At 41.6% G+C, this 1,111,128-nt stretch overlaps 5 protein-coding genes and 2 pseudogenes across 11 annotated transcripts; 4 read left to right on the forward strand and 3 right to left on the reverse strand.

Annotated features, from left to right (window-relative positions):
• Positions 1-99,611: 99,611 nt before the first annotated feature.
• Positions 99,612-292,097, reverse strand: Srbd1 (S1 RNA binding domain 1). Of its 2 annotated transcripts, none has more exons than XM_070025511.1 (21): positions 291,986-292,097; positions 286,194-286,273; positions 284,479-284,656; positions 283,328-283,696; positions 275,591-275,757; positions 272,066-272,183; positions 270,613-270,751; positions 266,072-266,168; positions 264,526-264,661; positions 257,243-257,346; positions 247,634-247,741; positions 243,213-243,370; positions 238,199-238,289; positions 237,483-237,590; positions 192,306-192,397; positions 175,739-175,821; positions 121,879-121,985; positions 120,753-120,929; positions 119,554-119,733; positions 103,633-103,817; positions 99,612-100,399 (listed from the first exon to the last, which is right to left on the reverse strand). In XM_070025511.1, exons 2-21 carry the CDS (start codon positions 286,271-286,273, stop codon positions 100,110-100,112), a joined length of 2,967 nt encoding a protein of 988 aa, XP_069881612.1. In that variant the 5' UTR covers positions 291,986-292,097; the 3' UTR covers positions 99,612-100,109. The 2 variants fall into 2 exon arrangements, with proteins under 2 accessions (XP_069881612.1, XP_069881613.1); XM_070025512.1 differs by lacking the exon at positions 291,986-292,097 and adding an exon at positions 291,514-291,524.
• LOC138829318 (cytochrome c, somatic pseudogene) lies at positions 139,027-142,503 on the reverse strand (annotated as a pseudogene).
• LOC138829358 (U6atac minor spliceosomal RNA) lies at positions 178,187-178,259 on the forward strand (annotated as a pseudogene).
• Positions 292,098-321,815: 29,718 nt separating the features above from the next.
• Positions 321,816-844,373, forward strand: Prkce (protein kinase C epsilon). Of its 2 annotated transcripts, none has more exons than XM_070025515.1 (15): positions 321,816-322,993; positions 509,577-509,640; positions 639,159-639,318; positions 642,363-642,397; positions 643,620-643,705; positions 647,223-647,352; positions 660,923-661,065; positions 662,067-662,163; positions 665,655-665,854; positions 670,137-670,310; positions 751,580-751,734; positions 805,712-805,850; positions 809,646-809,834; positions 814,677-814,823; positions 819,664-819,716. In XM_070025515.1, exons 1-15 carry the CDS (start codon positions 322,646-322,648, stop codon positions 819,676-819,678), a joined length of 2,082 nt encoding a protein of 693 aa, XP_069881616.1. In that variant the 5' UTR covers positions 321,816-322,645; the 3' UTR covers positions 819,679-819,716. The 2 variants fall into 2 exon arrangements, with proteins under 2 accessions (XP_069881616.1, XP_069881614.1); XM_070025513.1 differs by lacking the exon at positions 819,664-819,716 and adding an exon at positions 840,881-844,373 and having other exon boundaries at positions 321,817-322,993.
• An 81,372-nt stretch (positions 844,374-925,745) lies between these two features.
• On the forward strand, positions 925,746-1,016,042 carry Epas1 (endothelial PAS domain protein 1). Of its 3 annotated transcripts, none has more exons than XM_070025517.1 (17): positions 925,746-926,304; positions 973,462-973,565; positions 975,518-975,708; positions 983,885-984,036; positions 984,700-984,784; positions 988,785-988,903; positions 989,023-989,228; positions 999,367-999,473; positions 1,004,628-1,004,775; positions 1,005,380-1,005,594; positions 1,006,596-1,006,789; positions 1,007,283-1,007,393; positions 1,008,860-1,009,365; positions 1,010,129-1,010,255; positions 1,010,473-1,010,590; positions 1,010,813-1,010,989; positions 1,013,720-1,016,042. In XM_070025517.1, exons 2-17 carry the CDS (start codon positions 973,519-973,521, stop codon positions 1,013,869-1,013,871), a joined length of 2,655 nt encoding a protein of 884 aa, XP_069881618.1. In that variant the 5' UTR covers positions 925,746-926,304; positions 973,462-973,518; the 3' UTR covers positions 1,013,872-1,016,042. The 3 variants fall into 3 exon arrangements, with proteins under 3 accessions (XP_069881618.1, XP_069881619.1, XP_069881617.1); XM_070025516.1 differs by lacking the exon at positions 925,746-926,304 and adding an exon at positions 937,154-937,258; XM_070025518.1 differs by lacking the exon at positions 973,462-973,565 and having other exon boundaries at positions 925,747-926,304.
• Positions 1,016,043-1,061,588: 45,546 nt separating this feature from the next.
• On the forward strand, positions 1,061,589-1,066,751 carry Tmem247 (transmembrane protein 247). Its single transcript, XM_070024979.1, has 3 exons — positions 1,061,589-1,061,806; positions 1,062,448-1,062,774; positions 1,066,539-1,066,751. The coding sequence occupies exons 1-3, from the start codon at positions 1,061,690-1,061,692 to the stop codon at positions 1,066,749-1,066,751; spliced, it is 657 nt and encodes a 218-aa protein (XP_069881080.1). The 5' UTR covers positions 1,061,589-1,061,689.
• A 24,778-nt stretch (positions 1,066,752-1,091,529) lies between these two features.
• On the reverse strand, positions 1,091,530-1,093,213 carry Atp6v1e2 (ATPase H+ transporting V1 subunit E2). 3 transcript variants are annotated; one of them, XM_070025009.1, is made up of 2 exons: positions 1,093,163-1,093,213; positions 1,091,530-1,092,470 (listed from the first exon to the last, which is right to left on the reverse strand). In XM_070025009.1, exon 2 carries the CDS (start codon positions 1,092,373-1,092,375, stop codon positions 1,091,695-1,091,697), a length of 681 nt encoding a protein of 226 aa, XP_069881110.1. In that variant the 5' UTR covers positions 1,092,376-1,092,470; positions 1,093,163-1,093,213; the 3' UTR covers positions 1,091,530-1,091,694. The 3 variants fall into 3 exon arrangements, with proteins under 3 accessions (XP_069881110.1, XP_069881111.1, XP_069881112.1); XM_070025010.1 differs by lacking the exon at positions 1,093,163-1,093,213 and adding an exon at positions 1,093,052-1,093,156; XM_070025011.1 differs by lacking the exon at positions 1,093,163-1,093,213 and adding an exon at positions 1,093,042-1,093,156.
• Between the last annotated feature and the right edge of the window lie 17,915 nt (positions 1,093,214-1,111,128).

Here is a 1,111,128-nt window from a genome sequence, read left to right on the forward strand (position 1 = left end):
TCTGGATTTATGTTCCTCTTCTCCCACTATGAGGGAGTACTTTGGTGAAAGTTTAAGAACAACTTTACTAACAAGACAAGTTGCAAGATAGTTTCCAAGATGGTTTACAGAATAGTTCTATGTCTAGAGCTCTTCATTTATAGTCATAATTAAAATGGCACTTACATGCCCAGCTCCATTCTAAGCACTGTTTATGGATTTTGTTCTTTCAATATGGCTACCACCCAATGAAATAAGGACTATTATTGTAGTGACAGTTTAAGTGATGTGCTGATGGTCATGGCTCTCCAAAGTGGTGGCACCAAGCCTTAAACACTGTAACTATGACACTAGATCCTGCTTTCCTAGCTATTCGTCTCTCATGACTAAAATAAAAGGTCCTAATCAAGTGATTTCAAAGGTCTCTTCAGCTATGTGCTCTCTGAGCTAAAGCACAAGGAATATGGCCAAATAAAGAGAAATCTTTTCTTATGATGATAAATCAGAGCTAGGTCATCCTTAGTTTATTCAATTCCAGTGTTTGGCATTTGGAAATTTTGGTCTGGGCTTCTTAGTAGAGTCAACTCAGTCAACGTGGAATCTGAAAGTTTCCTGGAGAAAGTCCTTGGTGTGGGCTTAGAGGACAAGGATCAGTAAGCGTTTCAAAGATTGCCTAATACAATGACAGGACCAATGTCTGTAGAATGGACATGTTTTCTCAGTAGACATTCTACCTAGGAAGTGAGTGGAGGAAATGGCAATCAAGTTCAGAAAGAATGTTTGAAATGAGGCAGAATGGACACCCAAGAGGACACCCAGGGGAATACCTGTCTTCCTGAAGGCTCCCGAGGGACCCTGGGGAAAGTGATTGAGAAAGACAAGGGAATTTGGTACAAAAATCTCACCCTCTTTTCCTTTCCCAAAGCTACTTCTTAGTGCAGGATGCTGGCCTCAAGACACTACCTTCTGCTTGTCCTTACACAAAGCCCAATAAAGGCAAGTGTGGTCCACAGAATCATGGGAGGAAGCAAACATCCATGCAAGAGGTTCAAAGGGAGACAAGAGAGGAAACAGGGGATAGCATAAAACCACAGAGCCTGGGTGAGAAAATGTGGACAGGGGAGGGATGATTCCCTCTTCCCCATGGTCTCCAGACAGCTGTGGGTGACAGCAGGAAGGGGTGGGGCCACCAGCTGAATATTTGAGAACACAGAGCGTTAAGCAGTGTTGGTTGCCTTCAACCTGCTACTGCATGCCCACCACCCCTGCCAGCAGTCACTGAGTCCAGCTGCCTCTTTCCTGAAGCCACCCAGGATTCCTTTCAGTGTATAGCTCGTGTTAATGCTCCAGAGGCTATGTGACCACTTAGCTCAGGCTGCAAGGCAGGGAAGATCTTCAAAATATGTAACTATTGCTATGACCTGAGTACCAATGGGTACTCACTAAGAACACCTTCATACCAAGCCCCTTTCTGCTATGCAATTTTAATCTTCAACAACATCCTTCTAGGTGGGAAGTCACCCTTCAACTTATCTGCTGAGAGTCTCTCCCCACAGCATCCCCAGTGCCTCTGCCCTAAATCCCTCCTCACAGCTCATATGCTTCCTCTGACCCCTAGACTCTCCCCAGCACAGTCACCAAACACAGAGATGTCTCTCATTCCAGCCTTCAAAGTGTTAAGTCAAGCTTTCTCCTTTGCAATATTCCCCTTCTTTTCCCCTTTACTGGCCAGTAGTGGTGCTGACCTCTACTCCATCCACGTTGGTACTCTGTGGGGGCAGGGAGTGGTTCTATCAATTCCCAGGGTAGGAATGAGCACTCTGAGGTGGGGTCCACCACGTTAACATGTCCTTGGATACAGGTCCCAGCCTGACATTGACAGTTACTTCCATCTTCAGCCTTCAGTTTCCTCATGTATGAAGTAGGAGGCTAGACTATGTTTTTCAATCCTGGTACTACATTTGAACCATCAGGGAACTTATAAAACATCTCAGGGGCAAGGGTTTTCCCAGGGATTCTGCTTGAATAGTTCATTTTAGATAAGACCCAATATTAGTGTCTGACCTTTGCAAGCATTTCTGCTGACTCCAACTAAAGATCATCAAAACAGTCCCATACAGCTCTGTGGATTCTGCTAACAGATCTGAGTTGGACAATATGCCAAGTGAGGTCATCTGTGAGAGGAGGTAGAGCTCAAAGCTCTCAATGCACAGACAGGAGAGGGATAGAGGGTGGGGGTGGTAGCAAATGCCACTGCCAGAGCCCAGCCCTCCCCTGAACCAAGCTGTTCCTCCTCCTCCTCCTCCTCCTCCTCCTCCTCCTCCTCCTCCTCTTCCTCCCCCCTCCTCCTCTTCCTCCTCCTCCCCCCTCCTCCTCCTCCCCCCTCCTCCTCCTCCTCCTCCTCCTCCTCCCTCCTCCTCCTCCTCCTCCTCCTCCTCCTCCTCCCCCTCCTCCTCCTCCTCCTCCTCCTCCTCCTCCTCTCCTCCTCCTCCTCCTCCTCCTCCTCCTCCTCCTCCTCCTCCTCCTCCTCCTCCTCCTCCTCCTCCTCCTCCTCCTCCTCCTCGGTCTCAAAGTCAGGGTTTGGGTACTGTTCCTGAGCTTTTGCTCAAGGATAATTCTTTAGCACTTGAGCCACAACTCTACTTCCAGCTTTATGCTGGTTAATTGGAGATAAGAATCTCAGAGACCTTGATGCCTGGATTGGCTTTCAACTGCAATCCTCAGATCTCAGCCTCTCTGAGTAGTTAGGATTACAGGCATGAGCCACCAGCACAAGGATCCCCTGGGCCATGTATATCTCCAAAGGACTCTTAGACTTAAATGAAAGGGTTAAAACCTTCCCCAAATCAGCACCGCCCCCCATGTTATGCTTTCCTTGAAGTGTCAAGAAAAGTTCAGAATGGCTGTTGGCAAGTTGCACCAAAATTCTTGCCTGAACATATTGGATTATAAAATATGTGGCTATGACAAGCATATCTGACAGATCGAATGCCTCATACTAAGATGATGCTTAAAAGAAAGACATGTTTTTTCACTGTTGTGGTTTAAGTTTTGGAGTTGTTTGGTGTATTTCCTGAGTGTTTTCATTCTTTTCTCCTTCTTACAGTATGGTCCTGACTTTGAGTTGTGGCATCAATTAAAAACTAAGCTAATAAAAAAAAAATAATAAGCCCACAGCAGCACATTAAAGGCTACTTAGGAAAGTTGGTTCCGGCTTCTTTTCAAAGCTAGATTTCAGACACCAAACCATGTTGAATTACAGACCTTCATTATTGCTGGGGTCTCAAGTTTTTTTTGGGGGGGGGGTTGCACCCTCCTTCATTGTGGGTTCATAAATGGGACAAATTCAAATTCTCTCTTTTTCCTCTTCTAGCCCCTTCCCAACTTGTTGAAACAAGCACAGTAATTGCATTACCAGATTTCCAGGATTAACTTTTGGTTCAAGGAAAAGAGCTCAGTTTGAGTGTGATTCTATAATTAGAGGTGGTAGGTAATTAGCTGCACATAGCCAGCCCCTGTCTACAAGGGCTGAGAAGACAAGTCTATTTGTTCTGTTTCATCAAACAATCTAATCAAACAGTGAGTGCCTTGCTCACAGATCTCACAAAACAAATATTTGCTGATTGATTGATTCAACCAGCTCTTTGCCATTCAGTAAGCCAAGGAAAGAAAAATAATTGACCTAAGTCTTTCACTTTTCAGATGGCTGCTTTGTGCCTGACACCAAGAACTGTAGGAGAGCTCCAAAGAAAGGTGCTGAAATCTCTTCCTTTCTTTCCTCTTAATGCCATTCCAAAATAAATAGCATTAAAAAAAACCTAACAGACACAAAATGAAGAGGAAAATCCACAAGAGACAGTCATCACTTGTCTAGGTGAGAACTCACTTCAGAATAGCCCATGCCCTATGGGATCAAGGAACTGCCATCCTGGGGAGGTGTTAGTCCTAACTCTCCTGAAGGGCCAAGCAGCCCTGACTCCTGATACATGGGCCAGGTGTAGTCCATTCCCAAAGGTGACTCCAACCACCAATGTCTAGATGTGAAGGAACAGATGGGACCCTGGTGCCCTGGTGTCCTGCCTGCTTCCCAGAGAAACCTGGGCTCTCTTTATCACTTGTTAGCAGGCTGTCAGTGACCTTGACTGGCTAGAGGTCACTGCCCTTTCCTAGACATTCCTGTGTGCGTGTGTGCGTGTGTGTGCGTGTGTGTGTGTGTGTGTGTGTGTGTGTGTGTGTGTGTGTGTGTGTGAAGCATTTCCACATTCTTTATTTTCCCTTCCAGAGCCACTGGATCTTTGTCTGCTAGGCCCAAGGTAGGAGTGGTGGAGAAGTTTAACCCATAGCAAAGCAGGACTCCAGCTGTGGACAGAATCTGCCTAGAGGCTCTGTCCAGGCTGAGGAATAGCAGGGCAGCAGCTGTCCATGAAAAGCAATTTCAATAGACAGGATGCTAAGAGTCAAGAGTTTAAAAGAAAAAAAAAAAAGGCAAACAGCCATCATTTGTGAGTGATCCTCTGAGCCCGGGCATATTGTTTTAGAACGCCATGTCACAAATGGCCCTGTGTTTAACTTGAAGTACATTTGTTAATTTGGTAAACATGGACACAATATTGACAATCGCCCCCTAATCCAAGCAGGAAGGAAGTATCCGGTGTCAGATAACTTCAGGCCCTCTCAGTCCCCCTCACCTGAAGGGCTGGGGTACACCTGGGGGGTGGCCAGGAAGAGAATGACAGCTCAGAAGAGCAATGTGGTCAGAGCCCCTTAACCCCCTGTATGCCAAGACACTCCTATTGGGGTTTGGGGTGGGAGCAATCAGTAGGGCTCTCCACAGCCCTTAGCGGTTGGCATACCGCAGTTTGTCATTTACTAAGCCTTTCTCATAACTTTCCATAACTAATAAAATATTCAAGCCTATCCATGAGACCAGCTATGATGATTAAATTTGTATGCCATCTTAGCTGGGTAAGAATGCCTCCATACTTGGTCAAACATTATTCTGGATGTTTCTGTGAAGGTGTTTCTGGGACGAGACTAGCATTTCTATCAGTGGGCTGAGTAAAGCAGACTGCCCTCTGTGGCTCAAGTGAGCTCATCCAATGAGTTGAAGGTCTTAGAACAAACACTGAACTTTCCTCGAGCAAGAAGGAATTCTGAAGGTAGACTGCCACAATTTTCCAGGAGTCTTCCACCTGCAGGCTTACCTTGTAGATGTTAAACTGGGACCTCCATAGTTGTGTGAGTGTTTGGGTTTTGATTGGTTGTTTTTTTTTGGTATTCCCAGGGTTGAACTCAGGGCTTACCACTTGCTAGGCTGGCACTCTACCACTTGTGCCTTACCTCCAGCCCTGTTTGTTCGCTGGCTTATTTGAGATGAGGTCTAGCTTCACACCCTATGTGTACCTGAGCCACAATCTTCCTCTTTAGGCTCCTCATCACGGCTAGGATTACAGATATATCTTGGTCCATCTTCCCTCTGTGAAAATAAAGCCCCAGCAGATTTTTTCCCCCCTCAGGATGGCTTGGAACCTAAATTATTCCAATTTCAGCTTCCCATGTGGTTTGGAATGACAGGCACACACCACGATAACCAGCTATGGTCTGGGAAGGGATTTTGAGAAATTTTCTGACTGAGCTGGCCTCCAATAATGATCCTATATGGCTAGGATCACAGGTGTGCATCACTAACACCCAGCTTCACGAGCCAAGTCTTTACATTTTTCTTTCTCTTCTCTTATATATGAAACATGTATATGTACAGACACAATATCCACAACTATTGTGGGAAGGCAAGGAAGGGATCTTCATTGCCACCCATTATCCCATTCCATTTTCACAAAGTCCCCACAGGGTGCATGATTTTCACACTCTATGACAAAGGAGAAGAATGATGCCCAATATCACTTACTTAATAAGTGCCAGATCAGTGACTCACGTGTCTGCTCCTTCATGTCACAGACCAGAGGTAGCTGCATTCACTCATCACAGTGTCCTCAGCACTGAGCACAATGCTTAACATTGAGCAGTGGCTCAGCTGTGTTTGTGGGGTCATGTCAATAGATGAATGGCAGCCTGATGGTCTCTAGGCTAAGCTATTCCATATCTGCTAACCACAGTTTTCTAACCAGCCAGCCCTAGGCACATTTGCAGTCCCTGATGGGTTCCAGCCAGACTGATCTATATAACTTGTCTGTTGCTGAGGCCTACAGTGTCCTTGGATAACTAGCCTTCTCCAACTGTAGGCAGATTTGTCTCCTAGGATCTCTAGGATGTCAAATGACTATTACTTACATGAGTTTTGATTCAACAAAGTACAAAATGCATAATACAGCCTCATTTGTAGAGCAAAGATTTGTCTTACTAATAAAAAGTTTGAAAAGTAGACCAGACCTAAATCTTAGTCCTTGTGTATTATTCAAACTCAGTTCTATGATAGTCAGAAAAGCATTCTCTAGTTTCTGTCTTAGGTGAATAACTGGATCACAGTCCTTATGAGTGAGTGGCCTTCTCCCTTCCAGCTAAGCATCACAACGATTCCTTCCCTTTTGTCCAGATTTAAGCAGACCTTCCTCCAATGTAGAGCTGAGTGAGGTGAAGGCCACGGCCAACAGCATCTGGCATTCCTCACGTGAAACCCAGAGGCTCTAAGCCTGATGCCAGGATTCTGAAACGCCTTTCCTGCCAGGGGATTATGTTCATTTGCACAGGATCTGAGAGAGAAATTCCAAAGAGATGATACTGGAAACCGAAGGCCTATATCATATTAATAATACAGACAGGAAGACTCCCTCGGCAGCTGGTAGCAAACATATATTCAATAAAGAAAGGGACCTGGCCCTAGCCCAAGCCCTAGCAATCCAGCCAAGTCATTTCAGATTACAAATAGAAACAATTAAACCTTATTAGGTTTATTATAGACTTTGTCTCTGGTTAGCTATTAGGTTTCTGCACTTACATGCTAATTTCTGAGTCAAGGAATCAGAGATCTCCCCAGATTAGGCATCTACTATGCAGGCTGCAAAAATCAAGCTGTATTTACACTTTCTCAAATCCTACTGCCTATGTTGAGTGCAATAATAAGTCATCTACATAGTAAGTCAGTAGTAAGTCAGCCAAAGTCAGCTGAGGGCTGGCTTTCCTACCAGGCACAGCGGAAAATGTTCCATGCAACTCACGCAGCTTGGTTCAGTCACTCACCAACTGAGCAGCCATGTGAGAGACCAAACCCACATTTGGTGACTTCTTTTTTTTTTAATTTACTTTTATTTTGTTGTAAAGGCGATGTACAGAGGGTAAGTAAGGTAATGAGGACATTTCTTGTCAAACATTGTTACCTACTTTCCCTCTCCCCAACTCTCCCCTACCACCAACTTATAGAGTCCATTTCCAACCTAGTATTTTGTGGGTATCACTGTTGCATTGGTTCACCCTTTGTCCTTTCTTTCTCCATTTTGTTATTCCCCTTCCCTTACCCAAACGAAGTGTATGTATATACAAGACATAGGGGACACAGGGGACAAACCAAATGGAAAAAAGAAAAAGAAAGAAAGAATTTCATATAGCACATTAAAAACAACAACATCAACAACAGAAATCTTCTTGTTTCATATCTTGGAGTTCATTTTGATTAGCATCATTTTATATAGTCATATGAAGGTTATCTATTGAGCTATTTTGGTCTTCTGCTAGGGCTGTCCTAGACATATATTACTTGTTACAAATAAGGGAAACCATGCAGCCTATGTTTCTTTGGGTCTGGCTTACTTCACCTAATATGATTTTTTTTCCAAGTCTTTCCATTTCCTTACAAATGGGGCAATGTCATTCTTTCTGATAGCAGCATAAAATTCCATTATACCACATTTTCTTGATCAATTTATCTACTGAGGGGCATCTGGGTTGGTTCCATATCTTAGCTATGGTGAATAATGCTGCAATGAACATAGTTGTGTTGATAGCTTTCTTGTGGCCTTCTTGGTGGTCATTAGAGTAAATGCCCAGGAGTGTGATTGCTGGGCCACAGGTTTAGTCTTTTGAGGAAACTCTACACTGCTTTCCAGAGTGGTTGAACCAGCTTATATTCCCAGCAACAGTGTAGTAGCATTTCCTTTTGGCCACACCCCCTCCAGCATCTACAATTGTTTGTTTTTTTGTGACAATTGCCTTCTCACTGTGGTGAGGTGGAATCTTAATGTGCTTTTGATCTGCATTTCTTTTACGTTGGTCACTTGTAACTTCCAGGCCTCACCTTCCTCAAGTCCAACTCCAGTTTCCAACATCTCTCCCATTCCTCATCTTTAGAATAAGAACAATAATGACCTGCCTAGATCCTGGACCCGTGTAGATTCACACTCTTGCTCACATCACTGGTTGTGTCTTTGGTTACTCAACTTCTCATTGTTTCAGTTTCCTCATCCATCAGCCGGGGATTGGCTTTGGAGAGAAGTCATGAGATGGGTATTATTTCTTCTTTTCCAACAGATAACTCTTGTCCTCTGTCCGTTTTTCTTTGAGATAGCTGTGTTTTTTAAGTTGTTTTTTAGAGGTATTTATCTGTTATAAACTCTAACCCTCATAAATGCCTTCGCTTTTCTAAATTTGTCATTTATACATTGTTATTTATAAAGCACTTAGAACAGTGACTAACCCATTGGCAGTTACTTTGTTATTGAGAAACAGTTTCTAAGTGGGAAAGTTCTGTGTAAAAGACAAGCTGCTGTTATTTTGTTAGTACCAACAAGGACAAGGCTGAACCCAAAGAGAGGGGGCGAGCCTGCCTTCCTGGGGAACTGGAACCGCCCAGAGCTGGCTGGAAGCAGAGCACGATACAGACAAGACTGGCTGGAGCTCAAAGTAGATACTAGGAGTAAGTAACATGAATGCTGAGAGGAACTAAGACCTCCAAATAAGCTGCTCTCCAGCTCTTTCTCCCTCCTTCTCTCCCTCCTTTCCTCTCTTTCTCTTCCCTCCCCTCCTCCTCCTGTTCCTCTTCCTCCTTCTCTTCTCTTCTCTTCTCTTCTCTCCCCTCCCCTTCCTCCTCCCCTCCCCTCCCTCCTCCCCTCCCCTCCCCTCCCCTCCCCTCCCCTCCCCTCTCTTCTCTTCTCTTCTCTTCTCTTCTCTTCTCTTCTCTTCTCTTCTCTTCTCTTCTCTTCTCTTCTTTCTCTTCTTTCTCTTCTCTTCTTCCTTCTTCTTCCTCCTCCTCTCCTTGTTCTTACTTCCTTATCCTTCCTCTCCTCCCTTCCTCCCATCCTCCTTCCCTCCCTCCTTTCTTCCTTCCCTCCCTGTCTCTCCCCTTCTCTCCACCAGAGTCAGAGTCAGCATTGATCAAGATAGAAACAGGTCTGAGAAGGGCTGGGTACATTTATGCAGAGGAGGAGCATGGCTGGTACTGGGGGCGGGGTGGGGAGCACCAAGATGGAAGGAACATGGTGCCTGCTGGAAGATCTCCCCGAGGAAAACATGCTGAAAGTCCTCTCACTTACTTGATTCTCAGAGCAGCCCTCAGAGGTTGTCTAGGATGGGCATCTCTATGCCATCCAGAGGAGAAACAGAGCTTTAGAAACTCTGTTTTCTTTTAAAACACCAGAGATAGCCAAGCCACTGACCTGGGTTTCTTTTGTCCTGTCAAAGTTACACCTTCACCAAGTATGTACTGAGCTCCTGCCTTGTTCCAGGCTGTTGTGATTTGTTCTCCTCTGCTTCTAGAGCTCTGAGGGTTCAATCCTTCCTAGGTTGGCCCAAAGCACCCCAGGATTCCTGGAATCAGAGTCTCAGGCTTAAAGGCCCCTGGCCAGGGTGGCACGTTTCTGGGTTTTGCAAATGTCCCTATATCATATGCCTAAGAAAATAGAACACTGTACTGAGGGCAAGTCTGCCAAACAGCTGGCTATGGGAGCTCTCATCCAGGCCCAGCTTGTGAGCCAAGCAGAATCTTCCAGTTTATTTGATAGCTTAAGAGTTTTCTGAGTCTACAAAATACCTTTGGTTTCACTGTCTTCAACGGCAATCCTTTTTAAGTTTTAGTTCCTGCTAACTCAGCAAGATAAACACAGTTTGGGTTTAGGGCTGGCAGGGAGGGATACCTCTGGTCCCTCATCCCAGCTCATGGGCAGCCAAAGCATGCCCACAGTGGCTCCATCCATCTAACTTCATCTTCCAAGGAGCTCCCTCCAAACCCCTGCCACACACTGCTAGAGGAACCAAGCAGGGACTCACACAGCAGCAAGGCCCCAGAGGCCCAAAGCATGTCCAGGACTGGCTGCCTCATGGAGCTCTGGCTCTCCCCCTTCCTTCTGCTCACAGTCTTTCCCTCAGGAGCAGCTCCTCTCTCAGGAGAGTCTACTCACAGCCACCAGAGCTGCAGGAACTGAGCTCAGACACCGGATCAGATGTCTGGAGGCCCCCACTGTAAACTGTAGGTCACATAATTCAACTTGATCCCTCACTCTATCCTACACTTTATGTGCTTTGGGGGACACAGAGCTGATGGTGAGAGAGATAAGCCCCTGCCATGGGGCTGTGAGATGAATAAAGAATTTCTCTAAAATGGAAAAGTTATTCAGGTCCAAAGACAATCAACTGGCTTATGACCTCAGGAAAGAGACAGAGGTATGCACCCCAGGGAGACCCCTACCTTGAATCTCCATATATTTCCCTTTCTGAACCTAAGGAGGAAGGTGTGGCCTTTCTCTTTGGCTTGATCCAAACAAGCTCCTCAGAACTGTGTCTTGAGGTCCTGACTCTCATCTGTTATGGAGGAGCCATTTTCTGCTGAGGAAGGAGGCAAAGTACCAGTATGCGATGGTCCTGGGGAAGAACCACCCTTGAAATGAATGAGGTTCTTTTCCAGCCAATCTGTGCAGACTCATACTTCATTTTATCCCTGGCAGTGACACTGTGGCACGGGAGAAGATGGTACAGGAACATTTTTCACCAAAGCTATGTATGGTGATCATCTAAGAAGACAAAACCCATGGAGCTTTCCATTCCTGTTTTCACAGAGAAGAATGCAGGTGACCTTCCTACCCTGACTCAGGGGCCCAGGAATAAGAAGGCTCTTAAACCTTTCCCCACCTGCTCAACCTTCAGAGCTGGGACTCAGCCAGAAGCCCGACCTCCTAATAGAGCCTCCACACCCCGAGGCATCATTTGCAGTCACCCAGTTTGCTCTTCATTTGTGCAGAGCAAACTAGGTTTAACCACAGGGCAGGCCCAATGGTGGGGCCACTGCTCAGTGACATCTAGACACGTGGCTAAATATTTCCAGCTGCCTGGAGGGCCCCAGTGCTATATGAGGCGAGACCCTGCCAGGTTTCACCACAGAGGCAAGGACAGCCAAAGGGCATTCCCTAAGCCTTTTTCTATTGTCCCCCATTTGATGAAAGACTTGTGGTTAAACCTTTATCTTCCATAAACATTGAAAATGTGGTTACCTTGATTTCCATGTCTCATTTTTTCTTTATTAAAAAAGGGGGGGTCCTTTGCCATAAAACATCTGATACTCTGGGTGTTCTGTAGAAAACAGATGTTTCTCTATGTAATAGATGTCAGCAGGCCTCTGTGAAGCCACCAGGCGTCATACTCACATTCAAACACAGGTACACACACATGTGTCTTATGAAGGGCCAGGGCAGGACTGGCCAGACCAGGGACACTAAGTCTAATCACTAAGCCACAGGGTAAGGGTTCCTATAGTCAAGAGACTTTTGAACCAAGAGGCCAGAGGAATTGCAAAAGCACCAGAGGCAGGTAGGAGGTCTGGAACTAGGATTGAGACTGTGATTGAGGGGGGTGGGGATGGGGAGGGGGTGTCCTGGCTTCAGAATTCCTCTTCTGAACACAGCCTCACAGTTCAGTGGAGTTGGGGTGCATCTCAATGCTCCTCTCTCTCTGACTCAGTGGAGGGCAGGCAGGTCAGATCCCAGCAACCAGGATCTTCCTCAGGTATATCCAGAAACACCTCAAAGTCTCTGCAATAGGTTTGGGGCTTTCGTTCATTCATTTGTTTCTTGGCCTTGGGACACTGATCCTTAGCTTTCTCGCCCAAGGCAGGTGCTTTACTGCTTAAGCCACAGCTCCACTTTCAGCTTTTTAGCAGTTAATTGCAGAAGAGTCTCATGGACTTTACTGCCTGAGCTGACTTCTCATTGCACTCCTCAGATCTGAGATTACTGAGTAGTGAAGATGATAGGTATGAGCCACCAGCACCTGGCTTTTGGAACAGGTTTTGGTCAAGTAGTATGTAAACCTGGTTTTTTTTTCATCATTCTATTCTTCTTGTCACATCATCATCCTAGGCTGAAAGGAGGCCCACACCATGCCCAGGACCTCCAGGAAAGCCACTTTGGAGTTTTTTCCCTCCCAAGTACATCGATACTCTCGCCAGCTTTATGCCTCTGGTATTAGGACAGCCTATCTCATTCATTACTCACTCATTTCCCTGTCTTTTCTGAAAGTTCTTCTGTAACTAGCTAAGACATCCGAGACTTTTCCCAGGGCATGTGTCCTTTGATGGAGATCCTAAAAAATGAAGTTATCAAGGCCCAAAGGAATTGTTCCTAGCCTTGGGTGCTAGGGAAGCTAGACCTGAAGGGAGGGGAGGTGAAGAGCTTCTGTCTGTCTGCTGGGGTGGCCTCCTTCATTCACACTGTGCAGCCTAGCACGGGTGCGTCAGGATACCTGCCCCCCTCAGTTCCCAGGCCCATCACTTTTGCTCCCTGCATGTTGTTGCATGTGAACTACTGGGTTCCTACTAACACAAACTATGCACCAATGATTCTACTGATACCATCTTGGGGTATCAGCTGCTCATGAAAGAAATAATCCATATAAACCATTACCAAAGTTTCTGCCATATACAAAAAGGTCAAAGAAATCCTAATCATTTGCCTCTTCTTCCATTCTGGGTCTGACCAGTTTTCCAAGAAGCAGTTGCCTATTTCCTAGCCTGTAATTTCGTTTTCCTTCTCAGCGCCAGGTTTTGGTAGCATCTCATTTCCTAAAGTCCACTACATATCATGAGCCATGTATCAGCAGTTGTATGAATTTTGGAACACTCTGAGGGCCTAGCTCAAGTGGTAGTGCATTCGCCTAGTAAACACAAAGCCCTGAGTTCAAAAACCAGTATTGCCAATAAATAGATACAAATAAGAACTCTGCATGTTACAAGAGGAAGAGACTGAGGGTGAATTATCATCTTGTATGGAAGAATCATGCATTCTGGTTAAAGAGTGTGCATTCTAGAGATCAGTAATACCATCTTTGGTGAATTCAGCTGATTCAGAATCAAGGTACAGAAGAGGCTACCAAACCCAGAAGAAAGAGGAACTGGGAAAGAAATGGTGATCCTGGGTTCTAAATTCCCACTGTCCGCATGTGTAAAATGGGCTCCATGTTCCCATCAAACTCACTAAAGGACTCTGACAAGAGCAGGACCCTGTTCTTCCATGATATGTCATAAAACCCAGTACAGTATTCTCTGAGAAGTGCCAGATCGTTTGGTATTTGTCTCTGGGAAAGCTTACCATCAGAGTCTTTCAAAGATCTCAGATGCTTCTCTCTGTATCTCAAAGTCTGATTCTTTTCTTTTTATACTTTCATACTGTGAATATTTCTTTTTTTATTATTATTGTGAAAAGACCGTACAGAGAGGTTTCAATTACATGAGCAAAGTAACGAGTGCATTTCTTATCAAGCATTGTTGCTTCCTCCTTTGTTTCCCCTTCCCATCTCTTCCCATCCTCCCCCTACCCCTCCCCAACCCCCCCATCCCTCCGCGCCAAAGTTGTAAAGTTCATTTTCGACATAACATCTTGTACATCTCATTGGTGCAATGGGTCCACCTGTATCCCTATTTAAACAATTTCTTTTTTCCCTTCCCCTCCACAAATTATACCAACATCAAATACAGTGAAAACAGGGGTTATACCATGGGGGAGGGACATACAAAGCAACAAAGAAATATCTTATAGCTCTGTACTATCAGTAAAATTGTTTCCATGAGGGTATAAATGGACAGTTCTGGAACCACTATGTATTATACTAAAATTTTAAAAACTAAGGAACTGATAGTGGTTAGTGAGAACCAGGTTTGTTATTATTGGAGTGTGAGGTCACAAAAACAAAGGGTGGTAGCTGAAATGACTAGTAAGCTAATAGATTAGAATCTAAGACATTAACATGAACTTATAGTTAGCTTTAAATAGGTACAAAAGTTTACATATAGAACTATTCACAGTATGTGAACCCCAAGTTAAGGACTCAAATGTTTTTTTCTTTCTTGCTATTGTGTCAAAGTCTGATTCTTATTCCCTTGACAATTGACTTGCCATCAGGCTGTACAATCTAATATCCTCCTTTTTCCAGCTCAGTGATTGTATTTGGGGGTGTGCATGGCTTCTCAGGGTTTTCCAGTGGAGCCTTGAGCTCTGGGGAACAGCTCACTGCTTTGCTAATCGGAACAAGGCTCTCTACACCATTACCCTATTTTAATGCCAGCTTTTATGCAGGCATCTGGGGATGTGTGTGCTTATGAGCAATTTGTAATGAAAAAAAAAATATCACCATGGGCTAGGAGGAGAAAGGCCAGAACACCAGGAAAGACAGGCCTCTTTTGCAAGGGCTGCTCCAGGCTCAGGGGACAGGGCTGTTGCCCTGGGATGTTTAAGTCACTATTTGATCTCTTGTTCAGTCCCACATGGCTTCAATTTCCAACTGCTCTGAAAGAGAATGGAATTAGAGTCAACAGATCCATTTGTGTCTTTTATAAAGGCGTGTTCTTAATCAAAAGGGAAGGAGGAGAAAAGGCAAATCCCATTCACGGAGAGTCTGCTATGCACTGGGGCAGTGCCAAGAGCTTTATTATCTTAGATGAGCCTCACACTGACCCATGGAGGTAGGTTTATGCTATTATCTGTTGTGGTAAATTGCAAAAAATAAAAATAGCTATAATATTCTTGTACCTCATCGCATCAAGAAATAGACCCCATTTCTCCTTCCTTTGGATTAGGTTTTTGACCATCTTCCTGCTTTGGCCAATGTACCATTGGCCAATACAGTTTGATAGGAAATTGGAAAGTGGTTTCAGTAGTTTGAAAACAAACCTGCAAGTGCATCAGGGAAACTCTTTATTCACCAGCTATCCTTAAGGGATATGGTGGATATCTTAATTTGTTCTCCTGAGGAAACTACTTCCTGTCCTGATATCATGTTCCAAAGAGGGGCTACAAGGCTCTTGTATGTATAGACATACAAGGACTCCGGTGATACATCTACTGTTCATGAGCACAGATCTTCCCAGAAAGTCCTGATACATTAGTTGATGATGTCTCAGGCTAACCTATGTGTGTCATCACATGATAGCACAGTCATGACACAGTAGCATAGGAGTCTATAGGTCCTCAGTAGACTGCTGTCTGGATTCAAGGTTGATTGTAAGGGAAATTTGGAAATAATCCTATTACATGCCAGCAACTTCTGGGGCTTCTTTTCAAGCCTCTGCTTTCCCACTTTGGAATAAGCCTTCACCCTTCTCCTCTAACTCTCCTACCACCAAAGGTCCCCATGCTCTGGAATTCCTTCTCTTCATCCCAGCCCCCTATCTTGTCTGCTTTCCTCAACTAGATGGGTTAAATCTCCTTTGGGGAAAGGGCTTCCTTCATCTGTCACATTTCATTTTTTTGCGAGGGGGAGGGTCTGGTCGTGGGGCCTGAGCTCTGGGCCTAGGCAGTGTCCCTCAGCTCTTCAGCTCAAGGCTAGTGCTCTACCACTTGAGCCACCTTTCCAGCCCTTAATTTCATTTTAACTGCTGATTGCTCACCCTCCACTTAGAATCCCATGGATTATTTAGAAGGACCAGATATTTCTCCCTTGTTTCTCCTCTATAAATGAGAATGGTTGTCATATCAGTGAATCTACCATCAATATTAAATCAAATCCTAATCACATCTGGAATTTCCGATATTAACCCTCATATACAGTTAGGAAAGATATTGTACTTTGGTACAATCACTACTAAGTCTAAACTCATAAAAATAAAACATATAGAAGAAAGAGATCTTTCCATATGATTTATGGGATACTATATGTATATGACCTAGAATTTGTTCTTAAGCAATTGTGTACAAAAAAAGTAGCAGATATTAATTGCTTTCAGGATATAATTGCATCTCACTAAAAACTGGACTCACCAGCAGTGAGACTGTCCGATTCTCAGAGGCCACAGCTATACCAAAGCCTCATGCCCAGCCCAAGATGAAGACAGATTTGCAGACTGCTCATGAGTTTTGTGTGTGAAAGGCTGCAGGATGAGAAATTGTCTAATGTCAATGTCACCTATTTTTTAGCTAGTCTTGATAACTTCGCTCCTGCTGGCCTTAAGCTCATAATCTTCCTACTTCTACATCCCTGGTGGCCAGATTTCAGACATGTACCATGCCCAGGTTCCAGGGTTGCTTTCTGCAACACAAAGTGACTCCATGCAGGGAAGACTAGTAGAGTACACTCTTCCAGGCCTCTCTCTTTTGCTCATGGGGTGGAGAGAGAGAGCAGGCCTGGTGTCTACACTGGCCTTTAGAGCTCTGCTCAACAACATATGCCTCATCTGAAGAATGGTCACTTGGGTCCTTCCAAGTGCTCATCACCAGCCCAAGGGAACTGAGGTCCTGGATAACCTGAGTCAAATTCTCTCTTGTGACCTGGTCACATCCTTTCCCCTAGGAAGCCCAAATTTCCAGGCCCATCCTGGACACCAGCTCCAAGCCTTTCCAGAGTTTTTCCCCACCATAGAGGAGAAGGGCTAGAACCTTCACAGCAGGACTCAGGGCTCAGCCAGCTTACTAAGGCAGATCAGATTCCAGCACCATCAATCCAGACACATAGAACTAAGGTTAACACCTTTCCAGCCCTCTCTCCCCACTAAGTAAGAAAAATGAGTTTCCCTAAAGAACCTGGGCCTTTAGATCACTGCAGGAAGCAGTGAGTGTAACTGGTAGCCCTGCATGTATATTGTCTACAGAATTTAGCTCAAGAGCCTCCAGCCCTGACCCTGACTTCCAGCCAACACTTCCAAATGACTAACCACCAACACTCCATAGTGGGCTGGCTTTCCAAGCTCCTTTATCTGCCCTCAAATCTGGGACCCTTCAGCATTTTGATCCATCACCTAATGTCTCCATGAAGCAGCATGCAGTCAAGACTCTGGCAGGATTCAGGCTCCCTTAGACCAGCACAGACAAACCTTCATGGACATCAAGAAGTCTTCAGGGTCCTGAAACTAAAATCCTTTACAGGGAAGTTAAAGGAGGGTGTCTCTGTCTCAAAACAATGAGCTGAGATCCCCATATGAGAGAGAAAGCTGTTTGGTTTGGCCAAAGTCAAGTCTACTAGAGAACATGTGTGATAAGCATCTCCAGGCCCAGTGAGGGATAGAGTGGAAGGAGGAAAGAGGAGCCTGGCTGGGGACCTATGGAGTCAGGATACAGCAGGCAAGGGGAAATACAGTCTGAAAGGCAGGAATGTTCTCCATCCCTGGTTCACTGAACATGCTGAAGCAAGCATGCAGATGAAAAGATAAAGATGCTGACACTCATGCCAGAGTCTTCTTCCAACTCATCTTTCTCTCAAACCTAAAGACAAGAGACAAGAAACACAAGTAATCTGCTTCCCTCCCTTAAAGAAAAGAAATAGGAGTAATACTGCCCCCTTCACTCTGCTTTTTTTTTTTTTTTTGTAGTGGTACTAGGGATTGAACCCAGGGCTTCCGCTCATCTGTTCTACCACTTGAGCCAAGGCCTCAGTTCTTTCTTTTTTTGTTGTTATATCGTTTTTGAGGTAGGTTCCCACTAACTTGGCCCAGGCTAGTCTCACACTCATGATTCTCTTCCTCCTGGGTAGCTGAGATTACAGGTATGCATAATCACATCCATTTCTGTCACCTCTTCGGATAGAGAAGGGTAATGTCTTATTAATGCCACATCCAGACAGATAGCATCTACTCAGATTAACTAATGTGAAAATTGCCAAGTAAATGGACAAATGTATAAAGGTAACTTTTCTACTAGAGCCTTCTGTATTTGGGACCAGATTATCTGGGTTCAATCTCACCTCTGTTCCTACTTATGCTATGGTTTTGAGCATAAAGCCCACTCTCTCTATGTATTAAACGAGGCTCATAGCAGTGACCCTTACCAGACATCAGTAAGTACAGATGACATAACAGCAGAAAGAGCTTGTAACTTCTAAAACTATTGCCAAATATTGAATGCCACAAAAAATCCCCTTCAAATGATTAAGTTACTACCTAGAACTGTACCGCCTATCACATTAGCCACTTGCTACTGAACACCTAGAATAGGGCTGATTTTGAGTGACTCCTTCTTTAAGTATAAAATACATACAATGAGTGTGTGTCTTTGTTGTTGTTGTTGGTCGTGGGGCCTGAACTCTAGGCCTGGGTGCTATCCCTCAGCCCACCAGCTCAAGGCTAGTGTTCTACCACTTGAGCCACAGCACCACTTCTGGCTTTTTCTGTTTATGTGGTACTGAGGAATGAACCCAGGGCCTCATGCATGCAAGGCAAGCACTTTACCACTGAGCTACCTTCCCAGCCCTTTTTATATAAAATATGTTGTTAATGTGTTTTTCACATTGAACATATGTTAAATGATAGTATTTTGATGAGTTAAGTTGAATAAAATACATGATTAAATTTCCTCTTATTTCTTATAGCTCGTATCATTTTTCACTGGATGGACAGCACTAGTCCCCATAGCTCACAAGGAAGTCAATGGCAATACAAGAACTCAACAGTACCATGTTAAGAAGCATGAGATCAGGAACAGTTTCCCCCCTTTTTCAATACTCATTGGCTGACAATGGTAGTACCTTATCTAATGTACCTTGAAGGGCAAAGTATATTATGTGTGATTCTTTGAGCCTCTTCTGATCAGAAGAACAAACATTTAGAGCCCCAAGCACTTTCAGGATCATCCAATCCAACATTTCAGTTTTTTTTCAAATAAAGAAACTAAGGTCTAGAGAGAGCTGGGACTTAAGGACTTCACCAAAACAACACAGCTCATGAATTACCCAGTGCATTTTTTTTGGTAAAAGTACAGTAGTATGATTTCTAGAGCTTGTCAAAAGTTTTTTTCCTGTTTAAATGAAGGTTGAGTCTCACAATAATACTGGGACGTAACAGTCAGACCCACATTTAAAAGATGAGCAAACTGAGTTGTGAATGAATCATACAAGAGTTACGTCTCTGGGGCAGCCAGGACTGTGACCTTTTTCCCCCAGGGCTTCTTCCCAGCACAAACTTCCTCTCCAGCTCAGGAGGATGGTACCAGAACATGGACACCCCTCCTCATGCCCCACCTCTTGCTCAGGAAGAATGCCCGTGAGCATTCTTCTGCCTAATTAAATCATGGAACCACACTGATCTTTTCTTCCAAGGTCTGAGGGCACTGTTTCCTCTCCACCCCAGTTCTGCTTGGGAATGTTGATTTTGGAAAACGGCACCAAAAACACTCTGACTGCAATTTCCAAATAAGAAACAGCCTCCAAGTCCTTATTCAGCAAAGAGCAAAAGGCCTTCAAAAGGCCATGAGAGCCTAGAACCTCTTCTCCCTTCTGAGATTCAGAGACACAAACAATCATCAGGCAGCTAATCCACAAATGGGTGGTAGCTGGGGTGATTCAGAAATGAACTCCTTGTCGTTCCTGGTCCAAGAGAGCAGTGTGACACTGAGGTTAGCTGGGTTGTGAGACAGAAGGACATAGGCAGCTCACTAATGTTAGATTCTTCCAGAAAACCACACCGACATCCAGGCACAAAGAACAAAGAAAAGATGTATTGCCAGCAAAAGGTCAGGCAAGACCCCTTTTTACAAGAGAGAAGAAGAGGTGCTGGCTATTGTCTGAGGTGACCTAAATAACCTACAAGGCTAGGAAGTGTTGGGAGTGGGACCTAAGTGTGGACATGTGAGCCAGGGACTTCATCATGGTGAGCAAGGATTTATGGCTGCCACCCAAGTGGCAGATGAGGTCTGCAGTTGCCCAGACTTGAAGGTCACTTTAAGGGGATCTTGTTGCCCCCAAAGGAGTGCCATCTCAAAGTGAAGGGGGTAGAGGCTGATTATTTACTGCCTTTACCAAATGGGCCAAGTGTTGCCTAGGAAAAGAGTATGCTAAGATATGGGAGAAGAGGCTATTGGACTAACAACTAGAGAGACTCAAACTAAGGAGCTTAGAGAATTCTGAGGTCTCAGAGGATGACACTGACATCATGGGCAGAGAAAGGAGGGAAAGAGCTTCTAGACAGAGGAGACAGACATCCAAGGAAGGGGCAGTCTTTGACAAGGACACAAGACCTGAGCTGGCTGCTCTTTTCTGGCTGCCTCTCTTCAGGATTTCCATGAGCCCAGTGTCTCATAACATCAGCAGTGACTCCTTAGTGCTCTGCCCTCTTGTGCCTGATCTCACAGATCCTCACAACACACACCCCGGGAGACAGCAGGACAAAATGCCATCATATCCATGCACCACTAACACTAGCCAGCAGTATCAAGAGGCAGAGAGCCCAGGCACATGGAGGGGCTCTGTGTTCTCCACCTCTGTTCTGCCCTTCCACACAGTCCAACATTTGAGACTACCATGCTCTGCAGTATTCTGTCCCCACCCCCCCCCAGTTCCCTTTATCAGTACAGAAACACAGATACTGCCAAATGTCACTGGATGCTGTGTGTATGGCCTTCCCCTGAAGCTCATTCCTTGGGATCGAAATCTTACGTCCAATATTTTTGTCTTCTCAAGAAGAATGAGTGGTGCTAGTCACACAGCAGGTACTCAGTGGCTTTGTGGATCCAATGATTGCAGAGGTAGCATCACAAAGGGAAGGATGTACTGGAAAAGGATTTTACACTTTATCTGGAGGTCTTGCCCCAATCACTGTCTCCTAGCTTCACTGCTCTCACCGCCTTGTCTTCCTATTTGTCTCTACATACCTCTTTAATTCGCTTGCCCCCCTTCAGGCTGCACAAATACCAATGCAGTTTGCATCCATATTGTGGGCAGTTAGGTAGAAAAGGAATGAAGATGGGGTTACAAAGGAGATACCTAGATCTGCACTGTCCATTGTACCACAAGCGTCTCTGTAGAATGTGGCTATCAAAATTGACTTAAATGCACACACCTCAAGCACCTAATTTCATGATGGGCAGGACCACTTCAGTAGCAGGCGTGTGTGCGGGGCACACTCCTACCTCAACCATTTCAAGGGTGTGTTTGTGTTCTCCACTCTCCTCTTACAGGTATTTCTACTGAAGTCACATTTCTCTAAAATGTGATTGCAGGTTAGAAAAATGCAAAAACGTTCAGTGTGGAATTCCTGACACAGTCAGGATATATGGGGGACATGAAGGTATGATTAGGATTTGATGACAGCTGCCAAGAATCTTTCCAATAATCATAAATGAGATAAGCACAAAGCAATGAAGACAATATCAAAAACCTGGTACAGGCCAGAGCCAGGTGCTTCTCTGGCTCAGTTAATGACCTGGGGGTGTCTGCTGCTGGCTGGAGACATAGGCAGGTGCCCCGATCTGAAGAGCTCAGGGGGCTGGGAGCCATGGGTGGCTCTATCATTCTTTTTTTTTTTTTTTTTTTTTGTCGGTCGTGGGGCTTGAACTCTGGGCCTGGGCGCTGTCCCTCAGCTCTTCAGCTCAAGGCAAGCGCTCTACCACTTGAGCTACAGCGCCACTTCCGGTTTTCTGGTGGTTTGTTGGAGATAGGAGTCTCATGGTCTTTCTTGCCCGGGCTGGCTTTGAACCGCGATCCTCAGATCTCAGCCTCCTCAGTAGCTAGGATTACAGGCGTGAGCCACCAGCGCCCGGCTTCTATCATTCTTTATATTTGTTCTATCTACACACATTTTCAGGCTCATATCCTGGCCTGGGAGGCCTTTTCACCAATGTTTGCAACTGTGGAAACTCTGCTCACCTTCCCGGGCGCAGCTGGCGCTCCTTCCTCTCTGGAGACTGCCTTCCCTCTCCCCTCCATGCCCATACTCTGTTTGGCCCATCCAGCCTCCTGCTGGGTGAACTGTTCCAGTCCCAGAGTCTTCCCTCATCCACATCAGGGAAATAGCTTATTGGGCTCTTACCAGCTACACACTGGAGATAACTCAGTGCTGCGGTTTGAGTCTTCACCAAGCCTCCTATTAAAACTTAATCCTTATTGTGGGATATTACAAGGTGGGACTGAGTGGTACTTCAAGAGTTACGCCATCAAGCAAGGTGCTGGTAGTGTATACCTATAATCCTAGCTACACAGAAGTCTGAGATCTGAGGATCACAGTTCAAAGCCAGCCCAGTCAGAGAAGTCTCTGAAAAATCTTATCTCTAATAAACCACCCAAAGCCAGAAGTAGAGATGTAGCCCAAGTGGTAGGGTGCTAGTTTGAGGGGAAAAGCTAAGGGACAGTACCCAGGTTCTGAGTTCAAGCTCCACTACTGGCAGGAAAACAAGAAAGAAAGGAAAGAGAGACAGAGAGAAAGGCAGAGAGAGAGAGAGAGACAGGGAGACAGAGAGAGAGAGAGAGAGAGAGAGAGAGAGAGAGAGAGAGAGAGAGAGAGAGAGAGAGAAGCCCGGTGCTGGTAGCTCATGCCTGTAATCCTAGATACTCAGGAGGCTGAGATCTGAGGATCATGGTTCAAAGCCAACCTGGGCAGGAAAGTCCATGAGACTCTTATCTCCAATTAACCAACAGAAAACTGTAAGTGGCGCTGTGGCTCAAGTGTAGAGCACTTGCCTTGAGCTGAAGAGCTCAGGGAGAGTGCCCAGGCCCAGAGTTCAAGCTCCACCACAGACCAAAAAAAAAAGGAAGGAAGGAAGGAAGGAAGGAAGGAAGGAAGGAAGGAAGGAAGGAAGAAAGAAAGAAAGGAAAGAAAGAAAGGAAAGAAAGAAAGAAAGAAAAAAGAAAGAAAGAAAGAAAGAGGGAGAGAAGAAGGAAGAGAGAGAATCAAATCTTTAAGTCCTCAGGCCTCCACCCTCCTTGAATGATTGTTCCATTCATGGATGAATGGATATCTTGAGTGTGGGTGTGTGAAAAGCAGTTTTAGCATGGTTTCTTGGACATACCGGTATTGCTTTGCTTGGCCCTGTGTTGTCTTGGGAGCTAGCAGAGTCTTCACCAGCAAGAAGCCTTTCATCAGATACAGACCCTCAACCCCAGACCTCTCACTCAGTCTTCTGAACTGTGAGCTGAATAAGACTTCATTCTCTATAAATTATTCAGCCTGGGGCATTCAGTTATAGCAACAGAAAAATGGATGAACAAGACACTCACTGGGCAAGACAGGCCTGGCCTTGTGGAGCCGCGCTATTTCCAGCTTAGCTTTTCTTTCTTCACAAAGTACTCTATTCTGAAATTTAAAAGTAATTCTTACTAATGGAGACATCCAATGGGGCAGTCATTTACAGAAAAGCTATAATTTCCACAGAGCTTAACTTACCAATCCATGTCCTATTTCTTCTCCTGCTTGTTCTGTGACATGTCCAGCGCCTACTCGCATCGCCTCATTGTCACATACTTGGGGACATGCTCAGGGGCTTGGAGAACCAAGGGGAGAAGGCTGGTTTCAGTATTTGTCCCAAAGCAGGAGTGCGTAGGACAGAACTTGACCATTCCAGAACATCCTAGAGGCAGGCCTGATCAGGCCTGATCCAGAGCTGATCAGATAAGGAACAGCTGAGGGTGCTCAGGGAATCTAGCTCACTTTCCCAGCCCTAGCAGCAGAAGCTGACCAAGCAGAGTGAGACAAGACTGCTCAGCTTGCCCTCCTCCCCAACTTAAAAGGTTTGGAGCTTGGGGAAGGGATGTGATAGGGGAGAACAACAAGGGAGGGGGGAACAATGTTGGGCACGAAATGTGCTCATTGCCTTACTCATGTGCCTGTAACCTCTCTGTACAGCATCTTTACAATAAAATAAAATAAAAAAAAAAGGTTTGGGGCTTTCCTAGCTATATTTTTTTATCTACATATCCAGAGAGGCCCCAACCCTTTTAACTTTGCAACTTGTCTGATACCAAGTATCTGAGAGATTTTCTACACCAATAGTTTTCCAGGTCTCTGCGAGCACCAATGGATGCCCTCCAATTCAATTCAGCTCTACATTGCCTAACAAGTTTGAGATTCTATAAATGAAGGGCTCAGTTGGGCCGGACTGCTTCCACTTCAAATGCCAGCCACAAGTCCCATTGTCATTCATGTTTCTGAGCAACTGGCTAAAACTTGGGATTCTCATAATCCCTCCTCAAGTTCAACAATTTGCTAGAACAGCTCACAGAACTCAGGAACACATGCTCTATTGACTTGTTTATTATACCATAAAGAGTACCGATGAATAGCCAGAGGAAGAGGTCCAAAGGGTGAGGTTTGGAAAGGTCCCAAGCACAAGAGTTGCGTCTCCTGTGAAACTAGGGTACACCCCCCTCGTGTTCGCCAACCTGAAAACTCTCCAAACCACATATTCCACAGACTTTCGTGGAGGTCTCCTCACACCTCCATGGTTGATGATTAACTCATGCCCCAATTCATGCTCCCAGGAGATGGGAGAAATGGGATGGAAAGTTCTGATCCAAGTTTTGTCTTTCTGATGACTGACTACTAGCCAGAAGCCCACTTATCACCCAGGAAATGTCCAGGAATTTAGGACCTCCTTGTCAGGATCCAAGGTCAAGGACAAAATGCCAGAACAAAAGATGCTCCAAGCTCAGCTATCACGAAGGAACTCACAAAAGTTTCAGACTAGTTGGTAGTTTAAAGTGGGTCCAAATCTAGCAAATCTACCATAAAGGGTTGTGAAGAGTCAGTTAGATAGTATGTGTGAAGAATTAGAACAATGACTGGCCCATGTGCAATGGCGTGACAGCTGCCTATCACTCTCAGGAAGATGAGAAAAAGTCAAGATCTGGGGGGATGGAGGGGTTGGGGTGGGGGGGAGTGAGGGTGGGGGGGGGATGGTGGTGAGCAGTCACTCAAGGCCCTGACGGCCCACAGCAAGATGAAGACACTTCCCTTTTTCATCCTCTTGGAGGTGTGATACTGGATAGAGATTGAGTTAAGGAAGTCTTTGGATGGAGTGATTGAGTACATTGTGATACCTTCACATAATGGAATGCAATGTGGTCATGAAAAATAATGAATAGAAGGAAAGGCATGCTCATGCGCTGCAGGAAATGAGCAGGCCACCGAACAGGTTGTCCGGTTTTGGTTGGAAGTATGTATCTATGACACACAGAAATTGTATTTCCTATGCTCTGATATGATAGACGTACCACCAGTCCTTCTCCTCTTTAAACCACCTCAAGGCAGACTTCAACTTTCACCCTGCTGAGCCTGTAGGAAATTACTCCCAGGCATCTCTGGAGCTTCTTCCTTTACTCAGGGTCATTGGAGAACCCTGCATGCTGCTGTGGAGCCCAGGAAACGGAGGCTGGCCTCCAGCTCCCAACATTCCTGAATATACTGACATGCTTACAGTTGCACATGGAGGCCTCTGTGGGTACCAGATTGTTCCTGAGCAGGGAGTGCAGGGTCCACAGCCATTCCCTAATGGAACTCATTCCCTATTCCCCTCAAGGGTCCTATTTGTCCTTCAGGAGCTGCCACAATAGCTTTGGCTCCCTGAAACTTGGAAGATTATGGAGAGAGGGAAGGAAGGGGGGGGGAAAGAGAGAGAAAAAAAGAAGAAAGAGCATTCCTTTTCCTTCTTCTGCCAAATCATCTCAGGATAGGAATTCATGGCTTGGAAAGAGGAAATACAAGGCCAAGAGAAGCCACTCCGTGAGCTGCACTGAAAAGACAGCTGTTGACTGCACGTGGGTGCATGTGCACGGGGCAAATCTGGCCGTGTGGTCCCCTCACCCCCCGTGTGGTCATCTCTGATGGGCTGAGAGGAGAGTCAAATGATGGGTGCTTATATTTTTTTCCTCATAATGACTGTGTATTTTGCATAACATATGAATCAGTGGCTTCAAAAATGCAAACAAGTTTAAAGGAAGTGTAATGAACCTAGAATTCCTTCTGCAGGGTGGGTGATGAGCATTTCCAGAACTGGAGGAAGCTCAAAGCAGAGACCATGAAATCTGCTCTGTGGTTTCAACTCTCAGGCATGCTCTGAAGATTTAACTCTTCTAACTACAAGGGGACGAAGCCTGACAGAGCTTTGTGGGGAGAAGTCAAGGGCCAGGTGAGCTGCTCCTGCCCTGCGGTATCCTCTACCAGAAACCAGCTTCCAACAGCCCTGGCCTATAACCACTAAGTGCCCTGCGGTATGTCTGGGGTTGGGTACTGTAGTTTTCCAACTTTCCTCCTTTTCTGTTGGTCATGGGGCTTGAACTCAGGACCTGGGCACTGTCCCTGAGTGCTTTGGCTCAAGGCTTGTGCTCTACCACTTTGAGCCACAGCACCACTTGTGGTTTTCTGGTGGTTAATTGGAAGATAAGGGTCTTACAGGCTTTCCTGCCCAGGCTGATCCTCAGATCTCAGCCTCCTAAGTAGCTAGGATTACAGGTGCAGGAGTGAGCCACCAGCTAAAGTTCTGTGAAGGCTTTTTGTTTTTCTGGTCCTAGGACTTGAACCCAGGGCCTGGGTGCTATCCCTGAGCACTTTTGCTCAAGGCTAGCATTGTACCCCTTTAAACCACAGCTCCACTTCCTCCTCCTTCTTGAAACAATTTCCTCAATTCATTCTGCCAGGGCGGCAGCAGCACCCTAGGGATGTGGTTCTACTTGTCACCACCTCCCATCCCCCATATCTTCACTGATTCAGTCTGCTCTGCTATTAGCAGAAGGCCTGGTTTATTTGTTTTGGTGAGCTGGACAGCTGTGAGCTGTTTGGTTTAGGGCTGTGGGATTAGGCCTATTTTTCTTTCTGCCTTTGGTGGAGTCTGAGGAGAGGAAGGCTTCCAGGTTGAGGATGTACAGGGCCTAGATTCCACTCCCATCACTCACCGCTGCTGCTTGCAATTCTAGTCCCCCCTCTCCCCAGTTCCACCTTTTAGAAGACAGTCCTCAGGTACACGCAGTCAAATGTCCCTTCTGCCTAAGGGTGACGACACTCTTAGCCCTCAGGCCTCTCCTAGGAGTAGAAGCCTGCTTTAGACACAGGGGAACCAAACAGAACAGCTCCTTTCTTGGCCTTTGAGTTGCCTCTTCAGGCTGCTGAAATCCCAGGGCTTTTAAAAGAATTTCCCTACGCCTGCCAGCAGAGTCTCAGCATCCCTAGGACGTGAGCTCAAACCCTCTCCAGTACCAGCCTTATCACCAGCAAAAACATCTATGTTTTCATTTCTAATTTAGATGAACAATAGTTAAGTTCTGTTTAATGACTGCTCTAGGCTATTTCCCTTAACTTAGGAGAAAAGTGAGCAGTGTCGCCAGAACAATGTCCTGGAACCAGTGAGAAGGTGCAGAGTGCAGGTGGAGACGACAGCTCATGGCAAGGAAACAGGACGTGAAGGCAGATGCCGGGGGGCCAGAGGTTTGTCCATGAGGAAGGAAGCCAGGAATGATGTGGGAGGAAGATGTTAAGGGTCTAAAGAGAGAAGTGAGCGAGAAACAGTGATACAGGAGTGTAGGGGGGTGAATTGGCTCAGGATTCCGTGTGATAACCTAGCAGCCACGAAACGCCTCCTTGAAAACTGTGGGTGTGAACTGAAAATGAGATCAGTCAGCATGGCTATATTTGTCGACTCAAACAAGCGTGGAGTAAAAGGAGGGCCAGATTTAACGATGGCTGTGATTCTGCCAAGACAGTACAATGAAAGGAGAGGGGCCAATGGCGTCGGGGGACACGCGAGGGAGTGATTATGATTGACTACGAAACTGAAGTCGCATCTAGAAAGAAGGGTTCCCCTTCAAGTAAGTGAGAACATGTGAGGTCCTTTTACTTTGCCAAGAGTGAGCTGTGGACGGAAAAAGTCTGAGCCTTGCTGCCTGGAGCCATCATTAACTCAGTGGCTCCTGAATGACTTCCATGGAGGTGACAGCGTCCTGAACTTGGCCTCGTCGCCAGCTTGTCAAGAGAAAGGATGGAGCACTGGAGCTGTGTATGGCCTAGACATGAGCGGCTGCCATTGGGCCGGCATGAAGCACCCAATTCTCCCAACAGATAAGGCCTTCTGGCTTCATCACCAAGCCAGGCCTCTCAACACATCTATGTTGGACTAAAGGAACAGTGTGCTGCTGCTGTCCTTCTGACTTCCTTTTTCTTCTTTGGGCAGTCCTGGGGCTTGAACTTAGGACCTGGGTGCTGTCCCTGAGCCTCTTTGGGCTTAAGGCTAGCACTCTACCATTTGAGCCACAGCACTACTTCCAGTTTTCTGGGTAGTTTATTGGAGATAAGAGTCTCATAGCCAGCCCAGGCTGGCTTCAAACTCGGATCCTCAGATCAAAGCCTCCTAAGTAGCTAGGATTTTAGGTGTGAGCCACCAACACCTGACTCTGCCTTCCTTCTCCTGGTTGATCTTTCTGTTCATATCTTCTGATTTTCCAAAGATATCAGAATCTCTGCCGCTGGCTTATAGGCCTAAGTTTCTCCTCGGCCAGCTTCCTACTTACCCCTCTCTACTCAACCAGCCCCCATCAAACATCAAGTCTGGACCTCACCAGCCAGCCTCATTCCTACACATGCAGCCCTGGGACTTGTTGGCTCAGCCTCACTTAGCCACATCAGTCAATTCTAGGCCTGTTTCCAGAATTATAATGATAAAAATAGTGGTGGGAATTACATAGTATAATCACTGTGAGAAGACGAGAACTTGATCTACTTATCTCATTGTTACATTCCTATTGCTAGAATCCGGCACAGAGACTTATGCACACCTACTAGGTACGCAGTAAATATCTGAGGAATAGAGCAATAAGTGAGTAGCATCTATCAAAGACTTATTCCATCCCAGGAAGGTCTTTTTTTCCCTACCCCATATCGAATTTAATCCTCCCAACAATCGTGTGTAAGAGATGATGTTGTCCTAACTTTACAGATGAGAAAACTGAGCCATTAATCACATAAGTTAACAAATGGCACAAACAGACTTAGAATCCAGTCTGTCTGTGATTTAGACCCACTGTTCTAAATGGAAAGATCTAGTACAGAGCTCCCAAGGTCACCCTGGAAACTGAGGACAGACCTTGGTTACAGATAGGGCTTCTCACCTGTCACGCTACCCATGATGTTTTATAACATAGAAATGGCAGGCCTCTGCCTCCCAGAAGTGCCTTTGGTTCCCCCAGCTCTGGGGGCCGGATTCCTGAGACCGCTCTGCCCAGAGGATGCCAGACTCCTGCATGAGCACTCTCAAAAGGATTCCTCCTGGTAGCCACCGTCTGCCCTTCCTCCCACAGCCAGCCCCATTGTGTGTTTCAGGCAATGTCTCAGACATGACCTGGGCTTCAGTCAGCAATGACAAATTCTTTTTTTTAATATATATTTTTATTATAAAGATATTATACAGAGGGGTAATGAGTCCTGTGTTTTTCCCATACAATCCCTTCCCCTGCCCCCAACTCCCTCCCCCCCCACCCCGCCACAAAGTTATAAAGTTCATTTTTAACATAGTGTCTTGTACATCTTGTTGTTACAATGGGTCATCTTGTATCCTTATTTCAGCATTTTGTTATTTCCCTTCCCCTCCCCAAATTAGAAATATATATATATATCATATATATATATATCATATATATATATATATATATATATATATATATATGATGCAGGACGTTGAAATCAAATATAGTGATAACAGGGGTTGTGCCATGGGGGAAGAACATACAAAGAAAAAAATCACGTAGTACATTAACAAGAACAGCAAGAAAATAAAATCTCTTGTGTCCCTATCTTAGGGTTCATTTTGCTTAGCATCAGCTTATATGGTTATATGTACATAGCTTTTGACCTCTTCTGCTTGTCCTAGATATATACTAGTTAGCAATGACAAATTCTTAGAGCTGTCAATTGTGCTCTCTCTCTCTCTCTCTCTCTCTCTCTCTCTCTCTCTCTCTCTCTCTCTCTCTCTCTCTCTCTCTCTCTCTCTCTCTCTCTCTGTCGGTCATGGGGGCTGAACTCCGGCCTGGATGCTGTCCCTCAGCTCTTTAGCTCAAGGTAGCATCCTACCACTTGAGCCAGAGCACCACTTCCAGCATTTTTTGCTTATGTAGTGCTGAGGAATCGAACCCAGGGCCTCATGTATGCGAGGCAAGCACTCCACTACTGAACCAATTTCCCATCCCCTCTTTTACTCTTTTAAAACAAAACATAACTGATGCAACTGATTTTAAGAGAATGGCAACCTGAACCCCTGAAATGCCTTCAAGAATCACCAAGTATAGTTCTTGCCCTTTGGCTCACCCTCTCAGGCCACCATCTGGTGCTAGTCTGAGATGATCACTTATCACTTATCCTAAGTCAACAGGACTTCCTTCCCTTTCTTTTCTTTCTTTCCTTCCTTCCTTCCTTCCTTCCTTTCTTTCTTCCTTCCTTCGTTACTTCTCTCCTTCCTTCCTTCCCTCCTTCCTTCCTTTGTTCCTTCCTTCCTTCCTTCCTTCCTTTGTTCCTTCCCTCCTTCCTTCCTTCCTTTGTTCCTTCCTTCCCTCCTTCCTTCCTTCCTTTGTTCCTTCCTTCCTTCCCTCCTTTCTTCCTTCCTTTGTTCCTTCCTTCCTTCCCTCCTTCCTTCCTTCCCACCTTCCCTCCCTCCTTCCTTCCTTCCTTCCTTCTTTCCTTCATTTTTGTCAGTTATGGAGTTTGAGCTCTGGGCCTGGGCACTGTCCCTGAGCTTTTGTGCTCAAGGCTAGCGCTCTACCACTTTAAACCACAGTACCACTTCCAGTTTTCTGGTGGTTAATTGGAGCTAAGAGTCTCATAGACTTTCATGCCCTGGCTGGCTTTGAACCATGATCCTTAGATCTCAGCCTTCTGAGTAGCTAGGATTACAGGCATGAGTCACTGGCCCATGGCTGCCATCTTTTTATCACATCCAATGGTGAACAGATTAATGTTCCCCTGCCATCAAGACATTACATCCTAATCTCAAAAACTTGTGAATGTTATGTGATACAGCAAGGGGGAAATAGTGTTACAGATGAAATTTGAGTTGCTAAACAGCTCATAAGCTGAAGCGGTTCTATAGCATCTGAGTATGCTCCATATCATCACCTAAGGGTTTGCAAGCAAAATTGAGAAGCAGAAGAGGCAGCTAAAGCAATGCACTATGAGAAAGACTGGACTGACCATTAGACCTGTAGGATAAGATCTTTGTCTTAGAGCCAAGTGTGTGGTAACTTGTACTTGTTACATCAATGATAAAAAGAATATTCATCTCTGCTTTCTTCTTCTTCCTATTTTTTCTACCCCTTCTTTTAATTTAGTTTCTGAGAGTAGACTATGAATGTCTGAGCCAGTATGGAGGGGACCTGGGGGCATAGCTCTCCTATGTTTTGGGACTCCTCAAAAGCTCTCATAACAAAGCTTGGTGCTAGTGGCTCATGCCTACTCAGGAGGATGGGATCTGAGGATCATGAGTAGAAGCCTGGGGACAGAAAAGTCTGAGAGACTTTTATCTCCAATTAATCACCAAAAGAGCTGGAAGTAGAGTTGTGGTTCATGTTGTAGCCTTGAGCAAAAAATAATTCAGGGACAGTGCCAGGTCCTGAGTTCAAGCCTCAGGACCTGCACCAAAATGGGGGTGGAAAGAAAGAAGGAAGGAAGGAAGGAAAGAAGGAAGGAGGGAGGGAGGGAGGGAGAGTGAGAGGGAGGGAGAGAGAGAGAAAGAAGGAAAGAAAGAAAGAAAGAAAGAAAGAAAGAAAGAAAGAAAGAAAGAAAGAAAGAAAGAAAGGAAGGAAGGAAGGAAGGAAGGAAGGAAGGAAAGAAAGAAAGAAAGAAAGAAAGAAAGAAAGAAAGAAAGAAAGAAAGAAAGAAAAGAAAAGAAAAGAAAAGAAAAGAAAAGAAAGAAAAAAAGGAAAGGAAAAAGCCCCATAAAATTCCCATCAGCAGGACAGAATGAATATCTGAGAGAAGAAATTGTGATTTGGTTAGCTCAGAGCAGGGCTAGGTCCAGGGGTTCATAGATTTCAGGACCAATTCCACTCAGAAACACATTTCATTATATCCAGAGTTCTGCAGCCACTCAGTCTGCTCTGTATGAAATCCAAGTCATGGCTAAGATAGTCTACTTTTCCAAGGGTGCTCTGTCCATCGCTAAAGGGACCAGTAGGCAACTGCCATACAAATGGTGGCGGAATTAGCCAACCCTCTAATTCCAAAGTGTTTAGCTTTGGAGCACAAAAAGTTAAACACCTTCTTGCAACACATTGTAAACATGTCAGTGTGTTTAACATGTTAACTGTGCTCTGTTCTCCTGCCCATGTGTTTAGAAAAGAAACAGGTTATGATGTTTAACTAGTAAATGGATGTATGTGCTCATAGCAGCTAACACTTTTTAAACACTTGTGGATGCTTAAAATTATGATGTGTTTAAGATTTGAACACGTTTGCTTTTCTTCACTCTTAATCCAATGAACGTTGGCTGTACTTATTTTTTAATCACAGGGTTTGTCCACCTTGCAAAAGCCAATCTGCAATGGCCAGTTCCGGGAGGTGCCAGTTGTGTGTCTTTTTTCTTTCTTCTTCTTAGCAGTTTCTTTCCCATGTGGGCCCCCTTATAGGGGAAAACACTAATTAGAAGAGTATAAATAATAGTCATTCTTTGGAGGATGTCTAGAGTTCTGTTCCAATGGGTTTTGCTGGCATGCATTGGACACTTGACCAATTCTACCATATGGTTCAGGAAATAAAAACCAAAGAGGCTCCATGTCCTACATGGGCCACACAGAAGTTGTGAAGGAATTGGGGGGGGCAGTGCACACTATCTAGGACTTAGCCTACTTGTCCTCTCTACTTAGTCTTTCCAAACCATTGGAAAAGGCCCTGACTCCTTGCCTCCCTCTCCAGTGAGGGCTCAGAGTATGGAATCATGGAGAGGGTACTTAGAGGTAGACATCACCTGTTTTCTTCTGGCCCTCTGTGTCCCCTCAACCAGGGTCTCCATCCTCCAGATGACACCCAGGTGTCTCTCTTCTCCTCTCCCTCATCCTCTCTGACCACAGGCCTTCCTGTAAGAACCCTGTAAGTGACCTATAAGTCTCTGCCCTCAGACATCTGCCTCAGCCATCATTATTCTTGCCACTGTCTCCTTTAGTCTCTGTACTCCAGCCACCACAAGCTTCTTCTAATCCCAATACTTCCTACTTTGGGGCATTTAAAAATGCTGTCTCCCCCGCCCATGCCCCTCACCCCTCCACGCCTGAAAGCCATTTCTTTCTTGGTTCTCTTTACCTGGCTGTTTTAAACAGCAGAGCCTCAGGAAAAACGTTTTCCATGCTATCCTAACGTTCTTGGCTTCTCCCCTTGTAGCACCTAATTACCATTTATTTTGGTTTGCTTTCCACCACCGGACTGAACTTCCAATGAGAGCAGGTCTAAGCCCTGTCTTGTTCGCCATTGTATCCAGTACCCAATGCCTGACACATAGTTAGCACCTAATGAATGTTGGTTGAGTAGCCAATGGGACTTCCGGCTATCCAGTTAATCTTGAAGGAATGGAAAGAAAGGTCGCATTATGAGTTGGGGGCTGTGAGCATAGTCTCCCACCTGGTGGGAGCTGTTTAATTTCTCTGACTCTCAGCCTGGCTGCGTGCCAGGTGGGAACCAGCTCAATTCAGCAAATGTTTATTGAGCCGACATAGTGTATAAGGGCTCTGCTAGGTATTCTTGGTTCTTAGCAGAAATAAAAAAAAAAACACAGTCCTTACCCTCAAGGGGCTTGTAGTTTAGTGGGCAAGATAAGATTTCAGCATACATAGCCATAATACAAGGCAAACTTGATAACGCTCCAAGATAATTTCATAGAACTAGAATATTTGTAGAAGAGCATATGGAAGAGGGACATCTGGGCAGGATGTCAAGAGGCTAAAAGATGAGAGGAATGAGAAGGAGTCCTTTCTCTTCTGCAGTGGTATCTCTTTAATGCAGAGATGGAGAAACCTGGGGCATGCTTTAGAGGTATCCAGAAGCCATCTAAGCTGCTACTAGGTTACAGAGGAGGCACTAACGTTGGAAAGATAGGTTGATTCCAGACTCTAGATGCAGAGCCTGATGAGGGCTACACATAGGGCAGTCAGTCTAGATTCCGGAGAAGGGAAGGGTGATTGGCTGGGAGATGCTGCAGTTAATCAGGAAGGAAGATGTCAATGAGAAAGCAAGTAAGAAGAGGAGGAGGCCGAGGTCTGGGAGTTACAGAAGGCAGAAGCAGCTTAGGTCAAGGAAAAGAGTGGAGTTCACAAGGATATCAAGGTCACAAGCCAGGACCATCAAGGAGCATGATGTGTACTGAAAGAAAAAAAGAAAACAAGAAGGAGGAGGGGCCAGGTAGCCTGTTCAGTCATGTTCACTATAGGGCTAAGCCACATGGAAAATATTTGCTGGAAATGCATGTCACAAAAGTAACATGCGGATTAACACCTCCTCACCTGGGAAAATCAAAGGAGACCAAAGCAGCAGGCTCTCTGGGACATATAAGTAATTGTGCAGGTAAAACATAATCCATATTTTTATTACAATAACACAATGTATTTGCAAATGTCTCCTCAGTAAAGTACATCTAGTCTCTGTTCCTCTCCTTAGAGAATAGAAACCTTAAATCCAGAGGCTCCCCACTTTGCTGAGTGTGGAAACCAGCCCATAAAGCAGCAGAGTGGAGTCTCTGTCAGGCTAGCAGATAATGGCAAACAAGCTGAATGATCTACAGCAGGACCAGCCCCATCCACCAAGCTCTGTGTAGGGTTGCACACAAAGCAGCATTCCCATGTTGTTGGTGATGATCCCTGTCATCACACAAGCTGTCTCTCTCTGTCTCTCTCTGTCTCTCTCTGTCTCTCTCTCTCTCTCTCTCTCTCTCTCTCTCTCTCTCTCTCTCTCTCTCTCTCTCTCTCTCTCTCTCACACACACACACACACACACACACACACAAAATGACTGGATTCTCCTCCTGAGCTTCAGGCTGCCCTAGTTTTACAGCAGCCTGTGCATTTGGTTCATGTGAGTTTGTGAGTCTTGCCTATGGAGTGTCTGCTCACAGCAATCAAGGCTGAGCACCAGGCAGACCACTAATGCATTCTCCAAGTCAATGGGCCCGGATTCATGACCTGGGTCAAAGAGAAATAAACGGTTCCTGAATGGACTCTTGGAGGCATAAACCATGCCAGGCTTTCAAAAGCAATCCTGAAAAATATGTAAAATTTCCTTCGAGAAATTAAGAAGATGTTTATTTTCCAATAATCAACAGTCCACTTATTTTCCTTACTAAAACCTACTCTAATTAAAATAGTTTCAGACACTCAGGGCGCCATTCCCACTTGTGGGCATTGGAGCAGGCTCGCATTTTCCACTTTCCTTGCCCCTCCTAAGTGGACAGCATTAGTTTCTTATATGCACCAAAATCTGAGTCACCCCATGGATAGAGTTACAAAGTCCTATTCAGATTATGATTTACATGCCTTTCATCTGGAATTCCTTCAGCATCAGGTAGCTGGAAGGTTGCTAGTGTTCTGCAAAACAACCTGATTCCTCTGCAGTTTTCCGAACCCATTTCCTAAGAACAGTATTACTCCATGATGAGTCAGTTTCAGAATTTCAGCCAACCATGCCTGCCAGCCTTGGACAATTGTCAGCCGGCTAGTCTCAGGCCTGGTGGAGACACACCCACGGTTCACAACATGCAATTTGTAATGTGTCATACATAGCACAGCACTTGGTGGACAAAGGACCAGTACAGGAGAGACCCTTTTCTTCTCCTCTTGTGTGTCTGGGGGACACCACAGACTTCCCAACCATTCACTAACCACAATCGTCAGCCCTTTCCTGACACAGGAAGTCTTTACTTCTCTAGCCCCTCACAGCCCGACAGAGCCATGTGCTGGCTGAGGTCTGGCCACAGGATGAGAGCGGAAGTGATTCCTAGACTGAGGCGATACAAGCCTGTGCAGGATTTTCCCTTCTTCCCTCAGCCTTGCTGATGAAGGAAGCCATATGTTTCAGAAATATAGCTCTCATGGGATCCTGAGACGTTATATGGAAGACATTTGCCTTGCAGTCTCAGGACCAGTGTGAGTGAAAAGAAAACCTTGTGACTTAAAACGCGGATATTTGAAGATTGGGTAAGGAAATGTGACCCCTATCAGGGTTTTCTGTATTTTTGGTGACATTTGAGCTCCTATATTAGATTAGTGACTGTATTCATTTCCTGTTGCTCCTGAAACAAATTACTATGAATTCAGTGGTTTCAAACAACACAAATGTATTAATTTGTAGTTATGGAACTCAGAGTCTAAAGTCAGTTTCCCTGAGCTAAAGAAAGGTGTTGGCAGGGATAGTCCTTAAGGAGGCCCTAGGAAGAATCTATTTCTTTACCTTTTTCACCCTTTTGGAGGCTGCCCACAGCCCTTGGTTTGTGATCCCTTCCTCCATCTTCAAAACCCACAGTGCAGCATCTTCAAATCTCTTGCTGCTTTTGCTTGGTCATATCACTTGTTATCACTTTGACCTTGCCTCCCCCATGAGGACTTTTGTGATTATTTTAGGCTCAGTTGGATAACACACAGAACAACATCTCAGCTTGAAATCACTATATGAAGCATATTTTTAAGATCCCTTTCATCACATAAGAAATCATATTCACAGGTTCAGAGAATGAGGCCAGAGATATCTTTAGGGGCCATTATTTAGCTTTCCAAGTGACCTTCCATTTGCTTATCCAACTGCTCACATGGGACTTTGCCAACAGTCCAATCGCCTTTCCCAAGAACACCCTCCCTATTACCTACAACCATGTATATTTCATTATGAATCGCACACAGCGCCATGTGAGTATTGGTTACAGTAAACAATCCAAAGATTCCAAGGAAAAGCTTTATGCACAAAGATGTATGTGAAGGATTACAGCTTTTGTTCTAAGAAAAATTGGAAACACATAAAATGTGAAGAGGGAATATATTTTAAAAAAACTCTAGGCTACTCCTTGTTTGAATATTATACAACTGTTATGAATGTTTATAACCAAATTTATGAGAAATTTTATATGGCCTCATCTCTGAGAAGAATATATGTACAGTGGAAAACCAAAGTGCTAGTGGTATGGCTCAAGTGATAGAACACCAGCAGAGCAAGCAAGCTGACCAAGAGTACAAAGCTGAGTTCAAGCCCTAGTATTAACACAATGACAGAGAGAAAAGAGAAACAGAGAGAAGATATTAATAGTGTACTCCTAGGTTTAAAAAGGCAGTTATAAAATTGTAAGTAGAGTATAGTTCAGTTTCATAGCAAATATATATGTATGTAAATATATAAGTATGCTTATACTAAAAGTGTATTATTTTGCCACTAAAAATGTGGTAAAAAAAATAACAGGTTATTTGCAGGATTAGAATGAAGTTGATATGAAGAGGTCTTCAATTCAGTTTTCCAAGTGTATGCATGATGTGTAATGTTTTTAAGTAGTTGTACAAAGGAGTTGCCATTTAACTAAGCTATTGTGAATGCAATATATCTTGATCAGTCATTATTTTCATGTATGTATAATTTTTTAAGCAGAAGATTTTGCTTCCAAAAATCAGGTACTCTGATTCTGTTCCTTGGCAGGAACTCCTCTGTCCTTGTCCACTGTCCTCCCTGGCCACATGTGCATGCTCCTTTGGGAGCATGGTCTTCGAGAGGACCACACTGCTTTTGCAGGTCCCTTTCTGCAGAGACAAGGCTGGGTATCCAAGAAGGTATTTAAAGATTGAATGGGATTTTTTTTTTCCACGTCAGAACTATAGTTCTTTTGGTCAAATACTTTCTTTAAATCCCTTTACCATATGTTTATTTCTGGTCAGTCTATATATAAAAGAATTAGCATTGACGTTCTTGTGTATTTCTAATTTTATGTTGTTCTTTCATGCACTGACTATTGGACTTGGCATGCACTCCCAGATTAGCAACAACTGTCTTGAGGGTATCTGACTCACAAGTGTTAAGATGGTAGCCCTCCTAAGCCTACCTAGACCAGCAGGCTCACCGCCCCCACCCCCACTGTCAGAACTCAAACCTTAGCTTCTCAAATAGAGCTACTCAAATAGCATTTACTCTCTGCAGCAATTTCAGGTGCAGTTGGCTTTTTAAGTCAGCAAGCTCCAAATGATTGAACACTCTAAGCTTTGAGACCATAGGCAGAAGAGCAAGGCAAAGCCATACTCCTTCCTTCTCTCAAAGAGCAGCCTGACTTCACCTCTTTCTTAAAAGAGTTAGTAAATGCAACAAGACTCAACTTGGCATACACTGACCATATGAATCTTTCCCACAAGTTATCTAATTGCCCAACCTTACATAGTCTCAGATCAACCTTTGATCAGGTGCTTTGCCATATATAGCAAAGCAAAGATTAGATGCAGGAATGTGTGTGTGTGTGTGTGTGTGTGTGTGTGTGTGTGTGTGTGTATGTGTGTGTGGTCCTACTGGGATTTGAACTCAGGGTCCAGTTATTGTCCCTTAGCTTTTTCATTCAGTGGTAGCTGGTGCTCTACCATTTGAGCCATAGTTCACTTTCAGCTTTTTGCTGGTTAATTGGAAATAAGTCTGACAGACTTTCCTGTTCCAACTGGCTTCAAACCTCAGATCTCAGGCTCCTGAGTAATCAGGATTACAGGCAAAAGGCACCAGTGCTGAGTCAAGAACAGAGTCTTTACTGACTGGCCCATGCGATTGTTTTTAGAACAAGATGAATGCCTCATGTGGTGACTGCTTTGAAACGGATAAACCTCATATGGATGGGTACATTTTATAAACTCAGCTTTTAAAATGTCACTCTCATTATCAAATTAGTCGATGTAAGAGTTTCTTGCTCTGTATTCTCCTAGGGAGACATTTAATTGCCTTTTAAGAATTGGCAAAAAGTGGACATAGGCTTAGCTTGACTGATTATACTATGAATTAAAGTTTCTGCACATGGCAGGTAGGCCCATTAGTTGCTCCCTAGACTCAATGAGATGTTTCAGGCTGATGTGATAATGGGTATGGGAGCACCACACTCAGGACTAAGCAGAATAATGTCCTTACTCTCTCATCAGAGTGTGAGGAGTTAGGCCTAGTGACCCCAGTGGGGAAGGTACCAGTGGTGTTGGGTATCTGACCTGGTTCATTGGCTTCTTCACTCTACCTTCTTCTCGTTGTCACAGCTGTAGGGAAGGATCTGCTTTCTCCAGAACAAATGATGACAGCAGTGTCTACAGCTTCACAGAATCCTCAGGAGCACTATGAGATCCCTGGCCAGCACAAGCCTTCATAAAAGACCAAGGGCAGCCTGGCGGTGGTGGCTCATGCCTATAATCTTAGTTACTCAGGAGGCTGATATCTGAAGGTTGAAGTTCAAAGCCAGTCCTGGGAGCAAGGTCCATGAGCCTCTTATCTCCAATTAATCACCAAAAAGCCAGAAGTAGAACTGTGGCTCAAGAGCACCAGCCTTGAGCGGGGGGGGGGGGGGGGGGGGGAGTGAAACAAATACATGAGTTCAAACCCCATTACTGGCACAAAACAAAATAAAAAATACAAAGGCAAATGAGCCAGTTGCTTGTGCAGTGTGACTTGAAGGTGAGGACAGCAAGAGACTCCGTGTCCTGAAGCTTCTTATGGCTCTCAGGAAGCCTATTCCTTAAACAGAAACACTATGCAGTTTCTTTCTTGAGGTGCTTCTATGTAAGTGGCACAACTGTGGGTGTTCTAGGGGGTACACACAGTGAAGACCCCAGCCACATTCCAATCCCAGCCCCTCCTCCTTCCTCTGCAGCCTCCTTCTCTCTTCATTCTTTGGCCCAGTCCACTGCATGTGGCTTTCCATTTCAACTCCTTTTCTCTGCTGCACCTTCGAGATCATGGCTGTCCCTACTCAGCCTGGCCCAGGGGCCCCTCCCGCTTGTCATCTTTGTGAGGAGTGAACGTGCTCATCATCAAGCACCTTCAAACATCTGGATCAATCGCTGCTTCTCCAGAGGAAGCCCGAGGAAGCCTCTGGACAGGGGCAGAAAGGACCCCAAAGCTCTGTTCTTCTCTGTTCCGTGCTGGCGTATGGCTACCAGGGCTGGTTTCCTTGTCAAGGATCTTCAAGGCTTAATCTACAAAGTCCAATTGCAAGGTGGCTGTCTGTCCTCACACCACAAGCTCCTTAGGAGAAATGGGGCCACCTCCTTCGAAGTCCTCATACTCTGAGTGTGAGGAAAGGTGAGAAAGAACTAGTAAAGAGAAGAGGGGAGAAGGGGAAGAGTGCCCATGACCACAGCCTCCGTGCCTTTGCCCAGGTGAATCCTAGCGGCGGCTACACATGAACTTCTCCCTGGCCTGCTCCGCCCTCGCTGCTGACCCCTCCTCTAGCCTCATTATTGCTTGCACTGTGGCTGTTTGCAGCATGTGCGTACATCTGAAGTCCACAGCTCAACCAAGAGCTGTTCCTCTCACCTCCCTGTGGTGACTAATGGATGCTGGCTGCAGCTTTGATTGATTGGGTGACAGAGTAGCCAGGGTCTGAGGCACCCTAGTGGCTCTTTAGAGGAAAGGGGAGTCCAGGGCACATTCCAAGCCCTGTCAGCGCTGGCTTAGCCCCTTGTGGTGTAAAATCTCACGCCTGGAGCCCTGCACGCTCCTGGTGCCAGCTGCAATTTTATTGGTGGTCTGTGACTTCAAAGGCCTCCCCTTCTGCATGGCTGGGCCAGGAAGGCTGCAGAGCAGAAGCCTGTGCCCAGGGCACTGGGGAATCAATTCCCCCATCACCCAGACCTTCAGCCTGCCCTGCCTCCTTCTTTCAGTTCACTGTATCATAGCACTCAGAGAGGAGCAGCCTGCTCGATGACTGCTTTCATGGATGGGTATGTCTCAGGTTCTTAGAAAAGATGTCTGCTACCTATCTCAATTAGGTTATATAGGGGTTTTGTTTGTTTGCTTGTCCTGCTTGTTTGCTATAGAAACCCCTTTAGTGGCAAGACAGAGGCTTAGGTATGATCTGGATTATTCCTGGGTACTCACCCAGGAATATCACCAAGGCCTGGCCACAGCCTCCCAGATCTTTGGAGATTAGAAGAGGTCAAGTGTCAAGTATAAGATAACAGGCCCCAGAATTCTTGGCAGAAGGTACTACTCAGTTCACGTGGTTAGTGTCTCTCGTTAGCAGTCCCCAAACTCGATGATGCGTTCAGGACACACCTGGTATCTAGACCACAACTCTGACCATGTCAGCTGTGTTCCTTCAGGAGAGCAATCCAACTCTTATGCCCTGCTTGGTTTCCTCATGGGGCTTGGTTAATATCGAGGAAGCACTTGGTCCCTGGCACCTGGCAGGTGTTACAGAAGTGTAGGCCACACTCAAGCCCCATCTTGCTTATTTATTCTGCATGGGAATGTACTATCTGTGACCAAGTGAGATGAAAAGCTTCTGATGTCCATTCTTTCTTTCTCTCTGCAACATAAACAGGCAACAAGTGCACCCAGCCAAGCCTGGCATGAGGCCCAGGGTAGCATAGGTTCTGTTTGTAGCAGCTCACTTGTTAACTGAGCTTGGGAGACTCAGGAAGCCTCTGCAACCAAGTTTAGCAACGGGAGCTAAACATAACCAGCCTCATCAAGCAGTGTGCAATGTGAAGTGCAAGTAAAGAAGAGCAAAACAGTGCCTGGACTAAAGTAGGCATCTAGTGAATGACTATTCTCCCAAAAGGCCTATGCACCATAGTTCGATAAACAGTGGTAAGATGAGACCCTTTCTAATGAGTATGACTTAGTGGTCCCTGGCTCCACCCCTCACAATCACCACACCCACAGTGACCACACCCTCCACAGTGGCCACACTTTGATGGGCAGAAGGTCATAAACCCCTCGAGAACAGGGGCTGCATCTCCTACCTCACACTTGCTGGCAGCTGGTACAGCTTTCTGCAAGCCCCACAGAAATGACCCCAGCAGAAATGGCCCTAGCCTTCTAGGGGAAAAGTGAAAGAGGCAGAGAAAAGAAAACTGCTCTCCACCTACCCCAGAATCTTGCAGGAGATGGAAACCAACATGGATGGAAACATGACAGCAGAAAAATATACACCGTTTTGAAGTCTGCCCACCTGGGAGTCAAGCCACATTGAAAATCAATAAGGCATCAAGGCCAGGAGCCCGGACTGGATACCTGCTTGAGCCTCTTTTAAAGTAGGGAAACCTTTGAAGTTGCAGATGACCAATAAAAATACAGCTGGCATTTACAGCTTCAACCACTCTTGCTGTTGCCTTTCTCTCCATTGCTAAGGCTTCAGACAAAGTTGTCCCAGGCAGGAAACTTGGCCCAGGACCACAGGTCCTGTACCCATTCTGTAGACACGGATAGTGGCTCCTGAGGCCCACTAGCCATGGTCCACCAATTGAACTAGGCACCTTCCCATGAAAGGCTTGGCTTAGGTTCTGGCCATAAGAAGCAGAGGGCCCCAGACATGTGAGATAAACTCAGTTAAAAGCAGTCTAATGTTAGGCACTGGTGGCTCACACTTATAATCCTAGCCATTCAGAAGACAGAGATTTGAGGCTCAATGTTTGAAGCCAGTCTGGGCACATATGAAAAGATTCCTGTCTCCAATTAACCAGCAAAAAGCTGGAAGTGGAGGTGTGACTCAAGTGATAAAGTACCAGCCTTGAGAAAAAAAAAAAAGCTAAGCAAGAGTGTAAGGCCTAAATTTCAACTCCAGTCCTCCCACCCCCACCACCACCCCGCACACAGAGAGTAGTCTCAGTTGGGACTAAGATGAGCTCCAGGGAAACTCTTGCCTTTATGTAAGATCCACTGCCTTTTCTGTATCTACTTTCTAATGCCTGTAACACAGGAGAATGAAAAGCCTGCTATATGACTTCCAACCTCAAAGTATGGAGCAGCTAGGCACCAGTGACTCATCCCTGTAATCTTAGCAGCTCAGAAGGCTGAAATTGGAGGATCATGGTTCAAAGTTAGCCTGGACAGAAAAGTCTGTAAGCCTCCTATCTCCAATTAACCATCAAAAAGACAGAAGTGGAGCTTCTGTCCGTCTTAAGCAAACAAGCTAAAGGACAGTGCCAAGGCCCTGAGTTCAAGCCTAAGTACTGGAACACACAAACACAGTGAGTGGGGGGGGAGGGGAAAGCAATGAGAACACAAAGAGGGAAAGGGACCTAAAATGTCAGCTAAGATCACAGTGCCTAGGGTGAAGGGCTCTTCCCACTGGAAGTTCTGTGACCTTTTCATTCAGTAAGCACATCACAGGTTCATGAACCAGGGCCTCAAAATTCAGTTATGGAGACAAGACTGCGAGACATAAAACATCCAGGCAGAAGTTCTGAAGCAGCCTCAGAATGAAGGGAGGATGTTATGCCATACAATATAGGCAATGTCAGGCCTAATGACCAAGCTGAGCTAATGTCAATAAACAGAGAACTATTAGGAAATTCATTAATCAGGGTGCTGTTTATACTCCTATTTGTCAACCCAATTATTTGTTTGACTTGTGGCCTCCTTGGTTTATTATGGTCACTTCTGTCATCAACAGAGCGGGGCTGCCGGAATTTCACACATAGGTAAGGCCCTTGTACATGGCTTAGCTGCACTGTCTTGGACCAGCTTCTCCCAGAATCAGAGTTCTCAGCAGGCCTCAGGCCTGCTTTCAGTGAACAGCCACTCTTCATAATTCAGTGGTTCCTAAAGATTTCACTGACATGTTAATTACTGTTTTATCCTTTCCAGAAATCAACCAGGAAAGCAGGCATTTGAAGCACCCTGCTGTTCTCTAGGGAATGTGATCTGGAAGCAGCAGCAGGACTAACATGGAGAGCAGCAGCTTTCTAAGAAGGCACCGGGTTCTCTCCCACCCGGTTTCGGTCTCTGCAAAGACTACTCAGTCCTCTATTCCCCACCCATCTGTGCATTGCCATGGTCTCTGCTGGTTTCACACATGCCCCTCCCCATTCGAAAAGGCAGCTTCCTCCAGAAAGCCTCTTCCTGTTCAGAGGAGCTAGAAATCTACCCTCCTTAGTTCATAATCCCAATGATTCTCTGTCCATAGGTTCCTTTCACTTCACAGTTCCTGATCCTACACCTACACCTACACACACACACACACACACACACACACACACACACACACACACACACACACACACACACACACACAATATGTGTACATGGGATGTTGGAATTAAAAAGAACATGCTATTTAATGCAAAGGAGACAAGGAGATTGTGTCATTGAGGATTTTCTTTCCTTCCTCCAGACCCTAAAAAAAAAGTCCCAGTTTAGAACCCTGTCCATAAAAGCCAGGAGGGAATTATTAATGTGGTAGGTACACCCGTAATCCCAGCACTCAGGAGGCTAAGGCAGGAAGATCTTGACTTCCAGGCCAGCTTGGGATACATAGCAGCAAACCTTGGTCCCAAAACAAAAACAGAGAACTATAATCACCATAGGAAGAAGCGGGAACCCTCTCCATTGTCATCTCCCATGTTGCAGTAAGTGCTGGGGTTTCCCCCTTCTCTGAGCCAATGCTTCCTATTTGGGAGGGAAATGTGAAATGATTTCTCCATTCCAAGTGACATATTACACTAGGTTTCTGAGTATCAGTCGGGAAACCCAGCTCATAAAAACTAGACATCTTTTATTAAATTTGGTGAGGGGAATGAGACCAAGGATCAGATTTCTCTGCCATCCCTCGGAGTAATATCTATCCTCGGCAGCTATCCTATGGGTTCTGACACATCTCCCCAAAGTAGGAGTCTGGAAAAAGCAGTCAGAACCTTTTACCGTCTGTGAAAAGCTACTGTGCAGTCTGTTCCTTTGTAGTTGGAGCTTTTTAGAAAGTCAAGCCATCTTGGAAAAATCAGAAAGCAGATGCACCCATAATTGAACTTGGCAAGGGCAATAGAAACCTCGTTATGGGTGTTACTCACTCGCACCTCAATTAACCTGAGGGCGGAGGGGCTGTGGGTTCCTCCGCACAGATGTCTGGGTTAGGAAGAGACTCCTAGGCAAGAGATTAGGTGCCCTGAGACCCTCCAGAAGCTGGGTGCCCAGGACCTCCACCCAGCCTGGGTCAGGAATCCCCATCAAGGCTTCTGAGACTCATAACCAAGGAAAGTGCTAGAAATGAGGTCCATCCCCAGTGGATCCACACTTCTTGGGCCACCAGGCCCACCCCGGAATGGATGGAGCTCAGTCTGAGGCCAACTCTGCTCTGAGAACCATGAGTTGGTGCTGAATTTTACTATCTGCCATTTACCATTCTGAAGGGGAAAATAAATTTAAAACACCTGGAAATTTATGTCTCTGATGGGTCGAGTTGCACTGTTCCATTTTATTAAATAATCCAGGCTGTGTGCTTCAAAGACTGCAGGCCTCCAGGAGGCCACCAGGGCACAGGACTTTAGTTAGCAGCATGAGTGTGGACTGCCCGGCATCACCTGCGCCTGCCCAGAGCACTCCAGCCGCCAGGGAACTCAGGCTCCCTGAACCCAAGACTCCCAATGTTGTGCCTACACCCCTGGCAGCCCAACCCTGGGCCAGGAGGCCGAAGTTCAGGGAGATGGAGACTCTTAAAACTGACTCATTTAGTGCTTTTAACTCTTCCTGGCGCCTCTCTTTACACACCAGGGATTTGGGCATACAGAACTATCCCCATTTGTATGGCCTTGATTCCAGAGGTTAAGATTTCGTTTCTCTCTGTGCCACTCACTGGCACTGTGACTTGGAGCCACGGTTTCCTCATTTACTGTGGGATGTTATGGTGAGGAACTCATGGTCTGGCCTACTACCCTCCCAGCCACACACTGTGCTCCATGTACCCTCCTCCCCCACATTCATCCACACGCCAGACCTGGAAAGTCAAGAAGAGCGTCTGTACATTTCCTTTCCTTTCCTGGAATTACAAAAATTAATTAAGTAAAAGTTCCAAAGCTCTAGAGATCATTCCGCTCTTCAAATTATGGCACTAAAGCTGGGCCACTATCGGGTATCTAAAGATTAGGAGTACGTTAATCCTGGCTTGGTTGTTTTGTGTTGTTCACTGGTCATAGAAATCCTCAATAGATCTGTTCTCTGGGGAATCTCCTCGGCAGAAGGAATCAGCAGGCAGCCAGGCAGCATCCTGATAGGTGATGTCCACGCTTTGTGTAGTCTACCTGCTCTCTAAGCCTAGGGGCACTTAAGAGCTCTGAGATGGGTTACTCTTCTCACAGAAATGTAAGGGAATGCCACCCAAAAGCCACTCTAGGAACCACAGCTGGAGGGACCATAAGGAATAGCAAGAAATTTTCCATCAGAGCGTTTAGAAGGGTATCAGATGGCACATGTTAAAGCCAGAAGAAGTTTCCAAGGAGCCCTCCCTGCAGGTAGGAAAGGTGCTCATCATTATCATCATGTTACCTCTGCAGTCAAAACCCAGAGGAAGGGCTGAACAGAAATAGCTCACCTGGTCTGCTCTCATGACCTTATTTCTAATGTCAGACTCTCTGCAAATGCATACCACTGACAGTTTTCTGTTCTTAAGAAATTAATTTTATTTCCCCTTCATTACATGCTCTGTCCACATGCTTGCCCAGTACAGCTCTGTATAACCTTTTGGGAGGCAGGTGTTAATGTCCCTGCTTTGCAGCTTAGGCTAGCCTAAGGTTAAGCCAGGCTGAGGTTATTCTACACAGCCAGGTCTCCTCCTCACCCCGGATGCTCTCAAGCCATTTTACTTATACCAGTTGCAATCAAATGTATGCCATTTGCTTACTTAGCAACTTTAATTTTTTTTTTAATTTTTTAGGTCTGAGACCGGGACTCGAACTCCATACCTGATGCTTTTGCTCATTGGCTAGGATTCTACAAATCGAACCACACCTCCAACCCCAGCAACTTTATTTTTAATTAAAGGTAAATGTATCCCAAATTATGATGATTAAAAAAAACATGATGCAAGACTATATCTAAAATAGGCTCCTAACTTTGAAAAAATGTATATCACACTCACCTAGACTGAAATGATAAAAATAATGCATACAGATATGAATCCTGGTCATCCACAGATGGTGAGGGAGTTGACTTGCAATGTCCTCTATTTGCCTTTCTCTGAATTTTAAGACCTTTAAAAGGTGAGCCAGGTATGGGTGTTTCATGCCTGTAATCCTAGCTATGCAGGAGGCTGAGATTTGAGAATCAAGATTTGAAGCCACCTAAGCAGAAAAATTTGTAGATTCCTATCCTAATTAACTACCAACTGAAAGTAAAGCTGTGGCTCAAGTGGTGTAGAGCACTGGCCTTGACTGAAAAAGCTAAGGGACAGGCCCTGAATTCAAGCCCCAGTACTAACACACACACACACACACACACACACACACACACACACACTGCATGCATCACTTCTGAATTTTAAAATAAGGTATATTTTATATTGAGTTTTGATCTGGCAAACTGTTCAATTGTAAGCTTCACACAGCTCCATCTGCATCATTGTGTGTTTCAAAATGGCACCAATCCAGTTGGGAATGGCAATTACCAAAGGAGAGCTTGTCGTTTAACACCCCAAGCAAAGCCCCCAAATGAATGGCTGTTAGCCATCACAATAGCTGATTTCTCAGGGATCACTCCAATTAGGATCTTCTCTGTGGCTTATAGCACCAGCCTTCCAACTTCAGACAGGGAGCATCTGCAGCACAGCTGGAGCAGCTGGGTTGGAAAATCAATCACTGCCCAACAACTGTGCAACTGATGGTCCATCAATCAGAAACATAAGGCATTTGCTCCATTTATACAACACATATAGTTACTTGCAAATCTGCAAATGCCATAAGCAGCCTGAGCACCTCCAGCCTGGGAGAAATGGCAGCACCGGTCATTTTTGCCTGTAAAGAGCCACAGACTGGCACCCATCACGGAGCACACCCACTGTGAGAGCCTGGGCAGAGCGCTGGCCCTGCCCCCACCCGGCCTCAAGGCCACTGCCATCCATAGGGACCCATTCTTCTTGACACTCACACTCATGGCTGGCTGTGAGATTTTTTTTTATTGGTCCCAGTAACTGTCATGCTATAACTCTGTGAGCAGCCATTAGTGCTTGGAGAATTTTCTTTTGCCTTTCTAAAATGGTCAGTCGGCCTGCCTGCTTTCTTTCTTTGTTCCTTCCTTCCTCCATCTCTTTCTGCTAAAATTAAAACAGGAGGGAAAAAAGATTCTTTTTCCAGATCAGATTTGGTCAGACAAACGTTCAAAGGCCCTCAGTAAACAAGACTCTGAATAAGTATATGAATAAAATATGTCATGTCCAAGTCTGTCCTCTTGGAGAAATGCCATGGTCACTTCTGTTGTTTCTCAGAAGTCCTGGTTCTAACTGGTGTTGTCCTCTTACCAGCCTGGGGAAAAGGCGGACAGTCATTGGGCTCTGGTCACACATGGTGCAAAGATTGTCCAGCCAATATCCTTGATGGGAGTGATGAATATTGTATATTTCTTTGTGATTGTTTGATTAGATTCTGAAAATCCTGTGATGTAAGCATCATCATCACCAAAAAAGATGAGGAAACCAACTAAGGGAAAAGAATAGCTAGTATGTTGTCTATCAGTGATGTGCTTGCCACTTTTTAAGCATGAAATTATTTATTCGTTAGGACAATGCTGAAAAACATGAATATATATCCTTAGAACTATTTTTATTGTCATTATAAAGGTGACATACAAGGGTTATAGTTACATGATCCAGGTAAACAGTACACTTCTTTTTAGACAATGTCATCCCTTCCCTCACTCTCTTCCAGTTTTTCCCTCCTGTCCCCACCCACACGTTGTATAGTTCATTTTCAGCATAGTATCTAGTGAGGACCATTTGTTCACCCTTTGTCCCTCCATTTCTCTGACATTAGAACTATTTTACATGTACTGAAATACGGCTTAAAAAGGAAAAGATCAGAGAGTTGGTAAGACAGATCAAGGTCATGGTAAGCTGGGATTTAAGCCTGGGACATTTGATTGCAAAGTCTCATAACTTTCCACATATAGTTACTGGTTTTAATTGACATTTAATAACCATGCATATTGGAGGGGGGTGCAGTGTAACATTTCCATATAGGTACACTGTTCAAATTACAGTTCTGTGAGTCAAAATATGATAGAGCATAGTTGTTAAAGTCAAGTAAGATTTTTCTGGCTGTTGGATGATGTGGAGCTCAGGATCTCTTGTCTGGAGCTGGGAGCTGGACTAGGAGTGCATGGGATAGCCTCATGTGACTTCCAAACTCACTCCTGGGCAATAGTTCCCCATGACCCACAGCTCAGCTCCTGTGCTGGAATTCAGGGCTTAAAATACAATGCCAAGGGCAGGGCATATGTGGCTCATGCCTATAACCCTAGCTGTTCATGAGGCTGAGATCTGAGGATTCTGGTTCGAAGCCAGCACACGTAGACAAATACATATAACATTCTTATCTCTAATTAACCAGTCAAACAGCCAGAAGTGGAAGTGTGGCTCAAGAATGTCAACGTTAAGCAAAACAAGCTAAGGGAGAATGTGATTCCCTGAGTTCAAGCTCCAGTACTGGTGAGCTCATGCACACAACCACATATGCATTCAGGCACACACACACACACACACACACACACACACACACACACACACACACACACACACACACACACACACACACACACACACACACACACACACACACACACACACACACACACACACACACACACACACACAAATATGGTGCCAAGCTATTTCTCCTCAGTCTGGAATTGCAGGTTGTTTCCTCCTGGGGAGTTACTTCTTAGAACTCTGGGACTGCCCACACACATACACACACACTGGTATCTCAGAAGAAAGGCTGAGCTACCGCTGTCTGTGCATGGCTTTAGTAGCCTTTCCCTCCGTGAGTAAGGAGTGCAATCCCTCTGAGGGTTGGGAGGGCAGAGGGAGTAGGCCTCATTTTTGTACTAAGGAACGAAACAGTGGTATTACAGTATCATCAGAAAACTCAAAGCAGCAGAAGTAGACTGCCAAACCACATCATGCCTGGGGGTGAGCTGTGAATTGATGGGGCGAGCCATGCACAGGAAGCCTGGCCGAGTTAATAGTGTTCAGAAATAATCATCGTAGGGAGCAGTTACTGAGCATTTACATGTGCCAGGTAGAAGAGTGACTGAACGTTTCCACGTGGTCCCAAGGGAAGACCAAAGGGAAGAAGCTAAAGGGAGACAGACTACAGGTTGTTAAGGGGAAACAGCACTTCTTACGCAGAAGTGTATAAGACTGTGTCAGTGGGTGGTAGGTCTCTTTTCACTGTGTTCTTTCACAGGGTGTTCAATCCCTTGCTATGATGTCACAGACAGAATCATAGGTCAGAGGAGTAGAAGGCAAATTGAAGACCCTTAGTGTCAGTTTCAACAACAAAGCTGCTATGCTTCTGCTTCTGTATTTTAGACACCTGCCTCTTCCCTTCCATCTTTCAAACCAAGTACTTGATATTTTCCTGAAATCTTTAGCCAATACCATGTTCCATAGCTCCTGGAGGGGCAGGAACATGAGGACTTCTCTTCCCTAAGATTAAAGACTGTGCCCCAGAACTTTCCACCAACATAATGCTACTAGTTCATACTTGGGGGCCTTTCTGTACTCTAAAACGTAGAAATATTAGATAACATAGAAAATGAGAGTGATGGAAAGAAAGTTCCAACAGCTCAAAACTAGAGAAACACCTTGGAGTAAGTGAACCAAGTAGACAAGTCAGCCAATAGTCAGAAGCTTTGCTCTTGCAGAAGAGCACAGAGGCAAAACACTGGATTCAGACCCATGACCTAAGATCATGAGTTAGCTTAGGGCCTCTTTGTCCATGAAATGAAGTGGGAGACAGCTATGACAGCTGCTGTCAGTTCTGGTTTACCTGTGAACACAGGGGAGCCTGTGTCATCTTGAAGGTAGAAACTAGGCCCAACTCCCATTGGCATAGCATGGGAGAACAAATCAGAAACACCAAGGACCCAGGACTCCTGTTAAACTGCTAGAGTGTGTCAGGGGTCAGGGTAGGGGATGTGGAGGAGAGATGGGGTGGGAAGATGAAGGCAGGGAAAGACAGAGAGAGAGAGAGTCACGAGAGAAAAGCTCCATTCAAAATAAACTTGCAACCCGCCTGAAAATCAATTAAGAAATAGAATTTGATTAGTGCTGGTGGCTCATGCTTGTAATCCTAGCTACTCAGGAGGCTGAGATCTGAGGATCATGGGTAGAAGCTAGCTTGGGCAGGAAAGTCTGTGAGATTCTTATGTCCAATTAAACACCAAAAAGAAAAAAGAAATATAGGCCAAAGTGGAGCTGTGGCTCAAGTGGTAGGTGCTAGCCCTGAGCACAAAAGGTTAGTGAGGGCATCCCCCCCATGAATTCAAGCCCCAAGATTGGCACAAACACACGAAAAGAAATGGAAATGGGAATTATTCCAATTTCATTATGGAGAATGAATTCAAATAACAGAGAAATCTGAAAGCAAATTCAAAATAAGAAAAGAAATAAAAGAAGTAAAGAACCCACATCCACAAATCAGCCAACGACAAATGCTGGAGGGGATGTGGAGAACGAGGAACGCTATTACACTGCTGGTGGGAATGTACACTCATACAACCACTTTGGAAAGCAGTCTGGAGGGTCCTTAGAAAGCTAAAGATTGACCTCCCTTATGACCCAGTCATACCACTTCTAGGCATCTACCCTGAACAACAGGAACCAATATACAAGGACACGTGCACCTCCATGTTTATTGCAGCACTGTTCGCAATAGCTAGGATATGGAAACAACCTAGATGCCCTACCACAGATGAATGGATCCAAAAATTGTGGTACCTATACACAATGGAATATTATGCAGCCATTAGAAATGACAAAATAATGGCATTTGCAGGGAAATGGATGGAGCTAGAAGGAATCATGTTGAGCGAGGTAAGCCAAGAACGAAGAGACAAACAGTACATGGTCTCCCTGATAAGTGGATGATAAATCCAAAATGTTAGGTGATATGACAAAACTAACAGGACTTAAGAAACAAAGAACTCCCACTCATCTGGTCGAACCACTACTAAATATCCCCATGCTGCTGATCACATATATGGTATATAACATATGAGCACCGTTATATATTACAGACTGTGATAGACAATTTGCTCCAGGAAAGTTAGAATGAACTTGTGACTTTAAATGAGCATCATTATTCCACAATACTGTGAATTTCCGGAAATTATGTAATCACTTAATCACAATCAAAAAAAAAAAAAAAAAAGAACCTTGGGGAAGGGAGGGAGGGAGGGGATGATAGGGGGAAAACAATGGAGGGGGTAACAATGTTCAAGAGGAAGTGTACTCATTACCTCACTCATGTAACTGTAACCCTCTGTATAGTATCTTTACAATAAAAAAATTAAAAAAAAAAAAGAAATGTACTCTTTACCTGACTTATGTAACTATAACTCCTCCATACATCACCTTTATAATAACAATAAAAATAATTTTTAAATAGTGAAAAAAAAAGAAGTAAAGAAAAAACATTTATATTTTAAACATTATGTAACAGGAGCTGGGCACTGATGCCCCATGCCTATAATCTTAGCTACATACTGCATTCTGAGGATCTCAATTTGAAGCCAGTGCAGGCAGACAAATCCACAAGACTCATCTCCAGTTAACCAGGAAAAAACCCAGAAGTGGAGGTGTAGCTCAAGTGGTAGAGCGCCAGCTGTGAGTGAGAATGTGAGGTCCTGAGTTGAAGCCCTAATACAAACACACAAAAAAATTATGTAGCAGGAAATAAACTAGGAAAAGAAGTATATAAAAATAAGAAAACCAAAACACCTTGCGGAAATGTAGTTACTGAAATAAATCTAGTAGATATATTTTTTTGGGGGTCTGGTTGTGGGGCCTGAACTCTGGGCCTGGGCGCTCAAGGCTAGCGCTCTACCACTTGAGTCACAGCGCCACTTCCGGCTTTTTCTTTTTGCTTATGTGGTGCTGAGGAATTGAACCCAAGGCCTCATGCATGCAAGGCAAGTGCTCTACCACTGAGCCACCTTCCCAGCCCCTAGATATAATAAATTTGACAGGAGATATACTTAAAGAAAAAAATGACCAATTAGAAGACAGTATCAAGGTATTTCCTCATAATGTAGCATATAGAAATAAAAAACAAATTGTATGTGTCATTCAAAATCTACAGTATAAGTTGAGAGTTGCAAATATGTATTTAATAGAAACCTTATGTTGAAAGAAGGAAGGAAGAGAAGGAGAAAGGAGAGAAGAAGGAAGGGTGGGAAGGAGGAAGGGAAGAAGGGAAAGGAGAGAGAGAGGAAAGAAGGTAAAAATGAAAGAGGCAAGGAAGGAAGGAAGGAAGGAAGGAAGGAAGGAAGGAAGGAAGGAAGGAAGGAAGGGAAGGAATAATAGAGAAGAAACATCCAAGGAGATAGTGCTAGGAATTTTACAGAATTGAAGAGCTGCATCTCATTAAATCGAAAGTAGTCTCCGAGTCTCACTGACCCTCTGTGCTCAAGATTAGATTAAGCACCTTGATGCATCTCAGGAACAGGGGTCATATAGGAAAAGAGGAAGATCATTAAAAAAAATCCATCAGAACTCAGGCAAAGAATATTCAGGCAAGGAAGCAGAAATTATTTCATTTGTTTCTAGAACAAAAGGAGCAAGATTAGTCCCAATACCAGGAAGGATCAGAGTCAGGGAGCTGCTGCCAACAGCCTGGGCATTGGGGGTAGAAGTGGGGATCAGGCCTGGTACCCAAGAAAGTGTCCACATCTGGAAGCCCCGAGGCTGCCACATCTCTCTGGCCCTGCCTTCACACCTCAATCCCACAAACTCTCCAAGCCCTGGTAGATTTTTCTGGCATTTGCAGCACTGAAATATATTCTGATTTCCAGAGAACTAAGTCTCCTAGAAGGCATCAGATTCTTTTCCTTACTATTGCCAGTTGATGCTTTTCTTTATAACTTTCAGACTTTCCCACAGTTTGTCATGCTGGGAAAAAAATTGGGGAAAGGGGCCTTTCTCGTATTTAAGATCGGGAGAACAAACTCCTGTTGGAAAAAATGAAATCTCCAACCTGAGCACCAAGCATGAGTCAAACTTTCCACAGATCTCTCTACTTGCAACTTGAGAAGCAAAATTAAGTTGTAATAGTCCAGCAAATAGCTAGTGCCATTCAGAATTCTGCTCCTGGCTCCCTGGCTGAATCACCAACCAATGCAGAGGCAAATTTAATTACCTGTCAGGAACTAAATAAAAGGTTTGCTTCATCTAATACTCCCAGTGCACGGGACAGCTATGAAAACAAGTCTGACGCTCCATCGATTTGCTGTTTACAGAGACCCAAAGAGGCACTGAGACCCACAAATGGGCTACTTGAAGCTTTGAGAAGTTTACATATTCTTTAATACATCTGCCAACAACTGTTCCCTCTTCCTGAGTTACACAAACAGCCACTGCCTATTCCCAAGAGGTCTCAAGTCTATTCCTTAAAAAATATCCCACACTCTTTTTCAGATGTCAACAATGGCTGGTGAGCCCAGTTCACTAGGTCACACACAGAATGTTCGGATCTCAGAGTCCTGTTTGCTATTCATCAAGATCCCTAGACAGCCATGATCACCAGCAGCACCAGATAATAGCAAGTCAAAGTAGAAAGAATATCTTGGCACTAAGAAATATTGGCAAACAAGGCAAAGGTAGTTGGCATCTAAACCTCAGTTTCCCCAACCTAGGGAAACTTGTGCTGCCCACTCAGAGGGTATTAAGTGAGCCGGAGTGTGATAATCAGTATGAAAGAGCTGGGTCACATCAATTAGTGCTCATCATTATTATTATTAGATGAGGTTTGGTTTTGTTTTGGGCTAGTACCGGAGTTTTAGGTCGAGACTTCATGCTTCCTCAGCTGGCGCTCTAACACTCTGACTATGCCACTAGCTCATCCTTTTGCTAGCTATTTTGAAAGTAGAATCTCAAGGTCATGTCTACCCAGACTGGCCTTCAACCTCTATCCTCTGGATCTCAACCCTCTGAGTAGCTAGGATGATAGGCATGAGCCACTGGTACGAAGCTAAGGGGGATGTTCTTATTGCTGCTGATTAATACCAATAATGTTGAATCATAACCTGCATTTATCTCTGTCGTAAGTTTGAAATAGTAGCTGAAAATAGCACACTAAGAACAGAAGAAAGGGACAGGGCTGGGATATGGGGTGAACCCTGAGGTGCCCTGGGCAGGAGGCTGCTGGCTAGCAGCAGAGGCCTTACTAAGCCTGGCCATCCGGGCCTCCTTCAAGACTTTAAGTGAGAGGGTTCACAGATAAGTTTCAGAGTATTTATGTTAACTTCAGGAGACTCTGACAAAGGCTACAAAAGTAGCAACTGGTTGAGACTGAGGAAGAGAAATTTACTTTTAAAAAATCCTTTCCTGCCCAATGCCGGTGCTCATACTTATAATTCTAGCTACTCAGGAGGCTGAGATCTGAGGATCACTGTTCAAAGCCAGCCCAGGCAAAAAAGTCCATGAGACTCTTATCGCCAATTCAGAAAACTGGAAGTGATTCTGTGGCTCAAGTGGTAGAGCACTCGCCTGGAGCTGAAGAGCTCAGGGACAGTGCCCAGGCTCAGAGTTCAAGCCCCATGACCAGCAACAACAAAAGTTTCCTCCTCAAGGCCTAAAGTCAGCCATATTGTTTTTCATAGCTAGGGGTGTGTTGCTGTTATCACCTGGGCGCATCAATTAACTTCGCTGGGTTGCACTTTCCTTCCTTATAAAATAGATTAGGAAACAGCAACTCATTCTGTACACACCACCACCCCCCCCCCCCCCCCGCCATGCTGATCCTGAGCCCTATCTCTGAGCTGCACTTTCCTTCCTTATAAAATAGAATAGGAAACAGTAAATCATTCTGTACCCCTCTTCCTCCCACCCACCCCAACCTCCACCTGTCCCTGCCCCCCACCGCCACCCCCCGGGTCCTGAGCCCTGTCTCTGAGCTTTTGTGCACAAGGTACTGCAGTACCACTAGAACCACAGTTCTACTTCGGACTTTTTATGATTAATTAGAGATAAGAGTCTAACAGACTTTTCTGCCTGGGCTGGCTTTGAACTACAACTCCTCAGATCTCAGCCTCCTGAGTAGCTAGTATTACAGGCGTGAGCCACCACCCACCCCCTGTTAGCAAGTCAGTTTTTTTTAAGTGAGTCACATGAAGAACTCATACTGAATTACAGTTCCTGCCACTTTTCACCTAGGAGCCAGGAGACTCAGTGAATGAGGGGCTCCCTGTCCTCCCTCCATGTTTATGAAGAATATTATAGAAAGCTCATCCTGGGCCACCCAGGCACAACCTCCTTAACGCTGGTTCCTTGGGCCAAATAGGCAACTTGTTATCTTAAAGACCTCAGGCTTTCAGCATGAAATCTTCTGCATGTCTATGATGCGTATTGAAGCAGGGTCTCCTCTTCTTCCCTGAACTCATGCACTGACAGGCACTGTGACCACCCAGGGGGCCTCCCAAGATCTCTCTCCATGTCCTCTACTAGACAGGCTACGTGTGCATGACACAGTCCGGCTGGGACTGCCGTCAGTGACAGTCCTCTTTGTCATTCAAGGGGTCTCAAGGGGCTCTCCCGACATCCTCATTTCCCTGTCTTTCACAGATCAGCTTCAAGCACACCTCCTTGGCCACCAAAGAACTATCTTCGTCCACATTCTCGATTTTCATCTGACCAAGTGTTGGAGGCCCAGGTGACCCAGCACAGCTAGAACAAATGGCAGCATTAGGGTGTTCTGCCTGCTTTTTCCAAGAGCGGAGTAAGGAAGATCCTCCCTGTGCATCTTTAAGAAGCAGATGAAAAAGGAGCTAGAACATTTGAAATCATCCTCCTTGCTGTTTTATGCCTAAGCAGTGCTAATAAAAATCTCTATCCCACGTGGCAGCCCCACTGCTCATCAACTATTAGCTGCCCTCAGGCTGCACCAGTCTGTTTATATTATAAATAAAGCTGAAATATGCAGCTTGCTCAGCACGGGCTCCTTGGGGATCAGAAGGAGAGGATCCAGCTCCCTGCCTGCTGCCCATGTTTAGGGGAGGGCTGGCCCAACAGAGCTCTTGCCTGAAGCCAGCTTCTTTGGACGTTAACAAACCACTACAAGGACCTGCAATCCGTCCCTGGAATCCTGGTTTAATTATTTAGGAGGAAGAGTGTTCTGGCTCCCCCCAAGCTCTGCAGGTCCCCCAGAGCCCACGGAATCATTGTTCAATGCTTATTACCGCCGCGGGCCCCCGAGGCACGGTGTTGCAGAGACCTCATTTCAATATTTACCACTTAGATCACTTAAGGGCTGTCAGCTTTAATAACATTTTATCAATTGGATACTTATATTATTCACGGCTTCATAAAAATAACAAGACCTGCCTTGGCATTTCAATCATACCCAGGCTAATTTTGGTGACTGCTCAGGGATTTCATTTTTTATTAACACTTAGATCTGCTGTGACTGCTGCTCTTGTCGGGTACAGTGTGTGAAGGCTGCAGAGCTCTCCTCAGTGAGCTGCGGTCAATTGTGTGGCTTGGTCTTAGCGGGCCCCGGGGCTCAGGGTTCTAGTGCTGGGGAAATCCCTCCTCCAGTCCTTGACAACCTGGCCCAAGCCTCTTAGCTGCCACTTTACCCTGTCCTCCAGCTGCAGTCTCAAGGTCACTTCCTGCATGAAACCCTCCTTGCTCTCCAAGAGTCTGAGACATGCTGGGCATTCTCAGTGGTCCCTGGCTCTTCTGGTCACTCACTTAGTAGGTCTCCAGGTTCTTTTGTGCTTAGAGTTTTGGCCTTTTGTCACCAGAGTTTTGGCCCTTCTTGAAGCCACCATCCTCTCTCTCTCTCTCTCTCGCCACTCCTCAGGACAATGGTACCTGCCATCTGACTTCTGTACCTCGCTCTCTGAGAAAAAGGCTGGCAACCTTTTTCCTGCCTCAGAAGTATTCACTGTTACCAGTAACTGAAGGCCACTGCTCTGACCTTGAGCATCTAGGTCACAGACCCTTCAGAGTAAACTGCTTCCTGCAATGGTTGCCATATCTATCACCAACTCCCCTCTGCATTGGACCTGGGCCTCCCTAGGCTCTGCTGCCTCTTCATGGGACTCCCTTCCTCTCACACTATACAGAAAAAAGTCATTGCAGCCGTATGCTGAAGGCTCACGCTATAATCCTTGCTTTTCAGGAGGCTGAGATCTGAGGATTTCGTTTTGAAGCCAGCTTAGGCAGGCAACGGTGAGACTTTAAAAAAAAAAAAAAAACTCCAGTAAACCAGTAAAAAGCCAGAAGTAGAAATATGGCTCAAGGGGTAGAATACCAGCTTCGTGCCCAAAAAGCCAAGAGATAGTGCCCAGGCCCTGAGTTCAAACCCTAGTCTGCTCCACCCTCTTCCCCCATATACACACACAAAGAAAGAAAACAAAGAAAGAATGAGAAAGAGGGAAAAAAGGAAGGAATGAAGAAGGAAGAAAGAGAAGGAAAGAATATAGAGAAAGAAAGAAAGAAAGAAAGAAAGAAAGAAAGAAAGAAAGAAAGAAAGAAAGAAAGAAAGAAAGAAAGAAAAGAAAAAGTGAGCTCATTTCTTCCAAAGCTCATAACTGCTCCAAGAAAGGACTGTCACATCTGCATGCCCTTCAGGGCAGCCAGTGCTTCTGGGAGAAGGTGCTGGCTTCTATGGTCATACCAACAGGAAGGTGAGAGCCTCCCAGAGTCCTCTGGGGAGGGGCTAGGGCTGCCCATATTCTATTTGGATAGAATCAGTAGCACTGATTTGTCAGTGAATTTGTCTGGTGCTCAAAGCTTCTATGTATATTACAGAGATGTTAAGTGCTTCACAGGCCTGTAGGCTGCAAGGTTTCCACTCTTCTAGGGCCCTGCATGTATGTGCCTTGGGTTGGGGGCAGAAGGACAGCGTGGCATAAAACCTATCCCTCTCACACCCAGGTGGCCTGGGTTCTGTCCTCTGTAATGTTCCAAATTGCAGGAGAAATTGCCCTGACGGAACCTCTTGCCAACAGACAGTGTCTTTTGTTACAGATGGAGGTGTTGATCCTTGTCTAATCAACAGCTTAATTAAGTCTGCTGAGATGAAAGAGTCGTTTTGACTTTGGGAGTTAATATTTATAGACAACTCTCTCCCCAGATCCTGTACTGGAGGTGTTAACAACTTGAGGGCTAAATCAAATAAAAATTATAAAACTCATTTCTTCACTCTACAAAAATCACTGGCAAACTCGGGCAGAACTCTCCTGACCCGTGAGCTATCCTAGAAAGCAGTTTCATTCACACTCCAAGACCCACACAGCTTTGGCTGGCAGTAGGCATTTGGGAAGCATTTGAAATTTCCTTTTCCTCTTTCCTTTTCCTTCCCCTTCCTCCTCTTCCTTCCCTTTTCCTTCCTCTTGTCTTTCTCTTTGTTTTTGTGCTAAAACTGGGGCTTGAACTCAGAGCCTCAGAAATGACCTTGTTGCATATTTTTGTATCATACCAAATCATTTTTTCTTAAGATCACTGATGCTTTCAAGTGAAGCCCAAGTTCTGAAGTAATATCCTCCCAAACAGCTGTCTAGCCTCTGCCTGAAGCCCTGCAGTGACTTTGACACACATTATTAGTGTAGCCTTCCAAGTCTTCAGAAGTATCTGATTCCTAAAAACTGTTCCCTTAGATAAAGTCAATGTGACCTCCTGTGACTTCTGTCCATCAGCCTCATTCCATCTCTTAGGGCTGTTCAGAAACAGTTACGCTCATTCTTATACACTGGGGCTCTTTAGTGTTTTAAACTTTCTATTGAATCTCCAGCACCCATTCACTCAATGAATCTTATTATTCTCTTATGACACTAACTTGTATAAACTAACCTAGGCATTTATTTTTCCTTTCTTCATGTCTTACAACTTTTTTTTTTTTTTGAGATAGGTGTAGCACACTCATTTTATGTCAGCCTTCTGAGTGCTGGGATTATGGGTGTGAGTCATCATGCCTGGATCAACTTAACATTTTTACAAAAGGCAAATTCATATTCTGCATTTTTTTGCATTACTTTGGATGTGCTTTCCACATATTAGCATCACAGAGGAAAAATCTAATAAAGGAATGGCTTTATCTCTATCTCTTCCCAATCTATCCATCCCTTTGCATGATCATGGGTAGATGAGAACAGGATAGGATTTGGAACTAGATGTATCTGCTGTGGTATAGTTGCTTCTTAGAGGAGGTCAGTACAACAGTGAAATGTAATATCTAATGGGCACAGAAACAAACAGTAGGAATAAATCCAACAATTAGGGTCTCACAGACAGTATTATGATTTAGATCTGAGATGTCTCCCATGCTCCAAATCTCATGTGTTCACATCTTGGTCCCCAATGTAGTAGTGTTCAGAGGTGGGGCTGTTGGGAAGTGATTGAAGCATAGGGCTCTGATCTTATGAATAAATTAATCTACTGATGGCTTAATTATATGATGGATACTTTACTGATAGGTTAATAGCTATTGGGTGGTGAAGACTTTAATGGTTGGAGAAAGGGTCTTTGTCTTAAGAAAGTGATACTCACGGAAGCCATTGTTAACACTAGCCTAGGCACAGAGAATTGAGCCCCAGGACTGTATCTGGGTGAGAGTCTTAGTCTTGGCCAAGTTGCATGCCAGCTCTAACCAGTGGGTAGAGTTCTGGGGCTGGACTTCTGATTTCTTTGCCCACTCTGCATATTCTCCATTCAATGTTGATTTTCGTCTCCCCTTTCTCATACTTCCCATCCCAACATCGGGAATAGAAGGCACTTTTCACTATTTTCAGCTGCTTTATACCTGGCCTGTTCTTAATAATGCAGCTGAATGGATGCCTCAATTCTTCATTCATTTAGATCCTAGATTCTAAGATAAGATGCTAAGACTATTTCCAGAAAGAACCACTCTAGGCATAAAAGGGGAAAGTAGAGTTCTGAGTGTTGAGTATTTCTAAATTAGCCACAAAGAACTGCGGCCAGAATCAGAATGGAAAGAGCATCATATGGGACTTGAAACTGTTGAGTCCTAAGGTTGGGCCAGAGCAGCCTTGATCCCTCCTGCTAAATCACAGGACTTCAGATCAGATTGCAACATAGCTAAGTTTGAAGGGAATATGGGAAGAGACACTGCCAAGACAGAAGACCAGGTGGGATTCAGCTGCAATCTCCAGGCTCTGGCCATTTGCAACCTCTCTGGATTGTGCTGGCCCTTGGCTTTCCTTAGGTTAGGTGGTAAAGTGATACAATCAGGAAACATTCTGCAGAAGCAATTTTTACAGTGAATGAAAGGAGATTTCCATCTGTCTCAGGTCCCCTAAACCCAACCAAAGCCAGAGGTGAGGGAGAGGAGAAAAGGAGATGACAGGAGAATAGAGATAGTTAAGAGAGATTGACTTCTATAATAAGTAACTGCAAAATATGTGAAATTGCTTTGTGCATATTTAAAAGTCTTATATCACTCACTACTTGGAAAGCTATAGTACATGTAAAACCTGTAATAGAAACGAGCCTGGTTTTCTGAGTGATTCTATTGTAAAAACGTTGAATAATTCTTCCTCTTCCTCCTTCTTTTTTGGTGCAGGGCCTCAAACACTCACTTGACTTTTTTGCTCAAGGCTGGCACTCTACCAATTGAGTCACACCTCTACTTAAAGTCTCATGGACTTTTCTGCCTGGGCGGATTTGAACTGTAATCTTCAGGTCTCAGCCTCCTGAGTAACTAGGATTACAAGTGTGAGCTACCAGCACTTGGCTTAACCTGCCCAGCACTGTCAGAGAAGAGCACCAGGATAGACTACTTCAAGGAGAAGAGCACAGTGTCTAGAGATGTTTGCAGCCTGTTCAGACATTTGAGTAGGATTTTATGCAAATCTAATCAGGTTCAAATCAAATCACAATTATTTAACCCATTATCTTTGGTCTAGAATAATGTCAGGCATATTATCCTTACCAGCCCCTCATCCTGTCAAGAAGAGGAAAAAATAAGAATGTTTACTTTCATTATTATGCATTCTGTTACAAACCCCACTGTCACTAGGTACATACAGCACCTTTAACAAGAGAAACTAATTGCAAGCCACTTTCAATATCTCTTGTTTTTTAATTTAATGCCCTCCGAGAGATATAATTGGGCTGGAGGGAAGAATTTTCACTGAAGTCATGAATTTGCTATATAAATACAAACAAGAAAGAAAGCTAATACAGTAAGGGAATATGGGATTAATTTTGAAATTGTCTGATTAGTGGATTGCTGCCCATCAATAATTGCCTTATATTTTCCCAAGGCCCTCGCTTTATTGGAGTTTGGCACCACATCTGCCCACAGTCTGTCAATCAGACCGTGCAGCTGGGAGGGTCTGGAGACACCACAATTGGAAGCCTGCTGGGGCGGCTTGTTAGACAAAGCAATATATCCCAGACGTGAAAACATTCCCATCTCAACTCAGCTGCTAATGTCTTTACACTCAATCCTTCTGTGCTAGAGCTGAACTTCCATGGGACGAGGCCTGATTTTTTAAAAAGCAAAGGAAAAAGTCACCATGGCCTGTTCACATGTATTTTACAGACCTGGGCTGTGCTGGAGTATGAGGTCAGAAACACCTTTCTCCTCACAGTGGCCAAGTCTTTTCCATAATGATGTTAAGATGAGCTTAGCAACAGCTGGAATTTCTAACGTAACATCAGCGTCATGAGGGATGCCTTAACACACTTCATACATTTAAAAAATTAAGAAAGATGATCAGGAAACTTATGAGGGAGTGTGCAGATGGTGGGCTTCTAACTCAATTAATGTTTAAAATCTGAAATGTTCTTTAGTGTTGAGACTATTGGATGCCTCTTGTCTCTAGGCATGATGCTCCAGTCCTGAAAGACTGCTGATCACAGAATGGACAGAAGGGCCTCCTTGACTGAACTCACCATAAACATCTCTTCAAAACATGCAAATATGCGCACACATGCGCATGTGAGTGTGCACACACACAATTGCAGCCTAGTTAATGATATGTTTATGCCATGTTCATTTCCAGAAATATTTATGTTTCTCTATCTTGCCAGCAATCAGTCAAAATATACAAAAATGGATTTGCATGTAAAGATTGACTCATTTGGAAGACAAAATATAACAGGACAAACATGGCTCAGAGTATGCTCTTCTTTTGTTTTGTTTTCTTTTCATCTACTATTTGCCTTTCCTGTTTGGCAAAGTAAGCATTTGTTTTCAACAGAGGTTTTGTTCTTGTGAGGTAGAAAATACAATGACCAAGGTAAGGTCCCAGCAGCCCGGAAGAATGGACTTGTTAGATACCCAAAGGCCATCTCCTTTCCAAGATCAGGGGTAGTGTAAGTGCTATTTTCCTTCCTACTCATGGATATCTGTGTTTGCCCTTCTGCAGTAGCAGCAGCCAACAGCACAGGCACAGAGGCCTAAAGCACAGAGGTAGAGGAGAGCCAGGCCTGATGACAGCAATGCCAGGTTCTGGACTCAGACAGCCTCATGGCCACATTGAGTACAGAAACCTCAGACCTCCTTCCCTTCCCTCCGTTTTCCATTTGGGTCTCAGCTTTGGAGTTTACTCTACTACCCTCATTATGTGTCTCCTATCCTGAGTAACGAACAAGAACAAGGTTTTAGTGCTTGGACTTCCAACTGGTGCTGCAGTGCCCCGGGCATACTCTGCTGTGCCTTGCCAATTAGCAGGCCAGGACCAGTCTGAAAATATGTCTGTTTGGTGGGAATGCAAATATTTATGTCATAGAAATGTCAAACTCCAGAGCAAGGAAGTAGGCAGAAACACATTTTAAGCGCTCGTCTAGGGCACGCAGTCAGAGGAAGGAGGGATTTTGTCATTGCTTTCACTAGCAAGCTTTTTAATGACTTCACAATCATGATGTCAAGGCAGCTGTGTTGGCTGTTTGCTCTCTTAGGTGTTGCAAGGAGCCACCAGGTTAGGCCACTAATTTATAGTGAGAACTCCTTGCTCCTTCACAAGCAAAAGTCAAGTCTTGCAGGGTTGGAAGAGCGCCTTACAGAGGGAGGATGATCGGTCCTGCTGGTCCTGCCTGCCTGCCCGCCCGCTGGTTCTAGCCCTTGAAGAGTCCTGAAACTCCTAAGAGTTCTGAACCATTACTGCTTTTGCCCTGCCTTCTATTTCTTGCACAGCCAAGAATGGACTGAACCCTTAGACATGATCTCAGCCAAGGGCCAGAGACATTGGCTGGAAGCTTAATCTACAACAAGTGAGGTTCCAGGCATTGGTAGAAGGCCACAGAAAAAGACCAGGACGTTTGTTGAGGTCTGGTATCGTCCACATTACAAGATAGGGCACCTTGGGAAAGACCCTAAAAGGTGTGGAGGCAGCAGGGGACACACACGTAAACAGGAGCATGCTTGTACTTGAGCTCACTCAAGTCACAGCACTCATGCAGTACAGAAACTCTAGGTCTATTTTCATAGGTAAACTTCACGCTGGGAAGGAGGAGCTGCAATCAGCACTGCATGACAGGAAGGCTGAGGCATTCTGAAACACCTTGGATCTCTATTCCCCTAAGACCCATCACACCAAAGTCCCCTTCTCCAGCTGTAGTCTGAAGAGGATTGCATGAGTCCACTTACATTACAAACACGTGTCCTGGCTTGTTGTAAAACAAATGCTCTCACCCTTGATTCCCTATGATTCTCACACCAAGATGGGAGTGTGGGGAGGGAGGAGAGAACATTCTAATGCAAAGCTACTCCTTAACATTGAGGCTAAAACCTCACTAGATGTGACTGATGATGTGATAAGAGGGGGGTGCGTACCATACAGAATGCAAAACAGGAATTCCGAGGTAACGGATGGCATGTATAGAACTGGGTAACTGATTGCATATTGGGAGCATTTGCTCAAGTGGAACAGAACACTCTCTAGCATAAAAGGAGAGTAGAATTTGGCAGGGCTCACTGTAAGCCCATGAAGAGGTATGAGTAGAGAGCATTCCTGAAAAAGATCCTAACTTAATCAATCACCTGAAGCAAGAGGCAAAAGCTGCCTTTAGAAATAGATCAAAAGGGATGTATTGGCTCAGGCATGCACACACTGCATCAATCTCTGGCTCAACAGTGCGAGACTCCAGTATCATCTCACAAGTGTGCCCACAAGCAGCCTGGTTTTATTTGCAAATGCCCAAGAACGGGCTGAAACATAATCCCAGGTGAGGCCAGTAAGAGCAGGAGCCATGTGGAATAGGAGGCAGGACCAAATGGAAATTCCCTCCAACTTATTTTCATACTGATTCTATTCAGTGGACTATATACTAAATCCACCTCACATTGACAACTCAGTGAAGCCCCACTTACGAGATGGAAAAGGGCTTGAGACAAAATTTTTTAAAAAGGCTGCAGCTGGCTCATGCCAACAACAGAAGACCTCTCTCTCCAATCACTGAAGCCTTTCCTGTTTTCAAGCTCATTATTCAGGGATCTAGGTCCAGCCTCAGCTTACACCTCACATTTAAGCAACTGTATCAATAGCTCTATATTACATGGGAGGAATTATCAGCTATCTTGCCTGTTGTCTATCTTACTTTCTCACTTTACTATATATATATATATATATATATATATATATACACATATATATATACATACATACATATATATATATATATATATATACATATATGTTTCTATGTACTGTATCTTGAAAATACTTCCATATTAACTCGGGAAGCTCTAAGGCAACAACAGTGTTTTAAATTAGCTTTCCTCCTATACTTTCAAAATGATATTAGTAGTGTACATCCTTGGGGGGAATTGAGAAAACATCCATTCAAATAACTCTGTTTTCTGGGGTTCAGACAAGAATCATGTACCACAGTGGAATAATTACTAGTACTTGACATTCCATCATACCTAAATAGCAGAGTTGTGCTTGAGTCTGTTTTTTATTCTCCTCCCTTCCCTTTGTCTCCAGGAGTCAACTTATCTATCTGTAAATGATGAAGACATCTTCATGTTCAAGCTTTAGATCCACACTGGCACCAGGATTTCTGAGATCCTAGACCAAGTGTTTAAACAGTCATATATTTTTGTAAAATTTGGAACTGTTAGATACCAAACCTACAGTTCAATATCTAGTTAGTTAAGACTATGTTCCATTTCAACTATCCTCTGACTCACTCCTCTCCTGTTAGATGGTCTTCAAGTGATTGAGAGTATTTCTAGGATCTGGCTAAAAGAAAATTGAGTTGGGGCATACATTTAGTTTGGGTTTGGTGAGAGATGCTTCATAATTATTTCTATGTAAAGCTACGTTATTGCTTACTATTCTAAGCTCTTTAAAATAAAAATTTATAATTTTCTGTATTTGTGTTAGATACAATCTACTATTTAAAAACTTTAAGTTATATATCTATTTACTTCTCTAAATCTATCCATTTCTTGTCCCTCATTTACTTTTTATGCTATTACTTTTTGGTGCATCAATATAGTTTCTATTTTATATAACAGGGTCAATAGTTTTGTAAAAACAAAATACATTATATTTTCCCTTCAAATACTTATTCCCAACAGAAAAGTAGGAACATTATATGTTCATTAAAAACACAAGTACAGGAATGTTCATAGCAGAATTCTTCACAGCAGCCTCTTACTACAACTGATCTAAATGCCATCAATAGTAGAGTAGATGTGATACACTCATATAATTGCATATTCTACATAATCATGAATGGACTATTATTACATGCAATAGCCTGAATGATTCTCAAAGATATAATATTGAGTAAAAGAAATAAGTATATCACAGTATATAAATCTTATTGTATAACACACAAAAACTACTATGTTCAACTAAAGTCAGTAGAGTGGGTATTTTGGGGGAAGTTTCATGTATAAGGAGGCTGGAGGGAAGGTTCTGAGTGTTAGTACTATTCTGTTTCTTGACCTTGTTCTTTTTTATAGAAGTATAGTCATATGTTTATATGTGAATTTAATAGAATATTTACTTACAATCTGTATTTTGCTGTTTTATTTCCATAAAAATTTAAAACATTATTATGACTATTTATATCTGTTATTAGATTATATCTTTTAATATTCCAGCTTTTAAAAGATTTGTTGTACCTAGAGCATTCATGTATATTCCCATTCTACACCTTTCTTTATTTTATTCTACTCTCATGTCTTGGTTCGTAATATTTGCATTCTCTCCTGACCTCAGTCCACATTTATACTAGTTTATTTCAGCAGTTAAATAGATGCAGTGATTACCACCAGGTTATTTTTCTGTAGTTTTTCTCTTAAGTAATTAAAATGCATATTGTACCCATCTAAAAGTTCAATGAAATAATGAAAAAATACTGTCTTCTATGTTCTTGCATATTTGAACGTTTGTGTCATAGTATAGTATCATGATATTAGTTTAACTTGGTATAAAATTCTTGAATCATACTTTTTCAAGAAAGTATACTCTGTTGTCTTTTAGTCACTTTAGTACATAATATTACATAACAAATTTTGTTTGCCTGCATTTTCAAAGAACTTTCTGTAGGTGAGCAATTTACAAGGATACAACTGTAAGCTGACCATGTAATTCATTATTTCCTAGCCATGGCATTTCATTTTATTTTAGGCAGATTTTCCTCAATTCTCTCTTTAAACATTTCTTCTGCTTATTATTGCCTTCTTTGCGGATCCTATATTGAATTCCTTAGTTTCTCTTTCATAACTATCATTTCCCTTCTAAACTTTTCTACTCATCCATTTGCATTTGCTTAATTTTGTTATGTTTTCTATATTTCTCTAGTCTACATTACTAGTTAAGTGAGATTTTGTACATCTGGGGTAAAGATTTTTTAAGGGATATGCAAGCATTAGGTAGTTTTAAGGGAAATCAATTTCCATATTCTCAACTTCCATATATATTTTTTCCAAAAACTGATGTGTCAGAAATACACAAGGCTGAGATATTTTGGGCCCCCCCCATTTTTGTTTTCAGTTACTCTATTGGTGAGGCCCCCTTTTGCAAAAGCAGCATCAGCTCAAGGCAGAACTCATGTCTTTCTTTTTGTCATACACATTCATGTTAGGATTAGGTTTCCTTAGCAGTAGCCAATGTGTTTGGTCCTTCCCTAGGAAGCAAAGTCCTCACTGGGTGAGGCCCTTACTTCATCCACTGACTAGAATGGCATCTGGAATCACCAGCTGTGCATTTGCCTATCCCATGGCCTCCATGTCACCACTTGCCTGCATCTTCTCTGTTCTCACATGGCACAATGTACCATGGAGGATAACATCACTCCCCCATTAAAGAACCTGGTATCATGTTGAGCCAGGTCCATCAGCCCCTGTATATACTGTATATACTGTCTACAGTCCTGTTTAGGGCTGATAAACATGCTCCCTCTACCGCTGACGGTCCACTGAGAAGAAAGTGGAGGCAAAGAAAGAACAACCTGAGGAGTCTGATGATGTCATGGTCATTTTATGAAAATCAAAACTCTTTTGTAATATATTTGATAAAAAGTTTAATTTTGAAGAAGAAAGATTGAACTAAGCCATTAGAAACAGAATTTTGCCTGCGTTCACATGTTCTGACTTCAACGTAGACTGGAAAGTAATAAAGATGACAAATTTTGTCTACTATTCTCACCTATTCTAATTCATAACTACTGTCAAAGAATACATTGTCCCTAAGGGAGATTCTTGTGTGAGCATGCTGGGGATAACTTATGACAGGATTTACCTTATCTAGAAAGTCATTAATCTAAGAATTTGAGTGCTAAAATGATAAATCAACCTACCACAAGACTGTGAATTTGTACTAATCGTACTGATGGAGGCTGCAGGATCTTCTCACTCACCCATGTCCTGGTGCTTTGCAGGTGCTTATCAGTATGGTTTGGAGGAAGAGGAAATTAATATCCATACTGATTTCTGATGAGCATGGAAGAGTAGTGTTACATTTGGAGATAGAAAACATACTTAGAGTTTTGGCTACATTGGGGTTTGAACTTAGGGCCTCACATTTGCTAAGAAGGCACTATACTTCTTAAGCCATGCTCTCTCTAGTCCTTAAGTTAAGAGATTTATATTTTCTTGAACATTTATTTAAACTAGAAGGAGAAACCCTTTGATTTTGTTTGAATGTGCGTGCTGTACTGGGGCTTAACTTAAGGATTGGGTGCCGTCCCTTAGCCTTTTTGCTCCAGGCTGGTTCTCTACCACTTGAACTATAGTTCCATTTCAGATTTTTTTTCTTTTTCTTTTTTGTTGTGGTTAACTGGAGAAAAGCATCTTGTAGGGTTTCTTGCCAAGGCTGGCTTCAAATTAAAATCTTCTGATCTCAGCCTCCTGATTAACTAGGATTACAGGCATGACCTACCAGCACCTGGGTTATTTTTATTTACTTTTGTCAAAGATTATGGGCAGATGTTTCCTCATTGCTACTAGTAAATGACATGCTGTTCAATTATTCCTTTCACCATGTAATTATTACATTTATTATTAGGTTTTTGTCCCAATGTGGAATATTCTAGATTCCACTGGAAATAATATATGCATAGTAACAATTATTAATGACGTTTTCCTAAGTTCTTCCTTTATTGATGGGACAACGATTCCCGTTAGCCATTATTTTCCACATAGCAGCTTAAATTGCATTCTGAAAAGTACAATATGTAGTTCTGTCAGGTGTAGGATAAAATGTTCCCAAAACATATACTAGAACATGATCCCCTAAACTTTATATAACCAATTTTACTTAACTAAGGATAATCCTTCTATTTCACTGATTGATGCGTTTTTCTAATAATATCAACACAAAATTATAAACATGCTCCTTTTCAACCATCAAGTGAATTAGTAACTTATCCTTATCTTTGACAAGTATCAAACTGTCCACCTGTCATGCCTTTTAGAGACAATTTCAAGATGTCCAGAAAACTAAAACTCAGCAGAATTATACTTTGTGCAGAACAAATATATAATTTATGCTGTTCTTTGGAAAAAATCCTTAAAAGCAAGGTGCCAATGGCTCATGCCTAAGTAGCTAATTCTAGCAACTCAGGAGGCTGAGATCTGAGGACTGCAGTTTGAAGCCAGCCTGGATAGGAGTAAGACTCTTGTCATCAATTAATTACAGAAAAAGCTGGAAGTAGTGCTGTCAAGTAGTAGAGTGCTAGCCTTAAGCAACAGGAGCTCATGGTCAGCACCCAGAGTTCAAGCCCCAGGATCAGCAAAACACAAACAGAGCTGGCCCTGGTAGCTCACACCTGTAATCCTAGCTACTCAGGAGGGTGAGATCTGAGGATAACAGTTCAAAGACATCCCAGACAGGAAAGTCCTTGAGATTCTTATCTCCAATAAACTACCAGAAAACTGGAAGTGGCACTGTGGCTCAAGTGGTAGATCACTAGTATTGAACTAAAGAGCTGAGGGACAGCACCCAGGCCTAGAGTTCAAGCCCCACAATTGACAAAAACAAACAAACAAACAAACAAAAAGTTAAGCTGTAGATACAAATTCTCTTTCAACATGTCAAAAATAATTAACAGTAATTTGATAGGTCTTGAAAATAATTTGGGGGCATAATTCCCAGAAACATAGAAAGTGAATGGCTCTCAAGACTGAGAAGAAAAATCTTTGGCAAATTGTATGAGTTCTAATTCTTGGTTCTAACAAAATTGAGGGAGGACGTAATCAAGTTATCAGCCATAAATTAAAAATATTTTTGATGACTACTATTTGATTTTGACATATAACGTGAAAGGATTTGGGGGTCTTTAGTGACAAAAAAATCCTGTCATCTTTATTTACCTCTGAAAAGCACATCTGATCTCTTATATCTATAAAAATTAAGAAGAGGAAGTGGATGGACACTACATTTATTTCGTTCTGAAAATACCTACAAGTATGCAATCTAGTAAATGTTTACTTCTTAAATGTAATCATTTACCAAATTTTGTGAGTTATTTAGCTTAATTGTGTAAATACTGTAACTCAATCTGAAGGAAAAATGAGTATGTAGGAGACATGGATTTTAGGAAATTACAAATAGTTAAATTTATATATGAATTTATATATGAAATTTGTTAGAGAAATAGGGGTAACATATGCTAAATATAAATATATTGTATAGGTAAGGATGAAATTATGTAGAAGTGGAAAGGAAATAGTTCAAGGAAAATAGAAATTATATAAGCATACTTGTCTACTAAAAAAACTAATTTGCTTATTTTCCATATGAAAGCACTGTGATATTCAGATCTCAATGGCTAAGTTAAAAGTTAAGCAAACAAGTCCAGCATAGTGGCTCATGCCTATAATCCCCAAAACTTCAGAGGTGGGGATTGGGAGGACCGCCATTCAAGGCCAGTCCAGGCAAGAAGTTAGGGAGAATCCATTTCAGCCAATAGCTGGGTGTGGTACTGCATGCCTGCCATCTTTGCTACATAAAAAAACTAATTAGGAGGATTTGGATCCAGGCACAAATTGGAGACACATCCTTAAAATAACTAAAAGTAAACAGGGCTGGGAAATGGTTTAAGTAGTAGAACATTTGCCTAGCAAGACTCTGAATGCAAACCCTACTACTAAGAAAAAAAGAATTATGCCAACAAGTTTAATATATCTCTTGGGTTGTACTTCGTTGATCCCTTATCTAAACTTAAAGTGATAGAAAAAAATGTTAATAATTCAGACAAAACTTGTGTTAGATGACTGTTAGCCATTTTGTTAGCAATAGGAAAAAAAGGTTTAAAAAAAAAGGAAAGGAAAAAACAGAAGTGTTCTCCCAGCACTAAAAAATTCATCCATTCAACAAAGAAGGCACATATGCCATTGGCAGCTGATGAATGAATAAGGTTGCTTCATGTCACCATTGTTTTTCTTTCATCTTATTAATGGAGGAAAGGTTATCAGTCAACAGCCACGTGGGAACTCCACTTGGCCAGAAACTGCCAGACGTTTCCCAGCCGCACACACTCTAGACTCTCATGTGTGATTCCCTGTTTTAGATCATTACTGTTTATTTCTCAGAATTTGCTCTCGGGAACCTTCTGTCATCAGTCTATGCATTCTCTTTAGGTCCTAGACTTCAGTTGAGTTTAACTCAGGGAAACGTGCTTGCTATGCTGTTATGAGATCTGCAGGGAATTCTCTCTGCTGTTTTCTGAGTGTCCTTTGCTCAAGCTTCATCACTTTTGGGTTTTTATTTACTTTTGTTTCTTGATACAAGTTTGAACTCAAGGCCCTGAGCTTCTCGGCAGATGGTCTGTTACTAAGCCATACCTCTGGTCTTTTGTGGGCACTGGCTATTGTTAGGTCTGCCCTGGAAAAGCGGGGCTTCCTCCATGCCAGTCTGCATGTAGATTTCCCCCTCCCCCTTCCTTTTCCATGCAGGATCCCACGTCCTCCCCCAGAAGTCCCCACAAAGCACCTGTCTTACACCTGGGGGTAGTTACCTCCCCCTGCTCCGAGGTCACATCCTGATCTGACCCAGTCATGCCCCCGGACCCGGGGAGTTTCTCAGACTCGGAGGCCACGTCCGAATGAATCCGCGGGGGCCACACCTTCTCCCGGCCGTCCCCCTACATTAACCCCAGTTCTACCCTTTTCTGTGTGCACCTTCGACTGCGTGTAGGCCATTAGTTCGGATAATAAGCCCTTTTCTGCCTGGATCATGTGGTAGTTCCTTTGGGCAAAACCTTAGTTATTTATTTGGGCTTATCCTGGGGCTTGAACTCAGGGCCTGGGTACTGTCCCTGAGTTTTTTTTTTTTTTTTTTTTTGCTGAAGAATAGTATACTACCACTTGAGCCACAGCCCCTCTTCTGGCATCTTGGTGGTTTGTTGGAGATAAAGTCTCTTGGACGTTCCTGCCCAGTCTGGCTTCTCAGCATCCTTAGCTCTCAGCCTCCTGAGTAGGTGGGATTTTTCATAGGCCTGTGTCTGGACCACAGCCTTCTAGGCTTCGTACACATCACCATGCCCACTTAGGTATGGAGGTGGTCTCATCGGCTTTCCTATCTTGGCAGGCTTCAAACAATCTCTGTTCTCAGTTCCTATGTAGCTAGGATTGCAAGTATGAGCCACTGGTACCAGCTGGTTTTTGTTCTTATGCAGTCTGAACAGTATCTGCCTTCGAATTGCAGTACATTGAAAATAAGTACTAATGTATTACAGTTTAAATGCTCATATTACTACTTGTTTTCTATTTGTCCTATCCTATGCCCCCCCCACTTTTGTTTCCTGTATTTTATAAGACACCAATCAAATAGAATGCATTGTTGCATTTATCTCTTGATTAGTCAATTATACATTATTCTACTACTCTTTTCACGATTATCCTAGAAATTAGAACATATACCCTGATTTGCTAGAACCTGACATAAATTTTTACCAATGTCAGGACTATAAATATAAATACTTTAGTAGACACTCCCCATCTTTTGTGCTATGGTGAACTATTTCTACATATTATAAACACTTCAGGATAATACTGTGCTTTTTTACTAGACTTTTCATTATGTTCATTATATTATATATACTAGTTATATTCAATATTCACTATATTTTGTCCACATATTTTTCTGACTTTTCATAATATTGGCTTCAAAAAATTAGTTGAGGAATGCTATTCTTTTTGATGTTCTATAAGTCTGCAGGATTAGAACATTTCAGTGTTTGGTTAAATTCCCTAGGGAACATAGTTTTGTTTTTGTATTTTGTATGAAGGATTTTTGTTGTTGTTTTGTCAGTGCCCAGGTTGAACTCAGGGCATTATGCTTACTTAGGTTGCTTGCTGGGCTGGTACTCTACCACTTGAGCCATGCTTCCAACCCAGCCTTTTGCTGATTAGTTGGAGATATAATCTCATGGACTTAATGCCTGGGCTGGCTTTAAACTGTGAAACTCTGGATCTCAGCCTTCTGAGGAGGCTTTAATAGCATAGCACAACTCAAGTTATCCATTTCTTCTATAGTTAAGTGTGATAGTTTTAAAAATATTTTAATTATGAGTTGGGCACTGGTGACGATAATCCTATAATTCTAGCTACTTAAGAGGTTGAGATCTGAGATCCACAGTTTGAAGCCAGCCCAGGCAGAAAAGCCTGTGAGACTCTAATCTTAAATAAATGAAAAAAAAGTTGGAGGTGGAGCTGTGGCTCAAGTGGTTGAGCGAAAAACCTCAGGAACAGAGCTCAGGCCTAAGATTCAGCCCCAGATCAGAATACACACACACACACACACACACACACACACACACACACTCCTTTAAATATGAATAAACTGTGTATTTATGCTATGTCTAATTCCTGATCATAGAGAATTGTGGTCTTTTGTTTTTCCCTGATCAGTTTGGGTACAGTTTTGGTTTCACTGATCTGTTGCTTATTTGTCTTCTATTTCATTGACTTTTGTTCTTATGAATTACTTTTCTTCTTTTGCTTACTTTGGTTTCATTTGCTGTTCTTCTTATTATTTAAGGTGAGAGCTAAGTTCACTGGGAAAGTTTGAGGGCAAGACTCCAAGACTCTATGAACTTTTCCCTTCAGTAAATCTGCTGCCCCTAAGTAGCTCAGATACAAGAATCAAAGAAACAAAACAAAGGAACAGCATGAAACTTGGGACTCTACCTGAATCTTCCAGTAGTCTCTTGATGCTAGGAATTAGTGATCATCTACAATGATCCACATGTCTAGTTAAGAACTTGGAAGAGGAACACCAAAGGTGTATGGGAAATAGACTAGCTAGCATATCAAAACACTGAAGCCCAGCTTGCAATGACCTCCTTATAGACCAGAGTAAAGAGATCCATCCCTACTCCAAACTCCCTGCCAAACAGCAGATGTTCTCTAGAAAAAGCTAGCCTTAGTAAGAGTCTCTGAGTATATGTACACTTTTCATATATAGTGTCTATCATTCAATCAAGAAATTGCAAGGCTTTGAAAGTGGTCAATTCCATGGTCCAGTTGCACAACAGGAAGTCTGCCTTCTAGAAGAAAGTAGATTTTGTCAAAATGTATTCTGGCAAAGGAATTGCCTATTTTAATGTTATGGTAAATATTTCTACTACATATATTGTAAATAATGAGCATAATGGAGGTGAAAAAGAAAAGTAACAAAAGTTTGAGATGTGGAAGACTATATATAAAATGCAGATAACTGCGAGGGTCATAATTCTAGATACACAGAGGCTCAGATGTAAGGACTAGAGTTGCAAGTCTGTCTGGACAGATAAGCTCTTGAGACTCCATTTCCAATTAACCCAAAGAATGCTAGACTAGAGGTATTGCTGAGTGTAGTGAATCAGCCTAGTGAATATGATGCCCTGAGTGCCAAGCCCCAGTATACCAAACCCCAAAATAACAAGAAATCCTCTGCAGGAATTCAGTAAACACCTAGGCCCTGAACCTTAATATTTATAAATAAAAGCTGCCAAGTGCAGTTAAAATTATATCAGAGAGAGCAAGACTGCCAAGAGATGAGGCCAGTGGCTGAAGATCTCAAGCAGCCAATGGAAGTTTTTCAAGTTAGTGATTTACCCCCAAAAGCAAAAGCAATAGTTTCTTGTTTGAAAACCGATGAGATTTATACCTAACTATAAAATTCTCTATGATTCCCTTTTGAAACCACATAGACAGACATTCTTGCAAAGAAAAATCTTGAACAAGCAGGGAAACTTATCAAGAGATAAGTTTACAATTCTTGTAAATTAATTTTTTTGTGAAATCTGAATTTATATTCACCATGCCCTACACATGTACATGCATGCACACACATGCACACATACACGCACACACACACACATCCTGTGAGTCAGGATGACCTCTGATTGAGGTTATTCAAAGCCTCTGATACCTGTGTCACACTTTCTTCAAGAAAAAGTTCTTCAAAGCCCTTGTATACAAATACCTGAAAAAGAATCATGAATAGTTTCACAACCTGTGAATATATTTTAAAAATACCAAGTCATGCACTTTATATGATGTGTGAATTACATATATGAGTTACAGACTGTATGCACTGTACATTAGCCACTGAGTTATATGTATTAATATTTAAATAAAGCTTTTTCAAAAACTAAAAAAGAACCAGGAAACTAACGTCACTACATGTAGAAATGCAAGAGAGTGAACAAAAACAACTCCAGCATATGTCAGAACGAAACTGTTGGAATAGTTGAAAACTGTGAATAAATAGCTTCATATAGCTTCAAAACACTGAGTGAAGAGTGGGTCAAGAATATAAAGCAAAATAAGAAGGCTGAAGAAGTGACAACTTTGTAACAAAGTTGTATAAAAGACCAAACTGAATAGTGAGACCCAAGAAGGTATGGATTAGAGATGTGATAATGTCACAGAACTAGAAATCACAGAAAGAACACAGGTTGTGTTAAAAAAAAAAAAAAGCTGAAGAAATGGAGTCATTAAAAAAAACCTGAGCAAAATAAAAGAAAGAAAAGTTTGTAAAGAATTAAAGCAAAAAAGTCATGTAGGAGACAGATAAATGTAAAGGTTCAATTAAGTATTTTTTTGGAAAGTAACAGAATCAAGCATACAAAAAAAAAGTTTAAGTCTAGAAAAATCTTCTGAAAAACAAGACTTGACTCTATAAATTTATACAGCACATCATCATCCAGGAAGAACAAGCAAAGATTAATCAGCACTAGAACATACTCTAACAAAGTTACTGGACTTCAAAGATATCATTCAGACAGAAAATCAAATTGCCTTAGGGAGAGAGGCAAGAAATCAGGTTGCCTTTCAACTTTGCTAAAGCAACATTCAACATTGGAGAAATTCACTGCCTTCAAAAAAAAATTAGGAAAACTATGACTAAAGACTTGTATTTCCAGCCAAAGGATAGCTCAAGCATAGCATAAAGGCAACATACAGATTATTTCAAACATACAGATATTCAGAGAGCACAGTTCCCAGGGGTTTCCTCCCCCCTCCCCCAACCCCGACCTTGGAAAAACTACTAAAAGAGAGCTCTTTCCACTGAAAGACAAATGGAACATAAAAGTAATTAAGTGTTCAACTTAATAAGTTAGAAAAAAGAACTATACAATAATCTTAGGAACTGAAGATGGGTCATATTCCTGAAGATAAAAACAACAACAAAATAACTTGAAAAGTGAACTTCAGGACATATGAGCAACTCCTAGAAATGTTCTTAAGGAAAGGTAGCTTAGCTATTAGATTACTTAAACTAATTAAGCAATATCAATAAAAACAGAAGATATCTAAAATGTAAAAGATGAACATGGAGAAAAAGCATTAATTCTGAGAAAAATTAACTTGTAAGAAAATACATTTCCTAGGTTTATGAAACAGCTGCCTTTTAGCATCTGAAAGGGATCGGTTCCAGGCTCTTGTGTGTACCAACATTTTTTGTATGTGCAAGTTCCTTACATAAAATGGTAGAGTTTTCATTTGCATATAACCTACGTACATCTTTCTATATAATTCACATCATCTCAGAATTACTTAATATAATTAATTATGATAACATAAATGCTATTATCAACAGCTTCAATTCTGTATTAATTAGAAATAAAGATACCAAAGATGGACATATTTAGCATGGATGAAGCCTTTTCATTTATTTTTTGTCAGTTGTGGGTAGGGCTTGAACTCAGGGACTGGGTGCTGTTCCTGAGCTCTTTTTGCTCAAGGATAGTGCTCTACCACTGTGAGAGACTGCACCACTTCTGGTTTTCTGATAGTAATTGGAGATAAGAGTCTTATAGACTTTCCTACTTGGGCTGGCTTTGAACCATGATCCTCAGATCTCAGCCTCCTGAGTAGTTAGGATTACAGTTGTGAGCCATGGAGTGCCCAGCTTGGATGAAGCTTTTTTAAACATTTTGGATTAGTAGTTGGTTGAATTCCCAAATGCAAAACCAGAGATACAGAGGGCTGACTATATGTTATAGATAATTAACTAGGGAAATACAAATGATCAAAACTGACCCCAGAAAAGGAATAATACACCCAGGTCATTTTTTAAAATTCTAGCAAGTATTTAAGAAACATGTAATAGTAATATTATTGAAATCATTCTAGAAAATAGAAAGGAAAGCACCCAAAATCTTACTAACACTATAAACATTCAATTCCTAAAAACAGTAAATAAAATATTACCCAGGAGACTCTAAATAGCATATAATTCAAATATATATATCACAATCAAGTGAAACTCATACCAAGAATGTAAAGATGGCTAAACATTATATCTATTATAATAATGTAATTTGAGCATAAATTGAAGAAATATTGTGTGAACATTTGTAGTTGCTGAAAATGCATCTGAGAAGTTAACATCCTCTTTGAATTAAAAAATCTATCAATAAAATATGAAAGATAAGCAACTTCTGTATGAAAAATATGCATTTCTCATTTCAAAGGCCTGAAACTATGCAAATATTGAACTTCACTAAAACCACATATACAATAATGATGTACATTGTTACCATGATTATTTGTTTATTTAACAGTGGCCAATGTAATTAGAAAACAAAGAAAAATATGTAATATCAGAGGAGAAAAGGAGTATCTGAGGAAGGATGAGCAAATGTATATTAGGTAAAATGTATATTAGGTAAAAGATGAACTATATAACTTGAGGGTAGGAATGGAAGGGGGAGAATGGGGGAGAATGAAGGAAGGGATGATATTGACCAAGAAATATTGTATTCAAAAACTCACTTATAGAATTATAATCCCTCTGTACAAGCGCTTAATAACAACAACAATAATAAAAAAGAAATCTTTGCAGATGAGATACTATGCCAAGAACTTTAGGAAAATTAACACAAAAAGTTCCTATTACCAAGTGTAAGATAATTTAGTAAGATGATTGAGAACAAAATTGAGACAGAAAAATCAGTATTCCATATAAATGATATACTTCTATATAAACAATAGTATACAAAACATAAGAGGAGAAAATGTCCATTTTTAGTAATAAATTTGATAGAATTCTTAGGAACCAATCTAAGGAAGAACATTGTGAATATTAAAAAAACATGGAAACATTACTGAAAGCCAATGATAAAGACTTAATAGTGATGTTATCATATTCTTAGATAAGGAGATGCTGGTAATATGATAGCAATCTTCTCTAAATGTCTACAGCCATGCCAGGTACTGGTGACTCATGCCTATAGACTACTCAGCCAAGGCAGAAAAGTTTGAGAAACATTATCTAGAAAATTTCCAGGAAAATACCAGACTGGTCATGTGGCTCAAGTAATAATGTTCCTGCCTACTAAGCATGAGGCCATGAGATCAAACTTCAGAACTGAAAAACAGAATGTTCACCGCATTTTCTTTAATTATTTAAATATTGATACCATTACTGTAAAATAAATATGTGTGAGGTTTACCTGCTGATGAAGATTGTAAAGATGTATTGATAAATAGTATAAGAGGGCAAAACGTGGAAAATATGAAGTTAAATTCTTTCACTCTTTACACAATAATAAACTCTAGTTAAAAAAAAAAAAAACTTAAATGAAAAACTTAAGTCTAAGCTGGGCCGGTGGTTCACACCTGTAATCCTAGCTACTCGGGAGACTGAGTTCTGAGGATCGAGGTTCAAAGCCAGCCGGGGCAGGAAACACCTGTGAGATTCTTATCTCCAATAACCACCAGAAAACCGGAAGTGGAGCTGTAGTTCAAGTGGGAGAGCTCAAACTTGAGCTGAAGAGCTGAGAGACAGCGCTCAAGCCCAGAGTTCAAGCCCCACAACTGACAAAAACAACAACAACAAAAACAACTTAAGTCAGGTAATGCTGACTTATGCCTGTAATACTAGCTACTTGGGAAGCTGAGACTGAAAAGCTGATTCAAGGTCAACTTCAGCAGAAAAGCTCATGAGCTTCTTTCTCATAGCTAGGCATGGTGGCCTACATATGCCTACAATCCTGGCGACATCAAAGGAGAATGGATTTGCTGGAGGTTCCAGGCCAGACTAGGTGGAAAAGTCAGCGAGGCCATGTCAACAGAAGATGTGAGTGTTGTGGCACCTCTCTGTCATCACAGCTACTATAAGCCTAAAATAAGTGAACTGCTGTCCAGGAGCATGTGCAGGCAGGAAATGAGACTCTGTCTCAGAAATAACTAACATATATATGTTTTTCCTGTAATATAACTAAAATTCAGTGTTATTGAAATGGAACTTAAAATAGAGTAGCTGGTAAGAATTCTACTTTAAATCATAGACTTTAAATCTTAGACTTTAAGTACCTTTAAGTATAAACATATATTTGGTATAATTTATTGATGATTGTCAAGTTGCTCCAAAAGGGTTCTTCTACATTTTTCTAGTTCCCCTTCACTCAGTACATTACCTGAAATATCTCAATTACACCCCAGTATATTAAACATATTATAAAATTTACACCCCAGTACATTAAACATATTAGCAGACTTTATAAAAATTTTGGTTCATGGGAAAAAATTATGCTTTAAATTTCTAAGTATTACTTTTGTTTCTTTTATCTGACCTACAGTGGTCACTTAAAAAAATATTCTTTTAGGCAAAACATGGAAGGGTGACAGTGAACAAGATGTATTGTACTCATGTACTGATAACATGAAACTGGAACCTTGTTACACAACTACATAAAGATAACAAATAAAAGGTTTTCTTTTTGTACAAATAATTTGTGTTCAATTACTTTTCTCATTCAAACATACCAAATACATTTACTTTAGTTTTGTTTTCTGTGATACTGGGGTTTGAACTCAGGGCCTCAAGCTAGTCAGGCATGCTTTCTACCACTTGAGCTACACCCTTAGCCCCAAATGTTTTGTAATTGGTCTCTAATAACGAATATGCAAATGACTAATAGGTATTATGAAACTATTTTCTGCCTGCTCTTATTTAGGAAGACTTGTTTTGGTTTAGAATAAATGAATTTCTGTTGCAAGGGTTTGAACTCAGGACCTTATATTTTCTTGGCTGGAATCCTACCTGAGTCACAACTTCAGTCTGGCAATTTGCTAGTTATTTTGGAGATGTAGTCAGAGGACTTTCTGACAAGGCTGGCTTCAAACAATGATCCTTTGGATCTTGGCTACTGAAGAAAGTAGGATTGCAAGTGTGAGCCACAGGCACATACCTTGAAACTTTTCTGAGTAAATTTTTCAGAGATTTGTGTTCACTTCAACAGGTACCAAGGAACATGGTCATTCCAAGTAGTATTCTTGGCTAAGGATTTGGGTATCACTGTGGTAATGAAATCAGGAATGCAAAACAATATTTTTATTATACTTTTCAATTTGTATTTGTAAATATTTGTACTTATTATTTTTGTTGTTCTTTAGTAGTATAAAGGGGCTGCAGTTCCACAAGTGAGATTTTAAATAAAATTCTTCTTGGTTAGTGTTACCTTTTCTTTCACTCTCCACTATTTCCTCCCTTCTGTTCCTACCCTGTTACTGTAAGGTCCATTCCTGGACAGCGAACAGACCTCGCCCAGTACCTGCGTTACCTAGGCAACTGGGACACCTGGAAGAGGTCACATCCGCATCCGCTGAGGTCACATCTTAACCTGATGTGGCCACACCTTTCTCCCACCTGATCCCACTTCCCTTTACCTGGACACACCCTTCCCCACCCCCTACCCTATATAAGGCCTAAACCGGGGCCAGACCTTCCTTTTCTTTTGCCAGCCGCGTGGAGTGCCAACCTTGCCTGGTCCCAGCAGGTCTACTGAATAAACCTACCCCTTACCTGAATACCATGTGCGTGGTGCAGTTCTTACTCTGCTACCTCTTTTTAAAAACCTAACAGTTACATGTTTAATTTTTTACACAATGTACGTCGAATATTTGAATATAGTGACATTTGTTCACTCTCCTTTCCTGTCCCCTCACTTTGAACACCCCTCAAAACATGTAATTTTCATTTAGTTATTGGATTTTTAAACTTTCAAATTTGGTTGTGCACTTTTGCTCTCCTGGATTACTTTTATCAGAATTCTGCAAGTGAATGTCAATCACAACTGTTTTAATCAGGCCTTGGTTACCTCTTCATAGTACTGAACAATCACGGAACACTACAATCCCAAGGTTATCCCTACATTTAGGAAAGAATGTTCTTTGGCCTTTGATTTTGTTTGAACTATATATAGTTGCAGGTCTAATCCAGACCTTACAAAAAATTTTTTTTTCCAGAGAAGTGCATTAACAAAAACTTTTTGGAAAGGATGTCAGCCATAAATTGAATCTGCCAGATACATCTGAAACAGTCCAACATACATTCTGAGGACATAAATTGATTTGTTATCTAAAAGGTCATCTGTCCTGGGAAAGGGAAGAATTTTTAATTCTCCTCCTTGGTTTGTAACCTCATCCTTAACAGCTGAAAAGACAGGCATGGAGAAAAATTCCAACCTCCCCTTCCCCTTCATATAGAACTGCTTGGCAATTTGCTTTTATCATGTCCTGGGACAGGCTTTTTTTTGATGGGCATTTTGTTCTCTCACAAGATTCATAATGGGAAAATTTCTCCCAAGTCCCTCAATTTATGACCAGGGATGGCACCATCTTGGATCCATCCTGGGACTGACCTTAATTCATCAAAAGTCCTGAAGAGTATGGCTACCCACATCTGACTAAGTCATATCATCTACTCAGACTTTCAAGATCCAGAAGTAAAAAACAAACAGCAATACAGCCCAAACTGAGCCATATCTAGGTTCCCATAAACTTATAACCTGATTGTGGAAAATAACATACTTACCTGAATTCTATCTTAATTTACCTACCTGTTTTATATATTCCATACCACCTCCAGTTCAGTTACATATCTGCAAGTGTTCTTAAATATCACTTATAAATTAAATAACCCTCCTTTCTTCCACCAAAATGCCAGTGGATCCTCTTTGCTTAGAAAGTATCATACAAAGGGCTACAAATTATAGATAAAAGGTTGTTACAACAAATTCTACACATATGCCTGCTTCAATTTGACATGTCTATGTGTGTTCAATGCATCTTGATCAGTGTCATCCTTCCATCTTTCTTCCCCATCTCATCTAGCCCATCCCCATCATCTCTTCAATTGCCCAGTTTCATTTTCATGTTCATACTTTGAGTATTATGACTGTATTCAACCACCATTGCTCTTTCCATCCTCTCCCCTACAAGTCACCCTCCTTCAGTCAAGACTTATTTCAGTTTCCTGGAATTCATTTTGTTAAGCTTTCTGATGTTTAAAGGGGTTGTGCCATGGAGTCCTACCTTGCATATACCATACTTTACTTTGTTTATATGCACACAGTATTCTATGTGTGTTCATACATTTATATTTTAGATATAGCTTCCACATATAAAACATACATCCTCTTCACTCAGCATAATTCATAGCAGGTCCATCAACTATGGCATTATTCTTCCATGAATAAAATTCCAGTGTGTATATTGGTAAGTAATGGGTTGTACAGCATCTGTGTTGTTTCCATAACTTGGTTATTGTGAAGAGCGCTTCAATGAACAGGAGTGTGCAACTGCATTTATTATATCTTCTCTACAGCCTTTTAAATAAATGCCCAAGGGTGGTATAACTGGATCATAGGGATTATTGTGGTTGTACTCATTGACATTCCCACCAACAGTGCATCAGAGTTCCTTTTTCCATCAGCATTTGTTGTCCTAATCAGAAACTTCCTTCTTAAAATTGGCATTGCTGTGTCACAAAGGTTCTTTTTTCCCCCCAAGTGGTGCAGTGCTTTTTTTTTTATTGTGAAAATACTGTACAGAGGGGTTACAATTTCATGAACAAGGTAATGAGTACATTTCTTAGCAAGCATTGTTGCCTCCTCCTATGTTTTCCCTTCTCATTCCTTCCCATCTTCCCCTGCCCCCCCGCCAAAGTTGTAAAGTTTGTTTTTTGACATAGCGATTGGTACATCTCATTGTTGCAATGGTTCCACCTGTATCCCTAGTTAAACGATTTGTTTTTTCCCTTCCCATCCACAAAGCATGCCAACATCAAATACAGTGAAAACAGGAGTTATATCGTGGGGGAGGGACATACAAAGCAACAAAGAAATCATCTTATAAATGTGTTAGAAAAAATAGCAAGAAAGAAAAGACATTTGTGTCCTTATCTTGGGGTTCATTTCCCTAACATCAACTTATCTGACCTTTTCTGCTTGACTCAGACATATACTAGTTATTGCAAATAAGGGAAACCATGGGACCTATGTTTCTTTGGACCTGGCTTACTTCACTTAATATAATTTTTTCCAAGTCTTTCCATTTCCTAACAAATGGGGCAATGTCATGCTTTCTGGTGGAGGCATAGAATTCCATTGTGTATATATACCACATTTTCTTGATCCATTCATCTACTGAGGGGCATCTGGGTTGGTTCCGTATCTTAGCTATGGTAAATAATGCTGCAATAAACATAGTTGTGCTGGTAGCGTTAGTATGGTCTTGTTTGGGATCATTTGGGTAAATGTTCAAAAGTGGGATTGCTGGGTCATAGGGGAGCTCTATGTGGAGTCTTTTAAGGAACCTCCATACTACTTTCCAAAGTGGTTGAACAAGTTTACACTTGCAGTAAGGTTCCCATCACAAAGGTTATTGGTTGCATTTCCATTTAATTGGATTCTAGGAACTTTTGGATTTGCCCTCATCTTTTTGATCATTCATTCATCATTCAGAAATGTGTTGTTCAGTCTCCAAGAGTTTGAATATTTTCTGGGGTTTCTTTTGCTGATGATCTCTAATTTTACTGTTATAAGATATAGAGGTTGATTTTGATCTTCTTATATTTGCTGCAATGCTTTATATCCTGGAATATGACCTATTTTGGAGAATATTGCATAGCTGCTGAAAAAAATGTGTACTATGATGCTGCCAGATGAACTATACTGTATATGTGTTAAGCTCAATTAGTCTATGGTGCTGTGTAAATCTGAGTGGTTTTGGATTTTTTTAATTTAATTTAATTTTATTTGTGAACATACTGTACAGAGGAGTTACAATTACATGGGCAGGATAATGCGTACATTTCTTACCAAGCATTGTGGTTTTGGATTTTTGTTGTTTTCCTAAATAACCTGTTTCTTGATGATTGTGGGTTACTGAAGTCCCCAACCATCTTAAGAGTTGGAAGTATATATATGTTTTAGTCTAGTATTGTTTAAAAAGTGCCCTGACATTTCATGCACAGATGTTAAGAATGGTTATGTCTTCCTGATGGAGAGTGTCCTTAATCATGTGACATTCTTTAACTCTTCTGACAAATTTTTATTTGAATCTACCTTGTATAAAAGAGTATAAATAAATAAATAAACATTCCTGTCTGCTGTTGAGGTCCAGTGCTTGGAAGACTTCTAACTTTTTACCATAAGTTAATGTTTGTTATAGTCAGATTAAACTTGTTAAACCTGTTACCATTCTATGTCTTCTGACTAAAGAACTGAGTCCACTAATACTGATTGCTAACACTGAAAGGTATTTAGAAGTTCCTGCCATTTTCTTTCAAATTTTGATTTTATTACTTTCTATTACCCTGCGTGTTTATCTATTAACCTAGAAGGACATGCTGCTTCCACTTTTTTTTTTTAAACTGGGGAAGAGTATTCTATATTGGCAGTTAACTTTCAGTGTCTGAAATATACCATTCCAAACTGTTCTTGCTCTTGAGGTTCTTTGAAGAAACCTGCACTTATGATAGGTTTTCCTTTATAAATGAATTGAACTTTCTTAAACCTATTTAGTATTCTATCCTTGTTTTCTGCACTACTATTTTAACTATAGTATGGGGTGAAGTTCTTCTGTGGTCTATTGGGTGCTCTTGAAGAGCTTCCTATATTTGAATGGGGCTCCCTTTTTCAAGATTTGGGGAAATTTTATGCTGTTAATTTGCTGAATATATTTTCTAAGCCTTTAGCTGTATTTTCTTTGCCTCATCAGTACCTGTTAGTTGTAGGTTTAGCCTTTAATAGACTGGACGTTTTTGTAATAATCGCACATATTCTGCTAGGGAGGCTTTTCACTTTGTTTTCTATCTTTAGGATTTTCATTTGATTTTTCAGTATTTTTTGTTGTTGTTGTTGGGCTTGAACTCTGGGCCTGGGCGCTGTCCCTCAGCTCTTCAGCTTACGGCTAGCACTCTACCACATGAGCCATAGAGCCATTCCCAGTTTCCTGGTGGTTTATTAGAGTCTCACACTTTTCTGCCAGGGCTGGCTTTGAACTGCAATCCTCAGATCTCTGCCTCCTGAGTAGTTAGGATTTTAGGCGTAAGTCACCGGTGCCCAGCTAATTTTTCAGTATTTTGTATCTCTTTATTGAAACCCTTTTGTGTGTGTGTGTGTGTGTGTGTGTGTGTTATTGAAACCCTTTTGTGTGTGTGTGTGTGTGTGTGTGTGTGTGTGTGTGTGTGTGTGTGTCCTACATTGAGTCCTTTACTTCTTAAAAAATCTTTTATTTAGCTGTCTTTTCACCTAGCTCATATAGCTATTTATTTCTATTTACTTGGAATTTATTCAGCTTTTTATCTAAGTTCTTATTGATTTTCTTTATTCCCTTGATCTTTTTGTGTTCATGTAGTTGTTTGCAGATGCTCTCTTTCATTTCGCTGAACACTCATCAACATTTCTTTGAGCTCAACATGGGATTTCTTTTCTTTTTTTTTTTTTTTTATCATTTTCTTATGTAGTTGTTGATATCTAGATATGTTCTATTTTTTTGTTTTCTCATATTTCTTGTATTTCTATGTTGGGTTTTACCCATTTGAAGACTTTGTGACTGGGCTTTTAGTTGTCTGAAGCCTTTTCTATATTTTCACTGGACTAGGTGTTAGCTAGGTTGGTGAGCCATTATTCATACTCACGTGGAAGTACATCTTAACTGTAATAATTTGTTCAATTCAAAACCCAAGAAAATAGTTACATACAGTGATATACTACTGGTAGCTTTATCTACGTAAACAGTCACTTCTATCTGTACTAGAGATAAGGGGAATGAGATAGAAGGAATGTGCCTAATATTCTCAGTATAGATATACAGTTCACTTGGGAAGAGGAGTGATGTCAAGAGTTACAAATAAGAAAAGAGTAATAGGATAAAGAAAGGAGAAATGAGGTAGGTTACTAGTGAAGGATGGGAGAAAAGAAAAAAATCAAGCAAGTAAACAACAAAATAAAACAAATACCCCCCATTTTCCCTAACAGTCCTTGATGTGAAAAAGAATATTTTCAGCTAGGCTTTATCATCAAATGGATTCACCCTGCCAGTCTTACATTCTATTCTGAGATCTGGTTTGAATGGGTGTAGCTTGTCTAAGAGGAGACAGCACTTTGCTTTGGTCTGGATGTGTTTTGGGTCCAGTAGTGTTTCAGGATAAATTTCAGTGAAGTCTTTAATGCTATTGAGGGGAAGAGTAACTGCCCCTGTTGTTTTGTTTCCAAAACCCACTGAATTAGCTACCATCTCTCAGGAATTTCTGTGTGTCACTCTCACCTTCCATTGAAATTCTCTTCTGATAACCCCAACTTAGACTTAGACTGGGCAAGTTTCCCTGTTATGAGAAAGAGATGGACAGGATTGGAAGAGCTTGCATTTGCCTGCTCCTATGGGAACACAAGCATTCTCCCTGCTGCTCTATGTATCTCTCCCCTACCACAAGTTAGGTGGTAGCAGCTTAACAGTTTGCATCTGGTGGAGCCACTGTTGCTTGTTCTTCCATTTGTGTTGACTGAATCATGAGGTAAGAACTGCTGTGTGACAATTTGCCATTTTAAGCAGGGACAAAGGGCACACCTAGAGGTCTGTGCTACATTTTCTCCAAGTTGGATCTGCAGTTTTCTATATGGTTGAGGTGTTCTGTTAAGGTTAGGGTATGTGGGTCATGCTAGGAGAAAAAAATGAGAAAAAGAAAAAAAGCATCTAGTACTTTTGTCTAGCTGTTGTGGCTGTGCAGGCTCCTGCTTCAGAGTACATTTATTTCCCAACAAGGCTGTTTGAAGATTTTTTGTTGTTGTTTTTTCCTGATTCTGGTGTTGGAACTCTGAGCCTGGGCACTGCCTCTCAGCTACTGTGCTCAAAGCTAGCACTCTAACACTTGAGCCACAGTACCACTTCTGGCTTTTTGTGGTTAACTGGACATAAGAGTCTCATTAAATTTTCTGCCCCAGCTGGCTTTGAACTGCGATCCTTGGATGCCAGTCTCCTAAGTAGCTAGGATTACAGGCATGAGCCACTGGTACCCTATTTGAAGTTTATTGTTGTTGTTTTTCTTCTATTAGAAGTTTAAGATTTGATCATTTCAATTTTAACTAGTCTGACTATCTATACTTTGTCTGGTGTCCTCTTTAAGCTGAGAGTTCTCTACCTAAACTGTACTTCCTGCTGGTCCATAGAGACACTGCTTAGCTTTCTTTTATTTTTTGGGTCTGGTTGTGGGGCCTGAACTCTGGGCCTGGGCACTGTCCCTCAGCTCTTCAGCTCAAGGCTAGTGCTCTACCACTTGAGCCACAGCACCACTTCTGGCTTTTTTCTTATGTGGTGCTAAGGAATCGAACCCACGGCCTCAGGCATGCAAGGCAAGCGCTCTACCACTGAGCCAACTTCCCAGCCCCTGCTTAGCTTTCTTAATGGACATAAAATTATATAGAATAAAACAACCATGTATTATATGCGTTTGAAACATAAAATGATGTTATAGTATATGATACAGCATAATAACCTAACAATACAAAAAGAGGAGAGCAAAGTTTTATAGGAGTAATGTTTTTATATATCAATGGACATTAAGTTGGTATACATCTGAAGTAGGTTCTGTTAAATATAAACCTGAAGTAGGTCTTATTTATGCAGTATGTTAATATATGTCAAATATGGAGAAACAGTGAAGATATCAAAACAGAGATCACAAGTAAGGACAACTACAAAGCAATGTATGTTATAAATACAGATGCAAAATCCTCAAGAAAATACTAGCACACCATATACAGGTATATATAATGTAAGTTTTCTAGGTATGCTTTAATTAAATATCCAAACTAGGTAGCTTAAATAATAAGAACAAATTGCTTCACAGTTCTGGAGGATAAAAATCTGAGATGAGTAAGAGAGTCGCTCTACTATATTCTGATTCCTTGGATTGTTAGCCTAACATGAATCTTTACACAATATTGGAGTATAAGCACCTTAATCTAGCATAACCTCACTTTACCTAACTGTTATCTTCAATGACTGTACTTGCAGATGAAGTCACATCTTGATGAGTGGGAATTAAGACTTTAACATATGAAAAATTTAAGGATAATATTCAACCCATAACCGATATTCTGACTAAATGGAATAAAGATTGGTTTACAATTGAATGTTAATGTAACACATTGTATTAATGGAATAGAGAATGAAACACTTGTCATCTTAACAGATGCAAAAAGTAATTGGCCAAGTTGGCCTTGATGATAAAATACTAAAACAACAACAACAAAAAACACAAAAAAACCATCAAGAGGAAACTTATATCTGACAAAAGTCACACACACACAACTACAACCTCCAATAAAGTCAATGATGAAAATGGAATGCTTTCCCATCAATATGAGGAATAAGACAAGAAGGACTACTCTTACCATTTCTGTTCAATACCACACTAAAGGGTCTAGTGAGAGCATAGGCAAAGATAAAACAAAATGAACAGAATCATTTGGGAAAGAAGTATAACTATTTTCTTTCACAGAAAACATAATCTTAAGAAATCCATTGAAAACTGACAGTTAATAAATTACTTCAGAAAGGCCTCTATGTTACAAAATCAATACTAAAATTTCAACCATATTTTTATACACTTGAGTCAATATATAAGGAAACCCCACTTATAACAGCATCAAAAAATTAAAATACTGAGAGATAAATGCAGAAAAAGTACAACACCTGTACTCTTCAAACAATAAAACTGATGAAACATTTTACATTGAAGAACATGTAAATATATGGAAAGACATCTCATGGTAATAAATTTGAACCTTTAATATTGATAATATGGCAATATTCCCCCAATTGATTTGTATTTCCAACACAATCTCTATTCATAAAAATCTCAAGAGATTTCTTCTCAGGATTTGATCAGCATATCCTCAAATCCAAAACAAAACACATGGATTCAAAACAGCTGAAACAATTTTGAGAATAGTGAATGAAGTTAGAGGACTCATATTTCCCAATTTAAAATTTTACTATAAAGCTATAGTATTTGTGTAAAGATAGACATATACATCAATGGATAAGAATACATCAACGGAAAGTTGATTACTGATAATATGGTGAGATAATTAAATATGGAGGGAATTGTCTTTTCAACAAATAGTACTGGGATAACTGAACAACTAGATCTTGGCATTCAAAATAACCAACTAGACCTCTACATATGACCACGTGAGATGATGCTAAGCAAAATGAACTTTACAATTTTGACACGGGGTGGGGGGAGGGAGGAGATGGGAAGGGATGGGAAGGGGAAACAAAGGAGGAGGCAACAATGCTTGATAAGAAATGCACTCAATACCTTGCCCATGTAAGTGTAACCTCTCTACGGTATTTTCACAATAAAAAAAAAGAAAAAAAGAAATGTACGCATTACCATACTTATGAAACTGCAACCCCGTGTACATCACCTTGACGATAAAAAAATAAATAAAAAACTTAAAAAAGGATCAAAGACTTGAAAGTCTGAACTAAAATGATTAAACTTTTTTTTTTAAGTCAGAGTCTTACTATAAAGTCCTGGCAAGCCTCAAACTCACTCTTTTAGCCCAGGCTAGTCTTGGACCCAGATCCTCCTCTTTAGAAGATCTTGTCTCTCTCTTTAATACTGGGATTACAGATGTATGTCACCATACTCCACTTAAAATTATTAAACTTTTAAAATCATTATGACCTTGGATTAGGTAATATTTTGCTAAAATGACACTAAAAGCTCGAGTAACAAAAGTGATGAGTATCACAAGACAAAAATTGTTTTAAAGGACACAATCAAGAAAGTGAAAAGAAAACCCACAGAATTAAGTTTTAAAAAATCATGTCTGATGTGAAACTTCCGTCTTGAATATACAAAGAATTCCTGGAATGTAGAGAAGTAACCTAATGAAAAGTATTTAGAGTGTGAATAGACATTTCTTTAAAGCAGTTACACAAATGATCAATAAGCACTTAAAAAGATGTTCAATAATATTATCCACAAGGAAAATTCAAGTTAACATCACAATGAGAAACCACTTCATACTCAAAAGGATTGTTAAAATAAAAAATACAGATATTAAATATTGATGAAGTAGAAAAATTATAACCCTTATATGTGGCTGGTAAAAGCATATGGTACAACTTGGGAGAACAATTTGGCAGTTTCTCAGAAACGATTAAGCCAAGTTCCCATAAATTCTACTCCTAGGTACATACCCAAATAAAATGAAAATATACCTATACAAAAACTTACACATGAATGCTCATGAAAGAATAATTCATAATGCCAATAGGTTGTAGGAACAATACAATGTCCACCAACTAGTGGTGAACAGGAAATGTTGTCTTCCCATACAGAATATTATTCTATTCAACAATAAAAATAAATGATACATATTATAGCATAGTTTAACCTTGAAAGCATGTCAAATGAAAGAAACCAGTCATAAATGATCAGTATTATGTTTCCATTTATATGAAATGCCCAGAATAGGCAAATCCAAAGAGGCAGAAAACAGTTAAGTGATTGCCTAGAGCTAGGTTGATGGTGGGCATTGTGGAGCCACTGCTAATGGGTATAGGCTTTCTAGCTGGGTGACAAAAATGCTCTAAAATTTATTGTGGTAATGGTTGTAGAACTATATACTAATGCCCTTAAAATGGATAAATGGAATGATATATGAATTATATCTCAATAAAACTGCTACCAAAAGAGAGCAAGGTGAAGTTTCTGGTGGTGAAACTTCTGATTGCAGACTGTTTTCTTTGGTCCTGGCCCTACTTACTGGGGCCAGGAGACTGCAGTAATGAAGAGTTGGCCAAAGCCAAGACTCTCCTTTGCTCTGTGCTGTGCCTTGAGCAATTTATTTTTAAACAACTTTTTGTCAAATTGGACATACACAGTCTAGTATTGCATATCCTCTCCTAGTGTTTTTGATGTTTTTATCTTGAGGATGGAGTGGGACATGGCGAGTATGTTTTTCTCTTTGAAAGATGGGGTAGGTTAAGGGCCATTTGTCAGCTTTAGTTTTCTTGGCCCCTGACTCACATCCATTTTCAGCTCTAGCAGCTTCCAGTATCAATTACACAGAAGCCAAACTCTCCATGAGCCAAAGCCATCTCCCCACTGCTCTGAATTTCTAATTTTCTTTCTTTAATGGATGTGCAGCCAGTGCTCAGTGTTCTTGGAAGGCTGAGTGAGGGTCGTGATCCAGGGGACCTTGTAAACTGAAGAAACAGGGAGGTTTTTTTGGGGGGGGGGCTACTCGAGTTATCCAATGCTGCTGCAAATTGTAATGTTGAGGATGAGCAGATTCGAAGGCTGTGTGCCTAGGGGCTGGTTGGACAGGTCAGGTTACAGTTAGAGGCCACAAGAACAAAATGGAACAAGGCATGAATAGGTAGGTGGGGGACAGCTTAATTTAGATAGGCTAAGTGGATTTGTAGATCAATTCCAGATGCTATACTGATTCTGTTTATGGAGCATCCAGTTTTATTTGACCTCACTTGCATCACCCCCAGTTCCATCTTCAAAAGCAGAGGAGGTTACTATGGCAGTCAGGCTGATGGCTATCTTAACTTTGGCTGAATGTGGAGAGTAGGGAGTAAGGACCAGACTTCAGCATGGCCTCCATCATATGGCCTCCATCATATCTGCTGAAATAGGATCCAAGGTAGCACAAGGATTTAACCCAACTAGATTTGCTTCCATAGCAGTGGTCCAATATGCCAAGAAATAAAACCTGAAAGTATAAGGGAATCAGTGCCTGGTTAGGTGAACATTGACTAGTGAGAAATAGGATACTGGAAGAGCAAAATGATACCTTCTATTTCTTAGCTTCCTTCCAAATTCCACTGTTCTGAGCTTCCATCATCCTAAAATGCTTCTTCCAAGACAAGCTAGAGGCTAGAAAACTAGCAAGGTTTTCCTACAAAGCTGTAACCAGGTGAAGTTGATAGCATATATGCTTCTCTCTCTTTTATTTTTTTAAACATGGTTCTCAAACTCACTTCCTTTCTCAGATTTGAACTCTCAATAAAGCATGAACATAAGTTTTATTCATATTCTGTTTTCTAGGGCAAGTAGGCTAAGACAAAGACCAATGCAAACATCATATCTGGAAGAACCAAAGTAAAAGTCGGCAGGGGAAGATATTAATTAGGTGCTGTTTACATATATACAAAAGTCTATATACAGAAAGTAAATTTAGATGGTATTAATTTTTAATCAGGAAAAAGACATTAGAGTTATGGTAAAATGGCCAAGAGTAACTTTGGATAGATCCTACTATAAGTGAAGTTGACAGCTTACCTAAGTAGGAACTCTGCTGTCTTGGGTTTTAAACTACCATACTACCCCACACTTGACTAACTTGGTGTTTTAACTTTTAGCTCTATGGAATCTCTTGAATCCTCTAAAGCAAAGACCTGAGCAGCCTTTATGTTTGACTTTCATGGGCACACCTTCTCCTTCACTGCCAACAGAATTAAAGAAGGGAAGCATATGGGTAATGTCAAATGACCAAAAGAGCAATCATGGAGCCTGGAGAAAGACAGCCCAGGACAAGCTCCCTAGGAGACAAGGGGGAGATTTCCCTAATTATTGTGGGTCTGGCTAGAAGGGGATAGACAGTTTTGACAGAAGTGAAGTTTTCAGTAGCAGGCTTTAAGTCATCAGTTACTTGATCGCTTTTGCAAAATACTGTAATAAATCTGCACTTATATTTGGCCTACTTGCTTGGATAAAACAGGATTCTCAAAATCTGGTCTGTCACAATACAGGACTATTACATCCTTCCCTCTCCAATCTCTCCTTTCACCACCGTATCTTTGACAATAGATTTTTCTGCTAGGATTGGTTTCACATCATTTCAGTTCTGTTAGATGGACTACACTATGGAGAAAAGCTCTGGCACCAGGGCTTCTCTGTTGTATTTAGATTAATAATTATTTCCTTTTTTAAGTTTGATAATTTTTCCTTTTATCTGGGAGATGGAAATTTACAGTATTTATTTAGATTCCTGGTATGAGGTAAGAAAACAGCAAATCTCTAAAAATGGCTTCAAGTTTATTTCTAATCAGGTAATTTTTACAGCTGCAGGGACCAGAGTTTGTTAATCCCACTCTAAATAAGAAATCCAGTCTGTGCATAATCAGTTTTGCTGCACTTGAGTGAGAAGAAATCTCATCCTTTTTCCTGGGGCACAGACTGCCTTGGCAATAAGCCCAGTCACTCAGGAGTTCTCCATGACCTGTCATTTAAGTTCAACTCGTAATTATGACTGACTTTAGGCAGAAGGCCAAAATGAAAAGATTGACCAAACATATTTTTGGTTTCTCCATCCTGTCCCTTCTTGCCATTTCCAATTTTAACTCGTGCTAACTCTGAGGTCAGGGTTAGAAATATAGAAATCCCTACATGAGCACTCTATTAATCTAAAGCTAAACTTTCCAAAGAGTCTGTGGCTTCCATTGAGATGTGATGCCACCATATTCTGAAGAAGACAGTAACCATGATATTGAACTTAAAATATCCTTGGCTGAAGCTTAAATTCCAGCTCCTTTCTAAGAAGAATACTCCAAAGATGCTTTATTCATCTTTCACCACAGCACCTGGCACATGGTCTCATAATAGATGTCCAGGAAATGCTTTCTGAGTGGAAATTTTAGGTTGATAGTTTTATGCTTTCTATTTTTTCTTTACATTCCAAAATCATGGCTAGTATATCACTTCTGAAAGCCCTTGCATGTTTGGTTGTAATTTAAAAAAATCTATATAAGTCTGAAATTTATTTTATGGTACAATAGCAATATAACTTGTCTCAATCTGAAATGCCACTTTTTAAAAACATATATTGAATTAACATTGATTGTTATTAATTCTATCCATTCTTCTTTTTATCTCGTTCTTGTGCTAGTATTACACTGCTTAAATAATCATGGCCTCAGAGCCTTCTTTAATGTTTGATAGGACCATTTTTTTCTCTCACTTCCCAACTAAATTGTATTAATTCCATCCCACCCTGTAGAGAGCTGCGAGAGGCCGCACCTGGAAGATGGTGCCGGCTTCCGCCCTCCGCCTTCCCGATGGCGAGTGCTCTCGTGGTAAACAACTCCTGATATGGCTAAGGCAAAGAATCTGGCTTGCTTCCGCGCACCTGAACCTATTGGTGGTTCCCACGTGGCGTATCAGGGTTGGCTACCCAGCGGGTACTTAAGGCTGTGGGGAATTCTCCCCGGGGTTGGGGTCACAAGATTATAAAAAAAGGTCCTGAATAAACGGCAGAGAGAAGAGTCCGAGGTGTCGCGTCTCCTTGCTGGTCGAGGCGGTAGCGACACCACCCCAATACTCTTCCAAACAAATCTAAGCAAACAAAAGCAAAGCTAACCAGAATTTAGGCAAATCTGTGTGTACATGTGCATATTTGTAAAATTTACTATTGATTGATATACATTTTTGAAGCAATGGTCATTCTTTAATGCTATGGCTTTCCATTCAGGAACATGGAATACATTAATGTATTCTGCTCTTACTTTATAGTTTTATACTTTGGTTGTGATTTACACTGCTTGTTAATTTTTGTATATTTTGTGGTATACTAAACAGTAATCTTTATTCTATCATGTTAACCAACTTGTTTTAAAAGTTGTTTTTTGAGTAAACAACTTAGCATCGACTCTACTGTTTGAACCACACTTCTAGCCCTTTTTGCTTCACTTTTCAGGTAGGGTCTCAAGTTTTTGTTCAGAGTCAGCCCCAAACATGATTCCACCTCAGCTCCTTGTGAAGCTGGGATTACATATCTGACTCAATCAGCATACCTGGTTTGTTTGTTGTGACTGGGATCTCATTAACTTTTTTTCAGGATTGGCTCAAACTATGGTCTTCTCAATCACTGCCTCTATATTCAACCACTTCACTGAATTCTTAATAGATGTTCACTCAAATGTATTTGTCCAATCAATCAATTCCATCTATTCCATGAGTGTCATTTTCTACAGATAGAGGATACAGTAAGGAACCACACAGATGTATACTTGGGGATGTATTTTGCTATAAACTCTCTCTTTGCCCTCTTCTTAAATAAATGAGGACTTTTATTTTTGTCAAATAACATGAAGGAGGCAGTTCAGGGCTATTTTAGTTACTCCACAAGACAAGATGAATCCAGGATCTTCTTGTCTTTCTGTCCAGCAGTCCCTACTGCATACTTGTCATTGACCTTCAGCACACCCAGCATTCTTTGTGCATTCTAAAAAGGAAAGGGGATAGGGGCAAAGAACACACAACAGCTGAGCCTTATTTCCCCACCCATTCTGATTATTCTACAGCCTCACTCCACACATTTTACCTACACTCAATTGGCCAAAACTACCACATGGCCACACTCGTCTCTATTGCTCCCTTTGAATCAGCATTCTCTTAGTCAGGAAGAAGGGGAAAAATAAATTCCTACCCTTATGGAAAGACTCAAAGAATTCATAGCTGAGTGTTGTGGATTGCCAAGGACTCATCTTTGGACCTTTTTCCTACTTTATCCCCACTAATTCCACTAGTGATTTCATTCAATCTCATGTCTATAACTAGTTATATCTCAGCAATGACCAAGTTTTCATCTCTAGTGCATTTCTCTCTCTGGATCTCAAGACTAAAAATAACTAACTGCCTAACCTGGCATTTCCATTTGGATGCCATCTCAAATTTCACCTGTCCAAAATAAACTCACCAAAACTGTTCCCCAACACATAGCTTTTCCTTATGAGTAGATTCTGGTTTGCTTAGGTCAAAATCCTTGAGCCTTCCAAGATTCCTATTTCATATCTTACTTCATGAACACCTGCTTGGCTCTACCTCACCTTCCAACTCTACCCAGAATCCTGCTACTTCACATCATTTCTACCACTAATATTTTGATCCAAGGCACCGTATTTTATACTTGCATTATTGCAACAGTGCCTTAAAGACATTCTACACATAACCTTTCTGAGTTCTCACTTCTTGACCTCTTCCATAATAATTTTATTCTCATGCCCCAATTCTGCTACTCTTGACATCATTCTCAAGATGTTGTTACCCCCAAAATGCAATCTCTCTGGAGTTTCATGTTCATTGACAAGTGGAATGTTGAATATTTCCTGGATGTTACTCTATTTCTTTTCTTTTTCATGTTAATTCTCACTCTTTATTTTTCTTCCTAATCCTCCAATTTCTGCTCCAGCTGCTATGTTTAGTCTCATACGACAACTCTTCATAGTCAATGGGAAAATAAAACGAGAGGAAACCCAGACATCTTCCACAAACTCCCACATTTACTACCAATTCTATGCCAATGTTCTCAATCTTTTCTCTTATTAATATGGATGAACTCTGTGTTCCTGTCTTAAACCAATTCCATGTGTACTAGATCCCATTTAATGTCATCCAGTCAAGGATGACAGCCTAGTAATACTCTTCCTGTCTGCTACACCAAATTTCCATCTCACTGGATTGTTTCCATTTGTATACATTGCTTCTTTTGTTTTTAAAAATATAAAAACTCTCTCTTGACTCTCATTTCCGCTTTTGGTTATTATGACATTTTTCTTCTTCCTTTGCAGCCAAACTCCTTGAAATAATTGTTTATATTCACTGTCTCGGAGAACTCCTACTTGCTCTTAATCCCACTGCAATAGGGTTTGCTCTCATCATTTTCTGGAAACAACTCTTCCTAATGTCAACAAACCATTTGTCCTGTTAACTTCTGGTCACTCTTCATATCTCAGTCAAGCCTCAATAAACTGTTTTCTTATTTCTATCAATTCATGTTATATTCTGTTACTATTACATCACTTACGATGGTTGGAGTTGTGCATTTTTATGTGATTCTTTGGTTAATGGTTATTTTTTTTCCCTCAGTATGATCACAATTGCATTGTCAGTGTCTAGCATGATTAGTTCACAAGAGAATACCAATAAATGTTAGGAGAATAAACCTTTTTAAAAATTCATCATCCCAAACTTAAATTTGGGAATACAGAAGCAAAGATAGCATGTCAGAACCATATTATGGGTTATTGGTAAGACAAAGGATTGGTAGTACAGCATATTGACTAATAGTAGAGCATCTGCATTAAGAAGTTTCAATGACAGATTACATTGGCCTCCTCTTCTCCCAGCTTAGAACTTATACAACCTCCACCATGTTCAGGATGGATAGGACACTGTATAACCTAGTACAATGAAGTCATCCCCGTATCCACAAAAGCTTAGCTGCTGAGTGAACAGAATGGCTTTACACTGTTGACTGCTTGATTCCTGTATCTGAAGTACCCATGGGGAAGAGTTCCTTCCTGAAAGCATCTGTTTGAAATTACATCCCACTGGAACAAGCATATCACTCAATACTGACCTGTAAATTATGAACACAAAGAATCCTGGGAAGAGTGAGTAGAACTATCAACTTATAAAGTTCTAATATTACATTTCTTTACCAATTGAAGACAAGAAACAGAAAAAACTTTCACTTCAGGAATAAAAGTACTTTAAAAAATCTTTAAAAAAGATTATGTACACTATCTGGAAGACTAAACATTTTAAAAATGACAAACCATCAGGAAGAAATACACAATGATATTCACTACTTCCCACATGATCACTGCTAGGTGATGATATGATCCAAAATAAAGCTAGCAGAGGATAAAAAGAAGCATTAAAAAAGCCTGCTGAGACATACTTTTTGGTGGTATTTACTAGAACTGTCTTAGACAATAAATTGAACTGGTCATACTTTAGTAACTATACTCCACATATTACACGTGCAGATAACATCATTAGACAAACTAACAATAGTAGCAGTTGTCAGAATAGATCAGTGGTCAGAATACACAAGATATCAGTACTGCAATGACTGTTTGATAACATTCTGCTCTTGATGATAACACTTATCATCTCCACTGAACAAAACAGAGAGAGTCATTCTATCTACTGTTTTTTCATGCCCCTTCTTGTCTGACCTATCATCAATCTATAGGAAGGCTATTTTTATTCCTACTTGAAGTTTAATCCTAATAGTCAAAAAGAGTAAACTCTTCTATGATAAGCTAAGTCAAATAACATCATTCTTCTAATGTCCATAGGATCCTCTTCTCCCCCAAAGACACCACACAAACTATATCTTAGTCAAGGTTAACCTCTAGATCATTCACTGTATCAACAAAGCAAGAATAAATCTCTAGCCATAAAGCTTTATTGCAGGGGTCAATATAAGCATATTATTCTGAGAAATGCTTGAGGCAATTCACTTGATGGCCACAAATACTTCAGAATCTATTTTACTGGTATAATTTTTTGGTTTGCTTACCAAGGGAAAAAAATCAAGTTTATAGTAAATTGTGAATCATATTCAAAAGACATAATTTTTTTTTTAAAAAAAACCTATTAAACAGAAGGATTAGATACTTCCAGAAGGATTCCACACTTCCTACTGTATCAACAAACATTGTACAATTCAAATCAAAAAGACAATCCATACAAGTTCACCAAGGCAGATGTGGACAAGTGGATGTAAAACAACCTGTTATAAAAAATGCAATCAAAGATGAATTACAAAAAAGTAAAAAATAAAACTGCTCAGAAAAGCCTTACTATATAATGAAGGTATCTATGAGTTTGTTTGCTTAAGGGGACACTAAGACATACAACTGGTGTTTGGCTTTCAGTGGGATACTCAGAGTACCCGAATAAGGTCCAGAGTAATTCTAGATCGAGGAATGTCAATGTTAAGTACCTGGACTTCCACTCTTTCTCCAGGGCCCAGTCCAAGGCTCCTTCTCTTCTTTGTTTTAGAAAGTTTGGCTTCTGTTACATTTCTTATGGGAATAAGACCTGACTTCCCCACTCCTATATCCACAAAAATCCCAAACAGAGTTGCATTCTCAACTTTGCCTGTAAGAATTGTCCCAACCTGAAGATCTTCCAGGCACATTATGCTTCTCTTGAAATCAGGCTTGTTGAAATCTATGAAGAAAGAGGAAAAAAGTCTAGTTAACTAATAAGGCAATGTATTTAAGAGGATTGGCATTCATTGTACATTGATTCCAGAACAGCATTAAGCCTTGGGGGGGGGGGGGGAGATAAATAAACAAAGCTGAAGATATAGCCTGTTTTCAGTGAAAACATATCATAGAAGAAACAGTGTTCACACAAAAGGGCAAGTCAAGAAAATTTTCTTAACATAAGAACACTAGCACTACCTATGAGGACCAAGAACACACAATGTGTGTTATTTTCCTCTTCGTGAGAGATGATGAGTACATTATCTTTAGTCCATGAATAAATGGCAATCACAAACACTCAGAAAGTAAGACTGGGAGAAAGATACTACAAGTTTTTTGGAGCTTAGGTTCTTAAAACTGTTCAAAGAAGGGAGAAAATACATTAACTTTTGGTTAAATGTAGAAGAATTTCAAATGTTTTCTCTCCTCATTTCTCACAAGCCTGGAAGTCAGGAATCAATCCCTCCCATCTCAAATATATTTTTTCAATCAAATTTTATGGATTCTTGACTATGGTTCAGAAACCCAGATTAGCTAGAATCTAGCTTTCTATTTTTCAGTTTGCCTCATCAAACATTTATTAACTCCTACTATTATTACCTTCTGGCCAAGCATTTTGTTTAATGCTGCTTATAGAAAGACAAAGACAGATCTCTGCTCTCAAGTTCCTTACAGGCCTCTTTCCTGGCTCATCCCAGTGTACATTTCTCTGTTCACAAACACTGTCCCCTAGAAGGTGGGCATAAAGCATCCCAAGGAATCATTATGGCTCTACTAAAACAAAACAATGACAAGTGTTTTATGAAGGAGACAGTGAGAACTAACAGTTTAAGTGGGGCTTGTAAATTATCTGTGGTCTCCATTTATCCATGCTCTTCTTACACCCCTTTCCTGGGATTACTGAATGTTGACTTTAATAACAAAGAACACGTTCTATGCTTGGATCTCCTCTTACTAAGGCCTCATTTTCTCTCCACCAGTCCATTTCCTTTTCCTCCACAGCTGTTGGCTTTATCCTGATTACTTGTTAGAGCTATCCTTTACATTTGTATTAACAACTGGTCACCTCTTTCTTCCCCTTGCCCAGTCCAACCATTCTAAAACCAGGATCTTACAAAAATTAAGTTTGTTCCTGTAAACTCAAACCAACCCTTTTTAAAATCCTAAATCTCATTTTCTTAATAAAAAAGAACATGCTAAAATTGGAACTGATCTCCATAGAATTCCACCTGACGTTAAAGTAGGAAATTCAAAGAGAAAAAAAAAAAAAACAAACAACCTGCTGTAATGTAATATCACATTGAGCAAGCGATGTGCCAATTCAAAATGAAACTAAGTCACTGATCAAGGCCAGGGGTAGGATGGCCTCTGAGGTCCTATAAGGCATTGTTTTTAATGCTTGGAAACTCTTTTCTTCCCCCCCCCCCCGCCTTTTTTTTTCATAAGTCCAGCTGCTGCGCATTTCCCCAGGGGTTGCTATCAGCTGCTTGGTTTAATTCTGCATGGAAAATCAGAGTCAGAAACTACTTAACATGTTCCTAAAGACAGTGTAGGCCACTGAGAAATTAGAAAATCCTCCATGTACCATGCAAATGTTTAACACTTTGAGAGCCAAATCTGTATGTATTCAGTCCTCTATCACCAGCCTGCTACTGATGAATCCAACAACAGAAATGAACTTGTAACCAAAGCATTAAGGAAAATGGAATTATGTCAATGAGAAAACTGAAGACAGAATGACTATGGGAAAAGGATGAAGCATTAAGGAAATGTTTTTGCAAAAATGAAGAAAAGAGACATACATAACTATTGTAATGGAAACACCCCAAATTTGCCTTCCCCTTTGGGAATCAATGCACTTAGTAGTAAAATGACCTTTTCCAGTATTTTGAAAATTATGACTTATTCTAGGATAAAGGTCAGTTCCAAAGTATGCTTAAAGTCTGTCACACTAAGAAACACTTTAATAACTGGAAAGCTGAGTCCAGAGCTCAGGCCCACCTGTCTCTGCAAAATGAAGAGGTAAGGGCCCCTTCTTAGCTTGGTTAGTTTGTAGATCATATGATCAGAGTATTTATCTTTGCTATAAATTTACAATGTCACTGTGATTATCAATCAATCAACAGCATAATAGAAAAACAAAGATGGAAAATAAAATCCAATGAGTATACCTATATTTGTCACTCTAGTGCAGGGACATATTTACATTACCCAATTCACACCCAATTTGAGATCCACCTCTCTACTTAGCATTCCTACTTGATCTGTCCATGAATTTATACAAAACGAACTTGGCTTTCAAATGGAGATGGATTTGTTTGCTGAAACAACCATTTGTGTAAAGGATTACCGTAGAGGTTGCTACATCCATATTTTTAGCATGAATCTTACTGGGTGTTTGGTTTTCTCTTAACTTTTTTTTTTTTATTTATAAGCTAGACAAGAATTGATGGAATAGTACAAAAGTGTGAGTATGTTTTATGATTCTCTTAAACTTTTTCAGGAAGCACATTTCCACCACCTCAATATAGTCTAACTCCAAAATGAAAAGTCAAGCCCTATTTATAGTATTATCAAAACTGGTCATGACATTCAAGTGTGCAGATTCATTTAAATTTCAGTGGTTCTTATTCAAACATCCTTAGGAAGTAGGCCATTTGATACCTTAATTCTTTTTCACCAGGTCATTGCTCTCAACAACTATGGATATTATACTTCCCTTACCCTCTACCTGTGCTGAAAGTTGAGAGCACTTTTCATTAGAGGAAAAATCAACACAGAGATATAATCTTATTTGTTGAATGTAGTCATTCACACAGAATCCATAACTTGTAAGGCTGTAATTTAGGAAGAAGATTCACTTTCTAGCTGTGGCTAGGATGCTTTAGCTTAGGCTTCTAGCTCCTCTGACACTGAAAGAGCCTACAGTAGAATGATGAAAAGTCTATTCCTTCATACATACAGCAGTATACATGATGCATTTAGCCCAATGTAGGGAAAACAAACAGTGTACAAAGAGTCTGGAGACTCCGTCTCCAAAGACAAACTATATTGGCCTTGAGGGATAGTTACTAATTTCAATTTTTTCCATATACAGAATAAGTAGTTTTGCTTATGGCATAAAATTGTTAGGAGGATCAAGGGTGATGCTATGGACTACACAAATGCTAGTGCTGTAATTCAAATTCAACTTACCTGTTCGAAAGTCAAAGCTTTCAGGCTGGCTGAGACCATCCATGATGACCTGTAAGGTTTGTGCTGATGTTTGCAATCGTTCTGCAGTCTTCTCTATTCCTTCCTTTTCAAGGGATGAATTAATTTTTTGCTTCATTTCAGGTTTTCCTATCTCATATAGTGTCCCTCCGATGAATGATAAAAATCTTTAGTGGAAAGAAAAGCCCAACATTTATCAGTAACATCTTTTCCAATTTCCTTACATGGGTCATCCTAAACTGTTTGTCTCAGATTTATGCATCTTCATCATCAGTCTTTACTGTGGATATCTTACATGTCTCATGCTATAAGAAATAATCTATCTTGGGGATATTTTTATAGGAATATTTTACAGTATAATGACCATTATACTTTAGTATTTTTATATACACAGGTTATCTATATTCAACTCATGTTTCCTAAAGTTTCAATTAGGAAAGCATCTGCATTTAAGTTACCTAACAGACAAACAATTTATTGATGAACTCAAAATCCAAGGAAGTATGCATCAAGATTCACAGCTTTTGACAAATGACTCTATTCACAAGTCATATTACTGCTTTTTACTTCTGTGTATCTGTGACAGCAGTGTTCTTGTCAATATACTATCAGTCTAATGACTCTTAAATTCCACCATGTCTCACATATTCTTACATATTAAGAACAAACTATTAAAAAAAGTGAGGGTGTAGCTCAATGGCAGAGTACTACTTACACTTGTGAAACCCTGGTTCAATCAAGATTGAAACAAATACACAAATACAATGAAAACAAAGGGGATATGTAAAAGAAAAATGAATTTCCCTCTAAAATGAAGACTTTGATGATATTAAGATAAATATTACCTTTATAAGTCACAAAGCTGTAATATTTGCAAAATAAGATTAGCTGCCTTTTAAGATTTATTTTTGTGGTGTTGACTACTTTCTCTGCTAGCACAGATGCCTTTCTACTACTGACCTTTGGCATTCAGGAAAAAAAAAAAAGGACCCACAACAAGTAAAGGATTACAATACATTTTTCTTCAATTTTAAGTGGATACTGGGCTGTAGCTTCCTTTCTTGACATACCTTGGCTGAGTATTTTTCTACATCACTAAGCTCAATTTCCTATGATTAATGGCACTTTAAAAATGTCAACACAGTAATCAGAAAGATAGTGATACTAATGCCTTCAAATCCCTTCCTCTGAGGATGTCTCTGAATATAAGAAGGAAAAAGGGAAGCTGCTGAAGGGTTGTCTATAATAAGAATTGGGAGATATCCCACTTGGCAGGTTGCTGCACCATCACAAAAAGACTCTTATGATTACAAGTCTAGTTTTGTTCAACCAGAAAAATTCTCTTTGGTAATACTCCAATACCAATAATCTTGGATCTACTGGAGAAACATTTCCCATCTTTTATTTAACTAGGGTGCTTCTTTGGGTCCTAGTGTGCGACCTTCTATATTTCTTTTTCTTTTTTTCAGAGGGGGGGAGAGTTGATCATGGAGCTTGAATTTAGGGCATAAACACTGTCCCTGAGCTCTTTTGCTCAAGGCTAGCACTCTACCACTTTGAGTCGCAGCATCACTTCTGGTTCTCTGGTGGTTAATTGGAGGTAAGAGTCTCAGATCCCTGTCCGATCTGGTTTTGCACTGGGATCCTCAGATCTCAGCCTCCAGAGTAACCTTCTACATTTCTATTACCATATTTTTGTTTTTTAAAAAGAGGACAGATTCTTATATATCTAACTAAATAGCTTGAGAATCTATTTTGGTTAATAATCTAAAAAACTTAAAGCAAGAAGTGATGCTTAATTATTCTTGAGAATGAACTTCCAGGGAGACATACCCCCAAGTAAAGTCTGTGTCCACAGCTTCCTCAGTACTCCAAGAGGCAGCTTGTATATGTAGTGCTGACTGATGGGCAGCAGTACACAGGTTTCTGGTGACAGGGTCTAGCAGCTGGCCTTCTGATTGACAGGCCAGATGACACATGACAACCTCTGCCTGCAGCCAACTTCCTTACACAACTTTCTAAATAATTCATGCCCTGCTGAGCAAGCTTCCCGGATATTCACTGTCTTAGCTTTACTGGCCTACAATTAGCTACTTGAACATCTTTCAAATCCTCAAGATTCTGGCTCACACCCATTTGTTAAAAATGCCTGAAAGTGTGTTCATGGGCTGTGAATCTATAATAGCATCTTACAATTAGTAAAGGTAATTAATGGCAGAAACTTCCCAAAGCACTGCACAATTCTTGGCCTTGGGAATACAAGTACTTAGCCAAGGGAAGGAGGTGTGTGGCGAGGGGGCGGGGGGAAGAGTAGGTGGGGGCAGGAGGAGGGGAAAGAGAGAGACTAAAGTAATTTCCATATAAAGAATTCTGCTTATAGTGATTGCAAATGTTAAGAGGAAAATTGGTCTGCTTAACCTATTTGGTATATCATTTTCATTCATTTACTTTCTCTCTCTCTCTCTCTCTGACACACACACACACACACACACACACACACACACACACACACGTCTAAGCGCACTAGCAACTGAAATCAATAAAAAAAAAAACCCACAAAACACCAAGTTTGCTCCTAGCTAATGCTACCTATTGATCAACTCTATTTTTAAAAGTTAAGTGCTTTTTCATTTTGAAAACTTTCTTAAAGTTAACAAGGTCACAGAAAAAGAATAGCAAGCAAAATGGAGAGGGACTATAAAAGGAACTGAGAATGGCTTTGTAACTGACCTCCCCCACTAGATTTCAAATACACTCAACTGCATAGAACATGAAGCAGTGATTTATTTTCACAGGCAGCTCAACAGGTTCCTTAAGCATTAAAAAATATTCCACCTATTTTAAGTTTTTATGTTAGCATTAAGAAGTAATACTTAATATAAAGTACTTCCTAGTTCAAAAGTACCAAATAAAAATATACTTTAAGCAGCCTAGAACACAGAAAGTAAGTAAATCTGTACTGATATTTTCATTCAGTCATGATAATAACCCTAAAATAATCCATGTTGTCATCTGCAGGTATGACACCATACAGGGCAGGAAAACTGAAGTTCAAGCAGGTTGCATAACTTGCCCAAAGTCATATGATGATTCCCACTTACTGCAGTTTCATGTCTTACCCAAAGGAACTGCCACTGAATATAAGAATTCATGTGCTTTAATTGGTTAAGAGAGAAGACACAATAATTTTAGTAATATTTTTCTAATACAATTTGAAGGCAGATTATTTTTAAACCCTTAGACAGTTAACACTGAATAAAGCCCAGAGTACTATACATCAGCTTTTATTTATTTATTTAGTTGTTGTTGTTGTTGTTGGTGGTGGTGGTAGTGGGGCCTGAACTCTGGGCCTGGGCACTGTCCCTCAGCTCTTCAGCTCAAGGCTAGCACTCTACCACTTGAGCCACAGCACCACTTCTGGCTTTTTCTGTTTATGTGGTGCTGAGGTATTAAACCTACCGCCTCGTGCATGCAAGGCAAGCACTCTACTACTGAGCCACCTTCCCAGACCCTATACATCAGCTTTTAAATGGACAATTCTTTCTAAAGTCATTCAGTTATTAAAGTCATAGTCTCATTTTCTCTGGAAGGCTTGTTCCGTTAGCTGAGGTCTGCTGGTGAAGCTGCTGTTTTTATTTAATATGTAATTTCATCCATCTTACTTAAAGTAAGAAAGTAGCATAAATGCAACAAATAAGCACATCATGTTCTTTTAGCACACATCTGCACAAAGTTAAATACAGACCTTTCAGGAGAGATAATGCTTCTTTTTTCAAACAGGAAGCTATATAATCTATGACTGCTGATATTTTCAACATAAACTTGGTACAAATGTAAGAATAAGAAGAATAAGAAAAATCTTCGTACATTTTTTTATCCCAAAAGAAAAAGAAATGCTCTACATTCATAAGACTTCAGACATAGCCACTCAGCTTCATGTAATCATTTCCAGCATGGAGATTTAGGAGTTGAGGGTTTGCTTCATTACATTAAAGCAACATGATACCCCGCAGTGCACGGAAGAGCCATGGTGATGCAACACACTTTAAAAACAACTTAATATTAGCATGTGCTTTGTGGGCAAAACATATGATTTATAACTCTACCAAGACCCATGCTATAAGGACAAAGTACTATTAGTTACCTACCTCCTTTCCACACTTTCTAGACTTTCAGGCTTGCTTCTTTTTGTCCATTAATTAAATCCAGTTTTTAAGCAATTTCATTAATAAGTAAAAAATTAAATGCAAGCACGTAATCATTTTGAAAATGAAAGGAAAAGACAGGGCACATGATAGCATGACAAGGGGAGATGTAATGATTTTAAAAGGAGAGTCTATACTATATCACTGGTCTTTTAACCTGTGATTAAGGAGTAAGTGGTAGGGCACTAATGTTACTCTAAAAGTGAAAAGTGTTACTCTAATAAAAAAGCTATTCCATATATTTTCAAGTATATTGTTCCTAACATGAAAGATTGAATACGATTTAATGTAAAGTAGAAGCGCCCACTGCTCCTTTGTTAGCATTCACAAGGAGCTGGAGGTACACAGGTGAGTGTATGCAGTATGGATTCAGTGTGACTTACAGGACGAGCACAAGCTTTACCTTATCTGCTGCTGCAGTGGTCAAATGAAAATGTCACTTTAATCATCATTGATGATTCTTTTTAAATTCCTTTCTAATCTAGTCAAATCAAGACACTGAACTGGGCTATAATCTTTAAAAATTTGTGCCGCTGCAACTCATAGTAATTGCTAATTCAAGCAGAGTGCATTTATAGAGAGGCTCATAGATGCTAGTGGAGAGCTAGTGAAATAATATCTACATTTTTCCCTAGCTTTTTAAACATCTACAGAAACTTAAGAGCAAATAACACTTGGTAAGAATGTAGAACTACCATATTACACAAACATTGAAAATGTAACTCTTTCAAGGATTGGGAACAGGCTTGTTATGAAGGTGTTCACAGACCCTAACCTGAAAGTAGTTTTCAACAGGATGGAATAGGGAGACTTTGTAATGTCATTGCTTTGTACCATTTTAAATTCTGTGGAACTTACTAAATGTCCACTTCTACCTTGAGACAATTACACATGCTCAAAAATTGAATACTGCACTGCATTAACTGCACGAAGGAGAACCTATCTTTAGAAAGCTGTTCTATTCAAAACTTTATATTCTTTAGCAATTTAGTACAGGGAATTAACTTTGTTTTAAAAGGGGGCCAATGAAATGTCCTTATAAAGAAAAGTCTTCAAATTTAAGAGTTATGTTGATTTTCCTTTTAGAAATAATAGTTGAAGACAATGCTTAAATAGTTAGACCAAATCACTAAGATAAGTGAAATAATAACCAATGTCATAGAAACAGGGAAAAGTGCACCAGAGTATATGTTTAAAAACAACCAGGCTCACTGGAAGGGTGATGAAACTGGGTTATACTGTGGTACGTTGCTAAAATCAAAGCTCTTTAAACAAATGTTATGAAAAGCTGAAGCCAATTAAAAATAATTTAGAAAAGCATACTTAACTTTATTCAATTAATATTTATTTCCTATGGAAGGGGACTCTACCAAAGGTGACCCCAGAGCTTTTGCCTTGAATGAGCTTACAGTCTAATTTTAAGTATTGAGAAAGTAACTGGAATCAAACTCTCCATTTTTTGAATCTGTTCTTTTAGAGGCAAGATTTTATAGTTAGATAAACAGATAGCACTCAATAAAGATCATCTCATTTAATTCTCTGAAAATTTTATTGTGGGTGTAGATTTTCAGAGAAAAGAATTAAAGCTCAGAGAGACTAATTGGCCAGCCCAGGATCACACAGCTGACCACAAAGTTGTAGCTAAGGTAAAAGTTACAATACATCATCTTCATTTGCACTTCTCCCCATTTACTTTTGGGTATTTTTCAATGCAGACAGAAGATTTAGATTTCAGATAAAATTTGGCACCCAGGACCACAGCCTGGGAACAATTTATTATTATTTTTTTAAACCAAATTTGAAAGAAAAAAAAACTTTGGTTCTTTTTGAGTTACTAAATAAGAGTCAGACAAAATTAAGTTAGTGGTTTCAAAGGCTGCAGATTGTATATAGTTCAAAAACTCTGTGTTTAGAATTAATATAATTTAATTTACTGCCTGTAAAGCCATAATGTGGATTTGAAAAAGGGCAAATAAAACAGTAGTATTCAAAGACACACACACATACATAGACACATACACACAGAGAAGCTAGTGATAGGAAGGCTGATATTAAACAGCTCTAGCATGACTAGGGAGCACGCTTGTACATTAGAGGTAAAGGGCCTTCTTTTGGAAACCACCATTTTTATCATGAATGTCAACCTGTCAAGAAATTCTCCTTTCAAGAAAACATGAACATAAACTAAGTGTGGTGGGTCAAGTCTGTGTTTCTAGCAACATGGAACACAGAGATCAGAGGTGATGGTTTGAGGACAACTTGGACAGAAAAAAGTTCCTGAGATACCATCTCAATCAAGATACCCAATGACTAGATGTGGTTGTGTGTACCTGTCATTCCAGTGACACTGGGAAGTGCAAATAGGAGGGTCACAGTCCAGGCCAGCCATGGTATAAGGCAAGACCTGTCTTGAAAATAATCAAGGCAAAAAGGGGGCTGGTAGAATGACTCAAATAGAAGAGAACCTGCCTACAAAGCATGAAGCCCTGAGTTCAACCCAAGTACTACCAAAATGTATTGACATGAAAAATGCTTAATATTTGCTATGTATGTCTGACAAGTCCCTTGCTGTCATCTGACCAGGTAGAGGTAGTATTATTCTGTTTAAAGAGTGAGCAAGTGAGGTCAAAGTCACTTGATTCTGGTGACACAGAATCAGAAGACAGTCTGAGATTAAAATCCATAGCTAGCTTGGGGACAGGAAGGGAGAAAGAGATAATGGAAAACTAAATCAATACTGTACTGTGGGTCAGGCTCCAGACTGAGTGGTCTAAACTTGAAGAACAGAAAGGAGAAGGGTAAATACTCTGGCAACAAAAGAGACTGAAACAAACACAAGTTTTTGGCTGGCTGTCAACTCCCTCTTCTCTTCCACTGGGCTCTAACAGGTTGCTCCAGATACACAGGCTGAAAGTCACCATTTCTTCCAATCTTAAGAATCCATATCAGCATAAACTAGTAGTATTAAAATGCCCCAAATTACATCCAGATCACATAGCAAACAGCATTTTTTTTTCTATTGAGGACTGTCTGCTGCAACTTTCCCATTTTTCTTTTGTGGATCAGTTTGACAACTCCTTCTCATCCACAAGAAAAATCTAAGCAACTGCTCTGTCCTTGGGGGCTAAGTATTTTACATATATTAACTCATACAATCCTCATTTCACAGACAGAAAGTTCAGAGAGGCCAAATAACATTCCCAGGTCAAGTACTGCAGGATTTGAACTCAGGCAGTCTGACACTGCACTGACTCCAGGCTGAGCCAGGGGACAATTATGTGGAATCTCAAGTCCTTGAATTTCCTAGAGTCCTCGGAGTTTAATGGAAAATTTTTCTGTGAGCTGTTCGTTAGAACAGTGTGTAAGATATCCAAAATGACAATCAATTCCTAAGAAGGCAAAAGCCCGATAGCAGGTGGATTCTCTTTCCTCATTTTTTTTCTTTTGGTGAGGGTACTTTTGAAAATATGATGAATGTTACTTTCTGGGACACACAGTAAGACGTTTGGGCTTTAAGTATTAATATACCTCTCTTTTATGATATGTTGTCTCTTTTTTGAAAAGGTAATCTAATATCATCTATTCATAGCTCAACAAGGTGTTACTGTAGGATAACTGATACATACCCTGAGTCAGTTGATTGTCAAATATCTGCCTAAATACCATCAAACTGGTGAGCAAGTCCAGAAAAATATGAGTCTTTCAAATAATCTCTTAGGGTTGTTTACCTAATTGTTATTTTATAGCATTTGCAGTAGAATTTCTTTTCAGCAACTTACCTAAGAAAGGTTTGGCCATGGCTGGAGTTAGTGGCAATGCTTGTGTAGGACAAAGTTGTGGTGAACTTTAGATATGGGAGGTATGCTTGACATAATAATGCAAAGGACTCATCCCTCAGATAAATTACAAATGATAAGCCTGAATGTAAGCATTGAAGCTGTGAGTGCTATCCTCCTACTGCTGCTGTTTAACTCCCTGGAGAGCAAGTTAGAGTTGGAGAGATGGTTATACAATCTGTGAAGGCAATTCAGAAAGAGCTCCAGGAGGCTGGATTCTTGAACAGGAAGTAGAAAGAGACAGAGACAGGAATAGGCTCTCCCACAAAGGCCATTTGTTACTATTTGGCTTGAGTTAAGGCAAGATCTCCACCTCTGCCTCACCCAATCCTAACTCATTTTAGCCAAAGAGCAACAATTAAAATCCATATTTTGTTTGGGTTATTACTACTTTTGGTCTTAAAAACACGACATGAATTACAGTATATTAAGTATAACCATCATTTGGTTTTCTTACAGAAGTTTCTCCCCTTCCTTAGGCAAGATTTTGCCAAGTTTATGTGATTATTCCTGTCTTGGCTTGAATTTAAAATTTATAGCTGTCTATTCTCTTTAAATATACTTTTCAGCATTGATTATAAGAGTTAGAAATAGTCCTATCATCAACACGGGAAATACCATAGTCCTAACATTCCAGTAAAGTACTGATATAAATCATTCCTTGATATACATTTACCTAGTCTGCTGCAAGGGCCCTGCATACTATAGCCCAGGTTATACAACCACTTCTGGAAACTAGTCTTTCAAAATTTTTCCCTACTAGCCAAAATGGGAAGAACAAATACCAGCTAATGCTTTGTCAACCTAAGTGCTGAGTGACAGTCTTGACATTAAATTTCCTGGCATTTTTCAAGTTAAACCAAGAGCATAACAACTTTCAAGCTTAACTATCTGGAGTGAATCAAATTCTTAATGCAGTAGATTCTTTGGCAGAGTGCCAGTTCTTACTGTGACACATACAAATCAGCATAATCTGTGGCACAGAGCATTGCCTCCTGGCACCTTCCTTACTCAAGAGAAAGGTGAAATCTGATCCATGCATTGGCTCTCTGGATCAACCAAAATGGCAAGACAAGAAGAGAGAAGGTAATAGGAGGTGGGGAATTGTAACTCTACATAGGCTGTTTCTGAACCTAACTCTCTTCATAATTTAGCAACTATTTCATAGTATTAAGCATAATTGAATTAGACAATATGGACATATTGAGATACTTTTTGATATAATAATAATAATAAAAAAATAAAACAGGAAGAATTTTGTTTCCTGTGAACTCTTCAAGAGCCTGGGCACTAAACATGATACTCTGTGAAGACAAGTATGTATATAGAAATCTAAAGGTCCTGAAAGGCCCCCAGATCCACAAGGGATTCTGAAAGAAGTATTGATTCAACATGTGCAAATGTACAAGGCACTGCCAGGAAAGGAAGATCTAGATGATCTATCAACAATTTTGCTTATACAACTGCATTGAAGTAAACATTTCACTTTGTCCTATTAAGCTTTCACCTTCTGAGGAGTCCCATTTCCTTACTATTCTTCTATGTAAACATCTTTCATCTCTATTTCTGTCATTTATTCTTTCAATTATTATTGCATCGGTCTCTGTTAAATGCCACAGATCTAACAGTAAACCAGATTTGCATGTTCCCTACATCACTGAAGCTTACTTTCTAATTATAAACTAATCTAAATTGCCACTAGCTTAGCAAATCTTGAACCAAAGTTTTCAGACAGATTATTTATTTTACAGAGATTAAGACAATTGGTGAGACTCAGATTTACTTTAACTATGGTATTTTAATGTGTCATATTTTTTGACTATCCAAGTCTGTTATGAACAAGTAGGATAAAAGGCATACTGAGGGTCATATCAAAATTTGCCAGAGGTCATCAGACTAAAATAGGTACTGAGGAAGTAGAGAGGGGAGAGAAAAGGGGGAAGAGGAAGGGGTAAGAAAAAGAAGAGGGGTGAACATGGTTACATTATATGTATACATACATTATATGTATGTATAAAAATATCATGGCATCTGCACTAAACATGTACTGACTTTTTCTTGTCTTCATTCCCTAAACAATAGTGTAACAACTAATTTATTAGATAGCATAAGTACTGAGTTAAAGTATGGGGGAGGTATCCAATTGATTCCTATAAAGGACATAAGCACATATTTTGGTATTCACAGAAGGATCAGAAATAAATCTTCTACAATATCTAAATGACCACAGTAAAATAAATAAATAAATAAATAAAATAAAAGTTGACTTTTTTTTGGTCTGTCGTGGGGCCTGGGCACTGTCCTTCAGCAATTCAGCTTAAGGTTAGCGCTCTATCACTTGAGCCACAGCGCCACTTTCAGCTTCTTCTGCTTATGTGGTGCTGAGGAATCGAACCCAGGGCCTCATGCATGCAAGGCAAGCACTCTACCACTGAGCCACCTTCCTAGCACCCAAAAGTTGACTTTTTAAATCACTAAATGACTCAGGCTAAAAAAAAACCATGACCTTGATTTCCCAAAATATAAATATGCAAGTATCATAAATGCATAAGCAAAAAGACATATTTCATATTTTTCTATGTATGATGTAATAACATTAAAGCCATTTACTTTTCTATTACATTGCTGATAAAACAAAAAATACAATTTATTACTACAGAAATTATTACAGAACTGAAGTCAAACTAACAATGACCCAATCATACCCTCTTCCTTGGGAAGACACTTAGGTGAACTATATGGGAATATGAATTAACTGTGCGAAGTAATACACAGACTAAATGACTATTATAGTCATCATAAGAATGGCTATCATAGCTCCAAATTAGATAATAAGAATGGCAAGCTTAATTGAGTAAATTACCAACTTTATCTCCAGATTTTAAAGTACAGGAGCTAAATTGTATACAAAAGAATTTTTTCTGCAGTATCTACAAGTGCCTGTTTCTGAGAGATACAGATGTTTCCAAAGGAAGCATAGAGAGAACTCAAATAACCAGTAAAGCATTAAACTACATGTGAAAAGTGGTCCATATGAAAACTGGCAGAAAACTCCTATCTAACAGAAAAAAATCAAAGCTGTCCAATCTTAAATAACAGCTGATGACATTATACATGAGTAAATTATTTGGCGATGTGTGAGAAGAATCACAAAAGCCTTCAAACTTTTGACAGAACAATACTACTTCTAGGAACCTAAAATAAGGAATTACTACTAAGAGCAATTATTATAAATTATAGCTCAAAATCAAGATGAAATATTATCTAGCCTTTAAGAAGCTTGTATCAGGGCTGGGAAGGTGGCTCAGTGGTAGAGTGTTTGCCTAGTACTCACGAGTCTCTGGGTTTGATTCCTCAGTACCACATAAGCAGAAAAAAGCCAGAAGTGGCGCTGTGGCTCAAGTGGTAGGGCGCTAGCCTTGAGCTGAAGAGCTGAGGGACAGCGCCCAGGCCCAAAGTTCAGCCCCCCACAATCAATAACAACAACAACAAAAGTTTATATCAGTTAGTTGTATATGGAAATTTCACTTTAGTAAGTCTTATATCATCTAGCTTTTTAGTAAAAGGGATATGCAGAAACAAATCAACTTGTGTTTAAAATAGAAAAAAATGTATATCATAATATTTATATACACTTATAGAAACAAACAAAAATGTAAAGTAAGATACTATGCTAGTTATAGTTCCCAAGGAGATGTTGGAATTACTATAAGAAGTCTATAGATGTATATGCATACTTGCATCTTCCCAAACAACTCTCAAAATACAATTCCTATAACACCATAAACATTTTTTATATTAAAAATATAAAATCAGGGCTAGGAAGGTGGCTCAGTGGTACAGTGCTTGCCTTGCATGCATGAGACCCTCGGTTCAATTCCTCAGCTCCACATAACAGAAAAAGCCAAAAGTGGTGCTGGGGCTCAAGTTATAGAGTGCTAGCCTTGAGGTGAAGAGCTAAGGGACAGTGCCAAAGCCCAGAGTTCAGGCCTCACAACTGGCAAAAATAAATAAACAAATAAATGAATATAAATAAATAAAATCATGTCCTAAGGTTCAGAACAAAAGAGGAATGCTTTCTCTCAACACTAACATTCAACATTATACTGAAGGTTATGGCTATTACAAGAAAAAAAATTAAAAGCATGAAAGTTTAGATGGAAGTATTTAATATTTTCATTAACCAATGCTATTGAAGTAAGTTATATAAGAAAACTCAAGTTAATAAGTGAATTTATCAAGTCTTCAGGAAAGTTATTATGAAAAAAACAATTGTATTTTTACATATTATAATCAAGTAGCCACAAAGTTAAATTTCGTTTACAGTAGTGTTTAAAAACACAATATATTTAGTAAACTGCATGTAAGATCCATACTCTAAAAACTAAAAGTATGGAGCCTGGCACTGGTGGTTCATGCCTCTAATCTTAGCTACTCAGGAGGCTGAGATCTAAGGATCATGGTTCAAAGCCAGCCCAGGCAGGAAAGTCAGTGAAACTCTTATCTCCAATAAACCACCAGAAAATGGAAAGTGGCACTGTGGCTCAAATGGTAGAGTGCTCATCTTGAGCTGAAGAGCTGAGGGACAGTGCTGAGCCCCAGAGTTCAAGCCCCATGACTGACAAAAAAAAAAAAGCCAAAAAACTAAAAGTACATTGCTTAAAAAAAAAAAGAAAGAAGACCTAAAAGTAAATGAAGGACACACAGAATGAGTTCATTGGTCAAAAGACTCAAATATATTAACTTTTCTTTTCCTTTCCTTTTTGCTTCCTTTTCCCTACCTCTTTACCCCTCTTTTTTTGTACAGGTACTAGGACTTGAACTCAGGGCCTGGATGCTGTCCTTCAGAATTTCACTCAAGGCAGGCAAGGCTCCAACTCTGTGTTTTTGGTGGTTAACTCTTATCTTTGAGACTCTTATCTCAAGATAAGAGTCAAAGACTTTCCCCGCTCTGAAATGTGATCTTCAGATCTCAGCCTCCAGAGTAGCTAGGATTACAGGTATGAGCCATGGGCATTAGGCCCCACCAGACTTGTTAAAAAATAGAAGTGGATAAAGTGATTTCTAACATATATAGGAAAAGCAAATCATCTAGAATTCGTAAAGAATATTTTAAGAACAAAATTAGAGAACTTACACTATCCAACTTCAAAATTCAGTATCTGCAATAATCAACGGGGTGTGGTATTGACATAAGAATAGACAAATAGATCAAAGAGGACTTAAACTGAAACACCAGTACTGTCAGACAAGACAATGGTGTTAAATAATTGAATGTTCATAATAGAGCAAGAAAATAAACCTTGACCCCTCTACTTCAAAATGTACACAAAAAGAAATTTAGATATAATACAGACCTAAATGTTCAGGTTAAAATACCAAGTTTTTAGACAAAAAAAATCAAAGAATATGTTATCACTTGAGTTGGGCAGTATCTTAGCACACAGAACGCAATCAATTAATCTGAATAAAAATATCAAAAATTTAAAATGCTACATATAAAAAATACCAATAAAAATAAACTAGAAGAAAATAGCTGTAAAAACATATACATGCCAAAGGACTTCTACATTTATACAGGATGTGTGTGTGTATGTGTGTGTGTGTGTGTGTGTGTGTGTGTGTGTGTGTGTGTGTGTGTCTGTGCGTGTGTGTGTGTGTGTGTGTGTGTGTGTGTGTGTGTGTGTGTATGTGTATGTGTGTGTGTATGTATTCTCTTCAGTCCTAGAGCTTGAACTCTAGGCCTTGGTGCTGTCCTTGAGCCACAGTGCCACTGCTGGCTATTTCTGTGATTAATTGGAGATAAAAGCTACATGGACTTTCCTTCCCCAGCTGGCCTTGAATCATGATCTTTAGTTCTCAGCCTTCTGTGTAGTTAGCATTACAGGCATGAGCCACCAGTGCTCAGCTAGAATATATATATTTTTAAAACTCCCACAGCTCACAGTTCATTAGTAAAAAGGCAAATGAATCAGTTAGAAAATGGCCAAATAATATGAACATATGTTACAGAAAAGAAGACATACAAATGCTAAATACATTTGAGAAAGCACTTAAGGTCATTAGGGAAATACAAATGAAAAATTCAGATATTACTACACAAACACTAGAATAGCTAAAACAAAAACTGAGCAAAATAGGGGCAGCACCCAGGCTGAATTAAGCTCCAGAACCAGCACACATATGTGCAAGCACCAGCATATGTGTGCACAAGTACACATACACACACATAAACACACACAGAAGAATCAACCAATTGTTTGCATGCTGAAGAATTTAACAGTGTATTAATATATGCAATTTTCCTGAAATGCATCCAAAATCTAAAATAATTTGGTTATATAATAAGTCACTGGTTTTGAATTAATTGAAAATTTTAAAGCTGATTAAATGTGCTATTGAAAAGTTGGTGTCTTTTTTCTTTTTGCCAGTACCAGAGTTTAAAACTCAGAATCTTGCTTGCTGGGCTTACTTAATTGACTGGCCCTCTAGCGCTTGAGCCATGTCTGTAGCCAACTTTTTGCTGGTTATTTTGGTGATGGAGCCTCACAAACTTTTCTGCCCAAGTTGATTTCAAATCCCTCTCATCCAAATCTTAGTCTTGTGAGTAGATAGAAATATGGTATGAAACACTGGCACTCAGTTAAAAAGTTGGTTCCTTCAGGTAAATTGAAAGGATGGGTAAGGTTAGGGATGAAAGGAAGAATAACAAAAGGGGTGACAATGATCAAGATGCATGTTAAACTGACATATTAAACTGAAACTCCTTTTTATAACTACTTAAGAACTTTAAAAAGTTGGTGGATGTGGTAGCTAACATCTGTAATACCAGGTCCTCAGGAAGTAGGGGTCAGGAGGATTGCCACTCAAAGCCTGTCTAGCATTAAGTTAGTGAGACCCATCTCCACAAACAAACTAGGCACAGTGATTCATACTTGTGGTCCAGTATAGGAAGTATAGGTAGGAAGACCATTGTCCAAAGCTCCCCAGGGCAAAATTTCCAGTCTAAAGTTGAAAATAATTTAATGTGAAAGGACTGAAGATGTGCCTCAGGAGGTAGAATATCTGCCTATGAAGATTGAGGCTCTGAGTTCAAACCCTAGCACTTCCCCCACCCCCAAAAAAAGTGCCAAAACATTAGTTTCTCTCTTTTTTTTTGGGGGGGGGGTCCAGTCGTGGGGACTGAACTCTGGGCCTGGGCGCTGTCCCTCAGCTCTTCAATAGCGCTCTACCACTTAAGCCACAGCGCCACTTCCGGCTTTTTTCTTTTTGCTTATGTGGTGCTAAGGAATTGAACCAGGGCTTCATGCATGCAAGGCAAGTGCTCTACCACTGAGACACCTTCTCAGCCCACTAGTGTCTCTTTTTAATGCTTAAAACTTCCCTTGTACTGAAAAATCTCCCCATATTTTTCTGTGTTAACATGTACTCACTAAAGCACATTATTTCTCCTATCCTGTAAAAAGCCATCAGGGTAATGCTTCTTAGGAAATCTGAGTTGGCTGTTTATACTTTCAAAAGGGCTTTATCTTTTGAAAAGGAGAAGTTTATGCCAGGTGCTAGTCAATTGTGTCTTGTTAATTTCCAAAACAAACAGAGCAGAGTGCCATGCAATTTCCATTACACACACTTCACCATTAGAGGCAGGGTTTATTAGCTTGACACGGCTCCAGGAATAATGGTTTCATTCCTCACTGAAATAAAATAATGTGCCACATAACTCAGCAATGCGGAACTTCTAAAAAATGTTGTCATGTTAAACATGGTCATATTTTTCAGTTCCCATTATGCCAAAACAAGGCCATTTGCTGCAGAGAACTCACTCTGGGCATGGAGAATTCTCCCAGGGGCCTCAGGCTTACCTCATTGCTATGTCATATGATTCTGGGTGAATACAAGTCTGGTCCAGAGGATTTGGCTTCAGTACAACATCCACTGTCGTTTTGCTCCTCTTCTTTCCCTGCTTCTCACCTGTGACCTCAACACCTGCTGAAGATGTCACAGCAGCTCTGTGACTTTGGCCTGAAGATACAGTTTGCTGACTAGTGCAGTCATTTAAAACCAGGATCAAACAAATTTTTAAAAGGAGGAAGTTGAACAGAAAAGAAAAGAGACATTAGTTAAAGACATGCTTATTTCTTGGCAATACAAATTATACATAAACAGTGACTATTGCTTCATAGAAACTACCACTTATTTGCTTAAACCATGCTTAATAGGGCTTTCTGTTACTTAAAGATAAAAGCATTCTTAACAGACTCAGGCTGTATAATTGACATTCTAGGAGAAAAACAGAAAAACAGAGGGAAGTAAAATAGTAATAAAATGATGATGATTTCTGTGAGTGGAGGAAAAATGCAAGTTCTCAAAAGAAAGTACTGAGTACCGAACAGGATGTATTTTAGGGAAAGGCTCAATTGATATATCAAGGGACACCAGAATATGCATCAATATTTTCTTTTTAAGAGAGTAAAATAAAGCAGATTACTTTTAAAAAGAACCCAAATTAGAGCTGGGCACCAGTGGCTCATGCCTGTAAACTTAGCAACTCAGGAGGCTGAGTTCTAAGGATCAAGATTCAAAGTCCGTGAGATTCTTATTTCAAATGAACCAGAAAACCAGAAGTGATGCTGTGGCTCAAATTGGTAGTGAGCTAGCCTTGAACAAAATAGCTCAGGGACAGCTCCCAGGCTCTGAGTTCAAGCCCCACGACTAACTAGCATCAGATTTCTTTTGGTAAACATCATGTGTCAGAATTTAGATAGAACAATGTCTCAAAGGTAGTGAGAGAAAATGGCTTCAAATCTAGAATCATACGCCAAGCAAAGTTAGAATTCAAATAGAAGGTAAAATTAAAATCATTTCTAGACATGTAAGAACTTCATCTGAACTCCCTTTCAAGAAATTATTTCTTAAACTAAACTCCAGAAAAACCAATGGATTCAAGGAAAATAATAATATGGACTATAAAAAGTAGTATCTAAAATTTATGCAGTCAGTGGCTGGGTGACAATGATGAGAGAAGGTCAATACCATCAGAATTATACACTTTTATATTCACCTGCAAAATGTCTGAATATAATCCTGATTGATCCTGATGAAGCCGGCACACTGTTGGAAGGATTTGGGACCCAGTCCTTTTACTTTCTTCAGTTGTTCGCGGTTGATGAAGGGCCCATTTTTCTCTCGCCATTCAATAATATTTTTGGCTCTGTTGGCATTGAGCCCTGCAATATGCCTAAAAATTAAATGAGCAAACAATATGAGTAAAGTGAGAAAAAGATCTCATCTAAAAAGACAATGAGCCAAAACATCTGAATCATAAAATCAATTGCAATTACATGTTGTCATGTATCTAAATTAAGTTAATCCAAAACAGAGTTAAATCAAAAGGACAAAGAAGAAAGGGTGACAGAATGCAACGTGGTGATAAACTAGTTGCTATAAAAAATGTCAGCAAGAAAATACATAGTATTTCTACTCTATTCACATTCCCTATATTTATGTACACTTCAGTTTAGCTTACAAAGACTTAGCAGCAGACACTAGATATTATAATAGCTACATTTGGGTTGTATCACCATTCATGTTTGTTTGTTTGTTTGTGTGTTTGCCTACCACGTCTCAGCTATAGAAAGAGTTAACCTATTAAAAAGGTACTTTGCCATGAAAAGTTGAATATATTGTTAGATAGTTACGATGATATTAATAAAAAGATTATGAGTTCAAGGAGTCTTTTACCTTATTATGGAATTTCAGATATGGAATTATGAAATGGCTGTAGCTATGGTAGAAAAGTAATACCTTATTTAAAATATGGCATTTTTTACTGTTTCTGTTTCAGTTAAAAAGTTCTAGCTCATGTATGCAAGAGACTGTATTACTGAAAAAAATCTATTCTCTCTTTTCCATGTTAACCTTATTTAAATTCTATTAGTGACACTAATGCACTCAATGGTTTCCATATGGACTTCACTTTAGATTTGCAATATTAAAAATGATAATGTGAATTGTTACAATTCTTTCCTTAAATGATGTCTTCCTCTCTGACTGATAATCTAAAGTGATGTACAAATCCATAGATTTTCTACACTTGACAAACACACATGCCCTTGTTCTGGTGAAGTCTGGGACTGAGAGACAGTTAAACTCAAGATTCTATGATCTGCAGCCACAGACTTTCTCACCTTAACAAAACTTCAGAACAGATGTTAATGTCTACTCCCACAAAGCTCACACATTCTTCTACCACACTGTCCAGTGTTGCCTTGAGTAAAGTCTGGGATACATCATGCTGAAAAGACAAAGGCCAAGTATCAATCAGTAGTGACACAGTTCTGGGACTACTTGATAATTCTGTCCATACTTACTTTACTGGTAGTTGGCTAACACACACTATGGTAAATTTCTTCATTCCTCTTAAACACATTGCTAGCAGATGTAATTGAGCTGAACTTAAGGAACCTGTGTTTTCTTACATGTAAGCTACTCATATACATGACTTGAGCCTAAAAATTAGTATTTTTCCCTGATGTGAAATTCTGCCTAGAGAAGTACTTCTCAAATTTTATTTAGCTTGCATCAAAATCACCAGTAGGCACTGTTAAAATGTGGGTTAATCGGCACCACACCCACATTTTTGCTTCATTAGATCTTGGATGGGGCCTGAAAAATTGCATTTTAACAAGTTCCCCAAGTATACTGTAGCTGCTTTTCCTTAATTTTTTTAAACTAATAGAAATTTTATTGTTATTGTAAGGTGATGTACAGAGGGGTTACAATTACGCAAGTCAGGGAATGAGCACTTTTCTTTTGAACAGTGTCACCCCTTCCCTCACTTTCTCCCTGTTTTCCCACCTGATCCTCCCCCATCATTTTCAACATAGTGTCTAGTGAGTATCACTACTACATTTGTGCATCATTTGTCCCACCATTTCTGTGTTTTTCCCTTATACTCCCCCAAACAGATAAACTTACATGCAAGACAAACAGTACTGAAAACAAAACCAGCAACAAAGGAGAAAAACAAACAAACAAAAACAAAAAGCAAAAAATTTTCTTTCCATTCTTGGATGAATGGATCAAGAAAATGTGGTATATACACAATGGAATTCTATGCTTCCTTCAGAAAGAATGATATTGTACCATTTGTAAGGAAATGGAAAAGATTATATTAAGCAAAGTAAGCCAGATCCAAAGAAACATAGGTTGCATGCTTTCCTTCATTGGTTGTAACTAGAATGTGCATACAAATTTATGAGTAAACACAATGGATGGTAAAAAAAAATACACTTGGGACATGATGAATTATACAGGACATTCACACAGTTAGACCAAAGGATGATATTAATAGGAGAGGATCACAAAGGCTCAATAGTTATGTGCCTATGATCATATAAAATGGTATTTTTCTAAATTAACTACAAGAAATGGAAAGAAGAGTTTTTTCTTTGTGGGGTACTGGGAGTTAAACGTAAGGGCTTGGTCACGATAGGCAGATATTCTACCACTTAAGTCATACCCTTAGTTCTTTTGTTTGTATTATGTTTTAGAAATACTTTGAGGTCATTTGCTAAGAATACTTTAAACTCAGGAACTATAGGCCTTTTCCTCCTGAGTAGCTGGGATTATAGGCATGTACCACCATGCCCAGTTTCTAGTTTCCTTAGTTGTTCACAGGAAAACATTAAATTATAATAAGCGACAGAGCAATAAACATTTGGCAAATTGTACATTAAATAAAACTATCATATTTCATCAAATAGTAACCAGTAATGCTTATATGAATCATTGTTATTTGATATATCATTAAGAAGGAAATTACTACTCAATGCTTTCTATTGCTTAGCATTTTACCAGTTTTTAAAAAAAATACTAGAAGAGATCTTTTAAACTTATTTGGAATTTTTAAAAAAAATCATATAATAACCTAAACTAGTTAGGATATTCCTAAAATGTCTTCATATTTAGAGTTTCATTCTTCTGAATCACTCTTATACTCATAGTCAGACATAAGATTTCTGGGCAGTACTGCCTTTTATGCTTCCAAGCTCCTTGATTATATAGTATTTCTTTTCAGAGCCATAGTCTTTTGTCTCTGTGAATTTTTTTCTTTATTTTTCTTCTTCTTCTTTTTTTAATTGTGAAAATACCATACAGAGGGGCTACAATTACATGGGCAAGATAATGAGTACATTTCTTATCAATCATTGTTGCCTCCTCCTTTGTTTCCCCTTCTCATCACCCCCTCCCCCCCTCCCCACCCCGCCACCCTCCGACCCCGGGCCAAAGTTGTAAAGTTTGTTATTCGACATAATGATTTGTACATCTCATTGTTGCAATGGGTCCACCTGTATCCCTATTTAAACTATTTGCTTTTTCCGTTCCCCTCCACAAATTATATCAACATCAAATACAGTGAAAGCAGGTATTATACTGTGTGGGAGGGACATACAAAGCAACATAGAAATCATCTTATAAATATGTTAGAAACAATTGCATGAAAGAAAAAAAACATTTGAATACTTATCTTGGTGTTTATTTCACCTAACATCAACTTATCTGACCTTTTCTGCTTGTCTCAGACATATATATTAGTTATTGCAAACAAGGGAAACCATGGGACCTATGTTTCTTTGGGCCTGGCTTACTTCACTTAATATTTTTTCCAAGTCTTTCCATTTCCTAACAAATGGGGCAATGTCATTCTTTCTGATGGAGGGATAGAATTCCATTGTGTATATATACCACATTTTCTTGATCCATTCATCTACTGATGTCTCTGTGATTTTTACGTCAAGCTTTAATCATCCTTTCAAACTTTGATAAAAATAGCTCATTCTTAATCTTAACAGAGACTTTGAACCAGTTTCTTCTTTTTTTCCTTTTTTATTATTATTACATTTTTTATTGTGAAAATACCGTATAGGGGAGTTACAATTATATTAAGCATTGTTACCTCCTCCTTTGTTTCCCCTTACCATCCCTGCCCTCCCATCCCCCTCCACCTGCCAAAGTTGTAAAGTTCATTTTTTTTTGTAAAGTTCGTTTTTTGACATAGCATCCTGTACATCCCATTGTTGTAATGGGTACACCTGTATCTCTATTTAAACAATTTGTTTTTTCCCTTCCCCTCCCCAAATTATATCAACATCAAATACAGTGAAAACAGGGGTTATACCGTGGGGGAGGAACATAAATCGTTCATTGTTTAATGATTTGTTAACTGGATCAGTAAAGATTCTGAGGTTCAATCATGTCTCTAGGATTAACACTCAGATTCATACAGAAATTATAGCACGACTGAGCACAGGACCAACTGTAGGACACAATTAACTGCATGGTCATTTTCAGAAATGTTGAAGTTGAGAAAATGTGAATCTTATAATTGGTGGAAATATTTGGAAATAATATTAGTTAGCTTACTGAAGCCAGGTATCTACAATGAATGTTTGATACTACCCTAATTTTAAAAATAATGACCCTCTAGTGTGTTCTCAGTTAATAAAATAGGTCAGCATACTTGTCCAAATGTCTCCAGGAAACAAGAAATATAAGAGCGTAGTCTTCAAATATTATAATTACAGTATTATCACTTAATAACAGGAAGTTTTGTTCTGAAAACAGAGTGCAGGAGTTTCTGTATTTCAGTCACAACTTTAAGTCTAAGACCTCACTAAGGATCTGTCTCCCCGTCCTCTTTCTCCTCCTCCTTTTTTTTTTTGTCAGTCATGGGGCATGAACTCTGGGTCTAGGCGCTGTCCCTCAGCTCTTCAGCTCAAGGCTAGTGCTCTACCACTTGAGCCACAGTGCCACTTCTGGCTTTTTCTACTTATGTGGTGCTAAGGAATGGAACTCAGGGCCTCATGCATGCAAGGCAAGCACTCTACCACTGAGCCACCTTCCCAGTGCTGTTTCTTTAAAGCCGTGGTTCTGTGTTTTTCTTTGTCTAAGTAGATGAGAAGTAGAAAAATTAAAAGTCTTCAAAAATGATAGGTTAATAATATAAAGAGAGGTTAATAATATAAAGAGAGGTATGATAGCTGAGGGAAAAGACAAAACTGTACGCAAAATGGAACAGGAAGAGCAAGAGTTGGAAGCCATTGGAATAAGGGGAAACATCTCCATATAATTTAAAGTATACCAGATGGGTAGGATAGCAAATGAGAGAAAGCTATATTCCCTGCTGGAGACAGTCTTGGTTCCCCTTCCTATGTCTAGTCTCCTGTCTTTCCATTTTTCAAACACAAGCCTGACTGGGTTTTATACATTGACTCCATTTCTGTAAGGCCATATGCTTTGGAGAAGCTGGCCCCACCAAAGCAGCTATTTACTGGGTCACACCACTGGTTTTCAACCAGGATTAGACCGATCCATGGGCCATAAACTTAATTTAATGACTTACCTAAAGGATTTTTTAAAAAATCAAAAACTAGAGCAGAAATTGTAGAGCAATGTAGGATGAACAGAATAATAAATAGAGCTCATTAGTATTATCATGCAAAAGAAAGAAAATATCAACTGGCCAGAAGTAGGTATCTGGTTCAAGGATATCTCATTTGATCTTCTGCTACATTATAGCCAATTTGATCACTGGTTGATAGAGAAGTTAAAAGAACTTCAGGGAACTGTGAGGCAAAGTAAAGAGAAATCTATTACCCATTGACAAAGTACTGATGCTTCTAAACAAGTTTAGTTACAAACATGTATTGTTCTGAAAGAGTATTTCTTAACATATTATTTTTCAATTTTTTTTATCAAAGTATAATATTTTGTAGTTACTACAAATTCCCCTTAAAAAGAATCATTTTTAGCTGGCAGTGGTGGCTCCCGCCTGTAATCCTAGCTACTCAGGAGGCTGAAATCTGAAGATCCAGGTTCAAAGCCAGCCCAGGCAGGAAAGTCTATGAGACTCTTATCTCCAATAAACCACTCAGAAAACTAGAAGTTGCACTGTGGCTCAAGAGGTAGAGCGCTTGCCTTGGCTGAAAAGCTGAGGGACCCCGCCCAGGCCCAGAGTTCAAGCCCCACAACCACAAAAGAAAAAGGGCTTGGAATGTGGCTTAGTGGTAGACTGCTTGCCTAGCATGCAGGAAGCCCTGGGTTCGATTCCTCAGAAAAAGCTGGAAGTGGTGCTGTGCTCAAGTGGTAGAGCACTAGCCTTGAGCAAAAAAGAAGTTCAGGACAGTGCCTAGGGCCTGAGTTCAAGCCCCAGGACTAGTTAAAAAAAACAAAAAGAATCATTTTATACTTAAAGGAATAATGAAGTAAAAACTACAGGGGCAGATATAACTACCAGACTGAGAGTGGGAAATAGCAACCAAGTTTACAGAAAATATTGATTCCCATTAGTAATCATTACTTGAATTAAGCCATTTTAAGTAGGAAATAGTAAATCTAAAACAACCTTAAAATAAATTTGATTTTAAAATAAAGATTTGTAATTGTAGAATTTAATAAATATGATAGACAGTGGTCCAACTATTTCACCAAAATACCTTACATAAAAAAGGTTCGAGATAACATATTGAATTAAAACTTAATTGATCTAGCAGGTTCTTATGTTAAGAAATTTCTGTAAGGGGAAACAAAGGAGGAGGCTACAGTGCTTGATAAGAAATGTACTCATTATCTTGCCCATGTAATTGTAACCCCTGTGTACAGTATTTTTACAATAAAAAATAAAAATTAAAATAAAATTAAAAAGAAAAAGAAATTTCTGTAAGTGCTGCTGTCAACTAAAGCTATGCATTTCACTGACATTCTTTCCAGCTTTGTGTTTAGGAAGGAATTAAAAAGTGGCTATGATTTTCTTCAAGGTAAAAATTTTATGTACTTGGGGAAGGAATACTGAAAGATGTTCCATATTCTATTCATAATAATGTCTTTGGCGTTAGTAACAAACTATATGTACCAGACACAGTGCTAGCTGTGCTTGGTTATGGAAGTACAGGAAAGATCATATACATTCATGTCTTCAAGAAGCTCTGCTCACATGTGCTGAAAGCTAGCTGAGATGTGACACGTTACCCCACTGACAGTCACTGGAATAAGAAGTGAGAGGCCCTTACAACTGACTATGCTAATAATCCCCAAGGACTTAATGCCAGGAAAACTGGGCTATTCTGTCTTTAAATAGAAGTTACCCAACACTGAATTTTTGGGCAAGTTGTTTGGATTGTATAAACAGACTCAAATTCAAGGATTTGCTTTTTGGGACATTACATTTTTATATAAACTTTATGAGATTTTATAAAAAGGAATATAAGTGATGACTTATGCTAGTCAGCTTTTTTTGAGGCCAAAATCCATATTTTTATTATTACTTTACCACAAACTTCTGAAGAACTGCTCATCAAACTACTCTGTTTTATTTTGTCCTAAAGCACTAAAATTATCTCTTCTTCCAGATGCAACACTGTGGACTACAACTTTCACAGCAACAAAATTTCACTTGATATATTCCACATTAAGCTTCAAGTTTACTCTCCATTTTTTCTATCACTTGTTATTTCTGTCTTGTCCTGTCTCTTACTACCACCAGAATACAAAACATAGCAGGATAGTAAAGATGTGAAAAAGCTTTACAAGGAAAAGTCTACCTAATTTTAAATAAAGCAAGTTTATTTCCTCACCTCACAATTAGTTCTTGTTGACTGGCAAGTGCCAATTTGAAAGAATCATCCAGAAGAATACATGAGTGACCCAAAAAGATAGACCTGATAGAAGAATGGGAAACATCTGAGAAAACAGAATGTGCATAAGAGCTGTTCCTTCTCAAATTCTTCAAATCCAGTACTCAAGAGGCAAGGAGAGTGTTCAGCACTATAGAAATATTTTAACCATTTGAAACATAATCTAGCTCCACTGATCATAGATAATTACATGCAATAGGACAATTTTTTTATAAAAGATCTGAAGCATGTAGAAATATAACAAAGAAATCCCTCCCTGTATAATGTAAGGTAACAAAAAACAACAAAGCCTTCTTAATATCACATTCTTTAGAAAACATAAACACACTAGTAGAACCATTTTATTTTTCACATGAATAAACTGTGTAAGTAACAATTTGTACTTATGTGGCTCTGGGATTGAGATGGCAAAGGTCATTCATTTTTGAACACTAGTGGGTTTTTCCTAGATCCTAGACTGAAGTATGGCCTGGAAAACATAAAAACACAAAACAATCCCCCCTCCCTAAAAAACCTCCCCCCAAACCCATAGAGGCTCTGTTGCAATTATTCCTCTTCTGATAAAGCATATAGGAGGTCCTGGGACTTGAACTCAAGGCCTGCATACTGTCCCTGAGCATCTTTTGCTCAAGGATAGCACTGTACCACTTGAGCCATTGCACCACTTCCAGCTTTTTCTGTGTATGTGGTACTGAGAAATCAAACCCAGGGTTTCATGCATGCTAGGCAAGCATTCTATGACTAAGACACATTCCTAGACCCCCCCCCCAAAAACTTCTCAATTGATAACTCAGCATTAAAAAAACCAATTTGCATGAACTTAAAACTTTTTTGTAATGTGAGTATAAAGCTATTATTTAAGCTAACTAGAAAGAAAGATAGATGGGACATTGATTATCTTGTATGTTTTGCAAAAGATTAGTCAACTAATTCTTTTTTTTTTTTTTTTTTTTTTTTTTGGGTCCAGTCATGGGGCCTGAACTCTGGGCCTGGGTGCTGTCCCTCAGCTCTTAAGCTCAAGGCTAGTGCTCTACCACTTGAGCCACAGCGCCACCTCCGGCTTTTTTTCTTTTTGCTTATGTGGTGCTGAGGAATCCAACCCAGGGCCTCAGGCATGCAAGACAAGTGCTCTACCACTGAGCCATCTTCCCAGCCCCTAGTCAACTAATTCTTAAAACCTAACCATCCAGCATTAGGTTACTCCTAAGACATGGACCTTTTAAGGTATCACATTAGAATCCACAAATGTTCACAACACTCTGGATGGACAAAACTCAAATGCTCACAGGGCATGGTGTACCCTCTGGAATTTCCATTCAGCTCACAAATCTCCAGCAGCTTTTCTGTGCTTGTCCTTGTTGAGCCTTGGCCTAGATATATACACCTTAATATATTGCAATTAATTTTAGATATTAGACCACAGGTAATGCAGGACTATAATCCCAGAAAGAGAAATGACAAAGGATAAACTATACAACTGTCTTAGACTGCAGTCTGAGAAATTTCTATACTGTAAAGCAGAGCATGACAGTCTTATTTGGTTGTGGAAGCATAAACTAGAGGTCAGGATTTTGGACCCAACTGGAATTTTCAGAACACATTAGAGAGAACAGAGCTCTGTATTTAATAAAGATGCACATATGCCCAGAACACTGGAACCAAACTCTACAAGGCTAGAGAAAACACAGCTGTCTGAAATTCATAGCGTATACAGAAACCCCCAAGACTGCACAGAGCTTGGAGATGTAAGATGTTTTACCAGTCAAAAAACAAACAAACAAACAAAACAAAACAAACCTCCCCCCACACACAAAAAAAACAGTATCTGGGGTTTTACCTTGAAAACTCTAGAAACTTTGTTGATGCCACAGAAAGGATAGAATGTGCTCTACTAGTCCTACGGTATAAGTGCCATCCTACATTCCCACTAACAAAAATTTTTTTTCCACTAACAAATTTTGAAAGCAGTACTTGCTAAGTTCATAGGTAAATACTTGAAACATTTAAGGAAAAAATTATAGCAATTTTCTATAACTCCTTCTGAAAGAGAGAAGCAGAAGAAATACTAACTCAATTTATAAATTTACATTTACCCTCCTGTAAAGAAAACTGCAAGCCATTATCTCTTGTAAGCTGATGCAAAGTCAAAAACATACTGGTAAATTAAGTCTAACAATATACAAAAATTATATGACATGACCAACTGTGATTTATCATGTGTATGCAAGTTTGGTCTGACATTCAAAAATCAATCAATAAAATTTCATAATATCCATAGTCTAAATAAAGTCATATTATCCTTTCAATACACATAGAGAAACAAAACAGATAAATGATAAACCTATTCATGACAAAACCGACAATCTAGAATAGAATAGCCCCCCAAAACCCAAAACAAAACCTTTAGATAAAACCATTTTTAATGGTAAGAAAGTAGTAAAAGACTTCTTACTAAGATCAGGAACAAAACAAGGATGTCACTTCTTTTTCAACACCATACTGAAAGACATAGCTGATATAATAAGACAAGAAAATATGATAAAAGATATACTGACTGAGAAGGAAGAAATGGTTATTTTCCAGTGACATAATTATTTGTTTGTTTTTTTTTAACCATTTTAATACATGTGCAATGGTATCTCATTAATGTTTTATTTTGAAATTCCCTAATAACATATTGTGAAATATTTTTTATATTTATGAAAGGATCAACAAAAAAATTTTAGCACTGGATGTAGAATATATGGTAAATTTACAGAAGTCAATCACTTTCCTATATGTATGACATCTGAAATTAAAATTTTATTATAACAAAAAGCATACCATAAAGAAATTAAGTATAAATCTAAATCTAAATATGTATGATATGTATAACTGTATAAATAACTATAAAACTGGTGAAGTGAATCAAAGAATTACAGTGGAGATCTATGTTCATGGAGAGAACAATTTAATACTATCAATATGTTAGTTCTTCTTATCTCAATGTATAGAGTCAAAACAATCTAGTCAAAATCATATCATGTTATTTCAGAGATATCAAAGTGACTCTAAAATTTATACAGATGGAATGGCCAACCAAATATTGAAGGGTTCTTCACTATCAAGGTGAGAGGACTAATATATGATTTTAAGACAAACTATAAAGCTGCAGTTGTCGAGACAGTGTGATACAAGTGAAAAAGAAAAAAAAGAAAAAAAAAGATCAATACATCAATGGAATAACAGAACAGAAAGTCCAGAACTAGACCCTGAAAAAACACCTCAATGAAGATAAATAGTTGGTAATTGAACATATAAAAGATGGTTCACAATATGTTATTAGGGAAATCCAAATAAAACATTAATGAGATACCACTGCACACCTATTAAAAGTTAAAAAAAAAACCCAAACAGTAGTTGTGCACATTTGTACTAACCCAAATGACCTGTGGCTTATGTACATACAAAAAGTCTCACAGTTGAACTGTAACTTTCAAAACGTAGAAACAATGCAGATGCTCTTCAGTAGACAATAAATGAATGAATAAACTCTGGTTTCATTCATCCAGGCAATGAACTTCTAACCAGAAACAAAAAAACAATGAGCTGCCCAGGGTGGTGGCTTACATTTATAATCCTAGCTACTTGGGAGGCTGATATAGGGGGAACAGTTTAAGGCCATCCAGGAGGTAGATTGGGAGACAGGGCAGGGCAGGGCAGTGTATGTGGGGGGGGGGGAGCGGGGGGAAGGGGCATAGTTTGCTACACTCAATCTCAACAGAAAAAGCTCTGTGTGTGTGTGTGTGTGTGTGCGCGCGCGCGCGGGAGCGCACGTGTGTGTGTGGGGGGGCATAGTTTGCAAGACTCAATCTCTGTATGACATAGTGCATTTCTGCCATTCCAGTTACAGTGGGAAGTATAATGAGAAGACTGACCCTGACACCAAACAAGACCCTCTACAAAATTAGTTAAAAAAAAAAAAAAAAAAAAAAAGCGTGCTGGAAGAGCACCTGCCTAGCAGCAAATACAAGGCCCTGAGTTCAAACCCCAGTATTGCCAAAGAGCTACCAAACTATAAACTGAACCTACAGTGCTTATTATTAGGTAAAAGAAGATAGTCTGAAAGGCTACACACTGTATGACTCAAACTCTATAATAATGGACAGATGTCAGTACACATTTATCCAAACCTACACAAAACATCAAAAGTGAACCCTATTTTAAACTATGGATTTTGGTGAACATGATGTGTTAGTATAGGTTAATATGACTGTAATAACTATTGTACTCTGCAGGTTGGATGTTGACTGTATGTGAGGCTAAACCTAAGTGAAGGTAAAGTAAATCAGAGCTATCTTAAAGTATATCAGAGCTCACCCATCTTATCTGATGGTAAATTACATAATTGTCAGAGTAAAATTCAAAAAGAGATAACAAAATTTACATTCTTAACATACAGTACAGCAATGGGGGCTGAAAAATCAGTCATTCAATAGAAAGCAACCTGGGATGGGCCAGATGTTGGAAGCAGTATACAAGAACTTTAAATAACAAAAGACCAATGGAAACGAAATGAGTAATTGAAAACTGAAAAACAGTATATGAAAAGGGAAAAAAATAATGGATTAAATTAATTAATAGACTGAAGCAGAGAAAAACAAATTAGTAAGCATGAAAGAGAGATGAACAGAAATTGTCCTAATTTGAAGATCAGGATAAAGAAGGGAGGGCAGGGAAGCCCAATGATGTATAAATATGTGTAATGGAAATCCTGAGGAAAACTGAACAGACAAATCCTTGAAGAACCAACAACAAAAACTTCCCAAATTCTTTTGAAAAACATTTAACAAAAGTAAAGAAACCAGAAAACAAAAGCCAAAAAACACATGGAGGAGCAACAATACCAGGAAGCAAGTCTTATGGGAAAAAAAAAGCAAGGCTCAGAGACAATGATGTGACATCTTTAAAGTACTATATTTATGACCTCCCCTTCGAACACATACCCTTCCAACTTCAAATTCCATGCCTTTCAAAAATAAAGGGAAAATAAAAGGATTTTTATATAAATGAAACATTGTCATCAGACCCGTACTCTTAAAAAATGTTAAAGACAATTTTAAACTTAGGAATAACTGACAACAGATGGAAAATACCTTGCAAAATGTGACTGTGTATATATTATAATTTTAATTAAATATATAAACATTTGAAGCAAAAATTATAGTATTTGGGGATATGCATGAAAATCCACAAAGAATAGTGGTGAGGTGGCATAATACTAGCCATGCAGACTGTGAAAAGAGAAGAATACAAAAAATAACTTCTAGAGCCGGGCACTGGTGGCTCACGCCTGTAATCCTAGCTACTCAGGAGGCTTAGATCTGAGGATCGCAGTTCAAAGCCAGCCCGGGCAGGAGAGACCGTGAGACTCCTATCTCCAATAAACCACCAGAAAACCGGAAGTGGCGCTGTGGCTCAAAAGTAGTAGAGCGCTCGCCTTGAGCTGAAGAGCTGAGGGACAGCGCCCAGGCCTAGAGTTCAAGCCCCATGACTAACCAAAAAAAAAAAAAAAAAAAAAAAAAAAACCTCCTAGAATACCACTAAGAAAAAAATAAAGTGGTACAGCTGAAATTTAATGATATTAAAATAAAAAACCTAAAAGTTATTTGATTCTTCTAACCAAAGTAAGTCAGAAAATGAAGAGTAGAATACCAAGTTACATGAAATAACTAGCTTCCAATAGAATACAGATATTACATCAGTCATACAAACATTTACATTTAGTGAATTAAGTGCTCCAGTTAAGACATTAACTATCACTTAAAATCTTTGCGTTTTTTTAGTAAGATTACACATACCTAAAATTAACTGTAAACAAAGCCCTATATTTCTAAATTGTTAGCTCAATCAGTTTAGAAGGGAACACAGAAGTCTTTAACACACACACTCATACTCTCCGTCTCTCTGTCTGTCTCTGTCTCTCTCGCGTGCTCTCTCTCTCTCTCTCTCTCTCTCTCTCTCTCTCTCTCTCTCTCACACACACACACACACACACACACACACACACCACTGCAGTAGAGCAGGTGGCTGGTATATAAAATGAAAACCATTTCTGGATTTTGTGTATGAGAGCAGGTGATGGAATATGAAGTAAAGAATATTTCTGGGTATTATACACTGGAATCTGATAGTAGATGCTCTTCTTAGATGTCTCATCTGATTCTTTTCTATATACTTACACATACAGAATTATATACTTTCTATAATTTTCAAAGCCATAGTCACTCTCAGCACAACTTCAGAAGACCATGTGAGAAATCAGTTAAGAAGATGCCACAAACTTGCAAATCCACTGTTTGCTTGGTCTCATTCCTAATTTCCAGCAGTTCCCATGGTGCTTAACTTCTTAGGTCCCATGGTTTCCCTTATTTGCAATAACTAGTATATGTCTGAGTCAAGCAGAAAAGGGCAGATAAGTTGATGTTAGGGAAATGAACCCTAAGATATGTATTCAAATGCTTTTTTTTCTTTCAAATCATTGTTTCTAACACATTTATAAGATTATTTCTTTGTTGCTTTGTATGTCCCTCCCCCATGGTATAACCCCTGCTTTCACTGTATTTGAGGTTGGTATAATTTGTGGAGGGGAAGGAAAAAAATAGTTTAAATAGGGATACAGGTGGACCCATTGCAACAATGAGATGTATAAGTCGTTACAACTGGTGGGGGGGGGGGAGGATTGGATGGGGAGGCGAGGTGGGGGGGGACAATGGGAAGGGATAAGAAGGGGAAACAAAGGAGGAGGCTACAATGCTTGATAAGAAATGTACTCATTATCTTGCCCATGTAATTGTAACCCCTCTGTACAGTATTTTCACAATAAAAATAAATAAATAAAATCCTAAAATAAAAATTTTAATTACAATGTATAACTTCTTTATAAATCATGACAATAAATGAGTCTTCATGTATGACCCTAATAGTCTACATCTAAATTTCAATCCAGCTTTCATTCTGTCTTCGAGCAGGTGCTCTTATGTCCCCTAGTGGATACAGGTTGATATGGTGGAGGAAAGACGGGCAATACTAGTTAAGTAATGGTCCATAAATCCTAAATGTCTGCTTTGCATACAGACTTTTCCAAACCAAAACAGTATACTATCTACTTTACCATAAATGAGAAAATATTAAACACAACTAAACTGGACCACACCTATCTGCCCCATGTGTGGTCACCCAGCGTAAACATAATCCTTGGTTCATGACACAGGCATGAAGAAATGCACACCCAAGAGCAACAAATTATGGACCTGACATAATACAAAGGAGTCTACATTTCTATTAAAAATTTTTATTTTTACAGATTTATGGCCATGTCATAAAACTAGACTTCAGAAAAAAATTAGGTACCAAGATTTAGCAACAACAGTGTGTTACCTACTAATAAACTAAAACAGTGTGTACAAACTGTAGTCTGAAATTATGAGTGGGTGGGGACAAGAAAATATCCTCCTCATATGCAGACATGTTGACAGCCCAGTGTGTAAACTTTGTTTAAACAACAAGAAGTGGAGATAAAAGGTGATATTAACACAAAGCTGAAGAAAATCCTAAACTGTAGAAATAAGATTCCTTAATAATATTTCTTTTTTAAAATTTTATTGTTAAGATATTATACAGAGGGGTTACAGTTACATGAGTACGGGCGATGAGTACATTACTTGTCGATCATTGTTACCCCTTCCCTTTCTCCCTTGTTGTTATCCTACTGTTCCTCCCCCACTTCTTATCCCCCCCCATCCCCAAAGTTACAAAGTTCGTTTGTAACATACTGTCCTCTGTGTATCCTTGTTGCAATGGGTCACCCTGTGTTCTTGTTTCAGTGTTTTGTTAGATTCCTTTATATTATTTCTAGTAGTGAGTTCTAGGAATACAATTTATTCTCCCGGAACACACACGCATGCACACACGCACACATACATATGTATGTGGCCAGATGGGCAGCTGGGTAAGAATTACCCCCCCCACACACCCAGTTAATTATTACTAAAGACAGCTCATTTTTCCCCATTAGACAAGAGGCTGACAATGCCATCACCGGATCAATATGTTTCCACAGTAATAGTATTAATATGGAAAGGCAAGGTTCCCTTTATTTATATGTCCCCTTCCTCCATATGGACATGACAACAGAGCACCCAGGTACTCTAGACTTCTGCGGTCATCCATTCTTAGCTTTCTGCACTGGCAGAAATGAAGTTTGGGCTCTTTAACTGCCCCAACCCCAAATACCTCTCCTCATTTTCTGCTTTTTCATGAATGTATCTATCATCTGTTGCATGTTCACATATATAAGTAAACAAATGCTTGGTAGTACTATCATTTCACTTTTTCTGAATACTGGGTTATTTGTGGATTTGTGTGCTTTCTAGGTATATAGGTTATTGTTTGTATTTCCACTTTCTAACAACGTTCTTCTTTTTTATTTTTGTTTTTGTCAGTCATGGGGCTTGAACTCTGGGCCCAGGCGCTATCCCTGAGCTCTTCAGCTCAAGACTAGCACTCTACCATGTGAGCCACAGTGCCACTTCTGGTTTTCTGAATGGTTTATTGGAAATAAGAGTCTCACAGTCTTTCCTGCCCAGGCTGGCTTTGAACCAGAATCCTCAGATCTCAAACTCCTGAGTAGCTAGGATTACAGAAGTGAGCCACCAGCGCTTGACCAACATTTTTCTTAATGAATGGTAGGTACTGGATAAACTTGAAGAAGGAAGAAACAGACAAATTTCTAGTGGGTGAGCCTTAGATTCTTTCGGCTAAAGCTGGGGATTTAGTTTAAGAAAGAATTGTCCTAAAATAAAAGAACATTGGCAATATGGAACTTATATAGGAAATTATAGGAAACCTTTTTAGCCATCATAATCAACAGCAAATTCATAAGAAGAAATTTTTAAGTAAAATCTAAGATGTTCTAATGTAATACACAAAGGCTGATCATGGCCACAGGCCTTCCCATTCCAAGCTGAAAATCCTCATGCAAATGGTTTCTAGGTAGGATTCTAGTTCAAGAAAAAGTTTGTTAACTCACATCTTACCTCTAATAATGGGTGATGCTTTTAATTGGAAACAGAGTCTTAACTCCCATTTCTTGCATGGGGCAGGAAATATTTTTCCTCTCCCATTTCTTCCCACTTTAACTAAGTTACAGTAAAATAAATCCTTGACAAAATTTTCATCTTGTGAGACCCTTCTTTTTATCAGACATCCTGAAATTCTCTTCTGACGGGATCTCAAGAACCTGTGATTCTGCATGGAAACTGGAGAGCTGAAGAACCTCTCCCTTATCCATCCTCTGTAACAGAAATTGTCAAACTTGAGTTACAAGTTACATCTCACAATCCAGTTACTCTCCAACTTTCGTGGAAATATATTAAACATTTCACCTCATGCATCCGATATGTTATACCCAGAAGAATATATGAATTGCCAGCTCTACACCCCAAACTAAGCTTCCTCTTCACTTCAACAGAACAACGTGGTAATTGCAGAAACCATGAAGTTCAAAAGATTCACTACTTGCCTAACTTTAAAGCTAACTTGATGTCTTCTGATCCTGATAATTTTCTGGTTCTGATGGTGGCAATCTGTCAATCAAGGGCCAATGGTCCACTCTCAGCAAGAAGCAGCTATGAAAGGTGGACTATCGACCTTTTACACCTTTTTTAAGATTAAAAGGGACCCAGTCATTTAGGGGGAAATGCAGGAGGAAAAAATACATGAAGGGACAGGGAAGGAAATATTTTTTTCAACAAGTATCAACAAGGCCAGACTCAGAAGTTAAAACTAGGAAATGAACTGAAAAAGTAGATAAGCTCCCCTCAGACCATATCTCCTTCTTTTTTCATGTAATATTTATCTTTAATTACCTTAAGTCTTATAATTTATAAATTATCCCTTCTATTTTAAACCTTTTCTCTAAAAAGTTGGCAAAAAAGCACCACTATCAAACACACAGTAGTCCCACAATTTTGTTTCTAAATAGCTGCATAAAGAAAATCCTGAATTATAACTTAATCTGTCTTAGCAAAGAATTCAAAAATAAAGCCAGTATTGTATCTATCACAGTCACTTTTAAAAGCATCTGAACTTACAGAACTATAAAATGTGCAAGTGTTAAATATTCTTTATTTGACATTTATACATAAGCCACACTAAAATGCCTTTCAATAAGTAAAAGGCAGATTTCAGAGACAGGGACGTCTAATTAAATTGGCATAGTCAAGACCAAAAATAGAGACATTGCTTCCTCATCTTCAGCCACTGACTTTAACTGGTGAATTTTGCTTGATTCTGAGACAGTGAAGGGATTTCCCCAGTATTTAAAAATGTTCTCTGAATATAAAGCCAATCTTTAACAGATTTGGAGATAGAATTATTCCCTATCTTGTTGAAAACTGAATATTAGTAACTCCAATCATATGACTAAAAGTGGAAAAATCAGAGTATTTTTTAAAGATCATATTCACCTAACCACAAGCCAGTTTTACTTAAACCAGGACCATCTAAAAATATTGTGCCAGCCATTCATGATCTGAAATCTGATATTAGAGATCAATTGAATTATAGTGTACATTAAAAAGCCATGAGACATTTGTTTTGCAATAAATAAATAAGGCAGTAGCTATTACTCATTTGTGGCTTTTTTTGAGATAAGCTATCAAATCTGCCCTTTCTCCCTTCTTCTTAATGCCAGCGAAGATCATTTTTGTTCCAGGGATGTACTTTTTGGGATTCTCCAAATACTCCATCAGTGTATTCTCTCCCCAGGTGATGCCTTTGTTCTTGCTGGCATCTGTGTAAGTGAATCCAGCTGCTTGACCTGTCTTCCGACCAAACAGACTATGAAGATTAGGCCCAGTCTTGTGCTTGCCTCCCTTTTCAACAGTGTGGCACTAGGCATACTTCTGAACAAAACTCTTCTTGCCTTTCTCAACATCACCAATTTTAAATTCGCTCTTTCATCCCTATCACAACAAGAAGCCCGTATCTCCTTTTAAATGCTCAGTTATGTGATTAGGAGGCACAGTAGGAGCTAATTTTATTTTTAATGGTTAAAACCTGGGAACTCTTTGTAAAGGGGTGAAAACAGAAACAAATGAAAGGACATAAGTAGCAAAGAATTTTAAAGGTCATCTTACCTACCTCAAATCATTGTCTAAAGATTATGAGTTGCTAGACTGGATTACTTTACATTTTAGTGCAGCTCAGAAAGTATAAAAGCTACAGATAAGAACCATCATTTTGAATCTTTAACAACCATTTCCTTCATGGGTTACAGAAATGTTTCTCTCACAGTTTCTGTTTCCTTCTCTTTAACCCTATTACACTAAAATAAATCCTTGCTAAAACTTAAAAAAAGAAAAAGAAACATTTAGGTTCTTTTTTCTGGGAACTCAGAAAAAGTAAGCTTCTTTTATTTTAAACTCAGCTAAAGTTAAGCTTGGTGAAACTCATGCATAGGGTACTTTTATCATTATCTCATAATGGACTATCTCTTAATGGACATAATTAAAACATATGCACCATTATCAGAAAGGACAAATAGCAACCTCAAAACGGGTACAAACTCTAAGGCACAACTAATAGATTTAAGGAAAAAATATTTTTGGTATGAAAATACTACTTTTAGGTATAAACTTTTAAAGCTCAATATAACATTGTGACTTGTTTTTTTTAAATATCTCTATAAGTCATGACAAGATTAGGCATGGACAAGGGTTAGGTTGTACAGTTGAAGAAATGAAGACTGGAATTTAGAAGGTGGATACAGATGTTACTAATTCCTACTTACCGAAGAAAGAATCCTGGGGCATAGAACTAAATATTGTTCTTAAAGATTAGCTACCCAAACAAGATCAAGAGTCATTTTATTAAGTCTTCAAATTATCATTGGGAATATTCTATGAGCAGAATTCTCAGTTTAGAACTGAGAGTTTGTTTTGGATAAGTTTTTTAATTAATTAAGAACTAATTTCCATCTTAATGTGCAAGACTTTTTCTGACATTGAGAAACAAATGAAAAGGTATCTTCTTTATGTTACCATATAGTCGCCATATAGTAAACATTCTAGCTAACCTCTTTCCTTTTTCTTGAAACTCTACTGTCTTTTGGTTCAGAAAAGTACGTTTGTCATAAAAATCTGCTGCTCTGAATGAAAAATTTTGGAGGCTTAGTCCTTCATTCCAATAGGAAGAAGTGGTAAACTTCATTCTCTGAGTCACAGTGAGGGCTGGAAATGTAACAGCAAAGAGGTAGTAGATAGCTTATTCCAGATCCTAAATTCAATCTCCAGCAAGGCAAAAAAGAAAAAAGCATAGTGAATTGAGTTAGTACTAAGGAAAGTGACACTTTGTCATTAATTCCTGTGACTGCCAGACCCTAAGGTGACCCTTGTGATACCCACTGCTGTGTAACTCCCTTACCTTGACTGTAAAGCCTGTGACTGGCTTCTAAGCAGAATGTGGCAAAGGTAATCGGATGTTATTCCTATGATTAGGTCACATAACAGGGAAATGGTGAGTCTCCTAATGTCTTGATGAAGTAAGCAGTTGTGCCGAGAAGGCCCAGGTGGCAAGGAGCTGTGGGTGGCCTTGAGGAGGACCTGAGTGTGGTCTCAGGTTTTTAATTAAAAGTACTTTTTAATGAGGTTTGTATAGCTTTACTGAATGGGTGGGTCGTGATCTCATTAATAGATGTGGGGAAAAAAGACAAAGTGATTAGTGGCTTTAGTTTAAATTTGTGGGAGATTTTGTGGAGGTAAGTTAGGAATGCTTTTGTAAACATGTGAAATCTGCAGTCTTTTATTTTTATTTATTTATTTATTTTTGGGTCCGGTTGTGGGGTCTGAACTCTGAGCCTGGGCGCTGTCCCTCAGCTCTTCAGCTCAAAGCTAGCGCTTTACCACTTGAGCCACAGAGCCACTTCCGGCTTTTTTTCTTTTTGCTTATGTGGTGCTGGGGAATCGAACCCAGGGCCTCATGCCTGCAAGGCAAGCGCTCTACCACTGAGCCACCTTCCCAGCCCTGCAAAGTCTTTTAGACCTCTGAATTGTAAGGTCCCGTTAGCAGTTAAATGTATAGAGTTTGAGGTTAAGGGGACATTTCTTCAGCAAAACATTCAAAGGATGAATATCTAACATAATATGTAACACAATAACATTAAACCACGAATGGAGGCATCATGGTATAGAAGGTTGAGAATTCAGAAACATTGGGGTAGAGGTGGAACTGTGCATCCTGTAAGCACAAAAGTGAAACTTTTCTGCAGTTGCTATTTATAAGCAGTAAAGAGTGTTACCTCCAGAATCCTTTCTATATACATCCAATAACTTTTATTGGGTAAGGTTCTTAATCTTTTATCATAGGTACTCATAAGTAACTGTGACAGGGCTGAATTTTCAGGTTAGCATCCTTCATCCTCAGTTGTTTCCATGAAGGGGCAAAATGCAAAGTGTTATAGGAATCTACACTAAACTATCAAAGTTCTTCAAATTCCCTATACAAGAAGATTCATTTTATAGTAATAATGACAAATATTTGTAATGCTTGCTAGGAGTAATCTGAATCACACAATGCTGATCTAATTCATTCTCACAACTCTGTGTGCTTGAACTGTTAATTACCTTTTACAGAGGAGGAAAACTGAAGTACAGATGGGTGGAATAAACAGAGCACAGAGCTAGGATGTAGCTGAACACAAAGAGCTCTATCTCTTAAGCCACATGTGACTGGTGTGTGTGTGTGTGTTTGTCTCTGTGTGTGTGTGTGTGCGTGCGCACTCATGCATGTGTGAGTGTGTGTGACCCAGTCTCAAACTTGGAATCTTCCTACCTCAGCCTCAGCCTCCCAAGTACTGGAATTATAGGTATTCACCAATTTGCCCAGCTTTTTTTCTTTTTTGGTATTAGGGTTTGAACTCAGCAGGTGATCTACACTTGGGACATGTTTAGCCCCATCTTCAATACTTTTTGCTTTGGTTATTTTTGAGACAGGGTCTTGCTTTTTAGGCCAGCCTCAACTGTATTTCTCCTATTTATGTTTTCTGTGATGACTGGGATGCCAAGCACAAACCTCCATGCCAAGCTATTGGCCAAGATGGGTCTCCAAACTTTTTAACTGGGCTGATCTCACATGGTTATCCTTCAGATCTTGGGCTCCTGAGTAGTTAGGATTACAGAACTGAGGCATAGAGCCTGGCTATACCCACACTTTGAAACACAATGCCCGTCGGTTTCAGCTCTCTTATTTGGGTTGCAAAAAAAAAAAGTCTATAGACTTTACCTATTTTATTTTTCAAGGGAAAGGTTGTAATAATCATGCACACACTTTTTGTTTGTAAAGTATTTTCTACTCATTTACAGTATATTTACCATGACTAAAAATGTTCTGTGAAAACAGATACATTTTTAAAATTCTGTATCATGTTCTTATTACAAATGTTATGCAAGTGGTAACTGTACAATCACAGGGGGAAAAGTAAGTGATTTCTAACACAACTACATGGCAACTTGCTTTGACAGGGCACTAGTCTTTTCTATTATAAAACTATAATTTACTTTCTCCCATTCCCTTTCCCTCTAATTTTTTCATCCTTCTGTCACTAAGAAGGGTCAACTGTATCATTTCATTTGACACACTGAAAATAATTATGATTTGCCACCTAACCAACTCAGTTATGAATGACAGATGTACTGTTTTTTTAAAGGAAACTTGACTGCTTTGGAACATTTCCAATACTGGTTGGTGCTTTCACAGTGCACAGTTAAGATGTGAGCAGGCATACATGAGAGTTAGAAGAAAAGGAATAAAAATGTCTTTTCAACTGGTATTCTTTTTTGTTTTTGTCTTCTGGTAACTGCATTTGTTCTGAGGAGACTGCCGTCCGATTTTTTTTTTTTAACAAATGCATTAAAAAAAAAAAAAAAAAGCAAGTACCAGGAAATGGGTACTTGCAAAGGGGGCAAAGGTGGAGGGGATGCAAGGACAGAGAGATAGAATGAAGGGGTAAGGGAGGAGGATGGAGGCAGAAATTCATTGTATATACCACAAAATTGGGAAATATAAGGGATAGGTCAAAGAGTAGTGAAAATGTTTAAGATGTGACACAGATCAAGATGCACTACACAAAAACTACTTGGTTAAATTCCAAAAGAATTCAACACATAACAAAATTAAGGTTGGAGAGGTGTGGGTGAGAAAGTTAAAAGGGGTAACACTGATCAAGATGCACTGTATTCATAAACTGCTTTGGTGAATGGCAAATCCTTTGCATACTACTTAAAAATAATAAAAGTATTTTTAAAAATTTTAAAGTTGAAAAAAGATAAATAGCAAAGTCCTTATGATTACCACCTTTATTCATTGCAAAGAGCCCAAAGAGTGCTGCAGAGAGTGTTTAAGGGTCTTTTAAAATAGCAAAGTTAAGGGCTAGAAATCATAGAATTTAATTCACAGATGAGGAAATCTAAGCACAAAAACGCAGGATATCAAGAATAAGGTGTTTTATATATGATTGTACCTTTTACCACAAATCTGAAAAATATAAGTTTCCTAAATTTGGTTTTTCTAGTCAAAGTTCAAATAATAACAAAAATTTGCTAGATAAAAATCTAGCAAACACTTAAGGTCCAAAAAAAGGGCAAGCTGAAAATTAACTATTCGCCAAAAAACAGCATGGTGAAGTAAAGTGGTTCCCAAATGCAACTTGATAACAAAGTTTTCAGTGATCAGTAGCAATATGTAAAGAAAAGAACGATGTGATAAGTTTTTCAACAAAATAATTTTCTTCTTTTTTTTTTTTAATAATTTTCTTCTTTAAATAACTGTCATTTACTGTATAATTACCATCATGGAGGCTTACTACAAAGTTTAAAAAATTATATTAATAATCCAGGAAATCAAAAGAAACTGCTGGTACAGTAGAAATAAAACATACATGTTAGAAGAATATTGTACTAAGCTGAATTCACCCTGTAATCCTAGGTAATCAGTAGACTGAGATCTGGAGAAATAAGCTTCAAAACTAGCCTGGTAAAAACTTCATAAGACTATCTAAACCAATAAAAAAGCTGGGCATGGGAAGTCCACACCTATCATTCCAGTAAAAAGGAACTATCAATACTACGACCAGTCCAGGCTGGCTCAAGCAAAAAGTGAGACCTAACTTGAAAAATAATAAAAGCAAAAACAAACTGGAGCTATGGCAGAAGCACTAGAGTTCAAAGTCCAGTACCATAAAAACAATTATTCTAAAGATAGGCACTGGTATTTCGTGCCTGTAATTCTATATACATGCCTGTAATTCTGTAATTCTAGAATTATGGGTTAAGATTTGAGGATTGTGTAGATAAAAAAGAAAGTTGGGGTGATAGGTTCATAGATAGCTTTTTTTCTTTTTTTGGAGGTGGGGGTGGGGGGGTCTGGTCGTGGGCCTGAACTCTGGGCCTAGGTGCTGTCCTTCAGCTCTTCAGCTCAAGGCTAGAACTACCACTTGAGCCATAGTGCCACTTCGGGCATTTTTTTTTCCTGCTTATGTGGTGCTAAAGAATCAAACCCAGGGCCCCATGCATGCAAGGCAAGCGCTCTACCACTGAGCCACCTTCCCAGCCCTCATAGATAGCTTTCTTAGTGCTACATTCTACAGTATACAAGTCTATACAAGGAAAGATGAGTACAGTGGAAATGTGAATCCAATAGCCAGACTGCAAAGCCCTGGCTCTATTTTATTATATTTTATTTTATTTCATCGGCGGGAGGGGGGAATTTTATTTTCCTTACAGTCCTGTGGATTGAATTCAGGGTCTTATGCTTGTTAGGCAAGAGCTCTCTACCACAGAAACCCTCTTACCAGGCTATATTAATAAAAATGATGGTAATAACAATTATGGAGCAGGCAAAAAATACTGCCTTAGTATCATTAGCTGTAGAATGGAAAGAGCATCTCATGCTATCTGTTAAGTACTGTTTCTTCTTCTTCTTCATCATCATCATCCACTACTACTATAACTATGACTACTACTGATTAGAACATTACTTCATTGTAATGGCTCAATTTGAGAACCCTACCTTTGTATATAATAGTATTTTGTGTACTATGAAATTTCCATTGTAAAAATCACTTTGTTTGCTATATTATTATGCTATCACTGCCAGGTAATTTTGGTAAATACATGATAAGTTTGTTAATATATATGATGTGGAAACCTGGATGTGGAAAATCCCATATCACCCAGCTATTTTTGCTTTATTATTTTTAGATGAAGTATTGCTTTCTCCTGGCTGACCTTGGACCCCCATCTCCACCTCCACAGTGGATGGACTTAAAGGTGTGCACCATGGTACACTGCTTGTTGGTATATTTTGTTTTGTTTTTTAATAAAACTAACAAATGCTGAGCAAATAACTGGGAGAAAAAAATGTTCTTCAATGGCTCACAGATTTTTTAAACGTTCTGATTTTAGTTAATACTTCTTTTAATTAAAGAAGTAAAAACCAGTATACCAGTGGCTCAGGCCTGTAATCTTAGCTACTCAGGAAGCTGAGATCTAAGGATTGTGGTTCAAAACCAGCTTTGGCAGGTAAGTCCATAAGATTCTTATCTCTAAGTGGCGCAACGGCTCAAGTGGTAGAGGGCTAACACTGAGCAAAAAGAAGCTCAGGGATAGTGCCCAGGCCCTGGGTTCAAGCCCAGGACTGGCACACACGTACATTCACACATGTGCACGCACACATGCGCGTACACACACACACACACACACACACACACACACACACACACACAAATACAACACATACATACTTGCTGGCATTACAGTCAGGATAGTTTCAGCTGTTTTTTTCTTAATTTCTTCTGGATGAACTTTTTAGTTCCCCAAATATTAACATTCTTCAGCAAAAAATCAAAAGCAACTCATGGTGTTCATGAGACAAGGAAAGCCCCAGCCCTGTGGTTCCTCAGTATTTTTCAAAAAAGCAATCTCTGGCATGCAAATAAATCCAGAAGTCAATAAGTATGATGTAAAAATTCTCAAAACTATCGCCAGAGGATAAACACAAGAGACAAGACAAGTCATCTTTTTGGTTTTCAGGCATTCAAGAGGGACAGTTGTCTTTCAGACAGTCAGAAAGGACTTGGAAAAAACATTTGTTGGAATAAATGGAATGTGTCTTGGCCTCTGTGGTCAAAATTTCTGGGACTCAGCTGAAACAAGATTCTGGCTTAAGACTTATATGGTTTTCATCACTCCATAAACATTAACATTATTGATGTAGATCTGTCACTTGAAATATTCTACCCATATCCTCTACTGCAAGGAATTTACTTTTACCCATTCATCTCTAGTGACAAATTTGTGGCACTTACAAATTTAAAAGGCTGTCAAAATCTAATAATGAAATCTTGGGAGGAGTCATGTGGGGCACAGATCAGAAAGAACTAAAATTAATTTCAGAGGATTTACTGCATAGGTTAGGGGTCACAATCAGGCAAGTTTGTCTCTACTGTGTAAAACCTACAGAAGCAATATCTTCCCAGAAGTACAGAAAAAAATAAAGAAGGAATTATTGTCCGTCAAGTCATGAACAAAAGTCAGAAACACATGAAATAAACCAGTGCAAAGACAGCATAGAATACCACATGTTGTCAATGATTTAAACCATACCCAGGTGATACCCATTTTAATTATGGCTATTAGTTAACTAAGAGTCAGAGACACTACTGAGATAACTCAACCATGAAATGTCTCCATCTCAACAGGGATTGAATTGAAAGGTATGAGTTCTATACCTTTCCCCCAGTAAAGTGAAAGAAAAATGGAAGGAGGATTTAAAAAGTTTTCCCTGACCAATACCCGCTACTGGAGAATTTCAATGGCTCAGAACAGAGGTTTGTATTTGGGATTAAGTTCTTGAAGAAGAAGAATGAGGAGGAAGTTGCAGGCTGGTATGTTCATGAATGGTTGTGGGGGAGCTCCTAATGATACTCTGAAATGCTCTGTATTAATTTAATTGGGAATGGATAATAAGTTGTTGAGAAGCAAAACCAAGAAACAATACTAAAATTCATGATTCATATTAATGTTGCAATTTTGTTCAAGGCAGCAGTCCCCTCTAACTACAGTTTTACTTTCCATTGCTTCAGTTAATGGGGTTAATTATAGTCAAAGCTTTGAAATGGGAAATTTCAGAAATAAAAATATTATTAAGTTTTTAACTGTACATCTTTCTAGTACTATAATAGGACTTCACAGTCTCACCAAGTTCCTCCAAGGACATGAATCATCCCTTTGTGTGTGTACAATATAGATTAGATAGAGAGAGCTATATCTATAACTATAGCTATAGATATATATAGAGAGATATAAAGCTAAGTCCTGCTTAGTCACTTAGTATCTGTCAGTTACCAGATCAACTTTCCTACTATCATGGTACTTATGTTTAATGATGGCAAGAGTAGCAATGCTGGTAATCTCATTATGCCAAGAGAAGTTGTGAAGTGTTTCTGTTAGATGTAAAGGTGAAAGTACAATAGAATAATTTTCAAAGAGAGGGAAAAACCACTTTCATGTAATTTTAAAGTGTATTATTGAAACTATTATAACTACTATTTCATTACTAGGTATTGTTGCTAATATTTCACTGTGCCTAATTTATAAATTAAACTTTATCAGCCTGGCACCAGCAGCTCACACTTGTAATCTTAGCTACTCAGGAGGCTGAGATACAAGGATCCTGTTTCAAAGCCAGCCTGGAGAAGAAAAACCCATGAGATTCTATCTCCAAAATAACCAGCAATAAGGTAGGCTGGAAGCATGGTTCAAATGGCAGAAAAGTCAGCCAAGCAAATAAGTCAAGTAAGCATGAAGCCCTAAGTTCAAACCCCATTATCATAAAAAAAATTAAACTTCATTATAAACAAGTACAGTATAGGAAAAATTAGAGAATCGGTGGGATACATTTTCAACCAACTTCAATCCTGAACATGACTATACGAATAAAATACTGTGTCTTTGGGCTGAATTGTAGTTCAAAAGGGCCAGGTTCCATCTCTAGTACCAAAAGAGAAAAGCAAAACAAAAACCCTTTATGTCTTATAGCAACAGTCTCAGAGGGCACACTGTGGATCACTAGCTTACATGTTTGTGTATGTGCCATTTAAGAGAAAAGCATCAGTGATAAACCAGCTTCTGTGAAACAAACTAGATAGCCTTCCTGAGTCAGTTATTATTACAACAAAACTTCAGGTGTGTGAACTGATGATGGGACGAATCTGTGCTTTGAAATCTAAAGCAATTATCTGTCCTAGCTCTGTCTTAAGATAGTTGAAAGCAATTACCACATATTTAGTGAACTGACCTCATGTAACATAAGGTCTTGAATTTTCACATTTCCCAACACACTGCAGGGACCACAAAAGAAACACAATAAGTCATATTGTGGGTTCATATATATAATCATGATATACATGATATACATCTCATGAAAGTATACTTTAATTATAGAAATCAAGTCTAAGAACAGTGAGGCATGTGAAAAATTAAAACCCATTACCACTAAATGTTATAATTATTACTTTTAAGTATTGCACTTAAGTATAAGAGAAATGGGAGTCATTCCAAAGATGTAAAACTGGTGCAATACACACAAGTAAATTAATGTAATTCAGCACATCAGCTGTGTTGTAAATTGAGAAATCAGAGAAGCCACATTTTGAAAGATCGAATCTTGCATTCTTTATTAAAAGGCTGGCAACTGCATGGTGGATTCCTGTTTCAAAGACCAGCAACCAGCAAATACACTTAACACTGTTAGGAAACTGTACTGTGAAGGCCAGAAAGGAAAGAAAGGACTAACACGATAGCAACAAACCAATTCAGCTCCAATGGAGAGCTGAACTGGGATGCTATGTTGAATGGAAAACAGTCAGGAGACCAGAGACAGGACACAAACACAGAGACATGTGGCATGGTGTAATGGCACCTGAGCTGGTCTAGGACTAAATGGGGTTAGGTCAGGAGGCAGGGTCACAGGAAACTCTTAGTCCCAGGCAATGAACTGACAGGTTTAATAACGGATCAGCCAAGTGCCCACCCCTGCCTCCAGGGATTCAGGCACACCCATCATCTGAGAGGTGGGGGCTTCAACTTCTCCCACCATCAAGAAAAGATGCCAGATCCTACCCTACCATCTGCCCTGCGGCCAAGATGGCACCGACCAGACCCTATCTCCCTAATTCAATAGGAGTAAGGACAAGAACACATAATCATCTCAATAGATGCAGAAAAAAGCATTTGACAAGCTTCAACACTCCTTTATGATAAAAAGCTCTGGAGAAATTAGGAATCCATGGAACATTCCTCAATATGATAAAAGCTGCATATGACAAACCTACAGCTAGCATTATACTTAATGGTGAAAAGTTAAAAACATTTCCTTCTAAAATCAGGAATAAGACAAAGATCTCCACTCTCTACACTCCTCTTCATTATAGTATTAGAATTCCTAGTCCGAGCAATAAGGCAAGAGACAAACAAATGGGATCCAAATAGCTAAAGAAGAAGTAAAACGCTCCCTCTTTGCAGATTTCATGATCCTGTATTTAAAGAATCTCATAGACTTTTCTCCCAAGTTACTTGAGCTGATCCAAAACTTTGACAAAGTAGCAGGGTATAAAACTAACCCATAAAAATCAGTAGCTTTTTCTGTATATCAACAATGAGAAGAGTAACAGTGAAATCAAAAAAGCAATTCCTGAAGCCTAAAACAAACAAGAAATAGGAATTAACTTAACCAAAGAGATGAAGACCTCTATGATGAAAATTTTTTAAACCTGAAAAAGGAAATTGAAGCAGGTTTAAAGAAGTGAAAAACCTCCCATGCTCTTGGATTAGGAGTATTAACATCATGAAAATGGCAATACTGCCCAAAGCTACCTACAAAGTCAATGTAATACCCATCAATATCCCAATAACATTCTTTAATGAAACAGAAGAAGCAATCCAAAAATTCATATGTAATAATAGAAGACCACAAATAGCAAAAACAATTCTTGGCAGGAAAAACAGTGCTGAAGGAATATCAATATCAAACTGTAAGCTCTATTATAAAGCCATAGTTATAAAAACAGCTTGGTACTGGCACATGAACAGGCCTTAGGACCAATGGAATAGAATTGAAGACCCAGAAATTATCCTGCAGACCTATAGCCACTTAATCTTTGATAATAGAACCAAAATGATCAGATGGAAGAAAGACAGCCTCTTCAACAAATGGTGCTGGCAGAATTAGCTATACACGTGCAGAAAACTGAAGTTAGATCCTTAAATATAACCCTGCACCAGAATCAACTCCAAATGGATCAAAGACCTCAAGGTAAGAGCAGATATTACAAGAAGGGATAGGTAATAAACTAGGGCTCCTTGGCACAGACCAAAACTTTCTAAATAACGATCCAGAAACACAGCAAATCAAAGAAAGGTTAGATAAACGGCATTGCATTAAACTGCAGGGCTTCTGCATGGCAAAGGACACAGCTAGCAAGATAAATAGAAAGCCCACAGATTGGGAGAAGGTCTTCACTAGCTATACAACAGCCAAGGGCCTCATATCAAAATATACCTAGAGCTCAAAAACTTAAACCCCCCAATAACAAGTCCTCAAAGAAACAACCTCCCCACCAATAAATGGGTTAAGGAATTAAAAAGAGACTTCTCTGGAGAGGAAATAAGAGTAGGCAATAGACATATGAAGAAATGTTCAACATCTCTGACCATAAAACAAACGCAAATCAAACTACATTGAGATTCCACCTCACCCCAGTTGGAATGGCCATTATCAAGAAAACAATTAATAACAGATGCTGGCAGGGATGTGTCCAAAAGGGAACAGTACTACACTGTTTCTGGGAATGTAAACTGGTTTAACCACTCTGGAAAGCTGTAAGGAGGTTTCTCAACAGACTAAACATAGAATTCCCCTATGATCCAGCAAACCATCTCCTGGGCATTCATCCATAAGATCACAAGCAAGGCCACACTAAAGCTACCAGCACAACTATGTTCATTGCATTGTTACTTGCCATAGTTAAGATATGGAATCAACCCAGATGCCCCTTAGTAGATGAGTAGATCTATGGATATACTCTACAATGGAATTCTATGCTTCTATCAGAAAGAATGACATTGCCCCATTCATAAGGAAATGGAAAGACTTGGAACAAATCATATTAGGTGAAGTAAGCCAGACCCAGAGAAACATAGGCTCCATGGTTTCCCTCATTTGTAATAATTAGTATATAACTAGGATAGTCCTATCAGAAGATCACAATAGCTCAATATCTATGTACATATGGCCATATAAAATTATGTTAATCAAAATGACCTCCAAGATATGGAAACAAGAGGTTTTAAAAAAATATAGTGTGACGTTATTTCTTTTTTCTTTCATTTTTTCCCCCTTTGGTTTATCCCTTGTCACAGCATTTGACTGTGTCTTGTATATATGTTTATCTGACTTGAGGAAAGTAAGACGAATAACAAAATTGGGAGTCAAAGGCAAAGGGAGTTAAAGAGAAACATAGGCTCCATGGTTTCCCTCATTTGTAATAATTAGTATATATCTAGGATAGTCCTATCAGAAGATCACAATAGCTCAATATCTATGTACATATGGCCATATAAAATTATGCTAATCAAAATGACCTCCAAGATATGGAAACAAGAGGCAAGAGTTTTAAAAAAATATATCGTGTGACGTTATTTCTTTTTTCTTTCATTTTTTCCCCCTTTGGCTTATCCCTTGTCACGGCATTTGACTGTGCCTTGTATATATGTTTATTTGACTTGAGGAAGGTAAGAGGAATAACAAAATTGGGAGTCAAAGACAAAGGGTGAATCAATGCAACAGTGATACTCACAAGATGGTTGGAAATGTACTTTACAATTGGGTGGGGGTGGAGGGGTAGGGAAAGTAGGAGAAAGCAAGGGTGGAAGTAAGAATGCTACACAAGAAATACACTCATTACCTTACTCATATAACTAACTGCAACCGTTCTGTACATCATCTTTAAAATAAAATAAAATAATATATATAAATATATATATATGTATACATATACATATATACATATACATATACATATATATATATATATATATATATATATATATATATATATATACATACTTTTAAAAGATACTGAATTCCAAGTTCCTTCAGGGCATGGACCAAGTACTTTGTGATTCTCATAGTTTATTGCACCTTATTCCTGAAGTTGTTTCTATTATATGTTGAACAAATGCATAATATTAAACTAAAAGGAAGTGATTATGATAATACTTTATGTACATATTTGAAAATGGAACAGTAAAGCTTGTTGAGATTGGTTTGGAGGATGCAGAAGAGTGATGGAGGAATGAGTCTGATCAAGGTCCACTGCATGCATGGGAAGGGGAAACAAAGAGGAGGCAACAATGCTTGATAAGAAATGTACTCATGGGCTGGGAAGGTGGCTCAGTGGTAGAGCACTTGCCTTGCATGCCTGAGGCCCTGGGTTCGATTCCTCAGCACCACATAAGCAAAAAGAAAAAAAAGCCGGAAGTGGCACTGTGGCTCAAGTGGTAGAGCACTAGCATTGAGCTGAAGAGCTGAGGGACAGCGCCAAGGCCCAGAGTTCAGGCCCCACCACCAGAAACCCCCCCCCCCAAAAAAAGAAATGTACTCGTTATCTTGCCCATGTAATTGTAACTCCTCTGTACGGTATTCTCACAATAAAAAATAAAAAAAAACTGTCATAGACTATCATATTTTCCAAGAGAGGGAACAAAGGAATGACTATACATGTCAATTAAGGCAATTACAGAACAGAAAGATGTTGGGATGAATATCCATCAAGTTAGTTTTAGAACACATAAGAAGCATCAAGAGTTTTGGAAACAGGAAAAAAAAAGGCAAAAGTGCCCTATCTTGGCTGAGTAGCACTATTAAATTCAGATGCAGGGTTCTATTTAGTTTGGACAGGTCCCAGCCACAGAACAAAGTCAGTCTGTCTTAGTACCATAACTGAATTCTACAAGTTAACAGCTTTTCATGAAAAGCTGCCATTTCAAAATGTCAATCAAATCTGAGCATAAGTGGGAACTCCTGCAGAAATAACCAGCTGCAGGTTTGAAAAACATTTTTCACCGAAAGTGGAAACACAAAAGATGTTTGAACGGGATCTCTTTTCATTCCTGTAACAGTAGACGGCCATTTTCACAACATCAAGGACAGAAAACAGAGGACAAAATTGCAAATAATGTCTTGAAAGGGTTATTTGCAGGGGTGATGACTGATTCAAGTTACAAATGACAGAATTATTGGCAAATGGATACTCATTAATATGAGATTGTTTGTTTCTCATTAAGTGATCACAGCCTCAACTCTGTTTTAAATAGCACTTGAATGATTATGCCATACAGAATAAAATGTAGTCTCAAGTTTTGACATTTATTTTCAACGTGTTTAAGAAATTGACAAAGGTGTCCCTTGACCTTGTGGGGGGAAAAAAACCTACTAATTATGGCTCATGAACACATAGAAAAGAAACATTATTCCACTTTTAGAACACTAAAGACAATGAAAATACTATGCATCAATAAGGTCCCTATATTCAAAGAAAGAGTCCCTTGTGATTACATAATACAATAAGCCTAACTGATAATAGTATTAAATATAATGTACTATGAGAGCTTTTGTGGAAAAGAGATAGGATTCAATCAGGAAGATTCACTATATATCAGAACATAAGACTGAGAGATCTATCAACCATGCTGTATCTTCAGAGGCACACCATAGCAAAAACTTAATTACAAAATAATTTCCAGGGATGAGGAAGATAGTTCACCAATAGACAGGTTGCTTGATAGCTCAATGCCCCTGGTTTGATCCCCAGCATACACATATATACATGAACAAAAGAAAGTAATTTTTAAATAAGTAGTACAGCACAAATATCCTTCAAACATTTTCTTTTTACACCACATTTCAAAAAAAATCTTTTTAATTTGATAGCAGCCATTTGTGGAATAAGTTCATAAATGATGACGTTCTCTCAACACCAATACAATAGTCATTACTGCAGCAGAGATGACATCAATGTTAATTTTCTTTTATGGAAACAAAAGGCAGTGTGCATACTGTGCCCATACTATTGGATTCTATTAGAATTTGTGGGGCTCCTGCATTTATTTAGAATACTTTGAGACCTATTTGAGCTTTGTTCATATATTTACTATGCCCTTATATTGGTGCACTTAAATATGAAAATAAAAAGAAAACTAATTGCACCCCCAAATAAATGCTATAAACTGTTGAAATCAAAAGTTACTTTCACATGTTACGACATAATCAGAGATATTTAAATTTGTCTTATGATTTTTTTCTTTGAAAAAGTTCAATTTCTCTTTTATAGAAATTTGGACTGTCTATTTTTCTATGCCATGCTCAGTTTGAGGCATGCTCTTACTAGGGAAGCACTCGACCCCAAGAGTAATATCTTAGCCTTTTTTGCTTTCATGATGGTTTTTTCTTTTGGGGGGGGGGTGGTCCAGTCGTGGGGCCTGAACTCTGAGCCTGAGCGCTGTCCCTCAGCTCTTCAGCTCAAGGCTAGCGCTCTACCACTTGAGCCACAGCGCCACTTCCGGCTTTTTTCTTTTTGCTTATGTAGTGCTGAGGAATCAAACCCAGGGCCTCATGCATGCAAGTCAAGCACTCTACCACTGAGCCAACTTCCCAGCCCCTTTCATGATGTTTTGAATATGATTTTGCTTCTTTTATTAAACTGGCCCAGACTGTGATCCTTCTATTTATACTTCCCACATAGCTGAGATGAGGATGTGTCTCTGTGCCAGCTTTTTATTGGTAGAGATGGGGTTTTGTGACATTTTTGCCTGTGCTGGCCTCAAACAATGATCCTCTACAATTTAGCCTCCTCAGTAGCTACTATTACAGGTATGAACCACTGTGCCTGGTTTTGGATTGTCTTTTTTTTTTGGCCTAAAATATTTGCCACATCAACTTCAATTACCGATTTATGTATCTTAGTAGATATACTCTCGTTAACATACTTATGTCTTGTCCAAATAGTAATTTTTATGTTTATTATCTTGGGGTTGTCTCTCAGCTTATAACCAAAAACAAGAACCTAGGCATTTAATAATATTTCAATATAATATTAAATTAGATATAATACATTTTGATAATTTTCCTTAATCCTTACCAAAGAGTTATAACTCATGTTTTGCTATCTGCCAATCACACTCCCCATTATAATAAAGAAAATCACTTGTCACACTAACTTGAACAAATAAATTTGGCTTTCACAGACGTGTTCTAAATATGGGAAAATGAAATCGTTGCATAATGGTGTCCTTTGCATTAGCCTAAGAACTTCTCAGTTGGTACTACAGCATTCACAGATCTTCCTATGAGAATATCCAATTTTTAGTTCTAAGTGCTTCTAATTCTTGGGTCCAAATAGTTGTATGAGGTTGTATGAGCTTGTTAAAAACCAGTTGTGGTAGTGGCCATGAATTGGTTACTAGTTGTTACCCAAAGGTATCAGTCACTTTTATTGGGAATATTACAAATGCAAATGGTTAATGTAGCATAAACTATATACTAAGTTTTTAGTGAGAATGTCTAAAGCTATCATACGAGGCATTCATCTGCATTCCTATTTATGGGAATAAAATATGTGGACATTTGAAGTCCACAATATGTATACTGTGTTTGTAATAACTGCAGACTTTACAAGCACATTATTCTTTCCATTAGGATTAAAACCTCACCGAATAGCAATTTGTGAAAGAATTCTAGCAGGGCCCGGAGCCCAGAACTCTGACCTCTGATGAGATGCTTGGCAGCAACAAACTCTAGGTCTAGGCAAAACATCTGGTTTGAGTTAGACTTCCTGAAAAAAAAAAAAAGCCCCTGTACTGGGGGAAATGGTATTCACTCAGCTTTGTATATATACTTTGACTGACTTTAACACTGCTACAAGAGAAAAAAAATTTTAAGAGAAAAAGAGAAAAAGAAAAAATTTCACTAAAATGCTTGTCAATCAGACAGACTTCTTGGTGGCCCTGCCAGTGTTAAGCATTCCTATTATAAAGAACTGTGAATTTCTTTCTATATTTTCAGATTATTTGCCCATGTGTAACATAGAGCCTACAGTAACATTAAAATGAGTTCAAGTTTGTTACTAACAAGTATAGTATGTAGTACCTTCAGTCATTCTAGGGAAGGAATCACAGAATGAAGTAAATTTCATTCTGTTTACGTGTATGAAAGGAAAAAGACAAAATTATAACATGGAGATTTCCATAAATTTGACAAATACTAAAACTCAAAACAATTACTTTCTATCCAGTGTTCCTTTCTATAAAAAATAACAAACTTAAATGTTGTAGTGAAAATGTTGGGAAAAGGTTGTTTTTGTTTTTAATCTTCATTGATAAAATCTTAATTCAAAAATTATTCCTCATATATATATTAAAGAAAAATGGCCTGTATTACCATGCAAATATAAAATAGTTGAGAGACAGAATATTATTTAAAGGTTCCACTAATTTTCATTTGTTGATAACTACTGTGACATTCCATCCATTGCAATGGACATAAATGCCTAATTCATTTAAAACCCATCAAAGAGAGGTTATTATTCTATTATTTTATATAAATCCACAGTCTTTTGAAGCAAAGTTCTTAAACATCAGTCAGAACATGGCTCAAACCATGACAATGTTTTAAAAAGAAAGGGCAGTATCTAGGTGAGCTGGTTTGTGTAGCTGAAGCAGGATATTCCATACAGTTGCTCCCTACCTTCCTGTGATCTGATTTGAGCTTTGGGTAAAAGCCAAAGTGTAACCCAATTAATCCCATTGTTAGTATGTATGATCTAGGTCAGACAGGATAATGATTGGGAGTATGATTCACTTTAAAGGACCTAGGAGAGTTTTGTCAATCTCAGGTGGTAGCAAATTGTCATTTTACTTTTCTATATATCACCTTAATTTAATTATTACCTTTGTGAGTAGAAGTGCAAATGTGTTTAAATTTAGTCTTTTGACAGAACAGTGTGGAACAGAATGCAAATTAATAATTGTACATTCTTTAGGTATAAATGCACTTTTCTCCTCGGAAGCAATGCAAAGGACCTCTTAATAGTAACGTGTTACAAAACACCAATATCATTCTCTAACAGGTATCAGCAAATCCCACTTTACCATACTTTAGGGAGCAATTCAGGAATGATTATAATTACCTGAACACTGCTTGCAGGTTAAAAATAAGGTCTTATTGACCAAACTCAAGCCAGATTCTGCATGAAGTTTCCTCAGCGCTCTACACACACACACACACACACACACACACACACACACACACACACACACACACACACACACACACACACACACACACACACACACACACACACACACACACACACACACACACACACACACACACACACACACACACTCACACGTAAACAGCATGGTTAGTTTTTAACACAGGTTACAACTATTACACACATACACACACACACACAGTTGTAAACAGCATGGTTAGTTTTTAACACAGGTTACAACTATTACTGTAGAAAGTTATAAAATCAGAACCAATTAAACATCTTTTAATAAAAAGCATTTATATGTCTACCAAGAAGTCTTTGTTTTTTTGCTATTCTCATCCAAATCAATTGGGAAGTAAAAAGTAAAAAATAACTTTGCTTCTCCAAATTTTGTTGTTTGAATCTATAATTTTTATGTATTTTCACATGAAGTTTCTATTTTTAAGCTTTGGGTAAATATTGTGTAGCTCAAATTTAGTACCCCATATTTCCACACCCCTGTGATACAGCCTCTTTATATTCATAAGCTCATTATAAAATTAATGTTTTTCTAAAAGATATTAATTTTAATATAAAATGAAAATGAATAAAGGAGAATATGAACTTATTAAATTTAATTGTGAAAGTAAATGTACACTAATATTAGGCAACATTTGCTTTACTACTTCAAAATAAGGATAAAGTAAACCTGTTCAGTTTACTTCAGGAAGAAGTCAGATACACTTCATAAACCATGTAAAAATGCACACTTAATTATCTACATTCATGCACAATCATACTCTACATACATAATGGAGATTTGGTGATAAAAGTTTTTTGAGTAACTACTGTCTTTGATGCTTATATGTTATTTTTTGAAAGACTGTTTTCCCCTAAACCATGTAATAATCTGTACTTGAGTTGGAACACAAACAAATGCAAAGGACCTGGCACATGTAGATTTTTCATTTCGTTTTATGGGGACAAAGAAGAAAGCCATTATCCTGATTCTGAAGGCCTGACAGGGAAACTGAATCACAGGAAAGGAGATACCTCTTTATGACAGAAGTAAACATTTTCTTTCTGACACAGCTGTGGAAGGTACATGGTGAACCAGTGAGCACAGATCAAAAAGGCAGAGAGTAACAACAAATAGAAACAAATAACAGTGCTGATTTGTATTCTAGTGGTACTTTTATACTGGAATTAAACAGCTAATTTGGAATTTTCTTTCCAAAGGCATAAAGAGCACGTTGCTGCTAACCTCATGCATTTGGGAAAGCTATGGCCACAAAGGCACATTTATAAAATAAGCCCCCCACTTGGTAGAACTGTAACACTGCCACCGTCACTAGAGTTTCACCTTAGTGACTTAAATAAATATAAACAAAGTAATAAACACTATATGTTTTATAGAATTCTATGAACGAGGAAAAAAACCCACCTTACTAAATAACCTCCTGGCAAATGTAAAAGAAAAGCTAAATTTGGATTGCTCATATTTTCTGAGTTCCCAGAATATAAGCAGTAGTGTGGAGGGGGCACCAAATTCATTTAACTGAAAGACTTTTGCTTATTTTATTTTCTACACTGGTCTTTCTGGAAAGCAAGAGGAAAAAAGTATTAAACAAGAAAAATAAAAAGAGATAGAAAAAGGCTATCGACGTTATAAAAACTATTCAGGTATTTAAAAGATACATTCTGTATTTTGTTTTGTCAGATGACCTGATGAAAATCTTTCTGCTCACTGAAGTTGGAGATTGAAAAAGAAGTTCTGTATGAATCAGACCAAATGATCTGACCCAGGTGGTCAAAGGGTCCAACAAGTAAGTTACCTGCTTTGCTTTCCCACCAGCTAGGTGATAGTTAAGATTCTCCATGCTACTGATGTCAAGGAAAATCTTTATTCAGAACTGAAAGATGGAGTATATTGATGTCTTCTGTCATATGAACAACTTTTTCAAAACTAGATTGTTTCAGACTTGTTAATATACTAATGGAGATTTTGTAAAGTTTGAATATAATTTTCAAGTCATCACCTGGATGACATAAAAAACAACAACACTTATTTTAAATAAGCCTAAATTATATACAGTTGAGTAAATTTTAATTTGTTTTTATTTAAGGTCTTCTAAAGTTGAGGCCAACATGTTGAAGAAAAATATTAAACTATCTATAACCCTGTGTCAACATATGATGCTACTGGGAATGGTAAGTGAATTAATTTTCCAAGGAAAATTAATTACTTATGACTTACAGTTGTAAAAGCAAACAACGTAACTCTGGATTAGGGCACATTTAATTTCTGTTTGTAGTAGCGATTAAATTAATTTCATATAATTCATGGTATGTAATGGAAAGCAGAACAAAAATGAAATTCTAGACAATGACTGACAGGAAAAGGTATAGACTTATGAAGCTGGTCCAAAAATAAAGGTCACGGACATTAATCACTGGATAATAAACCAGTATTTCTAATGGTTATATAATAATGAATTTTAGCATAGTGTTTGAGAAAGTGTTACCAAGTTAAAAATGTCTGACAGAAAAACAAAATAGAAAACTGTAATGATATCCTGTAAGTCTCCAATATTCCCTTCTTCCTCCCAAAAAGGACATTAGAGTCAGAGTTGGCACACTTTTTTATTTATAACTGATTAATTTTGGGTCAACTAAAATTAAATGTATCATTAAGAGATTTGGGGATGAAGTTCTTAAACTGTAACTAAATTTTCTTCTCGTAATACCAAAATAGTAAAGTTCTTTTAAATGGATCATATGTAATTCATTTGACTGAATTATGTACCTGAGCACTACACTAAGACAATAGATCCCTAAGAATATGCACAGCTGCTCACATGAAAATACTCAACTTTGTACTCCATCACTTCTTACCTGCTATAACTAAGCCAGATATAATCATAATCATTTTCTTTTAGATTCTGACCTCACAGTATAGTATTTTAAGACAAAGAAATTTTTCCCTGATATTAACTGTAATTAAATAGTTTAAAGTAGCAATAAAAATGCCATGCTTATAGCATTTAACACATACATTCACACACACAGACTATGTCATAGTCCAGTGATAACCCCTACACAGTAACTTTCACTAGGGACCTGGTGAAATCACTGATGGCTTAATTTCTGTGAATAGCTGGGATTATTTAGCTAGAAGAGAGAAAGAATTTTGACAAATACTTTTAAGGTAAAATAAAATACTCTATGACTTGTGCTTTTAGAAAACGGTAGGTATAAACTTCACATGAAAGATACAGTACAAACAATAAAAATAATGAAAATAAAAATTACATACAATTTCTTCTCTTCAATAATTATTTTTACAAATTTTAAAACATTCCTCTTCCTAGTTATATCTTCTATTTCAAAAAGACTATTCAGGGGCTGGAAAGGTGGCTCAGTGGTAGAGTCCTTGCCTTGCACGCATGAGGCCATGGGTTCGATTCCTCAGCACCACATAAGCAGAAAAAGCCAGAAGTGACACTGTGGCTCAAGTGGTAGAACGTTGGCCTTGAGCTGAAGAGCTGAGGGACAGTGCCCAGGCCCAGAGTTCAGACCCCACAACCAAAGAAAAAAAAAACTATTCACAGATTGCGTGCGCACGGATACACACACACACACACACACACACACACACACACACACACACACACACACACACACACACACACACACACTTACAAGGAGAAAAATTGTTATGTAATGACTTTGATATAAAAGGGAAAAAAGTACTTAAAGTATTTTAAATTCCATTGTAATTTTAAATATATCAAACCAAGGATAAAGTGTGATGTTACACGGGAGCAATAAAATAAATATCTCTAGAGCTTCATGGTATGGTAGTTTGAAGGGGACTTTTTCAGATGCGACTCTGTGCTGTGAAAATATTGAGAGAAACTTTTCTGTTCCAAGAAGCTGTGACTTAACCATGATTCGAAAATGTTCTGGTTTTATTCTGAAGAGTAAAACTAAATGGAGCAATAGAAACCTCACCTTTCTGGCTTGTTTCCTAAAACAGAGTTCTCCTTATTTCCAAAGGGCCTCACTCAGCACAGTCCAGACTGAAAAGGGGTCTCTTTATAAAATGGCCTAGATAAGTCTTTTTAGAGTAGGAGGCACATCCAGCTTTTTCAGCGGGTAAAGCTGAAACATCACCTAGGACTCTCAGAGAACTTCAGCTTAACTTTATTTATTTCCTTTCGTTTCTTGGCTTCACCATCAGAAGAGTGTTTTAGGGAAAAAGAGCAGGCAAGCAAGTCCTTCTGGTTCAGAATAAAACCTCTGCTATGCACCGAAGTGCAGACTAACTATATCCATGAAAACATAATTCTTTTCAGATTGGCAGTAAGTTGACAAGATGGTAAGGGTTCCTCCTTAGAAAACATACAACACACTCATCATTCCCTGCAATTTGAAATGAATTTCAGAAGTTTCTTCAGGCATCTTTTTCTAATTACAATCCACATTCACGTTTCAGTAGAATGACTACAGGGGAATCACTAATTTTTTATCTAAACTATGACGTTTGGCAAACGTTATGTAACCAACTATAAATCTACAAGCCTTAGATACTAAAAAGCTGGTAATTACATGATGAGAAACAGCTTGATTATGGAAAGGAAAAACAGGCTGTCAACAAACAAACAGCTGTTTTTTATTGTCAACTCATAACTAGATCGTGCTTCCTAGCAAACTAAGGAGTTTGTTTCTGTTGTTGCTGTTGTATTTGTTTTTAACTATTCTACTCTTCCGCTCCCACCTCCAAAATACTGACTCAATTTAAACATTGGATGTGAACCACAACAGAAGAATCAGATACACAAGGATAACAAGTAAAGCACTATTGACTTACGCAAAATTCTGTAGTTAATAACTAACAGAAGTTTAAAATGTACTCTCCAATTCAACTTCAAATGCCGATCTTTCCCTGTGCAACACATTTTGTCATTACTATTTATAAGAGGCAGTTCAGGCAATGGGCCTCTACTTCCTCATTCCTGTATTATGACCACAGCTAGGCTGCCACTCTGATCCTTTGTTCTGGAAACTTTCCACACAGCTACATCTGTCCTCCTCCCGGATAGCAGAAGGGAGGGAACAAACATGTTTCTAAAACTTGCCTGTGTGAATGGAATGCCCTTGAAATTAAATGATTATGTGAATACTTGATAAGCTCAGCATAGGAATAAGTAATTGGAATAAGAAGAAGCCTACCATCAGATGTTTAAAAACCACTAATATAAACGCAATTTATTTGATGATCCCATCACTGGAAATAAAATTACTTTCACATCTGTAACTTCAGGCATTTTCATAATTACTTTTCTTTCCCCTTTTAACATTACTCCATATGTATCCTTGTTTCCCAAAAAGGCAGAAAGAAGTAAAATTATGTAACCAAGATGACATTTAAACTGTAACTAAAGCAAAGGCTCTCATTGATATGAGGCTCTGTGTTCTCTTCATTGAACCACCATAGAAGTGAGGGCAGTGTCAGTGAGTGTTTATACAATATAAGTTTGAGCCAGACTGTCTCAAACGCTCTCAACATTTTGGCTAAACACAACTTTGAATTATAACTACTGAACTACAAGGATGGGCATGGATTAATGACTATGGTTTTGTGTCCCAAGTAAAACAACTATCCAAGAATTTTATTCTAGAACCCAAATATTCTTTTTCATAATTAATGATAAACACAACATTTCTTCACATAAAAGATGAGAAACCTACTCAACGACAAGATGTATTTTATTTTAAACCACACCTTCACCACCTAATAGACAGGGCTGGCAGCTTGTATTCTGCCATCACAAAGGTCTGTGCACAAAAGTCTGTGCACAGTTAATGCTCACTTTTGTAGCAAGTCCATATTTTGTATTTTGAAAAACCTGAGAAGGTGCTTTAATTTGTCAACACATATCTGAGAAGGTTTCCAACCATAATTGAGAGCTGGATCACTTTTTTAAAAGCCTGGTTGTATTTCAACCATAGGAAGAGGGCCTTTGCTTGGCAGGACTAGGGAACAATGTTTTCTTCCAAAAGCAGCGTACGGGCAGTGGGAAGAGAGAAGAGCAAAGGGGCAAAGCATACAAAGCAGGACAAAAGGCAGGGAATGGAAGGCATAGTGGAACTATCCTTTTCCAGTATCTAAGTTTTAAATATAGCTGTTAATGTTCTACTGTGCTTTGTGGTAGGTCTTTAGAAGAAAGAGTAATAGACTCTTAAAAATAAAATTCCAATGATACTTTAAAAGTCTCAATCTTTTAAAAAGTAGCAAAAATGTTAGGGACTTAAATCCACATTTACCAAATTCAATGCCAGTTTACATAATGTCAAACATAGCATCTCCTGCAATGTCTCCAACATAGTTTTATTCTATTAGCAAGGAGCTTGAGAGGCCCACAAAAAAATCACTAATATAGCCTATAATCAGTTTCTTTTAAGATTAAATTTTTCCACCACAGTCAGAAAGAAATGACCATTACTAATCACCATGGTAGAAGCAGTCTCCCAGAATATCTGGACAACTGTCACAAGGGCTTCCAGGTCATCAATACTGAGTAATGAATTTATCGGAATGAATTAATCAAGTGCTGGTGCTCCTTGCCATGTGCCCTTTTTGCAGAAACTACAGACCTAGACTGTCTTCCTTAATACACTCTTTAAATTCCACAAATGATGTTTCTCCTGCTCTAACTCTCCTGGGAAACATATGACAAATGACATCATTTTTAGTGTAAATGTAGTGAGCCACCCCAAAGAAATCAAGATAAACTATAAAACAGATAGTTATACTTGCTTTCATAGAGACTCACAATGTTCCAGTTACAATGCCTTAATTAATTCTTGCCAATTAAATTCCTGCCTGATTTTGAAGTATTTCTATCTCTAAATAGTTAATACTGGACACATTTGGAAAATGAAAAGTTCTTTTAAAAATAATGCTGGGGGGCTGGGAAGGTGGCTCAGTGGTAGAGTTCTTGCCTTGCATGCATGAGGCCCTGGGTTCGATTCCTCAGCACCACATAAGCAGAAAAAGTTGGAAGTGGCACTCTGGCTTAAGTGGTAGAGCACTCATCTTGAGCTGAAGAGCTCAGGGACAGCTCCCAGGCCCAGAGTTCAAGCCCCAAGGCTGACAAAAAATAAATAAATAAAAATAAAAATGATGCTGGGAAGGTGAACTATTTTCACTCTCCTCCTGGGCAGGTATAAATTGCCAGATGATGCTGGATGTGGCTCAGATCCCCAAAAAACAAACAAAAAAAAAACCCCAATCTTTTCTTGGTCATCAATAGCTGTTTATGAGTATACAACAAGTGCTTTATATACAGTGCAAACTTGTGAAGATGCTTGAGCCCTCTTTTGACATCCCTGTATAATACATGTACCTGTGGGTGGTTATGTATGTTCTGCTCCTCCCACCCCCACCCTAACTGCCAAACAAATATTGGTCAGAGACTTACAAGAGACTTTCTTTTCCACTATGGTATCTGTATATAAATACAGAGTACAAAAGGGAAGCCCAACAGGTGCTTCTCTGATCTGCCTCTACACAGTTATCCTCATCCACTAAGGGCTAAAATACCTTTTTCCCTCTTGTGGAGTCCTGTGAAGTAAGAACAGGGGCTAGAAACTTTACAGCTGTTTCTTACCTTTCTAATAGCCCATCATATGAATTCTCAGTCCCTCTCTCTCCTTAGCTTCTTGGCAAGGACTATTTAGATCATTCATATTCAGTAAATGCCCACATAAAATGAAGAAAAAAACTACAAGTTGAAAATTGGACAAAAACACTACAGAAGAAAGGAAAAGGTGGAGGGATAAATCAAATATAATAACATATGTATTCATGAAAATGCTAAAATTAAACCCACCAAAATATTAAAAGGGAAAATGGTTAAAATGAATGCTAGAGATACAGTGAATTTTTTTCAAAGCACATTATTTGAATGTCATAAAGAGGCTCCACAATGAAGCTGTTTGTACAATTAATTAATTCTAACTGATTTTTTCTTTTAATTACAGAAAAAAAGGAACAATTTTGTAGATAAACTTCATGCTCTAGTGTTGAAATTTAGGGTCTACAAATCAAAAAGCAGTCTTGTCTACAGAGCTAGGCTTTTCCATTGCTCTCTGAGTGAATCACGCTGCGGTTAGTTGAAAGTGCTGTTCACATAATAAATTAACCACCTCATTTCCTTCACCACCAAAATATACGTGGCACCCCCATACAGATTTGTTTTAATAAAAGTAATAAAGCAAGTCCAGGGGTTATGGCTGTTATGACATAATCACACCTCTGAGATTTAAAAACACTCACTTGCACATCATACCTCAAAAAGTCTTTACAAGCCCCCCTCCAACAAAACCTAGCTGGACTCATACCTTCTGGCCCCATTTACTCCAAGTAAATGAAAGAAGCCATAAGCATGTTAGGAGAAAATTCTCCCTCCCAATTATGCACATGAAAAGAGCATACACCTTTTAGTTATACTGAACAATAAACAGCTTGGGTATCTGACCTGATTTGGATTATTGAAGAAAATAACATGACTGGAATTAACAATGCCCAAAGAAATCAGCCTATGGCCTAGTCTCACCCCAAAAAAAAGATATTTTCTGAGCTTAACTATACAAAATGACAAGCAGCACATGTATTTTTTTTGATGGACTGAGAAACAATCCTCATTCTATACAAATCCTTTGTAATGATATGTAATTAATGAGAATAATGAGTGAAAGGGAGAGAGAAAACTTGTAAACTTTAATTACTTCAGTCCTTTTTCAATAGATATCCTTCCTCACCTTCCTCAGCCATTCTCACATCAACCAAATGGCTGTTTTAATGCCTTCTGCTTCCTAAATTCTCAAAACTGTTCAGGGCAGGTGCTTCTATACAGAACTCCCACAGAAAGATCTGAGACAAAAGGGAACAGAAAGGAGATAGGGTATGTAAGACGGCTCTTGTTAACTCATTACAAAAAGAACTCAAATCCACTGCTTACTTTTCAACTTCTGATTTTAACTAAAATTCCTTACACAAAGAAAAAAAAGTGTTCTAAGGAATCACAGAAAAGGCATCTTATGCAATCAGATCATTGAATTCAATGATGATTTAATAAAAACAACAATGGCCTTTCTTAAGGGTCAGTTAGTAAAGAGCTGTGTCACCTTCATATACTAAACTAAACACTACTTATTCTGGTCTCTATCTCTACATTGAGACAAATCACATTTTGAGTATACAATAAAGCTTTTACAAGACTAGCCACATATGATAAACTAAATCCAAGGGCTTGAAATCCCTATTTAGAAAAAACTCTTTGGCACAGAATTAGAGATTGGATCAGTGTTCCAGATTAGAGAATGGAGAAGTGAGATAAAATATGTGCAGGTAACTGAGCTCTTGATATTAAGGCTCTAAGAAAAGCATATGACAAATATACCTAACTAAAACAAAAAGAACTACTTATGAAGTAATTTCACTATTAACTTTAAACATACAGTTCAATGAACTGAACAGCAGTATTCTGTGTGAAGGAGAAAATATGTTTAAAATCATGCATACATGTGCACGCACACACACACCTCAATCTATGGTAGTCAATATTCTAATGGAAAATGATTCAGATTGCAGGGGTAGACCATGGTTCCTGTCCAGGCAAAGAACAGAATATTCTAACCTTAAACATCATAAAGGCCTTACAAGCTAAAGATCAAAGTGTTAGACTGGAAAAAAGAAAAAAAACAGGAAGATTTTCAAGATGTTTTCCTGAAAAGAGTTTCCTTTAAAATAAAAAATAATAGTAACAGTTTGGATATGCCTAACAAAAATTTTTAGCATAAGGCTACAAAAATTTATGTTGTGTTCATAACATAAAACTATAATAAATTATCAACTATATCATTCATCCATTTATTCATTAAATGCTTACTGAGTGTCTACTATTATCCACTATGTTCCTACATATAGATACAGATGTAAAAATGCCTTGCCTTCTTATAAGGTTTTACATTGAATGAGATGAGTCAGCAACCAAATAAAATCATATGCCTACAGATAAAACACTAATTTCTCTCTGTGAGCTAGATGGAAAATGGCAGGATTCCCATATCAATATAAAAAATAAAAACTAAAAGATAACGGACAAAGAGGTCAAAGATAACGGACAATGTGGTCAGACACTTTGTACTCATATACTGTTTTGTAGAATGGGAACTTCTTTGTACAACTACTTAAAGACAATAAAAAATTAAAAATTAAAAAAAAAGATAAGGGACAAATGTTCCTATCTTCCTACACTTCCCAGCCATAACCTATAATAGTTTCTTTTATCATTTTTATTGCAAAAAGAAAATAACTATTTTTCCTGACTTTACATAAAGTCTATTTCACACATACATACACATATATGGAAGATATTAAAATGAACTGAAAGCCAAGTTCCTGAGTTAAAGCACCTTTACCATTTGACCCAATTATCCTATGCTATTTGAAAAATTATGAAATATTTAATCAATGGTTATTGAGTATAATATAGTAAGTGAGACATCCTGTACCCATCAACCAGATTCAGAAATAAAAGATTTTATATATAATTGAAACTCTTAGTAATACTTCTCCCAGATCTCATTCTTCTTTTTTCATTCTATGGTCCATTCAACGTTAACTACCACCTAAGTTACTATGTTTAAGTTTATATTCTTAATGTATGTCCCTAAATAATAAGGATTATTTTACATTTTTAATTTAGACTTTTCTCTGTATTCACTTAACAATGACAGATAACTCAGAAACAAGAATGTCTGAAAAAATTTGGACAAACAATATGGAACAGATGAGGAAACTTACCTTTCATAGTCTTAACCTAAAATTATATGCAATAATCACTACTTTAACTATAAAAGTACTTAATAATAATAAGGTAATGTCACCACTGGAGAGTGTTTTATTGTGTGTTTGTTTGGGGGCTTATTGCTAGCACACATCAATCTCACACACAAAGATACAGGGGGCCTATGAAGCTACTCCATAGTGCTTCTAAAGCTGATTTTGTTTTGACCAAGAATTGATGCCACAGGTAGGGCATTGAAATAAAATGAAAACTCTTATCTTTGAGGTACAACCATAAAATTTCAGCTGGAAAGATGATTACCCATTTACAGTGACTCCTCATTATCCTCAATAATGAGGAATAAAGATGGCCTGGATAGAGTCCATTATGGGTTCCAAAAACTTATTTTGGACAACCATTTTGTTGTTTGATATTGTCAAATGATCTAACAGAGAGGCACAAGAGGAAGAAAGAGGGCTGTTTGGAGGTTTTCTTACTTGACTTCATGTACTTATTACCAAATGGAAGTGTTAATGAGCCTAAAAGTACAAGAACACAGTCCAAAGAAGAAATAAATCGCAAGTAAATCCGACTTATTTAAACTTTAACTCAGGGTATGGCAAGGCCAAGCTAAACCACCATTCCCCATGTCCCATAGAAATCAACACAGCCAAGCCTGCATCATCCTGCCTCCCCCGGGAGTGTTTTCTTGGGAGTAACACCAAGCCACTTTCCAGCAAAGTCTTCAGGGGTCAGTTAGGGATATGTTGTCATTCGACCACACTGGCTGCCTCTCTCCAGAAATAATGACAGGCATATGTTTTTAAAATCGGCTCTCCTGATTGTCTAAGACATGGACTAGCGTGCTGTCTTTAGCATTTTAGCTGTTTCAAACCAAAACTATTTTAGTTTCTATTGAAATAACATTATGATGTCTATTATTTCATTTAACTATTTAACATTCTTTCTTTAAACAACTTTCATTTTTTTTCAATCAGCAATGTTTGTCCAGCTACTCATATTTTAAATTAGAATGAATGTAAGTACTAAGTTTATGCCAAAACACCGGGAGGTCTCAACTAAAAAGAAAGTCCATCCATTATGATTACACTGGAAACCATTGTATCAATGCTGAAATCAATAGGCCCATTGATATATCAATGGCATGTATTTTACAACAAACTCCTCCTCATATATATTCATTACAGAAAGTTTGAAAAACAAAGTGAAAAAGAAAATAAAAAACCCCTTCAGCACAACAACCAAGGATCTAGATATCATTCACTTGCCAGACGGTTTTTTTCAGATAGTTATTTCTTCAATGTAAAAACAAATCTTTTTTTTTTTTTTTTTTTTTTTTTGTCGGTCGTGGGGCTTGAACTCTGGGCTTGGGCGCTGTGCCTCAGCTCTTCAGCTCAAGGCGAGCACTCTACCACTTGAGCTACAGCGCCACTTCCGGTTTTCTGGTGGTTTATTGGAGATAAGAGTCTCACGGTCTCTCTTACCCGGGCTGGCTTTGAACCACGATCCTCAGATCTCAGCCTCCTGAGTAGCTAGGATTACAGGCGTGAGCCACCAGCGCCCGGCTAAAACAAATCTATTTTTAAAACACATTTTTTCTTTTTTTAAGTAAAAAAATTTTTACTTGATATTAGGTGGTTACATAAATTTCACGTATTTCACAGTATTGTGGAATAGTGATACTTAGTTAAAGTCACAAACACATTTTAACCTTCATAAGGCAAATTGTCATTATCATGATCTATAAAGTTTGTGAATTCTATGAGCTTTGACAATATAATTATTTCTTCCACATCAGGTGATATTTACGTTTCTTTCCTTTTGCTTAATGTAAGCTGTTCCTTCTTTCCCTCTCATTCCTACCTTCCCATCACTGTCTTTAGACACATATTATTTTATTTTGTATTATGTTATTAAAGCCATTTGGAAAGTCTGAATGTTTCCTTCCTTTCTTTTCTTTCTTTTCTTTTCTCTCCCTTCCTTTCACCTCCTCTCCTCTTCCCTTCCTTTCTTTTTTCCTTCCCTACCTGAAATGGAGTCTTACTATGTACCCAGGCTAGACTTGAACTCTTGATCCTACTGACCCAGCCCCGTCAGCAGTTAAGAGTCTAGGCACACATCACTATACCTGCTCAAAAACCTGAATTTCAATGGTTACATATCTCAACTGATAGATGTACCATAATTCTTAAGACTTTTCCTGTTGTAATGACTTCTTGTATTTTGGTATTTGTGCATATTACAAATTTGGATATAAATCTTGCCAGTTCTTATTAATGCCATAATGCTTACTAAAGGGAGAACTTCCAGGTAATAGGGATTTTTAAAAAAAATTTAATTGTTATTATAAAGGTGAATGAAAGGAAAAAGTAACCCAAACACAAAGTAACCCAAAAGACCACACGGACAAAGTAATGTAGAGGAAAAGATTTATTGCCAGAGCAGCTGACAAGGCCAAGTTCTCACCAGGGAAGGGAGAAAAGGATGCTATTCTGCTCCTTGGAGGACCCTTTTATATAGTTGGGGGCTGGAGATGTTTTACCTGAGGCTGGAGGCAGGAGGTACCTCACCTGCCCCACAAGCACTGCCATCAAGGGCGGGGCTTAGGCCAGCAAATGGGCATTTGTTGACTTACAGTGATTATTATTATTATTATTATTATTATTATTATTGTCGGTCATGGGGCCTGAACTCTGGGCCTAGGTGCTGTCCCTCAGCAATTCAGCTCAAGTCTAGCCCTCTACCAGTAGACCCACAGTGCCACTTCTGGCCTTTTCTGCTTATGTAGTACTGAGGAATCGAACCCAGGGCCTCATGCATGCAAGGCAAACACTCTTACCACTGAGCCACCTTCCCAGCCTGTGATAGTAAATTTTTAAAAAGTGTTCTTTGACAAGTATTGACTATTTCCTAGAAATATCAATTTACACTTCTACCATTGGTATATTTTTGCTTTACTGTGTCCTTCTCACTTGTACAATTTCTATTTTATTATAACTTTACTCATTTGTTATTTCGTGTGTGTGTGTGTGTGTGTGTGTGTGTGTGTGTGTGTGTGTGTGTGTGTGTGTGTGTGTGTGTGTGTGTGTGTGTGTGTGTGTGTGTGTGTGTGTGTGTGTGTGTGTGTGTGTGTGTGTGTGTGTGTGTGTGTGTGTGTGTGTGTGTGTGTGTGTGTGTGTGTGTGTGTGTACACCCAGGGCCTCAAGCTTGCTAAGCAGGCATTCTACAACTTAAGCCACTCTATCAGCCCTTTCTTTGCACTTGTTATTTTCAGTTTTCAGGACAGTGTCTCAATTTATGCCAAGGCCATATAGGACTTCTGTGCTCTTATGCTTCCTTTTGTCTTAAGGATGATAGGCACATGCCCCTGAGCCCTCTGTAGAATGGAATGACAGGCACACACTCAGCCATTGGTTGATATGGAGCCTCACAAACTTTTATGTCCAGGTTGGCTTCCAGCTGCAACTCCCCCAACTCCTATCCTTTGAGCCAAGAATCTCCTAATCTCTGCCTCCAAAGTAGCTAAGATTACAAGCTTACACCACTGTGCTTGAATTTCTTTACATATTTTATGTAATGTCTCATACAAATTAACATGGAAATGTGTATAAATCAGTAAGAATTATAAAATGTTAATAGTAAGATATGTTATTATCATAATATATAAAATTGTGGCAAATAATCACCCTAGTTAATCATTTGTGAGTAGTATGTTTCAAGCTGTAGCTTCACCAGGTTCTTTCTTTGTGGCCATGATTCCTAATGCTCGATATCCTTCAGGAATTCCCAAAATTTCTACCCGCTGATGGGACCGTTTCTTATGTTCTCAGTAAACACTAACTTATTCAAATAAGCACATGATTATATAAACAGAGATATTCCCATATACCTTTCCTGTTGTTTCACAAAATTTAGAGTTCTAGCAAACTCCAAATTGACTGGAATACATTGACAAGTACATTGGCAGTGGTGGAACTATAGTTAAAATCATATAATGATGTATATCATCTTTACAATAACAATTTTTAAAAAGCATATGATGGTTTCAACCTACCACCTCAATCACTTTCTCAATTTCATGATTTGCTAAAAAGGGTGTACTCCAATTTAATATGGCTATTTTTCTTTAGTCTCAAACTTGTAGATCCAACTATTTAACACTGTTTCTTGGATTTCTTATGGTCTTCTCAAACTAGCATGCTCAAAATTCTACAAAATTTGCTCTGCTTAAGCATCAAACACATACCAGAACTCTTGGAGAAAATTCTTTCTCTCTCACTTACCAGCAAGTACTTGCTACAAAACACTCTTTTCCATCTTTACCTCTTAACAAAGCTTAACAATGTCCTAAATTAGGCTTATTGTTTTTTTTTTCTTCTGTACCTCTAATTCATTCTCCTTAGTGTGGCCAGAGTAAATATTTAAATACACAAATCATTCCAATGCTTACAATTCTTTTCCCTCCTGCTGGAAGAAGTTCCACATGCTTTGACATTAACCATTATGTCTGAATTGAAACTGAAGGCTCTATCTCTACTATTTACTTAGACCTCTTGTGATGCCAATGGCTTGCTTATTAGACTGCCTGGGTTCTATAAAGTTGAAGTCATTCATTATTCTACCACCTTAAACCAATAATCATAATTCCTCTTCCTCATGATAACTGCCTAGATCACAAAGTTGTGATAGATAATAGGCATTTCTTCTATGTGTAGCTAACTAACTATTGGTAACTAAAACGTTTAAGTCTAGTTAAATATCGTATGATAGGAATTTCATCTTTGTGACAAAAGAACTTAAAGGAATAAAGATTTATTTTAACTTATTATTTTCAAGGTTTAAGTCCATCATAATGGGGTAGCATGGTAGGATATAGCACAGTATGGTGGCCAGAAGGCCAAAAGAAGTATGCCTATGCTAGCTAGTTTCCTCCTCCTTTCTTTTATTCCCTACCGGGCTCTAGCCCATGAGATAGTGTGACCCACATTCAGGGTGACTCTTCCTCATTTAGTTAATTCTCTCTGGAAATGTCTTCAAAGACATTAGTATGGCATAAAAATAGGCCATACTAATCTCCTAGGTCTCTCAATCCAATATGGACAACTCAAGATTAACCATCACAGATCTGAATGCCAGGCCATCTTGCTATAAAATGATGACACTTTAGTCAAATGTCAGTGTATGACCCATTAATCCCAACCCTTCCACAATGGGATATGGGGTAAAAATCCTATACTCTACATCAATAGCTTTTTCTTCTGTCAAATTAAGAGACAGGACTGTATGAGTACTAAGATCTTCCATTTCTAATAACCACTGATTGCATTGAGAGTAAGTAGACCCTTGGTATACATGGTTCCAAAGAGAATGCTGTTAAGGAAAAACTGTCATAAAAATTACTGTTGTACACATTAATCCAGCTCATCAAAAACCAGATCTTATTTCATTCCCTATCTTGAATACTGTGGATGTTTCATTCATGTTTTACATAACGCCACCCAACTTACATGAAAGACATGCTTTCAACAAATTTAAATTTGTTTCCTGCACTTAAATTATGCATATTATCTACCTTTTTTGGTGTGGAAGGATTATTATGCCATTTACCTTGCTTTGGGGGAGGTGTATTTTTACAAATGAAGGGAAAAGAAGCACAAAGTTTTAAACAACTAATGATAGCATTGACTAAGAGATTCTCCCAAATAACTGAGCGGCCTAATGTGCATATAATTATTGTTAAAATCACTCTTGGTCAACTACATGTCATAAATCCCCAAATAAAGTAAGCTTACTGTACCTATCACTCAAATCTCATAAAAATTACAGAAGGTAATCTTTTATTTCAGATTTTGGAAAGATTTTCTTTTCTTTTCTTTTTTTGAGTCAAGGTCTATGTTTCCTAGGTTGATCTCTTAATTCATGAGCACAAAAGATCCTACTACCTGAGTCTCTCAAGTAGTTGGGGTTTAGGGGTGCGTGTCCCATGCCATGCTTAAGAAGAACTTTCACCAAAGACAAAAACAATTTGACCCAAAGCTTCTGTACACAATTATGCTTTGTATACCATTCTTCTTGCACTACTGGTTGACTCTGCCAAGATTTACCACTGCTCTTAATTGTTCAATGAACACATTTAAACTCAAGAATTGAAAATATAGTAACAACACAAACAATTCTATCAGTTCCTCCTAGTCCTCTTATTACTACTATACAACAATAGCAATGTAAAGCTTTTAGGCTTTACATTGTTTCAAAAACTAATTATAATAATCAAATAGAAATGGAAAATGGGTATGGGAATGTCATACATGCTTGTAATCCTAGCTACTCAAGAGGTAAAAACAGGAGGGGATCATAGTCTAAGGCTTGTCTCATGCAAATGCATGAGACCCATGTGAAAAGTAAAGCAAAAGGGCAGGGTAAAGGTTCAACTGGTAGAGCACTCCTCTAGTAAGGTTAAGGTGTTGTGTTCAAGCCCTAGTACTGCCAGAAAAAAAAGAAAAGGAAAAAAAGGCAGGAAAGGCAGAAGGAAGGGGAAGGAAGTAGAAGTGGAAGGGGAAAGGGAAAGAGAAAGGGAAGGGAAAAGGGAAAAGGAAGGGGAAAGGGAAAGGAAGGGGGAAGGGGAAAGGGAAAAGGAAAGAGAATGGGATGGAAAAGGAAATGGAAAAGGAAATGGAAAATGGAGGAAAAGGTGCATACATTTTCCTAAGATCACACTAGTTCATAATGGTTTATACAACCCCAACCACATGTTCCACACTTTCTGTTTTAAAAATACTGTTAACAGGATGAGCTTTCCAAATTAAGTTACTAGTTTCACTTAATATTTTAGTAGTAGTTAAATCTTACTTTAGTAAATTGTCTTAAAGCCCTTATTAACACAAGAAAGAAAAAAGATTTTTTTCCCCTGTATGACAACTTAAAATTCTTACCTACCTTTCCACAAACTGTTTAACTTTTGAAAATGGAAATAAACTCCACTAACACCTAATTACTATCTTGGGTTTAACCACACTCCTTGTATTGATGGATTTCATAAATTAAATGATCTACATTGCTTTACCTGATACATTCCAACTCCAATGTGCTTCGGCTCAATTTTCACTAGCTCAGCTAATGGATCTTGTACACGCCTTGCTATGGAAACTGAAAAAACAGAATCAGAAAACAAGTATGACTTAATGTGAAAAGCAGTACTCAGATAATTACGTAGGTTAGTACCTCATAATATAAGCACTTAATACCGTTTCTCCCCAAGTCTCCTTCCAAAGATGAACAATTTAATTAAATTTCAGTTCTCTCTCTTTTTCCATGTAAAAATAAATGAAAACTTTCAGGATTAATTATGGCATCAGAATTCTAAAACATTCTTGAGACACTTAGATGGAAAAGATTACAGATTTGGAAAAATAAATAAAACACAAAATTATCTACTTATTCTTTAAATAAAGGATAATAAGACACTTTATACTTTAAAAAAGCAAGCAGGTATTTGCTTTACTTTTAAATAATCCCACATTGTTATAAATATAACATACTGATTTATATGTCAAATATGCTTATTAGAACTAGATTCTGATAATAAGGAATAGACGTTGGAGTCATGTCTTAATGTAATCAGAGACTGTGTCTGTTGGCTGGTTAAAACACTGCATGGTTTGAACATGATTACAAAGGCTCATTGAGACATACTCCAGAGCCCCAACTCTGTGCCTCTTAACACATGTAGTTCTAATCACATCTTTTTCTTGATCATCACAATCCATGTTCAAGAAACTTGAGGCCAGGCACAGTGGTAGACACCTGTGTTCCCAGTTACATGAAAGGTATAAGTAGGAGAATCAGAGTCCTAACCTAGCCCTGACTGGAAATAAGAGATCCTATCTAAAAAAATAATTAAAAGGACCTGAGTTCAAATCTTAGTACTATCACAAAAACAACAGCAGCAACAACTAAAGAAAGGGCTAGAGAAATGGTTCAAGTGGTAGAATGCCTGCTTAGTAAGCAGAAGACAGAATATTCATAGGGGTGACATTGATAAAGACACATTGTTCATAAACTACTTTGTTAAATGGTTAACTCCTTTGTACAACTAAAGTGATAATTAAAAAAAAATACATGACCCAGAGAGGGAGGGAGGGAGAAAGGGAGAAGGAAAGAAAAGGAGAAAAACAAAAAAACTTGGTTATCATTTTTATTAGATTTTATCAAATATTAATAAAATTCTACATCTACCTTAGTTTATAAAATAGATTTAGCTAGAAAAAAAGGTATTTAGCTAGAAAAAAAGTTGTAATTACTATAGATACTTCTAAAGGAACCCATCACTAGACACCCCTCCCAATAACATAGTTAGTAAGTTACATATAAACATAACATAGTTACATATAAACAGCTTCCATTTTCTTTCCTTTTCTTTCTTTTTTCTTTTTTCTTTTTTTTTGTTAGTTATGGGGCTTGAACTCAGGGTCTAGGTACTGTCCCTGAACCTCTCTGTGCTCAAGGCTAGTGTTCTACCATTTGAACCACAGCACATTTCCAGTTTTTTGAGTGGCTAATGGGGATAAGAATCTCATGGGGACTTTTCTGCCCAGGTTAGCTTAGAATCACCCTCCTCAGACTTTAGCCTCCTCAGTATAGCTAGGATTACAGGCATTAGCCATCAGTGCCTGGCTAACAGCTTCCATTTTCTAAACACATGAAAGCTCATCAGTATCGTATATACCCATAAGTTGAATGGAATGTGAATTCATCAAGTGAAAACATTAAGGTTATCAAAGAAGATCCCATGTTGGGTTTAATATGAAACTATTTGAGGTCTTGCAATAGAAGCAATCTCTCACAAGTAATTATCAGACTCTCCAGTCACTGATTTCTACTACCCTCCCATCACAGATAAGATCTACTGTGAACAATGAGTTTACTGCATGGTCATTCAAGTCTTTTTTAATACATCTTTTATTATTTCTGGGGGAGGGGGAGGGTCCGGTCATGGGGCCTGAACTCTGGGCCTGGGTGCTGTCCCTCAGCTCTTCAACTCAAGACTAGTGCTCTATCACTTGAGCCACATCACCACTTCCGGCTTTTTTCTTTTTGCTTATGTGGTGCTGAGGAATCGAACCCAGGTCCTCAGGCATGCAAGGCAAGCACTCTACCACTGAGCACCTTCCCAGCCCCTACATCTTTTATTATTATATCTAATATCTAGTGGCAAGGGCAGCTTGCAAAGCAGGATTAGAAAACAATAGTTCGTGTCATACAATGTGGTTATTTCTGTCTCAAAGAAGAGAGGATTCCAAGGCCTTCAGATATATCTTATTAAAAATTATATTTTTCTCTAATACTTTCAACTAACATGAAAATGCAGGGCAGATAAAGTTGTGCTTTAATTTCTCTGAAGCAAGTATCATTTATTTATCTTAGTGTTCATAATACAGTAAGAATATTCATATATATGTATTATTTATTAGAAGTAAACCCCACAATAATGAAAATTAGAAATAAGGCTAGAGGCCCTTGGGCCTGACAACATGCACACGGTTAAGGCATTGCCTCCCACTTCGTGGCAACTAACCATCGTTTTTAGATGCTGTAGGGGATGTGGACAGAAGGGAACCTTACTGCATTGTTGGTAGTAATGTAAACTTGTTCAGCCTCTTTGGAAAGCAGTATGGAGGTCCCTCAAAAGACTCCACATAGAGCTCCCCTATGACCGAGCAATCCCACTTTTGGGCATTTACCCACATGATCGCAAACAAGACCATACTAAAGCTACCAGCACAACTATGTTTACTGCAGCATTATTTATTATAGTTAAGATATGGAACCAACCCAGATGCCCCTCAGTAGATGAATGGATCAAGAAAATGTGGTATATACACACAATGGAATTCTATGCCTCCATCAGAAAGAATGACATTGCCCCATTTGTTAGGAAATAGAAAGACTTGGAAAAAATTATATTAAGTAAGCCAGGCCCAAAGAAACATAGGTCCCATAGGTCCCAAAGAAACATAGGTATATGTCTGAGACAAGTAGCAATGGTCAGATCCCCAAGATAAGGATTCAAATGTTTTTTCTTTCTTGCGATTGTTTCTAACATATTTATAAGATGATTGCTTTGTTGCTTTGTATGTCCCTCCCCCACGGTATAATACCTGCTTTCACTGTATTTGATGTTGGTATAATTTGTGGAGGGGAAGGGCAAAAACAAATCGTTTAAATAGGGATACAGGTGGACCCATTGCAACAATGAGACATACAAGTTGTTATGTCAAAAAACGAACTTTACAACTTTGGCTGGTGGGGGGGGGTGGCGCGGGATGGGAAGGAGAAACAAAGGAGGAGGCAACAACGCTTGATAAGAAATGTACTCATTGCCTTGCCCATGTAATTGTAATCCCTCTGTACTGTATTTTCACAATAAAAAATTTAAAAAATATATAATAAAATAAAGCCGGGCGCTGGTGGCTCACGCCTGTAATCCTAGCTACTCAGGAGGCTGAGATCTGAGGATCGCGGTTCAAAGCCAGCCCGGGCAGGAAAGACCGTGAGACTCCTATCTCCAATAAACCACCAGAAAACCGGAAGTGGCGCTGTAGCTCAAGTGGTAGAGCGCTCGCCTTGAGCTGAAGAGCTGAGGGACAGCGCCCAGGCCCAGAGTTCAAGCCCCACAACCGACAAAAAAAAAAAAAATAATAATAATAATAAAATAAAAGTAGGTTGATAGGAGGAGGAAGAGGAGGAGGAGGAGGAGGAGGAGGAGGAGGAGGAGGAGGAGGAGAAAAAATTAGGTACATCCCAACATTTAATGTACAGGAAGACAGTATTAGAAACTCAAAGAAAGGATACCAACAATGGGTAAATTGTCAAATCTAACCCACTGGAAAGTCCACATTATGAGAACAGAAATAACAGCAAGTGCTGAGAGTAGTTGTATACTTTGTACATGTGGGTAGAATCTCATATTTCATCATTCTAAAATATACAAAAGAGTTTCACGATTTTCTATCTCATTCGCTTCTATTGTTATATGTTCTTTCTATTCTATTGTTATTAAATGCAACAGAAAAATGGAATGAAACTATAATTTCTAGATGACATGCTAATTTTACAAGTCCAAATAGTCTTTGGATTAGTGTCTCTAAGAAACAACCTTGACAAAGATCCTAAGTTTCTACAGCTGGTATTTCCTTTCAGAGGCTACTTACTCTTAGGTATAAAAATGTAACCACAGAACAGAGAGTAGGGGCAAAAAGATGAACACAGCTTAAAATATCATTTAAAAGTCATATGCCCCAACTCTGGAGAGGAGACACAGCCAATTTCCTGATGGCAGGACCTCCAAGAAAGCCTTATTTAGGACACAGTATCAACACAGAGCTCTAGGATGAAAATAATTAGGCTAGCAATGGATTCTTGAAAGAAAGAGACCAAAAGGCAAAGAGTTTATTGTATGGCTGACCAAGACAATTAAGAGACAATAGGAGTAGAGCCCCCAATGAGTCAAAGAAGAAAAGTAGAAATAGTGAAAGCAACAAAGAACAAATGAATGATAAAGAGACAGTAATAATAGAAGCTGAAACAATTTCTGGCAAATGTTATCATTACCACATGCCTTCAAAATCTTATTCCTCAGTATACAGTCAAGAAAAATGGAAACACATGTTCACATAAAATCTTGTACATCAATGTTCATAGCAGTATTATTCATAAAAGTAATAAAAAATTTCCAACTATCCATCAACCGATAAATGGATAAACAAAATGTGGTATACCCATAAAATAGAGTATTTACTGGCAATAAAAAGGAATGAAGTGCTGACACATGCTCTAGTGGGATGGACCTGGGAAACATGGAATTTGGTGAAAGAAGTTAGTGACAGAAGGCCACATACTGTATGATTACACTCTGTATGATTACACTGATATAAAATGTTCAACAGGTAAACTCATATAGGAAGAGGACAGTGTTTGCCAGGAACGATACTGTTGGATGTGGAAAGGAGTGGAAGTGTTTGCTAGTGGGTAAGGGGTTTCTTTTGAATGTAACGAAGATGTTTTAAAACTGTATTGCAATGCTAGTTGTATGACTACACCAAAAAAAAAGAGGAAGACTGCACATTTCTAGGAAGTGAATTTTATGCTATGCAAATTATCTATCAGTGGAATTTATTACACATTTTTAATGCAGTATATCCAAATACCATTTTGCCAAATACCATTTTGTCCATGTTTGATATCAGTACTTTCTTGTATGCTGCTATTGTTTACACTGTTCAGGAAATTCTAGACAATGTACTTTGCCAAAGAGATATAAAAAATGACCTGAAAATATTATTATAGTTGTTGTTGTTGTTGTTTGTAGAAGATGATTGTCTACCTAGAAAACTCAAGCAGTAAGCCAATTAAAAAAATACCAGATGGCCAGTTTCAAGATACAGACAAAATTTGATGCAAAAACGAATAAAATAGTGTTGGAGAATGTAATAAATAGGAAAATGCTGGTGAAATTGTATATGTGCATTTATTCATAAAATGAATAAATTCTGGACATCATGTAAAGCATGATGAAATTAAAGTTTAAAAAGAAAACATTGGGGGAGGGGTGAAGTATGGGGAGATGGGAAGGGGAAACAAAGGAGGAGGCAACAATGCTTGATAAGAAATGCACTCATTACCTTGCCCATGTAACTGTAACTCCTCTGTATGGTATTTTCACAATTAAAAAAAAAAATCATATAAGAGAACCCACTGACTAAATGCTTAATGGAGTGGAAAAGTAGGTATGTATATAATCATGACTAAATTATATAAAGTGTACTTTACTGGGATAAAAGAATAGATTTAGCAGAATCTTATTCTACAACTTACAGAGTTTACAAACAGCTTACAAAGATTTAAAGCGAGTTCTATTACAAGGTACAGAAACAGAGTCATGCATTGCAGGAGACAAGACAGAAATACACTTGGGATTTTTATATCTAATAAATGACAATTTGGTAAGTAGTAATATAAGCTGAAGTGTAAAGGGAGATAGTGAAGGAGAGAAGGAGGAGAGAAGTCCAAATTTAGTGAAAATATCACCCTAAAAGGTAAGTGACTATACCTTCCCCATATGGTTAACTAAGTTGCACAGTGTACAACTTCCATGCCCATATGTAGTATCTTTGAAGGTAACATTAGCTCTCCTTCATTATTAGTCTTAACATCCAAAGGATTAAAAGGTTCCTAGGGGTTTTGAACTTTCAACTCTGAGATATCTAGAATTCTAGTTTCTACAGAAAATCCAGTCACCACCTAAAAGACTCTAGTAAATAGTTCTCTTCAAAATTTGTATTATTGGGCCGGCTGGCACACACCTATAATCCTACCTACTTGGGAGGCAGAGACCAGGAGGACTTTGGGCAAAGAAGTTAGTGATTCCCTTCTCAAAATATCATTGGGCCTGAAGGTGAGTGCTTGAGTCCAAGCCACACAGGAGGCATACGTAGGATGATGGCAGTCTAGGTTAGACCAGGCAAAAAGAAAAGTCTTACTGAAAAAAGTGAGTAGTGGTGGGTTCAAGTGGTAGAGAACTTATTTAGCTCCACCAAAAATCATTATATTGTCTGACAATAAAAAATGGATAAAGTCCAATATTCATCACTAGTCTTTCCCTTGTAATCAGAAAGAAACAGAAAAAAATAAGTTAACTTCCCCATGTTGCCTTTTTCTGCCAGCAACTCCAAATTACAGCTGTTTCACTATAAAGCATACTGAAAGTAAATATTTTCATGGTCCTGTAATTAATAACTACATTTGTGAACAGGAAGCTGACAAATACATAAATAATTTCATCATAAAACTACCCTATATCTTGATTGTGTACAAATGATAGATGCTATCCAACTAGTGTAAATTTTTGAAAATTCAAATAATGTTCCTAAAAGGGGATGAATTTCATTTTTTGTGCATATATTTCTAGGCCAGGAGTGGTTATGTACACCTGGATTCCCAGCTTTGGGAGGCCGAGGCAGGACAACTACAAGTTCAAAAACAATCTGGGATATGTAGGAAACAGTCTCTAAAAAAATAAAATAAAATGCACATATAGATGAATTAAGTATTTTTTATTTCTCTGAGAGTATTAAACTCTGTTATTATTCTTATCTTCAACATTTCTGTTTTCTTGAAATAACTTTTTTCCTCCAGTGTATCTTGACATCGATTTTCAGTAATAGAAGTTTTTCTTACATGTTAGGTGACCCTAAGATATAAGCCAGGGGCAGAGAACTAAAGGGCTGATTATAAGTGCTTTGCTCAAATGTATGGCTTTTCAACTGTGGACTTTACTATAGGGTAGTTGGCTACTCTTTGTAGGAACTCTGCTCCTAGTTTCATTAGTCTCAAAACTACTAATTTCCATGCAATGCTTGTTCCTCTCTGAAATCTCCACACCAGCGATGTGAATGCTTCTAATTTTCTGCTTTGTAGTAGGCATCCCCACTCTCATCTGGAAGCTGTGTCCACCTTTATAGAGATCTTTATTTAACCTACATCAGAGAAAAAACCTCTAGCTTCTACAAAGTAGAAAAATAGAAATTACTTAACTGGAAGAGGAGGTCCCAGTGTTATCTTAGGGGAGTGAGATTCACAAGATAGCCAACTAGCCACTGTAAAGTATAGACAAGTTGTGGCTCCTAGTATACTCATAATTTTCTGCCACCACCGCCTTTACCAACCTCTAAAACATTTTCATCACACCCAAAGAAAACCCTGAACGCAAAAGCAGTCACTTACCATTCAAATCTCTCCCTAGACCCTGATAGCCGTAATCTATTTCTACAGATGGACCAAGTCTACTCATTTAAGGTAAACGTGATCACATAATATCTTTTGTAAATGCCTTTTTCCAGTTGGTTTAATGGATTTAAGGCTCATTCATGTTATAACATGTGTCAGTATACATCAATCTTTTTTTTAATGATTGAATAACATTCTACCATATAGATATAACACTTTTTTGTTTACTTCTTTTGATAGATCTGAGTAGTTAACTAGCTTCTGGCTATTATAATAGTACTGCCACGAGCATCTGTATGAAAGCATTTGTTTGAGCTTCTCTTTGCAGTGCTTTGGTATATGAAGGGCAGGAATTAGCTCTCCACAATGTACATCCAAAGGCATTTTTGAACCATTTTCTGGTTCAGTAGGTACTCCATAATCTGTTAGCCAGCTGTTTTCTTTCTTTTTTTTTTTTATTGTGAAAATACTGTACAGAGGGGTTACAATTACATGGGCAAGATAGTGAGTACATTTCTTATCAAGCATTGCAGCCTCCTCCTTTGTTTACCCTTCCCATCCCTTCCCAGCCTCCACCTGCCCCCCCACCCAACCCTCCCCCCCGACACCAAAGTTGTAAAGTTCTTTTTTGACATGACAACTTATACTTCTCATTGTTGCAATGGGTCCACCTGTATCCTTATTTAAATGACTTGTTTTTCCCCTTCCTCTGCATAAATTGTACTGACATCAAATACAGTGAAAGCAGGAGTTATACTGTGGGGGAGGGACATACAAAGCAACAAAGAAATAATCTTATAAATGGGTTAGAAACAAGTGCATGAATGAAAAAAAACATTTAAATACATATCTTAGGGTTCATTTTCCTAACATCACCTTATCTGACCTTTTCTGCTTGACTAATACATATACTAGATATTGCAAATAAGGGAAACCATGGGACCTATGTTTCTTTGGGCTTGGCTTACTTCACTTAATATAATTTTTTCCAAGTCTTTCCATTTCCTAACAAATGGAGCAATGTCATTCTTTCTGATGGAGGCACAGAATTCCATTGTGTATATATACCACACTTTCTTGATCCATTCATCTACTGAGGGGCATCTGGGTTGGTTCCATATCTTAGCTATGGTAAAAAATGCTGCAATAAACATAGTTGTGCTGGTAGCTTTAGTGTGGTCTTGTTTGAAAACATTTGGGAAAATGCCCAAAAGTGGGATTGCTGGGTCATAGGGGAGCTCTATGTGGAGTCTTTTGAGGAACCTCCATACTACTTTCCAAAGTGGTTGAACAAGTTTACACTCCCACCAACAATGCAGTAAGGTTGCCTTCTGTCCACATCCCCTCCAGCATCTGTTGTTATTAGAGTTCTTGATTTTTGCCATTCTAACTGGGGTGAGGTGGTATCTCAGTTGTTTTGATTTGCATTTCTTTTATTAGCCAGCTGTTTTCTACAGTGCTCTTAGAATTCAACTTTCAGAAGTTGGCTAGGTCCTTCATTACTCATCTATCTGGCTTCCCATTTCAAAACTTTTTGCTGCTCCTTCTATCTCTACTCTCATTCTTTCTGTCCTCCTGGGTTTATCCCTTTATTGTATCATGATTCTGTCATCTTATGAGGATTTCAGAATTTAAAATAAGCAATAAAATCATATTCAATCTCCCATTTTAAATATTTAACAACTTATTATCATCTATCTACTAACCTGCTAGTTCAATTTAAATGTCTCTTATGTACAATGTATTTATTGTGGGAGACAACTTCTGTTGTTAATAAATTGAAAAACTTGCCTTCGGGATAAAGTCATAGAAAGGTTTAATACCAGCATGAATGTTCAGATTGTTATATTCAGTCTCAGTGAACATAGGGAGGATTTCTATTAGTCTACTTTATATCTCCATAACAAATACTGACACTGAATAATACATTTTTTAAAAAGAGGTTTATTGAACTCACAATTTTAGAGGTGCAAAGTCCAAAATATAGTGGTCTCATCTATTTGCCTCTGGTGAAGGCTCTCTTGCCTGGGTCACAACAAAAAAGGATAAAGGAAAGGGAACCAGCCACATGAAAAAACAGGTAAAACATATGGGGTGGCCTCACTTTATAAAAACCCACTCTTATGAGGACTAACTCACTCTAAAAAACTAGCACTAATTTCTTCAGAGTGGTGTTCTTATGATCTAATTACATGACTAGGCCCTAGTTCTGAAAGTTTCCATTTCTTCTCTATTTCTATCACTTTGCCTATTTCTGTCACTAGAAAATAGAATGATTCTAGTCAAAAGCAGGACTTGAAAGAAATGGTTCCTAAGAACCAAGAGTAGAAGATTCTAAGCTTCTGAATATTTGCCTTCAGAACTAGACTGAAAGCTCAAAGTATCTAAGTAAATTTGTTAATTTTACTATTATTTGTTATCATGCATCAATGACACTAGGGGATTCACTACGGTAATTCTATAGATATGTACAGTGTACTTTGAACAAGTTCACACATTGATATGGATTAAACATCATCACTGCTACACAGAGGCAAGCTGATACACAGAAGAATAACATATTGTGATAAATCACAAATACAGAACATAGCTAGCTACACTTTGAGATTCGGTAATTAGAGACCTATAGCAGTTCCTGGTTTCTTGTCTTCTGTTTTCACAGGGATGATATTGGTATGATGTAATCTAATTTCATCTATAATACCTTGACAGCTTTGTACTACATTGGCCAGTGGTTAGAAAGAAACAACTGTCTCTTTAGCTGAGAAATGAGGAATCATTGCCTCCTAGAAAACATGGAACAAATTCTTTTTCCAACACTCAGTTGGAAGATACACTTTTAATGCCAACTTGGGGTTTTATTTTTATTTTATTTCTTATAAAGAAAAGCTAGGCCTGGCCTGGGGGAATAACTCAAATGGTAAAAACACTTGCTTAGCAAGTTTGAAGCCTAGAGTTCCATCCCCAACATGACCAGAGAAAAAGAAAGAAAGAAAAAAAAGAAACAGAGAAAGACAACAAAAAAGAAGGGAAGGATTGTATTATGGAATTAGATATGAAAATAGTCTACACAATACAAGACATGAAGCCTTATCTTTAAGCCTTAGTTTCCTATCTGTAAAGTGGGAAAAAGGATAATGACCCACACAGCAATTGTGAGGATGAAATAAAATAATCTTAGTAATATATTTCTCACAATATTTCACTGATATTAAGTGCTTAAGAAAGATTAGAATTAACACCTTTCCCTCTGCTCTACTCTACCTACTGTTATTATTAATATTGTTGTGAGTTATAAGGCAACCACCAAAAGAGCTCATGGAAGGAGGCAGACACCAAGGTAAGCTGTATGTCAAGGGAAGATTTTTAGAAGAAGCAACAATTCTGCACTTGGGATTAGAGTTTGAGAAGAAATATAGACAGGGGATAATGTCATAGAAGAAACTAAAGGAAAACTAGGTCTTTGACTATTCTTTTAAAAATAGGTCTTAGCCCGCGATAATGACAATTTGCATCATGAAGGTTAGAATGTTTTTGTAACCTTAACTAAGTATCACTATGTCACAATACAGTGAAATTTGTGAAATTTATATAATCACTTAATCAATAAAAATTATTTTTTAAAATAGGTCTTAGCTTTTAGAATTCACTGTAAAATTCTTTTTTCTTTCTTTTTTTCTTTTTTTTTTTTTTGTTGGTTGTGGAGCTTGAACTCTGGGCCTGAGTGCTGTCTCTCAGCAATTCAGTTCAAGGCTAGCACTCTACCACTTGAGCTACAGCACCACTTCTAGTTTTCTGGTGGTGAGCTACATTGCCACTTCTAGTTTTCTGGTGGTTTATTGGAGATAAGAGTTTCACGGACTTTCCTGCCCGGGCTGGCTTTGAACCACAATCCTCAGATCTCAGCCTCCTGAGTAGCTAGGATTATAGGCGTGAGCCACCAGTACCCGACCACTGTAAAATTCTTTTAAAAATATATGACCAGGTATAGATTGCAAGAACAACCAATGAAACCTGAAGAGAATATTCAAGAGGAAAAAAAATTAACATCTATTCCTAACAAATGATCCAAATATTTCCCTATTAGATAGAAAAATGTTCTGACTAGATTAGTACTAATTGCTTCTATAGATGTGTCAAAGTATTTTAATTTCTCCAAATACAGGATTCTAACTATTCTATACCAAAGAAATCAATCAAAGCAAGTAAACACAACCAAAATAAAAGCAATATACTATTAAATGTCAATCTAAATCAGTAAGCCAAGAGAGATGGGTCATTCAACTATTCATCAGTAAACTAGAAGCCTGTGTAGATTCATGCATTAGACTAGCATTTTTTTATACGTATGTTCTAGTCTTGAACGTTTGATGTTCTAGTCTTGAATGTTCTAGTCTGTGAACTTTTGCGTTCAAGGATGAAACTCTTTTACTTGATCAACTTCTGGTTTTTTGCTGGTTGGAGATAAGAGTCTAATGGAGATAAAGAGTCTTGCCCAGGCTGGCTTTGAACTTCAGTCCTCAGATCCCAGCCTCCTGGGTGGCTAATATTATGGATATGAGACACCAAGTGTGCCTGGTGTGCTACCATTTCTTTATGCTACTTACTCCCACCAAGTTATATATAGTAAGCTGGGTGCTGGGGACTCACGCCTGTAATCCTAGCTACTCAGGAGGCTGAGATCTCAGAATCATGGATCAAAACAGGCCAGGCAGAAGAGTTTGTGTGACTCTATTATTTCCAATAAACTACTTAGAAAAGGCCAGAGTGGCACCGTAGTTCAAGTGGTAGAGTGCTAGCCTTGAGCACAAAGTGGCTTAGGGACAGCACTCAGGCCCTGAGTTCAAGCCCCAGGCCAAAAAAAAAAAAAAATAGAATAATTAATGTTTTATAATAATAATTAAAAGTAAAGTGTTCTGCCGGGCGCTGGTGGCTCACGCCTGTAATCCTAGCTACTCAGGAGGCTGAGATCTGAGGATCGCGGTTCAAAGCCAGCCCGGGCAGGAGAGACTGTGAGACTCCTATCTCCAATAAACCACCAGAAAACCGGAAGTGGCGCTGTAGCTCAAGTGGTAGAGCGCTCGCCTTGAGCTGAAGAGCTGAGGGACAGTGCCCAGGCCCAGAGTTCAAGCCCCACGACCGACCAAAAAAAAAAAAAAAAAAAAAAAAAAAAAAGTAAAGTGTTCTATTATTTCTATTGATGGATTCTGGATTTAATTAAGTGATTACATAGATTTCACAAATTTCACAGTATTGTGAGATAGTCATACTTAGTTAAAGTCACAAACACATTCTAACCTTCATGGGGCAAATTGTCTTTATCATGGTCTGTAAAGTTTATGAATTCTATGAGCTTTGACAATACAGTTATTTCTTCCACTTCGGGTGGTATGTACATTTCTTTCCTTTTGCTTACTGTCAGCTATTCCCTCTTCCCTGCTCATTCCCTCTCTCCAATCGCTGCCATTGAGTTGCTAATGAAGTTGCCAGTGAAGCTGATGGGTCCCGCTGTTGTATGTTTTCCCATTTCCCTGTTTCTGTGTCCTCTTCCTAGTTTCCCTATGTACACATACATACCATATATGTGGTCAGCAGCATGGGGTCATTTAGTAATAATACGGCCAGATGAGTGGGGGTTCTTTGTTTCACGAGTCTTGTTTACTTTGTCTACTTATTACACTTTGGATTTAACATCTACTTATCAGGATGGCAACTCCTGCCTTCTTGCTGGGAACATGTGCATGGTAGATCTTTCTCCATTCCTTCACTCAGATTTTGTTTTTATGTTTGGTTGTGAGGTGGGTCTCTTGAAGGCAACAGATGGTTGGGTCTAGTTTTCTAATACAATCTTCAGTTCTTTTTCCTTTGATTGGTGAATTGAGCTTGAAATATTTATGGTTATTATAGAGACATGTGTTGTGTTTCCTGTGAATTTCCTGCTTTCCTAAGTTTTTCTTCTTTCCTTTCCTCCTGTGCTTACTAAGTTGGACTTCTAGTGATATCTGTCTGATGTAGATCCCTGATCTTGATTGCTTTCTTCAAGTTGTATTCCCCCTCTTAATATACTTTGTAGTGTTGGCTTATTGTTTATGAATTCATTTAGTTTTTCCTTATTAAAAAATTTAGTTTCTCCATCAAATGTGAATGCTAGCTTTGCTGGGTGTATCAGTCTGGGCTGGTAGTTATTGGTTCTCAGGGCTTGGATCGTACTTTCCCAGGCTTTCCTTGCATTCAGTGTCTGTGTGGAGATATCTGTAGTGATTCTGATTTTTTCCAGTTATAGTATTGCTCCTTCTGTTTTTGCTGCATGTAAGATTGTTTATTATTCAGATCTATCATTTTTACTATAATATGCCTAGAAGTGTTTTTCCTGTGATCCTGTTTGTTAGGTGTTCTATATGCTTCTGTTATGTAGGTAAGATGTTCTCTTTTAAGATGGGGGAAATTTTCACTGATAATCTTACTGAATAGGTGTTACATTCCCTTGCTTTGATATTCCTCACCTTCATCCACTCCAATTATGTGAAGGTTAAATTTCTTGGCATTATCTGCTTGTTCTTGGATTTCCCTTAGGCATAATTTAAGTGATTTTTCCCTATCTGTGACTTTTTTTTGCAGTTGCTGCATTTTGTCTTCCATATCTGATATTCTAATTTCCATTTTGTTCACTGTTAACTATGGCTTCCATTGTGGTTTGCATGGAGGAAATTGAGACGTCTATGGCTTCTATGTTGGTTCTCAGAGTATTAATCTCATCTCTTAGCAAGGTGTATACTGCATCTATTTTTGCATGAAGCTCACTCTTGGCCCTGTGTTGGCTGAGAGTCTGTACCTGGTCTCAGTTCTGCTGGGGGAGAGGCCGACCTCCAGCTGCTAATTTGACCCATGTAGGACTCTCAGCTGTCTGCTGGAGATAGCAGGCAATTCCCGCTTTTAGCCAAAGACTACACAGACTAGACTACTCATGCTTCCTCCTACAGGTGTTCTTGGCAAGATTGTGTGTGCTGGGTGTATTCTCCCAGTTGCTGGAGTTCGCTATGAGTTCCTGACTATAATCAGGTGATGGCTGCCGGAGCTGTCCAATCCCCAGCCTGGGATATACAAGTCAGAATCTGGTGGGATTTGGGCTTCTAGTTCTCATGCCCTGGATACAGATCTTTTGCCCACACAGGCACATTCCCAGGGGGTGTGGTTCCCTGCACTCCCCCACCCCCCACCCCCCCCCACCCCATGCTGAGGTGAGTGCTCAGCTTCTGACTTCACTCAGGATGGGTAGGTTGTGCAGCCCAGGCACCCGATCCCCAGGCCTGGCCCTGGCTCCCTGTCCACTACCGAGGGCAAGTCAGTTGGACTTGTGCTGCTTGGTATCCTGCCCAGAGTATGCAGTCTGGGGTATGCAGTTTGGATTTCTTCTGCTGCTGGCTGCTGTGACCCACAGGCGCTGTTCCTGGCTTAGGTGTTTAAGCTCATTCCCAGGGGCGATCCTGATCAAGCCTGATGGACTGGATGTGCTCCACGGGCTGATGGGGTGCTTGTACGGTTCCCAGTGTTAGTGGGACCTGTAGTCAAGGTGTTGGGGGGGGTCCGGATCAAACGCTGGGGTGTTACTGCCTGCACTAGTCTCCCTTGGGGAGGCTGTCCCCTGCGGGGTACTCACCCTGGAACTAGTTGGGAACTCTACAGCGGTGCTGCGGCAGATTGCTATTTCTGTGCAATGCAGGTCACTGGTTGCCACTGTGCTCTGAGTTCGGTTGAGATGCTGTGGGCTGGGCTAGGTGGTGGTGGTGGTGGTGGTAGCTCTTGGTCTGTGGTTTCTCCCATCTCTGCCTCTGCTGATGCTGTCCGGGTGCACCCCTGCTAGTTTTTGGGCTGGCTGCCAGCCAAGGGGTGGAGTCTTCATGCAGGTTCTGAGCTCCAAGGTTTCTGTCTCAGTTTTCACTCTCCAGGTCAGCACTGGCACCTTGGAGTCTTCTGCACTGGAGTTCTGTGGACAAACCCCTGTAGATCTGGGCTTCCCCCTCAGCCATGAGGCCAAATGGTTTGGCAGGATGGGGCAATATCGCTATGGTGAGTGGTGGGTGAAGGGCCTTTGCGCAGGTTCTGAGCTCCGAAGTTTCTGTTTGCAATCAGTGGGTCCCACACCAGCACCTTGGGCATCTTCTGAGCTGGCATTCTACAGACAACCCTCTGTGACTCTGGAGTCTCCAGCAATGCCAGGCCAGGCCGGGCTGGCCACGGTTTGGCGCATTGCTGCACAGCCAGCAAGGGTTGGGGGAAGGGCCTTTGCACTTGTCTTTCCTTTCTTCCTTCCTTCCTTCCTTCCTTTCTTTCCTTCTTCCTTCCTTCCTTCCTTCCTTTCTTTCTTTCTTTCTTTCTTTCTTTCTTTCTTTCTTTCTTCTTTCTTTCTTTCTTTCTTTCTTTCTTTCTTTCTTTCTTTCTTTCTTTCTCTCACCTGTTTTTCTCCAGGTGTTTGGCTTTTTGCTATTGTCAGTCTCTTGAGGAAATTGAGCATTGGAACTCGAACTTTCTATTTGGTTGGAGAGAGCTGTGGTGTTTCCCTACTGTCCCATCTCCATCTCCCCCCCCCCATAATCTCTGGATTTAATTTTATGAAAAATATTTTGGATTAATTTTTCAGTTTCTATATATTTGTAGTATTCTATAAAAACAAGATAGTATTCCTCATAATTTCAGTTATTAGTCCATCAACCACTTTCTTTCTGCTATGCTAATTCTTACGCATGTAGTATATCTTTTTAAGTTTCTTGGATATTTAAAATATACTTAGCCTATCACATGGGCAAATCCAAAATAACTTGTGTTTGTGACAGTCCATGGTTTCTTACCTGCACTTCTCAGGTTAGGATCCAGCCCTGGCATCTCTTTGTTAGCTTCAGGGCTGACACTGTAGATAGAGGATCCTGCTTCACTGACAATACTAAGAAGAAAGAAAGGGAGAACATTATTTGCCAAACCGTCCACCTGGTCAAAACTAAATGAAACTAAGTTTTATGAAGAAAACAGAATGCCATGGTCAACTTTTTTTGTCACACCTCAGTGATACCTTATAGTATCTACTCCTCCATCCATGTAGTGATTAAGCAATGTTTGCTTTTTTCCCACACAAGAAACACATAGGCTTAGATCCATGATGAATGTATCTTACTATTTCCTCTGCCATACGTAACTAGAGACAGTTTATAGATGAACACAGTGGATGTTCTCTTCTGATGCCAACTTCAAAACTTATTAGAGTATATGTCGTTTCCCTTGTGCTTCAAATCTATTATAGGGTGACATTTATGATTCACATCTGAATTAATCATCACTCTAAAGCACACATATTCTAAAGCACCTCATCTGTGTACATACGTAGGCATAGGACCACATACAAAAGAAACACTGTCAAAAACACTGATATTGTTGTTGCCAATTACAAGTAACAATCAAAAGTGAAAAAAGACAACATAGGAAAGAAAGGTCTGGAATTATCCTTTTTCAAAACTTGAAGCTTTCCATTTCATCATTTGTTTAATAATCAATGCACCATACAAATCATTCTCTTCCATTCTTCTCTGGCCCAAATACTTCACAAACCATAATGGGAACACTTACAGCTGACATTTTATATGATGGCTGACATTTATATGGTTCATCTAACACTTTGCTTGTTTTTACTTTTATTGTAAAGGTAATGCACATAGGGGTTACAATTCCATAAATTAGGAAATGACTATAATTCTTGTAGAACATTGTTACCTCTTCTCTTTCCTTATCTCCCACTTTCCCTCTCACCTCTGACTCTCCCTCCTCCCCCAAGTTGCAAAGTTCATTGCCCACATAGTATCTTGCGTGTGTCACTGTTGCATTAGTTCACTCTTTGTCCTTTGTCTCACCATTTTTGTGATTCCCCTTCAATTATAACATAAAATACAAAGAAACATCACCTGCTAAGCAATACACAAGATGTACCTCTCTATGAAACAACCATCTCTGTGACAAGGTTCAAAAGCAGAAACTTGTTAGTATTCAATTTTTTTATTATTTATTTATTTTTTTTGTCGGTCATGGGGCTTGACTCTGGGCGTGGGCATTGTCCCTGCACTCTTCAACTCAAGGCAAGCACTCTACTGCTTGAGCCACAGTGCTACTTCTGGATTTCTAGTGGTTTATTGGTAAAAGTCTAGTGGTTTATTGATTTAGTGGTAAGAGTCTCAAGGACTTTCCAGCCCAGGCTGGCTTTGAGCCATGATCCTCAGATCTCAGCCTCCTGAGTAGCTAGGATTACAGGCCTGAGCCACCAGCACCCAGCTTAGTGTTCAATTTTTAACCTACTATTAACCACTTCATTTACCTGCTCCAATTATATCAGACAATACTTCTTAACACGTGACCCACTGTAACAATTGAAGACTGATTAAAAAATGTGCAAAAGTTGGCTTGCTATTCATCTTCAGAAAACTCTTGATTTAACTGTAAGCCATGAGGACTTGAGGAAAGTATCCTAGAAGCCACGAAGATTTATCTTTTTTGTATCAATATTACTATCCTAAACAGGAAAAATGAAGACTGCACTCAAAAAGCACAGCTGGTCACTTATTTCTCATCAACACCATAGCCCAGATAGAGAAAGAAATAAATGAATGCAAATTTTATGCAAAGCATAAAATCAATGACTTTATAGAATCCATCTCATTTAATGAATTCAGTCCTACTTTATAAACAAGAAGCTCTAGGTTATACAGCCAGTAAACAAATGAGTTGGAATGGACACTAACTGCTTTGAAACTCAAGTTTAAGCTCTTAACAAGGAAAACCAACTTAACTTCAAAATACTTCCATTTTTCATCAAAATGAGACTCATTTTTTTGTGTCAAGCAACAAATGCAAAATCTTCTCGAAGGAATACCTTCTCTAATAACCCATCTGTAAGAACATATACTTCTCTTCTACTGTCTTCACCTTGACTCAAAAATAAAGTAGGGTTCATGCTTGTCTTCTACATAATGATCAAAGTGAAAACCTAACATTAAATAAAGTTAGAAGTGAAGAAAATGTATGACATACTAATAAGATGCTACAACTAGCAAACTAGAAGTGATTATTCAGTTCCAGCATAGCACCTCCCTAATCTGCAGCCCTTAGGGAGAAGCAGATTTAATGAAAATACAAATAAAATGTTTACAGTTGCATGTTTTCTGCTCTAGGATTACTGAAAGGTATCCATGATCCCTTCAAAGTTATGAAACACTACCATAAGATAAGAATAATCAGTTACCACCTATGGAAAATTCCAATTCAAACATAATCTAAATGAGGTCTTTTGGGGAGGGAAGAGTACCCACAAAGTACAGGCTACAATTATTAAAAGGAAAGAAAGAATTTTTGGAGTCTCAAATCTTACCACAAATTTATTTTCTATTAATTCTAGAAACCTATGAAGTCACAATTATTTAAGGAAAGGGATATTTAAATAACAAAATAAAATTCTAATTAACTATGGCCTTTCACAGTTGGTACCTGAGAATCTGCTGGGTGATTCACTCTCTTAGAGGTTATAATTCTCAATTGGCTGAGGGAAATTACTGCAAAGAAAAACACTCAGATAATAAATATTCCTGCAAATGCCATACTGCCACTTGTTTTAAACAGGATACAAAACAGATGTGACACATTGCACCCATAGATTTTAGATTAACATTAATATTAAGTCAATACAAAATGTAATAAATTTCATGTTTTCATTATTGAATAGTATGGGTTCAATAAACAATTAAGTACTAACTAAGCACAGATTAAGAAGTTTAATTCATCTAAATGAACAGAAAAAAATCTCAACACTGATTATTCAATACAACACATATAAGAAGTATATGTGGCAAGAATGAAAAAAAGCAAATTAAACAGAGAGTGGTAATAAATTTTTTTTCCACCAGAAGCCTGCCCCCTTCTTTCCTTTTCATTCCTATTTAGAGGATAGACTATCATCAAAAAGCATGCAAGATTTATAAGGCACTTTCTATTGCAAAATTTCCTAGTAAAATATTGGGAAATCATCTCAATTATCTCTAATATATTTAGGAAAGCAAAAATGAACTTCATACAAAGTTCCTATATCTTATGATTTAATATTATATTTCAAAAGAAACTTTTTCTCCAGTATAGGTAAGATAGGCTCAAAAGTCTTAGTAATTTGATTATTTTATATAGTAGGCCATAAAATGGACAAGATTAAGGCAAAATATGTGTTAACTCAGGATATTTTAAATGACAAAGTTCTAACTGAACTACCATTTCAAGATTAATTATTAAAGCACGCTGAAGTCCTTCAAATTGTCAGTGTAGGCAAACACTTAGATACATATGGTACCTTAAGCTTCAAATACATTTAGTATATTTTTACAGGCTAATGCTGAAGCTACACTTTACCATATCTATGCCAATATGCTAGTTTTCCAGAACATTAACAATTTTAAAATAATTTATCTAAGTAACCATCATTTTAAGGTATTTTGGGATCTATTTTAACAAAACAAATCAGAACTTCAGAACTTAAAACTCAAGTGAAACACCAACAAAATAAAATTCACTAAAATATTTTATTTCTCATAACGATTTAATCAAATGTTTACATTTTGTTATTTGAAGTTAAATTTAATATTACTCATGTAAGCTGAACATTAGTCAATATAATTTATTCTATATTTTACACATATGTATTTAAATTATAGAAATTTTATCTCCACAATTCATATCATGAATTATGAGTCTAAATTTTTGATGGAAGATTTAAAAACACAGGATCTATTTTTCATTCTTCAAAAAAGCATACTAGAGACTAGGTACAGCAGCTCATGCCTAAAACCCTAACTGAGGTGGCTTATAATGATCAAAATTTTAGGTCAGCCTGGGTAAAAAAGTTCACAAGAGGGGCTGGGTAGTGGTGCTTGCCTCGCATGAATGAAGCCCTGGGTTCGATTCCTCAGTACCACTTATATAGAAAAAGCTGGAAGTGGTAGAGTGCTAGCCTAACCTTGAGCAAAACAAGCTCAGGGACAGTGCCCAAGCCCTGAGTTCAAGCCCCAGGACTAGCAAAAAAGAAAAAAGAAAAGAAAATTTCACAAGACTCCATTTCCATGGAACAAAATCTGGTATACCCACTTATGGCAGCAAGCTGAAAATAGGAGGACATGCTCTAGTCATGGGTCTAGGCAAACAGTAAAGACCTTATCTCAAAATAACTGGGGGGAGGGGGGGGAAAGGGGTGGTGGTGGTGGTGGTGTGACTCAACAGCAGATCATCAGCCTAGGAAGTGTGAGTCCCTGAGTTCAATACTACCAGCATCAAAAAAACCCAAAAACACTATAATTCCTCAAGCTCTATCACTATATACTACCTTCCAATCCTTCCTTTTTTCTTTTGACCAAAAAACGTTCAGTAAACAGATATTATGCAAACATCTGACTCATTTACCAAAGGTTTTTTTTTATTAGCACACATTAGCTACACAGGGAAATTTCCTCGTGACATTTCATTGCATGTATGTAATATATTCTAATTAATCCCTCCCCACCATTCTGCCAATCCTTCATTTCACCAAAGTTTTAAAAACAACTTATCTGAAACTGTTTTTTTTTCAACTCTTTTAGATTAAATAAGTTCGTTAGTCTCCAAAAGCCACTAGTCATAATCAACAAATATTTTAATTCTTTGCTCTGCATGTGAGATGATCTATTCTGAAGCATGAAAGGATAGTTGTTTGTATTTTAGGAATAAGAGACAAAGACAAACCTAAATAAGTAAGAAGTGGTTCCAGAATTTAATACTTTAAAGGACACAGGTTACTTAAAAGAAAAAAATCAAGCCAGGTTAAATTCCTTTATTTCATGAGGCTCATCATTTCAGAGAGCCTCAAATGAGCAATATCAAGATGAGGAAATGATAGAGAAAGGACTCTGATCAAGATGCACTGTACAAATAAACAGATATGTTAAATTCAAACCCCTTTGCCCAATTATTTAAAAATAATAATAAAAGAAAGAAAAACCAGTTTTTAAAAAAAAAAAAATAGCAACCCACACCAATAATCCTAGCACTTAGCAGGCTAAGGCAAGAGGGGTTATAAGTTTGAGGCTAGCCTGGGCCACATAGCAAGACTCTGACTCAAAAACAAAAACAAAAAACCCTAATGTCATCTGCTAATAAAGAGAATATAGTTTAAAAAAATCAAATATTGCTAAAGATGTTTAATTACAAAACTTTCAGATAATCTGAAAATTAGTATGAAGACAAAAACTGTATGTTCTTTCTGAAACAGCTATTTTGTTTATAAGAAATTATGTAAAAGAAATGTTAAAATATAAAGAATTAAATAGTATTATTCATCATAACACAACGACCAAAAATCTGAGAATCTTTAAAATGTCTATCATTTGCAGAGTTCATTAGGTGAACAACTATGTTATCAGGTAAAACTTACCTTAAAATGTTCTGATTTATGTAAGATATTAGTTGTTAAATGAAAATGCTGTTATGAAACTACTTCAGTTCCACTTTGATAACCTTAACATACATACACACAAAAAAGAAAAACCTAGTTTGTACAATATGCTATTGATAGAACTTAACATGAATAATTCTTTCAATGGTCCTTTAACTACTTTCAAACTTATTTTCCTTAAGAGCCATATGAAATTTATTTGTAATAATAAGTTTAACATTTAAGAACAATTATTAAACCTGTAATCAAGACAATGGCCAATATTTTTAAATTGTCACCAATTTTCCTTTTAAAGTTATTAAAGATATTTTAAACTTGTATCTCAGTAAATGTATAATTTGTTAGTAATAACTTCTGAACATGGCCTCTTGATCTTAAACATGATACTTTAGGATATTATTAATAAAACATGAAAGATAGTTAAGCAGAAAATTGAAGAGTAAGTTTGCAATTTTTATACTCCAGCCAAATGAGAAGAAAATACATGATGAAAAATTTTACAAGAAAGTACAGATCACATATCCTAAGTTTTATTTAGTCCTTGGCCTCCTGAATCAGTATCAATTTATCATTCATAATCACAATCAGCTCATTGTCCACAATACAAAGCATATGAGGCAATACAGGAGAACCAGGAAATAAGTGGGTGTGAAGAAAAGACCAAGTACAAAATACAGCAGAGCAGAAAAAGACATCCCCCCCAAAAAAATACTGCCTCAGTAGTTCCATAACACAAATGATTTATTTTTAGATATGTAACTCTAGCACCATCTGGTGGAAGACTAGTTACAAGCTATTCTTCAAGTACTAGTTGAAAGTCGGCTGTATTTCAAAACAGGTTTAGCATTCCGCAAAGAGAAGAGCATTAGCAATGGTAGAGCTATCACACAGATGATCCAACTAAGCTTGGAATAACTGGAAAAAGTCTACCAAGAGAAGACAGACATAGTGGCTGCCTGTGGAGAAAACTTAGCTATAACATCATTACAAACATTCTAGGCTCACTACTAACACCATGCCAAAAAACCCCAAAAAACTCAAGAGGGCAGAAAATTCTGAAGGTTAAGGCCGTTCTAATTTTATAATTAAAATGTTCTTTTTAACAATACTTTGAAAGGCAATGACCTAAATATAAAAGTCAACCTACTTGCCACCCAATACACCCAAAAGTATGATTCTCTACAGTTAGCTTCCAAACTCCTAATATTTTATGCAGTTTGTATTTGCTCACATAATAAAAGATTACCTTACATGTTTACTCTTACTAAATTTTAGAGATATTAATATACAGCTGCATAGAAAATTGGAAATTAAGTTTTCTTTCAAAGGGAAAATCTGTTTCATTTTTCTAATCCTCTGTCCTGTTTTTTTTAATCACTGTTTAGTTTAAATGCATCTATGTAAGTTTAATCACTAATAAGCATGAAGAATTTAGATTGCTGTGGCATAGATTTTTTTTTTTAGTATGAAATTTAACTGTGAAGACCTCTACTCCTTCATTATCTACCCAGTTAAAAGAAATCAGATGGGTGGGGGGTGGGATGGGAAGGAGAAACAAAGGAGGAGGCAACAATGCTTGATAAGAAATGTAATCATTACCTTGCCCATGTAATTGTAACCCCTCTGTACGGTATTTTCACAATACAAAAAAAAAAAAAGGAAAGAAATAAGATGGACCAAGTGAGAAGATATAACACTCAAATATTTTGCTAGTAAGGATTCAATAATATAATACTGAATATTAAAACCTAGACAAGAATAGCAATAGCAAGAAAATGCCAAACAATCTGAGGACAAGCAAAGGGTATAAGGCATGAAAAGTAAAATAATAATGAAAAAGAGACAGAAGCAGAGATGTAGTTTACCAGCAAAAACAACTCAGTTCTTTTCACTTACAACCAAATAAAATTTGGATAGAACAATGACTTTTGCTACAATCTCTATTTCTCTTCTAAATAGTACTATATATAAAAATAGTACCACTACAACCTCAATTCCAGTAATGAATGAGATATAGTTATCAATTTACATGCCCTCCTGGTACCCTACTCCTCCCTTTTTCTCCTTTCTTACATTTGCTTTGTTCCTCCCAATGAAAGGAACTCATGCTTCATCAGGAATCACTGCCTCCATAGTCAAGGGAAAACCTGGATACAAAATTCAGCATCCAGTTGGATCTCTAGGCCCTATACAGATCACCCTCTACCTTTATAATTTCTTTGGGCTACCAAGCTAATGCAGAAAAGAATCTTGAATGCATAAGCTATGTATTAAGACTGCTATTATAGATCAATCCCTTCTCTAATTGTGGTTTTAACAGTACACTAGGCAGAGGGAGAGAAAGAGCTGGCTGCTCTTCTTTATCTATAGTAAAATCCTTTTTGGGGGGTGGGGATTACTGCACAGTTCTGGCTCTGCTATATTTCACTGTAAATATTTAGGAGAAATAATACCTATCAAGGACCTACTGTTGTTATAGCAAATAAACCTGTTTATGCTATGTTCGTTTGTTCACTACCAGCAGGCCCAAAGAACACAGAAATTTACTAACATATGTGGTATACAAACGTCACAATCACAAAGCTTTTTAGGGGGAACATATCAAGAACATGAAAGTCCCGTTTATTTTTACTCCCACTACTCTCTAATTTCATTTAACTCTACTAGAAAATTCCTTAATTCAAACCTTTCCTGCAGTTATAGGACAGGGTGATTGAATGTACATAAACTATACCAAAACTCCCTTTTTCCCTGGGATTCTACAGTTGAAATTTCCAAACTTGAGCTGGCATCAGAATCATCAGGAAAACTTGCTGAAACAAATTACCCTCAGTTTCTGCCTTACTGAAGCTGAGAATGTGCATTATTAACAAGTCCACTGGCAATGCTAACACTACGTGATTTGTAATGATTTTCTCCCAATTTTTTGTCTATATTTGTACTCTCTTAACTGTTTAAGACATAAAAGGTTTTTTTAGAATAAATTCCAGACTACACTTTGAGAGATACCATTCTAAATCTTCAAACAACCAAAAGAAATGCTAAGACTTGAAAACTGTGAGAGCTTAGTGGTTTTCCAGTTATACTAGCTACTCATATGCCGTTTGTATGTATTACTCAAAGCATGTGCTGTTTTGCTCTACTAATGCCTAGCATAACTACCATTCTAAACATAACATATTTAGAAAGAAAAGACAATGTAACTTAAAGTGATTTTAATATATTATGGAATAAATAATGCAGCTTCAGGTAGGCCCAAGCCATCAACTGGAAACAATTCATGGAACACTGGCACTAAAATCATGGACTTCTGAGCCAATCAGTGATCAGTCCCATCGCATGGGAACAAAGATAAACAATACATCAGAATAACAATTACAAATGACATTATGTGAAAGATATTTGATTTAACTTAGTATTTTTGCCTAATTTTAATTAGTCAACCTTGGGGCTTTTGAAAATAATTCACAAACCAATATAACCTTTTCTTGGTTGAAAATCTATTTTATCTTAAATTTTAAAAAGCCAGAAATGGTTGCTACAGCTTACAAATCTTTTAAGTGTATAAAACATGTTTCAAGAACTCTATCTTTAATGTCAATGGAAGCCTTAGTATGGTACTTTATTTTTAAAGTGAAACTCAAAATAATCTATGTTTTCCTTGATGATTATCATGCCCTAAATGGAAAATCCTAGTTTGAAGACATATGAATGCTGTAATTATTGCCTCAGTCACATATTTTGTGATTTTATGGAAACTGTTAAAATAGGAAGATTCAGTTCAGTGGTAGAGTACTTGTTTGGCTCTAGGTTCTATACCCAGCACTGCAAGAAAACAAAAATGAAAACTAACAGTTTAAATGTTCAACAAGAAACCTTCCTTTTATAATCGTATAATCGAAATAGACCCAGAACACTAAGTAAGCATCTTCCGTTACTGAAAAACAAAATCATCAGCTAACACTAACATACTAGCTAACATACTTTTTTTTTTTGTGTGGTCCGGTTGTGGGGCCTGAACTCTGGGCCTGGGCACTGTCCCTCAGCTCTTTAGCTCAAGGCTAGCGCTCTACCACTTGAGCCACAGCACCACTTCCGGCTTTTTTTTCTTTTTGCTTATGTGGTGCTGAGGAATCGAACCCAGGGCCTCAAGCATGCAAGGCAAGCGCTCTACCACTGAGCCACCTTTCCAGCCCCTAGCTAACATACTTTTAAACCTCACTTTATAACTGAGTTCAATTCCCTTCCTCAATCGGTTAAATACCAGTTACTAGGAAAAAACAATATTACTAAGTTAACATTTCTTCCCTTTATCAACCAAGTCTCTGGTCTTAAGAGATGGCTCAAGGTGGAAAAAGGAAGGAGTAGCCAGGTGCTAGTGGCTCACACCTGTAATCCTAGTTACTTAGAAGGCTGAGACTTAGAGAATCAAGGTTCAAAGCTAGACCATGAAAAAAAAATCCAAGAGATTCCATTTCCATTTAACCAGCAAAAACCCTGGATTAGAAGTAAGGTACAAGTAATATAGCACCAGTCTCTAGCAGGAGCTACAGACCTTGAATTCAAGTCCCACAACTGGGAGGAAGAGAAAGGCACTCCAAATAGATCTTACTCCATAGATAATACTCTTGAGATTTAAGGTTTTATAGTCATCAGTGTATGCACCTATAAAGAAATATGATCAAAACCTGCAGTTTGCCAGTGAAGATTTCAAAATAAAAATGAGGAAGAATGAGACCTCCCCAATGTCACCAGTTACCTAATAAAGTCCAGAAAATAATCACTTAAATCTTTGATTATAGCAAATCAGTACTATCCCAAAGAGGAACAAATAAGAATAATAATATATAAATACATTCAGATCTTCTACACAAAGTCTATGTAGACTCTCAAAAATATCTGGGCTGTACCACAGCAATTCATCCATCCATGAACAAATGCCCTTAGCCTACTCCTGAGACAGGGAAGAATGATCAGTTATATCTGTCTTCATCTTGTCTGAAAATCTTGACATTTTTCAGCAAGTAAAGGTTCCAAATGGCAGGTGTCAGAATGTCTTAGACTCACACATGGTGCTAGAAGGCAGAAAAAGCAGCAGCAGCATGTGTTCATGTCAGAGCCACACAGAAGCTGCCTAGAGAGTACATTCTGAAAAGAGCAAATCTCAGACTCAGTTAAATCAGTCCAATGGCAGATGCTACTATCAGAATAAGGCTGTGGTGCCATGGGTTGACTGCCCAGAGAAACATTCAACTTGAGATGCTCACAAAAAGAGACAATGGCTCAGCACAATGGCACCTGTCCGTATTCTAACTGTGTGACACTTTGATCAAACTAGTACCTTCCACGCATTGTGTCAGTTTTATTCTCTGTACAAAAATGTTAATGGCCAACTTGAACAAGTTATCCAGAAACCTGTCTTATATTGGAAAATCCTTGAATATCACAAACAATAATAATGTTTGAAGGATACTCAAAGCCAGAGATGTGAGACTCATGAAAATAAGTTATTTGTTCAGGGAGAGATATTCACTATGAACCCATCTGATCAAATATATCAGAAACTAAACATCTGGGTGTCACACCTGTAATTTAATATGTATAAGGCTAAGACCTAGAGGATGGCAGGTTGAAGCCAGCCTAGGCAGAAAATTCTGCTAGACTTAAATTAACTAGCAAAATACCCAACTGAAGGTATGATTCAAGTAGTAGAGCACCTCCATGAACTCGTAAGCTGAGTAAGAGCATGAGACTCAGAGTTAAGCCCTTTGCTAATAGCAAAGATGAGACAAAAAGAAGAGGAAAGCATAAGGAAGAGATGGAAAAAACAGGGAGAGGAGGGGAGGGGAGAAAAAATTTCAAATCTACCTTCTTCCAATATTTCACAGGACAAAGCACAACCAAAAACAAGAATTACACTTCAAATCAATTTACTAATGTTTTAACATAAACAAATGTCAATGTGAGAGCCCTTGGAAGCATCTAGACTATAAACCCCATCTTCAACTTCTCTCAAAAAGAAGTCATTTATTTTTTCCTCTACACGTTGACCTCCCTTCACTGAGCTTTATTTGTCATACATTTGTACCTCTTTTCACTCTAAAACAACATAATTTGAATTATCTTTTCTTGCCTTATTAAACCACCTGGCAAACACTATTCTTCAACACTGTGCAAACTAGGGATGATCGTATATGGTTTTAATTCAGTCTTTTGAGGTTTAGGCAAGACAACTGAAAACTCAAGACCAGCTTGGTCTACTAGTGAGACTCTGCCTCTAAAACAAACAAACAAACAGACTGAGAATACTCATACATACATACCCAAGAGTCTGAAAATCAAATCAAATTAAATATTAAAAAATACAATTCCCCATACTGATTTAGCTTCTTATTCACCATTGTTTCCAAGTTGTCATTTGTAAAACAAGCTATTTTGATATGATTTCCATTTTGATATGCTTTCCTTTTTCTGTACATTTGCTTGACTTGACTCCAGCTCCCCAGAATCACTTGTTTTTGTTTTAGACATTAGAATACAGGAATTTTTTTCATTGACATAGATAAAAACCAGTTTGTATTCATGTTTAGAACAAACAATGTTTAGTGCTCTGTCATAAAACAGAAATCATGAAATGGACAGCTTTGACCCTGGAATCCTATTTTTACCTACTTCAATTGAAGTAAAAGCAGTTCTAGTACAAGCTGGCATAAAGTATTTCATAATCTCCATTGTCCATGTAGCTACAGGAACCATCATCAGTTTCTACTCCATGAAAAGCAAGCAAACAAGGGCACTTAAATGTTACTAGGCTACTGGTACTTATTATAATCTCCTTAATTAACCCAAAACACAACAAATTATGCTTATTAAAAACACCGACATTCTCTGAAACATTAAAGTAAAGCCATTAGTCAATTCTCCCTTCAAGCTATCAAAATCCACTATCTTCTTTAATATTCTTGACAATTCTAAAACTTAGTTGTTGGGCCTAATTTTTAACAAATATATTTTACCTCAATAATTTTCAATGCAAAGGTAAAATAAGTGGCAGAAAAAAAAAAACAGCCTAAAACCAACAAATGAATAAACATAACATTTCTATCTCATCTTACATCCTCCTATTCCTTAAGAGTTCTCTGCTCCAAATTCTTAGAACTGGGCCAATAGATACTTACAAAACTTTACCATCATAATATACTAGAGAAATTTAAGAGATTGTTCAGATATGAAATAATTCTACAATTTAAAATAAATATTATTCAAAATTAAATCTACACAAACACAAATTAGAAGAAAGCTACAGCTGTGTTCTTGAAATTCTCAAAAGAGGAAAAGAAAAGCTATAGCTGTGACTTAACACACTTAACACCATGTGTAAAGAAAATCTGCAATATAATCTGATCCTGAAGAATTTAAACTACAGACTTCCTGAATCCCTGTGCGGAAAAGCACCTCCAATAGTAACCATGCACAATGGACTAAAAGAACTTTTAAGCTTATTTTATTTTCTCTAAATTTTATTTTAGTACTAAGTTTCAAATAACTTGACGGTGTCCTAGAAAAATATATGCTTTATATCAAAGAACTCCAATAAATTTATCCTATTAATTTCAAGTTTTCGAACTCAAATTTAGAAGAGCTGCAATTATAAGTAACATTATAATCTCTAAATTAATATTAATGCAGCATATCTTAAAGTTATAGTCCAACGTCATTTTCATTGAAAATTTAAAAAATAAGAAAGATATTACAACACAAATTCAAAAGTGCATGATATGATACATTAACTGTGATCTTTTTTATGCTTTGGATTTTTTATTTAGAGAAAAACTGAATAAAATTCTTCTTGTTTAGAAACAATTTTAACCAATGGATTACTAAATACAATAAATAACCTTGTTAAGAATAAATACAAGAAGTCATGAATCTTCATAAAATGTTATTTATAGCCATAGGCTATAAGATGCTAACATGTTTTCTATACTTAAGAAAAGAAAGGGTAACAGATAAATAAGTGTGTGTGTGTGTGTGTGTGTGAGTGAGAGAGAGAGAGAGAGAGAGAGAGAGAGAGAGAGAGAGAGAGAGAGAGAGAGAGAGAGAGAGGGTGAACGGAGGGAGAAAGAGATGGAGGAAGAAAGGGAGGGAGAAAAAGAGCATGCATTAGCACACACATGTACATAACTGACAAATCAATTTTTATTACAATATGTAAGATACAAACGAATACTGGCTTGTGAAGAAGTGATAGAATATAACTAAATCAACACTAAACACTAGTTCAAATTCCCTACTTACCCAAATCTTAGGGGGATATACTAATAGTAAAACCAATGTGTTGTTCTTATCTAGAATAAATCACTATCATCAAGAGCAAATTTAAGAGCATGATTTCTAACCTCATCTACTGGATAAGAAGTCAAGTTTGAAATATTAAAAACATATACACACAAAGGAAAAATTAAAGTGCCTACCTTTTCTGAATCTATTTTTCAGTCTTAGAACCCAGACTTCTGTTAGTATTTTTCAGGTATCTATTTCATTTCCAATTTTACAATTTAGTCTCTCCAATACTTGGAGAAGTACAGATTTCTAAGACAATTTTTTTCAGAAATAAATTAGCATTCATGCTTGTATTTATATAAATATACTTTATATTTGCTACAATCTTTGACTTTGTTTTTTGAAAAAGTTTTTCATTATACAGAGATTCACAACAGCACAAAAAAAAACGTAATCTGTTTCTTCTTCTACAAATTTTACATGTGTGTGGAGATTTTGAAAGCAACACTTCTTAGAAACATGAATTAAGGCAGTTTAAGGATAGACACCATCTGTCTAGCATAAGTGAGGTCTTGGGTTCAATCTCCAGCACCTCAAAAAGGAAAGAGAAAAAAAAAGATGTACACTATAACACAATTAAGAAAAAGAGGACATAAGATATACACATTTTATATCTACATTTATTGTACTTCTAGAAATTTTCATCACAAAGATTAAAATTTACTGCTATATCCCTCAGACCCTAACATCTACAGGAATAAAGTCTTTAAACTATATATGCTTTTAGGTGAAGCTCCTATAAAAAAAATACCTGCCAAATGGCTTGAACTCTCAGAAGGATCACAGGGTTTATAAAGTGCTGCCAACTTTCAAAGGCATTCTGTGCACTGAGGATGTGATCATAGCAAGAGAAGACTCCACTTCAGGCACATGTCTAAGTCGTTTCCCTGAATTGTTTCTTGTCAAATTAAAATGTCAAAAATTATTCTATCAAATGCTGTCCCTAAGGAATCTATCTCAATACAAAAGGCAGCTACCAATTAGCAAAGTCGGGCTTTTTAAGGGGAGTGGGGTGTTCTTTTTCTATTCATATGTGAAATTAGCCGGGTTTAGAAAGAAAAGTTTCATCTCAGCAGTTAGTTTAAGTGCTACTGATAGCTATAATCACATGCAGGCTGCAATTCCTTTTGAAAGGCTTTTCAAATGAACAAATACAAAGAAAAAAGAAAAATACAAGTGTTTTCATAGTGAATGACTGCCTAGGATTACAGAATTATCAAAAGCCAAGGTTAGAGATCCAGATATCCATGAGTATTGTGAGCTAACAAACAGAAGTCAAATGAAATTCTTGCTCATTCTTGTGACAAGGTCAGTGCACCCATCCTGTAGCACAATAACCAATTGAATTTCAGATTGGAGAGGGTGCTCCAAGAAAATGAAATGTAACACAAATCATTTAATGTTGCTCAACTGCTTTGGATGAGCAAATAAATGGCTCTAAGAACAATACTTCCTGTCCACTTTATTGTTTTCCAAAGCTGTGTATCACATAGAAACTGCTTGGTAGTTCATTTGTTAGTCATCTATGTGTACAAATTTAATATATATTCTTTGACCATTACAGTACATCTTTTCCACTTATAAGTCCAGATGAATTCTTAAATTTACTTATAATTTACTTAGAGAAGTAACAAAGAATTGTGACTATCCATGAACTTCATTCCAAAAGTTCTAAAACCTGATTTCAAAAGATAAAAATATTAAGCAACAGGACAAATAAAAGCTCACAGAATAAGACAGTAGATGAGGTGTGTACAGGAGAGGTGTAAGCATATGATTAGAAAAAAGTCATTTTATAAACTATGGCTACTAGAGTAATCAAAAGGTTCCATTTTAACTGGTAAAAGGAATAATGTGAATAAAAAATTCAAGGGTATATATTCTCATGTATATATTCCTTCTGCACTTTTCATAAAAAGCCTCTTCAACTTGAATTATCAAACACTTCTTAGTGTTGATGCTTTTTAAAGTCTCTTTCCAGGTACTAAGTTTCCTGGCTTCATGGCTCAGGTGATGACAAACGGGTCATTTCCTATTCAATTCTCTTACCTCATCATCCACAAGACTGCTAGAATCCAGTTATATAAAGAATTATATTCAACAGCCACCTTCAATTACAAATGTTTGACATGATCACAGCCCTCCAATGCTAATCTCCTTTCAAGTTGAAATACTCACACAAGGGCTCTTTGAGACACACAGCATGGCTATTTTCTTTGCTTCACCTTATCCTCCAAAGAGGCTGAAATACATTGCCATATCCATCTCTTATGAAAAGTAGCATGTAGACCCACAAGCTTTTGTTAAGACCTGAGTCTCTACAAAGGGATTTTCATGGCTAAGACTCTGTTTTCCTAAGTGTTTCTAAGTCTGAAGGCTAGTTTTTTTTTAAAAAGACAATTTTCATGTTATTGACTCATTTCTCCAAGTTTTTCATGTATAAACCATACTTTTTAGTTTACATATATTCATGACCTGAATATATTTAATTTCAGAGTTCTACTATTAACCACAATTCTAGAGTTAAAAACTTGTAGTACTTCAGGCTGAATAGCCATCATTTACCCAATTAAAAGAAAATCTGAGTCTAGAAAGGAAAATCCTAAATATATTCTATTTATCTGGTAAAGAAAGACATAAATTTCAAAGAATAACAGTTCTTTGGCACACCAATTTCAGGGCCCAAATCAGATTCTTTACTATTACTGTGTGATACCCAACTGAGCCTATGAACACAAAGATGATGATTATGTGGGTGGATTTTGGAAAATCTACTTTTAAACTGAATTTTCTGAAGTTAAATTTCATTTTAAATGGAACATAGAATTCACTAAAGGGACTACAAAGCAAAACTTTTACAGTGCAAAGAAATGGTACAGTGTAAATGGTACAGCCTTCATTTATGAGCTTTAAACTTCTGATTATGTGTTTGGAATTTACATAAATGAGTAATACCTTTCTTTATACCTTTATCATACCTATGCTAATCACAGAAACATGAGCCACCATGCTCAGTTAGAGGAAACAAAGGTCTGCCCTTAATATAAACCTAGCTTAGTTAAGGGACACAAACCTCATGCTGAGAAGGACCAAGCAAACATAAAATCAACACTTACAAATTACTCTTGTAGCAAATCAGTGTCCTCAGCTAACAGGAAACACAACTGGAAAGTTAGAAGTCAAGTTCTCTTCAAACACTTTCATTTCTGGCCATGCTTTATTATTCTGTAATATTCATCCTATGGCAGTAGCAAAATCGTATCTACAGGACAGCATTCGGGTAACCGTGGAGAGATCTTCCCTTTTCTCCTCCACATTCATCAATGTTTAGAGATGTGTTTGCCCAAAGACAATCCTATCAGTGATCTTTTTCTTACCATCTACTAAGATTGAAGGCTCAAAGTTGAGGATGATGAGAACATATGACAAGTAGTCTTGTTATGTGACAGATAGATTGCTCTTCCAAAGAGCCACTGCTCCAAAATGTTCCCACTAAAAACCTGATCAGTTAACAAATAATTAGTTTCAACTTAGCACTGAGACAAATTAGGCTCATGCTGAATGCTGAAAAGATAAAGATGACAATTTCAAAAGAGATGCTGTGTTCAGCTTACTGAAGAAACTATTTGAAAGAATTGAAGAGCCCATAAAGGACAAATTCTGCAAAGCTTGATTATTGAGTCCCAAGTCTCTGTTAGATCTGAAGGTAGCCTGACTCTTACTCCAGCTCAGAAGTTCCTTTATTCTTCCTTTCCTCCTCTCCCCTTACTTTCTTTTGTCTTCCTTTCCCTCTTGCTTTCTTTTTCTCCCTCCTCCCATTTTTTTTTTGGTGGGGGTCAGTGCCCTAAAAAAAAAAAAAGGCAAAATTAGCCAGGTGCCGGTGGCTCACACCAATAATTCTAGCTACTAAGGAGGCTGAGATCTGAGGACTGAGGTTTGAAGCCAGCCTGAGCAGGAAATTCTGAGACTCTTATCTCCAATTAACCACCAGAAAACTGGAAGTGGCATTGTGACTCAAATGGTAGAACACTTGCCTTGAGCTGAAGAACTGAGGGACAGAGCCCAGGCCCAGCCCCACGACCAACAACAACAACAACAAAAAAGGCAAAATTAAGTGTTATGACAATTTTATGGTTTCAAGTCCATCTTTCTGGTATCAATGACCCATATTTGAACAATAGACAGGTAAAAAGGCAACAGAGGATACTAGAAGTAGCACAAGATATAAGATCAGATAACTGTACTTAAGTCTCTTTGGCACTAATTCTTTAATCCATGTAAGTTTTCAGTTCAGTCTTCCGTTCCCTATTTATAAAATGGGAAAAGCATAAGGGGAGAATGAAAAGTTAATGAGACTAGGAATAAACATACTCAATAAGCAGCAACAAGTCCATCAGATACTAAAATAAAGTCTGAATTAAAGGATTTACTGAGATCAACCTTTATTCACACCTCTAAGTACATCATTATAAACAGAACATAAATTTCTGTCTGTATTTAAATGTAAAGTTTCTGAGTTTTCACTATAGTAACTTTTACTACAAAGAAGTAAACTAAATGTTCATTGGACGTAATAGTGCTATAATCCTAGAACCAGAAAAGCTGAAACAAAAGAATCAGGAGGTGAAACCATCTTAAAAACAAATGAACGGAAGGAAGGGAGGGAGAGAGGAAAAGAAAGAAGGAGGGTGAAGGGATTCCTATAACTTAATTCCTCATAAATTCCCTGTTTATAAAATTCATTCCATAAAGTGGTAGTTTAATGATAAAGAAAAGAAACAAGAATAATATATTTTGGTAAAGCAGTATGGAATGTCAGCAGTTCTAAATAATCCAAGTACAATTTCACAAATAACTGGAAAAGAATCTCAGCAAAAAACAAATCTGAAAAATAAATATTTATCTGACAACTCATCTATTAACAATATGGAAAACAATATTATTTTACTCATAAATTTTATCTACTAACATGAAAACACATTATTCAGAAAGACATTCCAACATAAATAACTTTCATGCTAAAATTAGGCAGAAATTTTTCTTACATGCCTACATACATAATCCATGCTAGAATGAAAACAAACACATGCCACACTTCTAGACCATTCTCAGCAAAAATGAAGTAAAACAGGAGAAAGTGAAACTGTCTGAGAACTTCTGGCTCCATCATTATAGAAATAAGTAAATTATCTGAGTCAGGGTTTCTAGAGGAATTATCTATTTTCATCACTATGTCTCTGAAATACTTTTCAAAGCATTCGAATTCTCACTTAAACTAATTTAAAAATTATTAACTTCCTTACACCTCACAAAGTTTTATGGCAATAACAATTTCCAAAGTATTTTCAATCAAAAATTCAAAGTCTGTCTTAGATTATAAATAGCCATGATTATATTCTCTATCATGTATCTTTATTCAATTCTTTAGTCATGGATGTCATGCTTTAATTTAAAATTTTTCCATTTTATAAGAAAACATACCACAAAGCAATGTGACAGTGATACATAACAGAGACAAATCTAGAATCTTGTCCCCTAGTGCAATAATGATCATTACTGCTGGATTGTGGAATACAGAACCCTTTCTCCAATGCTCTGTAGATTATCTAACATTGTTTATAATGCTTGAAGGAGCATTTTTTTCTCAAAAGCATTTAATAACATTCATAATTTGCCAGTATGTATCATGACACATTAATTTTAAATACTAAGTACTTTGACCATATATATTAAGCTATATTTCCCAATGTTTTACCATACTTCTCCTATATTTTAAGTGGTTGGCTCTATTTTGACATTTTCCATTATATTTATGATCTCTATTTCTACTTTTGTGAATAGCATACTAGTTTTTAATGTTTAATTTCCAGTAGGACTCAATTTTTCTATTAACAAGGATTTTTGTTCAAATATGTTGTGATAATTAGCAAGCCAAAACAATAAGTACTTCACAATAAGGCAACCAAAGCTGGAAAAGGTGCTTTATCCTCAGAAAGATGAAAGCTATTTCAGAGCAAAACGGCTGCTATAACAAGCTCTGAGCGAGGCTACAGCTATTTAGCTGTAGAGTATTAACCTGCCAGAAATTTCCTACTGACTTGAACTCAAAGTTAACTTCCATTTAACTCTTGCAATACAACTCACTTTTTCTGAAACAAAATAACTTCCTTAGTTTATACATTTTTATTCTTATTCTTCCTTAGTTTATATATTTTAAAGTATATATGAAAGTAATAATCTATGATAAAAATTTTCTCAAAAACTCTACTTAATGAGAAAATATGACAATTTAGTAAGCAAAAATATCCTTATATGTAATATCATTAAAGATATATAAAATGGTATATCTTAAAACTGGTATTATCTTAAACTAATTAAAATACACTAATATACTTAGCCTCCATTAAAATTCTATTAGTATAATTATCATTATTCTTCTAAATGAGAAACTAAAAAGCTAGGTAATTTTATGCCCAAGAGCATAAAACTAGCAAAATATCAAAGTTGACCTGGAATTCACAAATCTAGCTCTGCAAAGAATCTACTGAATATTAAAGTAATTATCCAATACCATCACTTCACAATTTACTCGAACATTGCTGTATGCAATGATTTTGAGAAAAATGAAAGGCAGTAATAGATCTAGATGATAGCACTTGTCAATCTAGTTGTTGGCTGAGAGTAGTAAGAGGGAAAGAACAGAGAGACAGGCAGGGGTTCAAAGCCTCATGTCATGCCTCTCATTTCCTTAATCCATCTCATTGGGAAACCAGAGCTAAAGATAAGTAGGTAGTAATCTTCCACTTTACATTTTTGCATGCTCAGGGGCTTTCTTAAAAATCAACCAAAAAACAGCTTCTTTATGTTTTAGGCAGACTACAAAGGAAAAGTTTGGGAAGGAACAGATCATAGAAAATGACCTGAGTTTTTCCTGTATGTAAAGGATACAGCTATATTCTTTAAATACAAATCTCTAGCTTGACTTACTTTGCTTACAATTATAAATGCACAAAATTTGCCAATTTCTAAAATGTATACTTTTTAGTTTGTTGGGCAAAAAGAACGTATTAAAATCGCATTTTGAGAAGTAGCAGATTTAAGATTTCTCTCTTATGCCATTCTTAGGATTAGCTCTTAAAAATGAATCAAGTTTGTCCAGGTGCTGACGGCTCATGCCTGTAATCCTACCTATTCGGGAGGCGGAGATCTGTGGGTCATAGGTCAAAGCCAGCCTGGGCAGGAAAGTGTGTGAGACACTTACCTCCACTTAACTACCAAAAAGCCAGAGTGAAGCTGTAGCTAAAGTGGTAGAACACTAGCCTTGAGCAAAAAAGTTCAGGGACAGTGCATAGGCCCTGAGGTCAAGACCCAGAAATGGCACAAATAAATAAGTAATACTGACCTCACAGAAATAAAAATGCTTCTAAAGAAATAATATGGAATAAATTAAACGACTTAGGTAAAATGGAAAATTCCCTGAAAAGGCAGGAGTGAGTAAAAACAAAACAATCTGGGACTGAGCATGTAGTTTGGGGTAGAATGCTCACATGGCAGGGACAAGACCCTGAATATAATCCCCAGCAATATAAAAGGAACATTCTGAATATAACAACAACAAATAAAGATACTGAATTCATAATTTTAAGAAATACCCAAAAAGAAAAGTATGTCTTCACTTCTGAATTCTACTAAACACAAAAATTCAACTGGGCAGGGCTGGGAAGGTGGCTCAGTGGTAGAGTGCTTGCCTTGCATGCCTGAGGCCCTGGGTTCCATTCCTCAGCACCACATAAGCAAAAAGAAAAAAAAAGCCGGAAGTGGCGCTGTGGCTCAAGTGGTAGAGCGCTAGCCTTGAGCTGAAGAGCTGAGGAACAGTGCCCAGGCCCAGAGTTCAGGCCCCAAGACTGCACCAAAAAAAAAAAAAAAAAAAAAAAAAAAATCAACTGGACATAGTGGTATATACCTAAGAGCCTCAGGTACACAAGAGGCTGAGGCAGGAAAATTACTTGAGCTTCGGAGTTTGAAGCCAGCCTGGGCAACCAGCAAAACTCCAGCTATTAAAAAAAAATTTTTTTTTTCACAAATTGTTCTGAAAAGTAGGAGTGATACATTTCCCAAGTCATTCCATAAAGCCAATATCATCCTGATACCAAAATCAGATACAAACCTTGTAAGAAAGCTATAAACCAATAGCTTTTCTGAGGATGAATATAAAAACTGTCAACAAAATATTTACAAACCAAATCTAGTAATATATAAAAAGAACTACAAGCTATAATGAAGTGGGATTCATCCAAGAATGCAAGGGTGGTTAAATAATTGATAACCACTTCACATGTTACATATATACAAAGAATAAACAAAACTCACATAATCATGTTAACACACACAGAAAAAAAATTAACAAAAGCCAACATTTTCTCATGACAAAAATTTATATTACAAATTATATATATTATATGTATTATATATAAATACATATTATATTATATATAATTATATATAGATAACTAGAATCAGAAAGGAACTTCCTAATCTAATAAAAAAGACATGTAGGAAAACCCAATAGCTATCATCATAGGGAAAGACTGGATTCATTTTTCCCAAGATAGGAACAAGACAAGGACGTCTAGTCATGTCATTTCTACTCTACACTGTACTAGAGATTTAGATGTGGCAATTATGAAAACAAAATAAATATTTAGGAATAACTTAAAAGAATTTTTAAACTCTAAAGACAAAACATTATTCAAAAATTAAAGAGGATCTAAACAAATGGAAAGGCATCACATGCCCATGGACTGGAAAACATTGTTAAAATGTGGCTGTAATCCCTCAAATGACCTACCAATGCAATATGCAACAGAATACCAGTTACTTTCTTACAAACTGATTCTAAACTTCATTAAGGAATTGGAGGAGACCCTGACTATACAAAACTAAGAAGGAAAGAAAAGTCAAAGATTCATATGTCTTAGTTTTAAATTTGAATCCAGATCCATGGCAATCAATATAGTGTGGTATTGGTACTAAGATAGACTTACATACCAATGGAGCAGCAGTGAGTATCCACATATAAACTCACATAGCTAAAATTAACTGACTTTGCCAAGGTGCTAACTAAAATCATCTAATGGGGAAAAATAGTCTTCAACAACTGCTGGTGTGACAACTGAGTAGCCACATACAATAGAATGAAGTTGGTCCTTACTAAAAAATTTAACTCAAAACCAGTCAAAGAGCTGAATGTAAGAATGAAAACTATAAAGCTTTTAAAAGAAAATATAGCACTATTAAACCATGACCTTGGATTTGGCAAAGGATTCTTTTATATGTCACCATAAACCATCATATAAAATAATAAGGGAATTTATTAACAGTGCTCTAGAGAATGACAATCTGTGGAGGGGAAGGTGAGAGATGTGAAGGGATAGATGGGACTTTCAGATGAACTGGTGTATGTCTTAAGCTGAGTGTAGGACACTTGTTTCTATGACATTTTTAATGTACTTAAATGTACAACTAATGGATGGTCTTAATCTAGAAAGTATACTAGTCTTCCTGTATCTTCCATAGCCCTTAGAGAAATACCTTCATACTTTCCACATACACTATACAGAGGGAGGAAGCAAATTTTTTGTTTTTGTTTTTGTTTTTGTTTTTTGGGGGGGGGTCCGGTAGTGGGGCCTGAACTCTGGGCCTGGGCACTGTCCCTCAGCTCTTCAGCTCAAGGCCAGCACTCTACCACTTGAGCCACAGCGCCACTTCTGGCTTTTTTCTTTTTGTTTATGTGGTGCTGAGGAATCGAACCCAGGGCCTCATGCATGCAAGGCAAGCACTCTACCACTGAGCCACCTTCCCAGCCCGAGGAAACAATTTTTAAATGGTTCAAATTTCAGAGTGACAACTTGGACAAAGTAAGGGAATAAAGTACTAGATCTACTCTTTATATATGATTTTTTTAAGTAAGAGTTACACAGATAGGACTGTATAAAGAAAGCTATTAAGTGTCTTAGCCAAAATAGAAAGCTTTAGAGGAATACAAAGTTTGATAAATTCCAACCTGAAACACCTAAGAGAATTTTATAGACCATGGAATCTGAGACAGGCTCTCAAGGATGATGTAAAACTTTGAAGGCAGAGGATAAAAAAAGGTATTCCAAGGAAATAAAACAGTAGCAGCAATACTAATTACTAGAATAACATTTAGTAGCTATAATAAAAAATAATAGCAATTAACATTTCTTGATTCAACATAAAGCTACTCTAACTATTCATAATGTCATACCTAATTTGTTATTCAAAAAATTCTACAATTCTTGTGTGTGTGTGTGTGTTTGTGTGCATGTGCAAGCGTGTGCACGCGTGCCAACGCGCACACACGCGCGTATGAGCGTACATTCACCTGATCTTAGGGCTTGAAACCAGGGACTCGGTGCTGTCCCTGTGCTTTTGTGCTAAAGACTAGCACTCTATCACTTGAGCCACAGCCCTACTTCCAGCTTTTTAATGATTAATTTAAGATAGAGTCTCATATATGTTCCTGCCCAGGACAGCTTTGAACTCTGATCCTCATATCTCAGCCCCCTGTAAAATTACTGGTGTGAGCCACTGGTGCCCAGCACAGTACTCTATTATCATCCCTTCTTTGGAGATGCAGCAACTCAGAGAGGTGAGGTAAATTAAGTATAGTTGCTGTGGTAGTCAAGGATATAGATATAATTTAAACCTAGCTCCACAGCCTGAGCGCCTAACTACAAAAGAGATAGGAAATACTCTGAACATGCTCAAAGAATGAATTTTCCAGATCATATGGCATAGAGGAATTACTAGAATCTAAGATCATTGGTATAAGAGGAAGGGCATTTAAATGGAAGACACTGCCTTAAAGAACCAAATTTAGTTGTATCAAGAACAGATAAGAAGAGGATTTAGAAGAAGCTACTGTAAAAATAAAGCATTAAAATAATTATTTTAGTTTGTATTTAATAAACTGTAGAATGTAAATGGAACTGTGCTAATTTCTACAATGGATAAAGAAGTGGACCATTGATACTATTTTTTAATTGCATGGGTTCTTAATAAATGGTACCAAAGACACAACACAAAGAACTAAGAAGAAAGATGCTTGATGAATGCCATGTCATTAATTGAGAAGAGAATATCAAGATTGTACTAGGAAAGTATACTGAGGTTAGCTCACGAAAGTCTTCACATCTTAAAGAAAGAAAATTGACCAATAGAAAACATTGAGAAAGAGAAGAGCCATTCCAGAGATAGACTCAACAGGGCTTAATGGCAGTTCGAATAAGTTGTAGCAGAATACAAAAAAAATCAACCATTGTAAATTTTATGCCCAAGGGAATTGTTAGCCCATCAGCACAGAGGATTGCAAAAGACCTAAAAACACATGAAAAGCAAAAAGTCTGGGCCCGAAGCAAGGAGTTAAATTTAGATATGGGACATCAGAAGGATACCCAAAGCATGCAAGACCGTTAACTGAATTCCGGTTCTCTAAAGAAAACTTAAAACTAAGATGAATCCCTACACACAGATGAAGAGATCCCCAAAAAGGACATTTATAGAAAAGACAAAAGGATAAGGAAAATGTTTGGCACATTGCTTAAGTTTAAGAATACGTAAGAAAGATGCTTAAAAAGAATTCTTAGCAAAAGGAGAAATCTGACTATGAAAAGGGGTGGGAGACACATCATAATTCAAATGTAGGGAATACAGAAGAGTTACAGTTTAGAAGAGGTTGCTGAATTGAACATGAAGCTACCACTAGATGTAGTTTTATGAACCTATGACTCCAGAGTCTAACACTGGTTGAGAACTCAATAAAGATTTGCAGAATAAATGAGTAAATGAATTTTATTCAAAGAAGAAAATTATCTAATACAATCACGTTATTTGAGAATATATTAGTGAAGATAGTAACTGTGATACTACAGTAAGCTCTCAGGCTTTTAGCTGTGCAGGGAGTTAAAATAAAATATTTCACTTTTATGTAATGAGAAGAAAAAAAAAAAGGATGTTGTGCATACTCTAGATTTTGGAGACAAACTTTTCCCCAAGATATTAAATTCAAGAAGACAGATACATTTTATATTTTTCCACTAAGCACAAACCTGTCAATTCACAGTAAGGAAAGGTAGTCAAAAGAAAGGAGAAAAAAGGCCAAAAATAATTAAAGATAAGTATAAACAAATTGTATGTGAAAGATCTGCACCATTTCAAAAGCCTAGTGTGTACCTGAGGTACTTGCAGGTCTGCTCTCTTTTTCTTCCTCTGTATCACCCTGCCAAAATCTTTGAGGGGAAAAAAATGTAAACTCCAAATCTTAAGCATGAGCAGGGATCCCTAAAATCTGCCCATTGAGAATCAGAAGAATGTCCCGAAGGGCTTGAGGTAGTATACCTCCAAAAAGAAGAGATAAAGAAAATAGATTTTAATTCAAAATAAGCCAAGGACATTGAGTACTAGAAATGTGAGCCTAGAAATGGTACACATCCTTAAAGAACGTCTTATTACAGAAGGTATTACAGAGACATCTTGGCATTTCTATCTCACAAAGTTCTAGTGATACCAACATGTGAGTTCTGAATCACAGTCCAAATACACTGCAAAAAACAACTTGAAACAGAAAGCAAAAAATGATGACAGTAAGAACAGCAGAATGGTTTTAAACAATGGAGCTATCAACCTGACATGTTTGAGGAGAATGACCTTTCAAACTTCTTATAGTCCTTTGTATCCTTAGATTCATATAAATCACTATGTTGGAAGGAAAAATGAAACATCATAAAGAATAGTAAGGTCTTACATTCAGGTCTTTGATCAGTTTTGAGTGGATCAAGAAAATGTAGTATATATACACAATGGAATTTTACTCATCCATTAGAAAGAATGATAATGCATCATCTGGAAAAAAAAAGGACCTGAAAAATAATTCTGTTAAGTGATATATAAACAAATTCGACAAAAGTTACATGTTTTCTTTCATAGGTGAAAGCTAGATTTAGTCTATAAATATAAAAGTAAATACGTTGGGTGGTATGTAAAAACATACAATACAAACGTATTAACTGAAATATGATAGATTCAGGGGAGAACACAGTATTAATTCCTTAGCAAGGCTAAATCAATGGTCAACAAAATAAACACCCAAAAACTTGAAAGTACTTGAAAGGGGTGAGGTTAAGGGTGGGTGGGCTAATAAAGAAAAGAAGGTAGGGGAGAATCCAACCAATAATTTCAATGTATATCCTACAAAATTAAGAAAAGTGAGGAAAGGGATGAGTTAGGAGGGATGGCTGGAGAGGGGTAACATTGATCAAGATGCATTGTATTCATAACTGCTTTGTTGAATGGCAACTCCTCTGTACACTAAAGATAATAAAATTTTTTTAAATAGTGAGAATTTGGAGTAAACAAGGTAAGTAAATAGCATTAGTCAAAAATATACCCATCAGGGGCTGGGAAGGTGTCTCAGTGGTAGAGTGCTTGCTTTGCATGCATGAGGCCCTGGGTTCGATTGCTCAGCACCACAAAAGCAGAAAAAGCCTGAAGTGGGGCTGAAGCTCAAGTGGTAGAGTGCTAGCCTTCAGCTGAAGAGCTGAGGGACAGAACCCAGGCCTAGAGTTCAGGCCCCACGACTGACAAAAAAAAATCATATATATATATATATATATATATATATATATATATATATATATATATGATATATAGATCTAGATATATATCCATCAATTGCTAAGCTGATGACTTGTTTGCAAGTTCAAGTTGCTTATCACCAAATAATTGATAAATATCACTTAATGTTCCTCAGTTATAACCCTTACCCTTATTAATCAAGTTTTAGATTAACTTGCAATTAGTATGTTTGAATTATAACATATACAATACTAGGGATGGGCTAATAAGTATGCCTAAACTACCAAAAATATACAAACTACCAGGATCTTAAAAAAAAAAAATTAGTGAGCTAAAACTTGAGATTCCCAAAAAACTCCACAAAACACTCTACCTCAGGAAAGTTTAAATAAAAATAAATAAATAAGAGCTTAATGACTTTCTTAGTAGTGCTGAGCTTCATGTTTCCCAATTCTCCATGACCATGATAGGTCATAGGAAATTATTAAAGGCATATAGCCTAAATGTAAAAGAAAATTCTGTTAACTGAAAAGCATGCAAGGGTTCAAGGGCAATGTGGCAGGAACAGGAAAGTATACATCTTCTTCAAACTTTATATATATTACCGATTCCTCAATATCCATCTCTCTAAATTCGGAGGTCACTCTTTTAAATGCAAGAAGTGATCCATACATGGTACATGGCAATGGCAGCAAGAATTTCTATACTGCCTTTATCAGCAAATGAGAAAAATGTACTCCTCCACTTGCCTTCCTTAATTATAGATTCAAATATCAAATGAGTTGCAGATACTGCTCACTTCTCACACATATTATGATAAAGCCCAAAAAGAGATCTTTGCTGTTTTTCCTATTTTGACAGTTACATGTGTCCCAAATACTCTGCCTTCTTGGGAAAGGAAAGGGTCCTATTTAGTACCTATTTAGTGTCATTGATTTCTTATATTTTAAAGGTGCAAATATCTAATCCAACAAATTTCCAGGGCTAGGTCTGGGGTGAAATTTATTTTTATACCATATAGAAAAAAATGTTAAGCAAACAAAATTACAGAATATTTTTTAAATCTACAAATATTAAAGTATTTTATTATATACATATTAACAAATAGTATTAACAAGTATTTACTATAATAGATTGGGGGGGTTAATTTTGTGAAAATACTGTACAGAGGGGTATAATAGATTTTAAAGAATCTCTATAAATCACCAATATGTTAAACAAAATATAAATGTGAAGATAAATTTCAATATCTAAAATATCCTATAATTGCTACTGTTCAGATTAAGGAAGTTCTATGATAAAGATGACCAAAAAAAGACACAAACCCGGTAAGACTCTAAAAAGCAATAGGCTTTTAAGTTTTCTTTTTTAAGAAGAAACAACTAATGGTTGTGAAACAAAAAAATCAGTTATAAGAATTCTCCAGGGACTGGGAAGGTGGCTCAGTGGTAGAGTGCTTGCCTTGCCTGCATAAGGCCCTGGGTTTGATTCCTCACCACCCCATAAGCAGAAAAGGCCAGAAGTGGTGTTGTGGCTCAAGTGGTAGAGCGCTAGCCTTGAGCTGAAGAGCTGAGGGACAACGCCCAGGCCCAGGGTTCAGGCCCCACAACCAGAAAAAAAAAAAAAAAGAATTCTCTAATATACTTAGCCCAGAACAGAAACAACAGCCTCTAAAAGATGTGTTTATGGGAAGATAAATATGCAAAACACATATGGCAAACCTTCTCTAGGTCCTAGATCCTTTGTTCTTTCTTCAGACTCAGTTTCCCACTTTAATATGTTTAACAGATTTTTCTCATCTGGCTCAAAAAAGAATAAACAGGCTATGAAGTTAAACTGGTTAAACCATCTCTGAAAAACATACTGATAATGCCTTTTATTCTGTCTTTCAAAGAGTTGAGGATTTCTTTAGACACTCTTTTCAATCTTCTGATAGGCAAGGTAAATGCCTACTCCTATCAATCATAAGTACTGTGTGAGCCTAGATTCTCTGATCCACAGAAAAACAGGAAAAAACAGGTTGGGAGAAGCAAAGTTGAAAAAAAAAAAGTATATCCCAAACCTCTCATTTACCTTTTCTTGCTAACTATTGCCACCCCACTACTGCCATCGCCATCGCCACCACATCTACCCCATCCCCCCAAAAAACTTGAAACAACTGCTTTAAATTTCTTTTAGTGCAGCAAGCAATAGCTTGTAAAGGGATGTAAACCAGCTGAAACATTTGACAGACAGTGTTAAATACCAGAGAATTCCTATCAACCATTTTACTTTAAAAGGTGCTTTGATGTTGGCTATCTTTCATGTACCTCTTTCATGCCACATTAATAAAGAAAACGGAGCCGAAGTAAATCAAGACCCAAGGTCACGTCTAGAATTACAGCACTGTAGGTACCTGATGAAATACGGATTAATGCTGCATGAGTAGTGAATAAATAAAAAGCACCTCAACCCACCAATCAGGCAAGCTTCTCAAGTGCTTCTGAACTTTATTCTGCAACTAGACCTAAGACATCTTTAATCCTCCATGCCTCTGAAACCTCATTATCATAATGTGAACCTAAATGTTAAGGTTCCTTTCAAAATGCAAGTGCTATGAAGCGGAAAAGTAATAGGAATTAAGCTGGGTGTAACCTTAGACATGTACGGATGTGGGGAACTTGAAAGTGGTATTTCAATAAGTTAGGAGAGCATAATACAAAGATTTAACCACATAAAATACACTGGAATCAAAAGCCCACCCCCACCAGGCCAAGAAACACAAATAAGATAGATTCAAGAACCACTTTCAATTTCTACTCTGAACCTCCAAGATCTATATAATCAAATGAAAAGGATCTCAGCAAATGAATCAGCAATTCTGAATTCTAATACAAACTGAAATGAGTTCTCATGATGTGACACAACCCAAACAGTAGTACTAAGAAAAAGATCTAAGTGTTCCTCAGTCAGTTAAATGCTTCTTTTTTAAAAGTACTGGCCAAGGTGATAGAGATAGCAAGCTCTTCAATACCATAAAAAGAAGAAAATGTGAATAGAATAGATGTAAGACTAATAATGTCAAAGTAAAAATGGTTTTAACCATTGACAAAAAAATGTGAACCCTTACATATTTAATTTTTTCTAGAAATTATGATCAAACAGAGAACTAAAAGAATTTAATACTAAGACATTTGTCTTATATACACTACATGTCTGTATTCAAAATGATACTGAATTAAGCTTAAATACAAATTATACTAAACATTATTCACAGAGGTAGTTACTAAAAGTACCCAAAGATTGGTTCAACAAGCTTATAATGTAGCTTATAACTTTACAAGCTTATAATTTATTTAGCTTTACAACTTTATAAACAGTAATGGAAACACCTATATATAATTGTATCACCTATCTATTTACAATATTAGTCTTAAAAACCTAATCTTTTCTACTCAACTGATTCCTCTATGACTGAAAGTACTGTTTATCTGATGTATTTATTTGAAGAAATAACAAAACCATAGGGATATGAGATTAGTGAACTCTCTGATATTTTAATCTGATTTTGAAAGTAGAGATGGTTTAAAATTATACACTCCCAAAACAGATTAGAAAGAAAAAAAGGAAAAATCATTGCTCAAATTGTTTCTCCACTGTTCACTGTTTCTTCCATTCCTGAAGTCATGAAAACATATAAAATCTCAAAGTTCACCAATTTTTACATTAATGTTGAACATATTGTTATTTAATTTATATTTTAGATTATGTTATAGCAAATGCACTTGTCTAAACAGAACATCTGTTCTGGTTATACCACACTGTATCTTTGGCAAGAACTTACAATAAAACAAAAACAATGGAATCCTATATTGGAACTGGCAACAAAAGCAGATTTGTATCCAAAAATGACATGAAATGACCATCACTGGGCTGTAGGCCAGCTCTAATCTAAGTCAATAAACAAAAATCTGCAAGGCCTATAGTTAAGAGTAGGCTGGGATAACTTTTACAGAAATCTAAATTAGATGTAGGGACACCAAAACACATGGGTTATAAAACTAGTAAAACACATTTTAATCAAAAGCTGTCAAACTAAATTCAAACTAAACAGTATTCTAAACCACACACACACACACACACACACACACACACACACACACACACACACACACACACACACACACACACACACACACACACACACACACACTCCAATTATTTGTTCCTTATGCCTTCTTTCCCTCCATACTTCACTGCAAAGTCTATTTTACCCTGAATTTTTAAAAATTCTGGTCTTTCAACAAAATAAGCATAAATTTATTTTTTAATTTACTTAATATCACAAATATCCCAGTCTTATTATCACAGACTAGAGAGAAAAACATCAAAATGTGGTAAAAAAAAAAAAAATCAGTCACTTAAACTTTCTCAAGTAATTACTATTAGAAGTGAAGGAGCTGGAGGTTCAAGTGGTAGAGCACCAGCCAAGCAAGCAAGCCAAGTATAAGGCTGTGAGTCCAAACCTAGGAAGGAAGGAAGGAAGGAAGGAAGGAAGGAAGGAAGGAAGGAAGGAAGGAAGGAAGGAAGGAAGGAAGGAAGAAGGGAGGGAGGGAGTACCATAAAGCCTTAAATTATCACTGCAAATAATAATCACTTTAATATCTAGAAAACAATCTAGGCTGTCCCAAGTTCTAAGACTAATACTCGTCAGGTATGGTGTTACACACCTTTTAATCCTAGCACTCAAAAAGATGAAGCAGGAAGATTGTAATTGAGTCCAGCCTGAGTTACACAGCCAAGTCTCATTCTCAAAAAAGAAAGATGGGAAGGGAGAGGGAATTCATGGTTTCATCATGACTAAAATAGCTCTTAATATAAGAGCAAATGGAAAACATTACACTTATGAGAAATAACTACAACTTTTCCTCGGTGTAAAACAATATTAACTTCATAACATTATGGGACTTACTTAACTAGACTTACTTAAGTTATGTCACTGAGCCTTACTGATTTGTTGGAAAGCAGATTTCTTTAAAGCAAAAGAAAAGGGTCTAGGTGGTTCAGGGCAGGGGAGACGTGTTGCAAGCTATTCTGACAGACTCATCCAAGGTCAGAATTCAAATAAGACTTAGAACTATCATCCCATCAAAAGCCAGGCATTGTCGGTTTCCCCCTATAATCCTAGCTACTTAGGAGACTAAGATTGGGAGGACAGTGGTTCAAGGCCAGCTCAGGCAGAAAAATTACCCTTTCTCAATGGAAAACTAGACAAGATGACACAAACCTATTTTTCTAGCTATGAACCCTAACATAGATGGTACATGGCATATGCCTGGGTAATAGGCAAGACTTTACTTCCAAAATAACCAGCAAAAAAAAAAAAAAAAAACAGAGCTAGAAGTCTAGCTCACAAGATGACCTACCTAGCAAGTAGAAGTTCTTGAAATGCCATCAAAATCTCTCTCTATGTATATATACATACTTATATCCTATAGTATCACAGAAGTCATACATCCAAATTAAAGTTCACATGCAAACTTTTCAGATATTGCTTCTAATAAATCTCAATGTGCACAAGCTCAAAATTGATCCTGAAGACCTTGTAGATCACTTAACACTAGAGGCCTGGAGGCTTGGTGCAAGTATAGCCAGAAAGTGCAGGGCAAAAACCCCAATACCATGCATATACCTAAAATATTTCTATAATATGGTGGTTTAAAGCTAGCCCAGTAAGGAAAGTCCAATAGATTCTTATCTCCAGTTAACCAGGAGGAAGGAAAGGAAGGAGAGGGATCAAGGAAGAGATGGAGGAAGAGAAACAAGTAGGAAGGGGAGCTATAGATCAAATGGTAAAGCACAGCCTTAAGCAAAAGAGCTGCTGGGCACCATTAACCCTACAGTAATCCTGTAATCCTAGCTACTCAGGAAGGTGAGATTTGAGCATTCAGTGACAAGCCAGTTGTGGTGGCTCACTCCTGTAATCCTAGCTACTCAGGAGGCTGAGATCTGAGGGTCAAGGTTCAAAGCCAGCTTGGGCAGGAAAGTCTGTGAGACTCTTATCTCCAATAAAACCACTCAGAAAACCGAAGTGGTGCTGTGGCTCAAGTGGTAGAGCACTAGCCTCAAGCTGAAGAGCTGAGGGACAGAGCCCAGGCCCTGAGTTCAAGCTCCACGACCGATAAAAAAAAAAAAGAAAGAAAGAAAGAAAGAAAGAAAGAAAGAGAGAGAGAAAGAAAGAGAGAAAGCTCAGGAACAATGCCCAGGCCCTGAGTTCAAGCCCTGTGACTAGTACAAAAACAAACAACAACAAAAGCCTATGTTGAAGGTGAATCTGGTCAAAATACTTCATATGCACGTGAGAAAATGAACAATGAAGCTTGTTGAGATCAACTGGGGACTGAGAAAAGGAAGATGAGGGAAGAGTAATGAAACTGCATTGCATGTATATAGACATGTCAAAATGACATCCCCTTGATGCTAATTAAAAAAATGTAGAAGAAAATGAAACAAGACCAACATGTTTTATTTATAAGAAACAAGGTTGAGTATAAACTAACCTTTCATATAATCTTGCCTACTCAAGATCACTCAATAGTCACTTGTAAAGCCTATTTTATTTCCCAGGTGGAACATTAAAGTATCACTTGTTTATCTCCAAGCTTCTACAATTACTTAGTAACTATCAAAACCAATAGGAAAATTTTATTTATAAATCCACCCCAAATTTCAGAAAATGTTTCACCTAGGCTAGGAGAGGAAAAACAGAAGCTCTCTTGATATCATCTCATTTTAATTATATTCCAAATTTCTTTTATTGATACTTATTCTATCTTTTCAGTCCTAAAATCATTCTATCTCACAAACTAAAAGAGTGAATAAGCAACTCCATTTTCTCTTAGTATCTGATTAAGACTTGTAAGTTATGTACAAACCACAGAATCACTTATCACTCTTTCCTCTAAGATAATGATTAAAGGGCTTTTAGATGATACTAATAGTTAATACTTCAGAGAGTAAAGCAATAGATCTGGACCTAAAACTTTAGGCTTTCAGTACTGCTTATAATAGGCTAATAGCTTCCCTCTTACATACTTAGTTCCTTACACTGTTTTTCAATCTCCAGTACATCCCTGTAAAATCTAAACTTGGCAGGAAGTCTATAGTCAGAATATACAAATCGCTTTACTTTTAATTTCCAGAAATTTTTTTCCAGAAAAATTATATTAAGTGAAGTAAGCCAGGCCCAAAGAAACATAGGTCCCATGGTTTCCCTTATTTGCAATAACCAGTGTATGTCTGAGACCAGCAGAAAAGGTCAGATAAGTTGATGTTAGGGAAATGAACCCCAAGATAAGTATTCAAAATTTTTTTTTCTTTCATGCAATTGTTTCTAACGTATTTACAAGATGATTTCTTTGTTGCTTTGTATGTCCCTCCCCCATGGTATAACCCGTTTTCACTGCATTTGATGTTGGTATAATTTGTGGAGGGGAAGGGAAAAAACAAATCGTTTAAATAGGGATACAGGTTGGACCCATTGCAACAATGAGATGTACAAGTCATTACGTCGAAAAACGAACTTTACAACTTTGGTGCCTGGGGGGTGGGGGGGGAGAGGAAGGATGGGGTAGGGGGCGTGGGATGGGAAGGGATGGGAAGGAGAAACAAAGGAAGAGGCAACAATGCTTGATGAGAAATGTACTCATTATCTTGCCCATGTAATTGTAACCCCTCAGTATGGTATTTTTTTTTTTTTTTTTTTGCCGGTCATGGGGCCTGAACTCTGGGTCTGGGCGCTGTCTCTCAGCTCTTCAGCTCAAGGCTAGCGCTCTACCACTGGAGCCACAGCACCACTTCTGGCTTTTTCTGTTTATGTGGTGCTGAGGAATCGAACCCAGGGCCTCATGCTTGCAAGGCATGCACTCTACCGCTCAGCTACCTTCCCAGCCCTCAGTATGGTATTTTCACAATACAAAAATAAAAATAAAAAATAAAATTTTAAGCTCAAAAGAAATTTTTTTCCAGGTGGCAAAGCTAGGAAAGTGCTCCATTCAGAACATGATTGAAAATTTGCATATTAAATAAAATGATTAAATATACATGAGTGAAATCAGATACTCAATCCAGGAGACATCAATTACTAAAGAAAAATGATTATATAAGAAAAATAGTTCCAAACTTAGTGGAAAATAAATTTCATAATCTCCTATTAAAAAATGAATGTCTTTTTTTTTTTTGGGGGGGGGGTCCAGTCATGGTGCCTGAACTCTGGGCCTGGGCGCTGTCCCTCAGCTCTTCAGCTCAAGGCTAGCGAGCGCTCTACCACTTGAGCCACAGCGCCATTTCCGTCTTTTTTTCTTTTTGCTAATGCGGTGCTGAGGAATCAAACCAAGCGCTCTACCACTGAGCCACCTTCCCAGCCCCTAAAAAATGAACGTCTTAGTAGAATGTTCAAGTAATTTTCATATACTTGAATAGATGCAAGATTTGTTCTATAAAATCAGCTAAACCCGTTTGGTTTTCTACTATAATTATTTTACCACCTCTTTCCATAAATTTGTTAGTAAGATTGTATCTTGGAAGTTACCTGCTAGCCCTTTTCCCTTACAATAAAATTATAATAAAACTTTAACATGTTAATAATCAAAAGATTTCCAAAGATTTCTTTGACATGAATAATCATAACTGTGAGAATATTAGTCATTCAACTTTTTCAGAAAATATGGAAAGGACTGTAGTTCATGATTTTGATGTTAGATGTCCAATTCACATAGCTCAATGTGTTCTATACACTACTGCCCTATTTCCTTTCTTTAAGGGCAGTTATAGCAAGGCACCAGTGACTCACATCTAATCCTAGTAACTCAGAGAGAGATCTGAGGCTTGTGGTACCAAGCCAAACTGGGCAGGAAAGTCCCTAAGACTCTTATCCACCAAAAAGCCAGAAGTAGAACTGTGGCTCAAGTGGCAGAGCACTAACCTTGATTTAAAAAAACAAAAACAAAAACAAAACTCAGGACAGTGAGTGAGTGACTGGGCCCTGAATTCAAGCACTGGGACCAATGCATATACATACACTCAATACATATACACATAGTATTTACAATTTTATAATACAGTGTGATTTATATTTCTAAGAGGCTTCCACCTTCTCATTAGAAACTGTATAGTGTGTGTGTGTGTGTGTGTGTGTGTGTGTGTGTGTGTGTGTGTGTGTGTGTGTGTGTGTGTGTGTGTGTGTGTGTGTGTGTGCGCATGCGCACATACACACGTACACATACTGGTACTAGAACTTGAACTGAGGGCCTAGGCACTGTCCCGTAGTTTTTTCAGCTCAAGGCTGGTACTCCTCCACTTAAGCCACAGCTCCACTTCTAGCTTTCTGGTGGTTTACTAGAGAGAAGAGTCTCATAGACTTTCTTGCCCAGGCTGTCTTCAAACTATCACTCTCAGATTTCAGCCTCCTGAGTAGCGAGGATTACAGGTAAGCCATCTATAATTGTGGTTCATTGTTGAGCTGCATATATGTATTTTTTACTAGGCTGTGATGTAAGGTTTGTTTGTCTTAGCTGAGGATGATAAGAAGAGTTTGAGGAACATTGCTGCATGAAATTAAGTAACCTTTTAACCTTTGGAAAGTAAGTCTCTGAAGAGAGTCAGCCTCCTGAGTAGCTTGGATTATAGGTATGAACCAGCAATGCCATGCAGAGATCCATATTTTTTATGTAGCAGGCTACTATATAAGATATATTCTATTTTCTGTCCAACATGTTTTAAAATGCTGGTTGAGAGGCACTTAACTGATTACATCTTTTGTCAGAGTTGCAATCTACAATCAGGCCCTAATGGCTCACATCTGGAATCCTAGCTACTCAGGAGGCTGAGAGGTCTGAGAATTGTGGTTCAAATGCAGCCAGGACAGGAAAGTTCATGAGACTCTTATCTCTAATTAACTACCAGAAAACTGGAAGTAGAGCTGTGGCTCAAAGTGGTAGAGCACTAGCCATGAGTAAAAAGCTCAGCAACAGAGCCCAGAACCTGAGTCAAAGCCCACAACTGGTCCTCTCAAAAAAAGAAGGGGGTGGGGAGTCTAGAAAGCTCATATGACATGATAAAATGAGGATGAGGAGACATAAGCCTGTACAAATGAGTAAAGAAAGAAAGCCAGCACTTTACTTCAGTTTGGATAGCTTTCCTAAAATAGATATATATAACACACAATTTTTTGTAATCAAAAGATAGGATTTGTTCCCTGAATCTATCTAAAATGCACACTACTGTCAATAATTCACAGACTATACAAATATGCACATCTATTTCTTTGACCACTTTCTCCACTGCAACAAAAACTTTTAGATGGCAGATACTTGGTTCACAAGGTTCATTCCGAGAGCACAAGATTGTGCCTGCCACACTGTTGGTTAGGTGCTAATTGATATTTTGCTACCTGTATTAAAGCACATGTAATGGAGTGTTTCTGTTTGGAGAAGAGCCTAGACAAAAGGTAAGAGAATATTATCTATCTTCATCCTATAAAATGTTGGTAGTGTTTGGGAGATGTGACAGGAGGGAGTTAAAAAGCTAAGAAAATGACTTTAGAAAGAGGATGATTCGGTGTGATGATGCTTCTGCTATACCAACAGTTCTTAGGGAAGGGTATCCCATTCATATCAGAGAGGTTTCACTGGCACCACTACATGAGTTTCAACTATGTTTCCCAAGTAGGGAGAGGAAAAATATTCCTTAAAGAAATGGGCAAAAAAACCTAGGAATCAACTTAACCAAAGAAGTGAGGGACCTCTACAATGAAAACTTCAAAAATCTGAAAAAAGCAAGCAGACCTTAGAAAGTGGAAAAACCTTCCATGTTCCTGGACTGAGAGGATTAACATCGTGAAAATGGCAATATTGCCAAAGACTATATATTCAATGTAATACCCATCAATATCCAAACTTCTTTCTTCAATGAAATAGAAGAAGCAACCCAAAAATTCATATTGAACAACAAAAGATCCTGAATAGCAAAAGCAATCCTTAGCAGGAAGAACAATCCTGGAGGAATTTCGATACCAAACCTCAAACTCTATTACAAAGCCATAGTACTCAAAACAGCTTGGTACTGGCACAAGAACAGACCTGAGGACCAAAGGAATAGATTCAAAGGCTCAGAAATGAACCTGCAGACCTACGGCCACCTAATCTTTAACAAAGGAACCAAAAATATAGGATGGAAGAAAGACAGCCTCTGTCTTTCTGCTGGCAGAACTGGCTAAACACGTGTAGAAAACTAAAGTTAGATCCCTATGTATCATCCTGTACCAGAATCAACTCCAAATGGATCAAAGCCCTCCAGGTAAAAGCAGATACCTTGAAAATACTACAAGAAGAAATAGGAAAAACACTAGGGATCCTTGGCACAGGTCAAAACTTTCTTAATAAAGATCCAGAAACACTACAAACCAAAGAAAGACTGGATAAATGGGATTGAATTAAACTGCAGAGCTTCTGCATGGCATGGCAAAGGATGTAACTCGCAAAATATATGGAAACCCACAGACTGGGAAAAGAGCTTCACCACCCATACAACAGACAAGGAGCTCCTATCTAAAATATACCAAGAGCTCAAGAAACTAAATTCCACCAAAACAACCTCTGAAAGAAACAACCACCCCATTAGAAAGTGGGCTAATGACCTTGAGACCTCTCTAAAGAAGAAATATAAATGGCCAAGAGACACATGAAGAATTGCTCAACTGGCTATAAAAAAAATACAAATCAAAACAACATTGAGATTCTACCTTACACTAGTGAGAATGGCCATAACCAAGAAATCTAACAGATGCTGGCAGGGGAACACTACTACACTGTTGGTAGGAGTGCAAACTTGTTCAACAACTCTAGAACGCAGTGTGGAGGTTCCTCAAAAAATTACACATAGAGCTCCCCTATGGCCCAACATCCCATTTCTGGGAATCTCCCAAATTTCCACAAACAAGGCACACTAAAGCCACCAGTATGACGATATTCATTGCAGCAATATTTACCATAGCCAAGATATGGAACCAACCCATATGCCCCTTGGGAGATAAATGGATCAAGAAAATGTGGTATATATATATAAAAAACAGAATTCTATGATTCCATCAGAGGGAATAACATTGTTCCATTCATAAGGAAATGGAAAGACTTGGAAAAAAATTATATTAAGTGAAGTAAGCCAGACCAAAGAAAAGCAGGTTGCATGATCTCTCTCATTTGTAAGAACTAGAATATGTAGAAGACACTCTTAACAGGGGATCTCAAGAATCCAAGAGCTTAGTGCAAAGGACTATATATAATAAAGCATATTAACATGATGCCAACTTATGGAAACAAGAAGTTCTCATTAGACCCTGTATATAATTCATTCTTTTCTATTTTTTGTCTTTGTTTCTCTGAGCTTTTTGTACCTTGTGTTTTGCATAATAGACAATGCAATATGTGAAAGGGAAAGGGAATCACAGAAATAGCAGAACAGATGAACCACAGCAACACTGATATTTACTTGACACTGTGGAATATGAATATTACAATTTGGTGGGGGAGAGGGAAGGGTAAGTGGAGGATAAAGAGGGATGGGGTAATGATGATTAAAAGTAAGTTTTTAAAATTTTAAAAATCCTTTCATTCAAGAGGCTTTTGTAGCAGAGTAAAGACCAGGTCTGGAGAAGGAAAGCCACAACTAGACTGCCTGAAAGGGCTTTTGCTGTCACAGCTTCTGAACATAGGGAATATAACACAAACAAAAAATTCTTTATAAAAAGCATGATGACTCACACTTGTAATCCTAGCTTTTTGAGAGGCAGCAATCGGGAGAACTGTGACTGGAGATCAACTGGGCAAAAACTTGGCATGACCCCATCACAATCAATAGCTGGGAGCAATGCCACACTCTGTGAGAAGTATAAGTAGGAAGTTTGTGGTCCAAGCTTCCATGCCAAAAGTGCATCAGCCTAACAAGTGCAAGGCCCTGAGTTCAATCCCCAAGACCACCAAAAAAGAAAGGAAGAAAGCAAAGGAAGGAAGGAAGGAAGGAAGGAAGGAAGGAAGGAAGGAAGGAAGGAAGGAAGGAAGGAAGGAAGGAAGGAAGGAAGGAAGGAAGGAAGGAAGGAAGGAAGGAAAATTCCATGAAAGATCAGCAATTGCCTTTGAACTCTAAGGGGTCCTATCCCAAGTATAACTGTTCAAATTTCCTAAAAGTATACATCTTTTCTTGGTTTACCTCAACTCCCAGGTCTGAACTTAAAGGGATCAGAAAATTTAGCTACTGGGTTAGGGAGCAGGGGAGTGGAAGGAAAGGGAGAACAAGAACAAATAGGGAAAGAGATGAAACTAATCGTTACATGAGCAAGCTTCCAAAAGTGGAGCAGTTTCCCAGAGTCACACAACCCACATATAGTAAGTTTGGAACCCTGATTATTATGCCAGAGAAAATATTGCAGCTGTTCAGAGACTGTTCTTATGACTAAGAGGCTGAAAAAGGTCTGAACCCTGTCTGTTATTCAGTCACAGATGAATGTGAGTTTATTCAAACAGACGTTTAATAAGGAATTGGAGTAATTTTTTTTTTTTTTTTGGTTGGTAGTGGAGCCTGAACTCTGGGCCTGGGCTCTGTCCCTCAGCTCTTCAACTCAGTACTAGTGCCCTACCACTTGAGCCACAGTGCCACGGCTAGCTTTTTCTGCTTATGTGGTACTGAGGAATTGAACCCAGGGCCTCATGCATACAAGCACTCTACCACAAAGCCACCTTCCCAGCCCCTAAATTTTTTTTAAAGTTCACTAGAATCCTAGGAGGCTGAGATTGGTAGGATCACGATGCTAGAATACAGGTAGAAAAGCTCATGAGATCTTTGTCATCTCATAGTTGTAAACAACAGTGTGTCTATCATCTCAAGCATGTAGTTTCAGGCTGGAAGATAGAATGAAATAAAAGTTATATCATATACACATTTCATTTAAACAAGCATAACCTTGAGAAAACAGGGAAAAAAGTAATTCTTAAAAGTGTAAACTAAAATGACTTAAAAATCATTATCTTGTGCTGGGAAGGTCACTCAGTGGTAGAGTGCTTGCCTTGCATGCATGAGGCCCTGGGTTCGATTCCTCAGCACATGAGCAGAAAAAGCCGCAAGTGGCGCTGTGGCTCAAGTAGAGCGTTAGCCTTGAGCTGAAGAGCTGAGGGACAGCACTCAGGCCCAGAGTTCAGGCCCCAAGACTGGGGAAAAAATAAATAAATAAATAATCATCATCTTCAAGTCTCAAATAATGCCTTTTAAAAGCTCTGTGAATGTAGAATACCTTGTACCTGCTTTACAGTAGTGTCTGTGTTTTTACAAAGCTGTTTTTAATGCTGCTACTTGTGAATGTTCTTTCCCGATGACTAAGAGGATAATTTAAGAAAAAAAAAAGTGGTACCCAGGTACCATGACAGTGAAAAAAAAAAATCATGTTCAAATTTTCAAAACACTGACTTTTACCTTTGTTGTCTGAAAAACCTGAATTTTAAATTCAAAGAAAATTTTAAATAGAAAAACAAGTACTGACCTATGTTTCCCAAATATGACAGATTATCTAACCTGGGTTAATCTATGACTTTGGAACTAAAAATTCTAACTGTAATAAAGCTTCTTAACAGCATGAGTTTTCAACAGAGAAATACTGAAAAAAATGAGGTATGTATGGAAATCCTTATTTCTGATCATGTCAGCTGAGGACATGTGCCAAATGGAATCAATTTCATTTTCTAGTTTCATGGCTTTACAAAGCTTCATGGAACCCAGTGAACAGAAGACCAACTCCAGTGTCCACCTGAGATAGATGTTATCGAGAGATTCTTCCAGTCATCCTTAAACATAACAAGATGAAATACCAAAGGGTTATCACCTTGGTATAAGAGCAAAATAGAAATAAACTCACTATATCCAACCACTAGGAGAGCACAATGAAAATGGATCATCTCAAACTGTGTCTCAGGCTTATGTGGGCAGAATCACTGATGAGCATATGGAAACACAAGCCATCTCTCTAGTTTGCAGTCTAAATTCACACTACACAGGTGGTCACCAAAAAAAAAAAAAAAACTCAAGCCGAGAATTCAAGTGATCCAAACTGGTAGCATCTGCAGGAGCCTACAAGAAGCATATGCAAATCCTCTTTGAAGCAACTCACAATCATTTCATTCCAAGCCTCAATGAATTCCCACCAAAAAAAAAACTCACAAAAATCAAGAGTTTATTAAAAAAAAAACTGAATAGAAAAAGTAACAAAGCACCAAAAAGCAGAACAAGCAGTTGCAACAGAGAACAGAAACTGACTTACAAGGATTCTAGATCCTTATACATTATACAATTCTCACATAGATTATACAATTCAAGGCTGTATATGGGCAAAGAAATAAGACAGGCTTAAAAATATATTCAGAACAATTAAAACCTGTAAGAATAACCCAGTAATTTGAGAAAACTAGAACATCTAGAGATGCAAACTAAATGAAATTTAAAATTATGAATAGGTATCAGTTCTCTAAAAATTAAATGATAGATTTAAATGAAAGAATTGGAATGATAAATTTTCAAGAATAGAAAGACACTTGCACATCCAGGTTCACTGGATATTCACAATAGCCAAGTAAAGGAAACAGTCCAGATGCCCTACAATAGTTGAGTGAATCCAAAATGTGGTACCTACACACAACAGAATTTTACACAGCCATTACAAAGGATAATATTATGTCATTTGAAGGGAAATAGATGGACCTACAACAAATCATGTTAAATAAGCCAAACTCAGAAAGACAAACAGTGCATGATTTTTCTCATATGTGAAAGCAAGACCTAAAATACACTGGCACATAATAAATTGTACAGGACTCTAGTCATTCACACACAGTGAGACCAAAGGAGGATAGTCTTAGGAGAGGATCACAAAAGCTCAATACCTATGTGTCTCTTATCATATGAAATAATATTTATCAAAATGAACTCCAGGATATGGAAACAAGAAACTTTTGATTTGTTGTTTTTGTTTTCTTTTCTTTTTATCTTGTTTGTTCGTTTATCTGTCTTTAGGAGGGTAAAGGGGGACACAGAAATGGAGGGACGAAGAGTGAACTAATGCAGCAGTGGTACTCACTAGACACTATGTTGAAAATTGACTATACAATTTGTGGGTAGGGATGAGAGGGAAAAATCTGGGAGACAGAGAGGGAAGGGGTGACATTGTCTAAAAACAAATCTACCTGGGCATCAGTGTAACCGTAACTACTCAGGAGGCTGAGATCTGAGGATCACGGTTCAAAGCCAGTCCAGGCAGGAAAGTCCCTGAGACTCTTATCTCCAATTAACCACCAGAAAACCAGAAGTGGAGCTGTGGCTCAAGTGGTAGAGTACTAGCCTTGAGCTGAAGAGTTCAGGGACAGTGTCCAGGCTTAGAGTTCAAGCCCTATGAACAAAAAAAAAAAAAAAGTCTGTTCTCTACCTGACTTATGTAACTGTTACCCCTCTGTACATCACCTTTATAATAACAATTTTTTTATTTTTTTAATTTTATTGTCAAGGTGATGTACAGAGGGGTTGCAGTTATATAAGTAAGGTAGTGAGTACATTTCTTATCGAACTTGTTACCCCCTCCCTCATTTTTCTCCCACTTTCCCTTCCTCCCAGCCCCCCCCAACCCCCACAGTTGTGTAGACAATGTCCAATATATTGTCTTTTAAGTATCACGGTTGCATTGGTTCCCCCTTTATCCTTTATCTCACTATTTTGTTTTTCCTCTTCTCTTCCCTAGTTCAGATAAATGTGTATATAATACCCAGGGTACCAAAATCAAATAAGTCCTGTAATTCTTGTCAGGATACTATTCATCGACTGACTATCCTTGTTATTAGATTTCTCACTAAGCAGCAGGACCCTCTCTCCTAAAACTAAATCCTTTAGGACTTACTTGTGCTCTGTAGGTAGGAACATATCGAAGTGAAGTTCAAAAGAAAAGGAGAAAAACAGTGGTGAATGAAAGTAGAATATTACTTATCCAAAGGCAGGCATGGGAAACTAGGAATGCTAATCCATAGCCATTCCCAGGTTATCTGTACATCTGTATGAAATGAGAATTTATAACCAGGAAACAAATAAGAATGAAACATAAAAAATATTTTATACCTAGTAATACTTATTTTGGCTTCTAATTCTTAAAGGCAATGACGCATAGGCTTGAAACTTGGGGAGAAGGTTATCTAGTCTATGGCTGCTAGACTAGTATACCATCCTACTTATTCATTAATAGTTAACTAGAGGCATTTACCAAATACATTCTAGAAAATCCCATGCAACTGACTGGTTTCTGCACCAAAGTCCTGGTCTCCTAGCTCCTGAAAAATTCTGATGATTAACAAAGGATGATGTGGAAAACATCTGTCTTAAAAAGGATAAGGGAGAATTTATCACAAAAGGAACTTTAAAAGCTTCTATGCCTCTCCAAGAAAACAAACATTTCTACCATCCTTACCAGTAAACAACATCCAGTGGTGCAAAGTAATTTTTCATTATCAAGTCAGCAAAGTAAGCTTCAGTTTCCCGGCAGGCAGTTCCGTTTCCAATCACCACAGTGCTGCAGCTTCAAGGGAGAAAGAGAATGAGAAACTGGATGAGTTCAAGGTATACTCTGAACTCAACCAGAGAAAATGTGCAGAATGTACAAACACTATCTAATACCATGCTTACTCTCTCATACAGTCAAGCAACCTCTCCAACAATGGAGAATAAAAGACACTGTCTTGCATATAGAGGCAATGGAGAGAGAAATGCTCTATGGTCATATAATCTAAACAACAATCAGGTAGCTTTCTTCTTATCTACAAGGGACCAAAATAAAAGTAAGTACACTAAGAAATACTCTAATTCCTAATAAGGACACTAGGATTGATTCATATTAATACCTTGTTAATTTCTGAAAGAAGAGAAGTAGGGAGAGCAAACAGAAGAACTAAAGCCTAATCTGCCCACATTACTACCTCTATTTGTGAAGGGGTTCAAGGAAGGGAGCAGCATTTCTCCAGTCTCATTAGGTAGAGTTCTCTGGCAAATTGCCCAGCATTGATTTACATGGCCCCTTCTCTCTGATGAAGGCACTTCCCTTAATCCCTCCCTTCAAATTAGGGGCTCCAAATGTATCTCTCAATGGATGAGCCACTTAAGTACTCAAAAGATTACTTATTTCCATACTTGAAATTCAGCAACAGTCTCTTTATTTTCTCTGCTTCTCGGAAGCCTTGTCCACAATGCAAGTAAACTATATCAGTATGAAGTATCTGACCTTAAAAAAAAAGAAAGCAACAAAAGAAAGAGGAAAAATTAAGCTATTTTGTAAGAAATTACAAAATATAACTTATTAATGTTTGAGTAAGCCATCTACAAAAGAAAAGGGGACCTGCATGTCATTATTTGGTATTACAGGGGATTAAATTCAGTGCTTTGTACTTGCTGAACAGGTATCTACCACTTGAACCACTCCATCAGTCTTTTTTGTGTTGGTTATTTTTAAGATAGAATCTGACTTCATGCTCAGGTAGGCTTAGACTGTAACCTTCCCATTTGTCTTTCCCTTTGTCACTGTGATGAAACCTGTGTGTCACTGTACCTAGCCACTGTGCTTCCTGTAAAGCTTGGAATGACAAGCAATCATCATGTGCCTAGCCATTGGTTTAGATGAAGTCTCATGCAATTTTATGTTCAGGCTGACCTCAAATTTCAACCTCCTATCTTTGTCTCCCAAGTAGCCGAATTACAGGTTTAAGTCACTTTGCCCATTAGCATTTGCCTGTCTTTTAACATGCAGTCTGAATCATCCATATGCCCTGTATCAGAGTCTCTCTAAGGATTCTGAATAGTACTATTTTTTTTATAAATTATTACTAAGTAGTTGTATAAAGAGGTTACACTTCCATAAGTCAGGTTATGAGTACAGTGCTTCTTGGCCAATGTCACCCTTTCCTTTGATCTTCCCCGGTTTTCCCCTCCTGTCCTCACCCTCAAGTTATGTAGTTAATGTTTTCTATATAATGTACATAAACTATAATGACTACATTTGCTCACCCTTCCTCCCTCCATTCCTGTGTTCCCCAATACTGCTATTTTCAAAGTACAAGAATTTGTTCCCTAAGTAAAACACCCATTAACTGGATAATATGCCATCATACTTAAAAGAGAAATGGTTGTTGATAATACCCAATGTTAACACTAGTAAAAGCTAACATTTACTATTAAGTAAATAGATCACTATAGATCAGATACTATTCTGATATTTTCTTCGTTTCAGTTGAAAATACATAAATTTATTTACCTTATATAATTCTTCAAACTGCATATTTAACAACTATGAGCTTTTCTGTATTGCATTATATAGAAAACATTTAAATAATAAATAATATTTAAATTAAAATAATTAATATAACTTTGAGGGTAACAATTTAATGAATAAAAAAAGATGAGCTAGCCAGGAGCCAGTGGCTCACATCTATAGTCCTAATTACTCAGGAGGCTAAGATCTTATGATCATGGTTCAAAGCCAGCCCAGGCAGGAAAAAATCTGTGAGATGCTTATCTCCAATTAGCCACCAGAAAACCAGAAGTAGTGGCTCCACTGGTAGAGCACTAGCTTTGAGCTGAAGAGCTGAGGGACAGCACCAAGGCCCAGAGTTCAATCCCCAAAGAATCAAATAATCTCAAAGAAAGCAGAAGGTAAGAAATGATAAAGCTAAAACCAGAAATTAATGAAATAGAAAACACACAACAGAGAAGATCAATAAAATTTAAAGTAAAAAAATTACTTAAACATTTACTTTTAATAGTAATCATCATGAAAAAGACTAAAACACATTAAAAAATTGTATTAGAAATGAAAAGAGAATATATAACTAGAGATAGACAAATTAAAAAGAATCAAAAGCGGGGCATGGGTGGCTCACATGTGAAAGCCTAGCTATTCAGGAGGCTAAAATCTGAGGACCATGGTTCGAAGCCAGCCCAGGCAGAGTTCCTGTGAGACTCCTATCTCCAGTTAACCAGTCAAAAACCAGAAGTAGAGCTGTGGCTCAGGAACAGGACCCAGGCCCTAAGTTCAAGTCCCACAACAGAGAGAAAAAGAAAATGAATCAGAAAAACACACATGATAGGATATGCCAGTAATCCCTAACACTAGGAAGGCTGTGGAAGATCACAAGTTTGAGGCCAGTATGCTACATAGCAAGACAAACAGAGACTATTATAATTACATACTAATTTGATTAAATGATAAAATGAATATTTCCTAGAAAAATCTTATGAACAAAAAGAGGATATGTATTCTTTTAAATTTTTCAAAAATTATCCTACAGGCAATACAACATTATATTGTCTATCAATATACCCAGAAGAATGTATCTGACAAAGTATAACTTAACATTTAAAAATAACATATTATATATATGTATATATAATATATATAATTCATCACAGTAAGATAGTAAATGACATCTCAGTGGGTGCAGGAGAAAGCAACAGAGAAGCAAAATTCCAGAAGGTATAATTGTTTTTATGATTTTTTTTTCATTTAACAATTTTGGAGAAAAGGAGAAATAAAAGTTCTAGAGATAGACAGATACAAAGTTACAAAGCTTAACCCAGTCTTTCTTCCTAACACTTCAGAAAAACTAATTTGATATAAAACTAAGCAAAAGAAAATGTGACAGTGGTTCTGAGGTTTGCACTCAGTTCTTTGCCCTTACTAGGCAAGTGTTCCACAGTGTGAGCCCTACTTTCAACCATTTTTGATCTGCTACTTTTTTTTTTTTTTTTTTGGTCAGTCATGGGGATTGAACTCTGGACCTGGGTGCTGTCCATCAGCTCTTCAGCTCAAGGTGAGCGCTCTACCACTTGAGCCACAGCATCACTTTCGGTTTTCTGGTGGTTTATTGGAGATAAGGGTCTCACAGACTTTCCTGGCCGGGCTGGTTTTGAACTGCCATCCTCAGATCTCAGCCTCCTATGACCCAGAAATCCCACTTTGGGGCATTTACCCAAATGATCCCAAACAAGACCATACTAAAGCTACCAGCACAACTATGTTTGTTGCAGCATTATTTACTATAGCTAAGATATGGAACCAACCCAGATGCCCCTCAGTATATGAATGGATCAAGAAAATGTGGTATATATACACAATGGAATTCTATGCCTCCGTCAGAAAGAATGACATTGCCCCATTTGTTTGGAAATGGAAAGACTTGGAAAAAATTATTTTAAGTGAAGTAAGCCAGGCCCAAAGAAACATAGGTCCCATAGTTTCCCTTACTTGCAATAACTAGTATATCTCTGGGACAAGTAGTAAAGGTCAAAAGATCTCATGGAAACACAAATACACACTTAACGTCATAAAAAATTTCAGAAAATTACGAAGGAAAAAAACCGTAGCAGCCATAGGAGAAAAGAACAACACAGATAGGCTGGGAATGTGGCTTAGTGGGAGAGTGCTTGCCTAGCATTCATAAAGCCCTGGGCTCAATTCCTCAGTACCACATAATCAGAAAAGGCTGGAAGTCTCAAGTGGTAGAGTACTAGCCTTGAGCAAAAGAAGCTCAGGGACAGTGCCTAGGCCCTGAGTTCAAGCCCCAGGATTGGCCGGACACACACACACACACACACACACACACACACACACACACACACACACACACACACACACACACACACACACACACACACACACACACACACACACACACACACACACACACACACACACACACACACACACACACACACACACACACACCTTCCTAATAAAAACAAGACTTAGCTAATGTCTCAACAAAATGCACACACACACACACACACACACACACACACACACACACACCCCTTCCTAATAAAAACAAGACTTAGCTAATGTTTCAACAAAATGCACACACACACACACACACACACCCCTTCCTAATAAAAACAAGACTTAGCTAATGTCTCAACAAAATGCACACACACACACACACACACACACACACACACCCCTTCCTAATAAAAACAAGACTTAGTTAATGTCTCAACAAAATGCAATAGAAAAAGATAAAAAATAAGTAAAAATGGTATGGTATCTTTAAGTAATTACCATTTAACCAATGTATAGCCAGCAAAAAATATTCTTCAGCCTAGACACCAGTGGCTCATGGCTATAATCCTAGCTACTGGAGAAGCTGAGATCTGAGGATCATGGTTCAAAACCAGCCAGGGCAGTAAACTCTGTGAGACTTTTATCTCCAATAAATTATTCTCACAAAAAAAGGCAAGAAGTTAAGCTGTGGCTCAAGTGGTATAGCACTACTAGCCTTGAGCTAAAGAAGCTTGAACAGTGCCCAGGCTACAAGTTCAAGCCCTGGAACCAGCAACCAAAAAAAATTTCAAAATGAGGATAAAGGATTTTTCAGGCAAACTAAAACTAAGACAATTTTTCATTATAAAGCCCACATTATTGTTGCTGTTTTTGTTCTTTTTGTCTTGTTTGTTCATCTGTCTCTGGGAGTGTAAGGGGAAGCACAGAAATTGAGGGACAAAGGGTAAACAAATGCAGCAGTGGTACTCACTAGACACTATATTGAAAATGAACTATACATCTTGTAGATGGGGATGGGAGGGGAAAACTGGGAACAAACAAGGGAAAGGGTGACATTGTCTAAAAAGAAATGTACTACCTGACTTATGTAACTGTAACCCCTCTGGTATATCATCTTTATAATAACAAAATCTTTTTTTTTAACCAACATTAAAAGTTAATCATTTTTTAGGCAAAAAGAAAATATCCTCAAATGGGAACACAGAAATATGGAAACGGAATATGAAGGATACAGAAAATACATAAGAAAAAATACCAACTGGAAAAATCAATGAAGTATCTTTAGTATTTCAAGTACATACTTAAAATATAGTGTTTATGATGCATCATTATAAGTATATTACAATAAACTGAAGTTGACAGAGGATAAAGTTCAAATGTGAGCATAGCTATTTCTCAGTATCTTCAATGTAACATGGGAAAGTGATAAACTATAGTTGTATACTTAGTTTTTATCACAAATAAGAGAAATATGAATTTAATTATCTGATTATCATATCCCTGTGAGAAATCCTCATGAAATCTATAAAGCAAACTTATGACGAACCAAACAACTGTTATATATTAAAAAAAAAAAAAACTAAAAGGACAACTTACTAGTAGGAGAAATTATGGCTATTTTGCAGCCATGCTTATAACCGGGATCTACTCCCATCAAGGTGCGCCCTGGGACGGGACTTGTTAAAAGGAGCTGACGCAGGTTCCGTCCAAACATCATTACTGACTCCTTCTCTGCATCTGATGTCAGTTTGGCCCTTTAAAAAAAGAACAAAAGAAGAGAAGAGCAAAATAAATAAATAAATAAAATAGTACTTAGCTATTCATCCATCCAAATTTTCTTTCGAGAAAAGGAATAGAATGTTTTTGTATGTTATTTCTGACAGAAGCATTTAGATAACAAAATAACTTATGTCAGGAGAGCTATAACTAACATATAAAAACTGAGTCTACTTTTTCGCTTATCATAGTAATATGTAATGTCACAAACAATTCTGAAGCAAACTGTCTTTCTTCTCTATCTGCTATTTTACATAAGTCATATATGTTAAATGTCTCGACCTGATAAAGCACACCACACTCTGAAAGGGAAAAATACTTTATTGCTGCCTCCATCAGAACAGAGAGCAGCAGCTGCCTTTAAGGTAGGGAAGGGTGCATATATATATATATATATATATATATATATATATATATATATATATATACACACACAGAGAGTCTGCAAGAAGGGAGACTGAATTGTGAATGGGAAGCAGAGTTAATGTTAATGGCCAAGTGGCCAGGCCAGGGCAACCCTGAGACACAGACAGCAAGGTAGAATGTCACTGGAATGTCAGCCCTCACAGAATGACTTCACCTCAGCTAACAGTATATATATATATATATATATATATATATATATATATATAGAGAGAGAGAGAGAGAGAGAGAGAGAGAGAGAGAGAGAGAGAGAGAGAGACTGTGTATAAAGTGTCTAGTAGAATGTCAAATTAAGGTTTATAATTGATTAAAATACAAACACTACATTAGAATAACTTATTGATGTATAAATAGTCTCCTCTAATACTTAGTTTATACCTTCATCTATAAATATCTCATTATCTTTGCTATATTCCATTCTCTACATCTACCCACTTGTCACTCTCAGTTACAATGACTATACCACACAGTAATAGCCAGTCCAGAACCATGACTCAAGTATATAACTTCCAGTGTTATCCAGAGACCTTGTAAAAAGTGCACTTTTAAGATTTTTGAGGAAGTGGCGCTGTGGCTCAAGCGGTAGAGCGTTCGCCTTGAGCTGAAGAGCTGAGGGACAGCACCCAGGCCCAGAGTTCAAGCCCCACAACCAACACAAAAAAAAAAAAAGATTTTTGAGGAGGGCCTAAGAATGTGGCTTAGTGATAAGAGTGCTTGCCTAGCATGCATGAGGCCCTGGGTTTGATTCCTTAGTACTACATGAACAAAAAATAAGTAAAATTAAAAAAAAAAAGATTCTGAAGATAAAAAATTGTGTCCAGGGCTGGGAAAGTGGCTCAGTGGTAGAGCGCTTGCCTTGCATGCATGAGGCCCTGGGTTCGATTCCTCAGCACCACATAAGCAAAAAGAAAAAAGCCAGAAGTGGCACTGTGGCTCAAGTGGTAGAGCGCTAGCCTTGAGCTGAAGAGCTGAGGGACAGCTCCCAGGCCCAGAGTTCAGGCCCCACAATCGGACACCCCCCCAAAAAAAAACTGTGTCCATTCATCTACTGAGGAGCATCTAGGTTGATTCCATATCTTAACTATGGTAAATAATGCTGCAATAAACATAGTTGTGCTGGTAGCTTTAGTATGGTCTTGTTTGTGATCATTCAGGTAAATGCCCAAAAGTGGGATTGCTGGGTCATAGGGGAGCTCTATGTGGAGTCTTTTGAGGAACCTCCATACTACTTTCCAAAGTGGTTGAACAAGTTTACATTTCCACCAACAATGCAGTAGGGTTCCCTTCTGGCCACATCCCCTCCAGCATCTGTTGTTATTAGAGTTCGTGATTATAGCCATTCTAACTGGGATGAAGTGGAATCTCAATTTTGTTTTGATTTGCATTTCTTTTATGGTTAGAGAGGTTGAGCATTTCTTCATGTGTCCATTGGCCATTCTTATTTCCTCTTCAGAGAAATTTCTCTTTAAGTCTTTGGTCCACTTATTTATCGGGCAGTTGTTTCTTTGAGGATTTGTTGTTTGTTTTTGAGTTCCAAGTATATTTTAGATATGAGACCTTGTCCGTTGTATGGCTAGTGAAGATCTTCTCCCAATCCATGGGGTTTCTATTGATCTTGCTAGCTATGTCCTTGGCATGCAGAAGCGCTGCAGTTTCATCAAGAAAATGTGGTATATATACACAATGGTATTCTATGCCTCCATCAGAAAGAATGACATCTCCCCATTTGTTAGGAAATGGAAAGACTTGGAAAAAATTATATTAAGTGAAGTAAGCCAGGCCCAAAGAAACATAGGTCCCATGGTTTCCCTTATTTGCAATAACAAGTATATGTCTGGGACAAGCAGAAAAGGTCAGATAAGATGATGTTAAGCAAAATGAATCCCAAGATAGGGACACAAGTGGTTTTTAATTCTTTGCTATTGTTTCTAATATACTTATAAGGTACCATGTGATTTTTTTGTTGCTTTGTTTGTCCCTCCCCCATGGTATAACCCCTGTTTTCACTGTATTTGATGTTGGTATAATTTGGGGATGAGAAGGGAAAAAACAAATTGTTTAAATAGGGATACAGATTGACCCACTGCAACAATGAGATGTACAAGACGCTATGTCAAAAAACAAACTTTACAATTTAGGCTGGGGGAGGGTGGGGGGTATATCTGAGGAGGTGGGAGGGAAGGGATGATAGGGGAAAACAGAAGAGGAGGCAATAATGCTGGATAAGAAATGTACTCATTACCTTGCTCCTGTAACCCCTCTGTACAGTATTTCACAATAAAAAACTTAATTAAAAAAATTGTGTCCACTATGGGCTTAAAAGTATGGTGAAAGTTTTATTCTATTCATCTACTTTATAGAAGCTCTCAAAATACTACCTCCTAAAATTCGTAAGAACTTATAAAAAGTATATTGTCTTTTAGAACAGTTGTTTTTTTTTAATGTATGCCATTGGCCACAAGAAAACTGAGACTGCATAACCAATTCAAATGTTTTATATCAATATTTAGACAAAATTTGAACCTATATTAAGATGGACACAGCTATTATTTGCTTCTCCTGCTTTCTTGGTGATAACAGAGTTTGAACTCATAGCCTTATGGTTTTTCAACCACAACCACACAGTTCTTATTTGGGGAAGGAGAATGATGAAGCCTCATAGGGGTATCTCACCCCAAAAAAATGAAACAAGAAACTGAATGTCACTGATGAGCAAATTTGATAATGGAGATTTTTTTCACAGTACCTGCTCATTCCCTGCTCAGAACAACTCTGAACTCAAAAGCTAAGTCTAGCCACAAGGAAACAAACATTCCATTCTTCTAAAAATCCTAGTGAGGATAATAAGACAGATAGAACTCCACAGTCCCAGAAAGCCATTGCTAAAAAAAAAATGGGGGGGGGGGGGCAGGTGCTAGTGGCTCATGCCTATAATCCTAGATCTGAGGATCATGGTTCAAAGACAGCCTGGGCAGGAAAGTCTGTAAGATTCTTATCTCCAATTAACCAACAGAAAACCGGAAATGGCACTGTGGCACAAGTGCTATAATGCTCACCTTGAGCTGACGAACTCAGGGATAGCACCCAGGCCCAGAATTCAAGCCCCATGACCAACCAAAAAAAAAAAAAAAAATGGTGAGAATGAGATCTGTAACACACAGAAAAGACTCTATGAAGGTTTATCTAGTTTCTAAAAGTAACTACCTATAAAGCAAAAAGAAAGTTGAGAAAGATTTTGTCATTTTAAATTTCTTTCGTTTCTATCTTTTCCCCTGAAAAGAATTCTGGCCCCTCATCTCTTGCAGTTTTTCATTTTTATTACTATTAGATAATTTTCCATCTAAACAATTTCCATGTGGAGATAAAAACAAATATACTAGCTTTCTCTATTCAAAGTAATAAATTCCTCATGTTCTCTACTGATTTCTTTATGGTCTCTTTGGCTCTTTTATCTCAGGGGGGAAGATGAGTCCAAGCAACTTCTCCATTAACTTCCCAGTTTTGTTTCTTCTGAATCAAATCTCTAATCAATAAACCACTTGTTTGGCTTAGTCATCAAATGGAAAAACTAGTACTGAAGAACTGGAAAGGGCATACATTAAAGGATCAAAATTTGAAAAGCATGTTGCAATTAAGAAAAATGTCTTAAGGATTTATATACAAATATGTAGTGAGAGATTGAAAGCATGGCTTAAATTTAAGCCTTTGATTTTGCCCGAGCTCTTCACCTGAGTTAGTCAATCAACAAATATTTACTACATGCTTTAATGGGACTAGTACAATACATATAATAATAAACAGTACATAAAGATGCATACCTGAACTCTCTACAGAGAAGAGGATAAATAAGGCGTTTGAAGGAATCATCCAATGAATTGTGCAAGATCTTCATTAACTCTGGTCTTGCAAAGCCACGTGGTCTCCACCTGTGAAGAAGAAAAACCCACACAAAACTGATGTGACAATAATGAGACCATGAAAGGGCACCTGGAAGAAGGGGGGTGGGTGGTGTCGAATGGGGAAGGTAAAAAGCCTTTACTGAAGCCAAAGTAACATAATCTGAAGGAAAAGCTGTGAGGTCTGGAAGTTGTTAACGTAACATCTGGAGTTTTTATTTTTAAAAACCTGCTAATTATGGTCCAACATAAAACTTAAGGAGAAAAATTTTGTCTTCTGGGAAGAGTCTCCAAAGCATTTTGGGGAAGGACCAAAATCTTAAGATATAAGAAAGTCACCAAAAGTTATTACAGCACTGTTGTGGACCTTTGGGAGATAATTAGGCTTAGATAAGGTCTTGGCTGGAGAGCTTTCTCTGTCTATCCCCTATGTGATGACACAGAAATGTGACCTACAAGCCAGAAGTCTTCCCCAGAAAGTGAAGGCATTAGCTCCTTGACTTTGGATTCCCCCACCCCTACAATTGTGAAACAATAAATTTCTGTTGCATTAGCCATACAGTGTATGGACAATTTTGTTGTAGTGCCCAACCCAAGCTTTAACAAGTATTATATATTTCTCTTCATTTCTTTATCTCTTTCTGAGAATCAAAGGAGACTTAGCAAAGAAATTGTTTTAACCTTCCCTCTGGGAAGTTCCCCACACACTTGGTAGCTTTCACTTGAATTTAATACAACATAAGCTTTATTTTTTAATATCTCAACCTTTAAAAATGCCAACCTTTTTTAAAAAGAGTTCTCCTTCCAAATCTTTAATAATCCAAAGATTGAAACAGTTCATTTAAAATGAAGCCAACAAATGAGGCAACCACCCCAAAAATCATCTGCAACAGACTCTATTTTTTAAAAATCTAAATGAATTAAAAGAATTTGAAGAAGACATTAAAATTAGGAAGTGAAAAGACTATTTGTGTTTCTGAATTGGCAGAATTAATACTGTGAAAAGGGCAATACTGCCCAAAGCAATCTGCAAATTTAATACAATGCCCATCAAAATCCCAATATCATTCGTCAATGAGATAGAGAAACCAACCCAAAAATTCATATGGAACCACAATAGGCTTCAAATCACAAAAGCAAACCTGGGCAGAAAAAACAGTGCTGGAGTTATCAAAATTCCAAACTTTAAACTCTACTACAGAGCTAGTAATGAAAACAGCTTGGTACTGAACAAAAACAGGCCCAAGGACCAATGTAACAGAATACAAGACCAGAAATAAACTCAAAGACCTACAGCCATCTAATATTTATCTTGATAAGGGAGTCAAAAATATATGATGGAAAAAAGACAGCCACTTCAAAAAATGGTGTTGGAAAAACTGAATATCCACGGGCAGAAAATTGAAACTGGATTCCTACCTGTCACACTGTACTAACATCAATTCAAAGATCTCAATGTAAGACCTGAAACCATGAAACTACTACAAAAAAAAGTGGAGGAAACATTAGGACTTTGGGGCACAGACAGGAACTTTCAAGTGAAGTCCCAGGAGCTCAGCATATCAAAAAAAGAATTGATTAATCTGATTGCATCAAAAATAAGTTTTTGCACAGGAAAGGACAGCGTTTTAATATGCTAAAAAGAGACCCTCCATAATAGGAGAACTTTGCCAGGTATAAATCAGCCAATTGCCATTACAAAGAACTTAGAAACTAAACCCTCAAAGAATTAACAACCGAAGACAACCCAATTAATAAATGGGCAAACAAGGTAAATAGAGACTTCTCAGAAGAAGATTTAAAAATGGTCAATAGACACATGAAGAAATGTTCAACATCTCTGGAATAGACTAATCATGAAATGCAAACTTGTTCAATTACTGTGGAAAGCAGTATGGAGGTCCCTCAAAAACCTAAACATATAACTACCTTATGACCCAGCAATACCACTCGAGCATTTATCCAAAAGATTATACTAGAATATAGTAAAGCTACCTGCACTGCCATGTTCATTTCAGCACTATTCACCATAGCCTAGATGCCCCTCCGTAGAGGAATGAAATCAAGAGAATGTGGTATATATAATACTCAATGGAATTTTACTCATCTATTAGGAAGAATTATTTCATTTACAAAGAAATGGCTGGGCCTGGGGCTGGGAAGGTGGCTCAGTGGTAAAGCACTTGCCTTGCATGCATGAGGCCCTGGGTTCGATTCCTCAGCACCACATAAACAAAAAGAAAAAAGCCAGAAGTGGCACTGTGGCTCAAGCGGTAGAGAGCTAGCCTTGAGCTGAAGAGCTGAGGGACAGCTCCCAGAGTTCAGGCCCCACGACCGGAGCCCCCCCCCCCAAAAAAAAGAAGAAATGGCTGGGCCTGGAATAAGTCATGTTAGGTGAAGTCAGGCTCAGATACAAGAGGGATGAATGTTTTCTCTCATATGTGGAAGCTAGAACTAATCTATAATGTACAAGTAAACCCTTCAGGTTGTATTCAAATATACAGAAATGTATAAACAAAAATACGTTACTATCAGGGGAGAATTCAAATGCTGCAATTTCTTAGAAAGGATAACTCACAGTCCAACAAAATTTTTACCAGGAAACTGGTACTCAAAAGGAAAGAGAGACAAATGAATGAAGAGATGAAAGGGAGAAAAATATAGGCATCCTCCCCCACGGTATAACCCCTGTTTTCACTGTATTTGATGTTGGTATAATTTGTGGAGGGGAAGGGAAAAAACAAATTGTTTAAATAGGGATGCAGATGGACCCATTGCAACAATGAGATGTACAAGATGTTATATCGAAAAACAAACATTACAACTTTGGCGTGGGGGGGGGGGGGGGGAGAGGCAGAGGGGAACAGTGCTTGGTAAGAAATGCACTCATTACCTTGCCCATGTAATTGTAACCCCTCTGTACAGTATTTTCACAATAAAAAAAGAAAAATACAGTCATAAAATTCAATACATATCCTACAAGATTAAGAAAATTGAAGGGCAGAGTAAGGTTGGAAGGAATGAAGAAGAATGATGAAAGGAGTGACACTGATAAAGATGCACTGTATTAATAAAATAATTTGCTGAATGGTAACACCTTTGTATAACTACTTAAGAGATTTTTATCTAATTGAGCTTTATCTTTACAGAAATTATATTAGCTCAAATAATGAAAAAATAGTGCTTAGAGACAGAAAGACTCTCAAGAAAGAAAATTTCAATGTATCCATCTGAGAAACCAACCATGGTTCCTCCATTGCTTGCAGGCCAAACAACAGAACTCATTATTACCTACCCATATCTTCTTGAAGGCCCATATTTGTCTTCTTCAGACCTCAAGATTCTGCCTGGGATTTGCAATGATCTGTAACACAGTGCTGAGGGCCTATTTTAAGCTTAAGGATGCCTAAGTTGAACTCAATTCAGTTGGCTTTTAGACTACTGGACTAGGTCCTGAAAGGTAATGGCTATATCTGTTTCCTACATTATAGACACTTCTTTCACTCCTTATACAACAATCTCTGCCACCTCACTGGCTCCCTAAAATCTACTTAGTGTGTCTAAGGGACCCAAAATAGTATAATGGACCAAACCTTAGTACTTTTTTTCTTTTGCCAGTCGTGGGGCTTGAACCCTGGGCCTGAGTGCTATCCTTAAGCTTTTATACTCAAGGCTAGTACTCTACCACTTGAGCCACAGCTCCACTTCTAGCTTTTTTTGGTGTTTAACTGAAGATAAGAGTCTCACAGGCTTTCCTACTCAAGCTGGCTTCAAACTGCAATCTTTAGATCTCAAGTTTCCTGAATAACTAGGATAACAGGCATGAGTCAGCAGTGTCCAGATTTATTACTTATTTTAACTTTAAACTTAAATACAATTGGTTTGCCTTATAGGCTATAACCTCAAAATTTCATTCTAATTCAATAGCTAAATATTTTTAAATAAAATAAATGAAAGACCTTACTTTAACCAATACCAGAGTACAAAAGTCATGCTGTATAAGAGGTGTGTAATAAGATACAGAATTAAGACAGAAATCACAACCCAGAAACCTACAAGGGCTAAGACAGTACCATAAACAACTGAAAAGACCTACTCCTTAAACTGTATGTTTTGATAGAAACATGTTTTGCTGACCCATTATGTAAAGAAAACTTCTCAGCAAGGCACAGAGCCTCTAATCCCAGCTAGTTGGAAGATTGTAGGAGGATAATGGTTTCTGGACAGCCTGAGTGAAAAGATCATGAAACCTTACCATCACTGACAAAGCTGGCATGGCGGCATATACCTGTCATCCCAGCTACAGTGGGAAGCATAAAACAAGATAGTGGTCCAGGAGTGCCCAAGCAGAAAGTAAGACCCATCTGAAAACTAACCAGAGCAAAAGGACTGAGGATATAGCTCAAGTGGTAGAACACCTACCTGATAAGTGCAAAGTCCTGTAATCCTATTATTCAGGAGGTTGAGATGTGAGGATCATGGTTTGAGCCAGCCTGGGCAGGAAAGTCTGTGAGACTCTTATTTCCAATAAACTACTCAGAAGAAAAAACAGAAGTGGTGCTGTGGCTCAAGTGGGAGACTAATAGCCTTGAGTACAATGAGCCTAGACCCTGAGTTCAAGCCCCAGGCCTGCCAAAAAAAAGCACTTTACTCATTTCTTTGAGATAGAAGCTACTTCCATTTGGCTTTCGTTTTTCCACATTTATACATGAAAAGCAGCAGCACAAACTTAGAGGACAGAAATGTATTAGTCAAGTCAAAAACACAAAAATCTGCAAGCTCAAAGAGACATTCTGGTCACTATAGAGTCTAAGTCAGGAATGGGAACTGCTGAGATCATTGTTTCACATATGTTTATGTTTAAAGAGCAAATGCAGAAATGTGGATTATTGAGATCCTCATAAACATAACTATTACAACATCTGACAAGCTTAGAAATCTTCAAATTTATCCTCTTGAGCTAGTAGCACACAATTCCAAATGATTCAGTTTTTGGATTTGGACCTGGATATTATTTTTAAATACTATTAGTATTAAGTTTCTCTTTTTCTAATTAACCCAGACAATAACAAGATTTCTATTTAACCTCATTCTTTGCACTCATTATATTTTATGTAATTATAGTATGATGACAAATAGTACCATAATCTACCTTGTTGTTTAAGCCTACAAATGTCAGGCTTCACTTTGCCTCTCCCTAAGCAATCCACTGGCATTTATTTATTTATATACCTCATCCTATCTCTGTAGATTCAACCTCCAAATGTTGTTTCTAGCCTCCACACCTATGCTTGGTTCTTTCAAATAATGTCTATACTACTGGCAAAGGGATCATCTTAAAATGTAATCTGATCTTGACATTCTTGTGTTTAAAAGTTTTATCAGCTTCCCACTACCCTTAAGATAAAAAGCAGAATCCTTACCTACAAGGAATAGCAGGATCTAGCCTGTGCTGACGTGTCAACCCTCACTTCTTGTTGCTTCTCCCTTTCCTTCTATCTGTGACTTAAATGCATGTTGGACTGAATACATTAGAGTTCTTGGCCACAAACCCATACAGGTATGCTGTACTTCCTCTTTGTAATGTCTGCATATGCCTAACCATTTCTTTGTCTAAGCCTTACTAAACTACACAGTATCCAAAGACAGTGTACTTGTCAGTTTACAGGTAGGTTTCCAACATCTAACACACAACCTGAATGGATGAGTATGTAGGGGAAAGGACAGTGTAAGAGGAGTGATAGTATTTTAAAAAAGAAAAGACTTGGCTGGATGCCAATAGCTTAAGCCTATAATCCTAGCTACTCAAGGGGCTAAGATTTGAAGTTCTGAAGATGGAGGTTCCAAGCCAGCTCAGCCAGGAAAGTCTGTGAAACTCTTATCTACAGTTAATTAAAAAGCCAGAAATAAAGCCTAGGCTCAAGTGGTAGAGAGCGACCCTTGAGCAAAAGAGCCCAGTGACAGAGAGCTCAGGCCCTGAGTTCAAGAAAAATAACAAGATTCACTGAGTAGGCAAAGCATTTTTAGACATTCATATGTGTTCTTTTTTTAAAAGGGGTAAAAAAAAAAGTCCTTGAGAAAATCCTTAGTTTCCAGAGAAATATTTTAGCTGTTAGAATTATATATATGAAGAAAATTTCCAAATCTGATTTAAAAAAATTATATTATTTCCTAGTTATATAACATTTTATATTGTAAGTTAAATAATCATATTGGGTTATTCAACTGGAGGAGAACCAAATAAAATACAGAAAAGAAAAGGAAAAACAATTAAATCACTGTAAGGAAACCATTCTATTATTTTCTTAGGTTAAAAGTATAACTAATACTCACATATTGAGGACTAACTATGACACTAAGAATTATAAAAAAAATAAGCTCTTCCCAGTTTATTCTTTTCTAAAAGTTTGGCAGCTTCCAAAAACAACATCATTTTACATCTTTATATCAGCCTTCTTTTGGGGGCGGGGGGACAGTCCTAGGGTTTGAACTCAGGGCCTGGACTCTGTTCCTTAGCTTCTGTGTGCTCAAGGCTAGCGCTCTACCTCTTGAGCCACAGCAACACTTCCGGCTTTTTCTGTTTTTGTGGTACTGAAGAATCAAACCCAGGGCTTCATGCATGCCTGGCAAGCACTCTACCACTAAGCCACATTCCCAGCCCCTGCATCAGCTTTCTCATTGAGCATATGTTGGTTATAAAATCTATCCCAATAAAACAGATTGCTGTGAAGATCAAATGCATTTAGAAAAATTACAATTAAAAATTAAAGTGTTATAGATATGTATAATACTTTGCTTTTTTCAAAAAGTTCTCTTAACAAATGAAAAGGTTAATTAAAAAATTCAGTTTAAGTTTTTCATTGAAATACCCAAAAGGTTTAATGTTTATTTTAATCACCTTTAATGTAATTTATCTTCAATAAGCCACAAAATTTGTTCAGAGATTTATATTTTCTTACAAGTTTTTGGTTCAATCATTCTAATAAGCATTTATAAGATAAGCTACATATAAATGATTTTTTCCTTAAATTTTTTTCTCAAGAAAAATATGGTCTTTAAAAAAGATTTAAATTATACAAAAAGGAACAGTCAGGCATGCCTTAATAATGAGGATAAGTTCTGAGGAATTTATTGGTGTTTTTGTCATTGGGCAAGCATCATAGAGTTTACATACAGGTGCTCATGGAAACCAACTTCATATAACCTATTATTCCCAGACTAGAAAGATATTAACCATTCTACTACATGAATACTGTAGGCAACTGTTACAAAATAGAAAGTCTAAAAAGAGAGGTATAAAAGATTTTTTTTAAAAACCCACAGTAGACCTCTATAAGGCACCACATTGTAAGTTGCAGATGGTAAGTGATTGTAGGTCCAGGAGGAAGGAGTAAATACAAAATCCTAGAGCAGTTCTGCACACCACTGTTGACTTCATAAATGCTGCACACTTAGTCTACACTAAATTCATTCACATTTTTTTCTTTCTTCAATAATAAATTAACCTTAGGTAACTATAACTATTTTACTTTATAAACATTTCATTTTTAAAAAATGTTTGAAACTTAGCTAAAAGAATATTTTCTATGTAAGTATTTTCTATTTAATTTTTTTACACTTTTCAAAATTTTTGTTAAAAACTAAGACACAGGGATGGGAAGGTGGCTCAGTGGTAGAGTGTTTGCCTTGCATGCATGAGGCCCTGGGTTCTATCCCTCAGCACCACATAAGCAGAAAAAGCCAGGAAGTGATGCTATGGCTCAAGTGGTAAAGTGCTAGCCTTGAGCTAAAGAGCCGAGGGACAGTGCCCAGACCCAGAGTTCAGGCCCCACAACCAAAAAAAAAAAAAACAAAAAACAAAGACACAACACACGCATGTTAACCTAAGCCTATACAGGATTGGCATCTTCAAAAATACAATTTTCCACCAGGCACAGTGGCTCATGCCTGTAATCCTAGCTACTCAGCAGATTGAGATCTGAGGACTGCAGTTCAAAGCCAGCCCAAGCTTTGGAAAAGTACATGAGACTCTCATCTCCAATTAATCACAGAAAAAGCCAGGAGTAGTGCTATCACTCAAATGGTAGAGTGCTAGCCTTGAGCAAAAGGAGCTTAGGGACAGGATCCAAGCCCAGAGTTCAAAGCACAGGACTGGTAAAAAACAAAACAAAAAAACCCACAATTTTCCACGTCATCTTGTCCCACAGGACCAGTTTCACATGAAGCTGTCACTCTTAGGATAAAGAATCATTCTTCTGAAATCCCTCCTGAAGGACCTGCACCTAAAGATCTTACAGAGTGTCACTCTCTTCAGAAATCAGTTCTAGGAAGTTTGTGATTTATTTTTTATTTTTATCACAGATAGGTTTGGAGACAGGTAATGCATGAATGCTCCCCAGATTTTGAAAACTCATGTTTTCAAACTTTTTTTTTTTTTCTGTCAGTCATGGGGCCTGAACTCTGGGCCTGGGTGCTGTCCCTCAGCTCTTCAGCTCAAAACTAGCACTGTATCACTTAAGCCACAGCACCACTTCCAGCTTTTTCTGCTTATGTGGTGCTGAGGAATCCAACCCAGGGCCTCATGCATGCAAGGCAAGCACTCTACCACTGAGCCACCATTCAAACTTTTTAAGAAGCCTGTTGAGGTCTTCAAAAGATTCTATAAAACCCTTTGCTGTGAATTTGCTTTATGGTCATTTTTTTTTTCTCCTATAGTTTCTGTTTCTCTTTTAGCCATGTGCTCACTAGGCAATCAGAATATCTCACCCCATATTGATCTTATGGGCAACTACCAGGAAGAATCATTATTAATAACTTCTCAGGTCCCCTTTCACATAGTTCCTATTTAAAGATAGACAACATATAAATTTAGCTTTTAAAAATGCAAAAAGGAACTGGACACTGGTGGCTCACACTTGTAATGCTAGCTATTAAGGAGACTGAAATCTGAGGATCACAGGTGGAAGCCATGAAAATCCATGAAACTCTTATCTCCAATTAACCATCAGAAAACTGGAAGTGGAGTTACAGCTCAAAGTAGTAGAGTGCTAGCCTTGAGCAGAAAATCTCAGGGACAGTGCTTAGGCCCTGGGTTTAAAAAAAAATACATCAGTAACAGAGACATGAGTATGGTACTTTAGAAATTCTGTAAGCCAGGCACCGGTGGCTCACGCCTGTAATCCTAGCTACTCAGGAGGCTGAGATCCGAGGATCACAGTTCAAAGCCAGCCTGAGCAGGAAAGTCTGTGAGACTCGTATCTCCAATTAACCACCAGAAAACTGGAAGTGGCGCTGTGGCTCAAGTGGTGGAGCACCAGCCTTGAGCTGAAGAGCTCAGGGACAGCGCCCAAGCCCTGAGTTCAAGACCCATCACACACATACACACACACACACACACACACACACACACACACACACACACACACACACACACACACACACACACACACACACACACACACACACACACACACACACACACACACACACACACACACACACACAAAGTTCTGTAGACACCTACATACAGACCTGTTTTGGATGCACCACCTACAAAATTCATTCTTTACTCCATCAGGAATATTGACCTTGACCATCAGTATCTTCAAATTCTCTCCACGATTAATTGCCAAAATCTAGGCAAGAACACAATTAGCAAAGACTGAAAATTCAGAAAATATATCAAGAGAAAATTTAGCCAGTCAACATTTATGAAACAAATTATGTGCTTCCCTAGAGTTTCATCCATGTTTTTAATTCACCAAAAGATGTATTCAAAAATAATAATTTGGAGCCGGGCGCTGGTGGCTCACGCCTATAATCCTAGCTACTCAGGAGGCTGAGATCTGAGGATCTCAGTTCAAAGCCAGCCCGGGCAGGAGAGACTGTGAGACTCCTATCTCCAATAAACCACCAGAAAACCGGAAGTGGTGCTGTAGCTCAAGTGGTAGAGCACTCGCCTTGAGCTGAAGAGCTGAGGGACAGCACCCAGGCCCAGAGTTCAAGCCCCACGACCCACCAAAATAATAATAATAATAATAATTTGGCCAGGAGCCAGTGACTCAGATCTGTAATCCTAGCAACTTAGGAGGCTGAGATCTGAGGATAGCGATTCAAAGCCAGCCCAAGCAGGAAAGTCCATGAGACTCTTACCTTCGATTAATCACAGAAAAAGCCAGAAGTGGCATGTGGTCAAGTGGTAGAGTGAAAGCTTTGAGCAAAAGGAGCTCAGGGGGCTGGGAATGTGACTTAGTGGTATGGTAGAGTGGTTGCCTAATATGCATGAAGCCCTGGATTTGATTCTTTAGTACCACATAAACAGAAAAAGCCGTAAGTGGCATGGTGGCTCAAGTGGTAGAGCCCTAACCTTGATCATAGAGAGGCTCAAAGACAGAGCCCAGACCCCGAGTTCAAGCCCCAGGACTGGCAAATGATAATAATAATAATAATAATAATAATAATAATAATAATAATTTGTTTATACATATTTCCGAGTAACCTATCTTCCTCATAAAGAAAACTACAGTGTCTTTTAAAAATAAAACACATAGCCGGGTGCCAGTGGCCCACACCTGAAATACTAGCTACTCAGGAGGCTGAGATCTGAGTATCTCGGTTCAAAGCCAACCCAGGCAAGATAGTACATGAGACTCTTTTTTTTTTTTTTTTTTTTGTTGATCATGGGGCTTGAACTCTGGACCTGGGCACTGTCCCTCAGCTCTTCAGCTCAAGGCGAGCGGTCTACCACTTGAGCTACAGCGCCACTTCCGGTTTTCTAGTGGTTTATTGGAGATAGGAGTCTCACGGTCTTTCCTGCCCGGGCTGGCTTTGAACCGCGATTCTCAGATCTCAGCCTCCTGAGTAGCTAGGATTACAGGCGTGAGCCACCGGCGCCCGGAGTCCATGAGACCCTTATCTCCAATAAACCACCAGAAAACTAGAAGTGCCACTATGGCTCAAGTGGTAGAACACTAGCCTCGAGCTGAAAAGCTCAGGGACAGCACCGAGGCCCAGAGTTCAGGCCCCACAATCGACAAAAATAAAAATAAAAATAAAACACGTGAAGTTAATCAGTAACATTAACAAGAAAATATTTTGGTAATCTAAAATCTTATTTTTAGATTTTACTAATTGAACATTTTTGATCATCTAGAATTAGAATATACTTTGTAATAATTATAAAAATATAATTTGTACTAAGATAAATATAAACATGCAAAATCCAAAAAGTAACCTTTTTGTAACTTCTAATTATTACTACATACTGAGTAAGACCTAGAAGAAAACTTTCCTGTAAGGTACAAGTGATTCATGCCTGTAACCCTAGCTACACAGAGAGGCTAACCCTGGAAGATCCAGTTTGAAGAAACCAGCCTAAGTAGAATATTTCTTGTATCTACCTTCAAAATAACCATCAAAAAAGCAGGACTGAAGGCATGGCTCAAGTAATTGAGTGTCACCCTGAGCAAGCAAGACCATTTAAGTCCCAGTACACTACAGTGACTACAGTGGTGGCGGGGGGAAAGAAAATGTTCAGATGCTTCCATTAATGAAGTCTACCATTTAGAGAACAATTAAAAATGCAAGAGAAGGAAAAAAAGCTCCCAACTTTAGATGAGGTCTATATTATTACCTTGATACAAAATAAGAAACAAGGCTTCCCAACTAAACTACAGGCCAATATATCTTATGAATATTAGCCGTAATCCTAGCTACTCAGGAGTAGTCATCTTAAGATCTGAGGAAAGCCAGGCAATGATGGCTCACTCCTGTAATTCTAGCTACTCCGGAGGCTGAAATCTGAGGATCATGGTTCAAAGCCAAACCAGGCAGAAAAGTCCATGACACTCTTATCTCCAATAAACCACCAGAAAACTGGAAGTGGCACTGTGGCTCATTTGGTAGAGTGCTAGCCTTGAGCTGAAGAGCTCAGGGACAGTGTCCAGGCCCAGAGTTCAAACCTCACAACCGACAAAAAAAGATCTGAGGATCACTTAGCAAACAAAATCCAGAAGCATATAAAAAAGATTTTTACACCAGGATAAAGTAGAACTTCCTCTAAGAATATCCAACTTGTTTAATATCCAAAATCAATTATTGTAATGTATCAATTAAATCAATTAAATGACTGAAAGACAAGAATCACCTGACTATCTCAGATTCAGAAATAATATTTGAGAAAATCCAGCAACTCTTCATGATACACTCAATATGAGAAACAATAGAGTTTGGGGTAGAAATTGGCATTTAAAGTACTTGAGTAGTTGGATAAAGCAAAATTACTGTAGGTGGCAGCAGTGAGCAAAAAATATGTAGTATATAAAGTCACAGGAAATGCGACATCAGTGAGAGGCAACAAAAAAGTACAGGAATGAAAGCTCTTAGGGAACAATGTGAAGGCCAACTTACAAATCCATGTGGCAGAAAAGCCCTCACTAAGGATCGATCTGGAGACAAAGAAAACAAGATGCTAACAGAAAAATGAATTTAGTAGTCAAGTATAACAGCTAGCCTCACAATACACAGAGAGGTTCCAAGCATGTTGTTCCTTTACCAGTGGACTTACATCATTTTCACTCATTTCTATATTGTGAGGTATTATATGCTAAGGTATTTTAAATGGGAGGCTGAAAAGTAAGAGTTCAGAGCTGGAGACATGAAGCCTCTGCACAGTATGGGCTGGGAAGCTATCCTTTTGACCGAGTACACTGTCCTTCCGGACTACAAAATAACCTGTAAAGTTGTTAAAACACAGGACTGTTTTTGTAAAACTGATACTTCCATAATATCTGTCTGTTTTCTCAGGCCTGAGTACTGTCATAGCCACAGGCTCTGTCAATCATCAATGTAAATTCAATCATAGAATGCATCATGTTCTAAACACACGATTCAAAAGCTGAGACCAACACAATATTTTCAAGGAGAGATTACAAAGGCTGCTTTTAACAGAATATATTTACAGGTTTTCCAAAGTTGTAACAAAAATTAGTGGTTTTTAACTATCAAATAAAAAGCAAGTTTAGCATAACTACAATGGCTCTGTCTATCTGTATGTCTGACCAGTACTGGGAATCAAAACTCAGGAGCATGCTAGTGCTATCTACTCCAGTTACTAGTACTACTAAAATTATTTAACATTATATTTCAACTGTAGACTGAAACTAGATAAGCAAATTTCACTATCCTAGAAACACTGAGAGCATGTATTACATTTGAAAAATACAGCTTTACACTATATTTATAGTAGTAAAACATTTCAAATCTTCAAAGGGCAAGGACCATGTCACCTCTACAATTGGGTAAGATCCAATGAATAGGAAGTATTCAAGAAAAGTTAAAGACTCATATGTTATGTTACAACACAAATGCAAGAAGTACTCATATGTCTTTTTTTTGTAATGATGGGAGTTAAACATTACAATACAGGTAGAAACAAAGCATTCTAACATTTTCTATCAGCCTTTCTTTTCAGTGGTGGAATGCAGGCAGGGAGGAAAATAAATATTCAATGATTTATTGAGGACTTCTAGAATTGGAAAAACATTGGCAATCTTCTGATTGCAAATCTCCCCCTTTGCTCCCAGAAGAACTAGAAAACTGATACAACAAATAAATAAAGCAACAGAGGACATCTTTAGCATTTCTAAGAGACATGGAATTACTGACATCAAATTTCTCAAAAATAATATATAAATTTCTAGAGACTGGTTGAGCAACAATATAAATATATTTAAAAAATCACTGAAGTATATGTTTAAAGTGGTTAAGATGGTACATTTTGTTAGGCATGTTTTTTTTTTTTTTAAGGAGAAATTAAGTCTTCCCGTATAAACAAAAATTACAGGAGTTTGTCATCATTATACAAATATGAAATAGCACAGAGAGTAGAATGAAAAGACATAAAACTACAGCTCAAAATCATATTAAAAAATGTAATACTGGGCTGGGAAGGTGGCTCAGTGGTAAAGTGCTTGCCTTGCATGCATGAGGCTCTGGGTTCAATTCCTCAGCACCACATAAGCAGAAAAAGCCAGAAGTGGTGCTATGGCTCAAGTGGTAGTAGAGGGCTAGCCTTGAGCTGAAGAGCTGAGGGACAGCGCCCAGGCCCAGAGTTCAGACCCCAGGACCAGCAAAAAAAAAAAAAAAGAAGGATTATGTGCCAAAAACTAAGATACCTCAGGTATTATATTGCCAGCACTGCTGAAAAAAAATTTAAAGGAGGGCTGGGAATGTGGCTTAGTGGTAGAGTGTTTGCCTAGCATGCATGAATCCTCAGTACCAAATACACAGAAAAAACCAGAAGTGGTGCTATGGCACAAGTGTTAGAGTGATAGCTTTGAGCAAAAGAATTGCAGAAATGGCGCCCAGGCACTGAGTTCAAATTGCAGAACCAGCAAAAAAAAAATAAAAATTAAAAATAAAGAAATCTTTATCATCTTTACTTCTCCCTATTCTATACTAAAATAAAGTAATAAGAGTCTTACGCTACACTAAAATAAATCCTTGCTAAAATTCATATTTGAAAATATACACATTCATTGGGGCTGGGAAGGTGGCTCAGTGGTAGAGCGCTTGCCTTGCATGCATGAGACCCTGGGTTCGATTCCTCAGCACCACATAAGCAAAAAGAAAAAAGCCAGAAGTGGTGCTGTGGCTCAAGTGTTAGTGCTAGCCTTGAGCTGAAGAGCTGAGGGACAGCGCCCAGGCCCAGAGTTCAGGCCCCACGACCGGGCCCCAAAAAATATATATATATACACATTCACCCAGGCACTGGTAGTTCACCCCTATAACACTTAGCTACCCAGGAAGCTGAGCTCTGAGGATTTCAGTTCCAAGCAAGCCCTGAACAGAAAATCTTTGAAACTTTTTTTTTCATTTTTTCATGTTTTTTTTGTTTAATGTGAAAATACCATACAGAGGGGTTGCAATTACATGAGCAAGGTAATGAGTACATTTCTTATCAAGCATTGTTGCCTCCTCCTTTGTTTCCCCTTACCATCCCTTCCTATCTCCCCCTCCTACCTCCCCCACCCCCCATCACGCCAAAGTTTGTTTTTTACATAATGTTTTGTACATCTCATTGTTGCAATGGGTCCACCTGTTTTCCTATTTAAACAATTTGTTTTTTCCCTTCCCCTCCCAAAATTTACCAACATCAAATACAGTGAAAACAGGGGTTATACCGTAGGGGAGGAACATACAAAGCAACAAAAAATCATCTTATAAATATGTTAGAAACAATCGCAAGAAAGAAAAAACATTTGAAAAAAAAAAAAGAAAAAACATTTGAGTCCTTATCTTGAGGTTCCTTTCACCTAACATCAACTTATCTGACCATTTCTGCTTGTCTCAGACATAAACAACTGCCCAATAAATAAGTGGGTTAAAGACTTACAGAGAAACTTATCTGAAGAGGAAATAAGAATGGCCAATAGACAATGCTCAACCTCCCTAGCCATAAAAGAAGTGCAAATCAAAACAATACTGAAATACCACCTCACCCCAGTTAGAATGGCTATAATCAAGAACTCTAATAACAACAGTTGCTAGAGGGGATGTGGCCAGAAGGGAACCCTACTGCATTGTTGGTGGAAGTGTAAACTTGTTCAACCACTTTGGAAAATAGTATGGAGGTTCCTCAAAAGACTCCACATAGAGCTCCCCTATGACCCAGCAATCCCACTTTGGGCATTTACCTGAATGATCACAAACAAGACCATACTAAAGCTACCAGCACAACTATGTTTATTGCAGCATTATTTACCATAGCTAAGATATGGAACCAACCCAGATGCCCCTCAGTAGATGAATGGATCAAGAAAATGTGGTATATATACACAATGGAATTCTATGCTCCATCAGAAAGAATGACATTTCCCCATTTGTTAGGAAATGGAAAGACTTGGAAAAAATTACATTAAGTGAAGTAAGCCAGGTCCAAAGAAACAGGTCCCATGGTTTCCCTTATTTTCAATAACTAGTATTTGTCTTTGAAATATGTCTTATCTCCAATTAGCTATCATAAGTAGGAAGTGGAGCAGTAGCTCAAGTAATAGAACATTAGCCTTGAGCAAAGAAAGCTCTGGGTCCTTATTTAAGCATTTTGTTATATCACTTCCCCTCCCCAAATTATAAAAATGTATATACAAGATGCAGGACACTGGAATCAGTGAAAACAGGGGTTATACCATGGGGTAAGAACATACAAAAGACACAAAAGAATCACATAGTGCATTATAAGTACATTAAAAACAATAGCAAGAAAGAACAAACCACTTGTGTCCCTATCTTGGGGTTCATTTCGCTTAACACAGGTTGACCCATTGTAACAATGAGATGTACAAGATACTATGTTGAAAATAAACTTTACAATTTCGGGTGCATAAGGGGGCGGGGGAGGAGGGGGGATGGGGTGGTGCGGGTTAGGGGGTTGGAGAGGGAAGGGATGGTAGGGGAAAAACAAAGAAGGTGGTAACAATGCTCAATAGGAAATGTACTCATTACCCTACTCATGTAACTGCAACCTCTCTGTACAGTATTTTTACAATAAAAAATACATATGGGAAAAAAAAAGATCTGGGACAAGCTGAGGCCCTGACTTCAAGTCCCAAAACCAGCAAAAAAAAAAAAAAAAAAAAAAAATTAATGGCCCTTATTAACTTTCTTAGGTCTCCAGTTCCATGCTAATATTAAAAAGGTTTCATATGAAATATATGTAGATATAAAATTCTTCAAAATCTAATACAGTAGCAAGCCAGTCCAAAATATTGTCATTATTACTACTGTTCACATGTATAAGGGGTTCCTTTATTTACCTGATGGTGGTGGATGTTCCTTATGTTACATGAAAAGTTCTGGTAGAGTAAAAACTTGTCAATATCTTTCTCGTTTACTTTTTTTGAGGACACTTTTGCCAAAGATGACTGGATACAAATACATCTATTTTGGCATCTGCCAAGAGAACAACAAAAATTTAAACTAGTATCAAATGACACTTCTGTAAAGGATACTCAAATATAAAAATGATGTTATGAATCTGTCAAAAGGATTCTGCTTATCATGCTAACATACCAAACCAAATGCCTAAATAAGTTCAGATACCATTTATAATTATCAAGTAGACCAAAACTATCTATAAGAATCTGTCCAATAAGTCATCCGTCTTTACTGAGTAAAGCAGTCACAGTCAATTAAAAGCAAAAAAAGAAAAAGAACACAAAGATGTACCAGGACAGTTTCCAAAAATGATTTATAAAACTAAAGAAATTTCAGCAACATATTCATGAAAATATATTTTTCATTTTAAGGAATTCTACTTCAATTCACTATTAGGGTCACTGTGAATCTAGAAAAGTTCTCTACCTTGTATTAACAAAAACTGACAAGCAATAGTAGTCAAGTGGCTGGCTTATCAGCTTTCCTCTACCTATAGTAATCCAGCTAGAAAAAGGGGCTAAGAGCAGGGATATAGGGCACAAGGAAACTGATACAAAATAATCTTCTGCTATGTAGCAAAAACAAACTAAATAAAGCATCAGAATATTTATAAAAATAGGGTTTTGGAGTCTTTCTTTAATGGCACAAAATCCATGAGCTCACTTGGGCTTATGGATGTCATGAAGTTGAACTGTGAAGCCATAGAAAGCTGCTTTCCCCCCATGGCTAATTTTCATCCTGAGGTCAACACTTTTATCCATACTTGACATCATGCACTGCAAGTCATCACAAAAATTAAGTAACAACGCCAGGCGCCGGTGGCTCACGCCTGTAATCCTAGCTACTCAGGAGACTGAGATCTGAGGATCAGGGTTCAAAGCCAGCCCAGGCAGTTAAGTCTGTGACATTCTTATCTCCAATAAACCACCAGAAAACTAGAAGTGGAGCTGTGGCTCAAGTGGTAGAGCGCTCGCCTTGAGCTGAAGGACAGTGTCCAGGCCTAGAGTTCAAGCCCCATGACCAACCAAAAAAAAAAAAAAAGTAACATAAAATTAAGTACATATAGTTAGCCTGTTTAAAAAGTAATGTCACCCACTCAAAATGAACACGATTCTCTCTCTTCTACATGCTGTGCAATGTGGTAGTTTTTAAACTGTGATCTGTCAGAGCCCTCCACTGAAAAGCCTCAGTATGAGAATGAGTAGGCAGAATTCCAGGCTCCCTGCCCAGAACTCAATTAAAATAAACTTTTCATTTATCTGTTTTATATATTAGGGTTCTGTTGCTTGAACAAAGAGTTCTGCTGCTGAAAAAAAAAAAAACTCTGAAAACAAAGTTTTTTAATAAACACTGGTGTTACCACTACTCACATGACCCTGAATAGCTTGAGTACAAAGCAAAAAGCTCCATAGAAGATTAACTCACAATTTCCGAATGAAGTCAAGTGTGTCTTTGTCTTTAGCAATCATATCTGCTAAAATATGCTGCACTCCTGTTTCTACATCCTGGAGTGCAGAGAGCCCTTTAGAGAAAGGATAAGAAGAACAAAAACAAAAAGTGTTAAGATTAGGCTTAAAATCTATAATTAAAATCACATTAAATTAAGTTTCAGCTAAAAAAATTAACAAGCTTAAGACAAAAAGTTATCATGGCAGTAACTAGCTTTGATAGGCAATAATTAAAACTCTGCTAGAACTCCAGAGAAGCGTTTTGTAAAGCACAGTCTGAGGAACAAACATAAGGTTGCTACATTCTCAGTTTCTGGGATTGTGATTGTCCTGTTTTATAGAACATAAAAGATGATTCTGACACTGCCAAGGAGATATCTTGAGCTACCTCTAGAGCAGTGGTTCTCAGTGGGAGGTAAAAATTAGTAATCTGGGAAGCTTTTAGTATAGCTACAAAAAGAGGTATTTTAACAAAGCTCCTTCCACAATCACAGGAAATGGATCTTTTTTTTTCTTTTTCTTTTTCTTTTTTTTTTTTTTGCTTAATACAGTCAAGGATAAATATAGTTCCAAAGATTACTATTTCAGTGAAATCAGAAAATCATATGCTTTGTTTCATAATAAAATCTTTCCAGCTACAGAATCTCTAAACCTCCACAGAAATTATGGAGAAACATTTATGGCTGCAACAAGAATTGACAAGCCAAAACTTCTTTTCACTTTGTCACTGAGGCAACTTCTTACAGACAACAGAATAAACAGCTTTGTCTCCAAGAGTACAATACAGGGATCTCCTGGTACCCTGCCCATCTGTAGCACAGTAGAGCTGTTTTAGTTTTGTGCCAATACTGAGGCTTGAACTCTGGGCCTCTTGTTCGAAACTAGCATTCTACCACTTGAGCCACAGCTCCAGGTTTTTGCTGGTTAACTGGAGATAAGAGTCTCATTGATTTGTCTACCCAGGTTGGCTTTGAACCACAACCCTCAGATCTCAGCCTCTTGAGGTATTATAGCTCTTTGATTCATACCAAACTCTTAAATTCTTGGTCCATGGCAAGCAAGCAGTGTGTTCCACTAGGGAGGCGGGGAATGAAATATCTGATTTCTTAAATACTTCTTTCACAAATGATGCATTTACATAGTATACATAAGGCCCAATGTTCAATCTGACAGGGAGTGGGAAAAAGGGATAGAGGAGTGGGGAAAGGAGAGAGATAGGAGAGAAGGGAAGAGGGGAAAAGAAAAGAGAGGGAGAGAGAGATGAAGAGAGAAGGAGAGAGATGGACACTGAGTAAGACTCACAGAATTGATAGCGATCACGTATGCGTGTGGCACAAAGACCAAGCTGGAAATACATTCCAAACTAAAAACAGTACCTAGTTTCTTTACAATTAGTTACACTTCTACATTTGTAATCAGCATAAAAGAAAGACTGAACAAAACAAAGTCCAAGTCCTGGTACATCTGCAAGTACCAGTCAGGTGTGAAACTTGACTATCCATATGATCAGAAGAACCACTTTCTGTCATCCATCATCATGTATCCCAGGAGCATCAGCACATACAAAAATCAAAAGCAGAATGCTTATCAAAAACCTACCCAGCAGGAACTCAATCTGTGTGAGAACCAAGGAGACCTTTAACAGAGGAAATAGGGAGCAAAAGGAAAAGAAATCAGCCATAGGGAGAAACCTCAAGCTCTAATCCTCAATTCTAATGAAACCCATCATGATGGGCAGATGCTTCCCACCATGGTTAACCTTAAGGACTGGCTATTCCACCTCAACTACTAGTAAGATATTAAATGTTACAACTATTTGAAAATCTAACTATAAACAAAGATTAAAGATTAAGCAAATCTGAATTTTAATCATTACAACCCATTTCTAAATCGAAATAATGTTATTTTGTCTTTTCATCATTGTCTTTCCCAAACATAAAATGTATATCAAATATTCATTATTTTACAGATACATATACTCAATTTTTAATCACAAATTTATACTTGCTGGATTATTTAAAGTAAAAAAGTGCTACATTATATTATGATTCTCTACAGGTAAATACACAGTATAAATTTTGTTATCATATACTGCCCCCTACTGACTTTTATGTCTCCCAGCCAGAAGAATCAACAGAGACCCCCAAGGAAACTACAATTGGGATGGAGAATAGACAGGTCAAAGTTGCAACAAATGTGCAGTTGGTTAGGCTGAATAAATCTCAAGATCTAAAGTTCAGTGGGAAAAGTTTAGTCCATAATACTGTATTGTATACTGGAAATCAGCTAAGAGGAAATACACCTTCATAGGTGTTCTTCCCACAAACTTTAAAAAAAAAGTGAGATAATGATTATTATGTGTACAACTGTTTGACTATAATCCCAACACTTAGATGAGGAAAACAGAAAGTTTACAAGTTCAAAGCCAGACTGATTATGTATGAGATACTTCAAAGTAAAAATAAAGGGCTGGGAAGGTGGCTCAGTGGTAGAGTGCTTGCCTTGCATACATGAGGCCCTGGGTTCAATTCCTCAGCACCACATAAACAGAAAAAGCCGGAAGTGATGCTGTGACTCAGCACTAACCTTGAGCTGAAGAGCTAAGGGACAGCACCCAGGCCCAGAATTCTGGCCCCATGACTGACAGAAAAAAAAAAAAAAAAGTAAAAATAAAATAAGAGAAGCAGGACTCAAGTGTGGCTCAAGTAGTAGAGTACCTTCCTAGAAAGCACATACTCTGAATTCAAACCCCAGTACTGACCCCCCAAAAAAAGTTTTTTAATTCATTTCAGAAATAAAATAATAGCTTTAAAAATACATGAGAATCTTTTTAACTATGCAATATGAAGGATTTTTTTAAATAAATTAATAAAACTAAGACCTAAACTGGGTACCAATGGCTCATGTGTATACTCCTAGCTACTCAGGAGGCTAAGATTTGAGGATCTTCATTTGAAGCTAGCCCAGGCAGGAAAGTCCCTGGGAAATGCTTATCTCTAATTAACCACTTAAAAACCAGAAGAGGTACTGTGGCTTAAAGTTACCACTTTGCTCAAGAGCACTAGACTTGAGCAAAAAGAACTCTGGGACAGTGCCCAGGCCCTGAGTTCAAGCCCCAAAACTGACAAAAAAAAAAAAAACAACTAAGACCTTCCATTTGCCAAAAGATGCCATAAAGTTATAAACTAAGAGAAAAAACTTGCAACACACATTAACAAAACGTATCTTTAAAATAATTACAATTAATAAGAAAAATAATGGGCAAGAATAATGGGCAAGCAACCAAAACAGGAACTTTATCAAGAAGAAAGATGAATGAATGGCTAACCAACAGTCTGTCAAAATCTGCTTGATTGCCGGGAGCCAGTAGCTCATGCCTGAAATCATAGCTACTCAGGAGGATCAAGGTTCAAAGCCAGCCTGGGCAGAAAAGTCTCTATGAGGCTGGGATTTGAGGATCAAAGTTTGAAGCCAGCCCAGGCAGAAAAGTTCCTGTGAGACTCTTATCTCCAATTAACCACTCAAAAAAACTGAAGTGGAGCTGTGGCTCAAAGTAGTAAGAGTGCCAGACTTGAACAAAAGAGCCCTGAGTTCAGCTGGGCGCCACTGGCTCATGCCTGTAATCCTAGCTGCTCAGGAGGCTGAGATCTGAGGATTGAGGTTCAAAGCTAGCCCGGGCAGGAAACTCCGTGAGACTCTTATCTCCAATACACCACCAGAAAACCGGACGTGGTGCTGTGGCTCAAGCTGTAGAACACTTGCCTTGAGCTGAAGAACACAGGGACAGTGCCCAGGCCCGGAGTTCAAGCCCCACGACCGACAACAACAACAACAAAAAAAAAGCTGCTTGATGTTTATTACAATTGTTTATTCTACTAAGCCATTTCTCTAGCCTGTTGTTTTTTTTTCCCCACTGTTTTTAGGATACATTTTTATTTCCCACCTGGGCAGATTCCTGGACTGCAATCTACCCTTAAGGCTCTTCATAACTTCTAGGATAATAGACAAGAGCCATCACATCTAACTTCCTTCTACAGAGATGGAATCTCATTGCTCTCAGACTTTTCTGCCTCAGCTGGCAGTCCTACAGTCCTACTCTCAGCTTCCCACAAAGCTTGAGATTATATGATCCATATACAACACTGCCACCCAGTTATGGGTTGAGAAGGGGGTCTTGTCAACTCTTCTGCCTTGGCTGGCCCTGAACTTCAATTTTTCTGATCTCAGTTTCCCACGTAGTTAGATTATACTATCTGACAAAGCATCACCATTACCCAACTGCAATGGTTGATTCTTTTAGCTGCTTTACATTCTTATACATCCAACATTCTTTTGCATATTACTTACAAGACCATTTTTTAGTGTAAGTTTTTTAATTATAAGAAAGGCAAAAAGGAAGGAAGGAAGAAATAGAGGGGACAAGGGAGTGAAGAAAAACAGAAAAATAAAAGAGAGAAAGAGGGAGGAAAAAAGTTGGTTGGGGGGGTACAGGCTGATGTTTTTAAGTAAAGCTTCTACCTTTAACACCAGGCCTGATATAAGACAGCAGATTGAGCCCCGCTGGATTCTGGAGTAGGGTCAAGGCTGCTCCTTCTAATCCCAATTGCTTTGCTCTTTGGGCTTTGGTGCCTTTGCTTCCAGTTTTATATGGAGCAGACTAGGGAGGAAAAAAGGCAGATATTGAACAATAGGGTTCAGTTTTAAAAGCTAAAAAATTAAAAGCTAAAAACTATGATGTAAGATTAGAGAACATGCTGCGAATGCTAATAATGTCCTCTTCTCAGCTTTGTCTTCTTTGGAGGCAAATTCTTGATTAACTAGTTAAGTATCTATAAGAGGTAAATGTATGCCTTTCTGATGCGTTAAGTTTTTTTTTTACATTCTTAGTTATTTGTTTAGCTTCCCTTATCTTAAAATTCTTTGTGTGGACTACAAGCCTCTCTCAACTCAAGCCAGCTCTTCTAAATGTTGCCTTGTATTCATACAACTATTTCTTAGGCCACATGCTCTCCTGAACCCACCACTATCTGACTTCTCTTCCCACACACCCTGCTGTGAGAAATATCACATAGATCCCTGACAATTCCCTAATTACAAAATACAGTTTTTCAATTCTTATCTTGTACTGATAATTACCTCCTTCTGAAACCCTTTCCCTACAGTTCTACCTACCATCACCTCTGGATTCTCCTTATACTTCTTCAATTTTCCTATCTCTTAGGTTTCCCCTTGCTCATTCATACCTCAAAAGTTGATGTGTCCCAATAGTTGACTCTGACCTGCTCACTCAACACACTCTGCTTCAGAGAATAATTCCATCATCACAGTTTCCAATACAATCCCCCACAGTATTCATGGGGGACTGGTTTCAGGAAAACCTTACCAAAATCTGAGGATGCTCAAGAATCTTACATAAAATGGCATAATATTTTCATATAATCTGCGCTTCATCCTGTATACTTTAAATCATCCCTAGATTACATATAACTCATAAAACAATCTAAACACCTAAGATTATATAAACAGTTGTTATTGTTTAGGGAATGATAACAAAATTCTATATGGTCAATAAAGACAATTTTTTTCAAATATTTTCAACTCATGCTTGGTTGAACACATGGATGTGGAACCCACAAAACTAACTAGAGGATAAATTACCTACTAGCTGAAGATACTAAGATCTTCAGCGTGAAGACAGGCTATGTCTCCAATTCAGCTCCCACCCTAAGCTTCAAATTTGTACAATCTACTCTCCTTCCCATTTGACTACAAATTCCTTGAGGAGAAGGACTACATATTATCTATATTTATAACATAAAAAAGAAAGCAACTGATATTTATAGAACCAAAGAAAAGTATCTTTATGAATTAAATAATGGGAGCTAATGACCTCTGCTTTTTATACATAGGTCTTTTTTAGTTATAAAAAGACCCAAGCCATACCATTAAGAAATTTTTTAAAGTTCCTTACCACATGCTCTAGCTCTTCAAAAGTTTTACAGTTCAGCAAGGCTTTTAACAAGCACTCAGACATCTTCCCCTCCTTCTTGATTTTCTGGATTGTACTATAAGCCTTCTTGGCTACAGCCCTGAAAATTAAAAATGTTTATAAGGTATACCAAACCTATACACCAAATGTTCTCAGGCAAAAAGAAACAGGCTCCATTGGGGGTAAAGGGGTTAACTAACAGGAGGAGATTGGGATAACAAGGAAAGTGAATAAGAGAGAGCTAAGACCGAAACAGACTGTATATATGAGTAGTGTATAATTAATGTATGCTAATTTAAAAAGCTCTTTTTGAATCTATCTTACATTCATATAAAAGTTACAGATAAAAAAGAAACCTTTTAATCTGGGTCTTGACAATAACATCACCCTCATGTAAATAATCTAAAAAAAAAAATCACAACATACCCATAAATACCAGATAATTAATACTGATATCCTACTACTACCACAGACCTGAGTCTGACTGTGTTAGTCATGTCCTTTGTAGTAAATTCACTTGGAAATCTTAAGTTTCATGTAGCTTCCATGTATCTATTCTTTTTTAAGATGAAACAGTATTTCAGGCTTCTCTTGATTTGTAAAACCTTGAGTTTTGAATGCTATAGGTCAGTTATTTTGTAAAATGTCGACAGTTTGGATTCCTCTGATATTTCGTTACAATTAAATTGATGTGGTACTCCTTTGAAGACATATATGATCTTATTAAGTAGCTGATGATTTTTATTTGTCTCATTACTAATTAGCCAATCATTTGTCTAAAGTGGCATCTGTGGGTTTCTACACATTTGTAATTAATATTGTGTAGGAAGCTACTTTGAGACCATTTAATTATCACATTACTCATTAAGCTTTCTATTTATTCACTGATTTATTTAGCACTATAGACTCATGGCTTATAATGACTATAATCACCTATTTAGACTCAGATTGTCCTAATGTGGCCAGCTATTGTATCCTTCTGAAAGGTCCTCTTTGAACTTTGGGCACTTCCTTATTCTCTATCACAGGACATTCCCGGTTCAACTTTCACTTTCCCTGTCCCAGCCCTGAAATCAGAGAACCTGCACTTAGAAAGCAAGTTATAGGTACTAGGCTCACTGCTATAGTACTATCACTGCTTAGCACAGATACACTTAGAATCCATGGTTGGTTTCTAAATACCATTCTCCACTAAAAGGAATCAGCACTGCATGTAGAAAACCTGCCTTCAGGAGTAAGCACAGGGATTAACATACAAGTAGGAACTAAGGCAGACACATTAGTTTTCCAAATTTACAATAGTTCTTCCCTGAAAGTGTACAAATCCTATTGTTATACATAATGCATCTCAATCCATTCCATTTCTGTTCCTAATAGTGGTACTGGCAAATTGATAGACAAAAGTTAGAGATAATAATGTGAATTATTAAAAATAATAGAAAAGAAAATCATATAAAAAAACTAAAGGCACAAGATTTTCAATTAAAGAAAAGAAAATGCAAACTTTATACTGAAACTCATATATCTTTTATAGTCCTGGTACCATGAAACTGTTTTTGAGGTCTAAAAATCACTATAGTTATTCTGACAAAAGGCCAATGTCCAGTTGGTCTACATATAAAAAAGATGAGTGACAACTTTAAAGCAATTGTGGAGAAAAAAAATCTCTTTTTTTCTATTTTAGTGCTAGCACTAGAGTTGAACTCACTGACACCCTACCACTTGAGCCATACATTCCCAGTTCCAGTTTTTTGCTGGTTAACAGGAGATAAGAGTCTCATAGATTCTTCTGCCATGGCTGGTTTCAAACCTAAATTCTCAGATCTTAGCCTTCTGAATAGCTAGGATTAAAGGCATGAGTCATAAGCTTCTGGCTCTAATTGATTTTCTAATAGCAGCCCATACTAAGAGATATATTTTCTGGCTGGTACTACTGGCTCATGCCTGGAATCCTTGCTACTCAGGAGGCTGAGATCTGAGGATACTGGTTAAAAGCCAGCCCAGCAGGAAAGTCCATGAGACTCATATCTCCAATCAATCACAACAAAGCTGGGAGTGGAGCTGTGGCTCAAGTAATAGAGCATCAGCTTTGAGCAAAAAAAGCTAAGGGACAGTACTCCCAGTACTGGTTTGAAAACAGATAGATAGATAGATAGATAGATAGATACATACATACATACATACATACATACATACATACATGGAATATAAATATAATTGAAACAATGTTGCATTAAGTAACATTTACCTTTACCATATGAAGTACACTCTTTTTTTTATTTTATTTTATTTTTTTTTTTGGGTCCGGTCATGGGGCCTGAACTCTGGGCCTGGGCCTGGCCGCTGTCCCTCAGCTCTTCAGCTCAAGGCTAGCGCTCTACCACTTGAGCCACAGCGCCACTTCCGGCTTTTTTCTTTTTGCTTATGTGGTGCTGAGGAATCGAACCCAGGGCCTTGAGCATGCAAGGCAAGCGCTCTACCACTGAGCCCTCTCTTTTTTTTATTTTTGCATGAATAAGGACCACTATTTGAATAAACCTTCTGAATAATATGGTTCTGTTTCATGGTCTTCAAAAGCATATTGTTTCCTTCCTTCTGGGCGGTACTAAGGTTGTGAACTCAGGGTCTTATACATGCTAAGGAGGCATTGTACTGCTTGAGCCCAGTCTGCTAGTTCCTTTGTGCATTTCAAGACAGGGTTTCAATTTTATGACTGGGCCAATCTGGATTATAATCTTATTTGTGCTCCCTTTTGTCACTGGGATAACAGATACACACCATTGGTCCCAATCACTATACTTCCCCCATAGCTTAGAACAAGTGTACTCTGTCATTGACTGAGATGGAGTCTTAAGAACCTTTACCCCAGGCTAGCCTCAAACCACAATCCCTTGATCTTTGCTTCCCATGTAGCCAGAATTACAGTCTTGAGTAAATGCATCAAACCTGAACACATATATCTGAGTTAATATAGTATTTCTAGAAGCATATTCTTTAGTGTACTTTCCATAATATAACCACATAGAACTTAAATTTCACTGAGTAAATTATCATTACCCTTTTAAAAATTCAAAAAAGCAATATATTTCCTAACAAACTCTTTGAAAATATTCTCCAGCTGATAAAGAAGAACATCATTAGCTTAGACTAAAATATATTTAGTTGAAGGCTTAGACTAAAACAACTTCCTGAGTTCCCTAACAGTCCTAGCATTGCCATTATGCTCAATCACTCTTATGAGAGAAGGTAACATTCACACTGAGGAACACACATTCACTACAAACCATGTTTCTGTTGATACACACCTAACTTATGTATATACACACTAATAGAGTGTCTCCATGCACCCTTTATTAAGTAAAATAGATCCGAATTTCCTAATAATTCAGGGAAACAAAATACTGGAGCTGTCAAAACTAAAGTTGTCCATTTCTCCCGTAATTCTCCTCACTAGCCCATATGGCTTCTGTCTCATGAATTAGCCTCATTCCTTCCCAAGTTTCTTACCGTAGCTCCTCTAGTGTTTGTTGAACTTCTCGCAAGGAATCAGCATCAAGGTTATTAATGAGCTCTTTCCGGTAGCGTATAATAAAGGGAAGTGTATTATCATCATTAAGGAGACGAATGATGTTGGCACAAACCCAGAATTCAATATTAGTTCTTTCAGATAAAACCTGCAAATTAAAGTTATATAGTAATTTACAATAAAAAAAAATCAAGCATCTATGTTATTATGTATAGTTTCAAATACAGTCTTTTTTTAGGGAGGGTGTCACCAGGATGCCTATACTGGCTTCAAACTTATGATCCTCTACCTATATTCCCAAGCACTGCGATTACAGACATAAACTACCATAACTCAATCTCAAATATAGAATTAAACACTGTTCAACTACTCAGAAACCACTTAGTGTGGCTTTAGATAGATAGATAGATAGATAGATAGATAGATAGATAGATAGATAGATAGATAGATAGATAGATTACACACATGTACTATCAATCATATTGGCAAAAGTTATCCTACTGATTCAATAAAATCCAGTCCAAAATCTGTAATGCTTAATAAATGTACTCTTTAATAATACAATGGTATTCTCTTCATATCTCACAGAGACAACAAAAATCAAGGAGTTGGTAACTCACTGTGTCATCATGAATACAAGAAAAAGGTAAAGATTGGTAAAGGTGAAAGATATAACCTCTGGAGGAAGGGCATCTTGGCAAAATCTATAAAAAATTATAACACTTGGACTCTTTGACCCAGCAGTTCTAGTCCTGAAAAATTCATCCTGATATTCCCAGGATTCATCCTGATCTTTTCTTTCCTTTTTTCATAGCACTATTAGGGTTTTTCTAGGCAGACACTTACTACTTAAACCATACCTCTAGCTACTCTATTTCTTAATTTGTTTTTCAGAAAGGTTCTCATGCTAACTTTTCCAGGCTTGTCTCAAATCACATTTCAATCTGCTTGTCTCTTAATCCCAGAGTAGCTGGATTTACAGGGCATATCACCACATTCAGTGTAAATGAATTATGGCTTTTTTTCCCCCTAGTGCCAGTCCTGGGACTTGAACTCACTAGCCTGGGTACTGTCCCTAAATTTTGTTGCTGAAAGCTAGCACTCTAGAGCCAAAGCTCCACTTTAGACCTTGTAGTTGTTAATTGGAGATAAGGGTGTTACAGACTTCCTGCCTGAGCTGGCTTCAAATCCCACATCTCAGAACTCATCCCCAGAGTAGCTAGGATTACTGGTGTGAACCACCCATGCCCAATAATGATGATATTTTTTTAAAGAACTATTTTAGTATACTAAAAATTACTATCTACATTTACATTAATAAACTAGTTAAATAAATTATGATATGCACATATAGAAGAACATCATTCAATTTTTTTTTTTCTGTACTAGGATTTAAACTCAGGTCTTCAAGCTTGTTTGGCTGATACTCTACCACTGGAGCCACACATCCAGCCCTGTCTTTTCTGGTTATTTTGGAGATATGTCTATCAGAGTGTCTGCTGGGTTAGCTTTGAACCACAATCCTCCATACCTTTGCGTCCTGAATAACTAGGATTACAGGTATGAGCCACCAGTGTCCAGATCCATGCATCCATTTAAGAATATAAAGCAGCTCTACATGAACTGACATGGAATGATTCACAAGGAGGAGGAGCACAGCTTGCAACCAGGAAAGATAACTGATTAACTGAGGATTAGGAGAGGATCTGTCTGTATTTTTCTTTAATTTTCTAGCATGCATTTATACTTGTCAAAATAAATATTATTTAAAGAAATAAACATTATTTAAGTCTTAGCAAACTGTGCATAGCAGGAAAAAATATAGTAAAGTCAGCCTAGAGAAGAAAATGAATATAATGCAATTGCAATAACTATCATAAAAATCTAGCAACTTTTTCAAAGTAAAAAACAAAGGAGTGAGCTCTATTGTTTCAACCTTGATGCCCAAGAGTTGCCAAAATTTGAAGAAAAAAGAAATCTAGAGGAAAATTATTAAAGAAGTATAATCAGCTCATTAACACAATCCAGATATAGAGTACACTGAATTCCAAAATTTCAAAATGAAATAAATTGCTGATTACAGAAACAGTACAAGATGCCATTCTGTGGGGATCTTACATCTGGAAGCTCTCAAAACATGAGGATCCTGCCAATTGCCAGAACATGGATGGGTCTAGAGAGCATTATGTTAAGTGAAGTTAAGTCACTTACAGAAAAAAAAGAAAAAGAGGGCTGGGAAGGTGGCTCAGTGGTAGAGTGCTTGCCTTGCATGCCTGAGGCCCTGGGTTCGATTCCTCAACACCACATAAGAAAAAAGAAAACCCATGGTTTCCCTTATTTGCAATATCTAGTATAGGTATGAGTCAAGCGGAAAAGGTCAGATAATGTGATGTTAGGAAAATGAACCCTTAAATATGTATTTTAATGTTTTCGTTTCTTTCATGCATGTGTTTCTAACGCATTTATAAGATTATTTCTTTGTTGCTTTGTATGTCCCTCCCCCACAGTGTAACCCCCGCTTTCACTATATTTGATGTCAGTATAACATGTGGAGGAGATGGGGACAAACAAGTCGTTTAAGGATTCAGGTGGACCTGTTGCAACAATGAGAAGTACAAAATGTCATGTCAAAACCAGCTTTACAATGTCGGTGTGGGGGGGGAGGGGGGTATAATTGGGTGGGGGGAGGGGGGTAAAATTGGGTGGGGGGAGGGGGGAGGCGGGGAAGGGAAGTGAAGGGTAAACAAAGGAGGAGGCTGCAATGCTTGGTAAGAAATGTATGCATTATCCTGCCCATGTAATTGTAGCCCCTCTGTACAGTATGTTCTCAAATAAAATACAATTAAAAAAAAAAAAAGCCGGAAGTGGTGCTTTGGCTCAAGTGGTAGAGAGCTAGCCCTGAGCTGAAGAGCTGAGGGACAGCGCCCAGACCCAGAGTTCAGGCCCAACGACCGGACCCCCCCCCCAAAAAAAAAGAAAAAAGAAAACAAAAAACATTACATGAAGCAGGGTGCCCATGGCTCACTCAGGAGGCTGAGATCTGAAGATCATGGTTCAAAGCCAGCCTGGACCTGGAAAGTCCATGAGACTCTCCTCTCCAGTAAATTACTCAGACAAAGCTGGATATGGTGCTGTGGGTCAAGTGGTAGCCTTAAGCTAAAGTGCTAGCCTTAAGATAAAAGAAGCTCAGTGACAGCGCCCATGCCTAGGACTACCAAAAAAAAGAAAGAAGAAAAATCATTACATGGTTTCACCTGCACATGGAATCTTTGAGAAAATGGTAATAGAATAAAATGGTGGTTAAAAGGAATAAGGAAAAGAAAATGAGAGATGTAGATCAAACAATTCAAAGTAGCAGATAAGAAGATATGGCATATATGACATGTGACATGTGTGCCATATATGTTATATGGCATGTGTAACATGGTGCCATGCATGACATGTGACATGCCACATGCAACAGGTGTGACATATGCCCTATGTGTGATGTGTATGACATATGTGACATGATGTGGCATCTATGACGTGTAGCAAGTAAGAGACATGTGTAAAATATGATGTGTGGCATGTGTGACATACGTGACGTGTGATGTGTGCAGCTTGTGTAACATCTGACATGTATGTCACATATGACAAATGACATGTGACATGTATGGTATGTGTGGCACGTGTGGCCTCTATGGCATGTGACTGTGTGGCATAGATGACGTGTGTAACATGTATGCCATGTGTGGCACAGATGACAAAATGTGAAATGTAGGACATGTGACATGCATGATCCTTTGGCATGCATGACATGTATGTTGTATGTAGTGTGTATGATATGCGTATCACATGTGACCTGTAATGTGTAGAATTGTGATATGTGACATGTGACCTGTATGTTGTGTGGCATGTGTGGCATGTGTGATATTCGTATGGCATATGTGACACATATGGTGTGTGAAACATGCATAGCATGTGATGTGTATGTGGCATGTGGCATGTGGCGTGTATGACCTTCCATGTGTGACATGTGCTACATATAAGACATGCATGACATATGACCTGCGTCACATGTGATATGTTGCATGTATAACATGTGTGCCCTGTGTGGCATATTGACACAAATGGCATGTATGGAATGTGGCATGTGTGGAAGTTGTATGAGATGGCATGTGTGATATGTGCTACACAAAATGTGACATGCATGACACAAGTGACTTGTGGTGCATGGTATGTTTGACATATGTGGCCATGTGTGGTGTGCAACATATATGACACGTGTAGCATTGTGGTTTGCATGTGGTATGCATGACATGTGACACATGACTGTGTGATATGCATGGCACTGTATGGTGTATGTGACATACATGGCATACATGACACTCATGTGGCATGTGCAACAAGTATGGCATGTGACATGTGCCATATGTGGTATACTGGTGCATGTGGCATTCATGACAAGAGTGAATATGATGTGAATGGTATGTATGACATGTGGTGTGCATGGCATGACATGTGCAGAGCATGTGGCAGGTATGCCATGTGTGATATATGGCATGTGTACCATGTGATATGTATGACATGTGATGTGTATGTCATACATTACATATGACATGTGTTGCATATGACATGTGTGATGTGACATATTTTTATTTTTATTTTATTTTATTTTTGATCACTGTATTATATTCATGTTGTAAATATCCCAATGAAATCCTTTTGTACAATTCCTCTATGCTAATACTATTTTTCAAAGGAAAACAGGGGGGAAAAAAACCAACCATGTTTTAGATCTCCAAGTACTTAGGGATTGTCTGCTTCACTTTCTATAATTAATATCTAGTTTTATTCTACTGTTATGAGAGCATATTTGATTTTACTTACTTTTTTTAATTTGTTAAAATGTGATTTCTAGTGCAGAAATGATCTACAGTAATGGTTCCACTGAGCTTGACAATGATTTGTGTTCTGCTATTGTTTTATAAAATACTCTGCAATGTAAGTGCTCTTCAATCTAAATATGCCTTTTTTTACCTATTTTCTACCTGCTGACTCTTTCGATTACTAACTGGGATATTGAAATTTCTAGGTATTATAAAGAATCTATTTCTTTCTGTAGTTCTGTAATTTTTTTCTCACTCATTTGGTAATTTACTGGGCACTTGTGAATTAAAGCCTTTTACATCTTCTTGCATACATATGTGTACATAATTTTATGTGTACATAATTATATGTGTACATAATTATGAAATGTACATAATTATGAAATGTCTTTTTAATTCGTGATTATTTTCCTTGCTCTGAAGTCTGATTTGCTTGAAATTAATAAAGGCTCTTCAGCTCTGTTCTAGTAAACAAAAAAAAAAAAAGATATATACAATGACAAAATTATGGTGTTTTAGGGAATTTTTGTTAGATAAGCAGATTCTGGCTACTTGTTACAAAAAAGTAACTGTGAATTGATAGACATGTGTATCTGATTTGCTATAGCAACCAATTTACTAGCTATATGTATTATGTAAGCTTCAACCATTATACAATAAAACTTAGAAAAAGCAATAAATTTTATGAGTACTATTATTATTCTCATGTAGAGACAAAATTACGTCCTAAATAAATTAAACTGCCCCAGTCCCACAAGCCATATAAATTCTTCAAAAATTTAATCTCTACACAGAGTAAGATGGTTTTTCAAGCAAAAATACTCTTTTGAGCACTACTGCAGAGAACACACTGTGTCTTTATACTGCCCTCTAGCTGTCAAAACTTACTCAGAAAAACTGTTTCCAAAGCATCCCAAGATTGAATTCCCTTCTCCCAGAAGATAAAGAATACATGTGGGCATTAGCAAACTATCTTTTTCATCATCCATACATCATCTTAAAAGAACATCAAAATTCAATGACACTGAATGGAATTAGGAGGATTTTCTATTCACTCCCAAATAAGCCATTAGGCATCTTCCTTCTTAAAAACTATTGATTCCACCTGTCCTCTCTACCTACCTGTTTATATCACCTATCTTATTATACAAAGTATTGTTTCCTCAACAATTGAAAAAGGAAAACCTAAGAATATATATGCAGTTAGAAATCAGAAGTATAATTATATAACCAACTTACAAGTCAAGAAACAAGAGTCCCCCTTCAAATCCTTTTCCAATTCTCTTTTTCCTTTCTTACAACCACTCTTCTGAGGCTTAAAACTCGATTGAGTATTGTCCCTCAGATTTTTTTTTAAGGCTAGTGCTCTATCACTAAGTCACAGGCCCCTTCTGGTGTTTTTGAGTAGTTTAATAAAGATAAGAGTTTCACAGACTTTCCTGCCCCAGCTTCCTGAGTAGTTAGGATTACAGGCATGAGGCACTAGTGCCTGCACTTTTCTGATTTCTAACTAAGTACATTAGGAACAAGGGGAAACTGAGGGGGGGGGAGGGAGAAGGGAGGAAAAGCAAGCCAGCCTTCAAGGTAAACTTGGTGTAGGTGGTCTATGACTCATACTTTGAAAACTCTGCCTATCCATCTAAATGAATAAAGAAAAAGAAGACATAGAAAGAAGCTTAATTATACTGTTTCTTCAAGGTACTGGAGTATTTAGTTGAGGAAGGAAAATGAGAGAAAAGTTGTGAAGCACCATTCCATTCCTTAGTAGGCTGGAGAGAGAAAAATATGTATGATTAAAAATGATTGGCGACATTCTGTTAGTAGGTAATAGTAACAGCAGCATAGATAAAGAAATTCCTACTGGACACTGGTGGCTCACATCTGTAATCCTAACTATTTGGGAGGATGAGATTGAGAGGATCACAGTTCCAGGCCAGTCTGGACACATACATGAGACCCCAGGCCTAGTGGCATACACCAGTTGCATGGGTAGCTAAAATTGGGAGGATCATGGTTCCAGGGCAGCCTAGAAAAAAGTCCACAGAACTCCATCTCAATAACAACAACAAAAGCTTGGCATGGTAGTGTGCACCTATCCTCCTTCGGTATCCAGTAGCCTAAAATGAAAAAAGGCAACCCAGACAGTACCAAATTGGGTAGTACTAAGATCCAGCAGAATCCCTGGGCTGCAATACAGTAATGCACAGAAAAAAAAAAAAGAATGTACATCAACATCCCCCTAAAACAAACAATAGCAAATAAGGTCACTCCTTCAATCTGAAATAGTTCCAGAATGTGCTGGAACAGACAAAGGGTTAAAAACACTGCTCATGAATCACTCTTCTGCCTCCTCTACTATCCCTAAACCTATCTGGGAAAAATAAACCTGGGAGCAATCTTAGTTTCCCCTGTAGAGATATAATTCTGGCACTGCAGTTTGGAATTCTTACAGAATTTTCCTATAAGAAAAATTGCTAGATCTCATTCATAGCATATTATAGTATGCTAAGTATGTTTATAAACATAAACAGCAATGACCCAATTATCTGTGCTGCTTTTATGGGAAATACAGTTCAAGCTCTGAACAAAAGTTTAACAATCAACCTTTAAGGGCCCATCTGTTGGCGGAATCTGTGTTCATAGTGTACATGCTCTGATGCAATACTACAAAGACCCTTCTTCACAGCTCTTAGCCACAGAACTGATGATGATAAGCCATAATACAAATCAGTAAGCCTGATGCCTGAACTCACTGGCAAAATGAAAGAGCTTTCCCTTAGAGAACACAACTCTTACATTAGTCAAAAAGGTATCAAAGCAACTAACATGTCAGAAAATGACTGAACATACCTGTACTATGTCCCAGTTCATTTCCATCTCTTCTTTAATATTGTTGGCACTAGATGGAAACTTGACAGGCTGCCCCTGGGGGCATGCTTCAGTCTTCATTCTCTTTAAAGGGGACTGACCAAATGTGAAATCATCGTCTTCTTCCTTCTTACATGCCCCTTCCTGCATGGTACTTGTTGATGGCATTTCTATATTGCTACACCCACCCTCTAAGGTGCTGGTTTGGGCAGTTTCTCCATCAACTTTCAGTCTTTTGGTGCTTGGGGCTGAAATTTTTCCCTTTGTCTTCGCTGTTTTCCGAGTCTGTGCAGTATCCAACTTAGTTTTTTTCTCTTTCAAATCAACATCAGCAATAGCCACAGAGCCATTCTATCAGACCATAAAGAGAACACATGAGAATTAGAAGAACTAATTGCCCTGAAATATTCATAAAATATTCATAGCCTGTTGTGAGAGAGTCTGAGCTGCACTTGTTCAACCACAGTGCCAAGTTTATTAAACTCAGAAAAACTTATCTTATTCTAGTCTTATATGCTCAGCAAGCAAATTTCTAATCAATCAACTCCCGACTTAGTGTAAATTCCAAGCTGAAAATATGTTGGTTACACAAAGCTCAAGTCCTTATAACTATTTCAATATTATTAAGCCAGCACACTGGTTGTATTCATCACTCTTATGAGCATGTTAATGCAAAAATATCCTTCAGCGATATATTGGTTTTTTAAATGCTGACTTAGAAACCCAGTTCCATCACTAAACTGTGAACCATGAGCAAGTCATTTAATATCTCTTGCCTCTGCTTTCTTATCTATAAAATCAGGATAACTGCACATTCCTCAATGGTTGCTGCAAAGTTTAAACAAGAGCATGGTGAAATGTGGAGCATATTGCCTGGTGTTTAGTAAGCATACTACCACTGGTATTCCTAAGCAACCTGCTAGAAGAGCAAAAAGGAGATGGAGAAACATGATGGATTTAATAGTACTATTGAGACCCTTCACCAGGATACCACTACCCCACAGGTTTTGTCACTTCCATGCTTTGTTCTACTCTACATAATGCGAAAGTAATAAGAGGAAAAGACTTCCACCTACCACCTCCATGCAGCCGCTGCCCCTCCCCCTTCCCCCACATTTTGACACAGCACCTACCAGCTCCTCCTTAACAGCCACACCTTCTGAGCCATCACTCAATTGTAGGGTGTTCTTCTTCACCCGAGGTGCCCTCTTTGGTTTGGACTGCTTAGAAACAGTCTGCTTGCGGCTTCTTGGAACCTTCTTTTGGGGCTCCCAGGCACTATCATCCTTGTCATCCTCAGAGGCAGATGATCTAGGAATAAGTTGACAGAAGAATTTCCAGGAAAAATAAATGAAATAAAATATCCAAGAGAAAAAAAAAGAAGATACATGCTTCTTGGAATAATGATAAAGTCAGAGGTGTTTAGTATGGAATGGAATGTTATGAGCACAGAACGTTATTGGAAACAATTAAACAATAGTTGACTGGAGACCAATAACCTCCTTCCACCATACACTGCAAATTATAGGTCTCTCCATTTTCTTCTCACTTGACAAACAAATACAACGTACATACCACTTTATAACAGAAGAGGTCATTTATTACCTTAAGTACCCTACCAGTCAATGTAGACTTTTCCATTTTAACTTAAACACTTAAGTAATTTCCAATGTGCTGATCAAATTCATACAAATTTTATTAGATTATTTGATTCAATGAAAGGCGTAGTAAACAGCCCTACAAACATCCCAAATTAAGCAGAAAGTCATTTCTAGATCCTTCTGACTGTTACACTACTCTTTTTTCACAGAATGGATTTGTGCCCTTATTAGACTGGATCAGGTTCAGTTACTGTACTTTTCTAACAACTAAAACTCAAACTCACATCAAGAGCAGAGAAAAATCATCCATACTAAAGTCTGTTGAAAGAACATGGTCCTCCTGCCCACTCAGTAATTCTATTTTTACCTAATGTAAGAAGACAGTACTGGGAAGAATAACAGCTTCCCTCACTGAGACTACAGAATGTAAATGTCTGCGTTTTTTTTTTTTGCTTGGAGGCAAAAATCTTATTACATAACTTCTTAGCTAAATTGTGCGCCAGGAAAGTGTAATTATGACAAGCTAAACCACTGATATCCTGTAAGTGAGTTTTCTTCACAAGTGGATACTAATACAAACACCAGCAAAATCATGAGAACACAAGAACTGTTGATTCCAAAGGAAACGGAATGAGAAAACCAAGGAATTAGAAAACCCAGGTTCCTTTCTACTGCCCATTTAGCAGGATGACATCTTTCCATTACCTCCAAGCAAGAGTGCTGATAAACACAATTTAACGTTAAGTGCCATAGAAAGTGTTTTTCATTATTATGAAGAAAACACAACCAATAGAATCATATTGTTACATGAAACAGTTCTGAGCAGCTAGTCATTCTTCATCAGGCGAGCCCTGGGCCACATCTGGCTTACACCTCTCAGAGCATATCCTAAAGCCTTTTAGAAATTCCACTCTCCTGGTTTTCCTCCTATGTTCTTAAAGTTTCTCCTTAGTTCTTGTGACTCCCTTCTCTTTTTCCCCAACTTTTAAATGGTAGAATGTTACATAGTATATTTATGTTATACATTCTATATATATTGTATATTTAGTTAGTTACTTTCTCTTTCCTTAACCATGTTAGACAAAGCCTGGAACACAGAATGAATTCAATCAACATTTATTGTACGAATGAATGAAAAAAATACAAATTTCTTCCACCCAAATGACTTAAGTTTGTAAGTGACAGAATGCTCTTAAAACATTCATTCATTCTCCACCACCACCACCATATTAAACCAATATGCTTACAAATCAGAGATGTAAGAAAAATCATCTTTGGATACTGAAGTCTGGACTTGTGCTTTTGCTCTTCTTGGCAATGATGACATCTGAAAGAAATGGAATAGGAAGTCAGTGTGACTTGAATAGTCTAGTCACTTCATTTGGCTATAAAATGATGTGGCATTCAAAAACTTGCCAATTGTTCCATAGCTACAAATTGCTGCCATGAAAGGGAGAAAAAAAAAGAGTGGCTTATTTAAAAGTCCAAACTCTAAACTCCCCTGCTCTGTAACTGCTGAGTACAAGAACAGCTAAACCAGGCATAGTGGTACATGCTTCTAATATCACTACTAAGGCTGAGATAGAAGAATCATGAGTTCAAGGCCAACCAGACCTACATACTGAAACCTCTTTCAAAAAAAAAAAAAATCAACATTTTCACATGCCGTATGAACTTGAACCATATGTTCAAAAATAAAAATTCCTATGGGTAACAATTCTTAGTTTCTTAGAATTATATACTATCAATTAGCAAAGTGCAAAGTACTTATTAACTATATCTCAAAGACAAAAAAACTTCTAACTTTTCACAACATATAATAAAGTCATTTCTACATAGTTAGCAGTAAAATATGACACTAATTACTGGGTACCAGTGGTTTACAGCTACAATCCCAGCTACTCAGGAGACTGAGACCTAAAGGATAACAGTTCAAAGCCAGATAAGAGAGATGAGTCTTCAAGACTCCATCTTAAATTAACCAGCCCCCTCCCCCCCAAAAAAAATCTAGAGGCATAGCTCAAGTAGTAGAATGCTAGCTGAGTAAGAAAAACAAACAATAACGTAAGGACTAAGGTCAATATCTGGTACTCAAAAAAAAAAAAAAAAAAAGAGCAATCACCAATTACAAGAAGTAAACAGATTTACTTGAACTGGTAAGGCTTATTATCTCAAGAATGTGTGTCAGACCATAAAAATTCCCTTACATGATGACATGCTTGAAACCCTTTAGACAAGTTCCCAAACCAGTCATACATTAAGCATAAAGTCTCTGGTTCTACCATCTACTTAGAAGGGGAAGTAATACCTTGAAGAACTATTAAAAAGGTTGTCACAAACTTGAACATGTTTTCCAAGTAGCTACAGCTCAACTCAGTCTTTAAGTACAAAACCACAAGGCAGAGCTGTGCTAGAAGGACTAGATGAACTAAAGGACAACAGTATCCAGGAAGAAGACAGGAAAACCTTTCACATTTTCTGCACTCTCTTGTATAGGTTTTTATGGCCATGTAGGTCATCCTTCCTCAAGTAAGTAGTTCTAGGTATTAATCCCATGATTTCTGTGTTTTGTGTATTTTACTATAACAGAAACATGGTAAAACAGAGGATGTTCATGTTTGGTAGGCAATTCAAACCGTCAGGATTATTCTGAAAATGTTTTGACCCTGATTGTATTCCTCTGAAGGAAAACAAGTATTTAATTTCCACTTGCAGATCATGAATAAAAATGTTTCCCACAGGGGCTGGGAAGGTGGCTCAGTGGTAGAGCGCTTGACTTGCATGCCTGAGGCCCTGGGTTCAATTCCTCAGCACCACATAAGCAAAAAGAAAAAAGCCGGAAATGGTGCTGTGGCTCAAGTGGTAGAGCGCTAGCCTTGAGCTGAAGAGCTGAGGGACAGCGCCCAGGCCCAGAGTTCAGGCCCCATGACCGGACCCAAAAAAAAAGTTTCCCACAATAACAAATAATTTTAAACTAAAGCAAAAACAAAAACAAATCAAAGTACTACAAATAAACAAAGATTATAATCTTGATTAGGATGAGGGAATATATTCTCCTAGGCATTAGCTCAAAATTCCAAAGCCATACCAAGCACCAGTGATTCATGTCTATAATCCTAGCTACTCAAGTAGCTAAGATCTAAGGATCATAGTTCCAAGCCAGCCCAAGCAGAAAAGACCTTGAGACTCCTATCTCTAATTCACCGAGTGCGAGTCATGAGCAGAAAAAAAACAAGAGCACAAAGTCCTAAATTCAAGCCCAGTATTGGGGTATGAACGCACACACACTCACACAAAATCCAACGCTAAAAAGACTGACAGATATTAAAATTAAAATCCTAAGCAGGCAGTGGCAGTATTGGAGAACCAAACCAATTCACCAAAAACCCACAAAAGCAGTTATATATATTTTGGGGATCAAAGATAAGGGGCTGGTGCTAAATATAAGCTATCCAACATAAAGGAAGAGTTCTTGGAATCCTACCTTACATAATATTAGGTACCTCCTGTAGGAGGGAAAAAGTCTGAAAGTTTATTCTCCAGAGAAAGTTAAAATAGAGCCAACAGACTACATGAAGACTACATATAACTACATTATTCAACTACATATGTACAACTACATCAGAGTACATATATGTGCACACATGGGAACAATACAGACAATGCTAGGCATAGAGCACCCAATTTTATACTTCCACTAAAATCTCAAACCACCACTAGTAGGATTCTTATCTTACATGAAAAAGAAAGACTTCAAAAGGTGCTAAGCTCCTGTCAAACACCTTATAACCATTCCCAACACCTGAAGATACCATGTACAGTCTATCTCCCTTCTTCAGTTTCACTTTCTACAATTTTGGTTACCCTCAGACAATGGTGATGCAGGAAAAAAAAAGATGGGAAGGAAGAATCTTCAAGAAAACCATAGGCCAATTTTTTTTTGGGGGGAGGGGGTTGGTCATGGGGTTTGAACTCTGGGCCTGAGCACTGTCCCTCAGCTCTTCAGCTCAAGGCTAGCACTCTACCACTTGAGCTACAGCGCCACTTCTGGTTTTCTGATGGTTTATTGGAAATAAGAGTTTCACCGACTTTCCTGTCTGGGCTGGCTTTGAACCGTGATCCTCAGATCTCAGCCTCCTGAGTAGCTAGGATTACAGGCGTGAGCCACTGGCGGCTGGCTCAAGCCTACTTTTAAGAGCATACATAGAAGCTAGAAGTTATTTATGAAAAATTATCTGTGCCAGGTATTCTCACACTCCTCCCATGTGTTACTTTATGTCATAAAGCTTGTTAGACTAAAATCTTGCCCATTCCATGTTCTAAATAGCCATGTGTCCCTTAACAGGGATACATTCTAAGTCTGCCATTGAGAAGACACCATAGTGTACTTATACAAACCAAGAAAGCTACATGAAAAAATTGATACAATTTATGGACCCTATTTACCTATCATTATGCTTCTCAGCATCCAACATCACAGCACGAGTATGCCTATGTGTTCTATTTACTAACAATTCTAACTCTCTCCATCCCAACCTTTCACATAAGATTCAGATCTAATAAACTGCCTGCCTCTGAAATTATTTAGATGGCTCATGGTTACCTAAAATTTAATTTAACCATCCACAATGCAACTCCTTCAATAACTAGTTTTTGTCCTAGAGCCCATTACTACACCATTTTTCCCCCACATCAATAAATGGCACCTTTTACTAAGCCACTCTGAAAAATTTAAACAACTTCAGAGATATAATTGATGTAATACACTTCATGTCTAAAGTGTTCAATATGATCAGTTTTGACATGATGTATATACATTACTACAAGATGACATAACCATCATCCTCTAAAGTTCCATTTTCTAAACCAGAACATTACAAATCTTTTTTTGCTTCGTTTTCATCTCCCATATCTAGTCTATTACTAAGTCACAAAAATTCTTCTTCTAAAATATAATAAATCATTTTGATCACCAATGGGTCCTCATCCGAGTCTGTTTTCTGTTGCCTTAACGGATATCAAATTGGATAATTTACGAAGAAAGAAATTTTCACAATTCTGCAGGCTGGCAAGTATGCCTTCTTGCTGAGTTAGCTCATGGCAAAAGGCTACAGAGAGCTTTCCAGCTCAGGTTTTGCTTCTTCTAATATCATGGGGTCATGCCTCAGGACTTCATGCAACCTTAATTGCTTCCCAAAGGTCCTACTTCCAAATACAACACATAAATAAATTTGGAGATGAAGTTACCAACACAAAAACTTTTGGAGGACATATTTCAAACAGTAGCAATCTGCATCTCTCATCTAGAATATTATAATATCTTTTGCCTGCCCTCTCTGCTTCCAGTCTTGCCTCTACACTTCATTCTCCACATAGTAACCTAAGAGATAATTTAGAAAATTATTTTAAAAACATTCAGTGACCTTCCATTTTCTCTTCTTAAGAATAAAACCATAGATCTCTGCAGGAATGACCACTCCTTCCTTTTCTTTTCTAATCACTTTTATTCCTTGCTGTAGCTCCTCAGCTCCTGTGACACTCTTTCAGTCTCAGTAACAAGCATGATTCTTTCCCACCTCAGGTACACTCTAACTGAAAGCACTCTCCTCTTAATTGAATGTCTGGCTACATCTCATACCTTAAATCTCAACATAGACCTAAAATGGGTATCTATACTTTAAAAAGGGGCCTATCTTTGTTCCTTCATAAAATTTGTGCAACATATTTTAGATTATACCTTTGTTTTATGTCAGAATCTCCTCCATGCAGTAAACACTATAAAGAAACATTTGCCTTAGTATCCCAGAGCCTAACCTTTAATGGCTGCTCGTTTAAGAATTTATAAAATAAACATAACATATACAAGCACAGTCTTTATAGGGGAATATACATTTATTTTCCATCACTGTTAGGCAATCACATATATAACATTCACTAATTTCTTGAAAAGGTGGTGGCACATAAGAAGATTCTTAATCTTTAGTGATCTAATAATTCCTTCTTCCAAGCTATCTTTCCCCCCGCCCCTCCCCTCCCGGTCCTGGGGCTTGAACTCTGGGCTTCTGCGCAGTCCCTGAGCTTTTTTGCTCAAAGCGAGTGCTCTACCACTAGAGCCACAGCGCCACTTCCGGCTTTTTTAAGTAGTTAAGAGTCTCACGGAGTTTCCTGCCCGGACTGGCTTCGAACTGCGGTCCTGATCTCAGCCCCCTGAGGAGCTGGATTACAGAAGTGAGCCACCGGCGCCCGGCTTTCCAAGCTATCTTATCTGTGGGCACATGAACATATCCTAAATTAGTAACTTAAACAGAGCTGTGATGTTACTGAGGGAAGAGGCACTACAAACTGAGGAAAGTGAAAATCGGTTAGAACCTACACAAAAATAAAAATAGCAGGAAAGCACGGAAAGTTCAAGAATGGCAGAAAGGAACAACTTCTCAAAAGCAGTGCTTCAAACGTCAGCACAGATCCCCCAAGTTATCTACACAGAAGAGCTGGAAAAAGTCTTGGAGACGGGGCAGCCTTTGCTGCATGGTTTTTATAAATCAAGACTCGGTGGAGCTGGCTTACACAAAGGCAAAGGCAGCAGGCAAAGGGCTAGAACGGAGCCCCCGACACCAGGACTAGCGCTGTCCCACCCCACACAGCCAGTAACCGCGTGCTGCTGCGTGAACAGCTGGAGGAAGGCGGCCAGAGCTGCTACTCATTCTCCGGCGCAAGGCCTCCGCGATGCCCAGCACGCTCGGGACGCACGACATGAAGGTTCTGTCGGGCACAAGAACATTCAAGGCTCGCCCGGCTTCCCCGAGCCAGCCCCGGCGGGAGCGGCGGCCTCGGCGGCGAACGCCCCGGCGGGACGCGCAGCCACGAGGGTCTTCCGGGCACACACCGCTGATGGCCATCAAACGTCTCGCTGTTAAACACTGTTTGCTCTCAAATACGAGCTCTGAACTCGTTTTTTAATGGCCCCAAAAGTACCGGCGCCCGGACAAGGCTTCAACCGAGCCCTCCAAAGAGCAGCTCCGTCCGACTCACAGCTCACCTTCCCGCCCAGCTGGTCGTGAGAGCCGAGTCTTGTATTGCCACATCTTCCGGTTCCCGCCGGAAGTTTTTCAAACACAGGAAGTCCCGCCTTACTTCTCTCAGACCCGGATAGCAACAGGCCAGCCGGGGGGCGGCACATAATGGGGGACAGGGCGGGGTCAAATAGGATGGAGGCGGGGGCAGAGGGAGGAGGCGGGGGTTGAGCGAAGGAGGGACCAGAGTGAAAGGTGGGGAGGAGGGCGAACGTGGAGTGAATCAGAGCTGGGAGGTGGGGCCAGCGTGGATAGGCGGAGCCAGCGTGGATAGGCGGAACCAGCGTGAATAGGCGGAGCCAGCGTGGATAGGCGGAGCCAGCGTGCATGGGCGGGCCAGCGTGCATGGGCGGGCCAGCGTGTATGGGCGGGGCCAGCGTGCATGGGCGGGGCCAGCGTGCATGGGCGGGGCCGGCGTGCATGGGCGGGGCCGGCGTGCATGGGCGGGTCCCGCGTGCATGGGCGGGGCCGGCGTGCATGGGCGGGGCCCGCGTGGAGAGTCTCCCCTCTTTGCTGTCCCCCTCCTCCTGCCGTTCCCCCACCACCTCTACCTCCCCCCGCACCACATCCACACACGCCGTGAGTGACCCCCACCCCGGGACCAGTGGATGAACTCAGCTCCAGCCCAGGAGCTCTTCCTAGGATCCCGCCGGTGGTGGAAGCGGAGGCGTGACTGATGCAGACATACTCTTAGTTCTTGCTCTTGACACGCTTTTAAACTCTTTATCTATCCTATTTTAACTTCCTCCGAGTAATGGTCTTTCTCATTGCATTTTCCATTTGAAGAGTTCAGCTCTTATCGTTAGCCTCCGGCGGGGGCAGATGTGCTTAGCGTACTTCAAAGTTTTCTAAACCCTGCAATGCCGTTTTTGCGGCAGGCTACTGAAAATATCCAAGTTCTGCCGTCTCTGACGACCCTAAGGCCTTAAGGGAAAGCTTTCGCCGTGCAGTCTTCGCCGTGCTGGTCTCAGTCTCGGTCTGGACTGCCAGGTACACTGCCACGTAGCTAGCTGGGTTGGAAAGCTCTCAGGAACTTCCTGGTAGACCTATCCAAATTGCTGTGTGTCCGGTACCTGTTTGCACTGCCTCCTCTGTCTAACCCTTTACCTGTTAAGATACCTGGCACATTAGGGATCCTCATCAAGTCTCTTTACTTAAATTCAGTGCAAGCCTGGTCACTTGTTCTTCTAGGTCAAGAACAGAAAAACCTAGTCCTATTTCATTTTCAGACTCTTGGAAAGTGCTATGATTAAACTAGCAACCTGGTATCCAATGAAACTAAATTGTAAAGTTAGGAAAAACGAGGCTGTTGTTAGTCTAGAATTTAGCAGACCCAAAACACCATGGGTTTGTTTTAGAAGATTCTCAAGAGCAGTTTTCCACTGCTAAAGACTCATCTCCAGAGCCCAGCAAGGTATTGAAACAAACTGTGAGCAGACCTTCTGAACCCCCTAAACTGAACACATAGTTTACTGAATAGTTTTTGTAATGGGAACAATAGCAGGACTGTTTTTAAGCTTGGTAAGTCTAGTTTTCTATATCTAAAATCATTGGCTACCAAAGATCAGTTTCTGAGATTAAGGGTTTGTTTATGTTTTGATTTGATTTTTTTCCTGCTTAATTTCCAATCGTACATCACCTTTTCTGAGTAGTTTTTGAAAGTCTGGAACTGTCTGCTACAACTAGTCTGTTCTACATAAAATTAATAGTCCTGAAGGAAATCTGGAGAATATATTATAGTTCAGTATTATGAAAAGAGAAACCAGCTGATAAAAGTGAACAATTATTTACTATTACCTCCTTTGGATGTCATATTGTTGCAGACAGGTTTAAGGTAGGTAATAGAGAGGGTCAAGGTGAATCAATACTCTTTTAAGGCTCTTGGCATAATTCATGCACTGGAGGAATTTAGGAGCAAGACTGGAAACTAAAAACAGCCACAAAGATCCAAGCAAGACTGTCTAGATTGAAAGGCTACATTTATCAGGTGGTAGCCCACTAGAGAATGAAGAGAATAAGAACGGAACAGCTGTTGGATCTTGACCAGCCCTCTGTCTTTAACCTTCCTCTTAGGAAAGAGAAAAAACTATTCAGCTAAAGTTAAAAACCTGGTATGACATCTGGAAAATATAAAACCTATTATAGAATCCTCTAAAACTAAAACACATATGCAATGCCCTACTCCAAAGGCAAGTAAGATTGTCCAGAGAATTTTTCTTGGAATTTTTCAAGAGAACCACTCCCACTACAACCTGCTGAGGAAAATTTGTAATCATTAGAGTATAAACCAGGCCCCACCACTAAAATTGCTTTTTTTGTCTCGGACCTTGCCCAAGCTATTGTTTACTTTTGGATCCCAAATGCTGAATTCCAAGAACTTAATGGGTTTAGACTCACAGCCTAAAATAATTTGGACACTTATCTGAGACTATGTAATAAAGTTTGGGAATAACTAAAACATATTTTGGATTACTTACAGCTTGTTTATTTTGAAATTCTAAAACACATCTCTTCCTATGATGCTTATAGGTACTTTGTCATTTGTATGTTAGTATCTGTTTTCTAATCCTTTCTCCATGAATCAGTCTCTGTCAGGAGAATATATAATAATAATAATAGCAATAACTTACCTTTATTGATTGCCTACCAATTGCCAAACAGTAAGTTACTACATTTGCATATATTTTGGTATTTAATACACATTTCAGAAAAATGAAATTTTGTTATTATCTTTATATAAATGAGAAAAGCAAAGCATAGAAAAGTTAAAATATATCCGAGGTCAATCATTAAACTGCAAATCACTGATTCAGACCCATTATTGTACCTTATTCAAAAGCCTTTAAAGACATCCCTGAAACATCAGCTTGAAGAAAGATCTTGTCTGTTCCAACTATGTTGCTCTCTGCATTAGTTTGAATCTTTGAGATGCTCAGAACTGCTCAGACTTATTAAAAAAAAACACTAAATGAAGTACTAGCTAATCATTTGAAACATAACAAGAACAAGTTTACTACTGGCTTCAAACTAATTAAAATTCCATGAGAGTATTTTTTTATATAGATGTAACTGTTTCACAAATAAAACAGTAAGATACTTGGATCTAGAAACTAAGCCTAGATCATTTTTTTAGCCTCACTGCCCCAATTTTCACCTGTGCCCAAACAAACCTAATAATGCTTGATGAATGATAAGCACTTAATTAACAAAATGATAGAGTAACTCTTATACCTAAGAATGTGCCTGGGATAAGAAAATCCTTCTTCATACTAGAAAAAGTCATCTAATGTTCCTGCCATACAAAAGGCAGGTTGCTATTTTTAAAACCAACTGTTCTCTTGAAAATTCAAACATTTTATTCCTTAGAGTCATTTTACTTAGCACCCTGGTTAATTTTAGGTGTCAATTTGACTAAATTAAGAGATACTCAGATAGCTGGGAAGATGTTATTCCTGGGTATGACTGTAATAGTGTTTTGAGAAAAGGCTGACATTTTAATTTAGTGGGCTAAGTAAGGAAGATCCTCACACGTTGTAGATGGGTACCATCTACTTGATTAGGATCTGAATAGAAAAAAATAGATGAAGAAAAGGCAGATTCTCTTCTGGAGCAGGGATATCCCTTTTCTTCTGCCCTTAGAAAGAACTCTTAAGTTCTCTGGCTTTTGGACTCTAGGACTTTTACTACTAATAGTCCACCAGCTCTCAGGTCTTGGGCCGTAAAATAAGTTACAGCATCACTTTCTAATGCCTTTGAATCTTGACTAAGATATGCTCCCAGCTTCCCTGGTTCCCCAACTTTTCAGAAGGTATATTGTGAGACTTGATATACTTAGCCTACTCTATTAAAGAGCCAATTCTCCTAATAAATCCATCTATATTGGTTTTGTTTCTCTGTAGAGCCCTGACAAATATAATTAGCAATTGTGGAAGTGTTTCAGATTGGAGAAACACAAATTAAAACTGAACCTAAGTTCGTGCATATATCTCATGCCTAGTTTCTTCCCCTACTTCCAGAAGCTCTTTTCCTAAAAAATAAAACTCGATGCCCCTCAGTAGATGAATGGATCAAGAAAATGTGGTATATATACACAATGGAATTCTATGCCTCCGTCAGAAAGAATGACATTGTCCCATTTGTTAAGAAATGGAAAGACTTGGAAAAAATTACATTAAGTGAAGTAAGCCAGGCCCAAAGAAACATAGATCCCATGGTTTCCCTTATTTGCAATAACTAGCATATGTCTGAGTCAAGCAGAAAAGGGCAGATAAGTTGATGTTAGGGAAATGAACCCTAAGATATGTATTCAAATTTTTTTCTTTCATGGGATTGTTTCTAACATATTTATAAGATTATTTCTTTGTTGCTTGGTATTTCCCTCCCCTACGGTATAACCCCTGCTTTCATTGTATTTGATGTTGGTATAATTTGTGGAGGAGAAGGGAAAAAACAAATCATTTAAATAGGGATACAGGTGGACCCATTGCAACAATGAGACGTACAAGTGGTTATGTCAAAACAAACTTTACAACTTTGGTGGGGGGGGGGAGGAGGGTTGGGTGGGGGGGCGGGGAGAGGATAGGATGGGAAGGGGAAACAAAGGAGGAGGCTGCAATGCTTGATAAGAAGTGTTCTCATTATCTTGCCCATGTAATTGTAACCCCTCTGTACAGTATTTTCACGATTAAAAAAAAAAGAGAGAGAGAAAACTCATTGATTCCAATGAGCTGTTCTGAATAATTCAGCTAGTGATTTAGATATATCCTACAAAATCTAAAATCAGGAAACAAAGGACTACCTCTGTTTCCCAAAAGAGAAAGTTCTTATTAAGTGTAATGGACTATAATGGACTAACCTGGCACATAGAACTTACAAATGTGACCTGCCCTTGTTACATATGTGTGTGTTACATATATTTGTGTGTGTGTGTGTGTGTGTGTGTGTGTGTGTGTGTGTGTGTGTGTGTGTGTCTGTCTGTCTGTCTGTTGATACTGGAGGCCTGAACTCAGGGCCCTGACACTGTCTCAGCTTTTTCACTCAAGGCTGGCGCTCTACCACTTGAGCCACATCTCCACTTCTGGCTTTTTGCTAGTTAATTGGAGATGAGTGTTTCTTGGATTTATCTGACAAGGATGGCTTTGAACTTTGTTCTTCAGGTGTCAGCTTCCAGAGTAGCTAGGATTACAGGAATGAGCCATAGGCACCTAGCTCCTTACTCTTACTTTTTTTGTTGTTGTTGTTGGTTGCAGGGCTTGAACTCTGGGCTTGGGCGCTATCCCTGCGCTCTTCAGCTCAAGGTGAGCGCTCTATCACTTGAGCCACAGCGCCACTTCTGGTTTTCTAGTGGTTTATTGGAGAGTCTCACGGACTTTCCTGCCCTGTCTGGCTTTGAATTGTGATCCTCAGATCTCAGCCTCCTGAGTAGTTAGGATTACAGGTGTGAGCCACGGGCCTGGCAAATGTTTTTTTTTAATATATTTTATTTATTTATTTTTGTAGGTCATGGGGCCTGAACTCTGGGCCTGGGCTCTGTCCCTCAGCTCTTCAGCTCAAGGCTAGTGCTCTACCACTTGAGCCACAGCGGCACTTCCGGCTTTTTTCTGCTTATGTGGTGCTGAGAAATCAAACACAGGGCCTCATGCATGCAAGGCAAGTACTCTACCACTGAGCCATCTTCTCAGCCCTCATTACTCTTTAAATCAGTACCAGCATAGTTACAAAAGATAGTCTTATGTTAAGGCCTTATTTTTAGCCCAAAGTAAATTTGTCAATCTTTCTTATAAAAGAAGAAAGGACTCAAGGGATTAAAAACCCAAGTCTTAATTAAATATTAAATTGATCTGGAGGAGGCATAAATTAAGTCTGAAGAAGTTAACTGTACAGTTTTCTCAAGGAATCAGAGTCAAAGGATTACATGTATTTAAATTTCTCATGTAAAATAAAATTATGAGCTCTACATATTGAACTGTATTAAGTTTCTATCTTTTGTTAAAAACTTGAAATTTGCCGTGATTTATCTTGCTTTTTTTTTTTTTTTTTTTTTTGGTCTGGTCATGGGGCCTGAACTCTGGGCCTGGGTGCTGTCCCTCAGCACTTCAGCTCAAGGCTAGTGCTCTACCACTTGAGCCACAACGCCACTTCCGGCTTTTTTTCTTTGTGCTTATGTGGTGCTGGGGAATCGAACCCAGGGCCTCACGCAGGCAAGGCAAGCACTCTACCACTGAGCCACCTTCTCAGCCTCTTGCTTATTTTTCTTATATCCCAAGACATTTTGTAATAGACACAATTAGAAACAAAATTAACACCTTAAAAAAAACTTTAGCAGGGGCTGGGAAGGTGGCTCAGTGGTAGAGCGCTTGCCTTGCATGCCTGAGGCCCTGGGTTCGATTCCTCAGCACCACGTAAGCAAAAAGAAAAAAGCCGGAAGTGGCGCTGTGGCTCAAGTGGTAGAACACTAGCCTTGAGCTGAAGAGCTGAGGGACAGCGGCCAGGCCCAGAGTTCAGGCCCCACGACCGGACCCAAAAAAAAAAAAAAAAACTTTAGCAATAGGTGAAATACTGTTGCAATTGTATAGTCCACCATTCCAACCATCACTTCCCTGGTATACAAACTCTCTACTGGATCGGTGGGGTTCAGACACAGACATACTGAAAACTTTCTCTTTGTATAGTTTCTGGGATTCACTTTCTTGAAGTTGTAAAATTTCCATGAAACAGCCTGAGCTTAAGTATGGAAACCTCAAAGCTCATTCAGATCCTAATGATACAGATCCTAATGTAATGAATGATGCTAGACTTGTTTTAGTTTGGGCCAACCATAGGGAGACACATCTGGACACTATACATCAGAAGTAGGTTTTATATCTAGTAACTTTGGCTCATATTCTAGCTTAATCATCTGAAAATATCCTATACTACTTGCTTGAAAACCTCATCTAGAAATGCCCATAATCCGCATTTTACTTTATATACTTTCCTTTATATACTCACTAGAATTCAAAATCAAGAAAACATTGTTTGTTAGATAGTCTATGTCCAAGTTTGTTATTTATTATAAAGTCATATTTATTGGCTAGGCACAGTGACTCATGCCTGTGATCCCAGCTACACAGAAGATAGCTAGCTTGGGCAAAAGGTTAGTGGGACCCCTATCTCAATCAATAAGCTGGGCATGATGATGATAATGCTGGTGGTCCTACCTCCTTAAGAAGCTATAGGTAGGGCTGGGAAGGTGGCTCAGTGGTAGAGCGCTCGCCTTGCATGCATGAGGCCCTGGGTTCAATTCCTCAGCACCACATAAGCAAAAAAGAAAAAAACGGAAGTGGCGCTGTGACTCAAGTGGTAGAGCGCTAGCCTTGAGCTGAAGAGCTGAGGGACAGCACCCAGGCCCAGAGTTCAGGCCCCACAACTGAACCAAAAAAAAAAAAAAAAAAAGAAGCTATAGGTAGAAGGAGCACAGTCTGATCCTAGCCTTTCCTAGGCAAAATTTCTAAACCCTACCTAAGAATTAAAGCAATAAAGGGGTGGGGGTCATGGTTCAAGTGGTAGAGCACCCACTTGCCCTCCTAGAAACTGAAAGTGTCTGTATTAAAACTATAGTACCATTTTTAATAGAACTTATTTGAGGTATGGTTTATTTAGAATAAAACCCAAGTTTTTCTTTCTTTCTTTCTTTTTTTTTTTTTGTTGGTCGTGAGACTTGAACTCTAGGCCTGGGCACTGTCCCTTAGCTTTTCAACTCAAAGCTAGCACTCTACCACTTGAGCACAGTGCAACTTCCGGCTTCTTCTGTTTATGTGGTGCTGAGGAATCAAACCTAGAGCCTCATGCATGAGGGGCAAGCACTCTACCACTGAGCCACCTTCCCAACCTTCCTTTTTTCATTAGAAAGGGTCTCAATGAGGCTAGCCCATAGGCTAGCCTTGAATGCATGATCTTCTGCCTCATTGTCCCAAGTGCTGTGATCGGAGGCTTACGTTGACACTCCTAAAATTTGACTTTTCATTCAGACAGACTTATACAACTTCTAACCAAACCCACAACTAATAAAGGTTTTGAACATTTTCTAAGCAAAATCACAACCAATAAAGATTTTGAACATTTTCATCATGCCCCCCCAAGAGAAAAACAAATGCTCTTTTGTAAACAATCTTCTCCCCATCTCCCAGCACATAGCAAACCACTGATCTGCAATGATTTTGCCTTTTCCAGAATGTATACAAATGAATTACCACAGTATATAACCATTAGAATCTGGTTTCTTTCAGTTTGTGTGGTATGTTTGAGACTAATTCATATCACTGCATGTAGTTTATTTCTCTTTATAGCAGTTAACATTCCATTGTGTGAGTATACCACAGTTTATTTATCCATCCGTCAGGTGGACATTTAAGTTGTTTCTACTTTAGGGCATTATAAATAGAGCTGTTATGAACATACATGTACAAGTTTCTACGTGGACATATGTTTTCATTTCTCTTGAGTAAATGCCTCAAGATTATTGAGTCATACTGTGTGTTTTTAATTCTGTAAGAAACATCTAAATTATTTTTCAAACTGGACCATTTTTCATTCCCACCAGCAATCCATAAGAGTCTGACTTCCACCGTATCCTTGCCATAACTTGGTATTATCAGGATGGTATTTTCTCTTTGCATGCCAATTGGTATCTAAGGGTATCTCATTAGGGCTTTAGTTACTGTTTTTCTAATGACTAGTGATGTTTATTAGTAATGTGCTTAATTGCCATTTATAAATCTTCTTGGTGAAATTTCGTTTAAATATTTTAAATTTTTTCACTATATTTTTATTATTGAATTATGAGAGCTTCCATAATTGTGCCTACTAGTCCTTTATCAACTAAGACACCTGGCTTTAAGAATTGTAAGATAGCACTGGAAGCTGCCAACATAGTGGCACACAGAAAAAGGATTCCTTCTTTGGCCACAAAGAGAGCTCATCTACAGCCACATGTCATCTGAGAGAGTAGCTGATGGATTAAAGGCATGGCTCAAGTAATAGAGCCCTTGCATAGTCAACACCAGGCCTTGAGTTCAATTCCCTGAAAAAGAAACAATATGTTGACATATATTAATGTTCCTGACACGAACATCTCTGCAGACAGAAAATATTCTTTACAGAAAAATGACCCAATTTTACAGTGATATATGATAAATGTATGAGCTTAAAGTACATTAAATGATCATTTTAAAGGAATGCTTTAAAATGAAAATGACATAAGTTTTAGGAAATAATATGGAAAGTGAACTAGACCATAACAGAGTATTTGTCTAGACTAGACTGGGATCTAAGTATAAGAAAATCCAGTTAATTTACCACATGCTATTATTGGAACCTGCAAATTAGATTTTTAAAAGAAATAGGTATTACATACATTTAATGGCCTTTCAAAACTTTCTACCATGGGTTTTCATTAGTTTGGAGATCCCAGGCCTACAAATTCCCTAACTTCCAGGCTTGTTTCCAGAAATCATAAGCTGGTACTTCTCAAATTTTAACAACAAAAGAATCACCATCAGCAGGGTACTGGTGACTCACACCTGTAATCCTAGCTACTCAGGAGGCTGAGATCTGAGGATCCTAGTTCAAAGCCAGCCCAGGCAGAAAAAGTCCATGAGACTCTTATCCCCAATAAACCACTCAGAAAAATAGAAGTGGCACTGTAGCTCAAGCGGTAGAGCACTAGCCTTGAGCTGAAGAGCCCAAGGGGCAGTGCCCAGGCCTAGAGTTCAAGTACCACCACTGACAAAAAAAAAAAAATCACCATCAAATCCTCTTTTGAATATCTTCCCAGTTTCCAACTTCCAACCCCTTAGATCCCAAATTAATAAATCTAAGATGGTTTGTGTGTTTGTGTGTGTGTGTGTGTGTGTGTGTGTGTGTGTTATCATAGGTAAAATAAACTGAGCTAGTAGCAAAGAGCAAATAACTGCCAGAGTTGCCATGTGTGTGAAAATGCTAGGTAATCCTGATGGTGTATTTTATGTACTACAAAAAGACTTACCTAACACTTACTGGACACTGCATTTGAAAGTTTAATGTGCTGAAATGTACTGGTATTGGTATTGTCACCAGTCAGCTGAGGGTACTTCCGCTCTTTTCAGATGATAATCATGCATAGGTAAAGTATAACTCAGTACCAGCACTTCATGAGGTTAGGGTGTGAAGACTTTTTGTTGTCAGAGTTGTAGGTCGGGACATTAAATGCTTAGCCCAACTGCTAATATTACAGCCCTGAGCTTGGAATGTTGGGACCACCAGCTCTGGCTTGTGTTTGCAGGACTTTTGGGCTCTTTGTAGCTCTTGGTTTTTCTCAGGCTTCACAGTTTCAGCTCTCTGCTTCTATCTACTCTCTGGAATTACTCTTTTCCTTTTTAATTTAATTAATTAAATAAATTCCCCAGTCTTTGTCATATCACCTAGGGCCTTGAACATATGAGGCAGATACTTACCACTGAGCCACATCCTCATCCCACTAAGGAACTGTTCAACTGCTTCTAGCTGCTGCTTCCTGGGGCTGGCAACTCCGGCAGTTATTTGCTCTTTGTTGCTACCTCAGCTCGTTGTACCTATCATAACACACACACACACACACACACACACACACACACACACACACACACACACAGCTATAAAACACATGGAACTGGGCTATAGCAAGAGGAGTGCAATGTAGGTAACAGAGGAATACTAGGCTGCACCAAAGAGCATGAGAGAGAGGAGCCCTGATGACCCAGCAAACACACCACCCCTACATACTAATTAGCATGGAGGAGGGGAATGGTCTCCTTCTAGACCACACTGAGGACATCTGAAAGAAGGTTCCCTGGAGCTGTAGGTGGTATCATCTAAGGGTTATCTGAAGCTGTCATTGCCCAAGCAAGTTCTTCCAACCAATGTCTCAGTTGGAATAGTGGCTACTAGAGTTGCTGTGTTTTTTGGGGGGACTGGTACCAAGTCTGGATACCTGGTTACTCTGAAGTTTTTTCTACACCCTGGTCTCCATAAACAGCTCCCAGGTTTTCTTAGTGTTTAAAAGAGTTTTTAATTCATATATATTAGCTGTGCCAGGAACCGTTCATTGTGACATTCCCCTACATACATACAATGTACAGTGTCAACCTAATCCCTCCATGTCTCTCCTTCATCCCCTCCCCTCTCTTAATTTCAATAGACTTCCCTATTCTGTTTTCCTATATTCATATAAAGTATTTCCACCAGCTTCGTTTTAAAAACAGCTGGGACAGCTTGAGGTCCTGGGGTTCTCCTGAAAATAACAAGACCGAAGTTGCAGTTGTTACTGCCTGGGATATACCATTAGGAGCCCCAGCAATGTCATTTATAGTGCAAGAAGGCTTGGGAACCACTAAGATAATAGTAGCATCTCCCTATCTGGTTTTCCTCTCTGCCTGGGGTAGTGGTCTGGTTCTACTCTTAGATAGCTGCTGAGGGAGAGGGGCTAACAATTGTCAATTAAGCAGTAGAACTGCTCTCACCTAACAGCTTTTAGAGGAAAAAACATCAAAGAGTGCTTGCTACTGAAGAATCGAACCCAGGGCTTCATGCATGCTAGGGCAAGCACTCTACCACTAAGGTACATTCCCAGCCCTCAGTATGGTGTTTGAAAACAGTGCTTTATGGAGTTTAACTCTAAACATGCCCTTCCAAAAGGTGGACCAGATAGCTATAGTTCCTGCTATCCACCCCAACTACAGTTATATAGTTTATCAATTAGAAATATAATAGACAAGCTAGGTGCTGGTAGCTCATGCCTGTAAACCTAGCTACTCAGGAGGCTGAGATCTGAGGATCACAGTTTGAATCCAGCTGGGCAGGAAAAGTCTGTGAGACTCTTACCTCCAATAAAATACTCAGAAAAAGCTGGAAGTGGTGCTGTGGCACAAGTGGTAGAGCACTAGCCTTGAGGAAAAGAAGCTCAGGGACAGAGTTCAAGCCCCCCCCCAAAAAAAGAAGCCTGCAAAAAAAGACAATAGCTTAAGTTTATAGGTTGCTTAATATTTGACAATTGTGTAATAAGGACCCTACTGTGTTCCATGTTTCATGGGGTTTTTTTTTTGTTTAGCTTCTCAAGCTTTTAAATGATGTTTTGAGAGAGATACGTGATATATTTACCCCCATTTTAAGATGATGAAACAAGTTTAGGAGTTTAAGTAATTCACCCAAAGTTGCAATGCATAATTAAGAAAATCTATCAAAAATCTCACTGGGCACCAGTGGCTCACACCTGTAATCCTAGCTACTCAGGAGGCTGAGATCTGAGGATTGCAGTTCAAAGCCAGCCTGGGCAGAAAAAGTCCATGAGACTCTATATCTCCAATAAACCACCAGAAAACCAGAAGTAGCGCTGTGGTTCAAGTGGTAGAGTGCTCACTTTGAGCTGAAGAGTTGAGGGACAGTGCCCAGGCCAAGTTCAAGCCCCATGATTGCCACCCCCCCAAAAAAAAAATCTATCAAAAATCTCAAGAATGAAAACAAACAAAGCCTCTACCTATATAGAATACCTCAACTAAAGCCACATGTACTATCTATTCTGTGAACAAATTACCCCCAAGTGTCTTTAATGCCATAACTATTTTAAATATTTCCTAGTTCTTTTGGCAAAGTGATTAAATTGGAGTCAGTACCAGTGTCTATAGAAGAAGAAGATAAACTCAGAGGTATACTAAAATCAATAGCTTCAGCTGAGCATCAGTGGCTCACACCTTTTATCCTAGCTACTCAGGAGGCTGAGATTTTGAGGATGATAATTTAAAGCCAGCCGCCCCCCCAAAAAAAGTCCAAGAAACTTTGTCTCGAATTAACCAGCAGAAAGCCAAAATGATGAGGCTCATGTGGAGGATTTCCAGCCGTGAGCAAGTAGCCTGAGATTGCAAGGCCCTGAGTTCAATCCCTAGCATTGACATACATCATGACAGAAAGAAAAGTTATACTAAATCAAGAAACCCACTAATTCTTGAAGGAAAATTATAAGAAGATTTGGAATGTGATCTGGTGTTCAAATAAAACCACATTTTCTGAACCATGGATTAGAACACATTGTCTTTAGTTTGGAAAGTTATGAAATATTTTATGCTAGTTTCACATTAAATTATGTTGTAGTAGAGGGTAAATATATATAATTCAATTTGTCTTAATACTATAAATTTTGTAATTTTACGTATACCTTAACACATAAAACAGGAAAGCTGTTCATTTTACTCTTAGATGATTACTCTTTCTATATCCAACCAGCATTGGCTTGGACTCTATCTCTGTTTGAACGTCCTGGCCCTGAAAATACTATTTGTACTATGTATTAAGCTTTTTGGATTGTTGCCTAAATAGGCTTGGTATCTAAGCTGTGCAATAATTATCCATTATTCTGAAGTGTGTGTGTGTGTGTGTGTGTGTGTGTGTGTGTGTGTGTGTGTGTGTGTGTGTGTGTGTGTGTGTGTGTGTGTGTGTGTGTGTATCTGTCTGTCTGTCTGTACGGGGCTTGAACTGAGGAACTGTACTTACTTAACTTGTATTTTCTCATTTGAGCCACACCTCCAGCTCTGCTTCAGCTTACTTTACTATGGCTTTTGTGCATATATTACTCAGAGTAGTCTGGAAAGTGGCTAATTGCACTTGAAAATATCATCAAGGGCTATGAATCAGCCACGGTGGGTTTTTTGTTGTTGTTGTTTCGGTTTGGTTGTTTTTGTTGTTGTTGTTTTCTTTTGTTTTGCCAGTCCTGGGGTTGGAATTCAGGGCCTGAACACTGTCCCTGAGCTTCTTTTGCTGAAGGCTAGCATTCTATCTCTGTGATCCACAGCTCTACTTCCTGGTTTTTAGTGGTTGATTAAAGGTAAGAGTCTCACAGACTTTTCCTGCCCTGCTGGCTTCAAACCCTGATCCTCAGATTTCAGCCTCCTGAGTAGCTAGGATTACAGGCGTGAGCCACTAGTGCCTGACTTTAGCAGTGTTTTGTGACATATGGAACTTCCAAAGCTCATGGTCATTCCTTGTAATCACCACCTGACTTCTCTAACAGACACCATGTATGGTCTCCATGTGTGAGCTATACTGGTAACTGAATCTCTATCAAATTTCTTGGCACCAGTTAAACTTGTTTTCTTTTCTTTTTAAAATATTTCTCTCCTCATCTTTCTAGATGTTGTTGAATGGTTCAATTTGGAGCCAAAATCTAATAAAAGCAGAGCATCAGATCTATCTATGCCTTGCCTTGGAACAATTTCATCAACAGGAAGGAAAAGCAATGAGAGAAATAGTTGAACTGAACTTCATTTGACCAACAAAGACCAGATGAATGATTTACAAAATGATCAACTTCTCGGGAGAAATGGATGGTATCAGTTAGAGTAAATCTTTGGACCTTGGAGGAGGAATAGTATACAAAATGACCTAGTCCTGTCTTTCCTGTGCTCAGTGGTCATTGCTAGGAATAAACAGAAAACTGTGTACAAGTCTGCATAAAGTAGCCATTCAAAAAAATTCATGTCCCGTTGTACATTTTTTTCTTTTCTCCTTTCCTTTCCTCCTTTCCTTACCCCTGCCCTCTCCTCTCCTCCTCTGTTCTCCTTTCTCCTTTCTTTCATTTTTTTTTTTTTTTGTCAGTGTGGGGCCTGAACTCTGAGCCTGAGAGCTGTCCCTCAGCTCTTCAGCTCAAGGTTAGCGCTCTACCACTTGAGCCACAGTGCCACTTCCAACTTTTTCTGCTTATGTGGTACTGAGGAATCGAACCCAGGGCCTCATGCATGCAAGGCAAGCACTCTACCACTGAGCCACCTTCCTTTTCTGTAGTTTGAACTCATGGCCTCAAACCTGCTAGACAGGGACTAGAGCTACTTGAGACACTCCCCTAATCCTTTTGTTTTTAGGTTTATTTTGCAATATTGTCTTTGTGCTACCTTTATCTTGGCTGACCTTGAACCAAGATACTCTGCTTCCAGAATAGCTGGGTTTATAAGTATGTACCGCTGCCCAGTTTCAGGAATTATTTTCTTTTCTCTTTTGTGGTGGTATCTGGGCTTGAACTCAGGGTTTTGTATTCTTATTTGGATTTTCTGCTCATGGTTGGTGCTTTACCACTTGGGGCTTTTGGGTAGTTAATTGGAGATAAGAATCTCTCTACAGCAACCTACAAGCAAGTAGACTTCAGGACCTCTGTCCACGGTGGCTGCTGAACAATGAAGTAACAGCTATCATCTTGGTGGGGTGAGGATGTTATTTACATCTGCACTGGCTCCTAGAATTTTCAGTGTGCTTTCACAAGCCTCCCATAGTTTAAGACCAGCACCTGTGAGTAAGTGGCAAGATGAGGACATTGAGACTCAGTGCCATTAAGTAATTCTCTCTAAAACACACAGCTGGTAACTGGTCAGGTGGGGGATTTGGAACTTGGCTCCATCCATGTTCTGAGAGGACTGTCACAGCATTAGCTACGCTCCAGGTAAATACCTTCTGCTCCAAGTGGGGGGTGATGAGAGGAGGCTGCTAAACTTCAAAGCTTATTAGAGCAAACCAGCTAGGGAAGAAGAGACCAGCCTTGATGTGTATTTCCAAACGTGTTCCCAGAGACAGCTCTCCACCTGCCTCTTCTGAACCAAGCTTATTAACTGGAGGAACAAGTGTATGGTTGCTTGATTTGAAAATTGGATACTTTCCTGCAAAAGGCAATGAGATGCAAGTATTTTTTCCCCCAAACTGTGAAAATGATCAGAAAACTGGGGACTTAAAATCTTATATCCTTTTGCTCCTAAAACTTAGGTTCGGATGAATATAAATTCCTTAGGAAGACTGAGGGGGAAAGGGAGGTTCTGGCCTTGTTCTTTAGTTATACAACCCCCAAGAGCCAGAGGCCCAGCTCAAACAGACATCTATTTTCTAGGATACAGGTCAGAGGTAGAGGACAAGGAAAGTAGAATAGAAAAGGTTCACAGAAGTGTCTGTTTTTCAACTTAACTTTCGGCTCACACCTGTACTTGGTGACCTGGCCCTCAGTAGGGCAACTGTTCTTTCCTGCTCCTGCCTTTGCCTTTCCAGTAACCACAGGTCCCAGAGGAGCCAAGGAGTTCACATGACTCTAGATAGTCATGTTAAACTGGCACCATTTCATCCCCAATTCTACCTTAAACAACTTAGACCCATACCCTTGCAAATATGGCCATACCTTAATCTCTAGAATCTAATCCTTGAAAGTGTGAAAGCTACTTTTATTTGGACAAAGGGTTTTTTCAGATAGCATTTGCAAGGAAATTCCCACGTAGTTCAGGCGGATGAGGCTTTATTGAGAGAGACAGAGATAGAGACAGAGACAGAGAGGGGGGAGGGGGAGGCAAACTGCTGTGGGCACAAGATGGAGGTGTGCAGAGCAAGAGAGTTTATGGCAGGAGGGGAGAGATTACATAGGGAGAGGGGAAGGGGTGTGGCCACAGCGATTTCTGAGTTGATGGCACAGGATGGGGAAATAACCTCAGAGTGGGACCTTCCCGCCGCCCCCAACTGCCTGAGCTATAGGTGCTGGGCAGGGACTTCTAGGATGCACAGGGAAAGAACCAAGAGAAGAGCTTTTTTTTCCTGGGCTGACCTAACAGAGTTAATTCAAAGATTTTTGAGATGAAGAAATTGTCCTGGGCTGTGGAGGTAAATAGATCTTACAAGTACCTTTCTAACGGTAAAGCAGAGAGTGCGTGCTGCAGACACAGGAGAGAACAATGTAAAGACTGAGGTAGAGATCAGAATGATGAGGCCACAAGCCAAGGAACAAAGGGAGACCCTGTTAGAAAAATAATGAAAATAAACAGAACTGAGGAAGCACAGTTCAAGTGATAGAGCTCCTTCCTAGAAGACATGAGGCTCTGAGTTTGAAATCCTGGGCCACCAGAACTTGTATGGCAATCATTGTAAGATGCTCCTCCCATTGTGCCCTCTTGTATGCCCTGCCCACTTGTCTGCTGAACATGCTAACACATTGCAGAGGGAGAGAAACACTGACTACAATTAGTTCTTATTATTGAAGTGAAAGTACCCAGCCCAGAAGATCACAGGGACACAGTCACATAGAGCAAAAGGAGTTTATTGCCAGTGGAACTGGCAAGGCCAACTCCTCTCTCACTGGAGAGGGAGAAATGGCACCTGTCTTTGTTTGGAGGCATCTTCATACAGTCATGGGACAAGAGGCAGGAGGTACTCTGAGCAGCTGGTCACTGAAGCTAGCGCATAGGCAGGGAGGTGTTTAAATCTGGGAATGCTGACTGATCCCAGTGAAAGGCAAGAATGGAAGAGAGTTCTCTTTTCTTTGTTAAGGGCAAGGTGGAGTTGAGGTCTGGGTGGAGGGTCTGCTGATGCAGCAGGGGGCTAGAAATACATGCTGAGGGCCTAGGATGGAGACTGTCAAGTCCCAGTGGAAGAGGACATACTAACAATTATAGTACTACAAGGACATGCTAAGCATGGTGCCTGGAAGGACTGGCTCTCATTGGTACCACACTGGTTCTCCTCATGTCAAGTATGGAGGAAGGAAGGGATGGAGGCAGGGAACTTGAACTAACAGAGCAGCATGTGTATGACTCCTGTGCCAAAGAAGAGGTTCACGAGGCCTTGTCCAACAAGGACATGGATCCTAGACACCTGGCCGGGACTTTCCGTTGCCCATCAATACACTTGAAGCTCAATGTCCTTTCAGTTTGAGTTTCATCTTTGTGAGACAGAGATAAATAATTACAGCTTTATAATGCTATGAAAGAGCTACACAAAATTGGGTTCCCACTGAGCTAAATTGCTGGGAAAACTCAATCACAGCTACATGGGGAGGAGGGGTTTGAATTTACACAGAGGGGTCATCTTGGTCTCCAGCAAAGGGCTCTGGTGTGAGCCACAGCTCTCAATCCACCCTAAACCATCTCTTCTGTTCTCTCAGACTATGCAGCCTCCCTTGCTATTACATGCGGCTGTGTGATTCAGTCCTAGCCAATGGGATTTGAGGGAGCCAGCCCAGAAACATGCCTTAGGTATGATTCTTAGCAATTTTTTTTTTCATTTTTCTGGATCATTTATTGGTGATCATTCTCAGGATTATGATAGAATCCTTGGATGGATAGAGCCACCCTGACCTCTTCACCTCCCCAATACTGCTGGATAATCAAGAAATAAATATCTATTTTGGTTAAGCTTTTTATGTATTTGGGGTAGGGTGGTCTAAGTGAGTCTATGTGATTCTATCCTATTTCATACAGATTGGTGTTGCCCACAAGCCCTGCCACCTTCAGGAAGCCCACACGAATCTCTCCCTCCTTTTTATCACCTTGGCTTCTACCAAGTACTGTCTCCGGTTGCTATACAATCCTCTCATGGGAATGTTAACTAACATTTTAATGAGAGCCTCACTTCTTTCCCTCCCTACTTTCCTCTATTTTTTGTGTGTCTAGCACAGTGTTGACCCCAAAGAAATGCTTAATCATCATTAGGTTAACTCTTCATTTCAGTTGAGTTCTTTTATCTGGGATGCTTGTTCCTTTTTCCTCAACTTCTGTACCTGTCCATTCTCCACCTCTCCTCTGTAGGGCCTTCCTTTGCTTTTGAGGCTAAGGGGTTCTCTCTCCTTCAAATTCTCAGCTCCTTATGGAAACTCCCTCGACAATTCATGGAGACAACTCTGCACATTGTCTCTGCATCCAGCAGCATAACCACAAAAATGATGATGTGGTTTTTTTTTTTTTTAAAGATGGGCAGGGGAAACGGAGGTAGGGAGGAAACACAGTGGGCTCAGATATCATGGAAACCAGGGGAGAGAGCATTTTCAAGGAGGAAGAAACCACATCTGTAGAAAAGATTGGGTGAATAAGGTAAAGGTCACAGCAAAGTCTTAGCTAGTGGAAAGAAGCATCAGTGAGTGAGCCCAATGGAGTGGACTGAGGAAGGGGTCAACTGTCAGAAAACAGAGGCAGTGAAGACAAAGATAGCTTAAGTTGCTGAGAGAGGAAGAAAGAACATTGAGTGGTGGTAGGAGAAAAATGTGAGGTGCAGAAGGGTTAACTTATTTATGTTATTTTCGTATCAGTTGAAGTCTTCAGTATCTGCAGTGATGTAATCCCTTTCCCTTGTGATATTGATCATTTGCATATGCCCCCCTTTTTCCTTGCCCTCTGCCTCTAGATGTCAATTAATTATGTTAAACTCTTCAAAGAACAAACATTTAGTTTTTATTTTCTCTTAAAAATAAAGCAGACTCACGACGGGGATGAACTTGTGGAGGGGAGGAGGCTGAAGAAGAGGAAGGTGACTAACAGAGCAGTCCTTGACAGGCAGGGCTGGGGGATGGCACCAAATGCAGGGGGAAGCCTGAGCTGGAGGAACCTGGTTCAGGGATCTCTGATGGGGATCTAGCAGCTTTTTCCTTCCTAAGTGGTGATCAGGTTGAATTTGATGGTGAAAAGTCCAGTGAACACCCAGTTCACGGCTCCTGCACATGAGCACTCTCAGTAGCCTTGACTTCGTCCATCACCCAGACTTCCCATCCTGGGGGTGGGAGGGGGCATGATTTCCTCCAGCACATGCGCTCTGGCCATTTCTACTACTCTCACTTCAGCTTCAAGAGACGACATATAGCCTCAAGGAAAGTGCAGTCCTGCTTGGTCTCCGTGGTCTGCCTGGAGGCTTTTAGTTTTTGTTTACCATCAAGTTTTGGTTTCTTGAGCTTCTAGACTGCAACTTCTTCATCTCCACTTTCCTGGAACTTGGTTTGGATTTACCTGGCAATTTGATAGTCTGTTGTTCTAATACAGTGCTAAGAAAAGAATGCTTCATTCTGAGAGGCCTAGTTAAAAGAAAGAGAGAAGGATAGGGAAGAAAAGAGAAGGGAAAGGGGAGATGAGAGCAGAGGAGAGGAGAAGAGAGAAGAGAAGAGAACTCTGGCAGGGTGTTTGCATAGACGTGCTTGCTGACTGCCTTTGTCCCTCCACTTGTAATGTCCCTTCACTGCAGGCCCCATGCCCCCTGGTCCTGCTGTTAGCTTGCCAAGTTTTCCTATTGTCCCTACACTGTGCTCAGGACACTTCAGCAGAAGTTAAAGTTCAACCAAAGTTGAGAAATCCTCAAAACAGTCTATTAGCTCCACCGAAGAGGAAATGAAGCACCCATAGGGTGGGTAAGTCACTCAGCTGGAATAAGCCTGGACAAATGAGTCCATTGCTCACCATGCTGTACTCCAGTCCCTTGGTCATGCTTGAGCAGATGGCCTTTCTGTGTCTGGCACGTGTCCCTCTTTCCCAAGGGCCTGCTGCATTTTTCTGCGGGGGGGGGGGGCAGCACCAGAACTCTCCTGGGACAGGGCCCCCTGGCACTCCTTTCCTTCATGGTTGCTTCCCTTCCTCTGGTTCTGGGCCAAAACCCTCCTGGAGAGATGAGCGCCCTGCCATTTGACTCCACACGACAGAGCCACTGGATCTCTCTTTAAACCCAAGGCTGTCTTCGCCTCTCTGTTCCCGCACGGGTCTGGACCCGAGGGAAGTGTAGCTCTGACCACGGAGCGAGGGCAGGAGCTACAAACAACCAGGCAAGAAAGGGGTCCTTTTCCCACCTGCACCCAGCCCAAGCAGATCAGAGGCCCCGCAGCGACCCGCTTGGACGCCCGCGACCGGCAGAGGGCGCTGTTGGCCCGCGCAGCCGTCTCGGCTGCACGCTAGAGGTATGGCCCAGCTGCCCGTGAGGCTGTTAACCTGGGGCTCGGGCCAAGATCTAAGGACCCCAGATGCTCATTTGGGCAAGCTAGAGAGAACCCACAAGAGGGCCATTTGTGACACTCCTCTTATTTTAACTATACATCACAATGCTCGTTAAAAAAATAACCTTTTGTTTTAAAGACTTGTCACCCAAACACCATCAGCATCATTGTCCCAAGCGTACTACCATTAGAGTTGTTCAACTGTACTTAGAAGCACCAAGATGAGTTACAGTCTCCAAAAGTCTCCCAGAGAAGAGACATAATCCCTCCCCACCTCCCTTCATCCGGAGTCCAGTAGGAATTGGGAAGAACTTGGAGGCAAAGTGAGGAGGAAGACAGAATTCGAGCAAGAGGGCTAGAGCTTATAGCTGAGAGAATCGTGCCCACTATGGAGGGGGGCATCAATGAGGCCTTAAGGAGGAAAGGATCAAGGATCTAGCAGGCTCCATCAAACCTCAAGATTTGTTACAGCCTGCAGATTTGACCAGTTCAGGCAATACATTTTTATTTAGGCCTAAATAATTCTCATCAGCAACAGACAGCAATATTCCCTGCCCTTGAGCTTCTGTTGACCCTAGCAGGTAAATTAAAAGAAGAAATGGATTAGCCAAGTGGATTCCCAGACTGCGCTTAGACGTAGGGCCCAGTCTGAATAATTCAATTATTCTGCTTGTTTATAAGATATCCATAGTGGAGCTGGAATGAAGCTCACTATCAAAGCAATTGTCTAGCAAGTGCAACATAATGGGTTCAATCCCTAGTATCAAAACCAAAAAACAAACAAACAACAATAACAACAAAGCACACAGGGCAGAAACAGCTATGACATAAACATCAGCAGTGGCTCATGCCTGTAATCCTAGCTACTCAGGAGGTGTATATACATTACATATATATATTCCATATATATATACTATATATATACATGTATATATACATATATATACACATATATACATATATACACACATATATACATATATGTGTATATATACATATATGTATAAATATATATATATATATATATATATATATATATATATATATATATATATATATATATATATTACATAGTGGTTCAAAGCCAGACTAGGCAGAAAAGTCTGCAAGACTATTATCTCCAATTAACCACCCAAAAGCTTGAAGTGTAGGTGAGGCTCAAGTAGTAGAACACCAGTCTTGAGAAAAAAAGCTAAAGGACAGCAGCCAAGCCCTGAGTTAAAGCTCTCATACCAGCATAAAAACAAAAAAAGATACTCCAAAACATCTGCTAAGAATTCATCAATTCATTCAGGTGTGTTAGAAGATGGAAAAATATAAAAACTAAGGAAAAAAATCTCATCTTAAAGATTCATATCACAAAACAACTTAAGAATTCTACCAATATCATTGTCTTCCTGAGAATTAATGTATCATCATAATACATTACCTATTGTTATTATTACAAGATATCATATTAGGCTGGGATAAGGCTCATATACCCCGTAACCAGTAAATAAAAACAAACCTAAACCTTGGATTTTCAGGAATTCTGTCTCCAAGGAATTAAAATACAATTGATAAAAAATACAATTGATATAATCAGCATGATATGATACTGTACCGGTTTGGGTACAACCTACCATGTAGAAAAGTTTAACAAGGTTGTTGAAGACTTGAGTCTGAATCTCAAATTAGTGCGTTATTGTTTTGGGTTTTTTGTTTTTTGCAAATCAGTTGACATGTGTGCGATTCTTCATTTAATAGAGAAGTGTGATAACAATAAGGACTATACATGAAGTGGGACACCGGTGGCTCAACCCTGTAATCCTAGCTACTTAGGAGACTGAGAGCTGAGGAACCTGGTTCAAAGCCAGGCCATGCAGGAAAGTCTGTGAGACTCTAAACTCTAATTAGTCACCAAAATGCCAGAAGTGGCATTTTGTGGCTCAAGTGGTAGAGTGCTAGAGTTGAGAAAAACAAAACAAAGCAAAACAAAACAAAAAGACTCAGGGATGGTGCTGTATCCTGAGTTCAAGCCTGAGGACTGGCACACACACACACACACACACACACACACACACACACACACACACACACACACACACACACACACACACACACACACACACACACACACACACACACACACACACACACACACACACACACACAGGAATAAAGACACAGTGATTGCTCAAATACTGCAGAGTATATAAGAAGTCTCCTCATCAAGCAGAAAAGGTCAGATAAGTTGATGTTAGGTGAAATGAACCCCAAGATAAGTATTCAAATGTTTTTTCTTTCATGCAATTGTTTCTAACATATTTACAAGATGATTTCTTTGTTGCTTTGTATGTCCCTCCCCCATGGTATAACCCCTGCTTTCACTGTATTTGATGTTGGTATAATGTGTGTAGGGGAAGGGAACAAACAAATCATTTAAATAGGGATTCAGATGGACCCATTGCAACAATGAGATGTACAAATCGTTATGTTGAAAATGAACTTTACAACTTTGGCCAGGGGGAGGGGAGGTAGGAGGTGGGAGGATGGAAGATGGGAAGGGATGGGAAGGGGAAACAAAGGAGGAGGCAACAATGCTTGATAAGAAATGTACTCATTATCTTGCCCATGTAATTGTAACCCCTCTATACAGTATTTTCACAATTAAAAAAAAAAAGAAGTCTCCTCATGTTTGTTGTTTCCAGAGGCCTCCTTAGTTCCGAAGTTGGAACTCCTATAGTTGGCCCTAAGAAGGACAGGGGACAGGAGGAGCACAGAGAAACTGCTAGTTCTCATAACTAGGCAGGATTTCACATCACCTCTGTCTTAGGTATGGTAGTCCAGGACTAAACCAGTCTCATTCACTCTTACTGTGACCATTGTTCCCACTGAACTGCTCAATACAGCACGTCCTTATGGAGTCACTTATCTGTCATTTGCTGTGGGCTATTTTGACTTACCATCCTGTGCCAGTTATTGGAGATTGTCTATGGCAGTATCCAGGACTACTGACCAAATACTCCAAGGCCTTCCCTGGGCAGAGCTAGAAAGTCTGGCTCCCTGTAGCTGGGAAAGAGGAATCCTGTGACTGCTAGTTAACAGCTCGTGAGCAGAAAAGTCAGCATTTCTGGGAGAACTATTGTTGCCTGTGTAAGACCCTCTTGATATCCTTTTGCTCTTTGCCTGTCACCAGCTATGTTCCGAAGGGTGACTTTCGTGTTGGCTTAGATGCAGGAGCGAGAGTGATAATGATGTGGAGCAGAGCACCCTAACCCATGTATCACTGTGAGAAGAAACCTTTGCTAGTTCAAGATCTTGGGATTGGGAGATTGCTTAATACAGAGGCATGTCCTAGGCCGATCCTGACTAATGAAGGGCAAAACAACAGAATGAACTGATCTACCTACCTCCTTGGTGGGAGTAGGAATTATTTATTATCAATTTGTCCTTCTCAGACCATTTGCTCCAGAATCTCCTACATAGCAAATACTTAGGAAAGTCCATTAAATCGATACAGGTATTTAAAAATCCCAAGGTTTTAAAAGACATGGTGTATCATCCTAGTCAAAGAAGATATATATGTTGTTTCCATATGGTACCTGAGAGAGTGGGGCTCTCAGTTCAGCGAACTGAGGAAGGAGGGCACCAGTTCATCCTCCATCTCTCTAGCACATTTTCTGTTCCCTCTATTTCCTCAGAAGTGTGTCACTCCAGCAGAGTTCAGTGCAGTGATGGCCAGAAAAAGCCAGCAACAGAAATGGGAATCTGTGGGCACCGGGGCAGGGCTGGCAGAGCTCTGGAAGGTTTCCATATCATAGAACTGCTGCACAGTCTATACCCTGGGCCAAGTGGTTGAATCCTGTTCAACAGAGCCTATGAGGAATGATGATAGGCCCTGATCAGGCAGACCTTTCCAGAAGCCCTTTAGCATTCTATAAACAGCAATGGAGACATGAATATTAACATCTAGTCCAAGGTCCTCACTCTCCACTTCCTGACACCTGTAGTTGATTTAAACAACATCTACAAACTGCTTCATCCTTCATCACAATGTAAATCTGTAAATCGTCTTCAGACTTGGATACCACCCCCCTTCCCCCCACACTCATATCCTGTTTTGAGGTAAGTCTGCTGGGGAAAAGTTACAGAAAAGTCTCTATCTGCCACAAACTGTTTTCTTAAAGTATGAACTCCAGGTTTTGCTGGTCACCCCCTGGAATGTTCAGTGTCTCTCCAGCCAACAGTTCAAAGCCATCTGCAGGCCTAGTGAGGCCTTATTCCATCGGGTTTCCTCATCTCCTGTTACTACGAGGTTCCTGACCCATCTTAGCCAGCCTTAGCTTTTCCTACCTGTGTGCTGAGTCTGTTCCTTTTGCCTCCAAAGCCCTTCCCTCTCTTTTTTCTTGCTGGAGGAATTCCAGTTCCGAACCTTATGGATGATGCCTTCCTAAATTCCCCCAGGCAAGGGGATACTACTCCCATTCCCAGAACTATTGCAACACTGATTACACTTCCCAGGGCCTGCTTGCTGCTCTATTAGTCCTTTTTCCATGAGCCATAATTTTAAAAGAAGAGTCTCATCTTGATCATCTTTGTTGAATTCTTACACTGTATTTTTTTCTCTCCTCCTCTCCCCTCTTTTCTCCTCTCCTCCCCCTCTCCTTGTCAAAGGTTATGAAATAACTAGGCCACTGCTGAAATCCAAAGGCATTTTGCTCAATTTGTACAATTATTTTCCTGCCCTTTGGTGTTGTATGTGGAAGTCAGGAGAAGGATGCAACAGGCAGTAATTATTGATTGGTATTTTACATTCTAAGCCCGCCTCCCAGTATTAGGGTTGGTTTTGATTTTCACATGAAGTCAAGCACAGGAAAAAATTATTTATTTATTTATTTATTTTTGGGTCAGGTCATGGGCCTGAACTCTGAGCCTGGGTGCTGTCCCTCAGCTCTTCAGCTCAAGGCTAGTGCTCTACCACTTGAGCCACAGCGCCACTTCCGGCTTTTTTCTTTTTGCTTATGTGGTGCTGAGGACTTGAACTCAGGGCCTCAGGCATGCAAGGCAAGCGCTCTACCACTGAGCCACCTTCCCAGCCCATCTGGCTTTTTTTTTTTCCTGCTTATGTGGTGCTGAGGAATCGAACCAAGGGCCTCATGCATGCAAGACAAGCGCTCTACCACTGAACCACCTTCCCAGCCCCCAAATTTATTTATTTTTGCATGTACATGTGCAAGAAGACTTGATTTTTTTGTCTGTTGTAGAGTTTGAACTCTGAGCCTGGGTACTGTCTCTGAGATCTTCAGCTCAAGGCAAGTGCTCTACCACTGGAACCACAACACCACTTCTGGTTTTCCAGTGGTTAATTGGAGATGAGTCTCATGGACTTATCTGCCTGGCTATTTGAAAGGTGATCTTCAGATCTCAGCTTCCTGAGTAGCTAGGATTACACGAGCCACCTGCACCTGGCTCTTTTGGTTGGTTAACTGGAGATAAAAATCTCTTGGATTTTCTGCCAGGCTGGCTTTAAGTCTTGGTCCTTAGAACCCAGCCTCCTGAGTAGCTAAGATTATAGTTGTGAGCTACTGGTACCTAGCTAGAGGATTATTTTAGACCCACCTCCTGGTCAGGCAGATTTAAAAGTTCTCCCCTAAAAGTGTTCCCTTCTCAAATGCTTCCCCCTGGAGAGGACTTATTTTCATATGGCCAAGTTTCAGAGTGGGGAAAGGGGAGATTTATTTGGAACAAAGTCTGCGATAAGGGCAGGAAACCAGGAGTGTTTGCATGCAGAGTACTAACATCTCCTTTTTTTTTTTTGGTCGGTGGTGGGGCTTGAACTCTGGGCCTGGGCGCTGTCCCTCAGCTGTCTTCAGCTCAAGGAGTGCACTCTACCACTTAAGCTACAGCGCCACTTCCGGTTTTCTGGTGGTTTATTGGAGATAGGAGTCTCACGGTCTCTCCTGCCCGGGCTGGCTTTGAACCGCGATCCTCAGATCTCAGCCTCCTGAGTAGCTAGGATTACAGGCGTGAGCCACCATCGCCCGGCTTAACATCTACTTTTTATGTAAACATTACCTAACACAAAGCAGTCATTTTCGTCTAGCCATGCCATTTTGCATTCCTACTCTGAATGAAGGAAGCCTAGTATTTCTCACCCCAAAGAATTGGAGTCTGAATGTCCACATGGAGTGACCATCTCGTAACAAGCAGATGCTGCTTTCCTATAACCTTATCTAGGATGCAAGGCAATAGTATGAAAAATTTGTAGGTTGTTTTAATATAGTCACTTAGATGGTATGAGACCATTCTTATTATATTTGGAGTCTTGATTGGAGCAGAAAGTGGGAATAGGATATGCAAAAAGATCAAGTTGTATCCTTAAGTCTAAACCAACTTCCTACTAGATATTCTATTCATTTTGTATAATAGTTTACAGAGGAGGGGTTTAGATCAATGTTTTTCAATTGTGAGTATTTCAGATAGAAAGACAGTCTGAAACAGCAACTAGTCAATACCTTCATGAAATCTTGACCTTCTAGACTTACTAATAGGATCAGGGCTGGGTGAGGGAAATGAAGAATTCTGTTAGCTTATCAAATGTAATAGGTGCCATTATACTGAGTAAGAAATACAAGTTGGGGACAGCATTCAAAATTATCTGAAATTTGGGTATTTTATTCACTCTTAAGTTTTACATTTTTATTTTACCAATTTGTATTAAAATATATTTATTTTATTTTTACTATAAAGGTGATGTACAGAAGGGTTGCAGTTATATAAGTCAGGTAATGAGTACCTTTCCTTTTGGACAATGTCAGCCCCTCCCTTCCTCTCATCCAGTTTTTCCCTCCCACAAGTTGTATAGTTCATTTTCAACAGTGTCTAGTGAGTACCACTGCTGCATTTGTTCACCTTTTGTCCCTCCACTTGTGAAAATACTATATTAATAACTTTTTGGCAGTCTTTAAATTTTGTTCGTGAGAAAAATATCTCCACCTAGAGCTGTGCCCTGCTCCTCACAAATACATCTTCCAATGACCAGGCCCTAGGCTCCACCTCCTTCCTTAGACCCTTGAAGGGGAGTTGAAGTTAAATACGAATAGAATAGTGGAATTGAGAAGCAAGAAGGAAAAGAATTCCAGTGTTCATAGAAATAAACATTAAACAGCATTGAGACATTCCTGCCTGTTTTGCTGGACTGATACAATATCACACTTCTAATGGGAGTGGCCATGTCACGTACACTTCTGCAACTCTGACTTTTGGATCTCAATGGTCTCCAAGACTTAAAGCCAGAACAGGGCCAGCTCAGAGAACTGCAGGTGGAGAGCTCCGGAAGTGACCGCCTGGACATCCAGTTTTATGCTCTCCTGGGATGTTAGAGGGTCGTCTTTGATGTTCTTGGGACGCCTTTGATCATGTTGGGGACCAGTGAGCCTGCCACCCTTGCTATCCCGTTGCTGCTGGAGTACCGCCTCCTACCTCGCCTTCAAGCAACAGGAAATGATAACCTTTTTCTAACGGGGTGGGGGGGGAAGCGATCGGGGGTACTGTGGGTCTAACAAATTTCTGTTTACACTAATCAGATCCGCCAGTTCCACAATCAGCTTACCAGAATCCCCGCAGACTCTGAGCTTTGACTTGGCATCCCTCAAAGGAGGAGGTTTTTCTTTTTCCTCTTACCCAGACCCCTGCCGCGCCCCCCACCCCTGCCCCCGCCCCGTCGACCCCTCGGGGGTGCACAGTGCTTAGCTGGGCCGCGCCCACCGCCTGGGCGCGCAGGGCCCCGCCCTCCCAGGTTCCCCGTTCCCCGGCCCGCCCGCGGCCGAACCTCACCCTCCTACCCCGTCCTGGCTCCCCGCGGAGGAAATTCTTCCCCAGCGGCCCAGCGTTCCTCTCACGTGACCAGTCGGCTTGCAGGGAGAGTTTAAAGGTTACGGAGGAAACTGGCTCGGACACAACCCCCGCCACCACCGCCCCTCGGACGCACCCTGTCTTCCCGCAGTCCGGACGCCCGCTGTCAGCGCGCCGAGGGGACGCACGGAGGAGGTTCGGCCTAAATAGGAAGAAGAGTCACTTCGCGAAAAACACACACCCAGCCGAGCAGGGCTGGGGTTCTAAAAAGCTTTCACTTGTCAACTAGCTCTCCAAGCATACAAAGTCCAGACAGATCCCCCCCATCGCCCCCAAAGGGAGAGGCAGGACCCACAACTCCCGAGAAAGGGCAGCGAGAAGAATGCGTTTGAAAACTCTCGCCAGCTGGGATCGACCCTCCCTGGGGCCGACTCCTCCTCCCCCGCCGCCGCGGGGCCGCGGGTCCCGGGCCCAGGCGCCCCGCCAGCGCCCCGCAGCCCGCTCGGGCTGGGCACGCCCCCCATCCACCCCGTCCCCGCGCCGCCCCCAGTCCTCCGCAGGGTGGGCCTCGGGGAGGGAGCGACGCAGCCCCCCGCCACCCGTGCTCTACCCACTCCCCCGCCCCTCGCTGTAGGAGATCGTGTTGGCCCGAGTGTCCGGGAGAAGCGCGCGGCCCGCCGGTCTCCCGAGAAGACCCGAGCCCCCGCGGCCCCGCGCACGCGCCCCCCGCTCCCCTGCGCCTCCAACTTCTCGGGGTCCTGCCGTTGGGTCACCGCCCGGTGTCCTCGCCGGGCCGCCACGACCCGGGCAGGCTGCTGGGCTTTCTCTCGGTTGTGTTCTTCACCGCTCACTTTTCCCGTATTGCTCCCCCAACCGGCAAAACTTTCTATTTCCCTAAACACAGGCGCGGGAGCGCGCGCGCGTGCACACACACACACACACACACACACACACACACACACACACACACACTCACACTGACGTCTTTTGCGCATTTCCTGCATTAGAGGGAGGGAGATTCGCTCTCACACCGACCGAGGGGAGAGGAGACCGCGGGGAGAGCCGGCGGGAGCGCGGCGAGAAGGCAGCAGCCGAGAGCCGGGACGCGGGGACGCGGGGAGCGCGGCGGGCGGGCGCCGGCGCCCCGGAGGTGGGGCCGCGCCGAGTCGCAGTCCGGGCCCCGCCGCCGCCGCCGCGCTGCGCACCGCCCGGTGCCGGCCTGCGCCCCGAGCCCGAGCGGCGGCCACCTCGACTCCGGAGCCCGCGCGGATGTGAGATTCCGGGCTCCTGGCGCCTGGCGATCACCGGCTACGGCGCGGCGCTGCTTCGCCCAGGAGGCGGCGGCTGGGCTTGGCGGGGTTGGTTTGTGGATTTTTAATTTTTTTAAATCATTTTTTTTAATTGCCTCCGGGGGAGGGGAGACTGTTTCCTCTGGAGATGCATCCCTCCGGATAGACTGACTGCACATCCCTCCGTCCAGCCCCCGCCCGCCCCGCGCGGCCGGAGACAGGCGCTGGGTGGGCGAAGAGGATCGCGGGTGGAAATCTGCGCCCCCCAGCTCTTCGTCCCCGCCCCGTCCCCCCCTCCCCCTGCCCTCTCCCCTCCCCCCTCCCGGAGTCGAAATTTCCCCGGGATTATGTTTCGGAAAGGTAGGTAGAGCGCAGGGCGCCGACCCGGAGTAGCCAGCGAGGTGGCCCGGCAGCCCCCCGCGGCCGGCAGCCGAGCCCACAGCTCGCCTCCTCTCTTGGAGGTGCGGCCGGTGGTAGGGGGGGAGAGACTTGCTCCAAACACGGACGTCTCCCGGCTCTCCCCCCCTCCCTGTTTTCCGTTAGCAGCCGCGTTAGGAAATACATGCACTCGCGGAGAATCGCCGGCGCCACGGCTCCACGCCACAAGGTGTAGGGAGTGAGTGGGGTGGGGCGAGAGCGGGGGGAGGACCCAGGAGTCCCCAGACAGCTCGCGAGCCCGCCGTCGGGGCTTCATCGCTGCCCTCGGGGCGGACGGAGTGACCCCGGCCCTCCGCTCCGCGCTCCCCGCCCCGACCATGGTAGTGTTCAATGGCCTTCTTAAGATCAAAATCTGCGAGGCCGTGAGCTTGAAGCCCACAGCCTGGTCGTTGCGCCATGCGGTGGGACCCCGGCCGCAGACTTTCCTTCTGGACCCCTACATCGCCCTCAACGTGGACGACTCGCGCATCGGCCAGACGGCCACCAAGCAGAAGACCAACAGCCCGGCCTGGCACGACGAGTTCGTCACGGATGTGTGCAACGGGCGCAAGATCGAGCTGGCTGTCTTTCACGATGCCCCCATCGGCTACGACGACTTCGTGGCCAACTGCACCATCCAGTTCGAGGAGCTGCTGCAGAATGGGAGCCGGCACTTCGAGGACTGGGTGAGTCTGGGCCCCTCCGCCTTGGGCGCGGGGCGGGGGGGGGGGTCTCAGGGAAAAAGACTCGATTCCCCTTGGCACTGGGTCCTGGGGCTCGGGGACTTAAGTGGCGACCGGGATGTGTTTGTGCATTTACATGTCAGTTTCCTTGGAGAGGCAGATTTCACTTCAGAGAGAGAGAGAGAGAGAGAGAGAGAGAGAGAGAGAGAGAGAGAGAGAGAGAGAGAGAGAGAGAGAGAGAGAGAGAGCAGAGATAGACTTGGAAAGAAAGAGGGGTACAGCCCTCCAGCCCCTCTGTGCCCTCCTGTGATAGCGATCTCCTTATCTGTAAGAGCCTGGTGTCTGGTGCCCAGGTTGGCGGAGGACCTGGTGCCCTTTGCCGGCGGCGCTTGGTGGGCTGGCTTTCCCGGAGTGATGTGTGGGGATGGGTCCTTCAGTCCTCCGAGAGGGCGAGGCACGTGGAGCTTAGACTGATGCTTTCTTGCACGTCCTGGCTTTGTCCTGTGCAGCCAAGTGAGGAGTTGCTTTATTTTTTCTCTCTGAGAGAGAGGAAGCTTGCTTGTTTCTATTCCACTAAATGCTGGTTATCTCTTCTGAACCACGACGAGAAGAAATACGTTCTTCTCCAGGGTCCCAGAAACGTTAGTCTCGCTTGTTTTGTCCAATTCATTGCCCATGCATTCAGAATGTAGTCGTTTAAAAACCGTACAGCTTGTGATAATCAAAGTCAGTGCTTTGAATCTGAAGGTTACATTGTTACCCTGTTCAACATATTGTGGAATGAAATACTATTTATGTCAGAGATTGAGTTACTTGTTAATTGACTACGTTGTCAGTTATTAGGAACTTGGAAATAAATAGGCCTTCTCAATGTACTATAAGCCAAATACATTCAACCTTGGCACTTGGGCAAGCAGAGAGGAGAAGCGCTTCTACTGCTTCTACTTCTCCTCCTCCTCCTCCTCCTCCTCCTCCTCCTCCTCCTCCTCCTTCTTTTTCTTCTTCTCCTCTTCCTCCTCCTCCTCCTCCTCCTCCTCCTCCTCCTCCTCCTCCTCCTCCTTCTCCTCCCCCTCCCTTCTTCTTCTTCTTCTTCTTCTTCTTCTTCTTCTTCTTCTTCTTCTTCTTCTTCTTCTTCTTCTTCTTCTTCTTCTTCTTCTTCTTCTCTAGGAGGGCAGGTGCTAAATTAGGAAATGAATTTCTGTGTTTCAGGTTACATGCTTCTGTTCAGTGCAGGTGTTGCTCTGAATGAATATTTTCACGATTCTTTCATCTATACACAGATATCTGAGCCTCCTCTCAGAGAATTGTAAATGATTCACTTCCTGAAAACTAACAAACAAACAAAAAACAGAGGACATCATGAAACCCCAAGGGGTCAGAGATTGCAGGTGAATTCTTTGGGCATATATCCTTATGTGCATTTTTCAAGGATATGGGGTTTAGGGGAAATAGGAAAAAGCGTACTCTTTTAATGCTCATGGCTCTGATGTAGCCTGCCTGCTACCATGGTTACCGGCTTTCCAGGGGAGCTCCAGTAAGCCATGCCAGAACTGTCCTCAGAGATTCAGAGACTCGTGGCTTTTACTTTGGAAAGCAAGCAAACCTTTATGGAAGTCAGTGCCACCCCAATGCATTTCATACATGGCCTTCCCACACCAGTTCCACTTGCTCCCCATTCCTTCCATACATCTGGACTTTTGCTTCTTGTACTCTTACAAGCAGTGCTCCATGGGGGAGGGTGAGGAATAAGTAGCGTCAGAGCTCATCATCAACACTAAACACCTGTGGTTTTGACATTGTTTTTGGAACAATAGGAAGGGACAGAAAATATGGATGGTGGTGGTAAGGAGATGGATGGGGGGAAGCTTTGGCAGGAATGTGTAGATAGGGAGAATGGATAGTGAGCAGACAGCAAAGAGGGTGAACAGATGTTTGTTGTTGTTTTTTTAATCTGTAGAACAGGAGTCAGTTGGAAAGAGTGTGTCTGAGTGTCCTCTGTTGACAGTGAACTTAGGTTCACCTCAAACCCATTGCAATACATCAGGGTACTACCCCCTGATCAGCACTTCTAAGAAAGGGAGCAGTGGAAACTCCTTGCCTGGTGGTTTTCTTCTAAAGCTGTCACCTTCGTGCTGGATTTGACCCTGGACCAGATCATCAGGTGCACAGGCAAGTTTTATGTACCAGGACATTGAGTTCCAAAGAAGCTAAATGGGTACCCAAGGTCCCATAGGAAGCAAAGGTGGGTTGGGAACTGGGTCTTCGCCTCCTCTTGCCTGGTTTGCCTAGTGGGGAACAGCCCATCTGGCACTTCAATCTGTTTGATGTACTGTGACTCTGACATTTTTATTGGGCATGATAACTTAAAGTGCTTTCAAAATCATTATCTCTTTTGCCTTATAGCAAGTGTGAATTAGGTATGAGAGGTATTGGACAGATGAAAAACAAAACAACAAACCTGAGGCCGAAGCCCAACGTCATAGGATAAAATCAAGTGATAGGGCTGGTTTTCACTAGAGGCTGCTAGGCCTCTCTGGTTTCTCCAGACTCCACATGCGGATACATCAGCAGAGGGGATGGCCTTTGCAGAGACATGTTGCAAGGGGGCTGAATAAGACCATCTTTTCCAGTCCATCATCTGTGTACATCTTCAGAACCCTATCTTTGGGTAGAATTTCCTGTGCTCCATATCTGGCAAAGCATGAAGAGACGCACCCTTTTTCAGGTGTGGCTGAGACAGTTGGCCTCTAGTGGGGAGCATGAAGCAGCTGCTTCTGCCATGGTGGCTCAGGTTATTCCATTGCATCCTTAACTCCTGTGTATTCACAGAGTCCATGTTGGGTGCTCAGGTCTAACCAGGATGCTTAGTATTGTCGCTAATCCAGAGATAAAAGGAGGCCACTGGTTATTCTCAAGGGACTTGTGTTTCACTAGGGGAAGGATGCTAAGTCGATATGTACAGCCGCTAGGTAGCAATTATGTTCCAAATGAGCAGTACAGTAAGTAGGTTAAAAGAGTTCAGAAAGGGAGTGTGTTAGAAATGCTGGAAGAACCCTGGAGTGCTTCTGGCAGGAGACAGGCACTGGGCATGAGAGTATAGGTAACAAGTCAAGAAATATCTGCAAGAGGAGCTGGTGGGCCAGACATGGCTACTGCTGGGATAAACGGCAGAGAACGTCTGTGCTCAAGGCTGAAGAACAGTGAAGCAAGGCTGAAAATGAGGGTACCTGTTTTAGGGCCTTACAGGATAAAGCTTCCCACACTTAGGACTTTATCTGAGCATGGCCTGTGCTAGTTTTTAATATTTAAAAAAAAGATGCATTTACTTTTCACTTTGTCTTTTCTTAAATCCTGCTATTCATCATGAAATTTACGTAATTTTTCTTTGTTCACATTACAATGAATATGGCTCTAAAAGACAAAGAAAGGAAGATCATCCTGTATGTCTTCTAATGTCATAAGGGAATATGGGGTGGCGTGGAGTAGAACGTTTAGAAAACCCAAGTGCGTTTTAAAGTGTTTTGAAGCCAGGCTGAGGTAGTTATTCTTCAGCTAATGTGAAGACATTTCAGGTGTGATAGCAGAGAGAGAGTAGCTCCACAGAAAGTTCATCATGAAGAGAAGGAAAGATTTTGCTTGGGCCTGAATCAGAACACAATACTGTTCTTGCTAGGCTTTCTAAGAACTAGATAATAGTACTGATCAGACTTGGGTATGAATAGGATCACCAAGAGAAGTTACTAAGAATATATATTCTCAAATGGAGAGAGGAGAGGTGGGTAAATATAGTTATAATACTCAATGTACATATGTGAAAATGGAACCAGGTAACTTGAAGGGATGGATGGAGCTGGAAGAGATGGGGGACAATGGTGAAAAGGATGGAGGGGGTGACATTAATCAACATGCATTGTACTCAGAAAATGGCATGCTAAATTAAAGTCCCTTTGTACACCTCTTAAAGATAATAATAATAATATAGATTCCTTGTCACTCCTTTAGATTCTGGTTTCAGATAAGTGCTAGTAATCTGCACTTTTAGAGGACTGTGCTTGGGATTCTGACCAGGCCCACACTTGCTCCGAGAAACACTAAGCTAGAATAGAAATTGTGTACTGAGGAGGGGCTCCTGATAGCTAACAGATCAAGCTTTTGTGTATAGTGATTTCCTGAAAATGCATTGTAGAACTTTATTTTTATTTTTGGTGCCAATGCTGGGCCTTGAACCTAGGACTTGGGCAATGTCCCTTAGCTTTTTTACTCAAGGTTTGAGCAACATCACCACTTTTGACTTTTTTGATGTTTAGCTGAAGAGTCTCATAGACTTTCTTGCTGGGGTTGGCTTCAAACCAAGGTTATTAGATCTCAGCCTTCTGAGTAGCTAGGATTAAAGGTGTAAAGCCAGCTGTGCCTGCCTACGTTCACAATCTTTGCTGAGCCCTACTTAATGTTTTTGAATTTCATTTTCTTGCCATGTAAAAAAGTCTATGATGGAAAATGTACCTACCAAAAATGGTTGTCATAGGGACTGAGTTAATAAACAGTTGTTTTTTTGTGCTTGGATCAATGCCTAGCCCTTAGTAACTGCTCAATGAATGTTTAGCTAGAGATTTTTGTGGTACTGAGGATTGAACCCAGGGAATAGTTAACTGCTCTAGACTTGAGCCATGCTCCTAGTCCTTTTTTTTAAAATTTTGTTTTGTATTTTTGTGAGACAGAGTTTCACTTCTCTTTGCCCTTCCTGGCCTTGAACTTCTGACTCTGCCTCCTGAGTTATATCCTCTAACATTGGAGCAGTTAGGCTTTGGGACTGCCTCCCCTTGGGCCCAGCAGAATTACTTGGGAATGGGCTGGGAAGGTGGCTCAGTGGTAGAGTGCTTATCTTGCATGCCTGAGGCCCTGGGTTTGATTCCTCAGCACCACATAAGCAGAGAAAAAAAAAGCTGGAAGTGGTGCTATAGCTCAAGTGGTAGAGAGCTAGCCTTGAGCTGAAGAGCTGAGGGACAGCGCTCAGGCCCAGAGTTCAAGCCCCACAACAGACCAAAAAAAAAAAAAAAAAAAAAGAATTACTTGGGAAGGCTCCCACAACACACATGCCAAGGGCATAGCCCCTTGCTGTTCTGCTTCTGATGTCCTGCATGGAACCAGGGGAATACGGCTGTGGTCCTGCTGAGTCTCTTCCAGTTTACAGGCTGATCTAGAGTGTCCAAAGGCGTAGGCTATCTTTAGGACGTTTGTCTAGAAATATTAGAGTAGAGAACATCCACCCAGAGGCTGTGGAAGGGCTGGGAATGGTATATCCAGGACCCGTTTTTGGATACCTCTATCTTAAATTTGACTCTTAGCATCTCAGATTGCATAGATTGCTCCCCTTCCTCTATTTCTGTAATACTTATCTAATTCACCATTGCTCCCCTTGGCACATATTTAACCACTACCTTCAGGACTAATTCTGGACTAAGGCTGGCCTGGGGTGAAGGGCCTCAAGGGCAAGCCAAGCTTTGTCTGTGTGTCCTGTTTTTTCTCTTGCTTCTCTGAAGTCCATCTTCACCTTAGTAAAAAATTTGAAATTTTGGTTCCTTGACTCTTCAGTGGATCCCACTCCTGGTATCAGTGAGTTCTCACTATAAGATGTCTCTGCCATTGTACCTTTGGACATGTGACTTAGACCTGTTAAAGTTTATTTATATCATGGAAATATCATCATTCTTACCTCTTAGGGTTGTTGTGAGAATTAAATAAGCAACCTATGGTAGAGCTCTTAGCAAATGATCTGGCCACAATACAGTTCAGTGTTTTTATTAATATTTGAAGAGTTATGTGTTCACAGATTTAGAATCTTAAATTGAACATATGGTCCAATAAAACACGTTTCCCCCTTCTCTGTGAAGGCTTATATGATAAGTCTTACAAAGTCTAAAAATAAATTTAGTTACACTTAACAATTTTTTTTGAAAATAATTACTTGAAATGAGATTGTTTTGGAAGGTCTTTGATTTGTGGCCATTGCAGAACAAGGTCAATTGCTACTGAAACACATACAAAATTGCAAATGGGAGTACTTAGGAGCTGGTGGTTTTGATTTTACTGTATCAATTTCATCTCATTTCATAGATTTAAAACCATTTTGAATGCTGTTAACTTTGAATTCTAGCCCGTGTCCTACCACTAACTCTAGAATTTATATACAGTACTCCTTGATCACTGCCATTTGGTTGTGTAAAAGACATCGCAAAATCAACACATCCAGTTTTCCTAATTTTCTCCTTTCTAGCCTAAGCTGGTCTACTCTAGTTCAAGAAACCACCTCTGAGTGCTGAGATTATAGCCAGGAGCTACCATGCCTGACTTTCCAGGACATTTTATGTGTTCCTTTCCAAGTTTTTATTTTTCTTATTTGCTTTTATCTCTACCTCATATACTATTTATTTTTCTTATTTATCTCTGTTGGCTACCTCTAACCCCAGAATAGTTCTGTAAGTATATACGTTACTGCATATGTAAGATGTGTGTTGGGGGGGGTGGCTTTGAACCATGATCCTCAGATCTCAGTCACTTACTTGAGTAGCCATCAGCCTGGCTGGCTCACTACTGCCTTCTAAAACAGTGCCTAGAATATTGCTAAGTGGTGGAATTAATTAGGCAAATGTAGTATGGCACTATGGTAAATATCAGAGTAGATAAAAAAAAACTGTTCCTACCTCTGAGGAACATGAAGCCCAGCATGGAGATTCTTTATAGCAGGTCCTCTGTAAAGTTAAAAGAAATGAGGAGGTAAAAGAAGGAAAGGGTATTTTATTTCGTCAAAGCCTGGACATCACTGAAAATGTTGTGATGAACGAATGTCCTGTTATTATCATGAGGCTCTTTGCTATAAGCTGAAGAATATCAAGCCTTAAAGTTGGTTTTTTTTTTTTTTTTTGGTCGGTCATGGGGCTTGAACTCTGGGCCTGAGCGCTGTCCCTCAGCTCTTCAGCTCAAGGCGAGCGCTCTACCACTTGAGCTACAGTGCCACTTCCGGTTTTCTGGTGGTTTATTGGAGATAAGAGTCTCACGGTCTCTCCTGCCCGGGCTGGCTTTGAACCAAGATCCTCAGATCTCAGCCTCCTGAGTAGCTAGGATTACAGGCGTGAGCCACCAGCGCCCGGCTTAAAGTTGGTTTTTTTAAAGGTAGGAATTATGAACCCCCTGGGTTACCTAGAACCCCACACAAGGGATTGTTGTGAGGGTAGAAGCAAAAGGCCCACTTGCCCTTGTTTGCAGAGTTTAAAATCAAGTTTAAGTCCTCACCAGGGGTTTAGATCCCTCTGTAGTTGACAGCAACAAGAAATGCAATGTCAGATGCCAGTACCTGTACTCACCATGCTCATTGAGGTATAAATGAAGCTTCTGGGGGTTTCCATTAAGCTAAAAGAACTCCAGAGCAGACCTGCACTATTTTACATAAATAAAAACTCCCCTTGCAAAACATATTCCTCGCCAGGGTCCCCTGGGTATATATGGGCTTGTTAAGTAATTATAATCTATTGTAATGCTAATCAGCTGAGCTGCACCTGTTTGAAATTCAGTTTTCTGGCAGGAGCCACATGAAGTGGCCACACATCTGTACTGCATTGCGAGCACTGAGAGGACAAGAACACACTTTGTTATTGTCACTCACCAACAGCCAAACAAAATTCAAAGTGTCTAGAATTGGAATGAGTGTCTTCCCACTGGGCCTGGGAGGAAGAAGAGAAACTCAAGTCTGTTACCACACAAACCCAAGTGCTCCAATGAGGCCTTCTACCTCACCTTGACGTGTCAGAGGTCGTTTGAAGCTAGTGAAAGTCACCTTTACTTATAAACAAGGAGCATATTCACCTGAGTTCCTGTCTTTCAGAGGTATTGATGACTAAAAAGGTAATCAGTCAGGCTCAAGAAGGAGGTGGAAAAATCGAATTGGGTGAGTGTAAATGTTGAAGGGAAGCATGGACTTTGATTATGCTCATGCCCATCTTGAATATTCATTTTCGCAGACCCAGCGTCTTTTGGCACAACCTCCTTTCCCCCAGCAGTTAGGCATCTTGTGATCAGGCAATGTCTTTCCTTGCCCCTTTCTGGCTCTCCCATCTGGGTGTGGGCTGCTCAAGAAGTCTGTATGACCCATTCACTTACTAGTTGATTGAATAAACGGCTGTCTCTCCCAGTTCTGTCTTGTAGAGCTCAATTAGACAGCATTCTCTAGCTCAGCTAAGTTGGATTGTGTTAGACATTCATTAGCTGATACAGTGTTGGAAAGGAAGATGATAGGCTACACAAAGATGCTAAGCTGTGGCCAGAGTGATAAGTGATGTATTCATTCAGTTTGCTCACCATTCTTTGTTTCGTCCAACAAATATTTATTGACTACGTTCTGAGCCAAGCACGGTGGCCTGTGCATGAGCAGATTGCCTAATAGGAGAAATGATATTAATCAAGGAGTAACAGAAATACACTGATGGAGAAGAATAGCTTTATTACAGTCCTTTCAAAGCCTGGCAACACCCAGACCAACCTCTTTAGGGTTGGATTGGCTAGTACTCTTCTTCTTTGGGAAAGAATGACCAGACAAGGTGGCTTCTTTTTATCAGTAGTGTTGGACATTACCTTCTACATCCCTGAAATCAGCAGTTAGCATGGTTCTGATGACCTCTTAGGCTTCTCCTAACAAGGATTCTGGCTCTGTTCTCTGTACTCCACATTTTGGGCTTTGACTATACTGATTGAGCACTTGATCATGTCCTCGGTACAATTTCCATCTTCTGTCCCCCCCCCCCCCCACCTTTATCTTTCTACACTGTTGCAATCAAAACCACAAAGCTGTTTTTGATAGCTTACTTCTTTACCAAGTGCTCAAAGTCTACAAAAAGTAAACTGGAAAGAATATACAGCCCATGTATCATTGAGCCATTAAGGATAGTTTACAAACAAACTAACAAGCAGGCAGAATATGTAGAATGGCTGCCTGCCTGCCTCCCTTGTGCACTGATGATTGTCTTAACTACTTTAAGGCAGTGGAGAGACTCATCGAACAGCCATCAAGGGTGGAGCATGTCATCCAGTATTTGTTGGACTCTTTCAAGGGATAGGAGCCTTGTGTTGTTTCCAGGTCTCTGTGATCAAAGGAGCAGGGAAATGTTAGAGTCAGATGCAAATGAATGCATCAGAGAGTTCAAAGGGTAGCTACATTCCCCAAACATATTTCATCATAGGATGCTCTTATTTATGAAACATTAAGTACTAGTATTTCGTGGATGCATTTGCAAAAAAGAATTATAATGAGCTAAAAGAAGAAAAGAACTTCGCTTAAGTGGGACAGTTGGGAAATCAATATTAACACCCTTTTATGAAATAGTGAATGTGAAGAATTCAAATTTGGGAATTTAAAGCAGGAGGAGGGTAGTGCTCTACCACTTTGAGTCACAGCTCCACTTAAATTTGGGAATTCAAAGCAGAAGGGGAGGGTAATGTGAGCTCCTCTAGTTGACAGAGGCTTCTGGGTAAGATTTTGAGATTGGTCTTGGAGAACATGGGATCTAAGCAGACAGGGAAGGAAGACACTCTAAATTCTATGAGGAACATAAAAAAATGTTATGAATAAGTGAATCTGGGGTTATGAGGGCAGTCAGGTTTAAAGTAGGGATACAGTGCAAAAAGTTACTTGACTAAATTATGAAAACATAAGACAAAAATCCAATTCTCCCAGAGTTGGAACAGTACAAGGAGTAAGTTTTCATCCACTAGTCTATATCCAGTCAACAAATATATACATATGTATATATATACATATACATATGTGTATATATATATATATATATATATATATATATAGAGAGAGAGAGAGAGAGAGAGAGAGAGAGAGAGAGAGAGAGAAAACCTCTTACGGTCTAGGAACTTTTTTCAGACACAGTGTTGAACTGAATCACTCTTAATATACTCATCTCTTCATTATTAATAAATCTGAGCTGAAGGCTAAGCTTAGACTGCCAAACTGTATTCCCAGTGAATTGTTTTTTCTCAATTAGGCTGTTTAGGATAAATAATAACGTTGTAGCACATCCTTCATTAGTTGAATGTAATTTGTTCAAGTTCATGATCTAAAAAAACTACAGTATGGGTTTTGAAGTCAGTTCTAGATATGAGTTCTAGTTTTATACATTTTTGGTTGTGTGATTCTGGGCAAATTACTTGATCTTTCTTAATCAAGAAAATAGGAATAATATCTATATTGGAGTTAATGTAATATTAGACAAAACATGTGAAAATGTCTGGCGTATAGCAAATTCCCAATAAACAGTAACTATTATTAGAAATTATTTATGATTATTGTTTATTGTGATATGTGGTAAACTGTGCTTTTGTTGGAAGATTTTGTTACTATTAACTAATGGAGAAGTTGCCAGCAAAATCTTTTCCAATTTCCACTTCCCTCCCTCTCTGAAATGAGCTATTGACAAATTGAATTTCCTGAGTCTTAAGTGAGCAGAACTAGAATTCTACTGGCTCTTAGCCCTTAGGAGAAGGGTAGAGGAGTGGGGTATCTGCCCCCTTTGGGTAGCTTCTTCCCAGTGGATGGGCACACCTAATGCACATCTGTCTCTTGCCTTTTTGAAAAGCAGAGACAGTGTTGTATCTTGCCCTGGCCCAGTGTGGTAACTGAGGTTTGAGGGTTTATTATACAAGTCATTTCCATGTGGTCCAGGTTTTTCTGTGGTTCAGGTGTATGTCCCATTTCACAGGCCAAAGCATCTGACTTCATTTTCCTACCATGTGTCTCTTATATAAGCCTAGCCTCTAGTGCTGGGCACAGTGTTTGCTCTGATGTCCTGGCCCAAATTTGGGCAGATCACAAAGATGCCCCATTTGGAGAGAGAGTAAAGCTTTGCATTCGATGTAACAAGAGTTGAAGAATAGCCAGGCTTTTGAAAAGGAACTGTATTGGCTTAAGGAACTAGACATTTGTTTGTTAATTGTTTGTAAAGACCCTTGATCTTTAAGCTCAAACTTCATTTTAGATAATTTACATTCAAGTAACAAAACTAAATGTAGCAAATAGCTTTTCTGACCTTCAATGAAAATTAGTTCTCAGAAATTGCTTTCTTCTTTCTCTTTAGCCATGCACAAAGTTCTTTATGTATTCTTTCCAAATCTTCAGAATTCACCAGGAGCAGGAGGCTCTTCTGTACCTTTGTGACTAGGAAGAAATTAATTTCAACTTCTCAAACTCTTATTTTCTAATTTATGAGAAGTTTAGTAATAGTCATTCTTCTTAGCTTTTAGAGTTGCTGTGTGGGTGAAAAAATAAATGTAGGTGAAGGTACTTGGGCCTTCAAATATCAGTGACCATAATTCCCTCCCCTTCCCCCTTTGTCTTTCTCTGTGATACAGGACTCAAACCCCAGTCTTAAGCATGCTAGGCAACTACCGTACTACTGTGCTATGTCCCCAGCACCAGACCTTTTTCCTTTGCTTTTTCTTCCTCTCCTGTGACCATTGCCAGATGAACTATTGGATGCCCAGTTAAATTGGAATTGCAGATGAATACTTTTTTGTTGTTGTTAATACCTGTAATTGGAAGAGCTTCACACATGCTAGGAAAGCACCCTTTCCTTTGAGCCACACCTAGCCTGTTTGTGTTTTAAGGTTAGGAGCTCAATGTCATTGCCTGGACTGACCTGGAATTTGAAATTCCCCTGCCTGTACCACCAGAATAGGTATTACATGTGTGCACCACCATGCCTTGTTCCTCCTCTTCCTCTTCCTCCACATTTTCCTCCTCCTCTTCCTTCCTTCCTTCCTTCCTTCCTTCCTTCCTTCCTTCCTTCCTTCCTTCCTTCCTTCCTTCCTTCCTCCCTCCCTCCCTCCCTTTCCCTCTCTCCTTCTCTCTTTCTTTCTTTCTTTCTTTCTTTCTTTCTTTCTTTCTTTCTTTCTTTCTTTCTTTCTTCCTTTCTTCCTTTCTTCCTTTCTTCCTTTCTTTCTTTCTTCCTTATAGGTCCTAAATACTGCATGTGACATACTTACACTGAAAAGTGTTCGTGGCTTATTTGGAATTTTTTTTAGCTAGGAGCCTCTATTTTATTTGCTTGGTCTCTGGCCACAATAATGAAACATGCCAGGCAATGGATCTGCTTGTTGTCTTGTCCCTGTGAGGGCAGAGGAGGGAAATTTAGCCTGTTGTTAAAGTAATCTCAGCAGTAGTGAAAAGTCTGGGGTAACCTTCTACCCCCTTCTGGAGCCGGCGGAGTGACAGAGGGCACTCCTGCCTTCCAGTAGGAAGTCCGGATCACCAGCCAGTCCCTTCTGCAGGATCCTACCTGAGGATCCTAAGCCTCTCTGCCTTTCCTCCAGCATGGGGACTTGCCGGGGGGCTCTCGCATGATCCCTGGCCATGACCACCTACCTGGTTTAAAAAATATTTTCTTCTTTTTAGAACAGCTTATCTGGTCTGAGCTCCAGGTGAATCCTCAGTCATAGTGACAGCTTTAGGATTGTATTTCTATCTTTACGGGCCTGGCTCCCTGGAATCCAGGGGATTTGTGAAGAGCTGTGCCAAGATCATGGCAGTAAATACCTATCAGGGTACTCAGAGCCAGTGTTGTCTTTCAACCTGCGCTAGTAGCCCCAGCATCCGGCCAGACCTTCAAGGCTCTGTGGGATGCACCCCCACCTTCTGTTCTCTCATCCTCTGGGCCCGGAGCCTTCCCCCACCCCCTCCGTGGTCTGTTCCTGTCCTCCACACCCGGCTGCTTTCTTTCTCTTCCGTGTGCTTTGCTCCCCAACTCCCTATTCCTGGAGCTGCAGCCACCCATCCAGCTCGCTCGCCCCCTCAGGCCATCATTTCCACACTGCCTTCCGCAGCAGCTCTCCTGGGCTTTGGAATCAGGGTAATGTTGCTGTTTGCATCTCCACTTAAAATCACGGAAGGTGGAGTTTATGAAGGGGTGCTTTTCTGTCTCCTCTCTAGAGGAGACAGAAATAGTTCCTGGCAGCAAAAACTTCTGTCTTTTGGTCCTCGCATTTGGTATCTACATAACAGAGGCTGGGTTGGTGAAATGAAATTTTAGCATTACATTATAATATTTATCTAAATAATAGATGATCTTCAGCTATTTATGCTGATGTGGTCTCCTTCCTTCTATGACAAAGTAGGGTGTAGCATTAAGAAAATTACATTCTAGCCGGATTCTGGCTTTCACCTATCATTCTAGGTACTCAGGAGGCTGAAATCTGAGGATGGAGATTTGAAGCCAACCTGAACAGGGAAGTCCACAACTCTCATCTTCAGTTAATCACCCGAAAAGTCAGAAGTAGAGCTGTGGCTCAAGCTGTAGAACACTACCCCTGAGCAAAAAAAGCTAAGGGAGAGGGCCTAGGCTCTTAGTTAAAGCCCCAGTACTACCAAAGAAACAAACAAGCACAAAACGCTAGATTCACACGATTGTGCACGTGTGTGCGCGCGCACATCCTTTAAAAGTGGATAAGGCTGAGGAGGAAACTGATGGATACATGGAATGAGTTTTATTTTTTATTTATATCCTAATATTACTTTTAAAAATTATAAACTTGGGGCTGGGAATGTGACTTGGTGGTAGAGTGCTTCCCTTGCATGCATGAAGCCCTGGGTTCGATTCCTCAGCACCACATACACAGAAAAAGCCTGACGTGGCGCTGTGGCTCAAGTGGTAGAGCGCTAGCCTTGAGCTGAAGAGCTGAGGGACAGCGCCCAGGCCGAGTTCAAGCCCCAGGACTGGAAAAAAAGATGATAAACTTTACAAATGTTCTTTGCCTTTCAAATTCAGAGTCGCACACATGCTTGGCAGGGACTCCACAACTGAGCTAAGCCCCAGCCTTAACTTTACTTTTCTGAGCAGCGTTGGATTGATAGAACAATTAAAGCAGAATGTACAGAGAATCTCCATGTCCTCTCATCTCCCCAGTTTCCCCTATATCTCATTTAGCATGTTAAAATAAAAAAGTATATATCAGAGCCATGAGACATTGAAGCCTAGGAGAAGCAGTTTAGTGAAGGACTAAGCATTGGAAGGCTGTGGGTTCTAATCCCTGTTTCCCCACCAAACCACCAGTGTCAACTTTTGACAAATTATATAACCTCTGGCCTTTCATTTCTTTATAAAAACAAAGCCAGTACTCTCTAATTGTTTCATTTGAAATAATGCCGTGCCTACAAAGTACTTAGAAACAGTGCTTATCACATGCTAACCACACTAAAATATTAGTTACTATAACTCTTTTAAAAAATAAATCATAGCTCATGTGGTTTGGGACTGCTAATATTGTTAAAGAGGCCATTTGATTTAATTCTATGTGTCTAGGGGTCGCTTGGGGATACAAGTTGCTTTTCATATGAAGGGTAAGTCTTAGACAGATGGTAGTTCTCATTCTAATGAGTTACATAGGAAATGGCTGTGGCTTGCCAAGTTTGTATTTGCTGCCCGCTTTCAAGCATTTATAGGCCAATATATTTTCATGAAGTGCTGTTTTCACAGTTAGCTTGTTTATTTTTCACCAACTCAGCTTTACCACTAATATGCTGTGTGACCTTGGGAAAAACTTGCCCTCTCTGAGCTTCGACTTCAACTGTAAAATGGGAATAGTCATATCTATTAGTTCTGCCTACCATTTTGTGAGACTCATTCAATATACTTCTGAAATACGAAACACGGCACTTGTATGTAAGTCCTAATAATGAACCACTTTGAGATTTGGGGGTAGGGGAGGGAAGGTGGCATTTTCATCCAAAGTATACAAATGGAGAAGCAGGCTAGAAGTTGTCTCTTGGTAGGAACTGGCATGAGACTTAGGTGTAAGCCCCTGATAAATGTGAAGCAAGCAGCCTTTGGGTTTCTCAGCCACTCATTTGGGTTCTTTTCAATGGCATTTCTAGGGAACCTGTGTCTTAGAACATGAGTTTCTCTTTGCTTCCATCTCCCTGCTTGGCTGTTTAAGAGTTTCTCTTTATCGCTGCTTATCATATGACTGTGTACACAGACACTCCTGAAGCCAACTATATCAGGGGGAAAGGGGAGGAAGATAGATAAGACAGTGATTCTGAAAGAAGCAGGAAAACAGTCATGTGGCTGTCCCCTAGTGGGCGGGATTTGCAGCAGCATTAGGATTGAGCCAACCTCCTTAGCCAGGGCAGGGAGATCAGATTAGGCCCATCAGGAAGGGGTTTTACAGCCCAGATGGGGTGCCCTTCACAAGGCCAGCATGGGCCTGGCGTCATGAGTGCTCTGCTGAGCTTCAGTGTGGAGTGTGTGTGTGTGTGTGTGTGTGTGTGTGTGTGTGTGTGTGTGTGTGTGTGTGTGTGTGTGTGTGTGAGAGAGAGAGAGAGAGAGAGAGAGAGAGAGAGAGAGAGAGATTAATACCCTCTCAGATCAGACACCTCTGGTCTCTGCGAGTGGAGGAGGTCTCTGTTCCTAGTGACTGCCCTGGGCCTTCCCTAGTGATATTGAGGTTTTAAGTATGTGAACATCATCTGGCCCTTTCCAAATTTATATCAGTTCAGAAATTTAAGAAATTTTACAATTTATATACTTCTGCACAGGCTCTTTTTTTTTTCATGAGTGGGAAGAGACATAAGAAAGAATTGAAGCACATCTTGACTAGAGCTTTCCATTTCAAACTGGTGGTCAGAACCCTTCAATTAAGGTCATAAAATCAATTATATTTCCCTTTCCCTTCCTTCCCTTCCCCACTGTTTTGATGCTGGGTATTGATGCTAAGTAGGCATTCTACCACAGAACTAAGCCCCAGCCCTATTAAATAGATCTCCAACAGCAATTTTAAGTATAGAAATAGAATACTATAATCATTATCATAATGCCTTATATTCAGTCAGGGTACATATTGTGTTATAAAACTTTGGGTTCCATTTTATTTATGTAAGTATGTATGTTTTTGGCTCTTACTGGGAGTTTTGGTTTGAAAAAAATTGAGAATGCTTTGCAACAGTGCTTCATTAAGCATATTCTTAATGAATACTGGAAATGATGGAGGTAAGGGACAAAAAGAGATCCTAAATACTTTACACTGTACAACCCAGTTTCATAAGACAGATGTGTTAGGATTGCCCATAGGAAGACAGATAAAGACTTTCAGAGAGGTAGCTTTGACGTTGACGTTGACGTTGACCTTGAAGGATGCTCCTCACTAGCTGAAATGCTTTCTGATCTCCAAGTACCCCCATCTCTTGAAACCCCACAAGTGGCGCGCAACATCAGATAATGATGCATCTGGGTTCCTGCATGAACTTTTGGAACTCAAGATAGGTGTGGTACTCGGTAGCTTTCCTCAGTCCTTCCTACATTCCAATTAGCCCAGGAGAGCTCTGCCCCTTCTCATCAGGAAGGTAGGACTTTGCTGAATAGGGTGCCTCTGCCTCACCCTGTGTGAGACATGTAGAAAAAAAAAGTTGATATCTTTGTATAAGGTAAAAAAAAAAAAGTCAATGCATTTGTTCAATAATGTGGGTTTTCTTTTCTTTTGATGAGAAATCAAACATATACGAAATATACATTCTCCTTTTTTGTGGTTATTCTGTGGTTTGAATTTATGAATTCAGGCCCTCAGGTTTGCTAGGCAGGTGCTCTTACCACTTGAACCACTCCTTGGCTCCTCCTTGCCTTGGTTATTTTGGAGGTAAGGTCTTGCTGTATGCCTAGCCTGTCTGGACTACAATCCTCCGACTGTGCTTTCTTGTGTGGCTGAGGATGGCAGGTGTGTGAGCCACTTTACTTACCCATGATTATTCTCCATAGCTGGAGGGATAGGCACCTGGCACCACATCCTGCCACTGGTTGAGATGCCTGGGCTGGCTTCATACCTCTATCTAGCCTCTGCTTTCCAAGGTGCTAGGACTACCAGCTTGGGCCACTGCTACTGGCTTCTGTTCCTGTTCTCAATTTGACATGTGAGGAAAAGAAGATGCAGGCAAATTAAATGATGAATTGGGGACTGAGGGTGATGAACAACCTGGGCGTTTTGGCTTTTAGGGGCTGTTTATTGTATTTGTAACCTCCCAACGTACTGGTTTCAAGAGAACCTTGGCCTTGGTACCAATACCATTACACATGTAATACCATTGTACTTTTAAGCTGTAAGCACTTAAACTCTATTCAAAATGTAATCGATGAAATCGAAATTCCTTATTTTTTATTCTCTCCTTTTTCCTCTCTTTTCTTTCTTTTTGGGAAGATCAGAGATGGAGGAAAGGTTCATGGAGCATTTCTCTCCAAATGAAAGAATATAAAACCTGCTATGTGATATCAGAAAGTTCTGAAATTCTCATTTACAGATGAAAAACATAGAAGTTCAGACCTAAATGATTTGGTCAAAGTAAAAAAAAAAAATCCAATATAGAGAGAAATTTGATAAAACAGGTTCTCAATTCCTAGTAAGTCTAGAAATCTTTTTTTTTTTTTTGGTTGGTCGTGGGCCTTGAACTCTGGGCCTGGGCGCTGTCCCTCAGCTCTTCAGCTCAAGGCTAGCACTCTACCACTTGAGCTACAGCACCACTTTCAGAAATCCATTTTTATCCAGCTGTTTTCCCTCCCTCCCTCCCTCCCTCCCTCCCTCCCTCCCTCCCTCCCTCCCTCCCTTCCTTCCTTCCTTCCTTCCTTCCTTCCTTCCTTCCTCTATTTGTCCACACATCATCCATCCACCCATTATCCATCCTCCCATTCATCTACTAAGTCAACTACCCATTCAGTTATATGTCAATACTATACAATCAGCATCTCCTGTAAAATAGGCTGCTTTATTCATTCATTCATTCATTCAGTATGCTCTCTGCTATTGGCAGGTTGGGGCAATTTATCAGATTATCCTCTGGGCTGACAAAAGTTGAAACTTGTCTGTTTATTGAACTAACCCACTCAGTGGTTGGCCTTCAGGAAGATGGTGAGGAATAACTTCTTTTTCTTTTTTAAAGATTTGATTTTCTGTTAGGCATGTTCTTTTCTGTCCCCATTACTTCCAGAACTCTCTAGTAAGTCAGGATGCATTTCCTGTTGTAACTCAATCAGCTTCAGCCTCCTGCAGAGGCTTCCTCTTCCTTCTGAGTTTGTAACCTTCTTAGAGCAGGGGTTCCCAGAATTTGTTCCACATAATAAAAGAGGTTAATGGGTCATACACACTCAAAAATTAGTGCCATAATCAAATAAATTTGGAAAATGGTAGAGTAAATAGAGCTAAATTTTCTTAACCTTCAATCTAATTTCCATCAGTTTTTTTGATGACAATGTCCTGAGCAATGTTTTTAAGCACATTTGATAATGCATCATTATTTTGAGATACTCCCTTCCTCCCTCCCTCCGACCCTCCCTCCCTTCCTCTCTCCTTTCCTCCCTTTCTGTCTTTTTTTTTTTTTTAGGGGTGGCTGGTACAGAGTTTGAACTCAAGGCCTAGAGCTTGCTTGACTTCTTTGGTCATGGGTGGAGCTCTACTACTTGAGCCATGCTTCCAGCCTGGCTTTTTGCTGGATAACTCTGAAAGGGGTCTTGTAGACTTTTAACCCAACCTGGCTTTGTACCTTGATTCTCTAGATTTCAGTCTTCTGAGTACTGTGAGCCACCAGTGTCCAGCCTGTATTTATGTTTTTTGATGTCATTTGGGAACTCTGTCTTAGAATCTGCTCTGTTCTATTGAAAGTGTGTAGTACAATTTAGGGCAACAGGGAGAGCAGTATGGTGTGCAGGGAAGAGTCATTACCTCTTCCTCCTCCTCTTCGTCCTCTACCCTACCTCTTTCTTATACCTCCTTTTCCTTCTTCCTTCTTCTTCTTCCTCCTCCTTTTTTGTCAATACTGGATTTTGAACTCAGGCCCTGCACTTTCCAAACAGGCCCTTTACACTTGAGCAACACCCCGAACCTTTCATTATTCATTTCAATTAATGATTTTATCATAAAGGTTAAAGGGTTTTTCTGTTTTTTTGGTTAGGTCTGTATTGGGATTTCAACTTAGAACCTGGGCACTGTCCTTTAGCTTTTTTTGCTCAAGGCTGGCACTCCACCATTTGAACCACAGTTTCACTTACTGCTTTTTTGGTGGTTCATTGGAGGCTTACAGACTTTTCTGCTAAGGTTAGCTTTGCACCTCAATTGTCAGATCTCAGCTTCCTGAGTGGCTAGATTATAGGCATGAGCCATCAGCATCTGTCTGAAGTGTTGTTGTTTTTTTTCCAAGTAAGATCCTAAGTATTGTTTATAGGTAGCTGACTCTAAGAACAGAGTTGAGATTGAACAAGTATTGTTTGTATATGAAAATAGGAGCTCAGACAGGGAACTCTCATTAGCAGGATTTTCAAACTGATATTTTCAGAGTTCATCCTTGCTGTGTCTTTGGGCAGTGACATTTATAAAGCCAAGCCAAGCCGATGTTAGGCTTTTAGAGACTGTTCATATGGAATTACATGGGCTGAGGCCAGACCCATGGCTCCTCCTCTTTTTGAATCAGGTCAGGGAAAGTATTATCCAAGTGAAATTTAACTCTTCTTCCTTCTCTTCAGAAGTCATTGTTAGTTGATAGGATGTAGGCTGCTACCAATCAACTCTGTTTTGAAGACCTATTTTAGTTGGCTTGCTTATTTATTTCTGTGCTGGTCCTGGGGCTTGAACTCAGGGCCTCAGTGCTATCCTTGAACTTTTTATTTTCTTCTCAAACCTAGCACTTTATTAGTTGAACCAAAGACCCACTTTCACCTTTTTGGTGGTTAGTTAGAGATAAGATCTCATGGACTTTCCTGCCCTGGCTGGCTTTGAACCTTGATCTTCAGATCCTAGCCTCCTGGGGAGCTAAGACTAAGTATGAGCCACCAGCACCAGGCTATATTTCAGTTTTTATTTCCTTATACTTAATGGGAAAGATTGTTAAAGAGCTACTTGCAGCCAGGTGCCAGGGGCTCATGACTGTAATCCTAACAACTCAGTAGCCTAAGATCTGAGGATTGAAATTTAAAGCCAGGCAGACAAACTTGAGAGACTCATATCTAACCAGCAAAAAGCGAGAAGTAGAGCTGTTGCTCAAGTGGTAATGTACCAGTCATGAGTGAAAAACCTAAGGGACAGTGTTCAGGCCCTGATTCAAGCCCCAGTACCAACACACGCACACGCGCGCGTGCACACATACACACACACACACACACACACACACACACACACACACACACACACACAGATCTTGCAAAAGATGTATGATCATTGGAACTGCAACGGGAAGGATTTCAGATTTTAGTGTTCTGTCCTTCCATTTCCAGCCTCTTCTAGCCTGGGGCCCAGTTGGGTTTCCTGAGTTCCTCCAGGCTGATAAAGTCATTCACACTAAGATGTATGGCCATAAGTTCTTCAAGGCTGGCAATTTAGAGGGATGCCATCGTGGATGTATTCTTTCCCCATGAGGGTGCATTTCACCTCTGGAATGTCCACATATTGGTGACAGGTGAAACTGATTTCTTTTCGGTCAGGAAGATTCCCATGCAAGCAGCCTCTGTCTAGGCCATGGTGTTTACATATGCCTTCAGTGGTGCGGCGGGACCTGGTTCACTGTGCTGGATGTTCAGATTTCCAGATTACCTCACATTTAAAATGTTGGTCTCTCCGCTCGAAGGGATTAGTGCTTTTCCACTTTAAAGGGAAAAACAGGCCATAAATCACTGAGGAATTTTATGGCACAGTCCAAACCTCACATTGGAAGCCAAGGGGGTGTGTGTGTGGGGGAACTGCAGCTTCTTTATGGAAAGTCAAGTGGAAAAGAGAAATTTCCTCCTGAGAAGAGTGTGTGTGTAGGGGAGGGGAGACATTGAGTTAGTCTATGAAAATACCTGTTTGTGTGGCCTTGTTCAGTCTTAGGTCTCATCTTAATGACTTGCGGGCAAAGTCAAGCAGGCTGTTGAATTTAGTGTCTGGGGAAGTGGATGGATAAGAGCAATTTTGTAACTTTGTGTGTGTGTGTGTGTGTGTGCGCGTGTGCGTGTGTGTGTGTGTGTGTGTGTGTGTGTGTGTGTGTGTGTATTACGCTGCTTTTTAAAATCCAGTTTCTTTTTTCTTTCTTTTTTGTGCCAATAGTAGGGCTTGAACTCAGAGCCTGGGCATGGTCCCTAAGCTCTTTCTCAAGACAGATGTTATACTACTTAAGCCACCCCTCCACTTCAGTAAATACAATATATTTCCCCCTTGTCCTGGGCCATTTCTAAACCTGACTCTAATTTGATGCTATAAACTGGTGAAGGAAAGCAAGGGGTGTGGTGGGAGTTTCTAAGGTTGGCCTACCCCAGAGTAAGCAGACAGATCCTAGGGACTGGACTTCATCATCAGTTACAAATAAACAAAACAATCCAGAACATTGGAAGTCGAAAAACAAAACAGAACTGACATGAGAAAGCACTTTGTAGACATACATTAAACAGTCTCCTTTCCAGAAAATATTTCCTCAGGCTCGGAAGGCTCAGCATGCCGTTAGCATCTTAGTTCATGCCTTTAACTTGGCTCAGCTACTTTTTTTTTTCCTCCAGTAAATAAAAACGAGGCTGTTCTTAAGTCCTTCCTTTCTTTCTTTTCTCCTGTCCCTTTCCATAGGGGCAGTGCGAGGGACCCATTTTTTTGTGTGTGTATGGTGGGGAGGGGATGGGAGGGAGATAAATCCAGTCCTTTCACTGACATTTCTCATTTCAGAATAGGAGTAAATTGAAACGAATCATCACAAGATGCATTTCATAAATGATTCTCCTGGGGTATTGGCTAATTTTAAACCAGTCTAACAAGTTTCAAGGTCCATGTGGTTTGGGGAAAGTCAGTGGTGCGTTTCCCAGTTTGGTCATTCACCCCTATTTCCATCCAACCTTGCTCTTGTCCAGCGTGCTGGTCTCCTGGGCTTAGTTATCACTAAGCATCTTAGGCAGAGGGAAGGGTGGGCTGGGGCTGGGGCTGAAGGTCATGAGGGCCTGTGGTTGTCACCAGCACCACTCAGAATTCCTAGGTGTTTTAGAAAGCTGACTTTCAGCTCACAGATGAGTATAGAGCTGGTTGAGCCTCCAGATGGCAGGTTGGGTGGCCAAGGGACACAAAGTCTGGTGGTAAAAGTAGCTCAGCATTCTGAACTTTATATCTAGGGTGCTGACTCCACTCCAGGCTCCCATAGGAGAAGCGTCTGTCCCAGGCAGCAATGCCATGTTTTCTGTGGTGGTGGTTTTCTACTTGATTTCCCGCAATCATGGTGATTATTGCACAAAAAAATAGTTGACTTGGTTTGCTTGTTTTTTGAGATATTACTCACTCGTAGAGTAAGAGGATCTTCTTGGTCCTGAGAACTTCAGGTTCACTAGGGGTGTCATTGCCCGGTCAATCTCAAGGGTGGGTTTCACTGTTTCAGGATGGATTCCATGCTGGGTGTTTGGCTCTGTGGACATTCCATAGCTTGCCTATGAAGGCTCCCCCAGCACCTGTGGTTTGTGACTGGTTGTCTTATATTACAGTGATTGAAGTATTGAAAACCAAGACAAGTACAACAAAACAATTGGAAACATTTTAATAATTTCTTAAAGCAGAGTCAGTTCCTCTTTTCTCTAACACATGTAGTTCAAATTGTGTTTTTTTCCCCCAAAACTAAGTCTACAACTAGAGTGTGACTAGAGAAGATGTTGCTATCTTGAAAACGGCTCTCATCTGTACCCCCCAAAATGCAAGAAATAAGGCCAGTGCAAGGCAGCATCAACTATTGTCTGTTGTGTTCTTGAGGGGACACACACATAGTTCCAGTGTAACAAAAAGTTTGTTGTAATGCAGTGGTCAGTTAAAAGCTCAGCCCAGATTCCAGAGGTGCGGTGTCAAATCAGTAAATCCTGCTGGGGTCAATCACCTACTGGGTGACCATCCCTTCTCCCTGGTGTCTAAATCATTCTTTTACTCAACACACCATTAGGGATGGAAGCCACAGGGGTTCCATCCTGAGATAGGAAAACCCAGCATTGATAGGACCATGACACCTTTCATGAAACCACCATCGAGGGCTTGAACTTCCCAGGGCCTAGATGACATAGGCATCACCTAAGGTCCTGGGGTCCTAAATAAGAGCATGATAGATATGGGCCCTGAGCTCAGGAATTGTTCTCAGATTGTGGAACAGATAAGTCCAGGGGCAATGATTACATTGTGTGTCAAGGGCTGTGATAGATGTGCCCAGCACACTCCAAAGGTACCCCGTCCTAGACATATAGGTTTGGGAAGGCTTTGGGGAGAAGGTAATACTTAAGGGAAAGTGGTTCAGTGTCACTGTGAGTGCACTGTGGTGGGTGGAGAGAAGTTGGAGGTATGAGGACATGCAAGTGTTTTCTGTCAGCTGATATCCGTCTTCCTTCTTCCCTTCCTTCTGGTTTAACCTAGAATCACACAAGGCCACTTCAGGTGAACAGCAATCTGAGAGTTTGGGCTTTTATCTGAGAGTAGAGGGGGAGTCAGGGAAGGATTTTTAAAGCAGTAAAGAAGCCTGGTCAAGTTTGAACTTCATTTATTTCCCTGGAGAATGGACTAGGGATAGTTTGAGAAAAACTGGGAGCTCTGTAATAGGTTAAAGATACAGTAGCCTGTAGTTAGGTAGTATTGATGTGACCTGCCCGATCAATAAAGTTGATCACTGCCTCTGGGGCTATTGGTTTAGATCTGCCCTGGGAAATTCTGTTTCAGAGCTGTGGCTCTCTACCCTGGGCATGGAGGCAGTGAGGAGAACAAACAGGAAGGTGAATGATGGGATGGGAAATCTACAGTGGTTGTGGGAAGTAATGTGAATACATCCATGTGGTTCCTGGCTCCATTTCTTTGTACCTACAATATTAACATTAACTTCATTTTATATGCAGTTCAGGAAATCTTCTAGATCCCATCTAACAAGTTTGTTGTTTGTCTACTGATCCAGAAGAAAGTCTTTGTTTCCTTCTTGTAACCAGGAAATTTCTATTATGTGTGTGTGTGTTGTGTGTGTGCGCGCGTGCACACGTACACCCATGTGTGTACACAGGAGCATGCACACACCAGTACTTGAGACTTGAAGTAAGGGCCTCACATTATTCTCACTTAGCTTTTTCATTCAAGTTTGGTGCTCTACTACTTGAACCATGCCTTCACTTCCAGCTTTTTAATGGTTAATTGGAGATGAGAGTCTCATGGACTTTCCTGCCTGGGCTGGCTTTGAACCATGGTGATCAGATCTCAGCCTTCTGAGTCATCCTAGGTAGGATTACAGGCATGAGCCACTAGCACTTGGCTAAATTTCTACCCTCTACTAATCTTTTTTGCTTCCTTACTTTTTCTGTTTTGATTTTCCTAGAAGTTGGTTGTATGTCATATTGAAACTTTGTTTTTCTTTTTTTTTTTTTTAAGATCTGAAATATCTACCTATATTCATATTGCTGAAGGCTGGGTGTGATGGCACATGCCTGTAATCTCATTTACTTGGGAAGTGAAGATCTGGAGGATTGTAGTTCTAGTTCAGCATAAAAAAGTTAGTGAGATTCCCAGCTCAACAGATAAGCTGAATGTGATTGTGCATGCCTGTGATCACAGCTATGTGGGAGGCCATGGGCAGGATTGTTGTACAAATCTTGTCCAGATCAAAAAAATGCCACAACCTACTTGAAAAATAACTGAATAAAAAGGGATGGTACATAACTCAAATCATAGAGCACCTACTCAGCGAGTCTGAGGCCCTGAGTTCATGCCCTAGTACTATTGCATCCTTCCAAAGAGAGCTCACAATATACAAAAGAGTTCTTAGAAAAAAAAATTTTTTGGGGGGGTCCGGTTGTGGGGCCTGAACTCTGGGCCTGGGCACTGTCCCTCAACTCTTCAGCTCAAGGCTAGCGCTCTACCACTTGAGTCACAGCGCCACTTCCTGCTTTTTTCTTTTTGCTTATGTGGTGCTGAGGAATCAGGCATGCAAGGCAAGGGCTCTACCACTGAACCAACTTCCCAGCACCTTAGAAATTTTGTAATGCAAAATACCCTTTTCTTTTTTGGGGTAGTGGGGTAGGGTGATGGCTGGGGATTGAATCCACACCTTTGAGGATGCTAGGCAAATGTTTCGTCCCCAGTCTCCAAATATTCTTTTAAAAATTAGTAACATAGCTGGGTTCTGGTGGCTCACGCCTGTAATCCTAGCTACTCAGGAGTCTGAGATCTGAGGATCAAGGTTTGAAGGCTGCCTGGGCAGAAAAATTCCTGGTGAGACTCATGTCTACAGTTAACCACTCAAAATCCAGATATGGGACTGTGGCTCAAAGTCGTAGAACCTTCACCTAGAACAAAAGAGCTCAGGGACAGTGTTCAGGGCCTGAACTGTCAAGCTCCACAACTGACAAAAAATTATTAACATAAATTAATTGTACAAAGGAGTTTCATTGTCATTTCTATATATATATATGCATATATTGTACTTTGATCAAATGTATCCATTTATATTACTTCTCCCTTCCTCCAAGTATTTTTATTTTAATTAAAAGAATAAAAGCAACTCAGTTTTTAACATTTTAAAGTTTTATCTTGGCAATTGTTCTAGGTTATACCTTTTCTTTTTTTTCCTTTTTTTTTTTTTTTTTTTTTCTGGCGGTCATGGGGCTTGAACTCTGGGCCTGGGCATTCTCCCTCAGCTATTCAGCTCAAGGCTAATACTCTACCACTTGAACCAAGTGGTTTATTGGAGACAAGAGTCTCATGGACTTTTCTGCCTGGGTTGGCTTTGAACTGCGATCCTCAGATCTTAGCCTCCTGAGTAGCTAGGATTACAGGTGTGAGCCACCACCATCAGGCTTACAGGTTATAATGTAACTTTTGTTAACATTACTGGGGAATTGATCTTACAGAATTTCCTCAGTATCATGGCATTCTGCAGGTTGCATTTTTTTTCTATGCTGGGTGAGATTTGAAACCAGGGCCTCACACTTGCCAGGCAAGTGCTCTACCACTTGAGCTTTGCCTCTAGGCTTGAAGACAGCAAATGTTTTGCAATTGATATTGCGTTTGTTAGTTAAAGTTTCCAGTTTAAGAAGATAGAATGCACATGCATGATTGAGAGTATTCAAACAAATATGTGATGATTGTAGGAATCCTTCACTACCATCCCAGGGGACCACGCAGAGCAGGCAGGCAGGTACAGGAGAAACATTATTATAAGGTTTATTAGAGTGGCCATATCTCCCCAGGAGAGGGAACACAAGGTGTCTACCCTATCCAAGTTGCAAGTAGTTTGGGGGGTGGGGGAGGGAGGGCCAAGTTAGGTAAATGCATGTGCATATGAGTCTAGGTAGCAAGAGGGAGTGGCCAGCTGTAGGGCAGGAACTCTAGTTCAGGGAGGAACTCAGGTCTGAGTGAAGCTGAAGACCAAAGGTGGGGATAATACTAACAATGATACTATAAAATGTATAGATGCAAGCTAAGAACACATGAGTCTATATGAAAGGAAATTGGGAGAGAAATCATTCAAGATAACTAAATTACTTACTGGCTGGAAGTTTATCCTGAATTACCTGGAGACTTTCCTCACTTATCCTCAATGAACTCTTGGGGTTCTGTAAATATAATGCATTTTTAAATTCCAGTAGTTATGGGAAGGAGAATACAGCTTCAGGAATTTGTGTGCTTCAAGCAAATACAATGAAGAGCTACATCTTCTTTTTTTTAATTTTAATTTTAATCTTTTGTGAACATACTGTACAGAGGGGTTACAATTACATGGGCAAGATAATGAGTACATTTCTTATCAAGCATTGCAGCCTCCTCCTTTGTTTACCCTTCACATCCCTTCCCAGCCTCCTCCCCCCTGCCCCCCAATCCTCCCCCCCCAAAAGTTGTAAAGTTTGTTTTCGACATGACAACTTGGAGCTACATCTTCTTTTCCTTTGTGTCCACTTCCCATTCCATTATCTCCGATTATCAACAAGGTTCATCCTTGGTGAGCCCTGGACAAGTGGAAAGTTTCTCATTTTCAACTGAGTTATTTTTTAATTGGTCACACAAAGAAAGGCTTACATTGATTCTGAAAGACAAAACATGTCCTTGTTTTGTTTTTGTTTTTCACTGATGCCCAACTTCTACATGGCGGACTGGATATTGTTCAAATTTTCCAAAAGAAAAAAAAAAAGAGAGAAAGAGAGAAACACCCTTATTTTGGAACTGAAGCCAGTCATGGAAAATTTCATCCTGGAAGGGTAATTTTTCATAAATATGTGAACAAAGTGGTAATGTGTACAACTGGCTGCTGCTAGACTTTGGAAGACAATGCTTTGCTGCAAATCCCCGATGACAGACAGTCATAGTAGGTCCAAAAGAAAAAAACACAGGATTGGAAGTATAATGACTTAGTTTCATTGATAGCATGATTTTTTCTCTTCTAAGATCTATACTGGGCAAAGCAAAGGCTTCTACTTCACATTACTCAGTTCACAAACTTTTATGACATGTATACTGTATGGAAGGTGGTGATGCTAGGGAATGTTCTGCACTTGCTCCCTCACTCCCAGTTCACACTTCATCTGGGAAAATCCAGTGCATGAACATTAAAATCTAGGTCTGGCCAGGTGTGAGCCAGTGGCTCATACCTATAATACTAGCTACTCAGGAGGCCAAGATCCGAGGATCACAGTTCCAAGCTAGCTGGAGCAGGAATGTCTGAGAGACTCATCTCCAATTAACCCCAAAAAGCTGGATGTGGAGCTGTGGCACAAGTGGTAGAGTGCTAGCCTTACATATGCTGAGGGATAGCACCCAGGCCCTGAGTTCAAGCCCCAGGACTGGCCAAAAAAAAAAAACCCAACAAACAAAACAAAACATCAACAACAAAAACCAATTCTCTTAGGGCCTGGGTACTGTCCTTGAGCTTCTTTTGCTCAACACTAGCACTCTACCGCTTGAGCCACAGCACCACTTCTGGCTTTTTCTGTCTTTATGGTACAAGGAATTAAACCCAGGGCTTTATGCATGCTAGGCAAGCACTCTGCGACTAAGCCACATTCTGAGCCCAAGACTGTTTGTTTTAAGGGCTAAGTAAATGATTCCAATCTATAAGCAGGATCTCAGAAGGTCAGGTTCATGGGTGAATGTGCTGTAACAGTCTAGGCAATGGCCTTGAGAGCAGTAGAACTTCTGTAGTAGTGGAAGATGCTGTGGTGTGGGGCAATGCATGGAAGGAGGTATGGAATGCTTTCCTGATGAGGAAGAGATCCCTGCCTGGAGCAGGGATCTTAGGGCCTTCTGTGGGTTTGTTGATTAACCTCTGTAGGTAGTACTTTGACTTTGCTTTATCTAGCTTCCCTCCAGCTAGAGAGCTGGCTTAGCTCAGCTTTTCCAAGTCTGACCAAAGGACCATGCAGCATGAAGGTTAACTCCAGGTAGATCAAAGGGCACCAGGAGTTTCTTTTCCACTTCTAGGCTCAGCCTGTTCCAGATTTTGATGTCGTGCTGTTAGATCTGGGAAGAGACTTAGCATCTCTGTATGCACAGAGCATTTGGAGAGAGATTTAACAACTTTGGATACACAAGGAGGGTGGGTTGGGATAAAAGTTAGCTCCTAAGTCTGAGGCTGGCATGCACAGCCCAGCAATCCCTGTTCTAGAAACAATAGAAGTCACCAGACCAGGCCTAAAGGGTGGTTGGGTGTTAGGGCTGTAAGTATCCAGAGGGTCCTAATTCTGGGGGCTTGAAGGGTGCACACAGCCATGTTGGAAGGGTTGGTAGTTGTTCTTTCCAAGTTAGGAGATCAAGCTTGTTAGGGCTGACAGACAGACCAGAAGGACAAAACTGCGCTCACACTCTGTAAGCTCCTCTTGGCCCCACTGGGAGTTATAATGGAAAAAGGAGATCATGCTCCTGATATTCCAAAGTGGAGCTAACCTGCGGCAGGGATGCTCACCCTGGTCCCCAAGGCTCCAACCTGCCCCACTAATAGATAGTTTTATGGGGTCCAAGGTTAAACATTAAAGCCGGAGTGTTTACATGCTCAGAACATGGCCAGCCAAACTAGGAAAGAAAGATAAGGACAGTCTGATAAAGCACAGCTGACTGCTGCCAGCAGTTCAAACTCACAAACAGGCAGATATGCATGTATGCACAGACATCTTGCTGATAAATGATTTTTTTTTTTTTTTTTTTTTTAGGAGAGTAGAAAAACCTTTGAACTAACCTGTATCATAGCAGCTTTTGCACAGATTTTACCTTTCAACTTGGGAAGATAAATAAGGAGATATGGCTTGTCTCGAAGTGTTTATAATGAAAACCAGACCCACATGTCAAACAATTTAGAGTTGACTTAGATCATTGAAATGTCTCCTATAGCCTATTTGTACTGTGTTTCAAGAGATATTTATTGATGGCCTACTGTATTTGAGGCCCTGCATTTGAGGCTTTGATGTTGAAACTAGTAACCCAGGTATGATCATCTGTAACTGTCTTTCCAAGGTATAGCATTTCTTTTTCAGCCAGTTATTCTGGCCATTCTTGATTTGCTTCCTGGTGGGGAGTAATTGTAATTGAGTATCTAAGGCAATGCAGTTAACCAAGTAGTTGTTAATTTGCCATTTGGAAAATGGCCCTGTTAGGTTCGTCTATAAACTGAGCCATGATGTGTACAGAGTGCCCTGGTAGGACTTCATGATGTTCCTAAACAGAGGAGCACTGACTTTGCTTTTGTGGTGGTCTTTATGCTGGTGATGTGGGCCTCATTGGCCTGCCAGATCATCCCACCTATGATTATATTCTGAAGTGCACCTGTGTGCTGAATATTCCTGCCTCAGCCATGAGGGGAGGAGATGTAAGGGTCCAGGTTCAGGCTGATTCTTGATGATGCAGCGACTATGCTCATGCATGTGGTCACAGATGACATCACGGGCGGGAAGCCAAACATAGAACTCGGGGCGGGGGGGGGGGGGGGGAGAGGGAGGGCTGTTCCCTGCAGTGCAGAATGGAACAGTTGCTTGTCCCCACGTGCAGAGTCAGCAGTCACTGCTTCTGTAATGTGCACCGTCTGAGTCACACATTTGGCACTTATGACATCCTGACTTGGGCTATTAGTAACCTTTGCATGGATTTGTCTCTCCTCCAAGCAGCATGCACGGTCACAGTGGTGTGGACACAGGCTTTTCCTCCTGATTAAAGTTCTGCCCCTGAGCTTTACAGATGGGGAACAAACTTGGTTTTTGTTCTTGTGATGAAATGTAGAGGATTAGCTTATTAAAATATCAGGATGGTTCATTCAAACAAGCATCAATGGGCTTATTGAACTTCAACCAGCTCTGTGAAGTCATCATGGACAGACACGGAACCCTCTATGTGGTTACATTTTTAAGTTTAAGCTTGATAACTTTGATGTCTCACTCTTTTTTTTTTTAAACTTCAGATCATGTTCAGTGAGCAAAATGTTATGTAAGTCACCTCTCTCTGGGGCTTCTGAAGTGGCACATGTGTTAGTGGGAAGGAATAATTTGGCTCCTAGAATTGAGTTTTTCTTCTGTGATGAGTTGAGGTGTTTCTGGCCTGTATTATATCTTGCTTGGTGGAAGTCATGTGCCACATGCTTATAAAGTCCTCTTTTCTGTGCCCTTTTGCAAAACAAAAGAGTATTTGATATCAGTTGTTTATTTATTTGTTTAGTACTAGCGAGTAAACTCAGGCCCAGTGCTCTTCCACCATTTGAGCCTTGTCTATCCTTTTGTTTTTGGTTATTTTTTTAGATAGTATCTCAAGCTTTTAGCCAAGTTGGGTTATGACTGTGACCCTCCCACCTCTTCCTCATATGTAATTGGAATTATAAGCAAGCACCATCATGCCTGGTACATTTTTGAGATAAGGTCACAGTAACTTTCGCGTGGGTTGGCCTCACATCAGTCTTTTGTCTCTGTCTCACGTGTTGTTGGGATTACTTTTACACACACACACACACACACACACACACACACACACACACACACACACGTTTTGTAAATGAGGGAGGGTTTCTAATGAATTTTCTCTTCTTCACACATGCAGGGAAGATGTGGCTTTCTGAGGTAGGGAATGCTGGCTGACCAAGCTTGGTTGAAGGTTCAGTGGGAAGAGTCAGTGGATACTCCTATCATTGCAGAATCTCTTTCACTCTGGAGCTTTCTTTGATCCTCACAAGGGCCAAGCCAGTCGGGCAAGGTAATTCAGTGCCAGAGTAGTCCAGCTGAGTTTTAATTGATTCTAATTAGCACCCCCATAGACTGAAACAATTTTTGTTTTTCCCCCCAAGCAGTTAGCCAAGTGGCATTAGGAAATGTGAGACATCTTTCTTTGGAATCACCAAAAGGGTGAAACTATTTTCAGGCTCAGTGTTGGCCCTGTCTCTTTCAGAAATGGGGGTGGGATGTAAAAGCAAGATAAGGAAAATTGAAAATACCTGGGAGGACCACATCAGACAATACACATCCATCCTAGACTCTTGGGTGGGTCTGATAGAGTTGGGATAGAGAAGACGACCCAGGCCTTTGTTCTCAAGTACTTCTGACTCTATATTTGGAAAGAATGAAGAGATGCTTCCAGTTTCGTGGGAGCCAAGGAAAGGCATTTTGTGAGCAGTATTTATAGCCACTTGAGAAAGCACCTTTTTATCTTGAATGGCATACTGATGTCAAGAGAATGCAGTTTAAACAGACACCCGAAACGCTCCCTCTGTAGCATTACTCACCTGAGATCCTGTTTCTACCTTGATTGACAGGCGCTTCTGGCTTCCCACTTTTTGACTAGACACGTTCTCTGCTGGGGGACAGTTAAGTTAGCAGCTTCTGCTCAGCCATGTTACCTAAATCCATGACCACTCCCTGTTAGCCTGCACTTTCAACCTTCCTTACCATTGAATGCCAGTAGATAAAGTCAGACTGCCTGCCGTGGGCTTGGCACCAGAGGGTGGGGGGAGGGGAGGAAGGGAGAGGAGTGTCATGGAAGGGTGACTTGAGCGGAGGCCCTCTTCAATGCCTGCTTCCCAAAAGTGAGGCTTACCTCATGTGTGCCCACATAAGGACCATGGCAGGCTACAGACTGGATTTTTGGACAGCTGGCCTGAAGCCCAGTAGGAAATACATTCTACCCTACCACAAATGGAAGGAACATCACTTAGAAAACATGGTGGTGGGCCCTACTTAATTGATTTCACCACTCATTCGTGACATGCCATGGGCAGGGCCAGGCCATGCTGAGGGCTTGGATTTCCAGGATCTGAGTACCTACCCAGTCAGGCATGAGGGTGATCACTGACTCTATTATCTTTTATTCTAGGCATCAGACTCCAGACAGGATTGCCAAAGGAAGGCTGATTTTTCTCAGGCGCCCAGGCAGCGTATGTATCTGAGGAAGGAAGGCATGGGGCTTTTGTTAGAAATAGGGCATGTGGGTCTGGTAGGGTTGGCAGGGTTCTGGCTGTGGACACCGTGCAGAGGAGACAGAAAATGGATGTCACAAATGAGGATCAAGGAGGCCAGATCCAGGAGGAAAGGGGATGCCCGGGCGCCTCTGGCACTGGTGTGACCTTCCTCAGTGGCCGTGATCCACTCTTTGTGGTCTGAAAATTGGCCAAAAGATTGGAAAGGTGCTGATCTGAATTGAGAAGCAAAGGGCCAGGTATAGTAATGTAAACACGGCTGGGGACTGTTAGGCAACCAGCATTTGGCCTAAGGGAAGAGCTGGATTTCTGTCTGTGTAAAAGATAAAGGAAGAATAGGCCCTCTGTTGAAAAATGGAAATTATTGTCATTGTTAGTAGGTCGATCAACAACTGTTTGTTGAAAACATTCTGTGTACCTGGGACCGAGTCAGATACCCTCTGCTTCAGTAGTTCCTTAGACTCACTGTGGATTGCAATAGTTTCTTTTTTCAAAAGCTGAGATCTGAATATCTGCATGAATGCTTTCATTTGAATTCTCTGCTTTCCTTCACTTCTGGCTACTCACTCAGCATATATTTCCCGAAAGCAGAAGAGACTCAGCTGCTATGATTCACATCATGGCCATTGTGCCAGGAGAGCAGGGAGTTATATTAAAGCTTCCAAGACATTTCATAGCTCTCTTTCTCTCTCTCTTTCCTTCTGTCTCTTTCTCTCTTTCCTTTCCTCCCTTCCTCCTTCCCTCCCTTCTTCCCTTCCTTCCTCCCTTCCTTCCTCCCTTCCTCCCTCCCTTCCTTCTTTCCTTTCTCCCTCCCTCCCTCCCTCCCCTCTCTTTTGATGGTATGGGGAATTGAATTCAGGCTTGCTAGACTACCACTTGCATTATGCTTTCAACTCCTTCTGCATTGGTTATTTTTGAGGCAGGGGTCTCCCTTTATGCCCTGGCTTGCCTGAATTGTGATCCTCCACTTGTGCTTGCCTATGTTCCTGGGATGACAGCGAGCTAGGCACTGTGGTTCTCCTGTAGCTGGGATAACAAATAGGTGCCACTGTACCTACCAACCATTGGTTGAAATGGAATCTCATGAAGCTATATGCACAGTCTTGGTTCAAACCATTTCCTATGTCTACCTCCCAGATAGCTGTGATCAGGCTTGAGCCACCATACCCGATCTCTCAGGTTCTCAGGGCCCAGAAAAACTGCTTTCTTTTCCTGTCACACTCTTGCTAACACCATGCAAAGCACAGGCCTTTCTTTTTTGTCATTTACAGCTTGTCATTCAGCTGCTTTCTGTTGAACGTCCATCATGTCCTAAGATACCAAGGAGACATCAGGAGTGGAGCGTGATAGATGAGTTCATGCCCACAAAGGTCAGAATAGAGCAGATAATGCTTCCTCAGGTGCTGGCACCACTTTGAGCCAGGCACTGATTGCTCAAGCCTGTTATCTTAGCTATACTCAAGGGGCTAAGATCTGAAGATTGTGGTTTGAAGCCATCCGAGGCAGATAAAATTGGGAAACTTTTTTCTGCAATTAACTTCCAAACAAAGAAGAAGAAGGAGAAGGAGAAGAAGCGGGGGGAGGGAAGGCAGAGGGAGAAGGAGAGAGAGAAAAGAAAGAAAGAAAAAAGAAGAGGATAGTACGAGTTCAGGTCTCAATACTGGCACCAAAAAAAAAAAAAAAAAAAAAAGGAAAGACAAATGACTCAAATCTGAAAAGAAAAAAGATGTTTAGCTTATAATTCATTGTCAAAAATTTTACTGTCAGGAGGGAAAACATTGAACAATTTTCAGTGAGGGTAAAGAGAAGCAAATATCCATGCTTACCAGGAACACAAAGTGGAACAATTTTGATTGTGGTTGTTTTCTCATCTCTAGAGTTTGCTTTTTGTTCTTTAGGGCTAGTGATTGAATCCATGGCCTTGTGCATGCTAAGCACATACTCTGTATGGATCTCTACACTTAACTCAATAATCTTTATTAAAATGAAAAATACACATCCCTACTAGCTTGTAATTCCACCTCTGACAATGTCTTCCTGCAGAATCAGTGTGTGTGATGACATGTGCGAGACTCTTTACTGCAGCCTCTAAGTGCGCCGAGAGTCTCCCATTACTCTCTTCCTTACTGCTGACCTGTAAGGGGAAGACGTGACATTAGGTTCCTGAAACATGAGCATTTCAGAAGCAAGCTAGACTGCCTAATGAAGAAAGGTATTCTCCAAATTGAGGACATTGTTCTAGTATTTCAGAAAAACGAGTCCTTATTATCAGGTAATTGTCCTGTGCCTGGAAATGTCCGGGGGATGGGGTGAGGACATCACTTTGTTACAGTGTTTGCCTAGCATGACCAAGACCCCAGGTTTGATTCCCAGCAACCTCACTAAAAAAATACCAGCTCCATCATGCAGGTTTCTACCGGGTATCCAGTGCCCTGTTTGAAAATATCTTGGCAGCCAGGTGGTGGGGATGGCTGGTGTCCTTTATGGAGCAGGGCCTTGGAGAGCTGGTGTCATTACCCAGATGATATACCCCTCCCTGATCTGGGGGATTCTAGTTTCTATCTTGTGCCAGTACCTCCAGGGGAAGTTCCCCTGGGGCCATCTTCCTGGGTTCCAGCAAGCAAAGAGCCTTCCGATTGGACATTACATTCACACCAACATTAATTTGACTCAGATAATGATGCAACCTGTTATACAGTCCATTAACATAATTATAGATGAGAAAATTGCTTCGAGAAATCCCTGAGCACTTGGAGGCCAGCAGGAAATATTTTCAATTAATTAATGGGTGGGCAGGTTAAAAAAATTCATATAAAAAAAGGAATTCCCTTGAGTAAGATGTCATCATTGATAGCTGTCCAGAACAGGATAAAAGAAAAGTAAACTTCAGTTTTTAAGCTCCTTTCTCCTTTGTAATATTATCTTAAAGGTACCACATTGGAGTTTCTTCTCTCTCCCTCCCCACCCATAACCTTAAAATAAGGTCAAATAAAGCAACTATTCTGAGCATTTCTAAACAGCAGAGGCTAGAATTTAGCAAAATGGAGAGAATTTCACTTGGACAAATATATTATGCATAAGTAATAGAGCATCGGTCTGAGCTTTGTTCATGACGAATGCCTAAACCACCAAACGATTGTGTTGATTTTGTGGGTTTTTTGAAAGAGACCAACTATTTAGACTCTCCCTGAATTATGTAACATTCCAGCTATTGCACTGGTAAGTCAAGAAAAATAAGGAAGCGAAAACAGAATAAAGTGTCCTCTCTGTGTTGGAAGATTGCACTTTCTAATTACCGGTGATAAGATTATAGATTGTACCTGCAACCCATGCACCTTGGCCCCTGGGTCAGTGCACATTAGTGGGAGAAGTCAGGGTGTCAAAAGGCATCTGTGCAGCCACAGCCGGGCAGGATTCACTGTGTATCAAGAGCATGAGTTGCCGCCTTCCTTCCAGGAGTTCACGTTGCACAGCAGATCAGGTGATATGGCCGCGACATTTTCAGAACACAAGGAAATAAACAAGATGTTGTAGGCACAAATGAGCCATAGAGTGTGTTTTATTTCAGGCAATCTCATAAAAGAAAATCAGGGTTAAGGAAAACTTAATAAGTTGTAGATCATTTACTTGCTTTATAAGAAAGGAGTGATGTAAGCACAACTTTTATTCTACAGTGGAAATAGAATTTAACTTACAAAAAACAATCTGGCTCACAATGCCCTTGTATATAGGACTGAGGGTGTGGCTCAAAGGGGTGAGTGCTTGCCTAGTGAAGGCCTGAGTTCAAACCCCAGTACTGCCAAAAGAAAAAAAAGGCACATCTTGTATATATGAAGTAAAGATCATTACTGCTTCACTTAATCAGGGAGTAAAGTTCAGGTACCTTGGCAGGCAGAACATGGCCATAAGTAAGAAAATACTGTGTTAGAGGAGAAAGAACTAAAATGAAGCTGGGTATGATAGCTCAAGCCTGTAATCCATGCTACTTGAGGTGGAGACCAGAGATGCAGGGGGAGTTGGAAAGGGTGGGCATCTGGGTCAAGGCCATTTCTGTCATAAGAGTTTGCTGAGATTCTATCTTAACCATAAGCATGTACCATGGTATGTGCCTTTCATCCCCAGTGACTTGAGGAAGCACAAGGAGGTGGATCACAGCCCAGATAGCCCAGGTAGAAAGCAAGTATCTACCTCGATAATTACCAGTGAAGAACAGGCTGGAGGCACGGCCCAGGTGGTAGAGTGCCTGCCTAGTAAGCATTAGGCCCCGAATTCAAATCCCAATCATTTCTTCCTCTCAGATCACCACCACCAAAACATTCATATTATTACACAAAAGGCTTCAGAAAAATAAAAGCAACAAGAACTGAAGTGAAACGAAAGGCTAGAGGTCCAGTCTGCAGTGACTCTCAGGCTGTCTATTCTCTGTACTTTGTTTTCTTTCTTGGTAAAATGAAAGTATTAGGCAGTTTTCAGGGTCTTTCTCCTTTTTAACAATCTAATGTCATTTTTAACAATACTTTATATCACAAAATATACTAATGTCTGACTTATTAATTATATTGTATGTATTTTAATATTAAAATTTTAATCAGGCTGCTGGTGGCTCCAACCTGTAATTCTGATTACTTGGGAGGTAGAAATTTAGAGGATCATGGTCCAGGCTGACCTGAGTATAACAACAATCCTATTTGAAACATGCAGAAAGCAAAACTGCAGGCTAGGAGTATTGGCCTTTAGTAGAACATCTGCTTAGCACCATGAAATAATTGCATATACTATGAATTCAAACAACAAAAAGGCAAATGGTTAATAGCTAATTTTCCTCTTAGCCTAGACTCTTCCTATCTTCCCCAGAGGCTCATTTGTTTATCCTTCCAGAAGTATTTTATGCATTCTAAGAGCATAATATCTATGTGTCTTTTGAAGACAAATGAGCTAATCATCACACACTTCATCCTGATTCCTTTTTTCATACACAGTTGACAATGATTATTTCAGGCTCATCTCCTATTTCTCCTTTGGAAAAACTCTACGGTATAGCCATAGATTGGTAGGTAATGTGTTTAACCAGTGAGTGTCTTCTTCTTAGTTATTCACAGCTCTCAATTTCTATCATGTTAGTGGTTAATTGAAAATGATGTCAGAGATGTCTGTGTAAGAAGTAATAGTTGGGGCTGGGAATGTGGCTTAGTGGTAGAGTGCTTGCTGAGAATGCATGAAGCCCTGGATTCGATTCCTCAGTACCACATACACAGAAGAAGCTGGAAGTGGTGCTGTGGCTCAAGTGGTAGATTGGTAGCATTGAGCACAGAGAGGCTCAGGGTCCAGGACTGGCAAAAAAAAAAAAAAAAAAGAAGTAATAGTTGTTACCCATCAGATATGCAGCTCCTCTTGGCAGGTAAAGGCTTATTGGGAACAAGGCAAGGTCCTAGGCCACTGGTCCGCCTGTCAGCCTAGCAGCAGAGAAAGCAGCTTCCTAGATGGCAAGGACCCCCCCCCCCCAGTTCTGGTATGGCTGGTTTTCTCCACGTGGGGCCTGCTGTGGATGATGGACCACTGCTTGTCTGATCAGTCTGGAGGCAAAGACTATACTGCCTTTAAAAACAGTACATTCAAGCCAGGTGCCAGTGGCTTACACCTCTAATATTAGCTACTCAGGAGGCTGAGATCTAAGGATCATAGTTTGAAGCCAGCCTGGGCAGACAAGTTCGTGAGACTCTAATCTCTAGTTAGTCAGCAAAAAGCTGAAAGTAGAGCTTTGATTCAAGTAGGGTGCCAGCCTTGAGCAAAAACAAACAAACAACAGTATGAGGCCCTGAGTTTAAGCCCCAGTACTCTCACTGCCCTTCCCCCTCACAATAATATGTTCACATAAGAGGGTTTTCATTTGTTAATTTAAAAAAATCTTGAGTTACAAATGAACCTCATAAAGAGGTATTTGAGTCTATAGAATGGGAAAGGAGTAATAGAGAAGTAGTCAACTCAAGTGATCATCCCTCTGCAGAATATCAAGTGAAAAGACTAATATACTTTTCGGGGTTAGAATGGGAATAGTGGACAGGCAATTGTGGAGCATCCTGATGCTCCCAGAATTTAGGAACAAGTTGGCACAGGCCACGTTGGATTTCCCAAGGCAGGTAAGTAAAGCACATAACAGGTCACCAGTGAGGACATATTTTGGAAGTAATTTTATGATTAGCAACTCACAGAAGCAGCTGTGTATAATGGTGCCTGCCTGGAATCCTAACTAGTCTCTGGAGGCAGAGTCAGAAGGGTCATGGTTTGGGGGAAAAAAGGAAGACCTTATCTGCAAAGTAACTAAAGCAGAAGACTTGATGCGTTAGCTTCAGTAGTAAAGCACCTGTCTAGCAATTAGAGGCCCTCAGTCCAAACCCCAGTATAGCAAACACAAGAACAATAAACTACAAAAGCTTGAAAGTGGAATTAAAATGTTTTTTTTTTTTTTTTTTTTTTTTTGCCAGTCCTGGGGCTTGAACTCAGGGCCCAGGCGCTGTCCCTGAGCTTCTTTAGCTCAAGCCTATGGCTTGAGCTATGGCTCCACTTCTGGCTTTTTCTGTATATGTGGTACTGAGGAATCAAACCCAGGGCTTGGTGCATACTAGGCAAGAACTCTACCACTAAGCCACATTCCCAGCACCAGAAAGTAGAGTTTTGATTCAAGTGGTTAGAGTACCAGATCTGAAAAGCCAAGCAGGAACATGTGGCTCCTAGTTCAAGCCCTAATAACAACAGCACAACACTCCCCCTACAAAACCCCCCAAACATTCATGATATTGTACAAAAAGCTTCAAAATACTCATCATGAGAAAAAGCCTGGACTTTGTGAGCTTCATTCTGTATGACTTAATATTAACTGATACTTAAAAGGTATAACTAGGCTCAAATTGGAAATCAGGGAACTGTATCCATCTATGGATGGACTGGACAGTTGTCTGTTGGCATTTTCATGGAAGAAGGATAGTTGCTCACATACTCCCCCCCGCCCCCAGCCCCTGCCTGCCACCCTAGATTTGCTTTCTGGGCAGGAGCAGGCTGGGTGCATCTGTTGCTCACCTCCTGTATCTCCAGAGAGATTGTGGATTTTTTGCTTTGACTCATGAGTATTATTTATGATCACCACACTGGAGGAGACCAACAGACAGACCATGCAAGCTTAGGGACCATTTCTCCTTGGTCCAGCAAAGGGTTTTCTGGAATCCTCCCCAGATGCTGGTTTTCTGCATGTAATTGAGAAAGCAAAAAGGAAAAAAAAGTCTTATCATCTCTGCCTCCTCCTCAGTTGTCTTTCTTAAAAAGGCTCTCAGTTCAAGTGTCCATTTGGTTGACTATCAAGTGGTTTAGTGTCAGTATTGACATCTTGATAATTATGTTCTGTTTTACTTTGCATGTGAAGTAAGACTGTCTTCATCAACCATTTCTCTCTATGCCCTTCTTAGGGAATCTAGTTTTTGCTGGCTGGTTTGGGAGGTGATTAGCTTCATGGAGCTGAGCTCTGTGCTCAGGAGGACAAGGTCATTGCTTTTGAAGGATGGACAATCTCTTTCCTATAGTGGACACCTGCAGGCCTGCCAGCTGCTATGGTAGTGTTTCTACAAGGCATGGGGAGGCCAGGTGAGGGAGGACAGATGGCCTCAAACCCAGCCTATCTCTATAGCTTATTCTGGACACAAAGTATATCTCCAAGGTCCCACTGATTGTGTGTTTATAGTTGTGTCTTTGGAAATTACGGTTTAAGGATTGACTTTTATAAAATCTTTTCACTCATGGCAAAAGTTCCTAGATGTGTATGGTTCATTTCATTTGAATTCACTAAGAGATTAATGAGTTTCAGGGACTCTGTAGCCATTTGGGGTCCAGAAGAGCAAACAAGTCATAACTCCTACCCACTTATGTTTCCCAGGGCTGCTGTAACAAAGCCCACGAGTTGGGTGGCTTACAACAGTAAAAATATATTCTGTCCTGATTCTGGAGTCTTGATGTTTGGGTCAAGGTGCTGGCAGGACAACCCTGAAACCTGAGGGAATCCTTTTTGATCAATTTGAGCCTCTAGTAACACCAGGCATTCTTTGGCTTGTGTTAGCATAGCTCTACTTCTGGCTTTGGCTTTGCACAGCTGTATTCCCTCCATCTGCCTTTTTTTTCATATAAGGACCCCTAGACATGAGATACAGGATTCAGTCTAATGACTTCATCATAACTTGATTATATCCACAAAGGTTTCATTTCCAAATTAGGTCATAGGCAGAGGTACTGATGTTTGGGATGTCAACATATCTTTTGGAGGGGCCATAGTTCAACCCCAAATACTATCAGGAAGTTTTTGATTTAGTGGGGGAAACTGATTTTTAAAAATATGGTACTGTCAGTGGCTTAGAAGAGGCCCAAGTAATGATGTGCCATAGAAGTCTAAGGGAGGATTGGGATACCCCCCCCCCTCTGGTAGGATGCAGAATTGGTGAGTTCTGGAAGCTTTATAAAGTAATTTGCCCTAATATGAGGATTTGAAGGATAGAGTGAAATTTCAGTTATAGAGAAGAGAGCAGTGCTGGGCATTTCAAGTTTGTGCATGTGAAAAGTTACAAACATACATGTCAGCAGGCCAAGAGGGAAGATACTTCTAGTAGAAATCAGAGGGAAATCTTGGAGGCTGGTTTAAAGACTGTAGGAGGAGGCTGGGCAGCTCAGGAGGGCCTGGACTCAGGAGTGTTGGTGGGATGAGAAGTCAGAAACAGGCTATGTAGAGTGTGTGTCAGGAGTGGATACAACTTTGTGCTTATTGATCTCTACTGAACCCTACTGACCTGGGGCCCGAGGTTCGCTGCCCATATTCAGGGTCTTTCCCATAGATTCTTATGACTATTTCTAGAACAGAGGTGCACTCCTTACTTTCCAGGTGGGCTTTCTCCATCCCAAGTACTAAAGAAAAAGTGTCTCATCTTGGAGACAAAGGAGCTATAGGACTTCCTGACCTGGAAATAATAACCACTTCTTCTCATCACTATCCAGAATAACAACGATGCTTTCCCCTTCACTTCTGCCTCTCTGTGGATCTGAGTTTCTGGGTCTAAGACATGGAACAAAAGAGAAAGATAGGATCAAGAATCCTGAGGTGTGATGCCTCCACCCTGTATGGTGCCCCGTGGATACCAAAAGCAGTTTGGATCCATATGAATTGCTAGCAGGTACAAGAGAGATAGGCTACCTCTCTTCCTGGGACTTATACAGGACTCAGCACATCTTACACTAGTCAGAAAGGCAAGAGTTCCTTGAGAAATTCACATGTACAATTTGTGTGTTTCTTCAAGGAGAAACCAAAGTGGTTCATGTAGAATATGATGAGTAATTGGGATAGGTTGGTAATAAATGGCAAAGCATCCTGGAAATCATATAGTATGTCCTTGAGACAGTATGGTTAGCCAGACTGGAGCAGAGCATGTCTGGGGGTGATCTGCGATCAGGTAAGGTACCCCTAGATTGCAAAGGGCTTGGACTGTCAGGATGAATAGAGTGGACTTCTTCCTGAGAGTGTGTGGGAACTACTGGAGAAGGGTTATTTATGAATATTGTTTTGGAACCACCTCTCTGTGCCTTTGATTTGATTGTGAAGAACTAAGCAACTCATGAAAGAACCTTTATTGGTGTTCCCTGTGCTTGCAGAACTCACAGACAAAATGGGCAGTCCTTCTCTCCCCTCCCCTCCCGCCTCTGTGTCTTTGTGTCTGTGTCTGTCTCTGTGTCTCTGTGTCTGTCTGTCTGTCTGTCTCTCTCTGTCTTTCTCTCTCCCCCCCCCCTCACAGAAAGGAGACTTTCTTGCAGAAGCTTGGGGAGTTATTACTTCAGACCAGGCAGAACACAGATTATTGCAAAGCTGGAAGCGAAAAATGCTATTTCTCAGTCTTTCTCTTCTTTTCCTTGCACCTTGGTTAGTTTGCAAATAGCTTCTGCTAGATTCTCCAAGTTCCCACAATGATTTTAATGAAACCTGTGCCACCCACAGAAAAGAACCCAAATCCTGGCCTGCAGGTTGAGCATTACAATCCTTTCCTTTCCTGCGGGAGATGATGTCTGTGTTGGTAACTCTATGCCACTTTACAAAATAACTGCTGCCCACCACAGAGTTCCTTGAAGACGTTCTAAACTCACAATAATAGAGCCTGTGTCATGCTTGTGGGATACAAGGTCTTAAGGGGGAGGGAGTGGAGAGCAAAGAAGAGAAACAGATTTTAATGTCAGCCTGACAAGAGTTTATTATACACATCAGTGGTTAAAATAATTACTTTTTTAAATTATGAGAAAGGCTTTCTGGGGCTGTATTAAATACCACCTGCAATCCCTTGCACTTGATTTGCTGGAGCCTCAGAAGAGACACCTTGTTTTTCTAGGTCCTTCTGAGAGTTTTGGCAGGAGGCAGAAGAGGGGCACCCATTTACTCCTGGCCCTTGTACTTGGAGTTGCTACCAAAGTAGTTTTTGTGACTTTGTTCCCATTTCTCTATTTCAGGTCTTAGGTTTTGGTACTGTCCTACCCCCAGGGCTGTGTGGGTGGGTGTAGGTGCCATCTGGCATCATCTTTTGATTTGCTTGGAAACGTCTAGACCTTTCTGAATAAGCAGAAGGCATAACAGGAGTCTGAGGGGAGGGGAAAAAGGTGTGTGTGTGTGTGTGTGTGTGTGTGTGTGTGTGTGTGTGTGTGTGTGTGTGTGTGTGTGTGTGTGTGTGTGTGTGTGTGTGTGTGTGTGTGTGTGTGTGTGTGTGTGTGTGTGTGTGTGTGTGTGTGTGTGTGTGTGTGTGTGTGTATCCAAATGGCAGTTTTCCCACCCAGCTAGACTCTTCTTACAGGAAACTGAATCATTAGATTCATCAGGCTGATCATTAGATTGTGCCTCACCAAGGGGTCTGGCCATGGTGTGGTCTCTTGTATCCTGTCTTAGACCCTTTATTAGAATTTTGTGCCAAATGCCTAACTTGAAGCAGCTCTAATACCCTTGATTGATGGAGGCAGGTGCGGACCAGGAAGTGATTGCTTAGGTCTCTGTTGAGCATGTGACCGTGGCTTCCCTTCACAGAGCTCCAAGTCTTCTCTGAGGCCCCGTGGGCCTGTTCATCTTTATTCTCCACCTCTTTTCCCCTTAGGCTTTTGTATCTGCCAACAAAGCCCTTGCTTATCTCAGAACTCAAAGCGAATCCTTTTATACTACCCTTCCATCAATGTCCATAATGCTAGTGGAGATTATCTTCTGAGATCAAAGGGGGATGTTGTTTTAATCCTCAGCAAGATGCCTCCAAATAAAACAAAATGGTTGGACATAGATGATGGTGATTATATTTTCTTCTCAAAGAGCCAGTGCCATACCTGTGTGAACCCTAGCAGGTGAGGAGGGGAACGCCCCTGCTGGCCTTGCCCTGCCCTGCCCTGCCCTCCCTCCTGGATGCCCACATCCTATTTGCTCTGGTCCTGTTCTTGGTGCTCTGGAGAGCTCTAGGACTGAGGAAACAATTGTTCTCTCTGCCTCCTGAAAGGTGCTCTATGATTCTTGGCCAACACATGGGTGAGAATCCACGTTGTTCTTCATTTAGCTAGGACAGATAAAAGACCAAGAAACTAATAACCCAAAACAAAACTACACTGAAAATGGCAACCAGAACCTCCTCAACAAAAGTAAAGAAATGGAGAGAGATAGAACTAGCTTCTGGTTTTGACTTAGTGTGTCCTAGTTGGCACCATGTAGGAAGTATTTCCAGTTCTTTCACTTTTGCTCTAGTAATGTCACTCCTTGGATGGATTCCTTTTTTTTTTTTTTTTTTTGGTTCCGGTTGTGGGCCCTGAACTCTGGGCCTGGGTGCTGTCCCTCAGCTCTTCAGCTCAAGGCTAACGCTCTACCACTTGAGCCACAGCTCCACTTATGGCTTTTTTCTTTTTTCTTTTTTGTGGTGCTAAGGAATCGAACCCAGGGCCTTAGGCATGCAAGGCAAGCGCTCTACCACTGAGCCACCTTCTCAGCCTCCTTAGATGGATTTCTTGTGGTGCCATCTTACCTTTAGAAATCCTCAACATTGGGCTTGCTTCTATTCTCAGGAGCTGGCTAGAAATTGCTTCTATTTCTGAGCTCTTCCTCTCCTTTCCTTGAGCTTCTCTCTTTTGGACTGAATGGTCAGACCAGTTCCTGATCATCCCAATTTCAGTTTTTACTTAACTTGTGTGTGTGCCAGTAGTGGAACTTGAACTATGTGCTTTATGGTCTTGTTTGGCTTTTTCTACTCTAGGTTGTGGTGCTCTACTACTTGAGCCCAAACTCCACTTTCAGATTTTTGCTAGTTAGTTGGATATGATGATTCTCTTGGATTTGTATGGGGGGGCTTCAGACTGAAATCATTAAATCTCAGCCTTCCAAATAGCTAGGATTACAGGTATGAGCCACCAGTGCCTAACTCCAGAGTTTTTATTGAAGAGTCAGTATGCAAGTGTCCCTGCAGATACTGGAATTTGTTCCTTAATTTTTCAATTATGGGTAGCTTGAATCTCCAAAACATTTAGGTTTAGAAATGTTTCAGATGTTGAGTTTTCTCAGATTTTGGAATATTTTTATGGATTTTACTAGTTAAACACCTTTTATTTTTGTGTGTGTGCAAGTAATGAGGCTTGAACTCAGGGCCTGCATGCTGTATCTTGAGCTTTTTGGATCAAGGCTAATGCTCTACCACTTTGGCCATGGCTCCATTTCCAGTTTTTAAGAGTCTCATAGACATTTTTGCCCAAGCTGGCTTCAAACTTTGATCTTCAGATCTTAGTCTCCTAAGTGGCCAGGATTACAGCTGTGAGTCACTGGTACCGAGCTAGTTGAGTATCTTTAATTCAAAAAGTCAAAATCTGAAATGCTCTGTGTTATGTTAGTATCAAAAAGTTTGAATTTCAGAGGATTTGTTGGATTTGGGGATGGCCTATAATATTTTTTTTTTTACATTGAAAGTAATTGAGAACACTAAAAACAAAAACAAAAACAAAATCTTGCAGACACCATCTCCAGTCAGAGTGAATAGAAAACAGCCATGTGACAGAAGAGGTAGAGAGAAGCCAGTTTCCAGCGATCTGCCAGGCATGCCTCATCACCTCCCTGTAGATACAGTTTAAATTCCAGGAAGCTACCACTTGAGCCGACCCACGTCTGTGCAGACTTGGTTTTCTGCAAGTGCTCCATTGGGTGCCACATGCAAATGCACCATTTGGTGCGGGGTTAGGCAGCCCATGCTCATTTTGTGGGTATACTTCTGGAAAAGTATTTAAAAATAAGGCCTGGTATACTCTGTAGTCTTAGGTGAAAGGCCCCAGGATAGGTAAATTTGTTAGACTCATTTTCTCCCAGAATCTCCTATCATATTATAATTGCAGTTTCAAACTGTTTTGATATAAAATAGTTTGGCTTGATTAAAAACAACAACAACCCACAAATTTCCAGTTGGAGGTGTTAAAGAAGGGAAGGGGGTGCTGGGGAGGTTGTCCCCAGCTGGAGAGGATGTGACTTCCTGGGGGTAGGGGTGGGGGTTGGGGTGGTGCTGCAGTGAGAGGCTTGGTTTGTCCAACAACTCTTGCTAATGATGTGAGCACAAGTAAACAGCCAGTTAATGGACTTCCCAGATATGAGAAATTCAACAGCTGCTTCAAACAGTAGTGAGCCCAGCAACACATAAATTATAAAGGAAGAGAGAAAGGAAGAGGAAAGAGGACAAATAGGAGAGAGAGGTCAGTCATAGTAAGTAGGAAGCCATCGGGATGAGATTTCAGTCACAAAGCCAAATTCTTGTATCTGGGCATGATTGCAAATGCACCCACAAACCCCATCTGGACAAACAACCAATCTGAGACCACCCTAAGGATACCCAAGCACATCCAGAGTGCTGTCTGAGTTTCTGAGGTCTGTGCATAGATTTGAACAGAACAGGCATGAAATAGAGAAAGGCTATGTGGTCATTACCCCCATCTCGGAGAGAAGGAACGTTTTTGAGCATGAAAATTTACCACTGGTAGTAGGTTAAATGTGTGTATTGTTAAGGGAGTAGAAACAAGTTCCACTGAGTCAGCTATTAACACGCCCTTTATAAACTAGTCTCTTAATGTTTTTAGCTTCATCTATTTCTATTTTTAATAGACATCCTACACCTTAGACAAATGGTGTGGTTTGTTCTTCCCATAATGTGTTTTTCCATCTGCTTGGAAGCCCTGCCTCATGCTCTCTCCTCCTGTTTTTCTTATCCTCAAAGGTGAAGGACAGGGACTGCCCCCAGTCCCTAGAGGTGACCCCCTTTCAGGTTTACCCTTCTGTGTTGCCCCTTGTGGTTACTCTCTTGGACACTTACTGTCTGCCTTCTTGTTTGTTTCCTTGTCTGTCTGTCATCAGGAGTTAAAATGCTGGCATATTGGAGTAAAATGGATCTCTGTCTCTGTCTCTGTCTCTGTCTCTCTCTCTCTGTCTCTCTCTCTCTCTCTCTGTCTCTCTCTCTCTCTTTCTCTCTCTCTCTCTCTCTCTCTTTCTCTCTCTCAAACCCAGTATACCAAATTGTTTCTGTGACACTATCAGAACTCCAGCAGGGTTGACTGATAAAGGGTTGCATGAGTAACAATGGGTGACTAAGTGAAGGAGTGAGGAATGGCCAGATGGTTTTCTTCTGTGGAGCCACACTGAAGCCCTCCATGTGGCTAAGACACTATAGAGAGGGTGAGGGATTCATGGATTTTTCTCACCAAACCCCATGCTGGGCAGATTGGTGTGGATATGGCTTGGCTGTCCTTCTCTGTGCACTGGCCAGGCTTGTTTAATCTGTATGTCATAGCTGCTGAAATTATATGTGATGTGTATTTTGTGGTCTGGAGGGTTTCAGCAGGTTGGGAATGCATAGGGGAGGGGTAAGATGTGGTGTTAAAGGTCTGAAATGGAATCCTCAGAAAGTACTGGCGTGGAGCAGATGGCTGTTGTTGCTGGTCAATGTGAGAGGTGGAAAATGGAGCCCCATCTCGGTTCTGAGTTTCAGGGATGGTGCTGTCCCTTGTGTACACTGGGGTGAAGATACCCATTTTGTGCCTTCATGAGGTACAAAGGCATTGTGGAGAGCTGAGTCTAGGAGGTAGGCACCACACATCTCTCCAACTCTCTGTGACTGCCAGGCATGAGTTTGGCTCCTGAAGGGAACTAGTGGCCTGGTCCAGCCTCTGGAAGCGTCAAGACTGAAGTTAATGAGCCAGGCTTGGGGCTGAGGAAGAATGGGTGTTGGAGTTTTCCTTCCAAGTAGCAGACAGCCAGGATCACTGAGAAGTAAGGTTACAATGTGGGCAAGGTAAACAGAGTGTTTTTTTTTTTTTTTAATATAGTCTGATGGTGAGGAAGGAAGGGAAAGGTACAGTGGCGATAATGAAGTTGCTGAAGTAGAGAAGTGATATGCAGAGATCCTGTAGGAATGGGGTCTTACTGAGACTTTGGACTGGTTAGGCAAAGAAAGAAGAGAAGTCATAGGCAGAGGGAGCAAGCATGAAGTTAGGAAGGAATTCCCTTCCTTCCTTCCTTCCTTTCCCTTCCTTCCTTCCTTCCTTCCTTCCTTCCTTCCTTCCTTCCTTCCTTCCTTCCTTCCTTCCTTCTTTCCTTCCTTCCTTCCTTCCTTCCTTCCTTCCTTCCTTCCTTCCTTCCTTCCTTCCTTCCTTCCTTCCTTCCTTCCTCTTCCTTCCTTCCTTCCTTGCTTCTTTTTTTTTTCCTGTCAAACATAGGGCTTGAACTCAGGGCCAGGATACTGTCCCTGAGGTGAGGAAGGAAGGGAAAATTCCTTTGCTCAAGACTAGCACTCTAGGCTGGGAAGGTGGCTCAGTGGTAGAGTGCTTGCCTTGCATGCATGAGGCCCTGGGTTCGATTCCTCAGCACCACATAAGCAAAAAGAAAAAAGCCGGAAGTGGTGCTGTGGCTCAAGTGGTAGAGCGCTAGCCTTGAGCTGAAGAGCTGAGGGACAGCGCCCAGGCCCAGAGTTCAAGCCCATGACTGGAACCCGCCCCTCCCCCCCCCCCCCAAAAAAAAAAAAAAAGACTAGCACTCTACCTACCATATTGAGTCACCACTCTACTTCTGGTTTTTCAGTGGTTCATTGGAAATAAGAGTCTCATGGAGACTTTTCTGCTCTGGCTGGCTTCAAATACACTTATAATACAGTTTGATAATATCAGCCCCCAAATACCCTTTTTCTACTCCTCTTTCCACCTCCCACTGGTCCTTCTTATCAAATAGTCCTTCTAATTTCATGCCTTTTTAATTTAAATCTGGATTCCATATGTGAGGCAAAATAGGCAGATTGTCCTTCCGAGTCTAGTTTATTTTGTTAACACGATTATCTAAAGACTCCTCCATTTCCATGCAAATGAATTTATGTTTATTTGTGGCGCTATCATACTTCACTGTGTATGTGTATCACATTTTATTTATTCACTCATCCACAGATACATTCCTAGGCTGTTTGGATAACCTGGCTATTGTGAATCATGCCATATAAACATGGGTATATATTGACTGTATTTATTCTTGTGTAAGAATAAACCTAGGCATGGGACAGCTAGATCAGTTTCAGTTTTTTGTGTGTTTTTTTGAGGAACCTCCATACTGACTTTCATAGTGGCTACACTAATTTACATTCCTACAGTGTATAAAGGTTGTTTTTCTCCCCTTCTTGCCACATCCTTGCCAACATTTGTTGTTTGTTTTTTTGATTGCTGTTCTGACTAGAATCTCAATGTAGTTTTTAATTGCATTTCCCTAATGGCTGGGGATGTTGAATATTTTTTTTCATGTGTTTATTGGTGATTTGTACTTCTTTTAAGAACTGTCTGTTCAATTCATTTGCCTATTTGTTGATTGGATTATTTATTCTTTTGGTGTTAACATTTTTGAATTTTTAAAATTATCCCGCATAATAAATCTCTGTCAAATGAATATCTGTCTAAGAATTTTTCTCCCATTCTGTAGGCTATCATTTAATTCTGATAAATGTTTCCTTTGTTGTAAAGAAGCTTTCTAATTTGCGGTGATCCCATTTGTCAATTCTATTATTTTCTTAGCTATTAGAGTCCTATTCAGAAAGTTGTTTTTTATACCTATGTCTTGGAGTGTTGCCTGTATGATTGTTCTCTACTCATTTCGAAGTTTCAAGTCTTACATTATGGTTTTTGATCTGTTTTGAGTTAATTTTGTACAAGATGAGAGATAGACATTTAGTTTCAGTCTTCTATGGGTGGATATGCAGTTTTCCCAGCTCCATTTTCGAGAGACCCTTTTCTCCAACATATGCTTTGGTTCCTGTGTCAAGAATCAGATGTCTATAGCTATATGTGCATATTCCTGGGTCATCTGTTTTATTCCATTGGTCTATGTGTCCATTTTTGTGCTAGTACCATCCTGCTTTTATTACTATGGCTCTGTAGTATAATTTTGAAATCAGGTATTTTAATAGGTCCAGTGTATTTGCTCAGGATTGTTTGCTATTCAGCATCTTTTGTGCTTTCATATGAATTTTAGGATTATATTTGTCTATTTCAGTAAAAATGTTGATAGGCTGGGAAGGTAGCTTAGTGATAGAGTGCTTGCCTTGCATGCATGAGGCCCTGGGATGGGTTCCTTAGCACCACATAAGCAGAAAAGGCCAGAAGTGGTTGTGTGGCTCAAGTGGTAGAGTGTTAGCCTTGAGCTAAAGATTGGGGGGTGGAGAGGGGAGGAGGTGGAGAGGTAGGGAGGAAAGAGATGGTAGGGGAAATATAAAGGAGGGGGTAGCAATGCTCAATAAGAAATGGACTAATGGCTAGGTGCTGGTGGCTCACGCCTGTAATCCCTGCTTCTCAGGAGGCTGAGATCTGAGGATTGTGGTTCAAAGCCAGCCGGGACAGGAAAGACCGTGAGACTCTAATCTCCAATAAACCACTCAGAAAACTGGAAGTGGTACCGTGGCTCAAGTGGTAGAGTGCTCACCTTGAGCTGAAGAGCTCAGGGACAGCACCCAGGCCCAGAGTTCAAGTCCCACAACTGATAAAAAAAAAAAAAGTACTCATTACCTTGCTCATGTAACTGTAACCCCTCTGAACAGTATCTTCACAATAAAAAATATATATTAAGAAAAAAAATAAAATTGCCAATCTAAGGATGTGAGAAGTCTTTCCATATTTTAGGGTCTTCAAATTCTTTAAGTGTTTTATGATTTTTCACTGTAAAGATTTTTCATATCCTTGGTTAGGTTTATTCCTAGGTGTATGTGGGTGTGTGTGGGTGTGTATTTTGAGGCTATTGTGAATAGAATTGTTTTCTTGATTTCTTTTTCAGTCTGTTGATGATTGGTGTATAGAAAAGCCACTGAGTTTTACATGTTGATTTGTATCCTGCTACTTTCTGAAAGTGTTTACCAGGTCTAAGACATTGTTTTGTTTTTCAAGTAGTTTTTAGGGTATATTAAATACAGGATCATATTGTCTGAAAATAGAGATAGTTTGACCTCTTCTTTTCCTATTTGTATCCCTTGTATTACTTTCTTTGCCTTATTGTTCTGGCTAAGAATTTAAGTGCTCTACTGAATGAAAGTCTCATTCCTGATGTTAGAGGAAATGCTTTCAGTTTTTCTCCACTCACCTTAATGTTGATTAAGGTGTATCTTATGTAGCCCTTATTATGTTGAGATATGATCCCTCTATTTTTAATTTACTCAGGGCTTTTTTTTCCCTAAGAGATGTTGAAATTTGTCAAAGCCTTTTTTTCTGTATCTACTGAGTTGACTGTGTGATTTTTGTCCTTGATTGTATTTATGTGCTGTGGCTCATCTATTGATTTGCATTTGTTGAATTATCACTATGTCCTTGAAATGAACTGAATTTGATCAAGGCGTACTATCATGATGTGTGGTTGAGTTCAATTTGCAGGTATTTTTTTGAGGATTTTTGCATCTATGTTCATTAAAGAAATTTCAAATTAAAGTAATTTTCCTTTGTTGTTATTCTTTGCCATGTTCTCTATCTAGTTTTGATATCTGGTTAATATGGGTTTTGTAAAGTAAGTTTGGAACTTTTTCTAGTCCTTCTAATTTATGGAATCATTTGAGGAGAATTGGTGTTAACAATTCTTTAATTATTTGCTAGAAGTTGTAGAAACAACCCAGTTGCCCTACCATGGATGAGTGGATCAAAATAAATGTGGTACCTATACACAATGAATTTTTCAAAAAAGAATATTATGTCATTTGCAGGGAAATAGATGGACCTAGAACAAGTCATGTTAAGTGAGGTAAGCCAGGTGCAGAAAGACAAACAGTACATGTTTCCTCTCATTTGCAGAAGCTAGATCTAAAACACACAGGGATATAATAAGTTATACAGGACTCTAGACATTAACACACAGTGAGACCAAAGGAGGATACCCTTAGGAGAGGAACACAAAGGCACAATGCCTATGTGCATCTGATCACACAAAATAATATTTATCGAAATGCAACTTCAGGAAATGGAAGCAAGGTATTTTTTTTTTTTCTTTTCTGCTCTTTTTGTTTTTTCTTTGTTCTTTTTTTTTGCTTATGTGGTGCTGAGGAATCGAACCCAGGGCCTCATGCTTGCAAAGCAAGCACTCTACCACTGAGCCACCTTCCCAGCCCCTTGTTTTTTCTTTTTGTCCTTTTTGTTTGCACGTCTTTGGAAAGGTAAGGGGAAGGACAAAGGATAAACAAATGCAGCACTGAACACTATGTTGAAAATGAACTATACAACTTGTGGGTGGGGATGGGAAGGAAAAACTGGTAGAGAGGGAGGCAAGGGGGGACATTGTCTAAAAAGAAATGCACTCTTTACCTTTACCTATGTAACTGTAAACCTCCTATCACCTTTACAATAACAATACAAAATTTAAAAATATTTGGTAGAATTCAACAGGCAATCTGTTTTTTATTGTTATTTTTCAGATAGGGTTTCACATATATGCTTGAGCCAGCCTGCTCTACAATCTTCCTGTTTGTACTTCCTGAGTAGATGGGCTAACAAAAGTAAACCACCATACCTAGGCTTTATTGGGTGTGGTAGGGTCTTATGAACTTTTTCCCTGGACTGCCTTAAACCAAAATCCTCATGATCTCTGCCTCCCAAGTAGCTAAGATTAAAAGGGTATGCTTCCCTACCCAGCCTGACTGCCATCTTGTATGATCTTTAGTCATTGTTCCATGGGTGGGTGCTATGAGTTGAGTTGTTTCTAGGAAAAAGATAATGTTATGTTGAAGTCCTAACCAAAGTACTTCAGAATGTGACCATATTTGGAAGTAGGCTCTCTACAGATGTAGTAAAGATAATGCCATTAGGATGGCTGTAATAGAATATAATTAATGGGAGAGGATGTTGTGTGATGTTGGAGACTGAGAATGGAATAATGCTGCCACAAGCTGTCAAATGCCTGGGCTTTTCAGAAGCTGGAGGATCTTAAGGAAGGACTCTCCTTCAGAGGTATTTAAGGAAGCATGGTCCTGACGCTATCTTAACTGGGTTCCTAGCCTCCAAAACTTTCAGAGGATACATTTCTGTTGCTTTATGTCACCCTGTTAGAAGTTCCTTGTTATGAAAGCCTAGGAAACTCAGAGTAGGGAAAGGAAGAAAAGCAACTGAAAAGTTGAGCTGAGGATGACATAGAACATATTTATACCCAGGACAAGGCCTAGAACATAATAGGTGCTCTATGAATAGTAACTATTGCTGTCTTATGTGGGAGAAAACAGGGGAAGATCCTAGGTTTGTGGAGGGGTGGGGTTTGTTATTGTGTTTATTTTTAGGAAAACTGGAAATATTCAAAAGTTAAATTGGGCTGTCATACGCACGTGCACACACAGACATTGGGAGTCACCCAGAGAATTCTTGACTTACCTATGTTCAAAAGAATGTTCTTACCAGTCTACCCCTGATGAATCTCTAACTCCATCAGAAGCTTTATCATGCAGGTGTGTCACAGTGACCTGAAGATACACCAACAGACAAGTAAATGACTAATTTCCTGATTCCTTTTAGAGGATAGTTTTGGTATCACAAGGGGAAAACAGCCTATCAGAGTGATACAGGCCTGAGGTATAGAGATGGAGGGGAGACATCCCAGAGAGAAAAACACAATGAAGAGAGCTAGTTTTTGTCCATCTCCTTCGTGCCCCACAGGCAGGAAGCACATTTTTTTCCCTAGTGGTTTAGGCTGCATTTCCATGTAAATTCTAGATTGATAAAGCCTTCTTTCAAAAACACCTAGATTCTTAGAAATATTGATACATCTAGATTATTTCATTCCCTCCCTTAGGATGGTACTCACCATCACAAAATAAAAGTGGAGATGGGTTTTCTACCTGGAATTGGGGTTGCCTGCTGTGGTGCAGATGTAGAGATCAGCCTGCTATCAGAAGCTGGTGAGGAGGAAGCTTTGGGACCAGGCTTCCCAAATTGGGGCATCAGTCCTGGCTCCTGAGCATAAGCAATTGAAGTGTCAACTTCTCATTTGTAAAATGGGGGTGGCAACATGTAACTGTGTAAGCAGTTCTTATAGTGATGATCAGATGAATTGCCTACTTGGTTGTCTGGCCCATAGCAGGAGTTGTATCTATATGAGCAGTATTCATGGCATTTGTCTGTCCTTAGCTGGCTTTGGGTTCTCTGAAGGCTGTTTCCTGGGATTCTTAAAAGCATCTCATCTGCATTTGGATCTATGTAATTTATATACAATGAGATTTAGTGAATATTCTCCAACATTGGTATCCAATGTTTCTTTCAGTATAGGCCCTCTCTTTGTAACGGAAGCCCTAGGAGCACCCTGACATGTTACATGAATTGAAGAGGAACTTCTGTTGTTGAAGTAGAGCAAGATTTACCTCTTTTCTATTGTTGAAGTAGCACAGGGTCCACTGCTCTTTGTCCTTATTCTTTTCCCTTCATTGTTCCTCATATGATGCTCCAGAAGGAGCCATTTGAAAACCTTATGCTTGAAACAGAAGAACTGTAAACTCTGTAGGAAGTGAAGTGTGAAGGAAGAGGACTGTGCCACAGAACGCCTTCTGGAACTTAGGGTTCTTGAGAGCAGTTGTCAGGTTAACAACTAACAGTCTTGATGAATTGGAGCTTGTCCTTTGATCAGTGTTGTCTGATGCAAGCACTTTCCTTTAAGTCCATCCTGATTCCTAACTCAAACAATTTAGCAGTTCTTAGTCAAGGAGTTGGACCTCAACTTCTATGCAATTCTTTTTTGTATTCCTGAGAATTATTATTTTGCTATTTTAACCTGGGTTAGAGACAATGATTTGTTTTCTGCCTACATTATATTTTCTGGCCCATAAACTACTGGATGAGATGTTTCTGTAGGTGGAATCAGGTCATAGAGAGGCTCAGTGAAGGATACTGGAAGGACAAACACCAGCCTTCTGTGTATGGAACTGGGTCTCTTTTGGGTTTTCTTTTATTAACCTACATAGAAATCTCCACTTATTCTTGTAAAAATTCTTTCCTAGAACATTTATTTTGTGTTGTTATTTAAGAGACAATAATTGGGATTCTGTCACATTCTTTGGAAAACTTAGCTATGCAGTCTGTACACTCACAACCAAAAAATTTCATCTTTTTTCATCCATATGCTCACTGAAGATAAAACTAAAATAACTTGTTTTATGTTACTGGTATTAAAATGAAAAATATGTCCCAAAATATCAAATGAGTAGAGCAATACAGATTAAAAACCCATCTGGAGTAGAAGGCATAATTTTCCAGAACATTATTCTATCTGTCTGTCTGTCTGTCTATGTATCTATGTATCTATGTATCTATCTGTCTGTCTGTCTGTCTGTCTGTCTATATATCCATCCATTATCCATCTATCCATCTGTCATTTATGTACCATCCATCTGTCCACCATCCATTCACCTACCATCCTTCCATCTGCTATTCATCTATCAATCCATCATTCATCTACCATCCATTCATCATTTGTCATCTATCTATTCATCCATCCATCATCCATTCTTTTTTTTACTGGCCATTTACCTAGTGTGAGGCCTTGAGATATATGGGTGATACATATTTTCAATCATGATGGGGAGAAGCATGTATTATGTGGGATGATTAGAACTTTACCTTTATATATTCTTTTATTGTTTTTGTTTATCTATTTGTGCTTCATTAGTTTTATGCATATATAAAACTATATATTGTTATATAATATAAATTATTTATAATATACAAATTATATAGCATAAGTATTTATATAATATTTATACTATACATGCTATATAGTATAAATATTATATATAACTGTAAATATAAATAAATATATATATATATATCAAAGAAACTATTTTCTTAATAGGTACAAAAAGAGTTTTTTTTTCCTGTCCTGGGCATTGAACTCAGGGCCTGGGCACTGTCCCTGAGCTTCTTTTGCTCAAGGCTAGCATTCTACCACTTGTGCCACAGAGCCACTTCCAACTTTTTCTGGTTATGTGATACTGAGGAATCAAGCCCAGGGCTTCATGCATGCTCGGGAAGCACTCTACCACTAAGCCACATTCCCAGCCTGAAAGAGTTTTTGAAAAGTCTTTCTGTTATTTCCTGAGTATTCTGTATCTCTTCCTTAGCAATGACTAGATAGTTGAAGAGGGACAGGACAGGTAAGACTTTGGCTTTATATTTTATTAGCTATTTTGGTTAAGTTCAGAACTGAAATCCTAAAGTGGCCTTTCTTCATAAAATGTCATGTGCGGGTATTCGGGGTTTTCTTAGCCTGGCCTTCTGGTGTGGTAATGAGCAGACTCTCATTTCCTATCTGAAAAGTGAACATCATGATAGCAGTTTTGAAGAGTTCCCATGAGGAAGAAACACCTATATGGTGTCTGGCCTGTATAGCTACTCAGTAAATGTACATCTCTTCCCTCCTCTATGATTTTCTAAGCTTATAGGCAGTAGGCATCACCTGAAGGATGCACCTAAGAAACATTGGTAACACCATTCAGTGCATGCTATGATTTGGATATTGTTTCATTGTGTACCCCAAAGGTTCATGTAGTGAAAGTTTGGTTCCCAGTATGGTACTGGGAGAGATGGTGAAACCTTTTAGGAGGCAGGACCTAGAGGGAGGCTAACCATTAGGTCACTAGATGTGCTGCTTGTAGAAGGTATTAATGCTGATATTTGGGGTTAGTTCTTAGGAGAGTGTGCTAAAGGCCATCCCATGCCCTTGTCATTATTGTACATTGTCATCTATTTTTCTCTTTCTCTGCTATGTTATGATGTACCCAGGGGTCTCTCAACCAGAAGCTGAACAGATGAGGTACCAAATCATAAACTTTCAGCTTCTGAAACTGTGAGCTATATAAATCTTCTTGTAAAAATAAAGTACTTAACCTCCGACATTTTTTGTTAAAGTAACAGAAAATATATTAAGATTTAACTTTTATTTTTTTAGTGGCCATGGGGCTTGAACTCAGGGCCTGGGCGCTGTCCCTGAGCTCTTTTTGCCCAAGGCTAGCACTTTTCCACTTAAAGCCATAGCTCCACTTCTCGTTTTCTGTTGGAGATAAGAGTCTCAGACTTTTCTGTCCAGGCTAGCTTTGAACTGCAATCCTCAGCTCTCAGCCTCCTAACTAGCTAGGATTACAGATATGATGAGCCACTGGTGCCAGGCTTAAGATTTAACTTTAACTTCTATGCTGACTAAAGGGCTATCAGATTTGGCCTAGGAAGAGGCAGAGATCTAGATGATGGTTTAACCTTGCCATACTGACTACATACTGACATACAGTTAGTGTCTGAATACAGTTAATTTGCAGCCCCTTTTGTTGTCAGATGGGAGCCTGGATGATCTGCTCTTTTCCTCAGGGCAGCTATTGAGAACCTGATGAGATAACAGAAGTGAAATATTTGAGATGTCTAAAGCTTATAAATGCCAGAGACTTTCTGTCATGCCTATTTGGACATGTCAAAATTAAATCTCAGTTCCTCATTCAGACTCATTGTTTAACCATACCTTTAATATACCATGTACAATGCATCTTTGTCTTTGGGTCACAAGGAACCTGGACTATCATTGTGCACTTGGGACATATGTTTATAGGGAAAGAAGCAGAAAGCTATTTCACCTGCTTCAAACTCTGGTTACAGAAGAAATTGGCTCAAACTCTCCAAAATATATTTACCTTTGGGCTGAGTCCAGGAGTGGAAAATTTTTGCTGAAAATGATAGCTTGTCAGAAGAAACAGAAATGACTCCAAACTGGGGTATCACTACCCATCCGAAGATGTTTGGTATAATTCCAACTCTAGCAACCAGTCTTCCTGGCCCAAAGGTGAAGACTCAGTAGAAGGAAAGAGGCATGAATAATCTTAGGATTTATGTGTTTTTTTTTTTCCCCCCACTGCCTCAGACCTCAAGGTTTTGGCTTCCAGAGTGATGGGTGGGCACACATCTATTTTGTGGGTTTATGGTGTTTGGCTCTGTAATTATTCCTCTCAGTTGAATCTTTTTGACTATCCTATGACATGATGGTGGTATAGGTAGCTTTCCCAGGCACAATTCCTATAATCCATAGCGTATCAAAAAGATACTTATGTTCAGATCAAAAGCTGCTGACCTGATTAAACTTTCTGTCTTGCCTTGGAGCTCAGGATAATGAATGTCCAGTCCACTGGCTGACAGGCCCCGGGGGCTTTTGAAGATGGTTCTGAGCCTGGGTGCTGAGCAGGGCTTTTATACCAACCATCAGATGCTTCTAGTTAGATGTCTGTGCTAAAACTCTGTGTCTGGCTTCTATCCCTGTTCCTTCTCTTCTGTAGGTCAGTGTAGCAGACGAAGGAGATGAGAAACCATTTTATCAGGGGTTTTACCTATAGAAAAAAGCGAAAACTTGGGGGGCTGTGGTAGAATGTAAAACTATAGAAACTCTGGACGGAAAAGATTCTGAGTAGATCCCAGGGTAGGAAGGCCCCAGGCTGGCCAGGAGAGTTGTGCTTGACAGCTGCTGTTATAGTTGGCAAGAGAAAGGTCCTGAAGTTCAGTGTTAACACTGGACCGCCTGAGTCTCTCAATGGAAAACTTCCTCTCTTCCTCCCAGGAAATACATGCACATGGATGCTAATGAGAAAATGAGGCTCTGCCAGTCCTGCTTCTCTTCATTCTCATGTTTATCCCTGCAATCTACTCGCAGTCCTCTCAGCCCTTTGTGTCCATTTCATTCTGTATTTCTTGTTGTCTTTCAAGTTCAAGGTCTGTCTGAAGCAGGATCTGTTAAGCAAGCTTGACTGAGAGGTCTGAGATGCCTAGGCTCTATCCTTACAGGTTGGAAAAATCCAGGATGATTTTTGCATTAATGAAAAGTTTTATGTGTCACAATCTTCGGTGTCCCATCTTAGCTGTAGATTTTCTTCTGCTCATCCAGAGGAAGATTTTTTTTTTTTGCCAGTCATGGGGCTTGAACTCTGACATGGGCACTGTCCCTCAGCTCTTCAGCTCAAGGCTAGTGCTCTACCACTTGAGCCACAGCGCCACTTCCGGTTTTCTGGTGGCTTATTGGAAATAAGAGTCTCACAGACTTTACTGCCCAGGCTGGCTTTGAACCGTGATTCTCAGATCTCAGCCTCCTGAGTAGCTAGGATTATAGGCATGAGCCACTGGTGCCCAGACAGAGGAAGAATTTTGTGTGGGTTACATGACAAGTTGCCCGTCCCCCCTCTTCTCCCAATGAATTACATTCCAGTAGAAGTTAAACAGGGCCCTCTGTCTTCTACGTGTGTGAGATTCTGAGAAACACTCAGGAGACTCCTAGGGAAGAGATTTGGTTAATAGCGAGTGATAGCATTCACTTGAACTGTGCCTTTTAGCTCCCAAACTATTTACTTATTTCTTGAATTCAGGACCTCTCCCTTAGTCTTTGCTCAAGGCTGATGCTCTACCACTTGAGCCACAGCTTTACTTTTGGCTTTTTTTTGGGGGGGGGAACGTTGTTAATTGGAGATAAAACTCTTACAGACTTTCCTCACTGGGCTGGCTTTCGAGCCATGATCCTTAGATCTCAGCCTCCTGAGTAGCTAGACTTATAAGTATGAGCCAACTGAGCCTGGCTTGTTTTCTTATTTATTATTCCCATGAGGAAGAACCTGGGAAGAGGATAGTAAAGTTTTTTTTTTCCAGTCCTGGAGTTTGGATTCAGAGCCTGGGCTCTGTCCCTGAGCCTCTTTGTGCTCAAGGCTGGAGCTGTACCACTTGGTGTCTTGGCATTTGCCAGGTCTGTGGATAGCACAGTCCTGAGTCACCGTTCTCACTTGCGTTAGTTAGCTTTCTATCTATTGCAAATACCTGGAAGAAGGTTGTCTTTGGCTCAGAGTTTTCGAGGTTTTGGTCCTTGACTAGATGGCCTGTTACTTTAGGCTAGCATGTAGTAGAACAAAACTGTTCACCTCCTGATTAGGAAGCATAGGAGAGAAGGAGGTGACCAGGATCTCACAATCCCCTTCCAAGACATATCCCTCCCCCCATAATGTAACCACTTCCCACTAGGCCCCATCTCTTAAAGATTCCACCACCTGGCCTGGGAAGGCAGCTCAGTGGTAGGGTGCTTGCCTGGCATGCATGAGGCCCTGGGTTTGATTCCTCAGCAACACATAAGCAGAAAAAGCCGGAGATGGTGCTATAGCTCAAATGGTAGAGTGCTAGTGTTGAGCTGAAGAGCTGAGGGACAGTGCCCAGGTACAGAGTTCAGGCCCCACGACCAGCAAAAAAAAATAAAATAAATTCTACCACCCTCCAATGGCATCTCCCTAGGGACTAAGCATTCAACATATGGACCTTTGTAGGACATTAAAATCTATACTGAAAAGCTATAGCACCATCCCTAATATGTAAGCTGCTGTATTTCTTCTCAAGATTGAGCTCTACCCAAGATTGTAATTGTTACTAAACATCTGAATTCACTTGAGAGGCAGGAAGGGTGAGTGGATAATAACACCTTATATTCTTAGGTAAAGCTTTTATACTTTTTAGAGCCATTTAAACATTGATTATCTCATTCTAACTTCAGAACAGCCTTTATTATCTCCATTTGACAGATTGGGGGTGGGGGGAATGGAGGTCAAGAGAACTCATCACTTACCCAGGGTCACACAGGGAACTCAGAGAAGCTCTTATTTCTAGCTCCTTCCCCTGTGTGGGCCTTAAAGGACTTCAGGGGAATTCCCCTTACACATCCTCCTTCTTTCCCCCAAACCTCTGCTTTTGAGGAGCTGCAGTGGGGAGAGGGGGTGTGAAAGTAACTTCTGCTGCTTCCTATGTCTGTGGGACACAGGTCGTGACGAATATGAAATAAAATGGAAACAGTTCCTGTTTCCTTCCCACACAGAGGAGTTGAGAGTCTGCTTCTGATGTAAGAGCCAGCATGGAGGGGGAGGTGGTTCTGGCTGTCAAGCTAGGATGCAGAGCTGGGCACAAAGGTTTGACTAACCAGGCCACAGCGACCTGCAGTCTCTCTTATGTCTGGTATTCTACAAGTTGCATTTGTTCTTCCTTCCAAGCAAGCCTATATTGATTTTGTCAGATAGTGTGTGCCGGACACTGGCCATGCTGCAAGGAGCTGTATATAATTCTGGCTCTCAATCAGCATCAGAGTCCATTCCCCAGCATTCTCCCTGCACACCATCATTTGCTCATGAAGGGCCTCCATGGCCCCTTTAATGCCTGCAGAAGCTCCAAGCCAGGACCTTCAAGCAACGGAGCAAAGCCATATTGGTCAAGTAGCACAGCAAGCCATTGTGTCTCCTGAAGCCCATGTCCCTGGCAAACAGCTAGACCACACCTCTTGTTCTTTTAAGCCCAGATGTAGCCAGATGTATTCCACTTGGCCAAATTCTGTCCAGTGGAAGGTTGGTGAAAGGAAAAAGGGCCTCTCTTAGGCCTAGGTTCTGTTGACCATGGGGAGAAGGTGGCACAATTACAAGGAGAAGGAGACTGGGTTTCCTCACCCTTGTGTGGACCATAGCGTACAGTTTGGCTTCATTTTCACTGATAAATGGGCTTTGCCTGTTACTATGGTATACCAGTGTGAGGGACAGAGATGCTAGTTTGTCAGGAATATGGAAATAAGTTTGAGTGAGGCATTTGGGGTTTGTGGAATTCTTGGACAGCTCTGAACTAGTGCCCTTGCCAGGAGCCCCCACTGACCTGAGTGTGAAAGCCTAGGAGGGGAAGGTGAAGTGAGGTGAGCCCTCCTGGTACGGCTCCCCTGCTTTCACTTCTGAGGAGGAAATTGGGCCTCCAAGATCTGCCAGAGCTCACTGACAGGTGATGGTCAGCAGCATCCTGGGCTGGGGCCAGCACACTCGACAAGCTCTGGCAGGCCAGGATTGCAGCTGCTCCAACCAGGCTTAGACTTGTAGGTTGGTCTCCAGGGTCAAGGTGAGAAGGCTGATGTGCGGGATGATGCCCCAGTGCTGAACCATCTTGGCTCTTGCTCTGTTCCTCATACCCCTAAGCTATGTGACCTGGAAAAAGGCCTCTCTCTGGCCCTCAGCATGGTTACTTTGCTGGGCAGAGTGTACATTAGATAATCTTGCATATTTATGAGTGTGAATTTTAGTGCAGATAATACCCTAGCAGTTTCTAGAGTTCTCTGCCACCACTCGATACTACCTCAGATTCAGGGGCTGTGGCATCCGGACCAATATGGTTTTCCTTGTGACCCTAAGTCTGTGACTTTGAAACTAAACATTTTAAAAAGAAAATGCCAGTGTCTCAGGCTTATAATCATAGCTGCTCAGGAGGCTGAAAACCAAGGATTGTGGTTTGAAGCCAGCCATGAGACTACTTCCTCCCTTCCTTCCTTCCTTTCTTCCTTCCTTCCTTCCTTCCTTCCTTCCTTCCTTCCTTCCTTCCTTCCTTCCTTCCTTCCTTCCTCCCTCCCTCCCTCCCTCCTTTCCCTCCCTCCCTTCTCTCCCTCCCTTCCCTCACTCCCTCCTTCATTCCTTCCTTTCTTTCTTTCTCTCTCTTTCTCTCTTTCTCTCTCTCTCTCTTTCTCTCTTTCTTTCTTTTCTTGTCAGTTCTGGGGCACAATCTTTGGGCCTGAGCACTGTCCCTGAGCTCCTTTTTGCTCAAGGCTAGCACTCTACCACTTGAGCCACAGCACCACTTTTTTGTGATTAATTGAAGATAAGAGACACACAGACTTTCCTGCCTCAGTTGGCTTTGATCTCAGATCTTAGCTTCTTGAGTAGCTAGGATTATAGGCATGAGCCACCAGTGTCTGGATGAGACTCTTATCTCCAATTAACCATTGAAGGCCAGAAGTAGAGCCATGACTCAAGTACTAGAGCAAAAGCCTTGAATGAAATAGCTGAGGGACAGCATACAGGCCCTGAGTTCACACTCCAGTACTGGCACACAAGCCAGCATATCATGCTCAATCCCCCTAATATCCTGGATACTACAGGTTCCTCCAGTGGCAACAGATGTGTTTCCCTAAAGCTCATTTACCTGACGTAATACCCACATACGGAGCACTCACTACCTTGGTGCTGGTTACTGTTCTTTAGGCTGTCTATATATTAAGCCATTGAATCCTCAGAACAACCCGATAATATACCAGTGAGAACACCGAGGCACAGAGAGATTAAGGAACATGTACCAAATCTTCCAACTAGAAAGAAGCCAAGAGGGATTTGAACCCAGAAAGTCTGGCTTCAGGGTCCGTGTCCTTGACTATATAGCTGCTCTTCATGCTCTCTCAATGTCCCCACATCCTTCAGAGCCTCTCACATCTCTCTCTGGGGCTTTGCCATCTTGCCTTAGACTCACAGCTCTAGCTCTGCCTCTGCTGCACCCTGGTGAATTTACTTTTTAGCTCCATTCCTTCCTGTCAAACTGCCTGCATGTTTTGCTCCTTATGAAGCCAGCTCATAGATTCATGATTCCATTGCCAGGCCCCAGGCCAGGAATCTTAGTCTCAAGAAGTGGCAGCAGAAGGTTCTGGACACTGTGGCTCCAACATGGCCCAGAGTGTACCCCAGCCTCGGGAGCTGCTGTCACAGGGATTTATCACTGTACTTGCTGACATCTTGTTTTTGCCAAGACCAATCAAAACAGCAGGGCTGGACAGATTCCACCCTTTGCCAACCACTGATCTCAGCCCCGAGGCCTGCAGACCCTCACTCACAAGGGATCAGGGTGTTTTACTGCCTAGCCCACAGTCAGGAGAGAGAGTGGGGAATTTGCCTTCTCTTTTTCTGCTTCATATCAGGTATGAAAACCTGGCCAGGCAAACATACCCCATCTGATCATCCATTCTTCAGTGTTCAGCTTTTCTTCCAGGTTGCTTCTTCCTCCCAAGCCCCTCCTCCTGGCTTTTATACTCTCAGAATGAAGAGAATGGGGAGGGCAATCAGGAGTACAGAACTTTACAGCCAAATAGGCCAATTTTATTAGGTTATGCAGCCTCTGGAAAGGCACCTGCTCACTCTGTGTCTTAGTTTCCTTATCTATAAAACAGGGTTAAAAAGTACTATTTGGGGGCTGGGATATAGCTCAGTGGCAAAGCGCTTGCCTAGCAAGGGCAACGTTCTGGGTTCAATCCCCAGTACCAAAAAAGAAAAGACAAAAAAAAAAAAAGTACTAGTTGGTAGAATTATTGTGAGGACCAAAGTAATAGCTGAAGGTTATTCACCACAGTGCTAAGCATGTGGCAAGCAAGAGGTTTGTACATAGGAAAAAAGAACAGAGACTAATGCCAAACTACCTGGTTGCAAATCACAGCTCTATGGCCCTGTGACTTGGTATGTTACTTAACGTCTCTGTGTCTCTATTTGCTCATAGGTAAAATGTAAATAATGAAACTGCTTATTTCGGCACTGGGCATGGTGATATACACCTCTAATATTAACTGCTTAGAAGGTGGAAATGAGGAATGTTGTTTCAAGTCTAGCCTGAGCAAAATTTTATCAAGACAGTATATAGCTGGAGTGGTAGCTCACACCTTAATCCCAACTACTTTGGAGATGGAGGTAGAAGAATGGTTTGAGGTTGGCCTAGGCAAAAGCAAGAGACCCTGTCCAAAAACAAGCTAGATTAAAATAAAAAGTTCAAAACTCAGAACTCTCCTCTTCCACAAAAAAGGCCTTTCTTCATATGATCATTGTGAGATTTATATGAATTAACATTAGTAAAGCCCCTAGAACAATGCTAACCAATGCTACATATTTGTTAAATTAAATACATAAGTGCCCAATACATATTGGCTATTGTTTTTTTATTACCTTTCCATTGTTAGTAACTTTATGATTGGCCCATAGAGAAGGCATACACTGTCCTATCACTCTGCAGATGAGAAGTGAAGTATCAAGAGAAATCCCCTGTTTAGCTACGTGTCTCTTGTCTACACAATGACAGCTTCTCACCAGGCTCTGTAGCCTCTGCCGTTCCCATGTCCGTCTCACTTCCCTAGAGCCCCTCCTTTTTTCCTGAAGCCTGCATCTGGTCCTGCTAGTCTCCTATCTAAGGCTCCCAATGGAGGTTGTCCTGGGAGTGGCCTCCAGAAGAGACCCCTATCCTTAGCAAGCCCTGTAGATCTCTCATGACCACTTGTACTGGCTTATCCTACCAACATCTGCAGTCCCTTTTCAGACCTGTCACCCCCTGGGGCCAGGACATACTGTTCCCTCTAGCCTTCTGCTTCTGCTCAATTCAACTCACATGGCAGTGTCTGCTCCCTCCTACAGAATTGGCTGTCCTGAGCTCAGCTTGGCTCTGTATCCATTATGTGTTTATTAGAGTTCTACTCCTCCAGTCCATTTCCCTTTCCTTGATGGGTGGGAGAGAGCCACGTATCCTTTATCCCTATATTTACCCCACTCTTCTCCCTGCTTGAGCTGGCAAGTAGATCTGGTATATGGTAAATGCCAGATTTGTCATATGCCAGATGAATGGATGGATGCATAGTAATGATAATGTCACCACTGTCACCTTGTCTCTGTCATACATGTTATTATTTTAATGCTCATACACCTTTGATTTTCACCCTAGGTCTAGCATTGTCTTCAACAACTTAACACATCTAAAGTGCCTGGTACACTGGATCAGTTATAATCATAGCTACTCAAGAAGTGGAGATCTGGAGGCTCATGGTTTGAGGCAAGTTCAAGCAAAAGTTAGGGAGACCTTACCTCAGCTAACAAGCTTGGGCATGGTGGTTCATATCTGTCATCCAGCTACATAGGTTGGAAGATTGTGATCTGAGGCCAAAACTTAAGGCTGTATTAGAAAAATAACAAAAAAACAAAGGACTGGCTGTGTGACTCAAATGGTAGAATGCCTGCTTGGGATATGCAAAGATCTGAGTTCTTATCTTAGAACTGTTCCTTCTAAAAATAGCACATCTCCTTTAGCCTCAGTTTCCCTATCTATAAGTGATCTAAAGTTTCCTACACCACAAGACTCTTGGGAAGGTGAAGTAGATTTACATTTGGAAAACTAAAATGAAAAGTAAATAGAAAAAGAGTGAGTGTGGAAGCCAGGCAGGATGTCACATGCCTGCCATCCCAGCTACTAGGGAGCTGGGAGTGAGAGGACCTCAAGTTTTAGGTCATGAAGTTCAGGCAGAGTTAGTGAGAGCCTCTCTCAAAAACAAAATAAGAACAAACGGAGTTGAGAGTGGTGGCTCCCGCCGGCGATCCTAGCTACTTGAGAAGTGGAGACTGAGAGACTGCAGTTGGACAGGCCAGCCTAGGGAGAAAAATAGTGAAAAAGTTTGTGAGACTCCATCTCAAACAAAGGATGTGTGAGTGTACAGCTATCATTCCCAGTGATGCTAGGAAGCACCAACAGGAGGAACCCAGTCCGGGCCAGCTGCGGCATAACACTAAACCATATTTTAGAAATAACTAATGAATTAAGGGCTGGTGGAGTAACTTGAGTGGTAAAACACCTGCTTAATAAGCACAGGGCCCTAGTTCAAACCCCATTACTCCAGACATGCGGAAGGTGTCACTGTTTCTATATATCCTGCCCTTGGACTTGGTAGATGGGAGCAGCCATAGGAGACCACAAGCCTGAGGGTGTCTAATAATATGCATTCTCCTGTGCCCTACATAGCTGGGCAGTGTCTGGTGGTAATGGATAGCTGTGGACTCATTCTGTCCTCTTAGCTGCAGAGCTGAGTCCTCCTGTGTTACTGGTGGGGAGTCCGGGCCCACAGAGAGATCCCGCCAGTGCTCACAGGGGATGCTGCAGCAGGAAACCTCGGGGTGAGAATATCTTCACGATTGATTGCTATGGTGGAGGTTATTAGTGTAACCCAAAAGAGCTCTTCATTTGAAGACAGGATCCGGAGGAAATGAGACCCTCCATATTAAAGAGCTCCACAGACCAGGAATGGGGAAGGCAGAAAGGCCTAAAGCCAGGGTACAAATGTCCTCAGATGCCAAATGAGAAAGGAAGATAAAACACCACTGAAAAGCCAGTTTTTCTGGAAATAGATTCAGGTTTGTGGACATTCCATTTATAGGCACCTGTTCCAGAAGTAGGTCTGTGGTTTGAACACAGAGACCCCACAGTAATCTTTGTTGGCATTTATGGATTTTTGAGCATTACTTTGCAACTTCTGCTTTTCTTCCTTTTTCTTTTTCACCAGTAACTGAGGCTTGAACTCAGGCTCTGGGTGCTGTCCCTGCGTTTTTTTGCTCAAGGGTTATGTGCTACCAATTGAGCCATACCTCTACTTTTGGCTTTTGAGTGGTTATTTGAAGATAAAAGTCTCAAGAACTTTTCTGTCCAGGCTGGCTTTCAACCTTGGCCCTCAGATCGGAACCTTCTGAGTAGCTAGGATTACAGGCGTAAGCCACTAGTGTCTGACACTGCCTTTCAACTGGAACATTACTTTGCACCTTTTACATTTCTTGAACAAGCAAAATGCCCATTTCCTGTCACCCTCACCCTAAAATAAGAGAACAGGCCTGACCTAGAGCTGTGTTCTAATTTTACCTAGAATAAGAATTTGAATAATAAAGTACTAGCATAATCAGGAATAAATGTAACATTTTCTTTGACAATGTAATATGAACTTGTGGAGAGCCAGAATGCCCCAGACTATGCTGTGGCAGACAGCACAGGCCTGATCCCTGTCTAGGAGGAGTTGGGTGAAACAAGCCAACAGACAAATGTATGTATCCCAGAGGCTCTTAGGGAAATTGAGGGGCTAAGATACGAAGGTCAGGAGCGTAGACATGGCTAGGACTCTGGAAGAGACAACTAAGCCAAGACACAGAGAGACAGAGGAGTGGGCACGGGGAGTATTCCAGGCAGAGGAAACTGCATGTGCAATGTCCTTCAGGTGGAGAAGAACTTGGTGCTGTCTACTTTATGAAAACTTACAGTGATGGCTGTCTTTCTGTCTACCTTTCTGTTCCCCTTCCCTCTCCCCTTACTTTGCTGTGGTTTTTACTGAAAGGCTTTCTTACTGCAGTGTTACCAATCTTGTTAAAGAAGTGCTGTCCTTAAAGTACATGTGTTGCTGGGGGCGGGGGTAGAGGGCAGTATAGGGAGGTCAAGGTTAGACTTGGGATGTCTGTTGGACTTGGGGGGACAATGGGACGTGAACCTATTAAAGCATGTTCTAGATTTTTTTTGGTGCTCTGAGTCCCATTTCTACATCCTTCAAAACAAAGTGAACCGGAGAGTGTCTCGGGTATGTGAGTTGGGTGGCGTTAGCCCTGTGGTGTGGGAGTCCAGGCAAACATCAACCAAGAAGCCATCTTACAACCAAGAAGCCATTTTACTTTTTGGCCTCCAGGTTTCCAGCCTCTGTGTGGGCCTCCTGAGGCTGGAATTATTCCCTGAAGGAGATGATATTTCATAAGGCTTTTCCACAGGTGAGCAGCTCAGAGCCTTTTCTACTCTATGAAACACTTTACCACTGAGCCACATCTCCAGCCCTTAATGAATATTCGTGAGTGCTGCCTGTGTACAGTTGTATGTGTGTGGTGCTGTAGGGGAGGAGGCGGGCTCTGTGGAGAGCCTCCCATCAGATGCACTGGTCTGTACATGGGTGTCTTTAATCTTGGATTGTCTCCATGTGTAGTGGTCTTGTCACCTCTGCCACCTCTGAGCTCCTGGTGGGAGGGAGCTTCCTGTCTCCTTCCCTTCTGACCTTTTGATACTCCTGGAGGATGAGTGTATGAATCCTGAGTAATGTAACTGACTTTCAGAGCCTGTAACAGTTCCTCAAGGGACTCAGACCTTAAAAGATACATTTGGCTCTTCTCTCTGACCAAGTGTGGCCCTCCTCCTGGAATTCCTTTTCTCCTGCTTTCAACTCTCTATTGTTCTTAGTGTCATACAGTTGCTGCTGCTGCTGCTACTTCCCCTTCCTCCTCCTCCTCCTCCTCCTCCTCCTCCTCCTCCTCCTCCTCCTCCTCCTCCTCCTCCACTTCTTCTTCTTCTTCTTCTTCTTCTTCTTCTTCTTCTTCTTCTTCTTCTTCTTCTTCTTCTTCTTCTTCTTCTTCTTCTTCTTCTTCTTCTTCTTCTTCCTCTTCTTCCTCTTCCTCTTCTTCCTCCTCCTCTTCTTCTTCTTCCTTCTTCCTCTCTTCCCTTTCCTCTCCTCCTCTTCTTTTGACCCAGGGCCTTTCATTTTTGTCTGACTATTTTTCTCATGGCTGGCATTTTACCACTTGAGCCACAGCTCTGCTTCTGTTTTTTTGGTAGTTAAAAAAATAATTTCACAGACTTTTCTGCCCAGGCTGGCTTTGGACTGTAATCTTCATATCTCAGTTACCTAAGTAGCAGGGATTACAGGTGTGAGCTTCTGAGAAGCAGGAGAATCTAGCTCATCCCTGGTTGAACACTTGGTTTCTCCTGTGGGATTTTTCACTAAGCGTCTTATAGAAGGCTCTCAAGAGGTGAATCTGTTTCAGAAGTAAGTGATGAGGGATGAAAAGAAGAGGGTTATGGTGGCAGGACTACACATGAGTGGATGCTCAGATGCTTTGTCCTCCTGCACACCTTAGGCCATGTCCTCTCCTTCGGACAGAGCAGGAGTCTTGGAGATCAACGACCTTGCTCAAGGCCACTCAGCTTCTCAGTGGCAGAACCGATGAGTCTAGGTCTTAATCAATGTAGTTGGATACTTTGCTTCCTGTGCTGAGTCAAATGCCCTTCCTGGTTCCTGGTGGCTCATGTTATCTTGTCATGTCATCATGTCCTGCCCCAGTGTAGTTGGTATCATCTTATTTCTCCCTCCTCTGTCTCCTGTCATTCAGTTTTTCTTGCTATTTGCTACCTCTGCTCACTGCATGAGTTGCTTTCTTGGGTAACTTTGTTAGCTATCTCTTCTTTTCGGGCAAGGTGTTTTTGGTGGGGTCTGATGGCTTGGGAAAGGTGGAGTAGTATAAACTAAAAGTAAACTGAAGTCCTTGGGGCCTGCTCTTGTAGTTTTCATTCCCTTTCTGCTCTGTCCCCTTCGATGACTCTCATCTCAAAGTACTTTGACCATTTCCTTCTGCCTGAAGCCCAAAGGTCTCTGCTCTCAGGGCTGAACCACTTTCTCAGCTGAGTTTTACTTGCTAAACCAACACAACTTCAAAAGGTAACTTTTGAAACCTGCAAGTCCTTTCTTTTCGTACCTGTTTTTCTTTTTTTTTTTTGGGTCCGGTCGTGGATCCTGAACTCTGGGCCTGGGCACTGTCCCTCAGCTCTTCAGCTCAAGGCTGGCGCTCTACCACTTGAGCCACAATGCCACTTCCGGCTTTTTTCTTTTTGCTTATGTGGTGCTGAGGAATCGAACCCAGGGCCTCAGGCATGCAAGGCAAGTGTTCTACCACTGAGCCAACTTCCCAGCCCCTACCTGTTTTTCTTTACTTGTCTCTTATTCATGACTTTTATTGAATATGGGCCTAGGCAGCATGAAAGCTTTGGGAAGAGTTGCTTTCCTGACTTCACAGGTCAGGGCTGATGCCACGGGAACCTTGCTGTCCTAAGTAGAGTCTGGGCATTACACTGTGTGTCTAACACATCAAACAGGAAGGAGCTGGACCTGAGTGAAGGAATGCCAGTTAGATACTGTGTTGTACTTAGTTGATAAGTCAGCCATCCATCTCTGCATTCATGAGCTATCTTTTTCTGCTTAAGAAAATGTCTTCAAAATTTTATTACTTTCTCATATATATTTTCAAATTAATCTCAACAATGTTAAGATTTGGGACTGAGTTTGGAACTGCAGGCTCATATCTGTAATTTCAGCTACTTAGGAGGTAGAGATAGAGGGATCTTTTTTTACCTGAGCAAAAAATGTTATTGAGCTCCTATCTTGAAGAACAAACTAGGTATGATGATGCTTGCGTATTATCCCAGCTACATGGAGACAGAGATGGTAGGTTCCTGGTCAGAGGCCCATCTAAGCAACATTATTTCCATACCCTATCTGAAAACTAGGTAAAGCAAAAAAGACTGAAGATATGGTTCAAGTGGTAGAGCACCTGCCTAGCAAGTGTGAGGTCCTGAATTCAAACCCCATGCTGCCATAAGGAAGATTAGATTTTGACAATTGAAAGTAATCTTGTATACTCAAAACTAATAAGCTTAACAGTTTTCCTTACAAAGATGATTCCATTTCCTGCCCAGTCCCCTTTGCCTTCTCTGGCCAGGATTCTGAATGTATAAATAGAAGGACAATCAGCCCAGTAGGAGCAGCTGGTGCCTCCAGGAAACCTTCCACAGGTGTCACATGCTTTGTGCTGTTGATTTTAGGGCTCAGCTTTGAAGGGTTAACAACACATTTTCTTGAAGGTTTTTTTTTTTGTGGGTTGCAGTACTGGGGTTTGAACTGAGGGCCTGCTCTACTACTTGAACTTCACACTGCTCACTCCCCTAGATATTTTACATAAATCTTATAAGTTGCTAAATTGTCAGATTGCTAACTGTACCAAATGTGCAAGGAAGTCGTTTCATGCCCTCTCTCTGTTTCCTTCTCCTCGTGAGCTTTGGCTCTGAAATGCCTTTTTCTGAATTCTTGTCCTGCTTATTGAAGGCCAAGATGAAAAGGCAGGTCTGGCAGAAGCTCCACATCTCCAAAGCCTCAGTGTGCTGGGTGAGTTTCATCACTCACAGCTGGGCAGCACCAGGGGGAGGGCTGCAGACTCTAGGCCAGTGGGGACCCGGTCTTACACCCTCCTGGGAAGTAACACAGCACCTTCTGCAGACTCATTTTCCCAAGGAGATTGAGGGGCCACTCTTTTGGCAAAGAAGCACTATCTTCTTAGGGTCTGGTTTCTGTCATTCTGTGGCCAGAGGATAACTTTTGTTATACTTGAACTTCTTGGAAGTTCACCTGGCCTGGACCTTGTGTGATAGAGAAGTCAGCCGTGCTGTCTTGGCAGATTTCATACCAGCCATGTCCTAGGTAAAGGCCAAGCTGGCAGCAACACAGATTTGGCCTCTCAGGCACTATGAAGTTCACATCACTTTCCCACTGTCTCCACTGGGAGCAGAGCACCACCTAATGTTCCTCAGCAGATCCCCACTGCCCCTGGCTGGAGCCACTACAGGATAGCCAATTACCAACCCCATCAGTCATCCCAACCCCACACGCCCATTTCTGCACCTGAGTACATGTGCCTAGGTAGAGATTCACACTTTAGAGAGTTTTACTTCCATTAGGAAACCTGCCTGGGGTGCCCTTCTGGAGCATATGTGTGCTGTGTGTGTGTGTGTGTGTGTGTGTGTGTGTGTGTGTGTGTGTCTGCAGGTCCCATGGGACATCATGTGTCCCTTCTGGTTCTGTAACCTGTGTTGATGGTGGGAATAGGATCTTGGGATGTCTTTTCTCACAGTTTGTATCTGTAATGATGAAGGCATTTAATATATGGACATGACCTGTGTAGGAGGGCATTATTGGCTTCTGCCTCGATGCCAGGGCCCTCAGGGTAAGGACCCACTTGCCTCTGCCCTTGCTACTTCATCAGGGTGGTCACTTAGGGGGGAGGGGGCAAATAAGAGTCAAATATCGGAAATGTCCTCCGGTGGTTGTTAAGAGGATTGTGCTCTAGTACTCTGGACTTACTCTTTGGATGATGGACATTGGTACCCCAGTCCCAGGTAGCATCTCTTGTAGATGTTAAAAGAAACAAAGCGATTGGTCCTTTGGAGAGGCCCACACCACACCTGGTTGGTAAGAATCTGTTTAGGGTGGCATTCAGTATTCTGGTGACTTTACCAAAATTTTCACCCTTGCAGACCCAAATCATGGGTTTGTCAGGCTTCTGACCTCAGCACCATTGATATTAACCGTGTAGCTCTGTTGTCCTGTCTGTTCTGTGCATTATAGTATGTTGAACAAATTCTCCTGGCCTCCTCCCTCCAGATGACAGTAGTACTTTCCTTCTAGTTGTGACAATGAAGTAGTCTTCAGGTATTACCTAGTTCCCCTTTCCCCTCAAGACAAAATGACTCCCAGTACAGAAGCACTATGTTGGCATGTGAAAGGTACCTGTCATTTGGGGAGAGCCAGTGGTAACCAAGAGTTGTTAAGTCAGTATGCCAGTTCAAGTCTCAAGTAGATGGGTGCTGGGACAGCTGGTTTTAGAGTCTGTTTGCTTTACCTGTAACTCTGGGGACAGGCTCTGCAGAAAGTCTAACTCTAATGCTGAATGAGGAAGAGAATTCAGTGATTCTGTGGAAGTATACCAGTCCTGGGGCTGTTAATGGCTCTCCTATAAGGGAAGAATTGTGTGGGCAAAAGGATTTGGAAACCATTGAGTTCAAAGTGAAACAGTTCTTTATTTCAGAATGTATCAGAGTCTTTAATATGCTATTGTGGTTTACAAGTTTCCTAGAGAGTTGATATTCACTGTTGGCCAAACTTATTAAAACCATGGGGCTTCTCTTGTGCCTGTATTTATTAGCAAACAGATTGAGAAGACCTGAGGTGCCCATTTACACCCTCACATGTGGGGGTGGTGCTAGGCTAGACACTCTCATCTTGTGCTTAAGTTGAGAAATCCTCTTCTTAGGCTTTCTTGGTTCATCCTCTGTACCTGCCCCACCCCCCAGTCCCACCCAAGGCTCTGACATCTTTGAGATAATGTTAAGGTGTTTGATCTGATTTTAGACTAGTAGAAAGTGATTGATTTTGCTTATCTCTGCACTGATTCATTATTATGAGACTCACAGTTTTATTCTCAGAGGGAAACCCATGTGTCTTATTTAGACACTTTTTTTTTCCTGAATAGGAATATCAGTAAAGGCCCAAATGCTGCTATCTTGTTAGCCTATATCCTTAAGGTGTCCTGGGGACTTTGGAGGGTCTATTGTGGGTCTTCCTTCTCAAGGGGAAGCAATGGTGGCAGGGACACTTAATAAATAGGTACCAAGTCATGGGTGGGTAGATGGTGTTCACATTTGAAAGGCAGGACCAGAGTTTTATCTAACCTCAGTCTGTATCTACCTGAAATGTGTATAATATAGACAAAGCAATCTCAATACTCAATACCTTCTTCCACCCCCAGAAAACAGTGAGAATACTCAGGTTGTCTGTAGTGAGGTCACATGGGGTTTGACTGCTAGAGTCCTGTCCTAGGGATTCTAGTCCTGGGCAGTGGGATATGAATCCACGCAGAAATTGTGTTCCTTGGACTGCTTCCTGTTTCCTCTGATGGATCTGTGGGCTGCTTGCTAGGGGTGGGAAAGACAGACACAGAGCCAGCCAACCAGACTGTAAAGGTGCTGTTTGTGAGGGAACAAGTCCCCAGGGTGGCCCCAGACATTTTCCCACCCTTCTGAGAACTTGGAGTGAAGCCAAGGAGTTCAGGGCATAGGCATGCCACACCATGCTGTCCTTTCAGTGTTGTTGGCAGGGCAGAGAAGGATCTTGGGGGTTGGAGGAACTGTCATTCTACCCTCCTCCCCCGCTCCCACCAGGCCCCCAGAATGACTTGGGAAGCAGCACTGGGAACTCGGTTCATGAGTTAACAGTCACAGTTAAGAGGTGTCAGGCTATTGAGATCATAAAGTTCATGTCTGAGATTGAAACTTGTGGCATTTGAACAGATGAAGTCTTAGGTATGCTGCTGTATGTTAAATTCCAAGATTCCTTTCTTCCTTCCTTCCTTCCTTCCTTCCGTCCTTCCTTTCTTCCTTCCTTCCTTCTCTCTTTCTCTCTCTTTCTCATCTCCCCTCCCTTTCCCCCTCCTCTCTTCCCTCTCCTTCCTTCTTTGTGTCAGTACTGGTGCTTGAACTCAGAGTCTGAGTGCTGACCCTTAGCTTTTTTGCTCAAGACTGACATTCTACCACTTGAACTCCACTTCCACCTTTTGATTGCTTAATTGGACATGAGTCTCATGGACTTTACTGCCCTGGCTGGCTTCAAACCACAATCTTCAGATCTCATCCTCCTGAGTAGCTAGGATTATAGGCATAAGCAACCAGTACACGGCCTTTCTCTCTCTCTCTCTCTCTCTCTCTCTCTCTCTCTCTCTCTCTCTCTCTCTCTCTCTCTCTCTCTCTCTCTAATAGTTGCGATTACTGGCAAAGCTGAAGATCAAACTTAGGGCCTTGCACATTCTAATCAAGTGCTTTCACTGCCCATCATCATACATAATTCCTGGCCACTGAAAACCAATAGGCCTCTTTGCCCACAATCCTCTTTTTTTTCATTTGTTTGTTTTTTGTTGTTGTTGTTGGCCATGGGGCTTGAACTCTGGGGCTTGGGTACTATCCCTCAGCTCTTCAGCTCAAGGCGAGTGCTCTACTGCTTGAGCCACAGTGTCACTTCCGGTTTTCTAGTGGTTTATTGGAGATAAGAGTCTCAGGGACTTTTCTGCCTAGATTGGCTTTGAACTGTGATCCTCAGATCTCAGCCTCCTGAGTAGCTAGGATTACAGGCAGGAGCCACCGGCACCCAGTCCCCCACTCCTTTGTAAATGTCCCCCTGGGATGGCACTGATACCTCTGGTGCGACCCAGACTGGCTGTATTGATTCATTGTCTTCCATTCATCAGCTAGTCCTTCAGGTGAGTTGAGGCCATCCTGTCTGTCTTGGCTGGGCCATTGGGAAGAAGACTGTGAACCTCCTTGATGCTTCTTGGTGCTCAGGATTATCACAGTTTCCAGAACAATCCTGAGCTAGGTGGGGTTGAAAGAGCAGGTAATTATGTGGTTTGCACATGAAATCTGTCTACTCTGCCTTTTAGAAACAAGGAAACTGAGGCTGGGTAACTTGTCTAAGGTCCGCCCCTGGTCAAGAGGCAGAGCTGGATTCAGACGCTTTGTTCAGGCTGCAGAATTGCCTTGGGGAAGCATGGCATCTCCACGGAGATGCAGATAACAGCAGAGATTATGTAACCACAGACCATAGTGCAGTGGATGATGCCAAGTGGTGCACACATCCGTGCTGGGTGCTGGTCGGCTTAGCACTGTCAGGGAGTTCAGAGGATGGGGCTGGGCAAGGGTTGTTCTGCCAGAAGCTTTGGTGGATCTTGAAGCACACTCTTGGTGATGGAGAGAGTCCATTGGACAAAAAGCAGCAGAAAGCTCCCATTGAGTTTCTCCAGAAGCACAGATGAATGTGAACACCTTTCTCATCAACTGGTAGTCCTTAAACTTTTGAGTGTTAAGATCAGAATTTAAATTCTTTTTTTTTTGGTCAGTCATGGGGCTTAGACTATGGGCCTGGGCGCTGTCCCTCAGCTCTTCAGCTCAAGGCTAGCGCTCTACCACTTGAGTCATAGCACCACTTCTGATTTTCAGAATGGCGTATTGGAGATAAGAGTCTCATGGAGTTTCCTGCCTGGGTTGGCTTTGAACCTTGATCCTCAGATCTCAGCCTCCTGAGTAGCTAGGATTACAGGCATGAGCCACCAGCACCTGGCAAAGAATTTAAATTCTCTAAATATCAATATTTTAAGATTATTGAATACTCCAGTGTTTTCGTGGCCCCCATTTGTCAACATTTACATATCAAAATGAAAACAGATACATTTTAGTATTAATTGGGTGAGGGGAGAGAATAAGAAAGAATGATAAAGGAAGTGATTATGATCCAAGTGCATATTATAAGAATATGCAACATTCACGGCATAGCCCTTACTACATACAGTAATATATTTTAATAAGGAAGACATGTAGAAGTTAATAAAACAAACCCACCAGGTACCTGTGGCTCATGCCTATAGTCCTAGCTTCTCAGGAGGCTGAGATCTGAGGATTGTGGTTTGAAGCCAGCTGGGGACAGGAAAGTATGTATATGAGACTCTTATCTCCATTAACCACCAAAAAGGCCAAACTAGAGCTGTGGCTGAAGTGGTAGAGCACTAGCCTTGAGCAAAAAAACTCAGGGACAGCACCCAGGCCTCCAGTTCAACATTGGCACACATATACATATGTACATACATACACACAAATATATATGTATATATCTATATCTATCTGTCTATCTATCTATATAAACCCATTACATGCTAACACATATTTCCAGGAAATTTAACTATGTTTTCCAAAATAAAAGTCTAGAAGCATGGCATTGTTTTATGTTTTTGCAAATTGACACCATGGTTGTATAGTAGTAGTCAGTTGGATAGATAGATTGTCTTCTGCTTTCAGTGTGTTAAGCTGTCATGTAGTCTCTGGCTGCTTCTGAGAGTGGAAGAGTCAAGGAAATTCTTAGTATGTGAGGCTCAGTGGCTCATGCCTGTAGTCCCAGTTACTTTGAGAGTGGAGATTGGAAAGATTCCAGTTCAACCAGCTGGCCTGGGCAAAATTGTTCATGACCCTCTTCACAACCAAAAAAACTGGGTGCAGAAGTGCATGCCTGCCATCCAGCTATGGTAGGAAGCATAAATAGGAAGTTCTCAGTCCACGATGGCCTAGACTCTATCTCAAAAATTCTAGTGCGAGAGGGCTGGGAAGGTGGCTCAGTGGTAGAGTGCTTGCCTTGCATGCATGAGGCCCTGGGTTTTATTGCTCAGCACCACATAAGCAGAAAAAGCAGGAAGTGGGGCACTGTGGCTCAAGTGGTAGAGCACTAGCCTTGAGCTGAAGAGCTGAGGGACAGTGCCAGGCCCAGAGTTCAGGCCTCACAACCGACAAAAAAAAAAAAAAAAAAAAAAAAAAAAAGCTAGTGTGAAAGGGCTAGAAGTAACTGTCTGGCAAGGTTGAAGTCCTGAGTTCCAATTCCAGTGATGCCAAAAGAGCAGTTAGTATTAATAGGATAATTTTGACCTTGTAGACCAACTGTACAGAACCCCTCTGCGACACAGAGTTGCTGACTTAAGGTTTCAGATTTGCCCTGGGAGCCTGGGCCTCTGAGACTGGTACCTTGTTCATCCTCGCTCTTGTTTGCCTAGGTGTCAGAGACCCTCATAGGGCAGCTGTAGGGGTTGCAAAAGGAGTTAGAATTGGATTCCTTGCCCGATTGTGCTACTTCCTGGCAGTATGACCTTGGGCGAAGCCTCTTAACCTTTTAGGGTTCTCTTTTCTTATAGCAAACAGGATTAAGAAGTCGTTTAAGGATTCAGGTGGACCTGTTGCAACAATGAGAAGTACAAAATGTCATGTCAAAACCAGCTTTACAATGTCGGTGGGGGGGGGAGAGGGGTATGATTGGGTGGGGGGGAGGAGGCTGGGAAGGGAGGTGAAGGGTAAACAAAGGAGGAGGCTGCAATGCTTGGTAAGAAATGTATGCATTATCCTGCCCATGTAATTGTAACCCCTCCGTACAGTATGTTCTCAAATAAAATAAAATAAAATTTAAAATTTATAAAAAGAAAAAAAAGAGGGAAACTCTAAAACTTTTATGAAAGAAAAAAAAAGTGCATGTGAAGACTTGCTATTGTCAAGCTCTATTTATTTTTAGATTTTTTTTTTTAAACTCTGATCCTCCAGTTTTCAGCCTCCTGAATAGCTCGGATTACAGGCATGTGACACCAGTGTCTGGCTTGAGAGTTCTTATTAATAGACCTGCCATATGCTGATCAAGTTTTCTAAGTAAAGATGTATACCGGATGCATGTCATTGTACAGACCCTTATCTGCACAAGGTGAAATGAATTTCTTCTGACTGGATAGAATCTTTATTAGGCAAACGGTGCAGTCTTCTGGGAAGAAAGTTCTGTGCATACGAGAATGATGTCTATTTAGGCTAGCTATTTATCCAGCATGAGCCAAATACAAGGTGATGGGAGAGATGGTAAAATCCTCTGGAAGGGCTTCGTGAGCATGAGATACATGTTGAGGACAGGAAGCAAGCTATCTGTGTGATTCCCCCAATGCCCGAGCGGATGTGGGTCCCCAGTGTGTGCTGTGTTCCCAGTGGATGATAAAGAGGATTTGGTTGAGGAAGAGGCATTCTAGGTAGCTTAGAGGATGTGACCATGCTTGTGTGCAGCATCTGTCATTCACCCACATGTGCTGGCTGTCATTGGAGCCCTGATGACACTGGCGTCTTGCCATTCCATTGACCTCTGCTTCCTGGCTCCTGGTTTGGGGCATGTGTTTCTGAACTGAACCAGAACTCTGGGAAAACAGGAAGAGAGTCGAAGCCCTCACTGGTTTAAACTAAGCTGATAGAGGCGGTGTATTATCTAAACACCCATCAGCTCTTGCTCTCTGTGTAAATGTGTTGTTTTAAAGAATGACTTCAGATTGCTTCAGAAATCCTCTGTGTTCCATAAAGGGAGTGGCATGATGGGTAAGAAGCTAGACTATAAGATGAAGATACTGTGATACTGTCAATTTTGGCTCCAAGGAGAAGGACCAGAGTTAGGGTGAGCAGGAATGTCTTTCTCTTGATTGTAAGTGATTTTTTTTTTTCCTTTATGTGGTACTGGGGTTTCAACTGAGCGCCCCACACTTGCAATTTGCTATTTTGGAGCCTCCCTTCCCCTCAACCCTTTTTTGCTTTTGTACAAGGCTTGTGTTGGACTGTGGTTCTCCTTCCTTCACCTCCTGAGTAGCTAGCATCGCCACCATACTTGGCTTGTGTTGTTTGAGATGACAGGGCCTTGCGAACTTATTTTTGCCTGAGCTGGCTTCAAGTCATGATCTTCCTGATCTCCACAAGTAACTAAGATTACAGGCAGGAGTTACTGTGCCTGGCAGATTTTTTTTTTAAAGACCCCAAATTGCCTTCTTGATACCTGCAGGAACAGAAACTTTCCTGGAAGACTGGACTGGCAACCCCCAAAATAGCAATATAGCAGTAACATTTGTGGTTGACCACCCACTTCCCGAGCAGCACCTCCCCGCAAGGCCCCCACACTTTCACTTCAGTCCTCCTGTATGTTGCTTCCTTTGATGGTGGTGAGTATTGTTGGAAATCCTTTTGTATTACAGTGGTGATGCCCACATAGCAGTTCATCTATCTATCTTTGTCATAGGCTTTAGAATATCTTAACTTGGAAGGAGTCTCCATTCCAAGCCCCTTGTTTTACTTGTAGTGTTAGGTGAGTGAGGCCTGGCTGGAAGGAGGGTGGTGGGATGATCTCTATCTTGATTGATACCTGATGTTTTCCACTTGTGTAAGATCTTATGAAGACTGCCTACCTTTCACTTAGAAAGAGCCGCCTCATTTCCTTGGTTTGCCTATCAGTGTTTTAGGACCATCAGTTCTATGGCCCATACAGTCTCCATGTGTAAATTATAGCCTGGGAGAGATACTCCAGAGTGTTAATAAAAGTAATAAATATTTGCCTAGAATTTTTCTTTCTTGCATCTCTTCTGGAAACAGAGAAGTTAAGTTTTCTTCTTTAATTCTTCCATTCATTTGAGAGATGTGAAGAAAGAGATTCAGAGACACTAAAGTGTCCTGGTCATGTGTATATCATTACTGAGTGGGACATCTAAACCTGAAAATCAAGGGTCATTTGAACTACTGGATTTTTATTGCTGAAGGCTGTCATCTCTTGATGCAAATTAGACTGTGGGGATGACCTCCCACTCGGCATGGATGCCTTTCCCACAGTCTGTCAGAGTCCTTGAAATTCCACCCTCAGTCAGGCTTTCCTGGAGCTTAAACCTTGTTATGACTAGTTCAAAATACAGTCAGTTGAATGTCAGTGTAAATGAAATGGATTAGAGTTTTACCTGTGACAGACTGTCATTACAGGGGAGAGAATAGAAGGTCTCTGGGCTTCTCCACGTAGCCAAAAATCTGTGCATGGAAACTCTGAAGACAGATGTGTCCTATGAGTTTTTCTATCAGTGAGCTCTGGATGCCATCGTAAGTACTTCTGTCAGACTGATCACCATATAGTATTTGGGTAGGTTGAGGTTCTTTAGATGTTGACATCAATTGGTAAGCTAGCTTGTGTTTCACAGTGTCTGCCATACAACCAGGTGGCTCCTATATATTCAGGTACATATTATTGGCCTTTGGCCATGTTATTTAGATTTATGGTATTGATTAATATCTACCTCTTTAAGAAAAATGTCTCAATTAGTTTATATAGTTACATGTTTTTCAAATAGCTTGTTTTGGGGCAGCAGGCATCATGATAACAATAATAATTATAATAATCTTAGAGGTCCCTTTCTCCAGAAAGCCTTCAGGTGTCTTTCAAATTAGGCATAAAAAATTTTCTATGAGCTCTGAAGTATCTTGTCTGCTTTTCTCCCAGTCAGCACCTAACCTAGTTTTTTTCCCCCTGTTTGTTTGTTTACCTGTCTCTTTCTGTCTTTCTCAAATAGGATTCCTCACGTGGACCACAGAAAAACAACAAAAATGACATTCTTCCAAGGGTGATATATAACATACAGTTGTAGATAAACAGAGGAGAAGTGACCTCATTCTAACTCATGGAGGTCCTGGATCAAGGATTAGCTACTTTCATAGGGCCAGAGAGTAAATATTTTTGGCTTTGTGGGCTCTATAATCTTTGTCAAAACAACTCAGCTCCACCACTGTGGCCCCAAAGCAGCCATAGATAATAAAAATAAATGAATGTATTTATTAAAAAAAGAGTAGGCAGACACTGGGATTTTGGCCTTGAGGCTGTCTGTAATTATCGATCCCTGTGGCTTGGCTTTAGGGCTTCCTCTCATCACAGGACCTGGCTGAGGACACACTCGACTGACTGAGCAGTAGCATAAATGGCTGGTGGCTGGCCCTGTCCTTAGTAAGCACTTAGTAAGTGCTCAACTAATATTAGCTGCTATTTATTCATTCATTGGTTTATTGAGGATTCACTGTGCTCAGCCGTCATCCTAAGGACTTGGGATGCAGCAGTGCAGAAAATGAACAAGCTCCCTGTTTGGGGGGAAGTTCCTATTTTTAGCAAATGGATGACAGATAAACGCATGTGATAAATAATAAATGATGCATAAGATTAGGTGATACAGACCATTGAGGGGAAAAAAAGCTCCCAGCAAGGTAAAAGCTGTTGAAATTTCCAAAGTGCTGTGGACGGGGTAGTGTGACATAGACTGGTCTGTTCAGCCATGTGGGAGGGGTCACATCTGAGCAAAGGCTTAGAGAAGGTCATGGGGTCAGTCAAGTAGCTGTGCTGAACTATCCTTTCTACTTGCTCTCACCAGCTCCACACCTCAGCCTTCTTTCCACTTAGATAAAAGTGTACCCCAACAACCCCTAAAGTAGCTAGTAGGAAGAGCTCAGGCTTAGAATCACTGCATTCAGGCATAACTCTGCCAGGAGAGGCTTTCTACTTGGTGGAGGCCTGAGACCACTGGACCTGCCAACCTTTTCTTCTCAGGGCAGAGATTTCATGCCCAGACTGTCAGGTGACAGTGGATGCTCAGAGGTGTCAGGCTGCTCAGGCAAAGGTCCCTGAAGGCAAGGAGCATGCTATGTTTTTTTGCACACTGGCATGGTGTTGGCTGAGCAGCAGTGATGGTTGTTTGGGTAGACTGGCTGGGAACTACAGTCAGTGAGAGACATTCATTTCTGCAATTTCATGTTTACAAACCTCCTTTCATGAGATGATTGCAATCTGGAGAGGCATTGCGCTCCTCTGGGTGAGTGTGGGGTTGCCAGTGTCGAGTGGCTTAAGTGCTGAAAATCAGGGCCTATCAGTAAGAGTTGGCATTGTGGTCCAGCTTGTGAGTCGGGCAAAACTAGGGGAATTGCAGTGGTCAGGGCTGGATTGGAGCAGCAGGACTTTAGGCCTGGGCACCTCTACTATGCATCAAAGCAGTCCTCAGGCCTGAGTGGAGGTGGATTCTGGGATGCACAGATCCCTTGTAGGCCTGAGGCACTCCTGAGGGTGTGACCTGCTGACGGTTCACTGTTGAGTCCTCCTTTGCAGGACTGCCCCTCCTAAGAGCAGCCCACACTGCAGAACGGGCTTACAGGGAAGTCCCAAGGCCACAGTCCCCCAGCCCCTTCATGAGACAATTCCTTAAGACCATCCCAGCTGCAGGGCTCCTAATGGATGTGGCTGAGACCTTTGCCAGTGTTGGTCCCAGCCTAAATTCTCCCTTATTGCTCCTTTTACTGGGGCAATTCCCAAGGAACCTGTGTACAGATCGCTATGACAATGGCCAGGCCATCCCACTTTGTGACCTAGGTAAATGCCCTGGAGCCCTTGGGACATCACTGGGATATACCCTGTGGGGTCTCTCTTCCACCACTGGAAGTTTAGCTCTTTGTCTGTCCTTGGTGCAAATTGAGCTTTGCCTCACAGTGCTCAGGGATGGTTACTTCCTTATGAATCATACCTGTCTGGTTCTGACAAAGCAGAGATGTGTGAGGTGGTGCAGTGGGGTTGACTTGCAGCTCTCCCTGTGGTGGCCATGGGCAGGTCATGTAATCTCTCCATGTCCCACTTTCATTTACAGAGAGAGGCCTGCAGTGAATGCGATGGTACCAAGAGCCTGGCACATTCCCTTTGAGTGTTGGCTCTTGATAGGTTAACAGGAAGGAAAAGGAGCTCAGAAAGCAAAAGTATGAGTGTGTAAGGCACTAGAGAGAAGATATCCCTTAAGAATATGAGCACTGTGTTAGCTGAGCATGGTGGCTCATGCTTGTGATCCTAGCTCTGAGGGAGGTACAATGGCTGGGTGCATGGTGTGCGCCTGTCATCGGATGCACAAATTGAAGGATCACAGTCCATAATGGGAGAACCCATTTAAAAATCCATTCAAGAAAAGGGTAAGAGGCATTTCTCAAGTGGTAGGGCAAGGTCCTGAATTCAATTCTCTGCCAAACAAAACATCTCCCTCCCCCAACAAGAAAACAAACATTGTGCACATTTGCCTGTGGGGATGGAGGAGCGAGGCAGGCCAGGAACACAGGTACCGGGTAGGAAATGGGGAATTAATGCTAAGTGGTGCCTACTGTGTCAGGTCTCCATGGATCACTCCATTCATTCCTTAGCCACACCCAGCCTTGTCTTCACTTTCATTCCTGTTTCATGGTAGGAAACTGAGGCTGACAGGGCCAGTTGGAAAGCTGATATATTAGGAGAAGTTAGCAGGCAGGACTGTGGGATTCAGGGCCATGTCTCTGTGACCAGAACACAGTGTCTAAACTATTTTTCTTCCATGTTGTCATGAACCAGTGCCAGACAGAGCACAGCAAGTTAGACATAGAATCGCTACCTTCTCCAGGAAGCCATCTTGAATTCCACAGCTCTGGCGTCTGCTTCTTGCTCTGACTTCTCTCTATCGCCTCCAAGGGTCCTCTGGTGGTTATTTGGCAGTCATCTTCATTCCAGTTTCATAGCCAAGCTGGTGGAGAACAGAGAAGGCCAAATGTCTTTCTACTCTTTGGCCTACTTGTTATCCTTACTTGAATAGGTGCAAAGAATAGACACACAGGAACTCTAGACACGGGTGCAAAGGGCCAGAAGTCTCGTGTGATGGGGAGACTTCATTGAGCAAGTGGGACCTATACCCCGGGGTCTTGGAGAATGAGAGTGATTGGGGGGCATGGAACAGAAGGAAGAGGGCATGGCCCCTTGGAAGCTGAGCTGCCACCTAGAACAAGATAGACAGTTGTCCCCTCCCCTTCTGGGTGCTATCAGAGCCTAAACCTGGCTGCCAGCATCCTTCCTGCGGCACATTGTGGGGGCTGGATGGTTCTCCTAAGGGAGTGTGGTTATGCCCTGCCAACTCGAGACCAAATGTTCCTCCTCTGTAGCTGTCTTCCACATGAAATCCTGACTGGGAGGTGGGTGAGCAAGTGAGAGAGAGCGAGCAAGTGAGAGAGCATGAATTACCCGTTACCTGTCCCCCCCCCCCCCCCCCGCCCCGGCCCACGTCTTGGCTGGCTTACAGGCTGCCTGGTTGCTGGAGCTTTCTCTCATCTCTTCTATAAATCAGGAACTCAGGAACATTCCCGGTGGAATCATCTTGCCCTCCCTGCCTTGCTTGTGCCTGGCAGAATCAAGGCTTGACAGGGTGAGAACAGACTGTACTCGTTTTTAGAGTTCTCTGATATACATCACCTGTCCAAGCGTTGTGTGTGTAGACAGCCCTGGGAGGTAGAATGGCCAGCGTGTCCCCATTCACAGTATAGAACACCCCACAGCAGGGCTGGATTTGTCTAAGGACTTGTGGCTCCTCCCCCTGGCTCCTGCCTAACAGATGGCCAGCTCTGCTTCTCTGTCTCTCTAGCTGTCATGGGCATCTCTTCTGCCACTGTCAGGGAGATCTTTCCTGGGCATCTGTCATTAATGAACCCCTGAGAACTGTAAAACACAATGGCAGGGTTGTATAGTTCAACCCATACCCTCTGCTGGCCTTCCCACCACTATCTAGAATGCTTTTTGGTCCCACAGCTATTCCTGGTATCCTATCTGCTAAAGTTGTGTGTTTCCAAATGCTCAGCCTAGATATCATTCCAACACCCCAAATCCAGCAATTCTAGGAATGATCTAATCCATGTTCTCCCTCCCCCTTGTAACATCCCCTTCATTCTCCCCCACTCCCTGCTGGAGCCCTTGATGCCATCCCATCCCCACCTGATGGTCATCCCTTCTTGTAAGACCTAACTATTGTTTTCCAGCCCCAGGAGCCTCTTGTTTCTTCTGATGGAAGACACCTGTGACCTTTTTCTTGCCCTTCTGGAGGCCAGAAGGAACTCCCAACTGACTTTCAGGCTGCCAATAGTGCTACATGCATTGCCAGATTTATAGTTTGGACTACACTAATTAAAACCATTAATCAACACAGTTTTCACTGTGTTATTTTCTTGATCACATCTTTCAGAGTTTTCTCTTTGCTTTAGAATTAAATAATGTTGTCTTGCCTAGCAACTAGACTCTTTTATAGTATTTGCCCAGCCTTTTGGACTTAATTTCTTTACACCTGTAGACAAAGCACACCTCAGCCAAAAGAGCTTATTTGCTGTGTTCTGAACATGCTGTGTGGTTCATTAACCTTTGCTTTTGCTTGTGTCTTGCTTTCTCCCTAACGCCCTTCCTCTTCCTCCTCTTCCTCACTGTTTACAGTGCTTGCATTTAACAATGCATTTTGTGTGTGCGCGTGCACGCATGTTCATGTACATGAATGTATGTGAGCTGTTACTAGCGTTTGGACTCAGGGCCTTGGTGCTGTCTTTTAGTTCTTTTGCTTAAGGTTGGTGCTTTACCACTTGAGCCAAAGCTCTACTTCTGGCTTTTTGCTGGTTAGTTGGCGATAAGGATCTTATAGACTTTTCTGCTAGGGCTGGCTTTGAACTGGGATCCTCAGAGCTTAGCTTCCTGAGTCACTAGGATTACAAGCATGAGCCATGAGCCCAGCTTTTTTTTTTTCTTTCCTTTCTTTCCTTTTTGTTGTTTCTTTCTTTGTTATTTTTTATACTGTGACTGGGGATTGAATTTAAGGCCTTATAATTGCTAGGCAGGTGCTCACATGAGCTGGGCCTCCAGCCCCCTTGTACACGGGTTATTTTTTGAGGTAGAGTCTTCTATTATGTCTTGGTCAGGCCTGGACTTCAGTCCTCATGTTTTTGGACTTGAGACATTTGTTGAGAAGGAGTCCTAAAAAACTCTCTTATGGCTGGGCTGGTCTCAATCACCATTTACCATCTCTGCCTCCCAGATAGCTAGGATTACAGGCTTGAGCTACCATGCTCAGCTACAGTGCATTTTTTTCAAGGATCTTTCTAACCAGATGTATTCTCTCTTTATTTTAGATTGCTTTACGAAGGAGATATTATCTTGTTGATCTTTATAGGACCACATATCCCAGCTTTCTACCTTGTTTTTCAACTTGGCTGAATTGCCCAGAATTTGAGTATCTTGGAAAGAGTCAGGATGAGTTTCTATAAGGCTGAACCAAAGTATATAAATCTTAGCAGTTTGGATGTTATATAGGATGAATGTGCCTTTTGTGGTTGCCTGTGGTCTTAGAGCTATTGGAAGTTAAGATATGACAGCTCTCAGAAGTGAAGCCTGTGGCTCATGTAGTAGAGCACTAGCCTTGAGTGAAATTGGTACCTAGGCCCTGAATTTGAGACCTAGTACTGATGTCAAAACAAAACAAAACAACATCAAAAAAGCTAACTAACTTGTTCAACATTACCCAGCAAACAGAAGACTGACCAAAGTCTGTTTGTTAAATTTCCCTGTGGGCAATCAGTAGTGTGTGTGTGTGTGTGTGTGTGTGTGTGTGTGTGTGTGTGTGTGTGTGTGTGTGTGTGTGTGTGTGTGTGTGTGTGTGTGTGTGTGTGTGTGTGTGTGTGTGTGTGTGTGTGTGTGTGTGTGTGTGTGTGTGTGTGTGTGATAAGTGTGAACCTATTTTATAACTTGAGGATATCTCTTGACTCAGTTGCAGAAGGGCCACTAAGGTACTTGGAGATAGATAGTATTGGGGTTGGGGGGGTGTTCCTCCTTTTTTCTGTACTCTTCAGTGATCCAAGAACACTACTGATGCCCACTCTCTTCACATTCTGTTCCTTCCCGTTTGTGAAATCCTAACACTGATCCAAAAAGTTTTAACTGAAAGAAGCCAGAGATAAAGGCTGTGAACAGTAGGATCCTGAATAGATGAACTGCTGGGACAGGAAGAAGTGTCAGATTGGGTTAGAAGAGACACCAGGGGCTGCTAGGATGGGATGTGAGTGAGGACAAAGGGCATGGGGAATTACTTTCTCTCTTTTTTGATTTTGGTGGTGGTTACAAGGCTGTGTACAACCATCAAATCCATGAAACTGTACACTAAAATGAGTAAATTTTATAAAATAATAGGTCCCATGGTTTCCCTTATTTGCAATGACTAGTATATATCTGAGACAAGCAGAAATGGTCAGATAAGTTGATGTTAGGCAAAATGAACCCCCAAGATAAGGACTCAGATGGTTTTTCTTTCTTGCTATTGTTTCTAACATATTTATAAGATGATTCCTTCGTTGCTTTGTATGTCCCTCTCCCATGTATAACCCCTGTTTTCACTGTATTTGATGTTGGTGTAATTTGTGGAGGGGAAGGGAAAAAAATTGTTTACATAGGGATACAGGTGGACCCATTGCAACAATGAGATGTACAAGACGTTATGTTGAAAACGAACTTTACAACTTTGGCAGGGGGGTGGGGGGAGGATGGGAGGATAGGGATGGTAAGGGGAAACAAAGGAGGCAACAATGCTTGTTAAGAAATGTAATCATTACCTTGCTCATGTAATTGTAACCCCTCTGTATGGTATTTTCACAATAAAAAACTTATTAAAATTTAAAAACAAACAAATTAGAATCTAATGAAACCAACCCAACCCTTCGATACTATCCAGGCCTGAGTGATGTTGGGGTTTACAGCTTAATGAGCATCTCAGCTATAGGCTGTGATGAGCTGAATAGCTTTGAGATGCTCCTGTAATCTAATATCAAGAATAAGAAGCCAGACCAGTAATAGAGCACCAGTTATGATTGATCAAGAGAGAGAGCACAGAATCCTGAGTTCAAGCCCCAGTACTGGGAGGGGTGGGCTGGGAAGCAAAGAATAAGAAGCCAAAAAGTCTTAGAGTTATTCAAGAGTTTTGAACTGTCTTTCCATGGAGGGCGGAACTATAGCAAAGCTGTGCCCCAATTTCTTCCATTGGGCTGGGACAGGGGTAGAGGCTCTTTAGGACATGTGAGAGCTTGGAATAAAGTACAGGGTTTCAGACATGGTAGTGTGTAGAGAGCCAGAGAAATGAAGATTCAGGAGGAAGCCATATGGCCTCCTCCCCAGTGATTTCCTAGAACAGTACTTCCTTCCCAGGTAGGAAGGAGAGTAGTAGGTAAGTCAGAATTCACAGTACCCAGCATCACTCTATTCCTTCCTCTGCTTACTCCTCTACTTGGCCTACCCAGCAGATTCTGTGTAAGTACTGCACACTAACCGATTGCACAACTGGAGCTCCCCAGCCAATTCTTTAGGGAAAAGTTGTCTTTCCTTCCCCCTATTTTTTTATGGCTCAAGTGGTACAGTGCCTGCATAACAAGCAGGAAGTCCTCAGTTCAAATCCCAGTACCTCCCTCATACTGAAAAAAAAAATCCTTCAGAATTTGCCACATTGGTGATCTAGCTTAGTTGCTTTCCTCCTGTTCATTACCAGTCCTCCAGAGATAGTAGTCTCCAACTCCAGGACTTACTCCTGGAGACTTTTTTTCAGTCATGTTCATGCCAATGTGTCTGTATGCCTCATTCTGTCAGACTCTTCCTAGTCCCTTCTAGCTCATCCCATTAGAATCTGGATATTGGGTTTTTCCATTCAGGTCCTTATACTCAGTTCCGTACCTCCAGATGCTTGGATCTCTCCATGCCCACCTTCATTTCTACTCAGTTTCATCTTAGTGGCTCGATGCTAATGCACCGTGTGCTTGCTGGATTACTGGGAAGGCCGCCAGCAAGACTGCCACTGTAACCAGACAACTGTTTGACAGCACAGGGTGATCGGGAGATACAATGTAATAGGCAAATTATGGAGTAGTTCAGAAATGCTAGTCACTTTCTGCTTAATGAAGTCTTTGCTGACAGAGAAGTCATAAATACTTTCAGATGTGCATATCATATTTTCTGATTTAAGACACCCTATGTATACATATATGTGTATATGTATGTATATATGAGTCGCCAGCAATTTTATTTTATTTTCTATGAAGTGACCTCTTGTCAAACTGAAATCTTGCTCACCAATGCCTCTAACAACACAGGGAGAGCTATGGGATAGCCTTAGGAAGCTGGTGTCAGCAAATCCAAGTGTGATGGTTTTTCAGCATGTCTGTAAAGGAGAGGGTGATGAGGATTTGGCTTGAGCTAAGCTGCAGGTAAGACCTGAGTCAGGGGACTCTGTGATATGTACAGCAACAGATTTTGGATGAGTTGGAAATCCAGACTGAACAACATCCCCTGGCAGTGGGCCAGCATCCTAGCTGCATGATGTTTCTGAGAAACATTTCTTCACTGTTGTTTAGTTTACTTCCAGCATACTCGGATCTGACACTTTCCAGTTTTAAAGTTACGCAGAATACCCCATTCTTTGTAGGGATAGGGTAGTCTAGCATCTTCCTAGGGCTGAGAATGAGCTAGAAGAATGAGGATTGACTGTGGCACGAGGGGAAGGAAAGGCAGCCCTGGGCAAAGTCAGCATTGCTCTATTTGAGTCAGCCCTGCTCTTTGGCTCTGGTTAGGACTCCAGCCAGACCCCACGGATCAGATCGAGGACTTTGCCAGCTGAGCTTGGAGTTATAGATGGGCATGTGCACATTTTGGGCCTGGGCCTGGACTGGACGGTGTTGCTGACAGGCTGTGGGCTGTGGTTTCTGCAGGGCAGGTTCAGGGGGTGGCTCAATGCTAATGTACAGTGTGCTTGCTGGATTACTGGGAAGACTGCCAGCTAGACTGCCACTGTAACAGACAAGCTCACCAGGGCTTCACTGCCTGGGCACCATCCTTTCTGTGCTTGTAGAGAGCTGCCTGGGGCTGAGAGGACAGAGAGGGCTGCCCATGTACAGAATCCCTTGCTTCCTTGGAATGCCAGCCATCTGCGCAGATGCTGAGTGCTAGCGAGTCTGTCTTGTCCTGTGAGAGATATTAGAAAGACAGGCTTGGGTGAAATTGTGGCAGGCCTCCTGTGTTCTGGCCCTCAGGTGTTCTCTTGGATAAGATACAAAAATACAGACAACAAAGAAAAATAAGGGGACTGAGTCAAATTAAAAAGGTTCTGAGAGATGGAGGTAGCTCAAGAGCACCTGCCTAGCAAGTATGAGGCCCTCTTTTTGTGTTTTTTTTAAAGGTCAATTATTATATATATTATGCTGGATGTTGGTGGCTCATGCCTGTAATCCTAGCTACTCATGAGGCTCAGATCTGAGAATCATGATTTGAAGCCCACCTGGACAACAAAGTCTATGAAACTCTTATCTCCAATTAACCTCTAAAAAGCCAGAAATGGAGCTGTGACTCAAGTAAGGAATAGGACTCAGATAGAGTTCAAGCCCAAGTACTAGCATAAAAAAAAAGAAAGAAAAAAACTTATGTACAGCAAAGTAATTAATGAACAAAATTAAAGGGCAGCCCATAGAATGAGTTAACATTTTCCCCACTATAAATAAAATAAGGCATTAACATAAAGGTTTATAAGGAATTTATGCTACTGAATAACAAAACAAAGATAAAGCAGCACACCCCCCCACTTATCTCAGAAAATCCTCAGTTTAGGATAATCTAAATTGGCATATTTTTCCAAGAAGATACATAAATGGCCAATGGGTATCTGAAAAAATATTCAATATCACCAGTTATCAGGAAAATGCAAATTAAAATTACAAGGAGGTATTAACTGTTCGGATGGCTGTTCTTAAAAAGTCACATTGACATGTGTTGATAAGGATGGAAACCCTTCAACATTGTTGGTGGGAATGTAAATTGTTATGATTGTTATGGAAAATAATATGGAAGTTCTTCAAAAAATTAAAAATAGAAGTACCATATGGTCCAGCCATCCCACTTCTGGACATAGAGCCAAAGGAAATAAAATCACTGTCTCAAAAAGGCAACTACACTTCATGTACATTGCAACGTAATTCAAAAGTGATAAAATATGGACACAACTCAGGAGTTTGTCAATGGAGGATAAAGAAAATGTAGTGCATATGTACTGTGGAGTACTATTCAGTTTTGTAAAAGGAAGTCTTACCATTTGTGACAATAAGTATGAATTGGGAGAACATTATGTGGAATGAAATAAGCCAGTCACAGGAAAAGGAGTTCTGGCCGGGTGCTGGTGGCTCATACCTGTAATCCTAGCTACTCAGGAGGCTGAGATCTGAGGATCGTGGTTCAAAGCCAGCCCTGGCAGGAGAGACTGTGAGACTCCTATCTCCAATAAACCACCAGAAAACCGGAAGTGGTGCTGTAGCTCAAGTGGTAGAGTGCTTGCCTTGAGCTGAAGAGCTTAGGGACAGCGCCCAGGCCCAGAGTTCAAGCCCCACGACCGACAAAAAAAAAAAAAAAAAAAAGAAAAGAAAAGAAAAAAGGAGTTCTGTTTGATTTCATTATGTATGGAATCTAAAAAAGTAAAACTCGTAGACACAGAGAATAGAAAGATGCTGTCAGGACCTGGGGAGTTGAAGGTAAAGAGGAAATGTTAGTCCAAGGGACAACTTTTCAGTTAGTCATAAGGTAAATGAACTCTAGAGATATAACGGTCTGCATAGTGATTATAGTTAGCAATAATGAATTATCTATCTAAAAATTTCTGAGACTACATCTTATAATTACCACACAAAAAAGTAATTACGTGTGGTGGACCTGTTAGCTTGATGTTGGTAATAATTTCGTGGTATATATGTATCTCAAAATGGAGTATCACAGTTCATACCTGGAATAGATGCAAGTTTATTATTATTATTATTATTATTATTATTATTATTATTATTATTATTATTATTGCAGTATAGGGTTTTGACTAGACTAACTTTGAAATGTGATCTCTGTGTCTTGAGTAACTGGGATTACAGGTATGAGTTACTGCACCCAGAAATAAATGCAATTTTTATCTGTCTACTATACATCAATAAGGTTGAAAAGAAGTCCTTTCCCCCCTTGCTATCTGCCCTCCCTCACATGCATAAGTCCAGGAGCCTTCAAATCTTTTCTGCCTTTGAAGTTGTTCAGGAGAGAGGCACCAGAAGGAGCTCATGTAGGAAGTTAGCTCATCCTTTCCCACTGAGCCAACTCTGGTTTATCTTTCAGCTCCCGCCCTGCCTGGCCACATCTGTGTACATTTTACTTCTTCCTGACATCCGTGTGGTGGGGTGTGAGTATCCTCCCCTCTGTCTCCTGCTTCTTTCAAAACCTTGCCCCAAGCAGGAGACTGGTTAGACTGTGTTTAGTCCATGTAGTTTGAGCCAACACATTCACATCAGTGGACTCTGCGGAGGTTGATTCCAGCTCTGGTCCTTACAGATGTTTATTCTCTCAGTTCTTGAGCCATAGACATAGGAAACTGGCCTGGTCAGAAAGGGTCTGAGTGCCAGAATGACCTCATCACTGGGCTTGTGAAGGGTGCAGAGACCCGGATGAACAGGAAGGAGCCTGACTCTGAGAGCTAAGTGCATTGTTGATTTGACCGTTGCTTTATTTTTTAAACAAAATTTCTTTTGTTATAGTGCATTCAATAAAAAAGACATATAGAAAGAATTACTTGGCTCCAGGTTCGAATCCTGAACCATCACAAGTTGTGCAACCTTGGGTTCTTGTTTCATATTCTTGGTCTATAAACTGAGAATAATGACAGAGACTGTGTTGATTGTCATGAGAAATGCTGGAGAATCTATTCATAAAATACAAGCTCAGGACTGGGACCCTAGGAGGCTCTCAGTCAATGGTAGTGATTGTTCTTAGGCCTGCTATCATGTGGGGTATCTACGAAGATTGCATTCCAAAAATGATTCCTAGAGAAGGCAATGTTTTCTTCTTTGTGCTGGCCACATGTCAGAGTCCCATGAAGAGTTTTTTTTTTTTTTTTACAAATTCACTGGCCTAGATTTTTAATCCTGGTGATTTCTCATTTGTGAGTTGGAAGTGGTGCCTGATAGGATCTGTGGTTTTCATAGTGCTTCAAAGGATTCTGATGCCTTCTGGTGTAATGTAAGCCAAAGGAATGAATGGCCTTGAATAGACTTTCAGGTAATGGGTGCATGGTGCCATGGCTGAGCAGGGGAGGCATGATTTTTGCAGGTTCGGGAGGGCTGTTTTCTGAGAATTCTGAGATCATCATATCTTAACAATTGTGCCTAGAGTCAGGCACCGGTGGTTCATGCCTGTAATCCTAGCTACTCAGGAGGCTGAGATCTGAGGATCACAGTTCAAAGCCAGCCTGGGCAGGAAAAGTCCACGAGACTCTTATCTCCAATGAACCACTCAGAAAATGGGAAGTGGCGCTGTGGCTCAAGTGGTAGAGTGCTAGCCTTGAGCTGAAGTGCGCAGGGACAGCACCCAGGCCCAGAGTTCAAGTCCCACAACTGACAAACAAACCAACCAACCAACAAAACAACAACAACAATTGTGCCTGCCTGTTACTAGATCCTGGGAACCATTCCTTTCTGCCCATTCCTCTCTGTCCTCCGCATTGGAAGCAGATGGTGTTGGGAAGAGCCTGGGACACAGATGCCCTGGGCTCCTTGGCCTCGGCTGGCCCACCCCACCTTTCCCCACAGCTTTGGAAGCTTTCTTTCCCCATCTGTGTTGTGTTCGCGTTTTCCTCCTTGTTCTCAATAGCTTTTCTTCCCCTGTGTCCTGCCCACATCACTGGCCTGTGGGGATCTGGGCTCTGGACCTGGCTATGATTGGAGGATGTGGTTATTGTTGAAAGAGATATGAGATATTTTTGTTTTTTCTTTATTCTACACTGTTAATTCCCTCCCAAATGGAGCTGGGCATATGTGTATATCTATACACACACATATACATACACACACACACATACAAACATATATATATATATATATATATATATACATATATATATATTTGCATTAAAAACATTCTCACTGGCCACCGATGGCTCATGCCTGTAATCCTAGCTACTCTGAAGGCTGAGATTTAAGGATCACAGTTCAGAGTCACCCCACATAATAAAGTCCATGATACTCTTCTCTCCAATTAACCAGCAAAAAATCCAGAAGTAGAGGTATGGCTCAAGTGGTAGAACATCAGCCTTGAGCCAAGACCAACCAAGAACATAAGACTCTGAGTTCAAGCTCTGGTGCCAACACACACACACACACACACACACACACACACACACACACACACACACACACACACACATACACAATCTCACCTTGTTTATAATAGCAGTGAATTTTGTTTCTGGTGGTTAATAAGATGTGTAGGAGATGGAGAGTTGGACAATTTCAGATTAGAGTCCATTCAGTATCTCATTTCTGTCCCATTATATTTCAGTTCTCTCTGGCCCTGGATGCCCTTTGTGGTAATTGTAAATAGAATCACAAATCTTTCTTTCCAAATCTTGCCCCAAGCTGGAGGCTGCTTAGATGGCTAGTTCTTATAGTTGGAGCTAACACACCAGCAAGCTTTGTGGAGCTTGATCCCAGTTCTTTGTCTCATGGCCTTAAACACCTCTGTATAGTGACTTTTCAGTGTTCACATCACTCTCCTCTCAGTGAAGATTTGCATGGTCATATCTGTGTGTCTGCTAGGTGTCTCAGGTTGCAGCTGTCCTAACCTGAGCTCCCGATTCTGCTCCTTGGCAGTCTCTTCTATCCTTAGGGCCAAGAAGAGCACCTGGAACATACTAGGTACTTAATATTGTAGATTAAAAAATAAGAAATGGAAGGATTGTAGCTGAAGATATGGAGCCAGAAATGGATCCATTCCCACTCTGGCAAATGGATGCATATGGTACTCCTCACTGACCACCTCAATGTCCACTCACAAAGACATGGGGAGCAGGCTTGGTTCTTGAAGGTTGTCCTAATGAAACTCTGTGTCCTGCACCTTCCCAACTGCATTCTGTGTTCCCTTTCCTGCAGCATCATAGGGGCAGTTGACCTAGCTGTTCATCAAGACAACTTGACACATCTCTCTCCTCTCTAACCTGAGGATTTCTCTGCATGCTTCTTTTTGCCAAGAAGACGGATATGCTCATTGCCTCTGAACTTGTTATTGTGTTTCTTCCCTTAAGCTTCTATCCTGTTCCGGGCCCACAGTACCCTTCCTCATCCCCCAGCCCTTCCAGACTTTCCCTCCTTTTCCTGGCCTCAGTTTCTGCTGCCTCCTGCTTCCTGCAGAGACCCTCCTCCCTACGCAGCTGCACTGATTAATACTGGCTCATATTAGATCTTACCCTACCTCATTTTGCATGTATTCATCTCATTTCCTCAGACTGGACCCTCTGAGGCAAAGATAGTTGTTTCTCTTTGTCTTGTGCTCACAAAATACAAAGCCCGAAACTACTGGGTACTTTTTATATTTATTTATTTGGGATGCCAGTCGTGAGGCTTGAACTCAGGGCCTAGCCATTGTCTCTGAGCTGTTTTTCTCAAGGCTAGCTCTCTGTCACTTGGGCTTTTTGGGAGGTAATTGGAAATAAGAGTCCCATGGACTCAGAGCCACCCAGGGTAGCTTTGAACTATGATCCTCAGCTCTCAACCTCTTCAGTTGCTAGGTGTAAACCCACCAGCATCTGGCTGGAAAATTATGTATATCTGTAGCTACATATCTATCTGTCTATCAAACGATCTATTTATCTATCTATCTACCTATTTATTCTATAGATCTATGCCAGGTCTCTTCCATATTTAATTTCCTGTAAAACCTTCAACAAATGTATAAGGTATGTGGTACTATTTCTGTCTTACAGATAAAGAAACCGAGGTACAAAAAGGCCAAGCAGTTTGCTTAGAGTCCCCCAGCCTAGTAAGTGACTGAAGTAGGATGTGAAGCCAAGTCTGCCTGACTCCCTGCATTGCACTCATGCTGGGTGAGGGCAGGAGCAGGTGGCTCACATCTGTTGCTCATCACTTCTTATCTGGCTTTTATTAGAGAAGGCCGCATGCCTGGCAAGCAGGCTATTGCCAGCATCCAGAGCTCTGCAAGTGTGGATCTCAGCATGGCTGGGGTTCCTTGTCTCAGCCTTCATGGGAGGGCAGGCGCTCTCTGACTTTTCAGGCTATCAGCTCTATTCTCCTGTTTCGAGCTCATATCTTCTCACTGGTACTCACCCACATCCACCGTTTTGATTGACAGGAAGTCTATGCTGAGTGGGACACAGGAGAAGGATAGATGGCCCTCTCCCTGAAGGAACAGGCCCATAGGCACAAGTATAACGGGATAGTAAAGACAAGAGCAATGAGGGATGTTGTGCCTCTGGAACCCAGTAAACAGTGGGAGGCAGGTTTCCTGGGCTCTGGAGAGAGGGCCAGGAATTCAACATACTCTTGAACCATCTTCCCTACCTACTGTGTGTACTCAGCAAAGCCAACCTGTTCAATATCAGGCTGAGCAAAGCATCTAGGAAGGGTGAATGTTACAGATAGTATGCCCAGCGGCCCACAGCTCAGAGTTGCAACCTTGGGATCACGTGTTGTTCCAGCCCCAGACCTCAGCATCCTTGGCAGATGGTTCTCAGCTCCTGGAATAGAGTTCTGTGGAACATGGAGTGAAGAGGGTTCACCTGTCTCACAGAAGGATTGTGGCAGTTGTAGAATGGCATCTCCTACATGGTGTGTGGTGTGTTTTTAAAATTAGAACACACTACATGAGCAATAATAATATGTTCTCTATGGACATGATCTCTATGTTTGTAAAAGTGCAGTGAAATATAGATACTGTGATCCATGAGGCTGAGTGCCCCTCTGGGGCCCCACAGCCAGTCAGTGGTGAGAGCCATACTCCAATGGGAGGCTGCTTTGTTCCCTGTGTGTCCTTTAGTATCCAGTGTGGTGCTAAACCTGCTCTTCATTACAGGAGCCACAGGAAGGCAGGGCAAGGGTTGATAAAGGAAGTCAGTATGAGTATCTCTTACCTTAGCTTTCACACCTTTCTTCCAGAGATGGATGTAGGGTCAAGTGCTGTATGAAAGGATAAGACTGGGGCTGGGAAGGTGGCTCAGAGGTAGAGCGCTTGCCTTGCATGCCTGAGGCCCTGGGTTCGATTCCTCAGCACCACATAAGCAAAAAGAAAAAGCCGGAAGTGGCACTGTGGCTCAAGTGGTAGAGCGCTAGCCTTGAGCTGAAGAGCTGAGGGACAGCGCCCAGGCCCAGAGTTCAGGCCCCACGACCGGACCTACCCCCACAAAAAAAAGAAAGGATAAGACTGTTTCTGAAAAGAACATCATTCTATACAAAAGAAAACTTTTCTTGGGCCAGGCATGTTGGCTTGTAATCTCAGTAGGCAGAGATTGGGAGGATTGTAGTTTGAGGCCAACATGGCAAAAAAAAAAAAAAAAAAAAGTTAGTGAGACTCCATCTCAACTAATAATCTGGAAGTGGTGCTCTGTGCATGCCCTCTCTGCTATGCAAGGTGTATAGGTAGAATGATTACAGTGTAAGTCAGGCTCTCGGCAAAAATGCAAGACCTTGTCCAAAAAAGAAATAAAAGCAAAGAGGGCTGGTTGGGAGGCGGGTGGGAGGGGGGGAGGGAGGGTGGTTCAGAATGCCGGATGAGCAAGTGCTAGGTCTTTCTTGTCTATAGGCTGCGTTCTTCCAACCTGGCTGATTTTTCTGGGCTCTTTGTACAAGTAGTGAATATTGTATCACCTTTATCAATTTCATGTCTCCATCCCGAAAGAGCTGTTCTATCCTGTTAGGAATTTTTTTTTTTAAACTGGTAAAGTATACACAACACAAACTATGTAACTATCACTACTATCTGGGTACAGAGTATTTTTTTTTTATCATTTCCAAAGGAAGCCCCGTATTCCCTAAACAGCCACCTCCATGCCTTCCTCCCTCAGTTCCTGGACAGCCTGAGTTTCTGCTTTCTGACTCTGGGTATTCATACCAATGGAATTGCACATAGATGTCCTGTGTCCTGTGTCCTGTGAATTTTACCACCCAGGCTCCTGTTTTCCATACCAAAATGTACAGTTCCCCCTTTCTAGTGGGGAGCTGCCTCAGAGCCAGGGGGAGTTGTATACCAGGGTGGGGACAGCTTTGGGGTCAGGGCGATGGAACCAGCCTATGCAAGTTATGTCACATCACGCTGAGCCCTTTAAGGTTGTTGGGAGAAACAAGTGAAGCCACACAGCCTTGGGCATGTAAGTTATTATTTCTTTGTCTCAGTTTCCATCCTCCATAAGATGGGGATATAATAATGTCTAGACCATGGGGTTGTGGTAAGGATTAAAGGAGCACTGCATGCTTGGTAAGTGTTTGGGACCATCCTTTACTGAGCAATGGTAGATGCTCTTCAGTGGTCTTTGTCTGGATGGGGTCACCAGAGCAGCTCTGATCACTCACTCATCTCTGGAAGACTGAGATGAGGACTCCTCATACCTACAGTAGAGAGTTAAGGTTTCTTGACGCTCAGTGACCCTCTGTGTCTCACCTGTTTTTCTGTCTGGCTTTTCTTCCCATCCTTACTCTCCAGGACCCCACCCCTTTCCCCTCTCTGGTCCTCTAGCCCTTGTGCCTTGCCCTCTACTCTGCTGGGAATGATCTTCCACTCACTTGCATTGGACAACGCTCTGCTCATTTCCTCCCTTCAGGCTTTTACTACCTGATGGACATGCTTCCTTGTACCCAATAATATCAACTGAGAGAGTGGAGCACATCTGTGCGGTGGCACCTGGTGATGGTTCTGTTGTGTTTTTGTCAAGTCTAATAAATTCAGGACTCTGGACACATCTGTCTTCCCTACTAGACTGGAAATGCTTTGAGGACTTTTCCTGTCCTCTCATCTCCAAAGGTCCCCATTTATGCCTGACATCATGCCAACGTGGTTTCTATGTTCATATTATTTTTCTATGTTTATGAGACTTATAATGATATATTAATGTTATTTATCAAATTGAAATAGAGTTCCATTCACCATTGGCTCAGAGTGCTAAGTGTGTGTGTGTGTGTGTGTGTGTGTGTGTGTGTGTGTGTGTGTGTGTGTGTATGTGAGTGTCTGTAAAATGTGTACATGTTGGGCTAGGAAGGTGGCTCAGTGGTAGAGTGCTTGCCTTGCATGCATGAGGCCCTGGGTTCAATTCCTCAGTACCACATACACAGAAAAAGCTGGAAGTGGGTGCTATGGCTCAAGTGGTAAAGTGCTAGCCTTGAGCTGAAGACCTCAGAACAGTGCCCAGCCCCAGAGTTCAAGCTCCATGACCAGCAAAAAAAAAATGTGTACATGTTTATCTTATATATGCCATCTTTACCTAGGTGAAGTTCAATTTGCTAAGGTGGGTACAATTTGCTAAGCAGTTCCTGGGTCTACCTCTGGCTTCTTTAATCAAATCAAAGATGTCAGTTCTCTGAAGATAGGCCTGTGGCTCTTCCACAGCATTTAACACCAGCTTAGGCAGACAGAATTTGATTACTTCATCCCTGATGAATATAATTGACTTGGAAAAAAATGACCACAGCAACTTTCTTTGAAAATACAAAGCAGAAAATGAAAATCTCCTATAATCTACCTTTCATGCCATCCTAACCCCACTGTACAAAGCTAAGCATTATGAACATTAAGACCTGCTATGGTCCTGGGTAATGATAACACTGAGTGTTTGTTCTCTGCCAGATGTGCCCTTGATTTCACTCAGTTTTAACCCAAGACCTGTTGTCAGGCTCATATTATTAGATCCATTTTACAGAATAGGAAATGGAGTCAGAGAGAAGTCAATTTATCCAAAGCCACCAGGCTGACCCCAGGTGACCCTTAGCTCTGCTCATTCTCTCCCTGTGTCTGTGGAGTTATCCCGCCCGCCCCTCCCCCCATGTTTAGTGGAACACTGGGTGCATTGGCATTCTAGGGGGTTCGTGTTTTCTTTCTGCTTCATACGCACTGGCTGTATAGCTTTAGGAGAGCCATTCACCTCTTTGAGCCTGTTTTTCCATCTCTACATCTGATGTGTGTGTGTGTGGGGGGGGAGGGTGGAAAGGCTGCTTTCAACTGTCTCCATTATTCAGCCAGAACGTTCTGTGATTTTAGGAATTAAACACAGGAGCAAGGACTTGCTTTCCATCATCTCCTCCTCTCCCGCACCTGCAGCCACATTATCTTTTGTAGCAGGCAGGCGGTCGGTCGAGTCACCCTGACCCAGGTGCCTTCCCCCACCTGGGTGAGCCTGCCAGCTCACAGAGAGAGAGCCCTGGTGGGGTTCGCTGAGGAGTGGGGACTTAGTGGGTTATGTAAGCCATTTAGAAAAGATCCACTTTAATAGAGTTTGCCAGTGGAGGCTTGCTATTGATGCGCTTCCTGCAGGGTTAGGAGGAGGGTTCCCAGGACTCATGGCAGCATCCCCAGGGCACACACACTCAATGGGGCTTTCCATTTCTTCCCTTGCCAGCTTTTGGTCAAGATAAGAAAAATGTAGTTTGGGGAGAGTGTAGCTAAGCCCCATGTGGGCACGTGTATATCTCTGCCGTGTGTGTATGACAGGTACCAAATAATGTTGGGTCACTCAGCATAGTAGGACATTGAACCTCAGGATTTCTTTTTTTTTTTTTTTCCAGGGCTGAGAACCGAACCCAGGGCCTTGCGCGCGCCAGGCGGGCGCCCTTCTGCTGGGCTAAACCCCCAGCCCTGAACCTCAGGATTTCTGATTCAGGGGCCTTTTCTGACTTTTTCCTCTCCCCCTCCTGCTTCCTTTCTTTCCTTTCTGCCCTTTTTCTTCTCTTCTCCCTTACCCTTCCCACTTATTTTCTTCCTTCCCCTCCCACCCCTCTTTTTTTCTTTTGCTATATAGCTCAAGCTGGCCTAAAGTTCATGATCTTCTTGTCTCAGCCTCCTGAGTGCTAGATTACAGGTATAAACTACCCCACTGAGTTTGATAATTACATTTGTTTTTCAGGTGATGCTTGTCCAGAGACTACATTTGGACAGAGAGCTTTATTTTCTTTTTCAATACTAAACTGCAGTTCAACTCTTTTTGGTTATGGTTTGGGATAAAAATGTGTTTACTTATATTCCAACATACAGAAAAGAATAATATCTTCTTTACACATAGTCATAATTATACCCATTATTGTGGTTGGCTATAATTCATAATATCCTGAGGACCTTCCATACACCCCTTAGAAATGCAGTTTGCATTTCCAGAACCTTCCTTTGCAGTCAATCTGCCTCTCTCTCTCTGAATAATAATACTGGTAGTAGTCTTCTCTGCCTGAAACTTAAAAAAAAATGTTCACACCTTTAAAAATAAAGAGAGTCAAACAATAACTCCCATCATCTGGATTTTTAACATTTTTGTCTCATCTTTTTTCTTGCAGAAGTGTTCTAAAGTCAATTCCAGACATCCTAACATTCCCCTCCCAAATATTTCTTCTGACTGAATCCCTAAAAACTTCTTTTGCATAACTACAAACCATCATCATAACTAACAAAGCTAATAATAATGTCTAATACATCTCAAGTCCATGTTCAGATTTTCCCAGTTCAAAAAAAGTTTTTCCAGTTGAATGAAGAGCAAGAATTATATTCACCTAGCCTTGGATTGTTACATACTTCTCTCTTTAAATTTGCCTCTGGGGTTTGAATTCAGGGCCTTGTGCTTGCTAGGCAGGTAGTCTATCCCCAGCCCTTTTGCTTCGATTGTTTTTGAGATAGAGTCTCTCTTTTATACCTAGTAGTTAGGATCATGACCCTCCTATTTATGCTTTCTGTGTAGCAGAGATGACAGGCATGCACCATGATACCCAGAGTTTGAATGACTGACATCAACGCTCATCAACTTTAGGTTGGCCTGACTTTGAACTGTGAACCTCCTGATCTCTGCTCCTGGGATAGCTAGAGTTACAGGTATGAGCAACCAGACGAGCCAGAAATGTGAATTCTGGATCAGCGAGTGGCTTTCTGTGTGTGTTAGAAGAGGCTTGTAGAGTGGTTAGGCTACCTAGGGTAGGAAACAAGAACTTGGCCTTTAGGACTATTAGCTGTAGCTGTTTTAGAGAACACACACCTGGTCCATTTGGGTGGCCTGGTTGCCTGCCAGTATGATAAATAAATATTGGTGTGCTGTGCATGAACCCGTGGTGGCCCTGCGTTCCTGCTCGTTAGTCAGGTCGATGTGTTGCACATATTACAGACTCTGTTCTAGCTTCCCCATCCAAATCAGAGGTTCTTCACTGCAATCTAAATGCCGTAGTGTACCCGGGGCTGGGGCTGATCTGGATTGGAAAGCAAAGGCATCCTGAATCACACAGTATCAGCTGTACCACCATATGGCCCGTGACACCGTGCTGGGAAAGGCTGCCAATGGCAAACTGGGCTGACGACCAAGGCACAGGGCTGCCAACAGGGGAGGACTTTTTTGAACAGGGTCCTGATGTTAGGGATTTAAGGGCCTTCCTACCATGGTTTCAAGGTGGGGGACCAGCTTGTGCTCTCTAGGGAGATGCTGTGAGTGGTTTTGGAAGGAAGGCCTATGCTTGGCTGACCCCTTCATATCAGGCTCTTGCAGTCCTCTATGTAGTCTATGCAGTGTGTGCAGTCCTTCAGAGCGCTAACGATGGGACTAACAGCTCTCTGTGACCTTTTTTGTTGCCCTTCGTGTGTTTCCCAGCTTGGCCCCATGCTCACGCTGTGATGACAGGCTGTAGTTTTGCCTTCCCTTCCTTGGGCCAGGACAGATCTTGGGGCAGGCAGATCTACAGTGGTGTTGACGGTGACCATCTTGCTCTTTGACATACACTAGATTCAGTAAATGCAAAGAGATTCCTGCAACCTCAGAACAGGAGGTCAGGGAAATGTCTGTGTGGTGAAGTAGGTAAAGTCTGTGGTATCAAAATTAGTCCAGGTTGGCCCTGAGTGCTGTAGTACATTTAATGGGCCCAAGAGAGGCCCTTCATTCTCTACTGACTATTAATGGTGTTGCTTTGCTGAGAATGGACTGCATGTCAACATCTTATCCCTTAGCTCATCCTATCTGACACTTGGAACCTCTGTTAGATTAAGTTGGGCATTTTTTTGTTTTTTGTTTGATTTTTGCATGTATGCAGCACGGGGATTGAACTCAGCAGTGCCTTATGCTCTTGCTTAACTTTGTTGCTCATGACTGGTACTCTACCACTTAAGCCAACTCTACTTCCAGCTTTTTGCTGGTAAATTGGAAATAAAAGTATATTGAATTTGTCCGCCCAGGTTGGTTTTGAACTGTGATCCTCAGATTTCAACATCCTGAGTAGCTAGGATTATAGGTATGAGCTACCAGCACCTGGCTAAACTTATTGTTAATCACCATTATTAGGACATTTTACAATAATCTGAGTATAACCCCATCCATCCTACTCCTGATCCGGATCTTAGGTCTTATAGGACAGTGTTGTGACTTGACTTCTCTGTCGATCCTCCAAAACACTGGCACTGGTTAGCACATACTATTGAACACTTAAAATCAGGTGCCATTGCAGTGCCAGGCTCTGTGCTTGAGGATCTGGAAGAAATGGCTCAAGGTGCTTCTGTTTGAGTTTGGAGGAGGGAGAGTTCCAGGTGCCAGAGTCCTTGGCCTTCCTGTTGGAGGTTGGAATGGTTGGTACTGGGAGAAATAGAGGTGGTGGAGGAAGGAGGATGGAGAGCAGATTTCTTGGGGAGACTGATTCTCTAATGCTGGGATTCATATGAAGGCACAATTAATTGGGTTGGAACTACTGGCTCCTGGGTGTTGACTAGACACAGACTAAGCTGTCAAGGACTGTGGCGACTGACCACAGGGCAGGGTGGCAACAGAATTCTTCATACATGATGCTGACTCTGGCCTGGGTAAGGATGAGTCAAGCTAAGACAGATAAACATTTGCTTATCACAGCTAGATCCACCCTATTTTCTAGGTTCTTAGACTGAAAAAGCATGTCTGCATACACCAGATGAGAGCAGAAAAGTAGGAGAGAATTAAGGAGCCCTCCCTACCCCCAGGCACTAGTGGTCCAGCTAGATAGCAAAAAAATGCTGGGGTGAACTGGAGAAAATAGGAACGCTCAAGATCTCAGACTTAGGAAAGCAATGATTATGATTGTTCAGTCTCTTTGGAAAAATCCTGGAAGTTTTCTGAAATGTTAAATACAATAAAATATACTAAGATCTAGCTATTCTACTCCTAGGAATTTACCCAAGATAAATGTAAAGTAGGAGTAAACTTCTTTTAGAATTTTGTATAATGTTTACCACAGGATGGACCATGAAGTCTACAAACCTTCACCCACAGGGAGCTAACTAGTGTGCAGAATTAGACAATTCCTATTTCTACCTTTGTCCATGCAAAGACCTGTATGTGAATGTTCATAGCAGCTTCTCTTGTAATAGCCTCAAACTGGAACACACTCAATTGTCCACTAGGAATGAATGGATAAATAAACTGGTGTATCTATGTGATGGAATATTACTTAGCAATATAACGATCTTAAAACATAATTATGCTGAGTGAAAAAAGGCAGACCATAAAAGGAGACACACTATATAATTCTATGCATATGAATTTCTGGAAGTTGCAAAGTAATCAACTAATCAGTAATGTCAGAGTACAACAGTGGTTGCTGGGAAATTGGCATTGTTGTGAAGGGGTCTGCAAGGAACTCTTGGGGCTGGTGGTCCAAGATTGTAGAACAATCTTGATCTTAATGAGAATTTCACAGGTGTCAATGGATAACAAAACTTATCAGAGATTACTTCTAAAATCTCTTCAAGCCTTTGTTGTCTTAATCATACCTCAACATAGCTATTAAAGATAAATAAATGTAGCTGAGAGCATTATTACTCAGGAAGCTGACATCTGAAGATTGTGGTATAAAGCCAGTACAAGGCAGGAAAGTCTGTGAGACATTTATCTCCAATTATCCACCCAAAAAGCTGGAAATGGAGATGTGACTTAAGTGGTAGTGTGCTAGCCTTGAGTAAAACTGATAAGGGACTTTGCCTAGGCCTTGAGTTCAAGCCCCAGAACACCCCCCTCCAAGTGCATGTGTAACCCCTCCCCACACCAAAATAAAATCAGAAAGGAAGGAAGGAAGGAAGAAAGAAAGAAAAGAAAAAGAAAGAAAAGCAAGCAAGCACACAAGCTTGGTAGATTCAATCAAATAGGCCTTTGTTGCAAGTGTATTGCAGTTAATTGCCCCTTGGGGTCTGATAAAGAGTTTGAGGAACTACTTCTAGCCTGCACTCCCACAGGGCCCTTGCACTGGAGGGGAAAACTCTTGCCTCCAGCAGTCTTCCTTAGCGGTATTTACCCAGCTCCCTCCCTCACTTAGAAGGGATGCGTTCACTGACTGCCATATAGGAAATAGTCTCTGGACCCCCACTACCTAGTGGTAAAGTGTATTTGTTTGCTGATAGAGATATTATTTTATCTATCTCTGTGTGCTCTGTGCCTAGAACACTTCCTGGAGTAGACACTGGACAAGCATTTGCTGACTTTAGCTTGGGAACTGGTGTCCTGAGGTGAATCACTGAGCTCCTCAGCCCCCAATCTTTATCTGTAGGTTGTAGAGGTCACAAAACCAGTGGTTCTTTCCTGCCTGAAGGTCTGGATTTTGTGGGGAGTCAAGGAGTGATACAATGTAACAACCCTGGGAGGAGTGTTAGAACTCACAAGATAAAGAGGGGTTGAGGAAGAGAACTTCCAGAGTAAAGAAGGGAAAGCAGAAGGCAGTGTCCCTGGCCAGTATGACCTCAGGATGTGTGGGAAGAAACGAAGTAACTTATTTTCACCCCAGAAGGTTGGAAGATCTTTTTGTAATCAGTTCTGTGATAGGTATTATGGGATTCCAGGAAAGATACTTGTCACTGCTTATAACTATTTCTGGTATAGGCCAGGGTTTTAGTGCATTTTCTGCTGCTGTACCGAAACATCTGATACTGAATAATATGTAAAGCCTGTATATCATAAAGGAGGCTGCTAAGTCCACGAACATGGTGTCAGTATCTTCTTAGCCTCTTCTAAGGGTCTACTTACTGTGAGATGTGTGCTAGCTCGGTCTCATTCCTCTTCATATAAGGCCATTAATTTCATATGGAGGCCTTACCCTCATGACTTCATCTAGGCCTAATTACCTCTCCCAAGAGACACCCCCACCTCCCTACACCATTAACTTATTTAAAGGTTAAGTTACCAATATATGAACTTTTGAGGGGGCATATTCCAACTATAGCTAGCGCTGCCCAACTTTTTGCTTTCTTTTTCTCTCAACTTCTTGCTCTCCTAGTTTTATTAGAAATGTACAGTTTAGTGTTTTTGTACTGGGACTAGGGGTTAAACTCAGAGCCTGGGTACAGTCCCTGAGCATTTTTGTTCAAGTCTTACACTATATCACTTGAGCCACAACTCCACTTCTAGCTTTGGGGTAGTTAATTGAAGGTGAGAGTCTTAGGGACTTAATTGCCTGGGCTGACTTTGAACTGTAAACCTCAAATTCTGCCTTCTGAGTAGCTAGGATTACAGGTGTGAGACACAGCCATCTCTCCAGTTTTCAATAGTTCTTAATGTTTTCCCAGAGTTGGGCAACCATTACCTCAATGAATATGTAGAACATTTTCATCATCCTAATACTTACCTGCAATCATTCCATTTCCCTCTCTACCATCCTCTGTTAACACATATCTACCTCCAATCTCCACAGAATTGTCTATCCTATACTTTTATATAAATGGAATCATACAATGTATGGCCTTTGGTGTCTGGCTTCACATAGCATGTTGGTTTTTAGAGGCATTCATGTTCTAGCAGGTCAAGAGAGCCCAGGCCCCTTCTGTGGCTGTACAATATCCCATTGTATTGGATGTGACACATTTTGTTTGTCAGTTCTCTGGCAGATGGACAGTTTTTTTCCTCTGGTCATTATGAATAATGCTGCCATGAATACACACATACCAGTGTTTGTCTTTTTCTCTTTTCAAAGCTTATATTTTTTGAGAGTTGAACATGCTGTACTTCCCACATGTTGGCTGAAATTACAAGGTAGTAAGTGATGTTATTTAAAGGTTCCTTTGGATATAACTTTTTGTGTTCATGTGTGTGTGTGTGTGTGTGTGTGTGTGTGTGTGTGTGTGTGTGTGTGTGTGTGTGTGTGTGTGTGTGTGTGTACTGGTAGTTGAACTCAGAACCTTGCATTCTTGCTTGGCTTTTTTTTTTGCTTAAGGCTGGTGCTCTACCTCTTGAACCATAGTTCACAGCTTTTTGCTGGTTAGTTGGGAGATAAGAGTCTCTCAGATTTGCCTGCTCTGGCTTGCTTCGAACCATGTTTCTCGGATCTTAGCCTCCTGAGTGTCTAGGAGTAATACAGGTGTGAATCACCAGTGCTCAGATGGCTATAACTTTCCAACTTCTCCTGTCTGTATTGGGGCACTGGGTTTCTTCCCACGGGGACTGGGCCTGCCTTGCAAATCCCTGCTCTAGACACATGCAGGGCAAGAACATGCCAGAACAAGACAATGTCAATAAATGACAAATGCATGGTCATGCAGGGTCATCATTTAAATCTGTCATGATCTTTGAAAGGGAGCTGGCTCCATTTTGCGTGCATCGGGAGCCTGTTAGGTTGAGGGGATGTGGAGGCTGCCAGGGGGCTGACATGCATCAGAAGAGGAGCCAGACAGATGGCTCTGACTTACCAAGGGCAGTGAGGGGCTGGGAAGAGCTCAGCAGCTGGGATGTGCTGTGATCTTTCCTGGGCTTCTCTGCTTGCACCTGAGCTACTGGGGGAGCCAAGCAGGGAGGAGCAAGTGGCCTCCCCCATTCAGCAATTAGCACCTGGTCTTCCAGGGGACATGGTTTTATTCTAATCCCAAATGTCAGTGTTACTCTCTTGATTCAAGGAAGGAGCAAGGACTTTGATTATGATCTTGGGAGTAAGACAGAAATAGCTAGTCGGAGCTGGTGAGTAATCTTCTAAAAGCATCCCCATGCTCATTCTTGCCTTGCCACTAGAGGCTGTTTTAAGTGTGAGTACCTGCTCCAGACTCAGCATGGTATTTAGAGTTGGAGGGAGGTATGGCGGGAGGTTAGGGAAATCCTGACTAGGTTTCCTCAGCTTCTGTTCTGGGCTATCTAACAAGCACCTGCTTCTTTGAGTCCCTAATGTAGGACTGTGGTTAGATCATCTAGGAGGCCCTGTCACTGGAACAGCCCTGGGTCTCAGCTGAGGTGCTATTTAGCAGGAGCAATACCTATGCATACATGAGAAGATGCATTTGAGGGAGTGGTGTAAAAGGACCATAAGCGCTGGCAGAATCAGAGGTGATCCTGAAAGGCTTCCTGAAGGGAATAGGATGGGAAAGGTGAAAACATTAGGGGTGGAATGTTTGGCTTTTGCTTGGTTCTTTGCCTGTTCCTGTCTACTAAGAGTGGAAGTTCCTTATTACAATCCATCTTGTACAGTAAAGATAGCAAACATACATAGAAACTTGATCCTATGATTATATGTGTGTATATGTTGTGTGTGTGTGTGTGTGTGTGTGTGTGTGTGTGTGTGTGTGTGTGTTCTAATTTTGGTGTCATTGAGCATCAGGTATGCTCTGTGTTTGCTAGCTGATCAGGAAAAGGAAGGTCTACCAGCCACTTGGAGAAATGCACTCAACATTGGGGGGGAGCGACAGTATCGAGTACTAGGGCTTGAACTCAGAGCTTCATGCTCTTGCTTGGCTTTTCACTTGAAGATAGCGTTCTTCCAACCATCTGAGCTACAGCTCCGCTTCTGGCTTTTTGCTGGTTAATTGGAGATAAGAGTCTCAACTTTTCTGCCAGGACTAACTTTGAAATGAGGTCCTCAGATTTCAGTTTCCTAGGTCGCTAGAACTGTCAACACAGTTTTCTAAAATCATATTCATGGGGAATTTCACAGAAAGGACACATGGTATAATAACCACAGGTCCATTCATAGCCAAAGCCTTCATAAATATGTAAAGTTGGGCACAAAGGCATGACAACAATGAAGGTAATTCAGCCACATTAATGATATGGCTTTGGGGGCTCTGACTGGATCCAAAATGAACCAGAAGCATTTGCTAGAAGAGTAGTAGACTGAGAACGAGAGGAACTTCATGGGCCCTGGAGAGCTTCGCTGCAGTGGGAGGATGCTGTGACTCTCCTCCCTGATTCCCACTTGGCATCATATAATCAGGCTATGTGGGTATCCATGATGCTGAATATCCTGATGTCCAGTAGCAAAAAAGAAAATGCACATCTGATACTAGAGTCCAGGGCTGACCTGTCTCTCTGGCCAAGTACCCCTTCTCATATGACTCTTTTGTCTATATTATTTGAGGTATCAAGGTACTTGTTCTTGTCCCTGAGAAGTTCTCAAGCACTTTGAAGTCTAAAATGGGGAATTGCACTTAGAAAAAAAAATCCAAGTAAGGAAAAACTTATGTGCTAGGAAGACTACCAGCAGGAGCTGCCATTTGTTGAGTATGTACTCCATCCTAAGCACTTTATGTTCATGGTAGCCATGTCTGTCATCCTCACAACTTTCAAAAGTATGTACTGAAATGCTGAAACAAGGACACAGGATGACCCATTGCCACAGTGATACCCACAAGACACTATATTGGAAATGAACTTTATAACTTTGCAGGGGCTGGGAGGAGGAATGAGGGAGATTGGAGAGGGAAGGGATAGTGGAAGAACAACAAGAAATGTACTCATCACCTTACTCATGTAACTGTAACCTCTCTGTACAGCATCTTTACAATAAAAAGAAATAAAAAAAGAACTTTAAAAACAAAGTATGTATTGTGATCATCTCTTTTATCAGAGGGTAGGTGGATGGTGGAGAGTTCAGTCTGCTCTCAAGTACTCAGCTTGAGAAGATTCTAGATGCCTTGCTTTTGGATCTGGAGGACCCAGACTTGCCTTCCAATGTAGGCCCTGGCCATGGGTCTCCTTCTTTTCCCTCATGCATCCTTCCAGTATTGCTAGGCTTTTCTGTGCTGAGCCTGTTCTAGGCCTTCAGTTAGTCCCTGGCCTCTTGTTTGAGACAAACACTTATCTGATTTTAGAGGTTTTCCAGGGACCTCACACTGCCATGAGGACCCTTGTGCTCAAGATCTCTCACTTTTACACCCTTTCTGCCTGAGCCAGCGCTGTCTATCATGTTAATCCTCTCCAAGAATCATAAAAGCAAAGACCGGGTCTCTCAGTTCGTACAGTCTGCCTTCCCTTCAGGACCACCCAGCTCCTCTTTGCTTCCAGCTGGGAGATCTGTACATCAGACTTTGACACATGGGTCTAGTCCAGCCTGGCTTCCAATCCACTCTCCCACCTGGCTTTCCTTGGCTCTTATGCTGTACTCAGCCATCTGAGTACAGGGGAGTAAGCGGTCCTAACCCACTTCTGTTTTAACATGTCATTTTAAAAAGGAACTGTATTAATATTCTCACTCTTGTCAGTGGAGGAAAATGGTTGAGGAGGAAGGGGGAAGCAGGAAGGGGGAGAGGGAAGATGATCATATTTTGTTAAGTTCTCTTCTCAAGGATCCTCAGGGTTTCCTGCTGCCTTCACACTGGTATCAGGACACATATATTTCTCTTGGACGACATCATGTATCTGAAGATACTGCTAACTTGGTTCTCCTGTGTTAGAAAAGCCAGTGACCAACTGACTTGTTTTCAAATGGGTTCCTAAATTCCTCCCTTAGTCCCTGTTTGATCTTTTCTTGCTCCCAGATGACCTTTGTGGCTTGGGAATAGGATGGGGTAAGCTGGGTGGCCTCAAAGTCACATTCCCAGGGGCTTGGAGGGAAGTTCCTCCCTTTTGGTGCGTTAGGGCTTCCTTTGATTGCCGGAAGCTTTTGAAGAACCGTATTTTCAGTGGAATCAACATGGACCCTGATACCTGGCTCTGTTTTAGGGCTGGTCTGCAAAGGCAAGGAACATGGCTGTGTAGGAGATGCTTTGTGAGTAGCTTTCTCCCATGCCTGCTTTCTGAAGTTGCACAGATAGCTTTGGGATAATAGCTACTGTTTATTGAGTGTTTATTGTGTACCAGCCGTAGTGCTAAGTTAATTAAGTTTATTTGCTTGTTGAATTCACCCAGCAACCTTGCAGACAACTATTAGCCCGTTTTACCCATGAGAAAGTGGTCGCAGCATGGCAGCCTTCTGTCTGCTGGAGCCTGTCAGGCTGCAATGCCCAGAGTCACGCTGGGAGAAAGCTCTGTTCACTTGGGTGGTTCCCTCTTCTAACATACTGTAGATGCTTTGACTCAGGTCTGTGCTTAGGAAGGAGGTTTACCTTTGGATAAGGAATAATTAGCAGAGACAATTTTGGTCAGCATGGAATCCAAGCTTAACGCCCAAAGCCAAAGTGATTTTATAGCATTCCTCATCCTCACCATCCAAACTGAGGCCTCGTGCTAGACAGCCCAGTGCAGAAAATGGAAAGGTTTCAATCACATCAAGTCCTTAGCATTGGAACTCTGGAATATGCAATATAGAGGTTGGTTTCCCAACCTCCCTGGGGGAATCTGCTCTGTGGCTTCTGGTACCAGAGCCCTTATGTTTTCTTTTGTGGCCCTCTTGTCCCAGAGTTGGTGAACCTTGGAGTGAGGAGGAACCAAAAGTAATCTACTAGTATACTACTAGGAATCTACTAGTGTAATCTACTCATTTTATTAGTGGGGAAAAGAGAAAGGCAGCTCTGGAGCTTCTTTCTTGGTGAGGGATAAGTTATATGCTCTTGGTAAAAAGAATTCCAATCTGGCTGAACACCAGGAGCTCATACCTGTAAACTTAAGGTGGAAGGTTGTAGGAGACTCACAGTTTGAGGCTGGCTTGGGCAGAAAGGTTTGTGTGATATTATTTGGAAAAGAAAAAAAAACTAGCAAAAAGAGAGTTAGAAGTATGGTTCTAGTGGTAAAACCCCTGTCTAGCAATCTTGAGGCCTTGAGTTCAAGACCCAGATCTATCAAAAAGAATTCTAAGCTGAAGTGATCAGATTTGGGGAGTTCGTTTATTGTTTGTTTTGGCAAACACTAAACTCTTTACTATGCATTTGGGAATTTTCTACATAGACCTGAATTCTTTTGCTTCATAAGCAGCCCTCTGACATTATATTTTAGGCTGCTTCTGAAGTTTAGTATCAAACAGAATCTCAAAAGTAGAAGGAAACTTTGATGTTTTCAAGTGTGAATCTTCAGAGTAAAACCTTTAGATGATTACTTCAGTCATTAACTTCATTACCAAGAAAGGCTTATGGACGCCTGCTGCAGCATTGAGGGCTGTACTTGCATCACCGTACACCAGGAATTCTTATTATGATGAATATACCGAAGAACTAAAGTCCTTTTGCTATAAGAAGAATGGCCTTGACTCTTTTTCTTGAGTTTCTTAAAGCAAAGCTGGCATAGATGAATGATAATAGGTGAATGTATTAGTCAATCACCAACATTATAACAAAACCAGAGTAGCTCACTTATAAAGAAAAAACACATATCTTAGGTTATAGTTTTCCAATTCATGATTAGTCTGGGCCTGTGGCAAGGCCAAGTTGGTATGATAGAGTGAAACAGTGTTCTTCAAGAGCACCCACCCAATGACCTAAATATCTCTTGCTAGTCCTTACCTCTTATAGTTTCTACCACCTTCCAAAAGCACTAATCTGGGATCCAAGCCCAGGGGTTGTTCAGGATCCAATTCTAGCAGTGAACATTTCATATTCACTTATGTTGCATTTATGCATGTTGATGGGTGAAATTTCCAGCCCACCTGAGGTAATTTAGATGTGTTTTTCTTGAGGTTGTGTACTCTTGCTTGGCTCCCCCTATCCCTCAAGGTTAGTGCTGTATCACTTCAGGCACCCCTCTACTTCTAACCAGCTTTTTGCTGGTTAATTGGAGACAAAGAGTCTTGCTGTTTTATCTGCCCCAGCTTGCTCTGAATCATGATCCTCAGATCTTAGCCTCTTGAGTAGCTAGAATTATAGGTATGATCCATCTGTGTTTAAACCTATTTTTTCTCTCAAAGTCTATAAATAAAGACAGACTTTAGTTCAAAGAAAGAAATGATTAAGGCTGACAATGAAAGCCAAAGTAGGACTTTAATTAAGGATTAATTGATTAAATAATGACCTACTTAATCTTATAACGGATTCCTTTTTGTAACCAGAATCCAGTCTTTAGGCTTGACCCATGCATGAACATAGGTGTCAGAGTTAATGATCACAGCCCAGATGTGGAGGGGGATGGCAGACCTGGCCCAAAACCAAGCAGGGAAACTCCACCCTGAGGCTGAGTGAAAGGTGTAGGGGACAACAGGTTTCAAGTCTTTAAGGTTCTCTCTATCCATCTGCTATTTACTATAAAGTTGAGAGAGACTTATCTGCTCTTTGTATAAACCTATCTAGAATTCTTTTTTCCATGCCAAGGGCTAAAGAAAAAGGTTATTATTTTTGGAATGGAAAGAAATTACCATCCATTGTGTTGGCAGTGAATTCGACTAATTTTTTTTTAAACCAACATATATGAAAATATTTATAATTCTTCCCCTTAGTCTTCGTGATCTTTCTCTTATGTCTTGCCAAATGGTCTGACTTAGAGACAGAGGGACCTCTGGCTTCTCTCAGATCTCTGTGGCCTTCAGAAGTAGGCATGCCAAAGCACCTGGACTTTCTTCCCTGTAGCTATGGCCTGGGGCAACCTTAAATACCAGCTCTCCAGCTCCAGCACTCCCACAACCTTGCTTGCAACAAATCTTCAAGCTTGGATGGACAAAATGCCTTAGTCTTTATGTGTGATTAAGCCATGCAAAACTTTCAGAGAAACTTACTCATATGCTTCTAATTAATTTTTATTTATTTCTTCAGTTGTTGTTTTTTTAAATTCTTTTTTGAAAGGAAGATGCTGCATGATGGATAAGCCTAGAAGTCCTGCCTTTCTTTCCAAAATAATAGCGATAAAAATAATGATAACATGCTTACTGAAAGATGTAATGAATGCCCAAAGTTTATTGAGTGTGCAGGTTGGGTTATAAGATGTACATTGTACAAGGTTCTTAAGAGATGCTTGATTTGGACCCCCTTGTACATTATAGAGACAAAGTTACCATCTCCAAACTGATGCTATTCTCAGTTTCTTCTCTTGCTATACATGGCAGATGTATGGTGCAGGAATACTTTTGCAGTTTGCTTCCAAAGGTCTTCATTCAATGCCACACAGTTCTGTCTAGAATGTGTTGATTCTTTTTCACTCTTTTCTTCTTCTCCTTTCTCTTTCCTTTCATTTGGAGGAAAGGGTTTGTTAAAAAAAAAAAAAAAAGAAGTCAAGTATCTTGGCTGAAGTTCTGATGATGCTGGAAATAGAACTTTGGTCTGTTGACTCCCTACACTTCAGACCCAAAGATGAGACCACCCAGCAGGATCCTGGGCTGTCCCTGGAGCTGCTTCCCAGAACTCAACTCTTGGAAGAGTTTGACTTTTAGGACATTCATGCACGGAAGGGGATTTCTCTATCTTCCTGATACCTCCCCTCCTCCACTCCACCCAGAAGTCCTGTCCAAGTTTCGGGAAGGGAATGATCTGGGCAACTGTGGCTAGCAGAAATAACTAAGGCCCTTATTGCAATGAACGTGCACTTCCAGAAATTAGTTCCAGCCTCATCCCCCCTACCCTGATCAACCTCCTGGCCAACAACCAAGGAAGTTAAAAGAAATACTGGAGATGGGAGAGATATTTCAGCACTCTGGTCATCACAGCAATTCCCTGTGGTGCTGGCAGATACCCAAGTGGAATCATTTTTATGAGGACCTACAGTGTTGAGTTTCTCTGGATGGAAATGCACAGGTCTGAAGACTCTGTAGTCACTTAAACTTCCTTCTCACCTAAAACCTTCAGACCAAGATAATCAGTCAGAAGGAGGAAAGGACTAGCTGTTTGATAGTCTGATATTGTTTTCACATTGTTCTGGTATCTTTCTGGTTCTGTGTGCTAGGTGGACCTCTGTCAATTTGGAAAGAAGACTTAAGAGAGAGGTCCAGGATTTTCTCTGTTGCCACTTGCAGTTTGGTTTTACTCTTCTTTTTCTCTAGGCTGTAGACTTATTTCACTTTGGGTAAGAACTTGAGATAGTCCTAGAGAATCAATGGAGACACTCAGAGGCTACAAGGAAAGTGTGATAAACAAATCACAGTAGGACTAAGGAAAAGCCTGAAGCATCACTATTTACCTACAATAATAAGTGGGATTTAGGTCTACTGGAGTGGCTCAAGTATTAAGAGTGTCTGCTTAGCACCCACAAAGTCCTGAGTCCAAACTCCAGTATTATTAAGTAGAATAAGTAGAGTTTTAGCCCTTTGATGACCAGGAACTCTTTTAGGTTAAGGTGAATAACACGTGTTAGGCCACTTGAATCATACTTCACAAGTAACTCTTCCATGTATATTCAAGTTCTAAATGGAGGACAAAGGAGTCTGATATCCTGTGGGAAATTTGGGAAGATGTCTTGTCATGTCCTACCTTGGTGTTTGGATTTGTTTCCCATGCAAATTTATTGTTGACTTTGAAGGGGTTTGGGTAAATAATTATCACAAAAATAAATGAGGTAGGAAAGTTTTCTCAAGTACTCTTTCTGGAAGGAAGAAAGGTAGAGAGGACGGAACCCAATTGCCTAACTAAAGATATTCATTGGAACTTTCATCTTTATTTTTTTTTTAAGAACAAGATAGTGAAGAGTCTACACAGCATTGTATCCTCTCAGCCAACCTCTGTATATTTTTTAAAGGGTATGGGGTTTGAATTCAAGCTTTATGCTTGCTAAGTAGGCTCTAGCATCACACCTCAAGAAATTTTACTTTTGGAATTTGAGTGTGTATCTTAGCATCCTTACTGTACATCTCCAAAAGTCTAGATATTCCTTCTTCTCATTCATTCCAGTGGTGATCTGAAGACAGAGTAAGCAGCCAAGCAAGTTCGTGCTGCAAAGTGAGTTTATATAGGAAGACCCTGGTGTTCCTCTTGGAATATTGGGGTCTATACATATTGAAGAATTGTATAATTTGAAACACTCCAACTGCAGGAGTGTGCTTTTTCCTCTGGTTATTGCCCCAAGTGTCATTATGGATCATAGGAATGGCCTTACTAAGCAGGTATCTTCCCTCTTGGCCACACTTCTGTGGCCTTGCAGTCACTGTGGCTTGGTGGCCATGTGTAGGGTCTGGGTGTTGGGTTTTCCTTAGGGGCTGGTTCTCCTACAGGAAGACTTAAGACTTTTTTTTAGTAGTTGAAGAATGCTTCTTATCCCACTTTTCAAGGTGTCACAAGTACTTGCCTCCCAGATCTTGGTAGACTAGAAATGTCAGGGACAGAAAATATTACAAAAACAGCTGATTCATGAAAGAAAAAAAGTACACCTCCCCCTTCCTGAGCAAGTTTGGCCTGATTCCAAGCAGAGGAGTTAAAACTCCAAGTGAGATATCTCCTCTTCTTACAGAAGAATTGATTCTTGGTGGCTCTCATAAAACATCAATGGCTCTGTCAGTGCTTTGGCAAGAAATGTATTCAGTGGCTAGGCCCTGTGGATAGCGACTCAAACCCAGATGCCTGAGATCACAGGGAAAGAACTCTGAGATGGCCCAGCTCTTCACACCTTTTTCGTCCACATGTTTTCCAATTGTGGACGTGATGTCTCAGGAAATTTGACAGTTTTTGGTAGTGGAAAGAAGTCAGAACAATTAAAGAGCCTCAGAAAGCTATTACACTGCTAAATGTACATTTGGGGAATGCTTTTTTCCTTTGCCATGACTCTAATTATCTACAGTGACATCTGATTAACTCCAAATGCCATGGGGAAAAGTTTTAGAAGGAATAGTCCAGAACCATATCACATTTCATTAGTCAAGTTCCTTCTTTTATCAGAGTCTCCAATTTGGTTGAAAAAAATGACAAGACATTTTCACTCTCCCCCTCTTTTTTCCCACAGTAGCTTAAAGTAACCGAGAGTTGGGTAGAAGATAAGGAGGAGAGGAGAATTGGAAGGTACACTCAGGGCTGGGAGATGATATGAAATTCTTTTTTCTTTTTTCTTTCTCACCTGGAGCTCCTCCTAAAGATGGGCCAAAAAGGTGAGTCTGAGACCAGATACTGAGCTTTGCCATCTTGGTTTGTCCAGATCTCAGTTTTCTTCATAAACCAGAAGGAAAACCCATCTCTGCATCAAGTTAACCATCCGTTCTCTGAATGGCTATAGCAGTTACCGAATTTATTAAGCAGTAGAACACAAATTTTCTACCTATTTGAACCTCTCTATTCACTATTTCATATATCAAGATTTGTGTCTCCACAACATCTGGGCTTCTAGATGCCCAGAATGGGTTGAACATCTTTGTGTTGTTCATGTTGCCAGCTATTTGCCAGCCAACTGATTGTTCTGTTGCTGACACATTCATTTCATCAAAACTTGTTTTCAGTGCTTGGCAAATTCTGGGCAACTTTGGCAGCAGGACTGGAGGACAAGACTTAGGTTATTCATTCCTATTTATTGGTAAACTGAGCAGTCAATCCAAATTTAAAGTTCTTTCTAATCAGATGAGCTCATTTTTAATCATGTAGAGTCTGGCCAGATTTGGTCTGTGTGGGAGCTAGCAAGGCCCACCTGTTATATTGACTTCCTTTGTGCACTCTTGATGAAGGTCTTTTTATCCTCACCCACCTTGTGTCTTAAAAACTGTGAGTCAAGCTGTGTCTCAGGGAGCCTTTATCTCCTTCCTCTCATGTGTACTTTTTAGTCACCATTTTTCTCTCCCACTCCTTTTGTTAGGTGATAATGGCTTAATGGTCATGCTGCTTGCCCTGTGGAAATGTCAGGAGGAGTGTGTGCACATGTATGTACTTCACCATTTGCATATGTATGCCTGCTCTGGGGTGTACTTATGGTACACCATATGCATATGCATGGACTGTGTGCTTTTCTGTGCGTATACGTACATGCACAATTGTTGTTGAGTAATCTGTGGGGAAAAAACTGATCATTTTTTCATCCAGAAACTAGTTTAACTAGTTTATTTCTCATTGAATCTGTGGAGGAAATTTATTGCGGTGAGATTTTATTTCATGAGTTTCTAAGTTATTTTCTCCTCTACGGGCATGCTGGTCCGCTTTTCCTCCCTATGATGAAGTACCTCAGATAATTTACTTCTATAGAGAAAAGTTTATTTTGGCTTACAGTTTTGGGGGGTTTCAGTCCATGCTAGACCCATTGCTTACTGTCAATAGTAGGAGTATGTAGCAGAGCAAATTCTTCACTTCATGGATAGGAAGCAAAAGAGGGAGAGAAAAAGGTAGAGTCCTTTATACCTTTAAGAGCGTACCTCCAATGGCCTCAGGACCTCCACTAAGCTCCACCTCCCAAGATGACACTCTCTCCCAATCACACCGTCCTTGAGATGGAGCCTTTAACACAAGGGCTTTTTGAGAACCATTAGCATCTAGGCTATTGCCAGTTTGTTTTAGCTTGAAATTTGTCTTTTGTGTGCATGTACTTTACTACACTTTGCCTCTTGAGGGCATACTTAGGATCAATCAGATATAGACTAACGGGTTTTTTTTTTCTTTAACACTTACATACTTGTTTCCAGATCTTTCAGCTCTAGAACCTTGAATAAAATGGTGAGAGGTATGGAGAAGAACCCTTCTGAGAACAAGAACATGTAGGCTATAGAAATGTGTACCTGCCCCAGTTTCCCATATAGTCCCTTGCTTTCTTCAACTTGCACCAGCATATACTTACCCATATGCTGAGTCCCTTATAAAATAAAATATACTACAATGGCTAATCTTTTTTTTTTTTGAAAGGGGTGGGATGAGGTTGAACTCAGGGCACTGCATTTGTTAGGCAGGTACTCAACTACCTATCCTAGTGATCCTCCTATTTTATGTTTCATATATAGTTTAGATGCCAGCACATGCAACCATGCCAGCTTTTTACTAGGTAAGGATGGAGTCTCATGAACTCTTTGCCCAAGATGGCTTTTGAATCTCAGTCTCCTTGATCTTCACATCCTGAGTAGCTAGGATTATCAGTAATAGTAACCTATAATAGTTAATCTTGATGGTCAACTTCATTGGGGGTGAGAATTACTTGGAAGATTAGTAACTTGAACATCTCTGGGTATGTCTGTGAGGGGAGAAGACCCACTCTGAATGTGGGAAGTGCCCTCCCTTAAAGTAAGGTCCCTGATGGAATAAAGGGGACTGGAAGAGGAGAAACTACTGTATGCAGGAATTCTCTCTTCTCTCTCTCTCTGCTCCATATCACCTTGATACGGTCTTTGTTCTGTCATGATGGACTGAAACTCTGTCTGAAACTGAGAGCCAAAGAAAAATCTTCCCATAAGTTGCTTTCCCAGGGATTTTGTCACAGTGACAGAAGCTGTATCACACATGCACACTTTTAGATGCCCAGATGTGCATACCCACAAGAGAGGTAGAGCTGTGAGATGAACGCCTTCTACTGTACTCACAGGTAAGCATCCTCCTGTCTTGAATTTCCTCATGTAGATGGTTCTTATAGTATTGAACCGTGTTAGTGCAGAATGAGCCCCAATCCTAGTTCAGCGCCTGCAGTCCCAGTGGGCAGTGTTCTGCTGCTTTCCCCCTTCTGTGGAGTTGGCCTCTTGGGGAGGATCTGAAATTACCATGCAGATGCGTCAGGAAGATAGAAATCAAGCTTCCTGTGTTTGAAACATGACACTGGCTGTGGTTTTGTTTGTGTGTGTGTGTGTGTGTGTGTGTGTGTGTGTGTGTTGAAGAGTCCTGATGTTGCTATTTTGTTTTAAAAAATATGAATATTGCCCTACTTTTCACATTCATGAATAGTGTAGTTTTAGAGCTCGGTCTGAGATGTCACGGTGTTCCTTCTGCCATATTACTGGAGCTTGCAGGACAGATGACTGACTGGTTTCCAGAAGCCTGAAGATGGCTTCAGATTTGAACCTTCACAGGAAGACTAGGTGGGGCATTGTGTGGTGCCACCCCTGTGATTTAGGCAAGTGGCAGTTATGGTTATCCTTCCTTGATAGGTGGGTAATGATTGGCTTCTCACTGAGACAACGAGAAGTCTGGGGGCTGGGATGCCAGCTCCCCAACTGCACCTCCTCTCTCTTGACCAGCAAGTCTCCCACACCAGCCCCGTCACCCTGAATTATTTCTTCCTTCCTAAAAATCCAGGCTGCATCTAGCCACAGTGAGATCCTTAACCAAGGGTGAAAAAGTCTGACCCAATCAAAACAAACAAGGGATTTTTATTTTTCACTGAACACTTTTCTTAGGAAATCATGAAGAAATTATTGAGCTGATTAATATGGGTGAAAGATATTTAAGTTTGGTTATTGTTTAAGCTGGCTAGATTGATTGCATTAGAAATTGATTTTAAGAGAATGCTGTTGTGTTCTCTCCAAGTGTTGTCTTAGTTCTGAGGTGCTAAGCTCAGGAGATCCTGGCTAAATTCAGTGGTGAGAAGTGACCCCAATAGTTGGGGCAGGGGGCTGGGGAGGAGCCACTGGTGAATAATGACCATGGTGTGAGACTTCCCCTTCCAGGCTTCCTTGCCCTGTGTTGGTAGAGATGGTGAAGACCTGGGGATTTGGAAGCTGCTAGAAAACGAAGTGAAGACTCAACAGGAAGGCAAAGTGAGAAGGAGCGGGCAGGATCTGTGTGCATACGGCTTCAAGAGACCTGCATTAGACATAGCTTTATTTTTTGTTTTTGGCAGAGGCTGCCGGCAGTGGGCTGGGGAAGAGCCTCTCAGACAGCTAATGAGAGGTCTCCCAGCCTGGTGCTGCCTCCTGCCCTAGTGGGTGGGAAGGAGAACCTGTTGGCCGCAGGTTGACCTCTGCATGGGCTAGGTTTTTTTTTCCTCCTAGGGCAGCCCATTGTGACGGGGATGAAATCCTGTCTATCTTCCCCTTCCTCTTGCTTTGTCTTTCTTAGAACTTTTGTTCTGTTTTTTTACTTGCTGTAGATACAACTAACTAGTGTTAGTAGACTAACACTAGAAATTGTGTGTGTGTGTGTGTGTGTGTGTGTGCGCATGTTGGTCAGTGGTGTTATAAACATACTGTCTAAGAACCATTAGAGTCACAATGATAGACACGAAGGCCAGGAAAAACTTACTTCTACAGAAGGGTGTGCCATCAGCCAAAAATCTGGCAAACAAGCACACGGAGCAGGCTGGCTGCTCCCTCATTTATCCCTAAGGAAGCAGGCCTTGACCTTTTGTTCCACTTGGGTTGAACCTCAGGTTCACAATCTGCTCATGATTGGCTACTTTTGGGTAAAATGTGACTTACTTATTTATTTATGCCAGTTCTGGGGCTTGAACTCAGGGCCTGAGCATTGTCCCTGAGCCTCTTTGGCTCAATACCACTTGAGCCACAGCACCACGTCCTGCTCTTTCTGTATATGTGGTACTGAGGAATTAAACCCAGGGCTTCATGAATGCTAGGCAAGCACTCAACCACTAAGCCACCTTCCCAGCCCCATAAAGTGATTTTAAAATAACATTAACTATAACAAGTAATCTCAAAATATACCTGCTGTTTCTTGAACAATCTGAACTGTGTCTTAATTCCATCTTGAAAAGAAACCAATTGAAAACAAAACCTTACATTTCCAAAAATCTTTACTTACTCCAAAGTGGTTCCTCTTTTCCGTAACAAGAGCCAAACCATCAGGTCAAAGCAAGAACTTTTATTATTATTATTATTATTTGGTTAGTCGTAGGGCTTAAACTCTGGGCCTGAGCGTTGTCCCTGGGCTCTTCAGCTCAAGGCGAACACTCTACTGCTTGAGCCACAGCACCACTTCCGTTTTTCTAGTGGTTTATTGGAGATAAGAGTCTCATGGACTTTCCTGCCAGGACTGACTTTGAACTGCGATCCTCAGATCTCAGCCTCCTGAGTAGTTAGGATTACAGGTGTGAGCCACCGGCGCCTGGCCAAAGCAGGAACTTTTAAACAACACACTTTTGAGTTCTTCTCACTCTGGCAAGCTGAGCACATGCGGCAGGCAGACTGTTCCTTTCCACTCTAGAGTTCTGTCCATCTTCTGCCTCTGCTGGCAAGCTTTTCCCTCAAGTCCTGAGTCTTTTGCACAGGTGTATAAGCTTCCCAGGTGGTAGACTCAGTGATTACCATGAAGGCAAAACCATAGCTCCTAACCTTCTGAAAGCACAAGGGCCAATAGAAGGGGTGGAGGGAATGAAGACCCTCATCATTTTCACTTCCCAAAAGGCTTCTGGAGGTAGGATTGGTACTCATTAAACAACCAGGGAAACTGAGGCCCAGGGAGTCCGAGTGCTTGTTCAGCCAGGTAAAGCAGGTAGTTTGACTAGTAAAGTCTGACTTAGCTCCCAGATGCCAGTACCTAAGGCCAGAAAGCAGAGGCAGAGTATCTGAAGGGGGGCTTTTCTGAGCAGTGACTCAGGTAGCTCCTTGAAGATCATGAGTCTAGGAAGGTCTGCCTTGATCCCTGGGACCAGTAGCCCTCCAACTCTGTTGGCAAAGGCCAGGCGAGCTGGAGACCATGTCACTGTACCCCTGCCTGGGTTCTGAAGATAAGGCCTTTGGGAGTGATAGCTGAAGAGAACATATCAGGATTTGCTCCTTCCGGCTAGCTGTGTGACATCTGGTGAAGATGAGGACAAAGTAGTAGGCATCGATGCCAGTTGTGCCTGGCCCTGTGCTAATTGTGCCCTCTGTGATGGAGGAGCTGTTGCCTTCTCTGGACACATGAGGAGGCAGGGCTGATGGGCACAGGGAGGCAGAATGGACACCAGTCACACTCCTCTTTACTCCAAAGACCTCATATTAATAACCAGGCCACACTGCAGGTCTTGTTTCTGCCCCAGGGCTCCGCTCGCCTGGCTTGTGAGATGAATGAGAACTTGAATGAGCTGAATGCTTGGGTCCCTGTTGGCATTCTCCTCCTAGGATTCTAGAGAAGGACCTTGGCCTTGGGAACAATGATGCTTGGAGGATGATGGGAGGAGGAGACACAAGTTGCTGAGCCCCTGTTTGGCCCACAGCAGCCTCAGATCTATTTCTCAGCTTATTTCTACCCTGGCCCCTAGTGCAGCTTGCCTGCTGGGTACACCGTGAACAAACCAGAGCTGCCTGTCTTTGGGAGCAGGTGCACTGGAATGGGCTGGATCTGGTCCTTTGCACGCATCCCTGCTGATGATGCTTGGGACTCAGAGCTGTCTGCTGTCATCCACAGCTGTTTCTGGCTGCCACATCAGTTAGAAATAGAAATTCCCTTCTGGACTACAGATTGGGCCCTTTGTTCTCTTGTTGCTTATCTGTGGGGCCTGCCTTAGTTGGTGGGCTCTTCTTGGCTAGCTAGGGGACTGGAGGAAGCAAGGGTTGATCATTCTGGGAGTCCCAGGACCATCGTTGGCTGGGATGCCTGAGGCTGACTACCCCTGCCTTGGGTAGGTCATGCAATTTGCTCCAAGGCTTCCCAGCCACTCGGAATGTGGTTTGGAACGTGGCCTGGCAGGGTGGCCTCAGCACATCTCTGTAGTTCCCAGCTCCACCATGGAGATACTCTCTATAGTTGTATAGATTTGTGAGGGCAAGATGGGGGCAAAATCCCACACAGGGACTGCGAAGGCAAACTTGGCTCCATTTCAGGAATTATGAACCCACCTTTCCTTTTCCTCCTGGTCTCTCCTGTGTTCCATGTGCCAAAGCACCTCTTGCCCTCTTCTCTGTTCACATGGATGCTTAGAAAGAGCAGAATGTTAGGAGTCAGGCGGGGCTTTCTGCGTGACCCTACAGAGCAGGCAGTGTGAGGACTGGCCTTTGGCCAGGGGTGGAGTTCTACAGTTACAGACCCAGGAAGACAACTGGGCCTTGGCTTCTGGAATCATCTGATCTTTAACCCTGCCTCCTGATAGATGAATCCAGCCAGGATATTTTGGTCACCTGACTGGGATTCAATCCTAGACGGATCCACCCAGGCCACACAGTGCTGGAGACAGAGCACCCTGTTCCCATGAGCCTCTGAGCCTTGGCCCTGCTCCTCCTCCTGTTCCTGAGTCTCTCCAAGTTCAGGGTATCATGCTGACCAGAGGAAGCACATTGACATGGTCCCCAGCTGGGTGTGGTAAAGGAAGTTGTTTTTACTAACAGTAAACAGGATAGTAAAACAACAATAGCAATGTAGGCATTTCTGTTATTTACAGGAGGAACCCTCTCCTCTCCGAGGTGGGATTGCTTCCCAAGGGGGTGAGCACTGAGGAAGAAATGAAGGTCCTTTGAGCCTGTATTATGTATAATTCACTCATGTGGCTGTCCCTCTATATCTGTAGGACCCGTTTATTTGTGAGGAACAAAGGCTAATGGCTTTAAATAAGTTGTTCATAGTCACATGGTTAAGACTGACTCCTGGCAGATCTGTTTTGTTATAGGGGTGACTTCTTCCTTCTCAGTGTGCTGTGCTGTGCTGTGCTGTGCTGTGCTGTGCTGTGCTGTGTGTGTGTGTGTGTGTGTGTGTGTGTGTGTGTGTGTGTGTGTGTGTGTGTGTGTGTGTGTGTGTGTGTGTGTGCTGGCCCAGTGTCCATGCAGTCTGCTCACCGTCAGTTAAGTGCAATACTCACTGCATTTGAGGCTTATGAATTCTCCCACCAGCAAGAGTTTTTCATATAATCCCGAGTTCCTGGGACATTTTAAATGGAAGTAGGCCTGAGCATTTCCATATGCTTTCCACTTATTTTATACTAAAATTTTTATGGTAAAACTATTACAGGTTGAGAAATTGAGGACTGAATAAATCAATCAAGCTACAATCGAATCCCCTACTCTTCATTTCTACCCTCCTAATTCTGGCTGTCTTCTGCCAGGATAATTGTAGTAGCCTCCTAATTGGTCTGTCTCAGCTTTTACCTGTGACCTCTCTCTTTTGCCAAGCCTATATAATTCTCTGTTCACAATTTCATGCTGAGCAGAGATAGAAGAACCATAAGTCCAAGGCTAGTCTGAGATATTTAGTAAGACCTGTCTCAACACTCACACATACACACACACACACATGCACACACACACACACTTGCACACACACACACACACACACTCACTCACTCCTACCATAGTCCTTTGAGGTCCAGTGTGGTCTATGCTCCTCACTCATGATCTTATTTTGTATTTTGTACCCTCAAACCATTTTACTGGTGTCTTGCTGTTCCTGGACATGCTGTGCCATACAAAATGGTCAGTATGGCCATGTGCTGTGTATATGAGAACGATTCCATTAAGATTGTGTTACCTAGTGATATCCTAGCTGACTTAGTTTATACAAACACTCGCTATGATGTTTATACAATGATGAAATTGCCTGAGTACACATTTATCAGAACATATCCCCATCATTAAGTGACAGTGTATAGTTTCATTACTAATCCATAGCTCAGGCACATAAGTATGATTTATGAGTTGTGTGTGGTTTCTCAGTTGGTAGTTTGAAAATAAAAAATCATATCAATGTATGCTATTTTTAAGAATTAAAAGAACCGGAGTAAGGCACATTGAAGCTGAATCTCAGGGTAGGCGAATGGACACAACCTATCATAGGCATTTTGTGATGGTAGTGGCATTATGATTGAATTTGAAGGGCCAGGTAAGTTAATCGATTCCAGAATTTTAATAGCGCAGACTAAAAGCAAATGGTTTTACTCAGAGAGGCCAGGAGAAACACTCTTGTTGGCTACTAAGAGAGGAATAATTAGGGCATTGAACATACTTTGCAGAACATTGGGTTCCAAAGAAGTACAGGCGTTGGAAACTTCCATGGAGACAGAAAGCTTTACTTATACTTCAAGTCTTCATTCAGGGCTATCTCTCGTTCCTGCCCATCTCATATGCTCGCAGGCCCAAAGCACCATAACTCCTTGTAGGCTCTGGAGAACATGGAGTCTTTGTGCCAAGAGTGAATGGGAGAAAAAGGAGTTAGAAGGCATTGGCAGTGCTGGACAGCCCACAGAGCTGGGATTTTACTCACCACTGGGGTTTAAGATTTATAATGCAGTCTTTCCAGGATAGTTAATTAGATGGAGTCTGTGCATCATATGGGTGGAATAGTGAAGCTTCTGAAAAGACAATCTGATGGATCCCCTACTTAAACTCTCCCCCTGAGCCTCTGGCATCTGTCTGCCTTTCCATTGGAGGTCAAGCCTCATCTTTTGGATCCCCTTTAAGCTTCAGCACTTAAACTTGTATGTGTTCAGTATATGCGTACTGACCTGAGAGGACTGAAACCACCATTTCCCACAGAAGAGAGCAGACTCACTCTCTTGCAAGATTGAACAATGAAGGAGAACTTTTTTTAAATTGTCCTAATAAACTGAGCAAACTCAGGCTCTCATTCATAGGCTTTTCCTCAAGGGAATTTGATCTTGACCCTAGTATTTGCCTGTAGGTGGTCTGCTCAAGACCTACCTGTGAGAAATATGAATTCCAATGATCTAACCAAAATCACATAGGAGGTTTTAATGATGATGATACTTCACTCCTTAGTCTCTACCTCATTCCCCATATCCGCTACACTGTGATTCTGTTTAAATAATCTAAAATGTAATTCGAGCCTCATGGCCTTTTGTTATAGATGATTCTGGATGCTTTTTTCAGACCAGAATTCTGCAAGAAAACTCTTTCTAAAATTCCCAGGATGTCAAACTTCCTTCTGATAAGAGCATCTTGTCTGAGAGAAAGACATGGCATGAATATGTATTTTCTCCTGGTAGTGTATGGAAGAAAGGAGCCCCTAGGAGTAGTGTGGAAGGGGTAGTACCCCTTGGAACATCTGGCTAGAATCAAGATTGAACTCAAGCTGACTGCAGAGCACCACACTCAAATTACTATGCTGTCCTTTCTCCTACCAGAAGCTCATAGTTGGTAGTATTGCTACTGAACTATGGCCAGAGTGTAGTGGAACTCTTCCTTCACAGAGTTATTTTCTTTTGGAGGTATCACACCAAGGATGCTTGAGATGGGACAGATATCAGCCCCAGGGACCTTAGGTGTGTGTGTAGACATTGTTTTGCTGGGGTACAGCTTGTGTGGAGAGAGGAGGGTTGGCTTTGGATATACAAGCCGGGGTAGCTCTTGGGCTTCATTTCCTTCATTGGCAACATTGGGGAAGAATGAGGATAGGAGAGGGAAGCTTATACAATATTCTCTGAAGTTCATGACTGGTGTGTGTGTGTGTGTATGGTTCAAACCAGCTGTTAAAGGCTTTGCCACCAGATAGAAAATTTTGGACTTGGTTTGGACGCAATGGGGAACCAGAAAAGAGGTTTGAAGGAGAGACATGAACAAGATTGTGTTGTTTTAGGAAGGTGGAACCTGAGGGGCCTTTATCTTCCAGTCATGCCCCCCCACCCCCTCAGAGATTGAACTCCCAAGGCTGTTTCTGGCCACTTAGGTTCATGGAGTTTGAACTGCAGGTGTCCCTGTAGGGAGATCCCCCATTCCCAGTGACCACATGTTGCCTCTCAGATGAGGAAGGTTGAGACCTGCTTTGGATCTTGAGAGGCTCCTCCCTTCTGGCTGATGGTCTGTCTCTGAAAGGGAACCTCTGCCTCCAACCAACATTTCCTCCCTCCACCCACCTGCCATCTTTCCCCTTTGTCTCTAACCCACCCCCAACAGAGAGACCTCCGTAGAATTTCATTTTCAGTACTTGTGGATGTCCCTTTAGGCGGATGCATTTTTTCAAGCTAATCTCCATTTCACTGTTAAGAAGAAATTAATATAGAATTTCCATCCTTGGTATCTATTTCAGAAAGATACTTGATTTCCCTATTGACGACCCTCCCCTCTATTTGCATAATGGCAGGAAAGCAATACTGCCATCTAGTGGGAGTTTCAAGTGTGACCTTCAGAACTACTACTGACCCCAGTACATTATTTTTATCATTAATATTTAAACAAGTGGGCAGTTCTGGGCACAGTGTTTTTCCTAGTGTATAGATCCTAGTAGACTTTTCAGATCTCTCCTTTTTACTCTTTTAAAACTTATGTTCAAAAGCCAGGTGCAAGAGGTTCGTGCCTGTAATCCTATCTACTCTGGAGGTTGAGATCTGAGGATGGTGGTTCAAAGTCAGCTCAGGCAGGAAAATTCGTGACACTCTTATCTCTAGCTAGCCAACTGTGACTCAAGTGGTAGAGTGCTAGTCTTGAGCAAAAAAACCCAAACACTTCAAGGCCAATTTATAGGCCCTGAATTCAAGCCCCAAGCCCAGCTCCAAAGAAATACCCATCAACTACAACAACAACAACAAACCTATGGTTGTGAATCTCAGAGGGTCTAATTGTATATAACAGACAGCATCTTTGAGGCATGTGGGAGGCACTATTAGTATTAACCAGACTCAGTGGCAAAGCATTGTCAGTCCTGATCAGTTTGCAAAGGAAGGAAGGGCCCTATGTCTGAGGAAGCCAGTGAAGTAGCCCGGAGGCAGGGGGAGGGTCTGGAGCAGGGGTGTCTACATGGGTGTCTACATGGGTGGAAAGTTGCTTAGTGGATGAGAGTCTGGAAGAAGGAACTGTATGTGCAAGATGGCCCTGTCAGTCCTGACAGGTACAGATGTCATGGAATGAGGGGATGCGGTCTAGGATATGGAGCCCTTGAAAACTAGTTGCAGGGTTCTGAGGAGTGGACCTGTGTCTACTCCTGTGTTCTTTTTATGGACTTGTGCTCTTTTTATGCATTTAATGGAAGATATGTTTACAATGCAGAAGTTCATAAAGTCAAAACAAAATAAAGAACATTCCTCTCTAGTCTTACTTTCTCCCAGAAATTAGAAAAAAAAACAGTTAAAATTTTGTGGTTGGGCTCATCACTGAGGAGGTTGTGGTGTGAGGAGGTCCTGCAGGATGGTCAAAGTTCTTCCCCATGGGGAAGAAAAGTTCATTGTTAAGTGCAACACTGATTATACCAGTAGAATCTTAAAAATATGATCATGGTCCAAAGTGGCACCTGTTGGACCAAGATTGTTCCTAGAGAAGTTCTATACAATCTTTTAAGACAAGTGTGCTTGGGGTGTGGGGGTGTGGGTATGAAATCCAGAGCCAGTTGAACCTGGAGCTTTATCACCAACAGAACAGAATCATTTCCCTTCCCCCACCCTTCTGGTCCATCCTTACCTCTCACACTGGTATAGACACTTAGTTTTAAGCACTCACATTCATAAAAATTTAGATGCTAAAGGCATTGTTTGGGGCATGATGATGTGAAAGCAATATACATTTGGTAGAAACTACAGTTTGAATTTTGAGTTTCTGTATTTCCTGAGCTAGCAATTATGCTGTGTTTCTCTTGAACGGTACTGGGAAGGGACTCTAATAGTTCCCAGTCACCAGGGAGAGCAGCCAGAACTCTACAGTGTGGCTAAGCTGTGATGTGTGGATAGGTGTAATAACTGTGTTGTGAGTTGAACTATTGCCAGTTTGTATGGGTTTACTGGGATTTAGTCCATTGTTAGTCAAGGAGCATCTATGTATGTCTGCAAAGCTATATAAGACATATATGAAGATATGAGTTTATAGGTATATGTAAAAAATTACATGCATAAGCAATGCAAATTAAATGATGATATAAATTAACACTTGAATATATACTGTGATTAATTGTGATTAGGATTATATCATAAATATTTTATAGTCTATGATAAAAATTCAAACTTTTTTTAACGTAAAAGTAGTTCTACTATGAAAAAATTTAACCATATGCAAAAATAGAATAGTATGATAAATATCCAGCCCTTTCCTCCCCCAGTTTTATTTTATTTTTTTATTTTTTGGGTCCGGTCGTGGGGCCTGAACTCTGGGCCTGGGCACTGTCCCTCAGCTCTTCAGCTCAAGGCTAGCACTCTACCACTTGAGCCACAGCGCCACTTCCGGCTTTTTTTTTTTTTATGTGGTGCTGAGGAATCGAACCCAGGGCCTCGGGCATGCAAGGCAAGTGCTCTACCACTGAGCCACCTTCCCAGCCCAATCTTCCCCCAGTTTTAATACATAACTAGTTTTCTTTTATTTCTACTCCTCTTTGTCATTCCCTCTTAATTGAATTACTTAAAATAAAGCTTCAAGAGAATGAGGGAGGGGATGACACTGTTCAAAAGGAAATGTGCTCATTACCTGAATCATGTAACTGTAACCTTCTGTTCAAAAAAAATAATCCTCCAGACATCACACATTGCATCTGTAAATATGTATGTATCTACCTCATATGTATACATATGTATATGTGCTTATATATGTGCCCATGATGCTATTATCACATTAAAAAATGTGAATTCCTTTATATCATCAACTATCTAACCAGTATTTAAATTTTTCTAATTATCTTCTAAACTCTCAGCCCCTGGTAGGTTTTAGTGGTGATTTAACTAAGGTCTATGAATTGTATCTGGTGGACGTGTTTCAAGTCTCATTTTCTCTATAGATTTCTACTTTTTCCTTTCCCGTCTGTTTTTTTTTTCCTTGAATTTTTGTTGTTGTTGTTATTATTGAAGAAGCTAGTCATTTATCCTGTAAGATTTCTCCCACTTTAGGTTTTGCTGATAGAATCCCCATGGTGGCTTTTAACTTATTCCTTTGTGACTGGTTTACTTGTAAATTGGTAGTTAGTCCTAGGGTTGGGCAGAATCATATCTGATGAATCTAAAGACTGGAGTTTCTTTGAGCAGAGGTATGAGGTGATCTAAGAGCAAGAGTGACAGGGGCTGTAGGACACATCTCCCTAGGCAGTCTCTTTGATTTGCCCTCCGTACATGTAGTTTTGGTATCCCCAAATGTCTATAGGGCTAGCTTCCTGGGAACTTAGTTGCTGTGGATTGCATCCTCATAGAACTCACGGAGGCTTCTGGGCCATCTGGTCCCACCCTCTGGTCAGCTGGAGCGGTCCCATAGGGAGTTCTTATAACAAGCAGAATGCTGTATGGCTTCCTATGACTGTGGCTACACACGTGCTTTCTTCCTTTTTCATGGGAGTAAGACGTCTCCATTTTCAGAAAGCAACCACCAAAATGCTTTTCTTTCCACTTCGCAGACCATTCAGCCAGTTGATACTGGCTGTACCACTGAGGACAGCTTAATTACTTCAACTCAGAGCCCAGGAAAATCACACTGTGCAGACATTTCCAGAGCTCTTGAAAAGCTTCGTACATCCATCACAAACTCTTCCAGAAGAACCACTTAATCTAGAAATCTCTGAATCTCACATCCCCCCTTCCTACCCCTGGGAGCCCATCCTTAGCCGTATTTTTCTTAAATGATCATCAAACTGAGTTCTTTAATGCTTGCCCTTCCCCTCCATGGGGATAAATTGTGTTTCTTCTCGACAATTGTTTGCTAATTTCTATGAATCAAAGACTCAGAACCCAGGGCTGCTCATCACCAGCAACTTAAATGGGGCCTCCACACCGAGATGACATTAAAACAACTCAACCTGATCTTTTTCAGTTACACTCTTGGCTTAGTAATATGTATGCTTTCCTTTCAGCTTTCAGAAATTTTCAAACAAGGTTTCTTATTACTTTCTTGAGTTCTTAGAAGTCTGAAGTACTGTGGGATGGGGATTATTTTTCCCTTTCCCTTTCCCTCCCTCCCTCCCTCCCTCCCTCCCTCCCTCCCTCCCTCCCTCCCTCCCTCCCTTCCTTCCTTCCCTCCTTCTTTCCTTCTTTCCTTCCCTTACACCCTCCCTCTCTCTTTCTTTTTTTCTCTCTTTCTTTCTCTTTCTCTTTTCTTTTTGTATCAGTACTGGGGCTTGAATTCAGGGTCTGGGCACTGACCCTGAAAATTTTTCCACAAAGCAAATGCTTTGCCACTTTAACCAAAGCGCCACTTTAGCTTTTGTGGTAATTAATTGAAAATAAGAGTCTTGTGGATTTTCATGCCCAGGCTGGCTTTGAACTGCCATCCTTAGTTCTATCTCATTGAGCCTCCTAAGTAATTAGGATTCTAGGCATGAGCCACTGGTACCTAGTGAGGTTATTTTTCAGTTATTGGAATCAATCATATTGCTAGAAGGAACCACAGAAGATGACTTAGTCCCTAGTGCTACATTTTCTACTTCCCTCTCAAGTCCCTTTACTTTCAAACAAAATAATCTGAGCCTGAGAGAGATTGCATAATTTCTCAAGATCACTTAGTAATCAGTGAAGTGAGGTTGGAGTCTTTAATTATGGCTGTTTGAGTTTTATCAAAATTCTTATACATTGTATGATAGTATGCACAGAGATAAAGCCAGTAGCTGCATATAGACAGCCTGCAAAGTAGGGCGTATCTCCTCTTTGTTAACCAAACTACCAAAGCCTGAATAAGCTCCTCTTACAACTTTCTTGTCCATCTTTTTTATGTTGGTCCAGCAAAAACTCATGGGTTTAGCTTTCTGGGCATCTCTGTTGATCTTAGAGAATGAGATACTTTTTACATGGGCTTTGTGTGCCATAAAACAAACTCTGTAAACAGCCTTAGCTTCAAAAATCTGTATCCCAACTTGGGAAAGTCATGTAGAGTGCAATCTTCACCTTCTGTATCTTTAAAATGGGCCAACTAGCCCTATCCGGAGCTGGCATGGACGGTCTCAATGGAACATCTCTAGCCTGTGGTGTGGTATGCATTGAATGTTTAATCAATGGTGGTTATTGTGACTTCAGAAAGTTGGAGTTGAATCCAGCCTCCATGGAATAGGGGATAAGTGAGACCTAAGATAGAAGGCCAGTGTTTTTCAGGATAATGTGTGCTTTTGTTTAGATTTGGGGAGGATGGTTGTTTCTCATGAAGTATCTACTTTTCTCTCTCACAAGCCATAAACTGAGTTGAGATAATCAACTCCCTGTCATATGGTCTCTTGAGTGTGTTTTTGGTTTGATTGATTATGTATACATTTAAATATATACACAAAGACACATGCACATGTATGCATATGCATGCGCGCACACACACACACACACACACACACACACACACACACAGCAAAGGAGAAACAACTCAGCAAACCTTTTCCTATAAGCTGGTATATGATTTCTGGCAAGTCGTAAGCCAGCCACAATTTCCTCTTGTGTGAATCCAGAAAGCACAGTGGGTTAGAAACAGTTCATGAGAAACATCCCCTCAGATGACCCAGTCAGGTACTTCCTCTTTATTATTTCATTACTTTTTTGTCTCTGCGAATTTTGCTCTTACAGTTTCAAGATAATCAATTTATTTTCATGCGCCTTCCCCATCCAAATTGGATTACAAATATAAATAGCTTTATGCTGGGCCCATAAGGCAGTGAGTGCTGCAGGCTGGTGCTTGGCTGCCTGGGTCCTTGGGTACGCTGGGGCTGTTTATTTTCAACTGAAGCTCCAAGTACTGGAATGACTTCCAGCTTCTTTATGCTCAGGATTGTCATTAGTTTTGCTTAAGAATACGAGTTCTTGTGGCATTATCCTGCCAGCGGCTGGCCGATGGTTAAATCTTTAGATGTAAAATGTAAGAAAAATGTATCTGCATTTGCGTGCACATACATGTGCAGACAGAGAGACAGACACAGGACACAGACACACACAGACACAGACACACACACACACACATACACACTAACACACTTCTAAGGCTGCACTATGAAGTTTGTTTTCTGTTCTCCTTCCAAGACCAGAAGCGATGTTCTGTGGAAAACAGACCTAAGATCTAAGTCTCTGTCTGTAACTGTGATTTTCACCACTGCCTGTCATCTTTTTTGTTCTTTGGGACTCTACTTCTATCTGCATTTTAAAACTTCACAATCACCTTGAGGTGTATCAGAATGATTCTCTTATTTTTTAAGGCCACCTCCAGTGATGCAGATCGAATTAACTAGAGCAGATTTTATGCTGCATGCTAGCGTGGGGGGTGAGTATTCAACATTCCACTCTATTTGCTGGTCACAGTGGTATTTCTCTTCGTGTGATCCATCAGTCACCTTCATTAGCATTTTCCTGCAAGTGGGAAGCCAGCTCTTGAGCCCTGCTTCCAGACTCACTGAGTCTTAATTTTAAGATTTGTCTCAATTTCCCCCCCCCGCCCCCGACCCGAGAACAAAGTCAAAAACGTTGAAAAATCTACATATAAAATGCTTCCACAGAAGATACTGCTGCTGCCCCCATTCACTTCTGTTGTTATCTGCAATGACTTTGGTCCTTTATGATTTTGGTCCTTGCTAGGATTCACCCAGCAGGCAGTTTTCAGAGATGCTTACCCCTTGCTGCAACACTCCAGTAAATGCTCTGCTTGCCCTCAAGAATCCCAGGATCTAGTTAAAGAGGTAAGGTATGGTCATTTTAAGAAAGAAGAACCAGTACAGGGCAAAGAAGGCCCCATGCAAATGTGAAACATAAACTTGATGGAGAGGAGAGAAGAGGGTACCTGAGGAGGGTCCTGAGGAAGCAGTCCCCGTGGGGAGACCAGGGAAGACAGCAGTCTGGTGGGGAGAGGAGGGACATCTTTGGTTATGTTATGGAACCAAGCTGACAAAAAAAAAAAAAGGTAAAAAGAGAGAGAATTGGCTGGCTATGAAGGGTTGTGATTCTAGGAGAAGATTTCCTTTTCGGGAAGTTAGTAATAATCGTTAACTAAGAATTAAGGTTGAAAATTTGGCATATCACTGCTATCATCAGCATACTGTTGAAATGTCCAGTCGAAATTGAGTGTGTGTCTTCCCACTTCATTATTTCAGGCTGCTTCAATGTACAGGTCCTGTTCCATAGAGAGTCTGGAGAAGATTTTAGGTAAAGTTTGTCTAGGATATGCCCTGATCTTTTTATTTTTTAACTTTCCAGCTAACCATTTGTAATACTAATAAACATTATAAAACATTGCTAGTACTTATAAAAGCATGCCACGGTCAGGATTTTTATTTAACAATGAAAAAGCTATTGTTATTGAGGCAGTAATACAAAATTTCGAGAGCGGAAACAAACCAAACTACATGAATAGAGATCACAGTGATGTCTGCCTCTGATTAGGGAAAGAGTGCTTGATTGGAAAGGGCACAGGAGAACTTTTGGCAAAAGCTAAGCTGCTTTGGTGTCATCCAAGGGCCAAGCGTCTCACAGGCCTGCTAGGTCTTTGAGGGGTGAGTAGCTATCCCCCTCTCCCTAGGGACCTGTGCCTTGCAGATACATGCTGAGACCTTTGTATGAATTAAGTATTGAAGCAGGGACATGGACTGCAATCTCCTGCTGCCTTATTGATTGATGCCTAGTGTTCTTCCTTGCCTTCTGGGTCCCCAAGGAGCATTAGGCTTTCCAGAATCTTCTAGTATCCCTGGTCTGGCTGCTCAGAAAAATGGGTCCCAAGTCTCCAGGAGGAGTTACAGTGAAGAGAGACAGTTCAAATGACAGTTGGTGTTTAACAGCCTCATTTGTGAAGTTCCAAGAAAACCGCGACATCCATGAAGTTTGTATTTTTTTTATCCTGACTTCCCTTTCTGTGCCCACCCACTCCATCTCTTTCTGGCTGCTCCTTGTGTCTACTCTTAGCCATTTTATCTTTAGACTCCATCTGCACATTCTCTAATTCAATGCAACCAGCCTAGGCTGACCTGGAGCAGGCTCCATTCTTTCGGATGGCAAAGGACTCCACATTGAAGTGTAGTTGGGAGGGAGGGAATTGTGTGAGAAGTCAGCAGTGAAACAAGGTGCAGATGTCCAAGTTCATAATCAAATAGCAGCGGCAAACCTTCCTGGAAGTTCACCATTGAGTGAGTGGGCTTAAGTGTTTCTTGTGCCATCTAGGCTACCCATTCCTCTAATAACCAAGCAAAGTACCTACTATTATTTTATTTTCCATTTCTCCCCCTCTTTTTTTGGTAGTTTTGGGGTGGAACAGAAGGCCTTGCACATGTTAGTCAAATGGTCTACCACTGAGCTTCACATCCAGGCCAGGGTAGCCACTAACCTTCCTGTTTTACAGACATGGAATCCAAGGGCTTAAACAGTATAACGTACTAAAAAAAAATCTCAGGGAAATACTATAGTTGGGATTTAAACCCAGACAGTTCTAGAACCTTCTGTTAGCCATGAAATGAAGGTAGTATTTCTCAACTCATTCAATGAGTCACCTGAAGCTTTGAGTCAAGTCCAGACTCTCCAGTTGTTATCCCTGTAGACTATGTCATGGATTTGGGAACAGAAAGAATAGAATAACAGACCCGGAGTGAATCTTACCTGTTTTGTGACCATCTGTATTTGGCCGCGTGAAAGTGAGGTGCTATCTCCCAAGCTGGGAGAAGCCTGACTGTAATTGTAGGTTCTACTGGGACCACAGAGCCTCTAACCCAGTGAGTTTGTGTCCGCTGGGGCCAGAGCCCAGGTTTAGGAGCTTAGCAAAATGTAGTGCTAGACCCATCTCAGGGAATAGATTTGTGGCTAGACATCAAGAACAAATAAAAAGGCTAGTGGGGTGAAATATAATAAGAGACAGAGAAGGAGAGAATATGAGTTGGAATAACAAATTAGAATGAGTTGGGTGTCTCTAGGTCAGCTATCAACACTGGGCAAGGTTGGCCACAGCGTGGGACTGAGCCTGCAGGTGGATCTTGGGGACTTGGGGTCAGTTGTGGGCAGCAAATGGGGCTCATCAAATGACTCCTTTTCTAGATGACTCATTGGACTTTGAAAGGGGAGGAGGGATAACAAGATGCATATAAATGCAGCAGATTAAATGTTCATCTGAATGAGCGATACTGAAACTATCAATTAATACCACAGAATGTTTCAGTGCTGCATGAAAGTAGTGGATGTAAACCAAGATTCAGGTGTGTGTGTGGGGGGGAGAGAAAATGTGCACACAGATGGAGACAGGCAGCAGTTTGGGAAAACTTGCAGGATGTGCTGAGAAGAGTGCGTGCGTGTGCGCACACACATACACACACGTGTGTTTTCCAGCCTCTGATTTGCATTCTCAAATTCACAAATAGGACCTGTGCTATTTTTAACTTTGTTATCAGAACACAGAGCAGGGTTTTCAAGGCTTGTAGGATCTATCTACAGAAATAACCAATGTGGCTGAGGAGCTGCTCACTGTAACATTTTTGTTCCACTGCAATACAATGAGAGGAAGTGGGGCTGCGGGAAATGACCACTATATCAGGGACTCGGATGCGGCACAGGGTCGTGGCCATTGTGCTCGCAACCTTGGGTAACCCTCTGCCTTTTCTGCTCCTTTTCCAGCCTCTGCAGACTTGGGATGATGGTAGGCCAGAGAGGGATGCAATAGATAGAACTGGTTTGTGGAGTTACTTTGTATTTTTCTAACTTGCCTACTATGGAAGTTTGCAAGGGTGTTGGGGCTCTAACCCCACAATGGATGGCCTAATTTTGTGATCTCCAGATGATTACAGTGATGGCGGTGGTAGAGCAGACATATGGAAGCACAGTTGTCTGAGATCTGTTGTCTGTACCTGGTGAAGCTTCTGAGAAAGGCCCAAGGCTAGAACCTCTAGATGTGTGAAAAAGGAGATGGAGAAGTCATACATCCCAGCCCCACAACCTCTACAAATAGATGCTTGGAGTCTACAGCCAGTTCATTTGGTGATGGAGAGAAAATTTAGTATGGAGGTTTCTTTTTCTGTTCTCTCTTTTTTCTTTTTCTTTTGTGCTAATACTGGGGCTTGAAGTCAAGGCCTGGGGCTATCCCTTAGCTTTTTTCCTCAAGGCTTATACTCTAACATTTGGGCCACATCACCACTTCTGGCTTTTTGCTGGTTAATTAGAGATCATCTCACAGACTTTTCTGCCAGGGTTGGCTTTGGACCACACAATCCTCAGATCTCAGCCCTCTGAGTAGCAAGGGTTACAGGTGCGAACTACCAGCAGCCGGCTTAGACTGTAAGCTGCTGACTGACTGGAGTCCACTGTGCTGAATTCACCCTTCCCCATCCCTGCCTGACCAGCTCCCTCATGCCCTTTCTAGAAACTGAGATTTCCATGAAAGGTAATGTAGATCCTGCCACCTAAGGATTAAAATCCACAAGGAATCACAGTATATTAGTAGGAGAAAGACCTCCAGGAATCATAAGCACACACCTCTGGCTTTCAGTGGGATTGGAGTCAAACCTGGCAGGTAAGGGCCAGTCCAGAGCCTCCCCCCTTGGAGTCGGGAGGCAGCCCCTAGTTGACACTGTACCCTTCATGATGCCACCGTCAGCACTGCTGTGGACAATAGGATCTGCGTTGTAATCTGTCTCTATTCTTCTTTCCCCCTTTAATTTTCTTTCTTGAAGCCTGGGATCAATTGATTGATCCTGAGTAACTAAACAGAAGCCCGATTAATACTTATGGAATTGAATTCTGATAGCTAATTTGACCCTAGAATTATTCCAAGAAGCTACAGAAAGCGCTCACATCTTTCTTAAGGACTGCCTTTTCCAGATATGTGTAAACATGCTTCTGTTTGCAGCCTGATGCTCCCTGCCAGCTGTCACTCCAGGAGAGCACAGCTGATAAGAGCAGATGCACTGGCCCTGGCTGTGGAGCTGAGATCTTGGCTGTAGAACATATGAACTGCAGGATTTTTCTATGTCTCCATATTCTCATCTGCCAAATGAGGATTGTGATTCTGAATCTCTGGGGTGCTACAAATGGCTGCGTAACCTTAAGTGCTTAGTTGACACACAGTAAGCACTCATCTCTCAGTGTTAAGTTGCCACTAGTCATGTCTTGTCATTATCTCCAATGCAAGGAGAAGCCATCCCTCCTACTCCACAGCTTCTACTCAGCTTCACTTGAATAAATGCACAGGAGTCTGCAGTGGCTCAGTCTGGCTTCATGCACCAAACTGTTCAAGTTCATGTTTCACTTTTACCATTTGCTGTGTGACCTTGGGAAATTTGCCTAACCACTCTGCCTGGGTTTCCTTACTTGTCAAATGGAGTTAAGAATAGTTTCTTTCTCTAAAAATTGTTTTAAGGATTAAAGGAGAGGAGGCTTACTATAAATACACCCATCCTGTCATAAATACTGACAAAATGAGGTAAGTTAATTAATTCTTTTTCAATAGTTATTATAAAGGTGATATACAGAACAGTTACAGTTATATGAGTCAGGTAATTGGACAATGTCACTCTTCCCCTTGCTGTCCCCACCCACAGTTAATTAATTCTTATTCTTTCTTGCTTCACAATAGATATAAACAGGGTACAGAAGGGATGTTCAGTGAATAAAATGCCCTGGAAAGCTTCAGGATGACCCTGATAAAGCTGAGAGGTTGCCAGGCTCATGCCTGTCACCCCAGTTACTTGGTAGGTAGAAATAGGAGAATCATAGTTCAAAGGCAAGCACAGGCAGAAAGCTATCAAAATCCTACCTCACAGAACGAGCCAGGCGTGGTGGTGCACAGATTTAATCTCAGTTACTTGGGAGACAGAAATACGATGATTGTGGTCTCAGTGCATCTGGGTAAAAGCATGAGACCCTCTTTGAAAAATAAATTAAACAGCAAAAGGACTACAGGCTATGGTTCAAGTAGAGGAATACTTGTTTAGTGACTGAGAGTTCCTGAATTTAATCTTTTATACTGTCAGAAAAAGCTATCAGGGATGAATGGTGAAAACATGTCGGAATCTTACTGGTTCTTAGTCTCACTGGGCCACTGTTCTTCTCAATTTGTCTCTTCCTCCTCCCATGGTGCGTTCTGTATTTGGCTAGATAGCTCAGGGGGAGAGAAGCAAGCTGGGAGGAAGAAGAAGATCTTACACTTAGCCTTTTCCAAACCCTCACTTTTTGGTAAAGTTGACAGCTAACCTGTGTCCTGTTTTGTTTCTCTGCGAAGAATTATTATTTTTTGGTCAGTCGTGGCACTGAACTTTGGCCCTGGGTGCTGTCCCTCAGCTCTTCAGCTCAAAGTGCCACTTCCAGCTTTTTCTGCTTATGTGGTGCTGAGGAATCGAACCCAGGGCCTCATGCATGCAAGGCAAGCACTCTACCACTGAGCCACCTTCCCAGCCAGCAAGGAGAATTATTAACCAGCCCAAACTTCAGGTTATTTTCTGTGACATTTGTGTCAAAAAGCAACTGGGAGTGGTGGATTCCATGTCCTTGTCTGCCCATTGCTATTCTTGCTTTGAATCCTGCATCAGCATGGGGCTGGGCCATTAGCCATTTCCAGTTGGGGGTCGGTGTCTGCAGTCATGGTACAGGCCAACCACTTTGCTTTGGTTAAGACCATTCACAACCATCAATGAAAGTGAGGAGGTTTACATTTCTCATCAGTAGGTTTGTTGGCTGAAACTTGTGCTGGCACCTCTAAAGGACAAGGACAAAAGCCTTGTGTTAACTTGCTTGAAAATTGAGGCAAAGAGGACTAGGAACTGTGAGTGTTTCTGATTCTTCTAGTTATTGGGATACTCACAGAAACTGGTAGATGTTGATCACATTACAACCATCCTAAAGAATGGGATTCAGATCGTTCTGAGAATCTTGTGTCATTGTCATGAGCAGCAGCTGGTGTGCCTCTCTGGAGATGCAAAGGGGAACACAGATGTTTCGCTTGCTGCAAATGTTGACCAGTCAATGCAGAAGGCTTCCTCAGGAGTGCAGCATCATTGATTTATGAATTATGGCCCTTTTAAACTCTCTGCTTGCTTTCTCGGATATTGACGTTTTAAAAAGCGATTTCTCATGTGGATCCTTTTCAGAAACACATACACATGGTCCCGTATTAGCTATTCTGCCAGAATAAATGGAGTGGAGCACTCTGGGCTGGCGTTTCCTTTGAATAATGAATTATTCAGGGAGAAATTTTTGTATTTGAAATGGCAAATGCATTGCCCAGACAGAGCGGAAGGAAGAAATTGAATCCGAGCTGGGCTTTCTTCTTATCTTTTAGGGAGAGGTTCATTGCCTGAATGAAGCAAGGCACTTGGTTGTTCCCACTCATGCCTTATTCCAGGACAGTCCCCAGGGCAGATCTTCTCAGTGGCTCAAAGTACCTGGGGAAGAAACTGGGCATTGGCTGTCCCTAGAAATCTGAGGAACAGCGTGAATACCATCTGACAACCCAGTCCCTGGAGGAACTCTCTGGAAAGTCTCTGCTCATTGCTCAATCCTTTCTTTGAGGGTCTCCAATGTCCTTGTTTCTCTTGGAATGCAAATTTTAGATTATGATGCTATTAGGTTTCTCAATTTCCAATTATTTGAATTAATAACCATAACTATAGCTAATATTTATTATCTATGAAACACTACGGAGAAAGGGCTATTAATGCCCCTCTTCCCCCTTTCTTTTTTCCCCATCTCCATTCCCTTCTCCATCTCCATCCCCTTCCTTCTTCCTTTTCCCCCTTTCCCCTTCCCTTCCCCTCCCCGGCCCTCCACTTTCCTTCCCTTCCCCATTTTGTTCCCTTCCCTTCCTTCCCCTTCTCTCTTCTCCCTTCCCTCTTTCCTTCTCCATTTTCTTCCCTCCCTTCCTTTCCCTTCTCCCTCCCCTCTCCTTTGCTCCCCTCCTCTCTGTTCCCTTCTGCTCCCCTCCCCTCCTCTCCTCTCTTCTCCCTTTACATTCCCTTGAAACTGAACCTTAAATTCCAGGTAATAGCATGAACAAAAGACCTAGATGCTGTTTTACATAGTTTCCATTTATCTCTGTACTGCCTGCCCCTGCATGTTTGGAGGTATACCATCATGGCTACTGGGTTAAGGGACCCCATTTCAATCTTCCTAAGGAGATGAGGCCAGCATCTCTTTCCCTTCTCCAGGTCTCTCATTAATGTTTCCAGAGACTGTAGTATCTAGGCCAGTGAACTGGCTGGGCCCCTGCCTCATGGCTTCTGATCTACCCTGGCTTTGGTGTATCTGTTGCTGTGAACCAGACCTTTCACCTGCCCTTGGCAGATGCCTCCTCTGACCTCATACTCTTCCTTTCTGTCTTTGGCCTCTTCCCTTCCTCCACATCCCTGCTCTGCTCACTCAAATCTTAAACCCTTGAGCAGTTTGCCTAGTCTGTTGCTGTATGTCCACACTAGATTCTTAGCCTACTGCTTTCAAGCACACATCCTACTTCCCAGGGAGTTCATTGTTCCCTTTGATGTTCATGTTTACTGGTCCTGCCCAGGTGGAAGAGCAGAGCAGAGCTACACTAGGCCAAAGGACCCTGAGAATTTATCCACGCAGATCTGTGCTGCTTTTAGCATAATATTGCTTTTTATTTTTTTAATATATATTTTTATTGTAAAGATACTGTACAGAGGGGTTACAGTTACGTGAGTAAGGTAATGAGTACATTTCCTATTGAGCACTGTTACCCCTCCTTTGTTTTTCCCCTACCATTCCTTCCCTCCCCACCTCACCTACTCCCCACCCCGCCCCAAAAGTGCTTTTTAGAATTTCAAGTATATGGAAAAGTTGAAAAGTGTTGAAAACACATCTCATTATGTCCTATAACTCTGCATTCCACCCTTATTCACTCTAACCTTGCTTGATTTCCTTCAACAACGGTGACACGTCATTTCTATGTCTTTCTATACTGTTCCTGCAGTATAGGATGTCCTTTCCTGCTGAGCTCTAATTCTTTGACATCTTCTTTAGGGTCCCTACCCAAAAGCCTGCCCCAGGTCAGTTGTCCTTTTCCAAGTTAACAAAATGGCCAAGTGTCTTTTGTAGACCACCATAGTTGATAGACTCTGAAGCCAGGCTGCCTGAATTCAAATCCTGCTTCCCTTAGAAACTGTGAGACCCTGTACAGATAATAGTTTTGGCACATAGGTAAGTTCTGGCTACTGTTAAGTCCTTCTGGTGGCATTTGCATTACTGAACTTGAGTTATCATGAAACATGATGCTCTTGAGAAGAAGCACTGACTTGTCTTGGGCATTCTAATTCCAGGCAGTAACCTAAGCACATTGACTTTAATCCACCCCATTGGGTAGCTGAGAGGAAGAAAAGGTATATACAAGCTAAGCACCGAGACCAGTACCTAGTAAGTCACTATTGCTAGTAAGAGTGAGTCATTCCTATTAGCTATGTGCCATCTTTTCCAGGCCTCTGGGCAAGACTTGCAATGCCAGAAAGGAATTCAGAGGTCTTAAAGGTTCTTTAACTTCACAGATAAAGACCTCAAAGATGTTAAGAAAGCTGGGGCCAGTGGCTCATGCCTGCAATCCTAGCTACTCAGGAGGCTGAGATCTGAGGATCATGGTTCAAAGCTAGCCCAGACAGAAAAGTTTGTGAGACTCTTATCTCCAATAACCACTAGAAAACCAGAAGTAGTGCTATGGCTCAAACAGTAGATCGCTCTCCTTGAGCTGAAGAGCTGAGGGACAGTACCCAAGCCCAGAGTTTAAGCCCCACAACTGACAAAAAAAAAGATGTTATGAACTCATTTATAGTTACATAACTTTTTCTGCTTATTTTAGTTGCAATACATGGAGCATCAAAGATTGCTCTGACCTAAAATCTTGAGAGGAAGGAGAGTAAAGCCTGCTGTGTACTGTTGGTGACTTCACAGATGGTCCACAACCACCTCTGTGTAGCAAGCTGGACATCTGTCATTAGTCTTACTGTCCATTGTGTGTGTGGGGGACTACCCAAGTTCACTGTGGCTGGCATCATCCAGCTGACTGGGCGTGTGTGGCAGGCATCATCCAGCTGGGTAACTGGGGGCATGTGGCTGGCATCACCAGGGTCCCTGTCTCTTTGTGTCACATGGTTTAGTCTTACAGCTGTGGTGGGAAGAGAGGAAATTTCTTTTTTAGGGTTCCTCAGCATCCCATGACTGGCTGCCTGGACAGGTGCAGTTTAACCTGTGGATGCAAAGCAAACCTGTTCATGATCCAAAGTGTCCTAGGGTGGATCTTATGCCTCAGTTTGGGCAGGCTTTTTCCTGGCACCAGACTGAGGTCATTTTCCCCTCAGTGTATGTGATGTGCAAACGTGATACCTCCTGGTCTGGTCAAAACTCTATCTTTGTCAGGTTGGGCCTTTGCTGCTTTCTGCATGTTTGCTATTCTCACAAGTGTTCTGCCTTGGTAGAGGTTGAGCCAGGCTTCCTGTTGGAACTCTAGTAGGTGGATTCCACCTAGAAGGAAAATGCAAATTGCCAGCACAGCCATACCAGTACTGGGCTTACTGAGTTTCTTCACCAAAAGCCAGGAACATAGACACTTGTTTTCATTTCTTCTTTTGTACCACATGCCTGAGAGGACTTCTCAAGTTGCATAACAAGTGAAATCCAGTAGCAGCTTGTTGGTGTTCTAGGTAGAAAAACCAGACTTAACGGGAGTACTTTCTGTGGCCTTGATCTCAAGCAGTGCAACGAGGTCATTTGTTCAAATGAAATGCTCAGTGAGAGCCACTGATTGAAGTTGAGTGAGACTGTAGAAGGTAGATGGAGAACAATACTTAGAGAGCTTGGTGCTGGTGGCTCACACCTATAATCCTAGCTACTCAGGAGGCTGAGATACGAGGATCATGGTTTAAAGCCAGCCTGAGCAGGAGAGGCCTGAGACTCTTATAAGTACTTATAGACTAAGAAAGAGGAATGTTCATGTGTGGAGCACATAGTGTGAACTAAATTTTACTATACCCATTTATACACATGGAAACTGAGGCTCTCCAAAGTTGGTATCCATCCAATAAGTAGCAGGGCTGTGATTGGAGCTTGGAAGCCAAGCTCTTTTCCCTTGAAACTTTCCACAGCTTCCTGTTTGGCTCCCAACATTTCTGATCCCACTTGCGGGGTCTTCTGTAGGTGGAGGGGGGGGATCTGCATACCATGTGTGCAAATATTGCAATGTTATTATCAATCCAATACACTGATAAAATACATTCTAGCCTCCTAGCTTGGCAAAGGTACCTTCATAATGATAATTCTTTAATGTGTAACACCAGCATTTTTAATGATTGAAAGTCAGCAAAAGAACAAGTTCAAGTTATACATTTGATGGGATGCTTTTCTTGCTAATTTTCATGTGTTTGATCAGTAATTAGATCTGGAGTCTATTAAGTCAAGAACTGGCAATGTTGTTTCAAATTAGATGTCGGTCAGGATGAACAGAAGTGTTTCTGATTTCATTTTTCAGGTGTTTTTTTTTCTTTGAAAGTAAACATTTTCATTTATTATTGGTTTTCTACTTTTTTAATTTTTTCACTTTTCTAAGATCCACTTTCTTTTCTGTTTTTGTCATGGTCTCAGCTCTTATTCATTGTTCGTGATCTAAAAGAGCTGTTCAAAGAAATGTAGTTAACTTCTAAGTCTATAAAAAGATCAATATATATTGAATTCATAAACTGCTTTGTTAAATGGCAACTCCTTTGTACAACTATGTAAAGAAAAGATAATTAAGTAAATAAATCAAATCAAGTATACATGAAGCAAATATGTAAATTGTAATAGACTGAGACATTACAAATTTTAAATTAAGTTGCTTCTTTCTAAAAAGTTACTTTTTTGCTATTTGAAATTAAATAGCAAATATCAATATAATTAATTACAATTACAGTTATAAATAAAATTTTGAGGTAAAATTAAACATCCTTAACTTTGGAAGATTTAATTAAATCTTGTTCCTTTTTTTAAAAAAAAATCAAAGTAAAACAGTTTCCCATTGGAAGATTCATTTGCATCTTTTGCCAATGCACAGAAGCTGAATTTTCTTTCTCTTGCAGAAACTAGACCTCAGTCTATTGCCCATTTAAGAGTACTAGGCCCCTGTGCATCTATAAACACCACGCTAAGACAAGAAGAAGCAGGGAAGTGGATCATTTGGAACTCCTGAGAAAGAGACGTCAGTGAAGCAAGACTATTGCTTTCATTCATTCATGCTATTCAAAGGGAAGTTTTCAAGTTTCCCCTCTGATCTAAGCATTTCCATCACTCAGATGCTCTTCATGTTTTTAGATAGGATCTGTCTCTGTTTTCAGAAGCAGCATAGCCCCAGACTTTGGTGGCCTTCGGATGCAGTTGTGTGAATTTAGGAGGACTAAGCAAAATATTATGGAGCCTGAGCCCTGAACTGTGTTAATGATGATTGTAGATATTTAGGGCGATGAGCTATACAGTTATGTCTGTGTTGGTGATCACTGGCTTCTCAGTCCAAATGTAATGAGGTTAAAATTGTTTTTAAGTTTTTATTTATTTGTTTTTGTATGGCGATATTGAAGTAAGGAGACTGGGTCTAAGCTTCCCCTAACAATTGGCCCTTCATTTCTGCTGAGATGGTTTGCTTTACTATTAGGTTTAAGTGTCCTCATCTGGTTTGCTTTGCTCATGTATAACACTTTTGTTGGGTTTGACTCCACATACCTTGTCTGGTTTTGGCCTATGCTTTGTGCTAACTGCATTTGGGGCTGCTGGTCTTTGAGACAAGAGTCCACCAGCAATTCTCCAGTTCTCCAATAAACACTCATAATTTGGCCTTAGAAGTGGTGGCTTCTGTTTCTCGGGACTGAGTTTCCTTACATTATGCACAGCTTTCAATGCTCAGGGCTCATCCCAGGTTCTCTGGTCTCTTTGGTCTTATAGATGCTGCTGCTCACACATTTAGTTTATCCAAGAAGCAGACCCGATGTCTTCCTGCTGGGGTTGGGAGTTGTGATCAGAATTGGGTTTAGCCCAGAACTAGGGCCTTCAAGCAGAGGAAGGGTCAGGAGATAGATCCTTTTCGGTAGGCTACAGCTCACTGAGGATAACTTTAGTATCCTTCCCTATGAGGCAAGGGAAGCCTGGCTTGAGGACTGTGCCCCTACTGTGACCTGTGCAGGGGGCATATACCCCCTGCTAGCTGGCTACGTAGCAAAGGATTTTTCTTATACTTACCCAGGCTGTCTAACACTCAATAGTGGAGTGCAGGGATGGAGTGGGGGGTGTCGGAGCACCAAGCTGCTGGATACTGGATGGCAAAGATGAGCTTATGCTATGCCTGCGGTTAGGGTCATTCTTGCAGCTCTCCTTTCTTTTTCTGAAAAGTAGGGATAGTTACAGCAGTCATCTAGATTTAGGTCCTGAGCAGCACTACAGTTCATTTAATTTAAGACATTCTTTCATCTTTAGTAGCTAGGGATTCCAAATAAATCTTACAAAGGTAGCTGGTTATACTTTTAACTGGCACCTTTTTTTTCTTAATAATACATATAATAATGGTTTATCTTACAGTGATGGGTCTTAGATTGGATGAACTACTGTAATTAATGTAAGTAAGCTTTCAAATCTCAGCAGAATGGACTGTTATAAGGCCTGTGACAGCTTGCCTTCACTAAAGGTGAATCTCTTTCTTCTGGCTTACTCTTCATGGCAACAAACAAATTAAAATGTATTAAGGCATAATTCTAAAAGCAAATGGCTTAAACCCTCCCGGGAAGTCAGATTACTTTAGAATACTCTGCTCAGCCCATGTTCACAGCCAGGGACTAGATCTCGAAAAGCAGAAAGGTTTGAATGTACATGAACTTTTCTTTGTTCCTTCCAAGGAATCTAGTTCAGTGTTTTTCAAACTTCTGTTTGAATTAAGATTATCAGATCTAGAAGCACACACACACACACACACACACACACACACACACACACACACACACACACACACACACACACGGGTATATATATATATGGGTCATAATTAAGTGGTAGATCCCTTGCCTAATATATGCAAGGCCCTAGGTTCTATCACCAACCCAGGGAAAAAGAATTCTAGGACAACTTTGATGTTAGCAACATTTTTAGTCACTGGCTAGAGAACACAGCTCATACCTGACTATGAGTTGACATCAGTATGTACTGGTGTTAACTATATTTTCAGGGTGAGCACACTCTACATTTTTAGGGTGAAGAATAACATTGTGGATGGAGCGCATGTATGTGTGTGTGACTACATGTATGTATGTATCTAGTATGTGAGTGCCTATGAGCATGCATGTGCCGGCACCACGGCTTGAACTCACTCAGGATGTCATGCGCTCACACAGCTTTTTTGCTTACAGCTAGCACCCTATCACTTGATCCACCCCTTCACTTCTGGTTTATTGTAGCTTGGATTATAGCTGTGAGCCACATTAGCTTCTGGCCATAGATACTTGTTTTTAAGTACAGTCGCATATAGCTTTAAAAGTGGCCATTTGGTTTCTGAACAATATTCCAAAATAATTTAAAGAGAAATTCAAACTTTACCTCTGAGATTGGTGAATCTTAGAGGAATCATTTTAATATACATGTCATGAACCTCACAGACAAAGGAGAATGTTTCCACACAGTAGAACAAGATTTGTTCCTATATTCTGGGGTTTGAAATTGTACAAGATGATCTGGTCATTTAACTGTGACCATTTTGTATTGCAGACTAATACACTGAAATTAAACTCTGAGTTTGGAATGTTGGATAAAGGTTTTGGAGTCTGTTTGGCATTAGAGGAGCTGGTACTAGCCCTAAACACAGTCGTGTTTCCAACATTCATTTCCTGCTGGAATTCTGCCATGTGGACGCTTTCAGCTTCTCTTGGGTGTGGGTCATTCTTACAAAGTAGCCTGTGACATACTTTTCCCACTGGCATGATCAGAGATGGCAGGCTGGTAGCATTTGCTAGAATCCCTTTGGCCCTGCTTGTCCTATTTGACTTAAGAGTGTCACGGGCATGCTTTTAACTTTAATCCCTTTCTGGTCCCCAGCTGTAAGTTGGCCTCTAATATTTTTTGATGGCTCCGATTTGCACAGTTACTGACCTCAGCAGTAATGAGTGCTGGCTCCCTCCCTGTGGCTTATGTTCTATTTAGGTCAATAGAATAAATGTTTAGTAAATTGTTTCTGAAATGTTTTAGTAACAGAGTGCTTCCCCCGAAGTATTGTACACATTGTAAACTTAATTTTATAAAATGTTTTATGCTTTGGGGTGGGGGATGAGGATCCCATAAAATAGTGGGTCTAAACTTGCAAAGATTCTATAGAAAGAATATTGTTGCATAGGCAAAGCTGGAAGTTAAGATTCCCACGTTCTCATGCTTCCTGTATCTCAGAGAAGGACCCCTGGCCACACATTGAAGCAAGCTTCAGATTCAGTATTTTGCAAGAATACGTTTCTCTCTTTCTAGAAGGGTGTCCTGGCTTGCCTGTGCTATGTCTGACTGTCCATCTATGTCCACACCCTGCAGCACCCACACCAGAGCCTGAACAGTTCATGACTCGCAAACACCTTATGCAGATGCTACAGCCAGTGGAGCCAATTTAATGCAGTGTAGTTGAAGCCAGGAACAATTCGGAGAAATAATCGGGTGGGTCTCTGCCCTCACTAACATCAGCATTACCTACAGGAGCTTTAAAAAAACCTATCAGTTGCCAGCCCTGCAGCCCCGAACCCTAGATGTGCCACATTGAGGTGGACATTGGCTATTTTAAAGCCTTCCAGGGTGAGAGCCTCTAAGTATGCAGGAAAACGAGGAAAGGCCTTGTTGGGGTGAGACTAACTTCTACACTACATTGTTTAAGAATGTTGCTAGGCTGTTCAGAAAGCAATGTGCTGTGGGGTTTGGGAGCTGGCCCACTCCTTGTGGAGGCAAGTTTAAGGAGGACAGGTGACAGTTCTACTGGGGAAGCAATTACTGGGGAAGCAATTCAGCTCGTGGGCTGAGAGAGGGAAGAGGTCATTGCTCTATGTAACCTTCCAAGCACCTGGGACTTTGGAAGTTGAGGGCCTCAGATCTGTGGCTGTGGACTGGGCCAAGTTGATGTTGGTGTGTCAGACAGGGGGATCAGCCAGGAATCAAACTTGTTTTAAAAAGCTTCTCTATGAGTTTCTTTGGGACAGGATTTTGTCTTAAGCCTTTAAAAGACTCTGTTCAGCTTAATTTATCAACTATTTTTTGAGCATTTACTCTATGTTCTATTTTATGTAGAATGACATGACCATTCTAGAAATCTTTTCTAGAATGAGACTGGATACTGGGAAGCAAAGGAGAGAACACTTAAGTACATGCAGACTCAATAATCCAATAATCATAGTAACTGAGCTAGAAATATCCTGTTCTTTTCATTGAGTTTTTAATAAGGAGTAGAATTCCACACTAGTATGATCCCTAACTTATGAGAGGAAACAGAGGCAGAGAAAGCATCCGTAACATGCCCAAGATCATAAGTTGGATTCAAAGCCAGTCTGGTGGCATGTTTTTGTGCTTGTAACCACTACGCCTGAGACCAGTTAAGAACTTTGGAGCCCACTGAGAGACCATTAGAGATGAGTCCTCTCTTCTTGGCTGGGTTCTGTGCCCCTTCTTAATGTTCCTGCCTACTCACAAAGTTACTTGTGTCTGCTCTTGACTTGTTAGCCTCCCTAGACTATGACTCGTAGAGAACAGTGTGCCTCCTACAGCACAGACCCTGGCAACTTCAGATCCTTAAAGAACATTTTGATGGAAGTAAGGTTCATTGTCCTTTCATTTATCCCATCATAACAACCTGTTTTATTTATTTGTTTTGGTGGTATTGGGGACTAAACTTAGAGCTTCACTTTGAGTCACACCTCCAATCCTTTTTTTTTCCTTTTCTTTTAGCTTGTTTTTCCTATAAGGTATTGTGCTTTTGCCTGGGATAGCCTTAGACCATGATCCTCCTACCTTTGCCTCTCAAACAGCTGGGATTACAGGTATGAACTACTATACCTGACTGATAATAATTCCATTTTATATAGGAAGAAAGGGCTTTTAGAGAGGTCAAAGAACTTGACACAGCCATCTGCAGTGTCTGTGCTGATGCACTTGTGTTCTACTCTAAATCAGTGGAGGCTGGCTAAATTGAGTTTGGGGCCAGGAGAGGTGAGGCTGGGGCACTCATTCTTATCTTCAAAGACCAACTTCTTAACACATGTATGACCTTCAGAAGAGAAGGTAGGAAACAACTGGAGTTATGCTATGAGACTCCCTGTTGGTGAGCAAGAGATCCTGTAAGATTGTATCTAAAGTATTGCACAAGCCTTGGGCACCACTGCTGCTGCCCTTCCTCTACTCCGCCACCCCTTTCTCATCTTGGGTTCATTTCCCCTTCCTGATACACCATTGGAGGCTGAGAACTCTACCTCTCTTCTTTGGCTTGATTCATTCTTTTAATCAAGCAATTATATTTTTAAAAAGGTGCTAAGATACACATCGCATAAAGTTTACCCAATTACCCATTTTTGAATGTATCGTCAATGGCATTAAGTGGTTCACATCCTTCTGTTCTATCACTGCTGTCTACTCACAAAACCCATGGCGTCTTACCAACATGGAATTCTACATTGTGATTCACCCACACCTCAAGTGGCTCCCCCAGCCCCTGGCACCCACCCTCCTATTTTCTGTCTCCAGGAATCTGTTCTAAGTATCTTGTGTAAGGAAAATCATACAGTATTTGTCCTTTTGCAGCTGGCTTATTTTACTTAGCGCAACACGATTCTTCCTCTGCCGATAGGGAGAGGAGTGCAGGTTCCAAGAAAGACTGTGGGATATCAGGGACTATGGGGGACTGAGATGCTCCATCTGTGAAGCTAGGGTGAGAGTTTGCCACTCACAGCATGCTTAGTGGTTGTGTCACTGAGAACACAGCTCAGAGAGCCAGTGCAGGTGGCTCTCCATGATAATGACATGACTATACTGAAGTACCTTTCTGCAGATCTGGGGTGATGGAGAAGAATACACATGGGAGTCAGGGCTGGGAAATAGACCTTTCTTCTTCTTCTTTTTTTTTTTTTTCCTTTTCCTCCAGTACAAGTTCTTGAAATCAGGGCTTCACACTTTTCACTAGGCTTTTTTTTTGCTGGAGCTGTATCTCTACCTCCAGCTTTTTGCTGCTTAATTAGAGATAAGAGTCTCATAGACTTTCTGCCCAGGCTGGTTTTGAATTGTGAATCTCAGATCTCAGCCTTTTGAGTCGCTAGGACTACAGGATGTGCCACCAGTGCCTGGCTCAGACCTTGGTTTTGAATAGTCACTGTGACTTTAGTTAGAGAGATGATCTTGAGTAGGCTGCCTACCTTGTCTATGCTTCAGTTCTATCTGTGGCATGAAGATGATAATCCCAGCCTGACAACATTGTGGTCAAGATATGATGTATCTCTAATGTATCAGACACAGCTAGTGATAATGAAATGGCCTATGATAGATTTCTTACACTCAATTTTTGAAAAAAGATGAAGTCTCCAGTTGGGTAATGTTTTCTGGTCTTTGTGGATGGCCTAGAATCACGGCTGCCAATTTGTCTTATTTTTAATGTGTTTCATATAGAAATGAGAAGTGGGAGCATGATTAGGCATGGTAGGAAGTGGTTGATATCTATTAATCTTCTCAAAAACAGAAAACATTGCAGTGGCCTGGACTGTTGAAATGGAAAAGAACAACTACACTGAAATCATTTTCCTCCTGGACAGAGCTCCCCTATTGCTCAGTACTCTGGGTCCTCTGCAATAAAACCTGGAGCAGTAGTCACAGCACTTTGTTACAACAAAGTCTGGTCAAAGATGGGGAAAGTCCCATTATCTTAAGCTCTGACCCTCCTCACAGCCACTTTGAACCAGAGGATAAGTAACCTGGGCTGGTAAGGAGCGAGCCCCCCATTCTCTCTTTCCTCCTTTTACACTCAGTGTGTCTTTCACCAGTGCAAGCTCTAGGCAAGGGTACATGGCAAGCACCAAATTTACCTGATGATTTTGTTGACATTTGTAAGCTTAGAGGTTAGAGAGAAAGAACTGTCAGAACTCCGCTGGGGACTACTGTTCCTGTCATCTTTGATAGTACATCACGATCAACACAACCATAAGAAACTGTTATTCCCTATGTGCCCGACTTCTCACATCATTAGAGCAAACCGAGCGGTGCTGCTAGAGCACAGATTAAACAATTATCACCCCTTCCTGGTTTCCTGTTTGTACACTGACTGGAGAATGTGAAGTCACTGATGTGGCCAACTCTTCCTTCTGCCTCCAAGCCAGCTGCAGGGAATTGCCAAGATCTAGCTGGGTGCAAGAGTTGGCTATGCACCTGGCCTGCCTGGCTGCAGATGCTCTCCAGGCTATGTGTTGTTCTAGGTAGAATTATGACTTCAGGACTGGGAACTCAGAAGTGTCATCTGAGGTCCACCATCAGCTGCTAATTAGGAGCAGAGCTGGGGGAGATGCTGGGTACCTTGATTCCTCACTGAGTACTCATTCTCTAATTATACTTGGAATTGGCATGGGTTGGATGATAGTTTGGAACTCTCTTCATAGATCCTCTCTACTACCTTCTGCTGTGAGGCCAATCTTTCTAACTTGCTGCTGGACCTGCCCTAATCCACTAAGAAGTGAGAACCCACAGACCTCACTCACCCAGGTGATGTGTTCCTCTGTCATGTGGCGTATGGGACTGAAGGGAAGGGCCTTAGGCTTTATGGATTAATGGGAAGGACAAGACCTAGGCCTGAAATTCTACAGACATTTTTTCCAGATCTTTATAATTGGCTACCCTGAATCCTCTCAGGAGGCAGAAGGGTAGAATCTGTAAGGCAATTGAAAATCACTTCCTGATTTGTTTACTATAGTGGGAATGGTAATTAAATATCTTTCATAACTCTTTTTGATACTAATGGCCACCAAGAATGTAGCCTTGAGAAGCATTTTGAGCACTGGCCCTGGAGGAAAGAAAGCATCCATGATTGATTAATGATGTCTGCCAAGAGTCATATAAAGGAGGATTTGCAGCTGTGCATAGGTGAAATCTCTACAGAATCTCTGAGCAAAAACTTACCTTGGAAGTCATTTCACTGTTAGGTTTGAGTGTAATGGAAAATCCCAAATAAGAGTGATTTTTATGAAGACAGACATGTGTTTTTCTATTACACAAAAGTCGGGCAAGCCCACAGAGGGGAATGCACTCCAAGGTCATAGGGTTCTGGGAGCCTTCTAACCAAGGGTAGACTCAGTCTCATGCAAGAAGGTAGCCTCTGGGTCCCAGGCATCAGGATAAAGGAAATGATTGCCTTAACATTATTTTATTAGCATATATAATTGTACAAAATCAGGGGTTTTATGGCGACTTTTTCTATACATACATATAATGTGCTTTGATCATATGCTACACTTCTACCACTCTTCCCACTCTTTTGTGGGTATTCTACCGTAGGAGAAATCTCTTGGCACTGTTTTTGGTCATTTCTTCCTACAGTAGGAAGAAGAGGGAGGAACAAAGATCAGCAGCCTGGGTTTTAGCTTCATGGTCGATCCTGAGCACCCATGTGACTCTGAGAGTCTCATCCATTTCTCTGACTGAAGAATTTGCGCAAGTAAATCAGGCTTAACTACACTTGTACCTGCCACCCAGGAGCATTTTAGAGCAGTGTTTGGGAGGAAGGTAATCTGTCAGTGCATGTAGGAAAAAACAAAAACAAAAACAAACAGTATTCAAGAGCAAAGGGTTGTTTTTACCCACTGAGAGAGAAGCCACAGATTTCATACAAGAAATTCTATCCTGGGCAGCAGAAAGTATCACCATGAAGTATCAGGTGGAAAATGTTGACCTATTTGTCAATAAAACTATGACTTAACTGGGCCAAGTGGCTCACACCTGTAATCCAAGGTACTCAGGAGGGTAAGAGCTAAGGATTGAGGTTTGAAGGACAGCTCAGGTAGAAAAGTCCATGAGACTTATCTTCAATTAACCACCCCAAACTGGAAGTAGAACTGTGGCTCAAATGGTAGAGTTGCAGCCTTGAGTGAAAGAGCTAAGGGACAGAGCCCAGACCTGAGTTCAAGCCCTAGTACTGGCCCCAATCCCAAACCTAACTAAATCCAAGACTTTATGAGCATTGCTACAAACCCTGTTCTTTGAATCACATGAGTTAAGAGTCAAAGCCCATGACTGCTGCTTCCTACCTCCTGGGTGATCTCAAGCAGCCAACTGAGCAAAACTGTGTCCTTACTGTTATGAAAGTTAAATGAGCCAGTGCTAGTGGCTCACGCCTATAATCCTAGCTACTCAGGAGGCTGAGATTTTAGGATTGTGGTTCAAAGCCAGCCCTGGCAGAAAAGGCCGTGAAACTCTTATCTCCGGTAAACCACCAGAAAACCGGAAATGGCACTGAGCTCAAGTGGTAGGGCACTATCCTTGAGCTGAAGAGCTGAGGGACAGCATTCAGGCTCAGAGTTCATAACTGACAAAAAAAAAGGAATTTAAATGAGCTAATAGATACAAAACACTCATCACATCAGCACCTGGCATATGGGAAATGCCAGACAACAGTGTCTCCTTCAGTGGATTGTGTTAGTTAATGTGTCGCTGACCTTTATAACAGCCCATGTAATACTGAAGTCTAGTGAGGTGTTATAGAGGAGCAAGAATAGAAGTAGAATTGTTAATAGGATTTCCTCTACTCTTGTGTAACGTGTGGTTTAATGGGCAAAGGCACCTGTGCAATCACATGTACTAGCAGAAATGATCATGTACTGGGCATCTATTTCAATACTGAGTGGACATATTAGAGTTTTTGAGCCTTGTCAGGATCACAAGCAAAGTTTTAAGAAAAAATTTAGCTTGGCTGAAACACACACACACACACACACACACACACACACGCACGCACGCACACACACACACACACACACACGCACGGGATAAAATTTGGAAGAAAGTGGGCTATTGAAAATTCCATTTCTAGAATTTCCTGGCCCCAATAACAATCCAAGAATGAGCCTTGTTTGGGATGGAATTAATAAGCATTTGGCACTGAGTTCCAGGATGCAAAACTTCAGGGAATTCTGCATGATCTCATCCCATGTGCTAATCACCAATCAGGAAGCCACACACCTTCCTTTGGCACTTATCAAAGTGCACTCAGGGCCTGGCTGCTAGCCTCCAAGGGCCTGGGATGGGCTTGCTGGCTTCTCTCTGCCAGGGTCTTGTTGGCCATGGCTCTTTTCTTTTCTTTCTTTCCTTTTTAAGGGCCTGTAAGTGACTCCATGACTGCATTAGTGGGAAAGGGCATGCTGGGGTTAATGGCTAGTGCTCTCCCTTATGATGCTCCCTGGGAAGCAGAAGCAGATGCTAATAAAGGGGCGTGTTCCTGATTAAAGGAGGAAGAGGAGAAGTAGGAGGAGGAAGTAGAAGAGGAGATTGACTTCTGTCATACCCTTACCCAAATGGCCAGTTGGAATAACCTGTGAATTCGCCCTCTCCTTTCACAAAAGTGGAAAGGAGGTCTAGGGAGGGAGGTCCTCAGACCCTGACGTCAAGCCAAGGCCGGCACTTAAGGCTTCAGAGCTCCATTCCTAAAGCCACTTGAGACAATCAAGCAGAGGAACACAGACCTAGCCTGTTCTACATTTTCCTCTGCAAAGTAACTCTAGGCCATTGGTCAGGAAGCACTGTGATAATGGAAAATCCATCACCACCAATGGAGCCGTGTTCCAGACTGCCTGCATGGGTTTTGAGCATCAATATACCTACAGCTGAAATTAGCGGAATATTTGTGAAATCTAAACTTCTGGGAGCACAAACAATACAATAAATTTGAATCTGAGTGTAGTCAGTGTGTGTCCAACATGAATCATAACAATTAATCTTCATCAGGGAACAGAGTCCCTAGTGTGGGCAGAATAATCAGAGGAGGAAGGGGGAGGGATTGAGAAAAGGGGGGATTTGGGTAGGTGGATTTCAAGTTGGAGTGACAGAGGATAACCCTTTACCCCTAGCCCTTATGAAAAGGCTTGCTTTAAGTAGGACCAACACTTCTGTTGTTATTTGTTTGAGGGACCTCAGCATGATTTTGGTGCCAAGTTGAGAAAAACTTTGAAGACGGAGCTAGAGATGGGCAATAGGAAACTGCAAGGATCTGATCAGATTCCTGCAACCTGTAAGAGCAAGGAACTGGTGGCTCACACCTGTAATCCTAGCTACTCGGGGGGAGGAGGAGAGAAGATTTGAGGATCTCAGTTCAAATCATATATCCACATAACCAGTAAAAATGAGAAAGTAGAGATGTGGCTTCAGTAGCAGAATGCCGGCCTTCAGCAAGTCAACAAACAAAAACAAAAAAACAGCAAAAACAACAACCCTACCCCCCCAAAAAAAAACCTAAGAGCTTGAGGCCCAGAGTTCAAGTTCTATTACACACACACACACACACACACACACACACACACACACGCACACACACACATACACACACACACACACACACACACACACACACACACACACACACACACACACACACACACAGAGTGAGGAAAAATTTCCTAGAGAGACCATAGACTTACCTTGGAATAATGACCTCATCCTCACCACCCAGCCAATGGACTGAGGGACTATTGGAGGACTCCAGAGGAAGTGCTCCTGGTTGGAAATACTACAGCAAGACAGAGCCTTGCTTCTGTCCAGATCTCCACTTTAAGTCCTTGTACCAATGCTAGAGGCCAAGTTCCTTCCTTTTCCAGAGGGTTTTTAGGAATTGTTCATGCTGACCACTGGGAAGGATATTAAAATCTCATGGACAAAATATGTAGTATGAGTATGGCTAACCTCGAGTCACCACTGGCTCAGAAGGAAATAATGGGCCTCAGTTTTCCTGGGGCAGAGCTGCTTTGGGGTGTGAAGCAGGGATCTTGATTCAGTCTCCAGGCATATTTGGGAGTTGTCTTAGAAGCCAAGAATATTTGTGTAAGAGTTGCTGAAGTGTCCTAGACCTGACATATCTTACAGAGCACTTTCTATTGTTTGACGAGAGGAAGGAGGAGAAAAGGAGGAACATCTGTAGCACCTTAGCCAAAAAATAAATTTTTTTTAAGAGAAGAGACCCAAGAAAGTATTTTGGACTGCATTCCACATCCCAGGCTTGGAGGCTGTGACAGTGACTACTCTACCAGCAAGACGATAGGGCGTTTCCTTTAGGCTCTGATAAGTTGTGTACTCGGGTTGAGATGTCTCCAGCTGTACTGGTTCATAGAAGTCCAGAGGCTCCCTTTGCAGCCCTGTTTCCTATAACAGGCATCCTCCCCTTAGGAGAAGAACTCTCTGGTATAATTTGGTCCCCTTGCCAGAACTTCATTACCATGTAAGAGGGCGCTAATCTTATAAGAGGCTTATGCAGGAAATTTGATACACTGCTGTCCCTCCTTTCAATTTCTCTTTGATGGTTCAGGGTCAAGAATATATGCATACACACTGGCGAATGTGTGTGCACACACACATACACACATGCACACACATATGGTGTTTGTCAAGGAATGCTTTGGCAAAGTGTTGCTTCTAGAATGTAAGTAATTAAATAAATAATAACAAATAATAACATGCTGTGTTCTATGGTAGGCAGACTATGATCTAGAATATTCTGAATCCTTTGTTCTCCTCTGTGTCACAGGTCTGTCTGCCCCGGCTGCCCAGCTCTGCCATTCTCCTCTCAACCCTAACCTCCAGTCTCCCTTTCTGGTTTTCCATTTGGTTGTCTCCTTTTACTGCTCCAATTCCATAGGTTCAATGAAGGCTCCAACCCAGAAGACACCCAAGAAGTATTTTTGGTTCGGTCACCTAAGGGAGAGACACCCAAGTATCCATTCCCAAGGCATTGGAAATATCCAGGTTTTTTTCATCTAATTTCCATTCTGATGCATAGATGGTACTTGATTACAACATATTTAAGCAAATATACTACTTTCTATATTCTATCTATGAAAAACCTCGGGTTGTTGTTGAGGAATCCCATGGAGCTAGAATAGAAAAATCACCCTTGACCAGTAGATACTATTATGATCACTAGTTGGTTCTAGTTTTGCTTCTGCTACTTGCCAACTGCCTGGGCTTTGGGTAAATCATCCCGAAGTCTCAGTTTCTAGCCTGATAAATTGGAGCAGTTTATTTTTCGTCGGTCATGGGACTAGAACTTGGGGACCGGGTGCTGTATCTGAAGCTCTTTTCACTCAAGGCTAGCACTACCATAGCTACAGTATCACTTCTGGTTTTCTAGTGGTTAATTGGAGATAAGAGTCTCACGCGGACTTTCCTGCCAGGGCCAGCTTCAAACTGTGATCCTCGGATCTCAGTCTCTTGCGTAGCTGGGATTACAGGCTTGAGCCACCACTGCCTTGCGGGAGCAATTTTATTAACCCCAGCCATCTCAGGCCAGCATTGGGATTATACACGTGAGTGCTGTGATGTAGAAATGAGATCCTGAGTCTTAATGACACCTTTATGAACGTGGCATTAAAGCAAAACACATCTCCAGTATTCCTCATTAGGCATTTGCTTTTGGCTTATGAAGGGTACTGGAAGACATGTCTTTCGTTTGTATTAAAATTCCTGTTATTCTTGTGGCTGGCACTATATGACAGAGGTTTGAGGTATGGACTTTTGCAGTGAGTGTGATTTCAGGGTTCTGTTTTAAAGGCTCTGATTCCCTCTTCTCTGAGCCATTGTCCCCCAGCTGTGAAGGTTGAAGGACAATTGTTCTAAATGACCAGGCTGAATGATACTTGTTTACTAAGTCCTGGACTGTAGTGAGCTTTAAATTTTTGAAGGTATCTTGATACTCTGGACCTGGGAAATTGATTGGCACCTTTCTTCAGGAATGAGACCATAAGATCTTTCACCTCATGGTCCCTAACAATCAGAGGTGTACGTACTGGCCTGTGTCAGGTTCAGGAGATGGAAGCAATCCAGTGCTGTCCAGACTCCAGACTTCTTATGAAACTCCTGGCTTTTGTTCTGATTATTTTGTTTCAATTATTCTTTCTTTCCTTCTCTTTAGATTCCTGACATATTTTTTTATTATAATTATTTTCCAAGTGCTAGGCGCTTGTCTTTGGAACACTCTTGTTTTCTTTTCTTTTTTTTTTTTTTGGCAGGGGGTGGGAGGGTGGTCCGGTCGTGGGGCCTGAACTCTGGGCCTGGGCGCTGTCCTTCAGCTCTTCAGCTCAAGGCTAGAGCTCTACCTCTCGAGCCACAGTGCCACTTCCGGCTTTTTTGTTTTTGCTTATGTGGTGCTGAGGAATCGAATCCAGGGCCTCAGGCATGCAAGGCAAGCGCTCTACCACTGAGCCACCTTCCCAGCCCTCTTGCTTTCTTTTCTACTGTCACTTCCACAGCTTACTCCTAAGCCCTGGCTTATCCCTAGGACGACACTGTACTCCCATACCATTCACAGGTGAGGTAGATGGTCTCTTCTCTGCCTTCTAATGGCCCTCTTCATTTGGGGATATTCCCATGACTCCTTCCCCACTTTCCTGATCATTAGAGATCTTACTGGCCCCAGGCATGAAGAAGGTGGTAGACTTAATTTCTTTCAGACACACTTAAAAAAAAAGAGTCCCAGCTCAGGGGTTTGTTGTAGGATTCAATAGTGAAAAACATTTCCCACCGTTACCTCTGTGAACTTCAATCATAATAGTGTTTCTGAAAGTTCATAGGGGAATAGAAAGTGGGAAGTTTTTCTCTGCAAACAAATGACTCAATTGAGAGAAAATTCACAGAAAGTGTTTGTGTGTGTGTGCGCATGTGCCCATGTGTGCTTGGGTTAGGGACATCTCCCATTGGGAGGGACCTTTTTCTGATATCCCTCTTCATTACCACCTGCAATACTAGACTTACTTGTAATAGCAGTAGCTGATCTCTTATTCAGTTTTAGTCTGTGTGTAACAGAACTTTATAGCCTGTTGAGTGCCAACCTTCCTGTTTTAAATCCTCAAATAACTGTAGGCTTCTGCTGATCTTGAGACTAAGTGGCACATCTGAACTATTAACAAATGAGAAGCTAGGGTTATAGTCCTACCTTGAAAGGTAAGCCTAATAAACTCTCATCTACCCTCCAGAGTGGAGGATTCTGGGAGGTGGGCATCTCTGCCTGCTCTTGAAGGTCTGGGCAAGCTAGAGGCAGAGTTCAACCAGCTGTGGTAATGATCAGATCAGGCTCAGTCTTCCTGGAATTTCCTTTTCTCAGCCTTGCAGCTGGGGCAGGGCTTAAAACAATTTTATCTTTACAGGAGAAAAGAGAGTGACACACTTAAAATTCTGTGACTTTCTCCCTTTGGATACAATAAGAATCTCATAATAATTTTTTAGCATGATCAATCAGTCTAGAGGGCAAAATTTATCATCTGTCACATAGAAATTTATGCTTTATATTTTTTGCATTTATAGAACACACTTTTGCTATATCAAAGTATTTGTTCCAAAAGATTTGGGATTGAAGCTATAAACACACATTAGTCTTATGGCTTTGTAGATTTCTATCTCATTGCCTTCAGAAGATGGATGGTCTGTCGATCCTCCTCCCGCCCCCCACCCCCCATCTTGATTTGAAAGTTGACTTTCCTCTGGGCTATAGGAAAACATTTATGAGATAAATAGTCCATTGGAAGTTTTAGCCAAGAAAGAATAAATGACCCGGGGTATCAGTCATTGTACCAGCTGTTTGCTTAGGCAGGACAAGACTTTGGTGGGCAAATCTCTTCAAACTTGTTTAAATGAACACATCTAAAGGGTTCATCTGATACTTCTACCTTCCTTTCATCCTGAGTTCTTCCTGTCTGTGTTGTCTCGTTCCAAGGCTAGCATTTTGAGCTGACAGATTGAATTCAGAACAGAAGATTCCAATAAACCTGAGGATTCAGTAGAGAATGACCACTGTGATTTTAATATGAAGAGGTAGAGACCTGTTTTTGATCTTTTTAATGCATTGTTTTCTCCTTTGCCCGGCTTCAGCACTCACCACACATGTTTTCAAAACATGTCTAATGATAAAAACCTGTGTAAACATTCTTGGCCACCAAGTGTATCCAGTAGCTGGGGAGAATGTGGGGTGTTGGCTTTCTGAGTAAGAAAGCAAAGTCTGGCCAGTGTGGTGTGATGGCTTAAATGCTAGAATGGATATTTGCCATTTGAAATATTGGAGGCCAAGGAGGAGGTAAGGAGGAAAACAGATCTCCTGTGTAAACAAAGCAAAGGGAAGGGAAGAGATGATAATAATAACCGGGGTGATGGTGATGAATGTGTATTGTCAAGCATGATTTCAATACATCTTAAGTACATTACCTCATCAGACCTTCACCACAACCCAGCTGTTGTCCCAGTTTGCAGATGGAGAATGAGACAGGAAGGGAGTATTTGACTTGCCCCCATGGCCACATAGCTAAGTGGGGCTTGAGTGCAGTAAGTTTGACACTCAAGTACCTGTATTCTATACTATGTAGAGTACCTCGTCCTGCTGTCCTGACAATTCTCAGAGCACTGCCTTCTCTCTAGGGCAGTCCAGAGGAGTCAAGATCTATAGCAATTCACTTAAGAGGATACTTTGTCTTCAATAGCTTTAGCCACAAAGCTCAGTGGCTTGTTCCTCCTAGCCTGTGGTTTCATGATTGGTTCATTTTCCTCCAACTTTCTCCATAACAGTGGCTGGTTGAGGTTTTTCATGTTCCTGGGCCGGGTTGAGAGTCCAGGTGACAGAAGGCAGCACACACATAGCCCAGATGGATGGTGGGAGGTTAAAGGACTCAGACAGGATCTGGATGATACACCCTACATAGCAAGCTAGTTTGTGCAACTGTTTGACTCAGAGCTTTGAGATTGACTGATTAAAGCTTTGAAACCCATGATGGTGCACTGGGAGGTGTGGAATGTAAAGCAAGTCATAATTCATTTTTCCTATAAAGCTTCAGAATAGCTCTCTGGATACATGAAGAACAATGGTATGACTACAGGAAAGCAGCAACACAAGGAAATAATTGCATCAAGATGTGTTTGGGCCATGTCACTGCACAGCCCACTGCCTTCATAACGTATGGATGTTGGTGGGGGCTGTTTCTGTGTAAAGTCCTCATGAGTTTAATGGGGATTGGGAATGATGTCTGATCTGGGGGACCACAGTGAGAACTTGGATGCCATCCTCTTACTAGAGTTTATTTTGCTCAGCAGCAAAATAAAGGATGATATGTTAAGGAGGGCTGACCAAAGGGGCGAATCTTCAGTGGGATTTTCCAGCACAGTGTAATGGAAACATCATGGAGCTTTGGTTTTTCTTGGTATTACATCATTTTAACCAACAACAGTTTATTGAACACTTTTAAAATGCCCACTAATGTTCCATGTGCTCCTGGTGGAGAGAGGGGCCTCTCCAGGGCACATTAAAAAGCATTTTGGTGCGGCTCCATTATTGAGAGGGGAGCAGATTCCAGGAGGAAGTGGGCCTGAGCATTCAGGTGGGTATTATTTGAACTGTTTAGAGTGGAGGGTTAGGCAGGGTAAGTTGTGCTAAGGAAGGGTACAGTGGGAGAGGTCTGGTGTTGTAGGAGGGCAATCTGGCTGAAGCATAAGGGGGTGGGAGAGCTAGACATTTCAAATGGGGCTGGCTTTTGGAGGACCTTAAATGCCAGCAAAAGATGTGAATTCTGGCAGTAGGAGCTACCGAGCTGAAGAGTTGTTAGAAGTGAGGTCCTTCGGCGACCTTTCATCCTTGAGTCTTGATTCAGGGCACACATGCTGGGGAAGTTTTCAGCTGGGAAGATCTCTCTTCATTTGTTGAGTTGTTGGCTATTCTAAACACCCTGACACATAATTGTAGATTGATTTACTGCCCCTGCAAGAGTCCATAGTTGAAGCAGTGGAGGTACTGAGAGATTGTCCTGGGTTGTGTTGACCTTCATAACCAAAACAAGGTGAAAAATCGGATCTCCTAGAATCTTTCTTCCTGGAATAAACTAAAGTCTTGTAGAGTCTCTTTCACCTTTGGGAAGCTTGTTAAGGTCTGGTAAGAGATATATCTTACACAAGAGATCACAGAACCAGCATCTCTGAACCTCAAGCACTGGGGGAGCCAGACTCAGAATAGGGAGGTGGAGGAGTTCTGTGTTTTTACAGTCTCTAAGGAGAGTCTGTGATAAACCGTTCCTGCATGTCCTCTGTATCCATGGTGATTGAATAGGGGATAGCCACAATACCTTTTTTAATATTTGGAAATTGGTCACTTGATGGAAAGGAGGTACAGCATTTAAAATAGCATTTATTTCTGACATTACATTACTCAACACAGAACACTCAGGAGTTGAAGTAATGGTCTTTCTAAGTTATTAATGCTAAAAGAAGCAATAGAGTAAATCAACCTGGAGTTGGAGAAAGCCTTAAGTGTTTATTGAGGGGCTTTTAGTACAGGACTCTTTACTGGGTCCCAGGGACCAAGGGATGTTTGGAGGGCCAAAGGGTAGGCGATTCTCCTGTAAAGCACCCTGTCTAGGGACCAGTAATACAGGTGAGAGGAATTCTTGGAAAGCTAGATGATGCTCAGTGTCAGAGGAATGGTTCAGATGGAGAATTAAAGAGGAGAAGGAGATTGGATGGACCCTAAGTAGGAGCCCATTGAAAGGAATGATTGAGTAGGAATGCTTGAGTAGCTAGGTGAGCCTGGCCAGAGCACTGGACATTTGCAGTGGTGAACACAAGACACACAATGCAGAGGGAGGGGTCACCATGTTGAGGAAGTAAATGTTACCCTGTGGGTTGGCTTTGAGGGAAGTTGTGGGGCCAAGTGCCTCATGATGGTAGATATGTTTTAGATAGGTCAGCTGGGTTTCTCCATGTGGGTGGATTAGTGCTGAAGAGAAGGAGTGGGAGATTTAGGACCTGTGAGGCCAAGGCAGTGAGGGGTGATCCCAGGAGTGGGAATGGAGCCAAAGAGAGTGTAGCAGCTTTTGAAGAAGGGCTTCAGGGGCTTAGTGACTGGTTAAGACCTGATTAGGTATGGGAGGAGGAGGTAGGAGAACCAATAGATGGCTCCGAATGAAGGGATCAGGAGAATAGGCTGGTGCTTGGCCAGTACTCTCACTTTCTGAGTTCTTTGTGTTGTATAAAGTCAGCATAGATCAATTATTGAGTACAGCTGATTTGTATGCGTACAAAGACACATGGAGTCAGGAAAGCTAAATGTTCCCCTCGTCTCCAGACGGGAGAAAAGTAATTTCGGGATTTGGGGAAGAAGACCTATGGCATTTGAAGAGCATCTCCAACTCTGGAGAGAAGTGTTGGGAGCTCTTGGGAAAAACTAGGAAGTAGCCCCAATTATGCACCCACAAGGATCCCCCACAGGGAAGGCCAAGACCTCTGGCACTCTCCACTAGCAGTTTCCTGCTGGCAGCTCAGGGTTGCCTGTGGATGAGCCTGTTGCTAGACGTGGAAGTGAGCATGACCGCCCACGATCCCTAAACTTTGCATGGTTGCTTTCTTCCTTTTGCTTGGGATTGGACTCCCTGGAATGACTCTAGGCAGGAGAAAGCTTTGTGCTGTAGGATCTTCAACTTGAACCTGGTTAACTAGGATGACTTGGCAATGTAGGTGGTGGTAGGGGTGCGTTTGGGGATGTGGTGGGACAGGAAATATGAATATATGACATGCACCGAATGTGTTTCATAATTGGACTAAATCTTTCCCATAAGGCTGACTTCTCTTTTCTACTTTAGTTAGAAACGTTTGCCACTTAGCCTTTTCTTTCCACAAGGGGAATTGCCTTTTGACTTTGTATTTTGGTAATAATTCCCTTATGCAAAATATAAACTGGTATGAATAATTACTCTTTTTCCCACTAAAGGGGCTGTGATTGATATGCAATTGTCCCAAACAAAACATAATTACAGGTGACTTATCTATTTAGTCTTTTCATTGGGTTCTGCTACTCACTTCTTTGTGACTAAAAACTGTTACACACGGCCCTGTTCTGGTCTTATTGACCAGGCATCATGCTAGGCCTAGGGGAGATTAAGATGAATAAGACCCTGTCCCCAAAGATCCCAGATTCCTACCAGAGCTGTGCTCTGGGCAACTTGGCAAGGAACGAAGAAGTGGGCCCCATTTATTATTTTTTATTTTATTTTATTTTATTTGTGAACATACTGTACAGAGGGGTTACAATTACATGGGCAGGATAATGCGTACATTTCTTACCAAGCATTGCAGCCTCCTCCTTTGGTTTACCCTTCACATCCCTTCCCAGCCTCTCCCCTCCCCCCCCAATCCCAGTCCTTCTCCTTCCCCCCCCTCCCCCCTCCCCCCCCCCCCCCCGCACCGACGTTGTAAAGCTCGTTTTGGACATGACAACTTGTACTTCTCATTGTTGCAACAGGTCCACCTGTATCCTTAAACAACTGGTTTTTCCCTATCTCCTCCACAAGTTATACTGACATCAAATATAGGGGTTATACTGTGGAGGAGGGACATACAAAGCAACAAAGAGATAATCTTATAAATGCATTAGAACACATGCATGAAAGAAAAAAACATTAAAATACATATCTAAGGGTTCATTTTCCTGACATCACATTATCTGACCTTTTCCGCTTGACTCATACATATACTAGATATTGCAAATAAGGGAAACCATGGGACCTGTGTTTCTTTGGGCCTGGTTTACTTCACTTAATATAATTTTTTCCAAGTTTTTCCATTTCCTAACAAATGGGGCAATGTCATTCTTTCTGATGGAGGCATAGAATTCCATTGTGTATATATACCACATTTTCTTGATCCATTCATCTACTGAGGGGCATCTGGGTTGGTTCCATATCTTAGCTATGGTAAATAATGCTGCAATAAACATAGTTGTGCTGGTAGCTTTAGTGTGGTCTTGTTTGTAAACATTTGGGTAAATGCTGGGTCATAGGGGAGTTCTATGTGAAGTCTTTTGAGGAACCTCCATACTGCTTTCCAAAGTGGTTGAACAAGTTTACATTCCCACCAACAATGAAGTAAGGTTCCTTTCTGTAGTGGGCCCCATTTATAATCTGGGTATTCAGGTAATGTTTCCTGGCTTGTCTTTGGCCACCATTTCCTTCCCACTGCTTTAAATAATGCATGGGACTTGTGAGGATTCTTTCTGGATAAAAAATACTTTACACCAAATGGCTGTTGAATTTATTTTCTCACAGGTTATTGAAACCTTTGGATCTCCTGAATTCAAGAAATCTGTCCTTCACTGATAGATTGATGAGTTAAAGAATCAGAGCACACCTCGACTTTCCGGGAGGCAGAGTTGTAACTTTTCTCATATTTGACTATTTGGGTACTAGGGTATATATTACACTCTAGACAATCACCTCACACCAATAAACCAGGGAAAGGGGTAGAAAGGAAGGCATGAGTGGGCTGTGATGGCAGGGAGCCCCAGCTGTATGGCTTAATTACAATCTGCAGTCTTTTTAGGATAGTATCTTTCTTCTACCTGCCTATAACAAAGAGTTTCAGGTATAGCATTTGTATTCCTTAGGCTGCATTTTAATATTTCCTAGTTGTTCCTGGGCATAGTTCCACCTTTGAGGACATGCCCTGCTATGGCTGGCAGCCACAGAGGGGTGTTCGTGTGTGTGTGTGTGTGTGTGTGTGTGTGTGTGCGTGTGTGTTCTCTCATGCATGCTCAGGAAGCTGCCTCCGTCCCTGAATTTTGCTTAGCAAATGCCACTCAAAAGGGTCACAGCTCTTTCTTTTTAGAAATTTAGAAATTGAATGACCAACACCAGGTCTGAGTGGAGGTTAAATAGCCTAGGAAGCAGCGGCCTGGCACAGGTGGCTAGGGGACATTGGGTAATGCGACCTAGGAGAAGGCAGCAAGCAGGTTGTGGGGCCACTTGGTGGGCTGGATGGATTAGGAGTACCATCACTTCCTTATGGTTCTTGTTTTTATATGGCTACTTAGCTTCAGCAGTCCTGCCAATTCCACAGCACCTTTATTACCCAGGGATGCGTAGAGGAGTCCTAGCTTGCAGAAACAGCTATGTTTCCATCTCCTTCACCAAGGCATTGTAACCCGAATCAGTGGCTTGTCTTTAATCATAAAATTGTACCTAGGGAGTTCTGGTGGCTCTACACCCTCAGCGGGTACCTGAGTGGGGGTCCTGGCACGGGCCCCGCACTCCTGCAGCAGGACTTGGAGGTGGCAGGGAAGCTGTTGTAGGCCCCCTCACTTCTTGCAGAAGTTAAGGGTTTGAGTGTTCAGTGGCGGGGGGGGGGGGGAATGGGACATGCAAATAAGTCAGAGCTCTAGCAGCAGGCAGACAGGCTCCCAGCCACAGGAAATGCTTTTTTGCTAACTTCAAAGAGTAGTTCAGCTTCTCTACAATTTTTTTTCCTCTTCATCTCACAAACTTTACCTTGCAAAGAGGGCAGAGTGTGAATTCAGTGGTGTGTGAAGTCCATGTTTTGACTGCATTGATAATAATTGTGTATGTGTGTGTGTGTGTGTGTGTGTGTGTGTGTGTGTATGTGTGTGTGTGTGTTGGGGAGATTATATACATATACATACACACTTACGCATACATATATTGCTGTTGTTATTGCAATCTCTTTTGAAGACAAAGAAAGCTAAAAACAGCAACAAGGCTCTTCAGAGGCTCTGTCTATGAAGAATGTATATTATTGGTTGTGGCCCAGAGGAAGGCAGGAGGGAAGTCTGAGTCTGTTCCACTCAGGGTCAGGGTGGCAGAGGTCAGGCCTCTGTTTGGCAGTCTTTCCAGACATCCGTGCACATCTGTCCTGCCTTACTGATCTCTGTGTGTTGAAGGGCCCAGGTTAGTAATCCTCATTCATCTAGCTTCTTAGTTCAATCTTGAACCCCTAGGCCCAGATTTGTTTAGAAAGTCAGATTTTTCTGGACTTTAGAAGGTTAATATGGTAAAGATTTTGTTATGACCTAATACCCACTGTAGGTTCTGGGGTAGCCATTTACGACCAAACTAAATAACATTTCCTTATCATGAATGTGTAAGTATTCATACTGAGTAGAATGAATGTAGATAATAAGTAACTCATGTCCGTTTGGGTCAAGTTTTGTTGCCCAATGATTTTAAAAAACTTCAAAAACAAACAAAAAACAAACAGCAAAAAAAACAAAAAACAAACTGCCCTGAGATTTTAGAGCTTTTTGGCTTATGGATCAGAGGTTATAGATGTATCTGCAATGAATTTGGCAATCTGTGTGATTGCCACATCCACATCTTAAGCTTGAACCTTTCCCTGGAGTTGGGATTCATTTGTCCGTGCTGATAAGCTTAGCCTGCATCCACACTTGGTGCCTGTGCCCTGCACTGAGGCTTTACCTGCTTGATTAAGGGCAGCTCTGCATTTCGCTTAGGCTAGAAATCTCTATATTGTACTTCTATCGTCACTTTATACTCTCCGTGGAACACCTAGCTCTTTATCCAAGATGTATCTCTTGGAATTTCCTATCATCTTCATTGCTATCTACTATTCCCTCTTGCCTGACTATTGCAATGATCTCCTAAGTAGCCTCCTTGCTTTCTCATTTTTGGCTAAGGCTTAAGCTCCCCACAGTACCCAGAGGGCTCCGTGTGTGTGTGTGTGTGTGTGTGTGTGTGTGTGTGTGTGTGTGTGTGTGTGTGTGTGTGTGTGTGTGTGTGTGTGTGTGTGTGTGTGTGTGTGTGTGTGTGTGTGTGTGTGTGTGTGTGTGTGTGTGTGTGTGTGTACCAACCAGTCCCAGGCTTTAAACTCAGAGCCTGAGCACTGTTTCTGAGCTTTTTTGCTCAAGGCTAATACTCTTCCCTTTGAGCCGCAGCTCCATTTCCTGCTTCTGGATGCTTAATTGGAGATAAGAGTCACACAGCCTTTCCTGTCCAGGCTGACTTTGAACTGCAATTCTCAGATTGCAGCCTCCAGAGTAGCTAGGATTCCAAGTGTGACTTGCCAGCCTGGGGCCAGAAGGGTCCTTTTCAAATGGGAGTCACAGTGTGCCACTGTTGCCCTTCGCTTCTGCTCTGGCTCCATATGCCACTCAGGATGCTTGTCATGCTCCCTTTCTCTGACCTCAGCTCCAGCTGTGCCCAGCTGGACCCCTCCTCCCACTGCCCCAATCATTTCCTTCTGCAGCTCCTGGCAAAAGCCAAGTCCTTGCCCACCTCTGAGCCTTCGCACTTGCTCTTCTCTCTCCCCAGATAGGCATAAGCCTGGTCCTTCTAATAATTCCGAAGGCTTTTCTTGATGACCTTGGGCTAACTGCCCAGCTCTAAAATGAAACCTTTGAATCTGCCTTTTGGAAACATGACATAAAATACTTGCAGTGAAAGCTGACAGAAGGTTGATCACATTAGAAAAGGTCTCTTAAGGAAACTGGCTCCAGCTGTGCTCAATGGCACTGACCAGTAGCACAAGGATAGATTTTTAAATTTTATTTTCCTTAGTTGTCTTTGAAAGGCTGAAAACTTCCTTTGTGTTTGAGGAATGGCTTATTCCTACTATTTACTTCAGGCTCTGCTTCTCTCTTAATTGATTAAGGATTGTGCATGGCCCTGACAGGTCCTCATAAACTCAATGTGAGTTCATACAACCCTTTGCACATAGTCTCTAATGCATTCCACACGATAGAACTCTTATCTGTGCTGGCCCAGATACCACATAGAAACCTAATATCCAGAACAAAACGCCACATGTGGAGGAAGTGTTCTAAAACCTGAACACAGATTTCAGATTCCCCCTTGCTGTACACTTCAGGAAGCATCTTGCCTTCTAGTTAAGGTAGTCGTATTCTGGGAGTGGTAGCTCACACCTGTTACCTCAACTACTTGGAAAGCATTGATTAGGAAGTTCAAAGTTGGAAGCTAGCCCAGGCAAAAAGTTAGTGAGATACCCCCTTCCCCATCTCAAGAAATAGAGAATGGTGTGGTCTTCCTGGGATCCTGCTTATGCAGAAGGCCTTAGGTAGAAGGATAATGGTCTGAGGCTGACTTTATCTGGGAAAAAGAGGGCTGGAGGCTCCAGTGGTAGAGTGATTACTGTAGCAAGTATGATGGTCTGAGTTCAAACATCAGTACTGAGAAAATAAAGATGTTGTGGACTTAACAGCAGAGAAGTCTAATTTGTGTTTTTAGCTGCATTAACCTTCCCATGTGTAAAGACCCAGACTTCCTACAATGTAGAAAACAAGCATATGATAGATTAAAAAAAAACATGGGCAGTGTTCAGACAGTAGTCCTGTGTTCATATATAATTTGCATACGAAGCCATGGCATTTGCTTATTTATAATGATTCAGTTGAACATTCATATACACTCCCTGGATCCTGTGTAAAGGAAGGCTCCATCTTAGATAATGGAAATCTCTGCCACATTTCTTAGTTATAGCATCTTCATTGTTTCAATTACCAATCTAAAAAGTTTAATAAATTGCTACTTTCCTCTAAAATTCATCACATGGTTAAGCAATGAATATTTGATTGAAGGTAAAACATCATTGAATTTGACTTGCTTAATTCCATTTTACTTGACATGATTTACCAGTATTTTTCTTTTTTCTTCTCTTTTCTCGTGTCCCATTTTGTTGAACATTGAAAACCAATAGGAGAACAGATGTCAAAGGATGACTGTGGAAATAGTCATTGCCGCCAATAGTTGCCAACGGGGGAGGCCCCGCATGGTCACATGTAACAGAGGAGCTTGCTCATCATCTGATCAATGAAGTCTATGTGGCTAGAGCAGTGTGTTGTTACCTGAAAGGTAGTTTAAAGGTAAAAATGGCAGAAAGGAAAATAGGACTGTGACACTCCAGAAACATTAAAAAACTCAGTTATATGGAGGACATTTGATCACAGCAAAGGATTTTAATCCAGTTTATTGTATTTGAGACTTTTTCTTGGTATGGCCACATTACAGCTGAGAAAGACACCCAGCTACTTGCTAATAACTGATGATTAGGCTTGAGTAGTGCTCTTGCTGTTTGACCAGAAAATTATACTTTTAAATAAACATGTGAATTTAAAGTTAACTGTCTCTATTTATTTATTTATTTATTTATTTTGTGAAAATACCATACAGAGGGGTTAGAATTACATGAGTAAGGTAGTGAGTACATTTCTTATCAAGCATTGTTGCCTCCTCCTTTGTTTCCCTTTCCCATCCCTTCCCATCCGCCCTCCCCCCCACCCCATTCCTCTTACCCCTCCCCCCAACCCGGCCCCCAACTGTCTCATTTTTAACTTGTATCTTAAAGAATGGAAAGTTAGTACAACCAACTTTCTTTTCCTTTCTGCTGTGAGCAAGGTTTAGGTGATTGAATGTATTGCCTGACCTTCTTGTGCCTCAGTTTCCTTACTGGTAAATGAGGGAATTGAGTTATATAATACTCTTAAAGCAACAACAGATTTATCTTTAACCTGATAGTTGTAATAGAAGAGTGGAAAAGTAGAAAGAAACTATAGACTTATAGTTTCTTATGTATTGTTTTACTCCTCCATATAGAACCTCTTTTCCTTCATATATTTACTATCATATATTTTACCATCAATTTTTTAAATATAAAGTTTATTTTATCAAAAAATAAGCTTATTTCTTAACATTGATATTTTTCTTTGGTACATACTGGCTTTTGAACTCAGGGACTGGGTGCTGTTCCTTAGCTTTTTATACTCAAGGCTGGCACCCTACCACCTGAACCATACTTCCATTTCCAGCTTTTTGCTCATTAATTAGGGATAAGAATCCCATAGACTTTTTTTTGTCCAGGCTGGCTTTGAACCTTGATCCTTAGATCCCAGCCGCCTGAGTAGCTAAGGTTATAGGTGTGGGTCATTGGTGCTCAGATATTTATTAGATTTTTATTTTACCATAATTTTATTCTTATAAAATTGGCCCATAGATGACATGTTCTTTTAAATATGCTTCCCAGTTAGTACTATATTGTGAATAGCTTCCTATGTTATTAAATGTTATCCTAAAGATCTTTTTTGGATGATTGCAAGATATCTGGTGATTTGAATTTTGACCATTTCTGTACATCACTTACCATTACTAAGGAATTGATTTTCTAATTTTACACTCTTAAAAATGCTATAATAGTCATCCTTGTAGTCAAATCCTCTTGCATATGTATTGTCTGGGAGAAATTCCCAGAAGTGGAGTTGCAAGGTAAGGGAATTTTTTTCGTTATGTAATGCCAAAACATTCCTCACAAATTCCCTGTCAGTTTACACAGTGGCAGCAGTGAGTGAGAGTGTCACTTTCTCCTTACTCTCACCAGCAATTTATAATACCATTTCAGAGGATGTGTTTTAGGAACTTTTATTCAAGATGATCTTGGGTCAAATGTATTTGTTTCTCCTGCACAAGACTCCATGCAAATAACAGAAAAGGAAAAACAATGGAGGGGTCATAACAACCAAGCAATCAGAAAGAGGCTGTCCTCTCACTATGCTTTCCTGAGAGAGTACATGACAAGGCAGCTGATGGAGCAGACTAGAAAGGTTGTAGACTTAGGGCTGCAGCTTAGACAGATGCAGAGGGTACTGGAGCTCAGCACTGAGCCAGCTTTGTTTTTCTGCAGAATGCACTAGAGCTCTGTGCTGGGAGAGTATGCTTATCCTGAAGGCAAGAATGAACTGTGCAGTTCAAGTGTAGATAAGTGTTTGTTGTCATTTTGTTTATGGCGCTGTATGTCTGCAACTCTCCTTGCACAAGGATCTGGAGTCAGACATTCCCAGGGTAAATATCAGAAGGCTCCTTAAAAGGAAATTGTATACCGTTTTTGGAGTGTTAGTGTTAGCTAGTGTTAGCTTTCCAGAAATAATAATTTCTCATTCAGTGGTCCTTGTACTAGAAGAGCCGACTCCCAGCATCTAGTTCTAAGGGAAGATGGGGTTGATATTCTTAGATATGTGTTATATCAAAAACCAGAAAAAGAAAATTGGACTATGAGAAAATAAGAAGACACGCTGGGAACTCAACATATTGTCAAAAATAATGTTATAAAGTAAGGAAATCTAGAATATGGTAGAAAAGGATAAAAGAAGTGGAAATGCAAGAAATGTAAGGATCAGTCTTACTGGTCTAACATCTAGATAAATAGAAATTTCAGAAAAATGATAGAAATGGAGAATGCCAATAACAAAGAACAAATAGAAGATTATTTCCTACAAGTTCAGTCTCAGTTAGTACAATGAACCGAAAAAGATTCCCTGAGACATATTGTTGTGAAATTCAGAATATTGAGGATAAAAAGTTCCCAAGGCTTTCAGAGAATGAAAACACAGCAACGAACTAAGTCATATGCTGAATAATAAGTCAGGCAGACGTCAGGTTCTATTGGTGGCACTTATCTAAGAAGGAAGTTCTGATAGATTGTGGCTTTTCAACCTAGAACTATAGATCTAGCAGAACTATCAATTATGTGTGAGAACAAATCATAGAAAACTGTACCCATCTCGATGGACACTGCAATCAGAATGCTGTTTGCTAGCAAAAACAAGGAAATAACCCAGAACCTGCACACAATAGAACAAAGGAGGGAGGTATTCATCTGTCTAGTATGTATGTATGTATATATATGTGTATGTATGTATATGTGTGTCTATCCATCTATCTATTATCTTTTAATAATCTACCTATCATCTAACACACACACACACACACACACACACACACACACACACACACACACACACACACACACACACACACACACACACACACACACACAAGTACAACAGACTGTAGCAGTCCAACAAATGAGGGAAGACAGAGTCCCCAGAAGAGCACATTCTGGGCAAAAAGGATCTTAGGAAAACTTAAAAATTTGAGAAAAGTAATCGGTCAAGTGAAAAAGAAGACTCCTTTTGAATTTGATACTAGGTATATTGTCCATTGGGTGTCATAGGGGTTTTCAACTTGTACCCATGAAGAGAAAATATGTTTAATACAATTTATTTACTTTCTTAATTTTTATTTTTTAAAATTATCTTTAAATAATTGTACAGAGGGGTTTCAATTCAATATTTCAGTTGATGTTATAATTTATAAAACCTTAATGCTATTAATTAGTTTTTAGGGTTTTGTTTGTTTGTTTTGTCAGTCATGAGTCTGAACTCTGGGCCTGGGCACTGTCCCTGAGCTCTTCAACTCAAGGCAAGTGCTCTACCACTTGAGTCACAGCGACACTTCTGGCTTTTTCTGCTTATGTGGTGCTGAGGAATCAAACTCAGGGCCTCATGCATGCAAGGCAAGCGCTCTACCACTGAGCCACCTTTCCAGCCTCAGCTTTTTTTTTTTTAATGCCAGTACAGGGGCTTGAACTCAGGGCCTCCTGCTCCCACTCAACTTTTTTCAGTCATTGATGGTGCTATACCATTTCAGCCATACCTCTAGTCCAACTCTTTTGCTGGTTAATTGGCAATAAGAGACTCAGTCTTTTCTGTGCAGGCTGGATTCAAACTGCAATCCTTTGATCTCTGCCTTCTAAATAGGATTACAGGTGTGAGCCATTGGCACCAGATTGTTTTCAGACTTTAAAGCATATATATATATATATATATATATATATATATATATATATATATACACACACATACATATATACATATATACACACACATATATATATACACATACATACATATATATACACATACATATATATACATATATATATATATGTATATATATATAACATGGAACTTAACTCTGGTTAGAGAACAGAATGCCAGTGCTATCAACCTTAAGATTCTAACAGTAGACATAATGATAGAGGTAGGGGAGGAGGGAGGCAGACTGAGGGTGGGAATGCTGGAAGTACTGGTATCTTCTAGTACAGTGGAGAGTCAAGGACTATTGTCAACAGTTAATGGAAGAAGAAACTGACACTTAAGATACCTTTTTGTGGCAGTTGTAGAGAAGAATGGATAAGAACTGAGATTTTGCTTTTTAATTGTAAAATGATCTATTTTCAAGTATCTGCTTATTTATTTTAATTAATTAATTAATGCTACCAACTTTGACCTCAGGGTCAAAATGATTGCTAGGCAATTGTTCTACCATTGAGACACACTCACAATAGAACTGCAAGTATTTCTTATTTCTCTTTTCCTTTTGGTGGTACTAGAGATCAAACTCAGAGCCTCCTGTGTTCTAGACAAATACTGTACTATTGAACCATCTTCCCAGGCCAAGGAGCAAGAATTGGGATATATAATTATTTTTGTGGCAAAGGAAAGAGTAAATGGAATCTTCATCTATCACAGCAGCAAGGCCAGAGATAATGCCTAAAATAAGAAATCAGGGAATTGAGGTGTAACATCTTATTTAGGGTCATTCCAGTGACCACAAGAAAAGCCCAAATAGGAATTATTAAAATTGATTCACTTTGGGGAATGATTTATCACAAGCAAATACATAGTTCTTGATTTCTCTCTATATCTGCATCTTCTCTGTTCTCTATCTATCTATCTATCTATCTATCTATCTATCTATCTATCTATCTATCTATCTATCTATCTATCTATCTACCTACCTACCTACCTATCACCATCATCTATCTCTATCCCCATCTCTATCTGGATAAGCCAATACTGGATATGAACCCAGGACCTGGCCCTTGCTAGGCTAGTGCTTTATCACTTCAGCTTTACCCCTAAGTTTTTTCATTCTTTTTTTTTTTTTTTTTTGAGATAGGGTCTCATTAACTTTGCCTAGGCTGATCGCCAACTCTCAATGCTACTATTTTTGCCCCCTGAATAGCTGGTATTACGACTGTGCATCACTATGCTTAGCTATAATGTTTAACTTCTTAAAACTGAACAAATCATGATACTTAGTTTTGGTTATCTTTTAATAAATAAATAGCACAAAGGCGCATAGGTCAAGAGGAAATTTGGCTAACTTGATAGAAAAAAAAAACAAAAAATATTTACCCTTGCTTTGTTTTACATTTAAAGTAAACACAGATTACACACACACACACACCACACCACACACACACACACACTCACACACACACACAATATTTGAACTAAATGATTTCTATGTTGCATCTGACTTAAATTTCATGCCCCACATTTTTATTTTGCCTGGTCTTGAGGCTTGATCTCACAGCCTGGGCATTGCTCCTGAGCTTTTTTCTGCATGATGCTAGCGTTCTACCACTTTAGTCACAGCTTCACTTGTAGCTTTTCTGTGGTTAATTAGAGATAATAGCCTCATGGACTTTCCTGCTCAGCCTGGCTTCACATCACAATCCTTGGAGCTCAGCCTTCTAAGTAGATTACAGGTGCAAACCACCGCCACCGGCACATGGTGCTTCCATGATTTTTTTGGGGGGGCGGGGGGTCTGGTCGTGGGGCTTGAACTCTGGGCCTGGGCGTTGTCCCTCAGCTCTTCAGCTCAAGGCTAGTGCTCTACCAGTTGAGTCACAGCGCCACTTCTGGCTTTTTTCTTTTTGCTTATTTGGTGCTGAGGAATCGAACCCATGGCTTCATGCATGCAAGGCAAGTACTCTACCACTGAGCCACCTTCCCAGCCCCAACTTCCATGATTTTTATAAAGTGATTTTTTTTTGGTAAGAGGACATGGTTCTGACTATATGAAGAAAGAGAAGAGCAAATATCTAGAGTTGTTATCTAGAATATCACCGTGTAGGAATGTTCCTCCGGAGGGCTCTTATTCCCTGAAGTTGGGTGCCTATATCGTATTTGTGCTCATTGTCTGAGCCATGCAGCTGCTTTGTTGGGAGTTTGGTGACTTTAAAACTCTGAGTTCCAGGAGCATAATGAAGGGGTTTTACTTGCATTGTTCTTGTACCCAAGGTACAGCTCTGTTATTGTTATCCAGACAGCATAGTCTCTAGGAACAGCTCACAACCAGTGCTTTCCAAGTCCTCCATGAGCACAGGCTGTTTGCTGTTCCAGGCATCAGGGCAAGAGTTGGGAGAACTGAGTTTGGTATTGGGAGAGTCCAGCTTTCATCCACACTAGTCTTTTTCAGGCTTTGAGAAAATGGGCATGTTGCTCACTGCAAGGAGCCGCTGTCTATCACCTTTGCAGCAGCTGCACGTCGGGATATGGCTTCCCTTCCATAGATAACCCATGTCGTGCTCAGTAAAGCATGTTCAATTGTGATGATTATTGTGAATAGAATACTCTCCCTCCACCCACACGCACTCCTCCTTTCTATTTTCTTCTGGTATTTGAACTCAGAGTCTGGGCAGTGTCCCTTCACTTTTTCACTCAAGCTGCTCTACTACTTGAACTACACACCTCCACTTCCCACTTTTTGGTGGCTAATTGGATAGTCTCACAGACATTCGTGGCTGGCTTTGAACCCTGATCCTCAGATCTCAGCCCTTCCGAATAGTTGGGATTATAGGCATGAGCCACCAGCTCCCAGCTCAAGCACATTTTCCTTTTGAGGAGCCGAAAGGTCAGATAGTAGTGATAATGGCTTGGAGTAGGAAGGAAGTTGAGATGGACATGGTGGTTGAGAAGCCATCAGTGAAAGGTTTGTGTAGGTTGTAATCTCATCAGGCAGGAAGCTGCTGGTGTAACAGTGATCCTCAGCACCTGAGCTTGCCTCTGATCCACATGGATTTACTCAATTACACTTGGGAGTCTTTGTTGATGATCTACTAGATAAAAACTGGAGCCATCCAAAGGAGGGATCTGGCTCTGCCACTGGGGTGCTCACAGGCTAGGTGAGAAATGACAACAGTGACCCAACAGCTAACATTTATAGGCAGCCAGCTAGCTGTGTGCTAGCCATGGCTCCAAGGACTTTACAATCTTGTCCAATTGTCTCTGTTTCTTTTACAGGGACATTTCCTTTTTTTTTTTTTTTTTTGGTTGTGGGTCTTGAACTCTGGGCCTGGGCACTGTCCCTGAGCTCTTCAGCTCAAGGCTAGCACTTTACCACTTGAGCCACAGCACCACTTGAGCTTTTTCTGTTTATGTGGTATGGAGGAATCGAACCCAGGGCCTCATGCATTTGAGGCAAGCACTCTTCCACTGAGCCACCTTTCCAGTCCCTAAACTTTTTTCTTTTTTAATGCCAGTACTGGGACTTGAACTCAGGGTCTCAAGCTTTCTCTTGGCTTTTTTACTCAAGGCTGGCACCTGAGCTGCACCTGTCTTTCTAGCTTTTTGCTGGTTAATTGGAGATAGATAAGAGAGTCTCACGGTCTTCACTGCTCTGACTAGCTTCAAACCTCAATCCTCAGATCTCAGCCTCCTGAAGAGCTACAATTACAAGCATGAGCCACCAGTCAGGCTGGCTGACATTCTCATCTTATAAGAGGAGCGAATCACAGTATGTACCATATTGCTTGTAGTAGATGGCCCTGGGATTTGAACCCAGGTGGTCTAGCTTCAAAGCCTTTAGATATATTGGTTTAGTGTGAGAAATAAGTAAAGTAAAACACATATTCATAACACCCAGTGAGAGAGACAATTCTAAAACAAAACATGTACTGCCAAATACAGATTGCTAACAGAGAATTTTTCCTTTCAGAATGTAAGGAAATTCTATCTCCTACTGTTTGTGTTCACTATCTCCTCTTTGGACAGTCATGAACTGCTATTACCCTTGAAGATGAAAACAATAGCTTGTGGCTAAATGATGCTTAGCAAATCATTATACACTCTGTATTAAGTTTGGTACCTTTGGATGTTTTCTTGGCTAGGGAAAACATTTGCATACCCATGGAGTTGTTTTCAGTCACCTCTGTTATCCAAGGGAGTCAGCTCTGCCCAGAAGAGAGTCCCCACTGAAAAAGGGGAGCAGGAACTGTTTGCTTGGTAGCACATTGAGATGTAGGATGTATAGTGTAGGTCTCTGGTCCAGATAACACAAGTTTCACAAGTTGATGCTGGCTGCTGTTCAGCTGGCTCCTGTGACCTGGCTGTGGTAATGGGAAAGGAATGGGGCAGCCAGAGTGATGGACATTTATTTGAGGTGTGTCTGGTAGCTGATGCCAGCTACATACTGGGGGACTGGAGATGAGAATAGTCCATGGGGTTTAAGGGATGTTTTATTTTTTAAGAGTGATATTGACTTAAACTTTGCAACAGATTACCTTGGAATGTAATTGTAAAAACAGAAAGACTTAACAGAAGTATAGGCACTCTCCTGACTCCTGGTCCTCCTATCCTGCAGTGTCCATTTTTTGAAGCAGTTTCTTACTTCCTGTTGATTAAGACTCCTCCTGGAGATGTATGTTTCTAGAACACGTGTGTGTGTGTGTGTGTGTGTGTGTGTGTGTGTGTGTGTGTACACATACCCACGTATGTACCCCTTTGTTTCAGATGGCAGGCTAGCACAGCAAACATATTGTACTTCCCTTTGTTCCCCACTTAATATGTCTCAGTGATCGTTTTATATCAGCCAGTACATTTTGATCTCTTCATTCTTTGTTAGGACTTGCAGAGTGATGTACCAAATGGTGTACTAGCATTTATTTAAGCAGTCCCCTATTCATACATATTTAGGTCATTAGAAAACATCCTAGAGCATTTGGTCTCATTATCTTGTTTTATCTATGCAGAAATAGGGACCCACACATAGAGAGACAGCTTTAAGTAATTCAGGAGACTCTGGAGCCTACATTTTGGATGTGTTTTTCTTGCTATTATTGTATTTTGATCGCAGACGACAGGGGAAGGTGGCTCAGCTGTGTGCCTGTGAATGTGTTTGCACACGTGGGTGTTGTGTGAATGTGTGCGCCCACCCGGGTAGGTGTACATTATGTTGTGTGACAGATGTGCTTGTGAAAAACTCTGAATGAGACTTTTTTATTTTTAAAAATGGAATATGAAATTTTGAAATGCTCCGAGGGTGGGAAGATGATTTGTTATTTAAAGGAAACTTGTGAAGGAATCCTTATGTGAAGCGAGGCCCTCTTTCTTTCCTTTTCAAAGAGCTACTTCATCGAGGTGTTATTTATATTATATAACAATTAAGAACAGTCATTTTAAGTGTATGGCTTGACACATTCTGCCAGCTGTATACATTCATATAAGGACACCTACAATCAAGATAGAGAAATTACCCATCACCCTCCACTTCCAGGAGGTGACCCCATGCTTGTTTGTTTTTTGTCACTGTCAACTAGTTTAGTTCTAGGGCACTATATAAGTGGAATTGTGTGGTGTTTGGAGTCAAAAGAACTCACTGGGAGTTGGTTTTGCTTTTAAATATTACATTTCCAGAAGTTTCCATGCTTTGGCCTTTTTCTTTATATGGTAGTTTTGAGTTTGAATGAGTGGAGCTCTTACTGTATGTAGATCTTCCTCTTGGCTCAGTGTGGGCAGTGTGGGCATGTGAGAGATCTGGTTGGGAAAGCCAAAGACTCCTGAAATGGAGAACGAGGACGCAGGAGATGGAGGCTGAATGAAGGAGCATGTGCCTTGCACAGGCTGTCAGAAAACCCTCTGAGGGCCTGTTGGGGGCCGGTAGGGACCAAGTCTGACAGGAGATCGGAGGAAGAGCCATCTTTCTAGGGTACTAGGAAAGACCTGGGCAAATATTCTTGCTGAAAGCCTTCTGTACCCCAATTTTTCTTTTTTCTTTTTTTTTGGGGGGGGGGTCCGGTCGTGGGGCCTGAACTCGGCCTGGGCGCTGTCCCTCAGCTCTTCAGCTCAAGGCTAGCGCTCTACCACTTGAGCCACAGCGCCACTTCCGGCTTTTTTCTTTTTGCTTATGTGGTACTGAGGAATCGAACCCAGGGCCTCATGCATGCAAGGCAAGCACTCTACCACTGAGCCACCTTCCCAGCCCTGTACCCTAATTTTTCTAACCTAGAAAGAGGGACTATTGCCAACTTCACAACAGACTGAGTGAACTAAGTCAGGTATAGCTCCCAACCCAGTGTTTGAGGCACAATAAATGTGAAACCTGTGTTCCCCCTCCTCTCTGTCTTTCAGGAGACCCATACCCAGAGGTTTGGTACCAGAAGTGTATTGCTTGCCTTTGACTTTCCCTCAGGCTAGATACAAGGCTTCTATCTTGGTTCTTTATTTGATATTTGCAGCCACCACTGTAAAGTCATCAGACAGGTTGTAGTAGCATGCAATAATATCAACTTGGGACAAGCAAATGCCTTGTCACAGTAGAAAGAACATTAGAATAAGAAGTGGAAGACTTGGCCTTTTAATAATAGCATCAACAACTGATTATTTTGTGTCAGGCACATGCTAAGCACATTACATAGACAATCTCATAGCAGCCCAAATGACAGAGGACTTGTAGCTAGCTCCATGTCACTTACCAGCAGCCTAGGTTTGCTGGCTTGAGGCTACCTAGCCAGTTAGTTTGCTATTAACTACAGAGCATCTCCCAAGTGCCAAGGACTTTGCATGTGTGTCCTATGCATTACTATAAAATCCTGTTTCAGGTGGCTCACACCTATAATCCTAGCTACTCAAGAGGCTGAGATATGAGAATCACAATTTAGAGCCAGCCTAGGCACACTAACCCAAGAGATTTTTATCTCTAATTAACCATCAAAAAGCTGGATGTGAATGTGTGGCTCTAATTGTAGAGCTCCAGCCTGCACACACACACACACACACACACACACACACACACACACACACACACACACACACACACACACACACACACACACACACACACACACACACACACACACACACACACACAGAGTAAGAGAAAGAGGCCCTAAGGTCAAATTCTAGTATTGGCACACACATGCACATACACATACACACACCGTGCACACACCACACACACACACACACACACACACACACACACACACACACAAATCCGAAGCTCATGGTAAGTCAATTATTGTAAAGTCAGTCTGCAGGTAAAGGACAAAACTGGAATCAGCCCTAGTCTGATGCCAAAGGCTATGTCCCCCACTGTTTGGTCCTACTTGGAGGCATAGCTAAAGGCACTGTAGCTTGAAAGAACATCAGGGCTGTAGAGAACAGAGGTGGTAGCTGGAGAACTCCAAGAGAGGTATGGGATCTTCAAAGATTTGACACATCTGGGACAAGTGGGAGGAATCTGGAGCACAACAGGGGTTCAGGACTAACCTGGAAATGGCTATGAGGAGGAGGCAGGTCTCCTTTTATGTAGTACCAGCTGCCCAGCAGTGGCCTACACTCATGCTTCTCAGGATTGTGCAGAGCTGGACACCCACATGGCTTCATTATGCAGGTCATGTCATTGTGGACAGACTGTGATTACATTCATTTGGCCATGAAGCTGTACCGCTCTCCACCACCTTTTGTACCTGGTAAGACCTCCAGTCTTCAGCAGTGAAGTGCTGCCACCCTGGGTAGCTTCTCAGAGCCTGTTCTCCTGGCTGAGTGGGGCTTGGCCAGGGCACTGTGACCATCTGCTCAGGCTGCGAAGCTCTTTGTTGCTTGTGGCATGTTTAATAGCTTAATTTCTATTTTTCTCTTGGGAAATACAGCTCACCAGCATTGAGGCAGCAGTGGGTGCTCAAATAGTTTCTGATCGCTATCTTGAATGTTAATATCCTAAATGCATTTTATCGTCAATGACCTGTCCTCTCTGCCATGGGTTTCTCACTCCCCCTTTGCATGCAAAACTAGGCTCCCCGCCTGCCTTCTGACAGGCTTCACCACCCCATCTCATTCCTTTGCTCTCTTCCTCCTTGCTTTTCCCAGATAGCATTGTGCTTCGCCAATAAACTCCACAGTTCGTGGGAAATCTTTGACTTGGAGGATATGAGAAAGTGTTTCATTTTGCTGGAGGATTTTTAGTGGGGATGATCTAATCTCTAAGAAACATACATTATTTAAATTCCATGCTTTGGGGCAAAAGGGCCCCTGATAATTTTGAACTTTGGCAGGGACAGAAATCTGGTTTGGCTCTGTTTAGGAGAGTCACTTGCTGTTTTTCCTGTTGTAAATCAGTACAGGCGCGAGGTCAGTATTAGAGGGGAAAGTTTTGAGCATCTTTTCTTTACCTGTAAACTTAAAACTGTGGATTCTTAAGGTGAAAGGGATGAGAACAATCACCATGAGTTTGGTTATTGTTTCTCTTCTGGATCCCAGGGTCGAGTGAGCAGTTCTGTTCACCGCACTCATTCACCTCCTCTCTGGGGTATCTGGGCTCTCCTCAGTGGCCTCATCCATGGGGCATGGAAGAAGAGGAAAGCTGGAAGAAAGCAGTAAACTCCTAACAAAAAGCTGAGTCTGGCAATGCAGTGGGATTGTGGAATGAGTGGCTTTGGAAGTGTGGACTCTGGGAAGGGTGACCTAGAAACATCCATTCAAATTGAGTTTCACTGCCTCAAGAGCACTCCTTGACTTCCCCCTTGCTTTATTCAAATGACACTTTAATATAGACCATGGTCCTGCCTTTCTCCATGGAAAAGATGGAGGTTTGGAGAGATGAATGATGCAGAATGGACTCTGCAGTCCTGAGCATAGAGCCTTTTCCCCACCTCCCTCAGTATATATTCAGTGTTTCCTGACCAACAGATGGTGAGCTGAGGATACAAATACGGACATCATACATTTTATCTAGCAGGAAAGATAGCTGGATAGACAATGTGTCACGGTTTAATAGAGCCTTGATTAGGACATGTCTGATAAACTGTGAGAGCACAGATAAGGGCGTAATGAATTCCAAGTACGTTTGGAAATGCTGGAGAGAAAAAGTGATAATTGACCTTGACCTTGAAGGAGCAGGGGGTGTCCACCAGCCTGCCTCTTCCTAAGTATGACTTGCTAAATGAATGCTTGCTCTTTGCTGGGGACAAATGGAAAGTGGAAAGGAGGGGATAGTGGTTCCTGCCCTCAAGAAATGCACAGCTTGTTGGGGAGAGAGCCTGGCACTTGTGAGCCAATTACAGATCTATGTAGACAGATGGGATTGTGGAGGCTGAAAAGGCCTCAACAAGGAAAGGGGGTAAGGGGACTTTATGATCCAGGGTTTCCGGAGTTACTACTCTTTCTTCTGGATAATACATACAGTTTCTGTTAGGAGAGTTCAGACCTTGCAAAGATGTCTTCACTGTAAAAATGCCCATCCCCCTCTGGTCGTATTTCCCACCCCCCCCCCCAAACACACACTTTGTAGTTTCACCAGCTTGGTTCTGTGTAGCAATAGTTAGCTGGATTTGAGGGGAGGTAGCTTGAGAAGGTCAGTGATGAGCATTGAACAGTATTGATGATCTCATTACTGCCCTGTAGAAAATGGAGTTTGCAGAACACCTGTACCTTCAAGACACAACCTGAGCACAGGGGTCCCAAAATCTTCCAGAGGCACCATACACATTCCAAATCTCTGATTAGGTTGTTTGTTCCATCTGGAATGTCTTTCCTTTCTTGCCCAAGACTGCTTTTCTGCACTGGCTGCAGGTTCCTCTGATAGGTGATCAGTAATTGTCTGTCGGTTACCATTAAGTGGGGATTCAGCACTGTTGTTTTTCTTTTAACTTTTTGATAAGATTATAAACATGGTGAGAGCAGGAACATCTTTTATTTTGTTCATGTCTCTGGAAGCAGCAGAATATAGAACATGAGTTCTTTGGACAATCTTGACATTGAATCTCAGCATTCCCATTTACCTTGGAACTCTGAGCATCGTTTCTTTATCGAGAAATTGGGATCACACAGTACTTTTCAACTTGTACACTACTTGTGGGAACTGTCCTTTGCACTGTAGGATGTTTCACGGCTCCCTGGTTCCTACCCTTTAAACACCAGTTGTGACATGGTCTCCACAGTTAAGGCAATTAAAAACCTACCAAAACCTGGTATTAGTAGCTCACACCTATAATCCTAGCTTCTCATGAGACTGAGATCTGAGAATCATGGTTCAAAGTCAACCTGGGAAGGAAAGTCTATTACACTCTTATCTCCAGTTAACCAGCAAAATGCCAGAAGTAGAGCTGTGGCTCAAGTGGTAGAACACTAGCCTTGAGATTAAAAAGGTAAGGGACAGGGCTGGGAATGTGGCTTAGTGGTAGAGTGCTTGCCTAGCATGCATGAAGCCCTGGGTTCAATGTCTCAGCACCACATAAACAGAAAAAGCCGGAAGTGACACTGTGGCTTAAGTGCTAGTCTTGAGCAAAAGAAGATCAGGGACAGTGCCCAGGCTCTGAGTTCAAGCCTCAGCACTGACACCCACCCCCCCACACAAACAAATAATGTCTCCAGAGGTTTTTCAAATGTCACATGTGGAGCAGAATTAGTTCCCATTGAGAACCTTCCTCACTACCTTTCAGTGTGCATCAGACTTCTCAGTACTGTAATTCAGGACGCAGGATGCATCCAGTCGATGTTGGAATGCCTTCATTTCCATCTCATCTAGCACTTGACAAATTGTGAGCTGATGAATCTCATGGAGTTGTGACTTTAGGTTTTAGCAGCTTGGGATGGAACTTTGTGGAACTCTCCAGTTGCCCACACAATACACTAACAGAGTCACTGTCATTTTCTTAATTGCAGATTGATCTGGAGCCAGAAGGAAAAGTGTATGTGATCATCGATCTCTCCGGTTCATCAGGTGAAGGTAGGAGAGCGTGACCTCTCATCTTTTTGTCCTGGATTGCTCCCTTCCTTGCTCAGCTGGAACATATCACTGTGATATTTAATTAATTGGCACACTTTAAAGGGGAAGGTTATTTTGAAGACACTCTGCCTATACCAAAAGGGACTAGCCATCTGTTAGTAGTGGAGCAGAGGGAAGATTTCTGACTTACCAAAGTAAGGCCAGTAAAACAGGCGTTTCCACATACCATGTGCAGGGCAGGTTTGGCCAAGAGACAGCCTCTCCCAGGAGGCTTGTGTGGGGTTTGTGTCTCTGCTCTGAGGAGGAAGTAAAACCAGTTGGTCTAACAGTTTTCAGAAACAAAACAAATAAGGTGTCAAACTTCAGAATCTTCGTTAGAGCATTTTTAGACTCTTTTACCAGTTCTTTACATAGCAAAAGCCCTGTTATTAAAGAGAAAGAATGGAGGAAGGGAACACTGCTCTCCACTGGTTGATTATACAGTGTGGATTTTCTCTGATAGTTGGATTCTCCTTCTATCTTCTTTTTACAGCAGCTTCTTTTGATTTTTTTTTCTGTGCTCATTTAATTCCTTTTAAGGTTTTGTGCTGAGTAGTGAAGACTGAACAATCAGGGCAGAAAGGGAGGCTAGAAAAGAAAACCATGTTCATACAGAAACAAGGTGATCATGGAAGGCCTTAAATGTTTGACAAGCAGACATAACCACTGAACCATCTTTCCTTTCCTTCTTCTCTTTCTGTGAGCAGGAGACTGAAAGAGTTGGTTTTAATGGCATGGTAGAGACATTGGGAAACCAGAGCTAGTTCTTCTTGGCAATGTAAAAGGTTGGTGTTTGGGCCAGACATGAGTGGCTCATCATGCCTGTAATCTTAGCTACCCAGAAGGCTGAGATCTGATGGTCAGGGTTCAAAGCCAGTCTGTATAGGACAGTCCTCAAGATTCTTTATTCCCAGAAAGTAGAGCCTTAGCTCAAGTGAAAGAGTGCCAGCCTTGAGTGAAAAACCTAAAGACAGCACCGAGGCCCTGAGTTCAAGAGCCAGTACACATACACACTGATGTTTGGGAGCTACATCCCTAAGGAAAAGATGGACCACATACCCTTTCAGTTCTGTTAGGTACATTCTCAGGCATTCACAATGTCTGCCCAAAATACTGAGAATCACAAGCACAAAGTCAAATCCTACGCACAGCCTCTGGCTGATGGTTCTTTGATAGGAAGAAAGATTATAAGTACAGAAATTCAAAGGAGCTGGTCAAATGACACACTTGATAATGGTGCCTGATCATTCTCACTCAGCTCATTTATCATCCAGTCTCCTCAGGTGTTCAGAAGTATTCAGTAATTGTGTGCATATGGGGATCAAAGTAGAATTCAGTCCTTCATGAGATCTCAGTGATTTGTCAGAGGCTTAAAGCTTTAAATCCCTTTCAGAATTGGTTGCTTACACTTTCTGCTCTTTATTGAAATTGCAGTTTGGTATTTCCAACTTCCCTTCTTTGCACTCAGCCCAGGAATAGAATCTGTGGCAGAATGTTTGAGGATTTAACAATATTTTGCATGAAATATTAAAAACCTACAAAAGGGACCAAAGAAAAGTACCAGTGCACCCACCTCCCAGATTAAGAACTAAATCAACCTACACAGGTCCAATGGTACATGCCAGTAGTCCCATCTATTTGTAGTCTACCTGAAACAGGAAGATTGCTTGAGCCCAGGAGTTTGAAGCAACATAGCAAGACCCTGTCTCAGACAGCAACAACAAAACAACAAACCAAAACAACAATAAAAGATCCCAACCATAAAGCAAACAGAAAGATGAAGCCTTGTACTTTTTTTGTTGTTGTTGGTCATGGGGCTTGAACTCTGGGCCTGGACACTGTCCCTCAGTTCTTCAGCTCGAAGCTAGCACCCTACCACTTGAGACCCAGTGCCACTTCTGGTTTGCTGGTGGTTTATTGTAGATAAGAGTCTCACGGACTTTCCTGCCGGGGCTGGCTTTGAACCGAGATCCTCAGATCTCAGCCTCCTGAGTAGCTAGGATTATAGGTATGAGCCACTGGTGCCTGGCTTAAGCCTTGTACTTTTAATATTCTTAATGTGGTATGGGCTCCAAATTCACCAGACTTAAGGTTAACAGTGACGTCTGAAACATTTGCTAGGCAAAAATCAATTCCATTTTTACTTCCATAATCTTAATTAAATATGTATTTCTGTTGCCAAGATTCTGGGTTACCCTGGCAGACTTGGATTATTTTCCTTTTCCTCAAAAAGATTAATGACGTGCAAAATTATAGAAGACATATATATTTTTTTAACCTTAGAGGAAAAAGAGATGGGCAGTGAATGAATGAATAAGTCAGAAGCAATTGATTTTTTTAATCCTTTTTGCTTGTATCATTTATTGCATGTGAATAGCCAAAGCAATTTTCATTGGGTTAAATTCTGAGTCTTTTAAAAAAAATCTCTTTCATCTGAAGAAAATAGAGTTTACTTTAGAAACGCTGTTACATGCCAGGATCTGAAAAGTGTTAGCATGTGTTGCTCTGGAGGAAAGAAGACATTTTTCTACTCTTTTTTTTTCCTCCTCCTCCTCCTCCTTTCTCTTCTTTGACTTGGGATGCTTTCTGTGGGTGGAGGGTATGATAGTCCCTTCCTCCAAGCTTAGTCTTGTTGTGATCCCTTTATGTCGTACCCATCTGTTCTCCTATGTCTATGGCTTAAACTATGAAGGCTCCTGGTCTGGAGATGGTTTGGATTTTGGTAGGAGTTGGGAGGGGGAAGAGAGGATCAAGAGAATAAGAGACTATAACATTCAATTCCTAGACCATGAGAAGTGAATAGTGGTTGTTTCAGTCATGCTGTTTGATTTATGGACTGTGGACATTTGCAGATTCTTGCCAAAGTCCCTTGCTTGAGTAAAATAACTACATGTGTTCTGTGGAAGGGTGAAAAGAGAGTTGAAATGAGGCATAGCTAAAGTCTTACCACTCTATTATTCTGCCACCAAACATCCCTTTTCTGAGCTCCAGCTCCTCCCATCTCCAATGCTCCAGCCCATCAATGAAAAAAAAAGGTATTTGTAGAAAATGCATAAACTTTCTAACACATGTAAATTCCAAAGAGCTCAGAGAAGTGTGTGTGTGTGTGTGTGTGTGTGTGTGTGTGTGTGTGTGTGTGTGTGTGTGTGTGTGAATATACCCCTTCTTCTAGGATGTGCCACAGGATTCTTTTTCTTGCTCACATGTTGTTAGAGAGCCTGGCTGGATAATGTGATTTCTAACTGTCTAATAAAATTCCACTGCTTGCATGCCCTGTGCAGCTGGCCATAATAGGATTTGACTGCTGTGTGTTTTAGCTAATCCAGGGAACCTAACCCTAGAAGTAAAGGGTCAGCCTGGTTGATAGTTAAGGTCATTTCTGGTCATGTGATTTTTTTTAATCCTTTGGTATAATTTAAATAGACACCTGTCAGAGTTCATGGCTAAGGGAGCGCTAATATCCATAGCAGGGAGAAGGGGTTGAAAGAAGTAGACTTTGGGGGACAGGTATGGTCCTAGACACTTTATCCCAAGAGTGGACTTATTCATAGAATTGTCTTGTGAAAACCTCCAGAGTCAGGTTGCTTCTTATTTTGTGGATTTCATCATAGACAGCAAATATATAGCTTCCTAGCAAGCATGGAGCTATAGGTTCACCAGGCACTTAAGGCAAAGCATAGGTACCCCAGATAACAGAAGCATAAGCAACAATGTAATTCTCAAAGGTGTAAAATGATTGTTTCTCACAGATTCATTAGTTAGTATTTCTTTCTTTGTTGATATTTGTATATGATTTCTTAATTCTTTATCATTACAGAGCAGTGCACCATTAGTAACAGGCCACTGAGTGAGGGTCAGGATGTGACCTGAGACTAACAGGCTCTTTTGGCCTTCTTCCAGGTGTGGTGCTTATTGAGAAGAGTTCTTCAATAGAACTAGTACGAAGTAGGCCTCATTGGGATGTTTGGTTCACCAAGCTGTTTCTCTGATAGCATATGGAGAATGTAATTGAATTGAAATGATTTTGGCAGTACATGAATCACAAGTAATACAGCTAAATCAAATTCTAGACTCTATCAACCTAGGTGCTCAGGAGGTAGAGATCAAGAGATTCCCAGGCCAGCCTTAGCAAAAAAAGAAAAAGAGTGTGTGAGACTTCCCCAACATAACAGAAGAAATAAACGGGGTGTGCAGTCATCCCAGCTACAGCAGGAAGCATAAATAGGAGGATCATGGTCTAGACTAGTGATGGGCAAAAAAAAAAAAAAAAAAAGCAAGACCCAATCTCAATGGAGATTTTAAAAAAGGTCTGGAATATAACCTAAACAGTAGAGCACTTGCCTAGGAAGGGTCATGCTCTGAGTTCAATCTCCACCCTTCAAAAAGTAAAATAAACTCCAGTTCTGGTGGAATTGAGTTTTGTGGGACTGAGGCAAGTGGAAGAGGAGAAGCAGGGATACATCTTCTCCTCTTCCTGCTACCACATGCAATAGAGACCAGTCAGTCTTCTCTCTGGAAAAGAGCATAGTCTTAGATCCTGACTGTTGTGCTTACTAGTTTAGAGCTTCTGATTTCTCTTCTATAAGATGGAGACAGTAACTCCTGGGATAGGTACTATGAGATACTCATGAAATAGCCCAAAAGGAGCAGCCAGCTTGGGAACAACAGGCAGGATATTCAGGGAACAGTTTGCGGGAAAGGTAATGAGGCAATTTGGACCAGGAAGGGGCTTTGAGATTGTCTTTAGTATAGTTCAGAACCAGCCACAGTTTGATCCCATTATCTCTGTCTTCCGCACCCTTCCCCAGATGAAGTAGTTCCAGAAAGACATTCATCCTGTCGATGCTTAGTGCAGACTGGGAACATGTGGTCCCTGTGTTTTCACCAGCTATGGATGAAAGCTCTTCATCTGTTTGAAGATAATTATTCAATTTTTCTTCTCCAGTCAAATCCCTTAACCTTTCTGAAAGGATACTTAAAATATCTTAACCCATCTTGGCAGCTGTCTTCTGGACATTTGTCAAGTTGCCCAGGGAGGAAGATACGATCAAGCCAGCTTGGCTGGGCCCTGGAAAGACACAGAGATTTCTACTTTAGAAAATGGCCTGCTGGTATCACCTCCACGTAGAGGTGGGATGTTGGGAGGGCAGGTGATGTGCTTCAGGACACGGGATGGATTAGAGGAACTGCTGGGCCCAGACTCCAGGCTCTGATCCAGGCACCTGTACCAAGTCAAGTCCTTGATAATAAGTGTGACAACATGGAAATGACCTCCTGCTGTTCTTTTAATTTTAGTTCTTTTCTTCAGAAAGCCTTTTATAGAAACCTAAGGCTAATGTTCTTAGCTTTTGTTCAAAGGGGGCCCAGAAAGGTTTTGTTTTGCTTTTTAATAGATTGATCTCTTTTCTACCCTCTTAGAAATAAAAACTGCCTTGGTGTCATTTCGGGAATAGTTGGGTCTCTCTCAGGCTCTTCTGTCATGTGGGTTATATGTAGGCCTGGGTCTGAAACTAGACTGCTTCAAATCCTAGCATGACTATGATTTTTCCTACTGACTTGCTCTCATTATTAGAAACATTGGAATCCTTTGTGCATGCAGGGCATTGAACAATGCTTTTAAGGTGGAATCTCTACCTCTACCAGTGGACTGGATATATGTAGAAAATGTCCATCAGGTTTCTTTTCCTTTCTGTTATTTTCTTTGTTTTGCTTTGCTTGGACCAGAGCTTGACATCTACTGTCCCTTAGCTTATTTGCTCAAGACTGATGCTCTACCACTTGAGCCACAGCTCTGCTTCTAGCTTTTTGCCAGTTAACTGGAGATAACTATTTGAATGACTTTCCTGTCTAGGCTGGCTTCCAACCACAATTCTCAGATCTGTCATATATATATATTTCCATTCCTGGGCCTTGAACTCAGAGCTTGTGCACTGTCCATGAGCCTAAACTTTGTGCTCAAGGCTGGAACTCTACCACTTGAGCCACAGCAACACTTCTGGCTTTTTCTGAGTAGCTTTATTAGAGTTGAGAGTCTCAAGGACTTTTCTGCCCAGGCTGGCTTTGAACCATGGTCCTCAGATCTTAGCCTCTTAAGTAGCTAGGATTGCAGTTGTGAGTCACCAATGCCTGCCTCTCAAGCTTCTTAATAGCTAGGATTATAGGCCTGAGCCATGAGCACTCAACAGAAATCTTTATTTTTTCTTCTAAATTCCCCATTATTTTGGTATGTACTTTAATATATATGTACCTTAATAATATGTATACTGATAAGTTACAAGGAACCATTTGTTTATATGAATGATCATCAATACATGCCAACAAATGTGCCCAACTTGGTGTATGGCTGGATTTAGGAAATGGAACTGGGGAAGGAAGCAGGCAATGAGATGAAAACATGACCGTTCCCTTCAAGGAGCTGGCAGTTTGATAAGAAATCTAAGCTTTGCAGGAAGAAAGCATAAGAGAACAATGTAAACCAGTATCATACTGAGTATCAAACTGGGTGTCACCAGGGAATAAACTGGGTGAAATCAAGGGAGAGGCGGGACTTAGGTTGGACAGGAAAGGGTGGGTAGGCTGGATTGTCAAGGAAGAACAGAGCCATTCTGAGCAGAGGATGACAACCATGGTATGGTTATCAAAGATAGCTTTGAGGCTCTTATTTTTAGGAAGATAGACAGAATTTTGGCAAGATAGACAGAATAAATTAGATGGACTGATTATGTGCTCTTCAGGAACATAAAAACACAGTCATCAGTGTTGCAGGAAGAAAATTTCAGTCTATGTAAGCAAGAAAAGGAAATGCTATAAGTGATCAATCTCTGCTTTTGAATTTCAAAGGTAGTTTGACCTGGGCATAACGTCATGAACTTGATCAAGTCTAGGATTTTGAGTAGAGTACATGATACAACTAAGAAACTCAGGTCCAGGTCCAGGTCTAAGTCCAGACATCCCTTTGTGACCTTTCTTTGCATTCTCTATCCCCTTTACAATCTTCTGGTAATCACTACCATTTCCAGCCTTCTTCTCTACTGTGGCCTTTCTTTCCTTCCTTGTTTCCTTCCTTGTTCTTTCCTCCCTCCCTCCCTCCCTCCCTCCCTCCCTCCCTTCTTTCCTTTTTTCCTTCCTTCCTTCCTTCCTTCCTTCCTTCCTTCCTTCCTTCCTTCCTTCCTTCCTTCCTTCTGTCCTTCCTTCCTTTCCTTCCTCCTTTTCTTCCCTCCCTCCCTGCCTCCCTTCCTTCTTTCCTCCCTCCCTCCCTAACTCCTTCCCTCCTTTCCTTTCTTCTCTCCTTCTTTCTGTTCTGGAGATTGGGCTCAGGTCTTTGTGCATGTTAAGTAAACGCTTTTCCACTGAGGTACAATCCTGACTTTATCTCAGCTTTTCTAAGATGCCCCCAAATCAAGCCCAGGCACTCTGATGCTTTCTGTGCAACTTCCACTCGGTCTCTAATAAACATCACTTGAAAGGTTAGAGCGAGCCTCCAGCTTCCCAAACAGGGGACTTCAAAGCCAGACAGCAGCTCCAAGGTGCTGATCCATCTCCTTTGAGGGATGTACTTTAGGCAATAAATTCTGGTCCTGTTCACCCTATGGGCTTCCCAGACATCTGTGGCTATGTCAGATTCTCTTAGGGGTATGTGGGGGTCAGAAAAAAGTAATAACCAAATTCAGATGTTGAAAAATGCCTCACATTGCCTGAGCCCCATCTTACCATAACTACTTATTGCCACTGATACTCAGACATAAGGAGTGGGCCCTTCACCCTTTAGAATTTTGGCTCCATTCTTGTCCTGATGGAATAAATGTTTATTCCTAGAAGTGATCATACACACCAGATGAGATGAGGGGAGTTAGCTTGAAAACAGTGAGTCCCATCAAGGAGTTTATAATGTTACAAAGAGATGTTGCTAAAATGCTTGATGAGAAATAAGCTAAGGAACCCTCATTTCCTTCCAAATAGCCTCTAGATGCACAGCAGTTCCTCTGAAATGAATCATCCATGCTTAAAAACACCAAATGCCAACCATTAGCAGATGAAAAACAGAATTGAATCTGGAGTGTTTGCAGAACAGAGCTCCTTATGATCACTGCTAGAGCCTTCTTTCCGCCTGCCATTATGAGAGTGTGGATACATACTTTCTGCTGACTGTGTGTTTATTTTACTAATGAAGTAATTGAAGAAGGAATAGTTATATGGAAGAAATAGACTTATAGAAAGAGTAGGTTTATAATATGTCCTCAGTCAAGACATGAGCTCCAAAGTCCCTCCCATTCTGTCTCGGTTGTCTTGTTATATATCATTTCTTCATTTTATAAAGAATATTATTTTGGGAAATTCATGTTTGCAGTTCAGATCATGTTCAGTCAAAGTGGTTCATAATTTAATCATTTACTGTTGCTAATGTCCTTGTGATTTGGCTTAAAAGAAAAGGGTATTTTCATTCATCTAACTTAATTTAGAGAGTTGTCTTTCATTACCAATTATTCTATTCTTTTATCTAGTTGAAATTGGTCAGTGCTGACAGTTTTATTGATGATCCTTATTACCTAGCTTTGTTGAAGCACTCAGATTTTCACAATCAAGTGCATTCACCATCATTAATCTAAGGGGGGACACTGGGATATTAATCTTCCACCTTTATTGGAAACTTTTGGTGTAAGCGTATAACGACTGAGGAGAGGTAAACCAAGCTTATATGAACTAATGTCTCTGAATCTCCTACCCAGCCTACCCCTCGTATTTAGTTTCTTCATTGGAAAGCATTGCTTTTCCCCCCCTTAATACAGTATGCAGAACTCAGGAACGTAGAGGTAAGGACCTTGATCTCTGCTCTCCAGAAGCTCATATTCTGATAGTAGGAGGCAGGTCAATAATCACAATGGTGTGCTGCAACTGTTGGTAGCACAGGGTGCCAGTGAGGCTCTCAAGAAGGCTTTTTTCCACTTGAGAGCTCTACCTTGAGTAGGCAATCAGTAAATGACAGCCATGAACTTGGTTCCACGTGACCACATGAGATCCCATGGCCAGCTTGAAATGCAATTAAAAATAGTTATCCTCCAGCAAAGAGTTGGAGGAAACCAAGCTACTGTGACAAGGAACCCATCTGATAGAAGATCAGATAAAAGGGACTAGGACTTAGTGTATCAGATTTTGAATTTTCCAAGAATCTTCACATATATCTATCAGGCACCTGTAGGTATATAAATGCAAGATATTCTGCTCAGTAGTGCACAGAAGTGAACAATGCAAATGGGAAACCTATAAGGAGTACATTGTATGTGTGTGTGTGTGTGTGTGTATGTGTGTGTGTGTGTGTGTGTGTGTACATATACATGCTTTGTATCTCTGCAATGATCCATTATACACTGGGAATGGTTTGTCTAGGAAAGCAAAAAGGGAAATTTGGAAAAGAAGAAACATTTCTTGTTTGGCTTATGCTTTTATTTTTCATCCCATGTATGTGTATGAGCTATCTGAGAAATCACTTAGAATTTTTTTGTTGTTGTTGTTGGTCATGGGGCTTGAACTCTAGGCCTGGGTGCTGTCCCTCAGCTCTTCAGCTCAAGGCACTCTACCACTTGAGCTACAGCGCCACTTCCAGTTTTCTGGTGGTTTATTGGAGATAGGAGTCTCACGGTCTTTCCTGCCTGGGCTGGCTTTTGAACCATGATCTTCAGGTCTCAGCCTCCTGAGAGGAGGACCTGTCAGACACTACAGAAAACTTGGTGAGAGTGAAGTGACCTATTGAATCCACAGAACAATGGGTCTAGACTCTGGGAACTACAGGAATAAGGCTGTGCACACACTTACTGCTTAACAAACCCTTCTAATATGCACTGGAAGATGTTGAATAGACTTTGCTTATTACTGAAGACTCTATACTCCTGACATGGAGAGAGATGTGGCCCACTAGTCGGACTCCAGCATCGTACAAGCTCACTATGTTATTTCTATAGTTCTGGGTCAAACCCAAAAGGTGTTTACACATGTCCCGGCACCTTGACAGGGAAGATGGGAAATAACAAAAAAATACAAGCCAGATTTCCATAAAGAGATGATTTTTACGCTTAAATGGATCTGCCACATTAGTTTAACATCCTTATTTTACGTATAGGATGAGGGTGCAGAGGCCAAGGCTTCAGGAGTTTAATACTGTGGTGATAACTACCAAGCTAGGATCCTGTGAAAATGTAGATTCTGACTCACTAGGCATGGATGGATCCTGAGGTTATGGCTTACTACTAGCTCCGAGGAGATACCTCAGCTGCTATTCTCTACTTTGAGTAGCATGAGATGATAGGCCTCTAAACCAATGCTCAGCAGGCATTACTTTCTATTTGACTGACCATTAAGAGGAAGTTGGGTGCTAGTGGCGCACATCTGTAATCCTATTTATTCAGGAGGATGAGATCTGAGGATCACAGTTTGAAGCCATCCAGAGCAGAAAAATCTGTGAGACTCTTATCTCCAATCAACGAGCAAACTGTGTGACTCCAGTGGTATAGTACTAGCCTTGAATGAGAAGGCTCAGGGAAAATACCCAAGCTCTGAGTTCAAGTTCCAGTACCACCCTCATTCCCCCCCCCTTGCAAAAATAAGGAAATAAAAGAAAATGAAATGAAGAGGGGTATTGAACAATTCTTCCCTTCCCCAACTCCCCTTTAATCCACTGTATGTCAATAAAGTGGAATCCTTCATGGAGAATCTTCTCCCTGCCTTCTTCTTGGGAAGGAGGTTGAGAAGGTTCTCAGTGGTCTCAGGTAGGAAAGTTCAGCAATGCCCAGGCCTTAGTTTCCAGCCTCGCTTTAGTAGACCGTACAAGGTCAAAAGGGATAGCCTTAGTGTTCTTCAGAAATAAGAACAGGAACCAATTTATACCAGGAAAACAGAGCACTAAGCAACCCTTCTAGAAGCCGCTAGTCAGGATATTGGATTCTTTTTGTTTTTGTGTTTGTTTTTCTATAAATACCCCAAAGTATTGAGTGGTGCTTGATTTTGATCCCACTGTGCTAATTTTCTGCTGCTTCCTGGGGCTTTAATTAAAGAAACTTACCCAGGGACCTTACTAGAACTTACCTCTCTGTGACCCTCCTCAGATAGGCAGGTTGCACCTGCTTTTTATAGAAGGGGAAAGGCAGAGAGTGTTCTGGATTAGGGGTTGGCTACACGGTAGGGGTGTAATTTTTACTTGTTGGATAAATGAATGTGTGACTAAATGAAAGTAACAGGACAAAAGTGTCACTTCGAAAGGAAACTATTGGGATAAATAAGGTGTTTGGTTGACTTTGCTTCAGATAATCAGTTGTTTCATATTCCAGTGTACAGTCATTTTCATGGATGGTTGTGGGCCTGAGTGTTTACGCTTTCTGTGCCATGTACTTATTAGGAACTTTTTGAGGCTACCTTAGTGCCTCCTCGTATAACAAGTCCTCCATTATAATACTCCATCCCCTCCTTGTTCATTCAGCTACTTCTCTGTTTGTTTAAAACATTATTTCAAGTTTGCCTCCTCCTGCGAGCCTTCCCACGCTGGCCAGCCCCAGCTTCACCGTCTTGTTCACAACACTGTGTTTTCCCACTGATCTCTTCTTGTCTTTCTTTATAACCATGGATTCCTGTATGTATATTGCACCTGTTGTAAGTAGAGACCAAGTTGAGCCTTGCCTGTCACCTAAGCTACAGCTACTCAAGGGCTCAGAACCCAGACCTGAGAGGTGACCCATATCCTAGAGCCAGCCCAGTGCTCTGCATCTTCTTACTGACCTCATAATATGTCAGGGCTGGACCACACAAAACCATGTTTGGAACAAGGACTGTTTGACCCCACGGGGAACCAGACACTCAGCAAGAAGCAGCTCAGCACAGAGGATGGAGTCCATGAGGGTTCTGATAGTGTCAGCACCTTTCTATCGCTGAGCATGAGGCCTGTGAGCATGTAGATGATTTCAATATTAAGTAGCCTCGTGGCAACCCATGTATTGAAACTAGAAGCTTGGATTCCGTTCCTGGCCCTGCTACCCACAAGCCCATTAAAGCTGAAAACGTTCCTGGGAATTTCTACCACTCACTTTGATTGGTTGATATGATAGGGTCCTGTAGGTGCTCAGAATTTCGGATTCTCAGGTTGACGACTTTCCGGGTTCAGATGTGACGTTAGTGAACTGGCCATCTCATCTATTCTACTTACTATTGGGGAACTAGACCCAATGATTCTTGGCCAAAGAGCAAGGGTCTTAATAGTGGGTGGGTGAGACCTGGTGTGTATGTATAAGAACTTAAAGTGTCACCAGTGGAAAGGCCAACTTATTCTGTGGCTCCTTATGGGAAGGGCTATGACCAGAAGGTTCCCAGAAGGCAGATCTAAGCTTAGTTCAGTGTATAAGAAGAGCGGACCTGACCAGCTGTTATATACTCCTGACCAGGAAAGGAAGCAGAACACTTTTGCTCTCTGGAGACAGTCAGCTTGAAGCTCAGGCATCATTTTAAGTGTAATGGAAAGCATTCATGTATTAGCTGGATAGCTGAATTGGGTAACTGCAGTTATTATTATTTTTTAATTTAGTGACCCAAAGTTCCCATTCTTTCAATGATCTCTGGTAAGATCCTGTCATTTAAGGTACCTGGTTACTTTTATTTATTTGAAAAAAATCCAGCTGGGATATGTTGTATCACCATCATACCAACACATGGAAGACTGAAGCAAGAAGGTCCAAGTTTGAGGCTAGCCTAAGCTCCTGTCTCAAAAGCAAAAATTACAAGGCTTACCTTATTTTTTTTAATGCCAGCACTGGGGCTTGAACTCAGGGCCTAGGAGCTGTCCCTTAGGTTTTTCACTAAAGACTAACATTCTATCACACAGGTCACCTCTAGCTTTTTTTTTTTTTTTTAAACTGGCTAATGAGATAAGAATCTTATGGTTTTCCTGCCTGGCTGGCTTTGAACCATGATCTTCAGATCTCAGGCTCCAGAGTAGTTAGGATTATAAGGTATGAGCCACAAGGCATACTTTCCAAAAAAGAAAGAAAGAAAAGGAAAAGGGTAGATAAAATCATAAGAAAAGGGGAAAAGTTGGATTCTAGCATCTATTTATAGAATAATTGTATTTCTTGAAAACTTAGGTGAAATAGGCAAAGATTTTCTCTTCAAATTTAGCAAACTCCCCCTGCATGGAAAATACATGAGTGGGAAGAGACTAGGGCTTCTGTGAGAAGGGTTTAATTAGCCTCTTGACCTGAGAAGAGGTAGGATTTAGGGTAGAAAGCTCCTCACTCCAGTGGGGCCTACCCTCTGTTCAGTGCTTGAGATGTTCCGTCTGCATGTTCACTAGGATGCTAGCTTCAGCTCTTCATGAGCATTGAAAAGTTAACCCCTCCCTCCTCAAAAACAAACCTAGAGTTCCTAAGTCTTTGTTGAGCCTCTGTATACAGGAAGCAGCACAGCCAGTGTTGTAGGCCTTAAGTTTGCACATGATCTGTTCTAAAAATACATCCAAAACCCAGCAGAATGGATGTTGAATAATTGAGTTAAACGTTATGATTGGAGATTTCATTACCAGAGCACTAAAATGTATTATAAAATTTGCTCATTATGTCTCATTGTTTAGACACAAACTTTGGTAACATCTCCAGCATCTTGTGCTTTTAGTAGAAGATATGTTTTTTCCTTCTTTTCACATGATGCTCTCATCTGGGAAACGTCTCGATCCATGTAGGTGTGGGGAGGGTCCAGCTGAGGCACCTGGATGGCAGATTTGCTCTATTGGCCTCTATTTTCAGAAGCAGACAACCTCTTCTTCATCCCAAGAACTAACACACAGATTTTCTTACCTGTTATTTTGAGTTTTTAAAAAAGAAGAATGGTAAGTGTCAATGAGATACTCAAACAATTGTACATATACTAATTGTTGTTTTTTTTTCCTGCTGGTCATGGGACTTGAACTCAGGGCCTTGGTGCTGACCCTGAGCTTTTTGCTCACAGCTATCACTCCAGAAACAGCTCCATTTCCAGGTTTTTTTGGTGTTTAATTGGAGATAAGACTCTCACAGACTTTCCTGCACAGACTGGCTTCGAGCCACGAATCTTTTTTTTTTTGGGGGTGGGGGGCGGTCCGGTAGTGGGGCCTGAATTCTGGGCTTGGGCACTGTCCCTCAGCTCTTCAGCTCAAGGCTAGCGCTCTACCACTTGAGCCACAGCACCACTTCTGGCTTTTTTCTTTTTGCTTATGTGGTACTGAGGAATCGAACCCAGGGCCTCACGCATGCAAGGCAAGTGCTCTACAACTGAGCCACCTTCCCAGCTCCTCGAACCACAAATCTTAGATCTCAGCCTCTTGGGTAGCTAGGATTACAGGTGTGAGCTAAGGGCACCTGGCTGTGCATATGTTTTCTTTGATCTAAGCTCTAATCAAGCAAAGAGTGAATCACTGCTGTAAGGTGCATGGCCTCAGGCAAGTGCCAGGATACAGGGGTCCTTAGGGAATATGTGTTAAGTGAATTAACAAATGACTGTGGTCCAGATAAAATGGCAAAGCAGTGGAGAAAGCACTGATCTTTGCCAAGATAGAAAGCTCTGTTTTGAAATGTTATTGCCAGCTGATGGCTGAGTGACCATGTCTGGACTGCATGTGGTTTGAAGGCTAACTGGCTGAAAGTCAAGGATTGCCTGTAATAGGTGGGGTTGGGGTCACCAGGGCTGTTGGCTGAGTGGCTGGAGCTTGGAGGGCTGACTTCACCTGCTTAATTACAGATGTCTCTTCAACTGCTTGACCTCTCCCTGCCTGGAATTATGGCTCTTGTAGCCATTCCACTGCCAGACTCACCAGAAACACCTTAGCTCTTCCTGGAGAGGGACTGTTTTATTTTTGTTTTTCATCTTTTAAAGTATAAATCGAACCAGAGCCATTTAGATTTCACATTCACTTTTTAGACTGCTTGGGGCCTTCATGAGGACTGTTTGCCTTAGAAAACAAATGATGATTTCTTTGTTTGACTTAAGGGAAAAATACACACTGTGATTTGTTTCTTTTGAATCAATTTGTCCTTAACTGAAATCAGCCTTATATCTTTTCCATCCTATTATTTTGATTCTGAAATTATAGTATATATCACATCAGAAGAACTTAAATTCTATTTAAGAAGATAGAAAACCCCAAATATTTTTTTTGGGGGGGTCCGGTCATGGGGCCTGAACTCTGGACCTAAGCGCTGTCCCTCAACTCTTCAGCTCAAGGCTAGTGCTCTACCTCTTGAGCCACAGCGCCATTTCCGGCTTTTTTCTTTTTGCTTATGTGGTGCTGAGGAATCGAACCCAGGGCCTCATGCATGTAAGGTAAGCGCTCTACTACTGACCTACCTTCCCAGCCCCAAACCCCAAATATTTTAGAGTCTTTGTACCCCTTCCTCTCTGTGGATCTTATCTTGGTTCTTTCTTCCTAAAGGCAACTATTCTCCTGAATTTTGTGTTACATATTGTCTTGTATTAGCTTACAATATTATTACCTATACCTGTCTTTGCCTTAAATAATATATTGCTTAGTTTAACCTATTTTTGAACATTACTTAAATAGTACATGTTCAGCTAACATTATTCTTTCCAGGTTCACTCATGTTGGTGCATGTGTGTGGCTATAATACATCCATTCTTATTTCTGTATATTTTCCCATTATGTTAATATGTCAAAATTTATTTATGCATTCTTCTTTTTGTGGACATCTGGGGTATTTTCAAGGTTATACTATTAGGGATAATGCCATACTTGAGGCATACTTGCATCTGCCTATTGTTCCTTCAGGTTATTTTTGTAAGTGCTGAATTGATGGTCCAATAGTTAATGTGATACATTGTTTTCCAGAGTGATTGTACTAATTGATACTTGTGCTAGATTTGTTTTCAATAGCCATTTGCTTTATCTTTGTGAACACTTGGTATTATTATTATTTTTAAAATTTCTGCCAATATGGGGAGCGATATACTCTTACAGTTTTAATTTGTATTTCTTGCAATAATAATATTGAGAATCATTTGAAATGCCTGGAGTTTTTTTCTTTTATTTTCTTTTTTTGTTTCTGGATCAGTACTGGGGCTTGAACTCAGGGTCTCACACTTTTGCTTGGCTTTTTCACTCAAGGTTGGCATTTTACTACCTGAACTACACTTCCACTTCTGGCTTTTTTTTTTCTTGTTAGGTGGACATAAGGGTGTCTCAGATTTGTGTGCCCTGGGCTAGCTTCTAATCTCAGCCTCCGGAGTAGCTAGGGTTACCAGTGTGAACTATGAAGCCTAGCTGCTTACAGGATTTTGACTTTCCCTCAGAACTATCGCTTCACTCCCTTCCTGCATTTTTGCCTATCTATTTCTTATTGCTTCAGAGGCAGCTATGTGAGTTGTATACAGCCTCTTCCTGGGTGTGGCTGATCTTTTCATTCTGTTTACGATCATCTCATACATGGTTCCAAAGAATGAAACTTGGTGGACCTAGAGCAAATCACTTCATATGTTTGGAACTTCTAATCATGCTTCTGGTTGGGTAAATGAGCATACTGATGTATTCCTACTCTACCAACTCAGTAGTACATGATGGTGAAATGAGTTGATTTTGCATAAATCTCGTTTTGAAAATAAAGCACCAGACACACATGTAATAGAGAAATCTGCTTTTCTTCTGGCATCATCATCCTGCCTCCATTTTTATACATAAAACATTCTCTGGAACCATTTTATTTTTGTTGTTATTAAGGCCGCTTTAAATTTTTAAAAATATTTCTATTATTCTTAAGTAGCTATACAAAGGACTTGCCATCTTACAAAGCAGTTAATGAACACAATGGGTCATGACTAATATCGCCCCTTTTAACATTCTCACCCATCCTTCCCAACTCACCCGCTCCACTTTTCTTACCTGTTGTAGGATATACATTAAATTTGGACTGCATTCTTCTCACATTCTCTTTCTTCTCTACCCTCCTCCCCTTGAATTCACTCCATCCCTTTCAAGTACTCGTTTCCTGGTGTTTATTTTGTTGAACTATGAGTTTGCCTTTCTTAAGAATTGCACTGTTTTGACTTCTCCCCTAAATCTACCCTACTTCAATTAATACATTTATGCACACTTTTGTACCACCCAACACATTTACTTATATATTTATAAACCAATTCTAGCTTCCATATACGAGAAAAACCATGAAACTTTGGTCTCTCTGGGCTTATTTTAGTTAACATAATTTTCCCCATGTTATTCCATTTCTTTACAAATGGTGCAATGTTATCCTTTCTAATGTATGAATAAAATTCCATTGTGTATATATACATCACATTTTCTCAATCCATTCATTGGTTGAGGGGCATCTGGGCTGCTCCATTCTTTGGCTATGGTAAATCGTGCTACAGTGAACATGGCTGTGCTGGTGGCTTTGCCGTATGTCCTGGTTTGTAATCTTTTGGATAATTGCCCACAAGTGGACTTGCTGGATCATAGGGTAGTTCTATGTTTAATGCTTTATGAAATGGTTTACTTATTTTCTTGTTTTCTGTGGTCCTTGTAGGGCATGAGTTCTGCAGGACAAAAATTTTATTGATGATGATGATGATGTATTTACAGAGGGGTTACAATTTCTTAAGTCAGGTTATGTGCCCAATGCTTCTTGGCCAATTTCACCCCTTCCTTTGGTTCTCCCAATTTTCCCTCTCCTGTCCCCACCCTCAAGTTAGATAGTTCTTTTTTTTCATAATGTAAATGGAAAGAATTTATGTGACCTCGTTACTATTGCTTCCCAAGCAACTTTGAATAATGCTTGGCCCATAGTAGTTGCTCAATGGAGTTTTGTTCAGTAAGTGATGGAATCAGTAGTGTTAGTAAAGACAGTTGTTATTATTACAAATACTTTAGGGGTTGCTCCCTGTCCAGCTCATTTGCAAACTTGTGTAGTGTGTCGGTCAGGATATCGTTGACCTCTGTTTCCAGAGAGAAGGGAATTGCACCCTTGGGAGAAGAATGTTTGGATTTTTGTAGTGGACTTGCATCTGGGACCCATTGATGGGCTGGGCACTTTGCTGAGAAAAAGATTTCTCGTTTGGGACCAGAATTTCCCAGGCTATTTTCTTTGCTCTTCACTATAGTTGCTGTCAAGATTGCTGCTTTTTCAAACCTTCTGGCTTTTGCTTTGTTGCTATAGAAACCAGAGCTGGTAGTTGGGGGGGGGGGAGATGTGTGTGCATATGAGTGTTGGGGGAGGAGCAGCCATAGCATTGGTGGTTATGGACATGGAGGAGTTGGAGCCAGTGGAAGATGGTCACCATGGAAGTGTCTCTAAAGGCCCTGCCCCCCTTGAGATCACTCTAAAGAGTTTCGGATTTGGCTTGCTGCACACTTGGAAACAGGCTCCCTTTGTGGCACTGCAGGGCTCTCTGGCACCAGTCCAGCCCTTCAGTGGAACATCTGGAAAGCTTTGGCCCCTCCCCATGCCAAAGTTGCTGGGCTCTGGAGACAGAGATCAATGACCTCTTCTTGGCTGCTCCTTAACCCATGTCCCAGACAAGTGTTTTTCTGGGAACCAGTGAGGAGCAGAGATCTTTGATGCTGCGGCTCCTCGTGTACTGTGGTGGTGTCACCCTTTCACTTCTGAAGAAAGCGAAGGGACAGAGAAAGGGGCTGGGTAGGGAGAGGGATGAAGATTTGGCTTTTCAGGAAATCAGAACTCAGAATAGGGACCCCTGCTTTCTCTTCACTGGTTTTCTGACTGGGAAAAACAGCTGGCTGAAGTATTTCCTGATGCTCATGTACCTTTGGGCTGGTGCTGATATGTGAGGAGGTGTTGGGCTTGAGTCTAAAAACTAATTTGGCTCTAACTGCTACAGTGAACCCTGGCATCCAACCCCTGGCAGATGATTCTAAAAACGTGCATGCTGAGTTTTATGCACCTAATTTATAACACACTGAGTGTGCAAAGACAGTGAAAAGAACTTATGGTGGTTAATAGATTGGTGGTAAATATGCCACGAGTAGCTGTTTCGAAGTAATGTTTTATAATCCATATGTTAGGGTGCACTGTTGATATATGTATATGGATGAAAATAGAGTAGAAATGCCTGTAACCTGTTCTTTAAATGGCCTTTTTTTTGGACTAGGGGTCAGATCTCTAAGAGCACCATATTTTCAGTGTCACTAAAATAAAAGCTCTTTTATCCTGACCTCTTTCTTGTACATTATAGGTACTTAAAAAAAATACCATCTTAGCTGTTGGTAAGAATGAAACAGGAGAGGAGTTAACCTTTTCCCAGATATTCTGCTTTCACTGTTGAACCTGCCCAAGGAATGCAAAGCAAATGAAGCATGAACATATTAGAAATTAGTTCATTATCCATAGTTCAATATCCATTGTACTACTCTATAATAGAACAGTGAACCACTGTAATTGGTTGTTTGCATATTTTTTATCTAGCAATAAAGACAGCATTCAAAATAATAAAGTTAAACTAGTCTATTCACTATGATCCCATTGGTTTAGAAAGAAAAAAAGGGAAACACACATGGTCATGCACATTAGATTTGTGTCCAAAAAATACTTAACTTAGAAATGGTATATGAGGCTGTCATGAGACCTTTCTCATGTTTGGCTGTATTTCCCTGTGTTAGCATCTCCAATGAGACCGTCAGAAACAAGTGTGGTCCTGTGACACACAGGAGTCTTTGGAACTGGTTCTTCTGGAGAGCTGGACTTTGGGGCCCTGGCTTCTGTGATCTATACCCAAGGGTTGTGGTTCTGGGAAATCCTCTACCAGCTCAATATACAGATGACAGGAACAACATGACAATTCTTAGAGATTTGGAGGGCTGTTAGGACAGGCAGTTTATTGTCAAAGATGAGCTCTGCTCTTCCCCAAGGCACCAAACATATATAACATATGCACGTGTATGTGTGAGTGGTGTGTGCATGTACATACAAAAGTGTGCACACGTGTGCTCATAATCCGTTGTGCCATGTGGAGAGCAAAGTTTGGTAAAGGCTATGTTCACATGGAAAACTAAGATCCCTTTGCCCCATGTGTGGCATTCTGGTCAAGATCTGTCTTGAACATTGATTTTCTACTTCCTTTTCCTATAAATTTCCCCCCATTTGCTTACTGGAGCTCCCTACTGGAGGAAAAGCATGCAGATTAGGAGAAAAGGCAGCTAGGCATGCATTGTGTTCTGTTTCTATGTGTTTGGAGTTTATGGAAGTTGGATATGCAGGATGCAGTTTGCCATTACCTGTCATCTCATTAACATTCAACCTCAACCTTACTGTCTCAGCTCCAGCCTACTTCGTGTGGAAGAATTTGACTCTTTGGGAGAACAGAAGATCTTAGGGCTACCCACTGTGTTACCTATAAAATGTACCTTTGATGCTTCCTACAGAAAGACAGTAACTGTTTCATTATAGTGCAGTCCGAAAGGAGCCTCTTTGAAGGCTGGAGTGGTACACATCTGCTCTTTCTTTCTCCCCTTTCCTTCCTCATTTATTCAATATAGTCACAGGTAGTCTCTATTTCCATGAGCTCAGGCTTTAGTAGGAATGGGCATTTCAATAGATCGTGTATGATGTAGTACCATAGATTAAGGTGTTCACTTTGCTCCCATCTCTGGCCATCAGGTTTTTGGCTGAGACTAAGGCTTGGGAGTAGAGATTTGGGGATTAGTTACTTCTTGATGAGGAAGAACAAATGGCCACAGAAGTGGCTTCAGCTAGATGTTTTGGAAGTGGACTCTGGGCTAGGCTTAGCTTTGTGGAGAGGACAGTGTGCCTGGGTGGAGCACAGGTCTGGAAGGCAGCACTGCGTCCTACTGGTCAGAAGATGGAGTGTCTGAAAGGCTTTTAAGCTAAGGTTTGACCCTGTCACTGGCTCATCTAGCCCCACTCCTTTCCAGGAGTCAATCTTCTCATTTCTAGAATGGTGTTGGGGAAGGGTCAGTTTTCTCTTCATTCCTTTGTGGGTTTCTTAATCGTGTTGATGAAATAATCTGATAGTAGGCAGATCAGCAGGAGAAAAAGTTTCTATGTTTATTATGTGCACAGGCCTCACATGGACTAGAGGCGGAGCAAATGATTTGTAGGAAAGTTGAATGGGCTCTGGGAAGAAAAGATGACAGCTTATGACAGTCTGTTTGGGCCTGCTGTTGCCTTCTAATCTCTTCTACTGTGTTTCCAGCTTAATCTTTCCTGGTTGTTGGGGTTCCTGGGGAGGAAGCCATGGAAATTGTATTGCATTTGGAGCACATGTCTTTCTGCAGACTCAGAGAACTCAGAGAAAACTCCTCTAAGGCCGGTTGCGGTCGCTCACACTTGTAGTGCCAACTACTCAGGAGGCTGAGATCTGAGGATCACAGTTCAAAGCCAGCCCAGGCAGGAAAGTCCATGAGATTCTTATCTCCAATAAACCACCAGAAAACTGAAGTGGCTCTGTGCCTCAAATGGTAGAGGGCTTGCTTTGAGCTGAAGAGCTGAGGGACAGAGCCCAGGCCCATAGTTCAAGTCCCATGACTGACAACAAACAAATGAACAAAAACAAAACTCAACTCCTCTATGTGTTTGTTGTGTCCTGAGTGGGAGGCAAGGATGGCCTATTTTAAGGTGTCATTTCCTGAGCACCTTCCATGGCAGCACTACAACTGCGCTTCCAGTTGTATAGAAGAAGGATCTGAGGTTGTGATGTAGCTATTCAGACAAACAGAAAGCTAGAATTCTGACTTGTTGGAATGGTTCTCCCACTGAAAGGCCCTATTCTATTCTCTGTGCCTGTTTCCACTTTGGAGCAGTGTCTTCTGAGTGAGACTAGTTGGCTCAGGAACCCCCAAACTTTCTGACCCTATGTATAAAGTTTTCAGTGTAGCATAGTAACACACTGCAAGGGAATGAAAACAATAGATTTGCTCCAGTTCTCAGAATTCAAGACCTCAGCAAGCCTAAGATTAGCTTCTCTGGAGGACCATCTTAAGCCTTACCATGCCACCATGGTATAACCTTTCTTCTTGTTCTTTTTTGTCCCTCCCACATTTTTTAGGAATAAATACTTGACACAATAGGTTGTTCTAGGCAATTATTTTCCACTTGAAGGAAATGTACAATGTTGTAATAGAAATATTTCTAAAATATAAACCTGCTTTTTTAAGGAGAATGTACTGAACGTAAGTATTTAATGTGTTGGACCTTTATATGAACATCAATTATTGGCTGTATTCTTCTAAGGATTTGTGTCTGCCAAAGGACCCCAGGTTGCTTTCTTTTCATTTTTAGTTCTTCCCTGCCACCCTTATGGCTTATAAAGAGATACTTTATTTTAGATATAATTGTTTGTGTGGGGGCCAGAGGATGACATCAGCTTTTCTTTTGAAGGAAAGCACTTGTTTTTATAATCATTGATTGCTGCTGGTGTGTATGGAACTATGTTTTAGGCTCAGACTTGAGAATGCATCAATATCACCTTCAATCTGTGGGTCCCACCTCAGAATTTGTGATTTTTGGAGGTCTAGGGAAAGGCCAGGTGTGCATTGCTAACAAGCTTCTAGCTGATCTGAGACACCATTTTTGAGCAGTACTTCTCAAACTGTAAACAGCACATGTATGGCACTTAGGAGATTTTGTTAAGATGGAAATTCTAAATCAGAAAGTTGAGAATGAGCTCTGAGATTCTGTCTAACCAGCTCCAGGCGATGATACTTCAGTTGGGCTGAGGACCATGCTTTTCACACCAAGACACTAGTTCAAAATCCTGCCTACATGTTTAAATTAATGGGGGAGGGCATGTGAAAAAATGATGAAGAGGAAGAAGAAAAAGTCATATCCCAACCTCTATGAATCAGAGTTTCTAGAGGCAGAGCCTGGATGTAGGTATGTTTCCCCAGGTGAGTTGAATGAGTCCAAGTTGAGACTTTTGTTATCAAAGTTGAGAGGTTGCTGAAACTATGTCCTCTAAATAAATAGAGTGTTGTAGTATTGAACATTTGATGGACAGTGCTATGGTTTGAAAGTCTCCTCTAAAACTGTGGTATTGCCAATATGACAGTGCCAAGGGTGAGGCCTTTGAAAGGTGATTAGGGTGTGAAAGTTCCTACCTATGGGAGGGACTGAGACCTTTCTAAAAGAGGCATCATAGCATATAGGATTGCTTGCCTTTCTCTGTGTGCAAAGAGACAGAAATATGGCACTACTCAGGAGTAGAGAGAAGACCTCACCAGACACCTAGGTCTGCCATACCTTTCCTTAGTCTTGGACTGCCCAGCCTTTAGGACTGAGAGAAAATAAATTTAAAAAATAAGTTATTACTAGCCAGGCACCGGTGGCTCACACCTGTATTCCTAGCTACTCAGGAGGCTGAGATCTGAGGATCGTGGTTCAAAGCCGGCCCAGGCACGAAAGTCCATGAGTCTTATTTCCAATAAACTGCTCAGAAAACTGGAAGTGACACTATGGCTCAAGTGGTAGAGTGCTAGCCTTGATCTGAAGATCTGACGGACAGTGCCTAGGCCCAGAGTTCAAGCCCCATGACCGACCAAAAAAAAAGGTTATTATATCTTGGGGTCTTTATTTGTTATAATAGCATAAGTGGACTAAGACAGCTAGTCATTGGTTTCCAACTGTGGTCTCTTATTTGAATCATCTGGAAAGCTTTGAAACGTAAGAATGGAATAATATGCCTGGGATTTGCTTCATAATAACCAGGTGGTAGGCTGGAAATATCCAGGCTGGGGAAGCACCACAGCTGTAGACCCTTTACCTAGCTTACTCAAGATCTTAAACAAAGATCAAGCTAAACCAACACCTCCCCAATCTATATGTGGTATACATAGAATATGGTATTGTGGATAGTGGTTCTCCAGTTCGAACAGGCTAAAGATGCTAGGCAGGGTGAGAATGGTGGTCATGCTTTATTTACCGGCTGTCTTATTTACAGACTCACCAGCAGCAGCCCCAACTCGAGTCTCATTCTATTTACAGGCTTACATTCTGGCCCTCAGTGGCACCACATTGTCCAGCTGTGATCCTTCTTTACACTCGCTAGACAAAAATGGCATTTGGCTGAGAATGACCTCAGAGTTACCAAAGGTAGCACATGTAGACATGACTCAAGGTTACAAGAACAGATTGAAGCAGCTGTATCAAACACAGTTCTTGGAAAATGCAGGCCGAATCCCTCCAGAAGTTACTGTGAAAGAGCCTGACTCCATTCACTCTTCAAGTATGTATATAGAGTATGTATATCGATGTCTCTCTCTCCCTCTTTCTTTCTTTCTTTCTCTCTTTCTCTCTCTCTCTCTCTCTCTCTCTCTCTCTCTCTCTCTCTCTCTCTCTCTCTCTCTCTCTCTCTCTCTCTCTCTCTCTCTCTCTCTCTCACACACACACACACACACACATAGGTAGGATGGAAGGTAAAGAAGTTGGTCTGTGCTGTACTATATATAATTACTAACCACTGTGGCTATTGAAATTCAAAGTAACTCTAATTTTTTTTTTTAGTGGAAAAGTCAGTGCCTCCTTGACATTAGCCACATTTCCAATGCTCAGTAGTTACCTGTGGCTGATACTTTCCATGTTGGACACTGCAGGTATAAACCATTTCTGTCACTGCAGAAAGCACTACTGGACAGCACTAGTATATGAAATGAGATTAGTCGTGAGTAAATAATTGTTGAAGCTGGTTGATTGGGTCCCTGAGGGTTGATTACCCTGTGTAGTCTACATTTATATATCTTAAAATGTTTCCATAATAGAATGTCTACAAAGGATGTTCAGGCCCCACTCCAGACCAGACTAAGTCCTAATCATTAGGGGTAGAGTCCAGGCCTCAGCGTTGTTTTGGCAGCTTCCCAGGTATTTACCATGTGCAACCAGGCCTGGACATCACTGGCCTAAATGAATAGGTATGATTAAGAATGATTCGACACAGCTGTGCTCTTGAGTCCTGTGACCTTCACTCTGTTGCTTGGCACTTGTCTTCTCTGGCATGATTAATGAGGATGGGGGCATCTGTCCTGCCCTCCTCTCAAATGTATGGTAAAACCCAGAGGGAGAGGAGTTGAAAGGGCCTTGGAAAACGTCAAGTAGATGGATACATAACCTTGTTGCTTTTCCTTGTTCTTGTTCAGGCTGCAGTGAGGTCTTGCAATAGGGTTGCCAGATAACAGTGAATAAAAATCTGGGAGGCCCTGTTAAGTTTGGTGTTTAGACAAGCTTGGAGTAATTTATTTTCAGGTAAGTACATTCTGAGAAATATTTGAGACAAACAGTTTTGAAAAGTATGTGTGTTTTATCCAGCAGCCTCCTTTCTGCTGGACCTCTTTCCCCACAGAAGTGGGCAGGCAAGGCCCTCCGTATTCTTCTTGCTTGTTGGTACCCATCTTCCAGGCTGCTTTTATTTGGGGGAATTTTTCTGATAACTAGCATTGTGAGGGAGATCAGGTCCACATGGAGAATGGGAGTGTGCTTTCCAAATTCTTCATTCACTTAGATATTTGTTTGTACATCAGAGCTTTGTACTTTTCTTCATATAGATCTTCCAAAAAAATTTGTTAGACTTATAACTGGAGTGTGTGTTTGTATGTCCAATATGATTTTAATTTTGAATTCCAGTTATTCATTGGTGGTATATTTGATAGGCAAGTGATTTACTTTTGTTGTATTTTGAATACCACAAGGAAGGGAGTCCAATGATCAGGGCCCTGTAAGGTCTTTCTATGTGTTTTATGTCACTGTGACCAAATATGCATCACAACCAACTTAAAGAAAGGAAAGATATAAGCTGGGTGCTGATGGTTCATACCTGTAATCCAAACTATTCAGGAGGCTGAAGATCTGAGTATCAAGATTAGATGTCAGCCTGGGCAGAAAAGTCCATGAGACTCCTGCCTGCAATTAAGTAGCAAAAAGCTGGAAGTGGAGCTGTGGTTCAAGTGGTAGAACACCAACTTTGAACAAACAAGCTAAGGGATAAAGTTCACACCCTGAGTTCAAGTTCCAGTACTGGTAACAAAAAAAGGAGGAGGAAAGATATGTTTCTCATAGTTTCAAAGGTCTCAGTCCATCATGACATGCAGGATGTGGTGGAGCAATTTACCTCATGCTGGACAGGAAGCAGAGTAGAGCAGTCATAAGAAGGGACTGGGGCTGATCTATTCCCCCAAGGACACATCCACAGTGACCTGCTTCCTTCAACCAAGTTCCAGCTTCCACAGTTTTACTTCCTTCCTTCAATCTATCCAAAATTCAGTCTATTCAGAATTTGACTATATTAGTAGATTAAGCCATTCAGTAGATCCAAGCGGAATGATCTACTTCTTCCTGGTTACACACAAAGATGTGTGTTTTAGATTGGCCTTCACACCACCTGCCTTTCCTCTTCTGCAGGGCAGCCTTGGGACGTTCCCCCCAGACCACTTATTTCTGGATCTCTTGAATATCTCCCTAATCAGCCCAGGAAGTCTACTTAAAAATATATATATGTAGCACCCTTCTTTTTTGGAATCTCTTATTTGAACCCAGTTTGTTCCTAGACTCCCTCTAGGCCACAGCTTTGAACTGTTCTCTGGCTGTCTTATTTTACCTACCTTGGCTTTTCTCTGTCCTGGCATCAGATGGAAACAATCTGTATTGCTTTAAAGAAAAATATCTATGCTTGGTTTGAAGTATTTGCCTGGAGTATGTGTATTTTTTTTAAGTTCTCCACGTGATTCTAAGACCTAGTCCAGCATGGCTTAAAAAACATCCATCTTGAAGCTTCAAACAACAGGCTTTCTTTTCCTGTCAAGAAACAAAACTACTTTTCAGAGTGTCTTATGTGCCCATTAAGGGGCGAGTGGTTTCTAGCCAACGCTCCTGAGCTTTTGTTTTTTACCTCCTGAGCTTGTGCATTATAAGTAATTGGTAGAATTTTCAGCTGTCTGGTTAGTGGAAAGTCCATTTGGTGGGCAAGGTTCTTGGGTTTTCTCAACCTGCCAGGTGCTTTGTGGTAAGTAACCTGCTTTATGACTGAGTTAGAAATATTGGACCTACCCTTTCTAAAATACTTGACTAAATACTTGGAATATAAAAATCAATAAGTCAACATTAATGACTCAGATTCACTAATAGCTTGAGCATCCTGCAGCTTGTGCTAAATGCTAGTTGGCATTGTTCTTGTCATGATGACCAAGTTACTACACATTCCAGCTGTGTCCTCAGGGAAAAGAGGATTAGATGAGGGAATAAAACACATTAGGTTCTATGTCCCATTTAAAACCGCTACTTATAATTCAACTAATAGCTGTTCATCACAATAAAAGCCACAAAATACAGCTAATAATTTAAAATCCCCTCAAATTTATCACATATTAAACACCTATTATATGTCAGGTATTGGGCTAAACTCTTTATATATGGTCCTGGCTTTTCTCTCATAACCATCCTTTGTGAAGGAGGGTCAGTTATTCTTTGATTGCCCTGAGCAGAGGAAGGTTTTTCAGTCCTTTAAAGGAGTAGGCCTACTAAGTCCTACTAGGCCCATTGTGACCTTCTCTGGAGGAGCTCTGATCTTGGCTGAGTGCCATCACCTTATCCCTCAGAGGAGGCATTTGGATTCCCAGTTTTCTTCAGGTCATTGTATCTGCTTTGAAGGCTCTTGACCTCCCTGAGGTGAGGCCTTTAAAAAGTCCTAAAAAATGACTCTGGTTCATCCTTTGGAGGAGCTTAGGAGCCGAGTAGGAAGCTAAAAATCCAGTAACTGGGACAAAAAAAAATACCTGCAGGAAGCACTAGGGAAAGAATTATAAGGTAATCCTAAGAAACAAGTCTGCCACTCTTTTCAGAGGAAGATCTTATGCAGTCAGCTGTTCGGAGCACACTCCTGTAGCTCCAGAAGTTGTGTGTGTGTGTGAGTGTGTGCATGTGTGTGTGCGCACGCGTGTGTGTGTGTGTGTGTGTGTGTGTGCGTGTGTGCGTGTGTGTGTGTGTGTGTGTGTGTGTGTGTGTGTGTTTGGCTTCCCTGCTTTCCTCCACCTCTCAGTTTCTGGCTTATTGGTGGATTAGTGGGAGACAAGAATCTTGTCTTGTTTTGTCTGCTCTGGCTAGCTCTGAACTCCAGTCCTTAGATCTCAGCCTCCTGAGTAGCTAGAGTAATAGTGGTCAGCCAATAGCACCCAGTACAACTGACATGGCTTAAAAATATAATTGAAGACTAGCATTTTGTTTTCTCAGTCATTATTCACATATTTTAATACCAATGATTTGACCCAGTCTTTTCAATTTCTTTTTAATAAAATTCATGTTTAGTGTTTTTGTTTTGTTTTGCAGTTGGCACTTTTATTTCTCACCTAACAGACATGCAGAACAAAGGTCCAGCCTATGTTTCTGGCATCATCAAAAGAGTGGAGAGTGGGGATCACAAGTGTAGTCTCTGGAACCATACACCCTGTGCTCTAGCACAGTTTTTGGTAGGCCTCCAGCAAGTTCTTTAGCTGTTCTTTAGATGATTTGCTTCTTTGTAACCAGGGTGATCATCTTCTCCATGGCTTATGATGACATAGTAACGTAGTCAACGCTGGCCACTTGGCTTTCACTTTGATAACGATCCCAGATCTTTCAAGGGAGTAGACCTCAGTAGATCCAACAACTGTCAGGGGAAACTGGAGATGATGCACATCTCTTCCTGTCCCCAGGAACCTTTGGGCACACACTGAGGTCTGGTTTCTAGGATTGTTATAGAAAAGACTTTCCAGGATATGCCCTGGAGATACCTCTTGTCTCCAGGGATTCTAGGGTGTCCTGCTCCTTTTGGAGGGACTATGGCTGATGGTGGAAGGATTAAGCAGGTAGCTCAGTTAACCTGAGATAGGAACCCTTCTGTGGCTGGCCTGGTCTGCAGTCCCCACCCAGTCCAAAGATTGCTCACTGGCTTGGGGTTCTGTCCTCCTTTATGGAGACAAGCGGAAGGCCGAGCAGGTTCACACATGCAGCTGGATCTGGGGTGCAGCCTTTGTCCAGAGGAACATTTAAAGGGATAAAACCTCTTACCTGTTGGAGATTAAATGCTCTGGGAAGCCTGTGGTTAGATAATCTAGCACTGTGGAAAAACACTATAAATAATTGCTCTGTTGTTTTGAGCTGCTGCTCTTGATAGAAATTAAAGCTTATTTCTCAGCATCAAGAGCAATATAAACAATCTCAGAGGAGGGGCGGGGCTTGTCTGACTCCTCCGGAGCTGGAGCGGATGACTTAGAGGCCTCTGTCTCTGTGGGAGATTAAATAGGATTCAGGTAAACAGCTGAAGGGTTTCCATGGATTAAGTTTTATAAACACCATCATAGTGGGCATTTTCCTGAGTGGAGATGAGGGTGAGGATTTAAAGGACAAGACAAAGACTTCTCCTTACCTTCCCAGAGGCAGTGCCCAGAGGTGGAATGAGTTAGGCCCTTCACACCTTTGACATCTTCCCTTTAGCCACTGAGGTGTCTGGTTGCTGTGTGTATCTGAGACCAAGCTCCTAGGAGGTGACTTGAGCACCTGAACCTAGCCAGACCATGACCTATAGCACTTATCCCTCCTTCAACACCTGTATCTAGTACCTGTGGCTGGGAGCCTGACACTTGTAGAGCACACTAGGAATGTAATATGCATGAAGCAGACAGATCTCTTCCTTTGTGATGTTAGATACATTGTAGTTGTAGAAAAAAAAAAGCAACATTTTTCTGTGCTGGTACTGAGGCTTGTCAGGGTCTCCCTCTGTCCCTTAACTTTCTTACTGAAGGCTGGAGCTCTACCCAATTGAGTCACACCTCCACTTCTAGCTTTTTCCACGTTATTTGGAGATAAGAGTCTCTCGGACTTGTTTTCCCTAGTTGGCTTTGAACCACCATCCTCAGATCTCAGCCTCCTGAGTAGCTAGGATTACAGATCTAAACCACCAGCACCTGGCTTAATAGTTGTAAAATTATAACTGCTAAGAAGGAAAAAAATAAAGCAAGCTAGGGGAATAGAACTGTATGGAAGGGAGCTGAGATGTTCTGGGAACAGGGTATTTGAGTAACATCCTAAAAGATATGATGAAGTTAATTATACAGGGATGAAAGAAGAACAGACTAGGCAGAGAAAATAGCAAGTGCAAAGGTTTTGCACACAGGAAAACCAATGTAAGTGAACTAGTAAGAATGAAGAGGCACAGGTAGAAAATAAAGTTAGAGAGGCGGCAGAAAGCGATTACTTAGGATCTAGCTTTGTTGATGAAGTGAGATTGGAGCTATTGGAGGCTCTGAACAGAAAAGTAGCCTGATCTGGGCCTTAGCAGGAGCATTCTGGCAGCTTTCTAAAATGGCCAGTAAGGGGCAAAGGCAGAACTAGAGGCTGATTAGGAGCCATACCATGATCCAAGCCAGTGACAAGTGTCCTGACTCAGGTGATGGGGATAAGAAGTAGACTTTGAATATGTTTGGGTATGTAGAGAAGGGCTCTATGGTCGTGGCAGATGTGAATTGCAAAATTAGAAGACAGATCAAAGATGACCATGACTGGGAGCATGAAGTTGCTATTAACAGATGCAGAAGAGGCTTCGAGGGAACAGGGTCTATTTTGCAGATCCATTTTGGCCAATTTATGCCTGAGATGTCTGGGTGGTGATGAAGGTGGCTTGGTGCATGGTTCTGTGTTCAGGAGGGCAATCCACAGTGGAGATGTAAATGGAGGACTTGTGAACAGGAGGGTGATGCGTGCAGCTGTGAGTGTAGAGGAGAGGATGGTGATCCGGGAGTTGGAAGGGTCTTTTTTTTTTTTTTTTTTGGGTCCAGTCGTGGGGCCTGAACTCTGGGCCTGGGCACTGTCCCTCAGCTCTTCAGCTCAAGGCTAGTGCTCTACCTTTTGAGCCACAGCACCACTTCCGGCTTTTTTCTTTTTGCTTATGTGGTGCTAAGAAATCAAACCCAGGGCCTCAGGCATGCAAGGCAAGCGCTCTACCACTGAGCCACCTTCCCAGCCCCTGGAAGGGTCTTTTGAGTCTGCCTGTTATAAACATGTTGTCTTGTACAGGAGAGACTCAGGCATGTGGAAGTGAAGGGTTAGGCCTTCAATCCATTGAACAGTCTGGGTTAGAGCCTTGCTCTGGTAAAGCTCCCGGAGGTCCTCTTTTTTTTTTGTCAGTCATGGGGCTTGAACTCTGGGCTTGTGTGTTGTCCCTGACCTCTTCAGCTACCACTGAGCCACTGCATCACTTCTGGTTTTCTGGTGGTTTAATGGAGATAAGAGTCTCACAGACTTTCCTGCCCGGGCTGGCTTTGAACTGTGATCCTCAGATCTCAGCTTCCTGAGTAGCTAGGATTACAGACATGATTACAATGTTTCTGTGCAAGCTGTGAAGCTGGTAGAGTTTCCTGGGGCTGACACCTGGACATGCTCAACATTTTTAATATAGGAAGATGACTTCTTCTTCCAGTTAAATCCCAAAGTGCTTCTTAACATTGGTTCAGCCTTTGGCCATTTTGCTACTGGCCAACTTAAAAAATCAGACCAAAAACTGAAACGAAGCCTTTAGAAAATGCATGACAATTTGACCTTTCTATAGCTCTCAAGGGCAACATGAATAGACTCATCTTACTGAGCAGGGTATGGGCAAGTTTTGGTGGTATCCATCTCACCCAAATGGGTGGTTATTCATTTGTGTTTTAAACTCCCTGTGAATCCTGTTGTAGAACCATGTAGTCAACTTCAAATATTTTTTTAAAATGAAACAAAACATGGTTGTTCACAACAGATGGCTTGGGAGGCACTGCCCAGCATGAAGCCCTCTGAGGTAAGCCCTCAGTAAATACTTGTTCAATATAAGTGCACAATTCTTACATTAATTTTCCAGTTGTCTAAGCCCCTGGTCCTGCTCTTTGCTAAGTGATGCCAGCTGTTTGTCCATGTACCTTTGGGTAAAGTTTCCTTCCAGAGGAAACTGAGGCTCCACTGTACCGTCTCACAAGAATACCAGCCCCTTCCTGGAGAGCTATTCTTCCAACCGCTGCAAAAGCATGAGCCCAAGGGTGTGTGTGTAGTAGGGAATGCTTACAATCCTTCAGAACTGAGTCTACCATTTGGCCAGGAAAGAGATTTGGAGTTCAAGTAGGAACTGAGCTATTGCAGGGAAATAAACATTGGATATACCTTTATCTTCCTATTAACCTTCCTTCCCTAGAAAATGGGCAACAATGCCCACTTCATATCATGGTTATCTGGGGAGAGATAACAGTATGATATGAGGGTCAAACAGAGGACCTGATGCTGATGAGAAGCTCCACATAGTTCGATCAAGTCACATTGTGGATTTCATATTTCTACTTTGAATTCTGTATTTGCTCCTGTCTTGAAGCTCTCAGTTGCTCATTTGGAGACCTGTGTGGTCCTTTTCGCCCTGTCTCTCCTTTGGCTACATGTAGCATTTTGGTCAACATGTTGGATCCCAAGCTGCTGAATCCCCTGCCAGGGCTGGTAGCTCCAGAGAGCTAGCGTGGGGGAAGGAAACTCCAGGAGTTCCCACAATGACACTGTCCTGTCCCAGCATACCCATCCTCCAGCCTCGCATCTTGCCATCCCCAAGGCTGAGGAAGGAAGGAGCCATCTCAGCTGCAATGAGCTGCCAAATAGGTTCTTCTGACATCGGGCAGTGATTCCTAGGGCTGTTTTCCCAACTGGTCACTTGCTACTGAGTCAGTTGCCAATTCCCACTCTTTCTGGTCTCCAGGTCTCCTTTTCTCATTTTTTTGGCTTGAGTATTTTGGAAGAGTCCTATGGGTAGGGTGGGAAGGTAGAGCCTTGAGACATGTTAAAGAGCTAACTCAGGTACACCACCTGTCTTGCTTTACTCAAGTGCCTTCTGAAGTAACCCTTGCCTTCTGGCTCTAAATTCCGGGTGGCTCACATGCAGCTGGTGGCTTAGAGTTCCAACAAGTGACATTCTGCTGTTTACAGAGGATTCTTGCTTTCTGCCTGCTGCTGGCACTGGATCTGATTTCAGAATATGCCCCTAAACAGATGGCAGTTGGGGATATTTGGGAATTAAATGCCATGTTCTATTTGTCTAGTTCTGGTCTATTTTAATTTGGGAGTACATCTTATGTCTATTTAGTAGGTACAAGTATCTTGTCTTATTTCAATAGTAGGAAACAGATATAGATAGCAGGATTTTAATTATGAAGAGAACATATACATGTATTGCATATTGTAATATATATATATATATATATATATATATATATATATATATATTTGGAACTCCAAACAGGTGCATCTGGTCTCCACAGTTCCATTTAGCTGTTTCAAGACTGAAAATATGTATAGTTGTATGTATGTGTGTGTGTGTGTGTGTGTGTGTGTGTGTGTGTGTGTGTGTTGTTCCGATAGTGGGGCTTGAATCTAAGGCCTCAAGTGTGTGTGTGTGTGTGTGTGTGTGTGTGTGTGTGTGTGTGTGTGTGTGTGTGTGTGTGTGTGTGTGTTGTTCCAATAGTGAGGCTTGAATTTAAGGCCTCACGATTTCACTTTGCTTTTTTGATCTTGCCTGGCTTTTTCTCTCAAGTCTAAAGCTCTATCACTTGAGCCATACCTCCACTTCCAGCTTTTCCAAAAGGTGTTTGTTTTGTTTTGTGCTGTCTTGTCAGAGATAATAGTCTCACAGATTTGTCTGCCTGAGTTGGCTTTGAACAACACCCTCAGATGTCAGACTCCTGACTAGGTGGGATTTCAGGCATGAGCCACCAGTGCCTGGCTTGAAAATATGTATGACATGAGTACTAGGACATTTTACACAGCTTCTCCAGGTGAGACCCAGAACTGAAGTGGTAAGGCGGGGGTGGGGATAAAAATGCAAATTTCCTTGTAAACCAAGGAAGTCATACAGTTGAGTCCAAGTTCAGTCTGTAGTTTTATAAAACTCCCACTATTTATCTAATCCCAATCTTAGCATTTTATTTTCATCTACTGATTCAAATTGATTAAAAACCTGCCAGTTCTGAGTCTATAAGCATGCTGAAGAGTTTTCATGTTGGCAGCCAGTTCTGATGTTGCATGTTAGATATTGAAACCCCAGAATGTGGGGACCAGGAAAGAGGTGTGGAAACTTAGACAAGAGAGTCCATTGCAGACATAGTGCATGTTTTAAGTCCTCATAGCAGTGGTCAGCACTTATAGGAAAGTATTTATATAGAAAATGAGTCAAGATGAATGCCAGTGGCTTACACCTATAATCCTAGCTACTCACAAATCTGAGATCTGAGGATCGAGGTTCAAAGCCAGCCTGGGCAGACAACTCCAAGAGACTCTTATGTTCAATTAACCAGCTATAAGCTAGAAGAGGAGGTATGGAACGAATGGTAGAATACCAGGCCCTGAGTGAAAAAGCCAAGCAAGAGTGTGAGGCCTTGAGTTCAAGCCCCAGTATTGGCACACATACAAAAAAGGACGTGGTTAATTTTGTTCTGCCTCATCAGGAAAACAGCAGAAACAAGTAGGGAAAATAGCAGCTTAAGATAAGATTTTTTTCCCATAGCTAGACTGGCTGTGGGAGGTGGGATGGTCATCTCCTTTGCCTGGAAATGTACATGCAGATGACCTTCTGCCTGAAAGCAGCCTGAACATTGCTTGGGATATGAGAATAAGTGGATATGCAAACTCATGTTCTAGCAAATGAGTGACAGATCTCCTAGTTTATGGATCTGAGTCTTTTATTCTTCCCACAGTGCTAGGAAGATGCTGTCATCAGGAAAATGATAAGTGTTTATTTGTAGTACAAGAGGCAGGTTTTAGAATTTCAAAATAAAGCAGTTTCTGTAGAGTTTGGTAACAGTAGTGGGAATAACCATCTATGGTTGCAGAAAATTCACATCTGCTTCCCAGATTTCAGGCTTTTCATGTGGAGAGTGGGGAATAAGAATCCCCACTTCTTTGTACAATATTGAGTAACTGTCTATGTAAAAAAATATGTATTATATATATGGAGAGAGAGAGAGAGAGAGAGAGAGAGAGAGAGAGAGAGAGAGAGAGAGAGTGTGCAGTGGCTCTGAAATCAACAGTGATTGAACTGAATTTCCCCTCACTGCACCTTCCATACTCTTTACCTGAGTGATTTTAAGTGCATAGTTCATCCAATAACTCCCCAGTTTAAAGTCTTTCACTATCTCTCCATCATCTGCCAATCAGAAATCTAAGTTGCTGTAACACAACACAGACTCCATCACCTGGCCCCTTTGGTGTTTTCCAGGTCATCGCTAGCTCATCCTCACCTCCAAATTCATGTTCTAGCCACTTCCTTTCCAAAACCATCCAGTTGTTCTTTATTATTTGTGTTTTAAAGTCCTAGAATTTGTGCTCAAGTCTATTGTATTGCCTATTGAGAACATGGGTGGTATATTCTGTCTTTTTCAAATACTTCTCAGCCATTTGGGATAAATTCTGCAATTCTTTTTTGGCTGGTCCAGTCTGTCTCTCCGGGCCTGATTCAAGCTGTATTTCAGTGTGCTGAAGGGGAAGCCATCAGTTTCACTTTTTCACTGTAGGCCTTTCCAGATGGTGTGCCTTTGGCCTGGTAGCTGTTCTTGGCTCACTGGCCTTAGCATTCTTTGTTTTACCTTATCTCTTATAAACAGAACACTATTGGGTCTTTAAAAATACACGTTGACAGTCTTGGTCAAGACACCATTTGCAGTTTATTTGTATGTAATATATTCTTACTGATGTACTTACTTGAATTTAAATCTAGTGTTTATTCTTTGTGTATGTACCTCAACCTATCTCTTTCTTTCTTTCTTTGACTTCTTTTGAATGGAATTAAAAACTCCCTGCCCCTCACCCTTGATGTTTCTCCATTTACTAGTTTGGAAAATGGGCATTCTCCTTTTATTCTTTTAGTCAGTGATCACCTGGGAAATTACTACTTGGATTTACTCTTCCTACTTTTCAAGTTTCAAGTTTACCTGAGCTTTGAAAATCTTCTCTTTGGAGGGAAAGTAGGAGAATAATGAGGAAAGGGGTAATAAATTTAGCAAGAAATGTACTTATTACCTTACTTATGTAGCTGTAAGCCCTCTGTATATCACCTTGACCATAAAAAAAAAAGAAACTTCTTTCTGATAATACAATGACCTCAGAATCATTTACATTTAATTTTCCCATGTTCATCTTACATATTCTTGCTCATAGTAAAGAAACACCTACAAATCATAATTCTATGCAATGCTATTTTTATAAATAGTCACATGCTTACCATGATGTTGGTTCTTTTTCTTTTTCCTTTTTGTACTTCAGAACTTCCACTTGGGACCATTTTTTCCTTAAAGTACATTTTTTTAGAAATTTACTTTATTGAAATGTGCTGGTGGCACAATCTCTCATTTTTTTTGAAAATATTTTCCATCATCTTCTTGGATGATTTTTTAAATTTTATCTATGTCTTCTCTTCTAAATTTCTCTTCTATGCCAGTAATGGGGTTTGAACTCAGGACCTTGTGCTCCCCTTTAGCTTTTTTGCTCAAGGCTGACAACCTACCACGTTAGCCATTCTTCTACTTTGGCTTTTTATTGGCTAACTGGAGATGTGTCTCAGATTTGTATGCCTAGACTGGCTATGAACCTCCACTCTTGGACTAAAGCTGAGTAGCTAAGATTACAGGTGTGAGCTACCAGTGCTTGTTCTTTTGAAGATAATGTTTTTGCTTTCCAGATGTCTTTTTTGTGGGGTAGGGAGGCATTGGTCATGGGGGTTGAACTAGGCCTGGGTACTCTCCCTGAGCTTTTTTGCTCAAGGCTACTGCTCTACCACTTTGAGTCACAGCTCCACTTCTGGTTTTCCTGGGAGTTAATTGGAGATAAGATTCTCACAGACTTTTCTTCCTGGGCTGGTTTCAAACTGTGATCCTCCTGAGTAGCTAGGATTACAGGTGTGAGCCACCAGTGTCCCGCTCCTGGGAATCTGTAATATTTTAATTCTGTTTTTGATGTATATAATAATGAGCCTAGGTGTGGACTTTTTATTTTTCCTTCTTTAATGGATTTAAATTTTTTACTTATTATTATCTTTCAGTTTGGAGAAATTATCAGCTGTTTCTTCAGATATTATCTTTGTCTGTCCTTTTTCCTTCTTTTTCTGGGATCCTCATTAAATATACTCATGATTGTTGCTCTATATCATCTATCTTAGGTATTTTCCATCCTTTTTTCTTTTTATGGTTTATACTGGATTACTTCTTCAGACTTGGCCAGTCTTCTGACTAAGCTGAGCCTTTTTCCAGTTCTATCTAATATTAACCTCTTCTGAGTTTTAAAATAGTTGTATGGCAATCTTAATTTCTAGAAGTTCTGTTGGTTCTGAGATGTTCTGGGCTACTAGTTTCTTTTATTTAACTCTTGACAGATTTCCAAATGTGTCCTTTTCCTTTTCTCAGTACAAACATGCTTGTTTATAGCATCATAATTCCAATTTCTGAAGTTTTAAATTCGTTCTTCAGATGGTTTTTTGACTTGTTCTTGTTCATGGTGATACATTTCCTTATAAAATTTCCTTATAAAGTTAGTTATTTCTGTGCTATTCATTGAACATGGGTTTTATTTTGGCTGTTTTTCAAAGTATCTTTCTCCAGGATTTGCTTCTATTAGATGCCTAAGAAACCAGAACCACCCTAATAATAGGCAGAATTAGAGCTTGAGTTTTCTATTGTACAAATTTGCTGAAGAAGTTATTTTCCAGTCTACTCTCATCAAGAGAACTGGGTCCTTTTCAGAACTTTTAATCAAGGGAAGGGTTTCATTTGGACCTCTTCTTTGAGCAAGCCCTTAACTTTTATATCTTTTTGCAATCTCTCTCTTTTCCTTCTTTCTTTCTTTCCTCACTTTCTTCTTTCCTCCCTTCCTCTCTTTGTTTTTGTCTTTCTGCCTTTCCCTCCCTCCCTCCCTCCCTCCCTCCCTTCCTTCCTTCCTTCCTTCCTTCTTTCCTTCCTTCCTTCCCTCCCTCCCTCCCTCCCTCCCTCCTCTCCCCTCCCTTCCTCTCCTGTCCTTCCCTGTCCTTCCCTGTTCTTACTTTTGCTTTGAGACAGGGTCTTTCTCAGACCCCTGCCTCTGACTGTTTAGAGCTGAGATTTTAAGTGAGCACCCCCATATCTGATATACAAATCTTAAAGTCTTTCAAACCAAACTTATTTTTCCAAGACTGGCAATGTCCTCAAGGCAAAAGTGACACTTTAGGATTACATTTTTCTTCAGATTTCCTAGTCCTTCACTACTCTCCTAGCTACACTTAGATGTTTTAAAGGATTTTTAACATTTTTATTGAGTATTGTGGGGATGTTCAGTTTTAGTAATTTAGTTCAGGGGCTGCAAATATAGCTCAGCCTAGCAAGTGCAATATCCTGGGTTCAATCCCCAGGACCTGCCCCCTCCCCCCCGCCAAAAAAAAGTAGTTTAGTTGGATCAAGAGTCCTATTGTGCTATTACCCCAAACTAGGGGACTTTGAATGTCATTTTTTTTTCAGTAGCGTCTTGGCTTCACCTAGCTTTAATTAGGTCTCTTTGTTATATACCCTTACCCCTGCTTTTCCCTTCATGATAACTATCTTAATTTGTCATTTTATGTTTGCTTTTATAATTTAATTGACCTGTCACTCCCTAGATGGTGATGTAAGGGCAGGGACTTATGAGCATCAGTAGCTACCTCAATGGTTGGCTCATTACAGGTGCATAGTTGGCCTCTAGAAAAATGAATGCAGAAGAGCATTTGATGTGTAGGAAGTACTGGCTGGATGCAAAGGATTGCCTGGCTTTGAATGTAGTCCTATTAAGAAGTACTGCTGCTTTCATTTTCATATATTAAGAAGAAGTAGATAATAGTGAACTAAGAATAATTCTTTCAAAATTTCAGGATTCATTTGTCCTCAGAGAGTGTCGCTGGCATCTTAACATGCTTGCCTTCCCCTGTGCTGCCCAGTATCTGGAATGAAGCAGAATGACAGTATTAAGGCAACCTGTCTATGGGATATGCTATGCTTTAATTCAGTCTTGTACATAGTGAAAACCAAATGATGAGACAAATGTTGCAGTTTAGGTGAGCACTTTTAAATTGAATTTAAAAGACTTCATTACCACTTGGCTTTTTGTCTTTGTCTCTCTCAAAAATTGCTCTCTTTTTCACTCTTTCTTCCTCTTCTTTTTGGTCAGTACTTAAATTCAGGGGTCTCCCACTAGCTTGGCTTGCTTGCTCATGCCTAGTGTTCTAACACTAGAGCTATCCTGCGAGCTAGCAGTTTGGTAGTTTATTGGAGATAGAATCTCCTGGACTTTTCTGCCCATGCTGACTTTGAATCATGATTCTCCAGATCTCAGCCTCTTGAATAGCTAAGATTACAGACTCAAGTCACCAGCAGTCATCTGATTACTACGTTTTCATGTTATAAATACAGATAAATTTAAGTACTCAAATCAGAATAATTTATTTAGTTATTGTTATACTCAAAAGCTTTTATAGTCAGAGCTTAGTAGTTTCTAAATAAATGCGCATTAAGTAATTATAATTAATAGCCAAATTTATTTAGTGCTTAGTAGTGCCAAGAACCATTGTAACTACAATATTAACTATTTTAACCATGTATTATATGTTAATGTATTTAATTAGCTCATCATCACTGTGCTATAAGTGCTATCATCTCTCATGTTTATATGAGGACACTTTGGCCAGCCTGATGCAGTCACTTGCCTTCAGTCTTTCAGTGAGAAATAGAGCCAAGATTCAAACTCGGACCGTCTGGCTCTGATGTTTATATTCCTTTGCAGACATTCTGCTGTGAAAGGAGCAGAAATGAATTATAATTGCTTTTCTCAATGCTGCCCAGAGCTATGTGCAGTTGTGCAGATTAACTAGAAACTCTAAGCCCACTGGTGCCTGGGGATTCTACGTGTTGTCCTTTAAAAACTTACTTATTCCATTGTCTTACTCATGTAACTGTAACCCCTCTGTACAGTGTCTTTACAATAAAATAAAATTTAAATAACTTTCTTATTTACCTTTTATTATCTTTAAATAGATGTTCAAAGGGGTGTTAGTTCAACATGTCAATTTGGGAGTACAGTGCAAATTGATCATCATAACCCCTTTCATCATTCTCTCCTATCTCTCCCAGCTCCACCCATATACCCTCAATTTGCTTGATTCTGTTTTCACATATGTACATTGAATACTATGACTGCGTGTTGACTATGTGTTGTCTTTATAGCGTCTTTGGTAGGACTGGTTAGTGGCCCTCTGTTAGGTTACAAGTTACTTCCAAAAGGCTGCCAGGTCATGTCTCATTGGCTAATGGGGAAAGGTATTTTTGTAGGAAGACAGAAACAAAACATGAGTAAATATTACAGTTTAGACATGCAATTACAAAGTGCTATTCTTTAGAAATGAGTTTTATTATTTAGAGTTACATTATTAATAAGTAATATTATTAATAAGTTATGTCATTTAGAAATGAGTTATATTACTTGGAGTTATATTATTAATCAGTCACATTATTTAGAGATGAATGTAAGTAGTTACAATACAGTTTCTTAGGCTCTGGTGATTTGTGTCACATTTTCCTTCCTGTTTCATGATGACATGGTAGATAATATCTGAAAACCAGATGCTGAATTTTAGGGAAAGCATGTCATGTTGACGTACCATCACATAGAAGCTGTAAAGTCCAGGGTTTTGTTTGTCATATGAGTTGACATTTTGTATTGTCCTATAGTATGGCCAGGTGATTTTCTGGACCCATATAGCTCTGGGCTTTTTGCTGCTACTGCTGCTAATTTCACTTGTTCTATTAATCACACATGTGATCTTAGGTAGTATCCTTGATCACTACTTCCCTGGGTGAGTTACTTTGTGGTGCCAGGTCCTTTTACAGCTGCTTTTCAGAAGACAAATATCCTAGAGACTTACATGCAATGACCCTATAGAGAAACAACACTTGGAACTTGTCACTGCAGAATAAGCAGCCATTGATGGATTTTCTTCTAGATCTTTTTGTTATTTTAATGCTCGGTAGACATTTTTCCTCCTGAATTGCCCAGAAAATTGGCTTAATTCTGAATGGCTCCCTGACCCTGAGGGCCTGTATACAAATGGAGAAAGGTGAAGGAAAAAACCCTGCTTTCTGAGAGGAACTTGCCCCTCTGGGCCTGCAAACTTTTCTTTTAAATGTTCCCAGGCATCTCGGAGTCAGCTGATTCCGGGGGCAGCCCTGGCTTCTGTCACTGTCTCTGGCAGGACAAGCCTTTGTGGAGGCATGCAGGCTCCATTCAGAAGGACTGGGGAAGTTGTTGATAAAGTCGGCTGCCACTCCGGAAACATTGGGGTCCCTCACGTGTTCGTCTGGCAAAGCCAGGCTGTAGCCACACTCCAGCTCATTGCATGGTGACGACCAATCACTGCTCAAATATTTGACTCTTTGGACTTAAATCTCAGGGGAGTTAACAAATAAAAAAAAAAAGAAGAAAAGAAAAAGAAGTTTTTATATTCCAGTTCACATTTTGGCACTTTTTACACTCTGACTCACTTCTCTAGCCAACCATACGGTGTATGCTTACGTGTGTTCACTGCATTTCAGCCCTGCTATTTGGGGAATAACCTAAACAGACTGCTCATGAATTAGACCCAAGTGTGGATTTTGATTTTGTTGACATGAACTGGTCATTGACTTTGCATTGATTGAAAGCTGAAGCATTTGCAGAAGAATCTGGAGAAGACTATAGCTCTCTACAGGGTTGACTTTTGGCTGAGTGTCCCAGGAAGGCCATTAAAACACTTGCTGCTTGTTCTCAGAGCTATGGCGGGAAGCTGATGCCCTGCAAGAGTGCCCGTGGAGTCTGAAGTTCCCATCGTACATGGGGCATGGGCAGAGTTCACCTGTGTGTGCTACCTTATTTGGCCCTACTCTCTCTCTCTCTCTCTCTCTCTCTCTCTCTCTCTCTCTCTCTCTCATTGGTTGTAGGGCCTGGGCGCTGTCCCTGAGCTCTTCAGCTCAAGGTGAACACTTTACCACTTGAGCCACAGTGCCACTTCTGGTTTTCTGGGGATTAATTGGAGATAAGAGTCTCATGGACTTTTCTGCCTGGCCTCCTGAGTAGCTAGGATTACAAGGCATGAGCCTGGCCCCTATTCTCTTGCTCATCTGTGATAGGCTTTGCCTTTCAGGAGTGGATATTCAATGTACCCTGTGGTTTCTACATATTCATAGCTTGTGCTTGGGCTGAGAGTGAGTACCCAGGTCTGCAGTGCTCTTCTGCCCTCCTTATGACTGTGATGTCTGCTTAGAAGAGTTCCCTCCCTTCTCATCAGGTTATTCTGGAAAGGGAACTTGGGCTGGTGGGCTAAGCTTTCTGCATATCCACATTCTGCTATAGGAACACAATATGGGGTCATGGCCCAAGCAGAGGAATGGGTGAAACACAGTTGTGTCTCCCCAACCTGGAAGATACTCAGGCCTCTGGGAATTCCTTGGTGGTGGCTTCTGTCACCTGGATGCTTTGCAGAGCTGAAGTGTGTTCTTTTTTATACAGAGCAGTTTAGGATCCCCTAGGCTGCTTTTAGTCACATTCCTTGAGAGGTCAATGTCTTTATAGAGTGTCACCTGATCGCCCCCCCCCCCGGCTTGCACCCAGTTTCTAGAACAGTTGGTATTGAAAATGGTCACAAATCAGGACTGCTATAAGCAGCTATGCATTCTAAACCCACTTCTATGTCAGGTGAAGGGGGATTCTTAGAGCAGCAGCTTGGAATGACAGCCAGGAGGCAGGGTGGGGGGCACAGAGGTCAAGTTCTGTCTATGGCTGAGCAAGTCACTTAACCTCTGAGTTCAGTTTTCTCTTTGGTAAACTTGAGATGCTTTTATGGACCCACTTGTTGCAAGGAGGATGCTATGAAAATGTCTCATTCTGTTGCTGGGTAAACTAAGATCAGAGGTGATCTGCCTAAGGATCATGGCTTAGAAACTGGTAGGCAAAAAGGAGGCCTGGGTTTGATTCCAGATTCCCTTGTTTTGAGGCTTTGGTCCCTAGCAGGCCATTTGGCCTCCAGAACCCTGTTTTTGTGCAGATAAAATGGGAACTGTAACAGCCACAGGAAGGTATTCTGCTTTGGCTCCAATGACAAGGTGTCACGAATAAAGGGACATAGCATATGCCTTTTAAACTGTTCAGAATCATACAGCTCTGAAACATTTTTATGGCCTTTCCGAGGAGGCTGACAATGAGCACTTCACAGTTCCAGGCTTGTGGACTCTTGCAGTGATTTTTTTCCAACATGTTTTCGTGGTTAGTTTTCCTAATTTAAAGGAAATACATATGGCAAAAATTCAAGTAGTCCACGAGGGTAATGGGGGTGGGACACCCTCCCTCATCAGTTTTCCCAGGGATGACTTCCATTCACTTCTCATGTGTCCTTCCGGAAATCACCCTTGCACCCAAGTACCTATGCATGGCCACACACACACACACATTTGAGTGGCTGGTTATGTAAGCCGCGTATGACCTATTGTATACAGGAAAAACATTTTTACTAAGAACATGATGATGAAGATAGGTGGTTTCTGGGGTACCTGTTATTTGGAATAACGGGACACCCAGTAGTGTGGTCCTTTGGATATAAAACCAGATAATGAAAGCAGGGCCTGAAGCTTTCATGATTATCTGCGTTTGTACTTGACAGTATGAATCTTGCCTCAGAATTATGTTGTTAATATTGTGGTTTTCCACTGCTCCACCCAGTTAAATTTAATCGCATCATGTGACTGACTTCCAAGTAAAATGATGTGTATGTGTGCAGGAAAGGGACCTGACAAAGCTTTCCTTTTTTTAGATCCTCAAGAACACAGCAATACAGCTCCCTCCAAGAGGCCCTGTTTTCTGAGCCCTTCTGCCTGTGACATTTATACTTGTAGCCCATTCGCCAGTGTCCTTGGGGGCAGCTGTTGCTATTAATCGGGTTGCAGAGGATAGTTATAGATATTTTAAAATATGTCTTCTTCCATACAAAACAAGCCTGGCTAACTTTATTTAAAAAATAAAACAAACAGTTCATCTACAAGCAAGCATTCGTGTATCTGGTTGATTGTGTTTGGTCTGTCCAGCATTGTTTGGGCAGTACTTTGTCAGAGCCTACCCTGATTTCTTTGCCTATGTTGACAACAATGTTATTTAGTTCTCTAGCTAGAGTGAACATTTTAAACATTTTAAAGTGGAATGTATTGGGGCTAGGACAGTTCTTAAGATTTCACGTTGTAGTATGAAATGGTTTTACTTTTTTTTTTTAATTTTAAAGACTCATATATTTGTGAGTTTTGGCGCTTTGACTTTGATGTTGATAGTCTCACAAAATGTCATAGGTAAGACCATTTAAAAATGCAGCAAAAGGAGCTGAAAAGGAAGCATATTGGATTAATTGGAAGGCTGTTTTTGGAAATGAAATGTAAATGAATCTAAGAATCAAGTGTGGAAGGAATGTTAAACCAACCTCTCTTCCAAGTCTGTGTCCTTCCTACAGGCTTCCCTGACTGAGATCTCCTGTTCTCCTCCTGTTCTCCTTCCTCCTTTCTTGGTGGGATCTAACCCAGCTCTTGCTGGCAGGTGAAGTGACTACCTACTTTGGCCTGCTGCTGGGCCTTCCATGCTGGGTGACCCTGTGCTGGGCCTTAAAGTACTTGGTGAGCTGATTGACGAACTGTCTCAACCCAGAGTGCTGGCTTCTGCCTCTTATCTCAGTGATTTAAGTTCCTAACCCATTTACCTCTTGCCCTCCTGCCTGTTTGTCTGTTCCTCAAGACCCCTCCCTGCCTGGTGGCTGTCTGGTCTCAGCACACTGTGTGTGTGAAGAAGATTGCTGAGAGGGATGTGGTGTATTAAGACTAGCAATGAAAGGAACTGCCATTCTGATCTCTCTGTCAAAAACTGGAGAAGCAGGATACATACTTCTCAATGAAAATGAGAACGGCAAAAAACATTACAAACGCAGAACTGCACAGCCATGGGTACAGGAAATACCTTGGATGACAGACAAAAGGCATCTAAAGTAAAATCAGTACCTCTGAGACTTGATAGGGCTGTTGAAGCCAAATGATTTTTCTGCTCAAAACCTCTCCCAGGCTTGGCTATATGCTAAAGCAAGCATTGCACTTTGAGCATCCTGACTTTTTATGAAGCTCATAAAACTTGGTGTCTAAATGCCAATGTGCTGAAAAGTTACGAGTGTTAAAGATTTAGCAGGTTTCTTTAAAAGTATGCAAAGATGTTTTTCTTTTCTTATGATTTCTGAATGCTAGTAATAACATTAGTAGTAATAAATGTCACACTTTAATAGAATACCTTCTTCTTCTTCTTTTTTTAGCAAAGACCTTCCAAGCCTATTTTCTCCCCGCTTTCCTACAAGGCCAATGATGTTAACATGTGCCTGTAGCAGACACAGGAGCCTGAAATGCAGAGTTTAGCATGGGTTGAACCTAGAGCTCAGGTGTGATGCTATTTGTCATGGGTGCTGCCACCAGGGTATTTATGTTGCTTATAACATAAAGTTGCTACGCCACAAGGAGTTCGGCTTCGAAACTGCTTGGCTAGCAGACATGAGGGTTGATCTGACCCAGGATACATGTGTCATTACAGAAAGCCAGATTGACAGCTTACACTTCAGCATTTTGGACTCAGTCAGGCAGCTGCATGGCTTCCCATCTGAAGGATCATAGATAGTGTCTGGGATCCTACTGCCATCAAGGTGATTCTGAGAGGTTCGATCATCTTTACTGAGCATAGCTATAGTTCATGGTTCACGTGCAGAAAACAGAGTTCACTATCACATACTTTAGGATAAAGTGAATTAACTGAGGAATTCTTAAGAATTCTGAAGACAAAGGTCTCTGAATGGAGGTTTGAGGAACAAGTAAAGAACTGGACCAGCAAGGAAGCTGCTGCCCCTTCTACAGCCTTGGAGCAGTCTTTCTAGAACTATATCACAATTGCTCTGATTAAAAGATTCTCATAATCTGGTAGCCATGACTCTGATCCCAGAACTGTGACACTGTGACACTGTGCAGGTGCTAGAATCAGTACCTGCAACCCAGTGTCCTGATCATGCCTCCTGGTATCCATGAAGAGGGTACCTCAGACTGGAACACAGGCTAATCAAACTGCCAAAGAAGAACCACTTGTCCTGGGCTTTGCTTGTTTTGCAAAGGCAGATGCCGTCCGAGTATGGTCCCAGCCTTGTGTTTGGTTCATAAGTTTCACAGAACAACATTGGATTGGCCAAACCTTATGCTAATCTGGAAGCTTACCTATGAGAGCTCTGATGGATGGCTTTCTATTCACCACAGGGCAAGTAGGTACACTAGGAGGCTGGAATGTAGGTTGAAAACCAGTTATAGCCGTGTGCAAATGATCATTACAAATTGACCTGACCTTGATTTCCAGAGACAGATGAAGAGGCCAGAACTGATGTTATAGCCTGAGCATAGTATAGTCATGAGTCATCTTCTGGCTGCTATGGATGATCCCAGAAACAGGCAGTAAAAGGCCACAGGTTTGTCCTCTGGCTTCCATGTGGCTTCTTTGGCTCTGTTAAATTGAACTTGCAAATCTCATGGGAAATTCTCACCAACTTCAATCTCACTGGAGGTTCCTTGGTGGGGGTGGGGAGGTATAATATGTCAAAAGTTGTTCTAATTGTGGAGCTTCTACTATGCTGGAATCTGCTGTGAATGGGCTGCTGTATGCTAGGGTTCCCCATGATTGTTTGACCATAGGAAAGTTCCATTTCTAAAATTTTTTAAAAAGCAAAAGTGGTGATTCCCAATGTGTGTGGGAAATGCTATTTTGAAGAGGAGGCAAGGGTGGTGAAGAGGTTTGCTTTGTTTCTAGGCATTGACCTTTTCCGTCATTTCCACTGGGCACATTTCACATCAAACTAATAGGGTTTCCAGAAGGGCACCTGCCACTCTGCCCTCCAGGAAGAACCAAAAGGGAAGGGCTCTGCCCTGGGAACCAGCTTGTGTGGTCAGAGAGGAATCTCATAGGAATCCATATGGCTTGTCATCAGCAACCTTAGTCCCACCCTACCAGGAGGAAACCACAGTCAATGTTAACACGCATAGCAATAATACAGAGCTAATCACTTCTAGACCATGATTTCTGAGGAAAGCAGGTGCTGCTGTTTAGCTCAGCTGCACTTAGCAATGGGGTAGGGAGCTCAGAATACCTGATGAAAGTGTACTGGATGAAGGAGAGGATATTTGGGATGTGAGTATACCTGAACATTTGCAACTGAGCAGGATAGGAAATAAACACAAACACAGCAGATCCTACCTCATAAGAATTTGCAGCCAGCCCCTAAAGCCCACGTGACACTGAGAATTAACAAGAATAATTAAAGGCAGTTAAGAACCTCCCAAATTCAGTTGATGCAGAAAACACTTCAAAGATGAACTCAGATTGTGTGTGTAGCAGCAGTCGCGGGTATTAGAACCAGAACTCAGGGCTTTGTATTTGCTAAGTAGGTACTTTACTACTTGAGCCATGCCCCCAGCTTTTTTTTGCTTTAATTACTTTTCAGACAGGGTCTGGCATTTTTGCATGGGACTGGTAAACCTACAACCTAGAGCCACCCATACAGCTGGGTTTGCCCACCATAAGCAGCTTATTCATTGAGACGAGGCCTTGAGTTTGTACATAAGTGAGCTTTGCACCATGATGTTCCCAATCTCTGTCTCTTGATAGCTGGGGTTACAGGTTTGGGCCATTACACCTAACTGACTCAGATCTTACACAGTATCTTTCATCCATTTTAAGTTTCTACCAAAACTACCTGTCAGGGTCTGTGGCATGTGTGCCATTCTTCAGCAAGTTCTATTTGAAGCCTCGGTTTGAACATTTAACAGTACTGGATAAAGGGAAAGCACTCAGTTCTGAGTACATCTCTGATTAACACTGACTTCTTGGAGGAAGTTGGTGATTGCTTTAAGGAGATTTATTCACAGCCTTCTCAGGAATGGAGAACTGGAGTTACAGAAATAAACTAGTTTGTTTCATCTTTAGTGTTTTTGTATATATCTGGCTCTACTGTGTGTGTGTGTTTGGACTGACTGATCATGAAGTTAGGGAATTAATACCAGCTTCCTGCATATGCAGAAGTTTCCCCCTGCAGTTACCATGATGACAGTTGTAGATGGAGGTAAGTGACCTGTGCAGTGGGATCACTGTTTCTCCCCCTCTGTTTTTTGGGCTCAAATCTCAGTGCCTAATCCTTTATTAGACTACCCTTTCTCTTTGGTAAGCACTTGAGTAAGTAGAAATTTAGAGTTATTTCTAAGTCCTAGCTTTTCCTAATAACGTGGAATCCAGAGCTTATTTGTCTGTCCTGGAGCAATTACTTATCATTTATTCCCCTCTTATATTTGTGCTGAGCCTCTCAAGGGTAGCCATTTAATTTTGATAGTTATGATTTAGCTTTATACACTTTGATGAAAATTTTCAGTATCAAGAGGAAAATAGTATAATCCCCATCTGCCTTTGCCTGGTTTTAGAAGTCTATCTACTGTGTCAGTTGGCTTTCTGTTTCTATGACAAGTTCCTGAGATGAATCAACTTTAAAAGAAGGAGAGGTTTATTTTGGCTTGTAGCTTGAGAGGCTTTGGTCCATGGGTGGTTGGCTCCCATAGCTTGTGGACCTATGATAAGGCAAAAACAGTATGGCAGAAAGTGTGTGGTGGAGGAAGCTGCTCCCTTCATGGTGGCCAGGAGAATAGGAAGATGCAAAGAAGGGGATGGGGTTCAAATTTCCCTTTCCATTAGCACTACCTCTTATAGTCTACCCCTACTCTAATACCCCAGAATAGAGGTGAAGATTTCAACACTTAGGCATTCTGGCACACACACACACACACACACATACACACACACACACACACTCACACACATATATATACATATATATACACATATATATGTATGTACATATGTATGTATATATCTGATCTGATATCTACTGCCTTATTTATGCAACCATTTCTTGTATGTGTGGATTAGTAATTCGAGACCCCCTCACTATGAATACCAAAATCTGTGGGTGCTCATGTCCCTTACATAAAATGGCAGCAATGTTTGCATATAACCTGCACACATCCTCTTGTGTACAATTAATCATCTCTAGATCGCTTAATTTCTAATACAGTGTACATGTTACATGAATAAATGTCAAGCCTGTGTCTATTCAGCACAATGTTTTTCTGAATGCCTTTGATCAGCAATTGATTGAATCTATGCAAATGGAACCCACAGATACTGGAAACCTTGTTTCCATTACCTTCCTGGATTATTTTGAGATCAAAGTTATCAAGATGCATTTGTATATATTTTTTTCTAGCCTTGCTCCTTCTTTTTATTTTGCAGTTTTTAATTTTAATTTTAATTTTATTTTCTTTTTTGTCATTTGTGGGGCTTGAATTCTGGGTCTGGGCACTGTCCCTGCTCTTCAGCTTAAGGCTAGGGCTCTACACTTTGAGCCATAGCACCACTTCTGGTTATCTGGTGATTAATTGGAGATAAGAGTCTTACAGACTTTTCTATACAGGCTGGCTTTGAACCATGATCCTCAGATCTCAACCTCCTGAGTAGCTAGGATTACAGGCGTGAGCCATCGGCACCCAACTTATTTTGCAATATTTTTATTAAAATTCCTAAACAGTGCAGTAATTGGAACTTTGAGTGAAGGACTTTTTAGATTTTTGTCTGGAAGACATAAATTCTGATCAATGTGCAGCTATGCAGATTGCCCACCTTGTACAAGGCACCATGCTGGGTGAGGGGACAGGGTGAGGCCAGGCTTTGTTGGTGAGAAATGGGCTTTGGTGATAGCAGTCTCTGTCCTGACAAGCATCTGTAAGAAGTTGGTCCTTGGAATATTGGTTCCTAGACATGTGCCTATGTTAGATGTTCAGTGAGGGCTCTGTGCGTACATGCTCCAGTTATTCAACAGAGCAAAAAAGAAAAAAATCTATGTGGTCTGCATATTTGAAGATGAGGGTTTGGATATTGTTGTCAAATGCTTATCTGCGTGCAGTGGAGAGGGATTCTAACTAATGGGGCTTATGAGGAGCCTGCTGAGTTATGAAAAAGCACTAGGTTAAATTGTGGCTTTAGTTTCACTCTCTGCCAGTCTATGGAAAGCTCAGCCCAAGCTGTACCACAGTCTGCTGGTGTTTCACCTCACCCCTGATTCTGACCATCCCGGTTGTATGCCTCCTCCAGCCATTCTTACATTTTTGTCACCCCCTCAATTTTCCACGTCCTAGTTGAGAACTCCCCGATCGAGGTAAGTGACATGCCTCCCTGCATAGGACTGCCAGTGGGAAAGGATTATTACACTCTGTAGTGTCTGTGCCAAACCTAGTTCGGGCTTCCACCAAAAATCATACACTGATGATCCTTCCAGGTTAAGAAGGGGGTTTGAGAAGTGTCTACTCTGAAGAACACTGTCATTTTTGGACTGCTGCTTCTCCCAGCATAGCCTGGAAAATGCCATTGACATCTACTGCTCTGCTTTTCCATTCCCATAGCAACTGCTAAGGCCCAGGTGCACCTCGCCGTCAGGGCCTCGCAATCTTCTCCACAGGTTTTCTGCTTCTGGCAGCTACTAACTCCAATTCTTCCTACACAGTGCTGCTGCATTAATCTGAACCACAGCAGCATTGTGGCCCGAATCTTCCACATCCTCCTGCTGCCAAGGAGAAAGGCTAAGCCCTTCCCTTGGCTCTCGCTTTCATCCTTGACATCTGGTCTCCATTATCAACCTTATCTGTCATTCTGGAAGCTCTCTTTCCAGCTAAGCAGGTCTCGCAGACAAAACCTGTGCTTGCTACCTGGTGGTTTGCTCTTTGATAGCTCTATGCTCACATGACATGGCCTTACCTCAGCTCTCAGCTCCCTCAGCCTCTGTTCTCATCAGGATCTGCTGACCTCCCCAGAGAGAGGTGACCACTCTCTTTGAGCTCCTACAGCACACATGTGCATTGCTCCCTAAGCCCTTTTATGTCTGTTCATTTGAATGGATGAACTCATTGAACAGTGTGCTGCCATTCTTTATAATCTTCTTCTGCCCTAGCACAGTGCTGGACACATGGGCACTCATTGGATATTTTATATTTGCTTTTATCATAGGAGAGAACAGAGGCCCAATCTTAGAAAGAGGGAAATGTGCAACGCAGTGGTCAAAATGCACAAATGTGTTGTATTGTGGAGTGTAGGTAAGCTGAGGATCTGAGAACTCAGGCAGGCTAGAGTGGGGAGGGTGGGTGGGCAGTTCAGAAAAAGGGATGCTTAAGTTTTTCTTCTGTACGTGGTATATAAGCTAAATGGAGCTTCTTTGGTTGTCTGCTTCATATATTCACTTAAGATGTCCTCAGGTAGTCCAAAATGGAGGAGACTGAAGCATATACCCATATAGATAGAACTAGACATGGCACGTGCTCAAGCCAGATTGGCTGTTCATGGGATATGAACTACAAATGGATTGTCCTCAAGCTTTAAGGACGAGCTTGCAACTTCTATGGAACTTTTATGCGTAGCACTGTGCTCTTTGCAGAAATGGCAACAACGGCGTGTCAGTCAGCAGTATCCCTTCTGGATTTGCGTTAGTGGATGACTTCCCATAAGCAGTGGCTCAGAGACTTCATCATGAACATCAGCCTGGGTCTCCTGTTAAGTCTCTCTCCTATCAGCTGATTCTACTGTATGGAGAAGGATTGAAAGGTGGTCCAAATTAGGCCCTTATAAAATCTCAAAGGTCATGTCCACAATAAAGTTCAAGTATGGAAGTATGAGAAGAGAAGATCGAAAGGGCCAGGTCACATATATAGTTTAGCTGAGCAGTCTGGTGGAAAGAGAAAGAAGTGCTCTGTTTTCTCAGAGCACTTGTGGAGAGTTAGTGATAGAGGGGAAATGATCCATGAAAATGCCAGCTGTCCAGTGGGGTCAATGTGATGGGAGCTCAACCCTTTCTCTTCTTTATCATGGCCTGGCTTATGTCCTTCTGCGTGAAACTTCCACCAGCATCCTCTTTCCTAACTAATGGGCCAGCTTCCCATTCAAATATTCACAGATCCCCTGTGCTTATTCACCTGAATTAGTTTCTTTTCCTAACAAACCTCCAGGTTTCCCCAATAGGCTAGGAGCTCCTGAGGACCATGGCTGGTCTGGCGTTTGTGTGCCCCAGGACATATGATATGTTAGCACTGTGGCAAGCATGTGGAGGCACTGTAGAAGATGAGGCTCCGGGAAAGAATCCAGGCTTCTCTGCTTCCAGACAAGCCATTCCTAACTTTTTAAAATCTCATTTTGCCCGTTGGATATAAGCATGCCCCATGAAATAGAACAGGTAACAAGTATATTGCTCCAGAGATGCAATCAATCAGTTAACAAATATTGTTCTGATCATCCTTCCTGTACCCCATTCTCATTCATGTCATCACACAGGATGAACACAAAGAAAGCATTTAAGGAATATGTGTATACTTGAAGATGAGTTGTTTGATAGCAGTTTTTGAAGTTCTCAAGCATTCAGTACCAGAATCACTGGGGCAACCTAGAACTTGCCTTATTCCAAAGAAATACATTCTTGATAAAGGAAGATTAAGGAAATGGATTGCTTTTCTGAGTAATGAATACTAGAGAGAAGTTAAGAGCCCAATAAAGAGATAAGTAAAATTAATAGGCTGAATTTACAATAGAGGAGAAAAATAGACTGAATGCTCTGGGAATTCATGTATATTAGCATCAAAGAATCTCTGAGGTTGTGGGCCCAGGAGGGGTCAAAAAAGTTCCTTACTTTGCTTGAGCTGCAGTTACTTAACTCTAGAATGGAGGTTATAATAGTATGTCAAATGGAGTCCATGTAATAGGTGAAGTTCTTCCATTTTACCTCACATGTAGTACTTCCTTTCCATTTCCTTTGGAAACAGTAAGAAAGTAATGTTTATTTTAAAAGCAAGCTTGTCAATATCATCAAAACATCTTCATTTACCTGGATAAAGTTTGGAACTCAGGAGGCTTGTTGAGGGCATTTGCCCTAAGGCATTGTTTGGATGCTGAGGAGGGGGGAAAGGCTAGGGATGTCTTTGAGAAATGCAAGAATTTTTTCCACGATTAAATGGTATAAAGGAGGCACATGCTTTCCTGTTGTGTTCACTTCTAGTCACTAGCACTTGTTGCTGTGTCTTTGGAACACAAGCAACTGTCACAGTGGTGGCTCTGTAGTAGTAACAGGCCTGAAGCTGGTTATGGTGACTCTGGAGAATTTGAATGGAAAAAAAAAAGAATGATGATTTCTCTTCTAAACAAAAAAGCTGCTACTGTAGCAAAGGAGACACGTATGTTTGTGTTTCCTGATGTCTCAGGACAGTGGGTACCAAAGCAAGACAGCCTTGTGGTGATTTAAAAAGGGATCACTGTAGGGCATCCGGAAAGGTCTAATTATTTCTTCTTCAATTTGGTTAGGAGTAAAAACAAGCTTTTCTGAGTTTGTGCAAAAATAGCCATGTTTTATTCATCCTTTGGTAGAAGTCACTCCTGTAGCATGCAGGGTGAATGATGCCAGCTTTCCCCTCTCAGCTGGAGCAAATGCTAATGAGTCCTTTTGCTCTGTAAGGGGTTGAGGAAACCCAGTGGAAGAAAATACAGTTCCCTATGTGGACACTAGGAAAGTTAGGAGCGGCTATTAGGTGAGATCCATATAGGTGTGGAGGAAATAGTGTGCGGACTGCAGAGATGGGGCTGAGATGTGGAAAAGTATTGAGCATGGATAGAGGGCTCCTCCAGCAGTGGAGTTTGTGTAGGATCTGGCTGTGTTAGTCAGTGGAGGAAGGCCTCATTAAGGAAGAGAGCCTCAGCAGCCCTTTATGAGGTGTGTAAGGTGAGCCTGTAACCCATGACTGAAGGTTTGCTGAATTTGCTGTTGTGCATTATAAAGAGACCTGAAGTGTTAGATCTCGCCTTAAATCAGAAGTGATTTGTTATTACTTCAGCTGGCCATAGGTGATAGATAAGAGTCATGATAGATCAGAGTCATGGTCACCATACCTCCAGGTGATCTACACAAGTCCAAGGGAAGAAATCTAGATATGGTAGACTTTAACTGATTGTAGCTAGACTATTACATAGGAACTTTTCCTTATGGTGTCTCCTTGAAAGTATCACCTCCAAACCCCAAAAAGTTGTCACGACTGACTGCAAGCCCACTTTCTTCTTCAATTTTCTATTAGGACTCCTCTTTCTTGGTTTCAACATGTTATATTTGTATATTAAAATCAAGAAATTAGCTGGATTTTTTTGGAAGGAGCAAAATGTACACAGTTTTCTTATAGGAAATAGGCAATGTTGAGTCCTTATATCTTTATTGTAGTCAAGTTCACAAATATTTTTAATTTAAATAGATTTCAGAGAAAAATCTCTCATTTGCAAATGATCCTGAACATGTATAAATCTGCATGATCGTAGATAGGTAGAGATGTGTCACATGTGCCCAGAGATTCATGGGAAACCTTCAAAGCAAGGATATATGAGGAAAAATAATCATGATCATCTGAAACCTGCCTACTCTTAAGTTCAGTAAGAGATATAGGTATTAGTAGTTGCTTTACTCATCCATCCGTTCATTGATAATGGACCTATGTGATCTTGGCCAACATTCTCCAGATTATGGCTCACAGATGATGCTCCATTGCCTTTAGTCATCTCTGGGACATAGCTTAGTAATCACTGTTAGTATTATTGGTGAATCTGAACTCAGGCTCCCCCACCCCACCCCCACTTTTTTTTTTTTGGTCAAGTTGCTGTCTTGTTATGGTACCGAAATAAGGATACTAAATCTAACTGGCACTGCTTTGACCATGTGGTGGATGATAGTGAATTGGGTTTAACTGGCGCCATCTTGTCTTCATAGTGGAGAAAGGTGAAGTCCCACTCTAAGGTGATGGGGCTTGGATGACAGGTTACTGGAACTGTCAGTCCTGTGCATTGAACTCCTGAGAGTTCCCTGTGACCCTGCTCCCTGACCAGGACTCTATGTAGGCCTGGACCAGCTCAGGCATGCCTTATGTCTCCTGGCGCTCTTCTGGTCAACATGATGTCCCACTTCAGCACTCCACTAGACTTGATCTGGCTTGTTAGTATTGTTTTTCTGTTCTTTTTTTCTTCTACTCTCATGGCTCAGTTCCAACAGTGTTAAATGTATTCAAGGGGGCTGCAGGTCTTTGAGACAGGTCTTTGCCAGCTCTCCAATAAAGACTCCCAATTCGACCCCTGAAAATGTGACTTCTAACTGTTTCTTGTGACTGAATTCCTATACAGCAGTACTAACTGGTAATTGGTTCTTTTGATTTTAAAAATTTGAGTTTATATATGCCAAAGGGTTGAATAAGCAGGGTTACAGAATAAAATGTGATTGAGGATCTGTAAGGGAGAGAAGGGACTTTGCTATAGGTAATAGCAAGTGTCTGGAGGAACTACAAATGTTTCAGGGGTTCTGCCATACTTTTTTACAACTACATGAAATGACAGAGATGATCTCTTCTCACCCCAAGTACAGCCCAGCTGAAGTAAGGTGAGGCAAGGTCAACCTAGGGGTACAAAGTTGGAGTGAATATTACAATGTGGCGTAAGATTTTAGAGAAATGCTTCCTTAGTCACCCAAATATATTCTTATTGGTCTTCCTGAAACTCCATCCTAAGAGTTTCAGTTTTGTTGTCTAGAATCGGCTTTTACTCATAATTACTGCTGGCGAGGTTCAATAGAGACATCTGGATGTGCTGATGATACATGTACATTATTCCAGTCTTTGCATTTGGTAGTATGGATGGCAACCACTTCAGAAGTATATACCTGACATTCCCCCTTTTGTTGATTTCTGCCAAGGGCACAAGAATGCATGTATGGTTCTCCACTACTGGCTCAGTAATGACAGAGATGATGGAGAATAGATTAAATTTTCTTGTCTTACAGGAGGTTGGTTAAATATATTTAGGCAATTTTCACAGGAAAATTCTATTCTAAATATTGTTATAGTTCTATAGTTAGTGATTTGAAATAGCATTTACTATTGTTGAATAATAAAAGGAATATTCTAAATAGTATGAGCTCATTGTTATAAGATACATACACAAAAATAGAAAATATAGACCCTTCTCTAAATGAGAATGTATGGTCTTCTCACTCTCTTTCTCTCATCTATGCTTAAAAGCATAATAAAGAGCATATGCTAATGATATTAAATAATAAAAGTTTTTAAATGGCCATTTTTCTTGAAGTAGAAATATTCCCTAAGTGATAGCAAACTACATTAGGTACCTATTGCTGCTAAATGAATTGCCCACAAGTGTAGCTTCTTCAAGCAATAAGTATTTACTTCTCATGTTTACTGTGGATCAGCAGTTTTGGAGCAGCTTATTGGCTGGTTCTGGCTCAGGGACTCTCATGAAGTAGAAGCCAATCTATTGACTGGTACTAAAAGTGATCTGAAGGCTTGTTTGAACTAGAGGATTTTCTACCTCTGAAATGATTCTCACATGGTTGTTAGTAAGAGATCTTTGCACCTTGCCAATTGAATAGGGCTACTTGAGTATCCTCACAATATGGCTTTTGGCTTTGCAGAATGAGACAAGAGATGAAGCCACGGAGCTTTTACACCTTGTCTCTGAAATCACACAAAATCCCTTCACCTTACTCATTTTAGACAAGCTCCTAAGTCCACTCTATACTATAAAGGTAAAGGAATTGACCTATATTTCTTCAAATGAGGTAATAGAAGAGTATTGAAATTTTGAAACAGCCATAAACATATGAAACCATTATGAGCTGCCTTTCTTCTCAGTAGATAATTGAGAGCAGTACTTTGGGACAGGAGTTTTGATTTTGACATTAGTAACTACTTGAATAACTTGTTAAGACTAGGAAGCCACTAACAGAAAGATGTTAGGCCTTTAGCATCTAGAGGCTTGCTTCTACCATTTATTGCATATATACTTTGGGTAAATCAGGAGTAACCTTGGTTTGTCTATTAGATTATATGGAAGATTAAATATAATCAAATACATCTGAAAGTATAATATTAAATTGTGAAGTGCAATATTGTAAAACACGGGTGTGCTGTCATTATTGCTCTGGTTATTATTGCTAGGAGTGTGGCATGGGGAGGGGTAGGACAAATACATCTGAAAAGTACAATATTAAATTGTAAAGTGCAATATTGTAAAACACCGATTCACTGTCATTATTGCTATAATCATTATTGCTATGAGTATGGCATGGGGAAGGATAGGACAAGAAATAAAGTGGGACTAGAGAGAGGGGACTGAATTATATTATGGACAGATTAGCGTTTCCTAGGCTTGTTTATAAAGAGTGAAGGCAGTCTTTTCTGTGAACTCACCTGAGTTCCTGAGGGTCACAGAAATGTCCTGGACTTTCACTGGAGCATTAAGGCTCAGTCTCTAAGAAAAACAATAATCAGGGCTGAATGTACAAAGCAGAAAGCAAGCCGTCAATTTTTTTTGTAGTCAGGGGGCTTGAACTCTGGGCTTGGGCACTGTCCCTGGGCTCTTTTGCTCAAAGCCAGTACTCTGCCACTTCCAGTTTTCTGTTGGTTAATTGGAGATAAGAGGTCTCATGGATTTTCCTGCCCAGATTGGCTTTGAACCATGATCCTCAGATTTCAGTCTCCTGAGTAGCTAGGATTACAGGGATGAACCACCAGGTCCAGGCAAGCCTCCAATTTTTATGGTTTGATTATGTATCCATTTACTGTTTTAGAAGTGACATTCACTCCTAACTCTATGGAATAACCCTTTGCTAGGCTCCATATCCCTTTACGAGACACAGGTAAAGAAAGTTCCTTCTCCCTGGGATCCAAGTCCAGCAGGATAAGTTGACATTTAAGTGTCCTGAGTGAAGGATCGAGCTATGGCTGGTAACTTCATTCCCTAAAGCCTGGATTTGAGCTTCAGGAAACAGTTTTACTCAGATAGTCCTTTTCCCTCAAAGGTCACCTGGCTCTGAAAATTTTATGTCTTTGGAAATTAAATCCTTTTTCCTCTACTGATGTTTATAGGCTCTTAGAGTGTTGGGAAAAGATAAAGAGCCAGTCAATTTCATTCAGATGACTGTAATTTCCACTCCTCCTTCCTTCCAAGTCTTAATGGCTCACACCACAGTTTCCACCAGCCCTTTCATACTCCTCCAGAAGTGACAGGGCCTGAAATTAGGGCAGTATAGAACAGCCCCTGTTGGAAGTTCCCCTGGCTGTTAACTGAGCCATTTGCAGAAAAGCTTGACACCAGATAGTATGGGGGAAAGGCTATACAATTGGTTCTCTTTCCTTTTGCTTATTTTTCCACTGTGAGAGAATCATAAATATTCAAAATGATCTTTGTGCTACTAACCCAGAATAAACTGTGAAAGGTCAGTTATTTTTATTTGGTGGTTTATGAACTTTATGCATTATGTAGTAAACCAAGTGAGTCCAAAGTTTCTTCTCTGGACTGGAGACATGGCTCAAATTGTTGAGTGCTAGCTGTGAACAAGGAAGCTCTGGTTTCAACACCAGGGGTTGTGAGAGAAGGTAAAGCTCAAACATAGGTAGACTGGGGTTGCCAGATAAAGTATATAATACCCAGTTAAATTTGAACTTCAGATCAGCCCCACATAATTTGGTAAGATAACAATGTCTCAACTATTACAGGTTACATACTTATACAAAATATTATTTATTGTCTTTCTGTAATTGAAATTTCACTGGTCACCCTGTATTTTTATTTTCTAGATTTTTATTTTCTAAATCTGACAATCCCATGCAAGATATTTGGGGAACCTATATACACCCATCAGAAAGTGACTTAAAATTATTTCCAAGTTCCAGAGAGCCTAGATCCTCTTCTCTCTTGAGAGGAGAGAGTTAACATCTTCAGCAGCTTCCTACCCTGATTCACCTTGTCATATCTTGCTTAGCTGAGGAGAATTCTTACATGAGAAGTTGTAGCTTGGCTAATACTCTATGTTGCTCACATAAAACAAAATAAATGTAAGTTCCAAAATCTTACCAAGAAATCCTTTTGGGTTTCAATTTCAAAATCTAAAAATCTTGATTTTATGGAAAGAAGCCAGTTGTACAGAAATCGAAAGGACTGTAGTTCCCTACCTACCATCTGAGTGGGGCCCATCCCATGGGAGAGGACCCAGGGCTCACACAAAACAGGCAAACTACCACGTCAGCCATGAGTGCTCCCAGCTCTTTTGTTGGCATTTTGCTTTTGAGACAGTCTTTCTAACTTTGCCATGGCTAGCATTGATTACTCAATCCTCCTGCCTCTGTCTCCTGTGTAGTTGGGATTTATTACAGGCAAGGGTCCACCACATCTGGCTTCTTTGTATTAACTCTGGTTGAAAAGAACACTATGAGAGGGGAAAGATGGGTTTGGTAGGGCAACTGGAAACTGGGCATTTCTTCCTCTGCTAGGAGTAAAATGTCATAGCTCCATATTTAGTAATGATTACCCAACAAACACCCTGGGCTTACTGTAAATGCCGTTGACTCAGGGATCTCATTAAGAGGAAAAAGAATCAATAGATCTCTTTCTGGAAGCATCCCATGTGATTTGCTGGATAGCTGGAAAAGCTAGCTGGAGTTGCTAACCTCTTCTTCATGACTTGTCCCCTCTTACCTCTGTTCCAGAAACTCTCCTTTCTCCTAGCACTATGAAGGACATGCTCCTAACTGTAGGGAGCTTTGAGGGACAGGCTAGGGGTGGCTTTATTGCTGTGAATGTGTTTGTCAGGTCTTGGGGAGCAGTTGAAGAATCAATTGGGAAGGGAATGTATAGAGAGCCTATAGCATCTGTTGACCATTGTACAGACACTGGCAGGAGCTCTGTGTCACTTTGCACATAGGGACACTCAGGATTCACTGGCTGATGACAGTGTTAATCATACCATGCATGCTTGTTGTATCCTATGGCAACAGCACTTCCTTTTTAATTCAGAGTGATACTGGGGGCAGGAAATATTATAGGCTGCCTCATACTGGCTGGGACAAACCCTGGGCTGTGACTACCATTGATTTATAGCTAAGTCCCAGGAACCCCCTTATTTGTTCTCTAACACACCCCAGCCTTGGAGTCTGGTAGGAAGAGCAGAGAAGAGCTCTAATAAATGCTATTCCAGAGGTCAAACTGAACCCTGAACAATGAGTCCATTAGATTCCACAATCAATATCTGGCTTCTAAACATTATGTATATTGATGAGCTGATTGCTAAGAAACTCATGCCGAGGGAATTGGAATCTATTTTACTGGGGCCAAATTGGTTGTTGATGGGCCATAGTAGACTGTGGCTTTAATAATCAGCTAAAAACATCCTGCCTCTAGGAAAACACCGCTTATCACACATAGGAGCCCAGTGTGCCTTCTAGAAAGCCAGACAAGTGCAGGGTTGTTCCTGGGCCCTGTAGCTGCCAGGTGGGACAGGTGGACTGGTTAGGAGCCCATCTGAAGCCACTGCAGCTGCAGGGACGAGCAGGAGGCACACAGGGAGGGTGAGGATGAAGTAGGAAAAACGGATGTGAACACAGGAGGTGTGTCCGAAGGTGGGTGGGAACTGCAGAGAACAACTCTTGCCCTTGATAGTCTGTGCACGTGTACAGTTACCTCAACTGTTTGCCTAGCTCTTTTCTCTAGACTCTGACTTAAACTTGAGTGATTAAACTTGAGTGATATGTGGCTCCCATTGTGAAAAATATTTTTTTGGGGGGGGTTCAGTTGTGGGGCCTGAACTCTGGGCCTGGGCGCTGTCCCTCAGCTCTTCAGCTCAAGGCTAACGCTCTACCACTTGAGCCACAGCGCCACTTCTGGTTTTTTTCTTTTTGTGCTTATGAGGAATCGAACCCAGGGCTTCATGCATGCAAGGCAAGCGCTCTACCACTGAGCCACCTTCCCAGCCCCATGGAAAATAATTTTTATTACCATCTTTAGTCTAAGAAGCTGGCAGGAAGAAAGATGTGTCCATGCAGGGTATGTTTTTTATGTGTGTGTGTGTGTGTGTGTGTGTGTGTGTGTGTGTGTGTGTGTGTGTGTGTAAATATATATGTGTGTATGTGTATCTATCTATCTATCTATCTATCTATCTATCTACAGACACACACACACACACACACACACACACACACACACACACACACACACATTTGTGCATATACAGGGCCTGGGGAGGAAGAGCTGATTTCAGTGACGGAATGTTTTGACTCCTCTGTCTAACCTGCATGACCCAGGTGGGGAGCATGACTTGCTTGCATCTAATAAGTTCTAATTACTGGGATCTAAAGGCAATTGCTCTCTGGCTCCTCTCCACTGCCTCTTGTCTGACCTGCTATGTTGATAGCTAAGGCCAAGATGAAGAGCATCTCCTGGTCATTTGGGACTGTGGTAGGCATGGGGATGCTGAGGCCCAGTCACAGGACACAGGCAGTTCTGCTTGGTGGAGGACATTGCTAAGGTACAGAAAACAGGTTTCTGGAGGTGAGGAGTTGAAGACATGTAGGCTAATGAAAGCCCTGAAATCTCGAGCTGCAGAATTGTTCTAAGAGACTCTAAGACAAAACCCAAACTCCCACAACTTAACCGAGATGAGGCCCTCTCCCTGTGTGGTGCTGTGCAGGGCGGGCAGAGGCTGAAGGTTTCCCATGTTCTTCCTAAACCAGCTTTCTTCTGACTGAACACAGACTTGGTTGCTGTGACGTTAGGGCATCCCTTGCTTTTAACCTCTCCTGGGCTCAGTTGGGGGAAGCTACTTCCGCCCTGGTAGGGTGATATACTTTTCCATTGGTGTGTTTTTGGTGAGGGGGATGCCAGAGAAAGGGCCTTGATCAATAGTTGCCAGCCCAAGTCATGTCAGACACCAACTTTGAGCGTCAGTATTCTAGCAGCTTCTTAGATGTCTGGCTATGCGTGCCACGGCTGCAGAGGCCTGGGGCCAGCATTTGACTGGAAGTTCTGTTTGATTCCCAGAACCTCTCTGGAGATTTGTTATACCCTCCACATGACTGGCACAGAGTCTCTGCCTGCCACCCTTCCCTAAGGGGCTATGTTGGGCACAGAGGAAGTAGTGGGTATGACTGACTGAGTATGTCTTCCTAAAGTCCCCTGCAGGCAAATTGGAGCTTGAGGAAGCATTTGAATGGACGGGATTGGGTTTAGGTTTAGAAACCAAGAATATCCTGAAGTTCTCCACTGAGATCACAAAAGCATTTCAGGTAGTAACTCTCCTGTGTAGTTAGGAAATAATTGGGCTAGACTTACTTGTCCTGGACAAGGAAGAAACTGGACTGAGCTCTGAGGGCTTCCTAGATGCTGTGTGAGCCCATCTTTCCATGCAGTGGAAGTGCAGGAGTGGATAACGGAGCTGTCCTCCTTATCATCCACTTGATATGTTCCTGAAGCAGATCTTTGTCACTCCATGGTCTGTTCTGTCCAGGGGAAAGCATGCCACATGCTTCTACCCAAGGCCCAGAACAACTGTTTCCTTATCACCTAGGTGACCAGGAGCAAATTCCTTTACTCTCTGAGTCTTCATGGCCTCATTTTGAACCTGGCATACTAGGACCTTTTTCTGCTTCAGTGGACCAAGTGATGAGAACAGTGTAGCCAAGTACTGAGAACAATGGCTGGCATCTACATTAAGTAAACTATTTGTCCAAATAGTTTTCTCCTATCTGTCCAGGTTTCTCTCCTTAGGATGCCCGAGTCTACTTTTTCCAATCCTGGGGTGGGTTGGGGGAGATTGTCACATTTTGAGACAAGGGAAACAGGAGAGACTAGATTTTCCAGGTGCAAGTGGCTGGTTAACGGATGGACAGAGATGAAAGACACGCCCCCCCCCTCAAACTCCTGACCACACCTGTGCAAAGGAGAAGGAATGGCATCAGGGCCTGTGTCCTCTTCCCTGTGTCTCCATTTACCTTCCACCTCCTTCACTCTTACAGACTCATCTTGATCCAGTGTGCCTGCTTCTCAGATTAGATGCTAGGTTCCAAAGTAGCAGCCATGTAGAGGCGAATGGCAGTGTAGACCAGGCACTGAGAGGCACCAGGCTCTAGCTTTAAAGATCCAGAGACCTAGCCGGGTGTCGATGGCTCATGCCTGTAATCCTAGCTACTTAGGAGGCTGAGATCTGAAGATCGAGGTTCAAAGCCAGCCCGGGCAGGAAAGTCCGTGAAACTCTTATCTCCAATAAACCACCAGAAAACCGGAAGTGGCGCTGTGGCTCAAGTGGCAGAGGGCTTGCCTTGAGCTGAAGAGCTGAGGGACAGCGCCCAGGCCCGGAGTTCAAGCCCCATGACTGACCAAAAAAAAAAAAAAAAGATCCAGAGACCTCATCAAATGCTGAAGAAGTGAGACTGAAGAGACTACTTCATTTTTCTACCCTTTGGATGAAGGCCTAATCCAACTGAAAGGCGAATATTCCACACATTGTAGGGGCAAAGGTCACAAGTTGTCAGGGCAATAGAATGAGGATGCTGTCATTTGGCAGGGCTAATCCAGCCTCTCGGCTTCTTGCTGAAAGCTGCTGCACCCATCCAGGTACAGAAGCTGCCAAGGTTCATCAGGACCTACGTGGTGGGAGAATTCAGCATGGCTCACCCCAGATCTTCGATCCATCACTGCTTCCCAAACTCTCACCCACACATAGGTGACCCATGCTCATACTACGGTGCAGTTTTTGATTCATTTGGTGAGTGTGTAGCCAGAGATTCTGAAGTCTAAGCAGCACTCAGTCTTTCTTTCTCTCTCTCTCTCTCTCTTTCTTTCTCTTTCTCTTTCCTTCCTTCCTTCCTTCCTTCCTTCCTTCCTTCCTTCCTTCCTTCCTTCCTTCCTTCCTTTCTTCCTTCCTTCCTTCCTTCCTTCCTTCCTTCCTTTCTTCCTTTCTTTCTTTCTTTCTTTCTCTCTTTCTCTCTTTCTTTCTTGTCTGTCATGGGGCTTGAACTCTGGGCCTGAGCGTTGTCCCTCAGCTCTTCAGCTCAAGGCAAGCACTCTGCTACTTGAACCACAGCACCACTGCCAGTTTTCTGATGGTTTACTGGATATAAGAGTCTTACAGACTTTCCTGCCCTGGCTGGCTTTGAACCGAGATCCTCGGATCTCAGTCTCCTGAGTAGCTAGGATTACAGGCATGAGCCACCGGTGCTCGGCAGTACTCAGTCTTTCTGATGCTTCCATTCAGGGATCTCATCTTGTCCAGGGGACACATGGCATGGCCTATTTCTCTTTCCCATCAAGAGCTATCGCCCCTGTGCAATGATTCTGTTTTGGTGCAGGTCCTGGGGCTTGAACTCAGGGTCTGGGTGCTGTCCCTAAGCTTTTTTTGCTCAAGGCTAGTTGCTCTACCACTTGAGCCACAGATCCACTTCCGGCTTTGTTGGTGCTTCATTGGAGATCATGTGAAAAGAAATATACGTTTTACCTTATGTGTGTAAAAGGTAACCCCACTGTATATCACCTCTAGAACAACAACAAAATAAATTAGAAAAAAAAATCACACAGTCTTTCCTGACTAGATTGAATTTAAACTGTGATCCTCAGATTTCATCCTTCTGAGTGGCCAGGTTTCTTAGTGCCAAGCAGATAGGGTGAGGCTAATGAGGTCCCACTAGGGGAATAGAGAGTTTATCTCGAGACAGTGTCCCTTCTGTTCTCCTGTGTGGGAAGAATTATCCTTTAGGGTGGGCAAAACCACAGAGAAGGAGGGAGCAGACAGGGTTGGGCTGGGCTTCAGGCAGATTCATCCCTGCCTCCTCCTTGCTCTCAGCATGCAATGTAGTCATTGGCTCCAGGCAGCTTTCTACTTAGCACTCTGATTTCTGTGTCCAATTGATTGGCCACTCTTTGTGCCACGTAAAAATGCATGACTGAGCCTTGACCTTGAAGCCAGTCAGCCATGGAAACTTCTCTCTTTCACTGTCTTTTTGAACTTAGAAAAAAGGCTGGCAGGGAAAAAAAACAAAACGCCGAATGATTTTTTTTTTTTTGCTGAAGTAACGTCAGTCATTAGTAATGCTGCTTCTTTTGCATCGAAACCCTACATTTATTAATAATATGATAATAGTACCACTCTCTTCCATTTGTGGATTATTTTATATTTTACAAACCACTTTCACAGTCATTATCTTATTTGATACTCAAAATGCAATTATGAGATGAAAGAAGATCATTGTCTCCAGGAAACTGAGGCGAGGGTTGGTTTATGAGCTTGCCAGAGATCACAGGGCAGTGGAGGGAAGAATGAGAATGGGAGCTCTTTTAATGGTTAGCGTTATTATTGCATGTTTAATAGTCTTGTTGATAACTGTAGCAACTTATCCTGTTTTAGACATGGCACTTTCATCTCTGAAATACTATCAGGTTCTTCAGGTGTGACCAGCTTGTAGCTGGGTGTTTGGACTGCGCTCAAAATGATATTGAGTGTGTTGTTGTTCATATATATAGATGAGAGTGCTTCAAAGTTTATAAAAGTGTTAAAATAGCTTGCAAACCTAAGAAAAAAAATCACCTGAAACATGCCTAACTAAATAGCTCACCAGCTGCTTTATTCTCTGTCTCTGTCTCTGTCTCTCGTTCTCTTTCTTACACACACACACACACACACACACACACACACACACACACACACACACACACACAGAGTGCTTAGTTTTCCTGGTGAAGCTAACATTACATGGTGAGGCACTTAGAAAGGAGTCCATGAGGCATGCTGTGCTAGTTGGACTTGTTCCTGGAATGTCAACCTCCAAGTCTCCCTGTCTGTCTCCTGCCTTTGGACCGGCTTTCCAAGCCACTGCTGATGACAAGGTGAGACAGACATGTAGCCAACCACAACTTAATTTCTCTCAAACCTGATTTAGGCTCTAATTCCACATGCTGCTTGGGTTGCCATGGAGACAGTCTACTGCTCTCTCCCTTAAATAGAACCGGAATCACACTTCCGCCTATGTGCAAGGTAGAGGTGACAGGGTGGCAATTCTGTAAAAGGCCCTTTCCAGTAAACTTGTTCCTGGCCAAGTGGCCAGGAATGTGTCAGTGGGACACCTAAACTCACACTATAATGTTCTTAAAAACAAAGCAAAGCAACACATCAAAGGAGAATAATTTGTAGTTCCACTTGTAATTATTCTAGAAATGTCATTGCTAAATTGAATTAATTTTTTTAAAAGTTGTCATGTACAACTAGAGTCTAATCATTAAACATGTCTATAACATGATTGCCACCTAGCTTTTCTAGTTGTTAGCTTGGCATCTTTGCCGGGGGTGAGGAGGGGAGGTGTCTCAACATCTCTGAGCCTCAGCTGCTTTCCTTGCTGGGTTACATGTGTTGTGAGCATTGAATGATGCCTTCTGGAGAGCCTAGCGCAGTGTTTCTCACAATGTATATGCAGCAAGCCCTCTTGCTCTCCTCTCTCTTCTTCACCAGTTGGAGGAAGGTGGCCATCAGTGGAAGGAGAGGAAAGACGATTCCTAAGAGTATGAGAGCACATTGCTAAGCTAAAGGCTGGACAAGAGCATAGTCTTAGAGCAGTGGCATTCTGGGCTGTGCAGGGCAATCTCACCGGAGTGAGACTGTGTAAACAGTGAAACAGTAAACAGTGTGGCACAAAGGCCCCAAGGGAATAGTGCTCAGGAGAGCTTGTGGAGTATCCTGGATGCGTAGAAGAGGAGTGTGGAATACAGCAAAAATGATGCCATCACAGAATGCAAAACTGGGACCAGCATTGCTGTGCTTTTTTAGTGTGAGAAAGTGTGGTAACAGGCAGCGGTGGCTCACGTCTGTAATCCTAGCTACTCAGGAGGCTGAGATCTGAGGATCATGGTTCAAAGCCAGCCTGAGCAGGAAAGTCCATGAGACTCTTATCTCCAATTTACCACCAGAAAACCAGAAGTGGTGTCGTGGCTCAAAGTGATAGAGTACTATCCTTCAGCAGAAACAGCTCAGAGACAGTGCCCAGGCCCTGAGTTCAAACTACATGACTGACAAAAAATAAGCATGACTGACTGGTAAGTAGGTCCTCTGAAGGCCTGTGTTTGAACCTGAGCTCAAGCTCAGGTATCCGGTCTTAACCCAGAAGATACTGCCCTTTAGCATTTATTTACAGATTTTCCTGACTAAAATTCAGGCATGATCCTTACCATCACCATGAGTAAGAGCTGAGCCATTTCTTTAGAAATGTCTTTTTCTTATAAGTCCCTTGCCTCACCCCACTCATATAACCTTTTCCCATCATTCCTGTGGAGCTGGGAAGGATTCACTGAGAACAGGAGCCATGGATGAGGAGTGTTTTACCTGCCCAGGAGCGCTACAGAGCCTCTTGGGTAAGTGGGTCAACAAATCTCAAGTGTAGCTTAAAGCAGCTGTGTCAGCCCAGTTCCTGGAGGCCATGTCTCTGGGCTGCATGGGGTCACTTGTCCCCCTCAACTCCGGTGACCAAATGAGAAATTGATTTTAGGGAATAGTCTTTGTTAGCCCTGCCTGGAAATAGAAGGATAGATTAGGGTCGTGATCATACTTTCTAAGGCTGTAGGGTCTGCCAGGCCTGAGGATAACTGGGTTGCTATTTCTTGCTTTCAGGGAAGATGGAGGTAAGATATGTAGTAGGTCTGGATAGGAGAGTTGAGTTGGGCTTGTGTTCAGTCCTTTACTGCCATTTGGTTGTTCTGCTACTGTTGGTGCTACAGTGTTGGTGGTGATGGTGGTGGTATTGTTAATTCAGCATGACAAACTAGAGGAACTAGAGGGTTTTCTGTTTGCTAGTAGCCTGTAGAATGTATCCCACACATATCTGTGACTGAGTTTAATGCAGTGAATGTTGCAGTTTCTTCTAGTAGTGGAGCAGAGAAGTCATAGGAATAAGAATGAGGCCAGTAACAATGGCAGACACTTTTATCTTACTTTCATAATCTCAGTGGATAGACTGGGAGAGTGTTCTCTGGTATAATAGGTGAGATGAAGGCTTTAGTTCTCTGTCTGGACTTATACAACCAATGAATAATAGATAGTGGACTCCCCAGCTGCAAGGCCCAACCAAGCATTGCTCTCTGCAGGGACAAGGGTAAGTGAGAAGAACCAGAAGGAAACCAGCATGGCTATCTCCCTGGGCCTACTCAAAACAGGTAGAGGACAGTTGCTTTGTGCTGAGAACATGTCTACATACTTACTAAAGCCTAATGCTTTTCTTTGGGTTAGGCCCCATAATAATATCAAGAGCTATCAGTGGAAAGGGCTTCCTCTGCTTGTGTAGCAATGAGTAATTCACATGCTAGTCCCAAAATAACTTATTGGTGACTTAAATTACATAGATGCAAATGGTAGAAGGCAATGTGCAGAGAGGGCATGAAACAATTAACTGTATTAGAGAGATAATAAATCCAAATGTGAGTTCAGAAAAGATGTTGGAAGCCAGGTAAAGGGTATATGCCAGAGTGCTTGGAATAGCTAAGAAGATGAGTGGATGGTGGGTTCTTTGATTGAATATGGGAGCATCAGGGAGAGGATTTGGAGTTGGATATGTCTTGGAAACACATTGTCCAGAGAGCTGGTGGCTTCCAGTGTCTGGAGCTTGTAGTACTGTTCTGTACCACCTATGGGTATTTGAGAATTGCCAGCATGCAGAAAATCCATCCAGAAGCCACAACAGTCAGCCAGTTGGACCTCTGGAAGCAGATGAAGGAGCCCCAGGAGGAGGTAGGGGCTGGTCTCCAAACCTAATTTACAAAAATTGGGGAAAATTAATGAAATGATATATATAATGAAATTGTGTTAACAAAGAAAATTTTTTCCTTTAATACAAAAAAAAGAGCAAAGCAAAACTTGACTCATCAACAAGAATAGGGTAAGTGCTGGACCTGTGCCCTGAGAGGGAGAAAGAAAGGGAAAAGTAAGAAGGGAGATCACATGATACTGCATGGGCTGGAAAGAAGGGGGTGGGAAAAGTAGGAGTTGGAAGGAATGGGAAAGTGTAAGGAGCCCCTATTTTTCAAGATGGTGAGGACTAGTGAGAGGTTAGGGCAGAGATTTCAATATTCCTGACTCTTGAGATGGGGTTTATAGTTTTCTGTTTACACATGAGACTAAGCCCAGAGGGGAATAATAATTTGTCCTTTTCTATAAACAGTAACCTTCACCTTACCCCATACGTTATCAAAAATGCTTTCCCAAAGCTGTTACAAATAGAAAGTGGCAGAGTAGGGATTCAAATCCCCACACACTTGGCTTCAAAGTTTATGTCTTGCTACTCAAAATGTGGTCCATGGATCTGATTTAATGTAAAATCTGAGGTCTCACTATAGACCTAATCATGAGAATCTGCATCTCAGGATCTTGGCAATGTGCATGCACAGTGAAGTGTAGGATGCCTACTTCCTGTTTACTTTTCCTTTTATTTCATTTTAGCAATCTGGATTGAGGCAAGGAAAGCTTGAATTACCCAGTTGACAAAAAGAAGAGAAATGTCACACACACACACACACACACACACACACACACACACACACACACACACACACACACACACACACACACACACACACACACACACACACACACACACACACACACACACACACACACACACACAGAGAGACCAACTACCTTCTAACTCTCAGTGGCACTAGACACCTGCATGTCCTCAGTTGCTGCTAAAGAACTTGCTGGAGCTCCCACTGATCCCTAAGCCCTTCTACCTAAGCCTGAGGCACAGGGTCCTCTTTCACCATAGGAAATTGGAGCACATTGAATTCCCAGTAAGTTTTGCTACATTTTTAATTAACAGTCATTTTCTTCAAATAATAATGCAGATGCATAAGGAAGAAAACACCCTTTCAATCACAAGCATAATGAAGCTGCAGAGATTAATCTGATCATTGCTGCCACTTCAGAGCTCTCCAGGGGAAGATAAACTCATGTGAACTGCGATTTTTAAAGGATTCAGTAACTGCCTGCCCAGGATGTTTTTAAATTTCAGCTACTACCTCTGTCTGAATATTTATCTCCTGAATGAGTACTCATTCCCCTCACCCCCAGTTCCAGGTTCTGATTGCTTTGGTTTCCTCTGTGCTTGAGAACCAAACTACATGACATCATTCCATTTTTCCCCCCCTGTGGACATACTCTTTTCTCCTCCTTTACTTTCTGTATGTTGGTTATTGAGAGATGATACAGGTCAGTCTTTTCCAAAGTGACCTATCAGCAGGTTATGAAATATACTGAGTCTCAACTAACTTTTATAAAAAAAAAAGTTGGAGGAAGATGGGGGGAGGGAAAGAGGGAAAAAATGAGGGGTAAAAAGTTTGATAAGAAATATACTCACTACCTTTCTTACATAACTGTAACCCCTCTGTACATCACCTTAATGATAACATTTTTTTTAAAAAACGAACACCCTTACCACCTCTTTTTTATTGTTATGCTATTTCTTCTCCTCCTCCTCATTTACCTTTAACATTTTCTTAATTTCAGTATTCTAAGTTGTGTTCACTTTTCATCCTTTCATACATGTTTTTCAGTGGTTGTTTTATTTTTGTTGCTTTTCTGTATGTTTGTTTTTCCAGTTTCAGGGGGTCTGGCATTCACTATGGTTTTTTCTAGGTTGGTGCTCTACCACTTGATTCATACCACTGTGTCAGCTTTCTTTTAGTTAATAGAAGCAAAAGAAAAAAAACCCTTACTCTTTTCTTCTGTGTCTGTTGTCTAACTTCGATCCTCCAATCACAACCTTTTGAGTAATTAGGATTAGCGGTATAAGCTGTTGGTGCCCACCTAAGAATAGACTCAATAAATACATTTTCTTGGTGGGAAAAAAACTGGAAAAACAGAAAATAGCAAGTTGCATCATCACCATTTGGCACAAGGATTATCTTATAAAAGTAGTTTTAGGGCTGGGAAGGTGTGGCTCAGTGGTAGAGTGCTTGCCTTGCATGCATGAAGCCCTGGATTCAATTCCTCAGCACCACATAAGCAGAAAAAGCTGGAAGTGGCACTGTGGCTCAAGTGATAGTGCGCTAGCCTTGAGCTGAATTGCTGAGGGACAGCGTCCAGGCCCAGAGTTCAGGCCCCATGACCACCACCACCAACAACAACAACAAAAAAGTACTTTTAGTCACACTAGTAGATACTTATCCAGGATTTCCATAATGATTTTTATGCTTATGAGTCACATCAATAACATGAGAGTCACCCATCCTTCTGTTTCAGTGGTTCCCCTGTTTTTCTTATCATTAGAATCACACAGTATACTTTTTGTGTATATGCCAGTACTACAGCTTCTACTAAAGGCCTGGGTGCTATCGCTGAATGCTTTTTCTCAAGGCTTGTACGCTAACACCTGAGCAGTACCTCCAATTCCTGGGGGTTTTTTGTTGGTTAATTGGAGATAAGTCTCATAGTTTTTCCTTCTGGGACTGGCTTTGAACTGTGATCCTCAGATCTGAGCCTCCTGAGTAGTTAGGATTTACAGGCATGAGCCACTGGTGCCCAGCCTCAGTATACTTTTTTGAATTACCAATTTCCAAAAGTGTCCATCTGGTAAGATCTGGTGATCTATAGATGAAAATATTCCCAGAGATCCCAACCACCAATCGTGTCCAAGATTTTCTGGTCCAGCTGGCCTCCCTCCCTTGCAAAAGGCTTCTCTTCTGTACTACTACTTCAGGCAGTTGATAATCAAGATTTTGGGTGCCAGCATTCTCCTTCTGTTCTCCACTGGGAAGGCATATATTTGAAGAGCCTGGTTTGAGAACTCCCTTCCTTACTAAGATGTACGCAGCCCACATCTTTGTGAGACGCATCGTCTTCCTAGATACTTCTCCTGAGGGCTGCCCCAAATTCTGCTTGCCCATAGTTCTCACCGTTGCCAGCTATGGTCAATTTCTGGGGCTCTATAAATAAATCCATGTTTTCCACCCTGACAACTACTGTTCTTTGCCCATACTGTTCTTTACTTTAGCCAAGTAACACTGGGGTCCTAAACTCTCCTTTTTAGTTATAGAAGCAATATTCTTCCTTCCCTACATTAGCATCTTTGGATTGCTTATGTCAGAACACAGGATGCCAAGTACAGGTTAAGTGGCATTAATGAGCAAGAAGTCCTGCTTTCTACCACTAGTGATGTGGCCTTGTACCTCAGTTTCCTCATTTGTAAAATGGTGAGGCTTTTTGACTGAGTGATCCATCTTACAAAACTCTGATTTTCTGAACAGGGAGGTGAGTACATGATTTTCAACAGCAAATAATATTCTCATTTTCTTGTTAAAGTCAATGATCCGTAATCAGATTAGGAATTTTTTAAGAGTCCATAGGGCCTTTCAGTGCTGGCAAATGAATCAAGTGTTGCTTTTATTGGCTTGACATACATTGGAAGTAATGAATGTACTCAGCTTTGGGGAGTCACACATGCGTGCATAACTGCAAACACTCTCTTGGTTTTCCTTCTCAAAATTCTGTTTTCTGTTATTATCAACCACTGAAGAAAATATCCTTTTGCTCAGATTTATCATGGGATATTTTAGACAGAAGAGAGTTTTGTTCTTTTTGTGCACCTGAAGCTCTGTGCAAAATAATATAAAATAATGGAAGAGTCAGGTGTATTGTTTTCTTTTCCAGCTCAGTGAGCCTTACATTTTTTGTTTCATTTTTTAAGAGTAAATATATTTTTTAAGCAATGTGCAGCCAGCACTTCTGTTGTTAGCCTTCCAGCACATCTTTAAGATCCAGGGCATGAATTTGCAAGAAGAAAGGGTTTAAATATTTAAAAGATTGTGAATCAGCTGTTTGGTATATGAGAATTTTAGCATTGACTAACGCTCCAGTGAAGCTTAAAGAACATAGCCCCTCATCATTTGATTTAGGCTCCCTCAGGCCTTCCAGGAGCAAGTCCTTTCTACCTGGAGAACCAACACAGGACAAATGAAAGGCATTAAAGCCTCGTAGTCTGTGTTCTGCTCTGATGTGATCCCTCCCTTTTGGAAGTGTTTTTTTTTTCTTTCTTGCTATTGTTTTTAATGTACTTAGAATGCACTATGTGATTCTTTCATTTCTTTTGTATGTTCTTTCCCCCATGGTATAACCCCTGTTTTCACTGTATTTGATTCTGGTGTTCTGCATCTTGTATATACATTTTTGTAATTTGGGGAGGGGAAGGGATAAAAGGGAAGGCTTAAATGGGGATAGAGGTTGACCCTTTGTGACAATAAGACATACAGGACACTGTTGGAAACAATCTTTACAATGAGGGGGGGAAGAAGGAGTTGGGGAAGTAGGGAGGGAAGGGATGGTAGGGGAAAAACAAAGGAGGAGGTAACAATGCTCCATAGGAAATGTACTCATGTAACTGTAACCCCTCTGTACAGTATTTTTATAATAAAAACATATATATATTTTTAAAAAACCTTCTAGTGGTGGCTGTAGTTTCAAGTCTCCCCAGGATTTCAGCAAATAGCCACAACCCTTCCCACATTTGCTGGTGGAATTAAGCCATAGCCTGGTTGTGGTGTTGATTCAATGATACATGCCCTGGGTTTCAAGAAGGCTAGAGGCATGTAGCTAGAGGCTACAGCAACCTGAGAGAGAACACAGAAGGTTACATCCTACCACAATGGATGCTGGGGTTTCTACACCTCCTCAAAACAGAAAAAAATCAAGAGATTAATGTCTGGAGTTCATATGAGATGGCCACGTTATAATGGAACTTTATAGACACAGGGAAGGGTGATCAGGATGGAGGATCTGATGGGTTCTTTTTGGTCTTTTTTATCATTATTTGTTTTTCCTTTAAAGTTGCCTGGGACATAGCATTCATATGGCAGGAAGAGAAATGGTTCTTTTGTTCTCTGTACATTAAGGAAATTTCTTATTAGGCTATGTTGGCAATAATAATGTTTTACTTGAGCAATTTCCACATCCTCTCAAATTGAGTATTTCATGAGCTAAACTGAGAATCTTGGATGCACTGACCTCTGTAGGCTATGCTTTTAATGAGCATATTGTAGAAAGATAGTAACCCCACCTCAGTTACCCAGCACCTTGTTATTCACAGACTCAAGACTCAATACTGCAGATGAAGTCCTGTGACCCTGGAGAGCTGTAGATGGTACACTTCCTTCCCCACCATCCGAGCCTGTGTGCAACATGAGCTTCAGCTCCTGTCTAGTGTATAGCAAGGCTTTGCATGAGCTTTAGCTCTTATCTAGCCTGTAGCAAGACTTCACCTCCTTCCCAAAACAAACTCTTTTCTTTTTAAACCCTATTCATTGTACTCAAAATATTACTAACAATGAGATTTAGCTTTTCAGTCAACTCACATTTTGCAAGGAATGTGGAAGAGAATAGAATCAAGTATTAGGAAGTACCAGAATGTGTCCAATAACCTGGCTGGAGGAAGCTGCCTTTGCTGTAGTTCTTGTTGTTGTTAAGGCCCACGTGTGCAAACATGCACGCTGGGATGACAACCATGAGAGATTATGTAGGATTAAGAACCAGAAAAGGGTTCAGACAATAAATGCAATTGGAGGAGAAAAATCACCATATAAATCGTTTTAGGTTTCTATAGTTACTTTAAAACCATATGATTCAAATTCAACTCAAATCCCTGAAGCTTTCATGGGTTGTGTGTAGTAAACCAATCTGTTCACCAGCTGAGCACAAAAGGCACACATAAGAAGTATGGGCTGGTGTTCTCCATGGGGGCCCAGAGAAGCTGGGGATGAGGCTCCCAAGGAGACTGTGAGGGGCAGAGCTTGGTGGCTGAATGAGAAAAGGCAAGTCTTTCTGCTAATGGTATCCTGCAGACACTCTGAGGAGGGTGTGTTCTCTAGACTGCAGCAGAAGTTGGAAGATCTCACAGCTGCTTTTGCCTATCTGCCTGCCTCAAAGCAATCTCTATTTTCAGGGAACGTCCTTTCTGAAAAGGAACGTAGGAGGGATGGAATTGAGAAGCCAAACAACAATGCCATGTCGATGGTATGAACACACACTCACACACATACACCCTGCCGGGTGGGGGAAGAAACATTCAAAACACTGAGAGTTTTATGTTTGGATGGTAGGATTTTGAATTATTTTTCTCTCACATATTAAATTTGCCATATTTTCTTTAATGATATTGTATAGTGTTCCTGATGAAAGTAATTTGATATAACAAAATATAAGGAGACATCATAGACCTGAATCAGACAGATGAAAGCCAAGGATGGGGATGGTGCCCACAGAAAATGGCTGGGTTTTGGTGGACCAGAGCCCAGGAAGGATTCTATGGAAAGATGACCCAAGCTATGTTGCAAAGGGATAGTTGTGGTTGGCTTCAGCCTGTGGAGGGAGGAATATGTGCTATGTATCAGAGGTATCAGCCAATTCAGCAGGATGACTGGCCCACTCAGGATGGCCAACCCCAAGGGAAGGTGTCAGCTAGAGGTCAGCCCATGTGAACTTGATAAGTTTTATGTAAATCAAGGTTGTTATGTGGAGACAGCTGGTTCTACTTTACTTAAATTGAAAAAAAGACATCAGGGGTGGGGAGATGAGATGGGGTGGGTGCAGGGATAGTAGGGATGACTTGGACTTAGATGATGCAATGCAATCAGTCAAGGTGATGAGAGCCGGCCAGTGAGCCATAAGCATCAACTTAGAGCTCAGGAAACCTGGGTGGAGCAGGCTGGGCTGAACCTCAGGAGCTGGCTATATTACATAGAGCTAATTCCTTTCCAGGAAATGTGACTTCCAGGTTGGAAGTCACATGGGAATCCATGTGTTTTAAGCTAGGAGTTAGTGGCTCATGCCTGTAATCCTAGCTACTCAGGAGGCTGAGATCTGAGGATCGCTGTTCAAAGCCAGCCCAGGCAGGAAAGTCTGTGACACTCTTATCTCCAATTCACCAGCAGAAAACCGGACAGAGCTCAGGTACAGCACCCAGGCCCAGAGTTCAAGCCCCACAACCAACAACAACAATAAAAAAGTGTTTAGCTTTTTCCGTCTATTGCTTCATGTTTGGTGTGAACTTAGAATTCCCCTCCTCTGGCACAGAGCCTCTATTTCTCACCTTGGGCATTCAGTGCTCTGGTGTTTGAGAACAATGAGAAGATGTGGGAAAGCTACCAGGAAACAAAAGCCGTAGAGAAACTCAGGGAAGTGGTATCATTGTCACAAAATGCCTTTATAAAATCCAGGGCTTATATTACATTTTTTTTACATTTTTTTTGGGGGGGGTCTGGTCGTGGGGCCTGAACTCTGGGCCTGGGCACTGTCCCTCAGCTCTTCAGCTCAAGGCGAGCGCTCTACCACTTGAGCCACAGCACCACTTCTGGCTTTTTTCTTTTTGCTTATGTGATGCTGAGGAATTGAACCCAGGGCCTCATGCATGCAAGGCAAGCGCTCTACCACTGAGCCACCTTCCCAGCCCCCAGGGCTTATATTAAAGTTACCAGCACAACTATGTTTATCGCAGCATTATTTACCATAGCTAAGGTGTGATACCAATCCAGATGCCCCTCAGTAGATGAATGGATCAAGAAAAATGTGATGTGATAGGAATTCTATCATTCTACCAGAAAGAATGTCACCACCCTATATGTAAGGAAATTGAAAAAATCATATTAAGTGAAGTAAGCCAGACCCAAAGAAACATAGGTCCCATGGTTTCTCTTATTTGCAATAATCAGTATATGTCTAGGATAATCTTAGCAGATGAACTGAATAGCTATGTACATATGACCATATAAGATGATGCTAAGCAAAATGAACTCTAAGACATAGACACAGAGGTTTTTCTTTGTTGTTGTTGTTTTTAATGTACTATGTGATATTTTTTGTTTCTTTTGTATGTTCTTCCCCCTATGGTATATCCCCTGTTGTTACTATATTTGATTTTGGTACCCTGGTACTACATATAGATAGATAGATAGATAGATAGATAGATAGATAGATAGATAGATAGATAGATAGATAGATAGATAGATAGATAGATAGATTTAGATATAGATATTTAAATTAGGGAAGGGAAGGAGAATAACAGAATGGTGAGACAAAGGGCATGAGGGGAACCAATGTAACACTGATATTCACAAGACAATATGTTAGAAATGACTTGTACAACTTAGGGGAGGGTTAGAGGGAAGGGAAACTAGGAGAAAAATGAGGGAAGGAGTAACAAGGTTGACAAGAAATGTGCTCATTACCTTGCTTATGTAACTGAAACCCCTCTGTACGTCACCTTGGCAATTAAAACAAACAAACAAAAAATACTCCAGGGCTTCTGTGGCCCTAAGGTAAAGAGACTCTTCACTTTTGGAGTGCGAATTGTAAGTTCAGGGGTGGAGAATGATAGCCCAGTGGTAGAGATTTCTTTTTTTTTTTTTTTTTTTTTTAATTTGTTGGGCATGGGGCCTGAACTCTGGGCTTGGGCGCTGCCCCTCAGCTCTTCAGCTCAAGGCTAGCACTTTACCACTTAAGCCACAGCGCCACTTCTGGCTTTTTCTGCTTATGTGGTGCTGAGGAATGGAACCCAGGGCCTCATGCATGTAAGGCAAGCACTCTACCACTGTGCCACCTTCCCAGCCTGAGATTTCTTCTTGATCTGCTGAAAATGTTCCCAAACTCACTTGGAAATGGCTGCTCTGATCTGTGTCTATACTGAAAATTTTTGCTGTTTAGTTGTACACTTTCAGTGGGTGAATATATGGCATGTGATTCATATCCCAAGGTTCTTTGGGAAAAGAATTAACCATCTATGCCTCCCTCACTTTCTTCTTCACCCCCAGCCCTTGCCTGTTGCGTAGATATTAGCAATGACCAGCCAGACTCATCACTGAAGTGATGAGAAGAGAGGGAAGGTCACTTTGCAGAATTTGAGAAAGTCTGGAGATGGCGCCTCTCCTGAAGTATTTACTTACAAAATATTTTTGTTCAAAATAGAAATAAACTAGATAACAGTCTCTAGTGAACCAAAGTAGCATGAATGATAGAACTGTAGAACTGTAAGGGAGGTAGAAGTTTCATACAAGAAGATCCTGATGGGATTCCTGAAGTTTCCATGTGGAGGAGACTGGCTCAGTGACCAAGGTGAGGGAACTGAAGCTCCTGAATTCCTATCGCTTGTGCCACATAGGAAATAAAAAATGACAAATAAAGAGCTAACACTGCCTTCTGAAAATGGAGAAGTAACAATAGCTGACTTTGAGTACTTACGATTTCCCAGGTACATATTTTAAATTTATCTTTTTTATTCCTTACAACCCAATGAGTTATTTATTACTGCCCCCCATCTAGGAGCCCTTTGGTTGGTCCTCTCTGGCTGGGAGAGCTTCATCCAGTTACCTTACCGTGCTGATATAATTTTCCACACGTGCCACTCTACAACAAATGAGAGGGGACTGGGCTGTGGCCTTTCTGTGTAACTTTCAAGAGGAGACAGGAGTGCTGAGTTGTCTCTTCCTGGCATGATGCTGGCTGGATTTATAGAAGAGGCTTAACTTGGGGTTCATTTTGCTTAACATCAACTTATCTTTTCTGCTTGTCACAGACATATACTAGTTATTGCAAATAAGGGAAACCATGGGATCTATGTTTCTTTGGGTCTGGCTTACTTCACTTAATATAATTTTTTCCAAGTCTTTCTATTTTCTAACAGATGGGGCAATGTCATTCTTTCTGATGGAGGCATAGAATTCCATTGTGTATATATACCACATTTTCTTGATCCATTCATCTACTGAGGGGCATCTGAGTTGCGGGGGGGAAGGTAGGGGGAGATGGGAAGGGATGGTAAGGGGAAACAAAGGAAGAGGTAACAAAACTTGATAAGGAATGCACTCATTACCTTGCCCATGTAATTGTAACCCCTCTGTATGATAATTTTACAATAAAAAAAAGAAGAGGCTTAATACTTACTTATTGCCTTGAACTGAATCAATTTGGATGGACAGTCAGTGAAGGCAGTTAATTGATGTCCTGGCTGTTTTGATATTTGCTTTAGTTAGGATTATAGTTACAGTCATATAACTATAGATTCTAGTTATAAATATAGATTGTAAGTATAGATTATAGTTATAGTCATGTGCTCTTCAGCTCAAGGCTAGCGCTCTACTACTTGAGCCACAGCGCCACTTCCGGCTTTTTTCTTTTTGCTTATGTGGTGCTGAGGAATCGAACCCAGGGCCTCATGCACGCAAAGCAAGCACTCTACCACTGAGCCACCTTCCCAGCACCAGAGGCTGTGTTTTCTTAAAGGATCCTCATGATGAGAATATGGCTGCTAAATAGGCAGAGGTCCCTTTGGGAGGTGAAGTTGAAGGATTGGATGGAGATGGCATGGGTGTCTCTCCATTGACATCAGTTTGAGGTTTTCTCCACCTCCGACAGATTGCTGTGGCCTGGATGGTTACAACTCCATAAAATTGGCTTAGGACACAGACCAGTTAAGAGCTGCTGCCAGTTAAAGCACTGTGCCCCAGAGTGCCTCTGGCTCACTGAGAATTGCTGTGCCTGTACTTCCCTCTGCCCAGCTTTCAGGCAAGAGATTGGTATGATAAACAATAGGTAACAGATCCCAGTCTCTTGATTCCTTTTCCTGTAGCCCTGGGCTTGTGCTGTTTGCTGTTTCATATGATGTCATGCACTAGGGTCTGTCTTCATCCAGTTTGGCACCTTCTCAGGGGAGGTACTGTGATTTATCATAATTACTACTACAGCTCCACAGAGAGGCACAACTTCCAGACACATTTCTCTTTTTTCTTTTTTTTAAGTGTGAAAAGTTTATGTATTTTATTTAAGACAGACAAAAATCTCAGGCATATGTAGATACAAGCATTAATTAAATTATCTTTGGAGAGGTTTTTAATTCAAAAGCACAAAGCCATAGAAAGAATGGAGAAACTGCATCTTGTCCTAATGTCTCATGATATTCCCTATATTTATTTGTTTGCCTTTTTAAGTGGTATTAAGCTGTGTGTGTGTGTGTGTGTGTGTGTGTGTGTGTATGTGTGTGTGTGTGTGTGTGTGTGTGTGTGTGTGTGTGTGTGCCAGACACATTTTTCTATCCAAGCTATGCAACAACCCTGGAGGAACAAGTAAGTGCCATTGTCTGTCCTTTAAAGACAAGGCTCTGAAAACATTCTCTTCAGGTCTCTAGAGCTGGATAATTATAAAGACTAATCTCCAGCTTGGACAGCTCAGGTCCCAAATCACCACATCCCCTTTGCACTTACATTTTGTCTCTATCTCCCACAGTATATGGGAAAGCTTGAGTTCCAGGAAAATCTATCAGATAGTGGTTTCAACAATAGTGCTTAGCTTTCCTTTTGTATTTTTCATGGCCCTGCAGAATAGAACTGAACTACAGGCTCCAACACTTTTTGTAGGGTCATCCCTCATTGACCACAAAGGATTGGTTCCAAGACCACCCATGGGTCCCGATACCTGTGGATACTCAAGATACTTGTATAAAATATCATGGTATTGCCATATAACCCACACTCATCCTCCTTTCTTTAGATCTCTTATGTCTACCTTACTTATACCATAATGTCAATGCTATAGAAATACTTGTTATGCTGTATTGTCTAGAGAATAATGACAAGGACAGAATTCTATGCAGACTCAGATGAAAAAATCAACAATAAGTACTTTTACTTTGCTGTTGGTTGAATCTGTAGGTGTACATGGAACCAGTGAGCAGAAGGAGTGCCAGTTCCATTGGCTTAGCTGCTAACTGACCAATGCTGGCTCTCAAACCAAGCCCCCTTGTTCCATCAGGAGGCAAAGCATCTAGAACAGAGGGCAGAAGAGAAAGAAGCAAGTGCTTCAGAGAGTCCCCATTTTAAATTCTTCCTTGAACTTGTATATAATCCCAAAGACTGCTGTTACTTAGTCCATCCTCCTGTTGCTCCATCCCTGAGCTTGGGGGTGGGCCCATCCTGTATGCCTGGCTCAGGCCTGTGCTTACCAGGAGACAGGAGCAGATTTCTAATAGGGACATGCGCACGGATCCTCCAGCTGGTGTTGCTAAGCAGCTGGCTTTCGGTTGCCTGGAGATGATCATGGAGCATGTGGCTCTCATCCACAAGGGGTTGTGATTGAACATCTAATACCATTGGACCTTTCTCTTGAGGCTACAGTGTCGTGCTGAATCCCTCAAACTTGAGGGAACAACCATCATGTGTTAGTTTTAAACATGCAAATGCATAAAAATCATGTTCTGAATTATACAGTACTCTAGGCATTCACATCCAGTGAGACCAAAGGAAGATACTCTTAGGAGAATATGTGCCTATGTGCATCTGATCATAAAAAATGATATTTATCGAAATGAACACCAGGAAACGCAAACAAGGTTTTTTCTTTGTTGTTGTTTTTTTGTTTTCTTTTTGTCTTATTTATCTGCCTTTGGGAAGGCAAGGGAGTGCACAGAAATGGAGGGACAGAGGGTGAACAAATGCAGCAGTGGTACGCTCATGTTGAAAATGAATTATACAACTTGTGGGTCAGAATGGGAGGGAAGAACTGGGAGAGAGTGAGGGAAGGGGTAACACTGTCCCCCCAAAAATCATACTCATTGCCTGACTAACATAACTGTAGCCCTCTGTACCTCATCTTTATAATAACAATTAAATTTTAAAAATCGTGTTTTGATATCCCTTGGTTTATAGGCACATTGATGCTTTCTTCAAGATTTAAGAGTGGAGAAAACACTGGATGAGGGAAAGAAACAGAAGTGAAATCTTTGTGCTTATAAAAGAAGGAAAAAAATGTGTTTTGGAATTTCCATCAGGTATTTACTTGTATGGGGAAAATTACCACAGGAGTGGGCCCCACTGAGTGGAGAACGTGGCAGAATGTTCTTATGGGAGAAACTGTAGCACTGGAAATCTTCTAGAAAATGTAAAAATTATAGGTCTTTAGACCCCTGGGTTGATACTATGGTACACTTAGCTTGTCTTGAGATTTGACAGCTTCAGGAGCTGGATCTGGGAGGACTGGAGAATTTGAGAGGTGTAACCAGCTACAATGCTGACAAGTGTTGGTGTGCCCATGTGGAGAAGCCATTGGTCCAGCTTCCTAGAGGCCAGAGTTGCTTCTCCTGTAGGGAAGATAGGGCAAATGAGGGTATTAAGTCACTCTGGCCTGCCATTGTCATCTTCATTAGATTGTGGTGGTAGAGCAGAGCCCAGGGACAGGTCTATGAATCAATCAAGTGTGTTGATCACCTTTGCAGTTTTCCCAGTCCTCTTTTAGGTACAGAAACATAAAATATGATATTTCTCCCAGAAGAGTTGAAAAGACACCTGTGAAACCATGTATGAAAATTAAGTGTTGACTTTTACAGCACAGATTTTGTGATGTGGGAGAGCCATCCCTCTAGCTTCAAGTATTGAGAAGGCTTCATGGGGAGGTAGAGCTGGGTCTGCCTCGGAGGATGGATGTCTATGAGCTGAGGGAAGGTGGGAGGAAATTCCAGCCAGGAAAAGGCTGGCAAGCAGAGGTGAAGTGGTTGGAGGAGCTTGTGATAGAACAGCCATATGGGAGAACCTACCTGATCGGATCTGTGTTCTCGGGTGTAACAGACAGTGGAGAAAGAGGTGATCACTGGAAACTGGGAAGACATGAATAAATCAACAGTTAATGCCTAGCTTGCTGGATTCTAAGCTCCTTGGAGACAGTAAGAAAGACAGAACCATGAGCTCTTCCTCCCTGAGCCTTGGTTCTGGACCAATGAATGGATCCAACCCACTCAGCCATATTCTCTCCTCTCCTGTGTCTTCAGTGTGTCTGCAATTTTCTCTGGGGCTCTTCCTTGTACACGAGGAAAGGGCAGTGGAATTGGCTGTTCATTCCTAGGCTGGTTATTTACTTGCCAAATCATTTCTTTCTTTATAACAAAGGGAAAGTGTCCTATTTTTGTTTGGGGAGAAGTAAAGCAAACACTTTAGTTCCCAGAAGAAAGGAATACTTAGGCCAAATATGAGGCCAATTGTTTTTGAATGAGAAGGTGAAGGGAAACTTAAAACAACAGTGAGCATGGGTTGGGTTGAAGGCAGCATTCCTCACTGAAAGCAGGACGATGGAGAGACTGGATGTGAAGGCTCCACGACAGACTGAAGCTAGGCCCAGCCACTTCCTAGCAATGAGTTCTTAACGTAGTTATATAACCCACCAGGAAAAACAATAGGGGTCACTTCTCTACCTCACCAGTTTATTGTGAGGCTTGAAGGACTTATTATACTTTTAAGTATATTGAAAGGTGTTTGGCAGATAGAATGTTCTCAGTAAATATTAGAGATGTGGGTTGTTAGATCTCTGGCCTACACAGTGGTAACTGTTTTAGTCCTGACTGGAGGCAGCAAAGAGTTCCACAGAAACTGATTCATGGGAGAATCACTCATGGGCTGAATGCCGAACTTGGATTGGGACAGAAATGGTATAAGTCATGGCTGGGTTCCAAAGCCAGGCAGTCTACAGAAAACAGCAGCATTCTTGGGGCTTAGCGCTCATCAGCCATCAGGGAAATAAAGAGCTCTGAGTACAGGAGACCAAGTGGCAGCCCAAAGTTCATAGAAGCCAGGACTGAGCAGCCAGAGTTCCTGAGAACACTTAGGTGAGCCAGGTTAGGAGATGCTGAGCAGAATAGGCCTGGGGGTTAATGGAACCAAGCTTGCCTCCAGAGTAAACTTTCTCTAAGGCCTGAAAGAGTGAAAATATTATCTGGAGACTGATATTGGAGAGCCAAGACTAGAGGACTATTTTTTAAGATGCCTCAGTTCTCATTTTTGAGACCTTTGACTTATACTAAAGCTTCCCTTTTCTTTCTTAGGAGCCCTAATGAACAAGAACCAAGTCTTGACACTTAATTCACATGGCCTTTTTAAGCATCCTACATTCTTATCAATTATTATCACCAAGTATTTACTATGTTGCTGAGATCCATGCAGCTGAGCAGTGAACCCAAGCATGAACTCAGGCAGCTCAAAGGCTGGACAAAGATCATTTAGCTGAAGGTCACTCTCCTTGCAAGCTGAGTCAGTGGTGTTGATAAGGAAAAGGCTGCTGTCACTCATTGTGGACTAGGAAGTCTGTGCAGGTTTCCAACAACAGGTGGGGCTTAGTTTGGGTTTTAAAGGGCTGGCGCAAGCAGACAGGAGGCCAGAGGCAGATAGCAGGGATATGCTATGAGCGAGGATCAGTGGGAGGCAAGGGAAATTTAGGAGGGCAGAATCAGATGAGGAGAATTTAGTGAAGACGATTCCAAGGCTCCTCCTTCCCCGTGTATAAATGAAGCAGAATATTACAAGTACCTTTCATTTTTGGTTGAGAAGAATATTGTGCCAGTTTCCTTACATCCTTGGAAACTAGGGACTTGCATCTCAGACTTGCGAAGTATAAATAACTCAAATTTTTTGAGAAATGACAAGGTTGGCAGGCTCGTGTTTTCGGTCTGCTGCTCAGCAGCTGACTACTGAGGCTTGCAATGATATGCATGGAAAGTTGGCTGGCTAATTTTGACTCTTCCTTCCTCCAGGGTTCTGGCCAGGGTGGTAGGGACAGGGATGTGGTGAGGAATCCACAATTTGTTTCAGAGCAACTGTCATTCATAACTGTTCTCTTTAAAAAAAACTGAAGAAGCCTGATAGAATTACATAGCTACGCAGGAAGGACCTACTCAAGGAGTTACTGAGTGCCCACATTTTAAAGACCCTTTGTTAATGTGGTGGTGGTGATTGTGCGTGAATGTGGTAGGGGTGATGATGGCAATGGTTGGTGTTGGTAGTCAGTTATGGTGGCAGTCCTTGTGATGGGGGTGGTGACAATGCATGGTGCTAATGATGGAAGGAAAGGTACAGATGACAATAATGGCAGTGGTGGATGATGATGCTGGTGGCAGTGACTGTGATGATGTTGGTGTTGCCAGTAACAGGTATCATGATGGTGATGGGAGTTGTCACAGTGATGTTAGTTTTTGTGGTGGATGATGGGGGTGATGAAGAGGAAGAGAGCTTGTACTTGGGGTAGTAAAGGTGGATTACATGGCACTTCCTAAAACCAAACTGAGGTAGTTATTATCTCTACTCAAAAGATAGAGGCTAAGATTCAGAAGGATGTACAAGCCACCATGCTTCATATGATTGAGTGTAAGTAACTGACACAAATAAGCATGGCTGAAAGTATTCAGAAAGTGGCTCCTGTCACACACACACACACACACATACATACACACACACACACACACACACACACAATTTCTGAAAGTAGAATCGGAACATGGAAGTTTGGGCTGAGAAGTAATGCACAGTACATGTATAGAATGATATGTATAGAATCACATGGATATGTATAGAATGGGTATGTATGTATATATTCATGGGACAGAGAAAAGGAGGATTAAGAGAAAATGTGAACGAAACTATTTCATTGGGTTTCCCCAGTATTGGATCTTTGGGAAGGAAAGCAAACTAATACTATTAACTAAAACTAATACTTATTAACCTCTTCCACTATACCAGACTCTCTGCTAATATCTGTATACATCTGCTAACTCTGTGCATACATCTGACTTAATTATTAACCCCTCTCTGGAGAGCAGGGGTTAATATCTCTGTTTTACACAGTTGTATAAATACCTCCCTTCTGACTGATTGTAAAGACATATAGATCCAGGGCTTGCTGACCCTAAGGACTCCAAACATCTCTAAGACCCCAGTGCTAAACACAGACCACCTATATGAAGCACTTACTTGTAACTGCTGCAAGGCTAATCTTCCTGGCATGTGTTAACTCCATTTTGTAGCCTAGACTGAGGAATGCTGGAGAAGAGATTTTTATTGGTAGAATTGTGAGTCAGCAGAAAGTCAAGTCTCTCATATGGAGCTGGTTCTCACTCCAGGAGTGGATGCCAGTGTTTGTCATCCCTTCCAATAGGTAAATATATAATTGCCAACTATTAGTGTAGGATAAAGAAAGATGCTACTTTATCTTGTTTGTGGGTTAGATAGTTGGTGGGGGAAGACAAAATCTCACTATAAAGGAAGCCTAGACTGGCCTTGAATGTGTAATTCTCCTGCTTCAGACTCCTGAGTACTGAGATTATTGGCATGCACCTCCATACCTGGGTTCTGACTTATTGATTGACTGATTGATTGATGTTGGTCATGGGGCTTGAACTCAGGGCCTGGGCGTTGTCCCTGAGATCTTTTGCTCAAGACTAGCACTCTACCACTCTGAGCCACAGCTCCACTTCCAGTTTTCTGGTGGTTAATGGGAGATGAGAGTCTCATGTGGACTTTTCTGCCTGGGCTGGCTTTGAACCATGATCCTCAGATCTCAGCCTTCTGAGTAGCTAGGATTACAGAGGTTTTTTTTTGTTAGTTCATGAATGACTTTCCCATTGTCTTCTGATGGGGAAGATACTGAGATATTCCAAGTTTCGTGCAGACTTGCCCCTTCGGAGTCAGCTGGTACCCACTGATTCCCTAAGCTTCACCTCTGGGATGTGAGAGAGGGTTTGGCCTGGATGTCTCTGATGATGCTCAGTGTATGGATTCCTGTCTCCCATGAGTGCAGGACTTGGGCAAGGGCATCTGGTTGCTGGTGTTCTTTGGGGCTGTTCACCTGTACCCACTACACTCCTTCACTTCTAAGGTTACTTCTTCCCCCTCCCCCCATGCCAAACTTTACTAAGTTCTATAAGCTACTGGTTCCAGGGACTTGTTCAGTGTTGTTTCTAGAAGGAGGTAGCTTTACCCCAGTGATCTTTGAGAAATTGACTTGAGGTATATCATAAGTGTACTTCAGATTCATAACAGAGTGCTATTTGAATATAGATTTATACTTTTCTGGATGCATTCATTGTTCCATTAGTCCCTTAACAGCCTTAGCTATAAAAGCTGTGAGTATGTACATAAAATATATGTGGAGGGACCACGGAGTTTAAATTCAGGGCTTCCCACTTGCTAGGCAGGCACTCTACCACTTGAACCACATCACCGGCCCTGGTAGTAGAAAATTTTAACACAAGACTGTTAACTCTGAGAGAGGTGAAGTGTTTTCCTTAGAATGGGCAATTGAGAAATTGTGGAGGACAGAGTTGGGGAGGGTACAAAGTCTTCTCAGTTTTTCAAATATTTTCCTATCTTCTACCAGGAGGAAATTTTTTTTTCCCTAGAAAGTCCTGCAACTCCCATATGGAGTACACACCCAGTCAGAATGAGGGCATTCTGCAGTTGATAGAGTCCCTGGAGCACTTTGTACCTGAGTCAGCCTCCCAGTGGAAGCCTGGGGTGGGTGGGGGGCTTGTTGATCTGTGCTTGGTTATACCTGTCTGCCTTGTACTCCCTAAGCCTTGGTACTTGCAGTAGGCGGAGCAGCAGCCTTCTTCCTAACATGCTGCAGTTCGATTTGGAATTGTACGTTCTTTCTGCTTTCCCCTTTTAGAAGGGATAGATTTAGCTCTGGCACACCAAATACAAACCCTCACTTCATCTTGAGAGCTCTTTCCGTCCACCCCTCCTCAGGCAGGCTATTTACAGACTTGTCATGATCTGCTCGTCATCCTACCACGCGGGTCAATCCACCAGTGAAATGAAAAGGAAAAAAGGCCCCCAAGACAATGAATTTGGGCAGATGAGCCTTATATAACATGTGCTAAAAATATGCAGCTAATTGGAATGGAAAAGCGAAAAATGAGTTGTGCTGTAGTCTTTATCTGAGATACCAAAGAGCAACAGAGGAACAATTCCTTCCAGTGGAGAAGTCCTCCGTATATAAATAATTTTACTCTGGTGTGTATGCTTGCCATGTTGTGGCTTTTTTTAACCATGTTGAATTCCCACTCACCCCCCCCCCCCCCCGCCAAGTTTGGGCAGCAGAAGCCAAGACCAAGGGAGCATCAGTGTCTCAAGGCAGAAGGAGACACAGGCTAGGTAGGTAGGAAGGTGTTAAAATGATAAATAGACCTCTGTCTTTGACTTCTAAAGCCAAACACTTAGAAAACTCAAATTATTGCCAGGCACCAGCAGTGGCTCACACCTGAATTCTGGAAACTAGTAGCCGTTAGGGATTTCTCTAAGAGTTGCAGGACACACTATCCCAATCCATCTCCATTCCTAGACCTCACCTCACCAACATCCTTCCTTTTCTTACGTCTTTCCTTTTATGCTCCTGGCTTCTGTTCCTCTGCCTGCCTTGTGCTCACTCTTTCCTCACAGTGCTGTGGCTGTGTGAGACTTGTGTTCAGTGTCTGTATTGTCTACACAGCATGCCCAGCCTGGGGACAAGGCCTTGTTCTAACTCACCATTGTATATCTGATAATGCCCAGAATAGTACTTGGACCAAGATAACACCAAATATTTGCTTGATGAACACTGGAGTCATTCAATAGATCAATGGATGGACAAACTAAAGGTGGCATGTTATGGTTTCTAAGAAATGCATTGTGAAAAATAAATTCTATTCTTATTAGAGTCTATTGTTGGTTCTCCTTTGGCATATGGATGATACGTCAGACCAGCCCATCAGCTACTCAATTATTGCTGTGTGACACCCCACCACTGAGGACATGAGGACTCTAAAGACAGCAGCACAAGATGTCATGGTGTGAATTAAAAGAAGGTTAACTTTGAGGTTCGGAAAGCATAGGGTGAGAGAATCACAGGATGATAAAAGATTTGGTAATGACCTGGTACTGCCTACTAATTTAAAAACGAAGAAATGAAGGCCCAGGGTGTTCAGAAAATGTGACCAAAATTACATGGTTAGTTGGTGGCAGGTCCAGAATAGGGCCTGGTGGCTCATGCTGGATGCTCAATAAACCTTAGAAGCATAAGGAATGACTTCAGAATTCATCCCTGTCCATACCCCACCCGGCACCTCGCTATAAGAAAAGAAGATCCATTGCTCCATGAGGCCCCGCAAAGGCTCTCACTGTTCATCGGCAAAGTAGAGTAGTTGTATGTGGTCTTGAACTAGTCAGCCTCTGGATGAACTCAGCTGCCTCGTGGCTGGGACTAGATCACGGTTGCTTGATGACTTATGATACCTAGAGTCTTCTTAATGTATCTCTTGATTGGTCATCTGTAACTCAAAAAATTTGTGGCTGCAAAAAATATTCCGTGACACATCAGAAGTGCTTGGTGATCGCCTCCCCTGGCGCGCTCTGTAGGAAGTCTTGAGGATCTAATACAAGGAGACATGGGAGGATTCCTCTTTCTGTCCTCTCCTCTGCTCAGAGTTAGACTGTCCATGAGAAGGTAGTTTTCCATGCTTGTCTGGATGCTGCTAGGCACATAGCTATTCCCCAGATTCCCATTTTCTCATCTGTACTCCATGGAACTCATGTTGTCCTCATACTAAACCCATCAGATTCCCACTTTGAGAGTACAGAGCGGAGAAGGGCAGTATATAGTTTGCCCAGATCTGGCATGCTTTGAAGTCCACACTCTTCACTTACAATCATCACATTTCCCTGGGTTGGTTGATTTTTTTTTAAGTATTTTTGTTTGTTTGTATTTTGTTTTGGAGATAGACTATTGCTATCTTTTTTTTTTTTTCCAGTCCTGTGGCTTGAACTCAGGGCCTGGGCACTGTCTCTGAGCTTCTTTTGCTCAAGGCTAGCACTCTACCACTTGAGCCATCGCATCACTCTGGCCTTTTCTGTGTATGTGGTACTGAGGAATCAAACCCAGGTCTACATGAGTGCTAGGCAAGCATTATACCACTAAGCTGCCTGCCCAGCCCAAGTATTGCTATCTTGCCCAGTCTAGCCTTGAACTCTTGGACTCAGGTGAATTTCTTGCCTTAGCCTCCTGAGTAGCTGGGATTACAGGTACATACCACTGTATCTAGCTGGATTGATTATTTAATTCCTTTATAAGTCCATGCATTCATGAGTTAAAATTTTAATTTACTGTGTCACTGACATATAACTAACTATTATATGACCAACGTTGTTAACTTCTTTAAGGTAACATACACACAGAAAAAAATATACAGCTTGTAAGTGTGCCATCTGCTAAATTTTCATGAAATCAAAAACATCACATGTCATGAAGTCATGAAGTCATGAAGTCAAAAACAGCACCCAGATGACATAGAACCTGATTGGGCCCCAGATGCTCCCTCCAGGCCATACCCCTCCCCTAACCTTCTAGACTTTCCAAGAATTTTGTTTTAAACTTAAAATTCATGGATTCATGTGGTATGTACTCATTTGTAACTGCTTGTTGCCATTGAGTATTATGTTCCTGAGATTCATCCAAGTTGCCATGTGTAATTTGTTCATGTTCATTGTTACAGAGTAACCCGTTACAGGAATAGTTCTTCCCATTCTGTTATTGGTAGGCAGGTGGTTGGTTGTGCTTAGGAGCAGTACATCTACGGCAACCGCGAATGTTCGTCTGTGTCTTTGATGTGCAGGTGTGCACATGGCGGCAGGCGCATACCTGGGAGCAGGATCGCTGAGCTGCGTGACGCTCACAGTTAGCTGGCCAGCCTCCGGAGGCACAGTTCCAACTCACTGTGCTCATTCACACTCCCCCTGCAGTGTCTGAGAGTAGCAGTTCTCTGCCGACCCCAGGACTTGTTCATCTCCTTCCTACGGTCAGCTATTCTGATGCATATGTTTCACAGTATTCTTTTTCTTATTGTGGTAAAACATAGCTGACATTCAAACCATTCTTTAAGTGGAGAGTGGCATTTGGTACCTTCCTCTTATTGAGCAATCGTTACCACCTTCCTGCTCCAAACTCCATAATCATTTAACACCAGTTGTGTGTGTGTGTGTGTGTGAGAGAGAGAGAGAGAGAGAGAGAGAGAGAGAGAGAGAGAGAGAGAGAGAGAGAGAGAGAGAGAGAGAGAGAGAGAGAGAGAGAGAGAGAATACTTGGTTTTGAACTCAGGACCTTGGGCGTGTTAGAAAGGTGCTCTACCACTTGAGCCACACTTCCAGTTCCTTTTTGTGTTGGTTATTTTCCAATTTGCTTTATTCCTGGGCCAGCCTGGGCTGCAGTCCTCCTATGTGTACTTCCTCTGTAGCAGGGATGATAGACATGCATCACTGCTCCCAGCCATTGGTTGAGATAGAGTCTCTTGAACTTTTGTGTATAGGCTGGCCTCCCAAGTAGCTAGAATTAAAGGTTGAAACTACTGCACCTGACTAAACATTGATTCTTCCCTTTCTTCCTTCATCTAGCCAGCCCCTGACAATCACTGTCACCATGCATTTGACCACTCTAGGTGGACTCAGACATGGTGTGCCTTTTTGTGAAGAGGTTAATTTCTGGTGTCAGATTGTTCTTCTTTATTCAAATGTTCTATGGTACGTAGACCATATTTTGTTTATGCGTTTGTCTATTTATGAGCATGTGAGGTGTTTGTGCCTTTTGACTGTTGTAAGTGATGCTGCTCTGAGCATTGGTGTGCAGATATCTGAGCCCCTGCCGAGTTCTTTCATTACATATGGGGACCACATTCTGTTCCTTTATTCACCCTTTGATGTCATCCTCATTCTGGTTTGCATTTCCCTCACAGCTTTGCATTTCGTTTAGCACCTTTTTATATATTTTTCTTTTTCATTATTAATTTTTTTATTATCCTTAAATAGTTGCACACAGGGATTTCAATTCAACATGCCAGTTTGTGAGCACATGCATCTTGATCAATGTCACCCCTTTTATTAGCTGTTTTATGTTTGGATTGGTTATTTGGGTATCATCTTTTAGAAATACCTGTTCCAGTTATTAATCCACTTTTCTATTGGATTGCCTGCTCTTTTCTCATTGAATTGTAGGAAGCCCTTATAGACTTTGGATATTTATGAATTCTAAATAACGTTTTTTCCAATCTATGGCTTATCTTTTCACTCACTAGGAATATATTTTGATGAGAAGTTCCTTACTAATATAGTCAAATGATTGACTTTTTTCCCCCTTTAAGGTTTGCATTTCTGTTTTGCTTAAGAAAGTGCTGCCTACCCAGAGGTCAGAAGGCCTTTGATAAAATACAACACTCATTCATGTTAAAAGCTCTGGAGAAAATAGGAATAGAAGGACCATTCCTTAAAACAATAAAAGCCATATACAACAGACCAATAGCCAATATTATACTTAGTGGGGAAAAACTACAACCAATTCTCCTAAAATCAGGAACAAGGCAAGGATGCCCACTGTCTCCACTCCTCTTCAATATAGTCCTGGAACCCTTAGCCAGGGCAATAAGGCAAGAAAAAGGCATTAAAGGGATCCGCATAGGGAAAGAAGAAGTTAAACTATCCCCTTTTGCAGATGACATAATACTATACCTTCATGATCCCAAAAACTCCATCCCCAAACTCTTAGAAATTATAAATCTTTTGGCAAAGGTAGCAGGATACAAAATCAACTCCCCCCCCAAATCAGTCGCCTTCCTGTACACTGACAATGTACAAGCAGAGAGGGAAATAAAGGAAACAACCCCATTCACAATAACCCCCCCAATAAAATATTTAGAAATTAACCTAACCAAAGATGTAAAAGAACTATTTAATGAAACCTATAAAACTTAAAGAAGAAATTACAGAAGACACTAGGAAATGGAAAGACCTTCCATGCTCTTGGATAGGCAGACAATATAGTGAAAATGGTAATACTGCCAAAATTAATATACAAATTCAATGCAATTCCTATTAAAATCCCAATGACATACATTTTTGAAATACAGAAAACAGTCAAAAAATTCATATGGAACAATAAAAGACCTAGAATAGCCAAAACAATTCTAGGCAAAAAAGACAACATGGGAGGGATCTCGATGCCAGACTTCAAACTCTACTATAGAGCTATAATAACAAAAGCAGCGTGGTACTGGCACAAAAACAGACCTGAAGACCAATGGAATAGAATAGAAGATCCAGAAATAAAACCACACACCTACAGTCAGCTGATATTTGACGAAGGAGCCAAAGACATACAGTGGAAGAAACACAGCCTCTTCAACAACTGGGCAGCCACATGCAGAAAACTAAAAGTGGACCCCAGCCTATCACCATGCACCAACATCAACTCAAAATGGATTAAAGACCTTAACATCAAACCTGAATCTCTGAAACTACTGCAGGACAGAGGAGGAGAGACACTTGAACTTATAGGCACAGCCAGGAACTTCCTGAACAGAGTCCCAGGGTCACAACAAATTGAAGAGAGACTTGACAAATAGGACTACTTTAAAATAAAAAGTTTATGCACAGTTAAAGCTATAGCAACCAAGCTAGAAAGACAACCAACTAACTGGGAAAATATACTTACCAGCAATATATCAGACAAGGGGTTAATATCCAGTATATACCGGGAACTCAAGAAACGAATCCCTCCCAAACCTAACAAACCAATTACTAAATGGGCAAGGGGACTAAAGAGGGACTTCTCAGATGAAGAAATAAAAATGGCAAAGAAACACATGAGGAAATGGTCACCATCCCTGGTTGTGAAGGAAATGCAAATAAAGCCAACCCTGAGATACCACCTTACCCCAGTCAGAATGTCCCACATCCACAAATCAGCCAACGGACAAATGCTGGAGGGGATGCGGAGAAAGAGGAACCCTATTACCCTGCTGGTGGGAATGTACCCTTATACAACCACTTTGGAAAGCAGTCTGGAGGGTCCTCAGAAAGCTAAATATTGACCTCCCTTATGACCCAGTCCTACGACTTCTAGGTATCTATCCTGAACAACAGGAACCAGTATACAAGGACACATGCACCTCCATGTTTATTGCAGCACTGTTCACAATAGCCAGGATATGGAAACAACCCAGATGTCCCGCCACAGATGAATGGATCCAAAAATTGTGGTATCTATACACAATGGAATATTATATAGCTATTAGAAAGGGCAAAATAATGGCATTTGCAGGGAAATGGATGGAGCTAGAAGAAATTATGTTGAGCGAGGTAAGCTTAGAGCAAAGAGACAAACGGCATATGGTCTCCCTGATAAATGGATGTAAATTCCAAAATGTAAGGTGATACGACAAAATTAACAAGACTTAAGAAACAAAGGACTTCCACTCATCTGGTCGAATCACTACTAAATAACCCCATGCTGCTGATCACAAGTATGGTATATATGTGCACACTGGAGGGAAACCAGGAGGATGACACAGAACTAGAGGGAATCAGGGAAAAACATACAAAAGTGGGACCCATCAGCTGCACTGGACATTGACCAAAATGAACTAAGCAATTCAATGGCAGCGGTGGGCGGGAGGGAACAAGTGGAAAAGAGGGAACAGCTGATGTTATGCAAAACAAAAGAAATGTACTTATCACCCAAGGTGGAAGAAATAACTGTATTGCAAAGCTCATAGAACTCATAACTGTTATAGTCCATGATAGACAATTTGCTCCGTGAAAGTTAGAATGTGTTTGTGACTTTAACTGAGCATCACTATCCCACAATACTGTGAAATTTGGGACATTATGTAATCACTTAATCACAATAAAGAATTTGCAAAATAAAAGAAAGAAAGTGCAATCCATTTTATACATATGCAACCATACCAATGTTGGAACTGTATGCCTCTTCACTTTGGGTTGTATTATATTCCTACTTCTCTTTATTCCCTCTACTTTGTGATCATGGATGTTTGACTTAGCTTTGGTCGTTTGTTGCCTCATCTCATTCTTGTTGGAAGAATTCACCTAAGATTTCTTTTTTCTGTTTCTTTCAGAAGTTTAGCCTCCTTGACTTCCATTTTCAATTGGGAACAGGTTTTTGACTGCAGGGTACCTAGGCTGCTTACAGCACAAACATAGGATTGGGGCTGGGTTGCACCAAACCAATTCCACCTCGGCCAGGAGCTTGATGGAAGCATATCTAGGTACTGGTGCCCCTTGCTCTAGCTATCTTGCCTGTTTTTATAAAGAGTTGAATGTAAATGATACCTTATAAGTTGAACTCTCATAAGTTCAGGGGAATGTATTCTCCTAACCAACCTCCTCTTTAGCTTACTAAATAGATTCATGCTTCTCCTCTGTCTGACTGATGCTCAAGATGCCATAAAGGCTCTTGGTCACATAGTGACCTGAGCTTCATGCTCACCCATGCCCTCTGACACTTTATTTTAGTCATTAAAAGTTAATTGTCCCAGGTGCCAGTGGCTGTCATGCCTGAGATCTGAGGATCAAGGTTCAAAGCCAGCCGGAGCAGACAAATCTGACTGACTCTCCAATTATCCAACAAATGCCAAAAGTGGAGGTGTGGCTCAAGTGGTAGAGAAGCAGCCTTGAGCCCCCCCCCAAAGAAACAAACCAACACCACAAAACAAAACAAAAAGTGAAAGCACAAGGCCTTGAGTTCAAGCCCCCATACTGGCAAAAAAAAAAAAAAAAAAAATGGGGGAGGGAAGAGAGGAGATGAAAAAGGAAGGAATTCTCTCCCCCTAAAGTTAATTTAAGCTAAGAACCTCTTTGAAATGCTGTTGCAGTAAAAGACGAAACGAATACTGCAAAATGTGCATTCAACTACAAGTTTATGAACAAACTAAAAATAATCCCTTTTCCAAAATCTTCAGATGATTTGTCGCTATTTAGTGTAATGGAAGCTGTCTTCCCATTGGCCTGCTGTGGGCGTATACAATTGGTCCCTTGGGATTTTTAAATGGGCTCCCCTCCCCCATGCGGTGCCATGCCTAGTAATGCTGGGTTCTGGACCCCACTGGGTCCCCTGGGGTTTCCATAGGGGATGAGGTGGAGCTAGGCCTTGCTGGCATTGGAAGAATGTTGAGAAGTCTGCACAGCTCTGTTTGGCAGCCATCCTTCTGCCTTGCACCTGAGGCCGGGTTCACTTCCTCTGGATAGGCAAGAGGCCCAGCGTGCCATTCATGCTAAGGATATCTTGGTGGCTGACTGAGGGACAGGGTTGTTGTCCTCCTCCACTGCCCCAAGCCTAATGTCCTCTGGGCCTGAACTTTCCTATGGGGCTATTCATTTGCTCCACTGCTGTCAGGTTAAAAGGTTATTTTATTTTATTCGAAATGTGCACTTACTTATTCCCCTCTCCTCCCCTCCCCCTGTGCCCCTGGCAGAGCAAGGAATGTGCTTAGAAAGCAAGGGGAAGCCTTTGGGCCTGCACTCACAGTTTTGAAATACCCGAGGACGATTGTCTGAGTCACTGCCTGGGTGGCAGTATGCCAGGGTTGGAGTCATCCAGTAGTGCCTCTGCCCTGCTGGCCCTCCGCCTCCAACACTGTTTCTTGACAGAGCAGAAGCCAGAGGGAGGCCCCAGAGTCAAGGCACTGACTCCACACGCCCCCATGTGGCCAGCCAGCGTGGACGGGTTCTGAAAAGGCAGGCTGGTTCCCAGCCTCCCTCCTTTCCTTACTCTTCTCTCTCTTCTCTATCCTTCTGCCCTCCCCTCCCTTCCTTCTTTCCTTCTTTGTTTTCCTTTCTTTCTCTGCTTCCAACAGGGTCTTAACGTATAGTCCAGACTTGCCTCAAACTCATGATCCTCCTGATTTAGTTTCCCAAGTGCTAGAATTACAGGTGTGTGACACCACACCTGCCATGTCATTATCTTTTAACATCTAAGCAACATTTAAGCTGTGTATGGATTCTAAGACCTGTGGAAAAATTGTATTTGCTTGGCACAGGCAATGTCACCTATAGTTTTTTTCTTTTTGTTGTTGTTTTTACCAGTCCTGGGGCTTGAACTCTAGGCCTGGGCGCTTCTGTCCTGAGCTTCTTTTGCTCAAGGTGAATGCTCTACCACTTGAGCCACAGCGCCACTTCCAGCTTTTTTGAGTAGTTTGTTAAAGAGTCTCACAGAGTTTCCTGCTCGAGCTGGCTACAAACCGTGATCCTCAGATCTCAGCCTCCTGAGTAGCTAGAGTTAGAGGTGTGAGCCACCACCTTCCTCTAACCTACTACCCGTTGCCATTTTGAGTCTTTTTTCAATGGGATAGAGATAGCACCTTCTTTTCCTGTTTTGGCTGTAATCAATCACCAAACACCTACCAAGACTGTGTTGTGGAATCTCTAGCATTCAGCCCAGGGCCTGGTATGGATAAAAGGCCTCAAGTGCTTGTGTTCTAAACTCTGTAGGAACTCAGACCTTCTTATATGACTAGGCAAGTGTTCTGAGGGATGAGCAAAGCTGTCCCCTTGGGAGTAGGGGACTCAACTGTGTGTTTATCTGTTTCTTTAAAATATTATCCTCTTATATACAGCTTTATAATGTACGTAATTAAAAATTACCTATTGAGGTGGTTGTGGAAGATGCAGTTGACCCCGCTGGGGCTGTGTCTCTTGGCCTGCCACAGAGATCCCTTGCACAATACAACTTTGACTTCCTGTTTCTTGAAGGGTGGTGAAAGCCACAATGTTGTGGGGCTAAAACCTCATAGGCTCCACATTTTAGGTAGTTGAGTTAAAAGAAAATTCCTTTTTAGCCATACGCCATTATTCTAATAACAGCCAAAATTATTGGGTGCCTATTATGTGCCTTTTAGCTTGTAATGATAACCTTCTATATAGCCCATTGGCTCTGGAAGGCAGATATTAGATCCTTCCTTAGCAATGAGGAAACAGGCAGAGCAAATCAGCACAGGGGTCTGGGAACAGAATACACCACCATCAAGGCCGGTCACTCTGGCTTCTCTATAGCAAGGGCTGTCAGCATTTAACTCACAACTACTATGTCTCTGTCTCTCTCTACTTTAAGCTTCTCTTTTTTTGTTTTTTTTTTCTTCTTCTCTTCCTCTTACATTATCAGGAAGCTATGTGGTACCAGAAATGAGGGGTGTAAGACTGACCTCATTCCCACCTAACTTCTCGGGGGAAGTCAGGAGCATGCTCTGTCTGCCTCAGGGCAGGGCTGATAGGTTGTACAAATGAAGGAGTGTTTGACAAGTCAGTGTATTTTGTAGGTTTTTGAGAACTAGGGTGACCATGTAGTTGAAAATGCAAAGTTAAGGCTTAAACAGGGGTATTCACAGTGGCTCCCAGCAGAGACTAGCTTGGGTAAATTGGGACCCATTTAACTCTATTTATTCTGCAAATGCCTCTGACTTTCCTCCTTTGTTTCCATGGCTGATTTTGAGGGCCCTTTGGACATGTCGGCTCTCTTGGCAATGCCCTAAGTATTTATGCAGCTAGTGAAACATTTTTGGCTCCAGTTTTCATTCCCTTTCCTTTTTTTTAAAACCTAAACATTGGCTTTTTCCTGGATCTCTGGCCATAAACTGGTTGTATCGTGCCTTACTCAGCAGCTTGCAGGACAAAGTACATGCATGTGCAAAATTGCTTCTATTGAGAACACTTGTGCTTAATGACTTGTGCCAGATTTCTCCCACTGGTTTACAAGCGTCTAAAGCATTGGCCTTGTTCCTGCTGTACTGGACTGTGCAGCCCCAAGGGCAGAGGCCAGTCTTCTCACCCAGCTGGCCTTGGTGATCACCTCACCGCTTACTTACTGGTGCTCTCGAAATCTCTGCCCTCATAGACTGAGTCACCATTCGGGAATTCGACCGAATAGGCTCATTCTTGTGCTGGATCCAAACTTATCCAACCCTACAGTGAAATCGAGCCCAGAGCAGCCTGTCAGAGGAAGACAGGCTGACTGAGACCTTTCTGGGGGTTTCTGGAAGAAAAAAGAAAAAGTAAAATCAAAAGCCACTGAAAACAGACCTCTGGACCCTGTGAGGAAGTCTCAACTTGACCCTGTGAGTCTTCCTCTCTCACAAGGTCCCTTAGGAGCTTTTAGAAAGTAATAGTAGAAATGAATTTTAGCAAAAATACTTGGTACAAGCATGAATTTTTCCTTATGTGATTCAATAGTATACGGTGTGTGTGTGTGTGTGTGTGTGTGTGTGTGTGTGTGTGTGTGTGTGTGTGTGTGTGTGTGTGTGTGCGCGCGCGCGCGCGCACGCGCATGCACATGCCGGTTCAGAGCTTAAACTCAAGGCATTATTGCCAGGCACTGGTGGCTCATGCCTGAAAACCTAGCTACTCAGGAGACTGAGATCTGAGGATCATGGTTCAAAGACAGCTTGGGCAGGAAAGTCCGTGAGACATTATCTCCAATTAACCACCAGAAAACTAGAAGAGGCGCTGTAGCTCAAGTGGCTGAAGCACTCAGGGACAGCCCCCAGGCCCAGAGTTCAAGCCCCACAACTGACAAAAAAAGAAAAAAAAAAAGCTCAAACAACTCAGGACATTCTGCTCTCCCTTAGTTATTTCACTCAAAGCTGTTGCTCTACCACTTGAGACACACCTCCACATTTGGCTTTTGTTGGTTAATTGGAAATAAGAGTCTTTCTTATTTGTCTGCTTGGGCAGACTTTGAATGGTGATTCTCAGACCTCAGTCTCCTGAGTAACCAGGATTACAGGTGTGAAGCATAGGTTCCTGGCGCTACTGCACTTTGAAGGCATGCTTGTGGTAGGAGACTGGCATTTCTGAGATGGGGTATGCTACCAGCAGGTGCATTGAGACAAAGAACTCCACCCTTTCCCTAGGAGGGCTTCCCAGAGTCTCCTTGCTCTTGATTGATTGATGTTTTAGAACTCATTTCTACATCACCCTGCATTTCTCCATTCTCCCTTCACTCTCTGGCTCCTGGAAACTAGCATCAGCAATGCAAATTACAGGTTTCTCTCCTGTGCAGAAGAACGCAGATCCTGCTTCTAACTCATCGCCTGACATTTACTTCAAGTAATCCAACACTAACTCTCAGCCGCATGGCTGCTGGGGTGTCTAGGAGCTGGGTGAGAAGCCAGCTCAGGGGCAGATGTGGCTTAGAGTGAGCAGCTTGCAAAGTGGAATTTGTAGACAGCACAGGGCAGGCAACACAGGCTCTGGGGATTTGGGAAACAAACAACAGACCTTCCATCTGTATTCATTTTCTTACGTAAGAGACAAGAAAATGACTTTGCTTTAATATTTAATGTATAGATTGCCAGGAGAGCATGCTTATAATTTAAAAGAAAAATATATAATTTTTCTGGTATTTGAATATATATATTTGGAGAGAGGTTTGGCTTGATGAATCCAGGTAGGACTGAAAAAAATGCAGTAAGCCTTGAATTAGTTAGTTGTAGAAAGAGCAAGGACAGTGACTTGTATCCAGAGGCATGTGCATCCACTTGTGTTCACATTCACAAGTATGTGTGCTCTAAGCACAGTGCACATTTGCACACTTACATCACTCATACAAGCCACACTCTCCACCATGTGCACATCCCATATGCACACTCTCACTCATTCTCCACATACACAGACACAAACATCTCTCACACACTCTGCACACTCCCAAACATGTACATCTTCACTGAAAAACCTACAGGAGCTGAAAACTTAATAGACACCTGTTCTCAACTGAATAAATGACTTTCAATTAACACAAATCAGGAACAGAAGGGGATACATTAGCATAGTTGGCCCACTGGCAAAGACTCCAGTCACTTGCTGAAAGACTTAACTTATGCTAATAATGGCTTTTAGACTAGGGCTTGAGGAGCTGACATATCACATGTGTGGTGACTAAGATCTTGTGTGAAGAGTACTGAATGAGTATCGTCCATATTTTCACCTGGGGTTTGAGGTGATCTGAGGACAGATGACAGGGAAAGACATGGCTCCAGCCTTAGGAAAGTTAATAGTTGGATTAGGAGACAATAAACACTTACATCAAACTTGTCGCTGGTGGATATGTACAAAATGCTGGGCTGTGCAGCTCAGAGGAAGGATGACGAAGAAGGATGGATCAAGGGAGGACTTTGTGGCAGGTGCAAGGTTTTTATTTCAATCCTGAAGAATGGATAGTTGAATCACCATACAAAAGGAAGCGGAGGACCAGCCAGAACAATTTCAACCTGTTTCTGTGAGTGGTATCTTGGTCAATGGGCAATTCAAGCATGCCCTGGAGGAGTCCTGGAGGGATTTCGAGTGATGGATACTTAACAGACTAGACAAACATGAAGGTCCACTTGAGCCTCTGGGATTTTATGATGATATCACAGTGTGTCCTGGCTAGCTCTTGCTAGGAGGTGATAAATTCACTGATTATGGGAAGGTTGTTCAAGAAGCTGAAAGACCCTTGCTGCTGGAGAGCTTTACCTTTCTGCTCCGATTAACACAGGAGAGCCAGACAAGAAGCTCCTGAAGGTAGCTCAAATTTTGTCTGAGCTAGATCCATCTTTTTTCTGTGTGTGTGTGGTGGGGGGGCCTGAACTCTGGGCCTGAGTGCTGTCCCTCAGTTCTTCAGCTCAAGGCAAGTGCTCTACCATTTGAGCCACAGCGCCACTTCCTGCTTTTTCTGCTTATGTGGTGTGAGGAATCGAACCCAGGGCCTCGTGCATGCAAGGCAAGCACTCTAACACTGAGCCACCTTCCCAGCCCCTCAATCTATCTTTCTCAAGAGCTGTCAAAACAAACTATTAGGAAGAAACCTAACTACTAGTCTGAGAGATTGTTTCTTTGATTTCAGATGTGCTATCAGGCAGGGATGTGAGTGTTCTTGCCGAGGGAAAGGTGTAAGGACCAGGCATTAAAAACAAATATAGTTTTTCTTATTTCTCATGTTCATCATAAGGCATTGATTCTGGCTCCTTCTACCTGTTAAGTGCCAACAGAATGAGTCATTGTGCTAGTTCCCAAAGCACCAATTAAAGAATCATTCCCAGACAAAGACAGTGCTTATCTGGGTATACCATGAGGTGCCTCAAAAAATGTGCAGGTGGGGTTTGATTTCCAAACAGTGAAGTGAGGGAAAGAAAAAGACAAGGTACGAGAAACAGGATCCTCTCTAGGATCTGTGTGCATGGATGCAAATGAACAAGTTTCTCATATTCTTCATTACAATCAATAATATTGATGCATTATGTGTGACATGTCATGTATAAGGAATAGTCACTGTGATGTGAAAGGCTGGCCCAGGGCATGCATTAAAAAAGTTAATGGTGGACTGGGATGCTTGTGATTCATGCCTGTAATCCACTTACTCAGAAAGCTGAGATCTGGAGGACTGCAGTTCAAAGCCAGCCCAGGCAGAATAGTCTAGTAGACTTCCAGCTCTGAAATAACTAGCAAAAAAGTAGGGCAGAAATGGGGTTGAGCACCAGTTATGAGCAAGGAAGCTTAGAAACTGTGAGGTCCTGAGTTCAAACTCTAGTACCTACATAACAACAACAACAACAACAACAACAACAACAACAACAACAATAATAATAATATATTGTGGATAGATTAATAACAGATTCATAGAAAGGCTTAATGGAATACAGATTCTATTACTTCTGTCCTTTGCTACATAAAGACACTTTTTTTTCTGAAGACCTGTTAAGAAAACTACTAAATCCTTCAAAATTCAATTTTTTCAATACTAAAATAAATTAGAATGTACTATACCTATTAGAGCACCTATATGATTAAATAAGTAATAAATATTTCAATTTTAAACACTAAGTAATAAGAGCCATATACTCTAATTTTAAGACATTTCATACTTCCGTTTCTTCCAAAGTCTTACCTACTTTCCAGAAGTTCATTGTGCTGGAGTTCTTTACTTAATATACTTGTAAGTGTGATTCAAATGCAGGGGGTCAGGATTCTCATTGATTTCAGACATTTCAGATAATATTTCAATTGACTTAATGCATTTTGTAAATTGATAAGTCATTTTAGCCAAAGAGAATGCTTGCATCTTGGGGTACAAACTGTGCAGGGCAGATCTGGATGGCATTCTAGCTAACTTTTTTTTTTTAATTTTTGAATGTTATAGAAGATTAATTCATTTGTTAAAGGAAAAAATTAAATTTAGTCTGAAGAAGACCGACATTTATCCATGTATTCCTCTGCTTCACAAATATTGTGTACCTTGTGCAAAGCATTCGCTTAACCTATGCAAGATTAGAGGACCCTAACATTGGAAGCAGGAGTAAGAGTTTCCTACAAACATTCAGAGGATGTGTGCCACAAGACAGGTGGGTCTAGGGAGATGATTCCCTGGGCCGTCCTCTAGCCAAGGGCTTGGAAAGGGTATAAGGGGTAGAAATACTTGAATTGGGCCTTGCAGGTCCAATTTGAACATATTTGAGAACTTATTTCCCTACAAAGGCTCAATACTGTTGAGATTACCCAGGGCAGCAGTTTTCTTTCCAGAATCTTTTGTTGTTATTGTTGTTGTTATTCCTTAAATGTTTTCTAGTTCTACTGTCCCAGATGCCTTTGGGGAGGATACAGAGAGACAGAGGTCTCAGTAGACAGCAGGAGTGTGACCTAGTTGCACTGTCTTAGGCTAAGTCTCCTTTCTTCCTTCTCAAGTCCTCTTTATCAGAACAATTCTGGTTTGCGGAATGTGTCTAATGGCTCATTAAGTTAACGAGGGAGAGAATTTAGAATCCTTGTGCAACAAAGCTATCCTGTCTGGAAAGTCAACCCAGGATTAAGTGGTCAAAGCCAGAAGACACAAAGTATTTGGTCTGCTCTCATTGTTTTATAAGTTTGGGAAGTTAAGGCACTGAGCTGTGATGTGGTCTGGTCAATAAAAGAGAGGGGTTGATGGCTAAATTAGATGTGGAGGGAATGTAGGTGTTCTGGATCTCTTCCAGTACTCCAGCCCACAGCTCTCCCACAGGGGCACTCCATGCTTATTCAAGCCTGGATTTACTGACCACAGAGTTTTTCAGGACTGAATCACTTAGTTGATGACTCAGTTCTCTTCTGTAGTCTGCTTAACTACTGGAGTTCCGTTTACTCTGTTTTGCAGTACTGGGAATTTGAACTCAGGGCCTCACATTTGCTAGACAAGCACTCTATCATGTGACCTATGTCCCCTGCCTTCTGTTCAGACTTCCAGTGTTACTGCCCTTGTGCATGTGCTGGTGTTCTCCATGCTTCAACTCTGTATGTGATGAGAAACAGTTGACCAGGGACACACAAGACAGGTCAGGTTGCTGTATGCAGATGTCAGAGCTCGTGGACTTGTAAACTTTGGATCAATACATTTTATTTCCTATAAATTAGTCTCAATTTATACAATGAAAGTCCTCACTCAGGTGACCTTACCTGCAATTCCTTGGACATCTAAATTAGAGAGCTCCCTGTGAGACAATTTTGTAATGGCTACGGAGGTGGCCAGTAGTGAATGAAAGGGAGACACTTGTCACCATGCCTTTGTTTTCAGAGCCCTTTTCCTCTCCACTATTGGTTCTTCAACTTCCAACTTCTGGCTCCTCTTCCAACCTCCTCCTTCCCTGAGCCTTCAGTTACCATTAGTGGATGGCACACCCATCCACTAAGACTAGCATGTATTCTGGGAAGATTTCCATTCCATCTTAGAAGAGGACTTAGGGAAGATGACCCTATACAATAACTATAGCTGCAGTGTCATGTACTCAGTACCTCCTATTCCAGACACTATGCTAAGTGTGTTTCCACAGTCATTTATGAGGTAAACACCATCATTGCCACTTCCTTAGAGAAGAGCTATGTAATGGAGCCCATTGACAAGGGCCACAATCGGAGTCTAGCCATCTGACCTCAAAGCCAGGCTCTTGGATTCCATTTTATTGAGCTACTTGGGAGAAGAGAATGGTTTTTAATGGTGGAATGTCAGGCACTTGTGGATGAAGACTATTTGGTGAAGGACTTTCCCATCTCCTTAAATAAGACTACTTGAATGGCCATTTATACCTACGTGTAAAGCTATAATTGGTGATGATGAACCCAAAATAATGTAGTGAACTTAAGGTCATGCTGTTTTGTGTTTATGAATGTTATGAATCAAGGACAGAATTGATTTTGCACAGAACAGAGGCCCTCTTGAGGTACAGGATGTTGGCTAAATTATAACCAAAGTGAACAGAGCTTGTTGAACCACTCTGTAAAGGAATGGATGGGGAGGGGAAGAGAGGGGACTGAATGTCTTACATCCTTTCCACCACAGGACTTTCTATAAGATCCTTGGTGGGGGCTGGGAATGTGGGTTAGTGGTAGAGTGCTTGACTAGCATGCATAAAGCCCTGGGTTCTCTTCCTCAGTACCACATAAACAGAACAAGCTGGAAGTGTCACTGTGGCTCAAGTGGGAGTGCTAGGCTTGAACAAAAAGAAGTTCAAGGACAGTGCCGAGGCCCTGAGTTCAAGCCCCAGGACTGACAAAAAAAGCCCAAAACAAACTAACAACAACAACAAAAAGATCCTTGGTGGCTGTGAGTCATGTTCTCACCCTGGGTCAACTGTGACTAATCATGCAAGAAGGCAATTTGGCCTGTTTGCTTTGCCATTTGTTTTCTGGCCCACTTCACTTGAATCCCATTTAAATTTTATGGAAATGATATGAGTTGTAAGTGACCCAAGTCAGAGCATTGGGATGTGCTGGCTCAGCACTTTCCCCAGTCGGTAGGGAAGGCAGGGGAAGCAAAACCTCGGTCCTTTTGAGGGAGAGGAGACAAACACTCTACCACTAAGCCATCTTCTAGCCCTAAAAGGGTTGTCTAATCTCAAAGGCAGCTCTCCAGGTCTCCAAAGATGAGAGATGGTAAGAGTCACCCTGCCAGTGAATCTCGGTGAGACTAATGCTGGAGAGGTCATTGGTAAAGAAGGTACTATGGAGGCGGAGATTAATCAGTTAGAGACACCATGCTGGGCACTGAGGACTCATGCCTTAGCTACTTGGGAGGCTGAAATGGGAGGATTGCAGCTTGAGGCCAGGCTAGGCAGAAAAGTGAGCGAGGTAGATTAGACCTCTATTGAATTTATAACTACGCACAGGAGCATGTGACTCTCATTTTATTTCAACCGCTTGCAAAGTTGAACTTGGGAGAAATACAGTTCCAGGCTAGCCTATGCAGAAAAGTCTGTGAAACATCCATCTTCCTGGAGAGAAGCAGCGCCCAGTGGTGCACACCTATAAATCCAGTCACAAGGGGAAGCCTGAAGTAAGTGGAACACAGCTCAGGCACACGACCATGTGAGAAGCAAAACTCTATGTCAAGAATAACCAGGACGCCGGGCGCCAGTGCCTCACGCCTATAATCCTACCTACTCAGGAGGCTGAGATTTGAGGATCATGGTTCAAGCTAGCCTGGGCAGGAAAAGTCCATGAAACTCTTATCTCCAACAAGCCACTCAGAAAACCGGAAGTGGTGTTGTGGCTCAAGTGGTAGCCTTGAGCTGAAGAGCTGAGGGACAGCACCCAGGTCCAGAGTTCAAGCCCACGACTGAAAAAAAAAAAAAAAGAAGAAAAAAGAATACCAGGAAAATAGAAGGCTGGAGGTATGGCTCCGAGTGCCAGCCTAGCGAGCGTGAAAGCTCAGTGACATCAGATTGTGATAAAGCTGCCAATATGATTTGTTGGGCTAACATTCCCCCCTGCCCGCCTCATGGTGTTTCGGTGATAAAATAGAATGAATGAAGGTGAGCATGACCACATCTGTGACAGTTCAGGATGCTGTAGTCACAAAAGCCTTAGCTATCTCTGAAGAGTCTCAGTTTCTATAGCCTGGGGTGTGTAATGTGGCCTGTTGGTGGCTTGCAGGAGCTGCGGACTGACATGAATTCTGCTACCTGGGAGACCTTAACTGTGTGAGGTCTTCAGCGTCACTCACCTCTCTCATAACTCATGTCAGGATAAAACGTAGACAGAAAACTCTCTGAATCTCTTTCCGTTATCAAATGTCTTTTCCTTTATTGTAAAAAAAAAGGTCAGATAAAGTGTGGTATGTACATGCAATAGAATAGGAATAGTAGTGAGTAAAAGAAAAAGAAATGTGTTATTGATTTACGCATGCTAGACCCGTGGATAGATCTTGAAAATACCATGCTATGTATAAAGGGAGCTAGTTACAAAGGAGTATATATGAATCCATTTATATAGCGTGTCCACAATAGACAAATCTATAGAGATAGACAGTGAGTGGATAATTACCAGAGTCTGAGGGAAGAGAGGATGTCCCTAGAGGTATGGTGCTTTAAAAAAAAAAATTTTTTTTTGATGGTCCTGGGGCTTGAACTCTGGGCCTAGGCCACTGTCCCTGAGCATCTTTGTGCTCAAGGCAAGTGCTCTACTACTTGAGCCACAGTGTTACTTCTGGCTTTTTCTGAGTAGTTTATTGGAGATAAGAGTCTCAGGGACTTTCTGTCTGGGCTGGCTTCAAACCATGATCTTTAGATCGCAGCCTCCTGAGTAGCTAAGATTGCAGGAGTTAATTCAAAAAAGTATATTGAGTTTGGTGCCCATGACCTATGTCTGTAATCCTAGCTACAGCTGTGCATTTATTATTTTTTAAGTGATAGAATGTTCAAAACTTGAGGATGGGGATGACTGCACAACTTTACTAGTGTTACAGTTGTAACTAGTATGCAAATTATCTCAGTTAATGATCTTTCCCCCCAAAAAAAGAGAAAATGTTTAAGAAATAAACAATATAAACTAAAAGCATCAAAATGCTATGGAAAAAGTAAAATAAATTTATAATACAGCACTAACACATATTGTCTGATGGTTGGTTACCTGAAAACATCGTTTTAGCAATTTTTTTTCTTTTTTAGCAAATGTGTGTCTATGCTGTCATATGGTCTTCACAGTTATCATTTGTAGTCGATTAGTTTGCTAATTTGTTTTAGAATTTTCCAGTCAGTAAGCATCCGGGTTTTCAAATGCATTGTCATGGTGATTATTACAGGAGACAGCATTTCTATAAAACTGAAAATTTAATAGGGCCATACCAGTAATCATCGTTATTCAGCAGGCTGATATCTAAGGATACCAATTTGAATCTAGCCCAGGCAGACAAATCAAATGAAATTCTTACCTCCAATTAATGAGCAAAAAGCTAGAAGTAGAAGAGTGACTCAAGTAGTAGAATGCCAAAAAAACAAGAGTCTGAGGTCCTAAGTTCAAGCTCTAGTGCATGTGCATGTGCATACACACACACACACACACACACACACACACACACACACACACACACACACATTTAGGGTTATTTCTTGAGTATTTAGTTCAAAATTTCTTGCTGTGAAACGTGTGTGTGTGTGTGTGTGTGTGTGTGTGCACGCACATGTACCAGTCCTGGGGCTTAAACTCTGGGCCTGGGCACTGTTCCTGAGCTCTTTTTGCTCAAGGCTGGTGCTCTACCATTGAGCTACAGTGCCACTTCTGGCCTTTTCTGAATAGTTTATTGGAGAATAAGAGTCTCATGGATTTTCCTACCCAGGCTGGCTTCAAACTGGGATCCTTAGATCTCAGCCTCCTGAGTAGCTAGAATTATGATATGAGTTACCAGGTCCAGCTTTCCTATGAAACTTGTATTCCTTTTCTAACCTGTGTTCCTCAGTGAAGTGTGTAGAGGTATAAAAATTGCAATGCAGGAGGAACATTCAGGAAAGGTGAAGTCAATGGTGAGCAAACTTCCCATTTCAAGGGCATTTACTATGGAGTAAGGAAGCATTGTAAAAGTCACATGCTGCCTCCTAACTATAGGCAAATAATGAACAAATCTATATAGGACATCTATCTGAAAGTTGTACTGAATAAGACAATCATGAATTAGAGTTCACCTGTTACACTTTCCAGGTCAGTGCCCTGAGGCCAAGTTCCTGCTAGATCAAGTATGGTATATCCAGAACAAATTCTCCCAGCACAGGGACACAATGCACCTTCACAAATGCTGAACATAGAGGAAAAGGCTAGGGCAATTTAGTGACAATCTCATTATTCTTCACCCTTAGAAAATACAAAACATTTTAATATTTGGTTTAGATCTTTTCCATTTGCTTTGTAGAGGAAGCAACATATCCTATAGGGCATGTGCAACATCAGGTTAGTCCATCATTTCCAAATTTCAATTTTGTGATAGTTCAAATCTACCCTAGAAAGTGTGTAAAGAACACCGAGAAATGCCAGGTTTCACTTCTCACCAACTAGTTAGAGTAACACAGTGTCTTGTTGTTTTAATTTGTATTTTTCTCCTTTATGTAAGATTGAGGCTCCTTTTAGGTTACTGGTGATTTTATCACCCCCCCCCCACCACCACCCCAGTTAACATCATATCTTTTGCTTATTTTTCTTTTGAGCTATCAGTCTTTTTCTGAAAGGTAGGAGATTTTTTAATGCCTATACTGAACTGCTGAATCTGTTAATTTATCGCAAATACCTTCTCTCAGTATTCATGTCATGTTAAAATTTATTCACGGTGTCGTCTGTGCAGAGATATTTTAATATGATTATATTTAACTTGTGCTTCTTACATTCTGCTTAATATATCCTTTGGATTACATGAATATTTTTTCTAAAGTTTTGGTATTTCACTTCTTATACTTGGATCTAATTCTGTTTTCCCCTCATTTGACAACCTGTGGGCCTAGGATCGTGTTGTCACTGATCCATATTTCTCTCCGTGAGCCTCCTATTTTGGGTCTCTTTTATTCCTTTCATCTGTCTAGCTCTCTGTGCCAATTTATACTGTTTTAATTGCCTTGGCTATGAAAATAAATTTTTATATCTGAAACATCAGGATCCCATTCTTCCTCTTTGTTAACACTTTTAATTATTATTACTTTTTTTATTTTGCCAATTTCCTTCTGTGCATTTTAGGATCATTGTCTCCAATTCCATAAGAAACTACTGAGGTTTAAATAGGAACTGTATAGATTTTTAAATTACTGATTATTTCAAATGGGTATAATATACTTGTTTTTAATTTCTTTCTGGATTTTGCCTAAAATAAATCCTTATGCAATACATGCCTAATTGGCATACTGGGAAATATAACTAAATAGTATGCTGAAAAATAAATTTTGTTCAGGAGTGAAATTGTCTTCAGCTAAGTTATTGCTTTGCTTTTAAATGAAATTGATTATTTACCAAAAATGAATGCTTAGTAGGACTCAGCCCGGTGCTGGTGGCTCACACCTGTAATTTTAGCTACTTAGGAGGCTGAGATCTAAGGATCACAGTTCAAAGACAGCGAGGGCAGGAAAGTGCATGAGACTCTTATCTTCAATGAACCACCAAAAATCGGAAGTGATGCTGTGGTTCAAGGTGATAGAGCTAGCCTTGAGCAAAACTTGCTCAGGGACAGTGCCCAAGCCTTTAGTTCAAGCCCTACAACTGACAGAAAACAACAACAAAAATGTAGGAATGGAAACGAGACCCTGCTTTATATATCAGGTATATATCAGACAACTTAATGCATCATTATGGAGATCAGCCAATCTCTGGTCCTTAGACCAGTGCATTTGATTTTCTCAGTGTTTTATGAAGAGTTTTATCTTGAAATTTCCTGGCAGACTTTCAGTTACACTCACTGAGAGCTAATTTACTTCTGCTTCTCACATTCTAATTTTGAGGATAGCTGATAAAGATGTCACAGCACATTTGCATGAGGAACTCTGACTGAGGAGAAAATAGCTGTCAAGGTCATTAACAGGGTTTATTCTTGGCTCTGCTCCAATTTCCCCAGGAATAACCAGATCCTTGGTTTGCTGATGTGCCAGGCTAGGAGGCTAATGAGTCACCAAAGTAAAAAAAGAACTTCAAATACAGGGAGAAGAAAGCTGGCTTAGGTGGAGGGGTATGCGGGTCAGCATGGAATCTGCCCAGAGTTTTGTTCATAGGGTGAGATGAATACAGAGATCAGGAGCCATGACTTGTGGATAAGTGTGAAAATTGGTGTTCTTTGGTCCTTTCATTAAATGTCCTCATACTACCAGGTTCATGTCTCGTGTGTGTGTGTGTGTGTGTGTGTGTGTGTGTGTGTGTGTGTGTGTGTGTGTGTGTGTGTATGTGTGTGTATCTTCCAGTACTGGGGCTTGAACTAAGGACCTGAATGCTGTCCCTAGCTTTTTCACTCAAGGCTGCCACTCTGCCACTTGAGCCACATGTCTATTTCTGGCTTTCTTAATGGATAATCAGAAATAAAGCGTCTCACAGACTTTTCTGTCCAGGCTGGCTTTGAACTGTGATCCTTAGAGATCAGCCTCCTAAGTGGTCAGATAATAAGCATGAGCCACCAGGGCCTAGCTCAGGTTCATTTCTTCTATCTTTTTGCCCACTTAGTAGGATTGAGATTTCACTTGACTGCCAGAACAGAAAGACTCAAGTGGTGACAGTGCATGTCCCCTGCTCTTGTCTTGCCTTGACCATAAATGTAAATTACATTGAACTTTCCCATGGCTCCCTATCCAGATTCAGATCCAGACTCTAAACCAGAGTTCTTCAACAGTCCTATTTGACTGCCGCGTGCTGGCTGTAGCAAATAGCAGCATCTAGAACTGCAGCTGGTTACCATCTTCAGGCTCTCCTCAGAACCCTAAAATCTTATAATATCAGGACTGAAAAGGACCTAGGAGTTACTTAGGCTGATATTTACTTCACAGAGATAAACAACATGAAGTCCAGAGAAAGAAAAGAGCTTACCCAGGGGACCTAGGTCCTCACTCATAATGGCCAAGTTTCATTGATCACACATGGTGCTCCCAGGCCTTGCAATCATTCCCTCCTTTCTTCTCTCCTTTCCTCCTCCCACCCTTCTTCTCTCTCTTTCCCTCCTTCCCCTACTGCCTTTTTCCTCTCTCTCCATCACACCACACACTCACACACACACACACACACACACACACACACACACACACACGTTTACTGGCTCACACAAGGAAGTCCCCCTAAAGTTTAACTCAATAAATCAGTCCTCCATTTTCTGCTAAAAGTATACATTTTGTGAGAGCATGAAACTCCAAGCAAATGCATTGTTAAATACTTCAGATCCCCTTAGTAAGACTTCAAATTAAAGGAGTATAAAGGAGTCTCTATTTTACACGGAAATTGCTCTGTTAAAATTTAGATTTACCAAATTGTTGAATTAAGGAATAATTATTAGCATTACTAAAACATTCAGTCCCTCTTCAAATGCACTCACCACAGGGCACCCTCCTATAACATTTACTGTACATTTAAAATAAGGTTTGATTGATGGGAACTCCAATGATGTGGTTTTCCAGAAACACAACTTTTGTAGAAAAAAAAGACCAAAAGTGCTCTGTTTAAGTCATATCATTCCACACAACAACAAGCTGTATTAGGCCATTGTTTCTTGTTTTCAAGAAGCTTGTAATAATGTCAGGACAAAACACAGTAAGCCAAGTTAAACAATAAAAGTTACAATAAAAGAGTCACAGATTTTTTGTGTTTTTTGTTTGTTTGTTTGTTTTTTTACACAGTAGGTAAAGTTCCCTCTGAAAGCCGATTTCAGGGACAGGAAGTTGGTCAAGCAAGTAGCAATTTTTTTCTTGACTTTACCGAACAGTGTTTGAAATAGTGGAATTCTCAGGCAGTAATACCTCTGCACTGGGACCAGACTAGTTTTGTTTTGTTTTTTCACAAACTTCTATTGTGTGTTAGATTCCTAGAAGATACTCAGCTCTGAAGCTCTTTCCTTATTCTTTCAGGGTCTAGGCAAATGTCTACCTAGACCCTTGATGATTTTGATGGAATAGACCTAAAGAATCTCACAATCAGGGCTTGAGAACACAGAGCCATCCATGTAATTTTATGTTAGGGAACAGCAGTGATTTACCCAGAGGTCATGTATCTATCAGTGTCCTAACTAACCAAGATTCTTCTACCATTACTGGAATACCAGGTGCAGTCACTTTACATGTGCTTCTTTATTTAGATAGAACATAGTCTCCTTTTCTCCTGTTTCTTTCCTTTCTTCTCTTCCCTCTCCTTCCTTCTGAATACCTAATCTCTTGTCTTTCCTTTTGATACATCCTGGAATCCCAAATGAATGATACCTCCCAAAATGGGGGAAAAAAAAGAAGAAAATACATTAAAACACATGTTCAGTGACATTGGCAGAGACAGAAGCCACTGGCTTGGTTAGTACTGTTGTCCCTTGGTGCTTCTCTTGATTTTTGATGGCATTCCTACCCATTCGGACCCATTTTTTGTCTGTGATTAGGAACACAGCTGCGCATTAGGTCCCTGGTGAATTTTTATCATGATCCCCATGTCTGGCTCCACACCACAGATAGGACTCAGTTGGCTGGTTGGCCCTGGCCACAGAGTTATTTCCAACGTCTCCAAGTGAAAAACTTCACAAGTCAGAACATTTCTGATGAAAAGGTAATTTCTTTGCTGTCAAGTAAGTCTTTATCAATATTGCATTGTTCTTTTTTCTTTCAAGATACCCTGATAACCAAATGATGCCTAATGAAATAAAACAAGAGACTCCAAATGGGAGGACACTAACCCAGCTTGATGTTCTTGGGTCTATGTTTTGAAGGGTTAAAAGACTAATTAAAGCCAGGTGCCAGTGGCTCACACCTGTAATCTTAGCTACTCAGGAGGCTGAGATCTGTGAATCACAGTTCAAAGCCAGCCTGGGCAGGAAAGGCTGTGAGACTCTTATCTCCAATAAGCCACCAGAGCGCTTGCCTTGAGCTGAAGAGCTGAGGGACAGCTCCCAGGCCCAGAGTTCAAGCCCCACAACTGACAAAAAAAAAAAAAAGACTAATTAAATTGGCCTGTCTGCATTAAATATAAGCATGCATAAAAGTAGAAAACTTGAATTGAAGGCGCATATTAGCTCAGGATATGTAGCCATAGAATTCTAGAAGAGAAAAGAAATGCATAGAATTTGTTTGATTAGTATTTTTACAAAAGAGGGAGTAGGAACCTTCATTTCAATGTGCTATAAAGAAATCTTATACTTGGAAACAATTACATGTCAAGAAGTATGGGTGACTTATGGTGCTATTGTGGGTCCTTTATAGACTGTTAAATTGTTTAGAAACAGGGAGAGCTTTTATTTTGTGAAAAGACATTTTAATCACATTGTATAGAAAGGGGGAAAAGATAGTAATTTTGAGCTAAAAGTATATGAAGTCCAATGTTCTCTTACCTATTATTGACAATACTTGGGTATTTCAGTCAATTAATAATGAATAGAACTAGCAATCAGGGGGTTCTGGTGAGGATGAGGAGAAAGAATGCAGAAGAAATTGTACAGTTCTTTTTCTAAAGTAACTAGCAATCTAACTGAGAAAACAATATGAACACCAACCACATCAAGTTCTCGGGAAGTGTATAATTAAATGTTTAATGGATGAATATCAAATTGAATAATAAAGACTTCAAGTACCACAATAACTCAAAGAAGAAATCCCTGTGGACTGCTCAGAAAAGGAAAGTTTTCATGCAAGAGTAAGGTATTAAATAATGGGAAAGATTTGGAGTAGGGGAAACAAAACCCTGCTTGTAGGAGGTAAGGCTGGTATAGATGGAAAGCTGGGAAGGAGACCCAACTGGGGGGTAGGGGGGGCGTTGGTAACTGCGTGATAGGAAAGTAGAGAAGTGCATAGATAGAACCAAATAGCAAAGAAGAGCTGGTCTATAGATGTGTGGCAGGTGTAGCAGGCACCAGGCCCATCTTGACCATCTGGTCTGATCTGGACTCCTCACTGGCAAGCCATTCCAGTGTTCCAGGCAGATGTTCATTCTAAACTGTCCTGCAGGCAGTTCTTTTAATCATTAGTAGCTTGAGACACGGGGCTGAGGAGAGAGAGAGTACTTCTTCCATTATTTATTCCTTGTGTTTGAAAAATGATTTAAGCTCCATCTAGTAATACACTCTGTTTAGCATACAGCTCTGTGAATGTGGACAGACCCGTGCTGTTGCTTTACCATTACTACTGTAAATGTGGACAGTCGCTTTACCACTGCCACTGTGAATTTGGACAGACCCATGCAGTCGCTTTACCACTGCCGCTGTGAATGTGGACAGACCCGTGCAGTCGCTTTACCACTGCCGCTGTGAATGTGGACAGACCCGTGCTGTTGCTTTACCATTGCCACTGTGAATGTGGACAGTCGCTTTACCACTGCCACTGTGAATGTGGACAGACACGTGTAGTCGCTTTACCATTGCCACTGTGAATGTGGACAGACCCGTGCAGTCGCTTTACCACTACCACTGTGAATGTGGACAGACCCGTGCAGTCGCTTTACCACTGCCACTGTGAATGTGGACAGTCGCTTTACCATTACCACTGTGAATGTGGACAGACACGTGCAGTCGCTTTACCATTGCCACTGTGAATGTGGACAGACCCGTGCAGTCGCTTTACCACTGCCACTGTAAATGTGGACAGACGCGTGCAGTCGCTTTACCATTACCACTGTGAATGTGGACAGACCCATGCAGTCACTTTACCATTGCCGCTGTGAATGTGGACAGACCCGTGCAGTCGCTTTACTATTACTACTGTGAATGTGGACAGACCCATGCAGTCGCTTTACCACAGTCAAGCTGTGGGACAGTCTCATCATTCTGCAGGAGGGAGCATCCACCCAAATTCTCTCATTAGCTTTTCCCTTTGATACAAAAATCCCTTGCCACTCAGAACCCCTGGTGACTTCTTACCACTTTGCTTTTCCAAAATGGCTTTTCAACGGTGTCATACTATGTGTATCCCTTTCACTTTGGGTTTTTTCCCCCCCTGACTAGGATGGTATATTTGAGATATATCCATATTGTTTTTTATAATTTCTCCCTTTTTATTGTTGTGCAAAATTCCACATGGCTGAGGGATTTTTTTGATTACTTCCAACTCTTAGTGATTATAAATAAAGTCACTGTAACTATTTGCATATAGATTTTTGCATTAGTATAATGTTTCATTTGATTAAAAATATAGGGATCAGTTGCTAGGTTGTGCATGGTAAGTATATGTTTGATTCTCCAAAGCAGTGAGCCGTTTTGTATCTTGACGAGCAAAGGAGAGGTTAATGTCATCCAGAAGTTCTTCTGGTTAATGATATGTCAAATTCTGGAAAGTTCTACCTAGTAAGAAATGAAAGTACCTCTCTTGAATTATAAATAAGGGAGAATGAGCTTTTAAAAAGTACTAAGCTCTCTGATGCAAAAGGAAGATGGTTGTTGCTCTGCTTTATCGTGTTGGACAGCAGGGGCAGGAAGAGCCTCCTTTTAACAGATACATTAGGATGACTGCTAGCCAGAGATGACAGGGCAGCTCCAAGATATAGGACTGAGCCTTCCTGGGCACCTCCATCTTATTTTCTCAGGACCATCATTTGAGGAACTTTATTCTTTCATTGTGACTTTAGTTTAGTTCTCATACCTTATACCTTCTCTCTTTCTCTCTCCCTATCTCTCTGCCCCATTCACCCACAGACAGTCGGCCTCTCAGTTCTAATTTCTCAGTATAAGATTTTATTTAGGCTTTGCTAGCTATTATGTTAGAAGGAAAATGATAATGTTTATTTAACACACATGCACACATACACACACTCACATGCACATACAACTAGCACCTTCAATCTTTGCAGCCTTGAAATCCAGGCAGTGCTGACCTGGAGAAGACTTTCTTCATGGTTCCCTAAAAAACATCCACAAGTTCCACAGGAGCACTGGGCATTACAGCTGTTTCTGTAGTCTTTTTTTTTAAATAATTTTTAGGCTGGGTGCCAGTGGCTCTTGCCTGTAATCCTAGCTACTCAGGAGGCTGAGATCTGAGGATCACGGTTCAAAGCCAGCCTAGGCTGGAAACTCTGTGAGACTCTTATCTCCAATAATCCACGAGGAAACTGGAAGTGTCGGTAAGGCTCAAGTGGTAGAGTGCTCACCTTTAGCTGAAGAGCACAGGAACAGCTCCCAGACCCAGAGTTCAAGCCCCATGACCGACCAAAAAAACCCAACCAAACAAAAATTTTTAATTGTAATTTTTAAAGATAATTTACAGAGGGGTGACAGTTATATAAGTCAGGTAATGGATGCATTTCTTTTGGGACAGTGTTGCCCTTTCTCTTGCTCTATCCCAGTTTTTCCCTCCCATCCCTACCAAGAAGTTGTATGGTTTGTTTTCAACATCATATCCAGTGAGAACCACTGCTGCATTTGTTCACCCTTTGTCTGTAGAGTCTTGAAGCCCATTTTCTCTGTGAAGATTCCATAGGGAGGTTCATTTCTTCAGGGAAGGCCCTACAATGAGGTGGGCCTGTGTTAGCAGGAGAAAGGCTAGAAGTGAGGCGCATGCACACTTGGTCAGTAGGCACCAAAACATCAGAGAAAGCAGGTTGTCTTGCAGAAAACAAAATCATTTGTTTTTCCGGGAAGACATGGAGTTCATTGAATCGGCTAGCGTCCAAGCTTTCATGGTTGAGCAGTCATTACTCCCCCCCTCCCCTTCCTTTTTTCTTTCTCTACCTTTTTGTCTAACCATTCCTCCATTACCTTCTACATCCTTTTTATCTCTGGGCTCTCTGAGTTCTCCTTGATCTTTTATTCCTAACCGGTCAGCTTCCTGTGTACTCTGCCTAAGGACTCCAGATCTTTTTAAGAGTGACCATGATTTTCTTTAAAAAATTTTTTAATGAGAGCTCAAAACTGCCTCAAGTGAAGAAGTCATTTCAAGGAAAAAGAAAAGTTAGCTCATTGCTGTACCTTGGGAAATGGTGTGGAGGTTTGACTTGGAGAACATCTGTGGAGTCACACGGAAGTAACCTAGGGGTACCTGGGAAGGAAAAACTGTAGTCTTCAGCTCACTCCCCTTCAACCTTACTTGAACTCTTCCTGCCAGGACTAGATGATGAGAATTTAAACAAAGTTGGAAGGGCCTGGCCTTCTTAGTAAATAACCTCATAACTTTTTTGGCTATGACATGAAAAGGCTTGTCATTTAATTGAGGGGGGCAGAAAAAGGTCAAATTTATATTGACACCTCACCACTTTGATTGCCAACTAACTCCTGAGAACAGACAGACCCCAGCCCAGCTAAAACTGTTGCTGCATCCGCAGGTAGGATAAATACCCCATTTTATCAACTTTTCTGATGGGAAATACCTGACCCTGTGGCACACAAGCTCCCTAGTGCTCCGGTGCCCAGGAATTCAGCAATAGCTCAGTTTCCTGTGATTCATCCTGGACATGGCTGGCACCGCAGCCTCCTCCCTTGGCTGGTATCTCCCTTGGCCCATTTCCCTGACTCCGCTTTTAACAGGTCTGCCTGGAACATATTTTGTTCTGTGATTTCCTGGGACTAGTGACTTTTCTTGGGTATCAGAGGCTCTGCTGCGCCTGTAAAGTCTTAACATGCAACCAAACAGCTCAGAGAGGTACTGAGTGGATGTAGAGAGGAGGCTAGCAGACTGCTTGCTTAAGTGAAGTCCCTATGTTTAACACTTCTTGTTCAGTACAGTGCACTTGGTACCAGCAAGCATGGGCAGGTGAGATCAGTGCTTACCTGTCCCATTCCTTCCATTGTCCAGCAATCACTGTTTGATGCCTGTGTTTACTCCAGTATGGCTTATTCTGCCTGATCAACGTATGGTGTCTTCACATGTTGGTTTGTCCCAATAGAGCACAAATAGCCTTTAGATAACTGGAGAGAATATAAACCTTGCTACAAACACAGCAAAGTTCACTCAGAAAGGGAAGAAGAGGAAGAAGAAAATGGTTTATATTAAATTTGAGATGCTAATCTTGAAATACCAACAGTGCTCTTCTGATTAGATTACCCGCAGAATCAGACATGCAGAGGATCCCAAGCCTCTGGCTTGGGATGTTTCTGATGCATTGTATGACTACAGGAAGACACAGATAGCGCAGATCATCTTTCTGAAGGATTAATTGCCATTTCCTCTTTCCTGTTTTGAACAAGAAGCTTTTGAAAAAAATGTATTGTTTGAGTACAACATGTAGGATGTGCTCTTTGGCGTCATGTAAATATTTACTTAATACTGAAAACTCTGATATGAAGCATTCCTTTCACTTGAAAATAGGATGGCTTGTTATCCTTATCCAAAATTAAAAATCATAAAAGGCACACCTCTTTGATTTCTATTACCTCATTTGGTTTTATTTTTCTTACATAGAGCCGTTTTTTAAACAAGTAAGTTCATTAAGTCAAAACCAGAGAATTATTATAAGAAGAAAACTAAGTAAACTCTCTAGAAGTCAAGCTCTAACAAGTCTTCAACTCTACGATAGTTCAGCGATGTCCTGATGTGGGGGCTGAGTTGGTTATGTATCAAGTCCTCATAGGTAAGAAAACCAAGGATCCGAGAGGTTAAATGATTATGCAAGCACATTTTTCTCCTGGCAAAAATCTGTCCTGTCTCTCAACATGTGCAAAGAAGAGTCAAAGGAGCCCATAGCTGAGCATGATGATGCATGCCTGTAATCCCAGCACTTTGGAAGGCTGAGGCAGGAGAACCATGAGTTCAAGAACAATCTGGCTTATATAGTGAGACTCTATCTTAAAAACAAATATACAAACACCAAAATAGGTATCTCAGAGAAAGGACCCCACAGCACAACCACTTATACCAAAGACTTGTATGTGCCCTGAACATGGAGAGTGGGTGACCACCCTACAGTGATCAATGACAGTGGGGCCAGAGAGGCTGTCTCTCCTGGTGAGTCTGGTATGGGCAGGGTTAGTTAGCCCTTGTGTATGGCATTCCTGGCCAAAAATACCTTGGAAGGCCATCCTAGCATTTAGGAGTAGATAAGCCAAAGACTCTTTTAAAGTCCCTGATTGCTGTGTTGGTGCTGGTGACTCCCCTGTAATCCTAGCTACTCAAGAGGTTAAGATCTGTCTGCGTAGGCTGGCTTTAAACTAAGCTCCTCAGATCTCATCCTTCTGAGTAGCTAGTATTTAAGGCATGAGCCACCAGCACTTAGCACTAAAGAACATTAAAAAAAATTAAGATACACCTTTCCATCATCCAATTATCCTAGTATTGTATAATAATTTATACTGCTTCAACCTGCAGATTTTTGTGTGTGTGTGTGTGTGTGTGTGTGTGTGTGTGTGTGTGTGTGTGTGTGTGTGTGTGTGTGTGTGTGTGTGTGTGTGTGTGTGTGTGTGTGTGTGTGTGTGTGTCAGTGCTGGTCCTGAGGCTTGAACACAGGGCTGGTCACTCTCCCTGAGCTTTCTTTCTTTGCTCAAGGCTAGCACTCTGCGCTCTACCACTTGAGCCACAGTTGCAGTATTTCTCTCTCTCTCTCTCTCTCTCTCTCTCTCTCTCTCTCTCTCTCTCTCTCTCTCTCTCTCTCTCTCTCTCTTTATCTCTCTCTCTCTCTCTCTCTCTCTCTCTCTCTCTCTCTCTCTCTCTCTCTCTCTCTCTCTCTCTCTCTCTCTCTCTCTCTCTTTCTCTCTCTCTCTGTTGGTAGGTCATGGGCCTTCAACTCTGGGCTTGGGCACTGTCCCTGCACTCTCCAGCTCAAGGCGAGTGCTCTACCGCTTGAGCCACAGGGACACTTATAGTTTTCTAGTGGTTTATTGGAGATAAGAGTATCACGGACTTTCCTGCCCAGGCTGGCTTTGAACCATGATCCTCAGATCTCAGCCTCCTGAGTAGCTAGGATTACAGGCGTGAGCCACCGGCGCCCAGCTTGCTTGCTTGCTTGCTTGCTTGCTTGCTTGCTTGCTTGCTTGCTTGCTTGCTTTTTTGATAGTGGTGATTAATTGGAGAGCAGAGTCTCATGGACTTTCCTGCCAGAGCTGGCTTTAAATCATGGTCCTCGGGTCTCAGCCTCCTGAGTAAGCACTTGGCCAGATATATTTTATATAATGTTACCATGCATTTTGCATTTATACCATTATACCTTACTTCTTCATTTTGCTCTGATCTTTCCTAATGAATTTTAAATTACTATAGATGTAATATAATCATGTCTTTTTTTTTTTTTTTTGTCAGTCGTAGGGCCCGAACTCTGGGCCTGGGTACTATCCCTCAGCTCTTCAGCTCAAGGCTAGTAATCTACCACTTGAGCCACAGTACCACTTCTGGCTTTTTCTGTTTATGTGGTGCTGAGGAATTGAACCCAGGGCCTCATGCATGCAAGGCAAAGCACTCTACCACTGAGCCACCTTCCCAGCCCTATAATCACATCTTTAGACTATTCTAATGCTATTTCTCTTCATTAGCTAAAGCAGATAGGAACTGATGAAACTCCAGAAGTTGTAACTATATATCATTTAGTTACTGCTTAATTATTAATATAGAGTTAATCCTTAACAAAATGCCAAATCAAAAGACGTGACTCTCTTGGTGGTAGTTACAATGTATTGTAATGTTGCTTTCTGAATGTATATGCCAACTGTAATTTCCTCTAGCAGTGAATGAATAAATTAGTTTTCTGGTACCTTTGTTAATAATGGGTAATATCATTTTAAAGCAAGTATGTTGCTCTACTAATAGGTCAGGGATGCTCTGCTTTGCATTTTTAAAAATCCCTCACAAGAGTGACTATTTTACATTTCTTCTTCTATAAATGTTATATCACTAATCCAGTTAAAGAATCTTGATCAATATGTTTGAAGTCCTTGATACACAGGTCAGTGTGATATTCTTCCCATTTAATCTGAAACTAATTGGAAGGAAATAAACAAATTTGAGCTGTGGAACATTCTGTAGGACAACACCCTATACTGTTTATGATTGTACCAATAAAAAAGGAAATTGTTTCACACTAAGAAGACCAAACAAGCATGGCAACCAAAGGCGATACACAAGATCTGATTAGGTCTTGGATTTAAAATTTTTTAAACCATAAAATAATTTGGGGAAATTTAAATGCTAACTGCATATTAGATATTGTCACATTGTTATTAAATATCCTGATTCTTATATTGAACGTACATAAGAGAATGTCTTCTTTTTCAAAGATAAAAATTGAAATATTTAAGGGTCAAATGTCACTGTTTACAAGTTTCAAATGGTCTAACAAGCTGAATATCATATATTTATATATATATGCACATATACATACATGTATATTAACATACTATATATCCAATGCAATGAAATATCAGTGTATAGTAGAATATAAATTATATATAATAGGTAATATATGAATAGATCATATGCAGATATATACACAGTTATGTACTTATTTTCTCACATCATATGTACCTGATATATTAACCCCACTATGAGAGCTGCATTTTATTTAATTGGATTATTTTTATGACAAGACTTTTTTTTTTTTTGCCAGTGCTGGGGCTTGGACTTAGGGTCTGGGCACTGTTCCTGAGCTTCTTTGTTCTCAAGGCTAGCACTCTACCACTTAAGCCATAGCACCGTTTCTGGATTTTTTAGAAAAGTTTATTGGAGATAAGAATCTCATGGACTTTTCTACCCAGGCTGGCTTCAAACCACGATCCTCATATCTCGGCCTCCTGAGTAGCTAGGATTACAGGCATAAGCCACTGGTACCTGGCTAAAATTTTAAGTATATAATACATTATTTTTACTGTAGGAACTACACTGTACTGTTAATCTCTAGGACTTGTTCATTTCACTACTGAAACTTGGTACTATCTGACTAATACATCCTAATTTCCCTTCCTTTCCCCACCAAGCCCTGGCAACTGCTTTTCTCCTCCCTACTTCTATGGATCCAACTATTTTAGAGTTTTCATGTAAGTGGTATTACATAGTACTTGTTTTGTAACTGGCATATTTTACTTAGCATAATGTTCTCCAACTTCATGGACACTGCCCCAAATGATCATATCTGCTTCTTTTTATGACTGAATAATACTCTCTATGTATGTATGACATTCCTCCTCCTCAGTTCATCGATCCATGAACACTTAGTTGTTTTTATGTCCTAGCTCATATGAATAATACTGCAGTAAACATGGGAGTGGAGATTAACTTCAAAATCCTGACCTCAGTTTTTTTGGATGTATACCTAGCAGTAGGGATGGGATACTAGATCGTATTATAGTTATAGTTTTAATTTTTTGAGGGAATCTCCTGCTGTTTTCCATAGTGGTCATGCCAATTTACAGTTCCACCCACCATGTAAAAGGATTCACTTTTCTTTCCATCCTTGCCAAAACTTGCCCTTTGCTTTATTTTATAGTCCTCAGCCTAATACATCTAAACTGATATTGTCATTACCCTGGGAATTAATGATGCTAGAAAAGTTATCATAAAACTGCTGATCAATTATATGTCTTCATTGGAGACATGTCCATTCATTCTTCTGCCTGCTTTTAAGTTGGGCTTATTTGATTATGCTGTGGCATTGTAGAAGCTCATCATACATTTTGGATATGAACAATTAATCAGATGTGTAGTTTGTGATGATTTTTTCCATTCCACCTTTTCATTCTGTTGATGCTTTCTTCTGCTGGGAAAAAGAGATTGGGTTTGATAATGCTCTGGTTGTCCAGTTTTTGTAAGCTTTTTGGCTCATACCCAATAAATTATTGCCAAGACCAATACCATAAAATTTTTCTCCTGGGTTTTCTAGGCATTCTATAGTTGTAGGACCTACTTTAAATGTTTAATCTATTTGGAGTCATATGGTAGAAGAAAGATGTCCTATTTCACGCTGTTGCATATGAATATCCAGTTTTCCCAATGCTATTTTTTGAAGAGACTACCCTTTCCCATTGTAAGTTTTTGGCATCCTTGTTGAAGACACATTGACTCTTTTTGGTTATTGTTAAAATATCCATAGCTAGGCACTTACCTGTAATCTTAGCTATTCAGAACACCAAGATTTGAGGATTATGGTTTGAAGCCAAAAGTCCACTCTTACCTCCAATTAACCAACAAAAACTTACAAATGGAGTTGTGGTTTAAGTGATAGAGCACTTACCTTGAGTGAAAAAGCTAAGGCAATGCCCAGGCCCTGAGTTCAAGCCTTAGTATTGATATACACACACAATAAGTCCATACTTTTGACCTACAAATTTAATGGAATCCCTATCAAAATCCAATGGCATTAGTTTACAGAAACAAAAAAAATCTAAAATTCCTTTGGAGCCACAAAAGACTAAATAACCAAAGCAATTCTGAGAAGAAGCACAAAGCCAGATTTCAAAATACATTAGAACTCTTCAGTGCTTAAAACTATATAGTCCTGTCATGAAAACAGGTGCATAGATTAATAGAGAGCACAGGTAAGTCCACACATTTGTGGGAGCTGCATTTCTAGTAACTTTTTTTTGGGGGGGGGTCTGGTCATGGGACCTGAACTAGGCCTGGGCGCTGTCCCTCAGCTCTTCAGCTCAAGGCTAGCACTCTACCACTTGAGCCACAGCGCCACTTCCAGCTTTTTTCTTTTTGCTTATGTGGTGCTGAGGAATCAAACCCAGGGCCTCAGGCATGCAAGGGAAGCGCTCTACCACTGAGCCACCTTCCCAGCCCCATGGGAGCTGGATTTCCAAAGGGAACTTTCACAGCAAGGGAAAATGCTGGAGAGATCCGTTTCTGGTGGAAAATTTTGCACCCCAGCAGGCAGGTTCTGGGGAAGAGAAAGCAAGGAACCTGGTGACTTTTCTTTTGTAGGATATAGACCATTTCCTTCCCTGCCTGTGGGTGACAGGGATGAGGATTCTCTGGCCAGGTTCTTGGCTTCCATGCCTTGAGAAATGGAGAACAGTGATGTTTCACCAGTTATGGGCTCTAGTCCTATTTCCTGTTGGTAGCTTCTCACAGTGGTCTCGTTCAGAGCAATAAGTTGCCCTGTGTCCTTCTGTTTCTTTCACTTCTGTTTCCCTATCTTGAACATAAAATCTGACTTAAAAAGGCAAGGCACATGTGCTATGGGATAGGAATAATAAAAAGCTTTAGGGAAGTTCCACTCAGATCCCCACTTATAAGAGAACACTCCCCCTTTGCCTCACTGCCTAGCCTGCATGAAGAGCTTCCTTCCCCCACCAGCCCCTACAACTTTCAACCCTCCAGGTGTCCACCATCCCTCCAAGATGTCATTAAAAATAAATGCAGTTGAATGCATTGGTTGCCACATTGCCCTATTAAGTCAGTGTAAATACAATCGAGAACATTTCATGGCTGGTCGTTTCTGTAAAAAGCTGAGCAATGAGGCTCTCCGGGAGGACTCAATTCACAATTATGGTAACATTCCTTTGAGAAAATTAGATTGGTCTTAGTACCATTTAAACTGAAAATAGAGATTTGCAGGATGCAAACGACTAGTAAATTTGTAAATCAGATGGCATTTTAAATGCATTAGGAGCTGACTTGCTGCAGAAATATATTCTGTGTGGAGTTTTTGGAAAGAAGGGAAAGATGCTTCTAACAAAAGCATTGCTGTCTCCTGGCCTATAATGCCAAGGACTGGAGTTTGGGCATTAGATTTTTGTAGATCAGTTTTGTATAACCACTAAATAGATCTGATTTTTAATGATCATTTTTATTTTATTACTTGTAAAAATGGGTCTTTCTAAATATAGCAAAAGTAGAAAGGGAACATCAGAAGCACCAATAATTGTATACATAACGTAATGGTTGCTGTGATTCACACGCGCGTGCGTGCGTACGTGCGTGTGCATGCGTGCGTGCGTGTGTGTGTGAAGTAGGTCAGTGAACAAGGCCCAAAAAGTGGAGGGTATTATACTCTCTAAACCCAGAAAATAGTCAGTGACAGAGACTTTTTTAAACAACCACCACTACTAAAAAGGAAACAGAATGGCTTGCAAGGAGTGGGTGGTAGCATAGAAGTACACAGCTTGCCTAGGAACTACAAGGCCCTGAGTTCTCTTCCTTCCACTGAAAAAAAGAGGAGTAGGGCAAAGGAAATCCAGACGGGCTGGAGGCCAGAAAGTAAATGCCTTCCCTGGGTCATCTAAGACTGTGTTGGAAGACTAGGGCACAGTCAATGACCACCTCTTGGAGGCTGCTGCTCTCTGTATAGACCTGGTGATTTGGTTGGTCCCCAGTGTCACCTTTTACCTCCTTCAGTTTAGGGTTTTCTCCCTGCTGCTTCACTGAGCAAACACGCTATCCCTGGATTAAACAGCTGTTTGGGCCATGCATGTGACCCTCCACTGAAGGAGACTCTTGGGAAAGTAGCTTCTTCCCTGACGCTCACACTACTTGGGTAGGAAGTCAGGCATGGCTCATGCACGAAGTGTTAGGGGACACAGACCCTTTCTGGTATGTTCTTAGCTGAGCAGTGCAGATCCTAGGAGAACACTGGCAAGAAAGGTGAGCTTGGCCATTTTGTCCTCGGGGAAGCCATAAGCAGCTCCACTCTTCCCATATTGAGAGCCATTTGGCTGAGAGCTTTGGGATTCCTAGGGAGTTCAAGTTGTTCCTCAGAGCAGGAGGAAGTGGAACATTGGGCTGCTCCCCTATTCTCTGAGCTCCAGTCTGGGTGCTACCACTTAACAGTTGTGTTAACAGGAGCCCATTACCTGTACTCTCCATTCCTTAGTTTACCTACTTGTTAAATGGGTCATAGTGCCCTTCACGTAGTTTTGTGGTAAGGATTCAGTGAGCTACTATACATACTACTTGTAGTACCAGTCAGAGGAAGCTCTTGCAGCCTGTTGGCCATTGCCACTGTCTTCTTAGTTGAGGCAGCCATTAAAAGATATCATAGACTGAACTCTCACTATTTATTTCTCACAGTTTGAGAACCTGGAAGCCTGAGCTCCAGGAACCAGTATGGTGGGGGTCTGGTGAGGATCCTCTTTTTGTTGTTGCTGGTGGTGGTTATGGGGCCTGATCTCTGGGCCTGGGCACTGTGCCTCAGCTCTTCAGCTCAAGGCTAGCACTATATCACTTGAACCACAGCGCCACTTGTGGCTTTTTCTGCTTGTGGTGCTGAGGAATCAAACCCAGGGCCTCATGCATGCAAGGCAAGCACTCTACCCCTGAGCCACCTTCCCAGCACCTCCTCTTTCTACCACGATGTGCTCCTGACAGAAAGCATATTCATGTGTCTTCCTCTTGTAGGGACTTGTAGGCTATCATGGGTGGGAGGCAAGAGTATACCCTCATGATCCCATCTAATTGCCACCTGAAAGGTCCATTTCCAAATATGATCACACTGGGGCTTAGCATAGCACCTGAGAGACGGTGACATGGGTAATTAATTGATATTCATCATCATCATCAGTATTTTCATGATCATCTATTATTTCCTCTTGTAAGAAGTGCTTAGGCTTAGTGCATTCTCACAGTGGAGGGGAGGAAAAAATAAGGTCTTTTGATCTCAACTGTGGTGGTAGGTCTTTTTTTTTAATTTTATTTTATTTGTGAACATACTGTACAGAGGGGTTACAATTACATGGGCAGGATAATGCGTACATTTCTTACCAAGCATTGCAACCTCCTCCTTTGTTTACCCTTCACATCCCTTCCCAGCCTCCCCCCTCCCCCCGCCAGTCCCAATCCTTCCCCCCCCCCCCCCCCCGGCACCGACGTTGTAAAGCTCGTTTTGGACATGACAACTTGTACTTCTCATTGTTGCAACAGGTCCACCTGTATCCTTAAACAACTGGTTTTTCCCCATCTCCTCCACAAGTTATACTGACATCAAATATAGTGAAAGCAGGGATTATACTGAGGGGGAGGGACATACAAAGCAACAAAGAAATAATCTTATAAATGCGTTAGAAACACATGCATGAAAGAAAAAAACATTAAAATACATATCTAAGGGTTCATTTTCCTGACCTCACATTATCTGACCTTTTCCGCTTGACTCATACATATACTAGCTATTACAAACAAGGGAAACCATGGGGCCTATGTTTCTTTGGGCCTGGCTTACTTCACTTAATATAATTTTTTCCAAGTCTTTCCATTTCCTAACAAATGGGGCAATGTCATTCTTTCTGATGGAGGCATAGAATTCCATTGTGTATACATAACACATTTTCTTGATCCATTCATCTACTGAGGGGCATCTGGGTTGGTTCCAGATCTTAGCTATGGTAAATAATGCTGCAATAAACATAGTTGTGCTGGTAGTTTTAGTGTGGTCTTGTTTGTAAACATTTGGGTAAATGCCCAAAAGTGGGATTGCTGGGTCATAGGGGAGTTCTATGTGGAGTCTTTTGAGGAACCTCCATACTGCTTTCCAAAGTGGTTGAACAAGTTTACATTCCCACCAACAATGAAGTAAGGTTCCCTTCTGTCCACATCCCCTCCAGCATCTGTTGTTGTTAGAGTTCTTGATTTTTGCCGTTCTAACTGGAGTGAGGTGGTATCTCAATGTTGTTTTGATTTGCATTTCTTTTATGGCTAGGGATGTTGAACATTTCTTCATGTGTCTATTGGCCATCCTTCTTTCTTCTTCAGAGAAGCTTCTCTTTAAGTCTTTCGCCCACTTGTTTATTGGGCAGTTGTTTCTTTGAGGATTTGTTGTTGGGGGATTTAATTTTTTGAGTTCCAAGTATATTTTAGATATGAGACCCTTGCCCGTTGTATGGCTAGTAAAGATCTCCCAATCGGTGGGCTTTCTATTGATCTTGCTAGCTATGTCCTTTGCCATGCAGAAGCTCTGCAACTTCATGCAATCCCATTTGTCCAACCTTTCTTTGATTTGTTGTGTTTCCGGGTCTCTATTCAGAAAATTTCGGCCTGAGCCAAGGAGACCTAGGGTTTCTCCTATTCCATCCTGTAATGTTTTCAGAGTGTCTGCTTTGACTTCAAGGTCTTTGATCCATTTGGAGTTGATTCTGGTGCAGGGTGATATATAAGGGTCTAGCTTTAGTTTTCTACAAGTAGTTAACCAATTTTGCCAGCACCATTTACTGAAGAGGCTGTCTTTCTTCCATTCTATTGTTTTAGCTCCCTTATCGAAGATTAGATGGCTATAGGTCTGTAGGTTCATTTCTGGGTTTTCAATTCTATTCCATTGGTCCTGAGGTTTGTTCTTATGCCAGTACCAAGCTGTTTTGATTACTATGGCTTTATAGTAGAGTTTGAAATTTGGTATTGATATTCCTCCAGCAGTGTTCTTTCCGTTGAGGAGCGTTTTTGCTATTCGGGGTCTTTTATTGTTCCATATGAATTTTTGGATTGCCTCTTCTATTTTCTTGAAGAATGAGCTTAGAATTTTGATGTGGTGGTAGGTCTTGAACCTTTGGGAAGCTATCTGCTTTTATGGTGCTACATTGCCTTCTCTTTTTGGCCTTGGAAGAAGAATTGATTGTTTCCAGTCTGAGTATGAGGGAGAGGGAAGAAGCGGAGGGTTTTAGTTTTAGGCAGCTACTTCTGAGTTAGGCATCAGGTGAGCAAGTACTCACAGCATGGACTCCTCTCTACTGTTCACATGGTCAGCAATATAGCCCCAGGTTACTGAGTGAGGTGTCCATGGTTGTTCTAAGTTGTGCTAAGATTTGAACCTTAAGTCTTTTGACCCTTAGGCTTTGGAGGGTGAGGGTGGGGGCCAGGGAGAGCTGAACTGGGAGCAGAATCCAAATGGAAGACTCTAAGGACACAGATGGGACAAAGTAGGAAGAACTGCATTCTGGGTCTGAATGCAGAAGCAGTGCTTCTGTCTGAACCCTCCAGAAGCATGAAGGCTGGCCCCCCACCCTGCCTACCTCTGCTTATGGAGGGGTAGGATATTCCTTCAGCAAGAGGGGATTGTTAAGCTGAAGTAACCCATACTGTTTTCTTCTCTCCAGCCCCTAAAGACAATGAAGAACGTGTGTTCAGGGAGCGTATGCGCCCCAGGAAGCGGCAGGGGGCTGTCAGACGCAGAGTTCACCAGGTCAATGGCCACAAGTTCATGGCCACCTATCTTCGGCAACCTACCTACTGCTCCCACTGCAGAGATTTCATCTGGTAAGCTCCTCCTTCTGGGAACCACGTCTAGAATGTCACAAATGACAGAAATGACGAGGGGACTAAATGGATGACCTCTAGCTGGGACGGGGTGAGAAAGCAGGGATGGAGTGGAGATGATAAATTTCACTTAAAAATGTTGATTTCAGGGCTGGGAAGGTGGATCAGTGGTAGAGCGCTTGCCTTGCATGCATGAGGCCCTGGGTTCGATTCCTCAGCACCACATAAGCAAAAAGAAAAAAGCCAGAAGTGGCGCTGTGGCTCAAGTGGTAGAGCGCTAGCCTTGAGCTGAAGAGCTGAGGGACAGCGCCCAGGCCCAGAGTTCAGGCCCCATGACCGGACCCCCCCCCCCAAAAAAATGTTGATTTCAATAAAAGAGGAAGATTTCTCATAAAAGTTAATAATGGATGAAGAAATTATTTTTTCCTAGACACAATCATTGTATTTTAATTTGAAATGATTTAAGGATTTCTCTAATAAAAGTCTTAAGTGTGCTGTATATTGAGTACGATCTTTGGAGGATGGCTCCATAGTATAATTTTCACATCATTTTAGAACTCTAAGTTTCAAGGTTAAGAGATAGTTAGGACTCAGTAAAAAAAGAATATCACCTTCCTTGAATCTCAGCACAATACAAAGCTGACATAAAGCCTTGAAGAATTTGATAATGACAGTAAAAGTTTCCTTTAATTAAATAGGTGATAGAAGACTTAAGGTTCAAATATGTTGTATAGGTTTAATTAAATAGGTTATAGGTTTCTCAGATCTCAAACTTTCACTGGAATTGGTTTCAGAAAAAATGAATTTCACTGTGTATTTTGGGGGAAAAAATGCAAGTAGCAAATTGGCTCATGCCTGTAATCTTACCTACTCAGGAGGCTGAGATCTCATGATTATAGTTTGAAGCCAACCTGGGCAGGAAAGTCTGAGACTCTTACCTCCAATTACCCACCAAAGATCTAGAAGTGGGGTTGTGGCTCAAGCAATAGAGTACTAGAGAAAAAAAAAAAAGAACAACCACCACCAAAAACCTAAGGTACAGTGCTCAAGGCCTGAATTCAAGCCTCAGTACAGCACAAAAAGAAAATTAAAAATATAAATAAAAGCAAGTGGCACTGATGTGTTTCATTTCCAATTACTGAAGAGTTTTTTTTGAGGGTTTTTTTGTGTTACATATTATATGGTGCTGATTCCTGGTGACTTGATACTTCATATCATATTTACATAGTTCAGACTTTAGAACTAATAATGACATGGTGATGGTATTTTTAAAAAATGGAATCCTTTTAAAGATACAAGCTAAATTATTTGCCATGAACTTTGATGTATGAGATTTATTATACAATAATCCTAAAAGAAGAGAATGCTCTGGGTAGGGATGAAATAGGTATAGGCCATTTGATGAAGGTTGAAGCTTTGTGTTGGGTACAAAGGGCCCATTATATTTGCCACTCTAATATATACCATAATGAAGTAAAAAGAAAAAAATGAACCTATTTTCTAGTGTCTGTGACACAGAAGTTCTCAGTAAATGTTCTAACTATGCTATGGCCAAATGAGGTCCCAAACAGCAGCCACACCTGGCGTGGACAGGAAGTCTACCTGGAGGGATGCCATTTCTCTTTCCATGATGATTGGAATTTTGGTAGAATGAGGTCATAGGCCTTTTGTGTGATGGAGGAGGATACAGACACTGGTGCTGGAGTTGGAGGAAGGATTTTAATGAATATCATGCTGGGTCCTATCTTAGACACAAATCTTCCCACTGTATTATGTACTATTAACCATGTTTTACTAACAGGGCTGACATTCAGCTTTGCTGAATGAAATAACAGAGGAACTAATCTGGTATCCTCTTGCTGGGAAATGGCAGAGACACAATTTCACCCCAGGTTAGCCTGCTGTAAAGCTTATGATTTTCCTGACATCCGACCAGCCTTTCTGGCAATTAGTCTGAGCTCCTTGGGTCTTATGTAGACAATGGTCGACACACTTGGTTTTTAACTGGGAGAGCTAGTAAGGCCATGTTTTGGTCTGAACCCAGCCAGAGCAAGAGCACTAGATTCCTGAGGTATCTAGGAGTTGCTTGTCCTAGGTGCTACAAAAACAAAGTGCTAAGGTTGGCAAGGATATCTGAAGTGATACAGCTCAGGGAAAACCTAACAGAGGCAGAAAAACCTGACTTCCAGCCATTGGTACTTCTCATTCCATCTCTCTTCCAAAACTATGTTTTGGTCATGAATTAAGGAGTTGATTGTACAGTCTGAATCTCTTCTATCCCATGAGGGAACACTCTCTCACTGTAGGTTCTGGGGTGTGGCTGGAATGACTCCAGGCCTTCCTGTTGGACTGGGGACTGAAGTACAATAGGACTGATACAGTCTTGGATCCAACAGGGGAGAGCGAGTGAGGCCAAGTATCAGTATGAACCTCCCTAAGGGCCACTTGAATTGACCAATACACTGAGGACAAGGTTGGTCTGTTTCCCTCCAGATAATTCACTGTAACCATGGAAAGAACTCTGATATTGCCTGTTCCCCAAAATGGATTGAAGCCTTTGCCCTGAATATAGACTACCTGTAGCCTTAGATAGTCTCTGGGATGCTCAGGGAATGTTTTCAGCCTAAGTCTTCTCTACCATCAGAACACCCTCAAGAGTATGATCTGGTGCTAGGAGATGAAGAATGCTCATTTTATCTAGGTGGAGATGGATATTGACCTGCCCAAGGCCTGATCAGAGTAGGCAAGGCCATTTATAGCTTGACAGATCACTGCCTTCATTGGCATGACTATCTAGCTGTACATGAAACCAAACCCCAGTGCTGGCCAGACCATGCATCTGCTCGAAGTTCAGGCCATACTCTGTGGCCTATGGGGATACGTGAAGTTACATTGCAAGTGGCAGTAAGACACATTGTTCAGCAGACTCTAGTTCCCAGCACAACCTGGGTAGTGGCCAGAATGTGTGTGTGTGTGTGTGTGTGTGTGTGTGTGTGTATTTAGTAAAGTTTTATTGCCTTAAAGGATTGTGTTCTTTTTTTCAGGGGTGTCATAGGAAAACAGGGATACCAATGTCAAGGTAAGAGATATTTAGTGAATTAAGTCTTTGGAGGACCACACAAAGGTTCAAATCATGATTGCTTGTGGGAAGTGTGGGCTATGTTGGATGACACCTATAGGTTCTGTGTGCTTTACATGCAAGAAGTGGTACCCTGCTTGCTTTGTCCCTGCCCATCCATTATTCCCATGTGTACATACGTGGGATATCTAGTAGCTACCCTCTACCTCCCTGTGTCCCGGCAAAGCCCACAGAAACACACACACACATACACACACACACACACACACACACACACACAGAGCATTTTTGTGGCAGTGGTAGCAGGTAGCACTTCCATGTTCCTAGTGAGGCATGACATTTCAGTTAGAGCCCCCTTGGGGCCCTGTGTTGGGTCATCTTCCTCCTCTCTCATACTTCTTAAAGGAGATCCCTTGCTTGCTTGTTTCGGTCAGGGTCACTAAGTGGTCCTTTTGTTTTGTTTTGTTTAATCTCTACTATGGAATCATTAACTCTTAAAAATTTAAAGCTCACTTGAAGGTATTTCAAGTTGTTTGGCTACAATGCAAGGTTAGATTATACAGAACTGGAGGGTAAAATTTTAATATGGTCATATTTAGGCTTTCTTGGGGGTGAGGCGTCAGCTCAATCTTCTGACCAACACCCTCTAAGTTGGGCCTTTCCTTCAAGGGAACCTGTGATGGTCTGTTAGAGGTCACTGTGTCTCTGGTGATGTACATGAGCAAAACAGAGTTACCCCTTCAACCACCACTGGCCCACATTTCCCATGGTCCTCCAGATAGAACTAATGGCCATGTCTTGTTGTACATATTGAATTCAACAGCATTGTTAAAAGTTTGGCATGTGATGGCACAACCAGATGTTTCCAAAAGTCTTAGAGTGTCTGTGCCACTGCTGCAGTTCTCTCTCACATCCATCACCCTGGCACGATTCTTAGTAAGGGATACCACACAACACCTTCAATAGAGAAGTCTCCGTGGGATGGCCCATCCTGGCAGATACTACAGCAGGAAACTTTTTGGTTTTCTCAGAGGACATTGCAATGCCTGTAGACATCAATATTTCTTTTCACTTGGGTTCTGGTGGCAAAGTGTTTTGGGAATGCTAATTTAGGGGTATTACATTAAGGCTCCTCTGGGGTCTCCACCAAGACCTGATCAGATCTTGGAAACTTTCTCCCTCCACTTGTCACTCAGCTTTCCCATTGTTTTGCCCTTTGCAGTCTGCACTTGCGTGGTCCACAAGCGATGCCATGAGCTCATCATTACGAAGTGTGCTGGGCTAAAGAAACAGGAAACCCCCGATGAGGTAAATATTTACAACACTGGAGCTCTGAGCTTTCTTCCCTGCCAGCCTCTCCCTTTGCTGCTTCCAATGTGATCCTGAGAAAATCTTATCTCTCCCTATCCTCGCCACAGTCTTCATTGTGTTGTTCAGAAGTGAAGGAGTTTCCATAGTCTTCTGGCATGACATGCGATCTATGGAATGAGTGAGGTTCCAGGTTTTATCTCTGGATATTATCCCAAGAGGAGTCACAAGGAAAATATGAATTCTTATTTCAATATCTCCTAAGAACCCTTAAGTAACTAAATAATGAGTCCATAGTTTCTCCCACATAGGTAATAAACAGAGATAGAAGCATAGCATATAAAAAGGAGCCTTGTTTTTAGTAGGGAAATAGAGAGGAATGAGCAATTCAAAGAATATTTAGGAGGCAAAAGTAACTTCCATGATAATAATAGTAATAGTAGTCACCATTCATTATGGGTTGTCTACTTTATGATGCAAAGACCACAGCACTTTCACATATGTCATTTAATCCTTAACTTTGCTGAGGTAGATAGTCTTTATTATCTTCATCTTAGAACAGAATCTAGAAGCCCAGAAGAGTCAGAGGACTTGTTCTAAGTCACGTTCAGATCCCCGTGGTCTGTGCTTTGACTGCCTTTGACTGCTGCATTATATTGGCTCTTAAATTTAGAAACCTTGGGTGTGTGTGGGAGAGATGGAAGACTACAGTGGAAGAGATGACGTTGATCAAGATGCATTCTACTCAGAAGTTGATGTGTTGAACTGAAACTCCTTTGCATAACTACTTAAAGATAAATAAATTTAGAAACAAACATCAGAAGGAATGTTTAGGGATAAGGAAGCTTGACAACTCAGCATGGGAGCCATTTTCCCCACTGAGCAATCAAAAGAATGGTAGTATTTTTAACAGACTGAGAAACTTTTCTGAGGGAGAGGGCAGGTATGCCTCTGGGTGCAGACGCTATTTATATCCATAGCAGGTGACTTCAGGGGTATACTTTTAATTCTAGGTGAAATAAATGTAATCACTAGGCTACTTAGAATCAGAGTCCAAGAGAAAGACAGAAAGGAAGTCACCCTGAGAAGGCTTGGAATCCCTGGGTCTAGTACAGGCTTATAATTTGGCTTTCTGAAGAAGTAGCTGATGGAGGCCTTCTACCCACTTCTTAAAAAAATAATTTGGCTAAGTAATACCTTTGTATCCAAAACATTTCTCCTCCTGTATCTCCTTTTGCTTTCCTACCATCTCTGGAAAGCAGCAAACACAACAAGGCATAAATGGAGTCTTCCATGCTCCGAAAGGGCAAACTGAGTCTTGAGCTCTACAGTCATTTGCCAAGTTTTTTGTTATGCTTACAAGTACAAGCTAAAAGTTTGGGTCTTCTAATATTTGACCTAACAGTATAACCCTTAATACTTTGTTCTCCTTATTACTTTTACAAGAAAATGGAAGAAGAGGTGGCTTCCTTGCTGTTAACTTCTTCTTATGGGTACTCCTCCATCGGGTACTTCCTATATGACAGGCCTTGTTGCCATATCCCATGGGAGCAAAGAACACACCGGTCCTGTCCTCAAGGACATCTGGAATCTCAGTCTCATCATCTGGAACCTCTGTAGGTTTCTAAAGCTCTTCCTCACTTTCCAGGAAGGGAGGTCCCATAAGACTTCATGCCCTTGTGGGGCTAGAAGGGTGAGCTTTGAAATATACTGCATTCACTTAATCTGTGACCGAATGCTTCCTTCTGTCCTTCTGGAATATTGAACAGTGGAAAGTCTCCAATAAGATGCTCCCAAATTTACCTTGTGTCCCAAGGGACACACTTCAGGGACTCAGAAAATGTGTGTATGTGTGTGTGTGGGGGGAGCACTCTGGGTTTCTTGGTAGGGTGGAGTAGATTGCCCGTCATCCTAACATATACACCACTACCTCATGCTTCCTGAGGTCAGTTTCCTTTAGTGTCAGTGTGTCTGATTTGTTGTGTTGGGTGTACCTTTTTGCTGGGTGCTGCCTGACTTAGGACTAACCTGTGTGTTTATTCCTCTGAGTAACCATTTTTGGTGTGATGTATATGCATGCACACACACACACACACACACACACACACACACACACACACATACAGCACATGCATATGCACTACAAACACATGAAACCCCAATACCAGGCATCTAAGGCACTCCCCGCCCCCCATCTAAAACTACTTTGCTCTGTATAGCAACTTTGAGACTAGCCTGGTTTATACTGTGAGACTCTGTCGCAACTAAACAAAAGAGGTATTCTGCTGATAGGATCTTTGGACTTTTCTCCGCACCAGCACTTGTCCAGCCCCTTGCCCTGTCTGTCTCTACATGCGTTAGTACTTAGGGCCACACTCCTGCACTTGTAAGTGTGATAAGCAAGCCAGAAATGCTCCATCTTCCTTTGTGTCTCTTCCTTTCATTCTCTCAATGCTCATTCTCTATTCCTTCTGTGCTCCCCATGAGTTTGTCTCCTCCCTGTGGTTTGTCTTCCACAGTAGGGGAGTGTATGTACATACTTGTCCACTTACATGTGTGTGGCCTTTTTGTTTGCTTCTTTGTCTGTTCTACTGTATTTTCTCATGTGTGCTCCTCCTCTTCCTGTCACTGCTCCTTGATAACTGAGAGACCCCAGTGGTCTCAAATGAGGGCCTTATTGCTCTTTCCAACCCTGCAGAGATAGCCTGGTCACCCACGACAGCTTCCCCACCTCTTTCCTTAAGCTGACATGCATATTCTTATGGGGATATCCTAGGATGCCATCTTCTGATTGGACTTGAGACAGAGTGGGCACAGGACTTGGTCTCACTCATCTTGAGGGGTCAAGAAGACAAGTGGGAGGTTGACAGGTCACAAATGAGTGCACCTAAGCTAGGAACCTAAGGTGGGCTGGGCTCAACTGTTTTCAATAAATCCAGATATCTCATACCCAGCCAGAAATGTAATTGTTAAGCCACTGCATCTCAAGCAAGTGATACTAGCATCCTGTTCCCGTGTCCTTAGTAGCCACCACTCCATTAGCCATCTCCATCTGAATTACTGTTTGTGGTGTCTGAGAACCACAGTCTCCTTACTGCATTGGGTTCACATCTTCTTTGTGCTGCTAAAAGCCATTCTGCCCAGGCAAGGCCTCTGTGCACAAAGCAGCATTGAAGGTACTTGGTGACCTCTCCTGGCTGGCTCTAGGATGAGGTATGCATTGCAGACTATGCTGCAGTTACAGAAAAGCCTGAGGTACCAGAGGGAGCAGCCTGGCCTTGCCAATCAGCCCATGTCACAGGCAATGAGTCAGGAACATGGTGTGGGGGTGGGGTGGGGCGAAGGCTAGGCCACGAAGGACCTTCTCTCTGTTCTGTCTCTCGGGGAAGCTCTCGGAGCTCAGCAGACCGTGCTTTCTGGGGGAGTCCTATATGGTTCCCATAGCTAAGCCTAAGTCCTGGCCTTGGATCCAGCTAAGTCAGCTGGTTGCTGACCTCATGTTTTATTGTCACTGCAGGTGGGCTCACAGCGGTTCAGCGTCAACATGCCCCACAAATTTGGGATCCACAACTACAAGGTCCCCACCTTCTGCGATCACTGTGGGTCCTTGCTCTGGGGCCTCTTGCGGCAGGGTTTGCAGTGTAAAGGTGAGTTTTCTTCCTGCCCCTCTTACCCGCATGCCTCCCTGCTCTGTTTTGTCTCATCTTTACAAAATCTCTTCAATTCTGTTTGTTTAGCTTAGAAAATAAGCTCAGTTTTGACTGGAGTTCAAACCCTTGATCCTACTTGTGCACCTGTTAAGACCTCTCTGCAGAAATTCTTCATGACTGTGTGCACAGAAACTTGGAAGAACAAGCAAGCATGCCCATGCCTCTTTAGATAGCAGACAAATAAGAGAGACAAAAGGAGCCTACACAAGTACAGAGTCAGGCACTGGTGGCTCATGCCAATAGTCCTCGCCAGTCAGGAGGCTGGGATCTAAGGATCATGGTTCGAAGCCAGCCTGGACAGAAAAGTTTGTAAAACTCTTAACCTTCAATAAACTATTCAGAAAAAGCAGGAAGTAGTGCTGTGGCTCAAGTGATAGAGCACTAGCCTTGAGCGAAAAGAAGCTCAACAACAGTGCCCAGGCCCTGAGGACAGTGACACAAAAAGTATAGATAGAATGTATATCCTGAAAAATTAAGAACAGTGAGGGAAGGGTTGGGTAGGGGAAGGATGGGTGAGAATTTTGAAAGGGGTAACATTGATCAAGATATATTCATGAACTGCTTTGTTAAGTAGCAACTCCTATGTACAACTACTTAAAGATAATAATTTTTTTGGGGGGGTCCGGTCGTGGGGCCTGGGCACTGTCCCTCAGCTCTTCAGCTCAAGACTAGTGCTCTACCACTTGAGCCATAGCACCACTTCCGGCTTTTTTCTTTTTTTCTTATGTGGTGCTGGGGAATCAAACCCAGGGCCTCAGGCATGCAAGGCAAGCGCTCTACCATTGAGCCACCTTCCCAGCCCCACAAGATAATAATTTTTAAAAGTATAGATAGACAATGGAATCTGGGACTCCAGTGGTAGAGCATCTACCTAAACTGTGTGAGGTCCTGAGTTCAAATCCTAGTACTACAAAAAAATTAAAAAGGAGTTATTTATTGGACAATGACTAGATCCAGCTGTGATTATAGTGAACATTCACTGAGATAGGGAATACACCAGGAACGATGAAGCTGGGGGCAAAATGGTGAAATCAAGTTTCCTCCTTTTGGGGATTGTGTTAACTTGAGCTGGCTGCAGAACTGACAGGGAAAGGGCCCTCTGTGGGTAGTTGTCACTAGCCTGGAGGAGAGGGCTAAAGTGAACATTTAACTTTGCATTTGGCAGTGTCTAAGTAGCAGTGTTTCAGTAGCTTTGGAATAGATGTCCCCCTCTAAGTAAAGTGAAATAATTATGAAGGAGTAGAAAATGACACCTTGGGGCACGGCTAGAGATTACCATCATACAAGGATGCACCTTGCAAATGCAAGGAGAAAGAAGGATCCTGAGGGGAAGAGTGGCAAAGAGCAGCATTATAGAAACAAAAATTATCAAGTATTTAAAGAAAATTGAAAAGGAAGCAGTGAGTGTTGTCAAAGGTTCCCTCGAGGTCATCTAAGCAAAGACATGAGACCCGAGACCTGGAGTTACCAGTGAGAAAGGCACTGGTGTGACTTCTGCGGGAGCTGTGTTGGTATTGAAGACAAGGGCAGCAGACTGAAGCGAGAATGGAGGGGCTTAGCATCATCGTATATGGTCATACATACATAGCTGTTGAGCTATTCTGTTCATCTGCTAAGATAATACTAGATGTATACTAATTATTGCAAATAAAGGAAACCATGGGAGCTATGTTTCTCTGGGTCTGGCTTACTTCATTTAATATGATTTTTTTCCAAGTCTTTCCATTTCCTTACAAATGGGGAGGTGACATTCTTTCTGATGGAAGCTTTGTTGTTGTTGTTTTTAATATACTATGTGATTTTTTGCTTCTTTTGTATGTTCTTCCCCCTATGGTATATCCCCTGTTGTCAATGTATTTGATTTTGGTGTCATGGTATTGTATATATGTTTATTTGAATTAGGGAAGGGAAGGGGAGCAACAGAATGGTGAGACAAAGGACAAGGGGGAACCAATGCATCAGCGATGTACACAAGACAATAGGTTGGAAATGATTTGTACAACTTGGGGGCAGGGGTGGAGGGTAGGGAAAGTAGAAGAAAATGAGGGAAGGGGTAATAAGTTTAACAAGAAATGTACTTATTACCTTATTTATGTAACTGTAACCCCTCTGTACATCACCTTGACAATAAAAAAGAAAGAATGAAGGAAGCAATTTTTTTTTCTTTTGTCAGTCGTGGGGCTTGAACTCTGGGCCTGGGTGCTGTCCCTCAGCTCCAGCTCAAGGCTAGTGCTCTACCACTTGACCACTGCGCCACTTCCGGTTTTCTAGTAGTTAATTGGAGATAAGAGTCTCACAGCCTTTCCTGACTAGGCTGGCTTTGAACTGTGAGGCTCAGATCTCAGTCTCCTGAGTAGGTAGGATTAGAGGCGTGAGCCACCGGCACCAGCTGGCTGTGTGTGTGTGTGTGTGTGTGTGTGTGTGTGTGTGTGTGTGTGTGTGTGTGTGTGTGTGTGTGTGTGTGTGTGTGTGTGTGTGTGTGTGTGTGTGTGTGTGTGTGTGTGTGTGTGTGTGTGTGTGTGTGTTAATGCTTCAGACAGTCAGGGAAAAGACAATAGGAAAGGAGCATTTGAGGAGCCAGAAGAGAAAGGCACCATTGCTCAAACCAGGGCAGATGTCACTAAGCCCTGGAGAGAAAGCAAGACATCCACCAACCAAACATGGAAGGAACATTGGAGACCAGGCTCAGGAGCAGGTGTTTTTTTCTGGTCTCAGGGACTGGAATGAGGTGGGTAGACGGGAGGAGAGCCGGAGTAACCATTTACAGCTTTTAATCTGTTGAGGCTATGGCTCTGAGATTTCCTTTATTTTCTGAAATGGGAGGTACTTGCTGAAGGTGGCAGAGAAATGGCAGTATGGGAGGGGAGATGGGTGGCTGAGATAGGAAACAGGTGGTGTGCATACAAAGATGATGGCATTTCTAGAAAGATAACTGTGGTTGCCAGGAAGTGGGGGCTGCTTTGGATAGAACTCTGATGAGGCAATGTCTGGTTTTTAATTTAAAAAAAATAATTAATTAATGTCTATCTAGGGAATCTAAGTGAATATCCTGTCATCTCATAGATAGTGAACTTTAAGAAAACAGCCCCCTGTCCCCAGATGCCACTGCTAAGCCTGGATCCCTGGCTTGTCCTGAAGATGGCAGGGCCTGGGGTTGGTGTCTCTAGTTCTTGTCAGCAGAAAATGTCCCTGTGCCCACTTGAGCAAAGGAGAGGCTAGATATGTGTTCATGGGAGTCTTAGGGAATACAAGGGGTATCAGGCTAGGAGGTAAAGGCTGTTCAGAATTCAAGGTCCCTGGGGCTGGGAACATGGCTCAGGGGGAGAGTGCTTGCCTAGCATGCATGAAGCCCTGGGTTCAATTCCTCAGTACCATTTTATATAGAAAAGGACAGAAATGGTGCTGGGCTCCAATGGTAGAGTGCTAGCCTTGAGCCAAAGAAGCTCAGGGACAGTGCTCAGGCACTGATTTCAAGTCTCAGAAAAAAAAAAAAAAACTCAAGGAAAGTCAAGTTCCCCAGTAAGAAATCAGACACCTTCCCTCTCTTCTTCCTCTGTGGGCGTGGCCATTACCCCATGTTACTGTCCTCATCCTGTTGCTCTTCTCTGTCTCTTGCTTTTTAAAGAACTTTATTTTTTTTAGAGTGACTTTGGAGCCACAGAAAAGCTGAGAAAATATGCTTCACATCCCCCACCAGAGAGATGTGTCTGTTAGCATGGTACAAGGACATATCACTTAAGCCCAGGGTTTAAAAGTAGGATGTTGCACATTCTGTGTGTTTGGATGAATGTAGAATTACACATACCTGCCATTATACCATTATACTTACAGAGTAGTTTGCCCTACACACCTTTATTTATTCTTTTGGTGGTACTGGAGTTTGAACTCAGTGCCTCTCAGGTAGTGGTCAATTTAGCCATGTCCTCTGCCTTTTTGCTTTAGTTATTATTCAGATAGGGTCTCACTTTTTTGCCTTGACTGGTATTGGACCACAATCCTCTTACTATGCCTCCCCTAGTGGGGATTACAGGTGTGCTCTATCATGCTCAACCTCCTCTTTCTACTTTCTCTTTCCATTCTTATCTGACCTAATTCTTCTTGGCTTAGTGGCCCCCTTACCCTATGGAGAGGCAGAACGACCAGAAGAAGCCAGCATGCCTGATTTTGTCCAGCTCTAAGCCCAAGTTGCTGTTTTGATTATAATTTACACATCAAGACATAGATTCCCGTGCAGGGTTTTGGTGGGAGCCTGATCCTATGTCTCTTGTTTGGAGGCTCAGCTACGTTTTCTCCAGTACTCAAGCCCTGCACCCTGCTGCTGGCTGTGGATCAGCCATCTGGCCTACTGCTTCAGCTTTGGTATCAGTCCTATGCTGGGAGGACAGGTTCCAGTGTTTCTTGCCAAAACAGGTGTCTCAAGAACTGAGACTGGAAGGATACATCCATGAGATGATCCTGGATGGTCATATTCCCCCTTTAACCAAAACTTGTTTGAAGCATGTAGGTTCAAGAATGATATATTTCCTCTTTCAGATGGATGTCTTTATCAGCCAGGTAGAGGAAGCACAATTGCAATCACACAGTGATACTTCTGAGGCATGTGTTGTTAGGAGACTTTGCTGTCTGGACAAACATCACTGGGTGTACTGACACCAACCAAGAAGGCCATGATGTGACCAGGTGACAGATTCTTCCACTTCCATCATGGCGTATGTGATATAAAGTTGGTGGTGGTGGGGAAACATTGCTATGGGTTATATAACCAGGCTCCCAGGAAATGGAGAACTGGAGCATTGGCAACATGCATCAGTCTGTAGAACTAGGGAGGGACCTTTCCCTGCCTTTGCCATAGAGGGGTCAGGCCCTTGAAATGCTCATAAAATTGTTGGGCCACTGAGCTCATCCACCAAGGACTGAGGCACATTGTCATGCAGAAATTTTTTTCTGTGTGTGCAGTTCCAGGGCTGCAGAGTCCGAAGCTCTTAGGCTCATTCCTGGTCTGTCTGAGCACCCAGGCCATCGCGAACAGGACAGAAGTTGACTTCTAAGCTGCAGATGTGGGCCTCACAGTCCTGCAGCATTTGAACCTTTTATATTCTTGACTCTGCCATGGCTGCCTTTTCCAGCCTCAACCTTTGCCTGCCTAGTAGGCCTTTCTGACCCCCTTTCTCATGTATTTTATTTCGCAGCTAACTCTTAAATTCTGTCCCCCATCAAGAGAAAAATGCCAGTACTTTTTCCCTGTAAAGAAGACAAGGGGTCTTGAAAGGGGGACATGGCCTGGCCCCTCCCTGTGCCTCTTCTGTCCATGTGCCCATGTGCATGTCTCAGCACAGCCACCTTGAAGTCGTCATACACAGAGTTTAACAGAGAAGCCAGGCTCCTTACACAGCTTGTCATCTGCAGGAGCCTGGGCGTTCTCAGCCCTGTCTAGGGTGGGCTCTCTGGCCATATCCCAGCTCTTCAATGAAGCAGGAGGGATGTGTGCTCTGGGAAGGTCTGACCCGAAAACTCTTTCCTGATGTCTGCCCTCTATCTAAGACCCATCTTAATAACTGCTCTGATCCCAGGCCACTTTCCTGAGCCATGATACTCGCTGTCAGGAAGTAATGAAGACCCACAGGACCCTGAGAGAGGCTGTGGCTTGTGGGGATCACCTGCTAGGAGCTGGGAGAGTTGTCCTTGTCCTAAGTTGGTGACGACCTTGCTGGGGGAACCCTTCCTCTTCCTCTGTTTGCTCTGTTGTCTTCAGAGGGCAGTAACAAAAGTCATAAAAATAGAGAGAACTAAATGGCATACCTTAGAAGGTGATTGTGTTGAGCCTTAAAGAAGAAAGGAAAGAGTTGGGCATAGCAGCTCTCACCCATATTTCTAGCTCCCTGGTGGAGAAGGAGGGATTGCCTAGGCAAACAAGTTCACAAGACACCTTCTCAATCAACGCCTGGGCTCAGTTGCATATGCCAGTTATGCCACTTACAGGGAAGCATGATGGTAACGTGATGGGCAAAGTGCCTGTCATTCCCAGCGACACAGGGAGACACAACTAAGAGAGTCACAGTTCAGGCTGTGCTAGGTATAAGTGAGACTCGATCTCACGCAGTGAGACCAGTGCAAAATGAGCCGGAAGTGTGGCTCACGAAGAGTCATTGCCTAGAAGCACAAGCCTTGAGTCCCATCTACAGTACAGAAAGGGAGGGGTGAAGAAAGGCCTCCCTACCTTTTCCTTCTCTTTCCATTAAAAATTTTTTGGATGTTTTAAAAATATACTGAAAAAATGCAAAAAAATCCCAACCCATTTCATCACTTTTGAAAATCCAGTCCTTTATTACTTTGAAAAAATCAGTTCCTTTTTCATAATTTCAACTTTGATTTGTACTTTTAGAATTAAAAGAGTATCAATACTGTATAAATGTACCCATACTGAAAAACAGACAAGAAGACTTAAAGGTTGGTAATGTTAAAGTCTTAAAAATATTCTCTTTGTACCTCACTCACAGTGGACATCTGATGTGGCTTGTCCCCAGGGGACTATAGGGACACCTCTTGTCTTTTTCTATGGTCAGTCTTTCTCCCAACAATACCAACTTTCTTACATAGGCACACACTTATCCTCTGGCTCTGAACACATGAAATTAAGCCATGTCTCTGGCTCACTCTCACAGCCCAATTTACGCCAATATAAAGACATTTCTGCAACCCACACAAGCCCAGTTCTGTCCTCAGGGGAAGTTTTATTGCCATTTGCAAAAGGTTTTCTTGCTTTCAGAAATATTCTCCTTAGGCCTGACCATTTGTTGCAGCCCTAATCTCAGCTATAAAAAGAGGGTGGACTAATTGTAATCCCCCTGTTCATCACCTTTATGTACACTCTCACACACACACACAGATATATATATATATATATATATGTATATATAGATATATATGTGTATGTATATATATATATATATATATATATATATATATATATATGGTGAACTATAGAGTATACCCCCCAAAAAGGAAGAATGTATCATCTTAGAAAATACAGGTCAATGTGCCCAAACTCCAGGCTCACTGCTGTTCCAATGCCTCCCAACACATAGTAGACATGAAACACATGGATGACAAGTAGCTGTGTAGCTATTGGACAAGGAAGGGTTCTCCTTTAACAAATAGAAAGGTGCCAGCCAGATGCTAGTGGCTCACATCTATAGCCTTAGCTACTCATGAGGCCGAGATCTGAGGATTATGGTTCAAAGCCATCCCAGACACAAAAATCCCTGAGACTTTATCTCAATTAATCAGCAAAAGGCTAGAAGTGGAGCTATTATTCAAGTAGTAGAACACCATCCTTGAGTGAAAAAGCCAAGTGAGAATACAAGGCTCTGAGTTCAAGCCCCACTACCATCTCAAAATGGGAAATTATGCTCAGCAAATGAGCATTCTCGGGATTCTGGAAAGAGAAAACTAAAGGGCAGCCTAGGGCTATGAATGGGTGGTCAGCCCTTGGCTTTGGTGTTTTCTAATGGTAAAGGTGTGTGTGTGTTGGGTGTGAGTGAGATGTAGATGGCTCATTTAACCACATAGACACAAGTGTATCTCAGGTCTCTTTTGGTGCCAGCTGGCTCTTGCGTCTTCCTCTGCAGATCTATAGCCCTCAGCCTCCAGGAGCCCATGCTGTCACCGTACCTGCATCCGTCTTCTTGTATCTTAGTCAACTTTACCTGTGTCCCCTAGACCCATTAGAACTTTTCAAAGTATTGTCAATGTCACTAATGTCATGTTATCTATTTAACTGATGTGTAACTGTGAATTTCCCAAATGTTAAGACAACCACATATCTCTTCTGGGGAAATAGCAGACGTTTTAAAAGTAAAAATAAAGTCTTCTAGAAAAATAAAAAACATCTGCTTTGCTGATCTACAAGCCTGAGTCACCAGGATGGACAGGTCTGGTATTTCTTTTTTTAATGTTTTTTATTGTAAAAATACTGTACAGAGGGGTTACAGTTACATGAGTAAGATAATGAGTACATTTCCTATCAAGCATTGTTATCTCCTCCTTTGTCAGGTCTGGCATTTCAACACCAGAGGGCGCCAGTGGTTAAGTTACATGGACAAGTTAGTTGCTCGTGAAGGAAATTCTTTTTTTTTTTTTTCATTTTTTAAAATTTTTTTTAAATTTTATTTTATTTTATTTGTGAACATACTGTACAGAGGGGTTACAATTACATGGGCAGGATAATGTGTACATTTCTTACCAAGCATTGCACCCTCCTTTGGTTTACCCTTCACATCCCTTCCCAGCCTCCCCCCTCCCCCGCAATCCCAATCCTTCTCCTCCCTCCCCCCCTCCTCCCCCCCCCCCCCCCCGCACCGACCTTGTAAAGCTCATTTTGGACATGACAACTTGTACTTCTCATTGTTGCAACAGGTCCACCTGTATCCTTAAACAACTGGTTTTTCCCCATCTCCTCCACAAGTTATACTGACATCAAATATAGTGAAAGCAGGGGTTATACTGAGGGGGAGGGACATACAAAGCAACAAAGAGATAATCTTATAAATGCTTTAGAAACACATGCATGAAAGAAAAAAACATTAAAATACATATCTAAGGGTTCATTTTCCTGACCTCACATTATCTGACCTTTTCCGCTTGACTCATACATATACTAGATATTGCAAATAAGGGAAACCATGGGACCTATGTTTCTTTGGGCCTGGCTTACTTCACTTAATATAATTTTTTCCAAGTTTTTCCATTTCCTAACAAATGGGGCAATGTCATTCTTTCTGATGGAGGCATAGAATTCCATTATGTATATATACCACATTTTCTTGATCCATTCATCTGCTGAGGGACATCTGGGTTGGTTCCATATCTTAGCTATGGTAAATAATGCTGCAATAAACATTGTTGTGCTGGTAGCTTTAGTGTGGTCTTGTTTGTAAACATTTGGGTAAATGCCCAAAAGTGGGATTGCTGGGTCATAGGGGAGATCTATGTGAAGTCTTTTGAGGAACCTCCATACTGCTTTCCAAAGTGGTTGAACAAGTTTACATTCCCACCAACAATGAAGTAAGGTTCCTTTCTGTCCACATCCCCTCCAGCATCTGTTGTTGTTAGAGTTCTTGATTTTTGCCGTTCTAACTGGGGTGAGGTGATATCTCAATGTTGTTTTGATTTGCATTTCTTTTATGGCTAGGGATGTTGAACATTTCTTCATGTGTCTATTGGCCATGTGAAGGAAATTCTTGATCCTTTCATTGTCTGGTTACTCCAAAGAGGCAGATAGTGTTGGGGGGCATAACAGGTAAACTGAGTGATAAAGGGTAGCTGTTGCTAAGAGAAAAGGGCTGGACAGTTCCAAGCAGAGGGTTATTGCCTGGATGATCAGCCTGCAGATTTTCAGCCATCAGTAATAACTCAGCCAGAACTTTCTGTTTTTGTCATCTGAGAAAGCCACTCCCTCCCTCACCCCCACACTCCCACCATGCCTATAGCCCTGAAACAGCTTCCCCTTAGCAGCTCAGAGGAACTCTTCAACCAAGGCTGGGGATGGGGTATCTGTGCTGTCCCTTCCCCTGGGCCAGAGACCACTGGCTCATGCAGGACAAGTAGGAAGTCTGGCCTAGCCTGCTTGGTTTCATTTCAGGAACATTTTCTTGGCTTTAAGGTGTTTTAATAGTTTTTTTCAAAGAACAGTTTTAGGTTCATAGCAAAATTGAGCAGAAAGTATTTGAAATTTCCCATATGCACCCTGCCCTATACATATATAAGCTACCACCACTATATATTATATATAGAAAATATAACATATATAATATATAGTTTATATTATATTTATATATTTATTTATTATACTTATATTCCACTAATTTCAATGTACACTATTTTTCAGTTTCAATCAATTTAAAATTTCATTGTGGTGGTCTGAAATCAGTCATGGTCTTTTCATTGAATATTTCTTTGAGAGAATGTAAAAGTACACAGTTTGGCAGTTTGGCAGAGTCAAATGCAGTGATTTAGAGCTCAGGCTCTGAATCAAGACTCAATCCAATCCAGTCTTTGCTTCATAGGCACTGTTTTCCTGATTGATTACTCCTTTACAATTTCAGATTTTGCATAAGAGCCACAATCTTCCATCTGCCTTTAGAGCGTGGTAATGGCTTGCACACATTCTGAAGAACACATTTCCTTTCTCCTATGCTTAAAGTTGTAGTTTCATGTGAAACTACTTCTTCTGGCTCAAGGTATTAGTCTGGATTCCCAGAAGAAGCTTTGTTGTTGTTATTATTATTACTATTACTATTATTACTGTCACTTGTGGGGCTTGAACTCAGAGCCTGGGTGCTGTCCCTGAGCCTCTTTGTGCTCAAGGCTAGCGCTCTACCACTTGAGCCACAGTGTCACTTCTGATTTTTGAGTGGTTTATTGAAGATAAGAGTCTCATGGGGATTTTTTCCCCTTTGGGCTGGCTTTGAACCACAATCCTCAGATCTCAACCTCCTTAGTAGCTAGGATTACAGAGGTGAGCCACTGACACCTGGCAATCTTGGTATTTTGTAGTACAACTGCTTGGAGTTTTTGAAGTAATGGACAAGGAGAGAAACTGTTTCTCTTATCCTCAGGGAAGGGTGAGCAGACGGCTTGTGGTACTTCCAGCTCCCATGGCTCCTCTGGGGCCCTTCTATAGAGCTAGGACACCTGCAGTCCCCAAGCTGCAGCCTCAAGCTTATACTACCTATAGCCTAAGCCCCACTTCCTCTCTATTCTGGGCTTCTGTAGAAGTTGCTGACCCTAGTGCACAGAGTGACCCAGAGCTCAGAGGTATTTAAAAATGGATGGCTTCGCAACCACTGCCTCCCAAGATGTAGCACTTGGATCTGAGTCCAGTCACAGGCACTTCATCCATGGGTCTGGCACAGGCTAAGCAGGTGCTCTACCACTTGAGCCAGCCCTTTGTGCTTTATTTTGCCGATTGGGTTTTGCGTTTTTGCCCTGGGCTAGCTTCAGACTGTGACCCTCCAACCCATGTCTCCCATGTATCTACAAATACAGGTATCAACCACTGAGCCAGGCTCCTTCCTGTTCTTTGAAATTTAAGGTGTGTTTTATGAGCTAGCATGTGATATGTCTAACCAATATTCCATGTGCATCTGAAAAGAATTATTGGATACAATAGTCAATAAATGTCAATTATATCCAGTTGATGGGTGTGGTTGTGGAGCCCAGCTATGTGTTTAAAGATTTCTGCTGGCAGAACCTGCTCATTCTGATAGTCTTCAACTAATAGCAGGGTCATCTGTGTTGTTTTCAGGTTTCATCTGATATATTTTTACATTCTCTTGTTAATAGGCATGCACTTGTTAGCTATTAAGGATTATATTTTTGAAAGAATTTATCTGTTGCTTATTGTATAATGCCCTCTTTTATTCTACTGACTTTAATAAGCTGGGTACTGGTGGCCCACACCTGTAATCCTAGCTCCTCAGGAGGCTGAGATCTGAGGATTGCAGTTCAAAGTCAGCCCAGGCAGGAAAGTCCATGAGACTCTATCTCCAATAAACTACTCAGAAAAAGTTGGAAGTGGTGCTGTGGCTCAAGTAGTAGAGCACTAGCCTTGAGCACAGAGAGGCTTAGGGACAGAACCCAGACCTGAGATCAAAGCCCAGGACCAACAAAAGAAGGAGAAAGAAAAAGGTGGAGACTCTTAAAGGAGTGTGTGTGGGGGGTCAGGGGTGAGTGCATGTTTGTCAGGAACACTGCCCACTGAGCTATATATTCCCAGCCCCTCTCAAAGCATATTAATATGGATGGGATTGGCAAAGATGGGGGAGAACAATAGAAGGTGTGACAATGATTAAAATACATTGTACTTGTACTCTGACTTATTGAATTGAAGCTTCTCTATTCAACTACCTTTAAAAAAATCACAGTTGTTTTAGATTCCCGTTTCAAGAATTCCAATTTACTTGCCCTATCTAAATCTCATTCAGGAACTCTATCTCTTTAAATTACGTATCTCTCTTTTTGTGTGCTTTCTCTTGAGGACACACAGTACACTAGGTTAATGGGGTGGTGGTAAACACAGCATGATGGTGCTATGTGAGGAGGAGTGTAAGTCCTGTGTGCAGGTCCCTGTCATGTGTGAGCATAGGCTATAGACGGTGACTTTGCAGTCCTCCTCTGGCCTTTGGTGAATGGGCCCGAGTTGGGCTCTTGGGACAGTTTGGATCTTTCTTTTCCCTTGGGTCAGTTTAGAGCTAATGAAGCTCAGTGGTTCAAGCTCTGGTCAGAATTGTTTCTCCTAAGGGTAGGCCTTGTTGAGAAAAGCAGAATGCTCTGGCCTGTTTCACAGTGGATTGCTTTTCCTTACTCATCTGGAAGTGTTCAGACAGCTTCTTGCTGGAATTGCTGTAGAGTGCCTTGTGCACATGTGCCCTGCAGCAGACTAGTGGAGCGTGTGTGTGTGTGTGTGTGTGTGTGTGTGTGTGTGTGTGTGTGTGTGTGTGTGTGTGTGTGTGTGTGTACCTATATGGCACCCATTTGGGTCCAGAATTCAAGTAAACCTCTTCCAAAGAAATCTATTTAGTTTTTTTAGAAGCAGTATTCTGCTCCCCCTCCAAAGAAATATAAATGTAATGTTTGTTCATTATTATTATTAATTATGGTAATTTGTTATAAAGGTAAGACATGTTGCCAGGTGCTGGTGGCTTATGCCTGTAATCCTAGCTACTCAGAGGCTGAGATCTTAGGATTATGGTTCAAAGCCAGTCTGGGCAGAAAAGTCCCCATGAGACTCTTATCTCCAATTAACCACTCAAAGACCAGAAGTAGAGCTGTGGCTCAAAATGGTAGAGCACTAGCCTTGAGCAAAAGAGCTCAGGGACAGCACCTAGACCCTGACTTGAAGCCTCATGACAGACAAAAAAGAAAAATATAATACATTTTATATATTTATATAATATACATACATATTGTGTGTATGTGTGCGTGCATGCATGTGTGTGTGTATGTAACAAAACAAAAACAATAATGATCTGCAAGGTGGTTTGGACAATTTTAGTCCTGTGTGATGGGACCAATAGTGGTTTTTATTTTCCTATTTTTAATTTTTATGCGTTTCCAGGTATTATTAGAGGAACATGTGTGTACTAGTTTTACAATTAGTGGGCACTGATAGTTGGAGTTTTTAATCCTAGCTACTGTGGAGGCTGAGATCTGAGGATCACGGTTTAAAGCCAGCCCAGGCAAAAAAGTCCATGAGACTCTCACATCCAATCAGCCACTGGAAGTGTAGCTGTGTCTCGAGTGGTAGAGCACTAACTAGCCTTGAGCAAAAGAACTAAGGGACAGTGCTCAAGCCCTGAGTTCAAGCTCAGTACTGGTGTGCGCACACATTCATACACACACACACACACACACACACACACACACACACACACACACATTCCCCACAAAGGTAATGTTATAGTCAGTTGTGAGCATTTGGATGTCTTTTCTCCCTGTTTCCTTCCAGTCTGCAAAATGAATGTTCACCGTCGATGTGAGACCAATGTAGCTCCCAACTGTGGTGTGGATGCCAGGGGAATCGCCAAAGTGCTGGCTGACCTGGGCGTTACACCAGACAAAATCACCAACAGTGGCCAGAGGAGGAAAAAGGTAAGTGGCAATTTGGTGGAGTGTCTGGAGCTGTGAGCTGCCTTCCTGAGGGTATTCTAGGCTGAGGTGGAGATCCAAGCCATGGACATCATAGCACTATGCCAGGAAAGAAAGCACTAGGGGCATTGTATTGCAACTTGCCAATCAATCTAAAAGTGTACATTGAGGATCTGTTTATTACCTGTTACTTTGTGCAAGTCAGTTGGGCACTGAAAATATTGGGTAGAGTCTGATCTTCAAAGAACCTATGGTTTTCCTAAGCTGAGAACGCTCACACTATATACACATGTAGATGTTATTTATGATATAAAGCTGAATAAATACATGCAAGCAGGTAATAGAGCCAACCAGTGTCGTGCATTGCTCTAATGAGAGAGCCTGCATTGCTTAGATGGACGATTAGAGGGCCTCTATTAAAGAGGTGGTACTGGGCTTTGCTTTAAAATGTCAGTTGTATTTGGAGAGAATGAAAGTTGAACTAGCTGAAAGCTCTCATATTTTCCTGTTTAACTGGCAAGTGAAATCTTTACTCTGCCCTCATAATATTAATTCAACAGTCGCTGTTATATACCAGAGTCCCTGTCCATCCTCAGGACAATGTCTTCATTCCTGATGCTTGACCTTAGAAAATTTATAAGCCTCCTTTCTTTTATTTCTTATTTCTTTTTTTTTTCATGTGTGCGCATGCACACACACACACACACACACACACACACACACACACACACACACACACACACACACACACGTGCCAGCCCTAGGGTGTGAACTGTCCCTAAGCTGTTTTGCTCAAGGCTGGTGCTGTTCACTTAAACCACAGTTCTATTTCTGACTGTTTTAGTGGCTAATTGAAGATCTGAGTCTCATGCACTTTTCCTGCCCAGGCTGACTTTGAACTGTGATCCTCAATTCTCAGCTTCCTGAGTAGCTAGGATTACAGGCCTGAGCCATCAACACCTGGCCAAGCCTCCTTTCTGATGTCTTCTTGTTCTTCTCTCTAGCTTGTTGCTGGTGCCGAGTCCCCACAGCCAGCTTCTGGAAACTCTCCATCTGAGGAAGACCGGTCTAAATCAGCACCCACCTCGCCTTGTGACCAGGGTAAGACTCCAGAGTTAATTTCCTACCCCTGAGCTCTGTCATTGGAAGGACCGAGAGGAGTGTGAAGCCTCTGAAGCCAAGAATGGTCTTGTGCGCTGAAACAGCTCCCAGCCCAAGAGGTCCTCACGCACCTCTTACCTATGGTGTAATTATAGGTATTTCATGTTACGAGGCTTTCTTGAGGGCGACCACTAGCTCACCGAGCTTTCCATCTGTTCCTCACAGGCCGTGGCAAGAGAGAAGGCGCAGACAGGGGATGTTACGGTTCTTTCTTCCCTGCCTCCTTTCCTAGCTCCCAGTGTAGGGAGGAAGGGGCTCTGCCCGAGTGTCTGGCAACAGATACATATGTCAAGGCACTTGTTTGTGTTTGGTGTGACACCCCACTCCTTGGCTCTGATCATTGTACCCCAAAAGCTAGGATCAGGTTGAGTTAGGGGATGGGATGGATGGGTAGGGATAGGAAGATGAAGCTGGAGATGAGACTGAAAAAAGAAATGGGGAGAAGCCAGCTCCACACCGGACACCCCTCTTTAGCCTTGCTCCCTTGTCTTTTTCCCTAAAAGATAATAAGTTCTGTAGACATAATAGATAATAAGAGTAATTTGAGAGGCAAGCAAGACTGCGGGGGCTGCCCAGGGACTCACACACTCGATGCTTTCCCCTCTGGTGATGAAACGCAACCATCTCTTGGAAGGGAGGGACACATACATCTGCAAAGCAGGAATGGTCCTCAGGGCAGAACAATGGTACCTGAATTTTCCATAGGCCTTATGTATTCCCTTTCTTCATTTTATACTCTCACAAACTCTGTGCTGGCACTCCATTACTGCTTACAGGGGGAGAAGTGGAAGGTCAGAGAGTTGCAAACATGTGTCCTAAGGTCAAGAACGAAGTTAGTTGTAAGGGCAGATCTGTGCCTCTTGAGTAATCTGATTTTCCCTGGAGATCATTTGTGAGGCAGGCCCTCTCACTCAGAAGTAGGAACAGCTCCAGGGGCCAGAAGCCAGGCCTCCAGCCCCAAAATAATTGGTTTCAGTTCCTTCTCATGCTGTGTGACTTCATGCCAAAAGAGTTTTGACTCACGTGGCTGCTGGTGGCTCACACCTGTATATCCAGCCACTCAGGAGGCTGAGGTCATGGTTTGAAGTCAGCTTGGGCAGGAAAGTCTGTGAGGCTCTTATCTCAAATTAAAAGACCAAAAAGCCAGAAATGTAGCTATGGCTTAGGTAAAGCACTAATGTAGCCTTGAGCACAAAAGCTCAGGAACAGTACCCAGGCTCTGGATTCAAATACCTGCACTTGGCACCCTCTCCAAAACAGGGACCTATCAATTATAAGTCACTTGATGACACTCTGAAATCTCTGAGTTTGTAGGTAGTACCTTCAGCTGGGGTGGGTATTTTCATGTTCTCTTTTTAAATGTTGAGACCTCCTCTGGTAGGGCCAAAGAAACAAGGTCAAATGGTAAAAGAGACCTCAAGTCAAGTGCAGTGGCCATGGTTTGCAGGTATGTATGGGGCCTGGTATGCTACCTGCTTGTTCCTTTCAGCACCTCTGTTCAGCCCAAAGTAGTAATCAATGCAGGTGGTATTCAGTGCACTCATGGCTGGAAAGCCCTCTTCACAAGACATGGCATTGTTATAAAACAAAAATAAGCCTGTCTCTTTCCTTTCTCTTAAGACTGTAGAACAAAACCCAGTGTGGTGACTTATACCTGTAACCTTAGCTACTCAGGAGGCTAAGATCTGAGGATCATGATTCAAAGCCAACCTGGGCAGTAAAAGCCTGTGTGACTCTTCCCTTTAATTAACTAGCAAAAAGCCAGAAGTGGGGCTGTGGCTCAAATGGTAGAGTACCAGCCTTGAGCAAAAAAAGCTCAGTGCACAGTTCATGAGTTCAAGTCCTAGTACTAACATGAGAATATTGACATTTATTTTCAAGCTTTGGTGTCTACAGACATCTAGGTTTTACCTCCCACCAAATCCATTGACTAATGGAGACTTTTAATTCTGTGGTGAGACAAAAATCCATATGTAATTAAGAGTGAGTGATAGTCAGGCAACTACTGAATTGGAGACTCAGAAATGGTGCCTACCTGTTCCCACCACAACCCAACCACTACAGTCCACTTCAGAGGAGCTCACCCCAGACTTACAATGCTCTCCAAGCTGCCCTTCTGGGTTCTCTGGGCTTCACTCCTCCTTTAAAGAAGCTGAACATGGTTCTATCAAAAGGTACCATGTCACTCATCTTCAATTCCAGTCTCTAAGATGTGGTCTCAACTCCCCTTCTGTAGTCACAGTTACTCATGAGCATCTTTTACAATTTGATCTTTGCTCAAGATATACATACCCTTTTGAACTCAGGCAACATCATGAATTAGTGAATGAAGAAGCCAACTATAAAGCTTCCAAAATATCAAAGGTCAAAGGGCCAATCCAGCATTATCAATTTAGGTCCCACACTCCAGAAAGCCTCCAGACTATGTCATTGTTATGAAATTGGATTGAGGAATTTCAGCCCCATCAGAGATAAATTTGCCACATGTCATCATGGAAAGCAATTCTTTTGTTAATGATAAAAACTGTTGGTCCTTTTGTTAGATTTTGTATGTGGGATGAATATTTAGAGTAAGTGTGTGTGTGTGTGTGTGTGTGTGTGTGTGTGTGTGTGTGTGTGTGCGCGCACGCCTGAATATTTAGAGTAAGCTCAGCCACAAAGCTAAGGGAAGAGCTTTAGAAGGTGAACATTTCCAAGATCCTGTAGATAAAATGGCATTACCAGTAACGATGTTGTAATTTATTTATTTATTATTGTGTTGATTATTTTTTAGTTCAGGGCCTCACACTTCACTTGGCTTTTTTGATCAGGATGGCACGCTACCATTTGAGTCATACTTCCATGTCAGGCTTGTTTTTAAAATGGTTAAGAGTCATAGATATTTTTCTGCCTGGGCTGACTTCAAACCTCCAGCCTCTCAGATCTAAGCCTCCTAAGTAGCTAAGATAACAGGAGTGAGCCATCAGCACCTGGCCAAGGGTGATTTGTGATTAGCTGTTGCTCTAATCTTCTAATGCAACTGATAGGGTAGCTGTTGCCTTTCTGTCTCTGCCGAGTTCCAGAGAAGGTCTGGGTTATTTCATGACAGCTAGAATGATGGCGTAAGCATTGAAGGGGCTTGCAGAGAGATGGCACTTTCCAATGTAATCTGAAGAACTTTGCTGGCAGTGAACATCTCCGGGGAAGGGTTTACGTCCTCTTCCCCTTTGCATACTGAGGCACTCAATCCTGTATATTAGGAGTTGATGAAAGTGTGTTAGACAAACAGAGAACCATGGGATGCCCCCTCTGAATTTGTTGTTATCAAGACCTGAAATAGGGTTGATTGATGGGGACACCTCATGGGGGGCGGGCAGTTCTGAGTGCTGAATTCTAACAGGAAGGGCTCATGAGGCATGTACTAATGCAGAATCTTGTATTTGGGGCTCTAGAGTTAAAAGAACTTGAAAACAACATCCGGAAAGCATTGTCATTTGACAACCGAGGCGAGGAGCACCGGGCATCATCATCCACGGATGGCCAGCTGGCGGGCTCTGGCGAGAATGGTGAAGTGCGAGCTGGCCAGGCCAAGCGCCTGGGCCTGGATGAGTTTAACTTCATCAAGGTCTTGGGCAAAGGCAGTTTTGGCAAGGTCTGTAGCGCATGTGGGCAGCCCTGCTGGGTTTTTTTTTTTTCCCCTACCCTGGTTTTGCCTCATCTGTTTGGTCTAAGATTTGATGAGGGTCAGCCTGGTTTCCTTACCTTGTCCTATTGAGTGTAAATGGGCCAAAGCCTCGCAAGATACAAGCCCTGGTTTTGCTGTTAAGGGACTATGGGACTTCCTGTCATTTCTCCTGGATTGGATTAGATATGCGTGTGGACTGAACTGAACATTTTGCCACTAAAGTGTCAGTGTGCTTCTTTCTCCCTTCAGAGACCATCTGAAACTGTTATTTCATTATGAAAACTTGGAACATGAACTCTAGAGCCTCTGTCCTCAGTGAACTGAAAGATACAGAGCATATCTTACCACATAGTCAAGTGTTTCTTTAAACTTGGTATTTAGTAAATGTTCTCTTTATCTTCTATAGGTGATGGGGAATTAAATCATTTTCTTATGTCTTGGATCAGGGTCCTCTGCCCTTGGGACAAGTCTCCATATTCTGCTCCCACTGAGATGAACACATGTTCTGGACTATGTTTTTCAGTGTGTTGAATAGAATATTACTGGTGATCAGCTAATCTGATGGCCAGATGAAATGCAAAAATAATCACTGTTTTAGGAAGATAGAGGGGCAGAGTCCAGGAAGCTGGTCAGCATTTCATCTCCAATCTGAATGTCCCTTTCCTCTTTTTAAAGCTGTGCTTAGTAGTAGTTAGGATTTGCATTTTAAGAATCTCCTAAAGCAAAAGCTTTGCTCTGGGGACCCAAGAGAGGGGTAAGAGGAGGAGTCACCTGCCCTCAAGTGTTCATGTGTCTGGGTTATTGAAAGCTGCAGCCTGTGAGTCAGAGGGCTTAGCTACAGGCCCATTCCAGGAGTCTCCACAAGGAAAGCTAAGGGAGCCCTAGAGCGTGGGGCCTTCTTACCATCCAGATTACCTGGCCCTATCTCCTCCTGAGACAATGCTCCTGACTGGAGCAATCACATTCTTTAGAGACAGGCTAAATAAGAAACAGACCCTAAGCTTCTGGCTTAGGGCATAGCTCTAGCTAGTGAGCTTTTATAGGTTGATTTCTTTTTAAGCAAGATTCAAGAAAAATAAGTACTCTCAGAATTTCCACATGGTGTAGGCAGGATGGGACCTTTGATGACTCTGGAGCACTTAGATGGTTTATTGGGGAAAAATCACAGCTAAAGTCTGAGCCAATTTTACAGAGCATGTTCTTTATGTGGGTGGTAGAACATCACGAATTCCCTTAGTAGGATTTTGAGTTCTGCTCCTTAGCTTTGACAGTGAACACTGGAATACTGCACTTAGGAGTTGGTTATTTAAAAAGAGAAAGACCTGTGACTTTTATTAGTAAGTCAGTGCCAAAATATCAAATAATAGGAAAGTCTCCAGAAAGTAGACTATAAGTCACCCTGTGCAGAAGGAGTCACATTCCAGCTATAAAAGAAACCTTTCAGGGCTGAGGGAGGTGGCTCACACCTGTAATTCTAGCTACTCAGGAGGCTGAATCTGAGGATTGCAGTTTGAAGCCATTCTGGGATAGAATGTTTGTGAGACTCTTATCTCCAAAAACTGGACATGAAACTGGCTAAAGTAATAGAGAACCAGCCTTGAGCAACAAAGCTAAGGAACAGTGCCTAGGCTCTGAGTTCAAACCCCAGTACTGGCATTTTTTTGAAAAAAGGAAAGAAAAAAGAAACCTAAAGGCAAACAAGGGCAGATTTAAGTCCATAGAGATGCTGTTCAATAGAAACAACTAATGGGAAATTATAAAACAGGCTGAGGAAAATTTTTGTAGACAGCAAGGATTAGTATTTTTATATATCATACATGTATAAAGTTGTAGGTAATAACATAAACAACAGAGAACTAGCAGAAGGAACAGACAAGAGAAGATATTGAAAAGCAAATTCAACAAATACTTAAACATTTTTATTGCAAGTGAAAACAGTATTGACGTAGTATTTCCTACCAGTTTAATTTTTTTTTATGTGAAAGTTTCCATTGTTGGTAAATGTCACAAACCCAAAATACTTCTGCGTGTCACACTGTATGAATATATTTTTATTAGCAGATATTAGTTGTTTTTCTTTTTTTTGGCGGGGGGTGGGGGGGTCCGGTCATGGGGCCTGAACTCTGGGCCTGGGCTCTGTCCCTCAGCTCTTCAGCTCAAGGCTAGCGCTCTACCACTTGAGCCACAGTGCCACTTTCGGCTTTTTTTTCTTTTTGCTTATGTGGTGCTGAGGAATCGAACCCAAGGCCTCAGGCATGCAAGGCAAGCGCTCTACCACTGAGCCACCTTCCCAGCCCCTAGCAGATATTAGTTGTATAAGTAGAGTGTTCATTGTTACTTTTTCATGCATGCATATAACATACCCCTAATCAACTTACCCTCTTCTTTCCTATCCCTCACTCCCACTTCTTAAAAACAAATTCCGTATGTTTCCTTGTTCTATTTTCATACATGTATACAATGTATTTTGACTATATTCACTCTCTCCTTTCCCCCTCCCTCTGGTACTGACCCCTTCCCTAACATAGTCTGTTTGACTTTTTTATGATGCACTGTTTTTCACTTTTTTAGTATACATTAATTGTACCAAAGGGGTTTCACCATGGTTATTCACTTGTACATGTATTATAATTTAGGAAAATGGACTTCATCTAGGGGAAGGCCTTCGCCTTCCCAATTTAGTTGACTAACTTTCCATGAGTCATGAGTTTCCTCATGTTCTCTATATACATAGACCTGAAAGATATACATAAGCACACATAGATATGATAAACAGATATTATATACAATATATAATGGAAAATTAAAAAATATATATGTGTGTAAGTTATATATACATGTTATATATACATGAATGTACATGAATATACATGAATAACAAACATATATATCATATATACTATACATGTATATATACTATATATAACATGTTTTATATCACATATAACAATGTATATATAATGACATAATGTATATATTTTATGCATATGTATGTATATAATGAATACATGCATATATTTATATAATGTATTTGTATATAACATATATAACATGTATGTGTATATAGCATATATGTGTATATGTGTGTGTATATATAATATATAACATATGTATATATATATACATATATACACACATATATAATGAATGTAACTGTGGGACTATTTGGAGGGAATTAGGGGAGGAGAGAGGAAGAATGAGGATGAATAATACTAAAATACATGGTATCTATGAATATCATCTTTGAAAATTAGTTTGGAAATATGGAAGATGTTTGACCCTTTAATTATGAGGATTTCTATCTTAAGGATATAATACAAAAGAAAATTTAAAAATATGGACAAAATGGTGCAATTTATAACAACTAGATATAACTCAAGATGCTACTATGAGGGGTAGGGTAGCACATGAATTGTACTGTTTGCTTGTAACTGTGCTTCAGCAACCATGATACCTGGAGACCAGGTTAAAAATTGCTAGTAAAATAATAGTTCTATTCAAAAGGATTACACTATATTTGTGCCAGGAATGGTGGCATGCCTGTAATTCCAGAACTAGGGAGGCTAAGGCTGGAGGATTGCTTAGTTCAAGCCAGCTCTAACTACATAGTTAGACCCTGTCTTAAGAAAGAAAGAAATAAAATAAAACAATACAATTTACTATAGTTTGGGTATTTATCAGTATACAAGAACACATGAATAATTATTTCACAAATGTTTATTGAACTTCTCTACTTTGAGAACTGTGCCAGATACTAAAAATCAAGCTTTTTAGAGCTAGGGGCATGACTCAAGTGGTAAAGTGATTGTCTACCAAGCATGAGGCTCTGAGTTCAAATCCCAGAACTGCCAAAAATAAGTAAATTGGAGTAACACTATTAAGATGACTGGCTTCCTAACTATTTTTAATACTATTACATTTAAAATGAAAGGGAAAAGGAAATTAGTTCTTAAAGTGTTTGTTTGCTTGCTTTTTAAAAAAATACTATTGGGGCTTGAACTCCAGGTCTTACTCTCTATCTTGGCTTTGTTGCTTAAGGCTGGAGCTCTACCATTTACATCACACCTCCACTTCCAGCTTTTTGCTGGTTAATTTGGAGATATCACATGGACTTTTCCATTTCTTAGATCTCAGCCTCCTTAGTAGCTAGGATTATACACATCAGTGCCAGGCAAGTATTTGGTATTATGTTTCCTCTTTTGATTCTATTCAGGCATGGGATCATGGGGACAATTTTGATTGATTACAGGTGATGTTGGCAGAACTCAAAGGCAAAGATGAAGTATATGCTGTGAAGGTCTTAAAGAAGGACGTCATCCTTCAGGACGATGATGTGGATTGCACAATGACAGAGAAGAGGATTTTGGCTCTGGCACGGAAACACCCTTACTTAACCCAACTCTACTGCTGCTTCCAGACCAAGGTATGCTTATAGAGAGGCTGGCTGACCAGTCTTGGGTTAGCACTGTGGTGTTCTGTGACTGGCTGTCACATCAAATACAAGATTTCCACCCTTTATTTGCTTCTCTCAAAAACTTTGTAAGGAGGAATTTGAAAGCCATCTTTTTTTTCTAAAAGCATGGGATTTTCTATCCAAGGTTGAATTGCGCATGGATGAGAGAGCAGTGGAATTCTTTGTAAATATAACTGAACAAAGCCAAATGGCTAACCCTGGTGTTTGCTCCTTGGAAAAAACCCAGCAGATGTAGTCTCTCTCCCTACTCGCCTTCTAACTTCTATCACTTGTCAAATCACTTGTATGTTACTTTCAGCTCAAAAGAAAAAGTGTAAAAGCCACCTGAATTGCTTCTTACTTGTGCTATGTCATAGGAGTGACAAGATGTCGATAGATGTTTAAAATTCCACAGTAAAATCCAAGCATTTAAAAAAACTTACCATGTAGGTGCTGAAGATCCAGAAGATGGCAGCAAAGAAACAAAGATAATCTGCAGCTAAGTAGCAGAGCTCAGAGCCTGACCTCTGACTCAAAACTCAATGAAAAGGAACGCACAGTCTACAGGAAGTTCTTATTCTATTGTCCTTTGAGTGTTTCAGAGGGAGTGAGGGGATTTGTAGTGACTTTTTTAAAATGGAAAAATGGACTCACCTCAAAGCACTAAAATTATGCCCATCCAATGCCCTGTGGCACCATAGGGAGGTGATTTCTGGCTCTTTGGCATACCCTTGCTACCATGTTGTTTCAAATCCCAGTCTCAGCTGGGTGCCAGTGGTTCATGCCTCGAATCCTAACTACTCAAGAGGCTGAGACCTAAGGATTACATGTAGTTCAGAGCCAGCCTGGACAGAAACCACTGTGAGACTCTTATACTCTAATCAACCAGCAAAAAGCCAGAAGTGGAGCTGTGGCCCAAGTGGTAGAATTCCAGCCTTGAGAGACAAAGTTAAGGGACAGTGCCTCAGGCCATTGGTTCAAGCCCTAGCACTGGCACACACAAACACATACACACACACACACACACACACACACACACACACACACACACACACACACACACACACACACACACACGTCTTTTCACTTAGATTTCAACAATTGCTTATATATTTCACTGAGCCAATCGGTATCAGTTGCTATATCAGGTGCTGGAGGTGCACTGGTAAATAAGACCCATCTCTAACCTGAGGGATTTTATAGTCTCTTTGATACAGTTTTCCAAAGGTTGTTTCTTAATAGTCTAATCACTTTGGGAAGCTGTAGGAATAAAGGACTCTGTGGCCTGTAATGTGGACACTGCAATTTTTACTTCACCTAGTCTTAACACACATTTGTTTATTGGAGGCCTTGAGAAGACCTGTAATGAAGGACTCTCTCTATTTAATCTACTATTTCCTAACTTTCTTGGTCCCAGGCCTAATCATCACCCACCTAGTCTTTTCCACATTGAGCAACACTGATGCAGTGAAATTTTGCCTCTTTCTCATCTCTTAGGACAAGGAGAAGTATCTCCTGCGAAGTCTCAAAATGAATCTGTTTATCCTTCAAGGACACTTACGTTTCTCTGGCTGTGAAAGTGCTTCAGAGACTTCCATGTAGTGAGACTATTTCCCTTTTCTGAACAAGTATGGAACTTACTATCCTAGCTTTTCATGTGTATTGTGTAATGCCTACTGGGTTAGTGTGAGTGTTTGTAAACACAGAGTCCAACATGATAGTAGAGATAGTAGAGACTCAGGGAGGGGTCAGATTTTCTTCTCTACTATATCTTCACTCTGGATTCATGGGGAATGTATTGTGCCCTATGTATCTTTGTCTTACATATTATGTAGCATGGGACCTCATACTAGTCAGAATCAGAAGCTAGGAATTTTTGTTGGTGTTCTTTTAACAATTCTTTCAGTTTCCTTTTGTGCACCAGTGAGAAAACTGGGTGTAGAGAAGTAAAAGTCTTTTACCCATAGACACTTGAGTTTAGCAGTCAAACCTGGTCCTCATTTGACCTCTGGGATCCCACTTGCAGTGAGATCTTGGCTTTGTATCACTTTTCTACTCTACTGTGCATGAGTGCATGTGAAAAGAAACTCAGTGTTTCACTTTCCCTGTCCTCACAGCTTGCTCTCTATCTATCTGAAGAGGCTGACTAGGAATAAGTCATACTGACATCCTTCCTTTGAATACATTGTCCAAAGGTCTAATATCCTAGGAGAAGTCCATTCTAATTGGGAGGTCCCTGTGGATATGCTTCTGTGCAGATGACAGAACAGTAGCAAAGACAAATGGCTAAATGTAACATTTGTTCTTTGAAAAACCAGCAGATAGCCAGGTGCCTGTAGATCATGCCTGTAATCCTAACTACTTCAGGAGGCTGAGATCTGAGGATCATGGCTTGAAGCTAGCCCAGGCAGAAAGTCCATGAGACTCTTATCTCCAATTAATCACGAGAAAATCAATAAATAGAGCTGTGGCTCAGTGGTAGAGTGCTAGCCTTGAACAAAAAAAGCATAGGGACAACACCCAGGCACTGAGTTCAAGCTCCAGGAGTGGCACAAAACAAGAAAAGACAAGAAGACCCTGCAGGTATGGTCTGTCTCTACTTTGTTCCTAGCTTTTTACCACTAGTCAAATGGCTTATATGTGACTTCTAGCTCAAAAGGAAAAGAGAAAGAGTATTCTAATCAATTCTAACTTGTGTGACATCATAGGAAGAAAGGATGTAATCAGATGGTTAAAATCTAGTAGATCTGGGAAAGCCACAGTGGAAGATCAGCTTGAATGAGTGAGAAAGGGGAATGGATATCTTTCCCATCAATAATGTTTCCTGTAAGCATTGTAGAATGTTAATCTCATGGTCCTCAGTGTGACAGTTTCCTCAGTGATGTTGAATGACAGCCTGGATTTCATTTGTGGAAGAATAATTGTTAAACTGACATGATTTGAGGATACTAGGGGACTGGAAGGTGAGAATGGGAAGAGAGGAACTTCTTTTGTAGTTCAGGGATTTTCTTGATTCTTTCCACAGGATAATAAGAACAAACTTGTTCTTAGAGGAACACGTTTACCCCACATCTTCCATGCCACCAACTCTCATTTGAACACCTTGCTTTATATCACATAGATTTATTTTCTAAGTTTGCTAAAATGAGATAATTTAATCTCACTAGTGGATCTTAACTTACTACTAGAGGAAAACTTATGAAGAAACATCTTCTATATCTCCAAATTGGCTTTTTAAAACTCTGACTTCTAACTATAACACCTTCTGTGATGACCAATAATCATGGTTTCAAGGAATAACTCTGAGCCGGGCACAGATGGCTCATGCCTGTTCTCCTAACTACTCAGGCTGCCTGGGCAGAAAAAATGTATGAAATTCTTATCTCCAATTAACTAACAAAAAGCCAGAAGTGGAAGTATGGCTCAGACCTGCCGCGGACCGGGTTCTGTCGGGACGACGAAGGATACCTAGGGGAGGAACCTGGAATAGGACGGGGAGATGGCAAACAGACAACTCACACACATTAGGAGTGGATGCTGAGTGCTGAGTGCTGAGTGCGATTTAATGCAGAGGATAACAAACTTTTATAGCAAAAAGTCTCCATAAGAAAGGGCAAAAGGTTACATAATCTTGCTGCAGGGCTTCGTCCTTGGGTGGTCACCAGCTGGTCGCCTGATAGGCACTTGTTTCCAGCTTTACCTCTATTTTTAAGAAATACAATGGGTTTCGATGATTGTCACCAATTAACCACTACTTTTTTCTATAGAGGCCTTAACTGTCCCATTAAGATCTTTCCTGTTTCTTCTTTAATAGTAAGCACCAAGGAGACTTAGATTTAGCAAGTCTCTTAGTAAATGAGGAAGTTCTTTCTCCTAAGTAGTTATCTCAGCAATTGCCATACATTCTTTCTATTCTAGCCGCACCTACAACTTTTTGTAAATTTCTTACAATTCCTTCTGCTGGAGTGACTTTGTGAAACCCCCAATACTTTTATATTTACTTATAACTTGTCTACTAGCCTCCATAAGAGGGGTTTCAGGGTAGCACTTAACTCTGGTGAGTTAGTCATATTTTTAAGACACTCATCAGATATTGGAGTCGTCAACACTCTTAAGAAAGAGCTTTGAATAAGGGAACGTTGACAATGAGTAAGTACAATGAGCAGTAGAAACAGTAAAAGATTAATAGGCACTCTTATGAGGAAAAGATAGGTAGAAACACATCTTTTCCAGGGGTTTTGCCAGCCTTTTCCCAGGAGTAGGCCTCTTAGAAGCCCTATTCTCCAAGGTAGACTTCGGTGAAGTCCCAAAACTTGGAGATAGGTTTCTGTAAAGCCCCATTCTCTGAGGTAGACTTCGGTGAAGTCCCAAAACTCAGAGATGGGTCTCGAGACCCCTATCATGGTCTGATAGATGGTTTCCCATGCTAAGCAGACTCTACTGGGGTCGGCGTGGCATTTGCCCCTTTTTTTTTTTTTTTTTTTTTTTTTTTTTTAATTTTCACCAGTCCTGACTCCGTGTATCAATTTTATACCAGCTGTCCTTGTAAGCTCCAATTTTAAGACATACTCATACCATTTGCGACATACTTAAACTTTCTGAGGTTTGTCTTAAAGACAATCCTTACTTTTCAAATTTCCCCAATTCTCTTTCCAAGGCTTTCTTTACTTCCTTCTTTCTTTACAATTCCTTTCCCAAGGCTTTCTTTACCACCCTCTTTCTTTACAATCTCTTGTCCATCTTTGTGGCTGTAGTTTAAAACTGCCCAATTTTCCTTTGGCTTGCGGAACCTTTATCTTAGAACAGCCTTAAGGCACCACCATGATGCAGAAGCTTGCTAGATTTTAAGGCTAAGAGTATTACCTCTATTGATAACACACTCAGGTTATTACCATATCAGAGTCAAACTAGGCTGTGACCCTAGAGTGGATTTCCAGTCACTATGCACTGAAGTGCCTAAGACAAGCAAGCCAGTGATATCCTTGTCCCCAATATCCACTGTGGGAAGAGAGAGGATTTCTGGATATCACCCAAAAGAATGTCCCACAAGATCTTAGATTTAGCAGCTTTCAACCAGGAAGCAGATTCAGGTGATGGAATCAAGCAGGAGTTCCTCCGGTTGACTGTCAGGCCGTCGTTGAACTTTACCCATTAAGGTATGCAGCAACAGCAGCAGCAACCGCAACAGCTGGGTCTCTCAGTGGCTCCAAGGGACTGTCACACCTCATGCTGGGCTGTAAATTCCTACACAGACTGGTTAAGGATGCAAGTAATACATAGGCTTGGCAGGCCATGACTCCGTTGGTTTCTAAGAACATTTAGACAATAGCCCAGGACAATTTACCAAAATAACTTTTTTACTAACCAGATTTTTTTTTTTTTTTATAAATAGACACAGAAGGCTTAGTCTTGTAACCATCTCTGACAAATGCAGTCTCCACACTTGCACACCTACAGCTGTTAACACTATTCTTTATGCCTTTAAAAAATTATTTTACCTATTTTGCCTCATTTTTCCAAAACTGACTCTGGACCCTTGATCTTAAAATGGGGGTAGAAGGGCGAAGGTCAATCTTCTGTAACTTCTTCAAGCTGACTTTAGGGGCGTTGATCTTACCTAGCCAAGAACCTATAACCTTAGCCTATTTTACAAAGAGGCTATCAGGGTTAGATGTCATTAAGAACAATATTTAACTTTTGACAACTGCACAGACCTTTTCTCCGGCTACAGTAGTGTAGCTTGTATAGCACTCTAGTTTGCAAAAAGCATCTTTTTAGATGGCTTAGGAATGTGATCTCTAATGATCCTAACACAATGCCTGAGTTACCTTTGCAGGCCTTTAGACAGATATCAATAGAAACACACTCTCAGGTTTACAAACTTTTTCCTGAGAAGATGAATTTCATGTTACTGGTGTCAGCTCAATATTACTGCCAATTAGAGCTTTTGGCACATAAAGGGGTTAAGATTTAAGCTATCTCCCACATTTTATAACATTAGCTTTTTACTATCACAGAGGACTGGCAAGTTCCTGTCCCTTACAAGGTAGTCATGAACATTAGGCATGCTTCCAAACTATCTTCCTATGACCTCCCGGCTCTGATCAGTTTTGAAGGGCCACGCACAAATGACTCTAGGATCTGACATTTCTGCCATCCAAGCAGTGGCTTACTGCCTCTGGATGCTCCTCCATTGCTTTCGTCCCAGGAGTGTCTTCGCTACACTGGATAAATGCCTCATTGGCATTTTCCTTTAGCTGGTTGTTGGACTTGAACTCGGGGCCTGAGCACTGTCCCTCAGCTCTACAGCTCAAGGCTAGCACTCTGCCACTTTGAGTCCCAGACTCGGGGCTTGAATGCTGTCCCCTAACTTTTCAGTCCAGGGCTAGTACTCTGCTGGCTGAATAGAGGTGACAGCCTCTCAGGGACGTTTTTCTGCCCGGGCTGGCTTTGAACCAGTTTGCAGATCACTGAGTCTTATAAAAAGCAACAAGGTGGTCAACATAGAAGTAGCTTTTAAGCATGCACTTACCTGACACTTATTAAGAGTCAAAGTTACATCTGACAAACTGTAAGAATCCTCTGTGCTTTGCTTTGGGCTTGCTGGAAACTTAAAAAACCTATAAGAGCAAACTAGAATAGCAATCATTTTGATAATCCTGTTTTTTTTTTTTTTTTTTTTTTTTTGCACATTGAGGCCAATGTCAAGAATGATTTTACATTTAAACTATATATCCAAAAATCCATTCCCTATTTTTTTAAACCTCTTATTAATCACCTTTAATATTTTATACTTTAGTTTTCATTTGCATTTTGAAAAGATCCCTTGAAATCTTGAGGCCAAGTGTCACTCATTGCCTCTTGGCTGCTTGTTTTAAAACAGACACACATTAAGATTTTTAAACTCAAATGACAATTTTCCTTAATGCAAGAATTACAGTCACCTTTACTATACCACAAAGCTAGATTTAACATCTTTATAACTTTTAAAAACATCCTAATTGTAGAACATAATTGAAAGTAAGCCACATTATACAAATAACTTTTTGCCCTCTTTTTAAGGCCTTCCTAATTTTAATGTTAACACATCCAAGGGAAAGTTTTTCCAGTACTAATCAGATCATCACACCACTCATTTTAACCATCATGTTTTCAGTGTCTATCTGCAGGGAAAAGAGACAGAACAGCGATGGGCCACTTGGCCCCTCCTATGGAATGGCCACACACTCAATCTGACTCTTTAGGGTTAGATGAACTGCGTTTGTGCCAGCTTGCCTCACCATGGGTGGACTCCTCCCAGGGCCTGTCCCACTGCATGACCAGCTGAACTGCACTTCTGCTTGTTCACCCTTCACCTCTAAAGATAGGTCTTCTGTTGGTTTCTAAGTTTTTCCCTGTCTCTTCTCTTGGTTCTCAAATGAAATACAGTTTTAGATAGACAGAACAGGTAACATCTTTGACAGTGTTAAACTAACCTTTACATTTAAATTTCTAATATTTATCCCCAAATTTTAGCCAAGGGAATTAGACCCCAAACAGCCAATGCATTTTTGTTAAGCCAGATAACTTGATTACAGTATAAACAGTCTTATGCATTTTAAAATATTAGTTTTTAAAATACCAGATTTTCTAATTTGCAAGTTAAAGAACCTTTTAAAAAGCCATTTAAAACAATGTGAAGATTTTTTAAAATTTTTTGGTAATGTCCAAACCTCATAACCTTTTGAATTTTAAATTAAAACTCACCCAATTGTTACAGCATGCTGACAATTTTTTATCTTTGAACACGTTCACAAACACACACAAAACACACAGATCTTAAAGCGCGCAAAAATCAAAATCAGTTGTACGTACACTTTCTAAAGGTTTTAAACAAAAATTTAAGACAGTATTTCTTTTAAACTAGGTACCTTTGTTGGGCTTAATTTTCCCAGAGCTTGCTTATCTAGCAAGGCAATTCACTAATTAGTCTTTTGAATCTCTGTGCTGTTCTCATTCAGCAAACTGAATCCAGAGTCTGCTGAGTGAGCCTGTCACACTCACCCAAATCTTCCCTACCTCAGAAAACATAAAACGAACACACACACTAAACAAGACAAACAAGTGGCCACAAAGACAAAATTAGGTCTCAGTGAATGGGGTGACATCTCACCACTTACCAGGGGACTAGAACCCCCTCTACTTATTCTAGAGAATTTTTCTTTTTAGATTCTTCTGAGATTTTCAATTATACTGAAATTATACCCCCTCTCTTTTACCTCTTTGAAATGACTGAGCAGGAAGTTGAGAGGAGTAAGGTTACTTTGTCCTTGCCCCATCTCTGGGACAAGGAGTGTCCAAATTAATAAAACCGAGATAAGAAAGAAAAAGAAGTTAAAATTACACACACACACACACACACACACACACACACACACACTGCTGCATACGGGGGTTGGTAATGTACGCGCACTTGGTCACGCTTTCTCTGGGGAGGTGGGCGATCTGGTCCGGGAACTCCTGGAATTCTAAAAGGGTGGAAGGGGCAATTAAGTGGGAAATGCGCACTCTTCCTCTGGGTCTAGGGGATCAGTAAGCCCCTCATCCACCAGCCCCAGGGCTGCGTGCCTAAGATTCAAATTAGAGTTAATAGAAGACATATACGCACACTCAAGACAGACAGCAAGCGCGTCAGACTGCTGGTCAGACAGTCTGTCCAGAAGGGCTTCCAACCAGAGAGAATAGGCCAATCAGGGGAACTCGAACCCCCTCTACCCGATCTCGAGGACAGCCCCACCCAGGGGTCCAGGGAACGTCTCCCACTGGCCCCGCTGGCAGTCTTATAGCGCGTCCGCCAAGACTCTCCGCCAGCCCCAAGACCACACCTGCAGGCAGGCTTTCACCATTCCTGAAATATGAAAATTGTATCAAATGATCTAACTGTTTCTTATTCTCTTGGGGAGGGGCTGGTTGCCCCTCTGTCCGTTTTTTGTTTCCTCTCAAAGGAGGAGTTCCCTCTTTATGGAACTTAGATTTACATTCACTTTTTCAGTGGTTTCCTTTTTCCATTTTTTTTTTTTTTGTTTCCTCTCAAAGGAGGAGTTCCGTCTTTATGGAACTTAGATTTACATTCACTTTTCCAATGGTTTCCTTTTTCCTGCGGGAACCAAGGATTAGTTTGTTCTCCCACTGCTACTGTGGAGTATATGTTTTAAAATAGAGACAAACTATCCTTATTCTTAGAAGATGAACTCCCCATGATTTGCTCGTTATCTTTCTCAGTCACAACTGAGGGGCCTGCAGCACCCCAACGAGCTTCTGACTACTATTCCAGGTGAAAGGAAAAGAGAGAGAGAGAGAGAGATGCTTACCTCCCAAGGTTCCTTGACTGAAGAAACTGCTTCGTGCCCCGCTCTGAGCCCCACGTTGGGCGCCACCTGCCGCGGACCGGGTTCTGTCGGGACGACGAAGGATACCTAGGGGAGGAACCTGGAATAGGACGGGGAGATGGCAAACAGACAACTCACACACATTAGGAGTGGATGCTGAGTGCTGAGTGCTGAGTGCGATTTAATGCAGAGGATAACAAACTTTTATAGCAAAAAGTCTCCATAAGAAAGGGCAAAAGGTTACATAATCTTGCTGCAGGGCTTCGTCCTTGGGTGGTCACCAGCTGGTCGCCTGATAGGCACTTGTTTCCAGCTTTACCTCTATTTTTAAGAAATACAATGGGTTTCGATGATTGTCACCAATTAACCACTACTTTTTTCTATAGAGGCCTTAACTGTCCCATTAAGATCTTTCCTGTTTCTTCTTTAATAGTAAGCACCAAGGAGACTTAGATTTAGCAAGTCTCTTAGTAAATGAGGAAGTTCTTTCTCCTAAGTAGTTATCTCAGCAATTGCCATACATTCTTTCTATTCTAGCCGCACCTACAACTTTTTGTAAATTTCTTACAATTCCTTCTGCTGGAGTGACTTTGTGAAACCCCCAATACTTTTATATTTACTTATAACTTGTCTACTAGCCTCCATAAGAGGGGTTTCAGGGTAGCACTTAACTCTGGTGAGTTAGTCATATTTTTAAGACACTCATCAGATATTGGAGTCGTCAACACTCTTAAGAAAGAGCTTTGAATAAGGGAACGTTGACAATGAGTAAGTACAATGAGCAGTAGAAACAGTAAAAGATTAATAGGCACTCTTATGAGGAAAAGATAGGTAGAAACACATCTTTTCCAGGGGTTTTGCCAGCCTTTTCCCAGGAGTAGGCCTCTTAGAAGCCCTATTCTCCAAGGTAGACTTCGGTGAAGTCCCAAAACTTGGAGATAGGTTTCTGTAAAGCCCCATTCTCTGAGGTAGACTTCGGTGAAGTCCCAAAACTCAGAGATGGGTCTCGAGACCCCTATCATGGTCTGATAGATGGTTTCCCATGCTAAGCAGACTCTACTGGGGTCGGCGTGGCACAGACCTGATCAGAAAAAGCTAATCAAGGGCATAAAGCCCTAAGTTCAGCCTCTAGTACTGGTATGTGCACATGTGCATGCACACACACACACACACACACACACACACACACACACACACACACACACACACACACACACACACACACACACACACACACACACACACACACACACACACACACACACACACACACACACACACACACACCCAGGAGTGACTATTACTTACCTGAATGAGGTAGGTAGATGCTGAGAGTGGGTTTATCAGTAAAAAGGAAGATGATTCTCAAGTAGAAGTGTCACTTAGTTAAGATACTGAGAGGTTACACTGACTTTGGTCGCAAATGCCTTTAGGTAGTCCTGTTCTGGGTGGGAATATTCAAATTATGGGGCCTCATAAGCAGATCCTTCTTAGAGTCTAGTGGAAGAAATGTGCTGAAGCCAAATTGAAGGGAAGAGAGGACGTGGGAAGGATTTGGGATGGGAAAGGGAGCTAGGTTTTCTTGGTTGTTTTGTTAGAATTTTTCTAAAAAAGAGAGAAGCATTCGTTACCCACCATGAACTTGGGTGTAGACTAAGTCTCTAAAGCATGATTCAGAAACATAAAGACTTGACTACAATCCTGTTATACTTTCTTGCAGCCTGTGTAATTATGGTACACAAGGCAGTAACAATGTTAAGTCAGATTTAATATATTTTTAGGTAAGCCTTAGTTGTCAGTGTGTAGGAAGAACTTGCTCTTTTGGAAACATTGCTTGGAGAAATTCCTGGTAGATTAGTGAGTTGTGTGCTGTGTATAGATTTTTCTGGCAGGATTTGGAAATGTGTGGAATGAGGGACTCAAATCTGATTTGATGACAAGTGTTGAAGCTTTTACAAACCAGTTGGCATTAACTGGAATGGTCTAGAGGAGCCTGATCAAGTTAAAATGAAAGACTAATTTGGATGTTCCTCCACTAAGTCTATCTGTTCTTGACCATTTGTGTTCTGATCATTTCCCATGGACTCTAGGATGACAAAAATGATGCAAAATAATTCTAGCTCTGCAGTGCTAGTGAGAAAGGATCAACCGGCCAATAAATGAAACCAATCAAATCCAATCAATTCAAATCTCATGTCTGACTACACTTTCTACCTTTTGGGACACTAGAATAACCCAAGCTAAATAAAGGGAATGTTTCAAACCAGGCCCAGAAATACAAAGAGCATTTGGAAGAGAGTAGGATCCAAGAGATGGCCAATACAATTACCCTCAGATCTCATTTTTAAAAACTATTTTCCCAACACTAGAGCCTCAAACCTCCTGCATCCTGCTTCTTGCAAGGAAATGATACAAGAAAAGAGAGGAAGAAAAGTAAGGAAAGCAGTTCCTACCTGTGTAGGATAAGACAGTGATTGGTTGAAACAGGACAGGCAGTACTGTGGTAGGCCCTCTCCAAGGAGATGAGGCACTTCGCTAGGCATTAAAGTCATGGGCGTGGTCACTGGAGAAGTAACTGGAGAAATTGCCTAGTGCCAGCTCCCATTGACTGCTAGGAACAGGAGAGCCACTGAAAGGTAAAGTGATTTTTCTTTTTGTAACGTACAGGAAATAAAATTCCCAGGCATCTTGAGGTTCTGTATATCTGTGTTTTATGAACTCCGTTGCAAAACTGCCCCCTCTAACTAGATTCCTCAAAGCCTGTCTTGAATAATTTCACCCATGATTTTTGCTCTTTAGAACTTGTAAGCTCTGCACAGATTTACCCTTCCCCCACCCTCTGGCATTTCCTGCCAGGCCTGGGAAGCCAAACCCTGGAGGGTTTTGCTATGAAGGAAACTCAAGTCCTACAGGATCTCCTTGGCCAGCCTCCCTCCTTGCCCTGGGGAAAATACAGCATAGAAAGTCCTTAAAAAGCAACTGGAGACATGTTTTCAGTGCAATTCAATAATCTCTGTGAGCACTGAAGCCTGCTGAGAATAAGTGTCGAAAATGTAGGAGAAAAATTGTAGTCTCAACGAACTCTGCTATTTATTTTGACTTTTAACGCTAAAGACCAGCAAACCCTAAGGCAAAATAAAACTAAAGTGAAAAATTAGACTTCTTTCTTTCTCTCTCTTTCTTTCTTTCTTTCTTTCTTGCTTGCTTGCTTGCTTCCTTTCTTCCTTTCTTTCTTTCGATGCTATGAGTCTAAAATTGCTAAGGAAGCACCTGAATAAAGTGCAGGTTGCTTTCCTCCTAGGCCACCTGTGTCTGAGGCAGCAAGACTGACTAGGAGTTAGAGGGATTTGACCCTATTTGATATTGCCTCATAAGAACAGACTGAGATGTTCAATATCAGGAGTTAGTTTGTGTATTAGACAGCCACCAGGAATCAATTTGCTTGCCAATAAAAGATCTTAAATAGAGATAGTCTTGGTAATTTTTAACCAATTTCAGTGAAATAAGTCCATGTAGAAATAACAGACTTTGTGTTGGCACTTGACTATCCAAGTCCAACTTCCTGTAAATCCTGTCTAAGATCATCCTCTTCGTGACTGACCGAACCACCAGTACCATCTCCTCTAATCAGCCAGCTAACATCTCGGTGAGGACCAGTGTAATCACTGCAGGGCATAATGAGACCTCATATAAGGGCCTGTATTCAAATTCAAGGGAGCTCAGCCCTGTTGTCTGCCTAAAGGGTGAGAATCTGTTGGGGTGATCCATAGGTCCTTGAGTAATCAAGCCCAGGAGAGAAAAAGTCCAGCTTTTCATAACCCAGTAGACCTCACAGTGTGATAACCACCAATTTCCTATTCCTAGTGATGAAACACAAGAGGCCCCCTTCAGTCAGGAAGGAGTATGGCCTCTTACTCTAGATGCTGCTGCCTCTTTTGACTTCTGGGCATAGAAGGAAGCCTTGTACTTAAAGGCCACAGCCTTTACTTTCTAATGCTGTCCTGTGAAGTAAGCATGGTCCTGCCCTTTTTTTATTAACACTTGTTAATTGTAGTAAAATATCCATTGCAAAATATATCCTCTTGTTGCTCAAATCTCAAATCTGAAGTCTAGATTCTGAAGTCTAGAATCAGATCTGCTCAAGTTTATACAATTTGAGGCCAGCCTGGACTGTATAACAAAACTATCTCAAATACCAAACCAAACCAACAACAAAAAAGTCATTATCTTGACTTTTTAAATATGCAGTTCCCTATGATTAAATACATACATACTGGGGTGTACCTATGACACCTTCTATCTCCACAACTCATTATCTTGTAAAAACTGAAATTCATACCTTTAAACAGTACTTTTTAAAAAAATACTAGTACTGGGACTTGAACTCAAGACCTTGAGTTCTCATTCATCTTTTTTGCTCATGGTTGGCACTTTACCACTGGGGCCACACCTCCACTTCCAGCTTTTTACTACGTCATTGGATATAACAGTCTCAAGGAATGGTCTGCCCAGACTGGCTTCAATCTACTATCCTCAGATCTCAGCCTCTTGAGTGGCTAGATTACAGATACCTGGAAAACAGGAGCTTCTTATTTCTCCCTGCCCCAGCCCCTGCAACAAACTATTCTATTGTCTATGACTCTGATTAAGTACTTGATAAAAATGGAGTTATACAGTAGTCATCTTTTCTTAATATGGCTTTTCCCACTTAACATAATTTCATCCAAGTTCATCCACACTGTACATGGGTCAGAATTTCCTTCCTTATTGAAAGCCAAACAATGTATTCATGTATACACTTTATTTTTCTCATTAATTCATCTCTACATTTTTCCTATTATGAAAAATGCTATTGTGATCCCTTGCTGTCAAGTCTGCAAGTAGAATTCCTGTATCATATGATTTTTTTTTAACTTTTTGAGGAACTGCCATACTGTTTTCAACATTTCCAGCAACACTTTACAAGGATTCCAATTTTTCCGGCATTTTGCCAACACTGGCTTTTGTTGTTTTATTAGCTGTATGGGTATGGGATGGTGTCTCTTAGTAGATTTGATTGGCATTTCACTAATGACTTACTGGTGACTGTTTCAGAAGTGAGAAGTCTGAGACACAGCCAAGTCTGACAACTTGTATCTGCTAGAACATATATTGGAATTAAAGTTTCCTAACACTGTCAACACTACTACATGATTCTGCTCCCAGCCTCCTTCCTTCTGTCCAAATTCTCTACTTCAAATGTCCTTACCACAAATCCCTTTTAGGGTCACATACAGATAAAAGGTCAGAGGATGACAACTCTGTTCACATGGACACAAGGAGACCAAAGTCAAACACCATACACACACTCACACACACAACAGTGCCCCTTAAGCTGTCTAGAATATAGTAGCAGTCTCTCAGCCTCTTTTTTTGGTTGGTTGTGGGGCTTGAACTGTGGGCCTGGGCACTGTCACTGAGATCTTCAGCTCAAGGCTAGCACTCTACCACTTCAGCCACAGCACCGTTGTCAGTTTTCTAGTGGTTAGTTGGAGATCAGAGTCTCATGGACTTTGCTGCCCGGGCTGGCTTCAAACTGTGATCCTTAGATCTTAGCCTCCTGAGTAGCTAGGATTACAGGCATGGGCTACCAGCAACTGGCTGTCTCAGTTTCTTTCTAGAAACATTTCTATTTTCTGAATGTGCAAGGCTAAAGAGAGGAGAAAGGGGACATAGGCATAGAAAGATATCCTATGTGGGCTGTCCATTTAGCCAGAATTGTTTGAAGTATGGGCCATGCCATGAGATGCCTTGCTACCTGCTGTAAGATTTGGTGATGAAGAAGGAAGGGGTGTGTTCTGCTTCACGGACAGTGTTCATTGCCCCACCGTGTAAGAGTTCTGACCTCTTTCTAGTGCCTAAGCCCAGTGCTTTGTTCATCTTCTGAAACTATTGGCTTATGTTTTTTGTTTTTTGTGAAAATACTGTACAGAGGGGTTACAATTACATGGGCAAGATAATGAGTACATTTCTTATCAAGCATTGTTGCCTCCTCTTTGTTTCCCCTTCCCATCCCTTCCCATACTCCCCCCGACCCCCAACCAAAGTTGTAAAGTTCGTTTTTCCACATAACAACTTGTACATCTCATTGTTGCAATGGGTCCACCTGTACCCCTATTTAAACGATTTGTTTTTTCCCTTCCCCTCCACAAATTATACCAACCTCAAATACAGTGAAAGCAGGGATTATACCATGGGGGAGGGATATACAAAGCAACAAAGAAATAATCTTATAAATGTGTTAGAAACAATCGCCTGAAAGACAAAAAAACCATTTGAATACATATCTTAGGGTTCATTTCCCTAATATCAACTTATCTGACCTTTTCTGCTTGACTCAGACATATACTAGTTATTGCAAATAAGGAAAACCATGGGACCTAAGTTTCTTTGGGCCTGGCTTACTTCCCTTAATATAATTTTTTCTAAGTCTTTCCATTTCCTAACAAATGGGGCAGTGTCATTCTTTCTGATGGAGGCATAGAATTCCATTGTGTATATATACCACAATTTCTTGATCCATTCATCTACTGAGGGGAATCTGGGTTGGTTCCATATCTTAGCTATGGTAAATAATGCTGCAATAAACATAGTCGTGCTGGTAGCTTTAGTGTGGCCTTGTTTGTGATCATTTGGGTAAATGCCCTGGCTTGTGTTTTTTTTTTGAAGAAAAAAAATTTCTTCATATGACAGCTCTGGGGCTTGAACTCAGGGCTTGAATGTTGTCTCTGAGCTTTTCTGTTCAATGCTAGTAGTGCACTGCCACTTGAGCCCCAGCTCCATTTCTAGTTTTCTGGTTATTAATTGGCCGTGATACTCAAACCTTAGCTTCCTGAGTAGCTAGGATTACAAGTATGAGCCACCAGCACCCAGCTAAAATTTATATATGCTGGTAGTAGGGCTTGAACTCAGAGCCTCACACTCTTGCTTTCTTTTTTCTTTTTTTCTTTTCTTTTTTTCTTTCTTTTTTTTTTTTTTTTTTGCTCAAGGTTGGTACCCTGCTACTTGAGTCATGCTTCTACTTGGGACTTTTTGATGGTTACTTGTAGATAAGAATCTCATGGACTTTCCTGCCCAGTTGGCTTTGATGTCAGATCTCAGTCTATTGAGCAGCTAGAGTTACAGATGGGAGCCACAAGTTCACAGCCTAAAAAATAGGTTTCATTATCACCAAGAACATTAGCTCTTTGTAGGAAGTTTGAAAAATTCGTGGAAGGAAAGGACTACTTCAAATGACAATGATGAACATTTTGGAAGTTTCTTCAAGGTAACACCTGTTCACACATGTGTTTGTAAATTGGTATTGTGCTCTTTAATGTGTTTCTCCTGGTTACATAGTATTATTGTTTACCTTGGCACAATCATTAACCAAATGAGGGACCTTTTGTAGAGAAATTCCACATTTGGGGATTATAGGAGGCTACCAAGTGCTTGGCTTCCTGGGAGCTCAGATTTGCAGTGAGTGAACCCACAATGTACTGCCCAGCAGTGCCCAGCCTGTCTGTGAAAGAAGCCTTCTCTTTTTCCTCTTTCTGGAACATTCACTTGAATACAACTTATAGATCACCTATTGGACAGTTACATAATATAAACCAAGAGTTCAGTTAAGCTTTTTATATTATGCATGAAAGTGTGTCTGTAAGAATGTATGTTCTTCTGTTGTGTGTGTGTGTGTGTGTGTGTGTGTGTGTGTGTGTGTGTGTGTGTGTGTTTACCACTCATCCTCCAAAATTATTTACTTTACTTTTCCTGCTAGTATTTTCCAACTTAGTTTTCATGGAAGTGCCCTATTTGCTGCCATGTGCATCATACATGTGTGTTTGTAGTGTATGAATGTACTAGTGTTCTCATACCTGTTCATGTGTGTACATATATGTTGGTGTGTGCTCACATGTGAGTTTACATACTTTTCAAAATGTTAGTCATTGTCATTTGAAATAGTGCTGCATGGGCAATGGCAGGAGAGCCTTTAAGCTCTTCCTTCGGCATCCAACAGAATAACTCTCCTTTCAATTTTAATTCTCCACGCTCATAATATTTGGTGAAAAGATTTCCCTTTGCAAAAAATACAAAGCCATCACAAGCTCCAGTGAGAGACTAGAGGGAGTCTTGATGACTTTTTACCTGCCATATGTAATCTGATATGCATCTGGAAACACCAGTGTCTAAAGATTTCTATGATAAATCCATTGTTTAAATGGGCATGTTTAAACCTTTGGCTCATTATGATAGAGTATGACTGGGATAACGGTAGATGTGATAAAGAATTCTAGTCTAACATTTATTGAGTGACAAGCCTTGTACAGGGTAATTTCCTAAATCTTACATAGGTACTGCCAGGGATACACAAGTTGTTAGTTCTTTGGGCAGATAAAGAAATCAGGGAATCATGGAAACTTAGCCACTGAGGGGGACCTTGGTCAGGAACATACAGAGGCAAGTGATGTGAATAAGATTCAGATTGGTAGTCCTTAACCTTGTCTCAGAAGGCAACTGTAGGGCAGGATGGATGAGAGATGAGCTCCATCAGCTTGTTATAGGTGGAGAGGAATAATTGTGGGAAGGGAAGAGTTTGCAGGAAAGGGCCTCTAATGCCAAAATATGCTACGTGGCACAGTCATACTGTGAAGTTGTCAAAAACACAACTTTGTGAAGAGATTCTGGCCAACGTGTGGAGTTGTTATAGTACCAAGCAAGGAGTCTGGACTTACTCAGGAAGAGGACTCCATAAAGGTAGAAGAAATCACTACTTAGAAAGCAAAGCCTGGTCAGGCACCAGTGGCTCATGTCTGTAATCTTAGTTACTCAAGAGGCTGAGATCTGAGGATTGCCCTTTGAAGCTGGCTCAGGAAGGAAAATCCATGAGACGCTTTTCTTCAATTAACTAGCAAAAATCTGGAAGTGGAGCTAAGGCTTAAGTAGTACAGTGCTAACAAAAACATGAATGCACCTGGGCCCTGAGTTCAAGTCTTAATACTGGCTTTTGTGTGTGTGTGTGTGTGTGTGTGTGTGTGTGTGTGTGTGTGTGTGTGTGTGTGTGTGTGTGCGTGTGTATGTGTGTGTATGTGTGTGTGTGTCTCACACACACACACAGAGGAAGAGAAAAAGCACAGCCTGGCAAACCTATATAGCATAGGTCACAGGAAAGAATGCAAAGTAGAGTCACTGGGTGAGGAGATGATTCAATAATCAATGACTTCAGATTCAATGAGAAAGGCTTTGAAAGAATTGACGTGGGCCATTTGATTTCCTCTGTGCATAGACAAGGCTTCTGAAGAAATCATGGTAATCTATCTAGTGTTCTAGAAAATACCAACTATATCCCTGAATGACTAGGAATGGGTTCAGATTGCTGCCTGTTGCAGTAAGTAATCTGCACACTTCTAATGTGTCATTTCCCACAGTTCAATGGGCATATAATGATCTGGTCTGAATAAAAAGTTTCATCTTGAAATCTAAAACCAGAGTTCCCAATTATCTAACTCACTTACCACACAAAGCCAGTTTCCTTGTGGCTGACGTCAGACCTCCCAACCTTTCCCCAGCACCCGTTGTCTATTGGATTTCAGGATTTACCTTTCTTTTTTAGCACATCTATTTTTAGATGCATATTGAATTTTGATAGTGGCCTGATGTTTTCCACAGGGAAAGTCACATGGGCTATTTTGTAGAGAAACTTCTACCTCTATTGAAATTTCTGGGCTGCAGCAGTGTACTTCCCTCATATAACCTGAACTATTTGTTCCAGTGGTCTCTGATCCTTCAGATAACCCTGTTGGCCCTTACCACTCTGACTTTGAAGATCCTGCCAGCTGGTGGTACAGCCCATTGGGCCATGTGAGTTCATGAGTGCCCTGTTGATTCATAGGGAAACACAGGATGCAGTAAAATGGGCACTAATGTCTGTCCTATATACTTCCCTAGGCATTTGTTTCCTCATTCGTAATCAAAGATGGTGAGGCCATAAAGAGAGTTTGGCCTTTATGATCTGTAAGATCCTCCAGAATCTGATGTTTTTAATGTACATGAAAATGCAACTCATTGAGGAACATACATGAGACCATTACAGATTCGTCACTGATGCCTAAATGAGTTTAAGAAAATAATAAACTCAGTTAAACAGGACTTCTTTTTAGCATTCCTTTTTCAAAACTCAACTTGGTAAATGTTCCTACTTTGATTAAGCCTGTATGTTTACAGAGCTGCCATTCTATATAGGCATTCTGAACTCAAACACACTTCTAATAACTAATGGTTCTATATCACTAAGGGGAATTATAATTGTCTCATAAAAGCATAGAAGCTTCTAGAACTCAGTGGGAACAAATCTAGCTTCTGTTACCAGCTGCTGCTGCTGCTGCTGCTGCTTCTGCTTCTTCTGCTGCTTCTCCTTCTTCTTTTCTTTCTTTCTTTCTTTCTTTCTTTCTTTCTTTCTTTCTTTTTCTTTCTTTCTTTCTTTCTCTTTCTTTCTTTCTTTCTTTCTTTCTTTCTTTCTTTCTTTCTTTCTTTCTTTCTTTCTTTCTTTCTTTCTTTCTTTCCTTCTCTTTCCTTTCCTTTCCTTTCTTTCTTTTTTTGATAGATCCCACAACCTAAACTAAGAGTTTTGCCATGTTTCTCTCAAACTGTCTATCCAACTGTTAATAAAGCAAAATTGAGAAGCAGTTATTCATATGGCTTGACCACCTGTTTCATAAAGAGCAAATATGAGTGACACATGGATTACACCTGTAATCCTAGCTACTCAGGATGTTGAGATCTAAGGATCCTGGCTCAAAGATATACCAGACAGAAAAGTCCATGAGACCCTTATCTCTAATTTACTAGCAAAAAGTCGGAACCAGAAGTGTGACTCAAGTAGTAGAATATCAGCCTTTAAAGAACAAAAGCCAAGCAAGAGGATAAGGCCCTGAGTATAAGCCCCAGTATACCACAAAAAAAATTTAAAAAGATAAAATCTGTCCTACTTTTCCCCACACCTTTGACTCAAATCTATAACCTATCTAGTCAGCTCACAAGTGCATGGTGAGTAAGAAATGTCTGAGAGCTACTCTTTCCCAGAAGTTCTATCCTGCTAGAGGATACATGCTTGGTTACATTTTTTTGTTTCTTAATGATAAAATCTATTTGTAAATGTAGGGCTATAGTTGGTTAAGGCAAGAACCACATCTTTGGTTGTGAGTCCCTAAGAGTTAGAATCATCTTTCTGATCACTCAGCCCATGGTTTGAATGGAAGCAAGCACAAACAAGTCACCCAGAGCAGGAGCTCTTATGGCTTCTCCAAATTCTTTTGTTCATCCACAAGATCCCAGTGAATTCTTGTGGGGCTGTCTTCTCTCTGTCACTGAGGGAAATCACAGATTGGGTCTGGCTCCTCAAAATCTGGCAAGGATTTGAAATGACCTCCACAGGCTCTTGTGTTCAAGGCTTGGTTTTAAATGTAACAATATTTAAAGAGGAAACTCTGGAGAATTGACTAGATCCTAGGATTCTGACCTCAACACTGGATCAATCCATTGATGGTTCATAATTTGATAGGATAGAAACCTAGGAAGTGGGACCTGGAGGAAATAATATGGAGGCATGTACTTGAAGGCTATATCTTTTTTTTTTTTTTGTCCGTCTTGGGGCTTGAACTCTGGGCCTGGGCGCTGTCCCTGCACTCTTGAGCTCAAGGTGAGCTCTCTACCACTTGAGCCACAGCGCCACTTGTGGGTTTCTAGTGGTTTATTGGAGATAAGAGTCTCACGGATGTTCCTGCCCGGGCTGGCTTTGAATCGCGATCCTCAGATCTCAGCCTCCTGAGTAGCTAGGATTACAGGCGTGAGCCACCGGCGCCCGGTTTGAAGACTATATCTTATCCTCGGCCCCTTCCTCTCATTTTCTCTTCCTTTTTCTCCCTCTCTCCTCCTTTTCTCCAGCTCCATCTACCATGAGGTGAGTCTCATCTACTACATGCTCCCTGCCATGTGGTTCTTTCTTCAGACGACCATGTAATGAAACCATGAGCCAAAAATAAAATCTTTTCCTCCTTTAAGTTGATTTTTCTCAGGCATTCTTTATACTGATAGAAAACTAATGCTGGTGATTACTGGTTCCAGTTCAGAACATTCTAGATAAACTGTCCCCTGGTAGTTGGACTTTGGAGGCTGTTCATGTGTCCTAAGGGAGAGGTGTCATCTAGATATCATCTTCTATGTAGGATCAGTGACAATAATTAAAGCAAAAATGTGGAGAGTACTGCTTCTGTTCCAGATTCATTTTCAAACATTTTACATATATTAACTCATGTAATCTTCAACTCCATGAAGTAGTACTGTTTTCCCAGAGAGGTCATAAAGCTAGAAGTACTAGAGCTCAAATTCAAATCCAGTTAGTTGGCTTCCAGAAGGTTTGTTTTATCTGAATCCCTAGAACAGGTTAAGTTACTGAGGTTTGATTAACACAAGCCAAAATTCCAAGAGACCATGGTATGAATAAAATGGCAGGTGAGCTAGGCACCAGTGGCTCATGCCTGTAATCCTAGCTACCCAGGAGGCTGAGATCTGAGGATCGTGGTTCAAAGCCAGCTCAGGCAGGACATGTCCATGAGACTCTTATCACCAATTAACCACCAGAAACCTGGAAGTGGTACTGTAGCTCAAGTGGTAGAGAGCTAGCCTTGAGCTGAAGAGCTCAGGGACAGTGCCCACACCCAGAATCCAAGCCCCATGACCAACAAAAAATAAAAAATAAAATTAAGATGGCAGTTGATTGATGGATAGTGGGGTACCAAAACTGTATATCTGTGTACCCACAGTACTCTAGGATAACTCTAGAGGGCATTCTGGGCAATCCAAAAGTTATACCAGCAAAGGCCAAGAAAGCTAAGCAGACACTCGACTTCCTGTTATGAGGATATTTTATACAGAACCAATAGGAAGCTGAAACATCCATTTTTTTGACTCTATTATAGCCTTAAAAAATGATGTCTCAAGAAGAATGGCAGGATGGGCCACAGGCAAAAAAGAAGAAAAAGAATTTTCTCAATCAGCTTCCTGAGTGTGACAGGAGGTACAAATTAACTCAATTCCATGTTCAGTTGAGATTCATCAAGAGCATGTAATCCATCTCATTAAGAATGCTGGTGTGCAGGTTCCCAGGGAGCTAAGCTTATTACCTGGCTCTTACTGTCAAATCTGAGCCTGCCAGCTCTGAAGCTGGAGTTGAGGCCCTCTGGTCTCCTCTGGTCCTCCAAAAGGAGTGTGGCAGGTTCAATCCAGTAAGAGTCTGAGCCTTAGTGTGGGTGGAGAAAATGACCTTTGGTTCTCAGTGGTTCTGACACCACCTAGCCCACCCATGCCTTGTTCACTATTGTGTTCCAGGTACTAGCTTAGGGTTAGACCTTCAGTCAGACTCACACACTCTAGTTTACAAAGATTTCCTAGATTCACCAATGTTCACTGTAAAAACATGCCAATGTGACCAAATGAAACCCTTTGCTGTTAGTGTTTAGATACTTCCACACTCTAATTTGCCCAGTTTTATTCCTGTAAAGGAGTTTATTAGGATCCTGGCCAGTATATTTATATATATATTGGAAATGAACTTCACAAAGAAATTCAACTAGGCTCCTCTGGGAGAAACCTTGAAAACAAAACCTGACCTACAAAACAAACAAACAACAACAAGAAAAATAAAAACAAAGAAATTTAGTTGTAAATTGCTCACCTTACCAAAGCAACCCCTATTATAGAATGCTTACAAAAGAACTTCCTAGAAAACTTCAGTTGGTAGGATCCACCTAGATTGCGATGGGGTGGCTGTCTTATAGAAATGTTTGGCAGAGTAACTGAAACAGTGACAAGGATTTAAACACACACACATAATTCTTTTTTTTGTTGTTTTTTGGTCAGTGGTGGGGCTTGAACACTGGGCCTGGGCCCTGTCCCTCAGGTCTTCAGCTCAAGGTGAGCGCTCTACCACAGCACCACTTCTGGCCTTTTCTGTTTATGTGGTGCTGAGGAATGGAACCCAGGGACTCGTGCATACGAGGCAAGCACTCTACCACTGAGCCACCTTCCCAGCCCAACACACATAATTCTTGTCCAATGAACTTCTGTTCTACCTCAGGATATAAGGCTAACACAGGTGAAATATGATTCTGTGTGAAAATGAGCAGTGCAGAAATTATCTTAGAAAGTCAGAAAGAGAGGTAAGTGGAGAAAACCAATGTGAAAGCAGTGAGGTCCTCCCTCAAGGTCACTTGTTTTGCTTTTGAAAGGTCACAGGAAAACCTTGTGTTACACCTATCCCTCAGGAGCAGTGTTGAAGCCCCGTAGATCAAAAAGATCAGCTCAGTTGGGTCTTGTCACTATGTGGAAAGGAACAGACCCATGTAGGAGACAGATCTGGATGTTTATGTAGGTCAGATTCGCCCATCCAGCTGCCTGACCCAGTGTTGAGCTGTGCTGCTTGAAAACCACATTAATCTGGGAAAAACATAATCAACAGCCCATCACTATGGGAACCTGAGACAGCACACACTGTAGGCACTGGATAAACACAGGAAACAAACCGGGCCCATCCATACACTTAAAATAACGGGTAGCTGCTTCCAGCTCAAAAACTGGGAGTTCTGTGTGTCTGGATCTCAAGAAGGATGAATTTTGTTTAGCCATCCCTGTACATAGAGAGCACTAACTGGAGCATAAAATGCAGATCTTCAGATATGCCTAACTCTGGGAAATGGTACCGAGAGTGTACAGGTTCATGGGCATAGGCATTCTAGTTGATCTAAACAAATAAGCATATATGCAGGGGAGGACACAGACCTCTGTGGGAACAAAATACTATTCAAGTTATTCAAAGGCTAGTGTGAAAATGTGAAACTTAAGATCCCAATTCCATAAAGAAAGGAATATTTAGACTTCATGGATAAAGACTGAAAAAACATTAAGATGATACTATTTTTTGGAAGATAGTATGATTGATAATTTCCATTCAGTGCAACACAAAGCACTGATTTATTTGCTGTGTCATATTTTCAGGGCTGTTTGAGGGCTGTCTTTTGTTGTTTTTTATTTTTTATCTTGGTGTGGGGAATAGGTCTTGAACTCATAGCCTTGCACTCACACTTGGCTTTTTTGCTCAAGGCTTGCTCTTTACTATTTGAGCCACATCTCTACTCCTAGCTTTTTGCTGGTAAATTGGAGCTAAGAGTCTCTCCTGGATAGCTTCAAACCTCAGATCTCTGCCTCCTGAGTAGCTAGGATTACAGGCTTGAGTCACTAGGCACCCAGCTGTGAGCAGTTTTTGTCTGTTTCTTAAGAACTTTTTTTCTTATTTTTTGGTTGTGGGTCCTGAACTCTGGGCGCTGTCCCTCAGCTCTTCAGCTCAAGGCTAGTACCCTACCATTTGAGCCACAGCACCACTTCTGGCTTTTTTCTGCTTATGTGGTGCTGAGGAATCGAACCCAGGGCCTCATGCATAAGAGACAAGCACTCTACCACTTATAAGCATTATTTCATATTGAAGAAGATCTAGTCAAAATTTGACAGTGGAAACCATAGGCTTCTTTGAATTTTGACCTATAAAATTAGATGATAAATTAAATAGACATTGTGTGTGAATGTGTATGTGCATGCTGGTACTCAGGGCATTGGCACTGTCTTTTATCTTTTTCCACTTAAGACTGATGCTCTACCATTTGAGCCACAGCTCCACTTCATGTTTTGGTGCTTAATTGAAGATAAGAGACTCTTGGTTTCATTTTTTTTAATTTTTTGTTAGTTGTGGAGCTTGAACTCAGAGCCTGAGCACTGTCCCTGAACTCTTTTTGCTCAAGGCCAGCACTCTACCACTCAGAGTCACAGTGCCACTTCCAGTTTTCTGGTGGTTAATTGGAGAATGGATTATCTTACCTGGGCTGGCTTCAAACTAAGATCCTCAGATCTCAGCTTTCTGGGTAGCTAGGATTACAGGCTTAAGCCACCAGTGCTCTGCAGGGTTTTTTTTGCCTTGGCTGGGTTTGAATCAGCCTCCACAGTCGCTAGGAATATAACTGTAAGCCACTGGTGCCCAGCAGATGTAGCCAAACTGTTCTCAAACTCATGTTCCTTCTGCCCATCCTCTTTGTTGATTACTACTGTGCACAGCCATGGCTGACAAGGAGATTTTTAATGTATGTACAGTTGTATAGTTCCTTCCAGAATCTAACATATACTCTGTGGGGACTTATCTCCCACTGTGCCACCCTCTCCCCCTGTCTCTGCCACCAGTTGAAAATAATTGCTTTCCTTTCTGCCGTCACAGCAGAACTAATATTTATAGATGACTTTTTCTAAGCCAATAATGGTAGTGGGGATTTTTACAGCACTTACTATGTGTCTGTCATTTTTTTTTATAAAGCTCTGTGCATACATCAGGTAATCCATGCAATGGTTGTAAGAAGCTGGTATTGTGAGGCACAGGGTATCTGCATGCTTCCTTCAACATCACACAGCCCACTGTAGTATAATCAGGAGCTAAAGTGAGATGGTCTGTTTCTTTTTTTTTCTAATGCTTACAATTCCACTGTGCTAGCCCAGATGATGTACTGACAACTTAAGGGGGTGTGATTCAATCTCTTCCACTCCTTGGACAGATTTCATCCTTATCGGATATTTACACAAGGGCTAGGAATTCTATTTCTGCCATATGTGGACAGCAGAGGGAGCCATGAATGTGGTTTGGAGATCCCATGAAGATCCCATTTGTTAATTAGCCTTGCTCCCACCTATTCCCCCCAACGCCAGGATAAGTGGGTCCTGCAGAGGAGGCAGCCAGGGCTGAGAATGCCCGAGCAAGCCTCTTCATGTGCTGCTCATTGCCCAAACATCATGGAAACCAGTGTGTCTTATGCTGGGTTTTTGTGGGAAAGCTTTGCATACAATGCTGGCTGACTTCTAAGCCTTAAAGTAAACAGCTACATCATCCTGTTCAGAGTCAGGAAAAGGAAACTGCAAGAAAATACCAAACTCTTGTAACTTTTTTTTTTAAAACAGAAGTGGAGGAAATGATGTTTAGGGGGATTTGTTGGGGTCCTTATAATAGAAGGCTCAGCGAATAATGACCCCCTTCCTAAGCTGTGTATTTGAGTTTTTCCCACACTGTACAGTCTCCTAAATGCCCCTGCTATGAGGTAAGGAGGGAAATCCACCCACAAAACATGGGTAAAGGATTCTGGAAAACCATTAAGCCATTCCCCTCAGGGAAGGGTGGAAGATTATGGCTTGCAAAACTGTCCCCACCCCTGTCCCCCAAGATACTCATGGCCTAGAAGCAGAGTGTTCTCACTGCTGTCTTTATCTCCTAAAAGGCCAGACAAAATTTCAGATATGCTACCAAGAACATGGAAAGCATGGCTCCGAGATCCTTCTGGATCCAGATATATTCAGATTTCTAGCATCCTTTGCATTGTCTCATTAGTACCATATTCACTCTCCTTGTCTAATGCCTGCGCCCTTTAAATCTATACTAGTAGTGTCTGGAGAGCTTTTCTGCTCCCCAGTTGGGATAAGCATGACATGTCATTCTAGAATGCCTCAGGGAAGTAGAGGCATTTAGCAGTGTCAATTATCAGACTGAAGTAGGCCTTCTGTCTTTCACTCACCATGGGAAATCCATAGTCCTGTCTCTTTCCCCCAGCACCATTGCTGTTACTTCGGAAAAGCTATTGCATTCTCCAGAGGTAATGAATATGACATAATGCTGGTGCCCCCAAATTAACATCTCCTAGAGTAACTACTATGGGGATATTTTCCCATAGCAAGTAGAAATATGTTTCCATAAAAAGAATTCACCACTTAAGCGACTGTGATTTTCTCCTCCCAATCCACCATTTGTTTCTCCTTTTCCTGTGTGACGTGGGATACTTCCTGTCTTTCTGTGCCACAAAGTTTAGGATAAGCATCTTCTCCCTAAAAATAGTTTGATCTTTTTTTTTGGCTTGCTTTTAAGATTGGTAAGTCTGGATATGGTGTCTTGTATGTGTCAATCATTACCTGTAGGGCATCCTATTTTTTAAATTAATTTATTTTTTTAATTGTGAAAATTCCCTACAGAGGGTTACAATTACATGGGCAAGATAATGAGTACATTTCTTATCAAGCATTGTTGCCTCCTCCTTTGTTTCCCCTTCCCATCCCTACCCTCCACGGGGCATCCTATTTTTAAAGAACTTCTTTGTGGGTGTGTGTAAACCAAGCTATGGGCAGAGAGATGAATATTTATTTATTTTATTGTCAGTACTGGGGCTTGAACTCAGGGCCTGTGTGCTGTCCCTGAGCCCTATTGCTAAAGGCTAGCATTCTACCACTTTGAGCCACAGCACCACTTCTAGTTTTCTGGTGGTTAATTGAAGACTTTGCTGGATGGCTTTGAACCTCGATTCTCAGATCTCAGCCTCTAGGATTAGAGGCATGAGTCACTGGCATCTTTAGATGAACTTCCCTTCCATACTGTTTTGGATAATAACTGGAGCAGTAGATTGGAGTGATAGGCATTTTGAGTTTTCTTTTAAATCAGTCATTCACAGAAACAGTTGTACAAATAGATTTAAAAAAGCTTGTCTATTTTGCCATCCTATTCTGAAACTGTGGGTACAACTCATGGCCTAGAAAATAAAATATCAGCCAGGCGCTGGTGGCTTGCACTTATAATCCTTGCTACTCTGAGGATCACGGTTCAAAGCCAGCCCGGGCAGGAAAGTCTGTGAGACTCTTATCTTCAATTAACCACCAGAAAACCAGAAGTGGTGCTATGGCTCAAGTGGTAGAGTGCTCACCTTGAGCTGAAGAGCTTAGGGACAGCACCCAGGCCCAGAGTTCAAGCCCCACAGCCAACAAGAAAAAGAAAATATCAATCTCTCTTAGTTCCTCGATTGGATCACAACCAGTCAGCTCACAGCTTGCTTTCTGGAAACTGGCATGGGAGGCCAAGAACATGTCTGCTCTCCAGCCTAGGATGATCTCGCTCTGCTTTTCTAGTTTTCCTGCTCTTTCTTACTCCTTTTTCACGCCCCTTTTCCATGAACCCTTCCATTCATCCAAATTGCCCTACTGTATAAATTTCTGTTCTCTAGCACCCAGCATGTATAGCATGCCTGACTCTTTAGCTATCTATACACAAATATCTTATCTCAATCTAGTTAAACATGTAAAGGCAGATTTTTTTAAACCTCTTACCCACAGTAAGAGTAGGAACTCCTCTTACCCACAGTAAGTGCTTGGTAAGCCTGTCTAGACAGCATGCTAGTGACAGCTGCTGTGATTATGCACATCAGGAGTCATTTCTGGAATTAAAGTCAGCTTATGCAATGGCTCCTGTCACACCATGAAGCCATCTTTCTCCCAGTCTCAGCACGTGCTATGGAATATTGACTTCTGACAGCCCCTATTAGATTCGGGTTGGCATAAAAAAGAATCCAAATGTGTGTGTGTGTGTGCACGCACACATGCACATGCACACGTGCACATGTGCTGGTTGTAGGTCTTAAACTGGGGGCCTGGGTGCTGTCTCTGAGCTTTTGTGCTCAAGGGTGAGCACTCTACCACTATACTTCTGGTTTTCTTTCTTTTTTTTTCTTTTCCTTCTCTTTCTTTCTTTCCTTATTTCTTTCCTTCCTTCCTTCCTCCTTCCTTCCTTCCTTCCTTCCTTCCTTCCTTCCTTCCTTTCTTTCTTTCTTTCTTTCTTTCTTCCTTTCTTTCTTCCTTTCTTTCTTTCTTTCTTTCTTTCTTTCTTTCTTTCCTTCTTTCTTTCTTTCTTTCTTTCTTTCTTTCTTAATACTTAATTGGAAATGAGAGCCTCACAGACTTTCCTATCTCAGGTAGTTTTGAACTGTGATACTCAGATATCAACCTCCTGAGTAGTTAGGATTATAGGCTTAAGCCACAGATCAAACTTGTTTATCACTTTAGAGAAACTCATTTCATGGCTTCCTGGAAACTTGTAGCCTTCTTTGAATAGGCATTTCACTTCTAAATTAGTTTGTCTGTTTTGCTTTTGCTTTCAGACTTCTGCAACATGAAGAACACCCATGAGCTTTGATTTCTTCTTCTGCAGAGTAGGAGTGTTAAGGCCCCTTAAAGTCCGCACATGAACCCTGTCCTCCCATAGATGGCCTTTACCCCAGAGCCTCACATGCACATATATGCAACTTTTAGAGTATTTTATACATCTTTTGCATGTATCTTCTCTCTGTCATCATGTACCTATGAAATGGCCAAGGTAGTAGTGGGTTTTTCTTTGACAGATGAGAAAATAGGCATGAATAAATGAGGAGACTTGTACAAAGGCCCATGGTTCATAAAGTGCTAGAACTAGAGCAGAGCTTTTCAGGCCAGCTTGATGTCATTCCTTTTCCTGGCATGGTGTATTTTGGGGAGGGGAGAAAGGGCAGATTTCACCATGGAATGAGCCCTGGGTCCCGGTTTCTGCCTGAGAAAACCATCATCCCTCTCCTAAAATGGACATGAGCTCGCTGGTAGTACTTGTCCTTAACTGTGGTCAGGCCACCTCTTCACCCAGGCCTTCTGGAACCTTCCCCACATTTGCCCCCAGATGAATGATTTGTTAAAGGCTACCATATATTTTTTTTTCCCCTTGCATCTCAGTCATCTCAGAAAGTTCCAGGATGACTTGCGAGTTTTTATTGGCAAGGCTTAAAAATACTCAGGCAATGATGATGTGTTGATGCTTGGAGTCAGATTGGCCAGGGCAAGATGTGATTTATGAAAGGCCCTGTAACTCTATAAGGCCCTAATCAGGAGGCTAAGAGAAAGGGATGAAGCGTTTTAATCCTACTTACGATTTCCTCATTAAGAATGACTCTAATTAGTCATGGATAAAGTTTCTCTTTCAAGGTGTGTGTTTTTGAAATCATGAAAGTTTGTGTTTCCCAGCTGGGACTTCCATATTTGCAGCCCGCCTGTGTTTTGGGGCTGTGACAAAAGAGTCCTTTGCCAAAGAATTCATCATGTACTGGAAACAGGAAAGTATGGGTTGAAGTAGTGATCACCAGTGCTACTTCTAAAGGTCAAGTTTTCATTTATAGAACTGGAGCCATCTTGCTGGGAAAAGACCATAAGTATCTGTAATCATGAAAGTTTGGAAGCATGGATCCTATGGTCTCGGCTCAGGATCAGTGACAAGGAGTCAACATGGAGTGTTTACAAGGATCATTCATTCCTGGGAGGAGAAGAGAGGGCAAAGGTGAAATAAACATTAATTCGAGACTCCTGCATAGCGTACAGTGACAACATGTCATCACATCATCACATCATCGTTTGGGGGCAAAAGATTGTTCATGTAGCTAGATCTCTCCTCATCTGACTTCCCTGACATGGTGGTGGGCAGACCTGCCAGAGTGAGGTCTATCCTTGGGCCCTACAACAGAGCTTCAGACCCTCTCTGCTGATAGTTCTGGGACATGGATCTTGCTATCTAGATTGACTCTCACGGCCAGATTCTTTCTGGGATCTCCCTAAAAAGCTGATTCAATTACAGGTTCCCACCCCTGGAGAAATTAATTCTGTGGGATTTATATTTCCCCACCTAAATCACTAATCAGATTTCATTCTAACTTGTCCATATATGCATACATTGTATGCATTGGTATCCTTTGGATTCACCCCTTATGTCAATCTCCCATATCCTCTTTCCCTCCTTCCCAAACCCATCTCAATAAACTCCGTTGTGAGATTTGCATTTTTAGTATCTTTTAAATCTTTTTATCTGCAATACAGTGCTTGTAACAGCAGATACTGATATTTATAGACTCTTGGTAAATGTTGAAAAACTGAACATAAATTTTACCTAAACATTTGCATAACATTCTGTGTTAATTGCTATTAGGTAAGTTATGCTTCTCTTCTGACTCTTTAAAAACTGTGCACTAAGCAACTCTAAAGGGCCAGTTCACATACAAGATGGTGGAGGGGAGTGCTGCTGATGGCTCTGAAAAGTTCAGGTCAGCCAATAAGACACTAGTATGCTAGCAATTGCAATAGGCTAGGAAGGAAAATGAAGACAGTAGGGTGTGAACCACATCACACACTTGTTTTGGGACTTAAAATATTGCAAGAAGAGCACGCTCAGAAAGTGAGTGCTTTCATTTCTTCCACCCCATTTTGCTCATCCTAAAAAGGTATTTGTTTTCCCTTCAAGTTTATTCCCTTCATTTTATTCATCAGTCCACTAAATAGAGTTTGACTTTTGTCCATTAAGTTCAGAAGACTGCACCGAGATGGAGAGCAGAGAAGACAAGGGAAGATGAAAACAATTCAGAGTCCTGACTACTGGGCTTGGAGAGAGGCTGGAAGAAGAGTCTCTGGATGTAGTGTGGATGTGCAGTGAGACCACTCAGTTTGTAGTGAAAATGTAAAAGATTTTATTGAGTGAAAAGTGCTGACGCACCAGGACCGCATCTGGAATCGGGAATCCCAGGAAAGGCCCCGAGTGCCAGTTCACATTGGCCTTTAAGCATTTTTGGTTAGGGGAGGTTGGGCGTTGGTTTTAGCCAATGATTGTTACAAGAAATTCAAATATCCCACTAAGGTTTTGCTGGCAGGAGGCTGGGGAATAGAACAAAGGGTGGCGATGGCTCAGCTGGGTTAGGGCATGCATTGTTCAGCAAACCGCAGAAGCAGAGTTACAGAAGCTAAAATAGCTAGTTAGTTACCAGGGAAGTCTTATCCACACAAATCACAGTTACATTTATATCTTAAAATCATTCACAATCCATTTTATATAATCCAAGACAAATACTATATTCCATCCTTACTTCCTCTACCATATCAGGGAACTGGGGAGTCTGGTGGAACTGGGGAGTAGATTTAGAGGAGAGTAGACAGTGGGTTTCAGGAAGTGCTTTGAAAGTAGGGAACAATTACTAAAGCTCATGATCAGTCTGATTTGCAAGAGGTTGTTGACCACACCCTACCAAGTACTGCCTGATAGCAGCATAGCTATCCACCTACAGGAGAGAGTTGGTTTTAAAATCAATCCACAAGTGACTTCCCTAAGTACTACTATTCTAGGTCTGAAGTGACTTGAAGAGATTCTTTTTTTTTTTTGTCGGTCATGGGGTTTGAACTCAGACTGGGCGCTGTCCCTCAGCTCTTCAGCTCAAGGCGAGTGCTCTACCACTTGAGCCACAGTGCCACTTCCAGTTTTCTGGTGGTTTATTGGAGACAGGAGTCTCACAGTCTTTCCTGCCCGGGCTGGCTTTGAACTGCGATCCTCAGATCTCAGCCTCCTGAGTAGCTAGGATTACAGGCGTGAGCCACCAGCGCCCGGCCTTTGAAGGAGATTCTTATTCTCAGAGCCTTACCTTCAAGAAATGTGTATGAAATAAGTAAGCAGTATAAGCCTTGACAGAATTGGTTGTTGGTCTGCTGGAAGATTCCATTTTTGGCTGGAGAGTCTGTGTTGACTTGGCGGGGAGGTGGCATTTCAGCTGAGCCTGGGCCTAGAGGACCCTAGGATTCCTGTTGGCTCAGAGGGAAAAGAGGACATTTCTGATGAGGAGAACCCCCCCTCAAAAGGTGCCTAGGTACAAATGTTGCAACCTTGCGTGTGGTGTTTTCCCCAGCCTGAAGATTATAGCCCAGGCATAAAAGAACCAATGCATGAGTCATGGAGACATGACTCAAAATGGTAGAGTACCTACGAGCAAGAGTGAGACCCTGAGTTCAATCTCCACTACTACCAAAACAGAAAAAGAACACAAAAGCCATGTGGATGCTTGAGGTTGTTCCCAGCAGGAGAAATGTGAACAGAGCCCTGGGAGAAGCTAGTTTTGGGGCCTAGTGGGAGAGAAAGCAGAAACCAATAGAGAAGAAAGTGTTTAGAGGGCCTCAAACAGTGGGCAGTAAACGTTGAGCACAATGAGTGGAAGCCTAGCTGTTCCATACCCCATCCCAGTCCAGCTGGGCCCCGGCTGATGGAGATGGCAGCCCTCTGCTTCCCACAGCTGTCAAGGCCAAGGCCCTGCAGTGGGCCTTCCCAGGACTGCTTAAGTTCAGCCTCTCCCCTTGTTGACTCAGATTTTCTGGTGCCCCTTCCACTGATGACTGTCACCCTGCCAGAGACACAAACAGGTCCCCTCCCAGCCACAGATCCCCTTGAACATCTCCCTCCCCACCTCTCTCTCTTTCTCCTCTTTCTCTCTCTCCTGGGACTCACAAGCAGAGGATTGGGTACCTTTCTTGCTTTATGAAAAGCATTGCTCTGGTTCTACACTAAATCAGCAAGGGCCAATGGAGATAAGGATCCCAAACTCCGACCCAGGCTTTATCTGTAAGCAAACCCTGAGACCCGCTCACCTCCTCCTTTCTGTCTATCCTTTATTACCTGTGTGTGAGAAAAACTGGCAGTGTTGGTACTCTTTGACATGGCAAAAAGGGATTACTCACTAATGCCATTTGGTGTAGTGATGCATTGTTACATAAAATACTCTGGAAGAGTCAAATATCCTCCAGGCTAATGTTCTCAACCCCAGGTTGGTAACCTTATAACTGAGAATTGTTTTCCTTAACCATTTTTCAAAAGAAGGAGAGAAATACCCAAGCCATTATTCAGCTCCGTAATCGTACTTCTGAAGAAACAAGCCCAACTGCAGAGCCTTTCTTTCTAAGGGCTATTGTTCCTTCTCAAGCCACCCTTCAGCTGAGAGAAACTGGTCTGGGTGACAGTTAATAGTTGGGTTACAGGGGTTAAGAGAAGGCCTAAGGAAGCAGAGATACATCATCAAGATGGTACTCTCTCTGTAGCCAAGAGGAAAAATCTACTGGCTTCAAAGCCAGATGTGTGTGCAGCCTCTGATTTTTGGTGCTAGTTGACTTTGGCAAAATTCTGAATCTCCTTGAACCTTAGTTTGCTCAGATTGCAAAAAATTAAGTGGGGGATGGAGTGATAATGATATTTGCTTATGGTGGCCCAACGTTGAATCTAAGGACTTAGGTAAGTACCTATCACTGGGACTTAATACTACCTCCTACCCAGGCTACACTTGTAATCCTAGTTACTCAGGAGTCTAACATCTGAGGACTGAGGCTGGAAGCCAGCCTGTGCAGACAAATCAGAGAGACTCTTATCTCCAGTTAACCAGCAAAAAGCTCAGAGTAGAGTTATGAGAGAAGAGGTAGAGATCTAGCCGTGAGCAACAGCACAAGGCCCTGAGTTCAAGCCTCTTTACCAGCACAAAAATGAAATACCACTTCCTGCCTAGCATCAGCCGGGGACAGCAAAGCAGTTGATTGTGCTATTGCCTGGCTGGGAAAGGGGGTGTCTTTCCTCTATATCTCCTATACAATTACTTCTACTCTTAGTATAGTCTTAGGAAATGAAATCAAGAAGACACATAGCATTTAAGTAGAGGCAAAGGCTAAATAATTGAAGTTCTCATCAAGAGAGTAAATGTTGCGTCTTGGCAAAATGGATGGGGAATTTTCTGAGTGTGATATTTGAATAAAGAAATCTAAACTAGGGAGGGGGGAAATAACTCCCTAGATCTTATCATTATACAATGAAGAGTTGGATAAAAACTGTTTGTCCCAACCACATGTTTACTTACCAATGGGCAGGATATCTCCCAGGCCAAAAGTTCACACTGCTGGTCGCTCCCAAGTAATGTGTGAACTTACAATGAACTGCTTCCAAAAGATCCTCCAAAAATGAGTTGGCCCACAAAGCCTCCTGCCCCCTCACCTTCCATGGCCCTTGCTGATATGGTTTGAAATATCTAGAAAGAATAAGTAAAGCATAATTATAACAGCCCCCCCAACACACACACACACACACACACACACACACACACACACACACACACACACACACACACACACACACACACACACACACACACACACACACAGAGGCTGGATATCTTTCATGATGCCTTTGTTCCATTATGTCGAACTTGTAGGCTTAGCTATACTTCACAGCGAGCAAATAGAGATCCTCTACCAACTCCAAATGGGAATTCTGGAAATAAGTGATTTATTATGACTTTTAAAAAACTGGACTCACTTTGAATTTTCTGATTGTTACAGTAGGCACAAATGCCTTCACATTTAAGAATTGAACCTGACTACTTAACATTTGAAGTATCAATACAGTGCCAAATATGTTTTGGGTTTTTGTTTGGTTTGGTTTGCCCTGGCTAGTCTTGAATGCCATTCTCCTAATGTCTGCCTCTCAGCTGGGATTACATATGTGAGCCACTGTGCCCAGCCAGTCTAGAATATGTTTCTAACCCCTTAGGATAATTTATCTAGTTCTTTGGGCATTTGGTCCATGCAGTTTGTCGTGGTGGTTAAGGACATGGTTTAAAATGGTGAACACGATTTAAATTCTACTTCTGCTGTAACTAGTTGTGCAGTTTGAGTGAAGCTACTTAACTTCTCTGTGCTCCTGTGTCTTTATCTGCAAGGGAAAGAACAGTGGAGACTAAGAAGTCAATTCTGAGGATGAGGTGAATGCATACTGGGTGATAGTTTAAGAAAAGTACACAAGACATGTTCATTAGCCTTGCTATTCATTATTATTCTCTCAGTTTTCTCTCTCTTACTTCTGCTCTCTGCAGAGACAACAGCAGTTCCAAGCAGCTTAAGATCAGCTGTCATCCACTGCCCTGTTCTTCCCGCAGTTACACTTGACCCATTGAAGCTACAAGTCCCCACTCCAGCTTTCCAGAACATTATTGCTACATTAACCTTGACCTGGACCTGTCCTTCTAGCTCTACTGAGCATGTTTTTCTTGATGCATTACTGGTCCATGTTATTAACTAAAAGAAAAAAAAAAGAACTAAATACTGAACCAAAACAAACAACCTAAAAGCCCCAACAACTTTGTTCCCAGGGTTTAAGTTAGAGTTCTAGATTGGCTCAGCCTTCCTCTTCCAGAAGCCTGCTCTGCCTAATGTCCTTTAAACTATTTTCCTCTTGGTTTTCCTGTTATTTGTTCCAGAAATAGTTAGGGATGACGATACAGAGATACGGACCGGGCATACAGGGGGTCCTTTTTATGCACACAGCTCCCTCATACCCCTATCTGCATCCACTGGAGGTCCTTGTGGGTCTCCTAACCTCTGCTTGAGTTATTCGTGCTTTGTTTCATGCTACCATGCCTATGCTGATCCCAGAATACCATTTTCACCTAGCCAAGGGAACATGCTTGATTTGAGTGTGTTACCAAGACCTTCAACCTGGTTTATGCACGGTTGGGAACTCCTGAAGCCAGGGTTTCTGTCTGGGGCATCTCTGTGTTTCTAGGGCTGCACCCTGACTCTAGCACACATAGGTATCTAGGGAATGGGAAGGAAATTGGACTGAACTGGGGCCTCAAAGGATGACTAAGATGTTAGTAGGTGGACCTGGAGAGCCAGGGGATTGCAGGAGAGGATGACCATGAAAGCAGAGATGGGTGGGAAACGGGAACTGAGAAGGGTAAACAGCAATTTGACTGCCATTTATTGACATGCAGGAGGAATCAGAAGACAGACAAGAACAGCAAAGTGCTTAGAATATCTTAGTGCAGTGGTGTGTGCCCTGACTTTGGGTTAGAATCCCTGGCTACTTTAAGGACATAATAGCCAATCTCACATGAAACAGAATCATTGGGACCCAGGCCTTTGGGAGCCTGCAAGGCATGGGGAAACTACAGGACCCTCTGCTCTGGTCTTCTGGGGACCCACCAGGAGGTCTCTTTTCCTGCAGATTACTAAGGATCTTGAGGAATACGTGGTGAACTACCCAACTCATCCAAAGCTTGAATCACAATTTTAGAATATAGTTAGAAAGAATGAGTTAAAACTCAAGAAAGGGGATCTGTTTCCAACTGAATGAGAAGATAGCTAGGGATTAGTTAAGCCCCACAGGCAGTGCTAGTCACCCACTAAACTCAGGAAGACTTTGCCGCCCCCCACCTTTGCTTTCATTGTATCCTTTGCACTCTGAAAACTGCTGATTTCTCAATAGCTTGCAAACTGACTAATCTTGATTTTTAAATACAATTTAGACTCTACCCTCTATCTGGGTCACAGGGAAAAGCCGCTGTGTGTATCAACAGTGAAACATGGGCCAGTTGCTGAGGATACTGTTTATATTTCCAGTAGTCAAAATAAATCATTCCATTTAGCTGTCATATTCTGACTTTTTGCAACTCATTTCTGTCCATGAATACATGGCAGAAGGTATTTGTGTAAGTAGGTTTGTGTTCTACACATCTTTAATTTCAGAGTAAGAACAACATTTCAGCTTTTCTCCTAGTGGTACCAGTTGTTAAGCCATAGGACTTAAAAAAATAATTACTCTGAATCTTAAGAGTGTATTGGGTCTACCCATGTGCCATGGAAGAAGTTCAAAGCAGTCTTAAAGCCATACAAAATTCTTTTCAGGTAGAGATGGAGTCATTCATCTTTCCTTCCATAGGCTATTAGCCAGTGCTTTGATTTCAATTCATACTTATAGAGCTACATCCAACCCCTATATTCAGAGAGAGAGAGAGAGAGAGAGAGAGAGAGAGTAAAATACCACATGCATAATTTCCCCCTGTCCTAACTCAGGTCCCAACCATGCTGGTCCTAGAAGGAAGGCCACACTTTGCAGTTCAGGGAACTGTAGAGTTTGCAGGAGCCACAGGCATCTCTGCATACAGACCTGGGTAAGCATCTCAGCATCTGCCCAGGGAACTGAAGGCAATTACTTGGGCTGGTTTTACCAAGTGGTTGCCAAGTCACAAATGATAGCTTTTTGGCTTAACATGGAATGAACAACATGCTACAAAAGTATTTTTCCTTGTGAATACCTTCCCATACACATCATGATAAAACACAGATTGGCTTACAGTGCATTGTTTCAAGTTAAAATTCTGTGAATTGGAGGAATTTGCCGTAAAAACGACACTGGCCTGCCAACAATTTGATATTGAAAAACCCAGCCTCTGTTTTCGTGTTTCAGCATGAATAATCTGATTTTCCACACATAAAAGACAGCATGAGCTTTTCTTTTCAGTGGTTAACTTTGAGTTATCAAAACATATGACTTCTATATCATAGACTGTAATCTAATTTGATATGGCAAGCCCCCTTTCCAGGAATCTCGTTTCATTTTTTCTTACATTATTAAAAATATATATGATTATAGTTATACTTTAAATCTTGACTACCAGGTATCCCAACACATTTCTATTAACATTTAAATTAGGTTAATGTGAAAAGGAAAGATCAAAATTGTTGAATCAACAGTTAAGAGACCAGAGTTTACTGGTCTTATTGTTTGAGACAGGATCTTGGATTTTGCCTACCCTAGTCTCAAGTAATCTTCCTTTCTCATCTTTCCATGTAGTTGGGACTACAGTCATGAACCACTGCACCTAGCAGTTGCTGGTCTGGGTAATGCATATTGTTTTTTCAGTGCTTCCTTCTGTTGCCTATCCCCAAAGTCCTAGTCCAGAAAGAATCATATTACTGTTTCTTTGTTGAAGTGAGGAAAAAAGTTCTTCCACTTGTTTACTGCCTAGTCAGTTGGGGTTTTTTACAAAGAATGTCTATAAGGAAAGAAGAGGAATGAAATAGCTTGGAGAGCCAAGATTCTGTTCCAAACTTAAATAAGGCCTAGTCACAGGGTAGACTGACCCGCTGGACTTCCTTGGTATTTAAACCAGCCTGAGTCCTCCTTCTCTCTGCAAAGCCCTGGGCAACCTCTTCCTTTTAGCCTCATCATGTAAATTTTCTCAGCATTTCTGTTCTAATTTCAGCAAATGACTTGCATCCTATTTTGTTATATAACTAATGGAGAAGAACTCTTGTCCAGGCCTTCTCCATGGAAGGTTTTGTATTTATATTAGAAGGAAGGATGGACCAGAATGAGAGCCCCTATCTTCCTTCTCCCAGGTCAGCCAATAATAATGACTTCAACTCAACCAGGACTTCCTTGTGGACATACTTCTTCCTAGGCCCTGGTCAGCTTCTGGATTTTTAGACATCACTGTACCCATAATGTTGTTCTACCATAGTGTGTGTGAGCTGGGGGGCGGGGGGTGAGGGGGGGCTTGATTTCAAGGTCTCACACTCTTGGTTGGCTTTTTATTTCAAGGCTGGAGCTCTACCACTTGAGTCACACCTCCACTTTTGGCTTTTTGCTGGTTAATTGGAGGGAAGACTCTCACGGATCTCTTTGACTGGGCTGGCTTTGAACTGGGATCCTCAGATCTCAGCCTCCTGAGTAGCTAGATTACAGGCGTGACCCCCCCCCCCCCGTGCCTGGCTAATAATATATTTCTTTTTTGACAGTGCCCCCTTCCCTGGCTCTCTGATGTTGTATGGTAGATCCAGTTGTGAGAACAGAGAAGCCACCAATTTAAAGGCAAATTTGGAGTCTTTATTGGAGCACTAGCAGGTAGCAGGGGGACTCCAATCACAAAGCCCTACCACCCTGAATGCAGTTAACACACAGCTTATATAGGGAAAAAAACCCACACAAGGTGCATGAAATTAATCTTAACAAAACAGAAAGCAAATCAGATGTGAACACAAGTGAAGTAAATCACAAACTAGTGAACACTCACATCTAAGATGTTAAATATAAATCAAAATAAATGCAATGTGGACAGAATTAAGGGAAATCAAGAACCAATCATCTAAGGAGAGTAAAACTTTTCTGGAACTTACCAACTCAAAACACATTTCCAAACTAAAGAATGTCAGCTACTATTAAGGCCTTTTGCTATTTCATGCCCAGTTTTCCCTCCCGTCCCTACCTACAAGTTGAATGAGTTCATTTTCAACATAGTGTCTACTGTGTACCACTGCTGTATTTGTTTGCCATCACATTTCTAATAGAAGAGAAACATAGTTTCTGAATTCATTTTCAAACATAGTGTCTACTGTGTACCACTGCTGTATTTGTTTGCCATAGCCTTTCTAATGGAAGAGAAATATAGTTTCTGAAACCAGGCTGGCTTTTCTACAGTTCAAGGACCTGTTGAATTGTGCAAGTGTCCTGGGGGACCCTTTTGGTATTATAACTTCATTCTTAAGTCACAAGTCAAGTTCCCATCCAAATTCAACACTGGAAGTAGGAAAACTATGTGGGACCTTCAGCCAAACCACTTTTAAAGGTGCTCTGCAAATATAGGATTATGACTGATCCTTGTGCCAAAGTCATGTTAAATAAAACAGTTTCCCATCTGTACTTTTACTGACCCAGAGCCCTCTTTCATCAGAATTATGTCCTTAATCTGTTCTAGGATCATTGCCATAATCTTATCACTCTAATTATAGCCCCTAAAAATGTGAAATATGTTATATAACTCAGCGCTTGTTTGGACTTCTTATAGACATGCTTATGTGGCAAGAAAAACAACTTTCAGGCCAACAGAAGAGTCCTACATGTGGTGACTATTCCAGGTTTGTTTGTTTTGAGGTAACATTAGAAATGCCCTGGTGCAGGGCTGGAGTTGTGGCTCAAGTGGTAAAGTGCCTGTCTAGCAAGCACAAAGCCTTGAATTTAAACCTTAGTACCACCAACCCTCCCCTCCCCACATATCCTTGTTGGTGTCCTAAAAGTACATGAAATTTTTAGCTTGGAAGGCAGTAGACCCTGAAGATAAGTGGGTCAAAAGGCAGTTGGTGCCTGTAAAGGGGTTATGGGAAATAATAGAAACCTCCAGCAACTCTTCATTATGAGTAGAAATTAGAGTGTTTTTTGGTTGAGGGGGCACGGGTTGGGACTTGAGATAACTTGAGATGACATAGCAGAGACAGAGCAGTGAGCAAGATCTCCACTGTGGAACTCCAGAAGGAAGGTCTCAGCAAGGGATGTCTCTGTGCTTAGGTCTATACTTCTTACTGATTCATTCTGAAGATGTGTTTTTGTGATTGAGCAGGTGGCTTTTAACGTAGGAGTGTCCCCCTGGTCCTTGTGGCAACCAGGTGAAACAAACAAAGAATTCTGAAGGCAGAAAAGCTTTCCACACAGGAAGCCTGGGAGCGAGCATCCAGCCCATTGTTTGGAGTGTTCTCAGTATAGAGACAGTAGGTAACATCATGGGCTCTGCCCTGGTTAGTATTTTATGCCAGTCATCTTAGATTAGGGGCCAACATACTTTTCTAATCCTGGTCACTGGTTTTTGCATGTTATATTCAATTCTGGAATGCAAGGTCTTTCAAGGAAATTCTAGAGAGCTAAAAATGTAAGAGTAGTAGTGGTTGAGTGAATAAATGAATGAGTCTGGATTTAAGCTTTAGGTTCTGATTTAGTGAGGAAGATTTAGTTACATGAAATAAAGGGTTACAATTAAGTAATAAGATTGGATGGAGAAAGGCACTCTTATTGAGACATAGGCTAGGAAAGCCACAGAAGGAATTCACCAGGGAGGCAAAGTGGCAGCATGTGGATTCCCAGAGATGAGCAAGGGGGAAATACTGATGCCTTGAAGACATTTGTGAGAAAAGAAAGGGAAGGAATAGGAGCTGTAACTGTGGTCCTACGAGTCCGGGTTATGGGAAGATGATGTGGACACCCTCTGACTAGACAAACTTTCACAGTAGGTTAGAAGCAGATGACAGAGGCCGAGTATTCTCTGGTGAGAAAAGTCTGACATCCTGGATGCCAAGGGCATAAAGCTGAAATGGATTGGATTTGCCCAGCTCCTCTGGCTGGGAGGAACAAACATAAACCCAGCAGGGTGTTAGAACTTCATGTATGCTGAGGGTAGTACCTGTAACTTTGCACTTGGGTCCAAGTATGGCAACACTTAACAGCACTCTCACTGTTAGAATGGTGGTTCAAGAATCATTCTCTTGCTGGGTATGGGTGGCTCACACCTGTAATCCTAGCTACTTAGGAGGCTGAGATCTGAGGATCAAGGTTTGAAGCCAGCCTGGGCAGAAAAGTCCTGGTGAAGATTCTTATCTCCAATTAAACCCTGAAAATTTGGAAGTGATGCTGTGGCTTAAGTGGTAGAGTGCTAGCCCTGAGCACAAAGAAGCTCAGGGACAGTGCCCAGGCCCTGAGTTCAACACACACAAGAAAGAAAGAAAGAAAGAAAGAAAGAAAGAAAGAAAGAAAGAAAGAAAGAAAGAAAGAAAGAAAGAAAGAAAGAAAGAAAGAAAGAAAGAAAGAAAGAAAGAAAGAAAGAAAGGAGGGAGGGAGGGAGGGAGGGAGGGAGGGAGGGAGGGAGGGAGGAGAAAAAAATCCTTCTCTTAGAAAATAGTCAGGCAGCCAGGTGCTGGTGGCTCATGCCTGTAATCCTAGCTACTCAGGAGGCTGAGATCTGAGGATTGTGATTCAAAGCCAGCCCATCCATGAGACTTTTTTCTTTTGCATGTCTCTCTCTCTCTCTCTCTCTCTCTCTCTCTCTCTCTCTCTCTCTCTCTCTCTCTCCATATATATATATATATATATATGATACTGTAGAGAGGGGTTACAGTTACATGAGCAAGGTAATGAGCCCATTTCCTATTGTTAGCCTCTGTTTTTCCCCACCATCCTTTTCCTCCCCACCTCACCAACTCCTCCCCCCACTCCCCCCTCCCTGCCCCACCCAAGTTGTAAAGTTCATTTTCAACATAGTGTCTTATACATCTCATTGTTACAATGGGTTACCCTGTATCCTTATTTCAGCATTTTGTTTTTTCCCTTCCCCAAATTAGAAAAATGTATATTCAAGACCATCTCCAATTAACCACCAGAAAACTGGAAGGGGTGCTGTGGTTCAAGTGTAGAGTGCTAGTCTTAAGCTGAAGAGCTCAGGGACAGTGCCCAGGCCCAGAGATCAAGACCCACAACCGACTCCCCAGACCCTCCACCCCCCCAAAAAAATGTCAGGCAGTGACTCTGATTGGTTCTTCCACTTAGCATCTAGTGTTTCTTCAGCCTGGTGTTAGGTCTCAGGAAGATTAGCAGTGGCCATGGTTGAGTTCATCTGGAGCTTTGGAGACTTTGATTCAAGTGTTATTACTTAGTTTTCACCCAGAGATATTCCTATTATAAATAATGTTGTACTTAATTGTGATAGGTTCTCACTTTTTGTGTGTTCAGAATTTTTATCATCTTGATCTTAAGTGGAGGTTTTTTCTCATTAAGTATGCTATCATTAGATTTATAGTTTGTATTATTTAGCACTTTTTTGGCTTTTGTTTTTAACTCTGGGCCTAGGTGCCCTCCCTAAGCTTGTTTTACTCAAGGATAGTTCTCTACCACTTGAGCTACACTCCCACTTTGGGCTTTTGGGGGTATTGTATTGGATATAAGGGTCTCACAGACTTTCCTGCCCAGGTTAGATTTGAACCTTAAATCTCAGCCTCCTGGGTTGCTAGGATTACAGGTATGGGCCACTGGTGCATGTGCTTGGAAGCTCCTGATACCAAGAGAAATGCTGTAAGATCACTACACATAAAGCCTTAATTTATACTAATTTAAAATTAAAATGGTTGATAAAGACATTAATTAGAGGAGGTGCACTAAGTGCCAGTCCACCTGAAGAGTGGGAGCAGTGGAACCCATATGACCATAGAGACCTGCTTCTTGTTTAGGAGTTCTCAGCTCCTCATCACCCTTGCAAATAAGAGTCTCTGCCAACAGGAGGCACATCATCACACTCTACTGATGGCTGATTCTGGTGTGTGTTCCAGCACGTGTTGTGCTTCGGTCTTCTGTATTGTACTGTATTCTGCAAAGTATGTATTCGCACACTCACTTATTATTTACTCTGTTAAGTGCTGTTAACAGCATTTTCAACACTCCCCTCCAGTTGGGTATTTAAGTAGCAGGTCATGAAATTCACTTCGCATGAAGGCCATAACATAGTAAAGCTAAGAGACTTATTGGGAACCTTTCTATGTCAGGTGCTTGCCTCAGGCAGGGGATGCACTCACGTATGTCTCATGCACACACATACAAGTGCCACCACATACGTGTGTGTTGGCCACATGTAGTTTTATTGAGTCAACAATGTTACAAAATGAAATACAGAGATGGGAAATGTTCTGTGCAATTTTTTAAAGTGACACTGAGCTCCACAGTATAGCATTGTTCAAAGAATAGCCTTTGCTTGTCAGCTGGGCATGGTAGGGTGCATTTGTAGTCCTAGATACTTGAGGGCTGAAACAGGAAGATTACTCAAGTGAGCTTTTACTCTTCATCAAAATGACTTCTTGAAGCTCAACTCTGGGCTGAGGCCCAGCCTTCTGGGGATTCTTTTGTATGCTCAAGTTTAAAGATTTGTTTTGGGGGTATCTCAAGCATGTTTACCATCTAAGCTCTGACCCTTCTGTCCCCAGCCCTTTCCATCCTTTTTGGGGGGATGGGAGGCAGTACTAGGGTTTGAACTAAGGTACCCCATGATTGCTAGGTGGACACTTGCCAGTTGAGTCATGCCTTTTTGCATTTAGTTACTTTTCAGATAGGTTTTGCATTTTTTTTTTGGCCTGGGCTTGGCCTTAGACTGTGATCCTCCTATTTATAAGCCTACTGTGTATCTGGAACCATGAACAGGTATAACTGCCTGGCTTCTTTGAGATAGGGTCTGGATATTATTATCTGGGCTGACCTCAAACTTGCAGTCTTTCTGCCTCTATCTCCCAATAGCTCAGCTTACAGGATGGTACCACCATGCCTGGCTGAGAATCTCAACTTTATAGTTTCTTTCATACATCTATCACTAAGAAAAAATTTAAAAACCAACTATGCAGCATTTTCAGCTTTTTTAAAAGATAGCTTAACTTCAGTCCTTCTCACACAGTTAACTTGAAACTTTGAAGAGGGGTGTCAAGCCAGCAGTTTATCTACAGCAACAACACTATGCCATAGTGGTGGTCTCTATCACAGACAAAACCTCTTCCAGGATCCCCTTGAAAATACCATCTTATAATTTAACACTTTCTTAACACCCAGGCTCAAGAGGACACTGCATTCTCTGTTTATTCCCAATCTAGGCAATGACTGCATATTGCTAGAACAGCTCCATTTCCCTCCGCACTTTCCAGTTTCCAAGCAGCTCTTCAAAGCTTTGTATGTGCCAGGACTGCCTCCACTCAGCCTGGTAGGACTCTTTGCAGCTGCTTTTCTTACCCCTTCCCCTGAAGTGAATTCCTTTTAGGACAAGAGAGATGTAGCTGATGTCTAGGAAGGGCTGGAGGGAGGCAGGAATTCTATGACCATCTTGGCCACATTTATCACTAGTTAGAGACACAGGATTAAGAGAAGGCTGGGCCAGGTGAATAGATGGCCAAGTCTTTCAATGAACTTGTTCTGTACCTGCTTGCTAAAACTTACTGGAAAGAGAACAGAAGTTGAGTTTCACAAGATCCCACTGGAGATTGAAAAGCACAGTTGCACCAGTGACTCAGATACTTCTTTACATATATATATATATATATATATATATATATATATATATATATATATATATATATAAAATCAGTAAAGACAGGTGGCTAGATCAGGAACAAGGGACAGTGCGTATCATGCATGACATTGTCCTGGCAAGCGGGCTCACCCTCTGTCTGCCCAGTGGGCTGCTAGGCTCACAATGCCACGTGATCGGTGGAAGGATGGTTTCCATTGGCACATCCTGAATAATTCTCGGAGTTACATGTTGCTCTAACGCTTGAGTCTATCGGTCACGTGTTGGAGGTTGAATGTTTGAGAAGCTGTGTATTTTGCAACATTGAATTTGATCAGGACAGATTGGACAATGTTGATTATTCAAAGCTTCAAATCAAAGTGGTTCCTTGTTTCCCTCCCCTTGTTTACTTACTTAATTAACTCATTTATTTTGGAACGAGAATGCTAAATGACCCAAAAGCAAAACCATGGGGGAAATTTTTTTTATTGTGAAAATACCATACAGAGGGGTTACAATTACATGGGCAAGATAATGAGTACAATTGTTATTAAGCATTGTTGCCTCCTCCTTTGTTTCCCCTTCCCATCCCTTCCCACACCCTCCCCCCGCCCCCCCAACCGATCTCCCCCCCCCACCAAAGTTGTAAAGTTTGTTTTTTGACATAACGACTTGTATATCTCATTGTTGCAATGGGTCCACCTGTATCCCTATTTAAACGATTTGTTTTTTCCCTCCCCCTCCACAAATTATAACAACATCAAATACAATGAAAGCAGGGGTTATACCGTGGGGGAGGGACGTACAAAGCAACAAAGAAGTCGTCTTATAAAAATGTTAGAAACAATCACATGAAAGAAAAAAAACATTTGAATACTTATCTTGGGTTCATTTCCCTAACATTGCCCCATTTGTTAGGAAATGGAAAGACTTGGAAAAAATTATATTAAATGAAGTAAGTCAGGCCCATGGTTTCCCTTATTTGCAATAACTAGTATGTCTGAGTCAAGCAGAAAAGGTCAGATAAGTTGATGTTAGGAAAAATATTTTTTAATGGAGAAAGTGTCTTGGTCCTAAATAAATTCAATCAAAAGTATTTATAGCCAGGATATTGGTAGCTCACGTTGTAATCTTAGCTACTCAGGAGGCTGAGATCTGGGGATCAAAGCTCAAAACCAGCCCAGGCAAGGTAAGACTCACACATTATCTCTAGTTATCTTCCAGGTTTTACCTGGAAGTAGAGAAATGGCTCAAATGGTAGAGTGCCAGCCTTAAGTGATGGCTGATGATTTGCATGTAAGAAGTTTTCTGCCAAGTAGCAAGCAAATCTTAGGAAATTGAATCTGATTTTTATAATGTAATTTTGTTTTGGCTTCATCAGGACCAGATGGGCAGCTCATTAAATACAAAAAGTGCTTGGAAGACTGAAGAACCCAACACATATTTTAATTAATTATCACCACTAGTCATAACCCTGGTGTCTTTAACTCCTCTATTCCTGCCCTGTGCTCCAGAACTGCACAGGTGCCTGCACCTGGCCAGTCGTAAGGTTTGTTTTCAGGTTCGGGGATGGGGGGCAGGGGAGAAAGTTAAGTTCTACTTTCTTGCCTTTGTCTGACTTGGCTTCTACATGAGACTCACTTTCCTCATTTCTGAAATGGGGACAACATTCTTGCCCCACTGTGTGGCTTAAATGATAGAACTTAAAAAAAAAAATCCAAAGGTATTAACACAGTGGAAAAGTGCCACCTGTGCGTTCCTTTTGTATCTTAACCCTAATTCATCCCCCACTTTCAACACATACCCGTATGGAATTCAGTGGCCTTGATGTCCCCCCAACACCCTTCTCTCCGTGTGTTCCATCAAACAGGTGACTTTCGGAGCAAGATCTGCAGATCTCAGCACAGAAGAGCAGTTAGCCAATGTTGACATGGCTCCCCTGTCCTTGACCCATTTTTGGGTCCCTTGGTGCTTCTCCAGGGGGAGGCAGGTGATGGGCTGTGGCCGGAAGTGATCTGCTGAGCATGAGCAAGGGTTGCCCAGTTCTCATTCTGGTCAGGTGGAAGCAGTGTCTGACATGTGAGCTCTGCCTTCAGGAAATGCTTTGGACTTTGAATGGCAAAAGGACCTGGGCAGTGTACTCAAAACCTTCTCCACCCGGAATTCTTCTACAAGCCCCAACTCCATGTGCCCCTTGATCTCTTTCTTCTCTCTCCTTTTTCCTTTACTGCTCTCATGTCTTCTCCCTCTCCTTCCTCACCTCTCTCTCAGACAGGATTTTACTGTGTAGCACAGGCTAGTTCGGAGCTCATGATCCTCCTACCTCAGTCTTCCAGTGCTGGAATTTATAGGTGTGTGCCACCACATCCACTTGCTCTCTTCCTTTCCCTATTCCAGAGAGTCTGCACTTTCACATGGCACAAATCATAGCATGTGAGAGCTAGTTAGACTGACTTTCAGTGGTTCTCCAGTGATGCCTGATGTCTAGGAAATCTTCCAGAAAGAGTTAACAAGCAGAGTTGGAAGGGCAAGAAGATGAGAGAAAGCTTTTCTTTGTCCTCTGCAATGAGCTTGAGGCAAGATTGGCCAGGCCCATCCATACCAACCTCTCCCTCTGTTTTGTGGTCTCAGAGACCTTGGTGTTTCTGCTACATTTGTAGTGGATTCTTTCCGCTCCTGAGGAGGCTCACAGCCCAGTCTCTCAGGCCTGCAGATCCTTTGTGTTTCTATTGACTGAGGTGGTCTGAGATAGGCTGCAGGAGATGGGCCAGTAGGTGTCACAGTGGTATCAAGCTCTTCACACATACACACATTTTGCAATTCACTGAGCCCAGACCAGAGTCCAGCCCTTGGGGTGGCCAACTGGTTTGTACTTGAAAAGTACTGTGGTCAGGATGAGGCCCCTGCAAGCTGTGTCCCTGTGTGGGAAGACTTTTGGCTTGTGGCTATGGGGAGTAATCCAGTAGAATCCACAGAGGTCTTCTAGACTTGAGGGGATCCTCTCTGCTCTTCTACTAGGAACTCCCAAGTCCCACCTGCTCTACAACATCGGCCTTAGTATCTGACATGAGAGTCCTCCTGCCTACTGCCTCATGCTTGACATCATCTTAGCTCTTGTTGGTTTGCTCTGTGATAGAATTGGGCTTGAACTCAAGGCCTGGGCACTGTCCTTTAGCTTTTTCCACTTAAGGATGATGCTCTACCACTTGAGCCACAGCTTTACTTCTGGCTTTTGGCTGGTTCATTGGAAATAAGAGTCTCATGGGGCTTTTCCTGCCCAGGCTGCCTTCAAACCATTGTCAACCTCCTGAGTAACTAAGATTCCATGCATGTGCTACTGGTGCCTGGGGCCTCTTAACTCTTGATGACCAGCCATTTTATAATCTGCACTGGATGTCATGGATTTGTTATAGACAAGAACCAGGCAGGGCTTTCAGTATAGGAATTCGGTACAGTTCTGGTCCTACTGGGTTCCCTGAGAGGGGCCTGAAGGGCGCCATCATGACCAATGAGGAAGGCTGGAGGCTGAGTACTATCTGGAGTCCCTGATGGGAACTTCAAGGCCTGTCCTCCGTGGATTACATTGCTCCTTCATCGTCGCGTCCCTGCCGAGGCTGTGGTGAGCTCCTGACCTCAGGGCACCTCCCAAGATCTGTAAAGTCACTTCTCTTCCATCATGTTTACCTTTCACAAGAAGAGGGTTGGTGCAGGAAAGCTTGGCAAAGGCGCTTGCCACCAAGACTCTGGTAATTTCTTCGGAGCCCTTTGTGATTGTAGAGTTTGTGAAATTTAAGTAAACAGTCTTCTCCTAATCCTCAAGCCGTGAGAAGCTGTTGGAGGGTTTATTTGCTGAGCCGTCCCTGCATGCCTGCACTGTGGCACACCTCGACTCCAGTGTTCCCCTCCTTAGAAGGTGTCTGATTTCTCCCATCACCTTGGAGTTTAATGGCTTGAAAGCATGCGGGTTGCAATGCAGAGAAAATATGATTTCTAGTTTTTTGGCTTCCTTTACTGTCCCCCCCCCCCCCGTCTCTCTGTCTCTCTGAGTCTTTGTCTCTTTCTGTCTGTCTCCCCATATTCCTCCTTAGGAGCTGTATAGATTATGAAATGTTAGATGTGAGCCTGTGGAGTGGGAAAGGGAAAGGTTTTCATTTCCCTCTCTTCCTGCTCCCTTAGCACTGCCCCTTGATGTAAATCCCAAAGGTAACTGGGGAAATTTTCAGGGCACTGCTACCCAGGGACTGGAAAGAACAGGGCTTGGTAGATCTTTGCTTTATTACGTTTTCATTTCCCTTTTAGTCATGGCTTAGGAATTGTTTGGGAGTAAGTTGGCACATTTGAATACATCTCCCTGGCTCCTTCCTGCTTCCCTTCCCTTCTCTTTTCTTCCCCTCTCTTCCCTTCTCTTCTTTCCTTTTCTTCCTCCCTTCCTCTCTTCCCCTCCCTCCCTCCTTCCCTCACTTCATCATTCATCCCTCCCTCCTTCCTGAACCAGGTTTGAACTCAGGGTCTCTCACCTCTCTATCAGCTTGCTTGCTCACAATTGATACTTTACCATTTTAGCCACGCCTGTAGTCTAGCATTTTGCTGATGGATTGGAGATAGAGTATTAGTATTAGGGACTTTCTGCCTACAATTCTCAAGCCAAGATCCTTAGATCTCAGCCTCCAGAGTAACTAGTATTACAGGCACAAACCACTGATGTTTGGCAGAGTCTCACTTATTTAAAGAGAAGGAGAGGAGAGGAGAGAGGGAGACAGAGAGAGGGGGGGGGAGAGAGAGAGAGAGAGAGAGAGAGAGAGAGAGAGAGAGAGAGAGAGAGAGAGAGAGAGAGAGAGAGAGAGAGAGAGAGCCCTGATGGTTTTTCTCATTCATGGGCAGAAGCATCTATGCCATCATCTGAGTCCCACAGAGGCCTCATTCTCAGTGCCTCTTTTCTCCCCACACCTCACCTCCATCTTGTGCCAGTAGGAGAGGGCCAGGAGGGGGGAAGACAGTCTATGTGTCACATCAGGGTTGGGAAATTTGCTCTTTCCACAGACTCCAAACTCTGTTAGGCAAGCAGCCCACTAATACATACTTAGACAATTCTGGGCTGACAAATGTCAGATTAATAACAAATATTCCTTGTAACTCTTCATTTTCAAAACATCTTCACCTTGAGCTCATGTTTGAGGTTCACATCTGGGCACTTTCCAGTAGGGTATGGCTAAGGGCAGGTAATTGGAGACAGTGAGGCCCTGGCCTCATGGCCAGTGACAAGGAATTGGCTTTCTACCTCAATGTACATATGTGTACTGTTAGTTTTTCTCTAGACTGACTGGAAGGATTGGGAGACCACAGATGTCATTTTCTCCCTGTTACAGAATTATGTGGCCCATACCTTTGAGGATTCCCTGATGGTAGGCATGCCATTCTTCTTGCCAAATGCTTCCTTGGGGAAACTACCAGGTTTGAAAGCACCCTGTATTGAGCCATCTCCTATTTAAGTATTGTTTCTTTTTTCTTCCCCATCATTTCCCTTTGAGAAAACAAAGTGGGAGACAAATAACGGTACATTTTAATGCATGAAGAAAGAGGGGATAAGGCATTAACATTGTATTCAGTCTCCTCATCCTACTAGAATATGTCTGAGCCTCTTTCAAAGAATGTGTGTGCAGACATCACGATCCTGTATGTGGAAAGTATGCATGTTATTTAAAGCATACAGGATACAAGAGCTTTAAAAAAATTAATTACAGGCTGGGAATGTGGCTTAGTGGTAGAGTGCTTGCCTAGCTTGCTCCTGAGTCTGTTTCCTCAGTACCACATACACAGAAAAAGCTGGAAGTGGCACTGTGGCTCAAGTGGTAGATTGCTAGCCTTGAGCAAAAGAAGCTCAGGGACAGTGCCCAGGCCCTGAGTTCAAGCCCCAGGGCTGGCAAAGAAAAAATTAATTACATTCTCCATGCTAGTAATGAATGATCCAGAAGCAAAATTAAGAAAGTAGTTATGTTCATAATGACTTCAGAAAGACTTAAGTGTTTAGGGAAAAAAATGTAACAACAGAAAACTTCATATTATTAAAATGGCAATTCTGACCAAATTGGTATGTTCATTAAATAAAAAATCCCAGTAGGCTTTCTTGAAGAAATTTGCACACTAGTCTTAAAATTCTGACAGAAATGAAAAAGACTCAGAACAGGCCAAGTTATCTTGAAGGAAAAAAAAAAAAGAACAAAGTTGAAGGACATGGACTTCATGATTTCTGACCTTTCTATAAGCTTTGGTAATCCAGACAGGATGGCACTGAAACAAAGCCTAGACATGAACCCTTAAAATTGTGGTCAAGACCATTCAGTATTAGAAAGGATGGTTTTTCTGAAATGGGGCTAGGACAGGAACAGTAGTTTCATACTATCTTTTTATCAAGAACCTCAGTGAGGGGCTGGGAGGGCAGCTTAGTGGTAGAGCACTTGCCTTGCCTGCATGAGGCCCTGGGTTCAATTCCTCAGCACCATATAAGCAGAAAAAAAAGGCTGGAAGTGGTGCTATGGCTCAAGTGGTAGAGCGCTAACCTTGAGCTGAAGAGCTGAGGGATAGCGCCCAGGCCCAGAGTTCAGGCCCCACAACCGGATCAAAAAAAAAAAAAAAAAAAAAGAACCTCAGTGATTAGAAGAACTGGATATGAGAGAGAAAAAAGAAAAAAGAAAGTGTAAACAGGGCAACAATTCCTGAAGAGGGAGCTATTTGAATTGAATTGGTTATTTGTAGCCTAAAACAAATAACAACAATAAAAAACTCCAAACTTAGGAACTTGAACCTAGAAAAGCCTAAGTATAGGACCTTCTTATGTTATGAGGGAACTTATGCTTTAATATAAAGCAGCTACTTTTTCCCCCAGTTTTGAAAATTATTATTAAGTGTTGTACAAAGTTACAGTTCCATGGATCAGGTTATGAGTACAATGCTTCTTGATCAGTGTCACCCCTTCCATCATTCTTCCCCATTTTCTCCCTCTCATCCCCAAGTTATGTAATTTAATTTTCATATAATATGCTTAGAATACAATAACTATATTTGCACACTCTTCCTCCATTCCTGCCTCCTATTTATCTTCCCCCAAAACATGTTTCATCTTCTTGGTATTCAGTTTGGTAAACAGTACATTAGTTGTCCAGAGGAGTTATGCCTGAGGATTTCTCCCCTAAGTATATCGTCCTTTAGTCAGTTTGTTTTTAAATGCACAGGTGTCTGTATACGTTATTATGCATGTTTGCATTTTAGCACTAGCTTCAATATAGAAGAGAAAACATGTGCTCGGTCTCTGAGAGTCTGACTTCAGTTAAGGTGATTTGTCCTAGGTCCATATGACATATTTATTCTGACCGTGGACCTAGTTCCTTAGCTTTTTTTTGCTCAAGGCTGGGAGCACTACCACTTGAGTCAGACCTCCATTTCCAGCTTTTTTGGTGGTTACTTGGAAATAAAGAGTCTTGGGTTTGTCTGGTTTGACTGCCAAACTGTGATTCTCAAATCTCAACCTCTTGAGTGGTTAGGATTATAGACATGAGCCACAGTGTCTGCTCTATAGCTAATGGTTGTTACTTCTGCATTTTCTGAATCTGTGAATTGCTTTATATACCTGTTGAGGTGAAAGTACTTCTTTTTGAGACATACTGACGTTGACACTGCCCTGGCTTCTATTCTCAATCTCAATCTGTGCTTCGAAACCATTCAATCATGTGGTTCAGATAGTTTATTTGCATATATGAGAGTGGAACAATGGAACATGGAAATTGCATTAGGAGGGGGAGGGGTACACAGGAGAACAAGAGTGGGGGGCTGACTGGCATACATTGTATACATATGCCAGAGTTTCCCAATGAAATTTGCACACACACCCCAGAGTATTAATTTTAAAAATTGTATTAAGGCCGGGTGCTAGTGGCTCACACTTGTAATCCTAGCTACTCAGGAGGCTGAGATCTGAGGATTTCGGTTCAAAGCCAGCCTGGGCAGGAAAGTCCGTGAGACTCTTATCTCCAGTTAACCACCAGAAAACTACAAGTTGCACTGTGGCTCAAGTGGTAGAGCGCTAGCCTTGGGCTGAAGAACTCAGAGACAGTGCCCAAGCCCAGAGTTCAAGCCCCATAACTGACAAAAAGAAAGAAAGAAAGAAAGAAAGAAAGAAAGAAAGAAAGAAAGAAAGAAAGAGAAGAAAAGAAAGAGAAGAAAAGAAAAAAGAAAAGGAAGACTTAGAGGACAGAGGAGTCTTTTTCCAGGCTGTGACTCCTGGCTATGCCACAAACACAAATATACCCCATAATCTTGGGCCTTAGTTTTCTCATGTGTAAAATGGAAACAAACTGTTAAGAGGAGTGAGTAGCAAAGTTAGCAGGTGTTTAGTCAGCAATTTGGTACCTCCATATTTGGAAACAATAATTCCCTTCTCTTTTAGTCTTCACTAGTAAGATCCCAGGACCTGGCTCTTTATCCTTTTTCTCCCCTCTATTACATTTCTCAACTTTCAAGTCCATCCCTTTGACATCTCTCTCCTCTCAGTGTGCTTGGCCCCCCAAAATCTGTCCCTAAAGGCAGAAGCTTGGGCAGCTCTGGGTCCCAGCACTCAGTGACTTATATATGAGATTATGTCTTCCTTATTCAGGCCTTCTGATAAGCTGTTCATTTCCTATTTATCATCTGGAGGGATTGTGAGGGACTTTCCCCAAATCCTTTCATCTATGTTTTCTCAAAAAGTATTGTGTTAAGACCAAAATGGCCTGTTATTAGTCAATTAAAGTATTTCCAGTTTTTAGATCATTTTTCCCTTTGACTCTATTCACTAAGAACCTTTCTCTGTGATATCAGTAACTATTTCTTTTTCTGTAAATATTATTGGGTACCACCAGCCAAAGCTGGCATTTGCTTTTGTTATCATATCATCTTTGGAGATGATGGCAGAACTCACATGACCTCTCACCTTCTTTTTTTTGTTGTTGGTCATGGGGCTTGAACTCTGGGCCTGGGCGCTGTCCCTCAGCTCTTCAAGGCTAGTGTTCTACCACTTGAGCTACAGAGCTACTTCTGGTTTTCTGGTGGTTTATTGGAGATAAGAGTTTCACAGACTTTATTGCCCATGCTGGCTTTGAACCTCGATCCTCAGATCTCAGCCTCCTGAGTAGCTAGGATTACAGGCATGCGCCACCGGTGCCCAGCTCCTTCTCACCTTCTTAAGAAAAGTTTAAAGCTTCCACTTAATGTGATGAAATTCATGGTTCTAAAGTCAATGCAAAAATCCAAGTATACCAGGTAAGTAGAAGTACTTCCACTCCCTCAGTGGTGGGACAGGAAGATGCGTTTTTATTGCTATTGCTGCAGAAGAAATCACCCTAAAGCTCCAAGGACTCACTTGGTTGTTTTAGCTCAGGGGTTCGCTGTAGCTCCTGCCAAATAGTGGTTTGAGCAGTAGGGGAGGAAAGAGGCATCTGGGAATGGTACAGCTCTGTCTCATCCATCAAGTGTCAGAGCCTCTCTATGTGGTCTCTCTGCATAGCCTGACTTGAGCTTCCTCATAGTATGGTGGCTTCATGCATTCAGACTGCTTATGTGATAGTTGAAGTCTTCAAGAGAGAATATTCCAGCCAGGTGCAGAGTAATCCCAAATACTCAAGAAATTCAAGCCAGCCTCAGAATACAGTGAGACCCTATCTCTAAGATAGATAGATAGATAGATAGATAGATAGATAGATAGATAGATAGATAGATAGATAGATAGATAGATAGATAGATAGAATGATAATGTTAGATGGGTAGATAGATGATTGATGATAGCTAGAAGATAGCTAGATGGTAGGTAATAGATAGATGGTAACAGGTAGATAGACAGATAGTTAGATAGATAATGAATCCTAGCCAAAAATATGGAAACTACAACATCTGTGATATAACCCCAGGAGTCCTGTCCCATCATCTTCACACCTGTCACAAAGGTACCCCATTTGTAGCAGCATATGGAATGGGGAAGTACTGTTCTAGCCCTCCTGGGAAAATCAGCTCCCTGTTTCCCCAATTGAGTGCTGGGAACAGAGTTAGACTTGCAATAAGGAAACAAAGACTTTCTTCTCCTGGTCTCTGTTTAAGTTACTAAGTGACCATAGGACCTTGAACTTTGTTCTTTCACAAAGATAGGGATAAACATAGCTACCCATATCCCTTACCAGTGTGCATGAAAATATGATGAGCAATGTGTGAGAATATCTGACTTTAACTGTCACTATTAGAATCACCCAGTAATTTTTCTTACTCTTGACAGGGAAAAAAAAGACCTAGTTGGCTGATGACAAGAAAATACAAAAGTCAATTCCCTTTTCTTGTTTTGTTCTCCCCACATACACCTCTTATTGTGATCCTGGGGCTTCAACTCAGGGCCTAGGCATTGTTCCTTAGCTTATTTGTTTAAGGTTATCCCTCTACCCATTCCAGCTTTGTGCCAGTTAATTGGAGATAAGAGTTTCACATACTTTCCTGGCTTCAAACCCCAATCCTCAGACTTCAACCTCTTAAGTAGCAAGGATTACAAGTGTGAGCCACTAGTACCTGGCTCCTATTTGGTTTCAATAGCAACATAACAGGCAAACCTATGCTTTTCTCAGTCTTTTGTAAGTCAAGCTGTAGGAACCTTAGGGCCACTGAGTTCAGCTCCTTTTAGGTAAAGTGACCAACTCAGGCATTGGAAGAAGGGTCAGGCTTTGCTGCTTCTGTAGATGTTACTCTTCTCTCCCTGTCTGTAGCACATAAAAGCCCCCAGCTTAGGTTAGACAAGAAGCAATAGCTAGCCATTCCAGCCTGCCAGCCCTCCGGAAATCTGGAGCAGGACAGTCTGGGATTTAGGCACTCATGTACAGAGATGGAATAAAATATTTCCAAAGGACTGGCTCATTGTTTAGGATGCTAAATATTTATTTGATCCAACTAGACTTGAACCATCTGCATTTTAAAATCCCATAAATCCAGCTTGAAAACAGCAAACAGTTGGGAAGGGGAAGGGGAGAAATATTTCAAATGAGAAAATTGTGGTGAAGATGTGAATGCAAGATTCTTTCTAGAGGAACAGGGATGTGAGTAAAGCAATAGAGCATCTGTCTAACAAGTTCAAACCTCACTACCTTCACCACCAAAGAAAGAGGAAGGAAAGAGGGAGGGAGGTAGGGGAGGGAGAAAGGAAGCAAGCAAGGAAAGGAAGAAAGCAAGCAAGAAAGGAAGAAAGCAAGGAAAACAAACAGGCAAGCAAGCAGGAAAGAAAGGAAGAAGGAAAGAAAGGAATGCAAGCAAGAAAGGAAGGGAGGAAGGAAGGCAGGCAAGAAAGAAAGGAAGGAATGAAGCAAAGAAAGAAAGGAGGAAAGAAAGATAAAAAGGGAGTAAGAAATTTTGTCTGGTAAACTGGTAGTAGGAGGGTGAGACTAGTCACCATAAGAGCCGATGGGTTTTGGTCACATTGAATAATCCTGCATTCTCTCCCTTAAATTGATATACTTAAACACAGTGATGTTCGTGCCTATTTATCTGCCCTTTGCTTTCCTTTGGCTGGGAAAATTCTCTCCATTCACGGGTTCATCTCCGGGACTCAAACAAATACTGTCTAGTCCTATCAATCTTATGTTCTTTTATCCTTTTCTTTAATGATTTCCCATTCATCCTGTTTTTTTTTTCTATAATTTAATTAGTTTTATTTTCTCTAGTTGCAGAGAGAACCAGTTTGCTCTAGGCAATGTGGCTGTGTTGAGCCTATAACAAGCAGTGACGTTGGGCAGTTTAGGTAGTCAAATATGCCTTCAATGAGTCCTAGAATGGTGGTGTGATGGCTCTTCATGGTGGAGCACTCACTTGGTTCACATGCACAGAGCCCCTGGTTCAGTCCTTCAGGATTGCAAGAAAGTATCCTGTGTAAGCTTTCCCTGGCTGAAATTATAAAAATAATAATAATAATAATAATTTTTAAAAGGGAATCCTGAAAAGTGGTATCTATAAATATTCTTTTTGGGGGAGGTGGGGATCCAGTCATTGGACCTGAACTCTGGGCCTTGGCACTGTCCCTCAGTTCTTCAGCTCAAGGCTAGCACTCTACCACTTGAGCCACAGCACTACTTCCAGCTTTTTTTCTTCTTGCCTATGTGGTGCTGAGGAATCGAACCCAGGGCCTCATGCATGCAAGGCAAGTGCTCTACCACTGAGCCACACCTTCCCAGCCCCTCTATAAAGATTCTTGAGTGCAATTTTAAATCCTTTCAGTTATCCTAGGGAAATTAGTGTCCTGGAGATGATCCTGTTGATTGCTTTCTAGCACCTTTCAGTCTCTTGCTCTCACTCATCCATCTGTTGAGTCCTTTTTGCTCTCCTGCTGCATATAAAATTTCCTGTCAGAATGAACAAGCCCAACAATGGCTTCTACTGAGGTCAGAATTCTAAGCATTCAAGAATACAAGCTAGCTTAAGTGCAAGGGCTGGGTTGTGTGTCCTGGTGACAGGTCCATCCTGTGGTGCTTTCTGGGCATACGTGTCTTGTTCCATTCTGACAGTTTTCCACATGTTCTTAGAAAGCCATGGAAAGGGCCATGCATCAAGTGTCCTATTGAGATTCTAAAAACGTCCCTGGGAATTAGGGACTCTGCACAAATTGTGGGGACTAAGTGGTAAATTGTGGACAGAAAGATGCCTGGAATTCTCTACAACACAACAGTAACAATCTATTTTCTTTGCTAGTACATTTGCCCCCTACCCCACCTTCTTCACCTTCAATATTCGGGGTGTGTGTGTGTGTGTGTGTGTGTGCACACGCATGCACGCACATGCACGCACACTGAGTAAGCACTATTCCTGTTTTTTTTGTTTTTGTTCCATGCTAGTGCTCTACCACTTGAGCCAAGTCTCATCTTCCATCTTTTTTATGTTAATTGGAGACAACAGTCTCACTGACTGTCCTGACCAAGCTGGCTTTCAAACTATAATCCTCAGATCTCAGCCTACTGATTAGCCAGAATTACAAGTGTGAGCCATCATTGCCTGCCTAGCTCACCTTTAGTATTCTTTTATCTGAAAGATAAGTGCACAGCTTTCCTTTAGTAAAACACTAACACACCGATATCCAGACAGTTCACCCATTTTATTAAATCACATAACAAAGCCAAATGGGAAAGTAGATCATTAGTTCCTCTACCTTTTTTTTTTTAAATTGTGAGAATATCGTACAGAGGAGTTACACTTACATGGGCAAGATAACGAGTACATTTCTTATCAAGCATTGTTGCCTCCTCGTTGTTTCCCCTTCCATTCCCTTCCCATACTTCCCCCTCCCCCCCCCACCTGGTCCTCCCCCCACCTCCTACCAAAGTTGTAAAGTTTGTTTTTCGACATAACGACTTGTACATCTCATTGTTGCAATGGGTCCATCTGTATCCCTAATTAAACGATTTGTTTTTATGAAGTAGTACGCAGTTAACTACTTCTGCCACTGGAGGGCGATCATAGTTGGAAACACAGAACTAAGTGAATCATTATTGGTGAAACGAGCTGGTTTGATCCTTCTAGGACTAGAAGAGAGTGGAGATCTAAAATGCTTTAACGTTAATAAGGTGATCAAACGTGTGAAAGCTTAGAAGATGAAATTTTGGAACTGATTATTTCTAGCATGTGTTACATTTTCTTGAACACACATAATGCTAAAGTTGTATAGAAAAAATAGTCAGGAGATGTTTTCTTTTAAAAACAACACATGAAGGAGAATATGTAAGTTTGCTCCTACTTGCTATTTTTGTTTTACTTCTAAAATGAAAACAACTGAAATAACTTCTGAATTGTCCTTGCTTTGTCAGCTCAGACTCTATCTCTGAAGATTCTCAAAGCCCCATCTGCTGAGGGACAGAGTTCATCTTTTGGAAAGAGCTATTTGAGGTTCTATAAAGCAGCCTGGGTTTGTTTATTTTCTCTTGCATTTGAAAATGGAAGCCAAACATGCTCCCAGGACAAAGAATTCAGCAACGGTGACCTTCTTGAGGACAGGAAAGGATTTGCAGTGCCTGGTTAGAGACTCAACTCAACTTCCTTGTTCTGTAGTAATTCTCACCAGCCTACTCATCCCTCAAGTAGCATTTCCTATCAAACTCATTTACCATGTAGTTATTATTAACCCAGGAAGAGGGTAGACCTTTCGTGTCTAGTGACTTCACAGAGCCCTCTGTCTTCTCTCCCCCAAGTTGTTGATGATATTGAGGTTTCAGTTGCCCAATTTTTCATTGGCTATTTGTATTTTATTGTATCTATAAAAATGATTAACTGCCCTGAAAATAGTCTTATATCTTTGACATCCAGAGCCATCTGAATTACAAATGATGTTCACAGGAATTTTAGTCAATGATGTATTTCTCAATACTGAATTATTGGTAACTTTAAATGAATCAGAATTTCTTACAAAAATGGTTTCTTTAATAAATGGTATACAATTATGATGGAGGGACTTTCTTAGCAACAAATATTTAAATGGTAGCAGAAGGAATTCAGATGATCAGCCAGCAGACTATACCAGAAGGAAGTCTTACTGAATGCTATCCCTTTTCTAGATTAGATAGAAGTACAAATTAGGAAGATACAAGAAGACATTTCCTAAGGATGATTATACACTGACCTTGGTGACACAAGCAACATGTAAAAATTTGAAAATACCTTGTTGATCTAAAACTAGTAATGTGATCAGTTAATGCAGAAGGCAATTATATGTCCAGATACCTTTTGTAATTCTCTTGGGCTGTCTCTTTAAGTTCTGAGGTGTGGTGATAGTTTATTACTTTTAGATTGGTGTTTCTCTGCCAGTCTAAATGCTTGGCCTGTTGCCCTCAGGTTAGAGTCAGGACATTGTTGCAGCTCCAGAAACCACAGCTTTCCACGGTTGATTGAAGCTACTGAGTTTTATTCTTTTTTAAAAAAATTTAATTGTATTGTAAAGGTGTTGTACAGATGAGTTACAGTTACATAAGTATGGTAATGAGTACATCTCTTGATGAATGAACATTGTTACCCTCTCTCTTGTTTTTCTCCTACTTTCCCTCCCCTTCCAGCTCCCCCCACCAAGTTGTAAAGTTCATTCCATGATAGTGTCTTGTGAGTATCACTGTTGCATTGCTTCACCCTTTATCTTTTGTCTCACCATTTTGTTACTCCCTTTCCCTTCCCTAAGTCAGATAAACGTTTCTATAAGACACAGGATAAATAAGGGAAACACTTCACAGTATATTTTTTCCAAGTTTTTCCATTTCCTAACAAATGGGGTGATGCCATTCTTTCTGATGGAGGCATTGAATATATGTATATGTATATATATATGTCACATTTTCTTGATCCATTCATCTACTGAGGGGCATCTGGGTTGGTTCCATATCTTAGCTATGGTAAATAATGCCACAATAAACATAGTTGTGCTGGTAGCTTTAGTGTAGTATTGTTTGTGATCATTTGGGTAAATGCCCAAAAGTAGGATTGCTGGGTCATAGGGGAGCTCTATGTTTGAAATCTTTTGAGGAACCTCCATACTACTTTCCAAAGTGGTTGATCAAGTTTACATTCCCACCAACAATGCAGTAGGATTCCCTTCTGGCCACATCCCCTCCAGCATCTGTTGTTATTAGAGTTCTTGATTATAGCCATTCTAACTGGGGTAAGATGGAATCTCAATGTTGTTTTGATTTACATTTATTTTATGGCAGTTATAGACATAAGACCAGATAAGATGATGTTAAGTGAAGTGAACCCTAAGATAGGGATACAAGTGGTTTTTTTCTTTCTTGCTATTGTTTCTAAGGTATTTATAAAGTATCATGTGAATTTTTTTTTTGGTTGATTTGTATGCCCTTCCCCCACAGTATAACCCTTGTGTTCACTGTTTTGATGGTATAATTTGGGGAGGGGAAGGGAAAAAACAAAATGTTTAAATAGGAATACAGGTTGACCCGTTGCAACAATGAGATGTAGAAGACACTATGTTGCAATTTTAGGCGAGAGGGGGGGTTAGTTGAGGTAGGAGGGAAGGGTGGCAGGGGAAAAATAAAGCAGGAAGCAACAATGTTTGATAAGAAATGTACTCATTACCTTGTTCATGTAACTGTAACCCAACCCCTCTGTATAGCATTTCACAATAAAAAACACTAAAAAAAAAAAAAAAGACACAGGGTACCAAAATTAGAAACCAGTGACAACAAGGGATAGACCAAAGGGGGGAAAAATGAAAGAAAAAAATAACTTCACGTAGTACATTAAAAACAACACCAAAAACTTCTTGTTCCCATATTTTGGAGTTCATTTCAATTAGCATCATTTTATATGTTCATATGTACATAGCTATTGAGCTATTGTCAACATCTGCTAGAACTATCCTAGGCATATACCAATTATTACAAATGAGAGAAACCATGGAGCCTATGTTTCTTTGGGTCTGGATTACTTCATTTAATATGACTTTTTCCAAGTCTTTCTATTTCCTTATGAATGGGGCGATATCATTCTTTCTGATGGAGGCATAGAATTCCATCGTGTATATAAACCACATTTTCTCGATCCATTCATCTACTGAGGAGCATCTGGGTTGGTTCAATGTCTTAGTTACGGTAAATAATGCTGCATTGGACATAGTTGTGCTGGTAGCTTTAGTGTGGCCTTGTTTGTGTTCATTTGGGTAAATGCTGGGCTTTATTCATAACCAGAGTAAGGATGAGAAAATGATGACTCTCTAAACTTGCAAGACTATGCATTTAAACTGTATGATCCTCAATATCCTTGACCCTTTAAAATGTTTTATTACAATTCTTCCCTTCTTCAAAGCTGGGATCAGAAATTATATGATAATAATGTCTCCAAATTTCTTTTATTCAAATAGATAAAAGAATGGAGGTGATGGTAATTACCTATCTCCTACATAAAAGCCCACAAGTGGGCTGGGGATGTGGCTCTGTGGTAGAGGATTGGCCTACCATATCTGAAACCCTGGATTAGCACTGAAAAAAATATTTTTTTAATATTACAAAGGTAGCTATTATAAAAGAGATAAAGGAGGAATGACTATTGAAAGAAGGCTATTTAGTGTTCTACAGGCAGTCTGTAGTTAAAGATAACTGCAACTCCTGGGAGAGTCCCAGTGTTAAAAGGGTTTGGGATTTGCCATGATTGCTTACATTCTTTTGAAGTAGTCTGTTTCTCAACAAAGTAAGCAGTTGTTGCCTCCTGCAACAATCTTCTCAGAGGCTTAACATGAGTGGCTACTTTCTCTCCACCCAGTTAAGCTTCAGGGTTGGAAGAAGAACCCAACCATTTGGGTGAAAGATTTGCTGTAACATCTCATCAAAATTACCAAAAATACGTGGGGTGCCAGTGGCTCAGGCAGGCCTGGAATCCTAGCTACTCATGAGGCTGAGATCTGAGGATCACGGTTCAAAGCCAGCCTGGACAGGAAAGTCTGTGAGACTCTTATCTCCAATAAACCACCAGAAAACCGGAAGTGGTGATGTGGCTCAAATGATAGAGTGCTCACCTTAAGCTGAAGGCCCATAGTTCAAGCCCCATGACTGACAAAAAAAAAAAAAAATATTAGTGTGAGATGACCACACAGTTCAGATAAGTTTGGTTATAACTAAACTTGAAAAATACTTTTCAGATTTCAGCAAAATCCCTATCTAGAATTAGATACTTCTGATGGGTCTTTGCTTTATCTTCATAATCACATCATCAAGATGATCCCATGATCACATGTTCATAGAGGTCAGTAAAATGAAAATAATTAAGCTGAGTGCCAGTTGCTCATGCCTATAATCCTAGCTGCTGTTGTTTCTAAGGTATTTATAAAGTATGTGATTTTTTTGGTTCCTTTGTATGTCCCTCCCCCACGGTATAACCCCTGTGTTCACTGTTTTGACGGTATAATTTGGGGAGGGGAAGGGAAAAAACAAAATGTTTAAATAGGGATACAAGTCGACCCATTGCAACAATGAGATGTAGAAGACATTATGTTGCAAAACAAACTTTACAATTTAGGCCAGGGGGGTTAGTTGAGGTGGGAGGGAAGGGTGGTAGAGGAAAAACAAAGCAGGAAGCAACAATGTTTGATAAGAAATAATACTCATTACCTTGCTCATGTAACTGAAGGTCATGGTTCAAAGCCAGCCTCGACAGGAGTCTATGAGACTCTTTATCTCTAATCACCAAAAAAACAGAAGTGGAGCTGTGACTCAAATGGTAGAGCACCAGCCTTCAGTGGAAAAGCTAAGGAACAGTGCACAGGCCTTGAGTTGAAATCCCAGAACCAGTACACACACAGAGAAAAAGACAGGGCAGAAAGGGAAGGAGGGAAGAGGGGGGAGGAAAGAAAATTAATTTATTGAATGGAAAAACTATCCCAAAATATCTCTCTTCTATTTCTAAAACCTAAGCGATCACAGGAGCTTTGAGAGATATTGCTGATTCGAGCAAAGTACGAAAGTTGTGAGAGTAGCTGATTCATGCTTTAGGTGATAGCATTGTCTCTTAGGAAGCAACATGCTCTTACCTTGAGCAGGCGGAGTTGGTGGAAGTGTATCTTAATTATATCATTTAAGATTGTATTGATTCCAACTCCCACTCCCAACCCCCATCCTGCCCATCTGCAAAAGTAAAACATCTCCAAAGACAGCTGTTTCGCTGACAATTCAGAGGCCTAGGGACTGACAGTTTGGCCAACCTATTGACCTTGACATTTCCCATAAGAGAGTATGGAGGCAACAGGCTGTGACCCAGAGGAAGGCCAGAGAAGTAGCAAGGGAGTTCAGGGCTGTGGGGTGATGAGATAGCCCCTTACCCTATCAGGTAAAGGGGGAGCATTGATAAATTCCTTTCCTTTGTTTGTTTAGTTGTGTTAATTTCCCCCCATTTCTGCCAGTATACTCATTTGAGTTCTGGCTTCGCTAAAGTCACCTCGAAGGAAATGTTGAAGTAATAGGAATCACCCAACTCATTTCATTTATTTAAGTATCATTCTTTCCCTTCCTTACTTCTGCCCAAGCTTGTAAATGGAAATAGATAAGTAGGGGTTGACTTGGCTGAGAATGTATTTCAAATCTTGAATTCGCAGTTTCCAAGGGAAGAGGGCAGGAAACCATGGATTCCAGTTAAGGAAACATTCATCTTACAAATTACATTCTGTTCAAACAAGTTGTGAAAATAGGTTATTTCTAGTGCTTGGAGCACTATGATCTGTGCGTGTGCGTGTGTGTGTGTGTGTGTGTGTGCGCGCGCGCGTGCGTGTGTGTGTGTGCGTATATATGTGTGTGTGTATATGTATATATATGTGTATGTGTGTGTGTGTGTGTGTGTGTGTGTATATATATATATATATATATATATATATATATATATTCTCGATTTTCCACTGGGATGACCCCAGCATCACAGTGACAGTATTGTTAGGTAACCAGCATTGGCTGTTGCTGCCTTATTTCTGGTTACAAGTCCATGGGAAGCATATTCTGGGCTTCGCAGATGGGGATTCATTCTGGGGTGAGGTCTGTCTTTGGGTTGGTTGGAAGTTCTTTGCTAATTACTCTTTTTTCAATGCTTCTGTTTTAACTGAATTGGCAGTTTTACCTTATCGAAACAGGAATATACAGTAAAAGAAAGCTCCCTTGGTGACTAGAACTGGTGACTGCTCTGAATTAGATGGAATGTAAATACATCCAAAGAGAAGACAGAACAGTACTTCTAAGTATTTCTAAGACAGAAATTTGAATGTGGGAGCTAACAAAATTGTCAACAGGTGGAGAACCTGGGGAATCTAGCATGGTAAAAAGATAAGAGTAATTTTAATTACCTCATTTGCTAAGTGAATATCTTGATGTGTTCAAGAATCTGTTATTAAATTATGTAAAAAATTAATGAGTATTTGAATTGATTGTTAACTGGCCATTCAATACATTTCTTTATTTAAAAAAATAAATTTTCAGGTTGGGCCTAGTCAAGGTATTGCCATATGTAAGTCTAGGGGTATAGTTCAGTGTTTTTAAACATTAGTGCGGACCTGAATTCAATCCCCAACCCAAGTAAAAGGGGGAAAAGATGTCAAGCCACTGTGTTTAAATAAATACTAAATGAATAATGAGCTTATAGAGTCCTGGTTTGTCAAAATAATTTATTTGAATAGTTTGGTGTTAGTGGGAGAAGAATGGCACATAAAATACATAGAGTTGTGAGAAAGAGATTGAGGTAGCATTTGAGAGATCCCAACCAGAAAGTTAATGTGAGGGAAGACATGTTGGCCCAGGTCTGTGAGTTTTATGCTCCAGCCTAGCCTTTGCTGCCTTATAGCCTTTTTTTTTGTGCTGGTAGATAGGTTTGAACTAAGGGCCTGGACACTGTCCATTTTGCTCAAGGCTGGCACTCTACCTCTTGTGCCACAGCTCCACCTCTGGCTTTTTGATGGTTAATTGGAGATGAGTCTAACAGATTTGTCTGCTGGAGCTGGCTTTGAATTATGATCTTCACATCTTAGCCTGCTGAGGAGCCAGGATTATAAGCATGCCTTTGGTCTTGCTTGTCTCTTCCGCAAGTTCTGTGCATATTCAGATCTAGACTCAGCCTACATGGTACAAAATAAAACTATAACATAGAATGTCAAACATAGATGTGTCTTGGAGTCCCAAGAAAAAGATGAAGAATGGATAAGCTTTGCATTGTGGGCACGCTACTAGTATCTAACAGATGCTCATAAAATGTGCTAAAGACTGGTTGGTATTCATGAAAGTGAAGCCCCAAACTTGCCATAAGTTTAAAGCAAAGCCTTAAGGTTGAAAGTAAAGAAATTCTTCATTCCTAGGAAGCCAGTTCACTTGATGTTACTTACTTAGCCATATTCCTAAACAGGCAGACTAAGATTCAGATGTAAGGTAGAGAGGTGCAGTAAAAGTCATGTGATCCTGGAAAGAAACCAGCTTCCCAAGCAGTTATTTATTTTCCTGGCATTAGATGGCTCATCCCACAGTGCAAGAGAATGCTCACTTTTTATATAAGATTGTGGTTGACTGCTTACAGGCTTACTGATTCTCTCCTTAACTAAGAAATTAGTCAGAAGGCAAAAGGAAGGAATAATCTTCTGTTGTCATTGTTCATGGGAGACTAGTGGTTTTCCCACCCTTTTATATGATCAGTAGATAGAACTTTTATATGACCAGTAGGTAAAATTCCCCTTTGAGATTCTTTTTATTAGTTTTTGGGTCGGGGGAGTATTGGAGTTTGAACTCAGAGTCTCACATTTGCTAGCCTGGGCACTCTGTCATGGCACTTCAACCATGCCACCAACCTTGTGTTTTGCTAGTTATATTTGAGACAGGGTCTCCAGAATTTTTATGCCAAGGTTTTCCTGGAATTGCAGTCCTGCCATGTTCAGCCTCATGGGTAGTTAGGATTACAGTGTGTACCACCAGTGCTTGGCCCTTTTTGAGATTCTTGAAAGAAGTATCACAGGTGAAGATGAACTTCAGTCAGTCTGTATCCAGAAGGTAGAGAAGTAAGCTGTTTGAGTGAACCACTCAAGGAATTAGCCATTTAATTTGTGAATATTCTCATTCTGTTAAGTCTAGCAAAGGATTCAGAAAGAGATGCCAGGGCACTCTGGGAGTCAAGACCATGAAACTATTGTCTATAATAATGATGATATTCACTCTCTTTGGTAAATCAGACAATGTTAGCTGTATAGAACCAAAAATGTGGTAAACATACAGATGAATATGTCAACTCAATATCATTCATTTGTTTACTGTTGTTGGGATGTAATAATTTCTAAGAAATGAAAAAGATTAGTCAAAAAAGTGAGGTAGAGAGCTGGGCACCAGTGGCTCATACCTGTAATCCTGGCTTCTCTGGAGGCTAACATCTGAAGAGCAGATCAAAGCCAGCCCCAGGCAGGAAAGTCCATAAGACTCTTATCTCCAATAAAAAGCTATTAAAAAGGCCAGAAGAGAAACTGTGGCTCAACTGGTAGAGTGCTACCCTTGAGCAAAAAAGCAGCTCAGGGACAGTGCCCATGACCTGGGTTCAAGCCCCAGGACTGACACACAAAAGAACACTAATAAGAATAATAAAATAAGACAAAAATAATATCAAGTGAAATAAACCTCTCTGGTTTCTGAATCTTGTATCCATGTAAAAATCAATCATCATTAGCATAGTAGGTGTTCAAGAATTGATATCCATCATTGATCTTTACTTGTTAATTGTGCCCTGATATGAATTTCTAATAGTCTAAAAAAGAAAGGGGGAAGAAAAAAAAAAGACCAAGAAGGAAATGGTTTTCTCCAAAGAGGTCTTCCCACTGTTGGTTAAGTCTACTACATGTATAGAGGTCTCTAGGCCTTTGTGTTTTCCTGTACCTGAATGACCCCAACCCTATTCATTTTGATACCCTCTTCCTTTTAAGTTCCAGCTTCCCCGTGGAGCCTTCCTTCACAGATAATAAATGCTACTCTCATTGTCAAGTCTTACTGTATTGGAATTCCCTCATTTTTCTAACTAGCCTCTAAGCTCCCTCTAAATACAAACTAATTGACTGGTTTGAAATCTGTCCATCACTGAGCCACTTGCAGCTACAGAATGCAGACTGTTAATTGAGAAATTAAAACTAATATTTTCCTGAGCCAGTTTTAATTAGCTAAGCACCTACAAGAATGATCATTGATCTCAATTTTCCATGTAGTAGCTTCTATTTAAATTTCAATGATACAAGTGGGGAAACACAATTGGTCTAAGTTCATAAAAATCAGGAAGTCGCTGAGTTAGTCCTTGAACCCAGGCAGTCTAAAGGTAGAAGATGAGTTTGGACCATTGCACCATATAGGTAATAATGAGAATGAAGAGAGCTGTCATAAAAATAATGAAGCACGGATGGGAAAAGGGTCACAAAAGATGCAAAACTGTTTCATGTTAGGGTCCTAAGCTGCTTCTATCTATATGGTCAGCTCCCGGGCCACCACCCAGCTTTCACTCAGTCCTGAAGTTCTCGCCTTCTGTGTCTACATCACCACGTCTCCAGGTAGTAAGAACAAAAGGCTTGTGAACAGATTAAACACAGGCTTGTTTTTGTTCTGCTTCTGCAACACCAGCGCCTACTTACTGCAGACTAGGCGGTGTTGGCTGGAGTCTGAAATCCTGTATTTTAAATCAACAACACATACGGGAATTCAGCTCCTCTCCCAGTATCACAACAATGGTTCGAAGATCATCTACACAAATCCCTATGCTGTTACACCAAATATTTATAGGTTTATCTTATTATACTGCTCACTGTTCAGAATTAACCTGAGTGGAAATGTTTAGATGAAAGAAATTAGTTTGTTGTTGTTGTTTTTTTTTTAATCCACTAATGCTCTGTCTATCATTTAGTGAAAGTCTTAGTTAAGTGGTACGGAAATCCTCTTCAGCATGCCTGCGCCTCCAGTCTTTCCCCTTCAGACTTCAAACAATGTGATCCAGTGTTTCGAATCCTGTGGAGGATTGAGTTGTCTTTAGACATTAGTGTATTATTTCCAATTCGTGAGTTTCTCTAGATTAGCACATTAATTTTGGCTTGATTAAAGCAATGAGAACATAAAAGGGGATTTAGCAGAATAGAGATGTCAACTACCCTTTCTTGACATCATAAAGTGTGGTTTCTTTGGTTTGGGGCACCCATGCATGTATATGAGTTCAACCATACATCTTGGGTGTGCAAAGGTAGCCAGTGGATGAGAAACAGCCAAACCACAGTCATCAGGCCCTTGATTTAATTTCATATGACCTTCTCAAACACAAACACACAATGCAGTTTAGTGTTAGCTACACAGTGAGTGCTTTTCTAAGGCACCACTAGAATGAGTTGGATTAGCCCACGATGGTGTTAAGCTTTTGTAGGGACACAGCCTGATACAAGAGACATGCCCCTGGTAATTCCAGGATCTATTTCTCATTAGCCATGCTTTTGATGAGAGTGTACCCATCTAGCAGTATGTGGGGATGGATGAGTAGGCATCATCGTTCAAGAAATTACATACTAGTTGAATTTTTTTTTAATTTTAATTTTAATTTTTTGTGAACATACTGTACAGAGGGGTTACAATTACATGGGCAAGATAATGAGTACATTTCTTATCAAGCATTGCAGCCTCCTCCTTTGTTTACCGTTCACATCCCTACTAGTTGGATTTAACAACTGAAATTGATAATGAAGTTATCAGGGGAAGCCAGGTGCGTGTGGTTTAAGCCTGTCATCCTAGCTAATTGGGAGACTGGGATCTGAAGATCATGGTTTGAAGCTGGCCTGAGCAAAAAAGACCAAAATCTCTAATTAAAGACCTAAAGTGGTAGACTGAAAGTGTGAGGCTCTGAGTTCAAACCCCAGTAACAAGTGCACACACACACACACACACACACACACACACACACACACACACACACACACACACAGAATAAATGAAGAACTTATCAGGGAAAGATGCAGACAAAATGCAATAGTATCACCAAATCTGGACTATTAGAAGGCAGGCCAGTATGTTAGTATTTACTTAGTTTACTGGTTGCCAACCCTTGCTAATGGTGTGATAGTTTAGGGAATATGAATATAGATGTGCATTCATAGGGGTCATCTCAGAGTTAGAAGGCCTAATAGAGAAGCCTAAAAGTCTGTGTGTTTTAAAATGTTCCCGAGAGATTTTGAGACTCAGACAACAAATCAGGTCCAGCTTCTCTGTAAACAAAGAGTATCTCTGTTAATAGTCCTACAAAATGATCAGCCAGCTGAGTCCGGCATTGGTCAGGCTGAAGGAACTCACTGGAGAGCAGTGTGGTAAAAGGATTAGTGAAGTGGTACACAAGTCTTACCTCTGCTCTAATAAAGGACAAGGTCTCTTCATCAAGATTGCTCTGTCTTCTAGCTTAGCAGTAGCACAAACTGACTGCTTGCAGCATGAAAGTCCTTCAAATGTTTTAAGGGAGTTTCTCTCCAGTGGGTTCCTTTGTCTCATAGTTCATTTCTTTGTCTTCATTCATTCAATTTAGACAGTCAGTTTCTTCTAAAACAGGACTCACTGGAGCTGACCATTGCCATGTTGCTCTCTTCAGATATGCCTCATTTGTCTCCCTCTAAATAAACTCAAGTCTGTAAGCATCAAATATGGGGCCCAGAGTTGACCCCATGCTGACTGTATGGCTTTGACCATCAGAGTCCAATAGGAGCATCTAGAGCAGTTAGTTCTGCATTCTAGACTCTGACTTGCTTCTACTAAAGATTGTTCTGGGAACAATCGAAGACCCAAACTGGTGCAGAGAGGAAGCTGTGTGGAAGATCAGGAAGGGGAAAGGTCAGCGGGTTTGAATTTACCAGGTGTGAGGCAGATCCTAGTGAAGGTACATGCTTTGAAATGAAAGAAAGGAATACTTTTCAATATTCCAAGCACAGACTCATTGGGTACCTGGATGATTGACACACCAACCACACTGTGTGTATATTATCTGGTTTGCAGTGATGAACCTTCTTTGCTTGGGATCAGCTTTCTGTCACTGATTATCTTTAAAACTGTCATCAGAACTGGTCTATTACTCAGGAAAACAAAGGAGTAGAAAAAGAAGGAAAAGAATTATCATGATGTTGACAGCTACTTGTAAAGTAAGTTATTCAGTTAACTGATTGTTATATCTAACAATTGAATGTAGTTTCCTTGATGTTTTTCTATGAATTGCCCGGTCCCTGCACACACAGGGACCTTAAAATATTCTGGCTGGTTTACAGGATTTTTTTTCAAAATAAAATTAAGTAAGCAAGTAAGCAAGCAAAGACATATAGAATAAAGATAGAAATCTTTATTCTTTGGACTGTTTGATGAAGTCTCTGTGATGAATTGCAGAGAGCAGCCTGAGTTTATAGGAAGAGTATTGGTAAAGGTTAAGGCCTTGGCTGAATTGGGAGAATGAAAAAACAGTAGCAGCCACAATAAAATGGCCGGGGATTGACCTAACCCAGGGCTGCAGGCTTTATTGACAATAATATTGAGCATCTAAATTTCCTGGAAGTCAGAACTCTCACTTAATGACTTCTATAGGTGTTTCTTTTTCTGTTGACACAGGCAATGGTAAGTTAATTGAGTTTCTAGACTGAAGAGTGGTAGGATTGGGCTGCTTCAGAACTTCTCATAGCAGAGAAGTTCATTGAAATTCTGCTGAGCTACACAAATGTAGTACCTAGACAGGTAAAACTTGGCAAAAATAAGGGAATGGAGGAACCACAAGTACCAACTGTTGACCACTTATATCCTGCTGGGACATAGGAAGGTAAAACAAAGTAGAGTTTGATGTAGTCCATACATTACATTGTAGAGAACAGCTGGAGCTCAAGGGAAGACTTTTGATAAAGGGGCAAGGCCTTAAAGTAGGTATTGGCTGAGGTGGAGAAATAGGATTTAAACAAAACTACTTTTATTCTTTTGGTTAAGAAAGCCCACAAGGAACATTCCATCAGTCCTTAACTTTGACTTCAAATGACCGTGTATTGGTTGGTGCTAACAAGCCCCAATGAACATTGTCCATTTTTCTTTTTTTTTCTTTTTCTTTTCTTTTGTTTTGTTGTTTTGGGTTTTTTTTTTTTTTTTTGGCTTTCTTCTATGAATAGCACTGAGAACAGATTTTCATCTGCCATTTTGCTTAGCATGGTTAAAACAGATTCTGTGGGCCCTAGTGTAGCCTCACCAGAGCATGAAACCTCTCAAGATACCCAGCTCTCTGTGTTAGGTACATGTTTGTTTTCCTAGTGTCCAAGTGAGTGACAGGGGATAGATGATGGGTTTCACAAATGTCAAGTTATGGAGAAAGCATTCAAGGTGTAGAACCAGAAGAAAGACACAGAACTGGGAGGTGACAGTTCAACCAGGATAGTGATGCTAATCAAACAGTAGAGGAAAAGAATGGGATAAAAATGATCTCCCAAAACGGTTCCATGTGTTTTTCATGGATGGTGGGCTGTCTAAATTCCCTTGATTTGGCCATTTTCAAAGGGGTAACTAAGGACATGTCATTCCTGCCTAACTCTAGCCACTGCTTTACTCCTGCAGGAGATCCCTCTGGTGACCAGTGTTGCTGAGCTTTATTTGCTGGAGCTAGCTCATTCATACCTTCATATCATAGGAGAGAAACTGGGTTTTCATAAAATGCCAATGACCCCTGGAAAATGAAAATATTCTCTGATTGATTGCATTGAAACTCTTCTCCTTTCCCATACTTTCACACTCAGAAGGAATGGGCTAGGGAGCACTGATTTGAGATTGTTCCTTGATCTAACAGCAGCTCTGAGCTAAGGCAGGAAATGTTTATTTGAGTTTTATTGAAGTCTGTTTGGCTTAGCTTTAGGTCACTTTAAACTTGGGCCATCCTGTTTGGGTCAAATAATTATAGTTTTAAGCAAATATCACATGTATTTGTATGAAGTTTATGCCTTCTCAGTCAGAGTGGAATTTTGCTATTTGGCCAGGTCTAATTGGGTAAAAGGTTTCTAGGAAAGACATCCCCCCCCACTTAAAAAAAAAAAAACAAAAGTAGGGGTTAACTCTACCTTCTCTGGCTCTTAGAAGAGCATGATAAGAAATAGCCACACCTAGAAGGGGGGTGAGAATGTTGAAGGGGTGACCCTGCTCAAGATGGGTTGTGTTCAAAAGTTCTCTGCACCTCCTTTGCACAGCTACTTAGAGATAATTTAAAACAGTAATTTTTTTCAAAAATTAGGAAATCCTACCATTTGCAATAACATGGATGAAACGAGAGAACATTATGCTAAGTGAAATAAGCCAGATGCAGAAGGAAAAATACTGCGTAATAGCTTGTCCATGATGAACCTGGACTAGTCAGACAAGTAAAGGCAGAGAGTAGGATGGTTGCCAGGGACTTGGGAAGAAGAAGTGGGAGGTCTTAGTTGGTTTCAGTTATGTAAGATAATAAGTCGTGGACATCTTCTGTATAGCATAATGCCTAGAGCTAGCAACACTGCATTATATAATAAAAACTTCACTAAGGGCACGTCTTGTGTTCTTTCACACACACTAATAATCTACAGACTGAAAAGGAAGCTTTTGGAGATGATGGACATGTTTATGGTCTAAATGATAGTAATGTTTCACCCGTGTATGCATACTTCCAAGTCCACCAAGGGTCGTGCATGAAATACAAACAATTCTTTGAATGTCATTTATACCTCAGTATGACTTTTTCTTTAAAAAATAATAAAAGATGGGGCTGGGAAGGTGGCTCAGTGGTAGAGCGCTTGCCTTGCATGCCTGAGGCCCTAGGTTTGATTCCTCAGCACCACATAAGCAGAAAAAGCCAGAAGTGGCGCTGTGGCTCAAGTGGTAGAGCGCTAGCCTTGAGCTGAAGAGCTGAGGGACAGCGCCCAGGCCCAGAGTTCAGGCCCCATGACTGGCCACCCCCCCCCAAAAAAAAAGAAAGGCTGGGAAGATGTGAAAATGACTTTTTGAAATAACATTGGGACAGCTGATTATTATTGTTATTGTATGGCAAGATTTGTATTATTAGTGATGATTATTATTTAGGCAAGTCTCTTTCCTTCTCTGTGAATTGAATGGTAAGTCTCCAGTTAACAAAACAGAGAATCTTCAAATATCTTCTGCAGCCCTCCGATGGTGCACCGTGAGAACAGCTGTGATAGCAAGTAAGCCAGGCTTTGTTGATGTGCACAGCTTCAGGCTGTGTGCATGGAGGGTGTACCTAAGGAGCAGGGAAGTCCCTCTTGTTATTTACTGTTTGTTTATTGAAGTCAAGACTGTTCTTTCTTTGTGGCTTAGGATTCCATAATGGGAAAGCTAAAAACTCAGATTTCCCCAAATGATTGGATCATTCCTTTGTTTTTACCAGGGAAGTGCAATAGCAAGGAAGAGGGTGATTCATTTTTATTTTTTCAAAGATAATAGGACAGGGGATATAACTAAGTGATAGAGCTCATGCCTACTTTGTACAAGGCCCTGGGTTCAATCTCTAGTACCATCAAAACCTTTTAAAGATAACATAACATTTAGGATAGTAGAAATAGGGAAAACTAACTCTGAGGTGCTTTGTTTTTAATACAATGCATTGCTTCAAGAATGACTGTCGTGCAAATCAATTCCAGTTAAGTCCTTTACAACTCAACGTTTCTAGTGTTCTCTATTTCCCATCTGAGTTTCAAAACTCACTCTGCCCACAGTCTGCTGCCTTCATACCTACAACCTGGGTTTATGCACAGTTTCCTGGATGGCAAGTTTTGTGGATGTTGTTGTTTAGTTTGCTTTGTTTACTGAACTCGTATCTTGTTCCTTGCCCCGTTGCCATGTTCATTTCTACTCATCTCCTTCCCTTCAAGGCTGCGTCCTCACTTGCTTGCTTCTCTTCTCCCCCTGCCTCACAGTGTCTAAGACTTTTACTTAATTGTGGTCTTTCTTCCAATTCAAGGTGGTCTCAACCAAATCCCTATAGTGATGGCCAGTTCCATCCATATGTTTATAGTATGGAAAACCTGTAAAAAGAGTTGTCACAGACTGTTTCCTGTCGTGATTTTCTATAAGTGACGATGAGAAATGATAAAGAGACAAGCCAGATCTGAAAGTTTCACAATCTGAGTAGATACTGGAGAGGGTAGTACATAGTGATCTAGTATATTGTGTTACTTTGTGCGGTTTCCTGTGTTCCATTCCTAGCTCCTGAAAACCAACGCTGTAACTTATATCCTTTTTTCAGATTCCCCCAGCAATCTCACTGAGGGCAAGGCATCCAGCAAAGACTATTGAATTGATAGATGATATGGACGTGAAAGGGAAAGGAGGTGTTTCTGAATGTGGAATGAATGTGGCTGCCCAGTGACCAGATAAGGCCCTGGGTTCTATCTCCAGGAAAAGGAAAAAACTAAAATAAAAAAGGAAAAGGATGTGAATTAGGGACCCATGATTCCTTTAGGTACACTGGAGAACTCATTCATGTCGTCATTGGTGCATCAAAGGCAGATGATTCCAAGTCTAGCCATTGTTGAGCACTCATGTGAAATTGACTCAAGGCGATAGAATCTCTGAACATATAAACAGCTAACAAATGATGGAGCGTATGTGTCCAAACAAACCTAATCGGCAGGACGTACAGGCTGCCAGGAGGAAGCCTCTGGCTATCTACCCATCACACCTTGAAAGATGAACAGGGTGGGCCTGGTTCTCTCTCCCTTCAAAAGCAAGAAAGATAGCTCTCTGAGAACATGGAGCCCAGTGGGAATTTTGAACTCATGGTGTGGCCTTTCCAGTGTGTAGGTGATTATTTATGATTCCTACCCTAAATGGCCATGACACATAATCTCTTTCCTAATTTGATTATTTTACTTAATATCACAGACCGTAACATTTTAGACATTCAAGGGAGATTAAGGGAGGAGGAGGTGGAATAAGGCTTTTAAAATCTTTGATTACCTCAGAAAACATATTTGCTTACTTTACCAGGAAGTTGGTTTTTTGTTTTGTTTTCTACCTATGCCAGGAGGGGATTAATGAGTAGCCGCTGGGTTTGCCAGCTTTCTTTTGATTTCAGTTTATATAATTAAGCCATTCCCAGAATGACTTGAGGTTCTCCCTGGCCATCAAAGCAGGCTTCTCAAATGCATTGAGTTGGAGGTCAGCAGTAATCCACACTCATTGAATAGAGGGAGGGGAAAACGAAAAGCTTATCTTGTCCAAAAACATGCCTAATATGTAAAAAGAGCTGGTTTTGCTTTGGGACAATGGAGCTGTAGTGAGAAGAAAGAAGGTTAAAACTAAAGGTCAAAATGGGCTAATGTTAGAATGCCTCAGAGTGAGGTTAACCAGAGAAATCACATGGGAAACCAACTCTGGGTTGCTTTTGGATGACTAGCAATGGGAGCCTTGTCTATGGTGGATATTCAAGAATAAGAAAGCAGGCCCTTAGGGCAGATGATATTTAGACCCAGACACATGTCAGTGTCAATCCTAGCTAGGTAGAGTACCTATCTAGCTAGGAACTCAAGCACCTGAACCTCCTCCTCTCATAATGCTAAGTGGAAGGAACAATGTTTCCTGAGTGCCAGCTAAGTTGCAGGCTTGAGCTTATTTGGGTTGGGGTGTTTAGAAGAATGAGATGTTTTCCTCAAAGGGAGGTAAAGACAACTTTCCACTGGCCCAGACGACTGTCCAACGCTGTCACCCAGTGCTACAGTAGTCTAAGCGGTCACCGCTCTCCATATCTTACAGTCAGAAGGCTCCGTACAGCAGGATGATTCAGCTTTAACTCACTCAACAATAAGAACTTGCAGATGCAAATATTAGGCCACCCGTTGGTTCTATTTCTGTCTTATAGCCCTCTGAAGTTTTTTTTGTTATTGTTGTTGTTCTTGTGCCCATATAGTTTTAAATGGAATTGAAGCAGCTTCCCCTTAGGGTCTCTAATTCCTTCAAAAAACAAACAAACAAAGAAGTGCAGGCCAGAAGCTGCAGCTGGTGATGCTCAGATAGGAGAATTGCCTTCTAAGATCCTATCAGGGGGAATTTTTTTTAAAAAACTAAAAAAGGAGGGGCATGGTTGATGTGGTAAAGTGCTTGCCTAGCAAGTAGTAAGGCCCAGTACTAGAAACAAAACAAAACAAAACAAAACAAAAACTAAGCCACTAGAATTACCTGCAGCTCCTGCATTCATGAGTCATATAGACTTGTAGTAAAATCATAAATTAATGGGTACTTAATTAAAACCTCCACTGGCCTTTACTTTGGTGTACATAGGTAGCACCTGGCTACAACAAGGCAAGTAGCATATAGCAGGGCATTTGACTTCATCAATGAAGTTAAAGATAGTTTCCTCCAAGAAAGACGGCTGCACTGAAATCTGGAGGAAAAATGAGTAAGGGATTCATTTTGGGAGAGGAAGGGAGCAAACATTCCAAGCAGTAAAAACATGAGTCAATACCCCGGGGCAGAGGGAATGAGGGGTAGCTTTGGGAACATGACTCCAAAGATTCTACAGGCCTTGAGTACATTAAAGGGTCTTCTGCTTATTCCAAGAATAATGAGAAGCCTTTAAAAGAATCAATAGAGTAAGAAAAAGATGGGAGATGAATTTGAATCAGAGCTTCCTTTAATCAGGGTCCTTCTGCCTGTAGTGTGTCCAGTATTTGGATGGGGCCTAGAATAAGTGTGGGGAGCATTACTGACAAGGCAATTCAAGAGTTTAGACAAAAGATGCTCATTGCTTAGCCTGGAGTGGTAGTCGTGAAGGTGGTGGCAGTGGAAAGAACTGGATAAGTATGAGAGGTACAAAAAAGTAAAAGCAACAGAGCTTGGTGACCCCTTTCAGGATGAAGGAGAGAGAAGGGTAAAGATGCTTCCTTAGGCACCCTGCTTTTGAAACTGGCTGGAAGGTAAAGGCCTCCCCTGGTGATGGCATGTGTTGGGACATGTTATATTTGAGTGCTTTTGGGGCATCTGAAGAGAGGTCAGACATGAGTTTGGATACCAGGTTTGGAACTCAGAGAATTCCAAGACAGAGGTTCTAAAGGCAGGTGTCATCCATGAAGAGGACTTTGGAAATGGTGGATGTAGATGAGATTACTCCATGAAGAAGGCCTAGGGAGATTTCAGCACTTCACAGCAGGGAGAGGAAAGCCTACGTCAGTGGCAGAAAAGTGATCACAGAGAGATAGTCATTCTTCAGAGGTCGCACTGCCAGTGAGTAAAGGAGTCAGCATGAGACCTCTTCTTTCTGACTCCACAGTCCTTCTACTTAATGCTACATGTGTAGTGTTGGTAGAATAAAAAGCATCCAAGAGGAGGAGGGGAGGAGTTTCTTTAGAGATATTGATTCTTTCAAATACAGCTAAGGAAGTCCACCCTTGTTGCTACAGCCCAAGGTCAGGGGAACAGAGTAGGAATTTCACTTGTTCTTTCTGATGGAATGGTTCCATTAGGGTGGGCCGTGTTAGAGGAGTAAGGCAGCTAGAACTACCATGTTAAAGGCTGGCCTAAGTACTCCAGGGAAGTGGTTTTTAAAGAATGGTTTCCAGACCAGCAGCATCCCCTGGGAATTCATTACAGATGAGGATTTCTTAGGCCATACCCCAGATCTTCTGAATCAGAAACTCTGGGTGAGGACCCCAGGGAACCATATTCTCATGAGCGTCAGTGTGATTCTAATGCACACATTTGAGAACTCTTGTTCTCAGGGGAAATCCTGAAAAGGAGGGGAAAAAAGGAATAATCTATAGTCTTTAAACTGCCCTGACAGAATCCAGATGGATGAATCTGTGATCCTCGTCATCCCTTGCTATGCAATGGGGTCACTGTAGAGCATTAACTATGATGGGGCCCTGATTTCAACCTTCAGAGATGTCCATATCCTTGGGGTGGTGTCTTAAGCTTTGGTTTTTGAAATGAGTGTATGAAAGGGGGAAGGGATGGTTGGATGGACACTCAGAAGGCAACCTGAACTCCAAAGTATAAAGGAGAAATTGACCTGGATGGGGTGGCACACACCTGTAATTTTAGTTATTCAAGAGACTGAGAGCCAAGGATCACAGTTCAAAGCCAGTGGTTCAAAGCTAGCCTGGGCAGAAAAGTCCATGAAATATTTATCTCCAATTAATTAGCAAAAAGCCAGGAGTAGAGCTGTGAATTAAGTAGTAGAGCACTAATCTTGAGTGAAAAAGCTAAGGGTAAGTGCCCAGGCCCTGAATTCAAGCCCCAGTACTTATACACACATACACATATACATATGGTTAAATTGAAAGCAGGCCTTGACGTGGAAGCAGATGGAAGAGAAGTTCCATGATTAAGGAGGGTAAGGCAGTTAGGATGAATAATTGTGAACTTATAAAAGTGATGAATGAAGTAGATGTGAGGATTACAGTTCGAAGGCAGCTCAGGCAGGAAAGTCCATGAGACTGTAACCTCCAGTTAATCACAGAGAAAAGCTGGAAGTGGAGCTATGGCTAAAAGTAGCAGTGTGATAGCCTTGAGCAAAAGCCCTAAGTTCCAGGACTTGCACACACATACACACACACACACACACACACACACACACACACACACACACACACACACATACACACACACACGTATCACAAATAGGTTTTACTTAGTTGAATGGAAAATCATCTCTACCAGCAAGCTTCACTTAGACTATATTTATATGTTAAGAATGCAACCTGCTGGTTGGCCCCTCAAATCCTCAATTAACCTACCTCCCCAGCTGATCTGGTCACTTCCCTGTCTCCTAAGGATGTTCACTCTGTCCCCACATCCTGGACCTCCCTCCACACTCCCCACCCCACACATACACCTTCTCTTTCTTTCAAGGCCTGGCTTCATCTAGAATCCTCCATGGCCTCTAGTTTGGAGCTGACCTTTCTCAAAAATTTCACAGCACCCAATGTCTGTACTGCACTCAGATCTTGTTTGTGTTTTGAATCCTCCTGCTCATTCCCTATCTCGATTCCTGAATTATAAGACTTCAGGGCAGCTACCACTTGTTCTTCCTGTCATGCTGCCTAACATCCCACGCAGATGCTAGGCATTTACAAAATAATAATCAAGGAACTGTGCTAGCTGAGCACCAGTAGCTCACTTGTAATCTTAGCTACTCAGGAGGCTGAGATCTGAGGGTCAAAGTTCAAAGTCCAGGCGGCTCCTATCTCCAATTAACTAGCAAAAGAAGGCAGAAGTGGTGCTGTGGTTGACCTGATAGAGCACTAGTCTTGAGCAGAAAAAGCTAGCAGATAAAGCTAGAGGACTGTGCCTAGGACCTGAGTTCAAGCTCACTGTTTCTCTAGCTTCTGGTGCTTCTCTTTGGTTTATGGCTACAATACTTTAATCTCTGCTTCTTGGGTTACATTGCTTCTTCCTCTCTTCCCCCCCACCTCTTATGAAGACACTTGTGATTCATTTAAAGCCCACCCTGGTAGCCAGCCCATTCTCTTCTTCTCAGATCTTGAAATTAATCACATCTGCACAATCTTTTTTTGCCCTATAAGGTAACATTTACACATCCAAGGTTATGTGTGATTTATTTGGAGAACCATTATTTAATCACACATGTAAAAGTACTTAGCATCTCCATAAAGGAAGAGTTTTGTCCAGAGCCAGAGCCATACCCAATTCAAAAATTCAGTTCTCCTTTGTGTCAATTCAGGCTTCTTCCACTAGAGCAAACTGATAGCCACCAAAAGAAGAGAGCTGCTTTGAAATAACACATGACACCTCATTTGTGTGAATCATCCCTTTGTCTCCTTGCTGGATCATGTGCTACCAGCATCCACTCACCTTTGGGCATTCCTTTAGGTTCACTTGTGACTATCTTAGATCAGGCCACAAGATGCTGACCTGCGGAGACAGTTGTAATGAAGTGACCTCAGTGTCATTTTCTTCTCTCCTTTCAGGACCGCCTCTTTTTCGTCATGGAATATGTAAATGGTGGAGACCTCATGTTCCAGATTCAACGTTCCCGCAAATTCGATGAGCCTCGATCACGGTTCTATGCCGCAGAGGTCACGTCTGCCCTCATGTTCCTTCACCAACATGGAGTGATATACAGGTAGCCTCTTCTCTCCTTTGACAGTAAAAAAACAATAATAATAAAAACATCCCCAAACACTTGAACTGCCTTTGGCTTTTGCCCAACTGGTCTCTCAGCAACCCGTTTTAGCTTAGTTGTTTGTTCCAATTTGCTTACAGAGGAACTTTTTTGGTGGGCTGTTTATCATCATGAATGTTAATATTTGAATGGCCCCGGGAGATTTGACCAACTGTTTGTGCCAGTTTTGATTTAAAGCTCAAGCATGACATTTAAAGGCTTGGCGCCGAGTGACCTTGGGGCAACCTTCAGTTCGTTCTCTTTCCCCACCCTCTTCCTTGAAGATCAGGGCATTCTCTTGACTTCTTCCTTCTGTGCCCTGGACTTCCTCCCCCTTTCCGATCTTCTGCCACTTCCTGAGTTTGTTTGGCTTAGTTGCCTCCAACTGATAGAATCAGGGAAGGAGGAGTTGCTTGGAGGTCTTGGGGGTTAGGATCTAGAGTGGGGGGTGGGGAGTGGGAACTAGACATTATCCAACAGGAAGTGACTTTTTTCAGATCCCTTAGTTTTTTATTACTGCTCAATCCCCTTCCAAGAAACACACACACACTCACACACACACACACACACAGACACACACACTCACACACACACACACACACACATTTTCCAGTAAGAGAGTAGGACTATTTACGTAGTCTTTTCTGTGAGGTCAGGAATTCTGGAATTCTGGGAGAAGTAAATATTTATAATTAGCCACAGGAATACTGAGGTTCCTTCAGGTTTTTTCATTTCTTTTTTTGTTCCAGTACTGAGGCTTGAACTCAAGGCCTAAGTACTATCGCTTGGCCTTTTCACTCAAGCCTGGCACTCTACCACTTGAACCACACCTACTGGCTTTATGGTGGTTAGTTACAGATAAGAATCTCATGGACTTTCCTGCCCATACTGGCTTTGAACCTCAACCCTCAGATCTCAGCTTCTTAAATAGCTAGGATGACAAGCATGAGCCACTAGTTTCTGGCTAGGTTTTTAATCACTGACTGTCTAAATTTACTTGGGCTTCGCTTCCCTCTTTTTTTTTTTTTTTTTTTTCTTTTTAATTGGGTGGAAGAGTGGCTAGCTTGATTTAACCTAGCACTTAGTCACTTGCCTAAGCATATATGATATGCATCTGGGAGCAAAGAAAATCATATCTAGCTGTTCTTTGGAGGGCTCTGGTCAAACTCATCTCATGCTTCTGTTCTTCCTACTATTTCTTAGCTCCCTAAAGCAAGGAAAATGTAGTCAGTGTTCCCTTACAGGCCATATGACAAAGCCCATGATTTTTAGCCTGCTGTCATGGCCTGTATTGAGGAGGCCCAAGTCAGTGCTTTCTATTGCTGTATAGCCCATCACCACAGGCTTAAAGGTTTAAAACAATGCCCTATTTCGTACCTTGCAGCTTCTGTGGCTGGAGAGGACAGGTATATCTCACCTGTGTCCCCCAGGCTGGGGTGGATGGATAGCCAGGCTGCCTGCCCATTTGAAGACTGGGCTCCTTTTCCAAGCTTCTGTGCTGATGGCAATATCCTTGTCCTCACAGCTTTAGAACGCACATGACTGGCTCAAGGCTAGCAGAAGAGTTTTCTTCCTTCAAGTCTCTAATCTCAGGGAGGACCTGGACCTTTTCATGGGCTCTAATCAGGCCCACCAAAATAATGTCCTTTTTGGTTAAACTCAAAGGCAAATGATTGAGAGACTTCATTATATCTATGAGATCTTGGTGCCCACTCTGGGTGTGGTGAGTGATATATACCTATGATCACATTTATTTCAGGAGGTTGAGGTAGGAGAATCATGTGAGCCCAGGGACCCTGTCTCAAAAAAAAAAAAAAATTCCCTAGGTGGCTCAGTGGTAGAGTGCTTGCCTTGCATGCATGAGGCCCTGGGTTCAATTCCTCAGCACCACATAAGTAGAAAAAGCCAGAAGTGGCTCTGTGGCTCAAGTGGTAGAGCGCTAGCCTTGAGCTGAAGAGCTGAGGAACAGAGCCCAGGCCCAGAGTTCAGGCCCCACAACTGACCAAAAAAGAAATTCCTTATTCCCTTTGTCTTGTTCTATTGGTCAGTGGTAGATCACAGGGTCTCCTTACATGAGAGAGCGATCCTGAGATCATAGCAGGCCCATTGAGATTTACCTTCTTTACTTTCCATGGTATTTTTGTGACTTAAACTCATTATGGTTTAATGAGTCCTTACACTCACGACGTGGCCCAGCTTTTCTGTGTTTGTGCCCTCCCCTTGCCCCTTCTCTATATCCAACTGCCTCTGGCCATACTGCCTCCGGGCCTAGTCAGTGCTGATAGCTGCCTCCTGTCAGCGGTTACTGGTGAACAAACTACAGTTGAAAAGTTGATTGAGTTACAAGGAAGTACCTGGGGTCTGGTTAGATGCCAGTGACAAGAACAACTGTGATTCTTGGGATGGATGTCTTCCCTACACCATCTCGTTAGAGTAGGGAGAGTCACTCACAGTTTACTAGAGGGACACAGTTGCAAATGTAAGAAATGGAGGGGAAGGGGAAAAAATCGTTTAAATAGGGATACAGGTGGACCCACTGCAACAATGAGATGTACAAGTCGTTATTTCGAAAAAAACGAACTTTACAACTTTGGCTGGGGTAGGGTTGGGGGGGAGTAGGTGGGAGATGGGAAGGGATGGGAAGGGGAAACTAAGGAGGAGGCAATGTACTCATTGCCTTGCCTATGTAATTGTAACCCCTCTGTACAGTATTTTCACAATAAAAAAAAAAAGAATAAAGGCCATGACAACCCTAGGAAATGTAATGACTGATCACCTGATCAACTCCTGTTTACCATGACACTTCTTGCCCTAGCTTTTCAGACTCCAGCTACAGACTCTTAGCCTGATATTCTAGGTACTGACCTAGGTGCTTGACCTTCTTTTGTGTTTCTGCTTCCTCTCGCAATGCCTGTAACTACTTTGGCTCCGTTGGCTTGTATGAGTATGTGAGTCATTCTCGTTTCTCTCTCTCTCTCTCTCTCTCTCTCTCTCTCTCTCTCTCTCTCTCTCTCTCTCTCTCTCTCTCTCTCTCTCTCTGCCTCTCTCTCTCTCTCTCTGCCTCTCTGCCTCTCTCTGCCTCTCTCTGCCTCTCTCTGCCTCTCTGTCCATCTCTTTCTTCTTGCCATCTACCTGACCATTTCTATATCCTGTCTATATCTTACCCAAACAGGCTCCTTTCCTCATTGGCCCCATTCTCTAAATTCTAGTTTCCTTAAGGCCTGCATTCCTCTTTATTCTTACCCTATGTAATCTCTCTGGGCAGTTTCAATTGTTCCATGACTTAAAATGAGTCCTATGTGCCATTGACTTTCATATCTATGCACCCAGCCCCAAAATGAGCTCTTCCTCTTGAAGTCTGACCTTTTAAGACTTCCTTCCTTCCTTCCTTGGCTGCTTTATAGCAGTTTCCTAACTGATTCACTTACTGCCTCTTGGTTTTCCACCCCCTAGTCTGTCCTCTTTCTCCCTCTCCCCATTGCTGCTCAGTATTCTTTTAAAACAGATTATTATATGTCCTCTTCTTATCATTCTTTAGCCCCTATAAGATAAAACCCAGACCGCTCTGTGATCTAAAACTTCTTGTTGTCTCATCCTCAAACTGCAGTGTACATGGCTCTGTGGTTTGAGTGCAGCATAAAGTAAAAGGTGCAGGTGGTGGTTGGGAACAGTAGCCAGCCCCAGTCTAGCTGTGTGGGTTGCTGCGGCACCAAGAAAGGATGTATTTTCCATCCAGAGGAAGTCTTCATGTGTCTTCATTTTGTGCTATCACAGAATACCCGAGACTGACTAACTTAGAGAAGTTTATCAGCTCACAGTTCTGGAAATCCAAGATCTAGATGCTGACAGCTGAGGAGGGCATGCTTGCGCACTGTAAAATTTATGGGAGGCATCATCTGGCCCAAGGGCAGAGTGGTGGAGGGAGAGGAGGGGTGGGGTTGCAGCTGCGAGAGCATACTCCCTCCTGTAATAATGATATTAAACCATTGGTGAAGGCTGAGCTCTAAATACCTCTTAACGGTCCCCATTACAATGACAGGACAAACACTCAAGCCAACCACATAGTGCCTCTCACATAAGACATAAAACATTTGCTCACAGGGCCCTGGTGGCCCCTGATGAAGTTTTGACCCTTCACAGCATTTCTCTGAGCCACATATCCCACCCTCTAATTACTCTAGATTACCTGATACTTTACCTCAGATACCAAGCTCTTCCATTTCTCTAGGCCTTTGTTCCCACTGATCCTTGTGTTGATCCATGGTTCCCAGAACACACTAAAGTGAATCTGATTATATCAGAAGCCTCAATTAAAATAAAAATGCAAGTTCCATAATACTGGAATAGATAGGTGTATAGCTGAGAAAAGAATGACTGGGAGTTGATAATTGCTGAAATGGGATGATATTGCTGGTCACCCTTCATCAATATGTGTGTGTTTCATCATAGTAACAGCAAGCAGATTCCAGTTAATACTCAGAGAGCTTTTCATCATAGATTGGTGTAAGGCTCAGGAGTCTATGTGATTTTTTTAGGGTGATTTGGGTACTAGAAAAAAAATTCCATTCTGCCTCCAGGACTCTCCCATGTGCTCCAGCTTTGAGCAGCTTTCTCAGACAAACCAGCCTGTTGGGAGATTGTGCTTCTACTAAGTAACACGTCATCTCTGTATGTGCGTTGAGCAGGTCCTCTTTGCTACCCTTGTACTTTGGCTTCTGATGTTGTTCTGTAATGGAGAGCTGCACGTGAGAATTCTCACCTGGGTGCTCTAAGATAACCCTTGCTTATAGTTGGTGTTCACTTCACATTTGTTCTGCTCAGTGCTTCTCTGTAGCCCTCCAGCCCATGGACATGCTTCTTCATAGGGTTTGAAGCATACATAGACATTTTCCCCCTCGACTCTGCAGGGCACTTGGTTCCTCCTTATCTCTTTCCTTACAACTCATGAGGACCATAGGATTTGCCTCTCCCCTGTGGTTTTTATTCCAAGCTACGTGCTGAAGCACTCTGGACATGATACAGGTTATAGGCCTGTTCATGTTTATTTGCTTCTCACTATTCTGAAGCTGGAGACAGTGTTTTATGTGATAGTGATTGTGATTGTGTGTGTGTGTGTGTGTGTGTGTGTGTGTGTGTGATAAAGGGCTCTTTTGGAGAACTGGAAAGACTAGGTTTTAGGTCATAAATTTGATTGCTGAAGGTAAGATTGAATTTTCCAGCTCTTCTACTAGAATTTGTATACATACTACCCTGAATAGGCCAGCATGAGTTTGGTCATCATTAATAGTCAGTGGTTCGCAGGTAATAAGCAGCCCAAGCCCCCTTTTCCTCTTGATCCCTCTTGGCGTCAGCATCCCCATCTCAATCAATGATAGGCACTGTCTCTGTGTGCCCTGTGGGTGTGCCTATGACAGAAAAAAGCGTTTGAGCCAGTAACTTACACCTGTAATCCTAGCTACTCAAGAGGTTGAGATCTGAGAATCATGATTCAAAGCCAGCTAGGGCAAGAAAGTCCATGAGACTCTTATCTCCAATTAACTACCAGAAAACTGGCAGTGGTGCTGTGGCTCAAAGTGGTAGAGTGCTAGCCTTGGGCTCAAAAGCTCAAGAACAGTGCCCAGGCCCCGAGTTCAAGCCCCACAACTGACAAAAAATATAAAGCATTTGATCACCATATTTCTACTCTTCCCATTTCTTTGAAATGATCTTCTTGTGCTGGGGGTATTGCTCAGTGAAAGACTGTTTATGGTACAGTGGCCATATTGGTTTGATCCTCAGCACCACTAAAGTTTAAAAATGTCTACTTCCCTTCCTCACCGCTCACTCACTGTAAGAAGTTTTAAAGGGACGCCTTCTAGCCAAAGCTGATTAAAGAAACTTCTACCTCCTCTAGATTGTGCTCAGGGCTCTTACCTGTGAAATGGCAGCAGATGAATCTCAGGGATCTAGGCTCCTCTGTCCAGGTGACATGAGTGAGAAGAGGAAGACCGTGATCTGCTTCAAGGATGGGTGGCAAGATGGGACATTCGAAGATAAGAATGCATGTTCTTCTCTTACAGTTCAGAAGCCAGGGATACTTAGCAGTTCAATTTGTAAAACAAATTGTGATCGAAATATTAGTATACCCTTCCTGCCAGTGATGAGGATGAGTATGCCTGATCTTTGGGGTCACATCCCTTACCATTGGCACAGGTGAGGATGTCCTAACTGAATCTCATCATCTCCTATGGTAATAACTGGAAATCTAATATTTAGAACACATCTAATATGAACCAATATTAGACTATGGAGTCTAATATTTAAAATCCTTGCCATGGCTCTAGCAATGGTCTTTCTGGCAATGTGTGTGTGTGTGTGTGTGTGTGTGTGTGTATGTGTGTGTATGGTAGATCAGGACTCAAACTCAGTATCTGACACTCTGTGCTCATTGGCAGGGGCCCTATTACCTGAACCATGCCAACCCTGCAAGAGTCTTTGTTGGTGGTGGTGGGTTTTTTTTTTGGGGGGGGGGTCCGGTCGTGGGGCCTGAACTCTGGGCCTGGGCTCTGTCCCTCAGCTCTTCAGCTCAAGGCTAGCACTCTACCACTTGAGCCACAGCGCCACTTCCGGCTTTTTTTCTTTTTGCTTATGTGGTGCTGAGGAATCGAACCCAGGGCCTCATGCATGCAAGGCAAGTGCTCTACCACTGAGCCACCTTCCCAGCCCCAAGGTGGTGGGTATTTTTTAAATGCTTAAAAGCTTTGGCAAATGAGCACCAATGTAGATTGGAAACAGGATAGAAACATTACTATGGGATCCATAATTAATACTCTCACATCTCAGTCAGAAGGACACATGAACTCTGCTTGATCTTCACAAACAGATTGCCTATAAAAGCTGAATACACCAAGAAGGAATAAACTGACAATGGCTCTGTACTCAGGAAAACACAACCCTCATTTTCATGCTTTTAATCTGCTTGCAACAAAACCATAGAGAAAAGACAAAACCTATGTGCTAGGAGACAAAAACTTTAGTTAACAGGGTCCCTAATAGAAACACACACACACATACACACACACAATTTCAACTCACCAGAAGCTGTTCCTATAAGAATAAGTATTCTTATTGGTTAAACACCTGTAGAAAACTAAAGCTAGATCCTCATATATCACCCTGCACCAGAATCAACTCCAAATGGATGAAAACCTCAAAGTCAAAGCAGACACCCTGAAAACATTACAGGAAGGAATAGGAGAAACTCTAGGGCTCCTTGGCACAGGCCAAAATTTTCTTAATAAAGATCCAGAAACACAACAAATCAAAGAAAGGTTGGACAAATGGGATTGCATGAAACTGCAGTTTCTGCATGACAAAGTACATACCTAGCAAGATCAATAGAAAACACACGAATCTGGAGAAGATCTTCACTAGACAAGATCTTCACAGACGAGGGCCTCATATCTAAAATATACTTAGAACTCAAAAAATCAAATCCAACAACAACAAATCCTCAAAGAAACAACCACCCATTAATAAGTGGGCTAAAGACTTAAAGAGAAACTTCTCTGAAGAAATAAGAATAGCCAATAGATACACGAAAAAATGCTCAACTTCTCTAGCCATAAAAGAAATACAAATCAAAACAACATTGAGATTCCACCTCACCCCAGTTAGAATGGCTATAATCAAGAAATCTAATAATAACAGATGCTGGAGGGGATGTGGTCAAAAGGGAACGCTACTGCATTGTTGGTGGGAGTGTAAACTTGTTCAATAACTTTGGAAAGCAGTATGGAGGTCCCTCAAAAGACTACACATAGTGCTCCCCTATGACCCAGCAATCCTACTTCTGGGCATTTACCCAAATGATCACAAACAAGGCCATACCAAAGCTACCAGCACAACTATGTTTATCACAGCATTATTTACCATAGCTAAGATATGGAACCAACCCAGATGTCCCTCAGTAAATGAATGGATCAAGAAAATATACAGTTGAATTCTATGCCTACATCAGAAAGAATGACACTGCCCCATTTGTAAAGAAATGGAAAGCCTTGGAAAAAAATTACATTAAGTGAAGTAAGCCAGGCCCAAAGAAACATATGTCCTGTGGTTTCCCTTATTTGCAATAACTAGTATATGTCTAGAACAAGCAGAAAAGCTCAAAATCTATGTACGTAAGACCATATAAGATGAATGAAACGAATTGATGATGAATTAAGTAAAATGAACCCCAAAATAGAGACACAAGAGGTTTTTTATCTTTGTTGCTGTTGTTTTTAATGTACTTATAATCTATTGTGTGGATTGTTTTTTGTTTCTTTTGTATGTTCTTCCTCCATGGTATAATCCCTGTTGTCACTGAATTTGATTCCCATGCCCTGCATCTTGTATATGCATTTTTCTAATTTGGGGAGGAGAAGTGGAATAACAAAAATACTGAAATAAGGATACAGGTTGACTCAGTGTAATAACGAGATGTACAAGACACTGTGTTGAAAACGAACTTTACAATTTGAGAGGGAGAGGAGTTAGGGAGGTGGGAAGGGAAGGGATGGTAGGGGAAAAACAAAGGAGGTGGTAACAATGCTCGATAGGAAATGTACTCATTACCTTACTCATGTAATTGTAACCCCTCTGTACAGTATCTTTAAAATAAAAAATATTAGAAAAAAGAATAAATATTCTTTAAGTTTCAAATATCAAATTTACTTGGTTTTACTTGTTTTCTTAACTAGCCAACACTGGTGCAAGAAAACATTCTAGCTCACAACTTGATAGTTTATTAAACTCTGTTCCAGTGGAGAAACATGCAAATAAACATTGATTTAAAGCTTCAATATAGAATAAAGTGATAGAGATCTTAAAAACAAAACAAAACAAAAACCAACAAACAATGGTAGTTAGGCATTGGTGGCTTCTACCTGTAATCCTAGCTACTCAGAAGCTGAGATCTCAGTTCAAAAGCAACTTGGACAGAAAAGTCTATGAGACTCCTATCTCTAGTTAACCAGCAAAAAGTGAGAAGGAGATGTGACTCAACTGGTAGCGTACCAGCCTTAAATGGAAAAATCAAGCAAGAGCATAAGGCCTTGAGTTCAAGCCCCAGTACTGGCACACAAAATAAAAAAGAGAAAAAGAGAAATGCATACTGGTGATTACTGTTCTCTTTACTTCAAGACATGCAGAGGAAACTATAGAATTTAAGGTGAGATAAAAAGTGCTCCCAGGGGATCCAAGACAAATAGCACCAGATACATGATTTAGAAAACTGAGTATTATTTACAAAAATATATTTCACAGGCAACTGGTATGTGTGTGTGTGTGTGTGTGTATATATGTATATGTATGTACACATAGGTATTTGAAGAAATATATACATATATTTGAGGAAATATATGTGTACTTGAAAATATATACTTATATTTTATATATACTTATATATATTTATCTGTATACTTGAAAATCTTATTCTAAAAGGGGACCTCTCTTTTGCACGCACTAATCTACCAGGTAAGAGGATGTAAGGGGTGAGGGGATGCCCAAGATGGCAAAACGTGTTCAGTTACTGTCTTATACCTAGGTAGAATTTGGTTGGAGTTCTTACTCTTTTCTGCTCAGTGCCTTTATTTGTATGTGAGACTAGTAGTTTTACCTTTTTATAAATCTGTAAGGATTTACTGAGTTTATGGTTCTAAATGATTTTGAATGTGCCTTTCACCCAGTAAAACGTAGCTAATCTCATTATTCTTTGAATTGATTTTTTTTATATTGAAAAAAAAATGGATATCTTGTATTCAGCTCAGGCTCCAAAAGGGATTTTGGAATCCCGTTAGAAGAATAAATTCCTTCTCACCCCTTTTTGTCCTTCCTTCTGATAAAATTAACTTTTAAAAAATAATAAAATTAGTAGTCAAAAGACAAAAATGTAAGCAATAAAGAAAGGCTTGAGGTCACTTTCCTGGTCATCAACCTTATTGCCCAAGAGTTAGCTTAATGTTTCCAGAGAATCCTTATTGAGAAATTTTCAGCAAGTATGGAACCCTTTTGTGGCTAGTCTCCATTTGAGTTGAGACACACCACCTCCCTTCTCTCCTCTGTGAGGAAGTTGAGAATCATTAATGGAAGGAATTCAGAATGTATAGAGAATATGAGCACAAGTAGAGAATGGGCCATTTTATTTATATAAAAATATGATGAATAATCAATATTTGCTATCTTAAACATTAAATTTGCTCTTTGTCTACCAAAAGGTGAAATTTTAAGTAAAGCTTTCCTACGTTTATTCTTTTTTTCTGTTGTTTTTTTTTTTAGGGGAGAAGACAGTGCTGGGTTTGAATTCAGGCCCTATGCACTGCCCCTTAGCTTTTTGCTCAAGACTGGTACTTTGCCATTTGAGCCACATCTCCACATCTGGCCTTTTGCTGGTTAATTGGAGATAGGGGTGTCATAGACTTTTCTTCCAGAGTTGGCTTTGAATGGGGATATTCAGATCACAGCTTTCAGAGTAGCTGGGATTATAGGAATGAGCCATTGGCACAGGGCTGACTTGCCATTCTTTTTTTTTTTTTTTTTGGTCAGTCATGGAGTTTGAACTCTGGGCCTGAATGCTGTCCCTCAGCTTTTCAGTTCAGATTTAGCACTCTACCACTTGAGCCACTGTGCCACTTGCAGTTTTCTTAGTGGTTTATTGGGGATAAGAGTCTCACAGACTTTCCTGTGCAGGCTGGCTTTGAACCATGATTCTCAGATCTCAGCCTCCTGAGTAGCTAGGATTACAGGCGTGAGCCACCAGCGCCTGGCTTTGACTTGCCATCATCATAGTTTCCAGAGTCAGTCTTCCTAGATTGCCAATAAATTAGCTGTGCTCACCCTGAAGATTCAAATCTCCCTGGGAAAATGAAAAGGAAGCTTTGATATAAGCCTAGGTCTGGCCTTCCTGCTACCTAAAGTGGGGTGGCTATAAGTGCCTTGATCCGGCAATCCTCTTACGCCATTGGCACAGTTGAGGAATGTCCTGACTGGAAGGTTTCTAGTTAAACCTAACCTAATAACTAGTAGCTCTAAGATTTATAAAGGAAGTAAAGATACTATGATCCAGTCCCTTTGCCTTCCCAGGCTTGTAGGATTCTAGAAAGTCACCAAAGAACCTGGCCATCATTTTCTCCACAGAGCATTATTCTTAGCCCTTAGCTTTCCCCTCTCATTATAGAAAATGATATTTTCATATAAATTGCTGAAGATCCATGGACTAAGTTTCTAATGAGAAGCTATCAGCTACTGTAGCAAGAATCCTGAAGGCAGGAGGGTCTTTAAGACGTTGAAATCCAACTGTAGCATGTTGTAGATATGGAAGTTGGAAATGAAAGTTGGACCACAGCTCACCCACGTTTACACAGTGAAATAGTATAAAGCTCCTGTGTTATTCTATAAATATAGATAAAGAGTTACAGTTCTGAGATGGTTAGAGGAATAAAGAGCCATTTTATACCCTACCTTTTCCCATTTCCCTTCCAGAGAAGCAGACATTTAGAACTCTTTTCTTTTAGGATGGCTCTCCTTTGTCTTTCTAAATGATGTTTTTATTGTTACTTTTATTTTTGTATTTTAGGCATTAACTTATGGCTTTCCATTATGAAAGATGATGATTTTGCTATCCATGACCCCTACTCCACAGCCTATTAGTATAACGTTTGCTGTCATTAGAATACATACTGCATACATTATTATGACTCTAAATTACTCTTTGGAACTGAGTCTTGTAGTATGCTAGAGTTTCTTTGCCATGCATTCTTTTGGTTTATTTTCCCCAGCATTAATCATTATGTCTTTGTTTTCTATGTAGTTGTTATTAGTTCGACCACTGATTGTACACAGTGTAGACATAATCCATTTAGCTAGTTGGAAATCATTAGTGTTCTGTCAATTTCATATTCTTGGACAAATTCTATGGAGCCTTCTAAGTGGCTCTCTATGCCAGCTGCAGAAGGGCCTCCTGGGATCCCCTTTTCTGGCTCTCCTATGATGAAATTCATGTTTCCAGTATCTCAGTATCTCATTTCTCCCTCTCTCCCTCCCTCCCTCCCTAAGCCCCTCCCTCCCTCTCTTTATCTCTCTCTTTCTCCTTCCTTCCTTCCTTCCTCTTTTTTTTTAACTTTTAAAAAATCTCTTTTTTTAGTGCCCATACTGGGGCTTGAACTCTTACGTGGCTTTTTTTGCTCTAGTCCAGCACTCTACCACTTAAGCCACACCTCCACTTCTGGCTCTAGATAAGAGTCTTTCTGATTTGTCTTCCAAGGCTAGCTTTGAACTGAGATCCTTGGATCTCAGCTTACTGAGTAGCTAGACTTACACCCATGAGCCCCCAGTGTCTGACTTCTTCCTCTTTCTTGATATATTTACTTGATTCATTAAATCTGAGAACAGTGTTGGAAAATGAATTGTTGGAATCTACTCTTAAGATCTGTTTTATCTTCAAACGCTGAAGACTTGTCTGGGCATAGAATTCTAGATTAGAAAGCAGTATCTCTCAGATTCAAATATATCATTCTATTATCTCCAAACTTCTACTATTGTTATTAAGAAAAAAAGCTAAAGCCATTTTGATTCTTGATCCTTCATATGAACCTATTTCTTTATCCACAAATGTGTTCAAGCTTTCTGTCTCTATTATTCTCAAAATCAATAATGACATGATGTCAGTCTAGTCTTATCCATTGCATTGAACCCTGGATAGATCTGTTCATGTCCTTCAGTTATGGAAAATGTAGTTTGTTTCCTTAATGATTTTTTCTCTTCTATTTTTACTTTCTGAAACTATCATTTGGCTACTAGATTAATTAACTCTGTAGACTAATCTGTCTGAATTCTTTCAGTCTTTCCCTCGTAAATAGCTTTGACTGCTCTGAGAAGACTATTCCAAAGTCCTCCCTGAAGGGAGAAGTTCTGATAGCCAGCCCTGTAGAAGCCAAATTATAAAGGGCTAGAGGACCTGCCTCCAGAGTACATGCCTTTGTTTAATTCTCTTTGTTCCAGTATTGAACCCTGGTGTCACCTGGTCCAGGTCTAGTGACCCTGTTTCTCTTCTGCTGAGAATAATCTTCTGGGCAGAGAGGAGTGATTTACAGAGTGAATGTGGGACTCTGGGTTTATAACTGCTTTGCATTCTAAGTTCTTGATTTTTTTCTCTTTTTCTCCACATAGTTCTCATCTCTTGAGGCAACTTAGTGCTTACTCTTGAACTTGGGAATATGGGGTGAAATTCTGCAGTATAAATTTGTAGTTTCTTAACTTTCCCCAGGGTTGGCTTACGATTCATCTTTCTCAGGTCTATTAAATCAGTGGCTACTCATTGCTCTGCTTTCTAGCTTCTAAAATTGTGTTTCTTCTCAGTGTAATTTGGGGAAGGAGAGAAAAATAGTAAGTATTCAATCTGCTGTTTTTATTCAGAAGTCAACAATATCAACATTAATAATATTAATAACTAATCAGTTGATAACAACCGTGACCAGAGCACCAGCACTAACCCTAGGATGTAGCTACTGTCATGAACAGGATTTCTCATCTTTCCAAACAAGGAGCTCTCACCTAATTCTGTCTTCTTCTCTGCCACCATCAGGTCACCCTGTCCCTATGGCTACCAGTCCCAGTTTGGTACTGAAAGCAAAGTTGTACTTGGAAAGCACTGAGTTTGGGGTCAGAGAACTGGAACTGAACTCTGGGTTGGCCTGGTCTTTGTTGTGTCTCTCTGGGAAGGTTAATCAGACTATTTATACTGTAGTTTCTTCCTGCACCATGGGAATTATAATGCAAACCTCCTTGGACTGTTTAAAAAAAAACAATAAAAAAAACTATATGACAAACATTAGCAGAGGTGCTTTGTGCAGTCCTTGGCACCTGGTAGGTCCTGGAAATACGAGTTGGATGGATGGGGAGCATCAGGTATTGGAGTCAGGGTGTATGGGCTGAATTGTGTCCCTATCACCCAAATTCATATTTGAGGTTCTAATGCCTGATACAAAAATAGGACTCACTTTGAAAACAGAGTCTTTAGAGAGGTAACTTAAGATAACACTAGTGGCTCACATCTGTGATCTTAGATACTTGAAAGACAAGTAGCTGTCGTCTTTTTTTTGCCAGCCTGCGGAAGAACTTGACCTCTTCTCAACCTGTAGCTGGAACTTGTAGCTGGGCACAGAGTCACTCACTCCCCTGTCACCCCTAGCTATGTGTGAAGCTGTGATAAGAGGATTGTGCTTCCAGGCCAGCCTGGGCAGAAGAGGTGATTCCTTCTTCACAGAGGTTCAGAACAAATAAGAAGTTTGGAACCAAAGGGAGAGTCTTGATTAAATCTAGATGAGTGAATGAAGAGTATCTGATCCCAGTTAGGGATAGAAAAAGATGGCTGGGACAAACTTTCACATGGACTGGGGTTGGGGGAGGAGTAAAGGCAGGGAGAGGGGGACAAATCACCTTTCTTGTTCCTGGTGGATCTGGGACAGAAGATTCCAATGTAGCATGTGTGCTTAGACCAGATGTAAAAGCAGAAGGCAAGCCCTACCAATTTTGTTTTCCCACTGTCACTTGGTTTTGAGGATTGGAGGGGTCCAACCAGACAAGAGCTTACAATCAGAAAGGCTTTTGGCAGTGAGAGACCACTGCTTAACAAATCAAACCAAAGATACATTACCCCAAGAGGGAGGAGACTAGGGGGACAGGACAAAGAAGTCAGATTTTTTCCTCCAGGGGTGATGAGAGAGATCCCCTCCAGCTTCCCAGAGTCTGCTAATTCCCCATTCCACCCACTTCTTTCATGGCTTTCCTTTCACTTTCAAATACACTGTTTACCTTAAATATTTTCCTGCCTTTTTATACTGTAATGGCAGAGAAAATAAGCCCCACCTCTAGATGGTATCAACTGTCTTTTTTTTTCAACTATAAATGTGCATTTATAGGAAAAAAATGATCAGGGCATCTGTGATCTACTTTTGGATTTCTATCAGCACCTGCCATAGTATAGTACTAAAGCATACAATTCCATAAGCCCTAAACACAAATTCTGTGTCCTAGGCTCACTGAGATATATGACCTTGGGAAAGAACTTCCATAACCCTCAGAGTGTGCATCTATAAATTGGTAATACTATCTCCTCCTGCAGAGATATTGTAAGAATCAATGAGTTCATGCATTTGAAGCAATTAGAGCTGTATCTAGTACAAAGTAGATGCTCACTAAATATAGCTAAGTCACTTTGCCCGTCTCAGAAATTACACCATGGTTATGTCTGCCAGTAGGCAGACTGAAGAAAGCACCTTTTTTGGGTAGAGTTTCCCAAACAAAGGCTACATTCAGGCTCTGACCTGTCCTGTGAAAGGGAATTTGATAGTTGTGTATTACTTCTATTTTATGAGTATGCAATGTTCTGTAGAAAGTAGAAATCTTGGAACAAGTATTACTGAAATGTATTCAGTAGTAGGGACTGAATTCTCCAAGGTTGAGTCAGAAGATTTTGTTTCTTTAGTGCCTTTGGCTAATGATTGAGCTACTAAAAATGGGAATTGTTTTAGCAAACAATCAGTGGCTTTACTGCAGTAAGCAAGACTCCTGTGTGAAAATTTGAGGCTGGCTCTGTGAACCTTCTAGTTGGCTGTTTGTTTTGAGATGGCTTGGGCTGCAGGTGGTACTGGGAGAGAGTAGAGGGAGGTCAGAAGATAAGGTAGACAGCGGAGAGAGGCTGCAGACTGCAGTGAGTGGAGGCAGTACAGATCACACTTAGTTGGCTTTGTTTCTTTCTTTGGTTATGAGCTAACAAGGCTGAAGGATTAAAGCTGGTGTTTTTATTTTGTTCTGTTTTGGTCTGGGCTGCTATCACAGGGCTTGAACTCAGGGCCTTGTACTTGCTTGACTTACTTGCTTGGCTGACATTCTCAGGCTGGTGTTTTGTGTTCTCTCTCTCTCTCTCTCTCTCTCTCTCTCTCTCTCTCTCTCTCTCTCTCTCTCTCTCTCTCTCTCTCCTCTCTCTCTCTCTCTCTTTCTCTCTCTCTCTCTGCCTCTGGGTCTCTTTCCTATCATTCCTGGCCAATTAATTCCCATAAAGCAAAGAATTGAGTCATGCAATTGATCAGAAGCCTATAACAAGGTTGCATCATCTCAAGGGAATATCTAAGCCCATGAGTGCCATCCATGAGCTCCAGCTCTTACTGACTTTGATTTGGATTTGCACACAGGTTTCCTTTGACACTACAACATGACCCCTGCCTGTCACTGAGTCACATCTGTTGCCCTCTGACACACTAGGCACAGTGTACACTTGAACAGTAACAATCTCAACACAACCTGTTTCCACCATGCTGAGCTTTGACTTAAGAATATCATGCCTTTTCCTGGAATACCAGGGTGTTAGTTTGTTTAATTGTTTTTTTGCCAGCTCCTCCTCATCCTTTAAGATTTTGCTTCTGCTCATTTCCTTTGGCCTTTCCCAGCACAATTAGTCATTATTTCTTCCTGTTACTATCACATTTGCTACATTATTTTACAGCATTTCTCACACTGTATTGAGACTATTTCTTGATTAAATGATCCAACAGGGTTTCCATAGATTATGATTATGATAAATAGAGAGTTGTATCCAATGGCCGTTGATTTATTGGCCAATCTATTCAAATTTATTGAGTAAATCCCCAGGGAGGGGAGGAATTCTCTTAAGTATATTTGGCCATCAGGACACATTTTTTTCATGGACATTTTTCATTCAACAAACTTCCCCCTCACCGCCCCCCTCCCCCCCCCGGCCCCCGCCAGCCTCTTTTTGGTGTGTACTACCTCATTCCATATGTCTCTTTTTTTTTTTTTTTTTGTGCTGGTCCTGGGGCCTGAACTCTGGGCCTGAGTACTGTCCCTCAGCTCTACAGCTCAAGGCTAGAGCTCTACCACTTGAGCCACAGTGCCACTTCTGGCTTTTTTCGATTTTGCTTATGTGGTGCTAAGGAATTGAACCCAGGGCCTCAGGCATTCAAGGCAAGCGCTCTACCACTGAACCACCTTCCCAGCCCATCCATATGTCTCTTTATTGCTGATAATGTCTAATTGTTCAATTCCTGCTGGAAAAAGAATACTAGGCTAGAAATTGGGCCAAAACTCTAATAAATCTTAGTTGGTAGCCTTAGGCAAACTATTGCTCTTCACTGGACTTCAGTTTATTTACCCACACAATATGATGGCCTGATTGGATGATCTGGCTCTGTGATTCTAAGATTGTCTGCTCTATGAATGCCTCAAACAGAATCCACAAAATGGATGTCTAAAAATGTAATCTCATTTAAGCCCTAGAGGGTAACAGAATCCAATAGAAAGAGTTACCAAATTGTCTTAGTGGAGTTTAGAGATCATGGCCCACAATTCCTATGAATTTTTTGAACATAGTACTTTGCTGGCATGTAGCCCATGCTTAGCCGAAAATATCAAATCAACAGGTACACATTCTCTCTATACACTCTATACTTCCCTTCTTAGTCAAGACACATCGTTTTAATAAGGCTCTGATGCTGCCAAGTGAAGTATTTATTCCTTTGATGAGCAGTAATCCCTTGCCAGGCTACAACCAATCATATGACCACTGGGGGTAGGAATGCTTGCTGGGAAAGTCATGGTCCTGTTGTGGCTGAGAATCTCACAGCCATGTGGCAACTCCCACTTAGAAGAAGCGATGAAATTTTCCCTCTTTTGGGAAATCAACTCATGCAAAAATCACGTGTTTGAAGATTTCTTGGTTGTTGGAACATGATTACAAAAACCTGTCTGTGGTCTGCAGCACAGTGGGTTACAGCAGACACTCATAATGAGTGATCAGCAATGGCTTTAAGGTTGCCTTCTTGTGCCAGGTACTTGCCTTCATCTACCCTGGAAGGAAAATAAACATATAGCCTCTGCCCTTTGGGCACTTGAGTTTGGGTGGAGTTGGCAGACAATGAAACAAGCAATAACAATAAAAACAGATAAGCGTTATGATAAGGAAAATACAGAGCACTTCCAGGGCAATTTATCAAGGAGAGATATCTCAGCTAATCTAGAGAAAGTCAGGGAAAGCTCTGGGTTTGTGGAGGTCTGTGGAAAGTTACCTTTCCCAAGAGGGAAGTAGCCAAGTAAGAGGACTCCGAGAATGTATTCCGGACCCAATAGAAAATGTGGGAGCTTAGCTGCTCCATCTTTAATCGATAAACGAATGCAGAGATTTATCCAAGATCACTTAGTTTCCTAGTGACAAAGACAGAAATGGAAGTCAAGACTGGTGTTTTAATGATGTGTCCTGATAAACTAGCTCTCAAAACAAAACAAACTTGATTGATAGCCTTTGTTGATTTCTTCAGAATATATATTCTTCCAAGGGCCAGTTTTGAGCTACTCACATTTAACAACCAGCTCACAAAATTCTTGAAGCTTTTGCAATCTGTTCTTGTGGGCTGGACAAGTAAGCCACAGTGCCCAGCGGAGAAACTGATTGTATGGACCTCTTCCCAATTCTGTGTCAGTCATTATGGGAATATTTGTACGATGGAATTCAGTAAACACTGCTGATGGAGCATCCCCACATACACACACTGAAGAGCCATCATTAGACATTTACCAGTGTAGCACTTGAGTACATTTTCCACCGAAATTTTTTTCAGAATTCATTTCAGAAATTTCTGAGAAGACAAAAAGTATTTAGTATGCTGCTTGTCCTGCACTGTTACTATGCAATTCCAGGCTTGGAATTGGCACCTTGTCAGAGTGGGTAAAATGCCATATTTTGATCAATTTTAGTTTTAGTTTTAAGATTTATCAGTGCTTTAATGTTTATTTTTAGAATAAACATAATTTTATTATGTTTAGATTTATAGACAAGTGACAAAGGGTGCAGAAAGTTGTCATATAAGTCACACCCAGCTTACTTTATTATGAATATCTGTGTTAGGTAATCTGGATTGCCAACTTGATTGCATTTAAAGAAGACTGGTAAAGCACACCTCTGAGTGTTTATGTAAGTGTATTTCCAGAGACGATTAGACCATGAAAACTCTGACCTACTCATTGGTTTAATCTCTTGATAGACTCAGTATTTGAATGGAGATAGGTGGGTTGCAGAACTGAAGGAGGTGGGATTTGGTTAAAGAAGGTCAGTGGAGGTACATCTTTGAAGGCTACATCATGCTCTAGCCCCTTCCTGTTTCTATCTCTTCTTCTTGGCTGCCATCATATGAGCAGACTCTGCCACCAATATATTCTGTCTCATCTTAGGCCCAAAGCAATGGACCCAACTGTCTTTGGACTGAAAGCTCCATGAGTCAAAATGAATCCCTCCTTGTAATTTTTTCTTCTCTTGGATATTTGACACCATGACGAATAGTCTAATACATCTTATGTTAAGAGTAGTATATTTGTCATAATTGATCTACTGATAATGATTCGGTATTATTAAGTCCATGCATTATTTAGATTTCTTAAGTTTTTACCTGATATTTCTTATGTGTTATCAAAATAGCATGTTTTGGGGGCTGGGAAGGTGGCTCAGTGGTAGAGTGCTTGCCTTGCATGCATGAGGCCCTGGGTTCGATACCTTAGTACCACATAAGCAGAAAAAGCCGGAAGTGGCGCTGTAGCTCAAGTGGTAGAGCTCTAGTTTGAGCTGAAAAGCTGAGGGACATGTCATTCTTTCTGATGGAGGCATAGAATTCCATTGTGTATATATACCACATTTTCTTGATCCATTCATCTACTGAGGGGCATCTGGGTTGGTTCCATATCTTAGCTATGGTAAATAATGCTGCAATAAACATAGTTGTGCTGGTAGCTTTAGTGTGGTCTTGTTTGTAAACATTTGGGTAAATGCCCAAAAGTGGGATTGCTGGATCATAGGGGAGATCTATGTGAAGTCTTTTGAGGAACCTCCATACTGCTTTTCAAAGTGGTTGAACAAGTTTACATTCCCACCAACAATGAAGTAAGGTTCCTTTCTGTCCACATCCCCTCCAGCATCTGTTGTTGTTAGAGTTCTTGATTTTCGCTGTTCTAACTGGAGTGAGGTGATATCTCAATGTTGTTTTGATTTGCATTTCTTTTATGGCTAGGGATGTTGAACATTTCTTCATGTGTCTATTGGCCATCCTTCTTTCTTCTTCAGAGAAGCTTCTCTTTAAGTCTTTCGCCCACTTATTTATTGGGCAGTTGTTTCTTTGAGGATTTGTTGTTGGGTGGTTTAATTTTTTGAGTTCCAAGTATATTTTAGATATGAGACCCTTGTCCGTTGTATGGCTAGTAAAGATCTCCCAATCGGTGGGCTTTCTATTGATCTTGCTAGCTATGTCATTTGCCCTGCAGAAGCTCTGCAACCTTATGCAATCCCATTTGTCCAACCTTTCTTTGATTTGTTGTGCTTCCGGGTCTCTATTCAGAAAATTTCGGCCTGAGCTAAGGTTAGGAAATGGAAAGGTTTGGAAAAAATTATATTAAGTGAAGTAAGCCAGGCCCAAAGAAGCATAGGTCCCATGGTTTCCCTTATTTGCAATATCTAGTATAGGTATGAGTCAAGCGGAAAAGGTCAGATAATGTGATGTTAGGAAAATGAACCCTTAAATATGTATTTTAATGTTTTCGTTTCTTTCATGCATGTGTTTCTAACGCATTTATAAGATTATTTCTTTGTTGCTTTGTATGTCCCTCCCCCACAGTGTAACCCCCGCTTTCACTATATTTGATGTCAGTATAACATGTGGAGGAGATGGGGACAAACAAGTCGTTTAAGGATTCAGGTGGACCTGTTGCAACAATGAGAAGTACAAAATGTCATGTCAAAACCAACTTTACAATGTCGGTGTGGGGGGGGGGGGAGGGGGGTATAATTGGGTGGGGGGAGGGGGGAGGCTGGGGAGGGAGGTGAAGGGTAAACAAAGGAGGAGGCTGCAATGCTTGGTAAGAAATGTATGCATTATCCTGCCCATGTAATTGTAGCCCCTCTGTACAGTATGTTCTCAAATAAAATAAAATAAAATTAAAAAAAAAAAAAAAGCTGAGGGACAGTACCCAGGCCCAGAGTTCAGGCCCCACAACTGGCAAAAAACAAAAAACAAAACTTTTTTTCTTTTAATTTCAAGGTTCAATTTTTATTGCTAGTATATGTATACACATATACACAACACACATATGCACACATAAAGTTGACTTATATATTAATCATGTATCCTATAAGCTTTCTATACTGTGTTATTAATTCTAAGAATTCTTTGCTTTATTATTTCAGATTGTGAACAGAAAGAGTATTAATTCCATCTCAGTCTATATATTTTTTATTTCCTTTCTTGTTTTATCACACTAACTAGGACATCTAGTACGTTGTTGAATAGCATTGGTGGGAGAGGACATTCTTGTCCTGTTCTCGATCTGGGAAAGCATCCCAGATTCTTGCCATAAAGTATGACATTAGCTTTTTGAAGATGTTCTCTGTGAGGAAGTTTCCCCTCCATTTCTAGTTGACTGGGAATTTCTATCAAGAAAATCTATTAGATTTTCTTAGATGCTTTTTCTGCATCAAATATATCAATTATATTAATTGCTATAATTGATGGTTTTTCCTGTTTAGCCTATTAACATAGGGAAAACATTGATTTTCAAGGTTGAAACAACCTAGAGTAAATCCCACTTGGTTGTAAAGCTGACTTGTATTTATATATCATTGTATTTGCTAATTTTGTTTTTGTGTTTACAATCTCTCCATCCCTGATTTTAGATTAGATAATGTTAGCATCACAGAGTGAGTTAAGAAGTATACTCTTTCTCCTCTATTCTTAAATAGATTGTGAAGAATCATTTTTCCCTTAAGTATACAGCAGAATCTACCAGTGAAAAGGTCTGGTTTTTATATTTCCTTTTCTTGGAAGGTTATTGATTATTCATTCAATCTTTATGAGCCTATTCAGAGAATCTTTGTCCCTGTGGTAAGTCTTGAGAATTAGTCTCTCAAGGAATTTCTCTGTTTTGTTTAGTTATCAAATGTGTGAACATAGAATTCTTCTTAATATTCCTTCATTACTCTTTATAGATCTTATGGCAGGGAGGGGGGAAATGGAGGGATGTCTTTGGCTGAACTGCAGACTTTCAGGCCTGCTAAGCAGGTACTGTACCAGTTGAACTACACTTCCCATCACTTTTGTATTGCTATCTTGAAGGTAGTTGGATAAGATCAGTGATATTGATAAGCCTCTAGTCTAGCAAACCAAGAAAATAAAAAGAGATAAGGCATTAGTTACCAATATTAGAAATGCAAAAGGTACATGATCTTGATCATATAAACATTGAAAGAGTAATAAAGCAACCGAGGGAAGCACAAGAACAAGAGTTCAAGCCTGTGTTGTCTTGGGCATATAAGCAAGAAACTACCTTCAAGATAGCTCTACAAAAGGGAAAAAAGCTCAGGGTCAGTGCTCAGGTCCTGAGTTTAAGCTACAGGACTGGCACACAATAAAAAAGAGGTCTTGTGAACTTTTCTGCCTGGGCTAGCCTGGAACACTTATCTTCTCATTCTCAGCCTCCCAAGTATCTAACATGACAGGTGTAAGCCACTGGTGCCTGGCTGATATGTATATTCTAACTGGATAAATTGTATGGTATATGAATGATTTTCAACAAACTGTTAGGAAAAGGCTGGCCAAACTGAAAAGTGAAATGAATAAATGCCCTCACCCAGTGATAATTCAAACACAGAAAATCAGTATGGCTGTAGCCAACTGGAACTGATCTGTAAACCAACTTGATCTAATGGGAATTTATAAAATACTCTACACAACAACACTAGAATATATGTTGTTCTTATGCTTACATGCATGTTCATTAAGCTACAATATATCTTGGTCTCTCTCTCTCACACACACACACACACACACAATTTTACATTTGCTAGTCTAGCACTAGTAGCACACACCGGTAATCCTAGCTACTTAGGAGACTGAGATCTGATGATTCAGTTTGAAGCCAGCAGGGTAGGAAAGTCTGTGAGACTCTTATCTCCAATTAACATCAAAAAGCCAAAAGTACAGTTGTGGCTCAAGTGGTAGAGAGCTAGCCTACCCCTCAGGGACAGCAGCTAAACTCAGAGTTCAAGCCTTAGGGCTGGCCTGGTATGAGTGTACACACACACACACACACACACACACACACACACACACACACACACACACACACACACACACACTCTCACACACACACACACTCACACACAATATTTATGTTTAAAAGAATTAACTGTCAAAGAAAAAAATAAAGAATTTTCCCAGACTATAATAGAGTTAAATTAAACATTAATAAGAGAAAAATAGCTGCAAACTCCCAGACAAAACATTCCTAAATCATCAAGTGTCAAAGAAAGAGAATGAAGGAAGTGGAGTTTGGCTCACAGTAGTAAAGTGCTAGCCTTGAGCAGAAGAGCTCAGGACAGTGCCCAGGCTCTGAGTTCAAGCCCCAGGATCTACAACAAAAGAAAGACTGAAGAAAAGTTTAAGATATTTTGAACTAAATGAAAGTAAAAATGTAGTCTATCAAATTAGCAAAATACAGTGAACACTGTGTACAGTGAGGTTTTATATAGTATAAAGTATAAGAAAAAAATTAAAACAATAAAGTAGGCTTTAAGAAGTGAAAGATGAATTTAAACCTAAACCAAGGCTAAGGCAAAATTAATGAAATTTAAAACAAGAAAACAACAGAAAAACAATGAAACCAACCACTTGTTATTATCTGTCTTCTTTATTATTTATTAAAGTGGATGTGATATGTATCCTACTGTGGTTTTGAGTTCTATTCATTCTATAAGTTTGACTCTGTTCTTAGGTGGGTGCCTATTTAGGATGTTGAGGTCAAATAAATGACCTCCTAATCATTACATTATGCCCTCATTATGCCTAGTAATATTCCTTGCTCTAGTTTATTAGTGTGTATTAATTGTACATGTTAATGGGATACAGGGTGATATGTGAGTGCATGGATACAGTATGCCAATCAAATCTAGCCTCCTAACACCCCTATCCCTACCTTTCCTAATTATTATTCTAGATTAAAGTCAATTTCTTTTTCTTTTTAACTTCCACATATGAGAGAAAACAAGTAATACTAGTCTTTCTGTATCTGACTTTTTCACTTTATACAATATCCTCCAGTTTCATCTTAAGTCTACTTGGTTTGAAATTAATATAGGCAATCTGACTTTCTTTTAGAAATAGGAAGCTATTTCCTCCCAGTTACCTTTCTTTTTTCTCTGTCAGTCATGGGGCTTGAACTCTGGGCCTGCGCACTATCCCTCAGCTCTTCAGCTCAAGGCTAGTGCTCTACCACTTGAGCTATAGTGCCACTTCCGATTTTCTGGTGGTTAATTGGAGATAAGTGTCTCACAGACTTTCCTGCCTGGGCTGGCTTTGAACTGAGATCCTCAGATCTCAGCCTCCTGAGTAGCTAGGATTACAGGCGTGAGCCACAAGTTCCTGGCTAACTTTCTTTCACTCATATTACTATGGTATTTCTCTCTTTTTTTAGTTTTAACTTGTATTTATCCTTAAAGTTTTAATATGAGCTTCTTGCAAATAACATATAGGTTATATATGCATCATATGGGACTTCTGGGATTATTTTATTGTTGTTTGCCAATTGGTTTGTATCCCCCCTGACAATCTGTGTCTTTTAACTGGCATTAATGAAAGTGGGATATTAGGATTAATTTCTATACTTAATTTTTATTTACATATTACACTTGTTCTTTGTTTCTTTCTTCCCCCCTGCCCTTTTCTGCTCTTTTTCCACTTAAAAAGTGTCTGTTATAATTAGAAGAGCCATCTAATTTCAAATTTGTTAAAATGTGAAAAATGTGTTGGATAATCTCTGGCATATAGTCTGGGTTCCACTCTCACGAGGAGGCTTTGAGGCATAAATAGAAGGGTGCATCCTAAGATTGAGGTCAGCATTGGCTTGCTAGGTTATTAGTCATATGCTATAATTACTTTATTAGAACTACCTAATTATTTTATGGAGCTCATAACTGACTTCGACATTCCAATCCCATCACTGCATCGAGCTTGGGAATAATTACCCTAAATAAGTACCAGTGTAGTTCTCAGTATTTTTTGTAGTTGCTTACTATGAACCTGTATTCTTTCTTTGTAGTTTCTATAATCTACAGTTAAATGCAGAACTTGGAAGTCAACACCCTTATATTGGATAGTGGGCTGTCACTTAACAAATCTCTGGCCTTGAGGCGGTCTCTTCACAGATGCTATTATGGCTAACAGGTTGTCACAACTGTTCCTCTGAACAAGATTCTCCCTGTGACTCAATCTCCCCTTTTAAGCTAGAAAGTGGTGGGAACATTTGGACCAGATGAAGGGAGAGGCTGCATATAAGGACTTAAACATTAGCAAAGAAAAGGTCCCAAACCACAGAAGTAAATCTGTACAGAGTATTATCAACCATGGAGTTGGCCATGGGAAAGAAGATGGCACTAATTTCTAGCTTGTGCCCTCTCAGCCCTGGGTGGGTCAGCTTCCAAGTAAATAACATTTCCTGAGTGATGAAAGCAATGGGGACAACGTGACAGCAGACACCCTTCCCTAATCCACCACAAAGCACTGGACCTCCGAGGAGTATAGCCTCAGTCTTAACGGTCGTGGTGACCCCAGATGCCTCACTATATTTTAACCACTGCAATTTTCTAGAAGATTCTAGATGTTACTAGTTATTTATTTTCCTTTACTAATTTTTTCATATATATATATATACATATATGTATATATATGTATATATATATATATGCCCTTGTTTTGTTTACTGGATTTACAGCTTTGGTTTAATAGGAATGAATCATTGCCTTTTTCTTTATTCCCCAGACATTTTTTTAATGTCTGAACAACAACCAGGCTGGGCCTTTGGGCCCAGACAAGCAGGCAAAAGATACTTAGAGAAGAATCTTCAAGTATTTGGCTCTGGTTCACAAGAATGGCGGATATGTGCAGAGCTTGGCCTGCCTTATGAGGAAATTTCTGTGTCTGTTTTAGTTTCCTGTGGTCAGGGGCTTTGTTATGATTTTTCTAAGTCAAGGCTATGATTTTCCCAGAGGCTGGACATCACCTCACCAACATGACTAGAAACAATATTAGCCTCTCAGAGTCCAAGCTAAACTTCTAGGAGAATCTAACTTTTTCTTCCTTTATGAGAGTTCTGTTGTTATGCCTTATGATTCTGACATGAGCTTGAAATGTGTGTTTGTATACATACAATTGTATACATGCATACCTATATATTATAGTCATCTAGAGAGAGAATTAGAGCTATTTTCTAGATTACCTAAGCCAAGAAAAAGGCAGAGATTAGAGGAAATATATTTGAGGCCTTAAAAATATTTAGAGTTCCTTCTTTTTGAAATGATGTATTATGGAAGATGCTAGGAAATTCTGTCTGTTATCTAGGTTGCCTAGGACATGTCATTTCACAAAAGGCTTCCAGACAATCCTAAGCGATCTCCCCACAGGGATCATGCTGCTGGAACATGCTTCACCAGAATCCCTCCTTGACCAAAGTGTAACTCAAGCCTCCGTTCTGGGTGCTAACAGCTTCTAATTGGAAAAGGTGGCAGGGGAGTAGTGTTCCACAGGTCAGCAGCTCATCCTGTTATCTGGGACTCAGATGCTTCCCCAGGAAGGTGCTGCTTTCTACACTTGGTAAGTTTCTGAGAAGTGGGTGAGGTCAGTATGCTTGGTGAGAATCTGAAAAGCCTGATATAGTGGGCACAAAAAAAAAATGCCCATATTATAAAACCCATGTCATCAGCAAAAAATTTCTGCCTGGCCAATCCTGGCCGAAGATTTGGGTCACTAAACACATGGTAAGAAGAACAAGCCAATAAGTGTGAAGAACCCAGAATCCTATTTTCCTGCAGATTCCCCAATATTCTCCAATAGGGAACCATTTATTGCCTAAGAGAAAGCTTGTGTGTATACAACATGGTTTCTAGCACTTGAGGAGATACATGTTATATTTTCATGTACATCATTGCTCACTTCAAAGCCACCAAGTTTTTTGTTTGCTTTCTGTATGTGTGTGTGTGTGTGTGTGTGTGTGTGTGTGTGTGTGTGTGTGAGAGAGAGAGAGAGAGAGAGAGAGAGAGAGAGAGAGAGAGAGAGAGAGAGAGAATTATAAATTAGTGTTTTAGATGGGAGCAAGATTCAGAGCTATAGTTAGAATCTAGTTGAAACCAGACACAGACCATTTTCCCCTCTAATTAGCACTCATCTTGGAGAATATCCAGGGATTGGGGGACTCAACTTAGAGAGTATGTTCCCACCTTTGCCTCCTTTTCTTTTATCTATATGCATGATTCTCCATCTCTGTTTTGTCTTTTCAATATAAGACAAACAAAAAAATGCTTTACAATTAAGACATTGCAGTTCCTATTTGCCAAAGGCCTAAAGTGATAGAAAAAATTTGCTTTATGATCTTATAGGAGCAGGAAGATTGGAATGACATTTCTTTAAAAGGCAAATGAACCTTTGCCCAGTGGCTTAAGGGATATGGAAGCACGGATGGTGATGTGGTGTTTGTTCAGTCTCATAATAGTTTGCTTTGGGGAGTGTTGCATTCCCAACTAAATTGTTTGCGCTGAAAAATTAGGGACTGTGAACCCTCCTTTACAGATGAGCCAAAGTACCTCTCATAGGGACTATGAATAAAGTGTCTGGGACTATACAGGTGCATGCCACCACACTTAAACTTTGTGGAACTTTTTGGAACTTCTCAGAGAGCCGGCAGCATAAGCTTCTTTATAAGTACAATCCATAGGATGTTTGCCTAAAACATCTTGTGACTGCATCATATACAGCTTGGTGGGCATGACCTGTTAGCTTTTATTCTAGCTTCAATAAAATAAGATGATTGAAAAGGAGAGTGGGTAGCTACTGAGGGAATCTGATATGGATGACTCCTTAGAACAACTACCCGCAAGAGTGTGTGTTTCCCCATCCTATCCCACTGCATCCCTGCTCTCCATCCTTCCTCACCTGACGTCAAATGGGACATTTAATTGTGCTAGGTTTGGTCTGTGTTGACAGAATTACTGCCTAAGCCATCCGCTGTCTGCCAGGAAGGTGCTTGGTCCATATGCTTGTCCCTACTCTTCCCTAGGTTTGTTCGGCACACGCAAAGAAGGCTGTTTCAGAGAAGGATCCCTGTTCAAAGACGAAGCTCTCTCAGAGACTGGTTGGAGAAATGAAAGTTATGGGAAGGAGAAACTAACAAATGAGAAGCATTTGGGGGGTTAAGTGTGGAAAGGAAACAAACCTGTGGTTAGTAGCAGAGAGACATTACAATTGGAAAATCCAAACCGCAGTGTGGTTGTTTAATAGGTATTGGTGAAGGTACGCTTGGACTAAAGAAAATTGTAGGTCATAGGTCAGATTTCCTATAGGAAAGAACAGGAAACAAAAGATTTTTATCTTTAATAGCTAAGAACCTGATTTGATGTCTGAGGGAAAATGGTAAGGAAAAATACAATAAAACCTATTGATTATGGAAAATACTATAGAACCTCCCAAATTGGCTCTCCCAGAAAGCACGTGAGGGTACCAGTGGGTTGGGATTGTCTTAATTTTACCATAAGGAAATAGACTGACTTAAAAAAAAGCAAACACGTCAGAGTTTATACTTCCCAAATGAATATTAGCCTTTCCTTTAATAGTTGTCTTGGGAGACTATTCTCAGGGAAAATTACTGTTTTTACTTTGAATGTTTTTATATCCCTCTCTGGGTTTATATGAGAATAATCTCTTGTGGTTAAATAGCCCTACTTTGAGACTAAATCCTTCTATATAAAAATAACATAATAATAAAGGAAATGTTTGGAGTATGTGTGTATGTGTGCATGTGTACTGGTGTGTACAGGGGCTTGAAGTCAGGGTCTGTGCTCTCACTTGGCTTTTTTGCTCAAAGCTGGCACTCTACCACTTGAATCACACATCTCCTTTGGCTTTTTGCTAAGTGGAGAGAGTGCCTCTTTGTTAAATGGAGATAAGTATCTCACAGACATCTCTGTCTAGACTGGCTTCAAGCCACAATCTTCAGGTCTCAGCCACTTGAGTAGCCAAGATTACAGGCATGAGCCACCAATGCCTGGCCTTGGAGTGGTTTTGATATGATGGATTCTGGAAGTAATTTTACATGAGACCTAGAATGAGTAGAAGCCTCTGTCCTTCCCACCCTGTCTTCTGAGCCAGACAACCTGCAGCCCTGTGAGGCAACACACCTGCAGAATCCTGGCCCAACTTGTGGCTATTAGGCTAGCTCCTTTCCCATCTGACCCTCCGTTTGCTCACTTAAAACTAGAATAGTATTAATACTTACCTCATAGGATTAGTGTGACTATTAGGTGAGGTGATGCTTGAAAAAAACACAGAGAAAGGGCTTACTAATTGTTTATTATTCCTTTAAAAATATCTTTACATGGGGTCAGGTTATATGGTAGGTAATCACTAAATATTTGTCTTTCGGTTACAAAGCTGATGCTGAGACAGCCAGGTTTGAACTGGAATGTCCATCTGTGTTTGAAGAGTTGGGTCACCTCAGGTAAATGCAGAAGCCCTAGAAAAGCATCGGTGATTCTTGATCCTGTAAAGCTATTCCAGGCTCATGTTCCCTCCCCCCCCCCCCCCCAAGATCTACCCTAGCTCTAATAGTCTGTGAAACAGTGAGGAAGAATTACACAAAACAAAGGGATTAATATGAACAACAAGGAAAAAATGTTGGTAAGTAGCATGGAGACCTGAGCCCAGTAACCCTAGAACACCACTTAGGGACCCTTCTGTGTGATTGTCCAAGGTAGAGGCTCTTCTGTGGTCTCATTTAAGATGATGAAGTCATTCTTCCCCTGGAGTAGGAGAGGCAGTGCAGGAGAAAACTTACCTGAAAACTGATCCACAAAAGAGTGGGGGCCGTTAGCTTGTAAACAAGGTGGCGAAAGAAATTTCCCAAAGTTGGCCAAAAGTCTAGCCTCCTTCATGTAATGATCTCAGAGTGATAATGAAGGTTTTCATGGCTTTTCAGAAGAATTGAAATAGAATCTAGTTCCTGGCAGCTATGAAAATACTGTCTAAACTACAAAAAGCAGTGTGAGCTGGTATTATGAGCATGATGGTAAAAGTGATCATTAAAATGTGTATTTCAGTCAGGTGCCAGTGGCTTGGCTCATGACTATAATCCTAGCTACTCAGGTGGCTGAGAACTGAGGCTCTTGGTTCAAAGCCAACTGGGGCAGGAAAAGCCAATGAGACTCTTAACTCCAATAAACCACCAAAAAGCTGAAAGTGGAGCTGTGCCTCAAATAGTGCATACTATCCTTTAGCAAAAGAAGCTAATGAACAGCACTGAGGCCCTGAGTTCAAGCCTCAGGATGGGCACCAAAAAAATTCATATTTCATGGAAAGCCTTGAATTAATCAAAACAAATGGAGAGGAGACAATATTGTTTGGTGATTATTGTATAATAACTGACTTCAACAAGGAGGCTCCCATCTTTCCCTTGTAACCACAGAAGACAGAGCAAGAGAAATGGACTTAAACTAAAAGCAAAGCGTCTGAATGAAGCCAAGGGAAAAGACCTCCTTGGGGAGGAAGGTTAAGAAGGAAGATCCCTAGCAATAGACATGAGTAACCCTGGAATCTGGAGGCTTAGGCATTGACCTGTCCAAAGGCCAGCCTGAACCCTGACCCCAGGGAGCCTGGGAGCGGGAGAACCTTTCAGAAAGCTCAGCTTAATCCAAGACCCTCTTGTTCAAACAACCTGTGGCAAATGGAGGCAGTATTCCAAGTTGGGATGTTGGAGACGAAATGAGAAAGGAAGGAATGGAGAAGGAAGTACCGGGAGCTGGCTTCTAGAGGAGGAGAGCAAGCGCCCATGGAGGCTTTCCTGTCTCTGGCTCCTTAGAACCAAGGAGTCAACATGATAAAATTAGCAGAGCTAAGTAGGCAGATTTGTGGGTTTGGAGGCAGAATTGGTCCTGTTTTTCTCTACAGGCTTTTGACCTAACTGGAGTTCACTGAGTATGTAATGGAAAAAAAACAGCCAGCCTGATATAAAAATACAGGAAATGCCTGCAATCTCTGCTGATTACAGTAGCAGCTTTCCTTCTGTTATTTTTGTGAAGGAAGAAAAAAAAAAAAGTTTCCCCACCCCCACCCCTTTCTTAAACAGTAGAAACAACTAGACTATTAGTGTGTTTTAGAGCATTCTTTACTCCAGCTAAGTGAACTCACTTAATCTTTATAAATGGAAGCGGAAAAGAAAACATTTTTAAACTCTTATCATAAATAAAGTCCAATGAGTATAGCATTCATAGACATGGTTCTGAGTTTGGTTTATTGGCCCTGATTTGTGGAGGGGGTGGGGGCATGTTTACAGAATTCCTCAATTTTCTAATGTTGCCAGGAGGAACAAGATGGGTTTAGAGTTTAGCATGATGCCTGGACTTATACTATGGTTTGCATTGGTGCAAAGGGAGGTATCAAGGCTTTCAGCAATTTATTTCCCTAAAACCATCGCTGCTTAGCAAGTGAAGTTGTACCTTTCAATCCTGATTTACAAATCGTTCCAAAGCATTAGACTTTCCCCAAAGGGAAGCTAGCAAGGAACATTCCACCCAGTTCTTTAGTAGCATTTATTTACACATCTTAATATTGACTACAGAATTCTCAATTCCTGTTGTTAGAATTTATGTAGAACTGTTAATGACTATAATTCTGTCAGCTTTGAAAATGTCTTCTGGGAGGTTTTGGATTCTCCTGGCCTTCAATTAGTGGACACCCTGGGAGTTTACAGGCAGGAGGCCACATGGGCATCCTTAGGGAGTACAGAGATGTCCAGTTGTTAAGCCTGGAGCCTCCTTTGTTTATAGAGCTTGAAGTAAAGCTGGCACTCCGGGACATCAAGAAGAAATCAGTTCCCCAGCTTAGGTAGCAAATCAGATCTGTTTCTTAAGAGGCAGCCTTGTTTAGGAAAGAAAACACTGAACTCAGTTGTAGACATTCACAGGCCATTTTTCTTCACCTCCCTGATGAGAATAGGTAACTCTTGATATCTTTTTAGCAGAGTAATTCTCAACCACTGGTGGTGACTTTGCCCCCTGATTTGGCAAAAATGGAGGAATTTGGGTAGTTAAAACGAATGAACTGGTGTGTGTGTGTGTATGTGCGCACGCACGTGTGTGTGCGCACACACACCTGCACATACACACATGCTACTGACATCAAGTGAGTAGAGGCCAGGGATACCAATGAACACTCTGCAATGCAGAGTGATTGATGAGCCCAAGATAGAAACACTGGCAAGGTGGGAAAACCCTCTTCTTCCTGTGGCTCTCAAGGTCTGTGATGATGTGATTTGAAAGTTTGGGAGGCTGTGAGTTCACAGGTCCTGTGTTTTGGTAGGATTTATTCAGTTGTCATGGACTTCTGGTGGAGTGCAACCAGATCGGCAGTTTTCTCATCTTGAAGCATCAAATAATGATGGTGAAAGCTTTTTTGAACTCTTAGATATAGAAAGACACAAGAGAGAAAGTTTCATTTGTCATTTCATTCCCTTCCTCTACTCAACAAGTTCTTAGATAATTTAGATTTTTTTTCCAGTTTATATCAAACATTCTTTTAAAGGATGCCACCGTCTTTGAGAAAACAGGAGGGTCTTTTTCTGTGAATCAAGAATGATAATTACTCCATCCTAGTTACTTGAGATGCGGTGATCAGGAGGCTCATGGTTCAAGTCTAGCCCATGCAAAAAGTTAGTGAGACCACCCTCTCAACTAATGAGCTGGGCACAATCACAATGAGTGTATCTGTCATCCTAGCTATTCAGAATGCATAATGGAGGATTGTAGGCCCTGGTTTTGTTTGTTTGTTTGTTTATCTTAAGTAAGATCCTATCTGAAAAGCACTAAAAAATAAGGCTGGGAACTTGGCTCATCACCATCATCACAAAAAAAAGAAAAAGAAAATATAATCAATACTTAAAAACTAAAATGGACTAAATGTAATCCTTCCTAATTAGTCATTAATATGTTTCCCACCACTTTTGGTCCTCAATTAAGTTCAAAGTGACTACATGATACTTGACCAATGTATCATGTAAAGACAATTCTTTAAAACTCCAACTCAACCAGAGCTGTAAAGTGTATCGTTGCAGTAAGCATGGTATCCTTTTGAACTGCTTGAATCTATTCCCAAAATATAAACCATTTCTTTCCAGATAAAATTTGTTTCAAACAAAGCCAATTTTTTATTTAAAAAATAAATAAAAAAGTTAGTTGACCATCACAAATTGATCTAACCAGAGTAGCTTGAGCATTTTAAAGGGAGAGTTGGTGCCAATAAATGGTTTGGTGTTCTCAGGATTAAAAGGATTAAGTATACACAGGTAGACAGTTTTCATTTCCACCTTGATGCACCCATTGTAGACATTATATTGTTTATGGCCTCTTGAATCAGGCTGCCTTGAACATTTTAGAGAATGAGATCTGTCTGAGAAGAATCATCCTCAAGTTCTGAGATAGGCTGCACCCACACACTGAGAGGAGTCTCTTGTTCAGTACCCTCTGGGCAACAGGGTGCCCAGGGCAGTCCCTCCTTGTCTATAACACTTATAAGCAGATGCTTGTGAATCCCTGTCCAGTCTTTATAGCACCACACAGGAAGCCTGGAATGTTATGGGTGCCCATAGGGAATTTACAGGATCTTGCAGGAAGCTGGGCTTGTAAAAGATGGCTAAAAATGGTTGACCAATTGATGGATGGAAAGTCCTGGGTTGATGGTCAGGCTCACCAATGTTAATGTAAGGATCATATAGCACTAGGCATTCAGAACATGTCAATAAGCACATTTGGACTGAAAACAAGTGTGTATGTCCACATGGCTTCACACCCCTAAATTTGTCCCAAAATGATGCTGGTGGATACCTATGTCCAGGAGTCAGAATGTAAGCATGGAGTAGAGATAGCACTTTTCTTTTTATAGTCAGCTTGTTCATTGAGTAGACCTCCCCTGAGTCAGTTTTGCAGATAAGTTAGTTACCTGCTTGCTTACTTAATGTACTTTGGCTGTGCTAGAAATGGAACTTAGGACCTCAAGTATGTCAGGTAAATGTTCTACCACTGAGCTACACCTCCAACCTCAGGTTTGTAGATAGTTTAAAAGGAGCAAACTAAGCTGGACACTGGTGGCTCACACCTATAATCCTAACTACTGAAGGGGCTGAGATCTGAGGATTATGGTTGGGAGCGAGCGTAGGCAGAAAGCTCCATGAGACTTTTTTTTTGGGGGGGGGTCCGGTCGTGGGGCCTGAACTCTGGGCCTGGGCACTGTCCCTCAGCTCTTCAGCTCAAGGCTAGCGCTCTACCACTTGAGCCATAGCGCCACTTCCGGCTTTTTTCTTTCTGCTTATGTGGTGTTGAGGAATCGAACCCAGGGCCTCAGGCATGCAAGGCAAGCACTCTACCACTGAGCCACCTTCCCAGCCCTCCATGAGACTCTTATTTCCAACAAACTACTCAAAAAAGCCAGAAGTGGTGCTGTGGCTTAAGTGGTAGAATGCTTTCCTTGAGCAAAAGAAGCTCCAGAACAGTGCCCAAGCCCCGAGTTCAAGGCCCAGGACAAGAAAATAAAAAGGGGGAATGGGGAGCAAACTAGACCAATGGAAGTCAATTGCACTCACTCCCTATTGTTTTCTTTTCTCTTCCTAGCCTTCTTTCCTCCCTCATTCTATTCCTCTCTTCTTCCTTTCCTCCCTTCCTCCCTCTATTACTCCCTTCCTTTCTTCCTGTCTTCGTTCTTTTTCTTCTATTGAGAAATGATAGGTCTAAAGTAAAGCACACAATTATTAGTTGTTAATGCATTTTGACAGGAACATATAATCACAGGTAACCCAGATAAATATGGATACTATTCCCAGCATTCCAGCAGGTTTTCCAGGCCTTCCAGTCAACATGACCCCTACCTCCCCAGAGGTGATCATCATTGTGACTATAGATGAGTTCCATACTTAGGTCTTTATAAAACTGACCTCAGAGATTAAACCCATTAAATGACCTTCACATCTGACCTTGCTTTGGGATGATATTTGAATCTTCTCACTTTAAAACTATTACAATTATTACCAAGGGGTTAAATTCTCTGTGTTCGCTCATTGAACCCTGAGGAACACAGGCTGTGAGGTAGATATGTCTGCCGGCTTCACAGATAAGAAACTGAGGCCTCATATTATATTATGAGACATAGATCCAATGGCCAGGAAGTAAGGGAGCTGCATTACTACCTGTCTCTTGTCTGTCACAATCATTTGTTTTCTTGTGCCAACAAGAATTTGCCTTTATTATTAAGCAGAAAAAAATTTTTGTGATGCCAAATTATTTTTCAGATAAAATTGAGGCTGGTTCTCCCTACTAAAATTTGAGAAAAGATTCTAGAACTTCCTACCAGACCACCTTCCCACTGGTCTTTGTGTAAGTACTACTGCCCTGTAGCCATACTTTTGAAAACTTCTCTCTGGAATGTATGCTTAAACTTTGAAAAGCAAGTTTATTCAAGTTCACTAGCCAAAATGTACAAATACAAGGAAAGGAAAAACTTTACAAAGGAAAACACCCAAGCCTTTCCTTTATTCTTTTTTGTCTACACACTGCTTAAAGGAAACTCCAAGTAAAAAGATAAGCAACTCACAAACTTTCATGTTTTAAACTGTTTACTCCCAATTGTGGGACAGCAACCAAAATTGATCCACTGAAATGTGGATCAATGAGAATGAGGGTAAAAGAACCTGGTGGGGGAAAGTGGGTCAAAAGCAATCAAGACTTAACTTCTACTAAAAGAGCAAATTATTTGGCTTATTTACTTATAAAATTAAGAATTCTGTATCATATGGATCAAAAACAAATGTAGCAGTTTGTATGTTGTATCATATCTTATTCACTCTTCAATTCTCTTAGTGTTTGGTGGAAAGGATGGTGCTTTTTGAAACCAAAGATACCTACAATGAATGTGGAAATGCATATACGAGACACATTACTGTCTCAAACAAGTCAACACTGAGCTCAGGCCAAAAGCACTAAGCCCTTCTAGTCTAAAACCTGGTGTCTTTTTATTTATTTTTTGTTTTTTTTTTCCCCTATGATAGGACTCAAACTCAGCACCTTGCACATGATAGACAAATATTCAATCTGAGCTATGGCCCGGCCCTGAAAAGTGATTTTTAATTGCTCGCTTGTTAATATACTAATGTGAAGTGGTTGACTATTGTTGCCTTCTGATGCAGTGACTATAAATAGATAATATCTGTAGAGAATTTCCTTTTAAAGAATACTGCAATGTAGTCAACTGATGTTAATATAAACAAGTTCCTTTTTCCCTATGCAATCTTATTTAGTCAGTTTCCTTGACTTTGTGTTGCATTGTATTTTACATTCATCTACTAATTGAAAGTTCTATTTGTGTTGACAGTGACGATGTAAATCCAAGGCCGTGCATTAGTGTTGGGGCTTTGGGGTAGAGGAAGGAAATCAGATGCTTTATACCCAATGTTTTGCTCATTGATCTACATGTCACAAACTATAAACTCTTTAAAGATTGAGAATGAGTCTAAACAGTGTGGGAGCATCCACTCTCCTTAGCAGAGACGTACACGTAGTCCATGTAGGAAGTGATGTGGGTGGAGTAGGGTTATACATTATCAGGCAATCCTGAAAACTGAAGTTATTTCTCCACTAGCAACCTCCATTTAATTGGTGAATATAGTGAGACTTTAAAAAGAGCTTTTTACACAGTTTAGTCTTATCTAGATATGGGAATAGTATTGCTTAGATTATAGTGTGGCACAAATAAAGACATTTTGGTCATTATCTACAATGATGTCTATTTCAGCTTCTGATTCCTAATTCTTACTCCCTGTAGCAGTTTCGCAAGCATATCTTCATTGCATATAATTAAGCATATGCTTAATTATATGGATGAATCTAGAAAACTGAAACAATTGATTTGTAGTGACATTTATCTAAATAGTAGAAATGCCTTTCACAAGAGTATTTGAGAATGAATTGAAGGTTATTACTAGAGCTCATTCATTCTGTAGAACTCGCTAATCTAAATAATCAAAAAAATAAATAGGCATAGTCCCTATTGTGTGTTGCCATAGAGGGGTGTTTGCTTTCGGACATACTGTGATTCTCTAGGAAGTTCTTTGGAACCAGTTGCTGATAGTGACTTTCTTTAGACATTTTAGGCAACCATGAACCAGACTGAAAATAAAAGTTTGAATTTATGAGAATCAATTCATTTGAAAGGAAGAAATCTTTTCTCCCTTTGTTTGGTTGTTTGGTTGTTACAGGCCAGGTGTAAGTGAGGAGTGAGGGAAGGGAATGGAGGATCCCTTCTGCATATGACTAACAGTATATGGTTAATATGACAAGGGAAATGTATTCACTTAGCTGCATACAGTTAACTTATGGGTTAACATTAATGACATAAAGATACTTAATAGGTGTATAAGTAAAGATCCTGTGAGAAAAACAAATGGTAAGCCTGTGACTGTGAATCATTCTAAATTCACATTAGGATTAAATAAGCATGAAACCAGAGTCTATTTCATATATAAGTTTCACCAGAACAAAATGGAGTGAGAATCAAAATCCAGTTTACATGTCTCTAAGTGAAGTGCCTGTGTTAAATGATTAAGAATTTCTTGAGACAATTTAATCTGTGGAAACAGAATGGCAGATATAAGCCACAGGATTGTGCTGCCAAGCCAGGTACTAATACCCTGACAGGTTGATGCTTGCCTGTGGGTTCATGCAGTGTTATTCTGTCAGTTTGGCATCCAAATTTGGGCAGAGGCAACATTAGGTTTTCAAAAGAAAATTACTTAATGGATCTTTCTTTAGTAAGTATTTAAAGGTGTCTGCCATCTTGGAAGTGAATTCTGAAACAAACCTGAGCTGCATAATGAGACCTTGTCTCTAGTGGATGGATAGATAGATGATAGACAAACGGATGTGTGTGTGTGTGTGTGTGTGTGTGTGTGTGTGTGTGTGTGGTAATAATATATAATTGGCAGCCCCCATTTTAGAGAGTTTGGTGGACTAACCTCTCAGAATTACATGAGCTTACCCACAGAGGTATACTAGTAAGTGCTTAGCAAGTCTGTCACTGTGATGATTACCCAGACTGCACAGAGTCCTGTGGTTTTCCCCTCAGTTCCCAAGTCATGGCAGATGCCAAGACTTAGAGCTCTACCTCCTCTAAATCATCTTACAAAACAGTTGGAGTATAGGCGAGAGTTTATCCCAGCCTGGATATTCAGCGAACTTTCACTCCTTGATATTGTATCATTTATTCTTATATTGAAGGATTGTGTCTTTCTGTGCTAGAATATACACTTCCTGAGGCCAGGAAGAGTGCATGCTCCTCTATGAACATGTGGATGTATGAATGAAGTATTCTTTTTCTATGGAAGGAAGTAAATGGATAGGCATCTGTGGGCAGCCTCTGTCCTGGAAAAGCCTGAGCCTTGGCTGCCCATTTCTTTCCCACCAAGGACTCAAGCCAGCTGTGGCTTCTTTCTGGAAGTCACACCCAGGCTCTGCCTATGCCAATACCTAGCCCCAGTATCTGTGGAGCCCAAGGTCGAGCTCCACAGGTTGGCAGCTGCTTAGTTTGATGTTGGAAGACTTGCTGCTGTTCGGATTTATTATCTTAATTGTTTTACAGTTTAAACTTATGCCCTACAGTGATTTTCCATCAAATCATAACACTTATGCTTATTTTTTTTTAAACAGAGTAGGTATGGTTGTGGGTGTTTATCACAACAGCTAATCTTTGACAATATACACTATTTGCCAGTTATCAACAGACTGGGAAATTGACATTTATGTAACTAACCTCCACCATTAGCCCATGAAAATAGTGATTTTTTTGTAGCCTGATAAAATGACAAATTTTTCTTTTGTATACTTTAAGGTCTCAAGAGTAATTACTTTCATTGTTTTTGTTGTTTCTATCTCATTTAAACACAAACTATTGAGTTGGTAAAAATAAATTGCAAACTGGGGAAGAGACCAGCCAGCACCACCTGTTATAATCTGATAAATCATTGAGAAGTGCATTTGTGTTGATTTTATGTGATATGTATACACATGTGATCTGAACTACAAATGAGATTATAAAAATAATTATACTAAATAATTGTTACATATATTAGCCATACTATATACTTTATCATTTATATAATTTATTGGGTATATATAACTCCTTATATGTGCTGTACATTAGTCATGATGTATACTTTATTAAATATGCACGCTATTTTATACATATCTTATTATACAATAATAAGGTACACTCATGCTCTGCATAACAGTTTTGGTTAATGATAGCCCATATATATAACTGTGGTCTCATTAGATTGTGTGACCAAATGATACAGTAGCTATCCTTCACTGTGTAAGTAACCTCGGTAATGTTCAAACCACAATAAAATGATGACACAATTCTCTGAACTTGTTCCCGCTGTTAAACAATTCATGAGTGTGTATATAGCTGTGTGAAACAGAAGAAGATTGGGAGTTACATATTGCTTGGGCTCATTCTCATTCCAGATAACTACCTTGCCTTATAATATGCTTTCCTAGATAAAAAGGCAAGGCAACTCTCAATATCGCTCATATCTGTATCTTTTTTTTTGTCAGTTGTAGGGCTTGAACTCAGAGTCTAGGCTTTGTCCCTGAGCCCCTTGGTTCTCAAAGCTAGTGCTCTACCACTTGAGCCACAGTGCCATTTCTGGCTTTTTTCTGAGTAGTTTATTGGAGATATGAGTCTCATAGACTTTCTTGCCTGGGCTGGCTTTGAACCACAATCCTCCTTTCGCAGTCTCCCGAGTAAAGCCAAGATTACAGATGTGAGCCACTAACATCTGGAACATATTTGTAATTTTATACTTTATTAACTATACTTTACATTACACATATTTCATTTCATGTGATTATGTATGTGCTTTATTATATTTATCAAAAGACAGCATTATAGGGTATTTTATAATAGATCTTCTTGGCTTTTATTTGAGATTCATAAGCTGGAGCCCCATTCTACAATACACAAGCAGAGCTCCCCTTGAATGCGAACAGAACAATGGATTTTGTAAAGTGGCAGTGTAGAGGCAGAGCAACTGGGGAAAAAATCAACAACAGGTCACATTATTATAAGGATTAAAACAGAGAGGTCATCCTTACCATCTCAGCTAAGACTGGCTTATTTGAAGATTCTCTCTCTCTTCTTCCCCCCCTCCCCTGGTCTCTCTGTCTCTCTCCTCTCATAATTTCTGGGAAGGTCAGGTAACTTAATTTCAGGCTTGGTGGTGTGAACTTGCACTGTGAGGAATTCTGGTTTGGTCTGGGTTGTTGGACCCCATCCAAATCAATGGCCTCTGACAAATTTCATTTAACACTTATGAAATAAACACTGGGTTGAGTGATACACTGTAGATCTATAGATCCATGGAAAAGTGGCACATTTTCCTCAGAGCAATGTTGGCCACCTGCTGAGTTTTCACTCAAGTGTCAGGGCCATACTACTTGCCATGGTTTCTTTCTGGAAGGCTTATTGTCATACATATAGACCACTGGTAGTTTGGTCAAAGTGTTTGCTTTCTGGCTGAGAAAGTTCCTTTTGTAAACCTTGTCATTTGTGTTCTGACTCATTCACTGGCCATCTGACTTACACCCTCCCCCCCAACTGGCCTCATTAACAAACAAATTAAAACATGGACTCTACACAGGTCGAAGTCACTACTCAATCCTCAAGAGTGTTCAGGAATACTAAAACCATACTCTAAATGTGAGGACCTTCTGTAGTCTCTCTGTGTGTGCCCCATACCTTCAGAGCACTGCCATGGCCTGAAGTCATTCAAAGAGACTTAGTTTAAGAGTATTTTCCTGAAGCTGAGATGGGTTAGCTTTGCTGAAGTAGCTCCATTCATTGAACATGACTCACTGATATGTCATGCACATCTGTGGCCAAACACCTGCCCCCGTGTGAAGACTGTTCAGCTGGAGACTGCCAGCAAATCTGGGAATAAACAACACTCTTGATTTCAGCTGAATGACATGCAGAAAGCCCAAAACCCTGCTCCAAGAATATCATATGGTAAAAAAAAAAAGAAGAAACCAAGGAAGCAGTGGCCTCCAAGACAAAGGCCATGAGACATGCCCAGCAGTAGCATGGTGCCAGCTTCTTTCACCTCCTCTAACTGCCCTGTCTTCTGATCAAGCTATGCATTGGGGAATTCACATTTCAGGTCAAGAATGTCCACCTTAGCTCAGTGACACTGAGAAGATTTGCAAGTATTTCAGAAAGGCTTAAAATTGGGGGAGGGTGAATTTTAGTGCGAAGTAAAGAAATGTCCAGAGCACGGATACTCACTTGAATGGGATAGGCCGGCAGCAAAGGCAGTGAGCCTGGGAATGGTGGGAACAGGGAGAGTTTGGGATGGCTGCACTACTATTGGGCTGGAGCACCAATGCGCTGACTAAGCATTTCTCAGGAACAGCCAGACAGCTAGGTCCTTCTTGGTTGGAAGACCAGAGCTTGTGGAGAGCATGCAGGTCTGTGGATTTTCTCTGAAGAGGGTTCTTCCTGATTGCCTTGCACAAGGCCATGTCTCCCAGGGACATTTTCAGAGTTATTGCTTTCTTTTCTTGTTTTCCCTGAGTGGAATCCTGGAAATCCCCTCCCTCTTTCCCATTGGCAGGTTTAAGGTTTACAGTTCTTTACTCAAGCTGTTCACAAGGTCGACCCTGGTACGTGATACCTCTACTGTCTGGAAAGTCTTTCCTCAAAATGTACTACTACTAAACCAAGCGCCAGCAGCTCATGCCTGTAATCCTAGCTACTCAGGAGGCTGACATCTGAGGGTCGTGGTTCAAAGCCAACTGGGGCTTAACCTCTGAGACTCTTATCTCCAATTAACCTCCAGAAACCCAGAATTGGATTTGTGGCTCTGGGATCTGTGGCTCAAAGTGGTGAAGCGCTAGTCTTGAGCACAAAAGCTAAAGCGACAGTGCCCAGGTCCGGAGTTCAAGCCCCACAACTGACCCCGCCCCCCCCAAATATATATACAAATATGTGTGTATTTGCTACTTACTCTTATTATTGCAAAGATATAAGTTTGGGGCTTGTTTGTGGTACTGGAGACTGAACTTAATGCCTCAAGCATGGCAAATGCTCTGCCACTGACTTATCTGACTTAGTCTCCTGGCCCTGTTACTATTTCTAAGTTGGACTATCAAAATATAGAAGATATAAATAACTATAAATAAGGACAAATAACTTTATCTCCCTGTGCTGCACTGGTTGAAAAGATTCTGAACCATGGAATTTTGGAGTCCTTTGGTGACTGAGTATACCCTCTGGTTGAGATGTTACCTCGTCCTGATTTTCTAGACAACATCGTTTCCTAAGCTTCTGCTCCGGCCACTCTGATGCAAGCTCTGGGCATTTAGCATTGATCTGCTCTAGCCCTTTTCTCTTCACACCTACACTCACTTTCTCCAGCCCAAACTTTCTCATATAACCACTTAGTCAACATAGCCCATGGGATGCCTCCAGTGTACCTCACACTCAGTTTTGAGCAGTCTCAACTGCTGGTCTGCTCCTTACCTCACTTCAAAACCTGGATCTCTCTGGCACACAGTAGTTTCTCAGCAAATATTCACCAAATAGAGCAACGGAGGCTGTCTGTGTCGTATGAACTCCCCCAGATTGTATCCTTCCTGGTGAAGACTATGGATCCACTCAGCCTGCCTCAGCCTCTCTAGTCCCTACATCCTCCTCCTCCTCCTCCTCTATCAGCCCATATGTGCATGGGCCTGAACCCTTTCCCATTGACTCATATCCATCTTCACGGGCGCACACACACATATGCATGCTGGCGCACATGCACATACACATACATTTCTGACCAGCTGCAATGCACCACACAGTCTGAAAGTAAATACCCTTCATGGCCAAATTAAACAAATAGAAATGTGAGATATCTTTTTAAAAAGAATAATAAAATCTGTTTTCTGTCCTCTCAGAGGTCAGTTCATTTTCAGCTCCTTGGCCTTTCAGGAGCCCTCTGATATCCTCCACATAGCTTGGATGACCCCCCTGTTTGTAGGAAGACGTGCTTTCCCTACATCTCCCTCAACTTGTATAGAGTTACATTATGAATCCTCAGCTTTTTATCTGGATGACCTGCAAGGGTTGTCCATTCTCCTAGCTTGTGGCTCCTTGAGTAGCTGGCCATGGAAGATAGATGTTAAGTAGCTTTTACAGCTTCTTTTCCTGACAAAGGAGCTTGAGGGATGGTTTTCTAGCTCTCCTGTCTGGGAATAGTAGGTCCTGCATTGGCTTTTGCAGACCACTTCCGCCAAGCTCAAGTCACGCCCCGCCCCCCAGAAAGGTTACTCCTGGTCCTTTTGCTGGCATGGTCCCTTCTGTGACGACAGAGTATTGGCTTCACTGAGAATTGCACTTCACTGGGCCCAAAAAAGGCAAGTCCAGCGACTGTTGCCTTCTAAGGACAATGATGATGTCCTTTTTGTCGTCTACTATAGATTTCACCAGCCTCGGGGCTCTGACTTTGTGTCCAGCTGTCCCTCCAGACCCCAAGCACCTCTTTGAGTACATGACTTGTGTCTTCTCCCTCAGTGTTCTTCAAAGCCTAGCACAAAACCAGGCTCTAAGTAGAAGCCCAGGACATACTACAGAACTACTATTACATAGTAGGACCAGACAGGAGATATGTTCTTCTAATCATGCCACTCACTAGGCCATCACTAAAAAGGACTAAATGAAAGTCCTGCCTATTATTTCATTTCAACATCCATTGAACACTGAGTACCAGGCATCTTGGAGGCCTCTAGGGACCAAGCTGTGAACATGAAGACGTAGTCCCTGTTCTCATGGAGTTCATGCGAGGGAAACCAGCAATGCTACAGGAAATAAACAAGCAGAATAATTACAGATTGTGAACAATTCTCTGCAGGAAGTGACCAAGGTGCTGTGGCTGAGAATAAAGCAAGGGTGGGGAGGGGTTGGGCTGCTTTAGAGAGAAATGGGATCCTGACAGAGACGTCACTGACACAGGGTCTGTTCTCCAGAAAGAGAGAATGGTAATGTGCCACAGGTCCCAAGGCAGGAAAGAGCTTAGTGAGCTTGAGGAACTGTCAGAGCCCTATGTGGTTGGATAACAGAGGGAAGTGGTACCTAATGACTAGGAAAGGGGGCCAATTCCAGAGCCAGAGTAAGGAGCTAAATTCCATGCTGTCGTGGAAGCTGCTGGAAATGTAACAGAGCAGCTATGGTTTCATGGCCTTTTCCTGAATATAATAAGAACAGGCTGGTGGATGCAATGGGTCAGATTTAATGGTCTCTATTTTAGTGTAGTAGTCTTCAGTAATATGCTTAAATAGCTTTGTATGTTATCTTGTAGCTTCCTGGAGCCAGGATCTTAGAATCTTCCTCTTTACCTACTCAAGATACAGCTGAAAGCTAACAGCTCACCCGTAATCCCAGCTGCTCAGGAGGCTGAGATCTGAAGGCCACAGTTCAAAGCTATCCTGGACAGAAAGTTCATGAGACTCATCTCCAATTACTAGAAAAAAGTTGGAAATGAAAATGTGGCTCAAGTGGTAGAAGGCCAGTTTGAGCAAACAAGCTAAGAAAGGGTACAAGGCCCTGAGTTCAAGCCCCAGGACTGAGGGGGGAAAGTGTTAGGTGCTAGGGTGCATCAGACTCTGTGGCAGTTCAACAGAATGGTCATTGTAAAAGGCAGACTCAGAGTGGGGCCAGAGGTAGGACATCAGGGCAGAACATAGTAGCCAACCCAAGGCCAGCTGAAGGAAGAGGTTAGAGGGCCAGGTTTGGATTCCATATAGGGTCCTTTATCACTTTTGGAACGGAAGCCCCGGGATGCCAGTGAAGAATGCAAATGGGCTCTGTCTGATTTACATTTCGTATTAAAATGCCTGCTGACAAAAATGTGCTCTGGAGTAGAAAGGGAAACATTTGGTATGCAGCGGTCAGGATTACAAGTTGGAGCTTCAAGGATCTAGCTGACTGTGCTTTTCAGAATCATAAACTGGAAGGATCCTTAGGGATCCAGCCATCCCATATTAGATTCGAGGAGAAGCTATTTGTGTGTGGCCACTTTCAGGGAAGCCATTGGTGCGCGGTCACTTTTGTCCTGAGCTCTAGTCTGTACACTGAACCCTGAATTGCCTTTTGAGAAGGTTGATGGATGACTTAGAAAGGATAGAATAGGCCTGCTCATCATGGTGAACATGGTGAAGTCCAAGTGCTGGAGACACAAAACAAGTCAATGTCCATTTCCATCAGTGGAAGTCAGGATGTTTCCCAGAAATGTTAAGGGTTAGAATGTACTCTCCTTATTCTAGATTTTATTAAAGCAAATAGATACTCATGCAATCAGATGAATTAATCTGCAATGACTCTGAGTCTTCGTTTAATGCCCAGGTACAACCCTAGGTTATATATCTTGACTGTAAGCCACGACAGTATTGGACACCTCAGATTTCTAGCTATCTGTAGTGTGATAGGTAGAAAGTCTGCTCTCTCCCAGAGGCCATCTATTGGATGAGGTCCAGCTTATCAATTCAGTCTTATAAGTATGCTACCTTGAGTCAGAGATAGACACTACCCCAGTGATGGCAGTTGTGCTTCCTGTCCACATGTAGACAGAAGAACTTTTTCCTCCTCAGGCCACATAGCAAAGTGTTTAAGAACACAAAAGTAGTTAAGAGCACCTATGTGTCTTAGATAAGTTGAATAACCTTCAAATCCACTTTCCTCTATCTAGAGAGTGTATTAACACCAGTCCTTCCAGCAGGGCGTGGTAGTATACACCTGTAGTTCCAGCTATTAGGGAGATGAATATGGCAGGAATGCTTTAGCCCAGGAGTTTGAGGCTAGCCTAGACAACATCTTGAGACCTTGTCTCAGGATATAAGAATAATGATTATAGAATCTATTATAAATAGATTCATAGAATAATTGTGGTATTAAATAAAATAATGGATATAAGACTTCCTACTAAACTTGACATGCAAAAGGACTTGAGAAAAAATGTTAAAGGTACTCGTTATTTTTCTCCTAAATGTTTAAATTTTCCTATGAAAGGATTTGGAGGGGGGAAAAAATCCCTACGGACTGACCTGGAGTGAAGTATGGCTATTGATTCAGTTATCGGTAGTACTACCTAGAGAATTTGAAAAATCATTTTTCTTGGGCTTCAGAATAAATTATGTTTTTCTTTTTGAAGGAGGGGCAATCAATCTCATTTGCCTTCCCCGTGGCCTGGGGTGGTCTTTGAGGGCCTTAGCATTCCTGAGGGTGGGAGTTCCCTGATGCAGGGTATGCTGGGAAGGAAGTGCTAGCCAGCAACCAGCATTTACCACATTGTTAAGAGGAGATAATTGTGTAATTTTTTAACTCTGTTGTGAAATATGAGAATATTGGTAAGATTTGCCAAAAGTGTTTCCATTCCCATCTAGTTAACTATAGTCATTCAGAAGCCTCTGTTATTTGTGCAGAAATAAGCAGAGTTTCTTCACCATCTCCCTCAAGGGCCTACTCCCCTGATTCTTGGCATCCCTGAAGTAATTTTTCCCAAACTCTTATCTTCAAGTAAATGGAGGGATTTGCCATCATTTACACCACATCATTTCAGCTTGGCAGAACTAATGTTCCAGGGAGCTGGGACATTAAAATGCAGGTCCTAGGTAGCAGCATAAGAGTTTTTTAATCTCTTCTTCTTCCTTCTCCTTCACCTTTTATTCCTCCTCCATTTCCTCCTCCCGCTCTCCTCCTTTTAATAATGTTTTAGTAGTTGTAGAAAGGAGTTCCAATTCAACAAAATGCATCTTTTTCAAACAAAGGGTTCGTTTGTTACATGCTTTGTGGTTTATAGAAGGAACAGTTTCTGGCTCTTATTCTTGGGGATCTACCATCAAAGTTTTTTGTTTTTTTTTATTTTTATTATAAAGGTGATATACAGGGGCTGGGAAGATGGCTCAGTGGTAGAGCGCTTGCCTTGCAGGCATGAGGCCCTGGGTTCAATTCCTCAGCACCACATAAGCAGGAAAAAAATGCTGGAAGTGGCGCTGTGGCTCAAGTGGTAGAGCGCTAGCCTTGAAGTGAAGAGCTGAGGGACAGCGCCCAGGCCCAGAGTTCAGGCCCACAACTGACCAAAAATATAAATAACTAAAAATAAAGGTGATATACAGATAGGTCACAGTCACATAAATCAGGTAACAAATACATTTCTAGTGAGTACCACTGCTGCATTTGGGAAAGTAGTTTTTTCATATGGGAACGATTCTATTCAGATGACTGAGATGCACTGTGAAATGTGAGGAAAACAGAAGTTCCTTAAACATCTGAAGTTCAAGTTCCAGTTTACATCATTAGCTTTGGCTCAGTCATGATTCTCGCCCAAGAGATCTCTATGTTACAGCACATGATGGCCACTCCCAAGATGAAGATCCCAGGCTGGAGAGGTTTAACCATCTGAACGCTCACACATCCATCCTGGCCATTAATACCTGTACAGCTCTACACCCCACCTCTTACCCACCCCCCACCCCCTGCCAGGGCGGGCGGTATGTTCTCATGCTTCATGTCATTTCCCAATAGATGAGAAACAAGAGAAAGCCTGTGCTTTTTTTCCCACTGAGCTAGACTGAAGGTGTGTGTGTGTGTGTGTGTGTGTGTGTGTGTGTGTGTGTGTGTGTGTGTGTGTGTGTGTGTGTGTGTGTGTGTGTGTGTGTGTGTGTGTGTGTGTGTGTGTGTGTGTGTGTGTTTGCACATGCACTCTACTTTAGTAGAGGTATTTTCTGAAGAGTTGTTGGGGATTCATTGAGTTGCCCTGGCAAGGATTATATATTTTAAGAAATGATTATTAGAGATCTCTGGAGAAGGCAAAATTACTGCTCTAGGTCTTTCAGTTGTAACAGTTGAATCCCTACTTAACAGATAAGGTATCTGAGCTGCCCAGACCTTTGGGGTCAGTTCATTCTTATCCCAGTAGGGAGCATCAGAGCTGGGATTCAGATTCAGAATTGAACCTGAACTCACTACCTGAACATCAGAGGGAGAGAGAGAGGTCCATCTGTGGCTCATGAAACTGTTGGTAGCAAAAACTAGAAGCCTAAATACTTTTCAAATCATTCTACACATGTTTACTAGAGGTCTCAGTAGTTGACTTCTTCTAAAAGCATACTGCTGGGGATGTAGCCCAGTGGTAGAGCATATACCTGACAAGCACAAGGCCCTGAGGACCAAAGAAAGGGAAAGAAGTAAGGAAGGGAAAGAGGAAGGGACAGAGGACAGGAGAGAGGGAGAGAAGGGGAAAGGAGCAAACCTTGGTTGAAAGCACAATTTGATTTCTGTCTTTTCTTCAACTCCGCCTCCCAACCGCTCCCTGCATACTGAGATCTTCCTGTAGCAGTTCTTTGGTGTTACGCCGCCGTCCTCTCTTTACTTTGCAAGCTCATTTTTACCGGTCTTTGTTTTTACTTTCAGACCCCTCTTTCTTTTCCTTCTCCAAGAAAGTTGCAGGAAGACAAGTTTTCTCTGTTAATCTCTTGAAATCATCTCTTAGATTTTTATTTTATTGCTCATCAAATAGATTTTTTTAGAACGTTTAAAAGTATATTGTTTAGGGAATTTCCTTTCTTGATGTCTTTTGGGTTTCTGGAAGAAGTCTGCACTCCTGCCCCAGGGGAGCCCTGGTTATGCCATCCTGCTTCTAAATCAATCTGTTCCTGTCAAGGCCTGTGACCTCTTGCCCTCTGTGGTTGCCTTCTCACCATGGAAACTTCTTTTCCCAGCCCAAAGGAATTTAGATACATGGATCAAGTGAAGGTTCTAATGCATGCATCTTATGTTATATCTAAAAGGTGGTCACTCTGAGTCACATGGTCAGTGTCTTATGAGCCATGAGATCTTTTAGCCTGTTTTCTTATTTTACAAGGTAGGTGGATGATGACAAATGTTAGTGAGGTGAGAGTGGTCAGAATTCCTGTCTCCCAGGGAGAAAATGTCAGAAGACACACCAGGCAAGCACGCCCTTTTCTTTTACCGAGAGTGTTGCTCCCAGTCCTCTATTTGGTTTAATGATCTGAGCTAGGCCATCTTGGAGCCATGATCACTGCTTAAGACTTATTAGAATGATAGTGGTTCATCAAATTTCCTGCCAGGGATATTTGGTAATGTCTGGAGTTGTTTTGAGCTTCACAACTGGAAGATGGTACTAATGGCATCTAGAGACTACGGATGGTATTAATAGTCTGCAATGCACAGAACAGCCTCAAGACAAAGAAGTATCTGGCTCTAGATGTTAATCTAGCCCCAGTGTACTGAGGTTGAAACACTCTCTACTAGATGAAACCCAAAGGGCCTGCTCCCATCCTCTTGCCCACAGTCTGTATCCCTTGGGTCCCTCTGGCAGCTGGGAGAGGAAGTGTGATTTCTGGGAAATTCTTTCCAGTCTCCTGAATAGTGGGAAGTATAGTAAGGCAGCTATCCATTTAGATGGGGAAGGTTATGATAAAGTTATTCTCCTTGAGCAAGAGATGTTGAGAGTACCCCTCCTAAAATCAAATTCTACCCAAAGATGTTTATCACCAATATTATTTCGCATTGTTGTTGAGATATTAGTCAATACAACCAGACAAGAGAAATAAACCAGAAATATAAAAATTAAGATAATTTACTATATTGGTAGAGAAAAAATAGGATAATCAAGAATCAGTATAGAATATGTAGCCAGACAGAAGATATGATATAGGGAATAACTTCATTTACACAAAGGATTTTGAAAAAGAGAATAATACCTAAGTGGATTCTGGTGTAATTAACATACACCAAACAACAGTGCCTTAAGTAAGATATAAGATTCTTTTGCTTTCTTCTTGTTGTTGTTCTTTTTTCTGTTCATTTGTTTGGGGATTTCTTGGTGCCAGTTCTGGGACTTGATCTCAAGGCCTGGGCATGGTCTAAGCTTTTTTTTTTTTTTTTTTTTTTTGCTTAAGGCTAGCACTCTACTACTTGAGCCATATCTCACCTTCCAGCTTTTTGGTGGTTAATTGGAACTAAGTGTCTCACAGACTTTCCTGCCAGAATGACTTCAAACGATCCTCAGATCTCAGCCTCCTAAGTAGCTAGAATTACAGGCATGAGCCACCACTGCTAAGCTATAAGATTCTTTTTTAATGTGAAAGTCATCTGACCATTTCTTGGGTTTGGTCCTCGTATTTGTGATCTAAGGTGGCTACTGGAACCCAGCCATTCAGGACACATGAGAGAAGGAAAGAGAATGAAAAGGAAGCTCCCCTACCCTGCTTTTTTTTTTTATTGTCTGTCATCGGGCTTGAACTCTGGGCGTGAGTGCTGCCCCTCAGCTTTTCAGCTGAAGGCAAGTGCTCTACTACTTGAGCCACAGCACCACTTCTGGTTTATTGGAGATAAGAGTCTCACGGAGTTTCTTGCCCGGGCTGGCTTTGAACCATGATCCTCAGATCTCAGCCTCCTGAGTAGATAGTATAATAGGTGTGAGCCACTGGCGCTCTCCTGAATGCCCTTTTTTAAAAAAACAAAAAACAAAACTTCTCCATATAGAATTGGCTACAATTTGGTCACCTATCCACACCAAGCTCTAAGGGACTTTTAATTCCAGTTTACAGCTACTTGGCTTAAAAAGAAAAATATCAACGTTTTTCTGCCTAAGGAAGGGAGGATTTATATTAGGAAAATTGGCAATCTGCCATAAAAAGCAACAAGAAATATACAAGATCTATATGAGATAATTATTAAAATGCTCCAAAAGAACACAGAAAATACTTAACAAATGGAAAGAAAAACAGCATTATAGAATAGGAAGACTCAATATCATAAAAATATCAATTCTCCCTGAGTTAATTTATAACTTTGAGCATGTTCCCAATAAAAACAGTACCAGGAACTTTTTAAACTAGACATACAATTCTAAAGTTCATATGGAAAAATAAACAAGAATAGTCAAGAAATTTTGAAAAAGAAAGGCACCAGTTCTGCTGGTGTTAAACATAATAAACTTGCAATAATTTAAAATTGTTGTCTAGAAAATAGTATAGAATAAAGGGTTCATAAAAATTCTAAGTGCATCTGGAGATTTAATACAAGTTTTTAACAAAGGTCACAAGAAATTGAGATAGCAGAGGGAAATTCTGAGGATGTGATTAGAGGCCAGAGTTCAGGCATTCATGGCAGGAGGTGGGAAAGAAGCTTGTTGGCCTGGGACCTCCCTGGGTCACAGCTAGGGGCAGCTCCCTGTATCTGGCCCATATGTCCTACAGGCTCAGCAGGTGCTTACACTGGAATGGTGGCTTCTTATTAAGGAAGAAGCTAACGCAGGAATCAAAGGGATGCATGGTGTACATCTTAGTTCAATTAGGGGTGGGAGAGGAACAGACAGAAGAAAAACTTAGAAGTCCACCATATCTAGACTATCTCTGCAGTGTGGGAAGCCTTGGAAGAGACTAGGGCAGTGCCTCATGAGCCCCAATTCTTCCATTTGGCAGTCTACAGCCACAGAAAGGCCAGATTCAGGCTGACATGGAATCTTTGGAATCTATTCCATTTATACAAAAATTAGAGCAAGTTTTTGCTGTGATTTGACAAAGGCTTGGTGTATTGTTTTTGTTGATTTGTTTTTATCAAGTTAATGATGTTGGCTGGCACTGGGTGGGGGAAGGGGGATCAACTCAAGGCTAGAAAGCAGAATAGGATAGTTCAGGGTTGACACACCAGCTTTGGGAGCAGCAGAGCCCTGATAACTTGGAAGAAATCATTTACCTCCTTCCTACCTCTGCTCTGTTCTGCAAGGATAGTGTCTTAACAAGGCACACCTTCCCTAACTCAGGGCCTCCCTAATTCAGAGCACAAATGTGATGCTTGCTAAATCATGAGATGCTCTCATAAATTCAGTCACATAAAGAAGCATTGTTCTTGTTAGTTCTGTGATTGCCACTGCCATTAGGGTCTTTTGTGCATGCTGTGTAAACCTTGCAAAAGCAGCTCTGGATATTAGAGCACAAAGGGATATGAAACTCAGCTGAACCCAGATGGCCAATCTCCCAGTGTTGGAACACCTGCAGATGGGCATCCAGAATGTCCAAGTTCTCCCAACTTAGTCTTCCTGGAGATAGAGAATGGAGCAATATCACAGGCTTTCAACTCATCCACGATCTATCCTATTAGTCTTTCTCATGAGGCTGCAAGCAGAATATGTCATCCTGATTTGACAGTCAGCTCAGCAAAGAAAGTGACTACACCAGGGCCATGCCACAACTAATGCTAAAATCCCAGCCCAGCATGCACCCCTGATTTCCCATCCTCCAACCAGAGCTGGACCTTGACCATACACAGGTCAGGGGCCAGGACAGGGGCCAGGAAGCCCAGCTCCAATGGCTCCGCTTTGTCATGTCCCCTGTTCTTTCTGCAGTTCACAAGCATTTGCTTAGAGCAGCACATTTTATATGCTTTCTTCTTTCTCAAGGAGTCCCAGCCATACGCGGAAATGGGGTCACAGATGCGAGGCAAGGAGGCCTGAGAGCACTTCCTGCCCCACCTCCACATAGGCCTGGGTCCCTGGCAACGGCTTGAGCTCAAGTCCAGATGACAGCAGCCATTGCATGCAAAGTGATAGGCCTTTCTTTGCACGACCCCTTACTCAAGAGTAGCTGCTGAGGAAGGCCCAGGGCGGAACCTCCAACCAGACAGTCTGGAATCTTCTTCAAGGCCAGACTTGAGCTTTCTAGGTTTGGGTAGTAGGGAAATTCTTACTCAGAATCCTAGGTTTCGCATACGATTTTACACAGAATTTCCAAGTGTAAAATAGGCTGCAAAGAAGCCATACTGGCTTAAGGGCAGCATTCCCTGTGGCTGTCACCTTCTGCACAGAGTCATCTAGGCCTCTTAGGTCCAGGTTATTTCAACCAGTGTGCTTTCCGTCAGCCTCCACTTAACCGGCTGTTCCCAGAAGCTGATCTTGCACACACATTGGAGCCCTGAAGACACTGCTCCCATTGATCTCAGCATAGATCTGAAACCCCTCTTCCTGACATTTCCAGCCGAGATCTTCGAGGTTGCTTCCAGCACACCTGCCTTGCCTCCTTGTTCTCTGGTTTCCTCATCACCCTTTTGCATCCACCTCCTCTTCTATCCAATCATCAGCCTCCAATTCAAGCCTGGTCCACATTGCTGACACCAACTGGCCACGAGCTCTCTAACTGCCTGCAGCTCATATAATTGATGCCTTGAGTAGTAATTCCCAGTTCTTGGTGGTTTTCTCTGATTTATTGCCAATGACATGGGTTAACCTGGTTGCCTTAGTTGATTAGAGGATAAGAATGAAAGATTAGCTTCCTTTTTCTCTCCTAGATATACAGCGTATAATGAGACTTCCATAAGTGGCTACTATTAAACTCAACAGTTGTTTTTACATTTTGATGGAACCCAGGCCATATTCATGCTAGGCAAACACTCTACCACCAAGCTACATCCCAGCCTAAACTCAGCAGTGTTGGTACATTCTTTAAGCTGGGTTAATTCCTCCCTCTTGCTAAAAAGATGGTAATACCACTGGGGGCTGACCAACAGTTAGGGGAGAGAGCCCCTAACTGAAGTTGGTTTGGGGTGTGTTGAACTTCCTCCAGGACTTCCTTTTCTGGAGGTTTCCCTAGCTTATGTGTGTGTATCTCTCCAACTCAGAGAAGACCATATCAGGATGAGTGAGATTCACCTTGTGCTCTTGGCCTGTCTTGCAGGGATTTGAAACTGGACAACATCCTTCTAGATGCAGAAGGTCACTGCAAGCTAGCTGATTTTGGAATGTGCAAGGAAGGGATTCTGAATGGTGTCACCACCACCACATTCTGTGGGACTCCAGACTACATAGCTCCTGAGGTAAGACCCTTGTGCAAAGAGCCACCTCCTTAGGACTAGGGATGAGTCAGAGGTACAACACCATGTACTGGGCTCATTGAGTGGAACTGGGAGAAGACTCTGGAACACCAGGATGGATTCTAGGAGGGAGAAACAGGAAGAGGAAAGGTTGGCTGGTTTCTTTATATGGATGTGGTAGTGATGGGAGAAGGTGGATGAACTAAGAGTAACAGGTCATTCCCCATATCTGGGGGAGGCCTTATGGGACATCCTTCCCTTTGCTGTAGCCCAGAACCACCAACAAAACTGACTAAGAAACTTAACTAATGCCATTGTTTGCACTTCTTCCTCATCAGAATAAAGATGCACCATTCAAAAAGGCAGCAAGTCGTTTCCTCAGCTTTAATTTGCCTGCCATGGAACCAGGAAATGTTTGCCATTTCCATTGTGATGGCAGTTCCACACCATGAGCACACAGGATAGAACAAGAAATGGACAGAGCAGAGATGTCATTGTGAGCCTCAGCAACAGCTTACCTTGCATTACAGTTGTTTGGATGTTTTGCCTAACAAATATGAAGCCTTTTGTTCAGTCCCTAGTCACACACACACACACACACACACACACACACACACACACACACACACACACACACACACACACACACACACACACACACTACCTTGATTCTGAGACACAGAAGATGGGAAGGTGTTAAGCGTTGCCCATGAGGATGCGATATCAGCACACTGGAATTTCATGTCCTTTGTAAAAGCATTGTTTGGACATCTAGACACAAAGAAATGTGGGACTGAACCAGATGTGGGTGGCTTACGCCTGTGATCCTAACTACTCAGGAGGCTGAGAGTTGAGGATTGTGGTTCAAAGCCAGCCAGGGAGGAAAGTCTGTGAGCCTTTTATCTTCAATTAACCAAGAAACTGAAAGTGGATTTGTGATTTAAGTGGTAAAGAGCCAGCCTTGAGTGAAAAAAAACTAAGGGACAGTGCCTAGGCCCTGAATTCAAGCCCTGATACCAGCACCAAAAAAAAAAAAAAAAAAAACCAAAACAACACTTGACTGCATCACTGAAATGAATATAAGGACTTTCCACTTGGACCTGCTTTTCTCATCTTCTTCCTTCCTTCTTTATCATGAGCATGCTCAGTTCCAGAGTCAAGGGGTCAGCAGCCAGTATAGTAGCGGGGAACCCCACCCAAGAAAAACATTCACTTTACAATGAGCACAACGCCCACTCAGCTTCCACACAAAGCCATCCACTGGCAAGACTCTGATGTCTGCTCATAACAAGGTCCAGTCACCCTTCCTTTCCATTCTGTCCTTTGCCCACTGTGCAGAATCACCACGACACCAGATAAGACAAACAACTTTGATCTTATGGCAGGAAGATGACAGCTGAGAGAGAGAGAACGGCATTGCCAACTTTACCAAGGGCTAGCGGGAAGATGAAATGAAGTTGTGCCTCTGAAACACTTAACAACAGTGCTCGGTCCATAGTGAACACCAAGAGCGGGCTCCCCTAATTACCTTCTTCATTGGCTTATGTAATAGGGCAGGAAAAACAGTCTTGAGAATTGAGACTCGGAGTCCCAACTTAACCAAAATGCCCCTGTATGCCCTTGATGAAGCCAGAAAATGTTCTTCACCTTTCTGATGGGAATTATAAGGCCTGCCCTACCCATCTCAGCAGGCTGTTTTGACAGCCTAATAGGATTTAAGCATGGGACTGCTTCAGAAGATATAAGCCTGTATTCAAACAGGAGAGGCTAGCCCTGAAACCAGAGCCACGTTCTAAGGCATCAGCTCTGTTAAAGGGTTCTCTTCCTGCCCTGGAGGAGCCCTCTGGCATACCTCTCTTTTCTCCATGCTTGGCCCCTGCTTCCCAGGAGAGGGCCAATAGCCTTGGGCAACTTCTGAGGTCATTGGCTCCTCTCTCCCATCCCAGCTCTGACCCACTCCAGGGGCTGGCTGCCACATCAGGTCCCCCCCCCCTTCCATGTATGCAAAGCCTTGCCCTTGTTACCAGCTCCATTGCTACGAGGCTGATTGGGACATAGATAATTAGGGCCAATCCTGAAAAGGAATTTGACAAAAGATGCCACCCAAGAAGACTCTGACAGGACCTGGGAAGATTGGATATGGCCACTGTGCAATTTCCACCATCTGTTCTGAGCACACACAAGCCACACCCTAGAGGTACAGGCCTCGACTATTCCACATCCCTGAGGCTAGAGAGTACACCTTTGTACTTAGAACTCTTTGAGCACAGGAGTTAGCAGAGTACACTGGTTAAAGTATACCCAGTGATGCATGTGAAATGTGAGCTGTCTGCACTGGACATAGAAGAAAAAGAACTAAGCAACCCAAAGACAGCGATGGGAAGGGAGGAATGAGAGGGAAAGAAGGACCAGCCTACACTAAGCAAAAGGGAAGAAATATAAACATCACCTGATGTGGAGGAAATAATTGTATTGTCAAAGCTCATAGAATTCACAAACTTCATAGATCATGATAATGACAAGTTGCCTTCTGAAGGTTAAAATGTCTTTGTGACTTTAACTAGGTATCAGTATTCCACAATATTGTGAAATATGTGAAATTTATGTAATCACCTAATCTCAATGTAAAAAAGAAAAGAAAAGTGAGAGAAGGGATGGGTTAAGAGCAATGGGTGACAATGTTGTCAGGCACCTTGTATTCATAGACTGTTTTGTAGAATGGGAACTTCTTTGTACAACTTCTTAAAGATAATAATAATAATAATAAAATGTTAAAAAAAAAAAAAAGAATTGTGAGCTGTCTCCCGATGGGCAGTCATATCAGTGGGCACTGAAGAATCTAGAACCTTTACTTTCTGGTGCCTTAGAGATGCCCAGGGGAGTCAGTTGACCATGGAAAAATAATTTTTTAAAAAGTCAGTAGTAAATGGGAAGTGCCTGTAAACCTAAGGAATAGGTAGAGTCTTAGGATGTCAGAGCATAGGAGAAAGAGCTAGAGAAATCAGGGAAAGAGAGGGGATGGCTTTTTTTCTGTCCTTCCAAAGAGTACAGGGCATAAGTAAATTCGACATTGTTACCCTTGAAGGAAGATGGAGCTGTGGGGGCAGTGTCCGTGCAAGCAGGGCGCCTGTTGTGGGCTGTGTGTGAGGAGAAACCTGAACTCATGGCGTGCCAGTCACTTTCAGCTTGCATGGGTCTGGTGGAGTTTGCAGTTTACTCCCCTGACTCTGTGCCTCATGTCAAAATATGCATTTTAAAAATATGGTCCTAGCAGGATACCAGTGGCTCATGCTTGTAATTCTAGGTACTCAGGAGGCTGAGATCTGAGGATCTCAGCTCAAAGCTAGTCCAAGAAGGAAAGTCCGTAAGACTCTTATGTCTAGTTAGCTATCAAAAAGCTGGAAGTGGTGGTGTGGCTCAAGTGGTTGAGCCTTGAGTGAAAAAAGCTAAGGAATAGTACCTGAGTTTAAGGCACAGGACTGGCACAAAATACTACATAGTAATAGTAATATGGCTTCAAATGTAAGTCAGAGACTAAGTCTAATACTCAAAGAAATAGACATTTTCCACTACTGGAGGCTAGACTATTGATATGGACTTAGGGGAGATAACAGACTTCCAAAACAAAGTGCCTCACAAATTTGGTTCTCTGAATGTATTAGTTTAGGCCATCCCTTGAATAATGCAGCTCTATTATGTGAAAACGGAGGCATAGACCTTCCCACAGGAGTTTGTGGTGGGGGTGTTGGTGGGATGAGGACCTTCAGTGGTCTCTGACATTGTCTATTTCCTGAACAGATCCTGCAGGAATTGGAGTATGGCCCCTCAGTGGATTGGTGGGCCCTGGGTGTGCTGATGTACGAGATGATGGCCGGACAGCCCCCCTTCGAGGCTGACAATGAGGATGACCTATTTGAGTCCATCCTCCATGATGATGTGCTCTACCCCGTCTGGCTCAGCAAGGAAGCTGTCAGCATCTTGAAAGCTGTGAGTCATTGTTCCTTCACCTGTTGTTCAGCTCCCTGGGACTCTTGTCTTATAGATCTTCACATGTGCGCTCTCTCTCTCTCTCTCTCTCTCTCTCTCTCTCTCTCTCTCTCTCTCTCTCTCTCTCTCTCTCTCTCTCTCTCTCTCTCTCACACACACACACACACACACACACACACACACACACACACACACACACCACATGCTTTTCTCCTTTTCTCTTCCCCACCTCTCACCACTATGTGAGAATTCACAGCTGCCCCATGGTGGGGAGGGGGTGTTCAGGCAGTTCAGGCAGGGTTTAGAGGCTACCACTGAGTATACAGCCCAGAATGATTATTCTTGTGGGAAAGGAACAGCATGTATGTGTTTCTTGAGATGGCACACTGTGCACATGACCTTCAACATCTCAGAGATGGCAGAGCCAACTCAAGTCCACTGATTACACTTGGAGCAAGGTCTTTCTTCCTCATCTGCCACCTGGGATATGTCTGTATTAAGGCCTAAGAAGGGGAAGAGAGGCGGAGAGGAAGGGCAGGGCAACATTTTCATTCTGACTGCCTTTCTTCATCCTCACACCCTGCTGCCATGTCTCCCATAGTGGCCAGCAGGCTCTGCTGCCTCTCTCTCTGCATGTCATGCTTCATGCCCTAGTAAGGATTAGCCACGATTGCAAGCTGAGGCTAAGGAAAGATCTCCATCTTCAATGTAGTATCCATGGTCCTATATTAGACTATGCCTACTGCTTGGCCATTCTTCTCACTGGCTGGACTCAGACCACACTTTGTGTAGGTCCTTCCTACACCAGCTTTCTCCCTGACCGTTCTCCACTCTCCTCTTTTTCCTAGGTACTTCTCCTCCAGGTCCTTAGTGGCGATTCTGCCAGCTTCCTTGCCCCAGAGAGAAGCTCCAATTATAGGCTCATAGTTTGCTATACTTATTGTAGTCTCCACAAATCCAGTCTTTTGGGGATCTCTGAGTGCCTTTCCAGCCTCTAGCTCCATGAGGCAGGAAACATGTCTCTTGCCATCTATCCCCATTTCAGAATGGGGATATTCCTACACATCTGTAGGAATAAGGGGGGGGGGTTGATGGGCAGGTGAGGAGCACTTGCCCCCTCCAGTGCTCAGTGCGGTCTCAGTATCCAGCGATGACTCTGAGGGCTGACTTTTCCCCAGTTCCCTGTCTTTCAGGAAGGTCAAGAGTTGAGAGGAAGGAGGTATCATCCAGCAGAAATCTAGCTTAAGGGATGAGATTATCCAACTTTTCACATGAAATTCCTTTTGTTCTTAACAGATGTGGTAACTCGCTTCTGTAATCTTAGCTCCTAGAGAAGCAAAGATCAGGAGGATGACACTTCCAGGCCAGCCGAGGCAAAATGTTCTCAAAGCCTCCAGTCTCAACCAGCAAAAATCTAAGCATAGGGTTGCATGCTTGTCATCCTAGCTGCATGCTCCCAGCTGGTCAGGACATAATCATGAGTTTTCATTCAAAAAATGATTGGAATTGTGGCTGACGGCGTCATGTGCCTGCTGCCTAGCAGAGGCAAGTCCCTGAGTTCAGACCCCAGGATTACCATCAAGAAAAACAAGCTCTTGGTTTTTTGAGTTTATATATTAAAGCTTTATATATTTCATGATTGGTTTGCTTGTCTCAATGGGTAAGAATGTCACATGAGCTTCTAAAACAGCAAAAAGATAAAGATGGAACACAGTAAAATGTCCCTGTCTTATTCCCATCTGTCCAGTTCTCATGTTCTTTACACCATAGGTGGGTCTTTCTTTAGATCTTTATGTGTCCTGCAGTTACTGATTCTTATGTGAGGCGGTACTACATGTTTGTCAATTTCTGCCCCATGAGGGAACCTAGTCTTTCATTTAGTGGAGCATCTCAGCACATGACCATTTGCTCTGCCTGTACTTGAATCTGCAGCACAGAACAGCTGCTAGGTATGTGGCCCACAGAGCAGAGGACTCTCCTGGGGCGATTTCCCGGGAGCGAACAACACAGGACTCTAATCCTGTTCCACTTCTCAGAGCTGTAACAGCCTCAGGTCAGCAGAAAGCCTGAAGAAGACCCTCGGCACCATAGGACACTGTGCCTAGCAGACACCAGTCTAGTCAATCACCCAGATGTGCCTTTGTGGGCACAACAGTGGAGCCCTTTGATTTCCTATGACACAGAACAGATGCTCTCTAGTGGAGGTGATTCTGCCACCCCCTTTACACACACACACACACACACACACACACACACACACACACACACACACACATCAATGTCTGGAGAATATTTGAGAGTGACACAATGTAGGGCTAGAGGTAGTTGCTATTGATATATTTAGGGTACTGAATAAGCTTAACAGCTTACAATACACAGGACAGTCCCCCCTAACAAAGAGGTATCCAGTTCAAAGTGTCAGCAATGAGGTTGAATAACTTTGACCTGGATAGATATCAGAAGTTAGAGGTCACGCTAGACTAATGCTTCCGTATCTTTGAGAAGAGCCTCTGGCTCAGGGGAAATGTCTGGACATGTTCCTACTAGCCCATGCTAGCCCGATCTTTCGCCTCCCAGAAGAGGGAAGCAGGAAGAGCTATGGAAGCCCTTGGCCTTGAACTCTCTGCTTCCTCACGTTGTCACTTGATTTTAGAGCTAGACCAGGATATCTGTAAAACTGACCTCAGAGCTGTGTCTCTGAGGGCTGCTACCTATGTGAAGGTGGCACTGAACTCTACAGAAGGCTATTTGCATCACAGATTTATACAGTGCACAACCTCTGCAGCAGCAAGTTGCCAAATCACCCTGCCTTTCTTTCTTAGCGTGGTGTCCTGAGGCCCTGTGTTTAGCCTTCTGTTCTGTCATCATGGCCTACTAAGTGCACACTAGAAAGCAGACACTGAGCCAGATGCTGGCCAGATGGGACTGATTTCTACAATGCAAGCCCACCAAGAGAAGGAAACATTTAGACAATTTAGATATCAAACAAATATAGAGCCTCAGGCACCAAGTCTGGGGAAGCTCCACAGAGGAGGCAGCTTCTTTTATTTATTTTTTTGGGGGGTGGGGAACAGGTAGGAGATTGAACTCAAGGCTAGGGTAATAGCCTTTAGCTTTTTTTACTCAAAACTGTTGCTCTACCACTTGAGCCATTCCTCTGCTTTCAGCGTTTTAACAGGTTAATTGTAGATGAATGTCATGGACTTTTCTGTCCTGGCTGGCTTTGAACCAAGAACATACGATCTCAGCCTCCTGAGGCTCTAGGATTACAGGCATGAGCCTCTGGCACTGGACAAGGCAGCTTCTTGATAGCTGCCTTAGAAAATGCCCAGGTAACCGAGAGAAGCAATCAGCAGAGAGCAAAGTATGCAAAGGGCAAGCAAGATGGATAGTATTCAGACCAGGAAGTTCCTGTGCGCCATATGAAGTATATATGTCACTCTGTGGGACCACCAAGGCGTTTAAGCAGAGTAACCTTTCTGAGGAACAGACGAGACAGATGCAACGTGTCACTGCCATGGCCATTCGAGGGTGCTCTTTCACCCTCTTACCTGAGGCTCTCCCCTCCAGCAGCATGTGCCTCCTGTCCACGTGCTTTTGTTTCAACAGCAGCAGGGGAGAGAGATGGTAGGAGATGATCCTGCCCTTGCTGGTGAACTCTGAGACTCATCCTTTTTAGATTCATTCCTTTGGCTTGTGCTTTGCCTGTTCAAATCCTTGGCTTAGATGCAGACCATCCCCCTTTGTCCTATGGAACATAGTATTTTATCCTTTATATGCATGCACATTTATACCTGCATCTTTTGGCTCTCAGAAATAGCACTTCCTGAGCCCAGTGCTGGTGGCTCATGCCTATAATCCTAGCTACTCAGGGAGCTGAAATCTGAGGATCACAGTTCAAAGACACCCCAGGCTTTGAAAGTCCATGAGACTCTTATCTCCAATTAACCTCCAGAAAACTGGAAATGGTGCTGTGGCTCAGGTGGTAGAACGCTAGCCTTGAGATGAAGAACTGAGGGACAGTGCCCAGACCCAGAGTTCAAGCCCCACAACCAACCAAAAAACAAACAAACAAAAAAAGGAAATAGCACTTTCTGGCATTTTGAGGGGTATATATTGGTCATATTATTAGTTATAGTAATGCTTACTATCAGGACTGACTTATTCAGTAACTCTATCCAGGGATGGGGGGGCGGTCACAGGACACCCCTAGAACATAGGGATTCCAAAGCAATAGGCCTTTCCTTCTCTTGTCTTTTACCTTTTGACCACTGTGAGAATTTTTGTGTATCTATTGCAAATTCAAATATTTAAAAACATAGGAGAGACAAGGACATGGAACAGGAAAAGAGCAGGAGGTATATTTGATCATCTACCTACACGTGCATACCTGGTCTTCCTTACCTCCAAAAGGATTTGATCTCTTGCTATGAATAGGTTTTTCAGATCCTCGTCTCTTTGGTGAGAAGACTTGAAAATCTAAGTGGATCAGAGAGTTAAGAGCCTAAGATCCTAATGTTGACTTGGTTACCTTACTAACTATGCCACCTTGGCCTGGTTAATTAACCTATCCATGCCTCAAGAACCTCCCATTTAAAGTAGAGGCATCAGTAGCATCCTATAGGATTGGGTGAGAATGAAATAAGTTCATGTATATTGTGTGTCCACACTGGTCACTGGCATATACCATATCACACATGCCAGAGTTCTAGAACACCCTGAAAAGTGAGACCCCTACAAATGCCAACATAAGCTGTGGGCAATGACATGGAAGATGCTCCCTGGGCAGGCTTCAGCCTCTGTATCTGTCAATAATTCTGTGCTATGTCCTCCTCTCCACAGTTCATGACCAAGAATCCCCACAAGCGCCTAGGCTGTGTGGCCACGCAGAACGGAGAGGACGCCATTAAACAGCACCCATTTTTCAAGGAGATCGACTGGGTGCTCCTGGAACAGAAGAAGATCAAGCCCCCCTTCAAACCCAGAATTGTAAGTGGAACCCTAACATGTTCCATTCCACAGGCCAGCGGGTATCTATGCAGCAGGCTGTGCACCCAGAAAGCCTGGCCTTGGATGTGGCTTACAGCCCTGGTGACCAGCAGGCGAAAGCTGGGTTTCTCCCTGAGGAAGGGACTCTTAGGCCTAGAGCATGGACTGCTGAATATATGGGACTCACAACACTCATGAAGGAATGGCCTGTGGTGGCCATAGCACTGCATTTCTTATCTCTGCAGAGACTCCTTTGTTTATTTGGGTCAAAATTTACAAGGAGGCTTGTTCTATATCTGGTAGAAATATACAGTTTCTTGATAGATTAATGAGGTGGGTTTCTTTGTGTGATTGATGGGCTCTTTGAAAGCATACATTTAAAGTAAAATGTTAATACTGCTCGCAATCATGGTATAGCACTAGTGCAGAGCAGGAGGTCTAGGTGCTGTGGGGGAAGATTGGCCCTAGGGTTCTGCCTGGAAAAGCTATTTCCTGGGACCTTGTTAAGTCCATTTCTCACTCCCAGGTTGAGTACGGGGGCCAGGGACATCAAGGATGTGTGACACTCAGAAGATGGAAAAAGGAACCGAACTGCCATCTGGGCATAACTCTTAAAATAAAGATTGTGTCTTGCTAGTGGTCTGCCACTGATGGAGAGAGGGTGAGAAAAGAGAGGGAGGGAAGTTGAGAGAGGAAGAACGGAAGAACGTGAGAGAGAGCATCAGTGACAGTGCCTGTAATGTATGTGGGACGTGTTAATTGTGTTGTTTTGTAGCCCAGTGAGACAATCCATCTCAGACTGGGACTCTGGTAGCCAGCAGGCAGATAGATTCCTGGGAGTTGGAGGGGAGAGTATAACATGCAAGTTTATTGGGCAGATACTGAGAGCAGAGAAGCCAGGGATCCAAGCAGAGGAGATCTGAGATCATCCAGTCAGCCCTCCATCACCTGAATTCTGTCAGCGGAGTCATAGGAAGCTGACAAAAATCAGACTCCTCGGTCTGATTCTTACCCAGCTCCTATAGAAAAGACTCTCTTGGGCTTTGTGGATCCACAAAGAAGAATGCCATTCTCCATGAGGCTTTCTATGATTACTGATAGTGCTATGATCTTAGCATACTACTGGAGGTGAAAGCAAAGCTGAAGGGCATCAGCCAATCCCAAAGAGACCATTCCTGGATGTTTAATCAGCTACCATTCCTCTTGTACTTTCTCCTTTGAACTGCATGGTTTTTGTTGGGAGTATTAACCTGGGATAGACTAGGTATAAGATCCCCTTTGTTTCTTTGTGAACCTCTCCTCTCCTTTGGCCTCTCTCCCCATGGCTCTGAACCTCTGCTCCAAGCTGTGACAAGGGTTTGATAAATGGGAAAGTATTAGGATACAGGCTGCTCAGGCTGACTGGCCTCTGCTTTACATGTCAGCCTGCCTGGAGGCTGAAAGCTGGGACCTCTATCCATGTCTCAAAGAACAAGATTTACTGACCCCATATAAATGGAGAAAGCAGGTTCCAATGGCCTAGCAGAGAGGAAAAAAAGGCTTGGATCTATCTGAGGATAAATTTTAATTTAGATTTAATCTAAACTAATCATCCCCTAGAAAAAAGAGAAATAGAGTTGAGTCCTCACCCAGCTAGGAAGAAATTAATGGCTAGTTAGACATTAACACTGTCTTAGGACCCTGTGTCAACAAAACCACTATGAATTAAACTTGGGGTGCCCCAGGCTCCACAGGACTGCACAGAGATGGAGGAACAAGCAGTCTGTCAGGTGTAGGGAGGAGAGACTCAGGGAAGATCCTTGAATGAATAGGGGAAAAGAATAGATAATGAGCATAGGAAGTTCAAGAGTCTCTAGAGATGCCCCTGGAAGAAAGGAAAGGAGAGTCACAAAGGACATTTTAACATAGCAATCATGGAGACAAGATTCTCCCTGGGATATGTAGGTGACAGGACCTTAATGGTGAAGGGCCAGGGCCAGGAGTTTTGAGTCAAATCCAGTAGATACACAGCAAGTGAGGGCAGAGTGAGGGGAGGTGAATAGTGTATGTCAACTCATGGACCTACAGGCTGGAGTACAACCCAGTCACAGAGGAAACAAGAGTGAAGAACAGGTAGAGGCTGGTGTGTGAACTACTTTGCTAATGTGCTGGCAAGGATCCCATTTGGACTATCTCTGTCTAACCTAGAGACAGGAGCTCTCATGGACAGGAGTGATGATCCCCTGAGAACCAGCAAGAAGAAGTACTTCCCTAGGTCAGGAGTCAGGTGGGATTTCCTAGGTCCCTGGAGCACAAGGGATCAGAGTTTTCTCTTTCTCCATCCTCTCAGCACCACCACCAAGGACTGAGGAGTAGATCTTGATCACTTCCTTTCCTGGGGCGGGGATTGGAAGCTTCACTATCCCTTGAGTGGATGGCAGGACATGGGCCATCCGGAACCTCCCTACATCTGTCTTAATCAATTTCCTAAAGTCTGCCTTCACCATTTCCATGGAGACTTGACTTCTGTGTATATCCTCACTCTGCCCTAGACTGCCAGAATTATCCCATACCCTAGGTGGGCGTCAGGGAGGCTTTATTAGGCTGATTAATTTCAGCTAGGGGGAGAGAATGAGAGCATCTTGGAGAAGTATGGGACATTGTACAAGAGGTGTTCCTGGTCACACTGGCCTTACAGTACACTGGGTCCTTACAGTACTCTCAGCAACAGGTCTCTAAAGGCTTATTTCAACGCGTTAAGTGCCTGGTCACATCTTCATCCTTGAGACCTGAGATTTCTCTCAAGAGAAATATCAAAATTGGGTTTTAGGAGATGCCTCCTGTTTAGTTAACCATCGGGAAGGTGTCCCAGCTCTGTTTCTGAAATATGAAAATGGCACCAGCCTGACTAGAGACTAGCAAAACAAGCACTGAGAAACTGCATTTCTTGACTCAGAAGGCCTTAAACTCACACCAGGTTTTTATGAGCCATCACCTCCCCTCCCAGTACCCCCCCCCCCGTCTAATTGGCTCAGGGTTACCCCCTGGGGTATGGGTATCTACTTAGTCCAGATGGCAGGAGGAAGCAGGTACATCCTTACAATAAGATGGGTACCCACACAAGGCCACTGGGGAGACACTGGCAAGCTGAGGCATATCCCCACAAAGCTCTTCCTTCTACTCATGGGAGAAGACCAGCTTTCCTTGGGCTTAAGGAGTCGTGTGATGAAGATAGCAGTTCCTGGGAGAGCAGTTCCTGGGGGAGAAAAGACTTTGGCAGAAGGGGAAAGGTGGTTCTGAGCCAGCCATTGGGAAGAATTCTCAGCTGGCTGTGGTCGCAAGGAGATAGTGAAAAGGTGTTGACAAGCAAGGAGCATATAGTACATGAACAGCCCCCATCTCGTGTGGGCTGATATCTCCAGTTTGATCAGATGCTGGGGTATTTGATGGAACTCAGGGCTCCCTCTGTCTGGGGATAGATCCATTTGCTCCTGGGACATTCCCTGCACACCAGAATGCCACCAATCTCTAAAACTTGCTCAGTAGTAAGTGTTGTACTCCTCCGTTTGCTGCCAACTGGATCACCTGGGGGTATTCTACATGTTGGATTCAGGAAGGAGCTGGTTTTGTGAGATAGTTTGTCAGGCACTGAAGGTGAGGCTTAGCTTAGCACTCCAGAAGAATCCAGGTGTACCTTCTGACCCTTCCTGACTCCCATCACACAACCAAACCTGCCTCTGCAGGCTTAGTCTCAGCTGGAGGCAGGGGCCCTGGCTCACACCCACAGGACCAAGGATACATCAAGAAAATAGCTCAGGGCTTGACTCTAAACCCTCTGCAGGAAGCCTTCCCCCCGTCACCCAGAAGATATCACCAAGGAGATTATCCAGATTGGAGTCTGGAATTTGGCCTCTGGTCTGGTTCCATCACATACCTCGACTGGCTGCTGTCCCTCCAGGCTTCTGCCTTCCTGAGGTGTTTGCTGAACTCAGATTTCTGCTCCCCTGGTGTCTCCACCTCTCTGTGTCACTCCTGCCCTGATTCCCAGCTATCATGAGTGCAGCTGGGTTTCCTGCCTTCAGATGGTCACCCCCCTAACTAACTCCCACCCAGGACACTTCTCAGTGGCCTCTGCTTCCGCATGGACAGTTGCGTCTCTATTTGTCCTCTCAGCTGTCATATATATCTCTTTCCTCTGTGTTCTCATTTATATTTCTCCTCTCGACCCTCTTATCTACCCACATGCCAAACTGATTTTCTACAAGTGATGTATCATCACTACCAAAACCAAAGCCTACACCAATGGGTGCTCAAATCATTTACGGGGATTGGCTGGCTGCAGGGCAAGGGCACATGGTAGAACATGTGGATGAATCCCTGCCATGAGTGAGCAGGGGACTAGGAAAATTATCATGGCTTGTGTCAAAGCTTTTGGTACTTGATTATAATATCTAAGCATGGAGTCCACTGGTCTCTCCCATTGGGGATTCACTTCAGAGATGGTAGTACTATGTAATCACCCAGGAAAGCGGCACATTTAGCTTGTGTGCTACTAGTGAGCTTACCTTGCTTTGGGGCCATAGGGAGAAGAGTGGTGTGTTTGTAGGGCATCATCTGACTCTACAGATAGTGGGGGTATTCTGTCCACTCGTGGCTGCCCCTTTGTGTCTATTCCTTGTTCTCCAAAGCATTACATTCTGAGGCTCTCGGGGCTTTCAGCAATGGAATTGAGGGGGAAGCCAATATAGGAAGAAGAGAGCTGCCTCCCCAGAAACCTAGCTGTCCTCAGTGAACACCAAAGACGATGAGGGAAATGCTGGCCAAGTAAACTTCTTTTGTGTACGTGTTCTCTCTTTTCAAGTTTGCTTCAGTGTGAATGTCCCTCTTTAAGGTAAGGCCTCCAGAGTGGGGAGTCTCTCCAGGTAGGTGAGCCCGCAGGCCCGGTGACATAGAGGCCCCTTTCAACCTCATGATCGTCTCCATCCGGCCATCCATGCTGCATGGCAGGACCCCCGAGGGAGGCCCCTCCTGCATGCTCCTGCATGACTGGGCTGTGCTGAGAGGAAACCTGGGAAGTGGGCTTGAGACCCTCACACCTTCACCTACTTAGCAGCCTGAGGAGGAGCTCTGATGAACAGGCAACCCCTTCCCTTGAAGCTAGCCCACCTGGCCAGGAACTGAGATAGCTAGGCCTATCCATGAATCTAGAGGCCAGAGGACCATTAAGCACCATCCTCATCCTCCATCCTGGGGTAGGAGCAGGAATATAGCCTTTCACTGAGGACATATGTCCATGCTGTAGTGACAGCCCTAAGCTTCCAAGAGGCTACAAGCTCCCTCCATGAGCCAGGGCTCTGGGCCAAGGATGGAGGACCTGAGGAAGGGCCAGAAATCTGATTTATTGGTAGTTGGCTCAGGAAATGGCATGGTACAGTAGGTGGGGGACTGGTTTTGATCCCAGAGAAACTTGGAGTGAATATATTGCTCTCTTAGGACAGCCATATGATTCTGAGAATTCACCCCACCCTGGACCTCTAGTCTCCTTTTTTGTAAAAAGCTGTAAGAATGCTTCTCTCATAGAATTATAAAATCTAAGGCGCTATGTGCCCTTGTAGTTTCTCCATCAACCACCCCTGACCCAACCTGTTAAAGCCCTCAAGAAATAAAGAGTCCAAGAACTAAAAGTTAAGGATTGTTGTGTATGGTATGTGGAGGCTCTTGGATACAGCCATCCAGCTTGACTGGTAGGATCCTGGCATGATTCGCAGTGCCTTACATCCATAGAGTACTTGAGGTAGAGAGGAAGCCCTCCAGGAATCTCAGGCTGAGCAGGGCTGGCCTGGGCAATATTCCTGCTACTGAGGAGTTAAGGGGCCAAGTGTTCAGATAAGATGAAGAGGGCACATGCAGTCAGGTAGTAGCCATTGGAATGCAGAAATGCATCTGAAGGCTGGGAAGGAACATGATTCAGAAGTTGGTGGAGAGCCAGCTGAGACTTATTTCTCAGCCACTGGTCTGAGCTGATGGAATACTGAGAAAAGGGAGGATCTATAAAAGGGTGATTTGCCCAAAGGCTAGGATTCCCCAACCTTCTTGCCCCCTGAGGTAGAGCCCCAAGTTTCCCCACAGTACGTCACCCTCTTTCATTCTGTGAACTTGCTTATCACCTTTCCTACCGTTGCCTTTATTCTCAGTAGGCTGTGCAGCCCTAAGTGCTCCAGCTTTGAAATCGTAGCTGTCACCAATGGGCCATCCTTCCAGTGCAGCAGGCTTCCAGATGTCTCTTAAGCCAAATAGCCATGCTGGAGCACACTGGACTTTTCACAGGGGAGTTTGTCACCTGGAAATTCTAATTTCAGAAGTATTTCTGTGGTTCAGTGTGGGGGAGCAGCCAGTTTATTGGTAGACCCCAATCTCTACATACACCCTAGGGAAACTTCTAGCCTGGGCTTGGTTGGGCATTTCTATAAGCAGAAGTTTTCTTTTTCTCTGTCTCCTGAGCGTTCCTTTCTGACTTGAGAGCCATTAGGTTGGGATATACCTTCACGTTCATCAAAGTGGTGTTTAGTAATTTCCTTCTGGCTCACCAGCTCTTGAAGTAACACACGCAGCGTGCTGAGAACATGGGAGGACTTGCGAAGCTATACATGATGGGGAGGGGACATGGAGAAATCAGCGCCAGCATCTTGGAGAAAGCTGGGAAGGGTTAGGAAGAAAGGAACACCTGAAGAAAGATGACTTCAGACCACTTCTCATTGACAGGGATTTAATGAGATGTACCTGGTGCCTTCTCTGTAGCCCTGGAGATGGTTGATGAAGGCAGGAATCCCTTACCTAACAGTACCACCTGGAGAAGTTTACAGGCAGGAGAAGACTCTAATGTGAAACACTTAGGGAATTGCTGGCAATTGGTAAAAAACGCAGGACATTTTTTTTAACACAATGCTGTGAGGGAGAGGCATTTTGAGCCTTGCCTCGCAAGGTTGCAAGACAGAGGGTAAGAGATAACATGAAGAAGAGGACTTCGTCAGGCAGAGCAGTCTGGGAGCTAGAGTCTTAGTAGTTTCTGGATTCGTCTTGCAGAAGATGTTATTCAGGTGGGGCTACATTGCTACATCTCTGACCATTTCTGCAGAAAGGTCAAAGGATAGTACAGTAGCCAGGAATATGGAGACATAGGAAAAGGTTGGCTCATGAGCATCAAAGTAAAATCAGAAGGAACCTCAAACCTTACGAAGGAGGAGCTCAGTGTTGCACCATTAAGCCCTCAAGTCCAAATTTGCTCTGGATATTTCACGTACTGACAGAGTTCTCCTTCCAGCATCAACTTTCAAAATTAGGCCTTGACACAAATAAAATAAAATAAATATTATTTAAGAAGAAAAAAAATTAGGCCTTGAATCTCCAAAGGCACATTGGTTGTGGGAGGAAAAATGCCCTAGCAAACGGTTTTTGTATTCAGAGGTACTGGCATCCTGTTTACTTTTTTCTTCTTTGTGTTGAGAATAAGGATGCAAATAACAGGACTCACACTAAACTTATCATTCAAGTACTACTTCAGAATTCTGGGATTTGACAAATCTATATTAGGTTGATGGAGGTTTACTAAGGATTCACATGAGCCTCTGTCTCTTCAAAGTGAGAAGGCCGAAGCTAAAGGCATACAGGCCAGCTTCCAACCATGTTTTCCTGGCTACTCCTTTCTAGGATCTATTCCACCTTGAAAGAGATTTTCTTAGAGCATAGAGCTTGATGTCCATGGACATTTCTGACATGTGAGCCTTGCTGGATATGAAAGAGAGTTGAGAATGGATAGACAGGTGAAGTACAAAACAAACTCGCCCTAAGTAGAGAGGTAGAAAGACAAGCCTTTCACTGTAGGCTTATCAATGAAGACAACCTAGAAAATAAAAGCAGACCTGTCCCTAGCCTTTAACTAGTACCTCTGATAGGGTTTGGCAGCCACAGGACTTGGGTAGTCTTCTTGGGAAGGCATGGAACAGGTACCTGACATGCTGGCATTCTAACAGATGATCCCAAATATAGCCAGCCCAAAATATGAGACTCTAGACTTAAAAACCCATCTCTCTAACACAAAGCAGCGAGAACACTGGTCAGTGCTGTGTGTACTGTGTTCTTGGTGTTACGGCTGCACCCATCCTGAGCAATTAGCTGGAGCTCAACCATAAATGAGGACTTAGGAATCACAAGGCCCTTCCAGCCTTCTGGGTAGACATGGTCTATGAGGACAGGGACTTATGAGGTCTGTAAGTCAATTTTATTGAAATTAACTTTACATCAACTATAATATACCTATTTAAAGTATACATTTTTAGCCAGGCGCCAGTGGCTCATGCCTATAAGCCTAGTTGTTCAGGAGGCTGAGATCTGAGGATCATGGTTCAAAGCCAGACCGGGCAGGAAAGTCCATGAGACTCTTATCTCCAGTAAACCACTAGAAAACCGGAGTGGTGCTGTGGCTCAAGTGGTAGAGCACTTGCCTTGAGCTAAAGAGCGCAGGGACAGAGCCCAGGCCAGAGTTCAAGCCCCACAACCGACAAAAATAAATAAATAAATATACATTTTTATGAATTTTAAAAATGCATCTACCCATGTATCTAACTACTCACTGAATACGAAGAACATACTCATCCTCCTCAAACATTTTCTGGTACCATTAGCCCCAAGCAACCCTTGTTTGGGGGTTTTCTTCCTAGAGTTTCATATCAATGGAGCCAAATTCTATGTGTGTGTGTGTGTGTGTGTGTGTGTGTGTGTGTGTGTGTGTGTGTGTGTGTGTGTGTGTGTGTGTGTGTGTGTGTGTGTGTGTGTGTGTGTGTGTGTGTGTGTGTGTGTGTGTGTGTGTGTGTGTTTCAACATCATGCTTTTGAGATATGAATCTTATTTTTCAGTTTTTATTATGGAAAATTTCAAGCAAATACTAAAGTAGAAAGAGTGGTCTCATGTGCGCCCATGGCTTGTCCCCCAAGGTCAACAATTAGCACTGTTTTGTTTATCTATGAAGGGATAGAGTTTCTTTCACCTACTTTGTTCAAGGTTGTATCACCAGCACTTAGAAACGTTCCTACCACGTACTAGGTGTTTATTTATTCTCTACTTGTGGGTGAATGAATAAATTCCAGAAAGCTCAAGAGATCTCTGGATTTGTCTAGAGATTCTCTTCCAGAACAAGCTCTAAACTCTGTTATCATTGAAGATCCATTCTAGTCATGTGTGGAAATTTGGGGTGAATAGCTTCTGCATTAGGAAACTTAAAATGATCATTGAATGGTGAGAGAAATTGAGTGACCTTATCTTGATGCGAGAAGCACATATTTCAATGTTTACAGTTCCTGTTTCAAGGCCAGCAGGCAGCACAATAATAAACTCTAGGCCAAGAGAACTAATCTCTATCTAGAACATTTTCATAAATAAGGCAAAGGGGGACATTGGCAAGTGGAGAAACATTGTCTGTTCCAGGAGCAGACTGGAGAGCTTCCCTTTTGGGTACCAAAAATATCCTTGGAAGAGCTAAATCTCAACAGCTGTTAGCCATAACACTGCTTTGCTAAACTGATAAATGAATATGGTCTCCACAATTAGCAGCAGCAAGAGGTCAGATCTGTCACAGTTCAGGTAACTCCTGGTGCCTCCCTAGCCTTGGGTCTTGCCACCACTTGTACTACCATCTCACAGCAGGGCCCAGCTCAGCAAATCCAGGCCCCAGGGAAGACATGGCAGGCAGGGTACTGGCTCAGTTTCTTCCATGGATACCCAAACATACATCATTTTTTTCTACACCATGGTCAGCACCTAGACCATCTGTATCCTACAGCCCTATGTCAGGGTCCACCCAGTAAAGGGTTATCAAATTGGTTTAGTGACACCAAGGTCAGGTGCAGAAAAAAACCTAAATGAAGAATAGGATAAGATAAAATAGGAAACTACAATAGAACATAGAGTGGAGGGCATGCATATGATACAGGTAAAGAGTAACTTGTTGACTCCTTAGGAGTGATGATGGGAGACGATATACATTAGGATATATATGAAATGTATTTCTTACCATTGATCATAATACCTCACCTAAGGATGAGGCCCCTACTATACCCTTGATATCCAAGAAATGGCCTCAAACGCCTAATAGGCTTAGTGGGCTTATGCACTGTGAGTTGTATGGAATACATTCAACTGTTTATTTTTAACTCAGCAACACATAACACACTACTGACAGAAACCATTGCATGGTAGCTTGTACTGGGCAGTGTGCTTCATTCCTGTGCTCAGATGGCCAATCGATGTCTCACAGCAATTCACCATGGAAGGCAGACAGCACATGCTGGGGAACGCAGCCTCCAGGTCAGAACAAAGTTGAACACCAATCCTGACTCATATCTGACTGGCACCTTGGCAAGCTGTTTAACATCACCAAGATGAAATAAAGATCCAGAAACACAACAAATCAAAGAAAGGCTGGATAAATGGGAATGTAAACTGGTTCAACCGCTCTAGAAAGCAGTATGGAAGTTCCTCAAAAAACTAAATATAGAGCTCCCCTCTGATCCAGCAATCCCACTCCTGGGCATTTACCCAAAGGACCACAAACAAGACCACACTTAAGCTACCAGCACAACCATGTTCATTGCAGGATTATTTACCATAGCTAAGAAATAGAACCAACCCAGATGCCCCTCAATAGATGAACAGATCAAGAAAATGAGGTATATATATGCAATGGAATTATATGCTTCCATCAGAAAGAATGCCATCGTCCCATTTATAAGGAAATGAAAAGATGGGAAAAAACCATACTAAGTGAAGTAAGCCAGACCCAAAGAAACATGGACTCCATGGTTTCCCTCATTTGTAATAATTATTATGTCTAGGATATTCCTAGCAGAGGATCACAATAGCTATGAATATATGAATGTATAAAATGATGCTAATTGAAGTAAACTCAATGCTATGGAAACAAGGTTTTTTTTGGTGCTGTTTGCAGCTATTTCTTTTTTCTTTCTTTTTCTCCTTTGTTTTATCCCCTTGTCGCTGTTTTTTATTTTAGTACCCTGTGCCTTGTATATACGTTTATCTGATTTGGGGAAAGGAATAACAAAATGGTGAGATAAAGAACAAAGGGTGAACCAGTACAACAGTGATACTTACTTGGAAATGAACTTTACAACTTGGTGGGGGGGGGGATGGAAGGGAGGATGGAGAGTGGGAAAAAATGAGGAAGGGGTAACATTGTTAGACAAGAAATGTACTCATTACCTTACATATGAACCTGTAACCCCTCTGTGCAATAGCTTTACAATAAATTAAATTAAATTTAAAACAAACATAACCACAACAGGGATGTTGTGGCATTCACCTCCCTTTATAGGCTCCACAAACCAGATGTCTAAGACACCGTGCAGTGCCAGCACTTGGCCAAGTCTCCAGCTATGAACTTCATTACTTCTTTTCACAAGAAGAGACAGATGCTTCCAGGCACAGTGCTGAGTGAAAACATAAGGCTGATGCCCACATAGAACGCTAGGCTGGCAGAGAAGACAGTCACTGGCTGAACTATTATTTAGTCCTAGTTTTAAGAAGTGCCAGAAAGGAGAAGCCCAGGGTAGGGAGGAAGGAAAGTATAGATATAGAACAGGAGAAGATGGCTTTAGAGATGGATACCCAGAAAGAGCATCCACAGCTTGTCTTCTGTGTCAGGTTTCATGGCTTAGCTGCAACCCTGGAGAGGGGAAAGAATGCAGCCCCTGCCCTCAGTTCTGCTCACCTATAGAGAGAAAGCCTGCTGCTCTCTCGGTTGCAGGGAGACTCTGAAAGAAAAGGAAGGGAAGGGACTCTCAAAGGAAGGGAAGCTTGCAAGGCTGGGCTGGACATTGCCAGTGTAAGAAATAGCAGCAGACCTGCCTCACTCCATCTGCTACTTGCCTTGTCAGGGAGCTGAAATTCAAGAGAAGCCTAGAGATGCCTCTAGGCCATTCATGAATTCCAGATTGAATGACATCTATGTGCACCAAATGGACAACATAGATTCACAATGATCATGAGGTCCCAAGTAGCTCTTAGGGGGATAGCATATGCTTTATATTTTCATTACCAGATTTTCCAATCAAGTGGTTCAAGCCAAAGTGTGCTCATGTAGGCCTAGGAAAGTTTGAGGAAGCAGGAATGAGCTCTGCCCCTAACAGCTGTTCAAGAAGTCTTCTTCCATAAGAAAAATGAGAGAAAGGGGTCCCTGTCCTTTCAGACAGTTGGCTATACTTGTACTTAAAAGATCCCTTTAGAGAGAGCCTCAGATACACAGTGTATATAAGGGGGATGTTCCCCCATCGTTTTCATGTGGAGACACATCAGCCTCTCACCTGTGCGTCTATAATGGTGGGGCCTGAGGAGATGCCCCATGCTGGGAAGGGAGGTGGCTCCTGTGCTCTGAAGACCTTAAGCAAACAGGAGACATTTCAGATCCTGGGAAAACTTCTCAGGCTTTTCTCTTCTGTGAGGATTCCTCAGAGAGAATAGATATACCAGAGGAAGTAAGGGGAAGTCTTTAAATCAATAGTTCTAGAACTCAGGGCCTTGGATGTTAGACAAGCACTCCACTATTGAGCTGGAACTCTAGCCCTAAATCAGTGATTCTTAACCCAGTTGGTAGAGTTTTCTACTCTTTGTGAATATGATGCAGTAAACTCTCCAGGAAAAGCCAGATGTGTGCATCACACCTAGTATGGATATACCTTAAAGCCCCTCCTGTGGAACAGGAACCAGCAAACTCTAACCAAATCCAGCTGCTACCTATCTTTGAACGGTCTTTTTCTTTTTTTTGGGGGGGGGTCCAGTCGTGGGGCCTGAACTCTGGGCCTGGGCGCTGTCCCTCAGCTCTTCAGCTCAAGGCTGAAGAGCCACTTGAGTCACAGCGCCACTTCTGGCTTTTTTTTCTGCTTATGTGGTGCTGAGGAATCGAACCCAGGGCCTCATGCATGCAAGGCAAGCGCTCTACCACTGAGCCACCTTCCCATCCCCTCTTTGTACAGTCTTTAAACATTAAAGAATATTTCATGACATGTGAAGATGATATGAAATTCTACTTTCACTAGAGTCCAGCCAGGGCCCTTTCCTTACATGATGTACTGTTACTGGTTGTCATAAGGGCAGAGTGTTATGCTTGTGATAAAGACCACATGACTCACAAAGCCTAAAATGTTTATGCTCTGGCCTGACACAGACATACTTGCCAACCCTTGCTAGAAGGAATAGGACCTCAAGTTAAGAGGGGTGCATGAGATGCTTTAGTTTTCCTAGAAATGATTGACCCATCAAATGTAAAGGTAGAAGGAGCTTTGAAAATTATCTCAAAAGCTCCTCATCTAACCAATAGGAAGTGAAGATCACATTTCTTTCTTTTTTTTTAATTTAATTTAATTTTATTTGTGAACATACTGTACAGAGGAGTTACAATTACATGGGCAGGATAATGCGTACATTTCTTACCAAGCATTGCAGCCTCCTCCTTTGTTTACCCTTCACATCCCTTCCCAGCCTCCCCCCTCCTCCCCAATCCCAATCCTTCTCCTTCCCCCCCCCTCCCCCCCCCCCCCGCACCGACGTTGTAAAGCTCGTTTTGGACATGACAACTTGTACTTCTCATTGTTGCAACAGGTCCACCTGTATCCTTAAACAACTGGTTTTTCCCCATCTCCTCCACAAGTTATACTGACATCAAATATAGTGAAAGCAGGGGTTATACTGTGGGGGAGGGACATACAAAGCAACAAAGAGATAATCTTATAAATGCGTTAGAAACACATGCATGAAAGAAAAAAACATTAAAATACACATCTAAGGGTTCATTTTCCTGACATCACATTATCTGACCTTTTCCGCTTGACTCATACATATACTAGATATTACCATCAGGGAGTTGTAGCAGAGTCCTCCTTTCCTTCTAGAGCCTTCCAACCCCACACTGTCTTCCAACCAAACTTTCAGTGAGTTGCCCTGCAGTTCAGTTGAAAGAGCAGCATTTGGTCACAGCCTGCCCATCCCCATCATGGAGATCCTTGACAGCTGGTCTGTGGAGCACAGCGAGTTCCCATTGTAATGGGTGGAATTGCCTCAGTGGTTGAAATGTGGCTGGGGGGTAGGAGAGAGGGGAGATATTAGCTAATAACTAGAAACTGAATCTGTTTCTCTTATCTCTTCCAAAGTGAATCTTCCAATGGAATTTGAAAAATCTATACATCTATACATACATGTATATACACACATTACACATATATATACACATATGTCTCCATGTCTATTTGTGCACATAGACAGCTGTATATGATACATGCATTGTGTAAATGCAAATGATACACTGCTGTATTTCATATATGTGAAATGTATTTCATATGTATATGTATATGTGTATTTCTACATTAGTAAACAATAACAGGCCGGAGGGGAAGAAGGGAAATGGTTGAATTCTATTCAACAGCTGAGTTGACAGATTCAGTTGTAGTTAGTTGTTCAGAAGGCCTGGCGGTCTGGGGGAACTGAGAGAATTTGGTCCATTTAACAAATATATTGGTGCATTTCTTTTATGGCCAGAGATGTTGACTGTTTCTTCGTGTGTCTATTGGCCATTCTTATTTCTTCATCAGAGAGGCCTCTCTTTAAGTCTTTAGCCCACGTTTAAATAGGGTTGTTGTTTCTTTGAGGATTGGTTTTAGGGGGCTTAATATTTTTTTAGCTTTAAGTATATTTTTTTGGGGGGGGCGTCCGGTCAAGGGGCCTGAACTCTGGGCCTGGGTGCTGTCCCTCAGCTCTTCAGCTCAAGGCTAGTGCTCTACCACTTGAGCCACAGTGCCACTTCCGGCTTTTTTCTTTTTGCTTCTGTGGTGCTGAGGAATCGAACCCAGGGCCTCTGGCATGCAAGGCAAGCGCTCTACCACTGAGCCACCTTCCCAGCCCAAGTATATTTTGGATATGAGGCACTTGTCTGTTGTATAGCTAGTGAAGATCTTCTCCCATTCTCTGGGCTTTCTATTTATCTTGCTAGCTATGCCCTTTACCATGCAGACACTTCTTTAGTTTGATGATATCCCATTTATCCAAACTTTCTCTGATTTGTTGTGTTTCTGGATCTTTACTTAGGAAGTTTCAACCTGTGCCAAGGAGCCCTAGTGTTTCCCCTATCCCTTCCTGTACTATTTTCAGAGTATCTTGTCTTACATTGAGGTTCTTGATTGATTTGGAATTGATTCTGGTGCAGAGTGATATATAAGGATCTAACTTCAGTTTTCTGTACCCGTATAGTCAATTCTGCCAGCAACCTTTGTTGAAGAGGCTTTCTGCCATCCTGTGATTTTTTTCCTCCCTTATCAAAAGATTATGTGGCTATAAGTCTGTAGGTTCATTTCTGAGTCTTGAATTCTATTCCATCAATCCTCGGGGCTGTTCTGTGCCAGTACCAAGCTGTTTTTATAACTACCAAGTTAGAATGGCCATTATCAAGAAAATGAATAATAATAGATGCTGGCAGGGATGTGGCCAAAAGGGAACTCTACCACACTCTTGGTTGGAATGTAAACTTGTTCAGCCACTCTGGAAAGCACTATGGAGGTTCCTCAAAAGATTAAACATAGAGCTTCCCTATGACCCAACAATCCCCTTCCTGGGTATTTATACAAACAACCACGAACCAGCCCACACTAATGCCACCAGCACAACCATGTTCATTGTAGCATTATTTACCATAGTTTAGATATAGAATCAACCCAGGTGCCCTTCAGTAGATGAATGGATAAAGAAAATGTGATATATATGCATATGTATATGTACATATACATATGCATATATATGTATGTATATGTATATATGTATACATACATGCATATAAATGTATATGTGCATATGTATATATGTATATGTATATATGCATATATATAATCTTTGCAGACTAGCCACCAGAACGCTGTCCTTTCCATTTTTAGTTGCTGTGAGCTTACAAGGTAAATGAGTCTTCATTTCTTTTGCCCCAACATGGAAGTGACTTTGCTAAATAGAGGTCACAAGGATAATGCAACCTGTTCAGGTAGGTGGATTTTTTTTAAAGAAAAAGAAGATGAATTGACAATATTTGACAACCAGGAGATTTGACATGAAAAGTCAGGAAACTGGAATTTCTTAGAAGGTCAGAAGATCTGGGTCTATGCTCTTGACAGGCAGCACAGTACCAGAGGAGAGACATACATCCCTAGCTCCTCTGACCGTGCTCTCCTGGTGGACCGCCAGGCTCCTAACACAATTGTGCCAGGCACACACATACCCATCATAGAAAGGGGATATTTTGCCATCAGTCAACAGTGCTCTAAGTCAAATCCCTCTTCTTCTGTTCCTTCATTTTCTTTTTCTTATCTTGCGTTATTCCAGAAAGTTAAATATTGTCCATTAGGAAATACAAAATCCATACCATGAATGTCATGTCAGTGGGAAAAAAAAAAAAAAACGTTCTTTTGAGTGGTCACAGGTTTGACCACTAGATTTAGTCCTAGATTTAGTGCAGCACCTGGTGGATGAAAGCACACGGGTTGCCCAGGTTATTCTGTGAACTAGTAGAAACTTCTTACAAGTATCTATCTCAAAGACAGTGCTGATTGCTTCAATCCTATGGTATTGAGGAGGAAAACATGTTAACAAGTTACATTTGCTCTAAGCCATCTGTTCTCACCACTTCAGTGTATTATTTCATTGAATTCTTATAACAACTATATGGAGAGGACTACTAATATTACTAATATTTCTGTCTTATGGATGAGGGAATAGGATCACTAAAAGGAAGGAAATCCAAGTGGCTGGGCTGTGGAAATGAATGCTAAGTCACTAAGCTATACTTCCTCTTAGATGATGGTATTTACAAAAACCAATGTGATTTACCAGTGAGTTCGCAGATGTCCGAGTTTTATAAAGATCAATATAAACTATGGAAGGAACAGAACTGAAAAATAATGTCATTGCATAGCATAAAAGGAAGTTAAATCCAGAATAATTTAGACAGACATTAACAATGGCTTTTTGAAACTGATAAGAAAAATAAAGAGATCCACTATTCTTTACATGGATTCAACCAGGCCAGATATCTCAATTACAGAGCTTTAAAAAAAATTTCAGAAGCCTGGAGCTCCAGTCATTCCAGCCCCCTAATTCTTGGACAAGGCTCAAATGTGTTTGTTTTGGGATACACAGCCAGGCTTTCTTGTAAACCTTGAGTTTAAAATATGTATATATGACAAAGGGCTGTGGACATAGTCAATTGTAGAGCATTTCCTCATCATGTCAAGATGCTGGGTTCAATCTCTAGCAACACACACACACACACACACACACACACACACACACACACACACGATAGATAGATAAATAGACAAACCCAAGATTTTTATTTTCCCTTCAATTTCCCCTCCAAAAGAGAAATATCTTTGAAATACAGTAATTAGGGTAAAAACCCACTTAAAGGGATTTGGACTAAAAAAAGAGATAAATTAATTAATTACATTTAATTAAAGTTTATCTGGGGGGTTCTAAGAATAATTCATGCCCAGACCAGATCTCAAAGCAATTACATAGGCTCTCTGGGGATGAAGCAGCATCAGTATGATAGTTACTGGTAGTGCCACCCCCAGGTAATCCCCATGTTGCTGAGATTCAGAGTAGCTGCTCTAGGCACTGGTTGCTATAGAATCTGACATGTCTCCTACAGTATTGGTAATTTGGATATGACAGCAGTTTCATTGGTACAAATGGTTACTGGGCAGTAACTATAGGGACATGACAAAATAGAACATTAAAGCCAAATGATTAGAGACAGACAAATCATCTCCCAACATTTAGAAAGATGGAAAAGGGCTGGGAAGTCGGCTCAGTGGTAGAGTGCTTGCCTTGCATGCATGAGGTCCTGGGTTCAATTCCTCAGCACCACATAAGCAGAAAAAAGCCAGAAGTGGAGCTATGGCTCCAGTGGTAGAGCACTACCCTTGAGTTAAAGAGCTGAGGGACAGTGCCCAGACCCAGAGTTCAGCCTCCATGTCCGACAAAAAAAAAAGAAAGAAAGAAAGATGGAAAAGGTAGACTTGGGATAATGTCGAAAGGGATAATACTAAAGTGAATATCTAGAAGTTACCATGAAAATTAGTTTGTGGATGTTTAGGGGGTAATTACTTTGGGGACAAGTAATTTTATAGCTAGCAGAGAACTTCAGGAAGAAATTTGTATTTTCCTCCAGACAACCAGTTAAACCAGTTTATAATCACAACCTTATAAACAAGATAGGCTGCTTGAAGTTCAGTGTGATTAGCCACAGCTCACAAAGTGCTATGGCCAGTCTTGTCCCCAACAATACTTTTAGAGATAACCATGCCATCCATTTGTCAAATGACAAAAAAGCTGGAGGATGTAGCAGATAAGACAGATGGGATTTAAAATAACATATGTGCTGTATTTTGGAGTTTTCCTGAGTTTTAGAGCAGTCTGGAAGTGGAGCCTATGTGTCATGACTACTTCCTAAATAGGTAGCTGAGAGATTAATTACAAAATCATTCTTTATGGTGATTTTTCACAGGCTAGAAATTTGTGCCAAAGTTAAAAGCCAAGGCTACGTGTAAAGGATTACATTTGAATTGAAAACAAAATAATTAATTTGCGAAAAACAACATTAGTTTCTTAGGACTGCTGTCAGCAAGTACACAACATGGATGCCTTATAGCAAAAGGAATTTGTTCTGGGGACTGGAAGTCAGAGATGATGATGTCAGCAGTGCCATACTTAATTCTTTCAGCTGCTGGTAACCTGGAATGTGCCTTGGTTGGTAAAACCTAACTCCATTCTTCATCTGGCATTCTCCCAGTGTTGGGTCAACAAATTCCTTTTCTGTTTAACTTGTCCAGAATCAGTTTCTGTTGTTGAAAACTAAGAATCATGAGGAATACAGACAATAATGCTGTTCCCAGTTTTCACAGTACAAGAGTGGTATGGAAGAGCAATGTTATAATTTTGTTGATTGGCTTAAATAGTACCTTGACACTAATCCTGGGAAGCCAGTATGTCTCAGGGTCCAATTTTCTCCTCTTGTAAGGATCCCAGTCACATTGCAGTGGGGCCCACCCTAATGGAATGGTCTCGTCTTAATATGATCATATCTGAGAGACCTTATTTCCTTCCACATTTGGTTACATTTTAAGGTAGTAGGGGTTAGATCCTCATTTATCTTTTTAAGGCAACACAATCCAACCGATAGCGTGGTTAAACTAAGATAGCATCCTTGTTTTATCTCAGCCACTTAAGTGATAAGGCATTGATCTTATCTTAATATCCATTTAATTTAGGGTTTCAATCAAGTAGCTGGTAACACTACTGCACTTAGCATTGTACAGGCCCAAGAGTCCAGAATTGAGCAGTCAGCTCAAGAAGAAGATGGATGGAAAAGATGAAAGGGCACTCAAAGGACTCATGAAAGTTAGGTGCTGTGAAAAACCCCATGAGCAGCACAGTACTGGATGAATTCTGTATGTTTTACCCTGTTCTCCATGAAGAAATCTGGAAGTATGAACAATTCTTTATAAAGAAATTGTATAGAGAGAGAAGGGATAGAGGATTATGTTTAGAGAAATTACTGAGTTAATTTTAAGTTCTCTTCTAAACCTCATTTTTGCTAGGCAAGGCCCTAGGCAGTAATCATTTGTTTTTCCATTTACTTCACTCACCATGCCTATAAACATATGCACCTATAATCTATTGATTAGAATCTGTGAATACAGAGAACATATGTTTGTGTGTAAATAAAGTTTCAGGAAATGTTCAGTACTCACCCTAATACTTTACATTCTTCCATTTTCTTTTAGAATATATATGAAAGTGAAAAATAGCGCTTAGATAAGAATAGTGGCATTTTAAAACTAGGAGGGATTTGGTGACTGAAATAATGTAATTTCAAGCAAATAAACATGAAGTATCTGCTCTGCATGCTTAGTGGTGAATACTTCAAGGACTAGGAGAGGGGAATTTGATGTACAGGAGATATAAGGGAGCTGCATATGGTCACATGAGATATTAGAACTCACATGTAGCTATATTCCCAGCAATCTATAAGTTGAAACAATAGGATCATGAGTTTGAGGCCAAGCTATGCTATGTAAAAAGATCAAGGAAAGAAGGAAGGAAGGGAGGAAGGAAGGAGTGAGGGAGGGAGGGAGAGAGGGAAGGAGGGAGGGAGGGAGGGAGGGAAGGAAAGAAAGAAAGAATTGAGAGTGTAGTTCCTCAACACCACATAAGCAGAAAAAGCCAGAAGTGGCGCTGTGGCTTCAGTGGTAGGGTGCTAGCCTTGAGCTGAAGAGCTGAGGGACAGCGACCAGGCCCAGATTTCAGGCCCCACAACCGACAAAAAAAAAAAAAAAAAGAATAGAGAAAAGAAGGCAGGGAAAGGAAGGGAATCTGAAGGGGCCAAATTCAAGGACCAGGCAATGCCATGGAACTAGGAGGAAGGTAAGGTAAGAGGAGCCTTGTATCATGGAAACCTTCAAAAGGCCTGGGGGAAGCTGGCATTTTGGAAACTGGCATGTCTGCCCCTCCCCCCCCCCCCCCACACACACTTTCAGCCATACCTATGAGGTATAGAACCCTACTTGGGCACATTTGGCTTTCTGTGTCCTTGCCATCATTCATAACAATCAGAAAGGAAAAGGAGGGCTGGGAAGGTGGCTCAGTGGTAGAGTGCTTGCCTTACATGCATGAGGCCCTCAGCACCTTATAAGCAAAGATAAAAAAGCCGGAAGTGGCGCTGTGGCTCAAGTGGTGGAGCGCTAGCCTTGAGCTGAAGAGCTGAGGGACAGCACCCAGGCCCAGAGTTCAGGCCCCACGACCGGACCCAAAAAAAAAAAAAAAAAGAAAGGAAAAGGATGCCAGGGACCAGCAAGACAGTCACATGAAAGCCAGCCCTATGACACAGCCCATCACAACACAGTCACGATGATCTGGAAATCAGATAGCATTCAAGAGCAAACACCACTGGCTCTGAGAGCTCGTGTTTGTGGTTGCGTAGAGGGCTGGAGGAGAATCACACCAGTCAGACAGCAAACAAGCATGTGCTTCTGCCCATCTCAACGCTGATGTCTAAACACAGCCTCTGTGGAGCCGCCAGGCATGATGGATAAGGCAGGCCTGGGGCCTCTGCTTCTAGGATACACTCTTGGGGGGGGGGGAGTTTGAAAGTGTTTTCCTGTGTCCCTTTCCCCCCATTGCAGACATCTCAAAAGCATGCCCACCCCCATCTACCATATCAGGCTCAGAGCCCTCAAATCTAAGACCATATTTCTGAAGGGATGCCAGGAGCAATGGAATATTCTTTCCTAATATCATCCATGAGAATCAAAGACATACCCACCAAGTCCCTAAACACATCTACCTTGATGGAATTCTCCCAAACCTTGGTTGTAACTGCTCTTGTTCCTATATTGTATCAGTAATTAGAGAACCCTATGCACCCAAGCACTGGAAAGAGAGAGCCCATTAATTAGGCTGAAATCTCCTGTTTTGCAGGGCCCTTAGGGCACAGTGCTGGTCTACGCTATCTAACTCTAAACTCTTCATGAGTCAGAGTCAGCCCCTCCCTACTCCTACCTCAAATTCTCCAAATGACAAACCCCTCTGGCAGGATAGCAGCCAGTGGCCCTGAACCCTGGTCACATTGCTGGCTCTAGATTAAGCAACAACAAGTGAGGTGCATCCCTTCCTTCTAGCAGATAGCTGGGAGTGTCCGTCCATGCTGGGCATTGTGCTAGAGGGTAGGAATGGAATGGTGAATTCCATCAGGTCTCCACTTGCATGAGGCTGACAAGTCAGGTGAAAGAGGAACTGGGTATATGAAGTTAGGAGAGATGGTGGTTCAAAACACTCTTCCCTGAAGGAAGAGAGTCTATACTCTGGGAAGAAAAGGGATGTGGGGCAGAAGGCAAGGAGGAGAGAAGACATCTGGGAGAGGCTCACCTGTGCAAAATCTGAAGGGAGGAGAAAGTCCATGAGCATGGAATGCCTTGTGTTTCATGGGGCCTGGGGAGCTGAAGCTGGGGGAGTAGACAGGGATGTGATCTAAAAGCCTTTGAAGTGAGTTAGTACAGGTATTCAGAACATGCTCCCGAGCATGCCACAGAAGAGAACAATCACTGGGAGGAAGCACTAGCACATTCAGGCAGGCCCTGGCTCCATACAAATTCAGAATCTGGAGGCATACAGATTCATATAAGGTATCTCATAAGCTGGTGCCAGAAGCTCCTCAGTGGGCACATCAATCACATGAACGGTGCTGGGTACCACACCCAACAGGCACATGATGTGTTTCCACCGTACGCAGCACTAAGATTGGGAACTGAGCAAGAACTCACAGTTACCAGCTTCCTACTCTCATTGGGCTTTTCGTTGAGGATAGGGCCTCACTTGTAACCCTGTGTTACAGAGGTTAACATCTGTGTCATATAAGTGGGAGTGAGGAGTGGTAGGCAGTACCAGGATGAGAGTTCAGCCAATGACCTAACTCCTCTTCTCTGCAGCCATCCCTGAGTGAGGCCCAGAGGTGATGGAAAACAACTTCATGGAGGAGGGAAGCTATGCAGTCGGAATGGTGTTGCCCATATCCAGTGTCATCTCTCAGACTGGCAATGCAGCCAAGAGGCTGTTTGGGCATTGGGGGAAGTATGTGACCAACTGAGGACCAGGATACACTGTATCCCTAGAATGTCCTCCTCAGAACCTAAGTGTCAAGGCTCCAGGTTGCTCCAAGAGGGAAGGCAAGGCATTTTGAGAAGTAAAGTCAGAGAATAAGGATATAATTTCAGTTCTTTCCAAATCAGGGGATGCTATACTGCCGATGTGTCAGTGATAGGGAACAAACTTTCTAAGCCTCTGATGTGAATAGTCAGGAGTGTGGCCCTATGGGGATGTTGGCTATTTCAATTGGAAATTAGTAACTGCCTGGATTGGAGATGTAGCTCAGTGGTAGAGTGCTTGCCTAGTGTGCCTGAAGCCCTGAGTTTGATCCCCAACACAGTTGTGCTTCAGACCTACTGGATGTCTTTTGGTTGCTCTTTGGAATGATGCTCTGGTGCTTCCCAAATTCTTGCCATCACCCCTTCAAGCCCCTCCATCTAGGCTGTCTTCACTGAACACAGTAGGCCCATATTACATAGTCCTCCTCATTCTTCAGCTCCTTGACCCCCTCCCTCCTTCAACAGAGATTAAGTGCTACCAGACAGGTATTAGGCCTATCATCCTAGCTGCTGGGGAAACAGAGATCAGGAGATTGTGATTAGAAGCCAACTCAAGCATAAAAGTTCATGAGAGCCCATCTCAACTAATGGCTCGGAACTACAGTATATATCTTTTACCCCAGCTGTTGGGGAAGGGGCATCTGTCTGGGGAGCATTGGCCTGCATTTGTCATCCCCAGTAACACCAAGGAGTCACAAGTAGAAAGACAGAAAGCCCAGGCCTACCCAGACATAAAGTGAGACCCTGCCCTGAAAAAAAAAAAGTTTAAAAAAGAGCCCAGAGATGTGGCTCAAGTAATAGTACCTGCCTAGCAAGCAAAAGGCCCTGACTTCAATCCCTAGCACTGTCAAAAAATAAAAATAAAAAAGGTGTCACCACACCCTTTTCCCCAGCCAGCACCCTCCCGTAGCTAACATGCATGGTGGTGGGGAGAGGCTTTGTCTTGTTGTTCCTCTCTGAAGTAGCTCTCAGCCTGGGCCTCCCTTTTCCTCTGGCGCTTTACATCCTGGAGAACAACTAGTCCTGCCCAGGGTCAGCCTTTCTGGCAGCGACTACCAAGCCACTCCTGAGCTTCCCATTTCAAGGGGCAACACCAACATTCTGCAGCTACACGTCCTATGACTGGAAATCCCTTGGTTTTCTGTCTCCCTTCTGTCCTCTTTCCATGCTCTCTGAGACCTGAATTATGCAATGCAGACCCAGAGAGAGGACACCACGCAGGCCTGACAGTACTGAGGAGATTGGAAAGAATAGCTCATCCCTGTTGTGTGCCACCCATGATTCTCTTCAATCCACGCCATGTAAAAACAGAACCCTTGCCTGCTTCCCAACCCAAGCTTCCTTCTCCTTCTCTTTCTCTGTCTCTCTGTCTCTCTGTCTCTCTCTCTCTCTGTCTCTCTGTCTCTGTCTCTGTCTCTCTCTGATCCACAAAGCTCTCAAACTATGTTTAGACCATTATGCCAGGTCTTTCTGGCTTTATTTTAGCCTGATGGCTTTTCCTAAATATGTCTTGCTTGACTTTGACCCTTGTTTGTATATCTCATCCCATTTCTCCAGTATCCTTATTTCCAGTCCACTCATACTATAAGAGGCATCATGCTGAGACCTGGATTTGAATTCTGGCTCTGCTCTTTCTTAGTCAGGTGACTCTGGCCAAGCCATCGAATTGGCTCACCTCTACTGTAAAATCAGGATCCAATGCCTTCCTGTTCCGAGGATCAAATGAGGGAATGAATACGAAGGTGCTTTGGAAACCCTCAAACTATTTTCTGCATATCTTTGCTCTGAGGAGAGGTTGTTCTTAAGCTATTCAGGGGGGAAACATTTTATGTCAAGTTTAAAGAATACTAGCTACTTCTTAGAGATTTTAATTTGCTCGTGTGTGTGGCAACTGTCCAAGAACAGAATAGAAAAATACAACTTTGTCTCAAAGCTGCTTTTGGTTCATGGACTACCTGTTAACACCATTTAGGTATTAAGATTGTTTTTCCTATAAATAATAACAACCTTTCCATAAAATCATCCAGGTCACTAATACTAGGTAGTGCAATGAATCGGTATCTGAAAAGGCACTGCTGGAGCGCCTCCAACCTTCCTGCTGTGTGGCTCTGTGCTGAGGGGCCATGGGCATTGATGGTTTCAGCAGTTGGACTGCAGCTCACCTCCCAGCATCCCCATGCTGGACACTGCCCCAGGCAGTTTGGCAAATGCACTGTCCTGTGCAGACATCTTTTGTGTCCCATCTTTCTCCCTGCAAGGTGCCCTCCTCCCATCTCTCCTAACACAAGTGCGGCCTGTTCTTCAGTCTTAACCAAGCACTTACTTCTCTGTGCATTGTGTCTTAGACAAGAAGAGTGTTTTCCAAACTCAGCCTAAATGCAGAGAGCATTACTTACACTTCTAGAAACTAGGATTTGTATGTGGGTTGCTTGATTGCTGTTCTACAAACCCAGTCACTGTAAACCACACAGTTCCATTTGGTGTCCAACAACGTGTGAATCCTTCTCCGCTGGGGGATGAGCAATAGGTTTGCTCACTTCTTTTGACATATATTTACTAACTGCCTTGTGCAAACTACTGGAAACCCAAGGTTGAATAAAACAAGAAATATATGGTCCAAACAGAAGTATTATCACATCACAGCAAGACTGACTTGTCAGAATAAGTGCTGGGTGTAATAATAGCAAAATCCATAGGAGCACATAATAAGGTCATGCAGAGCAGGTGGGGATCAGGGTAGGCTCCCCAGAAGATGATTCAGTCCTCAGCCCATCTTCATCCTCACATATGTTGTAGATATGTCACAGTTGTGGAGTCTTCCTCTAGTGATGAAGGAATACTGGGAACTGTGGGTAGCAGATTCAAGTTTGTGCCCTGGTCACAGGGAAGAAGGTATTGATGCAGCTCAACAGTTAGGGCAGAGGCGATATGAGTGTGAATTAGAAGCTGTGTGTTTCACTCTCCCCAGATACACACGTGTGCACACCTACACATACACACACGCACAGCCTATGGGAATCCCACTTCCCTGCTTTTCCATCATACCCACACACCCCTTCTTCCTTCTCACCTTAAACTCATTCTTCCTTTCCTCCTCTGTCACCTCCCAGACCTGGGGCCATCCATCGTTACCTCATTGGAACAGCCCTGTGTCTGCTCCCAAGTAGCTAGAGGCCCACTTTGGTGAGAGGCTGGTCACCTTGATGCCTACTCCCTATGAGGGGCCCCCAGGAGGGAGGTCAGCCTTGATTCAGTGCTTTCTCTTCCTCCCCACAGAAAACCAAAAGAGATGTCAATAACTTTGACCAAGACTTTACCCGGGAAGAGCCAGTCCTCACACTTGTGGATGAAGCGATTGTGAAGCAGATCAACCAAGAAGAATTCAAAGGCTTCTCCTACTTTGGTGAGGACCTGATGCCCTGAGAAGCCACTCCAGGTGGACTTCGCTGATGCTGCAAGGGGGTTGCCTGTGTTACAGAGGCTCAGAAGGTCTTGAATTCCTCCTCCTCCCTGGAGCCCCAGTCCCATTCCACTCTATTTATTGCATTCCCTTACCCCAGGCCACCACTTCCCCTACCTTCCTGGTGACTAGAAGGCACTCTTGGGTCTTGCCTCATCAAAAAACATAGACTCAAGTTGGGTCAGCCGGTAGCTGTGCACACTGCCGTGTTTGGACTGTCCATCCACAAGCCTGGTCCTACTCTTGGGGTTCTTGGCTATGAAGCAACTTCAGTTCTTTAACCACAAAGAAAAAAAAAACTAATCCAACAAGAAGACTTTTGGCTGTGCCAGTGGATATAGAATCCTGACACCTCTTGCTTCTCATCCGTCCTGTCCCTGGGCTAGCACCCCTGTCCTTCTTCCCAGGAGAAGAATGAAGACTTCTTCCACATGAGGACAGACACTTTGAGGTGTGCCTTGGATGGAATGAGCCTAAGAGATGCAACAGACTGGCTAGCCGTGTCAGTGTGCTTGTGAACGGCACATTCTTGCTGCTTTGGTTTTAGCTTTTGAGCATGCCAAAGTCTTACACATTTGCATCTCATGGAAGAAATCATTCTTTGTGGGGGAAAAATTTGATGTTGAACTCTGTTAACATTTGAAAAATGAGTTACCAAATTTGCTTTCTAATTGGCACCATAGCAATTTCAACATGAATACAGGTATATATTAAAGGGCTAATGTACAGTGAGAATCCAGTCATTCAGGGTCTATGCTGTCAAAGCTTTAGTGACACATGGGAGCTATGTGAATCAAGAGAAAAGAAGGCAAGGAATGCTCATCATTATTAAAGTTCTACCTTGACACAAAAACCACCACAGCCATGACCAATACCCTGAGATCCTAGCAAAACTTAGTTCCCAAATTCTCCTTCCAGTTTCATCCTAAATTCCCAGCATAAATGCTATTTATTTTCTGCAGCATTGTGTTGTATTTTTTGTGCACTTCTACAAAATGGTAGTACTACTGTGTTGTGTTTTTTAGACATTAAACATGTAAAGTTAACTATGAATCTGGTTTTGGAACAAGAGGACTAAAACTCAACATGGGTTAGGCAGAAGTGTCAAGAGACTGAAGAGTGATTGGTTTGAAACCTTGACAAGGTAACAAGATGTGCCCAGAGTTTAATTTCTGTGTGATATGCGATAGCAACTCATGTGGACACTATTTAATTGATGTGATCTTACCTCCTGTAGCTATGCTAACAGTGTTATATTCTTTGATTTCCAAGGATTCTCTGTGGCTTTGTGTATATGTTTCCCAGAGGTCATTTGATTACCTATTTTATTGAATTGATCTAGCAGGGAATGGAATCCATTCCAGCTGTTGCACGTGGATTTCCCAGCTACCCCTAAATATATATATACTTGTGAGTGGCGAAGTGGCACTAATGAAGCTTTTTGCCTTTTGTACATTTGAGATTTTTTTTGTATATAGTGTTTGCTGCAAGGCCTGTGGAATTCATTCATTGAATATAAAGGTATCTGCTGCATGTTCAGGCATATTATAAAACTTTAGTCTATGAAAGAGTAATTATTAAAATGTCCAGGTGCAATACTCTATAAGTGTATTGATTCAAGTTACCGAGAGTTAGGTGTGTTCATTCTTTTGGGGGGGAGGGGAGTGTCCTTTATATTGTTTATTTCATTTTGGTTTAAAGAATGTCAACATTTATTAAGCTACGTTAAGTCTCACATATAGTTCTCCTGTGCTCTATTAGCCCTGATAGAGATGGGAGAAAGAAAGGAATGTTCTCAATGGTGGTTTCAAAGCTTAGATAGTGACTATTTTGAGCCCATAGCAAGTGTGCCCCTTATTTGCATCTGGCTGGTCACAGCCTTTGTTACTAATGATATCATTTAGTTCTGTTTTGCTTTTATTTTTTAAAAACTCAGGTGTAACTATTATCTGTCCTTATGATGATTGCAAATATTAAATATTATGCTGTATCAGTCCATGTGTTTGGCGTACCAGTGAAGTGATGAACATTAATTTCTCTTCGGTAACTTGACGCATTGAGGGCAGACTATCTTCTGGAGCAGAATACAAGCACAGAAACATCTTCATGGTGGCATCATCTCATTTTTTTAGAAAGACGTGACAATATACCCATCATGCACAACTCTCTCTCTCTCTCTCTCTCTCTCTCTCTCTCTCTCTCTCTCTCTCTCTCTCTCTCTCTCTTTCTCTTTATCCCCACCCCCACCCCCCTGCTTTCTTCAAAGTTAGGAACTTTGGACAACTAAGTCAGATCTACCTGCCATACCCAAGTGGTCTTGTTCCAGGGCTAGGTGGTGTTTTCATGGTGGCTGGGATTAGGCCCTTCCTCTAGGACAACTAACATATTTGTCGGGAAGGCAAACAATACATTCCACCAGCAGCTCTAGGCAATTGGCCAGCCTGGCTCTCCCTTTTAGCACCCAAAGCCTTGCTGGCTGGGATACCTCTAGCTAATAAAGTTCTTACATAGAAATATTTAAAGCCAGTGGAGATCTATAGAAAAAGGCTTGTGTTTTCCTTGGGTGTACATTGTTTCTCTCATTTTCAACAAGATTTTGGGCAAGGAGGATATGGCTCAGGGGTACAATGCTTACCTAGGATCCTAGCATATGTGAGACCCTGGGGTTCATTGCTATAGCATCACACATGGAAAAAAGTTGGGAAACAGACACAGTTACATTTCTGTCATTTCTACTGGTTCTTCATAATCTTTCTAGCCCCCTCCCTCCCCCCTTCTCTCTCTCTCTCTCTCTCTCTCTCTCTCTCTCTCTCTCTCTCTCTCTCTCTCTCTCTCTCTCTCTCTCTTCCCCTCTCTCTACTGCCTTTCTCTCTCAAAGAAAAAGATGAAGTGCAAAAAAAGCCAAAAAAAAAAAAAAAACCCCAAACAAAAAAACATATGAAGGATAGCTGTTCTCCTGTGTTTTCTAATTATGGACTTTGTAAAGTGAAAACATCATTTTTTTTCCTCCAAAGGTGAAAAAAAATGCATTTTGCTTTAAAAAATAAAAGAAGGCTAAAAAATTACCTCTTTTTAAATTATGTGCAAAATAATTCTGGCTAAATATAAAATGTATTCAATTTTAGGAGGTTTATTTTGTGTTGTGATGCTTTATTTGTACACCTTATTTTCCTTTCTGGATGTAATTTTACTCTCTTGCCATTCATTAGTGTTATTTCATTGTAAACATTATTGTGCCAAATGTACTGTATTCAAAAGGATGTGAATGTGTATTGTTTCAGAACCTAATAAATACAACCTTAAGTCTTATTTCTCATTCCCAATAAGGATTTCTGTTTCCTTTATGAATAGCAAAAGAGAATCAGTGAAACATATTGTGTTTTATACATCAGGTCTTCTCAAACCCTGGCTGCCTGGGCATGGAAGAAAATGCTTTTGTCCACCTGGAAGCAGAAGATGCTTACCTTTTTTGTCTTTCCAAGAAAGCAGTAGCCAGTCCTCCTTATAACCAAAGCCTTTTCCATCCTTCTGAGGACTCAGCTTCGGGCTTACTGCTCCAAATCTGTGGGGCCCAAGATACTCCTTCAAGTCTATGAGTCACTTGCAGGCTGACCTGGCGGGTAGATCAGCTGGAGGAGCTTTTGCTTATTTTCCTGCCCATCTCTCTGGCTCAGTCAACATCTGATCTGTCACCATGCTTGTGACTTCCAGGCTCTTCCAGTTCCTCCCTTACTCTGGGCTTCTTTTCCCACCATTCCACTCAGTGAAATGGAGTCTGGTGCTACAAGAAAGGCTACTCTTCTCTCTCCCTCACACACTTCTCAAGACTGTTGGGTTGTTGCTGTGGCAGTGTTTCTTTTACTTTTGTTTTTTAGTTTGGGGATGAAATCCAGGGTTTTACACATGCTAGGCAAGTGCTTTGCCACTGAGCTACATCCCAGGCCCCAAAGAGCTTGAGACTCAAATTTGCACTGCATTAGAAACTACATCAGAAAACTCAGTTAACCCACAAATTCCCTTTCATTATGGGTTACAGAAATTATTGCAGATTTAACTATTTGTTATCCTAAAGTGAGAAGATAGCCTAACTTGTCAAACTTTGAAGCCCTGAAAATCATTCATTCATTTTTGTAGCACTGGATATCAAACATGCTAGGAAAGCACCCTACCACTGAAGCCATACCATCTAGCCCCAACTCACTCCCCCTTCCCCCCAGCCCTGCCCAGTTCTAGGGCTTGACCTCAGGGCCTAGGCCCTATCACAGAGCTTCTTTTGCTTAAGGCTAGCACTCTACTACTTGAGCCACAGCTCCACTTGCTAATTTTTGGTAATTTGTTGGAGATCAGAGTCTCACAGACTTTCCAGCCTGGGCTGGCCTCAAACTGATGTCCTCAGATCTCAGCCTCCTGAGGAGCTAGGATTACAGGCGTGAGCCACCACTGGTGCCCAGCCACCAACTCCCTCTTTATGGCCCTCCAGGGACTTCAGTGGGTCATCCTAAAAGGTTTCTCTGCTCAGGTTTCCTTTACAGCAGTATGACCTGCTTACGTGGAGATGTGAGCATAGATCTCACCTTGTGCCCACCCCAGGGAGAAGGTGTGTTTCTCATGGATTTTCTTCTCTGATTCAGCCAGAAATTTCTAGGTAAGTGGCCACCCATGAGAAACAAACTTCCCACCAACTTTTCTGTCTTAAGAGTTTAAACAAATATCAGAAGAAACCTTGATTTAATTATTTTTCAATGCATATACATATCACATACACATTGCACATGCCATATCTGTACAATTTTTGTTAATTATACCTTAAGGCTAGAGAAAAAAATGCTGTTATTCCAGGAGTGGAGCTGGAGCTCAGTGGTGAAAGCCCTTCCCTAGCAGGTATGAAGTTCTGGGTTCTATCCCTAGCATTGCAAGAAAGAAAAAATAAATTGTTCGGGTAGGTCAAAAGACAGCTCCTAGCACTCACTGAATAAAATATGACTGGTTCTAGGGGAACTGTGGTTACATGAGTCCAGAGATGTTTCAGGACAGCCTGATCTGTGTGACTGAATCCTGAACCAAGAAAACACTCTTTAAATGGATTTCTTGTAGAGAGATCTTTGAGAAGATTGTCCTTACTCTATTTCATGGCTTCTTGGGTTGCCTAGGAGCAGTATGAAAGTCCCTTGCAATGAGTTTGCATAGCCATGAAACTACTAATACTTGAAATAGCAGAGAGTATGCAAAGACAGCTTCAACCTCATATTGTGAATCTGGTTTTTATTATGACATGTGTTAGCTCAATTTTACAGATGTGGCATTCTGGTTTGGGTTTTTTTTTTTTTTGCCAGTCCTGGGGCTTGAACTCAGGGCCTGAGCACTGTCCCTGAGCTTCTTTTGCTCAAGGCTAGCACCCTACCATTTGAGCCATAGTGCCACTGCTGGCTTCTTCTGTTTATATGGTACAAAGGAATTGAATCCAGAGCTTCATGCATGCTTGGCAAGCACTCTACCACTAACCCACATTCCCAGCCCATGTTCTAGTTTTAAACTACCTGAAGGATGATAAGCTATGTTAACAATCTACAGCTCAGGTATCTCTCCCAAAGAACCCAGAGATTGCCAAGTGCTGGTGGCTCATACCTGTAAACCTAACTATTCAGGAGGCTGAGATCTGAGGATCACAGTTCAAGACCAGTGTAAGCAGGAAAGTTTGTGAGACTCTACAAAAAAAAAAAAAAAAAAAAAAAAAGAACTAAAAGTGGAGCTGTGGCTCAAATAATAGAGCACCAGCCTTGAATGGAAAAAGCTAATGGACAGCACAAAGGCCCTAAAGTTCAAGCCCAAATACTGACACACAGAGACAAAAAGGGACCTAGAGACTTTTCTTTTCACTTTTCACACAGACAAGACAATTGGTGGTTTATCAATTAGAAGAAAGAATGATAGAATGGGGCATTAGTGGTGTTTGAGAAAAGTAGATTGGCACAGTTCTTCACATTTGAAAACAAATGAACAAAGCCGGTACTGGTGACTCATGCCTGTCATCCTAGCTATTCAAGAAACTGAGATCTGGAGATTGAAGTTCAAATCCTGCCCAGACAGGAAAGTCCATGAGACTCTTATCTCCGATTAAGCACCAAAAAGCCAGGAGTAAGCTGGGCGCCAGTGGCTTATGCCTGTAATCCTAGCTACTCAGGAGGCTGAGATCTGAGGATCATGGTTCAAAGCCAGACCAGGCAGGAAAGGCCATGAGACTCTTATCTCCAATAAACCACTAGAAAGCCAGAAGTGGTGCTGTGGCTCAAGTGGTAGAGCACTCACCTTGAGCTGAAGAGCGTAGGGACAGTGCCCAGGCCCAAACTAAAACAAAACAAAACTAAAACAAAAACTAAAAACTAAAACAAAACCGACCAAAACTAAAACAAAAACAAAAACAAAAAGCCAGAAGTGAAGCTGTGGCTCAAGTGCCAAAAAGCTGAAACTATGGTTCAAATGGTAGAGTACTAGCTTTGAGTGTCAGATGGTGAAGGCTTTCAGAGGTGATCAGGTTGTCAAGAGGAACAAATGTGAAGCTTTCTCACACCAGCTGTTTGTTATGGCAGGAGTGGGTGGACACTAAGGAGCCCAGCCCCCTCCCCCTTCCTTTGCATGCGCTTGCTTGGCCTTTTACCTTCTGCCAGGTTATGATGCCTTCACCAGACAATGCTTGCTACACTCTTGGACTTCTAGCCTCCAAAACGTGAGCAAAATTATTTTTTCTTTATAAATTACCCTTTAAAAGAGAGCCTCAGGTTCTACCACAGCAAGGGAAAACAGATTAAGCTACCTTGGTCTTTGTTCCTTGGGGGATGGTACCCTAGACTGGCCAGTGAGCTGCCTGTGTCTCCATGTGATCTTGGAGGTGTCTTGGTTGCCTAATACCCATCTACAACCTGTTGCTGGAAAAGGGCTGTGCTTGGATCCGTAGGCCTTGCCTCTGAGTCACTGCCACAGAACACTGAACCTTTATGGAGCTTTTAGAACAGCTGTTGCTCCTCATGCTAGCTTACTGAAATGCCAGGATTTGACTCCAAGGTTTTGACCTGCTAGGGAGAAGCTAAGACTTCCCTTTGCATCCAGGTATGATCTAACAAAATCTTGGTATGTAGTCCAGTATGTAGCCTACTATGCACAGGGTTGTAGATTCCATTCCCAAGGCCACGGCGTAACAGTGTACACCTGTAATCACAGCACTCAGAAAGTGAAGGTAAGAGGATGATTCAGAGCTTAGCCTTGAGCTACATAGGGTCTTCAAAGCCAATCTGGGCTACACAGAGATCCTATCTCACAGGAAAGAGAAAGATGAGGTTGGGGAAGGAAGGAAGGAAAAGAAAAGAAAGAGAATGAAGGAAAGGAGGGAAGAAGGGAGAGAAAGGAGACAGATGGAGAAGAAAGGAAGGGAAGGAGGAAGGAAAGAAGGAAAACAGAAGGAAGGAATGAAAGAAAAGAAATAAGAGAAAGACTAGTTTCCAAATATGCTGGTACAAACCTACAATCCCAGCACTATGAGATTAGAGGAAGGAGGATTCAAATTGAGGCAGTCGGGACTTCCCAGCTGGGCTGGGAAGGTGCCTCAGTGGTAGAGTGCTTGCCTTGCATGCATGAGGCCCTGGGTTCAATTCCTCAGCACCACATAAGCAGAAAAAGCCAGAAGTGGTGGTATGACTCAAGTGGTAGAATGCTAGCCTTGAGCTGAAGAGCTGAGGGACCCAGGCCCAGAGTTCAGGCCTTACAACTGCCCAAAACAAGAAATATAAATAATTTTTTTTTATTTTTTATTGTGAAAATACCATACAGAGGGCTTACAATTGCATGAGCAAGGTAATGAATACATTTCTTATCAAGCATTGTTACTTCCTCCTTTGTTTCCCCCTTCCCATCCCTTCCCATCTCCCCCCACATCCTTCTCCCTACCATCTCCCCCCTCCTGTCAAAATTGTAAAGTTAACATCTTGTACATCTCATAGTTGCAATGGGTCCACCTGTATCCCTATTTAAACAATTTGTTTTTTTCCCTTCCCCTCCACAAATTATACCAACATCAAATACAGTGAAAACAGGGGTTATACCGTGGGGGAGGGAGTAATTTAAAAAAAAACAAAAACAAAGCCAAAACAACCCCAAAACTCCAAGGACTTCAACACAAAATTTATTAGGTCAACAAGAAGTGAGACCTGGCCTCCATTCATTTGCCTTGGGAAAGTATCTTTCTAAGCCTGTTTCCCTATTTGTAAAACAGTGATAGCATGTCCTGATACAAAACTTAAGTGAGATTAAAAAGTAGCCTGGCTTGGTGTCGGGTGCCGTTTCTGATTCTCTCCCATAAGCCACCACCTACCTTCCTGATCAGCATGCAATTTGAAACACGCAGACACCTAGCTTTGTAAAACAAGGATGGCTTATCTTTGCTCTGATTTTCCCCATTCCTTGGACATCCTGCCCTTCAACACTATCTAGCATTCTCTTCCCTCTGTGAAGGCCCATCCTTGAGGCAGGAAGAGGACACAAAACAAAGCCCTGTCCCTAAGCAAATGTACAAGTAGCAGGAGACAGGTCAGGCCTGACACTGAAGAAGAGCCTAAGACAGATAAGAGAAACCAGTGATACCAGGGAAGTACAAAGAAAGGAGATAGATGTGACTTATTAAGACGCACAGGCTTCCTGGAGGAGGCAGTGGTGAGCAGATACTGAGGGTGAGGAGGATGTGGATAGTCACAGGGGAAGGATGGGCCTTGCTGATGGATGCTCTGCTGTGCATGGCATGGAAGAACTGAGACCTTGAAGGGCTCCAGTTCTAGGGTGGTACTGACTACACCAAGCTTCAGCTTCCTTTCTAAGATGAGGTTGTCAGGGGCCCGGAAATGTTTCGAGGAGTTGATGGTCTTTGCAGATATGACCATCTGAGCAAGCCCTTCAAAACAGGCACCCTTGTTTTGCTATGCCACAGGAGAGTAAATGTGGCCAGGCCTATTTTCCTTAGTGATCTCCTAAAGGTTAAAATCAGATCAAGCCGGGCGCTGGTGGCTCACGCCTGTAATCCTAGCTACTCAGGAGGCTGAGATCTGAGGATCGCGGTTCAAAGCCAGCCCGGGCAGGAGAGATGACCGTGAGACTCCTATCTCCAATAAACCACCAGAAAACCGGAAGTGGCGCTGTAGCTCAAGTGGTAGAGCGCTCAAGTGGTAGAGCTGAAGAGCTGAGGGACAGCGCCCAGGCCCAGAGTTCAAGCCCCACGACCGACAAAAAACAAAAACAAAAAAAAACAAAATCAGATCAGCCTCAGTCCTGGGTTCCAAGTGCCAGGTGAACACGTGCCCACCTCCCTGCCTCTCTGGCCCTGTGCTTTGCTGCCACAGGTGGCTAGCATGGACTGCTTTGCAAGGGATGACTTCCTGGGCTCTCATGGCAAAATCCACCATTCATACTTCTCCTTTAGATCACTAGCAATTTACCACTTATGGTCTCCTTTGCTTCAGGCACTGTTCTTATTACCTCCCAGAAAGTAACCTATTAAGAAATCTCATCACAAAAAATCCCATAAAGTAGGCCTTCTAATTATCTAGTTTAAAAATGAGAGACTAAGGCTTAGAATTTATATAACTTGCTCCGTTCTTATTCTATGAAGCTTTTGTATCAGTAAATCCATTCTACTGATGAGAAAACAAGAGCAGCCAGATGTCGTTAGTTCATGCTTAGGAGCCAAGGATCCCAGTTCAAAAGCAGCTCAAATAGGAAATCTGGGAGACACTTATCTCCACTTCTTTCCAAAAGTGAAGCTGTGGCTCAGGTGATAGAACCTCAGCCTTGAGGTCCCAGAACTAACCAACACACACATACACAGTGTCCAAATTCTCAGACCAAGTGACAACCTACTCTGGCTGACCTCAAAAGCCATACAGGAAGTGGTTGCATGCAGACTTGTTTATTCACTTATTCCACAAATTTTTATGGAATTCCTACTATATGCCACCTATTCATCTAGCCATCAGTGAATAAAAGCCACACACACACACACACACACACACACACACACACACACATACACACACACACACACACACACACACACACACATACACACACACACACACACACACACACACACACACACACACACACACACACACTCCCTGTACTTAAGAGTAACTTATGTGAGGATGGGGTATAGACAGATGATAGCAAGCAATAAATATGATCATTAAGTAAACTGCATAATATACTAAACACCCAGTCTGCCCCTATCATTTAAACAAGTATAGTTGGGCCACATGGTTAAATACTATTAAAATTATAAGTCAAGCTATTAAGTATGCTCTAGCTTTGTCCCTTGCCAAATCTGTGCTTATAATGACCTAAAACCCAGTTTGGATTTAGAATGTAGGCTCAGATCACTTGGAAATCCTGGGGACAGCTGTGGCCCTTCTCTCCCACCCAAGTGCCGTCTTCTACCACTAGGACACCACAGTCATTGTGTCCAGGTTTAATGCACACCTCTGCTCAGGGCAGTGCATCCTGGGGAAGGAAAAGATCTAGGAAGGGCAAGATCTGTGCAGACTGCAACAGCAGACTCTGGGCCTTGCTGATAGGGAACCCCACTTTCTAGGGCAGGCCCCTCCTACCTGAGATTTAGATTGTACTAAGAATGTAGCAGGCTATGAAGAGAGGGGATCTTGAGTAGAATGTAGTAACTGCAATGTGCCTAAAGCTCTCATCGTTGAATGAAGGGGTGGGTGAGCAAATGAATGAACTAATGAACGCTCCCAGCTAGCAGGCCAGTCATACTGAGTAAGGAAAGGCGTTGCTTTCCTCCTCCTCATCCAGCTACTGACTCTCCCCCAGCTTTTCTTCCTGCTGAGGACACACACAACACAGACCTCCCTGGAGACTTGATCTGTCTAGAAGGCACTTGTCCTGGAGCAAAAGTGTCTGGTGAATACGTAGTTACCACCCACTCCCCGCTTTGAGCTGGTAGGAGGGCCTGGAGCCCTTAGATTTTGCAGGACACTTCCTCAGGAATATGCTAAAAATGGGGACTTTCAGCTTGGGCTATGTCTCCAGCCAGGCACCCAGAAATACTCCTATTGTTGCCAGATTTACCAGGCTACCTCATCCCCCTTTTTGTCCCAGGGAAAGAAGAGAGATGAGAGGGCAAAGGTGAGAAGGCCAGGGAGAGAGTGGAGGGGAAAAGAGACTCTTAAAGGAGGAGAAAGATAAGGAGTGAAATGGAGCAGGCAGAAGCCAGCATTGGTTGTTCACTGCTCTGGGAGCTGCGGGCCTGTGTGCTCCTTAGGGTGCCTGCAGCCATTCAGCTGCTGGAGAGGCTGCACTCACGGAAAAAGGTTGAGAGCCAATCCTAGTGGATGCTGTCACTGCCTGGGAAGTGATACAAAAGACAGCACATGGAGGGTTGGGTGGGATCTGTGCACAGGTTCTGCTTGATGGGTGATCCCTCTCCACTCCTCCATCTCCCAGCATTCCTCCCAAGCGGCCAAGGGCCTGCGCCTGCGGGGCCGTGGGTAAAGGAGCCTTCTCTGCTCAACACCTCCTTCACCTTTGGAGCCTGCTAATGTCCTCCCACAAGCTGCCTTGCTTCCCATCCCCTTCATGGCTGTGGCTGGCTGTTTCATCGGTAGTCCATGAGCAGGTTGGTAAGAGGTCACTCTCTAAGTACAAAGAACAAAACAAGTTGGGTGACCAAGCAGGAAATCTGCCTTTTAACTGACCATCTTGCAGCTTACCTCCTGAGGCTAGAGCCAGCAGTGTGAAGAGATGAGGCCACAATGAGCCTCCAGGGGTGGGAAGTTGTGGAGGGACTCAGAGAGGGATCCAGGGACTGTTACTTTGGACTGCTGGATGAAAGCCATTGAATTGCTTAGAAACAAGTAACACTTCTGAACTTCTCTTTGTTCCACTGACAGGTGGGATATTGGATGGAAGAAGTATATAGGCAAACCTCCCCTTACCTCTGACACACACACACACACACACACACACACACACACACACACACACACACACACACACACACACACACACACACACACACACACACACACACACACACACACACACACACACACACACACACACACACACACACACACACACACACACACACACACACACACACACACACACACACACTGTTGACCCTGTTGTAGAATAGTCTTGAGATTCAGAAGCTGACTGTGGAGGACAGACAGATCCAGTTCCTGATGATCTGAACCTGGGCCTGGTTAATGCCAAAAACCTGGCTCTTCCCAGCATGCTCTTACTCTCCATCCCAAACACAAACTTACATACTTTTGGCTCTATTTTCTCCAGGAAAATGTCACCTCTGTGTGAAAAAGTATGTAATTGTTGGACACAATTAAACGTGTGCTGCACTTTCTAAAGGCTTTGGAGGAGAACACAAACACAGAGCCAGGAAACCAAGAAATGGGGCAAAGGTATCAGAGGTTCTTTCACTTCGTTCCCACCCTTCTTCCCATGCCACCTCCTCACAGGGCCCTGAGAGCTGGTCCTCAACTTAGACAAAGCCTGCATCCTCCACCCCAGACACCCCGCCCACCAGCAAAAAAAGAAACCATCCCTGTGGACTATTCCAAGCAGGAAGCCGTTTTCAGTTCACTGGAAAACAGGAAATGCCTCCAAAGGTCTGAAGCCTTTTTAGTCGCTGCACCCTGCATTCAGGGTCTGAGTCTCAGGCCAGCTGCTGAGGACAGCCCCAGCAGGGCAGCCCCAGCTCCCAGCCCTGAGAGTGGGATCCTTAGTGTCATTCATGAGCATCCTCTACTCCCGAGTCAAATCTGACTCCATCACTCCTGTTCAGCACACTGAACATCTTGGTCCAGGAGAAGAGAGCAGGGGATGCCTGGAATTGTGCATGAAACACCAGACAGGCTCATTAGCTTTATAATAAGTACACATTGATATAGGTAGAATTCCTATCCAGCCTGATTGACCACTACACCCCATCAGAGGTTAGCTGAACCCCAGAAAAGTATGACTTACTGACCCTTGCTATGGATAACTTTGCTATCCTCAATGTTGACTGAGCCTCTCACTTTGACCTTGTGAAAAATAATCTTTGATCCTAGCAACCTATCACTGGCCAGCAACCAAGCTCAGACACTTGCTACCTTCTTTAGTGATTCTCAATCATTTATTGAGCTTCTATTCAGTGGCAAGTGTCTTAAGCCCAACACATTTCTCAAGGGTCCTACAGCCCAGGGAATGTAGGGTAGGGAGAAGGGATCAGAGGCCTTGTTGGAAGCTCTTCACTGTCTCCATATCTTTCTGGGTGAACTTAGGTTAGTTCTATCATCTCCTGGACCAGGATCTCCATGGATTCCTCTATAGTGGGATAATGTACCCAGATGGTATTCAAGGTTTTTATCCTCAATTGCATATGCCAGAAGGAGAAAGCTGCAGTTGTGTCTAGGATGGGTTGGGCTTAGTGTTACTCTTAGAAGTAAAACAGCCATTCTCAAGAGGAAATAAAAAATGAGTGCTTTCTCCCCTATGTAGGAGATGGGAGTTAAAGGAATCCTTCTATTTGCTAGTCATTTCTCTGCTTCCACTACAGCCTGTGAGGCTGGGAATGATTACTATTGATTTCTTCTTACATCAGTTTTTCCATCTGTGAAATAACAGGAAAACTAGTCAGTCAGGGAGGTGCTTGGAGAGCAGACAGATTTGAACCTGGGTCAACTTATGGTAATTCAAATAAACTGGCAAGTAAGGTCAGATTCTGGCTGTGTATTGAACCAAAAGGTAGAAGAAATAGGATTTGTACTTAAGGCCATCTAAGGCCCAATGTAGAAACTGAACTGAAAGTCTATAGCTTGATTGCTCAATGAGCATCAGAATGGGGATGGGTAGAGTGTAGATTAGCTGAAAAGGGAGAAGCCCGTGACACAGACGCTTATCCTATCCTGCTATCACATCACAAGTCTACCATCACGGAGAGGAAACTGGATGGACAAGGCCTGGCCCTGCCCCTGGGACTTGCAACAGGCCTGGTTCCTGGTTCTTTCACCAAGCCTTCCTGCTATCCACTCAGACTAGGACCAGAAAGAAGAAAGAGATGTTGCTTGATAAAAACTGAAGAAAGAAAGCAATGATAAAACTAGTGGTCTAAGGGCCCTTTGGATCCCTGAGATGCTTCCCTGGGGTATGTTAGTTATAATGCTGTGAAATCAATCACTCTAAAATTTAAACAATCCACTTTAAGATGAAAGAGGTGTCTTTTCTTCCTTCCTTCCTTCCTTCCTTCCCTTTCCTTTCCCTTTTTCCTTCTGTTTCTTTTCTTTTTTTCTCTCTTTCCCTCCTTCCCTCCCTCCCTCTCTCTGTCTCTCTGTGTGTCTCTCTTTCTCTTTCTCCCTCCCTCCCTCCCTTCCTTCCCTTTCCTTTCCCTTTTCCTTCCTTCCCTTCCCTTTCCTTTCCCTTTTCCTTCCTTCCCTCCTTCCTTCCTTCCTTCCTTCTTTCCTTCCTTTCTTCCTTCCTTCCTTTCTTTCTTTCTTTCTTTCTTTCTTTCTTTCTTTCTTTCTTTCTTTCTTTCTTTCTTTCTTTCTTTCTTGCTTGCTTGCTTGCTTGCTTGCTTGCTTGCTTGCTTGCTTGCTTGCTTTCCTTCTTTCTTTTTGTGGCTGTAAGGCTTCAGCTCAAGGCTAGTGCTCTACCACTTGAGCTACAGTGCCACTTCCAGTTTTCTGAGTAGTTTATTGGAGATAAGAGTCTCAGGGACTTACCTGCCCAGGCTGGCTTTGACCCACGATCCTCAGATCTCAGCCTCCTGAGTAGCTTGGATTACAGGGGTGAGCCACCAATGCCGGACGAACGAGGTTTCTTAATGGTTTCTCACAATAACTCAGGACTCTGGGTGTGAGTTACCTGAAGGCCTCAAAGTGTCTCAAGGTGTTAGCTGGGGCTGCTACTGGCCCATCTAAAAGCATAAAGGGGAGCTAAATCTCTTCCAAGCTCAGAGCCATGGTGTTGCTGGACTCAGATGATCTCTGCTCCTCCCTGAATATTGGCAGTGGTAGCTCTCAGTTTTTTTCAGCTGGGTCTATCTGTAAGACAGCTTGCTTACAACATGCCGGCAGACTTCTCTCAGAATAAGGCAGCAAGAGAGGGCATGCTCAAGGTGAAAGTCATAGTCTTTTGGGAACTTAATCTTCAAAGAAACCTTCCATCTAGTAAATCACTAGTTCCAGCCCACCCCTAAGGGAAGGGACCATTGAGAGATATTTTGGAGGCTGTCTGCCACAAGGGAGTTAAAGGACTTCTGTTTTCTAACTACAGATCTCCATAACACTGGAATTTCTTCCTATTCTTCAACATTGTTATAGGAGATGTGTAATACAGAAGAAGACAAAGGAACCCAGTCATTTCCACTAAGCTTCACGTTAAAGAGATTTTTGGAAATGAAAAACAAATGTTCTCCCCCCCATTGATAGATATAGCTCAATTAATAAAAGCTTTCAGTAATGGGGGAGGTCATCATAATTATGAAGAGTCTCAAGGGTTACTGAGATCAAGAAATTAGAAAACAGGGGGGGCGGGGGGGGGAGGCTGGGAAGGGATGTGAAGGGTAAACAAAGGAGGAGGCTGCAATGCTTGATAAGAAATGTACTCATTATCTTGCCCATGTAATTGTAACCCCTCTGTACAGTATGTTCACAAAAAATAAATAAATTTAAAAAAAAAGAAAAAAGAAAGAAAAAAAAAGAAGAAAAAAAGAAATTAGAAAACAACAGGTCTGCAAAGATGAGCACTGCTCAATGAGTGCCCACCTGGGTGGATGCAGGAGTGTGGCTTTACACTGGGAGATGCCTTACAGCACTACAACACATAGTGGTGTTCAAAGGCCAGCATCCCTGGGAAGAGGCAGTCAAACACAGCAAATAACATGTGTGCATGTGTGTGCATACACGTTTATGTAAGCACCTATATGTTTGGAGCGCCTAGGAATGGGCAGAGTCTGAGCCGCAGATTCAGGGGCATCCTGGGAAGGAAGCAGTGCTGGAGGTCACATGATACAGACCACTGCCACCTCTAAGGCTGTGTGTCCCTGACTTCTCCTCAGTCTGCTGCCCTCAGCACAATTCTCAAATATTTTCATCTTCTATGGGAACTTCCTGTTTGACTTCCTGTTGATCCTGGACTTTTCTTTTGTAGCTTTTTTTTTTTCTTTTTAAAGATTGTAATTCTTTAATCTGCTTTTTAAATTTTGCCCGGGGAGGTACTGTAGTTCCCAGCTACCTCCCAGAGCAAGCCTGAGATGGAGTTAAAAGCTCTTCGAAATTGAGGACAGGAAATGAGTTGCTCTTTCCGGCAAGATAAATGAAGTCTTTCCAAATCTCACTTCATCTTGTACCTGTTCAAGGGTTTCTGCCTGCTGTGTACCTGTACAAGAGGTGGGGTAGGGGGGGAGGAAGTCCTCAACATAAATTTCTCTAGGGGTTAAGAGGGCCTGGCCTGAGTTTTGCAGGGCATAAAGACTTCATCAGCTCTGTCCTTTCAACACCCTTTGCTTGTACTACTGAATCTGCCCAAGGGAGAGCTGCTAAGAATTCCATCAGCTTCCTCAGAGGAGCCCTACCTCCCATATTAGTCCTCCATACAAATAGAGGGTTGTTTTTGTTTGTTTGTTTGGTTTGGTTTTTTTTCTGGTCCTGAACTCTGGACCTGAGTGATGTCTCTGAGCTTCTATTTTGCTCCAGGGAAGCACTCTACCACTGGAGCCACAATACCACTTCTGGCTTTTTAAAGTAGTTTATTGGCGATAAGAGTCTCTCGGACTTTCCTGATTGGACTGGCTTCAAACTGCTATCTTCAGATCTCAGCCTCCTGAGCAGCTAGGATTATAGGCATGAGCCACCAGTGGTTGGCTAAATGGAGGTTCTTTTACTGTCTCTGGAGCCTGTTCTCTGCTTGCCCTTTGTTAAAGCACCCCTCATTTTTCCATTCACTCTAATCTCCATCACCTTTGTTTCAAGTTGCTACCAAAGGTCTGTAGGAATTTTCTTCAAATTTTCTTCCCTGGGTTCGCTCTGCACTGCACCCCACCTCTCCTGCAGTGTTCCTCACCCAACCCTACAGAAAGTCCTATGATGAAGCCATTCTGATTTTGTACCTTGCGGGTTTCCTCCAGACTTACTCCTTCAGTGCAGTGGACTTGATCCCCTCTGTTCTCCAATTCTTTCTAGATATTCCCCAAATCCGGTCCTGTTTTCTTACCTTTGCACTTAACTGTGGGGCTAGGATCTAAGACCTGAATGAGTGTTTTGTAATTTCAGCTACAACACATCAGCTTATACCTCTTCAGCTGTATGTAGCTGATGCCCATTTTCTATGGACCCACAAGCTCAGTAAAGAGCATTTGCATTTGAGCTGTACATGAACCTTCACTCAACCAATCCTTGGAGTTGGGGTTTTGACACAGCCTGTAGGAGACGAGGGTAAAGGTGAGCTTCAGCAAGTTCTTAGTTAAGGCTGAGCTCTACCCAGATAGATACAAGTGACCCAAGACAGACCACTTATTTGTCCTGCCTAGCAGAGAAACTGGTTTCTTGCAGCTGTGGATGGCCTATGGCAGACCCCACCCCCAGCCTTTACAAATGTGAACTAACATGGTCGTCATTTCCAAATATGGTCAAGTTAAAGAGGACTCTTGGGTTCCACTTTTTACCTTTAGAGGTCAGAATCTGAGGGGGAATATTATGGTCTGGGCCCTGAAATATGAAGTTCTATCTTCCTTAGGGACCAGATGGCCTCAGTTTCTAACTGACTGTCATGGTAGGTTCCCTACAAATATTAGAAGAACTGAGTAGAGAGATATAGTACAAAAAACACAGGTCTGAGCCTGGCCTGGTTTATACCTATAATCCTAGAGTCCTCGGGAGGCTGAGATCTGAGGATTGTAATCCAAAGCCAGCCCAGGCTGAGACTCTTACCTCCCATAACCATCAAAAAGCCAGAAGTGGAACTGTGATTCAAGTGGTAGAGTGCTAGCCTTGAGTAAAAAAAGCTCAGGACAGCACTCAAGCCCTAGGATTAGCACATAAATCAATACACAAATACACAAATAATCGCAGGTTTGAGAGAGCCTCACAAGACACAGGTGTGTTCAGAGTACACAAATTTATGAACTAAAATATGGTAGATTCAGGGGAAAATTCAAACCGTGTAATTTCTCAGAAAAGCGAAATCATATTTCAACAAAATCAACCTATGAAATGGGTGCTTGAAAGGAATGGGGTGGGGGTCAAGGGGGGTGGGAGAAAAACAGGGGCAAGAATGCAGTCAAAAAGTCAATGTATATCATACAAAATTAAGGAAAGTGGGGGAAGGGATGGTATGCAAATGTTGAAAGAGGCAACATTGATCAAGACCCATTCTACTCAAAGACTGGTTTGTTGAATGGCAACTATACATGCACACACACACACACACACACACACACACACACACACACACACACACTCACTCACTCACTCACTCACAGAGGTCCTGTTTTCAGAAATAAGGGGCAAGACCAGTGGCAGCCATTCCTAGGGCTTTCCTTCTCAGCCATGGCCTGAGGGGGCTCCTTGGAATTAGTGTTTGTGTGATCCAATTTAGTTCTCTGCATCCAGCCCAAGCAAGCAACATTCCTGGACTCTACTGTTTGTTAGCAGGTTCAAGTGGCTAGGACACCACTTACGGGTGACCTTATCTCTCCACCCCGCACCTTTACACACAGCCTGCACAGTCACCTTTGTCCCACAGGCTCCAGCCCTCTGCCCCCTCTGTAGCATGATGTGACACATTGGGCAGTGAGCTTGTTGATTCACATCCACCTCCAGGGAATTCTCCCTCCTCCACTGCTGGCCCTTGACTGGAAACTTCCCTCAGGACCCATCCAATTTCATTTGTATTGATAAACTTTTCTTCATACCAGGTCACAAAGATTAAAGATGATAGTTGAAAATGTGTTTTTTTTTTCTTCTCCCAGCCCTTCCTAACAGAGCTGTTACCACAAATCCTGTCCTGCAAGGTCTGCTCTGGGCCTTTTCCTGGGATGTTAGCCCATCACTTGACTGTGATCTCCTTTTCAAGCTCACCAGCTCCTCAGGAGCAAGCTCACTATGTCCTCCTCACAGAAATTGCCTATCCCCCTGCAGCCCTTCCAATTGCAAGTAGGTTAGTTGGCACTGGGTCTAGAAGTGAGGTCTGTGTTTCCCTCATCCTCCATTGCCCATCCCAAGCCTCTTCACTCTGTCCTTCAAGGCCTCAGCTCCTGTTACTCTCAATCTGATTCACCATATTGGCTATAGTCACTGTCCCTTCATTGAGCTCTTAGCTCCTCCCCTCTCATCCTTAGTTCATGGATTCTTTCTTGGCACCAAATCCATCATTTCTTCATCATCTATGATCCTTGTTTTGTCTTCATATTCCTCTTTATCCAGCTTCGATTCCATAATTGTTATCATACTTTCTCAGCTTTTTTTCCCAACTCTGTTACTCATCTGGCAAAATCTTAAACTTGGTTAAATAAACAATTTAACAATGCTTATCAATTTTAAATCACAGATGTTCCCCCTCAATATTCATGACCACAAAACACAGTAGGCACCCACTTTTCCTGGCAATCCTGGGATTGTTCCCAAATAAGTTTTCTGTTTTACTCTAGACTGGTCAGTCCCTTAACCTCTAGCCAAACCCTTGATAACCTCTTACCCTCATCCTACCACTTCCAACTCCAGATCTTGTCTTATACTTCCTAAGAGGAAAAAAAAAAGCTATCAGTCCAAGAATCTGTCATCCTCCCATCTCTAATCTAATGTCCCTGGTAAGGACAATTAGGGTGATTTTGACAACTGTGTAGTGCATATGCTTAATTTGTTCCCTGTTCTAGAGAGAAATCGCAAATCGCTTCCATTTTATACATAGTGACAGTTCAAACTAGTAAATGACATCTCTTTTCATGTTTCTTCCTAATGCCAGTTTGCTGGGGGTGGGGGTGGATTTGTTTCAACAGAAGGTAGGTACTGGATTATGTAATTCCCTATACTGGCTGATGGAACCACGTGTTGTATAGTAATCCATGACAACTAAGTTGGAAAGGGAAGTCACTGAGATTTGGTGGCTGTTACATGACATTATCAAAGCAAAACCTTAGTTCTCTACTTTGTAAAATAGTTGGATCATTCTTTCTTTTCCCCTCTGTTTTTGTTTTTTGGCTTATTTTGAAACAGTGCTAGAAATGAAATCCAGGTCTTGCATAAGATAAACTCATGCTTTATCACTGAGCTACACCCATAGCTCCCTTTTTTTCTTTTCTCTGAAACAAATCTTTTTGTGAAATCATCTGTGCTTGGCTTGGGAGAAGGAAGGTTTTGATTCTTTCAATCTCATTAGCTTGTTTCCAAACGTTCTATTCACAAATTAATCCTTCCTATTTATGTTGGTTTAGGAATGCATTTCATACAACTTTCCAATTGTTTGGCATTATTTTTAATTTAATTAAATTAATTAATTTATTTACTTTTTTTGTTATGGGGCTTGAACTCTGTGCCTGGGGACTGTCCCTAAGCTCTTCAGTTCAAGGATAGTGCTCTATGACTTTGAGCCACAGTGTCACTTCCGGCTTTCTGGTGGTTAATTTGAGATAAGAATCTCATGGACTTTCCTACCCTGTCTGGCTTTGAACGGAGATCCTCAGATCTCAGACTCCTGAGTCTGGCTTTGAACTGAGATCCTCAGATCTCAGCCTCCTGAGTAGCTAGGATTGTTGGAGTGAGTCACCGGCACCCAGCTAATTTTTTTTAAGTCAGGAACTCAAGCTTGCTTAGTTTGCTTGTTCAGTTGGTGCTCTACTTGAGTCACAGTCCCAGCCTGGCTTTTTTGCTGGTTTATTTGGAGCTGAAATCTCTCAGCCAACTTTTTTTGCCCAGGATGGCCTTGAACTGTGATCCTCTAGATCTCAGTTTACTTCATAGCTAGGACTATAGGCATAGGCATAGTCACCAACATCCAACTTAATCTATCTATCTATCTATCTATCTATCTATCTATCTATCTATCTATCTATCTATCTATCTATCTATCTATCTGCATATGAGACGTTCACCAGGCTTGAAAATCAGAAGGCATAAAGACATATATAGTGAGAGCTCCCTTCTGACTAGGTAAATCCCACCTATTCTCCTGCCCAGAATAATTAAGGAAATAGGATATAGAGGCTGATGTGACTCAGCAGTAGACTGCTTGCTTAGCATGTGTGAAGCTCAGTATCACAAAAAAAAGAGCAGATATAATAGAAACATCATAGAAACATCAAGGAACTTTCTAGAGGCTGAAAAATTACTTGAGACAAGTAGAACCCAGAGTTAAGTCCTCTAGATGCTTGCCCTGAGCTAATTTACCAGAGAAATACCAATGAAGCAGACTGCTCTCTCTTCTCCCTCCCCTCCCTTTTTCCCTCCCCCCTCTCTTTCTCTTTCTCTCTCTTTCTCTCTCTCTCTTTCTCTCTCTTTGTTGCTAGTCCTGAGGCTTGAACTCAGGGCCTGGACAATGGTGTGTTATAGTGCCAGGAAAGGGGATAAGAAACAAAGCCAAAGCTTCCCACTTCTATGTACCAGCAATAAATATATAGAGAATATTTTTAAAAGATACCACTATTGATAAGATTTCAAAAAATATTGAATATCTAGGAATAAACATAAAAAGCAATAAAACATTAAGAGACATTAGTCAGGCACTGGTAGCTCATACCTGTAATCCTAACTACTCAGAAGGCTGAGATCTGAGGATTGTGGCTCAAAGCCAGCCCAGGCAGAAATATCTGTAAGACTCTGTCGCTAATTAGCCACCAAAAGGCTGGATGGAAGTGGAGCTGTGGCTTAAGTGGCAGAACACTGAGAGACAGAGACAGACAGAGAGAGAAACAGAGAGAGAGGCAAACAGAGAGACAGAGAGACAGAGAGGGGGAATTAGAGAATATATTTTAAAATGAAGACATGGAACAAATTTGTAGATTACAAGTTTTAATTTATTCAGAGTTGTTGTAGAAAAATCTAAGTCTACTAGTTTTACTTTTTTCTCTCAGATGCAATGGAATCTTTTTACATGACTGGCCAAAAGATTTTTTCTTTTTTGTAGGGATGTTGCCTTGATGTTTGTGTCTTCACGCTGAGCACTATGTTAGCTTGTCCTGGCCTATATATACTCTCTACCGTGGCTACGCCAGCTAACTTTCGTGCCAGTGAGGGCTATATTCTGTCTTTAGAACATTGCATGTCTGTTTCACTTATTCATCATCAATGATTTCAATTATGCGTATGTTGACCTTCTTTGTCCTTCCAACACATCTCTAATGCTTGAAAAAGCTTTAATTTCATCTTTCTAACATTTAAACCTTTCTGAGGACCATGTCACTTACTCATTTTCTGCCAAGCCTGTTTTGCCCTATAATCCTATCTTCCCATAATCTTATCTTCTCATATTCCCATGTTGGCTTTTCCTTTCTTTTCAGAAAGCTATCAGTTATTGTTTCATCTTCTCTAGTATTTCACCATCAACTTTTGATTTCTTATCATTTCTCCCCTAGATTATTATGTTTCTCCTTTGTAGTCTTTTTTATTCCATAGAAATAGTTACTTTGTTAGGTTTTAAACCAGTGGTTTGAACTCAGGTATTTGCACTTGTTCAGTTGCTTGCTAGACTGGTGCTCTACCATTTGATCCAAGCCTTCAGTCTTGCTTTTTGCCTGTTATTTTGGTGATGGCATCTCATTAACTTTGTTGCCTGGGCTATCCTTGAATCTTGAGCCTCCGGATCTCAACCTCCTGAATACTATGATTATAGATGTTGAGCCACCAGCACCTAGCCTAGGTTTTAATGTTCGAATTAGAATGAAAGGCTTAGTCAGGGTTCTTCTCATCTCTGTCTGGACAATATTTTTCTGATAGGTGTTCAGCCTCAAGTAAATGTTGCTTCCCTCCACCGAATTGTACATCTCTGGCCCAGCTGTTTCTCGTTGTTTCAGTTATTTTTGCTGATATTTGCTATACTCTGCTACCCCCAAGGCTATTTCATTATTCTTTGCATACTTTTGTACCTCCCCCATTCCTCAAAATCCCTACCCAGTCCCCTCCCACCCATGACTTTTGTCATACTTCTGCTCTGTCCTGTTCAGATCTTAAAACATGTATTTAAGGATACATACTTATCATTGTAGAGAAGGTCACATTACCAGGGCTATGTTTTATTCTTAGAGACTCCTACCCCTGAGCCATCTGCATGCTTTCTGCAGGCCTATGCTACATGTTTTTTCATTCCTTGCTATTTTCTTCAAATCCCATAGATCTTTGCCAATACATACAGCTAAGACCCTCTCTTCACCCAAGATCCAAGACTGCTGAGTCCCCTTATCCCCTGTATTGCCTCTCTGTATTTACCCTGCCAGCTTCTACACCAACCTTACCTGAATCTGCCATCCTTAAATGTTTCATGTTCCCCACCACACTTTTGCTAAGAACAAAGTGTGTAGTGATTTTTTTACCTCAGACCTTGTTGCTTGTGTGTGACATTGAGAAAGAGAAAAGGATAATTGCTCTCTGGTAGTACCATGCTCGTACAATTAAACAAAAAACTCGATAGAATTTGCTTATTCATGATTTTATATTGGTGCCTACAATATGAATCCAATATCCTAAGGGTGGTTCAAACCTTAGTAATAATTTCTTTCTCTGTCAGTGCAAAAAAAACCAAACAAACATAAACATAAAACCCTGCATTTTTTTCATCTACAATAATGTTAGTGTTTTATTGCTGCTATAACAAATGACTGTGAACCGTAGCTTTTAAGAACAGAAGTTTATTATTACCTCAGTGGGATAAAATGATCATGCTAGCCAGGCTACATGTCCTGCTAGAACATTAGAGGAGAAGTTCTTCCTTTGTCTTCTCTGGCTTCTAGAGGCAGTCCATTCCTTGGCTAATGATCTCCTTCCATCTTGCAGGCCAGCAGTGGTAGCTTGAGTCAAAACACTGTATAACTCTGTCAGTCCAATCTTCTCTTTTAGCTCTTTCTTTTACTTTAAAAGATTCTCATGATTACATTAGACCTACCTGGAAAATATTAGGTAGTCATATACTAATGCCACCTGATTAGTACCTTAATTTTAGCTGCAACTTTAGCTCCTGTTTCCCATAAAATATAACATATTCTCAGGTTCTGGAGGTTAGAATTTTTTATATTTGGAATCTTGTTACTTCGCCTACTATAATAATATAGGTGCTTGATTTGCCCAATCAAAGTAGAAGCAATTCTTTTCAGATTGTTACTTTATATCTGAGAATACAGATTTACACAACACTAGGAGATTCATATATAGTTCTTTACGTTTATAACATCAGTTAAAATTATTTCTCAAAGTTATTCAATCCTTTTCTTCTCCATTCCTTTTGGTGTGGCTATATTATTAGTTGGTAATACTGTTTGTATTTGAAATTTTCTCTCATAGATATATTGTAGTCGATTTTTAACTAATCAAGGGTTTTTTTCTGTTTTTTTATTTCATTTTTTTGTTTATCACTCATTGCCTATCAAACATTTTTGCTTACCAAATCATCCTTCATTTGTAGATAGTATTTTCCATCTGGTATCTTTTAAGATTCTCTTTATGCTTGATGTTCTGCAGTTTTACTACATGTCTCAACAGAATCATATTTTATATTTAGAATATATTTTTGTCTTGAAGACTTATCTTCTCTCAAGACTTTGAGCTTTCTTATTATCTTTGAGCTTTATTATTATCTCTCAGATATTGTTACTTCATATTTCCCTCTTTTTTCTTAAATTCTTTGAGGGGTGGTTTGAATAGTCTTAATCTATCTTGGATCTTCTAATTGTCTTTTATATTTTTTGTGTATGTATTTTCTTCCAATTTACTGTCTTTTTTACTCTGTTCTCTGGAATTTTCCCTCTGGGTTAAGCTTTTTTTTTTACTTGATTGTACAGTATTGCAATTAATATATTTCTATTATTCATACACAATATAGCTTATGTGAAACTCCTGGGGATACATAGACTTCAGAACCTTTTCCCATTCAGAAAGTGCATATAATATGTATTACATTCATTTATTGTGTAACATCTACAGTAGGGCCTACAGTAGTTACTCAGCTTCAAATTCTTTAGTTTAAAAGCATACATGTTCATACTAGATAGAATGCAGAAAGGCTATAAGTAATTTCACGCAGTTCAATTCAGATGTTTCCACAAAACACATTCAATTTGAGTCACATTTTACCACCAAATAAATTTTAAAAGACATTTTAGTGTTTGGAATTTTGGAGTTTTAGAATAAAGATTAGGGTTATAGAACTCCCTTTTCTTTTTAAAAAATAATTACCTATATCTATTCAGTGTTAATAAAGGTTCTTTATTTAATTACTTGAATATCCTAAAGTACTTATTTAAAGTATTTAAAGTATTTACCAAATTATCTTAGGAAGCAAAACAAAAGTATTATGGAGAGAAAAGAAAGCATCAAAAAACAGAACATACTACTCCTAATATTCTCTGATAAGAGGTTTACAATTTTAAAACAAGAAATGTATTTTTTAAAGATGAGGAATATTTAAAGAACAATAAAAGAAAGATAGTGGCTTTTAGAAATTTGAAAAGCCTTACTCATGTAACTGTAACCCCCTCTATACAGCATCTTTACAATAAAATTAAAATATTAATTAAATAAATTTAAAAAGCACAGTAGTAGAAAGAAAAGTGTAATAAAATGACTAAAAAAACCTTACCCATTATTTCTTCATGTTCTGGTCTTTTCTCCTCCAGGACTCCAATTACATGTGTGTTGGGTATTTGTTACTCTGTATCAGTCTCATGTCTCTTTTATGCTCTTTTTTACTTTTCCTATTTTTTCCTATCTCTTTTTTTCTTTTGTACTTTATAGTTTGAATATTTTTAGAAGCTTCACCTGAGTTTTCAAAATCTGTCTTGTCTATATCTAATCTGCTGTTCAACTTGAGAATTTAAAGGTCATTATTTTCTTTAGAAGACATTGTAGTCTTCAGTAGTGAAGAATGGCTTTGTATCTATCGTAACTGATTGATTACATACTTCTGAATGCCAGTCAACCAGCAACAGCTTCATGCTTCTGTAGCCAAAGGTCAACCACTGTATAAATCCATCAAGTTTTGCCAATCCTGAATTTCATCCTTCCCCAAATCTTGTACAAACAGTGTGATGCTCCACTCAGAGACACTGTGTCCTACAAGAGCAGCACATTCATCCTCATCTTTTTGTAATATGACATCTTTCTTTGTCAATACAATCCAGGAAATTCTTAATTTCAGATAATGCATTATGCAATGATTAGAGAGTCTATTGCTTTTTCCCCCTATCAATTCTATTGTCTATTAACTCCAATGACTATTTTTTGTGTGTCTGCTTATCATCATCTTTTTCTTTTCCTCTTGATTAGTGCTCCCCTTTTCCCTGATTTCTTCATTGGTAAGCAAGTTTTCAATGAAAGCTAGACATTGTGGATGACAAATTTTAGAAGCTTTGGATTCACTCAGAGGTCAAAAGTGCTGGCTGCTTTTAAAACAAAGTTGTATTAGAGCAAACCCAGGCCCACTCACTTTCATATTGCCTATGGCTGCTTTCGTGTTAGAATGGCAGAGTGAAAATTTTACATAAAAACTGACAACATCCAAAATATTTACCTGTGACTCTCTACAGAAATATTCATTAACGTCTGATCAAAGGGTGCTGAGTTTTATTTTTGAAGGGCACTGTGGAGTGCTTTGATTTTAGTGATGCTGATTTTTCACTTTTACTAGAGAAGGGTCTATTTTATTTTTGCCTTCTTAAAAGCATAGGCCTTCCTTCTAGGATATCTTTTCTGCAGTCTCTACTGAATGTACAGAATGATCATCAAAGCTCCTCCACTCTGGCTAGGTTTATACTCTAATGTGTCCCTAACTCTAGACACCCTCTAAAATCTCTGTTCAGTTCCTAAACTTAACCATACTGCTCTTCTCTTTAGGCTTTCTGGTCTCTCCATTTGTGGGTACACATCTAATGATTATGCTAGAAGTTCAAATAACTTATAATACAGATTTTTTATACTCTTTCTATGTGGCTTTATCTTCAGGAAAAGAAATCCCAGCCATTACTCAAGTGTCCCCAAACTCTGATAACTGTTTCTACCACTCAGGAAAACTTCCTCTTTCTGCTAGGGCTCTCCTTCCTTGTACCATAGTTTGGAAAATGAACACAAGAAGAAAGCTAGACTGTGTGAAGGGCTTACTTTGCATGTTTTCCTTTTCTTATGGTTAACATCCTTGAACTCTCTGGTATTTAGTGCCTAAATAAACTGTGTTTATTAAATACCTTTTCAATGTGTGTTCGTGTGTGTATGTGTGTGTGTGTGTGTGTGTGTGTGTGTGTGTGTGTGTGAGAAAGAGAGAGAGAGAGATGACAGACAGACAGACAGACACACACACACACACACACACACACACACACACACACACACACACACATGTCAGCCTGATACTGACTATTTTAACTTTCACAAAAGCAGAAAGAAAAGATATTGAGAAGATGAATAGGAGCACAAAAGTTAGAAAATTAGAGAACTGTGTCAGGAGATCCAACACTCAACAATTGGAGGTTACAGAAAGAGTATGTGTTATTTATTGGCACTTAACAAATTATTTTAAATATTAGTGGCTTAAAACAATAGTAAATATTTATATCTCTTTCATTTTCTGAGGTCACCAGTCCAGGAGTCACTTGGCTAAATAGTTTGGTTCAATGTATTTCATGACATTTAATTGGATGTTGGCCAGGACTGCAGTTTAAGACTTGACTATAGCCAGCTCATTCACATGACTGGCAAGAATAGTCCATTCAAGTTGACAGTATGGAAGGTCACCGGTGACCACTTCGCATCTTGTGAAGCAGTTGGCCTTGGTCCAGAGGCCGGGCTGTTGTGAAAAGCTACTTAGAAGGAGCTATCTTTGCTTCTATCATCAGATGCTGTCTGTTTGGATCTGCTCCAGGTTAACCTTTTTTCCTATCATTATTCAAGGATATGATGAAGACATTATCGAGGAATGTGCCCCTTTGGGGGGATGATAGAGAATGACTTCCTCTTGTATGTACAGCTTGGGTGAGGTCATTGAAAATGTATTCTTTGTTGATACATAGACTGGAATCACCAAAGAGCTCACATAAAGCTTAGCCAGAATGAAGTCACAACCAAATCCATATGCCCCCATTACCTCATTGGATGTGCCCTCTTCTCTTTTCTGTTTGTCTGTCTCTCTTGGTATCTGTCTTTCTCTTAGACCCTTAGGTGTACCAATGTACCATACTGCTTTTCTTTTTCTTTTTTTATTGTGAGAATACCATACAGAGGAGTTACAATTACATGGGCAAGATAATGAGTACATTTCTTATCAAGCATTGTTGCCTCCTCTTTGTTTCCCCTTACCATCCCTTCCCATACTCCCCCAACCCCCCACCAAAGTTGTGAAGTTTGTTCTTTGACATAACAACTTGTACATCTCATTGTTGCAATGGGTCCACCTGTATCCCTAGTTAAACGATTTGTTTTTTCCCTTCCCCTCCACAAATTATACCAACATCAAATACAGTGGAAGCATGGGTTATACCGTGGGGGAGGGACATACAAAGCAACAAAGAAATCATCTTATAAATATATTAGAAACAATTGCATGAAAGGAAAAAAAAACAAAAAAACCATTTGAATATTTATCTTGGGGTTCATTCCCCTAACATCAACTTATCTGACTTTTTCTGCTTGACTCAGACATATACTAGTTATTGCAAATAAGGGAAACCATGGGACCTATGTTTCTTTGGGCCTGGCTTACTTCACTTAATATAATTTTTTCCAAGTCTTTCCATTTCCTAACAAATGGGACAATGTCATTCTTTCTGATGGAGGCATAGAATTCCATTGTGTATATATACCACATTTTCTTGATCCATTCATCTACTGAGGGGCATCAGGGTTGGTTCCATAGCTTAGCTATAGTAAATAATGCTTCAATAAACATAGTCGTGCTGGTAGCTTTGGTGTGGTCCTGTTTGGGTAAATGCCCAAAAGTGGGATTGCTGGGTCATAAGGGGAGCTCTATGTGGAGTCTTTTGAGGAACCTCCATACTGCTTTCCAAAGTTATTGAACAAGTTTACACTCCCACCAACAATGCAGTAAGGTTCCCTTCTGTCCACATCCCTCCAGCATCTGTTTTTATCAGAGTTCTTGATTATAGCCATTCTAACTGGGATGAGGTGGTATCTCAATGTTGTTTTGATTTGCATTTCTTTTATGGCTAGAGAGGTTGAGCATTTCTTCATGTGTCTATTGGCCGAAGGATGGCCATACTGCTTTTCTTTCCTTCCTTTTCTTCTCCCTTTAGGTCTCCTACTCTCCTTTTCCCTTCCTTCACTTCTCATTGCCAACTTTGCCATTCTTGCTGCAGACCTACACGTATTTAGGGTGGATCATTTGTACTGAGAGATAGCTTAATTGCTTTTGTTAAAAAGTAGATGAGTTTTGTCCTGTTGGTATTTTTTTATTATTGACAGAGTGATGTATTGGTGACTCATTAGGGTTTTATTTGTCCTTCCCTGATTAATGATGATCAACAGCTTTCTGTGTCTTTTGTTTTTGCCTCCCATGAATCTTCTTTGGCAGAATATATCTTCAAATAGGGTGTCCATTTGTTTTTCTATTGTTGAATTATATTCTTTGCAACTTCTTTGTGAAAATTCTTTGTCAATTTTTTTAAGTAACTGAGTTGCCTTCTAGAGTACAAGAAGAAATAAAGTGCTACCTGAACCCCGCTCTGATCATAAGCCTGTGGCTGGAGAAATAACGTATCTTTCCACATGACCCTCCCCATACTGTAAGCCTGCCTAAACCAGGCATAGGCAGTCTTCCAGGTCTAGAAGGAACTCCTTCTTGTCATATCTGTCCTTTCTCTATATCCAACTATTAGGCTTAAGCAGATCCCAGTGATATCCAGGGGCCATGGGAAATATGCTGGAGGGAAGTGGGAGAGGGGAGAGCGCTTGATGGGTTGGTGGATCAATCCTAGTCACAAGCAGAGTTGTTTCCTGCCTTCTAGCCTCATTTGCCTTCGAAATGCTTTGGATAGAAAATGTCCCCAAAGATGTGGACAGAAAGGAACCTTACTTCATTGTTGGTGGGAATGTAAACTTGTTCAACCACTTTGGAAAGCAGTATGGAGGTTCCTCAGAAGACTTCACATAGATCTCCCCTTTGATCCAGCAATCCCACTTTTGGGCATTTACCCAAATGTTTACAAACAAGACCACACTAAAGCTACCAGCACAACTATGTTTATTGCAGCATTATTTACCATAGCTAAGATATGGAACCAACCCAGATGCCCCTCAGTAGATGAATGGATCAAGAAAATGTGGTATATATACACAATGGAATTCTATGCCTCCATCAGAAAGAATGACATTTCCCCATTTGTTAGGAAATGGAAAGGTTTGGAAAAAATTATATTAAGTGAAGTAAGCCAGGCCCAAAGAAGCATAGGTCCCATGGTTTCCCTTATTTGCAATATCTAGTATAGGTATGAGTCAAGCGGAAAAGGTCAGATAATGTGATGTTAGGAAAATGAACCCTTAAATATGTATTTTAATGTTTTCGTTTCTTTCATGCATGTGTTTCTAACGCATTTATAAGATTATTTCTTTGTTGCTTTGTATGTCCCTCCCCCACAGTGTAACCCCCACTTTCACTATATTTGATGTCAGTATAACATGTGGAGGAGATGGGGACAAACAAGTCGTTTAAGGATTCAGGTGGACCTGTTGCAACAATGAGAAGTACAAAATGTCATGTCAAAACCAGCTTTACAATGTCGGTGTGGGGGGGGAGGGGGGTATAATTGGGTGGGGGGAGGGGGTAAAATTGGGTGGGGGGAGGGGGGAGGCGGGGAAGGGAAGTGAAGGGTAAACAAAGGAGGAGGCTGCAATGCTTGGTAAGAAATGTATGCATTATCCTGCCCATGTAATTGTAGCCCCCCTGTACAGTATGTTCTCAAATAAAATAAAATACAATTTAAAAAAAAAAAAGAAAAGGAGGAGACTACAATGCTTGATAAGATATGTACTCATTATCTTGCCCATGTAATTGTAACCCCTCTGTACAGTATTTTCACAATAAAAAATAAATAAAAATTAAAAAAAAAAAAAAGAAAATGTCCCCAAAGTCATGTGTTGAAGATTTGATTCCAAGAGTGGTGTTCAGAGGTGACTAGATCATGGGAGCTCTAACATCATCAAAGGATTGATCAGTGAGCCAAAACTTTTCCTTCATTAAGTTGTTTCTCTCAGGTGTTTTGTCACAGCAACAGAAAGCTGACTGAAATAGTCATTCTTAATAAAGACGTCATCTACCATGCCTTTCTGCTCACCCCTAGTTACCTTAGGATTCCTTTAGTACAGACCCAATTGTGTGCCCCAAACAGATAACTTTCAAATTCTAACTCCAGTAGCTAGGAATGTGACCTTAGCTAAAAATCAAATTACTGCAGATGTACTTAAGATGTGGTAATTAGGGCGGTCCTCATCCAAGATGGCTGGTGGTGCTGGGTATAGCCGCACTGGGAGAAAGGCAGCAAATGCTGCAGGGATGCAGCTACAATCCACATGCTAGAGGATACACAGCCCAGTCAGGGCCTAATCACAGACTCATTGGTTTTGTACTTCTGGCATCCAGAGTGGTGAGAGGAGGTGTCTGATGTAATTTAAGCTGTTCACTACATACCACTTAGTTATGGCAGCCCTAGGAGGTATATACAGTTTCCATACCCTTGCCTTGCCCACTAGGAAGATCAACAAGAAAGAATGGGTGCACTTCATCTTTTTGTTTCTCCCACCTGCCTTTTCTCTGTACTCTAGACTTCCCTCAAACCCATTTACCTGCTGACAGGAAGTTTTGATCTCCTCACGACTGGAGTCTGGAGTCTCTCTTGTCTCTTCTGCCCTTACAGGCTTCCTTGTCCATGTGATGCTCAGCTACCCACTTCTGGACTGAGATGTCTGACCCAGTTTTCTGCACCTTCCCATTGCCCCTTAAACATGTTCCTAAATCTTCCAGCTCAGCCATTTTCTTTTTCCATATCCATCCTCCTTCCTGATTTCTGCACCTAGGAGGGGTTTGGGGATTATTTATTTAGCCATAGTGAGTTTGAAAAAATCCAGACAACACCACTCAGGGAGGTCAAGGTGGTCAGCAGAGTCAGGATGCCTGGAGACTAGGGTGCCCTGTCATCTTTCAGCTCCTGTGCTCTGATCTCACAGAGGGGTGCACACTCTTGCTGCTTCTCCCATGCCGTTTTCTTTCTTCTCTCACTAGCTTCAGCATCTGCCTTTCTCCTTATCTCTATTTCAAGACCTCAAGGGCCTATTGATCTCATGCTTTCCAATATTTCTCTGGACAGAGATTTCTTGCCAAGTCAACTATTGACCTTGGATCATACATGCAGGCAGAATGGGAAGGAAGCTGCTCACCAGGTTCCAAAGCTGATCTCCAGATCCCAGGGCTGGTCTACTCCTGTCCATCAGCCAGATTCTGATGTAGCATCTCCAGAGCCCAGTTATGGCTCTTCCAGGCTGCCTCATTTCCCTTGTTTTATTTCCCTCACCAGGAGTACTTGGCTTCCAATCCTGGACAAACACTCCAGCTGTCTCCCCTCCAGCCCAGGAAGTTTTCCTGAAGCCCCCTCTCCAGCCAAACTGGATCTCTCATCTGGGATGTTTGGATGGTGGCTGCTAACTTTTCTTAAATATATGTTTTTATTGTAAAGATACTGTGCAGAGGGGTTATAGTTACATGAGCAAGGTAATGAGTACATTTCCTATTGAGCATTGTTACCCCCTCCTTCGTTTTTTTCCCCATCATCCCTTTCCTCCTCACCTTCCCAGCTCTTCCCTCCCCCACTCCCCGGCAAAGTTGTAAAGTTCATTTTCAACATAGTGTCTTGTACATCTTGTTGTTACAATGGGTCAGGCTGTATCCTTTTTTTTTTTTTTGCAATAAAACAAAATATGTTTTATTTCCAAAGTGAGACAAAGTTTTATGGGACATATTTTTCACTATTCAATCCAGATATATTACATCCTAGCACTTAGGGGAAACTGTCAGCAAAGAAAGAAAACAGTAAAGGAAAAGATGTAAGAATTTGTGGAACTATAGTTTTCTCATCATTCTTATATCTCCTAGCTAAAATGAATTTTAATGTCCTAAGTTTTTTGCAACAACTCTTACCATCACAACTGGTGGAGATACTCTGCATTTAGAACAGGTTATAAGAACTAGAGAGCTTAGCTTCTACCTGGTTAAAGAATGGCAGTGAAGTATAGATCTTTCTGGAACAGAGCCCTGGCCTTGACATTTTTGAAATGTGTGACTTTGTAATAAACACTACTTCTATGAGCCAAAATATAATTATCCCAAAGGTGGATCAAATTATTTATGACATAGAATTTTTATAAAAGTTATCCATGTACAGATTTTAGGGCAATACTTAAGATTTAAAATCAGAATAAATAGGGCTGGGAAGGTGGCTCAGTGATAGAGTGCTTGCCTTGCATGCATGAGGCCCTGGGTTCGATTCCTCAGCACCACATAAGCAAAAAGAAAAAAGCCGGAAGTGGCACTGTGGCTCAAGTGGTAGAGTGCTAGCCTTGAGCTGAAGAGCTGAGGGACAGCACCCAGGCCCAGAGTTCAGGCCCCATGACCAGACCCCCCCCAAAAAAATAGTTAAAATAGTGTTGCTAATATGCTTATTATGCTCTGAAACAACTAAAATCCTAAATACTGAAAATTGGAGGCCCTATATCAGCTCTTTCTATATCCTCACTAAAAATCTCTGTGAACCAGAAAAATCTCTTCATTAGCATAAGCAAAGCATACCCACAATGCAGCAGTCTAGGGACCACATAATAAAAATAAGTTTGTTTTCATTTTATAGAAGCTCTCATTTCTAATGACCATTCTAGTTTTAGGTTAATAATACAATGATTAGCAACTAATGGTCAGTATATGTTAACTACTCTTGTGTAGCAGAGATGTAAGTTGGTATCACATTTACTTCAACATAAGTATTGGTTTTTATTCTTCAGTGTTGTGCATGCATGCATTGATTTCAGGTTTTGTTTTTTTTTTACTTTATATATTTTTTATTGTGAAAATACTGTACAGAGGGGTTACAATTACATGGGCAAGATAATGAGTACATTTCTTATCAAGCATTGTAGCCTCCTCCTTTGTTTCCCCTTCCCATCCCTTCCCATCCTCCCTCTGCCCCAATTCATGATGATAAATATAATCATAATTCAAACTGAAAATGAAATGAATAAAGTAAGTTAGACTATAATATAATGACCAGAAAAATAACTCCTGGAATCAAACCAGGGTTAAGTTTCTGGCTTTTGGTTTCATCCTTTATTTTTTTTAAATTTTATTTTATTTTATTTGTGAACATACTGTACAGAGGGGTTACAATTGCATGGGCAGGATAATGCGTACATTTCTTACCAAGCACTGCAGCCTCCTCCTTTGTTTACCCTTCACATCACTTCCCAGCCTCCCCACTCCCCCCCGAATCCCCATCCTTCTCCTTCCCCCTTCCCCCCCCCACCCGCACCGACATTGTAAAGCTCATTTTGGACATGACAACTTGTACTTCTCATTGTTGCAACAAGTCCACCTGTATCCTTAAACAACTGGTTTTTCCCCATCTCCTCCACAAGTTATACTGATATCAAATATAGTGAAAGCAGGGGTTATACTGTGGGGGAGGGACATACAAAGCAACAAAGAGATAATCGTATAGATGCATTAGAAACACATGCATGAAAGAAAAAAACATTAAAATACATATCTAAGGGTTCATTTTCCTGACATCACATTATCTGACCTTATCTGCTTGACTCATACATATACTAGATATTGCAAATAAGGGAAACCATGGGACCTATGTTTCTTTGGGCCTGGCTTACTTCACTTAATATAATTTTTTCCAAGTTTTTCCATTTCCTAACAAATGGGACAATGTCATTCTTTCTGATGGAGGCATAGAATTCCATTGTGTATATATACCACATTTTCTTGATCCATTCATCTACTGAGGGGCATCTGGGTTGGTTCCATATCTTAGCTATGGTAAATAATGCTGCAATAAACATAGTTGTGCTGGTAGCTTTAGTGTGGTCTTGTTTGTAAACATTTGGGTAAATGCCCAAAAGTGGGATTGCTGGGTCATAGGGGAGTTCTATGTGAAGTCTTTTGAGGAACCTCCATACTGCTTTCCAAAGTGGTTGAACAAGTTTACATTCCCACCAACAATGAAGTAAGGTTCCTTTCTGTCCACATCCCCTCCAGCATCTGTTGTTGTTAGAGTTCTTGATTTTTGCCATTCTAACTGGAGTGAGGTGATATCTCAATGTTGTTTTGATTTGCATTTCTTTTATGGCTAGGGATGTTGAACATTTCTTCATGTGTCTGTTGGCCATCCTTCTTTCTTCTTCAGAGAAGTTTCTCTTTAAGTCTTTCGCCCACTTATTTATTGGGCAGTTGTTTCTTTGCGGATTTGTTGTTGGGGGTTTAATTTTTTGAGTTCCAAGTATATTTTAGATATGAGACCCTTGTCCGTTGTATGGCTAGTAAAGATCTTCTCCCAATCTGTAGGCTTTCTATTGATCTTGCTAGCTATGTCATTTGCCCTGCAGAAGCTCTGCAACTTTATGCAATCCCATTTGTCCAACCTTTCTTTGATTTGTTGTGTTTCTGGGTCTCTATTCAGAAAATTTTGGCCTGAGCCAAGGAGACCTAGGGTTTCTCCTATTCCATCCTGTAATGTTTTCAGAGTGTCTGCTTTGACTTCAAGGTCTTTGATCCATTTGGAGTTGATTCTGGTGCAGGGTGATATATAAGGATCTAGTTTTAGTTTTCTACATGTAGTTAACCAATTTTGCCAGCACCACTTACTGAAGAGGCTGTCTTTCTTCCATTCTATTGTTTTAGCTCCTTTATCGAAGATTAGGTGGCTATAGGTCTGTAGGTTCATTTCTGGGTTTTCAATTCTATTCCATTGGTCCTGAGGTCTGTTCTTATGCCAATACCAAGCTGTTTTGATTACTATGGCTTTATAGTAGAGTTTGAAATTTGGTATTGATATTCCTCCAGCAGTGTTCTTTCCGTTGAGGAGCGTTTTTGCTATTCGGGGTCTTTTATTGTTCCATATGAATTTTTGGATTGCCTCTTCTATTTCCTTGAAGAATGAGTTTGGAATTTTGATAGGTATTGCATTGAATTTGTAGATAGCCTTGGGAAGAATTGTCAGGCTGTATCCTTATTTCAGCATGTTGTTATTTCCCTTCCCTTCCCCAAATTAGAAAATGTATATACAAGATACAGGACACGGGAATCAAATACAGTGACAACAGGGGTTATGCCATAGGGGAAGAACATACAAAGAAACAAAAAAAATCACACAGTACATTATAAATACATTAAAAAGATTAGCAAGAAAGATAAAATCTCTTGTGTCCCTATCTTGGGGTTCATTTTGCTTAGCATCAGCTTGTATGGCCATATGTACATAGTTTTTGACCTCTTCTGCTTGTCCTAGACAAATACTAGTTATTGCAGATAAGGGAAACCATGGGACCCATGTTTCTTTGGGTCTGGCTTACTTCATTTAATATATTTTTTTCCAAGTCTTTCCATTTCCTAACAAATGGGGAGGTGTCATTCTTTCTGATGGAGGTATTTATCACTGGTTTCCTTCTTTCTCATATTATTCTCTTATCACATGTCTTCTGAACTGGAGATTGTGTTACCCACTTTTATATACAGTCCAACTATTAGAGCACAGTATACAATAAGCTTTCAGTAATATCCTTTATTGGATAATTACATGAATGAGTGATCTGGATAAATCAGTGAAAGTGATGATTCTAAAATTCTCTTCTTTCTTAAATGCTTCTTTTATTAAAAAAAAAACAATAATAGAAAACACAAAGAACAGATTTTAAAATACTAAAGACTGAGGAGCAACCCCAACATATCACCCTGTTCCCACAGATCCTCCTCTGTCAGACCCAGGCTCTACCCTCTACCTCTGGGACATACCCAGGAACCTGTACAGTCCAGGGTGTGTGTGGAAGGTTTGCAAGGGCAGCCTGAGAAATGCCTGGAGTGCTGCTGGGCCCTGGGTGGGGTGGGAGGCAGGGACAGAGGGACAGTTCCACCAGTGTGCTCCCTCACATTCTTGAAACCTTCCTGTCAGAGATCTGACCCAACCCTACCATCTCAGTTCATGGATGAATGCTCCTGCCCTAGACAGAGAGCCCATTCAGCCCAACAGGATTTCTGGAGGGCTCCCAGGAAGGGGTGGCCCAGCACATGAACAGGAGGGGCCAGTAAAGCTGAGGTAATATCAGCTCACTATAGCTGCAGCCCAGGGCATATTCTCCCCCACCCCTTCCCACCCACCCCTTATGCTGCTGCCTCCCAGCAGTGCTTGGTTCTGTGGAAAAATAGATTTGACTACACTTTGGGAGCTTGGTTGCTGCTGTTCTAGGCTTCCCTGCCCTGTCTATTCCTACCTGGGTCTAAGTGTGTACACAAGTGTGTTTGTGTGTATATGTTGGGGCGAGGTGTATATTTCCGACAAGTGAAGCTTCTGTCTCATGGGGGAAGGGCTCCCCTACCCCGAATATCATGAGCTGTGGAGATAAGCGAGCTCAGAGAGCCCCCAAAGCAGGCTTGAGCCTCTCTTCTAAATGTCAACGGTGTTATTACACCAAGAGCATTGCCCTTGAGAAAAAGGAGCTCAGGGATAGTGCCCAGGCCCTGAGTTCAAGCCCTAGAATTGGCACAAAAAATACATATTTTTGACCATTTTTAGCACACAAGTTATAGAATAATTTCATTTACCTGGAATATTACCTTAGAGCGCTTTCTACTCTGTCCTCTCATACCCTTTCCTTTCTACCACTGTCTGCCTCATATCACTAGAGATCCACTTTTCAGTTTAAAACCCAGGAGAGACAGCTGAAGACTCTGCTCCATCAGCACAGGGACTGCCAAGCAGCACAGCCCTCCTGACCTCCATGTGCTGTCCTTCTGGGTCTCCAACTCCAGGCCTCTTTCTGTGATTTTGAGGAGACATGGGCATCAATGAGCAGTCTAATTAGAAGAGAACACTGAACACTTTTCTCTGTTTTTGTTTATTTGTCTGTTCTTAAATATATGTTCATCATACAAAGTAAAGCCTTTCACTGTGATAGTTCCATCCATGCTATTAATATGCTTTGATCATATTCACCATTTCTATTGCTCTTTTTATCCTTCTCCTTCGTCTCCCTCCCCCCTTGTTATTATCAAGATGATGGGCAGAGGGATCACAATTACATAAATCAGTTAAAGAGTACATTTTTTTTTTGGCCATCCTGGGGCTTGAACTCAGGACCTGGGTACTGTCTCTGAGCTTCTTTTGCTTAAAGCTAGCATTCTACCACTTGAGCCACAGCACCATTTCCCACTTTTTCTGTTTATGTGGTACTGAGGAATCGAATCCAGGGCTTCATGCGTGCTAGGCAAGCACTTTACCACTATGCCACATTTCCAGCCCAAGAATACATTTCTTTTTGGACAATGTCAACCCTTCCTTCACACTCTCCCAGATTTTCCCACATGAATAAAATGTACTTCATCATCTCTCTCTGGGGCCTGGGCTGGCCCCAAACTATCCTCAGATCTTAGCCTGAATAGCCAGGATTACAGACATGAGCCACTGCTGCCCAGCCTCTCCCCCACCACCAACACACCCTTTTTAAAGTCTAGATTCCTCATAAAAGAGAAAACATGTGATACTTTTTTTCTGAGTCTGGCTAATTTCACTTAACATGATGATCTCCAGTTGCATCAATTTTTCTGCAAATGACTTAATTTCCTTTCTTCTTTATGGATGAATAATACTCATATGTATGTATATGTGATTATATATTTGTTATCATATATGTGTATATATGATTAGGTGTATTTGTGTATGATATATATATGTAATACAGAGAGTAGAGAGAGATCCTTACCCTTACAACCAGGAGTGTGGTTGGAGCAGTCATTAGGAACAGTCATCTGGAAGAGTCATGACTCTGGTGATCGTTATCTGGAAGTATGACTTTGGGATTTTTCACTTCCCTCTCTATGCTTTCTTCTCTCAAATATCAAATGAGCTCAAATAGGTCACCATGCCAAGCACTTTCCCACTACCTTTTGGGTTAGAGGCTCTGTGCCTTTCTTCCTGCTCTCTATGGTTGAATAGTTCTCTGATTCCAGGGAAGAAAACCTGGGCAGTCAAAGCCTATTGGACTGGCTTTCCCTGAGGACAGGACCAGAGAGGATAACTCCTTTCCTTCCCTGGAGCTTGCATTCTGGCCAGCCCTCTTCCTCTAACCTTGAGAGCCCTGGCCTCAACAGGTCTAGATAGGAGGAAGTAGGAGGGAGTAGAGAGGGCTTTCTCCTCCCTCCTGTGGCTATCTATCATACAGAGAACTATGTGGTCCTTCCAGTATGGTCATTACAGAAGCCTAGACTAAGTGAAACTGACTCTTCAGGATAGGGAAGCTGGGCCTAGGTGGCTGACCACAGCTTCAAGGTGTGGGCTGTGACCTCAGGGGCCCCCACAGTCCAAGGATGGTAGCTATACAGCACAGCTGTGACCTCTGTTATTCAGTAAATAACCAAGGACATAGCAAGGAGCAGACACTGGGGAAAGTTCTAGAGAGTTGCTGCCCAGAGATTGGGTTACCTCACTCACATAGAGAAAGGGTTGTGAATTGAGCAGTCAGCTGTGGTGGGGCTTGAACACAGATCCTGTGTGATGTCTTTTAGCTTTTTCTAGTCAAGGCTGATGTTCTACCACTTGGGCGACAACTCCACTTCTGGCTTTTTAGTGGTTAATTGGCGATAAGAGTCAGACTTTTCCTATGTGGGCTGGCTTCGAAACTTAGTCCTCAGATCTCAGCTTCCTGAGTAGCTAGGATTACAAGTATGAGCCACCAGTGCCCACCTTTTCTTTTTTTCTATTTAGTAGGAAAACTTCAAACATATAAAAGCATAGACAGTAGCATGGTGAACTCACAGACATCCATCCTTCAGCTTTCAGTTATAAACACAAGCCCATACTTGTCAGCTTTATAGAGATGTAACTGTCAGTCCACTAAGCACATAATTTGGTGCACGTTGCTATGTGATAGCACCACAGTTGGAAAAATGAGCATATCCATTGCCACCAAAAAAAGTTCTTGTGAGCTTTTATAATCTATCCCTAATTTCCTATATCTTTGCAGCCCTCTCCCAAGCCAACCATGATAAAATAATTTGCTAATGAAATTATATAGTATGTGCTCTTTTTGTCAGACATTTCTTCTTTGCTTAATTATTTTTAAGATTCATCTAGATTGTTGAATAGTATTCTTCCATAGTAGGATTCTTTTACTGTTGGGTTTATGTCTTCTCCTGTGGATGGAGATAGCATTGACTTGCATTGATCCTAGTTTGAGGTACTTCCACAAATAAAGCTGCTATGAACATCTGTGCACACCAATTGACAGTAGCCCCAAATTGAACCAATGCCATTGTCCATCCACAAGGGCAATTTCAGTTCTGTAGCCCAAATACCTAGCAGTGGAGTGACTGGCTTGTATGTAAGTTATAGCTGACCTTTTTGAGTACTACTAAACTATTCTGCAAAGTAGGTGTCCTATTTTACTCCTACTCCCAGTGTGTGAGAATCAATTGTTCTACCTCCTTACCAATACTTCATATAACCACGTCTACTTTTAGATATATTAAAAATTAGTGGGGGCATTTTATTGTGGCTTTAATTTACTTTTCACTAATAAATAATGAATTAAACTTCCTTTCAGGGGCTTATTGGCCATTCGTATATTGTCTTTGGTAATGTCTGTTGGCATTTATTTATTGTATTGTATTTTTTGCTCATTTTAATTGGGTTGTGTGTTTATTTCTTACAGAGCATTTTTTGAGATGATTCCAAGAATTTTTTGTGTATATGGGGCTAGAACTCAGAATCTTATGCACTTACCTACCTTTTCCACTCAAGGCTGATGCTCTTCCACTTGATCCACAGGACCACTTCTGGCTTTTTTTTGCTGGTTAATTGTATTAAGAGTTTCACTGATTTGACTGTATAGGCTGGCTTCAAATTGCAGTCCTCAGGTCTCAGACTCCTCAGTAGCTAGTATTATAGGTATGAGCCTCAAGCACCTGACCCAGGATTTATTTTTAAAGCACTTTATTGAGATATGATTAACAAAAATCTGTGATTATTTAATGCATTCGCTTGATAAGTTTGAATACATGTAGATACTTAAGAAACTAACATTACAATGTATGCTATAAATATTCCTTACCTCCAAAAGTTCCCTACTGTCCTCTTCTATTATTATTACAGTTTTCTATGAAATTTGGAGAATTCTTCATAGGTTCTAGATGAGAATCACTCAGAAGTATGATTTGTACATAAGTTGTCCCAGTTTGAGACCTGTCTCTTCATACTCTTGCATGCTTGTTTTTGTTTTCCTTTGTTTTAATTTGTTTTTGTGGTGCTAGGGACTGAATCTAGGAGTGCTCACATGCTAGACAAGTGTGCCACTGAACCACATCTCTGACCCATTCTGTTAAAGAGGTTATTAACATTGATGGGATGCAATTCATCTGGGGTATCTCTGCTGGTGAAGCAGACATTCTACCACTTGAGCCATGTCCCCAGCCCTTTTTGCTTTGTTTATGTTTAGGATATGGTTTTAATTTTTTTGCCCAGGCTTGCATGGACAATGATCCTCCTATCTCAGCCTTCTAAGTAGCTAGTAGTGCAGGTGTGAACTACTATGCCTGGCTTGCCTTACCATTTTTTTTTAAGCTTAGCCTGTTGTAGCTAAGAACATATGGATTTTCATAAGGATTTTCATGTGCCAACAGGAGACACATGCAACTGGCTAATTCCAGAGCATTTTTCTCAGCCCCCCAAAGAAATGTATACAAGTGATCCTTTGTTCCTCTTGCCTTCAGCCTTTGGCAACCCCCAATCTATTCTGTTTCTATGAATTTATACCTGACACTGCAGCCACCCTTCACAATGACTTTCTTTCCTTCCCCTACATTAGTTAATCATAATTCCAAACCTCTCATTCTTCAGTTCCTTGGGCCCCTCTTATTTTATTTATAACTCCTAAAATGTTACCTATTTGTAACGTCATAAAAATGATGTCATGCTGTATGTAATTTGAAGGATCTCACTTTCACACTCAATACCCTGTGGAGATTTACTCATATTGTTTATTATTAATGTTTATTTATTTTAACCCCTAGGTGGGAATACACCACAGCACAATCATCTACTCTCTGTGGATGGATGTTTGGGCTATTTCCAGATTTTTGCTATTGTGAATAGTTCTGTTATGAATACACTTGCACATGTTTCCTGAACACATGTGAGTGAAAACCTGGGACATAGATTATATTAATTTTCACTTTAAAAATACAGAACTTTTAAGGAATGTTATTATCCATTTCTACTCCTACCAGTAATCTATAAGAAACCCTGTGAAAACTTAAAAACTTAATATTGTCAGACTTGGGAGATCATAATGAAGACCTTCTCTTCATATGTTTATGGACTGTAATGGCTTCCTTTCTATAAATTTCATATCCACATCTCTTCTCCATATTTCTATTGGGTTGGTTGGACCAATTTCTTGTTTAAAGTTCATAGACACAGGGTAGGAAGGTGGCTCAGTGGTAGAGTGCTTGTCCCACTTGCATGAGGCCCTGGGTTCGATTCCTTAGCACCACATAAGCAGAAAGAAGCCAGAAGTGGTGCTGTGGCTCAAGTGGTAGGGCACTAACCTGGAGCTGAAGATCTGAGGGACAGCTCCCAGGCCCAGAGTTCGGCTCCCACAGTTCGGCTCCCACAACTGATCCCCCCCAAAAAAGTTCATAGACACACACACACACACACACACACACACACACACACACACACACACACACACACGACTGTATTCTTGATAATAGATTTTTGGGAGGGTTATACACACTGCAAACCATTCTTGAAATTTTTATTTTTTGGTACTTCTGGGGTTTGAACTAAGTCCTGCCAAATAGTACAAGCACATGCATGTACTGAAGGTACTCTACTACTTGAGCCATGCCCAGCCCTTTTTTTGCTTTAGTTGTTTTTCAAATAGAACCTTGTGTTTATACCCAGGCTGGCCTATACTGTGATCCTCCTATTTAGCTTTTTATGTAGCTAGGACAAGTGTTTATCAACATTCCCAGTTTTGGTTGTTTGAAATGGGGTTTCGCTAAAATTCTTTCCTGGGCTAGCCTTGAACACAGCCCTCCTAATCTATGCCTATTGAATAGCAAAAATTATAGTTGTATACAACTATGCCTGGATTTCCCCACCTCCTTACTTGATACTCTATAGGTATTTATGATCTGACACTGCTCGGTCTATTTTCTTTAATTTTAGGAAATATATCTGTATTATTTGGTAATTTTTTTCTCCTTTCCCTTTTTATTTCTAAAGTTCTAGTTATTCAGATATTCACATTTCCACTTCTAAAATACTGTCATGCTTTCTAACTTTGCTTATATATGTTCCCTTTCCTTTGTCTATTTTAGTGGTTTTCTCAATTTCTTCTTATAGTTTGTTGTGAATTCATTTCTCAGTGTAACCATTCTGCTATTTACCCATGTAGTGTTCTACATGGTAGTGTTGACCCCCAGCACCACTTCCAGTTTTCTGATGGTTAATTGGAGATAAGAGTGTCATGGACTTTCCTGCCTGGACTAGCTTTGAATTACAATCCTCAAATCTCAGCCTCCTGAGTAGCTAGGATTATGAGCCACTGGTGCCTAGCTATATTTTTTGTTCTTAGTAAGTGTTTTTGGTAGCTACCTATTTTGCCTAGGGGATGATTTGTCCCTGAATATTGGCTAGAGTTGAGCAGTAACAATGGGGTGAAGAAGACCAGACCCTAATCCTGGTTCCAAATGACTCAAGGAATGGAAATCAATAAACCTTAGGGCAGAGTGAGCATCAGGCATCTGGAAACCACAGTCTCCACCCAGAGCCAATGTAGTTATTAGTCACATCACACACAGTGCCTAGAGCCAGTGTTTTATTTATTTGTTTGTTTGTTTTTATGTTGCTAGGAATTGATCCCAAAGTCTCATATATGGTAGACAAATGTTCAACCACAAAGTTACATGCCAAGCCCCCTCATCATGTTTTAAAAAGCTCACTGTGTTTTATTTCTAATGTTACTATCAGAAGAAATAAATCCATATAATAGTAACGAGTATAATGAATCCAGGCTGGATTATATTTCTCTTTACATCATTATAGGTATTTTAAAGGCATTTCATGAAGGAAGGGCACAGAACTCAAGCTATGCTGCAGGCCTGGGTTCCACGCTCCTTCAGTGCACAACAGAGAGCAGTACATTAGAAGGAGACATTCCTTTCCAACATAGTGTCTTGTGAGTATCATTGTTGCAATGGGTCATCCTGTGTCCTTTCAGCATTTTGTTGTTCCCCTTCCCCTCCCCAAATTAGAGAAATGCATATACAAGATGCAGGGCGCCAAAATCAAGTACAATGACAACAGGGGATATACCATTTGGGGAGAGTGGGGAGAGGAAGGTGGGAGAGGGAAAGAGGGATAGTAGGAGAAAAACAAAGGAGGGGGTAACAATGCTCGACAAGAAATGTACTCATTACCTTACTCATGTTACTGTAACCCCTCTGTACAGCATCTTTACAATAAAATAAAATTTTTTAAAAAATTAAAAAAGGAGACATTCCTGAGAATGACATTCCTTAGCCTTCAAAGTAAGATGGAGATGAGATAGGAAATGGAGCTAGTTGGCCTCCATCCATTTTTAGCAACTCCTTCTGACTCCAGAGCTCTGGCACTGGCCTGATTTTTCCTCTGAGGCATTTTGGTACATACAAAGATAGGTCCCATGTGACCCGAAGAAATGGAGGTGGGGAAGCAAAAGTAGAATGCCCATGCTTCCCTTTGGTTTAGCCTCCAGAATGCTTGTAGGCCCAGGCTACAGCCACAGCATCCCACATAACAATGAAAATGTCTCCTAACAGTCCACCTCACAGTTCCTCTAGATCCAATGTTGGAGGAAGAAAACTAGAAAGAGGCAAATCTTACTTCATCATTCAATTGGCACAATAGCCTTTGGAAACTACTAGGTTTCCAGATTCTTTACCTGACTCCATTATGAGAAAGGAGAGACTGTGTTATAAACTCTGCTTTTATCTTATTGTAAATTCAACTGTCCTCTTTCTTCTCAACTCTCTGCCAAGGAGAAGTATGAGGCTGAATGCCAAACACTGACAACCACTTGTTTGGTCCTATTAAGAAGTAGGCAGGAGAATTGTGCATTGATTACCTTTTTAATCCAACTAGATGGACACATTGATGGTCAATTAAGCCAATCTTGCCCTACAAACCTGGCTATATGGCTCTTGTCTACCCTTGGTTTCTTTCATACAGCCCTAGCCAGAAGCTAATGAGCTCACAAATGTTGGATTGGGCCCTAGTGGGGGGTAGAAAGCTCTATTCCTCTTAGAATCCGGTCATATACTTGAACTCACCTTTGCAAAAGACTCCCACTTTGGTACAATTTTTATTTCTTTTTAGCTTTTTTCCCCTTCTAATAGGAACTTTCTGGGGCTGATAGAAAAAAAGAGAGAAGAAATTACCAACAAGACAGGTATCCAATCATCTACTCTTTCTGGCCACACCGTCCATTATCAACTGACCCTCTCTGATGGTCACGGTTATCCAGCCCCTGCTCTGAACAGGCTCTTGCCCTGTCTTCTTGCCCTGGCTCTTGCCAGTCTTCTTGTCCTTTCCCCTCAGCATGGAATGTTTTGACATGATAGTCCCTCTCGGATTGTCCCCAACGTTTAGCATGGTTACTGACCCTTGGAATAGATCTGTGGGGTAGGCAGTTAAATGGGTATTGTCATCCCTGGATGGAACTCAGAGCAATGAAGTCATCTATCCAAAGTCACAGATCTTTTAAGTGTCAGTTCTGTGATTGCCATCAGCCTGGCCTGATTCCAGGCCCCTGTTCTATTGCATCAGACAAGGCAAAGTGACTTCATTGGCACAGCCTCATTTACATCTAAAGTGAGAAATTTCAGCTTTGAGAGATTACATGCTCTGGTGCTGACAGCTTGTTCATCTCATTTTCTTATCTACTGTCTATCTTCCTTACCAATGGGAGAACTCTGAGCATAGTTCTTCTTAAATGAAGCATGAGATGAAATCTTTTTTTAAGCCTTTTACCTGTCCATTTCCCCAGGGCAGTTCTTTATAAGTAATTTCTCACATTTTCCGAGTGAGTCAGTCAGTGTGATGGGTGTTGTGCCAAGGAAAGAGCAAGGGAGGAGAAGAAGACAGAGCTAATTGAAGTTGCCCACACAGCTGGAAAGAAGAGTTTGGTATACAGGGGGAAGGAATGTAGAATATGTTTGGAGCTTTCTGTGGAGTCTTTCTGCCCCTAAAGAGTCCCAGGAGTGACCTCAAATAACCTTTTTAAGAATAATGCCTTTGCTGGGTTTCCCTAGCTGTCCCTTGTTGGACAGGACTCTCAGAGACCTGGGAAGCAAAGTAGAAAGGAGTAGAAAGGAGAGGGAGTCTTCAGGAAGGCCAGGTCAGACTTTACCTAGAGTAGAATGTTGAGAAAGCTTGGCTCCTGTGAAGGAGAAAGCCTTCCCAAGGTGGAATTCAGCCTGAGTGATAGGGCCCAAATACTTGAAAAATGGCCACAGTATCATTATGGCTGCTACCAAGACTGTAGGAAACCCCAAGTAAGTCCATGAGAACTTGTCGGGAAGAGGATACTGGCTGGGTGTAACTCTGCTCTCAGTGCTTTAAAGTTCCACATACAAATAAGATAATATGGTATCTCTCTTGGGCTTTTCAAGCCCCTGCCTGAGTTCATATCTGCTGATGAATCTGTCTTGACTGATCTCTGAAGATATTGATTGCACCTCCATATGAGGATCATAAATAAGGCTCTTGAGTTTGACTCCACCCTGAATTTAGTGTAGATAAAATTTTTTCTGATACACTTCAGAGTCCAATGGCCATCCAGGCAACCTGCTACAGTTGAAATCATTGCCCTTAGTCAGGACACCTGAAACCTAGCACCAGCTTCCTGTCTCTAACATTCATGGGTACAAGTATAAAATAAGCACAACCATAACCTTCCTACTTCCTGCAGGGAGATACTTGAATAGCGTAGAGTTCTCCTACAGAGCAGGCATTGTGACTAATACAGACACTGCTACTGAATTGTGAAGAGATTAAATAATCCAAAACAGACGCTCAAATTTATTCATGAGGTATCTTTATTTTAAAAGTATGTCATTTGCTTTAAAGAAAGGGATCACTGCATGGGGCTGGGAAGGTGGCTCAGTGGTGGAGCACTTGCCTTGCATGCATGAGGCCCTGGGTTCGATTCCTCAGCACCACATAAGCAAAAAGAAAAAAGTGGTGCTGTGGCTCAAGTGGTAGAGTGCTAGCCTTGAGCTGAAGATCTGAGGGACAGCACCTAGGCCCAGAGTTCAGGCCTCACGACCAGACTCCCCCCCCCCCCCCCCCCCCCCCCCCCGCCAAAAAAAGAAAGGGATCACTGCAGACTAGCCCTGGAAATGTGGATGCGACACATTGCTGGGGTAGCTTCCTTGCCTATCCCTTGGATGATGCCATCTAGGATGTCATCAGACTTGGGGGCACATAACACTTCAATATGGCCATGGACAAAAAGATAAGCCATAGAGACTGGCAGATAGCAGATCTGAGACCTGTGTTCCCCCAGGAATAAGCTCCACTGGATGCCCAGCACTTAGGGTTCTACTCCCATCCCCCAAACATCCCAAGCTATGACTCTATGGAGCCACCATAGCCTATTTCTTCTGTTCCCCTAGAAAATCCTGTCTCACTCATTGTCTCCTGCAAGGAGGAAACTTCTTTCACTCCAGTTGACTGTCTGCATCTATCTTTCCTCTCTGGGCAGAGCCACCAATGTGTGTCATGTTGCACAGTGGTACATGAAGTTAATTCTCTGGCCTACCTTTCTCTACTTTTCAGCAGCCCTGAGCCCAATGGAACAGATTGCTCTCTCTCACGCTCTCTCTCTCTCTCTCTCTCTCTCTCTCTCTCTCTCTCTCTCTCTCTCTCTCTCCTCTCTCTCTCTCTGTTTGAGGCATTTATTTTTATGTCTGAGGGCTCTCTTCTCATCTTCCTACAACTTCACTAACCACTACTGTATAATCTATTTCATACTCTCACTCTTTGAATGTTGGAGGATTCCAGAGTTCAATCCTCAGCTGTTTCCTTTTGCCATCTACTTTTACTCTTTAATTGACGTCATTCATCTGCCATATTCAACCATGAATATACTGATGATCCCAAATGCATTTCCCTGAAGGCTACTCATAAGTTCATTTCCATTTGAAATGTCTAGATGGATGGCAATCTCTCCCTCTCCCTCTCTCTGTGTTTCAGTCACATGACTTCTTTGTTTTTCTTCAAATACAGTGAACAAGTACCCCTCCCTGCAAGGCTTAGGACTTCTTTAATCTCCCAGTTGCCTGAAAAACCATATCCACATATCTCCTTGCTTTGTTTCCTTAATGATTCAGATCCCAGACAAAGTTCAGTTTATTCTTTACTGTATCATGAAACCTGGTGTTTCCTCTTGCCTTCTCTCCCTTTCTGAGGCTTTATTTTTCTTTCCATCTGACTTGGAGCTTGAACTAGGGGGCTTGGGCACTGTCCTTGAGCTCTTCTGCTCAAGGCTAGTGCTCTATCACTTTGAGCCACAACTCCACTCCCAGTTTTCTGGTGGTTAAATGGAGCTGAGTCTAACAGACTTCCCTGCCAGGCTGGCTTTGAACTGCAATCAGATTTCAGCCTTCTGAGTAGCTAGGATTACAGGCATGAGCCACCAGTGCCTGGGTCCACCTGACATTTTAAAAAGTAGAATAGCACTGTAGTTGTTTTCCTGCAGTCATTTTCTATAGCTGCAATATTTTCCCCTTAAACTTAAAGGCAACAACAGCAAAGATTCTTCAAACTTAGAATGAGACCACTTGACCTTATCTCATTCCAGTTTAGAGTGCTTGAATCTCTCACGGCCAACATCCTCTTGGATCTACACTTGGGCTCAATATATTGGCAACTCAGCACAGTCTCTGATTCTGGCATCTTCTGGAAAACTGGCTTGGCATTCTGATCCTAGTGATCATTGCACTTGTTTTTTTGGTTTTTTTGATTTTTGCCCTTCCATACTGGGTCACTGTACAAAATTGATGATGATTGCTGTACTTTTCATAAAAATTTTTCTCAATTTCAGTTCATTTACCACCTTTTCAGCATAGATATCTACACAATAAAAATAAGAGTCTTGGCATCTGCCCTGTACTCAAACCTCCTGTCTGAAATGAAGGAGAATAAAAACTGTTTTTCTTCTGTCACTAGAAGAATCCCAACACAGAGACTTTGTGCATTTTGCTTAATTCTATATTTTCAGTGTCAACATAATAGGTTTTAAATATACAAACAAATAAGCATCCTTCAGGTGAGTCTGTCTTACAAAAGCTCAGAAATTCATAGCAGCAGGGGCAACTGGGAGTGGCTGGCCATATGGTAGAGGGTGTCAGAGTAACCTCCTTGTCTGTTGCTAAGGGGATAAGTAAATAACTATGTCCCCACAGCTGTGCTGTTCCTAAACAATAAAATATTTTCCAACTGGTGGCTCAGCACACCCCTCCCCACCAGATCTTCTTTGTAGGGCATTTGAGGTTGTTTCCTGTTCTTCATTTCTCTATACTCCTCCAGAGAACCTTCATTCCAAGTGTCTCTCATTTGCTTGCAAATAGAAGAGCATCTACAGAGAGGTGAGAATGCCACCCTCATGTCCAACTCTAACACTTATGGTTTTATTTAAATAAGCAAATATTTATTTTCTTTTTTTCTTGACAAACATCAATTTATCCAGACTTCAGAAAATCAAAACCAGCCAATGATAATGTTGTCCCCAAATCTTTGATGTTATAAATAACATATTTCCAAATAAATCTTTCTTTGCATCTCTGATCACTTCCTTTGGCTCTCTTTCAACAGTCAGATGATTGAGCCTAATATGAGTCCTGATTTTGCCCAAGTATAAGGCTGATTTTTTTAAGCCTAAATTAGTCCCCATAATAAAAGGAATCATTTATTATCAAGTGCTTCTAAATGCTTCCATTAGCTTCACTCTTTATGTAACTTTTAGCTGCAGATAGGTGATAGAACAACATAGATAAACCCAATGCTTCTTAATCCTGGGCTGGAATCTTACAGGGTGTTAATAAAATAATGTTAAGAAAATATCTGGTCCCCCTTGACAAGTGGCATTGTGTTTGCTGCTGGACATCTTTTTTTTAATTTATTTTTTTTATCATAAAGGTGATGTACATAGGGGTTACAGTTTCATAAGTCAGATATTGAGTACCTGTCTTTTTGAACAGGATCACCTCTTCCCTCAATTTGTCCCAATTTTTTCCCTCCCAACTCCCCTCCCCAACAAGTTATATAGTTCATTTTGAAGATAGAGTCTAGTGAGTATCACTGCTAGATTAATTCACCCTTTGTCCCGCCATCTGAAAACAAACAATCAAACAAACAAATGTTACAGCTGTTTCCAGTGTGCAGTTAGGGCAAAGGACCTCATCTTCAAAGTGATCTCAAGCCTTGATCATTTTATATGCTTCTAAATGCCATTCTCAGAACCCATGTCCAAGAATCTAAAGAAACTTGAGTTTGATTTTTGTCATTGTGTGTGATTTCCTTCTTTTATCAATGATTCTCAGGGAACTGACTGGCATTGAGGTGTTAATAACTGATACCATTTCACAAGTTATATATTGTCTTTTTTTGTCTTATCTGTCTTAGGGTTTGAACTCTCTTGGGCACTGCTCCTGAATAAGACACTCTAGTCCTTAGCTGGAGGAGCCATGTGGTCTTTGCATCCATACTCCCTCCGTAACTAGCTGTTTCCTTTAAGGCCTGTCCAGTTTCTAGGTGTAGCTGAAAGGCTTTTAGCCATAAAGATAGAGCATTCCAGGACCCTAAACAGATCTGAGTGTGTGAACAGGGCAGTGTCTCTTTAACTTGCTGCTGGAATTGGGCAGCATTTGAGATCACAACCTCTGAAATATTCATCTGCTTGTTATTTATCTGGGCAGGGTAGTAAGGGGGGAGGAAGAGCAGAGAAGAGGTCCTGGGAACTATGCCCAGAGCCAGAGTGACTGCAGGGGAAAGCTTGGCTAAATTTGTTTTAGTAATTTTTACTGTTCATTTTTATTATTGTAAAAGTAGCAAATGTTTACTAGAGAAAACTTGGGATATACAAAAAAGTGCAGAGAAAAAAACAAATCATTTGTAATTTTTACAACTCCATGATATCCAGTGTTAGCATTGACATATATAATTATACATAGTGCTGCATCCATTGACATATATAATTATACATAGTGCTGCATCTTCTTTTCCTTGACCATTTTATCATGAGCACATTCCCATGTCATTCAATGTTCTTTTAAAATATATTTTGGAATGATTCCATAATATTCCCTTATGTGCTATCTTAGAGTTTTATTTAATTCTATTATTGGACATGTAGGTTGTTTCCATGTTTTCGTTATTTGGAATAACAATGGCACTAGCATTTATCTGAAAATCTGTGTATATTTATGGTTAATTTTGATCTTTGACCAACTAGTCGAAGAGATGTATAGTCAAAGAGAAATGTATGCTTTAAAAAATTCAGGCAAAATTCATAAAATGTAAATCACTTAAAATTGTATTCTTTGTGTCTATTACTATAATACCAATGTCTCAGAATTATCATGATTGTGTAATTGGAGGCTAAAGAAAGAAACCCTGTACTTATTAAGCAGTCACTCCCAATCCTCCTCTGGTTGTAGTAAGGATTTTAATCACTAACATATATCTGAAAAAAACATAAAGGAGGAAAGATGGTTTCAGAGGTTATAGTTCATAGTTAGCGGGCTTCACTGCTTTGGGCCTAAGGCAAGGCATATAATAATAGCAGAGAATAGGTAATGGAACAGAGTTGCTCATCTTATGGCAGTCAGGAAGGAGAGGGGGAGGGAGGAAGGAAGGGAGAGAAATGCAACAACTGTGTGTATGTGTATGTATGTGTGTATGTGTATGTGTGTATGCACCAGGTGTATATATATATATATATATATATATATATATGTATATATGTATACATATATATATACACATAGAGAGGGTGTGTGTAAAAATGTCAACAATAAGGTGAATCTATTAGATAAAGGAAATGTGGATATTTATTTTACTCTTCTTTCAACTTTCTATATTTGAATTTTTCAGCATAATAAAGTTGTGGATATTCAATTGAATGTAGACCATAGAAATGTACTGCTTAGGCTTTAGAGTATTTAAATTTGTTTTTGAGCCAACATCCAAACATTGAAGGTATTTCACTTAAAAAAATCTAGAAAGCAACTTTTTAAAGAAAATATCAGATCTGGCCACATTAAATCCAAATTTTTGGCAGGATAGCATTGCTACTGAATGGCCTTTTTCTGCTTTAAAACGTCCCTGCACCATAAAGAAACATGCGCCTTTATACCTACTGGTGTGGGAGCATTTCACCAGAAAGCCTTGAAGAAGAAGGATTTTTCACTTGCAATTCTACAGTCCCCCAGAAAGTACATTCTAGAGGACAGTCCCCTACAGAGCAGGCTGAGTTGCCAACGTAGCCAAACAAACCATCATGACCCAACAGCATGACCACATTCCCCCTTCTGCACAGATGGCTCACAAGGATGTGGGCTGCACTGTCTCCTTCAGATTGGAGTCTCTCAAAGCCCCATTTGTCACTAGATGAGGGGTTCCTGTGAACAGGGAGTGTAGATATCCCCTTACACTATTTCCAGAGAAAGGCTTCTGTTAAGGCATATGCCATTGAAAACAAATACCCACATAACCTTCTAGGAATCTTGACCACACCAACATCCATAATGACTACTCCAAAGACAATATTTTTCTCAGAAGCCTCGATTGGCGGCCAGTCGATCACCATAGTAGCCTTCATATTAGCCAATCAATTATAGATCACCACAGTCTGGGACAAGAGCAACACCTTATATCTTAGTAGAAAATTTTGATACTTAATTGTCCAAAATGAGTCTAATTTGTAGACATATATACATACCTCACATGATATCATCGCAATAGGATAATGTCCTTGACATTGGTGGAGGAGAAAGAAAATTCCAATTGATGCCTCATCAATCAATTGCAGATAATTGTCCCTTATCATGCTTTTTCTACAAGGATGTTCTGATTAGAGAATAAAATATTATGTTGGAAGGCTTTGAAAATCATTAAGAAGTACTGAAATAGTATTGTTGTATTATTTGGGAGCTATATTTTCATCCCTCCCAGAGATATCTTTTTCCCATTCAAAGATCATGTTGTCTGTGTATGCATTTATTTCTCCTTTGCCTCTTCCTGGAGTTCTTAAAGCCTTTCCTGGAAGCTTTTAGCCCAAAATCATACACAGATGAGACCTGGCACTTGTGCTACAGGACTTCCATGGGAGCCAAGATGGACCTTTACTCCAGAACAAAGATGGACCTTTCTTTACTCCATAATTGTGAGGAGATATCAAGAGTCTCTGCCTTTGAGCAGTTAGTGTTTGTAAAGGAATGAGTAATTTAGAGATATGGTTTGTTTTCTGCTGAGAAGATTCAGTGAGCATGCTCTTATGCATAGCAGGATGGTTCAGGGGTAGATAGATTAAGGGCTATGATTAAATGCCATAGTAGAGTGTGTGCAGGAGCCTCTGGCTTGGGTGACATCCCTCTTTCATACCCCATGATGTGGGAGCCTCTGGAACATTTGAATGAATGGATTAATAATGACGCATAATTAGGTAGGATTGAGAAACCCCATGCCTCACCTGTCACCTGCTAGAGGTCTCCAAAGCCACTGCTTTTGATTTCATCATGTGAAATTAAAAAGACAAACAAAAACACAAGAGATTATATTGTCCCTGAGCTCTTCAGTTCAAGGCTAGCACTCTACCACTTGAGCCACAGCTCCACTTCTGGTTTTCTGGTGGTTAATTGGAGATCAGAGTCTCACGATATTCCTCCCTGGGCTAGCTTTGAATAGTGATCCTTAGATCTCAACTTCCTGAGTAGCTAGTATTGCAGGCACGAGCCACTGATGCCCAGCTTCAAAGCACTTCTAGTAGCACAAAAAGAAAATTGAGTGGTCAGTGGGAGGTGGGCCAGGCACTGAGGGGAGCACAGAAGCAGAGGGGACACTCCTGATCCACTGGCCCAGAAGACATTCATGGGAGAAGAGGACATTAAACATTGGCAGTTTAAAATCAGCCTCTTCTTTTAAAAACCATTGTTCTACACACACACACATATGATAAGACTAACTAACTTCTTCTAAATTGTTACTTCTGATCCTAATCTTAAATGCTTCAAACAATGCTTCTCAACAAGTTGGGAAGATGTGGTTGAAAAATGCAGGCTATGTAAGCATGTAAACAGAATGATTTTTTAAGCCTGTGTTTCCTCAAATTGACAAAAGTCTCCTACTCCACAAAGCCCTCTTAAGACTCCTTCCGATGGAATCCCTTCTTTTAGGCAATGCTTGCCTGTGACACAGAGCAAATCCTTTTTGCATTAGTGTCTTCCTTCAATAAGTGCTGAAGATCTGCTATGTTCTGGGTGCTATGCTAGGGACTGAGGTCACCCCCAGAGGACAAGGCACATTAAGACTGATGCCCCAAGGGGCTACAAACACATAAAGTATACTGTATTTCTAATGTGTCAGATGCTGGCAGATAATATGCAAAAACATGAAAGTAGGAGAAAAGAATAGGGAATGGATGGCAGGGAAGGCCTGAATGATTGGTTCAGGCTATAAGGAGCTATGGATGAAAAGCTCTGGAGCAAGAGGCCCGAGCAAGAGCAGACAGCAACCAGGGTAGCTGGGGTGGAAGGAGATGAAGTCAGAGTAGCATTATGTAGGATTCCATGGACCAATGTGATGACATTGCCTTCTATTTTAAATGAGATGGAAAGAATTGACATGATCTGGGTCACTCGGAGAGGAGAGGACATGTGAGGGACAAAGGGAAAGATGATAAGATTTGGGCCACAGTGGTCCCAGGTGATGGTCATGTCCCAGGATATGATCAGCATCTGATATGTCCCAACACAGAGCCCATGCGTCTTGCTAATGAAAGGAATGTGGATATGAGAGAATGAAGGCTGAGATGACTCCAGGGCTTTCTGGCAGGGCCAACACTATCTGAGTAGAAAGACAAGAAGGGCTGGTGGGATATGGGAAAAAGCAGAAGTTTGGCTTTAGGTGCTGTGAATTCAGAATCTCTTAGACATCCCAGTAGATGTCAGTTGGGCAGTCGTACCTGGGTATGGAATTTGGGGAAGTGGCCAATCTAGTTAATAGACATACATTTGAGAGTCATCAAATTTATATTATTATTTATATTTTATTATAAAGCCATCTATGTGACCAATACTTATTCATTATTGGACTCCCCCTTCTACCCTAGGAGTGTGGCCTGCTTACCCATAGTTGATACTCCATAATATTTATAGAACATGTGAACGTATCTTTGAAAATGGTGTCCCAACTGATTTTGTTATGATAAGGATGGTGTCCTCCACTCCAGCCACCCTGAGCATGTGTGGGTTTTCTAGCTGTCTCCTGGGAACCATATACCCACAGATTTCATGGGTCTACCTGTGGTATGAATGTATTCATTTATAAATTGCATACATTATACCACACGTTGGTGATATGTGCCCAAACATATTTAACTGTATGAATTCAGGTCTTAGAATCATGTAAGATCACTGTCCTTCAGCATTAGTGCAAATTATTGCAGGTACTGAGTATTGAATCCCATAGAGACAAAAGAACAGAAGTTCCCAGGACTGGAAGAAATGGGAATGGGGAGTAACTGATAATGAGGACACAGTTTCAGTGTTGTGAAAGAAAAAAAGTCTTGAGGAGAGATGGCAGTGATGGTTGTATACCAGTGTAAATATTCTTAGTGCCACTGACTTATACACCGAAAAACGGTTATGATGGTATTTTTGTTATGTGTATGTATCATAGTACATTTTTTTAAGCTTGGGCTTGAACCTAGGGCTGTCCCTTAGCTTTTTTTTTTTTTTTATCAAGGCTGGCACTCTACCTTGAGCCACAGTTCTCCTTCTGTTTTTTTGGTGGTTAATTGGAGATAAGAGTCATGGACTTTTGTGGCTTCAAACCCTGATTTTCAGATTTCAGCCTCCTGAGTAGCTGAGATTAGAGGCATGAGCCACCCAGCTACAATTCTGGAAAAGGAAAAAGGCTACAGAGTTTATCATTCAGATCTGCTCTCTCTCACTTGCACATATTTGTTTGCAGGTGAGATCTTTACAAGAGAACAAGTGATCTGGGCTTGGGACATGCCTCATTCTGTGAGGCTGAGCACTAGGCTGGGTATCAGGTCCTGTGGAATTCATAGATAGGGATCAACACAAGATGGCAAAGGTTAGAGTGCCCAAAGGAAAATATTCTGCATTTGGTAATTGGGAAGAAAGTCTTGACTGGGTTACATTGAAGATTATCTTCATTCCCCAGACACCAGACAAACCATTCCTCAGATGTGCATGTTCCCTCTTTATCTTCTCTCTCCACCTCCCCTTGGGGACTGGGACCTGATTGTGTATGGTCCTTGGCTCTGTGGGAAGCTTCCTACATGATTTCTACTTAATCCATCTGTATCAAGAAGTAATAATAAATCTCAAAGGCTTAGCACCTCGGAGGTTTATTTCTTATTCTACATGCTACCCAGGTCAGCTGGTGGTGCTCTGTGCTGATCTTGCTGGGATCAAGGAGGATACCACACAGACTTTTCTAGAACATTGTATTGTCGTGGGTGAGAGCTCTTGCTCACCATCTTTACCTAAAAATGATCCTGGTATCTTCTGCACATACGCCACTGGCCACTGCATGATTTAAAAGAGGTGAGAAATTACATGGCCCTCCCTATCCCTGGGTTCTACATTAGTGGTCCCAGCTAAGCATGGATTGAAAATATTAAGTGGGTGTACAAGGATTTGTCTGTAACTAAACATGCTTGGGCTTTTTTCCTTATCACAACTCACAAAGGACACAATGTAACAACTGATTCTATAGCATTTATGTTGTATTCTATATTGTAAGAAATCTAGAAATGATTTAAAGTCCCAAAGAGAAAAGCTATGTGCAGATGGTATGCAAATACTATGCCATTCTATGGAAGAGATCTGAGCATCCTTGATTTTTTTTGTACCAGTGGGAATCCTGGAACCGATCTCCTACAGATCCAGTGAGGACTGTAGAACCCTCCTGCGGGAAGAGTGCTGTGAGAAAGAGCATGGATAGTAATACAGCCCACTACCTTATTTCTCCCAGCCTCCCCCAATATTTCCCTCCCTGTAGGAACTGAAAAGGCCACCTCCACTCCTATTCTACCCCAACACATCCAGTTAATGTCTCTCTTTCCTGGAGGTAAGATCTTCAGAATCCATTAGAAGAGCTTGTGTTGGGTGGAGAGGTCTCTGTCCGCTGTACCCCTGAGTCTGATCATCTCATTTGGGCAAGCTGCAGTCTGGGGCTCTATGTGACTCATTGACTTCCCAGCAGAACTCAGCAACTGATGGTGAGTGATTCCCCAACTTGTTTTCCCCTCTGTCCTTACTCAGAATCCATGACCACAATTCTGAAAAATGAGCAGAAACTTGATCATTTATTTGCATTCTTAAAGGCAATAATACTAACATATTTTGGGGTACTGATCTGGGATTTGAACTCAGAGGCAGATTGCTATCTCTTTGTTGCTCAAGGCTGAAGGCTGACACTCTACCACTTGAGCCACAGTTCCACTTCCAGCTTTTCGGTGGTTAATTGGAGACATGGGTCTTACGGAATTTCCTGCCTGTGCTGGCTTCAAACCATGATACGCAGATCTCAGTCTCCTGAGTAGTGAGGATTACAGGCATGAGCCACCAGTGCCTGGCTTAAATTTTTTCTTTTTAAATAAAGTTATAATATTGCAACTTAATTTTTGTGTGTGGGTTTGATATCTGCTAGGCATTGCTGTATGGCTTGAGCCACAACTCCAGCCTGTAATGCAATCTTTTATTTTAGGTTCCTTAGCAACAGATAAAGAATGAGATAGGAGAAGGCAGTGACTGGGAATCTGCATGTGTGCATTTCTCCATTTCACCTTATGCCACTTTAACAAAGGATTCCCTTTATGTCCAAATTCACAGCATTCTTAAAATAACCCAGTTCTCATTGTGCATTTAAATTACTAAGTTGTTTTGTTTTGTTTCGTTTTTATAAAAATCTGACCTATACCCAACTTTTCAGGAGCATTGTTCCTTCATAAAGCAAAGCATTACTCTATGGCAGTTTCTCAGTGAGTTTCTAGAACTATAGACAATATGGAAATGGAGAGTCTTGGATATAACAATTGGAATATTTGTGACTCACCCAAGACTTATTTCCCCTGTAGGATGAGGGATCTCAGGCAGGGAGGAAACAGATTCATTTTATTTGTTTAACAAATATTTGTCTGGCTGAGTGGTTTCTAAGTGCCAAGTACTCTTCTAAGTATTATAGGGCATTCAAAGTAAAATGTTTCTTTACTCCCTGCCAGGAGTTTACAAAGTGACTTCAAGACCTCATTTCACTCAGAGGTCACCACCTATCTGTGGATACCCTCCTGTCCTCAGACAAGTTGAGGAAACAGACCCAGAGAGAATAGATCTTTGGTCCCAGCCTTCACCTTCTTGTGTATCCTGCAGACTTATTCCACTGAGGGGAGAATTCCCTGGACAGAGGAAAGCTGCCAATGCTACCCTTGCCTTGTGAACCATCTCCACTCATTTTCCCGCCATCTTCTTGAAGTCCTCTTAAAGTTACACTTAGCAGACAAGAGACTTTCTCTGAACTCTGGCCTCCCAGGACCCAGCCTTGCCAAAGAACAGGCTGTGGCCCCAAATGAGACAAATCAATTCAGCACATGGATCGCCCCAGCTCAGCTTTCTCTATTAGCTGAAATAATTCTTTGTTATTGTTCTATACTAACATCTTATTAAATCAGGGCAGACCTTAACCAACATAGGAGGATAATGGTTTTGCAGAACTGGGCATAATGGTTTTCTGGACACAGCAGGCAGCACCTTGGTTTGCCTGGGAGAGGGGTGAGGGTAGTGACAGCTGTGGTAGCCTGCAGTATTTTGTCAGGATGTGGGTTTGTCTGGTCAGTCACAATGTCAGCAGGTAGGTCAGACTGTGGTGACTGAGAACAAACATTGGAAAAGGCTGATGGCTTTTTTAGGACTCAAGTCCTACTCCCAAAGGAAAACCATTCTAATAGTAATAGAAAAAAAATCTTCATAGATTGAGAAACATTTCCAAACCTGACTTACCATTTGGTCTCCAGGCAATATCACAAAAAGTTTAGGAAGACAACCCTGGCCCCTTTGGAGACTAAGCTGAGGCCCCCACAGCTTCACTAAGAACACATAGGGTATACATCATCGAATGCCAATATCTCCCAAATGCTGAAGGAAACATCACTCTGAGTGAAGGGGCAGGGGTGCTAGGCACAGTACATTGGCTGATTTGTAACTAGTGGGATTCTTGTTTATCTCCTCCAGGGATTACTACTGTAAATATAAACAATTGTTTATATTGTGATTCTGAGAAGGGCTCTACCTAGCTTTGTGTTCTGTATTGTTTGTGTTTTGTATTGTTTGAATTTGTTTTCTGTCTTAAGGCTTTCATGCTTTCTCTTATGTGTTGTATGCTCAACTTTAGAATGTCTCCTCACAGGCACATGGTCCTTTCTTTCTTTCTTTCTGCATGTTCTCGGTAAGCAAAGTAAGCCAGACCCATAGAAACATAGGTTGCATGGTTTCTTTCATTTGTAATAATTAGAATGTGCCTATAAATCTACAAGTGAACCCAATGGATAGTAAAAGACAAAAAATTACACAGGACTCTAAACATTCACACAGTCAGACCAAAGGAGGATATTCTTAGGAGAGGATCACAAGGACTCAATAGTTATGTGCATATGATCATATAAAATGATCATATAAAAAGAGGTTTTTTATTTTACTTTTTGAAGTTTTTTTCCTTTTGTCACTGGTTTTGATTACTGTTTTTGTCTTGTGTATTTATCTGATTTAGGAGGGGGAAGGGGAAGCACAGAAACAGTGGGACAAAGGATGAACTGATTCAGCAGTGATATTCACTAGATACTTTGTTGGAAATAAACTATACAACTTATGTAGGAGAGAGAGGAAAAGACCTGGGAGAAAATGAGGGAGAGGGGTGGCACTGTTAAAAAAGAAATGTACTCAATACCTGACTTGTATGACTGTCACTTCTCTGTACATCACCTTTACAATAAATAATAAAATAAAAGGGCAATAAACAACAACAACAACAAAAAGGTAGTGCAATGGGAGCTGGCTGTAGTTGAGAAGGTAGAAGGCAGGGACTTTACATTTCTAATATTCCCAGACCAGCATGGTTCCCATCACAAATTAGATGCTAAAAAAAAAAAAATGTAGAATTGAATGGAATGCTTTCTCCCTTCCTGCCTAAGAGATTTTGTGGCCTTCTGTAGGGGCTGCCTGCCAACATCCCCCAGCTAGCTCTTAAGCAATGTTAGTAATACTTGTGAAATAAATTCTAGAGATAGGAGGTGTCTTCTTCCCTACTCTTGGGGTTTCCATAAGGAGAGAGTCCTCCGTGTCAGCCTGGCTGCTGACTTTCTCCATTAGCCCTCCCACAGAGATGGACCATGGGAGTTAATGGAGCCAGTAGTTTGGGCAGTGGATCAGGGCTACATTGTGTATGGCTACAGCAGAGAGCTTGAACGCTGAACACGTCTGCTGGCTTAACAGCAGACTGTCTCACTGGTATGGGGCAGGAGGAGTGGTGTGTCCAAGTAGAGGTCTGCTAAGACTGTTCTCTGCAAGGCCCCCAGTAGGAAGCTATTGATAAAGGTGACATTTTCCCTTCTATATACTGTTTCTATATTCCAGGATTTAGGTAGGGAAAATCAATGACCTCCTCAAATACCCACAGGTCAGAAAGAAATCAGAGAGACATTTTAAGAACCACCTCCAAAGGCACATAGTAAGCTGGGTGCCCAGAGCTTGGAGCTTTATTTCACAGAGGAATTCTCTAGGTCTCTAAATCCATTCCTATTTGCTGTTTCTCTCTAGGGACTCTTGACACATACAGATCTGGAGCTGGGTCCTAGGAGCTGCAAAATGTGGAATTAAACACTACACGTACAGCCCAGTGTAATTATCCAGTGCCAAAATGGGTTAGCAGGCAGCCAGGATTAAAACCTTTGTCTCTAGTCAAAACCTCATATTCCCTGTATTCCCAGCTTCTTGAAAGAAAACTCTAGCTGCAGTAGGATGAAACTCTAGGCAAGCAGGACCCACTTGGAAATTAAGTTAGCTCTACATGAGGCAAGAAGGACAGGATGAGCATCTCAGAAAGTCAGGACACTGCCTGCACCCATTCTTCCTTTGTGATTGAAGCCCTACCCAACCTAGCTCTTTGTTGATCAGTAATACTGGCCAATACTGGCCAATTCTTCCTGTTTCCACCAAACATTGATCGTAATGGGATTCTGCAATGCTACAAATGGTGGGCCATCTGTGCATAAATGAATATGTGTCCTAAGGATCTTAGGTCAGGCTGAATCTTCAGTATCTATATTTCTGAGCCAGTTATGGAGGGTTTTTTTGTGTTTTTTTTTTGTTTTGTTTTGTTGTTGGTTTTTGCTGGCTCCAGGGCTTGAACTCAGGGCCTGGGCTCTGTCTCTGAGCCTCTCTGTGCTCACAGCTAGTGCTCTACCAATTGAGCTACAGAGCCACTTCTGACTTTTTTTTTTAACTAGTTTATTCATTACCTTTCCTGCCCTGGCTGGCTTCAAACCATGATCCTCAGATCTCAGGATTACAGGCATGAGCCACTGGCACTCCATAGATTCTAACTTTTGATATGTTTGTTTGTTTACTGCAATAGTGGGAGTAGAACCCAGGGTCTTGTGCATGCTAGCCCAAGCATTCTACCATGGTGTTCCATCCCCAAACCTTAACTTTCCATTTTCCTGAGGCGTTAACAATTGAGAACTCTCATGAAGTAGTGTTTGGATCAATATTCCTATATTTTAAAAAAAGGCCTGAAACTTCTGAGGCTAATGTGAGCTTCAAATTAAACAATTCTAGAGAGCCATTCTATCTTCAATCAATTCTTTGACCCTGCTAACAAGGAAGTACATAGTTCAGAATAATTTTATAGCTTGGTTAACTTCAAGCTATCACTTTCTTGGCTAGTGGATTGATCATTTACCAGTCTTTATAGAACAATTTTGTCAAGCAACCAAACCAATTATCTGATGTGTCAGAGGTATTTTAGAATCTCTTTGAATTTTAAAGTACTCTTAAGATTATCATTCTCGTTGCACAAACTTGTCCTATAAGAGAACCCAGGACTTAGGGGAGAAAATAGATTAGAGAAAGAACTACTTGGACAGAAACTAGCATACACCAGAGAGTGGATCTATGTCTAGTGAATAAGGAATGACGCATAGACATATGCATCTGTCAGAATGTACAGAGGAGATATTGATGTCATCCTTGAACATTGGTTCTCAAGAATATTCCCATCTATTATAGATGGAAAGTTTGTATTGACTCCAAAATTCATAAATTGAAGCCCAGCCCTCAGTGGGATGGTTCTAGAAGGCAGAGCCTTTTTGAAATACTTAGGTATAGATAAGGTCATGAGGATGGAGTCTCTGTGAAGGGACCAGGGCCCTCATGAGAAAAGAAAGAAACACTAGTACTCAGCCTAGAGCTGTGAGAAATTCATGTAGGTTATGCTACTACTTTATGTCACAACGTTTTTGTCACAGCAGCTTGAGTTGACCATGACATCATACAAGAGTCATTGATTGCATGGATGTTAAAGAAATGGAGCTGAGTCTATACCCACTTTATGAGAGCCCATGAAATGCCTAGGACACTATAAAAGAAAGAAAAGATGGTGCCTCTGTCTGCTCATGAAAGCAAACAAAAAGAATTCCTATGGGTTTTACATGTATTGCATTGTTCATAAAGAAAAATCTGTGCTTTCATATGTTGTCCTGAGACCTGGAAGGCACTAGTTGGGGAAGGCACTAGTTGGGTGGGACCTGGGTTTCACAGTATCTTACCAGTCTGTGTGCTTCCTCGCAAATCCTCCTGAATTGCCAGGACATGGCGTGAGCTAGATCCCTACTAGAGGACACCATCTCCCACGTTTTGTTCTGTTCGTTCAACTTTTCTACCATCTAATTCATGTGGCAACATATCAAGGTTTAGAACAGAGGCAGAAAATAAAACATACAAGAAGTCAAAGGAGACGGCAGGTCTTTTATGTGGGACAAGCCTATGGTGTTCCATTTGTTGGGACTTTACAGACCCTTAGAAAGTCCCTTGCCTCCTCCTCCTCCATACTGACCACACCCAACAGATCTCTGCTCCAGTGCTCCAGTACTCCAGTGCTCAGAGAACCTTAACCTCCCAAATAGCAATGCCAAGGTTAGCATGCAGGGCATTAAGTCTATACCCCTCTGAATCCTTATCATGGAAAAGAAAATATCAACCTTGCTCCTCTTCTTTATTTTTCAACTTTAAGTATTTGTGTGTGTGTGTGTATGCGAGTCTTGGGCTTGAACTCAGAGACTGGTCACTGTCCCTGAGCTTTACTTTATTATTATAGAGGTGATGTAGAGGGGTTATATTTACATGAGTTGGGTAATGAGTACATTTCCTTTTGTAGTCATCTGTTCCCTCTTTCTCTCCCGTTTCCTCTCTCCCATCTCCACCCATGGATTATATAGTTCATGTTCATGTTCATCGATGTCCAGTGCACCCCACTGCTGTCCTTTGTCACCGATTTTCCTTGAGTTCTGTGCCCTCCCACCACCCTTCTGAAGCTATATGTGAATACACTGTATATAAGGTAAAGAATACAGAATCATCAGAAAAAGGAAAAAAATGGGAAAAAATGTCTTTTATTTCCAGATCTTAGGAGTGCATTTCAGTATACATTATTTTGTATAAAAGGCGCTTGGTCATTGCGCCTTTGTGATTCTCTCTTGAAGCTAACCTTTTTTGATCTCACTGTATATGTGTATCTAGAATTCTATGAAATTCGTCATATCTCAGTGTGATTTAGGTCTAACTTCCCCATATCAGAGAGAACATGTGCCAATTTTCTCTCTGATCCTGACTTAACTCACTTAACATGATTTGGTCTAGTTCCATCCATTTCCCTGAAAATGGCATTATTTTATTCTTTCCAATGGCTGTGTAAAATTCCATTGTGTATAGATATCGCATTTTTTTTATCTACTCATCTATTGTGGGGCATCTGTGTTGTTTCCATATCTTGGCTGTTGTGAATAGTGTAGCAATGAACATGGATATGCAGATGTTCTTATCATATCCTGGCTCATGTGTTCAGCGTAGATGCCTAGGAGTGGTATGGCTGGGTCATAGGGAATGTCTATGTTTAGTTTTTTGAGGAACCTCCAGACTGCTTTCCATAATGGTTGTACTAGTTTACATTCCCATCCGCAGTGTAGTAGGGTTCCTTTTTTCTCATATCCCTGCCAGCATTTGTTGTTCGAATTCAAAATCTCAGAGTTGTTTTTATTTGCATTTCCTTTATGACCAGGGATGCTTTTTTAAAAATAAAACAAAGAAAAATCTCATTTCCATTTCCTGGAGCTCATTTCAGTAAATATTATTTTGTATGATCAGATGCACACAGGCATTGCACCTTTGTGTTCTTCTCCTAAGAGTATACTCTTTGGTCTCACTGTGTGTGACTGCCTAGACATTTACCATTTTTTGATGATTAATTAGAGATAAGATTCTTACGGGACATTTTTGCCTGGACTGGATTTGAACTGCAATCCCCAGATCTCAGCCTCCTTAATAGGTAGGACTGCAGGTGTGAGCTACCAGTACTCGGTTTTGGAGTACTTTTATACTGACAAGAAAACAGAACCACTATCTACATGTCCACAACGTAAAATTTAAGCTAAGATTTCGTATTTGCTTCCCATCACTTTGTTTTACCTGAAAATGACCATTTCATTAGTGCCCCAGTCCCATTCTCACATATCTATTGAGAAGCATTTTTTGAGTAAGATAGAATTCTAAAATGACAAATAGAGACCAGGACACCAGGATATTTTTAATGTCCAGGGCCCTTGTTTGGAGGGGAGGTGTCTTTAGGGGTCTGGAGAAGTCTGCTATGTGCACAGGACCTGGCTTGGGGCCTGAGGACCCTCCCAAGCTTTCTCTCTCTGCAGGCTGAATAGGGGTAGGCAGACCAGGGCTGCTTCCTAGAAAGCCCCACCCAGGCTTCCAAGGCAGTGCAGCCCTTCCTGGAGCCATTGTCACAGACTGTTGGAGGACTTGCCAGGAGGGTCTTGAAGGGGAGGTGTTTCCTGAATGCAGGGCACAGGCAGCCTGGCAGGGCAGCCCAGGGGAGGGAGGAAGTGCTTGCCAGGAGTGGCACGTTCGCTCCAAGCCATGCCAAGTGTCATGCTGGGCAACAAGCAGCAAGGTGTGCCACCTCAGCCTGTGCTACTCTGGGACCCAAAGTGGGCCTGGGATGTTTGCAGCTAAAACCAGGAAGACTCACTTGTCTCTTACCTTCCTCTCATTCTCCTAATGATGATAGCACTTTGTTTTACATTTATATCTATTTCTTTTTTATAATAATTTTTATTGAGATTAAATGATTACATAAATTTCACAGTATTGTAGGATAGTGATACTTAGTTAAAGTTACAAACATATTTTAACCTTCACAAGGCAAATTGTCATTATCTTGGTCTATAACATTTGTGAATTCCACAGGCTTTGACAGTACAACTATTTCTTCCATGTTGGGTGATTTGCTTAGTGTTAGCTGTTTTCTCTTACCCTCTTTTTCCCTCCCTCCCATTGCTGCCCTTGAGTTGCTTAGTTCATTTTCATCAATGTCCAGTGCAGTCCTCTGTTATATTTTTCCCGTTTCCCTCTGATTCTCTGCCCTCCTTCTAGTTTCCCTTAGATGTGCACGTATATATACCATATACAAGGTCAAGAACATGGAGTTATTTAGAAATTATAGGACAAATTAAGTAGTTGTCCTTTGTTTCTTGAGTCCTGTTTACATTGTCACATCTCCTTACATTTTAGATTTAACATCCATATATCAGGGAGACCATGTGCCGTTTGTCTCTCTGATCTTGGCTTACCTCACTCAAAATGATTTGCTCTAGTTCCACTCATTTCCCTGTGAATGCCATTATTTTGTCCTTTTTTAATGGCTGCCTAGTATTCCATTGTATATAGGTACCACAATTTTTGGATCCATTCATCTGTAGTGGGGCATCTGGGCTGTTTCCATATCTTGGCTATTGTGAATAGTGCACAATGGTATAACTACTTCTTCTAGAGAAAGTTCCAGTGTTAGCCCTGGAGCTGCAAAGATGATTTCACCTTCATTTATTCATGTACACCCTCATTCATTCCTTCTTCAAATGGTTATGGAGCTTCTGTGGTAGAGATTGTGAGAACAACATACTGCAAGTTTCTTGTGTTGCCAGAGCTTCTATTGGATCAGAACGATAGATGATGACTACCAGTCTAGCAGTATGTGTAGTATGTAGTAGATGATAGGTACTAGGAAAAGAAAGGAGAGAGAGCAGGCCTAAGGGAGAGTGGCCAAACCTATCTGGGGAAGAACATTCAGATGGAGGGGAGTTGATGTGTGCCCAAGACTTGGAGCTTATCTAGTAGAATATGAATGAGTACAATAGGCTCCCCATGTCCTCTCACCTCTACCTACCCTGCTTAGCTGCCTGGGGCAGGGCCAACACTGAGTAGCCATTTCTGATGGGATAAACTATTTACCTTGGGATAACTATAGGCATCCACATTATCTGGAGCTTGTTTATCTCTCCAGGTCCATTTCTACTGCCACCAGTATCCACAGCTTAACCCAGGACTCATGGCTCTGCAGGAGCACCAGGCTTCAGGCCTAGGACCTCTTCTCTTACCTGTGATCACCTGACAAAGCCCTTACGCTTCTCCCAAGATCCTGCTCAATGTCAACACTTCCCTTGAACATTTCAGCTCCATCCTCTTTGTATGACACAGACATGTAATATGGCACAGGCATTTGATTTATATGGCACAGACCTCAGCTGGCAGGTGACTGGCCACACTGCAGTTCTGTGTTAATGCATCTGCAGTCCCATTGACTGTGGCTGTTTCTCTTCTCTTGGTGTCCTTTGTGCCAGCTATCTTGCTTTCACAGCTACCTGAGACGGTCGATTCTCAATCAAGGTATGTTGAATAATAGAGTCAGCAAGGTTTGGCTACTTTGTTCCCCTAAGGTGCAGAAGGCCTGCAGTGGGCAGCCCTGGCTGGCTCAAGCTATTTGAAAGACCATCTTTACTCCTAAAACAGATTGCCTGTGAAGGACTGGTGTGGGGCAGGGGTGGGGTAAGGCCTTGGATTTGACCACAGAAAATGGCTGGCTGAGGGGGCATTGTTGTCCAAGAGAATAGGAGGAGCCGCCCCTCTCCTTGACTTCACCCTTGCCCTGGGTGCCACTCTGGGCTGGCCACACAACTCCTGGAAACCCTGGTTAGCAATGTGCTTCCTCTCCCTCCCTCAGGGATCTGAGGCCTCCTGGGGGCTATGGAGCCTTAACAGTGGAGGTCAAGTTCTTACAAAGCATGTGTTGGGCAGGGTAGACTCCAAGCCAGCTCAACTTTCCTGAAACAGTTTCTCACCACTGTCCTTGTCCCAGACACTATGGTAGTGTGCATTGTCTGAAAACAGACTCTAACTCCCTTATGTGCATTCTCTTTACTCCCCTTCACCAACTTCCTTCCAACAGCCTACTTGCTCTCCCTCAAATAATGCCCAGCCCTGTGCTTATCCAGAGAGCTTTTCCATCTTTCAATATACAAAGCCTGCTCAGACAGTCCTGGCTCAATTCTCTCTGAGCCACTCCATGTCCCATATTTCCATAAGAGTAATTCAATAACCCATTAGTTAACCCTGAAAGTTGAGGATGGTTCTCTTCATCCTACGGTCTGTCACATGTCTCTGCTGCTATTTTTTATTTTTGCCTTAGTTCTCCATTTATATATGAGGCCTGAGGTCCAAAACCTGCCTGCCTTTTATCAGTCTGCACTTACCATAACATAGTAGTTCCTGGTTGGTCTGAGTACATGTTTGCTAATGGAAAGATTCCACATTCATCCTCAGGGATGTCAGTAGATCCCTGTTCAGTGGTCATAGGCTGGGGTTCTCATATGCATGCCTTCCAAGGGGAGCTGATAAATAATGTGCATGCTAAGAAATCTAAGCCTCAATCTATCTGTCCTCCAAAGTGAATGTACTTTGCTAGAGATTTCTAGAAAGAGCATTACTTCATCATCATTAAGCTTTGATGATGGAATGCCCATTATCACTGAGGGAAGAATGGTTGGCATAGGAACCTTTCTTGGAGCATTCTCTCTACCACCTTCTCCTGTGTTCTTTCCAAACAAGATAAGGGGATAGAGACAAGAAAGGAATTCTCTTCTCATTCCTTCACTTCTTTTATAGCACTCATTTGTAGCTGAGATCCTGAGAAGAAACTTGTGGATTCTCTGGTAGAGAGAAACTGGTGTTATTTCTGTCACTTGTTGACTGTCCCCAGTCAACAAGTTTTTCTGGAATTTCTGCTAGCATCTTGCCTTGAGGAAGAACTGTAGAAAAAAATGCTAACCCATTCCCATAGTCCAACAGATCTGCTGAAGAGCCAACTGTGTCTTCAGCAAAGAAGAATGGGATAGATTTTCCTCAGTGTACAGGGTTCAGAGAAGGGTGCCTGTGAGAATAAAAGGAAATGAAAGGAAGGATGAACCTGCATTTATTCAACACCTATTATCCACCACATGCTGTGCTAGTCATATCTTCATGTGATTTCATCTAATCTTTTCAACAATCTGTAGAGAAATTCCATCAGTTCTTCCCCAGTAGAAGTTTACATCCTCTGATACCCTTTCTACACTATTATTCTTTATTTTCCTGCCTTTTTTAAAGTCTTGGTCATAAAGTAATTGGTGTTCATGGTAGCCATGGTAGATGAAATAATACATAAATATATTAAAGAAATAAAAATATATAAAATTCATGGCAGTTATAAAGATGGTATTAGTTATTGAAATATATGTATATAAATATACATATAGAAGTATGTATATTTCAAGTTTTGAAATTCTTTAAATATAGGCAATACATTATATATACAATGTTCTATTCATTTAATGACATTTAAATCAATAATGTTTTCATTAATTCTAAAAAAATTCTTTAAAATAATCTTTGGTGCCACTGGAAAAACTAGGATCTCCTTTCTTTCTTTCTTTCTTTCTTTCTTTCTTTCTTTCTTTCTTTCTTTCTTTCTTTCTTTCTTTCTTCCTTCCTTCCTTCCTTTCTTCCTTCCTTCCTTTCCTTTCCTTCCCTCCCCCCTCCCTTCTTTTGCCTACCTTCCTTTCTTTTATACTTTTTTTTGTATGTGATACTTGGAATTAAACTTAGGGCCTCATACCAGCAGTCACTTTAATCGCTTCAGCCACATCCCTAGTCTTTTTGCTTTTAGCTTGTTTTTCAGTTAGGGTCTTCTCTGCAAATTTTGACCTAACTAGCCTCAGACCGTATCCTACCTCTGCCTCCCAAGGAGTAGCTAGAATTATAGGCATGTATCACCACATCTGGCTTGTTTTTGAGATAGGGTATCAGTAACTTTTGCCCATGCTGTGATCCTCCTGTCTCCATCTCCTATTCACCTGGGATTACAGAACAATTAGTTTCTTAACTTCTAGATATCTATATCTCAATGTTTAGAAATTATACTGTTTTAATAACGTTTTTACACCAACATCTTTTGCCGAACTATTTATTTTAGAATTGTAATTATCTTGGGGCCAGTACTGCAGTTTGAATTCAGTGTTTCACCTTCTTCTTGCTATGCTTTTTCCACCCATTGTTGGTACTCTACCACTTGAGCTACGTCTACAGTTCCAGCTTTTTCTATGGGGATGAGAGTCTTTTGGATTTGTCTATGTGGGCTAGCTCTGAACTTCTATCCTCAGAGCTCAACCTCTTCAGTAGCTAGGATTATAGGCTTAGAATTGCATTTTTAAAATTAAATTTGCTATCACCACCACCGCCACCACCACCACCACCACCACCACTACCACCACTACTACTACTACTACTATTATTACCGCTACTTTGCAGTAGTAAAGTTTAAATTCAGGGCTTTGCACATGCTAGGCAAACACTCTACCACTTGATCCATACCTCCAGCCTTTTTGTGCTTTAGTTTCAGATATGATATCATATTTTTGCTTAAGCTTGCCTTGGACAGTGATACTCCCAATCTCCGCTTTCGAAGTAACTGAAATTATAGGCTTAAATCGCTGGGCCTAGTTCAGAATTGAATTATTTTGTTGTGATTTTAAAATAAAATATATCTGGAGGAGAGGAAATGGTTTGAAAACTTCCTGTTTAGAATTCTCCAAGGATGTTTGCAGGAACAATTCAAGTTCTTGGAAGCAAAGGGTGCAGGAAGGTCTGAAGTTAGCTAATCAGTGTACAAATGCAGTCATTTTCAGGTGAAAGCCACACTTTTTCAGGTGTAAGTGTAAAAACTACAGCCACGCCGGGCACTGGTGGCTCACGCCTGTAATCCTAGCTACTCAGGAGGCTGAGATCAGAGGATCGCGGTTCAAAATTCAAAGCCAGCCCGGGCAGGAGAGACCGTGAGACTCCTATCTCCAATAAACCACAAGAAAACCAGAAGTGGCACTGTAGCTCAAGTGGTAGAGCGCTCACCTTGAGCTGAAGAGCTGAGGGACAGTGCCCAGGCCCAGAGTTCAAGTCCCACGACAGACAAAAAAAAAAAAAATACAGCCATGTAAAAGTGGACTTGTATGTTACTTACAAGTTTATATTTTGCTTCTCAGCAAGCATTGTATTGCAGTTATTGTATCAATTTTCTTTGAAAATATTTTAATAGCTATACAGTTATAATTTAAGGATACATTGTTAGCAATCTAAGCATTCTTCTACTTACAGATATTTAGATTTTTTTTGGTTCTAAAAACTTGCTATTAATAACTCTGTGATTAACATCTGAACATTTGTGAATATTCATCTTTGACCTCATCTCTGATGGTATCCTTTAAGCAGATGCCTGGAAGTGAAATTTCTAGGTCAGAGTGTATGAACATTGTTTAAAAGCTCTTGGTACAATATTGCCAAATTGTGTTTCCAAAAACATTCCTAGGATCCAAGGAGAGATGGTTCATCTTATACTACCTCATACTGTTTAGATAGATTGAAAACTGGAATAACTTTTCATGGGTATAACCTTCCTTACTTCTCTTTCTCCTCCCTCCTTCTTCCCTCCCTTCTTTCTTTCCTCCCTCTTTCCTTCTTATTCCTTTATTCCTTTCCTTCCTTCTGTCCCTAACTTCTAACCTTCCTTCCTTTTTCCTTCCTGCTCTCCTTCCATTTCCCTCCTTGCTTTCTTCCCTCCTACCCTCCCTTTCTCCTTCTTTCCTTTATCACTCCCCTTTTTTCCTTCCCCCTCTCCTTTTTCTTTCCTTTCCTCTCTCTCTCCTTCCCTCTCTCTCTTTCTTTACATCTTCCTTTTCTTCCTTCCTTCTATCCTTCCCTCTCTTCTTTCCTCTCTCCTTCCCTTCCTCTTCCCCTCCTTTTCTCCTTCCTTCCTATTCTTTCCTTCTTTCCTTCTGTCTCTCCTTGCTTGCTTCCTTCCTTCCTTTCTTCCTTTCTCCTTCCTTCTGCCAGGGATTGTACCCAGGGCCTCTTGCATACCAGGCATGCTAAGTATGTGCTTCTCCACTGAGCTATGATCCCAGCTGGAATTATTCCCCCATCTCCTACTGCCTTAACTTTCATTTTAACTGGTAATGATGCAAATCATATTTTGATTGGCTACTTGTAATTCATCTTTTGAAATTTTTTGTTCATGACCCCTATCAACTTATTGTATTGTGTTAGAATATTCCCTTCTGTTTTTGTGCTGTGGATTGAACTCAGGGGCTTTTTTTTTTTTTTGCTTGTCGTGGGGCCTGAACTCTGGGCCTGGGTGCTGTCCCTCAGCAAATCAGCTCAAGGTTAGCACTCTACCACTTGAGCCACAGCACCACTTCTGGCTTTTTCTGCTTATGTGGTGCTGAGGAATCGAACACAGGGCCTCACATATGCAAGGTAAGCACTTACCACTGAGCCACCTTCCCATCCCATGGGTCTTGTGTTTATTAGGCAACCACTCATCACTTGAGCCATACCTCTAATCATCTTTTAGACTATTTCATGTTGTTTTAGATGATCTCTTTATATTATAAACATATTTGCTCTATCTTTACTATAGTAGGCCAATGGAGTAGAGGAGATAATGTTTGTAGGTTTGTGTTGGCCATTGAGATTAGAGTGTCAAGTTAAGGTGATGATTAGAGACGCAGTACAAGTTAGGGAAGATGTTGGTTCTAGCAGCCAGGCCTAGGAGTAACTGCAGATGTGAACTTACAGTCTGCTCTAGAGAAATTTCTGAGCTTTATTTGTTGGTTAGATTTAAAGGGAGGGAGAGAGATGGGTTTGGAAGTATGGAATTGGATAGTGAGGGGCTGATTCTGTAGTTAGTGCCATCTCTTACAGTGGTTATTCATGTCAGTTCCACATCTTTCTCATTGCAAACCACTTCTTTGTGCTCACTTGGACCCAGGTCAATCTAATTCCAGGACCCTTTCTCAATTTCTCTTATCCATGCTGTGCAATATCTATCCATAAAAACATCTTCATACCAGATTCTACTGGAGATTGATCACAGACAAAAACAGTATCTCTGACTCTGTGGATGATATGAGTGTGGGAAACTGGAAACAAACACATAAACAAGTAAATGATTCCAGACAGCAAAACCAGATAGTACCATAGGATGATCTGGAAGCTGGGGCACACACATGGGAACTCTCCATGGGAAGAGCCAGAGAGAAGGGCAACTTGGAAGAAGCCTTGAGATGGAGCAGTATGCTGTGAAAAGAGAAGGAAAGAGGTTGTGCATTGGCCACCTGGATTGTATCATCTCTAATGGAAAGCCATTGGAAGTCATAAACTGGGAAATGACCTGGGCTCATTAGAGGACAGGAGTGTCTGACGACTCAGATGGCTCTTAGAGAATAGCCTGTAGTAGTGAGGAGAGAAAACCAAACAGAAGAAAACAATGGACTAAGAGATAAGCCTTGGATTCTTCAATATGCTTTTGTGATCTTAAATGCTTAGATACGTCACTTAGTTTAATCTATTGGTGAAATTATCTGTAAGCTGCTGTTAGTAATGTCCATACTATTTGTGTCATAGAGGCAGAGTGTGAATCAGTGATAGAATGTTTAAAAAGTTACTTTTATAGAACAAAAGGCTATATAAAAGCAAAGGCTGGTTTATCTACACCCTCCTCCTCCAGATACTGAAAACTTACTTGCTAAATCTTCAAGATACTAATTTGAGTTAATTTCCTCTATGAACATTGTGGCTACTGTAACAGACATCACTCACACCAGAGGCTGGGTACCTAATCTAATTAATGAAGCCAAACTCAAATGTTTAACTCTAGTGTTAGCTAGGTCCTTTCCCTCAGTTTTAGTTCTCAGACCATGGGCAACTTTTAATGGGTGTTTTTTATTCCCACTGCCCCCATTAAGGAAAGGAGAATCATTCATTCTTTGTGGCTCCCTCACCACTAACGCAGCTTCTGGTGCAAGGAATGGGCGTGCAGTCTGAGAGCAGTGACCTGCTTCTAGCCTGGCCCTGCCTCACTCCTCCCAGGCAATAGGGAGGATGAAGGATCAGCAGAAATCTCAGGTGGGGGAGGGGGTTGTTCAAGTGTTACTTGTGTTGTTGTTATAGCTGAGGGACAGCTATTCCTATTTTCAAGGGGTTGAAAAATAAAGCCTATGACACATCAAGAGAAGTTACAGTATTTATTGTTCCTCCAAGTTCATGTCACTGGTGCCCTCTAGGCCACATATATCAATAGAAGGACAATTTCCTTTATCATACACATATATGAAACAAAAAGACAACTGGTATGAAGGTAAACATACAAACATATGCACACACACACACACACACACAGATGAACTCAGAGAAAAAGGAGGGGGAGGAAGTGGAGGAGGAAGATAAGGAAGAGGAAGAAGGAAAAAGCAGCCTCTACTGTGGCTGGGTATCAGTGGCTCACGCCTTTTATCCTAGCGACTCAGGATCATAGCTTGAAGCCAGCCTGGGTAGAAAAGTCCATAAGACTCTTATCTCCAGTTAAAAGTCTGAAAGTAAAGCTGTAGCTCAAGTAGTAGAGCATTAGCCTTGAGAAGAAAAGCTCAGGGACAGTGTCCAGGACACACACACACACACACACACACACACACACACACACACACACACACACACACACACACACACACACACACACACACACACACACACACACACACACACACACACACACACACACACACACACACACACACACACACACACACACACACACACACACACACACACACACACACACACACACACGCCACTCAGTACAATGCCCTCTAGTGGTAGGGCTGGTTTGGTGCTCCTTGAGGGGTGACAAAATGACAGGGTGTAAGGCAGGCAGGGAGGGAGAGAGCAGAAAAACCTGCCCTCCCTGTCAGATGAGCTTCCCTTGCCTTTCTGCCTGGCTGTCTCTCTCAACACTATTTTAAAAATATAACCAGAGGCTTACCATGTCCACACCCATGAGCTCAGAAAGAAGACGAAGTGCACCAGAATATCCCTACCCCAGTGGACAGGGAGAGAAAGTGTGTCCTTCTCCTCTAAAGTGAGCTTAGTGCAGAAATGGCAAAGAGCAGGGTCAGGAACCTTTCCCAACTTACATTTTTTTAAATTTTACTAAAAAGAGATTTTAAATTATCTTAAATATTACATTTTATCACATACTAAATTTGTTTTACCTTAGTGACAAGGTTTAGTTTCTTCCATTCTGGTGAGGCTATTTTATCTTGCTTATAATTTCCACTTGAAATACCCATGATGGTGTAAGAACTACCATGATAGAATAGTAGCTTTAATGATCAATGTTATAATGATAGAGACTATATGTATGCCACTGAGTTTGATATTACCTTTGGTCTTGTCTCTAAGTCTTTGAGGAGGAATGAATAGAATTCCCATGTTACAGACATGGGAACTAGGAGAGATCGGTCAGGTTGATGGATACTTGAACCTGAACTTCAGATGGTAAGAAATAAAGATTAGAACTTGGGCAAGCTTCAAACTCCAGTTCTCCCTACCCAGTGTTCAGAAACCTCCTTCTCATGCATGCACATTTTGGCCCAAAGGAAAATTGTCAACAGTGAAACTGCATCTCACTCCAGGTCCAGCTATGCTCAGAGTCCTTTGACTCACACAGACACACTTCCATCCAGGACAGGTACTTGTACTGGGTTTTCCACTTTCCTCATCCTGTCTTACTTCTTTCTGAGCCTTATGAAAAAGGTCAGCTTCCACAAATTCGGCAGGAAAATAAATTTAGGAGCGGATTAGAAAAGAACTCCCTTTTCTTCCTTTCTCACACCTCTCTAGCATTCCTGCCCTGAGGTCCACCCACTGCCACCCCTCAAGGTCTAACAGTGTGGAGTTATCAGCACTGGTCCGAGTGACTCAAGGCCACTGTAGCTGACTTGGATCATAGTGTCCAACATGTCTTTCCCTCCATTTCCTCACAAACAGGAACTTGTTTATGACAGTGTTTTCTTTAATGGGGAGACAGTAATAGATATGGCCTTCTTATCAATGTGATCACCACAGAGTTTGTTGAACAGGCAACAATACTGTTGTCAACAGTCTGATCACCCAGGCCTTTAAACTCAGTAGAAACTTCTGGAGATAAAAAGATATATTCACTAGGAAGTGGAACAAGGAAAGAAAGAATAGAGAGGAAAAAAGGAGAGAGGACAGGAGTAATACCCAGGGTGAGAAATTTAGTAGAAACTTACAGGGTCCACTCTCTCCAATTCTAGGGGTGTCCCTGTTCTTTGTACATCTATGAATGAATAATCTCTGAATCGGATCATGTCGTTTGGATGTTTTATTTTCCTTTGACCATGTTTAGCATCCCCAAGGTATTGCTCTGATCACAGCTGCCCATTTCTACTTCTAGGGTCACACATACCAACAGTGTCCTTTCCAAATTCAGGATGGCAACAATTGGCTCTGCTTAGAACTCATGGGAATTTTGCTCTAAGGCTAATACCTATTGTGCAAAACTTTGATGTAAACAGAACATTAAGCTTTTGCAAAAATCTATGCTAAAGGAGAAAGATAAACTTTTCTTGCAAAGGATTTGAAGAAGATTCCTGGTAAACTAAGCAAAGGCCTGCACAGATCAAGGGCAACTATACTCCATTCCATAGATGTCGCTAGAATTCACAGAAAAAAATGCACATTCACAGCTACTCTTTAGTGACAGAACTGCCATGACGGTCATTTACTTATCAGGAACAAGCCCAAGGTGTGAGAGCTAGAATGACAGTACTAAAAGATGAAGATCACATCTTATTCATGCCCAGCATAGATGGGACCACCACGCTTAATATACCCTACTAGGTAATGGCTCAGGTGTCCCAAGTAATATACCCTACTAGGTAATGGCTCAGGTGTCCCAAGTATTGTGCAAACCGGTAAGAAAGTCTGAGACAGCAAATAATAACTACACTTCTGTGAAGAGTTTGAGTCACCTTTGTATGACTTGCCCTTGGTTTTGAGACTTAAAAAGACTCAGTTCTTAACCTTGCTGTGCAGAATGCTCTTCTTCCCCTTCTCTGACTAGAAAACCCCTCGTTGCCCTTCAAGATCCAGTCAAAATCTCATCTTTTCTAGAAATTTTCTCTCCTTCCCTCTCTGGTACCCATGCAGAATAATTTCCCATTCTGAGCTCCCAGAAGAACTGGATTTTAACCTCCTCTGTGTGATATTTTATTTTATCTATTTAGTAGTCTGTCCCCAATGGTATACTGTGAACTTTAGAAGATAGGGCCTTGTGTCATTCAAATTCTAATCTGAGTTTGACCACATGGATGAATACGTGCCAACCACTCAATAAGTCTGAAAAATAGAGGAGTGAAAGAATATGTGAATTAATTAAGGATTCAAAGTCATACAGTCAAAGCAGGTAATGTCTCTAATGCAACAGACTTTTAAGAGGGAATTTGGAAGGCTATGTTGTATCAACACTATCACTTCATTACTTTTAAAATGAGCTGTCTATTCTAAATGGGTGAAATTAGCTTGGGCTCATCCTTGGGTTTATTTTTGGGTTATGCTTTAAAACTCTGACATACGAGCTTCATTCTGTAATGCTCTGATACACAATGAGTTCTGGGCTCTCTGTCTCAGAGTTATCTACTTAGAGCTTTACTAGGAACATGTTATTTAAGCCAGAAGAAATTGCTCCTCTATAAATTAGTATCTAGTCAAACCTATTTTAATATAACAAACCTATTTTAATAAACAACAATTAGAAGAATTAATTGGCTACTATATAAAATTAACTATTAACATAGGGCATGCCAAGACTAATTGTCTCAAAGTTTTGAAATATCTGTGCTTCACCTTCCTTCCTCTTGTGGTGGGGGGGGGGGGGGCGGGGAGGGGAGAGTGTATCACTGAGCGCATTAAACACAGCTGGCCTTGCAATCCCAGACTTCAAACTTCTGAGGTGACCAAGAGAAAATCCTTGGCGGTTAAAATCTGAAGCATTTACAGGCACATTCTCAGCATTGCATCCCTGCTTTTCTCTGCTTTTCTTCAAAGGACCAAGACAGAGGTATGCAGCTTAATGTGTGCATGGCAATCTACCTCTTAGTTTGGTACATGGGGAGGTAAATCTGTATGTGTGTGCATGTATGTGCAAAAGTGCATTAGGGGTATGCCTATGTGTGCTTTAAAAGTTTCCCTGCATTTCTCCCTTCTGAAATCAAGTCCTCAGAAGGACCCAGTTCCAATGCCAAAATGAAATGCATAAAAGGCCCTGTGTAGCCAGTGGACATCAGAAAGAGGCAATATTCTTTCCACTATTTTTAAAAATTAATTTAAAGAGTTGTTTGGGTTTTTTAATTGTATTTTTTTGGTCTTTTCTTCTTTGGTACTAGGGATCAAATCTAGGATGTTGCACTTGATCAGGGTCATCCCTTTCATCATTCTCTACCCCCACGTACCCCTTGAAGTTACCTAGTTCTGTTTTCATATATGTACATTCAATATTATGACTATATTCACCCACCCTTCCTCTCCACATTCACTTCCCCACCCCCTACCTCTGTTCTCTCCTTGAGTCAGCTCTCCTCTCTGACAAAACATGTTTCAGCTTCCTGGTATTCATTTGGTAAAACTGTTAGTTGTTTCAAAGGAGTTACACCATTGGAATCCTTCCTACATATAACATACTTTATTCAGTTCAATTGGGCATATACACATTTGGTCCTGTACATGATTTTATGTATTTTTATAATTTTAGCTCTAACTTCCACATATGAGAGAAAATGTGTGTCTTTTGTCTCTCTGAATCTGATTTATTTTTTCCAGGTTCATCCATTTCCCTACAAATGATATATTATTCTCCCTGATGAATGAAGTGTGTGGTTTGTATGTGTGTGTGTGTTCATTCTTGATCCACTCATCCCTAGTAGGTCATCTTGGCTGTTTCTATAACTTAGGAACTATGAATAGTACAACAATGAACATGTGTGTGTGAAAGGATCTTTGTTGTATCCTGACTTGTATTCTGTTGGATAAATGCCAAAAGTTGGTATCACTGGGCCATAGAGCAGTTCTATGTCTAGTATTTTTAGGAATCGCCAAACTACCTTCTATAGTGGTTGCACTAGCAATTCAATACTATTTTTATGTCATTTGAGTTCTTGCTTTATCACAGGTACAGTTTCTCTCTTATTTTCTCTGTCACATCAGGTGTTTCTCTCTTTGGTTTCTTGAGATCCTTGCAGTTTTTCTCCTGGTCCTCTTCAACTCTAGCTCTCCATGGCCCCAGAAGTATCTCTCCTTTTCTTTTTGTGATCCTTCCTCATTTTCTGTTTCTTGTGACACTTCTTCCTTTTCCTCCTGTGGTCTCCTTAAAGATACTTACATAACAGGATTGGCTAAAAAGACTATTTCTCTTGTAAGTTCAATATCTGGTCCCTGGATATCATGCTTTATACTGGATCCAGAGATCATTAATCAGATACCATACTTCTCCCCTGTGCTTGATCCCAGTTTGAGATCTTTCTGGGGATTACTGAAGGCCTTTGTTGAAGATGCCTGGAAATCCTATATCTTGCTCTGACCCATCTTCCTTTTTCTTATCTCCCCCAGGTGCAAAGAGCAAACTCTAATAAAACTTGTGCACTCATCTTGCCCTTCAGAGTTCAATTCCTGGGGAATCCAACCTGCCACATGCTCCATTGTAAAGAAGGTGACAGGAAGTAGGAACTTCTAGACACAGCCCTCCGTTTAGCTGCTACATGCCAATTTTCAGTCAGCTTTTCCATGGTAGAGGGTGGATGGTTTCCTGCATCTCTCAAACTCCAAGGTCAGGTAATATACTCTTTACATAGTTTCCTGGAAAGGGAGTAGTCTTCCCTTTATGTTGTAGGAAGGGGAGGATCCATGATGTTGACAATTCTGTTATACAAATCCAATGCTAGTCCTCCTCTGTGTCAAATCATACTCCGTTTGAGATGAACAGTAGAAAAAGCTTCCAAAAACCATTTTCAAAAAAGCTCTTTCTTGCGCCTTTCATTTTGGTAATAGGGGTAGTTAGTACCCATTGTCTGGGAAGCTCAGTTAAAATGGAGGTAGAAGAGTTCCCTTTTAATGCCCTGCTATAGGGCAAAGCCACTCCAGTGGGTAGGGATGATGTTGTTGGTCCCTCCATTCTATGCCATTCTTGGTCATCTAGGCTTCAGGACAGAGCTGCTTGAGGACCTGTGTTATAATTTTCAGTTATAGTTCATTTCTGTTGATGCCATTTTCGAAGGAGGGGGCTGACATTTCCTTCCTATCCACCATTCCTCTTACATGAGTGATATATATATATATATATATATATATATATATATATATATATATATATATATATATATATATATTTGCCTTAGAGGTTACATCCATCAACCTGGAAACCTGGACAGTAGAGCCTTAGTTTTTCTGGTTCCTAAACCTGGATATGACTGGGACTGAAGATTTTTCTGCTTGTCATTCATTTTCTCAACCCATTGCAGCCTACCACTACCAAATTTTTGCCACACATCATGTTTGTATAAAGTATGATTTTGTTCTCAGTTTTCATTATGAAAAATATTAATCATATTTTCTCTGTTAAAAAGTTGGGGGGGGGGGTGAATGCCTTGCCTGTTGGTGTCAGAAATCTTAAGCAGGGAGTAAACCTGGGAAATGTAGTATATGTCCAACTGGGCTGTGTCCTTTTAGAAGGAAGGGAATCCTTAGGGTTCTCCTTCACCAAATTGACACTTTATGTGTTTCTTGAGGCAACAGAGCAGAGTGGTCATAGGCCAATGACAAGGATATAAACCAAAAGATCTCTCTTTGTTTCAATCTCATCTTTTGACCTAGCAATGGAGCACATTAACCTCCAAGTTATTGGTAATCCAGATGTAAGGGATGGGGAAGTTGGGGTTGTTATTGGGAAGCACATTCCAATAGAAAAAAAGTCTCCACTTCAATAAAATCACAGAACTCTTTTTGAAAGATAACAAATTCTGGATTTGTGGGGCCAAGAGGTATAGTGCTTAACAGTAGATATGATTATAAAATTATCTGTTTGTTTGGCCTGAAACCAAGCACAGGGTGTATGGTTTTTGATCCTGGCTTTCAGTGACAGGGAGGATAGATTATACAAAGTCATAAGATGACAGGTTGGCTTTGTTTGAATGCAGTACCACAAGAAGGGAAGACTTTTCAATTGGAGAAGGAGTGAAGGCCTGTCAGATGGCCATTCCTTCCATCTCAACTCCTTGTCTTCCATGCTCTTTCCCTCTGAAACCAACTAAATATAAACAAATGAGGGTTAGATGGGTATTATATGAGATAATGTATGCACAGGACAGGAACAAATGCACTTTAAGAACACTGGGTATCATCCATGATTCTGAGACCCAGGGCCTTTCCTCACCTCTTCATAACAGCTATTGTGATGATCCACTGAAAGGTGCTAAGTACTAATGCAGCCATAGATCTCTTTTGTTAAGTCTCATCTGTTCCAACATGATTTCTAGCCACTTCCTGAACCACCTGTTACTTTGGTAGGACTCCTGAAGTCATCTTTCTCTTGCCTACCTGTTCATCACAAATGCTTGCCCTCTACCAAATTTGTAAATTAATCTCTTATTTCAAGCTCATCTTTCTAATGGGATACTTTACAAAGAAGAGAGGGAGCTAGAGATCCAATCTTGTCCTTGTTAACTAAACTTAATATTCCAGGGTTCCACAATCTTTGTTCCTAAGCAGTGCAGCAGGAAGTTGGGAGACAGACAGGAGAACCAGTGATGGATGAACAATGTGCTCCCATTGTAAGCAGCTGAGGAGCTTTGTTTATGGGTGCCCTAACATCAGTTTCTCTAGAAACACTCCTGTAAGCCAGACAAACAACTCTGGCACCTTCACCTGCCATTAACTTTCAAAAATATACCTCCTTTAATTCCACACAGCTTCTAAAAATTAAAGACAGCCTGCATCTGGTTCACACTCTCAGTTCCTTCTTGCAAAAACTGTTGAACTGAATCCTAGAAGAACTTTTCAGAGATCATTGGGTCCATGGCTCTTTTCTAAACAAGGCTAGGTATAATCCCTTGAGATATTATACAGGGCTTTGCTTTACTCTCTCATGCACTGCCAAAGTCCCAGCCTTCAAAGCTATCTGTTGGGATTTCCACAAAATCTGTTGCATTGTTTATCTTAGATTGGACATCTTCCACTCATAAATCCCAATTAGAAAGAGGCAGTGGGGAAGAAGCTATGCTATTGTGGTTAAGGCATTGTTCAATGATCCCTTACTCTTCCTTTTGTGTGTGTTTTCCATGAACCTCACACATGTGAGGCATCTCCATCCCCTATCTTTCCTCTTTTTAAAGGACGGCCCCAAAGTTAACTTCTAACCTTGCTGAAATGTATTCTATATTTCCTAGACATGTTGCTTTGAGACCTGCCAAGCATGGCCTGGGCCTCAGGCATTCTGATAAAGAACAACTTTGGACACCTTGAAGTTACTAAAGTGCTTGGGTTTTGTCCCAAGTGAAGTAAATGAACTTTTAGTTAATAAAGCTTATTTAGTTTATACACTTTATTAAGCATATTAGCTAAATAAGCTTTTTTCCCTTGGTAAACACAGTTGAACCTCCTTAAGGTAAAGAAATGTGTCCAACAGGATTAGCTGATTGGAGAAGCGAAGTAGGACATTACCTACCAACTTTCTAGAGAGAAATGTGCAGTCTTTGAGTTTGTTAGACTGCTGCTTGATTTCTAAGTTTGTATATATGCTGTTCGGTGGTTCTAAAAACAAATGGGTTAATGAGTCTGTCCAGTTTTCTATTGGTTTTCCCCTCTCACTAGTCTTGGTTTTCCCCTCTTCCTAGTCTATGTCCCAAGGTTCTTCAAAAGCATCCCTATCACCCTTCCTGTGTACTTGGAGAGGAAGAGTATGTGCTTATTTTATTATTATATGCTAAAACAAACCTAAGCACCTCTCACATCATTTCTGCTTATTATTCTAATATATAATGTGGTGAAAGACTATAGGTTTTTGAATCTCAGGGCCGTTAAATTTTCTGCTCTTGTTTACTCTTCAATTCACACTTGTGAAACCTATGGTTCCTTTTCCAAGACTCAAACATTAAGGGCCTCCTCCTTTCCTGAAATTTCCCTGCTGGATCACGTAAGGTCAGGTACATGGGGACTGGGACCATGGAACAGCTGGGCTGACATGCATACCGCATAGGTGACAGACACCTTCAAAGCCACTGGTAGAAAATCCCTGTGTTCCAACTGACTGCAAGAGCGCTTAGGTCCACGATTTCCCGGAGCTTGACTTCTTGGCGTTTCAGGAGCTTGGAGACAGAGGGCTGGCTCAGCTCCAATGTCTTGAGAGCATTCTGCCACTTCTCACCCCAAGATCACACACATGAGGGAACCAAATCCAATTCTGGGCTTGCTGGAGAACGGCGTGGGTGCTGAAGGGGTGTTGAGAACAGGAGGCAGCAGGACAGACGTCTCCCCAATTCCGGCCTAACACAACTCGCAAACGACCCTGGGAACCAGTTGGGAAAGGGCGGGGCAGGCTCGGCTCTAGCTCATTAGCACTGAACTTTCTCCGAGACCTCTCGGATGGCAAGGTCAGCAGCGTTCCCCTGCGAAGAGCGTGTCGCCCAGGTCCGGAGCGCGGCCCCCTGGGACCTCAGGATTAGTTACGCCCAGCCGGAAGGGCTGCGCGGCGGGCCCAGGGACGCGGGAACGCCGCGGCACCGAGCAGAGACTCTCGAGAGGCCTAACCGCGCACCGGACCCTCGGCCTCCGCGCGGCTGCCCTCGCCCCAAGGGCATGGCGTGGGTGTCAGGACGTGGGCGCGGGGGGCGCACTCCCGTGCTTGGCGCACTCTCGAAACCCCGCTCCTCAGAGCCGCGGGACTAGACCCCAACTAGTAGCGCCTCCCCAGCACTAAAGTCCACCCTATATCCGTCACTCCGCCGACCTCAACAACAACAACTCGCTGACCAGCTGAGGCAGGAGGCCGGGCCGAGGCGTCCCAAAGTGGCCAGCGCGGGGGCGTGGCGGGGGCGTGCCAGGGGCGGGCAGCGGCTCCGACCGCGCCTTCCCATTGGCTCAGGCGCAGTGGGAAGCCCGGACGCGGGAGGGGGCGGGGCTTGTGGAGGGGCGGGGCCCTCCGGCGCGCTTCCCGCCCCCGTCCCCGCCCCCTGCGCCCGCGCCCCTCGCGCCCTCCCACTCGCGCCCTCCCCCGCATGGGCCACCAGAGTTTTTAAAGTGGGACGGTAGCTGCGGGTGCCGGACATTCGGGAGCGGTCAGCTGCACAGCTCCGGCGTCCGCCGCCGCGCTCCGCCCCAGCTCTCCTGAGGCGGCCGTACAATCCTCGGCAGTGTCCTGAGACTGTATGGTCCTCTCAGCAGCCGCTCGGCTCCGGACTCCTTCCAACCCGCGTCCTGGGAGCCGCTTCGGGGTTTGAAAACTCAAGGAAAGTGACTTTTGTTCCGGGGGAGGAAAACAACCACCACAAAGGAAGAAGAAAGGAAGAAACTCGGAGCCCCGCTCGCCGCCCGGGTCGCGGCGGACAGCCTCCTGCCCGTCCCGGCCCGGCCCCGCCTCCGCGTGCAGGTTCCTCCCCGCCACCTCTCCCGCCCCCGCCCCCGCGCCGGGCCGCCGCCGCCCGCCCCGCACACTTCCACCTGACGGTGCGGGGCATTTGGATCTGTGCGCGTTTAAGGACTTTCCATCCCCGGCGCGGGCCTCCGGGAGCGAAGGCAGCTTGCGCGCGGCCGGCCGCGGAGCCCAGGTGCTTGGCTGGGCGTCTCCGAGAGCCTCCGCCACGATGACAGCTGACAACGAGAAGAAAAGGTAAGGCGGCCGGCCGGGAAGCGGGAGCGAGAGGCCCTGGCCGCGCTGACCCGGCGGGCCCCGGGAGCGTTGGGAGAGGCGTGCGGGGTCGGGGTGCGGGGTGGGTGGGAGAGGAGGGGGTCTGGATGGAGGGGAGGATCGGACTGAAAGGAGAGAGCGCAAGCAGGTTGTTGGTTCACGTACGAGGAGTGGCACCCGAGGACCGTGGCCGGAAGGAGTCGCGAACCCGCGCGTCCAGGCCTGCGGAGATGGGTGCTCCCGAGTGCGCCGTTCCTGGGCACCCGGTTACCCACCGTCGCCGGCAGGTTCAAGTGTTTCTGAGTTGATGCCCTCGACTTTCTCAGCTCCCACCAGTCGGGGCAGCAGCCACGCCTCTTTTTCCCTTGCTCAGGACCCCCCGGGTCCTTTCAGATCCGCTTTGGTGCGGGCCGGCTGAGCCCCGAGCTGGCACCCGGGCGGAAGGAGCCAAAGGGGCCGGAGCGCGGCAGAGGGCACCCCCCCACCCCAGCTTCACGCAAGCGCTAGCTCTACAGCCCCCCTTCCCTCACCCCGCACTTTGACATCGCTGGAGAGTGGGTAGTGACCTGGATTGCCCTGTGGGGGCAGGTGTCGTCGTAGTGTGCGGGGAGGGCGTCCCCGGGTGCCTGACTCCCGAGAGGACAGAGAAGGGCAGCCACGATCTGCCTTTGGGCACTGGGTGAGAGGCAACTCCGGCCAACCTTTATTGCCCTCCCGCTGCCCTCCCGCCCTCTCCGGGTCGGGCGGCGCGGCCCAGGTCTCTGGGAGCGCGGGGGGGGGGGGGGGGGAGCGCTCCGCTCTTGGGTCCGGTCTCGTTTCCGTCAAATGTGTCCTGGCTCACCATCGGACCCCCTCCACTCCTCCTTCTACCCGTTCTACTCCCGTGGCCTGGTGCTTTCCAGTCCGTGGCTCCGCGGCGACGCGGCAGGAGTGGCCTGCTGGTGCCCAGAATGAAACGCGCGGCTTGGAACTGGTCTGCGCCCCTGGAGAACCCGGGGCTGGGTGGCTGTGAGGTGGTGAGCGTCCATGAAGCTTGGAAGGGACTGACTGGCTTTGCAAGGTTCCCGGACCCGAGCTGATTTGCTCTTGTTCGGACTGCCACTGCGGGACCCGCGCCAGAAACAGTGTATCCTCGGGTGGAAAGCGGCAGCTCCCACCTCGGAGCACGGATAAGGATTTGATAAACGGGAGCGAATCGCTGCCGTCCTGGCGCTGAGCCCTGGCCCTTCACTCCCAGATCGCTTGGGGGAGGGGATTGAGCCAGGCTCCCTGTCCTGGCAGTGGTTCAGCCTCAACTTCATTACATTGTTGCGTGGGATGCCTCCCCAGGCCTCAGGCTGGTAAGGGAGCCCTGGAGTCCACAGCCCATGCACCCCTAAATTCTAGGAGCAGCTCCGAGGTCCTGCCTCCTTTGTGCGCAGTGAAACAAGGAAAATACCAGTGCATTTTGTAAACAACAAAAAGCAAACAACAAAGTTATACACAGTTCCTCGGAGAGTACCCTGAGCTCTGGTGGGCTCCCGAGCGGCAGACAAATTTACTGTACATTTTACACCGGTGATGCCTGCGGGCGAGTTTCGCAATGATGAAGGTGGGATCTGATGGTAATCTTGACAAATGTGTGAAGTGTCAGCTTCTCCTGTGAGCCTCGGTCCTGGGTCCTCTGCTATTACATACGTTCATACTCTAAAGAAACTTGGGAGCAAGGAGAAAATGGTTTGAAACATTGGGCTAGTGTTTTTCCTTGGAAGAGGGGCTGGCAGAGAGATGGGGGAGTCCAAGGGGGAACGGGAAGAAAGTTGCATACTAAGATTTCAAATTATTGGTAAAGATTGTTGGTTTTAACAGCTAAAGCCCTAGGAAGAGGCCGCTGGGTGTATTGCAGCACTCTACTGGTGGCTGAGCTTCTAGCCTCACACTCTGTGACCTGCCTGGGGTTTTGCACCGCAGAACAATAGGACAAACAGTGTGCCTCTATCCAGGGGCCTATTAGAGGTTGAACAATTATTGTTAAATTAATCTGGTTTTAAAATTCATTTACTTTTTTTTTTAAGTGCTAGGGCCTTGAACTCAGTGCCAGGATGCTCTCCTTTAGCTTTTCCCTTTAAGGCTGGTATTCTACCACTTGAGCCACACCTCAACTTCTGTCTTTTTGCTGCTTATTTGGAGATAAGAGTCTTAAGAACTTTTTTCTTCTGGCTGGCTTTGAACTACAGTCCTGAGATCTCCACCTCTTGAGTAGCAAGGATTACAGATATGAGCCACCAGTGCCCACTTTCATTTACTTTTTTGCTTCAGGCACATTTTCTGGCTTCAGAGAGGCCAAGATGTAATTAAAATTTGTGAACAAATTCACTGAAAGTTTCTCTGGGTGTCTCACAAATTCCAAGGGGACTTTCTGCTAATTCTGACCACTGATTGTTAAAGGTTTGTATTTCTTCTGATTCTGAGCCATTTCTTCCCTAAAGCTTAAAGCTCACAAACACATTTTTGTTCATTCTAGCAGTAACCCCTCGAGAAGTAAGCCAGATTATTTTGTTCCAAAACATTAATATGTGCATGGTTATGTTAAGAAAAATCCTGGCTGTCTAGCATGACTTGGTAGACCAAAAAAAAAAGAAGATCTTGAGTTTTGGTAGATGCCTTCTTAACCCCTCAGGTTCCAATGCTAAGCAGAGCTAAGTATGGACATTCTTGAGCAGCATGGGGATTTACAAAGTAGTTAAGGTAAATGTGTGATTCTTGGATAATCGGGTATCAAAGTCCAATCCTAAAGGCCAACTTAGGTCTGAACACCTTTCAGGAATGTTTATATTACTTAGAGCAGGGGCAATGATGGAAGGTTGAGGTGGAATTGGAGACACTTGTACTAGAAGTTTCCAAACTACCTTTCTCTTCTCACGCCAGCTGGACTTAGTCGTTCCTCTGTTGAAATCAATGAGAGGCCGTTTTTTTTTTTTTTTCAATTCTGAAGGAAACATATTGCTAGACAATTGACACATATTTTTATAAATATTCCTTCAACATTTGACATCACATTTAAAGGGGGTTAGTGCAAACTTGGTGTAATACATTACTAATTCTTACCACTTTCATGGAATTCAAAAGAACACTGGGGCTTCAAATTTGTTAACTGTTACTGATAGAGACTATAAGATTATGTTATAAGGGATCAAGGAAACAATCTAGTCAAATATTTTCTCTTTCTGGATAAGACCCAAAGAAGGTAAAACAATTTGTCTAATCACAAGGAAAATTAGTGCTGATAAGAATCATGATCCTTGCTCATTACTTTCAATTAGTGTGTATGTTCATAAGACAACTCCCAGCACTTAAATATCTCTACACAGTGAGGATGATTTTCAAATGATCAGTGCAATCCACCACCACCTTCATGCCTGGGAAACTTGTAGAAAGATTTGCTTTTCAAGATAATTATGGGAGACTCAGGCTGTAGCCAGAGTGGTACTATTTTCTTTATGCCAAAGAAAGAGCCGGAGAGAGAAAAGAAGAGGGGGAAAAGGAAAGAGCCATTGATGCTGGTTTCAGTATTTGTAAACTTTGGGAAGTAAAAACATGTTGTTTTAATGTCCTTTTATTTCAGTTAGAAGAAATATCTATTTCTGTGTAGACTTTATTAAAACTAAAGTCAGGATTGCTTCTCCACAGAGATTGCTTCATAAAGTAGAAAACATTCCCATACCTATTTGATTGCTTCTTGTATGGGGTGAGTTGGCATTTTCATAAGAAATGAAAAATCACAAAACTAAACCAGTCTAATTTACTTAGAATGCAATCAATTTCTTTATCTCTCTGTGTCTATCTCTGAATTTGTAAGGTGATTCTAAACTTTCTAGGAATCTACTCTGTAAAATGCTTAGAAATAGAAGAAACCAATTAGATAATTTTTAGAATTCTAGGACTTTAGTCCAATGTGTTTGCAAATACTTGCTGTCATTAATTTTATCTCAAAATTTAGGCTTTTTCAGTTTTCAGGAACTCTTTTTTATTCAGTAGCTGTTTTTGTGTTTGTTTTAGTATTTTCTCAAGTTCTGTCCTATACCAACTTGATTATTTTCTTATTCATTTTAGCCTATTTTTTTAAACTTTGGCTTTTTGTACAGATTGACAGTATATAACAGGCCTGGCTTTTTACCAATATTATATACAGTTAGCAATGTCTGTTCTCAGGGCCTCCAAACCTTTATCCTTACTCCCACCCCTAGTCTCATGATCTCTATTCTCACAGTGGTTTTTACACTAAGATATAAATCAGTGTGTTGAATACCTACTTCCAATGTAGAAAAAAATGATGTGAAGGGAAGCCTAGAAAATAGGGGCTATGTTAACCTTGAAGTTGCTTAGTCTGGGGAAATCTATGAAGGGCACAAAAGAAAGCTCATGAAAATATAAGCTGGCAACTTTTCTGGAGGCATCAAATATTTTTATCTGTCTTTTCTGGAAAGATCAAATATTTTGAAGCTGAAGATCGGAAGCACTGAATTGTATTTAAGTATTTAATAACAACACATACACACACACACACACACACACTTAATAATTTAAGAGAATTGTGGGGATTAGGGGAGCTGGTTCATAAGGTCCCTAGAATTGTACAGGGTAGGACCAAAGACTAGTTTAAAGACCACTCCTAGAGAAGGAATACTGGAAAAGTTAGAGTTTGGGACTAATGAGGGTAAAGAAAACATAGAGAGATCAAGGATATTCTCTATGGTGAACTTCAACACCATAGACAGAAAAGCTACCTAAATTGACTGCTGTACTTTCAACACTTGCTTTGGGTAAGGAGCAATCCGGGAGAAATTCTTGTAGAACTCCATAAATTATAGGGGCTGAGGTAAATTTTGTGTTCCATTGAGGTTAACAATAGAGATAACCATGACTTAAGGAAGGAGTAAGGGGCAAAAAAAAAAAAAAAAAAAAAAAAGAAGAAGAAGAAGAAAAATAACCAAGCCTAAGGTTAGAGTTATGGCTCATTGGTAGAATGCTAGCCAATGAGCAAAAGCATCAAGTACCAAGTCCCAGTCTGGGCCCTAAAAAAAAAGAAAGAAAGAAAGTAAAAGGGCTGGGATGTAGTTCAGTGGCAAAGCAATGTCCTGGGTTTGATCCCAGTACCAAAAAGAAAAGACAAAAGAAAGAAGGACTTTTTACTTAGGTTTTGTAAAGGATTTCCATTCATGGTTGAAAAATCTCTGAAATTGTGAGTGAAGTATTATGAGTATAAGTAATTTTTTTCTAAACAAAATCTGTTCAGCTCAGCCTTTCAGATCTGGAACAAGCAACTTGCTCTTAAATGCCTCATTTGGTAACTGTCTTAAACATTTCAAGATCTTTCTGTTGAAGTCTTGGACCAACCCAGCATTTCACTCTTAGTGTCTCTCCCTGTCTGGAAGGATGAACAGGAGGTTGGTGTATGCAACTAGTGAAGATTTTGTGGTGCAACTTAACTTTACCAGTGCCCAGTTGACCTGCTTGCATGTGTGCCCTCAGTAATGGAAGCAAGGAGAGCCAAGTGTCCTTCAGAGGGATAATTCTGGTGTGATTCATTTGGTTAATGCTTATTAATGTGCCCATGAAAACAAATATATACTCACATTTTCCATTATTCTCAAAAAGTTATTGGAGGTCCTTCTATGCCCTAAAAAGGTATATATCCTTAGTAGAAATCATGCATTCAAGAGAGCAAAACAAAACCTGATAGGCTGGGATGTAGCTCAGTGGCAAAGCACTTGCCTATCAAGTACAACATGCTAGGTTCGATTCTCAGTCCCCCAAAAAGACAAAACAAACACAAACCTGAACACTTAGTCTTTTGTGCCAGCTCAATCCTTAGAACTTTATATGGATTAAGGCTCTTAATCCTTATAACAACCACGTAATATAAGCCCTGTTATTATCCCCACTTCACTGATGGGAAAGCTGAAGTGTAGCAAGGTTACTGCCCAAGGTCATAGATAGCCTAGCAAAGCTGAGACTCAATGTGGGCAAAGTATCTCCAAAAGTCCATAGTCTTACCTTCTGCCCCATGCCTCCTTGCCTTACTTAAGAGGCCTATAAAGCACTTAATATGTCTAAATGTGGTAAGTACTCTATAAATGATAACTGCTTTTGTTATTGTGTTTATAATTATTATAATGACTTTTCTCTTTAGTGATTCATCACTTGTATCAAATCTCACACACAGACAGAGATTAAAGATCTGAAGACTTGGAACTCCTAGCATTTCTTATTTTTTATAGATTTTTCCTCAAGTTGGACAGGAGGTGGTTCTCTGCTGCCCCTAAAAGTTCAAAGCTTTTCACCACCCACCTTTTACTAGTGGCAAGACTTCAATAACTACTTAGCCTTCAGACTCCATTGTGAGAGAGGACCTGTTAGGAGCTCTTCCTCTGTGGCTTCTGAAGAATCATCTACAAATCAAGATGCACAGGACTTCCTCTAGCTCTTTTGATCTTTTGAAATTGCAAGCACAGGAAGGAAAGAAAGGATGGGGGGATAAAAAACAACTATGGTTGTTGTAATTGTATTTTGCATATTTATAGAGCCTTTTCTCTGGTAAGCCTCAGGCTTTCACTACCATGTACTGTGGGCCTCCGAGCTGAGAACCTGGAGGGCTTTTGGAGATTTTCTTGTAAACCTAATTGCCTTGACACTTATCATAATGGAAAGAGAAGTCAGCCATTTTGTCAATTGCCAATCGCCTTAAGTGTGGTGGAAGTCTGAGATTTTGTGCCACTGGCTAGCAACATCTGTAGTAGTCAAGTAGAGGTTGTATATAATTTGATAGTAGTTGTCTATTCCTCCAACGGATCCAAAAGTATGAAGCTGAGAAAAATGTTGGTACTGGGGCCCTTTGAGATCCCTGGAGTCAAAGAGACAGGTATGGCAATGACCAGAATGTCATCTGATTCTAAGTGGCCCTTTTTTCTAATCTCTCAAGAAATTCTGGTTTGCTTGACTGCCTTAGGCTGTTTCCAGGGTCCACTGGTACATCAGCAAAACTCCTATTGTATGTTGTCACCTACCAGAAGCACCTTCACGTGTTCTCAGGAAGCACATTTTTCCCCCTTGACTTAGAAAGTTTCTTCAGTTTTAAGGTTCTGAGTAATTTCTATATCAGATAATGACTGCACGAAGCATATCTTTTTCTTACTTAGAAAAATATAGTTTAAAAAGTGGCTTGTCAGTGAGGAAAATGACTGGATTAAAAATACTTATTTGACACGTTCATATCTGGAATTTTCTTCTCTCTCTTTAACTTTTTATTTTGAAATCATTGTGAATTCACAAGAAGTTGAAAAAATTTGTAAGGAAATTTGTACCCTTCACTTATTTTCCTGAGTGGTAATAACATACATAATTATTTTTAAAAAACCAGAAACTTGACATTAAAACAATTCACAAGATTGTTTAGTTTTCACCAGGATTACACAAACTTGTATGTGGGTGGATGGGTGTGTAGGTGTACAGGTGTGTGTACGAGTGTGAGATTACATGCACATGGGATGTGCAGAATTTTGTATTCCCTGAAATCAAGATAATGAGGCTCCATCTCCATGAGGGTTATTGTGGGGTCCTCTTTATAGACTTGTGCCTCCTCCTCTACCCTACTACTATTAATCTGTTCTCCAACTCTGTATGTTTATTCTTTCAAGAATATCAATACCTGGTATTGTCTAACTTCCACAAAGCCATGGAAATAGATTATTAGAAATCTCTTCTTATGTTCCCAGTTATTTATTGCTTCCCCTCTACCCTTTGATACCCCCCAGTAAAAAAATTTATTAAATCATTGCAGATTAGTGATTTTATCTGGCTAGGCTGTACAATCAAACGTGTGGGTGCAGAAATGGATCCATTAATACTGTCTTCATGACTATGATGTTGGAGGTTAACCATACTTCTATATTGGCCACCACAAAACTAGTATTCTTAGAGGCTAATCAGCCCTGAAAGAGTGTTAGTTTCTTCTTTTTAGTCTCTTGATATCAGCCTATATTACTGAAAATCAGTAGTTTGCTATGAATAAAAGGGTTTACTCTGAGAAAGTTGAGAGTGTTTATAAGTCCTCTAAAAATATTATGCTTATTTTTTGTAAGAATAATTTACACCACTGTGCCGTGTGTCTAACCAGATGATGTTTTCTCCATATCTCTTGGTGGTGTGTTACTATCAACAAATATACATGATAAGAAATTTCATATATAAAATTTGCCCTGATTGCCTGTAGTTTGGGGATAGGGTAAAAAAAGGCAACACATAATTTCATCATGCATTTTGGAAAATGGAATTGTTAGAAGAAGCCAACTATATGAAGCAGAACCTAGAAGGGGACTCAGGTACTAGGATGAGGCTTTGCCCCTGTGTGTACCACCTTAAGCCCCTATTATGAGCTAATGGGCCAGAAGCTCAAAGGAGTGACTCAAACAGCAGTGCTAACTCTTCTCATTACTAATGAGTAATTACAGCAAATATTTACAGGCCTCCTTCCTACCTTTACGACTTCCTGTTGCTGAAGCACTTTGGAGTGTTGAGAAAGATTGTTCTGGAAAAATACGTCATACACAGTTGCAGGAAAGAGTGCCTTTAAGCACACAGAAAAAAATTCTTGGCTTTGTTTATGCATTCCATGTGGAAACAACAGAAAATTATGCTGTGAGAAGCTGCTTGTTTCAAAATAATTTTTTTTTATTTGAAATGGGATAAATGATGTTTTTAGAATAGTCTAGAAATAATAAGACTGTGCAAAATTGTAAATTAAAATTGAGGGTTGAAGTATGGAATACACTTTTATGAACCTGTGACCTCTGTCATATTTTGTGAACACATGACCTCTACAATGTTTTCTGAACAATCATGTTTAATAGACTAAGTCAGAATATATAAAAGCTGCCATCTAGGGGGAGTCAGGGAGCTAGAAGAGTATGGTTCACTTTAAAGATTCCAGAATAAATCCTGAAAATGCTCATTTCAGTCTGGTGAATTTGCTTGCTCAGTAAGTTTCTATAAACCGCTGCACCCTTGCATTTCTCTCTAAGAGTTCTCAGATGCTATTTTAGAATGGTAGCATTCACTCCAGCACTGGCTGAGGTCGATGGAGCTAATTTTGGTGCCCAGGGTAAAGAGAGAGAGAAGGCATGTGCAAAGCCAAAAGGCTTTCTTGGTCCTGATTTTGGAGCACTGTGGTGTTACCAGACACACCACATTTCACCTTTAGAACCTTTATTTGTATGCTTGCACAACAAATGTTTACCTAGATATTAAGATAAGGAAAGTATGAAAGTCACATTTCGCTGGTGACAAGAGATCTTCTATAAATGTTACCAGATTATCTTTCAGCTCTAGTCTTTCTTTTATTCTATACTCCGGACTTAGGGGGAATTAGTGGTTGGTGGAGCATGAGAGCCATGGCCTTTCTCTGCATCTCTTTTTGACTTTTTTTTTTTGTCATCACTACACTTAGCTTTCTTGATGCCTTCGTGTCTGGGCTCAACTGATGTGCCCCTCCCATTGGTGGAGTACTTTGTGATGGTCATGAAATCAGGGAAATTCTGGTCTACTCTCTGGTCCCTACTCTGAAATCTTCTGGTAGCCCTGGAAATCATGATTCCATGGAAATTACTTCCCTTGGAAGTATTCTGCCAGCCAACACAGATTACCCAGCCTCTTAGAAGAGGTTTTCATGATGCAGGTACTGCCTGCTTTAATCTGCTTTCTGTTCTGTTCAGGGATATTGAAAATCTTCATTATGGGGGGGGGGGGAAAGGAGTTCTTTTGTGGACTTGGGTGTTTCATCTCTGAAGGAACTCCAAAGATTAGGTGTTCAGAGCTTGAATAGAGACATTAGGCCTTGACCTAATTTTCTTCCCCAAGGGCAGCCTACATAGCAGTGACAGCCTCACTAGCAACATAAAGCCCACCCAGCTCTCTCACCTGTTCACTACCATCGAACTTAACCTCTTGAGTTCCAGAGTCACAACTCTACTCTCTCTATCCCAAAGGCAGTGTCACATACTCATCCCTGTTCCCTCACACTAATCCATACCTACATGCTTTACCTCTCTTCTTACCTAAATACCTTACACTGTCCTGGTATTGGCTTAAGCTCTCCAACTTCCACAGAATCCCACAGAGATTTCCACACTAGCACTTGCTACTCCGTTCATTACCAGCTCTTGATCATATTTGCCAAATAATCTGATTATATTTCCTTGTTATCTAATGACATTTTATTTGCACTTGACTTTCAAAGAATATCAAAGAATGTCTAATTGTTTTCTTTTTCGTCCTTCTCCTTTTTCTTCCTTTCTCCTCTTTTCTCTTCCTCTCACCCTTCCTCCTCCCTTTTCCCATCAGCATCTCATCCTGTAGCCTAGGGTTGTTTCAAACTTCAGTCCTCCTGACTATGCCTCCTAGGGAATGTCTAATTTTCTGATGTGTTCTTATAATGCCATGGATTGTTTTGCTCTGATATAATGCTATGCTTTAAAAAAAAAAGTCATGGATTGCTTTGTTGATTGAGTAACTTGGAAAGCCTGCAAACCCATCACTCTTTTCTCTAAAAAGAAAAAAAAAACTAGGGAGCTCACAGGTCAACAGGATTCCATATCAAAGGCGAGGATCAGGCTACTGTGTCACTGCTTCACACCAAGAATGTATCACTTAAGGCAAGTATCATACTAAGGCAAGTGTCAGCTAAGTGACAAAATATTCCAGCTTAATCTCAAAGTTAAAAAGTTGCCAGGTAGGTAAGGAATTACCTACATTCAGAGAGCAGCTTCCCTGGGAAGTTTTACATGATTCACTATATGTTGTTTAACCCTGAATGTATTTGGTCTTCAGACTATATTACTTATATGCCTTTATACTTGTTTTTCAGCAGATACATGATCTATCCTTGATCATCAATGAGGCGGTAAGTCCTTGAGGAACTGGGACTTAGCTGTCATTGTCTGTGCTTTCTTCCCATGGCCCCCAGAACAGAAGTCCATCTATATTTAGGCACTTGTTAGTTGTTTGTAGACTAATTCTGTTAGGAACTTTGGGAGCTTAGAGCTTAGTATAGGCAGAAACCTTGGCTCAGACTAATTTAACCTATCCTCATAGGATACTCAACCATGTATATGGTAAGTGAGGCTAATGGGGATTCTGGCCTCATCACTGAGAATGAATGGTTGGTTGTAGGTCATCTACCAACTCAAGAGAGATCATAAGGTAGCATTATATAGGCTGTACACTCTGGGTATCCTAGAATGATTTGCCTCCCAGGGGTTTTGAAACTTTATTCTGCCAGTGGCCATTCAGGTATTGATAACATCATTCATGGGCCATACAAAAAATTTTAATACAGTCAAGATGGGTCATGGAGAGTGGACAAAAGCCAATGAGAATCATGGATATCCTATCATGTACCAAATTATTTCATGGGCTATCTATGGCCTTTGGGCTGAATGTTTCTCACCCCTGTTTTAAAGCAATGTAAGATGGTTTATGTTTATGGGTGTCCTTCCTGCATTTTTAAAGATGTTGTCATCTTGTTAGGAAGTATGTAGTTAGATATGTAGTAAGTCAACAGCAGAATACTGGTAGGAATTGTGAATAGTTTGAAAAGAAGATGATTGGCATAGATTAGAGGGAGGTTTAACAGAAGCATTAAGATCTAAGTTTAACTGGAGTTTGAATAGGCATATGGCTATGGGACATTTTTATGGAGGTGAATGGGATGAGTGGAATGGTGAGGGAGGAGGACTCAAGTATATAGGCCAAGGATGGTAAGCAGTTTTCATAGCTGACTCTGGTACATTGTTAAACACATGGAAGAGAAGGACCAGGTCTGGGCTGGTCCTAAGAGGTATAGGGACAGGCCTCTCTAAGTCATGTGTGATGGAATATGTGGGCTACCTTGGTGCCACAGGAGCAAGGCCTGCCTCTTTTAAGGCACAAAGAGCTACTCAGGGCATTTGCATTAGCCTTTTAACCACAAGCTTGGTTTCAGTGTGAGGACCCAGGAGTGGTTGAAGTAAGCCATAATTGTCCTTCATAATACTCACCTCAAAGGCACATTCATAATAGCCCTTAGGAAGCCAAGAGAAAGTACCCAAGTTACTATGTTATATATTTCTTTTTGGCCTTTATCACCCCCACAGGATCATGAACACATCATATATGAACCTCTTAGGGTACAGTGTGGAAATTTTGAGGAACAGCTTGCTATACCACAAAATGTCAATGACCCTTCTCCCCATGTTCTTGTTCTGACAATAAAGCTTTTGTCTGATTGGTGTCTTGATTCTATCCCTCCTTATACTTTCTCATAATAGAAAGATAGGATATCCCATCAACACCCATCATGTGGAGGGAGTTGACCATTTTGACGTAAGTTCATTCCTTTTGTCATTCTCTGCCAATAACTGTTCGTCACATGCCCTGTTCAGAATGTTGTGACCAATCTGTCCCCTGACCTTCTCTTTTCCTATTACATAGCCACATGATTCCCTAAATCCTAGCTCCAGTGTTCTGGGGCTGATGCTGCCAGAAGAGTAAAAAATGGAATCATCTTTCTGGTGTCACCTGAGTAGGGCAGCTGGGGCTCTCTCCTCCCCTCCTCCTTTCTCCCCCATCGCCCCACAGATGTAACCTTTCCCCTGGAAGAATTTAGAAGCACTTAAGGTCATAGCTGAACACTTGTAGGCCAGGAGTTGGCTAGAGATCGCAAATCACTGGACAAGATCCCACTCTAGGGACAGTAGAGGCCAGCATGTCTCATCCAAGTCTCATTATTAGCTTTCCCTGTCCAATGGTACTGCAAAGGAGGCTCTTGCTCCTGAAAGCTCTTGGCTTGGAATTTAACCTCAGGATGACAACTACATGTCTCAACTCATAATTCTTTTCTATCCTCACTCCCCGCCCCCAACACACAAACCAGTGATCAGCAAAATGGTTGTAGAATTAGGAAACTACTGCATAGCCCAGGCAGGAATGATTGGATCACAGGTTTGCTGAGAAGTCATGTAAATGTCTACTTTTGTAACCATTGTGGCTGATCCCAGAGAGGGGTCTTCTATAGCCTAAGAGGAAAGAAATCTTCCTCTTCCAAGGTTGTCAAGCCAAAGAGGGACTATAGGTACTAGAGAACTGTAGCGAGCTGGGCAGATCCAGAGAGAGGTGATTAGGCTGGGCACATTCCCTAGGAAGCTGCCTCAGGAAGGTATAACCCCCCCGAACCCCCCCCCCGACAAGAGTGTTTGTTCAAATTTTTACCATGGCTGGAAATGTGAGTCTAGCATGTAACTTGTATAGTTCCTGGAAGGAATGAGGAAGGAAAGAGGATAATGTCTTTACTAAGTTCATTGGTGGCTAGATACGTGTGAAACCTATGAATGGATTTGCATCTTTCCCTTTATGTTAATTTCCTGTTCTTTATTAAGCTAAGAATCCTTTGGAGTAATTCTGCCTTTCCTCTGTTGCACTCCTCGAAAGAAGGTTCTGCCCCATGTTGGTCAGCAAGATGCTGGGATCTGGACATACCTGAAGGTGGTGTGACACTGGTGTTCACCAGCCAGCTCAAGGCCATGGGAAATCCCAGGAACCAGAGGACCCAGGCAGGAAGGAGTCTGAGTGTCTGAACATGGATTCTTTTGTCTTGAACCCTCTCTTGAGCATATTTGAAAAAAATTTTCCATCTAGATCAGCAGATGCCTTATGGTATTGGGCCACCTGTATCTCCTAATATGGGCACAAATATTATAAGGACAGTGATGACAACTTAATTCTCCTAGAGTTAGATCTTCAGGGCCAGTGTTTATTTTGGAGAGTGACAAGATTTCACCCACTTGAATTCTTTTGCCTCCAAATTTAGTGTCAATATGACCACAAGGGTTCTGTGTTTCTTAGCCTTTGTCTTGCCAAGCAGATTATAGATGCTCTCAGGGACCATCTTTTGTTTCCTCTTAGGCACTGTCTTTTGTTTCTGTATCTCTGGTAAACCCCGCTCCCCTATGAAGTTCAGAGAGGCTCTCAAAGGACTTCTAGATCTTTTTCTGATAGGTGTGATCTGGGGTAGATTTCACTTCTTTGTATGTTCCCCATTCCTAAATGAGAATTAGACACGCTTGCTGATTTCTCAAAATCCAGCTAGAATTTCAATAAAACCATATATATATATATATAATATGTATATATACACATATATGTATTTGTATAATTCTGTAAGCATATCAGTAGAAAGAACTTTGAAATGTATAAAGTGCAAAACTTCAAGACATTATTATTAACAAATAGCAATATAATCATTAGGCACATTATTGCCTCTTGAAGTGATTTGACTGCAGTTGGAAAGGACTCTTGGGAGATCTAAAGGAGACTCTGGGCTCCCAGGCCTGTAAATGTCCCTCCAACTGACCTTTCCAGTGTCCTGGGCTCTGAAAAATCATGGACTCTTAGCAATCATGATTTTAGAGTCTGAGTGATATTCTTGCCCATATCTTGGAAGTGAGGAAATATAACACTAAGGCACTGAGGAAACTTCCAGCACTCTGACACATCTCAGAAACACTCTGATTTGTGTGGTTATTCTCCCTCACCTGGGAAGAGGGAGGGAGAGCGAGTCAACTGTGAACTATCAAGAATGATGATTCTTTCAGCATAGCACACCTAACCTCTAGCTTTCCTGGGCTGTCAGTACCATAAATGCTCAGGCCCTACTTGTTGCTTTGCACCTTATGAGAATGTAGGCTTGCAAAAGACAGCCTTGAAACAGAGGTAAATATGAATGGACCCCTGGGAGATATCTTGTCCTCTTGGGTTACTAGAAGTGAGAATGAGGCTTTGGGTGCATAAGCCTGGCAGATCACTTAGTGTTGACCTCAGACCTATACTGTGTATGTCTAGGCTTCCTTCAGCCACACCCAGGAGGCTGGCCAGTTGACTTTGGCCTTAGGTCTCAGCTTAAATATCACCTCCTAAAGGGAGCATTTCCTGGCCTCCCTTAGTTAAAGGCCATCCCTGTTCTTTTACTTCTTAAAACAACACTTCCCGCAAGTGGTCATTTACATGTTCACTTATCCCCTCCCCAAGTTCTAAGCCCAATGAAGACAGGAACCATGCATGCCTTGCCCACCACCTTACCCTTAGAGTTTAGGATAGTGCCTACATGATCAGCTGCTTCTTAAATATTCTTCCAGTGAAATAGTTATCTAGTTGCTAGACCTTTGCTCCCAACATTATCATTTCTTAGATTTATTCAGTGCTTAATTTTTTTTTTTTCTAAAGCTCCTCTGTTTGTTTTGAAACAGAGGCCTGAAACTCACTACATAAGTTCATGTGTGTTCAGGCTAGCCTTGGACACTGGAATATTCTCTTGCCTCTACCTTCCCAGTGTTTAGATAACTGACATGTACCACTCTTCCCAGCTCTTTCTAAAGTTCTTTATGTAGAATAAAGTAGTTGTCATTTTCATCATATACATAGAACAATTGAGGCATGAAAAAGTGATCACCAAGCCAGGGACTGGCAGTGCCTATGTGAAGAAACTCTTAGCCCCAGCATTTCAGCACAGATCCATGCTGTCTCTCTTGGTACCTTGTTTTTCTGTTGTGGTGATGTTATTGTTTGTCTTATTTGGCAGTGTTTACACTGGAGGAGTAGGGGCCATTGTGTGTTGGTGGTGGCGTCTGGAAATGCACAACAGAGTCCCAGGGGAATGCCACTGTTCTTACCACAATTAGTAATTGTCAGGCCAGGAGCAGCAATGGGTGGGTGCTGACCCTCTGCAGCAGGTTCTGTGTATTCAAACACCACTTCCTGCTTTTCCACAGAAGCAAATGAAAGTAGAGGGTTAGGACCACAGCTCTATTTCTTCCTTGCCTTGGCTATACCTCCTCTCTCAAAATAAGGTCCTTTCTTCTTGGGAAGATGTGTTGCATGTTTAGTGAATTCCTGTGGCCTGGTGAATGGGAAAAGCAAGCATTCATCAGCCAGATGACAATTCTAGGCCTCAATTTCTTCATCTTCAAAAGAAACTAATAGCTGGTGGCAATAGGCTCAGTGATCCCCATCACAGTTCTAGGAAGTATATTTTCACTAGGAAGTATATTTTCAATGGGCCTGGCCTTGACTTCTGCCTCCATGTTCCCCCTCAGGGAAGGAAGGTAGGAAGTTAAAGGGGATTGGTTGGGGTTTGAGGAAGCTGATCCACTTCCCTATAACTCCCACCCTCTATTACGCTGGAAGTTTTCTGAAGCACAATAGAAGTAGGAAACTGGAAAAGGGACATCTGTGTTACCAAGAGGGGGGCAGTGTCTCATCTCCTTATCCAGGATTCTGAGGTAAGGGAGAACATGTGGACTGGGAGACTGAAGTACAGTTTTGACACCATCATGTCGTCCTGCAGAGCCTCAGTTTCCACATCTGTCAAATAGCTGCTATAATGTCTGCCACAACAATTGAATTAGAACTTCAAAAATGACTACAAGATAGGGTTATTACTATTATGATTCATATATACATGGACATACCTGTGGTGCTCGGGGCTGGTGGTGACATGTGATGATTGATACATGAAACCTGAAAAGTACTGTGTTCTTCGACCTGAGGCAGGGAGAAGAGAACTAGGCAAGAAAGCCAGTGGCATTAAGAGAAACAGGCTTGGAATTGCTGAATGAAATCATATTGTACTGGAAGGGTTGTGCTGTGGGACAGAGGTGAGTCACAGTGCAAAAGTGTTGGGGAGTCACCTTGAACTTGAGCCAAAGAAGTAGAAATATTGGGACTTGGGTTTATCTGCCTTATATCAGGTACATCAAGTTCTGGATGGCCACCCACTGGCCAGAGACATGAAGTGGACGGCTCTCCTTTGCTGCCCTGGGAAGGCTTTCTGTTGGCTTCAGCCCCACTGAGCAAAGTCCGCTTGTTCGCTGGAGTTCACACAGACTCCTTGCCAGGCCTGCCCAGAATCCTGTCTCCTCTGACTTCCTGTGCTCTTGCATAATATTTCCTTGCCTCTTGAATGGCTGGCCCCAGCACAGGGGCAGCTCACTGACGTTGCTGGATGGAGAGCAGGATGTGGAGGGAGGATGGGATGTTCCAATGTCACCCACAGGTGCTCTGGGCCCTGGGGATTGAGGACAGCTGGGGATGGATCCCTCAAATTGTTCTGAGGAAGATTTTTACAAAGAAGGGATTTAGGAAGACCTAAATCCTGTGTATATTCACTCAACTCTGTAAATCATCTCTCCTGGAAAATTATTTTTAAAGTAGCTAAATTTTTTCTTCTGTTTTTAAAAAAATATACATATTCCCTATTTTAAAAAAGCATGAAGATAATAAGAAGCACCAAACTTCTACCATCCCAAGATAACCACTGTTAGCATGTGGATGACTATTCTTTATTCTATTTGATGAACTTTTTTCATATTGAGTATGATCATGCTGTATGCACAAGACAGTGTACTTTCTATGTAGCACTGTATCAGATCTCTATTATTATCATAGATTTAATAAAATAGCTGTGTTAAGTCCCACTTATAGATGTAAACTGCCATTCACTGACATGTCTGGGCTCCTAAAACGAGCAATAGCCAGCGTAAAGATTATTTTCAAACTTGGAAAGCAGCATCTTTCCTATATTTCAGTCCAATTCGTTAGCTCAGGTATCCCAGAAATAACTACACAATAAAAGGTTAGATGCCCATATAGACCTTTTACTAAGCTTAGGATAATTCACATGATTACATAGGAGTAGGCTACAATGATGACAGCTCCTAGGGCTGGGCCGGGTCTCACTTTGGGTAAAATGATATCCTAGTATGGCCCATGTGTATACTTTGAGCAAGGAGAGCCACTAGCTGGTAGAACAAGTTTTTCTGTGGTGGATTTACTATGCCTAAGATGTCAAAGAAGCTCCATTTAAACTTTTAGTTGGTTAGTATCCTGAAATTTTGTGACACATCCATATCTTTAAAGAAGTGCCATTTGTTTAACATAGTAGTGTTTTCATGACAACATCAGAGCATCTATATTCAGAATCATTCATGTTTGCTTAATGCTAGAATATGGAAAAGATGGTATCTATATAGTGTTTCTGTCTCATCCCAGAAAGCTGTGTACTTTTTAGGGCTTTGATTAGATTTTGTTCTTCCACTGCTGAAAGAGTAGTAGATTTACAGTACATTTCAATGTAACGGTGATTGCTGGTCATTTTTTGGACCCAGGTAACTATAGCATTTACCCGTTTTCTTCCATTCAATTCACTGGTTTAAGTATTTCCTTGATTTTGTTTTGCCCACAGTTTTAGTAAGAGGCCAGGGATAATGTTTGCAGTTGGTGATCATGAGATTTCATAAGGTTTACTTTGAGTTATGACAAATTGTTTTGTTAAGCCATTTGTTTCAGAGTTTGTTGCCTAAAACAAAAAGGACAATACTGCTAGTCGTTTATTTATTTCTATTATCTCTAAGTAGTGGTATAAAGGGGTTTCAATTCAACATGTTTATGAGTACAATGCATCTTTTGTCAGTGTCACCCCCTGCATCATTCTGTCCTCCTCTCCTAACCCTACCCTTCTACTCAATTTTCCTAGTTTCACTTTCTCATATATACTTTGAATATTATGACTGCATTCTCCTATCCTTCAAACCACTGTTTAAATACATTCATTTTAATGCTCTCAGGAATCTTTTTTAAACAAAAATTTCAAAAAAAGAAGATTGGCAGTAATAAACTACAATGATTTTAGTTCATTTAGTTTATAGTTTTCTTCTAGGCAACTGCTCAGTAGATCATAAGAATATGCATAACTATCATCTGTCCTTCAACTTATTCACCCTGAACTCCTTTTTTCTAGAATTATTTGCCAGATTGTTCTTATATCAAATTCCTTGAGTCTATTTTCTTGAGGGATGACATAGAAATAAGAGTTAGAGAAAATAAGAATCTTTGCTTTTCAGAGCTTTTTTTGTTTTTGTTTTTTTGTTTCTTGTCCATCCTAGGGCTTTAACTCAGGATTTGGGCTCTGACCCTGAGCCTCTCTATGCTTGAGGTAGCATTCTACCACTTGAGTCACAGCGCCACTTCTGGCCTTTTCTGAGTAGTTTATTGTAGATAAGAGTCTCACAGACTTTCCTGCCTCTGCTGGCTTTGAACCACAATCTTCAGATCTCAGCCACCTGGGTAGCTAGGATTATAAGCATGAGCTACTAGTGCATAGCTGATTTTCAGTTTTTGATGTGTAGACATTCAGCAAGTTAATTTGGTAATTGTTCCTTTTACTTGACAATTACTTGATTTTGTTGGGGTCTTAACCACGTGTGCATGTTTCAGAACTAAGAAGGAACCACAACAACTGAATTGGTCCTGAGAATTATGAAACAGGACTTTGTTAAAATTGATAGGTCTGTACAATGAGCATGCAGCAGCTGTTGGCATAGCAACTCCTACGTGGAAAAGTGCACGGTGCTTGCAGATGACTTTTGCAGTCCTCAGTGTTAATTTGATAAATGGCTTTTTAAAAAGTAGTTTGTGGGCTAATGGAAAGGCCGAAGCAAACCTTCATTAATGGAAGGGAGGATGGGGATTTTGAGGTCACTGGGAGAACATGCTGGAGAGCCAGAGTTAACTCTCCATGTTCACTGTGTATCTCTGTTCACAGCAGATGTGCTTGAAGTGTGGCAAGCTATAGTACATTGGGAAACTGCTTGTCTTGAAAGAATGCAACAAGCCTTATTTCCTGTTTCAACATGGAGAGGTTTGGTGGGGGGGGTCCTTTTTATTCAAGATATTTAACTGTATGTGAGAGTTTAGCTTCTGGTACTATAGAAAGTTTGGCTTGTATTACTGATTTTCTTAGGATGATAATGATAAAATAGACATAGCATAAGAATTTCCATTTTTTTGCTTCTGTGTCTGTATGTGTTTGAGTGTACTAGGGCTTGAACTTAGGGCCTCACATTCTCATTTGCCTTTTTTTGCTCAAGCCTGGTACTTCACCACTTAAACCATAACACCACTTCCAATTTTTTTGGGGGGGGTGTCTGGTCGTGGTACCTGAACTCTGGGCTTGGGCGCTGTCCCTCAGCTCTTCAGCTCAAGGCTAGCGCTCTGCTCTACCACTTGAGCCACAGCTCCACTTCCAGCTTTTTTCTTTTTGCTTATGTGGTGCTGAGGAATCAAACCCAGGGCCTCATGCATGCAAGGCAAGCGCTCTACCACTGAGCCACCTTCCCAGCCCCACTTCCAAATTTTTAGTGTTTAATTGGAGATAAGAGTCTTACAGACTTACCAGTCTAGGCTGGTTTCAAACTACAATCCTCAAATCTTATCCTCTGAGTAGCTAGAATTATAGGCATAAGCCACAAGTACCTGGGTCTTTTTTAAATTTTAAAGTGTATAATTGGATGGCATTAATTATATATATCATACTACCTTCACCATCATCTACCTCAAGAAGTTTTTCACCATCCCACATTGATATCATATTCAGTAAACAGTAACTCCCTATTTTTGTCTTCTCTAGTTCCTAGCAACCTCTACTATACTTTTCTGTGAAAATATTTTCTATGAAAATATTTGTTCTTTAGTTCTTTCAGTGTTTCAGTTCCATCCATGTTGTCTAGCAAGGATCAAAATTTCATTTCTTTCTAAGACTGTCCATGTGTAAACCACATTTTATTTATTCATCATCAATGGACACTTGAGTTGTTTCCATCTTTGACTGTGACCAATGCTGCCATGGACATAGGTGCACACATATCTGCTTGAGCCCCCTGTTTGGGTATATACTGGCTCATAGGGTGTTTTTTTGTTTAATGTTTGAGAAACTCTCATGTGGTTTTCTCTAGCAGCTATATACCATTTTATGTTCCCATATGCACTGCACAAGGGTTCCCTGTCTCCTTGTCAACACTTGCTGTGTCTGACTTTTAATGTAGTAGTCATATTAGTAGGTGTGAAGTAGTGTCTCATTGTGATACTGATTTGCATTCCTCTAATGACTACCACCTTAGTTGTCTTTATAAGCATGTTTCCCTCCTACCCACTATGCAGGTGGCCTGGGTAGATATTATCACCCAATTGTTTATACTTATGAGGCAAATGAAGACAGCAATGTAATAATATTTGTTGGGAGTGAAAGGTGTCAGTTTAGTTTAAGGAGGGAGTAAGGTACCCTATGATTATGCTTACAATATGCAAAACAGGTACCTTAATAGACCAGCTTAAGTTTGTAGTAAGGAGTAGGTGAAACATTCTGAATGAGATCTAAGTAAGGCAAGCTTGTGGTGGAATGGATCTACCCTGTATAGTCCTTCCTAGGTAGGCATAAGTACTGCTTTTTCCAGAGAATAATCATGGTTGTCATCTGCTACAGAAGTCTGAACCCATTCCTGTCTTAGAGGGGGGGGGGGGAGGGGGCAGGGAAGGAATTACCTTTGCCAAGCATTTGCTTAGGTCTTCTCTACCTGGAACAATAGCCAAATAGTATACAAGTTGGCAGCTTATAGTTGTGACAAGAAAGCAGCAGAAGTTAAAATTTATTGAGCATCTATTGTAAGCCTGGCTTTGCAACCATGAATATTAATTTAAACTGCCTTCTGTTACACTTAATACTACAGTACCTGTAATTTAACATATATACTCTTTGCAACAAGTTGCAAATTCAAATGTTCAGCAGAACCATCGGGGGAGGTGGGGTGTCTCATAAAAACTCAAGAGTAGCCGGGCGCTGGTGGCTTACGCCTGTAATCCTAACTACTCAGGAGGCTGAGATCTGAGGATTGCGGTTCAAAGCCAGCCTGGGCAGGAGAGACCGTGAGACTCCTATCTCCAATAAACCACCAGAAAATCAGAAGTGGCGCTGTAGCTCAAGTGGTAGAGCGCTCACCTTGAACTGAAGAGCTGAGGGACAGCGCCCAGGCCCGGAGTTCAAGCCCCATGGCCGACCAAAAAAAAAAACAACCAAAAACTCAAGAGTTCTGGCCTCATCCCCAGTGTTTCTTATTCCAAAAGTCTGGGGTGAAGCCCAAGAATTGACTCCTGACAAATTTCCAGGTGATGCCAATGTTGTTAGCCCTGGACCACACTTTGAGAACATTGTTTTACATTAGTCTTGTGAAATAGGTATTTGTCTCATTTCTAGATAAGGAACTGTGATACAGAGAGGCCAAATAAATGACTTGTGTCAGGTTTTCATGACCGAGGGGACCAGAACCTAGACATGAAGCTGGGTGGGAGAGGTCCAGAATGCCTGCTGTTTCTGTCACAGCAGGAATGGCAGGTACATACAGAGTACTGGAGTTTCTCTTCTCTACTCCACCCCTAGGACAGGCAATATTAATCCATCACAGCATTACTGAGCTTAGAGGTGGCTTTGGAATCCTGTACACATTGCTGTCAACAGCCATACTTACCCCATCCGTGGAATCAAAGTTTGTCATTACTGTGTAACCCTAATCAGCCTCTCTGAAAGGGGAATATTACTAATACATCGGTCTATTGACAGCTAAAAAGATCTTCAATCTAGCTTGCTTAGGAAGGAAATGGTTGGTGGATTGGGGTAGCTCTGAAAGACACAGAATCTCCAGATTGTACTGTGGTCATGATCCCAACTAAGAATCTTTTTTTTCAGTACCCATGTAATACAAGACCCTTACCTTTTAAACAGGTTAAAATATAGATGGAGATTTTTTAACACTTCCATATTTTTGTTTTAATTTGTACTGGCTACATTTTGTTCTAAAAATTCTATTATTTGGCAGTAAGCTCAGTGACAGATATAAAATAGTGCTCAGTAAATACTTGTTAAGAAAGATAAACAAAGTAGGTGCCAGAGGCAACTATGTCCACATATGATGAAATCTTTCAGCCAATGGACAGGAGGAATAAATAAGATTGAACAAGAGGATACACCTTGGATTTACATAGCACCTTTGGGTCCTGAAATCATCCATGGGTTTATATAAATATTTTTTCTTATGTCCTTAAGTAATGAGAGATTGATAATAAAAAAAAAAAGACTGACAAGAGAATAACTTGTGATCTGCTCCAGGTATTGCCACTGTGATGCCTCTGTGATAACCTCACTCACACCTTTGCTGAAAGAAGCTGATGGAAATCAGAGCAGAGGTTTACACAGATAACAGTCTCCTAACTTCTATACAGGAGTGATCAAAGGAAGCTGACTATTTGGTTTGAATCTTCTGTCTTCTGAAATAACCCACCACTATCTTTCATATGTTTTTGTCAGCCTACACCATGTCTGGTCCTCATTATCACTACCAACAAATATTTAGTCTATGGCTAATATGTGTACAGGGTGATCTCTTGTCTCAGTAGTTATTTGTAAGCAGTTTAAAAGCCAGGACAGGATAGGCCATGTGATTTATGCCTCTTACCTCCCCCAGTCATTAGCATCAGTCCTTATGTGTGGTAGACACGGAATAAAAATAAAAATAAATTATTGTCTTATGGGACAAATGTTTATTTGTGGGATGTGGAGGGGGTCTTTAAGTAGTTGTACAAAAGGGCTTCAACAAGTCAATTTATGATACAATGTATCTTAATGAATATCACTTCTTCCATCATTCTCCCCTATCCTAACTCCACCCATTCCCTCAGATTGCCCAGTTCCATTTTCACATATGTATATTGAATACTATGACTGTTTTCATACACCCTTCCTCTTTCCATTTGCCACCCTGTCAACAACACATGTTTCCAGCTTCCTGGTATTGATTTTTATTAAATAGTAAGTTTGTCATTGATAGGAGTTATACCATTGGACTCCTCCTCTGTATATATCATGCAGTCCATTTGTTTGTGTTTATCTGTATATGACCCTAAACATATTTTCATGCATGTTTTTTACTTTAGATCTATCTTCTACATATGAAAGAAAACATATACCCTTTGATTCTCTGAGCCTGACTTCATTTAATTATTAATAATTTTTTCTAGGTATATCCATTTTCCTGCAAATGGCATAATATTCTTTTTGATAGATGAGTAAAATTCATATACACACACATGCACATTTATGTGTGTGTGCATGTGTGTGTGTATTCTTGATTCATTTTCTCGATCCACTTATCCATTGTAGGGCATCATGGCTGTTTTTGTAACTTGACTCTGGTGAATAGTGTAACCATAAACATTGGCATGTAAATGTCTTTACAATATCCTGACTTGTAATCTTTTGGATAAACACCCAAGAGTGATATCACTGGATCAAAACTGTGGAAGGGCAAGTCCTATTTATGAAAATATAAGGAATAGGAATATGTTGGAGGTAAAGAAAGGTAATCTTGTAAACAGATTGACTCAAGGCTGTCTCTAGTCAGATCAGCACACAATGATCGCACACAGTGGTGCTCTACATTGGCTGCAATGCGTGCATGGTGGGCAAGATTGGGACAGCCTGGCTAGAATGAAAAGTAGTCATCCTCTGGCAGCTACAAATGCCAAGGGTTTTCCCCATTGTTTTAATTTGTTTATTTATTTATTTATTTGGTGCTTGTCATTGAACCCAGGACCTCATATATATTCTAGACCAGCCCCTCTACTACTGAATTACATCTCCAGACTTGCAATAAGTTTTAAAACCATGTATTAAAAACAGTTATATAAATGGAAAACTTAACTGTGCCTTATGAAAGGTTTAGCAGGAGAGACAGAGTCCTCAGTTTGGAGCTGTTTGTTAAATGTCAAAAGCAGAGAAATCCAAAACTAGTTAATATTTCTGTTCTGAACTGCAAGTGGGTTTGCTTGGAGTGAGACTCGTAGTCTGGCCCAGTCTTGCTTCTGCGTCAGGTTGAGTACAGACTGTTGCTATGCTGTTGGATAGGGTAGTCTCCTGAAGGACAAAGAGGTTGTTCAATATTTGCATACTTTTGGAGGTTCTCACAACTTTTAAAGAGAAGGAAAAGGGTATAGTTTGTCTAGAGTGGGCTGGCCTTTCTAGATGAAACAGGGAGCTTCCCTGAAGACAGGCCTTCTTCCTATTGAAAACCCAGTGAAGTAGCCTAATTGGCCCTGTTGAACTCAGTGGTCTTTTGTAGGCAATGGATCTGGATATTTAGGTATGAATCTTTGATAATAAAGGTTGTAAAAAAAACCATTATTGTATCAGAATATTAATGTCCTTTGAAGATTTTGGTTACCTTTGTGAGGAAAGCTGTTTTGCCCTATCCATTGGAAGTGGGAGGAGGAGGGATAAAACAAAATTCTGCTGATGTGGGTGTTTGCTTGGGGCCAAGGGACTGGGAGAGGCACCAAGGGTGTGTTTCCTTTGTGGTAAAAGCCCTAATAGCCTCTGTGTAAGAATGTCCTGTAGGCAGGTGGAGGATGACATGACTCACACTGGTGACCTCCTCCTGGTTCAGCTGAAAATCCAGGTGAGTGAGATCCATAGAGGTTTGAGTGGCACAAGTTAGTCTTTCCATTGCTCAGCAGAAGATCGCTAGCCTGGGTGCCGGTGGAGTCAGGCCGGTGTGGAGGATGTGTTCCATAACCATTTTCTGTTCCTGCCAATTGGTGTGGAAAAATTTTATTGGAGTATGCATCCTTACTTCTAATTTTATATTGATCCGTGGCAGAGGAATGCATGAAAATTAGTGAAAAACTTAGAAGTTCTATTACCATAATGGCCTTCAGTATTTGTACTAAAGCTTTTTTGTTTCCGAAACAAGAACACAAAACATAGGAGAAACAGACACCCACTCTGTACAGGCTTAGTTAAAAGCTACCCTTTCCTGTCATTGAAATTCTGAAGAGAGAAAACTGCTAAGTTGTAGCAATTATTTTCTGCAGAGAAAACTATGATTTGGGGTACAGTTATTTTTCAATAAGGGCAGGCTAGCATGGCATAGGTGTTAGAATATTTGAGAGGACAGTGGTAGGGTGAAGTGGAAATAATCTTGTACTGCTGGAACTAGGCTAATTCCCTCCAGCCATCATCTGCCCCTGGGGATAGCCCAGTTTCCTCGCCTGTGTGGACATGAAAAACACTTGGATCTTGTCATTGTTGTTGACAAGCCCACCAGCAGAAGACTCCTGGGAGAAGCTGGGATAGTGGGCAGTCTGTTTGCCCTTTCAGCTTCTAGTCTCAGCTGTCTAATATCAAGGGAGGAAGACTTCCTGGAATGGCTTAAATATGGGGTCCAGAGTGAGTCTTCTACAGAATGAAAAATGATAGGGAAAAACCAAGAATGGGTGCAGAAAGGAGTGTCTAGATCACCTGCTTGGGGGATGAGCCTCCCATGTGACTTCATGGTTATGCAAGACTTGGGCAACATTTGGCCAGGGTGGAGAGGTCTGAGCAAAGGCGTTTGTACTCCTAATAGATCCCTATCTCCTCCTTGAGGAAAAACAAGTATTAAAAGATTGGAACAGTATCATAGGAGAAGGAAATCAATTGCCTTAGTTGCCTAGCCTATTTCATTTGTATTTGTGGAGTTTTATTCACTAAACATCCACTGTAGGGAGAGAACCAGGCTAATGACCTAAGAGGAAGATTAAGGAAGGTACCTTTGTTCCTGTCCATGGACACTATAGCCAACTGGGGGCCAGGTAGGAGTAAGACAAGCACACACTTAATGTAGGAGTTAGTCTACTACAATATAGAAAAGGAGGAAATGGTCCTTGGACCTCTAAAACAATAAAGCAGCAGTGCGTAGTGATGAGCATGTAGATTCTAGCATTGTGTTTAAGCTATGGTTTCTTGGGAAAGTAACTTAAACACTCTATACCTCTGTTTCTCAACTGCAAAAGGGAAGCCACTGTAGTAGCTCCATTGAAGGGTTATAGTCTAATCCTCAGAAAGATTAGTCTTTACTCCAAGACCAGAAAGGAAGGGCCATACTGACCTTGAATTTGTGACTTAACAACCTCCAGGTCTGTTTCTTCATCTCCACAGGAAAGAGATGATTTGATGTTAACATTTCACTTACTCTAACTGTGATGAATAAATATTAAAGCGGTTGCCAGTTGGCTCGTACCTATAAATTATAGCTGCTCAGGAGTCTGAGATCTGTCTGAGGATTGAGGGTTAAAGCCAACCTGGCAGGAAAGTCTTATGAGACACTGATCTACAATCAACCCAAAAAGCTAGAATAGAGGTGTGGCTCAAGGGGTAGAGTACCATCATTGAGCGAACAAGTGAAGGGACAGTGCCCAGGTCCTGAGTTTAAGTCTCATTACTTAAGTGTGTGATGTATGCCCCAGTACTGATGGAAACATGAGAAGTAGCGTTTAGTCTCTGTACTAAAGAACTATAATCCAAGTGAGAAGAGTGCATTATTATAAGTAGACTATTAGATAACTAGAGAACATTATATGTTAAAAACTTGGTTGTATATGTCTTAATAGAGTTTATCAAATTGTTTAAATAGGGATACGGTGGATCCATTGCAACAATGAGATGTACAAGACATTATGTCAAAAAACAAACTTTACAACTTTTGCCTGGGCAGGGAGGGGGAGGGAAGGTGGGGGGTTGGGGGGAGGAGATGGGAAGGAATGGGAAGGGAAACCAAGAAGGAGGCAACAATGCTTGATAAGAAATGTACTCATTACCTTGCTCATGTAATTGTAACCCCTCTGTATGATATTTTCACAATAGAAAAAGAAAATAGAGTTTATTCAAGCCCCAAGACTGACAAAAAGAAAAAAGGAGAAAGGAAAAAAAAAAGAAAATAGAGTTTAGAGGAGGTCAGAGTAGTCAAGAGATTTGATGACAATCATCCAATATTTAGAACCACAAATAATCCAATCTTAGAATTCTGAAGCTTTGGAATGGTGACCTTAATATTTAAGTAAAGTTGGTTGTTGTAGAATCAACTTAAAGTGATTACTGTAGAAAAAAATGTAACCACTGATTTGGGATCTTGGTAGGACAGAGTTTTATAAAATACCCTGTCCAAAACAAGAGTACAGATTGGAACTATAACAAAGCTCAGACTGGTTACCCATACATATTCTTGGATAATAGTTCCATTAGAATATCAAGTCTTGGCTGGGAAGGTGGCTCAGTGGTAGAGCACTTGCCTTGCATGCCTGAGGCCCTGGGTTCGATTCCTCAGCACCACATAATTAAAAAAAAGCCGGAAGTGGTTCTGTGGCTCAAGTGGTAGAGCGCTAGCCTTGAGCTGAAGAGCTGAGGGACAGCGCCTAGGCCCAGAGTTCAAGCCTCACGACCGGCCCAAAAAAAGAATATCAAGTCTTAACACAGAGAAGGCACCAAAAACTTGTCAATGACTTTACGATCTGGAGGTGTTCTAAGCCCTGCCTCTAGAGGGTAGTATGCAAAAGAGGCCCTGCAGAGCTAGAGGAAGAGCTTAATATTGTCTTTTACCTCCTAAACCATCCTCTTTCTCAAAGATGAATTCTGCTTCCTAAAGTTTTTCTAGCTGAGAGGGGCTTCTGAGTCTCCCTCAGAAGTGACTGAATTTAGAGTTTAAGGAAACTTAGTTCTCATAATCTGACTATCCCAATGGTTTCTTAGTGTTTAAATGTAGGTTGGCTGACACAAGTGACAAGAGACTCAATACTTGAAAGAGACTATTACAGGCCTAAAGAGTGGTGTTGGTATTTGGGGAGGTCATCCTGACAAGGGACTTGGAAGGGGTGAGCTAGGAGCTTACATTGCCTTGAACAATGAGTAGAGGCCTTGTGTGGAGATAGACAGGAGAAGATGTCAACTACTGAACTGAACTGAACCGCCTGAACTCTGGGCCTGGGCGCTGTCTCTAAGTTCTTCAGCTCAAGGTTAGCACTCACTTGATCAGCCACAGCACCACTTCTGGATTTTTCTGCTTATGTCGTGCTGAGGCATTGAACCCAGTGCCTCATGTGTGCAAGGCAAGCACTCTACCTCTAAGCCACCCTTCCCAACCCCTCAACTACTTTTTATTACCCTTGACATTCTCCCTTAAACTACTTCTTATTAAGCAAACATGAGATGGCAGGTCCATTTCAATCTACTTTATTTTAGGGGAGAAAATGAGATGGAAATGACAGGTGATGTACATAAACTCCCTTGACTCAACAAGTCAGAGAAATCCCATTCATCCCTAAAGCAGGGATGGCCTGACTTGGTAATAGCTAATTTGTGACATCTTGGCATCAGATCAGCTGACTACAAACCCTCACAAAGCTTTCTGCTGCATTTCACTCCTACAAAAGACCCAAAAATCCTGGTGAGATGTTTTAAGGTATTTTATTTACATAGTACCCTCTGTAAGGTATAAGTATGGGTCTTATTTCCCTTTCCTACTGTATCCACAAGAGGAAGGAGGGCAGATAAAGTCATTTAAATTCTGAAAGGTATAGAGACCAATGGTTTTCTGTTAGCATCCTTTAGAGAAAATCTGAGGTGAGCATATTCAAAATATGCATCCACCATCCAAGTGGTCCTCTTAGACACCCTCTTCTCTCCCAAATGTTACTCTTGTTATTCCTTTCCTTTTTCCCTTTTTTCACTAAAAATAAATAAATTTTTTTCCAAATAAGTAAGATGGAATCAAACTTTGCAACCTCCAAATGTATGAAATAAACGTTATTCCTAATAAGCCTCTGGGAAAGGGCTCACCTTTGAACTTGGCAAAGGATTATGGAGGAAAGAAAAAAGTTTTAAGGAATTTGATAGAGTTTTAGAGCATCCTAGGTTTTTTTTTAAAAGTCAAGTTATGTATTGCATTTCTTTTCTTTAGTGAAGACAGTTCCAGAAATACTTCCTAGATGATCAGGCTATGGTCTGAAAGTGGAGACCTAGAGGTGGTTACTAACCCTACCAATGAAGTAGGCTTCGGCTTTTTCTGGAATGTTCTTACTTTCTGAAGACTCAGCCTCTTCTCTGATGGTCCCTGTGAGACAGAATGAGAACACTTGGGCTATTTTCACTGAAGCTAAAGGGAGACATAAAAAGGAACAGAGAAGCTATCAGTTCCAAGGTAATAAGACAAGTTGTTCTCCCACCAAGAGAGACTTATTCTTCCTGGAGACCTCTTCTCTCTTTGATTTTTGTTAACAACAAAATCCACTTTTTGAAAGAATCTGGAAGCCTCTGTAGCCTCTGCCTGCCTCTATGATATATTACAGATTTTAACTTCAGTGAAATTCACCTATAGGCATGGAGATGAATCATTCACAGAATTAGCTCAATCCATCTAAGAATGTCAACCTGTAACTGCTGAACACATTCTGACTAAGGTTCCAGAACATGTATACCCTGTATTTGTTATAACACGCAGAGGCATCAGTAATATTCCATTTTTTTCTTTTCTAAGTTTAGACTGTAATGTTCTTAATCATGACAAAATTAAATAAGCTCTGCCCCTCTTGCCTCTTGCCAGAGTTTGCCATGAGCATCCTAAGTGGTCCCATTCCCATAGATCAAAAGGATCAAAGGCTTTACAGATTCCGGAAGTGTGGATGGCCATGAGCTAAAGCAATTGCTTCATAACACAGGCTTACTTTTCTCTTCCCTCCATCCCTTTACCTAAGCTAGGCATGCATAGCTATTTTATACAATCCCCTGAACTGAAATGATTCTATGCATGTAAGCCCACCTGCTTTGCATTATCTTTTCTTCCAAAGGAAACCATCCACAAAGCACTTTGCTCAATATCTCTGAGGTTTGCAGGGGTTCTTTAGAATTGGAAACTTAGCTGTGACCTCAGAAGTCTTGGCTCTGCAAGGCCAGGTCTTTACACTAAAACAGGCTCAGTGCCCATGGAGATAATCTCCTCTTGTAATATCCACACAATCATCTCATTGTTGAAGTGAAGGAATGCAAGAAGAAATGCTACAATAGGGTTGTCCATGGCTCAGCTAGCCCTCAACTGAGGGCACCTTGGGACACCTCAGGAGGGACCGTCCAATTATCACCATGGAGTCAGCTGTCTAGTTTTACCAGGTCTGAGCCTTTCCTGTCTTCTTGGGGCTCCCTCACCATGGTTTTGTTGGCTAATGTCCCACTGACCTTAAAATCTCAACTGAGAAAGCACTTCCAGAGAGAAAGCCTCCTCTCTTCCTACCTTGTATTATGGTTTTCTTTTTGGTTCCCAAGTCCAACACTACAGAGTGCCAGGTAAACAATAGGCATGTTTCTAAGCATGTTGCATGGCTGTCATTTATGCCTCACAGGGGCAGGGCCATGTCAAGTAACTGTTTTACAGGACACTTTATTTTAGAAAACCTTAAGTCATTTGTTCCAAGTCACAGAGTATGTATCTGAGCCAGTTTCATTGGCCTAGATCATGCCCCTTGGCCTGGCTCCCTTCCCAGGCTATTAGCCACTTGAGGGCAGAGGCCTGAGTTTACTCCATCTTCAGTGCCTGCCCAGTAGTAGGTACTTAGTAGATGTTAAATAATAAGAGCTAAAGTTAACCAATCACAAATGCCAGATGGGACTTAAATGCCAAAGAGCCCTCTTACAAAAACACCCAAATGCAGAGTATTTTCTTTTCAGCCAAGTGAAGGTGACGTTTCAGAACTTCAGTGGCTTCAGAATTTTCTTCTTGCAGCATAGAACTGTGGGATTTGGCAGACTGCCGTGGGGAAAGGACATTGTGTTTGCCAGGATCTCGGTGGCCATTAGAAGTCACTCCAGTGAAACCAAAGCTACATCTGACATTTTAAAAATAATGAAGGGAAACAGCAAGAAAACAGAGCGTTTTTTGGGTAGTGCCTGAGACCTGTAACTATTGGCAGTAAGACTTGGAGTGTCCCAGCCACAACACAGGAGAACTCCTGGGGTCGCCCAGTGCCCTCCACTGGGGTCTCCCGTACTTGGGCTCATTTTCCAAATGATTTAATGGAATACAGTGCTGCCTCGGAGACTTCAGGTACTTCTGGGTGGTTTTTCCTCAGGCTTAAAGTCTTTCCCTGTAGCTGACTCACATATGAGTTATTGCTTTCCACACATCAGAATAAGCTCTGCTTGGGCCTAGATGTTATACAGAGTTTATCTGCTGGGCAGAGTTGAGTGTGTAGCCAGCCTGCTGCTGTTTTACAGAGCTGTAAGGGAAGCAAATATTACAAGCCCAGAAATTCACCACTGCTTCAGAAACTCTGGAAGGAGGTGCTGGGTGCTCTCCATCTGCCTACCCAGTAACTGGGTGAAGTGCCAAGCCTTTTCACCAGATTCTCCCAAGAAGCATGGCCAGCTCCCTGTCACCTGTCAGCATTAATGTGCAGACCCAGAGTTTCACAGAAAAAAAAATCAACTTGTATCTCTTTGACTGCTGGGCTGGATAATAATGTAAAAATGGCATTATCTCTAATAAAAAGTGATTTGCAGAGATCACTGACAGCTTCAATAGCAGAAATTTGCCATTAGCAGGTGAGCCAGATAAGAGAAGCAGCTGGGCTCTATTAACTTCTCTGGTTGGGAGGGGGTGTTGGATCTGGTGTGAGTTGAAGGTGTGGGGGGGGGACAGATTTTTAAAAGTTGGAATTTGGGCTCATGAAGCATATTTATTTCAAAGTGTGGGTTATTGTTTAAGCCTACCTGATGATCTTATTTCTTTTCTATTTTCAGTACTGAGGCTTGAACCCAGGGCCCTAAGCAAGCACTCTTAACACCTCTCTCTCTCTCTCTCTCTCTCTCTCTCTCTCTCTCTCTCTCTCTCTCTCTCTCTCTCTCTCTCTCTCACACACACACACACACACACACACACACACACACATCTTTTTTGTTTTTGTTTTCTTTAGGTTTGTTTTGATGGTGAGTAGCATCTGAATAAATAACAGACTGGTTTCAAACTCATAACCCTCCTGCCTCTTCCTCCGAAGTAGCTGAGATTATAGGCATACACTACTATGCCTGATAATGTTATTGGTGTGTGTGTGTGTGTGTGTGTGTGTGTGTGTGTGTGTGTGTGTGTGTGTGTGTGTGTGTGTGTGTGTGTACAAGTACTGGGTCTTGAACTCGGGGCCTCTCTTTGTTGCTTAGCTTTTTCTATTCATGGCTGGTGTTCTACCACTTGAGGTATACCTCCACTCTGCTTTTTAATGATTAATTGGAAGTAAGAGTCTTTTGGCCTGGCTAGCTTCAAACCTTGATCCTTAAATCTCAGCCTCCTAAGTAACTAGGATTGTAGGCATATGCCATTAGCACCTAACTTGTTATAGATGCTTAAATATATTTGCTTTGGCTTGGTTTCATATTATTGTTAGGTTTTGTAGCTTCTTCATGGGCCTGGGGAGGGTCTTGTCCTATTTTCTCACCTCCATGTAATATCACGAAAGAGGTGGAACCCTGGCCAGGATCTAGCATCCTCCCTGCAAGAAGTCTGACTCTGAGAAGGGCACCCACACATGTGATGTAAAGGCTTTTTGAGCGCTGGGCAGTGTTGGGCAATAGATTGTTCTGTTACATCTGGCTTCTTGGGGGACAAGTGGAAGTGGGGAAGGGAACTACCCCTGTCTGGGCTTGCTCACAGAGGCAGCAAGAACCCATTGGCAGCTGGCTCAAAGAATATAGGTATGACTGGACAGCAGACACAGGCAGCCACTTCTGCAGGGAAAACAGCCTTAGGATATGAGGATCTGTGCCCTGGGGACCATGAGGAGTCATGGGGTATTAAGTAATCTGATAATGAGTGCAGCCACCATTACGCCTTGTTGTTGATCCACTTTCTGCTGGGAAGCAACAGAACATTAGAACTCCTCTGAAATACCTATCCTAAAGCTGAGGACCACGGCTGCTCTAATCCTCCAGTCCAGTTGGCCATTGTATATTTAAAAGAGCTAATGACGCTGTTATCAGGGTAAGTACTGTGACCCATAAACTTGCCATTTTGCCTGTGCCCTCAGAGGACACCCTTAGATAAGAAATAACTAGGGGCTGGCACATTGCAGTTAAGTGACACAGATCAATTCTTAGTGTTCAGGGCAGGGCTGAGGAGGAGAGATCAGGATGGGCTGGATTGAATGACCAGAAGAACCTCTATGGAGGTGGCAGGCCTGTATTGGCTCTCATATTAGAAGGTCTGGAATGTCAAGAGATTTCAAGAGGCTGGGAGCCTTCAAGGAGCTTGCTGAAGTTGGCAATTTGGAGGACAAGTAGGAAGCCACTTCCAATTTAAAACCAGGGCAACGCATGTTGCCGACATTGTTTGGTGGAAAGGGTGGTAGAGTGGTCATTTTTCTTGACCAATAGTAAAGGGGTGAGCAGCAAGGGGAAACACCTGGAAAAGTATGGCTAACATCTGTTTGGGGGCCGGGAACCCCACTGAAGGCTGAGGAGGCATGCATCTTGAGTAAAGTTTGTTTTTTATCCGTGGACAAATTGTGACTTGCTGTTCAGCAAGAATGCCTTGCTGAGGTCTACTGTGGGCACAGCTAAGCTCCAGCCTGAGGGAACCCAGGGGTTGCTACCATATTTAGGGATTCATTTTCCCTGGCTTTAGTGCCAAAAAAGAGGCATTCTCAAATTTGCTGTTCAGTGTGGCCAAATCATGGCCAGCAGAACAAACAGGGTTAAGACTGGTTCTTGCATTGGCCTCACTGGCACCATAGCTCCTGATTAGCCAGCTGCCTCTGCATCTTGTGGCTACTCAACAGTATATTTTTTCCCACTCTGACTAGTATACCACCTTGGTCCACTCTGAGTTACTGTCTAGCTGTTTCCTGACCACCACTGTTACCACTGATACCTGTCATTACCCCAGAGGTATCTTTGTTCTACCTCTTCCCTCTCGATTGCTTCCTTATATCCTACTCTGTGCAATCTCCTTATGGCACAGAATTCTGCCAATCTCCTCCAGCCTTGCAAACTTAAGCTCTTATGGCACTGATTGTTAGCCAATACTCCAGGATTTAATTCTTACTTCTCTGCAAGCTCCCTGAAGTAAGGGATTGTGACCCAAGCACATGAAGACAGACTCATATCTATGGAATGAGTGGAAGGAATAAGCCATGATGGGAGGAAAACACAACTCCATTTTCCAGATTGCTCTGTGTTATCATTTGAGAACATGGGGCAGACTTTGAGCATTTCCTGTGGGTTTTGATGATTTGCTTGCAAAAAATGGAGCAAAGCTTCTTCAGTGTGCATGAACATTTCACTTCTCATCAGAGTAAGAGGCAACAGAATTGGGAGAAAGCAAGGACTTGCGCCATGGCCATGAATCAGCCCCCACACACCAGACATGTGACCATGTAAACAGGCTGCAAATCAGAGTTCTTCCTAAAGGGCATTTAGGAGGGACTCTTGACCAACCGGCTCTTTCTTGCTTCCTTTTCTTGGCTATCTTTTGTCTTTTTTTAAAAAAAGTAAGGCAGAGAGAAGGGATTATGGGATGGGGGCAGCACTTCAATACTCCCATTCAATAACTTCCTATGCTTTCCACCCCTGGTTTTGTTTTTGTTGTTGTTGTTGTTGTTTTGTTCTTGTTGGTCATGGGGCTTGAACTCAGGGCCTGAGTGCTGTCCCTCAGCCTTTTCTTTTTGTTGTTGTTTTTTATTTTTCTTTTGCTCCAGGCTAGCACTTTGAGCCATAGCTTCACTTCCCATTTTTAGGCAGTTAATTATGGCCTTTCTTTTTCTTTTTTAATTTTTGTTTCATATTTTTTTCTTCCTTTTTTTGTTTGTTTTTGTTTGTTTCATCTTGAATTATGGCCTTTCTTGCCCAGGCTGCCTACAAATCATGATCCTCAGGTCTCAGCCTCCTGAATACTAGGATTAATGGTATGAGCCACCAGCACCTGGCACCCTTTTTGCTTTTAAATACTTAAAATACTAGGCACCAGAAGTTCTGGCTTCAAATTGGGATTCGTAGGATAGGACTTAGGATGTTTTAGCATGAACATGCAGTCAAGCATTAGTCCTGATTGAAAGACCAAACAAATGTTTTTTCTCTCACATTAAAGTGCTGAAATAAAGAAGAGAAACAAACTGTAAAGCAAACTGTAAAATCATATTCTGTACTTGAGAAGAGTTCTCTCTCCCTGCCAACTGTTGATTCCAGTTAGGGCATTTTCCCCCCACTCAGATTGTCTGAGACGCTGCCAGGGAAATCTCTGCCCCCTCCTTCCTGAATATAGCCAGCATGGTCCCTGAGGCAGTCCAGCTCTGTTTTCTCATGACATAGTGATTATTTTTGGCATTGTACATATTTTTTCTAATGTTATTATTACCTCCCCATTCCCTTTGGCCTTTTGAGGAGCAATTGGGTTTTGGCAACACTATGTAAATCAGAGGGTTCATTTTGGCTCACAGTGGAGAATGGTTTCTACTTTTGTACCTCCACAACATCCTACCCCCACCCTAGAGGGAGAAGTGGTCCTCCACTCCTGCTCATGACAGAGCTTGCTTTCATGGGCTCTGTGCTTGCCATTCATCCCCTGCCGGCAGTGGGCTTGGGATATGGCTATCCAGAGGTGACGCTGGGGGCTGCACCTCAAGGCTGGCATCTTAATGACTTGACTTGGCGGGCTTTAGAACAGCCCCATTCAGAGTGAGTTCACTCCCTGTGCAGTTGGCCCTGCTCAGCCTCTGTCCATAGAGTTCTCTTGTTCACACTGCAGGAGGAAATGGAGATTTCCAAGTGGGAAGCAGCCTTCCCAGTGCATTAACTCTTCCTTGAGAGGAAGAGACGCTGCAGAGAACAAAATAAAACCTAAACTGGCCCAGCTGCAGTTCCAGGAGCAATTGGGATCTAGATCTGGGGCTGGGGCTGGATGCCAAGACAGCTGGGATCACTTTCTCTTTTTTCCCTGAGATGGAAAAACCAAGAGTAAAAGGCACACTTGAAATGTCCTTACATCCACTGACAGGTATTCACCAAGTTTGTCTGCCCAGGACCCTGTGAAGGATACTCAGAAGTGGAAGATGTTGTACCCGTGCCCCTGTGGTCCATAAAGCAACAAAATCTTGAGAGAGAGAGAGAGAGAGAGAGAGAGAGAGAGAGAGAGAGAGAGAGAGAGAGAGAGAGAGAGAGAGGGAGAGAACCATCAAGCTAGAGTGGCCTCTTTAATTACGTAGGACCAAGAAGAGGAAGTGCCATAGAAAATAAGGGTTTTGTGGGGGAGGGGTGCCTCTGTAGGATGTAAGGTATGAGCTGAGCCTGAAAGATGGATTTATTAAAAATAGGAAGAAATGAGATGATAGATGGGGAAGATGAGAAGAAAGAGAATGTCATCCAAGTAGGGCTTTGTGAAGTCCCATGAAATGCACAAAGAGAATGGGGTTCACCCTATTGGAAGATCTGCTTTGTTCAGTGTCAGCTGTCTTTGGATAAGGATGACATTGGATTACACTCATACTGACAAATAACATCTCCATGATGTCAACATCTCACGGGTACTTGGGTCTATTTCTACTCAACGCATGAGATCATGAATTATCTGAGAGGTGGCTAGCAATATAGATGCTCAGGTTCTATCACACACCTCTAGAGAGAGTATCTTGAAACTATATCCTTGGTGGTTTGTGGGCACAGCAAAGGTCAAGAAGTGTTGGACTGTGTGATCCCACTGTCAAGAGCCCAGATTTTATTCAGAGTGTTGATAAGCCACATACATATACACACAAACAGACTCTCTCTCTCTGTTTTTTTCTCTCTCTCCCTCTTTCCCTTCCATTCCCTTTCTACTGCTTATCTTTGAATCTCTCTGCACCAACTACTCTTCCCAGATGGAAAATTCTTATTCTAATTAAACACTGGATTAGTATTCTTAGGAAAGATCTAGGACAGAGACTAGTTTTGATGAATTTGAAAAATTCTATATCTCTGCTTTGTAGTTCTTAGTGCTAGAGGACATCAAAAGAACTGAGGATGTGGGCCTTTCCCAGAAGATTATATAATTTACTTGGGCAAAATAAAGGGAGAGCAACACAGGGTTGACTGTACCCTGTGGAATCTATGAAGCCAATCAGCACAGGTGCGGCTTACTGGAGGAAACTGAGGTCATGAGAGCGGAACACACCATAGACAGGCCAAGGTGATGAAGGAATGTTCCATAAGGCTGAGGGGCAGGAGGGCCAGCAGCAAGATCTGTGTCTGAAGGGTCTTAGGGGACTGGTGAACTACTCTCCACTAACCACAGAGTACTTTCTGCCTGAGAATCCATTGTACATTTCAGGCTCGCGTTTCTCTCTCTCTCTCTCTCTCTCTCTCTCTCTCTCTCTCTCTCTCTCTCTCTCTCTCTCTCTCTCTCTCTCTCTCTCTCTCTCTCTCTCTCTCTCTCTCTCTCTGCTGTGCAATTTCTTTGTCAGTTTTCTTAGCTGAAGGCAGAGTTGTAGAAACAGGCTAGCTGCACACATACAATAGTTTAAGCCAAACCACAGATTATGCTATTGGGTACTTGTGGAATACAAAGCAAGAAGAGTGCCAGTGAGCAGAAGTCAGTCCTAAGGAAAACCCCTAGATCCATCTGGTAACATCTTGGATGTGGGGAATATCTTATGCGCAAGGGAAGTGGCCCCAGAGAAATAGGGAGAATGAAATGCTTGCTTACAGGAGGCACTCTCCCTTTTCTTGCGGGGCAGATGATTGAACCCAAGAACTTGTATATGTTAAGCAGGCATTCTACCAGTGAACTACATCTCCCCACCTTATCTCATCCCTTTCCTTCCTATCCTGCTTCCTCTATCTTTCTCTCAGACAACTTCAAGCAAGAGAAAATTCTCCATCCTGGGCTGGTTCATCTCCTTAAGGGCTGATCTAAATTAAAATGTGGCCAGGTGGTCCCTCTTTCCAGACCAAGAGGGTAGGATTCCAAATTCTCTTGAAATTAAGTGTCCTTGGAAGGTTAACCTTCATGTATCCAACTCAGTAAGGCCTTCTGAGCCTGCTGGAGGACCTGCTGGTCGGCATTTGGAGGACCACAACCCAATGTGGAGTGTAGGATCCAATGGTGTAGGATCCAATGAGTGCTGACTCCATCACTGAAGGGGTACTGGGCATACATTAACATTCATTCATGAGGAGGCTGTGTCTCGTGTCACATGAAATAAGGCCATACCCGCCTCAGGAGACTTGTTTCAGACAGACGGGTGAGAATTCTTTGTTAACCAGAAAGAATTGCCAGTAATGCTGGCTAGTTGTAGCAGCAGCAACAGTAGTAGCGTCTCAACCTCTGAGGCTAATTAGCTCCTTAGCTGGTATCTCTACAATGTTGGGAGTGAGGCAGTAGTGGTCCCCAGGGGCCACAGAGAGCAATGGACATCCAGACAAAAGCCCCTAGCACTGCTTATTTTCTTGCCTTTTTATGGGTCAAAGGGCTACCCATAAAGGATATCACTGTACTGGATATAGGGAAGGAAAGGGTGGAAAGAATGCTACTTTTACATGGAGAGAAGAGGACCTGCTACACACGGCGTGTGTAGCTTCTCAGGACTGGATTGGAATCAAAGTGAGACTCCCATTTCAGTATAATTGGTCACCACTCTGCAGATGTGTTAGGCTGGCTATAAAGAGGAAGCCAGAGAGAACCAGTGCTGAGTAAGGATAGCAAATTGAGCCCAGATTCAGAGAGATCATATACATTTGGTTTCCTTTCCCACTGTTGCCTCCCTCCTCACCCTCTGCCAGGGCTCTGTCTTCAGAAATGGTGACCGGATCTGTCTATTAAAACTTTCACCATGAGGCTGTTGTGGGGGGCTTCCTAGAAATTGAATACAGATCATGTGTGTATGTGTGTATGTGTGTGTGTGTGTGTGTGTGTGTACCACAGTTTAAACTCAGGGTCTCATACTCTTGCTTTGCCTTTTCTGCCTGGGGGCGGGGGGGGGGTGAAGAGGGGGGGCTTTCCGTCTTGATCAAGATTTCAGCCTCCTGATTAGGATTACAGGCATGAGCCAAGAGTGCCCAATTCATGTCATTTTTTAATTATAAAAAATAATTTAGAGGGTCTGGGAAGGTGGCTCAGTGGTAGAGTGCTTGCCTTGCATGCATGAGGCCCTGGGCTCGATTCCTCAGCACCACATAAGCAGAAAAAGCCAGAAGTGGTGCTGTGGCTCAAGTGGTAGAGTGCTTGCCTTGAGCACAAGAGCTGAGGGACAGTGCCCAGACCCAGAGTTCAGGCCCCACGACTGACAAAAGAAAAAAAAAGAAAAGAAAAAAGAAGGGAGGGAGGGAGGAATTAGAAAGTAATATCTAATGCAAAGGTAGCTTCAGAGTGTTATTTACAACAGCTAAAAATTGGAAGCCAGAGCTGAACAGGGCTGATCAAATAACATTGTGATCTATGAACATATATTTTGCTAGCTGTTAGGAATGATTTGAAAAACTTCTTAATGTGATATGTTTAAAATTTTTAAAAAGCAAATTACAAATCCATAAACCCAGTGAGATCTCTTTAAACCTTTCTGTATCTGTAAAGTTGCCTATACCAAATATGTACAATATTACCCTTATCTCCACCAACACATTTTTAAAGGAAAAGATCTATTAGATGCTATGAAAGAGGACAGGGAATATTTGTTGAACAGAACTAATGACTAACAGACATTTTACCTACAGGGTAGTTCTGTCCATCGCCCAGTCTTCTTCTTACATCTGCAATCTACTACCGTAGTTTCTAGTGAGCAGAGACAGGACTTATCAACTACTCCATAAGTTTCTTTATGTTCCCCTCTTCTACCTCCTTTTCAGTTAGGTTATAGCTGCACCATTAGTTAAGGTGAATAAACCATGGGTAGAAGTGAAATTTATAAGTCCAGGCCTAAGATGTTGAGCACTAGAGTGCTCCTCCAGTCTTTTCTTCCTGTACCAAGGAGACCTTACAGATCAACCAACTGTTCCAGGTTGTAGTTGGAACAGTAGCTACCTGATGAGTCTCCATTAATTGGGATTTCTGAGTAGCTGTATAAAACAGTACTTACCCCATCTACTACCTCCCAGCTCTTCATGGACATGTAATGTGAATAATATTAAATCTTTGTTGTATGACAAAAGAAAGAAAAAAACAAAAAGATCTGTTAGCAAAGGCTGAGTTACGAGGTATATAATGAAGGTCTTTTCCCAGTTGAGATGCACATCTAGCACTGGTTGGTTGTCAGTGGCTCTCTGTTTGTGTGTCCTTATCAGGCCTTGTGAGTTTTGTTCTACTTCCCATCTATTTCTATGCTTAGCTTTCTTCCTCTCTAAAACAGGAATGATGATAGCTGTTCCTTCTCTCCTACCATGTAAGAGTCTCATAAAATATAATATGTAGCACAAATGCAGAGTATTTTGTTCACTAATATGTTATTTAGAGTGGCCACTGTCTTGTTCTGTACAGACTGCTAGAACAAAATAGCATAAGCTGAGGACTAGACACTGGGTAGACCAAATGAAGGAACTAGCAGACTCAATATCTGATGAAGACCCTATTCCTAGCTCCCAGAATGGCACCTGATTTGTTGCCACTAAAAGGGATGGGCCTCTATAGTGCATATTAATCCCATTCATGTGGGCTACAGCCTCATTTCCTAATCACATGTCCAAGGCCATACCTCCAAAGGCAATCACATTGAAGGTGAGCCTTTCAACATAAGAATTGGAGGGGAGAATATTGAGATTTAGACTAAAGGGCTAGCTAGTGAAGGAAAGCTGATGAAGCAAAGCACAGGACAGTTTGTCACAGCTACTCCTGTCCATGCACACCTTCCCAGCTGGGCTGGAGACTCCATATGTCCTTAGATGACGTAAGGACCTGGGTATCTGGAGCCCCAGATGGACTTCTTGGTAATTGAATCTGTTGCTCTCTTCTCCAAGGCTGCCTGCAGCAGAGGAGGCCAGCAGATAAGCATCTCCAGTCAGCCCCAAGCAGAAATGACCATTAGAGGGCCAAACTGGGTGAGCCTCAGACATTACTGTCAGCTCTGAATGCAGTCCAGGCCCTCCGCTGCAGGGACACTGACCCTCATAGCCAGTCAGGCAGCTGGGGGCTGAACCCTGAGGAGAGGAATTGCCTGTGAGACACTTTCCAGGACTTTTTCCACAGGGAAGGGATGGGTGAAAACATCTGCCCCTACTTTGGCCCCTCCAACCCTCATGCCTTCCCTCCTCTTTGTCCCTTCCCTAAGGTTGTTTGATGTCTCACTCTGTGTTATTAGTTCTCTGTTTTAGAGCAGGGACCATGCCCCTCACAAAAGGTGTGTCTATTTAAAGCTTATTGATGTCATTTTTGCCCTTCTCCAGGTCTGTTTGATCTGCCTCATTCCTCCTGAATTTGCTAATTTATTATCTTCCATTTCAACTGTCCATAATATTTGATACCTTTTCCTCACTATAAAAGAGATGCCTCTGACTAACCACTACTGCCTTTAGACAAACATCAGAATGTTCCCAGAAAGATGGCCACTACAACATTGCCTTCATCAAAAATATCTTTACCACTCTTTGGAACTGCATGCAGAAAATTCTTTTGAGTTGCCTTGTCTTTTTTATTTTGTTTTTTTGAGTGCCTTCAGTGATAGCAAAATCTAATCAGTTAAGGGTACATTTTATTCTTTGAAAAAACTACAAACTTTCCAGTATAGTCTAGTGACTACGGAGTAGCTAGAGATCATCTGGGGTTGAAAATGATGCATACAAGAATGAAGTATTGAGACTGATTTTCTTTTGTGGCTCTGAAATTAATTAATCCCACTTAGAGTAGTGGGATTAAAATTATAGTTTTGTCTGGAAGTGACTGTTGTAAAGGGTAACCATCTTTTATGTGGAACTGGCTTCAAATTTCTATTTCCTTATTTTTATCACCCTCATGCTATAGTGATACATTTACTAAAGTGATAGCCTCATCCTAGATACATATCATATAATGGTGACTCCAAATTTACTGGACACCGTACATGGTAGAGGTAAGGGGGTGGTTAGTTTTAAAAGTAGACCTGGGTTTTCCACCTGTGAGTTGGCATGAGCATAGAATTGTACCACCAACTAGTAAAATCAACCAAGTTAGTCTAATTAGCTCCAGTTCTTCTCCCCAAGTTTTGAAATCCATTCTACCTCCAAGGGAAATAGGCATGTGGTTTTGATACCCAGATAGCCACAGGTATTTAGGCCTGTGAATTCTTACCACTCTAAAGTGAAGAGCCCATAGCTAATTAAGAAACTAACTTTCATAGTGCAGTTAGTCACATTTAGGGAGTGAATGTTATTTTTCAGGTATTTTTACCTGGAAGTCAGAAACCAGTATCATCTTGACCAATATTAAGTCACTATATATTAATGACTTAAGCAGGGACCCATTGCCACACTTACAGCAGTGACCCAAAAGTCACATGTGGTCTGAGCAAAGGTTTCCTGGTTGCATTAGAGCATAAACAACACTTCATATCCCCAGGTTCTACATTCTCTGATTCAGCCAACTACTGATTTAAAATGCTTGGAGAAAAATGTTGTCTATATTGGACACACACATAGACTTTTTCTTTGTTATTTCCTAAGCAATATGATATTGCACATGTTTACACAGCACTCATATTGTGTTAGACACCATAAGTAATCTAAAGATGATTTAAAGTGTATGAAAGTTGCTACACTATGTAATGATACAGGACTTGTGGATATCTATAGGATATCTACAGGAGGTCCTGGAACCAATCCTTCACTAATATCAAGAGACTGACTATACTTAACATTTCTGGACAGTCACTTTTGTTTTGTTTTGGTAGTACTAGAGTTTGAACTCAGACCCTCATGCTTGCTGCTCTGTTGTTTGAATCATAGCTTGCAGACCTTTTTACTTTAGTATTTCAGGTAGAGTATTACATTTTTTTCCTGGGCTGACCTTGGATAGTCATCCTCCTACCTTTACCTCCTGCATAACTGGGATTACAGATAAGAAATACCACTCCAGGCTTGTTTGTTGAGATAGAGTCTTGTAGCTTTGGTTTTTTTTTTTTTTTTTTGCCTCAGTTGGCCTCAAACTGTAGTTCTCCAACCCGACCCCTGCCCTAATAGCAAGGATTAAAGGTATGAGCCACACCACTATAGACCTTGTCCTTGTTTTGTGCGTGTGCGTGCGTGTGTGCGTGTGTGTGCGTGTGTGTGTGTGTGTGGGTGTGTGTGTGTGTGTGTGTGTGTGTCCTGGGCTTTTTTTTGCTCAAGGCTAATACTCTACCATTTGAGCCACATCTCTATTTCCAGCTTTTTGATGGTTAATTGGAGATGAGTCTCTTGGATTTTCCCTTCCGGGCTAGCCTCCAATTTCACTCCTCAGCTCTTAGCCTCCTGAGTAGATAGGATGACAAGGGTCATGACCCACCAGCTCCCAGCCCTTGTTTTATCTTTTCACCAATTACCTGATCTTGAAGTGGTTGCTTCCTGTAATGTGGATCAAAATGTTTCAGAGCCGCATGGATTTCCAACTTGGGGAGAATGAATAGGTATAAGTTTTTGCACTTATAACAATAATCCCAGATCAAAAGCTACTCATTTTCTAACTGCAGTATGATTAGACACTGCTGCATGGTTGTTTTATGGAGCCCTGTGAAATCACATAACACTCCAACTTCCTAATCCGACTTCTAAAGTTCTAGGTATATTACTAATGTGAATGACTGCTTATTTAAAGGAAGAGTTAACCTCACTCCAAGGAATCTGTATCACTCTATCTTTTACAAATCTTAAGCCTCCTCTTCTTTCTTTAGCATAGGCAAACAGCCAATTCATGAGACAGTTTCTAACATACACTAGTCATGCAAACTGGCTGTCAGTGGCAAAGCTTTTGATTTGAGATTCAAAAGAACTAAGTTTGAGAAATCTTTTTTAGCAACTGATTTAAAGCTCTATAGATCTTCACATCCTCCACTACTAAATGGAGATACTAGCTCCTATCTTTTAGGATGGCTATGTGAATGAAATAACACAGGTATATAAAAATGTGCTCCTCAAGCTGCTAAGGGTGTTGCTATTTATTCTCCTGAAATTCTGTCTCCCGCCCCCGCCCCCACCCCGTAGATCCGTATCCATGTTTGTGACAATTTGTGTTTTTTAAACCCCCTTTATTGTGTATTGTCTGTACTCGTTCCTGTGCTAGAGGAGGCAGCTGGCAGGCTGTATGCTCCTTGAGAGCAAGGGCTTGGTGCCTCATCCACTCTCTGGTAGTCCTGGGCCCAATCTGAACTCAGAAAATACTTCCGGGTATGCAAGAAGACATAGTAAACCATGACCACATGCAGGCTGTGTATTTCTTCCCTATACCATGTGCTGTGCAGGGTCACCTGTGGGAGCAAAATATCCAAGAAGGCTAGGAGGAGGAATTTGGAGCACAATTTTTCTTAGCCTTTGATAATGATCAAGAAATATTGTAGGATTAAGTATCATTTTAATAGAAGCCAAAGAATCCTACTAATATGATAAGTTTAGGATTATCACTTTATAAAGAAAAAGAAGAAATCTGACCTACTATAGTTGATTCTAGGAGCCATCCAGGAAATACCAGGAAGGGCAAGTACTTTAGGAAATGAAACACTTCATTGGCCTGAGATGTAGTACCACTGATACAAAGCACTGGGCAGGATTGGCCTGCTGGACATATTTTCCATTTCCAAGACAGTTTATTTGGTGATGAGGAACAAGTGTATGGCTAGTCTTAATGTGATACGACTAAAGCTCAGGTTAGCCAAAAAATGGTTTTTATTATCTCTCTGCCATGATGATTTTCATGAGAGCTTTCTATTGCTTCCATACTCATTCATTTGATCAGTAATACATGAGAGTCTGCCCATTTTACAGGCAAGGGTTTCAGAGCCTAGAGAATGTTTTTCCTTCTCCCAAATCTGGACAGTATATTAGAACCTCACCTTACCTAATTTGCAGTCCCCCCCTCCTCCCACACACACCTGCAATCAGTAATGCACATGTATTGGTTGGGCTTGGGGAGGTCTTACCTGCACCTTAGTGTTAATTATCCTTGCTCTTCAGTGTTGCTAATTAAATGATTGCAGTGTCCAGTGTGACAGGTTTTTGTTTGTTTTTCTAAGACTCAACATTAGACAGACATCTCTGGGCTGTGTCAAGATTAGCTAGATAATCTAGTTAAAATCGTACTAAGTCCTAGAGTGCAACTATAAAAGCATAGTAGCTAAATGGAGGGTTTAACTTTTAGTCAAGGGGCTGATGAAAGTTCTGTCTTTTTCTAAATGGTAAAATGTTATGTCTTTCTTGCTTGCTAAAGCCACTGTCTCCTTCAGTTATTGCACAAGGAGGGAGGTGGAGGGTCCTGGTCCCTAGGCTAGTTATCAGCTAGAATCAGCTCATTGCTCTAGGCAAGTTAACTAACTGGTTGGATCTCTGAAATGAGGGCACTGGCAATGCCTACCTTGCTCTCTTCATAAGGTTTCAAGGATGGCATTACACAGGGTTCCCTGTGTAAGTTTTCTCAGAACTTCTAAGAACCTGATTACTGATTCTAAGCTCTCCAAAGGGTTTTATGTGATCTTGGGCAATTTCCCTATCTGTCAGTTGTAAAAACAATACCTACCATGCTGTATTGGTAAGAAGATAGTAACAGAATTCTTAATGCAGTGCCAGATGCACAAGTAGGTGTCAATAAATGTTTATATGGTAGAATGATCATAGCAGATCTGAGATGGCTAATGCAGCTGTCAAGTAGAGCACTGACTCCAGATAGCCTTTTCCCTAGCTGATCCATCCTCTGCTTTAGGGATTTTTCTTCTCTAAGTCAGGGCAAAGGCAAGGGGAAAGTTTGTGCTCTAAGATGTTGCTGTTAATGTCATAGTCTGTACAGCTTAGTATCTCTGCCCTGAGATGACTTCTTTAGATGCAACCACTATGACTAGCTTAAGTGATGATGCTGTTGTTTGAATGAGAGGGTTAGTGTTGGACAATGGACCCCAATAATTCTTTTATGTTTGTGGTTCTTTTCCCTTCCACTTTCCTTCCCTGTATCAGAATGCCAACAATATTTTAGCATCCCTCAATCCCCTCAACCAGAGGTCAAGGTGAAGATGAAAATTCAGAGGACTAATGTACAAACTTGCCCTTAAAGTCTGGTCACAAAAGCAAAACCAGCCCCCAAGAACAGGTTCTGAGATGGTAAGAATGGATGGGGTACAAGAGTGTGAGCCTTGAGTGAATGGAAATCTGGGAGAGGAAAGGAAACAAAGCTTAAAGAACATAGGACAGGGAGGTAGAAGAAAAAATTCACTCATTTCACAATTTCTCTGAAGGTTCTTCCTGACCATCACCAGCTGTTGGACAATTCTTCTCGCAGTCTGAATTATACGATGTGTAATCCATGCAGAGAGCTGGACGTTCTGTCTTTGAAAATGAAGTATGTTGTAAAGTCAAAACAGCACTTCTGCCCCAAATCTTGAGGGGGTGGCAAGGCGTGTCAGCATTCCGTGAATCCCAAAATACTGATTTTCTGTTGAGATAACAGGCTGCAAAGCCAGACAAAAGGAGAAGGAGCCCTTGGTTCTGGCAATTTCTGAAGGCAGAATAGAGTAAGAGAGCTAACTCTGGGTAGATTAAGGCCTTGAGAGCCACAAATTGCATTGGACACGTTCTACAAAAATACAAAACAAACTTGTTTCTTTATTAAAACAAGCAATGTAGGTTATTTATGGAAACTTTAAAAAATATATATAATCACTAGGGAAAACTTCTCCCCTAACCTCACTACTGTGCAACTGCAAAGTCTTATAATTAGAGCCAAGGCAGTCACTGATGGCCAAGTGCCTGGATTCTGGAGCCCACCTGTCCAGGGCAAAACTTCACTTCCTTGTTTTTGGCTAGTGGCCGTGACTTATATAACTACTGTGACGGGATTGTCCCTTCACTTTCAAATTAGGGATGAGGATAGTGATATTTCGGAGGATAGTTTTGCAGGTCAAAACAAACAGTATTACTTAAAATAATACCTAGAAAATATATAATAATTATTTGTTCACTTGCGGATTTGTTTTTTTAAATATTTTTTATGCTTCTAGGCCTTTTTCATCATGTGTGGGAAGTATCATGTATAATACATAAATTTCTACAAAGATAGGATTGTCATGTTGTGTTTAGCAACCTTCTTACTCTCATGATCTTTTCATGGACAGATTTTTTTTTTTTTTTTTTTTGCCAGTTGTGGGGCCTGAACTCTGGGCCTGGGCGCTGTCTCTCAGCTCTTTAGCTCAAGGCTAACACTCTACCACTTGAGCCACAGTGCCACTTCCAGCTTTTTCTGCTTATTTGGTGCTGAGGAATTGAGCACAGGGCCTCCTGCATGCTAGGCAAGCACTTTACCACTGAGCCACCTTCCCAGCCTGCATGGACAGATGTTTTCTTACTGCTAGCTAATATTGGTTGCTTGCAGCTGAGGTGAAACTGGTGCTACAAATTTTACATAAATGATCACATTTAGTCCTCATAATAATTCTGTGACGTGGGTACTGCTATTACCATTTTTACAGAGGAAGAACCTTAGGCCAAGCAGTTTAAATAATATAAGTTTACAGAGCTAGCAATTACAACCCAAATACCCTGAATTTATTTTCCTGTGGTAGAACTTGACATAGGCCTTATAAGAAGACTCAATATTTATTTAGGACTTCTAAAAAAAAAGCAGGTTTTAGACTGTCATAGTTCTTCCATCCTACAATGAAGAGGAAATGGACATGCGACAGGCAATTAACCCTTGGCAGGACTGCACTTTGGGACTATAGCCTGAAGCATGTCTAATTGTTCTTGGAATATAGTGGTGATTTCAGTTGTTACTATGGAAACCACTTTCTAAGTTTAAAAACATAGAATCTAAGGTCCAGTCCTGGGCTTAATTTTTTTTTCCAGAGTTCATCTTATACTTGAAGCCTTGAAGCAGACTTTCATCTTGTTCTTTAGCTCTTCTGACAGAGCCATCTGACCCAGTGATCATAGCTTCTTCCCCTTTCTGTTTCTGGACATTGACCCTTGCCCCCAGATAACTTAGGACCAGGTCCAAGGCATTGCCAATTAACTAACTAACCAGCATATCTTTTCTGGCTTCTTTTGCTATAGTAAGCTCTACACAGGATATCATAGAATGCCAGAGAGGAAGGCCTCTGAGAAAATTCCAACACACACAAAAGTAGAGCCAACAACTTAAAGCAGGTTGTGCATGGCTCCAATGACTGGTATGAGCCCAGATCAGTTCATTGGGAGAGTTGCCTATACTTTAGTTTGGGGGGTTATGGATATAACTTAACCAGGAGTTTGATAGCATGACAGTAACCTTTAGAGACTAATCCCTTGTCTCTCTAGGAGCAACTCAGAGAGGAGGAAGGAGAAGTCTCGAGATGCTGCCAGGTGCCGGCGTAGCAAGGAGACAGAGGTCTTCTGTGAGTTGGCTCATGAGCTACCCCTGCCTCACAGCGTGAGTTCCCACCTGGACAAGGCCTCCATCATGCGCCTGGCTATCAGCTTCCTGAGAACACACAAGCTCCTCTCCTCAGGTAAGATGACAAGTCCTCAAAGCTGGCATGGGATTCTTATCTACATGTGGCTACACATTGGTCCTCGTGGCACCAGAGATGTGAGACCTTCTTCCCAGACACCTAACTCTGCAAACATCCACTCATAGGAAGGTTATCACCAGTGCTTCATGTAAAACAGCAATGACCTCTGTAGCAACAGCCTTAACAATGAATATGCAGGGAGGAGGAGGGCGAGAAGAAGACAAAGTGAACATGGGCACTGGGAAGCAATAAGGTGGTTAGACCCTTACACTCCACACTTGAGTCTGCAGGAAGTGGAGTTGTTTTAGTTCTTGTTTGCCAGCTAGCTCTCTTGTATCCTGTTCAAGCTTTTCCCTCTTTCTAGCTAGTTAACCCAGGCAGATCATTTGGTCTCTTTGATTGTCCATTTCCTCACCTGCCTGATGAGGCTAGACCTAATGACACAAGGGGCCTGTGAAAATTGATGTAGACAATAACTTAGCTATGCTCATGTCCATTGAGGAGTGCTTGGCAGATGAGAGCATCAAGCATCACCCCTCCCCCAGTGAACCCAGCACATTTTCTCCCTTCCTGGTATCTCTGCAATCTGCAGTCCATAAAAATGTCTGTTTCTCATAAAATTACATTAAAAAAAATTTTTTTTTCCTGTTAGTCCCAGCCTGGAAGAAGAGGCCTAAGAAGTTTTCCAATTTCAGATCTTATGCGACAGTCTTGTCTAAATTGTCAGTTCTGTAAGGAAATTGAGCAGTGTAGCAGCCAGTCTGGCACCACAGGTGGGCAGTGTCTGAGGGAATGAGAGAGAGGGAAACCCATAGAGGGAAGGGACCATTGCAGTTCATTTTCAGATTTACTGAGGGAGCCAGTTCTGTCATCCTGTTGTGAGGTGGCTATTCTGGGAAAGAAACCCTGAGCAGAGGGAATCCACTGTGAGACAGGGAGGCCAGACTGACCTGTTCTATTCTGGGTCCTGAGCACAGGAAGGATATAAGAAAAAGACCTTCAGAGGAGAGGATGGCCTAAGGGTCTGGAGCCTGAGCTACAAGCCAAATAGACTGAATATGCTCGCAGAAAAGAGCAACAAGGACACAGATGCTGTACATATAGGACAGAGCAGTGACAGATTCATAGTCATAGATGCCCCAGACAGGAGCAACTACAGTTGAAATTCTGCAAGGCTGGGGTTGCTGGATAAAAGAAAGGCTTCTGGAGACTCTGCTATAAGGCCTCTGGGTACCTCTTCCTTTTAAAGAGGTTTGCCTTCTTGGAAGGCTGAGACGACAGATAGGGATTTTCAGTATTCTGCAAACCTGTTCGGGCAAAGCTGTTGATAAGAGTTATGGGCTTGGGAAGAGAGCCAATCTCAAATCCATGTTCCCAGGGGCTGAGCAGGGCAGACCATGAACAGTGGGTGGGAAGGACGTCCTCATGCATTCAGAGAATGGTCCCTGTCTTTCCTCTTGGTGTGAGGTCCTCTTATCCATGCTTAACCCCATGTAAACCTGGTCCACATCCTCACTGGTCCTGAGAATGGCTTTTGGCCTGAGTTGACAGCTGGTATGATCCCTCCATGTACTAGATGTCCCCATAGAGACAGGACCACAGTGAGACAGGACCAAAGTAACCTCCATGGGAGGTCACCCATCCCACCTCAAGAGGTGTTGAACATTATGAATACAGACTGCCTCCCCTCTGGCCAAGCCCTGCCCCAAACCTACCAGAATCCTCAGTATTTTAGCCCTAGACCTCTCTGTTCCAAGGAAATAAATGTAAAAAGTTTCAACCTTGGGCCATCTGGTCCTGGTGTCCTTGAAGGAGAAGTTCTCATAAAATGAGCCTGGGGAGGATGAGATGGGTTATCAGCCCTCTCTTTTCCCTGCCTCCTCTCACAGCCTCTTGCCAGACATTGTCTGGACCATTTGTTGCATCTGTTTTTCAGAAATTGTATTTTCCTTTGTAAATCATACTTTGCTTATTACCTTACAGAATAACGAAAAGGAACACAGGATTTATGGGTAGATAACCCTGCATTGGATTTTCCCTGTGGCTGTTTTCTCCTTGTGCAACTTTGCATGCATTTCTTTCCCTTTTTTGAACTTCTCTTTCCTCATCTTCACAAAGAGAATAATGATACTTAACTGCAGTGTGGCTAGAGGATCAAGAAGATATAAAAGAAAACATTATTATGAAACACATTGATTTATAGTAAGAATCAGCTTCTGGAGAAGGTGGGTGAGAGAAATCTGTCAGGATGACAGGGAAAACCTGTCATCCCAGCATTTCGGGTGGAGGCAGGAGAACTGAAAGCTTGAGGCCATCCTGGCCTACATAACACTAAGGATGAGACCGAACAGTAGAGCACTTGCCTAGCATGTACAAGTCCCTGAGTTCAATCCTTACCACTACCAAAAACAAAAACACAACATTTCCAAGTCAAAACAAACCACAAAATCACTATTTAAGCATTTCTGACAAAGGTGAACAAGCCCCAGTTAGGCTCATTTTTATAATAGGAAATAGCTAGTTGCGTACCTCAGAGTTCAAAAGGCTAAAAAATACCAGGTCTGGCTTTAGAAAAGTTTCTTCTTTACTTAGTAACACACTTCCCTTTGATTTTCACAGTAGGCTCTTGTGTGTGGGAATGTTGGAGAGGAAACTTCAACACTGAGATTTCAGGCTGTGGGTTGGGGCCACCGATTGAGATTCCTATCACAGGAAGCAAACTGAAACAATAGCTTTATGATATTTGCTTCCATGCTGGGCTGAGGACAGAATAACTCTGACAGGAACATCAGTGGAAATACCACTTGATTGTCTTAAATCCTCTTTCAAGACAAGCCCTTCAAGCTGTAATACTTCTGCATTCTAAGAGCATTAAGCACTGGTGAACATGCAAAATGTGCTTTCCATTCTAAAATTGCTTTGAGACTTCCTTACATTCGTATCAGGTAAAAATCAAATGCATTTTATCTAGAGTCAGCAACATGAAGCAATGTCTATAGGGAAAAATGGCAGGTTTATTCTTGATTCACGGTATTTGCTTAGTCTTCCTAGGAGATTACCATTTCCCTATCTCTAGACCACTAAGGAAAAGGCATTCCAAAGTTGAGGCTGTAAGGTGGGTGCTAGCAACTCATGCCTGTAATCCTAGCTACTCAGGTGGTTGGTCTATGATCTGAGGATCACAGTTTGAAGCCAGCCCTGGCAAGAAAGTCCCTGAGATGCTTATCTACAAGTAACCACCAAAAAGCTAGCAGTAAAGGTGTACCTCAAGTGGTAGAGCTCCAGCTTTGAGTAAAAAAAAGCTAAAAGATAATACCTAGGCCTTGAGTTCAGACTCCAGTAGTCACACACACACACACACACACACACACACACCACAACACACTCACAAAGTGTGGCAAATGACTTTAAAGCTTTTACTATGACTTTTCTATGCAGAAAAAGTTGTACAAGGAAACCAAAATTGTGGCAGCAGATAATGGTTTCTGGTGCTTTGTTTTGCCCCACTTTCAGAGTTGTTTTCTCTGGCTTTCACTCCAACTTCTTTACTGTCCCACCCCTTTGTCACACACACACACACACACACACACACACACACACACACTCTCTCTCTCTCTCTCTCTCTCTCTCTCTCTCTCTCTCTCTCTCTCTCTCTCTCTCTCTCTCTCTCTCTCTCTCTCTCTCTCTCTCTCTCTCTCTCCAGATCAAGGCCTTTTTCTGTCCTGTTGGAAAAGTAGCCAATAATTTGATTCATGCAAGGATGTTAATGGCTAAGAGTAGCTAATGTACAATCTCTCCTAGAAATACTGACCTTCTTCAGGTATTCTCTGAAGCCAATTCATCTTCTGAAGAATAATACACAGATGGAAAACAGGATAAGAAGATATGTAAAAAATGAGGGTGTCAGTGCCCAATGGTGGCCTTCTGGGGCTTTCCAGAATCCTAGGCAGGTCTGCTGGGATACAGTTTTCTGCCGATGATATGAGATAGCCCAAGCCTTCCCATGGTGGAGCCTAAGGTTCAGCTAATGATCCAGCAGGTGACACCCAATCCCTTTCCTTGTTTGTGGATTCATTTGAGACAGGAGACAGGAACTGAGGCAATACTCCAGGCTCCCCTCCCTGAAGGGGAATGGGAAGGGGACGAGTTTAGGCAAAGTCCTTGAAAGGAAAGACCCTGTGATAACCAAGTGCTAAACATAAATGAGGCAGGAAGGCTGGAGCAGAAACATTTTCAGAATAAAGTAGTCCTGGAGCTTCTTAGAGAAGGAAACAAAGAGGGAAAATGACCCTAGTAGGGTAAGATTTGTAGCCAACATCCTGACCTGTAGCACTGCTGGGTCAGCCTGGTCTCAGAGACCTAGTCAGGAGCTCTCTGTTCTGCCACCTGCCCACCTTAGAGGGCCAGCTCCAACTGCCCATGGCATCCCAGCCAACAAGGGTGGTGCTGCCTGAAGGAAATGAGCAGTGCTCCGGAAAAAGTGCTCTGAAACCTCAGCTGTGCGTATCCTGGCTGTGGGGAGTCATCAAAGCCTGTTTACTGGGGCTATTTTTAGCATTAAAAAAATCTCCTTGTGCTTCCCAGGCTGAATATGCTCTCCTTTAGCAGAGTACCTCTTTTTTCATTTGGAGTAGAACCTTATGTCAACCTAGGAAGCAAGTAACCAAGACAATATGATTAAAAGACCTACTTTGTTGTACACTTACTGTGAGCAGGTTCCTCACTTTATTCTGCGCGAAGGGTTTATTCTCACCTGTTGTATGACCTTACCATGATTGGTCTTCATGTTACCTTCAGTCTGCAAATTCCTTGAGGAATAGAATTGATCTGACTCTTTCAGAATCCCTGGTTCTCCATACAACAGGACTAGGCACAGAGTAGTAGTTCCACACAGTGCAACTTGTGAACAGATTACTTTACCTGGTGCAGTGCAAACACAGTTGCAAGCTTAGTTGCTGTGCAATAAACAAGTGCATCTTTTCTTATGTCCAGAAGTGAGTCAGATATTTATAATACATCAGGGAAGACTGGTTTACACAGGGAAAAGGTAATGATATCTTCAGCAGGGATGTGACATTTGCCTCTTGACCCTCAAGGAAGGATCTGCCTCTGAGCCCCAGGCTGGGAGCAACCAGGCCAGGTTCCTTTAGAAGCTCCCAGAAGGATAAGCAGGTGCTAGGAGAGCAAATAGTTCCACTGAAGGAAGAGACCCCGCCTGAGTCCTGCTGGCCCAGGGTCCCTGGGGCAGCCTGCTGGCTTCCTGACCCTTTAGCCATTGTGACTTCAGTTCCAAGATGTTCTGTTTCCTTTTGTGGCCCAACATCACCCCACTCCCTCCTTCCCTCTGAAGGTCAGGCCAGTGGATCCACCGCAATAGCCAATTTCGCCACCTCCTGGAAGCAAGCGCGATGGACAAGATGGAAACCCGTCTGTCTGTATTGGACTTGTTAAAAACAGGAAATTTTAAGCAGAACTATTTCCTCTGAGCCTGGTTAACCCAAATAGGTTATCTTGGGCTGACTCCATATTTTGAAGTCAGTGTTACCACTGAGATCGAAGAAATTGAGGAGAAAATATCTTCTCAGTAGGCCACAGGCTGGCTTCTGTTTGTCTAGTAAATCTGGTGTGATTTAAATGGTGCTGAAAACTTCTCACCTGTTTCCCAAATCAAGCATCTCCAATCTAAATTGAGCATTTTTTTTCCTGCACTGAGGTCACTCATAGGACCTGGAGTTGAGACAGTGGTCTTCAGTGGGTGATCCCAAGAGCAAGGGCTTCAGCATCACCTGAGAACATGGTGACAAAGAACATTTCCAGACCCAGGCAGGGATTCACTGAAGGCTGAAGTAGGAACTCTAGGCTAGGACACCTGGACAGTCTTGGAGGGCCTTGGATTAATTTTCAATAAGAGGTCCCTCATTTTTACTTTGCTCTTGTGCCCATGAATTACTTAGCAGCTCTTGGCTAAGAAATCTTCATTTCAGTCAGCAACTTCTCCCAGGTAGTCCTGATGCATGCACTAAATTAGTTCACTATCTCTCCTAAGATCCCTTTTAAAACATGGGCATTACCAGGAAATTACATCAGCAGCTATATCTCTTCTGGAACACAAGCTGGTCATCATCAGTCCAATTGACTAGTTAACTGGCAAAGAACAGATAAGTCAGTGGGGAGAGTGCTACATGAGGACCAGGTATTGGTGTGAGTGGTGGAATGCTATCATCACCTGAACAAGGCTTTGAAGAGAAGGAATTTCCCTCATCATGTCATGCTGTTTTGATGAATAAGGGAAAAGGTCATCAGAAGGCTGTTATGCATAACTCCTGGCCTCGGAAAGCCAAACTAGCACTTTATGAGCCCTGTTCTGTTCCCCCTAGTGTTATGCCAGCTCACCAGTGTTACCACTGAAGCCCTTTGGGGGAACTATCTCTTAGTCTGAATATTCCTTATGAACTTACATTTAAGGGTACAAAGATAAAAAAAAGAAATGAGAAGTGTCATTGCAAAAAAATTCCCTTGATGTTTACTGCCTAGCACTGCTAGTGTCTCCTGCCAAGTGGCCTGTAAATCTAATTGCGTTTTATACTCCCTAGAAGAGTATCCATTTGAAAGACTTCTTTTAGTTCAGCGAATATTGACTATGTAAGTGAAAAGATACTTCTAAAATCAAAACCACTTGCTTCATAACTCAACTGTTGATTGTACTGGATGAATACAGAGTTTTAAAATATATATATGTTTACACTTAAATAATGAACTAGGAGAAGTAGGTCTGGAATGAAGTCTATGGTCTGAGGATTACAAGGCCTAGGGCCTACAAAGTCTTTAACCTGGATCAAAAGTTGAGTCCACATTTTGAAGGCTTACTTAATAGATGAATATATTCGGAGTAGTTAGTTTGGGACAGAGGTTACCCCAGGATGCCCTTAGCAACCAACTCTTCAGCCTGCTTTAAAGCAGGTGCCTCTTGACTTATTTGTTCCTCTCAACTTCAGTTGCTCCAAACCACTCTGCATGCTTTTGGCAGATAAGTCCCCTCCAACTAAAGCAGTGCTTTGAGATGAATGTGTATTCTCTGCTCCTTTAGCTGGAAAGTGAGGCACCTCCAGAACACCAAAGCCTACCTCAGCTCTGAAACTGGGACATGGATCCTCTTCTTCAGCCTAATGGGCCTTTTCATAAAGCCTATTCGTGTTTTCCAGGATCTGCCCAACCCTGTCCATCCTGGAAAGCCCTTTTCTTTTTGATCTCTCACCCAAAAGAGTGAAATCTTTCTTTTTTCATTAGTCTTTTCAAACCCTCTTCTCTGAAACCATCATCTGTGATCACCACAAAGAACCCTTCTTTCTCCTCTGACCCCTAGAGCACTTAGGCTGCCTCTTCTTGAGTGCCCAGCTACCATGCCCTTGAGTTGTTGGTGTTTGTTTTAACTTGGCATCTCTATGTGTTCCATAATTCCCCAACTAGGCTTTGAGAAATCTAAGGAGAGTGACAGTGTCATGGAGCAGATGAGAGAAAGAATGTACAATTTTTTATACTGTTTGAAGCAGTTTATGTACTTAGTTAATTTTTGTGGTTCAAAGCAATGAAAAGTATTCTCACTTTGCTGATGAGGAAACTGATGCTCAAAGAGGCTGTTACTTAAGGTCAGAGCCTAATGGAAGTAATATTTGACTCCAAATGGTTGAATAGGATGACTTCTAGGTTTGCCTCTGTGGCTTGCTAGCTTTCGAGCCTTTAACACCTTGGACAAATGGCTTTCCCATTCTAAGCCTCACTTGTAAAATGAGACTTGGAATAGTTGCCACTTGGTCCAGTCATTATGAAGACTCTATAGAATGCTCAGTGAAATACTTATGTATAGCAATTGCTACAATATACACTAGCACTTATAAGTTCTCTTCCTGCTACTACTATGACTAGTGTATCAATGATTATTATTACAGCTGTCAGTACTGGTACCCCAGTTGTCACTACAGCCTCAAATCATGTGTCATGGTGCCTATCTAATGTCCACTTTTTAGGCAGATGGTAGATACCTGAACAGCTGGCAGTGTGCATTTACAGAAAAGCCCACCAAATGCCCTCAAGGATCCCAGGCAGACATCAGTGCTGCCAGTCACATGTCTTAACACCACATTTATGTAAGCCACCCAATCCCCTCTCTTTCTAGTTTGCTCTGAAAATGAATCTGAAGCTGAGGCTGACCAGCAGATGGATAATTTGTACCTGAAAGCCTTGGAGGGTTTCATTGCCGTGGTGACCCAAGATGGTGATATGATCTTCCTGTCAGAAAACATCAGCAAGTTCATGGGACTCACCCAGGTGAAATCTTCTCTACCTCCTTAGAAAGGGGAAATATAACAAACAAAAGGGTCAAGGGAGGGAGAAAATAATAAAGACAGGATGGTGAAGATAAATAGGATAAAAGTATGGGTATACATCTATGTAAGTATCATACAACCCATTAGTGTTTAAATAATGAAAGAATAACACTGGGGGAAGTATGGTAAGAAGTTATAGAAAGCATTTAGAAACTTTCCTATAATTAAAAAAATTAGTTGAAATTTTAAACAAAGGGAGACAATGTTTCCATTTGGGGGTAGAAATTAGTAGAAAATTGTGGTCAGTGTCTTTTCACTTCTCCCTGCACATGCCCACTTAACGTTCAAGATCCTCAGCCATACATCAAAAATACATACACTCCCACTCCTTGGAATTGGGTTTGGCATTGCTGCTGGCCATCCAGATTGGCAGTTCTTTCCAGACTAGATTACCAAAATAAACCTCCTGAGTCTGAGTCAAGTCCCTATCACTATCAATAGGCCTTTGCTACATCTGTATTTCTATGGATCTAACACTGGCCTGGAATTATGAGAAGAATTACCTGATTTGCTGTCTCCAATACTGGAAGGTAGCTCAGCTTCCTCTTGGAGCCTTTCAATTCAGTGTTAGAAATAATGAAGGTTAACCTTGTTTTTGAAACAGGTAGAGCTAACAGGACACAGCATCTTTGATTTCACTCATCCCTGTGACCATGAGGAGATCCGTGAGAACCTGACTCTCAAAAATGGTAAAGTACTGTGGTTTGTCTACCTCCCTCTTGTCCACCTCTGAAAGAATCTACCTTCCCTTTATCTACGAGCACATGAGACATGGCTCATGAACACAGTGATGCCAGAAAAGAAAAACACCCTGACATCAGTATGGACATGAAGCCTGAGATGAGGGTGATAAGATTGCAGGCACAAAAAAGATCCAGAACTCAGAAATAGCTTCTGCTGACCCCATATGATGCCTGATGTCATACTACTAGGGCACACCTTCAGGTCAAGATGCCATCTCTAGGAAATTTCATCACCTGAGATCAGGCATCTCTGCCAAGTGATACCACCCAAACCAATAACCTCATCATCTATGACAAATTGCTCATGGGAGCTGCCGCATTTGTGCATTGACTGTGTAACAGGACTTATGCAATCCTTTTTATATTCTGTCTCATGTTTTTGTGGGTTCAGTGGGCAGGGATCTTGCTTCATGTGATATCAACTGGGCTGCAGTCGTCTGGGATTGGACTAGGCTGAAATTATCAAGGTGTATCACCCACACATCTGGGGCCTATATTAGGTGACTGACAAGTGGGGTAGCTCTCTCCTTCAGTCTCTCCATTGAATCTCAAAGTGCCCTTTCCATATAGGGCCTTCAGATTAGCCATATTTGGTGGCAACACTAGGCTCCCAAAGTGTGAAAGCAGAAGCTGTCAGGAGCCTCCTGAGGCACTGTATTACTTCTGCCTCATTTTGCTGGTTGGAGCAAGCAAGGTTCAGGCTAGCCCTGATTCAGTGTAGGAGGAACCTGCCCAAGAACATGCGTATCAAGAAGCCTGGCTCATTGCAACCACCAATGAGACTTAACAATACTATAGGAGCTATGGGATGGATCTGGGGCATCTGGTGATGGGCAAGTAGATAGAGAAGAGATTATTTATTTATTTATTTATTTATTTATTTATTTATTTATTTATTTTTGCTGGTCCTGGAACTTGAACTCAGGGTCTGGGCACTGTCCCTGAGCCTTCTAGCACTCTATCACTTGAGCCACACACACCACTTCTGGCATTTTTTGAGTAGTTTATTGGAGGTAAGAGTCTCACAGGGATTTGTCTGCCCAGGCTAGCTTCAAACTTCAACCCTCAGGTCTCAGCCTCCTGAGTAACTTGGATTACAGGTGAGAGCCATTGGTACCCAGCTGAGAGGAGATTATATATAATGTTGTACAGAGGGGTTACAGTTATATGAGTAGGGTAATGAGTATATTTCTTTTTTTTTTTTTTTTTTGGTTGGTCATGGAGCTTGAACTCTGGGCTTAGGTGCTGTCCCTGCACTCTTCAGTTCAAGACAAGTGCCCTACCGCTTGAGCCACAGTGCCACTTCCGGTTTTCTAGTGGTTTATTAGAGATAAGAGTCTCACAGATTTTCCTGCTCAGGCTGGCTTTGAACCTCAATCCTCAGATCTCAGTCTCCTGAGTAGCTAGGATTACAGGCGTGAGCCACCGGTGCCCAGCTAATGAGTACATTTCATAGTGAGCATTGTTACCTTAAGAGATTTTTTTTAAAGAGGTAGTATACCAGATCTTACCTGTGGGAGTATACAATCAGTGCCAATGGATGGAGACAACCACACAGCCTGTAACTGGGGACATTTGACAAAAGACATGAAAGGGGATGTTGTCAAGAGGGCTGAAACTTTGGGCAGCAGTTATGCATAATGACCATCAAGATTCTTTCTAAAACCAATCCCTAATCTGAACAGACCTTGGCCTCATTTTGAGATCCTTTCTAATGTCTCTCTTTTTTCACTGCCATGGGTTTTATGATGTATATGTTCATTCAAACTGAATAACAGAAGCAGTGGTACAAAGCCTTCAGGTTTTACCCTTGTTACTACAATGCTGAAAAAGCATAGTCTCGGTTTGATTCTGGTACCTGAACCAAGTACCCCACCTCTGTGTTCCTTGAGTCTTTCATTGGCTTGCCTCCATTCTTAATGCATATTATCTGTAATTCTTACTTGGGCCTTCACCCAAGTTCCTCTTCTATCCCAACCACCACCCTTGATCTCTTCTCTGAATCCCTCTACCTTCCAAAAAAGGACTCAGCCACCTGGCTCTTCAGGTCCACAGGCTGGGGAGCTATGGGCTGTGTCTGCTATGTTCCATAGCACTGAGATAGTCTGTGTTCTATATAATGGCTAGTTCTAGGGAAGGGGCTCACAAGCCTTTGGAAGTACTTTCTAAAGCCAGTGTTGATTCTTTCTTCTGTCCTCCAAAAACTCACTGGTCCTTGAGTTCTTGGTCTCAGTTTAACCACTGATCATAGTCTCAGTTTGACTTTGTGACCCAAACCAAAAACCCACTTCTGTGTTCTTGGGGTCTTTCTTTTGAAATTGATGGCATTAGACTAGGCAAGGTCTAGGACCTTCCAGCTTTCAAGTGCTTTGACTCATGGGCAAGTGCCTTCTGCTTATCAAAGTAGAACTTTAGTTCTACTTCTGACTCAGTGAGTCAGAAGATCCTCATCGAAGAAGCTTGTCTGTGAGTGGACTTATGACCTAGAAGCAAAAGGTTGGTACTAGTTCCTAGAGGAAGATAAGGCCATGGATTAGATTATAGAAGTCTTCGAAGGCCAGGGAGAGGGACTTGAACTTTATCCTGCAGTTGGCAGGGAGCTAATAAAGGTTTTTGTGCATGGTCTTAAGTTAGGTAGGGAAAGAATGATCAAATGTCAGAATGGAAAGAATCCAGAGTTTAACAAGTTAGGTGCCCACAATAACAACCCAAACAGCTACAAAGGAGTCTCCTCAACCCTAACTTCTCGGGGCCCCCAAAATACAAATATATTTCCTCATAATGCAAACCCTACCTGTGAAAGTTAAAACTGTAAGAAGCATTATTAAGTGTGTGAGAGATAGTTTTATCAAAATGGAGGAATATTCTCTCCTTACAACAACAGCTTCCAGGTGCTGGTAGCTCATGCCTGTAATCCTAGCTACTCAGAAGGTTGAGGTCTGAGGATCACAGTTTGAACACAGCATGGCAAGGAAGTCCGAGACTCTTATCTCCAAGTAATCACCAAAAAAGCCAGAAATGCAGCTGTGGTTCAAGTGGTAGAGTACCAGCTTTGAGCAAAAAGCTTAAGGATAGTACCCAGGCTCTGAGTTCAAGCCCCAGAACTGGCAAAAAAAAAACTCACAAAAACAAAAAAATGAGCCACCATTCAGTCCAAGTATGCCAAATAAACCAAGCTCTTTTGGAGGTTTAGATGGAGAGGCTTGTGGCTTTTCCTAGAGTGAGGGGGATGACCATTTGAAGTTAGGCTGTAAGTTCTGTGATACTGGTAAGGGGGCAGGAGCATAATTTAATTAATTCTGGTTAAGAGAGCAGCTGATCTACACTGAGTTCATCTTCAAAGTGCACCTGCTTACCCAATCCCAGGAAAGTTAAACACAATTTCTGGTTAAATATAATGGCACATTAGAAGAAATCTAATAATACTTTGTCTTCAGTGTAGTAATTGGGGGTTAGAAAGAGAATGCCAGCTTCCTGGGAGAAAGGTTATATAGAAGAAAAGCAGAGTGCTTCTCAGGACAATTCAAAGCGTATACCCCTACAGTAACTGGCTTCTCCTAGATCAAACCCTGGCCTTCCTACTAGAAGACCCTGGGTCTCCTGGACCCAGAGCAAGTTTCTGAAACCGTGGCCATAGTCACTCATTGCCTTGCTGCTTTCACTGACTGAAGACCAAACTCTAGGTTCAGGGGGGGAAACAAACCCTATAGGCAGTTCCTACCTTCCAGAAGTTCAGATTCCAGATAAGGAGACAAGCTAGAGGTGAGAAACCATTAGTCCATGGGCCACAATGAAGCTCAGTCTTCATTGAAGGCTGCAGAGCCTACAAGTACAAACAGTAGGGAAACAGGAAAAATAAGTTGCCCAGAAACCATCAGGCTGGGCCTCTCTTGTGAATGAAAACACAAAATTAATTTGACTGGTTTTCACACTTTTGACCATCCAGGCTCTGGTTTTGGAAAGAAAAGCAAAGATATGTCCACTGACCGGGACTTCTTCATGAGGATGAAGTGCACAGTCACCAACAGAGGCCGAACTGTCAATCTCAAGTCAGCCACATGGAAGGTAGGACAGCATCAGGCTTGGGGTTAGAGTCCCAGGTTGGGCAGGAGGAATGCCTAAAGGCCTGCTCCTTCCCCTATATGTAGCACTCTCAGCCTCCTGTCTGCCCTCTGGTCCCACAGGTCTTACACTGCACTGGCCAGGTGAAAGTCTACAACAACTGTCCTCCTCACAGTAGCCTCTGTGGCTACAAGGAGCCTCTGCTCTCCTGCCTCATCATCATGTGTGAGCCCATCCAGCACCCATCCCACATGGACATTCCATTGGACAGCAAGACCTTCCTGAGCCGCCACAGCATGGACATGAAATTCACCTATTGTGATGACAGGTGGGGATCTGAGCATTCAGCATCTGTGCTGAGCAAGGGGTGTGTGTGTCTGTGTGTGTCTGTGTGTCTGTGTACCTGTAATGAAGGGATGGGACTGGAGCATGAGTATTGAAAGTCTGTGTGCTTGTATTGTGTTTCATTCTACCAGTTCTCAGAGGTCTTTACCATAATAGTTGATGGTGTCTCAGTGACACAGCTTCAGTCTGTTCCTCTGTGTGACTGTTGTCATCATTGTGCTGTGTACACATTTTTCTACTTATGTCTCAAGGCTCTTGAGAAAATTTCCAGGATGTGCCCTGCCTCAGATGACAAGGGCAAAGAGATTTCTATCAGTATTTTCCATTCAGAGGCCTGCCTAGAGCATAGAGTTTGGGCCTAAATACTGACACATGGTGAGACTAGCTTCTCCTGGTTCTCTTTCATGACTGACTGAGCTTTTCCCTCCATTTTCCCCCTGCTGTATGCAGCTGCATTCTGACCACTGGCTAACCTTGTTTTGAAGCTTTCAGAGGAAGGGAGTTAATTCAGACTCTGCACTCCAACTCTAGGATCACTGGAAATTCTCTGACACAGTAGGCTAGGCCCTGGGGCAATGTGGCCTAAGTTCAGATCTAGTTGTGCATTAGTACAGATGTATAGTGTTAGTTCTTGTTTCTGTTATTACTAATGTTGTCAAGAGACCACCCAAGACCACACAGTCATCTGGGCAGGCATGTCATCTCTAGTTCCTAGTTCAAGTTAAGGGCTAACGTGGTAGAGAAGAAGCTGTGGTTGTCATTGAGTGTCTAAACCACATGACATTACTAACCCCTACATGCTTGCCCCTGGGGTATGAGCCAGATGATTAGAATGTGGAGGAGGACAGTAAGGACAATTATGAGGGGCAGTGGCCAGCATTAGGGAGGGAAGAAGGCCATAAGTAACTGATCTTGGGGGAGGCCCCTCTGGAGTGAATGCCATTTATACCTTGCTGAGTAGTGTACACCAGATGTGTCCTTCAGGACAGAGCTCATCCCCTCTGATCCTACCTTTCTTCAGTATCCAAAGTCAACTCTGTAGCCTCTCTATCTCTGTGCCACTCCCCTCTAAAATGGATAATTATGTTCTCAGCCTCTTTCATTGAATCAATCATGCATGGTCATGGCTGTCCAAGTACTCAGAAAAGCACAGGACAGCAGCACATGGGAGGTTTCTTGGGAATATACTTGTTGCTGTTATGTTGCTGTTGTTACTTTTGCCCTTGACCATCCTGAGGCAAAATATGCTCACAAACCAAATGAGACAAGAGCATTCCTGTAGGCTCAGGGCCTGACAGAGGAAGGAAGACCACTGGCAAAAAACTGCCTTGTCTTCCTTATCAGCAGGAAACCCCTGAGCCTTAGAACAAGAACTCCAGCCCAGCCTCCCCCAAACCCACCACATCTTTCTGTTTCCTTCATGGCACAGCCCTGCTTTTGGGTAGACATATTTCCATTCCTCTGATTCTAGACTAACCTAGCATTAGTTGGTAGTATCTTCTTAGAATTGGCTATCACTTGTGGCATAACTTCAGGACTTTTGTAAAAGCGTTGGGAAGGTGGCTCAGTGGTAGAGTGCTTGCCTTGCATGCATGAGGCCCTGGGTTCAATTCCTCAGTGCCATATAAACAAACCAAAAAAAGCTGGAAGTGGTGCTGTGCCGCAAGTGGTAGAGTGCTAGCCTTGAGCTGAAGAGCTGAGAGACAGCGCCCAGACTCAGAGTTCAGGCCCCAGGACTGGCAAAAAAAAAAAAAAAAGCATTGTGAAACATTTCTGTCCCTCATTTTTTTTTTGGGGGGGGGAGTGGTTGTAGGCCTTGAACTCTGGGTCTGGGCACTGTCCCTCAGCTCTTCAGCTTAAAGCTAGCGCTTTATCACTTGAGCCACAGCACCACTTACTGTTTTCTGGTGGTTTATTCGAGATAAGAGTCTCACAGACTTTCCTGTCTGGGTTGGCTTTGAACCCTGATTCTCAGATCTCAGCTTCCTTAGTGGCTAAGATTACAGGCATGAGCCACCAGCACCTGGCTCTGTCTCCCATTTTCAACCTCATTATAGCCCAAACCTCGGGTTCTGAGCAATTTTCTAAGTTGAAAACACAGCTATAGTCTCATGGGGAGAGGTAGTCATGAATGAAGGCTTTTATCCTGGAACTTTGACAGTTGTCAGAATGGCTGTCACCATCATAATCATGAGGACACAAAGATGATGGTGATGACTAGAGAGAAAGAGGAATTCTTGTTCATGTCACGGTCATTTACTAGGTGCAGTCCTTGTGTCCTTGATGTACACCTCTTTCAGTAGTATGCAGAAATTACTTGGGAAGCTGCAACACATGATCCACATGTCACTGGTTTTGACAGGAAGTGGTGCTCAGGACACCCTGGCCACGTAGCCTGAGAGCAGCTGCAAGTGTTGTGGGTGATGGAAGCTAGAATTGGCCCCTGTGGGTGAGACATACCAATCATGGGACTCCACCATACAAGCAAAGTCCTGTTATCCTTAAAAAACTATAGCAAAAAGGATGTTTTTTATAATTGTTTTTAAAAAGCTTAAGATTTTGATTTTTATAAAAATGAAGGAAAAACTCACTTTGGAAAGCAAAATTCAATGTTAATCTGTTTCCTCATTGTCTTGATTTGAATGAGTTTTATATAATTTTCTGAAAGCATGTGGATAAAAGAAAACAGGGAGGGCAAATGAAATTGGACATCTAAAAGTGGTTGAAAAGAAAGTGGACACAGGCAGAGGAGAGATACTATACTGACTTTTTGGCTTAAGAATGGCAGCCAAGTATATAATACTGACAGCATGGAGGAGGGAGATATTGCTTATAGGTTTTGTGGGTCACGCTGCATTTGCAGCAAGGAACTTGATTACATGACCCCTACTAGAATTCAGTGATTCTGGAGAAATGGATGTGAATGTACATAAACACACAGAATGCTGTGCCACACAGAAGTTGTGCTTAAGCAATTAGCAGATTAGTGAACAAGGGCACAGACACAGCTTAGACAGTTATGAAGTGACTATTTTAAGTCTTTAATCCCTAAGGGTTATTTCTCAATTGCTCTGATAAGGACTTGGGTTTGTGGGTTTGGTTTTTTTGGGGGTGGGGGAGTTTGAAGGCTTATTTTCATTCTTTGTATTGGGAATTGGACACACACACACCTTTAGTGTACTGTTCTTAATAGTGTTCTGAGATATCCTTCAAACCAGTGCCTACATGGGATAGCTAATAAGAAGTGGAATCAATAGGTCTTCCCATTTTAATCAGAGAATTTATTTGGTTTAATGATATCTAATACAAAACAGACTACAAAAGCCAGAAATAATATGAAGCAACTAAGGCAATAGAATCCACAAAATCACTTTTGAGGCAGTTTGATAGTTTTTTAACCCTTACATCAAACACAGTACAGATTTTTAAATACAATATAGTTTCAGAAAGTTAAAATCAAAGAAAGAAGGAAGGGAGGAAGGGAAGGTAGGACAGAGAAAATAGAGAGGAGGATAAAAAACAGAAATAAGAGAGATTTTCAGAGTCTATAATCAATGAATCTGAAAGCTCATTCTGATACATTTAAAATTGAATACAGAAATGTAGATAGTTCAAAAATATTTATCTTCCCTTAAATAGTCATCAGATTATTTAAGGCCCTCTATTAATTATTTGAGTCATTATGTTTTTTAAAAGTGTATAATGATTTATATGTTAGTTACATTTGTGTATACATGTTAGGTAGCCTTTCTCTGAAATACTTGTTACTAAAGGTATTTCAGATTTCCAAGGATTTTTGGTTTTTGAAATATAGATTCTATACTCAACCAGATTCTACTCTGAGCACTGCTATCCTGAAACTCTAAAAGCCAAATACTCTGAAATCTGAAACTTTTTGAATATAACATTGGCACATTTTGGATGTCGGATTCTCACACTAGGCATGTTCAAATCTGTTTATACTTCACTGTTGTAGCTTGTGACCAAGGGAAAAAAGTTGGGTAGCTATGTTAAAAGAATGTATAAGTGATGATCTTCTCTACCTATGACTCAAACATAGGCATAATACTCCGCTTCATAAAATACTAAGTAGTTCATGAACTGTTGTTTATTGGGCCCCTGGCTAACTAATAATCCTGTGCCAAATACAATTATATCAAAGAAGTAAAGAGAAGATTGTTGATCTCAAAGAGTTTAGGGTCTGAGACACAAGCAGCTTAATGATAGTGATAGGAAATAAAATATTCCATTCTCCCAAAAAGGAAAACAAAAATTGTTCCCAAATAGTTTAACTTTAAAATAGGTGGTTTTAAATTCATGTGGAAGTGCCATCTAGTGACAAAAGAGAGTAACTGACAGGTGTGAGGCCATCAAGACTAACATCTAACTGGCTTGTACCACCACTTGACTTTGTGACTTCTATGAGTCTTTCTGTATCCTAGAAACAAAGTACAAAATCAAATTATGTGGATAGGGCATCAGGGGGAAAAGAGAAATCAGTATCAAAATACAGTCAAAATTTAAAATTAAGCCAGGTGATGGTGGCTTCTACCTATAATCCTAGCTATTCAGGAGTCTGAGATTTGAGGATGGAGGTTCAAAGCCAACCAGGAAGGAAACTCTGTGAGACTCTTATTTTCAATTAAATCACAGAAAAAGCCAGAAGTAGTGCTATGGCTCGAGTGATAGAATGCTAACCTTGAATAACCAGGAGTAAAGGAGCTCAGGGACAGCACACAGGCCCAGAGTTCAAGCCTCAGGATGGGGGCGGGGGCTGGGGGTGGGGGAATAATTTAAAAAGAGGATAATTTAATCTTTGCAGATAAAAAAAACTTAAGGACAACCATCTTTTGCGAATGAATTGAATGAACTTAGGATGTAATAAAAACGAGTATTTGCAGTTCAGCAAATTAAGATTGCTGAATTCCAAATTCTATACCTAAAATGTATGGTAAATTCATTTTAATCAAAGATGTTGAGAATAGCAAAGATGGTCAAAGGAAGGGCCATAAAGAGATTACCAAGGAAGAAAATTATAGAGATGTGAGTTGTGAAACATACATATATCAACACAGCCAGAAGGTATTTTGAAGTCTAAGAATAAATTAGACTGATTTCCAGCAAATAAATAGTAAAATACTGTACTCTTTATTGTATAGTAAGCAAATTTAGTAAGTTTTTTTTTCATCTTTTTAGTGGAGGGATGCCATCTTTAAACTTGCAGTCTTTCAGGAGGACAGAAATACATACATGTTCTTTGTGTATATAGCCTATTCTAAATATTTTTCCTGACCTATATTAGCCTTTTTCTATACATCCTAATTAAGAGAAAAGATAGTGTTTCTTTATGTCCTTGAGTAAGGAGGAACTTTAATGTGCTGATCACTTCCTTCTACTCAGCTGACAATTTCTGGAAATCACCCCAACAATATCTGAGTATGTGGGAAATGCTCATGTGTTCTCTTGTCTTGTTTGCACTGCTCAAAAAATTCCCTCCAAAATTTTTTTTACCATGTTCATTCTCTTTGGAACTTATTTCAAAGTTTAATAGACTTCACAATTCAAAAACTGTTCTATGTGATCTGCTTCACCCTTACTATAGCTCAGGCACATTTTCTCTTACTGATACAGGTTTTGGATAATGATGGGCAAAGCTAGTTGAATAGGTCTCCAAAACTGGGTCATATTTGCAGAAAATCCAAGGCATAAGACTGTATTTTAAATAAGTAAAACCTGAATAAAATAAAAATAACAAGGTATTGGAATCTGAGTTTATGAATTGTCTATATAATATATATTTAAAGAAATGAGAAGTCAAAGCTTATTAGCATGTTTAGGAACCAGTATGCGTGAATCAAGAATTGCCAGAAGGGTTGAAGGAAAGAGATGACTTTTTTGTATAAGTTTTACTTTTTAGAAAACAAGTAAATGCTAACAAACTTCTTAAAACTTGCATTCTTGCTGAGATCTGAGGATCTAGGTTCAAAGCCAGTCCAGGGAAGGAAAGTCAATGAGACTCTTTAATTAATCACCAAAAAGCTGAAAGTGGCTCAAGTGGTAGAGTGCTAGCCTTGAGTTTAAAAAAAGCTCAAGGACAGCACTCAGACCCTGAGATTAAGCCCCAGGCCTCGCACAAAAACAAAAGAAAACAGAAAATCAAACCTTGCAAACCTTTGCCTCCCTATAAATAATTTAAATGTTCTTTTTGTTGTTGTTGTTAGTCATGGGGCTTAAACTCTGGGCCTGGGTGCTGCCCCTCAGCTCTTCAGCTCAAGACTAGCGCACTACCACTTGAGCCACAGCACCACTTCCCCAAGTTTATTGGAGATAAGAATCTCACAGACTTTCCTCCACAGGCTGGCTTTGAACCACGACTTCATATCTCAGCCTCCAAAGTAGCTAGGATTACAGGTGCTAGGCTTAAATGTTCTTTAATCATCATACTTACATGATTAATTTATTTAGCAAATACGATACTCTTGTAGAAAATAGAGGTAGAATCTGCATTCAGACATTCCTTGTCCTGAGAAAGTAGAGTATGAAGTCACACTGGCACATCCTATGGCAGCCCATGGTGAGAAGAACAAACCAGGGGCTGGGAAGGTGGCTCAGTGGTAGAGCGCTTGCCTTGCATGCATGAAGACCTGGGTTCAATTCCTCAGCACCACATAAGCAAAAAGAAAAAAGCCGGAAGTGGTGCTGTGGCTCAAGTGGTAGAGCGCTAGCCTTGAGCTGAAGAGCTGAGGGACAGCGTCCAGGCCCAGAGTTCAGGCCCCACGACCCGACCACCCCCACCCCCCTCCAAACCATCATAGGAATGGGACTGCTTTCTCCTGCCTCTTGAAAGGGACAGCCTTTAACTTAGTGGCTTTTGAACAGATTCTAGGCATTAAAATAACGAGCAATTAAGGGCAATGAATAACTCTATTCACATTTCACAGGCACATCTCACTCTGAAGTCCAAAGTCAGAGACCTGGCCTACATACTTGCTTGGGAAAACACTAACTTCAAAACTTAACAAGCCTTTTTCCCCCTACGTTTTCTACTTTCTCTTTTCCTTCAACATCTACTTCTGTGTAGCTGCCTCTATATCTTCTCGCACTTTGTCTTGGACCTACTGCTTTTTCTACTTTATTCTCATAGGATATCCTCTGTTGTCCTCCCTTTTGAAATTGGGTAAATTAGGTTTCTTTATCAAAGTTTCTCTCTCCTTTAAAACAGAAGAGCCCTACTAAGTTGAACTTTAAATTTATAGGTGATTCTGATTTTTCCCCCCCACTGAGTCAAGGATCCTTAATTAGAAAGAAAGAAATGGTTTCTCTCCCCCCTCCCTGATGGACTAAGAGGAGGCAACTCTTATCAGCTCTGTTGGCTGGTCCAGAGCTTGGGGAAGGGAGTAGGGAAGACCCTGTGTGCTATAGTAGCTGACCCTATAAACAAGTGTGGTTCATTAACCTCCCTGCTGGCGTCAGCATGCCTGCAGATGGAGGCCAGTGACCATTAGCTTTAAGATGGGGTTTCCTGGCTTTGTGAAGTTTGACAACTCAAATGTTCTTCAATTGTGTTTGGGTTATGTGTATTTCCCAGTTTTTATGGTAGTCTGTTTAAAGGAATGAAGGAGACATTAAATATTTATATTAGTTGACAAGATAAATGAAAGCTGCTAGTGGGAAGATATCTAGCAATTCCAAAATCTATGTTTGTTTGTCCATTTCCAAAACATGTCCATTGTGTGCCTTTGAACAGATGATACATTAATTAGATTAAAAAATCTTATTATGAGGCTGATTATAATATTTACTTGTAACATTTTCATTTAAAGATCCTAATCTTGAAAGGAAATTTAATTCCTTCAGGAAATACAATCATATCTTTCCTAGAATGCCTGTAGATGCATTATTGAGAGTCTCTAGAAAATTCTTGGCCTGCCCAGAAGTGAAAGCCAGTTTATCTATCAAAACAGTGAGCCTGAAAATGGCCAACTTGTTAACAGAGCCACTGGTACAGTTCTGATGCCCAGGCTAAGACTGAAATGTGTTTGACCCACAGAAAAATGATATGATATGGTACAGGGCCAACCCTGTTCCATCACCTTCTTCTCTGCCAAACTGAACCTCAGCTAAGGCACTATTAAGTGCTGACCCCAGTGTCGTGCTACAGGGAATAGGTTCATGGCCAATGAGTTCAGGGACAAGTGAAGGGGAAAATCCTCCCACTATGATACCAACTGGCTGATACAAGTGGCTGCTAGCCTTTTGCTGAAAAAAAAAAATCTCCCTAGGGCTGAATCAGCAAAGACAAAAGCCTCCTGGCTTTGACCCAGGCTTTAAACTCCAGAGTCTCAAACAGGTAGGAACCTCACCTCTTCTTTGCTCACTATAGTACAATATATAGACTAGAGAAAGGCTGGATTGAGGATTATGGGTTGATGGAGGTTATATGTGTGTGTATGAATACACACAGAATGCAATTTGGCAAGTATACTCAAGGAAAAAAAAGTAGATCATTAGCATTCAGGTTCCTTGGTAGTGCTGAGATAGATAGGTCTCTAGTTTAACCTGAGATCCAGAAAAATCTACTGCTCAGATACTCTAAGCTCCAATTCTAGAATAGGCAAAAGTGAAGCCCTGAGTTCAAGGGCTGACAGCCTAGGATGTGAGAAGACAAACACTTCTTCATTTGTAACACTGCATGCCCTTTGGGATTTCATTAGTGAGGCAGTAGTGAAGGCGGAAGGAATCAAAGAGGGTTTGTGGAAAATGAGACTTCAAGCTAGCTCTATAAGAGTTAGAGCTTTGAGGAGCTGGGAGGCTGGGAGGCCTGGCTGTAGGAGTGAGTTTGGTGTAAAGCAAGGAGGTATATGGATTGGTGGTACCAGGGAAGAGGGTGTGTGACATGTTGTAGGTTAGTTCAAGATCAGATTGCCTAGAAATAGAAACTTGGTTTCTGGAGGGAAACTGGGCAATTAGCCCTTGATTGTGGTTAGCTGACTGTCAATACTGAGCCAGGGCTGTGGCAGGATGGAGGCAGTACTTTATGAGGGCATAGTCTGACAATTGTGTACAAAGTTATTCCATTTAGAGGAGATTTAAGAGCAGAGAGAATAAGCCAAGCAGCTAGTGTTTCTGCTTTCTGCACCTGCCTCTTGTCTGTATTGTTAACCCCAGCATGGGCACAGCAAGAGGCATATGCTGTAATAATGAGCCTCCAGTGTCCATTCTAACTTGAGATAGAGTAGGTAAAGAAGACAATAAACTCATGAAGATGATGGCAGAGATAATGAAGAATAACATTAGGTCTGATGTGGAATAGTATCACTGTGGTGGTCCTTAAGCAGGGTTTGTTTGTTCCAATGCATCCATCACAGAGCAAAGGTCCTAAGGAATTGGGTGATCTTCCTGGCTCTCCATACTTGCCTTTTCCCTGCCTACTTCTCATCCAAACTAGCCATCTTTACCAAACAAAGTCAGTGGCAATCAGGATAGCCTTGTCCTATCCTGGCATAGCTTCCTGCTTACCAAAGAAGACTGTGATGTTTCTCCCTCTAAGTATCCCCTACTCTCCCTTCTTTTCTGAGATGGGGACGAATGAGTAAAAACTGCCATGGATGTCACATGTGATATCTGAGGGCACCTGAGCTCATGAAGTCATGATGGCAACCTGAGAAGAAGCATCCAGGAAGCAAAGCTTTAGCTTAGATGGCTTACACTACCGGGCTCCTTCTCACGCTACTGTCTCTTCACTTGAGCCATAGAATTGCCACTTCTCGCTGGGTACCACTGTCTTGTAGAATGAGTTTGAACTAATAATGAAGAGGCCTAGGTTTTTTCTCTTGTTCTGCTCTGTGTGTCTACACAGCTACAAGCATTTGGTTTGGGCTGTGTGAACCCCTTGTAGTGGTTCTAGGAGAGCAAGCATGTGTGTGCAGTAGGGTAGGGGTCGGGGAAGGGACCATGGCAATTGAGGTGGATCCAAATTGGAGACTGAGTAAATGGTGTGGTCAAGAGGTCTAGATTGTGTTAATTTGAGTGTTATAAATTTATTTCTTTTCTGGGTTTAATTTCTTCAAGTTCCTGTGTTCATTTCTCTTCGTGTGACGTGGTTATTTTTTAAAATTCAGAATCACAGAACTGATTGGTTACCACCCTGAGGAGCTACTTGGCCGCTCAGCCTATGAGTTCTACCATGCACTGGACTCAGAGAACATGACCAAAAGCCACCAGAACTGTAAGTTCCAGGAGTATCTCATGGGCATCTTCATTTTCATGAAATCTAGCCTCGAGTGGAGTGTAATTGATGAGACAGAATACCAGATTGCCACCATATTTTTATGTGGGAGTGTACCAAAAAGGGTACACTTTCTGCCTGGATTGGTGTCAAACCAGGATTATAGATGGGGCCTACCCCTCTAGTTCAGAGCAACCATCTCAGGTGGTAGCTAAAACAGGCTTTCAAGATAGACAACCAAAGCTGTCACCAACCTTTCAGACCAATTAAGAAAACAACCCTTCCACTAGGTCCAGTTTGGAGACAATAGGCTGGGCAGTATCTCAGTCCCACAGTCTACCTCTCCTAAGCCCTCTTGGATAGCCAACAATCTATACTGTCCTCTGGAACAATCCTGTGGAGAATAATATGTGGCAACAATAATATATGGCAGCAATGTGGATCTGAGTTATACTTGTGAGTCCATCTGTGCATAGAAGAGAAGGCCTGAGGGAGTTAAGAAAAGAACAAAAGACAATTGAATTGGACAGTGAAAAATGGGACAAAACAAAGGAGAAGGTAGTCTGGAACCAACTAAACATAGGTGTTCAGACAGGCATAGTTCTCTTGGAGCTTGCTTGCTACATCAGTGTAACTTTAGAGGAGGAAGCCCAGGCTAGGGATCACATGCCTGTAATCTTAGAACTTGAGAGACTGAGGGCAGGAGATCTTGAGTTGCAGGTCAGTCTGGGCTTTATGTCTAAAGAAAAAATTTCACTTGGGGAGGCTGTTGAAGCAGCAAAGTGTTGGCCTATGGGAACTCTATTCTATAGCTTAGAAGATTAAAGGATTCTAGGACTTACTACAATAGTAATGCTGTACATCTGTACAAGACACATGTAGTCTTTACAGTACTTGAAATATAGCTGGTGAAAAATAAATTTAAAACATATCCTAAAAAATATCTGTTGAGCAGAACAATTCAACTTTTAAAGTTTAAAATAATTTAATCAGACACACCTGACCAGGGGCCACCATATTGGACAAGGCAGTTCTAGGATTTACTTGGCCAGCTTCCCCTTTTAGGCTTTCTGACTTTAGGTGATCCAGGATGATTTCCTCAAATCCTTACAACCCATAACCAGGCAAGGACTGTGTGGGCTTATAACCCTTTACTCAGTCCACTGGGAAATAAAGAAAGGTTTTTGTTTTTGTAGTTCTGGTGTTCAAACTCAGAGACTAGCGGCACTCTACCACTTAAGCCATGCCCTTAGCAGAATAATCTCTATCCTAAGGAATCTTGTTTCTGTGATAAAATAAGACTGTGAGCTCCTTAGAAACTAGGTTGTTCAGACCTTTAACCTCAGTGTTTCTCACAGTGTCTCATCCAGTACAAGCACTAAATATAAGCCCACAAGCAAAAAATGATACTTGGGAAATGATCTTCCAAACACACCCCATGGTGCTAAGGAGAGTATAAGAGTACTAGAACAATGGATAAAATTAAAAATGGGTAAAATCTGAGCAGATCCCCAGTATCCCTCTTGGCAATAGAGGAAGTGAAAACACAGCAATTTGTCCACTGTTTGGAAATCCAGCCCTGGGTCCTGCAGTCAGAGCAGTTGGAGCTCATAGAAGCTAACATACTGTGGCAACAATATAAACTGTGTGCCAGCACAGTTCATTTTCTTAGGGAATGAGGTCTCTTTCTAATTGCCCTGTCTGTTTCTTCCTTATGACTTGAGTTTCATCTGATCTGACAGTATGAGAGGGACTATTATGATATATCAGAGAAGGTTCCCAGTGTGCCCTCTGGCAAAATAAAAAATAAATAAATGAAAAAAATAATAATCTGGATCCAGCCTGAATAAAGAGACAAAGGATGAGGTGCTCTATGAACCCAAATGTAAGCTTAGAGATTGAAGAATGTGGCTTCTCCCTTCCCTTTGGATTCCCTATGCTTTTGTGGCCTCTGAGAGTCCTTGTTCCCAAGTTAGGCTAACAGGCAGGCACTGGGCTTAGTGGGCTGATTCTCCAGCACCTAACTCTCTGGATTTCTTTGCCTTTCGATGCAAAACTAAGGGAACAGCCAGCCTTCCAAGCCTGGGCGGGCAGAGGGTGGTGGAGGGAAGCCAACACAGCAGACAAATGTAGAAAGTCTCTGGGAATGTTTGGAGGACAGCATTGTGCTTTATCTTCTGGGGCAAAAGAGGTGTAGAAGAATCTACTATGGAGGGATCAGGGATGACTTCCGCCAGGCATAAAGAAAGCATTGTTCCCCTACTTGTAACTTACTTGATAATATCAAGGGAGCTAAGACAAAAATTTGTCATATCAACTTTACAACTTTGGTAGGAGGAGGGTTCGGTGGGGGGAGGGGGGGAAGGATGAGATGGGAAGGGGAAACAAAGGAGGAGGCTACAATGCTTGATAAGAAATGTACTCATTATCTTGCCCATGTAATTGTAACCCCTCTACAGTATTTTCACAATTAAAAAAAAAAAATTGTCCTATCAGTTTTCTGCTAACTCTTGGGGAGCGGGGGATCTGCTGCATTTGTTTGTACTTGATCTATATTTAAGCACTAGGCACACCTACAGGTAATTCATAGCCCAGATTGAAATCAAGTTTCCCTTCTTCCAACAATGGAGCCAAGTTAAGCTGCCCTGAGCTCAGAACCTTGTGCTCAACCAGCAGGACCTACATCTAGCAAAGCAAAATCTGCGGGTGTTGGAAATATAGCTAATGTCACTTACAACAGCAGACAGTCTCCCCAGAGAGAGAGACTATGAGAGAGTCCCTCACTCTTCCTCTCCCTTTTCTCTCCCCCTCCATCAGTCTGTCCCTCCTCTCTCTCTTTCCCCCTCCCTCCCCCTCCTCCCCCTCTTCCTTTTTCTCTTTCCCTCCCTCCCTTCCTACTTCCCTTCTTTCCCTTTCTTATTCATTTCCTCCCTCCCTTTCTCCCTCTCCTTCTTGCCCTTCTCTTTTCTCTCTCCCCCTCCCTCATTTGTCTTTGGGTTTCTGTGGATAAAGCTGCAATACAGATTCACTCCTTCTGTGGCTCACTGGAAGCTCAATTTGGAGAGTAGCCCAGCTTTACATACTGGTGTCTCACATGTACCTGTGTCTATATGTTATATCTCAACCTGAACATGTTTCCCATTGAAATGGCTGCAGAAGCTCAGTCCTCAGACAGGTTTAGATAATTGAAAGCTATTATTTACAAATGGATTAATAATTCAGACATTGTTAGTCTCAGAGGAGGGCTGGCAGTGGCTTCTCTTTGTTGTATGAAGACATTATGTGCTCTTAAGGAAACAAGATTAAAGGCCATAAAAAGCCTATCTCCCTAGCAAATAGCAGGCCCTCACCAAGGCTGGTATTAATGAGCAGATGATTAGAATGCTGGTGTGAATTATATTGTAGTGACAGACCAGGCCTTGCCCGCAATTACTAGAAATGCAGTTAAAACTTTGCTTGCTAAATTGTTTAATCAAAAAGAATAAGAGCCTTGAATTTGGTTTGCATCAGGAACCATCTAAACAAGTTAACTCCAGGCACTTGAAATTATGCAAGAATCATAGTATTTCAGCAGGTGAGGCTCAGTGGCACTGAGAAAAGGAGAGCAGAGAAGACAAAAGCTGAGTGAGAATGTGAGGCAAGGCCCTGAATTCAAGCCTCAGTACCGGTGTACACATGAGTACACATACACACACACATAAATATAAAGGTTTGCAGTCTTCATTAATATAAAGCAAACTGCATCCTCTACCATACAGAGCTGGTGAATAGGGAGGTAGCCTGGGACCTTACCAGGAGAGCTGGAGAAACTATATTTATAGAGAATCTGAATATTCTCCCATGGAGCACCTGGTCACACATACAAATGTATAAAATTTATACAAATGTATAAAATGGACTATGCACTATACATATTAACATTATACATTATTGTCAGTCATCCAGGAAAGTATATTTGATCCTCAGTACAATCAGCAGTTGTGCCCTGGATACCATGACAGTTATTGTTGTGACTTCTATTATGAATACCCCGTTTTGCAGAGAAAGATATCCAACCAAGGATTGTACCCACCTCAAAATCCCCTGGTTAGTTTTCTTAACCCTGCCATCGTGCGTCTCCCCAGTTCTCGATGGCTGAGAGAGGCATCAGAGATGGGTGTCTGAAGAACAAAATCCCAAGAAATGAACATAAATGGGCAGTTCTGAGAGCTACCAGAAATTCTAACATGACTTGATTTCATGTAAAAGGATTTATCAATTCCTTTTTCATGAAAGCAAGGGGAGCATTCTGTATTGCAGAATAAGATAGTCTGGGATATGGGACCTGCCACAGTGTTTGTAGACAGCAAAAACACATGCTAAATGAACAGGAAGGAAAAGGAGGAAGAGGAGGAGGAGGAAGAAGAAGAGGAGGAAGAGAAAAAGGAGGAGAAGGAGTAAGAGGAGAGAAGGAAAAAGAAAGGAAGGAAAAAAGAAAAAAGAGAGGAAGGGAGGTAGGAGGGAAGGTAAGAAAGAAAAGAAAAAGGCATAGCCAGACAGCCTTGCTGGGCATCTGGGGGAAGTATAAAGGTCTCCAGCTGGAGAGTGAAGCTGCCTGTGTCCATCCTCCCCTGATCTGACTCCAAAGATGGCAGGCCTAAGAGATGAGCTGGGTAAAAGTGAAATAGAGTAATTTTAAAAGCAAATGAGCCTGTTTCTGTTTACGAGCACCAGGACACATTGAGGTGAGGCTTTCTCCAAGCTGCTGGCAAACCATGACCACCTGGCACAGGAGATGGGTCAGGGGCTTCCTCTATATGAACCCTGTGGGGACAGGGGCAGGTGCTGCTCTCTGTTCTGATGACAGCTGCTCTGGGCTGGGAAACTGAGTTGATGAATGCTGTGAGAGGCAGCGGCAAAGCTTTATAATGGGTGGGTTGCTCCTTCACTGATCATCCACTGACAAGTTGTGAATATTCTTGTAACTTCCTTTTGCTTTGTTTAAAAGGAAGAGTTGGTTGAGATGGACTTGAAGCTCTCTCTCAGATTGTTTTCCCTGGTCCCACTCGTGATCTGTTCATGCACTCACAGACTACTCTGCCAGTAGGGTCTCTGTACCCATTGTGCATACTTCCCCTACCTCTCTGATCTTGGACCCCATTTCTTCTCCTTTAGTGTGCACCAAGGGACAGGTGGTGAGTGGCCAGTACCGGATGCTCGCAAAGCACGGAGGCTATGTGTGGCTGGAAACCCAGGGGACTGTCATCTACAACCCTAGAAACTTGCAGCCCCAGTGCATCATGTGTGTCAATTATGTCCTGAGGTGAGTGTCTGGGGAATGGTTGGCAGACCCTATGGCCTGAGAACCATTGTCCCAGGGAACAACCAAACCTCTCAGAACCCTGGACAATGTATCCTGGAGCTGTCTGCAGTTCAAATCCTTCTGACTGAGAGGACTTTACATGGAGATCTTGGGGAAAGTGGTATTCTTGGGAGTCTTTCTGTCCTTTCTCCTTTGTCACTGTGCCATTTCTCTAACCCAGGTGAGGACACAGGTATCACACAGTAAATACTTAATATTGTCTGAATTGAGGAATTAGGTGAGAGAATTGCTCATACTCTCTTATCTTCAGATCATCAGAGACATTGATTGCCAAAGTGAAACACATAAAGGCAAAAGCAGCCAGGCCTCATATGTACCCCATTCTCGATGCAGTTCCAGAGAGTATGCTTTTAAAAAAAAACTCCATTTATAGTAATCCTGTCTTACACAGTCTTGTGTGACTATTTACAAGATGCCAACATAGTGGCTCTGCCCATCTTTTGGTCAGAGTGGCTTGGTTGTCAGGGTTTCTATGTGGCTAGGGAGAACTGAAGGATTTTTCTAGAAATCTTCATAGGTCTAAACAGCTCTCTCATCCCATTAGTGAGATTGAGAAGAACGATGTGGTGTTCTCCATGGATCAGACTGAATCCTTGTTCAAGCCCCACCTGATGGCCATGAACAACATCTTTGACAATAGTGGTGATGTGGCTGTGTCTGAGAAGAGTAACTTCCTGTTCACCAAGCTGAAGGAGGAGCCTGAGGAGCTGGCCCAGCTGGCCCCTACCCCTGGGGATGCCATCATCTCTCTGGATTTTGGTCAGTGCTTCTTGGCTTCATTAGGCCCATGGAACCTCTTGGTGTTCAGCCCTGTTTCTCCCTAAACCAGAGTTTATCTGGCCTTTCTCCACATCTTGCTAACCATGTGGCTATCCCTCTGCTGGGCACAAAAGAACCATATGCCCTAGCCACTGAGTTAGACCTTCCTAATATGATCTCATGAAGCACCAAAGGAAACCATCATAGGGGCTACTTCCTGAGGGCTCTGTTCTTGAGACATGAGAGTCTGAGCTGAGGGAGGGAAAAGGGAGAGGTCTACTTTGAGGCTGTATGAATGTTGTTGTCCCTGAGCGAGGGCAGATTTTTTCCCCTTTCTTCCCCAAAGAGGTCTTGAAAAACAGCCTGCCTACTCAGGCAGAGGGATAAGATAGAATAAAGGAAGGGAAAATTCCAGATACGGGGATGGAAAACGGAAGCAGACCCAGGGCTAAGCCCTCAAATGCCTGACTTCATGAGAGCATGAATGGATCTCTCTGGGTGGTGCCACGGTGGTCCCTGCAGACCTCTTAGCCCTTCCCCTGCTCTCATCCTGGAGATATCCTTGAAGTGAATCTGAGAAGCCTCCTCCTCCAGATGCTGCCCTCTCCTGTCCCTGCTAGAACAACCCACCCTGCCCCTGCACCTGCCCCATGTGAGACTCAAAATTCAGAGAACTGTTAAGGGCAATAGGCCCTGACACAAGACATCTTTCAGCCCCATTTTGGTGTAGTATTAAGTCAGATGATCCATTTGTTTTGTTTCCTTGTTCTCTCTAGGGAAGGGCAGCTCCTAAGAAGTATAGTCTCAAAATCAAATGTTCTCGGGACATCCTTGCTTCCTAGGGAGTCAGTCCATAGACTCATATACCCGGCTCCAGGCTCTTTGCTCCTAGCTAAGCCCCAGACCTGCTTTTGGCTCTCTTAGAACCTTTCGTGCATCTTGTGGGCTTCATCTAACCTTCTGGTCATTGATATTCACCAAACAGGCCCTTGCCTCCACAGGAAACCAGAGCTTTGAAGAGTCCTCAGCCTATGGCAAGGCTGTCCTGCCCCCAGGCCAGCCGTGGACTGCAGAGTTGAGGAACCACAGTGTCCAGAGTGAGGCTGGAAGCCTGCCCTCCTTCTCTGTGCCCCAGGTGACTGCCCCGGGGAGCAGCACCCCCAGTGCCACAAGCAGCAACAGCAGCTGCTCCACGGTGAGCCTCCACCTTCTGGGCGAGGATGTGGGGGAGAGTGGGCTTCTCCTGATAAAAGAGTGCTGCTCTCCTTCCTAAGTTACCACAGAGCCGGGACACTCGCTTACCAGGAATCAGAGGTGTTTATTGGCTTTTGATATACCCTTACCACCCCAGTCCAAGTGGGAAAGTCTGAAAGAGCTAGAAGCAACTAACTGGGTACCTGTGCAGAGCTTAGTGCTGCAGCTGCAAAGCCCCAGCAAACATAGCCTTTATCCTGTCTGCTCTTCAAGATACCCTGGGAAGTGAAAGAAGCCTCATTTTTATGATGAAGAGGCTGAAGTTCAGAGACACTGAGAAGTAGGCTTAAGTCACACAGCTCATAAATAGTAGCCCTTCTATAAATATTTGGTGGAATGGAAATAAGTGGGTCCAGGAACATGTTTCTCCTTGTGCACTGTTCTGGGAACACAAGTACTATGCCTGACTCAGTGTTTTCCTTCCTGGTTCCCAGCCCAGCAGCCCTGAAGACTATTACACATCCCTGCAGGATGACCTGAAGATTGAGGTGATCGAAAAGCTCTTTGCCTTGGACACTGAAGCAAAGGACCAGTGTAACACACAGGTTGGTAACTATGCAGCAGCCTAAGGGGACACATTGGGACCTGCTGGCCATAATCTTTCCCGCAGAGATCCTTAGGGAAAAGAGAACTGGGGGGGGGGGAGGTCTTCTGTTGTGTTTCTCCCATCCTTTTCTTAACTATGTTAATCTAGCACCTCAGTGTTTAATTTTCAACTGTCCATCTCCTTTTGTGGATGACAGCCTCCAATGAGTAAACCAAAACTACACCACAGAAGTGTTCTTTTAGGCAAGCTCTCCTCTTAGAAAGCATATCTAAAGTCATAAAACATTCCTGAACTTCAGGGTCCCTCCTGTCACAAACTGTTTGTTTAGTTTTCTAAAAATGTTTTATTTTAAATGTATTTTAAAATGACATGATTGAGCTGGGTGCCGGTGGACTCACACTTTGTAATCCTAGCTACTTGGGAGACTGAGATATGAGGGTTGTGGTTCAAAGCAGCCTGGGCAGAAAAGTTCATGAGACTCTTATCTTGAATTAACCAGAAAATAGAGGTATGGCTCAGGTAGTAGAACATTAGCCTTGGAATGGCACCCAAGCCCAAAGTTCAGGCTAAGGGATAGCACCCAGATCCTGAATTTCAGCCTCCAGTTCCCCCCCCAAAAAAAGACATGATTGACAAATTCCATTTATATGCAGGTTCTTATTAATGTAGTTATTCCAAAAAAAACTACATGTTCTTGTACAAAAAATATAAATGGATGAAGTGGATGGGTGGGCATGTGTTTAACAGAACCCCAGTCCCACTTTGTCCCTCAGCCTGTGCCTTTATTCTACCTGCACAAAGCCTTACCTGTCCCATGAAGCTGTATTATAAAACTATATTATGCCAGTCAGTGCCTTTCATTCTGTCCATCTCCTGTGTCTCCTCCTGCATCTTCCCTCTGCTGTCCACTGCGACACAGGGAACCCATATCTACTTCTTGGAATGCAAGGTAGTTGTTCTGCCACCAGAGCCTACTAGGTGCTCTACCAGAGTCTTATATGCGCCCTGGGTACTTACTGCATGTGTAAGCCTGTGTGAGTCCCGTGTCCCCTGCCCACATACACAGTGGGAAGTGCAGGTCAGCGTGTTGCAGGATAGTGAAAAAGGGGCAGCAACTGCAGCTGGAGAGGGTGGGCAGATTTGTAGAAGAGGCTGGGTGTCTAGACAAGTGAAATGGAGAAACGAAGTAATTTCAGTTTGGGTATAGAAGTGACACTGGAGGAAAGAAGAGACTCACAGTGCAAGGTAAAGCAGGACAAGCATGGAAAGGCCAGGTCCTCTGACAGAAGACCTTGCATGCTAAATGATCAAGTCTGAGTGTTTCCTGGAGACCACAGGGAGCCACTAGAGGTGTGTGAGCAGGAGTGACACTGGAAGCTGTGCTTAAGAAGTGTGGCTCTGGCTGAGACCTGGCAGGGACACCAACCTACTCGGCCTTCTTACCCTTACTCTGCCTCTTCTCAGACCGACTTCAACGAGCTGGACTTGGAGACTCTGGCACCCTACATCCCCATGGATGGAGAAGACTTCCAGCTAAGCCCCATCTGCCCAGAGGAGCCACACTTGCCTGAGAGCCCGCAGCCCACCCCCCAGCACTGCTTCAGTGCCATGACCAGCATCTTCCAGCCACTGGCCTCCGGTGCCTCTCACAGCCCCTTCCTCCTAGACAAGTACCGGCAGCAGCTGGAGAGCAAGAAGACAGAGCCTGAACACTGGCCCATGTCTTCCATCTTCTTCGATGCTGGGAGCAAGGGGTCCCTGCCACCATGTTGTGGCCAGGCCAAAACCCCTCTTTCTTCCATGGGAGGCAGATCCAACACACAGTGGCCTCCGGATCCACCATTAAATTTCGGGCCCACAAAGTGGCCTGTTGAGGATCAGCATGCTGAGTCCTTGGGGACACCACCATTGGGGCCATCGCAGTTGGGGTCCCCCATTGCCTTGCCCAATGTCTCCATGCTCAAAATGAGGTGAGTGGCCAATGCTTGGCTGTATCAGCAAAGATTGTGTTGGGTGGAATGAGGACCAATAGAAACCCATTCCAGGGAGGCTCCAGTCCCAGCCCCCTTTCCCCCTCCCATTTCACTGTAGCTCGTGGTCCGTGCTACCTCTGAACTCTGAGAGCTTGGCTTTGAATAGGATGAGCATCTTTGAGGCTGGAGGAGATCATGAGAGACTGAGCACAGGCAGGGAGAGGAGCGGCTTGCTGAGAGCCATGAGGGTTTGTCTTTCTTCAGGCCACCCCCTTTCTTCAGGCCTTTCTTAACCTGCACCACAGGATACAGACAATTATTTGTGTGACTGTTTTCTCAGATCTTAGGAAACCCTAGTTGAAAACTATGAGAAGACACACGCCTCGCTCCTTCCTATCCAGTACTCCCACTGAAATGGCCTCTGAGGACTTGGTGCCAGATTCCTTTCCCTTTCCCGTCTGCTCTTAGTATCTTCCAGGCAGAGCAGTTCGGTCAGAGCTGGGGAGCAGAGAGCTGGATAAAAGAAACTCTCCTAGATCAGACAGGCACATGTGAGGGCAGGCCTGTGGCCTGCATGGGCATGTTGAGATGGGGAGGAGGAGGAAAGACAGGTGCTGAGCAACTCAGTATCTCTTCAGGTAGAGGAAACTAAGATACAGATCAGCCTTCAGATGCCCTGGGCATGCATGTTGGATCCAGGTGAAGGCCCCAGGCAACTAGGCCCTCCAGACTCCCTCACATCACTCTCTTGGCATGGCAGATCTGCAAAAGACTTTGGGTCCCGGGGCCCAGATGTGATGAGTCCAGCCATGATAGCCCTATCCAACAAACTGAAGCTGAAGCGGCAGCTGGAGTATGAGGAGCAAGCCTTCCAGGACATGAGTGGGGTGAGTTCACAAGGGGCAGGCTGGGGGGAGGTGGGGCAGATATGCATATGGGAAATATATATACCTGCATCTTTCAGGCTCCCCAGGTGAGAGCTCACTAGGCTGAGTGCCCTTTATAGGACATCTCAGCTGGTACTCAGAAGAGAGCAAGAGGGTAGACAGAGGCCACTTGATGAGCCACTGACCCTCTGTCTACATCTTCCCTTCACACACGCAGGGGGATCCTCCAGGCAGTAACAGCAGTGCACATCTGATGTGGAAACGCATGAAGAGCTTCCGAGGAGGAACCTGCCCTTTGATGCCTGACAAGCTTCTGAGTGAAAATGTCCCCCCTGGTGAGTAGACCTGGTCTGGTGGTGGGCTGGGGGACTCGTGGTACAGCCTGACTATTCACTGGCTTTCTGAGTCACTTTAGAAGAAGCCAGTGTCAACATCATTGGAGAGCTCTGGGTTCTGTGGTTCCAGGCTCCATATACCTTCTACGAAGGGAAAGGGGATACTGGGAGCTTCATGAACCCAGATGACCTTATGCTCATGCTCAGGCCTTGATCTTCCAGATGAATTCATCCAAAACCCCATGCGAGGTCTGGGCCAGCCTCTACGGCATCTGCCACCACCACAGCCACCATCAGCCCTGAACTCTGGGGAGAACGCCAAGAATGGCTTCCCTCCACAGTGCTACGCCTCCCAGTACCAAGACTACAACCCGCCACCATCAGCTCACAAGGTGTCAGGTGGGTGCTCAGGAGCTGGCACATATCCCAGGGTTCAGTGGGGTGGGGGGTGATTGGGCAGGTTGCTCCTCACATAGCTATCTGCTCAGCATTTGGAAAAACTCCAGGGACTTAACCCTATTGTCCACATAGAGTCCCTGCCCAGTACCCAGGCAGGTACTTCCTATGGGAATCTACCACCCACATGGGCCTGGTGTCTCCAGCACTAAGCCCACCTCTCTTTTCTTCCCGGAGCTGCACAGTGTCAGGTATAGGGAAGGACCAGGCCCTCCTAGGTATTACTAGAGTAGCTGAAAGAAAGAATCCAGACTTCAGGAGGCTAGAGACTGTTTCAGCTACCTGGGAATACCAATTTGTTCTGCATCCTGAAGGCTGAGCACCATAGGCATATGTGTTGGGTGAGAAAAAAGAGGGGCAGGGCAGTGAAAGGTTCACAACTATGATATGTGAGGGACTGTTGAAGAGAGAGAGTTAAGAAGGGGAAAGAGATGGGCTCCTGTGACTAACACCTGTAATCCTAGCTACTCAGGTGGCTGAGATCCAAGGATTACACTTCAAAGCAGGCTGGGAAGGAAAGTTTGTTAAAATCTTATCTCCAATAAACTACTCAGAAAAAGCTGGAAGTGGCACTGGCTCAAGTGGTAGAGTGCTACCCTTGAGCAAAAGAAGCTCAGAGACAGCACCCATGCCCTGGGTTCAAGCCCCAGGACTGACCAAAAAAGTGGGAAGAATTTCAGAGTTGGCACGGAGGGGACTTGGAGGTAGACATTGCAGGGTGGCAAATCTTGGCTCAGCACAGGACACGCTTGCTGCCTTAGAATGGCAGCTACAGGAGAGAACAGTGTCTCCCTCCCTAGAAGTATTGCGGTGGGGGGTGGAGGGTCATCTGACTGCAGAGCTATAGAAAGAACCTTCCGAGAGCATGTCACCTCCAGGGTTCTTGCTACCTAAGAGTTGCAGAGTCCAGTCACATTGCCACATTGCTAAAGCCCCCTGCACACCAGGGCTTTGTGCTGAGTTTGGGCAGGAGTTGAACACATGCATAGAGGGCACATTGCCAGGATGGTGACCTGGGGCTCGGTAGAAAGCCAGTCTAGAAGGCTCAGCTGAAATATCCATGTCTTCATGAAAAGGTTTCTCTTTGACATGAGCATAATTTGTGGTTGTGGGAAAACATATCAGGTTTTTGTCCTCAATGGTATAGTTTGGGGAAAATTACAGTTTTGTGCTCAAAACCCAGGCAATAGAACCCCCTCGACTCTGGACTTCAATTCCAGCTCTGCTCTTCACCAATGGGATCATGCCAAAACCAGGAAATTTGTATGGGCACTGGTACTAGGGCTTGAACTCAGGACCTGGGCACTCTGCTTTTTTGCTCAACACTGGTGGTCTACCACTTGAGCCACCGCTCCATTTCAGGTCTTTTTTGTGCTTTATTGAGATAAGTAAGATTTCAGGCATGAGCTTGGTTTCAGGCATGGTTTTTTGTCTAGCCAAACCAAGAAGTTTAAAGGAAAGCTTTGCATCAAGTTGGGGTACTGGTGACAGATATATACAGTGGGTGGTAGCTAGCATTGTTCTCCTTGCATGAATCCCACAGATTTCCTCAAATACTGAAATCACAGGAAAGCCATCTTTTCAATTCCAATCATTGTCCCTCTTATGTCAGAAATGAACAAGGCATAGTAAGCCTTGGTATCTGTTGATACCATCCTAACATTCCATCCATAGGAGTACAAGCAAGTGGGGCAAGCAGGCATGAACCCCAAGAAGACCAGGAAGACTAGGAAGACCAGGAAGAAAAGGCTCACCATGGATGAGCTTTTGTAGATATGCCCAAGGAAGAGAAAGCAGTTCACCCTGAAAAGCAGCATGAAGAGCTGCTTTCCAATACTGAGCCCCACTTCCGGGGGTGGCCTGGGTGCCTCTTGGAGTTTCCCCTTTATCCTCCTACTCAGCTGAGAATGGTCCAGGGGTAAAAAGAAGCATGGTGATAGGACAGTTTCACTCTCTTAAATCTTAGACACATGTGCACATGTGTGTTCTGTGGTATACATGTGCACAGACTACAGGTAGTTCTAAATTCCCTCCAGAAGTCCTTACTGTAACACACAGTGGCCTTGGACTGGCACCCCTGGGCTTAACCAGCTCTTTCTGAAGCTTCATCCTCTGAAGCCAGGATGCTTTGTGAGGGCCTTTCCACCCAGCCTCTCCCATCTCAGAGCCCTGCCTGTCTGTGTCCTGCTTCCTTGGATGTTAGCATTTCTGAGACATGTCCTTTGTTGAGCCTGTCCCCCAAACTGGGAGTAGGTCATGGAAAAGACAGCATTGAAGGAACACAGGGAAATTAAGATTATCCCATCCAAAGCAAGGAGCTGGTGATATGACTCCACCTGTAATCCTAGCTACTCAGCAGGCAGAGATCAGAGGATTATGATTAGAAGCCAGCCTGGGCAGAAATGTCCACGGGACTCTTATTTCCAATTAACTAGCAAATAGTCAGAAGTGGAGTTATGGTTCAAGTGGTAGAGTACTGGCCTTAAACAGAAAATGCTAAAAGCCAGCACCTAGGCCCTGAGTTCAAGCCTCAGTTCTGGTGTATGCATGCATGCGCACGCACACCTGAAAACCTGAAATGCCTTTCTAAGTGCACCTTCCTCATCCTGCTGGTTTCTAGTGTTCTAGTATGTAATACAGATATTTAAAGTATGGCAACAACCCTTCTTGCAGGTATAGCAAGCCGACTGCTGGGTCCTTCGTTTGAGCCCTACCTACTGCCTGAACTGACCAGATATGACTGTGAGGTGAATGTCCCCGTGCCCGGCAGCTCCACACTCCTGCAAGGAGGGGATCTCCTCAGAGCCCTGGACCAGGCCACCTGAGCCAGGGCCTTCACCCAGCATGCCCTGCCAATGCCGTCCTGCCAGCTTCACTCTACATCTATTTTTGCAACTAGGTATTTCTAACACCAGCACACTTCTTACAAGATGTACTTACCTGGCTGATTTGCCCAGGTCACCCAGCAGTGGCCTTTTTTTTCTGAGATGCTCATTTTATTACCCTTACTTTTAAAAATACATCATTGTTTTACTGCTCCATTTTGCTGTCAATGAAGATGTTCTTCAATTTGACAATAATTTTTCCCTCCCCACCGTCAATAACTTCTAATTTATGTTGCCCAGAGATCTCTCTAACACACCTAGCCTCCATATTAACAAGTATGGCGGTGGATGTTGGCTCTCCCGTAGAGAAAGCTTTGGCTTCATTGTACTAAAGTTTTTGGAATTATTGTTGCCAAAGAGAAACAAAAAGGATTTTGCTGTCCCAGCTTGATTGGTGGCGTCTCCCTTTCAGAGCCTTTCTCTTTTTTAAAAGAAAAAAAAAAACTAATCAGCATATTGTGAACTTCAGTGTCTTTATTTAGGCCAACTCTTTGCTCTAATTTTGATAGGACTTTTGAGGAGAAAAGCATTGTGAAGGGTGAAGTCTTGGGTATGCAGTTACCTGTGAAAAGTTGCACGGTGTGGCTTTCTCTGAACTATTTGGTGGTTTCCCCTATACCACCCAATGGCTGGTGGATTTATTATTATTATTATTATTCAAAAGCATACTGATTTTTAAGGAAAATTTATATCTGGGTTAAGTGTTTATCATATATATGGGTACTTTGTAATATTCTAAAAACTTAGAAATGGGAATGGAATCCTGCTCACACAATCACTTTAAGTAATCTTTTTTTAAGCTGTTAATTTTATTTTTTTTCTTGGTGTTGCTGATACTGCAGATTTGTACAATACTCCCACAGGCCTGTACTAACATGATGAAAGATCTGTCTCTTTCTCTCTCTGTTGGCTTTCTACTTTTGTGATATGCCATAGGTGTGACAAACAATCCAAAAAGTGGAATCATTAAGTGGGAGCTTTGTGAGCTATCTTCTCCTCGCGTTCTCTGTGTATTATGTGTGTATGTATGTATGTATTATTATTACTGCCAAGAGGGTGTGATGGCACGTTGGGGCTGGGGTGGGACAAATGCTAAGGGAGAGGAAGTGCTTTAACTTTTCTTCAGATTGTCTTGCTAGCCCTTCAAGTGCACTGAGCTATGTGACTCTCGTGGTCTCACATATGGCACATTCAGATATTTCCAGAACTACCATGAAATGGTTTTGATGGGAATTCGTGGAAGCAAGAGAGGCTTCAGAAATGATACAATGGACCCATTCTTGTCCTCCTAGCTCACAATCCTGGAGCTAGACTGAGAGAGGGTGCCAAACCCAGGGCATCAGGTCTGACCAGCCCCAGCCCTGGGTGCCCCCTCAAACTGCAGGCAGAGTACCCTCAGAAAGAGGACTCTGAAGGCTGAGGTTCAGCACCCCCTGCTGGCCAGCAGCAGGCAGACCTCCAAGGAGGATTGGGCTCCTAGCCTCAGGACCTAGCTGAGGTCTCTGTCACATGAAGTGACAGGAATAGGTAAGAAGCACTGAAAATAGTGTTCCCAGAGCACTTTGTAACTCACTGGGGAAGAGGGATGACACCTTTTAGTTTTTAGATACCAATCAACATGAAGATTTTCTGTCATGAGTATAGTTTGAAGTTTCTAAACACACACACAGACACACACAAAGCACTCAAGGCCTAGAATTCGGTAAGCCCAGAGGGCCTTATTGCCCAAAACAAAAACAAACTTTACAAACAATCAGAGTTATAGGAGTAAAATTACCTAGGAACTGTGTTGCCTGAGTCATACTTGGGCAGCACAGTTCGGCTGGCACACAGCAGCAGAACTTGAAGGGTTACTGACATGTAAATGCTGGTATTTGATTTCCTGTGTATGTTGCCTCAGCATTAAGGGCATTTTACCCTTGCAGTTTTACTTTAAAAAACAACACTCTAAAATTTTTCCAAGCTTCATATTAACCTTACCTGTCAATGTAACAATTTCATGAACATTATTATATTGTTGAATTCCTACTGACATTATAACTGAATGGAAGCTTAACTTTATAAGGAAATGTATTTTGACACTGATATCTTATTAAAGTATTCTGATCTTATTGCTGCTGGTGGCCCTTGTTTCCTGTGGTTTATCACACCCAATGCAAAGTGAAGTATTTATTAAACACTTTGCAGGTAATGAACACTGGCACTGACTGATGAAGGAAAGAAAGAGTATCACTAATATTTGGCAACTGCTTTTACTCCAAAATCTATATACTACTGTATCTTCCATATTTCTTTAGGTATCTTGGTATCTGCCCTTTCTTTGTATGCTGGAGGGAATCCAAGGAAGGATGACATGGCTTCTACCTTATTAAAACACCAAGAGTGATTTGAGAGCCATGCTGGTCTCTAGAGTTTTGCAAGAGAAAAGAAAAGTTAGACTGGGCTCTGGTGGTCAGTTTGGGGGTGTCCTGATTCAATCTATGCCTTCCTTGGGTAGATTGTAGATGGGGAGAGCAAAATTAATCTCATCCAGAAACAAAGCCCAGCACTGGGCATGGGCCTGATAGGCCCCAGATTTCAAATGCAACTATCTAAGTCTCACTCTTAAGAGAGTCTCCCAGCTGTAATCTGGGGTGGGTTAAAGTGGGAGAACCAGCACTACCTCTGCTCACACTGAGATCTCCTTGGGCCATATCCTATGGTTTTATGGTACCTTGTTAACTGTGGGCACTGGGGGTTACAATGAAAGCAAGACTCAGAGTGACTTGAACAAGTCTCAGCTTGTTTATAGGAGAAATGGAAATGGAATTTGATCTTGGCTAGTGTTTTTCTTCTATAACACCCTACATCTGCTTAGTTATATTTATGATATGGCTGTTTGCATTTTCAAACAGAAAATTCTTCTTATCTCTATTAACTAAACCTTTAAACCTGCTTTTAGTTTTTATGTCTACTGTTCTTATCTTTTTCCCAATATTGTACTTAAACTTTCAGGTTGTATTTTTGTGTCTGTGTGTGCTGGTCCTGGGGCTTGAAATTCCTAAGCATTTTTGCTCTAGGCTAAATACCACTTGAGCCACAGCACCACTTCTGGATTCTTCATGATTAATGGAGGTAAGAATCTCATGGACTTGTATGTCCAGGTTGGCTTCAAGTGGTGATCCTCAGATCTCAACCTCATGAGTGGCTAGGATTATAGGCATGAGCCACTGGTACCTGCCCAGGTTGGATTTTTGGGGTTCTGCTACATTTCCACCTACGTTTGCCTGACATCTTAGACTCCCTGAAAATGTTACCTATTCTTTTTGGAAGCTCTTCTATGAGTTAGACATTTCACCCCCAGATCCCCCTTTGAAGAGCAGAATGGCCTCAGCATTGGCAAGTTCAGGATTCAAACCTGGAAGGGAGTTACCCTAGCCCCTAACAACTTTGGAGGGCCTGCGGGGGGTCTCTAACAATGTTCTGGGGCAGAGTATCTGGCCTTAACCATACCCAAGGCTATAATTATCGTTCAAAGTGCCTGCGGGTAGGAGGAAGTTCCTGGTCCTCTTACTTCCAAGCAAGCACTGGGTTAGAGGAGCACAAAGAAGCCATTGAATAACAATGGACTGGAGGAGCTTTTCCTTCCCTCCCCCAAAGTACTCAGGCAGGGGACATATCACACCAGCCACCACTACTTCATATTTTGTTTCAATCCACTGAAGACTCTGGCTTCAATGCTTCCTATTTGATATTTGTTATTCCTATGTTAAGAATGGGTTCGTGCCTGTCCAGCAGTGTGTGAAAAAGCAAGGGTCCTTCTCAGCATTTGAGCCTTTTCTGCTCTCAATAGGCAGACAAATGCCACTGGGGAGGGATGCCTCAGCACTGCCCTATCTGAGGGCCTCTGGATCAGAAATCTCTCTGGAGGGAAGACTCAGACCCAAGACTGGAACACCAGGAAGCTCCCACCCAATGGAGAAAGACTAGCCCTGTCCCTTCTGATCTATTCAGGGCACCATCATCCATACACAGCATGGTCAGTCGCTGATGAACTGTAATTCAACTGGTGATGGAAACGAAGGGTGGTTTTTCTAAAGATGCAATACAGAGTCAGATCCTACACAGTCCACAGCCTTCCTCTTTTGTGCTCTGCCTGTGCTCTGCTTTTGTGGTTTTCATCAGAAGGTTGTACACGAATGGTTCAGTTAACCTGTTTATTTGTTTTTTTCCAGGAAGAGATGTCTAGGGTCAGTATGTCTTACTGACCGTTGGTATATTAACCTAAATCAACTCAGTTTTTAAAAGGCACTTAGAAAGACTTGCAGCCCCACCCCATCACACAAGTTTTCAGCTTCCTTATTTTACAGAGGATGTCCAGGAAAAGCAAATGACTTGTCTGAAGACACACAGTGATTGAGCGGCAGGCTGGGGACAGAGCCTAGGTCAACGTCATAGGGAACGGGAACTCACAGGTTGTGATAGAAGCCAGTGGTTTTTGCCCCTGGGGTCAGTTCTTAGTCTCTCAACTGGTACACAGACCTCCCACACATGGCTCTTTCCCCAGCACTGCTTCATGGTTCTCCAGCCTCTTCCTCCTGCCTTCCCACAGGGCACTTTCAGTTCTTCTAAAATGACCACAAGTGAAGTGTCACTCCTATTTCTTAAAAATATTCCTTTGAACTCAGTGACCTCTGTAGGAACTATTTGGCCTCGCCGTGGCCTCGGTAAAGTCTAGATGAATTCTTTCTCCTTGCCACCCCCCCGCCCCCCCCCCGATCTAGGAGAGTTTGGAAGTGCTACTTCAACCCACCTAATTTAAAATGAGAAACATTTAGTGAAGTTGCAGTCCCTCTCTCCAAAAGCTAGTACAGAAAACAAAACCGAAGCCATCCAAGATAACTCAGCCTGCCGTGTGAGTGGATGTTGATGACAAAGAGGTCCATGACCCATATCTTTCCAGCAGACCCTGTGTTAGATTTTGTACTTCAAAAGTCTAACAGGTTCCCAGGTCTGTACTTGTACTTGGATCTCCCCCCACACCTGATTTGGGGTTCACAAAGTGAGATAACTGAAGCCAAGTAAGTACCAGGTGTAATATGATGGGTGGATGGATGCCAGCCCTGGGAAGTGCAGAGGAAGCCAGGAGATATCAGCCATCAGAAACTCCTCACTAGGGCTGGAGCAGAAGAGGATTAAAAGCCAAGAGAAGTAAAGAAGTCATTCCAGAGTGGATGAAAGGGAGGCAAGCATGAAGTCAGAATATTACAACACATACAGCAGACCTGGGGGTGAGGAGCAGGATAGAGCTAGGGCAGAGGTATTGATCAGGAGGGTGGTCTGGTGGCTCAAAGCACAGGCCTTGCATCAGAACTGTTTCATATCCCAGGGCTGTGCTTCAAGCTGTGTAAACTTGGGCCAGAAAGCCTGGGCCTGATTGTCTCTATGCAGAGCATGAAAATAGTCCTCTGTCTTGAGGTTAAGTCTAGAGATACATGCTTGGGAATGGATGGCAGATTAATTATACTTAAATCAATGTGATGGGATGAAATAGGCCCATGGGACAAGAGTCTAGACAAAGGAGAGTAGAGCCTGGGACCACCTAAGTATCAACAGAAGTTACACAGAAGGAAAGGAGCCAGCAACACAGCTCAGCAGGAGCTGCCAATAAACAGGAGGAAGCCAAGAAGTATAGAGTATTCCAAAGCCAAGGACACACACTGGGCTGAAGGAGAGAAAATGGACTCAGGGATTGGCTAACATGAACATCATCATTGACCTTAACAGTAGCAGTTTTGGTCAGGAGTTGAAGACAGTAGTTTGGAGTATACTGAGGAACGAATTAGCTGGCTGGAATGGGGAAACAGTAGCAATAGCAATACATACTCCTTCAAGAAGTTGCCCTGTGAAAGGAAGCAGGGAAAAGAAATGAAGCTGGAGAAGGGCCTGAGTCAGGGAGATGTGGGGTTTTTGCTTTAATATTTAATACACTCTTATTTTAGAATAGTTGTAGGTTTATAGAATTGCAAGAGGCTGGGCATGGTGGTACCTGCCTGTAATCCCCACTAAGTGAGAGGCAGGGGTAGAAGGATCACAGTTCAAGGGCAGTCCAGGAAAGTTGAAAAACTAAAAAACATAAAAGGATTAAGGGCATGGTTCAGTAGCACAGCACTTTCCTTTTAAGCAAAAGGCCCTAAGTACTATCTTCAGTATTGCAAAAATGGAAGGAAGAAGGGGGGTGGTAGGAGGAAAAAGAAAGGGAAGAGAAATGAAAAAAGTTATGAAAGTATAGCACAGTTTTCTGCACTCAGTTTACCCTACTAGCGTTGCTATAAAAATATAGTGTTACTATTATATATTGTATAAAATATATTACATATAATATATAGAGTGTGTGTCTGTGTCTGTGTCTGTGTCTGTGTGTCTGTGTGTCTGTGTGTGTCTGTGTGTATGGATCGTGGGCTTGAACTCAGGGCCTGAGCATTTTTTGCTCAAGGCTAGTGCTCTACAACTTGAGCCACAACTCCATTTCTGGATTTTGGGGTAAGAGTCTCATGGACTTTCCTGCCCAGGTTGGCTTGGAACCGCAGTCCTCAGATCTCAGCCTCCTGAGTAGCCAGGATTATAGACATGAGCCACTAGTGCCCCACTATATTATAAATATAAATGATGGACCAGCCAGGCCGGTGGCTCATGCCTGTAATCCTGCCTACTCAGGAGGCTGAGATCTGAGGATCGTGGTTCAAAGCCAAACCAAGCAGGAAAGTCCTAAGACTCTTATCTCCAATAAAACACCAGAAAACCAGAAGTGGTGCTGTGGCTCATGTGGTAGAGTGCTAGCCTTGAGCTGAAGAGCTGAGGGATAGTGCCCAGGCTCATAGTTCAAACCCCAATACTGACAAAAAAAAAAAAGATGGATCATGCAAACTAGGTTGTGTGAGAGACAGGAGAAAAAAATGAAGGTTGATGATAAATGAAAAAAAAAAAAGATCGGCTCCTCAAATGGTTGGCCTCAGTAAGTCAAACAGTGATTGAATGTCATACAAAGGGAACCACACAGAGGAGGAATGACTATAAGGGAAAAGGAACTTAACATGGGGATTCCACATACACTAACCACTGGACCAAAACAATTCCTGGCCATTTGCCCTAAAGATATCTGCACACAAATGTCTGTAGCATCATTTTTAATAATCACCACGAATCAAAGATAGCTTAAATGTTCTTCAACAGGAGTACCCATCCAAACAAGCACACTGCAACCACACAAACATAGAAGTCTATGAGACTTATGGCTAAAAGGATCAGCAAAAGTCAACTGGAGGTATGCTTCAAGTGGTAGAGAGCCAGCCAAGCAAACAAGCTAAATAAGCCCAATGCCTTGAGTTAAAAAAAAAAAAACTCTTACACTTGATTCAAGCAACAACAGTAGTAGATTGATTGAAAGAAGCCCAAAGAGTAGGTTTTATTTAATTCCATTTACGTGACACACTGAAAAAGACACCAATATAGGAACAAAACCAGATGCCAGTGGTGGCTCATGCCTATAATCCTAGCTGCTAAAAGGGAAGAAGATCTAAAGATTGAGGTGTGAAGCCATCCCAGGCAGAAAAGTCTGTGAGACTCTTGTCTCCTATTAACCAACAAAAAGCCAGAAGTAGAGCTATATATAGCTCAGGTGGTAGGACACCAGAGCTGAGTGAAAAAGCTCAGGGACCGTGTCCACGCCCTGAGTTCAAGCCTCAATACAAATTTTAAAAAACCATTGCTTGCTAGAGGGCAAGGCTGGAAAGAAGTCTGAACAAAAATGGACAACAGAGAAGAGTTCTTTGCAGTACTGCAATTATGCCATACACAATGATGATGATAGAGGTGGTGAAAATTTATTCACCTGTTAAAATCATAACAGAGTTTTACTGTAAATAAGAAATTTTTTAAATGAAAGCCAATTTTGACGTTTCAGAGGTGGCTGGAATGTAACAGAGGAGAAGGTCAGGAAGACTTGGGGGCTGGGATGGTGCCTGGCACACCCAGCTAGGTATTAAAATTAGAGGAGAGGTGGAGGAGAGAAAAGAGCAAGGGCGAAAACCACGGGAAAGATGAGGGTGAACAGGAAACAGTTTGGTGATAGACTCTGGAGGGAACAGAAAGAGAAAGAATTTTGAAATGGCCCCAGAAAGCTAGTAGTACCTCTAACTTCCTTCCCCACCTCAGGCAGTGCCTGACACCTGTTGATAGGCTTTAGACCAGGGCTAGCAGGGCTAAGTCACAGAAGTGGGTGAAAGCAAGTTGAAGTAGAGTTGGAGGGCAGGTGGCCTCCAGGCATCCAGTCACCAGTCTGATGTCAGAGCAAGCTCCTGGGACTGCAATGCAAGGACATACTAGGTGAGGAAGGGAGGGGATGGCAGGTGTTCAGGATGCTGGAGACAAGGTCCAGGTAATGACTGGTGAACTGGAAGACTTGGTCGATGCTGGTAGTGGAGCGGGGATAAAAGCCAGGAGATAAGAGTGTTATCTTCATGATGGTCTCTCCAGGGCTCAAGTCCCAAGGGCTGGAAGCAGCCCTCTCCTGCAGGCTGAAGGGATGGGCATGATGGCTTCGGATACTTTTTGTGAATCTCAGAGCTTCCCAGCCCCGGCTTGTTTTCTGCAGCATCTGAGGGCCACCACATGTGTGCGGTCCAAATGGCAAGTGGGCTTGCATTTGTTCCTTGCTTTCTAATGGCAGACGTGAGAGTGGCCAGGGGTGGTTACTTACCTTTCTGTCCTGATCATGGCTTTAAACTCGGTGTGAGCCCAACGTTTTTTGGAACTATAAAGGAAGACAGCCACAGTTGGAAGATCTATTGGGCTTGAAACAAAGGGCACTTCCCCAACCCTCATTAGCCTGGTGGAGGCGAGGGCAGCTGAGCGTGAACATTGACACTGATTGGGGGCCTCACTAAAGAGCAAGGCAGGACTCCAACCAAGATTCAAATCTGATGAGAACGATGACTCAGACCGGGTGAGGTGGCCCACATGGGTTTGGGCATGCAGAGTCTGTTCCTCTTGCTTAAAGCACAGAGAAGCTTGCTCTGGTTGGATGCTCTCTGCTGGGAAGGCTGGTTATTCCCACCACCCTACAAGTAAGGGCCAACACAGACCTTTGCTGGCTTCTGCAAAGGTCCTGGGATTTGTTATGGGTTGATCCTTTGGGAGAAAATGGCAAAGTTTATGGGAAACTTATTTCCATGTCATCCTGGTCCAGCAACCTCACTTAGCACCTGTTCCAGTGAGTCACATCCTTGAGAGAACTTCTGACAGAGACTGAAAGGCCTGGCCTCAGCTCAAGGCTGAGGAGATCTTCTGATTATCCAATTCATTCCAGGTAGACCCATTCCCTCCCATAAATCTGCTCTTTGTCCCGGGACAAGCATTAGTGTGTCTGTAGAGTGGTGGTCCATGCCATGGAGGTGGGAGAAGAGTAGTAGCAGAACTCACCATCAGAAAGGAGCCGCTGCTGCAGATAATCTCATGGCAGCTAGTGTAAATAAACTTTAAACAAATTTAAAACTTTTGTTTTTGGGAATTTCTTTTCATATCACACACACACACACACACACACACACACACACACACACACACACACACACACACACACACACACACACACACACACACACTACAGGGAGTGCTTGGTCAAAATCAAATACAATAAATCCACAAGTAAGGTGGCCTTACTGGCTATCTTTAGAAAGCACTTCTACTTCTAGCATATTGACAGTTATTCTTCTACATAAGCACAAAGACATTTGTAGACGCAGCCACATTTTTAAGCCAAAGTGTCAAGAGGCTTGTTTGAATAAATCATGATGCATTTTACACAACAGAATTCCAAGCATATGTTGACCAAATCTGGCCCAAGTTTGCAGTCTACATTCATATGCTAGAAATTTTCTACAAATGCCTGAGTTATAGGCAGTAGCATCCACCTTGGTGATAGGACACTAGGGCTTGGGGCTTTGGGAGAGAAGAAGACAACCATGAACAAAAGTTCATCACTCAAAGTCCTTGATCCCCTAATGAAGACCAGGAGTGACAGCACTTAAGATGCAGGACAGCAGCGGGACTTCAGAGACCAAGAGGTCCACCCCTCCCTATGTTGATAAAGAGGCTGCCATGCCATTCTGAATTCTGTCTCATGGTAGACATATCACTGGGAGGTAAACACAGCCCAGCCATGGCCCCCTTTCCCTCTGAGCACAGATGAAGCTAGCAGCTGAGCCCCAGGAAATGTGCACAGGAAAAGCTGGTTGGTGGAGTACAGAGACAAGCAATAGGGAAGAGAAGCATCCAGGGTCCCTGGTGACCTTTTGTATAGATAAAAGGTAAGGGTCACAGAAGGGGACTCCTGATGGCCTCTACCTCAGTGCGGCCAGTCATTTCTCATAAGTTTCCACGTCCACTCATTCATTCAACCTTCAACCAATTGATCATTCATTCATCCTTTTTTTATGCGTGTTTGCTGAGAGCACAAGGCTCTGAGCTAGACATGAAGGACATAACCATAAACACAGCATGTTTATAAAACTCGTGTACATTGACCTAGGACACAGAAAACCTGATTGTCCACTGATATGACTATGCACAACACTTTTTTGCTTTCATATTTTGTTGTAATGTAGTGAAATGTCAATATAGCATGAAAATATATTTTAACCTTTATTAAACGTTATATTTGAAATGTATCTCTTTTTTTTGGTCCTGGGGCCTGAACTCTGGGTCTGGGCACTGTCCCTCAGCTCTTCAGCTCAAGGCTAGTGCTCTACCACTTGAGCCACAGAATCATTTCTGGATTGAACTGTATCTTTTTAATGTTCTCCCCAAATATACTGTGGTATAACTGAAGTTGGGCAAACTGCATGTATTTCATGTATATAAGTTCATCACTGACCTACGTCCACTACTGCAAAACCATGACCATAGTGAGAGAATGTCCCTATCATCCATCATGCTCTTTTGTAATCCCAGCCTCCTTCCATTCCCATCTCCAATGCTTTGGGAAACAAGGAAAATTTTCATTCCTTTACTATCTTCTTGAGCAGTCCTTGTAGGGCAGAAGTGAAGAGGATGAAGAAATGTCAGGGAACAAGGGTAAGTACAAAGGAGGTACAGGCCAATGGCATATTAAGCAACGTGTGGGTACTTAGCTCTTGCTGCACACTAACAGAAGGCACCTATGTCTGCTTTTATGAAGAGGCAGGTCAAAGGTCACACAGGTGATAAGAGGCAGGCTTGCTGCTCACTCTGTCTGGGCTGAAGCCCACAATAGCTCAGCAAATCCCCTCCCCACAGGCCCTGCCAGCCACTTGCCAGGATTATCTGAACCTACCAAGGTCCCCAGCTGGGAGTTGTCTCCCGAAAATCATTGGAATCCACGTATGTGACCTCATGGATCCTTAGGACCTCTCCCATCATCCAGAAGAGAGCCAGGAGGCTGAGAATACTAACTCCCCCTGCCTTACTCTATCTGTAGCTGAGAACAGGAAATTCCAGTCTTGGCAAGGTCACCTCCCAGCCAAACCCCTGAGCTTACAATGGGGCTTAATACCAAAATAACACCAGGCATACTTTAAAACTCTTAGCTTATGAAAATAGCCAGTGTGATGGCACTGTAATCCCGGCTACTTAAGAGGCACAGGCAGGAGGATCTCAAGTTTGAGGCCAGCCTAGCATGTGGGAAGCATTAATTCAATCCTCAGTAACACACACACACACACACACACACACACACACACACACACACACACACACACACACACACACACACACACAGAAGCAAGCAATATGCAAATGATGCATACTTTGCATGAACCCCTCTCCTTCATTAGAGGGTCAGGCAGGAGTTTGAGGGATGGTAAGGATGTCAGAGAGTGGGGTTGAGGAAGGAACTTAGAGAGAGATGAGAAGGTAGGGGTGAAATGACTTAAAAAGATGAGGCATACGTCTGGCTAAGTTAAAAAGGAAAAGACACCAGTGGCTTCACATTTGGACAAGGTTGTCATGACACATCCATATCAAAATGGCTAGACCTGAGTTCCACCCTTCCAATCCTTCCCTATCCCTACTTCTGGGGTCCTACGGATTTGAACTCAGGACTTTGTGCTTACTAGGCTTCTACAATACCATTTAGCCATACCTCTAGGCCTGTTTTTCATTCACTGTTATTAGAATTGGGTCTCGCTTCCCACCCAGGAACTGGCCTGAGCCATGATGCCTACTTTTGGGCTTCCTGTGTCCCTGGGATAACAGATATGTAACACCAACATCCAACTGCCCTACCTGGGGACAAAGTATTGCAAACTTTTCTGCCCAAGCTATCCTGCACTGTGATCCTTCCAATCAGCCTCTCGTGTAGCCTGGAATGACAAGAGTCCAGCTCGGAGTTGAGAAAAACAGGCCTGGGACGGTTTTAAGAACATGATCCTTTCATTCCCAGCCTTCCAAGTAGCTAGATTTATAGGCATGAGTCACTAGCTTACCCTCATCTTACGGTAGCATGCCGTGCTCTTCTCGGAGACAGTTCAGGCTTCTCTCTCTTCTTGGCTTTTGCCTGCCTCAATACTCATCATACCCCATCACCATACCCCTTACTTTCTCCTTCACTTTGCTAGTGCTTAGTTAGGGTTCACCCTAAGTCCCTATAAATACCTTCTACCCCGCCCTGAAGCCTCAGTATCTCCTTCTCCTGAGTCGGCCACCCAGATCTTAGCATGGGTTTTCAGCTCTCCATTTCATCATTTCTGCCTGGTGCTCAGGCAATTTCAGGTGTCAGACAATAATCTCTGCTATCAGCAGGGTGAACGCTGGAGAGTACCTACTGATGTAGGCAAAGAAACTACAACTTCCTCCATTACAGGAAACCTCAGCTCGGAGGGAGCATGGCCTCCATTTGACTGTGGTCAATTTCTTCCTTGCTGACCTTTAAAAAAATTATCTGTATCAATGATGGTGGATGGTTGATTTTTTTCTCATATTGTTTTTTTTTAATCTTTAAGTGATTAAACAAAGGAACTTCATTCAACACGTTAGTTTATGAGTACAATGCGTCTTGATCAATGTCACCCCTTCTATCATTTATCTCAACATATCCCTGGAAAATGGAGCCACCTTGTTCCATTTTCACATAAGTGTATTGAATATTGTGATTGTTTTTAAGCACAAAAACCTTACAAGGCAGGGAAAATTCTGCCAATTTTATAAACGAGGACATCAAAGCTGAGCGATAATGTAACTACCAAAAGTCAACCTGCCATCAGAACTAATGCTGCCCAGACCAGTCAGGCTCTCCATTCTACATTCTTTCCATCACAAGCCCCTGAAATTGCAACATGGTAGAGAATACATAAAATGTCAAGGAAACCATTATATTATTCATTGATCCTCTTACTAAGACTGGCCAGATTCTCTTGGGAAAAACAAAAAACAAAAAACAAAAAGCTTAGCAGTAAGTATTAAAATTCCTAAAAGTATTTCTATCCCTGATCTTGAAGAATTATTCTCAGAAAAATCAATTTCATTGTGTGTGTGTGTGTGTGTGTGTGTGTGTGCACGCGCGCGTGTGTGTGTTTAGCTGGGGTGGCTCACACCTGTAATCCTAGCTATTTGGAAGCTGAAATCTGAGGATCATGGTTCAAAGCCAGCCTGGTAGGAAAGTCCATGAGATTCTTATCTCCACCAAAAAGCCAGAAGTGAACCTGTGGCTTAAATGATTCAAATGATAGAGTGTTAGCCTTTAGCAAACAAGCTCAGGAATCCACCTAGGCCTAGAGTTAAGGCCCCAGAATAGGCACGCATACGCGTGCGCACACACACACACACACACACACACACACACACACACACACGTATAAAGTATTACTTGCTACATGATTTGTAACAACAATATTTTGGATGTAGCCTACACATCTAACAAAAGATGATTGGTTATAAACATTATATAGTCATCAAAGGAAACATCTACAGTACTGATTCTCAGCTGATGAGTCCTCAAGAGACATTTGACAATGCCTTCCCCTCCCTCCCCCCCAAAAACACATTTTTATTGTTTGATCTGGAAGAGCAGTGAGCTTTATGGGCATCTTATGGGGAGTGACCAATGATGTTATTAGACATCCCACAATGTTGAGTATAACCTCCAAATGTTAGTGATACTGTTGAGAACCCAACATACATAAATTAAATATTATTTGTATGAAACTTTAGGATTTGTTGTGAAGAGAAAAAGTAGGAGTCTAAATCTGAAATGCACCATGGAAAGCTATCTTGCACATGAAGTAACATTATATGGAAAATGGAAAAAAATAATGAGGAAAATTCAGATTATTCTTACTCTTTGTTTAAGGATATTGTATTATTTTTACACTAAATGCTAGAAAATATTTGGGAGTGTTCTCTTCTTTTTCTTTTTTCTTGCTAAAAGTCTGTCAATTTTGTTAATTTTTTTAAAGAACCAACTCTGTTTTGTTTATTCTATGATTCTTTTAGTCCCTAAATTGTTTATTTCTGATTTGTCTTTTTTTTGTTGTTGTTGGTCATGGGGCTTGAACTCTGGGCTTGGGCGCTGTCCTTGTGCTCTTCAGCTCAAGGCGAGTGCTCTATCACTTGAGCCATAGCACCACTTCTGGTTTTCTGGTGGTTAATTGGAGATAAGACTCTTACAGGTGTTCCTGTCCTCTCTGGAAAACCAGCTACTCTTTGTAGCTGTTATTCTTCAGTTCAAATATTATATGTGGCAATAAATATTACATAAATAAATAAATATTACATGTGTTCAATAAATACTTTCCAGGAGGATAAAAAAGAGTATAACTCTGTGTGTGTGTGTGTGTGTGTGTGTGTGTGTGTGTGTGTCTGTCTGTCTGTCTGTCTGTCTGTCTGTCTGTCCTCGTGCGCCTGAACATAGGACCTGGGCACTGTTTTTTTGTTGTTGTTTTTTTTCTTAACGCTAGTGCTCTACCACTTGAGCAACAGCTCCTCTTCTGGCTTTTTGGTGGTTAACTGGAGATAAGAATCTCACAGACTCTTCCTGCCTGGCCTGGCTTCAAATGCAATCCTCATATCTTAACCTAAGTATCTAGGATTATAGACTTGAGCCACCAGTACCAGATAACTTTTTAAAAAGAAAACATATATAAACTGATCAAAAGTGATTTTTTAAGAAAATCATTCAAATGAAAGAAACCTAACTAACTGCACTTACCAACTAGACTTAACAGACATTTACAAAATATATCACCCAGCAGCATTAGAATACATATTCTTCTCAGCAGCTCATGGACCATTCTCCAAAATAGATCATAGTTTAGGTCACAAAGAAAATCTGTGCAAATTCAAAAAGAAAAAAAGAAAGAGGGAAACTATTCTCTGCATCCTGTCAGACCACAATGGAATAAAATTAGAGTGCAATATCACAGAAAATTCTAAACAGCACATGGCTGAATGACCTACAATAGGTCATTGAAGAGATTAGAAGGGAAATACAAACATTTATGATGTTTAACAAGAATGAACACACAAAATATCAGTTCCTCTGGGACACAGCAAAGGCGGTACCCAGAGGAAAATTTATAGTTCTGAGTGCCTACATCAACAAATTGGAGAAATTCAAATCTACACTTTCATGATGCACTTCAAGGTCCTTGAAAAAACAGGAGCAAGCCAATCCCCAAACCAGTAGACACAAACAAATAATAAAAATTTAAAAAGCTGGGATTTAGCTCAGTGGCAAAATGCTTGCCTAGCAAGTGCAACATCCTTGGTTTGATCCCCAGTACCACAAAAGAAAAGACAAAAAAAGCTGGATACCAGTGGCTCACACCTGCAATCCTAGCTACTCAGGAGGCTGAGATCTGAGGATTATGGTTCACAGCCAGCCAGGGCAGGAACACCCATGAGATTCTTATCTCCAATTAACCACCAGAAAACCAGAAGTAGTGCTATGGCTCAAGTGGTAGAGCACTCACCTTGAACTGAAGAGCACAGGGACAGTACCCAAGCCCAGAGTTCAAGCCCCATGACTGACCAAAAAAAAGAAAAGAAAAATCAGAAATAAACAATTTAGAGACTAAAAGAATCATAGAATCAACAAAACAAAGAGTTGGTTCTTTAAAAAGTTAACAAAATTGACAGACCTTTAGCAAGAAAAAAAGGAAAATGAAAAGAAGAGAACACTCCCAAATAAAGAAAATTAGAGATGAAAATAGGAACATCATGACAGAAACAAGAAGATTTAGAACATTCTAAGGGAATACTTTGCAAATCTTAATGCCAACAAAATGGGAAATCTGGAAGAAATGGAAGGATTCCTAGAGGAAATTGATAAATTCAAACTGAACCAAGAATATTTAAACCAACTAAATAGACTCATAACAAGTAATAAAATTGAAATGGCAATAAAGACCACCCCCCACCCCCCAAAGGTCCAGAATCTGATGGGTTTATAGCCGAATTCTGTAAGGCCTTCAAAGAAGACTTCACTCTAATACTCCTGAAACTCTTCAATGAAATTGAAAGGGAAAGATCACTACCAAACTCATTCTATAAAACCAACATAACCCTTATCCCAAAAGCAGATAGGAACTCATCAAAGAAAAAGAACTATAGAACCATCTCTTTGATGTATATCGATTGAGAACTTCTCAATAAAATTCTGATCAAATGAATTCAACAACTAACAAAAAAGAAATCATACACTATGATCAAATGGGATTCACTCCAGATAAGCAAGGCTGGTTCAACATATGTAAGCCAATTCATATAGTTCAACACATCAATAGAAGTAAGGACAAGAACCACATGAACCTCTCAATAGATGCAGAAAAAGCATTTGACAAGATTCAATGCCCCTTTATGATAAAAGCTCTGCAAAGGGCTGGGAATGTGGCTTAGTGGTAGAGTGCTTGCCTGGCATGCATGAAGCCCTGGGTTCGATTCCTCAGTGCCACATAAACAGGAAAATCTGGAAGTAGCACCATGGCTCAAGTGGTAGAATGCTAGCCTTGAGCAAAAGAAGCTCAGAGACAGTGCGCAGGCCCTAAATTCAAGCCCCAGGACTGGCAATAAATAAATAAATAAATAGCTCTGGGAAGCAAGGAATCCATGAAACTTTCCTCCATATAATACAGGCTGTATATGACAAACCTATAGCAACATTATATGTAATGGTGAAAAGTTAAAAACATGTCCTCTAAAAATCAGGAATGAGTTGTGGATGCCCACTCTTTCCACTCCTCTTCAATATAGTTTTGGAATTTCTAGCAAGAGCGATATGGCAAGAGCAAAACATAAAGGGGATCCAAATAGGGAAAGTAGAAGTAAAATTATCCCTCTTTGCAGATGACATGGTCCTGTATGTAAAGACCTCTATAGATTCCTCTTCCAAGTTACTTGAGCTGATCTGAAACTCTGGCAAAGTAGCAGGTTTAAAATTAACCCACAAAATATCAATAGCTTTTCTGTTTGTCAACCATGAGAAGATCAAGACTGAAATTAGGAAAAGCAACTCCATTTGTAATAGCCTCAAAAAAAAAACCCAAAACCTAAGAATTAACCAAAGATATAAAGGCCTCTATTATGAAAACTTTCAAACCTGAAAAAATAAATTAAAGCAGATTTAAGGAAATAGAAAACCTTTCCATGTTCCTGGATTGGAAGGCTTACTATCATGAAAATGGAAATACTACTCAAAGCTATTTACAAATTTAGTGCTTATCAAAGTCCCAAGAACATGCTTCAATGATATAGAAAATGCAATCCAAAAATGCATATGGAATAATAGAAAACCCCAAACAGCAAAAACAATCCTTAGCAGGAAGAACAGTGCTGGAGGAATATCAACACAAAAAAACCATTACAAAACTATAGTAATAAAAACAACCTGGTAGTGGCACAAAAATAGGCCTGCAGATCAATGGCACACAACAGAAGACCCAGAAATAAACCCACAGATCTATAGCTACCTAGTATTTGAGAAAGGAGACAAAAACACAGATTGGAAGAAAGCCCTTTCAAAAAATGGAAATGGTGTTGGAAAAATTGGTTATACACATGCAGAAAACTGAAGTTAGATCCTTATATATCACCCTGCATCAGAATCCATTCTAAATAGATACCAGATACAAGGAAAATATTACAGGAAGGGGTAGGGGAAAACTAGGGCTCCTAGGCATGTGTTAAAACTTTCCAAGATGCAGAATCACGAAAAATCAAAGTAACACTGGATAAGTGGGATTGCATCAAACTGAGGCATTTCTACGTGCTAAAGGACATATCAAGATAAACAGAAAGCCTACAGAATGGGAGATGATTTTTACTGGCTATGCATCAGACAAGTGTCTCATATCTAAAATATACTTAGAGCTCAAAAAGTTAAATTACGAAACAATAAACTCTCAAAAAACAGCTCCCCAATTAATAAATGGGCTAAAGAGAGATTTCTAGAAAAATAAGTAAGAATGGCCAATAGACATATGAAGAAATGTTCAACACCTCTGGCCATGAAAGAAATGCAAATTCAAACAACACTGAGAGTCCACCTCACCCCAGTTAGAATGACCACTATCTAAAAACTAATAATAACAGATACTGCCAGGAATGTGGCCAAAATGGAGCACTACTACACTGTTGGTAGGAATGTAAACTTGTTCAACCACTCTGGGAAGCAGTATGGATGTTCCTTAAAAGACTAAACATAGAGCTTCCCTATGACCCAGCAATCCCATTCCTGAGCATTTATCCAATAGACCACAAACAAATCCACACTAAAGCTACCTGCACAACCATATTCATTGCAGAATTGTTTACCATAGCCAAGATATGGAACTAACCACAATACTCCTCAATGGATGAATGGATCAAGAAAATCTGGTGTATATACACAATTGAATTCTTTACTTCCACTAGAAAGAATTATATTGTGCTATCCATAAGGAAATGGAAAGACAAGAAAAAATTATATTAAATGAAGTAAGCCAGACCCAATGAAACATAGTTTGCATGGTTTCCCTCATTTGTTGTAACTAGAATGTGCCTATAAATCTATAAGTAAACACACTGGACGTTAAAACACACACACATACACACAATATACACTCATACATAGACACAAAGAACTAAGACATAAGCTCAATGAAACAAGCTATATACCCTTTTCCCTTAATACATATAAGGCAATCTAATACTTTCTCCCTTCTTTAATTTCTTTCTTTCTTTCTCTCTTTCTTTTTCTTTTTTCTTCCTTCCTTCCTTCTTTCTTTCTTTCTGTCCTTCTTTCCTTTCCTTCTCTCTTTCTTTTTTTTGTCTGTGCCAATCCTGGGACTTGAACTCAGGGCCTAGACATTGTTCCTGAGCTTTTCTGTTCAAAGCTAGAGTTCTACCACTTAAGTTACAGGTCTACTGGCCTTTGGGTGGTTAATTGGAGATAAGAGTCTCATGGACTTTCCTGCTAGACTGGCTTTGAACCACGATCCTCATATCTCAGCCTCCTCAGTAGTTTAAATTACAGGCATGAGCCACCACTTCCCAGCTTATTTAATTTCATTTATAAAATATTTTTCATGATTCATTATACTAATTTCAAGTCAAAACCCACTAATGATTGGGACTAACAACTTGAAACAGTGAGCAAGAAAGTACCCAGTGTTCTCTCAGTCCTACATATGGGTGAACTTGCTATTTCAATTCACCATTAGGGATTAAAGAATCTCCAGAAGTCGCCTAGGGCCCTATGCATGCTATAGCCTGCCACTCAACTATAATATCTTAATATCTTAATCTGAGATGTGGAATATTCTACTAAGACCTACTGAGGACTCTTTCTGAATATCATGTGAAAAAGTGTAAGCAAAGCATTAGTAGCTCTAGCAGGATGAGGAAAATATCAGTGGATGCTGTGTGTTAGCAGGTGTCAAGAAAAGTTGATAGAAATACAGATATCTAACAATCCAATCATGCACTCACTCAGATGCTGATTAAGCAAATGGGTGAATGGATGGGTATCTGTAATTCATCTGCTGATTTGGCATCTGAACTTGCCTTTCCTTGTGGTTAAAAATAGGACAAAATTTGTCACATTTCATAGAATTATAGTACTTGAAGCTGAGCATACAGTGACTATAAAATACATCAAGCAGAGCCAGACACCTAGAAGGAGTCATTGGTAAAATGTTTCATTGTTCCCAACTCTTGGATCCTTTCCTGGAAAGATAATGGTAGGTTTTACCTTTTGCCATGTGACGTGAATGTTCTCCTGTAGGTGGGGTACACTCCCCAGCCTATGTCAGGCTAACTGTGTGACTGGTTGAACACATGAATGGAAGTGACAATAAAAAGTGTTTATGAGGAGGCTTTCTCTTTCAGCCCGGGTTTCCAATAAAAAGGGGCCATGGTTGACCCTGAGTGCTCAGGAAACAGAAATAAATTTATGCTTCAGAAGGCTCTGTGGGTCAGAGATTACTTGTTACCATAGCAAAACCAATTAACAGAATCTCATAACCAGCTCAAAATGAAACAGGAGGAACAGAAAGAAGACACTGCAGAATGACAAGGAAAGGAGGTAGTAGAGAAAGGTTAACTTTTTGAGTTCCCTTTGGTACTTAGAATCATGATAATATCTGAAAAATAGAAGGCCAAGGTTAATATGTACATATTAGATGCTTGATAAGAAATGTACTCATTATCTTGCCCATGTAATTGTAACCCCTCTGTACAGTATGTTCACAATAAAAAAAATAAAAATAAAAATATGTACATATAAGAAGTACAAAACTGTCTGTGGTGCATTTAAGAGTGGGGTATGGGATGAGGGAGATTAATAAAGGAGTAGGGAAAATGTCATAATGAAATATCTCCCATTGTTCAATTACTATATGCTAATTTTTAGAAGCATTTAATTGGGAGTGGAGCTATGGATAAAGAAAATGGTCCATTCACAGAGACAGCAGAATACAAAGGGTAAACATGCTGCAGCCCAAAGGCTGCAGGAATCCCAGGGTTGGAGGGGCAACTCATACTGGTATAAAGAGACATAAAGGGCTTGTATTTGGTCTAAAGGATATACAGTATTTGAATGTTCAAAGGAGTAGAACTGCTGTAGGCTGAAAATCACAGAGCGGTGGGGGCAGGGAGGCGGGGAAGGAGGTCACAATGGGATAGGACAGGCCAAAGAACATAGTCTCAGCTTGAGGAGGTATCTGGAGAACCGCAAGCCTTCATTGTACTACACTACCTTCTCCAGTGGTGAAATTAACTATCAGAGACCCATGGGCACTGTCAAGGACCCCAAGGTATCTGAGCTGCTGCAGGCTCTGCCATGCAATGGTGAGGGATGCTCAGAGCAGCTTCTGGTCCTCCAGACGTGAGACCAGCTGGGGATGCGGTGTCTTGAACAAGGCTGTGTTTGGCTTTGGTAGTTGGGGCCCAACTAGCTACAAAGCATGACTAGATTTCTGGTGAAAAGGCTCAGAACACTCCATCTGTGGAACACCTCCATGCTTTCCTGAGAACACTGACCCAATGGGTCGAGTGTCTCACATGCAGCCAGTGGGGGGTGAGGAAGATATTTTGCAGAAAGATTGGCAAGCAGGTGCTGACCTTGGTTTCTAAGGAGATTGTTTCCCCCTTTGTTCTCTTCTCTGGAACTTCTTCTGCTCACTTTGCTGACCTCCACCAGGGGATGGTAGGCTCTTACAAACTTGGACTCGCCCTGACTTGCTCCTAAAGGAATTTGTGGCCGTTATAAACGTCCAGGCAATACAATTAGAATTTTGCTTCAATGAAAAACTTGGGCTGAAAACAAAATGAGATAACACAAAAGAATAAGACAGGATGAAAGATACACCAAGGACCACCTGATGATGGAGTCCGCAGTGACAAATTCAGAGGATATCGTTTATTACAAGTATCCTGGTGTCAGGTTCCCAAGTAAAGCACTGAAACCAAGGAGAATTTTCCTACCGTATTAATGTAACGGGTTGGAATGAATTCTACCTTCAATAATGAATACAATAGCAAGTTTTAATTCCTCAATATTGCCTAACACTCACAAGTCAAAGTTCATATCATCCAAGTGAATCCTTTGAGAGGCCCAGAGTTCAAGACATCTGATGGTTTGACTAGATGAAAAGATGGATGGCTTATCCTCTGAGCAATTATTTATGAACTTCACTTCCCTATTTCTTTTTTCTTTTTTTTCTTTGCTTTCTCTCTGTCTTTCTCTCTCTGTCTCTCTCTGTCTCTCTCTGTCTCTGTCTCTGTCTCTCTCTGTCTCTCTCTGTCTCTCTCTGTCTCTCTCTGTCTCTCTCTGTCTCTCTCTCTCTCTCTCTCTCTCTCTCTCTCTCTCTCTCTCTCTCTCTCTCTCTCTCTCTCTCTTTCTCTCTCATTCTTTTTTTTTTGTTGGTATAGGACTTGAACTCTGGGCCTGGGCACTGTCCCTGAGCTCTTTTGTTCAAGGATTGCACTTTGAGCCATCGTGCCACTTCCAGTTTTCCGGTGATTAATTGGAAATAAAAGTCTCAGGGACTATCCTATCCAGGCCAGCTTTGAACTGTGATCCATGATTGCTACTCAGCCCCCTGAGTAGCAAGGATCACAGGCACAAGCCACCAGTGCCTGGCTGAACATCATTTCTTTAAAATGAGTTTCTGGTAAAAATAAAGCTGCAGAATTTAGAGTTATACCATCAAGAAAACACTTGAAGTTTATATAACTTATTGTTCCCACTACAGGAATACTGAATTTGCTTCAGCCATCAGCAAAGTGCAAGGTTGGGGCAAAAGAGAAAGTCCAGTCAGGATTAGATTGGCATGAAAGCTACTGAACCTCTATTCAAAAGAGAGCCAGCTAGAGCAGCAAAATTTCCCATAAGAATTAGTTGTGCACCTATTGCAACTTGAGGCAAATTTCCAAAGCTATATGTTATAGAGCTCTGCTTAGTAGATGAAATAGTCAAAGCAACCATTACCAACTGCCCACAAGATCACAAAACTTCATAATATGCCCCAGATATTAGAATCTAAATACTAGTTCACAGATTAAAATTCACAACAAAACACCGAATGGCCTCATCAGAAAAAGCTAACTAGGCATAGCTATCTCTACAAAACCATAAAATGAAAATGCTGACATGAGAAAGAAGAGAGAAGTGTATACCCATGGTTTTAAAAGGGTTTGACTATCACTGTGAAGTGTTTTCTGTGAAAATAAGTGCCACTTCAACTGAGCTGATCATAGATCAATTAACTCTAAAAGGCCACCTCTGATGCCAAGAAACTATATAAAATTGTACCCATTGGAACCTCCAACTTTTACTTGTCAAGCTAGACTCATCCCATAGGCAAGTAAACAAACAAGCTACTCATTTTTTTATCTAGATCAACAAATTTGGGATACAATTCAAATTAGTCTTATATTGAATAAGAGGGGAGGATTCTTTTACACAATCTTGATTCCTCTGGAATGGCTAGTAAAATATAGTGTGCAGTGTAGATGCTTGATGATAATTGCTACCATTTGGTTAACACTTAACTTTGTTCCAAGAGTTGTACTTGAACCTTCCTATAAATTATTTCTTGGCATGCATTTTGTCATTCATTCTAGTAGTTTTAGAAGGATACTTTTATGTCCATTTTTAAGATGTCTTGTTAAGACTAAATACAGCTTGGAAGTAGAAGAGTAGACTTTGATCCCCAACCTCCCAACCTGACCAGCACTGAAGCCAATTCACTAGGCTTCCTCTCCACAAACTATTCATGAAAATTACAAGGTTTTACAGTAACTGTTGTACTAATGGTGGAAGATAGGGAGGTAAGGGAAAACTTTGGCTCAATATATCACAGAAACCACTTAACATTACAAATTCTGTGACATTATAGACCATGAAGTAATGGACACTTGGTCACAAATGTAACTTTCTGTATGTGACAATATAGGAGAGCTCACAACCCTGGTTGAGCAGTTAAGCTAGATAATCTCAATATCTAAAATAGCAACTAAAGACTGAGAGATGGAATCTAAGTAATGAGCTCAAAAGTTGAACTCTGAGTTCTTTTCATTCCAAAAAATGCAAAATAAGCATCTTGTATATAACACAATGTGCTTTAAGAGAGTCAGAAATGAAAAAAAATTAAGAAGACAATTGCTGGTGTGAAAAAATGGTTACCACTTGAATTGAGGCAAAATGAGATTTCATATAATGGTGATGGGAAAGACTCAAATGTTATGCCTAGTAACAAGTGAACAGGATATGCAGATATGGTGGAACAACATCGAAGAGGTTTGGGGAAAATAGTGATACTTCACAGGAAGTTTCAAGAGAGAAGAGCACAGAAAAATGGATTGATACCAGATTATAGAGAGTTTTGAATGACTTGTTTGGATTTTAATTAATTACACTTGAGAACTATTGAGGCTTAGATACTTTCCTGACTATCAAAGATTGATCTGAAAATTGAGTCAAGCAGAAAATTTAATGGCAACAGACAAACCTGAGTTTTGAGTTGCACACTGTTGGTGAAACAAGCACAATTTTTAATTTCTCTGAGCTTTTCGCTCACTTTTGTCATAAGAAAGTTAATATGTTGTTAGGGTGAAATTACACAATGCACATAAACTTGGTTCATGACTAAAACAATGTTCTATTTATACACTTAGTAAGCCCAGTTGTCAAAGCCAACATATGAGTGAACCTAAAACTTATGGAGGGTATCCAAAGCATGAATAGCAGAGAAAAAAATCTTAAACCATTTAGAATAAAATTCAGACTAGGTGGGAAGAGAGCAAGATGAGATCTCAAAGGTGGTACTCAAAATTCATTCTTGAATGAATGGATAAATGCACATATAAAATCATTTCAATGAGCAAATAAAATTCTTTAAAAGTTAGAATATATAAGAGATTGTTACAGGCAAATGTACATAAAAGCTTGAAATTAACACGAGACCTTGATTGCCATAGAATTTTTTTGTTGAAATGAGGCTTTGCCCTAAAAGTGCCCAAGTGAATACTCAGGCTTTAAAAAAAAAAAAAGATGGCGGTGGGGGGGGTATGATTGGGTGGGGGGGAGGGGGGAGGCTGGGAAGGGAGGTGAAGGGTAAACAAAGGAGGAGGCTGCAATGCTTGGTAAGAAATGTATGCATTATCCTGCCAATGTAATTGTAACCGCTCTGTACAGTATGCTCTCAAATAAAATAAAATAAAATTTAAATTAAAAAAAAAAAAGATGGGCAATTATGTTCTCCAAGGTGTAGACTATATTTGACTATAGAAAGCACACTGCAGCTGGTTTGACCCCTGGTACTATGCTATCTCTCTGACCTATCTGTGACCTGCACCTTTGGGTGAACACATTTCCTGTTGTCCCAGTGGGACAAGACAGCTCTTGTAAATGCTGACATTACTTAGATACATGAATGATCTTAACGGCCACTGTTCTTTGTTGATAACCACGACAACACCTAGATTGCTAGTCAGCTTCCTCTACAAACCACGACGCAGAAGATTCTCATGGGAAAATAAAAAATATGCCAAAGCATCTTATAACTTTAAGGTTTATATCTTCAAAATGAGGCTTTCAGGTAAGGCTAAATGGACAGAGAGACTAAAGGTTGAGTCCTAGGGAGGTCTGGAGAGGCTGAAAGAAGAAAGAGCCAGGAGTCAGTAGAGATGAAAGGAAAGCAATCTAGAGCTTTGTGCTCTGGCTTGAGATCCTGTCATTCAATTTCTCTGTGACCTTGGAAACCAACTTGTCTGGACATTAAGAGGTTAGTGGAAATGACTTCGAAGAATCTTGCAGCTGTGAGCTTCCAGAACTGTAATTTAAAAACAAGATCTGTGTTCTGTGTTGGAAAGAGGCGTCAAGTCCTTTTCTTTTCTGGTATCCCTTTTTCCCAATCACCTCCTTATTAACCAGGAAACTGGGCCCATTATTAAATGGCTAGTAGCTGGGTTGATTCTGGTCTATTTATTACCACTCTGCCATAAAGATGATAAGGTCCTGGAAGGAGGTTTCCTATACCCACAAAGGCTTTAAATACAATTTTTACCCACCAAATTCTAATCCCAGAAAATTCCTTAAAGCTAGATGTTAGCACAATGAACTTTGCTCAGAGAAGACCGATCAGAATGGCAAGGATCTGGGAACCTTGTCCAATGAGAAATGAGGGTGTTCAAGGTGGACAGGAGTGGACATGGAAAACAATGACACCATAGAAGTGGCAGAATGCACAGAGATGGGTTTCTTAGGTGTGTTTCCCCAGAGCAGAACTGAGGGCTTCACAAGGAATATCCTAGAAGGCAGGTGACATCACCTCCAGAAATGTCTGTCCATGATTAGAGCTTCTGAGGAAACTCAGGAGGGTACTGACCCCTCTATCTTAGGAAAGGCTTGGTCCACCAGGCTCCATACCCATCAGCTAGGAGGATCCAGAAAGTCAGCAAAACAAGGCCGCTCACCAGCATTGCCAAGGTGGAGATTTTGTGTTCTACCAGGATTGTCTTTGAAGGTCAGCAAATGTCAGGCACCATACTTCCTAGTGGCTTTTCTTTCTTATACTTGTCTAGATTGTTGCGAGCTGAATCATGTGATCTGTAATGTATGCCTTTTCTTTTTCACAGATCTTCAAGGGGACAGGGTGGCCCAAGCTTCTGGGTGAAGGTTCCCCTTAACCACAGGCTTCATTTCTGTCTCCTGTCATGACCAGAAGTCTCACCATAGGATCATGCATGAGGCACATCAGCTACAGCAAAGGTCATTATTTACTTCTAAGTTGTGCAAAGCCAATTCTTCCTTGCCAAGTAAGAAGTAACTTTGGATAGTTTTTTTTTTTAAGAACTATAGGTTAAACCCAGAATATCATATGTAAGCAAGTGCTCTACCACTTGAGCTATGGCCCAAACCCTTTTGTTTTTGGGACAGAGTCTTGCTTACTTTGACTGGTCTGTCTTCTAACTCATGACCCTTCTGCTTCTGCCTTGCCAGTAGCTAGGATTATGGACCTGCACCACCATACCTGACTAGTAACATTAGTTCTCATCTGTGTTCTATGCAGAAAAGGATAAAGTACCATCCCTTCTCCCTAGTGTCTGGGTAGACCTAAACCAGAGCAGGGGAGGAGACTCAGGACAGACCCTAAAGCATCCATTAGCTCATTGACCTCAAGTGACATCCAAGGTGTGCAAAAGAGCCACCACCCACAGTGACCTACAGCAGTGGACGGTTTTAGTTGCTTTGCCTACCTCAAGCCCCTTGCTTGACTTTCTCTTCTCAAACTATTCTCTAGTTTATACCCAGAACACCTCTCTTCAAGGCATCACGCAATTCATTACAGCAAATACTGTTTCTTTTTTTTTTTTTAAACTTTGTGAGACTCTTTTTTTTGTTTGGGTTTTTTTTTAACTGTATTTTTTTGTCTTTTCTTTTTTGGTACTGGGGATCGAACCCAGGACGTTGCACTTGCTAGGCAAGTGCTTTGCCACTGAGCTACATCCCAGCCCTCAAATACTGTTTCTTAATGATCAGAAATAACAATCCGAAATAACTTGATTCTCTCTCAGAAGAGGAAAATTTCCTGAAACTCTGAACTGCTCTGTGTGATACTGATGTAATTGTACTGTGATGTAGCTATGAATGAGGAGGACTTTAAAAAAATCTATGAAGCAACTATGTAAAACGGCCAGCACAAGCTGGGTGCTGGTAGGTAGGTCATGCCTGTATTCCTAGCTACTAAGGAAACAAAGACCTAGAGGATCATGGTTTGAGGCCCATTCAGGCAGAAAAGTCTGTGAGATTCCAATTAACTATTCCAATTTCTACACAGAAGGCATGTCTCAAGTGGTAGAATGCCAGTCAGAAACAAGAAAATCAAGGAAGATCACAAGACCCTGGATTTAAGCCTTAGTATCAAAACAATAACAAACCAAGACAGGGGAAAATAAATTAGATATATTATAGTGTTACGACTCCATAAATGTGCAAATGTATAATGGTATAAAATTGCGACAAATAGTTGAAATGGTAGTGGGCGACTTATTTAAAGAATACATTTTTCTTCCTTCTTCCCACACAGACCTATATTTAAATTTTCCATTAATTTCTTAAAATAGCTTGCATGGCAAGTAATAACATAAATAAATATTTGATCATCTTAGCCTTACCTTTTAGAGATGGTTTCCTCCCCTTTAAGAGCCAGCAATGTGTCAATAGGGGCTTGTGTGGTTAATCTGATTTGTATGTGAAGTAGCCACAGGGTGTTAATTCTCAAGATTCCATGCATGGAAGAAACACCATAGGAAAATAACAGTGAGTCAAATGCTTCATCTGCTTATCCAAAGAAGATTCCAAGCCCTCATTACAAGACGAAGAGTGCCTCTTGGTGTCTGAACTTAGCCTTAACTTAGTCTTAACTTTGAGAAATAATGGGTTCTGTTCCTTATTCAGAGCTCAGCATTCAAGAGACACTGCATTTAAGATACTGGGTCCAGTTCAACTCTTGCACAAGACCCATGTGTTCAGTTCTCTTGGCTAGAGTTCAGTTCCCTAGACCTCTGTCTTTTAGTGGCCACCATTCTTACAAACAAGTGCTCAGCCAGGTCAGAGGTGGGCTTTGAGACAAGATTATTCCCTCCAGTGTTCCTGACTCAGTGCCATCTTAATTTTCCTTGGAGTCTGAGAATTGGAGGGGTCCCTTTCTTAACTTGGAAGAAAGCTACGGAACTTTTCTCTATAACCTTGATTTTGTAGATTCAGTGTATCCTGATCTCTCCCCATTTTCCTAGAGAAAACTATGCCCAGGCCATACTCTATGCACATCCCCACTAGGACCCTATGCCACCTCTGTGTGGTATTCCAAGGCTTTTCCCTGATGGAGTTGCCCAATCCTTTCTAGTTCTTTAAATCTTAAACCTTAGACACTACTACCTCATTAGGTTTATAAATTGTGTCAATTTTATTAGAGTTATTGATCATTTTATAACACAGAGAATGTCAACTAGTGCTGGCCTAATAGACCATCTGTCCATCTCCACTCAGATCAAGGTTGGGCTTTCCCAAGGTTGGGCCCAGTTTGCTGGGCTCTATTTCTGCCTGTGTCTGAGAGCTATCAGAGTGGGTCAGTTCTAGGTTTCCCTCTGATTCTTCTCTTTGAGTCTGTCTCCTAGGCACTGAACTGACACCTCCTTCTGGAAGCCTGAGTCCAGGCCCAGGGAATCTAGCCCAGGATGGTGACACATGCCATGTGTTCATTCCACACAAATGGAACTCACACCCAACCCATAAGAATCCATTACCCATAATAATCCGTGCTGTCCTGAGCTTCTCTGGAACACCCCATTACAGAAACAGTAGCTTCAGGGAGCATTAGCTTTTACAGTGTGGTTGCTGGGCATCTTCCCCTCTGACAGATCTGTGTGTGGCCAAAACATAGTCCAAGCCCTCTAACCCCAGAGGAAAGTGGAAAATTTAAGTAACAGAAACTATTGAGTGGCACATAGCTTAGAAACCATGAAACTGTTGTCAGCTCTGTCTGTATCCTTTCTGTCTTGTGATGATTCAGCCCCTGGACATTGACTTCCCACACAAGCCCCAGGCATACACTGCCTACGGCCGCCTTCATGCCTCCTATCTCAGTGTCCCAGTTCTCCTGATGAATAGCTGTTAACCCCTGTGCCTTCTTTTAGGCCTCTTCCTCTAACCATGGCCTTGTTTTCCTATTTATACTTTTCTGAGGTGAGAGTCCCAGCTTCTTTCCAGGTTCCATTTCAGCCACTAGCAGTATGAATGAGGATGTCTGGAGATACAGCTGAGAACGTCTCTACTGTTTAAATGGGATGAAATATCCTAAATTCAAATTTATTAAGATTCTAGGGGGAACTGTCCCACGTGCATCACACAAGAGCCTCATTCTGAGATCTGAAACCCTCCTGGGGGCAGAAGTGGAGATAGACCCAGGCAGGAGGGCATCTCCTGGACACTGAGCAGATTCCGGGTACCACCTCATTTGAAACAAGAAGGGAATGCAGCAATTCAGACCTTGGTATCTTTCCATAGTCAGAGCTTGAAAGTATACTGCAGTTCAACTTGGGATGACAGACTCCCCCCCGCACCCCCCTCCAAGCACTTGACACTGAAAATTTCTAACCTCAGAGGGGAAAAAGGACAACATTCTCTGCACATACAAATTCACATGAGCACCCAAAAGTGTGCACCCTTGCTTGAAAAACTGTGGAGAAAGACCAGCCCGATGAAAATCTGCACGTTGTTAAATATGTCACTGCAAACTGCTTCAGGCACATACAAATTTAATTTTTGCTTAACACTCGTGTCATTTATTTCTCATCCTCCTCCTCTTCCTCTTCCCCCTCCTTTTCCTCTTCCTCTTCCTCCTTCTTCTTTTATTTGCTGATTCTGGGCTTGAACTTGGCCTGGGCACTGTCTAAGCTTTTGTGCTCAAGGCTAGTACTCTATCACGTGCACCACAGCTCCACTTCTGGCTTGTTGTAGTTAATTGGAGATAAGAATGTCACGGATTGGGGCTGGGAAGTTGGCTCAGTGGTAGAGCACTTGCCTCGCATGCATGAGGCTCTGGGTTCGATTCCTCAGCACCACATAAGCAAAAAGAAAAAAGCTGGAAGTGGTGCTGTGGCTCAAGTGGTAAAGCGCTAGCCTTGAGCTGAAATGCTGAGGGACAGCGCCCAGGCCCAGAGTTCAGGCCCCACGACCGGACCCAAAAAAACAAACAAACAGAAAAGAATGTCACAGATTTACCTGCTTGGACTGACTTCAAACTGTGATTCTCAGATCTCAGACTCCTGAATAGGTAAGATTATAGGCATGAGCTACCAGCACCCAGCCATTCATTTTTTTCCTTGAGTGAAAAAAAAACAAATGGCAGACTGCCTCTTTCAAAAAAATTGCCCACTTCATTACATTGTCGGATTTACTGACATAAAGTCACTTACTGTATTAGCTTATTAATATATATTAATATCTTACTCATCAGTGATAATGCTTCTCTTATATCTGATATTTTTATTGGGTAAGTGCTTTGCTAACCATAGGAAATTTAAATTTAAGTATAGAATTGAGTAAGTTAATCCAGCCTTTCTAAATGTAAGATGTTAAATTTAAGTAGTATAAATTTAATACTCAGATGCATATCATGTTTAAGAGAGTGTGCACATTAGAGTATCTAATGAATTAAAACTGCAATTCTTATTCTAAATGTATGTTCATTTTAGAATTATCATTTTAAGTTGAAAAGTATTATATGCTTCGTTAAACTTGCAAAGAATACTGACAGTTAGCATACTTAGGTATATAGTATATTCTTTTTTATTAATTTTATTGTTACTATTAATGCATTGTACAGAGGGGCTATCATTTTATGAGTTAGGTAATGTCAGATAATGAAGATATTTTTTATTTGGGGACAATGTCCCCCCCTCTTTGCTCACCCATCTCTGCCCACAAGTTACATAGATCATTTTCCATAGACTGTACACTATATGATACGATCTATTTTAGAAAATAGTGTTGGCCAGTCAGAGAGTTGAAGCACTGAAAAATTAAGCCAGAATGTTCGTCATTTTAAATGCATTTCGAATAAATTGAGGGAAATTATTAATCTTCTTTAGTATTATTTGAACAATTGATGAAAATTACTTGTTCTAAATGTATCCTAGATTGGCAAATAGAATTCTGAAATTTGCAAGTTAGTTTAAAGGAGAACTGGTTTTCAATTTAAAAATGTTAACAGACATTTTTAAATTCAAGTAGACCCTAAATGATCTTTCATACTCAACACAAGGAAGCCAGGCCTGCCAATACACCCTGTGCAAAGAAATGTTCAGTGCTGCGATCAGCCATGGATGGGTTTCCATTAAGATCATGATGCTAACACTCACTAACTCTGCACCTGTTCTTTACAGAGTCCCTTGCTAGACTGCAACAATGACTCTCCAAAGTGGGGATTCTTTGAGTCTTGGATCACCAATGAAGCAGGAAGGTTTTCGGTCTAGATGTGGTAGAGTTCGAGTTCAAACAGCACTCCAAATCTGGTGTATGCTCCCAACCACTAATCCCTGACAGTATGGTCCCTTCGTATTTTGCTTTGCTATATCTTCAAAAAGTATTCCAGCAATGGAGAGGCGAGGCGGCAAGAAGATGGAGTCAGAGGGGTTAGTTAGCAATTTGCTGCACCCAGCCAAGGGATGGACAAAAGTTGTAGGCTCTCACTGTGTTAATGTCACTGGAGAAAGAAGAGACTTTAGAAGGCTCAGAACAGTGGGCTACTCACTAGTCAGCCCTTCTGCAAGAGAGAAGAGAGATTCCAGGCCATTCCCACAAGTTGGCTGTTGATCAGGCCCTGGGGACAAGGAAGAGAGAAGGGGAAGGTTTCCGAGAAGGAAAGAGTTGAACCTGAGTGCCTGGACAAGACCAGTGTGCAGCTGGCCATGGGGTCTGAAGGTTCAACATGGGAGAGGCAAAATACTTACTGGCACTCAAAATGCTTTGAAACAATAATATTAGTCCAGGCAAGTCATAACTAGTTTTCACTTGAATCAACACTAGCTAAGCTACCTAAATCTAGGGGTTTTTTACTTAGTTTCAATCATGTTTACTGATCTAAGTCTCTAAAAGCTATCATGGAATCATGTGAATGAAAGCTACCTCTTACCAGCACCTTGCCTTTTACAACACTCCCCACCCCACACTCCCTCTACCCCCCCACCCTCCCCACCCCCAGTAAAGAGAAACCAGCAGCTATATGTTCAAAAGCCCAGCAAGCCCTCTTACTCAGGGAAACAAAATGGGGCATTCCTCAAGCCAACTGCAGACAACTGACATAAAGTACAGGAGGTATCAGAGTACAGAGCTAGAAGGGTACTGAGCATTCCGATCTACCAACACCCTCTGTCCATGGTGTTTGTATACCTGCTACCTACCAGCTATGCAGGTCAGTCCAATATGTATTAATGAGTCCTGAAGTATCTTACATAATTTAGGATCTGGTCTTGCCTTGAGGTTGACAGGTTCTAGAAACTATGTCATTTCTTTTTTTGTTCACTTGAATCATCAAAGGGTCATTTTTCCATTTCCTCAGCAGAACCCTTTACAGGTGCTGAGAACTGCTAATTGAGTTTCTCAAATACAATTACCTCTATTCCACCTACCTCCTCGTCAGTTTGCCTTTCTCAATCAGGAAGAGCCAAGTCTACCTGTCACAAAGGACCCTTGTCTAATCGAATAGTTTCCCAGGAGTCTTTGAGAGGAATATAATTACACCTAATTTAATATTTTTGTCATTAGTCCCAGAGGCTTTGATCCAAGGTCTCTGTTATTCTGACATAAGGAAAACAAAACTCCACCTCAAATTAAATATTTGCCTTTGCATACAGTTTGCTGTTTATTGTACAAGCAATCTTCTGTTAAAGTCTTTGGTTTCCAGTAGCCATTTCTGGACTCGGCATGTTTTCTAAATCCTGTGTTTCCCCAGCAGTAGTCAGGTCAACGGCAGCCTGAGAAAAGTCGGGTTTCAGGGATCTAGATCTCCAGAGCTCAGGAGGTGAGACCTATGGAAATGGATCATCTCCCTAACTTTCCAAGTGAGACCAGAGTTTGAGCTTTTTGTTGTTTCTTGCTAGCCCTGGGGTTTGAACTCAAGGCTTGGGCACTGTCCCTGAGCTTTATGCTTAAGGCTAGCACTTTACCACTTGACCTACACAGGTCCATTTCTGGCTTTTTGATGTTTATTGGAGATTAGAGTCTCACAGACTTTCCTGGCCCAGCTGGCTTTGAACTGCAATCCTCAGATCTCAGCCTCTTGAGTAGCTAGGATGACAGGCATGAGCTACCAGCACCTGGCTTGAACCTTTGAACTTTGAGAACTATCTAAACTTTGACCTTGGGGGATGGGGTACTCCTGATAAAAATTCATAATGATGGGGGGAAATAGTTTTCACCAAGTAGTTTCAAGCAATAGGCCCAGTGTAAATCACAAATGGGCCAACCATCCATTTTTAAACCAGTTTTCATTGAGTTGGTTTTTCTCATCTGCAGAGTGAGCACAATTCTATAGGAGACATGTAAAGGGACAGTAAGAGAAGCAGGCTACATGGAATTCAGACTATCAGAAGTGTGGAATGACCTCAGAAAGAGGAACAAACTTACCAGCTTTAGAGTACTACACATACACACACACACACACACACACACACACACACACACACACACACACACACACACACGCTTTGGCTAAGCCACATATTGCCTTCAACTCTTTGTTATCCCTATTTTTTAAGGACTACCTGAACTCTTCACATTTCCACTGCAGAGTCTCCCATCCAGACTCACACCTCAGTTCTACACTTGATCTTAGCCAAAAGGCCGAGAAGCGATCACACCCCAATTCTTACTATCATCATGGGAGGTTTTTACACCCAAGTGAATGATATCCACATATCCCAGACTGTAGCTCCTTAACATTCTCAACCCTGGTAACATCTATCTCCTTCCCATGACTGGGATGCCCATCCCCATAATACCTTTTTTTAAAACACTACTGGGATTAAATCGATGCTTTCTAGGCATGTGCTCCATCACATGAGCCACATCCCTAACCCTTTCATGATGCAGTTACTTTTCTTGTCATATCTGGTATTCTTGTCCAAGCCAGTGTTGGACCACAATCCACTTACCTATGCCTCCCATACATTACAGATGTATGTTACTCTACCAGGCCACACCTCCCATCTATTGGGGTTTCTGTGGCTTATTTTTTCCTTTGGAGGGTTCACTGAGGTTTTGAACTCAGGATCTTGGGCTTGCTAAGTAGTTACTCTACTTCTGAATCACACCTCTAGCCTTTTTCTGCGCTGGCTATTTTTAAGTAGAATCTTACTGCCTGCCCAGGTGTGTGCCTAGACCACAATCCATCTATTTTAGGCTTCCTGTTGCAGCTAAGATAACAGAGAAGTGATACCATGCCCAGCTACTTCCATCAAGGCAGTCTTGAAAACTTTTCTGCCTGGGCTGGCCTGAAACCCTGATCCTCACAGTCTTAGCTTCCCATGTAGCTCGGGTGAAAAGCATGTACTACCACACCCAGCTATGGATTGAGAGGGTTCTCACAAACTTTTCTGTCTTAACTCATGATTCTCCTGTCTCCCAAGTAGCTAGGACTAGAGACAAACCCACTAGTGTCCAATTTACACCTCTCATCACCATCCAGAATACTACCTTATTACTCCAGTCTTCATCTCAGCATTACTCCAGATCACAACCTCTTACTCCTCCAGTGCTCACTCATGGCTTTCTACTTACACCTGCTCTCTGATCTCATCTTCATGCAGACGCTCTGTAATTATCCGCACCTCCTGACTTCACTTCCTGTCCAGCTGAGGCCCTGCAGACACTCCAATTGTCTTCTTGTCAATCACCTCACCTCTATCATCTTATCCTTCCACCATATCTACCCGCAGGACATTCTGAATCCTAATATGATCTATATATTCATCTCCTAAGTGTGGGTCACTTTTAAGGGTGCTGGAGAAAAATCTCACCACAGTGTCTATGGCATTCTCAACACGCGATCCCCATTTGCCTTGGGTCTCTTCTGACATAGCCACGTGTGGGTGGTCTACTTGCAACCAAGAGTTTCCATCTCTACGATCTCATCTATAAATATTTCCCCGACAAGACATAATCTAGCTTCTACTCTGCCAGGCTATTGAATGTCCCTAGTCTACATCTACTTCAGAAGGTTCTGAATGTTCTATGAAGCGTTAGCCCAACTCTTCACCAGTCTTCGCTCTCTCAGTTGACCATAATGCCATCTTTCTAGCTGCTCACACCAAGACATTCAAATTAATCCTTTTCTCTTTCTCTTGCCCCACAATCCCATGGGAAATGTTTATGGTTCTGCTTGCAAAATAGCTCTAAAATTTCACAGCTGACCACCTTAGCTGCTATCACCCTACCCGGTGCCATCACGTTCTGCTTGAATCACTGCAACAGCCGGTCTCTCTTCTGCTCTCCTACCTTCTTTATTGTCTGTGATCAATGCAGTAGCCAGAGTGATGTTTTCAAAGCATAAGTCACCCTATGATTCACTGACTTAAGAGATTCCAAAGGCTCCTTTGCAAAAAAGAATTTACCCAGCAGCAGCCTGGAAGATCTGCCTCCATCCTCACCCCTACTCCTTCACCAGCTACACTAGCCTCTTACTTGATGGCCGCAGAACATGTCAGGTACATCTTACACCAACGTTTTCTTCAGGGCTCTTTGACTGCTCCCTCCAACACTCCCTTGCCCCCCTACCACTGTCACATGGTCAGCTCCATACTACTTTCAGGTCTCTGCTCAAATGTAACTTCATGACCAACGTATTTAAAATTGCCACTCTGCCTAACATCCCTGATTGTCTCCTTTATAGGTCCTATTTTTTTTCTTTTACCTCTAGCTTGGACTAAATGGAACAGGCTATACTTGTTTTAACTGGTTACACTCATTATTTCCTAGCTGCTTTCCTTTATTACAGTGCAATTCTTCACTGATCCCAAAGTCTAACAACAATGCCTGGCCTAGAGTAAGCTCAGCATGCATTGGTGGAAAATGAACTGCCCCCAGTAATCTGTCCAGCCAAAGGGAATGTTCCAGTTCTTCCTTGCTGAATGTCCCTCATCTCTGATGCAGTGGACTGCTTTATTTCCCTATACCTCTCTGCCCAAGTTTCCCTCTCTCTGGACACCTCTCCTTGCCTGTTACATGGGTCTCACCCGTTAAATACAAATGTTCCTCCCATCCACATCATCAACCCTCCTTCCCCCCAGTCTCGTGATTCTCCTACAAAACAGTCACCCATGCGCCTAAACTGTCCATGGCCACTGGAACTTAGAGCAGTTCTGTAGTACACCTTCAGAGGGACCCCACTCTCCATTTTCAAACCCATTTATCCAGCTGGTTTCCAGGTCACCAGATTCAGTGTGCCCAAGTCTCCTCTTCAGGGCCGTTTGATGACTGACCACGCCAGAAACCTCACTCCCATTCTACAGCTCCATGTCTGATTGTGTCCCAATCTGCCATCACTTAACCACCCATTAATGGAACTACCATCACAGCCTCCTGCAGTCTCGCTTTCTCCTTTTTCATTCACGTATGATATGTTAAGTGATTGTACATATTTTAGGGCTATTGTGTGACATTTCAATCCATAGATATAACATATAATGCTTAGTTCAGGGCACTGGCCTGTCACCTCAGACATGCACCACTGCTTTGTATTAGGATTATCTAAAGTCTTATCTGCTAGTTATCTTGAGGTATTTGTCAGCCATGATTAGCCTACTGTGCTATAGAATAACTGTGCTTCTAATTCCAGCACCAGACCTGTCACTGCATGATCCAGCAGTCACCTAGCTCCCTGCTCCACAGGGACAAGTCTAAACTGCCCTCAAGCAGGAATGCCAAGCCCTGGCTGTTACCAGCCAGCCCCCTCTTCAGCCCCCACCTTCTCACATCCCACACCAACAGTCCTGACCATCAGTCTTCCTGATGAGATCCAGCCACTCCTGGCCCTGAGCCTTTATGTGAACTTTCTTACCGTGGCTAATGGCCAATGGCCCATCTGTTTTTACACATGACATCCATCCTTCAAAGTTATGAGCCACAACCTCCAAAAGCCTTACCTGACTCCTTCACACAACACAAAGTGTCCTACTTGGGCACCCACCACATTTCCTGCATACCCACCCCATGGCCATTATCTAAAGTCTTAGAATGACAGTAAACCCTCCCTATTGACTTCTCAAGGTGGCTGTGGGAGTTGAGTAACAGCATTTTCCTCTGCCATTGCCTGTAAATCCCAGTCATGGCACAAGACAAGTTAAAGAATATCAAGGTGCTGATGGAGATTGGACATGCTCCGGTCCAGTGCCAGTGCCCAGGGCCCACTGCACAGATGAGAAAACTGTGGTGTGGAGGAAGAGCTGGTGTTTCTCTGTGGGCCCTGACGTCTGTCTTCTCCTGCCAGTTCTCTGTTTAATCAATGTCTTGCCTGCCTCTGAGACTCTCTTAGAATTAAAATGTACCCTTCACAATGGCAGCAGTGTTCTCCTGCAGAGTGCAGGGCATTTATTAGAGATCAGTCATCCCTAGAAACAGTAGCAAATGAATGTCACCATCAATCATAGCAGCAACTATGTCCAAAGCCCAGAACTGGAAGGGGAAAAATGTCTCTTGCTGCCTTTTGCTCTTGCCAGAACTTTCCCATCTATCTTTATTGTCTTTCTCCATTGTGTTAGGCACAACTCCTGGTCTCCAGTTCCCAAATACAGCCTATCAAAAGTGGTTTCGTTCTCGTTCTGTCCTCCCCAAACAACTGAGTGTGGCTTTGAGAGGACTCGCATGGAGACATGAGATTCAGTCTAGAGCATGGATCATTCTGGTCAGGAAGCTTCCTACCTAGGCCACAGTGAGATCCCAGCAGAAAGCCAAAACAAGAGGCCTGCTTACTAAACTGATTAGCAGCTGGAAAATGAGCCAAGTTGCAAGGTTAGGGAAGAGAAGAACTTCTGGAGCCCAGACAGGACAGGAAGCTGTTGTAGGGATCGTGTGTAATCACCAGCTCTGCGTTCCTTCCCACCAGCCACCGTGTACATGCAGCCAGATATACACTGTCCCCTCAGGAGAACGTGTTTGAGACCACCACAGGCTTTCCTCTGTGGCCCAGTGTGTTTTCCTCAGTACCACCATTCTTGTGGTCTCTGAGGCTGAACTCAGGCACATTCTGTTGATGCATCTTGCACGTTGGTGTTCTTATCTGTCCAAAGGGGGACATCTTGGTCTCTCTTATCATCCATCATTCACAATGTGCTCCCAAATCCTGCCTGCTGCCTGGACTCTCCAATCCTTTCATACACAAAAGCCTACTCATCTTCTGAACATTACTTTTTGATCTTTGCCCATGAACTTGTAATGCTCCCCAAAGTAAGGAGCTTGGACCATGAGATCTTCCAGATCACATTTCCAGACTTACCTCCTCATAGGTACATTTACACGTGCGTGCACACGTGTGTGTGTGTGTGTGTGTGTGTGTGTGTGTGTGTGTGTGTGTACTGAGGCTTGAATTTGGGGCCTGTGTTTTGACCATTAGCTGTTTTGCTCAAGGCCAGCACTCTACTATTTGAGCTATACCTTCACTTCAGGCTTTTTGGTGGTTAATTGGAGATAAGTGTCTCACAGACTTTTCCTGCCTAGGATAGCTTTGAACCATGATCCTCAGATCTCAGATTCATGAGTAGCTAGGGTTATAGGTGTGAGCCACCAGTGCCTGACATTGCACATGGGTTTAATTAAGCCAGAATCAAGTGCCCACTGTCCTTCAGAAATGTCCCATGGATTTCTGTCATTGTGCCAATACTCCATTTCTCCACCTGACACACAACCCATAATATGAACACATTTAAACCCTTCTCACACTTTCTATCTTTTTTCTTTCTCCCTGCACTTTTCTGGCCCAGAGAGACCTAGCCATCTTCAATGCACATCCCTTTTGTCGCCTGAATCATCTGCATGCTCATGATGCCCAGAGCACATGACGGGCAGGTTAAACAGGCCTTGTGTTATTAGCCTCATTTTACAGGAGCAGAAACATTCTACAAAGCTACACCATCCATCTCCCTCAGCACACAGCAAGTATTTTAGCACAGCTAGCTCTGATCTCCAGCCCAGCCCAGGCCTCTGCCCCTGCCCCTGCCCGTGCCCCTGCAATGCTAGAGGCAGAGCAGCAGAGTGCTAGGAGGTAAAGGAGGAGGTAGGAAGGCAGGAGAAGAGGCCATACTGTGATGTCACTCATTCATGCTTCAAAGACGCTGAGGAGAAGTAGCTCCCCAGTCAGCCAGAAAAAAATAGGGCAAGCTCCATTGCAGGAAGAATCGAGTCCAGTGTCTACCATGTGACCAGTCAGACCTGGAGACAGAGGGGTGGGTTCATGTGTGCAAACGTTCCTGCTGCATGGGAACTTGGGGGATGGGAGAGAAGGGGAGATAGTGTTGCTAGAGGCCTGAGAGGGAGGTCTGAGGCAACTGCCATCTTTGTATATTTCTCTGTTATCACATTGACTGGGGGAGGCTGACACCATTTGTCAGCGGCCAGGCCTCCAAAACAGGGTGCCTTTGTCTGTTGCTGATACTCTGGCTTTGAGCCCAGCTGGGTTTTCAGGGGAAGATTTAGGTCAGAAGAAAAATGGGAACAGGGGTAGCTGCAGCCTTAAAATCTCTTCCAGCTTAAGCCTTAGGAAGGTGTTCCCACCTCTTGGGGCAGATGACTTTGAAGAGAACTATTGGGAGGCCTCCTTGGGCCCCGTAAAAGAGCTTTTTGGCACATGCCAATATTGCTGGAATTTTCCCAGGCCATTTTGTTAGACTGACTGGCTTTCTGGTCAGCTCAAGTCAGAAAGTGTTCACTGGCCTCTGTGGAGTGTAAGGACCTGTGTGGAGAGGGATAAGGTGCCACCAGAAGCTCCAAGTCAGATGGAGGTAGAGCAGAGGGCAGAGGGCACTACTGCCAGTGGCCACAGAGCTGAGAGTCCTAAAGCAAATGAGGGCAAGAGGGGTCTATCTGAGCTGGCTGGCGTTTGAGGGCTGTGTCTGCTTTCTATTGAAGTCATTTTAACCTTTCATGGGACGTATTCAAATAGAGCTTATGAAAAAGGGCCCTTTCACAACCTGTTATATTTTTCCTCCAAATTCCCCTTCCGAATAGCCCCTTTTCATGAGCGTTGGACAAAGAATCTGCTTCAGAGGCCAAGTCTGACTTTCAATGAACATGTATAGCATGCCTCTAAGCATAAGCAAAGGTTTTCATCTCTGCCTCTTTTATGAGTGAACTACTCAGGCTTAATTCTGGCTGGCAGGACCTCTGTCTTTCCTGTTGGCCTTGCTCGCCATCTCCTGGACAAAGTCAGTACTTGCTGTTAGAGGAGCCTGGATTTATAAAAACAAACAGAAAGCCAGGCTCTCACGCCTGTAACTCTAGCTACTCAGGAAGCTGAAATCTGAGGATCACAGTTCAAAGCCAGCCCAGACAGGAAAAGTCCCTAAGATTCATCTCAGGAGACAGGCAACATGGCAAGGCAGACACTGCAGGTTATAAGGTATTGTATTTAAAGCTGATGACGTAGGTGCTGGGAAGTCTGCTAACTTCCACCCATCCCATACATCCTCTCTCCTAGTATTCTACTTCTGCCTAAAATTCTGTTTCTTGGGTTAAGGCCTTGATGCTAGTTCCAACGTATATATCTCTTGGAAGTCTGTTTTGTAGAGTCACTCTGAGTTACTCGTGAAGACTTCATATGTTTCTAGAGTCCTCCCTGGGTCACAGCTCCAGCAGCAAGCTGAGGCTTCCTGGCAAGGACATAATAGAAGTGCAGAGCAGGGTCTCAGTGGGGTACACTCAGGGAAGGGCAAAAAGACCCGGATGGGACTGCAGAAAATAACCATAGGCTACGTGCTTTCATTATTGCCACTCACGGGTCTTATAGGAAATCTTACCAAAAATCTCAACACAGGTCTGGCCCCTCACAGGCAGTGAGAGCCACTAATCCTTCCTGGCAAGCTAGCCATCGGAGACTCTGATTCATTCAGGCAGCCTCTAGGTCACCCTATGGGATCATACAGCATTTACGAGCAAGTCAGTCTCAGACTAGACCTGCTCAAACCTGCTCTCCAATTCTGACAACAACACCCCCCCCCCATTTGTTACCCCAGTTGAGATCTGACCTCTTATCTCTTATTTCCTAAGCTCCTAACTTGAATGCTTGTCATACTCCCTTCCCAATACACCCCCATCTCTCTCTCTCTCTCTCTCTCTCTCTCTCTCTCTCTCTCTCTCTCTCTCTCTCTCTCTCTCTCTCTCTCTCTCTCTCTCTCTCTCTCTCTCTCACACACACACACACACACACACACACACACACAGAGTCCCATCTGTTCTGACACTTTAGGTCCCCTTACGTTCCTTCAAAGTATAATGTCCAGTTCCAAACTCTAGGCCTAGCCCAAATGCATACTGTCACAATCCACTAATGTCTCCTGCAAGCCAGAAGGGACCTCTAAGCCTAGGCTTTACCTGCCTCCTGGGACAGCTGTTGATTACTTCCTGTTCATGACCCTAATGCCCCTTATGTTTCAAGCCATTGTCCATCTCCCTGAGCCAGCTTCTAAATGTTCCTGTTTAGGACATACTCCGCTGCTACCTGGAACAGAGGGCTTCACAGGCTTAGCTCTCCATCAGGCAATCTCTAGAGCTGAAACCCCTCCTAGTGATCAGTTGGATGACTTTCTCTGCTGCAAGCTGCTGAGAGTCATTCGGCAAAGCTTCAAGAGCTGGACTCAAAAACAAAAAACCTTGATCTGAATGCCTCCCATCAAGAACAAAGTTGAACCACAAGGGGGCAGTGTTGTCTCACTCAGGTCACCTTCCATTGCTGTGGGGAGGGAGAAAGGCGTAAGAGTACCACGATGAAGAGACTGGGATTCTGTGTGGGAGTACAGAATACATAGATATTAATATAGGACAACATGAAAGCAGGGTATCAGATGCACCATACGAGAAGGATCTGGGAGAGGGGTCGGGGGACACTTGCTCACTCTGCTGAACATCTGGAACTGAGCAGATACCTTAGAAAAGGCCAGTTGGAGCAGGGCCAATAACAAGTGGATGAATGTGCTCCTCTCCCATGGTGAGTCAGAAAAGATCATGGCCAGGCTTGCAGGAAGCAGGACAGGCTTAATTGTCCCCATGGTTTAGAAGCAGCAGCTGTGTTCACAGAAGGCTCCAATGACTTGCCAAGGTCTTAGCGGGAACCCCAAGGCCTCAATCCCAAATGCCACCGCCCTCTAGTGGGCCCTTCCTCAGACTACAAGTGAGTCGGTCTATCGGTGGTTACTGTGAGCCACTGTGGGCCCAGGCTGGAGGGTCTCCAGGGCCCCTTCCAGCTGAGTGATTCATCCAGGATTCATCCCCAGAGAGGCTCCTTCTTGGAGCATTCCTCCTTCAAGAGAAGTCCTTCAAGGGACACTTGTGTTCAGGGTTTTCTAAGGCCACCAAAGAGGGTTTGTTTGGGGTTTTATGAATTATAAATTTGGAGAAAACGTCTTTGTTAAATTATACAAAGTTCCCTGAAATAAGCCAGAGATGGTTATAATCCCATAATCCTAGCACTTGGGAAGTTGAGGATCAGATGGGCCCCAGGCCACCTTGTACTACAAAATAAAACCCTTTCTCACCTCTTGTATACATAGAAGATGAATAATAATACTAATAAAACCACTTATCAAGATGTTTGTTTAAACAGCAATGTTCTCAAACTTGTTACTCAATGATACCAAGCTCTTAAAATAGAATTAAATATTTATGACCTAGATTTACATCCAACTTTGTGGAAATTCTCTTACTCATCAAGATAGAAATGAAAAGAAGGAAAATGGTTAAAAAGGGAAACTTCTGGTTCTCCTTGGAGCGTCTAGACCCAAAAAGAAGATATGGTTCCTTTATACTCTGGTATGTCCGCTCATGTCATACTTACTAGTCAGAAGGGAACCAATAGCAGAACCAAACCCATAGTGTTACTTGTTCCTTTCTTGGTGCCTACTGCAAGCAATGCTCTGCCCTTAGCCAGCAACTGATCAAAAATCACCAGATCTGATCAAATCATTACTATAGTGGCCAGAAAGGTACGGAACACAGCCTCACAGATGGAAGTGGCTAGAGACTGAAGGGAACTCTAATAGGACAAATAAGGGGAAGGCTTTTCTAGAGGAATTTCTGAAAAGACCAGAGAGCCTAAAGATATTTACAGAGCAATGACTAACATTCCCTCTGGCCAGGAGGAGTGAAGCAGATCTGTAATTCTAGCCACTCAAGAGGTGGAGACAGAAGGATCATGACCCAAGGATGGCCTGGGCAAAAGGCACAAGACCCTATCAAAAACAAACTAGAAGCCCAGTACCAGTGGCTGAGATCTGAGGATCACTGTTCAAAGCCAGCCCTGGCAGGAAAGTCCATGAGACTCTTAACTCCAATAAGCCACCAGAAAACCGGAAGTGGCTCAAGTGGTGGAGCACTAGCCTTGAGGTAAAGAGCTGAGGGACAGCGTTGAGGCCCAGAGTTCAAGCCTCACAACCAACAAAAAAAACAGAAACAAAACAAAACATCAAGAGTAAAAAGCCCAGGGAGGGGAGAGGGAATAAGGGCTCAAATACTAGAGTGCTTGACTAGCTGGGAACAGACCCTGAGTTGTAAAGAAAAAAAAGCAATGCATTCCTTTACCCCACCCCTCCACCCCACCCCCACTCTACCCCACCCTCTTGAGGGCTACTACCTGCTTCACAAAAGTGAAAGGATCCTTGATAACTCTCTACTTAGAGTCATTAGCTGCTTATGAAATTCTAGCTTTGGATAACTTCTCAAAAGACAGAGTGATGACCAAAAGGAAACTGATTAGTCAAGCACCTGTGGCTTGCACCTGTAATCCTAGCTACACAGGAGGTGGAGATCTGAGGATTGCAGTTCAAAGCCAGCCCAGGCAGGAGTCCATGAGACTCTTATCTCCAATTAACCACCAGAAAACTGGAAGTGGCACTGTGGCTCAAGTGGAAGAGCACTAGCCTTGAGCTGAAGAGGGACAGTGCCCAGGCCCAGAGTTCAAGTGCCACAACTGGCCAAAAAAAAGGGGGGGGGGGACTGACTGGCTGCTACAAGCGATTCCCATTCTCTGTATGACTCAAGTCCCCAGTATTAGATAGCAGTAATTATACTGTTTTACATAGCCTCATAAGAGTATGCTGCAAACAAAATAAGCTAATGCACCAGAAAGCTTCTAAGTGCTACACTAGCACACAAGTGTCTCATCTGGGTGTGTGCCAAACCTCTAATGCATTACTCCATGAATGCACCCTCCAACCTTCAACGTGGTCTGCACTACACCCTCTCTGCCCGTTCAAGGGAAAATTGACCCACCTGCTGTTCCTGCTGATGGAAACTGAGGTTTCTATGAACTCTATCATATGACACTTCCCTTCCCATCTCCCACATCACCTCAGAAGGAACGAGAATGGGCACCTTGTGGAGGCTGCCCAGTAATAGAAGGAAAAGCTGTGTGTGCACTGGTACCAATAAGACAGGTCATTCTTGTGCTTGTCCTTGGAAATTTTACTAGGAAATTACCAATGACTCAGGACAAACAATACAAAGTGGGAGAGAGGCCCTGAGGCCAGAGGCATGGTGGGCACTGAAGCTGTGAGTGAAGTAAAATCAGAAGAAGTATCATCTTTGCCTGCACTGAAACTATGCGGTAAGGGAAATGAGGAAAGATCTCAGGAGAAATGAGAAGACACCAAAACAGAAATGCTCAACGGGGTCAAGAAATAGCAATGGCCAAGCACATGTGAAGGGTACCAGCTCTGTCTGTGGGTTTCTAGAACTTCCTTGAGTCCAACACAGCTCCTGGGAGGCCAAGGCATCCCAATTCCTTGTTGCTGGGATCCCATGTGTCCCCCTTTCTCGTTTATGTGCCTTTACTGCAAGAACCCTTTCTCTGAGTGTGGTGAAGAAGGCAGAGGCTCTTTTCATGCTGCTGTGAGTGTCAAACCAACCCCAAATTCATGCAATCTGTCTCCCCAACTTCCAGGGGCACTCCTTAAATGACAGGCTGGTGATTGTCATCAAATCTTGGAAAATAGGAAATGAGGGTCTCAAGCTCTGTTTCGCCCTATAATATGCTGCTTTACTTACTTACTTAGTTAATTTACTGCAGCTATATGAGGGTCAGCTTTGTGGGGAATAGGTGGGGTAGGGATGGGCAGCAAGTAGAAATGGAGAAGCCAATGAAGAGTGATGACTTATCAAGACATTGCCATAACATCATGAGAAGAAAGCCATGGTCCCCTTAAAGATCTACAAGAAAGACAAATGGCAAATCTTGAACACTGCCTTCTCTCCTTTACAAACTTCCATTCTTATAGCAATAATGGTGGTAGCTATCATTTGCTTAGCCCTCTTATGGACAGGAAATGGGGGTAATTCAAAGGATAATATCTTTTAGAAATACTCTTAATGAAGGCCTCAGACAAGCACACAGCTAGAGAGAACAGAAAAGAATACAACTCAAATGTAGCTTTCTCCTTCTCTTGGAGGCCTGCCTCCAAATAACAATGTTTTGTAGTTTTCATAAAACTGAAGACAAAGCTTATTTCCCAGCCATCCAATCTGTCACCCAGCCTCAATTCATTCTGTCTTGGGGATATATGATGAACACAGACTGTATTAGTTTACTGGTACTGCTATGACAAAATACTTCAGACTAGCTGGTTCAACCAACATTTATACACTCATAGGCCAGGAGGCTAGACATTGAGATCAAAGAGGTAACCAGGTTGGTTCCTTCAGAGGTACATGAGAAAAGGAGCTGCTCCAGACCTGTGATGGTTAATTTTATGTCCAATTTGACAGAGATGCCCAGTAATCCGGTTAAGCATTATTGCAGCATGTTCTTTGAGGGTGCTTCTGGAAGATGTTAGCCTTTGAATGAATGGATAAAGAAAAGTAGATTATCCTTCTCAGTGTGGGTGGGATAATCTTCTCAGTCAACCCTTAGGGACCTCAATAAAACAAAAGGCAGAGGATGATTGAATTTATTCTTTCTGCCTAACTGTAAATTGACTCAAGGGTCTCCTGCCCTTGGGTTGGATCTTCTACTATGGTACTTTTAGTTTCTCAAGCCTGTGAACTCAAACTAGAATTTATACTACAGTTTTCTTGGGTGTCCAGCTTGCAGACAGAGATTGTAAAACTTCTCTACCTCCAGAATTTTTCATGAATTAGATCTTCTAACACCTATCATTTTGTATATCTCCTATTGGTTTTGTTTCTCTGAAGAACCTTAATACAAAGCCTCTCTTCTTGTTCCTACATATTCCCTGTACATGTCAGACTCAAATTTTTCACTTCTTTATAAGGTTACCAATTATATTGGATTAGAATCTTAGTGGTAGGAGCACTGTAAAGAGTCTTAAAGTCACATTCTGAGGATCTGGGGTTTCGAACTTCAACATAAGAAATGAGAGGAAATGGACCCAATTCAGCCCATAGTGGAATTTGTGGAGCTAATTGTGACTCATTCCCAACATAATCTACATTTAAAAAATAAAAAAATTAAAAAAATAAAAAATAGATTTTATGCTGGTACCCAGTGGCTCATGCCTATAATCCTAGCTACTCAGAAGGCTAAGAGCTGAGGATCTCAGTACAAAGCCAGCCCGAGCAGGAAAGTCCATGACACTCATCTCCAATTAACCGCCAGAAAAACGAACGTGGTGCTGTGGCTCAAGTAGCAGAGCTCTTGCCTTGAGCTGAAGAGCTCAGGGTCAGTGCCAGGCCCAGAGTTCAAGCCTCATGACCCACCAAAAAAAAATATTTCATAAAGGGGGATTCTGGGCATCCAGTGGTGAAATTCTGTATTCAGCACAAGTCCTGAGGGGTGAGAAAGGCCCATCCTGCAGGTCTTAAGAAGTGCACCTCAAAGGCATCATACCAAAGGGGCCGACCAAAGGGGCCCTAGCAACTGGTGGAATGTGGGTTATTGTGAGGGCAAGGGATTGTGATGGCAGCCTGGCTATGACACCTGGTGAAGGCAAGTGCTCTTGCCGCAGAAGATGTCCTCTGGCTCCAATTACCAGCACCCCAGTTTTATGAATGGCAACAGAGGACAGGGAAGTGATGGAAGACCGGGGGGCAGGAGAAAGCTGTCCCACCTTATCCAAGTTGGTGCCTGCTGACTCCATGCCTGAAGGGAAGCCAAAGGCTTCTTTGGTAAGAAGATCACCTCATTTCACTTCCCCCAGCCATTCCACACAGAGAGAAGGGCATCCTAAGAATAGGTGAAAGAAGAAGGTGGGGCCTAGAAAATGCAGAGAGTTGTTAAGGACAGGGCTTCACTCTGTACCCTAATGAACACCCAGCTCTCCCCCAGAACCAGGTAGCTCTTCCCAAGACTGTGAAGTCGCTTCAAGAGGGCTTTGCCTGCCTTTCTACGTTCCCACTTGAGGCCCTGTCCCTTCCTTCCTTCATACAGAACCCTCCAAATTCCTCTCGCTGGTCCCTCTAGGTTTAGGTTCTCTCAACACAGACCCTAAATTTCTTCCTCTCTCTCTGGAGCCTCCAGAAGAGCCGGTGCCATAAAATGTTAGGTAGAGTAGATGGCTTGAGAGACAGAGAGCTCCTTCCACTTCTAGGGCCCTGTTTGCAACTTTGGAACACCGAGCTTTGCCTTTTGTTGCCTGTTCTGTGTTAGCCCTCCAGTTCTAATAACTCCATCTGAGTGCACTGCTCATAAGAACCCAGTCTCAACATTTGAAATTCAGGAAACCTTGCAATGCCCTAGGCCAGCATGACTTGGAGCTGGAGGAGCAGTAGGCCCATGGTTCCTCCACTTCCTTTTTCCTCTTTTCCAGGAAGCAGAGGCCCCCAAGCCAGACTCCTCTTATGACTATCTGGAGGAGATGGAAACTTGTGAGGATAGAGGCTGCCCAGGGCCCCCCAAGACACTATCCCAAAAGGCTGGTGCTACCACCAAGGGCCAAGCAGGCGATGGACCCGGACTCGAATCCACAGAACTGCCCCCAGGCCCAGGAGAAGAGCACAACAACACAATGGAGCTGGAGAAGGTGCGCATGGAGTTTGAGCTGACACGTTTGAAGTATCTCCATGAGGAGAATGAGAGGCAGCGGCAGCACGAGGAGGTGATGGAGCAGCTGCAGCAGCAGGCAGGGCCCCGCCAGGTAAGTGTGAGGGTGAGGCACTGTCCTTAAGGGGTCAGGGCAGACATTAGGGGTCAAGGGGCATGGGGTCAGACTCCATGGGTCAGGACAGAATCAAATCCACATTATTTGGTTGACTTTGTATTCTGCCTACCGGTCCTGGGTATGGCTGAGGGGCTGAGCATCCGTGGGCCATTTCCCAGAATAGGCTGAGAACTGAGCAGGCCTGGAACCACTCTGCTCTGTTAGTGTTGAGAATCCCACCCACTAAGGAGAGTTGAGCTAGGAGAGAGCCTAGTACCTCATCGTCTACCCAACAGCCATGAGGTTAGCTCAAGGAAACAGTCTTCAATACTCTCTCCACGACTACATTTCCACCACTTTCAGTTCCTCTTTCATCTCATAGAATGTGAGGTAGGGAGAGGAGACCTAGCACTCTGCTCTGGTGCAGTTCTCGAGTGTTGACTGAACCACAGCCTTCCTGTGCAGGGTTGCCTTTGTACTGTTGCATCACACTGTTTGGTAGCTCAACTGAAGCAGCCATCTCTTCTCAAGAAATGTACACTCAGCCCTGGACGGAACTAAACCGGGATAAGAACACCTTCTTAAAAGCCAGGCTGGTGGCTCACATCTGTAACCTTAGCTATTCAGGAAGCTGAGATCTGAGGATAACAGTTCAAAGCGAGCCCAGGCAGAAACCTCCGTGAGACTCTTATCTCCAATTAACCATCAAAAAGCCACAGATAAGGGTGTGGCTCAGCTGATAGAGCACTAGCCTTGAGCAAAAACAGCCTAGGGAAAGTACAAGGCCTTGAGGTCAAGCCCCAGTACTGACTAAAAACAAAGCAAAATAACAACAAAAAAGAAAACACCTACTTGAAATGAAATGAGCTGTGAAGTGCTTAGCTCAGTGGCTAGACCATAATAATCACTCAATAATGAAAGACCGTATTATTTAAAACAGTGCTTTAATCAGGCACTGGTGGCTCATGCCTGGAATCCTATCTGCTCAGGAGGCTGAGATCTGAGGATCATGGTTTGAAGCCAGTCCAGGCAGAATACTCCATGAAACTCTTTTTTTTTTTTTTTGGTCCGGTTGTGGGGCCTGAACTCTGGGCCTGAGCACTGTCCCTCAGCTCTTCAGCTCAAGGCCAGTGCTCTACCACTTGAGCCACAGCGCCACTTCCGGCTTTTTTCTTTTTGCTTATGTGGTGCTGAGGAATCGAACCCAGGGCCTCAGGCATGCAAGGCAAGCGCTCTACCACTGAGCCAACTTCCCAGCCCCTCCATGAAACTCTTACCTTCAGTTAACCACCAGAAAATTGGAAGTGGTGCACAAAGTGGTCAAAGTGATGCTCAAACTGGAAGTATGAATGCTGAAAGTGGTAGAGTGCTAGCCTTGAGCAATAAAGCTCAGGGACAGTACCCAAACCCTGAGTTAAAGCCCCATGACCATTTTTGTTTTTAAAGCCCTAAATTGAAATCTTGGCTCTACCATTTATATAAGCTCCTTAACCCTGGGAAAGTTTCTAATCCTCCCTGAGCCTTAGTTTGCTCTCTCTAAGGTACCAACTACCCCTTAGTGTCATAGTGAAAATTCAGTGAGATAATGCATGTAAAGCCCTTTTGCAATGATCCTAGTACATTAGGTATGCACTCAATAAATATTAGCTATTACCATTTTTATGTACTCAGGCAATTCACTTCTTGACCCAAATGCAGCAACTTACATTCATCACTTTTTAATTTGAGTGGGATGTAATGTATTAGCTATGCCTCCCAGTTCTGAGTCATTCTCAGTTCTGAGAAGCTGGCCTGTCTTTACCCAAATCATTGCTGTAATTGTTGAGGAGGATTCAAACTAAAGTAAATATCACTAAAGGATATCACTACAGGTTAGCAATGATCCATTCATCAATACACTGGAGTTATACATTTTATCCAACTCATATTTCTCCAGCTTGAGGAAAAGATATTGTCCTGAGATACTGTCAAGTAGCTAGCTCCTTATATCATTTCTCTAATTGGTCATTTTTTAAAAAATAGGCTTGTTTTTTACATGATTTTTTTTCAGTGAACACATCTTGGCTTCTTAACAGTTACCCATTTTACTCCTTTTCTCAAATAATAATCTCTTTAATTATATATTAAATGATATTACTGAGCTATGCCAAACTTACTGAACTGAGACTTCTCAAATTTATTGTTTTATTTTTTTCCCCCTTAAAATATACTTGTCTCATATTCTGGCACTTTTTTAACTCTTTAGTTTGTGGGATTTTGTGTGTATGTATGTGTGTGCCAGTCCTGGGCTTGAACTCAAGGCTTGTGAGGACAGTCCCTGATCCTTTTCCCTCAAGGCTGGTACTCTACCACTACAGCCACAGATCCACTTCTAGCTTTTTTGGTGGGTAACTGGAGATAAGAATGTCATGGACTTTCCTGCCACAATGGCTTGAACTGCAGTCCTCAGATCTCAGCCTCTTGAGTAGCTAGGGTTATAGGTGCAAGCCACCAGCATTTGGTGATATTTTTGAATTATTTCATTTCCCAAAGTTATGGATTTTCTCTATATCATGGGATAAAATTTGTCACAAATTTGAGCCTGAAACTTTTTAAAGCAGATATGGAATTATACTATCTCTTTGATCTGTGTCTTCTCCTAACCGTATTTGTTTTGCCCTTTTTAGTTTGAAAATCTTTCTCCTTACTAGATGCTTTCTCCTTACTAATATGCTTAGCATATTACCATGCATGTTATCAAACTCATAATTACCTGCCATCAGCTCCCCAGACTGAGAACTTAGGCAGATCACAAAGAGGTGACAGAGGCCAGAGGTCCTGTTTCCTGAGTCGTCTTCTGCCCATATAACTTTTTTAGTTAACTTCATAGTTTATGTAGTCTTTTTTAACAATGGCAAATCTAAGACTTTGACCTTTGGTCACAGTTTACAAGTATTTGACTTGTGGTGCATTTGTTAAAAAGTGGGAGGCACTGGAGCCGTGGAGCTCCCCCACCTCTCTTTTTCTGAGGATGGATAGATTTCATCATACTGAAAATACTTATCTGAGTGCTTTTCTTGCTAGTGTAGGGCAGCTCAGTCCCTACCACCTTTTTAAAGGGTGGCATGATTTATAAAGAATGAACTATGGCTAATAGTCCCTTAACTACAGATCAGAATAGTTCTATCAGCTTTTGGCTTATGGATCTATTCATGCTTACTACAGTTAAAAATTGGGGTCTATCAGATGCCAGTCACACAGATTCCAAAAACAGAATAACTCACAGGAGGAATCAACCAAACCATTCAAACTGCTCTTCCCGAGGTCCAATGCTCTGTAGACACAGGAAGCCCTTGCACTCATTTCTCATCACCAGTCCCCAGGAGAGACTAAACCCTCAAGAACCACAGACTGACTCATATATGATTGTTCCCAGTACTCAGGGACTCAGAAACAGCCATTTGTGCTCTCTCATTGTGCTACTGTCCAGGAAACTAGGTTTTGAGGGTCAAGGCACAATACCCAGAGAACACTCTTAGGATCCAAGTCTAACTCTGGGGAGAGGGAACTCATGAATGAATTAATGAATTCACTCTACATGACAGTGACCTTACTACGAATTTTGTCATTCCTAGGAATTTTGAGCACTATTACCTTTTCTTAGGTAAGGATGATAACTTGCCCCAAGTCATATTCAGGAAGGAACCCAGTAAGATTGAACTTCGATCTGCAGAGCACCAGTTCTGGTTTTGCCCGTGCCATTGTCTTCTTTTCCCCCACAGTTCTCCGGAGGCCTCCAGGACCTCTTGCTTCCTCAGAACCAGTTTGCCATGTTCCTGTACTGCTTCATCCTTATACACATAATCTATGTCACGAAGGAGATGGTCTTCTTCCTCTTCTCCAAGCACTACCTGTTCTGCATTGCCGCCATTTTGCTGTGTCTGATTAAAACTTTCTGGTCCTACTTCCAATGCCTCTGCTTTCTCCATCACTAGAAACCCTATGTTAGAGTGTTTGGATGTGTTCCATTAACCTGTAGCCTCCCTGGCTTCTCTGTCCATCATCCTGTATCTCCCCTCCATGGAGCCTGCACTTAGGAAAGGATCAGATGCTGGACATTGTACCTGAGTGGAGGAAAACACATACAGCCCCCTGATGCCCACGTGCTTACTGGCTGGCCATACTTTATCCAGACAAGAGATTTCAGAAGTTAGTGGGTTATGGAGGTCTCAGTGGGAAGGAAGGGTTTAAAAGACCTTTCCAGAATCATAGAATCACACAATGCCCAAGCTACTTTGGGTTTACCACGTCAACACATGGTCGTAGATTATTCTCTTGAGATGGGGAGAGCCCGTGGTGGGCTTAACAATAGCCCCCACATCAAGAGGTGTCCATGTCTCAAGACCCAGAATGGTGAACATGCTACCTTACAGCAAAAGGGACTTTGAGGTATGATTAAATTAAGACCCTAGAGATGGAAAATAATGTAGTAACAGGTGTCCTGATAAAAAGGCATGTGAATGAGAAAGGGACATGACCCTCCAGGGGCAGTGATATAGGGCCACAAGTCAAAGGATGTGGAATTTTCTAGAGGCTGGAAAAAGCAAGAATATGGATATTCTCCTACAACCTCCAGAAGGAGCCAGACCTGCCAACCTTGGTAGAACCTCCAGAACCATGAGAGCATTGATCTGTGTTGTTTTAAGCCACCAGGTTTGTTGGTTCTGTTACTTCAGCAGAAAACTAAAGACGCCAAGATATCTGAGCTCTTTCCAGCCTGGAAAATGTGTCAGGATATCATCACCAAGCCTTTGCAAGGCCACTGAGCTCTGGGCCTGAGCACATACAGTTCACAGCCAGCCATGCAAGCTTGCAGTCTGCCTTCAGACATCTGACTAAAAAAGAGACAATGATGCCCAAGGGGCTCGGGTAGGGCCAGTGCCTGTAAGCCTAGCTACTCAGGAGGCTGAGATCTGAGAATCAGAGTTCAAGCCAGTCTAGGTAGGAAAATCTGTGAGATTCTTAACTCCAGTTCCTCACCAAAAAGCTGAAACTAGCCTTGAGCAAGTTAAGGCTCTGAGTTCAAGCTTCAGGAATAGTATAAAAAATAAAATCAATAAAAAAAGATCCTAGGAAGAGGTATCCCTATCACAAAGCAGTTGAGCACTCCTTAATGATGAGATGGGTGGCAAAATAGAAGCACACTCCCACAGGACAGAAAGAAGGGGGATTAAATCCCTGGCTAGGTCATCAAGGCTACTCCACTGAAAAAATGGGAGGAAAAGAGAAAGCAAGCAAGCAGGAAGGGAGGGGGGAGGGGGGAGGAAAAGGAAGGAAAGGAAGGAGGGAGGGAAGGAGGGAAGGAGGAAGGGAACCACTCAGATACACACAAACCAAACCTTCACACACACACACACACACACACACACACACACACACACACACACACACACACACACACACACACACACACCCCTCCCTGTGCCCACCTACCAGCTCAACCACATAGACTCCCAAAAATGCAAAATAGCTAACCTGAAACAAATATACCAAGTTACACAAATCAAAACAAATAGCTTGTAACACAGATGTTCACAACCCTCCCCTCCTCCCCCCCCCCCCACACACACAGATACACACACATAAACATGCAAGATCAACCAAAAGGAACAGACTGAACACTAGAGGGCTCCTGAGGAGCAACAAAATGAAGCCACCCAGCCTCCCTCATTTACCAGCCCACACCCCAACCCCTTCTCTGATACACACACCCTTCACAGCTGCTCTGACCCCATCATCCCAGGCTAGCAGAGATGCCTGGGCAGCTATGGCACAGGAGGCTTTATGTGGTGATAACGCAGAAGACTGACTGAGGCTGGAGATACCTATATCCTCAGCAAAGACTATATTGACTCTCCTCTTCCCCAACAATAGGGTCCTGCCCTAGAGGGAAAAAAAAGGAAAAGTTTCTGTCTGGCAGGCTAAATGAGGCTCAGTGAAACCATGTGAAACAAAGACACCTCTCAGGACTTCAGTGCCAATACCATACCAATACCAGACCTTTAAAGGCCACAGTGACTTCTCATTTCCACCCAATTTAGTACATCTACTCCCGTTTACTTAGTGTCATGAGCACTAAGTTGGAAGTAGTAAAACTGTCATTTCTCATAAAACTTTCAATGATGGGATTTTTTTTCTATGAGTGGCATGTCTAAATTGTCATATTTGATGCAAGTTTTTGGCATAAGATTTAGATGAAAGAAAAAGATTATGGTAACAAAAAGTGTAGGGAGTACCTGTTCACCAGGTTATACTAGAAGTACTATAAAGCCTTTTAGTTAAAGCCCTCTTGCCAGGTACAACTAGATTTCAATACTTTCATTTTTTTTTTTTTTTGTCATGGGGCTTGAGCTCTTCAGCTCAAAGCTAGTGCTCTACCACTTTGAACCACAGCACCACTTCCAGTTTTCTGGTGGTTAATTGGAGATAAGAGTTCCACGAACTTTCCTTCCCTTCTGGCTTTGAATCATGATCCTCAGATCTCAGCTCCCTGAGTAGCTAGGGTTACAAAAGTGAGCCTCCTTCAGAGAAGAAGTTAGCTAACTCCCTTGAGTTGTTAGCATGACCTCTCACACACTTAGCCATGGATATGAACTCTCTCCGGATTGTGTTTGAAGACAAAAGCCAGTAGTCTAAGAAATTTCCCTGGGCTGGGAATGTGGCTCAGTGGTAGAGTGATTGCCTCACATGCATGAGGGCCTGGGTTTGATTCCTCAGCACCACATAAGCAGAAAAAACCGGAAGTGGGGCTGTGGCTCAAGTGGTAGAGCACTAGCCTTGAGCTGAAGAGTTGAAGAACAGTGCCCAGGCCCAGAGTTCAAGCCCAGTGACTGACAAAAAATAAAATAAAATAAAAACCAAGACATTTCCCTGTAGGAAGGTAAAAACTATTCATGATCACTCTTCCAACTTAAGAGAAATCTCTCGGTTGAAATACAAAACAAAATCAGAGAGGATAGGAAAAAGGCCACCCTAAATGAAGACCAATGAGGCAGCAAGTTTGCACAGAAGCATTCCTTGAATGCTGAGGGAGGTTCCTTGGATGCTTACTCAGGCTCTGGGAGGAAGAAATGTATGTAAGCACCATTTCACAGAGGAGATACTGAAGTACAGGAAATGACTCCAAAGCAATACTCTTTCCATGTTCCCAGGAATTTGGCCATGCAGGTGCTTACAACCCTGCTGGAAGGTGAGTTTTATACATCTGAAAAAGGTGAAAGACTGCCCTGGAGTCCAGGGAGACTGGAAAGATTCTTTGTAAGAGCAACCACAAGCATGGATGTAAGGCTAGGCCAGGTAGAAATGAAGATCGCATACAAACTAAGATCAGAGCACAAGTGGAGAGTCTTTAGGCAGAGAGAAGGTACTCCTTGCTCTGAAAAAATAGTATAAAGTGCTATGGGTCTGGAAAACTGGCATGAAGCCAGTTAGAGAATCTTGAATGCTAGTCTGGGGGATACAAACTTAATCTTTTAAGAAATAGACCATCACTGAAGCTTGTGAGTGTGGATCAGTGACTGAAAAAGTAAAGGAGGGGTAATAAAAGCGTCCTTTTTCCTCTAACTTCTAGAACCAGGTTCTCCTAATTTTCCCTTCCCATTTCCAGTCTCAGAAACATTCATTTGGAAGTTCTTAATTTGAGTGTTGCCTTCAGTTGTAAAAGAAACCCAAGGTAGTTTAAACAGAGGTTTATGTTTCTTACATACCAAGAAGTTGTAGGAGGTTGGTTGAAACTGCTCTTTAATGTCCTAGAGGACGACTCTCGGTTCTCTCTATGTGCTCATCCTTTACAGCACACAGCCTTTTTTCCCCTCATCCTGTGACTTTCAATCTTGCCATGGCTACAAGGCTACAAAGGGCCAGTGATTGTGGTAGCCATCTTGTCCAGAACTCTAAGTCCAAACAGAAGGAAAAGAAAGACTGCTTTTTAAAGGCTTTCTAACAGAAGTCATGTGGCTAATTCTAGCCACAGGGTTGTGTGAGGAGGTAAGGTTTTACCTGGGCACTTACAATCTTGAACTTTTTAGGACTCTGATAGGATGGGGTGGGGATAGATATTGAATAAGCAAATAACTGTGTGTCTCATCCCTGCTTTCCAAGGCCCAGCTCCTACTCCCTGCCTCCCTGAGGCCTTGTTGGGATGAGACAGGCCAAGCATAGTAGCAACAGCCTGTCTGGGCCTGGCTCACTGCTGCATCTGCGTTAAGGAAGAACACCACATGCCACAGCTGTGTCCCATAGAGGGAAGATCATAGTTTCCCCTGAACGAGTCTGGAGCCACTCGGCTTTCTTCCCTCCTGACCTTTGCCTGAGGCCTCATGACCTCCACTGTCCTTGCCTAGGAACCTAGAAGGGCACACCTCTTTGTGCTGGGTGCCCTCCCAAAGCTACTAGAGGAGGCAATTTGGAGTCTAGAGTTTCTCCCTTCAGCTCCCATAGAAGCCCAGTGCCTTGGGGATCCTAACAGAACTCACAACAGAGGTTCACTCAGCCTTAGCCCAAGAATCAAAACGCAAATAGTACAATTTTAGGCAGGAGGAGAAATAGGGCAAATCTTGCCTGTTCTCAAAAGGAATCCCATTGGTTACCAACTCAGAGTCTCGTGATAAGCTGGAGCTGGGAGCCAGCTGACCTCCGCAGGAAGGCATGGAGAGCAGGCTTGGCTCCAAAGGCTGTCTCCCGGCCAAGTGTGTTTCCAAACCCAGTTTAGCAGGTGACTGCAAACAAGTTGGCTAAGCTTTCTAGACTTCCTTCATCTGGATGACCTATAAATTATCCCGGCTCTAATTCAGTGCAAAAATAAAGATACAAAGTCTAGTGTTCGCTTTCATTGACCTGCACCAGTGTCCAAGTAACCTGAAATATGTCCCAGCAGATTCTAATATGCAGCAGGGTTACTAAGTCCTTATTCCTTGCTGTGGGGTCTCTGGGCCAGCAACATCCCAGACCCTACCCCAGAAGTATTGAAGCAGGTATATTTTGACAGTGTACCTGTGATTGGCAGGTACTTTCCAGTCTGAGAAGCCTGCTCCCAAGTAAGACTTAAGTTAGATGATCTGTACTGGAAAGACATTGCGTTTGGCCTGAAGGGTTTGGAGATAGGGGAGAAGAGTGCTAGGTAAAATGAGGAGAAAAGGGAGAGAGGCTGAGGGTGACATCTTAGAAGTGCCCTGAGTCTCCAGCATTGATGCCTAGCACACACAGGGGGTAGTAGGAGCTTAGTGGTCAGCATCTTGGATGCTGAGCTGAGGCTGAGGATAGCACAGCTGCCTCTCCTCCCACTCCTCTTATCACCAGGCCTTGCTCTGAGCTTCTGAAGAATTAAATGATGTCTCCTGGCACCCCAGGGATCACCAGAAAGTTTGGGGATTCTTCTCAGGTCTGTGTCAATATTCCCCCCCCCTTTTCTCTCTTTTTGATCTGGCTCTCCCTGGGTGGCTTTGGGGAAATCTTGCTTCATATACATTCATTCATTTCATTCATTATTTAACTGTTGCCACCAATCCTTCAGGAAGGTTAAGCATGATTAAAAGATGGGATTTTTTCCCCCCACAGGGCACAACAAAAAAGCCAGGACTTCCACATTTTTAAAGCTCATTTGCCCAAGCCTTGCTGCATAATTTAAAGTCGGTGACTTATTTAGATTTAATTAGCCAAAGGAGTGGCAGCTGCAGGTTCATTAGTATTTATTAAAAGTTCTCAGAGGGCACTGTGGACTCTAGGAGAGGCTTCACATGGAAGATGGCATCAGGAGAAGGCATTTTGATTTATCCCAGAGCAAACAGGTGGCATCAATAGACCTTGGTGCTCAGGCAAATCCCCATGGGAGGCTTCAGTTGGCATGTCAGCCCCTCATAGACTCATGGTGATGCTTAGTGTCACAATAGGTAAAAATCTGAGATGAATGCAGAGCTACAAAGGTGAACAACGAAGAGGGGCAATGGCCAAGTTGAATTTTAAGACCTGGGCGGGATGGGGAGGATGTGCTCCAGAGTTTGGAATTTGTGCAAAAGGAAAAGCAAGGTCCCTTGTTTAAAAATTTATTCAGAATTTCCAGCCTAGGCCCGGGAAGGTGGCTCAGTGGTAGAGCGCTTGCCTTGCAACATGAGGTCCTGGGTTTGACTCCTCAGCACCACATAAGCAGAAAAAGTGGGAAGTGGTGCTATGGCTCAATTGGTAGAGCACTAGCCTTGAGCTGAAGAACTGAGGGTCAGCGCCCAGGCCCAGAGTTCAGGCCTCACGACCAACAAAAAAAAACAAAACAAAACAAAAAATCAGCCTGTAATCCTAGCTACTCAGGAGGCTGAGATCTGAGGATCTAGGTTGGAAGTCAGCCTGGGCAGGAAAAATCTGTGAGACTCTTATCTCTCATAAACTACTCTAAAAAGCTGGAAGTGGAGCTGTAGCTCCAAAATGGTAGAGCACTAGCTTTTAGCAAAAGAAGCTTAGGGACTACGCCCAGGCCCTGAGTTCAAGCCCCAGAACTGGCTAAATAAAAAAGAATTTCCAGACATGTTGAATGCCAGTGGTTCATATCTGTAATCCCAGCTTCTCAGGAGACTGAGATTTGAGGACTGAGGTTTAAAGGAAAGTCTGTCAGACTCTTATCTCTAATTAACCACCAAAAAACCACAAGTTATAACTGTGACTGAAGCAGCAGAGTACCAGCCTTGAGTAGAAAAGCTAAAAGACAACACCCAGGCCTTGGGTTTAAGACCCTGTACTGGTGTGTGCGTGCGCACGCACACGCGCGCACGCACACACACACACACACACACACACATTCCTAGACAGACAGTAAAGCAGAGCATTAAAGCAAAACTAAAGGCCCTGGTACACTCATTCAGCTAGTCCTGGAGGTACATGAAGAAGACCCCAGGAGTTTACTGCTGTCCTGATGGCTCTCAAATCCCACCTTGGCCTTAGCCCTGGTAAGGAAGGGGCAGGCTCTCTGCATTTTGAGAGGGTAGAAACCTTTGGGATGGGCCTAGGGATAGTGGGGAGAGGTCTCATGGTCTGAGGTGTGGGGTACATCCCTCTGGGGCAAGCAGCCCTCCTACCCTTTCAAGCAGATTAGTGGGCAAGGCATGCTCCAGGCTCCCAGATGCTAATCGCAGGGCTAAGAAGTCCTGAAGTCTCCAACTTGGCATTTCCTCTCCCTCCCTCTCCCTCCTGGCTTCCATCTCCCTACCCCATTCAGCTGACTATTCTCTGAGCTCAAAAACCCAAAAATAGGAAAAGAAAGCTACACTTTTTACCCTCTTGTATCAAATGACACAGTCACTTTGCCTCAAACTTTTCATCAAAGGAGCCTTTGTAAGGGCCTGGGGAAGAAAGCGGGCCTTGGAAGTCAGCCACCAGGAAACCACGCAGAAAGTGCTGAGCAAGGGATCCTGCTGGAGGGCTGGGGGGGGGGGGGGGAGGAGAAGGACAGGTCCAGTGTGGATACTTGCTCCCCTCAAGGGCAGCGCTCTGCAGCACCTGTTGCATCTTTGTGGCCAGAAGACACTAAAGCAATGCATGCCACAGGGTCTACCACTTGCTGAAGCCAACAAATCCGCAGAAGGCTCCTCTGGGGTACAGGTGAGTCAATGAACAAAAGCAAGGAGGCAATGGGAAGCCTGGGAGCTTCAGGTCACTGTGAAGGTCTCTTGTAGGAGGAAAGGGAACTTACCTTGGCCCAGGATGTGAGGTCTCTGTCCATAGACTCCGTCATCCGATTCATCCCATGGCCACCCCATTAAGATCTTTAGTATATTGCTCTGCTTGGGCCATCACGACACATCCTTCAAACTGGATGGCTTAAGCAGCTGACATTTATTTGCACACAATTGAACCGGGGCAAAAGCCTAAGATCAAGGTTTCAGCAAGCCTGTCTCCCACCCTCCACCCCCAGCTTGTAGCTGGTCACCTTCTCTCTGTGTCCCCACATAGCTTTTCCACATCCCTGGTATCTTTGAGTGTGTCCAAATACCCTCTTCATGTGAAGACACCCACCAGATTGGAGTAAGACCTCACTTTTTAGTCACTTCTTTAAAAGGCCTATCTTAAGGCCACTTTCTGAAGTATTGGTAAATAAGACCCATCAGCCTATAAATTCAGCCCATAGCATGATCAGGAATTGCCTGAATTTACTCAGAAAGTGGCAGAGACCACTGTGGCTAGGAGCTAAAAGGTGATTTAAAGCAAACAAGCAATCTGTTGCTTGGGGCTGTGGATGAAGATTCAGAGCTGCTGTATTTCATGTGGTATTGTGTGGTTCCACAACACACCCCTCTATAAGTGTACACCTAGGGACAGCAGGTTCAACTGGCTTCTGCTTCTAACTCTGCCTTTTTTGTGTGTGTCAGTACTGGGGCTTGAAATCAAGGCCTACGCACTGTCCCTGAGCTCTTTGTGCTCAAGGCCAGTGTTCTACCACTTGAGCCACAGTGCCACTTTCAGCTTTTTCTGAGTAGCTTATTGGAACTAAGAGTCTCACAAACTTTTCTGCCTGGTCTGACTTCGAATCATGATCCTCAGATCTTAGCCTCCTGAGTAGCTAGGATTATAGGCTTGAGCCCCCAGTGCCCGCCTTAACTCTACCCTTTTATTCTAACCATTCCATTTCCTCTCTCCAAAATTTAAGGAAGAAAACATCCTTGAGAGTGACAAGAAAGCTATGCTTAAAGGCTTGGGCCCACGCCACCCACATCTTCTATGAGGTCTTCTAGTAAGGACTGTGAGCCTGTAACTGGCAGCCTGGAGGTCTTCCATCTTAAATCAGCCATGGATGGATGGTTTTCCAAAGCCCAGGAGTATAAAACCCCTGCTTAGGAACAGGTGCAGAACAGAAATGGAAGGTGTTGGAGTAAGAGGAACATCAGAATTCACTCTCAGGACTTTTCCTTCTGACAATTTCTGTATCTTCACATATACTGCATACATGTATATACCCTGCCATCTGAGCTGGCTTGAGTTGGTTCCTAGAAAAAGATGAGATTTGGCTAGAAGGTTCTGGGTAGCAGAAAGCTCGCCTGCTTTCCAGTATCAAGCTGATGTCAAAGGAACTTTAGATGGTTGCCCTAAGCAAACCATGCATACTACAAGACAACTAAAACAGTTTAGCAGGGTGCTGAGGACTCATGCCTGTAATCTTAGCTAGTCACAAGGATCTGAGGATCAAGATTCAAAGCCAGCTTGGGCAGGAAAGTCTATAAGGCTCTTACTTTCAATAAAAACCAAAAAGCTGGAAGTGGAGCTATGGCACCAGTGGTAGAGCGTAAGCTTTGGTAAAGATGGCTAAGGGTCAGCACCCAGGCCCTAAGTCAGTCCCAGTATCAGAAAAGGGGGGCAGAAGGGATGGGGACACACGAAGGCCAGGAACCTGAATGCTAAGAGGGCTGGGTAAAAGGTATAACTGATAGAATATTCAGCCTCTATTTAATTCCTTCGGACCCACCTTCATCATGTGCAGATACAGCTCTACAAGTCCAGATCAGCCAGAAATCCAAGCTTTCGTGTGATACCTGCTGCTTTTCAAATGATTCAATTTTATTTACTCATTTTTTTGCCAGTCCAGGGGCTTGAACTTAGAGGTTGGGCACTGTCCCTGAGCCTCCTGGTTCAAGGCTAGTGCTCTGTTACTTAAGCTACAGCTCCACTTCCAGACTTTTGGTCATTAATTGAAGATAAGTCTCACAGACTTTTCTTTTTGTTAATCCTAGGGCTTGAACTCAGAGCCTGAGCTCTGTCCATGAGCTTCTTTTGTTCAAGGCTAGTACTCCACCACTTGAGCCACAGAACCACTTTTGGCTTTTTCTGTTTATGTGGTACTGAGGAATCAAACCCAGGGCTTCATGCGTGCTAAGCAAGCACTCTTCCACTAACCCTTATGCCCATCCCTCTTTTTTTTTTTTTTTGCCAGTTGTGGGGGCTGAACTCTGGGCCTGGGCACTGTCCCTCAGCTCTTCAGCTCAAGGCTAGTGCCCTACCACTTGAGCCACAGTGCCACTTCCGGCTTTTTTTCTTTTTGCTTATGTGGTGCTGAGGAATCGAACCCAGGGCCTCATGCATTCAAGGCAAGCACTCTACCACTGAGCCAACTTCCCAGCCCCCAATGCCCATCCCTCTTTACCCATTCTTAAAGCTTAACAAAAGTCTGTGGGATTGCAGCTCACAATCTCTGAACTTCAGATGCTACTTCCTGTATGACAGTCTCTGTTTCACTCAGAGACATGCTGGTGGGGAGGGGGGAGGATTTCTTTAAACAAAACACTTAGTACAAAAATAGAATGTGATTCACTCCCTAACACTGCTGAAGCTCAGAAGCAGCAGTAAGAGATGGTTTTTCCCAATTGCCTCACCTTGAGGTGTTCCAAGAGATGGCACCGATCTCTTAATGCATTTCAAATCAGTTTAGAGTGGCAAAAATCTAATTTTCATACAACTTGGAGGGAGATGGAAATTTAAAGCTAGATCAAGATTAAGGAAGGCTTAATTTGGAGGTCTGAGAGAAGAAGGCAGATGAGGTAGGAGAGGATTTTTGGAGTAGAGGAGGAACAGATGATGAAGCTAGGGTCCCAAGCTGAATGATAGGGGGATAGATAAGCTGGCAACTTCTCTGTGAAGTTAGACTGGTGAGATCTGGGGACCAGAGAGGAAAAGAGGAAGGAGCCCCATTAGTTGCCATGATAACAAAGGATAGAGACAAGAGGGAGGAAAACGAGGGAATTATCAGAGAAGAGCTTGCACTGTGCTGCTGCCTACAACAAATTCTCACCTCTCTTTGTAGGCGCCTTTGTCTAGGACTCTGTGGCCTCTCTGATGCTACCCCCACCGACTCTGCTCATTCTTGGTATGGAACAATTACTATGAAATGAAATCACAAAAGGTTGGGAGGAATAGTGTCTACTTAGTGAGTCTCTGGATCTCCAAAAGGTTCCTTGCATTCAAAATAGGTTTCCTACTGTCCTAACATAAAGTCTATGATGCCAACTTTAGGAAGCTTTTCTTGGACTGAGGTTTTTCCATGTTTAATTTTAAGTCCTTATTCAGAGGTTTAATTCCAAGGCTATCAACTTTTAAACTCTCAGAAGGAGGTTTTCATCGGGTGCAAGGATCTCAGTCTCCCTAGGAATATCCACAAAAGGGCTCAAGGCTAAGCTTCTGGGGCTTACCACAGCGAGGCCATTTTCTAGAATGGTTCCAGTGATAGTTTCCATGTGTGTCCAGAATTTATTTCCCTTTGATTTTCTTTTGGGGAGCTCCCTTTTCCTCAATCATAGTCCATGAGGTTCAGAGTTGTTGATCTCCAGTAAAGAGGTGCACGGAGGAGACAGACCTGGCTAATCAGAGCATCCTATCTGGCCAAAAAGGATTGCTTTGGGGTTGGGGTTTTAGCTCAGTGGAAGAGCAACTTGCCTGGCAAGTGCCAAGCCCTGAGTTCAGTCCTCAGCTCTGGAAGAAAAAGAAAAAAAGATTGCTTCAAGCATGGATACATGGCCTAAGCCTGACAATGAGTTTCAAACCTTCTAGGGCTTTGGCTGGAACTTTTGAGAAAAACAAACTGTCTTTTTACTGGGTCACAGCTGGTTGACTATATGTACAGAGCAGCTGGTAGCGATCCTGTTCCACCCAGAGAAGGCCTACCTGAGAATGAATCCAATACAGAAAAGCAGAGTCCAGAGACTGGAAGACACAGAAAGGAGGAGGAGGAAGAAGAAAAAGAAACAAGAATCCCTGAAATCTGTGATTTGAGCCCCTGAATCCACTGGAAACGAAAGACATTCCTGGTGTCTTTTTAATTTCCACCTTTCTGAACTTTGAACTGAGTTTCTATCTTCTGTGTCATGCATAGGATCTGTTGGTAAGAGCTGATACCTGGGTTCAGCAACAGCTAATTGAGGAGATAGGTGACATCCATCCCAGGCCTGTTGGATGAAGAAAGATGGAGATGCACTTTTGGGAAAGGGAGTTTCTGAGACATGGGAAGAAGTAGAGCTGTTAGAGTTGGATGTGAGCACTTGTACTTCTCTGCAGGCAAGGAAGCTCTTGTCCTAGCACCATGAGGGATGGGACACTGAGGATGGTGCCAAGGGAAATGCTGGCAGGACCAGAGGGGAAGACCAGTAGGAGACTTCACAGACTAGGGCATGCTGTGTATTCTCAATGTGCAGTACACTGCACTGGGTCCAGGAAAGATCTGGAAGCAACCCAAATGTCCATCAACCCATGGGTGGATAAATACAGTGTGGGAATCCACATGTTAAAATATTTTTGGCAGTGGAAAGGAATGAAGTACTGATTACTACTACAAGATGGATAAGCCTTTAAAACCTAACACTAAGTCAAGCCAGGCAGAAATAACCACACTGTGGGTGTCTATATGAAATATCCAGAATAGATGACTCTATAGACAAGATTTATATTAGTTGTTATGTAGAACTGGAGAAACACAGAGATTGGAGGATGACAACTAAAGAATGCAGGGTTTCCTTTGGGGATGATGAAATGTTCTAAACTTGCTAATGGTGCACTTTAAATGGTTAAATATAAATCTGTTACCAAAAAAGCAAGGCTTCTGAGGTCACTTCACAGTCTGTGTGTGGTGGAGGGAGGGCAGGGGTTTTCTTCCAAAGGGCCTGGGGCACATCTTGTAGGCACTTCAGTAATGTTATCAAATCTGAACAAGAGAGATCTCACTCTAGGCTAACACTTTAAGAGGCCTCCACTTGCCTTCCTCTAGACTGACCCTTTCTCACAGGACATTGAAGATGGTGCCAAGGGAAATGCTGGCTGGGAAATGCTGGTAAGGAATCTATGGGACCCAGTGGAGATGTCCACCTGGGCTCATACTTTTTTCTTCCTAGACTATACTCTTGCCCAAAAGGCCTAGAACCTGTTTCTAGAACAGGGCAGGTGAAATTGCAAGGGAGTAGGCAGTGGGATTAGAACTGAGAGATGTGGGCTGGAGGGCCTGGCTCCTCAAAGGTTGAAGCAGACAGAGGTAAGAGGAGAAGGAGACAAGCCCTAGATGATGGTCAAAGGTGGGCAAAGGTGGGGTTGGGAGCAGTCCTAAAGCCAGCTCGCCTCTCAACTGTCATGCTCCAGTATGGAAATCTGAGGAGCATGAGAATTCTACATTTAAAGTTGACCTTCTAGAGCATTATAAAGATATTTGCCATAATAAAAGACTAGAACCCCTGACAGTTTGTTAGTTCACTTTGTATTTACAAGATATTTAAACACGTGCTTTGTAGACTTCCCTTTGTTCTCTTCTTCTGAGGCCCCCACAAATGTTAGGAGCTGACCTGGAAAAGTGCTGCTTTTAAGAGAGAAATTTTCCAAGCTTTTCTTTCTAGTGAGTCAAAGTGTGAAGTTTTTTTTTTTTTTTCCAAGATGCATTTACGGATTTGAGAAACACAGCTCAAGGATTTCTTGCTCCAGGCTAAAGAAAAAACTGCCACCTGGCTGCCTGCAGCCTTGAAGTTTAAGGACTTCTCTCAGTGAGGTCTGGGCTGAGCCCTGGGATTTGGGCATATAGTGAGGCACAGGCTGGAGACAGGTGTGGGTGTGAGAGAGCGAGAGGGAGAGCGAGGGGGGAGGAGAGAGACACCACTTGGCGGGGAATTCCAGTAGAAACTCAAGAGGAACATCTGGAGGCAGGGCTGGGGCAGGCCAGACAGTACCAATCAATTCCTCCTCCTACATCTAACTCATTTGTCCATAATCCCTGAATGACGAGATGCTAGTTCCCTTGGGGACAGAGAGCTGCAAGACACATGGTTTGGCCTCTAAGAGCTCACCTTCTGGTTGAGAAATTTAACATTGATACTAAAGTCATTAAAACTTGTTAAACAATAGTAAAGTATGGTGTGCCTGCATATTCAAACATACACACACACACCTACAATCTAATGCAAAGTCCTAATGAAAAGTTTTCACAACTAGAAGTCATATACTTGAGAGTTTCTCAACTTGGACACAAATTCTGGACTAGATGGCCATTCACTATGTATAATGGGAGGAATAGAGAGCTGTCTTTTGTACTGGATGTCTGTTACATTGCCGGGCACTTCCTTCTAGATGCCAGTAGTACACACTCTGCCCAGTTGGGACAATTAAAAAGGTTTCCACGGGCTGGGAAGGTGGCTCAGTGGTAGAGCGCTTGCCTTGCATGCATGAGGCCCTGAGTTTGATTCCTCAGCACCACATAAGCAAAAAAGAAAAAAAAAAAAGGTTTCCACATACTTTCCCAGTACCTCCTGGAGGTCACCGCCCCCCCCCCCATCAATAACTTCTGTACTATAGCCCTCATCGGTGTAATCAGTGCTTATACACTCAAACTATCATAGAAAGGCCCCAAAGAAGCCTGGTGGGCTAGAGGAGACTTGCTTCCAATGGGCAGGAGGCGGGGGGGGGGGGTGTCTCCTGAATTGAGCCTCAAAGAATGGAGAGGAGTTGGCTAATTCAGCTAGAGGGACAGCTCTCTAAGTAGGGAACAGTGTCCAAGCCAGAGAGGCAGGAACAAGCAGCAGAACCATCATATATATATATATATATATATATATATATATATATATATATATACATATATATATATATATACACACACACACATATATATGTATATGTATATATGTATATGTATATATGTATGTATATGTATATATGTATATGTATATATGAAGGTGCACAATTGAGGGACAAGTAGCTGAGATGTAATTCTCCTTCCTTAAGCCTTGGTTCTAGTCTACATCATCAGCCAGGAAGAAGGGGAGCCTTTTCCTTAGTATAAAGGTGTTTTGCACTCTCCACTTCACTCCACTCTACTCCAAGGAAAGACAAATCAGGAAAGGAGGCCAGCTCTGTCACTGTCCAATGAGACTCCAGCTTGCCTGATCTAGCAGAATCCTCTCTGCCTCTCTCCACTCTGACAGATATATTTCAGACCTCACCTGGTCCCACAGAGGCCTCAAGGAGTCACCAAAAGAAAGAAGTGCTTCCAAGAGCTTAGATCAGTTGAATGGAAAGAAGAAAAGCTTAGAGAGAAGTCTGAGTCTGCAGAGACCAACAGCAACCAGGGCATAGAAGGGCTCAGATGGCTCTTTCTTCTGCCCCTACTTTATAGAAATAAGGCCACAATTCAGGGGGACACTTCAGCCCATCTCTCAGTAGTGGGCCTCTAGATTATTTCCACATCTTGGCTATTGTGTTCAGTGCTGCAATGAACACAGAGGTACATCTGTCCTTGTTTCCTGGTTCCTGTGGCTCAGGGTAGATGTCTAGCAGTGGTGTGGCTGGGTCATAGGGGAGGTCCATATTTAGCTCTCTGAGGTACCTCCAGACTGCTTTCCAAAGTGGTTGTATTAGTATACATTCCCACCAGCAATACGGTAGGGTTCCTTTTTCTCGGCATCCCCTCCAACATTTGTCATGGCTGAATTTAGGATGTGGGCCATTCTGACTGGAGTAAGGTGGTATCTCAGTATTGTTTTTATTTTTATTTCTTTTACAGCCAGGGATGATGAACATTTCCTCATGTGTTTCTTTGTCATTTTTATCTCTTCTTCTGAGAAGTCTCTCTTTAGCTCCCTTGCCCATTTCGTGATTGTTTTGTTAGATCTGGGAGGGGTTAGTTTCTTGAGTTCCCTGTATATAATGAATATTAGGCCCATGTCTGATATATTGCTGGTAAATATTTTTTCCCAATTAGTTGGCTTTCTTTCTAGTTTGGTTTCTATGTCTTTAACTATGCAGAAACTTTATTTTAAGGTAGTTCCATTTATCGAGTCTGTCCAATTTGTTGTGACCCTGGGACTCTATTCAGGAAGTTCCTTCCTGTGCCTATAAGTTCAAGTGTCTCTCCTACTCTGTCCTGCAGTAGTTTCAGAGTTTCAGGTTTGATGTTAAGGTCTTTAATCCATTTTGAGTTGATGTTGGTGCATGGTGACAGGCTGGGGTCCACTTTTAGTTTTCTGCATGTGGCCATCCAATTTTTCCAGCACCAGTAGTTGAAGAGGCTATGCTTCTTCCACTGTATGTCTTTGGCTCCTTTGTCAAATATCAACTGTCTGTATGTATGCGGTTTTATTTCTGGGTTCTCTAATCTGTTCATTGGTCTTCGGGTCTCTTTTTGTGCCAGTACCAAGCTGTCTTTGTTATTACGGCTCTATAGTAGAGCTTAAAATCTGGTATCATGTTCCCTCCTTTCTTTTGCCTAGAATTACTTTGGCTATTCTAGGTCTTTTGTTGTTCCATATAAATTTTTGGACTGTTTTCTCTATTTCAGTAAAGTATGTCATTGGGATTTTAATGAGAATTGCATTGAATGTGTATATTAATTTTGGCAGTATGGCCATTTTTACTATGTTAATTCTGCCTATTCAGGAACATGGGAGGTCTTTCCATTTCCTGGTATCCTCTATGATTCCTCTTTTAGGCTTTTTTTAGTTTTCATGAAATAGATCTTTTACATCTTTGGTTAGGTTAGTTCCTAGATACTTTTTTTTGAGGTTATTGTGAATGGGGTTGTTTTCTTGATTTCTCTTTCTGCTTGTACATTGTTAGTGTACAGAAAGGAGCCTGATTTTTGTGGGTTAATTTTGTATCCTGCTACTTTGCCGAAGTGCCAACCCCATTTCTTTAAAGGAAGGCACACCTCTTACCCATCCTAAGTTATAGCCTGATTCATTGGCTTGGGGAAATTTATGGGGCAATAAAAGGAGAATCTAAACCCCAGTGTGTATGTAGAGAAAAGAGTTAATACCAGGTCACTCTGTGTGTGTGTGTGTGTGTGTGTGTGTGTGTGTGTGTGTGTGTGTGTGTGTGTGTGTATATACATGTGCACACACATCTGTTTTCTTCTCTCTTTCTTTCTTCCTTCCTTTTGTGCCAGTTCTGGGTCTTGAACTCAGGGCCTTGCTCTCGTGCTTGGCTTTTCCCCTCAAGGCTAGTGACTTAGCACTTGGGGCACATCTCCACTTCCAGCCTTTTCCTGATTAATTGGAAATAAGATCCTCACAGACAGATTTCTCTGCCAGGGCTGGCTTCAAACCACAATCCTCAGATCTCAGCCCTACAGCTAGGATAACAGGTATGTGAGCCATTGGCTTTTGGCTTTTGTCTAATTTCTTGTTGAATCCCTAATGTTCCCCATAAACCCCCTTTTCTGCACCGCAGATGCTCTGTCAGGTGCTAGTGTGTTCTGTTCTGCATTTTCCCATGCTGTCACACCCCGTGGGGTCTTCCAGAGTGTTCCCACAGCTGGCTGCACCCCCCACCCCAGCAGGCCCCAACTGCTAAAGCTGCCTTGAGGAAGCTTGGCACCTACAGCATCCGTCCTCCAGTTGACTGGCGCTTTGAGCCCATTCTCACTCCTGGCTAAATTGTCTCCTCAGGGAGTCTGTCTCCTGGGCAGTAAGACATGGATCAGTAGAATGCAGCCACAGGAAATGTGCACAGCACCTGCCACCAGAGCCTGGCCTGCAGCCAGAACTCTACTCCCAGCTGCATTTAGCAAATACTTGCTAATGCAAACTCTGGGTTTCCTAGAGTCTCCCTCCCACCCAGCCCCTCCTCCCCCCCCACCACCTCTGGTTCTCAGCCCAGGAGCTATGAGGTCATGCGCAGGCCACGTGACCCATGCTACATCTGTCAACCATGATACAATTACCAAGACAGTCAGGGCGTTTATGACATTCAAAGCTGTTCCCTCAAACCAAGTCTCCTTTCCTGCCCAGGCTCCTTTCACACCAAGGGATTGTCTCAAAAGTTCAGGAATCCTAGTGCTGCAACTTAAGAAGGCCAGAGAAGAAGGAAAAAGTCCAAGATTGAAGTTCTTGCTGCTGCTGTTTGGAAACCATGTTTAAGCCCTATTTGTTAAAATATCTTTTGCCAAAGCAATCTAGCCTGTTTTGAGTCTTGTAAATTTCTCCTTATCTTTAATCCTACCTATGGAAAGAATCCAAACTAGAGCAAAAGTATAGGCACACAAAAATCTACTAGTAACATGAGCCTTACTAATAACATGAGCAAGATACATGATGAGAACAAATAAATCCTGGCATAAAGCAACACTATAATATTAGAAGTCATTGAAATGTTGATCTCCAAGAATTTTTCATGACATAGATCATGCATTAAAAATGACTTTGGCTAGTATTTGTGGAGCACATACTATATACCAGTGGTTCTGATAAATACATCTGGTAGATTCTTATACCATTAATAAACAGATGTTATTATCCTTCTAAAAGCTGTGATCTAGAGAAGGAAATTGCCCTAAAGTTGACTGGCTTAATAAAGTGTAACTTTATCTAAAGGACTAATGGCAGAGGCTAGATTTAAATTAGAATAATTTGATTCCAGTCTTTTAACTCTTATGTTCTTAACTGCCCACCACAATAGTAACCAACTAAGAGTATCTGCTGGTCTAAAAGGATTTCTGCAAAGAAATATGCATTTCTTGTTGTTCCCTATGTTGCTACATGGTATTTTAAAAACACAACACTTGCCCTCAATTGTTATAATATGTATTTCATGGCAGTTGTGAAACTGGTTTCTAATTGTTGGCATACTCTCTTAAATTCAGAGAGAACTTGGTGGACTTTATTATCACTGTTTATTGTTTTCAAAGTATCTATTTTGAATGAAATTTGTTACACTGCTAGAGAAAGTGTGGTTCCCACCCCAACTGCTTAACATCTGACTCTTAGCAGCTCCTGCTATTGAAGACAAAGGTGAAAGGGAGAGAAAGGGAGTTCCATTGACCCAAATGTTCTTTAAGGGAAACTTTTCAGGAGGAGCAAGAGGAAGAGGAGGAGAAAGAGAAGTGTTGCCTGAAAGGAAGACTGCTCTGAGCTGGCTGCTCACCTAGATGGCTTCACTCCTATGTGGAATTGGTGAGATTTCTTTTGAGCAAGGAAGGGGAGTCTTTTTTTTTTTTTTTGTCAGTAGTGGGGCTTGAACTCTGGGCTTGGGCGCTGTCCCTCAGCTCTTTAGCTCAAGGCGAGTGCTCTTCTGCTTGAGCCACAGCGCCACTTCCAGTTTTCTAGTGGTTTATTGGAGATGAGAGTCTCACGGACTTTCTTGCCCAGGCTGACTTTGAACCGTGATCCTCAGATCTCAGCCTCCTGAGTAGCTAGGAGTCTTATATTGAGCACCTAACAAAAATAAGCACACAGTAAAACAAGGTCCTTGCAAATTCTCAACAGCTTCAGTTATACTTACATCAAATTCAATTGTCTTAAGTGCTACCCATGAGACTGAGATCTGGCCCTTCCCCATCCCTCTATTCTCTATTTACTTACTCACTGTCTCAGTTTTGCTTCTTAAACCAGCAGAGCTTTGATGCTCTTACAGTTTAAGTATGGTTTAAGTGTTACCGTAACCTGAATGTTTATACCTCCTTAAAATTCTTATGTGCAAACCAATCACCACTGTGATAGCAGCAGTATTAAGAAGTAGGAGAAGCAGGGCGCTGGTGGCTCGCACCTGCAATCCTAGCTACTCAGGATTGCTACTCAGATCTGAGGATTGCAGTTCAAAGCCAACCTGGACAGGAAAGTCTGTGAGACTCTTATCTCCAACTAACCACCAGAAAACTGGAAGTAGCGCTGTGGCTCAAATTGGTAGAGTGCTCACCTTGAGCTGTAGAGCTCAGGAACAGCACCCAAGTCCAGAGTTTAAGCTCCACAATTCTCTCTCTCTCTCTCTCTCTCTCTCTCTCTCTCTCTCTCTCTCTCTCTCTCCCTCCCTCCCTCCCTCTCTCTCCCTCCTTCCTTCTCTCTCTCTGCCTCCCCCCCCCTCTCTCACACACACTCACACTCACATGGAATAGGAGTTGATTAGGACATGAGGGTCCCTCCCTCATGAATGAGAGTAGTGAGTGTACTTAGAAAAGATAGCCAGAGTCCTGGTCTGGGACAAAAAGAAAAAAGGAAGAAAGAAAGAAAGAGAAGAAGAAGAAGAAGAAGAAGAAGAAGAAGAAGAAGAAGAAGAAGAAGAAGAAGAAGAAGAAGAAGAAGAAGAAGAAGAAGAAGAAGAAGAAGAAGAAGAAGGGAAAGAAAAAGAAAGGAAAGAAAGAAAGAAAGAAAGAAAGAAAGAAAGAAAGAAAGAAAGAAAGAAAGAAAGAAAGAAAGAAAAAAGGAAGGAAGGAAGGAAGGAAGGAGGGAAGGAAGGAGGGAGGGAGGGAAGGAGGGAAGGAGGGAAGGAGGGAGGGAGGGAAGGAAAAGGAAAGGAAAAGAAAGGTTTTGGGGGATGGGAGGATTCTTTGGGATTGGAGGCACCAGCCGATGAGTTCAAGTCTAAGTCTCAGTTAAAAGAATCAAAAGATGACCCGAGGGAACTTGGCCGCTTTCACCTTCTCTTCAAGGTGTCAGGAGATTTGGTGTATGGAAAGACACAGAAGGCCCTATCTATGAAAAGTGGTCTTTCACCATACACCAAATCTCTTGACACCTTGATCTGGGATATCTATTACTTTAAATGATCTTATCTAAGAATTTTGCTGTTATTTGAAATTTTGTTCTTGTTCATTCATCCTTCAACTGTTTATTGAGTTGTCAGGTACTCTGCCGGACACTGCATCCCTCGCAATAACAGGTCAATTAAGGCCAGCCTTCCAATGGCATTCTAATATGCATGGTGAGGGCGCAGACCGAGGGATGGTGGCCATGAAGGGTTCTAAACTGGTAGACAGTGGATGCTTTTATGTTGACCTAGGAAAACATAATGCTTTATGACCTGAGAGCACTTCCCTGGCTCCTGCTCAGTAGAGCCAATAACTCTCCTTGGTGTACAAAGGATGAAAAGGAGGAAGCCTTGGTGATAGCAGAGGGAAGGGGAGAGTTGAGAATGGGAAAGATGCTACAGGGTCTCACATTTGTCTTGTTCAGGCCAGGTGCTAAGTGCTGGGACCACCTTCCCACCCACTTTGCTCCCCAGTGTACTCCCAGTCCCCCGACCTTGTATAGGGATCCAGTCTTTTCCAGGCCCCATCTAGTCCCATCCCTTGTGAAGTCTTTTCAAGTATCAGAGTCAAACAAACATTTGGCTCTTAAGGAGTCTTCACATTCAAGAGCGCTACTATCTAGAATATAAATCTATTCAGGTTCTGGTAGTAGTCAGCATGAGCCCAACACCACTTTCTACGAAGTGCTGAAAGAATGTGTTCAATTCCATCACTCCAAGGAGGTGGCTGAGGGGGTGGAATAGTTGAGGCCCCCTTGTGCTGTGCCTGCTGCAGAAAATAGAATAATAACTTGCTTCCCAATAAAAAGAGGAAAATCCTACAGGATCAGCTCACTGGGTGAGCAAGTGTTCCTCATGCTTCAGAATAGCTGGGGTGTATGTGTGTGGGGGGGGAATAGTGGGAGGAGACTATTAAAGACCAAATGACTTCAGAGAGGGGATCATAAACTGAAGTGGGAATAGGGCTTACCAGGGAGAACATGTGAAGAGAATAGGAGCAGTGTCTCCTGGCAGCCAAGCAAGAGGCCACAGTTGCTCCCCAGAGTGGGGGAAGAAAACAGATCTGCTGGCCCACTTATGAGGCCCCTATAACCCAGAGAGGAAGCCCGGTAGCATTCTTGGTGTGCTAGTCTAGTCTCCCTGGCTTCTGTGAGGGCCTGCCATATGGTTAAAGCATCCAGCTCTACCTCCAGCTCTCAAGCAGCTAGCTCAGTGTCAGAGCTAACTAACTACACCCTACCTGCTGACAAACCTGACTCTCCACTGGGCAAGGCAGGGGCTCCTGCTGTAGGCTTGGATTTTCCCAGATTCCTCCCAGCAGGGAAGGAGGCTACACAGCCTCCTCAGGGCAAGCGTAGCCTCTGCCTTGAAGTCAGCAGCTTCCCTCACACCTGGGGAGGAAGTGCTAATGTGCACATGTGCACAGGCAGGACTATGCCTGCCTGCAGTTGTCACAGTTTGCTCTGACTGGTTCACACAGTCCTGAAGGTAGGTTGTGAATGCTCATCAAGAATGCACATTAGTGAACAGAAAGTACCAAAGCAAGCATCTCTAAAGCAAAGGGTTGGAGGCATGGTGCAAGTGGCAGAGTGGCTCTAGTAAAGTGTGAGGCACTGAGTTCAAACCTCAATACCAACCAAAAGAAGAAGAGGAAGAAAAAGGAAGAAAGAAAAGGAGGGAGGGAACAAGGGAGGGAGCAGGGTAGACAGGCAGGCAGGCAGAAAGGAAAGAAGGAAGGAAGGAAGGAAGGAAGGAAGGAAGGAAGGAAGGAAGGAAGGAAGGAAGGAAGGAGGGAGGGAGGGAGGGAGGGAGGGAGGAGAGAGGGGGGGAGGGAGGGAGGAAAGAAGGAGCCTTTGCCCAGGAGCAATAGAGAAGACTTTCTTTTTGTCACAGTGGAACCAGAATACCATGCAGATTCCAGACCCCGTTCTCGTATTCTTGTCCTCTTCCTGTGGTCCTGGAGGGAGGCTTCATCCAGAAAATAGAATTAAGAAGACCAATGATGGTCCAGAGCCTGCTGCCTACACCCAATTCTAGGTGCCAAAGTGACAAGGTAGCAAGGATGCAAAGAACAAAGCCACAGTCCCTGCCCAAGAGGTGTTATGTGCAAAAGATGAAACAGATGAAAAAAACTAAGAGTCCATAAAGACCATGTGTTCAATGTTCCAAAGGAAAGGCGTTGTTATCCTTATGGTCACAGACTACAAGAGCCCAGGGCTTGTTTAAGCCACTGTTTTTTGTTCTTGTTAAGTAGATGTACTAAAAGAGGACAGTGGAACCCATGGGGAAGAGGAGAAGGGTTGTGTCTGAGAAAAGGAGGGGAGGAGGAAGAGTGGTAGTTTGGGGAGAGGGAAAATACAGAAATGTTTAAATGTGACTTGGGAAAGTTTGCCTTATGGGTTTCAACATCCACCAAATTTTCACACAGTGTAGGTGACTGTCCAATTTTTTTAGATGAATTATTAGCAGGCTAATAGCAGATAGCTTAGAGGGTCAAAGCTGAGGTCCTCTATGGGTTCACACTCTTGGTCACAGCAGGAAGTTCCCAGGTAAAGCGGTTTGGCTTCACTTTGTTGATGTAACTGAGCCACCACCCTTGCTGCCTCACTCGAAATTTGCGACTCGAAATTCTTTTGGAATCTGCCCAGCTGACAAAGCCTTCTCTCTGGGAATTGTCCCAGAGACACCTGGACAGCTGACCCAAGAGGACCAGTGGATTTGATATCAGGACTTTGTCTCTAAGAGAAGCAAGTTTGGTTTTGGAATGAATGTGAATAAATGTTGGGATTATGCGTGTGTATACTCCACCACTGAAACTGGATGGTAGAGAAGATCACCCCTCAAAGAGAGAAAACAGAGAGCCTTATAGAGACTTCAGGTAGCTTATTTTTTTTCCTGAGACCCTGGGAGATCTCTGTTCTTGGGTTCTATGAGGCAACTCTGTTAATGAGTATCTGTACCCTACTTTGTATCTGAATTTCCTCAGGTTTCCTTACACACTCCTAACTATGTAGACCACAGCTTTGCCCAGTGTCACTTGATTTTTCTTCTCTCCAAAGCCTTCCAATAAGTGAAGCATACCCAGGCACAAATTTGACTTTATTCATAACCATGCAGAGGAAACTGTGGAATTGGTGGGGTCCAGGGCAAAATATAAATGTGAGATCTTTGTTCACAAAGCAGAAAATCGTGTCAGTTAAGGCACTAATAGGGCACTAATACACTCCTTCCTTCTTAAGTCTCATGACTTTGCATGGTATTTACTATTTAATATCTTTCTTAGGAAAGATAGTTTAAACAATTAAGGTGGATTTTGCCATTCCTTTTTTATACTGTACAATGTGTCCACACACAAAATAGCTAAAATTTACAAATCTTTTTTGGATTTTTCCAGAAGGTTACCTCCAGCTGGGTAGAAGAGAGGAGACCAATTCACTAGGCATTGAACTAAAGGACTCTGCCAGTCAAAGGGATACCTTGTAGGCCAAGTGCAGAACTCAGAAGCTCTTTAGGGCTCTGCCCTAACACTTGGGTCCACCGAGTTTAATGACTTCTTAGTTCCTTTCTCACTTGCCTCCAGATGTAGGTACTGTATCTGCCTGAGGGCAGAGATGCCCACCCGTGCTCTGAAACACCCCCAAATCACACCTACTCCACATACCCAACCTCTCTGGATGCGCATCAGGACCTTGCCAAGGATATAGTGGGACATGTTAACCTGTGAAGTACAGTAAGGCTGGGCTTTGGGGAGCATGAGGGCTGGAAAGTACATGATCAAGAACCTATCTTGAAGAGGTGGATATGTTTCAAGAATTAGTAGCATGAGTGAGCTGATGCCTCAGACTCCTGGCTTATATTCTGTTGGCTTTCTGGGGTTTCACTTCTAAAACACAACCCTAAAGATAAAACCCAAAATTTCAAGGCAGTGGTTATGAAGCATTCAATGCAAAGATTGGGCTCTTCTGGGTGTGGAGCCTTGTGTGACTGCCCTGGATATATGCACAGGGAATTGGCTTGTGCATATGAAGGAGACTGCTAAACCTCATCAGGTAACATAAGGGAAGGACTGAAGTGAAACCAGAGGAGGAGAACTCATTTCACATACACTGTGAAAAATACAGAGCACATAGACCTCCAGGTCATCTCACCCAAAGCTAGACTAACAAATAGACATCTTTACACACCTCATCCCAAGCAGGTAAATGGTCCAGAAGCTACAGTGTGTATAAATGAACTCAAAGTGTATTCTTAAGCATTCATTTGATCTTTATTCCAAAACTAACAATGTATAATGCTTTCAGCTATTCAAGGCTAAAGCTTTTTACATTTTTATTTTTCACGAAGGTGGGGCAATCTCAGAGCTTTCAAAGGAAAAAAAAAATGTCACTAGTTTCCTTTGCCCAAACGCAGCTTCTTTTTCCAGTCTTATACAAAGAACTTTCTATTGGGATTAGCACCAAACAGACATCTACGTATTTCTGGCATTTTTTGCTCAGATAAGAATTCCAGTCGGCTTTCCAAGGTGTTTGAAACCTTTATTTTCTGATTGTTGCTGTAGACTTCCACACCTCCAAGTGAACTCGCAGGCAAGAATGTTTCTTGATCAATCTTGATCTCCACCTGTTTCTGGGAGAGCATCACATAATCAGGGATGGCCTTTTGCACAGCAGCATCTACCAGAAGGCTATCCTGGGGCCTGCAGCGCACAATCATCACGGGTTCCAGCAGGCGAAGTAACGCTTGGAGCACTAGCTTATCCAGCAGCTCCTGGTAGACTTTTAGATCCACCACCATTCTACTGAGCCTCATCTTTGCCTCCTCAAGTAACTCTGAGATGAGGTCATCTCGGGCCGCCAGGACTTTCAGCCTTGCCTGATTCCTCAAGGTGGACAACTGAATTTTCTTCTGCTGCTCTATCTGCTTTTCCTTCTTCTCATAATAATCCATAATCTTCAGTCGTTGGGTTTGCACAAGATGTCCTTTTTCAATATTGAACTCTTCCTCCGACTTGGCATCTATTTCTTCTGCCTTTTCATTAGCTTCCTGTTCAATGAAAGCCATCATGTGCTTAATCTGCTTCTGCACATCATTGTCATTTAGGGCCATGGTTGCTCTTATAAAGGGAGGTAGAGAGAGAGCTGGTGAACTTTGGCTTCTTTAAGGCAGAGTTTCAAGAGCTTCCTTGAAATTCTACTTCCTCACTGTGGAGTACACAAAAGGAGGAAAGAGAAGTCATAAAGGAAGAAGTGTCATGGAGACCAGCTAGACAGCCCTCATTTTACAGATGAGGAAACTGAAGGCTAGAGAGGGAAAACATTGTCCATGTTTGTGCCCTAGAAGAACAGAAGCTTCAACCTTTGTTCCATCCCTCTTATACTCATTATCCTTTTGTCATTAAACAATAATAGGAAATCCTGTCAAATCTAGTCCAGAAGTTCCTCAAGATTTAAGACTCAGAAACTCAATGGAATTGAGCTACCAAATCCATACCTAAGTAGCAAGAATAGATACATTTGGAGTTGGGGAAGACTACAGAGCATCATAAGCAATCAAACAAAATTCAATCCTGTAGCCTGGTGCTAGTGGCCACCCAGGAGGCTGAGATCTAAGAATAACAGTTGAAACCAGCCAGGGCCAAAAAAGACTCTATCTCCAATTAACTACCAAAAATCTGGAAATGGGGCTGCAGCTCACCCAAGTGGTAAAGAACCAGCCTGAAGCAAAAAATCTCAGGGACAATACCCAGGCCCTGAGTTCAAGCCCCATACTCACACACACATACAGGGGAACTGGGTGATTCTGCTGGTCACCAGCTTTGGGAGCCACGATGGAAGAAAGTAGAGGGAGGGCAAGCCCCAAGTTATGTGTGGAGGCAAGGGCACACCAGACCAACCTTTATCAGTACTCTGCCAAGGCTGCCTTTGCCCTGGCGCCGGGAGTCTGCAGGCAGAATGTAGAACTTGGAACACACATTGGAACCTGGCACTGTCACTTCCTTCTTTGCACAGACGACCCTCACAGTCTGACCAGGCAGCCTGAATCCACAGGGCCAGGCTGTCACCAGGGATAGCTGGCCAAGTCTGCCTGGAGGAAGCCAAGAGGGATTTCCTTGGCACCTAGGCCATGGCCAGGACTTATCCTTACTCAGAATCTCAATTAATTTGGCACATAGCAAGCTCCACTCCGGGGTGGGCTTGTCTTAACAAACACGTGTGTAGACTTGGACAGCCAATTTATTAATTTACTAAGGAAAAATACAGCTGGCATGCTGGCAGTTCGTGGCCTCCTTCTCCTGAATGTGATTTGTCTGAAGAGCCAAATCCAAACATTTGCCAATAAGAAAGCAGCACAGTTCCATTTCACCAGAGGTCTTTTAAGAGCCCCGCTCCCTCCAGAGGGGCTCTGCACCCCTGCACATGAGAGAAACACCCCTCTATGCCCAGACAGGGTATAAGTGGCACAGCCAGCTTCCAACTGCAGTCAGACTGCCAGAATACCCTGATCTGCACTGGCCATTTGCATGACTTTGGAAAAGAAACTCACCCTTCAAAACCTCAGTTTCCTCATCTGTATAATGAGGTTGAATATACATCATAGTGTTATTGTGTGCCTTGAATGAAAGAAAACCTGGAGCTGATAACTCATGCCTGCAATCTTAGCTACTCAGGAGGCTGAGATGGGGAAGAAGTTGGTTGGCAGCCAGCCCAGGAAAGAAACAATTCATAAGACCCCTTATCAACCAGTAGCTGGGTATAGTGGCACATGTCTGTCATACTAGCTACATGGAAGACAGACTAGGAGAGTCACAGTTCCAGGACAGTCTGGGCAGAAAAGTGCAGAAGACTCCATATAAAGAGTTGGGCATGGTGGTACATGGCTGTCAGCCCAGCCCCTGTAGGATATGAAAAATAGGAAGATCTCAGTCTAGGTGTACACCTGAGCAGGCAGTAAGACCCTATCTCACAAACAACCAGCACAGAAAACGTGGAGGCATGGCTCAGCAGTAAAAACACTTGCGAAGCAAGCGTGAGGCCCTGAGTTCAAACCCCAATACTTCCTAAAACATTTTTTAAAAAAATAATAAAAGAAGCTAATCATAATAAAAGAACTTAATGTTTAGCACAGTATTAGATACATAACCAACTATGATAGGCACACAGTCAGTCTTCATGGTTAGTTGTTGTTATCAACACCTCTACTTCTATTATTATTATCTGCAGCTATTATTGTTATCTGGGCTCATTCTTTACCACATTCCCTCTTTGTATGTCCAGAATACCTAGGACTTACTTGATTTCCACTCACTACAGTGTGAACACATCCTTCTCTAGCCTGTTATTAACCCTAGTAGCCCTGCCTTACACACACACACACACACACACACACACACACACACACACACACACACACACACACACATACACACACACACACACACACCAGTACTTCATGGCATTCTTGCCCAGAGTTTGAGGCACAGACACAACTTTGGCAATGGTGAGAGATGTTCCTGAATTCCAGGGCTTTGGAGGTGGGAGTGAGATAGGGTTATTTCATATCCCCTGTCCCAGATTCTGCAGTTTAGAGTTCTCATAACCCACCCTGTAACCCTGCTTCTAAACTACTTACTAGTACTATGACTTGGCAGCAGGGTGGAGCAGGTTACAGACCAAGGCTCCAGTGAATGTCTCTGCAGGAATGCGGGTGCCTGTACAGTATAATGTGTTTAGCAGATGTGACTTTCAGGCTGTCTGGGATGGGGATTGTGGGCTCACATGGGCCTGTGGTTTGAGCAAAACAAAACCAAGAATGCTTTGTCTTCCATCTCATGAGGGCTCAGACTCCTTCACTCTTTGGAAGGCAGGGTTGTCTGGAAGTAGCATCCTCTTTGCCTGTGACTGGGGCTGGGGCTACATGCAAGACCTTCCAAGCCAGACTTACCTCTTAGCCTCTGTACAATACCAGGGCTTTTTCCTTGTTCCCCATACACATCAACCCAGCCCAACTTAACATTTACTTACACTGTTCTTTCTCCTAAAATAGCCTGCTCTGCTACATCCCACCCTTATTTTTCAAGCATAGTTTAAGCCCAACTGCCTCTTAAGCCTCTGGACCCTCTCAAAACAATGACAGCATGGCCTGTTTCCCAGATACCATTTAGAGCTGGGTCCAGAGTCCTTTGTTGCTCCAAGTGGTTTTGCTTTCTTTGGGAGACACCTTGAGAACAGGATCTCCTTCTGCAATAGGGGTCAGTAGGCAATTGTAGTTGATCGGATTGAAGACTTGGGGATGGATCTCTCTCTTTCTCTCTCTCTCTCTCTCTCTCTCTCTCTCTCTCTCTCTCTCTCTCTCTCTCTCTCTCTCTTTCTGGCATTTTTTTATGTCTGAGGGCTCTCTCTCTCTCATTCCCTTTCTGTCTCTCTCTTTTTTTTTTTTTTTTGGTTGGTCATGGGGCTTGAAGTCCGGGCTTGGGTGCTGTCCCTGCACTCTTCAGCTCAAGGCAAGTGCTCTACTGCATGAGCCACAGCACCGCTTCTGGCTTTCTAGTGGTTTATTGGAGATAGGAGTCTTACAGACTTTCCTGCCCGGGCTGGCTTTGAACTGTGACCCTCAGATCTCTGCCTCCTGAGTAGCTAGGATTACAGGCATGAGCCACGGGCGCCTGGCTTCCCTTTCTGTCTCTTTTCCTTTCTTTCATTCCTTTTTCATTAAAAAATACAATACACATTGAAAAGTGCACAGAATGTAAATAAGTATATAGCTTGGTGAATTACAATGAAGCAAATATCCTGTTAGCATCATGCAAGACAAGAAAGGGAATATCACCAACATGGCAGAAGCCCTTCCCTACAAACTTGCAGGAGGGACACTTAGAGGAAACATGAGCTTGAAGAGGCCTTTCTTTAGGCCCTCATCTATAAGAAGCGGTATGCATTCCAGAGAAATACAGAATCCTGCCTCCTTGGGAGGCAGGAGGACAAAGTCAGGGCATGTGGAGGGCAAAATGTCTCTGTCAGCTAGGAATCCTGCCCAGACCTGTACACAACTGTCCTTCCTTCCAGCTGGGCTAGCAAGTCTGAGGTCAGACAGGTCAGGCGTGAGCCAAAAGGGAAGCAGTACCAGACTTGGGCCTCCAGACAGTTAGAGGTTGCAGAGTGAGGAAGAGAGGGGCTTTCCAAAGCTTTCAGTATGGGGCAATGTGTAGAACCTAGAAATTTGGTGAAGAAACTGAAGAAATTCTGTTGGGGATTTCAAATATTAAATAGGTGGGAAAGGGGCATCCCTGTCTTTTGTCCTTCAACAAGTACTTTCAGAACGGTGTGTTGGGTGTTCTATAGACACCAGAGTTAAAGTAGCAAATGAGGCAGAAGCCAGCTGGCCTCCCAAGCCCAGGAAGGGATGGAAGAAAGGAGCCCATAAACAGGTAATCACACTAAACATGATATATTATTAACAATCTGATTGTAAGAAAACTAAGTGAGTGAAGGAATCCAGCCTTGATGGCTTTTTTCCAAACTTACGAGCTCTTTTATAATATATTTCCCTGCAGATGGGTCATTCCTGCTGTGAATGGTTTGAGAGCTTCCGTTGTTGACAGTAAAACATAGATGGGGAAACCAAGGGGCTGAAGAGAAATAAAAGGACATACACAGCCATGTGCTGGCAGCTCATGTTGCTCAGCCCTAGCTACTTTGGAGGCTGAGATCTGAGGTTTATGGTTCAAAGCCAGCCAGGGCAGAAATTTTTCTGAGATTCTTACTTCCAGTTAGGCAGCAAAAAGCCTACACTAGAGATGTTACTCAAGGGGTAAAGCATCAACCTTGAGCAAAAATGCTAAGCAAGAATGCAAGGCCCTGAGACCAAACCCCAGTACACACACACACACACACACACACACACACATACACACACACACACACACACACACACACACACACACACACACACGGGAAAAAGAAAGGAAAAGAAAAGAAAAAAGGAGAGAAGAGATTATTAAAGAAAAGAAGAAAAGAGAAAAATGATAATACAACAAGTTAGGAAAATTCATATGAGAAAATGCACTTTCAGGGAGACCCAATATAGTATCTTATCCTGGAGCAAGTCACCTGGAAAAGGCAGAACGTTGGTAATATTCTCTAAGAAGAATTTATCCAAACAGGAAAAAAAAAGTGTTCAAGTCTTTATTGAGACCTAGATGTAAATGATACTTTGGGGTTTCCAGAGAAGGCCTGGTTTAGACGTGAGGAAAGATATAAGTCACTTAAAATGAATGGAATGAAGGGCAGGGAAGCTCACAGGTGCCTTGGTTGTAGGGTTTGGGTGAGGGAAGGAGTGGTCCTGCGGATAGGGGTCAGGCCAGGAGGGAGAAGTAAAGATGGCATTGTAGATGGACATTTCCAAAGGGCAAGGCCACATAGGTGGGGAGAATGCTGAGGGCAAATCACAGAGGTGAGTATACATGGGGTTGATAGTAGTCTAGAGGTCTGCAGTGGACAACGTCCAGAAAGATGCTGGAGTTCTACTGGAGGATGACTGAGAATTTCAACATTAGGCAAAAGAGCCTACTGAGCTGTAATTTGTCCAATATTCCTGGTTTAGGAATATTCACCTGCTAGTGGAAGAGAGACAGCAGAGTCCAGCTAGGAATCAGATGGACACTGTTCATAGATGAGGTCTCAGGCAGAGACAAAGTATGGAGAATAAAGGAGATATGGTACAAGAGCCATGAGGTCTCGCCCTCATGGGGCAGAGGGGCTGGATCAGGGCGAGGATGTGTGAAGGCAGGATGGAGGCACCAGAGCAGAATTTATTCTTCCAGGAAATAAAAGGTAACACCTACAATTTAAGAAACCAACAAAACAACAACAACAACAAAACCAGAAGAACTTGAGAAGCTTTACTGCTGCTTTAGTCTTGACAGCCAGGACCATAGTTTTAGTTTAAGAGCTTCATGCTCTAAGCACGCAGGCTTTGGTCTGGCCTAGAAAAGGCAAATTCCTACAGGGACTAGGCAAGAAAAAATGAAGGGAGAGCCAGACAGACAAGGAAACATTTCTCCCCAGATAATTTACATTAAGAATTCACCACATAATGTCTTCTGAAACATTTGCAGGCAAGTTACTTCAAAGCAGCCGGGTTCTCCCCTAGAGCATTTTGCTTCAAATTTGCTTAGCTAAAACTTTCCTCATCAGTATCCCACTTCCCCCAAAGAAAAGACCTCCAGGTCCATCTCTGAAGAGGTTATATGATCTGATTTAAAAGAGAGAGAGAAAAGAAAAGCGGAGAGTCTCATTTTAAAAGCAAAACTCATCATTTTTTTTTTTGCTTGTGTCAGACAATTGACAACATAAATTTTGCCATTTTATTATTTTTCAGAGTTTTAACAGACATTATTTTAGAATAATTGGGTTAAAGGAGGAATGAATAGAAAATAGAGAGGGAAACATTTCCTGCTCTCTTTACAAGAAATTAGAATTTTAAAATCCCATTTTTATTTTTATTTTTTTGGCAGGTACTGGGGATTGAACTCAGGAGCTCATGTTCTACTTGGCTTTTTCACGCATTCTTATCACTTGACACTCATTATTATCTTGACATTCTTATCACTAGAGCCACAGCTCCACTTCTGTCCTTTTACTGGTTAATTTAAGAAAAGATTTCACATGGACTTTTCTCCCCCAAGGTTGGCTTCAAATCATGATCCTTAGATCTCAGCCTCATGAGAAACTAGGATTACAGGCGAACAGTGCCTGGCTTCATTTCCATCATTTAAAGTTGCTTGTATACCACATAGCCAATTCTAGGATCACCTTCCACCCCTCTCCTCCACTTATAAGAAGCCTGTTTTGGGGAGTGAGTGCTTTGATAAGTGAATGGAATAGTCCCACAAAAAAATACCTAGGAAGTGAAGGACTTCTACGATGAAAACTTTAAAAACCTGAAAAAGGAAATCAAAACAGAACTTAGAAAGTGGCAAAAACCTCTCATGCTCCTGGATTGGAAGGATCAGCATCGTGAAAATGGCAATACTTCCCAAGGCTATCTACAAATTCAATGCGATATCTATCAATATTCCAACCTCATTCTTCAAGGAAATAGAAGAGGCAATCCAAAAATTCATATGGAACAATAAAAGACCCTGAATAGCAAAAACGATCCTTAACAGAAAGAACAGTGCTGGAGGAATATCAATACCAAATTTCAAACTCTACTACAAAACCATAGTAATCAAAACAGCTTGGTACTGGCAGAAGAACAGACCTCAAGACTAATGGAATAGAATTGAAAACCCAGAAATGAAACAACAGACTTATAGCTACCTAATCTTCGATAAGGGAGCCAAAAGAATAGAATGGAAGAAAGACAGCCTCTTCAGTAAATGGTGCTGGCAGAATTGGTTAACTACTTGTAGGAAACCAAAGCTAGATCCTTATATATCGCCCTGCACCAGAATCAACTCCAAATGGATCAAAGACGTCGGAGTTAAAACAGACACTCTGAAAACATTACAGGATGGAATAGGAGAAACCCTAGGTCTCCTTGGCACAGGCAAAAATTTTCTTAATAGAGACCCAGAAACACAGCAAATCAAAGAAAGGTTGGACAAATGGGATTGCATGAAATTGCAGAGCATGGTGAAGGACATAGTTAGCAAGATCAATAGAAAGCCCACTGATTGGGAGAAGAGCTTCACTAGCCATACAACGGACAAGGGTCTCGTATCTAAAATATACCTAGAACTCAAAAAATTAAATCCCCCAACAACAAATCCTCAAAGAAACAACTGCCCAATATATAAGTGGGCTAAAGACTTAAAGAGAAACTTCTCTGAAGAGGAAAGAAGGATGGCCAATAGACACATGAAGAAATGCTCAACCTCTCTAGCCATAAAAGAAATGCAAATCAAAACAACATTGAGATACCACCTCACCCCAGTTAGAATGGTTATAATCAAGAAGTCTAATAACAACAGATGCTGGAAGGGATGTGGACAGAAGGGAACCTTACTGCATTGTTGGTGGGAGTGTAAACTTGTTCAACCATTTTGGAAAGTAGTATGGAGGTTCCTCAAAAGACTCCACATAGAGCTCCCTCATGACTCAGCAATCCCACTTTTTGGACATTTACCCAAATGATCACCAACAAGACCACACTAAAGCTACCAGCACGACTATGTTTATTGCAGCCTTATTTACCATAGCTAAGATATGGAACCAACCCAGATGCCCCTCAGTAGATGAATGGATCAAGAAAATGTGGTATATATACACAATGGAATTCTATGCCTACATCAGAAAGAATGACATTGCCTTATTTGTTAGGAAATGAAAATACTTGGAAAAAATTATATTAAGTGAAGTAAGCCAGGCCCAAAGAAACATAGATCTCACGGTTTCCCTTATTTGCAATAACTAGTATATGTCTGAGACAAGCAGAAAAGGTCAGATAAGTTGATGTTAGGTGAAATGAACCCCAAGATAAGTATTCAAATGTTTTTTTCTTTCATGCGATTGTTTCTAACAGATTTATAAGATGATTTCTTTGTTGCTTTGTATGTCCCTCCCCCCCCCCCCATATAACCCCTGCTTTCATTGTATTTGACGTTGGTATAATTTGTGGAGGGGAAGGGAAAAAATAAATCGTTTAAATAGGGATACAGGTGGACCCATTGCAACAATGAAATGTACAAGTCGTTAGTTCAAAAAACAAACTTTACAACTTTGGTGGGGGGGGGATATGGGGGGGACGAGCAGGAGGAGATGGGAAGGGATAGGAAGGGGAAACAAAGGAGGAGGAAACAATACTTGATAAGAAATATACTCATTATCTTGCCCATGTAATTGTAACTCCTCTGTATGGTATTTTCACACACACACACACACACACACACACACACACACACACACACACACACACACACACACACACACACACACACACACACACAAAAGCGAATGGAGAGGGTTCCTGAGACCTTCAGGTAAGTATTGCTTAAGTTATAATAGATCATTTGAAATGTACAATTTTGTAGCATCAACTACATTCACATTGTTGACCATCACTCCCCCTACTACCTATCACCCATCTCCAGAACTTTTCATCTTCCAAACTAAAATAGTTACATAGTTAACAATGATCAGAGCGTGTGCCAGGTAGACATGAGACTTCACAAGCTGGTAATTCTTCCAAAGTGGGATTCTCTTCTTCCCCTTCATGAGGCCGGAACCAGGCTACTCTTGAGGTAGGAAATAGCTCTCTGCCTTGAATCCTGGGTAGGCAGTAGCTTGGTGTCATTGAAAGCACACTGGACTTGGATGAGAGGTTTGAGTCCTAGACCTACTATTACTTCTAGGCTGGGTGATCTGCAAAATGTCTGAATCCTGTCTTGGATGAAAACACAAAGCCACTTCTGGAAAATCCAGGTATTCATCAATGGAACTGGGAAGGCCAAAAGATGAAACAAGTGAACAAGCTTTAGAAAGTATTAGGTGAACGGAATATGTTGTCATTCACAAAGCACCAGTCCCTGATATTTTCCTTGGATCCCGGAGCCCTTCTTCTTGTCCTATTCAGAATCTCACTTCACCAAGCACCTGTGGAAAGTTGACTTAGGCCTGGAGTCAGAGTCCCAGCAAGCCTCCAGGGGGTGCAGGGTGGAAACAGTCCTTGAAGGACACTCTTCAGAGGGAAGTGACTTGGAAGTCCATGAAGGCTTTCACTTCTAACTGACACCACAGTCAAGGTTGACACCAACCAGAGTGGTCCTTCCCTTTCTGGAACATTTTCTTGAAGACCCACTGCTCAGCTAGGCAGTAACCCTTTAGATATTGAATTAAGAAGTCAGAAAAAGCCATATAAAAGCTTCGGCTGGTGGGGGTGGAGAGCAGGGAACTCAGGGCAGGAAGTATTTCCTCAACAGGGTAAAATTATTTCAGTAATTTTCTAATTGATTTGGTCACATTCTCTATAGTGGTTAAAGGACTTATGGCATGTGCTGAAATTTTCCACCATTTCCTAAAGAACTGAGGAATGTTCAGTGTGGGACATAGCTGTTTTGCTTCCCATATTGCTAGAGTACAGCTTCTCAGACTCCAACCACCCATGTCCAAAACCCTCTTCCCTGCCAGGATCCTTGGTATCTCTCAATGGAAGAGAAGCTAGCGTGGCTCCAGGAAAAGACATTGGATTGAATCCAAGCCGAGGGGCGATTCAGACCTGTGGTGGTGGGTAGGGCGGGCATACTCTGAGACTCTGTCACTATCTGTGGGTAGGCACTCATCTACCCCTCATTCATCTCTCAGGAACCTAGAGCCACCATCCGTTATCCTTTTCCAGCCCTACTGAGAGAACAAACAGCTTTCTTTTTAAGTCCTCAAACACAAAGGTTCTTATACCTGCCTCCCTATTTCTGTGGATACCAGGGCCATCTGCCCTGTGTATCTTCCCACATCAATATGTATGAATTCTTTATATGCTTAGGTTTAGACCTATCATCTGCTATTTGCTTTTTATTTGTCCAATGATTTGTTGTTATTGTTGTTGGTGTTTGTCCATCATGGGGCTTGAACTCAGGGACTAAGGCTATTGCTCTACCACTTTGAGCCACAGCATCAATTCTGGTTTTTGAGTGGTTAATCGGAGACAAGAGTCTCACAGGGACTTTTCTGCCTGGGCTGGCTTTGAATCATGATCCTCAGATCTTAGCCTCCTGAGTAGCCAGGGTTGCGGTGTGAGCCTCTGGTGCCCAGCAATATTAACCATTTTAAGGGGAGTACTTCATTGCATTTGGTACATACACCCCCTCTAGAACCAACATATTATATCACCCCAAAAGGAAATCTAATACTCTTTGAGCAATTGCTCCCCATGTTTTTCCTCCCCATCAGCCCATAGTGGCCACTAGTCTGCATTTTTGTCTTTATGAATTTGTATGTGTCATATCAATGGAAACATACAGGATGCAACTTTTAATGTTGGCTAATTCGAATGAGTACAATGTTTTTAAGGCTCAGCCACAGTGCAACATTTATCTATACTTTATTATTTTATGGTTGATAATATCCGTTGTATGTTTGTACCACAGTTAGTTCATCCATTAATCTATTTGGGCTGTTTTCACTTTCTGGCTGTAGCTAATTGTGCTTCTATGAAAAGGACATGCACTATATTGATTTGAGTTTTTGTTTTCAATTCCTTTGGATACATATCAAGCAATAGAACTTCTGGGATATATATAGTAATTACATTATTTACTTTCTCAAGAACCTACAACATGGGGCTGGGAAGGTGGCTCAGTGGTAGAGTGCTTGCCTTGCATGCATGAGGCCCTGGGTTCCATTCCTCAGTAACACATAAGCAAAAAAGCCGGAAGTGGCGCCATGGCTCAAGTGGTAGAGTGCTAGCTTTGAGCTGAAGAGTTGAAAGACAGCCCCCAGGCCCAGAGTTCAGGTCCCACTACCGACAAAAAAAAAAAAAAAAAAGAACCTACAACCTATTTTCCACAGAGACTGGACTATTTTAAATTGCTATCAGTGGTATACAAAGCTTCAATTTCTCCTCATTTTTTTTGGGGGGGGGGTCCGGTCGTGGGGCCTGAACTCTGGGCCTGGGCGCTGTCCCTCAGCTCTCCAGCTCAAGGCTAGTGCTCTACCACTTGAGCCACAGCGCCACTTCCAGCTTTTTTCTTTTTTCTTATGTGGTGCTGAGGAATTAAACCCAGGGCCTCGAGCATGCAAGGCAAGCGCTCTACCACTGAGCCACTTTCCCAGCCCCTCCTCATTTTTTTTTTTTTTTACCAACTCTTGTTATTTTTCTTCTTTCTTATCCCTAATTTTTAGCCAATCTAGCAGATATTGAGTGTTCCTCATTGTACTTTTTATTTTACCTAAAAAATTAGTGATGCTGAATCCTTTCACATACTTATTGCATATTTGCAAATCTTGTTGTGAGAAATGTCTATTCAAGTCCTTTGCCCATTTTTAAGATTGAGTCATTTGTCTTTTTATTGTTGAATATTAAAAGTTCTTTATACTGGATGCCAGGCCCTCATCAGATATAAAAAACAAATTTTTATTATTTGTAAATTACCCAGTCAGCAAGAATGAAGATACCCTATAAATTACACTATACAACTTAACATATAACCCAGAGATTTTATAATCGTATATTTCTATTCGTTTCTTTATCCTTGTGCTCTTTTGTTTTTCATTTTATTTCTACATGCTATAAGCTACATAATATATTGTTATTATCTGTGCTTTACATAGTCAACTATCTTTCAAAGAAAAAAGTATAGGAGAACAAAATGTCTCATGTATTTACCATTTCTTGTTTTTTCATTGCTTTGTACAGATGAGTTTCCATCTGTATCAGGTCCTCTCTCCCGCAAGACCTTCATTAATATTTCTTGTAGTCAGATCTTCTGATCTGAAAAACCTCTTAAACATTTTTGTTGTCTAAAAAACCAACAACACTCATTTTATATTCCATTTTATATTCCATTTAAGAAGGTAGTTTCTTGCTGGATATAGAATTATACATTGTAGCACTTCCTTCTTTTTTTAAATCATCATTAAAAAGATACTATTGCACTAAGTTCTAGCTTATGTTGTATTTGAAGAGAAGTCTACAGTTATCTTTGTTCTTCGGTATATAGTGTCTTTTTTTCTTTTTGTATTTTAATTTTTTTATTCATTACTAGTTTTGAGTGATTTTGTTGTGCAGTGCTTGTTTGATGGTGTTTTCTTGGCTCTTTAAGTGTTTAGGCCATTTTGTTTTTAAACCATTAACCTCAATCTTTTTCTAGGACTCCAATTATGTGTGTACATTAAGTCATTTAATATTGTCTTACAAGTCATTGAGGGTGTGTGTGTGTGTGTGTGTGTGTGTGTGTGTGTGTGTGTGTGTTTGTGTGTGTGTTGTATGTTGTATGTTTGTAGTTTGGGTGGTTCTGTTACTGTGTCTTCAATGTCAGCTATTTCCTTCTACAATGTCCAAACTTCTGTTAATTCCAGCTAGTTAATTATGAACTTCAGCTCTTGTGTTTTCAGGTCTAGAAGTTCTTGGTTCTTTAAAAAATATCTTCTATTTTCCTCCTTATTGTGTCCATATTTTAAATTTGTTTTTAAGTTCTTATCTGGTCATTTCATTACTTCTGCTATTTCTTTTTTTCTATATGTTGAATTTTCTTCTGATTGGGTTTATATTTTCCTATTTATTTTTGTCTAGTAACATTTAGCATTCTGAAGTTTATGTAATGGGTTGTCTGTATCTTGTTACTATCTTTTCAAATTGATTAATTTGATTTGGCTGATAGTTATAATCAATAGTAGCTAAACTTGCTCTTATTGAGTTTTATTACTTGACCTTGTTGGGAGACTATCTAGAGTTCCCTCCACTGGCATATAAATTTAAGCCTTCTTACATACAACCCTTATACAGTGTCTACTGAATCCTCTGGACATTTGACAAGGTCTCTTCATATTGGTGGGTTGAAATTCAAACATCTTCCAGCCCTGTATGAGTGCTAGAAGCCAATCAGCTTTCAGTTCCCTAGTTCTTTGCCTACTTTGTGGAGTTCACCCAATACATGTGCAACTGAGTGTTCAACAATAGATCAAGGGATATCAGGAACCTATTTTGCTTCCATATTCTTTCCCTTATAATACTCTGCCTTGGAAAGTCTCCCCTTGGCTGAGCAAGACCAATGTTATCTGCTTGGTTCCCTCTCAGCATGCTTCCATTCAGAAAGCATTTCTGTAGGAAGTTAGAGTGATCAGAGAGCTTGCTCCCTTCTTTTGGGAAACATGATCCTCTGCTACATGCTGTCTAATATCTCAAAGCAATAGTTGCATACACATTGTGCATGTTGGACTTGCTAACGTTAGGAAAATAAGTCTAGTACCCATTACCTGAATATGACAGAAGTAGAAATCTATACGAAGAGAAGTGGGAAATCATTTGTGGATAAAGAAGGAGAAAAAGGAGAAGGATGAGGAGGAGGAGGAAAAGGAGGAAGAGGAGGAGGAATAATAATAATAATCTTCAGGGGAATCATAGGTAGCTCACAGGATTGTGTGAGGGCTATAAAAAAAAAAAAAAGCTGCTCTAATAGGAGTGGTGTCTAACACTCAACCCCAGGAACTGTCCAGTGAGAAAACCACTCCCACTGCTTGTCATCAAGTTCTAGATAAGCATGACTATGCCTGTCAGGTCTAAATCAGGAACTTGATTGTACCACATCACTGCTTTCCCTGATGTACCACTTCCTGTGTCAGGAAGTGAATCGTGTGCCCACCACTGAAGCTGAGTCTGCACAGAGAGTGCGCCTTATGTATTTAATTGCAGTTTCACCAGCAGTTCAGTCTGACAAGGAAAACAAACCTCTGTAATTTTCAGCTTCTATAAGAGCTCTTTTTTTTTTTTTTTTTTTTTTACCAAGACTTACAAAGTACAAGATTCTCCAAACTCAAAATGTCATCCATTATAGAAGAATTGTCATCCCTAAGTGAGTCATGATATAGTTTTCTGGTACTCTTAGTAGTAAAGCATGCAATAAAATTACTGATTTCATATCTAGAAGATGGATCAGTGATTCAGCCTTCTCTGGAGCTGCCACACCCAGATCCAGCAACACCGAAGGAAGGGTCCTATTCTAGAGTTCAGCAATGGGTGGCAACATGACCAGTCATAATGACTGGTCTCCTGAGCTCAGATGCAACAGAAGAAAGACATGAAGATGGTAATACATTTTTAGGGTCACTTGCCCCACAATTCTCAGAAGTTGGGTCTAAGTTGGGTCTCTGAGTCTCTAATAGATAATAAACAAGAAAATGAACTAGGAAAAAAAGTAAATGGGGGTGTCTAGATATAACTGGATATTCTCACTAGATTAAAAAAAAGTAATTCTGATGATAATAAATCACTAACCTTGAAGAAAGAAACTCCTGCAATGTTTAAGGTATGGATGCCTTAGATTGAAACAATGTACATTGAGTCTGAGTCCTGAGAGGAAAAGAGGCAAATGGGAAGTGTAAGTAGAAAAGAAAAGAGGAATAAGTGTGGCAAATGGCTTGATGTGGAGGAAACAAACACTAAGGAAGAGCAGGGCAACACTGAGGTAAAAGGATGATAATCATTTTACTGTTTTATTGATAATTTCCAAGAAGGATGTTCAGTAAGGGCGAAGAGACAGACCAAGAATGGGTGATTTGGGTAAGCTGGGCTCTTGTATTGACAAACCAACTAAAGGGAATTGGGAACAAATTATGGATTTGCTGTGGACTTCTCACCTTCCTCTCTCCTTGCCATTTGCTTCTTTCCTCAAATTCTTTAGTTCCCTATAGTCTGAGGAGGCCTAGAAACTTAGATGAGTGACAACCCAGATATAAGGGATATTGCTGGTTGCCTTCCCCAGTGTAAATTCCCCTCTATGCCCACCATCTGCCGTGTTGGAACCACAGAATCTAGGAAGTGAAACCCAAGGCCTGAGTGAAGAGGACTGATAGAAGCAATCAGGAGACCCTCCCAATCTCTAATCATAAGGATAGTTTTAGGGATGGACAGTAGCCCAGACCTGAAACAGCAACCACTGGACATTGTGCTGCTTACCGAATTGGTTTAGGAATCAAGCAAGTTGACCTAATCTGAGGAAGTTCAAGCTTTTTGTTCAATGAGTGGGCCAAGGGGAAATCTCTTGGGACATGTGGTAAATGAAGGGTGGTGCAAGTCTTCCCCATACCAAATCCTGTGGATTGTATATCCACTATCCTCTTCATATTCACACGTGTGATTATTTCAGGCTGGCAGGATCTTTCTCCTGACTCAACCTGAATTTCTTCATCCCCACTCTGTAGACCTAGAATGATCTTCTCAAATGACAGACTGAATGTGTCATTCTCCCACTCAAAAGTTTTTGGTACCTGCTAGCATGGAACACAGTAAGCAGTCTAAGCTTTGAAGACAGACCATTTTGAAACCTAGCCCTGCCCCCAAACTGTGTGATTTGGGGCAAGTTTCTTTTCTTTTCTTTCTTTCTTTTTTTTTTTTTTTTTTTTTTTTGGTTGGTTGTGGGTCTTGAACTCTGGGCTTGGGCACTGTCCCTGAGCTCTTCAGTTCAAGGTGAGTGTTCTACCACTAGAGCCACAGTACCACTTCCGGTTTTAATGGTGGGTTTTTTGTTGTTGTTGTTGTTGTTGTTGTTTTTTTTTTTTTTTGAGATAAGGGTCTCATGGACTTTCCTACCCCGGCTGGCTTTGAACCATGATTCTCAGATCTCAGCCTCCTGAGTAGCTAGGATTACAGATATGAGCCACCAGTGCCCAGCTGGGGCAAGTTTGCATATCATTTAACTATAATGGTGAGGATTTCTTTGGTTACCAGTGACAGAAAATTAAACTCTCAAGACAAAGTGTAAAGATTAATTCAAATGACCAACTAACTAAAGAACACCAGTATAGTCAGGTTTAGAGGATAGATTAAAAAAAAAAACACCTCACAAGTGACCTGTTTCCACTCTCTTCTCCCCTCACTGGGGTAGGTGGGTCATCTATCCATCATAATTCCTCTCTGTAATTGAGCTTTGTTTTGTTAGGTTGGTGATTTAGAAATGCCCACTAGCTTTTAAGCCCACATGATCCAGTTTAAGTAGTAAAAAAAAAAAAAAAAAAAAGGAGAAACTTGTGGTGTGAATCCCACATTCAGAATTTGGAGAAATAAGTGTGGCTTGTCTCTTTTTAGATCAGGTACCACCTAGGTGAGTCAAAAGGGCAGAGTGAAAGATGGTAGCTTCTAGTTAAACCATACATGGCAAAGATGAAACTGGCAGAAGTAGATGGTATTGTTTTGGATAGACAAATCAACAGCTATTCTCTACAAATTCTTACCTTGCTCTGCCATTTTGGAGATGAAGTAGTATGTCTTATATCCATGAGCATCAAGCACCCAGAGAACTTTGCGTACAGTACATAGCTACCATGCACAGAAGATGCTCCTCAAACTCTGTGCTTCTGAACAAGCAGAAGTCACATCTGTGATAAGAAATTGTACCTCTTTTTGTAATGAAATCAGAGTTGCCACACTTGTGGGTAGTGTGTGGGCCAGATCTCTCCTTCAGATCTCTTCCCTTAGCCCTGGCCTTTCACCTTTAAATGAAACACAGGCTGCCAAACCTGGGCAGGTTCCTGTTCTCTGAAGGTTTTCACATGACTTTCAAAAGGTCCTGGACTGACTGCATTATACGATACCCAGGTTTAATACAACCTAGTGCCCTCTGCCACCTCAGATGCAGCAGGAAGTTATGTATTCTTGCCCTTCCCAGGCCTTCTCCCCTCATCCTATTAGCCTCATAAGCCAGCGACACCACTTCTGCAAATCCTTCCTCGGCACACCCACGGCTATGCACTGCCACCTCCTCTGCACTTCCAGAAGCCTGTTCTTTATTCTCTACCACAGAACTGATCACATTATATAGTAATTATCTGTTTGCTCATCAGTTCCTTTCCGCTCCCCCTCCAGTGGCTATGGCTTGCCAGCTCTTCCTTCACTGCCCAGGAATAAAGCCCGGCTTCTAGCAGAACTCAATGCATGCTTGTTAAATGAAATACTGAATGAATCAATAACAAGGAGGAAGGAGGGAGTCGTGGAAAAAGAAAAGGAGAACACTCCATAGAAAAGTTCACTGTTCTTACACAGACCTGAGTCTGTTTCAATTCAAACAAAAGGGGGGAAAGCAAGCAGAAGTCTATGAGATACTTAGAAACAAAGTTGTTTCCTGTCTCTCAAAATCATTGACATTTGAGAACTTTTTTTTTGCCACTTGCAGTATTGTTTTCTTTGATTTGGGGAAAGTCAGGTTCCTATAGGGGTCTGTTTGATTATTCCTGCTAAAGCTGGCAGGGGCCCATGAGAGAGGGGCATTGCAGATTACCCCCCCTTTTACCCCACATCCACACCAGGGGATCAGCTCCAGAGTTCTAAGTATTCTTGGCAGTCTGTTTGGCATTACTGTGGGCCAAAGGAATGAGGTCACTGTCGCCAATGAAGTCACCATTGCATGATTCATCCCACATCAGTTCCCCACTTGGAGTGGTTTGACATTTCCAGAGCTTTTCCAAGTGTCCAGAGTCTGAAGTCCCAAGGAGACAAACTCACATTTATACAATAGGAAATTGAAGCTCAGAGGTACTGTGGGACAGGCTCAAGATAACACCACTCACTTGTGTCAGAGACACTTTCTTGGCTAAGTGCCCTCCCACAGCTCCTAAATCTCTCCCATAGACCCTTCTTTCAGAATACTAGCCCCAGCAAATGCTGCTGACTCAAATGGGCCTGCTGATAAAGGAAGGAAAAGCTCCCCTCTCCTCTCTAAAAGAAAGCAGCAAAGCTGCATACTGGTGGCTCATCCCTGCACTCCTAGCTACTCGGGAGGCTGAGATCTAAAAGATGGATGTTTGAAGCAGACAAATATAAGAGACTTGTCTCCAATTAACCAGCAAAAGGCCAGAAGTAGAGCGGTGGCTCAAGTGGCAGAATGCCAGCCTTGAGTGAAAAAGCTAAGGGACAAGTACCCAGGCCCAAGATCAAGCCCCAGTACCGCCACCCACAAAAATGGCAAGCCTTAAGGTGAACTGTACTGTTTTTCTTAGCCCATTGTTCAGTACATATGTAGTATTTTCCTGAGTTATTGAACATCATAAAGCAGCCAAAACCAACCCCTACACTTAAACAAAGTGGGTGGGGTCTGGAGAGATGCTTAATGTGAAGCCACAAGGAACTTCCAATCATCTTCAAAGTCTTCCCCCGGGGAATGGAAAGGAGATTCAGGTTTGAGAATTGAGGCCTAGGATGGGGATGAATAAA

The sequence above is a fragment of the Dipodomys merriami genome, unplaced genomic scaffold, assembly GCF_024711535.1.
Source record: "Dipodomys merriami isolate MVZ:Mamm:240054 unplaced genomic scaffold, mDipMer1.0.p SCAF_17, whole genome shotgun sequence".
Classification (NCBI taxonomy): Eukaryota; Metazoa; Chordata; class Mammalia; order Rodentia; family Heteromyidae; genus Dipodomys; species Dipodomys merriami.

Bases quoted from the DNA above. Each gene is read 5' to 3' on its own strand.
- Prkce (XM_070025513.1), top strand. From the start codon at position 322,646: ATGGTAGTGTTCAATGGCCTTCTTAAGATCAAAATCTGCGAGGCCGTG. The intron at 642,398-643,619 runs GTAAGAGATATT...TGCCCTTTGCAG, and splicing joins ACAGGGATACCAATGTCAAG to TCTGCACTTGCGTGGTCCAC. The intron at 809,835-814,676 runs GTGAGTCATTGT...TCCTCTCCACAG, and splicing joins CTGTCAGCATCTTGAAAGCT to TTCATGACCAAGAATCCCCA.
- Tmem247 (XM_070024979.1), top strand. From the start codon at position 1,061,690: ATGGCAACAGAGGACAGGGAAGTGATGGAAGACCGGGGGGCAGGAGAA. The intron at 1,061,807-1,062,447 runs GTAAGAAGATCA...CCTCTTTTCCAG, and splicing joins GGAAGCCAAAGGCTTCTTTG to GAAGCAGAGGCCCCCAAGCC. The intron at 1,062,775-1,066,538 runs GTAAGTGTGAGG...TTTCCCCCACAG, and splicing joins AGCAGGCAGGGCCCCGCCAG to TTCTCCGGAGGCCTCCAGGA.
- Srbd1 (XM_070025511.1), bottom strand. From the start codon at position 286,273: ATGTCATCATTGCCAAGAAGAGCAAAAGCACAAGTCCAGACTTCAGTA. The intron at 243,371-247,633 runs GTATGCATCTTT...CTTTTTTTAAAG, and splicing joins CTTCTCTGTAGAGAGTTCAG to GGCCAAACTGACATCAGATG. The intron at 120,930-121,878 runs GTGAGAAAGTCT...TTTAATTTTTAG, and splicing joins TGTTCTGAAGTTTTGTTAAG to GCATATTGCAGGGCTCAATG.
- Epas1 (XM_070025516.1), top strand. From the start codon at position 937,169: ATGTATTTGGTCTTCAGACTATATTACTTATATGCCTTTATACTTGTT. The intron at 1,005,595-1,006,595 runs GTCAGTGCTTCT...TTGCCTCCACAG, and splicing joins CATCATCTCTCTGGATTTTG to GAAACCAGAGCTTTGAAGAG. The intron at 1,006,790-1,007,282 runs GTGAGCCTCCAC...CCTGGTTCCCAG, and splicing joins GCAACAGCAGCTGCTCCACG to CCCAGCAGCCCTGAAGACTA.
- Atp6v1e2 (XM_070025009.1), bottom strand. From the start codon at position 1,092,375: ATGGCCCTAAATGACAATGATGTGCAGAAGCAGATTAAGCACATGATG.